Raw genomic sequence first — 1,143,020 nt, forward strand, 5'->3', positions numbered from 1 at the left:
GGATGAAGGGAAGATGGAGCTCTTGAGATGATTGATGGATGTTTGGAGAACTTCAGATGATGGATGGATGGAAGGATAGAGCTCTGAAGATGAGGAATGGATGGCGGATGTAGCTCTTCAGATTTTGGATGGATGAATGGAGCTCTTCAGATGTTGGATGGGTGGATGATGGAGCTCTTGAGATGATGGGATGGATGGATGGATGGATGGATGGATGGATGGATGGATGGATGGATTGATGGATGGATGAAGCTCTGCAGATGATGGAAGGATGGATGGAAGGATGGGGCTCTTAAAATGACGGATGGGTGGAAGCGTGGCTCACTTGAGATTATGGATGGATGGATGGAGCTCTTCAGATGACGGATGCATTGAGCTATTGAGATGATGGATGAAGGGAAGATGGAGCTCTTGAGATGATGGATGGATGGATGGATTTCTTCAGATGATGGATGGATGGATGGATGGATGGATGGATGGATGGATGGATGGATGGATGGATGGATGGATGGGGCTCTTCAGATGTTTGGAGGATGGAGCTCGTGAGATGATGGAAGGACGGATGGATGGAGCTCCTCAGATGGTGGATGGATGTATGCATTCATGCGGGTCTTCCGATGCCGGATGGAGATGTTCAGGTGATGGATGGATGGACGGATGGATGGATGGAGCTTTTCAGATGTAGGAAGGATTGTGCTATTCAGATGATGGGTGGATGGATGATGGAGCTCTTGAGATGATGGATGGATGGATGGATGGATGGATGGATGGATGGATGGATGGATGGATGGATGGATGGGTGGATGGATGGATGGATGGATGGATGGATGGATGGATGGATGGATGGATGGATGGATGGATGGAATTCTTCAGATGTTGAATGAGTGGATGGATGGAGCTCTTCAAATGATGGATGTATGAATGGAATTCTTCAGATGTTGCATGGATGGAAGGATGGAGCCCAAATGATGATGGATGGATGATAACAGTTCCTCAGATTATGGCTGGCTGGAAGGATGGATGGATGGATGGATGGATGGATGGATGGATGGATGGATGGATGGATGGATTGGGCACTTAAAATGATGGATGGGTGAAAGGGTGGCGCACTTGAGATTATGGATGAATGCATACAGCTCTTCAGATGATGGATGGATGGATGGATGGAGTTATTTACACTTTTGATGGATTGATAGATACATGGAGCTCTACAAAGGATGGATGGATGGATGGATGGATGGATGGATGGATGGATGGATGGATGGATGGATGGAATTCTTCAGATGTTGAATGAGTGGATGGAGGGAGCTCTTCTAATGATGGATGTATGAATGGAACTCTTCAGATGTTGCATGGATGGATGGATGGAGCCCAAATGATGATGGATGGATGATAACAGTTCCTCAGACAATGGCTGGCTGGCTGGCTGGCAGGCTGGCTGGCTGGCTGGCTAGCTGGAAGGATGGATGAATGGATGGATGGATGGATGGATGGATGGATGGATGGATGGATGGATGGGTGGATGGATGGATGGAGTTCATGAGATGGATGGATTTATGGATGGATGGATGGATGGATGGATGGATGGATGGATGGATGGATGGATGGGTGGATTGATGGATGGATGGATGGTTGGATGGATGGTTGGATGGATGGATGGATGGATGGATGGATGGATGGATGGATGGATGGATGGATGGAATTCTTCAGATGTTGAATGAGTGGATGGATGGAGCTCTTCAAATGATGGATGTATGAATGGAATTCTTCAGATGTTGCATGGATGGAAGGATGGAGCCCAAATGATGATGGATGGATGATAACAGTTCCTCAGATTATGGCTGGCTGGAAGGATGGATGGATGGATGGATGGATGGATGGATGGATGGATGGATGGATAAAACTCTGCAGATGATGGAAGGATGGGTGGAAGGATGGGGCTCTTAAAATGACGGATGGGTGGAAGCGTGGCTCACTTGAGATTATGGATGGATGCATGGAGCTCATGAGATGACGGATGCATTGAGCTATTGAGATGATGGATGAAGGGAAGATGGAGCTCTTGAGATGATGGATGGATGGATGGAGTTCTTCAGATGATGGATGGATGGATGGATGGATGGATGGATGGATGGATGGATGGATGGATGGATGGATGGGGCTCTTCAGATGTTTGGAGGATGGAGCTTGTGAGATGATGGAAGGACGGATGGATGGAGCTCCTCAGATGGTGGATGGATGCATGCATTCATGCGGCTCTTCTGATGCCGGATGGAGATGTTCAGGTGATGGATGGATGGACGGATGGATGATGGAGCTCTTGAGATGATGGATGGATGGATGGATGGATGGATGGATGGATGGATGGATGGAGCTCTTCAGAAGATGGATAGGATGGATGGATGGAGCTCTTCAGATGATGGAAGGGTTTAGAATGGAGTTCTTCAGATTTTGGATGGATGGATGCAAAGAGCTCTTCAGATGATGGATGGATGGATGGATGGATGGATGGATGGATGGATGGATGGATGGATGGAATTCTTCAGATGTCGAAAGAGTGGATGGATGGAGCTCTTCAAATGATGGATGTATGAATGGAATTCTTCAGATGCTGCATGGATGGAAGGATGGAGCCCAAATGATGATGGATGGATGATAACATTTCCTCAGATTATGGCTGGCTGGAAGGTTGGATGGATGGATGGATGGATGGATGGATGGATGGATGGATGGATGGATGGATGGATGGATGGATGGATTGGGCACTTAAAATGATGGATGGGTGAAAGGGTGGCGCACTTGAGATTATGGATGAATGCATACAGCTCTTCAGATGATGGATGGATGGATGGATGGATGGATGGATGGATGGATGGATGGAGCTCTTCAGAAGATGGATAGGATGGATGGATGGAGCTCTTCAGATGATAGAAGGGTTTAGGATGGAGTTCTTCAGATTTTGGATGGATGGATGCAAAGAGCTCTTCAGATGATGGATGGATGGATGGATGGAGTTATTTACACTTTTGATGGATTGATTGATGGATGGAGCTCTACAAAGGATGAATGGATGGATGGATGGATGGATGGATGGATGGATGGATGGATGGATGGATGGATGGAGCTCTTCAGAAGATGGATAGGATGGATGGATGGAGCTCCTCAGATGATGGAAGGGTTTAGGATGGAGTTCTTCAGATTTTGGATGGATGGATGCAAAGAGCTCTTCAGATGATGGATGGATGGATGGATGGATGGATGGATGGATGGATGGATGGGTGGATGGATGGATGGATGGATCTCATGAGATGGATGGATAGATGGATGGATGGATGGATGGATGGATGGATGGATGGATGGATGGATGGATTGGGCACTTAAAATGATGGATGGGTGAAAGGGTGGCGCACTTGAGATTATGGATGAATGCATACTGCTCTACACATGATGGATGGATGGAAGGATGGATGGAGCTCTTGAGATGGATGGATGGAAGGATGGATGGATGGATGGATGGATGGATGGATGGATGGATGGATGGATGGATAAAATTCTTCAGATGCTGAATGTGTGGATGGAGGGAGCTCTTCAAATGATGGATGTATGAATGGAACTCTTCAGATGTTGCATGGATGGATCGATGGAGCCCAAATGATGATGGATGGATGATAACAGTTCCTCAGATAATGGCTGGCTGGCTGGCTGGCAGGCTGGCTGACTGGCTGGCTAGCTGGAAGGATGGATGAATGGATGGATGGATGGATGGATGGATGGATGGATGGATGGATGGATGGATGGATAGATGGAGCTCATGAGATGGATGGATGGATGGATGGATGGATGGATGGATGGATGGATGGATGGATGGATGGAGTACTTCAGAAGATGGATAGGATGGATGGATGGAGCTCTTCAGATGATGGAAGGGTTTAGGATGGAGTTCTTCAGATTTTGGATGGATGGATGCAAAGAGCTCTTCAGATGATGGATGGATGGTTGGATGGATGGATGGATGGATGGGTGGATGGATGGATGGATGGATGGATGGATGGATGGATGGGTGGATGGATGGATGGAGCTCATGAGATGGATGGATGGATGGATGGATGGATGGATGGATGGATGGATGGATGGAATTATTCAGATGTTGAACGAGTGGATGGATGGAGCTCTTCAAATGATGGATGTATGAATGGAATTCTTCAGATGTTGCATGGATGGAAGGATGGAGCCCAAATGATGATGGATGGATGATAACAGTTCCTCAGATAATGGCTGGCTGGCTGGCTGGCTAGCTGGAAGGATGGATGAATGGATGGATGGATGGATGGATGGATGGATGGATGGATGGATGGATGGATGGATGGAGCTCATGAGATGGATGGATGGATGGATGGATGGATGGATGGGTGGATGGATGGATGGATGGATGGGTGGATGGATGGATGGATGGATGGTTGGATGGATGGATGGATGGATGGATGGATGGATGGATGGATGGATGGAATTCTTCAGATGTTGAATGAGTGGATGGATGGAGCTCTTCAAATGATGGATGTATGAATGGAATTCTTCAGATGTTGCATGGATGGAAGGATGGAGCCCAAATGATGATGGATGGATGATAACAGTTCCTCAGATTATGGCTGGCTGCAAGGATGGATGGATGGATGGATGGATGGATGGATGGATGGATGGATGGATAAAACTCTGCAGATGATGGAAGGACGGGTGGAAGGATGGGGCTCTTAAAATGACGGATGGGTGGAAGCGTGGCTCACTTGAGATTATGGATGGATGCATGGAGCTCATGAGATGACGGATGCATTGAGCTATTGAGATGATGGATGAAGGGAAGATGGAGCTCTTGAGATGATGGATGGATGGATGGGGCTCTTCAGATGTTTGGAGGATGGAGCTTGTGAGATGATGGAAGGACGGATGGATGGAGCTCCTCAGATGGTGGATGGATGCATGCATTCATGCGGCTCTTCTGATGCCGGATGGAGATGTTCAGGTGATGGATGGATGGACGGATGGATGATGGAGCTCTTGAGATGATGGATGGATGGATGGATGGATGGATGGATGGATGGATGGATGGATGGATGGATGGAGCTCTTCAGAAGATGGATAGGATGGATGGATGGAGCTCTTCAGATGATGGAAGGGTTTAGGATGGAGTTCTTCAGATTTTGGATGGATGGATGCAAAGAGCTCTTCAGATGATGGGTGGATGGATGGATGGATGGATGGATGGATGGATGGATGGATGGATGGATGGATGGATGGGTGGATGGATGGATGGATGGAAGGATGGATGGATGGATGGAATTCTTCAGATGATGAAAGAGTGGATGGATGGAGCTCTTCAAATGATGGATGTATGAATGGAATTCTTCAGATGCTGCATGGATGGAAGGATGGAGCCCAGATGATGATGGATGGATGATAACAGTTCCTCAGATTATGGCTGGCTGCAAGGATGGATGGATGGATGGATGGATGGATGGATGGATGGATGGATGGATTGGGCACTTAAAATGATGGATGGGTGAAAGGGTGGCGCACGTGAGATTATGGATGAATGCATACAGCTCTTCAGATGATGGATGGATGGATGGATGGATTGATGGATGGATGGATGGATGGAGCTCTTCAGAAGATGGATAGGATGGATGGATGGAGCTCTTCAGATGATAGAAGGGTTTAGCATGGAGTTCTTCAGATTTTGGATGGATGGATGCAAAGAGCTCTTCAGATGATGGATGGATGGTTGGATGGAGTTATTTACACGTTTGATGGATTGATTGATGGATGGAGCTCTACAAAGGATGAATGGATGGATGGAGCTTTTCAGATGGATGGATGGATGGATGGAGCTCCTGAGATGACGGATGGATGGAAGGATGGAGCTCTTCAGATGATGGATGGATGAATGGAACTCTTCAGATGTTGCATGGATAGATGGCTGTAGCCCAAATGATGATGGATGGATGCATGGATGGAGCTCTTCACATGTTGGATGGATTGAGCACTCAGATGATGGATGGATGGATGATGCAGCTCTTGAGATGTCCAGCTCCATCATCCAACCAATAATCTCAAGAGCTCCATCAATCCCCCCAACCTCTGAAGAGCTTCAACTATCCAGCCAGCCAGACAGACAGCCAGCCAGCCAGCCAGCCATGTTGGATGGATTGCGCTATTCAGATGATGGGTGGGTGGATGATGGAGCTCTCCAGATGATGGATAGATTGATGGAGCTCTTGAGATTACGGCTCGATGATGGAGTTCGTCAGATGATGGATGAGTGGACGGAGCTTTTGAGATGGTGGATGCATGGACTGAGCTTTTCGGAAGTTGGATGCATTGAGCGCTTCAAGAGATGGATGGATGGATGATATCAATTCTGAGATTATAGATGGATGGATGGATGGCTGGATGGATGCATGGATGGATGGAGCTCTTCAGAAGATGGATGCATGGATGCATGGAGCTCTTCAGAAGATGGAAGGATGGATGGATGGAGCTCTTCAGGTGATGGATGGATTGAGCTATTCAGATGACGGATGAAGGGAAGATGGAGCTCTAGAGCTGATTGATGGATGTTTGGAGAACTTCAGATGATGGATGGATGGAAGGACAGAGCTCTGAAGATGAGGAATGGATGGCGGATGTAGCTCTTCAGATTTTGGATGGATGGATGGAGCTCTTCAGATGTTGGATGGGTGGATGGATGAATGGATGGATGGATGGATGGATGGATGGATGGATGGATGGATGGATGGATGGATGGATGGATGGATGGATGCATGAAGCTCTGCAGATGATGGAAGGATGGATGGAAGGAAGGGGCTCTTAAAATGAAGGATGGGTGGAAGAGTGGCTCACTTGAGATTATGGATGGATGCATGGAGCTCTTCAGATGACGGATGCATTGAGCTATTGAGATGATGGATGATGGGAAGATGGAGCTCTTGAGATGATGTATGGATGGATGGAGTTCTTCAGATGATGGATGGATGGATGGATGGATGGATGGATGGATGGATGGATGGATGGATGGATGGATGGATGAAGCTCTGCAGATGATGGAAGGATGGATGGAAGGATGGGGCTCTTAAAATGAAGGATGGGTGGAAGTGTGGCTCACTTGAGATTATGGATGGATGCATGGAGCTCTTCAGATGACGGATGCATTGAGCTATTGAGATGATGGATGAAGGGAAGATGGAGCTCTTGAGATGATGTATGGATGGATGGAGTTCTTCAGATGATGGATGGATGGATGGATGGATGGATGAATGGATGGATGGATGGAGCTCTTGTGATGTGTGACGGATGGATGGATGGTGCTCTACAGATGATGGATGGATGAATGGAACTCTTCAGATGTTGGACTGATGGATGGATGAATCATCTTCTGATGATTAATGGACAGATGCAGATTCTCAGATGATGAATGGATGAATGGATGCTTCGACGGAGCTCTTCAGATGTTGAATGGATGGATGGATGGATGGATGGATGGATGGATGGATGGATGGATGGATGGATGGACGGAGCTCTTCAGATTTTGGATGGATGGATGGAGCTATAGAGATGATGGATGGATTGCAGGAATGCCCTCTTCAGATGTTGGATGGATTGAGCTATTCAGATGATGGATGGATGGATGGATGGATGGATGGATGGATGGATGGATGGATGGATGGATGGATGAAGCTCTGCAGATGATGGAAGGATGGATGGAAGGATGGGGCTCTTAAAATGAAGGATGGGTGGAAGTGTGGCTCACTTGAGATTATGGATGGATGCATGGAGCTCTTCAGATGACGGATGCATTGAGCTATTGAGATGATGGATGAAGGGAAGATGGAGCTCTTGAGATGATGTATGGATGGATGGAGTTCTTCAGATGATGGATGGATGGATGGATGGATGGATGGATGGATGGATGGATGGAGCTCTTGTGATGTGTGACGGATGGATGGATGGTGCTCTACAGATGATGGATGGATGAATGGAACTCTTCAGATGTTGGACTGATGGATGGATGAATCATCTTCTGATGATTAATGGACAGATGCAGATTCTCAGATGATGAATGGATGAATGGATGCTTCGACGGAGCTCTTCAGATGTTGAATGGATGGATGGATGGATGGATGGATGGATGGATGGATGGATGGATGGACGGAGCTCTTCAGATTTTGGATGGATGGATGGAGCTATAGAGATGATGGATGGATTGCAGGAATGCCCTCTTCAGATGTTGGATGGATTGAGCTATTCAGATGATGGATGGATGGATGGATGAATGGAGCTCTTGAGATGAGATGATGGATGGATCGATGGTGATCGTAAGATGATGGATGCATGCATGTATGGATCCCTTCAAGTCATAGATGGATGATGGAGCTCTTGTAAAGATGGATGCATGCATGTATGGATCTCTTCAGATCATGTAGCTCATCAGATGTTGGATGAATGGACTGAGCTTTTCTCATGTTGGATGGATGGATGGATGGATGGATGGATGGATGGATGGATGGATGGATCGATGGATGGATGGATGGATGGGGCTCTTGAGATGATGAATGACTGAATGGATGGGGCTCTTCAGATGATGGATGAATAACCTGATTTACCTCCCCTGGGATTGCTGGCAGCTGACTGAATGAATATTGTGGGAGAGGTCTGCGTGAGTGTGCGATGTCTTTTGGGCCATATCTTGCAACCCCAAACCAGGACCCTTAGGTGCAACGCAGCTGTCATGGTTCTATGGTTTGTTTTTTTGTTTGTTTTTTTTTTTTGATTTTTTTTTTTGGTTTTCAGTATTCCACATCAAAACATCATGTAGTGTACGGGGCATTAAAGTGTCACTGCCCCAGTTCCAGGTACCTATCCCTGTACATTACAGCAGTCACGGGATCTGGCCCTTCTGGGTGGGGGGGGGGGGCACTCTCTTGCTGCCTTGCAGTGGGTGCTGGAGGGTGCTTTCCTAGCTGTTCCAAGCTTTTCAGGTTTGACTCAGTCCCGGGAACTCTCTCTCTCATCTTGTCTGATTTGTTAATCTCAATTTCAATTAAATTGTATATATTGTGTTATCTTGTATTCCGATATTATAGTAAAATAAGTTTTCCTCCATAGATTGTTGCTGCTGCTCTTTTCCTCCCTTCCTTCCTTCCCATTTTTGTGGGACTGGGGTGGGGAGGGAGGGCTGTCGCCCCTGTCACGGACATAGATTGATCTGGTCAACTCTGTGACAGCAGCCTTCTCCACACACACCTCTCTGGTTGTGCCAGTGCTTCCCTGAGGGCTGGAGGGCGGCCAGCCCTGCAAACTGGGGGCTCCCAGGTGCACCATTCCATCCCTCATGTGCTGTGTTTATATGTAATGGGCTCTTGTCTGGTTGGGAAAACACCCTATGCAGATCCCAACCCTGAGCCTGCAGTCTCACCTTGCCTTCCTCTTGTCCTCACTTGTTCCCTCCTCAGACTGCGTTGTATCCACTGGAATGGTGAGGTGGATCCAGCTGGTGAGGGGTGGCAGTGCAGGAAATTCTTCTGGAATTGAGAAGGAGAGATCTTGTCAGAGGAGACTGACTGTAGACCTGCTGGCCCAGTGACACACAGGGGTGCTCAGGCCTGTCCCAAAGCACCCGAGAGGGCTGCCTCTGCTCCCCTCACAGATGCAGAGACCGCGGGCCCTCTGTGCCTCATGCCCAGCTCCTCCTCTCTGGGGTGCAGCTGTGTTTTGGGACTGCATTAATGGCTTTGCTTTGGGAAAGAGGAGCTGGGTGGTGCCTGGGAGGTGACAGTTCCTTTTGGGGGCTCATTTCCTAGGGAAAGGACAGGGCTGATGACCCCTCAGTGCTCTTGCCATGCCCTGGGATGGGAGCACTTGTGGGAATTTCACCCAGCATCTTAGATTTGATGAGGACAACATGCAGTCAGGAGGAGAGGCAGAGCTGAGCTGGTGCAAATGGTTTCACAAGTCAGGGCCTTTGGGTGATGGTGGGCTGGGGATTTTCCCATCATGTGTTGGTTGTGTGTGGCATGGAGAGGGACTGGCAGCTGCTTTACCTCTCTTGCCCTGGCCAAGACGTGGCAAAAGCCTTTTGGAGGCCCTGCAGGGTTTCCCAGGTGGCAGTTTGGGTGCAAACTCCCATTTAAACCTGTACAAAAGGAGAAGACACGGTATGACCCAGGGCTCCTCCTGCCCTTTCTGCTGGCTGGGATCACCTGCTCGCAGGCAGATTCTCACATCGCCTAGAGGCCATAATTCCCCAGTTTCGACTGCGCCCCGATACCAAGGACTGTCTTGGGAAACAGGGTCACCCACGCCACGGAGGGATGAAAATGTCACCTAAATTCCTTCATCTCTCCCATCAGATCTACCTCACAGATATGTCTGCAATCCAGGAAGCATTTCCTGGAGGTGACTTGCTGAAATGTCTGCCTCTGGAGAGAAGGTCAAGCCTTCCCTCAGTTCCCTAAGCAATTGACCTGCAACCTGAGGTGTTGGCAAGCACCAGAGGAGCCCGGCACCCTGACTCTAAGAAAGCATGGAGTGTGGAGCAGGGTGGAGTCCCGTGGCCAAATTCCATGACCGCCCTGTGAGGATGGGGCCTTGATGGTACTATTGGAACAGATAAGCTATCCTGCTTTCTTGGCCCACCCCGAGCCAAGGCTTTCCACCTTACATGTTTTCAAATAAACTTTGCAGGACAAAGGGACTTGGGAGGCTCAAGCTCCACCTGAAAGTAAGAAATTGTATAAAATGGCATGAGAGAGGAGCAATATGGGGGGGTGGAAGGATGCCATACGCAAGTGGGGAAGCAGGGGCAGCAGCCACAAACATACTCACCTGGGAAAGACGATGACTCGGCCTGAGGAAGTCAGGGAGGCTACAGCCTCCACCTGGGACACCACCATGTCCAGCAGCCAGGAGACCTGCAGGGGAAGAACAGGGAGGATGTGGGACATCCTTGTCACGGCTGAGGCACTGGGGACACGAGGAGCCCAAGGCAGGGAGAGCAGCACAGCACTTGCACGGCCCAAACAGCTGGCCAGGTCCTGGTGGGCTGTGTGCGAGCAGCTCTGGGCTCATGAGGCTGCCCAGGACATGGAGAAACCAAAGCTCACCTTGAAAAGAACTTTTTCTAGGTTCTCCTTCCCACTTCCTCAGGCAGTGGGAGACGAGGGACATTGTGCCAAATATGCAGGCCTTCCCAGTCTGCCGGCTCACAGATGCAGCTGTGGCCATCTCAGAGAATCTGAGGGCCTCCAGCTCCTTGTGGCCTGGAAAATCACACGGCAGAGGTTGTCATGCAGCAGCCACTCCGTGGGTGCTTCCCAAGTGCTGCTTATTGCAGTCACCACCCAGGACAGTCTCGTACTGGGAGGGGCTCCATGGAGGGAGGGTGAGGTTTGCTTTTGAGAATGGAGGCGATGGCTCCCTTTTTCCCATCTGTGCAGCAAGAAAGGGTTTAAGCCTCCTCCTACCTGGCAGGTAATCCTTGTAATCTGTGACGTTACGGATGCCTGCAAGGTTCCTGGCTGGGTGAAATGCAGGCCACTGAACAATCATGGTCCCATTCTTGGCCTCGATCTGCTTGGAGGCAATGCTGAAGGAATCGAAGGTGGGAATTTGGACTCCCTGCACGTGGAAGAGAAGGGAAGGGCTGAAGTGTTAAGGCTAGAGGAAGAGCTGAAGGTTGCCCTGTCCACAGACGGTGCTTTGGGTCCTGCTGTGCCCTCTCCCACTGCTCGGAAGCTCAGGCAGGGCAGTGGGAAGGATCTGCACGGTCCTCTCCCTCCCTTTGCCCTCCAAAAACACAACCCAGTAGTCAGGGCAGCAGCAGCCTCAATCCAGAGGCTTCCAGAGTTCGTGATCAGCCCCAACATACATGCTGTAGTCATACCATGCATGTGGGAGGCCCACTGGTACCTGACAGGCATTTTGGGGGGGTGAATACCCTGCTTTCTGCGGAGGGGGAGAGTCATTGCGTTCTGTGGCCCAAGGCAAGGGACTCCCACCCCTCCAAGCATACAAGCGGGAAGAAGGTGCCGACCCACCTTGCGCAGCAGGAGCTGCTCTTGGACGTAATCTGCCACCGCATCTCAGACAGCAACTCGCTCTGCAGGGCAAAGGAAAAGCAGGTCACACTCTGCTTCTGCCGCTTCTCCTACTAGCTCAGAGCAGGAGGGAGGCAGCAGATGGAAAATGTCGTCGCCATCCCCAGCCCCACACGGAGGCAGCCCTGAGGTGGTCCCCGTGCTGGCTCTTGCCCGCTCAGCGCCAGGACTCACTGGCAGCTCTGCTCCCCTGCTGGCTGTGGACCCACGTACCTTTGGCGGTGACCTCTGGCATTCTGTAGCCCCGCAGTGTGGTGGGGCCATCCTCCCAGAATTTTATCTTGGCCTGCTTGGCACAAGCAGGATGCTCCACATTGGCAACAGCCATGCCGGAGCTCATCCTTCAGGTGCGTCTGCTCTCTGCCAGATGCTCCTTCAGGATGCGGGACCCACCACCACGCTCTGCCTTTATACCCCTCCCAGGTGCCCGTGTCACAAACGTCGCCATGGTGACCTGGTGACAGCGTGGCCAGTGCTGCCTGCTGCCCATTGTGATGTCAGCACAGCAGCCTGCTGCCTGACAGCCCGGCTCTGCCCCTTGGTGCCTGGTACTCCCCAGACCTGGAGCCCTCGTGTGCCGGCAGCACCGCAACAGAGGTGTTGCTGGCGCCCCCTCGGGCAGGCTGGCCTCACCGTCAGATGCTGAGTCTGTGATCTTCTGAGGTTCTCCCTGTGCTGGCCTGAACTCCTTAGTCCTAAACTGCAGGCATTTGGCTGATCTGGAGCTCAGTGGCTGCAGGCTCGCTTGCTCCCTTTGGGCACCGAGGGCAGGCTGGCCTTCGAGCTCCATGAAGACCATCGGGTGGGTTTTGCTGCCCTTACTCAGCCCAGGTCTGGTGCTTGGCCTTGGGTTCCACGATAGTTTGGCTGGATGTTTTTCAGGCAGAAGACAGCTCTGGAACACCCATGCCCTCTTAGAGATGGCCAGCCAAATGCCTGGAGAGGATGGGAGAGAGAACCAGCATTTCCAGGGAGCTCGGCAGCAGACCTCTGTTCTCTGTTTTCCTTCTAAAGTTTCCTTCTAAAATTTCCTTCAATTTCTCTAAGAGCTAGAGGAAGGAAATTTCATTTCAAACAGCATTTCAAAGGAAATGTGATACCCTGAAAACCAGTTTGGACGTGGGAATAGTTTTTAGTCACAATACAGTTTAGAAGAAAAAAATGCAAACGCCTGTATTGAATGCTAAATTGCAGGTATTCTACATGGAGCCTGCGTGTCAGGGAGCCTGAGCCTTCCCACCAGTGCTGCATTCCATGGCAGCAGTGGGGCAATCTGACAAACTGGCACCTGGCATGGAAGTGTGTGTGGAGCAAAGGTGTGGAACTGAGCTCCTTCATGTAGAAAAAATGGCACCACTGACCTTCACTGATGTCTACTGAGACAAACAGCAGATGTCAGCTTTGGCATCACATAGTAGCAGCATGAAGTATACTGTGAAGAGCTGCAACCTTGTAATAAAGAACAGCTAGCAAGGATTGCAGCCTTTCAAGACCTAAAGGGAGCCTACAAACAGGAGGGGAATCAGCTCTTTGAAAGGGGAGATACCTGCAGAACTGAAATCCTTCTGGCCCAGCTGGACCACCCAGGCTAGCCGGCCTGCCAGTGCCTTTTGACCAGCCTGCCAGCTTTTGGCATGGCAGAACCCCTTCGGCTGGCTGGGAGGGGTCTGGAAACGCAGAGCTTCATGGGCCAGCTGGCTGGCCACCTTTCGCCTGGCAGTGCTTCCCTGAACAGCCAGCCGGCTTTCAACCTGGCCTAACAGGCTTTGTAAGGGTTCCCCAGCCAGTCAGCCAGCTTGACCGAAGATTCGGGATCTCCCACAAGGGCTGGGTGCAGCCGGTCCACGGAGCCCCAAGGCAGACCATCCAGGCTGCCACATCAGGTGGTGGATCACTAAACCTCTCAGGCAGACGGCAAAGAAGATCAGGCCTAGCAGGGCTCCTCCCCCCCTCCCCCTCCCCCAGCCAACATGCCTGTTGAGGCCTGGCAGGATCCCCCTGGGAGGGGAGGGGAGGGGAGGGGAGGGGAGGGGAGGGGAGGGGAGGGGAGGGGAGGGGAGGGGAGGGGAGGGGAGGGGAAGGGAGGGGAGGGGAGGGGAGGGGAGGGGTGGGGAGGGGAGGGGAGGGGAGGGGAGGGGAGGGGAGGGGAGGGGAGGGGAGGGGAGGGGAGGGGAGGGGAGGGGAGAAAGGAAGCCAGAAAGGAAGGGAAAGAAAAGGGACCAGGGGAGACGACACACAGAATCATAGAATCGCAAGGTTGGAACCTGCAAGATCATCCTGTGCAACCGCCCTCCCATCACCACTGCACCACCAGCACTAAACCACATCTCGCAGCTCCTCATCCACACTCCTGTTGAACGCTGCCAGGACGGCGACTCCACCACCTCCCTGGGCAGCCGTTCCATGCCTGACTGCTGTCGAGAGAAAAAGCTTTTCCTCATTTGACCCAAACCTCCTCTGCTGCAACTTGCGGCCGTTTCCTCGGGTCCCGGTTGTCACCTGGGAGAAGAGGCTAAACCCCTCCTCACCTCAACCTCCCTTCAGGAAGCTGTGGGGTGCAGTGAGGTCTCCCCTGAGCCTGCTCTTCTCCAGGCTGAACAACCCCAGCTCCCTCAGCTGCACCATTCTTGATATTCTTGATATTTTGATCTTGGTCTTGTTGAACCTCAACAAAATCCATCTGTGCTGGGCATTCATGGTTCTCCATTGGCACTCTGGAGATCACTCCTCTTGGAATTTCTTGTGAGTCTACAACACTGGTGTTGGAAATATCCAAATAGTTTTCCAGGACGGTTTCTCTGATAAAGCAGATTTTATTTGCAATTGCAATGGCGGGCCTCCTGCAAGGTGGAGCGCACCCAGAAAACAGCCTTACATCTTCTAATCCCTACTGCCCAATGCTGATCTCTTTCTCCCCTGGTTCCTCATTGGCTGAATACTGCAGGTTCACACTCTTTTAGTTCACTTTTTTGATCAACTATTTCTAAGGATAAGTTACAGAATACAAATACACTGTGTTCTGCTTCTTCAAACCAAGTGCCCTTTTTAATATCTAATGCAGAAACAACATTCCATTCCCACACTGGTGAGCACTTTCCAATTATCTCTGATTATCTTTTTCAATGTGACAATCTTACTAGCCTAACTTATCCGTATAGTTATTGATCATCCAATACTTTACGACATCTGCATGCTTATTGGTCATACAAACTGCAATGCACTTACAGAAAGTAAGGCCTGGCACCCAGCACGTCCCGGCTGGCTGCGCCTCGGAGGTTCTCCTGGCTTCGGTTCCCAGCGCTGCGCCCTGGCGAAGAAGGATGCTATGGGGGACCATGTCAAAGGCCTTACTGAAGACCAGAGAGATGACACCAGTGACTCTTCCCCTGTCCATTGATGCAGTGACACCATCATAACAAACCACTAGTTCTCTGCTACATGGGTCAACACAGTGGACTTTAGAACTTGCACTGCATGTCCAAGATGAGTTTTTAAAGCTCTGTTGGCAGGCAATGGAAGTAGCCACTCTTCACAAGAAAATGCAGCTATTGTTTGGGTTGCTGAGATGGACCAAGGGATTACTAAAAGATGTCTTGTTGAGCAGAAGCTGGATTTTGCATTCCTTGGCAAGTTCCACAGGCAGCATGATTTAAGAAGAAGCATTTGAAATCTCCTGGAATTAAAATGTCTTAGGGAAGATCCTAGAGGTGAACTAGGAGTTCAGGTCCAGGAATCCTGCCCTCTACATGCATGATGGCTAACTGATGCTTCCATGGAAAACTTACAAGATTAATGCGAGGTGTTGGATTGAATGACATTCTGAAGAAAACAACTCCATCCCTAAAACATAGCATAGGAAGTTCTGCAAAAATGTGCATAAGAATTTCTTTACGCTGAGGGTGACGGAGCACTGGAACAGGCTGCCCAGGGAGGTGGTGGAGTCCCCTTTTCTGGAGATATTCAGAACATGCTTGGACACCTCGTTGTGCGACCTGCTGTAGGGAACTGCTTTGGCAGGGGGTTGGACTTGATGATCTCTGGGGGTCCCTTCCAACCCCTACAATTCTGTGATTCTGTGATTCTGTGAAAGTATTACTTCCTTCAACCCTCATCTGCCTGACAGCTCTACAAGGCTCACAGCTCAGCTGCACAAGCAAACAGCGCAGTCTGGTGCATCAGCTGGGAAACACACTTCATTCCAGAGCCAAACAGCTGGCAGTCCAAGTGCCTGCACCAGGAGCAGCACTGTCCTGTTAGCCCACATCCAACCCAGAAAACAAAAGACACTGTTCTACAGCCAGAACAGAAACTGAGGTTTAAACTGCAGTGTGCTCACACAAAGCAGTACTGCGCTCATTGCTGCTCACATGGCAGCAGAGGAACCCCGGTCTGCCTGACAGCTCTGCATTCTGCAGAGCAAAGCTGCATCAGCAAACAAAACGCTACTGGGTGCAAACGTCGAGACACGGATCTCTTGTCCCTAGAGGGAATGCACTCAGCTCTGAGCAGCACCACTTACACACAGACTTCTGTCTCACTGCTGCCATCAGCTGTCGCTGTTGACCTCTCTAATGCTTCCACCGTGGTTACTGGACATCGCTACAGCACTGCAGCCACTCAGAAGTAACACTCAACATTCATTCCTCCATCCTTCATGGCAGAGGACTGCGGAAACTCACTTTTGCGTGGCAGTGAGGACGGCCCGTCCCCATCGGGGGACCCCAGGGACCCCAGGGGGGTCGGCAGCTGCCAGGCGCTGCCGGATCTCTGGCAGCCTGCTGCCTGCTGCTCCCGAATGGGGGGAACCGCGCCGCGCTGCTTCTGAGGAGAGAAAGGAAGAAACGTCAGTGGGGACGGGCAGCCAAGGTTTGCAGAGAGGCTCCTGATCGTGCCAGAGGTGGGGTATCAGAGTGCTGAAATATTATTTATCACTAAGGGAAAATACGGCCTGAGCCATGCCCATGCCATTAGCCCAGGCTGTCAGAAGTGAGCACTGAACCCAACCGGTTATTCAGAAAGGACCAGTAGGTCTCCCCCTGCTCCACCCCTTCCCCCTGAGAATGAGAAAAAGGAAGAAAAACCTTGCAAACACCCTGCCATACCTTTCCCCTCATAGAGCAGGAATTGGAGCCGCGGTCGTCTCAGTGCTGAGACGTGGCAGCTGAAGTCTCAGAGGAAGCCCAAGTTCAGATGGCTCTCCCACAGGAACTTCCCCTGCTCCTGGAAAAAGCTGGCTTCACTCTTCCTAAGAGTGCCTCGATCCCCGAGTTCTCCTTTTGGACAGGAACTTTGTAGGAAGTATCAACAAGTGAAAAGTCGAGGCGGGGCCTGGCAGCAATTTACCAGGGGAGTGATGGCATTTCATCATCCTTACCAAAACATGGGATGGACTCTCAACAAGAACCCATTTCCCCCAGGCACTGCTGGAGCTGGGAACTCCTCCCCAGCCCAGCTTTCCTGCTGAGACACCCCCCGGCAACCAGCCAGCACCAAGTAAAGATCAGTATGGCCTCATCGCTGTCAATGGAGTCCCAGGGGAACTAATAGGAAGCAGTAGGGATGCCCATCTGTATGCCTCAGGGCTGGTGTTCACAGGGCTGATGCATTTCACAAGGATGCACTCATCTCCCGCATCGTGATCACTGGCAAAATTATCCAACAACACTGACCCAAGCTGGGGGCTCCGTGGTGACATACAGGGAAACCTGCTGTGCTGCAGCGTGAGCCTCCAGTCCCGCTGCTGGGCACCGCCGGGCACAGCCTGGCTCCGTCCTCTTTGCATCTCCCCGCAGGGACCGATGGCTGTGATGGGATCTTCCTGAGCCTCCTGTTCTGCAGGCTGAGCCGCCCCAGCTCTGCCAGAATCCCACGCCAAGCCTTCCCCAGGTAGTGCTGCCTGAGGAGGGCAGGGGATTTCGGAGGGGAGGGATGGGGCTGCTGGGGGCAGCGCTGGGACACGGCCCTCTGTGCTGCCCCGCAGGTGGGCACTGGGCTCTGGGGGGGTTTAGTGCTGCGTGAATGACTGCAAGCGGAGGCGTAGGAAAGTGAATATAAAACCTTTAATAATTTAATGCAGTGTAACCTAATTGAACATCGTGTCAGATAATGGAGCAGTCCAAGATGACGTCGGTGGACAGCCCAGGTTTGGAGGGGCAGCGCTGGGGCCGGTGCCGGTGCCCCTGGAGCACCGCCGCTGCTCTCTGTGCCGCAGGGGCCGGCGAGGAGCCCGGGGCTGCAGGGAGCCTCATTTGCGGGCCGTGGCCGCGCCTCAGCTGCGCCTTCTTTGCGGGCCGCTTTCCGCAGCCGCTCCCGCTGAGGCTGAGCCCGGCCGGCCTCGCCTAGCGCCGCCGTTTCTGCCGCGGAGCGTCCTGGCCCGGGGGCGGCTTCCTCTTCCCGGCCGGGACGCCGTCCTTGCGCTGCTCGCGCCCTCTGCTCCTGCCTTTCCTGGCGCTGCGGGCGGGCGCCGGGCACTCGGCCGGCTCGGTGCCACCCTGGCGGCGGCTGTCCGGCACGCGGCAGGAGGTGCAGCCGGGCGGCAGCGCCAGGCGGGCGAGAAGCACCCGGGGCTGCCTCTGCTTCGCCTCCTCCATCAGCCATGCGGTCTGGGCCGAAGGAGGCACGCGAGCGTCCAGGCGGGTCGGCAGCGCCAGGCGGCTGAGAAGCACCCGGGGCTGCCTCTGCCGCGCCTCCTCCATCAGGTGCTCGCGGAGCCGAGACTCAGAGGATGCCGGCTGCCCTGAGCACGGCTCCCCGAGGGGCCCGGCGACAGCCTGCGCCTCTCTGCTGAGCTGCCTGCCGCTCGTGGGAAGGTCGGGGGCCGCTCCGATGGCAGGAGAGGTGCTGAGGCTGCTGGGGACGGCTGGCAGTGGCGGCTGGGGGACCTCCGGGCAACTCGACGCTTCTGGAAAAGCAAAACCCCCCCAGAACGATGACGGCAGCCTTCCCACAGCCACTCGGGGCGGACATCCGCCCGCCGCCGCTGCGGCCCCTGCACTCACCAGCGATCCAGGTGAGCAGACTGTCGATGTCCTCCTTGTCCCCTGGAACGGCTGAGCTGGGGGTCCCTTCTGGAGAAGGAAGGAAATCCCCAAGGGTCAGGGCCAGCTTTCCCACAGCCCCTCGGTGCAGACATCCCCGCCTGCTCCGCAGCCCCTCAACTCACCGTTGCTGAGCCACGCCAGCACATCGTCGATCTCCGAGGTGTCGACCGGGATGCCTGCGTTGGATGTCAGTTCTGGAAAGAGCAAGAAGATCCCCACAGGGGCACTGCCAGCTTTCCCACCCCCCGTCGGCGCGGACGCCCACCCGCCCCCCTCTGCAGACCCCACACTCACCGCTGATCCACGGGAGCAGATCAGCAACGTCCTCCGCCACGTCTGCGCTCGCTGTCGCCGCTGGAAAAGCAAGAACGTCCCCAGTGAGGCGATGCCAGCCTTCCCACAGCCGCCCGGTGCGGACAGCCTGCCGCCCGCCCCGCAGCCCCCAAACTCACCACCTGAGTCCAGCGCCGCGCCGCTGCAGCCGAGCGGAGCCACGGTGGGTTGGGGGCACGCGTGGGTGGGCGCCGGGTGCCCCTGGCCCTCCGTGAGCACCACGGCATCTGCAAAGGGCCCTGGCGCCTGCTGCCAGCTGGCGGGCAGGGTGCAGGGCGCGGGGAGCCCCTGCTGCTGCGCTGGAGGTGCCGGCGGAAGGACGCGGCGATGGGGGTCCTGCAGCGGGCAGCCGCCTGCGGGCTGCGGGGGCTGCGCGTGGAACACGGCCCCAGGCCACAGCCCCATCGGCTGCGGGGGCTGCGGTGTCCCTGCCTGCAGGGGATGTCCCCAGCGGTGGGCAGGGGCCGCGGGGGGAGCCGTCCCTGGGTGCAGCCCCCAAGGTGGGAGCTGACGCACAGATGGAGGCGGCCCCCCGGGTGGGAGCTGCGCTCCCTGTCCCCGGACACGGGGCACCCCAGGCCAGACCTGAGGCACCACGGAGGTGACAGCGGGGACGTAGAGGGGTTGCGGTGTCACCAGCGCTGCTGCGTTGCCAAAGGTGGGCTGTATTGCAGCAGGCCGGTGGCGCCACAAACGATCCAAAGAAAGCGGCGTCGGGTGTCGGAAGCACCGTCAGCGTCCGTGAAGGGATTCTCTCTGTGGGGAAATGCCCAAATGGGCGCTGGGTGAGATGTGGGGCACTGGGAGCAGCCGGAGGGCCGCAGTGCCAGGAGCAGAGCAGCCTGCTGCCTTACCTGCCAAGGGAGCTCGAGAGTGGCAGCGGGGGCTTCCGTGACCGCTGAGCTCAGCCCCTCTCCCTGAGCTCACAAGAGCTCTCTGTGACACTGTCACAGCACGGCTCTGCGCCTGCCCCGTCCCCAGCACTTGCTGTGGCTGCTCGCTGTGGCCTTCCGTTGTCTCAGTGGAGATGATAAACATGGTGGAAATGAACTTTCTACGTGTCCGGGTGGCGATGGGACCAAGGGAATGGTTTTAACGTGAAGAGGGGGATTGGGATTCGAGGTCAGGGAAGTTCATCCCAGGGGGAGCTGAGGCCCTGGCACTGCTGCCCGGAGCGGCCGTGGGTGCCCCATCCCTGCGGGTGCACCCGACTCAGCTCCATTGCAGGGAATGGAGACGAAGGCAGGGACGTGGCTGATGGCACTCCGACTCCCGGTGGCATCGCAGGGCTGCGGTGCTTGCAGTGCTGAAAGCCACCAAACTCGCACTGCTGGCTGCCTCCCTTCACACATCCGCCTGTCACAAAGCACAGGGGCTGGAAGGGAGCTCTGGAGATGCCCGCAGTACAACCTGCCCCCAGAGCAGCTTCCCTGCAGCGCTTGCACAGGAGAGTCTGCCTTGAGCTGGGAGCCCAGCACTCACCCAGTGCTCCACTCGTGCCCAGTGCTTTCTGCGGCCCTCAACAGCCTCCCAGGGCCACCCATCCTGCCCTGGGCCCCCTGTCATAGAATAATAGAACCATAGAACCATAGAATCGCAAGGTTGGAACCTGCAAGATCATCCTGTGCAACCGCCCTCCCATCACCACTGCACCACCAGCACTAAACCACATCTCGCAGCTCCTCATCCACACTCCTGTTGAACGCTGCCAGGACGGCGACTCCACCACCTCCCTGGGCAGCCGTTCCATGCCTGACTGCTGTCGAGAGAAAAAGCTTTTCCTTATCTAACCTCCCAGGGCCACCCGTCCTGCCCTGGCCCCCCCCACCAACACACCCGATGCTCAGTACGTGACCATCTCCTTCCCCAGGCACAGAACGAGGCGACGCGGGGCCGCGCCAGGATCCCCCCGAGCCTCCTCTTCTGCAGGCTGAGCCGCCCCAGCCCTCCCGGAATCCCACGCCGAGCATTTCCCACTCGGCGCTGAGGAGGGGAGGGGATTCGGGGGGACGAACGGGGCCGGCGGCTGCAGTCCTACAACACGGCCGTTTGTGCCGCCCCGTCCTCACCCAGAGCCGGGCACGGGTTGGGAAATCGGAGCTGCAGAACGGATGGCAGGCAGAAGCGGTGAGCAACGAACGCTCAACGTTTAATCGTTTAACACACAGAGCGACAAACAGCGCCCGGCGGCCCCGAGGCGCGGGGCGGGCGGCGGCGGGGAAGCGGGGCGTCGCAGCGCCGCTCTTCCCGCACGGAGCCCAGCGACCGCGGCCGCCATTGACAGAGAGCCCGCGCTCCGCCCCGCCTCCCCCGTTCTCCCATTGGTCGGTCCGCCGAACGGGGCGGGCGCTCCGCGCGGGGTCCTTTCCGTGAGCGGTCGCGCCGTCATTGCGTCATCAGCGCGCGTCCCGTATGGCCCCGGCTCGGCTGCCCGCGGCGCTGCCCCGCGTCATGCGCCTGCTCCGCTTCCAGCGTCCCGGGGCGGCCGAGCCCCGGCTGGGGTTGCAGGAAAACGAGGGCGGGGATGTGGTGGATCTCAACGAGGCCGAGCCCGCGCTGCCCCGCTCCATGCGGGCCTTCCTGGAGAGCGGCGAGCACGGGCTGGCGGCTGCCCGCAGGTGCGGGTCCGGGGGTGGTAAACGGGTCCGGAGATGGGCGAGGCGCTCCGGAGGTCGGTGTGGGGGTCGCGAGGCGGACTCGCGGATCCCCGAGGTGCCTCCAGGGCGGCAGAGCGTGTATCGGAGTGTTGCGCTGTGTGCTGGGGTCCCCTGGCGGGTGCCGGGCACCGCGCTGCGGTGTTCCGGTGCCCCGAGCCGGGCGCTGAGGCCCGCAGGTGGAAGCCCGGTGCCCCCCGCGCTCAGTCCCGCCCCGCAGAGCGCTGGCCTCGGGCCAGCACCGTTTGCCCCGGGCGGGATTGCGGCTGTTGGCGCCCATCGACGACCCCGAGAAGGTGATCTGCGTGGGGCTGAACTACCGCGACCACTGCCTGGAGCAGGACGTCAAGGTGCCCAAGGAGCCGCTCATCTTCAGCAAGTTCCCCAGCGCCATCGCCGGGCCATTCGATGACATCGTGCACCCGGCCGAGAGCAGCGTGAGTGCCTGCGGGCCCTCTCCCCCTGAAGGGTACGGCCCGGCCCAGCCCCCCTGCACGCCATCTTCTCCCCCAGGAGGTGGACTGGGAGGTGGAGTTGGCTGCCATCATCGGGAAGACAGGGCGGCACATCCAGGTAACGCTTTCTCAGGGTGTGCTGGGATCCAGCCCTGCTGTGTGCCCCCATCCCGTTGGCTGAGTGGGTCCCTGTGTCTTCCCCCCGCCCACAGGAATCAGAGGCTATGGAGCACATTGTAGGCTTCACTGTGGCCAACGATGTCAGTGCCCGGGACTGGCAGATGCGAAGGAATGGGAGGCAGTGGCTGCTGGGGAAGACTTTTGACACCTTCTGTCCTATAGGGCCGGCTATCGTCACCAAGGACTCAGTGACAGGTGGGGACTGGGCAGAGAGGGGGTCTTTTTTTCCAACTCCTTAGGATGACACATCTCCTCTGCAGACGTCCACAACCTGCGCATCCGCTGCAGCGTCAACGGGCAGCTGATGCAGAACAGCAGCACCAGCCAGCTTGTCTTCAGGTTGCCCCAGCTCGTCGCCTGGGTGTCCCAGTATGTAGCACTGGGGCGGGGGGGGGCAGCATCCTGGTTCTCCAGGTGCTGGGGAGACAACCAGCTGACACCTCCTGTGCCTCCCAGGTTTGTCACGCTGCGCCCTGGGGATGTCCTGCTGACAGGAACCCCTCCTGGCGTGGGGGTTTTCAGGAAGCCCCCCGTGTTTCTCAAGGTGAGCACCGGGTGGGGTCACTACATAGGGCCGGGTGGGTCAGTGTGGCAGAAGAAGAACAGTTCCCTCTGAGGTTAGCACTTCAGCTTCATGTGTTCCCCTCCCTGTCCCTTGTCACCAACCTCCTCAGCAACCCAGATTTCCCCTTTCTGGGTTCCCGGCTCCTGCTGGAAGTAGAAAACCCTGCCACTGCTCTCCCCCTGCAACCCCCTCCCCCTCCATCCTCTCTGTCGGGATAAAGGAGCTGCCAGATGCACGGGGCTGCAGCATCTCCTGCCTTTGCAGCAAGGTGACGAGGTGCAGTGCGAGATTGAGGAACTGGGCACCATTTGCAACAAGGTGGTGTGAGGACCAACCTCCACCTCAGACCTGCCGTGCCTTGCCGCGATGGCTCTCAATAAATCCGCACCAGGAGACAGCTGCTGCACCCGACTTTATTGCTCTGCAGGGTTGGTGGCTACAGCTGCATGAACTGCTCAAGGAAGGCTCGCAGCTTCCCTTGGCCCTCGCTGGAGCTGAATGGCTGCACGAGGTGCAGAAGGGGCCCCAAAGGGCTCTGCGTCTCCTTCAGCACCTGGGGGGTTGAGGGTGTCACCGGCAAGACTGCTGATGGGGATGGGGGCAGAGCCCCCCCACCTACACTCACCCCTATGTTCTTGAAGCTCTGCAGTGTGCTCAGCACCAGGCTCCTGGAGGTGCGCATGGGGCACTCTGGAAAAACAGACATCCTCAAAGGTGCCCCCCACCCCTGTTCCACTCACAGCCCTGCTGGGGTGGGTGGACCCCCAACATCATGCCCCCGCTCACCCAAACCGTCCTCCTCTGCCAGGAACTGCTGCAGTGCACATGCACACATTGCTTCTGAAGGGAGAGCAGGATCAGCATTGGGGTGGGGAGAAAACCTCAGTGCTCCCACCCCCCCACCCCACGGCACTGCAGCCCCCTCCAGCTTCAGCGAGAAGCTGAGTTACGAGTGCAAGTGTGCCTCAGTCTCCCCCAGAGCTGAGCGTGGCTGATGTGGGAGCAGAATGGGTGGCCCAGGGTCATATGGGAGGTTCAGAGGGAGTCCTACCTGGCTGGGGCCAGCTGTGTTGTTCCAGGAAAGCCACTGCTCGCACATAGGTCGCCAGCACAGGGCTGAGGAGGTGACAGAAGAAGAGGAGGAAGCCAGGTGAGTCTTTGGGCTCGCGGATCTGGAAAGGAAAGAGCCAGATTTTCAATGAGTTTGTTAAGCCTCAGTGCGCCAAGGCATCCTAGGGCCACGGAGCAGGGAGCCCCTGCATACCCTGAAGCAGCGTTTGCGGTGGCTGTCATCGCTGTCACTGTCACTGAAGTCCAGGTCGGTCCAATGCAGAGTCCTGCCGCATCGCCACGAGGACACATCGCAGAGATAGCGCTCACCCTCCTGCAGAGCAAAGCTTTGCGCTGGCACTGCATGTCCTCATCCCCTCACCTCTACCCAGGGAAACCTCCCGATCCAGGGAGCAGTGGATTCGTGCCGCAGTCCCTTGTTCTCTTCCCAACCAGGACTGGAGGGCACCCACCTCTTCAGCCTCCAGCAGCCCGCACAGTGTGAGCTTGTCCAAGACATCCTGGCTCTGGCAGTCAAGGGGCTGGCAGGGCTGCAGGGAGAAGGGGGTGGGCAAGGAGCCGCACAGCCACCTCCGTGTGCCATGGGCAGCCCTAGTGCCACCTGCATCTACCTTCAGCCCCAGCAGGTTGGGGGGCAGCAGCTGCAGCAGCGCCAGGATCTTGCGGTGCAGCTCGTCCTCACTGAAGGTGATGCTGGAGGGGCAGGGGGCCTCCCCCACAAAGGGCAGCAGCTCCAGCAGCAGGGCACGGATGGCACAGGCTGTGGGCACAGCACGGTGAGCAGCGTCACTGCTGCCCAAAGCAGGGACCCCCAGCACCCCACTGCTCACCTCCCACCGCCTCACTGGCAAAGACGGGCACAAGTTGAGCGCTGTGGCGGCTCAGCTCCCACTGCGTCTCTGCTGAGTCCTTGACGACCACCATGACATCACCCAGGGGTGCAAGATGGTAGAGGGTGAGGTGGGCTCTGAGCAGGGCCAAGCTGTGCAGCACCAGGGCACAGAGCTGCCCCGAGAAGCTCACATCATGCTGCCGTAGCAGCGTCTCCTCCAGCAGCCACGCAAAGTCTGCCATGAGCTGTGAGAGCCGCACGCACTGCAGGAAGAGGGGGCTGAGCTGGCCAGGAGCTACAAGGGGCAGGCCGGGAAGCTTGCTCCAGCAGCAGATGAAGCTGGAACCCCAAAGGGCTCTGGCCTCACCTTGCGGTGCTTGTGCAGCAGCAGCGCCGCTGTGATCCCCACAGCTGTGATGGCAGAGCACGCAATGGCATCTGCGAGGAGCAAGAGGCACTGCTGTTTGCGGCCTGTTTCCAGCGCAGGTGCTGCCGTGCAGCAGCCACACATGGAAATGAGCAGTAATTGCAGCACGGCTGCTGTCAGTCAGAGAGGAAGTGGGGACACGCAGTCCTTTGTATTCCCATGCCCTCCCCAGAGCTGCGTACCGCTCAGGGCATGCAGGCCCAGCTTTGTCACCATCATTTCCTCTTCTGCCTCTGAGCTGGTGGTCATTCCGTGCTCCGGACCATCCGCCCTGCTGTAATCCGGCTGTCTGGAGCCATAGGAAATAGAGAGGTGGGAAACCGGGGGGCTGGGAACAGGCAGTGAGGGCAAGGCACTGCTCCCCCTGGCTTACAGCACACCGAGGATGGTGGGCAGCAGCTCCTCCAGTGGCTTCCCCATGGTGCTCCGACAGATGAGGCTTTGTGTCACAAACTCCTGGAGAGGAGCACACAGCCCATGAATGCCTGCAGCCCACAGCCGACTCATGCTTTCAGTCCCTCCAAGAGCTGCCCCACGGGCTCATGGAATCTCTGCAGATCCCCCCAAGCCCCTCTGTGCAACTCCACAAGGCTCACACAGCCCCAAGCCTTGCTGCACCATGTCCCCCGGGGACCGGGCTGGGCTCTGGGAGCCAGCTGTACCACAAGAGCCCCAACTGGACCCCACCACTGTACCTGCAAGGAGAAGGGCTGGGCCAAGTCCACACGAGCGCAGCCAAAGCACCGGCACAGGGCTTGGCACGCAGCCCAGAGGCAGGCCCCGAGGCCGAGGGGCTGAGCGCTGTGCTGGGGGGAGAGGGAAGGCAGCATTACTGGGGGGTGACAGGAGAGATGCCCCTATTCCCAGCTACGGCGCCGTGTGCAGCCTCACCGCTCCATTCGTGCAGAATCTGTCGGGCGTCTGGTCGTAGGCGATGCCCACAGGGACCAGGAGGATGTCAGGCACAGCACCATCCTGCACAGCGCGGCACAGCGGGGCCAGCCAGGCACGGGCCGCGCTGGAGAGGTGCCACAGGGCACAGGGCTCCTCCAGGAAGATCACCAGAGGCTGCTGGCTCCTCAGCACCTCCTCGACGTACTGGAGCAGAGGGGGAAAGTTGGGGCTGACAATGGCACCATAGGGGCCTGTGGGAGCTGCCACCGCCCATTGATGGGGGTTTAGCGTGGCCTGGCAGCTTTGCCCTTCTGTCTGTGAGCCCGAGATGCCCCCACTGAGTGCCTTGAGAGCTTGGGGGGGCAGGAGGGAGGTTCTTCCTCCACTGCAGGGGTTGGAACTTGATCATCTTAAACCCAACCCAACCGTTCTCTGATTCCCATCCCAGCACTGGGGGAATGCCAGGGTGAGACGTACCGAGGTCAGCACAGCTGCTGGGAGCTCTCCATCCTGACCACTCAAAGCCTGCTCCACACTCGTGGGCAGGAAAACTGCTCCCAGACAGCCAAGCAAGGCCCTGCAAGGGAAGAAAGCACCATGAGCGCCCACCCCGCACAAGGTCGTGTCCCCATTACCAACCCTGCGCCCTTCCTGCTCCCTAGCCCAGCTTGGTGTGCGCAGCTGCATCCACCCTATGTGGGGAAGCGGCCGCATGCAGCCGGATTCCCCGTGCCTTACCGCAGGCGAGGGCTGCAGGTCAAGTTGCCCACCGTCACTCTGGGCACCCCCAGGCCCTGGGAGAAGAGGAGGAAGGACAAGAGCAGCCCATCCACCTGGGACTTGTGGGTGGAGAGGAAAACCAGCGGCACGCCGGGCTGTGGGGATGGAGGATGCAGTGAGAGCTCGGCACTGCGGTGTGCCAGGAGCAGGCAGGCAGGTTCCTCACCGTCCTGGCGGCCCTCAGCACCATCTCCAGCTGCCCCCGGTGCAGCTGCACGCTGAGAAAGAGGCGGCTCAGAAAGCGAAGCAGAGCCCAGCAGCACAGCCTGCGGGGAGGAGAGGCACAGCACAGGGGTGAAAAGCCGTACGGGGCCACGGGCTGCACCCAAAGCCCTCCAAAACCTCAGCCAGGCAACAGGACAGCACAGCCAGGGCTGTGAGCACATCCCTTCCCCATCACTGCACCATCGCCTGCCTCAGTTCCCCCATCTGAGCACCAAACAGGGCTGTGCAAGATGGCTGACTGCACAGCATCGACTCCTGGTCTCACTGCTCAGCTCCCACGAAGCAAATAAACAGCTTTACTATAAATTAAGTTAAAACATTAAAGGCTGGATGTGACAAGACCACCTCCTCTGCCGCGGCAACAAAAGATGAAGTCAATTACCCCTCCATCTCCCTGTCCTCCCGCCACTTACGAGAAGGATCTGAATGCTTTTATCCCCAGGGTAATTTCTTCCCTTTAAATACTTCAGACTGCTCAGAGGGTTCTTTTATTACAGCTCAATCAGACAAGCAATTAGGCTACAATGCAACCTTTAATTGCCAATTTCTCAATGACAGGAGGTAAAAAGGAAAAAAAGAGAAAGAAAAAAAAAAGAGCTTAGAAAGAAAAATTTCCTTTTGCTTTGCTTTGCTTTGCTTTCCATCCCCCCCAGCGTGGCCATTTTCCCCCTCTTTGCCACTCTGGTGTTGCACTCCGCTCTGCAGAGGGGACAATATCCCCATGAGCCGTGAGTCGCAAACTGCCACGCATGGGGCTCTGCACAAACTGAAGGAGGAGAGCGGGGCTGGGAATGGCCCACCATGGAGCTGGGACCCCCAACCCGGGGCCCGCACCCACCTGAGCACGGGGAGGCAGAGCGGGGCCTGGATCCTAGCCAGGATCCCCAGGACTTTCTCCTTGCACTGCTGCTGGAACTCGCTGTCCCTTCTGCAGCTGCGTGCCTGGCTGGCAGCGACATCCTGCACCCTGCATGGAGATGAGGTGGGAGCAAGGGGTTAACGCGTTTTTCAGCAAAAGACAAAAAACCAGTTATGGATTACAGTAATTACAATGTACCGGCTGCCAAGCCTGGGCCGTACAATTAGCAGTGACAAGGGTGGAGGTGACAGGTGCCTGACGAGGCCGCGTCACCCAGCGCCGTGCGGCACAGAGCAGCCCCCGTGCGAGGACCCCTGGGGGTGGCAGTGAAGGGGAGCAGAGAGCCAACGCCACGCACCTCTTATTGCTGCAGACTCTCTCCAGGAGGTCCCTGGGGGTGTCGGTGAGCACTTTCCAGCTGCCCACAGCCAGGATGCAGCAGATCCGTCGCACCAGCCAGCCCCTGAACCTGGGTGAGACGAGCGGTGAGCACCGTGAGCGCCGCAGGGCGCCGGCACTGCCTCACCTCCCACACAGGCTCCTGGCGAGCGTTTGAGGCTCTGGTTCCCATCTTACAGCTGGGGAAACGTGCTGGGAACATGCTGGCGGCTTTAGGGTGCAAGGGAAGCTCTCCAGGCACCAGGCAGCCTCCCCAAAGCTGCTGCTGCCAGTGACAGCCCGCTCAGCACACAGCCCCTGCCAGCAGCAGCAATGCTCCATTCCAAGCTGGGACTTCCCCAAATGTGCCCCACATCCAGCTACACAAACACCACCAGGTCAGAGAGGGCTGAAACTGAGGCTTTGAGCTTTGCAGTGCACAGGAAGCTGGCGCGAGGCGCTCAGGCAGCGAAGCAGGGACTGATACCTGGGTCTGCTCTCGCTCTCAGCCTCCCATCTCCAGCCTCTCTTCAGCATCCCACAGTTCCTGAGGCACACTGAGCGGAGATGAATTATTCAGAGAGTTTGAAAGCTGGGAGCTGGGATATTTCAAGCAGAAGGGAGCGTCGTGACCCAATTTGGAAAAAAACACAGCGCAAAACTGCCAAACCACTAGGGACTGCTAGGAGAGGAACCACGGGAGTCCAGCACCTCCAAAACCAGATAACTGCACGAGAGCAGCCACACCAGCTCCTCGGCATCACAGCAGCTGAGCTCCAGCACTGGGCCGTGGGGAGGAGGACACACATGGGGGCTGGGAGCAAGCTGGCCCAGCATGCATGAAATCTTCCTTGCGCCGGAGTCCAAAGGGAGAACAAACCCCCCCCTGCTCCTTCTCAGGCTCTTCCCAAGAGCTTCAAGAGTCCAAGTGTTGATTTCAGAACTCACAAACCCTCGACACTGTGGCTGGCTGCCCTTTGAGGCCATAAGGGTGACAGCAGAGGAACAGACCAAGCCCTTTCCTCTCTGCTGTTATTAGCGCTCTGCTCTTGAAGATGTGCCTACAGTTCAGAAAATAATTAGCATGACTGCTTTCTGGACTAATTAGCGAGCAAGTGTGACAGAGAGGCACCCCCACGCTCCAGTGCCACAGGGTAACTTAATTCGGACGAAGAAAGAACAAAATTTGTAACGACTGCTCTGCCCAGCACTCCCAGCACAGGGCTCTGACCTCACCTGGTGTCCTCCTCCGTCACCCAGGTGGCACTGTGGAAGCCGAGGGAGGAGAGACGAGCGTGGTAGAAGCCATCCTGGGAGCAGAGCAAGGCGTTGGACTTGGCTTTGGCTGCGGGAGACAGCAGCCCTTGGCTGAACGTGGGCTCACCCAGCTCCTCGGGGTGCAGGCCTGGCAGCAGCGCCTCAGGAGCGGCCGGAACCAGCGCCGAGAGGGGATGAAAACTTCCACTCTTTGCCCCGACTCAGAGAACCAGGCCTTCATCTGAAAAAAGGCAGAAATGTAAGGGGAGGGACGGCACGAGACATCCTTCACCTGGAAATAATGACGTGAGGGTGAATGGTGTCCAAAATGCATTCCCACCGGGGAGAAGGGAAGCCCCGCTGCTGGGCTCACTGGGGAGAAACAAAGGTGCTGTTTGCTGGTGCCATCCCCCCAGGCTCACCAACGTGTTTGTGCCACCATCACTGCAGGAGTGCGGGGACCCAGACCCAGACAGGGGGCAGGACCAGCACCCCGGGGTGCTCACCGTGCGCTGGTAGCAGCTGGCCCTCACAGATGTGTCTGGCAAGGCCCGCAGAGCTCAGCTGAGGAGACAGGAACAGCGAGAGCTGGGAACACGGGGATGTGCGCCTCGTCCCCATCTCACAGCACAGAGAGCACAAGAGCAGCCAGGAGGCCTCTCCCCCAAATCTGGGATGGGAGGGCAGCAGGGTGGGACCCACAGGGCATAGGAAGGAGGTAGCTGAGCCCCTCTCCACTGCAGGCACCTGAAGGGAAGGGAGCTGCTCCTCGGTGGGGAGATGAGTTGTTCTCCTGCAGAGGGAGTGGAGGGGGAGAGAAAAAGCAGCCAATGCACCAAAAGCCCTCGGGAAAAGAATTTCTTCTTTGTAAGACAGCTCTGGCACAGCTGCAATTGACTTTTCCCTCCCACACTCTCCTCCCCCAGGCAAGTCGATGCCAATCTGCACCCAAAACCCCCACGGTCTCCCCGAGACGCAGAGATCCCCTCCATCCCTGGGAGGGTTGGGGGCACCCGGAGCGGCGTTGCTTTCCTCCGTGCCCAAACCCAGCCCCACAACAGCAGCCCCAAGGGAAGGGTCAGGCAGCAACAACCGCCCAGCATCCCACTGCTGGAAATCCCCAAACACGGAGAGACCCCCAAAAAACACGGCAGGAAAATAAACCACAGCAGCTGCTTGCTGCCAATGAGGTGCAAGGTGCCAGGAAGAGCAGGGCGACGGCCTGGGCTGCTCAATGCCCCACACAAACCCCTCTGGCAGAGCCGGCGCAGCCAGAGGGGCTGCAAACACTTCTTCCCCCGCTTCGCTTCAGAGCAGAGATTTTAAAGTCATTTCATTCCAGGAATCAGCACTCAGTGAGACTCCTGGCAGCTCGCTTGTAGAAAAACAACCTGTTTGTCAACTGCAGCACGGGGAAAACGGGAGAAACGGGGGAGAAAAGGAGAAGAGGGGCGGACGTCAGCGTGCGCTGGGGCACCGGGGGGACCCGCAGGGGAACCTGCCCGGGTTCGGACAGGGTGCACGGGGGCGCAGGGAAGCGGCCGGCCCGGCCTTGGGCCGTGAGGCCTCGCCTGCAGCCGCGCCGTGCCGGAGGGGCCCCGTGCCTCGCAGGTGGGGGAGAGGGGAAGGAAGCAGGCGGATGGGGTCGGGCCTGAGGTGGGGCTGCTGGCACGGGGCGCCCCGCGGGGCCTCGGGGGTTTCCCCAGCGCACCGGGCTCCTTCCCCTCCACGGGGATCCCGCGGGTTTGGAAGCTCACCCAAAGGGCTCTGGTTGGGGTCCCACCCCGCACGGATCCCTTCCAGGCCGCACGGACCCCGCAGGGCCACGTGGGAGGAAGCGGCCCCAGCGGAGCCCGAGGGTCCGCAGGGCCTGGGCAGGGGCCGCACGACGCGGGCCCCAGTCACACAGGCCCCAATCAATCACAAAGCCCCCATACGGAGAAACTGCGCCCCACACGTCCCGTGCGGCCCCACGCAGCCCCACCCCGGCCCCCGGCCCACCTCAGCACAGCCCGGCGCTACCGCCCCGCTCCGACCCCCGGCCATGCGGACCCCCGGGGCGGTGCGGGAGGCGGCGCTGGGGCGGGGGAGGGGGGGAAGGATGAGGAGGGAAAAAAGGCAGGAAAAAAAAAGTGAAGGGGCAGAGAATGGCGCTCCGTCGGCCGGGCCGGGCTCTGCGCTGCCCCCCTCTTCCTCTCTATTCTCCCTCTTTTTAGGCTCTCCCTCTCTTATTTTGTCCCTTTCCCCCCTTTTTACCCCTTTTCCCCCGTGCCCATCTCCATAGGACTGTGTCCAACCCCATAGGATCGTGCCCACCGCAATAGGATGAAGCCCAACCCCATGGGACCGTTCCCATCCCCATAGGATGCTGCCAACCCCACGAGACCACGTCCAACCCCACAGGGTCATGCCCATCCCCATAGGACTATTTCCCATCCCCGTAGGATGATGCCCAGCCCCATAAGATCATGCCCAGCTCTGTAGGCCCATTCCCATGCCCTATAGGATGCTGACAACCCCATAGGACTATTTGCATCCCATGTCAGCTGTGGGCAAACACAACTTCGTCCCCTGGAGCCCCACAGCCGCAGGCTGAGCTCCGGCTGCAGCTCATCGCACCCCACATCCCCCCTCAGGTCTTTTTTATGATCTTCCATCTTTGGGATTTGTTACAAAAATTGTTAAAAAAAAACATAAATGGGATTTGTTGAAATGAATTTTACATGGTCTCTCTTTGCAGCAAACCCAGCTTAGGGGGATTTCAGTTAGTCACCATGACAACCCGGTGCTGTTCTGGGGAAATTAGTGGGGAGAGGAGGGCTGCGAGCACCGGGGAGTGGGGAGGGGACAAAGTAAAGGGGCAGTGATGAGGCAGAGTGGGCACTGGCTCTGTGTGCAGGTCACAGGACGATGCCCAGCCCCATAGGACCATACCCAAGCCCTCAGGATAATGCCCAACCCCATAGAACCATGTCCAACCCCACTGAACAATGCCCAGCCCTACAGGGCCATTCCCATTCCCATGGGACCGTGCTCAACCCCATAGGACCATGCCCAGCCCAAAAGGACCATGGCCATCCCCAAAAGAGTTTGCCAACACGACAGGATCGTTCCCCTCCCCACAGGACCATTCCTAACCCCACAGGACCATGCCCATCCCCATTGTATGTGGCCAGCGCCATAGGACCATTCCCATCCCCAAACCCGTAGGACAATGCCCACCCCCACAGGATGTTTCCAACCCCACAAGACTATGCCTGACCCCATAGTACCACTCTCAGCCCTATAGAACTGCTCCCGACCCTATAGGATCTTTCCCACTCCACAGGGCTGTGCCCAGCCCCACAGCCCCCCACTGATACGGGATGTGGGGAGGCAAGGGGAGGGGCTGTGGGGACTGCTGGAAGGGGCCCAGCATCTCAGCATGCAGCGGCCACGGTCGCACGCCCTCTCCCATGCAGCCACCACCCCAGCACTGTCCCAGCACGCTGGGTTGGACTGACGGCCGAATTGGGATGGGGAGGGAAGTGTCCAAGCTGGGAAAAGCCTTCCCAAAGAGCTCAGCCTGGCTTTGGGGCGGCCAGAGGCCACGTCCCTGGTGGGACAGGGAGGCGGCGGAGGGCCAGCGCTGCTCTGCCACTGCAGGAGCAAGATGTCCCCAGCTCTGTCCCAGGGGGCTGAGCTCAGTGTACACGGCCCCACGTCCTCTGCTTGTCCCTGTCTCTGTGTGGGGGGACTGGGCTTGGTTCCCTGGAACACATGGGTCAGGGGTACTGTGCAGCATCATGAGGGGCCCCATAGACCAGGGGTGGTGTGGAGAACATAGGGCCCACAGAGCCCATAGGAACGTGGGGACATCACACCCCACGTGGGCTCCTTCCCCTCCTCAGGCCCACAGAGCCCTGGGGATTTGGGCTCCCACTGATGTGGGGCACAATGTGCCATCGTGAGTCCCAGTGCATCAGCGCAGGCTGTGACGTGGGGCCGCAATGCCCCACTGTGTGTCATGCTGCACCACAGCTGTTTGTCACACGCTGCTGTGGGTCACCACACACCACCGCCAGTCTCCACACGCTGCCACCATTCACCATGCACCACCATAAGTCAACCACGATCCACCAGTACGGGTCGTGGTGCGCTGCCAGACGATGGGTCACAGCACGCTATGGGGTGTCATACACCACCCTGAGCCACAACAGCGGGGTGTGGGTCACATCACACCAACAGAAACCGGCACCCCACTGGCACAGCTCACAAACACCCCCTGACCAGGGCTGTCTCAGACACCCGAGAATCCCCTCCCTATCAGTATGCCCAGCAGGGCTTTGTCCCCATCATGGTTTGGTGACCTCGGGGCCATGCCCCAGGGGAGGGAGTTATTCTCCGGGGGGGCTGCGGGGGGGGATGATGTTTTTCTAATCATTTTCCTGCCATAAATACCCGACCCTGTGCAAACATTCTGTTCCCACTCACGCCGCACGCATTCCTCCGTTCGCTGCCTGCGACCCACGGCTGCAGAAATGGCTCAGCCCCACGGCTGCCCCTGTCCCCACAGATTCCCTGCAGCGTGGAGAAGACAGTGAGATGGTTCCTCTGACTACAAAATACTTTTTATTGTTAAAAGGCGGCAGCCGCCGGGATGTGGGGCAGATGGGGAGAAGGGGGAAATCACCCCTGATTTCATGGGGGGCACAGCGTGTGAGGTGGGGAGAAACGCCGCCCCCCAAATGCAGCCCCCGTGCATCGCTGTTGGGATGGGAACACGTGGGGCTGCGTGTGCCCCAAACCTGCAGGACGGTGGGAAAGGGGAGGAGAAATAAGGGGGGGGGAAAGGGAGAAAGGGGAGGAAAAGGGGAAAAGGAGCAGTGGGCAGCGGGAGGGGCTGAGTGCCAGCGAGGGGCTGAGCCCCTCACCACGCCGTGCGGGCGCTGCGGCGGCAGAGGATGCGGCGGAAGGCCCTGCGGAAGTCGCGGTTGAAGGCGGTGTAGATGACGGGGTTGAGGGAGCTGTTGCAGTAGCCGATCCAGAAGAAGAACTGGAAGACGCCGTCGGGCACTTTGCAGCGCCGTGGGCAGACGGCACCCAGGCTGTAGAGGAAGAAGAAGGGGAACCAGCAGAGCACGAAGACGCCGATGACCACGGCCAACACGAAGGTGAAGCGCTTCTCCCGGTTCGCCTGCGCCTTCCTCCGCCACGGAGCCGGGCTCAGCGCCGGCGCCAGCACCACGCGCCTCGTCCCAGTGGCCACAGTGTCCCTGGGCCGCCCCGATGGCTGCGGGGAGCCTCCAGGCGCCGCTGCCGGCTCGCCGGAGCCCAGCAGCGAGGTCCTGTCTGCAGGCAGGGGCCGGGGGCCCGAGGCGTCCCCATGGGCGGCGGGGGCGGTTCTGGGGGGCCCGGGGCCGGCGTGGGGCTGGCGGCGGTGCCGGCGCCGGGCGATCAGGTAGATGCGCAGGTAGACGAGGATCATGATGAGGCATGGCGCGAAGAAGGAGCCGACGCTGGAGGAGAGGATGTACCAGGCCTCCTCGTTCAGCTTGCACTGCGGCCGGCCACCTGGAGCCGCCTTCTTCTCGCCCTTGTAGACCAGTGGCGGCAGCGAGATGGCGGCGGCGATGCTCCAGACGATGCCGATGCCGCACTTGACGCGGCGCGGCGTGCGCTTGGCGTTGTACTCCACGGCACGGCTGACGGACCAGTAGCGGTCCAGGCTGATGGCGCAGAGGTGGACGATGGAGGAGGTGCAGAAGAGCACGTCCAGCGCCAGGTAGATCTCGCACCACACCTTCTGGAAGTACCAGTAGCCCAGCAGCTCGTTGGCCAATGAGAAGGGGATGATGAGGACGGCCACCAGGATGTCGGCGGCCGCCAGAGACACCAGGAACAGGTTCTGGGGCGCCCGCAGCGAGCGGCTGGTCAGCACGGCCAGGATCACCAGGGTGTTGCCGGCGATGGTGAACAGCACCAGGAAGGTGATGGCGGCGGCGATGGCGGCTGCAGCCTGCACCGAGTAACCGCCCGCGGGGCTCGGCATGGCGAGGGAGGGTGGCCCGGCCGCGGGGACCGGCTGGTGGCACTCAGCATCCCTCGGGGGGACAGGGGACGGGGCGGGAGGACGGGGCGGAGGAGAGCTGGGGGACGGCGGTCCCGATGGGCATGGTGCTGCCGGGCTGCCTGCCTGCGCCCTAACCCAACCTATCCTACCCCTAACCCTGAACCCAAACCCTAACCCTAACCTTGCACCCTAACCGCAACCCAAACCCCGCGCCCCAACCCAAACCCCGCACCCCAGCCCCACACCCTTCCCGCGGGTCTCTGGATGTTTCCCCGTCCCCGCCCGCCGCTGCCGTTACCGGTGCCGGTGCCGCCGGGCTCTGTTCCTGCCGGCGCCGCCTCCCCGGGTTTTATTGGGGACGGGAGGGCTCTGAGCTGCTCCCGCCTCCGGGGCGGACCCGGGGACACGCGGAGGGACCGGGAGCTGCGAACGGCCCGGCGGCACTTCGGCACTGGCTGCGTGTCACCCCTCTGTGCCCCCCGTCCCCTTCTCACCGCCCCCAGGGCTGCCATCCTCACCCCAGGACCTCCATGACGCCCCATCCCTTTGCCAGCGCGTGTCCCCCTGAACCCCCCCCCCCGGCTCCCGTATCCCTTTGGGTACCCGAGCCACAATTCCCCACTGCCCTGAGCCCCCCCGGCCCCAGCCACCACTAGGGCTGCTGACCCCAAACCTGCGCTCACTCGTTTCTATCCCAGCCCCGGGGATGCTGCAGGGGCTGCCTCCAGCACAGCCCTAGGCTGAAATGTGGGCTGAGAAAGGGAGAAGGGAATGAGCCCCCTTCCCTGCTCCCTTCCCCCTCCCAGCCAGGGAAACCACCAGCAAGCCCACACCAAGAAGCCTCAGAACACCAAGGAGTGTTTGGTTTGGTTTGGTTTTATTTTCCTTTTAACAGCTTATTTTGGTACATCCATGCACAGCCACTCCCTGGAGGTGCTGAGGAGGGCTCCCCAAACAAGAAGCTGCTGCCCACCCCGACCTCAGCCACGGGTGCCATCAGCACCACGGGCAACCAGGAGCTCCAACGCAAAGCCCCGGCTTTCGCACCCCTCCACGTGCAGTGAGCCCTGCAGCAGGTCGAAACCTGAAGCTTCCCACCTGTGTTGGGTAAGGATGGGCAACGCCACGCATCTGAGCCAGCAAGGCAGGCGTGGAGCCCAGCGTAAGGCCGGTGGCTAACAAAACCCAGCTGTTTTATTTTCTCCTACATTGCCAGATTTCAAATCACAGACCCATTTAGGCTGGAAAACTCTGCCTTGAACACCGTGTGACCACCAGCCTGACCACCTCTACTTGGAAAGGGTCAAAGGCTGCAGTTTGCACCTACAGCTCCAAGCGATGCCAACAAACTGCAGGCAGCACACAGGGATGGACACAGCCACCCTGCTGCCCAACACTCGCTCTGCAGCGCCCTGCTGACTGCCCGGCTCCCCAGCTCCCCTCCCTGAGCTGCAAACCCACACAGAACTGAGCCCCTCACTTCAGATCAGCCGTGCCTCTCCCTCCAGCTCAACCTGCAGGTCACAGATACCCGTGAAGTTTATCTCTTCACCAGCCCGGCTGCTGCTGACGGACAGAGGGGACGGCTGCTGGACGCCATCTGCTGTGGACACCGGGCTTCTGCTCACGTAGGTCTCCAAGGATTTCAGGAGCTGCTTCGGTTTCTTTTTGGTGGAGAACTCCAGCTCTGCAGAGGTCAAAGAGAAGCATCAGAACAGCAGGGCCGGGATGGCGCTGGGGAAACGTGCTCCTGCATAAGGTGCTACCAAACATCAATGAGCTTTATTTCTTGAGTCCCAGCGTCTCACCGCATCCCCTCCCGCAAAGCTCACAGTTACGTTTGCTCACAAAGCACGAAAGGCTGCTTGTCACCCCTCAGCGGAGCTCAGCAGCAGAAGCCCTGAAACATCCCTGCTGTTCAGTGCACACTGCTCCACGCACGTAGCACGCTGCAAACAGAGCTTAAGCAACCGTGTGCCACAGACATCAGTGAGCTGTGAGAACCAGAGCACAGCGTGGCACCCAAAGGCGGCAACACGCACCTCTGAGTGCAGGGGGCTGGTTTTAATATTGGAGATGTCGAAAGGGGAAAAAAACAACACGGCACTGAGGTCAGCATCACAGCCGTACGAAACCTCCGTGTGCAGACGAAGTGAGGCTGCGCGCGCAGCCCCTCATCTCCACAGGACCCACAGCACGCTCCAGACACACCGGGCTCCTTCCCTGAGCCTCGGGCCGCCGTCCCAGCCAGGATCAGGGGGCAAAGCGCGGCGCAACGCACCCTTCAGGAGGAAGCCAGAGTCAGCGACGGTCTTGTGCTGCGACTTCCACACTCGGTAGAGCTGCAGGAACGCCGCCGCATACAGGTCGTTCAGCACGGCGATGACTTGCCGTCTGCGGTTGCACTCCCTGGCCGGGGGCAGCGGCCTCAGCCAGCGCTGCCCACCCCCCCCAGCCCAGGGGAGGCCTTTGCTCCTCCCGCCCAGCTCAGGGCGGCTCACAGCTCACCTGGAGAGGCACTCCTCCCTCAGCGCCTGCAGCACGAGGCGGGTGATGTTCACAGACATGATGCAGAAGGGGAAATTCTGCAGGAGAACCAGCCTTGCGTCAGCTCTGCTGGAAGGGAGCTCCTCTCTTCCAGCACTCAGAGGCGCCCTGGCCCCGTTACGCTGCACCTGCGTGGCCCTAAAGCCGTGCTTCAGGTGCAGGCAACAGAGTCAGGGATGGAGCAGTGATACTGTGGGTATGGGCTCAGATGGACGTTGTGTCTCCATCCAAGCTCCCATCCAGGCTCAAGAAGTAAGCTTAACATGAAAACTTAGGGTGCAAGCTTAACACCAGCATCTCAATTTAAAAAAAACTTTTGATCCAGGGAAGCTTTGTTCATCAAAATCTTTTTCCCAGCAGAAAGCCAACCCAAGTGGTTTGGCTTCCGCCCTTATCAGCACTCCTCAGCACTTCAGGGCCCTTCCTCACCTGACCGGTGGGAGGAGGACCAACGACATTCGAGCTCCTCAGGCTGATGGAGAAATCACTGACAGATTGCCACCAAGCGAAGAGCAAAATGCCAAATCCTAACTCTGAACAGCAGCAGGTTTTCATTGCTTACCTTCCCCTGAGCTTTAGAAAGAAAAAGGTAAACACCACAGCAGAGGGCGAGCAAAGAAGGAGGAAGGACGTGCCTGTGTCTCGTGTTGGGACAGCCTGAAAATGTCTAGAGCTAGAGGCAGCATCTGAGAGTCCATCACGAAGTACAGCATTTGCATCAAGCCCAGCATCCCCGTCCCTCGCAGGTCGGTCCCTGGATCTGCACCTGGATAAAAGGGCCTCTGATGAGCCTGACACCTCTCCTCCTTCCTGGGCCGCCCGCACGCAGCCCTGGCATTTCACAGGTGGTGGAACCACATTTATTATCCTTGGCAGTGGCAGCCTGGGGCAAAGCTTTTGGGAATCCACCATGCAGGCACGGAACTGCGCCACGGCCTCTTTCACATGGGCACCAGCAGGCACTGAGCTCCCACTCACACGCCTGTTTCCATAACACCTCAAGGAATTAGCAGCTCTGCCCATCCCAAGGCTGAAGCCCAAAACCAGGTGTTTACTTGTTGCTATAAAGGACAGGGAGTCGTTCACCTTCTGCTGAGGGTTTCAGCCTTCATTAAGAACTGGCTTATTAACTCCAGCCAGGCAGGCTGAAAACTCGGGTGAAGCTGCGTCCAACAAGGCAGAGACAGCTTTAATCACTGTTTTCATTACCCAGTAAAGGCTGAAAGCAACCTGCAACACAACTCCAGCGCCAGAGCCCTGACCAGAGCTTCACTAACAAACCAGCCTTCCAGAGACGCCTCATTAGCCACAGCAATCGCCTGCTAATGAAGAACATTAACGGCCCCAGAGAAGCAGTTACAGCAGCTACTTCTATAGCACTGGTTGGATACGGCTAACTGTCCCAGGGGCAGCAGCTGACACTGGGCAAACCAGGCCAGATGTCGTCCCACCTGTGACAGCAGCCACATGCCTGCTCCAAAACAACAGCACGACCAGCAGCTGCACGAAGGGAAAGGGAAGGAGCGTGGAGGAGGGAATGGGAACAGCAAGAGCTCTCTGGGCAGAGGTTTGTTCCTGAGGTCCCTCCGTGCTGTACCTTGAAAGCCAAGCTCTTCCCAGTGCGTGCCGTAGCGCGGGCATCCCAGCGGGGAGCAGGTCAGCTTCTTGTAGATGGTCTGCAGGATTCTCATGTGCACTGCTTGCTTATCATCCAAGCCACCTGGCGGAGGAAAGACACCGAGCAGCCTGCTGCCCTCAGCTGCCTCCAGGGGGACGTGGTGGGACAGCAACCACCACCGGCTGCAGCAGGGAACAAAACCCCACAAAAAGCTGCTTAGGGCAACAGGGAGGATGTCCTCCCCACGTTTATCCTGCTAGAGGTGAACAGAGGGAAAAAACAACGCACGAGAGGCACAGAAACACCATACAGTGCATTTATAAGTGCTACGGAACTCCAACATTGTGGAATTTTGCTGGCTGAGGCAGCACTGCCAGGGGAACCTTGACAAACTACAAAGCAGGGGGCACAGCTGAGGATTCTCCTGGTACAAATGTGCTCAGCACAATGGGACAGCCAGACCCAAAGGCTGTGCTGGATGCAGAGCCAGGACAGGAGCCGTGGCAGAACGAATGCCACCCCAAGGAACCTGCTTTAGCAGCGAGGTTGGGCTGGATGATCTCCAGAAGTCCCTTCCAGCCCTATGATTCTGGGTTCACACCTCGTTTGCTTTGGTCACTGAGCAAGGAAGGGCTGTGCAGCCCCTGCCTGGCACCATGCAGCTCTCTCGCTGGAAGCAGACACATGGAAGAGCTTCTGTGGCAGAAGAGTCAAGAGATCTGTCCTCCTCCACCAGCAAACATCAGTGTGTCAGTAAAGCAAACAGGGACCACGTCCTTTGGGACAAGCACGCTGCCACAGGTAAAGAACAGACTGTGCTGTGCCCGAGACCCACTGAGCTGCTCCACATGAATCCCATGCAGGAGCAGCAGTGCTCAGCGTGACACTGCTGGGGACAACAGTACAGGAGTGGCAGTTTGGGGGATGTGAGGGAGCACTCACACTGAGCAATGGCAAGAGCCAGGTCCCGCTCGCCCTGCAGCTGCTGCTGGAGCCGGGGGGGCCCAAAGAGGAAGTGAAGCAGAGCAGCCAGGCCCTGCCTGTGCACCGTTGCTTGGATCTTCTTCTGCGGAGAGAAGGCAAAGAAATGAGGGCACATCTGTCCCCTGAGAGAAAAGCCAGCGGGTGAGCTGAGAGGGAAAGGGATCCCACAGAGCTTGGCTGAGGGAGGGCAGAAGCAATGGGAAAGAGGAGCACAAGACAGAGCTGCACAACTAGAGAGCACGAGCCAGGGAACAACTCTGGAGTGAAGGTTGTAGCCTCTGGTCCTGCACATACCCTGCACTCGGACAGGTCTGTGGTCTGGAAGAACTGCAGTGCTTCATTGAAGGATATGAGGGGCACAGGACCAGCTGATCTCCCCAGCAGCACTGCAGAACAGCATGGGGCAGCGTCAGCCCTGCATCCACATCAGGGCAATGAGTGCCAGAACCTGTTCTGCCTGACCCCTGAGCAGCAGCTGCATCCTGGGGAGCTGCTCTACACACCTTGGTGCTGCAGTAACACCAAGGCTTAGGATAGTGGGGAATGAAGGGAGCCTGCAGCCAACTCCTCCTCCCAGCCCTTCTGCCCTTTCCCTAGCTCTCCTCCACCACTCCAACCAAGCCCCTCCCCAGCCCCTCTGTGAGCTGTGGCCCCATCCCATGCACTTCTAGGACCTGTACCTGACTGGATATCCTCCACTGCCTCCCACTCTTCCTGGGCGCTCCGCTGCTCCGCACTGATCCCTGCCAAGGGAAGCACACACTGGAGGCAAGAGCTGGGAAAGACCCCGAGGGGGTCACGTGCCCTCATAGCCTTTATCAGGACACTTTCATGGCATCCCCTGCCCCGCGTGCCATAATGAAACCCAACAATCCTACCCCAATGCCTACAGGAGGCTGGGAGGCCTCAGGGCTGGGATCTCAGCCTAGAGCCCTTGTCCCCTGCTGCTCCCAGGCCCAGTGCTGCTCACCCCTGACATGTGTGGGAAGGGGCTCAGGGGGCAGCGGGGGCTCCTCAGGCTGCGTGGTGTCTGCCGGCTGGGCGTTCATGGCCTGTGGGGGGAAGGCGGTGCTGGTCAGTGGAAGGCCCTGGGTTTCTCAAGGGTCCGCAGAGCTCCCAGAGGTGGCCCCAGTGGTTTCCAAGGTGGCCTACGGGAGCCCAAATGTACCCAAGGGTCCCCAGGGCTGTGTGAGACGTACCCGAAGGGGTCCCAAAACGACCTAAGAGGTCCTCAAGGGGTTGCAAAGAGTCCTCGATGCGGCCTGCGGGATCCCCAGACACCCCCAGCACGGCCAGGAGGCCTCAAAGGTCCCCAGAGAGTCCCCAGCGCGGCCCAGGAGGTCTCCAGGTGCTTAAAGGGGCCCGGCCCTGCCCACCCCCGGTGGCCTCCACTCCGTAACCCCGCCCCCGATCCCTGCCACGGCTACCCCAGGCCCCCCGCTGGCCCCGCACCCCTCTACCCCCACCGCTGCCCCCGGCTCTGCCCTCTGACCCCACGCCCATCGGAAGCGGCGGCGGGACCTCCCGGCCGCGACCCTCCCGGCCGCCCCGCAGTGCGCAGGCGCCGCCGCGCTGCCTGCCGGGAGCTGTAGTCCTGGAGCCGGCGGGGGGCGCGCGGGACTGCAGCACCCGGCATGCACCGCGCGTGTGGAGCACGGAGGGGGAAGGGCTTAGCGGAGAGGGGCGGGGCTTAGCGAGGGGGGCTGGGATTTGTCGAGGGGGCGGGGCTGAGGGCGGGGCCAAACGGAGGGCTGCGGGCAGAGGCAGCCCAGAGCTGCCGGCAGCGGCATGGGGCTGTACGCGGTGCTCGCCTTCCTTCTCCTCCTCCTCCTCCTCCTCGCCGTCCTCGCCTTGTATCGCTGGATCGGGTCCCGCGGCCCCAACCCCTTCGCCGTCGATACCCGGCGCCCGCCGGCCCCGCTGATCACCGATAAGGCGGTTCGTCGGACGGTGCTGAAAGCAGGTATCTGCATCCCCGTACCGCCCCCCAGGAATGCCCCGGGACCCTCAACCTCGAGATGCCACGGGATCCCCGTACTTCCCCGGGGTTCTCCGGGTGCCCCGTCCCTATTCTTCCCCAGGATGCCCTGTGACTGCCATGCCCATATCCCCCCGAAATGCCCCCCGTGCCTCCCTACGCTCCCCCAGGAAACCCCGAGAGCCCCGCTCCCGCTGCTCCCGTCCCCATGCCATCCGAGCACGGATGACATTTTGGGTGTCACCCCGCACTGAGGACCCCCCATCCCTCAGCTTTCTCTCCAGAAAAAGTCCCGGAGAAGCTCGATGCCATCGTCATCGGCAGCGGCATCGGGGGGCTGGCGGTGGCCGTGCTGCTTGCCAAGGTGGGCCGGCGGGTGCTGGTGCTGGAGCAGCACGGCAGGCTGGGGGGCTGCTGCCATGCGTTCAGCGAGAAGGGCTTCGAGTTCGACACCGGTACGTGTGGGCACGGGGAGGGCAGGGGGCTGCGACCCAAACCTTTTTGGAGAGGATCTGGCCAGTCGGCCGGCACCCATAGGGTGTTGCTCTGTGGTCCCAGTGGGATGAGCAGAGGTGGATGGCAGAGCTGCCTTTGCCCCAAATCCTCTTTCTGTTGGAGGACGTGGCGGCGGTGCTGCCCATAGCAGTGCTGGCGCTGTGGCATGCCCTGCTGGCATGCTGCAAGAATGGGCCCAGAGCCCACAGCACCCCCTGCACACGCAGAGCCCCCACCGAGCTCCGTGTGCCCCTCAGCCCGTACGCCGTTATTTACAGCAGCGCAGCCTGGGGTTCTATTAATGAGTACCCACCTTCCTAATATGCAGTGCTGGGCAGGTGGGTTTCCCTCGGAGCACGGACTCTGCACCCCAAGTGGGGCGGTGGGGACAGCAGTGTAGGGAGAAGAAGCACCCCCAAATCTCACACACACACACACGACTTCACGCAGCGTTACTCCACAGGGATCCACTACGTGGGGCAGCTGCAAAACGGCTCGCTGTGGCGCTTCCTGGTGGACCAACTGACGGACGGACAGCTGGAGTGGGCCCCCATGCCTCCCACCTTTGATGCTGTGGTGCTGGGAGAGCCCGGCCGTGACAAAGCCATCCAGCTCTGCTCCGGGGCCAGGACTTACTTCAGCAGGCTGAAGGAGCAGTTCCCCGCTGAGGAAGCCGCCATCGATGAGTTCAAGCGGCTGGTGAAGGTAATGGGGCTGTGGGGCTGCGCTCGCAGCGCGTGGCTCCACTCGTGGCTCACGTGCTCCTTCCTGGGGGGGGGGAAATTCCTGCCCCCCTGCCCGGGGGCAGCTGTTTGGCAGCGGTACAGCGCAGCCGTGTTGCACAACTGCCCCAGCGTGTTGCACCTGGAGCTCCTGACCCTGCTCAGAGGGTGCCCATAAGCTGTGCTCTGAGTGGGGCACGGGGGGCACAGACCCTGCAGTCCCCACATTTGTGGGGCGATGCTCCAGGACTTCCTGGGTCATCACCATTAACATCACGTGGGGTGAAAGTGGGATTTGTGCTCTGCCACCCCTGGGAAATGGGGCTGCACTCTGGGGGTGTTTTGTGGGGTCGGGTGCTCCCCTCCCCACAGTGCTGCAGATTCACATTAGTGCCATTTCCTAATAGCAGATAAAGGGAGAAATCCCATTTTGCATCCATCCCCTGGCAGCCTCCCCCAGAGTGGGGGGGTACCCAGAGGTCCCCAAAGGGGTCCTAAGGTGACCTAGGGGACCCCAAAATTGCTCAAGGGTTCCTCAGAAGTCCCCAGGGATTCTCAAGATGATCTCAGGAGTCCCTAAAGGTCCCCCCAGTGAGCTCTGCACATTGCTCTCCTCTCTTGCAGAGTGTCACTACTGGGTTCTGGGTTCTGGGTGTGCTAAAACTGCTGCCACTGCCACTGGTGCGGCTGCTGAGCCGCTCGGGGCTGCTGTCCCTGCTCAGCCCCTTCTGCCAGATGACCTCACGCAGCATTAAGGACGTGGTTGATGGCCTCACCACCAACGCCAAGCTGAGGGCCGTGTTCAGCTACATCTTCCCCACCTACGGTAAATTGCCAGGGCGCTCGGGCACACCAGAGCAAAGTTGGATCCTTTAAGAGCAAAAACAAAAGGCTTCTTATCCTCTCCTGTCCCTTCTTTTCCCTTTCCCTTCCCTTCTCTTCTCTCACCCTTTTTCTCCTTTCTCTTCCTCTTTCCTTTTTTCCCCTTTCCCCTTTATTCTTTCCTCTTTCCCTTTCCCTTCCCCTCCTTTCCTTTTAGAGGCCCTCATTTTGCACACCAGACCTGTCCCACCTCACACCCCCGCTTTGCCTTTGCATTTCACCACCTTAATGGAACCCTTGAGGGCAGGACGCCGTGTGCTGCATCCTCTGCACCCACCCCATCCCGGGGCCTTTCCCAAGTCCTTCAGCTTCCCTGCAGACTGCAGTACCCCCGCAGGTGGAGGAGTGGCTGTCCTGCCCTGACCCAGCGCCCACAGCCCTTTGGCCCTGACTTTCCTCCCTCCTGTCCCAGTTCTGAGTGACTCAGGATGCTGGAGCGCAGCCAAGGGTTGTGAAACCCAGATCTGCGGGGCGATGCCCCAGGCACGTCAGTGCCAGCTCCTCACACGGACCTCTGCTCCTCTGCTCCTCATTTCCCACACGCATCCCTCCAGCCAAACCATCCCTCATCCCAACCCCTTTGGGTTATGCTGCAAACCCAGTAAGACCGCGCTGTGCTCCCCTTCCAGGCGTGCTGCCCTCCAAGGCCAGCTTCTCCCTGCACAGCATCGTGTTGCACCACTACCTGTGGGGCGCATGGTACCCCAAGGGCGGCTCGGGGGAGATCGTCTTCCGCACCATCCCCATCATCCAGAGGGCCGGTGGCAACGTGCTGGGCCGGGCGCCGGTGCAGAGCATCCTGCTGGACTCCCAGGGCAAAGCCTGCGGTGAGCGACGCATCCGGGACGCGGCTCCCCCCCGTTCCCTCTGTGCTGCCATTACCCTCAGCCCTCCTCCCTTCCAGGTGTGAGCGTCAAGAAGGGCGAGGACGTGGTGAACATCTTTGCTCCCATCGTCATCTCGGATGCGGGGATATTCAACACCTATGAGCGGCTGCTGCCGCCCGAGGCGCGCGCTTTGCCTGGTAAAAGCCCCCCGTACAGTGCTGGGTTTAATTGGGATCAGGGCACTGATACCCTCTCAGCTCCAACCATCAGTGAGTGTCGTGGTAATTCCTTCCCAGACAGCGGCAAAGCCCAGTGCAACCTGCTGGGGACTGCAGGCATTCAGAAAAGGAGCACGGGAATCACAGAACATGGTTAAATACACCCAGCCCCACACTGGGCTTGCCCTAAAACTCCCAAATGGGAACGGACCAATCAGCAAAACCTCCCCGGACAGGGAGGCACCACCGCTTTATGGCTCCCAGGGGTCCTCCCGCCCCATGGGTGCACATGGGATGCTCTCAGCTAGATTTGCAGTGATGGGGGCGATGTGGGGCTGCGCACAGCTTCCTCTCCACCCTCACTTTCCACCCCTTCCTTCGTTCCGCAGAGATTCAGTCCCGGCTGCGCATGGCGACTCACGGCGAAGCTGGCTTCTCCGTATTCGTGGGGCTCAGAGGCTCGAGCCAGGAGCTGGGGCTGGAAGCCACCAACTACTACATCTACCCAGATACCAATCTGGACCAAATGTACGTTCGCTAAGCATGGAGGAGAGGTGGTTTCTGGGTGGGGACTCGGAGCCCCAGCCGCACCCCAGACCTCTGCGTCTCTCTGCAGAATGCGGCGCTACTACAGCAGCTCCCGCGACGAGGCGGCCGCCAACATCCCCCTGCTGTTTGTCACCAGCCCGTCTGCCAAAGACCCCACGTGGGAGATGCGGTACCCAGGTGATGCAGCGCTGCTGAACCTCACCAGGCGGGGGTTCCTTGGCCAACCCCCAGTGCTGCCACGTCGCACTGCGGGTCTCTGCAAATGGGGGCTGTGAGTTGGTTTCATTCGGAAAGCGGGCCGAGGGCCTCCAAGCTGCTGAGCTTGTGGAAAGTTCACTGCAGATACAAGGAAGGGAGGAGAGGCTCTGCTGGATGCCTGCACCAAAGGCTTGGGACCAGAGCTGCCCCAATGTTGGTGTGAGAATGGGGATTTGGGGTTTGTGGCACCAGGTGGCAGAGGGATGCATGCCCCAACCTTGTCTCCCTGCAGGTAAAAGCACGCTGTCCATCATCACCATGGCCAAGTACGAGTGGTTTGAGGAGTGGAAGGACAGGCCAGTCCATAAGCGAGGAGATGCTTATGAGGACGTGAAGAAGACCTTTGTGGACGCCATCATGCAGACCGTCTTCAAACTGTACCCCCACATCGAGGACAAGGTGAGGGGACACGGGGTTTGGGGCTGTTGGGGTCAGATCCCGGCTCCTGCCTGCCCAGCACACACTGGGGCTGCAGGGGTGAGGTTTGGCAGGGCAGAGGGGCACCAACCCGTCGGACCAAACGTGGCCTCAGCCACCACCCGAAAGTCTGCAAGGAGGTTTGTCCCATACCGTGCCCCATAAAAACAGCTTTCCTGAGCACGAGGCACCCCACACTGTGGCCTGCTCCATTGGGACCTCCGTGTCCTTTTGTCCCCCACAGGTTGAGCACGTCTCAGGGGGGACACCGCTGACCAACCAGCACTACATCGCCAGCCCCCGCGGGGAGTTCTACGGCATGGAGCACGACATGGCGCGCACGCAGATCGAAGCCATCGCCACCGCACGGCCGCACACCGCTGTCCCCAACCTCTACCTGACAGGTACCGCGTCCTCCGTTCCGGGAGGTGACTCTGGGGAAGCCTTCAATCCTGCTATGAAATACTGGGATGAGCTGCTGCCACGCTACGGGGTGATGCTTGGGCCGCATCAAAGTTCCTCCGAGCCACTCAGCCCCAATGGGGGGCATCGCGAGTCCCCCAGCCCCGGGTGCAGCCTCCCCACCTGGCACTGTTGTGCTGAGCTGGGCAAGGCAAAGCCCTCTCCGTGCTGGGGATGAAGAGGGGCTGGGATGCAGAGCTGGGGGTGGCACTGTCCCCTCTGTCTCGCAGGGCAGGACGTGGCTCTGTGTGGCTTCGCCGGAGCACTGCAGGGAGCCTTCCTCTGCACCAGCGCCGTCCTCAAGCGCAACATCTACCTGGACGCCATGCAGCTGTGGAAGCGCGTGCAGAGCTCCAATAGCAAGAAGAAGATCTGAGGCTGGGTCCCACCGGCGGGACCCCCTCCCCTCCCTGATGGCTTGCTTGGATAGCTAGCTCTGCTCTTCCCTAATGGCTCTGTGGGATCAACGCTGGTCGTGAAGCCGCTCCTGCTCCCAGCAGGGTCCCATCCCACTGCAGCTCATCTCACTGCACCGCCACGCACACTGCTGCCTCCTCCCCACTGCCTGTTTGAAGGGAAAAGCCCTTTTCCCAACACAAGGAAAAGAAGATCCTACACAACCACTGCACCACCCAGCACCGCTGGATGCCCTCCACTTGGGCTGCGAGAGGAGCATCCAGCTCCATGGGTGCTTGCCTGGCTGAGGGCAGTGAGCCCCACACAGCTGCTTTTCCCTTGCAGGCAGCAGCTTTGGTCTGAATGAGGCTGGGAAAGCTTCTCATGGTGCCTCCATGCCCGGGATGGTGGAGGCTGAGGAATGAATCCTTCCCTCTGCACACAGAGCTGCCTGAGCAGCGTTGAACCGGTTTTCCATCAGACCCATTTCTGTCAGCCCTGCACAATGCTCTGTGCACATCTACAATGCTCTGTGCACATCTGCAATGCTCTGTGCACATTTACAATGCTCTGTGCACATCTACAATGCTCTGTGCACATCTGCAATGCTCTATGCACATTTACAATGCTCTATGCACATCTGCAATGCTCTGTGCACATTTACAATGCTCTGTGCACATCTGCAATGCTCTATGCACATCTACTCCCACGCTCCGCACCCAGTGCTGTGAGGGAGAGGCTCCAGGCTGCATTGCCAGTGCTGAGGAGCCCTGCTCCAAGCTGAGCTCAGCGGAGCAGCGGAGGAAGCGCTGTTGTGCGCCAGGATGGGTTGCACTCAGGATGGATTGACTTAAGGCGATGTAAAGCTGCTCAGAAGCATCAGCAGTGCTTCCAGATGGGATCTTGCCAAGAATGTGGCCCTGCCATGCTGTGGCGCTGTCGGTTCTGCCCTGAGCAGATGTCGCGTCTGTCTGTCTGTCTGCTGGGAAACATCTGGGAGCACGACCAAAACCTTCACCGCTGCGCTGGTGCTGGGAAGGGCGAGAAGGCGAGAAATAAAACAGTGCTGTGATGGGAGCAGTGTGCCTTGTGGTGGGGGAGCAGCGGGGTGCTGCTGGCATTGGGGCTGAGCCTGGGTCCTGCGGCTGGGGACAGCAGCGTGAGGGAAGGCAGAGTTTGGGAAGGAGAGGAGAGAGGAGATGTGGTTTGGAGCCATCTGTGTGCCCGTCCTGCAGCGGCACAGGTGGCTCTGCGGCTGGCAGTGCTGTGTGTGCCATCAGTGGGTGCCCCAGCACCAGGCAGTGAGCACTGCAGCGCTGGCTCTGCTCTGTGGACTTCAGTCTGTGTTAAAGTCCTGCTGGGAGCCCACGAAGGAGTGGTTTTCCCACCGCCGGCAATAGGAGCCGGAGCAGCCGGGATGCGGGGGAAGCGGAGCGCTGCAGCCCTTGGCGGAGAGGCAGGGAGGGCTTTTCCAGCTGCTCCCACACTCCGCACCTTGCAGGCATCTCCCTGCAACCTGCTGCCCTCCCCAGCCCTTCTCTTCCCCAAGCTGAGTGCCCAGAGCTGAGCCCGGATCTCCTGCCCCTGTGACTCACACCCAGATGAAATCTGGCTCCGCAGCAGCTGACAGGCATTGCCCTGCAGGCACTGCATCAGCAGCAGACGTGTCCCGAAGGAGCACCCGGCTCTCGCTGCTCCTGCCCCAGGATTTAAAAGCCTCTGAGCCCTCCGAGGGGCCACCCCAGCATGTCCCGGCCACGGCAAAGCCGGGCTCTCATCATCGTCAACACTGATTTCCACAGTAGTGATGGCGATGTGGGGCTCAGGCCCCGCAGAGGAGCCAGGAGGGAAGCCGAGAAGCTCTCTCATGTGCTGGTGCAGCTCAACTACAGGGTGAAGCTGCTGCACAACAGGACGGCCAAGGAGATGGAGGACCTCTACCAGCAAGGTGAGCCCCCAAACCGCCTTCCTGCTCCCGGCTCCCACCTCCACAGTGCCCCACGTCACTGCCCAAAGGCAATTTGGGACGGATAGGGACCAACCCCCACCCACACCCAGGCCCTTGTGGTCCCTTCATCACACAGCGGGGGCTCAGAGCCGGAGATGGGCCTCCCAGCACCCTCACACAGCACTCAGCTGGAGGCTGGTAGCTGAGGGTGGCTGTGCCCCACAGAGTGCGGCCGTGAGCACGGGGATTACTTTGTGAGCATCATCTCCAGCCACGGGGAGGAGGGGGCCGTGTTGGGCTGTGACTGCAGGCCGCTGCGCCTCACCCGCATCTTCCGCACCTTGTCGGCGCAGAACTGCCCAGTGCTCGCACAGACACCCAAGGTCTTCTTCATCCAGGTAACACCACTGCTGGGCAAAACTGCACCCCATTTTGTTGGCTCCGCAGGCAGAGACAGGCACGAGCGCTGTTCTAATTGCAGACTTTGCTGCCCAGCTGCCATTCGCCACTCTGCTCCATCTTTGATGCTTTTGCTGATTCTCAGGTCACCTCTCCCCAGCTGGCAGCAGCCCCGTGCCCAGGACAGCAGTGCTTCCCCTGCCCCTGAGCGCCCTGCATCCGCCTCAACTTTCACCAAGTTTCTCCCTTCCAGGAAAGGTGACCTTGCTGGGCTCAGCCTCCCTCCCAGATGCCAGCGGGGTGTTGAGGAGTTGCTAAAAGTTGCCCTCAGATTCCATGACGTCAATATTTGGGCAAAGAGCAGCGTGGGGGGGCTGGTTAGAAACACCCCACAGGAAGCGAGCCCTGGAGTGCTCCGTGGATTAGGGAGGATTAGATGAGAGTAAATAGTGCAGCAACCTGCAGCCTGGGCAGATCTCAGCAGGTCAGCTCTGCAGACGTGCAAATACATGGAAATCCTCTCGTGAGAGCAAGCACAGATTGCTGGTGGCACTCATTTCCTGCTGGAAAGAGGGCTTAGCCTGCATGCCTGGCTACAATAGGGGCCACCTCCAGCAGCCAGAACTGCAGACCAGGATGGGTGCCCTTAGGGCTGTCCCCTTAGGGCATGCTGAGTGCCAGCGTGCTGCCGCTCCTTCCAGGCAGCCCGTGAGGATCCTGCAGGCAGTGATGCAGAGCAGAAGAGGCTCTCGGAGGGGGCTGTGTGTGTCCTCGGGGTGGTGCTCCTCATCATTGCCTGAAATCCCATCCTTGGAAGAAAGCTCCAACCATTGCATAGATCAGTGACTGCTGTGCTCCGAGGGGAATCTCCCCAAGAGGGCTCTGGTGTCTGCTGCTGTAATCCTGGAGCCTGCAGGAACATGAGGGGAAGAGAGGCTGCCCCCCTCCTGGGGGGAGAGAGAATCACAGAACCATTAAGGTTGGAAAAGACCTCTGACACCCCCAAGTTCAAACCCCAGCACAGCCCACCATGCCCACTGTCCCTCAGTGCCACATCCCCACGGTTCTTCACAGGATGGGGGGGCACAGCAGCCCCAAAGCCCCTCTGGATCTCCCTTGTTCAGGAGCAGAACACAGAGAAGCCAACGGCCGTGTTCTGCCTGCAGGCATGTCGGGGGGCTGCGCTGGACCGGGGGGTGTTTGTGGAGACTGACGGCGGGCAGCCGGAGCCAGACAGCTTCTCAGAGTACCTGTGCATCCCCCCCAACACCGCTGTGATGTTCGCCTGCAGCCCCGGTGAGGAAACCGCCAGGGAGGGTCAGCAGAAGCAGGGTCAGCACCTGCGCTTCCATGTTCCTGGGGGGCCATGCGTGGCTGTAGGGTCATGGCAGAGCTGTAAGGCCCTGTAGGACTATGAGGGGCTGTAGGGCCACAAGGAGCTGTAAGGCCATGTGGGGCTGTGGGAACACAATGAGCTGTAGGGCCATTTGGGGCCATAGGATCACAATGAGCTGTGGGACCATGGGGCTGTAGGACCATGTGGAGCTGTAGGGCCATGTGGGGTGGATCACAATGAGCTGTAGGGCCATGTGGGGCTGCAGGGCCACAAGTCCTCCCCTCAGCCTCCTCTCTGTGCCGAGCAGACCTCCCGCTTTGCCCCCAGCCCCATCCCACCCCCACTGCCCTCCTCTGGACGCTCGCAATTTTTGTCCCTCTGACTCCGAGGCACCCAAACGTTCCATTTCCAGCACTTCTTTTTCCCATAAGGGGCAGCGTGAGGCCCTCCCTCTTCCCTCCATCACACCATTCCTCCCTCTGCACGCCCCAGGCTACGGCGCCTTCCTGAACCCCGCGGGATCCATGTTCCTGCAGGCCCTGCTGGCGGCGCTGGCCGGGGAGGAGCGCAGCCTGGCGCTGAGCCGCATGGCCACCCGCCTCAACGCGGCCGTAGCCCTGGGCTGCCAGGCCCGCGGCGCCTACGAGGGCTGCAAGCAGATGCCCTGCTTCGTCACCAACCTGCTGAGGGACATCTTCCCCTTCTCGGCTGCGAGTGAAGCCCTGCCCAGCACAGACACACAGGGAGGGACGGAGGAGGAGAGGCAGAAGCCTGCAGCCTCTTAGGGGAAATGAAGAAACACGACAGAAACCCCGGCACAAAGGCACCCCGGGTTGTGCTGGAGCTGCCCAGGGTGCGAGGAAATTCTGGGGTGCGTCGTTCCCCCATCACGATGTACTGGGCTGGACGTCACCTGCTGCCCCATGGCAGCCCAGCGCACCCTCCAGCGGCGCTCACTTCTCCCCCCCGCCTCCTTCATGAAAGAGCCTCAGTGCTGTGAGCTCCGCTTTATCGATCCTGTTATCCGGGTGACCCTGCACAAAACACAGGCTTTTCTTCTGAGGGAAGAAAGGCTGATGTTTACCTGCCTGCTGCCCTGCCTGCAAGGAAAACACGGCGGTGGTGTAAAGATGGCAGCAGGCCCAAGCTGTTGGTCCTTACGATTGATTCTTCATTCCAAACCTAAAAAATAAACAGAGACCGATGGTCAGGCGGGTTGACTCAGACCGGGAGTGAGGGCACGGCTTTGGGAACGTTCACCAAGGCAGATCTCAGCTCACGACCAAAAGCTGCATCTTTGTGAACCTCCTCCTGCTGCGGGGAAGGGGAGGGTGATGCTCCATTGGGACGGAGGGGCTGGGACACCCCGTGGCCCCATGCTTTTGCTCAAGGCTTCCCCTTGTCTCTGGCACACAACCGAGCACAACGGAGCCTCCCCGCAGCGCCTGCACGGCTCACCCTGTGTGCTCAGCCATTAAATCTGCTTCGTCTCCACCCCGAGAGCCTCTCAGACAATCTGGGCTGGCGTCGGTATTTCTCAACCCTGAGCAGCACAGCTCTGATAGCAGAGCCCTGCCCTCAGAGAACTTCGGGCTCCATCAGCAGGACTTCGACCCTCGGCACAGCGCTGGTGCCTCGGCCCCGACAGCCCCGCGCTGCAGCGTCTCATGGCGCTGCCTCTTGTTGGGGGACCTCCTGAGCTGCTCCCTCCCCGTGCACTGGCTCTGCCCGTAGCAAGAGAACAGTTTGGAAACCCCTGCAGCAGCTCAGGGTGAAGCTGGGCATGGGGCTTGGAGCTGTTGGAGGAGCCCGATTCTTGCTTCTCTGGGAAATGACACTGAAGGTGCACACAGCAGTGCTTCCACCCCTTAGGAAGGCTCCAAAGAGCCCAACACACCATCAAAGTTTTCATTTTTAATCTCCTGTTTTCACCGTTCTGCCTCCCCCAGGCTCTCAGCGACCCAGTCAAGGTGAGAAGTAAAAAACCACACACAGCCCCCTCCTCCTCCCAGCTCGTCCTCTGCCACACTGGAGGCACAAGGGCAGAAAGTGGGGGAAAGTTCCATTGCAGGAAGCACCGCGCTGCACCTCGCCTGCCCTGCGCTCCTCAGCCACCCGGCGCTGGGTGCTGCTCCAAAAGCCTCCCTGTGGGCGAAGCAGGGAATGCAGACCCTCGCCTGCTGCTGACCAAGGGCCAGCTGGGTGAGAGGCAAAGCAGGCAGGAGCTTTTCAAACAGCCTCCAAGCAAAAGGAATTCTCCTTCTGTTCCGGCTGCAGGGTGCTTGGTCGTGTGAGGGCTGAGCCTGCATCCACAAACGGAGGCTCTGCACAGAGCCCAGAGCATGAGCGATGATCAAAGAGACCGGAGATGGGGCTTCAAAGCTTTTATAGACACGCAGACACAGAACAGGGCTCAAAACTCCGTATTTTTTTAAACCATTTATTGACTTTACCACACAGGGGAAAAAAAAAAAAAAGAAAAGTACAAAGCAATATAAAAATTCTGGTCCTTCAAAGCAAGTCGCGTTGCACTGCAGCAGGAAACAAACTGCGCTGCTTCGCACCAGCAAGGCAGCGGGCCCAGGAGCAGCCCCACCTGGAGGAAACACGTACCCACAGACACCACCATTCAGTGCCACGGCCAAAGGGAAAAGGCTTCGCGCTCCTTGAGCGGTTTGAAACACGTGGCACAAATCCTAACAGCGTTAAGAAGGGAAAAGAAGCCCTAGGAGTCGTTCCCAGAGGTGCGAGGCAAGAGGGGCTCTGTCCCTCTCTCCCTTTGTGCTGGGAAATCAGAACACAGCTGTAGCCTTCACGGCCAGACAAGGGAACTTCCTGCCCTCGTCACCCCGCAGCTGTGGGCGGCTCACCCTTGGTGCAGGGCTGGGGACAGGCAGCCCCCCCCCGGCCTCACAGTGGGGACAGGACTCCTCTGTGCAGCTCTGGGGGGGATGAGCACCCGTGTGAAGAGCCCTCCATGAACCACAGCCGTCACTTTCTGCCCATTAGGAAAAACAAAGAAAGAAAGAAGCCAGGCAGGCACTTTACACACATCCTTCAGAAGCGCCCTGTCTCAAGTAAAACATCTTTGGAGCAAAACTACAAAAATAAGACCAGCAAAACAGCTCAGGAATCAACATGTTTTGCAGCCTTCAGTACAACCAGTGCTAGTCCATCCCCGGCCCTCATTTCAGTGTCCCACAGCAAAGCTGAGAAAACAGCAATAAGCTGCTGGTGAGGTGAACATCAACCACATGAAACCTCCCAAAGCAGGGGAGCACAGAGCAGCAGGAGAGGAGAGAGGGGTTTGGGGGCTGCAGGACAAACCTGCTCACAGCAGGAGCTGCGCCTCTCCTGCTGCAGAGCTCAGCACTGAAGGACAGGAAGAGGTTTGAATGACTGCGAGTTTCATTCATCCCAAATGCTTCAGGACTGTCAACCACTCTGCATCATCATGATGACATTCCAACAACGGGGAACGCAGTCATCCTTGGAGGTGAAATTCGCTCCATCGCTGCAGCTGTTTGGCACAGAACCTCATAAGCCTGAGAGGCTCGCTTTCGCAGCATCAAACTAATTGTCCTCATTAGTGCAAGCATCTCAGCTGCGAGGACCACGAGGGAACAGAGCCACACGGAGCACAACTGCCACAGAGCAAGTGAGGGAGTCTAAGACAGAACCGAGGGTCGAAGGCAGCTCCGTTAAGTGCACTGAGTGAGGAGTGGGACGTGAAGCGAACATTGCCTTCATCATGGAGAGGAAGAAAAGAAACAAAGCCAAACAGAGTCCTTGGCAGATCATTTCCAAGCTAGTGCAATCACGCTTCAACTTTAGCATCCAAATACAATGGACAGAGGAAGAACGTCCGTGCCTCCAGCAGGACAGCGCTGCTCACAGCAGCTCCGTGACTGAAAGGAATCACGTGGCTCATTTTGCAGGCGGATTTTTTTTTCAAGAGGAGACGTGGGTACAGCAGATGGAAAGGCCCATTTCATTTGGACACCAACGTTCTGTCAAGTGCCAGAGCTGGCTTCTCTTGGGCCATGTCTAGAAGCCAGGCACCCAAGCGGAAACCGGTTCAGGCAGTTGAGAAAGGAGAAACACATTTTTAGGAAGTGAGAATCAAACATTACCAAGGTGCAGGTGCAAAAGTAAAAGCATTTCCCCTTCCTCCTGCTCTCCGAGGTCTGAAGACAACAGCAAAGCTACGATTCAGTGCTACAGCAGGCAGCCAGCCGGCGCGGCCCCGCCATTCCAGTCTCATCGCTGCCAAGCACCTTTCTTCCACTGAACACCTGAGGAGGAATCTAGATCTGGAAAGGGAAAAAAGGGAAGCTAAAACGATGTGAAAGATGCATGGAAGACAAGAGAAGAAAAACAGTTTCAAGGGGAAAACAAGACGGACGTCTCCAAGCCCCCCCTACCTTCTGATCCAGCCGCTGATAATCGCCGGATTTGGGCCGCCGGCCGCCCTTGGATCGCTTCCCTTCCAGGGCAAAAGCGATGATCTTTGGAGAGAGAGGCAGGGACAAGGTGAGCAGGACACCAACGACCTCCTGCAGTCTTTCTGACCTCTAACAGCTTTCTAGTGGGCTAATGAGGAGCCTCGCTTGCCTCCTTCTAAAAGCACTTGAAACAAAAGTCATCGTTCAAAAGCAGCTAAGACTGAAAACAAGAAATCATGAGGCTTTCCCAACATGCAGAAAACAGTAAAAAAGCTGCTCCCTCTCCTACTTCAAAAACAGCTTTGTAGGAGGGAGAAAAACAGCAGAAAAGATGAGCATTGTCACTTGGGCTGCATTCCCCCTGCAGTGCGAGTTAAAGACAAGGCTTTGGCAACCTGCTGCAGAAAACTCAGCATCTGAGAGAAACACGGAGCAGCTGCACACGTCTTTTCCTTTTCTCCTCCCTCAGCTCCATTTCTCACTGCTGAAAATACCCACTGGAGCCAAGGCCCCTCCATCTCCACCGAGATCCAAACGCTTTCCTGGTTACAACACTCCTCCCTGCTCATCTCAAAGCTGTTGAGGTCAAGTCCTCCAATTAAACATTAACCAAACCCAGGCAGCAGGCAGGAGGCCTGAGCAGGAAGCAAAAGGCAAGAATGAGAGCAGCAAAGGGGAAAGATCTGCAGTGGAGCGTGCCCCCACCTGCAGCACTGCCCAACGACTGGGAAGGAAGCTCTTAAACCACAGGGGGGAACCTGGGCAAGGAGCAGAGCCACTCACCTTCCGTTTGTTGTGATAGGCAACGTAGAGAGCAGCAACAATAATCGCCGTGGTCACCAGATAGGCGAAGAAGTGGCTGTTCTCTGACTTCTGCCCCGGAGCAATGGGAACACTCTTCTCTCTCTCCTTATTAAATAAGGCAGCACCGTTCCCATTTCCAACCCCATCCTCTTCCTCAGGGAGTTCGTCACCATCTGGAGAGCCTTCGGTGACATGAACAGATGAAACTGATGGCGAGGACGGGCTGTTATTTCCCAGTGAGCCTGCCTGGGCGCCCTGGCTGCTGTCCTGTGTGTTGGCATTGTCATGTTGCTGGTTGCTGCTACCTTGCTGGTCATCCTGGTTGTTGGTGCTGTCCTGGTGTTCATTATTCTGGTTGTTGGTGCTGTCCTGGTGTTCATTATTCTGGCTGTTGGTGCTGTCCTGGTGTTGATTATTCTGGTTGTTGGTGCTGTCCTGGTGTTCACTGGTCTGGCTGTTGGTGCTGTCCTGGTGTTGATTATTCTGGTTGTTGGTGTTGTCCTGGTGTTCATTGGTCTGGCTGTTGGTGCTGTCCTGGTGTTCATTGGTCTGGCTGTTGGTGCTGTCCTGGTGTTGATTATTCTGGTTGTTGGTGTTGTCCTGGTGTTCATTGGTCTGGCTGTTGCTGCTGTCCTGGTGTTGATTATTCTGGTTGTTGGTGTTGTCCTGGTGTTCATTAGTCTGGCTGTTGGTGCTGTCACTATGCTCCTTCTGGCCATTTTGGCCATTGGTGTTGCCACCTTTTGGTCCATTTTGGCCATCAGTGTTGCCATTTTCCTGGCCATTTTGGCCACTAGTATTGCCATTTTGCTTGGTCGGATTGCCTTGGCTGTCTGTCTTGCTGTCCTGACGGTTGTTGTTGGGGGTGTTTTGCTCGTGGGCACCATCATGGGTGTCAGTTTGGCTGTTGCTGTTCTGGGTGTTGGGTTGGCTAGCAGTGTTACTGCCAGATGGACTGTTATCGTTGCTGTTGCTCTGGCTGGTGTCTTGGCCCTGAGTGCCTTGTTTCCCTTTCTCATCTTGTTCCCCTGTCTCTTTGTGCCGGTTCTCCTCCTCCTTTTTCAGAACTTTGCTTTGATCTGTATCACCTGCACCTCCCTTCTCACCCGTTGCCCCTCCATTATCTCCATTATGTGCATTGCCATCTTCTCCAGCGCTTGTTGAAGGCTTGGTGGACTTTGAGTTCTCTGATTCCTGCTCAACGCCTGTCAGCAAACACACCGGGACCGCAGTTACCACCTGCGCCCGCAGTCAGTGCCAGAAGCGCGTGTGGCTGCGCTAAACAGCTCCCGGCCACCGCAGCCCACCTCCGCCAAAAGCAGCCTACAGTCTCCCATAAGGGGGCTGGAAGGGCAGCGCCTAAACGGGGGAAACCCGGCGGCACGGCGTCCTCCGGGGACCGCCCCCAGCCCTGCGCCACCTCCCACCGCGCTCAGGAGGCGCCCAGACCCCCCCCGCAGACCCAGCGCCAGTGTAAAACCCACGGCAGTCGGACCCCCAGCTGCTCCCGGTTCCCCCCAGTACCCCGGGCACCCCGCGCTACCTGCGGTCCCGGTCCCGGCACCATCCTGGTTTGTGGTCTCGGCGGCGATGCCAAGCAGCAGCAGCAGCAAAAGCGAGAGCAGCCGCAGCGCCATGCCGACCCCTCTCCTCTCACCCCGCTACGGCCTGCTTCCGCTTCCGGTTCCGCTAGGAAACGTAACTTCCGGCAGGAGGTCGCGCACGTGGGCCGCGCCCCACCAGGGGGCGGGAATTCTATGGAAGGAGGCGGGGCTTGCAGATCAGGGGCTCTGCTATGCAAATCAGACGTCGGTGCTTGGCGGGAGGGCCGCGCGCAGGCGCAGAGCTGCGTGGCTGCGCTTTGGGGTCAGAGCGGGGTTTGGGAGAAGAGCCGGCGGCGCGGGGCCTCGCGGCGCCCTTCTGCTCGAGGGGCGTCGCTTCTTGGCTGCGACCCCTTCGGAGCACGGCCAGGCTTCCCGGCGGCAGCGGACCCCCTCCCCTCCCATCCCGTGGCCCCGCCGCTGCGCCCCGAGGTCCGCTGAGCTGGGCGGGATACGGGATCAAAGCCATTAGCAAATGGGAGAAGTGAACGACGCTAATTAAAATGTATGAGCTGTAACCTCTGCTCCCGGCTGCTTCGGTACGGCTCAGCGCGGTACGGAGCGGCAGGGCGACATCTGGCGCGACCCCCCGCAAGGAACGGTCCCGGGGAGCCCCTAATTAGCTCCGTGTCCGCAGGAGACCCCCGGGACCTCATTAGGCATTTCAATTAATGAATGGCCAGCGCTGCTCTGGGAGGGTGGGGGAGACGCGACGTGCCGGGGGGCTGTTTGATGGCCGCAATAAGGACAAGGGATGGGGTGACCCAAAGAAAAATGGGTTCCGGGTGCTGTGTGCCAGTGGGGCACGGCGAGATGTCATCCAAAGGGAGATGGCAGCTGCCTGGTGGCACGGGGACGGGGGGACGTGTGCTGCTGCCCCAGCCACAGAGCCCTGTGCAGGGCTGAATGTGGCCGTGCAGGACTCGATGCCTTCATGCAGCCCCACGAGCAGCAGCTCCGTGTGCCTCTCCCCTGCAGCAGGAGGGTCTCCGAACCCGGAGAGCACCCAACAGATGTTGCTTCTCCGTATGGGAAAACTCCAAGCGAAACAAAGAAATATTCTCCTGCTGAAGTCCAACATCTGTTTGAAGCTGTCTGGCCGCGGTCCAGACTTTAATTCTTGTGACAGGTCTCTTCATGCCTTTAATTTCCCATGAAATCCCATTCAAGGCTGCTGGCCGCATCCCGCTCCCGGTGTCGGCTGAGCACGGCTGCATTCCCTCGCAGGACTGCGGATTTTTGGTTTTTCTGACCAAAAAAAAAGCAGTGTTTTGGCTCTGTGGGAGCCGCGGGGGCTCCAGGCTGATATCAGCAGCAGTGATTTGCAGAGGACAGCAGAGGAAAGCAGAGCTCCACCAATCTGCGCCTTCCTGCACGCACCACGCTCACGCAGCAAAGTTGCAGCTGGGGTTTTATTTCCTTTTTTTCTTTCTTTGTTTTGTTTTTGTGAAAAATAACAGGGATTCGATGGCAAAGCCCTCCACCCCCATCCCTACCCCACAGCCCCCAGCCCAGCACCGCGCTGGGGGCCACGTCCAGCTGCAGTGGGATGGAACTGGGGGCACTGGGAGCATTGGGGGCACCGGCGCTGGATGCCCAGCACTCTCCCTTGAGGAAGGGTCCTTTTTTTTTTTTTTTTTTTCTTTTATTCTTTCTTAAAAATAAAAATTAAAAAAAAAAGCCCTTCTTTTCCCCCTTTTTTTTTTTCTTTTTTAATCAAAACAGTCTTCAGGTCGACTGCTGGTAAGGGAAAGCGGCTCTTCTTCCAGAGTCTGCTTCCCAAAAGAGGAAAAATAAAAAATAAAAAACCCACCAAAAAAAAACAGTTCAGAAAAGGTCAAATATTGACCAATAATGGTTTGGCTGCGTCGGGAATCGTGATTGTGGCGTCGGTGGCGCTCAGCAGGCGGGGGGCTCCTCTTCAACCCCCCTCAGTCGGCCGGTTTGGTGACCAGCGCAAGCGGCTGCGTCTGCTGCGGGGCCGACGGGGAGGAGAGCAGCAGCGAGGGGAAGGCGATGGGCCTGGGGAGCAGCGACGGGGGGGAGCCCAGGGAGGAGGAGGAGGAGGAGGAGGATTTGCTGGAGAGGAAGGCGAGCTGAGCTCTGGCCTCCGGCTTGGTGGTGAGCGACAGCGGCTGCGCCTGCTCCGAGTGCGTGGCGGCGGGCGCAGCCGGCGAGGCCAGGGCGGCCGACGGCGTGGCAGGCGAATCCAGCATGCTGCCGTGGGACGAGGCCGGGCTGTCGCAGGGTTTGTCGGGAGGCAGGTGGTGCGGGGCGCACGGCTTCTTGCTCCTGGAGGGCAGCGCGCCTGCGGGGTGCGGGGTGGGCGCTGAGGGTGGGGGTGGGGGGGGATGTGGTGGCCCCTTCCCGCCCAGGTACTCACTGTCTGCCTCGTGGCTTTGCTGCTGGGCCAGCTTCTCTCGCTTCCTCTTCTTTTTCTTGCCCTGTGAAGTATTGCAAAGCGCTGAGGTGCGATGGAGGGACAAAACGTGAGGGGCGGGGATGCGGTGTCATGGCGCACTGCGACGCTGGGACGTGGTGACACTGGGACGTGGTGACATCAAGGCTCACGGTGACACGGGGTATCGTGGTGACAGAGGGGGTTGCAGTGACAGAGATCACGGTGACACGGGACACAGTGGCACGAGATCACTGCGACACTGGAGATCATGGTGACACAGGGGACGTGGTGACATGGCATCACGGCGACACTGGGCTGATCACAGTGACGCTGGGGTCACAGTGACATGGGATCACAGTGAACAGAGGCTCACGGTGACACTGGGGTCATGGTGACACAGGGCAGGTGACATGAGCCAGCAGCACAGCATCCCCAGGTCCTCTGCCCCACCGACCTCAGCCCCCAACCCCACCAGACTTCTGGGGATGTGGGTCACACTCACGTAGTTGTCGCGGGCTGACCACGTGGGGTAGAGCTGCGAGTGCAGCTGCCGCTCCTTCCGTGCCAGCTCGTAGTACTTGGCCTGCTCCTCCCGCGACAGCGAGTGCCACTGCGAGGGGAAAGAGTGCTGCGGAGCCCGGGGACACAGGGCAGCACCGCCAGCAGGTCCCCAGCACCACCAGCAGGTCCCCAGCACCGCCAGCAGGTCCCCAGCACTGCCACAGCGGTGTGCAGGCGGCTGAAGGCGCGAGGGAGACGCGTACCCGCCGGCCCAGGATCTGGTTGATGGCCGCACTCTCCTTCAGCGTGCACTCAGCCACCACCTTGGCCCTCATCTCCTTCATGTACAACATGAAGGCATTGAGCGGCTTCTTGATGTGGGGCTTCTTCTCCTCCTCCTTCTTCACTGTGACGGGGGACTTCCTGCAGGGAGCAACACGCAGCTCAGTTCCCCATCCCCAGCCCAATCCCAATCCCATTCCATCCTCATCCCCATCCCATCCCCATCCCCATCCCCATCCCTGTCCCCATTCTTGTTCCATTCCAATCCCATTCTAACTCCACCCCATCCCCACCCCCACCCCAACCCCAATCCCATCCCATTCCCACCCCCATCCCATCCCATCCCATCCCATCCCATCCCATCCCATCCCATCCCATCCTCACTCATGTCCCTGTTCCCATCCCATTCCATCTCCATTCCTGTTCCACCCCATGCCATCCTCATCCTCATTATCATCTTCATCCCCATCCCCATCCCCATGCCATCCCATCCTCACCTTTAACCTCCCCCTCATTCTTACCCTCATCCCATCCCCACTCCCATCCACATCCCCATCCCATTCTGTCCCCATCTTGTCCCCATCCCCAAGGCCACTCCCCCCCTCAGGTCCCCACTCACGAGCTGCTGCCGGGGCTGGCACTGGGCTGGGCTGGCTCCTGCTTCACGATGGGTGAGACGATGGTGGGGTGTGGGATGCCTGAGGGGTGCAGCCCGTGGGTGGGCGGTGGGACCATGTGTGGGGAGAAGCGGCTGGACATCAGGCTGCAGCGGAGGGAGCAAAGTTGTCAGCCCCAAATAGGCACCGACGGCCCCGAATGTCACCCCAAATGCTACTGAGGACCTCCTAGGATTAGAGATCCTCAACCCCGATCTGCTGGGGACTGCTTTGCGGCTCAGCTTGGCACGTGGCACAGTGGAGCCAGGGGCATTGCTCTGTACCCAGAGAGTCACTGTGGGGCTGTTTTTGGCCAGCGTGGGCCACTGCGGTCACCCAAGGCTGGTCTCACCCACACACAGGTCAGGGAGGTCAGCGCCATGGGATGTGGCCAAAACTGTGATCCAGCTCAGAAATGCCTGAGGAGGTCCCCTGTCCCTGTTCAGAGCCACCCAGCCATGGGGACACATGGGGACGTGGGGATCCACGAGGATACAGGGACCCACCTGGACACGGGGACCCATCAGAACCCAGCAGGACACTGGGACCCACCTGGACATGGAGGCATTCATGGCGAGGGCAGGGTAGGGGTGCCGAAAGCCGCCGGGGGGGATGGAGTACATGGGCTGTCCTTGCCTGCAAATGCACGAGCTGCAGCAGCCACAGGGACAAGGCCCCTCCCTGGGCCACCGGGACCCTCAGCTGGGTCCCCAGCTGATCCCCAGGGGGACAACATCCCACATCTCCACCGCAGCGCAGTCCCTCCCTTCCCCACCCCATCGCACCAGGGCCGCTGGGAACAAAGCAGCCCATGGGGGTGAGGGCCGGGGACGCGGCGGGGCTGGGGCAGGAGGGGCCCATCCTTACTGCGGCACGAGCCAGCCCAGCGGGTGCGGGATCTGACCCACGGCTCCTGGAGACAGCGGGTAGTAGGGGGGCAGCTCGGGGGGGTGCGGCGGGCGCGGGATCCCTGTGGGGGAGCAGCGTTAAATCCACCTCACTGCGAGCCCCCAGCCCCCTGCAGATGCCCGTCCCCCTACAGCATTCCCCTCCCTAGAAGCACCCTTTTCCCTTTATCACTTGCCTCCCTACAGGCGCCCGTCTCCCTATAGGCACTCACATCCTTATAAGCACCCATCTCCCCACAAGCACTCACCTCCCCCTGCAAGCGCCCCTCTCCCCGCAAGTGCCCCCCTCCCTATGAGCACCCTACAAGCACGTGCCTCCCTATAGCTGCCCTCTGCCTATCAGCGCCCATTGCCCTATAAAAGCCTCTGTGCCCCTAGCACCCCTCTCCCCGTAACATCTCCCTTCAAGCACTCACTGCCCTATAAGCTCCCATCTCCCTGTCAGCATCGCTCTCCCCACACACCCCTCTCCTCCCCTCACCTGTTTTGGGGTCGATGTCAGGTGAGAGGTGTGCGGGCGGCGAGCCGGGTGAGAAGTGGTCATTGCTGTAGGTGATGAGCGGCGTCAGGGGGTGCATGTGGGGCGCGTGCTGCACCACCGGGACCTTGTTGGACTGCAGGGGGAGGGGGAGAAAAGGTACAGATCCACCCCAACAACAGCCCCAAAGGCACAGCCCCAAAGCACAGCTCCGAGAAAGCCATCCCCAGCTAGAGCTCTGTTTGCAGCAGGGTTTGGGGCACAGCTCGGTGGGGTTTGGGGTCACATCCCAGTGGGGTTCGGGGCTGCTGTCCTTACCAGGTGTGCAGGTGACGGTGAGCGGCTGTCCTTCAGCGTGGCCCCAGCCGGCACATCCAACAGTGGCCACTTCATCTGCAGGTACTGCCAGGGTAAAGGGCTGTCAGCACAGCACCCCGTACCCCACAGCACCCACCCCACGGCTAAGAGCGCTCCACACCCCACAGCATCCCATATCCCGCAGCACCGCATCCCACAGCACCCCCAAAAGCCCAAGCTCCCACTGCAGGCTCAGCTGAGGACGCCCCAAACCCACAGGGCTGACGGCATGTTGGGGTTCCTCTTCTCAGCCCCATCAGCCCCCACAGCCCCATAAAAGCAGATTCTGGGGATGCGGCGGTGGCCATCGGGATGGGATTCTCAGCCACACTGCCCCAGATCAGAGGGCAAAGACACCAAACTGCCAGAATGTGAGAAACCCCCCCAGACCCAAAGCGGGCCAGGGGAGAGGCACGTAAGGCACTTCTTGGGGCTTCTTTGGTGCCCCACCAGATCCGTGTGCTCCCAGCAGAGGGAAAACAGAAAGGTGCATTGTGTGGTGCTGGGGAATGCAGCTGGGATGGGATGGAGCAGCTGTGCCAGGAATTTCCCCACCAGGACCCGTTCTGAGCCTGGGCAGCTGGATGGGATGGGGAGGGAAGGGAAGGGAAATGGAGGGGAACGGGAAGGGGAAGGGAAGAAGGGAAGCCCAGCTCGGCTTTAGGAGCATTAACTCTCCCACGCCTGGAAGGAAGCAGCCTCACCTGCGTCCCCCCCACCCACATCCAGCACCTCTGCTCCATCCCCAGCAGCCCCGCTCTGTTCCCAGTTCCTTTCTCCATCTCCAGTATCCTCTGGTGCCCCCAGGAGCTCCTCGTCCCCTGAACGCTGCTGACGTCCCCAGCCTCCCCTTGTGCTCCAGTATCTCCCCACCTCCTGCCCCCCTCCATCCTGAGGACCTTCCCTCCACCTCCAGCATCCCCGTCCTTCCCCAGTATCTCCGCTCCATCCCCAGCCACCCCATCTCCAGTGCCCCCCTCCATTCCCAGATGGAGGTGACAAACGAGGCGTCCCCACAACCCGCGTCCACGCCAGGGAACACAGGAGGCGTCCCCTTGTCCGTGCCAGGGTGACACAGGAGCGTCCCCTCGTCCCCACGTCCATGTAGGGGTGACCGTGCGGTGCCTGCTGCGGCCCCTCGCCCCCCCGCCGCCCCCCGCCCATCACAAAGGCGCTTTCTGCTCTATTCTGTAAGTGGAGAAGCCGCTGGGGGACGGCGGCCGGGGCAGAGCTGCGTATAAAAGGCTGCTTCTCATTTGGAAGCCGCTTCAGGAGGCCGGGGAGGGGAGAGGAAGGGGGACCCTTTCAAAATATACAAAGAGGGGGGAGCTCGCGAACGGTTCAGTGCTAATGTGGAAAAATGAGGCCCCCCCCCTTCACCCCCTGTCCCCACTCCCACCCCCCAACCCCGGACGCAGCTCCAGCGCAGCACCGCGCGGGGCGGCAGATTGGAGCTATTAAAAAAAAAAAGAAGAGGAAAATAGTTGAAAATCGGTCACATTCCAGAGAGATTAGAGCCAGTTCTGGTTCCTCGTTACCAGTTCCCCCCCCACACCTCCCCAATTAAAACTAGGGGGGTTAACCCATTCCCTGCCAGGCTGCAGCGCCACTGTGAGGCTTCCCATCTGCCGACGTCTGTCTGTGTGTCTGTCTGTGAGCACGGCTGTCCGTCCCCAGCTCAGGAATGGGGGTCGGGGGGGGCTCTGCCGCGTGGCTGCGGGGCTTGGGGAGGAGGCGCGAACGCTGCGGGATCCCCTAATGCCCAATTAGGGCTTTAATGAGCGGATTTCCTCTCCTCTCCTCCGCGGGGCTGACAGGTTTTCCTTAGGAAAGGGGGAAGAGGGGGAAAAGACCCAGCGCATGGTGGAACAGCGCAGAGCAACACAGCCCAGTGCCACACATTGCAGTGCCACACAGCCCAGTGTCACACATCCCAGTGCCACACATAGCAGTGTCACACATCCCAGTGTCACACATCCCAGTGCCACACATCCCAGTGTCACACATCCCAGTGTCACACATCCCAGTGCCACACATCCCAGTGTCACACATCCCAGTGTCACACATTGCAGTGCCACACATCCCAGTGTCAAACATCCCAGTGTCACACATCTCAGTGCCACGCATCCCAGTGCCACGCATCCCAGTGCCACACATCCCAGTGCCACACATCCCAGTGTCACACATCCCAGTGTCACACATCCCAGTGCCACGCATCCCAGTGTCACACATCCCAGTGTCACGCATCCCAGTGTCACACATCCCAGTGTCACACATTGCAGTGCCACGCATCCCAGTGTCACACATCCCAGTGTCACGCATCCCAGTGCCACGCATCCCAGTGTCACACATCCCAGTGCCACGCATCCCAGTGTCACACATCCCAGTGCCACACAGCCCAGTGCCACGCATCTCAGTGTCACACATCCCAGTGCCACACATCCCAGTGCCACACATAGCAGTGCCACACATCCCAGTGCCACACATCCCAGTGTCACACAGCCCAGTGCCACACATCCCAGTGCTACACATCCCAGTGTCACAAATCCCAGTGACACACATCCCAGTGCCACGCATCCCAGTGTCACACATCCCAGTGTCACACATCCCAGTGTCACACATCCCAGTGCCACACATCCCAGTGTCACACAGCCCAGTGCCACACATCCCAGTGCTACACATCCCAGTGTCACAAATCCCAGTGTCACACATCCCAGTGCCACACATCCCAGTGCCACACATAGCAGTGTCACACATCCCAGTGTCACACATCCCAGTGTCACACATCCCAGTGCCACACATCCCAGTGTCACACATCCCAGTGCCACGCATCCCAGTGCCACGCATCCCAGTGCCACGCATCCCAGTGTCACACATCCCAGTGCCACACATCCCAGTGCCACGCATCCCAGTGCCACACATCCCAGTGCCACGCATCCCAGTGTCACGTATCCCAGTGTCACACATCCCAGTGACACACATCCCAGTGTCACACATCCCAGTGCCACGCATCCCAGTGCCACATCCCAGTGCCACACATCCCAGTGTCACGCATCCCAGTGCCACGCATCCCAGTGTCACACATCCCAGTGTCACACATCCCAGTGCCACGCATCCCAGTGCCACGCATCCCAGTGCCACATCCCAGTGCCACACATCCCAGTGTCACGCATCCCAGTGCCACGCATCCCAGTGTCACACATCCCAGTGTCACGCATCCCAGTGCCACGCATCCCAGTGTCACACATCCCAGTGTCACACATCCCAGTGCCACACATCCCAGTGCCACACATCCCAGTGTCACACATTCCAGTGCCACGCATCCCAGTGTCACACATCCCAGTGTCACACATCCCAGTGCCACACATCCCAGTGCCACACATTGCAGTGCAACACATCCCAGTGCCACGCATCCCAGTGTCACACATCCCAGTGCTACACATCCCAGTGTCACACATCCCAGTGTCACACATCCCAGTGTCACACATCCCAGTGTCACACATCCCAGTGCCACACAGCCCAGTGCCACACAGCCCAGTGTCACGCATCCCAGTGTCACACATCCCAGTGTCACACATCCCAGTGCCACGCATCCCAGTGCCACGCATCCCAGTGCCACACATCCCAGTGCCACGCATCCCAGTGCCACGCATCCCAGTGCCACGCATCCCAGTGCCACACATCCCAGTGTCACACATCCCAGTGCCACGCATCCCAGTGTCACACATCCCAGTGCCACGCATCCCAGTGTCACGCATCCCAGTGTCACGCATCCCAGTGCCACGCATCCCAGTGTCACACATCCCAGTGTCACACATCCCAGTGCCACACATCCCAGTGCCACGCATCCCAGTGTCACACATCCCAGTGTCACACATCCCAGTGCCACACATCCCAGTGTCACACATCCCAGTGCCACACATCCCAGTGCCACGCATCCCAGTGCCACGCATCCCAGTGTCACACATCCCAGTGTCACGCATCCCAGTGTCACACATCCCAGTGCCACGCATCCCAGTGTCACGCATCCCAGTGCCACACATCCCAGTGCCACGCATCCCAGTGTCACACATCCCAGTGTCACACTTCCCAGTACCACACATCCCAGTGTCACACATCCCAGTGCCACACATCCCAGTGTCACACATCCCAGTGTCACACATCCCAGTGTCACACATCCCAGTGCCAGACATCCCAGTGTCACACATCCCAGTGTCACACATCCCAGTGCCACACATCCCAGTGCCACACATCCCAGTGTCACACATCCCAGTGCCAGACATCCCAGTGCCAGACATCCCAGTGCCAGACATGCCAGTGCCACACATCCCAGTGTCACACATCCCAGTACCACACATCCCAGTGCCACACATCCCAGTGTCACACATCCCAGTGCCACACATCCCAGTGCCACACATCCCAGTGCCAGACATCCCAGTGTCACACATCCCAGTGTCACACATCCCAGTGCCACACATCCCAGTGTCACACTTCCCTGTGCCAAACATCCCAGTGTCACACATCCCAGTGTCACACATCCCAGTGCCACACATCCCAGTGCCACACATCCCAGTGCCACACAGCCCACTGCCACACATCCCAGTGCCACGCATCCCAGTGCCACGCATCCCAGTGTCACACATCCCTGTGCCACGCATCCCAGTGTCACACATCCCAGTGTCACACATCCCAGTGCCACACATCCCAGTGCCACACATCCCAGTGTCACACAGCCCAGTGTCACACATCCCAGTGCCACACATCCCAGTGCCACGCATCCCAGTGTCACACATCCCAGTGCCACACAGCCCAGTGCCACACAGCCCAGTGCCACACATCCCAGTGTCACACAGCCCAGTGCCACACATCCCAGTGCTACACATCCCAGTGTCACAAATCCCAGTGTCACACATCCCAGTGCCACACATCCCAGTACCACACATAGCAGTGTCACACATCCCAGTGCCACACATCCCAGTGTCACACATCCCAGTGTCACACATCCCAGTGCCACACATCCCAGTGTCACACATCCCAGTGCCACGCATCCCAGTGCCACGCATCCCAGTGCCACGCATCCCAGTGCCACACATCCCAGTGTCACACATCCCAGTGCCACACATCCCAGTGCCACGCATCCCAGTGCCACACATCCCAGTGCCACGCATCCCAGTGTCACACATCCCAGTGTCACACATCCCAGTGCCACACATCCCAGTGCCACGCATCCCAGTGTCACACATCCCAGTGTCACACATCCCAGTGCCACAAATCCCAGTGTCACACATCCCAGTGCCACACATCCCAGTGCCACGCATCCCAGTGCCACGCATCCCAGTGTCACACATCCCAGTGCCACGCATCCCAGTGTCACACATCCCAGTGTCACGCATCCCAGTGTCACACATCCCAGTGCCACGCATCCCAGTGTCACGCATCCCAGTGCCACACATCCCAGTGCCACGCATCCCAGTGTCACACATCCCAGTGTCACACATCCCAGTGACACACATCCCAGTGTCACACATCCCAGTGTCACACATCCCAGTGCTACACATCCCAGTGCCACACAGCCCAGTGTCACACATCCCAGTGCCACACATCCCAGTGTCACGCATCCCAGTGTCACGCATCCCAGTGTCACACATCCCAGTGCCACACATCCCAGTGCCACACATCCCAGTGTCACGCATCCCAGTGTCACACATCCCAGTGCCACACATCCCAGTGCCACACAGCCCAGTGCCACACAGCCCAGTGCCACGCATCCCAGTGTCACGTATCCCAGTGTCACACATCCCAGTGTCACACATCCCAGTGTCACGCATCCCAGTGTCACACATCCCAGTGTCACACATCCCAGTGCCACGCATCCCAGTGCCACGCATCCCAGTGCCACACATCCCAGTGTCACACATCCCAGTGTCACGCATCCCAGTGCCACGCATCCCAGTGTCACACATCCCAGTGTCACGCATCCCAGTGCCACACATCCCAGTGTCACACATCCCAGTGCCACGCATCCCAGTGTCACACATCCCAGTGTCACACATCCCAGTGCCACACATCCCAGTGCCACACATCCCAGTGTCACGCATTCCAGTGCCACGCATCCCAGTGTCACACATCCCAGTGCCACGCATCCCAGTGTCACACATCCCAGTGTCACACATCCCAGTGCCACACATCCCAGTGCCACACATTGCAGTGCCACACATCCCAGTGCCACACATCCCAGTGTCACACAGCCCAGTGCCACACATCCCAGTGCTACACATCCCAGTGTCACAAATCCCAGTGTCACACATCCCAGTGCCACACATCCCAGTGTCACACATCCCAGTGTCACACATCCCAGTGTCACACATCCCAGTGCCACACAGCCCAGTGCCACACAGCCCAGTGTCACGCATCCCAGTGTCACACATCCCAGTGTCACACATCCCAGTGCCACGCATCCCAGTGCCACACATCCCAGTGCCACGCATCCCAGTGCCACGCATCCCAGTGCCACACATCCCAGTGTCACACATCCCAGTGCCACGCATCCCAGTGTCACACATCCCAGTGCCACGCATCCCAGTGTCACGCATCCCAGTGTCACGCATCCCAGTGCCACACATCCCAGTGCCACGCATCCCAGTGTCACACATCCCAGTGTCACACATCCCAGTGCCACACATCCCAGTGCCACGCATCCCAGTGTCACACATCCCAGTGTCACGCATCCCAGTGCCACACATCCCAGTGTCACACATCCCAGTGCCACACATCCCAGTGCCACGCATCCCAGTGCCACGCATCCCAGTGTCACACATCCCAGTGTCACGCATCCCAGTGTCACACATCCCAGTGCCACGCATCCCAGTGCCACGCATCCCAGTGCCACACATCCCAGTGTCACACATCCCAGTGTCACACATCCCAGTGCCAGACATCCCAGTGTCACAAATCCCAGTGTCACACATCCCAGTGCCACACAGCCCACTGCCACACATCCCAGTGTCACACATCCCAGTGCCAGACATCCCAGTGCCAGACATGCCAGTGCCACACATCCCAGTGCCACACATCCCAGTGTCACACATCCCAGTGCCACACATCCCAGTGCCACACATCCCAGTGTCACACATCCCAGTGCCACACATCCCAGTGCCACACATCCCAGTGCCACACATCCCAGTACCACACATCCCAGTGCCACACATCCCAGTGTCACACATCCCAGTGTCACACATCCCAGTGCCACACATCCCAGTGTCACACATCCCAGTGCTACACATCCCAGTGCCACACAGCGCAGTGTCACACATCCCAGTGCCACGCATCCCAGTGTCACGCATCCCAGTGTCACACATCCCAGTGCCACACATCCCAGTGCCACACAGCCCAGTGTCACACATCCCAGTGTCACGTATCCCAGTGTCACACATCCCAGTGCCACACATCCCAGTGTCACACATCCCAGTGCCACACATCCCAGTGCCACACTTCCCAGTGTCACACATCCCAGTGCCACGCATCCCAGTGTCACACATTGCAGTGCCACACATCCCAGTGCCACACATTGCAGTGCCACGCATCCCAGTGCCACACATCCCAGAGCCACGCATCCCAGTGCCACACATCCCAGTGTCACACATCCCAGTGCCACACATCCCAGTGTCACGCATCCCAGTGCCACGAATCCCAGGGCCACACATCCCAGTGTCACACATCCCAGTGTCACACATCGCAGTGCCACGCATCCCAGTGCCACACAGCCCAGTGCCACGCATCCCAGTGCCACACATCGCAGTGCCACGCATCCCATTGCCACACAGCCCAGTGCCATGCATCCCAGTGTCACACATCCCAGTGCCACGCATCCCATTGCCACACAGCCCAGTGCCACGCATCCCAGTGTCACACATCCCAGTGCCACGCATCCCAGTGCCACGCATCCCATTGCCACACATCCCAGTGTCACACATCCCAGTGCCACACATCCCAGTGTCACACATCCCAGTGCCACGCATCCCATTGCCACACAGCCCAGTGCCACACAGCCCAGTGCCACGCATCCCAGAGCCACACATCCCAGTGCCACGCATCCCATTGCCACACAGCCCAGTGCCACGCATCCCAGTGTCACACATCCCAGTGCCACGCATCCCAGTGTCACACATCCCAGTGCCACACATCCCAGCGCCACGCATCCCAGTGTCACGCATCTCAGTGCCACACATCCCAGTGTCACACATCCCAGTGTCACACATCCCAGCGCCACGCATCCCAGTGCCACGCATCCCAGTGCCACACATCCCAGTGTCACACATCCCAGTGTCACACAGCCCACTGCCACGCATGCCAGTGCCACGCATCCCAGTGACACACATCTCAGTGTCACACATCCCAGTGCCACACATCCCAGTGCCACACATCCCAGTGCCACACATCCCTGTGCCACACATCCCAGCGCCACAATCCAGTGCCACATATTGCAGTGCCACACATCCCAGTGCCACACATTGCAGTGCCACACATCCCAGTGCCACAAATCCCAGTGCCACACATTGCAGTGCCACGCATCCCAGTGCCACGCATCCCAGTGCCACACATCCCAGTGTCACACATTGCAGTGCCACACATTGCAGTGCCACACATTGCAGTGCCACACATCCTAGTGCCAAGCATCCCAGTGCCACGCATCCCAGTGCCACACAGCCCAGTGCCACACAGCCCAGTGCCACACATCCCAGTGCCACGCATCCCAGTGTCACACATCCCAGTGCCACACATCCCAGTGCCACACATCCCAGTGCCACACATTGCAGTGTCACACATCCCAGTGTCACACATCCCAGTGTCACACAGCCCAGTGCCACACATCCCAGTGCCACACATCCCAGTGCCACACATTGCAGTGCCACACATCCCAGTGTCACGCATCCCAGTGTCACACATCCCAGTGCCACACACTGCAGTGTCACACATCCCAGTGTCACACATCCCAGTGCCACGCATCCCAGTGCCACACATCCCAGTGCCACACATTGCTGTGCCACACATCCCAGTGTCACACATCCCAGTGCCACACATCCCAGTGTCACGCATCCCAGTGTCACACATCCCACTGCCACACATCCCAGTGCCACACATCCCAGTGCCACACATCCCAGTGCCACGCAGCCCAGTGTCACACATCCCAGTGCCACACATCCCAGTGCCACACAGCCCAGTGCCACACATCCCAGTGCCACGCATCCCAGTGCCACACAGCCCAGTGTCACACATCCCAGTGCCACACATCCCAGTGCCACACATCCCAGTGTCACACATTCCAGTGCCACGCATCCCAGTGTCACACATCCCAGTGTCACACATCCCAGTGCCACACATCCCAGTGCCACACATTGCAGTGCAACACATCCCAGTGCCACGCATCCCAGTGTCACACATCCCAGTGCTACACATCCCAGTGTCACACATCCCAGTGTCACACATCCCAGTGTCACACATCCCAGTGTCACACATCCCAGTGCCACACAGCCCAGTGCCACACAGCCCAGTGTCACGCATCCCAGTGTCACACATCCCAGTGTCACACATCCCAGTGCCACGCATCCCAGTGCCACGCATCCCAGTGCCACACATCCCAGTGCCACGCATCCCAGTGCCACGCATCCCAGTGCCACGCATCCCAGTGCCACACATCCCAGTGTCACACATCCCAGTGCCACGCATCCCAGTGTCACACATCCCAGTGCCACGCATCCCAGTGTCACGCATCCCAGTGTCACGCATCCCAGTGCCACGCATCCCAGTGTCACACATCCCAGTGTCACACATCCCAGTGCCACACATCCCAGTGCCACGCATCCCAGTGTCACACATCCCAGTGTCACACATCCCAGTGCCACACATCCCAGTGTCACACATCCCAGTGCCACACATCCCAGTGCCACGCATCCCAGTGCCACGCATCCCAGTGTCACACATCCCAGTGTCACGCATCCCAGTGTCACACATCCCAGTGCCACGCATCCCAGTGTCACGCATCCCAGTGCCACGCATCCCAGTGCCACGCATCCCAGTGTCACACATCCCAGTGTCACACTTCCCAGTACCACACATCCCAGTGTCACACATCCCAGTGCCACACATCCCAGTGTCACACATCCCAGTGTCACACATCCCAGTGTCACACATCCCAGTGCCAGACATCCCAGTGTCACACATCCCAGTGTCACACATCCCAGTGCCACACATCCCAGTGCCACACATCCCAGTGTCACACATCCCAGTGCCAGACATCCCAGTGCCAGACATCCCAGTGCCAGACATGCCAGTGCCACACATCCCAGTGTCACACATCCCAGTACCACACATCCCAGTGCCACACATCCCAGTGTCACACATCCCAGTGCCACACATCCCAGTGCCACACATCCCAGTGCCAGACATCCCAGTGTCACACATCCCAGTGTCACACATCCCAGTGCCACACATCCCAGTGTCACACTTCCCTGTGCCAAACATCCCAGTGTCACACATCCCAGTGTCACACATCCCAGTGCCACACATCCCAGTGCCACACATCCCAGTGCCACACAGCCCACTGCCACACATCCCAGTGCCACGCATCCCAGTGCCACGCATCCCAGTGTCACACATCCCTGTGCCACGCATCCCAGTGTCACACATCCCAGTGTCACACATCCCAGTGCCACACATCCCAGTGCCACACATCCCAGTGTCACACAGCCCAGTGTCACACATCCCAGTGCCACACATCCCAGTGCCACGCATCCCAGTGTCACACATCCCAGTGCCACACAGCCCAGTGCCACACAGCCCAGTGCCACACATCCCAGTGTCACACAGCCCAGTGCCACACATCCCAGTGCTACACATCCCAGTGTCACAAATCCCAGTGTCACACATCCCAGTGCCACACATCCCAGTACCACACATAGCAGTGTCACACATCCCAGTGCCACACATCCCAGTGTCACACATCCCAGTGTCACACATCCCAGTGCCACACATCCCAGTGTCACACATCCCAGTGCCACGCATCCCAGTGCCACGCATCCCAGTGCCACGCATCCCAGTGCCACACATCCCAGTGTCACACATCCCAGTGCCACACATCCCAGTGCCACGCATCCCAGTGCCACACATCCCAGTGCCACGCATCCCAGTGTCACACATCCCAGTGTCACACATCCCAGTGCCACACATCCCAGTGCCACGCATCCCAGTGTCACACATCCCAGTGTCACACATCCCAGTGCCACAAATCCCAGTGTCACACATCCCAGTGCCACACATCCCAGTGCCACGCATCCCAGTGCCACGCATCCCAGTGTCACACATCCCAGTGCCACGCATCCCAGTGTCACACATCCCAGTGTCACGCATCCCAGTGTCACACATCCCAGTGCCACGCATCCCAGTGTCACGCATCCCAGTGCCACACATCCCAGTGCCACGCATCCCAGTGTCACACATCCCAGTGTCACACATCCCAGTGACACACATCCCAGTGTCACACATCCCAGTGTCACACATCCCAGTGCTACACATCCCAGTGCCACACAGCCCAGTGTCACACATCCCAGTGCCACACATCCCAGTGTCACGCATCCCAGTGTCACGCATCCCAGTGTCACACATCCCAGTGCCACACATCCCAGTGCCACACATCCCAGTGTCACGCATCCCAGTGTCACACATCCCAGTGCCACACATCCCAGTGCCACACAGCCCAGTGCCACACAGCCCAGTGCCACGCATCCCAGTGTCACGTATCCCAGTGTCACACATCCCAGTGTCACACATCCCAGTGTCACGCATCCCAGTGTCACACATCCCAGTGTCACACATCCCAGTGCCACGCATCCCAGTGCCACGCATCCCAGTGCCACGCATCCCAGTGTCACACATCCCAGTGTCACGCATCCCAGTGCCACGCATCCCAGTGTCACACATCCCAGTGTCACGCATCCCAGTGCCACACATCCCAGTGTCACACATCCCAGTGCCACGCATCCCAGTGTCACACATCCCAGTGTCACACATCCCAGTGCCACACATCCCAGTGCCACACATCCCAGTGTCACGCATTCCAGTGCCACACATCCCAGTGTCACACATCCCAGTGCCACGCATCCCAGTGTCACACATCCCAGTGTCACACATCCCAGTGCCACACATCCCAGTGCCACACATCCCAGTGCCACACATCCCAGTGCCACACATCCCAGTGTCACACAGCCCAGTGCCACACATCCCAGTGCTACACATCCCAGTGTCACAAATCCCAGTGCCACACATCCCAGTGCCACACATCCCAGTGTCACACATCCCAGTGTCACACATCCCAGTGTCACACATCCCAGTGCCACACAGCCCAGTGCCACACAGCCCAGTGTCACGCATCCCAGTGTCACACATCCCAGTGTCACACATCCCAGTGCCACGCATCCCAGTGCCACACATCCCAGTGCCACACATCCCAGTGCCACGCATCCCAGTGCCACACATCCCAGTGTCACACATCCCAGTGCCACGCATCCCAGTGTCACACATCCCAGTGCCACGCATCCCAGTGTCACGCATCCCAGTGTCACGCATCCCAGTGCCACACATCCCAGTGCCACGCATCCCAGTGTCACACATCCCAGTGTCACACATCCCAGTGCCACACATCCCAGTGCCACGCATCCCAGTGTCACACATCCCAGTGTCACGCATCCCAGTGCCACACATCCCAGTGTCACACATCCCAGTGCCACACATCCCAGTGCCACGCATCCCAGTGCCACGCATCCCAGTGTCACACATCCCAGTGTCACGCATCCCAGTGTCACACATCCCAGTGCCACGCATCCCAGTGTCACGCATCCCAGTGCCACGCATCCCAGTGCCACGCATCCCAGTGCCACACATCCCAGTGTCACACATCCCAGTGTCACACATCCCAGTGCCAGACATCCCAGTGTCACAAATCCCAGTGTCACACATCCCAGTGCCACACAGCCCACTGCCACACATCCCAGTGTCACACATCCCAGTGCCAGACATCCCAGTGCCAGACATGCCAGTGCCACACATCCCAGTGCCACACATCCCAGTGTCACACATCCCAGTGCCACACATCCCAGTGCCACACATCCCAGTGTCACACATCCCAGTGCCACACATCCCAGTGCCACACATCCCAGTGCCACGCATCCCAGTGCCACACATCCCTGTGCCACACATCCCAGTGTCACACATCCCAGTGCCACTCCTCCCAGTGCCACACATCCCTGTGCCACACAGCCCAGTGCCACACATCCCTGTGCCACACATCCCAGTGTCACACATCCCAGTGCCACACATCCCTGTGCCACACAGCCCAGTGCCACACATCCCAGTGCCACACATCCCATCCCACGTCCCATCGTCCCAGCATTGTTCATCCGAGCATTCCATACCCGCAGGTCCTGGTATCACACATCTCCCATCTCGTTGTCCCAGCACTGCACAACCCAACATCCCACATCCCAGTGTCCTGAAGCCTGAGATCCCACATCTCAACTGGGATCCCACATCCCGCTGTGGGCGCCACGCACCCCGTGCCCAAAGCTGCACGGCCCAGCAGCACCAGCCCCAGCTCAGCCACCACAGCCTCTCCTTTTGGGTGAGAAAGGGTCATTTTGGGACCCATTCAGCCCTGAGCTGCTTGTTTTCAGAAGGGGAAGCACGATGTGAAGGCCCTGCACTGCGCCACCCACCCCACAGGATGCAGCCCTGCTGCCCCCATGCCGTAGAAGCAGCCCCCGCCATCTGACCGCCCCCCAGTGCCTCCAATTTGGCCTTTTTTTCCCCAAACGCATTATGGTACAGCGCAGCAGGAGCTGCACGTTGGGTTGCATGGAGTGTTTTGCAGAAGCCCAAAAACCTTTGCAGGGTGGGACTCCCCGACCCCGCAGCGCTCCCACTTCCCAGCATCGGGCACAGCTGGGGTAAATCCAACCCAGTTTGGCACACGGGAGATGCAACTTTTGAGGGAAGTGGGTTTGGCAGGGGGCACCTTGTCTCCAGTGCAGATCCCACGGCACTGGGGGGAGTGGAGGAGGAGGAGGAGGAGGAGGAAGGCAGCAGAGGAAGCGCAGGGAGCCGGGAGGAAGCAAAACACTGCGCCGGGATCCGGAGCATCACCAGGACATCACAGGGAACACAATGCCCGAGCAGCCCACGGCCCCAGCCCCACACACATCCCGGACCCCCAAACACCCCTTTTTTCTCCTCCCCCCCCATAACCTCGGTGGCACCAAGCTTTCCCCGCCGCCCCGGGGCTTTGTCTGCGCCCTGTGAATGGCTCCATTCATTCGCCCCGCGCTCACATGGCGCAGCACCGCGCGGTGCTGAGGGCTCCAGAATCCCAAACTGTGGGACCGAAAGGCACAGGGACATCAGGAGCAACAAGGCTGAGCCTCAGCCCTGGGTTCGGGGGTGGAAGCTCCAGGAACGGCGTCTCTGCATCCTCTGCTCCTGGCTGCCACAGCTGGGAGCGTAGCTCCACGGGAGCACCTGAACCCACAGCCCCCACCTGCGGCCCCACATCGGCATTCCTGAGGTTTGGGAATCCCAGGGTTCAGGATTCCCAGCCTGTGGGATTCCCAGGGTGTGGGATTGCTGGGATTGCTGGGGCTCAGGCTTCCCAGCAGGAGGGATTTGCTGGATTCTGGACTCGCAGGGATCGGGTTTCCCCAGGGCTGGGGTCCCTGGGTTCAGCATTGCCAGCAGGCCGGGCTGCCAGGGTGTGGGATTGCTGGGATCCGGGATTCCCAGCGCTCATGGCTCCCAGCGCCTGGCGCTCCTGGGGCTCAGCCTTCGCAGGATCCAGGACTGCTGGGATTCGATACTCCTAGGATTAAGGAACCTCAGGGCTGATACCATCCCCTGGTGTCAGGATTCCCAGTGTTTGGGACTCCCAGGCCTTGAGATTCCCAGGGCTCAGGGCCCCTAGGGTTCAGAAATCCCAGGATTCCCAATGCCTGACATTCCTGGGGTTTGGGATCCAGGATTCCTGGAGCTCGGGGTTCTTGGAATTCGAGATCCACACGGGTCCCAGGGTCTGAGATCCTGCCATTCAGGATTCCCAGGATTCGAGATTCCCTGGGGCTGAGGATTCCTGGTGCTCTGGATTTCCAGATTTGGGATTCCCTGGGGCTCAGCATTCCTGGTGCCCCACACACCCAGCACTCGGGTTTCCCATGGCACACAACAAACACCCCGAAACGGCGCACGCCACGGCCATCCCCTTCCTCCCTCCTCCTCCTCCTCCCCCCGCTCTGGGGCTCAGCACCTCCCTCCGTCTGCCCCGTCCCCCTCCATTCCATCTCCCCGCAGCCGGGATGCGCCAGGCGCTGCTCCCCGCTCCTTTCCCCGCTCCTTTCCCCGCTCCTTTCCCCGCTACCGCCCGCGACTTCAAGGAAGGGACGTTAATGAAAAGCAGCTGCTCGGAATTCCAGAAAGATGATGAATGCGCGTTAAGTCCCCCAACAAAACCAGGTCTTATGAGAGTCGCCCGGAGCACTTACTTCATTGCTTTAATTTGGGAATCGTGTTGGAAAAGGGAGGGAGGGGGCGGAGGAGCTTAGTGGAAACCTCCTGTAGGTCTCATTTAAGGGAAAAAAAAAAAAGAAGAAAAAAAAAAAACGCGGGGTAATTAGCCGAAGAGCATAATTAAGAAGCAGACATAAAGGGCCCATTGTGTGCCAAGGGCTGAGCGCGAGGTGCTGCTGGTGGGGAAAGCGAGGCACGGCACAGCAGCACCCAACGCTCCGCTCGGCGCCTGCCAGGCCGGGCTGGGGGGAAAACCCCCAACTCCCCTGGAGCCCAGCGCCCCACAGCAGCGATCCGAGCTGCACAAACCCCATCGCGGGGCCGGATCCCGCCTGCACAGCGCCGTGCCAGGAGCTGGGGTTGGATCATTGCTCTTGGCAGCGCAGCCGAGGGCAGATATTTGCTTTTGCAGACAGATCTGCCTCTGTGGGGCGGCCCGTGAGCGGGAGCGTCCCTGGGAGGAGACCCCAAAAGAGCCGAAATCGGCTCCAATCCTGACCCGCTTCCCGAAGCCCCGAAGGTTCACCCTTCAGCTCTCCAAGAAATGGACGGAGCGACGGCATGGGGTCAGGGCTTGGGTCCCATTCCCATCCCCATGGTGGGGAAAAAGGGCTAAAAGGCTCCAAAAAGCCAAATTCCTCTCATCCTTGTCCGTGGGTCGCCCAGCAGTCGGAGCAGGTGGGCAGTTTGGGAGCAAGGCGAAGGAATGCGGCCACAGATGTGCCCAACCGGCGCGTGACAGCATCGCCCCTAGCAGCCCCGTGTTCCGCAGTGAGGAGATGTGGGTTGTCCCCATACAGCACTGCCCTGCCTCTGTCCCAAACCCAAACCCCTTCTTTCCCTGCAGTGCTCCATTCAGCGTCGCCCCATCTGTTGCGAAAAGGCAAAGAGCGCAGCTCCACAGAGCCCCCAAAGAAAAACCCCAAACCCTGGGGTCCCTTTGCTGACCCTCTCTCAAACGGGGGATTCGGGGCCGCAGGGCTGTCCTGAGGCTGTTTTCCAACCCAGCCTCAACGAAATCACAACATAAAGCACAGGAAAAGAGAAATGATGACTGGAGAGCAGGACCCGGCTGCAGGGACGCGAAATCCCAACTCGTCTCCCATGCAGCATCCCATGGGGTTTCCATCGGTGTCACCCACCGTGGGTTTGGGGTCGCGAGCAGCACGGGATGCCGGAGGGGGGCGGGCTGCCCCCCCTCCAGCGCTCGCTCAATTTGCTTAATCAGTTTTCTAAACGCCAAAGCGGGGCCAGACAATGTCAGCCCATTAAGGGCTTTAGGAAGTCGCAGAGCGCTTTTCAATGAGAAAGGCGGCGCAGCCCGGGGTCAGGATTCGGGGCTGCGCGCGGCAGCGGGGGGCCAAACCAAGGCAGGACCCGAACCAGAAATTCCCAAACGCAGCCAAATGGCCCCAAACCCAACCAAAGCACTCCGTCTCAGGTAAAGGACCCCAAACTCAAGCAAAGGACCCCGAGCTCAACCAAAGGACCCCATAAACTCAACCAAAGGCTCCAAACTCAAGAACCCCATAAACTCAAATCAAAGGCCCCAAACTCAAGCAAAGGACTCCCCCCAAACTCAACCGAATGTTCCAAAACTCAACCATGTGCCCTAAGCTCAACCAAAAGACCCCAAACTCAACCAACGGGCTCCAAACTCGACCCCGTGCCTCAAGCACAGCCCAAGAACCCAAACGCAACCAAAGGACTCAACTGAACTCAACACAAAGTCCCCAAACTCACTCATAAGACCCCAAATTCATCACAAGAGCAGTGCCTGGAAGGGGTCAAGCGACCACAAAGGTAACAAACCCCGAATTCTTCCCGTTTTTGTTGCATGAGCAGCCCCACTGCGCTGGCAGGGCTGACACTTACGGTGCGGGTGCCGCCGGGGGACAGAGCTCCATTGGAGAGGTATGGGGTGCCCAGGTCAGGGAGCATCAGGAAGGGGTAGCCGGGGTAGGGGGGGCCTTTAAAAAAACCCCCATCCTGCTGTCGTCTGACCACTGGGGAGAAAAGGAGAAGGTCAGGAAACTGAGGGGGAGAAGGACTGGGGGGGGTCTGCATGCAGCACCACGGGGCCCATGGGTGGCACCAAGGGGCTCAGCTTCTTGCTGGGGGGGAAGGACTAGACCTTGCACGTCTCGTCTATCGGGGGGGGGGTCCCAGACCTACGGGGAGGGGGTCCCATGGGGGTGGGCATTCCTAAGGGGTGTCCCAGCAGCATGGGAGGGGGCAATGATTTCATGGGGAAGTGCCACTCCAGGGGGGTCCCACTCCTAAAGCGGGGCTGTCGTTCCGTGCTGGGGAGCTTTCCAGTCCCCATGGGGGGGGTCCCACTCCTATGAGTGGGGGGTCGCCGTTCCACAGCTGGGGGTCGCGGTGCCATTCCGGGGTGCGCTCCGGCCCTACAGGGGGGCTCCCACTTTTACGGGGCGGTGCCGATCCCCGCTCCAAGGGGCAGCGCCGCTATGGCGGATCCCGCTCCCGGGGGGCCGGGTGGTGGGGGGGGGGGTCGCAGTGCAACTTCCCGCGGCGCGGGGGGGGCGGGGCCGATCGCTCCGCACGGTTTTGGGATGGGGAGGGAGGGGGAGGGGGACGAACCCCGGTCCGGCGAGGGGGGGGGGGGGGGGGGGGGGTCCGCGGTGCCCGGGGGAACAAAGGAGCCGCGGGGCCGCGGGCGGAGGAGCGGAGCGCGGCGGAGGGGGGGAGGGGGGGGGGGTACCTTCAGCGAGCGCGTCCCGCGGCTTCTGGAAACTTTCCCGGGGCTGCGGGGGCCGCTCCGCCTGCGGGGCAGCGGGGGGAGCGCGGTGAGGGCCGCGGGGGGGGCCGGGGCCGCCCTCCCGCCCGCCGGGGCCCGGCCTCACCTCGGCGTCGGGGCCGCCCGGGGCGGCGGCGCGGCCCTCGGTCTCGCTGACCAGCGAGGACTTGAGCTCGTCCAGGTCCCCGTGGGCCGAGCCGCGCCCCGCGCCCTTGTCCTGCTCCTCGCCCTCGTCCTGGAAGGCGATCAGCTCGTCCGGAGCCCCCAGGTCGTCCCCCGCCGCCGGCTCCAGCTGCGGCATCGCGGCCCCCGCCCCGCGCCGCGCTCCGGCCCCGCGCCGCCGCCGCCGCCGCCCGGAGGGTCGGGAATGCGCGGGGCGGCGGGGAGGGGCGGGCTGCAAGGCGACACCGCGGGCCGGGCCGGCAGGGCAGGGCAGGGCAGGGCAGGGCCGGGCCCGGTGCCGCCCCGGGCGCCGCTGCTCCCTCCCGCGATCCCGGCCGCCGCTTCCCCGGCGCTCCTCCGGCTCGCGCCGCCCCGCCCGGGCTGCCCCGTCCCGCCCGGGTCCTCCCCTTCCATTCGGGCTGCCCCCGTCCCGCCGCCGCTGCTCCGGCTCACCTGGATCCCGGCGTCCCGCCTGCGGTCCCCCCGTCCCTTGCGGGATCTCGCCTTCCCGTCCGAGGTGTCCCCGACCTGTCCGAGGCGCTGCGCCCCAGCCGGGTCCCTCCGTCTCGCCTGAGTCCCCGCATCCCATCCCTGAATCCCTGAAACGGGATCCCCCCCCCCCCCCCGTTCAGCCTGGGGTCCCCCATCTCACCTGGGCCGCTCCATCACATCTGGGTGCCCGCATCCCATCTGTGGCTCCCCCGTCCCCTAAAGGATCGCTCTGTCCCATCCGGGCTGTCCCTGTCCTGTCCGAGGCCCTGCGCCCCATTCGTATCCCTCCACCTCAGCTGGGTCCCTGCATCTTGTCCAGAGTTCCCTCCCACCCCCCAGGGTCCCCTCGTCCCATGCAGGACCCCCAATCCCACCCACGCCTGCTCCAGCTCACTTGGCTTCCCACATCTCGTCTGGGTCCCCCCAACCCTTCCATAGCGCTGCACCCCTCCTGGGTCCCCCCCATTCCATCCCATCTCAGTCAGTGTGCACCAGCACCTCTGGGTCTCCCCATTCCATACAGGATCCCCCCCCGGGGCACCCTCGCCTTGTTCAGATGCTCGAATGCCACCACTAAGATGCCACTGTCCCACCCAAGGGTGCTCCCACCCCACCACCCAGTCCCTGCCTTCATCCCCCATAGGGTGCCGCAGTCCTGCCTGCATGTCCCGCTGTCCCCATCCCACAGATGCGTCCCATCACACCCATGTGTCAGCAAACTGCCCAGGCGTCCCCATCCCACCAGGATGTCCCCATCCCAATGTGTTGCTCAGGGGGATCCCCACCCCACCAGGGCTCCCCCATCACAGTGGGGTGTTCAGGGGGTCCCCAGCCCGCCCCACACTGAGCAGGGTCTCCGTGCAGCCCCAGGCTGCCCCATAGGACAGGACCCCACTGACAAACCCCATTCTTTCAGCACTGAGTCGCCCACCCCCTCCAACCCTCTGGGCCCCCTCACGCTGCCCCACAAAGGTCCCTTTGCCTGAAATCCCCCATGAAAAGGCTTTTGTGGCACAGAACTCAGCGGTGACCCCGAGGAGCAGCTGCGGGGTGCTGCACTGCCCAGGCATTCCCCTTCCAGATGTTTTATGGCCCTGCTTTTAATTAACTTTCCCATTAATTGGCTGCTGGCAGTGCTCACAGCTGCGGTGTGCGGTGGGGGCAGTGGGCTTCCTTCCCATCCCACCCAGGGTCACCCCGACCCATTGGGGAGCTCTGTCCCTGGGGGACGCACCCCCAAAATGCCGATTTGGGGGTGTTTGAGGGCAGCCCCTCATAAGGAGGGATGGAGGATGGGGGGGGTCCCCGGGTGTCCCACAGTCCCACTGTCCCCAGGGGTCCCATGGTGGCTGGGGTCCCGGGGTGGATGGGGGACTCAGAGTGCTCAGGGGGCCCATGGCATCCACGGGTCCTGGGGGTGTGCCAGGCTGGCTGGAGGTCCCGGGGTCACATAGAGGCTTGGGGGTGCTGGGGGGTCCCAGAGTGCCCATGGGTGCCCAGGGGGTGCTGTGTCATCTGAGTGGCAGGGCCAGGGTGCCCGAGGGTCCCAGTGTCCCATGGTGCCCATCGTGCTGGAGATCCAGGGCTGTCTGGGGGCCCCATGGTGCCCATGTGGGGTCTAAAGCTCCTGGCGTCCCAGGGCGTTCTTGGGTCCCGACACATCCGGGCTGCTCACAGGTCCCGTGGGTGGCTCAGGGCGTTCGCGGGAGCCCAGGGGCCCCTGCCGTCGGGGGGTGGGGGTGGACAGGGTGCCCGAGGGTCCCACTGTACCCGAGGGTCCCACGGTGGCTGGGAGGCCCCGTGTCCCCAGAGTCCCCGCGGTGGCCATGCGATGCCGGAGGCCCAGAGGGAACGGGGGGGGGGGGGAGTGTTGAGGGGGGGCCGACGGGATGAGCCGCGAATGGACCATCAGCGCGCGCCCGCGGCCATGGGAGGGGGGGCGGGGCGTCAGGGGGCGTGGTCACACCAAGGGGGCGTGACCAACGATAAAGGCGTGGCGCGGCCGGCTCGAGGGCGGCCCCCTGTGAGGGGCGGGGCTTGGAGGAGGTGGGGCTTATAGGGGCGGGGCTTATAGGGGGCGCGGGCGGGGCGGGGCGGGATCCGGCGCTGCCATGGCGCTGAACCTCAGCAAGAACGGGCGGGCGCTGCAGGAGGCCTACGGGAGGGTGGTGGCGGCCGGCAGCCCCACCGACTGGTGGGCGTGGGGTGGGGGGAGCGGGGGGGTGGGAGCGGAGATGGGGTGCGGAGGGTAACTGGGGGGGGGTCCGGGGATGGAAAGGTGGAAGGAGGATGGGGGGTGTTGGGGGTTTAGGGGGTTTGGAGGGGTGATTGGGGCCGGGGGGGGTGGAGATGGGGGTGGAGGGATGGGGGGAAGTGGGTGGGGAGGTGAAAGTGGGATGCGAGGATATGGAAGTGTTTGGGGCTGGGGGAGCACGGGGACGGGGGGGATGGAGGGGGGAGTGGAGGGTGGCCAGAGGAGTGGGAGGGCTGGAGATGGGGGTGCAGGCGGTGTGGAGGGTGTGGGGTGATGGGGGGGGCTGGGGGTGTGGGGTGCGTGGGGGTGAGGGGCTGGGAGGGCCGTGGGGTGCACGGGGGGGGGGGGGGGGATTCAGGGTGCGGGGTGCCCAGAGCTGGGGGTCTGGGGGGGTCTGTGGAGCGGGGGTGATTTAGGGCGGGGGGCTCATTGCGTGCCTGGGGGTCGGGGCTTGGGATGTGTGGGTGCGGGGCTTTGGGGGTGGGGGGCCGTGACTCAGCCCCCCCATCCCACAGGGCTCTGTTCACCTATGAAGGCAACAGCAACGACCTGCGCGTGGCCGGCAGCGGGGGTGAGCGGGGCGCCCAGCGCGGAGTGCCTGCCTTGGAAATGGGGAAGCGGTGCCGGCCCGGCCCGCCCCCTCCGCCCCATAACTCCTTTCGGTTGCCGCTCGGGAGGTTGAAGCCCCGTTCCTGCTGTGTGGGGGGGTCTGGATTTGGGGCTGGCCGTTGTGACACCGCCGCCTTCCGCTTTGGGGACGTTTATGGGGAACGGTTTGGGGGTGTGAGCGCGTTCTTGTGGGTTTCCTCATTGCTGAGTGGTTCCCATGCGCGCGGTGCTGGGGGGAGGCTGGCGATTGTGGGCACCCCCCGCTGCCACCCGCGCTCCCTGCGGCCCTGGGGACACCGAGGGGTGGCCAGGACGTGGCCAATGCCCCTGGCCCAGCCCTGCTCCTGTCCCGGTACAGAGGGCGGCCTGGAGGAGATGGTGGAGGAGCTGAACAGCGGCAAGGTGATGTACGCCTTCTGCAGGGTGAAGGACCCCAACTCCGGCCTGCCCAAATACGTCCTCGTCAACTGGGTGAGCTGGGATGGGGACGTGTGGGACATCCCAAATCAAAGGGGTGGAAAGGAGCCGCTGGGGTGGGGCTCATGGTGCCATTGCTCTTCCACTGCTCTTCCATTCCATTGGTTCTGCATCGCTCTTCCATTGCTCATTCCATTGCTCCTCTGCTGGTTTGCCACTGCTTCTCCACGCAGACGGGTGAAGGCGTCAATGATGTGCGGAAAGGAGCCTGTGCCAACCACGTCAGCACCGTTGCCAGCTTCCTGAAGGTTTGCTTGGCTCCTGCTGTCCCCATTCTGTCCCCTGTGGAAGCCAATTCGGTGCTACCCCGAGCCCAATGTCCCCATGCAGGGTGCCCACGTCACCATCAACGCTCGAGCAGAGGAGGATGTGGAGCCCGAGCTCATCATGCAGAAGGTGGCCAAGGCCTCGGGGGCCAACTACAGCTTCCACAAAGAGAGCAGCCGCTTCCAGGACGCCGGGCCACAAGGCCCTGTGGTGGGTCTGGGGCTGGGGTGACGTCACCGAGTACGGGGAGATGGTTTGATGCTGGTGTTGGGGGTCCCACGGGGTGGGACTGCGGTGCCCTTTGCTGTTGGGTGGGTCCTATGGGGCGGATTCCTGTCCAGCAGGACCTACAGGGAGGTAGAAACAAGATGGAGAACAACTTTTTGTGTGGTCAGATGGAGTGGGGATGTGGGGAATGATGGGCTGTGGGGTCCCTTCCACCCCTACCGAAGGCAGCACAAAGCAGTGGGGTCAGCGTGTTTCTGAAGGGGGATGCAGAAGTCATTTGTGCAGCACTGCTCTGACCCCTCCGCTGCCCGCCCCGCGCAGGGCTCCGTCTACCAGAAAACCAACGCCATGTCTGAAATCAAGAGGGTCAACAAGGACCACTTCTGGGCCAAAGCCGAGGTGAGGGCTGCAGAGCAGCACTGCGGGTCGCGTGGCGGAGCACGGCGGGGCTGAGGCGGTGCCTGCATCCAACAGAAGGATGAGGAGAACCGGCGCCTGGAGGAGAAGCGGCGCGCGGAGGAGGAGCGGCAGCGGCTGGAGCGTGAGCGGCGTGAGAGGGAGCTGCAGGAGGCAGCGGGGAGGGAGCAGAGGTTCCAGGCACGCTCCAGCCAGATCGAGGCCCAGAAGTGAGTCCTGAGCACCTCCAGGCCCTTGCCACCCCTGGCCACCCCTTCTCTCCCCTTTGTCACCCCCCCCCCGTCTCCCTGCAGGAGGCTGCAGCAGGAGGCAGAGAGGCGGGAGCAGCAGCAGTGGGTGAGCCTCGTGCCGTCCCTGGGGCTTTTGGGGTGCAGATGTCCCCTTTGCTCACCCCCCGCTTTGGGGTCCGCGCGGTGGGGCCGTCACTGTCCCCTCTGGTGCCACAGAAGGAGCAGCAGGCAGAGGAGCGTGAGGCCGGGCAGCGCCGCGTGCGGAGAAGCGAATCAGTGGAGAAAGCCCAGGTGAGACCACAGCCCCACAGCTGGGGGTTGCCCCACTGGACCCCCCCCCCGAGCCCCACTCCACTCGCAGGAGGCGGCGTCACTGATTGCGCAGCGCCCGGGGAACCCACGGGACATCTTTGTGCAGAGGGAGCGGGCGGCACCTGGGGACACTGCAGCCACTGCACAGCCAGGTGAGGGTCCTGGGGGGACAGGGGGATGTGGGTGCCCAGTCGCAGCCAGGGGAGGATTTGCAGGCGGTGACCCCGTGGGCGCTCAGCTTGGTGCTGTTCCCATCCCACTGCTTTGTGGGGGTGCGTTGCAGCGTGGTGGGAATGCTGCTGGAGCACCAGGATTGGACTGGGGACAAGCGGTGCCCCGTGGGGGCTGACAGCTTTCTGGGGGGTTTCCAAAGAGAGGAAGGAGGGCAGTGCCGTCTGCCCAAAACCACCCCTGGCTGCAGGCAAGGCCCCGCCTCAGCCCCCATTCTCTGTTTCAGGCAAGCTGCGCAGCCCCTTCCTGCAGCGGGAGCAGGACGCCGTGCCGGCCCCCACCCCCCCCCCTCCCGGACCCATCCCCAGTGCCGGCCTCAGGTGTGTGGGCTGCCCTTCCCCCCCCCCCCCCCCCCCCCCGGTGCCACGCTTCCTGGTCCCGTTTGGAACCCGGTCTCCTCCTGGAGATCTGCATCCCACCTGGACGTGGTGCTGGGTGGGAGCAGAGGGACCCGGAGGTGCCCACAACCTCGCTGTGACTTTGTGACCCCTTGGCTCCCCCCCCCCCCCCCCCCCGCGGTTCGGTGCCGTGGGGCTGCTCTCGCCGCTAGATGCTGCTGTCGGCCAAGCTCCAGCGCGGCCCTTCCCACCAGCTTCTCTCCGTGCTGTTTTAGGCAATGACTCACGTTGAGCACCAGCTCCCCCCCTTTCCCCTCCCCTCCCCAAATGAGAAGCACCGCTCGGGGCTCCGTGACCCCGCTGTGGGGGGAGCGCTATGGCTGAGCTGCCGCCGTTCCCCCTGCAGGGCACAGCGTGAGCCCGATGGGCAGCCACCCGGATGGGGAGAACGTGTACGAGGATGCAGCTGACGGCGCAGCCATCTACGAGGAACCCCCTCAGGTTGGGCTCTGCCTCTGCTTTCAGGGTCCGGCTTTATGGGGCTGCATCCCCTCTGGGCGCCTCTGCTGCCCTCGGCCCACGCTGGGGTTGCTGCAGGCCCCTCAATGCCCCCCGTTCCCTTCCCAGGACCACGACGATGGAGCTCAGTACCAGTACCCAGCTGGGTACCAGCAGGAGCCCGAGCTGGCGGGGAAGGGGCTGTGTGCCCGAGCGCTCTACGACTACCAGGCGGGTACGGGGGGGGTCCCCGAAATGGGGGAATTTTCTGAAATAAGGGGGGTGGCCCCTCTGAACCTGGGGAGGTTCCTCCCAGGATAGCAGCGCTGCCCCAGAATTGGGGGGTTGCCCCCAAAATAAGGAGGGTGTCCTTTGAAACGGGGGGCGTTCCTTCAAAATGGAGGGTTGCTTCTGAAAGGAGCAGAGGGGGCTCCTATGGACGAGGGGGGTTCCTCCAAAATTGAGGGGGTTCTGCTGAGGGAGGTCCTCTGAAGTGGGAGGATGTCCTCAAAAGAGGGGATTTCTTCTGAAATAGAAATGAGGGGGTGAGGGGGGAGATCCTCCAGAGCTGGGGAAAGCCCTCTGAAATAGGGGAGGTTCCCCCAAAAGGTTCCTCCAGTAAGAGGAGGGGTCCCTGTGAGATGGGGTGACCTTCAGAACGAGGGGGTCCCTCTGAAATGGAATTCTTCAGAGGAGGGAGGGGGGGCCTCTGAAATGAGGGAGGGTCCTCTGAAACTGGAGGGGAGGCTCTGAAATAGGGCAGGTTCCCCCAGGACGGGGGTGTGGGATCCTCCAGAAAGAGGAGAGAGCGCTCCTAAACGGAAGGGGTCTCTCCGAGATGGAGGGGGTGCTCCCAGCATGGGGGGCCCAGGGGTTCCCCTGCTTTGTCCCACACCCCCCTTTTCCCCGCTCCCAGCCGATGACACCGAGATCTCCTTTGACCCCGAGAACATCATCACCAACATCGAGATGATCGACGAGGGATGGTGGCGGGGCTACGGCCCCGACGGCCACTTTGGGATGTTCCCTGCCAACTACGTGGAGCTGCTCGAGTGAGGGCAGCGGGGCGGGCAGTGCCCAGACCCCCCCCCACCACCGGTTCTTCCGAGCAGCGCCAGCTTCCTGCCTTCCTCCCCCCTCCCCCAGCACCGTGCTGTGCCCCCTGAGCCCCCCGCACTCTCTGGGGGGCGATGGCAGCACCCCTCCGTGACCCCCCAGCCCCCCTCAAGCTGTGGGCGCTGCCTGCCCCATTCACTGTGAAGGAGGAAGAGTGCGGTGCGGCGGCGGCCTTCCTCCCCCCCGGTTTGCTTTGGGATCAAGGACGCGGCGGCTGTTGGCCGCGGGTCAATAAAAGGGCTTTCTTTGGTGTCAGGACCCTGTGGGGCGCCCTGCTCCCTGTGCCCCCACCTGCAGCCCGTGGCTGAGGGTTGCTCTGCACCACTGGTGGCGTTTCGGTGCAGCGCTGGCATGGAGAGCGGCTTTCTAACAGCGCTAATGAGGAACCCTTAATTAAGAGGAAGCTGAGCAGGATGTGTTCTGCAATGGATCAGAAACCGCAGGCTTGGGGGCATTGTTGGGGAGGAACAGTTGAGAAGAGGTTGATCAGCACAGGCAGGGTGGGCGGCACCGGAGGGGCTCAGGCTGCAGTGCCCCACTGCCTCCTGGTCACCTCAGCACCCACGGGTGCTGCTGGGCCACCTTGCCCCATGGCTGCCGTCCGCCCCCCGCTGCCCCCAGCCCCATGTCCTTCATTCCAGCGCTGCAGTGTGGCACAGGGTTCACATCATGCCTTTATTTGTGTGCTGTGAGGATGGCACTGAGAAGGGGTGGCATGGAATGGGGGTGGAGAGGGAGGTGGCATGGGGTGGCATGGCCATGCAGGTGGCATGGATGTGGCGAGGGAAATGGCGCGGGCTCAGAAATGGGGGGCACAGGGGCAGCATGGGGGCAGCATGGGCATGGAGATGGATCCAGGAAAGATGGGTGTGGGGATGGCGTGGCCTCCAGGATGGGTTGGCACTGGGATGGGATGCCAGAGAAATGGGGCTGGAGGTGGCAGCGGGGTGGCGTGGGGATGGAGACAGAGATGGCATGGGGGTGGAATGGCCTTGTAGATGGCAGGGGCTTAAAGAGAGGAGTGGGGACGGCATGGCCTCGGACACAGTGAGGGTGGGCTGATGGTGCAGGGCTGGGTTGGGCTTGGAGCTGGCACAGGGCTGGAGGTGTGGGGAATACGGTGGGCGTGGGAGTGGGGCCACAGCCCGTCCCTGTGCCACCCTGTGCCCACGGCGCCGCCTCACTTCCAACCGCTGAAGAACTGCTTGAAGAGCGGCGTCTCGCGGCCCTGCGGCAGGATTTCCACCTGCGGGGCGGCGATGGGGATGCAGTGGGGATGGGGGGTCGTGGCCCGTGCCCCCCAGGCCACCTCCACCCACCTGTGTGTGGGGCGAGTAGCCCATGCGGGCGATGGTCTGCTCGGCCACGCTGAGGGCCGCCTGCCGCTCCTGCTCGTTGGCTTTGCGCCCTGCGGATGGGGACGTCAGTGCTGCTCGGGGGGGTTGGCCCTGTCCCCTGCCCCATCCCCGGTCACCTTTCCACACGTAGATCTTCCCCCCGGCGCCCGTGTCCAGCACGAAGCAGTCGTCAGGGCACAGCAGGCTCTGGTTGAAGGGGCAGCTCCGGGCCACTTCGCTCAGGTCCATGCGCCCCGTTGCGTCCGACACCTGGGGTGGTCACCGTGTCACCCCCACCCCACAGCCAGCACCGGCCCTTTGTCCCTGCTGCCACCGCCTCGCTGTCCCTCAGCCTTGCCCAGCCCCATGGCCAGCACAGCCCAAAGGATCCTACAGTCACCTATGTTGGGAACGACCTTCACGTCACCAAGTCCAACCGCCAACCTGACCCTCAGTGCAGTGTCCACACATCCCTTATGTACCCACAGCAAAGCCCTGGGCGTCCCAGGCCAGGCTGGACGGAGCTTTGGGCAACCTGACCCACAGCACGGGGGTCCCTGAGCCCTGCCCAGCCCCACGCATCCCTCGTGCCTTGCCTTGTAGAGAACGGCCATCCCCGCCTTCCGATCGGCCGCGGCGTCCTCCTCAGGGCTGCTCTCCGTCAAGGTGGGCTTTGGGCCCAGCACCTGCAGCATCTCGGGGGGCTCCTCGCCGTCCAGCACCGTCTCCAGGCGCGCTTTGCCGCCCCGCTCGCTGTCACGGATGGCTGCAGCCAGCTCCTGAGCCCGGCTGCGCTCCAGGACGTTGCTCTGCGCCCCGCACCACGTGAAGATGGCCTGGGGACAGGGATGGCAACGTGTGTCCAAGGCCACCCGAAGGGACGTGTGCCCGGATGGATGGATGGATGGATGGATGGATGGATGGATGGATGGATGGATGCACAGCCGGAGGGACAGGCAGGCATTGCAACAGATGGACACCCAAAAAGATGGGTGAAGACCTCTGTGGAAGGACAGACAGACACCCAGAAGGACCACTAGACACACAGAAAGCCTAACAACCCTATGGGCTCATGGCTGTTTTGACAGACAGATACCCCAACAGAGGGACATCCAGAAGGACAGACAGACATCCCAGTAGATGGACTCCCAAATGGACAGGCGGACATGTGGGAAAACAGTCAGATGCTGTTCTGAACAGATGGATGCTTTGACAGACGGACGCCCCAACAGATGGACACACAGAAAGGCAGGTGAAGAACCCAACAGAGCAATACTCAGAACAGACACCCAGGAGAGCTGAACACCCAGATGGACAGTCGGACACCCCTATGGACACATGGATGCTCAACAGACAGACAGACAGACGCCCCAACAGATGAACAGCCAGCAGGACAGCCAGCCTGCCTACAGATGGAGAGCCGCCCTGACGACCATAAGGACACCCAACGGACAGACGGACACCCGGACGGACACACCGCACTTCCTGCACCACGCAGAAGGATCTGGGGGACAGGGAAGGGACGGCAGCGCCGCAGCCTCGCACCTCTCCCAGGTCCAGGATGAAGCAGTCGCCGGTGTTGAAGCTGGCCCAGCTCAGGTCCCGCTCCGCGGCCCGGATGTTCCTGCGGCCCTTCACCTGGTACAGCCGGCGCTCGGGGCCAGCGCTGCGCCGCGCCGCCTTGAAGGCCGAGTCCACGCCGCCCTCCTGCCGGCACGGCGTGCTGAGCGCCCAGCACGGACCCCGACCCACTGCCGGCACCCGCCGGCCCCACCAGGGCTACCCGAGATCCCCTCGGTGGCGCCCAGCTCCCATCAGGGCCACCCGACGGCCCGCTGGCGATGCCCGGTGCCCTTCAGGGTTACCCGAGAGCCCACGGGCGACGCTCCTTGCTGGGCGGTGATGCCCAGCCCCACACCTGGTAGGTGATGCCGCGGGGGAAGTAGCCCATGAACTCATCGGACTCGTGGCCCTGCGCCTCGCGGTGGGTGACGGGCCGCTCGCCCAGCAGCGCGTTCAGCTGGGTGCTCAGCAGGGCGCAGCCGCCCCGCTCGTCCTGCGACGCCTCCCGGCCTGCGGTGGGCAACGACAGCTCAGCCGGACCCCCGCGTCCCCCCGCCGCCCCGCCGCCCCGTTGCTCACCGATCCAGAGGTGCAGGTGGGCTCGCTCCTCGGACCCCAGGTGCAGCACCAGGTAGGCGTCCCCGGAAAAGAAGACGCCCCACGAGCTCTCAGGGACCGGCACCGGGCGCAGCTTCTCCACGCGCCAGATGTGCAGCCCAGGGTGGGTGGGCGCGGGGCCGAAGGGGGAACCGCTGCGAGGAGAGGGGCGTTGGTGAGGGGTCTTTGGGGTTATGGGGCGGGGGGAGGGTTTGGAGGGTGGGGGACCTTTTGGGGAGGGCCGTGTACATGGCGTCGGGAAGGCGGTGGACGGATGGACAGACAGTTGGAGAGACGGGTTGGCACCCCAAGAGGGAGATGGATGCCCTGATGGACAGAAGGACAGACAGAAGTGTGGTCAGACCCCCACCACAGACACCCTATGGACAGATGGATGCCCCTACAGACAGATGGACACAACCCCCACCGCAGACACTCTGACAGACAGACAGACACCCCTGTGAGCCACACAGACGGACGGACACCTGGACAAACACAGAAGGAGAAGGCGAGGCAGAACACCCCGATGGACAGACAGGAGGACACCCGGACGGACACCCAGACAAACAGGCGGACGCCCCAACAGCCGCGGGACACCCGGAAGCAGCAGTCAGACGCCGCTGACTCAAGCAGGAAAGGGTGCGGACGCCGGGAGGGGCTGGGGGGGCGGGTCTGGCCCTGCGCGTCCCCCCCGCCCTGCGCGCGTGGCCACGGGGGGCTGCTGGCATGAGACCCCCAGCCGGGAGTCGGTGCGGCACGGGGTTCCTGGGGGTCCCGGAGCCCTGCTGGCGGGGGCGCTATGGGGATGCACCGGGGGGGGGGCTGTGCTGCGAATTCTAATGCGGGAGTCCGGGGGTCCTGCTGGAGAGGGAGCTCCTGTACTGGGATTGCTGGATGGGGCGACTGGAAGTGGGGGGGGGGCTGCACTGATACTGGGGGGGGGCAGCACCGAGGGGACCGGGGAGCGTCGGGTGAACTGGGGGCACCGGGAAGTTACTGGGAGGAACTGGGAAGCTGTGGTCGCCACACGGCAGCCCCCCTCGCCCGCCACCCCCGCCGCGGCGCGTCTGGGCGCTGAGTCACAGCCGGGCTGGGGGCCACGCGTGTGACGAGCGCGGGGGGGCTCGGCCACGTGGCTCGGCCTCCGTGGGGCCCGGGGAGCCTGCGGGGCCCGGTGGAGGGACTGGGGGAGCGGGATGGGGACAACAGGGGTGACCCCGATGCTGGGCGGCACCCAGGGGTGGTCCTGAGCCCGGTGCCAATGCAGGGACGGCGCCGTGCCCGCTCCCGTGCGGCGCCAGTGCCACGGAGAGCCGGTCCTGAGCGGAGCGAGGGAGCGGTGCTGTGCGGTGCTGTGCGGTGCTGTGCGGTGCTGTGCGGTGCTGCTGCCCTGCGGTGCCCATGCAGCACCGACGCGATGGAGCGCAGTGGCAGCGCAGTGCTGTGCAGTGCCAAGGGCAGGGCTGCACCCCTGCAGCGCCAGTGCAATGCCAGTGCAGTGGCAGTGTGCTGTGAGTGCGATACCAGCGCGATATCAGTGCGATATCAGTGCGATATCAGCGCGATGCCCTCGCAGCTCCGTCCCACGCCCTCAGTACCGCTCCGGCCCGCGCCGGTCCCCCCGCAGGGCGGTGCCGCCCCTCCCCCCCCCCCCATCCCGTCCCGTCCCGTCCCGCTCCGCCCGGTGCCGCTCCGCCATGCCGCCCCGCTCCGCCGCTTTTCTCCCGCTGCTGCTGCTGCTCCCGCTGCTGCCCGGGGCCGGGCCGGGCCCCGCCGCTCCCGCACTGACGGACGCGGAGATCGAAGAGTTCCTGCGCGGTTTCCTGGCGCCCGTGGACGGCGTTGCGGGAGGGGATGGCAGCGATGTGCGGCTCGGAGCTCAGCCCGGGACCGGCGGGGAGCGGGGAGCGGGGAACGGTGGTGAGCGCGGGGCGGGGGGGCACGGGGGGCTGGGGGAAAGGGTGACGGGATGGGGGTCGTGGTTTGGGAAAGGGGCTGGGGGGAGGGTGATGGGGTGGGGGGCGCTGGGATGGGGGTAAGGGGATGGAAGCGATGGGATGGGGGTCGTGGGGTGGGAGCAAAGGGATGGAGGGAGATGGGAAAGTGGTAACGGGATGGGGATAATGGAGTGGGAATGGGGGACTGGGGGAGAGGGACTGGGATGGGGAAATGGGATGGAGGGAGCTGGGAGAGTGGTAGTAGGATGGGGAAAATGGGGTGGTAATGGGCAGCTGGGGGGGGGAGGGAATGGGGTGGGGGTAATGGGATGGAAGCGATGGGATGGGAGTAATGGGGTGGGGGATAATGGGATGGGGGTGATGGGGTGGAATGTGGGACTGGGGAGGGAAGAACTGGGATGGGGGTAATGGGGTGTGAAGGGGTGGGGGGAACTGGGGTGGGGGTAATGGGATGGAAGTGATTGGATGGGTGTAATGGGATGGGGGTAATGGAGTGTGGGGCACTGGAGTGGTGGAACTGGGATGGGAGGAACTGGAATGAGGACACTGGGATGGGGGAGAATTGAGGTGGGGGCACTGGGATGAAGGGAACTGGGATGAGGGGAGCCAAGATGAGAGCACTGGGATGGGGGTAATGACACGGGGGGAACGGGGGGGTGTGAAATGAGGCGGGGTGAACTGAGATTGACAGAACTGGAAGTGCTGGGCAGGGCTGGGGGCACTGAGTGGGGGCAGAGGGGGGGTTGGGGGCACTTGGCAGGGGGTGCCTCAACCCCACCCTGCTCCCACAGAGCCCCCGCAGCGGCTGACGGAGCCTGAGGAACCCAAGAAGCCCAAGAAGGACAAAGGGCCCAAGCCCACCAAGAAACCCAAAGAGAGACCCCGGGGCTCCAAGAAGGACAGGGACAGGGACAGGGACAAGAAGGCTGACGGGGAGAAGCCCCCCAAGAAACCCAAGGAGAAGCCCCCCAAAGGCTCCGAAAAGCCCCCCAAGGGCTCCAAAAAGCCCAAAGATAAATCCCCCAAGGAGAAGCCCCCCAAGGAAAAACCCCCCAAAGAGAAACCCCCCAAGGCCACCAAGAAGCCCCTGGACACGAGGCCACCGCAGCCACCCGACACCCCCTGGGAGCCCCCCACAGCCCCACAACCCCCGCGGGGTGAGGACGGACCGGGGACATCACTGTCTGTGGGGCAGCCGTGGGTCCCCGAGGGGAAGGAGGAGGAGGAGGAGGATGGCAGAGAGCGAGGTGAGCGGGGGGGGGGGGGCACCAAGGGGCTCCGTGGGGGCAAAGCGCAATGCCGGCCGTGTCCCACCCCACCCCCCCCCCGTGTCCCCGTCCCCAGAGGAGCTGGAGGAGCGGCCAACCCAGCGCTGGGAGTGGGGCCGGGAGGATCGGCGCCCTGAGCCTGAGGCAGGTGAGAGCCACCCCGTGTCCCCACCTCCCCGTGCCCTGCTGCCGTGTCCCTCATCTCCGGGACACCTCCCCGCCTCCTGACGTCACCCCCCGACCTCCCTGTCCCACGTCCCCGTGTCACCCTGCAGAGGTCCCTGAGGAGCCGGAGCCGCCGACGCTGGACTACAACGAGCAGCTGGAGCGGGAGGACTATGAGGACTGTACGGCACTGGGGCTCACGGGGCACCGTGGGGTCTCACCCCCTCACGGCCCCGCCATCAGTGTCCCCCTCTGTCCCCAGTTGAGTACATCCGGCGGCAGCAGAAGCCCCGCAAACCCCCAAACAGGAGGAAACCCGACCGGGTCTGGCCCCAACCGGAGACGGCAGCACGTCAGTGCGGGGACACGGGCTGGGGGCGACCCCAGTGCTGGGAGTGGGGTTTGGGGTCACCAGGGATGGGGGGGGGCATGGGGATGTCCTGGTGTGGGGGGTGCAGGGAGCCCCATGGAGGCGTGGCAATCCTACAGGGGTCATCGATGGGGACGTGGAGGTCCCTTATGTGGGCATTAGGACTCTATAGGGGCACGGGGACCTCTAGAGGTAAAGGGATCCCACAGGGATGGTGGGTTCCTGCATGGAAATGGGGACACTAAACAACAAGAAACCCTGTAGGTCCAGGGGGACCCTACAGGAGCAGGGGGATCCCATGGGACATCCAGATTCCTGCAGGGGCATGGAGACTCCGTGGGGGTTACAGGGATCCTATGGGATATGAACATCCCACAGGGTTCCTGCAGGGACATGGGGACCCCATAATGGCATGTGAACTCAGCAGGGACAGGAGAACCTCACAGGAGCTGTAGGAATCCTGTAGGGATATGCAGGTTTCTGCAGGACGTGGGGACCCTATAGGGGCTATAGAGGATCCCAAAGGGACACGGAGGAGCCCGTGGGAGTGTAGGGATCTCATGGAGATAGGGGAAACCCTTCAGGGATGTGGGGACCCCCTGTGGTAAGGGGGGGCCTCACAGTAGCATGAAGACACCGTAGGGACACGCTGACCCTGCAGGGGCATAGGGGACCCCATAGGCACCCCAAACCCTTTGCCCATCCCCAGCCACACCAGAGGAGCCCCCCGCACCGCTGCCCGGCCCCGTGACCGAGCGCGACTACGAGGAGGGCTGGGAGCGACCCGACTACGATGACTGTGAGTGACCCCCGGCCCCATCCCCTGCTCCCAGGGGGCTCTGAGGGGTCCCCAGGGGCATCCCAGCCCCTCACTACCATCCCCACCCCATAGTCGACTACGGGCTGCTCCCACCGCCCAAGCCCAAGAAGCAACCGGAGAAAGAGGAGGAGATGGAGACAGACGAGGAGAAGTTGAAGCCCTGTGAGAGGCAGTGGCACAGCCCTGTCCCCATCTCTGTCTGTCCCGTTTTTGTCCCTGTCTGATTCCTGTCCCTGTCCCATCCTTGTCCTTGTCCCTGTACCATCTCTACTCCTTTCCCATTCCCACATCTGTCCCTGTCCCATCGCTGTGCCCTTAAGACTGCTTTCCCACCAGGGAAGCCCAAGAAGGGTGGCAGCAGCAAGGAGGAGGAGGAGGATCCTTGGGCAGAGGAGAAGGGCCGGGACAGCAAAGGTGGGTGCCCCCAACCCTGCATCCCACTCAGCCTGTGCCCCCCTCACCATGCGCCTTTCCTCTAGGAAAACCCAAAAAGCCAGGTGGGAAGAAGTGGGAGCCAGATGAGGATGAGTGGGCAGCACCGGAGGAGAAGACGAGTGAGTGTTCCCATCCCTGTGTGCGGGGACGCTACGCTGCAGTGCCACGGCCTTCCCGTCCCCTGTCCCCACAGGGTGCCCTCCCATCGGCATGGAGTCCCACCGTGTGGAGGATGACCAGATCCTGGCCTCTTCCATGCTGCGCCATGGGCTGGGTGCGCAGCGCGGCCGCCTCAACATGCAGGTGGGCGTCCATCCCGTCCCCATCCCATATCCACCTTCTCCCCCATCCCATCCCATCCCATCCCATCCCCATCCCATCCCATCCCATCCCATCCCATCCCATCCCATCCCACCCCTACCCGTGTTCCCATTCCTATCCCATCCTGTTCTACCCCCATCCTCGTTCCATCATCACCCCATTGCTATCAGTCCCTATCCTGTTCTACCCCACTGTCATCCCATCCTCACCCCATCACTGTCTCAATCCCTTTCCCTGCTTCCTTCCCATCCCATCGTGACCCCATCGCTATTTTGGTCCCTATCCCCATTCCCATTTCATCTCACCCCATCCCATCATCACCGCATTGCCATCTCCACCCCCATCCCATCCCCATCCCCATCCCCATCCCCGTCCCCTCCTCACCCCATCCGTGTCCCCTTGCTGTCCCCAGGCGGGTCCCAACGAGGACGATTTCTTTGACGGTGCGTGGTGTGCAGAGGACGACAGCCGCGCGCACTGGCTGGAGGTGGACACGCGCCGCACCACCAAGTTCACCGGCGTCATCACCCAGGGACGGGACTCCCAGATCCAGTATGGGGCCGGCGGGTGGCGGGGGCCGGCGGGGCCGAGGGGTGGCACTGCGGGGTCCCACGCCGTCCCCTCCGTCCCTCCCGCAGCGAGGACTTCGTCACCAGCTTCTATGTGGGCTTCAGCAACGACAGCCAGAACTGGGTGATGTACACCAACGGCTACGAGGAGATGGTAGGGGGGGGGGGCGCGGGGTGACGCGGGGATGCAATGGGGACGCGGTGCCACCCTGCTGTGCCCCATTGCAGAAGTTCTATGGCAACGTGGACAAGGACACGCCGGTGCTGACCGAGTTCCCCGAGCCCATGGTGGCGCGTTACATCCGCGTGTACCCGCAGACGTGGAACGGCAGCCTGTGCCTGCGGCTGGAGGTGCTGGGCTGTCCTCTCTCCCGTGAGTGGCATCGGGGAGGGGACACGGGGGCCGTGGAGCCCAGGGCGCCGCGGCCACATCGCTGTCCCCGCAGCTGTCAGCAGTTACTACGCGCAGCAGAACGAGGTGACATCAGCCGACAACCTGGACTTCCGTCACCACAGCTACAAGGACATGAGGCAGGTGGGTTTGGTGGCGCCGTCCCAGCCGCGTCCCCGCGCCGCCTCCCAGCGCCGCCTCCCAGCGCCCGTCCTCTCCCTCTCCCCCCGCAGCTGATGAAGGTGGTGAACGAGGAGTGCCCCACCATCACCCGCATCTACAACATCGGCAAGAGCTCGCGGGGGCTGAAGATCTACGCCATGGAGATCTCTGACAACCCGGGGGAGCACGAGACGGGTGAGGGGGGCGTGGGGACCCGGAGGTGGCCGTGCCCCGAGTTCTGTCACTGCCGTATCTGCGCCTTAGGAGCCCTGACACCAATCCTGTCCCACTGCAGCAACGGCCAAAGCCTTACCTCACATTAACCCTACCCTCCCCTAATCCCAAATACAACCCTAACCGTAACCAAAGCACTAACCTCAACTCCAAATCTAAACCTAACCGTTATCCTAAACCCAACCAACCCTAAAACCAACCCTAACTTTCGCCCTAAAGCCGAGCTTTAACCCCGCTATACCTAACCCCGATGTTGGCCTAACCCACAGCTCAACCCTAACCCTAAGCACTAGCCCTGTTACCTATGTGCTAACACCAAACCCTTACCCTAATTGCAAACTTTAACCCTAAATATTATCCAAACTCTAAAGCTAACCCTAATCCTAACCCTAAACCTAAAACTAACTCTAGCCCTAGCCTTAACCCTGACCCTAAAGCTAACACTAGCCCTAAAGCTAACCCCAACCCTAACTGTGACCCTAAATCCACAGCCAACCCTCACCCTAGCCCTAAAGCTGACCCTAACCCTAACTCTGACCCTAAAACCAACCCAGGCCCTGATCCTATGGGCCTGGTGGCCCCATACGCAGCAGGGCTGAGCTCACCCCAGCCCCGCACCCACGGCTCCCCGCAGGAGAGCCCGAGTTCCGCTACACGGCGGGGCTGCATGGCAACGAGGCGCTGGGCCGCGAGCTGCTGCTGCTGCTGATGCAGTTCCTGTGCAAGGAGTACCAGGATGGCAACCCCCGTGTGCGCAGCCTGGTCACCGAGACGCGCATCCACCTCGTGCCAGCGCTCAACCCCGACGGCTACGAGCTGGCACAGGAGGCGGTGAGGGCGGGGGGCTGCGCGTGGGGGCACTGCGGAGGTGGTGGCTCTGGGTGGTGGTGGCTCTGGGTGGTGGTGGCTCTGGGTGGTGGTGGCTCTGGGTGGTGGTGGCTCTGGTTGTGGTGGTACTGGAGTGGTGGCACTGGGTGGTAGCTGTGGAACGGTAGCACCGGGATGCTGGAACCATGGTGGTGGCATTGGGATGATGGTAGCACTGGGATGGTGGCACTGGGATGGTAGACATGGGATGGTGGAGGCATTGGAGTGGTGGTGGCACTGGGATGGTAGCACTCAGGTGGTGGCAGTGAGATGATTGTGGCAGTCGGATGTTGGTGACCCTGAGATGGTGACACTGGATGATGGTGGCACTGGGCTGGTGGCCGTGGAACGGTGGGGGAATTGGGATGGTAGCACTGGGATGGTGGCTGTGGGACGATGCTGGCACTGGGCTGGTGGCAGGGGGATGGTGGTGGGACTGAGGTAGTGGCACTGGGACGCTGGCACCAGGATGGTGGTGGCACTGGGGCAGCAGCAATGGGATGGTGGTGGCACTGGTATGGTGACGGCGTTGGGACGGTGGCAGTGGGACGGAGGTGGCGGCAACGGGGTGGGAGTTGCGCTGGGGTCGTGGCAATAGGACAGCGGTGGCATTGGGATGGTGGCACTGAGACAGCGGTGTCACGTGGGAGGTGTTGAAACGGGGCAGCAGTGGCAGCGGGACGATGGTGGCGCGGGGGCAGCGGTGGCACCGCGGGGCCGTCGCCGCTCCCTCAGGGCTCCGAGCTGGGCAACTGGGCGCTGGGCCACTGGACGGAGGAGGGCTTCGACCTGTTTGAGAACTTCCCCGACCTGACGTCCCCGCTGTGGGCAGCCGAGGAGCGGCAGTTGGTGCCGCACCGCTTCCCCGGCCACCACATCCCCGTCCCGGAGCGCTACCTGCAGGACGCCGCGGTGAGCGCCCGCCCGCCCCGTGAGCACGGCGGTGGCACGGCGGGACGGGTGGCACGGCGTCCCCTCTCCAGGTGGCCGTGGAGACACGAGCCATCATGGCCTGGATGGAGAAGAACCCCTTCGTGCTGGGAGCCAACCTGCAGGGCGGGGAGAAGTTGGTCTCCTTCCCCTTCGATGCAGCGCGGCCCCACAGCGAGAGCCCCGCAGCCCCGCGCCCGCCGGACGAGGACGAGGACAGCGAGCGGCCCGAGGTGCACGAGACGCCCGACCACGCCGTGTTCCGCTGGCTGGCCATCTCCTACGCCTCGGCGCACCTCACCATGACGGAGACCTTCCGCGGGGGCTGCCACGCACAGGACGTCACCGACGCCATGGGCATCGTGCAGGGGGCCAAGTGGCGGCCGCGGGCTGGCAGTAAGTGGGCGCCCAGGCGGAGCCCCTTGGACTCTGAGGAGACGTTCCCACCTCAGGGTGCCGCTGTGAGCCGGGGGTGGGGGAGGCGGTGACCCGCAGCGCCGATCCCACGGGGATTTCGGCAGGCATGAATGACTTCAGCTACCTGCACACCAACTGCCTGGAGCTCTCCATCTACCTGGGCTGCGACAAGTTCCCCCATGAGAGCGAGCTGCAGCAGGAGTGGGAGAACAACAAGGAGTCACTGCTCACCTTCATGGAGCAGGTAGGCACGGGGAGGCGGCGCCGGGAGCTGGCCGTCGTCCCCTCGCACCGAACGCGCTGCCCTCGTCCCCTTCTGTGCAGACCCACCGCGGGATCAAGGGTTTGGTGACGGACCAGCAGGGAGAGCCCATCGCCAACGCCACCATCGTGGTGAGCGGCATCAAGCACAGCATCAGGACAGGTAGGAGCCGGGTCGGGGCGCCACGGGCTGCGGCACTCGGACCCTCGGACCCCGCGGCCCCTCACCCCTCGGCACCGCAGCCAGCGGCGGCGACTACTGGCGCATCCTGAACCCGGGCGAATACCGCGTGTCGGCGCGGGCCGAGGGCTACAACCCCAGCACGAAGACCTGCAGCGTCTTCTACGACATCGGCGCCACGCAGTGCAACTTCGTGCTGGCGCGCTCCAACTGGAAGCGCATCCGCGAGATCATGGCCATGAACGGGAACCGGCCCATCCGCCGCGTGGTGCCCGGCCGCCCCATGACGCTCCGCGAGCGCCTGCGGCTGCGCCAGCGCCTGCGGCTCCGGCAGCGGCTCCGCGAGCGGATGAGGCTGCGGCGACTGAACGCCACCGCCGGCCCCGCCGCCCTCCCCACCGCCCCGCCCCCCCGCACGGCGCTGCCCACGTTCAGCAGCACCACGAACGCGCCGTGGAGCCAGGAGCCGCCCACGGCGGGCACCTGGGAGATGGAGACCGAGACGGAGGTGGTGACCGAGCTGGTGACGGTGACGGAGGTGTGGGACGAGGGCACGGGGACGGCGCGGCCCTTCACCACCGCGGAGACCTACACCGTGAACTTTGGCGACTAGGGGACGCCCGGCCCCTCGCTCCGCCTCCCGGCGCTCCGCGTGGGCACCGTGCGCGCTCCCGGAGCCCCGGGCCGGGCGGCACACAGACGCGCGTCCCCGCGCCCGGGCACGGATGAAGCAGGGCAGGGCCCTGGCGTGGTTTTGTTACACAAATAAACAAAGCTGTATTGGTAGCAGCACTGCATTGCTTCTCCCACCGTACGGCGCAGGAGGGCGGTGAGGTGACGTCCGCGCCGCGCTGTCACTGCCCCACCTCCATGTCGCTGTCATCCTCGGCACCAAAGACGGAGAAGCTGATGGGCTGGCAGCTGAGGTCGCGCAGGTTGACGAGGCAGGCGGTCTGCGTGGCACTGAAGGCCGGCACTGCCACCAGCAGCACCCGCTGCCCATCCTCCCCTGCAGGACAGGCGGGCGTCAAACGCAAGCGGGGACGGGGACGGGCAGCAGCTGTCCATCACCCACCTGTCAGCAGCTTGGACTGGAACCTGGGCGCGTTGCCACAGAAGTAGACATGTGGGCAGTCGGCGAGGATGAAGGGATCCGAGTTGTAGAAGGGGTAGCAGCCTGGAGGAGCAGAGTGAGCTGCGGAATCCGACCCCGCACCCCACTGCGTGGCACTGGGACCCGCAGCCCCTTACCCAGCGTGTCGGGGGCCGTGGGGCTGATGTGCCCCACCAGCAGCGTCCACTCCAGGATCTCCAGGTAGTCGTCCATGCTGCTGTACTTGAAGATGTCGCTGATGTTTTGCCCCGACGTCCCCAAGAACCTGGATTTTGAGGGCGGATCTGTACTCAGCACAACCTACAGCAGAGCCCCGTGCCGCCAGCGGCATCCCAGCCTGGGTGACGCTCCGTGCCTCACCGGACACTGTCCACGTCAGCCTGGTAAGGGTTGGTGACGAGCTGCAGCGTGGGGTAGACGCTGGAGAGGGGCAGCATGCAGCGGTGCAGCGGCTGCTGCGGCAGCGTGTAGTTGGTGGGGTCAAACTCCCCGGGCATCACGTCCACAGGCACGGAGCTCTGCAGGCACAGCAGGGCTGTTGGGGGCCCGAGGGGCTGCAGGAGCCGCTCCGCCAGCCCAGGCACTCACACAGAGCTGCAGCAGGATCTCGTCCAGCATCTTCACCGCCTCCACGCTGGCGGCTTGCGTCTTCTTGGTCAAATACTTGGCCTGCAGCAGCGAGGATGCGCTGAGGAGCACGACCTCTCTCCATCCCTCCCTCCTTCCTGCCAGGCTCCCCACTGTCACCATACCTTGTGCAGGCTGTCGCGGCTCTGCGTGCTCTGGCTCAGAAGGTTCCCAGCCAGCAGGACGCGGGAGATGAGCGCAGCACAGCTCTGCTGGCCCTCGGCACCCAGCTGCCCCGTCACCGCGTCCACCAGCAGCTGGGTGCCCAGCAGGGACTCGCCGCTGCCGCTGCCCAACCCCAGCCCCGAGGCCAGCAGCACGAACCTGGGCGGGGGGCGGGCAGAAGGCTGCAGCCCCCATTGCGTCCCTCCGGACAGATGGGACGAATGGTCCCCGGGGCCGTGTGGGGACACACCGGGGACGCCACAAGGACTCACCTGTCTGCGCTGGGTCCCTGCCACGGCAGCTGTGGGGGCAGGTGGGCAAAGCAGTGCTCCTCCACCAGGAACTTGCCATCCTCCTGCTCGTGGCCATACACGGCCAGCACAGCGCCTGCAGCGGGTGGGGGGCACTCAGCCTCACCGCGGCTCTCCGGGCCGCCACCACCCGTGCGTCCCCTACCTGTCACCAGCCTCGATGCCTCAATGCTCCCCGTCAGCTTGATGCGCTGCAGCTCGTCCTCCAGCACCAGCTCGTCTGACGGGTCCACGTATTTGGCCAGGGGGGGCTGCGGCACCAGGTTGTGCTGGGGGGGCACAACAAGAGAGGGACCTCAGGTTCGTGGGGTGCGCGGCCTGTGCCGGGGCTGCTCTCCAGCTGCGTGCCGGCGCCGGGCTGCTTTCACTTAGCGTGCCGCCAGCGCGGCGGCCAAGGAGGAAGCAGCAGGGCGGGGGGGTCACCCTACCTCCTCGTTGATCTCCTGCAGGATGGAGGGCTGCAGCCGCATGGCCTTGAAGAGCGTCCCCACCACGCAGCACCGCTCGCCTGCCTGCAGCTGGCACAGCTTCCGCAGCAGCACGCCATCACCTGCGGGGCCGCGCGGCTCAGCCTGCACCCATCGCTTCCCCCCTCCACCACGCTGCGACTGCTCCCCAAAACGCCGCCCCGGAGCTTCGAGGCCTCCGGAGCAAACCCCCCATCCTGCTTCAGTGCTGGGAAAGCAGCCATCGAAGGGTGTCCCCGTGTCTGCGGTGTCCCTCCAGGCTTTGTCACCCCGCTGGGTTTTGGGGTGGGAAGTACGAGGGTGAGCAATGCGCCAGTCCCACAGACAGAACGGGTGAGGGTTTGGCACTGGGATGGGATGAGAGGGGGGAGGTGGGGGCTGGGAACGGCACCAGCAACGCCAGGAATGCGACTGCCTGGAGGCAGGAAGCGGCCTGCTGAGCCGAGCAGCTCCAACCCCCGCTCCGTGTGCCTGGGGGGCAGCTGGGCGTTCCAAAAAGAAAAACAATCCCAGAAATACGCTGCACGCCGCGGGACAATGGGACAGCATGTCGGGGTCCCCCCGGGGAGAAAGGAAAAGCGGGGAGCAGCGAAGGACTGAGGGGCGGGGGGGCGCTCACCCCATCGGAGCCGTGCCTGCTGCTCCAGGCGGGGCCGCATGCACAGCAGCCGCGTGGCGTAGAGGTGCGCGTACTGCCGGCCAAAGCTGCGCTCCCCCAGGCGGAAGGGCTGCGAACGGTCGGCAAAGTTGCTGCCGGCGCGGGCAAAGGTGGGGGGCTCGGCAGAGGGGGGGCCCAGCAGGGTGTGCCCCGGTGGGGGGGTGACCTCTGAGAACATGGCTGCAGGGCTGCAAGGGGAAGGGGAGCGTGAGGAACCCCGAAACGTGCCCCAAATGCACGCGACGTCTCCCGAACGGTGCTCCCCGTCACTCTGCGGCACCTTAAGGACCCGAAATGCCCCCCCCCCAAATAACTCCATGGTACCTGAATGCCCCCCAAAGATTCCCTGGCACCTGAAACCTCCCCCAAATCACACCCTGGCACCTAAAGCCCCCGAAGATGCTCCTTAACTTGCTGCCTGGCATCTGAAATCCCCAAGCTGCCCCTCCAGTCAATCCCTCGTGCTCAAATTCCCCCAAGGTCCCTCAGTGTCACTCCCTGGCAGACGAAGCCCCTCAAAACACCCCTTCAGCTCTCTGGCAACTGAAAAACCCCCAAAGTGCCCCAAGAATCCCCCCGACACCCAATAACCCCCAACCCGCCCTCAGGTCACTCATTGGTATCTGCAGCCCCCTCAGATGACTCCCTCCCCCCCATCGCTCCGCAGCCCCCGCACTGCCCTCCAGATCACCCCCGACAATCTAACCCTCCCCAGATCTCCCCCTGTACCCGAATCCCCCCGGAGGACCCCCCCCAATCGCTCAGTGCCACCTAAAGCCTCCAGTCGCCCCCTGCTCTCCCCCCGGCCCCTGAACCCCCCAGAATCGCCCCGATACCCGAATTCCCCCACAGCGCCCCCCCGGTACACAAAGGCCCCCAAACGCCCCGTGAACCCCCCGCACACAACCCGGGACCCCCACCAGCCACCTCGGGCTCCCGCTACGACCCTCCCCCACGGTGACGTACGGGGTCAGAGGTCAGAGGTCACGGGGGGGGCCGCCGCCTCCTCGCGGCACGGAGGGCATCGGGGGCGAGGGGGGGATACAGAATGGCGCGAACTCGGGGAGCGGAAGTGGCGTAACCGCGGGGCGGAAGTGGCGTCAGAGCGGCGCGGCGCCATGGTAACCGCGGTGGCTGCGGGGGTGCTGTTGCCATGGTAACGGTGGGGGCCCGGGCCTGCATCCCCCGGCCCGCGCTGACCTCGCGGCCCCACGGATCCGCCGGGCCCTACGGAGCGCAGCCGAGCCCCGCGCGAACCGTCCGCCCGGGGGATGAGCGCCGGGCCCGTGTGACCTGAGCCCCGCGTGGGGCCTGAGGGCAGAACGGCATCACCCCGCACCGCGGTGTCTGAAGGGCCGCGCAGCGAGCAGGGCCCGGTGTGCCCCCCTCCCTCCCCTCTTCCTGCCGCGGTGACGCTCGGGGCGGAGGTGAGGGGCGGAGGTGTGGGGCAGAGAATCGGTCCCTCTCCATTTTAAGGCCTCGTTGGGTTTTCTCCACGCTGAGTGGCTCAGCCGTCCCTGCCGCACGGCCGCGGGGGCTATAAAGGCACGGGGTGGGACGCGGGGCTGAAACCTGCACTAAGGGACGGCATGGCTGCTGCGCTCATCGTGCTGCTGGCCCTGGGGGCTGGTATGGGGCTGCGGGCCTGGGGACGGCACCTGGGGGTGGGGGGCTGAGGGACACGTGGGGAAAATGTGGGGATGGGCTCATGGGGCCAGGTTTTAGCATGGGGACATGGAGATAGTGGAGATGGGGAAGGGGTCTGTGTGGGGACCTGGGGATGGCAGGGATGGTGATGTGCAATGGGGTCAGGAGTGCACGGGCACAGGGTGGGGGCACACGGGGATGTCAGTGATCACTGTGTGCCCCAGCCCACCCTGGGGTGGCTGTGGGGCAGCGTGGTGACACCCCTGCACCTCCAGCCGTGCAGGTGGCAGTGACTGAGCTGCCGCAGGATGAGCACCAGGCCGTGGCTGCTGGGAGCCGCTGGGAGCAGCAATGGCACCTGCTGGGGGACGGCTCAGCTGCGGTGAGGATGCGCCCTGGCCATGGGGCACGTTATGGGGCAGCCCTACACTGGGTCGGGGTACGGGGTGGGAGACCCCCTGAGGGTCTGTGTTGTCCGCACAGTGGGACGCAGATGAAGGAGATGCAATGGGACCGGGCAAGGGGATTAAATGCAGAGCCTGCGTCGCTCTGGTGAAGAAGCTGCAGAAGATTGTAGGTGACGACCCTGATGAGGTGAGTGGGGTGTGCGGGGTCCTGGAGGAGTCGGGGGGCCCAGCGGCTGCAGTCCCACTGACACCACGGGGCCGGGACCCACAGGAGGCCATCAACACAGCGCTGGACAAGGTGTGCGGTGCAGGGAAACGCGTGAAGGACATCTGCAGGCTGCTGGCGAAGAAGCTCCGGCAGCAGCTCAGCGATGCGCTGCAAGATGACGACGATCCCCGCTCTGTGTGCACCACCCTGGGGATGTGCAAGGGCTGAGCGCGGCCAGAGCCCACATCCTGCGCCCCACATCCTGTGCCAGAGCCCCACATCCTGTGCGCAGACCCCACATCCTGCATGTGGACCCCAAAACGCAGACCCACAGCCCCGTCCCAGCCCTCCTTCCGCTCCCTGTTCCCATGCAATAAAGCCGCTCACCTCTTCTGTCGCCCCTTCGATTTGGGTTTTATTTGGCCGTGAGAGCTCTGGGGACGGGGGGCTGACGTGTGGGGACCTCAATGATGGAGCTATGGGGGGGCAGGTGGGGGCTCTGGGGACGGGGTCCCTGTGGGGACGTGGGGGTGGTGTGGTGATGGGGGCAACGCGGCGATGGGGGCCAGGCTGAGCCCAGTGGATCCCATCCTGTTGCTCCCAGCCAATCAAAGCACAGGAGATCCTTTTTTTGGCCACAGCCCATGAGAGCACAGGAGATGCTGCAGCTTTTGGGACTGATCAGAGCATGGCATCCCATGGCGGGGGCCACCTGCTCCTTCCCAGACCCCAGGTTGCCCCCAGATGACGCCTGCCCCTGGGAGGCCCCCATACCCTGGGGTGCCACTCGGCAGCCCCAAACCCCCAGGGCGTCCCCAGCCCCACGGGCTCCATCCTGATGTGTCACCCCACAGAGACCCTGCACCGCAGACCCCTGCGGGACACCCGAGGTGCCCTCATAACCCCCATGGGATCACCAGACCGGGGGCCCCCAGTTTTTAGCCCCACAATGATTGCTCTGAGCTCCACGAGGCGGCACACGTCACCACAGGGCTGTCACCACCAGAACCGAGCGGGCTGGGGATGCTGATTTCCACCGCTGGGACCCCCGGGCCAAGGGGCCGCCAGGTTTGGGGTCGCAGGGTGCTGCCCCACGGGTGGGGCCACAGCGCTCCGTCCTCATCCCCAGAACGGTCCGGGGGTCTCGGGGAGGGGACAGCAGAGGGCAGCCATGCAGAGCAACGCTGGGACAGCGTTCCCAGAGGAGAAGTCCACGCCGGCCCCGTTTATTGGGGAGCCCCGGCGCCATCGCAGCGCCAGCAGAGCCCTTCCCACATCAGTCCTGGCTCCTCGGCGCGTCCCCGCCACCCAGTCCGGCTCACTGCCCCATCATGCACGCCATCTTGCAGGCCACGGCCGAGATGAGCGCAGCCCCGCGCCCGCTGCCCTCCTCCGACTGGATGAAGGTGATGTCGCAGCCGGGAGTCAGCTGTCGTACGGTGGCGTGGAAACGGTCCTTGAAGCTGCAGGGGGACGAAGAAGGTTTGGGGTTGGGTGGGAGCAGGGTTAGGGCGAGGGGGAGGGTCGTGGTTAGGGGTAGGGTTAGGATTACAGTTAGGAGTAGGGTTATGGTCACAGTTAGGGTAATGGCTGGAGTTAGCACTATGGTTCTGGTTATGGTTAGGGCTAGGATCACAGCTGCAATGAAGACTATGGCTAAGGTTGGTGTTGTGTCCCAAGGTGGGGTTACGGATGGAGTTACGTCACGGTAGGGTTAGGAGAAAACGGAGCGTCGGGGCAACGGGAAGAGGAGGACGGAGGCTGGGAGGGGGGACGCCTCCCCACGGTCTCACCTGGGGTGCAGCTTGTACACAGAGCCGTCCACCCCCACGGTGATCTTGAGGGTCTCCTGGCTGCGGCTCTCCCGCATGCGGTTGATGACGCCCGCCAGCCCGGCGGAGCACATCTGCGCAGCCCGCGTGGACACGCTCTCGCACACCATGCGCACGATGTCGCAGTCCGAGCCCGAGGGCAGCAGCCCGAAGGCTGTGAGGATGTTGTAGATCTGCTTGCGGTCGCCTGAGTCGCTGCGGTGGGACAGAGCCGCATGTGGAATGGGGGATGGGTGTAGAATGGGGCCGTGGGGTGGCGTGGGGCACCCGTGGGACTGGAATCCAACTCTGCACAGCTACGGAGGGCTGGTGTGGGCCGATGGGGCAGGGAACCCCAGTGGGGATAGTTCTGGAGGGCTGGCACGGGATGAGAGAAAAGGGGGCCCCAAATTGGAGCAATGGGACAGGGGACACCAACCTAGGCCAGTAGGATGGGGGACTGCAGTGTGGGCAGCTATAGAGGGCTGATGTGGGGTGACAGGATGGGGGCTCCCAGTTCGGGACAGTCATTAGAGTGAGTTGGGCTGATGGCAAAGCAGACCCTGGTGTGGGACGCTGATGTGGGGAGATGGAGCTGCAGAGCTTGATGTCCAGCGTGAGGCAACAAGGCAGGGAACCCCAGCATGGGGCAGCTGTAGAGGGCTGTCACAGGATGATGGCACAGGGGCCTCAGTAAAGACAGTGAGAAACAGCTGCCGTAGGGTGATGACACAGGGCACCCCTGTGTGGGACAATCTGGTGGGGAGGGCTGGGGGAGGGGATCCCAAAGTAAGGCAATGGGATAAGAGAACAAAGTGGGATAATCTATGGAAGAGGGACTGCAGGGTAGGGCAGCTGTAGAGGGCTGGCGGGACATGAGCCCAGTGTGGGACGCTGGTGTGGGGAGATGGGGCAGGGGACCCCAGTGTGGGACGTAGGAGAGAGTAATGAGCAGGGGAGCTCAGAGTCCATCTGAGGAAATGAGGGAGGGAAGCCTGGTACGGGGCACTTGTAGGGGGTTGTCATGGGGTCACGGAATGGGGGACCCCAGTGTGGGGAAGTGGGGCAGGGGAGCCACACGTGGGGCCGTTCTGGAAGGCTGCCACAGGGTGATGGGGCACCTCAGTGAGGGGCAGACCGGTGTTGGGAGACGGGGCAAGGGAGCCCAGGGCTGGGGAGTGACGCGGGGAAGCCAATATGGGGCAGCTGCAGATCGTTGCCGTGGAGCGACGGGACAGAGGACCCCGCATGGGGCAGTCGGGAGAGGGGACGGGGACCTTAAGGTGGGGTGAGGGGACGGGGAGCATCACTGACCCCAGGCCCCCCGGCCCTCCGTACCTCTCCACCTGCGACACGAAGCGCGTCTCGAAGGCTCCGCGCGTCTTGAGCTTCTCGCAGGCCTGCCCGCTGAACAGCAGGTTCTCATCCACCAGCCGCAGCAGCACCAGCCGCACGATCTCCCCCATGTATTTTCCCCCGATGATCTTCTCGTAGCTGGGGACGGCGCAGCGTCAGCGCCCCGCTCCCCCACCCCACACATTCCATACGGGGAAGGAGCCGCCGCCGCCCCACTCCTTACAGCTGCTGACCGGGGTTAAGCGAGGTCTCGTCCACCACGCGGTCGTACTCCAGCAGGAACTCGTCCAGCTCCCCCGACGCCCCGAATGCTCCCCACTCCGTGTTCACACACATGCGGCCCTCGTCGCCCTCCACCAGCTCCACGTTGTGCATCTCCTCCATGTAGCAGGCGTTGCAGCCCGTCCCTGCAGGGATGGGGGGTGGCTTTGGGGTCTGGGCCCGCTCCGTGCCCCCTGGTATCGCCCCGCTGTGACCCCCTGGCTCCTTACCCACGATCATGCCGACCTCGCAGCGGTGGTCCTCGTAGTAGCAGGAGATCATGGTGGCAACGGTGTCGTTCACCATGGCCACCACGTCCATCTCAAAATCCTGCCAGGAGGGACACGGGGTGACGTGGGCACGGGATGGGGAGACGTGGTGACAGTGGGTACAGGATGGGGACACGCAGTGAGGGTGGGCACGGGATGGGGACACACGTGGCGACTGCAGACCCAGGGTGGGGACGCACACGATGGCGGTGGGTCCCAGGGAGGACACACGCGGTGACAGCGGGGCCGGGGGGACGGCTCACCCCGCGCCGTTTGATGGCGTCCCGCAGCAGCCCCACCACGTTGTTCCCCTCCGCTCCCGAGGCCTTGAAGCCCTTGGTCCAGTTCAGCAGGATGCCCTGGGGGGCACGGAGCGTTGGATGGGGGTCGCAGCGGCTCTGTGTCCCCCCGCCCCGCCATCCCCTCACCTTGTCGATGTCCTCGTGCCGCACGGGGAAGGAGAAGGTGAAGCCCAGGGGCAGCTTTTTGTGCTTCATCTGGTGCTTGTCCAGGAAGTCAGAGATGCACTCCGAGATGTAGTCGAAGAGCTGGGGACGGCAGGAGGGTTGTCACCACAGTGTCCTCATCCCTGGTGCTGCTGTGGCCCCGTCACCCCACCCCCACCCCCACCATACCCACACCGCTCCGCTCCCAGCGCTGCCACAGCCCTGCCGCCGCCACCAGCACTGCCATGTCCCCACTGCCCTGCCCCCAGAGCCACCGTGTCCCAGTCACCCCGTCCCCAGTGCCACCACGTCCCAGTATCATTCCCTGCATCACCACATCCCCATCACCCCATCCCCACCGCCATCATGACCCCATCATCCCACCTCCAGTGCCACTATGTCCCGGCCGCCCTGCCTATCCTGAGCATCACCACGTCCCCATCGCCCCATCCCCGGAGCCACCCTGTCCCCAGACTGGACACCAAAGGGGGACACCCCTCCTCCCTTGGCAGCGAGGACCCCCTTGGTCCCCGCTCACCATTTCGGCCGTCCCCGTCATGGCGTCCTCAGGGATGGAGTACATCTGGTGCTTCGTCTTCACCTTCCACTGCCCCTCCTCGCCCTCGCCCACCTTCACCAGCATCACGCGGAAGTTGGTGCCGCCCAGGTCCAGCGAGAGGAAATCCCCGACCTCTGCGGAGCAGCGTGGACACGCGGGGCGCCTCATGGCCACCCTGCCGCTCCCGCAGCCCAGGGCTGGGCGCAGCCCCACGGCTCCTTACCCGACCCCTCCGGCGTGGAGCGCACGTAGGTGGGCAGCATTTTGACCGACGCCTCCTCGTGTGTCTCCAGCTTCAGCCCGCGGTCCATCTCCTTCTGCATGCGGTGCATCACCTTCCGCAGGTCCTCCTCCTTCAGACGGAACTCCGACAGGATCTGCTCCACCTGCGGGGTTTCCCGGGGCCGTGGGACCCCCAGCAGTGGGCACTGAGGACCCCAATCCCCCGTTCCCCCCGCTGCCATCCCTGCTGTTTTCCTCCCGGCCGTGCCGCGGCCCCCAGCCAGCTGTGCTCGCTGCATTAAGGCCTCATTAGTCAGCGGGCCCAGGCTGCGAGCGCCACGGCTGTTTTCCTGCGGCTGCTGCTTTGCAAAGGAGCGAACCAACGGAGCCTTCGGGGTGACCCCAACAGAGCCTTCAATACAATCCCAAAGCAGTCCTCAGGACGAGCTCCCACAGTCTTCAGAAACTTTGGGGTGACTCCAATGGAGCCCTTGAGGTGACCCCAGCAGAGCCTTCGGGGTGACCCCCACAGCACCTTCGGGGTGATCTCAAAGGGGCCTTCAGGGTGACCCCAACGGAGCCCTTGAGGTGACCCCAATGGAGCCTTCAATGCCATCCCAAGGAAGTCTTCAGAGTGAGCCCAACAGAGCTTTTGAGGTCACCCCAATGGAGCCTTCAGGGTGACCCCAACAGCACCTCTGGGGTGACCCCAGTGGCACCTTCATGGTGACACAGAGCCGCCCCACACTGCTGGGCGCTGCTCCTCGCTGAGTCCTCCCCCATCCCTCCATGCCCACCCCAGCGCAGACACTTGAAGCCCTGTGAGTCCAACTTTGGGGTCTCAGCCCCAAGCCCCCCCATGGGGACACAGCACTGTGGTCTCGGGGTTAGGAGCACCACAAGGAGAAGCATAGCTGATGGCACCCCACGTGCAGCCCCCTGCCCTCCTGCCAGCCCCCTCCCCACAGTGCTGGCCCCACAGCTCTCTGCTCCCATTGTGGGGCTTTGCTTTGCATTCGGGTCTGTCCTTTCCCACCCAACACCAGTGCAGGACGCAGGGTCCTGCCGGGCTCTTCCTGGGGTCAGAGCCCACGTGCCCCATGCAATGCCCAGCGCCCAGCACCCACAGCCCAACCTGCCAGCACCTCAGCCCAGCACAGCCACAAGTGGGCCCGGCCATGGGGCTATGGTGCAATGGGGGTATGGGGCCATGGGGTGATGGTGCTATGGGGCTGTAGGGCCGCGGTGCTGGAGCTCACCTTCTCCTGCCGCCAGCTCTCCATCCTGCTCCTGTGGTCCAACATGGGGGCAGCCGTCGGTGCGGGCCGGACACCGCTGTCCCCCCGCGTCCCCCCGTGTTCCCCCCGCCCGGATCTCCGCCCTTAGCTCATGGGGTGCCCCCGGTCCCCCCCCACGGCCGTCCCGTCAGGAGGGCTCGGGCCCGGCTCCCCACATCCCGGGGCGGCCCTCGGGGTGCGGGGTGCCCGCAGGCCCTCCTCCTGCTCTGCCTGCTGCCCCGTGGGGCGGTGGGGAGGCCGTGGGCGCCCGGCGGAGCGGTGCAGCCCGTCAGCGGGCGGCAGTTGTCATACCAACCACTCCGTGTCCTGGTCACCACCGCCAGCTCTCCAGCGGTCCCATGGAGACGGGCGACCGCGGCTCCGTGACAAAGGTGACAGTGCGACGGCCGCCGGCCCCACAGCGCCGGGGGGAGCCCCACGTGGGGCCCAACCGGCGTGGCCCCCCAGGACGACCCCATAGCGCTGGCCCCATAGCGCGGTGCCTGCCCCACAGTGGGGTGAAGCTGTGGGGTCGTGAGAGAAGCGTTAGGGCGCACTGGGGGGCTGCCCCAGAGGGGGCCATTCTGTGGGGTGAGGCTGCCCCATGGGGCCGGACCCACACCTGAGGCCACGCCCAACGCGGAGGCCCCGCCCACCTCAAGGCCCCGCCCACGCGCCAGGCTCCACCCACACGTGTACCATGGGTGTGGCCCCACCCCATCTCGGGCGCCCCGCCCACACTACAGGCCACGCCCTTCCAGACGGACACGCCCCATAGGCCACGCCCCCTGCATAGACCACGCCCCCACTGATGAAGCCCAGCATCCAGACCAGGCCACGCCCACAAAAGGCCCCGCCCTTCGCCCAGCATGACGTCAGTGCGACGCTGATTGGCTCTCCCCGCTCCGATGAGGCAGGTGGGCGGGGTCGGCCATCCTGCCGTACTGTCATTGGCTGAAAGACGGAAGGAGGGCGCAGCGAGGGTGGCGCCTGCGCAAGGCAGGTGTGGCCCCGTGGCAGTGACCGGCGTTGGGGTCACTTCCGGTCGCTGCCTTTCTGCTTCCGGGTCCCAAGCTCTCCCCTCCGCCGTCGCTTACGAACAGCCCCGCTGCGCCGGTACCGGGCGGGCGCGGCCTAGGGGTGCGGGGCGGGGCCTGGAGGGGCCGGGGGCCGCAGGGGACCGGGAAACAGCAGGGCAGAGGCAGCGGAGCCGCGCCGGGAGCGCTGCGGGGCGGAGGCTGCGGTGATGGGAGCTGGGAGGGAGGGGACGTGGGGTCCCGGTGTGGTTCTTTTGTGTCCGGGGGAGCTTTAGTGGGTTCCCATTGCGGTGCTGGGGCTCCCGGCGGGCTGCACTGCCCGGTGGGTCTCGGTGAGGTCGCGGTGCTTCCCGTTGGGCTCTGATGGATTCCTGGGGGGGTTCTGGGGCGTTCCCGGTGGACCCGATGCGGTAGTGGTGGGGTTCCGGGGGGTCCCGGCGGTTCCCGTTGGGGTCTTGAAGGCGCTCGGTGGGTTCCTGGTGGTGTCGGAACCAGACCCGTGGGGTCCGGTGCACCCAGTGGAATCCCGGTGTGTCCCAGCGTCAAACTGGTGTGCCCGGTGGGGTCCCGCTGGGCTCTCGTTGGGGTCTTTGTGGGTCCTAAGGAAGTCCCCGCGTGCCCCAGTCCTCCAGGTGGGCTCTGAGTGGCTCCCACTGGGGTCCTGGGTGGAGTCCTTGTGGGTCCTGGTGCGCCTGCTGAGCTCCCAGCGGCTGCTCTTGGGGTTCTGGTGGTTCCTGTTGAAGTCCAGATGTGCTCAGGTCCTGGTGGAGTCCTTGTGGAGTGCTGGTTGGTCCCTATGGGGTCCCTGTTGTGTTTGGTGTGCCCAGCGGTGTCCCAGTGGGTCCCAGTGTCATCTTGCTGTGCTCAGTGAGGTTTCTTTGCGTCCCCGTGGGCTTCTGGTCTGGTCTGTGCCCTGTGGGTCCCAGCATGGTGCTGGCAGGGTCCCCGTGGTCCCCTTGCCCACAGGACGCCGCTCAGCGCCCCGCTCTGCCCGCAGCGCCCGCCATGAGGCTGTACAGCCTGAGCGTGCTGTACAAGGCTGAGGCCCGAGTGCAGCTGCTGAAGGCGGCCTCCGATGTCTCCACCTTCAACTTCTTCCAGCGGTCCAGGTGAGCCCCCGACCCCCCTGCGTCCCCAGGGTGCGTGGGGCCACATTCTGCTTCCACACAGGAGGCACTGCCTTCTCATTATATCTCACTGCCTAATTACAACCCGCTTTGTCTCCCTGCTGGGCGCTGCCCGCTCAGGACCAGCCGGTTCAGCCCGGAGTTTGGGAGGGCTCAGAGCCCTGTGGGATGGGGCAGCAGCTGTTGGGCTGCTCGCTCACAGCGCTCCAGTTCCCAGCCCTGTCCACACTGAGGGTTTGTTGGAGCCTCTGGCGCGTCTGGTTCTGCAATTGCAGCGATAGAGGGAAATGCTTTTAAGTAAAACCATCTCAAAAAACCATTCTTTGGGCCAAATAAGTGAGGGGAGAGGGGGAGTTGGGGCAGCCCTGTCACACATGCACTCGAAGGTGGATTGAGCGCGGTGAAGTGATCTGCAGAGCCCACTGCTGCTTATCGTGGCTCTTTGCCGAACGCAGACATTTGCTGCAGAAAGGCTGTGCCTGTGCTGGGGGAAAATGCCCTGAGAAATCCCAGCACAAAACCCACCAGTGTTTCAGTGGGGCTGTGGGAGGGGAAGATGGGCCATGGGGATGGGCCGGGGGTAGCCTGTGCCCCACAGCCCCATGGGGCCACGCTCCTGGGTCGGTGAGAGCCGGCGTTTTGTGCTCGCAGCGTGCAGGAATTCATGACCTTCACCAGCCAGCTGATCGTGGAGCGCTCGGAGCTGGGCAGCAGGGCCTCGGTCAAGGAGCAAGGTGAGCGCCGTGCCTCCTCCAACCGCGCCTCCCCTCCCCGTGCTGGGCGGGCTGGAGCAGAGCAGGTCCAGGCCTGGAGTCCTGCTGAGCTCCCTCCTGGAGCACTGAGGGGCTCCGGACCCCCCCCAACCCCCCTCTCTGCCCAGACTACCTGTGCCACGTCCACGTGCGCGGTGACGGGCTGGCCGGCGTGGTGATCGCCGACAACGAATACCCGTCACGGGTGTGCTTCACTTTGCTGGACAAGGTGAGCGGTGCAGGCAGGATTTGTGTGTCACCTCGGGGGCTTCCTGGGGGTCTGTCAGCTCTGTGCTGGGGGAACAAACCCCGCTCCCTCACACGCAGGTCCTGGAGGAGTTCTCCAGGCAGGTGAGCAGGGCAGACTGGCCCTCGGGGTCTCCTGCCACCATCAGCTATGCAGCTCTGGATGGATACCTCAGCAAATACCAGGTATGGGACCCGGGCTTCCGGGCTGCTGTACGCGTCACTGCTGCGCTGACGCTGCTGTCTCCTCTCCCAGAACCCCCGTGATGCCGACCCGATGACCAGAGTGCAGGCAGAGCTGGACGAGACCAAAATAATCCTGGTGAGGCTGCAGCTGCTGCCCGTCCCTGCTCCCCTCTGCTCCGTCATGGGAGCTCCGTGCCATCAGCACCGCTTCCTTTTGGCAGCACAACACTATGGAGTCATTGCTGGAGCGAGGGGAGAAGCTGGATGATCTGGTGTCCAAATCTGAGGTGCTCGGTGTGCAGTCCAAAGCCTTCTACAAGACCGTGAGTGCGCTTTGCTTCGCCTCGGGGCTTCCCTGTGAGCTGTGGGATGGGATGAGGGCAGCGAGAAGCTCGGCTTCCCAGCTGTGGCTGTGGAGCTCCTCGACCCCTCCAGAGGAGCCGAACCTCGCGGCTGCGGCTTTGGACACGAGCTGAGCTGTCGGGCCGAGGTCAGCCCACGGCTGGGGCTGCGCTCACGCCATTTCCTCCACCTCTGCAGGCCCGAAAGCAGAACTCGTGCTGTGAGATTATGTGACCCGGAGCCGGGGCTCTCCTGCTCCAGCTCACCGGGGCCTTCGCTCCCGTTCGGATCTCGGCCGCTCCCAGGACTGAAAGCAGAACCCCGCGGGCTCCTGGGCCGCAGCCTTACCCAAAAACTGGACTCAGCGGCCCCTGTGCCGGGGGAGCGCCGTGCCCCGCCGTGACGCCTGTCACACCAGCGAGTGCCTCGGCCGTGGGACGGGGAGAGAGGAGCCGGGCCCCCCTGCAGGGCCTGAGGCTGTGCGGGGAGCGGGGGGGCTTTTATGGGGCTGCTGCACGGGGGGGAGGGGGAGGGGAGATGGGTTTCTGTGGTCTGCGGTGGGCTGGGGGCTCCGTGCTGCGTTCTGCCCCCTTCCTCCAGCAGAACCAGGGGCCGTGGGGGCAGGGAGGCACCCAGGGGACGTGGCACTGCACGGGAAGCCCTGCAGCATGGCGCTGGTGGGGGCTGTCACCTTGGGAATGGGTCTGAACCCCCACTTCCTGCCTGGCCCCTGCGGGCAGGTTTGGGGCGTGGGGCTCCCTGCTCATCGCCCCGTGGCAGCCAGGGGGGTCTCAGCCTCCAGCCCCACTCCTCGGGAAGGGCAAAGCTTTCGCTCGGGATGTAGTGTGATCGGTGTTGCCTGTTGTTTCCATGCTGGCCCATAAAGTTGTCTTTGACGGTTTGTAGCTCAGCTCTGCTTGGGCGTCCAGGGCTGGAATGTGAGGCTGGGGGCGGGGGGGCAGCAGCAGGGGGCAGCGCTACAGGAAAAGGCCGGGCAGCAGCGCGCTGTCGCCCCGCAGCGTCCACCGGGATTTCTTTGTCAACGGTTGTTTTTCCTCGTAATTTATTTGCAGTTTTTTTTCCCGAGACAAAAACGAAATCAGTCATCTTTTACACTTACAAGGCTCAGAAAGAAAAGACGAAGGGGTCCGAGGAGGGAAGGGGGGAAATGCTGGGGGGGGGGCGGGGGGGGAAGGGATGGAAAAGAACGAGAGAAAAGTGGAAAGGAGAGGGGAGAAAATTCGGCAACGATCCACCAGCATTCATGGGACAGAAACAGCTCAGCTCAGCTCCTGACATACAGCGTTAGCGCTCCAGGTGCTCCCGCGCAAAGTGCATGCAGAAAATAAACCCCCGCCCCCCCGAACCCCCCCGACCCACGGCCACAGCCACAAACAGCCCCAGCGACAACGGGTGCGGGATGGGGGCGTGGAGGGGGGGGGGCGTGGGGCGATGCCCCCCCCTCCCCCCCCAGAGCGGTGACCCCCGGAGGCCGGGTCGGATGCGGGGGGGGGCAGCAGCCTGTGCCCCCTAAGAGACCCCTTCTCTTAGTCTAAAGTGCTTGCGCCGCTGCCTGGGTGCTGGGTCGGCCCCGAGCCCCCGCCCCCTCCCCGCCCTTCGGGCCGGACCCCCTCCTCCCCCCCCCTCAAATTACGGAACTCCTGGCCCCCAACCCTCGGCGCGCCCCACACTTGTGGGGCAGAGCTACGGGCGGGGAGCAGTGGGTGGGGGTCGGGTGGGGGGGGGGGACGACACCGGCTGCTCCCGCGGGAATTCAAAAATAAAGAGCTCTCTCTATGTACAGGGACCCGGGGAGGGAAGGAGCGAAAGCGGAGTCCAAAGAACAACATCCACCACCAGCAACAGCGAAACTCCACAAGCACGGCCGGGGGGGGATCCGGGCAGCCCCCCCAGCCCGGCACAGACGGAGGAGGAGGGAGGGGGACACCGCGGACGTCCGCGTGCTCCGGCGGCCCCTCCGTGCCAACGGGTGGTTGGGGGAGGAAGAACGTGGGGAGGAGAAGTGGGGGAAAGGGAGGGGGGCGATTTTTGACCGTTTTCCGTCGTTTTGGCTTTTTTTTGTCTTTTTTTTTTCTGCAAACACAGGCACCGGGCGGAGAGGGGCCGGGGGGGGGAGGGGGGCACAAGGCATGCGGACGCGCGTTCCGGGACCGCGGCACCCGGCCGGCGGCTCGGCCTCGGCGGGGGTCTCGGGGTGGGCTGACGGGGCCGGGGCGCTCGGAGGGGTCCGGAGGCGGCGGGACCCCCCCAGGCCGCCCTCACCTTCACTGGAGGGGAGCGACGGGGGCCCCCGAGCCGTGGAAGTGGACGTTCTGCCACTTGCCGTCGCGGCGGTGCCACACGCGCGTCTCCTCCGACTGGCTGGTGCGCGGGCGGCCCTGCGCGTCCAGGTACTGCGTGAGGCGGATGTAGGCGATGCACGCCGCGTCCTCCCCGATGACGTGGACGTGGGGGTTCAGGATGGTCGTGTGGATCGGTTTGTTGTTCTTGGACAGCACTGCGGGGCGGCAGCGTCAGCGCGGGGCGGCGGGGCGGGGTGTGGGGTGGGCAGGATGCAGGTAAAGGGAAGGGAGGCAGGAAGGGAAGGGAGGCAGGAAAGGAAGGGAAGGGAAGCAGGAAGGGAAGGGAAGGGAAGCAGGAAGGGAAGGGAGGCAGGAAGGGAAGGGAGGCAGGAAAGGAAGGGAAGGGAAGCAGGAGGGAAGGGAGGCAGGAAGGGAAGGGAGGCAGGAAGGGAAGGGAAGGGAAGCAGGAAGGGAAGGGAAGGGAAGCAGGAAGGGAAGGGAGGCAGGAAGGGAAGGGAGGCAGGAAGGGAAGGGAAGCAGGAAGGGAAGGGAAGCAGGAAGGGAAGGGAAGGGAAACAGGAAGGGAAGGGAGGCAGGAAGGGAAGGGAGGCAGGAAGGGAAGGGAAGGGAAGGGAGGCAGGAAGGGAAGGGAAGGGAGGCAGGAAGGGAAGGGAAGCAGGAAGGGAAGGGAGGCAGGAAGGGAAGGGAGGCAGGAAGGGAAGGGAAGGGAAGCGGGAAGGGAAGGGAGGCAGGAAGGGAAGGGAAGGGAGGCAGGAAGGGAAGGGAGGCAGGAAGGGAAGGGAAGGGAGGCAGGAAGAGAAGGGAAGCAGGAAGGGAAGGGAAGGGAAGCGGGAAGGGAAGGGAGGCAGGAAGGGAAGGGAAGGGAGGCAGGAAGGGAAGAGAAGCAGGAAGGGAGGCAGGAAGGGAAGGGAGGCAGGAAGGGAAGGGAGGCAGGAAGGGAAGGGAAGCAGGAAGGGAAGGGAGGCAGGAAAGGAAGGGAAGCAGGAAGGGAAGGGAAGGGAAGCAGGAAGGGAAGGGAGGCAGGAAGGGAAGGGAAGGGAGGCAGGAAGGGAAGGGAAGGGAGGCAGGAAGGGAAGGGAAGGGAGGCAGGAAGGAAAGGGAAGGGAAGCGGGAAGGGAAGGGAAGCAGGAAGGGAAGGGAAGGGAGGCAGGAAGGGAAGGGAAGCAGGAAGGGAAGGGAAGGGAGGCAGGAAGGGAAGGGAAGCAGGAAGGGAGGCAGGAAGGGAAGGGAGGCAGGAAGGGAAGGGAGGCAGGAAGGGAAGGGAAGCAGGAAGGGAAGGGAAGCAGGAAGGGAAGGGAAGGGAGGCAGGAAGGGAAGGGAAGCAGGAAGGGAGGCAGGAAGGGAAGGGAGGCAGGAAGGGAAGGGAGTCAGGAAGGGAAGGGAAGCAGGAAGGGAAGGGAGGCAGGAAAGGAAGGGAGGCAGGAAAGGAAGCAGGAAGGGAAGGGAAGGGAAGCAGGAAGGGAAGGGAGGCAGGAAAGGAAGGGAGGCAGGAAGGGAAGCAGGAAGGGAAGGGAAGGGAAGCAGGAAGGGAAGGGAGGCAGGAAGGGAAGGGAGTCAGGAAGGGAAGGGAAGCAGGAAGGGAAGGGAGGCAGGAAAGGAAGGGAAGGGAGGCAGGAAGGGAAGGGAAGCGGGAAGGGAAGGGAGGCAGGAAGGGAAGGGAAGCAGGAAGGGAAGGGAAGGGAGGCAGGAAGGGAAGGGAAGCAGGAAAGGAAGGGAAGGGAAGCAGGAAGGGAAGGGAGGCAGGAAGGGAAGGGAAGCAGGAAGGGAAGGGAAGGGAAGGGAGGCAGGAAGGGAAGGGAGGCAGGAAGGGAAGCAGGAAGGGAAGGGAAGCAGGAAGGGAAGGGAGGCAGGAAGGGAAGGGAAGGGAGGCAGGAAGGGAAGGGAGGCAGGAAAGGAAGGGAAGCAGGAAGGGAAGGGAGGCAGGAAGGGAAGGGAAGGGAGGCAGGAAGGGAAGGGAGGCAGGAAGGGAAGGGAAGGGAAGCGGGAAGGGAAGGGAGGCAGGAAGGGAAGGGAAGGGAGGCAGGAAGGGAAGGGAGGCAGGAAGGGAAGGGAAGGGAGGCAGGAAGGGAAGGGAAGGGAGGCAGGAAGGGAAGGGAAGCAGGAAGGGAAGGGAAGCAGGAAGGGAAGGGAAGCAGGAAGGGAAGGGAGGCAGGAAGGGAAGGGAAGGGAAGCAGGAAGGGAAGGGAGGCAGGAAAGGAAGGGAAGCAGGAAGGGAAGCAGGAAGGGAAGGGAAGGGAAGCAGGAAGGGAAGGGAGGCAGGAAGGGAAGGGAGTCAGGAAGGGAAGGGAAGCAGGAAGGGAAGGGAGGCAGGAAAGGAAGGGAAGGGAGGCAGGAAGGGAAGGGAAGGGAAGCGGGAAGGGAAGGGAAGGGAGGCAGGAAGGGAAGGGAAGCAGGAAGGGAAGGGAAGGGAGGCAGGAAGGGAAGGGAGGCAGGAAGGGAAGGGAAGGGAAGCAGGAAGGGAAGGGAGGCAGGAAAGGAAGGGAAGCAGGAAGGGAAGCAGGAAGGGAAGGGAAGGGAAGCAGGAAGGGAAGGGAGGCAGGAAGGGAAGGGAGTCAGGAAGGGAAGGGAAGCAGGAAGGGAAGGGAGGCAGGAAAGGAAGGGAAGGGAGGCAGGAAGGGAAGGGAAGGGAAGCGGGAAGGGAAGGGAAGGGAGGCAGGAAGGGAAGGGAAGCAGGAAGGGAAGGGAAGGGAGGCAGGAAGGGAAGGGAAGCAGGAAAGGAAGGGAAGGGAAGCAGGAAGGGAAGGGAGGCAGGAAGGGAAGGGAGGCAGGAAGGGAAGGGAAGCAGGAAGGGAAGCAGGAAGGGAAGGGAGGCAGGAAGGGAAGGGAAGGGAGGCAGGAAGGGAAGGGAGGCAGGAAAGGAAGGGAAGCAGGAAGGGAAGGGAGGCAGGAAGGGAAGGGAAGGGAGGCAGGAAGGAAAGGGAGGCAGGAAGGGAAAGGAGGCAGGAAAGGATGCAGGAAAGGAAGGGATGTAGGTGAGAATGCAGGCAGGATGCAGCAGATGTACAGCAACAGAGACGGGGATGACAGGCAGGCACTGAAGGGCAGGACGGGCAGGCAGGAGGAGAGGCAGCAGCGGCACTCACGGTTCTCGAAGTAGAAGCGGTGGAAGTCCATGCCCTCCACCAGGTTGCCCAGAGCTTCGGGCTCGAAGGAGGTGAGCCCCGGGTCGCAGATCTTCCTGCAAAGCGCTGCGTCAGCCTCAGCCCCCCCCGAGCCCTGCCCCCCCCCGACCCCACTCACGCGTAGGCCTCGAAGTCCCCGTTGTTGACGGCCTCGATGAGCTGCTCTGTGATCTTAATGATCTCCTGCTTGCGGGCTGCGGGGACAGCGGGGTCACGGTACGGCCCCAAGGGGGGAGGGGGGGACACAAAGACCATGAGGACACACGGACGGACGCACAGCGTGGGGACAGACCGAGCCCTGAGCCGGACGTGTGGATGATGAGGACGTGGGGATGGACACACGGACCTCGAGGACACAGAGGGGATGCTGACACCCTGCTCCCACTGCCACCCCAGTGCACTCCGACACCCCAGTGCCATCCTGTCGCACTGCACCACATCCCAGTTCCGACCAGTGCATCTCACCCACATCCCAGTGCCAACAAATCCACCCCAGTGACCTTCCAGCACATCCCAGTGCGGCTCAGTGCCTCCCACGCCACCCCTGTGCACCCCACTGACATTCCAGTGCAGTGCATCACCGCCCCATTGCTTCCCATGCGCCCCGGTGCCACCCAAACTGGACATCCCAGCACACCTCGACACAGCACCGTCCTGCTGCGCCCCACTGCCATTCCAGCACACCTCAGTACATCCCAGTCCCATCCCAGTGCACTGCAGGACCATTCTGTCACCTCCCAGCACTCCCCAGTTCCACCCTGCGCATCCCAATGCCACCCCAAGGCATCCCAGCGCTGCCTCCGAGGGCCCCACTGCATTCCCATGCCATCTCACTGCAGCCAATTGCATTTTGATGCCATCCCAGTGCCATTCCAATGCAACCCAGTGCATCCTAGCACCATTCCAGTGCATCCCAGTGCATCCTTGTGCCATCCCAGTGCATCCCAGTGCCATCCCAACGCATGTTAGTGTCTCCCAGCTCCATCCCAGTGCCATTCCGATGCATCTTAATGCATCCTAGCTCCATTCCATTGCATCCTGGCTCCATCCCAGTACATCCCAGTGTCTCCTAGCTTCGTCCCAGTGCTTCCCAGTGCCATTCCAGTGCATCCCAGCTCCGTTCTAATGCAACTCAGTGCCCCCAACGCCCCCACCCTCCCCTGCCCCCATCACCTTTGGTGTCCTCGTCCTCGATGGTGGTGTTGGTGCTGTCGGACGACTCCTGCCGGCGAGGGGGGGCAGCGGTGCGGGGGGAGAGACAGAGGGGTGGGGGGGTCAGCACCCATTTTGGGGGGAGGAGGGGGGGAACCACGCGCCCCAGCCGTGGGGGTGACGCCTCCCTGGGACCAGCGGGAGCCCCCAGCCCCGAACAGATGGGAGATGGGGGGAGGATGGAGGCGGAAAGCGGAGGGGGGCAGCAATACCTTAATGCCGTCCGCAGGGTTATGAATTACTGTAGTTTGAGGCTCCTACAGGAGAAGGAAGAGAGACAGAGGAGGAGGAGGAGAGAGGGGGAGGAAGGAGGCGAGGAGAGACCAGAGCACAGCGGCGTGGGGGGGGGGGGGGGCAGGGGGCACGCGGACGGGGGCACAGACCCACAGCGGGTGGGGAGGGCGGGGGGGAGAGAAGCAGAGAGTCGTTAGTCCAGCAAAGCGACACGGTTTAATTGAGAGAGAGCGAGGAGAGGGGGAGAAAAAGGGAGGGGGGGGAGGGGGGCCACGTCTTGCACCCACCGTGCGGGGGGCACGGCGCCCACATCCTGAGCCCAGTGCTCTGACCTGGAGGTGGGGGGGCTCTGCACCCCCTGCTCTGCCCCACACAGCGCCCCGCGCCCGCGCTCCGCACCCACCTCGCCTCGGCGTCCTGGGGCAAACCTGGCGCCTTCAGGTCCCGCAGCCGCCCGGCCCCCGGCCCCCGCCGCGCAGACCGGCGCTCTTCCCCTCCAGCAGCCGGTCGGGACGCGTCCCGCACCCACCGTCCGTCGGGGTCCCGGTGCCGCCCCACGTCCGCGCCCACGTCCTTCCCGACCCCCCCGGCCCCCCCCCCGTCCCTCCCCAGCAGCTCCCGGCGTTGTCCCCGCGTCGCTCCCGCACCCACCTGCCCCGCAGCTGCCTCTGCGCCCACATCCTGCACCGCAGCCGGGGGGGCCGTGAGCCCCGCGATGCTTTGGGGGCGCTTACTGACTGCCGGGGGGGGCACTTACTGTTGGGGGGGGTCCCCGCTCCCCCCTTCCCCACTCCGTGACCGGCCGTGCCGCTGGCGAGCATGGCGATGGATGCGATGGGATGGAGGGATGGAGGGGGGGGCGTGGGAGGGGGAGCTGTGCGGGGGGGGCACCTACCAGCGCTGCGGGCGGCAGCGTCCCCTTGGGGCTGGTGACGCCGGCGCTGCCTTTGGTGCTGTTGGTCTGGGGCTGCGGGGACGGACGTGGGGGGATCAGCGAGGGCAGCTCGAGGGGGGGTCATCCCCTTTGTGACCCCCACCCCCCACCCCCCGTCCCCTCACCTTGACGCCGTCAGCCTTCTTGTTGAGCAGACTCTTAGCTGCTGCGGGGGAGAAAGCAGAGGGTCAGAGCTGCGTGTCCCCGCGTGGGGACTGGGCCACCGTCCCCTCCCGTCCCGGGGGGGCACCGGGGGGGCACAGCGGGGGCCGGGGGTTGGCTTACCTTGGAGAAATGCAGAGAGGAAAGCGAGAGAGAGAGAGAAAGAGAGAGAGAGAGAGAAGGGGCGAGAGAGACAGGAAGGGGGGGGTGGGGAAAAAAAGGGGGAAAAGGGAAAAACAAAACAGAAAAACACAAAAATCGTCTCTGAGCGCAGGCGGCGGCCCCGGACCCCGCAAACCGTGCAGGGGGGCACCGGGACGTGGGGCGGCCGCCCCTCCTGGCCTGACCTATGTGGGGCGGGGGGCGCGCGGCACGGGGGGGGGCGCGCCGCTGTGTCCCCCCCTCCAGCGCCGATGTCACCTGCGGGCGTCCTCAGCTCCGTCCTCAGCGGGCCGTGTCGGGGATGGCAGCGCCGGGGGGGGGTCAGCGCGGGACCCATTTGGTGGGTGGGGGGGGGGACGGGGAAGGGCGGGGGGGGACACGGGGACACCCCCGTGGCACAGCCGTGTCCCCGGGGTGCGGGCCCTCCTCGGGAAGCGGGCTGGGGGCTGCGGCGCTGGGGGTCGGGGTCTAAACCAGAGCCATCGGGGGGGTCCCCGGGGGGGGCTCGCTGGCTGTGGGGGGGTTTAAGACCCGCCGAGTGTTTCGCGGCACCACAAACACCGGCTGCAGCGCAACGGGGCCGTGCGGGCACACTGCAGCGCAGCCCCCAGAGGGGAATGCAGCCCCCATGCGGCAATGCAGCCCCCTCCCATGTGCTTGCACGAAGCCCCTCCCACCCCCCCATGCAGCGGCACCACTTCCCCCATGCACGGGTGCAGCCCCCATGCAGCAGCGCAGCCCCCCTGCAGCAGAGCGATGCTGTGGGATGGAGCAGCAGCCTTGGGGTCGGCACACCCCCAAATGTGGGGGAGGGGGGAGGTTGGCTCTGAAATTCTCCCTGACCCCCCCCCCATCCCACTGTGTGCCATCGGGTGATGGGTGCTATGATGGGTGCTGGGGGCCATGGGGTGCCACAGTGGGTCCCGGTAGGGGGCTGGGGTCCATAGGGGGTCCCAGGTGTCACCACGGGTGCCGGGTGCCGCAAGGCTTCCAGCTGCCGCAGGGCTCCCTGGTGACATGGAAGGTCCCAGGTGACACAGGGGGGTCTTGGGTACCAAAGGGGTGCCAGGTACCACGAGGGTCCCATGTGCCATGGGGATCCCAGGTGACACAGGGTCATGGGTGACACGGGGATCCCACGTGCCATAGGGATGCCATATCCCATGGGGTCCTGGGTGACACGGGGGTCCCAAGGGCCGTGAGCATCCTGGGTGCCGTGGGGTCCAGGGGTCCCACAGCACTGTGGCACAGGGAGCACCCGCAGCCCACGGCCCCACGCAGCCCCGGAGTGGGGACACAAGCGGTGACAGGGACACCGTGTGCCAGCGGGGGGGGTTGGGGAGGCACCTCCCTCCCCAGGAGCAGCCGGGGGGGTGGGGGGGACACAGGCAGAGAGGTGGACAGGCAGACGGGGGGGGGTCCCATGCGTGCGGTGCCATTCCCGAGGAGGGACCCCGAGCCTGGAGGGGGAGGAAGAGGAGGAGGAGGAGGAGTGGGGTGGGGGGGACCAGAGGCAAGCGGGCGGCACGGGGGGGGTCCGTGCGGCGTCTACCTTGTTCCACCAGCCCCAGGGGGGCCGCGGCGGCCGACATGGAGGGAGGCGCGGTGGTCTGTCTGCCCACTGCGGGGCGGGCAGCGAGAGGAGAGAAAGGAAGCGACCCCGTTAGGTGGGCACGGGGCGGGAGGCCCTGCTGGGGGTCACCCCACATCGCCTCCTGGCTTCCCCCCCCCCAGCCCCGTTACCGCACGGCGCGGCCGTCCTGGCGTCAAAATGGGGTGGGGGGAGTTTGGAGGGAGGGGGAAAGAGAGAAAGAGAGCGGCAGCGAGCGGGGCCAGGCCCGGGGACGCGGGGGGTGGCGAGGCGTCCCGGGGCCGGGAGGGGGGGGGCTCACCTGAGAAGTTCCGGGTGGCCAGCATGGTGGTGAGGATGGCGCCCTGCAATGGCAGCGGGTCAGAGCGGCACCGGGCCGGGGGGCGTTGGGACGGGGGGTGGGGGGTGGCAGGGGGATACGGCTGGGAAAGCACAGGGACACCCAGGACACCGCTGGGGGACACGGGAAGGCAGGGCAGGACTGAAACAAAGCCAGGTGACACTGTGACAGGGTCAGGGCGACACCGCAGCACAGACAGGTGACACCAGGACGCGGCTGCGCTGGGACATGGGGAGCATCAGGACATGGGTGGGATGGGGCCAGGGACAAAGTTGGGCACTGGGACGTCGCAAAAGGGGACCGTGGGACACAAGGGGGTGCCACGGTGACACAGTGGGATGCGGTCAGGGAGGGAGTGGGAGATACGGGACACAGCAAAGCCCTGCGATGGGGCTGCAGTCGGAATGGGACGTCCTGGGATGGAACCGGGGGAGACGGGAGAGCACCGGGATGGGGCTGAGGACACGGGAGGGCGTGGGGACACGGCAGGATGGGGACACGGCGGGATGGGGACACGGCGGGATGGGGACACGGCGGGATGGGGACACGGCGGGATGGGGACACGGCGGGACGAGCTGGGATGGGACCCCAGCCCACCTTCAGCTTCCTGCGGGCGTTGAACTTCTTCAGGCACTCCACCGTCTCCTGTCTGTGCATCATGGAGGCCACGGTGGAGCGTTGCTGTGGGGACAGCGGGGTCAGCGGGGAGCGCGTCCCACGGGGACGGCGTGGGCTGGGGGCCAGGAGGGGCAACACTTACGCAGACCCACGGGTGTTTGAGGGCCTCGTGGGCCGTGATGCGCTTGGCGGGGTTGATGGTCAGCATCTGGTTGATGAGGTTCTTGGCTTCGGGGGTGACCGTGTCCCACTCGGGGGAGGGGAACTGCGGGGACACAGCAGGACGGGGCGGGGAGGGGGCGGCCGTGAGCCTCCGTCCCTGCAGGGGGGGCCGGGGGTGACGGCGCACTCACATCGTAGGCGCCCGCCTTGATCTGCTGGTACAGCTTGTGCTGGTCCTCGTCCCAGAAGGGCGGGTATCCCACCAGCAGGATGTAGAGGATCACCCCTGTGCCACACAGACGTCAGCACGACTGGCAGCGGGGGGCAGCGATGGGGGGGCGGGGGGTCAGCAAAGACTGCAGAGGGATCGACGTGGGAACGGGGTGGGGGTCGGTGCAGAGACCAGGGCGGGCAGCAGTGTAAACTGGATTGGGAGCAGGATGAACTGCAATGGGATCAGAGCGGGGACTGGGTGGGGAGCTGCTGGGAAGGGGACTGGGATGGGAGTCAGTGAGGAGTGGGATGGGGATGGGGTTGGGATGGGGATGGGGATGGGATGGGGATGGGATGGGGATGGGGATGGGGATGGGATGGGGATGGGGATGGGATGGGGATGGGATGGGGATGGGGATGGGGATGGGGATGGGGATGGGGATGGGGATGGGATGGGGATGGGGATGGGATGGGGATGGGGATGGGGATGGGGATGGGGATGGGGATGGGGATGGGGATGGGGATGGGGATGGGATGGGATGGGATGGGGATGGGGATGGGGATGGGGATGGGGATGGGGATGGGATGGGGATGGGATGGGATGGGATGGGATGGGGATGGGGATGGGGATGGGAGGGGATGGGGATGGGATGGGGATGGGGATGGGATGGGGATGGGGATGGGGATGGGGATGGGATGGGGATGGGATGGGATGGGGATGGGGATGGGGATGGGGATGGGGATGGGAGGGGATGGGGATGGGATGGGGATGGGGATGGGATGGGGATGGGGATGGGATGGGGATGGGGATGGGGATGGGGATGGGATGGGGATGGGGATGGGAGGGGATGGGATGGGATGGGGATGGGGATGGGAGGGGATGGGATGGGATGGGGATCAGGACTGGAACAGAACCGGGATGGGGAGCGGGATGGGAGCAGGGTGGGAATCCCTTTGAGGACATGGGTGGGGACCAGGATAGAGTGGAACGGGTCCAGTATGGGGACTGGGAAGGAACCAACGTGGGATCAGGATGGGGACCAGAATGGGGACGGAGACGGGGACCAGGACGGGATGGACGGGACAGAGGGGATGGGAGCGGGGACAGGAGGGACGGGGACGGGATGCAGGCGATGGGGGTCCCGGGGTCAGGGCGGGGGTCCCTTACCGCAGGCCCAGATGTCCACAGGTTTGCCGTAGGCCTCCTTGCGCAGCACCTCGGGGGACAGGTAGCCGGGCGTGCCGGCGAAGCCTGGATGGGGCAGGGGCTGAGCGGGGGGCCGGGGCTGCGGGGGGGCCGGGGTGGGGGCACTCACCGAACCAGGCCTGCTGATCGCCCTGCACCTCGATGGCCAGCCCAAAGTCGGCCAGCTTCACCGCCGCGCCCTTACACTTGCTGGCCAGCAGGAGGTTCTCCGGCTGCGGGAGGGATGGGGGGCGGCCCCACATCATCACCCCGCATCGTCGCCCCACATCATGGCCCCACATCATCGCCCCAGGGCCGCAGACCCACAGGACATAGAGGGCCGCAGGGGGCCGCGCTCACCTTGAGGTCTCTGTGCACGACCCCCATTTGGTGACAGTGCAGGACGGCCTCCAGGATCTGCTGGATGCAGTGGCTGCGGGCAAACAGCCCAGGGGTCAGCAGGCACCACCAGCCCCCGACCCAAAACCCCACTGTGGGGGCACAGCGACCCCCAATCCTCACGCCGAGCCTAACCCTGACCCCAAACCACAGCCCTAACGCTGAGCCTAACCCCATACCCTGACTCTTTTACCTGACCCTTAACCCTAAACCCTGAACTCAAATCACAACCCTAACCCCAAACCCCGATTCAAACCTCGACCCCTTTACCCTGACCCTAACTCTAAACCATTACCTTAACAATGACCCCAAATCATAACCCTGACCCCAAACTATAAACCTAACCCTCACCCTGACCTTAAGCTGTGACCCCAAACCATGACCCTAATGTTCACACTAATCTGTACCACAACCCTACCCCAAATCCAGACCCAAACCGACCCTACCATTCACCCTAACACTGACCTTAACCCTTAATCTGTGGCCCTGACCACAAACCATAACCCTGACCCTGACCCCAACCCCAAACCTCGACCCAAACCCACTCAGCCATGCTGTGCTGCACACATGGGCGCCCCCCACCCCAAGGAGAGCTGGGGGGGGAAAGTTGGGGGGGGACGACGGGACACCGGGTGCCGCTGTGCCCCCCCCGCTGGGGACCCCCAGACAGGACGGACAGGGAGCGGGAGGGCAATGAGACGAGACAAGAGAGGGAGGAGCGGGAGATGAGAGCTGAAATGGGGGTGAATGGGGCACCGGGGGGTGGGGGGGGAAGCGGGGGCGACCTCCCCACAGCTTATCATTGTTGCGGGCTTTTTAATGATTCCTTTTGGAGGGGGAGCGGAGAGGGACCAAAAAAAAACGATTGTTTAAATTTATCTTTTTCTTTTTCAAGGGGGAAATTGGAGAAAGGAGGAGGAAGCCCCAAAGCTGGGGGTGCGGAGAGGGGGAGCGCGAGGCTCCGGCTGGGCGGGGGGCACAGCCCCCCCCGGACCCCCTCCCCGTTTATACTGACCTGAAGCTGCCTGCGCGCAAAGGCAAAGTGATGGGTGTGAGAAACGCGTGCTAATAGCTCATGGACACAGTGACTGCAAAACAAAACGGGGGGCGGGGGGCGGCGGGATGGGGCGAGATGGGGGGCACGGGGGGGGGCAGGTTTGGGGTTATAGAATAGGTGTGGGGTGGGTTAGGGCATGTGGGGCAGGGAGGGGGCAGGTATGGGATGAAGGGGGCAGGGGAGCAGGTTAGGGGTTATAAGGTGGGTTATGGGGTGGGTTTATGGGGCAGGAGGGCAGGGATGGGGGTTGGGTTTAAAGGCAGGGGGGCAGGGGGGGCAGGTGTGGGGTTGGGGGGCAGATGAGGGGGTGTAAGGCAGGGCCGGGGGTACGGAGAAGTTATGGGAGCAGGTCGGGGGGGCAGGTGAGGAGTTATAGGGCAGGCGGGGGGGGGAAGGAGCGGGCGTGGGGTTGTGGGGCGGTGAGGCGGTGGGGGGGATTAAGGGATCGGAGGAGGCAAAACGTGGGGAACGGGGAGGGGGGGGGAGCAGCGAGCAGAGGGGCAGCGGTGGGACAGACAGAGAGACGTGGACACACGGACACCACAGAGCCACGCGTGATGGGAGACGGGGGGAGGGGACAACGGGGACGGGGGACAAAGGAGAGGAGACGGGACCGGGGAGCGGGGGGGTGGGGGGGGAACGGGGGGAGATGGGGGGGAACGAGAGAAGGGGAGAAACAATGTTGTGAAAGCCCAGAGACCACGGGACGGGCAGACGGCGGCACACAGGGCAGCACCGGGGGGGGGGGGGGGGGGGAGGGACACGGGGCGACCCCGAAGCGGGATGGAGCCGGGGGGCGGAGGGGGGGAAGGGGAAACGGGGGTGACGGGCGCTGCCCCCGGCCCGCAGCGCGGCGTCCCGGCTCCTCCCGCACCCCGCGCCCCCCCCCGCAGCGCCCGGGGCCGGGGGGCCTCACCTGGCGTCCGCTTCGCTGTAGTATTCGCGGGCCACGATGTCCTCGAACAGCTCCCCGCCCGTCACCCTGCGGGCACAGCGCCGCGGGGACACCGCGCCGTCAGCCCCCTCGCAGACCCCATCTGGGACCCCCCCCACTCCCCTCTTGGGGACCCCCGCCGGGTCGCCCCGCACTCACAGGTCGAACACGAGGTAGTGGAAGCCCTCCTCCGAGATGCTGTCGTGGAGCCGCACTGTGGGGACAGGGAGGGGCTGAGGGGACGGCGGGTGGCGCCCGACCCCCCCCACGTGTCACCCAGCACGCCCTATATGGGGACACCCGGTGCGTCCCCAGCAGCACCCAGCTTGCCCTCAGTGTCCCCAGTGCGTCCCCGTGGCACCCAGCAGCAGCCACGTGTCCTTACGTGTCACCCAGCACTTCCTCAGGTGGCACCTCGTGTGTCACCAAGTGCCACCAGGTGTCACCCGCTACGTTCCCAGCTGGCCCCCGGTGCCACCCGGTGTCCATAAGTGCCACCCAGCAGCACCCAGGTGCCACCCAGAGATCCCCAGCAGCACCCAAGTGCCACCTGGCCTGTCCCCAAGTGCCACCCAGGTGCCAACCAGCTGACCCGAGTGCCACCCTGGTGACCACAAGTGTCACCCAGCAGTCCCCAGGTGCTGCCCCTCACCACCGGGTGCCACCTCGTGTCCCCAGCCTCTCCCCGAGTGCCACCCTGTGCCACCCAGCTGTCCCCAGGCGCCACCTGGTGTCCATAAGTGTCACCCAGCTGTCCCTGGACGTCACCTGGCCTGCTCCCAAATGTCACCCAGGTGCCACCCAGGTGTCCATAAGTATCACTCTGCAGCACCCAAGTGCCACCCCACCCACACCCCCAGTTGCCAACCTGTCTGCAGGTGCCACCCAGGTGTCCATAAATGCCACCAGCAGCCCCCAGGTGCCACTCTGCGACTCCAGGCGCCACCCAATTGTCCCCAGGCACCCCCTGCTATCCATAAATGCTGCCCAGCAGCACTCAGGTGCCACTCAGCCTGCTCCCAAGTGTCACCCAGGTGCCACCCAGGTGTCCATAACTGCCACTCCTCAGCACTGAGGTGCCACCCTGCACCCCCAGTTGCCAGTCAGGTGTCCCCAGGCGCCACCTGGTGTCCCCAGCAGCACCAAGGTTTCACTGTACACCCTTACGTGCCACCCAGCTGTCCCCAGGCGCCACCTGGTGTCCATAAACGCCACCCAGCAGCGCACAGATGTCACCCGGCCCGTCTCCAAGTGTCACCCAGGTGCCACCCAGCCGTCCTGAAGTGCCACCCTTCTGTCCATAAGTGTCACCCAGCTGTCCCCAGGCGCCACCTGGTGTCCATAAGTGTCACCCAGCAGCACCCAGATGCCACCCAGCCTGTTCTCAAGTGTCACCCGGCTGCCACCCAGCTGCCCCCAGGTCCCACCCAGCCGTCCCCAGCAGCTACTTCAATGCCACCCAACTGTCCCCAGGTGTCCCTTGCTATCCATAAATGCCACCCAGCAGCACCCAGCTGCCACCCGGCCTGCCCCCAGTCGCCACCCAGGTGTCCATCAGTGTCACTCTGTAGCACTGAGGTGCCACCCCACACCCCCAGGTGCCACCCTACTGCCCATAAGCGTCACCCGGCAGCATCCAGATGCCACCCCCCGTGTCCCCAAACGCCACCCAGCCACCCCCACCCCGCTCACCGATGTTGGAGTGTTTCAGCAGCCGGCAGATGCGCGCCTCCCTCTCCAGCTTCTGGTGGTCTGGGGCACAGCGAGAGCCACCGCCGTCACCTCGCTGTCACTGCCCCCAGCCCAGCCCTCAGCCCCCCTCCACTGCTCACACGCTGCTCACACTCACACTCACACTCACACTCACTCACACTCACACATCCACGCACACCCGGGGCCCAGTGGGGCAGCAGGATGGGAGCGGGATGGCACAGCCCCATGGGGCAGCAGCGGTGTCACAGCACAGGGGATGTGGGGCCGAGGGGGGGCTGTGGGAGGCCCTACCTCTGGCTGAGAGCTTCTTGGTGTTGATGATCTTGGCAGCGTACTCATGGCCGGTGCACAGCTTGACGCAGCGCCGGACCACCGAGAAAGCCCCCCTGGGGACGATGGGGACGCGCTCAGTGTCACCACCCCCCACCCCCCAGCACGGCCCCCCCAGTCCCCCCGACCCCCTCCCCATGACTCAGCACCCACGGCCGTGACTCAGCGCCGGGTGAACCCCAGCACTTGGGGGGGGGGGGACACCCCCAAACGCCCCCAAGCTATGGGGATTTTGGGGGGGGGAGGGGGAGATGGCACGGTGTGGTGACAACGTGGGGAGCGGGTGGCACGGAGGGGGGGTCGCGGCGGCGTGGGCAGCAGCCGGCACCCGCAGCACGTTGCCATGGGGACGGCGGTGGCCCGGATGGTGGTGGGGGTGGGCGCAGGGACAGCGGCCCCCCCAGGATTGGGGACAGCGATGCGGCCACCAGCGGCAGCGGCAGCGCCCCCCCCACAGCATCGCTCGAGCTCTGTGTGCCCCCTCCCTCCCCCCCCCCACCCAGGACAAATGTCCCCACCCGGCGGCACCGCGCTCTGAATGGGGGTCACAGCCCCCGGGGGATGGGGGGGGGGGCACCCAAAGGGGTCACAGTCGCCACTGCTGTGTCCTCGCTGTGCCCCCCCCCGGCACACACGGGGGGGTCCCCGAGGCCCTGCCACCACTGGGAGCCCCCTAGGGTCTGACCCCCCCCCCCCACACAAAGGGCCTGAGGGCCACAGGAGGTGACAGGGATTGTTGTACCCCCCCCCCCAGCCACCCAGTGCCTCAGTTTCCCCAAGGGGGGGCTGCAGGCTGGGGGGGGATGCGTGGCGCTGGCGGTGACACTGAGATGGGGAGGCAGCCCCGTTGCCATGGCAACCTGGGATGGCTGCGGGTTGGGGATGGAGAGGCAGCACAGACCCCCCCCCCCCCAGCACCTCCAAGGGACCCCCCAAAATGAACCACCTGTACCAGGGGTCCAAAAGGCCTCGGAGGGGGGTCTAAGGGATGAGGGGGGGTCTTTAAAATTGGGGTCCCTAAGGATTTGGGGGGGGTCCAAGGGTCTTCGGAGGGAGGGGGATCTCAAAGGTCTCACGGGGGTCTTTAAGGACTGGGGGGGTCCCAAATGATTGGCCTTGTATGGATCAGGGGGGCTGTGGGGAGTTATATAAGGCCCAGAAGAGGATGGGGGGGATGAAGGGGAGATGAGGCTGAGGGAGGGGGGGGTCGGTAGGGATGACAGCTGCAAAATGGGGTGGGGGGGCAAGGGGAGCAGGGCAGGGAAGGGCGGGGAGCTGTGGGATCCAGGGGTTGTAGGAAAAGGGGGTGCTGCAGGGAATGGGGGGGGGCATGGGATCTGGGGGTGGTTACAGGGAATTGAGGGGGGACAGGGAAAAGGGGCTGCACAATGCTGGGCTATGGGGACCGGGGGGGCTGGGAGCTTTGTGGGGAGCTGGAAGGAGTGGGGAGACTTGAGGGGGGCTTTATGGGAACCTGAGGGCTATAAGGACTGGGGGGGCTCTGTAGGAACTGAAGGGTCTGGGAGGAATGGGGGTCAATAGAAAGTGGGGGGAGTTCATAGTGAGGAGGGGTCTGTAGGAACCTGAGGGCTGTAGGAACTGGGGGGGTCCAGAGAGAAGCCTGCAGGGGTGGGGGATCTGCAGAAGGTGGGGGGGGTGTAAGGGCTGGGGGTGCGTTATGGGAGTGGGGGGGGGTCAGGGCTTTGTAGGGCTGGGAACGGATGGGGTCTGTGAGGCCGGGGGGGGGACCTATAGGGCTGCGGGGGCTATGGGCACTGGGAGGGGCCATAGGGACTGGAGAGGGCTAAAGGGGCTGTGGGGCACTAGGAGAAATGGGGAAGGTTATGGGGGCTGTGGGGGCTATATGGGGATTGTAGGGACTGGGTTAGGGTTAGGATAAAGGGGGTTACGGGGTTGGGGGGGGGCTGCAGGGAGCGGGGAAGATGTGGGGGGGCTATGGGGACGGGGGGGCTATAGGGGCTACGGCGGGCTCTGCGGTATACGGGGGTATGGGGCATATGGGGCTATGGGGTATATGGGGTATGGGGTAGCGGGGCGGCCGGGGGGGCCCCTGCGGGGGGGGTCCCATGGTGGGGGGGGCTGGAGAGGGACAGGGCCGGTCCCGATGCGGGCGGGGCCGGGGGGGGGGCCGGGGGGGGGGCCGGTTCTACATTGGGGTCCCTGTGGGGGGGGCGGGGGGGGCGGGTGTTTGGCTCCGAAATGCGTCACGGCTGCGGGGGGCCCCGACCCAACCCCCCCCACAGCGGACCCCAAAGCCGCGCCGCGCCGGCCCTTACTTGCCGATCTCCTCGTAGAGCTGATACTCGTCGGTGAAGCGGGTGCAGGGCACGGTGGTGGCCATGCTGCTGCTGCCGCCCCGCGCCGCGCCGAGCGCTCTGAGCGCCCGCTCCGCTCCGTCCGCTCCTCTTCGGCTCCGCTCGGCTCCGCTCGGCTCCGCTCGGCTCCGCTCGGCCCCGCCCGGCGCGGGGGGTGCGGGACGCGAAGAGGAGGAGGAGGAGGAGGAGGGGGAGGAAGGAGGGGGAGGCGCTGCCGCCCGGGGGAGGCTCCAGCCCGGGGCTGCCCCCCCCCCCGCCCACAGGGATCCCCCCCCCCACCCCGCCCCAATCCCCGCCCCTCCGGAGCCCCCCCGTAAAGGCAGCGGCGGGGCGCGCAGCCGGACCGAGCCCGACCCCCCCAGACGGCGCCGCATCCAGACCCCCCCTGTCCCAAATACCCCCAAATCCAGACCCCCCCATCCATAAATTCCCCCGTCACCAATCGCCCACCTCTAACCCCCCCCCCAAATACCCCCGCACAAACCCCTCTCCATATGTACCCCCCACTCCACAGCAGCTCCTCCCACACTCCCCCCTCCCACCGCGACCCCCCACTCCCCCTCAAGGTCCCCAAACGTTGTGCAATCCACCCCCACCCCCCACTCGCACCCCCCTCAGGACTCCCCCACAACACGCGTGGGGAGGGGGGGGAAACTCCCCAAATCCCCCGTCCCCCGAGGGACCCCCCGAGCCCACCAACGCTACGGGGGGGGGGGGGGGGACGGGACACGGTGACATTAAATCCCACCCCCGTGGGCGGAGCCGTGGGAACGGGGCCCACGGTGGGGGGGGAGCGCGAGTGGGCGGTGGGCGGCGTTGCCATGGCGACCGTGGGCGGCCGTGGGGCTGCGGCTGTGCGCTGCCACCGGGGATGAGGAGGGGACGAGGAGGGGCCCCCGAACCCCAAGGGACCCCGATGTCCCAGCGAGCACCTCGGGATGCCGCCGCCCCACGGGGCTGAAGGGGCCTTCGAGTGGGGCTGGGGACAGCGCGCGTCCCTGTGGCTGGGAGCATCACCACGGGCGGTGGCGTCCCCATAAGTGGCAGCGCGTCCCTACGGGTGGCAGCGGCCCCACGGGTTGCGGTGTCCCCGGGGCTGGCAGTGCCCCACAGGCAGTGTTGTCCTCATGGGTGGCAGCCTCCCCGTGACCAGCCGCGTCCCCACAAGCGGTGGAGCCCCCACCAGGAGCGGCGCCCCCGTGGGTGGCAGCAGCGGCCCCCACCAGCATCCCCGAAGCACTCGCACTCCCTGCGCTGGGAGCAAGGATTTATTGCAGCCGGGGGCAGCGGGGCGCCGCATCCCCCAGCCCCAGGCTGTGCGCTGGGCGGTCCCTGCTGCCCCCGGGGTTGGGGACAGGCGGGGACCCCGGGCAGGGCACGGCGTGGACGCACCCGCTGAGGGCGCAGCCGCCCGGGGCTGGGTAGGGAGGGGACGTGCACCCGCAGAAGCGAAAACCAGAAATATCCTCAACCACCAAAAATAATAATTATGTCACCCAACGAGCTCCGTCTATTCCTGAAAAACAACGGAGCCGTCGCCAGCGCGAGGCGAGGCGAGGAGAAGGGTCCCAGCGCCGGGTTGCCGTGGTGACGGGGACGGAACGCCGCGTCCCGAGCTGCGCCGGCCGTGGATGCCGGGGGTCCCAGCGCCGGGTTCGGGATCCTCCCCTCCCCGCATCGCCGCTCGGCCGCTTTTCTCCGGGGTCAAAACTGCACGGCGCCGGGGGAGATGTTGAACATGGAAGGGTCGAACTTCTGGCCGCGGAACGGGGAGCCCTCGGTGTCCCAGCCCTTCTTCAGCATCTCGTGCACCTTCTGCAAAGCGGAGCGGGCCCGTCACCACGGAGCCGCCCCACGGCCGTCGGGACGCCGGCGCTCTGCCCTCGCGCACGGGGCACAGAGGACCCCCAGCAGAGGCAGGACGAGCCGCGCTCCCGGCCTGCTGGCACCTACCAGCTCGTGGCTCTGCGGCTTCCCCTGCAGCTTCTGGTGGTAGTCGAAGGTGAGGCGGTCGAGCACGGCGTGCTCCTCCTCGTCCACCGTGGCCATGGAGCGCTCCTTGTTGATCTTGTCGATGTCGATCTGCTCCTCGCCCTCCAGGACGGCGTTCCACCAGTACTCGTCTCCCTTGTTCAGGTTGATCTGGGGACAACAGGTGGCTCAGGGAGTCCGTGTCCCACCCTGGGGATGCGTCACCCCAATCCCATCCTGCACCCCAAACCCATGTGCTGCCACAGGGACGCGTGGCCAGGCCAGGCCAGGGGACACAGCCGTAACCACGGCCCACACAGACACTGGGACATCACTGCTGCTGCCACATCGCCTCCAGCCCTGGAGGGGCAGCCCAAGGGAGAGGGGCTGCCGTCCCCGGGCCACCAGCCCACATCCCTGCTGCCGTGGGGCTGCGCTGGGCTTCCCGTTCCGCTGTAACTGAGCAACCATGGCAGTGAGGGAGATTTATGGCATCGGCCAGCGTCTCCGCAAAGCCATCCGTAAGGCAGACAACGCCACGCGGGCGCAGCTCCCCAGAAGCTCTGGAGGGCAAAACGGGGGCGGCCATAAAGGTTCAGGAGCCGGGATTGGTGCAGGAGGGGGCGGCTGGGCTCCGTCCTCCTGGGGGAGCAGCGCTGGCACAACACCGCGCCGTGCCAAAGGCGACAGCAAAGCGCCTTCCATCGGGCCCAATCCTGGGTGCTCAGCCAGCAGTGAGCATGAGGAACGCGCGGCCATGGGGTGCGTGGCCACGGGGCCTCGCAGCTGGCGCACAGCCCCGCGCAGGGGATGCGGGGCATCAGCCCCCTCCCCATCCCAGCTCCTGTCGCAGGGCTGGCAGTGGTGGGAAGAGCCCCGCAGAGCTGCGGCCCGCGGCCCCTCTCCTCCTCCCACCCCACGCACAGCCCTCGCTTTATTTACCACGTCCTGCTCCCGCCCTGCTGGGAAGGCAGAATTATTCATTTCCTCGGCAGCTTTTCTGCGCCGTGCATCACCGCCGCGCTGAGAGCTTCGCAAACAACCACTAATTAACCTCTGCGGCCCACCTCGCACATGCGGGGGAGTTTACTGCTCCCCCAGATTCCAGGGGCAGAGAACCCAAAGTGGGGCTCTCTCCGAGGCTGCAGTTCCACTCTCTAACAGAAGCCTCCGAGCAGAGCTCCTCAGGTGTGGGTCTGGGGTCTGGGGTCTGGGGTCTGGGGCTGGCCCATGGTGTGGCTCGGTTCCTGGGACGCAGCGCTGCACCAGCTGCGCCGTGCCCTGGGAGGCGGCCATGGAAGGCGGCTGCACGCCGGGAGCCCCGAGGGCTCTGCCAAGGGAACGGGGCTTCACCACAAGGACAAATAAATCTTGACCTGATTACGCTGCTCTCCGCATAGGGAGCAGAGCTCTGCCCCAGCTCAGAGCCACACGGTGCTCAGAGCCCCGCAGGAAGGATCGCGTGCCGGATGCCTCGCGCTCGGGTTGCACAGCTCTGCTTTGGGGCCGGTGGACGCCGGAGCTGAATGAAGCCAAGGGGCCGGGGCAGGATGGGCTGCAGCAGCAGGGCTGTGGCACCGCGTCCCCTCCCGTGTCCCTGCATCCTGCGAGGAGGGGCCCAGGCCTGCGCTGCGGCTGCCGCGCTTTGCCACAGCACCGGGTTTCCTCCTGAATCCCAAATGCCGCGTCAGATCTGGAGGGACGCTGCCAAGGGATGGAAGCAGGACTTGGAAAAGCCACCTCTCACCACCTGCTTCCCTTCCGACATGGCAGCAGCATCCCCAGCAGCCAGCGGGGGACAGGAGCTGCTGAGGGGGCACCAGGGAACGCCTCCAACAGCGCAGCGAGGTCGGGGAGCACCACAGATTGCTGTTAACTCGGCCTTCCAGCTCAGGAGATGACGGGCAAAGGCTGCAAGGGCTGCTCAAGGCAGGGCTGGGCGACAAAAGCCTGAGCGTGGATAACAAACACTGGAGGGAAGGAAAGAAAGAGAGGGAACGGGGGGAAAAAATCCTCAACAACGAAAATAATCCCCAAACGTGTTGTGCACAACACCCAGCAGAGACTTCTAAAAACGGCTCCCGCGAATCTATTTTCATCTCTTTTGACAAGTGAGCAGGCATGACAGCGAGGGCAGAGCACGGCGATGGCGGCCGGGGCTGCGGCGCCGGGCAGAGCGGGCAGCTCCAAAGCCACAGCCCTCGGGCTTCTGCCTCTGGGTGCAACGAGAGCCACAGCCATACTGAGGACACAGAGAAACGTGCTGAGGGCTCGGCCGGCTCTGGGAGCGAGGGGAAGGCAGAGGCAGCACGAGCACGGCTTCGTTGTGCCCCCACCTCGCTGGATGGAGGCTGCTGCCCTGCGTCCCAGCACAGAGCTCACGCGTCCTGCAGAAGATGCAGCCTGAGCGCCCAGCACCCTGCAGCACGCCGTGCTCAGGACCATCCGGCGCTCACCCAGCGGCTGCGGCACCGAACGGCCGCGTGCCTCCTGCTGAATGAACGGGAAGGAGCCGCCCAGCGCTTTCGGCCACTCTGCGCACGGAGGAAGGAGACGCTCCGGGTTGAATTACTCACTCTGCTCCAGTTACCTTACAATTCTTCCAGCGAAACTTCATCCCACCATCAATATGCTGGCAGCCAGCTGGAGTTCCTCGCACCCCTGCGCTCGTGCTCATTTGAGGCCCTTGCCTTCAGCTCGGGTTGTTGATGGGGCGCTGCTCCCCACGGCCACGGCACAACGCCCCAAGCCTCGCTCTGCCCGCGCTGCTCCGCTCCTCCCCCAGCTGCGTAACACCGATCTCGGACGCACACAGGACTGCCAGCGCCCAGACACAGCTCTGGGGGGGCAGCTCCTCCCCAGCGGCGTTGCTCCTTCCCAGGATTGCGCACGTGCCCAAAGCGGATGGTTTTCAAAAATTCCATGTTTGAAAGATGCTGATTAATGACCCCATTGCCTTCTTCTAAACCTCCTTCAGATGGCCAAGTGAGCTGGAGGTGCTCTTCTCCCCCACAGGGCCCTTCTGGCAGCAGATCTTTGCCCCAGAACATCTTCAAGGCCAGGCTGGATGGGGCCTCTGGCAGCCTGGACTGGGACCAGATCTAGAGCTTCTTTGCCCTGCCTGCGGCAGGGGGTTGGAACTTGATGGTCCATTGGGTCCCTTCTGACCCAAGCCGTTCTATGATTCTGTGATCACAGAATCCTGCCTGATTGCCATGCATTTCCCTCGGCACTTCTGCACCCAGTGGGATTCCCACTCAAATGTCACAGCGCCTTTAGGTGCCCATCAACTGCCCTGCTTGTGACACAGGGCACAAGGTGAGCGCTCTGCCTCGAAAGGAACCACTGCAGCTGCAGCACCCCAGCCCTGAGTGCTCTCCTGGGGCAGGCAACAGCCCCGAGGAGCTTCTGAGAACATCTCTGGCTGAAAGGAGAAGGCAGAAGGGCAGGGGTAGCAGAGCCGTGCTCCAGCACAGCCCAAAGCTCACCCAGGAGTTGGGCAGCCAGAGGATGCAGAAGATGCTTGAGGAACCAGGCTGATGGGCAGCAAACGCAACGCCCAGGACAGCCTCAGTTGTGGAAACAGTCCAGCAGCATCACCCTCTGCCCCATTGCGAGAGCACATCACTGGCACCACAGCCAGCACTAATTCACTGTGGGGCAGCAGATCCAATAATGAGCTGCTGCTCCCAAATCACCTCAGTGAGGAAGACGTGCAGAAGGCAAATAGAAGCAGCTGCACTGACTGCTTCCAACAGGACAGGCAGTGTGTCAGAACCCCGGGGCAGCATAGAAACAAGCAGTGAGGTTTCCCCTTGCCTGGCACACATGAGCTGCACGTTGCACAGGGACAGCCAGGGAAAGGCAGTGTGGGACGCGGCCAGCTCTGGCTCAAGCCTCCAGCTGCTCCCATTTTCCAGGCCAAGCACTGGGGAGCTGCAAGGCAAGGCGAGGAAAGGGCAGCCCTTACCAAGACGCACTTCCCTGGCTCCAGGCTCCAGAGGGAACTCTCCGTGTTGATCTTGTGTGTCAGCTTTCCCTCCATGAGCACGCGCTGGCTGCTCCCCTCCAGCACCGCCACGCGAATTGTGCTGCTGCTGATATCCACAGACACCTGGAAAGGCAGAGAGAAAAGCATCAGCAAGGTTCCTGCTCCATTTCCTGCTGCACTGCTCGGGCTGTGGGGTCAAGAGCACTCATTGGGGATGAGAGAGAGAGAAGAACCATCAGCCTGTACAGAAGGAGGGTGGGAATCCCACTGCTGCCTCGGAGCAAACAGCTCTGAGGTGAAAGGAAACCTCTCCAGGGAGCAGCAGGCAGCACAGCCCTGCAGGGACTCACACTGTGCCTCAGTCTCTCCTTACAGAAAGCCAGCTCGGAGGTCGGGTGCCCGCTTGCTACACCCCAGCACTGAGGGGGGCTCGGCCCTGCAGCTCCCAGAGCCGAGTGCTGCCCTGCCAGGCGGCCTGGGGCTTCCAAGCCAGGAGCCTGGTGTTACTCCAGCACAGCAGCAGCCCGAAGCTCCCCAGCTTTGTACGGCCCCCACGCCAAGGCACAGCCAGCACTGGGCTGTGGCAAAGGGACAAAGCGCAGGACTGGCAGCAAAAGGATGTGTGTGTGTGTCACCACGGCTCGAGGGGACACGGCAGCTCTGTCACACCTGCAGCAGCCATACAGGGAACCCTGCTGCAACCCGCTGTGAGGTGACACGGCCCCCCTGGGACACGGCAGCAGGCTGCCCCTTGGTCGTGCTGCACAGCACATCTTCATCCCCAGAGAGCCCCTCTGGTGCTGCCCTGCATGGCCAGGATGCGAGGCGCAGGGCTGGAAGGGGGGCACAGCTCGGGGCCCCCGGTGCTGCCAGCCCTCACCCGAGAGGAGGAGACTGCGGTGAGATTTGCCTGCATTCTCTCCCAGAGTTCCCCCAGATCTTCCTCCCGCTCTGCAGAGCTCATTTGAAATGTTATTACATTATCCATTACCTAGGAGATCTCCAGTGACTCACTGGCTCCACGCAGGCAAGATGCGGGCAGAGCCGCTCCAGGCAGCGACAGCAGCACGGCTGCGGGACCGACAGCGCCGGGCTGAGCTCCGGAGCCGGGCTGGCGTCGAGCGGCCGTCACGGCACAGGCGGCCAGCAGTGCGCGGCAGGCTTTCAGCCGGGCTTCGGACGTGAGCGCCGTGCCGCAGCCCCTCCACGACGAGGAATGTCACCGCCACGCGGATGGGACGCGCGGACCGGGCTCTGCTCAGCCCAGCTCCCCATCCCCCCTCACACACGTGGGGTCCCCGGCAGCAGGCCTGCGCCGAGCTCGCCAAGGTGACCCCCGAGCGCCCTTTCCGGGGGATTTCCCTCGGAGGGCTGCGGAAAGGGCCGCGATGCCGGCAGCCCCGGGGAGCCGCCCGAGGCCCGGCTGCGGTTCCGCGTCGTGCCGCACCGCGCGGCGGCTCCCGCACGCAGAAACGGCACAGAAACCGCGCCCGCCCCCCAGCACGGCGAGCGCCGGGAGCCGGGAGCCGATCTCGCTCATCTCCTGCAAGCCGGGCAGCAGAGGCCGCCGGCCTGAGCTCTGTTTCAGGGCTGGGAAGCGCGGCTCCGCGGCCCCTGCTGCGTCTCGAAGTGGATCGGGGAGGTGGGGAGCGGAACGCGAGGTGCCCCCACCGCCCCCTTCCCCTTCCTGCTCCACGGCCGCTCCATACAAGGAAACCTCCAGCTTACCGAGTGAGGAGGTGCCATAGCAACAGCCCGAATCGGAAAGTGTCAGGAGTGCCGTTCCGAGCAGCGTTAGAGCCGGGCACGCTCAGAGCCCAGGGGCCAGACGGGAGAGTTTTAATCTCGCCTTGGCAGGCAGAAGCCAAAAACCTGATAATTGTTTTACAAGGCGAAGCTGCGTGCTGAATGCAGGGAACGCTTCTGTTTTGCAGGAGCCCATCAATAACGTGCCCCGAGCCCATCCAGCTTGGAAATCGCTTTGAACCGCCCTGCTCCGGCCTGTGACCCAGCTGCTCTGCCCGTCCCCTCCGAACGGCTCCGAAATGGAAACCCGCCTGCAGGGCGCCGAGGGGGCGCTGGGGGGAGGCAGGGCCCGAGCAGGACATGCGCTGGCAGGACGAGGAAAGGCAAAGGTTGGACGCGGTGCAGGATTAAATGTGGCACCGCGGGGCTCGGCGCACACCTGTGGGCACTTCGGGCTGCTGGCAGCAAAGGCTCCCCTCGAACAGCCTGCAGGGAGGCAGCAGAGGTCAGGAAAGCTGACCCGTCCCAGCCCCTCGCTGCACCTGCAAGGCCCCCACAGCTCTGGGTGCCAAAGGATGGGGTGTGATGCAGGGATCTTGGCATGGGCACAACTCCCCAGCGTGTCCCCAGGCGTCGTGAGTGCCATACGATAGAGAGAGGACGGAACATCCTTCTGGACACCCCCGAGCCTTTCCAACAAACAGCCTGGCTCTGCTTTAGACACCCAGTGGGAATGATGCATCTCACGGTCCCCCTGCTGTCCCCATGGCAGCCATCACCCCTCCAGCCCAGGCTGCTGCTGCCAATTACGCTCCGTTGGCACGCCAAGGAGCTGTGTAGGCTGCAGCCGCAGAGCAAACCCAAGCGTGCTCATTTCAGCTGCCCTGGAAGCAGCAGAGGAGAACGGGAGGTGGGGGAGCACCGACTTCCCAAATGGAAAAATACAGCGAGAGCTGCGGGCTGGGAGCGCTGGGGAAAGCTGGGAGAGGTCAAACTCCTGGGGCCGGCCCTCCCAGCCCTGCGTGCGCTCCTTGAGCTTCAGCTGGGGAGAAGAGGGACAGGAGAGGTGAAGGACACCCAGCGTGGCCACGTGCTGTGCAGATGGCTCTGAGATTTGCCCTCAGAAACAGGGTGTGGATTTTGGGTGGCCCTGTGCAGAGCTTGGGCTCTGTGATCCCTGCAGGTCCCTCCTGTCTCAGGATGCTCTGTGGTTCTGGGACTCAGCAAGGCGAGCGATGCTCCAAGCCAGGGGAAGCTAGCAAGGACACATCCCTAGTCCTTCCCCACAGCCTAGGAGGAAGGCCAGCCCTGTGTGAGTGCACACAGTACGCAGCCACAGTGGGACACGGAGTTCTGAGAGCTGCCTGTGAGATTGCAGCAGGTGAAAGTGGAGGAGAAAGCACAGAAAGTACAAAGCCAAGAAACCCTGCTGAGCAATGGGGCGGGAAGGTGGCCAGGCTGGGACTGGGGTCCCCACCACTGGAGAGCAAAGCACGACCACCTCCTGCACAAAGAGCCTCCCTGCTCCCAGCACAGCTTCCCAGGACAGCCTGGCACTCCCAGGGGAAGACAGACACCAGAAACCAAACTACGAGCACTGCTTTACCTGTTTGCCTTTCACAATGTGCTTGGGCACAGGCACTTTAATCTCCAGGTCGCTGTAGTCTTGGGACCAGGCGTAGTTCTCCCGCACTGCCCCGTTGTAGCTGTCAGGGTTTGTCTGGAACTGCTCCTGTCTCCTGGGGAGGGAAGAACAAATGAGGGGCTGAGCGTGGGGCAGTGCGGGATGAGCAGGGAGGGTGGGAGCAGGAAGGGAGCAGAGCCTGCGCTCCGGCCCCCTGAGGTGCTTCAGACTTTGGGGTGCACCCAGGGAAAGGAAAAGGGCCAGGCTGACACCCCAGCACCCCTCACCTCACATCCAGTGAGGATGGCAATGGGGCAGGTGGGGCCATGGAGCTCGGGCTGCCGAAAGGTGCAGGACTTTGGGGATGGATGAGGAGAGATTTGGGGGGATCAGATAAGCAATCAGCAACACACCTCCAAATCCCCAACACACCTCCAGCCAAGGCATTCCCACCAGCCCCATATTCCTTCACCCCACTGCCGGCTGTGCACTGCTGAAGCCTCCTGGAGAGGGCTTGGAAATAAAACAGAGCCACCAAAGAGCAGAGCTGCTCTCTATACACACCCAGCCCTCGGCCCGGGGCTGTGGGGCTTTACATAAGGGTGCAGGGGCTGTGCGTCCCAACACCCCCCAGCCAGGGGTGCGCGGCGGCGGCAGGCGGAGGCGGCTTCCAGCCCCGAGCATTACGTAATATCCACGGGGTTTAATTAAATTAGGCTCGGGAAGGGCCTGTGTGCACACACACACCCGCACACCTCTTTTTTTGGGTCCTTTTGGGGATGGTTTCGGGGCGAGCACTGGGATGCCGCCAGCCCTACAGGAGCCGTGCTGGGTTTGCACAGCCTGGCCGCAGCTCCTGGTGTCAGTGGCACTGGGCGAGCGACGCTGCGGTGTTGGGGAGGAGGGGGGGGGGGGGGGAACCCTGCAAGCACTTCTTTCTTTCCTTTCTTTTTTTTTTTTTTCTTGGGAATTTTGGCCTTGCTTGGCGCTCACCCATTGGGTGCCAATTGCCATGGAAACGGGGTTGGCATGGCAGCACCGAAGCGGCGCTCGCTCTGGTTGGCTCCAGATGGCAGCTTCCAAACCGCCCCCAGACTGCGGGAGCCAGAGGGGCAGCGAGAGCCGTGCTCAGGCGTGGGGTGCCCTGGCTCCTGGGCTGCCCCTTCTCACAAGGTGTCATCGGCTCACAGGGTGCCACCAGCCCCGGGGGGCCAGGGGACACAAAAGGGCTGCAGCAGCCCTTGCATGCAGAACTCTGCATGGCCTGCTCCCTGCTCCCTGCTCTCTGCTCTCTGCTCTCTCGCTGCGTGGCTGTGAGGGGATGCAGAAAGCCATCTGGGCACCAAAACCAGCTGGATGTCCTTCTAGTGGTTCCCATCCTGCTCTGGCACGATCCAGGACAAGGCGCTTCTGGATGTCCTCACCTTCCAGGCACTCTGCCAAGCACACGGCACCGTGGCACGCAGACACACAGTGCTTTCACAGCTGCCCTGGGAGGACTCAGTGCTATGGAGCTATTTCCATGGGGAGACTGAGGCAGGGCTGCTCCGCGCTGGATCCACCTCCTCGCCTTGCTCTCCCTCTGTCCCTTTGCCCACCGCTGCGGCTCTGCTCCGCGCAGAGCCCTGGCAGCACACCGCACATGGGCTGGGCAGCGGGGCTGAGGACGAGAGAGGAGGGTGAAAAAGCAGCAGCTTTAAAACCCGGGCTTTGGCACGGCGTGCACTCGGCTGCCGGGTGGCGGGGATGGTGTGGGTGGGTCTGTGTGTTCTGTCTTGTTCTATTTTTGCTCGCCATGTGTCATTTTGGGGGAGGTGAAACCTTTAACAATGCACCGTCGAGAAGCAGCCGATCTGTTTGGCGCTCCGAGGAGCCGCCCGTCCCCACGGCACGAGGCCACAGCGAGGGACGCGGCCGGTGCCCGGCTCGCAGCACAGCGGCGGCCCCCCGTTTGCTTGCACTGCTCCACGCACATTCCTGTCCCGTCCTGCGGGGCCGGCGCGGCCGCCTGCTCTCAGTCAAGGTGAATTATTCAGGCAGCTCGAAGGAAAACGTGTCAGGGCGGTCAGGCAGCGCAGTGCGGAGGGGGGAGAGAGCAGCGGTGGTTGAAAGAAGCGGGGCTGGCTGAGGGCGAGGCGGGTGACGTGGGCACGGGGCCAGGCCCAGCTGCCCCATAAGCAAAACGGAGGCTGAGCCCCTGGCTGCTGCCACCAGCTCCACAAGCACGGCCCAGCGCAAAGGCCAGCCTGTCCTGCCCTCCTCCCCGCGGGGCAAAGAAAGCAGAGGGACGCGGCGCTGCCCCAAAGCACCCTGCAGGGCACTCGCACGCCAGCTCTGTGCTACGCTGCTCAGCCCTGCGCGATGCACCGCACCTCCCTCAAGCTCGAGAGGTAGCCGAGAATGGAAAGATCTCATTAAGTAATAATGAAGTTCAGAGCGAGGAGGGGAAGAGAAAATCAGGCACCAGGCGCCCGCGTGCCTAACCCACATAAGCACGATGCCTTGCAGAGAGCTGCAGCGTGCCGGCCGCCTGCCTGGCATTTATTGCAGCCATCAGCAGCCCCGCTTGAGGCAGGAGCAGTTCTGCAGTACAGACTGCCGGGGGGGCAGTGCCCGCTCTGCCCAGCAGCCAAGGGGGCAGGAAGGGCTGAGCACCGCGTGCTGTGCGTCCTGCCAGGCCGGGGCAGAAGGAACCGAGGAGCTTTCATGACGAATTTGATGGGGTTCCACCGCGCGCTCCGCTCCTGGAGCAACAGGTAGCTGGAGGTGTCAGCCTGAGACAGCCGCATCCGCAAAGCTGCAGGCATGGAAAATCCCAGGGTTGTGCTCTCTCTGCTGTTTTTGCAAGCGAGCCGAGCAGGAGCCTCCCCCCACCTCCGGATTTAACATTTCTCAGCACCAAAACATCGGTGTGTGGCGTTCGGTCTCTCTGGGTTTTGCTCCACTTAATTGGGTCTCCGGCAAAGCGCTGAGCGCTGCGGACCAGCCTTGCTTCAGCTCCATGCAGTAAACAAGCGCTGCGACGCAGCCCTGTCGGCACAGGGCTTCTGGGGGCCGTGGCCACAGGGCTGCATGTAGGGGTTGTTGGGGAGGAGCCCACATCCATGGAGGAAGGTGGGGAGAACCCCGAATGCAGGCGGGAGTGGGGGGATCCCCAAATCCAGGGGGGAGGCTGCCTTTCCTCCCCAAGATGTACAGAAGTGCTACAACCCCACAACAACACCGAGCCCTGGGGCTGCAAGGCGCTTCTCCAAATGGGGCTGGAGCCGGCAGGGCTCACGGAGCGCCCCAGAGACACCCTGTGCCACGAGGGGCGGCCAACGCCACCCCCTGCACCCCCAAATCAATGGTCCCCACAAGCCAGGATGGCTCTGAGGGCACTTTCACCCCAATTCCAGGCCGTTAGGGCGCAGAGTGCCCAGCACCTCCAGGTGATGCCTTTACAGCTAAACTCCAAACTCACAGCACCTACCGCGTGCCAAAACCCAATTCCAACGCTGGCCAAGGCTCCCCACGCACGGCAGTGGGTGCGTGGCTCTGCTCCTGGCAGCCTGCAGCGAGGGGCTCGCTCCTTTCCACGCTCCTGCTCTTCGGGGGAGCTTCCAGCCTTCACTTCTGATCTCCCAGTTATTTACAGAGCCATTCAACAGAGCCAACCTGCTGCCATTAGGGCGGTTGAAATGCCACCGCCAGCTCACAGGAGAGCTTTGGAGTCGTCACCACAGGGCTACATTTCACTACTGCTGGGAAATTTAGGTCAAGGACAGCAGGACGCGCTACTGGTAGGCAAAGTCCCCTCGGATCTCACTGCTGGCACGGAGCTCACACAGCCTTGGGTTGGACGGGTCTCCGAGGGACCGCTGCACCAACACGGCACGCCGGGTTCCATTCCAACTCCTGGGAAAGGGGACCTGGCTGAGCAGAGCCCAGCGGCCCCACAGCCGGCAGCGCCTCGCTCCGTCCCCGGAGAGCAACGCGGTGCTAAAGCAAGCAAACAGAGCTTTCTTTTTTAAATAAGAATCAGGCACACGCTGTCCCCCGGCCTCCAGCCCTGGGATTTTCTGCTTGTTAAGAGAAAAATTTATAGGTTTTAATTTAGTTATTTTTGGTGCAGGGACCTAATTTTGGAGCTCAGTACCTTGGTAGGGCAACCAAAGCCCTGAGCGATCGGGTGCGTGACAGGGGAGCTGACACGGCGCTGCTGATCTCAGCAAGCACGGGGCTCTGGTTCCCCATCACAGCATTGGGAAACTGGGCCCCAATCAGACCCTCAGCAGCTGCGAGGGGCTCGTTGTGGACGCAGGAATGGGGCTGGGGGCACCTCGCCCCAAGATCAGCCCCTCAAAATGCTGCTCTGCCAGGAGCTGAGCTCCCACTGCTGCAGGAGGGCGGGAGGATTGAAATCATGCACCCCCTCTGTGCTCTGCAGGGAGGACTCAGCTCACAGAGGAGCCAGCCCAGGACAGCCCAGAGGTGAAGAAACGGGGTAGGAAGGGCAGAAGCCCACACATGGAGCATCGACGAGCGAAGGCCAGGAGCACAGAGATACTGAAATGAGGCGGGGTGAAGCAAACAAGGGCTCCTCGTTTGAAAAGGAGCTGAAGGGGGAACAGGACGAGCAGCACGAAACTGCCAGCATCCAGGAACAGGGAGGTGGAAGCTGCAATGAGGTTTGACGGGGCCGAGTCTCAAGGAAGAAAAGAAACCCACGAGAAATGCGGCTCCGAGGGCTCAGCCTGGCAGGCAGAGCTGAGGGGATGGGAGCCAACGCAGCTCACAGCGCTCGTCTGGTTCCGCTCCCCTGGTCAGCAGCAGGGCTGCAGGCCGGGCCTGGGACCGACGGAGCTCGCAGGGATGGAGCTGCAGCCCCCACTCCAACAAAGCCGTCCTCAGTGCCAGCGCCTGCACTGCCCCTTCTCCATGGTCCCACAACCTGAAGCGACAAAATTCCCCTGCCCAGCACCCTGAGGAGAACGAAGGCACACAGGGAACGCATCTCGTGGGCACCTCGGAATGAAAAGAATCCATCTGGGCTTTGGGCAAAGCCAAGCAGTTGCTGAGCTGAATGGGATCCATGGCACCGGATGGGAATTTCCCAGGGCTGCAGCCATGAACCAGTGCTGGGGGGAGGTGAGGAAAGGCTCTGCACCAGAGGGCACGGCCCCAAGCTGCCAGAGCTCAGGGAGCACTGGGACACCCAGACTTTGGGTTTGGGTGCTCAGAGCAGAGCGAAAGGTTGGACTTGATGGCCCCTGTGGGTCCCTTCCAGCCTGAGATGCTCCGTGGTGGACACAACTGAGGACGGCAGGATCCTCAGCAGATGGGTGGATGCGTCGTGGTGCCGTTTTGCTGGCACGATGCAGGGCCCTCTCCTGCCCAGAGCACAGGAAAAAGCTCTGCAGGTCCGGCCAAAGGGACAGCGATGCAGGTCTCAAACACGTTCACCCTTTGCCTGCTTCCAGCAGCTCTGTGCTTTCTGCCTGCTCACCACCTTTCTGGGGACACTTCAGCGTCCTTCCACCCTTCTCTGTGAGAATTCCCTTCTCTGATAACAAAATCCCACCTGCTCTCTGCAGGTTTCTCTCCTGCCTCCCCAAACAGCACAGAGCTGCCAGCCTGGAGCACACGTGGCCCCAGCTCCGAGGAGGCGCAATGAGGGGACACAGAGCTGCCACAGCCTCACTCCAGGCCGCGAGCAGTGAGGACAGGAGAACACAGCCCAGCTTGGGGCTGGGAGCAGCAAGCATTGGGATGACAGGAAGCAGAGCGGCGAGGCCAGGCTGCGCAGTGCCACACGTGGGCTGCTGGGCTCTATTTTAAATGCTGCGTGGCAAATGTATGCAGGCCGGGTTCCAAGCTGGGGGAAGGGGAGGGCGCTGGGTGGGGAGGTGTGCTGAGCTCGGAGCTGAGCTCAGGCTGTGTGGGACAAGCAGGATCGAGCAGAAACGAGCCAGGGAGGGCAGGAGCACGCGTGGTCCTCAGTGGAGCCACGAGGCAGCCCCACAGCAAAGGGGAGCCACAGCGCCCCACTTACAGGTGTGGAAAGGGAGGCACCTGCCCAGGAATGAGGCAGCCACGTGCCGAGCACGACACAGGCTTGGTTTTGCTCTTCCTTTCCCCTGCAGCCCTAAGAAAGCTGCTCCCATCCCAAGGCGCCCAGGAGCGCAGCGGGCTCTGATGGGAGCTGGCAGATCTGGGCTGGTACCTGCCCTACATTTCCACAGCAGCGAGGCTGACAGAATGAGCGAGTTTTTATATAGATTTGGGTGGCGATGGTTTGCTTTACCGGTTGAGGAGGGGGGAAGGGAGAAGGAAAATATTTTTGTTTAATCTCTCCTCTGCATTCTCGCTGCTGGCGCTGCACGTTATTCATGCGCCCTTCGCATCCAAACGCGCGGCTCGGGGTTTTGCTCGGGAGGGCTGCGCAGAATTCAGCAGCTGGTTCAATTATTAACAGCCCGTCGGGGCGCCCTGGATGCCGGCTGCCTTTCGGGGGGCTCCGGCGCCCCCCAGCGGCACACGCGCCAACTGCACACAACCCGCTGCCCGCTCTGCCCTACTTGCGTCCCGCAGCCGCGCTGCCCCCTTCCCTTCCCCAACCCGGGCTGGGGACACGCAGGTCGCAGCCATGGCGAGGCAGAAGAGCTCTGTCGGCTCCAGCAGGGCTTTTTTTGGCTCGTTAATTCCGTGAGGTGTCAGACTGACGGCCCCAGGGACGATCTTTCCTTCACAGGACAACAGAACGTGGCTTTTCGGGTGATACCACTTTTGGCTTCTGGCTTATTTTTACCCTACGCAACGCAGGTCAGGCTGGTTGAGCTCAGCACAAGACCTGCTCCTCATTCCCACCTGATCAAGTTGCTGGGCACCTTCCCCTCTCACTCCGTTCTCCTCTCTGTCCATCCCATCCCATCCCAGCCCCTCTGGGACCTGGGGCTGTCACACATCAGCACAGGACCCAAGAGCTTTGTGCCACCTCACCCTGGCAGGGAAGGGAAGCTGGCTGGCAGCAGCTCTCAGACACACTGGGAGGACTTTGGAGCAAGGACATTTTTGAAGCACGAGGCTGCTTAGTCCAGCTTGAAAGCCACTGAGTCTGGTGAAAGAGTACATAAAGCTCTGTGCAGTGTCTGATGCAGCTTCAAAGCTGGCTCTGCTTTGAGCTGAAGGCTGGGCCAGAGACCTCTGCAGCTCCCAAACTGCACCCAATGCTGACGCTGGTCTTGCCACCTGCCCACAAGGATATTTAGTACAAGAGTGACCTGCAGAGCATCATCCGGCTCTGAGAGCTCCCACCACACACATGTGGGGCACAGACCCCAAGTTTCCATGAGGAAAAGGCTGTGGGACAGCATCTGGATTTCCCAGAGCCACTGCAGTCAGCCCCCAAGAACAGCGACCCCAGTGTGCACAGCTCCAGCACACAGAGACACGACGATTCCCCTGCCCTCAGCACAGCCAGGAAACCCCAAACCCCCAGCACAGAACACAGCTCTGCCTCCCACAGGGAAACAAACAAACCCTCCTCCCCCCACCCTGCCAGTCCCTGCCAGCGGGGCGAGGAAAGCAGCACAAGTGAGAGCCTTACGTGGGCAGCTCGGCAGGCGAGGGCTGCGCAGGGGCAGCCGCCCCCGGGGGCTCTGCTGGCACGGGGCTGGCGGCTGCCGGGGTCGTGGGTGAATCCTGCAGCCCCTCCGCACCCCCTGCATCCAGTGAGGGCTCGGCCTCCTCCGTTGTCTCTACTTCGACCTCATGGGCGGCCGGGGCCACTCTCACCCTCTCGGCGGAGGCAGCAGCTTCCTCCTCCTCCTCCTTCTTGCGGAGCTTTGCCTCCAGCTCCCGGCGCCGCTTCTCGTCATCCTGCCGGGCCATCCGCTCAAAGACTTTGAATGCCTGCAAGAGAACAAAGCTGGCTGTCAAGGAGAGGAGGAGCACGTGCCTGGGGCCCTTACTGCTGTCCCTCCGGCTGTGGATGTCACACAGCCCACTGCCTACACCTGCACTCTTAGGAGAGAGACGAGGCTGCAGGGCTCTGCTGTCTCTGCGAGGGGCTGCCGGCTCCTCAGCAGTGCCACCGGTTGGGACACGCTGTGGGCAGCCCCCCAGGGCGGCTGTGAGCTCCCTCAGCTGGTGCAGATGAAGGAGAGCAATGGTACGTGGGGATCACGGCGTTTTGAGCCAGAACTGCCTGCTTCGGGCAGACACAATGCACCTGGAGAGAGAACACGCAGCTCTCCCCGTCCTGCAGCATGAGGAGCTGCGTGCCCAGGCCCAGCCACCCGCAGCGGGCGGGAGGTGACGCTTCTCCGGGTGACACGCGGGAGGACGCCGGAGCAACGCTCTGCCGCCTCACCCCGGCCTGGGGCCGCGCCCAAGGGGCGCTCCGGGCCCCAACACCCACGGGAACGCGGCGACGGGCACGCGGCACCGGTACCGAGGGCGGAGACCGAGGCCCGGGTACCTGCAGGGCCATGGCCTGCGCGGCGCCGGGCGGGAAGCCCAGGCGGTCACCGGGCCGCAGGAGCAGGCGGTAGAAATCGGTTTTGCGGTAGAGGAAGCCGAAGAGGACGCGCAGGAAGTCATCCACGTTGCCGACGTGCTGCAGGATGCCGAGCAGCGCCTGGTCGTACATCTCGGTCAGCGCCTCCATGGCGGCCCCGGCCCGCTGCCACGGCAACCGCCCGCCCGCCCGCGCTTCCGGTCCGCACGTCGCGCCGTTTCCGGTCCGCCTCGCTGCTCATCTGCGCTGGGAACTGCGCCGCGCTGAGTGGTTCCGGGGAACGAGAGTTCCGGGCCGCGCCGCTGCAGCCCGCGTCCGCATCTGCGGTGTGCGGGGAGCTCCGGAGCACCGCGCCGGGATCCTGCCGGGAACGGGGAAATTCTCCAAATCTTGGGGGAGTCCCAGGCGAAGCACTGCCCAACCTGGGAGCACTGGGGCGCTGCTGCGACCCTCCACTCTGGGATTACTGGAAGCCCCTCAGGTTGCTCCCCCAGCGCAGGTTGATGCCTCTAAATCCTCCCTATGCAGACCTCCTCCTGTACTGAAGACGGAGGGGTGGACCTCCCCGCAAATGCTAAAGTGGGGGGCACGCCTTCCATGCCTAGATTTAGGGGGGATGCATGCTTCATTCTCCCCTGCCCCTGCTCAAAATAAGCCTGGGGAACCAACTCCCTCTGCCCCAACTCCCTGCATGTTTCCCCAGCGCGAGCTATCCCTGTTCACACGCCCTGTGTGGGGATCCTCCAGCCGCCCAAGGCCCCGTGCCTCAGTTTCCCCACAATAGGAAGTGGAGCGTTACTGCAGCCCTGTGACTCTGGGGGTGCTGTGCACAATAACGGCACAGGGGGGCCTCACTGAGCGCACAAGGCTCAGCAGCACAGCAGGACGCTACAGCCAGGCTGGGGGACACCCCACACCCCTGCCCCTACTGAGGTCACTGAGCCACTTCACACCAGGAAGGGGGGGGGACCCGATCCCATAGGGATTCCCACTCCCCGCCTCCCCATCCCCCCAAGAGAAGAACAGCACTGCAGTGGTTTAACTCGTTTTATTTAGATTCATAAACGTAACTCTGCAGTCCGGTCGGACTGTGCACATGCGGCGAGACCCAGTAGAAACGCAGCAGTAAGTCAGGAGCACGAAGGAGGGGAGGGAGGGGGCTGCGCCAGGCGAGCTGCCCGAGCTGCAGTGGAATGTCAGGCGTTGAGACGCAGGTTTATGAGAGCTGCCCGCAGTTGGAAATGGTGATCTGCTTGCTCGTCTTGCCATCCTTGGAGCCGCAGCGCTCCATGGCCTCCACCACGTTCATCCCCTCCTTGACGCGGCCAAAGACGACGTGCTTGCCGTCCAACCTGTAGAGAAGTGTGGGTGGCATCAGGGGGGGCACCGCCTCCTCCCCGGGGTCACTGCAGTGCGACGCCGTGCCCCCTCCCCATGCTCACCACTCGGTCTTGGCAGTGCAGATGAAGAACTGGGAGCCGTTCGTGTTGGGGCCGGCGTTGGCCATGGACAGGATGCCAGGCCCTGTGTGCTTCAGGATGAAATTCTCATCGGCAAACTTCTCCCCATAAATGGATTTGCCACCAGTGCCATTGTGGCGTGTAAAGTCACCACCCTAAGAAAATATCCGCACATATATTTCTGGTTATAGAATCACCGTAACCACGTGGATCAAGACTCTGTGTAGCAGCAGATTGAGGGGCTGTGCTGCAATGCTAAGATCCCCTCCCAAACCCCCCACTGGGAGCTCTTGGTGCTGCCACACACCTGACACATGAAGCCAGGGATGATCCGGTGGAAGCAGGAGCCCTTGTAGCCAAATCCCTTCTCACCGGTGCTCAACGCACGGAAGTTCTCTGCCGAGGAAAGCAAAAGCCATGAGCACAGCCCAGCGGCGGGGGGAGCAGCCCCAGCACCCCGTACCCACCTGCTGTTATGGGCACCTTGTCAGCGAAGAGCTGCAAAAAGAGGCGCGGTGCTCAGGGGGGGCTGCGCTGCCGCTCACCCCCCCGGCAGCTCTGCGGCATCTGGAAACTGCGCCGTCACAGGGGCGGCATCCCAAGCAGCCTGGCTATGCGGCGGGGGGGGGAACGCCGGGCTGGCACCGACCCCGAGACCCAGAGCTGACCCCACACCTGGATTCCTGACCCCAAAACCCAGATCCGAAGCCATAGCCAGCCCCGGACCCCACGGCGATGCAGCACAACCCCAGACTCCCAAACCGAAATCCCACTGTGACACCCGAACCGCGACCCCAAACCCCAGCCCGACGCCGCACCCCACCGCACCACCCCAAACCCAAACCCCTCCGCAGCACCGCCACCAAACCCAAATCGCAGCTCCCCCAAAACCCCCAACCCCACGTGACCCCCCCCAACGTTACCACGGCCCCAAATCCCAACACCGAACCCCCAAATCCCGACCTTCCCAACCGAAATCCCACCGCGCTGCCCCCACTCTAAACCCCACCCCATCCCCCCAATCCCCCCACCGTGACCCCACCCCGCGCATCCCAACCATGGATGGGTTGGGGGGGGGGGGAGGGGAGGGGGGGGGGAGGGGAGGGGGGGTGCGGCGGCCCCGCTCACAAAATGGCGGCGGCGCGGTTTGCGGCGCGGCCCCGCAGCGCTGCCCCCCCCCTCCCCCTTCCCCCCCCGCCCGCCTCCTTTGTTCCCCACGCGGCGCTCCCGCCCGGCCCCGAGGGGCGCCCCGGCCACGTGGAGCCGCCCCCGCGCCACCCATCCCCCCCCCATCCTCCTCTCCCCACCCAACCCCCGGCCCCGCGGCGCCCACCTCGAAGGTGACGCGGCCCAGAGGCTCGCCGTTGGCGCAGATGTCGAAGAACACGACGGGGTTGGCCATGGCGGCGCGGGCGGCGGACAGCGGGGATGGCGGCGGACAGCTCGGAGAGCGCGGCGCAGCGGAAAGAGAGCGCCCGCTCGACGCTCTTATAAACGGGCGCGCAGCCCGCCTCCCGCAGCGCGCCGGCCAATCGCCGCACGCCGCGTCACGGAGCGACGGGGGCGGGGGCGAATGGGAGCGCGAGATGGGGAAAAAGAGGAGAATGAAAAAAAAAAGAGGGGAGGGGGCTGCGGGCGGGGAGGGGCGGGGCCGGGCGCGCGCGGGGAGCGGCGGGTGCGGGGCGGGGAGCGGCGCGCATGCGCGAGGCGGGTGGCGGATGGGAGCGGCGGGAACGCGCACGTGGGACGGGGAGCGCGCCCCCGAGCCCGGCCCGCACCCTGCGCACAGCCCCTCCCCCCCACAGCCGACCCCTCCCCACGCGGGGCACGGACACGCGTGAGGACATGGGAGAGAAAGGCTTTAATGGAGCGGGGCGGTAGTGTTTGTACATATGTACAGCGCTGCGCTCTGCAGGACGGGGCCGCTCCGGGGGGCCGCCCGCCCGCCCGCCGCCCCCCGGGGCCGGGAGGGGCCTCAGTTGCTCTCGAAGAGGGCGAGCAGATCGTCGTTGGTGCTGCTGGGCAGGTCGGGGGGGCCCAGGTAGGACAGCAGCTCCTCGGGGTTGGTCAGCTCGGGCAGCAGCTGCAGGTGGGGCACAGCCCAGCAACCCCCCCCCAAGCGTTATAAATCCCCTCCGTACCCCCACAAAATCCCCCAACGGCCCCCCAACACACCGAGGGATTCCCTCCCCCCTCGGGGGATCCAAGGGACACGACGCAATGCAGCACAGCTACGTGGACGTGACACCAAGGGATGTCACTGAGGAGGAGCACCGAAGCTCCACGGGGACACCGAGGGACAGTGAGAAACGGCCCAATGGGGACAGCGAGGCACAGTCATAAGGGGATCCTGAGGGACAATGGCACAGCTCCGAGGGGACACCTGGGGACCAGGAAGCGATTCTCCAGGGGGACACTGGAGCACAGCCTTAATGGGACAATAAAGGGCACTGAGATGCAGCTCTGTGGGCCAGTGGGGCACAGTGAGGGATGCTGAGGGACACCAAGGCACAGCTCTATGGGGACAGCAGGGGACCATGTAGCACAGCTCCATGGGGACAGTGGGGGACACTGAGAAATGCTGTGGGACATGAATGAATGCACAGCTCCATGGGGACAACGGGGGACCAGGAAGCGAGCTTCCACGGGGACAGTGGGGGATACTGAAGGACATTAAGGCACAGCCTTAAGGGGACACCAAGGGGCACTGAGGGACACGAAGGCACAGCTCCGTGGGGACAGCAGGGGGACACGAGGCACAGCGCCGTGGGGATGCTGGGACACACAGAGGGATGCTGAGCGACACGAAGGCACAGAGGGATGGGAGATGCTGAGGGACACGAAGGCACAGCTCTGTGGGGACACCGGGGGGTATGGAGGAACACCAAGGCACTGCAGGGGATGCTGGAGCCCAGCAGGGGACTCACCCTCCCTCCCCACCTTCCCCCCCCATTCCCCATACTCACATCCAGCGCGGGTTCCGTCCCATCCCCGCTCCCCGGCGCGGTGCTGAAGGTGACATCGGGGCCGGCGCTGCCCGGCGGGGGCCGCGGGGGGGGCACGGCGCGATGCTGCGCTGGGCTGCCCATGGCGTGAAGAGCGGCGGCGTGGGACGGCTCCATCCGGCCGGCGGGAGGCAGCTGTGGGGACAGCGGCCTTCAGCACCCATCACCCTCCTCCTCCTCCTCCTCCTCGTCCCCCCCATTAACGACCTGTCCAGGCAGGGGGGCAGCGGGCGGCTTGTCGGGGGGCAGCAGCTCGGGTGGGAAGGAGGCGGGCGGCGCAAAGTCCCCCAGCGTCGGCGTGCCGGGGGCGGCGGGGGGGAACGGCTCTGGATAGGCTGAAGGGGCCGGGAACGTGGAACCTGCAGGAGGAATGGGGCGAAGAAACGGGCTGAGCGTGGCACCAAATGGGGGGGGGTCAGAGCACCGCGGCGGGGTTACGCTCACCCTGCGTGCCGTAATCGGCCGCCGGGGCGGCGAAGGGCGAGGAGCCCGGCCCCAGCGCCGCGATCATCTCCATGATGTTGGGCAGCACCATGTGCGCCGGGCTGGCGGTGCGGCAGCGTTTGAGAGCCGGCCCGTCCGCCTCCTCCTTGATGTGCAGGTCGGGTTTGACGGGCACCGGCTTCCAGCTGCACGTCGGGTCGATGGTGATCTCCTCGTAGTCCGAGCTGCGGGCGGTGGCATGGCGTGGCGGTGGGCAGCGTGGCCGTGTGGGGTCGGGGGGCAGCAGCACTCACCTCTGGATGTAGATCAGGATGCCCAGCATGTACTGGTCCACCTCCAGCCCCTCCAGCAGCGCCGTCTTACTGCGGGAGGCACAGCAGTGAGGGGACAGCAGGGGACACCAAGGGCTGGCCCCGTGCAGATGCCATAGCACAGCTCCATTGGGAGACCGAAGGACACCATGGGACACCCCCGTGGGGACGCTGAGGCATGGGTCAATGAGAGCACTGAGGGACACCCCGTGGGGACACCATAGGACAGTGAGGGACAACAAGGGGCACAGCTCCTGTGTCCTCACGGGGACACAGAGTGGGGGCACCAAGGAACAACCCTGCATGGGCACCGAGGCATGGCTCCACTGGAACACCAAGGGACGGACAGTGAGGGACACTGAGGCACAACCCCACAGGGACACCCAGGGATGGCCCCAGGAAGACACCCCAGTCCCACAGACTGCACTCACTTGCACACAGGACACCGCCACGTGCCCCGCTCACAGTTGAGCTGCAGGTAGGACTCCAGGTCAAAGCACTGTGGGACAGATGGGGCTGAGCTGGCACCGATAGGGGCTCCCTTCCCCTTCCCCATCCTTTCCCCATCCTTTCCCCATCCTTTCCCCATCCTTTGCCCTTCCCTTCCCTTCCCTTCCCTTCCCTTCCCTTCCCTTCCCTTCCCTTCCCTTCCCTTCCCTTCCCTTCCCTTCCCTTCCCCTCTTCCTTCCCTTCCCTTCCCTTCCCTTCCCTTCCCTTCCCTTCCCTTCCCTTCCCTTCCCTTCCCTTCCCTTCCCTTCCCTTCCCTTCCCTTCCCTTCCCTTCCCTTCCCTTCCCCTCTTCCTTCCCTTCCCTTCCCCTCTTCCTTCCCTTCCCTTCCCCTCTTCCTTCCCTTCCCTTCCCCTCTTCCTTCCCTTCCCTTCCCTTCCCTTCCCTTCCCTTCCCTTCCCTTCCCTTCCCTTCCCTTCCCTTCCCTTCCCTTCCCTTCCCTTCCCTTCCCTTCCCTTCCCCTCCCCTCTTCCTTCCCTTCCCTTCCCCTCTTCCTTCCCTTCCCTTCCCCTCTTCCTTCCCTTCCCTTCCCTTCCCTTCCCTTCCCTTCCCTTCCCTTCCCTTCCCTTCCCTTCCCTTCCCTTCCCTTCCCTTCCCTTCCCTTCCCTTCCCTTCCCTTCCCTTCCCCTCTTCCTTCTCTTCCCCTCTTCCTTCCCTTCCCTTCCCTTCCCTTCCCTTCCCTTCCCTTCCCTTCCCTTCCCTTCCCTTCCCTTCCCTTCCCCTCCCTTCCCTTCCCCTCCCTTCCCTTCCCCTCCCTTCCCTTCCCTTCCCTCTTCCTTCCCTTCCCTTCCCTTCCCTTCCCTTCCCTTCCCTTCCCTTCCCTTCCCTTCCCTTCCCTTCCCTTCCCTTCCCTTCCCTTCCCTTCCCTTCCCTTCCCTTCCCCTCTTCCTTCCCTTCCCTTCCCTCCCCTTCCCTTCCTTCCCTTCCCTTCCTTCCCTCCCCTTCCTTCCCTCCCCTTCCTTCCCTTCCCTTCCCTTCCCTTCCCTTCCCTTCCCTTCCCTTCCCTTCCCTTCCCTTCCCTTCCCTTCCCTTCCCTTCCCTTCCCTTCCCTTCCCTTCCCTTCCCTTCCCTTCCCTTCCCCTCCCTTCCCCTCCCTTCCCTTCCCCTCCCTTCCCTTCCCACCTGGATGTGACGGCAGTCGTGCCCCCGGGCAGGCAGCTGGATGCGGCGGAAGGTGATGGGGCACTTGAGGGACACCTTGATGGCCGTCTGCTCCACGCCGTCCTCCCCGTTGGGCCCAGGCGTGCCCGGGATGGTCCCGCTGCTGAAGTTCCTCTTAACTTGGGGGAAGGGGCGAGATGCGGGGTGAGGAGGAGACCCCCAACCCCACGCCATCCCCCGGCGCCCCGCACTCACTTTTGGTGATGCAGTGCTCAGCAGGCAGCAGCCGTTTCTTGATGAGGCCCTGCAGCACCGAGCGCACCGAGGGCCGGTGCACCAACTGCAGCACGAAGAGATGCGACTGCGGGGCGACGGCGCGGTGAGCCAAGGCCCCACAGCCCCCCGCAGCCCCCCGCCCGCCCCGCGGCCCCGCTCACGCAGCAGCAGGCGGTGACGGTGATCTGGATGGTGTTGCGGCCGGGCTGGCAGACGTGCTTCAGGTAGAGCGGTTTGTGCGAGGTCTTGTTGTCGCCGCGCTCGATGGTGAGCGGCGTGGCGTTGACGCTGACCTGCACGGAGGCCGGCCAGTTGGTGTTCATCTGTCGGTCCTCGTGGTGGTAGCACTTGAACTGCAGCTCCAGGTCGGGCCTGGGGGGCAGCAGGGGGGGGGAAGAGTGGGGGAGATGCACCGAGCCATGCTGAGCCACGCCATGCAGCTCAGCACCACGGTGTGCAGCACTGAGCTGCGTGGGACGGGTCATCAGCACTGCGCCACGGCACGTAAAGTAGGACCCCGGTGTGCAGCACTGTGCCACGATGAGCCGAGGGCCGTGTTATGCAGTGCGGTGCCGTGCTGTGCCATAAGCATCAGTACATGCCTTGTAGGGCCGTATCATGGAGCACTGTGCCATGCTGAGCCGTACAGAGCCATGTCATGGAGCACTGTGCCATGCTGAGCTCTATAAAGCCATGTCATGGAGCACTGTGCCATGCTGAGCTGTGCAGAGCCATGTCATGGAGCATTGTGCCATGCTGAGCTGTGCAGAGCCATGTCATGGAGCACTGTGCCATGCTGAGCTGTGCAGAGCCATGTCATGGAGCACTGTGCCATGCTGAGCTGTGCAGAGCCATGTCATGGAGCATTGTGCCATGCTGAGCTGTGCAGAGCCATGTCATGGAGCACTGTGCCATGCTGAGCTGTGCAGAGCCATGTCATGGAGCACTGTGCCATGCTGAGCTCTATAGAGCCATGTCATGGAGCATTGTGCCATGCTGAGCTGTGCAGAGCCACGTCATGGAGCACTGTGCCATGCTGAGCTGTACAGAGCCATGTCATGGAGCACTGTGCCATGCTGAGCTCTATAGAGCCATGTCATGGAGCACTGTGCAATGCTGAGCTCTATAGAGCCACGTCATGGAGCACTGTGCAATGCTGAGCTCTATAGAGCCACGTCATGGAGCACTGTGCCATGCTGAGCTCTATAGAGCCACGTCATGGAGCACTGTGCCATGCTGAGCTGTGCAGAGCCATGTCATGGAGCACTGTGCCATGCTGAGCTCTATAGAGCCACGTCATGGAGCACTGTGCCATGCTGAGCTGTGCAGAGCCATGTCATGGAGCACTGTGCCATGCTGAGCTGTGCAGAGCCATGTCATGGAGCACTGTGCCATGCTGAGCTCTATAGAGCCACGTCATGGAGCACTGTGCCATGCTGAGCTGTGCAGAGCCATGTCATGGAGCACTGTGCCATGCTGAGCTCTATAGAGCCACGTCATGGAGCACTGTGCCATGCTGAGCTGTGCAGAGCCATGTCATGGAGCACTGTGCCATGCTGAGCTCTATAGAGCCATGTCATGGAGCACTGTGCCATGCTGAGCTCTATAGAGCCATGTCATGGAGCACTGTGCCATGCTGAGCTGTGCAGAGCCATGTCATGGAGCACTGTGCCATGCTGAGCTGTGCAGAGCCATGTCATGGAGCACTGTGCCATGCTGAGCTGTGCAGAGCCATGTCATGGAGCACTGTGCCATGCTGAGCTCTATAGAGCCACGTCATGGAGCATTGTGCCATGCTGAGCTGTGCAGAGCCACATCATGGAGCACTGTGCCATGCTGAGCTGTACAGAGCCATGTCATGGAGCACTGTGCCATGCTGAGCTCTATAGAGCCACGTCATGGAGCACTGTGCAATGCTGAGCTCTATAGAGCCACGTCATGGAGCACTGTGCCATGCTGAGCTCTATAGAGCCACGTCATGGAGCACTGTGCCATGCTGAGCTGTGCAGAGCCATGTCATGGAGCACTGTGCCATGCTGAGCTGTGCAGAGCCATGTCATGGAGCACTGTGCCATGCTGAGCTCTATAGAGCCATGTCATGGAGCATTGTGCCATGCTGAGCTGTACAGAGCCACGTCATGGAGCACTGTGCCATGCTGAGCTCTATAGAGCCACGTCATGGAGCACTGTGCCATGCTGAGCTGTACAGAGCCATGTCATGGAGCACTGTGCCATGCTGAGCTGTACAGAGCCATGTCATGGAGCATTGTGCCATGCTGAGCTCTATAGAGCCACGTCATGGAGCACTGTGCCATGCTGAGCTGTACAGAGCCACGTCATGGAGCACTGTGCCATGCTGAGCTGTACAGAGCCATGTCATGGAGCATTGTGCCATGCTGAGCTGTACAGAGCCACGTCATGGAGCATTGTGCCATGCTGAGCTGTACAGAGCCACGTCATGGAGCATTGTGCCATGCTGAGCTGTACAGAGCCATGTCATGGAGCATTGTGCCATGCTGAGCTGTACAGAGCCATGTCATGGAGCACTGTGCCATGCTGAGCTCTATAGAGCCATGTCATGGAGCACTGTGCCATGCTGAGCTGTGCAGAGCCATGTCATGGAGCACTGTGCCATGCTGAGCTGTGTGGCGCTGTATCACACAGCACTGTGCCACAAGCCACAACACACCACGTAGGACCGCAGTGTGCAGAACTGTGCCATGATGAGCCATCGAGGGCCGCACCACGCGGCGCTTTGCCACGCTGTGCCACGCTGTGCCATGCAGTGCCATGCAGGACCCTTTGCCACCCCTGTGCCACACTCAGCCCCCCTGTGCCCCACAGCGCCCTGCGGTGCTGCCCCACGCCATGGCAGCTCACCACCCCCCGCCCGTCCCCCTGGCCCCCCCTGACCTCATCATCAGCGTTTTGTAGACGGAGTCGCGCAGCTGGAAGACGTGGTTGCTGACAGCCAGGTTGTGCTGCAGGCGGAAGGGCTCCAGCACCACGCCGTCACGCACTGGGAAGGTCAGGCGCAGCTCCTCACCTGCGGGCGGCCCTGCAGGGACAGCAGGGGGGCAGGGGACATCAGGGGGGTGGCAGGGGACCTTGGGTGGACATCCGTGGGGCAGCGGTGGGTGTCGTGCAGTGGCAGTGGGGTGGTGGCAGTGGCAGTGGATGGCCAGTGGGGACAAGGTGGGTGTCATGGGGTCTCAGTGGGCATAAATGGGTGGTCGTGGGGTCTCAGCAGGGGTCAGCGGGGTCCCAGGGGGGGTCAATGAGAGCTCATGGTTTCGCAGTGGGGTCACCCCACCCCCCCCCACGTTTAATAGCTGCCTGCCCCAGCTGACTCCACCCCCGTAGGGAAGCCCCTCCCACTCCCAGGTACCCCCCGAAGCCCCACCCCTGCCTTAAGCCCCTCCCACATTTGTTGGCCACGCCCTCTTCCTGAAAGCCACACCCTCACCTCTCTCATTGGGTGCAACCCACGATGCCCCTCCCCTCGCAGACCACAGCCCCTCCCATTGGCCACACCCCTGAGCCAAAACCCCGCCCACCCCCTGCAGCACCCAGCCTTAAAGGGGCAACGCCGCAGCGATCCTCCCACCGCTCCTACCTGAGGGCGAGGGGTGCAGGGCAGCCATGCTGGGCTTCACATCAGGCAGGAAGGGAGCCTTGACGTCCTGGCCTGGGGACATGTAGGGGGCCATGCTGCTCCCCGGCGTCATGGGCGGTGTGGGGTTCCCAGGCAGGGGTGAGCTGGGGTACCCTGGCACCAAGCGCCCCGGCTGTAGGGATACCATCACCATCATCACCACCACCACCATCATCACCACCAGAATCATCACCACCATCACCACCATCACCCACCACCACCCCCATTATCATACACTGCTGGCAGCCCCACGGCACGCCCACACTGCCGGCACTCACCCCGCTGATGGCAGCCTGGCTGTAGGTGCCGAAGGTTGCACTCTGCCCATTGAATTGCTCAGCCGCCTGCAGGGATGGTGACGGCCCGGCGTCAGCCCCGCACCCCCCGCAGCGCCGGCCCCGCGCCCCTCACCCCCTCCCATACCTTATAGTAGGCCCCGGTGCCGCCCGCAGCGGAGAGGTACTGGCCCACGCCCGGCTGCATCCTGTGCCCGGGGTAGGACGGGGACGGCGCTGAGGACTGGGGGGCGCCGGGGGGGTACTGCGTGCCGGGGTACTGCCCGCCCTGCAGGTACTGCTGTGCCGGGTACCCCTGCGGGCACAGCGTCAGCACGGCTCTGGCGACGCAGCACCGGTCCCAGCCCCGCAGCCCCACGGCCGCACTCACCTCTCCGCCGTACGTCCGCTTGACGCCTTGCCGCGGCAGCTGCTGCCCGGGGGGGGGCCCTGGGTAGCTGTGCTGGGGCAGCCGCTGCGCACCGTACAGCGTGCCCACCGCCGGCGCCCGCGCGGGCCCCACGCCCAGGGGTGCCATGACGCTCGCCACGCCGCCGGGGCTGAGGCCGGTGGGGCCGCGCGGGGAGGCGTGGGGCAGGAACTGAGTGCCAAAGGGCTGCCCTGCTCCCATCTGCGGCGCGGAAACGGCGGTCAGTGCCGGAAACGGCGGTCAGTGCCGTGTGCCCACGCCGCCCCCCCCCCGTGCAGCTGTCCTTACCGCGCCGTACTGGCTCAGCTCCTGACTCTGCTTCTCCTGCAGCGCCGCCACCGTGGCCGTGGCTGTGGCCGTGGCGGTGGCGGCGGCGGCGGCCACGGCGGCGGCGGCGGCCGCTTGGGTGAAGTCAGCGGCGGGGGGCGGGCGGGCGGCGTGCGCCGGGAGCCCCATGGCACCAGGGCTGCCCGCGTAGCTGCGGAGCACAGGCAGTGGGGAGGGGGAGCCGCGGTCGTGCCGGGCGTCACCGCGCCGGGCCGTGCCGGCCTTACCTGGGGGCGAAGCCGGGCCCGCCGGGGTAGGAGCCGCGGCCGTAGACGCTCTGCTGCACGTAGCCCTTGGTGGGAGCCGGCTCGGCAAAGGACGGCTGCGCCAGGAACTGCGGAGAGCTCATCCCCGAACCGGCGCCCGCCACGCCGGGCAGCAGCGGGGTGCTGGAGCTGCCGCCCCCGGGGCCCATGGGGCTGCCAAAAACCTGCGTGGGGGGGGGGACGTGGGGTTGGGGGCGAGGGGCACAGCATGGGGGGCGGTGAGACTGCGATCTGCTGGCACCTCTGAGCGCGTGGGGGCAGTGAGCGTCACCGGGGTCTCGGCGGCATCACTGCAGTGTGAGCTTCGTTGGTCGGCCAGCGGGGACTCAGGGGTCAGAGGAAAGTCATTGGGAGCCCAGCAGCTGTCAGTGCTGCCTCACTGCGGGTCAGGGGACGGTCAGTGGGGTCTGAGCGGGCGTCGAGGTTGAGAAAGTGGGGTCTCGGTGTCAATGGACACTCAGTGGGGTCTCAGTGGGTGTCAATGGGATCTCAGTGGGTCTCGGTGGACAGCCAGTGGGGTCTCGGTATCAACAGGAGGTCAGTGGTGCTCAGTGGGGGTCAATGAACAGTCAGTAGGAACTCATGGGGTGCCAGTGGGATCCCAGTGGGTGTCAATAGAAAGTCAGTAGGGTCTGTGGGTGGCAGTGGGATCTCAGCGGGTGTCAGTGGACAGCCAGTGGGAGCTCACTGGACGTCAACGGGGTCTCAGTGGAGGTCACTGGAAAGGCAGTGGGGTCTTGGTGGCTGTCAGTGAGGTCGTGTTGGGTATCAAGAGCCTGTCAGTGGGGTCTGAGTGGGGTCAACAGCCAGTAGGATCTCAGTGTCAACAGGGTCTCAGCGATTGTCAGCGGGGTCCCAGTGAGAGCTCAAAGAAAAATCAATGGGATCCCAGGAGGGGCTTCATGGAGTCTTGGCGGCTGTCAGTGGGGTCTGAGCAGGTGTCAGTGTTAAGGCAGTGGGGTCTCAGTGTGAACAGGTGATCAAGGGGTGTCAGTGGGGGTCAATGGAAAGTCAGCGGGATCTCAGTGGGTTTCAAAAGATCGTCAGTGGGGTCTCAGCAGGCATCAACGTTCAGTCAGTGGGGTCTCACTGGGGATCAATGGGGTCTCACTGGGGTCCCCCCACCCAACACTTCAGAGCCCCCCCCTAAGCCCCGCCCACACCAGGTGGCCCCGCCCCCTTCGGGAAGCCCCTCCCAGCCCCACCCTCACAGGGCAGCTCCTCCCTGCTGCCGGCCTTCAGGACCCCGGGGGGAGGGAGGGGGGTTGGGCAGACAGGAGCGTGGGGCACGGGGGGGGGTTGGGGGGGGGCGGTACCTGGCTCTGCGAGGTGTTGCTGACCCCCCAGACGGTGGTTACCACGGAGAGGGATCCCGGCGGCTGATTGGTGCTCGGTTGCCAGGGAACAGCCTCATATGCAAATGAACCATCACTAGAAAGAAAAACAACTTAATTAGGGGGGAGAGGTGGGGGGGGGGGACAGGGGAAGGATGCCACGCGCCGGGCGGCCGTGGGGCGGCACTCACCCGTGCGGTGCGGGCGGCAGCGACGGTTTCATGGGGTTCATGGAGTTCATCGGGCGCTGCGGCGGGCGCTGCGGGACGGCGGCACCGACAGCGGGACTGCGGGGCGAGGGGGGGAACGGGAAATGGGCGCCGGGAGAACTGCGGGGCAGCGCCGCCCCCCAACGGTGCGGGGAGGTGCGGAGCTCCCGTGGGCACGGCCGCCATCCCCCCCCCGACCCCCCCCGGCTCTGGGACTTGGCGTCCTGCCCGGCACGGCACCGCCGGCACGCGCCTGCCCCGCTGCCAGCCGGGGGGGCCCCGACGCGACCCCAACGCTATGGGACCGAGCCGAGCCGGGGGGAGGCACCAACCCGCCCCCCCCACCACACACACACAGTGTCACCCCCACAGGGGTCACCCCCGGGGGACCGCATCCCCCAATGTCACCCCCTCGGGTCACCCCTGGGAACGCGGCAGCCCCCCCCCCTCCCTCCTCCCATCGGTGACAGCGGGGCGGGGGAACCCGCGGGGACTTCCCCCGCCCCCCGGAGCTGCCCACCCCCACCCCGGGTATTTCCCACCCCCCGAGAGCAGCGCGACGCTTTCGGTTCCCCCCCGGCCCCGCGCGGAGGTGGCGGGATGGGGGCGGCTGCGCGCGCCGCGCTGTCAGCGTTGCCGGGGGGGGGAAACGGACATCCCGCATCCATCCCCGCAGTCCGACGCACCCGCGGGGGCTCTCGGCCCGGCGAGCGCCGCTCCCGGCTCGGGGGGTCGCGGAGCGATTTTCAGCCGCAGCGCCGCTCCGCGCCCCCTGCGCGCGTCACCCCCCCCCCCAAAATGTGTCCCCGCGTCCCCCCCCGGCCCCGGCCCCGCTCTCACCGTGCCGAGCGGCCCAAGATGGCCCTGGCGGCGCCGTGCGCGCGCGGCTGCGCGGAAGCTGCGCGGGATTTTCAGCCCGCGCGCGGCCCCGGCTCCATAGCGCGGCCCTGGGGAGGGGGGTAGGGAAAGGGGGGAAGGGAGGGGGGGGGCGCGGGGCGGGGCGGGGCGGGGCCGAGCCGGGCCGAGCCGAACCGGGCCGAGCCGAGCCGAACCCGCGCCGCCGCGCGCCGCGCACAATGGGGCCGAGGGCTCATCTGTATGCGCGGCTCCGCCCCTCCAGGCCCGCCCGGCCCACCCCTCCCTTCACCCCCACCCCCCTTCCAGGCGTGGGCAGCCGCGCGCCGAGCGCAGAGCGGGACACGGAGCGGGGGGGGGGGGGCACTGCGTCAGGGGGCGGCGCGGGGGGGGGCGACAGCGACACCGACGTGTCACAGCCGGCAGTGGCGGCACCGCACGTGGGCAGCGGTGATTTGGGGTCCCGCCGCCCCCCGCCCCCCCGGCAGCAGCCCCGTGGGGCAGCGCGGCCCCGCGTCACCCCGTCCTGTCCCCAGCGTGAGGCAGCCGAGAGCCGAGGGGGCTGGGATGGAGAACAGGGAGTCCCCGACTCAACCGCGACCCCGAGCTTTGGGAGCAAAGGGCCGAACGTGTCTGCGCGTGAGCAGAGCCCACCGCTCGGGGGCATCCCGGCCTCGGTGGGATCCCGTCCCCAACGGGGGGGTCTTGGCCTCAGTGGGGAATCCTGACCCCGAGGGGGGGTAAAATCAGTCCCAAGTGGAGGCATCACAACCCCGATGGGGGACCTCGGTCTCAGCGCGGGGGTCCCGGTGCGGCGGCACACACGAGGCGAGGCGTTGGGTTGACAAGGCGTGTAGTTTAGGACGGAGGCGGGAGGCGAGCGACAGACACACAGAAAGACGGACAGAGCCACGCGCATGCTGCAGCGGCCGCGGGGGGGCTGTGGGGGTTGGGGTCTCAGGCCAGGTCCTTGAAGGCGTCCAGGTTGAAGGCGGTGTCGAGCAGCCGCTGCAGCTCCGTCAGGTGAGTCTTCTTGTTGCCGGTGGCGGGGGCAGCTGCCGGCTCCCGGCCTGCGTACCTGCAGGGAGATGGAGGTTGGGGGGCGCCGGGGCGGCCCTGACTGCGGTGCTGCCCCTGGGGACCCCCGGCTCTGCTGTTACCACACGGGCTTGGCGCGGTTGATGGTGGTGCGCAGGCGCGGTTTGACGTAGTCGTAGTAGCCCTGGTTCTTGTGCTCCTCCTGGCACCACACCAGCTCGGCGTTGGGGTATTTCTGAGCTTCCTTCTGCAGGAGGTCGAAGGGGAACGGCGACAGCTGCGGGAGGACGGGGGTTGGTGGCGGTGGCGTGGCACCCAGCGCTGCGGCCTCAACCCGGACGCGCCGGGCTCACCTGCTCCACCCTGGTGATGGCCACGTCTGCCTCCATGTTGCGGGCCTTGCGCTCCCGTGTCAGGTCGTAGTAAACCTTCCCGGTGCAGAACAGCAGCCGGCGGACGCTCTGCGGGCTCTGCGCTGCGGGGCCGCTGTCAGGGATGACCCGGAGGAAATTGGTGCCTGTGGAAGGATGGAAGCCCACCATCAGCGCGGGGAGAACGCGGCAGGGCTGCGGAACGGGGAGGTGGTGCGGCCATAAGGACCCGCAGCCCGAGGTGACCACAACCAAAGGGATTTTAGGGATTCAATCTACTGCAGCGCAGGGGTGGCCGGCGTGGGGATGCTGCCAGCAGGACTTTACACCACCCCGGCTGCTGCCCTTCACCCCCTAGGAGGCAAACGTACCTGGCAGCATGTCATCGAAGCTGGAGCGCGCTTCAGGGTGGCGCAGCAGCGACTTTGGAGTGAAGATGATCAGCTGCAGGGGAGGGAGAGGCCAAACGGTGAGCAGTGCCAGAACTCCTCGCCCCGAGCTGCCTGGCAGCGCCCTCCCTCTGCTCGGCTGGGAGCGAACAGGAGGGCACACGGGCTGCTCCATTTGCCCAAGGACGACGGTGGTTTCCAACCCCAGAGCTTTCTTCCCCCCCTTGCCCCGCAGCGAGCAGCCGGCAGCTCCTGCTGCACCCACAGCCCCAGCGCCGGGCACTGACCGGTTTGCGGAAGGGCAGGAGGATCTGACGCCGCAGGACGTGGAAGAAGTTGGCTGGAGTGGAGCAGTTGACGACAATCCAGTTGCAGTCGTACAGCTGGCGCACGTCGAAGTCGTCCAGCTTCTGCCTCAACAAGCGTGGGTCAGCGGGTGTCGAGGAGCAGCAGCGCCCTGTGGCCCCGCAGCCCTGCTGCCCCCCAGCCCCCCGCTGCCCCCTCCCAAAGCACACGGGGACACACAGAGAGCGCAGCACTGGGGACAGCCGCGCTTCTGTGCTCCCAGCGTGGGACAACGGCCTCCCCGCTGCACCGCACTGCTGCTGAGGGCAGCTTGGCGTCACGCTACGTTGTGCTGAGCCCACCCCAGGGCCGCCCCCCACCCTCAAGCTTTATGGGGGAGATCAGGGCCCGGCAAGGCCCCGGGGGGGGGGTGGTGAGCGGGGGGTCGGGCTGAGCTCCACTCACAGGGAAGACGTCGGGGTCGTCGTTGCACATCTGCAGGAACCGCTCTGGACGGGCGGATGAGTGCTCAGGGCCCTGCAGGTGGAGCCAGGCAGTGAAGGAACAGCCAGGCTGCCACGAGCTGGGAGGCAGCGGGGCCTGGGGGGGTCCTCACCATGCCCTCCATGCCGTGGGGGAGCAGCAGGACGATGCCGTTCTGCCTGACCCACTTGGCTTGCCCGGGGCAGATGAACTGGTCAATGATGCACTGGGCGGTGTTGTGGAAGTCCCCAAATTGGGCTTCCCAGAGCACCAGGGCATTGGGGCTGGCCATGGCAAAGCCCAGCTCAAAGCCTGCAGGAGAGGTGAGGGGAGCGTTAGGGGGAGGGCTGGGGTTGCGGCCCTCTGGGCACGGAGTCACACTCACCCAGGACGCCGTACTCAGACAGAGAGCTGTTGCAGACGGTGTAGGGAGCCTGGTTGGGCCACAGGTGGTTCATCGGGATGCAGGTCCTCTTGTCCACGTTCTGGTCGTGCAGCACGTGGTGGCGATGGCTGGAAGAGGGGGAAGGGCAGCGTTACCTCCTCCCAAACTCAAGCTGCTGCTTCACCGGTGTCTCATTTGGCCATTCCCCCTTCCCGGCTGCTTTGCCAACAGGGGATCGCGGCGCAGAGCGGCAAAATAAACAGCCCAAAGGACAAAGGCCGTGTGGTCTGGGATCCCTTCCAGAGGCCGTGGGGCCGAGCACGGCAGCGCTGCCCCACCTGAAGGTGCCCCTCTCGACGTCCTGCCCGCTCAGGCGGATGTGGATGCCCTCCTTCAGCAGGGAGCCGAACGCCATGTACTCAGCCAGCGCCCAATCCACAGTCCTGTTCTTCACCATCTCCCCGCGGGTCTTCAGGATTCGGCTCAGGCCTGCCGGGACAGGCGATGGTTCGTGGCGGTGAGAACAGCTCCATCCCCAAAGCTGCCCGTGGGCTGACGCTGTGCGCACGGCCCGGGGCAGGGGAACGCTTCCTCCGGGCAGCTCCAAGGACGAGCTGCTCCTCGCGCTCCTCCCCTAATTAACCACAGCTCCCTTTGAACCCCTCAGCGCTCCGTCCCTCTCCCACAGCGTCTCAGGAACGAGCACGTGGCTGCAGCGAGCTCCTACCTCCGTGGATGGTGAAGTCCTCCACAGGCACAGAGCTGGCCACTTGGCCGATGTGCGTCAGGTCCTCCTCGTTCAGCCCGGTGGAGGGGCAGCTCATGCTGCGGGGTTGGCCGTCCAGAGTGAAGAAACCTGTGGCCGGAGGAGCAGCCACGGTGCTGCAGGGCCAATGCCCGGCCCCACCGACACCCCAAGGACAGAAGCAGGGGTGCCAGCACGGCGCCCTCACCCCGTGAGCATGCATTTGCTGAAAGCCAGCTGACGGGGCACCGGAACCCCGGCAGGCTTTGAAGAAGTGGGGCTGTGCACTAGCTGAGACGCTGTCAGCAACTTACCAGGCCAGGGGGAGTCCAGCCAGTGCTTGATGTGCAAGATCTTTTCATCCTTGGATCTTGCATGGGCCTCCTCACAGATCTTATCATACTTGGCGATTTCCTCCTGCGAGGCAGAAGCGGGCAGAGCTGCGTTACTGAGGAGGCTCCAAACAACAGTGCTGGCGTGAGCTCGGGCTCCTGGGTTCAGAGCGGGTCCCTGTGCCAGGCAGCCCCTGGGGGCCCTGCAGCTCAGCCCCAGCCCTCCCGGTGCCGCAGGGCACGGCTGCGGAGCAGCTCAGCACTGCAGAGATCAAGGGGCAGCCCGGAACGAGATGGGAACGAGATGTTCCTGTTCCCAGCTGGCACAGCCCACAGCAGAGCTGCAGCTCCCAGCCCAGCCACTGCTCACCCAAGTGCAGCACAGCTCTGCCACCTTTAGGTGCGTGGCGATGGGCCACCAGCTGTCACCACAGCTCTGAACCAACCGAGCAGCTTCACGAGGCTCTGAGGCAGCCAGGGCAGGTCTGTGTGCCCGGTGCCCTGCATCCCTCTCCCATGTTGTGCCGACCTTTCCATTGTGAAGATGGGTGCACCCCATTCCCTTGGAGGGTGCTGGGGGTGCCAGCTCCTCTACCCCCCATGCCGCAGTGCTGCACAGCTGCACGCTGACCCCAGTGACATACCTCGTACTCTGGCTGATTTACAACCCCCTGTGAAATCAGAAGCTCGGCGTATTTCTGCAGCACTGGCTTCTGCTTCCGGATCTGTTTGTACATCAGGGGCTGCGTGAACATGGGCTCGTCCATCTCGTTGTGCCCGTTGCGCCTATAGCACACCTGTGGGGAAGGAGGGGGCCTCTGAGAGCAGCCCTGCAGCCTGAGCCTCGCAGAGCCACAGCGTCTGTGTGCTATGCAAAGTCCAAAGCAGCCCAGGAGGGAGCAGCTCTGCCCTGCTCAGTGCAAGGCACGAGGGCAGGCACAGAGACAGAGACAGCGCTTCTTCCCCAGGTGTTAGAACGCATGGCCTCACCTAAACCCTCTCTTTCCCTCCCCTGAAACCGTGCCCCAAAGGCTGGAGAAGCCACAGCTTCCAGACAAAGCCTGGTGCCACCTCCTTACCAAATCCACCACCACGTCCTTATGGAAAGTGCTTCGCCACTCCGCTGCCACATTGCACACATAAACCACAGCCTCGGGGTCGTCGGCGTTGACGTGGAAGATGGGAGCGTTGACCACGCGGGCGACGTCGGTGGGGTACGGAGAGGAGCGGGCCATGCGTGGGTCAGTGGTGAAACCAATCTGTTGGAGAGGACGGGATTTGGAACGAACTGTGCTGCCTGCAGGTCCTGGCTGGCACTGAAGCCAGGCAGGCACCAGGCCAGGCATTTTCCATCAGCTTGCACGGCGCCTGGGGAATGCAGGTGACTTCCAGGCCTCGGGCTGCAGCGAGCCGGGCTTCCCCAGCCCCATCCCAGCACTGGAGCTGCAGCATCTCCCCTGGTTTTGGACAGCTGTGCCCCTTACCTGGTTGTTGACCACGACGTGCACGGTGCCGTGCGTGGTGTAGGAGGGCAGGTCGCTCAGGTGGAACGTCTCGTACACGATCCCCTGCCCTGCAAATGCTGCGTCGCCGTGCAGGAGGATGGACATCACCTGCAGGGCGAAGGCACTCAGCGGCACTGCGGCCACATCTCAGCCCCACTGCAGAGTCCAGTGGCTTCCCACAGTGCCTGAGCGGCAGCTGCTGCGATCCCTGTGGGATGCTCGGGGCCATCGTCCCACCCCAAAACCCTCTGCTCCACAACTCCAGGGACTGAGCTGGGAGAAATGCACCTTTCCTGCATGCTTTCACCCCAAAAGAAGGAGCGCGTTGTGGCAGAGCTCGCTGCGCCTTCAGCTGCTCCGCTGCTTTAGCCGGGGGCTGCCTGAGGACGCTGCCTGCCAGGCGAGGACAGAGCTGCTCTATTTATTCCCAGCCCTCGCAGTGTGGGAGGAAGGGAAGTACTTTTGATCTCACCATTCCACTTCTCCTGGAGTGCCACAGGCGATGAATGAGGCAGCGATTTGGGCACAAACCCCCCCGGCGCGGTGCCCCCAGCACTCCCACCCCGCACACAATGAGACCCTGCAGTGTGGAGCTGAGCCCTCGCAGCCCTGCTTGGGGATGGGAGCTCTGCTCGGGGCCAAGCCCCCACAGGAGCTACCAGCACAGACCAGGGGGAGGTGTGGGAGCAGCCGTGGTGACGGCAGTTTGTGTGCCAGCCCCTCAGTGCCGCCACCCTGCTCACCTTCTTCCCCTCCGTGTCCCCGCAGTAGAACTGCTCCGCTTTGGTCTTGCCTTGGACCACGGGGTCAGCCGCCTCCAGGTGGGAGGGGTTGGCCACCAGGGACAGGGTGATGTTCCTGTCGGTGACGCGGTTGATCCTGCGGTGGTACATCCCCAGGTGGTATTTGACGTCACCGGAGCCCTGCCGGAGGGACGGGGTCACGGCGGTGCAGTGCAGCGCCACGGCCCGCAGGCTGCTGGGGGATGGAGTGGAGGAGGACTCACCTCGTCGGCAGCCTCCAGCTTGGAGTCGAACTGGCAGAAGATCTGCTCCAGCTCCTTCCTGATCACGTTGGCAAGGACGTTCAGGCGCCCTCTGTGAAAGCAACGCCGCCGTCGGTGAGCAGCAGGCAGCACAGCCCCCTGCCTCCCAACCAGAGAGCCGGGGCAGCCCTACAGCCCCCGAGCTGCGGGGAACGAGGGGACGGGGTCCCAAGCTGTAACACGTCCTTTGTGTATATAGCACATCCTTTGTCCCTGCGGGGATGGGGACGCCCTCGGTGCCCTCCCTGCTGCAGCACGGCCAAATCCCACCCTCACGCTGCAGCCCTGTTCAAACGCAGCTCCTTTGGCCACAGGCACACAGTGGGCTCTGCAGCGCCGTTCCCATCTCTTCCCCCCAGAGCCCTTCTGTACAGAGGGAGCTGCTGAGGTCCGAGCTCGGCTGCTCACCCTGCAGAACTGAACCCAGGGTACCGAGCGCGGCAGCACCTACCTGTGGGGCATCCCCATGATCACATAATCCACTCCCTTCTCACTCGACTTATCAATGATGGTCTTTAAGGCTGGGATCAGCACTTCGCAGCCCTCCAGACCGAAACGCTTCTCCGAAGACCATTTCCGATGGAGGAACTCCTCAAACCTGGAAGGGGGGGCAGAGAGAGGACCTTACTGGGGGGCACAGCCCCTGCTCGCCCCACGCCCTCTCCTGCTGCCCAGCTCCCTGCTCCCACCCTGCATGCACACAACTCCATGCTGTGCTGCTGAACAACGCCTTATTTTTAGCTGTTTTCTGCCAGCATCATCTGTCTGCAGGCTCTGTGCCAGCGCTCTGGCAGCACCTGAGTGAGCCCTACGTCACAGATCTGTGCTCAGCCCGGCCTGGAGGGACCGCACGGATGACACCAAGGAGAGGTGATGCAGGTGGTGACCGTCCAGCGAGGGCAGCCTTCCGGCAGGAAATAGATGGGGAAAAATGGGGGCCCTGGCAGGGTACCTGGTGGAGCGGACCAGGCGTGCCAGCAGCGTTCGCTTCTCCTCGTTGCTGAACTGCATGATCCCCGGGGTCTCGAACTTCTGCCGGATCCACTGGCACTGCTCCAGGTCGTTGATGAACATGAACTCCACGCCGATGTGCTGGCAGTAGGCCATCTGCCCCGGAGCATCGCACAGCCCGTCAGGCACCAGCAGGAGCCGCACGCGTCCCCAGCTCCAAGGCAGCTCCGTGCGGTGCCGGGGTTCCCTCGGTCTCCTCTTTCAGCACCCGGCAAGGTGAGCGGTGAGCTGCACCTCCCAGGAGTCACCCAGCACGCTGCCTCACCCCAGCGCTCAGCACGGCTCCCTCTCTGCCTGTTGCACTCTGTGAGTGCAGAACTCACAGCCTCCGAGGGCTGCACCGCACCTCAGGCTGCTTTCAGACCCCATTTGTCAAGGCAGGAGGGAATGAGGAAAACCTCCCAGAATCAGGGCCTGCCCTGCTCATCTCCGTCCTGAGGTCAGCCAGGAACGGGGAGCGAGGCAGAGAGGCAACAACCTGCAGCAAAGCCACGGCGCTGCTGCCAACAGCTCTGTGCTGCGCGCCGCTCTGCCTGCAGACCCACAGCCCTCACCTCCAGGCGGCGGATGATCTCCCGCAGCGGAAGAGCCGACTCATTTCCTCCGATGAAGGTGGTTGTGGGCAAATGGAAGACCTTGTCGAGGTCGGACTCATGCAGCCCGTAAAATCCTGCAGGGTTGTGGTGGTGGGACGAGCGGAAGCAGAGAGAAGGAAGGGATGGGGCCGGGGGAGGGGGGGGGGGGTCGGCCGCAGGTGGGGGAGGGAGGAGAGGAGAGAAGAGGGGAGGGGGACAAAAGCAGCACAAAACCCAAAATGAGCACGGAGGAGGTTTGAGCGCAAGAACCAAGCAGCAATTAACACCGAGCGCGCGACAACGAGGTTACAACGAAAGGCAATGGAGCGATAGGTGTGTGCAGATCAGAGGGCCCCAGTGCTGCTACAGGGAGCGCTCCAACTCGGGGTGAAGCATCGCCGACCGCGCGCCAAAGGGCCCAGAATAACCTATGGAGAGTCCTGTGCTGCACGGGGTTGGGGCTGCGGGGTGCGTACCTCCCACTGTTAGCACTCTCAGTCGCTCCTTGAACACTGCGAGGTCTGGGGTGGGCGGGGGGTGCAGAGGGAGAAGATAGAGAGACGCAGTCAGAGTTAGTAAAGGAAAAAAACCGCGAGGAGAACAGCCGTGGAAAAACATGAGTCTAAAAAAATGACACAGAAAACAATTCAGAGTGGGAAGCGCTGGAGGCAAGGAGGGGTGGGGTGGGGGGAGGATGGCTGCGCTACGTGGCAAAGGGGTCCTGGTGGCAAATGTGCTGGGGAGGGAGGGAGGGGGCATCAGACACTGGGCAGCAGTTGGGCTGCATGGGTTGAGGTCTCCTCTGGTGCGCAGCGCCTCAACTGCAGGCTGCAGAACGGCCCCAAGGGCAGCAGAGGCTTTGTGGGCACAGCTGGCGCCTGCCAAAGGCTCCTTCCGTGACAGACCGACAGCGGGAGCGCTCCATCGCCCAGGCAGGAACCGGGCTGGGCACAGTGAGGGGTTCCCTGCATGGGATGCTGCACTCCTGCTCTAACCCAGAGGTCGCCCCGCCGTACCCACAGACAGCTTCCAAACCCAGCAGCGGGGAGCTGCTGGACAAAAGGCAGCTGAAACAAAAGCTCAGCTTCAGAGACGAGGCACGCAGCTCCTCAGATGCGCCCGCTCAGAGCAGAAGCTGCTCGCAGCGCAGCTCACGGCGCGACAGCTGACCTTTAAGGATTTCAATGTGCAGAAATAGGAAACAAAAGATTGTTTCCAGGGCAAGTCTAACAAACACTCCTCTTATTAACTGCTCTGCAAATTAACTGCAGCCTAAGTGTTAGGAAAGACTCTTTCCAAGCTAAAAGCCAGCAGGATTTGCTTAGAAATTGGCTTTCTCTACAAACAACAGGCTACAGTGGATCTTTGGCACTGGCCAGAAAATCTGCCCTTGTCCTCCTGACAGCCCCCAGCCATGAGGCCGGGCTGCAGGCAGGCAGCATCCTGGAGCACTGAGCCATGGGATCCCAGCGTGGTTGGACTGGAAGAGACTTCAGGCTGCCAGGGCTGCATCCACAGCCTTGGGTACCTCCAGGGCTGGGGCACCCACGGCTCTGGGCAGCAGCGACAGCCTCTGGTGGAAGGATTTCCCCCTCAGCCTGACCTACACCTGCAGCACACCAGCTGCAGCCCCCCACCATCCCCCTTCAAACCCATCTCTCTCCATGCCAGAGATGTGCTGCAGCCCCTCACAGCACCGCCTCTCCAACCACCTCCCGCAGCCCCTCTTGGGCTGCCAGTGGGAAACATCACCCCTCAGTGCCACGGGGACCTGGGATGCGACACGGTGTGCATCCTGCCCCGTGCAGCTCATCCACTGCCCCCTCTGTGAGGAGAGCGCGGCGTGGGGAAGCTCCCACGTGGGAAGGCAGCTCTGCTGGCTCGGCAGCGATGAGGCCGTTGCCAATTAAGGAAGAAGTGCTGCATGGAGCCGTGTGGGATTGCTGCTGGGCTGGGCTTGGCTGCACACTGCAAGCAGGAGATGGCAGCTCTCCTCCCAGCCGCCGCGTCTCCACGCTGCCCTGCTCAGCACGAGCAGTTTTATTTCAGGATCCACGGGATGAGGTTTTGCAGCTGGTGCTCCTGAAGGGACACGCGGCCTCCTGCGCTCACACACGGCTGCGGCAGCCGATGCAACCCAGCCCTGGTGCAAACCGTCAGCTGGTAGCAGCGGCACGGCTCGCTCCCTGCTCTCATTATGCACTCCTGCTAATTAAATCGACACCGGGAGCCACGGTGCCAAGTCTCAGTGAGAACACTGCAAAGCCCTGACGGCAACCGCCCGGCTGCAGCCCAGGGGTCAGGGCTGACCCAGGCAATGCAGCGCCCAGCCACGCAGGGAGCATCCTGAGGACCGCTCCTCCATCCCAGCCCTGCAGCACGACGCTCGGTCGCCCACCCACCCATCAGACAGACAGACACACAGACAGAATTCAGATCGGCAGCTGTGCGAGGTTAGTGATCATCGCTGCGCTCTACTCTAGGTTAGGAGCATGCCTTGCAGGCCCTGAGGCAGCGGCGGGGTGAAGGAGCTCGCTGCTGCTGTGCTGGGAGCACGGCGCCTTAGGGCTTCACCCCCCTGTGTGCCACTCACGCATGCATCCCTCGCTCCAAAGCAGGGGAACTTCCACCCCTACCCAGGTGGGAGAGCATCCCAGGGCTTCCTTGGCACAAGGGCAGAGCTCAGGGCTCAGCGCGGGGAGCGGCGACGGCCAGGGGGGGGCAGAGCTGCTCCGCCGCCGCTGCGCTCCCCAAACTGATCTGCAGCCATCGTTAGGGAGGAAACTCCAGACCTTTCCCCTGCACTGGTGAAGCGCTCTACCTACAAAGCTGTGAGAGAGAGAGGAGCTCAAGCAATGCAGCACTGACTGCTCTCAAAGCCCTCACCCAGTTTGTCTGTGGATGTGATAATATCGGCTGGAACGGATGAGTCCAGATCCGCATCCAGGATGCCCAGGGGGTCGAGTTGTGCTACATGGTGCCCTCGAATCTATGAAATGGGCCGGGAACGGAGGGGAGAACAGGTACCAGGAGGGAGAGGGGAGAGGGAGAAAAACAAAAGAGGGGAGGGGTAAAAAAGTTAAATTACATTCGAATTAATTTGCAGAGTAATTCTCACCGACGTTTGGAGAAACAGTTACAGGCGCATCATCAAAATTTACACAACTAATGCCGAGAGGATCGAGCTTTGCAATGTGATGGCCCCTGACCTGGAAGCAACAATACAGATTAGTCATTAAGACGAACTCATTGAAGAGATGTTCCTTAAAATAATAACCGAAACCACACAACCTCATGCAGGTTCCCTCCTCACGTCACCCGCAGAGCCGGCCACGAGGGTCCCAGCCCCACTCCGTGGCTCTGAAGCCTGGAGCAGCTCCTAGCACAGAACTGGGAAGGGCAGCACTGCGCCACTGCCCCCCACTTACCTGTGCCGCCCCACAGAGCTCAGCAGCGCTCAGCAGCCAGAGCTGCTCTCTTCAGCCTGAAAGTCCTCCTTGCTGCCCCTGGCACCGCTGAGACTTTCCCTCCCACACTTTACTGACATCCAGTGCTTACTGCTTTTCTTTTTAGTCCACACTGCTCTTGTTTTGAACACTCATGGCTTTGATTTCCAGTACTCAGGGCTGCCCTCTGGATCCATGATGCCCACACGAGTTGTGTTAAGGGCTGCCCCAAAATGGATGAAAAGGGAATGAAAGGCTATCCCGAATCTCAGGGCCAGCAGTTCCAGGGCTCAGTGGCCGCAGTGCCCTCCCACGTTGGGTTCCTCCATCCAGAGCTCAGCTCGGGTACAGCAGGAACAAGGAGGGGGTCTTCTCCCGTGCTTTTCTTCCTCTTTCTTCCACCCTCCCCCCACAGAACTCCAAGGCAGCAGTGGCAGCAGTCCCACCACGCGGGTGCCACGGCCTCCTCCGCCACAGGGACGCAGAGGCAGATTGTTTTCCCCAGTCCTAACAAGACCACGGTGGTCATTTTAAAGGAAATAATGAGCTGGGCTCCCAAGCACTGCCACAGGGGAGGAACAGACCGGTGCTGGTGCCACCAGGAGCCAGCACAGGGCAGGACACCTCTCGCCTTTCCTTACAGGGCCTCTCCAGCTCAATCTGGTTTGGGAAATTAATTGCCTGCCGGTTAAATAGGTCACATACCACAGGTGGGGCTGCCAGCCCTCACCCACCTGCACGCCTCCCCGCCTGGAACCTCCCCACTACGGCTGCAGCTTTCTCAGTCCACATCGGAGAAAGCAGGTCAAGAGCAACCACCTCCCAGCACGGCCGCTGCGGAGGCTGAGACAGCAGAGGGAGCACAGGGGGCTGAGGGCTTCGTGGGCACATCGCTGCTTTGGAGGTGCCTGCCTCCAACAGCGCAGCATTCGGAAGCCAGCAGGACAAGGAGCCAGCAATAGCTGCCATGCTATCAGCACAGTGCAGGGAGCTCACAAACAGCCCAGCAGGAGCAGTGCAGTGCCCCAGAGGTGAGCACGACTGGGCAAACCAACAGGGAAAGAACGATGGAAAGAATGATGGCCACAGGAATGCATCTCAGTGTTCTCCTGAGCTGAAACACCAGCCCTGGGTGCGTGCTGCAGAGGTTTCCTTTCTGCTAGGAACTCATTTCTCCCCAGAGGTTGATTTTGGCAGCGTGGCTCCGAGCTTCAGTGGTGAGCGGCCCTCATCCATTTGCAAAGAGCAAAGCAATGTTTCCTGAAGTGCTGTCAATTCTCTCCTTCAAAGCACGGGAAGCAGCACGGCTGTCCTATGCTACTCCTGAGCAAGAGGAGGTGGAGGCAGAGCCCGGAGCTCCCATGCAGCACTCACACCCAACCCACCCGGCTGGGAACGGCCCCATCCCTGCTGCTCCTGGCCTGGGCTGAGAGCAAACCACGCTGCAGCAATGGCCCTGGTGGGGTGGCAGTGGCTTTAAGCTTCCTACTGTCCGGCAGTGTTACACGGCAGTGGAGCTGCTGGGACAACGTGGTCGCCGGCGCAACGCTGTGTTCTTACCTGATATGCCCTGATAAGAGATTGCACTGCCAGATGGTCTTCCACCAGCTTGTCTACGTTGGGCTGTGCTTGAACCAGGAACTGTGCTTGGGACAGCGTGGAAAGGCTGGAGCTCAGCGGAGGGGGGCTTTGGTAAGCAGTGCCTGGAGCTGCTCCGGCGTTGGCGTTGCGAAAGAAGATGTCCCATGACTGGAGGGAAAAAAAGGCACAGATCAGCAGGTGCAACCAAACGTCCCCAGTGCAAAGCTCCTCGCGTGGAGCAGCCAGGACGGAGACGGGAGCCCACAGGTACCCTGCTGCCTGCCTAGGGAAAACACAACCAGGTGCAGGAGCGGAAGGAAAAGTCCTTTATGTAGCGTGCACCAAAGCCACGGGGGTGACTCTGCCCCAAGCGCTTTGATTTGGACTTTTAGAGACCGCTGACAAAAAGGTGAAGCTGCACGCAGATGAAGGATTCAAGCTCTTTCAGGTTATGCAGCCCTCTGCTTCCCACCCAGGTCTCCCCCTCACTTTCCCCCACCTCCCAGCACTGCTGGCGCTCAGCCCCACGTCCCACCCAGCCCCACCACGCTGCCCCACGGCGGCAGCAGCACCGCTGCTCTCAGCCCCTCACCAGGGCTTGGAGGGCCCAACTCCCAGCACAGGGCACCCTCCACTCGTGGGTTTTCTTTACTGTTCCTTTCCAATCCCTTTCCCATTAATTTCTCATTCCTTTCCCTTTCCCACCCCCTTCCTTTCCCCTTCCCCTTCCTATTCCCTTCCTCTCCCTTTCTTCTTCTCTTCCTTTCCCTTTCCCCTTCCATCCCCCTTCCTTTTCCACCCCCTTCCCATTCCTTTTCTTTACCCTTTGTATTCTTTTCCCTTTACTGATCTTTCCCACTTCCTTTCACCCTCCTATTCCTCTTCCTTTCCCATTCCCATTCCCCTCCCACCCCATTCTGTTCTCCCCCAGGCCCAGCCAACACATCCCACAGCCACCCAGACCCCCACAACCACAGAGACGAGCGCAGACACCAGCTCTTCTGCTTGCGACAGAATACAGGTGAGGGTGGCCAAATCACAGCTAACAGAGACTTCAGTGTGGGGCTGGGGCAGAAGGTGGGGTTTCCCCCTGGTACCTGGGACCAGGAGCTGCAGCCTAACCTTTGCAGGCAGCTCCGGGCACACAGCAGTGACCCAGCCTGCATGCCCCAGCTATTTCCAGCCTCCCCAACTCACACGGACGCCCAGCACGTGGTTGCACAGAGTGAACAGATTTAGAAGCAGGTCACGCTGGAGGAACATAAATAAAATCTGGAAAAACCTGGAGCTGTAACTGATATCCATGCAGCTGATTTCCCTCGACGGCAAGAATAATAAAGAAACAAACTAAACAAACTAAACCCAGCACCTGACCGTGCTGCCATTGTTTCCTGCTGAGGGGGGAGGGCTGCCTGCAGCTCCCAAAGCGATGCCACCATCCTGTCCCCTCCTGCCCTAAGCTGCTGCCTCCAATTCTGGCTGCTGCAGAGCAGGACTGAGACTCACCGCTCTGTTTTTCCAGTCCATTACCCAGCCTTCACCGTCCAAAGACGTGCAAGGGAATGCAGCAGCTGCTCCCAACGAGGGGAGAGAGATGGAGGTTTGCTCTCTGCTGCCAGCAGGGCTGGCCCCCACATGGCTCCCAGCATCCTGCATTGCCCTGCAAACGCCGCTGCGTCACCCCACGGCCAAGCCTTGATGCAAGAAGACTTCAGAGCTCACACACTGAACCAGGCTGATCTTCCATCCACCCTCGAGGCTTTTGAGGATGGTGCAAGGATTCCTGGGTTGAAGCAGCCTGGGATGGCTCCTGCAGGGCATACTTTGCACCCCAGCACCAAATGCAGCACGAGAAAGGAATTATGGTGATGAGCACAGGGGTGTGGAGCAGCACAGCCCTACTGCTTCCCCACTGCTGAGGGTCAGCGGAAGATGGGGCACAGCAGGACAAAGTGGGGCACTGCAGGAGGAATGGGATTGAGCAGCAGCACCCCAAAACCACGCATCTTTTCCTTCCCCGCAGTCACTTTTCACCTGGAATCACACCCAAACCTCTGCACCCGGGGAGCTGCTGCCTTCGTGACCTCCGTTCTGACACTGCAAACCTTTGCCTCTCGCACTTTGCTTCAGGTCTGAAAGGAAAAGCTCAGCTGTGAGCTCTCCAAGCAGGGCGCGGTGCAGCGCAATCAGACTTTCACTGAACGCCTCATTGCCCAACGTCATGGCAGGGCTGCAGGCCAGGCCCCCAGTGAAAGCAAAACGCAGGAAGAACGAGGGCAGGCCAAGCCCTGCTAAAGGCAGGGGGAACCACGGACCACCCTGCTCAACAGACTGCTCTGGGGCGTGCTCTGAAGCAGACATAAGCTCTGCAGCAGCCACACAACCACCAGGGGCAGCCAGGACCTCATCGGGGCACGCGCTTGGGAAGGCTGAAGTAGCACTGATATCAGCAAGAGCCACAAAGAAAGGGTTCTTTGGGCCCAAAAGAGGAGCCAGGAAACTACAGGACTGCAATTCCTGGGGAAGGAACGAGACGGGTCCTCCCAGAAACTCTGACAGACCAAACATCGCAGGCGACGGGAAAAGCCGGTGCCAGTTTACCAAAGGCAAGTCGTGCCAGACCAGCCCTTCTCCAAGATAACGGTGTCCCTCCACAGGGGGAGAGCCCTGGCTGCTCCCTGCCTGCACTTGTGCACAGCATGTGATGCTGTTCCCAAAGCCTTTCCTGAACACATCGATCCGGCACCGGCAGAAGGAGCAGAGCACACCGAGCACTGCCTGCTGGGCAGGGGCAAAGCTGGACCCACATCAGCGTGGATGTGTTCAGGGGCTGCTGGACGGCCCTTCCATACTGCAGCAGTATGCCAGCATTCCTTCTGGGAGCAGCAATGGGAAGGGGCCAGCAGCAGGACGGCTCCCATCAGCCACCAGCATGGAACAATTCCCCCCCACCCTCACTTCCTCCCTCCCCAGCTGAGCTCCTGTTTGCTCATCTTACTGCAGCAAAGCTCTCTAATGGGAAACTGGAATTCAGATGAAGGCCAGAAAGAGGAAAAAAGCTTAAAATAATTAAACAAACAAAACAAAAAAAACCCTCCTTCCTCAAATGAGACGAGCGCATGAACGCATTCTGCAGTCTCAGCAATCAGTCCCGGATGGAGGAAGTGAGCTTGCCCTGCGCGGCGCCCGGAGGCACGCAGGGATGGGACGGCAGGGAGGTTTCTGGTGAGCCAAGCTCAAAAATCCCAGCTCCTCCCCGGGACGGGCGTGGGGTTTCTGCTATCTGCAGAGATAAGCTGGGGCTGCTGGGTTCGGACGCCGCACCCTCCCCGCTATCAGCTCGGGACATGCAGGTGCCTCCCTGGCAGCACAGTTTCCCTCTGAGGTCCTGGGGCAAGGTATGAAGTCCCCAGGGGGATCCGACGACCTCGTGCCAGGGGATTTACGCAGGGATCGGCAGCACAGCAGCCTGGCGCGGCTGCAGCTGGAAGCATCTCCAGGCCCCTCAGGTCCCACTGGGATCCCAGCTGGCACCCAGAGCTGGTTTGGAGATGCCTGCAGCCACGGGTCCCTCAGCATCCACACAGCATGCAGGGCTGACCCAAACCAGCAGCACGGGCCCTGTGGCTGCTGCAAGGGATACCAACGGCAGCACCAAAACACAATGGGATTCACCCAGGGCAGAGACAGGGCAAAGCCACGGAGCAAAGCCACAGAGCCACGTTTGTACACAAGTGATGGCAAAGCACACTGCAAACCTCGGTCAGTGGGACTGAGCTGCAGCCCCAGGGCTCCCGAGGTGCTCAGAAATGCTCTAAGCGACTCTCAGCCTGCAGACTGGCACAGGGCCCTGGGCGCACCGCTGGCTGCGGGAGAAGGGAACACAGTGAATTGGGTGATGAGAACTTGGCTTTGACCCTGCCTTAGGGCTTCTGTAGCAGCAAGCAGCCTACAGGCTGTGGTTTGGACACGTGGGGTCAATGCCTCTGAAAACAGCTCACTGCTGACACAAGAGCACGAGATTCCTTCCACATTCCCTGAGCCCTGTGCGATAGCTGCACGCTGCTCCACAGCTGCTGAATGAGAACTGCCCTGGGAGCACCGCCAGAATATGCATGAAACCCTCCTACAAATGATGTGGGTAACGCTGAAACTCGTTCCCTGCAGTCACACTTCCTTTGTGAAACGCTGGGGGAAAAACACCGTGGGGTTCTCAGAAATCCCCCGGCCATCCAGGAGCAAACCCCGCAGCCCTGCCTCGTGCTGCAGTGATGCACCAACACACCGCTGTGCCCAACTGCCAGCCCCGCTCAGCAGCACTCTGCAGGGCACAGCAAACAGGAGGCGAGGTGTGAGGAGCACCCTCTCCCTCCTCACCCCCAGAATGAACCCTCCTGAGGAGCAGTAAGGGCCGGAAAGCAGACACCATCTGGAGCTCAGCAGGGCGGATTCCCTCTGAGGCCATTCCTTGTATCCACGTGTGATCCAGGATGCGGAGAACTCCGTGCTGGCCGCATGCAAAGCGCAGGGTGGTTGCTCTCGAGAGGAGAAGCTTCTGGTGCAGCTGCTGCTTTCAGGAGAAGCGCAGTGGGACGGACATCCACAGCCAGCTGAATCCTCCTGGGATGCCTGCACTTACCTGCGCCCACACAGAAGCGGAGGCCACGCACACACAGAAGCGGAGGCCATATCCCGGAGAGCTTGCTCCTTACCTTATGTACACTTTTGGGATTTTCCAGCCACGCATAGTACATTTCCTCCACATAGTTTGAACTAGTCCCGCTCAGAAAGGGCTCGGCAGCCACCGGCGCGCTGTAGCACCGGATGGGGTGAAACGTCCTGGGTGCTGCCGGCCTCTGTTGGGAAATTGTCTTAACAGTCTGAGAGGCCGTCAGCGGCCTCAGCTTTGCTGCACAAGTCCTTAAGTTAAACATGTTTGTCCGACAGCCTCACACGAGTTCCTGTTGGAATAGAAACGAGAGGAGCTTTAGGAACGGGGCAAGGCAGCGGAGCTCCCTCACCCCGGCACGAGGTTCAGGAGCGAGCGACAACCTTTGTCCGGGCAGCGCCCACCCCGCACAGCAGCCCGCAGCTTCACACCGCTTCATTTCCCATTCCCGACGCACTCAGCTGATGCGATGCAAGAGAGGAACAGAGAGGAACCCCTGCGAGGAGCTGCCGGTGCCCTGCTCACACCGAGCCACAGGCAGCAGAGCCCCGTGCCCACAGCGCACACTGAGACACCGTCGCACGGAATGAGAGCCCAGCACAGAAACGCCGGCTGCAGGAGCACAGCCGGTGCTGGGAGCTCCAGAACGCCACCCAAACGGGTGCCAAACCAGCCCGGAGCGGTGCTAGCAACTTGATTTATTTCTTACCAGCTGGGTTTTACTGCTGAATGCTGCACTGCCCTATGCTCAGCTGACCCTGTCCTGTCGGGACACAGGAAAACAGCCTCTGTGGGGTTTGCATAATAAGAGCTTTCTTCTTTGCTCCCCTTCCTACTACGAGGACCATGGCCGTGAGCAGAGCAAAGCAGCTCTTCCTCGACCCATTCTTGCTGCATTACTCACCCTGCCTCTGGCCTCCATCCATCTGACAAAGGCCGGGCTGGGGCAGCCCGCAGTGGGTCTCAGGGCAGCAGTGGGGGGACGGGGCTGTCCCCTACAGGTGGGGCACCTGCACGGTATTTGGGGCTGTGAATGCAGCGAGAGATCAGAGGTGACCGCAGCCCACCTTCAGTCACGGGGCACTGGGACGAACTGACTGCAGGAAGAGCTCTCCTGACGCCAGAACCACCTCCTCTCTCCCACGGCCCACTCAGACATGGGTTCCCAGGCAGACCCCTTCATCTCTTCCCCACTAACGCTGCCGACGAAGGCCAACAACACAGCCCTGGGGAACGAGCTGCGATAAGATCTCCTTGGGCTGCACTGACGTGTAGGACGGTGCCATCTGGCCCTGTGCCTGCCCAGGGCCGTCACGGGGCTGGAGGTGACCCCACAGCAGCAAACCAAGCTTCCCAGCACTCTGGGGTTGGACTTGATGATCTTTAAGGTCCTTTTCAACCTGAGCAGTTCAGTGATTCTACAATGGGAGGGGAACGTGGTCCCCTTACTGCTGTGTCACCTGCTGGGCTTCCCTATTTGCTTTGCTGTTTTAGTTTTCGTCCCCCAGCACTGCAGCAGCTCCAACTCCCCCCTCTAAGCTCAGGATTTTGGTGCAGAGTGTTTGGGTCGATGCTTCCAGACCTCCTGAGAGCTGCAGCTGCAAGCAGGGGACGGCAGCACAGCATTCCTGGGCCTTGATTCATGGCAGGTATTAAGGGCAGAGATCTTTGCTCCACAGAGTTGCCCGGGAGCAGAAGCAGAGATTCACCACCCCAACGTTTAAACCGCAAAACGCGTGGGGAGAGTTCTGAGCCGACTGAACCGCATGGGAAAAAAAGCACTGGGACAAAAGCATCAGCAGCAGTGTCCAATTTCAGCTCTGCCAGCCGGCAGCATCTCAGCACTGAGATGTTACTGATGGGGGTCAGCCCCAAACGGGAGAACTGCAGGGAGCTGAGGGCAGTGGGGCATAAACACAGCACACAGACACGGGCTGCTGTGGGACAGCAGCGGATCCACGGCTGCACTGCCAGCTCCTGCAAAGGTCAAACGCCAGGAATGCTCCCGCAGACCAAGGGCTGCTACGGGTGAGGGCGCAAAGCAGATTAAGGGCCTAAATGTCACCTCTGGAGCCAGAGCCACCGTGACCTGCTGCAAGAGAAGGTTAACTGGGAAACGCTTTGGGGTTTTAATCCTTAAAATCAAACGGCCACGGAAAGGATAAGAATTAAACTTAGCTGGATCAGAGGGAAAGCCAGGCTGCCGGCTGCCGCACCGGCCCAGCTCTGTTTCCACCACCTGCGGGGTGTGAACGGGGCCGGCGGAGCGGCGCAGGCCCTGTACGGGCCGGGTCACGGCACAGCACGGCGCCCGCCCGTCCCTCAGCCAGCACAACGGGCCGGGACGGCGGCGCTGCGCCACGGGCGCGGGATCCCGGCAGCACCCGCGGCAAAGCGGAGCGCGGGGAACCGCACTGAGGTCCCTTCACCAAGTCAGGGAGCGGCGCCGCTCCCGCATCAGGGCCTCTCGCAAATCCCGACCCGCAAACCTCGCAGCCCCGCTTCCGGTCCCGGACCCCGCGGCCCCGCGCCCCCACGTGCGGCAGGTTGGCGGACCCGGCCCCGCCCCCGCGCCCCGCCCGCCAATCGGCGCCCGCCTCCGCCGCGCGGGCTTCGCGCCCTTAACCACCAATCGGAGCGGCATTAGGCGCGCCGCCACCTCCCCATTGGCCGAGTGGCGCTGCCCGTCCCCGAGGCGGCCACGCCCCCTCCCCCGCCCTGAGGCGCCCGGGCGGCGGCGCCAAGGACACGGCGAGCGGCCACCGCCCCCCGCCCCGCCGGATCAGGCCCACCCGGCCCCGTCGCCCCCCACCCGCCTCGGCCCGGTCCGGCCCGACCCCGCCCCGCCATCCCCGGTCCGGTACCTGCCGGCCCGCCCGTGCTCCCCGCTCACGGCCCCGACTCTGACAGCGGCCCCCAACCGCCGGCTGCCGCCCAGCGTCGCCCCGCCCCGCTCTTACGTCACCGCGTCGCCCCGCCCCACACCAAGCCACGCCCCCAACACCAAACCACGCCTCTACAAATAAGCCACGCCCATTGTAAGCTACTCTCCTGGTTGAGCTGTGCCCCGCCGCGCATGCGCGCTGCTCGGAGCTTCCGCAGCCGCGGAGGGGGGGCACAGCGGAGGCAGAGCGGGGCGCGGGGATTTGCGGCATTTCCAGCCCCTTCCCCGGGTTGGGGCATCCGGGAGTGCGGGGCTTCCGCCTTCGGGGCGTGCTGTGCGGCGGGACAGCGCCACGTCGTGAGGATGTCTAAACTGGGGACATCCGTCCATAGGGACATCCATCCATAGAGACCTTCACTGCGGTGTGGGGACATCCGCCGTGGGGACATCTGGCATGGGGTCACCCACCTCGAGGGGCAGCCGCGGGGATATCCACGGTGGAGACACCTGCTGTGGTGTGGGGACATCTGCTGCCATGCAACCACAGGGATCTCCAGTACAGTGGGGCACGTCTGTTATGGGATCATTGCCCACAGGGACACCCACAGTGAGGAAATCCAGCATGGGGACATCCTGGGAACAGAGACGTCCTGGTGGGAGGGGACATGTGCTCATGGGGTGCACAGACATCCGCGTGTGACACGGCGGCACAGGGACGGGTCCAGGCCTGAGTCACGTCCTGTGGGGTCAGTGACACCACTTGGGAAGTGAGACAGCCGCGGGAAAACACAGCCACCCCACGCACGCACATCCCCGGCCAACGTGGCGCAACCGCGTGGGAGCCGGCAGGGCGGCCATGGGCGTCCTGTAGGACAGCAATGGGGACATGGGGCCTGGGTGGCAGAAAGACCAAGAGGACAGCATCCCAAAGACAGCAATCAGAGAGTGGGATGTGTGGGGTCCCTGTGGCTGCCGGCAGGAAGCAGAAGAGCTGGGGGGGGGAAATGGGACAGTTGGCAGTGCTTGCATCACTGGCCCCTTCTGGGGAATCCGGCCTTGCTGCAGCCCTGACGAGAGCTGCCGTCATCCGGGGCATTGGTGGCCATGGGGCAGCCCCAGTGTGTCAGCCCAGCCAGCACACGAGAGCCAGACCCCAAACATTGCCCCACTCTGTGCACCACAATGGCCCCAAAGCACTGCTCTGCTGGGCCCCATGCTGATCCCAAAGCACCGCCCTGCTGGGCCCCACAAGTATCCCAAAGCACCGCCCTGCTGGGCCCCACATTCATCCCGAAGCACCGCCCTGCTGGGACCCACATTCCTCCCAAAGCATCACCCCACTGGGGCCCCACACCGATCGCAAAGCACAGCCCTGCTGTGTGGTCCACACTGACTCTGAAGTGTGGCCCAACTGAGACCCATGTTGACCCCAAAGCATCATCCTGCAGACACCATGCTGACCCCAAAGCATGGGCGAAAAGCATGCTCTGGTCTCTACAATAAGCATGGCTCCATTGCATTCCATATCAACCCCAAATCATGGCCCCACTGCAGCCCATATTGACCCCAAATCATGGCACCACTGAGTCTCACACTAACCCCAAAACTTGGCCCCACTAAGCCCCAAAGCACGGGCACAAAGCTCGCTCTGAGATCTGCCGGCAAAGCACGGCCCTGCTGAGCCCCGCAGTGCCCTGCACAACACAGCAGAGGTGGTGCCGATGCCCGCGGCGCTGCGTGCTGCAGATACGAAACTCAGCAACCTCCCGGCGTGTTGCGAAACGTGGAAATCCCGCACGGCAGCCGCTTCCTTCCAGCGCTCCTTGAAAACGCGTCGCTCAGCAGCTGAGCTCAGAGCACCCCGAAGGCAGCGGGAGGAGCAGAAGCACAGCACTGCAGCCTGCCTTCACCCTCAGGTTTCACACTGGGCACAGAGATGGCGTTTGTTCCCAACCTGGACGTGCTGGAGAGCAGCAGGTGAGCACTGAGAGGGGCTGGGGGCTCACTGCGGGTCTGAGCTTCACGTGGCCCAAAGCTCACCATTCACTTTGCCTTCCAGCCTCAGCGAGGAGACTTTCTACAGCCCCTCCTGCCTCTGCCTTCAGAAGGTACGGATGGCAGAGTGCAGTGGCACGGTGGCACGGTGCCCTCGCAGCACAGGGTGCTCAGCCGCAGCCCTCTGCCTGCAGAAGCCTCGCCTGGATTCTGAGCACACGGCTGTGGGTGTGCAGGTGTCAGTGAGGAAGGGACGCCGGAGCTTCCGGCAGGCTGCCGTGCTGGTGGTGGCCATGACCAAACTGCTGCGGAGGCCGAAGCGCAGGGACTTCGCTGACAGCGACTTGAGCATGCTCCTGGAGGAGGTTTTTGGTAAGAGCGTGGCGCTGGAGGAGGAGGAGGGATGGTTGCTGGGGTGTTGTTGCCACCTGCTGACCTCCTGTCCCCCGCAGAGCCCGTCACCTTCCAGCGGCTGCAGAGCAGCTACGCCGGGGCGCCCGCCTTCCGCTACACCCGCTCGCAGTCCTTTGACATCTTCGACATCAACCAGAAGTGCTTCGTGCTGGAGTCGCCCACACAGCTGGTGGCCCTGCACCTCCAGGGGCCCTCCTCCAGCCAGAAAGGTGAGGGCACCGCATCCTTGTCCCTGCCCTGTCCCCTACCCCTATCCCTACCCCCTGTCCCCGCAGCATGCCCGCTGACCCGTCCCTTCTCCCCGCAGTGAGGCTCAACATTGCGCTGTATCGGCCCCGAGGCCCACGGGGCAGCGCTGGAGCTGGGCAGACACCAGTGGCACTGGGCATCAAGGGCTACAAGCTCTACATGTCGTGCGTGCTGAGCGGCGCCGAGCCCACGCTGCAGCTGGAGGTGAGCATCCCACGTCCCCATCCCATCCCCACTTCCCCACCCGGCTGCCCCCGCTCCCCACTGAGCCTCTCCGGGTCTGCATTGCAGGAAGCCGACGTCACGCGGGACATCGACAGCGCCGAGCTGACGCGCTTCATCTTCTACCGCCTGGACAGCCCGGCTGAGGGCACCACGCGCTTCGAGTCGGCCGCCTTCCCTGGTTGGTTCATCTGCACCTCCCTGCAGCCCCGGCAGCCCGTGGGCATCACCAACCAACCCGACCAGGTCAACGTTGCCACCTACAAGCTGAGCGGGCGCTGACTGCCCGCCCCAACCCAAACCGGCCCGTTGCTGGTTTCCATGCTGTATGTACCGAGTACAAGCCCTGCTGCCCCGCCACGCTGTTCCACGTGGAATAGCCGCTCTGGGCCCCGTGGGCCCGAGTCACACGTTGTTTATGTTTCGTTACCGCCCTGTTGCTTTTAACTTATATTTTTTACCGTAATTATGATGGGTTTTGTTCCACTCCCCCTTCTTGGGGTGGAGGTATTTATTGTGAGATTGGAGAAATAAAAGCTTCCTTGTGGACGCGTGTCTCAGCGTGTGCCTCTGGGGATCGGTGGGGGCGGTTCTGTCCGGAGGAGAAGCATTCCCGCAGCAGAGCAGGACCCGGCGCCCCACACCCAGGCCGCCTCCCGGGGTACCTGGGGGCAAAGACTGGGGCCCGCCGCACCCCTCAAACCCCCAACGCCCCTCTCTGAGCCCCGTATCTCTCCTTAAGAGCCCGCTCTCAAAGCCCCCCCTCCGCAGCCCCTCTTAGAGACCCCGCACCCCCCCACACCGCACCGACTTCCCCTCACGCCCCTCTCAGTCCCCCCGGCGCCCCCGCCCCGCTCCTCTCCACCACACCCGCCTTCTCACATAAACGAATGCGATTGGCGGACGCGTCCTTCCGGCCCCACCCGTGGCTCCGTTGTACCCGCCCCTTCCGCTCGCTTCGCCCAATCGCAGCTCACCGTCTCCGCCCCGCCCCCCCTCATCGTTCTTCTCCATTGGGCAGTTTGAAAGAGGCGGAGGCCAATGGGCGCGGGGCGGCGGTTGGGCGGGTTGTGGACATGGCGGCGGCTGCGCAAGGTGAGCGCTGGGAGCGGGGATCCGAGCCCGGCTGCGGGGCCGGAATCGGACGCGGGGGGTGCGGGGAGCCTGGGCCGGCTGTGGGTCTGGGTCTTTGTGGAGGCGACTTGTGGGGTGACCGCGAAAGGAAGGAGCTGGAAGGAGCGGTCCTTGAAAGCAGCCCTGCAGAGAAGGAGCCAGGGGTGAAAAGCTGAACGTGAGCCAGCAGTGTGCGACTGCAGCTGGGAAACAAACGGGATCCTGGGCTCCAGCAGAACGGGGGGGTGGCAGCAGGGACAGGGGGGCGATTGTCCCCCTCTGCTCTGCTCCTGTGAGGCCCCATCTGCAGCACTGCGTCCAGGGCTGGAGCCCCCAGGACGAGAAGGACAGGGAGCTGCTGGAGAGGGGGCAGAGGAGCCGCAGAGATGAGCGGGGGACTGGAGCAGCTCCCTTACAAAGACAGGCTGAGGGAGCTGGGCTTGTTCAGCATGGAGAAAAGAAGCTGCGGGGTGACCTCAGTGCAGCCTGCAGTGCCTGAAGGGAGCCTGCAAACAGGAGGGGAGTCAGCTCTGTGCAAGGGGAGATGGCAGCAGGACGAGGGGAAACGGTTTGGAGTTGAAGGAGGGCAGATGAAGGTTGGATGTCAGGGGGAAGTTCTTTGCTGTGAGAGTGGTGAGGTGCTGGAACAGCTGCCCAGAGAGGCTGTGGATGCCTCATTCATCCCTGGAGGTGTTCAAGGCCAGGTTGGATGGGGCCCTGGGCAGCCTGGGCTGCTGTGAAATGTGGAGGTTGGTGGCCCTGTGTGTGATGGGGGGTCAGAGGCTCATGATCCTTGAGGTCCTTTCCAACCCAACCGTTCTGTGATTCTGTGAAATGGGGTTGGGGGCGGTGCTGGGGGCTGCGGAGGCAGGAAGGGATGCTGTGTTGGGGAGCGCTGGGCTGGGTGCACCCAGAGCCCCCAGTGGTCACTGAGTTGGGCCTTACTGCCCTGTGTGAAAGCAGAAAGAGGGAGAGCGAGTCTTTGGGTGATGTGATAGGGATAGGACGAGGGGGAATGGAGCTGGGATGGGACGGGCAGCCTGGGGAAGCTGTGGCCGCCCTGTTGCTGCTGGTGCTCGTAGGCAGCACCTCCTACAGGCCGTCCCACAGGCCTGCAAAGCTCTGCATGACTGCACCCTGGGCAGCTTGGTGCTGCAAGCATCAAACAGCTTTTGTTCCAGCGGGCTGCAGGCAGCGCCTCGTGTGTGCTGGGGGTCTGGGAGCAGCACTGCGCTCCAGCTGGGAGCTCGGTGATGTGCTCATCCCCACAGCGCTGCGTGCACCATGTTTTCCTACCGTTTCTTTGCAGAAGAGCGGAGAAGAAAGCTCCAGGAGTACCTGGAGGCCAAAAGGAAGCTGAAATGCCCCAGTACCAAGTAAGTCGGGGTGTGCAGCTGTCTGTGCCTCACCAGCACCTGCCTTGCTGCAGTGCTTGCTAACGAGAGCAGCCTCAGCCCCGTGCCAGCTGTCAGAGCTGAGGCTGGGGCAGCTCCTGCAGTGCCCTGGCGCTGCTCTGCTGTTACTGGCAGCGTCAGAACAGATGTGGTTTGAGTGTTGACGTTTCCTGCTCTTTAATACCACGTCTGCTGGGTGTCTTCTGAATCTCCACGAAGCTTTTTCATCCCAGGCTTTGGGTTTGCAGGACAGCTTTGTTTGCATTACCAGCTTTGTGCAGCAGAAAGCAGTCCAATTTTGAGTGCTGCATTTTAGCAGCCTTTAGCAGTAGGGTAATATTAGGAAGGGACATTTCAGCCCGTTTAGAAGCAATCAGAGAGAAGCTCATTGCCACAGCTGACCTGTTAAGTGAGTCCCCATCACGTCCTGCCCAGCCCCATCAGCTGCAGGAAGCGCTTTGATCTCTTTTCTCGTCAGTGGAAGCTGTGAGTTATGCAACTGTCTTTTGTGTCACTTTTCCGTTGCCCCGCGGAAGGAAAAGAAATATGACATGGTTCTTCCTTGACAGCTTCAAAATGCTTCTCATCAGCTCTGGTGGCTGTGGCAACCAGAAGCACTTGGTGTATTTCAGCTTTTCTGGAACAGCTGCTCAGTATTTGGGTGACTTGTTTCTGCAGGCCCTATTTAAAGGACCGGACAAATCGCCTGGATCCACTCTTAAAACCAGTTTCTAAACCAGAACATGTAAGTAGAAGACTTACCAGTCTCTTTTCAGTCTGGTTTTGTATCTCATGCTTGAAGTGCTCCCAGGCAGAACGGAGCACACAAACCAGGACAGTGAGTTCCTGACCCCGGGCAAGCAGTAATCAACGCCCTGCTAAATATCTGGCCCCAAGACAACTCATTAGTTTTCAGAGGAACTTCAGCTGAGAGAATTGTCCTCTGCCCTGGTGCTGGGTGTTACACTGGGCTTGCTTCCCCCTGCAGGGCTCTGTGCACATCCCCTGGGCTGGTGGGGCTGCGGGGTGGGACGGAGCCGAGCTCTGCTCTGGGCCCTGCCTCAGCTTCTTTGTCTCTGCAGCTTGACAGGAACAAGAAGGGTGCAGTCCAAAACGTAGCAAAGGGCACCTGGAAGGATGACAAGCCTGCTGCCAAACCTGCACAGCCAGCTGGGCACGCTGCACTGCGGCAGTCCTCACGTGCATCGCAGAGAGCAGCAGCGATGCGGCCACGGCAGCTGGGGAAGGGCACAGAGCTGCCTGCAGGCCTCGTTCCGAGCACAAACCCCTCTGCGCAGCCCAAAGGGAGGCTCCCAGCTTCTGCCTCTTGTCTGCTAAACCCTGGAAGGCCGGAGGAGAGTGGAAGTGGCCAGCCTGTGCCCGGGGCACCTTGCTCCCTGAGTGAGGGCCTGCAGGAGTGGCTTGGCTGTGGCAAAGAGAACTTGCCAGCACAAGCAGCTGCAAACCCTGTGCCCAGCAACACTTTTCAGTCTAATGGGAACAGTCTGGGGAAAAAGAGAGCTCTGGCTCACGGGCAGAGCTCAGGCACTGTGTCAAGGACCGTCAAGGGCCCAAAGGACAGAATTAATAGCTGCCAGGCTAAGGAAGTGCTGATTCAGGAGAAATTCAGGAAACCCCTGCCAGCCTCAAAAAGTGCATCCCAAAAACCAAGCGGCACAACCCGGCCGTTGCAACCCCCTCAGTTCCTTGCTAATTCTACACGTTTGCTACATAAAAAGCCAGCTGTAAAACAGGAAAAAAACAATGCAGCAAGGGAACTTGGGGGAAAGCTCGGCACGTCTCTGATGGGAACTCTTAAGCACTCCAACAGAGCTCCTGCAAAGCCCCCAGCCTCCAGCCGGCCCCAGGGCACCACAAGTGGGACCACGAGGACACCAGGCCTGAAGCTGTGCACCACAGGGCAGTGGCAACGACCCACAGTGAAAGGGGGAGCAGACAGGAAGGACGTGAAGGCAGCGCCTTGTGGACACGCAGCAGTATCCCGAGCGGGAGTCCCAAAAAAACAGTCTCTTCCCAGCACCTACAGCTCCAGAACTCAAGGAAATCGGGGTGAATTTGGGAGCAGCAGGGAGGTGCGTAAACCAGAGCTGCTGCAGGCGCACGGAGTGCATGCTGGGCGTGTTCCCAAGAGCCCAACACCAGAGGATCGTAGGTGAGTGGCATCGTTGGCTGACTGTTCTCCTACTCAGGGGAAGCAGAGTGAGGCACTGAAGCACGTGAGCCGGCTGCAGGCTGCAGGGCCCCAGCTGCAGTCTGAACTGCTGGGATGCTGCAGCACAGAGGGGGGTGAGGGTGAAGTTCGGTGTCCTTTGGGTTCCTCGTTTCTGCCTCGCGACAACTGCCTGCAGGCAGCAGTGAGTGAGCAGAGTGTGAAGCACAGCCTTGCTGCTTTGTGCTGCCTCTCCCATTTTATCCTCGGGACGCTCTGACATCTGGGGGGGTTTGCCTCCCCTGCCTGCCTCGGTTGTGATTCTTAGGGTAGATCTTCCCAAGCAGCTACAAACCCAGAGGGCAGCCGGGCAGCAGGTGCCAGTGCTGTGTGGTGCTGACAGCGATCCCTCGGTCCTTCCCCAGGAGACAGCTGGAGCAGTGGCTGGCCTCCAAGGGCAAGTGCTACAAACGGCCGCCCATGACGCTGCCTCCAAAAAAGCCGATGAAGCAGAAGCCAGCCCACAGGAGCACCGTGCAGGAGGAGCAAAAGCCTGAGAAGCCGGAGCAGCTCTACCTGGCCAGGATCAACGCCCTGCTGACGGAGTGCCTGAAGCTCATCGAGGAGGTGGGGATGGGGAAGGAGCTACGGCCACCAGGCCACTCTTTTCTTGAAGCAAAGCATTCTTGCTTGGCTTAGGAAAAGTCACCACGCTCAGTTCACCCCTGGAGTTGAGGGCATGCAGTGAGATGCACTGCAAGGAACACGGATCGATGGCCGCTGTGCAGGCGTCCCTGCGTTCGTCCTGGTGTGCAGCAGTGCATCCTGCAGCAGGGATTCCTGCAGCAGCAGCCCAGGCTGGTTGAACCACTCCAGGATATGTCCCTGGTGGGCCCCACCGCTGGGAATGCCATCTGCCAGCCCGGCTCTGGGTTTGGTGGCCCTGCTGGTGCCTGTGCTGAAGAATCTGTCCCTCGACTTCCCTCTGAAATGCTAGGCTCTTTTTTTTGAGGGAAAATGGAGACAGAAAAACTGTATCATCCATCCAAGGTTATGTAGGAGATTTTGGAATGTGAGTGCGAAGTGCAGACTTCAGACCACCCTCCTTTTCGCCTGCTGTTTGAGAGGATGTTGGCATGCAGGCCCAGCTCTTCTCCAGCACTTCACCTTGTCTTGCAGGGCATCCCATCAGAGGAGCTCTCAACAATTCTGTGCCACGAGCCCAGTGCAGAGAAGTGTGCCAAGTTCTGGATCTGCAAAGCCAAGCTGCTTGCCCGCGATGGCCCTTTCGATGTGACAGGGCTGTATGAAGCAGCAGTCTGCGCTGGTGCTGAGGTGAGTAAGGAGCCCTTTGGTTCCTCCTGTGCACCAGCAGGTTGCCCCAAAGCCCTGGGGTTGGATTTTGGGATCAGTTTAGCAGCTGTTGGTGGAAAAGGCCTTTAGAGCTGTAAGTCCTGGTTGTTTCCACAAAACTACTTGAGGCAGTGTATGCACAGGGCGGGGGGGGCTGTGGGTGAGCTGGCAGCACGTTGGGCCTGGTCTGCACCTGGGGTGGGCATCTGCACACAGATCTGGAGAAGGGAAAAGCTGTGGCCATCCGCACTTCCCTGAGGGAGGCAGCAGGAACCTTTTCTCCTTTCTGAACTGTAGTCTTCTTTCCCTGCCTGCCTTGACCTGTGTCCTGATTTTTATTTTATTTATTTATTCATTTCTTGCAGCCACTCCAGGAGCTCAGAGAAGTTGTCCTTGATATTTTGAAGACTGCAGAACAGCCATCAGAGGGTAACACGGGCATGCAGGGGCTGGCGGGCAGGCCGCTGTTCCCCGTGCTTTGCAGTCTGTCCCAGCAGCCTGTATCCCTGCTGACTTTGCTGAGGACTGAGCATTGTGAAATCCAGAGCCCTCAGCTCAGAAATGGGGCAAAATTCCTCTGCCAGAGCTGAGCCTGGCGCAGCATGCAAGGTGCCCTGGGTTACGTCCAGAGCTCTGCAGTGCTGTAGTTCCCCCTGCAGCTCTCTTCCCTCTCTACAATCCTGCTGCCCTTTTCTATGTCCAAATGAAGGCCATAAGTCACAAGCACTGTCCCCCAGGGGTCCATCTTGGGACTGGTGCTCTTCAACATCTTTATCAGTGCCACAGGCAGTGGAATCTGGTGCACCTTTAGCAGTTTGCAGATGCCACCACACTGAGCGGTGCAGTTCGATGTAACAGAAGGGACGGATGCCGTCCAGAGGGACCTGGGCAGGCTTCAGAAGTGGACCTGCGTGAACCTAATGAGGTTCAGCAAGCCAAGTGCGAGGTGTTGGGGTGGGACAGTCCTAGGTTTGGTTAGCTTGGGGAAGAGAAGGCAGTGGGGACACCTCACTGTGGCCTTCCTGTCCTTGAAGGGAGCTTACAAGCAGGAGGGAGGCCGGCTTTTCACACAGTCTGACAGTGGTAGGGCAAGGGGGAATGGCTTTAAGCTCAAAGAGGGGAGATTTAGGTTGGGTGATAGGAGAAGATTCTTGTGGGGTGTTGAGCCGCTGGAACAGGTTGTGCAGAGGTTGTGGATGCCCCATTGCAGGAGGCATTCGAGGTTGGATGCAGCCCTGAGCCGGTGGTTGGCAACCCTGCCCATGGCAGCAGGTTGGAGCTGGGTGATCTTTAAGGCCCCCTGTGACCAAAGCTGCTGTGATCTATGACTCTCCTCTCTCCTGTCAGGGCAAAAGCCTGAGCAGCGCCTTCTGTGGGAGCCCACGACACCTTGCCCAGGCGAGAGGCAGCAGGCGGCTGTGACTCCGTGCCAAACAGAGCGCGCCCTGAGCAGCCTGCCTGTGTCCTCCATCAAGCTACAAGTGACGTCTGTGCCCAGGTGAGGCTGAGCTGCCGCCAGCGAGCGCCCTGTGCCGTTCCCTGTGGGCTTTGCCCCACTCGCGCTTCTTTTTTCCTCCCTGCAGAGTGAGGGAGCTGCCAGAAGGCCAAGAGCTGAAATTCCTGACGCCGGTGCGGCGCTCGCTGCGCATAGAGAGGGCTGGGAGCCACTACCCGGAGATGCTGAGGGACCACGACCCTGTGGTGTCGTCCCTCAGTGAAATCCTGGATGACGATGAGGAGACTCAGTTCTTTTTCCGGAAAAACAAAGCTTTGCCAGAGGTGGCAGAGATGGAGGTTTTGAGTCTGTAGCCCCAAATGTTGCTGAGGGGATTCCCTGGGGGCTGCTGGCTCAGCCACGCTGCCTTGCACTTACACCGTCTCCTCTCAGATGTAGTTATGCAGGGGCGGCCTTTTTCAGCCTTTTTCACTGTTTTTAAGTGTTTAAAGCTTTACACTAGAGATGCAGCGAGAGCCGGTGGGGTGCTGAGCAAGATCTGGGGTTGGAGACGTGGGCTCTGTGCTGTGGGATCAGCCATTGGCTCCTCCACCCCAAAGCACGCCCTGGTTTTTGTGCTGGCCGATGGTTCTGGTCGCTGCAGTGCTCTGGGTGCCTCTCGTGGTTTGGGAAGTGACATCCCAAGGGTTTCTCCTGAAGAAGGAACACAGCCCCTGTCTGGAACCCCCTGCTGCCTCCTGCCACCAGGAGAACTGTGCTCAGCCTCGAAGCTGTGAGGGCACCCAGAGCCCAGGATGCTGAGGGTTCCCCCCTGTGAGAGGAGTGCAATGGTTTTGCTGTTGCTGAGCACAGAGCAGAGCCCCAGCTTCATCTTCCTGCCCCCAGCAAACAGCCGTCCTGCCCCACGGCTCCTCCCCACCCAGCTTTGGGTGTCAACAGAGGAACCTCAGCTGGCCCAGGAGCTGCAGGACCAGCAGTGCAGGGCTGCCCCAGGGTTGCATGCAGCCACAGCACTTGTCCCAGCTGCTGGCCCAGGCCTTGGGCCCTTTGCTCCAATCTTCCCCGGTCTTGGGGCAAAGGAAATTTTCTTTTGAAAAAAGAAAATATAATTTATGTCTCTTCTATTACTCTGTGACTCCAATAAAACTTTGGCAGAAGTTAACGTGTCTTTTATAAATAGACAAAGGTAAAGAAGGGGAGAGGCTGGGACTCTTAGCAGGTAAAAGGGTGCAGCCCTGGCCCCAGGCCCTTGCTGTGTTTGGGCACCATCCCCAGAGCGGTTGGAGCTGATGGAGAGCTGCTGGGTACCCTGGTGCCGCCCTGCAGCGGGGGTGCCGTGCTGCCATCAGCCCCAGGGCAGCACCCAGTGTGTGCTGGGCCCGGCCCTGCTGGACGGGCAGCTGTGGGCTCAGGCCTCGCCGTCCTCTTCCTCCCCTCCTCTGGAGTCCCAGGGGAGCCCCGGGTCCTGAGACAGACGGAGTGGCTCCTGCTGGCTGCGCCGCTCCAGCTGCAGCTCCGGGGCTGCGCTTCCCTCTCCGGCGTCCACAGGGCCGTGTTCCACCGTTGACTCGTGGGCCATCTGCGGGGAGGGAGCGGGGTTGGCGCCCGGCTCCCGATGGACTTGGGGGCGGGGAGGGAAACTGAGGCACGGGGTCAGCAGTACCAGGACAGAGGGCGCCCGGAAGAGGTAACTGAAGGGGTAGTAGAGGAAGTTGAGGAAGGAGGAGGCGTAGAGGTCTGCGTAGCGCATCAGCTGGCTGGCAAACAGGGTCTGGCGCGAGCCGCAGCGGAAGAGGCTGCCCATCTTCCCGTAGCACATGTCCATCTCGTGCGTGACTTTCTGCGGACACAGCGGGGCGCTCAGGGCACCGCTATCCCACACCGGGCTGCTCCGGGGGACGGGGACGGCGGTCCTGCCGCCACCTGGATGTGACGTTTGATGGAGCTGATGTCCGGCCGCTCGCTGCTGCCGCTGTCCAGATGCCTGCGGTGGAGCGGGGGGCTCACAAGGGCCCTTTGTGTCCCGTCCCGTCCCCCTCACCCGCGGGCAGGGACCCCAGAGCGGTGCCCACTCACTGGTACAGCTCCGCCAAAAACAGATCCAGGCTGCGCAGCTCCTCAAACAGCTCTGCCAGGGCAAAGCTCCGGCTCAGCGCCGGCACCTGGGGCTGGCAGGGGGGTCCTGCAGGGAGGGGAGGCACGGCTGGGGCTGCTCACCGCTCTTCTCCGTCCACACCTGCAGCTCATGGGCCAACTCGGGCACCACCAGGAAGGTGCGCCAGCCCTGCCGCTTCTTGGACTTGAGGATGTCCCCGAAGATGTGGTCCCCCATGTACAGGATGTCCTTGCCCTTCACGCCCAGCAGGTCGCACACCAAGTCTGAGGAGCCTGGGACAACAGGATGGCATGATGTGGGGTCACCGTGTCACTGCATCCCCCTGTTACTGCACCCCTCTGTCACTGCATCCCGGTGCCACCACATCTGTGTCACTGCAACCCCATGTCAGTGCATCCCTGTGCCACTACGTCCCAGTGTCACTGTATCCCCGTGTTACTGCACTCCTCTGTCATTGCATTCCACTGCCACTGCCTCTCTGTGTCACTGCATCCCCCCGTTACTGCACCTCTCTGCACCCCAGTGCCACCGCATCCCTGTGTCACTGCATCCCAGTGCCACCGTGTCCCCATGCCACTGCATCCCTCTATTACTGCAATCCTGTCACTGAATCCCTGCGCCACTGTATCTCTGTGTCACCATCCCAGTGTCACCACGTCCCAGTGCCACTACACCCTACTGCCACCACATCCCCGTGCCACTGCATCCCCGTATCAGTGCATCCCTGTGCCACCATGTCCCTCCACCACCGTTGTCACCCAGCCATGCGCTCACCACCAGAGTACACAGCACAGTGCTGCAGGGGCCCCGTGTAGGTCCCGACGCGCAGCTTCCCCGTGTCCTGCAAGCATAGAGCACCCCATGGTGTCACTGCACCCCATGGCTGGTGGGGGGACGCGTGGTGCCCCGGTCCCCACCGTGTTGACTTGGCGCAGGACGGTGCCCTCAGCAAAGAAGAGAGGCTTGCGGGTGTCCACCACGATGAGATCGAAGTAGGAGCGCCAGGGCCGTGGAGGGGTCCCGGTCTGCTTGGAAGGGGGAGGGAAAGTGACACGGGGATGGGGTCACGTTGGGTGGGGGCACCCCCAGCCCCAGCACAGCTGTCCCCTTACCTTGTCCGCATCACTGAAGTCGAACAGGTAGGACATGATGGCCTGCAATGACACGTGGTGTCAGCTGGGAGGGCAGTGGGGTTGTGGGGGTCACAAAAAGCAGCAGTGCCACCACTCACATCGGTGTAATTGTAGTCACTGTTAGTGGCCAGGAACACCTTCCCCACCTCCCTCATGCGGCTCAGCAGCAGTGGCACACGGGGCTGCGGGGCACAGTGAGAGCAGTGGGGGGGCACATGGGGACTGAAGGGGCTGGGGGCCTGGGGGGGGGCTCGCAGACACTCACATCCTTCACCACGTATTTCTCCAGGTTCTCCAACGTCTTCTCCTTCAGGCAGCCCTGCAGGGGGGGATGGGTGGTGAGGAGGTGGCAGAAGGTTGCAGTTTCCCCCCCACCCCCAAACCTGCTGGGGCCACGGGGTCCCCCAGCGCTGCCCACAGCCCCACCGAGAGATGCACTTGGTCCATGGCCTCACGCACGTCCTGGAACATGCTGCGGAAGGACATGAAGAGGTTCCCGTGCCTGTAGCCGGTATCGCAGCTAAAAATGGGCAGAAAAACAGGGGGTGAAGGTGCTGCGTATCAGGGGGATCCCTGGACCCCCCCCCCATTCCTGAAAACAAACCCCCACGTCCCGCTCACCTGACGTATCTGGGGCAGTTGGAGAAGAAGTCCACCAGACAGGCATAGAGGTGGGTCTCTGCCGTGGGAGGGGGCTGTGAGGGGGAGCAGCACCCCAACAAACGGGGGGAGGTCTGGGGCTGGGGGGAGGGGAGCACAGCTCACCCGTGAGGTTGAAGAGGGTGTTGAGGATATGGAAGCGCTTCATGTCGTCCCGCTGGATGAACTTGTTGGGGTAGTAGTGCAGGATCTCAGCCCTGCAGAGGGGGCACGGGGCCGCTCAGCCGCTCCAACCCGAACCCCAACGCTACCGAGGGACCCCCAACTCCCCCCCCCCTCTCCCCCAAATACAAGAAATACACACAGACCCCCGGAGGAAGCGGAAGCCGTGGGCGCAGACCAGCAGGTTGCCATGCGAGTCCACCTTCAGCAGGTTCCCATAGAGGGCGTCGAACACCAGCCCCCTGCGGGACCGTGAGCAGGGCAGCGGGCTCGCAATGCGTGTGCGACCCCCGACCCCCAACCCCAGACCCCCCCAGCACTCACCGGGTGGGGAAGGTGGGGTCGTATTTGTAGGCCAGGATCTCGGAGGGGTACCCGATGGACACCAGGTGCTCCAGCAGCAGCCTGAAGCCCAGCTCCTCATAGGCGGGCGATTTGTACACTGCAGAGCCCAGGGGCCACGTGGGTTTGGGATTGGGGGTCTCAGCCCACCCTGCCCCCCCCGGCGCGATTCAGCCCCCCCCCACCCCGCCCCACGCACTGGCCAAGGTGTAATCCATGTCGAAGCCGAAGCACTTGATCTTCTCCAGCGCCAGGCTGCGGTTCACGAAGATCCTGGGGGGGGCCGGCGGTGTGTCGGGGGGGTGGGATGGCACGGAGCCCACGGGAGCCGCGCGGGGCGCGGGACGGGGGTTTGCCGTATAGTGAATTATTGGGGCAGAAAAACGGGATTTAACCAACAAAGGTTGGAGAAACACGGAGCCCCCATTCCGCCCGCTCTCCCCCCGACCCCCCACTCTCCCCCCGACCCCCGGCTTCCCCCCCACCCCACCGATGCTGGCAGTCCCTGCGCAGTGCCCGGGGGTCGCCCCCCCCCAGCGCCGTGCCCCGCTCCCTCTCGCTGCCCATCACCGCCGCCTCCCCCCCTTCCCGCCGCTCCCCTCCGCTTTAAGGGGCCCAGCGCCCCGCCCCCCTCCCTCCCCCGAGGGCCGCCCCCCACCCCCTCCCCCGAGGCAGCGGGCAATCATTAACCGGGGGTCAAGGCCCGACCCCGGGCAGCCCCAACCCCACGGAGCACGAACCCCGCCAGCAAAGGCCCCCAACCCCCTCCCCGGCAGCCCCCGCTGCCATCAGCCCAGCACCGCTGCAGAGCCCTGATAAGACCGCCCCCCCCACCCTACGCATCCCATGACGGGGGGGGGGGGCCACACGTGGGGCTCTTATCAACATTCCCAGCCCCAGGTACACCCAGGGGGTGACGGAAGTCCCTCCCCCCCCCCCCCCCCCCCCCCAAAGCGAGGCACAGCACTGGCGTACGAAGGAAACCTTTATTGAGTCCGAGGTAGCAGCAGTGCGGGGGGCAAAGCCGAGCACAGCACAGCCCGCAGCCCCCAGGGGGTCACTGCAGGGGTCTGGGTTCAACTGGGGGGGCAGGGATAAAAAAATAAAGCGGCCCTGTCATTACTAGGCTGGGAGCACCAGGACAGCCCAGCACCGCTCAGCTTGCCTTGAGAGACACGGAACGTTAAAAAAATAAACCATAAAGAGCCGTCGGTGACAACACGCAGAGGAACGGAGGGAGCCCCATGGCTGGGAGGGGAGGGACTGTGTGTGACACCCCCCCCCCCCCTCCTGGGGCAGCAGCAAGCAGGCACAGCGCGACCTCACGCTCCCAGCACAGCGAACTTGAAGAGGGCCATGATGGCAGCGCTGATGAGGCCCGAGATGGGCACGGTGACGAACCAGGCCATGAAGATGTTGCGGAACAGGCGCCAGTCCACCGCTTTCCTGGAGCGCAGCCACCCCACCGACACCACCGAGCCCACCTGAAGGAGGGCACCGCTCAGAGCAGCCCCCTTCCCCCTCCCCCTCCCCGCCCCAAAGCCCCACTGCTCAGCACCGGGGTTGCAGCTCTGCCGCTCGCCCTTCTCCCAGCCTTGAGGTCTGCAGCCCCTCCAGGAGCGCAGGGAGCCACGCTCAGCTCACAGCCCACAGCCCTACCTTGCAGTGTGTCGTGCTGATGGGGAGGCCCACGTTGGAGGCGATCACCACGGTCAGGGCGGATGCCAGCTCGATGCTGAAGCCACTGCAAGGATGAGAACAGGAAGGAAAGTGAGACAGAACCCAGCCCACAGCCCCTCTGCATGTGCAGATCCTGCGCACGGCGAGACCAACCCTCGTGCACAACAGGGTGGGTGTGCAGGCAGGCACTGCCCACGAGCCGCACCGGAGGGAATCGGTTCTCCCCCCTGGGCACACGCAGCCCCCAGGAGCAGAGCTCCACCTTACCTGGATGGTGTGATAGGAGTCAGGTCCTTGCCCATGGTCTGGATGACCCTGCGGCCCCACACCCACAGCCCGATGCAGATCCCCACGCCCCCGTAGAGCAGCAGCCAGATGGGGGTTGCCACCTTGGTGGCCACATCCCCTGTCTGATAGACCAGGTAGAGCGCAACCAGGGGGCCGATGGCATTGCTGCAAGAGAAAGGCGAGCGGTTCAGAACCCAGAGCGCAGCTCAGAGCTCCGGGAGCAGCCACGGCACTGCTGCTACTGACCTGACATCATTGCCACCGTGAGCAAAAGAGCCAAAGCAGGCCGTGAGGATCTGCAGGAACTGGAAGAGGAGGGACACCTCGGGCTTGTCCTGGTCTTGCCACTCTTCCAGCGAGCTGCTGCTGCCCTTCCTGTCCCCGAGGCCCATCTCTACTTGAGCAGCATTCAGATCCACGTCGGCAGCAGGGTGCACATCGGCCACCGCGTTGCAGTAGCTGGTGTAGCTGTCCATGCGGACCCGTTTCTTGGTGTCTGCCACGGGCCACGTCAGCTTCTCCATCTCCTCACCCTCCCTGGCCCGGAGGGAGTCCAGGGGCATGCCGCAGATGGCCATGGTGTAGGATGTGTAACTGTTGTTGCGACGCAGGGGTTTGTCCCCCGAATCCCCCATGCAGTCCCCCATTTTGGCCAGGTGCAGTTTATGCAGCAGCTCCTTATACAGCCCCGAGTCCTTGTGCACGGTGTGGTACTGGTACTGCCCGCTGGAGTTCAGGTGGTGGCCCACGGGCTGGTGGAACTGCATGAGGTTACCATTGGGCAACTGAACGGCTCCTGCCAGAAGAGAAAGCGGTGAGCGCCCAACCGGAGCCGCCACGCAGCCCCAGCGCGGCCCCCAGCGCCGCTCACCTCCATCCACGTTGGTTTCCTTCAGGTCGCTGCTCGGGAGCCGCTCGGGGGCCTCCTCTGCATCCCCCAGGTTGAAGGACACCGTCCTCTCTTCCACGGCCGCCCGCTGCAGCACAGCAGACCCTGCCTCGGCGCTGGGGCTCTTGGCAACGCCTGAGGGAGCGTCGCCCAGGGGCACCTTGGGCTCCTCGTGCTCCTCCTTCAGGCTGCTGCTCTTCTCCATCAGCGGGCTTTCAGAGGGACTTGATTTTATCTCTCCTGCAGACAGAGGCGGCTGCCGTTACATCCCAACCCTTGGCACAGCCACACCTGCCCCAGGTCGTGCCCCCACGCTCACATTTATGGCAGACCGATCGCTTTACAGCTTCTCCTCAATCCTGAACTTTGCTGCTCCCCTTCCACCTCGATGCTCATCAGTCATACCTTGTCCGACAGGCGGCAGCCAGGCCGTCACAAGCCAGCTCAGCTCCTATTTTTATCCCCACACACCCACACCGGGTGTGGTGAGCACCGCCACGGGGCTTCTGCCGGTTACTCCTTGGGCACGGATCCCTCTCCCAACAAACCAACCTTCCTCGGGCCGCCCTGCCCCGCAGCCGCAACGTGAGCCATCGCCACTTCCACGCGGTGATCCGTGCCAGACCGGCGCCCACCCCCTTCCGGGGTCCCCCCTCTCCATCACGAAGCTGCGAGCCCAAACACCCCCATCTGCCTCTGCTTCCCAAGGCAAGCCCTGGAAACCCAGGCCGTTCCCATGGGCTGGAAGGAAGGAGGCTACAGTGAGGCAGAGGAAGGAGCCTGCCCTGCAGCTGCGTGGAGCTCCAGCAGCTCAAAGGGTTCTGAGGGCAGACATAAAGCTGTCAATCACACCCCAATTACAGCAGCTGACAAGGACACTCGTTAATCTCTCGCCTACAGGTCTGCAAATGAGGAAGCAGGCTGCACGCTGTATCTGCATGCGAGAGCACGCAGCCCTCCCGTGCTGCCAGAACTACAGCCTGCTGCTGGGTATTTCAATGGGTATTTCTGCCCCGGGGGGAGGATTTCACCAGCCCGCACAGCTCTGTCTCGCAACCCTCATCGATCCCCAGGAACGCTGCCATTCAAGGTTAGCAGCCTGCAGTGCAGGCAGGGCCACCGGCTGCCAGCCAGCAGCACGGCGCTGCTCGCAGCAGGAATTTGGGGTCCCCCCCATGCTGTGGGGTTGGCCGGAGGCACGCGGGGCCGACAGCTCGGCTGCACAAACCCAGAGCAGCTTAAGTGCTACGTGAAGCCGCAGATCCCTGCTAAGAACAGCCCCACGGTAATGAGATTGGCTGCAGAAAGGAGCCCTGCCCGCAGAGCTGCACAACGCCGGTACTTACGTTCAATTTTCTTCTTCATTCTCGGACATACAAAGAACCAGACGACGAGAGCGCAGACAACAGCACTCCCCGCCGAAATGAGGAGGATACCCCAGAGAGGCAGTTTGTCAAAGCCCAGCACTAGGAAATAAAACAAGGGATCTTGAAACCCCCGGGGACCCCCTCCGTGTCCGACTCTGCTCCCCCAGCCCGGAGACCACACAGAAAACAAGAGCTGGATCTCACAGAGCCCCGCCGGGCCGCGGTCTCCCCCACGGAAAGCTAATCTGTTCCACATGTTCAGGCACTTTCCCTCCCTCCTGCAGCCAAACCCGATTAGTGCCCGGTGTGCATTCTGCCTGAGCAGCAACAGGAACGCTCCCAGCCGCCGCACAGCCCTGCGCCCTGCCTTGCTGCAATGTCAAAGAGAACAGCGGCACGGCTGCCGCAGCACCGCGCTGCCTGCCTGGCACACGGGGACCTCAGCGGCTCCAGGAAGGGGGTTTCTCGGCTGCACACCCCAACTCAAAGCTCCTGCTGCAACGCCTGCCCTGCAGGAGGAATCCAAGCGCTCCTCAAGTGCCTTTTGGCAGGGGCTGGCACGCGGCCCTCAGAGCAAGCAGGAGGTGGCCCCGCTGAAGGCAGCAGCACGCCGCTCCTTTGCACCAACACTGCAGCTGCACAACGCTGCGAGCCCAGAGCCGACAGCTGGAGGCCACAATCCCACTGCTGCCTCTTCTCCTCCTCCTCCTATGGATGCTGCAGGGAAGCAGACACCCCCCAGAGCCTTCCAGGCACTGTTTACAGACAAAACCCTCGGAAGCCAACGCTGCCTCCTGTCACTCCACCTCCAGCCTCCAATGACCTCTTCCACTGTTCCACAACAGGAAACCCACTCAGACTGAAAACAGCTCACGCTGAGAGCTCTGCCTGATGGAAGCTATGATTTGTGTGTTTTCCTGCACCACCTGCCCTCGGCTCTGTGGGCGCTGCTCTCTGTGTGCCAGCCTGGCGGGCGTCACCTGGCCCGGCCGTCCCCCTACACAACAGCCAAACACAAACACATCAATCTGCTGTTCCCAAAGGGGCTGCAAACTGCGATACGAGCTCCTCTTCTCAGCACAGGTGCCAGCTGCAGCACACCACCTCTTCTTGCCAGGAAGCCTCAGGGATAATTAGTTCACTCCTAAGGGCCGGGTGTGCGGGAAGAGCCTCTGGCCCCACACCTCACTACAGGGCCACAGCAGCCCCAGCAACATCTGGGTACCCAGCTCGGGGGGGGGGGGACACACATCACTATCTGGAGCTCTAGGGGAAAGTTCTGTGGGGTTTAGTTCAGGCAGGCACCTATCTAGCCCAGAACTCAGCGCACGCTAGCCTGCCGCCTTCTGAAACCGGCACAGGCCAGCCGCCTTCTAGGAGAATTCAGCCCTGAAAAGCAAAAAGGGGTAAATCGGGCATTTAATGGAGGCTTCATCAAGGATTTCAAAAGTGAGTTTCAAGCACCGCAGTGCGTACTTACAGGGCGCGCCGGTAAACATGATGGAGAAGAGGTTGATCCCCACGGTGCAGGCGTAGAAGACGGGCAGAGCGCGCAGGCCGTTGGGGACGGGGTCAGCCTGCAAGACAACATTTGGAGCTGCAGAGCTGCGGAGCACAGCTCTCACTGGGCGCCCGGCTCCAGCAGCAGCTCTGGGCTGGAGGTCCCTGCATCCCCTCCCTGCGCTCCGGCTGCGTGGGGCTTTTGGTCCCACCGGGTGCTTTGGGAGAAAAGCCCTCCTCAAAGCTTTTGCCTCTTTCTCACTGATTGGGCAGAACGACAAAGCCCTCAGCTTGCAAGCAGCTTCGCTGCCCTGCAGACCTGCGCCCGGAGGCAGCAGGAGCACCAAGCCCAGCCCTGCCCAGCACTGCTGCCAACACCGAGGGACAGCGGGAAGCGGGAGGTGGCAAGCAGGGCTCTGAAAGGGCAGTTATGCAAGGCTGCTCCCACAGCAGTGACGCCGGAGCGTTTTGAAAGGGTTGCCAGGCAGAAAGCACAGCGATAAGATCTTAACATCTCTTGGAGCAGAAGTAGTTCTTCCAGACCTAAAATCACGGGTGTCATTAAACTGAAACGTGCAGAACAAAGTGCTGATAGAGAACGCTGGAGCCGGGCGCTCTGGGCAGCCAGCTGAATGCCCCCAACCTGAAGGATCAGCGTGCTTCAAGTTCATCACCCCCAAAAAATAACCTCCAAAGCTGCACCCCCAATATTCTGGGTGCCAGACCCTTTTATTCCCAGACTTTCAGACTCCCTAAACAGCAGAAATCTTTTCCAGCACAGACAGAGCCCATGAATTCCCTTGAGGTCTCAGTGCCCCATCAGGGTGCTGCTGCCACCAGGCAAGGTTTAGGGCAGGGAGGAACACAGAGCAATTTGGCCGTGGAGCTTTGAGCACAGCTTTCAGCTGCCAGGATAGAATGGCACACGACCAGAGGGTCCTCACATGGCTGCCCCCAGCACAGCCCCCACACCAGACCTGTTGCTCTCCAGCGGTTTGGGATGGAAAAGCTCCTACATCTGTGGGCAGCAGCTCCTCCAAACACCAAAGGAAACCAGAGGAGCTGAAGGGAGTTTGAAGTGACACAGCCACAAACCACGCATAAAGCAGCACCCTGAATCCTGACTTTGGGAGACTGAAACCAGCAGCAGTGGGGAAGCAGCTGCAGCAGAACAGCCAGGAGGTGTGGGCTGCTCAGCCTGCCTCTCCTGCAGAGGGAAGTGCAGTTTCCAGGCACCAGGGACAATTTTGGTTCTTCCCGGCTTCAAAAAAAGCCACCATCATCACTTGTCAACTACCACTGCAGAACGAGAGCCTCACGTGAGTCCAGAAAAGCATGGCATGCAGCTCCAACCTTATCAGCTCCAGCAGCAAAGCTGCAGCTGCCCCTGCTGAAACAGCCCAGATGTTTTGGAAGAGGCAAGCAAAAGCTCCTTATCTCCTGGTCCCCACCTCACGGGACAAGAGCGGGCCCAGGCTCCCCATCGCTCAGCCACAAGGACACGCAGACACACTGCAGTGCACGCGGCCCAGCAAACAAAGCAGCGAGCAGCAGGAGCTCCACAGCCTGCCAGCACAGCTGGGCCATCCTTACCTTGCGGAGGATGAACCTACGGACGAGGAAGAAGAGGACGGCAGACATGATGCCGGAAAGGAGGGGCGAGATGAACCAGGACAACACTAGGAGGAAAGAGGTGCTGTTGGAGCCCCGCCGTGGGAAGGAAGCCCTGCCAGGAGCCGGTGCCACGCACCAAGGTGGGCACGATGCTCCTGGAGCATCGCCTCGCCCGGCTCACCGATTTTTAGCAGCTCGGACCACTTGACGCCTTTCTGCCCTTCGGCCACCAGCGAGAATCCAATGGTTGCTCCAACGATGCAGTGCGTACCCGAGATGGGGAGCTTCAAGAACGAAGCCACAAGCTGCCACACGGCCGAGCCTGGAAGGCAAAAGGGAGGCGGGTGAGGAAGCATGGGGCGCATCTGGGTGTCACAGCGCCGTGACCGGGACTCACCGAACATGGCGCTGATGGAGCCGGCCATCAGCAGCTCCTGCTTGCCGTTGTACATCTCCACATCGATCAGCCCTTTGCGGATGGTTTCGCTGACTTTGGCCCCCAGCAGCACGGAGCCCACCGTCTCAAAGATGCTGGCCAGGATGCAGGCCTGCCGCAGCGTCACCACACCGGAGCCCACGGCCGTGCCAAAGGAGTTGGCCACGTCGTTGGCACCCACCGAGAAGGCCAGGACGAAGGCGATGACGAAGCCCAGCACCAGCATCCATAGGAAGGGGGTGAGTGGGGCGGCGGTGGGCTCGGAGAGGGGCAGCTCCATGGCCAAAGCTCCGGGCTACGAGGGGGCGTGAGTGGGGCGGGGAAGGGTGTGTGTGGGGGGGGGGGGGGGTATGGGGACGCTACAATAAATTACGGCGGGGAATTAAATAGGCTGTGCGGCGGGCGGGATGCGGAGCTGCCGCCGCTATAGGGCTGCACGGCGGGGCGGGCGGCTGCGAGCGCTCAGGGCCGGGCCGGGCTCCATGGCGGCGGGCGGCACATCCTGCGGGCGGACAGCGGGGCCTCAGCGCTCTTCCCGCGCACCGCCAACGGCCGTTCCCCTCCCGCCCCAGTCCCGCCGCCACGCGAGGCCCCGCAGGGCCGCACCGCTCACCGACAGCGCCGGGCGGGAAGGCCGGGACGCAGCACGAGGGACGCCGCTCTCAGCTTCGCTCCGCCGCTCCTCCGCCTCTCACTGGCGCGGCTGCCCTCCGCCCGTTCGGCTTTATAGCCCGCCGACACCCAGCGCCCGCCCTCTCGTGACGTCAGCAGCCGGCTCGCAGCTCCCGTTGGTCAGCTCGGCGCCGCGGGGCCGGGGTCGCGCTGCTATTGGTCGGTTCCGCTCGGCGGCGGCGGCGCACCCACCGGGTCCTTGGGCGGGCAGCGCGCCACGAGACCACGTGCGGGCCGGGCCCGGAGCTGCCCCGTGCGGAGCCGCGTGTGCGCCGGCCGCGTCCGGATGCGCCCCGGCACGGACTGACGCGGCCCTGGATACGGCCCACGGCGCAGCCCGACGTGGCCCCGGCTCAGCTCCCAGCACAGCACCAGACAAGGGCCGGGTTCTGCTTCAGCGCAGCGCCCGCCCTCTGCCAGCTGTTGGTTGGCACCGCGGTGACGCTCCGGTCCCCGTGTAGGGGCTATGCGTGGCACCAGCATCCCACAGGACAACCACCTCTCCCCGGCATCGGGTCACCCACCCCTCCCCTCCCCGCAGTCTGCTCTAGCTCTCAAAGAGCCCACCCCAAATTAATGCCATACCAGCACTGGATCACCGTGTGTTTGCACAACCCTGCACACAGCTGAGTGCCCACCTCCCTTCACAGTGCTCGGTGCCCCCCCAGCTACCCCATCCTTTGTGCAATGGACACAGTCAGTGCATCGGACGCTGACCCTTGCCCAGCAGGAATCACAGCCCAGTGGTCCCAGGGCAGCCAGGCACAGGAAGCCAGGGTGCCTGACTCAGGGGGCTGGCAGCAAGCCTGGGCGCTGGGATTTGTTCTCCCCACTCATGCGGCATGGGTCAGCGGCTCAGGGCTGGGCTGTTTTGGGCCATCGCCTCGTGGGGCCACCTCTGACGTGGGCCTGAAGGCAGCACCTGCCCCAGGAAGCGGCCTGGGTGCTCCCGCCCCACTGCCCCCACGTCACGGGGTCGGAGTCCGGCCTGCGTCCTCATAGCCCTGTGTCCCTGCAGGTCCTGCGTCACAGCCACGTGCAGCACTCGATGCGTGGAGCCGGGGCGCACTCAGCCCTTTGGTGTGGTGGGGGGGAGATGAGCCCACGCCCTCGATCACTCGTGTTCCACAGCATCTCTTCTGTCTGTCCCAGATGGGATCTGCTGGGGAAAGGAGGCAGGAGAATGGATGCTGCTGGGGGAACACGAGGCCATCCTGAGCCAGGAAGCAGTGGGCACACAGGGGGCTCCGGGGCACGGCCTGGAGCAGTGGGACACAGGACATGAACTGGTGCCCTCGTGTGCCTCTGGAAACGGGAACTGAGGGAGAACCCAGGGAACCACACCACCTCCATTGCTGGAAAGGGGATGGAGAAAGCCCTCCTGGCCCGTTTCCACACACACGAAGCACATCTGCACCTTCCCCCAGACCTGGATTCTGGAACTGACCCACCTGCTCTCAGCCTCCCCTCCCCACGCACCCACAGCACCTCTGCACCCTTCCAGGGCTGCTCCTGTGTGAGCTCACTGCAGTCCTCGCGCCGTATCCCATCCCTTCCTCTTACCCCTTCCATTCCTCCTCTGTTCCTGCTCATTGCCCATCTTGGGATGCTCAGAGTCCCTTCCTGTCCTCCCTCCATACTCAAATCTCTTGCAGTACCTGCAATCCTGTCCTGCCCCTTTTCTGCCCATCCTGCCGCTGCCGAATCCTTGTCCTTATCCCAGCCCTGCTTCTTTGCCCCTGTCCCTGCTCTATCCCTATCCCTGCCCCTATCTGTCCATCTTATGCCTGTGCTGTCCCTGCTCCAGGCTGCAGACAGAACCCTCCCCCTTCCCCCAAAGCTGACTTCCCCTCACCTGGCTGCACTTCAGCCCTCTCCTCAGCCCCACCATGCTGGGGGCAGCCAGGTGACACATCAGGGTGCTGCAGCCCCCACCATGGCAGAAGGAGGAAGGGACAGCCAGTCCCACAGCACCAATCCTGCACCCCCAGCGCCCCCCTTTCACACTCATCCCACAGCATCACCTGGGCCCCCACACCCTGGACAACGAGAGCTCTGCAGTCACTTCTGATGCAGTATTACCTGCACCCACCTTTCTTCCTGGTGAACCACACGAGGTGTGAGGTTGGGTGGCCTGCATTCATCGCTTGGGGGCACCTCTGCCTCCTCACCAGCAATGAGGTCGGTGGAGCTGCGAGTCCTCCTATGGGGCAGCAGCGTCCTCTGCTGCCAGGATCCTCCAGCTTCAGTCCGTCACCAGATGCGAGGCTGCGCCGTGGGGCTGCAGCCCAGCTCAGAAAAGCTCCTGAGCACCGCAGAGGGCAGCAGGCGCTCTGCGATGCACCGCGTTATTCACCAACAGTCACACTTTGCAAAAGCAAACAAGAACCACGTCCTGCAGTGTTCACAGCTTAGCAGATGGGAGCTAAGCTTGGGGGAAAAATTTATTTCAGAGGTCGGTAGGGAATTTCACATCACACAAAGGCACCAAAAGCAGTTTCTAAGGGCAGCGTTATCCAGAAGTCCCGGCAGGAGGTGCTGGCACATTTGGTGACCCCAGAACAGCTCAGTACATCAGGCAGCGCTGATGAGACGTGCTTTACAGCTCATTCCTTCGTAGGAACCCTTCCAGTGACAGCAATTAACTGAGGGCAAAGGCTTGACACACAAACCTGATGACTTACACTGCCACAGTCAAGGCAGGCAGACCAAGGCTGTGAGGCTGATCCGTGACCAGGCACAGCGCTGCTGTTCCTTCTGCAGGCACCAGGGGCGGCTTCCCCACCTCCAGACCCACAGGCAACAAGCACACGAAGTCCAGCACGGCTGGTTTTGTTCCACACTCAGAGAGCAAGCTGACAAGTTGGAGCTTTGCAAGAACCACTGATGGACGCGGTCAGTGGGCATGGTGGGAACGGCCTGGCATTGCATTTGGTGACCCCAGAATCATTTAGGTTGGAAAAGACCATTTCATCAAATTTGATTTTTTTTTTTTTTTTTAAATTATCTTCCAAAAGCTGAAGCCTGGCTGCATTCTCTCCATATAATGACAAAGTTAATTCTTCCCTTTGCAAATTCCTACATTCCATGTCCAAATTTGCTTCATTTGACAGGATTTGACTGGTAAACGCAGAGGGACAGCAAGGAAATAACAAAGCTTGCATAGATTTGGTTAAAGCACTCTGATTAAACAAGGCTTTATAGCTCAGTTAGATGCACAGGGGTGTTGAAAGCAAAAGTGCAGAAGTTAAGGGTAAAATGGAACTGCCATTACCCAACCAGAGCATTAATTAATCAAAGTCACTACTCAGCAATTAATGAGAGGAAAAAAAAACAAAACCAATTGAGAGAAATCCTTATGATCCCCTCCTTCCGACAGCACAGGATGTACGCCAGGAATCCTTCAATCCTCGCCGCCACAGAGCTTCAGCAGAACCTTCCTGTAGTCTCCTGAGCAATCTCCCTGGGAACATAAAGGTGAAGAAATGAGAAGAAAAAAGGGGAAGGAGGAGAGAGAGGAGCAGGGAGAATAAAGAGGAAGAGAGAGAAGGAGAGGAGAGAGAGCAGAACAAAGAAAAGAGGGAAGAGAGGAGCTTGTAAGGGGGAAGAACACAAGAGTGATGAATGAGAGCAGAGCAGGAAGGGCAGAACAGAAGAGGGGTTACAGGTAAGACCACCAGATTGAAAAAGGACAAGAGAAACAGAGGGGGAGAACAGAGGGAACAGCAAAAGAAGGAAGGGCAGATGGAAGAAGGAAGGAAGGAAAGAGGGAGGAGAGCGCAGAAAAAAGAAAGAGGAGGAGAGGAGCAGAGAAGGCCAGAGCAAACTGAGTTACTGAGAAAAGGAAAAAAGGAATATGAATAATTTTCAAGTTCTACCAAAGTCAAACTGTTCTTAAGGCAGATTTTTCTTTGCAGTGTTTTTATCCTCTAGACAATTTAAGAGCATTCAGGAACATTTTCAGCACGTTTTTGTAATGTCTGCCTCATCTCAGCTGCTCTAAAATACCCAACAGGTGTCGGGGGGGGGAATCACCTCCTTAAAGGCACTCAGAAAGTCCCACTGTTTGTGTCAAACACGGACAAGTTTACCTTGATGAAGGAGTGCAGAGACTTCCCATACATGGTCAGGAATTCCCTTCTGATATGCAGCATATCAATTTCGGAGCGGGACACCATCACTCTGATCAGAGTGCTGTCGTCTGTTCCCAGGCCCTGGAAAGCAAAGAAGCCACATGCAGCTGACACAGAACTGCTGGAGAATCACCTGCAGACACAAAGGGCTCAGGGCCCATCCTGTGCAGGAGCTGCTCTTCATCAGAGCCTTTTTGTGACCCGTTAGCAGCTTGCTCCTGGGTATGACTGTTACTCTGATGTGCAGAAAAGCCTGAGCTTTCCTAGAAAAGCCAGTTTCCTGTGTGGCTGCAGCTTCCATCTCGACTGCCGTGATGCTGCTGACTCCAGCACAAAAATGCAAGAAAGAAGCAAGCAATCTCACTCCACAATCTGTTTACCTTCATGGATTTATACAGCCGTTCAGCAAAGTACGCAGGCTTGTTTCGCATGCACTTGACTGGAGGAGACACAAGAGAGACAATTAAGAGCATTAACAAGAGAATTAAGGCCAGCAGGAGGTTTTCCACACCAATGCAGCACTTTCTGGGTGCAGGTGTTTCTTCTGTCAAGATGCAACTCCAGGTTAACAAACAGCAGCTGCAGTGCAGGCATCCACAGTGATGTGCTGTGAGCTGCTGTCTCTGTGCCTGCAGGATTTGCACAAAGGCTTTCGTGCCTCCTGACAGCAAACCTCTGCTGCCAAAGCTCCCTTTGGCCAAGCACACCGTGCCATAAGGCACAAAGCTTTCTCACCTGACTGGGTCTGTAAAGCACAGAATCATAGAATGGTTTGGGTTGGAAGGGACCCCTAAGATCATCGAGTTCCAACCCCCTGCAGTAGGCAGGGACACCTCCCTCTACACAGGGTGCTCCACGTCCCACCCAGCCTGGCTTTGTGCCCGTAAACAAAGACAAACCTGCTCATAACAGTCACTCAAGGGAACTCACAGCACCTCTCATCATTTCATTCCTTTGTGGACAACGTTTAAAAGCAGAGCACTCACCCACAGCCAGCAAAGCATCTTCCAGGTCTCCTGACATCTCAGATTTAATGCTGTCTGTTATGTCCTTGTTAGCAATGCCTCTGTACAGATCAAAAACTAGGAGGAAGAGTCCACGGCAGAAAGTCAGAGAGATTCAAAGGACTTCTTTACAACAAGCTCCTCATGTGATGCACGAACACTGTACGACTCCTGCAGCACTGTCAGCTAAACCAGAATCGTCCCACAGAAATAATTCATTTTCATTGCTAACAGACTTGCTAATTGCCTACCACAGCTGTTACCATTTTCAAGACCTGCTGCTTTGTGCTGCCAATCAAGTTTCTTAGCTTCTCTCCCCCCTGCCCCAATGGCAGTCACACCTCATGATCTCTGCTTTCCATGCTGGAGCAGCAGCCAGTTGTGCTGAGGTTTCTGAAGCCCCTTTCAGTCTCAGGAGGGAATAAAGCAGCCCGAATGGAATGGATGCACTGGGGCTCTCTGCAGGACCTGCTGCCTCAGAGGAGTTCACAGCTACTGAACAGCTACGGAGCTCCTACAAGAGCATCACACAAACGAGGAAGGAAAGGAAAAGCCAGGACGCTGTCCTACCTCTCAGCAGGTGATACCTGTTCCGTGTACAGAGGATGGACATAAACTGCACCTCATCTGTTCCCCATTTCTTCTCCCCCGCTTCGTACAGGCACTTAAAGACATTATGGGTGACAAAGTAAGGCTCATGGAGAAGACTGAAGTACAAGAGATCTTAAATTCCTGCAGCTGGAGTGCTGCTGGTCTGTACTTGTCCAGATCACAGGGGTTTTCCAACCAGCACCAACCAGGCATGGCAACCCACAACCAAAATGTCACTGCCCCTGCCAAGTAACCAGCCTGCCTAGAGATCTCTCATTAGAGACTTGCAAACAAGACTAGAACCATTATTCCTATGTCACAGGTTGGCTTCTCTTCACCACGCACCACATGCACAAGAATAGATTGGGAAGCACGTTACTACACACCTGAGCATCTTGGTGAGCAAGGCCTTCATCCACATACATGCCTTCATCTCTGTTTCCCTGCAAAGACACAAGGATAGAAGACTCCGTTCACCAGAGCATCTACTGGAAGCAACTCCTGGGAATTCCCCGTTCAGGAACAGCTGCTGGAGATGGATAATGGAGTCCTTCAAAAGGAACACAGCTCACAAATGAAACACAGCTCAGGTGTGCTTCGGGCTTTCTTCTGAAACGAGCAGCAACCCACTTTACTGGGGCATTTAAGAAGAGCCCACAGCACTCACGCACACCCAGAGTCAGAGTTCCCTCCCTGGAGAAGCTGGGCTTGAGGAGCAGCCATGGGACACACAGAGTGAGAAAAAGCCAGCCTGGAGCTCCTCACCACTGAGTGCAGAGCCGTGCCCACAGCTCTGAACATTCAGCCCCTTCTCCCCTCAGCGTGGCTCACCGTTGCGAGGGACACGAGGACCCTTCGAAACATGGAAGATGTGTCAGACACGATGTCATCCTCAAGGGAGCAGCCATATTCTAGCAAGAACACACACAGCATCCGTTAGGAGCAGGGCCACCACCTGGCTGCTGCCCACAACATTTACCAGCTGTAAGCTAGCTAAGTGCAGAACTGTGCCAGGGCTCTCAGCATCACTGCAGCGCTCCAGCCATCATCATCAGTGCTGCAGCCTCCAATGAAGAAGCACAGACAGCAAGAAACTGACAAGAGAGCCACGTGTCCCGCTGACAGACAGAATGCTCCTCCCCATGTCAGCTCCACCAGTTCAGCTGCTGGTGAAATTCCAGTCTAGCTTCTCTTTGGACAAACAGCAACACCCAGGTTGGCCAGTTTGTCACACCTAAAAGCTCCCCAGACTCCTTCCTTCACATCTGCCTGCACACACACACTGACGGCAGGCAGCAGGACAAGGCCTGGCCTCTTGCTCGACTTACGAAGCTTGTAGTTCTCATTAATGCGACGAATCTCCTCATTGGTGCGAGAAGCCAGAATTTCAATCAGGCAGCCTTCATCTGTTCCTGCTCCCTAGGAATCGCCAAGGCAAGATTTCAGATACCAGCAACTGCTCGTGACGTGCAGCCGGGTTTCTTTAAGAGGTAGTAATTAATGAGAAGTCATACATAACAAAGCAGCGAGTCCTTGGCCAGAACTTAAGCAATACAAAAGGAAGACTTCCAAACCTTCATAGCCCTCTTTAGTTCGTGCACATCATACATGGTGGTGGGAGTCATCATCCCAATGATCACCCTCTCAAAATTCCCACTCAGCTCCGACTTCAAGTCATCGATCAAATCCTAGAAGGCCAAGAGAGGAGAAAGCAGTTGGCAGAGGCACGGCCTTCGAGGACAGAAGGAACTGAGCTGTGCAGCACTTCTCTTCAGGCTTCAACCCTCCTTGCAACAACAACTGCTCTGAACTGAACAGGAACAAAACAGCCTTGGTCAGGTAAAGTCTCTGCTGACCTTTCTCTTGTGGGAATTGGGTCATTTTTCACTTTTCGCCAAGTGACACAACCACGTTCACATCTCTGCAGAGCACCTACCCTGCCAATAGTGCTCTTGTAGGTGATCAGAACTTGCTGACGCTGGGAAACATTGAGTTTGGTCAAGATGTCGATGATGGCATCTTCATCCGTGCCTGCAAGAAACAAATGGCAGCTGGTCAGGCTGCTTGCACAAGAATCAGAAGTGCCCTCTGCTCTTGTGCCACCTCCAGGCCCTCACACAGCTGGCTCTCAGCAGCCCCAGGCCTCCATCTGTGCACACAAAGCTGCCAGGACCAACATCACCAGAGCAGCTGCATTTCAGGGCATGAAGGGCACTTCTGTTTCCACTTCCCAACGATTTTTAGGGCAGCTGTGCAGCGGAGCAATGCAAGCAGCTACGCTTCCCTCTAACAAACCACCAGAGCAGCCATTCCCAGTGCTGGGGAAAAAATAAAGTTGATCTGTGGAGGGAGATCAACTTACCAAAGCCCTTCATGGCCTTCCTGAGTGCCTGCGCTTCTTGCTCAGGGCTGAAACTTGAGACCCCCTTGATTGTTGCCTAAGGCCACAAGAAAAGGATTTAGCAAAGGCAGACTGGCACCGATGCAGACGTAGAGTTGAATGGGAAAAATATAAATAAAAAATAAAAATAAAAAGGTGAACACAGAGATGATAAAACTCCACCCACACAAGTGATGCTTCTCTCTCACTTCTGTCTCACACAGCAGCCTGTTCTAGTGGGACTTCCCTGGCACATCAGAAAGAAGCCACAGAGGCACAACTACAAAGAGAACATTTCTCCACATCGCTGCCCATGGAGGATCTGGTTTCCAGTGAAACAACAGCTGGACCATCTGGCATCTGTGTTCAGGCCCACCAGGCCTTCTTCCTAGCAGTTCTCCACGTCAATCACAGTGTGCTCCCATCACAACCCTACTCCTGACTTGTACCAGGTAATTCCATCATTCTGCACCATTACTTTTGCTCTGCTCGGCACTGGTGAGGCTGCACCTGGAGAACAGCATCCAGCTCTGGGCTCCCAGTCCAAGAGACAGCTGGACATACTGCAAAGAGTCCAATGGAGGGCTACCAAGATGGTGAAGGGACTGGAACACCTCTTCCACGACAAGAGGCTGAAAGAGAGGGGGCTGCTCAGCCTGGAGAAGGGCAGCTCAGGGGGATCCCAGCCACAGCCATCAATCCTGCAAGGGCAGAGAGGATGGAGCCGGGCTGCATCCCATGGAGCCCAGTGCCAGGACCAGAGGCTGCCACCAAACATCAGGAGCACTCCTGCACTGTAAGCTGCAGCACTGGCACAGGCACCCAGAGAGGCTGCAGTTTCTCCTCTTGGAGATCTCCAAACCCATCTGGACGTGGTCCTGGGCACCAGTTCTGGTAGCTTTGTTGGAGCAGGGCTGGACCAGATGGACCAGAGGTCCCCTCCAGCATCAGCCATGCAGTGCTTCCACAACACACACGACGTGCTGCGTTTGGCTCAAAACGGCCATTCACAAACGGGTTTCTCCTGCCTCCTGCTCAGTGCCACCTCTGTGGGATCACACTGCCTCCTACGATCCACCTCTGTTCCAACAAAGATCAACAGCAAAACAGTGCTGACCTTCACGAAGTCTGGGCTTTGGAAAATAGGCACAGGAATAACCACTGCATGGGTGGAACCCTGTGGGTTGAACCAGGAGGGAACAGCATGCCCAGAGAGTTTATCTGGAAAAATACTTCCTCTATGAGCTAACATTCAGTTGGATTTTTTATTAACTCTCAAGCAGGAAAAGCAGATATATGTGGGGCATTGTCCTCTATAGGAGGAAACAGAAAGAAGTTACAAATTTACCACTCGTAAAAAGATAGCGCTCTTCCTGCCCTATCCACACTCCTTACATTCATGTGATCAGGGCAAATGCCTGGCACAGCATGGCACAGCAAACAGGCACACTCACCATCGCTCAAGTGCTTGGTTAATCTCTTATTGTTCAGGTCCACCAGCTGCTGGCAACTGCAATAAAAACCAGAGAGAGCATCAGTTTTCTAGCAAGCAGTTCTTACAAGGTGCCACCCCTGCCATTTCGTGGTGCTGGTTAAGTGACTGTGACTGTAAGGCACAGCGATACACACATGATTTCCCAATCTGAAAGCAACACCTGAACAGCACTACAGAATGCCCATAAACACACATTGCTTCGCACTGAACCAACAAGGCCTGCCTTGCAGCACGACAGCAGCTCTGCGTGAGAGAGGGATGCAGATCAAGGCAGCAGGGCGTAAGAAATGCCTTTTTTATTCCTAGAGTGACAGCCTGGCTGAGGTTACAAGCAGCAGACTGCCACTCCTGTGCTGCTGTCAGTGAGCCCAGCCCTTGTGCAAGAGCAGCAGTGCCTGTGCTCGCCCTGCATGTGACTCTTACACATCTGGAACATCATCACAGTGCGCTGCCCTGCCAAGCAAGCTCAGCACGGCGTTGCCACACAGGCGCTCCTCAGCACTCAATTTGTTCTCTCCTTCATGGAATCGTGGATCTCTGGGCAACCTACGACCCAGGCATCAGAAAAATAAAGCTTCCGCCCTTCTCGAGTCCTTGGCAGAAATGCAAAGCCAACCAGATTGTCTTAATGTTTGTTTTGGGCACTAAGTAGCGGCTTTGCACCTGACAGATGTTTTTCTGATGCTGTTTGATCGTTCGGTCGCTCTGTATGCGGAAGCAGGGCTGTTAAACCAGCAGCACAAAAGAAAGGTCAAAAAGGGAGGGAGGCAAAAGCGTTCTGAGCGCAAAAGAGCCGGCAGAAAGAAACCAAACACAGGGAAGGAAAGGTCAAGCCGCGCTCAGGGCAAACGCCTCCGCAACGCAAAACCGCAGCAGCGGCACATCGCGGAGGTGCGGCTGAGAACCGGCTGCGTTCAGCGGGGCGGCGCGGCCGGACCGGGACACCGCAGCTCCGCGTGCCGCGTTCCTCCCCATCCCCATCCCACGTCCCCCGGGCCCGGCGGCCCCACGCGTTCCGGCGGGGTCACTCACCGACAGCACGGGAAGCGGCTCTGCAGCGCAGAACGGAGCTCTGCCGGGCCGGGCCACGACGCGGAGCCAACGCCCCGCAGCGGGGAGGGACTCCGGGTCCCAAGTATTCCATGCCCGCCCATAAGGGGCAGATCCCGGGAGGGGCAGAACGCGGCAGGTTGGACGGGGCTCTGGGCGGCCCGGTCTGGTATTAAATGGGGACGTTGGGGGCCCCGCCTGGCAGGGGGTTGGAGATTGGTGATCCTTGAGGTCCATCCAACCCGAGCCATTCTGTGATTGTGTGCGATGTGTCCTGGTACCACCCGAGGAGCCGACAGCCACACACTGCCCTCACCATCCCAGTCTTCCCAGTCTCCAGTCCTGCCCTGTGCTGGTGCTATGCAATAAACAGCAGTTCAACACACAGCGTCCCTACAGAATCACAGAATCAGGCTGGAAAAGACCTTAAAGACCACCGAGTCCAACCGCGACCTGACCATCCTACCCTCACTCTAACAACCTCCTCTAAATCACGTCCCTGAGCACCACATCCAAACGGTTTTTAAACACACCCAGGGATGGTGACTCAATCACCGCCCTGAGGAGCAAATTCCAGTGCTTCACAACCCTTTCTCTAAAGACGTGTTTCCTGAGATCCAACCTAAACTCACCCCATGTCTGTGTGTCCTGCGGAACCCCACAGAGGTGACATTGGGGCGCTTCTCAAAGGAAACCAGCGCACGGCGTCAGGAGCGGAGGAGGATGCAGCCGGTCCTGCCGCTGATGCTGCCATTCTGCGTCCCTGCCCAGGACTCGCACACTTTCCTCTTCCCAGCCCCGATCGACTCCTCGCAGGCTGCAGACACCGCTGAGGCTCTCACGCTCCACGGCTGTCATCTTCTCCAGCTGCCGGACCGCTCTCTGCAGGGCTGCGCCGAGTTCCTGCCGCTGAAGCCAGAACCGCGGCTCCTGTGCTGAAGGATGGAGGAGTTTCGTGCCGGCACCCACAGCACGCGGCCCCCAGGCTGCCGGCGGCACGGCAGGACGCACCCCTCCCTCCCATCGCCCCTCAGCTCCTGCACCCTCCTATCATCCGCCTACGGAAACGAAGACCCTGCAGAGAGGTCTGAGGTCAGAGAGGACCCTGCAGGCCACCACGTCACGGCCCTCGTCCTCCTGCAACCCCAGCCGGGGCCCGGCCGCCCCGGGACGCTGGAAGCGGAGCAGGCGCATGACGCGGGGCAGCGCCGCGGGCAGCCGGGCCGGGGCCATACGGGACGCGCGCTGATGACGCAATGACGGCGCGACAGCACACGGAAAGGACCCCGTGCGGAGCGCCCGCCCCGTTCGGCGGACCGACCAATGGGAGAACGGGGGAGGCGGGGCCGAGCCCTGGCTCTCCATCAATGGCGGCCGCGGGGCTCCGTGTGGGGAGAGCGGTGCTGTGCCGCCGCCTGCCCCGAGCCTCGGGGCCGCCGGGCGCTGTTTGTCGCTCTGTGTTAAACGATTAAACGTTGAGCGTTCGTTGCTCACCGCTTCTGCCTGCCGTCCGTTCTGCAGCTCCGATATCCCAACCCGTGCCCGGCTCTGGGTGAGGACGGGGCGGCACAAACGGCCGTGTTGTAGGACTGCAGCCGCCGGCCCCGTTCGTCCCCCCGAATCCCCTCCCCTCCTCAGCGCCGAGTGGGAAATGCTCGGCGTGGGATTCCGGGAGAGCTGGGGCGGCTCAGCCTGCAGAAGAGGAGGCTCGGGGGGATCCCGGGCGCGGCCCCGCGTCGCCTCGTTCTGTGCCTGGGGAAAGAGATGGCCACGTACTGAGCATCGGGTGTGTTGGTGGGGGGGGCCAGGGCAGGACGGGTGGCCCTGGGAGGTTAGATGAGGAAAAGCTTTTTCTCTCGACAGCAGTCAGGCATGGAACGGCTGCCCAGGGAGGTGGTGGAGTCGTCGTCCTGGCAGCGTTCAACAGGAGTGTGGATGAGGAGCTGCGAGATGTGGTTTAGTGCTGGTGGTAGCAGTGGTGATGGGAGGGCGGTTGCACAGGATGATCTTGCAGGTTCCAACCTTGCGATTCTATGGTTCTATGGTTCTATTATTCTATGACAGGGGGCCCAGGGCAGGACGGGTGGCCCTGGGAGGCTGTTGAGGGCCGCAGAAAGCACTGGGCACGAGTGGAGCACTGGGTGAGTGCTGGGCTCCCAGCTCAAGGCAGACTCTCCTGTGCAAGCGCTGCAGGGAAGCTGCTCTGGGGGCAGGTTGTACTGCGGGCATCTCCAGAGCTCCCTTCCAGCCCCTGTGCTTTGTGACAGGCGGATGTGTGAAGGGAGGCAGCCAGCAGTGCGAGTTTGGTGGCTTTCAGAGTCCAAGCACCACAGCCCTGCGATGCCACCGGGAGTCGGAGTGCCATCAGCCACGTCCCTGCCTTCGTCTCCATTCCCTGCAATGGAGCTGAGTCGGGTGCACCCGCACGGATGGGGCACCCACGGCCGCTCCGGCAGCAGTACCAGGGCCTCAGCTCCCCCTGGGATGAACTTCCCTGACCTCGAATCCCAATCCCCCCCTTCACGTTAAAACCATTCCCTTGGTCCCATCGCCACCCAGACACGTAGAAAGTTCATTTCCACCATGTTTATCATCTCCACTGAGACAACGGAAGGCCACAGCGAGCAGCCACAGCAAGTGCTGGGGACGGGGCAGGCGCAGAGCCGTGCTGTGACAGTGTCACAGAGAGCTCTTGTGAGCTCAGGGAGAGGGGCTGAGCTCAGCGGTCACGGAACCCCCCGCTGCCACTCTCGAGCTCCCTTGGCAGGTAAGGCAGCAGGCTGCTCTGCTCCTGGCACTGCGGCCCTGCGGCTGCTCCCAGTGCCCCACATCTCACCCAGCGCCCATTTGGGCATTTCCCCACAGAGAGAATCCCTTCACGGACGCTGACGGTGCTTCCGACACCCGACGCCGCTTTCTTTGGATCGTTTGTGGCGCCACCGGCCTGCTGCAATACAGCCCACCTTTGGCAACGCAGCAGCGCTGGTGACACCGCAACCCCTCTACGTCCCCGCTGTCACCTCCGTGGTGCCTCAGGTCTGGCCTGGGGTGCCCAGTGTCCGGGGACAGGGAGCGCAGTTCCCACCCGGGGGGCCGCCTCCATCTGTGCGTCAGCTCCCACCTTGGGGGCTGCACCCAGGGACGGCTCCCCCCGCGGCCCCTGCCCACCGCTGGGGACATCCCCTGCAGGCAGGGACACCGCAGCCCCCGCAGCCGATGGGGCTGTGGCCTGGGGCCGTGTTCCACGCGCAGCCCCCGCAGCCCGCAGGCGGCTGCCCGCTGCAGGACCCCCATCGCCGCGTCCTTCCGCCGGCACCTCCAGCGCAGCAGCAGGGGCTCCCCGCGCCCTGCACCCTGCCCGCCAGCTGGCAGCAGGCGCCGGGGCCCTTTGCAGATGCCGTGGTGCTCACGGAGGGCCAGGGGCACCCGGCGCCCACCCACGCGTGCCCCCAACCCACCGCGGCTCCGCTCGGCTGCAGCGGCGCGGCGCTGGACTCAGGTGGTGAGTTTGGGGGCTGCAGGGCGGGCGGCAGGCTGTCCGCACCGGGCAGCTGTGGGAAGGCTGGCATCGCCTCACTGGGGACGTTCTTGCTTTTCCAGCGGCGACAGCGAGCGCAGACGTGGCGGAGGACGTTGCTGATCTGCTCCCGTGGATCAGCGGTGAGTGTGGGGTCTGCAGAGGGGGCGGGTGGGCGTCCGCGCCGACGGGGGGTGGGAAAGCTGGCAGTGCCCCTGTGGGGATCTTCTTGCTCTTTCCAGAACTGACATCCAACGCAGGCATCCCGGTCGACACCTCGGAGATCGACGATGTGCTGGCGTGGCTCAGCAACGGTGAGTTGAGGGGCTGCGGAGCAGGCGGGGATGTCTGCACCGAGGGGCTGTGGGAAAGCTGGCCCTGACCCTTGGGGATTTCCTTCCTTCTCCAGAAGGGACCCCCAGCTCAGCCGTTCCAGGGGACAAGGAGGACATCGACAGTCTGCTCACCTGGATCGCTGGTGAGTGCAGGGGCCGCAGCGGCGGCGGGCGGATGTCCGCCCCGAGTGGCTGTGGGAAGGCTGCCGTCATCGTTCTGGGGGGGTTTTGCTTTTCCAGAAGCGTCGAGTTGCCCGGAGGTCCCCCAGCCGCCACTGCCAGCCGTCCCCAGCAGCCTCAGCACCTCTCCTGCCATCGGAGCGGCCCCCGACCTTCTCACGAGCGGCAGGCAGCTCAGCAGAGAGGCGCAGGCTGTCGCCGGGCCCCTCGGGGAGCCGTGCTCAGGGCAGCCGGCATCCTCTGAGTCTCGGCTCCGCGAGCACCTGATGGAGGAGGCGCGGCAGAGGCAGCCCCGGGTGCTTCTCGCCCGCCTGGCGCTGCCGCCCGGCTGCACCTCCTGCCGCGTGCCGGACAGCCGCCGCCAGGGTGGCACCGAGCCGGCCGAGTGCCCGGCGCCCGCCCGCAGCGCCAGGAAAGGCAGGAGCAGAGGGCGCGAGCAGCGCAAGGACGGCGTCCCGGCCGGGAAGAGGAAGCCGCCCCCGGGCCAGGACGCTCCGCGGCAGAAACGGCGGCGCTAGGCGAGGCCGGCCGGGCTCAGCCTCAGCGGGAGCGGCTGCGGAAAGCGGCCCGCAAAGAAGGCGCAGCTGAGGCGCGGCCACGGCCCGCAAATGAGGCTCCCTGCAGCCCCGGGCTCCTCGCCGGCCCCTGCGGCACAGAGAGCAGCGGCGGTGCTCCAGGGGCACCGGCACCGGCCCCAGCGCTGCCCCTCCAAACCTGGGCTGTCCACCGACGTCATCTTGGACCGCTCCATTATCTGACACGATGTTCAATTAGGTTACATTGCATTAAATTATTAAAGGTTTTATATTCACTTTCCTACGCCTCCGCTTGCAGTCATTCACGCAGCACTAAACCCCCCCAGAGCCCAGTGCCCACCTGCGGGGCAGCACAGAGGGCCGTGTCCCAGTGCTGCCCCCAGCAGCCCCATCCCTCCCCTCCGAAATCCCCTGCCCTCCTCAGGCAGCACTACCTGGGGAAGGCTTGGCGTGGGATTCTGGCAGAGCTGGGGCGGCTCAGCCTGCAGAACAGGAGGCTCAGGGAGATCCCATCACAGCCATCGGTCCCTGCGGGGAGATGCAAAGAGGACGGAGCCAGGCTGTGCCCGGCGGTGCCCAGCAGCGGGACTGGAGGCTCACGCTGCAGCACAGCAGGTTTCCCCGTTTGGCTGAGTACCTCGAGGTGGCAGCAGGACCCCCAACAACGGAAACGTCTGCCTCCAGAGCCCCTTGTATGGCTGGGATATGATGGAGGGTGTAATAAACGTAGGACATGCACAGGGCGTATGATTATCGTGACACAGGGATGACATTTTCATATCTCCTTTCTGTTATATTGCCAGATAGCATTTCAGTGTTAAGGAAGTATGAATCACTGAAGAGTATTCTAGTGTAATGTAAGCCTAACAGGGCACTGTCCTGTAATAACACAGAGTGAGCCTTACATGTTATCATTCAGTTTAGTTACCTAAAGCAAAGCAAAACATAGAAAACAAACAAACAAACACAATAGCGCCTCGCCTCGCCTCGCCTCTCCTCCTTCACAAACTGCACAGTGGTTTTATGGAAAACAATTGGTTAAACTGCTAACCCAAACTCCTATTTTGTATAATTATGAGATGTACTGTAAGTCCAGAAAGAAAATCCGTACTCCAGAGACACACAAAACCACGGAGCATTTGTGCTGCTCCTTTAAAGACGAGCATTTCCAAAAGAGGGCACCAGATACCAGATACTTTTAAACTGCATTCCTGCTGCTTTCTTGAGCCTATTTCCCTCTCCTCTCCACACAATTTCCTCCAAGGCAGATACGGACCGCCCTCAATAGAAAGTTCACACATTTTGGCTGTCATATGTTGTGCTTTTCGACACCAAAACTTGCCTTATCTTTGTGCTGGAATAATCTCTTTTTTATTGAAGTTTGGCTGCGCGGTGGGGAATCATCGATGTTTCACCTTGTTATCGCATTCACAGCCACAGCAGAGCAGCATAGAAATGGTTTTCCTACTGGGTTCTGGGCCAGGGAGGGGATGTCTGTTGCCAAACGGGAAGCAGGGGCTGGACTGGGACGAGGTGCCATCCCAGTGTCACAGCTCATCCGCACTCGGAGCGTTGGCTCCTGCCCCCAGGGATGCATTGCTCTGTGTGATGCTAGGAGCAGGGACACGGGGGGTTAAATGTGGCCTTCCTCTCTGGGCCATTTCCTTTTACCTCTTGGTCAAAGAGAACTGTGCAGTCCCAGAGGACTCGGTCTAGTTGAACATGACAGACCAAATCATCTGTGGACTGACCAAAGCTCTGCAGGAAACCCCATGGTTTGCTCCCCTTTGCTCTCTCGCCCTCCATAAACAAGTCTGGTGACAGCTGAGCTTTCCCAGGCTATGGGACAACTCTGTACCAGATTCCCATCCCACATTTTTGCCTTAAGTCAGGTGTGTTTTGTCCTTTCCTCTGCTCATCTTGCAGCAGCAAGGCACCGAGCGCAGGAAAAGGCCCTCTAGGAGTGCTGTACTGTGAGTCAGGGCTCAGCATCTGGGTCAAAGCCTCCTGAGATCAGGCATCTGAAGAAACACAGCAAAACAACTCTGCCCATCACAGGACAGGAGGGAATGCAGGGAAACGAACCTCGCTCCTCTGATTAGATCCACACCTCGTGCCCACATCGGCTCAGAGCTGGGAGCGGAACGCTGTTCTGCTCTTCTGCTGCCTCAGCAATGGTGCAGAGGTTCATGGATACCACCGTGGCCCTGCTGCTCCAGATGACATCCTCTATTCTAAATAGGAGCAGCTTGTGTGCAAGAGGCTGTTTTCACTGCACCTGAATTCATTCATCTGCCCAGAACTAACGGCAGAGGCATAAAGAAACACGTTTCATCTCGCCCTGGGCGCCGTGCAGCCCCACTGAGTGCTTTCCTCTGAGCACTGATGCAGTATTTTTGCATGCATGTGAAATCAAATGCCAGGAGAACACAGGAAAGAAAAAAAAGTGAGTTAAGTTTCCTTTGAGAAAAGGAGAGAGAAGGGACCTCTTTTCCCAGAGCCATTGATTTACTGTGAGGAGAGTTTTAAACGAGCCCTTGTACATTGAAGCCCTAAGTCATTAGAGGAGAGCAGGGACAGGCTGATGACTTGCTGACACCCTGAGCTTTCAATGGTATTGATAGAAAATGTGGCATTGAAGGAGGGTTCTTTTCTGGGGGGGAGTGTTGTTTTTTTTCCAGGCTGCACTGCCAGATAATGTCAGATGGCAGAGAACAATGTGAATTCCCATAGAGATCTATAAATAACAGCCATAAACGTGCCTCATAAATTACTCAAAGGGTTATTTTCTTCCCTCTCTCACATTCAAATTCAGTTTCACTCGTCCAGTTCCTCACCCTGAGCTGCCACATAGGAAGCTTGGGTAGAAATCTCTGAGCAGTCAGGGCAGGGTTAGGGCTGGGGCTCTGCAGTGCGGATTTCCAGTACTGCAGGCACAAAGCAGTGCTGCCAGGAGGGTTCCACCTAAGGCCAGGTCCTCGTGATGTGTGTCCAAAAGAGCTGTAGAGTTGTAGAATCTTAAAAGTTGGGAAAGACCACCAAGATGAAGCCCATCCAACAACCCGTCCCCATCGTTTCCACTCATAGGATCGTTAAGGTTGGAAAAAGTCTTCAGGATTAATCAGTCCAGCCATCAACTCATTCCCACCTGTGGGATCCCACAGGGTCGTTGAATCATTAGGGCTGGAAAAGACCTCCAAGGTCATCCAATCCAACTGCCAACCCATAGCCACCACGCCTGCTAAGCCACAACCCTAAGTGTCACACTGGGGGCATCTGGGAGGCCCTGGGGGACAACCAAAGTGACATGAGGCTGTCCTGGGACATAGAGACACTTGAGATGCATCAGGAACATCCCAGAAGATGACAGAATCATACAGAATCACAGAATGGCCAGGGTTGGAAGGGACCTCAAGGATCATGAATCCCCAAACCCCTGCCACACGCAGGGCCACCAACCTCCACATTTCACAGCAGCCCAGGCTGCCCAGGGCTCCATCCAACCTGGCCTTGAACACCTCCAGGGATGGACGGGGCATCCACAGCCTCTTTGGGCAGCTGTTCCAGCACCTCACCACTCTCATAGCAAAGAACTTCCCCCTAACATCCAACCTCAATTTCCCCTCCCTCAACTTAAAACCATTTCCCCTTGTCCTGCTGTTATCTGCCCTTTCCAAGAGTTGATACCCTCCTGTTTTGTAGGCTCCTTTTTGGTGCTGAAAGGCTGCAGTGAGGTCACCCCACAGCCTTCTTTTCTCCAGGCTGAACAGGGATGTCCAAGGAGACATGAAGATGTAAGGGGAGCCACAGACATGTTTTGGGGACTATGGGGACATTCAAACATTTCTAGGGATATCAAAGGGTCACCAGGAATGTCCAAGGGGACATGGGACCACCTGAAGGGACTCAGGGCCACCTGAGGGCTCTCCATGACCATACCCTGCCCATCTGTGATTTTCACCACTGGTGGAGGGTTTGAACTGAAACACACAGTGCATCTGAATCATAGAGAAAACCCATGCCATGGCAAAGGCTTTTGTTTTTCCCTTCAACGGTGCTTTGGTTTTGTGAGTATCCTGCAGGGAGGGAGTATTTCTGGTATAGGCTGTGCTTTGAGGAGGAGAGACAGAAGGCTGAAGACGTACAGAACACAGAGAGACAGTGGAAGGGAAAGGTCACATCCAGCATCACAAAACAACTCGGTGCTGCAGCCAGAGGTTTAGAGAGCCCGTGTCTGCAATACAGAGCCCAGCTTTGCAATATAGAAAGCTTGTCTTTGCAACAGAGAGCCTATCTTTGCAATACAGAGCCTGCCTTTGCTAAGCAGCATAGTCCCAAAAGGCATAAACTAGTCAAATGTGAGGAGTGTGATGGTAGATGCTGCCTGTGTCTGTGCATACGCCTAAAACCTCAGGAAAGGCAGTTCTTGTCCACATGTGCTGAAGCCAAGGTGCCTCTGGTGCAGCCATGCTTGGCTCCAAGTGATCTCTGCTTATATGTAAGCACTGCCACATAGAAAAGTGATTAATTGACAGATTAATTGTCTGACCCCAAAAGGGACGGTGATGAAAGATGAGCTTGGCTGAGGATTTACAGCTCAGGCTCCCTATTGCCATAGCAGGACATAGTCAGGCGAGGTTATTATGCTGAGTGTTAATGGCAGTGTGAAAGCCTCTCCATCACCTCTCACTGTTGATGCCTCTGCCCTAGCTGTGAAATGGCACCTCCTGTTCAGCTGCTGCTTCTGATTAAAGCAGAAGGGGAATAGGATGGGGCAGAGAGGAAAAGCCAGCGGATGAGCGCAAGCAGCATGGAGAAGAGGAAGGGTGCAACGTTCAGCTTTCCAGAGAGATAAAAGGTGCTGGGCTTTGTTCCTCTGATGGCTGCCCTTTGGAATGAGAGCCACTATCTTTGCCCAGCACAGAGTCTGTGCTAAGGATGAGTCCTTAGTATGTATTAACATGTACATGAACATCTAATTAGTATTTACACCATGAGGAACTTACACTCTGGATACCCTGAGGGCAGAGCGCTTTGCCCTGGGTCTGAGGCACACAGTGCCATGTGGAGCACGACCAGAAGGAGATGGGTGGAGGAGGTGAGTTTAAAACTGGAGAGGAGAACCAGTGGATGGATTGATGTGGGTGATGGTGACCCTGGAGATGCCCAACCCATCCAGATTGGCTGCAGGTTGTTCTTAGGTGTGCAAGATGTGACACACCGCTGCTCCCCAGAGTGCTGGGAGCAGCATTCCAGGAAGCAGACAAGTCCAAGCAGGCTCATTTTCCCCCATTTTTAATGTGAACATGGCACTGGGAGCCAGGCAGGTTACAGTGGGTCTCCTCACCCTGTAGCCTCTCACTGATGCTCTCCTTGTGCCAGGAGCTGTGTGGTTCTCCAGCCCTTATGTAGTCTATAGCCCTTATATACTATAAGGTGTCACTTCCCTCGGTGACACCAACACGCTTTGCATGTCCAACAGGTTCAACCAGCTGCTCAGATATGAAACATGTCATGTCCTAGCAAACCTTGGCCCAAAAGGCACACATTCATCTCTATTTCAGGTCTGATTCTTTCTGTTTCATTTTAGCAGAGCCGCTCTGGATTTGCACCAAATTCCGATGCCAGTTTTGCTGCTGTGACTCTTCCTGTTTTCACAACGTTCCTGCTCCAGGTTTGGATCCAAGGTGATGAAGCCCACGTCATCCTTGGCAAGAGGTTGGATGAGCTCCATAGGCTGATGGTAGAGATCACATTTCAGCTCGCAGCATCTTCCTCTCTGGCTCTGGCTGAGGAATCGTGCTGGGAACTTCAGCGAGAACAAACCAGCTGAAAACAGTTCTGAACAGTTTGCTTCCCCAGTTGGTGAAGGAAGCACCGCACTAAAGCTCCCATAGGACCACTTCAATTCCCATTTGTAAGAGTGGAAAGAGTGGATTTTGTGCTTTATTGCACAAACCGCACAGCCATCACATTTGTGTCTCAATAGGAAGAATAAGGAAAACAGCCCCAGTTCTACACAGAGCTGAAATACAACCTCAGTGCTGGTTTGTGCCACCACTGGGAGCCTTTTCTCCTACAGATTGTGTAAGGGAGGAAGGATCTGCCCTGCGATCAGCTGCAGAAGTCAGAAATCAGAAAAGTGCTTCTGGATGTGGTTTAGTGGGCAATATTGGTGGTTGGTGAAGGGCTGTACTTGGTGATCTGAGAGGTCTTTTCCAACCTTCGTGGCTCTGTGGTTCTTGCCACACTGGCAATGCTTACAATGAAGGTTGAAGTGGATGCCATGCCTGTGCCCGTTTCTCATTCTGGAGGCAACGAGCTCCTTTACTTCATGCCTCTGTTCACCTTTTGTAAAACAGAGATGTGATTCTGACCACATTTGTGAGGAGCTTGGAGTTCTCCTGATGAAGCTGCCACACCAGGTCTGTGCTATCACGGTAAATATCCTCACTTTTATCCTTGTGGCAGAGACATTGGTCAGATTGTTCGAAGCAAATAAAATCCCTTGGGCTCAGAATTTATCAGATCCACCACCAGCAGCAAAAAATCTCTGAGCAGAGAGCAGTTCCCTTAACCCTGGCACGGTCCAGCAAGCCCTCAGAGCATCCCCAGTGCTGCAATGAAACTGCTGCGGCCTTTCTGGGGAAGCAGCTTTGGGGTTGGCTGGCGGTCAGCTCCGATGAAGGGGGGTGGTGCTGAGTTTTACTGGGCAGCCCCTTCTGATGTGACAACCAAGGGAAACCTCATCAGCACAGCTCTGAGAAAACCCTTCCTCAGCCAGACCCGAATCTGAGGGCAAAAAATGAGCAAATAAACCAGTATTTTTTTTCCTGGGACTTGTATTTACAATGTGAGCAACATCCAGCAGAGGGCAAGATTCCCTCATCCAAGCTCAAAATCTCTCCTTCCCGCACAGGGATGATCAAAACTCGCTTCAGTCAATGGGAGTATTTCCATTCACTTCAATGGGATTTGAATTGGACTTTTTCAGTATAAAACATCCTAGAAAATTGTTTTATACAAACTTAGAAACAAGGTTTTATAAACTGAGAAAAGCCAACCCTGCGTGCAGACACTGGCATTGGTGCACTTTGGACTTAGCTGCTACTTGTCAGGCTGATGTTCAACACTCCTTTTATTTAGAATAAGCTTATTTTTTAAATACCCATGTTATGAAAAAGCCACATCAACAGAGGGGAAGAAGCAACCGCGCGTCGTCTTTGGTGGGAGTAATACCTGGGCCAAAGCAGCACAGAAAAAAAGCCTCCCCAGTAATGTTTGCAAAGCTCTGTCGTGTTTGCTGATGAGAGATTCTGTTGAAGCGCAATGTGTTTGCTGCAAGTTCTCCCTCCCGCCTGCTGCACGGTCTCCAGGCAAATATCTTTGCCCTTTTGAATAATACGGTGTGGAGTGGAAAGATAAACTCCTGCAATCATCCCTTTCCTCAGTGTGGCTGGGCTGAAGAGACAAACTGCTTCCTTTGGCGCTGCTGCTAGCAGAAAAATGGGCCCTGGTGTGTATGAGGGAAGATGGGAGCCTGAGGATGCCAGGGTTCGGTGCAGAGCCAGCTCCCAAAGGAACTACAGAGACCTCATTTGGCATCTCCAGCCTGTGACAGAGGGGAGGAGGAGGGGCTGTCACCTGCTTGTCACAAATGCCGCAAGTAGGAGCGTGCCCAGTTGTAATACGAGGAGTTGAACCTGATGATCTGTGTGGGTTCCTTCCAGCTCAGAACATCCCATAATTCTGCCATCCCACTTCCCCCAGTGCCCTCCCCAGTTCCCCCAACATCACTGCCTCCATCCCTGCGTCTTACATCCCATTGCCCCCATCCTGTTGCCCTCATCCCAGTGCCCTACACCCCATTACTCCAATCCCTGCTCCCTCCATCCCACTGCCTCCATCCCTGTTCTTCTCATCCCATCTCCCCCATCCCATTGCTTCCATCCCAGTTCCCCCATCCCGGTGTCCAGTAGTTGGGCTCGAGGATACTTGGAGATCCAAATAGGAATGTTCCATGGTTCTATGATACAAGGATCTGAGAGCACTGCTTGAGTGAGGTTCTCATCCAGCCCGGTCCTACCAAAGGAAAAGGATTGGAAACACGCTTGGTGCCCTCTGTTCTCTGCCGAGTTTCTTTCAGTCTTCAGCAGTGCCAAAACTTGCACTAACTCTAAAGTTACATCCCTGAAGCACCAGAACAGCTCAGGAACATCTTGAGCAGATAATATTAGCACATCTCCCAGTTTGGAAGTGCAGTTTCAGGGGAGTGGAAATTCCTATTTTGAGAAAAATCTCTTGACTTCAGGCCTGCCATAGGAGTTGGATTTAGAACTAAGGTAAACTGCAGATGTAGTCATATATCTGTGTTTGCTCCTGGCCAGAAATTATTCATCCATGGGCTTTGGTTGCATGAAGGCATTCCCAGTGACCAGCAGTCACTGTGGAAGGATGCAAGAATGGCTGTAGCCTGGCTTCCAAAGGGAAGAGAATATAGTGTAAACCAGCAGGGAAGAGAAACATCACTCCCATTTTCAAGAAATAGAGAAAGGAAGACCCAGGGGAGGAAAGGAAGACCCTGCATGCTGTGATCCTCATGGCTATGCCTGGGAAGGTCACGGAGAAGATTCTCCTGGAGGAGATATTAAAGCACATGAGGGATGAACGGGTGATCTGAGACAGCCAGCATGGCTTCACCAGGGGCAGGCAGGGCCTTACCCATCTGGAGGCCTTCTGTGATGGAATGACAGCACTGGTGGACAAGTGAAAGACAACTGATATTGTCTACCTGGACTCCTGCAAGAGATGGGCCCTCACCACATCCTTATCTCTAAATGGAGAGTTATGGGTTCAAAGTGTGGACTGCTCAGGGGATAAGGAATGTTTGGATGTTTGTAGCCAGAGGGCTGTTGGCAGTGGCTCTTTGTGAAGGTGGGGAGGGGTCATGGTGTTCCCTAGGGGTCCATCCTGCGACTGGTGCTCTTTGACGTCTTGATTGGTGACATCGATGATGGCATTGAGCAAGCTTAATTTGCAAGCTTGCAGATGACACCAAGCTGAGTTGGTGATGCAGTTGGTACAGCAGAAGGAAGGGATGCCATTCATGGAGGCCTTGATAAACATGGAAAGCCCTTGTGAACCGAATGAGGTTGAACAAAGCCAAGTGCAAGATGCTGGGATGGGGCAATCCCAGATATGTGTACAGATGGGAGAAGAATTCCTTGAGAGCAGCTCTGAAGAAAAGAGCCTGGGGTTTCTGATGGATTAAAAGCTGGCCATGAGGCAGCAGTGTGCTCCTGGTGTTGGATGGCCGACATCCACCATCCTGTGCTGCATCAACAGGGGGGTGGCAGCAGGAAGAGGGAAGGGCTTGCCTCTAAATATTGTTTTGTTTTGAAATAATGATTGCTTAGTTAATTCCCTTATGGGTCCAAGCATTTGAGGTTGAACTATCACATTCATTAGACACTCATTTAGTCTTATTAGAAGGCTGTCAGTGATTCATGATGTTGCTTGGCAATCTGTCCTGATGGAGATTTGCTGTCTCCAATTAAAACAAGAATACGTCCCATTTCTAATTTTTCTTCCAGGCACCAACTTCTTCAAATGAAGCAATAGGGCAGAATGGGTCTCAGAGAGATCTCAGCAATCCCAGAGAGAATGGAAACGCCACTGCTGTGTCACAGTTTGGACTGGAGCTGCAGGGCTGGGGGCTGCAGGGTGATGTTACGAACACAGACCTGAAACAGGCAGAGTCCTTTTATTTTGGTCATCTTAGAAAAAGACTTCTGACTTTTTAAAGAATGATTATTATTTTTTAAGGGGACTCTGCTTCTTTGCCTTTGAACAATTCCTGCCTTGCCATTTACTGGGAAGGTCTCTCTCCTAAATTTAGATCAGATCATTATTCGCTTTTCTAAGAAGTGCTAATATCCCTTAGGTTAAGAATAATTAGATGCTAATTTTCAGAACCTGAAAGGAAATCATACCCCTAATTCAATCCATCATTTAAAGTAAAATAGCTGGTTTAAAAGGCACACATAACTACATTAAACAAAAGTCTAGCCATTCTTTTTTTCCTAAACAAAAATTAACCTCAATACAAATTAAGAGGATACGACGCTAGTTAGATTAATGAGACCAATTAGGCTAATGCACTTCTAAAGCTCCTCCAGCCCCGTGCTGCTTGATTCTCAAGTCTCCAGTGTCCAGCTTACAGCTGATGCTGTATCTTCCCATGGTGCCCACAGCTCTTCTCCCCCACATAACAGCAGGGTACCACTGCTTTCTCTCCCCAGCCTTGCCTTCAGGAGCTCTTCTTACCCCAGCTTTGCTTTCAATCCTGCAGAGCTGAGCAGACCACAAGATGGCAAGGCTGTGCCAAACATGCCCGCAAAGTGCTGGGGATGCAACAGGTGTTTATTGGCCAATTTCATGTTTGCCACCTGCTTTGATAGACGCTGAATTGTGTTTTTATAGGCAGCTTCCAGCAAAACAAATGTCCCCAGCACTGTGCTTGATGTGAATGCTGGGCTCTGGAGTGCCGAGGCAGTTTGCAGCACCAGGGAGGGGTGAATGATTCTCACGACTCTTTTGGAGCCTTTTAATATGCAAAGAGCCATATGTAAATATAGCTGGAGATGAAATTTATATTGCAGTATTTCCTGGTGAAGCCAGCAGACACTCCAGGCAGGTTACAAATGAAACAACAACCCAGGCAAGGCTTGCAATTTAATTTAACTGTCTCTTTTTGGGTATGTGTCATGCATTCAGAATTAGAGAAATGAATTCCCAATCAAATGCTCTTTGGATATGACAACACAGTGAAAAGCATGGAAATGCCTTAAAATAGCCTGCTAACAACCACATGGAACCTATTCTTTTTGGCAAAAGGAGGAGGCAGTTTATGGGTCTGGACTTACTGCTCATAAATAACTACATATTCCTTTTTCTTAGCATTGGCATGTTTTTGGCTTTTCACATTTGCTGTGCACGTTATAAATTCTCATACAACTATTCAGTGGATGGGAATGCACTGGGTTTTGGGGTGGGCATGAATTTATCCCATCTGAGCTGTCTGAAGCAAGTTCTCTGCTAATATTGCAGTGAAATTCCCCCAGGACTGGTTGTTCTGAGTCTTCCTGCAGAATCTATTCTGCTTGTTTCACTGATTCCTAAATATCATTTTTCTAAAGGTGAGTGGCAGCAAATGAGTTTAAGCAAAAAGCAGCTGTGGTTTGTTGTCTCCATGTTCTGCAATGCTTGTTAGCATCTGAAGCTTAAGAGGTAAATAGCAGCTCTGGTGCTGGAGCAGGGGAAGGCAGGAACAGCAGGATTAAATTCAGCTGGTGACTGGTGGTGGTCCTGGGGTTGGTGCTGGGACTGACCCTGCAAAATATCTTAATGGTGACCTGGATGAGGGCACTGAGCGCACCCTCAGCAAGTTTGCAGTTGACACCAAGTTGGGAGAAATATTGATCTGCCTGGGGGAAGGAATGCCCTACAGAGGGACCTGGACAGGCTGAGTGATGGGCTGAGACCAACGGGATGTGATTCAACAAGACCAAGCGCCAGGCCCTGCACTTTGGTCACGACAACCCCATGCATTGCTGCAGGCTTGGGGCAGAGCGGCTGGAAGGCTGTGGGAAGGAAAGGGATCTGGGGGTGTTGGTCACTGCTCTGCTGAACGTGAGCCAGCAGTGTGCCCAGGTGGCCAAGAAGGCCCTTCACTACCAGAAGGACATCTAGGCATTGGAGCGTGTCCAGAGAAGGGCAATGAAACTGTGAGGGGTCTGGAGCACAAGTGTTATAGGGAGCAGCTGAGGGAAAAGGGGCAGTTCATATGGAGAAGGGGAGGCTCAGAGGAGACCGCACTGATCTTTCCAACTCCCTGAAAAGAGGTTGTGGTGAGGCGTGGGTCTGCCTCTGCTTCCAGGTAACAAGCGATGGGATGAGAGGTGATGGCTTCAAGTTGCATCTGAAGAGGTTCAGAGGTTCAGAGTGGATATTAAGAGCAAATTCTTAGAAAGTGGTCATTGGCACAGGCTGTCCGGGGAGGTGGTTGAGTCACTGTCCCTGGAGGTGTTCAGTGTGGGGACGTGGCACTGAGAGACTTGGTCAGTGGGCATGGAGGGATGGGCTGGGGTTGGACCTGGTGTTCATAGAGGTCTTTTCCACCCTTAGTGACTCTATAAACACAACCTGGTGACAGAATGCAGCTCTCAGTACGGGCCACCTTGCAGTAGTGTCTGAACTCTGCACCAATTAATGCAAACTTAAGAGAAATTCTTATGTAGGAAATGTGATTTTGCCGTGATGGCATTCTGAATGACTGGAAGAGAGAATCAGTTTTCCAAGAGTCGAGATAAATGCATTTAGCAATGCTTCTTGGAACCAACTTGTCTTCCTTTTTATATGTATCCAAGGAGAGAAATGTTTCTAAAAACCAAAACTCACTGGTAATAGTCTTCCTACCAGCCCCCTCCTCCACTGTATCTCTGGATATAGCACTGTTAGTTTGAGATTTCTATGTCTCTCGAGGGAAACGGAGAACATTCCTGAATCTAAAGTAGCATTTTGGAATCCCTGAGCTGGAGTTCAGATGGCACAGCCTCTCTCAAGGATAAATCATGGGAGCTGCCAACATGTGGGATATTTGTTTAATAGGCGTGGGGCCAACAAACATAGATACTGTTTACTTAATTTGCTAATAAATAGTAAATGCTTCATCTCGGACTGGATCTGTGCAATTTTTCAGTAGCAACATGATGATAAAGAAGTGTCCTGGCTGAATGTGGGCAGTGTTAACAAAAATCTGACTTATTGTGAGCTTGCATTTGCTGCCAGCTGCCTCCATCTCAGCAGCTGTGGTGAGAAAAAAAAGGCCAGTGAAGAAGGCACATTAGCTTTATGTCAACACCAAACACGACACGATCAGGATTTTTATTAAAAATTACTATTTAATCGTAAAAACCAACTCAACCCACCAATCGGCGGAAGAAAAACTCTTTGTTGGCTTGAAATCTTGCAGTGATTCTTGTTTAGCCCAAGCAGAATTTTTCCAATTTTCAACCCTCTGGAGTTGGTCCTGTACAATCTCAGGACTACTGGGAGACGATCGAGGGAAGGCAATCGAATGTTGCTGCATTCATCCATTCCTCTACGTTACCTTCACCAGCTAAGTTAGCATGAAATCTGGACAGAAGCTGGGTCCAGCATTCAGCAGCATGGGTTGGGTCATTATTCCCTAGCTGTGTAGGTTCATAGAGGTTCAACCATAGGTTCAACCATACGGGTTGTGACTGAAACTGCTTTATGTCATATATGATGGCCTGCTTGTCGCTAGGGGCTTCCCTGGAAACCCTGTTTTTTGTGAGATTAAGCCTGTGCTGATGATGAGTGGGAATCTGTGTTGAAGTCAACTAGAGTTGACGTCGTGTAGAGATACACCACAGTGGTACGCAGACAGGAGGTGACTGCAAATGTGAGTGTGTGGTTGTCCACAGTGAGGAAACAAGCAACAAATGGGTGATTTGATGATGCCCTCTCACACTCCCCTCCCTTTCCTTTCCAACAGGTACATGGAGGACTGAAGAAGCAAGTTAAGAAGCCACATAATGAGATATGTGCACTTATTTTGATATACAAGCCCAGGGCAGGTTTTTCTATTTGAAAAGGAATCTTACACAGAGCTCAAGTTTCTAAAATAGGTCTTCAGTTGATAAATTTATGTCACAGGGCTTTATTTTTGTGTCCCACTTAAGTCAAGGAAATAGAAGATGTAGGTCTGGAGAACCATTCACTTGTGCTAATGTAATTATTTGCTGGGTCAAACCATGCTCAGTTTTACACCCAGTGAAGTTAGTGGTTTCAAATATAGGAAACATCCATTTTTTACCTTTTTTTTTTTCTTCCCCCTCCTTCTTGATGTCTGCCAAAATGTCAGGAAGAAAATGCAAAACAAAAGGCAAACAAACCCAGAAAGCTTCTATCTTTCCTATCTGTCAGGCGCTGTGTTTTCTTGAAGACAAAGCAGCAATCGCAACAATAAAATCCAATCACAACAAACTGTAAAATCTGAAAGCTGTGTGGAAGCTTCTGGTGTGGAAGCGTGGCAGTGTGTGTGGGTATGATCCCCACTCCTTATTTCTTGCTTCTCTCCTGCTGCATACAAGCTAAAGCTGTTATTTCAGCCAACCTTTTAGGAACTCTTTCATAGGGCAAGGGGAAATTGCACTCCGCGAGACAGTGGGTTAACAAATACCTGCTTGGATCTGAGCGTCTTACTGAACAGTAAAATCAGGATACTTTAAAAAATGATAGCATCAAGCCAAAACAAATTGTGGGGAAAGAACAGCATGCTTTCACGCCGTTGTTTCTCCTGTAATTGCCAGCACAGCATCACACATCACTATAAAATGTCCGAACTCCAACAGCGTTGCCCGCTGCTCTGACCTTTGCTGGCAGCTGGACAACAGGACAACACTGCAGCAGCAGATGATTCGAATTGTAGTGAAATTTCCCACTGTGTCTGAATCTCTGTGAAAAAAAATTCCCTCCTCGAGAGCAACAGAGGAATCTCTCAGGGAGACGGAGCGGCGCAGCGCCATCACAGCTCCCCCAGTTCTTCAATCCTGCACTGAGTGCATCTTTGCATATCACTGAGCTTAATTATTTCACAAAACTTTATCTCAGCATGGTTTTAAATATAAAAGATGCAATGGGAACTGTGAGGACAGAAGGTGCTGAGAATCCATCGCGGACATCCCAGGAAGCGGAAAGGAGTGGGAAGTTTATCCCAGAGTAAGTGCTGGCAGCTTCTGCCTGATTTCTGCTGTTGTAATGACATGAAACAAACATCAGGTTTTATTTTATTTTTTTTTCCTGACACGTGTCAGCTTTTCAAAGTCGCTGCTGGCATTTGATGAAGCTCAGCATTCCTGGGACAGTTGGAATAGATCACATCTATTGCAGAGAGGGAATTTAAACACAGTGTGAGTGCTTGGGTTTGGTCAGAAAATCACAGTCAAGTCAGGGAAATAAACCTCTTGTCCAGTGTGTCAGAAAATCTGATTTCTTCCTGGCCTTGTGGCCAGGTTCACAGCAAAGTTTTGTGGCAGAGGAGGGGCCCAGAGCCTCTGTATTAAGAAAGGCTGACATCTTTCTACGTAACTTTATTTTATACAGCTAAAAAAACCCGCACATTTCCTGGACTATTTTCCTGCCATTGATTAAAAATAACCTCTATTGTCTGGCAGTGGACATACTGCTCACAGGGGCATTTTGCACTGTACGTTATGTAGCTGCATTGATGTCCATCCATCATTTGGTCAGGAATTTCTTCGAGTCTGTACCACTTAAGGACCACATCTGCAACACAAAGTAATGCTCATTCTAAGCCAGAGGGGAAGAGCAAGTCTGCAAAGGGAGCAGATAGCATTTGTTTCTTGTGCCCTTAAAAGCTTTCTCCAGAGATTCCCTGAGATCTTGGATCAAATTATCAAAGGATTCATTGACAGCTGTACTCAGGACCTTCCAAATTCTGAGCATCAGCTTTACTGGGGATCCCTTCTGTTTTCCCTTTACAAATCATGGAATACAGTCATTCAGCACCACCTACCCCAAAGAGGATTCACATTCTTGGGTTGACAGAGGTAGCTCTCTTAGTGTTTGTGTACGTGGGCTACAGCAAAATGGACTGGATTCCATCTGGGACCTGATGTATTACTGTAAGCAGGCTGAATAAGCACGGCAAGGACCAGGGACCCAAATGGAATTTTCAGCCTCCTTTCAGATTTTTATGAAGTCTAACTTTTTGCAGTAGAAGCACAATAATTCCTTTATTCTCCTCGTCCCTTACTCCCACTAAAACCACCGAGGTCTTCAGAATCTCTACCCAGTCCTCTACCCAAAGGCTTTGTATTAAGGGAAAGGTCAGGTATATAAATGTTTTGGAGAAGAAAGTGGAAAAAAGCAGTCAACTTGTAGCTCCAAAGTGCACATTCCCCCCAATAATTTATTTGTTCACCAAGCAACATTTCACATACATTCATTTTGTTCAAGGAAATGACCAGTACGACTGTTTGAACAAGGGGCATCATAACTAGTCTATAAAAACAGCATGTACAAACCCCAATGACACTGGAATACCATGTTCAGAAAACGCAGTGCCCATTTCAAGAAATGTCCGTAGAAACCACTGGCAGCCAAACGCGAATGACATGCAGGCCAAGTGCTGCTGCAGACAGAAGAAAAAATAAAATACTTTTTCAGCCAAAGGCTGTCTAAGCAAAAAAAAAACAACAATAAAAAAACCCCATCCAAACAACAACAAAATAACGGCCCCAGCTTGCGTACAATTCCCACAGTTGTAAGATGAATACAACTGAGCACTTAACGATATTCAGCACGTTTTCATTGCACCACAGACTAATGATGCTGTGGTTATTAGCAGAGTGGAGCTGCTTTCTAAAGGGAAATCTGATGCAGACTAGATTTAAGGTGTTTTTTCCTTGTTTCTTCAGAAGAAGGGCCAAGTTTTGACAGTTGCAGTGCAGGTCAATACAAGAAGCTCTTGTCCTTTGGTCTGACACACTGAGTAATGGGAAATCAGTTCTGCCTTCCGGTGTAAACCCTTGGACATTCTGGCTCTGAAAAAGACCTAGAAGTGTTGTGATGCTGAAGCAGAGGATGTTTTTCAGCTTGGATTTGAGCTTGGTATAACAGACAGTAATCCGCATTAACTCTGAGCATGTCATGCAACTAAAAGACATGTTATTTCCGATGTGATATTTGCTTGCAATAACCAGCCTTTCTTTTTAGCAATTCATTTCCCCATAGCTATTTTTCCCCTGCTCTGCCAGTATGAGAAATATGCAGCACGCTCTGCCTAGAATGCGTGACATTTTACTTGAATCTCAAATACAAACATTATAACCTCCTCCTGGGAAAGAAGTGATTCAATTACATTTATCAAGCTAGGTGGAGGGAGATCTTTGTTTTAACGCACGACAAACGCTCTTGTAGTGCCTTGGATTTCCATAATGCTGTCATACATTGAACCGTTTGCTTGTGAATACCTTCAGAAAGTAGTTGATGATGTTCTGGATTAGCTGCCTTTCATAGCTGGGAAAGGTCTAGGTTATAAGATGTAGTGTGGAAAAGAAAGGATTAGTCTGACCAGAGAGCTTACCCTTCTCCCTGGGAGTCTCGTTGCAATTAGGCAAGAAATAGTGGATAAATTCATTTACAGAATGTGTTAGTTGACTTCTGGGCATAGCTAGGACCTTCCACTTCTGCATGGTGTTAAGAACTTTCCTAGCTGACCACAGCTTGTACATGATGCTCCAGCCATCGTTAACCCTCAGAGAACACAAGGAGTCAAGCAGGGCATTTTGCAAGACTGAAGAACTTTGTGAAATCTGTCTGCTGACTCCGAGCAGAAGAATAAGAAATATTCTGAACTCAACCTTTCCTCCTTCCAATGCCACGGAAGCCTGGCAAAGGAAAATATCGCTTTACACAATATGTAATTTATCCTTGAACTTGGCAGAGAAAAAACACAGAGGCATTTTTTTGGACAACGGGAAAACCTTAGAAAATTTGAGACCTGAATAATCTTAGGGAGCATGTGAAAATCCAGAAACAGAATGTTGATCTGAATGAGTGTGGATGGTGGGAAACGCGACAGCAGTGTCCACAATGGTGGACAGCAGGATGCTCTCTGATTCCAGTTGGGACACGTTGATTAACGGATCAATGCGGTCCGGTGGATGTGGCTTAAGGGGGCACGGTGGAGATGGGTCGATGGTTAGACTAGATGATCTTAGTGGTCTTCTCCAACCTTAATGATTCTACAGTTCAATGAAAGTCGTGACACTGTGATCTGACCACCTCCCGCTTTGTTATCCTAACCTCTGCCTCTTTGAAGCACGATGCTACATAGACCTGTCCACGTAGACATTGCCACCAGCATGCTTTATACTCACTGCAGATTCCAACTGTGTTGCTCTGAAATTCAATGACCATTTGCTCCAACCCACCTGTACCTCCACAACAACCCCACGCCCGACACTGCAGAGCCTACAACAAACCTAAGGTTGGAATTCTCACAACTCCAAAGGAGAGAGGACACAATGACCCTTCGGTCTGAGTTACACAGCAGGTATCCGTCCAAATGGGGCAGAACCTGGCTGCAGTGGAGATACTCAGTCTGAGTAGTTCAGCTCCATTTAATGGGTGTTTTTTCAGTGTTTCAGAGTTCAGGTTTTATTCAAGCGAGTGTCCCACGTATTTGAACCCCATGAGACCAAGAACCTTGGCTTGGAGTCTCATATGACTTTCTTATGAGATTTCCAGCTTTTCTGCTTCTGGTCTTGGCTTGAAATACCATGAGAATATTTATTCATGGTATTTTAGCACTCCTGGTTTCCAATCATTGAAAACCTGAGGAAAAACTCAAAGGGTGGAGTGGATTTCTTATTTTAAATAAAGATGGGACAATGCTACAGATATGCTACCTGCAAGTACACGTTTTTGGAAATAAATAAGAGCCTGACAATAAGGACTGGATTTGAAGTTTTCTCTAATTTTAACCTGTATGGGACATTCTGTAGCTCTCTGACCCAGCATTTCAATGAGAGAACAAATAAATATTGTCGTGATGCTGAAGACCATACAGAATGAGAGATGAACAAAGAGTGATTCCTCATCAAGATTACCAGGATTGTCCTTCCAAGGTCCCATCCTGAAAACGCTGATCTTAAGCCTTTTTCCTTTTCAAACCAGTGCATATCCTGCACATCTCAGGAGCTGATGCTGAGACATGAGTGGAGGCTCATGTGTTGTTTCAAGGAAGCTGCATTTTTCAGTTGGCAGGCTCAGGAGGAGGCATGTCAAGAGCTGCCTATTTCTAATACTGCGCAGAGAATTCCTCTGTATTTTTTTCCAGATGCTGAGCAGCCCCCTTTATTTATTTATTTGTTTAGATTAGCTGCATTAAAATATACCAGGCTCCCAAACGTTTTTCACCCAAATTCCCATAGGAAGGGGCCTTTCTCATGAGGATGTATGGCCTTAAGTTAGTTACTGGGTTTAGCTCTCACTGCTCTGAAGAAGGATAACTTTCCTGACCTCATGGTACGTGGGGTTGGAAGGCTTAGGGTACTTTGCACTGCAGAGGGATGTAGCATAATGCTGGGCAAAGGGACCATGGGACATCCAGCTTTTCCAGTGACTGTGGCACAGCAGTACCTGAAGGTGTGACTGGGGAAAGCACCTGGGCCAGGAGTTTCTGAGGTTTCAGGTGTTTTCTGCTAAACTTGGAAGAAGGGAAACAAACGGATGAATAGAAGAGACCTGTTCAAGCCTTGTTTGATGATGTCTTACCTCCTTTTGAATTGTATCAGACATCAAAGTGCAGAAACCTTTCAAACACACCTAGGATGCATGCAGATTTTCATTTCAATCAGGGGATTTGGAGGAGATTGGTTGTGTAAAACAGAAAAGTTCTTGTCTCTGGAGCTAGGAGGAGTGCACCACTGGAATCAAGCTTCTCTTGGCTGTACAATTTACTGACATGTTCAGCACCAAGGGAAACTCAGAGCCACTCCAAACAGTGCAAGAGCCAGAGGAGCGTTTGCTGTGCAATGCTTGGATGTGACACACTGAGGACAAAATGGGACTGCCCAGCTGAAGGTGTCACCCCAAGAGCTGCCTGCTCTTCAGCAGGGGCTGTAGGATCTCCCCAAATGAAGCTGGAGATGAACAAAAGAGGCAAGACATGGTAGGAATGCATTCTCGTCCACAGTCCCTTAACAAAAAGTAAGCAGAGATCTGTAAACACTGTCCCAAGACCTGAGCCTCCCAACCTCAGCTCTCCTGGATGCTGTATCAGTGTTTGTACATCTATATATTAAAAAAAAAAAAACAAGTCACAGAATTGGCTCTAAACTTGGAGCTGTCTGCAGGCGTCCACGCTGAAATCGGTACGGCGTCCTTGTAGTTGGCTCTTGCTCCCACATCACACCTAAAATGAGCAGCTGGACTTTAAAAGAGGGAAATGCAGTGAAAACAAGGCCTTTAAATCTCAGGGAAGCCACGTCCCTTGGAAGAGCAGAGGGCGCTCACCATCCACTGAAGCCATTCACTGTCTTTAAAGGGCTTTCCTCAGGCTACCATCACTCCACCATCACTCCCCACAAGGCCTGGTTCTCCTTTCCAGCATGCTAACTCCTCATCCCAACTCCTTCAACTGCTATAGCATCTACTCCAATCCCCAACAAAATGGATAATCCCAATGAAAAGGCAGCGGCCTCACATTGGCAGAGCCTTTAGACATCCTCCCCGTTCTCACTGAGGGTCATGGTGTGTATTTTAATGGTTGGCACTTTGCAGTTTTCATGCACCGCGTTCCCTGCAGTGCCTGCACAGCAGCACTCCTGGAGGAAGCCTTTGCTTTTCACTTTGGCAGCAGTGCAGCTGGACTTGTCCTTAGGAATCGCATTTTTCGTCGGCACGCTTTGCGCGGCGGAGAAAATCTTCCATTCACAGACCCCATCGGCTTTGGAAATCTTATAGAAGGTTTCTCCCGAGCCGACGGGGATGCGGACCACACCTCTGCCACCTCCCACGCTTTGGCTGTTGGGATGATTGAGGTTGAAGCTTGGGGGTTGCTTTTTCGCTGCATGCTTTCTTGGGAGGCACTGCGCTCTCAGGACATTTTGGAACGCTTTCTTAAACTCTTGACTGGAGCATGGATAGATGATGGGGTTGATGCAGCTGTTTAAATATCCAAGCCAAAATGTTATTTTAAAAAGTGTGTCCGGGGGTTTGATTGTAGGAAAGAAAGAACCTAAAATGGAAAATATACAGAGTGTTAAGGCAGAGGCAGTGAGAAATTGCAGGTAACCAAAGAAACTTAAACACTGGAAAAACATAAATAAGATTCTGCTCTGTCTTGGAAAATTTATGACTCAAAGCCTAATTCCTGCAGGAAAGAGTCTTTCAGAATGCATGATGCTGTACAATTACATGGATGCTATCAGAGATCAATTCAAGGCTCAAGACACCCACTTCATTATACAAGCATTGGCTTCTCCCATTTACAGCCTGAGGCAAGAGAACAGATAGCAAGTAATAAAGGAAAATTGCTCCCTCTAGAACTTCTCATTCAAGATCAGTTAGCCAAATAATAATCATGTTGAGGAGGTCATCAAAAGGGGTTTCAAAGGGTAGGAAATCACAGCATTTTGGAAGTCTGAGTACTGGATTGCTGGGTTGACCAACTAGAAGTCTTCAAAGCATTAGATACTGGGCGCTCATTTTCTCTTGCAGCCTTTCAGGAAATAGCTTTTCTTGCGGCATGCATCTGAAATGCAGAGAAATTAGAAGAAATTGAACACTGGAGAAATGGTCTGAAGTTGGAATGCGTAACAAAGTAATATCTACCTGCAATCTTAACTCCCAGAGGCCATCCAAAGAGCAATGTAGATGGGTCCTTAGCAAGGAGAGCACTGTGGGCCTTTTTATTCTATAGGAAGCAGAACAGCATCGAAATACTAGAGGTGGTTTGACAGGGGTTATTCAGCAAATGAGAGACAAAGCCGTTGGCTGTGCATTTATTGGAACTCATTGACACTGTAGTCAACTCCAAGTGGCCGTGCCAACTGCAGATGAAACAGCATTGCTAACAGCGTTTTTAAAAGTAGGCTATGGGAGCATTAAGGTTGGAAGAGGCCTCCAAGGTCATCTAGTCCAACTCCTAATGATAATACTGATACCAAAGGATTTAGCTTGATATCTACTGATTTAAAACATTGTGAATTCTTCCCAATGCCAAACATTTAAATTTTTTTTTTTGTTCAAATAAAATTTAAGCCCCTTACTGCTTTTAGAAGCAAATTCTTAGCTTGCTTATTAAATGATATGAATAATTTGCTTATAAGATTATTTGAATAGGATGTCTGTAAATGCTTAAGAGATTTATTGATGGAAAGATGTAACTATAAAGCTACAGAGACACACTTGGGGTGTTAAAGAGTCAATGCTGCTGCTGCAGCACTTAGAAATTAGTTGCTTTTCCTGAATGACACTGGAAACCAGCCACTACAACAGGATCCTCTAGTTCTTTGGTACTTCTCTCTGCTTGGAAATAAAAACAATATTGCCTGAGTGTGAGTGAAACAGAAAACCAAACTCCATGCGATGCAGGGGTGGGATAAGTGATAACAGCACTTCTAAGACCAGTCTTGCAAAACGGATCCAGAATGAGAAAAAAGAGAAAAACATTTCCCATATGCTGTCAAGGGAAAGCTGCTTCTTACTTAACTCCAGTGAAACGGAAAGAAAAAAAAGAAAAAAGGAAAGTGATTCTATCATTCTGTTGACAGCAATTAGTTGCAATTGCTTATCATGGGCACAGGGAGCAAAATAATTTCCCAGCAAGTATATCGTGGTGTCACAGAATCACAGAATCGTAATTGGCTTATTTTGGACTTCATAGTCAGGTCTCTAACAAATTGCTCTTTTATCACTTATGTACACATGCCTTCCTGCTTTTCCCTCACAAATCAGAACAGTGTGCATTCAGGAAGAGATGCTGTGGAGGATTTTGATGGCAATGCCTTTGACACCCTCGATAGTTTCCTTGATTTCTGCATCACCTCCTCGGCTTGACAGGGGTTGGTCTGTTTGTTGGACCTCTGCTGATTCTGGAAAAGCCTGCAAAGCAACAAGAGCCTTCTAATTGAATCCTGAGAGTGCTGAACTTTGGTTTGAATCTTCTCCTTCTGAATCTTTTCCTTTCTTTGCCAAACAAAGTGACAGTGAGGGCAGCAAATGCTTCCAAGCGGCAAAACCCAGCGAGGAATTCTCAGGGTGTTTTTGCCCGTGTGGGAATGTATCAAAACACTGCTTGGACCAGGGGACGCAAACAGTGCAGTGTGATTAATGATGTGCTCATCCTGCTTCTGCTGAGCACAGCCTCTGCTGTGAAACGCAGAGCAGTGCCATCTTTCTTCCATCCCCTGTGGAAGAAACAGGGGATGGGCAGGGAGAGAGGTGCTGGGGTCTGCCTGCAGGTATCCCCCCTGGGATCACTCATCAAACACCAGACATGGGGCTCCCTACTCCCCTCTTGCTGCTGCATATGGCTTTTCCACTGTCGCTTTCAACACTGTCATTTTCTGTGACCAACAATGTCAAGACAGCAGTTCCTATTTTGCAGTTAAGTGTAAGCAGGTACATCTGCAATTTAGGATTTTTCTCAGCAAGTTAGCATCACTTTCCTCTTATAAAAACAACTAAATGAGCTTCTTGGAGAGCTTTCTGCTTGAAGTCATTGGCAGATGAAGAGTACGAAAGGATTCAAAATGTCCCAAACCTCCTCCATTTTTCCTAGATTTCTCCACTTAGGTGCAGCACTGCTCTCCCATCTTGTGCTAAAGACAAAGGTGAAACAAGCCCAGGTGTAAGGCTGAGTGTGAAAATGGGTAAACAATAACAATTCCTGTTTGCTGCAACTTCTGGTTCGCCTGAAACGGAATGCGAGTGCCTTGCCAAAGTCTGCTAAAAATAGTGAAGAGCCAGTGTCAGAGTCTGCCTCTTGCTCATTTTTTTTCCTGTTCTTTTGAGGGGGGTGGAGATGGAAATCAGCATGCTAATTTATTAACGCAGCCTTTTTTAGTGCACTGGTGTAGAGATTTGTTGCCTTGGAACAACACACTGTCAGAGTACAACAAATGCACTGACAGTGTACAAACTTTGCTGTGAGTGGGTCCCATTGCGTGTTGTCATTAACTCTTTCTTTCCAGGAGTGGATGCAACTTGGGTTTTGGGACAGCAGGTTCTCTCTGCTGGGCATTTGGTCATGCTACCCGTGATGTTTCGTAGGTTAAGACCAGCTCTGCCTCCAGGTTTCATTATATCCGAACACTGTCCTGTAAACGAAGCATTACTAATGCCTATGGAAGGAAACATGGGATCATAGAATCATTAGCACTGGAGAAGGGTTCTAAGATCCCCAAGTCCAACCCCAACCTGTCCCACCATGCTCACTGACCAGTGCCACATCTTCACAGTTTTGGAACTACTCCAGAGATGGTGACCCCACCGCTCCTTGGACAGCCTGTGCCAATGACCACTCACTCCTAATACCCAACCTGAACCTCCTCTGGTGCAAGTGAAGGCCATCACCTCTCATCTTATTGCTATTACCTGGGAGTAGAGGCTGACCCCCACCATCTCACTTCAGGGCATCATAGAGAGCAGTGAGTTCTACCCTGAGCCACCTCTTCTCCAGAGTGATCCATTCCAATTCCCTCAACTGCTTCCCATCAGACTTGTGCTCCAGACCCTTCACAGCATCAGTGCCCTTCTCTGGACAAGCTCCAAAGAAACATCATCAATAGAACTGGTACTCAACAGACCCAGTATGTAACAGAGCAAAAAGTAAAATCAGAGTAGAGATAATGTGGACTTCCTTCTTATTCATGCCAGCAACTTCATCTTCCTCAGCGCTATAAGTTGAGTTCAGCATATTTAAACCTTGAGCTACTGAACTACAGTGCAGGGGGGAGAAATCATTTCAATTCCCAAAATCTCCTGTACAATGAGTTGAATCTTTCTGCACTTCGCAAGGGCCACGGACATGTTGGTATTTGCTCAGTGCCTCTTGGGAAATGTGGTGCCCTCTCCAGATGGGCATGGAAAGCAGTGCTGTTCTATTGCAAACACTGGTTCTGCCCACAGCTCAGAAACATCCCATAACCTTTTATGCTGTCTACCTGAATACCTGGCAAAACAGGAAAAACATCACATTGCCCAGGTTCTTGGGGGCCATTTCACCTTCCATGGAATACTAAGAGCGTGTTCTTTTTTTTTCTGGGAGTGAAATGTTCAGTGATGTTGTTGTCATGGTTAATATCAGTGGTAGATGGAACTGGTAGCAAGTAGGAGTAATATTCAAACAGTGCTGCTAAGCCTGATGATAAAGTATTTTGTTCAATGTGCAGAGACATTTAAACAGGCTGTGGCTGGCAGTGCAAGCCAGACAAGATTAAAGTAGAAATAAAACTTTTTTTTTTTTTTTTTAAAGAATGACTGCTATCAACCATGAGAAAAAATAACCCAGCGGAGTGGTGAGCTCTCTTCTCTTTAAAGGTGTACAGCATAAGGCTGCCTGTGTCCTACGCAGCAGTGTCACTATGAGGTGACACCCTTTGGTAGGTGACATATAGGAGGATGGAGTAATGACCTCTTTTGCCTCCTGGCCTTTAAAGATCCCACGTGTGGAGGTCTTAATGTCTTTCCTGGAATAAAATAATAAATAGTGGCAAAACTGAATACAGCTCAGAGCCTTCATCTTCCATTATCTCCCAATAGTTTGTGCTGGAGCCAAAAGAAACTTCAGCTGATCTCTTAATACCTTTGACTTGCAGGCTGACTAGCTGGCTTAGTGGGAAGTATTGGTGATAATGGTTGGACTGGATGACCTTAGAGGTCTTTTCTAACCTTGGAGATTCTATGAGTCTATGATTCTAAAGGATGCTGAAATTCCTGCTTTGTTTTCAGTAAATTGAGTTTTATAGAAAGCCAGTAGCACAACTCAATTGCTTGCTATATGAAAATTAAATAAAATAGAACGTGCTACCAGCGTCCTGAGATCCTTTGCCACAAAATATCTCATTGCATACCCCTAAAATGCCAGGACTGCATTCCTTTCCCTCACCATTTATTTTCCTGTTTGTCAGATTCAGGTTTCTTCAGCTTTGAGAGAGAAGTTTTCCACGCACCTCCTGGTGAGTAAGTGCCAATTCAGCCCCAGAGATGCAATTTGACTGTGTCATTAGTCAGAAGTTACAGAGCTGCTTGATTATAGGTTGTTTAAGAGCCAGCACTGATGTCACACGTCATTTCACTGACGGACAGCTGATAGGGACTCAGCAGCTCCCAGACTAAAGAAAATTCTTGTTTACGCTGTATCATCTCCATTAGGACCACAGGAATAAGATCCTATAGATTTTCATGGCTCCTGGACCTCATTGTGTTGTTAAAATCCAGCTAAATCTCACAGCTCTGTTCAGCTTCACTAGATTTTTTCCTCTTTTTATGGTGTAAATTTGGTGATTGAGCCAGAGCTCGGGGAAAGGCAGGCAGGGTGGTATGGGTACACTCACAGAATCAGACAGAATCATGGAATATCCTGAGCTGTAAGGGATCCATAATGATCACTGAGTCCAATCCCATCTGGGAGAGAACAGCAGTACCCTGCACGTTGTGAGCACAGAACCACGTGCTGTTTGTCAGGACTGTGTTGGCAGGGCTTTAAGCATCCAAGAGAATCAGGAAAAGTGCATTTGTGGCTTGCACAAGCCTGAAGTCCTCGCACCTTTTGCCTGTGACACCTGGGATTAAGCATCTGTGATCACAGCAAGCTGAAAACAGGAACGGCTGTGTGTTCACAGAGCTCAGGCCCTATGGGATCCATCCTGTCCCAGAGCAATTGCCTAAAAAAAAGAGGATGGACCAGCAGAGAGGATCCCCAGTGTCTTCCCACAGACCAGCGACTCCACATCTCTGTGCTGCCAATGCTCACAATTGGGCCTCATCTCATGTTCCCGTTCTCAACGTTAGCAGTGAACTTTACTCCATGAGACCAGCACTCTTTGTGCACCTCGGGTCAAACACAGCCACCCCACGGAGAGTGCATTTATATGTAAGTATTGCTGCCCACACAGCTGCCCTCTGCATGTATGTTCCGTCCCTGCACGTCTCACCCATATGGAAAGCATCTTCCGTGGGAACAAAAACGGGATCAAAGAGCACTTCAACCGGAGGAAACGCTTCTGTTATTTTTTGTGATCATATTAGTGCAGCAAACGCGGGACGGTGGTTAAGTATTTGAGTGAGAAGAGATGTGAGGAAGGGTAAGAGCCTGCATCTGTCAAGTCTTGCACATTTCCAGCTGTGCTTGTCCCAGGATCTGGATTATTGTGGCTGATTCGGGGGGAAAATGAGAAAGGCTTTGTGTTTGGATTTCTCTGAACTGCGATAAACAGCAACAGGCAGAGAAGCGAGGGTCTGAATTCAGATCCCCGTGTCGTTCTGCAGGGTGTTGGTACCTCCAAAGGACACAGGTGGGACAGACGGACACCAGCAGTGGGTCAGCCTGGGAATGGTGCTCTGATTATTCGGACTTTTTCAGGCCAAATTTATGCTCTGTTTCATGTCGTACCCACTTAGGATGGCTGATATTTCTGGCAAAGAGCAAACGTCTCACCAAGAAACTATTTCCAGATTCACTGTGTGCAGATGCAGATTTAGAAAGTAGATTAAAAAAAAAATACATCCCAAAACATGGGAAGGTGAACCGAGGTTTTCTTACCCATGCAAGCCCAAATGATAACACTGATTTACAAATTGTTTTAATTGCCAGTGAAATTCCAGCTCCCTTGCTGTGGAATTATTCAGGATCTCTTTGCTGATGTTGTTACGATACTGGAGATTCTTCCCAAAGCCCCAGCTCCTGGAGGCACGCACTTAAAACAAAACCTTAGCTTTCACTTCAGAAATAAAAAGCCAAAACAATGGCACGGTTCAGAGCACAGTTTGAAAAGATGAGTTGGTTGCTGGTCGTGATTTGGAATCCCCGGGGTTTGCTACACTGGAATTATGCTCCTTAGCAAAAGCTGACTGTCCAGCCCTTATGCATCCAAATCAAAGACAAGCCCTGAAATCTGCTGAGTGGGGAGGGAGAATTATTCATCACCTTTCAATCCCTAACGAATTCTAAATAGCACCGTGATGTCTGAGAGGACAGGGAGTGAAAATGACATTCGTGGTTCATTTACTCCAGGTGCCTGCAGGTGGTGACTGCACAGAGAAAGAACATTTTGAAGACAAGGATGAGCCTTCTTCTTGACAGGTAGCTCATGCAGGAAAGCTGTAGATGTGAATCACGACACACAGCAGAACTCGCTCCACATTCTCTCCCTGCTTGGCATTTGAATGGCTATTAATGTTAGCAATTCCTTCTCCGGCTTTGCTGCATTATGAGTCAGTGGGACACATTTCAGGACTTGGTGACAGCAGAGAAATATTGGCCATGGGGACGTCGATGGGATTTTTGCCATTGGGTGCAGCATAGCGGTTACTGGCTTCCACCAACAAGGCCTGTTTTTACTGTGCTTACAAAAACACCCCTTGAGATCAGACAAAACATACAAATACCTTGACTCTTTATCTCATGGCTTATTTTCTCCCCACTCAATGTCTTAACACACAGCCCTGTAATCCACCACTCAAAGAGTGCCAAACACCCTTCTTCTTTCTGACCCACCCTTCTGTAGCTTGGGCTCTATTCTGGGTTTCTTTCCCCCTTAATTTCTTTTTGTGGCTGAGGCAACACACTGAAATGCTATCATAGGGAATCTAGCTCTGAATATTCTCACCATGGCTGGAATTCAGCATGTTCTGAAACTATGTAGAGCAAGGCTGTCCCAGCTTTTATTCATTTTATTTCAGGTGTTATCAGCTGAACAAAGATAAGAAGGAGGATTCCCATTCTTGCTTCTCAGAACAGCCCAGCCATGATGGCACTGAGGACTGTCGATGCTGGAGGGACAGGAGGATCTCCTTCTGTTTACCACTATGAGACCATCTGGCCAATTCTACAGGAAAAAAGAGATGGTTCAGTGAAAGGAGCTTTATTTTTGTATGGCATGAAATGCCAGCATAAGGCAGTTCCCATTCTTTTCACCTGGAAGAGTGGTGCAATTCATACAGTTGTCCTCCCTAGGAAAGCTTTTACTTGCTCTGCCTTTCTTTCCCCATCAGTAAATGGGGTTACTCTCCTGACATGTAAACATTTTGGCACTGCCTTCACAGAATCAGACATTACTTCAGCATGACCAGGCAAAATGGCTTTGATTCTACAGGAAATTGGTGACTTTCTGTTTGGCACCTGCAGTTAACCTGTTAATGACAAATCCCAGCTTACTTCTGAATCTCGTGCTGTTGGTCAAATGGTTGGAAATGGGTGAATCACAAACCTTCCCCTTTTTTGGACCCCAGAAGCCTCTAAAAATAATATTCAAAGCGCCGTCTCTCAAGCTGGACTCTATTATTCTGCAAGCCATTCCCAATTTTTGCTTATTAAAGTACCAGTGTCTGAAGGAATCAGCAGGAAGTGAACAGTGAGTTGCAGAGTGTGAATGTCAAGACAGAAGCAGGTAGCTGATTTCCTCCTACAAAAAAACATGGACAGAACAGGCACCCACTTCATGCCTCTCACCCAGCTCAGTCATGAGAAGGAACACGGCCCGAAGCCCAACAACTTTGCCAATAAGTGGGCAGGATGGAGGGTGGCTCAGCCAGCAGCAGTGGGAGTTGATCAAAATGTGTTGTGACAAGAGAACATAATGAATGGAACCTCAGACGGTCCTGGAAAGAGCAAAAGCCATCAAGATACACCTGATACGGTTGTTTTTTTTTACTGGTAATACAAACCAGGCAGGTCCTCAAAGCTCAGTGCTGGGGAAGTACTGTGTCCTAACAGACAAGTGCATTATCCCAGCTTTATAACACAGAGAGCAGCTCAATCATGCCTTTCCCAGTGTGATCAAGGCAGATGAATTTCTGCATGTGACAGCACATGGAAGCCTCTCCATTGTGTCTGGCTGCCACTGGTTTCCAAAACTAATTTACAGCTGAGTTGACTGGGGCCCAAGAAAGGTGCTGTAACTAAAATCAATCACCTCCTTAAAGCATCAGAAACAGGCTGTTATTCCATCACTGCAGAGGGCTACAGCCCTGAGAGCCCCACCTGTGACCTTTACCCACACACACCATTGCTGCTTATAAGGTCAGGATCTTGGTTCTGGGCTGACTCTCTTTGGTTGCTTTATGTTTTGCTGGTGGCTGCTGGGCCATTTGCTGGCCCTGCCCTTTCTCCTCACCTTTCTATCTGCTCCAGAAACCTGTTCTCAGGTTTAGCTTCAGGTGGCCTATTGTAGTTGGTGCCTCAGAGATCCTGGCTGCTCATTGTTAATCGTTTCCAATCAAAAAAGTAATACTGTTGTCCTCAAGGCACTGTTTCTTCATGGAATCATTAAGGTCAAAAAAGACCTCCAAGATCCCCAAGCCCAATCCATTCCACCATGGCCACTGACCACATCTCCATGGTTCTGGAACGCCTCCTGGGATGGTGGCTCCCTGGGCAGCCTGTGCCAATGACCATGCTTTCTGAGAAGTTTTCCTAACATCCAACCTGAACCTCCCTTCGTCGTGGTCTTAAAGAGCTCTGCTAAAATGTCACGCGATTGTGATGAGCAGCAGGATTTCATTTGATAACCGAGATGAAACCAAAATGTTTTGCAGTAAGAAGGTCTTGAGTAGGAAAGCTAAAAGCTCCTCTCAGCTGCTTGAATTGAATGCATTATGGTTTGAAAAAGGAGCCAAATGTAAGGCTACCTCGGGTCTGATTTTTGGGTGCTCCTGCGTGGAGTCAGGAGTTGGACTCAGTTATCCTTATGGGTCTCTTCCAACTGTGGAAATACTCTGATTCTATGATTCAACCAAAGCATGGACAGTACTAGAAAAAACTGTTTCAAAACTGTTCTGACCATGCAGTTTCAAGCAGGGCTGTTAACCAGGGAAGCTCAGGTGCTATGGGTTTTCACTTAAGTGGCTGCCAGCAGTTGGGAATAAGGTGTTGCTAATAAGAAATAATGGTCAAAGTAAGAAAAAGAGGCTGCAGATATGGGAGATGTGTGAGACCAACAGCTGTGTGCAGAGAATTATCCTTACTTGAAGGTCTGGATACCTGGCTGTCTGGGTGGGGTAGGATGTTCTTACAGGCCCCCTGGGAGCAAACCTGAGTCGTTGCTGAATGAGAGGTGGACAAGGAATCTTGAATTCCTAAGCAGGAGATTTATCTATTCTTCAACACATTCTTCTGTTGAATATATCCCTTCTATAATTATAGAAAGGCTTGATGCCTGAAATAAGGAAATTTTGGCACGTACACCCAAAAATCTGCTTGGGAAGCAATTGTAGAGAGATGTAGATGTATGTGAGCTTCAGTATCCTTAGTTTAAAACCCAATACAAGAGCTGAAGTGTTGGACGCAATTCTTCCCAGGCAGTGACATTTCTAGGAAGTATCTGTGCAAAGTTCATTCATCAGTGGGTTTACAGCTCTTCTGTGAGGGGAATGATAAGAATTCAAAGAGAGATTTGCAGACCAAAGGGATCAGATTTCCACTGCTGGGGGCCAGAGAGGACTGGGGCTCAGTAAGAAAAGGTATCGTTCAAAAAGGTTACTGGTCACAAAGAACCTCACTGTTTTGCTGGTTCTCAGACTAAACTCTTATTTAGGCTTAAATGTACTGGAGGATTGCTCCACCTGAACCAGCATTTCCATCAGTCTAACCCATGATGGAAAATGAGCTCACACTGTGCATTTGTCTAGAGTGGAGCTGAGACTCAATTAGGGGAATACAAAGACTGCAATTTGAGTTAGAGCTTTTCTGGGTCTAGTTTTGGGGAATGCAACGGGAACACGAGAATTGCAATTTGAGTTAGAACTGGTTTGTGAGCATAGGCTGAGTTCTAGGAAGTTGCTACAGGAAAACTTTGCGACCAGGAGCAGGTCCACCGATCAGATGGAAAGAGGGAGAGAAAGCACGCAAAGAACTGAAAACCTGTCTTCTTCCAGGGGAAACGGGTTGTTGTGACAGCCTTTCAAATTAGAGACATTTTGTGAAAGCTGAGTTTGCATGCCAGTGCCCTAACCTCATTTATTTCCATGCAACAAGATCATTGTTTGTTGGCTTGTTCCACAACCATCGAAGCCAAGTGAGGAGGTGTATGGAACATAATGCTCATTCCCATGGAGGGATCCAAGAAGGTAAGACATTACTCACATAGATTGCAACTGGCAATTTTACACACTGATTTCAATTAAGATATTGTCATGTGGCAGGAATACTCAAATTGTTTCTCCATTTATTTTCGGCAGTATCTGCTGATCTGGATGTCACGCCTTTATCCCACTCTTGATCTCCTTTTATTACTCCTGCCTTCCCTGAACCTACACCCCAAACATTTCCACCCCTGCTCGTTGTGTGCTTCAGTGAGCCAGGTGCTTCTAGCTGCTCCTTGGTTCCCAGCTGGCAAGACTGATAAGTGAGGGGATCTTGACACTGGTTGGGGTGGAGCAGCCTGCCTCAGGATGCTTTCTTGTTTAGTTTGCACCCCTTGTCAGTTTAACAGCTCCTTGTCTCTGACAAATCAACAAGTTGTTTTGAAAGACTTTTAAAACAACATTGCAACTCCACGAAGACAGGGAAGCTAATAACCTGAAGAAAGTTGCCTTATAAGGGATCAAAGGAAGATGCAAAGCTGGTCTTCAATCAAGCAAATTTCCTAATCCAAAGCAAATTAACAACAGCACCGTGTGTGCAGCCGCACAGCAGATGAAAAGTAGTGTGTTTGATGTGTTCTCTTAAACCCTTTTTGGGTATGTTTCAGGCATCTTGGCAACCAGCATTCCAACGTGCTGACACCCTGGGCAGCAGAGCCAGCCTTTCCAGAGCTCCCCTTATGCAACTGCTACAGCTCAGACTCCAACTCCTGCTCCATCACCTCCATCTAATTGACCAATGAGAGTGAATCTGTCTTTTTTGTGTGTGTGTGTGTTGACATTTGTGATGTTTTTTTTGGGAAACAACCAGGTGCTCTGGGTTAATCCAGGAGAGGTTAATTGAAAAAGAACCCAACGTCTTTTGTAAGGTGTAAGAAAAGAAAATAATCTCCCAAACCTTTTAGTGCTTAGGTAAGCATCGTTTTCCCTTCTCATTGTACTCAGTGTAGCATTAGTAGCTAAAATTTCCATGCAGCCTGCAGCCTCACTTTATTTTTCCTATACTGCCTCAAGACTGCGAGAAAAGCTGCTGTAGTTGGACAGGGCAGATGGAAGGTTCCTTGTTTCCAAAGCCAGCATGTAGTACAGCTCTCGCTTTGCAAACTTTATGTGACGTGCCACGCTCAGATGCAGTCATAAAATTAGCATTCTGGTTCTGAATCCTGAAACTACATCAAAGGTGACTGAGCAAAGTTTAATTAAGGTTCTGATTACTTTATATTTCATGATAGCAAAGCAGAACACATCCCACCCCTTTAGAATTATGGCTGAAGAATGAATATCTGTATTCAGCACGGAGGGTGAGACGGCAGCCGGTGTTTGGCCAGTGTGCCCAGTGGGTTTCCACGTAGGATGCAAACCAGAGAAGTGTAAAATTAGTTTGGAGGATCCTCACGGCTGTGCTGCGGCTGGATGGGTGATAAATTAAAAATACATTCATTTGGAATATGGTATTTCATAGCATGACACCTTCTATTAGGGAGCTGATTATTTCTCATAGCGGGGAATTAATGGGTTCTGAGCACTTAGAGAGTTTTGTCCCCAAACAGTAAACTGCTGCTCAGACCATGAATACTTTTATGTGTTGACCTTTTGTAAATTTATATCACCTGAAGAACTGGCTGCAAACTGGAATATAAACACAAACACCTACAATACCATTCCTAAAGCAGAACTGATCAGGAATAAGTCCTTGGGTATTTTCTATGTGGAAAAAGGCTGTCAAAATCAATTTCATTCTTTTCAGCATTTTAGCTTCCCTTTGCCTGGCTAGGTTTGACACTTTCATTTTTCACATTCAGTTTTGATGCATGTTTTGATTTTTGACAGCTTTCCAACAGAAAACAACTCCCTCAGCGCTCTTCTGATCGGCTCTATTGAACACAGGCAAACGCATGGCCCTCCTCTGGGGGAGGCCGTAGAAGGGGTTTATGCATTACTTACCGAGAGGCATGACTACAAAAAATGGAAGCCAGCACAGAACAAAGCATCCCACTACAATTCCCAGGGTCTTGGCCGCTTTCTTTTCTCTAGAGAACTTGAGGAGACGCACTGAGAAGTGATGCTTGCTCTTAGAACTGGCCGTGGCCCCGCTCGTTTCGGAGGCGTTTTTGCGGTGGATCCGTAGGGTCACTGCTTCAGAACGAGATTTCTCCATCTTCAACCCTGACCTCAAACCTTTGTTTTCCCTTTTGGCCACGACATACACTCGGCAGTACATCACCAGGATGATGGTCAGCGGGAGGTAGAAGGAGCCCAGCGCGGAGAACAGCACGTAGCCGGGCTCTTCGGTGATCTGGCAGATGGTCTCGTCTTCGGGTGCTGGTTCCTTCCATCCAAAAAGAGGTCCAATGGAGATGACCAGAGACAGCGCCCACACGCACAGCAGAGCCAGGAGGCCTCTCTTCTCTGTCACTATGCTGGGGTATCGCAGTGGGTAGCTCACCCCGATGTATCTGTCTATCGAGATGATGCAGAGGCTCATAATGGAAGCAGTGCAGCAAAGGACATCAACAGCTGCCCAGATGTTACAGAAGATCCTCCCGAAGGCCCAGTAGCCCAAAATCTCCATAGTAGCAGAGAAGGGCAGGACAGTGGATGTCAAGAGGAGGTCAGCTACAGCAAGATTAATTATATAGTAGTGGGTGACACTCTGAAGATGCCTGTGGCAGGCTACAGAGAGGATAACCAGAATGTTACCCAAAACCCCAAAAATGATCAGCCCCCCTAGAATAACACCCAGCAAAATGGCCTTGGAAATGTTCACGGGCCCTGCAGAGTGGGTGCAGTTGGAACAGTCGGATGAGTTCCCAGAGAGGAAAACCATGGTGAGTGACTGGCAATGGCTACTGTACTTCACGCCCTTTTCAGGTAGAAGAAGTGATGGGATCAGTCCTCAGAATGTCCTACAGGCAACATTGCCTGGCTTTGCTGGGTGGAAGATTTTTAAAGAAAGTTTCAGCAGTGCAGCACCAGGAGTAATGAGAAGGATCCAAAAACATAGTAGAAAGCCTACTTTTCTTCCCAAATATTTACCATTCCAGCACAGCTAAAATCCACTGTTTGCAAGTCAGATTTAACCCCTTTTGCATTGTTCCTGGGTTGCAGAAATGAGGCTACATAAAACTGAGGCTGCTTTTCCCGCTTTCCAGGATAATGTGATGAGAAGTACTGGAATCACAGGTGCAAGTCATTTCTGTCTCCTTGGGAAGAGTGAATATTTAAGTAGCAAAAAACATCCCATAGGGTCTCAAATCCAGGTTTCTCCAAAGAGGAATAGTCACTCGTGCTTTAAATTACCTTTTGCTAGCCTTGACTCTGTCTTACAAAAAGGTTTTGCAGAAGCCTGGCCAGGTGGAGGCTGTTGCAGTGTCACTTGAGATGTGTGCCACCACTGCTCTGTAGGGTCTGAGGGTCGATCAGAGCCTCTGCGTGTGAAGCAGCTGGCAGCTGGGCTCCTTGAAGTTGGTTTTCATCCACTTCTGGCTCTGAAGGAGAGTGAAGTTTGCCACGTTGTTGATGCAGGCTGCTGTGCTCCTTTCAGATGATCAACTCCTGGAAGAGACAAAGGCACAATGCGATTCCCAGAAGCAGCGTTTGCTCACTGCTATGGTTCCCATATAAGAATAGAGTGGGGAGCTATTTTAGGGAGCCTTTCTCATGCTGGCTGCAGCTGGTGGAACCAACCTTTTTCGGCCCAGCATTGTTTAACAACTATGAAAACAACGTGAATTTTGTCGCCTGGATTTTTCGTACTGCGCTGTCAGCAGTGGTCCGCTCTCCTTTAGGACAGAAATCCATCCCAACCATCAGCTCACCTGCAGAGAGCAGCTCAGGGAGAGAGAAGCCTGCAGGACACAATTTGGGACTACAAACTGTGAGGCAGATTTGTAAGTCTGGAATTTAATTTGAGATTTCTTTATTAAGTGGCTCTGTTTACACACCAAACTACTCGTTAGTCCAGCTAACAGCCCGTTTTGGTAATCTATAGGGAAAAGCAATTTCTGCCAAGCAGAAGATGCTGCAAGGGACAAGTTTCCTACTGAGAGAGACAACATTTCATGTCTCTGGAAGACAAACTCAGCCTCGGCTGACTAAATATGGAGAAAAGGTACATCAGATGGGGAAGTGAGGATAAGCTGGGAAGTGAGACTCAGGGCTACAAAGGGAAACTGCATATGTCAGCTGAAAGCCATTCCCAACACCTGCATGTAGGTTCAACGTTCCCATCCAAAGTATTGATGGGACATCTGAAAAACCTCCAGCAATAACGCTCCAGTTAAATCTAAGGTAAGACTGAGTGTTGTAGCACAGGTCTTTGGATGAGTTCCTCAGATCACACCTCCAGCACTGAGCAGCAGGAAATGTCATGTAGCTTGGTCTCAAAACAACATTTTCCTTTGGGCAAAGAGATCTGGAACTCTTACCCTGAACCTCTGGAATGCCCCGTTTGTAACAGGGAGAATGGGGGAGGGAGGTGGAGAGGTATTCCACTGTGGGAATTTGCCCTCCCTGCAGTGGAACAAAATTCAGTCTTTGTATTTTCCTTTCCCCAAGAGGGAATGAGTAGAAGGATAATTCCAAGAAAGGAGACCATAGAATGAAACAATGAGTTAGGTTGGTGGGTTCCAATCCCCAAATGACAGGCTTTAATAAGCACATCAATGAAAATAGGCTGTGGCACTGAGCATCTGAAATCACTGTAACTGCAGTCATTATAGTGGTGCTGGTGGACAAGGAAATTAAGCAATCGTCCAACTTGATTTTTAAGCACCTGGAACTAAACTTCAAGGTAAGACAAGGAGATGCAGCAAAAATGCCTGATGGATATTCATGCTCCAAAGCAACCAGGTGATATTCTGCCTGTGGGGAGATAAGATGCAGAGGAAGAGCACACACCCTCACCCCTTGTGCCCCCCAGCACACACTCACCTCAGTCTGTAGCAGACGGCGCAGCTCTGAGCATCTGGACGGGGATGGGCAGCCCCACAGCACAGCAGCCTCCTCTCTTCATGCAGAGGTGGGACTCTCTGCCTGCACACCCCCTGCTCCTCTCCTTCCCCACCAGCATTGTGATGACTCACACTGGTTCCCAGTATCCCAGTGCCCGGGGGGGGCTCAGCTCCAGCATCCCTGGCAGCACAGCACCACTCACAGCACTCAGCTCCACGCTGCCAAGGAGCAGCAGGAACTTTGCTGCTCTGCTGCTGGAGCAGGCAGTATCCTCGCGTTACCGTAATCCCGTGCCGTTCCCGTATTGCTCAGAAACAAAGAGCACTTATCTGATGCCAAGTGGTGTGTTCAGTGTTGTTTTCTTTTTTTTTTCTTCCCTATGCCAGTTCCTGCAGAGATCAGAAAGTGGAAGCCAGCTAGCGAGATGCTGTTTGCAGGCTAGAGAGCAATTCTCGTGGTACAGGCTAACAAGTAATTTTTGTGGTGATGTGAACAGAGAATTGCCCGCCAGACAAATGGAGCATGAAGGAAAGAACAGGAGCAGCGTGGCTATTGCTGCCTGTTATCTGCAACTGGGATGGAGCATTGGGTATGCAGCACGGTGACTGGCACTGGGGGCTTTCCTTCTTGGGCAGGGAAATCCTGGATGTGTGCACTGCAAATCCCTGCTGCTTCCTCCCACTTGTCTTCAAGGAGGCAGAGAGCCCCCGAGGCAATTTGAAATAGCAACGTGATACCTGGACTTAAGGGGATGTTTGGGGGAAGCAAAGCATGAGGTCACTTGAACAGAATGTGCTTTGGTGGTGAGGTTCATTTTCATATGGTTCTCTTTCAAATGCATTTTTTAAAAAAATTGCCCTGAGTCACTGATGATGAACAGATGAATATTCAACCAGCGTCCTGAAGGGAAAGGAGGGGAGCAGAGGATTTTATGGCCAAGAGAGAGCAATCCCACAGCCCCAGGGGAGCAGATGGGCCATGTGCCTGTTTCTCCATGACGGATTCTCCACCTCCTCAGCCTGGGCAAGAAGGTCTCTTGAGAGGGAGGCCTGGATTCATGTTTTTCCTGAACTGAGGTAAATCCTAAAGCAATGCTCAGTGTCCCCTATAAAAGCTGGGGCTGTCTGTAAGTGATCACTATTCCAGCAGCTTTGGGCTCAGCTTTCTTCTTGGGCAGCCATTGCTGCTCAAGGGAAAAATGTAGAAGCAGCTGACATGAGTGTATGATTTGTGTGGATGAGTTTGGAAAAGGGTGGTCATCCTTACCTTGTGACAGTTTCAGCCACGGCATCATTTGTAGTTTCCATTTTAGAGCAAAAGTTCCCATGAGTGGAAATGAGAAGGGGACTGAGGGGAGGAAGAGGTTTGAGAGTTCCAACCTCTACAGCCCTGCAAACTGTGACAAGAAGAGATGTGTAAATGCTTTGCAGTCCTCTTGGCACTTGTGTCCCTTGCTCTCCAAACTTGTTTTGAAGGTCCTGAGCTGATACAGACAGCACTGTCACCCTGTGTCATGGTCCTTATTTCCCTGAGTAACAAAGGATGTTAAGAGACTGAAATCTGAATGAATAAAGGAAAGTCTGAGTTACTAAAGATCCTAAAGGCTGTTCTAGGTACCTGCCTTTGGATGAGGCAATTCGAACCCTATTTCACTCAATCAATGGGAAACATAGCCCCAGGAGGAGGATCAGATGGACCATGCCCAAGGTCTTCCTTCTACTGGTCCATATGACCTCGTCATAGTGCTGGCTTGTTCCAAGTTTTTAAATGCACTATGGAAATAAATTTACATTCATAGCTCCAGTTAATAGCCCTTTATTATGGCATACCAGCTCCCTGTGAGTAATACCCTTGTTGGAGGACGTCTTTCTGGAATGAAGGAAGCAGAAGGAAGTTCCAGACAGCAGTTTATTCCCGAAAATCCTCAGAGAAGAATTAATGCATTGCAGTGAAGAACTCATACATCCAGAGAGCACAAATAGTCCAATGTCAGAAGGTTCATCAAACAAAGGATGGTCTGTGTGTGCCGTCAGATGAAGATGGATGGGGCAGGATGACCGGTACAGCTGAGATTGATGGAACAGTCTTTGGACTTAGTTCTGCCAAGATGTGTTGGAGTTGCACAAGTCCACTTCAGACGTTTTGTATTGATCACGATTGAGGATAAAGCAGCAGGAATGTTGGAAGTCAAGAAATGCGACCTGTGATGCTGGAAGAGGAGGAGCTCTTCTCTGTTGTGCTGTTGGCTTTGGTGTGGTTGGAGTTGGTCGTCTTTCAGAAAGTGGTGAAGATTACTGCTAAACCCTCAGGGTTCAGTTGGGTTTTTCTTATGCTTGGATAAGATAGAAAGCCCACCCAAAGGCAAGTGATGCTCAGTGTTCTGTAGTAAACCTCAGCTGGAGGGAAGAGGACCTATTCCTCTGTCTTTTGAGATTAGGAGAGCCTGGAGCCTGTAGCACAGCTGAGCTGAAGATAAATTGGGCTGAAAACTTTCAAACAAGACAGGTTTGTGTGTTTATTTAAAAGTCATTTAATAATGAGATGTCCAAGTATTACAGATGTCTAAAATTTTCCATCTTGGGATTCATGGGGACTTTCACCGTGTTCCTGACTCACTTAAGCACAGGCAGATTGCCAGGCAGATAGGAGCCATGCATTTATGTAAAGCAAGGCAGCTTCATTAAAGTCAGCAGTGCTTTTTTACTTTGCAGTGGGCGAAGATTTGGGGCCCTGCTTTTCGTGATGGCTGCGGTTCTGAAGGCTGCCTAATCAATAGAGACGTTGGTAGAGGTTTATTTCCATGTAACTCATGAGGAGTGCCTTGACATATTGCTTGGGTGATACGATCAAGTCTAACCACGTCTGGAGAACAATGCCATCTTGTAGCCTGGGGAAGATTGATTTTTACCCACTGCTGTAGAAATCCACCCAGAGAAAAGTGCTTTTTTTAGTTTTCATCCCTTCTGCTCTTTCCTTTTTTGTCTCCTGTGTCGAGCCGGGTCCTTTCTTATGATGCTACTGCAGCATTCCTGTAGTGCCACTTTCCTCTACTCTAGCTTGACATGAGTCTTTAATATGGAAAATGGCTATGGGGCACTGAAAGTGTGCTCAAACAAGACAGTGCGAGATAGGTGGGTTTTTAACACTTGATTCAGGTGTTCATATTCTGTCTGCAGGATTTCTTTTCCGCTCAGAGCACACAGAGCAGTGAATTCCTGCGCTGCATTAGAGATGCACAGCTCTCAAAAGTCCTGGAGTAGAAGTTCTCTGCTCACCTTTTGACTGTCTCTTCTTCTAAGCAGCTCAGAGTACAGCAATAAGTTACAGCTGACATACAGAGCCTCTCACGGACGAAGAGCCAGTGGTGCTTTGGGACTGCAAATGCAAAGCTCATCTCACCCAGTGCCACCTCCAGGCAGCAATTGTTTGCTAGCAACATTAGATAAAATTGTTTAAGGAAAGGATATATGATAGTAGTGCTCCATCAACCTTTCCATAAGCATAGGTTTCCCCATTATTTACTGACAACAGCTATTGACGGAGATTGAAATGGAAGAGCCCAAACCAGGAGAAGTCAGCAGCTTTATAGTAATGATCAGTGATAATGTTGCATCAATAAGTGATTGCTGTGGTGTGTTAGAGGGAGCACCTTCCCAACCCAAAGCTGCTGAAGCCAACAGCTGGAGCTGCAGGAGCCGTCTGCTGGGCCCTTTCCCTTTGGGACAGAAATGGCAAAATATATCAAAGCATCATCTGATCTGGGTGCTTGTCAGGTTGGGTCCAGCACAGGATGAGATGGAGGTGATGAATGTGCTGCAGCTCCACAAATTGACAGCGGATCTAACAGTCAGCAATCACATGTAGACAAGATCACTGTAGTGTTTGGGCAGCCACAGGAGTAGAATTTGATTAGACCTTAAAAATCCTCCAAATACTGAGAGCTGTAGCTGCTTTGTGTTGTTTTAGTCTTTGGTGACCACAAGCCAATTTGTTTTCTGAATTAATGCATGGGAGGCACATGCTAATGAGTGCCTTTATTGACAAGTAGATATCTACCCAGCGTAGGAGGCATTCCCTTCTGGTGTCAAAAAGCTGATGGTATCCAACAGATCCCACTGACAGATCTCTTCAGCCTTGTTGCTTTAGGCTTGATGATAGACAGTGTGACCGAGCCTTGATTTCTTAGCTTGAAACTGGAGCAAAGGCTCCAAACAAAGTTGCTGGGCAGCAAAAACCCTGCGTCCTGTTCCCTCCATTTTAGAAGATACCATCCGGATGCTTTTCTTCATTTTCAAGGGCCTTTCTTGTGTGCATGTGTTTTTTTCCCTCCTTTCTGCAATCGCATGAGCTGCACTAATATAAGCTGACTCCCAGGCCTTGCCTTGACCCCTCAGCACTCCTCTCTGGGATCCTGCCCCATTGTAGGGTGCAGTATTTGCATTCAGAAGGAGGGAGCTGGGCTCTGGGTAGCAGCAGCAGCAAAAATAGCTCATCAGTGAGGACTCCTAGAAGGGTTTTACCTGGGTTTCCAGAAGAAAAAGCCACTACTTCAGCCTTTTAGGAGCCAACCCACCAGCCTGGCCTCTCAGCTATGGTTTTGGCTGGGCAGGGATGTGAATTTCGCTTTTGCTACCCCTCCTCTGCCACACCTGCCTGCTCCTTTGGCTGTCTGCTTTATTATGTCTTAAGCAATGTAAGGTTGAGCTGCTTCAGGTCTGAGCAGAGCACGCTGTGTTCCTAATTAAGATATTGAGGAATTGCTACAGTACCATCAACAAGCAGTTGTGTTTTATTTTTCTCTCCCCAGGTGCATTCTTCCTCTTAAGAACCTCAAACTGCAGGAGTTAGCAGCTTCCATGTGTGTCACAACACAAGTCACTGCCCGTTTCTGCTTTTATTTCCATTAATTGCCTTGAATTAATTCTGTTGCAGAAATGCTTAGGTGTCAGAGAGACACCAGGCAGACTTTTTTCCCCTTAAAGCAACAAACTGCAGCTCTCTTCCAAAGGACGTGAGAATTTTAGCAATGTGTTCCTTCTCTCGTATCAGTATTTACATTTTTTTTTCTTTTTTCTTTTTTTTCTGGTCCTCTAATCATTATTACTAAAATGCACACACCAATAATTCCCTTCCTTGGAGCCAGGCTCTTAAGACTGCATAACACAATTATGGCAAATTAACATCTTAAGAAAAACAAAGAAACAGCACAAAGCCCCAAATCCAAACAAACCCTGCCAACTGCCTGACATTTCACAACTTAAACAGTCAGGAATGGTAATTAGGTTTGCAAAGCAAAAATGTTTTTACGTGCTGAGGAGTCGAATTCAACGGCACTATGCATTTTGTTCACACTCCAGTCAGTGCCCCTGGAAGATCCTGCATGTGAATGAGAGGTGGCTTTGCTATCACATGGTGCAATCCTATAGAGGAAGGCATGATGTGCTGTTTTCTTGCCCTACAGACCATCGGGGATGAGGCTCCACCAAGAGGATGCAAAGAATGAATGTTGTGTGCTTTGGTTCCTTTCAGAGGGAACTCTCAATACAGTTGTGTTACAAAGGAGCATCTCAGCGCTGAGAGGAAGGAAAAAACAGGATTGAAACTTGGCAGCCTTTAAGGTCCCATGCAATCCAAGCCATTTGATGATGCCATTTCTTGCTAGACATTGCTCCCTTCTCTAAGAGTGAGTTCAAATCCAAAGAATAGTATCCAGGTGTCAAGCCAACATGACATTCTGCATCTCATCACCAGGCAGAGCAAAACCCCATCTGCTTCTGCTCAAGCACAGCTCTGCTTACTGTCTGTTAAGCAGTCATGATTCAGTAATGGGGGAAAAAGTGTAAAAGAAAATACAAATATTCGTAATGAGCTTTTAGTGAGGATTTCTAGGAGCTGCATGATGGGCAATCATGAAACTCTACACGAACCCAAAAGCGATTCGCAAGATTCCGCTTCTAACATCGTGTGGATTAGGAAGTGAGTTAAAAATAGGGCAAAGTGCTGAATTAATCTGAAGCTCTTCAACATTTGTGCAAGGAATAGCCTTACACAAAGAAGGTGGAGGAGCAATTTCTTTGTTTTCTGCTCCTATTTGGCTTGAGCCTCCTGGGTTACCTGTGTATAAGGACAGATATGGCAAGAGTTCCCTATCTGTTTTTAGTATAATAATAAATCAAAGATCAAAAGAGAAAAGATTTCTGACATCTTTTGCTGCCACAGAAGTTACTGAATTCCAACGTGAAATGACAAAGTACTTGGGGAGAAAGCAGGGAAAAAAAAGAAGAAATGGGGTTATTGTGCTGTAAATCCACTTCATGGAGAAGAAATGATCCGTGATGCTGTGTATTGTTCTTCAGACTGCAGCAGAGCTGCCAGCAGCACACTTCTCAAGAAACAGAGTGCAATCATAAGAAAATGTGTGTCCTTCTTGCTGATTCTTTCTAGGAACTAATCTGGCCACGTCCTGATTACCACCCACAGACGTGAAAGGGATCAGATTATCCCACTGTTTGGACAGGTTTATTATCTGGAGACAGGGAATGTCTCGTGGTTGGGGCTGCAGAGCAGGACCATGAGCTGCTCTGTGCACTTGTGCTGACTGGTGTCACACAGAGGAAAAGGAAAACCAGACCCATGGAAAGAAAACACAGCACTGCTCCGGCGTGATGCTCTGTAATCCAGCTCAGATATCTGGCCACTCAGCCCCAGTCGTGGCCTTCTGGGTTCTGTTCAGTTCTCTGACTGACATTTATGTTGCCTGCATTTGGAGATAGTCAGCATTTATTGTTGTTCAGAACACTGTCTTAGCTTTATGTGGTTGTTATCACCTAATAAATGCCATCTGAGAGGCATGATACAAGTGATTCCCTTGATATCTCTTACTTTCTTGCCATTGTGTTTATCACAGTTTCTACATTTTATTTTTTTATGTGGTTTCTAAGTGTTTTAAGTTTTTGGCCCGTGAGATCTGTGCTTCTTTCTGAACTGCCTGGTGGTCATTAGCATACACCTAGGACCATACTTTGGCTCTTGATCACTCCTGGAAATGCAATTGAGATTTCAAGTGTCTTTAGAGCTGCTGCACATGCACAGAATTTCCTATGACGACTGGTGCCAGTGCATGCTGGCTTTTGACAGAATCTGGGGACACAATGTTCTCCATAATGACAGAATCTGGGGACACAATGTTCTCCATAATGCGAGGAAGGGACCAAGCCAAAGTGATTTTCCCCTCCCCTTTCCATGCTCAAACAATACACAGAATTCCTAGGACTCAACATCAGAGAAACCAATCTCAAGTGTTGGATCTCATGATGAAACTTTCTCCTAAGCTTAATGCAGAAGAGGAAGTTGCATCGCTTATGTTTAGGTGCCTGACTCAGTTTCCAGGCAACAGACACAAGAATTCATGGTCTGGAATAGGAGAACCACTTCATTTCTTGCCCTGCGGACAGGAAAATCCCATGCAAAGATCATTGATCCAGGGGAAATTGAGCTTATAAAGTATGTGTATGGCTTTGAGTGAGTATAGAGAGTGTTGTTGCTTCTGCAACTGTTGGTGTAGGAGACTCTGAGGGGGATGAAGTCCCTCTTGCGCATACTTCAGTGTTATTTGCTCAGGGGATTAATAATAATAATAATAATAATAATAATAGAGTTCCTGGCATCCTGGTATCTCAGGGCACACTGTTGCTGCACCTTCTACTCCCAGTGATCCAGCAGGATGGGCTCAGACAGCAGTTCATTCTAGCAGAAAGGTGAAGGTGATAAAGGGGGAGGATTTGATGACCTTTATGGGTCCCTTCCAACCTGAGATAATCTACGATTAATTGGCTTGATCTGGTAAAGGCCATGTTTGGAATACATAAAAACATCATTTTAAACCCTGCAGCTCTCAGAGGCTGGAAAAATATCTTTGCTCACATCAGCCAAAGTTCATTGCTTCTTGCAGAGGGTTCTTATCCTGCTACTGCAAAAATACACCGTAAAGATTAGTTGTGCAAACTGAATTTTCTCTTAAATAAAAGAACTATAAGTGTGTTTTTCTGCTTTCATTCCGCTTGAAGTGGGAGACTGCATTAGAGAACTGAACGATAAATGCTTCGGTGATAGAAAGCCAGAAATGAATTGTTGTGCCTTGCAGTTTTTTCCTCCCACTCTTTACAGCGTAACAGAAAACAAAACTCTCAAATCATCAGAAATTGTCTGGAGTGATGTATTTTCTTCTTTTTTTTTTAAATAAAAAAATAAAAATAAAAAACTGCTATGCAGAAAATATATATATATATTTTTGCATGGTGCCAGTGCCAAGCTTATGTGAGGGGGAATTTAAAGCGTTTCACAGACAAACCGGAACCCCCTAAGAAAGGAATTGACCAATGAACTGGAAGGGTGTAGAGTATCAATGCATTACATTGAGGGAAATGTAGGTGGAAACACTTCAGTTACTATCAGAACTGCAGCAGGAGGAAAGTGATCGACTGCTATTGACGACCTGTGCTAACTCCTAGCAGTGGTTGCCCAGAAAGTATGAATTACTGAAAGCTTAGTGTTTGTTGCAACATGATGGTCACTGATAGTTAGCAGACAATGCAGGAATTCTCTTTAAAGGTGTGAAATGGACCCGTATGTAAATGTAATCCTCTTCCTGACCTCCGTGCAAAAATACTCTCATTTCAGCCAAGTGGGAGAGGACAAATCCGTTCTGTAACCTCTCGGGTTTCATGTTTCATTTTCATCCTGAATTAGAACAGGAGCAGAATCTGTCTCCAAAAAAGAATGACCTCAGTTTGTCTGCTTTGGGATGGCAGCACAAGAGTGTCCATGCAGGTCTGTCCTCGCTTTTGAAGGAAGGTCCATCACCTTGCTCTGAAAGAGCAGAAGACTGAAGCTCTAGAAAAGAAAAAGCTGCTACTTGACAAAACCAGCAAATCAGCACAAGAAAATTCAGCTGAGTTGGAAATGTCCGGATCAACCATAACTCAGACTCTCTTGGTTCCATTCTCCTTTTGTGCACTGCTGCTGTGCTGCGGATTGCAAGAACTCAGAAGTTAATTCTGAGCAGATGGACCCGATTTATTTGCTCTCTTTTGCCAGCTCCTCCACTTCTGTGCCAGCAAGAAATTCAGCCACACTGGGAAACATCCCCCTTTTACTTCTATACAAGGCAAACCGAAGCGCTTCTGCTCTAGCATTCACTTTTTGGCCCAACTTTTTGGCCCTGTTTTCAACCAACCATTCCCAAGCTTTTATGCCTTCTCTCATTGAGCAAACAGTGCATTCATATTTTCATGCTGTAAAACTTCTCCTGTTTACTGGCATTCAATATGCATGTCTTATTGAGGTGTTAAGGGCAGAGACCAGTCTGTGCTGGTTGGCCGGGAAATACCAAATGCACTGAACTCCAGGTTAAAGTATGGGCAGCACAGAATAATGGGATTGTTTGGGTTGTTTGGGTTGGTTCCAAGCTAATGGGCAGGAATACCTCTAGATCAGGTTGCTCAAAGCCCCATGCAGCCTGACCTTGGTCATTTCCAGGATTGGGGCATTTATAGCTTCTCAAGGCAACCTGCCATCAGGTTTTTGTTGGAAAGAACTTTTTCTAAGGCAATTCCCTTTTTCAACACGTGAAAGGAACAATAATGCTAGCAAAATCAATAGAAGGTAATTTCAAAATGGAGGAAAAATTGAGTTTCAAACTACTTGGCTGCAGAACTTATTTAGAATAATCAAAGAAATTAATACAATTACAGCAAAGGTGGATCTTTCAGGGGGTAGTGAAAGGACATATTCCAGCTTTTATGAGGTGATTATTTTCTTGAACAGCTGACCCACAGAAACTCCTGCAACTTTGGCAGTCTGAGTTTTGAGCACAATTCTATGACCTACAACGTTTTTATGACCTGTAGTTCCGGGGGGGCTGGTGCTGCTCAGGTGGTACTCCCACCTCGTAATGACATCCCCTCCCAGATGCATCTTTCCATGAATCCTCCCTTTTAAATCACACTCTAGTTTTCTGTTGTTCCAGTCAAAATTCCTTTGCTACAAGGCATCATATCTTTGATGCTATCCCTTTTTTCATGGAATGAAGATAGAAATCTCTGTTGCTACCTTGTGTCTAGTTCATAGTGCACAAGATTAAGTCATGCCCGTCCTTCAGCTGCTCAGTGCTTGTCATGAGAACACTGGGGGCAGTTCCAACACTGTAGTGCTTGAGAACCTTGTATTAAGCATGCTGGGGACAGGCTGATGTTTGGATGAGAAGATCTCAGCGGTCCACTGCGAAGCAGGAAAGTGTCCTGATTTTATCGTGAGCGTGTAAAATCTGCAGGAACAGATTTAATAACTTCTTCTGGGAGAGGAGCATTGATTCCAGGCATCCCAAATAACCTTCTGCTCAGTCCCCCTGGCCTTTTTCCTTCCTGTTGGTGCCACACGTCTGCAGCCATCTATAAAGTGCTGCTGCTGTGGGTACTCAGAAAGATGTATAGCTGCTCCGTGCAGATGGATGGCCCTGTCACAGCCAAACGTGATGTCTTTAAATTCAGGGCTGAGGAACAAGGCATAAGGAACAGTTGCTGCTAGATTATTCTTTGGATATATAACTTGCATTTATTTATCCCTGTGTACTATTGCATCTTTCACAAACATGGCATTTATCAGAGATCTGGATTAACAAATGGTAGAGCAGCGTAGGAAGAGCAAGATTTATGATTTGGGTGCAGGGCTGGGGATGGGGAGAGCAAAGCCCTCTATTTTGAGTAGGTTGTAAAACGGAGATAAAATAATCTTTCTTTAGGGCTGCTCCTAAGCTAAACTAAGCATCTGTGAATTGTGTTTGTCATGAGAGAGAGGAGAACATAATGCTTGGGACTACTTCATTATTTTGATGTCATCCATCGTGTTACTGGCTTCTCCATCCCCACCTCACAGCAGCTGCCTTTATGGGTGCAGACATGGGCAGTTTCTCTGCTAGCTTGGACTGGGGAATTGAAATCTCTTACGATGCACAGAGCAAGGACGAGGAATGAAGTCACCATAATTGTGAGATGTCTGTAATTTTAGGAAGCTGACTTGTTATGTGCTAAGTGGTGCCTTGGGAATCTTGGCTTTAAACAAGCTTAGAGTTAGACTTTCTTGCATTTAGCTGGCAAGCCATTCCAAGGCTTTGATATCTAAAACACTGCTCATTTGTGGTTGGCCAAAATTTTGTTGTGAATAGCAACCGGAGCAGGGAGCTCAGCACAATTATTAACGCTCTGCAGTCAGGCAGGGCTGGATCCATTTGTTTGCTCTGAATTCCTCTCCTTGGGTGATGCAGGTTTGGCTGTAGGAAATGGATTAAACAATGTCCATGAGGCATATAAGGGAGGAAAGCAACGCATCCATTTTCCATTTCTGTGATTTTATTGCTACTTTAGAGGTGGTCCCTAGGCACCAGTATGTGGGAGTTGTGGCTTTGCTGGTGAGCAGCTGTACACTCTGAACCTGTCTAACAAGAAAGGCAACACTTTGTGGTTATCTCAGTGTTTTCTTTTGCCTCTAAGATATTTCCAAATGTTGACTCATCTCACTGCATCCATGACTAAAGGCTCAAAACACCAAGCCAAGAAAGCACACTGTCAAGTTTCTTATCAAGACCTGCTTGGGTAGATTTTGGACAGATAGCCCATGGAGATGGCTTCGATAGCAGTATTTCCTGCTAGCTCAGGGCTGGCTCAGTGATTTTGTGATTGATAGCTTGATGTCAGGATGGTTTCAGCTAACAGGCACAAGGAGAGAAGATTGTTAAAGCAACACAAAGTCAACTGTAGCCATCTATTTTCAGACTAAGGAGAAAATAACGGGTTCAGAGTTTGGCTGAGGCTTGCGTTGCAGGCCTTACTTGGAGGGCTCCCAGATCTGATCTTGATTCAGAACATGAGCTGATAGTGATGGAAAACAAAAGCACTCTTTTGTTTTTGTTCTTCGTTTTTGTATTTTCCTTGATACCGTGACTTCTGGAATAAGAATCCTCCATGGAGCGGGGATTGGCTCCATCACAGCTGTGCAACATCACATTTCTCAGCTCTGAAGGAGCCTCCCTTTCAAATCACCTCATGGTAAACCTCAGTAAGATCTGTTCACGGCCCATTGCTGCTCTCAGCATCCCTCTGTTTCCTTTTCTATCATTGAATGATTCCAGGATTCCAGATTCCTATTTGCTCAGGGTGCCTGTCTTTATCCTAATTGTTACACTGCCAAGCAAGCACATTAATTAGTGTTCCTCCCTGGTCCATCCCCATGTGTCTGACAGGTTTCCACTGACACTTTCAGCCTGCTCTCCCTTTGTTGCTGGCCCATTGCATGGCTGCATAAGAAACGTGGCTTTGAGATGGAGAAAATTTGTGTGGTGCATGCAATTATAATTATGGTGGCTTTTTCCTTCCCAGGGTCACCAGTCTCTTCAGCTGTAGGTTTAATTAATGATACAGCTTAGAAGAGGGATTGAAATGAACGTTTGGTAATTTCAGCCCATCTATCGATGGTACATCCTTATTCCTAGGAGGGGCAGGAAGGGCAAACTGCCCCATGTTTCTGATAACTTCCAGTAACTTCTTCCCTTGCAAAGGCAAAAAGAGCTACTTTTCTCTTAGGCTCTTTTCCATCAATAGATATTGATCACTTAACAAAGCCACTCGTTCAGTTGTGAAGGGCCTTTGATTAAAACTTCACTTGGCAGCCTCTTGGATTAGACATTTTATCATTGTCATGAACACCAGGGTCCCATAATATCAAAAAAGAAATGAAATGAGGAGGCAGCAACCTGAAGGGAGAGCTAAAATATTATGTATTAAATGCCAGACACATATTGTTGGATACCACTGTGCCACTTTACATACGGTACAGTCAATTAGATTTCACAGGGATGAATTTAATTACCGCAGAAAAATCTTGGGCTAAAAAAAAAGTAAAAATTCTATTTAATCTAAACATTCTGAATAGCATCTGTGAATTGCACAGTTTTTAAGAGGCTGTCGATTTTATGTTCTTTACTTGTGATATTTAAAAATCTCTCCACCTTAGAAAAACTGGGATGTGTTTTCAACATCAAGCAAACTGTCTCCTGCAAAATCTGCTCCAGTGTAGCTGAAGTTTCATTTTTCTTTGTTTTCTTTTCTTTTCTTTTTTTTTTTTTTTTAACCTGAAAAATCTGTACTGCACAGGGATGATAGCTGATATTCTGAATAAATGCTGCTTGAGATGAGTCAGCTGCAGAGGAGGAGAGGGCTGCTCAAGCAACTTGCTGTAGAAAAAGTGTCATTTGAGACGCTGCAAATGGGAAGAAAGATTGACTTTATTTAGCTGTGAGGCAGCAGCGATGGTCAGAGATAATAACAGGTTTTTGATGAGAGAGCCAGGAAAAAATGGATCCTATTGCAAACGATGCATGGTGGTTTGGGTAGCATCGAGGTGGGCCATTGGACTCTTTTCTGAGTGGCTTGAGCTGCAGAACAGTGAATGCCACGTTGAGCTGAATGGCAAAACTTTCCTCCAGAAAGACATTAGTGGTTAAATTGGTTACAACCACAGTCGTTCAAGGAGAATGAAGAAGTCAAACTGCTCTTCTGCCATTTTAGTAATGGGGGACCTCTGCTATCAGAGCCCTAGAGGACTGAAAATCATGAGAAATGTCATCTTCTCTCACAACAGAACCAAGCTGGTGTTGAGGTCATGAAGGAAAGCAGGCATGTGACAGAATGTACTTAAGGTTATTAATGAACTGTAAATGATTTGGTTTTATGTCCTGTTTCGAAGTGCTAACATATTAAGTCAGCAAACGCATAGGAAAAATAGGGTTGGTAGAACAAAATGTAATGAGTGCCACTGCAGTTATTCTTTCCCAGGTAGGTAAATGCTAATTAGTATATTAATCTATCTCACTGTGCCTATCTCTGTGATGTATGTGCCTATATCTGATCCAGCTACTTCGGCTGCATTTATAATCAACTAACAGGGACATACGGAGACAAAGAGTAAAGAACTCTAAATTTCGCCATCAAACTGAAGTTCCTACAGCTTATACTGCCTCACTCTGTGAGAAAATAATTAAGTAAAGACAACACTTTCCTAACGGAGGAGGATCTCTTATGACCTCAGTTAGAGCATGGGAAAGATGGAAATGTTTTTGTTCTGCTTTAACCTAATTCTCTCCTCAGGGCTTTTTTTTCAAAGGCCAGAGATGATTTTTTTTTTTTTCCATTTTTTTTTCTTTCTTAAAAACAGTAATGAAATCTTTATCTGTGAGTGAGAAAAATGACACAACATCTGGGAAGGTTAATGATGGCTGACTAATCCATTTTTAAGGGGCAAATCTTTATTTCTGTGACCTAGAGCTTCCATCAAGTGAAGACGGTGTGAAGACTGAGGAAGGAGACTGAGGGACAAACAGCCTCATGGAGATGGGATCCACCAGGAGGGGAGAGCAATGGTATTGAGGAGAAGCTCTCACAAGTCCCAGTTCTCACAGCCTCTGTCATGAGACCATTTGAGCTTTTGTGGCTTCCGAAACTTCAGTTCTTCCTTAGAACCTATTTGGCCACGCTTATACTGCACCTATTGCATAACAGAAGATGTAAACATGTTTACTGATCCCTCTAAATGTAGAAATATTCTCATAATCCAGGCAAAAAAAAAGTGCCAAGTGGTGTAGCATTTTCTTCCTCTTCTTTGTCCAGAATTGTTGGAAGGTCTTGATTTTTCTAGGGCTGGAAAATTAGAGATTCAAAGTCACAGATACAGGAAGTGCTGCAATGTAGTTTTTCTGGAGGGCTCTCAAGGTGCAGTATTGGGATCTAAGCTCAGCCTTTCCACCTGTTTGCTTGGGGCTGGTTGAAATATTGCTATCATTAATTTTGTTTTCTGATCACGACTTGCAGTGAGTTACAGTAAATGATAATTTTGCTTGCTCAGCAGTACAGAAGGCTAATAAATTCAAGGGAAACTATTTGATACAAAGAAATCAACGCTCATTGATTTTGGCTTCTCACTTTGGGTCTTTTGTCTGTCATTTCAGTGTGTCAATGAGCTCATTAATAGTTCTAGAAGACTAAAAGTTATGGCCACTCAACTCGATCCATCAGTCATACACCTACTGCTGTCAACGCAAAATGGTAATGTATGACTAGAATAAGATATTAAGGTGTTACTATAATGGAGATAGCAGTATGGGTCAGTCTTCTATTATTCATAGTAAGATGTCCTTAGAGCTTAATAGCTTTGCTCTTAATTGAGTCATGGGTGCCCAGTGTACATATTAAGAAACAGAAAATGTGTGACGTTGGTTTTCAGGCCTCTGCGAATTTATGAGTATTTCTGGTTGATGCATCATTGCTACGTGTCATCAGTGTGTATCAGCCCAACAAATCACAGCATGCCACTCTTATCTGGGAAGAGCATATCGCACTTACCCAACCATAAGGTACTGCTGTGTTTTAAAGCACACAATATTTTGTTTTTCTTGATGGTCCAAGGGTGTGCTTGAGGTATTCTCCATCATTAAAACCTTTCTTCTGTCAGCTAAAGGTGAATGTTTTTTCCCTTTATCATAAAGCCAAAGACTGGGATATGATTGCAGTGACAAAATTTAGACTAATGACTGAAACACAGCCATCCCAACACTCCACAGTCTTTCACAGATTGTCATGACAACTGTGTTTTACAGCCTTGCTTCCAATCTCTTCTTCCCATGGCACAGTCCCAATCACCCAATTATCCCAAGCACCCATCTCCATGATAGCATGCACTAATAACTCTCAGCATTAAAAGGGACTGTGATACTTGAGTATGAGATGGTCAGTATTTCTCGATGTAAAGTGATCCTGATAAATCCAAAAGCTGGAAAATCTCGAATTATTAATTAATAAAATAGATTAATCCAGGGCACCTACTTTGCTAGAATAGAATGCAGGTGGGTTGTGTTCAATTTACAAAGGCCGGACGACAAAACTGAGAGCATCCCACAATCTTATGAGCTTAAACTACCTTGTTATCAGTACACTTCCAATCCAGGAACAGTTTTAGTGTTGTAGTGTTTTAGTGTTTTAGCTTTATGCTTTAGCACTCCACACTAAATACCTTTGTTGCAACTCTCAAACTGTGGTGGATATCAGTGAGGAACCTCAAGTAGCCAAGTGAGAAGATAGTAGGTAACAATACTAATAAGCAGACAAGTAATAACTCAGATTCTTACGGCTAGCTCCCAAAGATGGTCATCTGTATTCAGCCTTAAGATGTAACAGACTGAAAAAACATTTGATCTGTGTTATTTTTCCCTTCGTTACGTTATAAATTGGGATATAAAGATGCTATTGTCAGATGACTGCTCAAAACCTGATCAATTCTCTCTCTGGGCTTTAATAATGAAACACATTTAGTGAAATGAATTCATTGTGGTGCTAAGACAATGTGGTTTCGAAACCACCCATTTTAATGTTGATTAAAATATTTCCCTAGGCTGTAATAAACTGCCAACAGCTGACTCGGTTTCTTGATGAGTGGGATTGTGGCTTCTGATTCTCATGTCTGCTGGACAAAAAGAGTTAGAAAGAAAGAGATCAGAGGATGCTCAAGCCAAAATTCACTGTTTAATTCTACCTGTAAGTGAGGTTTAAGAACAGGTGAGTGCAAAGTGGCTGTAGTTAAGGGGTGGATATTTCTGAAGCCCAAAGTGCCCATGCTTAGCAAAATCACTCTCCTTGAGTTTCAGAGACATAGTGGATGAGGAGCAAGGCTGACAGGATAATATCCCCAAAAGGTTAAGCCTGTCAGAAACTAGCCTGAAATGCACTGCATTATCTTTGCCCTTTATTGAAGTAAATATTCATTGGTTGCATCAACAGACGCAGAGCAGAAGCCTGCACACTGGTTGCAGGGAGCTCCCAATTTCATGCAAGAGATTGTGGGAGAAGCAACAAATACAGAAGCACAAACTGCCCAATCTTTCATTTGTTTCTCTCCCCATTTCGATTCCAAGCTTACAATGTCTTTATGATAGCACAGCTACAAATAAGTTGGCTGTTCATCCACCGTGAAATGATTTTTTAAATTTGTCTCCATTATCTGAATAGGAAGAGGCACTGCTTTTCTTGTTTATTGTGCTAGCAAAAGCTTCCAGTAGCACAAAGATTATTGAAAAGGATAGCTGGATGTCTTCTTGTTTTGCTTACTCTGTTGAGGTAGTTTGCAACATCAATGCCAAACTTCTTAGGAAAGTTTGTTGGCCTCATCTTCTTTTAACTAATTAGCTGGATGTAATGGCCCTGCCTGAAGCATCAGATAAAAGAGTATAGATTTTGTTAATGGCTGGCATTCAATTTTATTCTATTTCTCTGGCAAGAAACTTGAGATAATGTAGGAAATCAACTAGTATTTTCTTTTGTACTCTGCAAACTTCTGCTTTGCTGTTTCATGAGGCAGAAGTTCACACGTTTCCCTCCTGGAACACTCACACTGAAGTCAAAGCTGGCTTTACCATGGTGTGTGTGGTTGTCATTCCTGTGCTGTTACCCCCCCAAAAATGAGCCTTGTTAGCCTATCCACTGAGTTCCAGTTTTGCTGTAATAGAGACAGCTCTCCTATGACAGACCACTGCTCAGGGAAAAAAAAATAGAACGCCTCAGCTCCTGGCAGAGCATCTTTGCAATATCTGTGTGTGAATTTCCAGTCTTTAATAGAATTCTGTCCTTTTAGTATCCAAATGTGTTATCAGCTTAGTTTTCAGGAAAAATGAAACAACAACAACAAAAGCAGCTTGGACAAATACTGTTGTTAGTTAAATAAAAATGTGCCAGCATTACAGTTCTGTACCATGCAGTGCTGCATTACTTCCTTGTAGCTCAGTACTCATAGCTGAAGGCAGTTGTACGTTGCTCAGCCTAGTACAATTATTTGCATTCAGAGAAAGGCTGAAAGTAAAGATTGTGAAGGGGCTATTTAAATTCCATCAGGTTTGATCCTGCAAGAAGTCTTAGCAAATGATTTGACCTTTAATGAAAGTTTTTCAATATTTATGAAAAACATAATGATATTCTTCTCTGTGTAATTGCTGCCTGCACACAGATGTGCTTTTATATTCTCAGTATTTAGGATTGCATTTAAATAACTTCCCTCTACTGTGGGGTGTTTGTAGTCAAACTTTGATTTCTTTGAAGTCAAAACAAACCTGTGAAGCAACGGTAGCTAATTCTACATTAGTGGTCATGTTAAATTATAAATGTGAAAATCCCCTTCTCAAAGTGGTAGCTTACTTAATGACAATTTATTTATGCTCTCATTTTTGTACTATTAAATAAGAATAAAAGTTTGATTTGGTTTACTGAAGAGCATTGATCTAAACTTTATATTTTAATCTCTTTTTAAACTAGCAGTGATGGATGGATGGATGGATGGATGGATGGATGGATGGATGGATGGATGGAAGGATGGATGGATGGAAGGATGGATGGAAGGATGGATGGATGGATGGATGGATGGATGGATGGATGGATGGATGGATGGATGGATGGAAGGATGGATGGATGGAAGGATGGATGGATGGATGGATGGATGGATGGATGGATGGATGGATGGATGGATGGATGTATGTCTACCTTGATCATGCAATGAATTCTGCTTACAGACTTGAGATCAAGTAGATAACTGGTGTTTTTTTATAGGCTGGTAAACACAGAGCAATGCAAGATATTCAGGAAGCTGTGGTGTAAGTTGGGATATCCAGCCATTAAGAACAAAAGTGATACAGGCTGATTGCAGAATCATAAAATGGGAGATGGGGAAATCACTTGGAAGCTTCTGTACAGGGACCTGCAGAGCAAAAAAGGGGAGGCTCAGGTTGGATATCAGGAAAAACTCCTTCTCAGAAGGAGGGGCCATTGGCACACGCTGCACAGAGAGGTGGAGGAGTCACTGTCCCTGGAGGTGCCCAAGAACCATGGAGATGTGGCACTGAGAGACCGTGGTCATGGTCAGGCACGGTGGGGATGGGTTTGGATTGGATGTTGGAATCTTGGAGGACTTTTCTAGCCTTAATGATTCTATGAAAGAAGCAATGACATCCAACTTCACCTCCAGTGCCACATTTTAATTTCCACTGTGCGTCATTCCTCAGGGTTCCTTCCAATTTGGGAGATTCTATAATTCCATGATCCAATGGAGCACCTTGGCATCTCCCAGTCTTTGTAAATTCATGTGAAGGTGGTAAACTCTAGATGGACTTGTTCACTGATTTTGCTGCTGCTAACAATGCTTGCTTCTTTTACTTACAGCAAGAACGTTGATGCTGGTTGGTATGGGAGCAGCAGATGCCTCCAAGGCTGTGTGAAACCCTGAATGCCCACACGTCTCTGGGACTGCTCTCTATTGATCAGCTCATGCCATGCTGGGAACAGCTGGCTGTGCTTGATTAAGAGTCTGACCTGTGAGGTTGGATTCTAATGAACCAAGAGGAGCTGGGAGCTGTAGAGAGCAAATGATTCGTCTCCTCTGAGCCTCGACAGAATAAATATTGTCACCCAAAGAGCACGCAAAACCAACAAAGAGGTTTTCTTTAGAGGCAAAGAGACATCTGCTGTAATTAGGGTGGGACAGAGATGGGACGCATTGTACCCGGGTTAACTGTCCCTTGTTACAACATGCTGCTCTCTTTATGTCCAAGCAAGCTGTCCTGCAGTGCTAAATATTCAAATCCTAGTAATGGGAAGGGGTTGAAATCTCATTGGAGCTTGCGACCTGAGTTTGCTCTCTTCGTAGCAGATGTAGGGTCTCATCAGCAGGCAGTTCTAATACAAACTGTTCACCTTTGTAGTATATGGATAGAGGAGCCGTGCAGTGCAAGATGAGTGACAAAAAGACATCCTGCAGGTTATTCAGGCAGACTTGATGGAAGAACTGCAACCAGTGGAGATTCTCAGAACAGCAATATAGTGTTATTTGAGATGCCCTCTCTTTTTTGAGATGTACTCTCTTTGTGTTAGATGTTTTATTAATGTAAAACAGGGAGAACAGCTAGCTCAGATTCCCATTATATTACCCTGTCTTCTGGGCAGGTTGCAGTTGTAGAAACTGAATTCTCTTTTTTTCCTGTTCCTTGTGAGCAATATCTATAAATATAGAGGAAAACATCCACGTAACTTATTCAATTTTCAATGTTATCACTATCTAGCTCTTTCAGAACATGTGTGGATTAACCACTCCATCTCAGGACATAGCAATATTTCCTCCCTTCTAAAACTTCTTTGGCAAATGTAAATGTAAATACATGAAGATACTTTACTGTCTTCTTTGAGACACACTATAGCTCATCCTATCCTAGAGAGATGTAGAAACCCATTTCAAGGACAATGACGGAACTAATTAATTCACAGTTGGTTTCTGTTATCTTTATGAACTGTGCTGCCTTGAAAAATGCACTTAGTAGTTTAGTAGGGAAGCTTTTCTTGTTGTTTAGAAGAAATTGTCAGTTGGGTGGACAGAAGGCATGTGTAAGATACTACTCTGTAAGTTATTATTCTGTTAACTTCTGTGTCTCAAAGCTTGCTGGGGACACAGATGGACTTGTTCAAGTCCAGACAAGTCCCGAGCAAGGCTTGTGAAATCCTTTGTCTGGGGGAATGCAGATGGACAAGGCCAGGGGCAACGAGAGCGAGATGAGCTGCAGCTAAAGAGCTGTGAAGTGCTCCTTTGTGTGGACCTATCTCCGGATGATGGCCATCTCAGGGGGTACTCAATGACTCTTGCTCAAGGCCCATCCTTGTCACGTAGGCAGGAGAACAAGGAGGATAAAAGAGGAACTGAAAACCACGAGGATAAGTTTCTGACAACAGATTCCTCATGAAGAACGGCAGGTTTTTCTGACAACAGATTCTTCAAGAAGAACGGAGGTTTCTGACAACAGATTCCTCATGAAGGAGAGAGAGAGAGAGAGGAATTCCTGAAGATAGAAGGATTCCTGAAGATTGAGGGGATTCCTGCATACTGTTGAGCTCTCCTGAGCCTGCTGCCTGACCGCTGTTGCTGCTTCAAGAATTGGCTCCTCTCCTTCCTCGTCTACCTGCCTGCTGCCCAGTGCCGGCCACGCTGCTGCTCCCCGTCTTCTGCTGCGTTCTGCCCGGGACCTTCAAACACCGTGCAACGGGACGCTGCTGGATCCTGCTGGTGACTCTCCCCGCTTTACGCAACTCCTGCTTCTTTTCCATCTTTCTATCGCACTCCTTCCCTTCCCCGTCTCCCTGATTAGGTCTTAGTAATAAATTGGATGGAACAACATATGAACCGTTGTTTCTTAATCTCACACCGGGTATACAGATATTAAAAGGACCTCATCTCCCTCCTATAAATTGGAGCGAGACAGCATGTGAAATTAATCGGAAAGTTCACAACTAATTGGTTATCTCAGTTAATTCCTCTTACCTCCATCTTGGTGTAACTTTAAGATATTCGCCACAATTTCAGAATCTTGGCTAAATGAAGGAAGTCTGAACATGGAAATTAAATCATTTATCTATAGAGTTAAGTTAAATAACGTTGAGAAATCCTTCTAGTTGCACAGGAAAAGAGATGGAAGCTCTTTTCTCCACTTAAAATTCAAACTTCACAGAGAGTAAAAGATAGCTGGCAGTAATCTATTCCACCAGCATCTGAGGAGGCGTATGTTTATGGCAAAGTGATTTCAAGGCATCACAAAAGATAATCATAGGAGCTATTTTAGTCTCTAATATTTCACAATCTGTGTCTCAGCAGAACCATTAATACATCGAACTTGTAAACTGTTCTCAAAGTCCCTCGCGCTGTTTGTCTCCAACCCCTAAGCAGAATAACTTTGAATGAAGTTCAGGGTTTTCTGTTAGGGGTTGTATGAGATGGAAAGAATGGAGTGTATCTTTAGGAGAAGGAGATACTGAAGAGACAGTGATCTCTGAGGTCCCTTCCAACCCAAGCCATTCTATGATTCCATGACAATTCAGGGTTCTTTAATACCACCTGCACAAAAACCAGGCCCTCTTTTTGTACAGTGTCCTAAAAGGTTTTAAGATAAGAAGCTGCACAAAGGAAGTACTGGAGCAAATACAGAAATAAGTTACTTTTCCCCCCTCCTCCTCCAAACAAACGTCCCTCATGCAATCTGATCTGATTTCCCATTTTGTTCTGCCTCTCTATCCACCTCCAGCCCCCTCTATAGGCAGCTTAATTTGCTTTTTGGAGTCTGACCTGAAACATGCCAAAGCCAACAAACATCCTTTCCCATTGACTTCAGCCACTGCTATGTGAGGTCATTAACACTCGCTTTTGATCTCAGTCCCGCTGGCTTCCTGGCGATGTAAACTTTTTCACTGCAGAGAGCTTTGACAATTATGCTCTGTGGAGTAAGAACTAAATGAAAGCATCAGTGACAAATGATGAAACCGAAAAAAATGAACTTCGGTGTCAAAGATCACTTCAGCTGGGGGTTGTACAAATAGTCTCAGAAAAGCAAAGCAGAAAGGGAAAAAGGAAAATAAACTGTCTAGCAGTTGTCCTAGTGCACTCAGACCCTGGTCCCTGCAATTCCATGAGCTGGAAATATTTGTTAATACCTTTTTGAATGGTTTAAACACAGTCAGCATTTTTTTGAGAGAATTCCCACTGGCGTGTGATTTATCGTAGAGGAAATCTATACCATTGAATTGTTGAATCATAGGTCATAGGATGGCTTAGGTTGGAATGAACTCTAAAATGATCTAGCTACAACCTCCTGCCATGGACAGGGTAGCCAGCCACCAGATCAGGTTGCCCAGGATCCCATCCAACCTGACCTCGAATGCCTCAAGGATGGGGCACCCACAACTTCTCTGGGCTCCAGTGGCACATCACACTCTGAGTAAAAAATGTTGTCCTACCATCTAGCCTAAATCTTCCCTCTTAAAGCCATTCCCTTTTGCCCTCTTGCTGTGAGACCATGTAAATATTGGTCCCCCTCTTCCTTGTAAGCTCTCTTCAAGTACTGGAAGGCTGCACTGAAGTGTCCCGAAAGCCTTCTCCAAACTAGACAAGCCCAGCTCTCTCAGCATTTCTTCAGGAGAGGGGTGCTTGAGCCCTATCATCATCCTCATGGCCCTTCTGTGGATCTGCTCAAACGTCTCCGCATCCCTTCTGTACTGGCTTCAGACCTGGACACAGTACTAAATCGATGAATCTATAACAAAGGAGATCTACTCTACAACAGCCAGTGTTTTATTTCAGTTGCATGAGCCCCATGTCAGCAGCACGGAGCATTTCTTATCTGAAGAAATTCCCAGGAGAAGTTGGTGCTATGAACAGCAGGAGTCTGAGCAGCAGCGAGGGCAGGGGAGCAGCGCGCTCTTCCCATGTCCTGTTGGTGCTTCTGATGACAAGTCTTTGGCATCACGGGGTGCTCGATGAAGCCAAGAGACCAGGGGCAGACTTTGCTTCTTGCTATTTTTGCGACTGGTAAGGTTTTTTTAAACAATTTCATGCTCCTTTTGCTGATAACTCTAAGCTGTGGTGCTGTTGTAGTTGGACCTTTCCTTGTTAGCTTTCCAGAGCAGTTTGTAGCTCAGATTTACATTCTTATAAGGGTGTGAGCTGTTGTTATTTACCATAAAACAAGAACAGAAGTATACCTAGTTCCTCTGTCTGTTCTGGTGTCAAGGGAACCGTAGACAGATTTTGAGTCCCCTTGGCTGCTTGACAGTAAAATCCTCAAGAATTAACGCCTTCAATAAAAGGGAAAATAACTCAGAACAATCTAGGAATGCCTCAGCATGGTGATATAAGATTTAACAGTAATTCCCTGCACTTTCTGTTCTGTGGATGAGAGATGCTTTACAAATACAAGGGGAAATTTATTTCAAAAGAGCTCAGCTTGATGGGTGCAAAGCACCTTTGAGACTGGAGGACTCTGGGTGAACATTTCTACTCCTCCAATGGCAAATACAATTTCAGAGATTTCCCAGTTTCATGGTATTGCCATTTTAATCGCACCCATTTTCTTATGTCGGTTCATCTGCTGGCATAGCCACACTTCAAAACTGAGTGTGCAAACAGCTTTGGGCCTTTGTTTCAAAGGTGGGGGCATGCCAGGCAGGAGGCAGAAGGGAAACCAAGACTTCCAATGGAAAAGCAGCACATGAAAGCCTCTGAGAGGGCAATGGGCTACATGGTATGCTGGAAATCAATTTAGTTGTTTAGATGTTTAATTTTAATAGTGAGATGGAGGCTTTTGAAAATATGGATCAGCATATCCTCATTCCCATTGAACCTCTTTTCAAGGCAGGAATCACTAACATCCCTCTCCTTTGTAAATACCCCCTCCCAAGGCTCCAAACACACCCCCTCCTTAATTTCCTGTACGTTTCAGCAGTTTCCTCCTGCATGCACCTATCATGTGTATCTCGGTTTAAGGCAGCTGGCATGCCATGCTGTTGTGAGGGCAGCAAAGGGAATGCTAAAGAACATGCATGCACGAGCTGTAACTGCCAGAGAAAAATGCCAGTCCTCTGGATGGCACCGGTAGCAGCTTTTATCTGATATCCAAACATATTTGCACAAAAGCTCTTTGCCAAGAGAGACAGCAAAAAGGAAAAAGAGAGAGAGGGTGTTAAATATAGAAAGCATTTCTGAGCTGTGCTAGCATTGTAGTGAGAACGTTGGCCATCGGGCAACAGCAGCAACCCATGAAGATCTGAGCTAAGCACGTGATGAACAGCGAGACCTTAAAGCAGTGAATGGACTGTGACCTGCTGCTGGCCAGGGTTGACTTTTTAAGGAATGGGTTATGAATGTATCATTTCAAAACAGACACATTCCTAACAATTGAAGCCTGCACACGTTTGGGAAGAAATGTGAGCTGCACTGATCCGCTTGATCTCAGGGCAATGAATGGACTTGCTCATCTTCCTTCCCAGACTTTCCCCATTGACGGATTTCCTCGCTCAATTCTACCTGGTTCAGCCAGCAGGACTCTCAAATCCCTTGGGAACTGGGAGTAGTGACAACAGCACTATATACACTGGAGGTCTGCTGTTCTTTGACTACACATAACATTGCCAATGTCTCCTTGCAGCAATTATCTTCTTTTTGTATCAGGGATTTTACCCTGGACTCCTGTGTCTTCAGTAAATGAAGGAGCTGTTGGTTTGTAACCCAGTACACCAGTCACTGGAAGCAGATCAGCTCTTCCCACCCCTCACTCCAAGCTGTTGTGTGAGCAGTAGGTCATGAAATAATTTTTTGTCATTACATTGATGAAACAGTTTTGCTGGCAGTGATTGAGCCGATCTGCTCAGTCCTGACAGTGAGGAATCTCGGCCTGCAAAAGCAATTTGGGTAATTATACATGTGTCAATGAAACGAGGTGAGGAATAAATCAGTGTCACTGTATTAAACTATAGCCCATGGTGCCCGTGGACCTGAACTGAATTATCTTACTGTATCAACCACCTTTGTATTTATTCAGCTTGGTGAATCAAATCTCCCACCTTCTCCATCGAGGGTTAAACATCCGTTTTTTCCCCCACATAAAAACCAATTTCCCATCAGTTACTGAAAAATAAACTCCTGTCCCAGCTGATTTTGCGATGTGACGGCAGCACAAGGAGAGCTACTGTGCCCCTAACCCACTTCCACCAAAGCATTGATAGTTGCACTGTCACTTTTGTGCTTGTATATCCAGTGAGTCCTTACTTCTGCAGGCACAGAAATAAGGGATAAACAGGATTTATGACAGTTACTATTCTTTTATTTAAGCACTGTGCAAGGCTTAATGTGCTTGGAACAGAAGAATGCAGGTTTTTGGGGCTGCATCTTAAAGACAACTTTGTAAACAGCCATATTCTCCCACTCCTCTTCATTTAGGTATCTGTGTCATATTGGTACTGTGCCAGGACTGAAAAGCCCTTTTAATTTACAAACTCTTATCCAGGACACTTGTGCTTTCCTTATAGGATCTAGCAGTGGTCTGATTTAATTTGGTGTCCGCTGTTTATGCTGCACAGAAAATAACTGCATAACCACTGTAAGATTTGCAATATTAATGCTCCAATTACTGTTGAGCTCCAAACAATCATCACTGCGGGGTTTCAGAAGCAGCTCTGGTACAGAAAATAATCATTTTTAAGATGTAGAGTTTGATACTAAGCATACGATGACCAATGGAAGGCTTCCCAGCGCTTTTATGAAGTCTAATCAAATTTTTTTCCAACACCACTTGAGCACCACTGTCTGTGTGTACAGAATGAATACTGCATTACACGCTGTGCCTTATTGCAGTGCAGGGCTTCACACTGAACTGCCTGCAATGAAATCCATCAGTGGGGTCCTCTCATAGATCCCCCAAAAATAAGGTGCCTCTTTCAAATTGAGTTTGCAAAATTAGAATATTATATGTGTAGCAGGCCAGGGTAAGCACCAAGAGCAGATAAACCCAATTTCTCTAGCTTGGGTAAAAGGAATGGGTTTCTCCTCTGCTTCCTGTGAACTGAGTGCTGATGTTTCAGCAGACCCACGCTGTAGACTGCTCCTTTGCTTTCCTGGGAGGGAGGATGCAAACTCTCCCTCTGCTGGCTGATAACAAAGCGGATTGCTCAGCTTTGCAGGGATTTGTGATGGCATCTACCAGCCAGGAAGGTATGCATCTGTTTAGGGGATGCTTATGGCCCCCAAAAATGAGCAGATAAGCTTGTGCAATCTGTGTTTTGGGAAATAAAAGTACCAGTTGATGTGGATGTAACCATTTAAATGAGTGACAGTGAGTTGCAGCCTGCACAAAATCTCTGATGAGGATGAACATAGCTAAGAGTTTCCACCATTCCTTCTCCTGTGCTCTCATGTAAGAGGAAAACACACATATGGCAGAGGCTTTCTCCAGTGCTATAGCAATAGGGGAAAAATAACCAAGCAAGCCAACTAAAAAGTGTTACGTAAGGGAATTATAAGAATACTATAGCTATTTCTAGTCTAGGAAGGGGAAAAAATATTCATGAGCCACTGGGGGACTTCAGAAGGGAATGTTGTGCCTCGTCACAGAAGATCACCAGAGCTATTCAGGAGGATGGAGGGAAAAGGAGCAGGCATTCAGAGAAATAACATTCTGTATCATCATCATGAGCTCGGTTTTAAATAAACAAATAAGCAAATAAACAATTAAAGTTCAGAACTCAGGAGTTCTTATTTCTCCCAGGAACTGGATTTCCACAGCTGAACACTGCTGCTTTCACATTCTCCTCCTCAGACTGCCCACAGTCCCCATGCATAAAGGGTGAATTCCGAGCACAACGGGTGGGAAGCAAAGTCCCACAGGTTTCCATTCTAACCAGAGACAATGTGCAGGTAGCTAACAGGATTTGTGTGGCTTTCCCTGGGGCTGTGCAGATCAGCTGGTGCTGACCTGACCAGATGTGACCTTATGCCAACAAACAGCCCAGGAGTACAGAACAGAACACACTGTCCTCCATTCTCCATCATCCTCTTCACAACCGTCTCCTAAACTTGAGTGTTTCATGTTCGCAGGGAGAAAAAAATTCAGGAAATTCACAATATCTTCATCCATCTTTTGTTCTTTTCTTTTCTTTCTTTCTTTTTCTTTTTTTTTTTTTTTTTTTTTGTGCTCTTCTGAAGTGTACAAGGTGTGCTGGCACAATTTGGGCATCGCAGATGCTCTGTGTGTCTGCAGAGATGCACAGTGTGATGGTGTTCACTTCAATGAACTTTTTTCAGTTTGAGGACGCTTAACCTAAATAGTCAAAGCTCAGAGACCTCTGCAGAGCAAGCACTGATCTTTACACCTCAAGGTCTACCCAAAGCCAAGCACTTCTATTGAGCACTGCCTAGGTGTGGCCTTATCCCAGGCTGAAAATGGATGAACAAATCTCACTGTGGGACATCTGACACACAGAAGTGAGCCTTTATTTCTTCACGGAACTCAACCTCCAACAGTTGGAATTGACCTGAAGGGCCTCGTTAAAATAAAGCAGAAATGCCAGGTGAGGCCACCTCACTTAACGAAACAAAAGAAATACAGAGTCTAGCAGTAAGGAAAGCCAAATTGTGAAGAGCCTGAATTCACCAAAATGTATGCAATTCATTTCAGTGGGAGCAGAAGTTGGCTCAAAATAGACTTTATTAATTAACAATAATGATATTTTGGCATGCTCCTCCTAGGCCACGAAGGAGCAGTCCATGCAATTACCATTGCAAAATCATCATAAATATTTGGCTGCGTTTGCTGCATTAAATAAAAAGTCTATAGAGTCCTAATGGATGTAGTCAACTTTTGATGCAGAAGAAGGCTTGTGATTAAGCACCGGAGTGCTGGGGAAAAATCCATGACTTCACAGAAGTCCATGGCACCATTTCCATGGACCTTAATAGGATGAGATTTCACTTAGTGTGAAAGATGGACACGTTTGCCTAATACCAGCCTTATGCCAGTATGTTATCTGAGAACGTTCTGGCCTCTGTGCCATTCAACTGAGAGCTTTTGCTGGAAGCATCTGTTAGCTTCCAAACTGAATTCTTAAGTCCCTCCAGGCTCCAATTGAAATTCAATGGGTGCATGACACAGCTGTGACTGCAGCCTGCAGACAGCTTGGGAAAACAACACAGCAGAAGGGAAAAAGAACACACCTGAGTGCTGCATTGGGAGGAATGGAAGAAGGTGAAACTTCTGGTACTATATGGATGCTTTTGCTTTCCTGTGTTCAACAACTTGTTGGTTGTTAGGAGGCTTCACCATAAATGGAAAGATTATTGCTACTGGGCTTCTCAATAATATAGGCTACTTCTGGGCTTAGAGTTAAGCCCAGTTGTGTGTATCTTCTCATAGAATCATAGAATGGTTTGGGTTGGAAGGGACCGTTAAGATCATCTAGTTCCAAACCCCTGCTATAGGCTATAGGCAGGGACACCTCCCTCTACACCAGGTTGCTCAGTGCCCCATCCAGCCTGTCTTTGAGTGTTTCTAGGGACAGGGCATCCACAGCCTCAGTGGGCATCCTGTTCCCAACCTGTTTTGATCTACTCTGTCCCCTAGAAAGGCGCTGATGCTGTTCCACTGAACAGATTCAGACCCGCGTAAAGCACAACTTCTCACCTCACTGCCCTCAGCCCAGCTCATTCTGAGAGAATGAGAGCCAGAACATCACAGACACCTGAACAGTCACAGAGGAGCACCTCACCCTGCTGTTCCCCCAAACGCAGCTTAGCTGCCCTGTCACTGCCCCCTCCATCAGGCACCATTCAGCATCCTCTTCTGCAGCAGTAACTTCAATGGCATAGATGATGCTGCTGCTCAGCATTGGTAGGGTAAAGTCTCATTTACTTCCTCTCTCACTGGCACTGAGGGATAATTGAAATGCAGTCCTTCTTTATAAATAGCAGTCATGAGCGGAGAATTCTGTCTTTTGAATTATAATGTTGCTCATCTCTGGACTATACTTAATTAACCCCATCTCCTGCTGTATTGTAACTGCAGTAGTGGAAATTGCCCACATTACTGCTTGCTGAGTGATGTGTGACTTTTTGATCAGGCCAGTGAAAATGGGAAGTAGTCCAGTGCCCTCAGCACCAGCAGCTTCAGAACAACCCTGGAGATCCTTGTAGCTGTAACCTGTTGAAGATGTTGTCCTGATGTTTCAACTGACTTTCATGGATAGTGCAGTATTAATATTTATCTAAAGCGTTTGCACATTTGATGGTGTGACTTGTTTAGGGCTGAATCATGGCTAAAAAGTAATGAAGAGACCCTGTGATAGGACAGCATCAATCATACCACTTGAGAGAAGGCAAAATCCAAGGAGTTGAGAAACTAAGGAGGCATAAAGGCCTCCTTAAACAATGAAAATGGCACAGCCTCCTGGAGGCTGTAAGGTCAGAGAAGGAGGAATGGTGCTGTGGTGGCCATTGATGTCATTTTAATTTGGAGATGGCAACGTCTTGACCAGTTATAGCTGAACTGAGTAATGAAATAACACTTTGTGTTTGTCCTTCAACATGTTTATTGTCTATTACAAATTATAACTAAACTTGCTAAGATGGTTAGCAGAAGAAGGAAAGCAGAAAAAGCAGACCAACTCTCTGGAAAGGCAGTTTGTTAAAGTAGGATTGATTCTTTCTCTTTGTATTTCTGCATGTAACTTGCTCAAGCTCCCACTGAAGATGTTTATTCCAGTAATTTGTCTTCCTGTAATGCATGCTACCAGTTTATGGCAGCTGAAGACAATGAATAACGTAGTGTGGACCCAGACATTACAGCAACTTAATCGCTTGTGACTGCAAGGCAAGCTGTGGCATTCACCATCTCTAGCAATGTTTTTTGACCTGTGTTGTCTGGAAGGCTGCAATAAACCCTGTGTTGACCTTGCTGCCTGTGATTGAAGGGGGAAAGCTTTATGAGGCTTGCTTCAGCTGCTGACAAAACTGTTGCAGTGCCTTGGAATATCCTCACTGGTATGCACTAAAGGATGCTGCATCCTATGCCCAACTGTTAGGAGTGGAAAGTGGGGTGGATCATACTTCTCAGTGCTGTCAGCCATGTACATCTGGGGGAATTTCCAGGATCACCCAATAGTCAATCCTATATGAATTCCTCACATACCAAGACCTGCATTTTAGAAGAAAGGATTGGCTGAATCTTGCTACTAGTGCTGTGAGATTTCACCAAAAATGCATTTTGAGGAGGAAGCCATCATCAGGATAGCCCTGGTTATCTCAATTCTGATATCAGATAATTCAGTCTATGCACAAAAGATGGAGACTTTCTAGCAAATCCTGCTGAGATCCTAAGGGTTTGCTATCCAACATCTATACATCCAAGCAGTTCTCTCAGCATTTAGACTTATGCATATGCTCTCTTCACGCTGATATGCCTTACGTCTGGATTCTAAAACGAGCAAGATCCTATTAGCAGTGGGAACCGAATGCAATTGGCTGGAGAACTGGAGATGTTCCAGTGCTGCTAATAATACTTTTTGCTTGGAGACAATAACAATCCTGTTTTGTTAATTGTTGCCTGGCGCATACAGTGTGTGATGTACAATAACGTCCATGAGTGTTTTTATGAGCGCTTAACGCGCGCTTAGATTTTGCAAAGCAGCTGTCAGAATTAAACGCCGAACAAATCAGATGGTTAATCAGCACACGGATGCGTGAGGGCTGTGTCTGTGAGAGAGCAGTGCTATTTTTAAAACCCCAGGGAGCTCTGCCACCAGATGGCCTTTCTTGAGCTCTAAGTATTCCTCAAAACAGTTCGTTTCGGGCTTTGTACAATATCTGGTAACTTCTGAAATTTCTGAGATTGCTTGCTCCATCGCCCAGATGTGCAGATGGCGCCTTGTCCTCAGCCAACCAAAGGAGTCCTCGCTCTGGGATATTTAAACTGGTTCTTCTAAGACACTGGAGGCCTCAGCTGATGACACAAGGGTGTTTTTGCACGTCTGTCAAGAGGCTGTGTTCTTCTCACTCCCATGCACCTGGCATGTGCTGTGAACAAGTCACCCAACATTTTAGGTAGGGATTAGACTAAGGAAGTTAAACTCAAACCTGTGAGTATGCAATGATGTAAGCTCTGCTGATTTTAGGAGCTAGATCATAGAATGGCTTAGGTTGGAGGGGACTCCTCTCTAACCCCCTGCCATGGTCTGGTGGCTCCCCACCAGATCAGGCTGCCCAGGACCCCATCCAATTTGGTTTTGAATGTCTCCAGTGTTGGGGTAATCAGAACCTCTCTGGGCAACCAGAAATGCCTGGACAGGATTTAAAGTTTTACATACATTTATGGCCCTGGGCATTAGGAGTCTGATCACTTCACGAAAGCCAATGCAAATCAGCCACATCACATCCTCAGCCTCTTTGGAAAATCTTTAGTGGGGTTTTGTTGTATTTGTAGTTCAAATCAGAGTTTAGAGCCAGGATTTGCAATGAACATCAAAGTGCTGTAGGTGACAGCACCTGCTATCCAGTGGTTTTAATTTTTGAGTGTCTCTAATGTGCCAGCTCTTCTTCACTATGAAAATGGAAGAGCCAGCTTTACTAAAACATGCGTTATGTGGATGAGCTGGAACGCAGATGGTTTGACAAATTAAGTATCCTACAGTGTTTTTGCAGTGGCAGACGTTCAGAAAACAGAGTTAAGCACCCACCAGAAGAATCCAGATGGATAATTATGAGATTAAAGGTGAATTGAAATTAAGCTAAATGAAAATACATGGTTTAGTTAATCCCAGTTACTCGATATCCCAAAATTATTTACCATGGTGTGGGTAAGCACGGGAAGATTAATGCCATGAAAATTACTGCTAAATGGCTCAAACTGCACTGAGCTGAAGTGCAGCATTTGCCTTCTGTACCACAGAATTCTGGACCTTGTACTCTGTGACGTTAATCTGAAAATATTTTCATCTAATCCAGAAACCAAGCCCCGAAAATGTCATAGGGATCACTTGCATTTCAGTAAAATTCCTAGACTGATCTTTTTGGAAATTACAGTAGATGTTTCAATGGTTTTCTGCTCTTAGAAGCAATCAAGCCTAAGGAACACCCCTTACTTTCAGAAACCATTGACCAAGAGCTCAGCTGTATCACATACCACCTTCTTGAAGACAGCATCTGCTAAAATCAACATCTGCAACGGCTTCTCTGTAAATGGGCAATGACATGACATGACATTTCTCCAAGATTTCAGATCTAGAACTATAGACAATATAGTTGAACTATAGTTGAACAGGATCTTGAACTAAGACAATAATACTTAATTGCACTAAGGAGCTCTTGCCAAGAATTTTAAAGCTTCTCAGGACCATTAATTAAGCTTGAAAGCTACATACCTGTACCTACACTGCTATTACCACTTCATGTATGGCTACGCTTATGCAGAAAGAGGTAAGGAGAGCAGTTTGATATGCCTGTCAACAAAACATGCAAGGAAGAGAAGATGATACAGGAATTCCAATATGATCATCAGAAAGTGGTTTTCCTGGTTTGATCTTTCTCCTACTAACTACTCAAAATACATCAGAGAACTACTAATCTTGTGCTCCTTTGTTTTTAAGAATTCATGGGTCAGGTCTGCATCATTTATGGAAATCATACTTCTAATTCTGAGTTAGTGAAGAAATTTCCCCCTATTTTTTTGTTTGTCTTCGTTTCCCCTTTGTCTCCAGCTGTGACCAGGAATGCCATTTCTGCTGCAAGCAGTAGATGTGTTCCCACGAAACGTTTGGGTTTTGAGAAGATGACATTTTCCAACGGAAACCCATTTCATGAGAAAATCTCCAACCAGCCCCTTCTCTAACTACATCCAGTGCGCCTCAAGTGGGCCCAGATCCAGCAGCAATCACACAAGTATCAACAAAACTCATACCGTGGACCTCACAAGGGAGATCCTGGAAGCAGAATGTGGTCCACTGGAATTCAGCTATTGGGTATTGCGATCATATTGCTCCCAGATGTGTATACCATTTCACATCACTGAATTATGTTGTGACTAAGGAAATACCCAAAATCTGCTTTAGGATTAAGACTAGTTTCGGCCTTCATAATTTATCTCACATCAGCCTGCTCCTGTAAAGAATATGCATTGAATTGATTTCTACCTTAATTGGTGAGGCTACAACCCTCCCATTGTGTGGCCAGGGATTTTGTAATATTTATTTTGTAATAAATCTCACCTTTCTGCATAGATATAGCCATAAGGGAACCAATCCAGAAGCACAGAAAGCAGAAGATATTATTTTATTTGGACCTTATAGAGTATTTCCCCTTGGGAATGTGTAGTCCCAGGTTTGATACTCAGATGGAAGAGCAGCAGACTCCATTGAAATACTCCTAAAGACGATTGGTTTTCCTATAGAATGAAGTCAATTACAAAGTAGGGCTGGCAGTACTTGGACACAGAGAAGAGCATCACCAGTGCTGAAAGCAGGCTCTATTCACGAGTCACACTTAGCATTTTTTTGCTAATTTGATGACTTTGAGAAAAGATGAGGGAGTCAGGATCTGCAGATGTCTTTGGCTCATTCTTATCAATTTCTTATAGTCAAAATGACAAAAGGATGTATAACACTGAAAATGTCGTCAGGCTTTATAAGGACAATATTTCATCTGAATTAAATTCAGAGAGTTGAATTTCAACTTGTTATTTGTGGCACAATTTCTGCCTTCATTGTAGGCAGCCTGCTCTGTAGGTCACATTGATTCTTCATTTTCCTGGAGCGCGCTGTAGTTTCTAATTGTGAGCATTCACTGTTGCAAACACAGATTTCAGTTTTTTCTCCCCCAGCAGACGCACAGATTACAGAAAGAAAATAGAAGAAAAGACAGGAATTCCCATCAGTGAACTGCAAGTACAAGGAATTGCCGACCACCTTCCAGCACAAGCTTCTGAGAAAGAAAAACAACATAAATGCAAAGTCTGTATTGTGGTAGGAGCTGTTGCTGAACTTCTCATTTCTACATCTCATTGGCTTTCATGAAGTGGTCAGACTCCTAATTTCTTTTTAAAGGTGTAGGGTTAGAGTAGTTAGTAGTTATCTAAAATAGTAGTAGAGTAGTAGTTAGTAGTTATCTAAAAGATAAACATGCTTTGTTTATTTGGCAGTATTTTTCCCTAGAGTTTTTTCTTATGATTTTGGAGAGGATGCTCTTCTTATTGTGCAATATCCTTGGAGGGAGAAGATGCTCTCATCCATATCCAGCAGAGAGAGAAGGAGATCACAGTTCCTTTTCGAAAGAACTGTGATGAACATCTCAGACCTATTCGTTTGGGCTGTGTTTTTGGCACATATACAGATAAAAAGTAGACCTGAAGCATTTGTAAGCCAAAGTCAAGCACAAGCATAAGTGCTTTGCTGGACAGAGACAGTGCAGGAATACAAGAAATTTTAACATTTAACAATTGGGCCGACTCCGTGCTACCGCATTAAAAATAGGAACACTTCTCCTTCAAACGTTTATTTACTTTTTCTTCGTGCAGAGCTGGGACAGGAAAAGAATTATCTATCAGTCATATGGCTCCCGCCCTTCTGGAACAGCACATGGTGTGCTCTATGTATATTTACCCATTTAAAAAGTCTGTAGATGATTTTTTTTTTCTCTGACATGAAAAATGTTGATGGAAGCACTGAAGGATTAGGCTGTCTCTGAGATTTGCTTGCTAAAGTAAACATGAGCCAATACTGTAACCAGATCACATACTTGTGGTGGAGCAAAGTGACTAATTTAATTTTAAGCCACACTGAGAAGAAGCAGAGAATGCACCAGGAAATAGCCTGAGCTTTCTTTAGTGTGGGAATAAAAACACGTGGGACAGATGGGCTTGGTGGGGTTTTTTGGCCTCATTTTACCTGTCCTGGACCTTGGGATATATATCATCCAGAGGAGCAGTTCAGAATGAGATTATAAGGATTTTGCAGGCATAATAAAATCGATTTCTATTTCTTCTTCATGGAGCAGTTCACCAAATGACTGTGGGAGCATCACACTGTGATGTGGGCTCAGTTTGCTGTCTGAGCTCTTCCTCCAGACACTGATTTCTAAAAAAGAAGAGGAATAATTGATCTGCAGTGCTATTGAGAGGCTGTTTCCAGCCTTCACTGACTGAATCCAAACTAGGATTCAGTTGTTTATCAGCTGTGACTGGAAGGGTTGGACTTACTGTGTTGTTCATATTGTCAGCTCCGTTATTGGACCCAGAGTCAGCTCCTGGGGTGGAGAGACAATGAGCCATAGAATCATAGACCTGTAGAATCATAAAATATCCCACCTTGGAAGGGACCCAAAATGATCTTCGGGTCCAACCTCACTCAGTCAAGCAGTCCATAAGCCATCCCACAGCACACTGGGACAGGGGAGCAATGCTGGGGCACTGTTTCAGAACTCAGTGCCTTTCCAGTAAATCAGAATTCAAGCAAAACACACAATAACTTTGGTCCTGCTGGCTGAAGGTGAAAGCAGCTTCCAAGGCATCATCCCACAGGACTAGAAGTCAGCAGAAAATGAATGCTGCGCTTTATGTGTTATTTCACAATGCAGTGCCATGGATCTCTGGGCAGCAAACTGGATTTTCAGCAGTGGGTGGGTGCTTTGTTCTTTTTTTTTTTTTATAAATAATATTATTTTCAAGATTATGGTCAGATTTTACAAATTAATCTCCAATTTCTGCATAAAATGATGGCTACCATCTATTTTTACTGCGGTACCATCCGGACAACCAAAATATCCCACCACGCTGCCATTGTACAAAACACAGAACAGAATTCATGGTATGTACCCCATTTCAGGTAGGAAGGGATATTTGGATGCCTGAGCATCATCCTGTGGTCACACATGAAAAATCTTTTCTATCCTTGGATGCATTTGTGTCATATATGAAGTCATTTGGAATGCCAATGTGGAGCTGGGAGGGCTCCTTAGGGAATACTGTAAAAGAATTTCAGAGGTTTTTACTGACCTCAAACATTCTTGCTGCTCTCTGAGCTCGTTGATGCTTGGAGTTAAGTTTGGGAGAAATGTGGTCCATCTATTTCTGAAACTTGAAATGTGATCCATTGCCATCAGGATGTTTAAGAGGAACTGATTTGAGGATGGATTAACACAGAGCCTTTGCCATTCTGGGCATGGGAGACCATTCCAGGGAGCTGTCAGGATGGAAAAGGCTCAGGGGGAGGAAACCTGGGCAGGAGATATTTTGTCAGAATGCTTCCTAAATATCATCCCGCATCACTCCCTCCTCCATCACTGCAAAGAGCTCATTCCTATTTTAAGGCTTCAGGTGATCTGTGCTTACCCAAGCCTGGTGCTCCCCAATGGAAAATCTTGCCATTGATGATCACCAGCCTTTCCCTTGTCCTACAAGGATATTGGTGCAGCAGATGATGAAGGAAGGTGCTGGCCATACAAACAGCAGCCAAAGAGCCCCTGGGCATCCACTGCCCACCTTTGTCCTCCAGTTTGTATGTAATTGCAGCCGGGTTTGAGAGCAGAGAGAGATGAAACATTTGTGTTTGCATTTGAACAGCGTAGAGATAGCATGGCCCTTTTTCTCAGATGCCAGGCATACAGTCGAGGGAAGGAAAAGAGGAGGAAGGGAGGAGGACAGAACAGTGCTGTTGCACTGACTGAAGTGTGAAAAGCAGGAATGGCACATGTCTTGGCTACAGCCATCCAGGCAGCTTTCAGCAGAGTCAAGAACATACGTCCCTTGGGTCTGAGCGTTCTTGGAAGTCACAGGAGGTCAAGTTGTAAAGCATGCTCATTTCCTCCCCCCAGCAGTCTGTTCCCTCTTCCAAGCACATTGCTGAGTGTCCTCTAAAGAGGGTTTAACTTCACAAGGCAAAAAGGAAGTTTGATAATGATGAGGAATGGATGCTGGAAAGGCACTTACCAGCTTGCTGTGTGTAAAGAAGAGCACAACCACAAGTAAATGGGCTGAAAATGCAGACTGAGAGCACACGATTGATTTAAGGCAGATGGAAGATAATACATTCTTTTAAAAAAATATCGGTATATCTGCATACAGTAATGAACACTGCCTTCTCCCACTGCCCTCCCATTTGAACATGCAATGCTGCCCACTTTACTTTCTTCTCCCTGCATCACAGAGATGCAATAATAGATTGCAATCATAGCTTAACTGATGACTGTAACAATCAAACATTCCAAAATATCTCAGATTGATGGTATGAAATGGCATGCTACAGCTTCTTCAGATCTCTCTGAACCACTAAGCAACATTCCACCAAAATAAGTTCTATGTTCTGCTGTGTTATTATGAAGAAAGTGCACAGAACAGCTGAAGATGATTCCTCTGTATATCTCCATAAAATCATTTTTGAACATCCTACTGTTTTCACAATGCAAAACTTTCCTTACAGCAAGTGGGAACAACATGACTCACTCATTTTTTTGCTGCAGTTTTAACACCCTGTTATTTTAATGTCCAAGGATAAGTGCAAATTAGAATAGTCTTCAAATTGCAGATGCTCTTCTGGAGCAATTCTTACAAAAATCTTAGCTGAACAAACAGAAAGTTAAAGCACTTCGTTACGTTGATTGCTGTGCAAAGCCAGCATTTCACTGTATCCAGACAGAGAAGAAGATAAACTCAGTCGGCTTTATGGACCTCTGAATGTTTTTTATGTGAACGTCTGTTGTAATGTATCACTTAACTGCAACGTGTTTGGGGGGAAACGTTCTGTTTTCCAAGTAAACACGCTTTAACATAAATAATATTGATAGCAATAAAGTCGTGTCATTTCCATTGATGTCTCATCATTTTATCACAGGGCTTCCAAAGAAGCTGCAGAAAGGATATTCGGTGGGAGAAGAACAGCAAAACAGCTCTCTCCTGCTGTGAAATGTGCAAGTCCACTGACTTGGCACTGCTTCGTGACTCAGCGAGAGCAATCAGGGCTGGTCCTGCAGGGAAAGGATCATGCAAACAGACAGCTGAGTGGAGAGAGTGAATCAAACCGAGGACTTGACTACCAAATCCTGAAGCTTGGCTTGCTGTTTGTGGGTTCGTGGTTATCTGGTTGGGTAAAGATGGCTTTGAATATGAAGAACCATATTTAAATGCAGGAGATATTTTTTGTGGAGACGTTGCTGGCTACAGCCCCATCACTTTCAATTAAGCTCTAAGTGACTTTGGCTCCTGTTCTTGAAATTCATCTGGGCATCTAACTTCTGTTGGTGTTCAGCATCTGAGTGTTGGCCCCTTTCTGAACCATCATTAATTCAGTCTCTGTCTTTCGTTAATGAGTAATAAAGCCCTCCCATTGTAGAGTGCTTAAGTGGCAAAGTGTGAGCCTCAAGAAGCCACGCCGTCTGCTCTAACCTCTAGGTGAAAAATTCCTGCCACTAATAGCATTCAGACCTTGTTCATGCTACCCTGGGCTCTGTGTGCTGCATTCCCTCTTTGCTCACAATTGCAGAACAGTCCCAAATCTCTGATGCTGTTCCCACAGAAGGAACTTGCTCCCTCTTCTCCTCTAATGACTTTCTGGGGTGGTGTCAGCCCCTTCCATTTTGCTGCTCTAAAGCAGGGAGACTTCTTTCTGAGATGATCTAGTTTAATTGGCTGCAAATTAACAGAAGGAAGGCTCGCTATTTGCAATCACATCAGCTTAGGATTTACCAGGCTTAACATCACAGCTGGGAAAGAAACCGAAAGAAAAACAGTCTTCTTGTTGGAAACATCACTCTGTATTTCCTAAAGTGATTGTGGAATCATTAAGGCTGGAAAAGATCCCCAAGCCCAACCTTATCCCATCCTGCCATGCCCACTGACAATGTCCCCCAGAGTCACATCTCTACACTTCTGGAATACCTCGAGGATTGGGGACCCCACCACTCCCTGGGCAGCTTCTGCCAATTCTTGATCCACTCCAAGAAGAAATTATTCCTAATATCCAACCTGAGGAAGGGTAAGGCTTCTCAGCATTAAGGCTTTAGATAAAGATAGCATCTTTAGGTGTGAGTTTTTTTCTTAAAGCAACCAATCGACCAAAATAACACAAACAGAGGTGATCGCCCTGGTTTTGGGCTGAATTGTCTTAGCTTCATTTCTGCTAGCTTTTAAATCCAGAAGGAGGAAGCAGGAGTGTGTTTTATCAAAGAAGGAATGACATGTGAAAAAGTGCAGACCTCGTGACAAATCCCATGCAGACTCACCAAGACTGACACGAGTTGTGAAAATTATCACTTCTGTAACTTCTGCCACCTTCATTTATCCAGTATAAACCAGTGTAAACAAAAGACATTCACAGATTTAAGCTGAGTCCTGCTAAGTCTCATCCCTCATAACCAGGCCAGAGCAGTCTGAAACAATCCAGGACTCAATTAAACCTCACAAGCATCCCGCATATAAAGATTTCTTCACTGAGGCATTTTATGGAGTCCTCCCTTTGGTAGCTGATAGAGCTCCCTTTGCTGATGGTTTTTATGGAGTCCTCTCCTTGGTTGCTGATTGCTCATACCAGCAAATTTATCCTTGGTGTGAGGCAGCACACTGTTAATGCTTTCATTATGCAGACATGGTGTTGTGCACAGAATGGGGAAGTGGCATGCTCAGGTTCCTTTCATCACCAAACTGGACATATGGAATGTGTTAGGAAAGGTGAATCAACTGCTGTATTCATTGGGAAGTACCAATTCATAGAGCAAGTTGTCCAGACTGCCTATTCTAAATGCTACAGAAATTGTGTTAGAGGCACATGGACGCAAATCACTTCAGTAGAAAAGGTCATGGCTTGTTGAGCTCCTAGGAAAAGGACAGCTTTTGGCAGGACACGCAGAATTGGAAGCAACAGCCAAATTTGGAAGCAATATCCATCTATCGTGGAGATGAAATGATTTTCATGACTTGAATTTTGAATGCAGTCTGGACAATGATCAGAAACTTCCATGAATGTGAATTAAAAAAAAAAACCTAACAATAGAGCTTGAGTTTAAGCTAACTCCTATCAGCTTGGTTATTTTTTAATAGAGATAGCGAATTACACAGAGGTTATCACTGTCAGCTTGAAACTTTTCTGACAAAACAGAGCTGTGACTCAGAGTCAAAAGGGCAAAGAATCATAGAATCACCACAGAAGGGTGATCAAAGAATCACCAAGGCTGAAAAGGACCTCCAAGATCATCCATTTCAACCTCCCACCTACCAGCAGTATTTCCCCACTGGATTTGCTGCTGTGACAATGAATCTGTGCAGATGAGGGTGGGAATGGCCAACTCAGAGCTTGGCTTTCTCCATTGCCATTCATGATACGAGTTCTCCTTCTCTGCACAACTCTATCTCACTCATGCCCCATTTCCAAGATGCTAGGAAGGATTTTTCCTCCTCCTGCTGAGGTCTGGAAGGGCTCTGTTATTGTTTTTACCAGGCAGTTTCTGCCCTTAAATTGCAGCAAGTTGCAGAAAAATGGATTAAATTAAAAGGAAAACTACAGCAACATAAGGAGAAAATTAGCATCATTGGGTTCTTATTTGGGCTGCAAATGTGTGAGTCAAGAATAACCATTGAAATGAATGGCACTTTTCTACCAAAAGCTTTCTGAAAAATTAGCTAGGAGGAAATCCTAATGAGAAGAACACTCAGGTTGTCCATGAGCAACTTGGACTGACGAAAGTGAGCAAAGGAAAGCTAATTTCAAACTGAGAAATAAAGCATCCTCTTTCTTCCTACCCCACATGTGCACAGAACCAAAGTCCTGACAAAAGCATTTATAAAAATTTTAAACAATTAATTCAGACAGTGGACACAAGGAAAGAAAGGGAGATCTCAATCAGTTCTACAACATCGTGTGTATTATTACATTTACATCTGATAGGTTTTCTTTTTTGTCTTTTTTTTTTTTTTTTTGGTGAAAACCTGAGCACCTTCAGGGGATAAAGTACCTTAATGTAAGGCAGTGATAAAGTTTTGTTGCTTGGCATTAAGCTCCCAGCTTTGCAGTCTGCTCTCTCCGGATGGTTTCTGGGCTCCCTCTCCTGGCAATTTTTTTCACTGCCCATTAACTTTGCTGCCTTCGTCTCATTTTTCCCTGCTCATTTCCCAGATCTGTTCTCGTAGTTTAATCCATCACCACCACTTACCAGTTTAAACACTTAAGAATTTAAGAAGCAGCAAACAGCTGACAGAAGCTTTCTGCTTCTAAAGCGTCTCTCCAAGCTTAGGATCACTTGCTCTCATGGATACTTCTTGATTTCCGTGTTTTGCTGCATGGAAGAAGTCATCCAGAAGTTGACCATACCTCAACTTACCCCACAGTAATTGATTTACCCTCTTACTGCACTTGGTTAGTTGATACAGCAGTCAGATCTATCAGGCTACCTAGCTCTGCTCTTCTGGCTATGCAGACTGCCGATCTTGGCCAATCTTGGCCAGTATTTTTGCCAACATACTGCAATTATGCAAAACTGAAAAGCAGGAAAAATGTCAGGTGGTCAATATTCAGAGTTCCCCATGGTTCATTTTAGATAAGAAATCTTACCAAGGAGGTAAATAGCGATGCTTGAAATGTTGCTTGATTTTCTCTCAGCACTTGAGTTAAAAAGGTCTCCATAAATATCATGTGTTCAGATCTATAAAAATAAGAATCACTCCTATTTGCAAGCAGTATCTGTTGTTCCCCTCTACACCCTGAGCTAATTGGCATATGTTTTACTGTCCTCAGGTTTTATTAATGAACGATATTTCATACAAAGCTAATTAAAGTCTCCAGGCAGACCATGCTTAGCAATAGAGGTGCGGAATATGAAATCGGAGCACAGGTGAGCAGACAGCCTAATTACTGTAATTATTGTGATGGCAAGTAGGAAAGGGGGAGGAAAGCCCACATTACAGACTCATAAATATAAAACATTTAATGCTGTTGGGTTTGTTAAGCCACCATAAGTATTTCATTGATGGCGCCTAAAAGAAACGCGTTTCATATGTATAATTCTGCAAAAGACACTTAGATCCTGTTATCAAGACTCTGCTATTCTGCTGAGACAGAATAATCCTTCATCAGAAGACTTCTTTCAGGATGAAGGGACCCTTAGAGTCAACTTCTCGAGAATGAGGGCCATGACAAAGACTTTTCCATCTTGCAGTTGGAATGTGTTGCTTAGGAACAGAAAGCATGGACTGAAATCCATGATATGGCCATTCCCATGCGCTCTTGGAGGCTGCAGGGACAATTTACAGTGGCTCTGGAACTTCTCAGGCTTTTGTAGATTTCATAGAGAAAGAGGAAATTGAACATTAATCATAATTTCCAGCATGGGTCACTTCACCTGAGGGGGATGTGCTGAGGTGGCCAAGCTGCCATGGGCTCAGGGATGTGAGCACCATTCAGAGTCCACCTCCTATAGAAGACACCAGGCTACTTCGTGGCCTCCACAGTTCCCAGCCTCATTTTGGAAACCATGTTTTACTTTACTGAGTTAGTCCACATCTCTTGTAAGAGGATCCTCCTCTTTTCTTTCCTCTCAGGCCTTTTTGGCATGCAGAATTTGATTTTCTCCTAGCTGCTCCTTACCTGCTGTTGGACTTAACCCTGCCTTGATGCCTGGAGCTTGCAAAGCCCAAATCTAGAACAAATCAAATCCTGAGCAGTTCATATTACTCCAGTTTTCTGTATTTAACATATCTAGCAACCTTCCTTGGGCCTTTACATGCATGAGAACTCCCAAGAAAGGAAAACAATTCCTTGCTTTACTTTCATAGCAAGAAAAAAATCATGGAGGAGCTTGAGTTTAGAGGAGTCCAGTTAGTGGAAGATGTTCCATGTAGTTAGAGCTGGAATAGAGCTAGATGTAGTTAGAGCTGGAATATCTAAAGCTCTGTATCTGCAGTCTGGCACTTTGCTCAGAGCACCAGAATGGCACCTGTACTCATTAGGAGACAAGAAAATAGTCCCATTCAAAACGCTGGGAGAGCTTGGTCCCCCGTTGCAATCCATGGTCTGCTGCTGCTGGATTGTCTGACATGTTCCTATTTGAACTTTGGATAAAAGCTAAAGGAAATAAGAAGGGAAACACACTGAGATTTGAGCAAAGATTTCTTCATTTTGCTTTTGCTGTGGTATAATCTCCCATTAGCACTAGACTGCCACTGGTTATTGAAATGTCTGCAACTAATTAGACACAGTGTTTTCATGGGAACAAGCCTGTTAGCCTAAGAATCTATGCTGACTGTTCTGAATGATGAGTAGAAGGCTCATCACAGAGGCATTTTTGACTTCAGAAATGGATTTAACATCAGACACCTTAGGTTGAACAGATTCTCCTGCCTCCTTTTGCCAATGAGAGGCAGAAGTTGCTATTTCTGCTAGCAAGTCAGTTCTGAACATCCCTCCCTGTGATTATTCTGATTCCTGCATTGGGCTGAGTGTTCTCCACTCATACACTGGTGTTCCATGCACCCTATGGAAAATCAGAGATAAAATTTGCTTTGACAGAGGCATCTCCTCTTTTTTCCTTCCCAGAAGCTAACCTGCTCTTCCATTGTTAGATGAAACTTCAGGTCCTCCTATGTCAAGGAGCTGGCAGGAGAAATTCAGCACTAGAAGAAACTGAATTGCACTGTACATGGATTAGAACTGCACACTATCTGCACACATTTTCATCATTTAACATGTGGATACAGACTAAAATTCACAATGTTAGGTGCTACTTATGTTCTCAAACTGAATGAGAAGGTTATAATAGGGAAATCCATTTAGAAAATTCCAATCCTGGTCAAAACTGCGTCTGATTGCAGAACTGATCCTAATGGGAAAGCGCAAGAATTTTCACTCAGTGAAATTACTCTGTGTCTGGTTTCCTTTTTGTCCTTAATGGTTCTGTACTGTTCTCTTAGTGTGCTCTGTGATTTCTCAGTAGAATTTCATTCTGATGTTGTTTTACTCAGCAACTTTTGTTGTTGTGTCTGCTCTAATCCCGCTACCATCATGTGTGATTTTACCAATGCTGTGCTTCCTCTTCCTAAAATGCATGCTTAATATTCATTCTCAGACAGGCTTATTATCATAGACAAGATACAAATGCAAACAAGTCTCAGACAAAAAAGATAACCCATTGATATGGTGTTTTCCATGCTTGCTGATGTTTGATAAGGAGATTCCCTCATCTGTCCGCATGGGGCCAGGGTTAACCTGCAACCATTCACACAGAAACCTTCTGCAAAATTGCCACAGAAAACCAAATTCTCAAAGGAATATGGGAGAAAACTCCTAACAACACCACCATGCATGGAGGAATCTGAAGCACAAGTGAGCTCCTTGTCCATTTTTCTTCTACAGGAGCATCAGCCAAGCCAGGGACTGTTGCCTATTTGCAGAAAGTTTTCTGCTTAAATATTTAGCCTCGGTCTGTAGCTAGGATTTCTGTACATGATTGAAGTGCTGCTGGGCTGCGGTGGGCTGTATGCTATCAATAGTTAATGGTTAAACAGGGAAAATGGGGAAAGCAAGCTGCCACATGTTCCAAAAGTGAAATAGGATGCTCAGTTCCTAGAAAGCAGTTTGAGACCACAGTCCAGATGATAGAAGAGATAATAAAAGTACATTAACATAGCCAGGCATGGACGCAAAAGCCTTGTTTAGTGGTAATCTTCTCTCCAAGCGGGTATAGAATAAATAGATTAAAATCAATTTGGGTCTCCAGACCTTTGCAGTAATCTCTTTAACTGGGGCTCATTAATTCTCAGGGAGATTAAACTCTATGACTTTAAATGCCCAAGTTAAAGTAAAATAGCTAATTTAGCTACAGGATCTCACTGGGAATAGAGTAGAGTATTAGTATTCATGTGAAAATTCCCCAAATTAATGACCCAGTGAGAATACTACATAGGTTTAAGGTGTCTAACAAGAGCTGTTTCTGTGCATATTGCTTCTTGCCATGTGTCTGCACACCACCAAGAAGGGTCTGGCTCTGTTTTCTCTGCTCTCCCCACGGAGTGTTCATACACACTGATAGTACAACCACCATGACCCCTCTCTTTTTGTGGACTGACAACCCCAGCTCTTCGCCTCTCCTTATCTGACGGCTGCTCCAGAGCCTAATTTTCTTAGTGGCCATGCTTACCATGCTCTGGTGTGTTATCTAGATGCTAGAGCTAGTGGAAGAGCTTGGAGATACTCAGGATACAAATATATATATATATATGGCTTGTGCTGGGATATACTGACTTACAGTGATAGGAGTATGGTCTGTTACTGGACTTCATAACAACTTGCTTTAGAAGCTGCAATGCAGAATTACTCAGAAAAGGGCTGGAGAAAGTAAAATGCATGACTGGTGTTTGCAGAATAATGGCAAACCAACTTCCTGAGTTTTGAGATGTGGATTGCAGCTAAAAGTCAAATAAAACATCCACTTCTGATTTCTGCGTGCAACGTCTTGACTCACAGCTGAGTCTCTGATGTGCTTTTATGTACAGTGATCGATGTCTGCCTTGGGCTATAGGGAAGAAAAGCAGAATCCTTCTCTGTTACTGAAATAACAGTTAAACTCCCATTTTGTCTTCAGTACTGCAGGAGCTGTTGAATGTTCAGAGATACAGTGCATTCCCAGGGTTTCTTTGGACATGAGTGCTTGCTGCCTCTGCAATCAGGCTCTTGACTTCTGGCTGCTTTCACTTAGCTTCGTTTTGTCTGCCCCATGCCTGAAATCAAACAAAATGCAGCAGTTTGAAAACGCCTGGATGCAACACCTTCCACCCCAGAGCAGCTGCTAATGCATTTTAAGCATTTAGGAATAGTATCACTTTTTCAGCCCAGGGATCTTGCTAAAGGGCTGTGTACCAACAGATGCCCCAAAGCAGGGCAGAATGGCTCTGTATTATTCATGGTGCTATGATTTCTGTGCTGTCCTGCTCCAGCTGTTTGAGTTCATTCAGCTGGGATGGAGCAACCTCAGACAAATGCAACTTGCATAGAGGCCATGGCTAATTGTTTTAGAGTTGTCTTGAAAGCTATATATAGCACAGTATAGAGGGACTGCCATTTATTTTGCTTCTCCAAATCTTTGTTCATGTTGGTTGATAAATCTCTGAACTGCAGCTTGGTTAGCAAGGAAGCATTCCAGATTAAACACGATGAGGATAGGAAGGTCTTACAGAGGATCTGGACAGGCTGATCAATGGGCTGAGGCCAATGGGATGAGGTTCAACAAGGCCAAGTGGCAGGTCCTGTGCTTTGGTCACAACAACCCCATGCATTGCTGCAGGCTTGAGGCAGACACATAAGTCTTTTTCAACCTGAATGATCCTATAATTCTATGATATTTTTGGTGCACAACTTTTTCTGCTTGATGTCCATGCATATAGACACCCAACTGATCTGACTTGGTAAATTCCCCTTCTCCATGCATTTAAGTTTCTGCATGACTTAAACTTCAAGCAGCAATGCGCCCTGAGCACCTGAGGGATGAACTAACAAATGAAACTGGTTACAATGATGAGCTCCCTGTCCTGCAAAACCAACAAATAAACCCCCAGCATACAACCAGCTGCAGGTAAATGCTTTGATTTGCCTTACTTACGCATGCTTTTCCCCACTTATGCTGTGTATAAAGCTCAGCTGCATTTTGAATATTTTTAAAATGGAAGGAAGCTGCTTGGTTCCTACATTCTGCAGCCTGTGCTAGTAAAGGAGCACTCATCACCTACTGCTCCCAGGTTTTTTGGGATGGTCACAGTGGGCTTCCCCACGTTTTTGGCATTGTTATCTCCAAACCAAGCTTGCTGTCCAGCTCTTCACAACACATTCACAGGTGGATGGAAGGGAAAGTATGATGCTCAACTCCATGAGATTTCTTCCAGTTCTAATTAAAGAACAAACACTTAATGACATTTCTACCAACACACCATGGGTGTTTTTTTCTTGCTTTGTGCAGGGTTGTCTACATGAAACTGAATTTTACTGTGAGAAAGCAAGATGGTTTTAGCAATTAACTTTCTCAGTGTTAATTGACTTCCAGTTAACCTGCTGGAAATGCCTTTAATGCCAGCGTCATGTTTAAATGTCCCTTGTTGCTTTCACTGATTGTGTAATCACAGTCCTCATAATCTGCGTTAACCTTGTGCTCGTTACACCGAGACCCCGAATTATCACTCAGAATTACTGAATGTAAGAAGTTCTCCCTTGAATGACAATTAACAGTGAACCAATTGGTCTGAAGCGTGGCCGTGAATCTCATCCTTTCTGGTACATGGTGGTAGTTGTCCTTCAGGGGACGACAGGAAAGCTGGGTTCTGCTGCTTCGTTTCCATGGTGGGCATCCGAATCTCTGACAACAAAAGTAATTTTTGTTGAGATATCTTTGAAAAGTGTCTCTGGGAAAAGAAGTCTGGGGTGTGAGTTGTGTCAGCTTGTGTCAGCAGGTAGCATACAGTGGGTTTCTGAGTTAGGTGCTACGCTGGTTGGCTACACATATATTTGCATTTCTCTGCGTAAAACATTAATAGTCAAAGAATTACAATTATCCAGGGGGCTGTGTTGAAAAGCGACTAAATGCCCACACATCTGGATCAGTGTGCTAAATGCTCAGCTGTCTGCATCTTCAGATCACATCACCTTTGGTGACCTGCAACTGATCACTTCATCCCTGCCTTAATTCTAATCCCCGTGTCACAGATAAGGTCAAGGCTGCCTTCATTAAAGGTCATATTATTTTTTCACAAGCAGGCATGAAGAATACAAATAGGAATGAGCTCCTGTGAATCCATGTGGCAAAGGTGACATTGTGAGATGTGGCTATCCAGTGTGAGTCCACTCTGTCCACTCTGAGTCTCTGGAGGAGACCTTCATGCTGCAGCCTACAGATAGCTGTCTGTTTGCACATTTTAGTGTATTTTCTCTTATTGTGGTAAATATTTATACAGCTTTTCCTACAGTATTAAACTTTATCACCTTGGATTGTTACTTTCAAATTGTGGGAAGTGCTCTCAGAATCACTCCAGCTATGTTAGCTGAAGCTGGGGTGACAAAAACTATGCAAAAATTTTGTTTGCCTTTTTAAACTGAAGCTAACAGCCAGATATGACTCTGTGTATATTTATCAGAGAATCATGGAATCATTAAGGTTGGAAAAGGCCTCTAATATCCCCAGGTCCAACCCCAACACATCCTACCACATCCACTTACCACAGAATCACAGGGCTTTGAAGGGACCTCAGGAGATCATTGGGTCCAACCCTTCTGCTAAAGCAGGCACCCTACAATAGTCACACAGGTAAGCATCCAGTTGGGTCCTGAATATCTCCATAGAAGAAGACACCACAACATCTCTGGGCAATTTGTTCCAGTGCTCCATCACCCTTACCTTAAAGAAGTTATTCCAAATGTTAGTACAGAACTCCCTCTGTTTGAGTTTTAGGCTATTACTCCTTGTCCTATTGCTATGCACCACTGAGAAGAGGCTGGCCTCATCCCTTTACCTCCCACCTTCCTTTAGATAGTTATAAACATGAATCATATCCCCTCTCACTTTTTCCCAGGCTGAACAGACCCATGTCTCTTAGCCTTTCCTCATCAGGGATGTGCTCCAGGCCCTTTATCATCTCTGCCTCCCTTCACTGGACTCCTTCTAGGAGATCCCTGTCTGTTTTGAACTGGGGAGCCCAGAATTGGACATAGTAGTCTAAATGTGGCCTCACCAAGGCAGAGTAGAGGGAGAAATTACCTCCCTTGGCCTGCTGGCCATCTTTTTAATGCACCCCAGGATACCACTGGCCTTCTTGGCTACAATGACACATTGTGGTTTGTGGCCAACCTGTTGTCCACCAAGACACACAGTTTTTTCTCTGCACAGCTCATCTCCAGCAGGTCATCCTCATACCTGTGCTGATGCACGTGGTTATTCCTTCTCAGGAGCAAGACTCTACGCTTGCTCTTATTAAACCTCATTAGGTTCCTCCCTGCCCAGCTCTCCAGTCTGTCTGTCCAGGTCTTGTTGAATGGTAGCACAGCCTTCCAGCATGTCAGTCACTCCTCCCAGGGTTAACCACGTCTCTCAGTGCCACATTCCCATGGTTATCAAACACCTCCAGGGGCAATGACCCAACTATGGTCATATTTGGCCCATGCCAATTCATCACCACTCTTTCTGAAAGTTTTTACTAATAACCAACCTGATATGTTTCTGTGTTTCTATCTATCTCTACATAAGTCCAATGTAGGCAAAACTGTCCAAAGACAGCCACGAAAAAAATCCAACTCTGCTGCTCCTCGATGTGAAGCAACGTGTCCTTCCAAAGGTGACCTTGAAAATACACATCCTGTAATGTGTTCCTGAAATTTTCAGCATTCTTTGAGGAAGCAGTAAAACCAAGCAGCATTCCATCTGTTCTTGTGCTTCTGCAGATTACAGATAATAATCTATTATGCTTATTTGAACATTGACTTAATTTTTAATTAGACTCCTGTGCCTAATTGCTTGGAAAATGCACCTCTTCCTAAAAAATTTTGCTCCTTACTACTTCTAGGAAGCTAAATACCTCATCACAAAATGTTGCATTCTATAAATGTCTATGTTATAGCTCATTTCACTGATATTTTAAAGTTGTTTTTAAATAATGTGGCTTTGAAGCAGAACAGAATGAAGTATTTGCTTTAGTAGGAAAAAATAAATCATGGAAAATAGTAATTTATGACTCTAGCTCTGACAGACTAGACATCAATTTGATGCTGTTCAGCTAGTTCTGCGTTCATATTAAAAGTTGCCTTCTCCTCCCAAAACAACAACTGAGTTTTGATTTCTCTTCATTAAATCCATCATTAATTCCTCCTCCCACTTTCTGTTTGTTTTCCCTTCTGTACTCTTTTGTTCCTGTAAATTTAATTCAGCTGGTGCATCCATCACATTCTTGTAATTAGTATTTGGAAATGCAAAATCTTCCAAGCATTATCACTCCTACATGGGTGCTGAGAGATGGACAAGTCCATTTGCCTTGGAATTTTGCACTGATTTTTCAATCTTCAATTTGGAGCTTGAATTTGGAGCAGGAAGGCCTGGGGTGCATTTTCCAAGTTCTAGCTACAAACAGAGTGATTTCCCACTTTCATTAGGCCTTCAGTGTTTCCATCTTGATTGTCATTTTAGCGAGGGAAATAAATATAGAACTTGTTTCAGAGGATCGATTGCTTTGCTGGGATTCTTTGGATTAAGTGGGACCCAGGGTTGAAACATGTTTAGCCCACAGGGTTTTCATTTTTTTTCTTTTGTTGAAAAAAAAACAAAACCAACAGCACTCCTGAGTTTTTCTGGTCTTTGTTTTTTAATTCCCCTGAGTCATCATGTAGCTGAAAGGAGTCACAGTTCCTTTTGTTCTATGTGCCCTAAATAGTATATTGAAATTGAAATAGACTTCATGGTGAGACATCATATTTATGTACCATATTTGGGAAATACTGGTTCTTTTTTTTAGAAGGAGATGAGAAGGTTTATGAGGGCTAAAAGGGGCAGATCCTGCACAGGCAAAGCCCTTACGCTTGCTGCAGGACTCTGATTTTGCATAGGCTTTCATTACTCTTTCACTTAATTTGATTTTCCTCCCATCTCTGACGATGGCTTTCTGCCGTAGGCTGTTGGCACTAAATACACTCCTGTGTTTAATTATTTTTTAAAATGAATGAGTAAGTGGCTGTGTGCTGAGGAATACAACACAGCATAAGGAGGCCACTGCTAGCACCACTGATTCCAGGGGAATTTGGTTCTTGGTTTAAGAAGCTGCATCCTGTGATAACACCTGGGTATTGCTGAATAAGTAACTCCTCCACATCTGCCCAGCTGGGGTAACAGTGCTTACCTCTGCAAAATGCTTTGCAATATGCATTTGTTAGGGTTTATACAAGTAGGTTTGATAAATCACGCCAATGTTTCATACATGGGACTGAGATTCTGTCGCACCACCCTGAGCAAGGTCAGGCAGCACGTCTGGAAGATGCCTGGAGCCCTTGGCTGTCACCTTCGCCATGGGGACTTTCCTTGATGCGCTCAGCACACACCGCCTGCTCTGATCTGACTGCAGCCCTTCCTTCAGCTTCCCCCTCGCATTGCCTTAGTGGTTGCCCTCACCTTTTTGATGATTTTAAATCACTGCTTCTGATATTCAGTTTATCTTTTCACAATATAGCACCCCTGACTGCACCGGCCTCACTCCTTAATCCCCTCAGCCCCTCTGATCACTCCGTACTGTGATGAGATGAACCGGCTCAGGTTTCTTTTGACATCTTTCAAGAGGCAGCTGAACGCTGTAAAAGATCCATCACGCTTTCCTTAGTGTCAGAAAGGTTTTGCTATTAAAGACCGGGGAGGCTGGAGGTTACTCTGAATCACAATATTGTTCACTTTGTAAGTCCGTTTTATCCTGTCACCTGGCATTACTTTTGAGGGTTGTTTTTGACTGGGAAGTCCATGGCATATATCAATTTTTTGCCCTCTGGTTCCTTTAAGCGCTGGGATTTAAGCACTGATTGATTCATTAGATGTCTCCAAAGTCAGACAATTTACTTTTTGATGTATATTTTATTGCCTCTATTTTCATCTGCCTGACTTCATTCCTGTAAGAACCTCCAGCGCAATGTTCTTATGTCCACTTGACGAAGCTTTTAAAGGCAGGATACTTTTACATACAAGAAAACAGACACTGCTGTGTGTTTTTACCCACTTTTCAAAATTACAGTGTGCCTCATGGGAATTCCGGTGGGTTTTTTTTGCTGTGCTTTTACAGTGTCATCTATTGCAGCTGAGATTTTCACCCCTTAGCGTAGCCCTGGTTTCATTGCTCTGCTTCATATTTTGAACCCAGTGTTTTGAAAGCGAGCCACAGGGAATGTGCTTGTCTATGTTTAAGCAGTTAATGTGCTACATACTCGAATATAAAAACAGACAGCTCTGTTCATATGCTCCTAAGATTTAAGAAATTTGCCTGATGTTTGAAAATTGGCTTTGGCATGCCACTGCCCATCTACCATCCAACCCTACATTGACTCATGCTGTGCAAATACCAACCTACAGAAGAGCTGAATCCATGCGAGGCATGAGCCTTTCACCTGGGTTTGAATCTAGACTTTGAGATTTCCTCTTCCAGAGTTTTTGTGTTCTTTCAGTGGGAATTAAGTTGTCACGAGGCATGAAAGCAGCGCTGCTGCCTGCTAACACAGTGTCTGACACCGTGCAAAAGCCTTGGTTGAAGGTTTTCCCTATTGTTCTTTATACTGGCTTCAACAATTGCTTAAAACAGCATTTTTATTACCCTTAGGAAGGTTGCTTACCTTGGTGTCTTTTCTTCTTGACACACTTTGGCACTTCCTCATGCATGCACTTGTCTCCTTTCCTGCTAACAAGTATTACAGACTTTAAGCTTTGCTATGGAAATGTTCTTTTTGTTCAAAGGGCTCTTGGAAAATCTCACTGTCAACCTTAACATATTAGCTCATGTTAGCAGAGCACAGACACGTTGATTTTACATTAAATGTTATTAAACATTAACATGTTTACACTACATGTTAGCCTACAGTTATACACAACCCCGGAGTATTCTTTTGCTATCACCTGATTCTTTTAAACAGACTTTCAGCTCATCAGCTTTCTTACAGCGTATCCCAGCACATATATGGGCACAAGTCTTGATCAAACATACTGCAATTATACCTGAAATATGTGTCAAATTGAGGCTGCAAAACACCAGAAAGTGAAGCCCCAGCTTGCACAGCAAGTAGGGCAGATCTTGAAGTGAATCTCATGATTTATTTTCTATAAATCAAGATACAAACATCAGCTGGATCCTATTTGTGATCAGTTTCATAGTATCGTTAAGGTTGGAAAAGACCTCTGTGATCCCCAAGTCCAACCCCAACCATCCCACCATGCCCTCTAAACCATGTCCCTCAGGGCCACAACTCCACGGTTCTTGAACACCTCCAGGGACAGTGAGTCCTCCACCTCCCTGGGCAGCCTCTACCGATGCATTTCCACTTTTTCTGAGAATAAATTGTTCCTAATACCCAACCTGAACATCCACTGGTGCAATCTGAAGCCATTCTCATCGTGCTGGTGTTACCTGGGAGCAAAGGCTGACCCCTCCTTGTCACAACCTCTTTTCAGGGAGTTGTAGAGAATGATGCAGTCTCTTCTGAGCTGAGTCTCCTCTTCTTCAGACTAAACCATTCCTTCAGCTGCTCCCTATAACACTTGTGCTCCAGACCCCTCACAGTTTCATTGCCCTTCTCTGGACACGCTCCAATGCCTAGATGTCCTTCTGGTAGTGAAGGGCCTTCTTGGCCACCTGGGCACACTGCTGGCTCACGTTCAGCAGAGCAGTGACCAACACCCCCAGATCCCTTTCCTTCCCACAGCCTTCCAGCCGCTCTGCCCCAAGCCTGCAGCAATGCATGGGCTTGTCGTGACCAAAGTGCAGGGCCTGGCGCTTGGTCTTGTTGAATCACATCCCGTTGGTCTCAGCCCATCACTCAGCCTGTCCAGGTCCCTCTGTAGGGCCTTCCTTCCCCCAGGCAGATCAATATTTCTCCCAACTTGGGGTCAACTGCAAACTTACCGAGGGTGCACTCAGTGCCCTCCTCAAGATTATCAAGTAAGGTAATGCACAATATTGTAACACTATTGTGTTCCTAAATGAATGCGCAGTAAAGCCTCTGTTCTTAGGGGATGCTTCTTGCATTGGGTAAATGTTTAAGATTCATGATAAAAATCCATTTTGTTTAATTAGTGCTTAAATTATGCTGGGAATTGTCCAATGCACAGTGCATTTGTTTCCATGCAAAGTAATGGCAAATCAGCGCAGCTATGAGAAGTCTGCTGCAATAGCTGGGTAACTGGGACCCAGAGGTCTGCAAGGCTCACAGCACCATTTATTTAGAGTGCAGTTCCAGTTATGGACCCCCTGACTCTCCCAAATGAAGAGACCAAATTCCTGACTGGGGGGTGTAAATTACATGTGTTTTTTTTGCTGGGTTCCCTTGGCTGTTGGCTGCTGTGTGTATTTGCTGCAAGAGAGTTGAAAGATCAGTCTGGCATCAGGGGATGATAATATGTGATCTGATCTGACATTCAGTGCAGGAAAGTAAAAATTAGGATTGTTGCATGGTCTAAAGCTCCTCACGTTACTGCTCAGCAACGTTTCAGCAAACATGACAATGTAGTCTTTGATTTCATTTAAATAGAATTAAAATGCAATGTTTTCATTCTCTTGATCTAATTTTTGATTACACTTTAGGAAAGGTGATGGAAAGGAGAGCAGAAGCACTGTTTTCAAATGGTTTTCAAATGTTCCATTGAGAAAATATATTTTTAAGAAAAGACACCTTTACTGAAAGTAGTTTAGATTTATTTCTGTTGTGATTAACACTAAGTGAAAAGCTCAATACTTCATGTTGCTCTTACTTAAGACATGCAAGAAAATATTTTATATGTCATAAGCTTTGGAGAAGACAGAGTTAAGAACATGTTTATTGCAGCAATATTGCCAGATTGTATTTACTAAGCTGGTTTGCCTCTCTCAGGAAGCTCTACAGAAAGCTGTTCATCATTTGTAAGGTACGGTCTGAGACATCTCTGTAAAGGTGATTTGTCTCAGGGAGGATCTCTGGGGAAGTTTCGAAATGAAAACACATTTTAAAATGTTGAAATCACTGTCAAAAAGGAATCATGAATTCTGATAGTATCTGAGGATAATAGCTTCAAGGGCACAACGTAGTACCTGCCTCTGCTGCTGGAAGCAGCCATGAGAGGGGAAGGCAAGCTGCTGGAATCAACCTTAGCTCTGGGGAAAGTCTTCTTGTTACTATTTACCCATCTGTAATGCAGATGGGCTCTAAATCTTCCTGCTTGCAAACTGACTTGGGAGAACTTGATAACCATGTTTTGCCTGATGAGTTTTTCTGAGCACGGGCTGCAGATTCTTTTTGGTTGGGGCACTGCTTGAGCAGAAAAATCCCCTTGTGGAGACACAAGTGCTATAAACTGGGCAGAAAACAAACTGTTGGTTCTTTGGGATGGGCTGTGAGGACCAGGTTTGGGCTGCTGAAAGAATAAAGCTTTTTATTTCACTTCGGCACTAGATGGGGCTAAGGGACTAAATAAAATTGAAAAAGCAACGGACCACTAAGGAAACAATAACGTTACAGCTTTTAGATTTAAGAGAAAACTGACTTAAAATATACAGAACCTTCTCCCATCTCAATAGCCATTCCCTGGACTTCCACCTAATGTCCTATCCAGGCAGAAGACCTGGTGGTTATCAGATAAAGCAGGGAAACAGCATACTTCATTCAGAAGGATGCTCTCCCTTTACTGCCACAGTTAAGGATCTTAACTATCCTTATCAGTTCCGTTGTAAAGACCTGCTGTCCTCTTGGCTCTTGCCCATAGTAACAGCTGACCATGAGTATTGGGTTCTGGATGCAAACAAAGGTTTCAGTAAAACTGAGCATCCAGCTGATTTCTCATTTGCTTTACAGGTGTGGAAACACTTAATGATATCGTTTAATGTTAATTATTTGTATGACACAAAGGTTATTTTCCTGCTCCCGGGCCTGTACAGATGTCAAGTTGCTTGAGTGAGAGAAAACAACCCTAAAAAATCTAACTTGGAATGCCTGATGTACTTGATGAGAGATTATTTGCTCTAGCTGTATCATTCTGTGTGCTTTAAATCTGATATCTTGAGTTCCCCTTTATTGCTCACTTATTTAGTGCATAAACCCAAAGTGTCAGTAGCACAGGGGTGAGGGAATGGATCTTTACTGGGGAAGCTCCAAAAAAATTCAGAAACTCTCTTAAGCTTGTAATTTTATCTTCTTTTACTTGCAAACATTAAAGACTCAGAGCTATTTCTTCAGAGCATAGAAAGCCTTGCTTCTTTGCAGCCATAAGGGAGAGGAAAAAAGGAGAGAAGCATAGGATGCAGTTGCAAAAGTTGGCAACCTCAGTGAATCCCTGGGTGCCCCTGGCCTTCTTGGCCACCTTAGTGTGCTGCTGGCTCATGTTCCCTCTGGTAGTGCAAAATAGAACTTGTCAGAGACTTGCAGCATCGAGAACATTTTGGTTCTCACAAGGATAGCAATCAAATTTCCACTTGCTACGTGCACCATTGGAAGAAGTGGTTAACTGCCAATTAGCAAGCATTCCTTATTCAAAGGTAAGGGTGGGAAGGAGCAGGAGCATGCTGTTTATATTACACATGGGCTTCTGCACCAGACAGGAGCAATATATTAAAAAGAGCAGCTGGAAGACTGATGCCACCTACCTTCCTCCCATACAAGTTTTAATTATAGCTCTGGACTTGGCTGAGACGTGTCATTGGGCCTTGTGCTAAGACAGTTTCTTCAGAACTAAAATTGGCTTCTGCAGAGAAAGTGCAAGGAGCAAGATGTTGAGAGACAAATGCATTTTATAAAAGTAGCGCTGGGTAGAGATTCAGAATTAAGGCAGAGCTCATATCAGGGCGAAGATATCAAGCCAGCTAGCAATCTCTCGTATATATTTCAGTTATTCCTGGCTTCCAAGTTAACTGCAAAAACTGAGAGGCAGCTTAGGTGGAGCAATAGACTTGTGAAGCAAGAGCTCAGTGGCTTGAGCCAAGAGATGATCTATGGCACTGGGAGGAGTTATGCGCTGATGGTGGCACATGGTTTGCAACCCATCTGAAGAGCATTTCCAGCTGGAGTCCTTGGGCATAGCTGAGAAGTCCTAATTTGACTATGCAAGGAGTGAGGTTTGCCACTCGGATACAGCAGTACAATTTGGGTTGCAAATACAGTTAGAGTTAGAGCAGTAACTTGTTCTCGAGGCCCTGGAGAAAGTGTGCAAGTATACATTTTCTGTATTTCAGATGTGAGCCATAGCTCAACCCTTTGGTTCTCCCAACATGTCACTGCTCGAGGCCGCTGGGTGCTGAGAGAGCTAGAAATAGTCTTGTAGTCCCTGTGATCTTATTCCCCTTCTTTCCTAAGCCCTACTGTAATCAAGCAGAGACAGCTGGAGTGGAAATGGAAATTGCAGCTGCAATTAAATCTCTCTTCCCAAGGCTTTTGCTTGCTGTATTTTGAATGTCCCGGGTGAATGTCTTTGGTGACGCTAAAATAGTAGAGATTTGGATTTCTTTAGCTTTAATACATATGCACAAATTCTTTTAATATCTGATGCATAAAACTGAAGGTTGGAGGGGATGCTGTCAAAGTTACACGCTTTTTTTTTTTTTAAGGACTTTGTAGTGGTTGTTTTTGTTGTTGGTTTTTCGCCTCGAAACACCATCTTGGGGCACTTAAAATCATTTGATTTCAAACTTCTGAAACTTTCTCTCTGCTGGGACCAAATTCTGTCATCCTAAAACCCTTTTCATGTGCTCTTGTAAAATAAGGTTTTCAGTGGCCCTGGAGCTACGTGGAAGATGCTGCCTGGCACTGCTCCCAGCAGAAGGTGTTTTAGAGGCAGTGTCAGAGTGTGCTTTGCAGTGCTTATTTCTGGGGACATGCAAGGAAGTGGAAGCAATGTGGAGGGTTATGTTGTAGCCTGGATCAGCTCTGGGAGCAGGATGAGAGGAAGCCAGAAATGATCATAAGCAGATAAGCCTTGTATTTCGTTTCAACCTCCTTTTCCACACAGGAAGGCTTTAGCTCTCTGTCCTTTTCTTTCCTTCCCATGCTACATCTGAAATAAACAGCTTCTATTCCCTTTTAATGGAGGAAAAAAAACCCCAATGCTTGGAGGGCTCCTGAAAGGCTGTTTTGAGGCTGCACACCTAATCTGTCCTTTGAAACTTCTGAGCATCCCCAAGTCTTGAAGGCCAGTTTTAAAGTCGTTTTTTTCTTACTGAAGCCCAAACCTTTCCATCTGCATCTGACCCAGAGTCTGCCCTGGGTTGGATTTCAGCTCAGAGTGGTTGAGATATTAGGGTTAAAGCACAGAAGACCTTGGTTTTGCCATCAGTCTGGCAGATCCCACGCAAGGATTTGTGAAAGAACCACCTATGTGAGGCCTAAACCTGTAGTAGGATGGAAATCCCACCAGTTCATTGGCTCTACCAATGAGACTCTCAGCCCAAGAATAGTTGAGAGCAAGGTGTTTGAGTATTTGCTTTTATAGCTTCCCAATAAGGGAGTGGTGTTCTGTAATTTACCTGTTTTACAAGTGCTTAGAGACCAGGAATGTCACACAAAATGGAGAACCAAATACTGCCAATGAGGGACTCCCAGTAAATGCAGATGTTTTTCCCTAAAGAAAACCATTCCTAGATAATTTAATGCAAGCCACTGGCATGCCATCAAGATTGATGAATGCTAGGTGTTGGTTCATATCATAAGCATGGAAATAATACTTGGCTGTCAAAGTGCAATATATATTTGTGTATCTTTAATGAAAGTTTAATTTTAAATACAATTTTTTTGAGAGGTATGAATCTTGGATTCTAATAGTCTTGCTGAGTAACTAACTCAGCTAACATGCTGCATTATTGAGCTTGTGTACAATAAAATTAGTCTTGGGTGCAATGAAATAAATTCATCTATGCCTTTTTTTTCTGAAAATTTGATGGATCTGTTTTGTACTGCATTATTAAACATTGCAGAGGTGTTTGTAGGGAAAGCACATAATGAAGGGGATATAACAAATTTTGATGATTACCACTAGAATTTCTCAGCACAAGTATAGGATGGTCAGCTTGGCTGATTAAAAATGTCTGAAAGAAACACAATTTTAATTAAGCTCTACATTGCTCTGCTAGCAATGGTTTAGGTTATTAAGCTATATTTTCCCATTAATAAAACAAAAGTTAATGCATTATTTGATACTAATAATGAAGTCATTGTAAACAGCACAACTACTTCCATTAACATTTATCACCTCATTCATTACTTTCTGTCAAGGCTGGAAATGCATTCAGTAGATTTTTTTTTCAGGGGGAAGGAGAACTGGGAAGGCACAGCACCTTGGGATCAGCCTTGTCTGCTCAATGTGCTTTGTGTTCTCTGCATGGACAAAGCTGAACTTTAAATACAACCCATGAACATCACTAACTCCATCAAACTATTAAACTGTTGACTCACAGTGGAGTGATTCAAGGAAAAAGTTATTCCCTGGCCCTATCAGCAGGCTGTGAACTGCTCCACCAGAGCTCCACGGAGCGAGGTTTGTTTGTCCCAGTTTTTGGTCAGCAACTTGTGTTCTGCACAGCACCAAATCTGAATTCAGCCCACCCTGCCAAAGGATTGGTTGCACTGCATGCACTCGGGGGCAGATCTCTGTGTTGGGAGGGCTTGGGTGCATTTCTTAATAGCTTAACGCTCAGCAGGGAGGCTTCTGGTGCCTTTAGTGGGCTTCAAAGTGCATGTTAATTCCTTCAAGTAGAGGTTCTGAGGCTTCTTCTTACCTCTTTATGTTAGAGCTAATTGCGTTTATACTTGGCAACACTGGGGAGAGAGCAGGGAATAAACCCCAACCCAGTGCCTGTTGTTCCTGGGGCTGTAAAGCTTTCTGCAGCTCCTTCAACTAAAGAAGTTACAACACAAATGAGTGCAGCTGGAGATAAAATCTGGAGATAAAATCTGCAAATGCCAGCTTAGAAGGATGGCTGGAGCCTTCCACTCAGTGATTCCTGTGCTGCTCTCATGGAATTTCCTTTGGGAAGTGCATGGTGCTGGTGTTCAGCAGGGGCTATCCCCAGGGCCTGCTGCAGTTTTGAGCAAAGGGATGCTGCACAGAGCTGTCTGTCATAAACAGGACATCAGCAGCTTCGTTCAGAAAGAAACCAACCCAGAAAGAAAAGGGTGACTAGCATCCCACAGCTGGCTTTGTCATCCAGTGTAGAAATAGAACGTATTTTCAGGGGCTATAAAGAAAGCTCAGTAGGTGAGTCAGAAGGATAAATACCCTTAAACAAGCAGGTTAGTCAAATCCTGGTGTGATATAAGGAGAATTTCTTCTCTAGCAGCATGGGTTTATCAGGTTTAAACGTTACAATTTACTGTCCTGGCTCAAAATAAATAGTCATTAAATGTGATGCTTCTGAAGCCTGTATAGACTGTAATTCATTTTATCAAAGAATAATCTCTTATGTCGTGACCTGGAAGAAGGTTTCACTAAAAAAAGCAATTGAGGACTAAATGGTGTATCTGAATAGCCTAGCAGTATTTATTTAGAGTATGAGTGAATTTGGTAACTTGGGCTGTATTTAGAGTTGTCAGTGAGCCTTCTTTCAGCAGATGCAGGCACATCTTGAGGCTGGTAAACTTTTCAGATGATTTTTCTGTTTTATGGCAGTTTCCAGGCAAGTATGGTTTTGTGGCTACGTGGTTCAGTGGGCAATACTGGTGGGAAGTTGGACTAGATGGTCTTAGAGGTCTTTTCCAGCGTTAAAGATTGTGTGATTCTATGTGTTAGGTAAAAAATAACAGTTTCAATTATGCCATTTTCACTGAACCACTTATCTTGAATCTTCGCTTAAACAACTAATGCTTAAACAACAAATCTCTATCTCAAGTTGAAATGAATTATTTTGTTTGGGTTTGCATAAAGTTTTCCATTGGGCTGCAAATGATGATCCTTGGTGGCAAAGAAAAGAAAATTCCTCTCCTATCCACACCTTTTGCAATTCATCTTGTTGTCATAAAGTATCCAGCTATCAGAGCAGCATGCTGATGAACGTAGCTTAGTGCTCAGCTCTGCCTTTCTCAGGTACGGAGCATGAAATTTGGTGATGTGTACAAGTGTCTTTCACATTGAACATGACTTGGAAACAAATCAAAAGTTGACAAACTTTTGTGATTTTAGGAATGCTTTCTAGGAGAGTGCTGTGTCTTCCTGCAGGGCACACAGATGATGTTGGCATTATCTGTGTTACATGGCTGATGGACAAGATAGTGGGAAGATTTGCCAAAGGTTGCACAAAGACCTTGAGCAGCACTTGCTAAATTCAAGATCCATGCTGGATCTGATCTCCAAGAGCAGGTGGTAGAAGTGATGATGGATTTCTCACCCACACTGACATCTTGAGCTATAGACAAGCCTTGGATTTTCTCTTGCTGTGCCAAGCTCTAGACGTGAATGAGCACTGAAAAATTTCATAGTAGAACAGAAAGAAAAGCACTTTTCCTGCAGTATGTAATGTGAATGCTAAATTCCTCTTGCTCCTCTTGAAAGGCCAGGGAAATGGGATGTGCAAGCCATGCATGTATGGTGGTGGGTTGCTGGTGTATGGTTGCTAAGTCCTGCCACAGAGCTTGGCTGTCAAGTGGTTTGGCTAGGATGAGAAGTGATGACCTTAAGTTGTGCCAGAGGAAGTTGAAGTTGGAGATTAGGAGCAATTTATTCTCTGAAAGAGTGTTGATACAATGACACAGGCTGCCCAGAGAGGTGGGGGAGTAACTCACTGTCCCTGGAGTTGTGATACTGAGGGACATAGTCAGTGGGCATGGTGGGATGTGTTGGGGTTGGACCTGATGATCATAGAGGTCTTTTCCAGCCTTAACGATTCCATGATTCTTTTGGGATATGTGGGATATCACAGGCGATGTCATTGCTCCTGAGTGGTCACAGCAGACAAATCCAGTACTGTGGGCTCAACAGGTTATTCTGCCTCATGACAGTGCTGGTATTAGGCTGCATTTGGGTTGCAGGGGAGGAGGGAATGTTTAGGAGATGGACTGGTAATTAGCATCAGCAGCTGATGACATATCATCTTATTAGAACAGGCGTTCTGATATTGAGACAGAAAAGAGAAGCTCTTTCCTACTACTTGCAAGGAAATACTTAAAAGAACACGTTATTTGTGGGTGAACTTCTAATATTGGTTCCTTCCTTGGTCCTCAGCTCCCTACAACTGCATTTCAGCAACTTGCTTGCTTGGCTTGTCCAACAGTTTTATAAAGGTTCAGGAAGGGCAGTCATCTGAAAGAAGTCATTTCTTTGCAGATAACGTTGCCTATTAACAGCAGAAGAAAATATCAGTTATTTAAGCCAGGTTGGATAAAGGCCTTGCAAAGAGAAATGAATTTTATGAGCTGAAGGTCTGCAGAGTACTTTTCAGCCTTGGGCAGCCTTACTGGACCAAATCTGGCCCAAGAAGGTGCACATTAGGATGTCTGTGTGCCTTCCAAATCCTCTGCTGTTTGCATTCTAATATGGGAGATTCCTACATCATCACACATCCCAGTGATCTGCAGCAGGCTGATGCAAGCCAAGCAGCCTCCTTTCCCCCAGCATCCCATCCCCACCTCTTCTTGAGCTTCCTTTGTGAGGTGCAATACCAGCATGTTATCTGTTATGCTGCTGCTGTTCCTCCATGCTTGATGATTCCTATGGTTGCTCCAGCCATTGGCACATCACAGACTGTACCTCTTCTCCACTTTGACAGCCAATGTGGCTTTTCTCTCCCTTTGTCTGGGCAGCACAGGGTTTGTTCTGCTCAAACAGCTGCACTGAGCAGCCCTGTGTGACAGGTGATGAAATGATGCGGCATCTGAGCAGGGTTTTAATCCCTCTGCTTCCTCCTTACCACCATCCCATCCAGGAGAAAAAAAACTTTGAATTTTGTGTTGTTTTCACATTCTGTGTTTTCTCTGCTTCTCTATAGGAAACAAGTTTGGGACAGTTTCCACCCAAAGCAGTGGGTGCTCTCTCCCAGACCACTCTGTCTACTGTTGCAGAAACTTCCAGATTCTAACTAGAACATGGTGGAAATGCAGTGATTTATTTCTCATTAGGCTGACACCACTATTTATCAGTTGATAGTTATTTGCAGCTCTGCTGTTTCCATGTGGTTCCCTTCTGTTTATACTTTAATAGCTTACTGGGCAGGAAGATACAACATCTCTTGTCTCCTTTAAATCTGTATTCTACTGCTGTCTCGTCTGTTTAATACATTTCCTTTACAAATCTAGACTTATGTTTCAGCTTAATGCTAGCAAGAGCTCTGGAAGGATTTATTCTTCTGGACCCTAATGTAAAATGAGTAATGCTAGAACTGGCTCCCTTGGTAGCAACAACACATTTTACTACTGATTGTCAGAAACAATAAAAAGAGGAATCTGTTGGTAGTTTCTGTGCTATTCGCTTCCTGGGATTTTTGTCCTGAATTAACCTCCTGAAATATATTGCATGAGTAACTTTGGAGAAGTTCTCAGCCTGCGTGTAAGATAAAGGGGAAAATAATCAAGTTGTTGCTGCAGCTCTGATAATGAACTTAAAGCAAATGAGACATCCACGACAAGGCTGTGGCCAGCAAGTTCTAGACATCCCACTATACTCCTTGGGGGGTATGTGTCATGGACATTGTGATGCACAGCTGTGAAAAGTTGCACTTCTGCAGCTCATCTCACACTATATTGGTGTGATGTGCAGGTAAGCCTCAATTCAAAGTGCCTTGAAATCCACATTTCTTCAGAAAGCTGAAGATTATCTTGTTCTTTGGGTCTGAGGTCCAAGGTCCCAGGGATAAAGGTGTTCCTCTAAAGCAATGGTTCATCACTTGGCTCCCTGCTGGTTCTCATACAACACAAGATCTGATTTATTAGTTTTGCTGGGAAATCTAAGTACTCTCCTAAAAAAAATAAATAAAAAGATGAAGCTGTCCTTATTTTATAGACACAAATACTACCAGAGCCGATGTTTTAACATTCAGATGCTACCAACACCATTTTTTAACAACCCTCCAAGATTTGGATCAGGGAACCCTTAGGTGCCAACTGTACCCTACAACTTTCATAGTAAGAAGTTATAGAAGAAAAATGACATTTGTATTTCAAATTGAAAGAAAAGCAATTTGAAGTTTGGCTTAAAGCCTCATGTTAGAACACATCATAAATGTTCTCACATTGCCCCAGCCATGGCTTGGTAGAGCTCCCAAGATTTAGAGAGATGTGTGGATAAAGTATTACTGTTTCCCAACAACATTTTGAGATTTAATTCACCTTTTTTTGATGAACATTTCCTCGATGCCGTAGATTCACTGCTGTCGTGCTCTGTTTGAATAGAAATGCAATGAGTTGCCTCTAGATTTGTTGATAGGAAAGAGTATGCTGAGTGGCAGAAACTTACTTTGCAAAGAAAATTAATGGCTCAAGATTCTTCCAAGTTTCCAACTTTTATGAAGACATTTTTTGGGGAAAAGAAATAATAAAAAAAAAATACTTTCTTTTTGAGCTTATGTCTTCACGTCCCCTGAGTAGTTTGTCCTTCTACAAACCTCTATGACTGTGTCTCTTTTCAAGGGAACTGAGTTCAGTTGAGTGGTTTGGGATTTTTACTTTAATAAAGTCTTGAATGTTTAGGGTTTTTTTTGCTTCATAGTTGTATATGTGTCTATCTTGACAGAGTTAGGGATAGTGACTTGGAATAAAAGCCTGCGTGTGTGGGATGCTTCTGCAGAATTGGCTCTTTCCATTCAAGATCTGAATACACCGAATCCTTCTGAACTTTCCAGCTGATGTTCAAACATCTGCGTTTCTTCCAGAACACTGAGCTGCTTTTGCAGTGTTAACAGGCCTGAAAACTCTGGCAAGAAATAAAGAAGAGCTCTTGGACGGTTCAGAACTCTGCTGTGGGTTAAGAGTTCCCACACACCGCTTACGCCGTGCCTGGTGCTTAGTGCTCCAATAAATGCAGCTGGAAGGAATATCTGAGGGGAACTGATTCCAAGGACCACCACCTTTGGCCTGTGGGGTTATTCGGATAAATCACCCCAGGGTCCTGTGTAATCCAAGAGAGAAATGGGCATTGGGGGCCAGGGTGCTTGTCAAAGCCCAAGGCATGACCTGGAGTTCACTGAAGTCAGTGGGAACCTTTCCATTAGGCTGCAAATCCTGAGAGGGGCAATGGGTTTTACTTCCCTTACCTCCAGAGCTTTTGGGTTTTATCGCTCGTATCTCTCCTTCCAAGTGCAGTGTGTTTCTACTCCTTCTGTTTGTGTCTTTTTGTGCTCATGCCACAGTTTAGGGTAACAAGAAGCTAACTGAGCTGCAGCTGAGGAGCTGAGAGACTTCACCTTCTGCTCCTGAAAGGGCAGTAACATCTGGTGCATGAGCATCACATGCAAAATCATCAAAAGCTATGCATCTCCATACGGATGTTTACAGGGTTTGTTTGTACCTGTGTGCTCTTTAAGTTGTTCTCTGCAGAGTTTAGATGATCACCAGCCAGATTAACATTGGTTCAGTGTGACAGAGGCCTCTTCCTTCTCCTCCTTGTGCTCTGTTTTCCTATACTGGGAACTTCTGATCTCATAAAAATGAAATGGTACACATTTCTTCTGTGTGTTGTAGTTTGTATCAACGAACCACTCCTGCACCAGTAAACTTCCTCTAAACTAGAGCCATCCAGAGTCATCACTGGTCCTCATAATAATAGAGCTTCAGTTACATTAAACTGTCTTAAATGACAGGCAGTGTAATAGAAAGCTTCATGCATCCTTCCCATATATCTAAATACAATTTTCCATGCTGCAAGTCTCAATAGACAAATCTCCTGGAGTTTTCTCTTTGTGAGCTCATCTATTACCATCTTCCTGAAGAGCAGCTTTCCAGGGGGATGTGCTTCATGGTGAGATCTTCATGCTAACAGCTATTTGCTTTCAGAGTTCAGTTTCTCCAACTTTATTGGGATCTATGCTGGCATTTATGCTCATCAGTGAAGGATACACTGACAGCATTTGTGGAATCACTGAACTAAAGTTGGAAACTGATTCTTTCCAAGTGAATGCTGGAAAGGTGTAGTGCCATGAGTATGTGTGCTAATCTTGCTGCATTACAGCTGTGCTGCAATACAGCTGAATGGGGAATTATAACTGCAGATGCCCAAGGCAATTGATACATGCACAGGATTTACAAAATGCTACTGACAAATCTGAACTCAGTCTTGGGTTTTGTGAGGCTTAAAGAACACAACACTTCAGAATTGAAAATGCCTTTTTTTGCTAGGAAGCATTTAAGTTGTTCCCATAAGTTTGAATACATTTGGAAATCTCGATGGAAAATAGATTACAGATAGTGAGAAAATAAAAAACTTGTTATGAAAACTTAGTTTTGACATCTTCAAGAATTTTTCTTGTTCTGTTTTTCTTTACTAATCATAAATGTCAAAACTATATCATTTTCCTGATCTATAGAGACTGAAAATAAAAATGATGGAGGAGAATGTCCTGAATCTGTTGAGGAGGATCTTTGGAGGGTGTAGCATCGCCCTCACTTTGTTGTCATTCAAAATCATGTAACTAACTCTGACTATTTGGGCCCTTCTGGAGAGGAAATGAGACAGCTGACATTGACGTGAGAAGAAGCTTTAGGGAAAGCTCTATCCTCTGAGGAACAAGGACAGTGGAGGCATTGCTCCTCGCCTTGGTCAAAAAGGATTTTCCAGTTAAAAGATTAGGACGTGTCTTCCAATTGCTGTAGAGTGTTAAGATGAATGTTGATCCATGTTGTCCTTAATGACTGAATGAGATGCCTAATGTGGTTTTCTCCATTGTTCCCCATCCTGCTCTTTGATCCATCTGGGTTCTGGCTGAGAACAGTGCTCAGACACAGCAGTATCTATTTCTTATCTTTCACCATGGCTTGGTTTACTCTACAGCATTTCACCATAGTTGTGTTAAACAACTCACATATAGGAGAACATTTTTTTCCTTTGTGTGCTGCAACACTGCAAATGGTCAAGGATGTGGAAGTAGAACACAGCTGGCTGTGTTGTAATTTCAATGGGGTTTGGACAAAACTCTCCCATTAGAAGTTTTCTTCCTGCCCCCCTGGTTGTGAAGCTGCTCGTTGTCAGCCTCTCTTGCTGCAGAGGATGCGACAAAGGTTTTACATTTGTTTTATGTTTGTTGGACTAAACTTCCAGGGACTTAAATCTAATATTCCACCTGTCCTTTATATGGCTCACTTGAGAAGGACGAAAGGCAATTAAAATCACCGGCGGTGTCAGTAACATGACAAGACCTGACATTTTTAGGTTGTTGAGTGTTCCTTGCGATAGATGGTTCTGCAGTAATTGTCACATTTCATCTCTGTCTCCTGTAGTGAAGCTCACTTTCTGAAGATGCTGCTGGGCTTTCCAAATTGCAGTCCTTCCGCAACAACAACCAGTTTTCTTCCTTTCCTTTGGACGGAGATGCACTGCAGTGCTCACCGTGGCGTCACGCTAGTGGCCAGCCACCAATATGAGGCAGAAAGGTAAATGCATGTCCTGCAGCTCCCAGTGGCTGTCAACAGAAATTGTGTGTTTGCATGGTTATGGCACAAAAGGAAAATCACACATTTTGCTGTGATGGGAAACCAAACTCTGCTCTGCTATTCACCCACTGTGTTGGGAAGCTGGCTGTAACGAGACGTGCAGAAATAAACATTTTTTTTAATTTTGCCATTTTATTCTGTTGGAATCCCAAAGCCTTTCCTTTTTATTCTGGCTGAATGTGCAGTCATAATTTTTTCTTGCCTCAGTTTATTATCTGAATAAACAGTTGACATCACAAGGAGCTTTCAGTTGAGGCATGCATCTTCAAACTACTATGGGAACCAAAGTGTAGAGATATCTGGGCAAGCTGGAAACCCAGATCAATCCATTCATAGGTGGGAGCTTATGGCATGAGCTCTCTGGCTGGTTGTCCTCCTTCTGCTGCAGTGAGCAATGGGAAAGGGTAAATAATGGGAGAGCACTGGTGGGAAAGAACTTCGGGGGAGTTAGAGAAGATATTAAGTGTAATATGAATTAAATTATGTGCATTGTCTCTGCATTTTGTAAATAACAGAAGGAAATAGAGGAGGGAAAGCAGTTCTGAAGATTTTCAGATACGCAAAGGGATGCTGGGATTGGACATCAAAATTCAATTTGCTTAAAACTTCATTATATTTGTTGGAAAGACTGAGCTGCAAACTTCTAAAAGCAAACTTCCTAAATTGGAATAATTTCTTGCACAAAATCATCTGAAGAATGCAGCTTGTAGCAGTAAATGGTGCCTCTGGGAAACCTGATATTGCTCATAGCAAAGGAGATTTATAGACAGAGCAGTGAGTGGAGATGGATGCAGTGAATTTGGTATTTGTGAACTAAGACTGCCATGTAAGTTTTGTTCTCACAGTTTGTAATATCATCTGTGCTCAAAAACTGATTTATCATTTCCTACAGTAAATTCATCATCATTTAGCCATGGATTTCTTTCCTTCTGTCAAGGGTTTAGATCCTACTGAACAATCAAGCAAACTTTTACCACTAATCCATGTTTAAAAGCTTTTCCATGCACATCCCTGTGACATACCTCCACACTTTGGTAAGAGCTCTCAAAACGTTGTTCCAAGGAGTAGGAAGTTAGAGACTTTAAAACAGCAATGTAAATCCCAGCTGGTCACAGTACAGCCACAGTCTGACTGTGCATCACAGATCCATGGACTTGGTTAAGAGTGGTGCAACTTGTGGTAGATTTGAAGGGATTGAATGCTATAGACAGGCCTAGAAAATCCCAGAGAAAATTGATTTATTTCTCCTAGTAAGGAAAATTTCATAAATACTGGAAAATTAATTTTTACTCCTATTGGCTTAGTATAATTATATGAGTAAATATCTAGGGGATTTGCTGCTAATACAATATTTCACTGCAGGGAATGTGGTCTGATGGTTAAAAACTTTGCTTTGTGTCCTCATTATGTTGAGACCCTATTGCTCCCCAAGCAGTGCCAGTGGAACCTATATTTTGCAGCTGCCCTGGAGTTACTCAGTGGCATAATGTTATCTCAGGACAGGCAACAAGAAGTCTGAACTCTCAGGTTTTGGTTCATCTTTGTCAGATATTCAGTGTGCTTACCCATGTTGCCATGTCAGACTTCATTCCAAAGTACAAGGTCAAATTTCTGCCTAAAGGTTCATTAGGAGCCTAAACGAGTGATGTACTGAATTGACATTTTTTGATCTCTTGAAGTTCCAGATGACGTTGATATAAACCAACTTGTGAATTCATCTTCTTTGTGGTCTCCTATTGGTGCAGATACCTATCTCAATAGCTTTTACAACCAGAACTTAAAACCTCATCAGATGCTTTTATACATGAGTCAATGGTGTATAGCAAGAAACAGCTCCTGGCAGTTAAGCTGGAAGTGGGGTATGATCCAGAAGCACGAAGATTAAGTAGCTCATTGAATCCCCTAGATTACTTTGTGTAATATCCCACTTGTTGGACAGATTCTTATGTCAAACTGAAAACAGCGAGGTAAACTTCAGTCTGAGTAACTTGCTGTATGCTGAGATGCTTACTGCAAAATAATTGATGGGAGGTGTTGCATAAAACCATTAATTTTGATTTTGTTAGCTTGTTAATGGCCTTGCATGGTCTTTTGTCTCTGCTGTACAAAGCAGCATTATATTTAATTAGCATTGGCTGACCTTCTTTTTTATTTAGCTGGTAAAAAGGTTATTTAAGTTCTTAAGAAGAATTACTACATCTTCAGTTGACCTGATAATTGGTGTAATGTTGCAGTGGGTAATTGTGCTGGCTGACATTCAGGATCATGAAATCTGTGCCCATGTGAACCTACTGATACCTGTCAATACATTCAGGGCCTTCACTAACAATAAATTCAGGACTTCCAGCAATTAATTCAAATGCCTCAGCAGAACTACTCTCTTGGGGAAGTTTTTGTTAAGATGAGAGGGGCATCTGGAGCCTAAAAGGCAGAGACTCAACACAACACCATTTGAGTAGGAGGTACCTCCACCCTGCTAAGGTTGATAATAGGCACCTTAACAAGGCTGAAGCGCCAATTAAAAGCTTTATCAACATACATATTTTTTATAAATAGCTTTCTGATTGTACACGGGACCTGGCTTATGTAACGTGCAACCACCTTTACCAGAACCCCAAAATAAAATGATGCTTGTGTAGCACTAGATTTTAATATGTACAGCAATGCTAGGAATAGGTGCGCACTTCATAGAAATTGCAGGGATATTCATATGTTAAAATGTAGAAGATTGGCTGGATCACGGGTGTGCATGCTTGGAGATGCAATCTCCATGCACCCAGTGCTGCAATAAAATGATGTTTTCTGGCCTGTCATTGGTGTTGGCGAGTTTTAATCCCAGATTTTGATGGCAACATGACATGAAAGTATAGTGCATAGAGGAGACAGTAGGTACAAGCTGGAATAGCTCTGCAGCAAGGGTCAAGGGGCTAAGTAAAAAAGTACTAGAAGCAGTGACAGAACACCTAGTGACTGCTTATGACTTTTGGAGCAGATGTTTGAGTTTTTATTCTAAATGCAACTAAGGATGTAGCATAGTGAATATTTAGGCTACCTCCTGATGATCTCTTACACAGTAATTGCAGTGATCAATGGGTAAAATACCAGCAAGCTTGACTAAAATATCAATGCCATTTTGGGTATGCTTTTCTCCTATAGAGGCCAAAACAGTGGTCTATCTGGAAGCTAAGAATCATGGGCAACTGCTCTTTCTACACATGTTTGATCTTGAGCATTTGTTCTTGCATGTCAGGTTCATTCTTCTATTGCCTTCAGTCTGCATTTCTTAAAAAATAAACACTGATGCTTGCTGCACTTGGCATTGCCTGCTGTCTCCAAAGCCTAGCAGAGCCTGCTCCAAAAGTTGAGACTAATAGGCAGTCATTAAAACTCAACTCTATTTCTTTGCTAAACTTGGTTCTTGCAAGTTTCCTCAATAAAAGCTGTGGGAAAACATGTATATAAAAGGATTCCTGAATCAAGCTCTAAACCATGGATCTCTTCAATTTCTTACATGGCCCCTTTTGTTGAAGGAAATAAACAGTGGAGGTATCCTACTGCTTTGTTCTTTCCAAGAAAGCTTTCTGAATTTGAAGGCACCTTTTGGCAGACAGTCCATGGTACACATTTTCTCATAGCAATTCTAGAGATTCTCTGTGTGTTATCATTCTGCCTCGGCCTGTATCTCACAAACTAACCGGAAACTCAAATTATCATTACGTAAAGCCTCCAAAGATAATTACCCAAAACATACTTCTTGAATTACTGCAATAAAGGCTCAGTGTGATCACACTGCCCTTTGGGGTTAAGCGTGCTCAGGCCATCAATCTGTCTCACTGATCACACACTTGATCAAGTATTTGCAGCAGCATAAATCTGCCAGCAATTATGCGCAGGTCTCCACCTACAACAGGAGCTAATAGTCTTTTATGTTAGACATCCTCAAGGATATGGTGATAATGGGGTTCTGGAGAGCTGTCGAGATTATGTGGAGCAAAAGGACTCTGAGTTGGCTGACTTAATGTTGATAAATTTCTTTTTGTTGTGTTACTCACTGTTGATAGATTGGCGTGCAAATGGAACATAATAACCTCCTCCACTTTCCTGAATTAAAAGCAGCTCCCTCAGCCCTTGCACCTTCGTATTTACCTAACTGCTTCATCTAGGCTTATGTCACAGTTGTGAAATTCAAGCAGAAGAGAAGACTTCCTTCTCCTCCTCCATTTTCATTAACCCATTAATTCCCACACCATTCCAGAAAGACACTTTCATATGGCTCTGACAACAAGAATACAGACGTCATCTTACAGATGAGCTGCTAGCAGTGGGTGGTGGCAGCCCAGCCAGACCAGGTTATTTTTAAAGATTAATTCTTTAGAAATTTGAAGGAGAAATTCTGGGTGTGCAAGCAACCAAGAGACCTCAATTAATTTTCAGTAACATCAGAAACAAAAATCAACCTGCTAAGAGTTCAGTTAAAAAGCTCCACAACAACAATGTAAAAAAAAAAAAAAAACACAGTAAAACTCCAAACACTCGTACAAAGGAAGTAATTAATTTAGTTCATTCTATTGGAGTACTTGACTGTGTGTTCTTGACTGCCATCTGCTGAAGCTCCTAACAATTATTGACAATAGTGCTTGTGACATTTTACATCAGGAATTCTTTTTGTAATTATAGCTTTGTGTGACTGAGACCTGATAGAAGAACGTTAGGATAATGACTTTTTAATGAACATAAAATGTGACAAGGTGTGCTAAACCTCTGTCACAACCAATAGTGGTAAATTGTCCCTTGTATACCTGCAGTGGGGTTGGTGAGGGATATCATCTTCACCTTCAGAAGGAACTTTTTAAATTCTGTTTTTGATTGTACTGGATGCAGAAAGAGAGTGGTCTAAATGCTGAAATGATGGATGGATGCATTGGCTGGGATAGGATGTAGTGTGGGGATGTTTTTCCAAATAACTTATTGGTGAAGCAATGTTACAGGAAAAGATGATCCAAACGTGGCTCATGCTAGCTCAGTTTATTTGAATTTCAGTTTTTTAAAACTTTAAATTAAAAGACAAAATAAAGACTGACTGCAGTGGAGGTGAGCCAGGAAAATTATGATTTTTCTTGACAGATGCTTTATTTGCATGTTCCAGGCATCTGCGAATGTTGAGCGTGCTGCTAATTCAGGGCAGTAGCTTTTGTTCTTTATTTTAGCTGTTTAAGGGGAAATGAAACCTACACACCGTAGCTATTCAAGCTGAAGGTAGCAAAAATCTACCCATATCTCCCTCTGTTTGCAAAGGCACACGTGTGTTTGACATGGCTGATTTCTGAAGATTTAATCTTAAGAAAGAAACCTGGTCCAATCGATTATTAAAATCTTTACGAGGCAAAAAAATATCATGACAGGAAATACATTCTCCTGTCCATAGTGTTTGGTTCAGCATAATTAACATGAATAATGAAAGACAATTTTCTGATAGTTATTATATTAGAGAGCTTAGCTGACTCATAACTGCCCCCATGACACAGCCAGAATGCAAATTACTTGTATAGAAATAGCAGCAGGCCACTTTGATTAAAACGTGATACATATTTTGAATTAAAAATATTCAAGGTCTTGCAAAATGACCTTAGTGTCATTTCCCCCCTCAAGCCAACAAGGGAATTTGCATAATGATTTTTAGGTGGCTTTCATCTTTCCCATCTCCGACTTGGCAAGACTCTGCCATTCACGGAAAAGCAGCATCTTGCTTTACTTCTTCATGAGCTGAGCTCACACACCAAGGTACAATGAAGATGTAAGAAGAGTTTCCATTGGGTAACTTTACTTGTGGTTGGCATCTGAGGGTCCTGACTGCTCCCATGGCACAAGTCACAGTTTGTATGGACACAAAGCTGTCTACACCTCCATTCTGATTCATTTTTAACCAAGCTTGATCCAGCATCACTCAAATTTAAAAAAAAAGCAGCTTAAAGGACTTGAGATCCAAGCTTATGCACCTCCTAGAAAATCTCTCCGGGGTCTATTGGTCAATTTATCAGACCAGATAACTCGTTCCTTAAATCCAGTTTGTGCAGCCAAATCCCATGACAAATTTCCAGCCCAGCTAAGCTCCTGCTCCCATGCTCCTCTCTTCCCTCTGAGGCTGCTTTCCTGTAGAGTGGCGGATAGATGTGATAAAAGATTTTTTTACCAAAACCTTTTCCATTTTACAGCCCGGAGACTTATCTCTTCTCTTCCAATTCTCCACCACTAATTAATTACACTTTTCTTTTGACCCTTTTCTTTGTTTTCCTTTTATTTTTCCTTTTTTTTTTTTTTTTTTTTTTGGTACCTGGAGGAATGCATGATAAGGACTTATTGCAGTTATCACTAATCCACATTATCTGCAGGGATGCTGCCTCACTCATCTATTAATCTTTGCACCAAAGGCTGTTGGTGTTTGTCTATTATTCTTCCACCTACCACTTAGTACAGCTATTATATTGCTTTCTGGAGAAAACAGGCTGAGAATTAACAGCAATATTTCTTAGAATGTTTTTCAGGCTAAGGTTTGAAGTAGAGAAGGCTTAAACCTGAAATGGGAGGCTGGAGGTGGAGGTCTCATCCTCCTGGCTGTCACCCCCATCACATTGCAGTGAGCTCTTCGTTCAGTGTTCTCATGGTTATGATATGTAACTCCATCTGAATTTCATTACCTGCTGGAATTAATTTCTTCGTTTACGTGCCACAGTTGTTCGCTGTGCCTCTGGCACACAGATTTATTTCCAGTAGCAGCAAATGCAGTAATTGAGCTGTTTCCTGACGTAATGGCCTTGATTCTCTCTTCTGCAGAACGAACAGCTTCTAAAGACTCATCTCTTCCCCCCCTTACCAAATAAACCTCAGCCACAATAATAATTAGGATTTCAAATTACAACAGGTATCACTGGGTGGGAGCAGACCACAACTTTGCCTGCAGGTGGCACGATCCAATTTATCCTGCCTTGCTCACCACTGGGTAGGGCAGCTCTGTCTCACATCAAATTCCTGAGTGATTCGTTAATCTTTTTGCCATTTTATTAATTAAAGTGGCTTAAGAGCTCTGAGGAAGTGGTGAGGGCAGTTTGTTTCTGGTTTCAATTTGAGTTACTTTAATCAAGAGTTCACGTGCTGTGTGGAGCTGGGAGTTGAACTCAAATGATCCTCATGGGTCCCTTCCAACATGGGATGGTATATGATATTGCAGATCCCCCATTCTATATAGCTGAAATAATTTGATTTACCTGAAGTTCACTTCTTTAGGTTGCAGATTTGAAGACCTCCTTAGCTTTATCCTGGTGAGCATATAGGAGATAAACGCATTAAAACCCAAAATGCCAAATATACGTGTTGAATTAGGTCTCAGATCCCCAAGAAACAAGGAAGCAGCTATTAGTCTAACCCATGAGTTTTGTATGATTTTAACCACATGGTGCACTTTCCCAAGCCAAGGTTCCCCAAAGCACTATTCAGATCACAAAGATGGCGGTGTCTGAAATCCCCCATTGAAATCCCCATGTGTAATTATTTGTTCTGCTCAGGTCCTTTTGTGTCAATTGATTTGCATTTGCACCTACAAAGACTTGCTCTCTAGTGAGTAACCAGATCGTTGTATCCACATTGTTGTCTTTGCATTTTTAAGCAGGAGGATTCCTTAGTAAGTACATAGTTTTGCCCATTGGTTTTACTTCCCTTTCTTTCCCAGTTTCGACTAAATTTCAGTACAAGCAACATTGATGCACTTGTATTTTGGTCCTTTATGCTTTCCCAGGGAGTAGCAGAGCTGTGCTTTGGCAAAAAGAGACAGAAGGCCTGGTGCCTTGTTGCATTACCGTCAGAGATGAAACGGTGGTATCATCGGTGTTGATTGCTCAGCTTGCTTTGCAATGAAAAGCTTTGCAAACTGTGTCCTGGTTCTGCTCTCCTTCCCACCCCACTGCGTCCTGGTGTGAATTATAAGTTTCTAATTCACCTTCTTAATGCAAGCACGGTTGCTCTTATCATAAATAATTTCTCAGCCACTGCTGAAGCTAATTAGAAGGACTCAGAACAAGATGATTTTCAGAGACCACAAATAAAGGTCCGGTTATTCACAGCAGTTGGAAGGAAGTCTGCTTGGGAGGTCTCACCCTCTTAACGCCAGCAATGCAGACATCTCCATCAATGGTGATGAGTCCTGTGGGGGAGATGCCTCAGAAATTATTTAAAGGAAACTCTTAAATTAGCTGAGATTATAGAACATGGTGTGTTTTTGGCATAAATGTATTTCAGTGGCTCTTGGGCTTATTGGTGACTCAAAGCACCAAAATGAATCCTTTCCCTATGGTTCACTTCAGCCATGAGTGATGCCAGCTAAGCTTGCTATGACACTTGCAAATGGCCACGCTCTGATGATGTTTTGGCTGCTGTAATGAAACCAGAATCTTAGTGACACTGCTTATTTTCCCATTTACCAATCAATTGGGTGGACGCTAAACATCTGCATTTTGTGTATGTAAGAGCTGCATCTTGGCTCTGTATACTAAGTAAATTATACTAGACAAGGAAAGCCAGAATTTCATGTGCCATAAAACTATTTTTTCCCCCATGGTTTTGCCCGAGGAGATGTTTTCTTCCTATAATGAATGTTCATTAAAAAACTTCAGCTGCAGGATTCATAGTGGGTGATTTACTGTAATTGTAAAGATTTTTCATGTAACATTAACAAATACAAGAGTATAATTGGGTACGTGAGGAAGCATTAGCAGAGCAGCATGCTGAGCTAGAACTCGTATGTGTTGTATCAGCCCATCAGTCCTAAAAGAGAGAATACTCATTATGTAGCTTGACCTATTCCGGAGCAATTCTGCTGAGATTTAGCTCAGACTGAATGTTTATGCTGCTGAAAGGTAGATGATTGATGGCTGTGAAGAGTAATAATAATACACTTAGCACTTCTCACTCACACAACTCGGGGCACTTCAGAATCATGAGGTTTTTACTGTCTCACTGAAGGGATAATTATGTCCGATTTTCTGCAATGTCATGAAACTGCAGTTCACTGACAAAGGAACTGTGATTATCTGAGTCACCTCTCCTAAGACAAGCCTGATGCTGCTCCAGGAAGCTAACACACATGGGACATTTAATGTTTCTGTTTTAGTTTGGTTGCAACACAGAATATGCACAGTCTGCCCCACTTAGTATTGTTCAGTTGGAAAAGACTTTCAGGTCATCAAATCCAACCAGCAACTTATCTGCTGAGTTCCATCACAAAATCACATCCATATGTCCCTTAATTAGTTTCAGAGATGGTTCTCCAGCACTTCTCTGGGATGCCAGTTCCAGTGCTTGGTCACTCCCTTGCTGAAAAAATTATTTCCTAATGTCATCATGTTGGAGATGGGGAGAACACCTTTGAGAAATTAAACACCTGTGCCAATTCAGATCTCAGTTAACTGTCAACAAACAAGAATTGGAAAGGCCTTTTGCCTTCTGCAGACTTGGCACAAGCGCCCTTTCTTTTGTTGTGCAAGTCTGGTTTGGCATGTTAATTACCATTATGCTGAGTCTGGGGTTTCTCTCCACTTCTCTGCAGTGCTAGGACTGATGTTATGACAGGAGGGTGTGTGTTGTGGACACGCTTTTGCTGTGGTGAAAGCTGGGATCGATCCTTGCACACCTGGAGGGTACAACATGGTGCTGCACAGAGAGATTTTCCTTCTCTCAAAGCAGTGTAGCATTGGGGATGTAGGTAATTCAGCGTGGTGGGGATGGGTTGATGGTTGTATGGGAACTGCAGAGTCAAGGCCTGAACCTCTGACTGATCACCTGATGCGAGCAATGAGCCAGCCAGAGGAGCACAGGTGAGGGCAATTCACCTGTGCTGCCAGAAGGGCTGGAGCCTGGTTCCACTCCTCATAGACCTATTTAAGAGCTGGCTACCAGTGGGGAAGGATCTCTTCTGGAGATCACCTCTGCTGGTGTTTTGTGAGTGAGCCCAGGATAGGGGTAAGCCTTCTGTTTATTCCCTTTTGTCATCATAGTCTGCTTTGCCTAACTCTCTTGTTTATTTTGTGATTATAGCATCCTAATATTCTTTGATTATACAATGGCTGAACTAGATGACTTAGACATCTTTTCCAACCTTAATGATTCAACTGTGATCAGAGGTTCTTAGTCTTAGTGAAACGCTGCAGTGACACAGATACAGAATTTGTTACTGGATCTAAAATAAGTGTGCACGCTTGGTTCCTCTGCCTAATGTCACACTTACTTTTTTTTTTTTTTTTTAAATGATATATGAAGACTCCTCTTGCCTTGATTTGTTCCTTAAATATTGCAGTGATTAGTATTTATGGATAGGATGTTAGATGTTAGCCCTTTGGAAACAGTAACTCTGAACTCCCTCAGGACTGCTATATTCTTTCCTGACTGATCCAAAGGGATCAGTCACGTGAAGAGGACATTAAAAGAATGAGTGAAAATAGGAAATAAGACATGAGTGAAGAGGAATGAAAAATAAGGAGTTTGGGGAAACAAGCTGCCTCTGGAAGTGATGGAGCCAGATGCAAGCACAATAGATTATGGAAATTAGTCAGAATAAACAGGTTTGGATGGCCTTTACAACACTGTCGTGTCAACTGATCTCATTGAATAAGCTCAGAAGCATGAAACTTTCTGTGTTTGTTTCTGTGCTGCATAAATTTTCTTCACAAGATGGGAAATGAGTTTGGAAATGATACCTGAATTAATCTGTAGTTTCACCTAGACTCCTGATGTTCCATATAAGCATTGGTAAAACAGAGCGCATCATGTTGATGTTCTGCTATAATTGGTCCTCAGTGGTGAATCTCTTCTGTTTGTCTTGGAGTGTAGTGTCAGTGCTTTGTATGTAACCTCAACTTAATCTGTTTTACTGATGATTTCCAGTATTTGCCACTGGGCAGTGGTGAAGAGGTACAGTTGGTTTAACAAAAGAAAGGGCAGGAATCTGTCACTTGCTATCAAGGGTTGTATGTCTTAAGAATTGATCAAGAAAATGAAACTCTATTTTGACCTTAAAATTTGGCATCAGTTCACCATGTTTCTCTTCACTCTGTAATTGTATTTCTTTTCTGTGGTTATTAATTTCTTGCCTAGAAATATTTGCTAATATTTCCGACTTCTTAATTTGGCATCTATGTTAGAGATGTGAGAGAAGAAGGCCCCTTAAACAAGTAGCAAGAGTGTTAAACATAAAAATGCTCCTCTGGTTCCTATGCATGTACATGAATTTAGCTATGTTTCTGCAGTATTCTTCTCCAATGGGAAGTCCTCTGACAAAGCATTGCATTTACCTAACATGAGTTTGTCAGCTTAGATATAATATGCAATGTCATTCTGGTTTCCAAGACTGATTTTAATATACCAAAAAAAGTGATTTTTTTTTTTTTAGTTGAGAAAAATTCTGTGAATAGATATCTGTATTCAGTTCTGAGAGCTCCTTATACAGTTCTTCATCTTGCCTGGAGATGGCAATGTAGCAGTGCAATTGTTACCACATGGCCTACTCCCAGGAATACATACGAATTACATTAAATTAATAATAAAAAATAAAGCTCAGTTTGAGCCAGCTCTGCAAAAATATAGGGAAGAAATACATTAGAAACACACCGATAACGAAGCTGGAACACAGCTGATTTAACTAAATGAGAAGCTTTGTGAATGGTAAATTAATTCTTATTGTACCCAGACACCCAACATACTTTTTGTGTTGGGTAACATCCATTTTAATGAATGATTTACGATAAACATGAGTAACAGCCCTGTGCTGCCACTTGTTGGCACTGACGACTTCTGCAGCCATAAAGGCTGAGTTACCTGGGCTGTCAAGGCAGTCGTTGCCTTTATGCCCTTGTGCCTGCAGCAGAGGTTTCTTGTTTATCAACTTAAAACCTTAAGTATTTTCAGGATGCTTTGCTTCCTTGTAGCTGGAAGAAATCTTCAACAAGAGAAACGAAATCGTCTTGCTCTTGATTGCAGCACTAACCCAAAAAATGGTCCCTGACCTATTGGAATGTGCTTGACTATTTCCAAGAGTTTGGCAGTGAGTATCAGTGTTACCTTCACTTTAAAACCAGACAGACCTCCACAACTCCAGGTCAGCCTGCAGGCTGGCAGTGGAGCTGGGAAGATCTAACTATGCCAACCTCCAGAGTACTGGGTTATGGTCCTGTTAGCAAGGACACAGATAAGAATCGTAGAATGGCCTGGGTTTGAAAAGAACCTCAAAGATCATCTAGTTTTAACCCTCCTGCTATGTGCAGGGTCAACAGACCAGGCACCCCGGAGCCACATCCAGCCTGGAAGACCTACATCTTTGTCTGAGCAGACTTAAGAGTAGAAAATCCAACTGGGTTCTTCAGATCACTAAGAATAAAAGGGAAGTGCTGTATGATATCATTTGGGAACCCACTTTTATATGACTCTCCAGGGATACTGGAAATGATTGCAAGTTTTGGTTTTTTTTTTTTCCAGAAGAGACAATGTCTCTGGGAGGAAAAAAAAAAAAAGCAATGGTTTTACCCCCAAAATTGTTCCAGGAAATAATTGTTAATTATTTCCTTAATTCCTCTTTGTTATGAAGATGCTTAATTCTGATAAGTGGCTTTCTTTGCTGTTCCAGGTTGGATGTCTCTTCTGCTGTATTGCTTCTGTAGCTACCTTTGACTGGGGGTAAGTATGGTATAAATTGTCACTCTGACACGTTACCCTTTGCAATGTGTTGAATAATGAATTTAACACGCTGTCATCATGTACCCGCACCTTGCCAAATGTTTGAAAGTCGGATCTGCTTGTTTTGTACTTGAAGACTGGCTATTTGTTTACAAAGTACTTCCCGCTCCAAGAAACGTCGTGCGTTGCACTTGTTGCCATCACTGCAGATATTCAGGGAAAGGATGGAGGGGGCATTTTGGCAAAGGTGTGAAAGACACCACCAAATAGAGGTTGTTTTCTCTTCATTTTCCACTGAGACCTAGCTGTGTTGTTTGAAGACCTTATAGTCTTACGGAATCAGTGCAGTCCCTGCCATTATCCCACTGATGTGATTTTGAAGATAACATGAAGGAAGATGACCAGCGTTCCTATGCAAGATGGGGGAGAAAAAATGAAGCTCTTCCCAATCATGGATATGCAGCTCTGTGGGGGAGAAGCAAAGCTGATATTCAGTAATAAAGCATCTCATCTGGATGCAAATGAAGGAAGGACCTCAACCAACTGCCCAATGCTGCTCTTCTGTTCCTGGGATTTCTGATGTTGTCCAAGTCTGTGATCTGGGGGGAGGGAAGAGTTTGGAGGAACAATTGAGCTGCTTTTGGACCCAGACCATATGTTGTTGAAGGTGTTAGTGTCATTAACTGTAGTCAGTCATAAGAGAATAAATGGTGGATAAACTGTCGTTAATCTTTTTACACTTGGATTAATTGCAGCAGCTGTAATCTCCCTTCTGACTTCCAACTGCTCAGTTCAGGATGAGAGGCAGCTCTTATCTTGGACAAGTGCTCAGCTGGTGCTTGGGGAACTGGTAGCCATACAGGGAGCTGTTCCTGGAGCCATAGAACTACTTCTACCATACTCTTCTCTGTATTCTTCTGACGAAAGGAATGACATAGACGTGTCGAGCTTTATGGCAAAGGGAAAGAAAATAGGAATCTTCATCCTGTTCTCTCCCTGAATTTACTCTATTAATAAATATTAGATGAACATGTAAGGGTACAGCTTGGTTATACTTCCATACCAGCTCCTGTGCATGACAAGGATGATTGGATGCATGGCTTTTCATTTCAGAGGAAGCAACAGAAATACATGAGAAGCCAATTATTACTGTTAAATCTTATTTATCACAATACCAGGAGCAGAGGGGACTATAGATAAAATTACAAAGCTGTGGGCTTAAAAAGTAGAAATAGTGCTGAAGAAGACAAGTGATTGAATTGTGGGACTCTTACAACTTGGTGTGGCAGAAACCCAAAATATAGATTAATTCAAGAAAAGGTTAAAGGGCTTCTAGGAGGATCCATTCAGCATTGTCTCAGGTGGTATTTCTGCTCTGAAAAGATGTATTGCAAATCTGTCATGAGAATGAGTGACATATCATTGTGTGCTTGTCTCTGATTACTTTGTTCTTTAAGCATATGCTACCAGATAAACTGGGCTTGGCAGACTATTGGATTGACCTTCAGCTGGGCTTGCGTTTTTGTGAGGAGGAGTGATTAATAACTCTGTTTTTGTCTTCTCACAGCTGATGGCTTTATTGGTGTGGAGTGGAGGTGGGCTATTTTATTTGTGCTATTATTCGTTTTACATGATCTATAAAGTTTGGAAAGCTTTTGAATCCTGTCACAGCATTTAATAGAAGGAAGCTTTGAAAATTCAGGTCATTATTGTTTTGTGTTGAGTTCTGGGTTGTGAATGTGGAAGTATTTCCTCTTCAGGAAGTTCTGTTTGTACTTCAGTGATGCTACAGTACAATTTCTACATCATTTCTGTGCATTTAGCTTTGTTGGTGATAATTTACATAGAGGCCTCTCTTTGTATGGTCAGTGACTTAATGAAGAGAATCAGAGCTTTAGGATTTGCAGGAGAAAGCAAGTGTGTGACAGGCACTGCTGAAATGGTTTGGCCAACTTTTCATTTCAACAGTAGGGAAATAAAATAGTCCAAGTGCAAAAATAGACATTTTCAAGGCAGAACATGGTGCTCATCAGTGTAGAGGAGTCTTGGTAAGGAATTTTGCCTAGTACACATAGTCCTCTCCATTAATGAGAACCTAGCTTCTGGAGCATCACCCAGACTCTTTTACAGCTTCAGAAATAGCGTGACATTGACAGACTTCAAGTCACTAAGCAACGTTTTGCTCCAAGTTAAACTGCCCTTACTTGCAGCCAGTAGCAAAAACCTTTCAAGGGCTGCTCTACCAGTTTGTAATGGCCAAGACAAAATCATGACCTTCAGTTAAGCTTTCCAGGACATCTGAGTGAGTTCTACAAACCCCTTCCTGTGCAGGAGAGCTGTGTGTTCAAGCCACATCTCCTGCACCAATTTCTAAACATTGCTGCCTCGGTCCCTAAAGACCTGTGCTTATGTTTGATGGAAGGCCAAGAAAGAATTCAGCATCAAACCCCAAAAGTGATTCTTCTCATCCCAGATGGTGCTGCAAATGCGTGGTTGAGCTCAGCAGGTGAGGTTGCACAGATGTGTGATGTTGAGAAGTGTTCAAATTCTGCTGCTGCTGCAGAACATCTTTCAGGAGTTGAGCTCTTTCGTTTCTAAATTGCAGGCTTCACATGAGATACCATTGTGGCCAGGTACTTGAAGGGCTGTTTGCTTACACCAATGGAGGAAATTGAGTTTTACAGCTCACCCACTTATATGCATAATTGCACAATAGATCTTGCTGGATTCTGGGATGTTTCCTTTCTGCATTTCCTCCACATGTGGCTAACATGCAAAAATTTGGTTTTAAAATTCATTTGTAAGACAAATGCTTTTCAAGTGTCAGAAAAACTTTGAGGGCTGCTGGATGCTATTTGGAGATACTTGCAACTGGGCTCCCCCATATCCCTAGTCATGCACTTCTTATTTCTGCTTGTACAATTTGTGTATATATGTTCCTTGCCAAGAAAAGCAGCTTCCAAAAGCTTCCTTCCAAAAGCTTCAGTGATTTTTAAGTTGCTGAAGGTCAGTGTATAGTGGCATGACATCAAATGTGACACCACTGCTAATCTAATAAGAGGAAAACAGATGTGGAAATTCCTATGATTTTCTGCTTATTAAGATCAGATTTGTCCTGTGATTATGACTTTTTTTTTGCCTTCTGGAGATATGGGCATTTAGACAATGCATCTGAGAATTAAGAGCTGGTTTGGCATTGCATCTTCCTTATCTGCTGTTGGCACTATTTTAGTAATGAGACAAATGTCGTCCCCTTCAGAAGTAATTAGAATAACTGATTTGTGTGCATCTCAGACAAGTACAAAAATACTACAGATTTCATAATCTTTTCCACTTTTCTCCTAAAGACAATTATCTGTGTAGAGCAGGCTCTCCCTAGCTCAGAGGCCGCATTTGAACAATGCATGCCTTGTCTCACTTATTTACTACTTAATACCGTTTATCTGTTTCTATTTCCAGCATCCCATATTTCATGCTCAATTGGATTTTTGAATGTTTCCCAGTGCCAGACACTTACTTATCCATATTCTGTTAGGAGAGTTGGTATTTCTTGTGGTACAGGTCTGCAGAGGCTGGTTTTTATTAGGACCCGTGGGGTGGTTACAAACCCTAAAACTCAAATGATGAGTATAAGAATGGATTTGAAATACCTTATTTTACCTGTAAATTCGTTATGCAATCATAAATCCCTTCCCCAGGGCTCTGCTGGGCAGGGTTTATTCTTTCTTGCTGTCTAAGAACAGTACCAATTATCAAGAGCCTGTAAACTGGAAACGTCAAAGGGTTGTTAGTTTTAAAACCAAAGTGAAAAAGTGGTGTGAGGTATAATGCCCTAAAGGATGCCATAAGGGAGGCCAGGTGAGCGTGGAAGAACATCAGGATTATTAGCTGAATCCCCATTGCTCCTGTCTGCCCAGATGAATACACTGAGCACGCAGATGTTTTATTGCCTCCGCTCAGCGTGGTGCAGCTGTCACGCAATCCTGGGAAATACCAGCTCCTTGGGTTAATGAAGAAATCTGAGGTTGAGTGTGATGATGTCTGGAAATAAACAGGAAATGGCAGGGTGAAATGGTGAAAGTCAGGCAAGGTTGATTTAGAAGAGCATAAGGATGTTTAATGCTGTTAAAATGCATCTGCCACTGTAAGATCACTGCAAAACAAATTGTGCTCAGGTTAGAGAACATATCCTTCTAGGTCCTTCACTGAGAATCCCAGTGAGGTCATTTTGGTGGAGTGGAGTAAAGGACAAAGAAAGTTATGAGGTTGCTCAGCAGAATTGCAATCTGAATGTCTGCCATCTTTATAGTCCTCTGTGTACATGCTCCAACGTCCATCAGAAAACAAAGAGATTGCTCTTAACTTTCAAGCTTAAAGAGGGCAGATTTAGGTTGGATAGAAGGAAAAAGTGGAAGGAAGGGATGCCATTCAGAGGGACCTCAACAGGCTTGAAAAGATGGGCACGGGTGAACCTAATGAGGTTCAACATGGCAAAGTGCAGAGTTTTGCACTTGGGTTGGAGGAATCCCAGGCATCCATACAGACTGGAAGGAGCGGAGCTTGAGAGCAGCCCTGCAGAGAAGGACCTGGGGGCCCTGGAGGATGAAAAACTGAACATGAGCCAGCAGTGTGCAATTACAGCTCGGAAAGCAAATGGGATCATGGGCTCCATCAGAACAGGGGTGGCCAGCAGGGACAGGGAGGTGATGCCCCCCTTCTGCTCTGCTCTCGTGAGACCCCCATCTGCAGCACTGTGTCCAGGGCTGGAGCCCCCAGGACAAGAAAGACAGGGAGCTGTTGGAGAGGGTCCAGAGGAGCCACAAAGATGAGCAGGGGCTGCAGCACCTCCACCACGAAGACAGGCTGAGGGAGCTGGGCTTGTTCAGCTTGGAGAAAAGAAGGCTGCGGGGTGACCTCAGTGCAGCCTGCAGTGCCTGAAGGGAGCCTGCAGGCAGGAGTGGAGTCAGCTCTGTGCAAGGGGAGATGGCAGCAGGACGAGGGGAAATGGTTTGAATGGAGGGAGGGCAGATTGAGGTTGGATGTCGGAGGAAGTTCTTTGCTATGTAAGTGGTGAGGTGTTGGAACAGCTGCCCAGAGAGGCTGTGGATGTCCTGTCCCTGGAGGTGTTCAAGGCCAGGTTGGTTGGGCCCTGGGCAGCCTGGGCTGGTATGAAATGTGGAGGTTGGTGGCCCTGCATGTGGCAGGGGGTTGGAGATTCATGATCCTTGATGTCTTTGATGTCATGATCCTTCCAACCTGGGCAATTCTGTGACTCTGTGTAAAAAGTCTTTTACAGTGAGAGTGGTGAGACATTGGAACAGGTTGAACAGAGGTGTGGTGGATGTCCTATCCCTGGAGACTTTCAAAGTTAGGCTGGGTCAGAACGTGGGCAACGTGATCTAGCCATGCGTGTCCCTGTTCATTGCAGGGGAGTTGGACCAGATGACTTTTACAGATCCCTTCCAACTCTAGGGATTCTGTGATTCTATAATTGACTGGAACATGGAACAGTAAAGCCCCCTGGAAGAGTAAGGTTTCTCTGGATGATCATGGTGGCAATGCAGGAATTGAGTGATGCTGTTGTACTCCCAGAGCTTGCCTTTGGCTGCAGCTTCTCTGCCTTCCTTCAGATGGCAGAACACAAAGCATTGCTTCAAGCTTTGACTCTTTGGAGACCAATCGGGCACAGATGGCAAGTACTGCAGTCCTTGCTTGTTTGAGTGTCTGCAGGGAAGCAGTTCTTATGAAAAAGGGCTGCAGGGTCAGACCCATGCACTTTTGTAAGATTGAATCCTCAGCTGGAATTGCATCTGCTGCACTCCATTGGTTTTACTTTCGCTTAACAGACCATAAACAATTTGTTTACATAGACAGCTTTTCATCTTCCACAGTGAATCATAAAGGAGTTCTCCAGGGATCAGTCCCTGGTCTGGTTGTTGCCTTTCATTTATATACCAGGGTTGGATGATTTAGATCATCAGTGTTTCTATCTGAATTCAAAGGCAGGTGGTTTATGTCCTTTTTCTTGCACAAAGGTTCTTACTAAAAATCTGCATTATAGATCTGGCAGATTATGCTTTGCGTTGAAATACTTTATACTAAACTCAAAAAGGATGTTACGATCCATTTGCAACAGAGAAGAGAACCCCACTCCATCAATACTAAAAAGATGGTGTGCCCTCTGTCATTATCATCCTTTAATGGTTCTTTGCGAGAAATCCCTGTGCTCTTTACTAAGAGGGAAGGAGAAGGTGTGGCAGAGGGTCAGCATTTTGAGAATGGCCAAAAGGGCTGCGGTGTTGTCCTAAAGGTGACCAGCTGTGTCTAAAAGGATATCCAAAAGTTCTTGGCTAATAACTCCCAGCCTTTTTTTCTCACAGTACTATATAGTGCTACAAGATGAGCTACAATAGTAAGCCTCCTGACAAGGGCAAATGGGAGCCAGAGAACCAGGGACAACTGGAGAGAGATGTCTTCTACCTCCCAAGTTCCATGACCGAGGTATGACCCACTATGATCCCTGTGGGTCATAGTGGCCTGTGGAGCAAGCATGGCATGTGATTCTTGGGAGTAGAAGGTCAAAACTGCTGGTTGTTTTGGGGAATTTGAATTCAGTTTTAAATTTTAGACTTAGTGTTTTGTACTCTTATGCATCTGATTGAATGCATTTGTGTTCATACAGTTATGCCTCCAACAGCTGAATGTTTCCAAAATGACTACCAGCTGTCAGTGCTTCGCATATCATTAGTTATGTAAAAACTAACTTCTCCTTCTCCTGGAGCCCAGATAACATATGAATCTTGATTAAAAAAACATTTTCCCTGAAATGTCAGTGTTGGGGTGATTGTGGAGTATTGCTCAGTTGTGGAGAAATAACTAAGATTAATAGCCCATGGTGTTAGTATTAACCTTAGAGAAAAGCAGATGCTGCAGCTACTTAGATGTGAAAAATACTGGATGAAGTGCCACGATCCTTCTGTAACTCACCAAATGTACTTAATTCAAATTAAGTCTTAGAAGATATTGTTCTTTCCTGTCAGGTTGTTTGTTTAAAAAATTACTCTGGAACAAATAACTCATTACCTCCTCACCTTGCAGGTGTTGATTGTGATTGCCTGTAATAAGAGACCACTTTGAGAAGCAGTTGGCTTTTTTCTTCGTTGCATATACATAGACCCAAATAATTTTTTGTACTCCAGTAAACATAATTTGTGTTTCATGATACGTTATGAGTTTCTTGTTGCATGAATGTCCTAAAATGAATTTATAAATAATTTTTATGGTTCAGCGAGAAAAGCCATTAAGGTGTTTAAAATGTTTGGAAATGCAGGAGATGAAAGAGTAGCTTGATATATATGTTGCACTGGGAGTTAGGAGGTATAAACCAATACTATTGTAGTTCAGCAATGAAATCTAAAGGGCTTCGATTACAGGTTGGTAGAACTTCTAATTGTAGAAATAGAAGAGAATTGAAAGAGAGAATGTGGACGACTCTTCAGTAAAAATAGGACAAATCTATTTAGATCAAGATAAGTGTTAAATGCCTTTTAAAATGTTGAAATAAATAGTCTCAAAATTACAAGTAGTCTAGCTGATAAGACATCAGCAGCTCCTTTTTATCTGTTCAGTCTAAAAAATGCTGTTGAGATGTTTGTAAGGTTTGTGTTGGTCCTTCTGGCAACTTCTTATTGCTCTGGACAGCAGAGGATCTAGGAAAGACACCATTTTACCAGAAGTCTGTGATCTCAGGAGAGTTTAGTTCACACGTTTCCTTTCCTATGCGAACATAGGACAGGCTCATGCTTCAGTATATAAGCTTTCTCAATGAACTGCTGTGTCCTGTCCAGTTTGGAACTCCAGTTAATATTGGATATAATTGACTTGCATGTCCTATGGTAAACTTCATTAGCTCTGTTTTTGGACAGAGCTTTTAATTAATGTAGAATGATTGTGCAAATACTATCACTGCACATCAGTGCAAGCACTTCTATACGCGTGCCCAGCTGCCATGATGCTCAGAAAGGGATTCCTGCCTTGTTCTCGTTGCTCTTGCAGCTAGAAGAAAGTAAAGAAACCACAAATCAGAACAGTAACCAGGGCTGTCTGACCCAAACACAGATGTCACGACTTGGTGATCCCTAGCCATTGAATTTCACAATAGTATATTTTCTTTCCAGGTGCGATTTGTTGCTGACAAACATTGAAGTTTGCTCTTAGTGCATCCTTTTACTTACTGTGATTAGCTCTAGAACTGTTTTGTGTTGAGGTTTACATCATGGCCCTTGGTAAGAAATGTTTTTTTAAAAAAAATAAAAATTAAAAAAAAAACAAAAACAAAAAACAAATGCTAAAGACTAATTATCTATTATTTTAAGTGATGGTCGAGGAGAAAATCTGTGGCAGTTAGAAAGTTAGCCAGTGCTAATCAGCTGACAAAAGAACTTTCTTCTGAAGATTAAAAAAGCTGTCATTTGTAACAAATTCTCTTCATGTAAACTACACAATTCAAGCTGTCTAAAAAATAAATAGGAATAGAAAAATCCTAAAACCAGAATGCTCCTCTACTAGAAAATAATTCGCAATGTACATCAGTTGTATGAGAGTTTTGCTGTAAAAGAAGGAATCAAAAAATGGCCAATATTAGTGGTCTGTTCTTTTGACTTCCCTCTCTCTGAATCTCTGGTTTTGAAATGTCTCAGACCTCAGGATGTATGGGTTGGCTTACGGAGTCTATTGAAGCTGTCAATGCATGTCTGGGTAAGCTTTTTCTTTGAGGCACTTGACTAACAATACATCTTACACAGTGTGTAGGGATTGCTATGGCAACAGTTCATTTTGAATTACAAAACAATTACATATTAAAACCCCACATAATCCATTGACATGCAAATTACTGCCAAGAGGCAGGTAGTGACCTGAACATCTTCATTTCTTAGGGTAAAAAAAAATAAAATGATGTTTTAATCTTGAATTGCTTCTCCAGTTTTCTTTGGGAATCATATCACTTAAGAAGTAGAGGATGGAGTAATGGCTTCAGGAGCGTCTTCTGCCAGGAGAGGAGGTCTGTGGTTGGAGCAGAAGAACTGAAATGGACTTTTTGCTATTAAAGCATTGTGATCAACTAGGCTGGATGGATTCAAGCCAAGAGGCTGCATCTGGATGAGCCTAAGTTCTTTGGTACCCTGCTGAAATCAATTCTTTTCCTTTGTTAGCAGGGTCTCCATAACATGAGCTACTGGAATAAGTTAAAGGAAATACTATTGGAAGCTCCTGACAAAATCATGTCTATCACCTGATTTTGCAGTTACTGAATCGATCTCTGGTGGTGAGAGCAAAATGCATCCTCATGAGTGTGCATGATGGAATCCAGAGAAATGAGATTTTTCCTGATTTAATGAAGCACCTCACTCATTTTATACTGAGGATTGAGCCTAACAACTTTTGGGACTTGAAAAACATGCTCACTATTTCACGTTTAACTGATAGTTTATGTAGAAATGGGCTTGAACGCTTGCTGATGCACCTTGATAAACTGAGAGCTATTCAAATAGCTTTACAAACAAGGTGAATCTATGGATTTATCTGCAATACTTAAACACACACATTTTTTTTTGCCTTTAGTACTGATATTTCATACGGAATGGGCTGTGTTTTGAGCTGTAGGCCTTAAAGCTTTGCTCAGTAACCTTCTGTCCAGTGGCTGGCCCTTTTGGGGACTTATGGAGACAAAGGTACTCTCAGGGCAATATCTTTCCCATAGCAAGCATCTTTAAAATACTTAGAGTAAAAAAAACTTGTCACTTGGATGGGATGTCACCAGACTTGGGGGTTTATCAGACTGGAGTGCCTTGCTGGTTGAAAGGTCATCCACTAAAAGCTGGGATTTGCTCCCATGGGTGGCCAACCTGCTTGTTCCAAACCTTCCAGCCCTGCAGAAGTTACCTTGATTGGGTTCCTGCACTGTGCTGCAGAGTGGGCAGAATACAGTGAGTAAATGACTATATTCAGCAATGGAAAGAATTGCTTTTTGTTTTGCAAGCTGTAACCACAGATTATTTCTTGTACCCCTGTTGTCAGAAGAAACTGTTTCTCTCATTTCCACCTGTGGGACCCTTTGTGTGGGCACTGCTGACTGCCATGACTTGATGGGCTCCTGCACCAAAAAGCTCCTTACAGATGTGTGTGGGCAGAATTGTCCAATTCTTTTTTATCTGAACTGGGGTCTTGTAATGCTGGTGGCTAGACTTCACTTAAAAAATACATAAAAAATCCAAGCCTACATATTCCTAATGACTAACCTTTAGCATGACAAGCCACTTTCCTTCCAAGACTTTAATTTGGAGACTTTTAAAATATCTGATTTTGACTAATTAAAACATGCTGGTATTTTCATGTAGCAAGTCACTTGGTTTTGCAAATTCCTTGCAGGGGTTTAAAACTTCTACCTCATTTTCTAGACCACTTGTCTGTGAGAAGGACTTGAAAATGAGAGGTTTTCTCTCTTGCTGGAATTCCACAGTAAATGTCAGTATGAATAGAATTAGAATCTTTATATATCACCACCCCTCTCTTCTGCTGTACGTAGGCAGCAAAATGCATGTGCTGGCTAATGGTAAAATGTCATTGCTCTGTTGTGAGCACTTGTGGGTATCATCCAGATGTGGGGGTGATATTTTGTCTGCTAGAGGTCAGTTTAGAAAAGGGCACGGAGAAAGAAGAGTAAAGGAATGGATGTTTTGAGCTAGAAATAGTGGCGAAGTTGTGTCTGTTCTGACAAACTGATGTCTGATGCTGGTGCAGTGGAACAGCACATTTCATTTGCAATTAGGTAAATTGGGATAGAAATGTGTTTTACTCGGGCAGGTGATAGTAACAGCTGCATTGGACACGAGGGGGTGTGCTGATGCCTATGACCTATGGACAGCAGGTGATAATGTGCTCCTACATCCTCCTCAGAACCCATATCAACAGGTGAATAAAGCTTAAAATGAATTCTGTAAACACTGTGCTTGAAGTTTGTCAGCCAGTGTGGAAGATTCGGGCTCTGATTTGAATTGGGATAATCTGAAAAGGAAGAAAATATATTCCAGACAGTGGAAAAGAGGAACCTAAAATGTGTCAGGAAGAACCTGGAAGAGCTCCAAAAGGGTTTTGCCCTCAGCTCAGACTTTCCTGCTACGAGAAACTATAAATAGTGATACAAGATTGTAGTATGAGTTAATACATTTTAGAGCAGTACCTGCACAAAGGATGCTTAGGACTATAATCTCTACTTTTAGTATACTTTTTATAGTTTTTATTTACACTATATATACCTTTAGTATCTACCTATAGTAGACTAAGAATAATGGCATATCCAGTTTAGGGACTTAAAGTATGTAAGAAATATAAGTCAGTATGAAGTATTTAAGTCCACAAATTGGATATTCCATAGCCATTTTTTTCAGAAAAATGAAATGATATTATCACATGTTGATATTCCTTTATGTTCCTGTAGATAAAGAGTAAATTAATCAAAGTTTCAAAGGTAAACGTGTGTTTGAATTATAATGAAGCAAAACTTTGTTTTGATATTAAAACAAAAAAAGAAAAATGAAGGAAAAGGCAATGAGGAGGGGAATCATTGAAACTGGGCTTATAATTTGGCTTGTGGCATGCTGCCCCATGCTTCAGTTTTGGGGAGCTGGGACTACTTGTCAGCATTATTTGTACAAGACCACACAGGACAAAACATAAGATAATCTCTTCTTGTTTCCTTCACTGCAGATCTACGGTGTGGGTCTCTTTCCTTCAGAAGCCCCATGTTTGATTCCATTTATTTCAGCAACAAAGAGAAGAAAACACGGCCAATGTTTATAAATGGATTTTACAAAGTTTTCACTGGGTGGTTGTTATTATGATGCTACGATTAATGTTTTTGGAAGCAAACTATTTGGGAAATGGAAACATTCCTTGCTTGATACAGTGAAGCAGCAAAGCACGTGTGTTAGAGAGCAGATATAGAAGTTTTATGGCTTGCTGAAGAGAGGGGGGGATTCTGAAGCCTCCAGGAGTATTACATTTGCATCATGTACAAAGAGTGTGCGATTAAATAAGCAATTAGTTATGAATTATTCACTCTGCTTGACTGTTGGGTTTTTGAGTAGCACGTTAACCTTGAGATGACTGCTTTTATAACCCTTATTGTTCACCAATAAATTAATCTGCAATAAAAAAAAAAAAGAACACAAAAGCACCACTCTCACTGGGCTTGATCTTGGAAAGAAGTTTCATTCTGCTTGTTGTTGTTGTATTGCATCTGGGAGATGGGCATCATGACAGCAGGAGCTGGGTGCATGTGTGGAAGTTGATCTTCCCTGCTTAAAACACTTCTAAATATCAGGAGAGGGAATGGGAAGAGAAAAGGCCCTTTTGTTTTTACAAAGGGGCAAAGCTTTGCAAGGAAATTGAATGTCAATCATTTTTTTAACTGGTGTATAAAAGTACAGAACCTTCCTCTTACCTTACTATGAGTCCAGCAAAGTGCAATAACCCCTGTTTTGTGTTGAGGACTGAGTGGTAGGAAGGCATTTATATGGATAGTCTCACCATCTACTGCAGTAGATAAAGAGCAAAATATGGTACAAGACCATTCAACGTGACCAATTAGTGACGTGCACTCACTCAAGCATGAGCTGCAGTACTTATTTATTCAGCAACAGATTTAAATGTGCACTGAATGTGTTTGAATTTTGTCACATTCCTAAGGTTGTGCTCCTAAATTCACACCTTTTATCTTGAGATGGAGATACCTGGATGGTGTTTTTAGTGTAAAATCAGAGCAATTGGATCAGAAGTGAGCCTGTTTTTTCTAACTTGTATTTACTCCATCCACTTTGCTTTGTTCAGCAGTGAGACCTATGCTCAACTTCAGATATGTTGGCATCTGGTTTTACTACTAATGAGGTAGTGCCTGTTTTTATTTCTTGTTCTTGGATTTCTTTGGTTGATTGATACATACCGGTTGGTCTCCATTCTCATTTCCATAGCAGTAAAGGAAAGGATGGGTAGCTCAGAGATACTGGTCACTGTCATACACACATGTATCTATGTCCTATTGCCTAAATCCATTATTGCTTTACCCTAGCAGAGTAATATGTTTCTGTTTGACTGCACAAGCAAAGCGATCTGAGGCGATTGCTATTAAATGCCTCCTTACATTTCTCAATGCAATCCATCACCAAATGAATTCCAGCTGCGGTCAAACAATCTGAAGTGAGCACATCTGAAAGCAATGAACTGTGCAGAACCACTGATACAATACAAACCTGGAAACCCCTGAAACTTCCCTGTAATTGATGAAACAGCCGTGTTCAACATCATTTGTCTTAGGGCTGGCATCCTCATCAGTTAAAATAATTTCTGATTTCATTTATTCTGCTCTTTTTGTTATGTGTGATTCCAAGGGTAGCACTTTTTTTTTTTTTTTTTTTTTTTCCCTTTTGCATTATTCACAGATGATAAGAAGAAAAAAGACAGGAATGCCTTGCCTTCTGAAGACCATTGTGTTTGAGGTGCTGACAACTATACTCTTCATTGTTTTGTTAGTAATACCAAAATTAGATGAAATAGGAAACACCAGAAGAGGTTAGTCAAAACCTAGAAGAAATATGATTTTGCTTTTCTGCTTTTTTTTCCCCTTCAGATTCTTCTTTTTAATGGCACACAGCAGTGTACTGCATCAAGATGTATCACAGTGACTTAGCAGAAAGATAAGTTAAATAAATCCCCGCCCTTATTGTAAAATGGTTTTATCTCTCACTTTCTATGGTCATAAAAGCAAATCATCTCTCAACAGACACAGCACTGGCTTCAGAGATCTGGTACAGGGCGAATACTTTGCTTGGCAATATTAAAACCATGGGGGAGCTCCTTGGCTGCAGTGTGTTGGCAGAATTGTTCTTCCTAGGAATTAATGAAATGCTTGGCGTACTGAGAGGTCTAACCATAGTGATTATATTGATCTGCAGTTGAAATATAGAGTATGCTGTAGGATGAGGAATACTGAGGGCTATACAATGCATTAAGAATTTTCCTGTTATCTGCTCTATTGGTCATCGTGGCTATCGGGCATGGAAGAAAGAGTCAGTCTCCGAATTTAGCAATTTCTGCACTTCAATAGAGAGTCACAGGGCTGGGAAGGCAGATGCCCCTACACACCATCAGCTGTTAGCATCAGAAATGCAGAGTGGAGTTTTCATTGCTTAAAGCAGAAGGGCTGGTGTTTGAATTCAAAATAAATCAGAAATATTAATGTGTTCAAGAAATGAGTTTAATGATGTATTTTAAAACTATTAAATTAATGTTTCTCATTAGTGGCACAGCCTAATCACTCTTTGCAAGGAGGAGGAAGAAAGTAAAGTAATATCATAAGAGATCAAATAGCGATTGAAAATTAATTAATTCAGCATTATATAAATCAGGTAGCTTCAATAAAAATACTAGCCGACTATTCAGTTCTTATGGGCAAAATAAAAAATAAAAAATGCCTTAATTAGTACTTTTTCATTCGAGCCAGCTGACCTATTTATTTTTAATTGAGCTACAGGGTGCTAAGCATTTGGTGAAAGTGATAATTGCAGTTGTGAACTTTTTGACGTTTCCCTTTGGACGCAGTAGCTTGTTTTTTGCAGAATACCTTGGAATAGTGGAGAAAATTGGTACCTTGCTGTGCTGAGAGTTGCTGTTTTGTTTCTTCTCTGGATGCTGACCTGCTTTGTGTTATGTAAATATCCTGTGGCTCTCGTTACCACATCTTTGTTTTGAATATATGAAGATTTACTTTGCAGGACATGCAAATTAGCCATGAAAAATCAATGGCGGATGGATGCTATCATCATCATAATAATAACACAGTGGATGTTGTTATTAAGTTAGCTTTAATAATTTGGAAATTTAAGAAAATGGAATGAGTGACAACTTTTTAAATGCATTATTACTTCTACATTTTGTTCATGCCTATCTACCATCTCTGCATCAATCTTGCTTGTGTTCTTAAAAAAGTTGTCCTGAAAGGGTTTCATTCCTCACAGCTAAAAAGGAGAGGAAAACCCACTCAGAGAAAGTGAAGAAGGAACCCAGGCCCTTTCATGAATCTCACCCTTTCATGAACCTGTCCTTGTGATGGGTAGATGGTTGAATTAGATGATCTTAGTGATTTTTCCAACCTTAGTGATTGTATGATTTTATGACAGGCACTGAACTGTGTCATCATGGCCAATGATGTGAACTGGAGCTGAATTAACTGGTGCCGCAATTAAACTGGTGCTTCCAGTTGTCACAATCTATTACTGGACATTCTGATTTTACTGAAGTTTCCATAAGTAGTCCTCAGAAATCATTCCAGCCTTGCAGCCTGTAACACATCTCTCCAAGAGTAGGCTCTTCTCAAGCTTTCGTGTGAAGAATTAAAGTTAATCTGAAGCCTTGAGCATTAGCATCATTTTTGCAGCTCTTTGGTGCAGTTGTGAAAGCAGCTTTGTTACAGCCCAGATAAGGTTTATACAGTCCCATTGGTGGCTTTTAATGAAGATAAGTGAGGTTTCTAAGCCTCATGTCAATTCTGATTGCAGGGAAAGAAGGATAGAGCATCCTGAGCCTGCCCAACTTCTACAGTGCTAAGTATGTGCTTAGCTGTGAGTGTGCAAGGAGTCAGTTTGTATTATTCCCTTGATTTAAAGGCTCAGTATTGTATGAAATGAAACCAATAGATCTAGTTCATTGTGCAAAAGGTATTTACTGCTGGACCATGAACGTGATTCCATCTGGCTGACAAATGTAGGCTCACACACATACAAACAGCTTCTGCGGGTAGAATGACCTGCAGTGGGATGAATAAAGACCACAAACAATCTTGAATTGGAATTTGGGATTCTGCCTGGTTATTTTTGCCTCCTGTTCTGGCTGCTGTGGGTTATACTGACCTAGTGGGTGGCAACAGGCCCCTGGCAGGGGATTGGAACTAGATGATCTTGAAGGTCCTTTCCAACCCAAGCCCTTCCATGATTCCATACTAATTGATGCAATGAAAAGAAATACTAGAAAAGACCAAAATCTGAAAATCTTCAACTTCCTGTTAAGGCTTTAAAGTTGTATCTGAGCACCCTAGTATCCATTACAAAATATTCAAAAATAATGGACCAGGATCTCTCAGTGTAACAAGAGAGAGGTTTCTTGTTAAATGCAGTTATTTTTTTTGTCTTCTAATTCACAGAAGGCACACTGACATCATACTTTCCAATCTTTGGCCAGTGTCTTAAAATATTTTATAGTTGAAGAAAATGATATTCTCATATCCCATATCTCATATTCCAATAGCACAGTCTTGAGTATAACTTTCAAACAGTAAAAACCACAAGAGATGGCAACAACAGGGGAGAAGATTGACTTTCCTGAATATGCAGAGCAACCCCATTGGTTATGGCAAGTTTATTGCACAAATGTTGTCGACCAAGTGTTCAAAATGAACAAAATGAAAGCACCAGTTTTAGTCAGTCACTGATTTACTATTAAAGGGTCAAGCACACCTAAAGCAACAACGTAGCTTCAACAGTACACCTATATCTCAGTTTCAGTTGAGAGAAGGAAGATCAATCCTTGGCCTTCTCACACCAAATGAATTTGCAATAAAGAACTTCATTGTTTTTTGATTGTAGAGATGGACATGAACACAAACACTGCCCTGTTTTATACTTCCAGAATCACATCTGAGATTGAAAAGCAACCCAAGCGCTCCAAAACTCAACACTATCAACCTGAACATGGCTCCAAAGTTATAGAGAAGGTCTGTCTTAGTTTGGGTGCCTAGACTTTGCTCTTATACCTCTCCACTATTTATGATACTTGACAAGCAGAGGATGAAGTGACCTTTTCCCATAGGAAATAAAAACAGATTGAGGTGGAGGCAGCTTGCACTGTGCACCACATGATCCTACAGACTGGGGCTGCACCTTTAGATCGGATGGAGTTGATCGAAGTCTTCATCATTGTGACACTGTGGTCTGAATTCTCATGACACACTAAACGCTGGGCTTCCTCTGCACAAGATCCTCCTAGAGTGAGGTCCTTACAATTTGCTTTACTAGGCCAATATAAATTGCTTAAAATATGGATTCAGTTTTCAAATGCTCCCATGCTTTGAGCATCCATTTCAGTAACCCACTGCAGGATTTTTGTTGGGCTTCTTGCAGTCTGATTGAAAAGCTCTCTTGAACTTAATTTAATTCTTTTTTTTCTATCATTTTAAATTGGAAAGAGCAGATAATTGTATCCTACCTGAACAAGTCTACAGGATGAGTTAAATCTGTGTATTTGGCAAGATTTATTTTTGTGAAGTCCTTAAATTTCCTCTTTTAGTCCTTTTCGTGATACAGGTGTCTCCTACCAAAATATCCAAATATATTTTCAGGGTTGATATATTTTTATTTCCAAACACCCCTGGGAAGTCAAGGGCTGTGCAAACCACATGGGTCACAGAGATATGTGTTTTTGCTTTTCCAAAACTGCATTAAGTCCATGGGAATTAACAAATTCCCAAATTTCTGCTCTCAAGGCTTGCTCAGTGACACTTCAGGGGCTTGGGGAGAGTTTGAGGGGGGGGAGGTCTGGTTTCTCAGGATTCCAGCCTTAAATCCAAGGCCAATATCCCAGGCTTGTGAGGCTGTCTCTGTTGCAAGACTGTGTCAAAAAACATGGCAATTTCCTTATTTTTTTTTTCCTTTCTACACACATTTCTAATTTAAATAAAAGGAATAAATTATCCAAGAATGAAATGCTGATAGTTCCTTGTGAAAGCTTAAGAGAATATTGCCTCTGTTATTTCTCCTGTGTAATTTCTGTATTTCTGGAATTTCTGTAAATTTCCTTCATTCTTTTCTGCTGAGGGATTTCTTACAAAGATTCAGCCTTAGCAGTGCGTTATTTATGATGCTCTAAGGGCATCTTGTTTTGGGCAACTCTTTCTAAAACAATCATGCAAATAAATTGAAACCTCCGGTTGCGAAGTCTCTGTGCTGGAGGGTTGTTATAACGGATCATAAAAACCTCATTTCCAAAGCACTCCTCCTGATCGTGCAAATAAACAGGGGGGCAGTTCAGCTAACACTTCTTTTGACGAGTTTGCTCTCTATCCAGAGCTGCAATTACCAACAAAAGAAAGATGACGTGGCTGTGGGACTTGGAGCGTAGCTTCAGTTTGACACCCGGTCAGCTCAGCTTGGCTCTACCACACAGAACAGCACTTTCTCACTCTGAGCTTAATTACGGTCTGTGACCAGGCTTGTTATCCAGGGAATTCTAAGAAATGGCTTTTGAAAGGTTGGGATATGGTTTCAGTGTGTTAATAAAGAGCTAATCACCTGTTTAGGATTAGTGATTAAAGAAAGTGAATTAAACTAAATACAACCCTTTTATTCCAGAATAGCTGTCTCTGTGTGGTTATTAAAGATTATCTCTTTCTCTTTAAATTCATGCTCTACTATAACCTTGAATTAACTTTCAAGTGTAGATAGGCTTGTAGGTTATGCTGGTTTCTATCTGGGGTGAGTAGAGGAAAGCGAATTAAATCTATTCCATGGGGGTGAGGAATTGCCACTAATATGGTCTACTGGTAATGGTTTCCATAATGGAGGGAGTCTGGAGTCTGGTCACAGGATTGGAAATGCTGGGAGGAAGTCCCTCTGGCTGTACTGTAGGTATAACAGTTCCACAATGGCTGAAAAACAAATCTGTGTTTCTTGTGTTATGCTGAAGCTCCTATTGGGACAGATTTGCCAGATACATTAGGATATGTCATTATATCAGATAAAGATCTATCAGATAAAGAACTGTACCAATATACAATCTGCTCGGTCCAGGCACACTGACGGATTAATTTTGATGAATATCAAAACTGCACACGATGCACCCCAAAGGCTGGCAGAATATGACTCGTGTCTCTCATAACCTATTATCAGCCTCTCTCTCCCCCTTCCAAACTAAGAAATGAATTGCATTTCATTTCTAGCAACCACATACTATTTGACATCAAACAACATGCCAGATCTTTAATAACATAATTAGGGGGTATGCAAAATATCAATCACTGTCTAACTGGATTTGATTACACACCTACTGCTTTCAGTGATAGACCTCGGCCATGGGGGCCCACCTGGAGGCAGTTAAGTAAAAGTCAAGCTTAATTTGATTGCAGTTCAAAAGGAAAGTAAATCACAGTAGATACTAGGATTTAGTGTTTCCAGCACCAGAATTTAACATAAAGCAGAACGTAGAATCCAGCAGTCTTTTGTCTGTGAGTGCAGGCATAAGATAGAACAGGCAGAATACATTTTTTGCATACAGATGCAGAGGGCAATTTGACTCAAGTGGCACCATGAAATCAGTTGATGCCCTCTGGTTCTGTACAATATTGTGCATATCCCATTGCTTTGTTGATTGGAGGGAGTCAAGAGCTGAAGGTCTGTGCACGGCGGTGATGGGACGAAGTTTTAGGATCCATCTAAGAAGGTGATGAGAGGAAACAGGCCTGATTAGCCTTTCTAATTAGACCTCCCACCCTCCTATTTATTTTTTGTAACATAGCATTACAATACCTCTAAGCAGTTCTGGTGTTGGTAGGTAATATGCTTACACTCTCACAGAACCATAGAATGGATTGGGTTGGAAGGGACCTCACAGATCATCTAGTCCCATCCCCTTCTGCCATGAGAGGGATTGCTGGTTGCTAAATCAAGCACCAGATCATGTTGCCCAGGATCCCATCCAGCCTGGCCTTGCACACTCCTTGGGATGGGGCACCCACACCTCTCTGGGCAGCAGTGCCAGCATCTTACTGCCCTCTCACTGAAAACTCAAATCTCCCCTCCCTCCTATAGTTTACAACTATTTCCCCTTGTCCTGTCACAATCTACTCACGTAAAAAGTTGATTTCCCTCCTGTTTATAATCTCCCTTTAAATACTGAAAGGCCACAATTAAATCTCCCTGCCAACCTTTTCTTCTCCAAACTGAACAAGCCTAGCTCTCTCAGCTGTCTTCGTAGGAGAGGTGCTCCAGACCTCTGAGCATCCTCATGGCCCTCCTCTCTGCATCCTCCTGCTCTGGAGTCCCCAAGCCTTAGTGCAGTACTCCAGATGGGGCCTCACAAGGGCAGAGCAGAGGGAGACAACCTCTTGCTGTCAACCCCCTGTTGCTGCAGCCCAGGATGCTGTTGGCCATCCAAGCCCCAAGAGCACATTTCTGTGTCATGTCCCGCTTTTCATCCACCAGAACCCCCAGGTCCTTCTTTGCAGGAGCTGCTCAAGCTATTCTCCCACTCTGCACTCATATCTGGGATTGCTCCACTCCAGCCCCTCGCACTTGACCTTGTTAAGCCTCGTTAGGTTCTCACGTGCCCACTTTTCTGAGCCTGTTCAGGTCCCTCTGGATGGCATCCCTCCCTTCTATGGGGTCAACTGCGCTCCTCAGCTTGGTGTCATCAGCAAACTGCTGAGGGTGCACTCAACCCAACAGTCTATGTCGATAAAGATGTTAAAGAGAATCAGTCCCAAGATGGACTCCTGAGCAACACTGCTCGTCAGCACAGGGAAGTATTTCTGAGCATCAGCAGCTTCTGTGCAGCTCTCAGCCAAGTGTGAGATGGGTTAAGATAGGAGAGAGCATGAGCAGAGAGATGGAGATGACCTGAGAGTATAAAGGTTGATTGATTTAGCCTGGGCCCCTAACTAATCAGGCAAAGGCAGGAAAATTATATTAAATTCATTAATGCAATTTGCTAGTCCTGGAGTGAAGGCAGCTTTCTACATTACCTTCAGGTCTTGTAAATCCCCGTGCAAAGTGTCCTGAGAATAACAGGCAAAAGGTCCGTTGTAAATATGTCTCTTTTGACGATGTGTAAAGATCTGCGAGGGAAAAACACTGCCTTGGTGTTCTTGTAAATATTTCCTTTTGGCCTTAGGGAGCAAGCACACAGACACGTTGCAAATTGTGAAACCATTGGCACAAAAATGTACACCTACAAATGGGCCATAATCATCCTGGAGGAACCTCTGTGCTAAAAGCTTGTGTCAGGGTGAGTCCAACTTATTATTCTTCCCTTTCTTTGCCTCAATATTTACAGGTCAGCAGGTGCCATTGCAGACACAGCTCTGGTACTTCTGTTTGCTTTTTCCCATTTACCGTGCAACCCAGCCAGCCAGCCACAAACCACCGGGTAAATACACAGAGTCACTGGTGAGATTTTTAATGGAACAGTTTACTCAATCTCCATTTGTGTGTGGACCTGCTGCAGGTTCAGATCACCTCAAATAATAACACAGCTTCTGGAATGGCTTTTTTGTTCACTCTGCTGCTTTTGGGCTGCCTCCATGCCCTTTGCTGACCCGGAGTCAAGTGCACCGTGGCAATATTTGCAAGTGCATGTTTTTAATTTTCTCCAGAGTTTAAATTTCATGAGGCAGATATATGTTGGCTAAAGGTCCTTTTGTAATGGCTGAAAAGATCAGGTGCATTATAAAATATCAGTCAGTTATAACCTCATTGTTGCTTTAATTAATCCAAATTTTAATGTCGGAATGACTTCTTTGTTAATACATTAAAGATGTTTAGTGCTATTAATTGATATGTAACTGGGTAGCACTGAATTTATTATGTGGTTTAAAATACCAACTGGTGTGTTAAAGCTATTTCTGCTTTACAGTTCCATTAAATGCCAGCTATAATTTGCTATACAGACTGCTGGAAACTGACTGTTGATTAAGTTACCCACCAGTGTGGGCTCAATATCTGTCAGTGGGCATTTATTATAAAATGGGTATGAAATATCTTGTTTGGGATTCTCAGCAATGTGAGGGCTCTGAGCTGAGATGGGAAATGAGGGAGTTGGGAAGTGGCTTGGTGTGTGACACTCAACATGCATCATACACCCAACATACAGTTTACATGGACCAAAAAAAAAAAAAGCAATCCATCCAAAAAGACTTCATTTCTTATTTGATAAGATCATGCTTATCAGATGGTCCATTTGCTAAACTAACAAGAGGTAACTGCATATTCAAACAGATATATTTAGTAGTTGGCAGCACTGTTTGCTTCAGGAGGATGGAACTGGGTGATCTTTGAGGTCCTGTCCAGCCCAACCTGTTCTATGATTCTATGACTGTACGTTGTCTATGTTACATGATGCACTGAATGTGGAATAAAGTACAATACCATCTGAATCAAACGTGTTGACTAATTAATTTTCAACAATTCAGCTTTGGAAGCAGATTTACCTGTTTCCTGGGTCATCTTGCCCACATCCAAATGAACACATGAATCACAGGCCTGTGGATCTCCCTGTTCATAGCTTAGACCTTCTTGAACTCTCACTGTAACCTTCTTATGAGGAATTAGCACTTCTGTTGAATTAGGGCCCAGAAAATCCAATCTTTTGGCCCTTATTGTGCTAGAAGTTGTATGAAAAAGCATATGCATGGCTAAGACGTTGGCTCTTCAGTCCTTTCTTTAGGTAGACATGGGGATGTTGGCAGCAGTAGATGACTTCTTTCCACTCAAGTTCTGGCATGGCCTGTTGATACAGTTCGAGCACTCGTCTGGCTGATATATGAATAACAAGGTAATCAGTCTGCTTTAAAATTAGTTCTACAAGAAGGAAGGATTATTCTTAACCTGGATCTAGTTTTGTTCTGACTGCCTTATGAACTCAAAAGCAGTTGTGTTTGCCCACATGGAAGGCTAGGACAGGAGGGAGTAGGATGACTGGAAGTGGTTGGGGTCAGATGGGGATCTCAATCAGCTGTGGCTCCTTCTGTAAAATTAATTCTGTAAAAATTCTGTAAAATTAAGGGAATTATCCTTCTGCTCTCTCTGCTTTTGACTGTCTTGACTGCTTAAAAACAGTTTTTTCAGGGAAACATTTAGAACACTTGACAGAACCTTATGCTACATAAGAACAATAATCCTCAAATACATTCCTGTTTCCTGGGCTGTATTATAAACTGGGATTTGCATCTGTATATAACCTTTGAGTCAATGATTTCCTTCTTGGACATTTGCTATGGGGAATTCAGTCAGGGTTGTCTAAGCAGCAGGTTTATACTGGCAAAAATCCATTTAGAGTGTGGAAAGAAGTGTGAACATTTTTAGAAAGCGTGCTTGTATAACTTTAATTCCATTAATGGATGCTGCACCAGAGACAAGTGCTCAAAGTGTTAATTTGTGTCCAGAGACATATGAAGAAGTGATTGTTGCTCCAGAGAATTTACAGTCAAGGCAGTGAGAGGTGAAAAAGTAGTTTTATCCTTTTTATCCAGATGGGAGACAGAAATAAAATGGCTTGTTTAGAATCATAAAACATTTCATAAAAGCATTCATAAAAACAGTGAAATCACCCTTCTATCTCTACAAATCTCTTTTTTTTTTTCCCTTTTTTTTTTGGTTCTTATTGAGATTTGTTTTGGAGGCAAGGATGTTATTTGGATGAGGAACAACATGGTTGTTAAAATTCATCCTTCCCACAGCTAACCTTTGCAGAAATGAGCTACTGTGTCTTGTTGATTTGGATCTTTGTTTTGGATCAGAGTCATCACTGGTGTAGAGTTGTATTGGAGGCAGAGTGACCTTGAGTCTGTGGTTGAGCTTTTGGGAAGGATTTTGAGGAGATTCATAGCCCGGCACATTAGAAATGCTACATTCTTTGTACTTGCCTAGGCCTTACACAATTTATGGACCACATCATTGCTCTTATTCCAAGGTGCCACAGCCATCAGAAAGGAACATGAGGAGCTGTTAGAGGTGCACTAAGCCAATGAACCATTACTGCAGCATGGGACACCTCTGCTGATGTGATGGTATTCATGAAAGAACCAAAGCACAAAGAAAGGGACTCTAATAAATATCTGAACTTCAGAAGGCATAATATCACAGCAGGTCATTTTTCTAAATTATTTAAGCACAGTGTTTGCTATGCACTCCTACCATTTCTCAGGTGAGGATTTATTACCTTTTAATTCATTTAAATATCTAAAATTTATTTGATTTGGGAGGGGAAGGCAGACAGGAAGGCAAGAAAAATGGCTTTTCTCCCTTTATGGGAAATCTAAGTAATGGTATTGGTATTCACTTTCAGCCAGAGGACTCGAGTGAGATGTCTGCAGATCATTTATTGTGAGGGTCTTTGGCATAACAAAGACTCTGGTGTAAAAATATTCCATTCTGGAACAGGAACTGGAATAATACTTCTGCATTTCATCAGATGTGCACATAGTGCAGGCAAATTTCTAAACTCTTTTAAGAATTTTTTTGGCAAAGTCACAGAAATTTTGAACTTGGATTGGGTTAATTAAACCACACTGTTAGTTCTCATCTGGATTCAGAGTAGCCTTGGGTCATTTTATCATGCTGCATTTATGAAAAATATTAAAATGAACACATAGTCATCGTGGGGATTTCATACAGTTTAATAAATCCATTTGGGGACTTTGCAGATGAATTTTATTGTGCTCTTTTGTGAGGATAAATTTTTAAGGATGAGGAGCAAAAATTTCAAAAAGCAACTTTCAAATTAGAAAAAAAAAACAACTTAATTTTTTTTTTTTTTTTTAACTTTAGTCTGTTAAAGGGATGGTTTACAACCCTAGGAAACATTACCTCATGCAAAATTTAGCCAGTTAATCTGCCCATTATTTGTCAAGCAGGATGGTAAGGCTAAAATATTTTCTGCAGAGGATAACTTATTCAACAGAGCTTAATCCTCCCCATCTATCACCAACTGATTTTATATTTGCATAATTTTTTTCCATTATTTGACCATCTTTTACAGTGCTGGAAATGCAATGCTTGGGCTGCTAAGCCTCTTTTCCTCTGTGCTGCTACAAACTGGCTTTGCTGCTTGCAGTGTTTTGTGCCAAGCGAGGGTTGTTGTTTTTTTTTTGCAGTGATTTAGCCACTGTTTGCTTCAAAGCACCATCAGCCCAACTCATTGCTTTGCAGCAGATTTTGCTGGGGGGTGCAATAGCATTTGCTCACCTGGAAAGTAACTTTTCAGAACTAGAGAGCTGGGTTAGCAGAAGGAATTAGGGAAGATCCCTTCCCAGTGAAGTTCAAGGGGGTGTGAATTAATCCGTGGTTGATACATTATGATTGCAGCAGCATATTTATAGCTGAATGGGAAATTAGATACATCATCCTACTGTTGTTCCCCAGTCCACACTGCAAACAGCTGGAAGATCTCTGCCAGCCATGTGCTGATTTGCATCTCTCCTGCATTCAGGAAATGCTCTGCATGGAACCAATTGCTGCTTTCTGAGCTGGAAGTAAGTAGGGAAAGGAGGTGGCTGTTCATCACTTCTAGGTGTTGCTTCATGACTCTCCCCACTGCCCACGAAAGGATCACTGAAAGGATAAAAGGACACTTAAAAGTTTAGAGGTAAGCATTCCCAGTTTTTCCTCTCCACTTCTCTCTTTCATTAAGGTTGGGAAATTGCTCCAGTGAGAGGTTTCTCCTTCTCTGGAGCAATAAAGGAGTGGAAATGACTCAGTCTATTTGCACGTGTCCACTTTGAAATATTGTGTCTGTTCAGCTATTTACAGCTTATATGGATCTCTGCTCTCTGAAGCAAGCAAGCCCAATAGCAAGCTAGGGAAGCTGCCATACAAGATGACTTCTGCCATTCCTTCTGATAAAAGCAAGCCAGGCTTCAGCTGCAGACAGTTTCTCATTCACCTGGGAGTTACTCAGACAAGTCACATCAGACTCAGAAGGGAATTGGGATCGCTCAGCTCTTCCCTGAATAAATTCAGTTCCAGTCTTCCCATTGACTTCACTAGAAGCTGAGACTGTTTGGTATTGCAGTTGAGATTTTTGAGGTTAATAATGTGAACACTAAAGAAAAAGGCCCTGTAGAGGATACCTGTCACTGCCTTATCTTCTTTCTTGATGGGTAAATTTGAACAGTTGGGCATCTTTTCCCCAGACTTGATGGCATTTGGCCAGCCTACTGCCTACCCCTTTCAGAGCTTCCAGGTTTTCAGCCAACAAATGCTTTGCATTTATTTCTGAAAACCGTGTTCTTGTGTCGTGCAAGACACAACCCTTCCTCCATAGGATGGTGTCGTCCTCATGAAAACATCATTCTGCAGTTCAGCTGTGAATTTGTCACATACTGTTTGATCTTTGATTGCCTACATATGCACAGCAATGTGATGGGAGCAAATAAGACAGGGAGAAAGTTGAATCTGGAAAAGTCCTCATGTTGTAACTAGCTCGTATGTCCAGCACAGCATACATCAAAATATGATCTTGTCATCCTCGAGGTTAAATCATATAATAATTTCAGCTTGCCAATATTTCCACTGTAATTCCTTTAATAAATAATACAGTGGTTTAAAAACTATGTTAGGATATCAAGTAGGAGCTTGATACCTCACTGCTGAGTCTACTATTCCTGCAGTTCCTCAGGGATGAGAGAGCATTAGAGTTGGTGTCACCAGAGAGGAAAAAAGCTATGGGAAGATCTGTGAAGTCTGAAATCTCTTCTCAAGTTTACCAGTGCCTTGGGAACTGGAGTGAAGCCAGCCTAGGTACCGCTACGGTGGTGTTTAAATGAAAGGCTTCTTGTTTTATCTCTAATAAGCAATGCTGAAATGCGTTTGAGAGAAAGCAGTGCTGATTTCAAAGCTGTGGTCTAGGATCCTAATTAATGGTTGAATTTATGCTGCAGGAGGGTATTGCAGATACAGTGCTTTGTTTGCGGGAGCAAGGAGCATCAAAGAGTGTTTTGATTGTTGTTGTTTTTTCCTCCAGAAAGGGTGTACATTCCTGACTATGCTGAGGTGATTCATTATGCTGAAGGAAAGCTGTGGATTCTGCAGGGGGACACAATATCCCCTGTGCTTTTGAAGAGAACTTGCTTGAGTTACACACCTGCTGCTTCTTTCTTAAAACTGCTGCGATTAAAGGCTAACAGTGATTCTTCTGATCTCACAACTGAACGTTTTCTGTTGAGTTCACTTGCAATCACAGTGTGTTCCACCCAGCCCTTCAGTGAATACCTAGGACAAATCAGTGCTGATTTTCCAGCACTAATATTATTCAGAAACAGTCTGTCTAGGAAGCAACACTGGGAAAACAAAGGTGACGGGCAAAGTAACCACTAGTGCAGATAAGTGGTTGAGGGGGCCATTGGGTTTGACTTGATGAATGCCATCACTACAAGGACGTGATAAAGCACCTAAAAGATGGGATGTGTAAGGCTGCCTAATCTCTAGTTTCATATAATTGCACCATGACAAGTGGAGGCATTAGGCTTGATAAGGTTTTAATAAAAATGCAAATACAGGAATCCTGCACTGGAAATGCACAGGCATTGAGTACGAGCCAGAAGTAAGTTGTTAGAAATAAAATAAACTATTTGTTTCATCTATGCTGATGATGAATACGAGTATTCTGGAGACTTGAGCTGCACCCAGTGATCCTTCCAACTTGGAATATTCTATGATTCGATGATAATAGACACATGTATGTGTGTGCTTCTGTCTAAGGATGCACATACAAACATTTTCTCCCAATGTTTTTCATCTAGACCTGATGCTGAACTGTGACAGCAACAGCTCATTAGTGTGATCATCATTACTACTGCAAACCACATTTTGATTTCTCCTTTTGGTTTAGTCAATGTGACCAATAGCTTTGACTGCACCAAATAATCTTTATGTTCCAAGTTGCCAGGTCAGCACTGATGTTCTTTATCCCATTTGCTCTGAGTATCCCATGTTATCCAGTAACAGGCAACAAGTGAATCTGTGAATAGAGGAATATGATGAGAGAATAGAAGTCATGCTGCAAAGCTGTCAACAGATTAGTTCTTGTAAGATCCAGATGCGAATTTGGCGTACAGAGAAGAAATTTATTCTTGTGGGAGGAGGACAGTATTTCTGCAGTAGTACAAATTTCTGCAGTGTAATTAGTAGATGATCTCTGTCCTAAAAGACTTGGTCCTGTTAATGATGAGGGTGCAACATCCCATTGCCAGAGTTCACAATACAAGAACCTCTATTAATAGGAAAAATAAATGTCTACTGCTGTTGTTTATGATTATTTGCCAAATGTTATGAAACAGAACTTGGTAAGAGCCTGCTAAGATGATGTCAAGTTGTAAATGATTAAGGCGAGTGGTGTAATCAAGGGTCTGGAAGGCAATATGCATATTAAAGAGAATTAAAAAGCTTATAAAGCCAAAGCAACTCCATCAATAAATCATTAAATACTTAAGACTATTCTGTAGGTGGGAAAAAAAACCCGCACATTGTGGAATTCCCCATGGAGATGATTTTATTACTGTTTTGTGTGATTAAAATGAATCCTTTTGCTTCACAATACAGACTAAGATAATGCAGTGCAAAAGGCTGATAATTAGCACAGACCATCTGGAGGAAGGTAAGGCTGCTTTTAATAAGAGGCTGGAACCAATTGTAAAATAGCAGGAATTTCACTTCAAGTAGTGAAATGCTGAAGTGAGCAACTGGAGAAATTGAATTAATTTAATGATGCAAGCCTTTCCTTAGCAGGGAGTGATATATGTGACGTCTTGTTCTTCAGGATGAATTTTTAATGGAGTACCGAGTACTCAGAGTTCTCTTTCACAACACAAGAGGGTATTTTCTTTCTTTTTTTTTTTTTGTGTTTATATCAAGATTCAGGTTAGGCTAAGGTAACAAATGAAGCTTGTTTTGTAATGGCCTCAGGTTTATGTATTTGCATATTATACTTAGTTATTGGAGAAAACTTGATTTGTTAGACTTTATTTGCTTTAGATTATTAGTCTTGCATCTCGTCTCTCGCCTCCCCCACCTAAGGCTGTCCTGATGTTACCACTTCCAAAGATTACAACATAAAGCAGCAAAATAAAGTCATGTGAGTGTTTAACTAAGTGCCATTTTATTAAGTTCTCTTGCCTTTTGAAATCTAAGGAAAGGTTTACAAGTCCACAATGGCTAATCTTAGAGAGAAACAAACATTTTGTTCTTAAATGAGGTCGTTGATTTTGAATGTCTGGCTAAGATAATTCGTGCGCTGCCTTTGCTGAAAGGAGGTTTATGGCTTGTGTTCTTGTATAGCATTTCAAGATAGGCACCCAAAGGCTCTAAATCCTTTTTGAAAACCTATCTGACTTTTATTATTTGACAGCAATCAATCTTTATTGTCTTAGGACTTGGAATGGAAGCTACTGTGAATATTTACAATGTCCTTTGAGAACACTGAGTAGAGAGACAGGAGTTGGAGCTAGCAGACTTCAGTATCTGCAGTCTTGCTTTGAGACCAGTCTAATAAACTTTGGAAGTAGTGACTCTTACATTACTGAGAGTTGTGTATGAATCTGCTCCCCAGGAAGCACAGGAATGGTTGTGTTCTGTATCTGCTCCTCTACAGAGTTGCGTGTGTGCATGTGCACTCACAAACAGGATTGCCACCTATCAGAATGTCCTTTTAAACCCAACATAAGTCATTTATGCTTCTGTGCCAATGAATTCAGAAGGCCCTGGCTACACTGAATCTTCTTAGGAAAGGCTCTGTCTCTGACTTGATGTTATCCTTGCTTAAAAAATCTACATTGTGCCTTTAAGTGACTGTAGGAAGCAACAGAGAAGATACAGATAAGGAGTAGCATGACTGACCGTAATGGCTGGATCAGTCCAATTAATTTGCAAGCTCTAATTAAAGCACAAGGGACAGGATGGAACCTCCTGACAGTGTTATTTATGTTTCTGCTACTGTAGCTTTCTGTCAGCAAGAGGAATTGGCTTTCTGGCTCTCTGTCTTCAATGAACTTTAGTAATTTGCATACGGAGCCTTTGAGTTTTCTTAATTAATATGTATTCATTAAACCATTGCTTCTACGATCTAGCTCTGAAGTCTGGGTAGCAGAAGCCTCAGGCTTCAGACTGGACACCTCCATAGCTTTGTTCACATCCCAGTCACAGCAGGAAATGCTTAAGTTTAATTTTACCAATTGTTTTCATTTATATATGCTAAGCTGATGGATACTTTCGTATTTTTTCCTGTTTTGACCTGAAAATATTGATAGTTAACCATGGATTTTGTTTTCGCTTTCCATCTACTAACAAACAAGTTTTTGCTCCTGATGTTGACAGAAGAGATTGAGTTATTTTCCTTTGGAATGGATTTTGTTGACAGGATGGATTTAGGCTGTTGACAAAACACATTCTGTTAGCATGGTGGCCTAAAGCTTTGATGAAATATGTTTTATTGGCAGGATGGATTGAGATTGCGGTGACAAAATGCAAACAGCCTAATCCATTCCGTTGATAAAACACATTCATCTAACTATCAAATCCATCCAGTTGACAAACCTATTTCTGTTTGAAACTGAAAAGCAGTTTTTTGAGGAGAAGAAATAAATTCCCATGGAGCTGGCTGAGAAGCTGTACTAGAGATGTGGACCTCTACAAGAAAAACATTAAAAATGACAGGGAAGATAACTGCAGAAGGAAATATCTCCCATCCCCATAGCATGATGCAGCCCTGCACTGAGTCTGTACACTACATGGATGCTCTGTAAGTCCTCTGTAAGATGCCCTACAGCATCCCACAGGATTTTCAAGGGAAGCCTAAAAGATGTTTTCAGAGTTGGCCCTGCTCATTGAATTAATTGTTTTTCTGGATACTGAAAATCAATGTATCAGTAGTAGGATTGGGCAATGGAACTTGAACCTGTTGTTTGAAGATGGATTTTGCCATGGCGTATCTCTGTGCCTTTGGTTTGCTTTGCTCTGTCTGAATGCCTACCTGTGCCTATCTGTGAGGAATAACTCTTTCTTCTAGGTGATCCCATTAGTTCCTGCAACTAATTACACCAGGATTTTGTCCATTTTCTGCTTCAATCTCAGTTCATTTCCCTAAAGGTTTTCTACTCAGAGCTCCTTTTGTTGAAGGGTGAGAGAAATCCAACAAATGATAGCAAGGGTTGTTTCTTCAGGCATTCATGTTGCAGAGGCTTTCACTCAACCATTGGTATCAAAAGTCAGTACTGCCCTCCGCTACATTGCATAGCATCTATTTCTAATGCACAGGAGGGGAACAATCTGGCCACACGTCCTTCCTTGCCGTGGTATCAGATGTAGCAATTTGACCATTCTGACATTTAAAGTAATCAGAAATGTAGTACTTCCCCACTCAGTCAATGAGATTGTGTTCTTTGTGTGTCAGAGGACACAGGAATCAATATATTAACATCGCTCTGCAACGTTTTGACATTTGAAGTTGCTCAGTTTATGCTTTCTATTTAAAAATATTAGATTTGATCAGTCAGGTGAGAGATGCAGAAATTAACATTCCTCCCCCAGACTTCATCTCATACCAAGGAAGAAAGGGAAAAATGAGTGTTGCTTATAGCCCTCCACTTGAAACTGTTTGGTGCCTTAAGTCTGCTGCCAAATCAGAGCATTTTATGTCTGTAGGGCTCAAGTGTGAGCAACTTCCCAAGTTGGGATGAACTAGAGAGAGGTTTCTTCATTAGCTGTCTTGCTCTTGGTCCCAGTGGCTGCTTGTGTGACACCCACAGAAAGCAAGGTGTGGTGTCCCAGAGATCTGCTCTAATTAAGTTCATCCATGCCAACTGTACGTTAAGGATGAGCTAAAGGCATTGGCTGGATAGACACTGCAGGATTTTTCCACCAGAGTATTACTTTGAAACCTCCCGTCAGAGCACTCTCTGACTGCAAGGGGAAATGCTGACATATGGGATGTTTCCTTTGATTTCTAAGGCCAAAATATGGATATGGCAGCTCTCGTAGGCACCTGTGTTAAATGAGAAGGAATCGTGATGTCTCAGCATGACTAACATCTTGTGAGCAGCAACAGTATTTTGCTTCTGTTCCTTGGGGGTAGCATGTACATGAGGTTGTGTATGAGAAGAACAATCTGTTCACTGAAGATGCAGAAATATTCCCCATGGCTTTAAAGGCTGCCTTATTTCTGTAATGACCTTTTGCAACACAAGTGTGTGTATGTGAAAGGATAAATAGAATGAAATGAATGCCTCTGTTCTAGTTAACCAAGTGCCTGGAAAAGTCTGTGGGCAATGGGAAGGAATCGGAGTGTTCAGAGCTGTAGGAAAACACTTTGGTGCCAATCTTGCTGCCAGTCAGCAAGACAGAATAAAAAGAGAAAATGAGCCATAAATGCTTTCCTGCATTGTTCTGTGCTCACGTTGCACCTAAAGGCAGGATCTAACTGTCTGTGGAGAGCCTCAAAGCTTTGTCTGGTTTCCAGCATCCTTCCCAGGTGACTCTCTGCTACAATACATCTCCATTGTTAGGCAGGCTGCATTTCTCTCCATTTCATCCCATGACTTCTAGCTAAATTTTCTTTTCTTCTATTGTTTCCTGAATCCTGGCAACGTGGCTAGGTACTGTGCATCATCCTCCTGTGTCTGCTCTTCCTCTGGTGTCAAAACAGGTTTACCTGACCTGTGTGAAATGGTGTTTGTTCTATCATCCTAATTAATTATGCTGACATGGTTGCTGAAGGGGATGCCAAGCACTGTGCCATTAGCATTCAGAAGCATTTTCTCAGGATGAAAAAGGGCAGAGCAGAGAAACAAAAGAAAGCATAAAGATAATGAGGGAGCCTGTGACCTTTCCGAGGTCTCATTCCCAGAGACTCATGCATTATTTCAGTGGCTGTGCAATTATCTTGTGTCATTACTGTACATGTAGTCAAACCCTTCCAGGGAGGTCTTGCAGAACTGAATGGAAAATGACAGTGTTTCAGAGGCTGGGAAGAGGGTTTTTCACTGTACTTTAGCTTTCTAAAAGATAATTTAGAGCCCCCATAATTACTGGGGCAACACCTTGGTCTCGAAGGGCCAGCGGGACCAGATTTTGTCAAGATTGCCAGGCAACCTGTCCGTTTTGTAAATGAGAAAGTACAGACAGGCCAGTGGACTTGTCTGAAATAAAGCTGCCGAGAGAGGGAAGAACAGATTTCAAACAACTTGAAGTATCTTCCTAGCATTCCATCTCTCCGGTAATGGCATTTGTAGTCTCTCTGCCAGAAAATCCTATCTCTGAAGAGTTGTGCGTGGTTATTGGCTCTGCTAACTCTAGTTATAACCCTGTGCTTGCTCCCACTGAGGCTGTTTTGCAGATGACACAATTTGCCCTGAGGACTTTGTTGTGCAGATATTAGTGTATGTGCAACAGCTCGGTGCAAGGAAGTGGAAGCAATCCAGTAGCTCTGTATGCAATATTTATTGTTGTATGCTCTAAGACAAAATCATTTGCATACAAGATGCAACGAGGGCCATAAAATAGCACGCATCATTGTTGAAGAAGTTAAAATACCAAATGATTTATGACTGTTATTTTCCTTGATTAAAGGAGATGACGTCGGTTCCGGAGGGTGCTGCTGTTCAACAGCCTTCCTTCCTCAAACTTAATGAAACAATATCAATTTTGCAAAGTGAGAACAGGCATCCTTATGAAACTCTGCCAGACTTGCAGGATTCTGACTTGAGAATTTTGAAAATTACTGTTGAAGAGCAAAAAAATCCTCATTTTTTAACATATTATCCACCTGTAATAGGCAATGTGCTAGACTGCTGTCATATTTGGGAAGAGAATGGAACAAAATTTCTGCTCCCACATAAGGCCCAACTTCATGCTAGATTTGGGATGAATTCATGTCAGTGCTCTGCTTTCTCAGTATTCCTTTTGATTTGACATGTCTGGAAGGTGAGCATTGGCTGCTCAGAAGGTGATCAAATGAACCTCCGCTTTGATTAAGACAGGATTTTACATGCACCAGTGTGCCCTGCATTGAGATTTGGGGATAAAAATATAAAACAAGTGCAGAGTACTTTTTGATGAAAACGAGCCCAAGAAAATTAATCCATGGGGAATACAGTTTCCTCAAAGCAGAGTAGTATCAAACCCAGTCAGATACAACACATCAATACTCGGATATTTGTGATTGCAGCATTCTTGGTTTGAAAGGAATTTCAGGTTTCTGAGTGTCGAAAGGGAGATGGTGACTGCAGGAGCACCAGCAGCATCTAGTCACACCAGCCCAATGCCAACCGAGTGGAAGACATCAGGTTGGGAAGGATACAGAATTGAGGGGCTGACCTCAAATTTCAGATACTCAACTGCTATTTGCTATTGAATTTTAATTCGTGTCTATTTCTAGCACCTCTCTCTCCCTTTCTAGATAATAAAGAAAACTTGGCTATGAGTTTTACACAGCGATTGAGTTTGTTCTGTGGTTACCTTTTGTAACTGGTGCTGTAGTTACCACAGCAACAGTAAAATGGCTTAGTTGTAATATGAAAACTTTCCTTACAGAAGCAAATCTGATAAGATGTCATGAACTGTCTTGAAGAAATATGTATGTTCCAATAAAAATCACTGAATGTTTCTCGGGTTACTGTAGCAATACATTAATGATTCTATAGTTAAGATCTTGTCGGTAACTCCCTTATAAATCTGCCATGAAACCAGCCTGAAATGTTGCATTGCCAGCTCTCAAGTTGAGAATGATTAAAAACTGTCTTTCCAAAACAAATTGATTGAGTTGAATGCAAAAATAAGCAGCCCCTGTTACCTCCCCCTGTAGCATACATATACAGAGACGCCTGAGGACTGATGACAAAATGAAGATTTGAGGATGGTGTCTTTGGAATTCATGTCTCAGAAGTAAAGTTTAGGAACGAATGAAGAAGGTTGTTGGTACTCCTGAGGTTTCCAGTGTATTCATCCTTTCAACACTAAGCTGAGCAGAGCAGTGGTGCTGTTATTTCTATTATACAGATGATATGTGGGCACATCACCTGCAGATTTTTCTTTTTATCTCCCAGTAATTGGTTCATGCTGAGAATATGGGGAGTTTATATCCCCTTTAGTCTCCTCGGCCCATCACCTTCACAGAGGAAGCAATACACAATTGCATTTTTATGCCGTTATGGAGGGGGAGGAAGGCTGAGGTTATTCTGCCATGGAGATAGCACTGTTCAGAGCATTTTACCATGCTTAGAGTTTTTCTGCCACCTCACTATGTGCTCCCATGTGGTTATCACAGCTCTGTCATGAACACAGGAAATTAATCTATGTATTTCCATCCAAAGATGAGCACTAGGAAAAGAAATTAAATTAAAATCCCTGTTGTGAGAGACACATCTTGGTGTTTTTCAGGAGAGGAGGAGAGATGCCCTGCCTATGAGAAACCTTCATGGATCCATCCCGTTTGCTGCTTGGTGCAGCACCAGCACCATGTTTACACAGATCTGGGAACCATTGCATCACATGCATATCAACCTCTGCTACTCCACATTTACAGCTGGAATTTTCAGCACTGGTGTTTCCACTTGGTAAGGTTGGGACTGATGTTAATGGAGTTCCTAGTTGACAAGTGCAGGCTTTACACCACTGGTGTGCTGATTAGTGGAACTGGTGCACAGCTACAGTAAAATTTAAGTTCAATGGGAGTTGTTCTTTTATTATTTTAATTAATGTTTATTTTTTGGTTGGACTCAATGATCCTTGTTGATCCTTTCCAACTCAGGATATTCTGTGATTCTATGAAATACGCAGTTTTTCATAAGGAAGCCTCTTTTCTTTTAAAAATCAATTCCTATCTGAATTGGTGTGTTTTGACCAAATGAAATAAATAAATGAACTTACCAGAATTTAAAAAAAAAGTTATTTAAATTACTGTGGGCACTTTAGGTGTAGATACTAAATAAACTTTAAACACGTGCCACAGCATGACACACAAGATGACACTAAGGTTTAGAGAGGGCATGCAAACTTTCTCAAACATCTTTTGCCTGCTACAGCATGATTAGAAATGTGTATATATGTGTATATGATACGAAGTTGGGACGATTGGCTGACACGCCTGAAGGCTGTGCTGCCATTCAGCGAGACCTGGACAGGCTGGAGAGCTGGGCAGTAAGAAACCGGATGAGGTTCAACAAAAGCAAGTGTAGAGTCTTACACCTAGGGAGGAACTGCATGCACCAGTACAGGCTGGGGGATGAGCTGCTGGAGGGGAGCTCTGCAGAGAGGGATCTGGGCATCCTGGTGGACGACAGGTTGGCCATGAGCCAGCAGTGTGCCCTCGTGGCCAAAAGGCCAATGGCATCCTGGGGTGCATTAAAAAGAGCGTGGCCAGCAGGTCGAGGAAGGTGATCCTCCCCCTCTGTTCTGCCCTGCTGAGGCCTCATCTGGAGCACTGCATCCTGTTCTGTGCTCCCCAGTACAAAACAGACAGGGACCTCTTGGAAAGAGTCCAGCGGAGGGCCACAAAGATGGTGAGGGGCCTGGAGCATCTCTCCTATGGAGAAAGGCTGAGTGAACTGGGCCTCAAGAAAGCCTTGAGAAAAGACGACTGAGAGGGGATCTAATCCAGGTTTATAAATATCTGAGGTGTGGGGGCCATAGTGGTGAAGCCAGTCTCTTTTCAGTGGTACATGGAGACAGGACAAGGGGAAACGGACATAAGCTGCAGCACAGCAAGTTTTGCACAAATGTGCGCAAGAACTTTACGGTGAGGGTGATGGAGCACTGGAACAGGCTGCCCAGGGGGATTGTGGAGTCTCCTTCTCTGGAGATATTCAAGTCTTGCCTGGATGCCGACCTGTGCGACCTGCTGTAGGGAACCTGCTTTGGCAGGGGGGTTGGACTCGATGATCTCTAGAGGTCCCTTCCAACCCCTACAATTCTGTGATTCTGTGTAGCAGCAAGGCTAGCAATAGGAAGAAATGTTATGCTCTTAAGGCAAAATGGAGCATTGCAGCTGGATCTGGTCGTTGTGTGAGACAAAAATAGCTAGAATGTACCTAGATTATCTGTTACGTAGATGCTTTCTTGTCTTGAAATTCAATTGCTCTCCTGTTCAGGAAAGGAGAACTCTGTGTAATGGACAGATGGGAATAGAATCATGGAATCATTAAGATTGGAAAAACCCTCTAAGATAACCAAATCCAATCCCCGTCCATTCCCACCATGCCCACTGACCATGTCCCTCAGTGCCACATCTCCACAGTTCTGGAACACCTCCCTGAACAGAGACACAACCACCTCCCTGGACATCCTGTTCCAATGCATTACTACTCTTTATGAGAAGGAATTATTCCAAATATCCAATCTCAACCTCCTTTGGTGCAACTTAAGGTCATTACTTCTCATCTCATCACTATTACCTGGGAGCAGAGGCCAACCACAACTCACCAGAACCTCTTTTCAGGGAGTTGTAGAAAGCAATAAGTTCTCCCCTGAGCCTCATCTTCTCCAGACTAAACCATCCCAGTTCCCTCAGCTGCTCCCCATGCAACTTGTGCTCCAGACTCTTCACCAACTTTGTTGCCCTTCTTTGGACATGCATCTCACTTCTGGAAAGATGTGGGAATTACCAGCCTTCAAGCCATTCCCTCATTAATGGCAGATGCAACCCCCTGTGTAATTCAGCATGGCTGAATCCTGGTGCGAGAGCAGGAGGAGCCATCAGGCTATAATCTACTGACAGCTGATGTATGGCAACATGCCCAAAGAGCTGTGCTCAAGGAGAGACCTTGGCTGGTGACAGATGGCAGAATACTGACCACAGCAACTGGAAAAGCCCTGAGGACGCGTGGTGACCCACATGATGTGTTTCTGTGGTCTGAACTGTGAGCAGTGGATAATTCATCAGAATACTTGTACTCCTTGACAGCTACTGTGAGGGCTCTGTCAAGGAGGATACCGGCTTACGGGCACAGAGATGGCATGCATTCATTCAAGGGCACATCAGTTTGGATTTTCTTGTTGTGATATAGAATATGACTGCAGAGATGTAAAATATGTAGCTGCATGAGTTGTATCAGTTTTGCTGTCAAAGTAATCAACTATATTTTTCTGGCTAGATTATAACTGATGAGTATTTATGTAACCTAACTGAATTATCTATAGTCCAGACTTTTAAACTAGTTATTATAATCCAATTTTGTCTGATTACTGGTTAGTGGCCATAATTTAATCTGTAATGCCTTTAAAAAAGCCTTTTTTCCTGTTTTAAAGTGCACAACTCAAGATGAAAATTCAGGGATTTTTTTTTTTTTTTCTGTACTTTTCCTTCAGGCAGAGACTTTTCAAGCAACCTCAGAATAGCTTTTAGTGTAGGGACTTGTTTGAATGCTGAAAATGAAATATGATTTATTTCATTTGGTTGGTGTGAATGGAGTGTACTCCTTCAATGCCAGCTGGCAGAATCACGTTGCTGTGGAAAAGATTGTGTAGAACAGTACCTAATGCGAAGATGAAAACTTCTTTGATTTCTATGACAAGGACATGATTCTGGCATTCAGTTTCATCAAAGAAAATTAGATCAACTAGGTTTTCTAGATTTTTAGAGTCACTTTTATAAATCCCCGGTTTTACGGCTGGGAGGTTCATTTTTGTTCCTATGCAGTCTGCTCTAGTGGCTGGACTTTAGTACCATGGGCTTGACAGTAAAATTGGATTTCAAGACATGCTGCTGTCAAAACGCCCTCTTTCTTTGACAAACTTGTGTGATGCAATCACTAAAAGAAATTTTCAGTCAGCCAGAAGCTGATATCTATAGTTATCATAGTGCAGATCTGGGGTTAACATGGAGATGGTTCATTAGGACATCAGAGCATCACAAACAAACAACAAAAGGAAAGATGGAAGAAATAAGCTATATCCCTTAAAACCAGTGAGTGACTGCCGCAGTTCCCAGGTACAAAGGATGTTAAAGTAGAGCTATGGACACAGGCAGCAGGTTGTTGCAGGAGGACTAGAGCTTGAGATCTGAGGTTGTACTAATGATCCTTGTCATGCTGTGTTACGTCAAGCACCAAGCACAGCCAGGCAGGTGCCACCAAGCAGAATTACCAATTCTCTGAAACACCATGCAAGTGAGTCCCAGTGAGTATTGCCAGTCCAGGATCTTTCCCTCCTCCCTCTCACCTTCCAGTGTGAACACAGTTTCAGTGTCAATGAAATTAAGTGCACTGGCAGGCAGACAGAAATGCAGCAAATGTCAGCTAACAGCATTAGGCAATGGTAACACCGGCTTCAGGTTGCATTTGTAGTGCTGTCTCGAGGAAGGTGCTTCATCGTCGTTGTACACAGATGTCTTAAATCCCGCTTCCACAAATGCTGCCATCCTTAGGAATTGGATTAGAGCTGTTTTGTGGCAACTTGTCAACTCTGTGGTGCATCCCTTAAATAAACGAAAGTCACGTTCACGTTTGCTTGAGGCTACAGAGAATTCTGATGAAAGTCTGTCTTTGAAAACAGGTGGGCAAGAGCTTTATTAGTCCTGTGGCACGGCAAATTCTCTCACACACTCACACTTTTATATATAACACCTTAATAACTCTTCTCCCTTGATTTGGGGTCACTTTGCTCTGTGTTACAGTGCTGATAGCCAGGCATGGTACATTAAAGATATTGCATGGACACTTTGTGTGTCCTTTGCTATCTTTCATCTCCTTGCTGATTAATTAAGGCATCTCTCAGTGGTGTACATGCTAAAACCAACAACTTGCTATACTTTGCTTGACCCTGTTAGCATTTCCTAATTAGAAAGTGTGATCACAAATTGCTGCCAACCTCAAACCCAAGTGTTTGATAAAATATTGATTTCCCTTATAATTCACTTGAGGGGTGTCATCCATCATTGCTTTGGCTTCAATAGCCTCATTCCCCATCTTCTTGCCTGGGATAATGCACCTCCAGTAAGGTGTGTCAGGGTCTCTGTCAGCAGCATCAGTGGGTAGAACAAGGTTTTCTCACCATTTCTTAAACATAAGGCTGATTCGGGGAAAGAAAAGTTTGGGAAATGTTTCTGAAGCAGGGAGTGAACAGTCTGCTCTGAATGCAGCCTCTTCTGCACTTTGGTAGAAAATGCCAATTTCACTTGCTTTAACTTTCTACAGTAAGATGAGGGATGATAGTGCATCCTCTGGAGTACCACTGCAAGACCGGAATTCCTTCTGTTTTCTGTCTCCTGTCTCCTGCAGTCTCTGGTTCATTTTATGGTCTCAGTAGGCAACGCAAGGAACCAGATAAGTGTTGTCATTGTCATTTTACACACAGAGGTGTACAGAAGTGGGTTAAAAGACATCTAGGCTTACACAGGGCAACTGCTTCAACCTGGCTGTCATATTTCTATGTCTTCCTGATATCTCTAAAGCAAAAGGACAAAAAGAAAGAAATGAGTTCTGGATATAGTTTTGTCTTGCTGGGATACTTGAAAATGCAGGAAGATGTAGACTGAAGTACAGCAAACTCTCATGCAAAAGAAACCAAACAGTGTTCTCACTGAGTAGGATTCACATGAACGTTTCTTACATCTTTAATCAATCCTGGGATGTCTCCTTTTGTAGCAATGATGTCTAAGGTTGTATGGGAACTGCTGAGTCACGTCCTGAACCTCTGATTGATCACCTGAGGCAAGCAATGAGTCAGCCCTGGGAGCACAGGTGAAGGCAATTCAGCTGTGCTACCGGAAGGGCTGGAGCCTGGCTGCACCTCTCCTAGACCTATTGAAGAGCTGACTAGTAGTTGAGGAAGGATCTCTTTCTGGAGACCCCTCCTTTGGAGTTTTTCAGTGAGCCCAGGACAAGGATAAGCACTCTATCTGTTCTTTTTTTGGTGTAATAACTTGTTTAGCCAAGCTCTCGTGTATATTTTGTAGTTATATCATCTGTGTATTCCTTGATTGTAAAAGGTAGAGTAGATGAAAGCATTAACCAATCTGTATTGGTCTGTTTTATAATGGGCAGTATCTGCCATAGCTCAGAATTTCTTCTAAAAAAGAAAAAAAAAAAAGCAGAAAAAACTTTGTGTTTTTAATTTCCTTTGTTTACTTTACTTTTGAACTATCAGTTTATAACATTTACTTTTTCATCAAGCACAGTTTTTCTTGCAGCTCTATTCTTGAGATGCCTCCATATTGCAATGCAGAAGCAGTTTAGGCTATGCAAAATGAAAATTCAAGTGTTTAATTATTTCAGCAAAGCATGCTAATTATAGATATTTGTGGCCTTTCCATTGGGCAGCAAAATTTATTAAGAGCACTTGCATCTTAAAGAAACTCCGTTTTTTTTTCTGTTCGATCTTGGAGGACATTTGCAAGCAGAAATGTAGATAGCAACCCAGTGCATTGCAGTGTAAATATTTTGAGGTAAATAGCCTGTTTTCGTAAATGCCATCAAAGTGTTTGTTGCATCAACAAATCCTCAAGAGTTTTCATTTTTCATATATATTTTAATACATATAAAACAAGCATAAATTTGCAGTTAGAGAGGCACTCCCACAGCACCAGGGCTCCTCTGCTCTGTAATTGTCTCCCTCTCTAAATGACGAGTATGAAATCTGTAGCTCTCTCCTAAATTATAGCTTGCAGATTATACCATACATTTGCTCACGTATCTGTAATTCTTCTTATTATTTCCAAAGGAAAAAAAAAGTCTTTTTCCTTCATCTTCACAATTTCTGCGTGTGTCAAAAACAGTGTGTTCCTTTTCCCTGCTGTACAGCAATATCATACACAGCGAAATATCTTTAGAGCAAAAGATAGAAAGAAGGGAAAGAGAATTAGCAGTTATAAACTGATTTGAAGCATTAGTGATTAGCAGCTTAATTATGAGCAAGGCCTCTTGAAAAAGAAACAGCAAAATGTAACCTGTCATAACGGGTTGACAACCTGCACAATGAAGCTGCAGATTAGGCCAGGAGACAAAAACTGAAAATGAGCACTTGATTAGTTTAGATTGTGATGTCAGAGGTGTAACTGTCCTGGCTGTTCTTTAGCCAGATGATTTTCATTTCTACAGGTAACTCCATCCCTTTCCCATCAAACAGCTGTCTTAGCATTCATTTTGATTCAAACTGTGACAGTGTTGGATTCCTTGATGCTCAGGATGCAACACGCAGGTGATATAGATGTTACCGTGTCCATCCGTCACTCTCCTTCACAGGGATGGGGACATGACAAATGGAATCTCCCCACAGTTGTTTATTGTTCATCTCCCTGTTTTCTGCCACTCTTGATTCATGCTCATTTTGATTTCTATTTTGTGCCCCTGTGAGTAATTGCTTCTCCAGGCAGTTTTCTTTCTAAGCCAAGTGACCAAAATCTTAATTTTCATATTTGCAGTTTCCTGGATCCCTTTCACTTCCTTCCTCTTAGAAGTATTTGCACATTCCTCAGGATAAAAACTTTGGTAGGAGTGATTGGAGAGTGCTCTGATGCTTTGAAAAGGACATGTGGACAGAATCTGGAACACTTTGGTTGTGTTTCTCATGACATCAAGAAGGCCATGTAATGTGAGTATCCACTCAGCTGTGTTTTTAAATTATGCTTTAAATTGCTTTTCTCCTACCATCTCTTTCCCTTCCTTACAAAGGCTTTTTGTTTGACCTTGACTGCTCAGAAGGATGAGATCTGAACAAATCTGATCACTACCTGCCTCAGGGGCTCCTAGCAAACCCCACAGCTCTTGCAGTCATTACACCATGACAAGATGCAAACTTGTTCTGCCCTGGTGAAGTGGGAAGCATGAATGCCTACAAAGACAGAACTCAGATGAGGCACAGGAGAGCACTTACCATGTGTTTCCCACAGGTTGCTTGGACAGTAATGGTGTTTGCTATTAAAATAAGCAGTCTGGAATGGAGTTATTACTGTCCAAATATAGATAAGGAGATAATTGCAGGCTCTCTTCTGTTTAGGAACGGGGCATAGTTAAAATAGCTTTGGATGTGGAAACTGAGAAGAAATTAGGAATAGCGTCCTAAGCATAAATAGGGTCCAGGAGAAAAGATGACTATGCTACAAAGTTTTGCGTTGAGTTTCTGCCTTTGATAGAGGTCCAAAGAAACAAAGAATGTTCCAAGATGGTCTTAATGGGTCCCTTCCAACGAGTCCAACCCCTGGCTCCACACAGGACCACTCAAGCTTGGAGCCATTGCTTCTGCTCCTCACATCTCATTGCTTCCTGTAAAACCAAGATCTATTTTACTTGAAGAACAAACTGCAAATCTAGTAATTTTTAAGTGTCAAAGCCAGATTTTCTTTTCTTTCTCTTTTTTTTTTTTTTTTTTTTTTTTTTTTTTTTTCCTCAAACAGTTCTCACTTACAGTGGTTGCATTTGTTTGGTAGATCATCTTCCCTCTCCCTTTAACAACCTGCATACAAACTTTTTCTTTTGCTTTGAATTAAACAAAACAGATTTGGAAATCCTCATAGCAGGAAAGGATAAATAAACATAAATGTGAGATTAGCTGTGCAAGTCTGATTGAATTCCATCATCTTGTAACACACCATGCCCTGTATGTAAGATTGATGCATGTTTGAGCAACAAGAACACAACTACACCTGCCTTTTATGAGCCATCAACAGCTGACTTTGTCCAGGTGATCCTCATGACTTCTTTTTTTCTCATCAGGGTCTAATTTCAGCCAAGCAGCACCTAGCAGCTCCACCATAGATCAAGATACTCTGCTGTTCCCTATATTTCATGGTGTCAGGACGATGACAGCCACAGTCCACAGAGCTGTCACTGGAGCTGCTGCCATCAGCCTGCGTTCTGCAAGGTTGTGCTCTGCCTTAAATTAATATTACGTTCTGGTGGTGCCCAGCACTCAGAATTTTCCTATTATCTAAGTGATCTCTGCATGGTTTTTTTTACCTCATCCATCATGCTGTCACTGCACCGCTTGCACTTCTGCCATTAAACCGTATTTGCTTTACTCTGTGTTTTATTTGTTTGTTTTAAACGTGGAATTTCTTTTGTCACATTCTCTTCCTCTCTTCCTCTCTTTCGTTGCTTCTTCAGATCTTAAGGGTTTATTGAGATCCACAGATTCAAAAAAAAATTGATCCCCATAGGTTAGAATCATAGAATAGAATCACTGAATCCTTAGAGTTGGAAAGGACCTCTGAAAACCGTCTAGTCCAACTCCCCTGCAATGAACATTGGCATCCACAACTCAATCAGGTTGCCCAGAGCCTGGTCCAGTCTGCCCTTGAAAGTCTTCAAGGGTGGAGCAACCATCACATCTCTGAGCCTGTTCCAGCGCCTCACCACTCTCACTGTGAAAGACTTTTTCCTTATATCCAACCTAAATCTACCCTTTTTAAGCTTGTAATCATTTACACTTGTTCTATCAACACAGTCCTTGCAAAGTGTCTGTCTCCTTCCTTCCTGTAGCTTCCTTTTAGATATTGAAAGGTGCTACCAGATCACCTTGGAGACTTCTCATCTCCAGGCTACACAGTCTCAGCTCTCTCAGCTTGTCGTCATAGGAGAGGTGTCCCATCCCTTGGATCTTGGAGAACAGATTCATGAAGTCTGTCTATATTTTTTCAAATTGATTTTGATTTTTTCTGAGTCAAATTTTGGTTCTCAAAAGACCAAAACATCCTTTCACCACTCTGAAATCTTATAACCTCTCATATAGCCTCCATGTGAACACCTCTAAACTTGTTTAAAAATAAATCCAAACAAACTGAAGAGACACTATTTACGCTCTGGATAGTGATATCGTGTTCCCTGGCCTTCCAAAAGCTTCTGAATTATTAAGGATTTTGTAATAGAGGTATCAGTGTGGATGCATCTTTATGTTTCCTCCCTGCGGCAGCACTTGCTCAGGCCTCAGCTCTGCAAACATTTGTAGATCATCTTTATCTAAGGGTTGGCTGAATTGCTCGATGCAAAATGTGCATGCAAGAGCCTTAAAGGATGGACATTGGGAGGTTGGTGGCAATGCTTTGCCACTTCCAGTCCCTCAAACCATGAGGTTATATGCTATCATTAAGAAAATGATGGAGTGATGCCCCTGGATGTATGTATTTCTCCACCAGCCTCCACCTTGTATTAAGCTTATTTAACAAATACATTATTGCTGGTGTCTGCAATACTTCATTTGGAACTTTACAGTGCCTGAGGTATAGCAATAGCTGTGTTGATTAATCTAATTAGTCTTAGAGGTTCAGATTCAATTTTGCTGTGTGTTTCAGAGTTGAAAAGTATTTTTCTGGCTAATACTTGACTTTTTCACATGATCTAAGGAACTGCCTGTCTGCTGAGACTTCCTCTAGCAGAACAAGCCATAGAATTAGAGAATTGTAGAGATTAGAAGGGACCTGTGGTGATCATCAAATCCAACCCTCTGCTAAAGCAGGCTCCCTGCAGTAGGTTTGTCCAGTTATGTGCACTATAATCAGTATGGCTTTACTTAGCTGCTTGGTCACCATGCCAATGAGTGTTCATATACACAGCTCTTTTTTTTTTTTGGTGGAGTTTTCAGGAGTTTTTGGTCTGCCTGCTTGGTCTGATGGCGTTGGGAGTCTTGGTTTGTACAGGGCTCCAGGAGGTGAGACTTTCAAGCCATATATATTGTTATGTAGAAACATGCACAGGGCAGACATTGCTGCATGGAGGAAAGGGAGCTTGGGTGCTGGTTGGTACCTGGCTGAGCATGAGCCAGCAGTGTGGCCCAGGTGGCCAAGAGGGCCAATGGAATCATGGCTTGTATCATCAACAGTGCAACCAGCAGGAGCAGGGGCCAGTATGTTTTTTTCTTTGTGTGAACTTCACTCAAGAAATAGTGAAAATGTAAGAAAAAAAAACAAACAAAGTAGAGCTACCACCAACAGCAAGGCTGGGCTTATGGGGGAAAAGAATAATCTGTCTTGCAACGTTATTATTGCTATTGATCACATTTATGAAGATGACATAAAGTTGCAAACAGTTTTAATACAGGAAAAAAGGCAGTTGGAGCCATGCAAAAGTCTGTCTTGCATGTGACAACTTCATTACTGCAAAGGACTCATATTGCAGTGGGGAAATATAGTGCCTGTAAGTTACTTTGAAATAAAACATAGTAGCCAGCGTGTTACTGTATGCAATTTATTTTTTATGAACTCAATAATTATAATTAGTGGTTGGTGAAATGTACAGACAAAAGGGAATAAAGGGATATGTCTGAATTGCTCCTTCTTGTTTCATCCCTTACAATCAGTTTGAACATCTGTTAGCACTTGAGTTAGTAGGGATGGCACCAGCGAATGATGACGAAATGTTATCTCATGTCTTTAGAGCCTTCTGGATTAACATAAAATTTACATAAATTTACATAAGTTTTCAGCGTGGGTCCAGTTGACAAGTTGGAAGGTGAAAATTCTTTGTTTTTTTTTTTTTTTTTATGGGTGCTTTCTAAAACATACAGTATTCAGGATGTCTCCAATTCAGCATTTCTACATGTTTGAGAAGTGTTAGTACTTTGGATGGTAAAAATGACCAATAATATGGAAATTATATTTTGTATATATACATATACATATACCTGTATGAGACAGCCTACTTTGCCATTAAGGAAACTGAATGATGTATTTTTGTCCTTTTATTCCCTTGAACCTTCATCCAGGGCATTTAAAGAATTAATGTGTAGAATAGGAATGGTCCAAGAAAGGGAGATCCTGGACATGGGCTCAGCTCCTGTCCCTGGCTTTACTTGGCTAAGACATAAAATCCAGACTGCATCCCTCTCTGCTTCCTTCTGCAGGAGGAGGATGTGATTATAAAACCATTGATGGTTTTGAGGTCCTTCACTGTTAAATGTAGGCATTCCCTATAATTTTCAAAACCCGCTTTGCAGAACAAGACTTAGAGAGCCATGAAATTTATTATTCACTTGAATACTGTGTGCATTCCAACTGAACATTGTTTCCTACTGCTCGCTATCAGAGGGAACATTCTGTTGCAACTACTCCATAATCGTTCTACTAATGTACAGTTTATTAAACTCCTGCTGTTTTCTTGACTGGTTTATCTTCTAAAAATAGTCTGATTAATAAAACGGATGTCAGATGTAGCTATTTTTGCATATTTTTTCCATAGAATTAGACCACACTGAACAGTAATCTGATTTTTTTTCTTTTGATGTTAAGCAGTATCAATCAACTGATGAGATACCAGAAATAAGAATTCAATGCAGATTGGCAGTGATTAGAATTCAGGTGTTAACAGCCCTTTTGTGAGATGACGATTGATAACAAATTACAATCAAAGAGACAAAGGCCCTTTTCTCAGGTTTTCATCTTATAAAATCTGAAAGCAAACATGCTTGGGAAGCTCTCAATGACATCCCATCTGAGTAAATGCGTGCTATGCGTTTGACACTCCCTTCTATAGCTTGAAGTGGATACAGTGCATGTTGGTGAGTCTGTCCTTTCCCTGTTCATCTCCAAATCCTGATAATGACAACAGCTCATTTCTCATTTCTCTGGCTATTTTTAGGATGTGAAGACATACGAGCACAATCCTGGTGAATATCGGTATGCTGATGTAAAGCAGTATTCCATTCTTCTGTGTTGCATATTCAGATGTTAATGATGTATTGTTTGGAAACCAGAGTTATGTCACAGGATATCAGTGGAAGAGACAGTTTATTAAATAGCTCAACTGCATGGTGTGTTGCACGTCACAACATTTGTCTGTGCCATGCAGGAGTCATAATATTCCCAATGGAATTTTGGAAGGAGAAATGGAGCACTGCAGAAGGGCTTGGAGGTCCTTCAGCCATGACATTTGGTTGATTTGGTGGTTTTCTCCCAGTCTGAAACACTATAAATCAAAGGAGGAACAAGCATTATATAAGAAACAAGGTGCTAAATTAATGTATTAAAATAAGTCAATTGACTGAGCTGAAATTATTCTCCAGGATTAATTAATTATTTTTTTTCCAGTGGTATTAAGTGGTCATTCACTGGTCTGTACAGTCTTGGACAAGGTGTTACATCATCTCTCTGCCATTTCTTGCGATGCATATGGCATCTTTCTACTAAAAATAATAAATGTGAAGATGAAATATCTCCTTTGTAGACATGCACAGTTTTCTGGACAGGCAAGCAATAAGTGGGACATATCTCCCTCTCCTGTCTTTCAGTATGCTTGAGGAAGGTCAGCAGAATGCTAAAGGGAACAAGATCGTCTGCTGGGAGCATCCATCATCTGCAGTGGGAAGGCAAGTTAACATCAATTAAGGTTTGACATTGTGTTAGCTGTATTCATGCTCTGTGCAAGATAAAAACCGTGAAGATCTTCATGATACTGAAACCAACTACTTTGCTCCAAGCTCAGAAGCACTGGTGACTTAAGACACCAATAATTCTCCAAGAAGAAGCTACGCTCTGATATGACAGTTTAAAACCTCAAGCTAAAAGCTCAAAGGGTTCAGTTCTTGCTGTCATTCTGGAGGGCAGAAGCACAGTTCTTTGAATCATACATAGGAGAACTCTGGACTTTTATTGTTCTTGTACACACAAAGCCTTTCTGAGAGAGGGCAAAGAATGGAAGTTGTGTGGCTTGCTTCATTTCAGCATGTACAGTAAATGGTCTCACTGGGACATGCAAAAACTGAGCAGTGTTTTCTTCTGATGGGACAGCATTGACCTCATGCCTTTCTTTTCATTTCAGTGTAAGTAATCAATATCAATATGTGATACTTTCTCCCGCTGACAACAAAAATCTTTAGATTTGAGGCTGGCCTATCATGCAGAACAGAAACACTGCGTAATTAAATGATCACAGAACAAAAGAAAGAATTTGAGAAAGAGCACAATATGCATAGAGTTCGGATGTGATTTCCAAGTAAAGTACAGAGAAATGAGGTTGGTCCATCTTGTGTGCAATTTGTGACAAGTGCAGTCAAATAGAAGGTTCAGCAAATACTGTAGTCCCCTTGCTTGGAGCTGCTTTCTACTTAATAGTTGTAATCTTTTCTCCAAATGGAGGGTTGCTGCCTGCTCTTCACTTGCTGATAGGCCTAATTCACTCTGAGTGCCTGCAGGGATATTATATTTCATACTGGCTTTTGACATTTTATATTTTAATTAAGCTTACCCAGTAGGAAAGAGGATGCTAACAACTAGGCTTGCCTCAACTCACACAATGTGATGCCTGGAATGAATTCTGATGCCTGTGCCCCTTCCAAGCTGTGTACTTTTGCTGTGTTGCATCTTTGGAGAAAGCAGGCAGTGTGTATATTCCATCCTTAAAGCAGGGCTTAATTCCCAGTTTATGATTATTGCAGCTTTGCTGTGACATTTGTGTAGTCTTACCATCATGTTCTCCCTGGGGAGAGACTGGTCTGTTTACTTTAGAGGAGGGAGAACACATAATCAAAGTTAGGGGAATACAAAGAACTTTCTTGCTTTACAGGAAGAATGCCTTTACATCCAGGAGGTCTGATTCAATTTGTCAGCGCTACTTACTTGGTAATACTCAATGTGGCAACATCCTGGAGTCAAGAATAGCATATGGTTTTTGCACCCAAGTTTGCCCAAGCTTATCACTGAGATCTGGTGGGAAACATTATTTGGCAATTTGGCACAGTGGAGGGACCTTCTAACATTTTCAGAATGGAAAGTACATACATTTGACCAAAAAACTGCAGGGTAATATCTTACTGTGCTCCATCTGATGTGTAGTTTCATGATCTCATTCACATGAGTGTAACTAGGGTTTGTTGAAGCATCATCCAGTGGCTAAATCAGCTTAAATTGCCTAGTGTTTGCTGTGGGGGTAGGTACCTATGTGGGCTGTAGTATTTATTGCCCTAGTAGGGGATGTTGGCAGGTTTCCCTCTTGCATGCTGGTCAGAAGTGGAACAAAATTGCAATAGCAGGAGTCTTAGTGGCAGGAGCCATTATGAAAATACAGCTACAACATTTTTAGTCTTTGGAGCAGATGGTTCCTTTATAAAACAAAAGACAGTGGATAAGAATACAAAAGGTAATGGTGTTGAGCTGCACTGGAGAGGTTCAGATTGGATATTGGGAAAAATTTATTCTCAGAGAGAGTGATCAGACACTGGAAAAGGCTGAGTGAGGTGATGGGATCACCAACCATGGAGGTCTTCAAGAACCATGGAGGGGTGGTACCGAGGAGCATGAGTCTGTAGTGATAGGACAAGAGGTAATGGTTTCAAGCTTATAGAGGGTAGATTTAGGTTGGATATAAGGAAAAGGTATTTCACAGTGAGAGTGGTGAGGAACAGGAAAAGGTTGCTCAGAGATGTGATGAAAACCCCATCCTAGGAGACATTCAAAGTGAGGCCTGACCAGGCTCTGAGCAACCTGATCGAACTCTAGATGTCTGTGTTTATTGCAGGGGAGTTTGACTAGATGATCTTTAAAACCCCTTCCAACTCTAAAGATATGATTCTGTGATACTCAGTGGGCATGATTATGCCCGTTATTACGATACAACCATTATGAAGATGGTTAATGGGCGCTCAGATAGGCTCACTTGGTAGCTGGACATTCTATACTTTATGCAGCACATCTGAAAGGGTGACTTGGCACAGACATTCACAAAGGCTGTTTCTGCCTGCTTAAATGGTATCCTCAAGAAACACAATCGGTGCAGCGTAAGGCTGGAGTTGCTGAGCACTGTGTCTTTTCCCTGACCTCTTGATCATGTTTTTCTGGAGTTAAACTACTTTGTCTTTCATTTCTTTGACCTGAAACATTCAGGTCACAGATGTTTGGAGAGTGATGAACAGAAGTTGCCCAAATGCACAGTCCTATTTCCAATACCACACAGTGTGACAGGCTGATTTAGATGTCCAGGTCAGGTAATTCTTTTCAGTTGGCTGCCTCAACCACCCTAGGTGCAGTTATCTTCTATATTAAGGCTTCATCCTGCGAGGTGCTAGGCACTTTTTCTCATTTTAACTGGACTGGAGAAGGCTGTTAGGGCATTGATACATTCGTCACTGGTCAGTGAAGCACACATTTGTTGTCACTGGGACAACAAGGTGCCAGCATCCCTTTGCCTTGTCCAACACACTGTGTTTAATACAGTCAAATATGTTATGATGTGCCTAGGAAAAAAAAACCAACACTGTAGGACAAATCACCTCTTGTGGACTGAAGAGAGACTCTGAAAATGCTTTGAAAGTTTAAGATGAAGAACAGGAGGGGAAACAAACAAACAAACCATAAACCAAGCCAAAAATCCAAAGAACTTCATACAGATCATTTCTAAAGGAGGGCAAAGTGAAGAATCTAAACACTTCCAGATTCAAAATTGTTGAATGTGTGCAGCCTAGTACCAATCAAGTAGCTGAATTGTAATTATAGAATCATAGAATCATTAAGGTTGGAAAGAACACTAGGAGCATCTAGATCAAACATCAACCCATGCCTGCTCCTCAGTGATGCATACATTGTTTTCTTGAACACTTCCAGTGACTCCCACACCTCCTGGCAGCCTGTTCCACTGTCTGACCACTATTTCTGAGAATAAATTGTTCCTAATATCCAATCTGAATCTCCCTGGCACAATTTGAGGCCATCTGTTCTCATCCTATTGCTATTACCTAGGAGCAGAGTCTATCTCCCATCTCACTACAACCTCAGGACACTGCAGAGAGATAAGGTCTCCCTTGAGCCTCCTCTAGAAGAAGGGAAGAAAGAAAAAACAGTTACTGTTGTTTCCATAGTACCTCAATAAAGGTACGCTTGGAAAATAATGCCTCCTATTTATTTCCACAGAAACTGCAGCTGAGACAAAGAGCACGATAAGAAAATTGGTGAAGTGCAATGAGTGCAGTGAGATTCCAGGTCTGTACATGATTGAATTGTTACAGTTTCATGACCTTTATCTGGACTCAAGGAACCAGGAATGTGTCGAACAAAAAGGATGATCTCACTGCCCTGGCTCCTGTTAAATAAATCCTATTTGTCTCTATTGGTCATTAAAAAGAAAGAGCTTGATTTTTCCTATAGCCTGTTGTTCATTCCTTCTTTTGAATGGACTCAGGCAGTAGGCTACTACCTAAAAGTAAATCAAGTCTACCATGCTAGAAATAGTAGAAAATGGATGAGTGAGCTTGTACAAGTACCAGTCATTGCAGTTCAGAAAAAAAATGGGACAAATTGTGCTATATGTGAAAGAAATAAAGTATTACTTTCACAGTTTTAGATGAGCATGTGGAAAACAGATTTAGGGCCTGAGTTCTCAGTACTCAGCCACTCATTAGCGATTTCATATTATGTTTTAAACAAATTTGGGATCTGATGTAAAATTGCTGCCTCGTTTCTTTATAGCTTCTGTATTTGACAAAATTTATATGTAAGAGTTATTTGACTGTTTTCCTTGAAAATGAATTTCCCCAAATGGAAAAGACCTTTGAATGCATACAAAAAGAAAGAAAGAATGAAAAAGACAAATGGAATAATAGCTTATAATGAAAGTTTAAAAAGAAGAAGGGGAGAGGGAGCGGAGAAAAATTAGGTTATAATATTGAATGTGCTTTGTATAAAAATGGATTTAAAAATCATTAGAGTAGAAGAAATCTCTTTAGCATTGTGCCTTTATTAAAGCTTGTAAAGTGATTTGAGATTACTTGGAGGAAGGAACTCTGGAAGTGAAACTTGTCACTGCATAGTGAAATTAAATCCCTTTCTCCTTTTTAAAGTCTGAAACCCACATGCAATGCTGAGGATTTCATCTCCGCTTCTCAAATGTCAAGAATTAGCTTTTATCTGAGCAACCTGTTTATCAGAAGAATCCAGAAGTTCAAATGAAGATAACTGAAGGCAATTGAAGGGTTGAAAGAGGCTCACAAATATATTTCTGTCATGGCTTTATTCTCTGGAAATAAGTAGCACTGCTATCCTTAGCTATGTATAAATAAAAAGTCAGGCATGCCCTGAAGCAAGCAGAAAGCGATCAGTTTAACACCACTATTAATACTTTGACCAGCAGCAAGATGACAGACTCCAAATCTGTATTACAAGTCTGTGCAATCCTCCAGTTATGCTGTGCATCTCCAGCCCCTCTTAATCAGAATATAGATGAAAACACAGTGTTGCCCAAAAGTCAGAAGTAGATGGGACTAGTTGTTCATTAGATTAGATGTGATTTCTTGTTTTAATAGAAGGGTATTGTTGCCTTTAACCAGGAAAGCCCAGCTGACATTCATGCAGATCTTTAAGAACTGCAGGATCCCAGTCATTGATGGTTTTATTGCCCAGTGACTATACACCACTTGGCCTAGCACTGAGAAGTCTGCAAAAATACACTGAGTGTTCTCGGTCATCTGAAGCGTAAGCAAAACACCAGTGACACAGAACTTCAGGCTGTGTATTCACTAGTGAGAAAATAAAGCACTGAAACCCCCCTAAACTCCGGATGTTGTCACTTGTGCTGTTCCAATGCTTGTGGAAGTTCTGGAGAAGCTTCCAATGGCTTTGAGGCTTGGGATGAGGATTGCAGATAGTACTAAAGCCTTCTGATGAAGCACTTTGAGGAACTTCTGAAGGGAGGATTAAAAGGATGAACCCAGACCTACTGGTTGCCTGCTGTTGCTTCTTAGACAAGTATATATTGACTTGAAGAAGATCAAGATGTTTTTTACATGAAGTCCATGGCTTGGAGTAGTAAGACTGCAGAGACATGTGTGAGACTCGGCTTTAAACCTTAAATTGCACCTTCCCAGCTTGGCAAGAGAACCCAGATTCCCAGCCACCTTTCTTCTTAGTGTGTAAGATCATCTTCCTCAGAACTTGAAATCACAGAGTCGCAGGATGGCTTGGGTTGGATGGGGCCTCAAAGATCACCTGGTTCCAACCCATCTGCAGTGATGATTACGAAATGAGGATGAATATTCTTGATTTCCTTATTAATTCCTCCTCTAAACATCATAAGGGTGATTTTTGGGAGGGAGGAGGAAGAAACTATAACCAGAAGTCAGAAAGTCTTTCTCTGTTCTAACCATCAGTTTGCTAATTATCCTGGCTCGAGCATTTCATTGTCTCTTTATGTCAATCATAGGCTTCTTGAGACAATTCAGATGATATATGCCCCTGTTACTCCCCTGCAGTCCTTTTTGCGAAAAATCTATCTTGATGAACTCTGATCTTAAAAGTTGACAGCAGAATCCAGAAAATTACATGTTTAGGCGAAGATTAGAGAGTTTTATATTAGGGGCTGCCATAAAGAGAAGCGTGGAAGGAAGCCAGGGGGTGGGCAGGAGTAGAATCGATAATGCAACAGCAAGACAACGGGAGTGCAGGAACCAGATAAGACCATGGGGCTGTGCAAGGAGAGTGTGCCTTTCAGCTGGAGAGAATAATACATTGCTGCAGCTGGAAGCAGGAGAAGGAAGTTAGTTTTAGATATTCAGTGCTATTGAAATTTAGTATTGGAACACCAAGCGTGCTCACAGTGACAGGTCAGTTGTTATCAAATGATATTTTTTCCTCTGTAAAAAATATGAGACACTATTAAGGGGAGGGCAGTCTTGTGTTCAAGAATTGGGAATTTACACTGTAAGTATTCTAATTTTTTAAAATTTCTGTTCTGTAGTGTCTCTATGCTGCATTCACAGTAGATTTGAGGGCATAGGATATTTACTGCTGAGTTGCTTCAGTGCTTTCTTTGCAATAAAGCACTTCTTTGTTTTGCCCACGACAAAACTTAGCTGTAAGGTTGCGAGTCCCTGTCTTTAATAAATCACAAAGATTTTTTTCTCTGACAAAATCTGTGAATGTCAGAAAAATTCATTTAGACATTTTTGCAATTCTTTGCTCTGTTTACTTGATACGGGCAATTCGCAAAACCAGTCTGAATTCTGAAAAGCACTTTGGTGTTGTCAGTGGCATGGCACTGCTTGCCTCCTTGAATTTTTGGGGTGGAGAAAGCATTTGAAATGGCAACTTTTGCTGTGCTCAGTATGCGAAGCCAACTAACAAGGAGATGATGGGAATTGCTCACAAAGGTGGAAGCTGTCCAGCATTATTTTTAGTACGTAGCAATGCCTGCTTGTGGCATGAAGGAATGCCTGTGGTTTGAGGGCCTAGGAAGGAATTGAAGAGTTGAGTCTCGGGGTTCATGATATGCAAGTCTCTGGAGAACCCACTGATCTATATTAATACTTCTAGGTACCTTGACTGGTTCATATTCATTATGTTGGGATCTGAGCTTCTGAGGTGAAAATGTGAGAATACTGTGCTGACAATTACATGGCAGCAATTGGATGTAGGTGGGAGATAGGTTGAAAGAAATCAGTGAGCATTCAGCATTTCAGTGTTATAAGCGTTATAAGTGACAGAACTAATTATGATCTTAATTACAGTGGTGTAATTCTGGAAAAATGGATTAAGGCATTAAAGTTAGACAGACAAATGTAACAGCTATTAAATGACTGAGATAAGAATCAGGCTATCATTTTACCCCTATTTATATATGCAAGAAATCTGAAGATGTCTGTAGCTTTAAACCAACAGATGAAATATGAGTTTCTTCTAGATATTTGTCTTAAAACAGACTATGAAATGTAAACCAATAACCTTCAAGTGGCTGTCACTAGGGAATGAGCAATATTCTCTTCTAGCACCCAAGCATGGAGCAATGGTAGTATATTTTCCAAGCAAACACAGACATTGTAATCTCATTACTGCGTTAAGTATAGTAATTGTTTGGTGTAGTATAACTACGTTCCTTCTCCCTTATGAGCTTGTTCCCACATCATGACATTAATCCTTGTTTTGAGCAATGTGTAACTCTCATGGCTTGCCTGCAGTATTCCTCCCAGTGTTGCTCTAATAGCAGTGTGTGGCACTTTGTCATCAAGCTACCATCATTTGGATAATCCATTGCTGCAATACATCATTTATGTGCTATTGTTTTGATGATGTATGAAAGTAATGCATAATTTCATGACTTCCAGCAGAAATATCCCAGAGGCTGTCATGCTTTGTTTAAAAAAAAAAAAAGAAGGGTTCTTTAGAAATGCAGAAAAGAGATTAGTTATTTATGGGAGCTGGAAAGAGGGGGGTTTTAGGAGGGAAGTGGATGCGGGAGAGAGAATGTAATATAAAGATGCTTTGATTTCCAGGGGTACCTAAATCGATAGGAGCTGCAGGTGTTTATTGAATCCTAGCATTAGGAAAGGGAATTTCTGTATTTCTAACTGTGTGCTTTCAGCCTAGTGCCTCTTTTCCCTTCTTTGTAACTGCAGTAAGAGTGGTGAAAGCATTATTTGGGCAAGATTTCCACTGAGCTCAGCTTTGCTTCAGGATTGGAAGGAAAGCTGAGGTCCGCAGATAACAATCTGTGAAAAATCTCACTTCGACTTTAAATCAGCACTTAAAAATTTGGGCCTGCATTACATTTGTTTGTGGTATGTGTATTAATTTATGTATTTTAATTCATTAAATCTGTCTATTTCCCTTTGAGTTGTTAAGTCTCCTTATACCAAGGAAATTTTGAGTGTGGGGTTGGATAGGAAGAACTTGTTGGTTTCCCACTTCATTACAGCAAACTGGGGAGCTTTAAATTGCAACATAAGGAAGTGCTCCACACGAGATGAAGATACCTGCTCTCTTGGTTGCCCTGTAGGGCACTGCAGATACAGGATGCATGTTCCCATCACCACCCAGGTTGCCTTTCCGTAAGAGCTTTCCTGCAGAATTCATTGCAGCTTCTGAATGTGTCATGCTGATGACTGGGGCAAAGTTAACATAGCATCTTTCAGGGGCCTTCCTCCACCCCTTAGAGGTTTAGAGATGCTGCAGTAATGCCAAAATGTTGTCTCCAATTGTTTCCTTTCCATCCCCAGCTGCCTTCATCTGCTTGCTGATCTCTTCACCTGCTACTTTCCTTTATATTCCTTGTTTTCTCTTGTCTCTTCAAACAGTGTAAACCTGAAAGCAATGCAAGTTAATCCTCACCTTGCACGTCCACCCTCTAAACAAATCCCATTTGGAACAAGCAAAGCAATCCCTTCCTGAATGTTATCTCAGGGCTTCAGTCACTCCGTTTGGCTCCTGTACGTGATGTTGGTTCAGGTTTTGGCAGCCCAGTGAGTGTAGATTTCTGCTTACGATGATCCCTGCAAGGAGCAGTGGTTGGCATATAGAGATGCAGAGCAGGAGTAATTTTTCTGGCATCCATCTCTTCCTGATCCTTCAGGTGACACCAACACTCCTCATAGGTTCTGGAGAGTGCTAGTACAAGAAGATGCAGGCTTACAAGAGTAAGCACAAATTTTGGACACTGTTCAAGGGTTGTGGCTTAATTGTCCTCTGAATATGCAATATGAACATGAAGAATAAAGCTAAGGAGCACAGAGTTTGACAAAAGGCGATGACTCAGTTAAATTGTTTCTCTAAAGACAGGAACTGGCACCAAGAAGAGAATGACTAAGCAGAAAATTGCTCTTTCTGTGGTGGTTTAAGTGTCTTTGCATTGTCTACAAAAAAAAAAAAAAAAAAGAAGTGTTTTTCTGTTGTTGTTTAATTTTTAAAAAGTGAGGAAACACTTAAGGAATGGCTTTTGAGCAAAACAATAAGCTGAGCTGCAATCAAGCTCCTCTAATTGGATTCTATCAGAGTAATATTTACCATTGCTAACATGTTGCAATGTAATTATGGAACTCAAGAAATAAAGTGTTATTTTGAAATTGGACAGGCAATGTGTATTTTGGGAGGCATTAAGGGTCAGGATTTCTGTACATGCGCATCAGCTCACTCCATCATGTTTCCAGGTGGTCCTGGAGCAGTCATCCCTTGTACCTAATGCCTGTGAGTCCAATTTGAGCCATTTTTGAAATAACTGTGGAAAGTTGCTTGGGATGATCAGTAATAAACACAAAATAAGTGTATGGGAATTGCTGAGTCACAGCCTGAACCTCTGATTGATCACCTGAGGCAAGCAATGAGTCAGCCAAAGGAGCACAGGTGAAGGCAATTCACCTGTGCTGCCTGGCTCCACCCCTCCTAGACCTACTTAAGAGCTGGCTACCAGTAGGGAAGGATCTCTTCTGGAGATCACCTCTGCTGGTGTTTTGTGAGTGAGCCCAGGATAAGGGTAAACCTTCCAATTATTCTCTTTTGTTATCGTAGTCTGCTTTGCCTGACTCTCTTGTTTATTTTGTGATTATAGCATCCTAATATTCTTTGATTATACAATGAGCCCCTCAGCAGCCCCGTTACAGATCTGTCTGGGGGACTTGATGGACTTGCTCTGAGCTGTTGTATTTGTCCCAACTTGCTGCACTGGACTGAGTTGCACTTGGATGCAATGAATATTAAATACTCACATAGCAAATTTGCTTCAGGTACAAAATGAAGGCCTAAAAGTAAGGGGAAAGGAGAAAAGGGGAAAACCAAATCTGCTCTTTATTTTCTTCCTAAATCTGTTCAGCACTTCATCATTCCCAATCTCTTTTATTTCTCTGGACTGAAATAAAATTCCTTGCTCTATATTGATAGGTGTCCTTAACATCTGCTTTCCTCTTGATTCAATTTACTGGACGTGAAGAATTGGTATTTAACACACACATCTAGGGTTTTCTTTATCTTAGTTGTTTTAATCTCACCTAACAATGAAAGAAGGGAGTGAAGAATAAATAGGAATATGTTTTCCTTTTAAAATACTGAATATTTCCAAAACACTTTTAGACCAAGTGGCTGGGATTGTTCCCTTATGATCCCTTCATATCTATTCAGCAGACTACTGCTGAAGATTATAAATGACATCTAATTTTTTATCCCCAGTTGGACTACAGGGAATGAACACAAGGATAATTAACACTGTATGAACCCATTTATCCGGAAGAAAGACATAATGGAAATGAGGATAAAACATGAGGGGGTTGCTTCTTTTTTAACAAATTACAGGAAACCACACTAACCATTCTAATTTTTGTTGATTAATTTAAAAATTATTTCCTTTAAAAAGATATGCTTAATAGAAGGTGAAAGTTGGGTTTCTAGAGTAATTACAATTTAAAATAAGATGGGCAGTCATTTATTTTTGGCGTAGGAAGTTGTTTGGTTAATACTTCTAGCATGCTAAGGGCACAATTTTTTTTTTTTGCAAATCTTTCCATAGAACTTTCCAAATGGATTAGTTGTAGGCAGGTGTGGATATGTAGGGCTCCAGGCCAAGCTGGACTCAAGCCTGGCTCAGGACATGCTGGATTAAAATGGGTTTGTGTCCAACAGTATAAATGAAAAATACATGGTCACTGAGTTTTGGCATACTTGACTTGCTGTTTCAGGTTGGATGTTAGGAAGAATTTCTTCTCAGAAACAGTGGTGATACATTGGCACAGGCTGCCCTGAGAGGTGGTGGAGTGACCGTCCCTGGAGGTGTTCAAGAACCATGGAGATGTGGCACTGAGGAATGTGGTCAGTGAACATGGTGGGGATGGGTTGGGGCTGGACTTGGGGATTTTGAAGGTCTTTTCAAACCTTAATGATTCCATGATTCAAATGGCTGTGTGGGACCAGAAAAGGAAAGCAAACTTCTAGCTCATGACCATGACTTCCATGTGGCAAATGATAGCAGAAGGAATCTGAAGCCAAACTTTGTTTTCATTGTGTGTTGGAGCAGCTGGCTTTTAAAGGCAAATGCTAAGAGATCGGTTGTTGCTTCTCTTTTTCCCCTTCACTTTAACTAGAAATTGCATTTGTAACAAAAATGGAATATGTATGTGTTGTCTATTGTGCATTAATCTGAACTATTTCACGATAGAGCTTCACATTCAGGTTCATCGGAAATGAATTTTATTCTTTTTTTCCTCTGAAAAACATGAAATAAAGCCTATAAGGAGATAATGCAACAGTCGGACCTCCTATATAATGCAGATCAGGAGATTACAGCTAATAAATTCATACTGCAAGTGTTAATTATCATGTCTATGAGGAATGAGGGGTGAAAGAGGGAAATCTAATCCAGCTCCTTAAAACAAATAAACAACCAGCCAAATTTGTGTTAAACTGGCACAGGAAGTTTCTCTGAAATGTGAATTTTTATCTGCCACGAATGAGAAGAGTCAAAGTTTGCGGACTTCAATGAAAAAGGAAAACAAACACTTATTTAATGATTTTTTTTCTTCCATCAAGAAAACACTTTAAATAGGTGAGTTCTTTAATGACTATTTTGAATTGCTTGAAAGAGCCTCTGCATAATGAAATCTTTTTAATATGCAGTATGAATGGCTCTGTTATCATATGTATTTCCAATTTTGTAATTAAGTGCCTTTAAAAAAAAAAAACAAAAAAAAAACAACTTGCTCACAATGAAAGTGTCAGTGCTTTCCTGAATACTCTTAATTTCAATAGCTTTTGGTGCTCTATTCTTGAAGAATATTAAAAGGCACTTTGTCATCTAGGAAAATGTATGCAAGGAGTCCAAAGAGAGATGAGGAATAGCAGTCAGATGTGCCAATTCACAGAAGCAGTGATTTAAGTTTCCAAGACTTGCTTCAGAAACAGCAAAATATGTATGTGTTAATATAATTTCAGGTAATTATCTTCCATTAGTTAATTTGGGGCTCAGTAATTAGAAGGCTAAGAGCTCAAAACCACTACATATTTTATCTGGAACAATCTAATCTGGAAACTATATCCCTTTATTTTGTACCGTATCCAGTACTCTCATCTGCCTTGGAGGAGGCTGGCTGTGTGATTTGGACTTGCCATGGTTTTTCTAGGTGTATATCTAAGATTAGTTTGTTTGTGGGTTGTTTTGGTTTTGTTTTTTTTTAATTATTTTTAGTTCACTTCCCAGATAAATGTTAAACAGAAGCTGATTTGAATGGTAGCCTGGTATATTAATTACTGCACATAATGAATCCCAGAAAATGTAATAAAGGACTAATTGATATCAATAAAAGTAACACTGAGAAATGCCTTCTTCTGTAATGTGAGCTGTATTCTGTATTGCATAAGCAAGAGGGGAAAAAAAAGTTTTCCATGGGGAATACATTGCCATTTAATTTTCTTGTGGAAGAAGATCTTTAGCTGCGTGCTAAATAAATGAGATGCACAGATGAAGTACGGGTGTTCATCATCCTTGCTGGCTGTTTGCATTCAGTTTTATTGATTGCTCCCCAGGACTATTAGCTTTAAGCCCAGGAGAATTTGAGATGTGATAATGTGATACTGAAATTAATGGTGGTGACAGCTTGGCTTCTGTGTTTCTTTCCTACTCTAAGATAGATGCCCTGGCACAGTTCCCTGATTTTTGGTCCTAGCTGGAACCTTCCTAATGACTTCTGGTTTTCAGATCATAGAAGGAGGATTAAACTGGATGGACAACATCTCAAGATGTCAGGAGTTCACCTCCTGTTCACCTGGAGGCTGTTCACCTCCTTCCTCTTCCCTAGAGCTCAAGGTTTCAGTTCCTCATGGACAGGATGGAAATGACTGAAATGGGGGTGACAAGAATGAGGAAAATAAGAGGAAAAATGTTTCTCAGGCTTTCCCCTGTCCCACCTTTATTTCTCTCCAGCACCCTCCTGTTTTCAGTCCTATTTTCATTACTTTGCCAAAACGTTTTTTCTCCAAACGTATCCGGCTGCCTGGTCTTTCTTGCGTCAGTTTCTTGTGCTCGTCAGATACTTCTCCTGGGATCTGCTAATAGCTTAAGCATGAGTTATCAAGGGCAATGTAAAAATAATGCTGCACTCTGATGTAGAATTTCTTGTTTTTCCTAGCGGCACTAATGAAGGCTCACTTACAATAACACTGCCTTATCTGCCTTTTGCTGACACTGTATATTTTAGTTTAGGGTAATGTTTTTGACATGTTCTTTATTTCATTTACTTTAGGCTCTCTGGGTAAATCTTTCTTGCTCCATCCCTGACGAGTTTCCCTTGGAGGTCCATTAGCCCTGACGACTGTTCCTTCTCTGCCATGCTGTCCTTCAGCACAATTTCACTGCACTCTTCAGTTTACTTCCATGCTCTGAGCCTTATAACACAAGCAAACTACCACAACAAAACGAAAAAACACCACCTTGGTGATATTTCAGATGAGGATTACTAAGAAACAGAACTGCAGAGACATGCAGGGAATCTCTGGGTGTGAAGAATGCATTTAGCAAACTCTGTGTTTTACTCTTTCTATTTATCCTGATCAGATTTTACATCTCACCACTAATTAGATTTTTTTCTCCCTGAAATTAATCCAGAGCTTACTCAAGGAGTGGGTTTTTATGCTAGTCTCCGTTTGCATTTCTCCCGCATTGCTTTTACCCCCAGCCCATCCATACAATGCAGTACACAAAGTCTCGAGCAGACTATTTCACTTTATTTAATTTATTATTGGCTGTCCTTCAGTGAGAAATCCTCAGCACTCCTATCCACCCTTCTGCCACTGACCTACTCCATAACCTCCCCTTTCTTTGCTCTGCTTAATTTACTGCTGTGACAGATTCAGGGCAGAGATATTCACATAGGATGTGTGCATCAGATCAAGGATCCAGGGCTGTGGTTGAAATTTTTAGTGGTGTCTGTAATTCACATCCAAGTAATGACTGGCTGAGGAATGGAGATTGGAAACAACAAAAAAATCACACACTTTTTCCTTTTATTTTTTCTTCTCTCCTAGATCAGAGTTGCAGAAGGAATATGCATTTGTACGTAAGTGAGGACCTGTTTGCGTGGGTAGTAATTTCAGTGCTCATATTTGTACCCTTGCTCAATGATGCAGATAACTAATTTAGCAAAAGGCATGATACCCAGAAATGGTTATTTGGTAGCCTTATAGATGTGAAAAATGCTCAGTATTTGCTTCTCTAATTTTATCTGTAGCCTTCAGCTACAGGAGAATTATTAATAAGCTCTATGTTGTGTATCTGCAGATGTTCCGAGATCTCTTCATACGAGTTATGTAGCGTACTAAATTTTCATGCAGGCATTCTCTCCTCCAAAAAGGTATAAAATAAGAAAACTTGGATAAATTCACCAAGGCAACTGGAGGAATATGGTTATTTTAGGCAATAACTTCAATAGAATGGGCATGTACAGGGTAATAAACATCCTCTCAACTTTACGAAGAGCCTGGCAAGGGTCACAGCACACGGTGTTTATTACTGTAAGAGTCATTAGTGCTGAAAAGACAGATTTCTAGGCATTTGGATTGTCACTATCAAATGTCATCTTTGATATAAAAATGTAAATTTTGCATGTATCTGTCAACTCTTTGTTATAATTTAATTATCAGAATGAGTGCTTTTTCATCTAAAGGATGCTGCTCTCAGCAAATTGGAAAGGGAGGTAATTAGCAACTGCCAATTTTCCAGCAATCAGAGATTGTTGCAGTTTATCATGTAAACAGATACCTGGAGTGACCTGTTAAGTGACCTTTAAGGGACCGGTGGCATTAGCCAAAAAACCTACATAGCATTGGAGTTTTTTCCACTTCAAGCTTAGCTAATGAGTTAACAATTAGCCCAGCCTTGTAAAATATGAGCAGCTCTGGAGAGTAAGTGGCAAAAATGTTCAAATCTTTCAATTGATTCTGTGTAAGATCTGTGGGGGCTCTTGTGTCTATGGACTATTTGTCTATATTCTACCAGCTTTAGGTTGTAAACTTCAAAAAGCTGCTATGAAACAAGCTTTGATAAGTTTTCAGAGCCCTATACATCATCAAGGCTGCAAACCCATGTCTTTATTGCATCTTTTAAATCTCAGAGCATGCCACAAGACTACTTATCAGTCACTCATTGCTGGATTTGTATTTCCTAGGTAGTGAAATAATTAAGAACCGACTTATATTACCCACTTTTAGAACAGAAAGAGAAAAAAGAGTAGAGGAAAATTTATGATTTCCCCCTTTAATTTACATGCAAAAGCTGCAGGGTGATGTAGGTCGTGTTTTTTCTTGCTAATACAGTCTTCAGACACGCACCAATTTAAATGGCTGAGAGACTTCTGAAGCTCAAGTATTTGTCAGGTAAGTGTACAAGGAAGAAAAAAGTTCCTTAATTTATGTGTGTGTTACTCTGACACTTGCAGAGGATTATGCTAACCAAATGGTTTATGGAAATGAAGCCAAACAACTGGTAATAAAAGCTTTATGCATAGAAGTGTGTAAGTGGCACCTGGCAGAAGCTGACAAGGTACAATAAGTATTTGACACGTTCTGTAAATATGAGACACTCGGTCAAAATCCATTTGAGTCGCAAAGCACCTAGGGTATGATAAAGTTTAATAGCACCATTTCAATTTCACCCATTTGCTTACGATGTCCTACTGTTAGGATCTTTCAGCTACAGATTTTTGAGCTTTGAATTTCACCATGTAAAGCACAGGCCATCAGAAAATATCCAAGGCCTGAGTCTCTTTAATGTGAAAGATAGATTTAATCTTCCGATATCACATAGCTACAACTTGGGCCGAGAACTTTCTGTTGAATCTGTAGGCTGGAATGGAGGGGAAAGTTGTAAGGATTGAGCACAGGGTGTGCAGCAGAAAAAGGGATGGAAAAAAAGAGTGGGAATCAAGAAAGATTTGAAATGAAGCTTTAAAAAAAGACAAATGGAGAGAATGCTAAGGTGATGCATTGCTTGGTATCATTGCACCAGACCATGGGTGCCCAACCTTTTGCTTGCATGGGCCATGTTGAGTGAATTGTCTTGGGTTGCATATAAAATATATAATACATTAAATGTATACAAGCAACAAGATGTATCTTTTTAATGTATTTTTATTAAAACATTAGGGAAAGAAAAAAAAAAAAAAGAAAACAAACTAGTGGGATATTTGGCCTTGTTTCTGTCAAACTAACACATCAGACTGGTTTGATGTCTGTGGTTGTGTTTCTTGGTGAGTAGAGAACAGATAAATTGATAGCTGTATTGAAGATGCTGGAAATCACAAAATTGGTCAGCATTGCTCAAGTATTCTGGATGTTTCTTCCTAAGTGCATATGTTAGCTTATTATTTTCTAAATAACACATGTCCAAATTTAGTGATTAAATAAGAGAAATTACATGTCTGCTTAATAACAATAAATGCATGTCTTCACAGGCACACATGTGCAGGTGGGATGGAATACTATTATTGCCAATCACAGTGTTTTACCTGCCAAGCATCACAAGTGTGTGTAACGTGTAAATACACATGAATTTTCATTCATCTGAGTGTGTGTAGGAAGCAGAATTATCTTCCACCATCCTCTCCATGGTGTTCTGCTGCTGCCTATGTAGGCTGCACTTGATCAACATGCAATCAACCCATGGAAAATGTTGCTCAAAGTCACGTAATAAGGTTAAAAGTTTGTGACCAAGTGGGGCCACGTTACTAGCTGTCCTGGGCCACATGTGGCCTGTGGGTTGGACACGCTTGGTTTAGTGGTAGAGCTGGCACTGCTAGCTTAATGGTTGGACTTGGTAACCTTAGAGGTCTTTTCCAACCCAAACAATGTCACCAGGTAACAGCTTATAGAATCACTGAATCATAGAATCATTAAAGTTGGAAAGGACCTCTGAAGGCTACTCTGTCCAACTCCCCTGCAATGAATAGGGAGGGAATCCACAGCTAGATCAGGTCACCTTATCCAGCCTTGCCTTGAAAGTCTCCAGGAACAGGGCATCCACCACTTCATGAGAAACTCATTCCACATCCTTGCTGTGAAAGATTTTTTCCTTATATCTTACTTAAATCTATCCTCTTTGAGTTTGAAGCCATTTCCTCTTGTTCTGTCACCACAAACCCTGCTACAGACTCTCTCCTTCTTTCCCTTTAGATATTGAAAGGTGCTATCAGGTTCTCCTTGAAGACTTCTCTTCTTCAGGCTGAAGAGCCTCAGCTCTCCTCTGCCAGTACTTGCTGCTTGCTGCTCCCTGGAGCTATTTAAGACATGAAGACATGGTGCTTAGGGACATGGTTTAATGCATGGTTGTCCAAACTCTTGGCTTGCCTGGGTCACACTGAGTGAAGAGGAGATGTATTGGGCCACACATTAAATGTAAAATGCATTTAACGTATGTAAGCTATGAAAGTTATATTTTAATTTATTTTTTATTACAACAGTAAAGAAAGATAGCAACAAAAGCATAAGACTAGTGGGATATTTGATCTTGTTTTGTGAAAGCCATGTACGGGCTGTCTCAATGGCAGTGGCTGCATTTCTTACAGAGGTCTCAAGGTACGCATCAGAGATTTTTGATGAAATTTTACTCTTCTTCATCCTTGAAAACAGGTGTTCACAAATGTAAGTGCTGCCAAAAAGCAATGACATGAATATGGTCTGTCTGTGCAAATAAGTTTTGTTGCTTATATATATTAACTATATTACATATGGTGGCTGCTCTGGAAATAATGCCTCCTATTTTATGATATTGGCCCACAACTTCAGAGGCAGCTGTTGGTGGCATGGCAGTAGAGGCTGAACCTTCCACCAGTATTCCATCACATGTTGTTGCCATATGACTGATAGCAGCAGAGGGACAATCTGACAGAATGGCATGTGAGCTGGAAGTGAGCATGAAGCAAAGCTGAATTCCTCCATGTGGAAAAACCAGCAGCTATTGATATTCATCGATGCTTGTCAGGTTTTTATGGATACTGAACAGTGGATGTGAGCACAGTGAGACAGTAGGTAGTACGTTTCAGCAATGGTGACAGTGATAGGTGGTGCAAATTTTCACCAGTGAAAATACATACCTAATGATGGTGACTATATAAAAAAAATAGTGCTTTGTAGATGAAAATCTGTTCTATCAGATACTGTTATTGTGCTCTTTGTCTTGGTCATTGTTTCCATGGAAATAAATAGACATTACTTTCTGAACAACCTATTTATGTGTGGCCCAATACAATTCCTCTTCATTCATTGTGGCCCAGGCGAGCCAAAGCATTGGACACCCATGCAATAACAACTGGGATTAGTCAGCTGCTTCTCTTCTGGAGAAAGATGAGGTCAGCTCCCAAGACGTTCACGTGTATGGGAAGCTCTCAGAGCAGCATTGGATGTAGGTCAGGAGCACCTTGTGCAGGGAGCACAGGAAAAGGGAGGGAAGCAGGATCTGCTTCATGTCATTTGGGTGAGAAGATGAGGGATGTTGAAATAAGAAATAAGTCCGTTTTGCAAGGGACAGAAATTCAGATGTTAATGTGCTGCTCTGTGGAGAAAATGGTTTATGAAGGGGAATACAAAGTCAGAGGTGAGTTCTGGTGCCATATGAGTGTTGCTCTTTGACAGAGTTCTTGTTTATCTTCGAAAATTCCTCCAACTGTAATAAAAATTCTTGCAAGCCTTTTGTACCTGTTCTAGCAGGTACTGCAGTGTAGCAAGAACTTTGTGCTAAATCCTGCACTGACTGCTTCTGAATTAATTTCGTGTTCTGTTCCCATTGCTTTCTTCAGTTAAGCATTTACTTATGCCTCTAGCTGTTGTAAAACACAGATTGTGCTCCCCATCTGTGGTCATTATTTTAGGGAAAACCTGCAATAAAATGCAGATAATGTCAAGAAGGACAGTTTCAAGTATGTATACAACTTTTATCTCTTTTTGGATGTCTAGAGGCCTGTTCCATGTGAAAACTAATGTGAAGAAAGGTAGGAATTCTACGTACGGATAGAGCACCAACCTGACATCTCATCTTTTAGTGGCCTACAGGGAAACTTTGTTTGCTTGCTTTTAGCCATGCAGTTATTTTCCCTCTCTTCTGGGTCACACAGCAATAATAAAATTTTTCTTTAGATCAGCAGTGAGAAGGAGTAGGAGCGTAATCTGATGTATGAGCTGGTGACACTACTGGGGTAGAGCTGTAGATGGTGGTATTATATAGGAGCAGGAGCTAGCCCAATGCTATTTAATTTGGCCTCATAAAAGCTGATTGGTTATTCTGGGCATGCATGTAGTCCTGCACAATTAGATATATGTTTGCCCTGTTCTGTTTGCAAAATAACCAAGTGAGGTTTAAATTCTTTCTGCCACAGAAGCTTATTGCCAATGTAACTAAGCTGAATTCAAGGCATAGTTTTTAATGAAGTCCACAGGCCTGATTATTTTTAGTTGACCATTAGGAGCTCTGTCCTGGTTTGGTTCCCAGCAGATGGTTGTCCAAGCTGCAAAACCCACCATTACAATTGGCACTAATTGGGCCCCTTGTTGCAGTCATAATGTGGTTTCCAATTCTTCAGTGGCACAAGCATTTGAACCCCTCCCTAGGCAAATGCTCATTAGCCTCAGATGGTATTTGCACTGAGCTTTGGGACTCATTCACCATAGAAACTTAGATGAATAGTTAAGTAGTGCAGTGGAAAGGAGGAAATGTTTGTAACCTCCCTCCTTGGAAAGCAAAATGACAGTGTCACTGCCTTTAATGACATTTCTACAAATACTGAGCTTGTGTGTCAACACAAAGGGATGTTTTCCTGGCAGTATCCCATCTGCTTTGCTGCTTTGCACTATGAAGCAGCTGGGAATCTGTATGAGAAGGGAAGCTGAATGTGTAACATAATCACTTCTATTCTCCTGTCTTATCCTCTTGCCCCATGAAGAAAAGAAAGCTGGTAAGCTCTAAGTTTAGCAGTTTGTTATTATTGCACTAGAATTAAGAGACGTGGTTTACTGGGCAATATTGATGGTAGGTAGATGGTTGGACTAGCTGATCTTAAAGGTTTTTTCCAACTTTAATGATTCTATGATTCTATGAATTAGGCCCATGCTGTGTTGTGCGGTTTTCCTAATTCAAAACTTCAGTGGCCTTGAGTTTCTTACAGTCAGAGAATTATAGGATCACCAAGTTTGGAAAAGACCTTGAAGACTATCTAGTCCAACTGTCCACCTGCCCCCAGTATTTCCCCACTACACCATATCTCCTAGTACAACATCTAAATGTTTCTTGAATACTTCCGGGGACAGTGACTCAAACATCTCCCTGGGCAGCCTGTTCCAGTGCTGACCACTCTTCCATTTCTTCCTTAATATTTGAGAAAGGTCTACTCTTTTCTAACATAAGGACTGCAGAGTAAATGTTTCCCTCTGATGTTGAATCTAATTTTATCTTTCTCAATATTATAACTTCTGTTAATTCCTTTGGTTCCCATGCTCCTTGTTCTAGCATATTTTGCATATATAAGGGAAATAAAACAGTCTTCTGCAGTTTCAGTTTTAAGTCAATGGCAGATCTATTGGTGTTTTCCAGCAGTATGTCACATACACTTTTATTTATATTTGTGATCAAATGCTGGCCAAGTACCTGGTAACTGAATGGATATTTGAGCAGATAAATGTCTCCCTTGCCTTGAAAGAGAAATAGTACTGGAAAGAGATTAGATTTATCTGAATTTGAACATGATTTATATGAGATGCTCATGTTTTTTTCTTCTATGCAATCCAGAGATTTGGAATTGACAAAAGATGTGCAAGATACTCTTTGTAAGAAATAATTAGTCCGTATTTCTAGGTCTTGATGATTAATAGGTCATGAATCATGTCACAGGTGATTTTACATTGCATATTAAGTACTTATCAGCCATTTATTTTTAAAAAGTGTCAGCAATTTATACACAGGAATGGTGATGGGTAGGGAAATATCTGCTAATCTATTTCCAAGCCAATGAATGCTTTTGAAAATTCCATCTCAAAAGTGATTTAATCTTTAAAAGCCTATGTAATTTTCATTAAGGGAAAAAAGCAGAAGTACAGACAGATCTGCAGGCTGTCAGCAGAGCTGAGTTTGTACTTCTGAATAAGGTTCCCAGGGGACGGGATGTACAAGAAAGAGGAAAGGACAGTGGGAACAATTCTTCTCCATCCATCATGATGTGGGAGGGCTATGAAATCATCAGTATGAACTTAGAAAAGAAATGGAGATGAAGCATTAGCTGGAGAAACAAACGTGGGCAGGTTTTTTTTGTTTGTTTCATTTTTTATTTATTGATAGAACTAATGCATCTGTTATAAGGAGGCAGAGAAGGGTGTGCACTGGGACAAGAAGAAGAACAAGTCAGAAGAGAAGAGACATCACTGGGAGATGGTGTGATGTGAAAGCAGGAGGATATTCCCCAGGCTGTGGTAGAGGAGAAAAGCACTAGGATGGCAGGAGAGCCCAAAGAGAGCAAGCTGAGTGGCTGTCAGATGTCTTCTGGAGTAGGAAAATAAAAATCCAACCCCTGATATGAAACACAGAGATGGAGACTGGGAGAAGGGAAGGTCTGCAGAGTAAGTGATGGGGAGGAAGAATGCTCAGTAACTCACTGAAGGGTTATTTATTCTAAGGCCCCATAGGGTAATGCTGAGAAGGTTAATTAAGAGCTGAGCTGCTGGGTACTGTTCAAGCTGGAACTGACAAGAGGCTCAAATAATACAAGCTTAGCTTAGAACATGTCTCAAAGTCCAACAGCTGGTTTTCTATTTTCCCTTGGCTCTTTTCCTTACTCTCTTTTCCAGCTGCTTGCTTTTTGACTGCATTTTCTTCCCAACTTTGCCTCTAAAAGCAAACCCAATTAATACTGTGATGTGTTTACAAACACAAAACCTCATTGCCTGCTTCCCAGCGATCCCACAGGGTCCTCACTTCGTGCTCCGTGTCCAGGCTGACACCATGATGTCTTGCTGTATGCTGCATTGCCATGGAGATTTGGATTTCCATGGCAACTTGCACCTTTTTGGATGCTGCAGTGAAGACTGAAGAAAAGGGCTTTTGCAGAAGTGAAATAGCAAAATTTGGAGATCCTAATATTTAAACATCATATGGAAGTTTTAAATAAGTTTCTCATGTGGCATCTTCCTCTGCTTTGAATATAGCAGATGCATTAATGCTTAAATAAATGGAGTTTTCTTAGGTTGAGAAATAGTAAATAATCTGTTGACCAGACTTACCTTTAATACAGAGATTGGGAAAGTAAAGAAAAAAGATATTTTCTTCAAAAAGAAAAGTATATGGGAATCATCCACTGCAGAGCAGCTGTCACTGTCTTACTTTGAGCTGTCAGAGAGTTCAAATGCTACCAGTTCAAGACTGTACCCTTAATTTTTAAAGCTATCAAATGGGCTCATGAAGCAGATGAAGACGTTATCATGGTGGGAGGGAACTACATGTGGTCATTTGGAGAGGAAACAGCAGCAGATGCAAGCCATGGAAAACCAAAATTACCAGTGAAACCTCACTTACTGTATGCTTTTTGAAAAGAGATCAGTTATGCAGGAAAATATAACTGGATTGATCATCAAAATCTTTTCTTTACATTTAGATAAGAAAATCCATTTTGATGTGGTTTGCCAGTTCTGAATGACATTTTAAAATATCAATAAGATACAGACTTTATGCAAAATCAGTTTTTCGCTGATACTCTGTGTTTGAGAATTTTTTGATGTTAATCTATAACTTTATTTTTCTAATAAAAGTTCATCTGTGAAATATAGCTGATGGTGTTCTGAGCTGTGTGGTCCTGAATCTATATGGAGCTTTTTTAGTGCCTTTAGTAAAACTAAATAAGCAAAAATGAAATTACAGGTATGAGATTTTCAGCACCGACTCTCTTTGTGAGAGGTGGAGTTGTGCTATGAAGTAAGAGTTCTTTTGTGCAATGGTAGGCATGGATTTTCTTTTATTTTACTTTTTTGAGGATCTGAGTAGAAAACATAAATTTCCTCTCATTCAGTCAAGAGAGGATCCTCTCTGCAAACATTTTAACTGGCAGATTAGCGAGCTGAAGCATATCACATATAATTGCAGCTGATCACAAATGCATAATCATCACTACAACAGATGCAACAATGCGTTTAGTGGGGGTGGATGAATCTCCTGAGATGCAAGACTTGAATCTTGAGGGGGAGATACATAACATTTCCAAGGACAAAGATTACAGTAATAGAAAAGCCCTTGCATGCTCTGCTGGGTGAGCAGCCGCTCTCAACTCTTGAGGCACTTTTGCACTTTGACAGTAAGACACAGCTGGACAGAATAGAGGTGACTTGCCTTTGCTCTTCGTTAGTATAGCACTAGGCTTGTTTTCTCTTTGCTCTTCTCTCTGTGGTTTTTCTCCTTCTCACTTCCTCATCTCACCATCTGCTTGCATATCTCCTTCTGATCCTTCTTGGGGTCACAGAAAATGGCACCATTAGCTCAAAAATCTTCTTTAACCCATCAGACAATTTTTAAAGTGGCTACTGCCCTTTGTTGATTTACCACTGTTAGCCCTCTGAGCATACTGCTGAATCACCTGGGCTCTGCTTAATTGCCAGACTTGCCAAAGGAAAACAGGTATTGGGTAATCAGGGAGACATCATAAGAATCTGAGGAGGAGTTCTCCCTGGGTCCAGTCTGCATGTTTAAAAAGTTTGCTATACACTGACACTTGCTGCAGTCATTTCAATTTAGCATATTCAGACTATTGGAGATTTATGAAAGCGTACAAAATTTAGAAATCTTTAGCACCTAACTCTGAGGAACTGCAGTTGCTTAGCAAATGCTGTGCTGTGCCCTTTGGTCACCAATCACAAGACAGAAGTGAGCTGCTAGAAATGAGTTCATCTGAAAAAAAAAAAGGGCAAAGAAAGGAGGAACCTCCCCCCAGTAAGTTCAGAAATTACTGTACACTAAAACACATATTTCATTCCACTTTGAAAGATGTATTTCAAACCAATTCAGAAAGATTAAAGTTGGCAACTTTGCAATAAGATGATTTTCCTGTCTTTTAAGTTAATAGCATGATAGATTTAACTTGAGTCTTTGTGAAGTCAAACTCTTTTCTCTTTCCCTTTCAAGTGGTATTTTTTGAAAGGTACAATCAGTTGCTTTTGTTGCAGCCATCTCAACAAGTACTTTCTTGTGTGAGTTAAAATCAATGTCTGATATGATCTCTGTTGGAAGTCAGAAGTGGAGCTGTTGGTTGCAGCTACAGAGCGCAATTTTGTGAAGATTCGCTCTGGCAGCATTCCTCACCAGATGTCTGAACTTCTGAAGTTTTATTCCCAAAATGGCTGCAGAAAAGAGCTCTAGAGGCCTTGAGTTGCCACTGGGAACTTATGGCCAGAAGTTATACCAGAGGAGGTTTAGGTTGCATATTAGGAGAAACTTTTTGTCTCAAAGGGTGGTCAGGCACTGGAATGGCTGCCCAGGGAGGTGGTGGAGTCGCCGTCCCTGGTAGTGTTCAAGAGGCACCTGGATGAGGAGCTACGAGAGATGGTTTAGTAGCTTGTGGCACTGATAGGAATGGGAGGGTGGTTGGACTAGGTGATCTTGCAGGTCGCTTCCAACCTTGTGATTCTGTGATTCTGTGGGAAGTTTGCAGTTGAGCGTCTTATTTTGATGTCCTGTCCGACTTCAGTGTCTGTGCTTTATATATACTGCAGTGGTCAACACAAGACTTCTGTTGACCAGAAGTTAGGGGTTTCCAAGTGGGAAGAAGATTGGTTGCATTTGTTTGTACTGATAGGAGACAACTCACTGATTTGGGAAGCCAGTTCAGAAGATGATGACTGTATTTATTTGAAACAAAATCTGGGGGAAGACTATTTCAACTGGTATTGCTACAGTATTTGACTTATTTAAGATACTTCCAAGGACATCTTCCAGCTTAGAAGTCTCCCAAGCTACTTACTAAAGGAGAAATAAAGCTGTGCTGTCTACTCATAGGATGTCCATAGATACACCATTATTTTAATTGTCATATTCTTCAGCTACAGTTCTGATAGGCATTCAATATGTAAAGTTTTATGTCTGTTGGATTATATAAGGGACTTGGATTGGGCTCATGAGGTGGGTTTGGCATATTCTGGGCAATTCACATTCTGAAGTGTCTAACCAACAGCAAAATACAATGTCTGATGTTCAACCACATGGTCTGCTCTGCAATTAATGGAAGTGCAGAAGGCCATCATAGTGGCTTGGCAGAAAAATGGAGCCTGATTCCTTTAATAAAGTTTGGGACTCTGTGGAGAGGATCATCTTGTGAACTTTTCACTGAAGTCTTTACTGAGCCTACCTGGCATATGGCTCATTTCTACCTTTCTGAAATCTTTCTTTAAAAAGTCAGTTCAACTCAAAATAAAACACCTGTCGAGGGTGAGAATATTTCAGGGATATTTGTGAAAGAAATATTGTGGCTCCTCAGATGCTTGATTTTTGCCTACAGCCTGGACATAAAAACTGCATTGGTGAAATTAACTGGGCCAAAAAGAGCAAACAAAATAAATAGATATATTACAATATGTAAACAATTACACTATGACATTTGGCTTTAGGTTCATTTCTCTGCCTGCTCTGGAAAATTGCCATCTGTAAGCAAACATATTGACTAAATTGTTTTCAATGATATAGAAAAAAGAGCTAAAGAACTAACAGTTTAGATAATGACATCAGCTTTATTATGGAGTTATGTTAACTTAAATGGCAGGTGGAGAAGTAAAATTCATCCCCTATGCTAAGCTCTACTGCATAAATAATTCATTTTTTTTTGATATATTGATTTTCTGTGGATTGCTTGCCAAGAAGATGCTAACATCAGCTTATCCGAAATAATACATGGTATTAGAGGAGGAAACCAACATCAATATCCCAGCACTTTGCAGACCACAACCAGCATTAAGTCATAACTCAGATTTGTTTTTACATGCTTGCCATTCAGGAAAGCCATTTTACTCCTCAGGCAATGGACATTAAATCCCAAATATTTATGTCTAAGCCAGAAGGATCTTTAAAGTCATTCTGTTTCTGTTTTATGCTGGGTCTATAGGTGTGAAGTGGAAGCAGTCCAGCCACCAGCAGGAAGGATGTTGGTGCCATGTTGAGTAGGTTATGCTGAGTGCGCTTTGTTTTAGAGGTTTGAGGTGAAGAGGGCTGTATTTCACTTGCTGCAAGAACTAAAGCAACTGCACTGTTGTTACCATTGACGGCATGAAGGAGGGATGCTTTTATGGCTGAGATGTAGAAGTCGGGCATGAAATACTCATTAGCATCAATTTTGAGGAGGTTGACCTCAAAAACAAAGCAATAAAAAGAAAACAGCACAGAAAAATACAATAATTTGCTTAGCCATTTGCCTTTTTGATCTGCTTTGCATCTGTGCATCTCCTGGCACAGTGTAGCCACAAACTGAAGAGACATATGTCAAAGTAACAGCCCAGAAAGATAATGGTTTTTGAATTCAACATTACTCCAGTATTCCAATCTCCTACAAAGTTCTTAATTTAAAGAGGGAGAATAGCCCCATCTTATTGCAAGAATTCTGTTCCGAAGCCTAGGGCAGAAATTTTATTTTTGAGAAATGGGACTGTACAGAATTAACTCGTAAGGATAGATATTGTATGATTTTTCAGCCCAATGCTGATCAGGATGGTTAAGCATTAGCTGTGATAAACAGTGCTTTGTATATAAGTGAAAACACATTAGGAAGAATAGCTTTACAGGATGTTTCCTCTTGTTCTACTGTACCAGACATTCAGCTATTGTCTGTGACTTTTTGCCCCATTCCATTCCCAGTGTTTAAAGAAAAGAAGAGCAAATTGCCATTTTTGGATCATCAGCAACGAAGCACTGAATTTTATAACAGAGGAAAAAAAAAAGAAATCATCTGCTGGAGTGCAGTAACTGAGCCGTAGCCTGCTCACTGATGCTTGGTAAATTGTATAATGGTTTTCAGCTTCTCTTTCATTGCTACAGCTGTTGGCATCAATCTGTTTCTGTGGTTTGATTAAAATAACGTTGGGGTTTTTTGTAACTTGTCAATTGCCCGGTGTTGGATAACATCAGTGCATGCATTATTTTTTTCTAAGCCAAGTCAAGGTATCTACTTAAGAACAAATGACCAAAGTCTCTAGATAAATGATAAGGAAAGAGAGCAGAATGAAATTCTAGGACTTGAAAAAAATTTATGCAGAAAATCAGTGGTGAATGAAATTTGTGGAGCCTTTACACTTTTTCTAACCCATTTAGCTAACCTGACCTCATCTGCATGTGCAAGTTTCATGCCACTGAAAGGGAGGACAGCTTCCTGTGGCATATTGCAGTCTTCTCATCCATCCAAAGTTTGGGGGAACACAGGAAAATGCATGCAGTCAGACACGGGCTTAGAAAAGTCATTGTTCTGTCTAGTGAAATTGTTTGAAAATTCAAAAAGCAACACCAAATAGCTGCAAACCTCGCAAAATCGAGAGAATGGCGTTAGACTGAGGCAAACTGTCACATGTTTGTTGTTATGAGAAACTAATAAGCATTTCATAGGAAATGAGAATAAAGAAGCAAAACTCTCCCCTGAAGACTGGGATGTTGTTATTCTGTCTGGGTGGAAAGAAGTCATTGTTGTTTTGTGTATGGGGGGTGTCAGATTTAATTAGGCCAAAGTAATGAAAGTTTGGCAAAAAGAGAAATGCTGTTCCCATTTTACATCTGGGGAGTTTTAGCACAGGCAGTGTGCAGAACTTACACAAACTCACACAGGAGCAGTCAGAATCTAAATTCAGATTTCGTTCCAATAAGCAGCTTTTATCACAAGATTATTTTTCTTCCTTTTATAAGTTGTCATTACTGCGTGTTCATAAATAACCAATAGGCCTTTAAAAATTGAATCCCTCTATTTCTTCTTTTCCATTCTAATTCTAATCCTGGTTACATGGACCAGTTTATTATCTCAAATATTTACTTTCCACTATAAATGGAAATCATTTTGTTCACTTCTTCATGTTTCACAGTCATAATATCCTCTAACATTCCATTACCTGTTGGTACCTATGATAGATCCAAATCTTATGACGTTTCTCTTTTTGCAATAAATTAAATTCTTTGTGATAGGAAACCCAAGTAATGTGGTGGGTTTTTTTTTCATAAAGAATGAGTAAACTGGACTTCCTGAAATTGATTTCTAAATCATTTATCATGGTATGTAAATTAGTGAAAGAAAGTACAATGTAAGAATAGGAAAATAACAATTCAGTGTCATTCTGAATAGATTGGGTATTTATAAGGACCTTGTTCATTAATTTTTGAGAAGCTGAACTACTATTTGTTGGATGAACTGCTGTCTCTGTGTTAGTTACACTGCAGCCACTTGGGTAATCTCAAACTCTACTGCAAAGGGGAAAATGTCATGGCAAATTGAGCCAAATCATGTGCTAGGCATCAATGGAGATAAATAGATGATTTCAATTTATGCCAATTGTCCCAGAGAAAACACGTTTATCTATGGTATGATTTCAAGGACCATTCTGAACTATTCCAAATGAATGCAAAGCTTCTGTTGGAGTTCTGGTGTTTCAATCAGTTTCCACATCAGTTTTTGTTGCTATCATATTTCATCAAAGCAGACATATTGATCACAGAACAGAAACTATGGGTGATTCATCTTGAGTCACAGTTTTGTACATCTGTTCTGTGTTTAAGTTTTATAATAAACATTTTGACACCGAGTGGTTGAGTAGACTGATAAATATCTAGCAGCTTCTCTGTATGCTAAATGTTATAAACTTAATTCACATCATAATTCATTGCTTATATATTACTTTGCTGCAAAAAATAGCAGCGTGGAATGGGTCAAAGTTCCTCAGTTTCTCTTGAGAACTTGCTGGAAAGTGACTTCTGATGCACAGCAGAATGACAGGGGGGTGGAGAGCAGGTTTTTGGTGGGAGACAGAAGCTGCTTTGCAGGCAGGATGATTTTCATGTATTGATCACTGTGGATTCTGATTCAGGCTTGGAATTAAGGTGAAATATTGTTCTGGAATTTTCCATCTTACCTATGGATCTATGCACTGTGTCTTTCAACTTCAGTTCTCAGGGGCATATATCAGTGCACACTGCTCACATTTAAGCCATGGCATTACAAATAAGCCCCCAAAGAAAACCCATAAGAAACAAAGAGATAGTAGATTTGTTTTGTTCTGTTCCTTTCTGTGATTTGAGTGGGGCAGATTTGGGAAGAACAGAGCTCTGGTTGTTGAGTGTGTGGGTACTCAACAGCCATTTGGTCTGAAGGCTGACAGGGGACAATAGCATTGCAGGAGCAGCTTGAAAGCTTTCATTCCTTTGAAAAGAAAAGTCAGGAGAAAAAAAACCAGCTTTGCAATATAAATAAAATATTTTTTCTGTTTTACTTCTGTATTCAGAATAAAAAATCACCTCTTTAATATCTTAATTGAAGATCTGGATGAGGGGACTGAGTGCATCTTCAGTAAGTAAGTTGCAGATGACACCAAGTCAGAGGGAAGTGTTGATCTCCTAAGAGTAGGAAGGCCCTACGGAGGGACCTGTACAGGTTGATCAGTGAGCTGAGGCCAATGGGATGAGGTTCAACAAGACCAAGTGCTGGGCCCTGCACTTTGAGCACAACAAGGCCATGCATTGCTGCAACTTGAGGCAGAGTGGCTGGAAGACTGTGCAGAGGGAAAGAATCTGGATGTGTGGGTCAATGCTTGGCTGAATGTGAACCAGCAGTGTGTCCAGGTGGTCAAGATGCCCAGTGGCATCCAGGCCTCCATCAGCAATAGTGCAGCCAGCAGGAGCAGGAGGTGATCCTCCCTCTGTACTGGCACTGGTGAGGCTTCATCTTGAGTGCTGTGTCAGTGCTGGGCCTCTCACTACAAGAGAGATATTGAAAACCTGGAGCGTGTTTAAAGAAGGATGACAAAGCTGTGACAGGTCTGGAGCACAAGTCTTATGGGAAACAGCTGAGGGAACTGGGATGGTTCAGTCTGGAGAAGAGGAAGCTTAGGGGAGATCTTCTCACTCTCTACAACTCTCTGAAAGACGGTGGAGTGCCTGCCTCTACTCGAACCGTGATAGAGCGAGAGGTGGTGGTTTCCAGTTGCATCAGGGGAGATTCAGATTGGGTATTAGGAAAATTTCTTCTCAGAATGAGTGGTGATGCATTGCAAAGGCTGCCCAGAGAGGTGTTGGAGTCACCGTCCCTCGAGGTGTTTAAGAACTGTGGAGATGGGACCCTGAATGACATGGTTAGTGGGCATGGCGGGAGTGGATTGGGCTTGGACTTGGGGATCCTAGAGTTTATTTCCTACCTTAATGATTCTATTATATGATTCCATGATGATGTAAGCAGCGTGAGCTTACAATTTTCATTTATGTGTATTTCAGGAGGTGGTTTATCAGCCTGGTGAGGCTGGGGACAGTTTGCATTAGTTCTCCTGTCCTGTCCAAAGCCTTTGACCCTGAGTGTCTCAGGATGGGCTACAGACGATGGCCACACACTCAGTGCTGCCCCAAGCAAATGGCAGCTTTGATATCTGTAAGATCCAGCATTCAGCACGGATCAGTGGCTGCACAGCGCGACAGCATCTTGCAGTTGTGGGAAATCCTTAAATCCACAGCATTATTGTGGTGGGTTTATGCTTATCCTACCTGGATGAGAATTTTTATTGTAGGTGCAGAAAAAAAATGGAGAGCATAAATACCCAAAGAAAAATCTCCCAGAGAGTGTGGCAAGACAGTAAACCCGTGTTTTTCCTTGGTATGTTTCTGAAATTATGAAGCTTGTCTTTTGATGGGCTGATGCAGACACCTTTCACTAACAACAGTAATGAATACTGATCACTCATTCACTGAAAGAAATACCTAAAATTGTAAGCAACACAGAATATGTCAGATATGGAACAAGAAGTAAGTTTAAACGTGATTTTTTTAAAAACATTTGATTAACTTGATACTCTATCATTGTTTTATGCTGGGTTCATTAAGTTGCACACACAAATTAGTTGTTTTGCTTCATGCAGACTGTGTGTTTAATGAATATTCTAAAATGGTCTTTTATTAATGTGCTGCCTTAATTAGTGGGTAAAACAGTCTCCAAACACCTTTAAATTGTGTTAGTTCAAAGGCAGCATAAGAGAAGCAGAAGGTAACAGTGAATTCCTAATTCCCTTCAGAAAATAAAAATCCAAAGTAATGGCTGCAGCTATTTGCGTCAGACATAAAAATTGATATAACATGTGGTAAACCTCCTATTGGGTATTATTACGAATGATTGATTTCTCTCTCCCCCTACAGTTTAGATGGTGCAGTGCTTACTGTACAAACAACTCAGGAAAAGTCAACATGTTTTACAAGTAAATAATTTATAGTCGCTCTGTGGAATGCAGAATAGTATTTTACAGTAAGTGACATTAATTAGGGGAGAAATATTCAAATGGTGAAAACTGGGTGATGACTGTTGCAAAGGAAATTTCTTTCCTCGCAGTCTAAATGCAAATCAGAAGCTTGGAGAGTCACGAGCACATCGCTCTTGAGGGAGAAATGATTCCCATTAAGTACCTAGCTCCAAAATTATTGCAAGATTTTGGGAATGTGAGCCAAACTCAAGTCGGTGGCAGTCTCAACCATGGCATTTTTACACATATTTCTGATCTGTTTTAATCAGTGGTGAGATTTATCTCATGGCCTTGGGTCTTAATCCTGTAACACCGAAGGATGTGGCTATCCTCACCCATACAAGCAAACCAAGCGGCTTAGCAGGATTACTTCCACAGGGCTGGATTTTTTAAGGCCAATTCAGGCTACTCTGGTTTAATCCTGCTCATAAAATGCAGGCTGGGATCACACTTGGTAATGCCTGAATTGATCCTTATAATAACTTCTGGCTGAGGTAAAGTGTGGGGTATTTCACAGACTTGAAGTGATGGATTATCTACCGCTTCCCATCCACCCTAGAAAAGCTGTAATATTAGCAAAGTAATCTGTGTCATTTATGGGTTTGTCTAATTTCATCCTCTCATTGGTGTGCTAATTACTGCAATTTAAAGAGTATTTTGATATTAAAAAATAATCTTACTGTAGATGGATGCATAATCATTGTGTAAATTTTCAGTGGTTGGGTTTTACTATTTTAAGCCTTACTCTTCTTCTGAACAATGTCCAAGCACGTGCACTAAACACCAAACCCAAATGTGTAGGTCAAGCCTCCTACCTACATATACCAGTGTAATTCTACCAGCTTGACAAGAGCTGGGTAGGGCTGTGTAGCAGAGGTTTTGACCACCTCCCATGCCTGACCTACATGTAGCATGAAATGAGGGTACTGTTAGTCTGCCAGACAGTGTTAAACATCAGATATTTAAAAAGCGTTCTTTGCCTTTGATTTGAAACCAGCTTGACACCATTGTGTTGTTATTACCAGCGTGAATCTGCCAAGAGCTATTACCTGCAATTGGCTGCATGCAAGGAACACAGAAAAATAAAAATGTAGAATAAAAGGTGAGAAAGGAAAAAACACAAAACCTGTTGTCCAGAACGTCTTGCACCTTGTACTCTTGCACCTCTGTAAAAAGCTCAACTCATATTTTGAGGAAAGTGTGTAGACGTTCAATAGGCAGGACAGTAATGGGTTGATGATTGGACGTGGTGATCTTGGAAGCCTTTTCTAACCTTAATGATTCCATGATGCAACATCAACTCAAAGCTAGAAGAAAATGCTCTCCAAGGGATGACACCATCTCTTGTTTATATGTAGTGGTAGTTTTGTGGACTGCTCTGCTTATTCTCTGGAGGACATTGTTCTCACTATGCAAATGTTGCATGATTAAGATCCAAGAGGAAGAAATTACTTCTGCTCAATTCAGTTTTACACTGTTCTTTAAAGATCAGCTATTTGAACAATGAGGCAGCCCCAGCCATTTGCATCTGCATTATTTCTATCCTTACTGGTATGCACAGAACTTCTGTAATGGGGAGAAGACAACTCAGCTGGTATCTGAGTTGATGGTACAATGGCCTGGACGTGTTTCACACAGTAAGGGATGGTTTGGTGGCACGCCCTGATAAATTTGTTCGAGAAGTTAGTAGCATGCGGATGTAAGATGTACTAAAAAATGTGCCAAATTCAATTTGTATAACTTCAATTTTCAGTATTCACAGCAGAAAAAATAGATACATAGCTCCCTTTTTATATGGAGATTTGTTTTATTTTGGTGTTAACCATAACATTAATCAAGCACTACTATACTCCAAATCATCACTTAGAAAAATTGGGAATAAAGAGATTTTTCAAGGCTTTCCCCTCTATACACTTTCATCAGCATGTCAGTACTGAGAGCAAAAAAACACAATTATCTTTAATAAAACTAATGTGCCATTGATGTAGAAAAAAAGACTTTTTTCTCTTGGAATTGGGAGGCATATGGATGACATATATAATTTTATTACAAAAATCGTGTCTGATCAGGATGGTTTGGGATCCTAGCTCACTAAACTTCAGTCAGGAACAGATTTTATGTATTAGAAATAAATTTAGCTCTAATATCTTAAAAATGAATACAAGCTAAGAAAAAACTTCATGTGGCTGTTGTTAACTGTAGTTAAGAAGGCTTCTACATTTGTACTTCGTAAATGGGAACTGCTGGTGTTTGTACTTAGTGATATTTTAAACAAATGTTCATGCTCCCTGTAGAAGTAATTTATGTTATAAACTACTGTATCAAATATCTGCTAAAACTGGCAGGATAATTAAGTAACTGTTCTGTTGTTTGACATGCTACAGAAGCTTATCACTCTGCATTGGGCTGATGGAGCTGTAAAACTCTATGAAAGACTTCTTACTGATTAATTAAGTGGAGAAAGTGTGTGTGGGAGGAAAAGAAACATGTTGGGGTGATAGAAATTGTGGAAATTCAGTTCAGGCCCCTTCGAACACAGCAGCGAATGTGTGCAGATTCTTTTGTGATGTCACATCCATTAAGGTTAGTTTCAAATAAAAGAGAAGGATTTAAAATTAAATCTTTAACTTGAAATTTTGAACAGACACTTTGAAAATGTGGTTACTTCGAAAATTTGGTGAGTACAAGATAGTACTTAAATTAAATGTTTTAATGTTGGTACGTGGTGTATAATGAACAGAATTACTGTAAATTCTTAAAAATACCTTTATTGTATGTATGCATATATATATATATAAACTTTATACATAAACTTGTATTTGGTAAGAAATACTATGTATACATCCACATCTTTTTGAAATACTAGCACAATTTTAACCCATACTTATTGATGTAGCTAAGAATTTGCCAGCAGCCTTTCTGCTTAAGAAAATTGTATAAAAGCAGTCATTTGATGTTTATTAGTGGCCAATAGAAAATAATGGAAATTGCTGTTTAAATAATTGATGGAAGGAAAAGCTGAGGGGTCCTAAGCTTTGTACAGTTACACAGATTGGTGAAAATCCACTGCAGTATAATATCAAATCAGAATAAAAATAGTGTATACTCTTTTCACATTTATAAATAATTTCACAAGGTTTGAGGCAGTGAAGAATGTTTTGGGAAAAAACCCCTCTGTAATCTCCTGGCGCATGAAAATTAATCACTCATAAACATTTGACAGCAGTGCCTCCATCCTTACAGCTAGAAACCTGACAGTGAACACTTTATTAATTTTCAATTTTCAAATCGTATTTTTGATGCTGCACATTGACTTCAATTTGAATTTTTTGTTGGAAAAACCAACATCAGGCTGGGGGCAGTGAACCTTCTGGAGGCTGTTAAGAGGTCCTTATGCTCTTCTCATTTTTGGTCCATCCTAGATGTGATTTTATTCCTTCCTGTGTCTACAGGCCCTTTGCTGTTTAGCAAAGCATAACAGCTGATTGAAGTGCCTTAGAAGACAAGCACTTCAGACAGCACCTGGCATTGTGCAGAGAAAAATAAGTCTTGCCAATTAACTGTAAAAGCACTCTTGCTAATTATCTCCTAACTATCCATTCCAGTTTATTATCCACTAACAACAACAACAACAAAAAGATGAACTGTACAGAATCTTGTTTATAAAACAGTATCATTTAACAGGAAATTAAACTACATGGTTCTCAGTGTGCCTGTATATCTTGGTGCTGCTTATCTGAGTTGTTTAAACATTTCTATACTGTCTGCACTCCAGTTCCATGCTCATCCTCCCAGCACCTTTGATACATTTACCTTTGTAGAAACCTGATGTAGTTTTATCCCTGCAAGCCTTCAAGGGCAGCTTGTTTTTCTTCAGCCTTCACCTTGAATTTTCATCAATCTTTGCAAGCCACAGAGGAGGGATGTTGGCATTAGCAATATGGTAGACCTCACCACTCCTTTCTCAAGGGATGTGCAATTTGAATACCAGCTCATGAAGGGTACTGAACTATTCTTTTTTTTTTTAAGTCACTTTTTAAGAGTTTCATTGAGAAGTAATCGGAGAAATTGGATTATGTATGATTCATTCTTCTTACAGCCAACAGGCTTATAGAAGATTTTGACATTAAAAATGTTAATTGACCTGATCCCTTCCATTTAATAGTTTTCATCTGTATCCATTTGTGTTATTTGATCTGTCCATCAACTTTTTCAACTTTTTGATCCTCAGATTTCAACAACTGCAGAGGAGAACATTGTGCATCTTACATCTCCAGGAGTTTGCATTAAATAAAGATGTAAACACCGAGTCTGGTTATGCACAGCTCTAAGGAAGGCATTTTTTTAATCTAGGCAGTAAACTGGCACTTGGTTTCTGACACCAAAACCAGAGCTCTGCTACACAGTTCATTTGTTACCACCAAGCAAACTAGAGTAAGATTTTAAGATACCTCAGCCATGAAGTTTGCATTGAAATTCTGTATTTCTGGGCTTCTTTGAACACCCGTGTTCATGAAAGATAAAAAGTACCTAGCTTTAATTTCTTGGTGTCCGAGGCATGTTTCTGCCCATTTTTCCTAAACCTTATGCTTCTCTTTTTCACATTTAAAAGCATTTCTTCTGCTAGTTGAAATAGTTGTCTGGTGAAGGTGAAAAGCCATTGCACCTGTATCCTGTTGCAATGGTATTAAAAATACAGGAGCTCAGCCATCATGAGGATGTGAGCATATGGGCTGGGAGTCAAGTGCATGAATTATATTGTCTTCGCTCAGAGTAATCACAATTGAGGGCCTTAAAATGAAGTTTTCTCCAAATTGCAAAGGCCAAATGTTTCCTCCATTCATTTAGCATCTGAACTTAGCATTTGGAGCAATACTTGTGTGAGTATTTGCATATTGGTAGATGAATCCTTTCACTGCTTGCACCTTTTCTCTTCAGGCTCGGTAGCTTTACAGTACTGTTAAAGAAGAAAAGCAGTAAAATACCTGATTCACTGCTTTTGGGAAGAAGCCAACCGCTAAACTGTGTTGGTCTAAGTATAGTATTATCCAAACATCAAACCTCACATTAGAATTTTTTCAGTATTTTACATATTTCATATTTACATATGTTCTGCTTTCTCTCCCTACCTCTTTGGAGAAGGGAGAAGAGATGGATGTGCTCCTACAAAATATTGTCATGGAACAGAAGTTTGGTCCCTGCCCTACGATGCTGCATTCTGTGCTTTTTAATTGATGTCCCATAAAAGCAGATGGCGCAGAAGTATCAGAATTTCTTTTTATGTTTCATTTTATAAAATCCATGTGCTTGACATGAGGTCTCGTGTTTTCCCAGAGCTATGAGAGGAATGAAATGCAGTAATCCATTGAGAAACCGGAGGGCTTCAGCCCCTGATACGGATTGCAGCAATAGATTCTGTTGTCTCTTTTCCTTATCTCTTTAGTTTATCATCTCTTTTAGTCCTCCACCTGCTATACAAAGGCTCTTCAGGTTTATCTTTCCTCTTCAACACCTTAGAGGTGACATATGGGCTGTTTTGCCACTCGTTCTTTTTGAGCCTGAAGTCCACTGGGAACACAGTTTCTTGCTGAGATATGGTGCATAATATATTAGTTAACAAGTGTGTGTGAAGCACACACTGGGGCTTAGCTGTTACCATACCCAAGGGAGCAACCTTGCCACACAGCCGCTCTGCAATTGATGCGTTGGATCTATGTGCATTATAATAAACAGATTATTCCAATTAAATTAGCTTGAACATCTCTAGGAAAATTCATAATGCTCAAATGCCCAGCCTGCCTTTTAAAGTGCAATAGGAAAAGGGAATGCCAAAGGCAATTTATTTACCCATAGAATGTTTCTGAAGGATGTGTCTTGGGTTCTTTATATCCACGGTATCCTGCTGCACAAAGTAATATAACAATGCTGTTGCTGCATGCTGTCAGGGAGCAAGTCTTTAGTTATAGTGCACCACGGAGAGCACGAGCCAGCAGCTGTTGTCTGCTCTTTATAGAGCTGTTCGCGAGGCTCTGCCTCGTGTGAAGTGAAACTTTCCATTCAGTGCTCAATGTCAGAGTTCACTAATGGCAGAAAATATTCATTTATTCGAAAAGGGTAAAGAGAAGTGTTGATAATCAGTCTGTGGGCAGCCTGGCTTCTGTTTTTTGGGAATAAAACATGGGCTAGCACAGGGCTTTTCAATCAGGTTTCAGATCTCTTTGATAATGCCAACTTTCTGTGCTATCTTGGAGGAACTAATTAGATTTGGTTTACAAAATCTTTACTGGAATATTTGGTAAAGTGTCAGTGAAACACTGGCTGTGATGGAATGCTTCTGCCTCTTTCCAGTGTCCTTTCCCTTGTTTATATGGCCTCTCTTATTTTATTTTTTTCTACCTTTAGTAAAATACCAACTTCAAGGCAACAAGTAGGTTCTCCTTGTATCAGTAGGTCTTTCCTTTTCTGTTCTGCCTAAGTCTTAGTATTTGTATAACTTCTGAAAAGCCTCAAATAAATATTTTCACACCATGGAGAACAGGAGAAAAGGGGAGAGAATGTCTGATTTTTCTCCTCTTCCTGCCAACAAGAAAATCTGTTCCTCAGCTTTTTTCTCCTTGCCCTCACTAATGACCTTCCTTTCACTGTGAGTTTCAAAATCTTGACAGCTCGTTAGAATCAGGAGAGACTTCGCATGATCAGAGTGATAATTTTCAAATCACTGCGTGGCTGGAGGTAAGTGTAGGAACATTATTTATTCAAATTAAGAGCATAAAGGACCACATGGGTAATATGGAGGAGTGCCTTCTGTAAATGACAGCTTAGGGAGAATTTTCAATTGCATGAGACAGCTGTATCCCAAATCTTAATCTAATTACTACAGTGTAGTGAAAAATGTCACCCTGAATAAAAGTGATACCATCATACATGTTCATGGTAAATTTTGATTTACATATGGCTATGTTCAGGATAACCTTTAAATTCTAAATCCAACTTGAGGGCTGATGTAATGTTCTTGTAATTAGAGGAATTTGAGCATGTGGAATTTCTTGCTCTGCACAGATCAGCTTTGCTCGCATCTGCACAAAGTTCAGCACAGCCCTTTCCTGGAGTGTATGCTTCTTTGTTAGCACGTGTGACAAGAGGCAGATAAAACTTTGTTTAGCTTCTGTTTTCAAAAACCCATTTTTCAAAATGTTTCCCAGTTGCATTTCAGAAATACAGAGAGGGAAATGACTCCCAGAGCTCTGCTGTGCCTCCCCCATATGCTTTTTCTGTTTTGCTGCACATGAACAATTGTATGATGAGTTGAAAAGTTGAGTTTCTGGAAGGCCTTCCTTTTCAGTTGCTGGCGGATGCCAACAAATCTGAATATTAAATCAGATGGAAACCAGCAGCTTGAAAATGTGCAATCTGCTCAGTGCTGAAATGCACATCTGTCTGAGCGCTGCAGATCTTGGCTCCCTCTAAGGTTGTTTGAGATAAGAAAAGAGTGTGTTTTCAAAGCTCTGAGCATTCTATTTTCTATTTTTTTATATATATATTTAAAGCACTGAATTGACTGTTCTGAAACCAAAAGTATCTGGTTTTTCCATGAAAAAAGACGTAACAAAATATGGAAAAATTAGTTTTCCTTACATTGTTGAACCAGCGTGATCCAAACCTCTTGGTACTGGTGGTGCCTTTCACAGTGGACTGAAAGATAGAGGGGAGAATCACAACTATCTCTCACTTTCTGAGTCTGCTGCTTGTCTTGGAGAGCCCACATACAACTGTTCAAATATAAACTATGAATATTGTTTGCATGCATCAAGGAGGGAGCAGAGGTGCATTTCAAGCTTCAGAGAAAGCCTGGAGGCCAGCCTGGTAATTTTAATCAAAGAATTCTTGAAAAATAGGAACAGTACAATTAAGTGTGCTTTGACTACTTCCAGTGCTGATACCTTTCTGGAACTAGCTTCTGTACAGAGAAATTTCAAATGTTTTTTGGTTGTGTCTCTTGCATAAATGAATTTATCACATGGAAGTGCAATAGAGATAAAGAATATTTCTCTAGAAATATCTGTATTTTGGTGGGGTTTTTTCTTCTCTTTTCTTTAAATAATATCTCAATTAATACAAAGTTCTAAACGTTAGTCCAAGGGCTCCTTGTAAGGGGAGAGACCTATACCATGTAGGGAGATTAGATGGCATTGCTGAATCAAGACTTCTTGTGTTTATCATTTTTTGCTATATAATGGAATGTACATTGCAAATTCCTAGCGAATGAGAATGTGATTTTTTGGCATTAATCAGTACCAGTGATTGAGGACTCAATTAAAGCTAAGCCACAGCAAATGGTCATCTTTTGTTTTTCCACATTCCTGTGAGTTAACTTCACTAGAGACAGAAACTGCATGTGTGTGCTTGAGAGGAAACATGAAAACTGTCATTTTCAGCCCAATCCATAACATCTGAGGAGGTTTGTAAAGTGCTTTGTGTGTTGCTGTTGGACTCGATCCTCCCAAGTACTGAGCAAAGCAGAAGAGGAGTTGTAGGAACTCAGTGTTTCAAAAACAAGAACCTTCAGGCTTGTTTCTCTTCCCACTTATGTCATTGAGCAACTTGCCTTCTGTCAGAGGGCACCCGTAGCTGAAGCCAAGAGCAAATGGTTGCACATCTGTGACAACATCACGCTCTGCAGATCTCATCAGTATCCAGAGCAGTGCTGCTGATGAAGATTGCTGTTGGGGGAAGATGAGAACAAAGCTGCTGGCTCCAAGACCTGAGCTAAAAGTCCCTGTAGCTATGGACAGTTTAGCTGCTAAAGTGCCACATAGCCCCAGTGGCAGTAGTTGTGCGTCATTGCTGAGATGGCGTTACTCCCAGTGCAAAGACTGCCTTCCCAAGCCATGAAGTGACAGACTCAGGCTCATCGGTGGCTATAAAATCATTAGCATCAAGGTTTCATGTGTTATGGTTTGCCCAAAGCTTGAATATATATATACTTTTTTTTTTTTCCACTTTTTTTTTTCCCCACTTTTTGGTCAAGAGGTGTCATGCACTGGGGATGGCACATCATATCCTTCCTATAGAGCCAGCTGTCATTTTCTTGAGGTTAAACCTTGTCTCCATTCATGTCTCAGTGCATCACTGGTCCTGCTTCAGAAACCGGGACTGAAAGTAGAAAGATTATGCCTGTGCAGAACAGTATGTACAGTAGACATTAACTGATGTGTTTTAAAATGTATGCATGTAGGTGTGTATAAATGCACACTTTGTGTATGTATGAAAACAAATGCACACGTTTTCTTCAGCTTTAAGTCATGTTGTTGGAACGAAATGCAATAAATGATTTTGTTAGTTAACATGTTCCCATATTGTTAGAGATATACAACTGCTCTTTATGCATGCATATATATGAAAAATACAAAGTGCATTTCATATTTGCAAAAACTGAAAGGCTCAGCCATAACTTCTCTTGTTCCAGCAAACCAAAAATAGCTTATTATGTACAAAGCTTTGACTATGCTCCAGTGTGGCTATGCTCTTGCTCCTAAGTGACCATTTTGAAAGAACAGCTTTATTTGCCATTGCTAATGGCTAGCCTGGATGTTTACCAGGCATAGGAATTTCAGTTTATGCACTATTACTCACAGCTTCCCTGCATGCTGAAAGTTCCTTTATTTATGTTGCAGAAAGTGTGTTTGAGGACTTCTCCCATGGCTCTTCCAATAGAGGTCAGCCCCTAGACTGTACTGATGAGTATCTGAGGTATGTATTAAGCACTACTCCATGTCTTATTGTGGCCTGTGGAAGACTTGTAGGTTTGTCTCTAAGAGAGAAGCTTGTATGCCATTGATACTCCAGTTCATTAAAAAATGGAATAAAATGTGCTTAATTTATATAGCGTTTTTATTTTAACTGAGTCATATCCTTCAGTACTATAGTTATGTGAGCAGATAACTTTCCCTGAATCATTCCAGTATGTAGCTACAAATGTTTTCTTTTTGTAGGGGCTCCTGAATGTGGTTTGGGAAATAAATTTCTTTATTTAAAGAGGAGCAAGACTGTAGACTGCTGCTCTTTAAAGCCTCTCAAACACAGAAGATTAGGCCTTAATTATTAGTCTCAAAGCACCATTGACTTCTGAGTTATCTGCTCCAAGCATCACTTGGTTGGTACATCTCTGACCTTGGTGAATTTAAGTGATAACAAACTCAAGGAATAATAATTTTAAAAAGCATAGTTAATATAATTAGTGTCTGCTAATTAACAAAATTTTTCATTGGTGAGCTGCCTAAAGTTAAAGACTGGTATAATTTTTGCAAGGGAGAAAACCTTGCCTAATTGGTGAGGTGCAGCTACCCCAGTCTGCTTTATTTTGGGGCCAGATGCTCAGCTGATGCCATTGGGCTCCAGCCACGGAGCTGGGCTGTTTTATATCAACCAACAGCCTGTCCTGTCAACTCCAAACCTGAATTACACCTGAGGACAGGAGCATTGATAGCATTACTCAGTGCAGAGTGGTGGAGCTCCCCTTGCAGTGTTAATTATGCACTTCTCCCAGAGCATGAAACTGTGTTGACTTTGAAGATAAATTAGTTACTCTTCCAGTTGCCATCGGCATTACTGTGTCGGTTAAGGATCAGCTTGTCGTCCTTCTTCTCTTCGTGGATTGGAAAGTCAATTAACCAGTTCCCTGTTAGACTTGAAATCCATAGAGAAAAAAAATCAAACTTTTCTAAAGTATGGACTTGAGTTAAACCAGATTTCTTTCTCTTAACTTCACAGCTCAGAGCAGGTCATTACTTTTCCAGTGATGCTGAGAATCCTTTGTTCTGTCCATGATCAGCTGAGCCTGGTCCTCTTCCCAGATTGTCACTTGCATTTTTAGGATAAAAGAATTTTCTTCATTTTCTTCATTGGTTTTTCATTTCCTCTCATATACGATACACAGATGTGAGTGAAATTACTACCATGGGCACAAATGTGGTGGTGAATGTCCCATCCTTGGAGTCAAAATTTCAGGGAAGTCAGGCTCTGAACATCCTGACTGAGCTGTAGGTTTCACTGTTCATTGCAGAGGAGTTGGGCTGAATGACCTTTAATTGTCCTTTCCAACTCAGTGATTCTACGGTTCTGCGAGAACAAGTCAGTCTGTACACATCCCAGTAGAGCTCCTTCGTGTCCATACATAAACAGAAAAACCTGTGGGAATGACCCATTGTGTAACACATCTTGATTAATGCCATATTTAAGAACGTGCAAACACTGTGTAAAGACAGCTTCTAAATGGCTAGGCACAGCTTATGTGGTAGCATAAAAATATGTGAGGGGTGGGTGGTAGGAGAAAAGATCTAGCTGTTCTGTCTCTTTTCCAGAAAGCTGGGTTGTAGACAGGAAAATTTTGGCAAGAATGGCTCTGGTTGAGTACAATTTTCTGAAATGTTGACCTTTTCCATATCCTCTGAATTCCTTTTCATAGAATCATAGAACATCCCAAGTCAGACCCATAAGGATCATCATGTCTAACTCCTGACTCCTCACAAGACCATCCACTAATCAGATCATAATCAGGCCTTTGAATTTGAGGGGACGGAAAACCCCCCTACACCATATCACCAGAGGCATTCACATTCTGGGTGAATTTCCAGGGTTAGTGCAGGTTTCCAGTGCAGTGAGCCACATCTGCCCACCTCCTGCCCAATGGCCATCCACTCCTTGGAGCTGGGCAGCTGGGTGCCACAAGGCTTGAATTGTAGGGTTGTAAATTGGAGCGAACAGTCCCTCTCACAGCTGTGAGGCTCTCTGCTAGGACTGTTACATCTGCTGCACAGGTCTCTGATGGGCATGAATCATTGCCTTCAGCTCAGCTGCGCAGCCAAAAAACCCCTGGGGTTCTTCCATTCAGGTTGATTGGGAATATTTTTGTGGAACACAAGAATCACAAATCCTTATAAGCAGGTTATGTTTAGGAAAGAATTATGTTAGCATTATGATGAATTACTAAGATCTGTGCATTTTTACTGGACCACTTGCTGGCACAGGATATACTGGCTTAGAAAACTCTTCTTGAAAACAGCAGGTTCTCCCAGAGACAGCAGGGAAATTAGTATTCCTTGTGCAAACATCGAACCAGCCTACTTCCTTACGATTTCATTGTATAAAGTCTGCTTATGGCTTTCTAATGAACACCGCTCCATTCCCACAAAGTGACATTTACTGAACAATGTGTTACAGCTCCCGGTGCCTCTTTCCAAGAGACTTATCACAAAATCTGCAGAGATAATTACCACAGTAGGAATTGAATACAAACAAATGCAGTTCTCCCCTTGTTTTAGCAACTTTGAGATTGCACTCACTTCCCTCTCTGTTGCCAAGTACATTTTTCCTATTTTTTGTAGTGTCGTTAGGACGATTAGATTTTGATTCATAAGATACATCCACCTATTTAAAGATGATTGCAACAGTCCCACTGAGTTAAACTGGAGCTGCAGCTTCAGCCATGAAACAATTGCAGCATAGGCTGAATTATAACCTATTCCTCAAGTCTAAAATAGGTTGCAGCAGAAAAGCACTAAGATTAAATTCATCCCATCTAATATTGGCATTAATGCAGTCAGCCTTGCTTAATACACTCCTACATCAGATCTGACTTGCCTGGCAATTGCCTGTCTCATCATCTGCTGTTGAGTGAATTTATCGCACGCAGTTTCCTAATTTAGATGAGTTGAGTCCAGGCCCAAGTGTGGATTTGTCTCTTCACTCTTTTAGTTACGTTTTAGGATCTCACTCTTTGAGTACACATTTATCTCCTTCCTTTGCACAAAAATAATGAAGTCTTCACTACGTTTTTTTTTTGTTTTGTTGTTTTGTGGGTTTTTTTTTTTTTTTTTTTAATTATTATTATTACTTCTTCCAGTAGAGTAATTGATTTTGTTCAGATCAAAAAAAATAACCAAGGTTTTAAACCTTTTGATCCCTAAAATGTTTTAGGAGACTGGAAAAAATGCTGGCAACCAAGATATCACATGAGACTGTAGTCACAGTGCAAGTTATGTTGGTCTTTATTCTCCCTCTTTAATCCAATGTAATACGATCAAATATTGCTTCCAGATATGTCATGCTTTCACTTCTGCAATCAGCCACATATAATACACCAATCATAGCAGTATAAGGGAAAACACACATACGCACACAAAGGAAACTTTTAAATTTGACTTTGATATAAAGAACACTTATAAGTCAGTGCAAAAATAAATGCTGCTACTGCATTTGGCGGTATGGTTTTAAGCAGGTTGTATTTACTGCAGTGTTTTAGTCTTTTGCACACTCAATGTTTAGTGAACTTTTCCACCATCTTTCTACTTGCTTTGGATTACATTTTCAGGTGCTACTTCTTTATGGTAACTCCATAATTTGAAAGGTAATTTGGAATTTAACTGCAGACCTTCAGGGGTCCTTCAGACCCCTCCACAGTTGCTGTTATGTGATCAGTCAGTTTCTCAGCTGCTGCAAGTTGCCACTGTTGTGTTACCATCCAAAATTTGGACTGTGGTTATGGGTGCTCTGACAGATCTGACAGGCTCACTCTTCCTTTCATACAAAATGGAATTAGAATTGCTTCATTACTGCTTATCTACTTTAATACGCAGGTCCTACATTTGTGGTATCTAAGTATCACAGAATCACAGAATGGCCAGAGTTGGAAGAGACCTCAAGGATCATGAATCTCCAACCTCCCTGCCATATGTGGGGCCACCAACCTCCACATTTAATACTAGACCAGGCTGCCCAGGGCCCCTTCCAATCTGTACCCAGCTATCATTGGAAATTCTTTAGAACTTATTTTTAAGGAAATATTAGGTAGTAGTTTTGAGTTAAATACTCAATATTTGATGAGTTTAGCACTTTGAGTTAAATGCTAAGTTTTTGCAGGGTTGGAATTGCATAACACAGTTTGAGCTATCTTACAGTCAGTAAGAACCTGGTTCCTGCACACTGAATCTCATCCCAGTGTTGTAGCCCACAGGATGTCCATTTTCCTTCTTCCAGGTGAACTCTCTTTTTATGTCAGGAACTTGGCAGCAACATCTGACCAGATCAGAAAAACAAAAGGACAAAGAGAATCGTTATTTCTGTCTTCTCAGTGGATTGAAGTAAATTTTGGATCCATGTTTTCTACTCTAAATTTCAGTTGCCTGAGCTTTATGGGCCAGTTGGATCTCTGCTCCAGCTAAGCGGTGGATAAGCTGCTTAGCCGTCAGCTGTAATTGAATCAAAGCCAAATTCCCAAGCCCAGAAGGTTCATCCCTATTTAAATAGAGACAGTCATGCGTAAGCATCTGCTACAGAGAAGAAGGAAATTCCTTGTTTGAAACCAAATCCAACAGGGAGATTCTATGCCTTCTTGAATTTTCTAATAAATATGTTTTCTTCATGTTAGTTAGCACAGAGAAGTGCTTTTATGCAACTCAGATGAAAAGACATGAAATGGATAGTAGAGATTCTTTGTCATCAGCAGTCAGTCAAATTTTGCCTTTTGTGGCCATCTTTCATCATCCTTATTTTCCAGCAGAATTTAATTTATCTGTTAACTAGATAACCTATCCCCATGGCAAATCTTGATCTTATTGTCTTAGTGTGGAGGTGAAAGATACACACAGAGCACAAGAAAGGGAATGGTAATAACTGAAGTATTTTTTCTCTCAGCTGTTGCACCACCTAGGCTGGATCAATGGGCTGAGGCCAATTGTATTGAAGTTCAACAAGAGCAAATGCCAGGTCCTGCACTTTGGTCATAACTCCCATGCATTGTTGCAGGCTTAGGGCAGAGCAGCTGGAAGGCTGTGTGGAGTAAAAGGACCTGGAGGTGCTGATTGACACTCAGCTGGACGTGAGCCAGCAGTGTGCTCAGATGGCCAAGAAGGTCAACAGCATCCTGGCTTGTATCAGCAAGAGTACAAGCAGGAGCAGGAGGTGATCCTCTCACTGTACTGGCACTTGGTGAAGCTGCACATTGAGTGTTGGGCCCCTCACTGCAGGAATGACACTGAGGAGCTGATGCGTGTCCAGAGAAGGGCAATGGAACTGTGAGATCCCTGGAGCACAAGTTTTTATGAAGAGTGGCTGAGGGAACTGGGATGGTTCAGTTTGGAGAAGAGGAGGCTCAGGGGAGATTTACGGATCTTTACAGCTGTCTGAAAGGAGGTTGTGTTGACGGGTTATCAGCTTCTGCTCCCAAGTAACAGTGATAGGATGAGAGGGAATAGCCTTAAACTGCGCCAGGGGAGACTCATCTTGGATATAAGAAGCAATTTCTCAGAAAGAATGGTAATGCATTGGCACAGGCTGCCCAGTGAGGTGGTGGAGTCACTGTCCTTGGAGGTGTTCAGGAATTGTGGAGATGTGGACTGAAGGATATGGTCAGTGAGCATGGTAGGGGTGGGCTGATGCTTGAACTAGAGGATCATACATGCCTTAACAATTCTATGATTCTATGATTCAGTCCTTGCTTAACTGTGTCCCCCACGAGCTCTGTGAGACAGCTAAATCTGAAGAGGTTCTAACAGAACCACATGCAGTTAAAATAGAAACGCTTCACAAATTTTTATTAGTTTTAATACAGCTTTCTTTAAGAAGAAAGAAAGAAAGAAATAGTTTAACCAGTGAAAAGCTTTTTCCATCAACTTATTTGCAAGCACTGCTTGTCTCAAATACAGTTTTCCAAACTATCAAGGAGAGATACATCTAGCTTTTCTGGATTCCAGCAGCAAATTCCCTTTTGCAGCTCCAGCAGACACTCTGCTGAATGGAACATGCTGCTGCTGTAGGCATTTTAAAAAAAAATTCTTTTTTTTTTTTTTTTAAATTTTATATTTTTCATTCCTAGATGGAATTTTATAGGTTAGCACAGGACGAAGGCGGAGCACTTTTCCATTGTTGTCAATCAGTGTATGCACAGAATCTGTATCTTGCTACTTCCCAGGCTCTCTGGTTTTGATCACCTGTAATTATTATTATGTTACGCTTTTTGATTGTGTGTCTGTTTAGGAAAACTGAGATGAAAGTCAAATATGGTAACGCTTTTCTTTCAGTTTATTCATAAGGCCTCAGGAAACTAATGAGATTTATTCTGTGAATTAGTTTATAATTGTACTTTAACTGCACTGTGACATTTAATAATGTCAGAAGGATTTTGCTTTAGGCAGAGTGATTTCAGCCTCTGTAGAAAATTAATTACCATTTTCTGAATAAACTTTTTTTCCCTGTGAGCTAAGCGGTATGTTCAAGGTTAAGCTGCTTTCTGATATTTTGAGGAAGTCTTTGAAAAAAGAAATATAATAAGATTGCAGATCTAGCTTCCTGGCTTGCATACAAGAAGCTGGCTATAGAAAGCAATAACAGATAGAAACTATTGTTAATAAATGGTTTTTCGAGTGTGGCTTTTATAATATATTCTCCAGTGCTTGGTCCTCCTGTGCTGGATTTGGGGAGCTGCACAGTACCCAGGTCCCCTTCCTGTACAAACACTGCCATATGCTGATGCACTTTGGATGATACTTCCTATTTTTCTCTCATTCACTGGCTCTACACACATTTTCTGTAGCAAATTGTGTATAAATTATATTTTCTATATTGGAACAAATATAAAGCGTGAATTTGCGTGTTTTATTTCACAGGATCAGAGCTTGATCAAATATTTCACTCTTTGAAAAGCGTGAATTGAGCTAGATTGATAATGTTTTCTTAAAAGTTGTTATGTAAGTAAAAAATAGCAAAAAAAATCTTAGGAAATACTAAACTCTGGATATGGGATAATTTGTTTGTATCAGTGTGTTAGATGATGAAGCAACATAGATGGAGCTGCTGAAAAATTAATGTTCTGAGGCTCCTCACTCATTGATGTTATAATCTCTAAAGTGCGTTTATAGATGCATCTCTTGTTAATAACTGCTAAAATTATTGTAATTATCGCTTTGCTATGATGTCAGGAATAGATACTTTTACTGGAGCGTGGAGGCAGTGCAAGGTTATAGCAACAAGGCATATTAATTTCAGCTGTTCAAATGGCAAATCAGTTAAATCCATGGTTTTCAAAACGACAGCTGCATTTACATGCCTTTTAGCCAGATCACTTTACATCAGATCCAGTGTTTACTGAAGTCAATGGAAAGAAAGTTATCTTTGCTTTAAAGGGAATGGAAATAATATTTACGGACAAATATTTGTTCACTGCTGTGTGTACTACAGGCCTTGCTTGTATTCCTCAAAATGACTGCAAATTTTCAGAAATTTTCAATATTAGCAGCACACTTGCTCACACTGCCAAGGAGATGTCGTCAGAGCTTTTTTTTCAGGTGAATTTCCGAACTCCATTCAGCTGCTTTGTAGTGTGTATTTACGTATCACATGTGGGATTATTTTTTTATTGTAGTTGTTTCATTCTGTTTCTGTAGTCCTTGAAATCCATCCCTTGATCGATAGGAATTTCATCCATTTACTCTCTGAGCTAAATTTCACTCAGCAATTTACACTCAAAGGAAGGAAGCTCCTTGATCTTCAAAACTTCCCTTGTTGGCTCTGGGTTGGGGACTTTGAGGGAATTTGCTTTCTTTTCATTAGGAAAACAGTGTGTCTGCAAAGCTGTCAGAGGTAGTGCCATTGCAGGTTGTGCAGTGGTGTTGGCTTGATCAATGAGTGCACTGTGTTAACTGGGGAAGTTGGATTTGTGCATGTTTTTCCCTTAGAGCTCTAAGGAAATGCCAAAAGGAACCCTCTAAATACAGTTATCTCTCAAAAGACGGAATTGAAAGAAAATGAAAGTGGAATGACACCCGCTAGTGATTGATGGATGCTCTGGGAAACAAACTTGGGCAAAGTGAAAGTGAAAGCCAAGTCTGGATGTTAAAGAGTATTGGGGTGGAGTGGTATAAGCATGAGTGAATCAATCCCCTGTGCTATGAGCTGCAAGTGATTGCAACAAGAAGTGATCTCATAATATCTGACAATGTTGGTGGCTTTCAGTAAGAAAGATGGCTAATGAGAGTGTAGCAAGCCAGCAAAACAACCAGGAGCCTTTGAGTGTCTGTGCATTTCTGGCTTCACAGTACGGATTGGATGCAATTACTTTCCTTTGGTACTAGAACTCATAAAGAGCAGCAGTGTTGTCCAAATTTCCTCCGTTCCTCATTAAAAAACAAAAAAAAGTGCAAGCAAACAAAAAACCTCATATACTTTAAAACAGATGATTTCACCCAAATATTTAATTATTAGAAGTTTCATTATAGCAACAATTTCAGAGTGCTTCCAATTAACTTAACAATAGCAGTATCTTGGGCTAATAAATGGTTAGCCTTGGGCCTTGAATTTATTAGGCCAGGAAAATGGTTATTGCCTCATAAACAGGAAGCACCTTCAAGTGATTTAATGACTCATGTTTCCCTTAGCCTTCTTAAATTTAATCTAATAAACAGTTAAGAAAGAAATAAAAAGTTTTTTAAAAGCTTAAAAAATTCCACTGGCAATTATTTAATGACAGAATTGTGTTAATAGGATCATAGAATCATTAATTTTGGAAAATACCAGTAAGATCGTTTAGTCCAACCATCCCCACTAACCATGGCTCTCAGTGCAATGTATGTCAGTCCACCACGGTGCAGAATAATATGGAGTTGTCACTCAAGTGACTCATGCAACATTACAGTGTTGTATTTTATTATGTGAAGCACTGTATAAATGATTGTTATGGTAATGCCTTTGCAATTAACATGGTGTCCTACATTAGCGTTCAACAACTGCACCTCAAGACATGAAAATAAATTGCTTAATCTTAACGAGGATGACAATCTGCTCATTTCATCAGGCAAAACTTGATATCAAGGTTTTGGGCTGCTGATTATTATTAATTTTTAAAAATCTTGATTATATTTAAATAAATATATATATTTTTTCACATGTATGTTAGCAAAATTGTTTCTTTGTCATTGCCTAAGGAGGAATGTTTGAGGTGGAGGACAGCTGGAGATGGGAGTAGTGGCAGGCTATCTGAGATAGTTAGATCATGTAGCAGGGGTGCTAAGTCACAGCCTGAAGCAGTGATTGAACACCTGGTGGAAAGGCAGGGCCAACCCAGGGGTGCTCAGGTGCATGCAATACCCTGGAGTGATAGAAGGGCCAGAACAACCATCCACCCCTTCCCAGACCCCATTTAAGGCTTGGCAGTGGAGGTAATGGTACCTTATTGGAGATCCCCGTGGCCTTCTGAAGGTAAGATGCTTTTTTTCTGTATGCCCATGCCTACACTTGCTACAGCCTTGGTCCTTGTTACTCTGCTGTCATTGCTGCACTTTCTGTTGCATTACAAGTAGCATCTTATGAGTCTTTGTGTTGTAATTATTTTGTTTTTTTATTATTATTTTTAATTATTGCTCTGGTATATCTGCAGCTTCTTTCTGTACCTGTTCAACTTCAAAAAAAAAAAAAATCTGTTTTTGCAAAAGAGGCTTTAGTTGCTTTGTGAAATTGTGAGGTAAGGATATATTACGTGTGACAGTAATCAAAACATGGCTTACTTTTTACATGGATTAACCGTGTCCTGTAACAAACTTCAGGACTGTGAAGCCAATGTAAATAGATCTGAGTTGTTCTATAGTGGTTTCTAAGAGGCAAGAGCTTTATGTTCTTCTGAAATCACTGTGCTTTTTGTTTTCTGATTGTTGTTTTGTTGGCTTTCTTAAATCATCTAACTTGAGAGTCTGGATTTCATTCTCTATTTTTCTGGGTGGTGTTGAGGTCTTATTCGTGTGAACTTGTGTCTTACTGCAAATAAGTATGAATCCTGGTTTTCAGTCCTGAACGTTGCTTCTGTGGGATTATTCTGGCATTCAGTGAGGATAAACGACTGAGATCTTCAGAAACTTCATGTTTTCAAGGTGGAGTTTAGGCTCCTAAATCTCTTGGACACAGCTCTGAATTTTTTCCTAATCGCTTTCTAGGCTCCTGAAAAGCCTTGCTTATCAAACTTATTTCCAATTAATATCTATTCTGTCCATGAAGAATAAATGATATGTTTCAGAAAGTTGCATTAATATTGATGAGCTTTACTCATGGCTAGTTAGTATTCAAAGTATTTTGATTTCTTAAACAGAAAGAGCTTCAACCATTAATTAAGTTCTGGTCATTCAACTTTCATCAAATTGAGTAAAGTAATGGGTTGGAACAGAATGATGGTTTTGGACCAAAAATACCTTTGTTGTTTCTACCTAGATCAAAAATGTCTTGCTCAATGTCTTTCTTCCACGTACACTTGTCCTATAGTTCGTGTATTTATTGTTTTGCTAAGGCTATATATAGCCTATATAGCCTATATATAAGGCATCTTGTTATTTACTTGACTATATATATATATATATATATATATGTATATATAGGCACCAGGAATACATATAATCCTTTGCGTTGGAAATAAAAATTGTTTTTACTTGCTTATGGATGTGAAACTGTGGCAGGGAGATGCTCAGGTTTTTGTAAATACTTCATTTAACTGAGATAATTTCTCCCTTTAACTTCAGGGAGAGAAAATCAGGTCCTATGGATTTCATACATTTGAATATGATGTGAATTTGAAAGAATTCAGTTTTCTTTGGATTAGAACCTCTTTCTTCAATTTTTCTCTTAAGAAAGCACAATAGGATTATCCTGGGAAGAAGTAATTAAGTGGAAAAGGCAAAACTGTATTTCTTGTGGTTGCCTGTAGGATCTTACATCTTGTTCTTCATATAGGGAAGTATTTTTACGTACAGTGGTGATAGTTGCTTCAATGTACGTTTCTGTGCTTGCAGATGTACTTCCCAGGGAAGTTTTGCCTTTATTGTCACAAATGGCAAATGAACAAGAGATTGCATTTCCTGGTTTGGGGAAATTCCTTTGGATTTTTGAATTCTGTATTGTTTTGACAGATTGAGAATGCTTATAATTTCTACAGCTGAAATGTTACTATGCTCTAACAGTTAGTTACACAGAACACCCAGCAGATACAATAGACAACAAAACAGAAGGACAGAGGGGATCTTTTATCAGTCATCTCTTTTGTGCTGTAGCAGCCTGGAAGCATCTTGTTATGTTTACTTGACTATTTCAATTACACACTTGGAAAAAATAGTTGTCACGCTTACCACAAAGTAAACCTACATTTTTGAAATTGTATCAACTTTGAAATGGTTGATTTTATTTTAAATACTAATTTTGCTAGTTTTTCTGTTGTTAATAACCTGTTGGTTGAAGTTCATAGCATGCTATGGGACAAAGATGTAGTTATTTAAGAAACGGAAAAGACAATGGTTCCCCAACTTTTGGATAATTTAAGCAATTCTGGAAAGGTTAATTTGAGTTAGTATTTTGATGCCTACTACAGCTATGTGGGAAATGACTGTTCCATCTTGTTTTTTTCCCTAAGAATATGTCTCTTTGGAGACTCAGTAGGTTTATTAAGTGTATTTTTGTAGTTGCTGTAAAGCTACTTCTAAAGAATCAGCAATACACTGTCATTAGCCTGGAGTGAAAATGTAGATACTTTCCATAGTGTCTCAAAGTATGTCTTGTGGGTCTCGAGAATGATGTATCTATATATTTATTGGAGTAGGGGAGGAGTAGAGTGGATCTTAGAAATTTAGAAAGATATTTTTCCTTCTTTTCATGTTTCCCTAAATAGCTGAAATACTGGCATGAGCCACAGAAATCATTAGTGCTGTCTCCTCAGTCACTTTGATCTTAAAAAGGAGGGTGTAGCATTGACTGCTCGTTGCAGGAGGGCTCTACCAGCTCTCCACAAATATAGCAGAAATATAATGGGATCTCTCTGTTAAGTTGCCTCAATAACTAGCACTGCTTGCTACTGACTATTCCTTTTTCCTTTCAATTCATGTGCTCTTTTGTGCAGCTTTTAGACTGATATTGTAGTTGACTGCAGCTCAATACAAGTAAAGGGGCTGGAAAAAGACAGTTATTCCTAGTCAGAAACCAAAAAACTGGAGATAACTGGGTGTCCCTGCTTTGAGCAGGGGCTTGGATCAGTTGGTCACTTGAGATCACTGCCAGACTTAAATAAGCTGTGATTGCTGAAATGGGAAGGATGCAATGTGGGTTTCTCACAGAATTGCTTGAAATGAGAGCAGTATTTTAAAAATTGGCTTACAGCTACTGAAAAATAGCTCCACTGAGTAAGAAAAGCTCGGGAAGGTTTGTTGTTGATGACAGTAAAACCACCCACCCCCCCTTGCTTAAGGTAGGCTGCTGTATCCTGTCAGAATGAAGTTCATGTGATCACTACCAGCTAATTTCCTTCACCCTGTCTCGCCAAAAAAGTGAGGCTATTTTGTTTCAAATGTGCTAGTGATCTTCAGTGCATGAGAATACCTTTTGTTTTTTTTTATGCTTTCATGTTTTTGCTGGTTATGGGGATGAACTGAAATGAATCAAGTCTCACAGGCTTTGAGGAGTTCTCGAAATCAGAGGCTCAGCAAAGTTGGATCTAGATAATATCGCGTTCTACATCAAAGTCTAAGCAGTCTAAAAGCATCCGACACTTATGCATGTGTATGTACAGCATCTTTATCTTCATTGAGGAGTGTGATGAACATGGATATTAGGAAAAACTTCTCCTAAAGAGCAGTTATGACCACTGGCTGCCCAGGCAGTTGATGGAATCGCTGACCCTGGAGGTGTTTGAGAACCGTGGAGGTGTGGCACCGAGGCACATGGTCAGTGGGCATGGTGGGTTGGTTGGGGTTGGACTTGTGGGTCTTTAAGGTTGGAGAGGACCTCTATGATTCTGTGATTATATTCTAACTAACAGAATACACAAAGGACTGCATTTTCTTACTGCTCCAATTAAGCACTACCGAGATCATCTTGGTCACTAGGTCTTCAAGGTGGGCTGTCACGAACCTTTTGGGAATGTACACGAGCCACTTTTTAAACAGAGAAAAACTTCAGAATCACTCATCGATAAAGAATCATAATCTCTTGGCTTTATTGCCAAGTAACTTTATGTAGAATGAAAATAAATTTGTGCTTTTGATACTTAATGCTGTGCATCTCCTCTTTAGGGTAATCCTCTATTCTAGAGAAGATTGCTTTGGTAGCTTATAATAGCATTCCTTTACTCAGAGATGGGATCAATATGGTATCGAAAAGTTCATGCATCAGAGAGATTTAAAGATGATGCTTGGAGAGACATGGCATTTAACTATCTGAAGTATTCACCTTTATCCTGATGCTCCCAAATGGAATGATAGAGTTGTGTGAACAGAAGGAGACCAATTAGCATCTCTGTGATTTTACTGCACTGTTAATAATAGAGCACGTACAGCGTTGCTGTGGGAGAAAATATGCTGAATATCACTTTGGGTGTTGCTTGGGTGCTGTGGTTTCAACCACCCCTGTGGAGGAAGAAGTTGATGCAGCTCTAGGCTGGGAGCTTATATGGTCTTAAGGGAGAGGGCTTCTTCATATAAAATTTGGGAAATTTCTGCCATCAGTCACTGAGAAGGCTGGTGCCTCTCCTGGATTGAGGTTTTAGTGTGTGTTTTCTATAAAGGGAATGCTTCCCTGTTGCACAGTTCTCTGTGAATCTTCTCTTCATAAAAAGACCTGGGTTGAAAAGGACCACAATGATCACCTTCTTCAAACCCCCTGCTATGTGCAGGGTCACCAATCACCAGACCAGGCTGCTCAGAGTCGCATCCAGCGTGGCCTTGTGTGCCCCCAGGGATGGGGCATGCACAACCTCCTTGGGCAACCTGTTTCAGTGCATCATCACCACCTGTTGCAAACAGCAACAAGCAAGTTGACCACGTTTGTCTAATGATATAGTTTTCGCTTAACATAAGAGGCATCCTAAAAGCCACACTGAAATATGCAATACTAAATGTTCTTACATTTCATCTGTGTTTATCCAACCTTGTGTCAATTGAGAATGTAGGTGACATTCAGTACCATGGAAACTAAGTATTTTTATTCCTTAGGATCATCTGAACCAACAAATTTGTCACTCTGTTAATGGACTGTAAAACAAACTTCAGTGCCTCTGTTCTGCCAAAGCTCCAGTAAGTGTATGGGAATCAATACCTTATTTTTATATTTATAGGGAGCTCTTTAAATCTTTAAGAACATCAGCAGGAGATTGAGTGAAGGATTGGAAAATGACATGGGCAATAAGAAAATTTAGAGGTGAAGTAGTGGTAGTGATTAGGTGTCCTGAAATATCAAAGGGCTGGGTGTAATTCTTCTGGAGTGCTTGGTGTAGCAGCCCTAGTGCTTTTCCCTAGGCTGTTTCTGACAGCAGTGTGGATAGGTGGGATCAGGAACTTGACCCAGACCAGCAATTCCCAATTTATTAGAATCTTCCCTAAAGCAGATGTTAGAATTTTAAATTTCTATTCAGCCCTGCTATCAAGTAGCCAAGACAAGGAATATTCAAGGGCACAAGAAAAAATGATTTCTACTTTATTTCTCTTTAACCCACACCTGAGAAGTTATTTCCTTTTTTTCCTGTTGGAGCCAAGTAGTTGCACCTTCTTCCAAAGAGAATTAAAATGGGAAATATCTTTGAGCAAGAATTACAGAGGTGTGTAATAATTGCCTGACATTTCCATACGCTCTGAAAGCAGTTTGAAGCTTTAAAGCAAGCATATTGTCCAATTCATCATCTTCCATGCAGCGTTTTTACTTTTAGCAAGGGACATACATCATAAGGCTCAGCAAGTTTTTAGAAATGGATTCTTATCATGGCCATATGGTGTTTAAGATGCCTGATGAGAGGCCTGACTTTCTCAGAGTGTGGCAATGTCATAAGAGGAAGCACTTTCTTGGGCTGTTGTCTTGTGTTTCATGAGTGACCAAAGTTGGATGTACAGAACCTTTGGCTTCTATGGCACTAAACCCTGTGAAAATTCTGCAGTGGTAGCTTGGATATGAAGCAAAAGATGTCCATCTACACAAGTGACAGCCTTTTGGGAAGAGCAGTTGAGTTTTTGAACTTCATGTTATGACTTTGCCAAGCTTGGGGGCTCCTGGGTACCCTATGATAGAGCACATGGAGCATTTTTCCCTCTCTACCACATTTGGGTAAGCTATCCTAAAGGGCTCCATTGCACATCCTGCAAAAGAGAAGAATTAACAACATGACTTGCGCAGTGATCAGCAAGATTTTTGTGCTCTGGAACTTGCCAAGTGCGTGCAAAGAGCCTTCCAGTCCCAAGTTCTGTTTGCTTTTATTAAAGCACAAAATCATTTCCAATCAGCGAGCTGTTATGGTGAGTGTGCCAAGTCTGTGCAGTTCCAGTACCTTCATAAACAGCAACCCACCCCAGGCAGCTGTTATATGCACTGTGCACAAAATAAGGCAGCCCACAGCCTTGTGCTTCTATTTTAATGCTGGAGCTGGGAGAAACTCAGCTTTTATTCTGGTGCAATAGCAAGCAGAAAGGAAAATTACTTAATCTCTCAATTTCATACTGCAGAAGTCTGTGATTATTCAAGAGCATCCACAACTCCACAGTATTGATTAGCATCCTCCTATACCAAACATTAAACACACAGAGAATAGAAAGACCATAGGAAATCTTTCCATGGGATTTTAATTTCTCTAGGCTGCTTCAATATCTCAGTATAATTTTGTCCAGAATGGTTTGAATATTGCATATGCTTGAATACTGAATAGGGTCCAGTGATGAGGAAACGGAAGGCAAAAGTTATGCCCTTCACCCTCTATATTTCATGGAAATTTTATGCTTTCTTTAATATCTCGGCTGAGAAGCACCCTAACCATTGAAGATCTTTCACCTATGATGAAAAATCTTTGCACAGGCTAAACTTTAATTAAAATTCATTCTTGAACAGCCTGTGTATGAGTAGCACATGTGTATCTGACAGCTTCCATCTAAGGAAGCCTTATAAATTGTTTTTTTCAAGGAGACTGGCAATATCTTCTTCCTTTAATTGAAATTGCTTGTTTTGCGAGCTTTGTTGAATGTGTTTATTTTAGTGAGTTGATATACAGTGGGGAATGAAGTGATTTTTGGAATACATCTGTCTACGACTGTTATTATTGGGTGCTTTTCTTTTATTCCTTTCCTTCACAGTTGCAATTAATTAGTTTTTGAATGGTTACCTAAGTCAGGGTTAGCATCATGCCACATTCCTGTAGCCAGTAGAGAACCACTCACTTTCTGTCCCTGAAAGAAAAATAAGCCATTACTGTAAATTTGTCAAGGTCTTTCATACAAGCATAAGCAATTAATGTTATTTCTTCAGTATTACTCCTGTTCAAGATCATTCTGTGATTATTTTTCAGCAATGAAAGGAAAAGAAGCAGTTATTTCTCTTATTACAAACTGTTTAATTCAAATACACTTGGTCTCAAGTTTGAGGAGGCATTTGGGCTATAAGACATGCCATAACTTGCAAAAAATCTTTAGGAGAGAAAAGTTGCAGTACTTGGTACTTTGTGCAAGTGCAGCGATAAGTAGATTCCTTTTTCTTTTTTCCTCTTCCTGAAGCAATTCTTTAAAGTTGTTCTAAAATAACAAAGAACTGTACAGTCACAGTCAGCAATATTGGAGAAGTTCTCCAAGATCATCAAGTCCAACCATCCACCTATCATTAATATTTCCCCACTGAACTGTGTCCCTTAGTATTATCTAAATGTTTCTCAAACACCCCCAGAGATGATGACAAAACCACCCCCCTTGGCAGTGCATTCCTAGGCCATGTCAGCTGATGAAGATTGTGGTTTTTGCTTTATGATGGAGTTTGTTTCCATACTGTTTGCAAATGAATCCTTTTTATGAAACAGAAGTGATATTTAAGAAGACATCCTCTCGTTCAGAATTATGTAAGCACTTTCTTGTTGTCTCTTGGACTAATCCTTTGTGATAAGATTCATAATTTTCAGGTGCACGCTTGTTCCCTAAGTATGTGCTCGCATGAATTTTAGGTATTCATAACCAGCAAGTGAAACTAAGAATGAATGGGGTTTCTAAGGAGCTACTTTTTCATGGGATTGTGTCTGCAGGCTGAAGTACAAAGAGATGCTTTTTGTAATGCAGATCATAATATAGCTCCTAATTTTCCAGCCTAGATTCTTGCTACTGTCTTAATCATTGATAAAATAAATTAACTTTAAATAAATTTAAAAGTTTACAACTTAATATGGCCATAGAAATGGGAATGAAGGAGAATAAAGGGAATAAATAATGAACCTGGGGGATGTTGTGTGCTTAGAAAAATGTAGGCTTTCACTCTGCAGGTGGTAAGAACCATCTTCTTTCTCTTGGAGCTGAAGCTGAGAACTAGAACTATCCATCCAAATCACTATGGTGTCCTTGTGTATGGCCTCTCACTGCACAGGTGTGGAAGTAGTTCTCAAAACTGTTTGAAAGGTCTCCCCAGCGCCACATACTCTGATGTAAGGAGGCTGAAATAGTATCTTCTGTTTTTGTAGAAAGACTAGTCTTTCATCCTTCTTGTCCCACTTCATTCTAAGAAAGGATCCTAACTTTGAATTATGAGTTCTCTTCTTGCAATGAGAAAAATTAAAGGAACAGCAAAATTCCTCTTGTAAAAAATTAAATAAAACCCACTTGTACTGTTCCTTAGATTTACTCCTCCAAAGTGTGAACAATTCCACTGTAGCTTCACTTTTGTTTTAGAACAGGACGAAAGTAGTACTTTGGCAATATACTGTAAATGATGTCTGATCCCATCTTAAAAGTGACAATCTTTTTTCTTCTACGGAAGCTTGACTCCCTTCTCCCTGTAGAATAAATAATATGCTGTGGGTCAGTGGTGCAGCTGTTAGCTGTTGAGGCAATGTTGAAATTCTAGGTCAAAAAACAGAGCAAATGTTGGAAATGAGAGTACAGATGGGCCATCTGAGAGATCATGCTTGAGAGATGGCTGTAGTGGATGGACTTGTTTTTGGAAGCTGGTGTCTTGCTTTAGCAGTGAACCCATGCACCTGAAGAAAGTGCTTCTTCTAAAAATAACAGACTGAGTTTGTCTTTTGAACTTACCTTCCTCTGAAACAGGAAAGCAGCCTATGGAAAGTAGTTTCTGTTGAATTGCTTCTCTCTTGTGGGTTTTTCCATCTGCCCTGAGCTGCAGGAGACTCCTGCAACCTTATTACAGGTGTTCCTCAGAGCACAAAGGTTTCATTTTAAGAGTCAGCCTTTCCAAACAGCTCTCCCCCAAGTAAAACAAACATCCTTTTCATTAAATTGCCTTTCATGCAACATCAGCCAGCGACTGCAGAGGCTAGCAAAGCCTTGTTCTTTCTCCTCCATTATGCTGTGAACTTGCAAAAGGCTAAATATCTGCATGTCCTCTGAGTAATTAAAGTAATGGGACAATATCTTCTCTCTCTGCTGGATCTCCCTTCCCACCAGCTGCCAGTGAGGCTGCTTGCATGGGTCAGCCAGTCCGCAAATAGGGAGAAGGGTCAAAAACTGCACAAATCCCATTAATAACCATATGTACAGAGGAAGGCTTTCTGCAATGTGCTCAGCCCCAGGGACGTGCTGGGAATCTCTGCTGGTCTGGATCAGATACAGTTCATCTGGTTGGCGCGCTTAGTGCCAGGGATAAAGGAACAAATGCATGTGTGGAGCGCAAAGAGGAGAGCTGGGTGGATTAGGGGCAATTGGATCAGTGTGGCCAGGTCATGGAGATGGCACGGTGGTCCAGATGGCAGGGTCTTGCAACAAAAAGAAGGGATGAAAACGTTTCTAGTAATGTCAGCTGGGTGTTTTCTTTTGGAGGAGAATATCAGAGGGGTTGAAAATGGGGATCTCTGATCAAGTCCCCTGGGTTGAGTACACAAGGGTTTGGATGCCATCTGATCTTCTAATAGAATAGAGGGGGATTCAGGAAGTAGAAGACAGTGCATGAGCAGGAATGGCAATGCCCTGGGTTTGTCATTTTGCTGGAGGCCATCACAAATGTCATGCCAGAGGAAGAGACCAGGAAGAGCAATACAGTGCAGCATAGTTACAAGAGCAAACAGAGACTGAGATGGTGGCAGTGTTTCAATCCCATTTTGTCTGTAATGTGTTTATGATCCAGGTTTGCTCAGGGAAATGCAGGGATCAATTCCACTTTCCATTGTGCTCCGTTATTTTTTGATTTTCTTTCATCAACGCAGAAATGCCAGTCCTTGGTTCTGAAGAACAGAAATAATTTTCTCCCTTACAGAGTGCTGATAAACCCAGAGATGGGAATTACACAGTGTAGGATCCATTCCAGTTTTTTGCAAATGTAATTAAAAAGTTGAATCAATGTGAAAATCAAGGTCAGTATTAAGTTTTTAGAAATCATAGGCTAAATGCGTTCCTGTTGAGAGATCATGTATGCGTGGAAGTTGGTATATCTAATAAAAATATACTGCAGTAAAATTAACGTATGGTTGTGATGCAGACTCAGATGGAGTTATTGAGGATGAATTTTTGTGGCTCTCAGGTTTTGAGAAATGTGAAAGAGTATTTTTTTGTTATTTTTCTCCAGTTAGTCCCCTGGGTGAGTGGTTTTGATGAAAGTTGGCAGATAAATATAACTTGCAGAGATCCTGTCCTTGATTTTCTTCATCATGGGGCCTTGCCGAAGTGTTGGAAAATAAGAGAGTTTGTAGAGGAAATATGGAAAAAGGGTTTTGTCTGTTTTGTTTTAAAATGTAAAGCTTCAAAGAAAGGAAAAGAGGTACACTTGATGGCAGGAAAGCGTTCATTAGGCTGTAAGTTTTATTTTTCTTTATTTTGTCCTGTCCTAAAACATTCCTTATTCTTCATGTGGGTACTTCCATTTTGACAAGTAAATGAGAAGCAATACATTTCCGGGGCTCTGGTAATCCCCTATATGCTGTGCAGCTGACAAATCACAGTATGCATTGGATCTGAATGAGAAGGAGATCCTTCAGTACAGTAGAGTTTCCCTTCAAAAACTTCACACTCCTTAAATAGTTTGTTTTTGTGCAGCTGTTTGCCTCTGATTTTCCTGTGTTTTTGCACAACTGCAGGGTAACTTCTTGTTTCTGTCTCATTTTTGACCTTGTGATGTTTCAGTTTTCCCCTTTGTTTTGCTTGAGAATGTGGGAGAGAGGCTTCAGATTTGTCCCTGATGTTTTGCTTCTCGTTTCACCTTCTACAGGTGAGGATGGAGTTCACCTGTTCACCTGTTCACCTAGCATGGTTTTAGCAAAACCATGCTAAAACCACATGAGTAAAGCCCTGTGCCTTTCAGCTGAGCCTGGATGTCAAAATAATTATCTGAAGTTTAATTTGACGTAATTGAAGTGATGTATGATTTCATATGACTTAACTGGAATGTACTGACAGATGTCCTTTTCCTTTTCTACTTCTGACTTCCTTTCCCTCTCAAAGGTGCTGCTGCTAAAGGAGATCTATGGAAATGGCAGAAAACTTGCATCCATTTCCACTTATGAAGAGCATAAGGTTTGGGTTGGGTATGTGGAACAACTTATTCTCCAAAAGAGTGGTTGGGCCTTGGCACAGGCTGTCCAAGGGGGGAGGGAGGTCACCATCCCTGGAGGTGTTCAAGAAGTATGGAGATGCAGCACTGAGGGATGTGGTCAGTGGGCATGGTGGGATGGGTTGGGCTTAGATGTTATTTTTTCTTTCTGGCCGTTATGATTCTGTGAGACCATCTGACTTTGAGGACATTACAGCAGAGCAGATTCTCATCCTCCTCTTTAGAGATGTGTCTAATTAATACTAATGAGCGGGGTGACCCGTGGTAAATTCAAAAAATAGCCTTCAATTCTGCTCTATGGTAGCAAAACATTTCTATGAGTTCTGAACCTGCTTTCTCCTCCTCTTGACAAAATTGTATATTTACTCTTCATACAGAATAACAACGCTAACAGGAACATTATTCACCCAGGCTTAATCTTACAGTCCTCATAGGGCTGATATAAACATACAACTGTAGAAATAGTAGATGTAGGAGTAACCTTTCTAAATAGTCTATCTGACCAAAGGGAAATAACTTCTTGCTACACAGATTTAGGAAGTATTCAAACACAGTTAAGGAACTGATTTGCTTCCCTGCTTGGTCTCATCATTCTTCCTGCCTTCTGCTGATAAGGTATGCAGTGGTCACTTGCAGCACCTGAGTCTCATCTGTGTAATTTGCTGTGCAGATATCACCATGGCAGTCACACCAAGAACTCTGCTGGGAGCAATGTGATGTACTTGCTAATAGAGCCATGCTGACAATATTCTCTCTAATGTAATTGATTGGGAAAGTGGCAGCAAAGTCTAGCAAGTAAACATGCAGTAAATTAAAAACAAACAAACAAAAAACAACAACAACAAAACAAACAAAAAAAACCACACAACAAAAGCAGGGAATAGTTGCCTGAAGGATAATAAACCAAGGTGAAGCACAAAGCACTGGGAACCAAGGGCTTACACAGCTGTAACCATTCAAAAGGCACTTATCAAATTACAGTAACTAAACAGGATTTGGCTGAATTAGCAATGAGGAAGGAGACCTCTAGGGAAAAACCAGGTGCTGCAGATGCTTTGTTTGAGCAGGTGCTGCTCATCCTCTCAACAGGTATTTAATCAGCAGCTGAGGAAAAAGTGGAATGGAGGTGGAGCTGGGGTTTTTGTGCCTTGTTGGTGTCTGTTTTGGAGTGCTAAATCTCTCTTCTGGGAGGTTCTGTTGGTGTTCTGGAGGTGAAAGCAGTTCCTAGGCACTTCTGCTAGCAAAGCCTGTGCTAGATTAGGAGGTCACAGGATGGCTTGGGTTGGAAGGGACACCAAGGGTCATGAAGTTCTAATCCTTCTGCCACAGGTAGGGCCACCAACCTCCATATCTGCTACTGGACCAGGTTGTCCAGGGCTCAATCTAACCTGATCTTGAACATCTCCAGGGATGGAGCATCCACAGCCTTTATGGGCAGCCTGTTCCAGAACCTTGCCACTCTCCCTGTGAAGAACTTCCCCCTGACATCCAATCTAGACCTACTCTCCTTGAGCGGAAAACCATTCCCCCTTTTCATATGTAAGCATGCTGACAGCTCCTTCTGATGTCTCTATAATTCCTTATATAGGAAATGCTCTAAAAAAGTTATGGACAGAAGTAGCGTGTAGTGAGCATATTCCAGTTGATTTTGGTGTTGTTTACAATCTTCAGATAGTTTTCCCTTAATGCCCCCCCTTGCTGTGTATAAAGACTGTAAGAAATATCTCTTAAAATAGCAGAAACGCTCTAAGGTTGATCCTAATTTGTCTCAAGTCTGCTTTACACCATGTCTACAACACTAAAAAATCTGGAGGCCCTTTTATGTGTTCATAATGGTGTTAGAAATTATGAGAATTAAACCAAATTAGAACGTAGGTATTCTAACTTAATCCAGACCTGCTAATTATTTACCTGTTCAGCAGACAGGGGGTTGCTTCCCATGGTTTTTAAGCATACTTTCAAATGACAGATCTTGTCCTGCTGGCCAGAAGCTCTGTTCTCGTCCTGCTCTTAAGTTATCTCATTTTAAAGTTAAAGATGGAGGTCCACAGGTCATATTTTGTCTTTATCAGTCAGAGGTGAGAAAAGTAATTTCTCTCCCCTATACCCGATAGCACTCGGATGGTTCTCTGGATTGGTTGTGTAATGTATTTGCCTTGCAAAATTGCTATTGTCTTTCTACAGAAGTGTGATTTAGCCTCTCTCAACTTCTATCTAATTAAAACATTTGTAAAAACATGCTTATGGAAGTGATGCTAATAACGCTTTGCCCCCAATCCAGTGAGTAATTATGTCAGTCTTGAAAATCCACAGCACGGCTCTGTTTAAAGAACTCCTGCAGTACTGAGTCTGAGCCAAAGGATTTCAATTTCTCTTTTCTTAGAAGAAAAAGTGCTCATTCCATCATCAGTTCTGCCCATCCCAGAGAGCCTTCCAGTCTCACCTTTTATTTTTTTTTTCTTATTTTTTATCTAGTGCTGAGGAGAATGCTAGGACTTCCAATTGCACTGACTATACAAGCCCTCCCTTTCCATTCCGTGTGCTTGAAGTGAATTTGATGTTATGTCATATTTTGGTTTCTTTTTAAAATTTATTAATTCCTATAGAGCTCAGTAGTTACAGAATCTAATTGTGAAAGCCCCACTGCACTGTGAAAGGCATTTGCAACGGAGAACAGCAGCACCAGGATCTCATCTGAATCGATTGCAGTGGATGGCAGGAATACAAATGATGCAGAACACTGGCAGTTCAGGTTAGAGGAATACAGGCTGCTGGATTTCTGTCTGTGTATTAGGAGGTTTTGTGCATCGTAGCAAAATCATTATTATTTTTATTATTGCACAACTTTTTTCCCGCATGTTTTGTTATGAACCTTTCGTACACATTACAGTAATATCACAAAGCCACGTTTAAAAGACTGTTTCAGAGGTCCCCTTTGGGCTATACAGTTTTATGCAGACAGGACACTGAGGAGCACTGAACTGCCTATTACTTTGGAGCAGAAATGGTGTTGCAGTGAGATTGATAGCAGCCATGTGCCACCAGATACAATGCTGGATGCACAAATTTCAGCCTCTGAATGACAAGGCACAGCCAACTTTCAAGTAAGCCTTAGTTGTGCCTCTATTAATTCATTTCTCTCTAATACATGGATGTGTAAATAAGTACACCAGAAAATGAAGCCCGTATCTGTGAGTGGGAAGGGAGTATTTTGAATATAAATAAAAGAAAATTGCAATCAAATCTATGGAATTTCACTGAGTGGGAACCACACTGGATCCTGAGCAGCTTGGCATTTGTAACATGGCAGAATGGTTTATTACAGTGCATTCCCACAAGGTGAATTAAAGTAAGGATGAAAAGCCCCTATAAATCAAATTTTATAGCTGCCTAAACCACCTGCAAACTGTTGGTACTTGTTTTCAAAATCCGCCATCATTCTGCTGTCAAATTGATTTCGGTTTCATTAGCAGAGCTGGCATTGCCTGTGCTGGCATAATCTAGTGGCTGCATAAATTACTAGGAGTGTAATTGTGAGCAATGTCTTAATTTTGTCAACAGCATTCCAGAGTGTCAACGATACCCTTTGTGCACTATTTTTAATTGTCTCATCTGGATGTTTTTTCAGCAAATTTTATCTCAATAGGAAATAACAGAAAGAAGGATGTGTGCCTGTATTATTAGATAGCACAGGCAGGGAGATGATGTACATGAGACCCAAGAAGATATTTAGGAAGTGACTTTCCAGTATTTGTAAGTAGTTTCTTATCCAAAAAGTAATCTGTTGAATATTAAGAAGTTAAGGAATGTGTTTTGGTAGCCTTTGTAGTTCATAGAATCCTTAAGGTTGGAAAAGACCGCTAGGATCATCTAGTACATTCATCAGCCCAACAGCACTGTACAACTTGAGTCATGTCTCTCAGTGCCACAAGCACACAGAGCCATTGGGAAGGACTGCAAATCAAAGCTGATGATGTGAGTTTGGCTCCAGGTAGGGGAAGAGTGGGAGTACCATGAAGTGTTGTTTGCACTGCTACCCAGCCTCATGGCCAAAGTTAAGCTTTGATTCCTAGCGAAAATGGTGTGAACGCTACAGAAAAATGGGAGCTCTGCATCTTGGAGGAGTTTGCAGCCATTGCACCTCTGGGGAACTGTTTGCTCTGAGCAGTATTTTGCAACCTGGCAGAAAGTCTGTGAACGCTCTGAAAACCGCCATCACATTGTCCGTGACCAAAATAAACATCTAGGGTTGTTATGCTTCGCTGTCCCTCAAGGTTTCACCAGTGTTAGGTGCCTTAAGCATATGGAGAAAGACAATGGGCTTCGTGATGTGTGTCTTCAGTTCAGTACATTGCTTCAAAATCACTCTGTATGAACAAGGTGTCTGTGACTAATTAATGAACACAGGAGAAGATAACAGCCAGCAATCAGGTCTATGTGCTATAATTGCTGGGTGGTCCGTACTCAATAAGTTACTCTGGTACCATGATTGGAGTGAGGGTGTTTGGTGGTGGTTTTATTTTAACAGCTAAAGACTTCATGTAGGAGATATCTTTTTCTATTTGTCTGAGAGTACCTGCAGGCAGTGCAGTAAGATTGATATCACAATGGGAGGGAATGCATTTGTCCTGTGTATGTGGAGAGTTAATGTTGCAGTGTATCTCTGCACAAAATAAGTCTCAGAGATAGATTCGTACCCTTCCTCATTTAAAAGCATTCAGTATTAGCAATATGCTATATATTAACTGCAATGGTTCTGAGTTTGTTAAATGTGAAAGTGAGAGTGCTTCTGTTTCAAATTAAAACTCATAGCAGATTTTGCTAATGTGTGTTTTACAAGAAATCATTTATTTCCCTTATATTATAAACCAAAGGTAGAGCTGGAGAATTCTTAAAACTCTCCAAAGCTGTCAGCTGTGCTGGGCTCTTTTCCCTTAAAACTCTTTGGTGACTATGATGACCGCTGCAAGAAGAGCATCAATCAGGACTGGATTCTGGTTGCCAATAGGCACAGAGCCAGTTCAGCTGTCTGCTCGAGTATGTGATCTAACTCATGGCTGAGGCTGCAGCCTTATCCACATGCTTCTAAAGCCAATGCTAATGCCCCATCTAGCTTATAGTTTTCTTTCCATATCTTAGCACATCTGTAATTTTGTCCAGTGAGTGCCTTCTGATAAACTTTCATTTAATTGAGGCAGTATCGTGCACCTTTATCTTCATTCTTTTAAATTAATGGTTGATGGAATGTAAGGTCTGGAAAAAACTCCTGATATGTCTATCTCCAAGAAAAGTTGTCTACAAGAAACCTGACCTTTCTGTTGTTAATAATGATTTCTGTCATTTTTGGTAGCCTGGAAACTGTGTGTTATGCTGGGTGCTTTGGGTAGGGTTCTGCTCCTGTTAACAGGTCTTGGAATCAAACCAAATGTGTGGAAGGTTAAACCTGTGGGGAAAAAAAATGTATTTCTGATGTTGGTTATGTGGTTGGTTATGGCTGCCTTAGGTATCTCGTTACAATGAGAATACAAGAAATGCAGCAAGAGGAAAACAAATGCTATAGTCTAGGGAGGGCATGATGCTAACCTCATTGATAAGGGAGAGATTTTCCATAACTGAATATCATAAGGTTAAGGATGTTAATTTCCAAGAGGATGGTGGTTGTAATTAAAGTTCAATTTGCGCTTTTTTAAAGTAGGTTTGTTGAAATAAAGCTAGAAACAACATCTGTGCCCTGAGCATATATTATTACCAGCATTCCAAATGATGTCTCATCACTCGGATTTTAAAGTGGGCCAAACTGTACATGCTTTTTGTTTGTGATTGCTCACTTGAACAAATACTCTTACCAAATTTGATACAAGTAATCTTAGACACAAATGCTCACCAACATGCCAGGATTTGGGTCTCTGCAAGTGGTTTTCAGCCCTGAGGACTGAAAACACAGGCTGGAGGACAAATGAATGGCAGTGTTATTAGAAATCCTTGATACACTAGCAGAAATACCTCCTCGTTATTGGTTTTCCTGTGACCCAGAGTAAGAGTCTTGATTTGGGGTTTTACTGGTGTGGCAATGCTGTAAGACCACAGCTCTTTGAATGCCCCATGGGAAGAAACCATTGGCTATAAGTCTCCTTGACAAGGTATTAAAGTCAGTGGGATGTTTTACATTGACTTCTTGGGGCCCTACCCTCTGTGAACCCATTGTATTCATTAGTCTAAAACTTTTCCAAAGATAAGTAGCAGTGCCTACTAAACAATTTCTGTATTTCATTTATTCCCCTTAACTTCTTCAGTGGCTTAATGGATAATGAACAAGTTTACAAGGTGATAGCTTAAGATTCCATCTGTTCAGACAGATTAAAAGAAGCAGAGGACAGCTTTTAAAGGATGAATGCTAAAGGTATTGTTATTGCTCTTGCTGAGTTTAATTGCAGAGAATAGGGACCGATAAATATGTCTACAGGACATATTGATTACTAAGTGAATGTACACATCCATTTAAAGTCAAAGTCAAAGATGCTTCAACTGGATACAACCTGCCAAGATGAGCATAATGCTGAAAGGCAAATATTTGAGAATGGTTAGTTTTATGTTTTAGGTGCTGTCCATAGATACTTCAGAGAACATTCAGTGCATCAGTATACTCTTAAATGTGTCCTTTGCCTCAAAAAGTTTGAGGTTGAAAGGCAACTTCAGAAATCATCCCTCACAAACCTGCCTGCTTGAAGGTCAACCAAAACAGGCTGCTCAGAACTCCATCCACTGAATATCTCCAAGGGTGGAGAGTCCACAACATCTAAGGACTACCTATTCCAGTTTAGAGTACCCTCAGCTCATATTCCCAAGTTTTGTCTTTGAGGCTGCTAATAAATTCATCGCCAGGAGAAATTACATCTACTGAATAAATACTGATTAAATAAATTGGGGAAAAATCAGAACAAAAACTAAAATTTAATCATGAAATGCTTTCAAAATTTCTGCCGAATTTGCTCAGTGAGATGAACAATCGAACTTGTGATGTGTTTCATAATGACTTTGAATAGAACAGCAAGTCTGTACGTTTTAGTTGCAGTCATTTCATCCTTCTCATTAAAGGCATTTAAGGTTGCAAAGGTTTTGTGTTTTTTTTTTTTTAATATTTTCCTGAAAGGTTACAGATTTATTTTTACCTTTAAGAACCAAATGCCTTAAAGACTTACTGGATTGCTTATCCAATTATAGCTGCTTTCCAAATAGTTTTAAGATGTTCATTTTTAATGATTTTTATGCCTCTTGAAAATGCCAGCAATATTGCTCATAAATCATTGTCCTTTCCTTTAGCTCCCCTGGATTAATATCAATTCTCTTTAATTACTTTTCTAGTTGGAGCAACAGCATTTAATCCTACCTGGTTTTTGAAGTGGGCATTTAGTTCACTACAGCTCATTAAATAGCGGTAGTCCAAGTTAATGTCATGATTAGATGTAGAATGAGATACTGGGGAAAGGGGCATTTATACGCTGCTGGAGGTACTGCAATTTGCCTTAAGAAGCATTTCTTTTTATGTGCAGTTTTGCTGTATGTTTTTCTTTTGGTATTGTCTACTTAGTGCCATAATACCATGATTTGTCAGATTTGCACACAATGCTTACATGTTTTTTTTTTATATTAAAGCAACAGAGAAGTGGTGCTTATATTAGTTACTAGGGTGATCCATAGATGTATGACAGTGAATGCAGTATGTTTTAAATATGGTGTTTTCCATTTAGAGGTCAGCAGTTTTTAGTAAAAAGAATGAGGATTTGTGACAGTTTGCAGATGTGAGGCTGAGTCAACTATGCTCTGTGTTAGGGATTATGTGGCTTTTTGGCCAGCTGTGATATATGGGTGTATACTGGTCCCCAGGCTTTGCAGAAAGGGAACTCCTCTGGCATGCTGGAGGATAAAAACCATCATTTCACATTCATGCTGCACTAAGATAAATGCAGGAGAGAAAGCAATAGCTGAAGCTGAACTGCATTCAGTATGGTAAAACTTCTTTGGGGTCTCATTCATGAGGAGTGGAATCTAAATTGAGCCTGAGGGTGAAAGTGCAGGTGGGAGAGAGAGGAAAAAAAAAAAAAAAAGCCACCAAACTTGTGCTGCCCACTCCCTCTTTAAGAAAACATCTATTTCTTTTGCTAAACATCAATCCAGGGAAAGAGACCCATGTATGTTTCTTTTTTCTTAGCTGACGTTTTGATGTGATTAAATTCACAGTGCTGCAAAAAAAATATTGCTGAGCAAACCTCACAGCCTGGGAACTAGCACAGAGCTTCCGATGCCACCAAATGCGTAGCAGCCTTCTATTTAGTGAAATTAGTAAAAGCCCAATTTTACCTTAACCTCTGAGTTACTTATTCTCTGCTTGGGGCACTTCTGCTACATGCTGAGTGTCTTCTTTCTATCAAGCGGCTGAGGTAAATGGGCTAAAATAGTAAATCAATTCCTTCAAAACTGAGCAAGATATTTGGGGAGTCTGATGCAGATGTTCAATCAACAGCCAATCTGTGCTTTTATTGACTAAGTTCATTTCTCTAGACATTCGTTTCTGGTCTACCGATGAACTCGGAACTTGGGCGTCTGATGTGATATTCATTGGGATTGCTTTTTAAAGAAAAATCCTTGTTGTGACTCACATCTCTTTGCGTGTCTTGATTCCTCAAGGAACTATTGCTTCTGGCGTTTGCCTAGGCAAAAAAAGTTTTCTCAGTTCTTTCAATATGGAAAAATGCTTCTGTGGAGAGCAGAATCCAGATAGTGCTATGACTGACACACTCTTAAAGACCTTGGTTTCATTGTTGTTCTTAGCTTTTTTTTTCTGATGCTTGAAATCACCATGGACAATTGCCTTTGCAAGGAGAACAACCGCCTCCTACAAGTCTTGTAGTTGAGCCCATTTCAGGAAGAAACCACCTTCCAGACAGCCTTGCCAAATAAAATTTAACTCTATGTTGGTCTGGCCCCTGCTTCTTTCTAACCGTCTCCCTTTATTTTTCCTTTTTTTTTTTTTTTTTTTTTTTGAGAGAGAGAGATGATCCAAATGCTTCGCGCTTGGTTCTGTTGCTTCTGTCTGCCTTCGATTAATGTTAGATTTTCTTCTCTAAGCGCTCACTGACTTCCCATAAGCCCTTAAAATACTAACATGATTGATTGTGAACATACAGCTTCTTCTTCCATAGCACATGATAGTTGCCCTATTGGGGCAGGATTTGGTTTCTTAGAAGATACCCAGAGTGTTTTTGACATAGTTGGCAGCCAGCCTTAATGACATCGATGTATAGTGCATAGAGTTGGTTATACTCAGCTTTGTACTGAAAGGCCAAGTAGTTATTTTCAGGGTCACAAAGTAAGAAAATGAATGAGCTGCAAATAGAAGCCAGGAGCCCTGATTCCCCATCTTGTGCCTGTAAGCACCTTGCTTTCCATTTTCTCTTATAAAGGCACCCTTTGCAAAGGCATTCAGTTGAATGCAGCACGAATGCATGGGAGGAGTAAGCGAGATTTGTTGACAGATGTGAAAGCAAAGAACCAGGGATGTCTGGTGCAGACTTTCTCCAGTCCTTTGGGGCCCATTTACCCAGCACTGCACAGATGTCTCTGATCTTTGCTCCTGGAAAGCTGGGTGTTTGGGAGTGTATACAGTTTACCAGCAGTGGAATGTGTATTTTCAGTTGTCCCCCCTTTCTGCTGTTGGAAGAAATCCAATGGATTTGTCCAAAAGCATGTAGATACACCATTGAGGGCCAAGATTAGCAGGTGCGACAGTGATGGGTTGGAGCTGGACTTCGTCGTCTTAGAGGTCTTTTCCAACCTTTATGATTTGAAGTCAGCAAGTCACTTCCATTTTCAGTACATTGCACAAAATGCAAAGTGTGTTTCATGAGAAACCTCTTACACTATTCTTTATTACATGTAGACAGTTATGAGGTTGGGCAACAGCTTTGTTGATGAGAGAAAAAAAAAAGTATTTTCTTTTGTTCTAACCTTTGAAACAGAATAAAAATTTTAATTACTTGTTTGCCCATAAATAATCAGAGAAGCTATATGTTGTGCTTATACACATGCACACGCAAGCAAGATGCATATCTAGTGCTAGAAAATTGCTTGAGCCTCTTGTAGGCAGTAAATTCTCCATGAGTTTACAGCCAATAGTAGATGTGCTCATGCATGCTGACAGACAAACCATATGTCAAGGTGACCAGCAAACAGCAGTAGGGAACTCTTTTCTGTAAAGGCACCAGGTGTCAGGCTTTCTCTAGGCAGTTTTTCCTGTGAAGAGGTTGACATTGATAATGGACAAATGAAAATTTCTTGGCTCAACAGGCTAAAGAGTCAATCACATGTCAGATCCTTCTGTTATCTGTGATCTTGCAGCCATTCATTGTTGTCTGATCCCTGCCCCTTTGAGTAATGCAGAATATAGTATCCTGAGCAGTTCTACCTGACTGGTTTAGAGATTGTTCTTTAGGGGCTAAGGTATTTAGGGGCTCGTTAGCATTTTCTGGGCTGCTGATGGCTAATTGCTGATTACAATTACATTTATGTGGCTTAGCTGTTAAATTCCTTACATCTCAATAAACACCTGCATGCATAGAAACCAAAACTAATTCCAAAATTGGCACTTATTGCTAAGATATTTCTTTTTTGCTAGTAAGGATGGCAAGAGGATAAGATGCTCTATAATTCATCAGCTTCTGTGATTGTTAAAGCACAGGCTTTTGTCTGAGGAAAATAAACAAATCTTCTGGTCTGGGGACTAACAGCTTCTTCCTAAGGTCACTTTGTTCCTTAGAGGCTTATCCGTTGTTGCTTCTTGCTTCTCTATGCTTTAACACTATTACCGTTTACACTTGCAGTGCTCCTGTGCTCCTCATTTATATTTATGGGCCAGTAAACACTGTCTGTCTTTGGCATCCAATACGACAGCAAGGTCTTGGCACACGCATTTCTGGTATATTTGTGATACTGAGCTTTGCAGTGAATCCTATAGGTAGCCATTTCCTTTACATATGTGCATTTCTGCCTGCTCTTCCCACTCTACTCGGAATTCCTAGCAAATTACTTGTGGGGTGAAGCAGGGAGGCATTTGTGTCCCAAAACCACCTGATTTCATCTGAATAAAGACTGATAATAGAACATTTGAGGGAGGAGGACTTTTGAATGAAGACAGGTAATTGTTGATAGAAAAGAGAATAGGAGCCAGCTGCCTATCAGTGTAGAATGTATGCACAGTGTTGCTTTACTTTAGGAAGAAAAGAGATTGAGTCATATATCAATTAACCCTAAGCCTGATAAGTGGTTGAGGATTAATTTACTAGATAATACTGGAATCTGGGAGGATGCGGAGGATTTGTTGGAAACTATTTAAAGTATAATTAATGTTCCTTTTAAATACATGGAGAGATAACAGAATTAGTTGGGGAGGGGGGGAACACTTTTTATTAGAAAATGTTCAATTTTCAAAGGAAAATAAATGCTTAAGCATCTGTTCCTGGCTGCTGGGAGGTGATGTGGTTTCACTCCAGACAAAGGAGCTTTCTGGAGTGACAGGGCAGAGGATCAGATCAGGTCCTGGAATTAAATGGTGAGTGGCTGAGCAAGCTGCTCGTTAAGATCCTGATAAAGCTAATGGGAGCTTCCTTGCATGGCATGGGGCTTCTACACCTGCATTTAGAGCAGGATTTGCCTCGCGCCCTGTCTGGGATGTACTGAATTGCTTTTGCTGAGGTCCTGAGCTCCTTCAGCTTCTGCTGCCTTTTCTTCTTCCAGAGGAGAGAGACATTTCCAGCAGTTCTCTCTGTTTACCCTTGGGGGCAAAGAGCATTTCTAAAAAAATGTAAATATTTCGATTGCTAATTTATACCCTTGGCATTCAGGGTGACTTCTTCAAGTGACTGACATGCTGCATGATTAGTTGCTCATAGCCTCATTAATTAGCTGAAATGTCATTTACGTTGCATTGCCTCGTTGCGTGTTTTGCTCTGTGTGCAATCACTGGAAAGGAAAGCACTTGCACAAGTACATGGTACAGCCAGCATGGCTCTTAGCTGAGGGACAGTCATTTTTTTTCTCAGATTATCATCTCTGCCCCCTAAAAAAAAATAGAAATAACGTGATGTTACATGCCACTATTATCTCTGTTATAACCACACAGGGGCTGCAGCAGGCACCATGATTCCCAAGTTGGCATTAGCAGAGTCTCCACATAGAAGGGAGTGGCATGAAGGGGGTCACAGGGATGTCACTGTGACACTGTGCAGGAGGGACTGAAAGGGATATCTGTGGCTCTGGGTTGTTCTCCTTGTGTAGTAGCTGTGGCTGTTGCTGTGCTAGCTGTCTTAGGGGCAGAGTGAAAGCAGAGGGAGATGGAAATAGTCACACACTGTGATTTCTGTCTGCCTGCCATAAGCAGCTGCATCCCTCGTGCCAGGAGGGAGAAGTATTCACGCTGCTTGTTGAACAGCCCCATCAGAAAACAGAAAGGGATGGATAGCTCATCTCCACACGTGCCCCTCATTTGAAGATCTCCAAACCTTTTGAAACAATCTCCCAACGTGTAACTCCACAGAGTTTAGAGGTATTTTCTATTTCTGCCGTACTTGATGTGATTCAGAAAGTTTCCGAAAGATGATGTTTTATTCTCTGGATCTATAATAACAGTAACACACACCCCTCCACTGAGCTTTTGATTTAGTGCCTTATTATCTGCCACATCCAGCACCCACCTTCTATAGAGTCCCTCCGACTTATTTAAATGGAATAGAAAGTCCATTTATGGCCAAGAGTCAAATTTCTAAAAGGAATTAAGCACCTAAGCTCCTTTCAAATCTTGCCTGTGTGTTACAGGAGACAACATGTTGGGATGTATTGTCCTCTCCATTATGCCTGGGATACTTTTCTTTTATTAGTGATGCTGTGCCTCAACTCTTATTGTATCAGCACTGAATTTAATGCATTTCCAGACACGAGGTGCTGGGAAGGAAATAAAGCCCAAGCCAGCTGCTGCTAGCATGTCTGTAGGAGAACCCATCAAACTCTTTGCCATCCCCTTAGCTCTGCAGGCAAATGATTCTGTTCAGCTGGAGAAGCTAAATTATGAGAGATGTTCTTTTGTATCGGAAGGAGTGAGGTAGTATTTTTACCCAGGGGTGGGATGTAAAAGCGCCTCTTCTTTCTGATTCCCATATAAATAGGTTTCCCATTACTTGATACAATGCACTTGAATGACTGGAAATGTTACAGTGATTAGGGTAAAGCAGTTTGGAAGTGCTGGAGTGCCCATGAAACTGAGCCTGGCAAGAAGTTTCAAATTATCTTAAGCTGCTGAAATGCAGATTTTTCCATCCCACAAATGTGATGATAATTTCTCTTCGTGGTGCAAGTTATGGAGGGAAATGACCCTGCTGTGCTTCCCCTGGTTCTGTTATGTATTCGCCAGAGTTTCTGAGAGAAGCAAATCCACGTGATTTATTTTGGGTATGAACAATCTGTCTTGCAATAGCTGTAGCTCAGTATTTACTTGCCTTTAGCCAATATTCTGAGATCATAATATTGATGATGATTTCATTTCACCATGAAAGATGATGTTTTCTGATGCAGTCCACAGCCCCAGCAGTCCAAACAAATGTTACTCGGAGCTCCACAAGATTTTTCTTCCATTAGGAACAGGTTAGGCATGGCCTGCCTCATTTACAAAGTGTAGCAACAGGCCAAATTCAGAGCAACTCGGGGCCAAGTTGCATAATTAAATACTCCAGCACCTGAATGCAGAATGCCTTGCCCTATTGGATGCTTTAGGAAGCGTGTTAGACATCAGGCTTCTTTGGAGTGAGTGAAACAAAAGCACTGACCCCCTTACATACAGAAACATAGAATGGCTTGGGTTGAAAACAGCCTCAAGGATCATCTCATTCCTACCCCAATATGTATAGGTCCATGCTTCCGTACAAGCTCTACTGAAACAAGTGAAAACCAAATTCTTATTCAATCTGAGACTGGTGTTCTGAGATAGCAGCTGCTTGGCTCGTCTGATGCTTCCTCCCCCTCTGTCCTTTTCAAACGAGGTTTCACCAAGAAGGTTTTCTATCCTGATTTATGATGACTTGCCCTTTATCAGAGCGCTTGTTTCGGGTGAAGCCTTTGTAACAGCACAGCTGATGGAGGAGTTTGGGCACGAAGAAGTTATCAATATTAAAAATCCTTTCATGACAGCAGAGCCTTTGTTAGAGAAAAGGTGTTCATTATTTTCTAAAATCGGTCAGGCCCCACTCTCCTCCACTCTGTTCTGTTGCCAGGCTGCCTTTATTCATATATATATATATATATATATATATTTATTAAATTAATTATATATATATATATAATTTTTTTTTCTTACTCATTAGTGTCTATGATGAACAAAAGTAGAATAAATATGAAAAATAACTAGGTCTGGAAGGTAAAAAGAAGAAAAAAAAACAGTTGGCATTCAATTAAAGTCATTTACCACAATAAAATATCTCCCATTCAACTCCAGCTCTGCTTTTTTGAGTTATTCCTACCCCAGCAGTGAGTGAAAGGCTGCCCGAGGGTAGAGCTGGGGCAGTGAGAGATCACGGAATGGATCATTACTGCTTAAGCAAGCATAAAACAGCCATGTATTTTCCCCCAGTTCTGCTATGGGAAAATAAAAACTGTCTGTTTCTCCTTATTTACTGTAGTAGGTTAGTGATAATCGCAGTTTATGAAGTCACTCATAAGAAAGTAATAGCCTGAATAGTGCTTTGGGATTAAAGCACGTTTTTAAGTGATGCCATAAGGAATCATTTATGTAATGCAACACTGAGCCGTAGCCCTGAGATGGGTTTACATCCCATGATTGACCAAACATTGCTTGTTTTATTGCCCAGGATGATATGTAGCATTCTGGTATTTTTCCTTCTGTGTAGAAGTAGCTTTTGTGGCTGGCGGTGGTTAGCAGTGGTGAAAAGCAAAGGAGAATGTGTGGCTGGTGCTTCCCATTGACTTCACCTGGGTTATGGAACACTTCCAGCTCAATGGTGGGCTCCATCCATGCCATGGTTTCTGCGCTCCCATACGGCAAAAGGCCTGTGAAGTGACAAAGGTGAAGAGCAGGGAAGGGGAGTAACCAGAGAATACCCAAGTTGCTGTTTTTAATGAATGCACAGGACAAAATACAATGGTGTTATGACTCCATCAGAAACACAATGGTTGTTTATTTGCATTCTGGGAATGTGTAGAACCAGGCTGTATCGCTTAGAGCTCTCTTGAATAAATGCAGTACAAGATGAATTCTAGAAAGTATATCCTTATTTCATATGATTGTGACTACAAAAATGTCAGCATATGTAATAGGCTTTTCTTGAGGAACTTTCTCAAAGCGTGTACATCAAGTCAGAGTTTTCTGTACTGAGTCTTGTTGAACATCTTGAAACCTTTTTATAGAAAGAAGGTTTGGACCAGATTTTGAAATATTTCACAAACTTGTTGGCTTTAACAGCAGGCAGACACAAACACTCTTCCTTTTCCCCTTAAACAATCTTCCATCCTGTTTCTCCATCAGACATGATCATGCTTCTGTTTCCTTGTGAAGCGGCACCTTCAAGTTTTAGCAGCTGAGGCTGGAGAGTTGCAACTCTGGCACTGCAAAGCAGTGTCCTAAATGCTTGATGTCTCTTCCCAGTGTCTTGTTATCAAAGCCACAACATCTAGGAGCTTGCAAGTGTCCCCCATTATTCAAATATTGCTACTAGGCAGGTTATGCTAACATCTGAGCCAAGACTTTTCTTTTTTTTTTTAAACACTGTTTACCCTTGCAGATCTGAACCAGCTTCCCTTATGGCCTTCTGAATACTTGGCAAAAGCCATTAATTTGGAGCAAGGATAGCAATTGTGCTCATAAGAGAGCCAAAAAGACTATTCTGCTGCTTTGGTTTATTGGATGACTGAGCTAATTCATTACTTGTATAAAAATCTTACTTTTTACTGCTGGATGGTCACCCATTCAGGATTGTAAATCTAATTAATTTGAAAGCGAGGGTTTTTTTGAGAGGGTGTTTCTGTATGTTTCTGTTTTGGTTTAAATACAAGAGATAATTAGCTACAAAAACTTTTTTGCTTTGGGCTGTACTTTTTGGCAGTTCTGATGTTAAGCTATAGGCAGTATATTAGGCCAAGAGTACGGTGATTAAAAATGAATTCCTTACTGCTTGGAGGGTATCAGCGGCTTAGCTTGTGTTTGTTAGGAGAGGGCATCTGTCTCTCTGCCTTATTAGATGAGGAAAAAGCAAATACAAACACAAGAAAGAGCCAATCCAGCCCCCCACATTACTTTCCCTTTGCCAAAAGCCACTGTACTGGCTGTTCTTGTGGGCTGCTGCAGCTGTGAATACATCTGCTGTGACTGTGCCTCTCACCACGGGGGTTGTTCCCATAGGTTTTCTCTGAAATGGCACTGTCTCAACACAAATATTGACAAGTGCCATCTTACTGTGTTGTATTTCATCCATATGAGGCACCCCAAAGGAATGGCACATGCAGAGGTGCCGATCAGTAGGTGTACCATTCATGTGTGTGGATAATTACCAGACATCAGCTGATGTAATGCAAAAAGGAGAGTCCTATCAACCTGAACTATGAGCTGCAGATAAATGGACACCATCTATTCTTATTCTGCAGTTAGCACCAGATTTACACTGTTAAGATAAAGGTTTTTTGTTTTCTGTTTTTGCTTTCCATCACTTTTATGTGGGATCTTTACTCTGAGATATGCTGGAAGCCACAATGCATTGCTAAAAGTGCTCATGTGCAGAGGAATGTCCACAGTGCCAGCATACAAAAGGTGCTGCCAAGGTGCAGGGCTAGGATGAGAAGTCGATTTGCAGTGTGGTTCCAAGAGAAACAAGAAAACATATGGAAAGGAGAAGCATTCAGAAGGGTACTTCTGAGGCTGAAGATCTGGATGAAGACAAAAAAATCTGTGTTCAGTTCTGATGTTGGCATGAGCTGGCTGTGTGAGCATGTGCAGCCTCTTAATTTTGTGCCTTGAATGAAGGCTGGGATACTTTGTACCTAGTGTCTGTCACTAGATCCTAGGGCAATGAAAATAGACTTCAGTGAGTAAAGCAGCCACCACTACTCTGCTATAGACACCCTAATAACGCTGATAGCAAACAAACAGGATGATACTTGAGCAGTATTGGCTAAAATTCCTTAAACAGTTCTTGATGATTGATGACTGGGGAGAACAGTACACAGACATTGGCATTGCTGTGCCCACTTCTGCACGCATGCACATAAATTGCTCGGGCCGATATTAATGGAAATAGTTGACTCTAACTAAATCTTGCATTAAAACTTAGCTCCTAGAATACATTTCAAGGAACTTTAATGGCACTTTCTGCATTTCACTAACACCTTGGTGAAATCTGAAATGATTGCTTTGAAACGGAAATAATCTATCTGCTTTTAATAACAATGCTGATAGAGATGCAGCAATATGGGATTGGTCAAAGCCTGAAGAAAAGTTTCTAGCTTAATTTTCGATGGAAATGTAATTTTTACATGGGCAAGTGCCTAGGTGTTTGGGTTGCATTCCGTTGACGTTAACTGGGAAAAGGAGATAGGGGAAGAAGAGGGGTGAGTTCATGGGGCTGAAATTCATTCACGTGATTCTTAGCACTTCTACAGCTATTGGTACCTGGCAGCTTGAGGTGGATATTGGGTCTTTTAGAATCCTGATTAACAGAGATGTCCTCATTAAAGTGTCAGTGTTGTTCAGTGCTGTTTTCTTAGATCCCGTCTTTGCTGTAGTGAATCACAAAGAAATACAGTCCAGCTTATTTTCGGCATTTTGTTGCTAGAAAACACTTTTTTGGGTTTCTTATACATGAACATTAACATAAAGAAATTTTTCCAAGAGAGCAACTGTGGGATGGCTATAGTTTCCTCTGCTCAGTTTTGATTAAAGCTTCTTCATGTTTATTTTTGATAGAATCACAAGGCGTTTACTTGACGCTAAATATAAGTACAATGATTCAAGGAGAATGTTGAGGTCCAGATTTTGAATAATGACTCAGTGAGACACTCCAAGCACTATTAAATCCCACTTCATATTTTCAAAGCTGCCAACAAATGTAAACAGCAAAAATTAAGATAACATGTTGTTTTGGTTAGTATTTTTAGAATGGCATATGCTGCTGATTCTCACAGAGCACCTCATAGTTGATGTGCAATGTGCAAGTGCTTTAAAGCTGTGCTCCGCAATGATTCATATATATGACTTTTTTTTGTGTGTGACTTGGACTTTGGCTGTGTTTCTGAAAAAGAAGTGCTTTGTTAAATCAAACGTTGCACCTTGTTTGCCCATTCCAGCATGTTTTCACTGCTCTTGTTGTGTGAAGAGGCTTTTTAAGGCATTTAAGCATTTGAAGAAAAAACGAATCATTTGTTGTTGTGTGCTTAAACAAGGCATCTTCTGTTGTTTTTATGCTCTCTTTTATGCTCTCTTTTATGCTTTTGAAAACCTTTGTTTACTATTTAAGAAGATACATACCATCAGATACCTTGGGTGTAGGGATTGCTGCTTACTGTGGAATAAATGTTAGGTAAGACCTTTCAAATCACTGTTAGAGCTCATTCTTCTATATCAAAGTTTCAAGTCAAATTTCCAAGTATTTTATTTTTCTCACTGGGGATATCATCCTGTTTGCTTAGTCCATCTTCAGATGCATTTCGAAAGGTCACCTCGTGTTGTTAATATTTAAAATTCACATAATGTGAAGGAGCAACAGTGCAAGCACCCTGCTTCAGGTACAAATAACTCTTCCTCCTTTTGGAATGAGAAAAGATTTGTTTTTGATGGTGCATGAATTGCACTTGTGAAAGCTTTAAAACATTTATCATTTCTGTCTGTGATTAAGCAGCAACAAAATATGGATGCAGTTAACCACAAGTGATAAACAGAAGAAAATCACTTTCCAAAGCCTGTCTGAGTCCTTAATAAAATCTACAAGAATATATAATTTTAACTCATGTCATTAAAAAATTGACACACTTTGAAAGTAGAAGTGTACATAATTTTGATGAAATAAATTGCATGCAACTTTTTTGTTAGAGGTCATCCTACTCACTATGCTATTTATTTGAGGTGTACTTTTTTCCATACTTTTTCCATCACGAGGAAAAAGTCATAAAGCTTCTGGGGAGTATTGGCACAAAGCTTATGTTTTGCAGATGGAAAGCTGCAAGGCATCATCAAAGTAACAAAAATCATGGCTCTACAGGCCTGAATTTCGTATTTATTGCCTATTACAGATATTTACAGATTCTGATTCTCGTTTCTTGCTAATGTGTTTTCCTGGAGCCCTGATAGGCATAAAGTGTCTTTATATTCCATTAGTTCCAGTGAATTTCTTTGGTTTGATTGAGTCAGGTTCCTGCTCTACCAATACTGAGAACAAGAAATTTCATGTCAAATCTCACATGAGAATGGTGGAAATTCCCATTCCTTCTCTTGTATATGAGAACTTGTATTGACTCAAGGTTTGAAGTCAGAAATTTTAATCAACTAGAGTGCATTTTCGAGTCTGATAAATCTTAGCAGACCATTTAATCTATATAGCTTAGAGCATGTGCCAGAGAACACAGCCAGCTGCAAAATATACGACTTTCGGTAAAGTTTCAGAATTCCTGCACGTTTGTTTGGGATAAGCCTCTTTCTAAGAGGTCGTATTGCTGCTTCACGGAAGTGGTTTAAGCTGACTCTGACCTTAAACTGCAATTTAATTTTTCTTCCCAAGTTAGATGGCACAAGGGTGCTACTGTAAATGAGATATGGGCCTTTTGACTGGTGCTGCTATTTTTGTTAGGTGCGCATGTGTGTGCAGATATATTTGTGCTCCATTATACCCCATTTCTAACTTCTTCATGTTGCCCTTCTAGCCATTTTTGTGACCTTCTGAAGCGCTGAACTGAATATCACTTATGGGCAGAAGCTAAAGGCCAGTGGTGTCACTTTGTAATTCGCTTCAGTAATCTTTGGGCTGAGTTTAATAACAGAGTTCATTTGTTTCTGCAGCCCTGACTTTTTTTGGCAATCCACTTGTTCCTGCTGCTGCTTACATGCAAGAACAGATTGACCACCCCCAGGTACCTTGGAAGTGATGCTGGTGGAGCTGGCTGGGTTATTCTATATTTACAGAGCTTGGAGCTCTGGATGAGAGCACAAATTGGCACCCAGTGCCTGTGACAATAGCCCTGCCATGGAAGACGTAGCAGGAGTCAACCAGCTTGAGCTGCTCACCATCTCCATGTATGCAGACCCCATGACAGTTAGATGTTTTGCTAGCCTTAAGGGGGATGATACTTCTAGAAGCAAAGGTTTGTCTGGTCGAAGTGCTTTCTGCAGCAGAGAGATTATGCAATTCTATGATTCTATTAAAGACACTGAGTTACCCATGTTGTATATCCTGAGGGGCCTTGGAATAGCCCTTGCTCGACATCCACATGAAGAGCAACACTGAGAGCCACACTCTCAACTTGCAAATAACGTGGGGATGTATTGTCTTCATTTCTATTGACTTTGAAGTTTAAGATTCCACACACCTCAAGTTCTGTCCCCCTAGCTCCTGAGTTTTCTATAAAAAAAAAAAAAAAAGATAACCTTTGCAAGCCACTGTAATTGTGTAATTGTCACTTGCTCTTTCCTTCGGCACCGTGAAGACAAGTATTGCTTGTACCCTGGAGGCACCCAGCAGTGCTAAATTCTATCCAACTGTGACTGTTGCTTTATTACCACGAGGACGCAGGACTGAGCAGACAGTACAGACGGAGATATTTCAAACTCCTCTCATACCTTCAGTTTGGGAAATTACATTTTGCCATGTAGTTTTTAATCTGTCGGTATAGACCATACAAAATGACAAGAGAGCATGATTTAATTTTATGATAGCACTGCATTAGATGTCCATTTTATGTTCCTGTAAAAGAGGGATTTGAAGTAGTGTTGTGCTTTGCTCTTCCTTCTACATTTGAGATTCTTGTTTCTTGAGGTCTGGCACTAAAATCCTAAGAATATTTTCATATCTTTTCTGTTGTCTATTGGTGCCTGGTTATCCATCCAGAGTCCTATTTGGAGAACAGGTATTCTGCATGTGCTGGGTGTTATTGTACAATTTTATTAGGACTTGGAAAATACTTTATGATGGAGATCGAGCCCAATCTCTTATTCTACAGGTAGGAAAAAACAGTTCCAGAGGTTGTAAGCACTAAGACGGTGGCCAGAACAAAAAAACCCACTTGGCCATCTATCCATGACTTTGGAGTGCAGATGTGCTGAAAGACGTATGCTGTCTTTAGAGAGCAGAAATAACAGCAGCCAACTGCTGGATCATCAGTGAGCAGTAACCTCACACGATGGGGAACAGGATGGTGTGGTGGCCACTCTGGGCTGTTCATGAAGTTACACCTCTTGCACAAGTGGGTTCTGGTTGACTATTGACCTGTATTACATGATTTACACAGCTACAATGTCAGTGCAAGAAGGCAGAGTTTTATTGCAGAATTATAGGGAAATACTGAGCTTTGGTACTGGGTGCTCAGAGAGGGAGTTTAAAGCAGTGACAAATATGTGGCAGTTTTGTGTAATCAGCATGCTATCTGCTGCATTGAATCACGGAAATGAAATAAAACCCAAGGTGAGCATCCATTTAGGAGTTTTTAAGGGGTTTCTTGAGAAGAGGCCAAATTCAATATGTCTTCAGGTGCTTTAAAGTTCATGCAGAGAAAACACACTCTACTGCCAAAATTTATTAGGAAGGGCCTATTATGGGAACTCTGAAGACAATTGCCTAGAAGGCACTTGTTTCCATCATTTTGTTTCTTGATTATTGAAGTGATAGAAGTCAACAAGATTTTCAAGGGGATAAGCAGAGAGAAACCCAGAAATAAGCTGACCAAATTTTTTTCTAAAAATGTGTAAGGTTTTGAAGAATGAAAAAGTAAATAGATGGTGGAGATGAAGGGAGGCAGGAGAACAGGCAGAGAGGGAATAAAACACAACTGCACAAAACAACCTACTCCACTCTAATTATTTCATATGTACTATCATTAAAGGAATCTTAATAAATAAAAGCAAACCACCAGAGAAAACATGGCAGAATAGAACATCTCAGACCTCCTAGGAACAACAGTGATGGGAGCCCTGGTAAAAAGTTTAGCTGCTGGCAGTTCTAATTCTTTCCTAATCATGAGACCTTACCTCATCTCTGCTGCATGTATCACCATAAAATAATCAATTTTTAACAGAACTATAAAATAGCTCTGATATCAATTTTAGAGTTGGCCTAGACAACACACTTGAATTTCTTATTCTGTTAGGTTTCCAATTCTAAGGTGTGTGATGATCTGAAGTCAGCATATGCTTAGTGGTAAATGTGAAATACTTTCTCCATTTATTTTATTTTTCTCTCCAGGATAAAGCCATGGCTTTATTCCAGCACAGATGTGTACTATTTTAGGATTAGCCTATTCCTGCCCCCTCCATCCCACTCACATAAAACACATTTAATTCTTCTGCAACTTTGCATCTTAAGTATTGAATCCAATACTTATCAGATAACACTGTGTTCTCACAAGCAGATGAAGCTGAAGACTTGAACAAATGGAGGAAGCAAGAGGGCACAATTATTTCAAAGAACTTTCTTATTAGCATTATAAATTACAGACTGGATATCTGCAGCCTGCCTGATGTTTTCAACACTTGCCAAAATCGGAAGGGCTTCAGATTATTGTGAATTGAGCCTGATTTCCAGTTCAGTAGCAGCTCCAAATAGAGAATTTAAGACTTTTTCTCCTCTATCTCTGTTACAATGCTGGGGATTGGTTGATAAAAGTCAGCTTGCATAGAATCATAGAATATCCTGAGCTGGAAGTGATCCATAAGGATCATCAAGTCCAACATAACTGCTCAACACTGAGCAAATTCTTACTCTGTAGTGTGGTCTTGGTGAGCTGGGCTACATTGCAAGGGGAAGGAGGTTGTGTAGAGAAGAGCAGAGTCTCTCTGCTGGTATGTTTTCTCCTTTTCTGTTATAGTTTCATATTGGCTTTTTATCAGATCTTCTCCAACCGAGGTCAAAGGGAAAAAAAAATATCAATCTATAATTGTCCATCCTCAAACAGGGGACACGAGTCTTACAGACTGGTGCATGGTCTCTTTACCCTTGAGCCCAGGCAGAAGTGCTTGCAGTGTTTCTTTGCAAAGCAAGATTTTTGCCATGAATCAATCACCACATACACCTGCATTCCTCTGCCTCCAGCAGCTCCAAAAAGGGTCTTTTCAGGAGTGTCCTAAAATATTCTGCCAGAGCACTCTGGTGGGGATTGAAGTTAGGTTGGAAGCTAATTCTCTGTGCCATGTTTCTCGTGGGGTGTAGCTGGACTCCCATCCAGCTGGATTCAAGCTGGCAGTGGAGGAAGAACTTACACAGCAACTGCATTATGAGCGATTCCATGGTGTGAGGTGGTGCTATAATAAATGACAGCTTGGAGCCCCTGAATGTGGCATTTCCATGATATGGTGTCTGCTCAGCGATGCGTAGCAGCTCCACGTGTCCAGTCAGCATGTGGGATGAGTACAGTTTTCCTCTGTACAGCCCAAGTTTACCTATGCAGGAAAAAAGAATCATCCTAGAGGCTTATTCAAACACATTGCTAATAGTGCTGGTAAGGTGCTAATCAGAATAATACCTCAGTATCTAAGTGCAGTTATAGCTTATAAAATTGCCTCTGATGGAGACATAAAACTTTTGGAACTGTTGGCATAGGGAAGACAATCTGCATTGAGTTAAGCCCCCCAGCCGTGATGGAATTGGGGTATTTTTGGCTCAGGTATGCAGGACTTGAGGATTAAATTGCTCCAAGGCTTTAATTTTATTTTAGCTATCTTTGTACAAGATATTTCCACTGCAGAAAATAGGAAACATTAATTCACTTTTTGTCTTCCAACTTAAAAACAAAAACACAAAAAACAAAAAACAAAAAAAAAGCGCACACACAAAAAAACACACACACAAAAAAAAACGTTCTAAAAGCTGCTTATTTGTAAAGGAGAAAGAGTTAGCTTTAAAACAAAGCAAATTAAAAGCTGCTTCTAATGATGATGGTTTACTTGAATCAGTGGTTGGGGAATAGCAGCCTCCAATGCATTTCTCCTCGTTTCTGGCTCTTTGCTTCATAACCTGTGCTGGAAGAGCAGTTTGGGCAAAAGGTTTTCCTGGCTTAAATGGGAAGAGAGGGTGATGGTGAGATGGCACATGGTTGGGTTGGGAGCACTGAAATTAAAACGTTTGAGTTTCTACTTTTTTGCTTTGAATGTAAATGCAGATTTGATGAGCTAATGGGACATTTCTGCTCATATAGAATTCACGTTAAAAACAGCTATAAAGGGATATTTCTTGTCTTCAGTGAATTGACAGCCACTCTTTGAATATATGCTGTTTATGCTGAAAAATCAAGACATGCGATTGTCTCTTTCAACTACAAAAAAGTATACTTTTTAATGTCTATAAGAGTGAAAGTCTATGTGATTTGCTGTGATGTATCTTCTCAAGAAACACTGCTTTGTTTTGGTGTGTAACTATTGCTTTTCCCTTTGCTTGTCTGTCTTACAGACAAATTCTAGTGGGAATGCACATCTGTGATTAACCTCCCTTCCTTCCACTGTCTGTCAGAATCTTCTCAGCAAAAGGTTGCTTTGGAGTTTGGAAATTACAATGCTGAGAAATAGTCTGAAGTTTGAAGGTAATACATTGAAGTGAGTGGGACATTTGTTTTATCTTTTACTTTTTTTTTTTCCCCCCTTATGAATAATAATTTTGGGCATTGTATGGCTGATTTGCCTAGAGCAAATCAAGGAGAGGTTGATTCAGCTGGTCAAAACGAGGCTGAAGGCATAAAAGGGAAGGAGGAAATCATCTTTTTCTCATCAGCAGGTTTTCTTTCTTCAGTAGCTGGTTATTCTGGTTAGTACCACTTAATGTCTAAGCAGGTGTACATCGACTGGAAATGATAGGATATTTTCAGCTGGACCAGACTGTGCACATGGATATCCTGCCCTCAGATAGTTATTATAGCACATATTGAGAATGCTGTTCCAGCAGAACTCTACTCCTTGCAGGGATACACGAGCTGTTCTTAATCAGCTGTGCAGCTCAGCCTGCAAAACCATCCCATGGTTACCATGCTAACCCAACTGTTTTTGCTCAAGGCAGATAAAGGAGCATGAACTACCCCACCTGCAGATCTCTGAGGAAGGTGAGCTCCAGCCCAAGAGCTGTGCTGGAAGGGAACACCATGTGTGCCCCATCTGATCGCTTACAGAACAGATGTCTTTCCATTGGTAGTAGCAGCATTGAGATCAGTGGAAAGATAGATTTTTATTTTTTGAAAGATTTTTCAGATTGTTATTAGGAGGAGTTTCAGTACTGGCTTGAAAAAAAAAGAAAAAAGAAAAAGAATAAAGTACATCTCAGATCCTCACCACTACTAAGATACAGGTATAGAGATTATCCTGAAAACCATCTCTCTTAAAATCAGATTCATTTGAATTGGAAGGGAGCCTAAAAGGCCAGCTAGTCCAACTCCCCTGCAGTGAACAGGGACATCCGCAGTTTGATCAGGTGCTCAGAGCTCCTCCAGCCCATCCCCGAATGTCTCCAAGATGGAGCATCCACCACCTCCCTGGCCAACGCATGCCAGTGCCTCACCACTATTACTGTAAAATTATTCTTTTTATCCAATCTAAATCTGCCCTCTTTTAATTTGAAACTATTTCCCTTTGTCCTGTAACAACAGATCCCTGCTAAAGAATCTATCCCCTTCTCTCTTACAGCCACCCTTTAGATGCTGAAGGCTGCTATTAGGTCACCCTGGAGTCTCCTCCTGGCTGCACAACCCCAGCCTTCCCAGCCTGTCCTTACAGGGGGATGTTCCATCCCTTGAATCATCCCCAGTCCTCTAGTTCTGCAACTGTAACTTTTTCAAAATATTCTTACATTTCAGATTCTGGAACAAGAAAAAAAGATTGCTTGTAAACACTACAAGACTGATGACAGGGTGAACGATGGCCAAACTTGCACTAAGCTTTGACAAGCAAGCTCTGAACAACTGGCTTGAGTGGTCTGAAATGTTTCAAGCTTGGTTCCGCACCACTCTGCTGCTGAGCAGCAAACAGCATTAACATGATGGGTTGTTTGTTTGCTGACCTTCCCAGCACAAATCTGAGCATCCCTGTTTAAACTTATTAAAAGCGGGAAGAATGGTGGCAGATGACTCAAAAGTGGCATCCTGAGATACAGACAGGTTGCTAGAATTGTTCAGCTTCCCAGGAAGGTGCATGCAGAGATTCAGAGGTGCAACACTGAGATCTGGGTCTCTTCTGCATGTGTTTCTAGAACAGACTGCATTTTCTTCAAATGTCGCTCCTTTAAAAGTGGATAGAATTTCTTTCAGTGTCACACTGAAGTTGGTGGGAACAATTCCCACTCTCTTAAATTGTTCCACATAAATAGGAAAGCATTGCATATATTTAAATCAGAAATCCAGGGTTACACAATCAGATTAGGGGTCTTCCATAAGAATATCTGTCTAGCTCAATGCTGTACAGTTGTACCACTTTAGACAAAATCTCTATCAATGTCCCCAGTGAAAGTGTAGTAAAATTCTCTGAGCAAACACAATTTGGCAAGGCTGACCTTGTCTAGGTCATACGTGAAAAGAAGGATATCCAAAAAGAAATCTGGAAGGCACTTTGATTTGCCTAGGTATTAGTGTGTATATAATGAAAAATATTTGTCTCCCTAGATTTAAAAAATGTGTTGTAATACCTCTGTACCACAGGATGGAGTTACAGACTTAAGTTTAGATTTTCTTGCCTTCCAGCCAAACTATTAATGTTGTTTTTATGTGCTTTCTTAATACCCTGCACTTGCAACAGATGTGTTCAACTATACTGGAGAAGATTCTTCCCAAGTACAAGGGCAAAACGAGGTTATTCTTGGCACAAATACTGCTTGCTTTGTATATTGTGGATACGAGATTTACATGGTACTTGTGTCACCATTCTACATGCTTTAATCAGTTATGATTAGGGATTTATGGACAACAGAGCAGATAGGCACTGTAAGAACCACCCCAAACCTTGGGGAAGTTGGAATAATGACTCTTTCTTCTACCAGCTTGCTCGTATCTCTGTTAGAAACATAGAATTTTTCTCCCCACACCCAGACCTCCAATATCTTCATCTACCTTAAAGAGAGCTATTTACTTCCTCCTCTGTGCCTTCATTCGGTTTGTACATAATTGCAACCCTCATCCACTTTGGACTGTTCCTTGCTCCATGTGGCATCCAAAGGAAATTCCCTTTTTTCAGATGTCTGGAATACTCTGAGTAAAACAACCCCCAGAAGTGATGAACTTGATCCAAGTGTATGGGATGGTGCAATAATAGTGTCACGTGGGCAGCACAATGTCACTGAACTGTTGGTTGGAAGTGATAACAAGCTCAATTTTGGAGCAGCAATGGAAAATCTCCCAGAGGTGATTGCTGCTAGGAGTGAAGTGAAAGTATAAAGGTATTTTCTGTGTGTGGTTTTTTTTTGGTTTTTTTTTTTTTCTTTGTGTGTGTGTGTGTGTTTTTCCATCCTGCTGAAGGAGGAGGCTGTTCTCTATAGGTGTCTGCTCTTGAAATCCCCTCTCTGAAAGGGTACTTAATGGAATAAAGCTTGAATCATAGTGAGTTCTGGAGCTGGTATTGCCAGCTCCTGCTGATACGAGTGGGAGAGGCATTCCCAGAGATTTTGTTTCCAGGCAGGCAAGCTAACCTTTAGCAAAATTAGTATTCCTCAGCATCTCCATCTGTACAAAGGTGCTGGGATTTAATTACGTACCAAGAAGAATTATGAAACTGAATCCACTTTGTGTTTGCAAAACACTTGGAAACCTTCAGATTGTGAAACTGGCAGCATTAACAATCATTATCTATACCATCCTGGCAGTTTTCTGCCTATCAGTCAAGACATGAGTACTTTCCATTAGAAACTTTAGAAGTGTCCACTCTCACATGCAGAACTGCTTCCGAAGAGGTGATAGGTGGTTTGTGAAAGCCTGCAGAGCTGCCTTCACGTTGAATGATGTAAGCTGTCTTGTTTCTCATTTCTCAACCACTTCTCAAACATAATTGAAATTTTACGTTTGCCAAAAAGCTCATTTTCAACTTTGAACATTTTAAGTCTAGAAGCATGGTTCAGGTTCTAGTAAATGCACTCAATTAAAAGCTAATAAAAACCTTGTTCAGTGTTTTTATAATTTTTGAAAGACTCCTTTTCATCAGCAAAGGATTAATTTGAAAATTAACCGTGTATTCATGAGATGTGTAAGTTCTGAAGGAAAAAGGTAATTATGGCTTTCAAGCTTTGCTTTCTCTTCTTGAGATATTTTTTCTTTTCCCTTCATGTTATCCACAAAACATTAAGCTAAATCCTGGACAACGTGCCTTTTGCTGGAGAGTTAACATGGAAATCTTGATTTTGAAAGCCTTCCAAAAGATTTGTTTCCTCATAAAATAATAAAATATCGGGAATTTTCATTACTTACAATGTTTTTTTATTGGTGTCTGGCCTTGTCAGTTCTCAAAGCTAAGTGAAGTTGCGTTGGGTCAATACTTGTAAGAGAAATCTGGAAGAGATTGGTGTTATTGAGTCAGCTGTGAGTGCTTTTCTCTGACTCAGTGCCTTCAGCATGGAAGTAGTGAAACTTTCATTTGGGTGACAAATAACAGGAAGTGAAGTTCATGAGGAACTTGCCATGAAAAGAGCAATAGTAAGCTCTAACAACTAAAATATCAGATGCTATATAGTTCTTGTCTTATTCATTGTACAGTGAGTGTTCTTCACATGTGATTCTCTCTGTATATGGATTTTCACCAGCATAAATCTCTTTGAATATTTGTCAGGGACCAGCAATTCAACAGCAATACTGCAAAATCTGAAGCAACTTTGTTCTAATGTTTTATTTCTTACATCATCTCCTAATAATATTTTTTACCATTTTGCCTCTGAATTTTGGACCATTTTCAACAGTCAGCTCCCTAACATTGTGGTAGGAATGATCTTAACTGTATGCTTAGACCTATCCTGAGTTAAGAATGTGGTTATGATGTCAAGGTTCATTTTTGAGAGGATGCTGTACAAAATTATTATGCACTTACTAATTTCCAGATAGGTAGCTTGCTCTTAGTGAGATAAGGGCTTAGTCATCTTTTCTTTTAACTCGGATGTATCTTTATTATAGCTTTAGTTTCATCTGATGTAGCTTTTTTTTTTTTTTTTTCAGGAAATCACTTGGATATTTTATTAGTGATTTGTTTGTTTGTTTTGCTTTGTTTTCTTGCCTTTGCCATTCTTGAATACATTTTGCAAGAGTTGTGAGCTGAACTGCTTTGGGAAAGCACATTTTTGGTTTACCTTTCACATTCCTTCCTCTGTTGTCTCTCAACGCATAACACATTTGTTGGTAGAGCATTGTGTTGTGGTGGGCTACCTGCAGATAGCTAAAAGAAGCAGCATACTTCAATCAGCTTGTGCTCTAGGACAGCTGGGTATTACCCATATGGGTTTGACTGGAAACTACAGCTGATTTGAAAAACAATTTTAACTGGAGATTTGAGTGAAACAGTGATTTGTGTTCAGTTTCCTAGCAGAGCCAGGATCTCATCTTGATCCAGTGTGTCATAATCTAGACTTGTTTCTTAAAGAACTATTTTCTCACTTCTGCTGGTTCATGACCTGCTCCCAGAATAAATTATTTTATATCTTCTTATTTGCAAGGGCTCAACCAGCTTTAGGGACACTTTCTAATCCATGCATTCCTCTTTCAGTCTGCGTTGTCAGCTTGTCTGTTCCCACCTGCTATACTGTCCCACCTTGCTTCTGCAAAGACTATGAGAATAGTACAGACGTTTTAGCTCCTTTTCAAAATTACTTTTGGCTGAGTACCATCTTCACAGTATTATTGTTATCCAGAAACCTTCAGTTGCTAATATTCCTTCATGGAAAGAGATGTTGTGTAAAAAATGATGAAATTATTGCAATGTGAAGACATTAAGAATGAGAGCATAACCTCTCCATAAATAAAAGAATAGCATGGATATTACTGCTAGACCGTGGTATTGTTTCTAAGCAACGCATACCCAGAGATATTCAAAACTTTAAGTGACATTGAAAGATACTTTTGAGAAATTCAGTGATTACTGTTTGCTGTCTTAGGTAATGAGAAAATACCGCACAGTACCACACTGTGGTGTGGTGAGATGTCTTGGCCCTCCGATTAGGAATTGCTTAGCTTCTATGACTACCAAGCAAAGAGTTTAAAATCAATGGCTTCTTGTTAGGATATTCGAAATATCTTAATAGATCTGAATAATCAATCATGGCAATATACAAAGTCATTACACTCAATCTCTAGTGTGTGCACAGCATTTGACAGCCAAGCGATGGGTAACTGAAAAACCAAGGAGAATTACTAGGCTTTAGGGCAGGACAATGCAGTTATGGTCACCTGCTAAAGAACTTCTAATATACACCATCCCCAAAACCTCATCCAGCATTTGCATACCAATTCAGTAACTTCTCGTTACAGATAGGCTGGGTATATTTTTAACAGACACTTTCTTCAGAGTCTGAAAACAATGACAAATTCATGGCATCCTCAGAATTTGTGTACTAGGTCAATTCTGCAAAACCAAAATTGCCTGGCTCTCATCACGTTTTGCCTAACTTTGTCTTAATGTTCTTTCCGCCCCCTATTAGCAAGATGTGTAAGAACTCCCTTCCTTCTGTAGGATTATCATATGCTAATAATGGACTATATCCTCTTCCTCCAGGAGATGACTATAAAGCTGTCAACAATCATTTGGGTTTATAGCAATAGCAATTATACTAGATTTTTTTGATTAAATGCTAAATGTTACATGAGTAATATAGAGTAATAAATTACTGTTGGATTCAGAATTACGCTGGCTATATATTTAACTCATATTTGGGATCACGAAGCATTTAAAACTGAATTGCATTTGCTCTAGGTATGCAAAGAGGTTTCTATTAGTATGACAGAACAGCTTCCCTGTCCTATTATAGATTGCTCACACTGATGCGGAGTAACTGTTCAAGTGAATGTCTTTAAAGCAATTAAAAATGTGCTGAGTCTGAGATAATATGGAAAAGAAGACTTTTGCACATATGGGTAGAATACCATGAGAGATCTATAAGTTTGCAGAGGAGTAATATGCAGCCAAAGTTTGTGCTGTATAAATGGTCCTAATTCTGCCAGAGGTCTGTGCCTGTGGATATTTTTGCCTCAATTTACTGCTATCAGCTGTCAGAAGCCCTCCAGGCAGGGAGTTGTAAAGATAGCAGTTTCATGCAGGTTTTCAATTGTGGTACTAATAACTAATACCAAGGGCTAATTCTTTACACAAAACCTTTCAAGGACACTCAGATTTTGGACAGTAATGGAAATGTGCTTCATGAATAGTAGTTTTGCAGCATGGTGTGGTGATATCAGCATGAGACAAACTTTAAAGGCAAAATTCGGTTATTGTTGATCAGTGCTGAATTGTATTTGAGATAATCAAAGGGTATAACCCGAAATAACATGCTTAAGTTTAAGCAGGTTTCAAAGAAACATAAACAGATGCTTGGTTTTAAATGGTATGCCTAAGAGCTGCTCTGGAAGGGCCTTTTTCTTCTTTAGGCTAGGATATGGAAATGGAGATTTCTTCAAATTAAAGGCTCTTAATAACAGAGAAAAAGCAATTCCAATAAAATCCATGAAGTAATGAATGAATGTAGCAGTATTTTTAAGAACCCCTCTATAATGTGTGCTTATTCTATGGAATGTACATATTTATGTTCATTCTATAGAATATATAGCCGTAGAGTATGCATATATGCAGAACAAACACACAAAGGAAATACATAGCTGTGGCATGACAGTAATGTGGTCATATACTGCAGCAGACTAGCAGGGATAGTGGACTAGCAAGATAGACATAAGAGGATTTAGTGTTAAAAGCAGCTTGGTGGTTTTTTCTTTCCTCTGTTGAAACTGTACTGTAACGCTTAGTGCATATTAACCATTTGTCTGAATAACCTGAAGAAAGTGATAAAATTCCTGTCACTGGGTTTACTTAAAATTAGACTGGACAAAAAGTTCCCCTTAATCTCCTGAGCAATATTTTTGTCACAGGACATGTCAAGTAAAGCTGAGGATGTGTCTAAATTCTGTCAAAATGATTGAGGTGAGAGAGGAAATTTCCATGTGTTGTTGATGGGAAAAACTCTTCAGGATGCATTCTTAAAGCATATTTAGTGGTTTTTATGTGAAGATGCATAGGAGATTAACTGTTTAGGACTCAGCAACAAGTCTGCTCTTAGCATTTAGTCATGCCGCGAGTAGAAAACTGATTATTTTTGGAAATTCAATGGGACATTCTGTTTCTGTATGTCTTGCTGCCTTTATGGCTTGTGTTGCAGAACCTCACGAGCACCTTTGCAAAAAGCTGTATTTGTGATGCACAGAGCAAACTTTAAAAGCACTGAGTTCCTCAGACTTCCCAATGAGAATTTCCTATACCTTTTCGTGCAGAAGGGCTCACAGTGTAATGCGAAGAACTGCCTCCCTAAAGAACCAGCTGAACCTCATCAGCTGAGCAGGTGGTGAACTTGTGCTTGGTTGGGTTTGACAGCAGTTGTATGAGATCCCCCAGTGAACAATAAATAAAATCCATGCTTTGAGTCAAATTGTCAACTGGTGCAATTTGGTGTAGCCACGTTTCAAGTCGGTTGGAACTGTTGAGCTAAGAATCTGGCTTTTTATCTTATTAGCAGATGGAGAGTTGGGAATGCTTCCATTTCTACCAAGCACTTGTCTTCGTCAATCCAACTTCATCCTGGAAAGCCAGGGACAGCAGATAGGTACAATACCAAAAACAACATGGCTTTATTAACAGCTAGCAGTTTCTCCGTATCATTTCAATTATGCTCCCAGGTAATGAGTTCAATATACTTTTGTTATGTGACTATAAAGCTGCCTATGGGATGACAAGAATATATGATACGATGTTACAGTCTTCTCATAACATTCTGGGGTAATTAGGACATAAAATTGAACTGAAACTTTAAAACACATTTCAACTCTGTTCCATATATATTGCTCTTCAGCGGGCAAGGATAGTAATTTAATATTGACTTTTGGCTGTGAGATTACCATATAATCTAAATGCTAATAACAATTAAAGCACGGTGTGATGATTAAAGTGTCTCTTGGAATATTGAAAATCCAGGTAATAAATGGTGAAAGGATGTATAAGCCAGAATTTAGGAATCTGTTCTGAAGGTCTGTGCTGAGAAGTAGTAGGCTGGGCTGAAGGAGAGTTTTCATCACAGGCTGTGTACTCCTTTCAGACTGAGCCATGAAACAGACGGGTCTTAATAGATTTTTATTTCAGGCTCTATCATATGGAAACTAGACCTTTGAAGCTCCGCTCTGCACCTTTTTTCTTTCTCCTTGCTTTTCTATAAGCAACATTTTGTCTCGGGAGAGGTTCAAGTCGTGTTTCCTTCACAAATTAAGATGAATATTTTCTTTTGAAAGTTGGTTCTTATTAATGAAATATACACTTCAGGGTTTTCTAGGAGACAGCAGAACTGTGAAAGACAGCTAAAACAAGAAAAATGAAAAGTACAGACCCTTCAAAAATGTACAGCCATATGTGAAGACGCATTGAGATTCATTAAGCAGGATGCATTCCCGGATAGATGCTCAGCACAAAAAGTTCCTTGACTCAGCTTTTGGTTCTTCCCAAACTGTGTGTGTGTTTAGCTCTGCCTCTAGCTTAGAGCAGCACTGCCTGCTCCCATACACGAAGAATTTCATGGACTTTTGACAGGCTCATTTCAGTAGCATGATAGATCTTGAATCTGTTGAGGCAAGAAGTGAAGACCTGGGAAGGATCTTGATGACATGGCTGGTGCCAGTGGGTCCAGGATCTGTGCTGAGGGCTGTAGATGATCCATCCATCTCTACTGAATACATTGTCCAGGGGAAAAAAGCATCTACATGGTTTCTGATTTCATAATTCCACACATCACCTGTGTATAACATAGGTAGTAATGAAGAGACCTAATGCCTTCTCAAAGCTAAATTTTGTGCAAATGATGACAATACCACTGTTCAGAAGGAAAGGTAAAAACACACCTATCTTCAGAGCCCCTTGTTAAAGTTCTTACATAGGAGGATTCAAAAGTCTGCAAATGTTTTCTATTTCACTCAACAGATTCATTTCCACTTCCAAATTCATTCTTTTATGAATGCTGATTTTTTTTCTTCCTAAGAGATGAAAAAAAAAAAAAAAAAAAGCTTTGCAAGAAGCTGTTTTCCTTCCATCTCTAAATTTCTCCATCTGCTTCCACAGATGTAGAGTGGCCAAGCAGTGCATGAAACAGTTGTCATAAGCTGTGCAGCGGCTGTCCAGGGATCCTTCCTCAGCCTGTGGCCTCTTGTGTTGTTTTTTTTTTTTTTTTTTTTTTGGCAGAGTTGAATTTTCTACACTGCAGAACACACAAGGCCAATGGACTTAGTTTGCCCTTCTTTTTATGCTTTTTTTTTTTTTTTTTTTTTTTTTTTTTTAGCATAAAGGAGTAAAATAAGCTATAAAATGAATTGATTACCAAACCTCCCAAACAGGAGGCTGTTCCAGCAGATTTGCTCAACCAGGGCTCCTCTCTTGGGCTGAATTGCATGCTCTGAGCCATGAATGTGAAGGTGGTTTACTGCCACTTGCAAGCTATCCGCTCATGCAATTAGCCCTTGAGTAATTGGGATCACAACACTTGATAGGTTTTAACAAACAAGGACCTGCATTGCTAGTGTATAAACTGAACTGCATTTTTAGTGCATTGCTTTATGTTGGAAAAAGAGTTTAAAAGAACCCTGATTGGGAAGTATTATGTTGCACAATAAAATATGTAACAAATTACTCCATTTCCTGATCCCTTTTGCATTCAGGAAAAAAAAAAAGGCAGACAGATGAGAAATAGTTGGAGCAGTTCAGGTTTGTGCTTTTGTCTTACTTTGCTCTTCAAATGTCTTGGAACAATCAAGACTTCTACAGGTAGAGGCAGTGTTTTTCTTTCTTCCATTTCTCTTTTCCAATCCCTTTTTTCAGGGTTTCCATGGTGGGTATAGGTTGATGTACAAAAGAACTTGTGGTGTTTTCAGTGGCTTTCCCTACAGACCCCTTTTGCAGGGGCCTCATTAAAGGGAAGAGGCAGGTTAGGCTTAATGCTTCAGAAGAAGCCAAGAGGTTCAGTAGCTGGTGAGAATAAACTCCTCTGCAACGTGTGCTGTTATACTTTCCTCTCTAATTTCTAGCTGGTTACAAGGGGCAGCTACAGGCTAGTGTAGGAGCCACCTTGGAAGATATTTTATGTCTCCTAGCTCTTAAATGGCTACAAAATTGTAGAGGAGAGAAGAAAAGGCATCTTGCCACCACTGAAAGCCATCCTGCTTTCTTTTTTCTCCATCTTTGCAAGGCCATACAATAGTGCCTACATCTAGAACAAGCATCAGAAAGGCATCTCCGAAGGCAAAGAGTAATAGGATGAAGTAGATGGGTCATCTTGACTACTTAGCTTTGCTGTAGATGATTGAACAGGGACAAAAATGCCATGTTGGTGTGATCTGTAGATTAAAGGCATTGAGTTGTCTGTGAAATACTCTTTGAATGAAGAGAGGAAAAATAAACCCAGCATTTGGTTACCATTTGAGCAAAATGCAGATATAATGGAAAAGACTTTTGGTCTTGTGGTGTATTTGCGAACTGGGATTTACAGTGCACATAGATTATTCTTGATAAAAACACTTTGACTGCTTTTTGTCAAAGCCCTCCTGTGCTATAAGTGCTTCTCTTCATCATAATGGATTTTCCTGATAGATATCCCTGCCTGAACCGTCTTAGACAAAATGATTCCAAGCTTTATTTCCTTAGAATTTAAGAATATGTATTTTATGATAATACTTTCACTGTAGATGTTGAGTAGTACCCAGAGGGCTGAAGCATTTGTTATTGTTAATAATACATGTTTAATAGACTTGCTTTCTTCTGGAGGTTGCAGAGAACTTGATTAATTCTGCAAATGGGGATTATTTTGCCTGATAATGAAATGTCCTTATCTCATGGGTAAGGAGGGGAATAGGATGGGACATTACAGTTCAGAAGGAATACAGAATAGTTCATTAGGTCATAAGATTGCAAGCAGAGGAGGAGCATCAAAATGAAGGAATAAAGATCCAAAAAACGTTGGGTCTCTGTTCAGCCTGGCAAGGAAGAGCACGGTGACTTTTTAAACTGACCTCTCCCTCAAGTCTGGAAGGAAGTGGTGAGGATTAAAGCGGAATAGCGAGCTTCAGCAACACACTGTCTCCTGTGCATCTTGCCTTAGGATACATAAATGTCCCTGTGTATCACAGGGATGCTGCACCACTGGAGCTTTGACAACCAAATGGTTCATTCCAACTCTCTGTGGTTTAAAAAGCCCTGTTGCAGGTTGTTGCAGTTTGGTAAAACCTGTTTTTAACATAGCCAAACCAATGAACTGAATAAAAGATTATGAGCTAAATCTATAATTGCATTTACTCACCTAGTGCACATTGACTGTTTATTTTGAGGGTCAGGGCCATAATCTTTTGGTCAGGAAATTGTTAAGCTTGATGTCTTATTACTGAAACTTTAAAGAGGAATTCTGCTAATAGGGAAATAATATTTTTATCATTCTGCTGTCAGAAAGGTGTACTGCATGGCATTGCCCAGCCTGAGGGTAGGACACAGAGCTCATGTTTAGCCTCAGAACACTGATGTTTGATACAGCACTGACTTTGTCTTTGTGCTTATCTGTGAATACATCTTGTGTAAGATTGACATAGAGAATCATAATCTTTGAGTCTCCTGGCAAGGAGGTTTTGTAAGGCAGATTGGAAAACTTTGCTGCTTTGTATTTCTGTGAGCTGCAGACATTTTAGCAATAGCAACATGAACTGCTAGTAGGAAATGGCCCCCAGAAACTCTTAACCATAATAGCAAAGAACTGACAGAATCTGTAACATACAAGCTTGTCACTGTTCTTACAGAATAGTGAGCACTGATATGGATGTGGAGTACATGGGTGAGATTATAATTGTCACAGCCAATGGTCGATTCAGGAGTCCTTGGTAAAGGTTAGAAGTGGAATGTTGGTAGTCTCTAGGTTTCTAAGCAGTAACTTTTCATGTGGAGTATTCAAATGTATGTGGAAAGAACAGAAATTGGTCTGTGGGTTTAGTAATGAACTGGGTAATATCTAAGATCTAAGACAAAGTGATAGTGGCTGTTTCTTCAACTCTCTTTGGGAGACATAATATGATGGCAGCAATCCTGTAAAGAATGAAAACTACTGTGTGGTCCCAAAGAATGGCCTTGAATTGTGCAAATCCCCACTGACTCTTATTGCTAATATACAGACTTTTGAATGAGTTTTTTGTTTTAGAGACATTTCAAGTCCAGTAGTGTTCTAGTTTTACTGATGTAGTTGAGTTTTGTTGTCCTCGTGGCTATTTGTCGCAACTAGTGTGTGGCTGGCAGAAATGTGACTCGGGATCACCTATGTCAGTTTCTGCCAGGCAAAGTTTACCAAGTTACCACAATGTATCTCAGCCTAACGTAGTTTTAAGGCTAAGAAATGTTTACCTACTTTGTCAAATGCCATTGCTGTTTATTACTGTAATTTTTTTCTGCTTCATGTTGCACAAACTAATTGAAAAATAAATTTTGCTTAATTTAAGGTTAACAAATCTGAATTTCTCTAAGTGAAATTCAACTAGGAACTAATTTAGGCTCACTAAATTGAATCTGACAATTGCATCCGTTTACCTTATTATGCTTATTAATTTGCTTTGCATTATATTCCTTTTCATAAGCTGAACTTGACTTGCTTGCCATTATTTTCCTTTTTAAGGCTGTTTCTAATATTTTACTTTCTAATTAGCTCTTCATTTTTCCTTTAGCTTAAGCCTGTGGCACGATGATAGTCTTAATAAGGAGTAGCGGAATGGATTTTTCAGCTGCTTAAGTTTGGAAAAGTCCAAAGTTTAAAACACCAGCAGCTCTACCTCTTCTTTAGTTCTTAGTTTTAATTGACTTTAAGAGCCTCCTCCTGACACTCAGGACTCTGATCGTAGGGACGCGTGCATGTGAACAGATTTATTTATGCATAGTCTCACAGTTGGACGCAAAATCAAGCTAGTGAGTGACAGAAGCAAGAAAGGCAGTCCTGAATCCCAGCTGAGTGCACTTTATTACAGGCTCGAACAATTCAATATACAGAACAAAGCAATATTTTAAAACATTCTGAAGAGCAGTAGAGACTTTGTACTAAAAATAACAAAGGCTTTCCCACTTAGCTGCTCCAGCTGAGGACTATTGTTTGTTCTCTGAGATAATTAGCAGCCGTCCTCAGAGCTTTCTGAGTGGCTTTGTACACATAACTGACAGTTTAAAAACACAGAAGAAACACAGCAAGGCTGCTTAGAATATAGCACAAAATATAGGATTAATGAGTCATCTCCCAGGCTGACGGACAAGTAAGAAAAAGCCTTGAATAAAAAGAAAAGCTTCTCATTCAGTAATACATACCATCTTTCTTTTTCAGTTTGTTTACCCTCAGACCATCATTCTCCTCTGTAAGATTCCTTGTCATTACAATTCAAATACTGAATCTTTCCAGCAGGAGCCAAGCACTTCAAAGCTGAGACTTTTTTGGGGGGGAGCAGGAACAGCAATTTACCCCTTCAGAAGAGTAAAGTGAGATTTTTAAAACCTAGACACATACTGACATATAGAATATTCTGATTAACACTGATTAGAAATAGAAGTGCGGCATAGAGAAATGAATTTCTATTTTTTGTTTTGAATTACGTCGTTTCTGTGCTTTATTAAAAATAGCATCTTGCCATCTGTTATTACTGATATGCAGTTAATCTGAGTGTGATTCCTACAAGTGAAGCAGATTCAATATTCACACCTTGGAATGGTCATGGCCTTAAGCTCTATGACCACCCAGCTCCCTTAGTTTGCTGCTTTACTTCTTGACATCTACCAGCTGCATTTCTCTTTTCTCTGAAAAGAAAGCAAAAAAAACCCAAATATTCAGCACACAGCATTCATGGTGCCTCATTTGCACAATGAAATTAGTGTTTAAAGATTGGATTATGGACAGAAAGATCATAGAATCACCAAAGATGGAAAAGGTCTCTAAGGTCATCCAGTCCAATCATCCACCTGTCACCAATATTTCCCACTAAAGATGCAGTGTTAGAATAAATCTCAGCGTAGTACAGGAACCGTGTGAATGGGTCTGGAATGGAAAGGAACACACAAGTTATGTACCTGTGGTTCCAATTTGTATCATAAATTCACTGCTTTCTGAAAAAATTGTTGAAGGCCATCATTTCAAAAGGTGCCTGTGCATCTCAATGTGGAACGCACATGATAAATCAGATTGTTTGCTACTACAGATTTTGTCCATCACACCTCTTGTAAAGATTTTCTTTATCTACTAGATGTGCTTTTATGACAATCTCTCAGTATTTAATATGATTTCAGTCTCTGTTATTGGCATCTGCATATGAAATGCAGATGAATGTCTCTGCGGCAGAGGAGTATATGACCTCAGGATGTGCTGTATGATTACAAATGATATGGAATTTGTCATCTGAATAAACTTTTATGACCATATGTAAGGAGGATTTAAAAGAGGTAGTGCTATACACAGGCTTATTCAGAGCTGGAGAACTCTTTCCCTGGAAAACACGAGCAAGAAAAATCCAGAATTTCCCACAAGGAACATATTAAGTATTTTTTTCCCGTCTACTTTGTGACATTATTTAACTGCATTTTCAAGGCAATAGTCACTCTAACCTTACTTTGATTGCATTTTTATTTATGCTTTAATATTGCATGCCTCTTGCATAAATCAAAGGCTCATCATTCTCCATGTAGTCTCACTTGAGACTGTTGAAATTGTCACTTCCACCCAAGAAGCACTCAAGGGTGCTGGGAATTAGTTCTTAAAGTGGAGAGTAACCAAATGGTTAAATTGCAACAAAGTAAGTTCTACTGTTCCTTAACGCACCTTTAAAAAGTATTTTGTCATTTTTGCACATACTGTGAAAGAAAACAACCTTGTTATGCTTTTCTGTAGTTGATTTACTACCTGTCCTCTGCTAGTGCAGCCATAATGTGCTGTAATGTGGGGATTATTCTGTGTTCTCTTGTTCTGACTGCTGTACAAGGTTAAAGATTACATGAGATTATGCTCTTATGCAAATAAGATTTCCCTTTCCAAGAGTCTGAGAAAATACAACTCTTTGGATGGCTCTGTTTTGTGATAAAACTTTAAAAGTCTCTTACATACACAAAACACCAATATTGCCTATGTTTTTGGCTAGTTCCTCTGTAAATTTTCAGTGTTTGTGTTTGGGAATCATACAGTTGTTCACATTTGATCACACCCAGTACAGATAATACAAATTTCATGCTGCTTGCTTTGTACTCTATTATTTGTGTTTGACATTTGGGGTCTGCTCACAATATCTGATCAAAACAAAACTTCCATTGAAAAATATATTGTTCTTGAATGCAAAAAAAAAAAGAAAAAAAAAAAGAAAACCACCAGTTTATTCAAACTTTGACTTTAAGAAATGTGGGAGGACTGCATTTTAATAACACTGAATGAAAATGAAACGTGGATGATAATTTTCTCTTGTAGTAGGGAACACTGCAGAAAATTTTACAAAGTTGACCATTGCAGAGCTTTTAAATTTGCCCAAAGCACATTTTCAGACATAGATCACTTCCATTTCCAGTGTTGTACCATCCTTTAAATAATACAAAAATGCCAAGGAAATAATTCAGCAATACCACCTGACACCCCAGCTCTAATTACTAAAGAATGCAGTCTTTGTAAGAAACTGGTGATGAATGTGGAGTTCTATAGTTATTCCATATTACTTGTGACATTTATGGATGTCACTTTCCTTCCCATTCACCGTTCTAATTCCCTTCAGTAGTTACTCCTGCAAAAATGAGAACTGCAGTGACTGAATTGCAACCTCAGTGTGACAGAGTGCTCCAAAGTTCTTCATTCCTGTCACCTTTTCTGCTTATGCACTATTGTTAAAAGCATCAGTGAGCCTCCACTGATAGTTGCGTTTCCTCTCATGTGACATAAGCAGAATTCTGAGACAGGACTGGTTTTGACAGCAGCATGTTTAAGCTAGGCTAAAGCAAGATCTGATCCCTTCATGGAGGTCAGCCTCCCATGTCTCCTGGGATCCCACCAACTGTAGCACTTGTGTGTTACAGCTATTAACTCCTGCTGAATTATGGAGGGACTTCATTACCACTGAAATAACCGTTCCTGTGTATACCCTTTCATAACCCCTAGCTTTGCAGTGGGGAGAGAACAGATTTCCCTATGGCAGCATGAGCCAAATTGAGCAGCCTGCAGGTCTCTTGCAGGGGGTTTTAGCGTGGGGAAAAAAAAGCAAGGCTGAGTTTGCATACATTCTGCCATAGCTGTGGAATACCCTATGTAGATTTTATCCCCCCTCTTGACCAATTCCAGGCCTTTCCAAGAAAACTGTCTTACATGCAAAGTCTACAAGCCATGGTACGTTTCCCAAGGCAGTGACTGAGAAAGTGAGGGGAAAGGTTGTTGTCTGTGCTCAGAAATGGACACAGAGATGAGAAGAGGAAACACTCCCAGACCAGGTTTACAGCCTAAATGAAAGCTAAGTGTACATAGGAAGGGGGGGGGGCTTTGGATTAATTCCTAATGGAGTCCTAGTTGAATATCCCATATTGTTTGTTTACTTATTACTGTGTTGCCTGCTGATTCCAACCCAGATCTCCAAGATAGATGCTGTACAAACATACACTGAATGACAGCTCCTGTTGTGCTGCTCTTGTCTAACTAGAACTATAAAACATAGGAGGCGAAAAGGTCCTCAAAGAGAACAGTTTCACTCACTCACACAGCTGGTCAGCAGCAGAGCCCAGCAGATGATGCTCACTGCAGCGATTCACTTTCAGCCAATACTCCTCAGTCTTTTTTTCCCTTTGCTCCCATTCCATCCAGAGCTCCAAATTTCAGGATTGCAAAAACATCAGAGAATTGAGATCAGGAGGTATTAAATAGCAGTGGCAAAACATAACAGCAAGCGGAAACAAAGCACAAACCTGGCAGCATATGGAAACTACTATGGCTCTCATCTAAAATATAGGCCCAAAAGAAAAATAATACAGCTTGATCTTTGAATAGAAAAAGCTTCCTTCTCTTCAGATCAACGAATATGGGGACTTGGGAATGCTTCTGTGATCTGGGCGTTCCTCCTGCTTGTGTCATGACTTTGGGCTGAGATGAGGCCCAACTCAACCTCTCTCTTCTACACCTCTGGAGGATAAATCTGTGTTTGCAGTACAGTTGAAGCCATATTCAAGGTAGGGTTCAGCCTAGGGAGCTGTCTGTGAGGCACATCTGATGAAGTTTAAACTGGGACCTGGTGATTCCTACTGAAGCAATGCACGAGTCCGCATGGTTTATGACAGCACATATAGCTATGTGCTTTGCCCTAAAAATGGTCTACTCTGATTTTAATTACTTTTTAATACACGTGTCAAAAATTTGGGGCATGGAGTACTATAACTAGAATTATTATGTATCTTCTAATATTTTGTTGTGAAAGAAGACAATGTTCTAAGGAATTCCATGATTTCTGTATATCCATGTTAAGGTACTGTTAGCTATTTTCCATGTTCTTCCCTAGCAGTGGCTGCAATTTAGTGGCTAGTGAAGAGCTTCTCAGGCAATATGCAATTCAAATTGGTAAGGGCTGGTGTCAAACTATATTAAATTTCAGCATGAATTTACTACACTAAAGCTCACTGCCCTTTGTGTTGTTGCTTAAATAAAGTGAATAATCTTAACTTGCATAAGACCTCTGTGGTTTGGAAACAGACAGAAAAGTCACGATGTTCTGAATTAAAAAGCAAGATCAAACTAGTTGTTCAAGTTCAGAAAAACTACATCAGCTTTTTTTTTTTTTTTTTTTTTTTCTTAGAGAGACATGAATGTCTGAAGAGGGTAGATTTCATTTAAAAATGAGGCTGGGGAGAAGAATTTCTCACCAGAGTTTGAATTTCTTGCAAACATGTCATTCCTCTGCTTATTTATCATCTACCCTTCATAAATGTCAAGTGTAATAACAAAAGGTTTTAATAAACCTGTCAGAATTGTTTCATGTCAGATTGAGTGAAAAGGTTATGTATAATAATAAAAACAAGTCCTAAAACAATACTGAATTCAGCTACAGAAGGAGCCCTGGTCTATCCATCTCTCTTGAGAACTCAGTGCTTCTCTGCTGTGTTGTTTAGAAAAATAAATTCTCTTGTAACATGTATTAAAAGCTACATAGATGTGCATGTTGCACCTAGTGGAAAAAAAAAAGTGATTTAAACTAGTCATTTCAGTACTGATGACTCAATCTGGGGAGCTGATGACAAGCTCCCTTTCTAAGATGTGTCAGTTAATAAGAAATAACCTGGCACCTTTGTGCTTCTGAAATGGTTGCACTTTTTCTTTTTTTTTTTTTCTTTCTTTTCTTTCTTTCTTTTTTTTTTTCCTTTTCTTTTCTTTTCTTTTCTTTTTTTCTTTTTTTTTTTTTTTAAGGCAACAAGGACAAGAATAGTGTTTTGGACCCAGTTCAGTAAAGTCAAGTATTTGCCTTGCTGCTTGACATCAACAGGATACGTGCAATTTGTTGCTATTTATTAAAAGCACATAGTACATCTTATCACTGAGCAAACTTCTGTCCTCCCACGCTTTCACCAAAGCATTTAATTCTCCTTTCCATCTGCCTGCATAATCATTCCATTACAATTGCTTGGGAAAGAAGTAATTGCTTTCAAATGTTCCTGGTTGACCAATTTATATTTGAATACTCAGTTGGGGACCCTGTGTTCTCAATGGAGTGCTTGAATGTTGCCTGTATTACTGATGGTTCCCTGAATACTCATCTTAAAGACTTCCTTCTTGCAAAGCTACTATTTTTGCTTGACCTTGCGCAGGCACATTCATAAGAGGATGTTGTTGTGAAGATGTTCTTAACTGAATGACTGTGATAATGTATACAGGCTGCCCAGCTCAGCTCAGATATTAGATGGTATAATTACTGCTCTTGTCCACTTCACTGCTATTTAATGTTTTGTCTTATGTTCATTCCCAGAAGCATAAAATGAGAATGGGACACAGTGCACTACGTTCTGCACGTGCATCTCCAAGGTCTATAGAAGCATGACAATTCTATTAACTAAATAGGCAAAAGAAACAATAGGCCAAAGGGATGCATGTGGTAGTGATGTATCTGAGACCCTACAGTTGGTTGGTCGCAGAGTTGGGATTAATCATTTTACAATTTAGGATGGTGAGTTTTTTTTCCATTAGCAGCAGAATTCCATTACCCTGACAAAAGGTAGCAGACTGTCTACTGGCTTAGAAATGTGTGTGAATGAATGCTCGTATACCTGTACAGCATGTATGATAGTGAAAATCTTTTCAGACATGTGGAACTTCAAAGCTTCTGTTATTCTTAGAAAAATCTTAGAATCACAAAGCCATCAAGGTTGGAAAAGATCCCCAAGATCATCTAGTCCAACCATTCACCTATCACAAATATTTCCCATTGAACCATTTTCCTTAGTACCACATCTCTACAGTTCTGGCACATCTCCAGGAATGGTGACTCAACCACCTCCCTGGGCAGCCTGTACCATTGCCTGACCACTGTTTAGTTTTTCCTAATATCCAACCTGACCCTTCCTTGCTGCAACATGAGGCCATTCCTGATTGCCTTAAATGTTTCTGCCTATGTCATCTTGCCATTTCCAAGGCACAGCTGCAGATCTCCATAGTCTCTCGCACTCCACTCCTTAGAGAAATAAATTTGTATTTATTTGGGGTAGTTTCATGTGGAAGTGTGGTATCTACTAAAGCATACAAAAATACAAAGTGAAAGTCTGAAGTCATCAACTCATCAAAGACTGCTCTCACCTCTGCTGTTTCAATTTTCTATTTCATATGCATGTGTTCAATTACTGTGTTTGCTAGAGAATGAGGGAAAAAAGTGTTTGTTTTTTTTTAAATGAATAAGAAAGAAAATGTCTGTTCTAAAACAAAACTACTGATTTATATTGTATTAGTCTCTAACTATTAAGCAGTTCTAAATAAGCTTTTTTTTGTTTCCAGTGCCCTCGTGAAAGACAGGGATCTCTTGGAAAGAGTCCAGCAGAGGGCCACTAAGATGGTGAAGGGCCTGGAGCATCTCTGCTATGGAGAAAGGCTGAGTGAACTGGGTCTGTTCAGCCTTGAGAAAAGAAGACTGAGAGGGGACCTGATCCAGGTCTATGAATATCTGAGGTGTGGGGGGCAGAATGGCGAGGCCAGACTGTTTTCAGTGGTGAGTGGAGACAGGACAAGGGGAAACTGCCGGAAACTGCAGCACAGGAAGTTCTGCACAAATATGTGCAAGAACTTCTTTACAGTGAGGTGACGGAGCACTGGAACAGGCTGCCCAGGGAGGTGGTGGAGTCTCCTGCTCTGGAGATGTTCAAGACCTGCCTGGATGCCAACCTGTGCGATCTGCTATAGGGAACCTGCTTTGGCAGGGGGTTGGACTCGATGAGCTCTGGAGGTCCCTTCCAACCCCTACGATTCTGTGATTCTGTGATTCTGTGAAAACGAAGCCTGATTTTCCAATTAGCAGCAATTGATGTATTGATATCTATTTTTTCCTTCTTCCTTTACAGCTGTTTAACATTGGCTCTTCATGTTTCATCAAATATTCACGAGCAACTCAGGTTATTCTACTTAGCAATCCAGTGATCAGCAACTGCCTTCTGGGACAAGTGCAGTCAAACATGTCATGCATAGCAGCAGTACACTGATAACTTGCCAATGACAGGATTCATGAAATATGTAAAGAGCAAAATGTTTTAGGTCAGGTATGTGCTGACATTAATGAGTTCCTGGTCTCTGAATTAGAAGAATGACTATAGTACTAATCAAAGCCAGTGAACACCTTCACGTAGGCTGCAAATTCCTTTCTTACCCTGAGTCTCTGCGTGTCTGCAGTAGATGTCTCTGCTTCTCTTGTTGGTATTTTGATTCTTTAGTACAACCATTTGTGCAATGCAAGCAAAAACTCATTGTTTAAATGTTAAATGAAGTTCACAGTTGCTCATTCAGTATCTCTGGTAGACTTTTTCATCCACTGATACTTCTTCAATGCTGAAAGAAGGAGTTTGTGGTACAAGCTGTGTGGCTGCTTAAATTATTACAAATATGCCTTGTTTGTGAACTCTGGTGATGGAACTTATAGCTGCATAAAATGTCCAGTACAGATCTTCTGCAGCCATAGCTTCCCCTTAGCTTCCTGTAACATTAAATGAGATTTTGTTGTTCAGTAGTTACGTTCCCCTCTGTTAGAAACCAGTGCTGCATGTGAGCCTATCTGTGAATGAGAAACAAAGATCCATTTTTTTAACTTCCAAAATGTATCCAATTGGTTAAGCTGCGAGTTATAAAACTTAAGTAGAAGGTTAAAATCTTACTCTGCAACAGATGCAGCATAACCAAAAAAAAAAAAAAAAGAGGTTTTAGGTTTTACTAATGACATGAGTTTGATATGAAAGGATTAATCTGGCAATGAGAGCTAAGAGAAAAAAGTGACATAAAGCAAAGCAAAATAATTTGAGGGCTGGAAAAAAGGAGTAGTAAGGTTCTGAAGTTCAGCAAGGGCTGCAAGGATTAAGACAGTTTCTTGAATATCGCGAAATACTGAGGGACAAAGAACAGATTCTGTGTCCACTTACATGAATCTTCCTAACATGCTGAAAGAGAGGTAGAAAGGGAAATGAAGAGAGGTATGAAAATAAGAATTTAGGGTAAATTAATGAAGAATGTCTCAGAAATGCACTTGCTCTCCTTGTTTGCTGCTGAATGTTTAGGAGTTCCCATGATAGCTCAAGGTCAGTTTTGTAACACAGTGTGCATGTTTTACTTCTTTGAATGTTGATGGTAAAGAAGTTTTACACTGAGCTTTGTAAGCTTTTCTGATTAGGATATTCTGGTAGCTGTTGGAATTACCTCCATTGGACTTGGGGAATGGCAAAGGTTTCTCTTTTGTTTATAAGGTTTACACTCTGGCTGTTGCAGCTGATGTTCAATATATTATGGGGACTCTTGGATTTCAACCTGGTGATGATCTAGACAGGTTCTATTACACTGCTGTCACTCATCACAGTTCAAGTGCCTATTTACAATGCAAAGACACAGCAGAAGCATGCAGCCAGCCACTGTCTGTAGTCTCTCCAATTTTGAACTACCTTCTTGTGTAAAGAGAAATAGTTGCAGAGTTTCCCAGTGATTTATGCCCAGACATTTTTAATCTGGGAGCTCTTGAGAATTGTTTTAGTGTTATCACACCTCTCTGATTCATTTTTCTCCGGGAAATCATTTCTAGAAAGCCAAATTGCTGAGGAGAGAGATATTAGGAGAAAAGTAGGTGTTAGTGATGAGGGGAAAAAAAAAAAAAAAAAGTAACATTTGTTACCTGATATAGATAGTGGTTTAACTGTAATTCTTAGTGAGAGACCAATTTCAAATTCTGGTAGCTTCTAACTCCCTAGGGGCTGAGGGCATGAAGGATCCAATTCTGTAATACCTAACAAGAATGTGGTATCTGTATTGTGTGTTATTTAACGTTTTTCACATGTTCCAGGATTTCAGCAAGCTGAGGTTTGAAGTTTTTCAGTCAGGGTTTTCTTCTGGTATGTGCTGCATTAGAACACAATGAACAAGATATGTTCAGGCTCAAAAAGAACACTTGATGGTGTAGGGGCAAGATAATATTATTGCTGAAATTTGTTTTCTGGGATTTAGGTCTGGAAAAGAATTTTCTAGACAAGAAGGTGCCACAGTTACTGCCCTCACAGTCTGACTGAAAATCATCAAATATGCAAGGACCTATTGTATATTGAACTAATCTTGATTGAGAAAGTACTCAAAGAAAAACACTTATATAATGTAATTACTTCTGTTTGACCCTAGACTTATGAAGCTCACTGGCTTCATCCTTGTTTAATTTAGTTGTGGAAAAACGAAATTGCAAGGGTCTGGATCCCATTTTTTATCAAGGCTATTATTGTGGTAGAGATGCTTGCTGACTTTTTGCAACACTGGAAAGGAATAAAGGAATTTCAGTAGAATTGAACTTTAAAGCTTGGGTGATGTATGTTTCCATTATACACTGCAATCAAGGTATACTTATTTGTATTTTATTAGCAATAAAGGATATACACAAACAGTTGTTGAGTGGAAAACTGGAAGCACAGATTTTAGACACAAAACTGTCTACCATTTTATACTCGTTATGAATACCTGATGTGCAAAAATCTTTTTGGCTTATTTTCATTAGTTGAAATTAATTGTTTGTCATCATAAGTATTGGCAGACGTGTACACAGTAAAAGCTAACGTTTCCCAAAATTTAAAATTGAGGTTATAAATATGAATTATTCTTGCTGTGGTTTAATTCTAGTTCATGCCCTTAGTTGTAACTGACCCAGGGGTTAATAATGCTGTTAGTTCTGTAAATGCCAGAACTTGGACATTTTGTTCTTTTTAAAATGTGGGTGCTCAATCATGCCCTTAAATAGAAATTACAGTAACTCCAGTAAAAATTGGTTTTATCATCAATAGAAACAGTACAGTTAAAATATACTTTTAAAATTTCCATGAATCTTTAATCTTTTACCTTCTTTTGACCTCCTAGGAAAACTGATGAAGGAATGCTGTAGCAATGCTGTAGCAGCTGGTAATTTAAGAGAATGCCTTTATTTTCTCTGGAGCCTACTAGTGACAGTATTCAGAATAGATGGCTCTGTGGTTAAGATCAATAGATATTTTCTTTTAGTGCTGATTTAGCTTTATGACTGCAAAGGAAAGCAATTAAGTCAGGCCTCGGGAACATGTAAGTACGCTCACATATGCTCACAGAGGTGGCAGTTAAATGAGCTGTTTTTCATGATAATACTGAAATAGTAATGGTTGAAGTAAATATCAAATGTCATCCAAACTGTTACCATAGTAATGTTAAAACGAGTTGAATTTCAGTCCATCAAATGAATATTCAGTTGATCCTGTTCATTTCCATAAAGAGACTGTATACTCATTTCATACCAGCACTTGGTGATATGCAAGTACAGATTTTCTACAGTTAGCCAAGAATTTTTTAGTTTTCTTCAAAGCATTTTTTTTTCTTTTGTGAAAATATCATTGTTGAACATTGGTCAACTGTACTGTTGTTTAATTAATTTCGGAAATCTTTATGAAGTTTTAACTTAGTGGGATGAGAGAAGTCCTTCATGAAGAGTTGCAGCCCGACCTCATTTCTTTGGAGGAAAAGCAATGGCACAGGAAAAATTTACAGTTGTATATCTCTTGATTTCTAATGGTTGAGAATGCTGTCATGTACAGATATATGGCCAGTTCCTATTTGATTTGTTCAAGAAGATAGAGGAAATTTATAGGAAATATCCTGTCTTCTTGTTTTCTACTTAAAAATCTCAGGTAACTGTGTTATGTAAACCACCATAACTTGACTCTGCTTTCAGCAGCAAAGCATTACAGAGCTTTAGAGCAGGAAGATCTGCAATGTTGAAACTTATTTTACAGCACTTCAGTTTTCTTGTATACCCAGATTCCTAAAAGGGCCAGTGTTTCCCGGTCTTGTACTGGTGACTGTATGATGATGAATCCATGCCCATGTAGTTGCTGGTTACTTTCCAAGTTAATTAAGTTCTTAATTATGGTTATATTCATAATCATGGAGTGGTTATTTAGTAGTCATGCCTGAAAGACCAGAAATGTAGTTCTTACTGAAATACAATGAAAGGTAGTCCATGAATTCCAGCAAACTACAGAATCTTTCTTTGAGAAGTAGCAGCTGGAAGGTTGGTCCTCTTTTGAGGTTAAAAAAACAGCTGGTAACTCCCACTACAAGCTAGAGGATGGGATGAAAAGATTGAGCACAGCCTTGCAACAAAGACCTGGGGGTACTTGTGGATGGGGAGCTGGACGTGAGCCAGCAACGTGCACTCACTGCCCAGAAAGCCAATCACATCCTGGGCTGCATTAACGGAAGTGTGGCCAGCTGGGCAAGGGAGGGGATCTGCCCTTCTGCTCTGTGCTATGAGATCTCACCTGGAGTACTGCATCCAGATGTGGAGTCCTCAGTACAGGAGAGATATAGATCTGTTGGAGTATGTCTAGAGGAGGGTCACAAAAATGATCCAACGGATGGAACACCTCCCCTATAAGGGCAGGCTGAAAGAGTTGGGGCTGTTCAGCCTGAAGAAGAGAAGACTCTGAGGTGACCTGATAGTGGCTTTTCTGTATCTAAAGGGAAACTACAGGGAAGAAAGGGACAGACATTTCAGTGGGGGTCTATGTTGATAGGAAAAGGGGAAATGGTTTCAGGCTTGAAGAGGGTAGATTTAGGTTAGATATAAGAAAAGATCTTTTATGGTGAAGATAGTGAGGCACTGGCACAGGCTGCTCAAAGGATGGGGCATCCACAGCTACTCTGGGCAACCTGTTCCACTGCTTCACCACCCTCAGAGTAAAAAATTTCTTCATAACATCTAACCTAATCTTCCCTCTTTTGGTATAAAACGATTCCCCCTTGTTCTATCACTGTTGGACAGTGTGAAAAGTCTGTCTCCCTCTTGCTTGTAAGCTGCCTTCATGTACGGGAAGGCTGCAATGAAGTGTCTCCAAAGCCTTCTCTTCTCCAAGCTAAACAAGGCTGATTCCCTCAGCATTTCTTTATGAAGGATGTACAGATGCTGCTAACTGGAGAAGGTAACAAGTTCTTTTATCTCTTTGAATTGCACAGGTGTGAAGATAAGTGGAAACTTGCTGTGGTGTCGTTATCTTTTTATGCTGCTTTAAAAACTGTGGATATTGTTAGTAGCTATTACTAATGATAAATATTTATTTCTGCCTTTAAAAGGAACTCATCTACTGCTGTCTTCAAAATGTCCTTGAGTAGATTTTTAGTATGACTTTAATCAAATGTCGTTTTAACTCTAGTCCTATTCTGCAAATCTCTAGTGAAATTCTATTAATTTTCAATTAAACTTCAAGTAAACCAATTAGCATTTTCATTTCTACGCAGCAACAAAGGCAGAATTTGAAATGAGTCTATCCTGTTGTCCACAGAGGAATAAATGGTCTGGATAGATTTTTCCAGCGTATCCTTCTGTGAAACTTTGTCAAGTATATTATCTTTATCATTTTATCTCCTCTTTAGGCACCAAATTGGATTTATTGTGGCACACAAAACTATACTCAGCCACTTCTTTCCCTAAGTTGTATTTCAGTATTCTTTCCATCTTCATTGCAAATACATATATATATGTATTCTTATTTAATATCGTACAAGTGTGATTTCACAAGTCAAAACAGCACCTAGCTGAAGCAGCCACTGTGAAACCCTTCTTGTCCTGAGCAGATTCAGGACCTCAATTTGACAGAGGGCAGGAGAAGGAATTTTATCTTTTCATTCTAAATACATGAATAGAAGCGTTTGAATTACCACAGCTGGAAACAGACTCAGACCCAGAACTTTTCTGTCTCCCTCCACTATTTCATCTCTCTTCTGCCTTCTCTTATTGCTACCTCCTCCTCACACAGACGTGATCCCTGCCCTGAAAAGCTTCATTATAAAGAATATATAGTCCCTGAGAGGGAATCCTGGAGTTCTTCCAGGTTGGGTATGGTGTCATAAACTTTCATCATTATTTCAAGCTTGCAGCTTTCTGTAGTGGTCTGCCTCTCCTTTAATGTTCTGCTAATCTAATCACTGGGTACTGCAGTTTCATACCCTCACTTGTGCCAGCTCCAGTGCTTCTCTGACCCTGCACAGAACTGTTGCAGGTCAGTAAGCTAGCAGAAAGCTAATTGCTTTTTTTAGGTTGGGTTAGTTTTTTTGTGCCAGGTTAGCTGGATGAAATGGATCCACTTAAGCTGCTGTGGAACTGCATCTCAAGCCACTGTCACAGCCAAGCTGCCGTTACGCTCGTCTCTTCCAATATCCTTTAAACTTAGAAGTGAGAGTGAGAGTCACCCTGGCTAAGTTTCATGATGAACATTAACATCTGAGCCAGAAAGATGGTCTACAGAGGTTCCCTCAGCAATTGAGAGGACTGTGCTCCAAGGGACATGTAGAGCACTTCAGGTAGTTCCTACTGTGAAATCCTAATGACAGAGCCAGTCCTACTGACTTCAGGGAATATCCAGGGAGCACCGTGACCTATGCAAGTATTTCTGGTTAGGCTGATAATAAATTAAAACCATTAATTCAGAATAAATCCACTTTTGCCTTCCCCCAGTTTTTTGAAGAAAACAGACAAAAGGTTTTATTTTCGAACAAAACCAGCCTCAATTTGAATTCTTGGTTGAATTCCCCACTTGGTGCCTATATGTTGCTGTTGAGAGAGCCAGCACTGTCTAGTAAATACCTTCATCTGTTGTTTTTGTATGATCTTTTTCTGATAATATGAACAAAGTTGGTTTTCCCAGCCATCAGAGAAGTGTGGGTACACAAGATGCTTTTGTAATAAAGCTGTGATGTTCAGTAGAAGCTGACACAGAACGTTTGCTCCATAATTTGGATGCTCAAAAGCAACGTGCAGTGCTCTGAAGCAGCCTTGTCTCCAGATAAATCTCTGTTTAGCATCTCTGGACTGTTTTCCAAAGCATTCATGAGATGGAAAGGGGAGAAGAAATAACATTTAATACATTTTGACAAGTTTTACCAATAAATACTGAGCAAGAACACCTCTGTTGCACATCCATTTCTTTGATTTGCCAATCCCCCTGCAGGCCTGATTTGGAAATGAAAATGCACTGGTTGCACTTGTTAGATTTTGTATCAACTGCCTGTCGGTGTACCTAACCTGTGACCAAGCCAAAGAATGAAATAAGGGGTTAAATTGCCAGGTTTGGACCTTTGGAAAGGCTGTGGATGGAACTTGTGGTAGTGTGGGTGAGAGATGTCACGACAGACAGATGTGTGGGGCCTCCTTGGCTGTGGTGATGGTTGGGTGCTGCTTGCACTTGGTCGAGCTGGCTGATATTTGGTGAAGGAATATCTTGATATCAGAGTTCCTACAGCTTGTGCAGCCTTCACCTGGTTTTGCTCCCACCTCTGAGAAACAGTTGGTGGCAGCACCTGAACAGAAGAGAGCAAACCTGCAGGCAGTGTTTCCTGGCCCCCTCTCTAAAGCCTGAAGCAATAGCCTTCTTACTGAAAATCTTACTCAAGAAAACTCTTCAAACCAAATGATGGTTTAGCAAATCAACAGTGGGTTTTTGCAGCACTTGTGTGTTTCAACAAAGAATGTACATCTCAGAGCTAAATAACTCTTATTTGACATATGAATCTTCACACAGTTTTCCACATATTACCAGAATGATCAAACATGTTAAATCTAACATTGCATCTGCTCTGTTCAATCAAGGGGCTCTTGCCAGGGCTGTGCATCAGTCTTTTAGTTTGCCCGTAGATGGTACAGATGTTGAGGTAAGCAGATTGCTCTTTGGGCCTCCTCACATTTGTTTACAGGAGTCTGTTTTCATCTGTCTGGAGTACCAAGGGGCCTGTTTGAATACTTACTAAATTGCTTACGTCTTTGATATCAGTCTTGCATTTGCATAGCCTGTGTTGGGTGGAACTGAAGGGTTTTGGTCTTGATGGGGGCTGCAGGGTTGTGAGAGATGTGCTGGGGGTGAACTCAGAGCAAGCAAGGCTGCTGCCTCCCCAAATTTCAACCCCAAGGAGGAAGGCTTGGGTCAGGACAGAAGACTTGAAAGGGGATGCTGGTGCCAAGGAGGAAATGGAGAGTATGGAAGAAGGAGATATGCAGAGAAAAGTGGGGCGATGTCTCCACCATGGATCCCCAAAGGGGCTGCAGGTTGTGACAGGGTGAGGGTGGAGGGAGATGGAAAGGAGGAGCAGCAAAGAAAAGAAACAGAGCCCTGACCCCAACCTCGAGCAGTGAGCCTTGCCTCAGCAAACAGGAGAATGTAATGTGGGAAGGGGTGGGAGGCTGCAAGGGGTGAGGTCTGCAGTGAAGGTGAGGTGTTTTCTCAAGTCCTTGCTTAATTTCTGGCTGTTTCTCTTTCTCTGACATCCAAAATCCAGAAAGAAAACTCTCCAACTCCAATGTGATGTTGGAGGGTGGCATTCCCTTATTCCTCATGATGCGCACTGGGCAACTTCACAAGCAAGTGCATCCTCTCAGAGTTCAGGTTCTACATTTACACAGTTAAGACATACATATGCAGTACATTGGCATACACATTCATTCTTTCTCAAGATCTCATTGATACATGCTAATGGGATACTTGGTGGTACCTGGGGTGTTCGAGTGCCCACCTACTTCTTCCCCAGCTTTCACCACCAGCGTCATCCCTGAAGCTTTTGGCACACTTCAGTCCACTTTTCTCCAGTTTGGAAGATTTCAATGGCTAATTAGGCCATAGTGAGTCACTTTTTAAAAACACTTTATGTGGAACCTGAGGAAAATGTCCTTACATGATTTGAAGTAAAAAATAAAAGTATTCTGTTGAGACCCCAATATTTCTTGTGAGGCAAAATCATTGAGGCAGAAGATAAAAGTATTCTGTTGTATCACCAGTGCAAAATTATTGAGGAAAAATAAGACTGTTCACCCACTGAAGATGAAACGGAAAATTTTATAACTATCATTTATGGATTCCTTTTGCTAAACTAATATATTGGTTCTTAAACTAATATACTAGTCCTAATTGCTAAACAAACCAACCTATAGCACTCCATACCAGAATCAGTAATTAAAATTTATGCTGATTGGTAAAAATTAAGAAAAGCCCCCTGACTTGAGCCAGTTTTTGCCTCTGACTCTAGTCTAGGATTCAAACATGGAAAAGAAACAGTGCCAAAAATCCAAGGGAGATTTCACTGTTTGCAGGTGTGAAGATAAAGTTCTCAAAAGCTCCTAAGCAAGTCTCAGAGGGCTCCTCAAGTTGTTAAGACACTCAACTCTTTAAAATTTTATTTGTCAAAACTATCAAGAAACAATATACTCATAAACAGCAGAATGTTTCTGTTTCAGAAGCCCTAAATGTGGTTGGGTGAGCCAAGCCTGCTGGAGAGAATAGAAGGAATGAATGGTGTTTTACTGATACATTTGTCCTTCTCATTACAGCTGCTACAGACCAGCATGCTAATTAAAAATGGCTGTAACTTCCAGGTAGAAACAGAAGGAATTCTGCAACAGTAAATAGAGCAAAGTATGTGTGTTTTGGGGCAAAAAGGGATTTTTACGATACAGTTAAGGCAATAAGGGAAAGGAGAAAATTCAGAGTTCCTGTTACTATTCATAAGAACGTAGTGAGAGAGAAAATGCAGCAAAGATTTATTTCAGCCAAGAGATTAGGCAGGTTACCAGAGCAAGTAGAACTGCAGGTTGGCCAAATGTTTGTCCTGAAGATTAAAAAGCAGAACTTAAGGGTAATGAAAACACTTGGTTGAATCTTTCTGATGTCCACGTCAGCAGGACTCACCAAAATGTAAAGCAGTACGTGGCAACAACACATGCAATCTTGTGTTGCAGAGATACGACTGACTGCTAATCAGACAAGAGTTGTCTGTGTATTCCACCCCCTGTAAGTGAAAATATTTCTGCTCAGCACCTATGCCCTAGGGCAGGCATCCAAATGATATGCAAGTGGGCAACATGACAATTAGTGAGCTATTCTAGGCAGGTAATACATGCTGAGCATGATAAAATTGAATCCACCTCTCAGAGTCTGTGTGGGTCTTTTGAATTACTTTTTCCTTGAGGTAGTATTTGAGTTTTAAGGTACCTACCAAATGAACTAAAAATTTCTTTATACTTTTAACAAAACTATTAAGAAATGTGATGAGGCAAAAGGCAGAATGTGTTAAATCAAAGGTTGAGGTTTAGAGGTTCTTCTTCATTTTGTTTTACTTCCCCCATAACACTGTGTCTTGGGTTCAGTCTCAGCATGTGATTCATGAGCTATGCTGCTACAACTGGGAACAGCATCCTCTTTTAAGAAATAACATCTATGCAAATTCTTTTACGTTATCTTTTGGCGTTTGTTGCAGCAAAAAGGGCTATGCAAAGTGACCAGTAACTGAACCGACCTTACATTTGACAGAAACCCATTTCAAATTAGTATTGAATCACATTTCTTCGTATAATACAGACTAAACCTGAAAGAAGTTCATTTAGTTTTTGTTTCATTTTGTTTCTTAGTTCTGGAATCTTCAGTAAGAACAAAAGGTGCTATTTCATACAAACCTAAGGAATTTCTTGCAAGTCTTCATCTGTATATGCTTCTACTATTTTAACAATGACATAATGCATAGTATTATGTTGCATAATATGGAGATAGGATGTTATGTGGGATAATCCCAAGCTTTGTTCTTACTTTCAGATGCAATATTCCAGGGGTTTGAAAGTAAGCGAAATATTTTTGATTTAAATATTAAGTAAATAATTTTGGATACATTTCACTGGTATTCCAGAGATCTTGACTGTCTCCTCACTTGTTCTTGTCATTTTGATTAGAGTGAACTTGGTGCAGGATGCTGCTGTTTGGATACAGCAACACCTTGTGCTTTAGACTATCTCTATAGTGAATTATTTAAAATTGATGGCCCTTTGCAGACTAACAGCAGTGCTGTGACCTCTGGTATTTGGAGCTATCGGTAATAATAATAATTTGGGAGACACTCTGTGGTCCTCAATGAAAGTGAATGTGTAATTAGATATTTGAATTAATTATGTTGCGCTTGAGCTAACAGAGATGCCAAAAGGCTAAAATTCCCCAGGGACTCATGACAAGTTGGTGGCAGAGCTTAGAATAAAACACAAATATATTTCCCTCTCTGCCTTTCCTTTGCCACAAGGCAAAACTCGTAATTGCTCTTATTTTATTTTATTTCTTAAGGAGGGGCCATATGTTCCAAAATACAGGCTAGGCAAAATGCCAAGCATGGAAGGAAGAACAGCTTTGCATCACTAGTGTTTGCTTTACGTTGTCCCCAGTGTTTTTCTGTCTGCTTCCCACAGACTGGGAGGGATGCTCATCAATGGAAAATGCACTGTGTGGTCAAAGAGCTGAACAGTCTACATAGAGCTCTATTTGTGAATTCTGCACCGAAGGTAAGTAATATTAACACACTTCTATAAATCAATTTAATTTATGTAATCGAGGTGACAAATTAGGGGAAACAACCTAGTGACAAACTATTGTAATTATAGAAAATCATCCAGTGAACTAATTGAGGTAACAATCTATCAACAAAATTTATGCATTTAAACACCCTGCTACATGCAGTAATTACACATGGGAAAGCTGGTAAATGCTGTCTTCTTCTATACAAGAGGAAAAATGAGGGGAAGTCTGAACCTTTCAACGCTCACTTTTGGGATGTTACACAAAGGGAAGTTTGTGCCATGCTGCTGTTGCTGCTTAATGCAGCCAGTTTTAGGCAGAGACCCTTTGCTTTGAACGCTGGGTGAGGTCTCAGATCTCCTAGTGAACTCCTTGGAAGATACTTTTTGTGTTTGTCACAATTAGTGACATGAGTTTTAATAGCTGATAAAGGTATCTTTTGTTAATATACAGTGTTTGCCCCAGTGCGTGCTTGCAATATTAATTTCTGAGCAGTGATGATTATAGTTAACTGATCAGTTTTAAAAATTAATTATTATCAATGATTACAGTTATTGATCATTTTCAGTAAGTAAGATATTTACTTGCATTTGTGCCAACTTCTTGTGCTCACACCTCACAGAGGAAAAATGAGTGGGAACAGAGGTAGCTCTGCTTAGCTACAGTTATCTTTGATGTAATAATTGCATCTATAATTCCATTTAATACTGCGCAAATGCAGTAAATAGGACAAAGTGCAAGCACAACTTCTCTTCTGTGAATATCCCAACCTTCTGACACAGCCCTGATAACTGGAATGCCACAAATTAAGCTTTCACCCTTATGCTTGTGCCCTTCTCTATAACTAGACCCACCGAGTTCATTAAGCCTATTTGCACAATAAACAGCATTAGTAATTTGAATAAGGGTAAAAAAATGGATGGAAGAACACCGCTACTTTACTTTGAAACTACAATACATTCCTCCATGGGAATGCTAGGGGAGAAAATAACGTTCAACACTAATAGTGCTCCATGTAAATGCTTTGTAGGATGCTGACGGTATAAACAGAAGAGAGGTGGAAAATGCTTGTGGGAACTTGTTCAGGTTCCTAGCAGCTAGATTTTTTATTATCTTTACAACACACACCGAGACAGTATCAAAGATAATGCCAAGACACAGTCGCCATGATAAAGCATTTAGACACGTGTTCTTTGCTTGAAAAAGAGTACGGAAGAGAGAAGAGATTATGAACTTCAAAGAGCTGCCTTTAAGCTAGGAATATTTATACTCCAGCTGTCAGAAAACCGTTCTTCCCTTGTTAACACAAGAGCAATCTTGACTTGAGCCAAGTGTCTAAATGAAAGCTCTAGTGATAGCCAGTCTTGAAACTTTGCTTTGAGTCCTGGCAATTAGACTGCTGGGATGGTACTGATGTCAAACATCATTAGTGAATAATTGTATGTATGCGTGCAACAGTTGTTTCAGCTGTGGCTTTGCTCTCTAGGTACATATGCAAAAGCTACAAACACTAGCAGGTTGGTTTTAAAGACTTCACAGAAGCTAAAGTGAACTGAGACAGTTCATTCCTCAGATGTTTTACATTCTCCTTCAGGAAATTGCCATTAAATGAAGGAAAAGCTGACAAATTGATGGCTAGGATAGAAGACACCACGCTCTTTTTTTTTTTTTTTTTTTTTTTTCACTGAGAGCATTTAGGAGGAACCTAACTATTAGTGTTTAAAGGAGGGCTGAAAAGTTGGCGGAGGCTCTAGAGAGCAAGATGTGAGGAGCAGCTGAGGTCCCATGGTTTGTTTGGCCCACAGAAGAGACGGCTGAGAGGAGGCCTCATGGTGGCCTGCAGATCCTTACAGAGGGGACAGCATGGAGCTGTGTTAGGAGTGGGTTAGGCTCTGAAAGTAATGCCTACTATTTTATTATGTTGGTCCACGATGTCAGTGGTGGCTGCTGGCAGTACAACAGTAGGGCTTGAACCTCCTGCCAATATTCCATTATGTCTTGGTGCTGTGAGACAGATGGCAGCAGAGAGGCAGTCTGACAAAATCTGACCTGGAAATGTGTATGATGTTAAGGTCTGGAACTGAATTCTTCCACACAGAAAATATGGCACTCACTGACATTCATTCATGCTTGCTGAATGTTTGTGGAGACCAAAGAATGGATGTGAGCACAGTGAGGCCGTGGGTGGTTTGTTTCAGCAGTGGTGACAGTGGGTCACCTTTGCTGGTGCAGATTTGTATGAACACAGCATGAGGCCGTGTTCATTGCTGGTGAAAATGCACAGCAAATGGTGGTGGCTGAATTGGAAAAAAACGTAGCATTTTGTAGCTGAGAATTTTCTCTATCAAACAGTGATACTGTGCTCTGTCTTGGATGTAGTTTCCATGGAAATAAGTAAGATGCATTACTTTTGGAGCAATGTATGTATGTTTCTAACTGAGGGAGAGGTAACTGGGCAGTATAAAACCAGGGATCAGATGAGCAGTATGGGGATAGCTCTGTCCTTAGCTCATGTCTTTGAATTTCTTCTTTTACCAGTTTTGCATGCCTGGATTATAACACTTGAGAACACCATTCTGGAGGTTTATAGCTTAATGTGTCTTGCTGTATGGTTTGGTGAGAAGCAGGTTAAAAGCTTTCAAAATATGGTCTAATAAGCAGCTTCTCTCATGGCATCAAAGCTACAGCACTGGGTTTTGTGGGGAGGGGATGATGGCAATCTGGGGTAGAGATTAATTGTAATCATTGAGTGTCCAACTGAATGTGCAGTATTGCTAGAAGGTCTCTGTTCAAGGGAGGGTTTTTCCTGTAATTCTGTAAACAATTGTGGAAAGCAAAGCTCTTCAAAAAAGAATCCCCCAGGTGCTGAAAATGAAAGAAAAGCAGAGATCATTGTTCCATTACTTCAATGAAAGCAGAATTAGGACACTGACCAACAACACTTCTAGAAAGTATTGTATTTAAGACTACTGAGCTAATTTTACTGACCTTATTCAGCATGTTATTACATAACTAGATCTACTTAAATCAGTAAAGCGTATGGATGTTTAAAACTTCTTCATCTTGAACCTTTCACATCATAATTCTCTTTGCCCTCGTATTTAGTATTTGTGCAGTTGTCATGAAAATATATTGGACCATTTGGGTGATTCTCTACTATATCGTTCTCGTATTCTGCAGCACAATTTGGCTCACTCTCCTCTTTGTGGTAAGATTCATGTTTGGAAACTTTTTGTGGTCTATGTGTTTTTTACCTTTGCAGTTTTGATATGTATCTGCAGAGAGAAAAAGGCAATGTTTAGCCATTCAGTGAAAGCTAAATCTTATTTCTGTAAGAATTATGCAAACACATTTAACTTGTTTACTGAACAAACACCTATTCACAAAGCTCTAAGTTATACCACTGACTTCTACTGCAGTGTAAAGTGGAAATGAACACAGGGATAGAAATGAGAGAATAAAACAGGAAGGTTGATAAAAGTGCCATTTCTCCCCCTTAAGAACAGAGCTGTTTTACACTTGGCCACAAACCCCTTCTTTCTTGGTAATATATATTTAGAATGATTTAAGAATACTGAAGCATTTTAGAAGCATATTGCAGCATTTCTGTAGCTGAGCTCTTTTTGTATGGCTTAGAATAAATGAAGTACTATCTTAGGTATTGTCCTCCATTACTGTACTATCTGAGCAACCCTTAATCTTTTAATGTACTTTGACAACACCTCTGTGACTTAAGGAAGTTCTATTCTCCTTTTCAGAAGGGAATAACTAAGGAACAAAGAGGTTCAAATGGGGATTTTCTTTTTATGCTCTCTGCCTTGATTTGAGTGAGAACTGTTTTCTGTCTCCTCTGTTTATATCTAAGTTTGATAGTGGTGCAGCAGTAATTGGGTCAATGTCTGAATTGCTTAAAAAAATGATTTGGGGAAGTCAATGATTAATGGATGTCTTGAATCAACACAATGAAAGTGGAATCCTTTTTTAAATTATTTCTTATTATTACCTGAAAACTAAGGGGTAAGTAAAGGGAAAAATATCTATCACAAATATTTGAGCTTGAAATATAGATATTTGAAAGATATACTATAGGCTGTTAGGATGGTAAGTAGGATTCCTGTAGCAATATGAATTCATCCGTTCTGCAAAAGGTAATTGCAGCCTGAACTGCTATGGAGAGGAACCAACTGCAACTGTGGGGGGATTGTATGACATACTGCTTGGGATACCTTACTAACACCTTTTGTTTCAAAATCTGAAATCATTTAAAGTGATTTCTCTAAATATGATAGAGGAAATGGAAAATCTTTTTGAAGTAGAGCCATGTATCACATTGGGTCATCGTTCTACTGGGATTGAACTGGCATTGTTTATGAAAAAAAACCATTCACATTCGTTTAGGTCCTAGGCATAGTAATCTGTGAATATTTACAGTTTACTGAGGTTTGTTAGGCTATTGAATAGAATTGAATCTCTATTAATTGGTTGCTCTCTAGAAGCAGAAAATGCACACTTTGGGTTCTTGTCCTGCATACATACTCACAAAGCTGCTAGGATATCACCATCCCTTTCTTCTCCCCCAGTGGAGCTGACTGTTCTTCAAAATGCCTAGACAAATATATTAATTTCTGCTACCTTTGTCATATAAGTTGACTGTACGTTCCCAATGGAGACCTGATTTCAAATGTGATTTCTTACTGCTAATAAACTGCACAAGCGGCTTATGATTTTCATTATATATGGTTTGAACTCTGTAATATTTTTGACCCAGAAACAAGAAAGCTTGAAGCAATGCCTGAAGTCTTAGCAGAGCGTATTACTTCAGAGTCCCAGGAAGATAATTTTTTTTCCCAGATCAGCAGATGCTTGTAGGTTTTGGTAGATATTATCAATTATGTCTCCAAAAATGAATTATGAGTTGTGAAAGGAGCAGTATACATATATTCTTAAGTCTTTGGGGACTCAGCTGCATGGTCCCAGAGCAGTTTTTGAAAGGTGGAGGCTATAAGAATCAGATGAGTCTTATTGCTTGCACTAGCAGCGCTGATGTGGAGTGCGTGTTGCAGGTATTCATTGGTGTACTCAATATATTAACTGCAAATGTTTTATCAGTGTGTTTTGTCTTTAGAAAGAATTCATCAAAATACAAATTCGCAAGGGAAATCACTCTTATCTGAGAAAGAAAAAGTCTGCTTCTCTCCAATAAGAAGAAATATTTCCTAAATATAGCACAGACAATATCCCTTCAGTACTGTTCTGAGTTTTCCTGTAAGTGTCCAGGGAATGTGGAGAAGAGTTAAGAGTCCATACCGTAGGTTTCTATTGCTATCTGTGTGAAGGGTTCGCTTTGAGGTGTTGATCAAGTCAGTTCACTTGGGTTTACTTTCGTATTTAGTTAGTGGAAAGGAGAGTAAACCATTCTGTTTGTGCCTGAGAAAATGAAAAAGGCTAATGATGTCAGTTCTTTTTTGTGGATATAGGAGATTATCTTCAGTATCATCTGTTCATTTTGTCAGATTTGCAGCCCTTTCCCAGTGCTGAAATCCAGCCTTCTGCACTACAGCCTATGTAAAATGAATTCAGTTCACTTAGGCTGTATTTTTAGGACACCTGATGGCTCTTGATGCTTTTCTTTGGACTTTTTCAGTTTGTATGCATCTTTTTTGTTGTTGTTGTTGTCTGTTTTGTCTACAATAAATGCAGACTGCAGACAAATTCTTACCACTGTTGGATAGAGAAGCATCTTCTGTCTTGACATGAATGAGCTTTAAAGAGAAAGTCACTGGTCTTTGACACTTGGGACACCAAGTGAATTAGTGTTTCTAAGAGCTTTTTTTCTTTTCAATAATTTGGCTTAATGCAGCTATGAAAGTTGTTTTTTCCATTTCTATACTTGCAGTGCAGCGGATAAGCAGAGTGGAAACATCCTTCTGAACACATTGGTAGAAATTAAACTTAGGTTGTTTGAACGGGGTCATTTACAACATGCTTTTGAGTAGCACAAGGCACAGTATGAATCTGTTTTTAAACTAACGGAATTGAAGAAAACTTCAGTTTTAGCAGCAAAAGGTGATTTTTATGAGGATTTATTTCATATTTCTAACACTTCCCATACTGTTCAGTAGTGCAGATCGTCTTGGCACTCTGCAGTTCCGTTAAAGGTACATACAGTTTTTGGGGTAGTGCAATGTGTGGGGTAGTATGATGCAATTAAAACCTTGGATATAGAAGGGTAAATGTGAAGATCTGTTTCTGGATATCAAAAGAAAGAATGTGCTAAGTCAAAACCTGTTCAGCGGTTTCCTGTGCTTTTTGCTGTATATACCAATTAGATCAAACAGAGCTGCATAATATCATGACTAAGCAAGCAGCATATTTAGTGCTTCAGAGAGCTTTCTACATAAAGGTTTTTGTAGGCTATTCATGGTCTATAGTACAATTACCTCCCAAGGAGAAAACAGAAGAGGGTGAAAGAAAAAAATTGTTCAAGATAGACTGCATGCCTAATCCGAGTGCAGCAAATCCAATGCATACATATTTGATAAGAGTAATTAAGCACTCTGGGATCTGTTTAGGCCCATTTTATCTACAATACAAAGCAGTTTACTGTAAAACCTGATCTAAGAGTTGTCTTACTTGTAAGCATCACCATCTTTTCTTTGGCTCATGCAACATACAACAAGCCACGTGTTCTGAACATGAGCGAAACAAAGAAAAATAAAGTTTGATATCAAATTTTCAATGTTGAGCTATTTGAGTGGGTGTGAGGATATTTTCAATAGAAAACCACATTTTTGAGATGGGAAGTCAAGTCTTTAAGAAAAAGTTCACAATTTGTTTTTAAAATTATGTTATTTTGGCTGAAAAAAAACCCTACAACAACTTAGATTTGCATATGATGCTCTGATTTCAATCACTTCTTATCTTCTTTCATTGATGAGTGTTGCAGAGTGCATTTTTGATACTTCTGTGTCCAGAAAGTTTCATAATACATTTTACCTAAAATAAGACGGAAAAGAAAGAAAACCAAACCATCTTTCTTTGAGAAAATTCAACATATTCTGGTTGGGTTGGTTGCAACTGTACTTTGCAGGGTACCTCAAGTTTGAGAGCGGCTGAGAATTCTCAATGTTGAAGACTGAGCTTAGAAAGTAGTTTGAAATGCATAGCAGCCACCATATCAAACCCCAGTAATGTGAGCATGGCTATTAATACTCTTTGAAACATTTTCAATACATTTTCAAAAAGTCAAACGTCAGAAAATATATGTATATATCACGCAGTGAATAACGAGCAGCACTAACAAACTACTTTGCCAAAGCTTCTGTATGCAGCTCTTGAGTTGAAGTTGCTTGGAAAGCTTGGAGACACATTTTTAAAAAGCTATACTGGGTAGGGAAGTATTACAAAGCTTTTAAGCTCTAGGAGTTCATAAGTTTGTCCCTTGAATCTTTATTCTGGCAGCAGCCATTTACAACTGTCTTCTTTAGCCACAGGAAAGCCCATCTCTTGAACTGAAGAGGTAGGTGAAATGTATTCCCTCTAAAGGCAACATCTGTGTTTCCCTGTGAATCACCAGCCAGAAAGGGTGCTGTATATGCTAATCAGCCTAGCTGCGTTAATGGTGAGGAATGATAATTACTTTCAGGTGGGAGTAGGTGTTGTTTGACACCTAGGGAAATAAAACAGAAGCCATCAATTATTGTAGGCATCTCCAAAGATATGCTGATATGAATTATCTTTGTTTCTGTTTAGCTGCTTGCCTGAGTTTTGATTTACAATAAAATCAAATAAAACAATAAACATCAGTAAAGTCTTCTGTTAATCAGAATTAAATGATAATAAGAGCTTGGAAGTCAGTGCACAGTGTTGCTACTGATTGGAAAGAAGATACTGTATGTTGGAGTAATTGCAGTAAATGGCCAAAAAGGAAAAAAAAAAAGATTTTCAGCCACAAAGCTCCACACTTCGAACTTGTTTCTATCTCTGTCTGCTAATTGCTTTATTAATTTATTTATTTGCATTCTGTTGAAGCCTGATGTTTACCACCTAGGTAAGCACTTCTTTGTGCTGGGCATAGAGAAAATAATCCTCTTTCCTGAAAGACATCCTAAACCTCTGTGCCTCATTTGTGTAGTTAATAGAACCTTTTGTGTATCACTGCAATTACAGGTACAGCTTTTTCCAGCCCATCTCAGTTTTCATTTGAAATCGGCCCAGGCCACACACTGGGTTAATGGTGGATCCAAATTATCCCTGATGTCTTGTCTCTCTAGAGCTTTTTTTTTTTTAAAAAAAAAAAAAAGGCAACCCTTTCAGCAGTGTTTGGGCACAGGCATTTTTTTGCCTGAATTTAAGGAGAGGAATGTGCCTTCAGTACAGGATTCTTGGCTTAAGGTAAAAAAATATTCACACGTTAACATTCTTCAGTAAGTAACAAAGTTTTCTCATGGATTATAGATTTCTGCTCCGTTTTACTAGTTCCACATTGCTGAAGTCTTTGATGTTGGAGTGAAACCATAATGTTCATGCTGAATATTATACATCCCTCCAGAATTCTGAGATAAAGACGACTTACCAGGTGCTAGAAACTGATAAAGTTGATTTATTTTATAACTTTGTGTGGACACACCTGAATAGAAGATGGCTGGATTGAAAAAACAAACTGCTTTGCGTGGTGCAGTGCGAAGGGTCTGAGCAAGACCTTGTCCTGGTAACACAATGCTCTGTGAATGTTCTTCTGTGTTTCAATTTGAGTTTTAAGAATTGGTTTCAACAGTTTGTAAGCCACTGTTTGACCACCAGAGTTTTGTACTTACCAAAGATGGTAAGACTTAATTCCTGGTGGTGGTGAGTTTTGCTCAAGCAAATGCTTGCTGGATGCTGTATAGGGATACATTCTGGCAGCGTGAAGGTATAGATATTTTAGATTGGGTACTAAAAAGAGCCATGATTGTGCTTTTTACCTTCAGCTGCCTGACAGACCATCCTGAGGCTGCCAGCTCCTGAATGTATCCTGGTAATGTAATGTTCAATGTCTGGTGCTTGAACAACATCAGTTATGTTTGTATGGCTTTGTGGCATGTGGATAGACAGTAAGTCAATGGTGGGACTTGGGTAGGAGAAATATTATGCTTTTTCACCACTGTGATTCAGAATCCTCTGCATGCCAAGTAATAGATGGGAATATAAAATATTGAATCTGCTCATCTTTTATGGCCTTGACAATAATAAAAGATCCCCTCTGTGTAAAGTTAGAGTGTTGAAATATATATTCAATATCTCCCATAAATTAGTGAGTGGGTTTTTGTAGATGTTGAATTCCAGTTTGAAAAAAGTAGGGAGGAAAAAAAGGAATTCATTTTGAACTTAAAAATTTATTCATCCAAGTAAATGTTACATCCACATATGCTTATGTAACTCGGATCAATAATGTAGCTAGTCTATTTCTAATATCAAAATGATAGAGTGAACACTTCTGAAGAATTGAAATGCTATTGATTTACGCAGTCAGTACAATTAAAATAAAGTAATTCAAACTCCTTAGGGTCTGTTGGTGCTGTTTCAAATGTGCCTCCTCTTGGGTGACAAGAAATGAAAGAATAATTATGATTATGGATGTGATAGTCTGTGCACTTGTGTGCTGCTAAAAATCGGCTAAAACTTTTTGTTTTGAAACTGAATTGTTGAAATTGATAAAATGGTTGTGAGAGTTGCATTAGATTCCAGCAGAGATGGAGTCGCAAAGCAAATCATTACTTGCTTTTAGAAATGGGAAAATTTAGTACGGTTTATTTTGAATATTGGTAGCGGCCAAGACTTGAATGCAAGATTGTGCAGCCTCCCAACTTGTGCTGGGAACTGTAGCCTCAGATTCTGCGTTTTCTTTTACTCCACAACAATACTGGGTGACTTAATGGAAGCCATTTCCCAAACCTGTTCAGAAAGAAAGTAAACACCACGTAGCAGCTGCAGAGATACTGGTCTTGTGTTGGAGAAGGAATGAATCTACTTTAATAAGAGCATTTGATGAATTAAGATCTTTCCAGAATGAGTGCCTGACTTATGAAATACTTTGTTCCTCAAGATTTTGGAACTATGCAGTCTTCCCATTTTGGGTGTTTCTTAAATTATTTCATTGTAAGAGGAGCTCTTTCAGGAGAATTTATTTTATTCTTAGCATTTGAAAATTATTTGATCTTAATTTGAAACTTACCTTGAAATATGAAGTAAAATAAGCTCCTGAATGAGATGTCCTTGGAAATAAAAATCATTTACGCAGAAGCTTGCAAACATGATGCCCTTGCTTGCAAGTTGTGCAGGAAGCTTGCAACTCCTTTCCACTTGGTCTATTTTCACCAAATAAGCTTTTAGTTACAAAGGTCTATAGACAACTTGAACTTATGAACTTTGGACTTACCGTGCTCATGTAAGCCTAACAGGTCACATACAAGGGGGAATGCATATTAGGTGGATTGGGAAGTCTGTAACCTCTAACTTCTTCGGCCAGTTATGAAAGGAGAAGGGAGAACACATCAGGAAGAATAAAAAAGAGGCTGTGATTTCAGATGGATTGAGGGAAAATGTCTCCAGTTGAATCTCCCTTTGTTTGAATAAAGGGAGCTCTCTTTTGCCTCTTTTTGGGATTGTATGGATCTGTTGAGTTCCAGCCTGAATCACTGATTGCACAGCTGGGGAAAGGTCCTGGTCAGCCCTGTGAGCACAAGGCAAGGCAATTCAGCTGCGTGCCTGCAAGGGGCGGAGCCTGGCTGCACCTCTCCTAGACCCCATTTGAGGGCTGACTGCCAACACGAGGGGATCTCTCGTTGAAAATTCCTGCTCTGTGGAGCTTCTACAGTGAGCCTAGATCCTCGGACAGAGGTAAGTACTTCTTTCTTTTGTAGCATTTCCCATTGCGCTCGGCCCTCGGTTGTTACAGGGATTAAGAAAATTTAGTAATTGACTCAGAGGGTAGCAATGTACTGGAACAGGTTGCCTAAGGAGGTTGTGGATGCCCCATTCCTGGAGGCATTCAAGGCCAGGCTGGATGTGGCTCTAGGGTTGGTGACCCTGCACATGGCAGGGAGGTTAAACTAGATGATTGTGGTGGTCCTTTTCAACCTAAGCCATTCTATGAGTAAGCCTATTTGAGTAAAATTACCCAACCAGGTAGCAATAGAGAAAGGTAAGTTATCTTTTCCAAGTATTAAGAGCAATGAGATATATAGCACGAAAATGAGACTCCTTTGATAATAGAGCAGACACGTTTTCATCAAGCTTGGGTGTAGAAACAAAATACTTGAGCCACTGGCTGATTGGTTGAAATTAAATAAGAGCTAATAGTGCGTGGCACGGTACCTTTTGTATGGTAAAATGTAAAGTTTTACAACTACAGATCTGTGACTGTAGGGAGAAAAATAAAGGATTTGGGGGAGAGCTGTTTATATCCTCTTAGCACTCTGCTAATCCATCCAGTTCCCCTCACCTGCCTAACCATTCATCTTTCTCTTTATCTCAAGGGCACTTAAGCTTTTGTTGTGATCCATATGGATAGCTGCAACTCCTAAATTATCATTTGCACTAGAAGAACTAGAGAAATCCATCAGTCTGCCAGGTCCTTACCTTCAGGCCTGAACCTGGGTTTTTTTTTTCAATGAACTGGAACTTTATTAATAATGCTCCGTTGCTCGCTCTGCATGTTAAGGTATCAGTAGGAAAAACAATTGTGTTTGTAAGATACGGAGACTTAAAAACCGAATGACAGGCAGGTTTTTTGGAAGTGGACATCACTGCTTTACTATGAAAAATGTTCATAGGTTATAGAAAAGTAATTCAGGTTCAGATGTAATCTGTGAAGGGCCTATTAGTTTTGTGATTGCTGGGCCTATGGTAGGATTACACAGCGAAGCAGAGAGGCTGTATTTGTCAAAAATGACAGAACTTTTTTCGGAAATCCATACTGTGGGAGCTATACGGGAGTCAACCTAGTTTTCCATTAGTAGAGAAACAGATTTATTAAGCTTTCAAGGAAGCTCAATAAATATTTTATCTTATGTTACAAGATAGGGTTGGGAAAGGTAGGCCAATAGGCCAAACTGAATAAGGGCAGAAACAACATTTTCCTTTGTACTGAATGACAAAAGCTTTCTAAGCAAGCATGCGGATGCTTTGTCAGAGAATACCAGCACTTTGTGAGGTTAATTGGCAGCACTTATCGAAGACCCAAAAGTGAAGTAAAAAAGCTGAAGTTCAGAGGGCTTTGCTTGTGAGCAGGGGGAGATTCTTCAGTCACTTCGCAATGTGTGAACACAAAACTGAGTCACTTCGCAATGTCCTGCAACGTGAACACAGAACTGAGCAAATATGGCCCATGCAGCCACAGAGATAAGGCACTGAGCAGAGTGAAAGACAGACTTAAGTGAGCAAAGAAAGAGCAAGGGGAAGCTTGGTAGCTGGGTGGGTTGTCGTGTGACTGGGGAGGGCAAAGAGCCGCCTGGAAGGTTTGAGGGAGATGGTTTTCATTTCCTTTTATTCAACAGGCACTTATCCTGTAGTCTGAATTACATCCCGGAGGGCAAAGTTGGAAGTTGTTTCAGAAACTAAATAGAAAATCACTCAGCCATTATCAGCTGCTTCTCTCGGCTGTGTGAGTGTTTGAGGACATGGAGGGCATCATGGAGAGGGCAGGGACGTGGCACTGGGGCCTGCATTCTGTTAAGGTTTTTTGTGCATAGGGTATTTTTTTTGTTGTAACTCTTTTATTGCTTTTTTTTTTTTTTTCCCCCTCCACCGATGTTTCAAAATCTTTTTACTAAGTCCCTTGCCTCGTATTTGTTTTTGTATTTGTTTTTGTCTGTTTGTTTTTCACACTGGACTTCAGAATCTTTGGTTGATGCCTCACAATAATAATTTCAGATTCCTGGAGAGACTGAAATACAGCAAATTTTGTTGAAAGATGGCTTCAAGGATCACAAAGTGATCCTTGAAGTAATCAACTCATAATTTCATGGAGTGAGTGTGTGCAGGCTAAAATCGCTATCTGGATTGCAAAGACCATTAATAAAATGTTGGACATGGAGAGGCAAAACAAAGAGCAGATTCACGCCTTCAGGCTTGAGGGTGTCAGAGGAATTGTTGGAGATCCTCAGCCTGGAGGTTGCTGAGCTTGCCTGTAGGCTTTTCATCACTCTCGAGTTCTGGTAGGAGCATGGAGTGAAGTTTTTCGGGGAAGAAGTGGAGATTTCTAATGTTTGCAATTTAAACTGGGGAGATTTTGAATAGGAATAGTATGGCAAGAGTTGAAAATAATGAAATTTCTGATGGGTGAAAGCCATCTGAGTTTTGGTGTTTTAGAATCTTAGAATTCTTTTCTTTAGGGGCTAAGGATTAAAAGTGGATTTATTGGAAACCTGTGCTGGTTGGTGGTTTGATTCAGCACAAATCATCCCGGGGCAAAAGTGAGAAGTTCATAGTACTTAACTCCTGCTTTAATCTTTATAACGCCCAGCAGTGAACTGTGACTGCACTATCTTCCTAGAGAAAAAAACAGGGTTGGGCCGAACTGACTCAGTAAATAATCCTTTTCACTGGGAAAAAGTTCTTTTGAGGTGGAAAGTGACATACGCAGTCTGACTTGTGTGGTGTTGTTTGGCTGAAGTTTTGTCGTCCCCTCTTTATCCTCTTACTACCCAGATAACAGAAAACTTTGTGCATGTATGTGTATATAAGCTTTTTTCCTCTCCTGAGAATAGCAGTAGTTATTTGGTGAAGAATGCGTGATGAATGTGCGTGATGAATGTACATAATGCTCTACCACAAACGGTGGTTGGTATACAGAATCATAGATAATCCGGTTATGCAGTAACGTGAACATTTCCAAACATATTATTAAATCTGTAGGTACAGAAAATGTAAAGGCAGAAGGTGAAAGACAGGCAGAAGAAGGAACCACCAGTCAAAGTGTCTCAAATAGCTTCTTGGAGCTTAATGAGCAAACACCAACTTGTATGCAGAGCCAGCCAAATGTATCTCATCACTTAATTCAGACCTAAGCTGACACCATGCAGACCTGAGACAGGATAAATTCTGCCCTGCAGGGTGACCTTCATATCTTTCACTTGAATTAAACTGCAGAAACTTGATTACCTGTTTTGCAGAAAAGTTAACTCTTCTTATGTTGCTGTTAAATGAAATAAAATTTTGCATTAATGCCTTTGCTAGAAAAGTCAAAACACATGAAACTGTTTACACAGGGTCTGCACACTGTTTGTCAGTTATGTCTCTATGGATAGCAAGGTTATTAAACATTGTCTTCTGGCTTAAAGAATGCTATGAAATTAAAACACAAACAGAAAGCACGCACACACTGTGCACATCTGATAGACTACAAAATGCAGTCAGGCTTGCTTTTAGCCTTGGAGAAAAAATTTGGTTTACTAAATAGTAGATTAAAGATACTGCATTGGTTGATTTTTATCTCTGTAACATCCAGTTTAGCTGATAAAGAGCTGATGAGAATTCTGTAAGCCTATTTGTTTTCTTCAGAAATACACTAATTTGTAAAGCAGCTTCTGTAATGTTCCTTTTCAAACGTTTTAGCAGTCATAAAGAGCACAGAAAAAGAAGTTGAGCTATCCTGTTGCATTGTTATTCCTCCAGCAAAAGGCCAGCAATTGCCATGTGTTCAGTTCTAGGATCTTGAAATGGGTTCTGATCACTGAAACCCTACTGGCATTGCTGTAAATTCAGCATGAAGTGTGTAATTTTCCTGTTTTTTAAAATCTCCAAGTAGCTTGATGGATAGCAGAGCTTACAAAGGGTAACTATAATCTCAAATTCAAAAATAGCTTCAGAGGATACCCAAATGGGTGCTGAGATGTTTGGAAAGAGGAAATGACAGTGTTGCTTATAGACGACAACAGTCTGGGAAACTTACAATGAATTATTTCAAATTATTATCTCAAGTTTAGATATGAAAATTTCCAGTGCCATTTACTTCCTTTATCAAGACTGTCATGTTTGGCTTCGCTTGTTGTTTCATTGAATAGTTGAAGGTGCATGGAAATAACTTGTGATGAGTTTAGAGAACTATGTGAAATCAGCAGACGTTTGTATAAGCAGTTCTGTTTTCCTCATTGTGTCATTACTGCCACGTGATGGATGAGTAGCTGAGATAGGAGGAAATTAGTGGTGGCTTTGGATAGAAAGGGTAACATCTGATGATGAACTTCTGTTGAAAGGCATTGAGATTTCTTCACCAAGTCTCATAATGCTCTTTGAATTACTGTCTATCTAAAACTATGATGCTTGAATGAAAGCTTTCTCCCAAAGTTTGTTAGTGTGGACTGAGAGTGGATGTTCATTCTGCTTTACAGAATCACAGAATGGCCAGGTTGGAAGGGACCTCAAGGATCATGAATCTCTGACCCCTTGCCACATGCAGGGCCACCAACCTCCCCATTTAATACCAGCCCAGGCTGCCCAGGGCCCCATCCAACCTGGCCTTGAACATCTCCAGGGATGGGGCATCCACAGCCTCTCTGGGCAGCTGTTCCAACACCTCACTACTTACATAGCAAAGAACTTCCCCCTGACATCTGACCTAAACCTTCCCTCCCTCAACTTCAAACCATTTCCCCTTGTCCTGCTGTTATCTGCCCTTTCCGAGAGTTGACTCCCCTCCTGTTTGCAGGCTCCCTTTAGGTACTGAAAGGCTGCAATGAGGTCATCCCGCAGCCTTCTTTTCTCCAAGCTGAACAAGCCCAGCTCCCTCAGCCTGTCTTCATAGGGGAGGTGCTCCAGCCCCCTGATCATCTTTGTGGCTCCTCTGGACCCTCTGCAACAGCTCCCTGTCTTTCTTGTCCTGGGGGCTCCAGCCCTGGACGCAGTGCTGCAGATGGGGCCTCACAAGAGCAGAGTAGAGGGGTACAATCACTTCCCTGTCCCTGCTGGCCACTCCTCCTCTGATGGAGCCCAGGATACTGTTTGCTTTTCTAGCTGCAGGAGCACCCTGCTGGCTCATGTTCAGATTTTCATCCATCAGGACCCCCAGGTCCTCCTCTGCCAGGCTACTCTCAAGCACTGCTCCTTCCATTCTGTATGGATGCCTGGGATTCCTCTGGCCCAAGTGCAAAACCTTGTACTTTGCCATGTTGAACCTCATTAGGTTCACCCAAGCCCACCTTTCAAATTTCAAGTCTGTTGAGGTCCCTTTGCATGGCATCCCTTCCTTCTGCTGTGTAAACTGCACCACTCAGCTTAGTGTCATCAGCAAACTTGCTGAGAGCACACTCAATTCCATCGTTGTTTAGCATACAATGTGTGGAGTTATCTTTATTTTTTAATGCTACTTGCATTGCTCTGGATTCTTTTAAATGGAGAACACAGAGAGCCAAACAAAGCCTAATGGATGTCAGTTAGAAATGAAATTAAATACAAATAGAAATATGGTTTCTTAAATTAACAAAGGACTAAATAGCTCCACGAGGACATGCTTAGTAAAATGTTTCAGTTTCGTTTCTTGTTTATCCTGTACAAACTGACCACCCTGCATTACAGAAAGCAGTTGGCTTCTGTAGCCAGATGTGCTTTTGTAAAAGAGCTGTTCTTAATTTTCTGTCAATTATGCAGGTGACTGAATCTGTTGTTTGTAATTTGGTATCTGGGCGACTACAGAATAGTAATAATTTGGGTTAGATGTCTGCCTGTTCGAATGAGAGTTAATGCCTTAACCTGAGGAAATTGGCCACATGGAGGATTTTGCTTGGAGTTCCGTGTTTGGCCTTACATATGTTTCTGAAAGCTAATATTGAGCTTTGTGGTGGAATTCTGAGCGAGCTGACCTTTGCTCACATATACTGAAGAAAACAGGATGGGATGCTGAGCTCTTATCCGTATCTTTTAAGTTAGTGCTTATTTTATTTTTGTTATTCTTGGAAGACAAGCCTGTTTGCTACCAGTTTTCTTCTCTGTGTTGCAATATTTAGATTGTAGAAAGCTAATTGCTACTGCAGCATAAGTTTGAAGTAGTAAAGTAACAGGACTGTGCTGTGAGTGCCTGTGCATCTTTCCCATAGAGCTCCTCACATTAAAGGTTCCATGCATCCCAGAATGCTGCTGATGTGTTTGAGGTGGCAGTGCTGTGGGTTGGCTGGATGGTGTGAAGCAAAGTGTGCGTGATAAATCACACTGTGGGCTGTTCTTGAGATGGAAATTCAGAATTGCAAGCCCTTTGCTGTGCAGGTTGTCTTTGTGTGTAAACAAATTGCTATGCAAAGGCAGCCATATATGAGCAAGAGCTTGTGTGGTCTTCTTGGAATGAATAATTACAACCCTTTGACCAAGCTTGTGCTAGGTATGCTTACATAGCACCCATGTAGTTGCTGCTTTAACTGATTGGTAAAAGAATATTCAGAGCCTTGAAAATTTGAGCTCTTCGCATGCGTTTGATTGATAGTCCTCTTATCAAGTGCTGTGCTGGTACATAGGGCATACAGCGTGCACAGTATTGCACACATTTTCTAATTGAATGACTCTTCTGAGTGAAGAAAATCCATATTCTCTGCTCCAAACATTGTAGACCAAAAGTCGAATAAACAGTAAAAAAAAAAAATGGAGTAACCAGGGATTAGCAGACACTGCATTATGTTGATTACCCACATTGTCTTCGGCTTAATAAATTCCATTTTGCTTTAAGTCAGTTCAATTGTGTGTGAAAATAGAGAAAGTGGAAAATGAGACTGAACAAGGGGGTTAAATGATAATGTGCTATTCCAGAAGCAATTAAAAAAAAAAAAAAAATGCCTTGAGGAAAAGAGGGGAAAAAAAGAAGTTTTTGAAGTATAAAATAAAATGCGTAATTTTATTTTAATATGGGAAGCTAAAATAGTCTGTCCAATCCTCATCATTAAACCCATCCGCAAGCAGTTGAAAAACTGCATTTTAATGCATCTTGTGGCACTTGTTTTATGGCAATGTTGACACTGGTTATTGAGTAGACCCTAAAAATAAGCACACAGAGTAACAGCGATTCTACATCCAGTTTTTGTATCCCATTCGCTAAAGCTAGGTCAAGACTTCAGAGCTGTGCTGTGGTTCCATACGTGACATGGCAGGTCCTGTTGCAGAATTAGGACCTTCAATTTCTTGTCATAAGTGGAAAAGGGAAAATTTTGGGAGAAAACTTTGCAACGTGGCTCTAAATGCATAGAACGCTTTTGTCTCTTTTATAGTTAGAAATTGATTCCTGGAGCTCCTGAGCATCCAGAATTCCAACTGGAGCCAACAAGAGTTGGAAGTTCTCAGAAATCTTGGGAATTGAACTGCTAATTAAGGAAGTACTGTCATCTAGTGGTTAAAGATGACTGGGAAATAAGGACTTGGAGATTAGATTTATTACCTACTTGCTGTTTGATGAATGAGCTTGAAAATCTCAATTTCCCATTTCTGTAGAGATGGCAGGAAGGAGAGGAGGAGGAGAAGAGGCAGGCCCAAGAGACTTCCCAATTCTGAGAATGCTTAAGTCTGAGACTGGAGAATGTACGTGCCACCAGAACTCTTTGTACAGCGGCGATTGAAGCCGTCCTGTTTTAAGAAACCCAGGGAAGATGCCTCCGGTGGATTTGTGTTTAAATGTGACCAAAACATTTAATAACTTGGTGATTATATATCCCATGGGTGCCAAATCCAGGCAGAGAAAAGAATTTGCTTGCTGGGATAATGGGAAAGAGAAATTTATTTATAAATATATACACCAGTGGATGACTTAAAAGCATTGATAGTGATTCAGTAGTAGTCTTCATTGTTGATGATCTCTTATGTCAGCAGTTTGTGGACTTGCAGCTGTACCTTTTGATTCCATCAACTATAATTAGTATTATTTTCTGCTCATCTTGGCAGCGCACAAGCTCATAGAGTCCTAATGCTGAATCCCAGAAAGCTTGAATGTGTTGCACTTGAAAATGCTGTGTTTCTCCTGTGCAGGATTTTCTGTTCTGCAGAGGTAAACGTGCAGCACCAGAGCATGCGGGGATTCCTTCTGGCTTTTTGGATGCCTGATGTTGAGTAGGAAAATTCTGCCCCGTGGGGCAGCTGGAGATGGAGGATGGCGGGATGAAGCAGCAGGGCATCGTGCGTAGTTGGGAGTTACCAACAATTTATCTCCCAAAACTTTGAAGGTTTCCACTGAGCGATAATGGCATAGCTAAACCTGTCTGCTGACGGAGTGAATTTGTGTGAGATGCTCTCCAGCTATTGCAGAACTCCAGTCTGAAATGACATGAGGTAGTAGGTCTTGTTGGTTTGCTTGTTGGGTTTGACTCTCGTGGCCACTGTGGTACTGGTGTGTATTGCCCTCAGTTGTCAGAGGCGAGGCTTGTCTTCACCTGCATATGCGATTTTTCAGGCTAATAGAGACAGATTTTCCATGCAAGCACAGTCACCCTGGATCTAAATAGAGGACTGCTTCAGGGCTTCTCTCACATTGCTTAGTGTGCTCTTATGGCCAGGAGCACGTAGAAATTTGAGGGGGGAGCATGTGTTCCTCATTCCTCATTCTCTTGCTTGGTGGTAGCTTTATGTAACTGCCTGACACTCCCTTTAAAATGCAGGGCAGACATTTTCACGTTTGATGTCAGGCTGGAAGAGCCAGCCCCTCTGAGCAGAGTTCTCACCACTGTGGCATGGAGAACCCTGGTCTCAGTTGCAGCATGAGGCAGAGGAGCTCAGCAGCATTTTGGGATCTGTACCCTGTGCAATGCAGCTGAACAAGAGGAGCAACGTAAAAGGCAGCAGACTGCAAAGCTGTTAGCATTCTGCCTGCACATAACTAAAGCACAGTCCTAGATCTACTATTATAATTCTCTGTTAATTACATAGTGTTGATTGTATAACTACTTAGCAGTTCCTCCTCTTTTAATGAGCACAGCTGTTTTCTGTCCAGCTTCAATAGGGAAAATTTCCCATCTCTAATTTAAAAGTAATACTGTCAGAACTCCAGAGGGCTCCTGGGCTCGCGCTGCTTAATATGTTTTAATGCTCATGGTGCCTACAGACTTCCTCCAGCCTGGAGAGCACTTAGGGCTATTCCCCTCATCCTACTAAATGAATCTTTTTAACTAATGAACTCTATTAATAGAGTTAAAAACCTGATGAAGCCCTCACCGTGTTGTGAGGAAAACCTTTTTATTGAGGTAGACTGACACAAGCTGTCATGTACCTATGCTAATTTGGATCAGTGCACTACATTCAGTTTTCTTCTGACTTAGCACTTTTTAGAGGGTTAGAGAGCAGTTAGTTTTCCTCTGAAAAGTGGTATGAGCATGTTTGTTTGCACTGAGGGAGCTGTGAGTTACCAGTTTTCAGGAGATGCAGGTGTTAACGTCTGGAGAGCACAGAGATTGATGTGCTGGAGCATGAAAGGAAAATAATGGGCAAATGGCAGCAATATGCTGGACCAGAACCTTCAGGTCATTGCTTGCCTCCCTAGGTTCATGGCAAGCAAAACTGTGTAGGTGACAATAACAGCTCAAAGCACGCGATGGGAGCCTGTTCCAGCTCTGCTTGATGCAGTAGCTAAACAAATGTTTTGAGTACGGACAGTTTTTTTCTCTTTGGAAAACATGTTTTTGTCAGAATTTAAACATTTCCCAGGAGGATGTGGGCTTAGATAAAGTTTCAGGTGGAGGTATTGTCAAAACAAATCACTCTGGCTTTGCAGCTTGCTTTTCACCAATTCAAATGTATTTCACTAACGTTTTTAGCACTTCTAATTTTTCAGATATATCATAATGTGCTGACATGTTTTGACACAGTGATTGTGTCCTGAACAGAATGCACAAGAGTGTTCAAATGGAAAGAAGACTTCTAGTCTGTAGGGAAATGTGGATGTGTGATGTGGAGCAAGGATGTGAAGGAGCCAGATCAGGAAAGGTATAGCAAGAATCAAGCTTGATATCCCAGCTCTTCTACCTGAATGGAGGCCCAGTATTTATGCTTGAGAGTTCCCCATTCTAATCCCTGTCGAGATCTAGACCTTGCTCAGGCTGTTAGTGTGATTGCAGATGATATCAATAGTTCAATAAATGATAAATACTTGAGCAAACGAGTACGTGTTCTGCGGGGCTTCAAGTTGATTGTAACCCCCTCCAATAACTGCTGTTGATGTGCCTTTGAAGCACTACTCTCATCTGTAACAGCCATTAATTATTTATTCTCTCTTTATAGGAGTTGACCTTACTATAAATTGAGATTGTCTGATCTGCTATTGAAGGTGAAGACTGCGTTCCTAGAAAGGTGATGATTTATGTAGTAGATGCTCTTCTTATGCCTTATTATAACTACTGTGTGGATAAATATATCTCTTTAGTTCAAGTGTCCTTTTGTTTCCCTAGCATGCTTGATTGTAAACATACATCAAGTTGTTTCCCTCAGGGGGCTCTGTTCAGATGCATCTTGAGTTGCATTATGGTAATAACGTTCAATCCTTGCATTAATAATTATAACAAATGCTTCCTGTTCAGAAAAGTATCGTATTTCTCTGTTTTCCTTGCTATTATGAAGCGCTGTGCTGTTGCTGTGTATTTTATGCTGACAGTGCAGGTCACTCGTGTGTATTTTCCTTTTCTACATTATGTGTGACTCTGGACAGTAACATCATAATAGGTGTAGCAGAGTTAGGGGCAGCCAATCCATTCAGTACATAGATCTGGCAGTGTACCAAGTCTGAATTTGGGTCACCATGACTCGTACAACAGAACTGAATTTGAGGTAGTATGCAGTATTTGCACTAACTGATGCTCAGACAGACAGGGCTTTCCGTGTTTCAGTTTGTTGATCACCCTGGGAGCTGGTCAAGAAAACGGGGTAGAAGACAGCTGTTCTTTCTCTTGAATGAAATGAGGGTGTTGAACTGCTGGGGACAATCTTACCCTTGTGAACAGTGGAAGGGATGGGTAAGGGTTAGGGTTAGAAGATAGCCTCAGATGAAATCTCTTGTTAGCTTAGAAAGCCAGAGGCTTTGTTAAAAGCTGTGACCTCTTAAGCTTTGAAGACTGCTGTGGAAAGGGAAGATCCTTTGGTCTTTTTGTCCTTTCTCTGACCCTATCTTTCCCTCTTTCCTTCAAAGCAGCAGTTTTTCTTTGTGCTTCCCCCCCCTTCTCAGCCCTGCAGACTCTCCAGGGAGCTGTTGCAGAGCTGAACTTGGCACAAATAGCCAGCAAGTTGTCTTGAGCTCAATGTCTATACAAATATCCAGGATAAACCACTCTAATATTTCAAATGATTTCCTAATATACAGCATGTGCTATGGCAGGAGTCCAAGGAAGGAGTTTTTCCTGGTGAAAACCACCTTCTCTTTTTATTACATGATTATAAGCCTTTTCTTTTTAAAGCTGTGATGTGGAAAGAAGCAGTATTTCTGTTGATGGAAAATTCTGACACCCTGCTTTCGGCCTTAACCACCAATTCTGTTTTTGTGCTGTGGAATTACAACAGATTTTCTTGAGTGCAATGCTAGGGAATCTAGCCCTGCCATTTTACAGCTATACTGCTGTAAATCAGTGTAAAGAATATCGTCGTTGGGTTGAACTTGACCACAGTGAACTCGCATGTCAAACAGGTGGCTTTACAGAGCAGGCTTTGGTTATGTTACCCTGCTGTATCCCAACCAACATGAAGTTCTTGTGTTCCCCAAGACAGATTTCCGGCTTTCACATCACATTCTTTTTTGTTTCAGCTCACAATGAGAATATAATTCTTCTGGAACAGAAATGCGATTTATTAAGGAAGCTGTTCCAGTGTGTGACAGCCTCTCAGCAAAAAAGCTTTGCCTTATGATTTTTTTTCCTTGTCTTTAAATAGAATTTCCCATGTTTCGCTATCTGTCACTGTGTAGCACAGAAGCATGGCTGCATCTTCCGTGGTCCTTTCCATCACTTACTCATTCATATGGGTGAGATTTCCCCTTCCCTATCCTGAGGCTAAACAATTTCAGTTCTCTCAGCCTCTGCTTGTAAGCATTTATTTTTCTTACGTGAAAGACTTCTTTTTTTTTAGGGTGGGTTATAATTCTGCAATGAGAATGATTTGCCCGAACTGGAAGAACTGCCTACTTTTTAAAAACTCATGCAGGGAGCTGGGAACACTGACGCTAAGTGTGTTTGAAGCCTGGTGACAGCCACCTTCACGTCTGACTCAATAGCTGTTTGACTTGGCAGAGTCTTTGCTTTGACTCCCTTTGGCTTCTGGAAGCACTGAAAAAATGTTTATCGTTTTGTGCATGTAACTAGATGAGTCACTTTGTAAAGATATGTACTGAGGCAGTCCTGAAAGGCAGTCATAATATGCTTTTCCTTTTTTGTTTTTGAACTTTGGCATAGAATTCAGTGTTGGGTTTGAGTTTTATCTTCTGTCTAGATCTTCCTAAGGCTGTGATGACCTCAGAGGTGTTGATTCCAACTCTCACCTGCTCTTAGTTCTTCTGAGTCCAAATGCTGACTGTGGGATGCCCTGTTTACCATCAGAATTCATGGAGGCAGTGGAAGTTGTGACAGCTCTGGATTTGCTTTCAGTGTGGGATACTTGTGCTTCATTCATTGGCAGGTACTTAACAAATATATGAGTGTGTATATGAGTGTGTATATGACATACTTTTAATTTTCTGAATGCTTAGGGAGGAAAAATGATAACAGGATAATGTCCTTTCCATTAATGCCAATGTGAGTTTGAACAACTTGTACTGCAGTCAGTGAAGTTTGGAGCATATGCTTGGGAGAATTCAATCTGAAATCATAATTCTACCAGCAAATTTCACAGGATGCACTGTTTCCAAAAGCTCCAGTATCTCAACCCAACCCTGAAGAATGTCTGTACTGTGCACGTTCCCCAGCTGGAACTGGGACCCCTGTATAGCAGTAGGTGCTGTGCATGTACTCAGACATTGTCCTGTGAAACCTGAAGGGATGAGATGAGAGTAGAAGTTTAGCTATCTGCATGCGATTCTGGTTAGAGGCAGGAACGGAAACCAGATCTTCTGATGCGTGTTTAAGTGATAAGCCACACAGTCTTGCCTAGAAGGGATATAACTTGGACATTTGTGGACTAAGTTGGGGTTTGGAATAGGCTTGAAATGAAGTAATGGTGACAGGTTTTTTGCTGGAGTGTCTACAGGGGGAGTGAGACATATTGTGCTTAAGGGATGCATAGAGATATGATTCCTTTTGAAAGGATGTGTGATCACATCGGGGAGGTGGCAGGAGGGAGATTTTAGCGCTTGGTATGCAGCCATCCTAATCCTAGAAGATCACTTCCTTAGAATTTTTTAATCCCTGCATTTAGTGAACAGGACATTTAAAAAAAGAAAAGCTGAACAATGAATTGTGCTGGAACATGTATGATCTTCAGTGGAATCAGAAGGTGAAACTGTCCTTCAAAAAAGAGGTTCTGAGATGGGCAGACCTTGTGGTCTGGACCCAAAGTTTGGAGATTGTGGTGATAGAACTTGTGTTTTCTTTGGTAATCTTGAGTGATCCTGGCCCTTGCCAAGAATCAGCTCTACTTCTAACTGCCCTTGTGAGCTTTCGGAGGGTTTTATAAGGACTCCTTGAAGATCTTGAATTACTTCTGAAGTCTCTTCTTCCTGGCAGAGTGAAGAAATGATTGTTTTGGTCCAATGTGAAAAGAAGGCAAACTTCAACCCAACTCTGAAAAATGCCCGAAAATGTCCTAGAATTCATATGGTTACTCTGTGCTGCAGACTACCTAGTTTCTAGTTTGCAAACTCATGCTTTGCTGTGCTACTTGACATCCAGGAGCTGATAGGCACAGGTTGTTTGCTGTGTTGCTTGGTTGTGGAGGTCTCATGGCATGGCAAGAGCATGGATGCCTTGCTTCCTCAGTTTATATTGGAGAGCATGTTCTGAGCCCCAGCATTGCCCAAATGAGCAAAATGAAGAAAGGCTGGCTGCAAATAGAAACAATGCATCTCCCCTGTTTCCTGAGCATTAGTGTTTCTCATCCGTTCAATTTAACAAGGGCAATCACCCTGCCAGTCTAATTATCTCTGTCGGACTCAAAGTGCACATAAAGCAGACCTCTGTTTTTTAACAGGAGGTGAGTACCCCGGTGCCTTTTAGTCTGTTGTGATGCACATTTCATTGGAGGAAAACATTTAGAGGCTGCCTTTAATACCACAGGCAGATTCCGATGTACAGCAAAGGGCTATTTTTTTTATTATTTACACAATTAATGGAAAGGAAACAGTGCAAATCCTTTAATTAGAATTAATGATTCATTAGCCTGAGCTGCCATCGCCTGCTAAATTTCTGGATCTGGATGGTGAAGCTGATGGATTATTCTGGCTAGAAGAGTAATAGCGGGGATGGGGATTCACAGCACACTGCTGAGTGTGAGTAGGGCAGCAAAGCTGTGGAAGTGGTTCCTGAGCTCAAGGAAGGTGCGTACCTGATGCTGTGCTCCCTCTGGGTGTGGATAAATGTGCACTTCACAAGCAGCTGTGCCCGTGGCAGATGTTAGTACCTACTGCCATCCTTCTTCAACACCAAATGCTCATTACTGCTCCACTGATGGAGCTTACCACTTCTTAAACCTGCTGGCAGAGCTTCTTATTTATAGAGGCTCTGTTTATTTGTTTCCATCAAACAGGTGCAAAGTTAATGAGAAGTTCCCCAAACAATTTTAACAAATGGTTCTTTTTGTCCTGAAGTGATGCAGGCAGCACTCGGCCAGCATCTTTGATGAGATGAACGTTGCAAGGGAGTAAAGCTTTTCTTTCTGCACAGCTGACTTTTCAAGACTTCCTTAGTGAAAACACGTTTCAGGGGCAGGGGTGCATTTGGAGAATATTTTCCTCTAATTTAAACTGAAGTTCTGATTCATAAGCTCAGAGTTTGAAGACCAAATGTGTTCAGTTTGCTTTGTGAGTTTTGGCTATTGGAACAGCTGCTGACATAGCTTCTGAGACAGACTGATGTGAGGAAGAGGAGATTGTAGCCAACCAGTTCCAGAGGGATTTCTACCTAACGTGTAACCATCACAGTGCCGTGGGATGTTCCTATGAGTTTCTTTTTGTGACAGTTGACCACGTATAGGATTGGAGGGTGTATTTTCTCAAACTTGGCATGGGAACTTGCTCAGCCTTTTATGTTAGGAAGCAGGAACTGCTTCTTTGCATCTTGCTCTAAAGGAAATGCAGAGAAGGGAGCCCAGGAGGTCCACACATTTTACTGATAACCTGAACCCGGGTAGGTTATAAGCCTGAAATCACACTCAAATCTTTTTTGCAGCCAACTGAAAACGTAAGCTCTTTTAGCCAGGGTTTGGATTTGGGTATTATTTCTACCTGGGAAGCGAAAGAGAAACAGCCCAAGGATTTTTCAGGCACACTGGAGGGAAAAGCAACTGTCTCATAGACAAAGAGATCACTTTTCTTCTCTCAAAGCACTGTTTTGTCAGAGATGGCTGTTGGCTTTTATATCTGAACTGCTGTGAGAGTGGGTAGAGAGTTAATATAACATTCATTGCTGAGCCCCACAACAATGCAAATACAATTTTCTCTCTAATACATATTCTCAGTGTTAATAGCAAATGAGCCAACAAACAAAAGTAATCCATCACGTTCTGAAAAATTACCTGTAGGGACGGAAGAAAAATCCCACCTCCCTGGGCTGCTTTTCTTATTTCTATTTTATTGTTTCTATTTAATGAACTGGCAAATAAATTACAAAAAGCTGTTTTATAAGCCAGTTACTTATTAATTCCATATTTTCTGCAACAGGTTCTTAGATTAATGAATCAAGGAGATGGAAAAGCCTGCTAATTTAATTACACAATTACCATTGCTGTAGCCTTTATTTTAAGGACATGACATAGCTAATGGACGTCTTATTTATTTATTTAGAACAAGTGATCTTCAGATTTGAAATCTATTCTAATTTGTAGGTTTTGGTATTTCCTTCCTTGTTTATTCTTGCTTTTTCTGTTGTTAGTGACTACTGAAAAGGGACTGTTGACAGCTACCTGGATCTGACAAACCACAAATGAGCTCGTGCTCCAAAAATTACTCTGTATTTTTTTGCATATATTTGGCTAATTTTTTTTTCCCCTCAGGATGCTGGTGGAAGATGTAGCAGGCACAGGATTAGCCATTTAGTTGTGCACTCAGAGGACCTCAAGCCACAAGTGTCTCATCAGCCCTTGAGACTGATAGAATGGAGCCAGAGGGCATCATTTCATAGAAATTGTATTAATGTATTTGACCAAAAAAAGAGAGTTGTGGGTTTTTTTTTTTTTCTGATTTTATTTAAAGTCTGTTTGTATACACATGTACTCTCATGTTATATATGAACAGCTCATGCTTCATCCACTTCATACCTGTTTGAAGCCTCCCTAATTAAACTAAGTCTTAAAATGGGGCTTTAGGCAATTGTTTCATGCTGAAAAATGTATACACAAAGAATGGAAATATGTCCCATTAATCTTGGAGAGTGTAGGATATATTATTACTATTAATTCCTGTAATTAGGAGGAAAACATAACAAATTACTCTTAATAAGCCTTTCAGACAGGATTTTCTTAGAACCTACAGGCTCATTTGTATCTTTTTTTTTTTTTTTTTTCAAATGAAACTAACATTTGCTGCACACATATGACCTTTATTTGTTCAGTAGCAAATACAACACGCTTTAAAATCTGGGTATTTATTTATTTTTAATGGCCAGCACAAGATATGCAGAGAAGTGCTTTTTCTTTTTTGTCTTTTTCTTTTTCCCAATACATGGAAAGACTTCTGCTTTCTCTATTCCTCCTTTTAAAAGAGGAATTTTCCATGTTGAAAGGGAAAGTCCTTTCTCTGGAGGATCTGGGAAAATGTGGGCATTTCTCTTACCTTTCAACCCTCGCAAAATGCTTCATTGTTCCTTTGATGTCAGTATTTCAGCTTGCATGATTTAATCTCTGTTCACCTACATGATAGAAAAGTAAGGACTGCATTTCCTGCGTCCTGTTGGCTCTGAGTGTTGCACAGAGCTTCATTCTTTCTATGAACTTCTCTCCGTTTCCAAGCTAAGTATTTTTTTTTCCCTATGTGTTTGTGCAAGCTGTAGTATGTGATGGAATAGTGCAGCAGGGCTTTTCTACATACCTATCCTCCCTCCTCCCTGTTGAAGTCAGGAGTTACTTTGACAGTACCTGCAACTGTATTTGTAGTTTGTTTATTTATTTGCATAATACACAGCCTAACCGTGCAACTGGGACTTGAAAAACAACTGTGTTTTTACTTCTGCAATGTCATAAACCTTGAGTTAGGGTTGAAGGAGGAGAATCATTCCCCAGGGCCTCTGAAACACAGAGAATTTGAACAATAGAATAACTTTCTGCAAGTTTACTGCACCTATCAGTCACCTGGTATTAGATATTTTTCCCCTCTCATCTAGTTAAATTAGATGAACCCTCATTTTCTCCTGTTCAAATTTGACATTTTCCAGTCTTCGTCTTTTAAATTTGATCATTAGACCACAGTTTCATTTTTGAACATGAAAAAGATGTGTGATGTTTTTATCTTAGTCTTGCAAGGAACAGATCTTTTGCAAATAAGGTCCTGGTAATGCTTTAAATTAGGTCTTTTTACCAAATCAGTCTACCCAATGATTTTGGAATTATACCGTTTTTTAAGTATTTTACTGATGCCACAGTCTATCCAGAAAAGCAGTTTTAAATGTGAAGAATTTTGTATATAATTTCTTGTGAAGCAGAAGGTGGGTAGCAAGCCTGTAATCTTCTGCTATTATGGGGATAAATTGATGTTCAATGAAATGTGGCGTTGAGTAGCTGATACGGCTTTCAGTAATTTAAGCTTTTTCATGTAGTTACCTCCTAGACAAACATATTTTCTAGCTGTTGTTAATATAAAAACACGAAGTAAGAATTTCTTCAACACTCCAATCCTGCTCTTTCTTAGTTGGGATAGATACTAAAGGCGGGAAGTTGCTTTATTGAGAACCTTAACATTCTCAGAAGCGTGACTTTTCTTTTCCCAACTCTTCTCTTGGCTGAAAAACGGCCTTTGCGTTTTAAGAAAATAACTTTTCAGTGTTGAGATTCTGAGTTTTCACTTAGATTTAAAGGAAGGCCAAGCGCCGGCATTCTGAAGTGACGCCTTTACAATTTCTTTTTTCAGGTTGCTCGGCGTTAACATCATGGTTATTTATGAAAGCCTGTTATTTTTGTGAACACAGTTTACAGGGAACTGTGGACAATAGATTTTTATTTCATTTTCAGGGGAAAGTAACGTGTCAGTAGTCCTTTTTAGTAACCGTGTCATCGCAAGCAGATATCTTTAAGTTTAAAGCTGCTATTCACATCTTTGAGCAATCTCCTTCTATTTATTGTTTCAGAAGTATTTCTAATGACAGAAAATGTTTGAGAAACGCAGCAACTTCTGAAGCAGTAAATTCTAGCATTGCTTTAGCACTGCTGAAATATTCAACTGCTTCTTTTTTTCTGGAAGCTGTAGCTATTACTGACCATGTAATCTGCCTTCCTAAGAGGATTTTCATGTGTAAATCATTGTTCATCAAAACAGTACTAATTTCAGTTGTTTGTTTTGTCTTTCTTGAGAAATTGAGAGTTGAGAAAGAAAATGCTCTGACTCTCAGAGCATGGAATTTTCAAAAACACTCAAGATTCTTGTTTATGAGACTTTAGGCTTAAAAAATGTGTTTTGAAAGTGGGATGTAGATACCCTGTTCATTGCAGGGGAATTGAACAAGATTACCTTTCAGGGTTCCTTCCAATTCAAATGATTTTGCAATTCTGTGCCATTGTTGCAGAGCTCTTTTAGCAGTTTCCCTTTACTCTTTAAAGCTTCTGAGGATGAGCAGAAAGAGCAAAGTTTTTCTTCTTGGTTTTAGATGGTGTCCTAGACTTGTATATGTGATGATCTGAAGTAGCCTTTCACAAGGGCATGCCGCCTGAGTTTGGGAAATACTGTTGGAGAATCACTAACACGTCCCTGGGACATTTGCTTCAAGGATTATTTGTCTCTGTTCTCAAGATACGTTTCTTATTTCTCGTTGGAATCCCAGTCGTTGTCTTATTCATTCTTTATTTAATTATAGTGATCTGTTTTTTCTTATAGTATAAACATTATGGACTTTGCACTGAACTCACTCCACTGCATCATAGTGCTGTTTGTTTCGCTGTCATCAGTTCATGTTAATTAACGTGAACTTCAAAACTAGTGTTTTAGAATTCATTGCCAGTAGGGAGCTTCTGTGTATTGGGTGTTATATGGGCTAATAAAAGAATACTCCCTGCTCTAAATAAACTTCAGTGCGAGTTTAAAAATAAATAAATGAAAGGATGAGCATAAACTGAGAATACTGCTTTTATACACGATAAATTTTATCATCGCTTTGTTGGGAATGCAGGGGGAGAATCATTAATTGAAGCCAAATATGTGAACTCTTGGCTCTTGGGGAATTCCAGCTGCTTAGTAAGGGCAAGGGCTTTTCTGGATGGATTATTTTCAGCATGTGGTATTGTGAAGAGTTAATTCTGCATTGTATGCTGTTGTTGGGAAATATTGAGGTGTTTAGAGTGGTGAGACACTTAAAAATTGAGTTAATCTGCTGCTGTAGATGACAAAGCCATGTATTTGAATCAAAGTTGGTAAGTATCACTGCTTTTAAATTAATAAGTATTATGTTAGAAGAGCAATTGGAAGTTGCATAAAATATGGATTTGGGGACTGAGGGTATAAATAATACACTATCCAAATTTGGTAAGAGCTTTAAAAGATTTCTATAAAAAGTTCCACTTTCTGTGATTACTGCAATATTAAAATATGTAATGTTTGTCATATAATCCCATCTGATGTTTAGGATTAGTAGAATAGAGTTGTTTTCTAAACTGCTATGTCAAAGTTTCACCATTATTAAAAATTGTATTTGGGATTTGTCCCTTGGATGTAGAGCTGAAATCCCTGGGTGATGCAGGTTACCTTACGGTTGTTTTCCTGTTATTCAGAGCTTTAGGAAAGGTTGCCCTCATTCCATCAATATGAAGTGATAGAATATGAGCAATTGGGAAAAATGTAGAGCCAGAGATCTAAACAAAACCCCAGCCAAATGCTTTGTGCCTTAGTTTGGCCACAATTAAAGGTAGTCACGAATGTTTATGTTAATTACTATTTAGCCTGCTAATGCACTGAAACGGAGCTATTCTGCAGGAATATAGCAGCAAGCTCTCCAGGAGCAGTGTCAGGAGTTCTAGTTGCAGTAAAACTGGTGGGAGATCACTTACCAGAGATAAGGAGTTCACTTGGGGAACGGAACGAAGCAGATTAATATTCCTATTTTGCCTGAATCAGCTCACACATAAAAATTAGTTTCAATAGCTGTGGATCTTTTCTTAATTGCTTACCATCACTTCTCAGCTTAGGATTTCCTCATGAAAAGCATCTTGTTGTGTCTTTCATGTCTAAGGTGGACGTAAGGAGTGACAGTGCTGTAAATAATCAAGGAAAGCCTCTCCTGTGCCTTTCCCTCAGGCAGAAATAAGGCAGGTTGCTCTCATAACCTCTAATTAAAAATAAATAAATAAATGTGGTCTTTTTGGTGGCAGAAGGAGAATTTGAGGAAGTGCTACTGCAGTACATTAGCTTGCTGGTAAATGTTCCTTCTGGTTTTGAGGTGGCACAACCATCCACCGTTAGCATGCTAAATCAGTGCTTTATTAGACTAATGTGGTTTGTGTTCATCCTTGATATGTATTTAAACCTTGTTCCTGTGTATTTAATCATCGCTGCAGTGATTTAAGCATGCTTGGTTTTCCAATAAAACCTGGTACGAAACAAAAGGGAGGGGGAGGAAAAGGAAAGTTCAGTTTGCAAATTGAATTGATGTCACCTCCCACGAGCTGCACTAACTACTGAGGAACAATAACTCAGAAGTGGAGTTGAAACAGCATTACTTTTTCTTTCTGTCAAACCCTATGAGATATTTGAAGGAAAAGCCTACTAGTGCGCGTGTGGTGGCAGAAAAATCCAATTCCATAGAAACGTATGCTTCCTCTGAAAATGAGAGTTTCTGAAAATTAAATTTTCTGATTAGGGTCCTGTAATAATAATGCTCATGAGCTCTCAAGCCTCCAGCTGTTAGAGATGGATTGGCACTTCATGAAAGATAGCTTGTGGTAACTTCAAATGTGCTTCTCTATTTTTGGCTTTAATTTAGAGGACTTCACGCTGTAATTTGCAAGCTCTAGCATGTTTGATATCATGCTATAATTTTTGCAAAAGCCTGAGATGCCTTCAGAAGATGGTCTTGGACTGGTTTGCAAGTATTTGCTTTCTTGTAAGATGTGGCTGCACAGCAGAAGCTCTAAGAAAGTAACAGCAAAGGATGGAAATAATCCAGTGAAATATACACTATAAATCATATTTATGAAGGTATTTTCCTTTCCATTCCACTGGCTGTGCATTACAATACAACCAGATAGTTAATATCTGAGCATTAGAATACGCTCTTCCCTTTAAACAGTCACTTTAAGTCATGTTTAATGCTGCTATAATCTGCACTAGCATTCAAGGGTTTCAAGCTATCTAGCATCCAATGCCTTCTTGACCACCTTCCTTTGGTTATGTAGGGATGTGGGCTCCTGTTCTTCAGCCTTCTGCTTCTTAGAGGTGACAGATGGATGCTGTTCCAGCATGAGGTGGAGGTCAGGTGCCATTTGGGACTGAGAAGGTGAGCACAGTCCATCTTAGTTTCCCTGCTCAATTTTGATGTCAATTAAAGTCCTTCTTCCCAACTGAAATTCTCCCAAAGCTAAATACAGTGGACTTAAGAAGGAATGCTGTCATTTTGAAAGCGGACCAGTTGCTTGTTTTATGTTGTGACAGTTTCTTCGCGAGATGGAGCTGCGTTGTGAGCAGTTCTAACCATTATTTGGGTGGGTTGATTTTGTTGATGCTGCTCAATGGCAGCTGTTGAGGTGGGGAAGGAAGAGGAGGGCTATGATATGCTCAGGATGTGGGCAGGCACGTGTGTTTCAAGTGAAAAGCTCACTCCGTTTGTTGTGGGGGTGAACGTGCCTTACACTAACACTGGTTCATTGTATTAGCTCTGATCTGCGCTGCTGTGAACTCCAGTGTAGCTCCAAACACAGCTTTCCCAAAGAATGAGAGCGTGCTGTGCTGCGTGCTGTTCAGTTTCGGTTGCATCACAGTTGGAGGATGAGATGTACTGCAGAGCTTTAAAGAAGTCAGTTTAATTCTTGCAAGTTGTTCATGGCTTGTGATCGTAGGTTTCTACTTCTTAGTGCCCTGTTGCAGTATTTATGGAAAAGAACAGAGCAAGCAGAACCATGTTATTAGCTTCTTTTCAACCCTTTAACTGAGCACACAAAGGAACAACCAGCTTTTGTTAATTGATATTGAAAGTTAATCTAAGTCAATTTGTTTGGAATTTAAGATTAAATTAATTTAAATAACTTTTGACAGAATGCTCTTTTTGAAAGGCTTTCCCTTGTACGTTCCCCACCAAAGTAAATCATTTTCATTGAATTATTTACTAGACAATTTCATAGGGAGAGCTTCAAAAGCCCTCCAGGCAATAATAAAATGATCTTCAGTGCTACAGTCACAATTTGTTCTGGATAATTGGCTGCCTTTTCCCATTGGGGAATAGTAGAGCTTTATGTGCCAGACAGGTGCCTCTTCCTGAGTAGAGGACAGAATGGTGCCGTTCCCACCAACCAAGGCTGTATCTGAGTTTTTGTTTAACAGCAGCCTTAGATTACCCTGCAGAGCTGCTGTTCAGATTTGCACTGTATTATAGAAATAAACTTTCCCGTTCTTTTTAAAAATATTTTTAGTTTCATTTTTTACTTCATTTATGCCACCTCCCCCAATGACCAAGTGAGGGAAAAGCCCTTCTGACAGTTTGTAGCCTTTGAGAGGACCAGTGCTGAGACTTGCTGGAAAAATAGTAATTTTCCATCGCAGAAATTGTGTATTTCCCAGCTAAGCTTAATTCTCACTGTGAGCATGGTGAGATTTCCTTCATTAAGAAGGAAAACATGTAAGAGTGAACTTTGGATGCTTTCTCTTTGGCTGTGAATGATGCCCTTGTGTTTCGTAGGGATGAACATGGTAAAGTTATGTGAAGGTTGCTAAATCAGAAAAATTCCTTATCCCTTAAGCAATTTTTAGTTACGGCTTATTTTACAAGTAACCTTCTAATAATTTTTAGTACATTTTAAAGATGCAGTTCAAGTTCTCCCTTTATAGAAACTTGAAAATCAGCACGTTAGAAAGCAAAAAGGGAAAGGATTGAGAAATATGGCCCCATGGTGCTTTATATGCTGTGGTGTTTCTCATAATTCTGTTGTTCCAGTAGTTCTTATTTAGAAAACCGTTTATCCTTTTCAGAGCTGTCCATGATCCATGCAGCAGTGTTAACTTACTCTGTTATCGCTGATAGTCACAGTGTAAGAAAAATTAATATAGCACCTATTCTATGCTAACTCATAGAAACTCCTCCAAAAGATGATTCATTCAGTGTGGGATTTTGAAATGATCCTGGGAATGGGGCACCCAATTCTCCTAAATTCTTTGGGTGAATTTGGCTCGTTTCAGTAATTTCACATTTACACTTGTTGAAAACTGCCAGATCCATGCATGCTTTGTATGCTTGTTATCAGAGCTAATATTAAAAATATTTTCTGTTAATCTGATTAAACACTCTCTGACAACACCTACAACTGGTACAAGAATCCATCTTCTGTTCAGATTTCTTATTGTAGTCGATCATTTTTAATGAGAGAGCTTAAAATGAAGAGTCCAAACTAATGTCACATCTCATCGAACGCCTTGAATTTTTCATCTTGCTGAATGAGCTGCATAGCAATTTGAGGACACCCTTTAGACAGATATCAAAGCTTCTTGATGATTCTTTTTGCTAGTATTCCCACCCCACCTTTTGGCTCTTGTTTTTGTCTTTTATCTTGTTTTTGATGGGTTGGGGGGTGTATACAGCACCTACCTCATGCTTTCCCCGTAACCCGAGGCTCAGAATCCATCCTGTTGCGTGGATGTGAATGGTTATGAAGGCTGTTCCATCTTTATTGAATATTGCCTCATTTGAATGTTGTCACTTATGATTTAGAAGGTAAAAAAGCCACTTCTCAATGTCTGGCACATTAGCAAGCATAGAATACAGTGACCTTGTATGCCTGCATTCAGCTGCATACGCAGCTTCTGTGAGTTCTGAAGTAAGGGGAGCAATACTTTCCTATGAGTTTATGCATTGATATAAGTAGAATGTTGGTAGCTACAGAAGTAGCTGTATATTTGTAGGTCTGCACATGTGTACCCTTGTGCAGAGGTTGTAATTCCTGATAAATACATGGGGGACTGGCCTTTATGGCTGGGATGGTATATGCCTGAGACTCCAGGCTCTGTAAGATATGCTTGCAATATGTCGTAGTGCATTGGCCATTATTTTATTTTAACATGAGTGTTCTCTCTGTTGGATGCATTTTCTGTTCAGCGTGTACTTGGTCTCAGAAGGCATCTGCAAATGCACAAATGTGCGTAAATTCATTTTTCTAACCCAAAGGAATTGTGAGCCTGCACACAGAAATGTGGAAACTATGTTATGTGTATATTGATGCTGTTCGGAAAATACCCTTTTTTTTTTATTATTATTATTATTTTTAAATTTAGTAGAGCAAAGAATACTTGAGAATAAAAAACCAAGGAAGTCTGAACAAAGGAGTTCAACTTGTTCTGAATTGTATCATTCTGAGTGAGTGGAGAATGGGGCCAGATATGTCCTGGGAGAGCACTCAGCTTTGCTTTAAACAAGATCTTTTGGCTCTTCTATAGTGCTCATGAGACAAGGCTTCTCGACAGATGCACTAAAAATATTCAGTAGTAGAGGATGCAGCTTCAAAAGTTGGAGTTCTGGTGCGGTTTACAGAGATCTTTCCAGTTAGGTAAACAAGAAGAGGAGAAATAATTCCCGAGAGCTTTGTTGTGTGTCAGCTGGTAGCTTTTGCTGGTGACAGTTTTCAACCTGTAATATTTTCATAGATGTATCTACTTGAATACAGAAATATGGTGAAAAATTATATTTGTTGCTTTCCTTTGAGCCGGAGCAAACAAAAAATGATTTGAAAGGCGGCGGTGTGGTGGAGACAATCCCAGAGAAGTAATGGGGAAATGGGATATTTGAAGGTGAAATTTCATTGCCAGTGAGAAATTTGCTATTTACAGAAATGTGAAAACAATGCAGTGTGCAGTACTTTCTGAGTCCGACCTTTAGAAGGGGGAATAGGGAGAGGAGAGAGAACTTCTGTCTTTGAATGTGAATTTCAGCATCTGTTGGGATACATAAGAGAGCTTGGTGAGAGCGTTTAGCTTCTTTTGCAGAATCATAGAATGGTTTGAATTGGAAGGGGCCTTTAAGATCCAACTCCCCTGCTACAGTCAGTGACATTTCCCACTAGCCCCCGTTGCCCAAAGCCAATCCATCCAGCCTGGCCTTGAATGTTTCCGGTTATCTCTCTGGGCAACCTGTTCCAGTGTCTCACCACTCTCACGGTGAAGAATTTCTGATATCTAATCTGAATCTACCCTCTTCCAGTTTAAGGCTTTCTGTTCTGGAGCCTTAAAAAAGCTTGTTCATAGGTTTGTAGGGGGAAGAACAGTTGGATTTGCAGATCAGACCTGCTATTTGTCTGTGAAAAGGTATACAGCAAGCAGCTTTTTACCCTCCTCCCCACTCCAAGCCTTTTAAGTAGGATGGTGTCAATCTTTCCAGTTATTCATGCTTAGGAACAGCAGCCATAGAAAGGCTTTATTGACATTTGTTTCCTATTAAACAAACAATAAATTATTGAGGTTAGAGGTGATGCATTTGGTATCTAAAAGTCACTATTTTCTTTCTTTTGGATGACACAGGTAATGTGTTTTATGAGTAGATCCTTCTGTGCCTCAGAAGCTTATAGGAGTTCTGAATTTCTGTCTGGGATGTGCTGGGGATAAAGCATTAGCAAAAGCTCTGTGTACTCTTTCCCTTTGCGAAACTTGTCTGAAACTTACTAGCAGTTCCTTCTGCTGAAGGAAGACAAGCTGCAAGTGTGCAATCATGAATCATAATTGCTTGGGTTTCTTGAGTCTGAAAACAACAGCTTAACATGGAAGTTTTGCTTGTGCTGTTGCTGCTGTTGTGTTTAAGTACAGCTGCAAGGTAGGCATTGAGTTGACTTGAATTTTACAAGAAGGGGGTTTGTTTCTTGAGTCTGTCAAGTGAAATATCTAGGCAGGTTTAGGGAAAGTGTAGCTTGTTTTTCCCCACATTTGGTATTAGTAGCTCACACTGATGTAAATTAGTCTTTAAAATACTCTGTGTCTGCTTGGTTTGTGCTTGGACTTAGGCTGAGCAGCAACAGATTTCTGCATGCCCTGGGTGCTGATCACACCATGGTAGGGTTCCAGAAGCATGGGTACACAACATTCCTTCATTATCATGCTATCTTTTAGCCATTCAGAACAGTTGTTCTCTAAAGTATTGGGCATTACTGCATGTAACTGGCAGGTAATGCTGATACACTTAAAGCCATGCTTAGTTCCACACTTGGAACACATTTTATATAAAATAGGAAGTTGTGTTTTCATTTCCTCTTTTATTCCATTTAAGACATAAATTGATAGTTTTTCTTTCCCTTATTGTGACAAGTATGTACTCAAAATACTTTCATCTCACTGTCAACAAACCCGGAGAAGTTCGCTGCTAGAACTGGATCAGACGCTGAATCTAAATGTATGAGCCCTCACCCCTACAGTTTTAAAGATTCAATTACAGTAGAATAAAGGCATTAGCAGATTCACACCCCTGGAGGGGAACATAATGCTATCTGAGACCAGTCTGCGTTACATCTCTTCCACAGACATAATCCTTCAAAAGCCTTCTTCACAGAAATAGTGTGGTTTCTTTGCGCTGTATGGAACTGCTTGTCTAAGTTATACCTCCACGCCTGAGTCTCCAGTGCATTTCCTGCTGTGTGTTTCAGATCTGATGGAGTTGCATTAACTTATGGTGCACTAAAGGTTTCTTTCTTTAAAAAAAAGATAAGAAGGAAAAGATTTTATCTCTTCCAGTTGCTTGCTTTTGCCAAATGTATGGTCCGCTAGTTGAAAAAAAAAAAAAGTATTTCTGCATTGCACTTCTGTTACTAGTTTGCTGCTGTCGTGCCATAGCCATAGATAAATCACTCATGTCTTTCCTTAGCCTTTAGCCTTGCAGTTAGACAGTCCAGTCAAATGTTTGTATGCTTACAGCGCATGAAACGTCTTTCTTTGGTCTGAAGGGTTCTGGACGCTACTCTAATATAAGCAGTAACTTTTTAGAAGTGATTGCTTCCAGGGATTCTCCTTACCTGTAGTGTGAGAAGCTGAATGCAGCTATTTGATGTTCTCCAGAAGACCGCAAGGAGCTGATGTGGAAATACTTCTAGGGTTGTAATTTGTGTCTGAGCTGCCCTAACTGAAAAGAAGTAATAAAAAGGACAGTGAGCAGTAAGCAAACATTTGGGACTTTACTCTGCACAATTCATTGTCTCAGCACGTGTACTGATTGATCACTAATTAGAGGTTGGGTGAGGTTCACCTGCTTATTCTGAAACAAAGTACACTGAGACAAGAAACTGACTTCTCATCCTTCTTGGACAGATAGGGAAATGTCACCTTGATTCAGCATTTCGTAACAACGTTGGTCAACATTTTGTACCTTCTTTTAAATAATGTAATCCAATTAACACGCAGCTAATTTAGCATTACATGAACTGTAGATGTCTGACTCTTACTCTAGCTTTGTTTGTTAAATTCAATGTTAAGTTGCTGTCTTGACACCTAAAAGATGTATAATCAGTCACTGATTAATTAGCATCAGTGTGTCAGGTGCTCATTAGAATAATTGACTGAAGTCTTTACTGTTGAAAATGGGCTTTTACTTGATTTTCTGCACTTACTGAAATGGAAAACACAGTCCTGAAACATGGACAGAGCTAATAGGTCATCTGCATAATTCATTTGCCAGATTAACGTAGGTGCACCCTTGAGTGCTTTTTGCAGTTTGGCCAATGTAGCATCGTAAGTTTCTAGAAAGCTCTCTTAGAAAATACATTTTATAATACTGTTAGGTTAACTGTAAGTAAAAAGTTTATATTCACTAATTCTTTCAGGTGGCATCTTTTAGTGAAGATGACAGGACTGGTGGTTGGCACAGCTTCCTGTCTTCCATACAGATGCAGAGTGATACAGCCGTGAAAGTTAGAATAAACCAGAGGGTTTGTTACCCTGTTGGAGACTCCCTTTGGTGTGGGCACTTCTCATAGATTAAACCGGATGAAAGCCCTGAGGGTAGGTTTGAGATGAGGATTATCACTGGTGTGGCAATAATCCCCCCCACCTCAGAGCAAAATACAGACCATACTGAATCCGTGGAACACAAGGTCGATCTTGGTGGATAAGGGCTTTGCTGAGTATCTACCAAGTGTCTCCAGGGTAAAGCAGCCAGTAGCATGTCAACAAGTCTGTTATTTTGCAAGATGATAAGCACAGTTCTTTTATCAGTGAAATTCATTACAAATTTAATGCAGGAAGCGTTACATAAACTTATGTCAAGCTGTTATGACTCAGTCTGAAGAACGCAATTCAGAGCTACCACTTTCAGTTGGTTATTTTATGTTTCCACTCCTCATGGTTGCAGGTCATTTTACAGAGAGGAAAGGAAGATTAGATATAAAACAAATTCTGTGATTAATGTAATATTGGGAAATGTAGGAGAAAATGCTGCGTCCTTAGAGGAAATAAAATGCTGTGAGCAGTTTCAAATTAAAAATGAATAGAAAGGGAGACTTCATTTTGCTCTACGCTTCTGTAGAGTGTATGTGTATATGCATATATATATATATATTTATTTTTATTTTTTTTAAATTCTCTTCTCTATTTCTCTTGACCTTGAATTGTGGCACCAAGCATTATGACTCAAATCAAACGTCTAGCAGTTTGCATCTGCAGTGAGAAGGGGAGACTATGCCAGATTCTCTGCACCAGTGGGGCTGGTGACTGCTGCTGCTCACCAGCCTTCCCTGAGCACGCTGTTTGCTTGAGTATAAGCAGCAGGAAAACTGGCTGTGTTTGCCTATTTTCTATCCCCCCTGGTCACCAGAGCTCCCAGGGCTGCGCGGTTCAATTTAGAGCGCTGATGAAATGCAACAAACATGTCACAGCAGCGTGCTGAGCAGCACAGGCTGTGCAAATAATCTCTTATTTTAATATTTAGAGGGCCTCTCTGGAACAAACAATGTGTGGGTGTATGTTGTGTTTCTTTTTGGCTACCAGTGTACTGTCAGCTTTTGTTTTGATTGATGTTACAGAAATTAAGCATTTGGTTTGTTGGTTTTCCTCATTAAAGTAATTACTTCAGCAGCCTTACTTTAGCTTAAGCAAAGACCATCACTGAAGACAGCTTTCTTTAACTCTGTGAGTCAAAGTAGGCATGTTTTTATTTATAAGCATTCATGCTGATGTATGTCTTCAAGGTGAGTTCCAGTAATGCTAATGCCCATGCTTATTTTTCCTAGATTCTAATCCTCAGGCAGATTAGAGAGTTGTCTGATGGGATCAGATGAACAACGTATTTAGCAGCAGGTATTTTATTAATAGATCTCAAAAAGCCCACCAAAACCGAAGAACACTACCTTTCAAAGGAATTTAGTAGTAATTTATATATAACATGCATGTGGTAAATAAATTAGCATGGAAACAAGGGAAAGCAACCTTCCCTTAGGCCACTCAATAACTGTGCAGCCTGAAGAGGAACTCCTGACACTTGAGCTTCTTGCTGCAGATTTATGATCAGAAGTGTCAGATGTTGGGATAAAAGCCTCAGTTCAAAGCTTTATCCAGTGACTAACATTGGTGTCTTGTGTCAGAGAGGGGAATTAAACATGCAAACTGAGGTATAATTGAAATATTAAGCACTGTTTTTCCTAAACTCTGAATTTATAGAGGGTCATAGCAGTTGGAGAACTTCTGAGGTGATAGACTGCCATCAGAACAGGGTGGAAATAAGTATCAAGCAAGGCTGGAAAAAGGATCTGTGAGAATAAACGCTCAAGGGACAGGTACTGAGGTGACTTTGCTTACTCTGAGTTCCTTTGTTAATGAAGACGGTGTTGCTTTAAAGTGCAGCAAATCTGAACTTCTGTAGGTGGGGTTTGTCAGTCTGGGAATTGGCTGGGAATATACCTTCTATTGCATGAGTCACGCTTTGAATTGTAACCTTTAAATATTAAATACACTTCAGGTCAAGCTAGTCCAGTTTATGAGGCGGCAGGTACAGTAAACGAAGAGTAAATACTTGCATTTTATGAGTGTAATTTCAATCCGAATTCCAGGTTTGTTACTCATGCCAAAGATGTACATAAAATCACTATAGCAATCAAAACTTGAATCAGGGCTCATAAAGCCAACTTGAATCTTTAATGAAGATTCTTTCAGGGGTTTGTTGCTGCTAACAAATCAGCATCGTCTGCTTTTTCACAGTCTGGAGGATGTACTGCTGTACCACAGGTCTCTTGCCAGTCTTATTTCTACAAGGTGAATCACTGCAACTCTGAAAGTCTTTTCAGGGGTAACTATTCATCAGAATACCTCTCCTGGGCATTTTCTGCATTTAGAAGTATTGCACCTATATAAGTAGGGAACTTTTTGTGACTGATCCAACTACATATTTTATTCAGGGTCAGCAGAAATTCAGAAATGCAAAAAAGACACAACAGAGATGATGAATATTTTGCATGGGTGAGATTTCTGTTTTCAAAAAAAAAAAAGTTCTTTAAGCTAATAAAAAATAAATTCATTTACAAATTCCTCAATGTCTCTGAAAGGAATGGAAATTATTCGATGATAAATAATCTGTTTTTTTCCTGTTGACGTATTGAGAAGTGAAATCTAGTTAACACATGGAAGGAATTGAAATAGGGATATCTAATTTTACTCTGCATGCAATTATTTTGGGTTTTGTTTTATTAAGTTTTACCAACCAAACTGCTTGTTGTTCATACTGGTCAGAAAGAAAAAAAGCAGTTATTCACTCTGATTTAATACTGCCTCTGAGAGTAATATAGTCACACTCAGTTGTGGGATCTTGCTTGCCACAAACTGCAGTTGGATTTTGCACTCCTTAAAACACATTGTTAAAAGGGGTATGGGTTCTAAATGCTTGATTCATGCTAAGACCACAACCTGCCAAGTAGAGTGAGCTGAAGACAAACAGTTCTAAAAGAAACTAGCAGAAACCTGGAGTCTGATTTTTGGATGTTAATGAGGTTTGCATGCAAATAGGAACGTAGAGGAAGTGGAACTGATGTTACTGAACTTTTGATGCATCTTTTAACCACCAGGCTTTCGCTGACATCAGAAAAAAAAGCGTTTACAAAAGCTGAAGTCATAGAATCACAGAATAGTTGAGGTTGGAAGGAACCTCTGGATGTCACAGGCTCATGGAAAGGCCTGGGTTGCAAAGGCCCACAATGCTCACGTGGTTCCGACCCCCCTGCCGTGTGCAGGGCCGCCAACCAGCAGCCCAGGCTGCCCAGAGCCACATCCAGCCTGGCCTCGAATGCCTGCAGGGATGGGGCACCCACAGCCTCCTTGGGCAGCCTGTTTCAGTGCCTCACCACCCTCTGTGTGAAAATCCAGCAATTTTTTTTTTTTTTCTATTAAAAGCTAAACTGGACTAGTTGATCAGACGAGGAAGGTTTAGGTTGGATATTAGGAGGAAGTTTTTTACACAGAAAACAGGCTGCCCAAGGAGGCTGTGGGTGCCCCATCCCTGCAGGCATTCGAGGCCAGGCTGAATGTGGCTCTGGGCAGCCTGGGCTGCTGGTTGGCGGCCCTGCACACGGCAGGGGGGTCGGAACCACGTGAGCATTGTGGGCCTTTGCAACCCAGGCCTTTCCATGAGCCTGTGACTACCCTACAAAGAGTAAATGTTTTGTAGGATTATTTTAAAATATACTGACAGAACACTAGCATGAATCATACAGATCTGAAGTAGAGTTCTTTGAGGAAAAAAGTCCTTGGGACACTTGATTCAATACTAATATCCCCTGCTTAGACTGATGTTGGCACACAGAACAGTCATTGTTTTCTGTGAAGATCAAATAAAGGGCTGTTAGGTGGCTTGACAGCTGGAGCAGAAGCAGTTTTCTGATTTGCATGTTAAGGAAAAGGTAGAACTGTGTTATCGGAATGTGTTTCCTCTGCTAGATTCCTGGTAGGCAAGTAAATACTTGATGTGGCTGGAAATACCCAAGCTTCGTTTGCAATATGTTAGCTACATTTCTTAAAAAAAAAAATTCCCATTTTAGAATGTGAAGGATAAGGTTGCCTGCTTATCTACTGCATAGGTGAAACTGGCTTTTTAAATGTTTAGCCTCCATCTTGAAAGCAAGTGGTATTCACTGGAGTACGCACAAAACATTGATCATTCAATGGTAGTGAGAAGTGGTATTTTGTCCTGGACAGACCATAGCTTTGTGTTTTATCTATCTAAGTAATTTGGTCTTATTTTTGCTGCAGAATTTCAAAGGTGATGCTTGGTCGATAGTGTCCAGCTCAGTTCAATCATGACCACTGTTTTGTCAGCAGCTGCAAATGAAGATCACACTGAGCATGGCACTTGAGCTGTGATTCAACAAGTATTTCGTGTCCTTCTGCTTAATAAAAGTGTTAATGGATCTCCTGTAAAAATATAGCTGTAGATTTCACTTACAGGAAATCTTTTATGTGATGTAGATTTTTCATAGTTGAAGGTATACGAGGAAAATATGGGTACTCTGTGTATGAAAATAACTCACAATGAAGCAGCACAACGATAATAGAGGATTTTAATATTTCTCCTTCACTGTAGTGTAAGTTGCACTTAATAGCGCTGAATTCTCAGAATTCTTTTTTTTTTTTTTTATTGTTTTTTACAGGATACGCAGTACAAGATAAACATGTTTCTGGCTTGGGGACAGTTGTAGGAACAGTTCTGGATAACTCCATCCTAGGGCAGAGCATATAAATGTGGCTCAGGCACTGCTTTACTGGTGTTGCACTCATGCAGTTGTGTCAGAATTTTCATATGGTGCCACTCTCTGCCATGTAAGGATATCTGAAGTGTCTTCTGGGACTGCTGGTGGGCAAAGGTTTATAAAGGAAAGAAAAACGGTGACCTACTTGAGAATTCTGCCGATGTAGAGAGGCCAGTTGGTGTGTGCTCTGCAGGCTGAAGGGTTTGGGGCAGAGAGCTGTGAATCTTGTACCTCTTCAGGTTTTATGACCAGATCCTTGTATTCTTTTTAATTTTCACAGAATGAAAGGGTTAGGAGGAAGGGGGGAGGGAGGGAAATAATCTTGCAACAGCTTCAGAAACTGTCTTTGTAACTGGAAATAAAAAACTCCGATGAAAGTGGAATGGGGCAGTAAATTGTCTCCGCTTATATGTTACTAACTTGCCATTATTTTCATTAAACATTCACAGGCACAATTTCACTTATTTAAATCAACGTGATGACCTACTTTAAAAAAAAAAAAAAAAAAAAAGTTGAGAAAGAATATAGCTATATTTGCGTTCAATGATGGCTTTATGAACTTTGGAGAGAGCATAAAATGTGATCCAGCATGTATGTTAAGGCCTCCAAACCAGCAGAAAGGCCAGCAGGATGGTGGGGGAAATCTGTCAGCTATGCATCCTTTTTATGCAGTTGGCTTAAAATACCTCTGACTCCAAATTGCAGTTTAGGGAGAAAAAGAGAATTCCCTCATTATGGTTTCAACATTGAGAAGTCCATTATGTGCCCTGTTTATTATAAACAATACACTTTGGGGAAATCATGGCTCCATCAAAGCTGGTAATAAAATTCCCCTGTTTCCAGTGGGGCCAAGCTTTCAGAGGCTGTTATTGCTTTGATAAAATGGAGGATAAAACTTCAGTTCTTGCTGTATCTTCGCTTGTCTTTGGGAATAATTTATGTGATTTTTCTAGCTTGCAAAAGAGTGAGAACTATAATTCCAATCCAGACAAATGATTTTGGGCAGGTAATTAACTCCAGTTGTGCAAGTACTCTAACATAATCGATTCAGGGAATCCGAGTGTTGTCGCATTACTCGTGTTCTATCCCTGAGGATGTAGAATAAGAACATATCAAAGATTTCCCCATCTCTAGTAGTGCTGTGCCAGCCCCTTCACTAGAGACAAGAACGAATCAAGCTGCCCAAATCATCCTGTGTTGAGACGGTGAATACGTTCATGCCTGTCATGATGTCTTGGACCTGTACGTTCAGAAATTGGCTACAATGCAATCTCACTTTTGTTTTTGTTTTATTTTGGCTGAATTCGTTAGGACAACTGCTATTCTATTGAACTATTAATAATCCATGTTTCCTATGTGGCAACATAAATTTTGCTGCTTAGCAGTAACAAGCATCGTAAAGATAGTTTGCAGTAGACTTTCTTGGCAACTTGATAACTCACACTGCAGCAATAAGGCATTCTCTGGGACTCCTTTTCATTGCTAATGCAGGGCATGAATGCAGAGCTTTTATTTTTAGTGTATCTTGGAATTCGGCAAGGATATTATTTGGCATTATCGCGCTGCAAGTGCTCTTTCTTTGGGTCTGCTCAGATCCTTGTAAAACACTTAAATCTTGCCTTCCTAATGCCTGATCATACCCTGCTGCGGTAATGTTAAAGCAGATGTGAAAGAAAAATTAAAGTATGCTATAGTTGAACTCCAGAGATGTATTGCAACAGCACTTTAACTCGCACTTCAGTTCTGCACAAATAGCTTTCTATTTTGGGTCCTGTGCATTTATGAAAAGATACCAGAAGTTCCATTTATGTGGAAGATGCAAGACTACCAATATGCAGCTAAATTAGTTACTGTCATCTATTTTTTATACTGCAGGCCCGTTCACAATCCATGTCAGTTACAAATTAAGTTGCATGGAGGTATAGTTCTCAATAGAAATCAATTTTCAGCACAAAATGCCTTATTTGCAGTTTTATGGCTTAAAACTACTTATGTGAAGTGATTTATTGTTTGCAGTTAAGGGAGAATGCTGTTGAGAGGATGATTGTCTGATTTTGATTTCTTTAGTCTTTATAGGCGGTGTTTGCTTGTAAATAGGAAATTTGAAATAATACACAGTTAAATATCAAATTAGTCTGAATCATTAATTTGTTGCCACATAGGAATTTGCATGATGTGCAAGAATTTGCCCAGTGAATTGCGTGATGATTTTTGAATTATACAAGCTATATTTGAAGCTGTCAAAGAGTGGAAAGGTGAAGACCAGGGGCTGCTGAAGGTAATGCAAATGGAATGTTAATCACTGTATTTATTTATAAATAATGTTGGCAGTGGTGCCATGGAAATACAGCAGCAGGGTAGCCTGTATTGCTGCGTAGACCAGATCCTCAGCAGCTATAAATTTGTTCCAGTGAAGCAGTGCAGTTTGGCTTCAAGTTGTCATAATCTGTGCCTTTTCACCCTGCCTGAGGCTAAATTCTCATGTAAGTGTATCTGTAGTCTGAAATAAGAATTTATCTTAACAGAGATGGCATGATGATGCTGAAGTGGACTTACTTTGTCTGCATTTGAGATGAACTTTCTATGGGTGTAATAAATGGAGTTTAAATCCAAATTTTGTTTGCAGAAACAGATACATTTGATTTAAATCTATTCAGCCTCTCAGAGGGAGCTGAAATCCATCGAAAGGAGCCCTTGCAGAAATGCTATGAGATAGTCAGAAAATGAATTCTCTTCCAAAAGAAGAGTAAATGTGTTTTCTTATATGTATTAGAATAAACCTGGCAAAAAAAAAAAATGTAAGCTGTTAAAATAGGCTGGTGGTCTTCTGTGAACAAGGATCCTCAAATTTTTTGGGACATCTATATGGAAAGAAGCTGAGAGGAAGGAGAAGAAATCAAGAAGAAATCAAGCTCTAGGACAAGTGCAGAAAGTTGTTTTCAGTGTATGTGATGGTATTGGAGGGAGTGCAGAATCCCATGGTGGTACAAAGTTGGAGTTGCTCAACTTTTTCTTGCACTTTCTTTATTAGCCTCTGAGATTTGTTTCTCGTTTATGGGCACTGTTTTTTCCCCTTTATTATCTGCATTTTATTTGCTGCAAAGATAATGTGCCTCAAAGTCAAAAACAAAAGGAGGCTGGTGACAGACAAGCTACTTTTTTTATTATCTCCAGGGAATGAATATTGTTTGCTAAATATGTGACCCGCTCTTGCATCTCGCAAAGCTGGAATCTTTGTGGCTGGGAATCAGACAAAAAAAGTTGCCTTGCTGGTAACAAGCTGTGTATTGGGCTGTGAACTCTATGGCTGCCCACCTGAACTCCTCCATCAGAAGAGCTACACCTTGTCCTTGGTGGTTATCAGGGATGCGTGTCAACCACAACTCATTGCCCTTGACGTGCTGGGGTCCTTGGCAGTTCAAAAGTGTGTTAGAATTTGGTGTGCTCTGCTCGTTTTTGTTATCAGGTGTTTGTCAGCAGCTATGTTTATTTCCATAGAAGTATTTCTTGAAGGAGTGTGTCTCAGAAGCCTTCTGCATGTGGAAGACAACTGAGTAGCAGTTCTGTGCCCTGTTGTCTTCCCTGGTGGTGATTTAGAAACATGTTTAAATACTTCTCTTGCTCTGACCTAGAGAATCCTCCATACCTGAGTGCAGAAGCACTTTGAACTTTGCATCTTGTAATGGCCAGGTTCCCCCCCAGCCTTATACAGCCTGCAGAGCTGACCTTCTGGCTGTGACTGCCCTGGTTGTCACTCTGGCACATCTGCAGAAACTTGTCAGTTGGAAAATCAAAGTGCAAAAACTTCGAGGTTGGGTGTATCTCCTACTGAGCAGACAAGTATGGAAGATGACAAGAAAACTTAGGAATGGATTGTTGTTCCTCAGAGTTGGGCAAAATGTGGAATATTTGAATCCTCTTTCACCCTGTGAGGTGTTTATTGGTGGCAGGGCATTCATGAATGTGTTGCTGAGGTTGATAAAGGCAGTGTCAACATTCCATTAATGCTGCAGACTGAGTGGTGAAACAGCATAACCCTTTTCAAACAGAGTGAAGCTATCCAGAAGAGATCTGGAAATGGAAATGGAAATCATGGATGGCCATGGGGTTATGTGAAGTATTGGTTATCCTCCGGTATGCAAGAAGGAGTCATCTATCTTTCAAAGCAGAAATGATCTGAACATACAACAGAAGGAAGCATGTGGGTACAGCCATGAGTTTCCAATAACTATGGTTGGGCACATGTTGGTCACCATGACAGACAGTCGTCTCAGTACATGTTAAGTGCTGTAGAGTTTTTCACTGTGATTGCAGTAAAAAAGAAGATATAGAAGAGAATTCACAGAGTTAAGAGGATGGGTCCTCCTGGGTGCAGAGGTTCTGTGTCTGATTGCAGGAAGGCAGCTGGAAAAGCAGGCAATGCGAGCTGCAGCTGTGGGAAAAGGCAAGAATCCCAGTTTTAAATTGGGTTTTGTTTAATCTTTTTCAGAGCATTTAGCTTCCAGTGTGCTGAGCTTTGTTCCTTTTTGATACACTGCTGGTACCTTATGGTCGTGAAACTAAGCTTGAATCTGGGAGGGTCATTTCTGCTGGTGATGTTAATTCCAGTTCTCTGCTTTCGTGTTGCTAAGTAGGAAAGGCATCAGGTCATCCAGTTTTAGTCTCCCTGGCTAAAGGAGGAGCTGGACTTACTGTCCTCATGTCTTTCACAGGTCAGGTGCTAACATTACTCTGCTTACCCTGAGAATTACTTAACTTATTCTCTTGCCAAGGTAGCAACCTGAATGTCATTTTTCTCAGCCTTATTTACAGTAAGCTACCTTTATTCAACACAGAAGCAGGAAGGGATTTTTTAAGTGGACGTAGATCACATTTATGTTAATTTAATTCCCCTTTACTCTGCCAGAATGATGTAAATCAAACTTAGAATAGACCAAAATCAGTCCCTCTGTATCAACAGTCTTGCTATAGGAACTGCAGTTAAGCTAATCCATTTAGCCTTCTTTAATAGTAGGTCACTCATTATTTAGACAGTTTACAAGTAATTTGAAATTGGTTTATTAGCTCCAGAGAAAGAAAGATGATGTTAGGAGATGTGTTTCTGGCTATTTAGATATGCTGCTGTAGTCAGAGACAATATTGATGCTCTTTATTTTCTCACTCTATTTACGTGCCATATTTAAGCTAAATTCTGGGAATGGGAAATCCTATGAAACTGCTAAGAAGTTTCCAGTGACTTGAACAGAATAGTTTCAAGACATATCTGTAAATCTTATTTATTTTGTGTTTATTGTGTTGCCAACTGCTGTTCCTTTGCAGAGAGCCTGTCGTGAGTACCGCCGTTAGGTGCTGTTGAGTCTTGCTCAGTCAGTGCTGTTGGTTTTATTGGTCCCTCTCTGTGGCTTTTTGCTTTTCTTTCACCCTGTGGAGAAGTCAGGGGTGAGAATCTATCACATGCTGCCTGCTATTATAGTGATTTGGAAGATATGTGTGCCTATGGGGAGATGAATCTTCAATTAAGCCACCAAAAGTTGCTGGTGGTGATGGCTGACCAGGAGTGCCACTGGAACATATCTCAGATGTGACCATATGCAAGAAAAGCTAGAGTATTCAATGCAACTTCATGCTTGCACAACACAGCATAGCACGAAGCAGTGTGAAGGTCTTCTCTAGAAGAGACAGCTAAGAAACACGGTCTAGCTAGGGCTGCTGCTATTAGCTTGCTCCAGACTTGCATAAAACATGCCCACTCTATATAAGCTCCTAGGCTAGACGATGATTCTTTCTTTAATACTACCTAATATAACATTTCAAGGTATGAATAGTTCATTCCAGGTGCAAATAGTGCTGGTGTCCAGTGTCAGAGTTCTAGGAGCAGAGAATAAGGGAAAGAGGAGTGAGAAAAGAACAGAAGAAAATATATGCTTTCGTTGGGGTTGTGCAGTGTGTTCCTTCCTCTGTGTATCAGTTCTAAAAAGTGAGGGATCATTAGCTATACCTTGTACTGTTAGCAATTCTATTAATAATAAGCACTCTTCTATTAAGCAAACTATCCAATTATTAATCCATTAGCAATTACATTTCAGAAAAATTCATTGTAATATCTATTCAGAAGACATATTCTTGACAGACTTTTATTTTGAGGGGGGAGGAGAGGAGAGAGAGTATCTTTTAATTATGATTTAAAAGGCTGGCTTCCTAAACTTAATGAAGAGTTAATGAGTTGCATTATTCCACAGTACTCTAGCAAAATCTTCTCACAAATTAACTGTACCTCCTGCTCTCTGCCTCTGGAACTTCTCATGACATGCTCAAGTTCTCTATGGGTTGCTTTTCTATTTTGTTAGGAGCAGCAAAAGTATGTAAGAAAATGGCAGCAATTATGATATTAACATAATGGGAACAATTAGTGCAGCAAAGCCCAAGTTTTAATTGAAATGCACTCATGTCTGTTCAGGAGGTCTTTGTCATATCTTGATGTACCTTCTGGTTGTAACAATGTTCTGCTTTCTGTTCGCGGGGGTGAAAGCAGAGTGAAGGCATTCAAGCAGACAGGCTCTAAGGGAAAATGTGGGTAAGAGCTTTGCAGCTTTGCTACCTGGCAAGGACTCCATTACAGCGCTCATTGATAAATTTCCCTTGAATCTTTTTTTGAAAAAAAGATTTAGAGTTTGATGAGCAACAGTACGAAAGGACATCATACAATCTGTGTTTTATCTTGGGAAGAAACCCCATGAAAACCAACAGTTTTGCTGAGGGAATTTGGGTGTGTGGAAGCTTGCAGTGTCAAAACCCAAACCCCAATAATCTCACCAACTGTTTTCAGATCAGACTTAGACGAGAGAAATACAGGTAAAAGAATCTGTACAGAAAAAAACACATATATCATTGATTATTGGGATTGGAAAAGACCTCCCCAAGTCCAACCCCAACCCATCCCACCATGCCCACTGACTGTGGCCATCAGTGCCACATCTCCATGGTTCTCAAACACCTCTACGGTCAGTGATTCCACCAGCTCCCTGGGCAGCCTGTGCTAATGCCTCAACATATTCCCACCCTGTCTCCCTGTATGATTCCTCTGACTTCAGATAAGGCAATCTGTATCTTAGTAACACTGTTTTCCACAGGGCTTACAATATTTCCTTGCATCACATGTAGCTGTAATTTTTAAACAGTGATACATAAGGCTGATGGCGGTCATGTAGCTTCTCTCCAACTACATTGAAGCTTATATTTATTTATTTATTTTAGTTTCAGCAAATAGTTATGTTTCATTCAGAACCTTTCCTTATGTGTAAAAAGACCAGCCCATGTTTTTCCTCTTTTTTTTTTTTTTCTTAATCTACTTTTGTCCTTTCTCAGGTCTTTCCCAGAAAGATCCATTTATCGTAACTGATGACAACATTCTCCTTTTCAGTTCCTTGGCTCCTTGCGTTGCATTTCTCACTTACTGCCATGAATACTGAATCCCAAATGAGAATTGGGATTCAGTATGAATCCCATAAATGAGAGAAGCCCCATCTGCAACGCTGAGCAACAGGTTTGGAGGGTGCAAGGCTGTCTGTCTGCAGCTGTCTGGTTATCCCTGTGAAATATCTCCTCTGTCTGTACAGCCTTTGGACACTTGAGTGGAGGCAGCTCCTGGCGCCTGCTCCATCCTTTCTATCTGGTCTGTTGCTAAATGGCAGGAGCTCTGACAAACAGCTGATTCATGACTGACACTTGGAAATCCCCCAGGAAAGTCAGGCACTGTTTAGAGGAAGAAGCAAAGTAATAACTTGATGTTAAACTCAGTCCAGCAGTTTCATGTTCTGGAATTATTTTGGGTTAAAGGATGCTGAAAAGGACTGCTTAAAAGCCACTTTCAGTTCATTATGACTTTCTGTCCTACCTTACAGGTACCCAGATTCCTTTACGGGTGGAACTAAGAGTACTGCTTTCAGAGGAGTAGAGTTACTGTTTTTCTACTTGGTGTATGTACTTAGCACCCTCTGTGCAAGCTGGTAATGTTCCTGGAGAATGAGTATGTCATAGGTACTTATGCTATATTTATATAGCATATGTACTATACTTATTTCTCCAGTGCCTTATTGAGCAGAACCATGATTGCAAATCCACGACAGTAGTTTTTAAGCCTTTGTCTTCCCATCCTATAGGGAATGGGACCCATAGGGAACTTGCTCCTCCTTGGTTCTGGTTTCATTATTGCATTATTCTCAGAGGCTCAGGTATCAGTAATGCTCAAGGCACAGTAAATAGCCTTCAGTGAAATACAAGTGTAGATGTAGGTGATGCTGGTCAGCTGATGATTATGACTCACCTGTTTAATTTGGGAAGTAACTGCAATAGAATAAATGACAAGCTTTGTTGTTTATTTTTTTTCCTATAGCTCTAGATTTTGATTAACCAGGCAAATGATGTGTTTTTCTTAATTTAATAATTAAGATGAATAGATTGTTCTGCAGTTAAATTATATCCAGTGACATATTTAGGAAGGATAGTGCAGAGTTGTGTCCTTAGTTTTACTGTCTAAAGTCCTTTTTTTCTGAAATGACGGTTGTTTTCAAGGGATTTAATTTTCCTAGTGTTATTAGTCATGGGTAAATGGAATTAACACCTGTATCATCTTTAATAACGTACAAAGAACAATTGTATTAACGTATTCTCAAAAACTAAGGGTATCCCAGTTCGATGCTGTATCTTGCTAGCTGGCCTTGCTCACTATGCATCCGAGCTTTGACTTTGCAGCGAAATTCAAAAAAACCCAAATCCCTAAGCGTACAGGAGTCACTGTGCTTTTGTTAAATCTGTTGGTAAAATCAGACTCACAGAATGGCCGGGGTTGGAAAGGACCTCAAGGATCATGAATCTTCAACCATTGGCCACCAATCTCCCCATTAAATACTACAACCAGGCTGCCCAGGGCTCCATCCAACCTGGCCTTGAACACCTCCAGGGATGGACAGAGCATCCACAGCCTCTCTGGGCAGCTGTTCCAGCACCTCACCACTCTCATAGCAAAGAACTTCCCCTTGACAATCAACCTAAATCTCCCCTCCCTCAACTTCAAACCATTTCCCCTTGTCCTGCTGTTATCTGCCCTTTCCAAGAGTTGACTCCCTTCCTGTTTGTAGGCTCCCTTTAGGTACTGAAAGGCTGCAGTGAGGTCATCCCGCAGCCTTCTTTTCTCCAGGTGAACAAGCCCAGCTCCCTTACCCTGTCTTTGTATGGGAGGTGCTCCAGCCCTCCTCTGGACCCTCTCCAACAGCTCCCTGTCTTTCTTGTACTGGGTTCTCCAGACCTGGACACAGCACTCCAGATGGGCCCCCACAAGGGCAGAGTAGAGAGACTGCAGATGCCCCAAAATGAAAATTCAATGAAAAATGATGTAAATTGAAATTGGCCTGTAGAAATGAACTCCTGTGTGTGCAGCAAAGCAGAAAGAAGACATTAACGTGATTAGGTACTTCTTGTTGCTTATACAGTATGCATACTTCCCCTGACTTGACATGTAGGGCATTTTTAGGGTTTTAATTAATAGCTGTCTCTCTGGAGGTTGGTGGCCCTGCCTGTGGCAGTGGGGTTGGAACTTGATGATCCTTGTGGTCCCTTCTAACCCAGCCTTTCTGTGATTCTGTGAAAACTAATAAAGGCAGAGTTGTTTTTCCACTTACACAAGTTAGTATAAAGAAATGTATCCTCTGATGAGGTAGTAAGTCTCTCATCCTTTTCTCTACTGAAAATTTGCCTTTATAGTTGTATACTGCTTCACTTTAAGAGTTGCTCCTTCCTTCTTACCTTTACCACCACCTTTTTCATAGCAGCACGGTGGTTGTGTATCGCTTTCTAAATAAAAAGCTGAAAGAAGAAACTCCATTTTCTTTATTTGTAGTGCTAAAATTTCGCTATACTCAAGACCTCATTAACAGTGGTTGCTATTGCCTGTTCCCAAGGAAATGAGTACCAACACATTGCTCTGTGTTTCACATTGACACGCTGAGGTTTTATGTCTTATCCAAACACATACTGTATGTGCTGTCCTCCTAGGTGTAGCTTGTTTGCAAAAAAAAAAAAAAAAAAAAAAAAAAAGTAAAAAGAAAAAGTGAAGATGTGGAACTTTCAAAAAGGGACAGCAAACTTCTGCCATAACTTACTTTGATTAATAGCTGGCTCAAGGAAAGTATTTTGCGGAGATTTTACAAATTGAAAAGTGTTTGTTTCTGAATATCAGCAACATTTTGTGACTGCATTATAGCAGCTGTGTCATGAAGTGATGCATTCCATTGATTATCCCCTTCTGGACAGAAAATGAAATAAAACAAATAACCCAGGCCGTTTCTTTGATGGCGAATGGGCACAATAATGAGTTTGTTTCGTTTTCAGGATGTGTGTTTGTCGTGTTTGAAAGGTATTATAATGCTGTGTATAGAAGTTAGGAATTATAGCTAGAGTGAAGTTATGATTCAGCTCTGCTGACTCCAAATGCTTAATTAAAAGTCAAGGCAGAGAAGTAATAATTTGTCAGAATTATAAAAGGATTCATCTTCTAGGCAGTTGGGGGTCAAAGATCCTACCCTTGCTGAATAAGGAGGAGCTTGGTTTAGTGATCACTGATTCAACATCATTTAAATGTTCAAAATATAATGGAATGTAATGGTACATAAATTCTCCAAGGAGAAAATAAAGTCTATATCTATGTCTATATTTTATACCCTGAATGTTCAGCAGTTTGACAAGGACATGGATGAAGTTATCTTACGCCAGTGGCAGCGGAACATTGATGAAGAGCCTAGTAGTAATTATGAATTGGCAGCTGCCAACAGGATGTGGGAGTCCTCTCATCTCATGTGCTGCCCATCTCTGTAACCAACTGGTTAATGTTCCTTCTCTGCAACCGCACATCAGCTCTGTTACTAACTGCTGGATAAAGGAGGGTCTTGTTCTGTTTTTTTTTTTTTTTTTTGCTTTGGAGTTGTAGAATTTTAAACTGAAAGGAAAACCCAACATATTTTTAATTAAAAAGCTATTTAGTACTTTAGTCAGATCATTTCCATAAACAGTTGTTATCAAGGAATCGGAATTGAGGATGGGAGGCAGGAGAATGGTGTCTTGTCTGTTGGTGCTGTTTTGGCAAGAATTTCTTAACAACTTCACAGTCATTCATCATACCTTAACCTGGTGCATATGCTTCACAATTTCCTCCCTCTGCTGTTTGGTCACAGCTCTGTAGGAATGCAGTGTTTTTTGTTAATTCCAAAATCCTTAAGCACTTGAAGGTTTCTCATAATTTTGGGATGTTAGGGGTGACTGCAGGATGGGAGGATGCTCTGCAAAAAAATAGCTCGTTAAGTTACATAGTTAATGCAGCATCTCCATCACTGGATCTTCTTGCAGGGAGAGAACTTTCAACATTTTCATTTGGAATTTTTCTTGTTGACATTAAGTCCTTTCATTATAGTAACAGAAAATGAGCGCCTTCTGACTTCAGTGTTCTATTTCCAATGACTTAAGAGGTTCTTTCTCTGTTTCAGTTATTAATTCCTTAGGATAATTTCAATGAAAACAGTGTATTTATGTAAGATATTTCTTTTATTCATGTTCCGTAGCTGAGTACCGACCGGTTCCATAGACCACAACTCAGAATCCTAACCTTATTATTTATACTTGATTCTTGTTTAAAATGTTTAGTAGTCCAGCTGTGATTAGTGTCTTACTGTGCCTTCAGTAGAAATAAGCATCTCCTGGAAGCATCTATAATTAAATAAAAGGGAAAAGGAATAGCAAGGAGTGTTATTTAGAGACTTTGAAGAATGGCATCAGCCCAGATCTGCTACGTGCACTCTCACAAAGCCAACACAAGGCATAGACTGAATATCTGTATTCTAAGAGCTAATCCCGAAGCAAATCCCAAGTTTCAGGGTACCAAAATCTGCTTGATGCATTAATACTGAAAGAAACGGTATAAAGTGAACCGCCATAAAAGCGTTTCATCTTCTGTAATTAATTCCAGGCTTGCTCAGTATTCTTCTGTTCCCTGATTTGGCTGCAAGTTCACAATGAAGGCAACAAATTACGTGTTGCCAAAGTAACGATGGCAACAAATAATGAGGAGCAGTTGGCAATCAGAGATATATGTAATAAATCATGTGCAGTAGTTTAAGAAAATACTTGAAAATGGAACCTTCATATGGATAATTTATTAAAAGAAGATAGAAATAGTAAAATTAGGCTGGAATTTCTCAAGATGCCCAACGTGGTATTTAGATCCCACTGTAATTCCATATGAGTGCAACACATTTCTTCTGTCTCTCTTTTCCTTTAAGAAAATCCCATTGCTTAAGTTTCTGCTATTTATGTTTTGTTCTGTCTGCTTTTAGAGCTCATCCTATAAATAAACTCTTGGCTACAAGAAATCAGGCTCCAAAATGCTTAAATTCTCAGAAACCATCAATCATGCATTTCAGCAAACATGGGAAGACAGTGGTATATTTGCAAGAAGAATTGTTGGATGAATTATGAAGCTGAACTTACTTGGAGCACTTCGGTACCTTCAGCAAAAAGTATGTGGATACAAAACCAGAGCATTATTTTTAATATCACAAATCTCATGATTATTTAAGAGTTACTTAACAACTCCAGCAAGTTCCCGATGCCAATTAGAAACCTTTCTTCCTGTAGTTACTGTACTCATTTGAGTTCATTTGATCTACTGCACTGGTTGGCGGTTTCCTATTAATTCTTCTTCAGGGTGAGGCATTTGGAGTCTGCAAAACAACTTTGAGACTGTTCTGCTAGTCTGCCCTGACCATCTACCTGCTGGCCCACCTTGCTGCTTGTAGGAGTAGTGCACACCACTCTCCTTTGATGGGATTTCTGCTGTTCCTCTGCGATGGAGCAGGCTCAAGCCTGGGAGGAGTGAGCTCTTAAAGTTAAGCACGTGCTTAAGTGCTTTGCTGGATCACTGCCTTGATCTATTGATGTTCTCAGTGCAATTTGCAGTAGCTATAATTGCCTTCCCATGTTTTCAGTGGCTGCACATTAAATCTCCATGGACTGTCCTCCCAGCGCCGGTGCATCACTGCTGCTTCTCAGCAATGCTCCCTAATGCTTTGAAGGTTACTGCACAAGAAGCTGTCTTGTTTGATGAGGAATCAGATGCCTCAGAAAAGCTTATGTGGCTGCTGACATCTCAGGTGGCAAAGGAACAGGTGAGAAGTTGAGTACACATTGTGGACCATTCTTTTCACCCCACGCTGGGATGGAGTACAGTGCAGCCTTTTGCCTTGATTCCATGAAGAGCTGTGGATTGGGAATTTTTAATTTAGTTTATTGCTTCCTTCCGCCCCCCTTCTGCATAAAAGAGGTTCCCCAAATTAGTGACATATGCTTCATACAGTTCCCCGCAACAGCAGAACCACAGCCCAGTGCTGGAGCAGTGCTTGGCTCTGTGCTGCCTCCACGTGCACAGCCCTCTGTTCCTGTGAAGGTTGCAATTTTTTCTTCAAGAAAACACTTTGCATTCTTTTGCTCTATAGTACAGGAGCCCTGGTAGTCTAACAGCAGCATTAAAGCTTTAAATAATCCTAGGCTTTATCTGGGGAATGTGAATAAGTGGCTTAAGCAGTGTAACTGGTGTTGGTTGAATCAATCTCTTGTAAAATACAACTAGAATCAATTGTACAGAAACTTTGATATTTTTTGCAGTGCCACAGTGGGATTCTTGTTAGCATCTGGCAGTGAATGGAGGTACCCTACGAGGTCAATAAAGCAGGCTGAGGTGTCCTGTTAGCAAATAAATAGCTTGCCAAACAAAAATTGTTGGCGTTTATGAAGGAAACTTTCTTAAATTATGAATGGTTGTAAGGCTATTACAGGCAGTGTGTTATAAATTAAACAGATGTTAGCCTCCGCTCTTCTACCTTCTCTGTATTCAGAAACCAGCCTTTCAGAAGGGGAACTTGTGCACTTCTTGGCAAAACATAATTATTAGAAGAATTTTCATTACCAAATGAAAATGTAATCAATCATCCAGGCTGAGTGGTATTTTCCTTTAATCTGTATCAGAGTAAGAGCTGTAAAGAGAGTTGAGTATTTCTGTTCAGCTTTTGTTGTACTGCTCATCACAGTATTTGAGTGCATCTCAATGGTGTATTAATTAGGATGACTGACAGCCCTGTCGTGTGGCTGCTTTTCCCCAAAAGCAGCAATGCACACGGCAAAGTGTTTTCTGTTCTTGTTTCTTCTTATGTCATATTGCTTTGCTTTTTATTTTGTTCTTTTTCTAAAGGCAGGGTCAAAGCAGTGTACCTTTCACTTGGAGCACCAGCTGCTGAGGTTATTGCAGTGCACAGTTCCCATGGGATTTGGTGAACCAACTGCTTGAAATTAATTCCCCAACACGCCCCAGCGCTCTGCTGTGCAGAGGAGCTGCAAGCTGTATTGAGACAGCAGAGCAGAAAGAGATATCTGCAGCTTAAAGTGAGAGATGGCCCAACTTGAATGCAAACAGTACATGGACGGGCGATATTTTTCTCAGCACACTGAGATTTTCTTGTGCTAATGACACTGATCGTAGCTAGGAATGAAAGTTAAAGGATCTGCTGGTCATAACCGTGTAATCTCTGAATTTAGTAATCTAAGAGATAAGTAACCGTTATTTTCTCTTTCATATAGAGGCAGTCTGGTGTTAAGTTTAATTCTGGAGTTCACTGTACGTTTTAAATATCAAGCATATTTCACAGTAACGTATGCTAGGAAAGGACTGGCAAATGCTATGTTAGCAAATAAAAGTGAGCCTCCTGAAAAAGGTGGGGGGATGTGGTGGAAGGTCAGGAAATGAAATGGAGTGGGCTGGATGTTTCCTGGAATGAAAAGAGAATGCAGCGGAAACTAGACGAAGCAAATTTAGCTTTGGTTTTGAGATTAAGGAGCCCGTATGGGTAACCCATTACATTCAACTGCTGCTGCTGTGTCAGCCAATTTTCTGCTTGCTGTGCCAGAGTACAGGTTTCCCATTCAAAGAAATATACTTCCAACTTTCCTTGTGATTTCTTGGAATTAATACCCAACTTGGTAAATCTTTTGTAGGAGGCACAGTGTATGCAGCTCGGCTTCAGGTAATCCTTTATTGCAATTTCTATCATTTTTGTTTACTTGAGTTTTCCGTTGTTTATTTGCTAGCTTTTTTAAGAGAAAGAAAAAAAAGAAAGGCACCTTCATTTTTAAGGGGGAGTTAAGCTTTACTTGTGGGATGCAACGGCCTTGAAGAGAAAGATTAATAATGCTTTGTGCATGGGAAGTGGGAAGTTGGAGAATCTTAGGTTTATTAAGCTCTGTTAATATTATTTAGTATAGAACGGAGAAGTAGCTTAGGCATTAGGGTGTTTTGACTTTCCCTTAGTCCTTAAAAGTGGATTGGAGAAATGAATTCCATGCTTGTCTCCTTGAATCCAGAGTGTTGTGCATGCATCAGGTGTTTGGCTGAATGGCTGGACACCCAGACCAGGGAGGCAGGTGCAGAAGTGGATTGCTATTGGAATGACAACCAGGAGGCTTGGATAGAACCCTGTCGTCACCAGCTGCTTTTTATGTGACCTTGGAAAGTAAATTCATCTTTGTTTTTATGCAGTCTGTTAACAAAGTATCAATATACAAATTAGGTTAATTATCGTCTGCTCATCTGTGCTTGTTCAACATCTACTGAACTGGAGCTTAGATTTTGCCTGAAACCTCCAGCTATTACCATTACAAAGCCATAATTTCCAATGATATTCCCAAGAATGATTGCATTGCTAAGGACTGCATATACTTTTTTGCTTATGGAAAACTGCATTGTGAAAATCACTCTTGGAAATATTATATTTGAATGAACCTTTCATGCTTTTCCTGCTAACCATGCTGTATGATCCTTTCATAAATGCATCAAGCTTTATTTTGAGACCAGCAAATTCTGCTGAGAGACTTGGTATTTAGGTGCTAGGAGGCAAATCTGAAAGCACTTCAGAGTGCCACGTGTAAAGGACTGGACAAAAACTCTGAACAACTCAAGAGTTTTTAAGTACTCAACCAATGGAAGTTGGGTTTTGCCTAGTGAAGTCTATAGTCCAGATGCTGGTTTGCACCAGCTCATGCCTGATCCCCAAACCAGTTGGTGAAAAACTCTTGGCATGGAGAGGCTTTCCTTATGTTTCTGTTTTCCACCTTCTTTTTTTCTGGCCCCATCAACTGCCAATAAATTAGTAAATGTTCCTCCAGGCTGAGATGCTGGGAGAGTTGTGCTGTGCCATATTTCGTTTTGTTTACTGTGGGATAAGGAGGCAGTAAAGTGAGGTTGTTCAGTCATGTAGTTTCACCTCATCCTCTCTGAGAAGGGAGGAGAAATTTGTTATCTTTCCTAATGAAACTGAAAGCAAATATTTGGTTTCTTCTGATCTGGAGGTTGATTTTTATGTAGTCAGTTGGTAATGCATGTGGAGGAATTGCATAAAATTTTCAAGCATTTAAAGAGTAGGTTTCTAGAAAGTGAAATTCAACCAGTTTTAGGGAAAAACTATAGACTCGAGTGTAGTTGTATGTGTATATCTATTTATTAAGAAGTTTGAGAATCATGGGCGTTTAGGATGAGGTGAGTTGTAAATGGCAATGCATGAAATGGCCTTGCATCAAATTTTCAGTTGGGCAGTTAAAAAAAAAAAAGAAAAAAAAAAGAATCAAATGTTATTGTTCCCATCTGATGAACAGAAAAAAATGCCAGGAAATCTGTTTGCCATTCAGCCCTGTTTACCGAGGAGTTGTCTACACTGTGTCCCTTTACCAGCCCTGCAGCTCCTCTGTGTTATCCTATGCACTCTGCAGTGTACCTTGGCAAAGCTCTGCTGATTTCAGTGCTGAAGATGCTAGCCCTAGGAAGCCACTAGGTAGAAGTACATATTTTACAGCTCATAAACTGAGGGGATTGTATTGCTCCAAGGACTGATAATAGGATGCAGCCCCATTCATTCTCAGCTCGCTGGCTGGAATTTAGCCCAGCCATGGATGAGGTACAACACATTGGCAGGGGCAGTATGAGGAAGCTGGGACCAATGATGCTCACACTGTACCTGCTTTGCAGATAAACAACACATCTATTTTCCCACTCTGCCAACTCAACACCTTCAACAGCTGCACTCAGGAAATAATCTGGAAATCGTCTATGTTTTATAAGCGTTGGGATTGCAGTATGAGCCAGGAGTTCTGCATCCAGCCCTGTATTTTGAGCAAACTGGCATTTGCAGCGTGCTTTGGGGAAAGGATGCTGCCCTTGTGGATTTATGTGTGAGTAAGAGAGAGACTGATATCACAAGCTCCCTCTGTATGAAGTGATGTCGTTAAGCTGATACATGTAACACAGGATTGTGTACTAATAGACTGATGCTAGTAAAGGAAGAAAGCAGAAATGAGTGAGGATGCATCATAGCTTCATTCACACTGCAGTCTCTAGCTGCAGATGCATTGGCAGAATAGATTAAGGCCTGCTAATGCACCGACAAGCTCTCTCATCATTTTCTTATCCAGTATGTTTGGTCAAGTGCCCATCGTGTAGCTGCTCCTTCTTTATACTCATTCCAGTTTAAATGAGCTGGATTAATTGAAACAAATCTAAATAACAGGTTTGTTAGTCCTTATACTTGGACTGGAAAAAACCTTGCGTGTTCCATTAATGTCACAAATCCAAGCAGGATTTTGTGAGTGGGAGGTTATGGATGGATGGAGAGAGCTGAAATCGATACTCTCTGAGCCACTGTTCCACCCCAGAGGAACAGTTGTGCTTCTAGGAGAGCAACAAGCTCAGGTTCAAGAGCAACAGCTGCTTTGCAGTGTTCTGGATGCTTATTGCAAGGTGAAGACAAATTGTTCCTTGTGATGTCAAAGGGCGCCAGGTGTCTGTTAATCCATGCTGGTACAAAGGACTCCTACTGGAGCTTGAAGTGATGTTTTGCACTCTTTGCATGATGCTTTCACTCTAGAGAAGGCAAAGGCAAAAGCAGGATCCAGCTGACCAATGCATTTCTCAAGTCCAGACGAGAAGCAAGGTGGCAGCAGCAGCTAAACGTTCATTCCTCAGCCGATAAAGTCTGAAATTTGTTATCTCTTCTGTGCCTGCAGAACTTCCAACCAACCATAAAAAGTTCAGGGGTGTCAGAGTAAAGATCTATGCTCTAATCAAGAGGGATGTCTCCTCAGAGCTCTATTAGTTGCCAAGAAACTACTTTTGCAAAAGTGGAAATCTCTAACCACTCCTAAAATAATTGGCTGGATGGACACGGAGTGACCTAGCTGTGCTCAGAAAGATTTCCTGGAACAGATGATGAGATACCACCGTAAGGAGTGTGATGTAAATACACAGATAGATGTTGCCAACCAAATGGGGAGTCTAATTGGATTTAAATCCTTCTTGTATAGGAAAAGTAGCATGGATTCCTGGCTAACTGAATAGATACTGAGGAGTGCAGGTCCAGTGACTTCAGCTTTTTAACTCACTCTCTGGACCATCATACTAGCAATTAATTCTCTACACTTTTAAAGAGAGTCTCACACTGTATTGATCTTGTCTGTTTGGACTATAAATTCTTCAGTGCCTGTCTGTCATTAGGCATTTGCAGGGCAGGGTGGACCTCTCACTTCATGTCATACAAATCATGCTGACGTGTATCAGAATTGATTCTTGTGATTTCAAGAACTTTTGTTCACATTTGCCCTTCCTTTCATGAGGGCAGGTGGTTAGTCAGCTCTCCTGCAACTGGCTTAGCTGCAAAGGGAAGTGTTGATGGGGAGCATTTCATGCTTGCTGAATGCAGGTACAAGGCTTGGGTGAAAGCAGAGCTAGGCTTTGGTATTTGGTTGTTTCTGTTTGTATTTGCATTGTTTAACGGGCCAGCTCACTGTAATTCTTCCAAACTTGCTCCTTTGGAATTCCATGGAGTTGCATCAGCTGAGAATCCCACCCTGTATGTGGGTATCTGGCAGCTGCAGCATCATGAACCTGAAACAGGAAAATAGAAGAGAATTCTCCAAGTGAAAGTTGTCTTGGATAAACCAATTCCACCTCTCCAGGTAGCTGACACTCATTTTACATGAAAGATTCCTTTATTTCTAAAGGAAGTATCTGCATCTGAGACAGTCTGCTATTCTGTATTGACTTCCTGGGGTTGGGAGGAACGTCATGGTTTTTAATTCACTACTCCTTTCCTTTCCTGTGTTTACAGAAGCTTAAAATCAAACTTAACTGATCTCTGCCAAAATTCAGAATCTTAGAATCATAGAATCATAGAATAGTTTGAATTAAAAGGGATCTTTAAGATCATATAGTTCCAACCTGACTGCTGTAGGCAGAGACACCTCTCACTAGACCAGGTTGCTCAAAAATCCCCAAATGCTTTCTTTTTAATCCTATGATTTTGGGGAATCTGGAGTTTGTAGAGTTAATAGGTTTTATTATCTTGCATGTCTCCAGTCATCCCTCAACTACTGCCATGCTGATCTTTTGCCCTCGACTTTGTGGTGTATAGAGCCCCATTTTTTAAAAAGCAAAAGCAATTTTACTGTAGTCTCCATGATTTAAAGCTTTGTTCCATGCTAAAACACAAAAAAACTTCTCAAGATTTAGATGCTGTACCAGCTTTTACAGCATGGGGAATTCAGGCTCGTACTTCTAGCAGACTTTTGCTGCTGCTGTTGACCAAAGTTGCAAAAGAAGTTTGTGTCAGTGAAGAGATGTGCTGGACTGGAAGTGGTTGGAGCTACCAGAGTGGTTGCACAAGCTGTAGAAGACATCTCCAGCATCATGCCTTGACAACTGCTGAATCATTTAATCTAACGGCTCAGTCAAGGTCCTGATTGTCTGGACAAGGCATCTGCTTGTACTCAAATCCACTACAGTGATATTTTTTAGTGCCGTAGCATAAGCATTCAGAAGTGACCTAAAACTTGAGCAATCTGAATGTGAACATAAATAATTAAGTAATTGTTTATAATTATTTAGTAATTATATTACTATATTAATTATATAAATAAATATTTCCCTCTTTCCGCCCCCCTCTCCCCCTTACCATTGAAAGTTTTCCACGCTAATAAAAATTAGCTTAGAAGAATTACTGAGTAATTTCAAGTACCATAAAGTAGCTGTTGTGAATAAAAAGTGTTGTAACTGCAGAACCTCAGCCCAGTTTACGTAGGAATGAGTTGTTGTCATTAATTATCACTCTATTTTATAGTTATTGCCTGTAATTTCAGACTTTAAATATTCTAAAGCATAAACAATGCTAATTTAATTATGGTGTGAAAATTGTTGAAATTTGCATGCAGGGGAAGAAACCATTAATAAAGTTTATTCAAAGAGAAACTTCTAATAACAGTTAGCATTTGCCTACATTTCTGTCATGGAATTAACCGTTCTTCCTTAGCTTAGGCCAATTATTTACAAAGAACAGTCGGCACAATCTGTGTTAATCATTTAGAGATGCAGAAGGCTAGAGAGCTGTCTGATCTGTCTGTACTGAGCAGCCACAAAAAACATTGCCCTAGTATCATTTCCTTGCATCGAGTTCATTTACCTGTTTGCACCCAAGTGCAGTGTCGGAAGAACTGCTTTGAGCTTTGGGATAATCCAAAACATGATTCTGTTGTGGAAGGTATTACGTGGTTTTATGTTGAAAGGTTACATGTTTAGTATCACAGAATGTTCTAGAGAGGGATAAGATCATTCCTTGTGCGTTTTATGAACTTTTGGTTGTTCAAATGAGGCAAGCACAATAAGAATCGCTTCTAAGGGGATTGAGTGCATTCCTCAGTGAGTTTGCAGATGGCACTGAGTTGAGAGGAAGTGTCAATCTGCCTGAGAATAGGAAGGTCCTACAGAGAGACCTGGGCAGGCTGGTTGATGGGCTGAGACCAATTGCATTGAGGTTCAAGAAGACTAAGGGCCGGGTCCTGCAGTTTGGTCACAGCAATGCCATGCATTGCTGCAGGCTTGGGGTAGAATGGCTGGAAGCCTGTACAGAGGAAAAGGATCTGGGAGTGCTGGCTGACACTCAGCTGAACATGGGCCAGCAGTGCGCCCAGCTGGCCAAGAAGGTCGATGGCATCCTGGCTTGCATCAGCAATAGTGCAGCCAGCAGGAGCAGGAGGTGATCCTCCCTCTGTACTGGCCCTGGTGAGGCTTCATCTTGAGTGCTGTGTCAGTGCTGGGCCCCTCACTGCAAGAGAGATATTGAAAACCTGGAGCGTGTTCAAAGAAGGGCAGTGGAGCTGTGAAGAGTCTGGAGCACAAGTCTTATGGGGAATATCTGAGGGAACTGGGATGATTTAGTCTGCAGAAGTCTCAGAAGAGATCTCATATCTCTCTACAACTGTCTGAAAAGAAGTTGTGACGAGGAGGGGTTCTGCTCCCAGGTAACAGCAATAGGATGAGAGGTGATGGCCTTAAGTTGCACCAGGGGAGGTTTGGGTTGGATATTAAGAACAGTTTCTTCTCAGAAAGAGTGACAGTGCATTGGCACAGGCTGCCCAGGGAGGTGAAGGAGTCACTGTCCCTGGAGGTGTTCAGGAACCATGGAGATGTGGCATTTAGAGGCATGGTCAGTTGGCAACCTTCATGACTGAGATGCTAAGAAAATGCTAGATAGTGTTGAATTATATGTATGTAATAATGTTTAGATACATACAGTATTGGTTAAACATTCAATATATATAAAACTTCATAGAATAATGCTTAAATATTTACTGAAACAGTCCTTAGGATTTTACATCTATTTCCATCTCTTTTTCACAGAAATATTCCTGTTTCTCAGCACTCTATGTAGGTGACTATGAAGCTGGTTCATGGCTTGAATTATCTTGTTAGGAACAGTGTAGTGTCAGTCCCTTTCTTGTAGATATTTCCGAGATAATTTTCACCTCTGCAACTAATTTTGTGTCAAAGCTTGTACATGCATATGATACCTAACAGCTTTTGGATGGAAATGAACTTTAAGTGGCTATTAACACAAATTGGCTTTGAACCTATAATCTGCAGATAAAAGACCCTTTGAGCTGTCCAGGTCTTATAAGCAAACTTTCGCTCTGAATATAGATAAATGTAGAGAGTTATAAAATTTCAAATGCAATGACTAGGTTTATTTTTCTTAGGTTCTTGTTCATATCTCCTATTTCCAAGCTCATATGCTGGATTGATCTGAATTCAGGCCAAAATAATTTTGTGAATATGTTTGTGAGACTTGTCTGGGTACCAGCCATTGGTGTGATGCTTTGAGTTCTACCTGGGAGCTGTATAGAGATGGGTGGTAAGGCTCTGAGAGCTGTGGGTGCCCCGTCCCTGGAGGTGCCCAAGGCCAGGTTGGATGGGGCCCTGGGCAGCCTGAGCTGCTGTGAGGCAACCAGCCTATCGCAGGGGGTGGAACTGGATGGACTTTGAGGTCCCTTCCAACCCAAACCATTCTGTGATTTTTCTAACCCCTAATATGAATCTTTAAATCCGCGCCAAGGTGGTTCTCTGGTTCAGGTTGTTATTTGTATTGCAGATCTGGCAACCGGAAAACATTCTGTATTCATTTATGTCAGTAGTGAGCCTTCTCTAACTTCACTGGCAATCAGATTGGCTCTCAGTGTGTAAACCATCCTGGTGTGGAGCTGTTTCAGTTTACTCTGAGATGAACTGATGCAGAGGCTTTTATGTTGTCACCCCTCTACCTAGGATACGAAGGAGTCTCACCCTGCACCAGAACCCTTATTCCTACAACTGCATATTGAGCATTTGTTGATGAATATGCTGCAAGGCTGACTTTGAAAACAAAAGGGCAGCTGTGTGCTTGTAAGTGTTTAGCAGACACTGAACCAGCAGTGGGAACACCAGCAGTACATGACACGGAGCTGGGCTGCAGGGCTGGCTGTGCTGCGAGCGCGTGGAGGTGGCAGTCACGTTTGGTTGTACAGCATGAGGTCTGCTGCGTTCGTGTCACAGCATTCTGTTCCCAATCCTCTGTGAAAATGCACACTCCTTAATTCCGCCTGGCTGGAGGGGATCTGCAGGTGCCTTCTTTGTAAAAGTAATATTGATCTTTGCTAATCACGTGTGGCCACATCATTGTAGCGCACCGCTGTGGATCGCTGCTGTGCATTTCTTGCAGACCAAAGGAGGGGGGGCTGCTGGTGTCACACCAGCTTGACAGGATCAAGTGTCATTTTGTTGCCAAATGTTTTGTGATTTTACTTTTTTTCTTTTTTTCTGATGGAGGCAGGTTGGTTTCAAGGAAAGATCTAGCAGCCCATGTTTATTATTTGTATGTTCCTGCGATAAAAACTGAGCTGCCAAATTCAAGTGAGGAACAGAATTGCCCAGGAAATGAATATAGAAATTGTTTTTTGGGTGTCAGGTCAGTTGAGTTTCCTATCATACTTTTTCCATTACTCACTGTGTCATACAGTGTTATGCATTTAGCTAGCACTTGGTAGATAGGCAGTGTTATATATTAGTGTTACATACAAGCAGTGGTTGTGACAGCCCTTAATGTGATGATGGACCAGTATTTGTTTTTCAATATTCAGTACATTTTAAATACAAATCCATATCTGCTTTTATTTATTTATTCATTTTTTTTTTAAACCAGCATGATGGTGTGCTCAGAATCCCTTATTTAGGATTCATTTGCTCTCTTAATCGGGTTTCTTTTCCTTTTGACATAAGGGGAAGTAATAACTGCTTGGACTTGATGACTGTCCATGGAGATACGTATAATGCTGTACCTGCTGCTCACATCTGGAATATTCAAAACTACTCATGTCCTGTCAGCTTTGCTGATGTGACAGAAATGAGATTTATTCAGTTTGCTGCATTCAGAAGTAGCTAGGTCAGATAGCATTAGACTTATCACATGAAAATAATCCACGACTCATTAATAGTTTACTCTGAGTGGAGGAGAGGAGGTATGTGTGGCTACAATGCTGCATAATTATCAGAACTGCTTGCTGGTTCAGGAATGATGCAGTAAAAACTGCTTGGGCGTAGAAGCAAATGCTTTAGCTGTGAATTCTCTAATGGGCATCTCATTGTCCTTTTTTAATTCATTAGGGTTTCATTTTGTGTATTATTTAAACTCTTAGGGTTCAGTATTTAACATGTTCAGTTCTTCTTAAGGCCCAGTGAGGTGGTGGAGTCACTGACCCTGGAGGTGTTGAAGAAACATTTGTATGTTGTACTGAGGGACATAGTTTAGTGGGAAATATTGGTGTTAGGTGGATGGTTGGACTGGATAATATCTTGGAGGTCTTTTCCAACCATGGTGATTCTATAATTGTATGACTCTAATAGGAGCCATAACCTCATAGGTGCGTTTAAGAACAAAGACAGCAAATTGAACAGCAATGAGTGGAAATGGAATGAAAAGGAGTGAGGAACTCTTACAGTACTGGGGTTGAAGCAGCCAACTAAAATCCTTCGGTAGCATATCCAGGATTAAGTGAAGGGTCTGAACTGCACCGAGGAATGAAACTTTCATCTTAATTTCAGAACACTGGTAAGTTTTAAGCTCAAAACTTCTTAGCAAGAATAGTATGAAAAATCAACCGAGTGTTTTTAGTCACTGGGATGAATACACAGCAATTCTGTAGTAGAGGCATTAGTCAAAAGTTACTGTTATCTAGCACAAAGCGAGTTTGACAGAAACATGGGGCAGCTCGCCGGTTCGCTGCGTGCGTCATCAATCATTTCTCCAGGTCCTTCACACCCAACGCAATGTCAGTGTAACCATTACAATGTAAATGTGGCTATGCAAATTCCCAGAACCCTTATTATCAAATTCATTAGAGCCGTCCAGCCGCTGTGTAAATGGTCCTGATTGATCTTCAGGTGCTGCTAAATAGTCACGTAGATTTTTCAACTTGGAAATATTGCAGGAATTCAACCTTGTCCCCAGAACGTGGCCTTTTCTTGTTGTTTGCTTTCTGCAGTATTTCATGCTCCCTTCCCAAAATGAATGCTTCAGCGTCGTTTTTATCCTTTCCAAAACAGGAAAAATCAATGCAAGAGCCCACAATAGAGAAACCACTGGCAATAAAGCAGGATATATGCATTTTGGATAGAGAGGACTGTCAATAAGAAAATTGATTTTTGTTTCGGATATGCAACAACAGCAACAAATTACAAGATTATGTATAGCACATTCATTTTTTCTCGCTTCTCACTTCATCTGTTCTTGACTGTCACTGTCAAACTTACTGTGTGAAGAGGCATGTCAAAGGAGCAAAGAAAGCCCATGAAAAATGTTCTGATTTCAGCACGCACATGCTTTCTTTCATGCTTTACATTCAAAAAAGAGAGACTGCCAAATATCTACTTTTTTTTTTTCTTTTTTTTTGTCAACTTCTGTTTACAGTATTCAAAGACTCAGTGATTTTGGAAGAAAAGTTTGATGCTTTTTTTTTTTTTCTCCCCCAAAGCTATCATCAGCTGGAAACAAGGTTTTAATTAGCTGAACTAGTCAATGTGGGAGAATAACGCCGAGCAGCCTGGCCTGTGATCCAGCACAGTGCTGCTGTTTCCCCCTTGCTGTCTAAGCTCAGAGACAGTTGCAGGTGGTGATTCATATTAAACCTTGGGAGAGAACGTTAGATGAAGTATTATTCAGAATTCCTATCTCTTGGAGATCGACCTTTTCCAAGGTAAGGAAATCTAATTTGTTGGATTTATGTTGTTGCTGAAACAAGATAATGTTGTTTTAAAACAAAAATAGAAAAACCCCAAAGTTGTGCTTTTAGGAATTTCCAGAAGGCTTGAAATCAGTCTCTGAAAATCCTCTCAGCTCTCGCAGATCTCAGTCCTTGGGCTGTTAGAAAAGGAGCTGGGAAGCAACAAATGACAGCAGTGGTTCTGAGGTTTTTAGCCAGAATACTTGCATAAGGAAAAGGTCACATCCCAGACAGGCTGATAATATTTTTGTGAGTGGATGTGCAGGAAGGAGGATTATAAATAGAGCTTACAGCAGCAGCGCAGAGCACGGTGCTCAGGAACCAGGTCAGCACCCAACACCGCAGGCACAGAAACCCCTCAGACCCACTCATCTTGCTAGCTGGCAAAAAGGTGCTAAATCATTGTATTTGGGAAGAAATAGGGAACACCTGAGCAAAGTTCACATTGTGAAAGGCTGCTGTGCCTGATGCAGACCTGGAGCAGCGCTCTCCCTCCTGCTGATTTAGCTGCTTTTTTCTTTTTCAATTTACAGACTGAAGCTGCTAAAAGCAGAGCTCCTCCCTTTGCTCTTGCTTATACTTGCTTCACGATTCCCATTTTTATTTTATTTTTTTTCCATTGTTTCCAATTGCTTTATGAGATTTAATGTTCTGTGGAAGGAGTAGGTGAAGCAGCAGCTGGATGTGCCCAAGCCACAATAAGTGTAAATAATTTTTGCTTTACTAGGAAATGATTGAGGGAGGAATTCCAACTGATCATTCAAATTATTGACACATGCTGGGGAACTGTTTCACCTAAGGAAGGTTTTAGGTGTGGATCTGGTAGGGGATGGCAGCTAATGTATAAAGGAGAAGAGAATGGAGTGAAGGCTTTTTCTCCCTTTCCTTGTTGGAGTGGGCTAAGCATTTCTCTGTCCTGCCCAACCAGAGCTGCAATGCAGCCAGGTGTAGCTATTTGTCTACTTAAGGCTGAATCTTCTTCCATAGGATAACTCAAACAGGGGTTCCAGTTCCTCTCAGGCTTTTGAAATATTGCTGATAAATAGTTTAATCCAAAGTTGATTACAGACAACAAGAAGCATGCTGTTGAAAACATCTATAGAGAAATCTTTCTCTATAAAATGTTGGCATTATTTCTTCAATGTTGATAAATTTATGAAATGCTTTCAGGTTTTTTGTTTTGTTTTGTTTTTTAATTTCCTTTAAATTCAGTGAAATTCATCACCTGTGACAGAGCACAAATTATGGCACCTGCACTCAGAGACATTGAGAAAGCTCATGCAGAAGAGTTCCTATCATAGAACCTCTTCTCCCAATCAATAAAGACAATAAAAATAAGAAGCAGAGAGAGTTAATATTCTCTGTTTCCTTTTATTCTTTCTTCCAGTTGGTACAAGTCTGGTTACTTGGAACATAAATACCTTGCTCTTCATTTTTAGGAGGAGGCTTAAGTTCGGGTAGCAAATCACTTGTCCAAAAAATGTGTGATGTTAGCAGAAGTTCCTGAGAGTCCTATAGCTCAGAGAGCTTGCTTCAATGTCGAGCAAGGGTGAAACAAAGCTCTGGATACCAGCATTTTCTGAAGACAGTATTGCTTCTCTGGGTTAGAAGTGCATATCCACTCGCTTTTGAAGGAATCATCCTATTTATGATGCTGTTTGTTTCCAAAAAGTGAGAAGTTCTTGCTTGTCTTACTTTGGTGTCCCTATTGCATTATTAGTGTTACTTGCAATGGGTCTTAAAGGCTTCCATATGCACAGTGCTGTATGAGCATAGAGAGGAGAGTTGACCCCATCACAAAACAATAACCCTAAAAATCCCTCCAGAGAACATCCTAAACGAAGAAATTGATGTTTAGTTCCACTGATATGGAGAATATTTGTGTCTGTGTTTACATCTTCTGTATAGCTCAGAGTTTATCATTCACTGGGAAATGAGGTAGAAACAGACCCAGAGGACAGAATTGCTTATGTAGTCCTAAAGAAACTACTGGAGTGGGAAGTGAGTACCTTTTTTGTTAAACCACTCAACTGGAGCACTGCTGAGTTTTGGTTCTGCCCAAAACTCTGCTTTGGCTGCTGGAGGCTGGTTCCTTCTGAGCATTACTTTTCTTAGTAGCTGGAGCAGAAGGCAAGTGAAGATGAATAGGACTTCTTAATTAAAATATAAATAACAGCACACATTTACATCTAACCCTGTTTCCTCGACCAGCAAGGCTTTGCTGTGGGCTTCATTTTTGGCTTGAACCTTGGACATGAAGCCAGAGATGGGTTTTGTTTTGGAACTTTCCCATTTCTCACGGTATGCTTCTAATATATCCCATAGGAAGCTCTGTGACCCATCTTTATGCAGCACTGTGCCTTGGGTAGAGCAGAAAGGAAATTTCTGCCATTCCAGTTTTCACGCTGTAAGAGAGCGTTTGAAGCTGCAATGAGTTTTTATTGAAAGGCTCTATAAAATGAAACCCAGCATGCCAAACGTACCAAAATATTAGTTTAACTGCCTGTTTACAGTCCCTCCATAAAAGAAAAAATATAGTCTATAAAAAAGACCTCCTGAAGCACCATTTAGAATAATGCAGGAGGGAGAGTATTGTTTAAACAGATGCCATAAATTTAATATGGAAACATTATTGCCACCCAGGATTTTATTGATTGTATCTTTTCAAGTTACTTATCTAGAAATTTACTGTGTCTGTTTCCACTCTTAGTTAACTGAGATTTCCGGGGAAAAAAAAAAAAAAAAAAAAAAGTTAATGAGTTATTAGCTAAGAAATGAAGGGGACAGGAAAGTGACGTAAAAAAAATGGAGCATCAGGCACAAATCATGACACAATTGTCCTTTTGCCTTTTTTTTTTTTTAACATTCTAATGAGAAAAAATTAAGAGGAAGCAGCCTTGGTGACACAGCTGTTTGTTTTTTCCATTTTTGTTTTTATTTTAAATTTTTATTGTTTTCTCCCAGTTGCAGCGCAGTGGCCTCAGTTCTCTACTGGGCGATGTATTCCCTCCAACCTCTGATTTCCCTTTCTCCCTCCTGTTCTCAGACCTCCCTGTCCCCATGATGAATCTCTCTCTTGGAGAAGGAATGCGGTATTTCCAGGCAAAGTGATGCTGGGATTCCTGTCCACTCTTCAATGGCAAGAAGAGCATTCATTTGCCTTATTTGCTTTATTTTTCACATCCAGGGCTTTGCTGGGTGCGTGCTCCACTCTTAATGATTGCTAGAAAGCAACACCCACAGAAATTGTTGAGAGAACTGGTCAGTGTGTTTCTTGCATTCCTAAGAGCACTCAACTTTTGGCAGATCTCCAGCGAGAGGAGTCAGGAAGGATCCAGGACTGCTCTGTGACCAAGGTAAAGAATGAAAGGAAAGCCAACACAGCCCAGTGCCTGCCTGACCCTTCTGCACTGGTTCTCTTCAGGAAGGTATACCAAGAAACACTGATCTCAGCACTGGTTTTGCCCAGTAGGCTGCTGGCTGCCTTCTGGGGTGTGAAAACACGTGGGAGCAGTGCTTCAATGGTGCTGCCTGACATTGGTGCTGGTGGGAGCAACCTCACACAAATCAGCGTTGCTGCTCCTGTTTATGTCATCTTCGTATATATTCCTACTCTTTCCTTCACCCTGCAACTTTTGTTGACATCTGTGCTATGTTATTGATTTGATGTAGTTACGTGTATAAAACTTCATAACTACTCATTGCTGTCATTTATTTTTAAGGAGTTAATGCAAAATCTACTTCAGTAATTCTGTGCATTTGTTCAGGATGCTGTAATACAGCATTGACTTGGGAAAAAGGATTTTAGGTGTGTCCTTCCAACCTAAGGAAGACACAGAAGAGGAATAAAACATCTGGAGGTCCCTCTAATTCCATATTCACTTATGTAATGATCATCTCATATGCTATATCAGCGTTTCTGAGCATCCTGAGTGTTTATTTCACTTGTTAGTTGTCTCAGCAATGGCAACATTATTGGACATACATTGTTTTTTATGGGTTTTGATGCAGTAAATAAGATCTCTTCACCTTACGAAGGGTAACTTTTCAGTTGCTCAGACCTTGAAGTTTCTTGGTAGGCTCCTAAGTGATGCACCTTTTGCATATAACGTAAAGGAGAAGGCTTTTCAGTCATCAGTTGCCTGGAAGGAGTTTGGTCCAAGGCTTGGGAAGACTGGCATGGTTGAATGTGGCATGATATAAATGAAGCTAGATTTCCGTGCTGCTTGCAAACTGTACATGTAAATAATTTCCTTTGATCTCTAACGTCCCCTCCAACCTAGGCCATTCTATGATTCCTTGATGTTCTGAGCAAACTCCTCACAAACTGTTGATTTCAGACCAAACATAATTGTTAAAAAAAATATAAATGGAGAATGACTTCAAGTCATGACTTCAGTTCTAGTAAGCCTTCAGCTTCTCACATGCAGAAAAAAGTGCTGAATGGGTCATTTCCTGTGGTGGTTTTGTATGCGCTGAGCTTTGATATTAACTTTCATGTGAGGACAGGAAGTTACCTAGTTTGGAGAAATCTAATGACATCCTGTGTACCATTGGTGAGTCATGAGCTGCTGCTTTCCAGGGATCTAATGGTATGTGTACATTGAGAGCCAAACTTCAGACAGGCATGTTCTTCATCCATATTGTAGTACAGTGACCTTTCTTTTCTTGCAGGAATAGATGCATGCTCCTTGAAGGATGAATCGTTGGGCAAAAAACCAGCAATCTCTCCAACTTGTAGAAGGCTTCTCCATATCCGTATTTTTAATTGTAAGTTTGCTCTTCGTTATTTATTTCTTCTGCTTGGCATTAAACACTCCCTTGGATATTCATTATGCTACTGTAAAAAATGAATTTAATTGATGAATGAAGTCCTGGTTTGCTGCCATTGCCTTTCCCTCTTCCAATTCAAGGCTTTTGGTCTGTAACAGATGCGTAGCCAAAGGACTAAATTCATCCTCATTCACCAGTTCTCTCGCAGCCTGATAGCTGTCACTTCCATTGCCAACCCGCATAAATGTTTCTAAAATTTTTAGGGTTTATATCATTTTCGACCTTGTAAACAAGGAATTTGGCTGTTAAAAGGAAAATATATGTAACACATATGCAGTTATACCCACTTAGCAGCAGGGCAGATAAAACAGAATCTGTTCTATCGAGGGGAATCATTAATTTCCTTTTACTTACGACTTCTCGTAGTCTGAAAAGCCATGGCTGAGTTTTATTCCATATACATCTTAAACATGAGCTTTGACTGTATGTTTCATCAGCTAAAAATATATATTTTCTATTTTCTGGAGCAAAAATATGTCATAACAAAAATGTAAACAGAAAAATCTGAAATGTTTGGAGACTTTTTCTTTCAACTCTTATGCTTCAGTACTTTCCTAACACTTTTATATCTATTTCAATTGAAGGCTTCTGTGAGAAACATGGTTTCTTCCTTACGTCATTTTTTATATTATTTTGATATGTGTTTTACTATAATATAAACAATACTAACATGATCTTAAGGATTCAGTGTATGAAGGGTCTATTTACGTTATTTGTAGTGGCCTACCAACTCATTCTTTCCAGGACAGGCTTTATTTTGGATCTTCCTGAAAAGCAGCCTTATTCTAAATATTTAGCATACAGTAGATAAGGGGAAATCCGTTTTCCTATTGAAAAAAAAGGATTATTTTTTTAGGATATGTAGTTCAGAACTCATCTTTTTCTTTGTTCATTACAGTCTTTTATGCTTGAACGGATTGTTGTTCCATCCTTTGCTCTTTTTCTTTCTCTCTTGCTCTCTTCTCAGATGTGCAAGATATAAAAATTTTAGTATCTAATACATGTAGTAGCTCAGGTGTTGTACTATGTTGACCTTTTTAGTATTCCATATTTTGATTACCTGCTTATTCTTTCTCTACTGGAGGATTAGTGAGATTTTGAGCAAAAGAATGCAATGAACAGGCGAAATAAACATCATGATGCATAGGTCAGAAAAGTACAACAAAAGCTACTGGTACGATTTGCGAAATATAGGAGGTGTCCAAATATTTGATATCTTCTTTTATCAACTTGGTGTGGAGAACAGCAGCTAAGAAGGAATAGACTGCTAGGGAAGGACAGCAAAAATGATGAAGAGGATTGAGGGCTTGATTCATAAGGGGAGATTAAAGTGATAAAGTATGTATGGCTTGACTAAACAACTGTTAAGGATAGGCTATAAAAGTCATCTGAGAGCAGTTGAAAGGTATGTGCACCCACAGGGAGAGGGTTGTGTAGGGTGCTCTGAGGGGATATATCTTTGAGTGGGGGATAAAACACCACGAAAGAAAATGGGAGAGGAATAATTCAGACAAAATGCGGGAGGTTCAACTGCGCTATTGACTATTTGTCCCTTTCCTGGAGTGAGAGTGGTGTTAAGATCTTCCTCTATGGCTCCTGATGAGATACTACAGCATTGGTTTTGGCTTCTAAGCTGCAGGTATTGGCTGACTGCCTGCAGAGTTCACACAGGTAGGGATGGAGAAGTCAGCTTGGTTCATCCCATGCTCTCTCTTGGTGTAGAATAGTAAGTAAATGGAAGCCGTAAATTATCGCTTCTCTCCTGAACAAGGCTTTTTTTTAAATCCTTTTGGAGAAAACAGCTTAGACAACACTGTGTGCGGAATCACGGGCCAAGAGAACAGGCGTTAGCATGAAATATTCACTGGCCTGGGCTTTGTATTTCTGCTTTGAAGTTACATGATGCTATCCCATAGCTTACTGCCTTTTGACACAGTAGCCTGACAGTGCTGAGATGCACAACGAGCCTGTTGAATTTACCTGGGGGCAATGAAGAGATGCCTGCAAAGGAGGGCAGGCTGTGCTGGGGGGGGTCAGCTGGGCATGCGAAGCCCACTGGTACACAGCAGCACTTGGATCTGTTTGTGCTGCCTAGCAGTGTGAGTTCAGATTGGTTTTTCCTGCTGAAAAGCTGTGAATACAGGGAGTGTAGGTGGTGATCTGAGCAGTTAGCACAGATGCAATCGTATACCCATTTGCTATTTCCACCTGCAACACCTGTGTTTGTGGATGTTACCAGCCCACTTGCTCTCACTTGGGATAGAGAAAAGCTGCATGCTGCCAGCTTTGCACAGGTAGGCAGCAGCACATTCTGTATCTAGCCCTGTCTTAGTGAAAAGGTGGGTAATTATATTAAAAAGTGAGATTAACAGTTTGAAAGGCATTTAAGTGTGCTGCATGTTGTGCTTTCCACAAGCCTGCAATTTAGGTACAGAAAATCACTTTGGATATGCTGGATTTATTAGCAGTTGATTCTAATGCAAATGTTTGGGAACACGGAGCTCTAAAAATACATCAGTTTGCTTAGTGTATTTTTGCCTCCACTGTAAGAAAATAAACCGAGAAGGAATGCACAAGACAGATTTTCATGTTACCCACTGGGGTGCCTCCTTATTAACTGTTGTCCTTAGGAAAGCCTCGGACTGCAAAGTGGTAATACAAAACAACTGTCTGCATTATGCATTGTGTTGAAGTGGAGGATTTAGGGAGAGATAAACTCTGTGTAGATCATCCACAGCGTGAACTCCCTCCCTGGGGGTGTGAAAGGTTAAAGCTCCAGAGGCAGTGGAGCGGCCTCGCTCTGTACCAGCAGACAGATGAGCCCTTGTCCTCTTTTTTCTTCTTTTTTTTTTCTTTTCCAGTGGATTTTATTTTCTTTATTCTAATGATAAGACTAAGCTGACAAAACAGAAAAGCTCAAAGGTACTTCCCACACACTCATCCTTCAAAGATCATTTTTATCCTTCCTTCTCCTTCAAGGTAATTTGTGACTGTCTTTTTAATAGGAAGAAAACTTTCTGTTACCTGCAGCACATTTGCAGCTCCAGAAGCATAAATAGCTTCTTTAATTGTATATTTCTCATTGTTTGCATTATGTGAATTGTTTTTGCCTTAAGGTTTTTTCTGTTTTTTGTTTTACTTGGCAGAAACTAAAAAGTCTAAATTCAGCCCCGTTTACTTTTGTCAACTTATTTTTTGGATCTGGTAGGAAGGTATAAAGTGAGAACTTGGTTTAGAGCTGAGTGGGTGGTATTGTGCTTACCCAGGGGAGAAAAGTGCAACACCTGCAAGGAAAGCTGTCTGCTTTGCAGTAGGTGCTTCATCTGATAATAACATGAAGGTTGTGGCTTTTTTTGGAATCACTCTTTGAGCCCCAGTGGGACAGCAAAAAGAAAGGGAAGGGCAAGCACAACAGAGGGCGAAAAATGGTGTGGCACCATTTTTTTCCCACCTGAGAAAATAGGCTTGTGTGCAAAATGGGCGAATGTGGCTGAATGGAGCACTTCAGGAAAATGCCAGCGTGATGCTACTGCAAGCTGCTCCTTCTAGGGTTCATCTCTCCATCATCAACACTGACAAAGTGTCTTTTTGTGGTCCTGTAGTGCACTGTGCTTTGAAGGAGATGCCTGCTTTCCCGTGAAATAAAAACTTATTTGTTTCAGCTGTCTTCCAGACTGTATTTTTCACTTTGCAGCAGCCTGTCAGGGTGATGTTCACCTCAGCGTTTTGTCTGCAGTCTCCTTTGCAAAAACAGTATTCCTTCCTGTTACGTACCTTCTTCAGTTCCAGTGCTGCAAAAGCTCTCAGACAGTGGCACGTCACTGCAAGGATAATTTCCAGTCTTTATTAGTCCACATGCTCAGCATTGGGCAGATGCTCCTCTTTAATGCTTTGCAAAAGGCAGATCAGAAGTACCTGGTGAGATGATGCAGAACTTGTAATTATGTTTTGTGTGTTCACCTCTGATGGAGTACAGTGCAGATCCAGAGTACTGTAGGATTATTTTGCTGCCCACCTGTCCTCTGCTGTAAGAGCATTTCACAGTGAGGGTGCATCCTTCCAGCATGGAATGACTTATAATGAAACCAGCACCCCGGATGTTGCTGCGTTTCTTTAAGCATAATTAAAAACTCAATCTTTTGTTCTCTTTGACAGCATCATCCTCAGAAACTGTCAGGGAAGGAAGTAATTCTCTTCCATGAGCTGAGAACAATGTTCTGGATGGCTTGCTGACTTGGCTACAGGGCGTTTATTAGGAGGTTTGCTTTGTGTAGAATTGGGGCATGAGCCTCCAGCAGCTTTTCATAGATGTAAAACATGGCAACGAGAGAATCTCAGCTTTATATTTTGTTTGTTTATTTTCCTCCCTGAAAATAACTTTTGAAAATGAGGCACGATTTACAGGACTGCTTTTGGGATTCCGGCTGGAAAAAGCATGGCTGTATTTATGTTTGGACCTCAGGGGGCAAGACACTTAGCTCAGCTGCAGTAAATCACTTGATGCCAGCACCTGATCTCAGCCCCACAGATTGACTATGGCCACGACTGGCATGACACTCAGCAATTGTGGGTCTTAACCTTCGTATTTCATCTGCTAACCTCGCGCTGTGCACTCGGCCTCCATCAGTTTATTCCTCCATTTCTTCTCCAAGGCACGGGCCAGCAGCTTAAGGGGACCACGATTTGTGCTGCTGTGTCTTGGAGTCTTTTGGTGTCTTTCAAAGATGCCAATGACTCTTACTCTGTCAGAATAAAAATGCAAAACTTGCAGGAGATCTTAGTGTGAAGTCATGTGGGATATGCATTTGGCACTAAACTCCTGGGTAGTTGCTTTTCTTGCACATCAAAAGCACATCTCTGTATGGCATGGTTTACTTTAAAGACCTTCACTACAGTTTTTATGTAGCATTGATATTTAATTTTAACTCTGCTATGTTGTACAGTGAGAGCTTTGGTTTGTGTAATGCACAGGTTCGTTTTACTTACTGATTTTACTTTCTTCTCAGAGAAAGCTGTCTAGCAGGGAGTTGCTCCAGATCATTGATGGAGGGAATTACCGTGGAGTGGTGTGTGCTGCAAATCTATGCTTTAGTTGGCTGAGTGCTAACTTTTCCAAGCAGAAAAGTCCTAAAGCAGCAACTGCTAAAGGGCAGGCTAATTTTGTAAGACTTTATTTCTGCCTATATTCACTTGTAGCATTTTCATGTCACCATGGCACTTTCCATTAAAATGTCATCTTTTACAAGGGTCACTTCTGTATATTCTCTGATTGCTTTTATGCTTTACTTGCATGTTGGTTTTTTTTTTTTTTTTAGGACCTCTTTACCTATCCTGGGCAAAAAGGTTATTTGCATTGCCTACCTAGGAGGAGCTAAGTTGTATAGATTTTATTCCTGTGTTTTAGCCCTTTTCACTGAAGGGAAGAGGAGAAGAAGGAGATGACTAGGAAAATACCTGGTGGCAACTAATACCTGCAACTTAAAGAACATGGTTTGCAATATGTAATTCTGGGATCCAGGCAATGCTTGGAGATTTCAATATTTAATAAGCTCATTGTCATTGTTGGGTGATGGGTGTAAAAACACATCAGTGGCCATCCTGGTTTTGTGCTGGCTTTGTTGGAAGTGCATGATTTTATTCAACATGAGAGCAAAGTTTTCAGAACTGCCTTGGGTGTTATGTAGATGGAATTGTCCTGAATCATTTCAGGCTTTGACCCAAGATTTGTTTCCCTTTTTGTCACTGTAGAAAACTGTGACTTGCCTCCAAAGTAACAGCTGTAAAAGTATACTTCATACCCAAGAATCTCAGACAGCTTTAATGATAACCACCATCAAGTGAACAACTTACTTTTTTTTCCATTTGCACCTTCCACTATTCATGACACAGGCTTTGTGATGCCCTGCCTGGGTCATGCCCTCCGCAACCATAACAATTCTGGTCTAAATTATCGAGCCCATTATTTCAACTCTTTCAGTCTTTCTAGACTGGGACTCTGAGTAGTAAAATGTGTTCTGGTAAGTGAATAGGTTTTACAGGACTGTGAACTGCAGAACAATTCTAATTACAAAGGAGAATCAAGCCAAGACTCCACTTATGAGAGCTGTTTGTTCAGAGGCACCTAATGGAAAAATAACAAGTATAATGGGCTTTCCTTCCTATTATCCACTCGTGAAGTAGCCGTACTTGCTAACCTTTGCCATTTGGAGTCATTTACTTGGCTCATGTTAGAAACAAGTTTGAAACATGGAGAGGATAAGTTGCTGTAAGCTAGAGGGCAGATCTCAGGGGAGTTTTATTTTAGAGACTAACACTTTCCTTTGCCCCCAAGAATAGAATGGAAATACAGTAAGAGCTGAACCTAAACCTGTGAGCATCAGATGAAATGTTATTAATGGAAGTAAAAGCTGAGTTTCCAAAGCCCTACGATAAAAAAAAACAAAACACCACCATGGCAGGTGCATGTGATCCAGCTGTCATTTGGGTGACTGTGGTGGTTAAAAACCTCTACTATTTGCTTTACAGAATATTTGCTTTGGCAATTCCTATGCTTTTAACAATTTCACCAATTATTCTTTTGAAGTTCTGTTAGAGATACCTATTTTTACCTTATGGAGTCATAAGTAAGCACCTAGCTAATTTTGGCTTGTATTTAAGTAATCATGAAAGTTTACTAAAATGTAGTGCTTAAAATCTATTGCATTTGCTGCTTGATCTGGATTACACCTTTATGTGGGACAGCCAACAGATAATACAGACCACGCAATATTTTTTGGTTCTTCACTGGAGCTGTGTTTTAAATGCTTCGAGTCATTCCTTAGGCTAAGATACCATGCCAGCGAAACATTGTAGGGTTTTGAATGGAATGGACAGCAGAAAATGGTGAGAGTCTCATTCTGGTTTTGCAGAAGCTTGAGGCACTCTGTGGTTCTGGAACTAGATTGCTGCCTCCAACAGATTGAGCCTTTTTTAAAATCATGTTTAATTGAGTTATGGGGAAAAAAAAAATAAAACCATGACGAAAACAAATTTACAATTTTTGCTCTGTTGCTAGAGCTGGTTGGGAAGTGTTCTGTGTGAACGCTGATAGCACGAAGTGAAACGAAGGGCTTGGTTTTCACACATGAATTTTTTAATTAAAAGAGAAATTTAATTGACAGTCAAGGGTTCATCTAAAATTAAAGCTTGACTGGATTTTCAGGTAGAATGAAATTCATCTCTGTTAATAGGAGCTGGCTTGGCAAGTTTAAGGGCCTACTCCTAGGGTGTTCTTATGGCTTCTTTTATGTTAAGGTATAAAAGCCATTTATCTTACCTGTATTACAGCAGGATGAATTGGCCTCTGAAGTGCCTATTTCTTTCTTATTTATTTATTTTTTTTAAATAGAACCCAATGAATAAGTAACGTGGATGAAATTCTTCTTTATACAACTATAATGTAAGAGGACAATTGAGATTTTTGTGTTTTTATTCTGATTTAGCAGAGGAAATATTTCATTTGTTTAACGTTTCATAGGATATTTTATCGTCTGACATAACACTTTCCCATTTGTTTCTATCCTGTCTTAAAATACACTTAATTTTCCAAGTGCAGTGGATTTATACTGACAGTATAACTTGGGAGTAGGCTTTGAGAAACTGTGAATATTGTCGTCATTCTGCCAGTGGGGAACTGAAGAAGAGAAGGGAAGAAACTTGCCTTACATTGCGCAGGGAATCCATCTTCAAAGCCAAGATTAGATCTGCTTGTTCTTAATATTCCCCCAAATGATGCTTCCGCATGAGTGTCCCTTGTTGGTTCTTGAGCAGTCATAGGTGTTTCTTGAGAATGCTCGACCTGTTCCAGTGGTAAGGAAGAGAACATCCTAAATGTGGAGGAGTCGGTCTGAAAACATCCTTGCTATGGAGCAGAGCAGAACTTGGGACTGTGGTTTCCTAAATGGTTCTTGGTGAGAAGGAGCATCATGAGAACAGGAATTCTTAGCAACTTCTCTGGCAAACTTTGTGCAAGTTTGAATTCATCCTCCTTGTTAATCAGGATTTACTTCAAAGTCATGGTCTGTCCCCTTATTTGCGTATGCATGCTGGTTTCTCTACTAATGAGATACCTAATTCTGTGCAAAATTGCCTGCATTAAAGTTGCTCCACAAATCCAGCTGCTTTCACATATCTGTCTCCCCTGGCATGGAGACACGTGTCTCAAGACTGCAGAGTAAAGATGCTTTTCTGATCTCATGCAACACAAAATGCTGCTTGTGAGAGTCTGGCTGATGTGATGAAATGAGCTGATATATTCCCAACAGAACAGCACATCTCCTCTCTTACAATTTCTTATCCCTGCAAGATTCTTATTTACTTCTGTATTCCTATATTAATGTATTTGGTAGGCATGTTAATAACAAAACAATGCTATTTTCAGAGAAGCTTTCCCTTGAGATGGGCTTTCTATTTTTGCCTGAGTACCCCTGACCTCTGCATGTACCTCTTGTAGGTTCTCTCTCCCTGTATTCTATTTCACTTGCATGACTGCTCAACCATGCCTCCAGCATATGTCTCCAATAATTCATTATAGTCTATATATAAAACCAAATACGGAGAGGAGGAGTTGAGAGGAAGGAGGCTTTGTGGAGTTGAAGGCATGCAATGCTCCTGGCAACTGGTTGATAGTCAGAAGTGGTAGCTTACTGAAAGTGCTGTCAGTGCGCCACAGTTTTTGGGTGGCTAATGAGAAATGCATCTGAATTCTCAGTATGGACCCCGCAGAGAGCAATCTGCAGCAGTCTGCAGCTGAAGCAAAGGGAGCATAGGGGAGGTGCCATGTAAAGATTTGTCCAGATGCGTATGACCTAGGAGAACTACAGTAGGAAAAGCATTGCTGCAGCACCTCTTTCCAGTTCATGAGCCAGCTGGTGCAGTGCTTCTTATGCTGAAGTCAGTAATGCATGCACCAGGGATGGATTTGGGCAGTGACAATTGTAAGTTTAACTTGTATTGTCCAAAAGGCTTAGCATGCATTTGGGCTCAAATACTTCAGCTGAATTATATTTCTGCTTCCTTTCCTTTGTGAGTGCTTACATGGGATATTTGTAGGATGAATCATTGCAATCCAGAGGTGCATTCCTCCGTGGCTCTAATGCAGCCATCCCATCCAAAGAGGCATCACTGTGGTACTTGCACAACTACCCTTTAAAGACAACTTAATGGTGATACTTAAGAGGACTCTTGGGAATGGCATGCAGTGTCCCTTAGGGGCAAATGGCAGCAAAAGCCACTGGGAGACAGCACTTGACAGCCCAGTCCTTCATTTATCTACCCAGCACGGATCAGAGGTTTGCCTATCATACCAGGACATGCTTCAGATCTTTGCGGATGTTATTCTAGAAACAATTAGCCAAGTAATTAAGAGAAGAAACCATTCACTGAAAAGGGGTTTCATTTCTGTTTTGTATTAGAATGATTTTTGCAGTTTTGTATGGTGATGGAATAAACTTCGCTTTAGACTCATTTTGCAATTGTTATGCAAACTTTTTGAGAAGGCAATAGAATCCCATATGTTTCCTCTGTCTGGACATCCAGTGCCACTGGGAAGAATCCTACATGGTATATAAAGTATCATCCAAAAGACCATTTCTTTCAAAGGGCTGGCTGTGACACACACTATTATTTTTCAGTGCTGTTGCTCCAAGGCTGCATCCCAGACCTCAAAGTAAAAAGTGGAGTGCATGAAGCGTCTGACTCTACTCAGTGCTGCTTTAGGTGATGGTGAAATCATTGCTTGCACAGAAAATAATAGTGATTATAGCAAAAGCTGTGCTTCTGTGGGGATTAGGAAATACATAATGAAACTTAAGCAACTGCTTTAGATATCCACTGCATTGAGATTTTCGCAGTGGAAATATGAGGGGGCCATCCAAGTCTGTATGTGTTTGAATTTGTAAATAACATTATAAAAACATTTACAGTTCTGTTTAAAGGACCCCTTGGTTCTATTACATTTCAGAGAAATAGCTGCTATCATTTGTTCTTAGTTTGGCCATTAATATCACCATTTGCAACAATGTTGTGTATACCCATTTGAGTATTTCATGGTTTCTCTGAATTCAGAACTTGACATAAATCTGCTTTTTGACTCTAGAGAAACAAGTTGTTAAGATGGTCTGTATTCCACATTCTCAGCATGATTTCAGGATGATAGTTTGCTGTGAACAAGCTGTTTTTTCAAATGATTGGAGCAATATTCAAGTTTCTGTCATGTCCGTGATACCACAGCACTCAGTTTTGGGTTTATTTCTTTCAAATTCAGCTTTATCAAACCTTAAAGATGGAATCATCTTACTCTGTTCTAAATCTTGTGGTAGACTGTGATAAATAAGAGTCATTTCCCATATTCAGGGATGGGGGTTTTATTTTTTATTTTTCCAGCACTGCAGATTACAAAATATTCCAGCATGGAACGCTTTCATCACCAGAAAAAAAAGATAAAAAATCACCATCCTCAAAGAGTTTTTTAAAGGTCAAACAAATCGATGTGGGCATGCACAGAGCTCCTGATTTCCTTAGGATGACCTGAGAATTCCTAAAGTATCTTCGGCTCCGGAGAATGCTACTAAGCAACTTTTAATAGGAAAATATTAACTTTTTTTGATATCCTGTAGGATATGGAAATCTGCTGAGCAGATTCATTTGTGCAGATCTCAAAGGCATTTGTAGCCCAGAATAGGGGACTGCTTCCAGTGTCATGTATCACTTCTTGTCCTCTCAGGCTTCTCTCTTCCTCTCCCTAGACCAGGTGAAAATGAGTAATTGGCAGGGATGGGCAGAGCTGATCTAAATGAGGAATATGCCCACGTAGCTACAAGGCTCTGACTTGCTCCTCCTGTACGCGGGTGTGCACACAACAGAGGGGAATGAGAAATGAGGAGAGGGTATTTCCATTGCTTGTCCTGGTAAAGTTGCACCCAAAGAGTACAACTGCAATTGGAAACAAGTAATGAATACCACTTAAGCTTCATTAATGATTGTGAGGCTAAAAGTAGTCAACTCTCACAGCTTGAATGCACTTTTACAAGCCTCTTTCAACTTTTTAACTCCATTTGCTTATTCACTTTTATCTAGCTAGAGAAATGCTGGCAGTTATTTCAGTTTGCGCACGTTGGCCTACTGTCTACTTTTACTCATCACTTTCCTCTGAGAAAGAGATTTCAATGGGAAGATCCCTGCTCATACGGCAGTTTCAGTTCTGTGCTTTCAGTAGAGCTAGCGTTGTGTGAAGGCATTTGTCTTTCTTTTTTTTTTCCTTCATGTTGATTTATCTAGGACTATTTGCATGAATAAGATGGCCTGAAGTCTTCAATGCGTGCTTTCTTGAAAGTGATGTTTCACTGGGGAAATGGTTAACCACATACTCATTTTATCTCCACTTTAAGTAATATATACTGGGTATCCTCTTAAAATTTCAAAAGCAGTATTATTTTATGGGTTAATAGCATGTCTTGCTCTGTGTATATATTTTAAAAGTCAGATGATAAAACAGGTTCCATCATCTCCAAGTGACGATAGATCTTGTTGGAGACAAATTTATAGCTATTACATTTTTGTGCTTGTGTCAGCTAACCTTGGCGAACAGAATCCTACTTGCTATTGGGATGAAACTTATAAATCTTTCCTTTTCTACTTTCTCCTCATCCTGGTTTTGAAATTTTGTCTTAGACCTTGTTGCCTCCTTTATTCATGATGGCAAATGCTATCCTGTGGGTTGAAGTTTTGTCAAGGACTAGGGTGTAATATCTCACCTCCACTTTGATGTATAAAAAAGCTTAGGCACCTTCTGAGGCTTCTGAGATCTTCGTTTGAGATATTTGTTACAGCTGGTGATTTTCAGAAACTGAAAGTAATCTTCTCAAGCCTTCCTTTACAATGAATTGTTTGATCGGTAAGAGTCTTTGACTTTTTCTACCATAATCCTGTTGTTCAGCATCTCTGAATAATATAGTTGTTCTCTGTGCAATCCTTGTGATAACTGCTTCAGTGCAAGCTGAGCAGCCTTTGTCAGAACCGCTCTTACTTTATTTTGCCCCATGTTTCCCCATTCAATCTTTAGATCTATGTGACATTCTTTTACCGAGTGATCTGTGACCAAATGAGCCTCTCAGTTTTAGAGCTGAATGAAAACTTGATCACAAAACTTTGTGGGAAATTACTTGTCGCAGCTAAAAATCTAAGGAAAAACAAAAATACAGAAGGCATTTTGTTTGAATATTTTTCTATTTTAATATGTTCAGTTCCTTCTTTAAAAACAACAGCAACAAAGGAAAGAACTGAAGTAACAGATGACGTTTCTCAACCAAAACTGAAGCAGTCCCTGACTTTCGGCTTCTGAAACAGTTCAAAGTTTCCATATTTAGTGAATCTACAGTGTTCACGTTTTTACCTTTAGCAAATGTATGCCAGCTGCGTTCTTCTAACCTGTGCCCTGCAGTTCCATGTCTTTAAAATAAATGTAGAGCAGCTGTGGCCTCTGAGGTACACAACACAGAGTGAAGCATTGAGAAGGTTTCTGTTTGCTTTGGATAAGGATAGATGTGTTTTAAAATGAGCGCTTGTGTTTTACAGCCATTTAGCTCTAATTGCAATTGTGCTGGACTTGCTCTGTCTCAACCATCAGGGCTTTACTGCTAATCATATCAGCAGACAACAACCCTGCCTCCTCCAGCCAGCCCCAGCCTCTGCCTGCTCATCCAGAAACACCTGCGCTGTGGGGTCTCATTAATTCCACCATTTCTACACAAAACCTGACCTGCTTACACTACAGCTCATGAGATTCATGAAGTCAAATGGCAGATTTATATAAGCAGGCAGCTGTCTGCATGCAGAGTTACGGTGTATGGAAGAAATATGCAGATGTCAAATACAGCCACGCGGTTGGCAAATCGACTTTGGGTATTTACATACAATAATTACCAGTGTGGGGAATTTGAGCATAATCCTATTCAAAAAGGGCATGCGATGCATATGGAGCAGCCCAAATGCAGACTTCTAACTTTTTGTATGGCAACAAGAATACGTTTCTCCCATTAATTCAGTGTAAGTTGCTGTATTTTAGTTATAGGGTTGGAGGAATTTTTATGGGATAGAGTTGTTTATCTCTTCCAGAGACACTTTGGGTCCAAGAACATATAATTACACATAAAATCCTTCAGTTCTGCAAGAAGCAATTCACTGCAGCCAGTGCTAGCCATGGAAGTATGTTCTTAATATGCAAAGGAGGTAGAAAATGCAAAATATGTCTGTTCATCTATATATGCAATAGTAGTTTTAATATGGAGGCTTTAGCCCAGGTATTATAAACGAAGTATTGAACTTTCACAGTTGAGCTGTTCACATACCCACCCCCCCCAAACTGGGTCAGGGAGCCAGAGATGATGCTTTTAATGATTCATACTTCGGGTAAAATGGATGGGTCTGCTAGAAGCAGGGCAGTTCCCCAGGATTGTCTTTGGAGATGTCCCAGTTTAGAGTTCAAAAAATAAGTCTGTGTTTGAAGTCTGCTGGATTGCAAGCTTTTTTCCATTCCTTTCTAATCTGCAATATAGCCGTGTTTTCTTGTAGAATCATAGAATCACAAGATTGGAAGCGACCTACAAGATCATCCAGTCCAACCACCCTCCCATCACCACTGCTACCACAAGCACTAAACCATATTTCTTAGCTCCTCATCCAGACACCTCTTGAACACTGCCAGGGACGGCGACTCCACCACCTCCCTGTGCAGCCATCCCAGTGCCTGACCACTCTCTGAGAGAAAAAGTTTTTCCTTATGTCCATTCTAAACCTCCTCTGGTATAACTTGGGACCATTTCCCCGGGTCCTGTTCGTTGCCTGGGAGAAGAGGCCAAACACCTCTTCACCCCAAACTCCCTTTCAGGAAGTTGTAGAGTGCAATGAGGTCTCCCCTGAGCCTCCTCTTCTCCAGACTGAGCAACCCCATTGCCCTGAATGAGGCTCCCTATATTTGGATTTGTACTGAAGTTTTTTTGTCTCCGCTTTTGCTGACAACAGGCGTTTGAAGGTGCTTCCAAGTTGAATTAAAATGGTGCTTGACATCTCTATACAAACTATAGAACCTGACAAGCATCAAATCATTGCCAGAGGTTCTTATTTATGTGAAATGCAGGGCCAGCAAACGTGCTGGGATGAAAAGAAGTCTGTTCTTGAAGAAGGGATGAGAAACTTTCTGAAGTTTCATGGTCCTGTGTTATCCTCCATTGGCACTGCCCAGTGTGCTCCTACTAAGGTCAGGAGAATTATGTGCAGAACTATGCTCACCTAAAGGTCAGGTAACCCTTAGTACTGTGATTTACTTGCCTGCTTTATGGCCGTGGAGTGTGTTAGAGGTCTTCACTGTCTCAATGAGAGTGCTGCTTGTCTGTGTTCTATTGCTAAGAAATTGAGAATCTTTTCCCTTTTGCTCAGCGCAGAGCAGAACATTTGGAACAGTTGCTGTTCTCCAAGTCTTGAATTATTACATCTTTAGGTATTTGTTTGTATTTAATGCTGGCCTGAAACTCACTGGAGTGCATGTAACAAGTCTTCATTATCCTCTCCTCAATATCAATTCATTTTTTCACTTTTAAACTTTCCTTTTCAGGGTCTACAAATCTGCCTTTTGCTGCTATATAAATTCACTTTAAAAAGGTGCAGATGGGAAAGAGAAGCATAGCAGATTCTTGCAGGGGTCTGTTTGTTTGCCATCTATCTTGAAGGCACGTTCGTTGTCATCCTTATATAATGAACAAAAAGCAAAGTGATGAATTGTGCCGATGAAAAATATATTAAAAGTTTCTCTGTTGTAGCACTGCTGAAGAATCATTTTATCTTCTGGGATTTAAATACGTGGAGCTAGGTTATCAAATATTCTCCATATACTCTGACGCAGTCTCCAGGGGCATTGTGTCTGGATGAGCATGCAAATGGCAAACAGGGAGCAGGGGCAAAAATTAAAAGCAGATAGGAATTTTTTTTGCTGGATTTAAATTTTTTCCTAACTTAGTTATGCAAATATTCCAAAGTTAACGATGCATTCAGTGACAGCATTAGTAACATTTCTAAATCTGTCCATTAAATCCTTGGTTCTGTTCCATTCACTCGTGCCTAGATAATAAATTTCTTGTAACTGCCAGGCATAGGCTCTCCCATGACCTTCTGCCCACTCTATGTATTTTAATTCTCTTTTAAAATGTCACACAATCTTTGTTTTATCGTAGAGATATAATAGTTACTTGGGTGAAAAATCATCACCTCCCAGGGAATTCTCTGAGGAGTTAAAATATCAAGAATGCAGTAGTTTTTTTTTTCTTTCTTTATGTATATGAGCTTAATTTTTATCGCTGTATGCAGACTGTGCAGAATTCTAACCACACAGAGCCCAGCTCTCATTTCTGCATGGATGCAGTGCTGCATATTCTAATAATAGCATGCATTTTGAAACATAAGATGCTAAATTCATAGATGAGACAGAGAGTTTGGCTTGTTATTGTCAGGTCAAATTCCAGCCGTTCTACTGAGAAGTTAATAATAAATACGACCAAGAGGCGTGCGTCGCATCATGGTTTTGATCCTACTGTTGCTCCCTGGAGAATTTTCCCTGTCTGAGGATTGCAGGATCAGGGTCTTCCTTTGAATGGAATATAAAGCATTCAGAACATCAGTGGGGAGGATTGAGTACGCATGTGCTTGGTTTCCTGTGTGGGTCCACAGCTTCCTGAGGAAAAACAACTGTCAAAAGGGTCAAGGTTGGGATTCAAGCAAACAGAAGTTTGTATATGTTCCTACAGGTATGTGTTGCCATAAAATGGCAACTCCCAAAGGGTTTAATGAACTCCTTAGACACTCTGTGCAGACTGAGAGCTGATAGGAAGCTATTCTTCTGTTTAAGGTTTGATGTTAGGATAAATTCTTTCTTGGAAAGAGTGGAGATGCATTAGCACAAGCTGCCAAGGGAGGTGCTGGTGTCACAGTGCCTGCACGTGTTCAAGAAATGTAGAGATGTGGCACTTGGGTGCATGGTCAGTGGACATGGTGGGATGAGTTGGGGTTGGTGATCTTGGAGGTCTTTACCAGCCTTAATAACTCCATCATTCTGTTTTCACCTGGGCACGCCCTTGCTGGGATGTGATTTACATTCCATAATTTAAGTAGATGAAGAGTGATGGAAAGGAGCTGAGAAGCTGAGGCTGGAATTCCTTCTGACTCAAGCACTGTCCTGATGATGCCTCTGCCTCTCTTGCTTGCACTGCGTGCTGTAAGGCAGGGAGTTTTAAAAAGGCAGGGACTGTCTTGTAAATGTACAATGTGCTGCATAGCCTCTTGTTTTGCTCTCTAAAGATGTCCTGCATCCACCTGTCTGAGAAATGAAGATGCTTCCATTGAATAAAATGCCATTTAAAAATGTCAAAGTTGAAATGAGATCACAGAACACCTGGGTGTGCATGGTTTGCATGCAGTGGATAATACACTTCTGCAGCACAGAGTTCAGTGCAGGATGTGCATTCCTCTCAGATCCTTAGTGAGCCAAACTCTCAACTGCAGGCAGTTCAGTGATGCAGCTGTAATGTTCACTGCTCTAACTGCAGCCACTGCAGTCATACCTTTGCCTCCATTGTAGGTGTACCCAATGAATGTTTCTGGTAAGCTGTTAGTAAAATCAAACATGATTGAAAGAGGAATTTGAAGTGAAGATTTAGTTTTGTGTGTTCTTTGGTGGCTAGAGCTGGTAGAAGAAAGGTGCTTTCTTTCTGCTTCCCTTCATGTTTTAATAATTTTACAGCATCCGCAGTCTATGAGTATCATCCCCTGATGGAACCATCACCACTGTCAGCCTTCTCACTCCTGGGCAATTAACACGGAGATGACAGAGCCTAACACATGCCTCCTCACACAAAACAAAACTCTGGATATGATTATTTCATCACAAAAGAAGAAAAAAAAATATTGCTGCCCTGTTTTACAACCTGGATTTTAATAGAGGCTGACATCCTGTTCTTGTATTTCTCTGCTAAGTACACATCTAGTTACTGCCTTTCTGTCCCCGATACAACAAGCTGACAAGAAGGAGCCCACATGCAAAGAAACTGAGCTAGGAGCTGAGATGCCTTTTGAAATGGATGTAGAGTGATAGAATGTCGGATTTTTTACCCCAGAATTTCAAAATGTTCTTCAAAATGCTCAAAGCAGCCACAGAATTTTCAGGGAGTATTTTGGATTTTAAGGGTTCTTTGGGCTTGGGGGTTTTCAGGTCTTTTGCTTCATTTGCCACCTTTTGCTTCATTTGATTTTTGAAAGCAGAGGAAGGTGGAATGCAGATCTCACAACGAAAGCATTACCAAAAAGAATCCCTAAAATTGCTGCCTTTTTATATTCAGATTTCTGCAAAGAAAAAGGAATTTTTTTTTTTTTAAAAAAAACAACACTTTTTAGTTCTTTTTTGTCTTTTTTTTTTTTTTCCCAGCTATCACTTCCATCTCTGCTCAGTGTACCTACTCTATAATTCAGTGTTTTCTGATTGACATCACTTCTGCACACACATCTTTTGCTGCTGCTGACAATCACTGGGTTCCTCTTCATGCTGATACTCTGCAGCCTCTTCTGTTCCTGAGCAGTGACCTTTAATATGAGTGCTGCTGTATTCTTGTTTCAAGTTCCTGGCAAGGACATTCTTAAAAACTGTGGCCTGTAACAAAAAGAAAGGCAGCTGCAGTGCCATGTTACATTTAAGAAGCTATAAATGCTGAGATAGGACTTGAAGTGTTCTGTATGTCCTGTATATGGTTGTACATATGCTTTGTAGAGGAGGAAAAGCCCATTGCTATGTAGCTGTGCTTTTTAATTGCAGTTTCTCTGTGATGACCAGAGACTCCATTGTGAAAAGCCAATCTGCCTACTTGCACAAGCATGTTCTGTTGGACTTGCCTCTGGCTATTGATACAACTCTTCTTTCCTCTTGCTGTCTTATGTTATCTTCACTCTAAATAACAACTAATGTGGATTGTAGGCTTTGAGGGCTTGTAAAAATGGCTTCTTTTTCTTTGGCAGTGCATTGTATTTTCTGGCTTGTTAAGCTTAATTTCATAGCAGTGTTTTCAGAGAGCAACTGCAGTTTTGGGCTGCTAAAATCAAGTTCTATCTGTGCTGCAACTTTTGTCCTGGATGATTTGTTCCCATTGTAGGCCCAGGAGCAAACTCTAGCACTGGATTTGTTGGCTGAGCTCTCTTCAGGCCGAGAGGTGTGCAGCTGTGAGCCTGCCCATGCCATTTGACTTCAAGGCAATGGCTGCTCCCTGGCTTGTCTTTATTTAATGATAGGACAGAGCCTGAACTCCTGAGAAACCTTTGTACAGCCCTGCAGAAGCTTGTCGGTCTGTAATGTTTCTTGTGAATTCCTAAATATTTCACCATTTGGATTTCAGGTGCAGCTTGTTTCTTTTCATATTCAATGAGCAGCAGGTCCTGAACTTGCCTTGTGCACCCTTTTGAAAGCCCTGTTTCAGTGGAGCAATGTCTGTAGCCAGCAAACCTGAAAGCCCTGTTGATGGCTACGCTTCTTCCAAGTAGGTGAGATGAAACTTCCTCTTAGCAGAAGAAGAGCAGCTGAAGGAAAGGTTGAAATAACACTTTAATGTGTTTTAAGCAAAAAAAATTGTTCGCTTGTGTGCTTTAAATGCTGTAACCACCGTTATTCTGATTGAACTGAATTCTTTGCTTTCATTCTGATATTAAACAATTCAGTTACAATTAATGGATTTACATGAATCAGGCCCCATTGTGTTTTTGAGGAGGGAGTTAGTGCTGGAAGTGGATCTTTCTTTTTCACTGATTCTTTGAACTAGAAAAGGAAGAAGAGAATAATGTAGTTAACAGAAAGAGAACGCATGAGAGAATTTCCAAGCACTCACGGCTGCTTTGTTTGTATAGCACACAGTCCTTACCATGGTGTAAAAAATGATTCTGCGCCATCTCTCTGTGGAATGGACAAGGGTTTTTCATTTCATGCTTCATTCACAGCCAGCTATGATGATTTCACAGAGTCAGCACCTATGTGTAGACAAAGGGAAGAACAATAAGATATCTATTGCCGATGGGAGATGCGTCACCAGTTCCATTTCCACTGCCCAGCAGAACATCGGGAACAGAACTGCATTGCTTTGAAAAAGAGAAACAGAAGAGAGGAGATGCTTTGTGTCTGTGGCCATGTGTTGGATGTTTTTACAGAAATGCTCCAGTTTAATTCGAGACACGCATTTTCCCATTGCAGATTTGCATGGAAATGGCAGGAGTGGCTTTAATAGGTCTGTGTGGTTTTGGAGGATACAGAAAATGTTTATTTTGGAGAGGAGAAGCCAGAATCAGCTCTGAGCTTCGCAGAAGGGACTTGAAGAGATCAATGAGTCCAGCTGCCTGCTAAAGCAGGTACCCTCCCCTACCCAGGTTGCACAGGTAGGTGTCCATCTGGGTTTCCATAGGAGGAAAATCCACCACCTCTCTGGGCAACCTGTTCCAGTGCTCTGTCATCCTTACCATAGAAGTTCTTTCATATAATAATATGGAACTTCCTGTGTTCAAGTTTTAGGCCATCGCTCCTTGTCCTATTGCTACACACCACCGAGAAGAGCCTGGCCTCCCACCTACCTTCAGATATTTATGAACATTTATCAGATCCCTCCCTTAGTCTTCTTATTCTCAAGCTGAACAGATCCAACCTACTCAGCCTTTTCTCTACAAATATAGGAGCATTTCACAGCATGCTCTCGTGAAATACTGTTGTGGTGGCTTAAATGTAGTATCCTAGGAGAGCCAATCCTCGTTTGCTTTCAAAGAAATATGAGCTGCTTATTCAGATGTTTTACCCTAATAATGTCTTGTCCAAACCAAAGGGCTGCAAAGTGTGTTGATCGATTGTTGTTAGGATGGGAACTGTGAAATGGAGAAAAGCAAAATAAGATTGAATTTTCTTACAGGTATGATCCGTCCTATGAGTGATGGTTAGCTGGTTTGTCTCTGATCCCAGATGGAGCTGAATCTTCATGTGTGACTGCTTTGTGCTTTAGAAGTGTGTGGATAATCAAGGAAAATCATTAACTGTGATGAGGATTTGTTGTTGTACTCGCAGATGACTTGTTCTATACAGGTTGGTGTTAGTGGTTGGTTTGCCAGTGGCAGTTGTATGTTATTTCCCTCTGGCTGTCTTTGTCTTTCCTGACTGTTCAGGAGATGGCAGGAGCAAGAATATTTAAGCTGTAAAGAATTTGTTAAAAGACAAAATGCTCCTAAATTCATGATTTTCAAGCCAGTTTCATGATTATTTAATGCTGGAGTTGGCAGCACTAAAATCACCCTTAGGGCTTTTGCGTCCTATTCCATCTCAAGTTGCATTTGCATTCGTTTTCTTACTTTCACTCTGAACAGTGAACTTCTGATATTTGTGGAAGCTGAAGACTTTGCGGAGTTTTCACTGCTATCATTTCTTCCTTTTGCTTTTAAGGAGGTGTTTTCTAAGGTAACCCTGCTCAGTTCTCCTGTTTTCTTGTTCTTACAACCTGCAATTATTTGGTGTCTTACTCTGCTTTGCCAGAGCAATCAAATTTCCATCCATGTTATTCAAAAATATAAATTAAAAGGCCTCTGAATACTTCAAAAATGAGGCATTAATGTTTCTCCTTTGCAACCCATCCCTCTGAATTAGGAAGCAAAATCCAAGCTCAAATCCCAGATAACTTTTTCTCCTTCATCAGATCTGCTTTGCAGGGTAAAGTGCCTTATTTTACTGGAGTATGAATAGCTTTTGGTGGAATAGGAACAATTATCTAGAAAGATCCATTACTGAATTAGTGGAGGAGAGGCAAAGAACTGAGTATCTTCAGCTTCATACAAATAAATGAGCTATATCTGAAGATTCAGGCAATCATATTTGCATAACGAACGTGTTTATGCCGCATAATAGTCACCTGGTTTACAAATTTAGTGAGCTCTTCACCAGTATTGTCTGCCGTTAGAGTAGAAAAATGAAGCATCCAAGCTAAAGCAGTTCATAAGGCAACATGAACAATACGTGACTTTGTGTTTCCTAACATCTGATCTTCGAGAAGTTTGTCTTTTTGGAAGAGTAAATGCACAGCACCAGATGGATGGTTGGAAACGCAGTGTAGGTTCATGCAGTGCTCAGTGATTCAGGCAGGGCATTGCTCGTCTCAGTTCTTTCCATGCTCTTTCAGGTGAGCAACTGGCCATTTTTTCTGTCCTCTAACATTTGTATTTCAGTTTTCTTTTTCCTCTTGTAAGCTTTTCTGCACAGTTAACTTTTTTTTTTTTGTCAAGTGCAAAACTGTTTTGATTTTAACAGGCTTTCTTCAGCCTCCTTTTAGGGAAGAGCACAAAAACAGCTTCATATGCTTGTCTAACCCTAAAAACTACACAAATGCCACTGAACTGTTTGAAGAATGTCTTTATTAATTATTTTGTGGCTGCCTTTTCTTTGCAGGCATAATTAACTTCTCTCTGACCTCTAGAAACTTGGTTTACAAAATGTGAACTGTATCTCTCATCCTTCTTCCATCCTTTTTTCACTTACTAAAAGAGGTTTAGCATTATCTTATCTTGTTTCCATCTGTTTTCCTCAAAAAAAAAAAATCAATAGTTCCTACAAAGATGCATCTCTTTATTAGCATGGTCTGTTCTATAGAGTTTGGGATGTTTAAATTTGCAAATAAAGCATTTGCTTTCCTGGAGAGTCAGGACAGAAAGGCAGATTCCTGCTGAGGAATGGTTTCATTAGGAGAATGGTATTTCCAGAAATGACAATTTCCGTCACATGTATCCATTCCTGCGCTCACCCAGATTCACACATCTGCTAAAAAGATCAGATTTTGTTTTATTTTTCTCAAACCTGCCTCGTTTCTCAGCCTTGACATCCAATGCTGTTTATTACTTGAGAGAAATTGTAGCCGCATCCTCAGCAGGTGTGAAATTGTGAGCATGGATCTGTTCACACCGACCTTATGCCTCCTCTCCTTTTAAACATTTAGAATCACCGTGGAGGATTTTAGCAACTGGTTTTGTATGCTGTGGTGTCACACTGCATCACGGGGAATTGAAATGTTTTAGTGTCATGTTAGGACTGCTCCGCAAATCTCCAGAGCAGGCCTCGCATTTTGGGCCACCTTCCTCTTATCTTCTGCAAAACTGTACATTGTGGGCACAAGTGCATGGCAGCCTGGCATTGTATGCCAGTTGCACTCTGCAACTTTGCACTCCTTAGGCTTTGCTCTCTGGCTCTCATAAAGTGTCTTGTTCATAGGCCTTCTTGTTTCCTTCAGTGGAAACAGGGCTTAGCTTGCCATGGGTTTGGAACACAACAGCCTTTCATGCCTCTTCATGGAGAATTTCCTTCATTTTGTACAGCTTTAACAGTATGCTTCCAGTTGTACCACAGGACGTGATGCCAAGATGCTTCTTGCTAGCCCAATCCATGAAAATAGAGGTTGGTGTTCATATAAGGAGCAGTCATAGAAGGGGACAGGATTTGTTAGCCAACATAATGGAGACATCTCGAAAAGCCTGTTCGGAGGGAAATGCAGCTTAATATTAACATATAGTATCTAACGTACAATCTGTAATAAAGAATGCCTGTAGTGTAAGGCACTGAAGTTGTCTGATTTATTCCAAATGTATGAAGTTATAATCTTCAGGCTCTAAATGAAAGATAAATTTAGCATCCAAATTCTTAGTATCTAATGTACAATCTATATGACAAAATGCTGGTAGTGTAAGGGACTGAAGTTATCTGATTTATTCCAAATTTATGAAGCCACAATTTTCAGGCTCTAAATGAAGGACAAATTTAGCATCCAAATTCTTTCTGTTGTTTCTCTTTCGTAGACTCCAGGTGACAGTGTCAGGTTTTATAAAGTGCATCTCTCTTTTCTAGACCTAAAATGTAGGTACCTAGTTTTGTAGTGATTTATGTAGTGGATTTCTTTTACAGATCTTTGGATGCCTCTCCCACTTTCATTATTTTTCTCTTTAGCATGAAGCCAGTTCTTGCACTAATGATATATTTCCTTGTGTGGTAATTTATAATAAAATGTTGAAAATAAGGAATCTGTGAAAAAAACACGTTCTGTATATGAGGAAAATGTCTTTCTAAATTCATCCCTTAAATCTAGCCAACTGCGTACCCATTTTATAATGTCATACAAAAGGATTAGCAAAATTGGATGAGTCACTGCTTGGTACTTTGCTGTCTCTCTGAAAGGCAAAAATGGGCTAACTCAGTGGAATGGGCCAACCAGCAATAGCATTTACCTTGTGTTAGCCCCCAGCCCCAAAACACGGATTTACTGTCCAGGATTTGGAGTGGATTCAGAAGAAACAGGGATGTTTAATTTAGATAAAAATTGAGATCTATGTACAGATAAGTACATGGAGATGCTGAAAGTTGTGTGAAAAGTCAATGACAGGACTGGAGTGAGAGGCCATATCCCGTAGACCTTTATTCACTGGGTAGTTTGTGCCATTCTTCTTTATATATATCGCAGTGAAACATCTGCCTTACGCTTCTTAATGAGATTTGCCATCATGCCCACTGCATCTTCTCCTTTTTAAACCATGATTTGTGATGTTCTCTTGAAGTGACTGTGCTTTCCTGTGTTTCGACAGCTTCTGATGCCAGATCCTGACCTGTGTTTGGACATGCCATTATGTTGGGAGTACTACGTGATATAGAAATCGTACACAGCCTACTGTTAGTCTAGGAAAGATCCTTGGGACAACTTTCCACAGCAGCCAGCTTTTTAGCCAACCATCTCTCCCACTGTTTTGACTCTCCAGATTTTAGGTTGGCAATTCCATTTTGTAAAACTTTGGAGGTTTACATCACCCAGCTGAACTTAGGGAAACTTAGACTCAGCCACCAGCCCAAAAGCTCTCAAAACAAAGTATCCCAGAAGGATAATGTTTTCAACCTTTCAAATCTCAAATGGTTCACTCTGGTTCTAATTACAGTCTCCCATTGCAATCACCTCACACAGCAAGGAGTGGAGAAAGAATAATAACAAAAAGTGCAGTTTCTCTATACAAAGATAAGACAATTGATTGCCGCCTATAAAGCTACCAATTATAGAAGATTTGCTTGTAGGATATTTTAACTGTTACCATAGAACAAAATTTAGGTTTCCAGGCACTATTGCAGGCATCTACTGTGACTGAACAAATGGGATGCTTTAAAAAACGTGCAGTAAGTCACTGAGCCTCTGAGAGCCCCAACTGTAAGCATTTAATTGCCATTGACAGTTCTGGCCAATTAAGTCTCTGCAATAATGATCGCATCAGCAAAAATTACTGGGTCTTTTATGTTCAGATAACCACAGTTCCTAATTGGAGTATGGTTTCATTGAAATCTTTTTTCTCCATTACCAAAGCTAACATTAGGAATCATAGGGATCAATGTTTCGATCAGTGAGTTGTGAACTTTGCTAGGGGTGAGAAAGGCAATCAGGATTCCTGTGAAGCCCTGAAAGTGTTACTACAGTTCAAAGGAAAGAAAATATTGCTCCTTCTCTCCCATTGCTGCTCAGGATGAATTATTCTCTGTTTGTTTTTGCACCATATAATCTACATTGGAGCCAAGTTGCTGTGATGTTTCTTTGAAAGGGAATTATTAACTTGATATTATGTGCTGTGGTTAATTTTTTTCTTTCTTCTGGTCAGAAGGATATTATATTTGCAATGTAAACTGTGCTCTCTCATAGTTAACAGTGCTATCCTAAGTAGACAAACCTTGTATTGATATCTTAATATCATACACCTGTTTCAATGCATATACTTATGGATTCATATTTAGGTAAACATAATGAAAGTATTATTCTGAATTCTCATGTTTGATCCACATACAGAAGTTGTGGCAATACAGTACTCAAAATGAGGTGACTCTTCCATCAAAATACCAACAAAAGCTCTTACTGGGTCAGTCTTTGGTTCTAGCTTTATTGTCCTGCAGTGCATCCAATATTATTTCATTATTAGCTAAAGAGAGGCCTTGTTGGAAGTACAGTCTCGACCAAATGTTGTGTCTACTGCAATTTGAACAGTCAAGCAAGCCTCCCTGTTCTTCACCTGCCCAGTAGTGTAGGACTTGAGTGGCTTATTTACGTCAGCTACTGCAAGTAAGAAGGCATCTGGAGGGAGAACAAGCTGGCACGTTGTAGTCAATCTGCAGATCATAAAGAGTCTCCAGTAGCATGGGCTGAATGCCATCTCAGTGGGTGATAGCAGGAGGCTGATGCTTTGTTCCCCTCTATTATGGGATTACAGCGTTTGTTGTTATAGACAACATTGTGATACCTTGCTTTTATGCATTCCCTGTTTTTTCTCTTCAAATTGCAATTTTAAGCTCTTTTTCTTTAGAATTCAAATCTCATTCTTTTTAAAGTGATATAGACTAATTTAATCAAGCGGACTCTAGAATAATAGGAAAGTTATGCTAATTTTTGGACATTAAAATGTATCTTTTTTTCTTTTTTTTTCTCCTGAAATAACGTGCACTTACTTTATGCATAGCCTGCTCTTTTTTATGGGGAGTTGGAATTGTTTCTTTAATACATTAGAGCTCATCAGGCAAGGATCACAATGAATCCTTCAAGCAAAGGCAGTAGGTGCAGCAAAGGGGAGCAGTGCCTTGCAGGAAATTCTCTTCATTAGTATGAAGTTAGAATGGCTTGCAGTAGGAAGAGGTAAGAGAAGCTGGTTGACTGGATGCAGAAGAAGGAGATACTGTTACGTCTGTTGAAGAATGCTCATTCTTCTGCATCCGTTTTTATCCTTTCCATATCAAGAACAGCTGTTATCTTCTGTACCCATCTACAAGACTTACACAAAATTAAATTCAAGTGCATCTGAAAGGCCAGGATTTCAAACCCTATCATGTGCCAGTTGCAGAACGCTGCTTCGTGGCATTCAGTGTGTACTGATTTTACATGGTGAAAACAACAGCAATAAGGGCAGGGCAGTGGAGGATAGTACCTACCAACAGTTAAAATAGGTTCCTGCTCTTTAGCCCAGAGGCACAGTGTTTTTATCTTTATATTGCTATATAACATTAAGAGTACAGTGGTTTTACTTTTATTTTGCTATATAGTATTAGGACTTCATCCTTAATTGTATGGTGTAAAAGCCACATTCTTCTGTTGGACAAGATAACATCTGTAGTTCTCTTCTGGTCTTTTGTATTATTTATTCCACGATTGTAAAGAGAGCTCATCACTCTGATGCTTGTAGGACTGTAGTAACACTTGTACCTTTTAATAAACAAACATTTACGGGAGTGCCCAGAAAGACATCAAGGTAGATTCCTGTGGTAAACGGTATGAGGAAGCCCTTAATAGCACTTGACTTCTAGCAGAATTTATTGTAAAGCCAAATGATTTTTCTTTGCCTGGGGTGGAACGCAGAGAAAATGATGAGAATAAGGGCAGGAATTTTTATGGTTTCCAATGCATTTTTTTTGTGTGACATGCATTCTAGGTCTGTGGTGAGAAATAACCTGAAGATGAGACAAGCATGCAAGCCTGGGTTTGCAGAACAAACACAAAGCTTGAAGGATAAGAGCTCGCCTGGCACTTGGATTGAGACCTAAATGTGTGTGTATCCAGAGGGTGGGGTGCCAAACTAAAGGACAGCTCGTGTATGTGCTCATCACAGCCTGGCCTTGACCTAATGTGCTCTTTACTCAAAGACATTTCTCTCCAATATCCCTTTTGTTTGTGTGCAGACAATGAAAATCCACAGGGATTCGAAAGTATTTTGTTGGCCAAGGGCTTCGCCCTGTCTTGCCCAGGGTCCATTCACAATGTAGTGATGCAAACAACAGACATTAGTTCAGATCCTCATTTCATTTCTGATGGAAACTTAAATCCGTCTGTGCTTTTGTTGTTGTTGTTGTTGTTATTTGTTTGGGATCATTTTTGCTTCTTGAAGGGGAGAGAGTAGATGGCAGTGCTTCCCTGACTGCCACTTCGTGTTCTTCTCACAGCATGGCATTGACTTTCCTTCTTGTCTTGCTCTGCTATGAACGCAGGGTCAGCTCGTGGTGTCCTCTTCCTTGCTGCTACCCCCATGTCTTTCCAGGAATAAAATAATTTTGCTCTGGTGCAAAGGAAAAAAAGGTTGATGGCCAGCTGGTGTTATTGCTTCTGTTCTCCCTCGCCTCTTTTCCCTGCTGCACAAATGAAATAGATGCAGTCCTTTATGTTACACAGTCTCCATTCGTACTCAGCAGTGCAGGGGCCAGATAATGGAATTGGGAGTTTCAACCTGGAGGTCGCAAGATCAAATTTGGTTCACAGTCGTAATGATCAAAACTTGCTGCAACTGAATGGCTCTTTCAGTGTCCTGCGAGAAAAGACTAAATTGGTTCAGCCAGATCCAATCCTGATGTTTTTTCAGGAAGTATACAGCATTTCAGTCTCAGGTGTCTCTTCTGCTTCAGCTAACTAAACTGGAGCTGAATTAGCTTTAAAGTTCATCAGTTGTGTACATTCAATGTGTCTTGAGCTTGCTCAAGAAAGAAATGAGAATACAGTGTGAATTCAGATAAGCAATTCTTGGAAATTCAAGCATGATGATATAATGTATGTTAGGGCTGTAATTCTTTATTTGTGGCAATTTTTATGTGCACTTCTGAGTTTATCATGAGATTTTTCTTCAGCAAGAAGTACATTTATGCGTGCTCGAAGTTTTTTTTTTTGCATTGCTAGAGTGGCGCAAAGAAACATTGGCTCAACTTAATGCAGTTTATTCAATTTCCTTTGTAATCCTGGATCCTGTTAATTTTAGGTGACTCACTTTGCCTACCAAATGTCTTGGTCTGTTTCAGTCCGTTAATGACTTGAGTTGATAATTTTCACACTCCACATTGCTGCTCTGAAAATCATGCTCAATATGAGGAATTCTGGGCATACTGAGGTGACTCCTACAGCAGTGACTTTTCATTTGGGTCAAGTGAAACGCTCCACGTGTAGACGTTTCCTCCCAGTGATTTTGTGTTTAGTTCCATTGATTCAGTGTTGCTTACGTTTATTTTCAATGGAAGAAGTAATTTCTCCTCATGGAAAAAGGGAATATTGGTAACATTTTATTGATGACTCAGTTTTTCCTGTCAGGGTTTGTCAGCACAATGCCAAGCTGAGGATGCCATGTGGCTTTCACAAGACTGACTTGGAGGACCCAATATATCAGTGTTAAGCAAAGTTTTTTCAGTGCAGAATATAATACCTTACCCTCATATTTATGTTACTGTTTATAGTGGAAAGCCCATCAACTTTTCTGTTCAGTTGCTCATGAATAAATAATACAACATACTGTCTCCTTAACAGCTGCTTTTCTTCCCTTCATTCTGCCACTGATGCAGAAAGTCACCAAGCATTTGCATATGAAATACCAACTCCAAATCACATTTGTGCATCCTGGACCAATGCACAGGAGAATAATGAACCTCCAAGCACTGCTTTTAGATGTCTGTGGGCCAGATAACTTATTTGAATATGACTCAGGTGGTGGCCTATGGAAATTGTTATTCTCTTATTCAGGCTTGGTGTAAATTTAAGTATCCAGCATGCCCTTGCCCTTTGGAACTATCCATTTGAGCAGCAGCAACATTTTATAGCTTGCCTGTCATAATGGAAACAGTTGGGGGCTGAACTGCTGGAATCATTGCGCTTAAAACTGAGCACGTCTTGTGAATTGGAGTCATTGTGCAGAATAAAGAGGGCTGAGCAATAAATTTGTATATTGTAATTGTCTGTGTTATAGAAAGAATGTCTTTCAAATTTGTCTTTTCTGAATTCCTCTTACTGTTGTTTCTTCAGGGCATAAAAATCTTTGACGAAAGAAAGAAGGAAAAATAACAACAGCAGAATGACTTCTTTGTAATGGTAGAAAATAGTTACGTAAAATATGGGAACTTGAGAAATCTGAGAATCCAAAAAAACTCAGCCAGCAAGGAGAAACCTTGGTATAAAACATAGATCTTCAGGCTGTTCAGAAAGATCCTTCTCAGTGTGGAATGTACATGTGTCCCATGCTCGTGTCCTACACCGTGGTGTCCCAAATGCTGTCCCATCCGCATCACTGCTGCGTGCTGACTGCAGTGCTTAATGCTCCTCTCTGTGATGTGAACACCCACATCCATGAGTATGGATGGCTCTGGATTGCTTTCCAGCCTCATCCTAGGTCTGGGCTGCTGCTGGATCCAGTACATCTGACTTGAGTAGGGACTGCATAACCTTTCTGGCAGTGTAAGTTTCACATGGGGTTACGCAAGGCCATAAATCTCGACATAAATCAGGACTTAAAATGTTAGCTATGCACAATATGTATAATCCATTAGAATACTATAGCAGGCCCTGGGAGAAATCTCAGAGGCATAAACAGCAGAGAAGGATTCTTAGGAATACACAGAGGTTGTAGCTGTGTATATGTGGACAGGTTGCTGTAATCACGAGGAATATTGCTGAAAATCATCTGTTAGCTTAAAGTTTTCATGTTGCTTTTGGGCAGTCATCGTCTATTAGATGATGTAGTTTGGGAACAAGATTTCTTCCTGTAATAATAAGTTCGTGAACCTGGAAACTGAATCACGAGCCCCCATATTTAATATTGTTTTTCTTTTAGATGCAGTTACAAATGTCAAGCCTTCTGTTTTAATACTTTTCTTTGTATTTCACTGTCAAAGTGCTGCTTGTATGTTTGCTTCTCTGCTTGTCTTGTTTTTGTTTCATCTTTCCCTATAGAATTCCTCTTGCTTTGCTCACTTACATGGAGAAAGAGCTCAGGGAGAGTCTGATGTTTCTGGAACAAATCTGAGCAACTTTGTAAGCTTTTTTCGTAAGCATTCATGTTTAATGAAGCATTTTACAAGACCGGTTTAAACCCAGAGAACAACCTGCTAAAACCTCCATATTTTACTTGCATTGTGAATTCACACCTTGCTAAACAAAGGGAGGGCAAGTTCAAATACTTTTCGTGCTATAATATATACACCTGTTGATAAGAGCAATTAAACTTTGAATTCAATAAAATATATTCTGCTTCAGTTATGCAGGGATTTGATGTGTGTATATTTGTGTAAGTCCATCCAGATGAACGAAGCCCAAAAGGTAGGGGGGTATCCAATGACTTTCGTCTCTGCCAACAAACATGCTGCTCTAATTAAAAGTCGGCATGGAATATTTATAACCAAGGAGAAGAAAACCTCCCAACAGTAAGTCTGCCAAAAACAATGAGTGCAAAGTGGAAATCCTCAGAGTGAGAGAATCATAAACTTTTCTGTAATGCTTGTCTTTGTTTTCCCAGCTTTGAGGGTCTGAATGACAGTTTTGATGAAATATATATCAAGTTATTAAAAAATAAATCGTCGAGTTCGCTGTAGAACTTACTAGATGAAATTGTGTCACCTGCATTATGTAGGAGGGCAGAAGAGGTTGTTACGATCTTACTGGTCTTAAAAAATGCAGGACCTACCAGGAGGTAGGTGTGAGTCCATTCAGAGGACTGGGAGCTGCTGCCTGGCTGCGGAGGGTTCAGAGCACATCGTGCCTTGCCTCTTGTAGCACTTCTCATCCATAGATTTTAAGGACGTTGGTATAATTGCTCCCATGCTACAGGTTTTTGGGGACATAATAAAATGAACCCTGATAAGGGTTGCCTATGCTAAACACCAGAGCTAGTAACAAGTCCAGGTCTCTGGAGCACTGCTCTTGTCTCTTTTTTCTGCCTGTACTTGGGTCGTTTCTGGGGTTTTATGTGCACCCTGCTGGCATTCACAAATACCCTTCATAATGGCCCTTTTTTGTGAGGTGTTGAGGCTGGCATGCTAAGCAGCACTGAAACGAGCAGCTCCTCAGCTTGGTGCTGCACACAGCAGCATATGGATTGATAACACTCCTCAAAGAGGTATCTGTAAAAGCTGTGAGTGCTGAGCAGCTTGGAGGAAGAGTCCCTGACATCTACCTGTATGAGAAACAGTGTTCTAAGAAATGCGAAGACTGAATTTTATATGGTCTGATGCACATGAATATTTTTTTTCACCGATGATTATCCGAATTATACAAATCTAATTCTTTTGTGATTGTTTTATTGTTTCCCTGCCTTCTTCTTGGAGTACTTAGTGTAGCATTGCATTTGAACTGGGTAAATAAGCCAACAGCAGGGTACCTGCATTACTATCCTTCTATTGAATGGAAAAGCAATGGGAGCAGTCTGGAGCAGACAGGAGCATTGTGCTTCATTTATATCAGTTTCATCTGAATGCATTTCAACTCCTAAATCCTAAGAGGTCCGTTCATTTTGCCTTGCCTTGATTTCACAGCCTGAAACTGTGTCTCTGAAAACTGTGTCTCTGTAACTCTACTTACACTGTGGTTCCAGGAGAGAAGGAAGGGAGGGATCTCTCCTTGCACTGGTTGAGCACATTGCCTGAATATCTGGGCTGGGGGCATGCTGACAGCTGTTTACACAAAGTGTTTGCATTCTCCAGTCACTGATGGCCTTCTGCAGCCCTACTCCTATAATCCAGAAGAGAACAACAACTGAAACTCAGGTGCTTATGTGCCACTGGGACATCCTTAGAAATCCCTACTATGGAAATTCGTGAACTACATTTTAGCTGTGTAATGCATTGCTTAAAGGGCTTTTATTTTGCTAACCCATGAGGAGGTATTTAAAATCAATTTCCATAGAACAAATTCTATATAAACCTGTGTTGGTTTTCATCTTTGCCAGAAATTTCTGCTGGTCCTGTAGAGCTTTGATTTGTTGGTTTTTTTTTTTGTTTGTTTGTTTGTTTTGTTTTGTTTTTTTTTTCCCTGTAGTCCTTTGATTTTGAGAGGCTTATTAATTATCAGAGACAATATTTCTCAGCATCAGAGAGCTTTGTTCATCATTAAATGCATGTGAACCTGAAATGTGATTTTTTTAAAGTAAACTTTGGGCTGGGGTTCATTGCTGCATCTGCTACAACAGGTTGTGTTGCACAGTGCTCCAGCAAGAAGTAAATCCTTCAGACATTTGTAGTACTTGGGATGGTGCATCTAGTGTGCTGCCCACCACTGTAATTACTGGTGTCGTTGTAAGCTTCTGGATTGTTTTTAGCAGATTTGAGTCTGCCTGGTATGGAAGAGATATGTTAGCTTAAGTCATCAAAGGTTGGAAGAATAACTAATATTACTGGTAGATAAGTGAGGTTCCTTTAGTGTTGCTTCATGAATTTTCTTGCGATCTTGAATATGTATTTTTATGTTGTTCTGCAAAAAATAGGATTTGATATTACAGGAAAATCTAGCTTTTTCCTGAATGATTCCTGACATCCACATTTTTTTCTAAAATCATGGTGGAAACTCAATACCACGCTATGGTATTCCCACTCTAAAATTCAGCCTGAACGTGTTTGCGGTACATTTTTCAGAGTGTTGCTGATGTTGCTGTCAGTAGTCCATTTTTTGGCTTTTTTTTTTTTAAACCTCTCTGAGGTTCCTTTCTCTCTGGTCAGAAATGTATTGCAGCGAAACATAGAAGTGCCAGGCATGAGGGAAACAGACTTATCCTTCAATGTAAAAAAATTAGGATTTTATTTCTGAGGAGAATAGCTTGGCAGACGAAATTTGCTTTGGAAAAAAATAAAGGAAAAGCTTTAAATTATATTCCTTTCCATAGCAGTTTGAAGGAGCTAAGTTTTCTGAAGTGGATACAAGTCATTAAGCTGGAATTTGGATATGCATCATGAAATGCACATAATAGAGTCTGTACGTGTGACAGAACTTTCTCCATCTCTAATGAAAGTTCATTATGGATCTTTGCATATTCTCCTCAACGAGGCCGACTCATTCTGCCCCAGTAGATCAATTAACTTCTCTTTGCCATCTGTTCAGCCAGCCATTAGCTCTGTCAACATTGCATCTTCGGGTGGCATTCAACAACAGAAGGGCCTTGGGAAGCTGGGGAGGAGGCAGGTGGCGGCGGCGTGCTGGAGGCTGCGGATGGAAAGACCTTGAAAAGAGGATTCAGTGGTGGTGGGCAGCGATTCTGTTGGTAGGTGTTGTGGTTTAAGCTGGCGGGTGGCTCAGCGACGCACAGCCGTTCATTCACTCCTCCCAGCGGGATGGGGAAGAGAACTGAAGAGAAAAAACAAAGTAGAGCTTGTGGGTTGTGATAAAACCATTTACTGAAAGGATAATAGATATGACAAATGGATAATAGTTATGACAAATATATGCGCATGAATGTATATGATATAGGACGTACAAGCAATTGCTCATCACACCTTGACCAATGCCCAGCTAGCCCCGCAGCAGCAAAAGAGAGAGATGAACTCTCACCCCATGCAAAACTCTCCTTCTGCGTGGTGTCACAGAATGGCCAGGGTTGGAAAGGACCTCAAGGATCATGAATCTCCAATCCCCGCACCACATGAGGGCCACCAGCCTCCCCATAATACTAGACCAGGCTGCCCAGGGCTCCATCCAACCTGGCCTTGAACACCTTCAAGGACGGGGCATCCCCAGCCTCTCTGGGCAGCTGTTCCAGCACCTCACCACTCTCATAGTAAAGAACTTCCCCCTGACATCCAACAGGATTTTTTATTTTTTTTTTAAAGAGAAAATATATTCCTATAAGAACAATCTGAACAAACAGAAGAGGAAAATGACATCATTTCTTGTTTTCTTTCTTTGTGAGAATTACCTAGCTGGTTTCTGCTCAGTAGGCAGTACCTGCAGGATGACACACCTCTGGCTTTGGGAATTTTTCTTTGATCTCTGCAGAAATGAATCAATATTAACAACATTATGGTTTAAAGTTGTAATAATCCGCTGAGTTCCTGTTTCCTTTGAGATAGATTTCTTTTCTACACTCTGGCCCTTTCTTGCTCCCCATTTCATGCTCCATACCTTGGTACTTGAGTAAATCCTTCAATTATCTCAGGTTTTACCTTATTTGCTGATATTGCAGCCAGCTGTTTGTGTCTCCGTGCTTAATATCTTGTTGATGCTTCGTTCAGAATTTCCCATTTCCTAAGATTCACAAATTAGCTTTCTATGGGGAGAAAGGGAAATGTCTTTAAATTCAGCAGACCACTCCCAGCAATGGGAGTGCTTTAAAAATACGTTGTGCTGTGCAATAGACTCTCCAGGGAAAAGATGGGAACCCTTTTCCTCAAAATCTTTGAATGCAGCTCAGAAGTGCTGTGTTAAGTGCTGCAGAGAGGGGCTGCTCTGTATTTTATTTGTATAGCGAGGAGTGAGCAGTGAGAAAAAGATGGCACCAAGTAACAAGTTAATGAGTGTTTAGTGTGACTGTAAACCAAGTGTTTGATGTGAAGAAGGGACATTGAATTACTAATAAAAATAGAATTGGGTGACCTAGTTAAAGCCTGTTGCCTTTGTCTTCCAGGATACATCATCTGAAAATAGCCACATAACTTTTAAATGAATAGAAGATAATGTGCTTGAGTACACGGAGAGGAGAGATACCTATAGCTTGGGATTCTGTGTCAAGAAAATTTCACAGCATCTACTTGTGCATAACTCTGTGCTATTTTTAATTCCTGAAGTGGTCGATTCCTGTTTCAGAAATGTTTTTCACATTCACTGCTTCTCATCTGAAATGCAAGTGCTTCCTTTGACCCGAAGTGCAAGAACCTAAATTACAGAAACGGCTGGAAACTAATTAGGGATCAGAGGTGCACAGCAATGGGAGCTTTGCAATTGCACAGTGCTTTCTTTTCAAGCGGTGGCAATGGGCAGAGATAGCACAGAGATTTCAGCTCATTGCAGAGGAGTTTTGATGAAGCATTTAGAGAAGGGGCTGGAGGAAGGAGTGCTGGGAGCTCTGCTTTTTGAGCAGCACCAGCTCCTTCCATCCTCAGCCTATAAAAGTGGCTGCTTCTGGAACATGCTGTAGGGTAAAGCACGCTGGCTGCACATTGACATGTTACCAATTTCTGTATCCACCTCCCCTCTGCTTTTCTTCAAAATGCTGTTTTAAATTGAAAGATTATGTATTTTTCTTCATAAAACATTGCTGTCCTTTTAAAAATGCAACTCGAACAAAATCTACCGGGGAAACAACAGGCATGAGCTGTTGCTTGCAAATGAATCAGTTTTAAGGGGGGGAAGAATATTCTTTATTTTGGTTACTAATTAGTGAAGGGTTTGACTTTCAGCTCCTTAAACTTGTATTTTCTGTAGGTAGATGACTGTAGAATCATGAAAGTTGGGAAAGACCTGTAAGATCACCAAATCCAACCATCCACCTCCCACCAATCCTGGCCCCTAAACCATGTCCCATCCCATGATGCTGCAGAAGCCCTTGGGGATGCTGCACCCTAAGGAGATTCTTGGTTATTCCTTATTTCCTTGCTGACCAGAAGCTAATCACTTCAGCAGTGGGTCCTGGATCCTTTCCGTCACCTCTTCGTACATGGAATGGGATTTGTAGACCTCTTATACAGGGTGGTTAGAGGGATGTGGCTGATAAGAATTCAGTTAGGCTTTTTGTGTTGTGATAAATGCTTAATAATGGAGTGAATCCCAGTTTGATAAGGTGTTTAGTGAATTTAAATTACATGTTTGAAATTAATCCTCAGAGGATTAAACTGCAGTGAGCAGAAGATGCTTCACTTTTGAATGACAGTGTTCACATGGGTGTTTCTTTCATGTTCATTAACTTAACTATTGCAGTTAGTGCATCTGAAACATCCTGAGTGCCCATCTGCAGAGGGTTGCAAGATGCAAGCAGAGGGATGTCTGGGAATTTTTTCAAATTGGCCCTTTGCTATCAGATGCCATTAAGTGAAGGCACAGATACTTCACAACAGAAAAACAGGCTTTTGTAAGTACAAAATAATGAACGTCAAAAAGATGCTTCTGATTCTACTTCCCTCAGTTTGATCCAGGAAACGAATAGATTATTAAGACTCAATATCCTCATATCATCTCCTGCCATCGGTGAGGACAGGAAATAAGTATACAAATCACTAAATTGCTTCAAAGCTGCTTGGCAACTGCAAGTTACAGAATTGATCATCCAACTCATGTATATTTCTCTCGAAGAGAAGAAGTAAGAAAACCAGTTTGGGATTATCTCAGGGAATAAATCCTGTTTCAGGATGGATTGTAATAGCATCAGGGCTTTGTCAGAAAAAAATGACAAAATTCAAAGTATACAATGGTAGTATTAATAATAAGAAAAAAGCAGCTCTGCTTCCCTTCAGCTTTGTCCTTTTCACTTCTTTATCCCCAGAGCAGACCTAAATGTGAGTATAACTTCAGCTTGGTTAGTTTTATCCTGAAATATTTCATATCCAAATGGAATAGATAGATTGTAATTATTATTACTTTTTCTCTTCTTTTAGTAACCTGAAACTGCTCTAGAGGAAAATGTCATCTGTATGGAGAGTTTGTGGGTCATGCATATAAAATACCATCTCTAAAGGATTGCAGGCAGAGAACTTTATGTGGATAATTAAAAGCAGCTAAAAAAAAAAAAAAATTAAAGATCTCTTGCTTCTGTATCCACTAGAACACTCATTCTGGGCAGAGATAATCTGCTAAATGCTAACAACTCTTTTTTTTTTTTCCTTGTTTGCTGAGTTGAATTAAGTTAACAAGCAGCTGAGGATGCTGTTGTGCAGCTTCACTTTGCCTGCACACCTCATTGCTGCTCTGAGCATGAGTAAGTTCTCCCAGGAAGGAGTGACGTTGGTGACTGCAGTATGCAATATCCTTGACCTGTATGCCAGGAGCTGGATTAAAAACAGGTAGACAGTGCAATCTCTGCTCTTTCACAATCATTTGTTTCTTAGAAATAAGTTAGCTCTCTGGCAACGCTGTTGCATTCTGCAGCTCCCTGTGGAAGAATCCCTCAGTATTGATCTTTTCTGAACCCTAATTTATCTACACAAAAGTTTGTTTTTTGTTTTTTTTTTTCTTTTCAAAGGAAGATATTTTTTCTTCTGGATGCTCACAGAACAAGAAAAAATAACTTCTCTCACAGCACAACGTTTGGGTTTGGAAGCTCTGGACAGCTGCCCGTGCTGGTTTATGATGTCCCCAAGCAGGCAAGGCTCCCTGGCTGCAGTTACCTTTCAAGGTGCAGCCTTCTTCACCATGACAGGTCTGAGGTCTGAGTGTGTCCAGTGTTTGGAGCTGAGCCTGGGACTATAGCCTGCCTAGAAAACAGGAGGAGCAGCAATCTCTTGGCTACAGCTGCCAGCAGACTGCATGCCACAGTTCCAAAGAGAGTAATACATTTGCCTTTCTTCCCCTCAGAAAACAAAACAATCTTCTGTTTCCTGACCAACTTCTGTTGCTGTTCGGTTGGGTTTTGTTTTGAATTCTGTCACCACATGTTATTTCTGAATGTATTTGGATTGCTGATAAGTTTTATAGTAGCACAGTTGTCTCAGTTCAGAGATTTTCCCATCTTGGTATCTTTCTCTTTTTTGGATGTGAACATGTTTGATGGGTTGATGGTTGACTGCATGATCTTAGTGTTTTTTTCCATTCTCAACAACTCTACCATTCTGTGCCTTTCCTTACACATTGTTTCGTATTAGTATTAGCTCTACTTTCTTTTTACTTCAGTTTCTATCCACAATCTTCTGCGCTATTCTTAAAATGAGGGCAGTGATCCTGTGGGTTGCCCATTGCAGAAGGTCCATGCACTGCAGAAACAGAAAGGTTTTTAGGTCCCATGAGGATGAATTTAAGGCTCTTGAAAATGCAGTTGTATTTTGCATGACAGCTTCTGTCTGTAAGGGGTTCAGGAGATGTGTGAATGAAGCACAGGCAGCACTGAGTGCATCTGAAAGTTCCACAAATGAGAAACTAAAGGAAGGCAAGAGCATGGATAGCTTTTTAAAAGTGATTATCTTGCACTGCATTGACAAATTCTGATTCATGATTATGTTGCCTGGACTGCCCATATAACACAGTGCTACAGTAATATTTCTCAAGCTATTTATTACATTTGCAATTACAGCAGCTTTTTCAGTCTGAGGTTTATTACTTCTAAGAGTATGGTAATACTGTGTAGTTCTACAAGGTTATTGTTGTTGCTGTGATGTTGCTGTGGATGTTACGTTGGTAAATTCTTTAAAATATGGTGTTCTTAGGTCTTTTGATAGTGGATTAACTCCACAAACAAAATTCTGCCTAAGATTTTGCTTGAATTTCCTCATTATGGTAGGAGAAGTTTCTTCTCAGCCCTCCTAAAAGTTTTGTCTGTGGTTCAGAGGGAGGCTGCCCTTGCAGATAAAGGAGCAGACTGAGATTCAGCAGTCGCACAGCCATGTGCTCTTCCTACCATTTATCCTCTGGTTCTTCTCTTTCTCCGAGTCCTCCTTGCAAAAGAGTGAAAGGATGGCAGAAAGAAGAAAACTCTAAAAATGGCACTCCTGGTTTTCCAGTAAAAGTGAAGTGAGACATGGAGATGGCACAGATGGGAGAAGAACTTCTGTTCCAATGGAGCAATGAAGTCAAAGATAAATAGTCTGTGGTTATAGAAATATCTTTTGATGCAGCAGGGAGGCACCATCTACAGGCTGTCACTGGTTTTTCGAAGCAAACTGTTTATCCAGTTCTCTCTTAGAGCTTGTTTTTGTTTGCTTGTTTTTCCCCGTTTCTTTCCCACTTTCTTCTTTTTTATTGGAAAACTTTTTTTGCTTCTTAGCCATGAACAAGGAATAATGGAACAACCCGTATTTTCTGCAATCAGTAAATAATGTAGAGCTCGGAGGGGGTAAATAGGAAAGCTATTGAGAGAAGTAAATGGAAATGAAAATGGAATTACATTGCTTTACAAGATGCAGATATACCAAAAGCAGTTTTGGACATATGAGGCAATAGTTTCTGTCATTTATACTTAGGTGCTTGCATGGGTTGATGCTTTTTGCTTTGCTTCAGCATTAACTCCTTATTAAGATTTCTGTCTGTCATGGATTTCACTGTTCTGTATGTTTACTAAACAAACACATGCAATGCAAAAAGCTTTTTATTAGAGTTTTTAAAACAAACCGTCCTTCATGGGCAAAATATGGAACAGTTAAGAAACATAATTAAAATGCACAGATTGTGCATCCTTGAAGCTACATTAAGCTGATGTATCGCACCCATGCAATCTGCTTTAGGTGAGGAGTAAAGTGCAAAGATTTTCTGCAGCTGTTCTTCAGGTGGTTATCCTGACTCCATCACTGACAGTGAATGATGCCTCCTTATGGGCTTTGTTGTCGACAAGCCACTCAGGGAAAATTGTATTATCTTCCATTTTGAGGAGGTGTAAAACTGAGGCACAAAGTAACGATGTGGCTTGCCTGGAAATGAATGACAGGGGTGGTGTCCTGAGCTGTCAAATAATGTTGTCTGTGCAGCACACAGGCTAAATGATTGCTTGACATATAGCATGAAAGTGTGAACAGCCACTTGAGAGACCTATTCCTTTATCTCAGACTTGCATGTTCTTGATGAAGACCCAAAGTTCATCTTGCATCCTGGGGAAAGATTTAGCCTTTGGAGATGTGTCAGCTAAGGAAAGCTTCTGTAACCTTAGCTGTGCTTATGCTCTACTGTTGCTTCTGTAAGGAACACAACAAAGGGTCAGAATTTGCCACTTACTGAGAAGGGTTTAAATAGTCAACTCCCATTTATGTTCTCTCAGAAATAGCTCAGAACAGAAACACTACCAGCAAAATGGAATTTGCTCTGGGCTTATCTTTTTATTGTGAGTTATAGGGATTCTGCCAGGTAAATGTTTGTGGACTCACACAGATCTGAAGATTGCTGCTATCATCTTGATGACAAAAATATGGGACTTTTATTCGTGCCTTCTGGGAGCCACGAGGTTAAGAAAATGGCTTAAATTTTTTCTCAATTCCCCAGACTGTCTTTTAGAGAGAGAAATGCACACATCAGTCCTAGAAACACTGATCAGAACGTTGCCCTATCTCACCTCTCCAAGTGGAACAACTATAAGAATGGACAGCAGAGAAGAGAGGGGAAGGTGGAATATCTAGTGGGGTGAGCTAAAAACATTTCTAGCTCTTCAAAATTCAGCCTGTGCTACAGGAATGTTTCAGGACTCATTGAACCTGTGCTTTTACCCAGTTGTGTTCCTAAATCTCTTGGATGTCTTTGACAATCATTTCCATTAGTTCAAAGTTGGTGGGACGCCCATGCATTTGTAGCAGGCCAGCTCTGAATTAGTTTCCAATGGTCGGATTTCTTTCTGGCAGATATCCAGTTAAGAATTGAGGACTACTGAAGGTTGTTTCCAAAAGAACCTTGTCTTTTTTTTGTGGTGAATCCTGGCAAATTATGTAATATCATGGCAACAGTCAGTGTTGCCCCTCTCTATTGGTGGGAGTACAACATGCATCTGCCATCCTAAACATCTGCTAAATGTTGTGTTTTTCTTGTATGTGAATCTCAGATTGTTTCTGGCTTGGGAAATTAAAGGCCGTGTAATAACTTTGAAGTAACTACGAATTAGCTGCAATCTAGCAACATTTCAAAAAATCATAACATTTTATATTTCTGTTGGCTGGGTTTTCATCTCTTAATCTTGCTCAAGAATTACTGACAAAATCAGTCAGCATAATTCTCCACATACTATTCATATTTGTCGCTATTTGGCAGTGGCAATTCACTTTGAGCTCCCAGAGTGCAAGAGAAAGGATGGAGAGAAACCAAACAATCATTCTGGGGAAAAAACAACCAACCAACCAACCAAAAAACCCCAAACCTGCCTTTCATTCAACTCCATGTTCGAAACTAGATCAACTATCAACAACAGGAACTAAGGTCCAGAGAGTGGAGGCATGTTGGTGCTGGGGGAATAAGGGTGTTTTTAGCAGACTTATGCTAAAGCTAATTAGAAGGAAGGAGGCAGGCTGGAAGCAAACCAATAGAACCTATCCCATGTGGATCAAAGCGTGGGTTGTGTATATTCAGAAAGCTTTTATCCCTTTTGGAGCCCCTTGCTGTATATAATTCTCCAAAGTGAAAGAACAGATTGCTTTGCATTACTTTTCCTTATCACCAAAGGAACAAATGGCAACACACAAATCTGGACTCTAAGAATGTAAGGAGTGGTGCACAAACCCAGGGAGGAGGATCTGAAATGACATCTGCAGATGCTGCTTGTGTTGGATTTCACAGTGCTGACAAAGGACTTCGCTAGGTGAGAAGGAACCAGCAGTTTGTGTTGTGCACCAGTCTAAAGCTGATGGTTGGCTGGAGCTGTTTCTTAACTGATGTTGTTAATAGATTATATGAACATGGAGACAATTAGATGTTACAGAACGTTTTTTGAAATACATTTATGCACCTCGTGAACTCGTTTTATTGTTCCCTAAATTGCTGTCTCAGAGCCTGAATGTTCTGTGGCTTGGGCTCTTTTATTAATTGACATAACATTTAAAAATCTCACAATGGCAGTGCAATACATTGGCTACTGCTTTATTAAAACACTTAGCATTTTGGATGCAAAAAAGACCCAAAGGTTGTCATTTGCATGAAAGTATTAATTGTGGGAAGTGTTTTTTTTCTTTTTTTTTTCTTTTTTTCCCCCCAATTTCATTAAGTTGAAGTTTATCTTGGATCTGGAGGCAGAGGAGTTGTGCGGTGAAAATAACAAAACACTTGGGAAGAGGGTAATTACAGTTATTAAGCAGTTGGCTAATCTGTGCACTTTTACTGTGAAGCTTTTGTCTTTGCATTGTCTACCTGTTTCACAGTTAATTAGCTGTTTAGGGCCTGAAACCCAGGTCTCCCATTTGAAATCGGTGGAAATACTCTCCTTGAATTGTGCTATACAGCTTTGATCCTGTATGAGCCTTTGAATTACAGGGCTGCAGCTGGTTTCGGTGAACATTCTGCTGCCATAGAGCTTCCAAGACAAGGCTCACGCTGTGGTAGATAGCTTGCATGTTAATTCAGCAGCGTGTTTTGGTTTGGGTTTTAATTTTTTGTTTAGTGAATAGCTGGAGTGTTGCTGTGCTTGTCTAAAAGATAAGCACTGGAGTTCAAGAACACAAAACAAGCCCTTATCTCAAGAGTGACTAACCACTCCTGCATGACCAATTTAACAATATATTTAGAGAAACATTGTTTGTAAAAAGTCTAATGAATTACAGCAATACATTTGCAACAATACCAGAAGCAGTAGGTTCCCATCTCAGGCACTTACAGTGCTCTCTGGGTTCATGAACTGTTCAGTCTGGTTTGCTCATCTTTGTAAAGAGAGATTACAGCCATTGTGGTCTTCATCATTGTGTTAGGAAGAATTTTCCTTCCTAAATATTAGGAAAATTGTTTTGCAAGCTAATGGAAATGCTTTCAGAATCCTGCCTGATATATGCAGCAATACCCAGCCCTTCTGCTATGCAAAAAGTGGTCCTAGGAGCTCTGAAGAATGGGGTCTGAAACAGAATTCTTACAGAGGAGTTTCACAGTAGACAGCCCTGTTTTCCAGGGGAGGGTTTCCTGATGGATGCTGTAAAAACCAGTTTCATGGTGTTTTTTTTTTTTTTTTTTTGTTTGTTTGTTTTCGTATTTTGTTTTTTTGTTTTTTTTCAATGTTAGTTTCCAAAATGCGCATTTTGCTGCTGCAGCTTTCCCAGATCTCACTTAATTACCTGCCCACGTGATCTCTCACATTCTACACATCAGAGATTTTTCCTGGAATAAGAAAATATTAAAAAATTATTTGTAGTCGTTCAGTGTTTCCTCCCCTAATGGATTCTGTGGCGCTTTGAATGCACTTACCTCGGTTTTTATCTGGCTGCCCATCTCCATAGTATCTCATTTCTTCCCATCAAACGTAAAATCTTTTTCCCCGAAATACTGATGATGAGAATGGACAGGTTGTTTGCTTTAGAAAGCAATAAAAAGAAATCCAAAAAGGCAAAGCTAAATGAGGAGAAGGCAGTTGCATTTAGGGGAATTATTGCTCACAAACCAAGTGGAAGAGATGAGATTTCTATCTTAGTTCTGAAAGAGATGAGGGATTTCTCATTTGCACAGTGTCCTGGATTTTAAGGTGGGAGGGAATCTGTTTGTCCATTTGGTGGTGTAACCCACCTGGTAAGGTTTCTTCTGCTCCAATCCAGTGCACTGATCTCTTTGGAGCAGTGGAGGTCTTACAGAAGTTCCTTTCTCCCATTACAAAGACTTTGTTTTCCTTTATTTTTCTGTACAAAGCCAAGGCTCTGGCTGCAGCAGAAGGTGGTCGTTCTCTAGGTAATGGAGGGACACTTGCACCAGACCTTGATTGTGAACTCTCAAGGACCTCAATTTCCATTGCCTTTGTATCATGTTCTCTTGTACCTGAGAGACTCCCATGGGGTTTATGGGCCACTTCAAGTCCACAGTTTAGAAGAGAATTTCCAGGTACCACTTTGAAGAAAACTATCCATCTTTCTGTTTTCAAGCTAGATGCTTTCGGTATCTTTTTTATTTCTCCATTAATTTGTCATCTCGTCCTTCCTCCAGATCCCATAAGCTGGATCTGTCCCATAATCCATTCCGTTCGACTGAAAGACTGAGGCACAGAGATATGGAGTCATTTCTCAGAGGAGAGTGTCAGTGATAAAAAGGACACTTGAACTCCAGTCTCCTGTTACTCAGTCCATTGAATTTAACCAAGGCTGCTACTTTCAGCCAAGCCCTCTCTGACCTTTTCAAGAGATCTCAAAAGTTTACTTACCCCTAAGGGTGTTGTGAAGCTTAATTAACGTTTGTAAAGTGCCTCGAGTTCTTTGGTCGAAAGTGCTTTGGTCTATTAATATTAATAATAACAGATGAGCCCCTGAAACATTCTAGTACAGTAGAATGAATTAACATGAAGCAAGCAATCAACAACAACAAATCAAACCAGTAATGCCGTCATAGCCTCAGGCCATGCATACAGCTGGTGGTCTGATAGATGTGACAGATGAATCGTCTGATATTCTCTTCAGTCATTTCCATTGTAAATTAAACTGTCTCCCATGTCTTCCTAACAGCAGCATTTTGGCCAAAAGACACCTAAAGCATTGATTTGATTTTTTTCTGTTGAGACTTCTTTTTTTGTCATCATCTACAGGCCATGTTTAGACAGGGTCTAAGTTGATGCATGACTTTTTGGGTACTTTTCAGGGACATACATAGACCATGGCCAGTCAGGCTCTGTTCTTATAGTCATGTTAGCTCACATACCCATACGGACTTTCTCCTCCTTTCACCTCTGTTATCTGGCGCATTTATTCATGAGGGGAATTTGTTTCTTCTCCAGAAATCTCAACAAGGGGAATGGACAAGAGCAATAACAAAGGAAATGAAGGTGCAGGCACCGGATGACTGAGCCAATGCCCTTCAGCATATCAGAAGCGCAGGGGAATTGAGAGGCTGTGATCCATGTCCCAGGGTACTACATGATGGCATTTCAGCAGTTGTGACCTTCTTTCATTGCACAGGAGCGTTAAAGGAGCCCAAATGTAACTGAGAGTGAAGTCCACACTGCCCTTTTCACAAGAGTGGTTCTCATATTGGTAGGAAACAGCTAATTCATACTTACGCCATCGTATTTTCCTTTGCTCTCCATCTATGTTCCAGATGCAGTGACACAAAATACATTCTAGTATGCAAATCATGAGCTGAAAAGCTGCCATGAACTTCGTAGATCTGTTACACAGAAAAAGAAATGAGGAATCCTTATAGAATATGTAATTTTTTAGAATAACTATGGTAATGAATATTTGGTATCTTGGACTGTGGAACACAGAGTTGGACTTGGAAGAGTATTAATGCTTTATGCAGGGTTTTTGGAGCAGAGTCCACTGCTTGAAAGTATACATCCTGGTTCCTGTGTCAAAGAGCATTGGTACTATTGTAATAGCTGTTCGTTATAATGAGAATTTAATTCCATGGAAAATGCTGCAAATTCAGGAGAAAATTTCATTTCTTGCTGAAACAAGTCAAAATTTCAATCTACATACGGACATAGAAATATTCTGATATTAGATTGTGTGGGTGTGAAGAAAAGAGGGAGCAGGGAAGGGGAGAATGTATTCAACTTTAGTAAGTAAATACTGGTATTCTCCCCATATTTCTTACTGTTTACTGGGGTTTTACATACAGATAGGATCCCAGAAGCCTCAGTCGAGAACTATTTTACTGTTTATGAGGGTGGATCTGTTTATGAGGGTAGACAGTGTTAGGGCAAGGGGGAATGGTCTTAAACTGAGAAAGGAGAGGTTTAGGTTGTATATTAGAAGTTTTCCACACAGACAGTGGTGATCCAGTTGAGCAGGTTGCCCAGAGAGGCTGTGGATGTCCCATCCCTGGAGGCATTCAAGGCCAGGCTGGATGTGGCCCTGGGCAGCCTGATTTGGTGGCTGACAACCCTGCACGTGGCAAGGGGGGTTGAAACTAGATGATCATTGTGGTCCTTTTCAACTCAGGCCGTTCTGTGATTCTGTGAATCTATTTTATTATTTAATCTTAGCAACTTCTGCTTCCTTACTTGCAGATCATTTTTTGGTTTAGCATGCCTGGCATTTTGCAGGGGCTGACCCTGAATTGTGCTGCTTAATTAAAATAACATGTATGTATCCAAAGTGATAAAATGAAGATCTAACAGCGGATGAAAAGTTATTTTTAATGTTAATGCCTCATTCCCAGCCTTGTGCATAATGATTCTGAATATGAACATTGCTTGTTCTCTTCTAAAGAGTTGGTTATCCCATTGGTACGTTTTTATTGGGCTTTCCAGCGTGATCATGCAAAATCAAACACTGTGTGTGTGTCCCCTGGCCATAATTCTGTGCTTAACGAACTTATAATAGCCTGAAAAAGCAAGACCAGGGCATGCCATGATGGGAAGAGTTTGGGAAGAGTGGCTCTTTGTCCTTTGGTTGAAATATCACTAATTCTAGTGGATGAGAGGTGTCATAAACAACTGAGGAAGCACTGCGTTGTATATGTGAGATTTTTTTTTTTTAATTCTTATTTTTAAGTGGACATGTTTACTCATCTGCTATCTGTATTCCTCGAGGATAAGGACTATACACCACAAAGTGTAAGTCCTTCCTTACAGTGTTTTCCATTTTGAAAGAATTTGCTTGTTGACACGTTGGCTCATTTATGTAATAAGACAGGGCAAGTCTTCTGTGGGTGTCTTTTCACCACAAGCTTGTGTCTCTCAGCACTCTTTCTTGGAAATAATCATTAAAGTCCCTGGAGGTGTTCAAGAAATGTTTAGGTGTTGTAGCGAGAGGCGTGATTTACTGCAAGATATTGGTGGTGGATGATTGGACTGGATGATCTTAGAGGTCTTTTCCAACCTTGGTGATTCTGTGATTCTATAAAGTGGTGTATTGAAATATTAAACCTGGAATTATGGTAGTGGCCAGCTATCCACAGAAGTCACTACTGGCAAGCATGAGAATTCCTTCTTTCAATGAGGTTTTCAATTCTTTTCTGAAATCCAGCTTTGCTATGATGTTATGATGCTATTTTGTGTTATCTGTTTTCACAGCCTGACTTGGTTTCATCTTTGCATAAACAGCATGTATGATTTTTGTTTTCACATTATTTATTTCCTTTTTTGCTTAATTAAGGTTTGGCAGTAAGCAGTCTAGTTTCTTGGTTGGGTTCTTGTTTTTATCGGTCCTGATTCCCACTGATAACATTAAGTCTTATGAGCAAGTAAAAATGACTCCTGGAGTATGTTTCTTTTCCATCAGCTGTTCTGTTACAAACTAGTGCTATTCTTTCTTTTAATACCTAAAAATAATTAACCTAATAAGGAAATAAAAAATCAATGCTGATTAATTTGGGTAATTGTAACTCATATTACAGATTCCTTTGCTACTTAGCTGACTTTGGCATGTGAATGGTGATTTAGTCAAACATATCCCCTTCAATTGCATTGCAGATGTGTAGCACCTCTTATCTGTAGATAACTATGTCACTTTTTGCTTGGTTTTGCAACATTCTTTTATATCTGTTTTGCTTAAAATGGATAGAGTGCAGCATGGAAGAGGCCAGCTGGAAGGCCCTATGCCATGTATCTTGTCTACAGAGGAAAAAGATGGACTGTGATTGAAGAAGCTTTTTTCCAAAGGTATCTTACTTCGCATATATCAGTGGTTAACTTCTGTCTCTTCTTCTACTGTAGGATTTGCTAAATTAAAGTGACTAAAATTCCCTGTATTTTGATTTTATTCTGCCACATTATGCAAATTGGTTCTTTTTCCTTTGAGATCATGACAATCTGTCCTTTCTGGATCTTTTTAAATTTTTTTTAATATAAAGCAGTAAACAAATTGAACACATGCTAGCACAAATGTTGGAAGCCACTTCAGTTACTAGCAATCTTATAAACAAACTATAGCAACTGCTCTACCCAAAGATGCTTAATATACAGGTTTATTTTCTACTGATTTGTGAGATGTATTTCATATGTTTTCAATAAGATTCCAGCTGGGGAGTTAAAAAGAAAAGCTGGTTCCTGAAGCATGAGTTCAGCATTCTCTAAATATCAAGTTCAGCCATTTTCTGGTAGTTGAAATGGTTCCTTCTGCCCCTTAAAATGAGACATCTTTTAAATCACCTTCTGGAAGCAGTCCTAACTTCAGGTACTCAAATGATTACTAATGTAAAAAATATATTTATGCTTTTGAAAGACATTATTTTAAATGATTCTGGACAGCTCAGATTAGCTTTTAGTAGTGTCATATTCACAATAATCACGTTGATTACATGAATATCCAGTGTTTTCTACTTGAATACTAATAGCCTGAAACTCAGCAAAGGATCTTTCAACATATTATTGGTAAATGGTTTTATTTATTTCTTACTATTTGAAGTGCAGAAGAAAAAAAAACAAAGTGGGCTAGGAGGTGTCTAAAGCCAGAAATGCATCCCAACCCTTCAATTTTGTGGCAAATAATTGGGCCCTGAAGGAATTGGCTGTTCAGTTGTTCTCCCAGCTGTAGTGTGTGTGTGTTGGCTCTGTTTCTTATAGATGCCTCTCAGCAATACGTTTTGGCAGGAGCCCTAAGGACTTACACCTCAAAGGAGGGGAGGAAGAATGCTCTACATTGAGGGCTTAAGCTAATGTGATCCAGAGCCCCATTCGATAAAGATATTCACAAGAGGAAAAGCTCCAAACATTTTACTGAATGCCATTTTCCTCTTAGGAAGGTAAATTCACTGGCAAATTTTTATCGCTTACCCTATCCAGCATCAGCGACATCTCACTCTTATTAGCCTTTAAACCTTTCAGACAAGCTGTTCTTTCACCTTACTTGCACTAGTGTGGGTATAATCACGTATCCATGCAAGCAGTACATATTTTTTCCTTTTTTTTAAGAACTGTTTGTTTCCACTGGTGTGTTTGTACATTGAGTCCAGTATCACAACTTTAAAAGACGTGACAAAGAATTTTGTCTAAAATTTTGTCCTGAAGCACCAGTGGAAATGTAAGCTTTGCTAAGGCTTTGCTGATGAAAATTTAGCTGGAGTATGGGGAAATCTTTCACTTGTACTTTACTAATTTAGGAGTATACATCTCATTTATAAAAGTGACATTGATGCTCAGGAAGCTGGAGGGATCAGATAGTCTGTATGATAGTCCAAGTGATAGTGAACAACTGAAGAGACAACTCATTGCTTTCAGGGGCAGCGTACAATACTTGAGTACTTTGAGCTAATTGATTTAGGCATGGTAATGTTTGTATTCTTTTCCATGTGCTTTAACCTCTGCTAACTCTTGAGCTCAATTTCCCCCCATTTGGGAGATGGCCAGAATCATGTTCCTCTCTGGCTCAGCAAGTTTTGATCCTGATGGAGAGGTATGTAGATACTTACAGAAATGGGCTGCAGTTTCTTGGACACTCAAGAGATAACAGTTTTCATACTGCTGAAATTGTGTTGGAAAATGGGAAAGTCACCTAAGGTAAACATCCATAAGTTGTCAAAAGCAGAAGTATCCTCACTCCTGTCCTGTCATCCATTTTCTTCAGTCTTTGCTCAGCATAGGATCCACTAGATAAACTCAAAATGTCTGCCTCTTTTAATGCAGAGCATTATAATATGTGGTGAATGTGTTCAGGTACTTTTACAAAGCCCTTTTCATGCAATCCTTCCATATTTTCAAATAACACCCAATTAAGCACTTGAATCAGTGCTGCCCTCAGCAGAGATGTAATTAAGCAAGTGTTTAAATCCCCTGTTAAATTAGTCTCTTCTTTCCTAATCTACCATTACTATTCTTGTCCAGAAAAATAATGGGAAAACAAATGAATCCTGAAGCCCTAGCTTTAGGCTTATAAGGGTCAAATTATATCAGCCATGCAAAGCAGATCTATGGAATCCAACTGAATCGACATGAAACAAACAGAATTAAATAGAGGCAAAAGCATCACCTCTCCAGGAAGGAAAAAAAAAAGTTGAATGGAATAAAAACCCACTTCCAAAAGCGCTTTATGTGGCACTTTTCCCCACTAATGACTTGAGTGCTGTAATTCAGAATGTGCACAAAACGCATACATGGTCCGGTCATAAAAAGAATAGGGAAACAAAGAGGTTGCTAATTCAATTACAGATGTTATAGATCAAGCTCTTTACCATTCATCCAAATGGAAATTTACACTAAATAACATTATCATGAATTGGCTCAGGAACTTAATGGACTAAGGCTCTCTCATCTAGCAGATTGTCTGCTCTGTGCTAGGTCTTAAAAATTGTTTCTGTTGTGAATGCCTTGAACTGAACCTTGATAGACTCTTGCTATAGAATCAACAAAAAGTCACATCATTGTTTTCATTATGCTCACTTCGCTAAAAGATGCATTAAGCATTATGTTGTGTCCTGTCAAACTTATGGCCAGGGAAAACAGATTGAGGGTCTTTCAGAAGTCTGTCATACAGCTTTCCATTTCATACAGCTTTCCAGAGATGCTTGGTAAGCCATGCATACAAACCAAAACCCAATTATCTATCTGCCTATTTATTTATTCATTTAGGATACAAAACGTTTTATCTTGGATCCTTAAAATCTACTGGAGCATTGCAGTCTTATGAGCAGGTTCTTGCAGATTTTGGTACTGCATATACAAAAGAACTGCAGTCATGTTCCTTACTCCCAGGGCTGCCAGATATTTTGGGCCATTGCATTAATATTGGTTTACAGGGGTGGGAAGGTTATCTAACCAGAATTATCAGAATTTGCTAATATTTCTTTCCTCAGGCTGGTATTGAACGCACAGCAAAACCGATCTGAATTCATGTCTCCAAGGAAGAAAGAGCTTCCAATCTTAAAGCATCACATATTGTGGAGACTTTTTTAAAAGTAAAAAGCAGTGGCTATGTGTGTGCATACAGCCGAGAAAACACCGCTGCTGATTTCCCCAGCATGCACAACGCAGGGGAGTGCAGGGCAGAGGTTCTTGAGCTCTTGCTAACCTGTGTTGGAAGCCTTCAAAGGGTGATATCAGCTCAGGCCTGCAGACAGAAGAACACTGTTCGTGTGATGATGTGCCCACCTTAATTAGTGATATGGCGCATCTGCACTGATTTTCACAGCATTACTTGGATAATGCAATGGAACCAGTTTCTCTATGGGTTTCTTTGTACCCCTGATTACAGCCACTGTCAAGTAAACTTCTTCTAAGAAGCAGTGCTTGAACTTTGTTGTTTTCTGCTTTGGGAAGTGACCAGTATTAGCTCTCTGAAAGCAGCTGGGACTTTATAGTCTCAAGAAGGGGAGCATGGGGGATATTATCAGCATGGCTCCTGTTGAGATGGAGTAAAAATGATGGAGCCAGAATCTTCTGAGTGGTATCCACTCATAGGATGGGAGTCACTGGACAAATGTTGAAATACTGGCAATTCTGTTTAAATATAAGAAAGAGCTTTTTATTGTGAAAGATTTCCCAGAGAGGCTATGGAACCTTCATTGCTGGAGATATTTAAAACCTGGACATGACCATGGGCAGCTCAAACTCATCCTACTTTGAGGAGGACTTTGGACTGGATGACTTCCAGAGGTCGCTTCCAAACCACAGATATTTTGTGGTTCTGTGATTTAAGAATCTAATCCATATTGAAAGGCAATGAAGATAACTGTCCTAGACTTTGAAATGGCTTTTGAAAGTGAGACTCAGGCTCCTCCATCACTTGCAGTGCTGAGTGGAGGAATAATGTAATCCCTTGAAAAAACTGTCCAACACCTTTCTCAAGCTTGCACATAAATGTTTAGGTCTAGTGCTTGATATGAAGTATTCAGAACTTTTTAGCATATTTTTAAATCCCTGCAAAGCTTCCATCCATACAAGTAATTATGTAATTCTTAAAAATAGCTTTAATTTGTTTTAAACTTTTGAATTTTGAAATAGCAAAGATGAAGTCACAAGGTAACCGTTCCTTTTACTTCCATGGTCATTAAATACAGAACTGATGAAGAGTTCATTGCTTCAAAGGTTAGGTTCCTAAAAATGAAAAGGAACCAAGTAATATTTGCTGTGCCAAGGCTCATTTCTTCTGCCTATGAGGGACAATAAGCATGCCATTTGAAAGGTCATTGGTTCTTTTGTATGCTAATAAACAATTAGTGTGGCTGGGGGGAGGGGGAGGAGGACATGTGGCATCAACTTCTTTAAAATGTATTTCTGAGCAAATTAACAATTCGTGACAAGTTAAGAATACTGAAGCTAATATCTCCTGGATGACTTCTCAGCCGTCATTTTGTTCTGTGTGAAAATAGTGCTGTTTAATCAGCTCTGGCTAACAATTATTTTTCTTCTCGACGAGCACCTTCTGCGACTTCAGTTCACCCCTGAGATTATTATTTTTTTTTATTGTAACATTTTATAGGCGATGAGGAAAAAGAAGATTTAGAAAAAGAAAATAACTGACTTTTCCTCCCAGGCAGTTATGATGGTGTTTGCATATGAGATACATGTGCATAGAATCTAAATTTGATGCTATTCCAGCCATTTCATTGCAGAGATAGCAGTGAAATTTCACGCATTCTGATGATTACCATCCCTGCCTCTATCCCCTCTTCTTTCCTTGCCCCTCTATTCCCCACACTCTGGTTAGCTGTCAGCAAAGGGCAATAACTGTGATTGTGGATGGAATAACCTAACTTGCTGAATGCCAAATACTGCAGATTAAATAGTACACACAAAAGACTTGCTCTTCCTCGTTCTGAATTGCTCAGGAACATCTGCAGGCTAGTAATCAATTTTTATTATTGTTATTTTTTTTAACAAATCATTGGAAAACACGGTTTAGACTTCCTGGAATGACTTTCACCTGTCCTCTTTTTTGACTTTGCTTGCATACGAGCTTTCCTTACCATTTTTTTGGATGCCAAGGGCTGTTCTCTTGCAAAGTTTCTAGAATGCAGTAACACTGAGGTTGTTTTTTCATACAGCATCAAAGCTGCTGCTGCATGAGCATGTGTGGTGAAGTTGGGTGGTTGGGAACATGGAGGGGTAAAAGCAGGTAGGGTCCAAGCATGCTTTCTGTCTGCAGTCCTGTTTCTTGTTAGGCATATGTTGGTGTTGGAGGGAGACTGGAAACTCCTGTTGATCTGCAGTAGTTGACCTTGTCCTTGCGGTGTCCCCAGTATGCTGCAGAGTCCATTTTTTCAGTTTGCAAGTCTCAAGAGCGTTACCCAGCACATCCTTTCTCTCAGCCTTAGGAAACATGCAGCTCTAAACATGGGGGAAAATGGAAGGTATGCCATGCGTACTGGATGTGTAGTCAGCTTTGTATATTCTAATGCCAAATGGAGGAACAAGCTGTGCATGTATCAGAGCCGGACAGAATGGAATTAATTCTGCTGTAATTGAGAAATCTCAGACACATGAAACATCAGCGAACTCAACTGGTGAAGTGGTAGAGCAGAAAACTTGTAAATATTCAGATGGTGTTCAGGATGCATGTTGTATCGTAGCAGAAATAGGAAGTCAGGACCAAGTGCTTAGCCGTAGCTTTGTTGGGAGTGCAGCAGTTAACTGAGGTCAAGGAGATGACTATTGGCAGTCAAACATGTTATCTCCTGCAATTACTACCACTACAAATAATGCTTGAGTTGAACATTGGAAATAATGGTCCTTATCTTTTGAACAGTCTCATATCTCCTTCCTTGTAGGGCTCCTTTAGTTTGTAGAAATCTTCAGGTACGTGAGTTATTAAATAACCTGCACCTTTTTTTTTATTTTTTATTTTTTTGTGACAAGTCTATTCATAGCTCCAAAACAGCAGCTAAAATGTCTTCATCTGCTTCTGGTACACTGAAGTCTTGCTTGCAAGTTTATGTCAGTAGTGTCGGGTATAACTTCTCTTGTTTTTCTTTATTTTTAATTACATTTTTTATAGTTTTCAGCACACAAAGCAATCAGGCTATACAAAAGCATGTCAGTGAGCAGAGAGGTGTTTCTCCATAAGCAATAAACAGCGGCACCTTTCTTAGGCAAAGTTTGCAACACTCACACTTGCATACGATGTGAATGCATTACATTGCACTTTGGACATGACTGATGGTTTATGAGCCACCAAGAGTTAACAGACTGGGAGAAAACTGGAAGAGTCTCCTATTAAATAGTGTTGTTTAGATTAATTAAGTTGATACATATGATAGGCAAGCAGTACAGGGACATTATTCCAAATACTGCAATAACTTTCCTAAACCTCGTGACAAAATCTGAATTTAAGTTTCATTCATAAATAGGCTGTAAAGGATTAATATTAGGTTGGACTTGGTGTTCTTGATTGTCCTTTCCAACCCGAACAATTCTCTGAATGTAAAAATGAACAAGCCATTGATTTTCCTTTCTATGAACTTCTTTGAGGCTTGCTAAAAGTTTTCATACAAAGATAGAGTGTTTTTATGCTTGTAAAGCTGGGGGATGTGGGGGAGCTGAGGTAAACATACAGATGACCACTTTCCACATCCCCTGACCAGCGTGTTGATTCAGGGACTGAAATGCAAATCTTTGTTCAACTTGACTCACACGGCTTGGCTTCCATGCTCAAACTAGTTAATACATGCTTATTAGCTATCTTAATACATTTTTATTTATAGGTTTGAAGACTAGAAGAGACCATTCAATCATTTTGTCTGACCTCTTTACAAATGTAGGTCATGGAATTGCTGTATTAATGTCAATTGATTGCTGTAACTGAGGGATCGAATCAGTGAAGACAGTGCTTAGAGCACTGGGTTATACTCATATCTAATAACTTTTCTAGATGGACTGCTACTGATGCTGCCACTGTGCTAACATAATCTGTTTATCATTGATATGCTCATCCTAAAGCCTCTTTCTTATGAATAATCATTCTTAAAGTGAATTTAGACATGGTCAGAGGTGGCTTTTAATTTTGAACACTGTATATGCATCCTAGATAGTCTAGGCTTTATTTCTTTTGTTATCCCCAAATCCATCTGAAATTAGCAAATCCACCTTCATAGTCTACAAAGACTGGCAAGAGATACTTAGTGTGGTAAAACCACTGCAAAGTGAACTGAAAATCTAGATATAGAGCTGGAAAATTGAGGGGATTTTCATCCTGAGATTATGAATTTTAATTTCTCCCTCAAATAAAGATGGCCAAGGAGCATTTTTGAATTTTTTATGACAAAAGCATTTTGCTATGCGTTGATCTTTTCTGGTAATTTTCTGTGTTTTAGATCTGGAAACATTGGTTGGATGCAACTTTTGAATTAACTGAAAACAAATTGATTAATTCTTTCTAGGTAGGTTTAAAACTTCCCTTGGCTACAATCAGCGCATGAAAGTGTATCTACACTGTCCTCTTATATTTTCCTAGCATTTTTAGTACCAGTGAAGTCAAGAGAGCATGTGAATGTGGTGCTGGGTAGTGTGTCTCAGCTTGACATCCAAGGGAGCAAGCACTTTCAGTATTGAGAAGTCAGTTCCAACTCAGTGCTTGCTTTAATTCTGCATTTCTTTGCTGAGAAGGAGAAGAATATCCTAAATTGGTGAGATGTTTTGACAATTTTCTATATATATATCAATATGTCAGCTGGGGAATTGCCCAGGACTGAGGCATCTGATGTAGCTTATCCAAGAGCTCTTCCTGACATCCTTTCTGACCCACGTTTGAACAGATGAGCTAGGCTGTAAAGTGCTCTGTAGTAATGACCAACATCCACATTATCCAGAAATTAAAACTGAAAGACAGCTACACTGGGTGCTTACTCACAAGTCTTTTTTTAAAGGGATTTTGCCTCCTAATCACGTGTCTGTACGATGTAGTTGGAAACCAAATGCTGTGGAAAATTTACAGTACCCCCCTGAGCTCCATTGAGCAGAGAGCACTTCTCAATTCCAGAGTGAGCTGCAAAGCTGAAACCAGGCAAAGAATTCATTATTTTAATGATAATAATTTACTCTTGCACGGAGGCTTTCATCCAAGAAAATATGATGTTAGAATTCTCCCTTCATGGTCTCTTGAAGACAGGGCAATTTCACCTTGATAAGTATTGATATTATATTTACCTTTGCTATTTTGGAAGGAAAAAAAAAAAAAAAGAGGATGATTGTGGTTTGTACAGTTCAGTGTTTACTTTAACAATATTTTGAATTATATATCTTTCATCTTGAAATCTGAACGTGGTTTTGAATACCTGTCAGTACCCCTATTATGTACTCCACTGCTGCATACACGAGGAAACTGAGGTAGTAATCTCCTGGGTGCACTGTTTCTTCCCTTGAACTAAATGGAAGCAATAACATGGTGAACATCTCTGGAAGCAGGTTCCCATGACCACGATCAAAGGCACTGGTCCAGCTTGGTGATGTCTGCAGATACCCCTCTCTGCTTAACTGGTTTGCTGAATGCAGGTCGTAGTTCGAATGTTTCGTTGAACTGAGGGCAAATCTATGGCAAAACTGGTGTGCAGCTCTTAGGGCTGGATCCAACACACCTGAAAATTAGCAGAATTTTTTTTCCCCCCTCACAATTTCAGTCAAATTCTTAGTATCTTCTGCAGTGTGCAGTATCTTGCTTTTCTTCCCATACATGGTAAATAGAGCTGATGTTGCTTCATTTGATGTGTAATATATTCCGCATACAAAAGCCCTGTTTTCTTTCAGCTATTGTCTTTTTTGGAGGCCCTGCATAAATATACAAAAGCCTATTTCTAATTTTATCCTTTTTTTTTTTTTCTTCTGCAATTCTCTATGCACTATTTATTTTTTTAAGAAACAAAATTGCATTTTTTCTCCCCAAAAAGCTGTAGGGAACCTTTCGTTTAAGCATGTGCAAGCAGCATAAGGCAGACCAATAACACAAAGTCAAAGCCATTTCATAGAAAGTGTTTCATAAATGCTAATTGAGCTAAATGAGCTTAGAAAGCTTTTACAGAGAAAATATCCAAAATTCAGGATGGATTGTAAGATACATTTCTTTTATAATATATTACTGCAGTGTTATGCTGCTGGATTTATATATCAATTTTAACTACTAGTCTTGATTATGTCGTAAAGATTTCATAGATTATTCTTGTTTTTTTTTTCTTTTTTTTCTCTGTGCCAGTAATCCACTTTATTAATATTAACTGGTGGTGGAGAGACAAATTTTGATCAAGCTTAAACATCTAATGAATTCCAATTAATGGATGGAGACATTATTGTGTCTCAGTCTTTCTCATAAGTATTTCACTACTTTGAAAAGACACTTTGGCTCTGCAAAGATTAGAAAACACACCAAAGTCATCGCTAAAGATAAAACTGTGAGAATGATCATTTCATCGGTTGGCAAAGGAAGAAACGATATTTTTGTTATTTATTGGACTTTGTGTCTTATAAATGTACTTAAAACTCCAAAACGTCGATTTGGGACTATCTATAGGAATTAATGCAGCACAGTAACATTTCATGTGTTGGATTAATGAATTTATTACTGCTGCATCCATCAAAACAGGGAGCAGTTTTTGTTCATGTATTCACATGTGTAACAGAGGTCATAGAGCTTCAAGAGAATACTGCTTTCTTAAAGAACATGGCTAGCATTCAGCAGTGTGTTGCTGCCCAGCCAGCAAATCAGCATCTAGTAGATGACCCTGGATTGTCCCTTATGCAATTGGATTCCCTACCATGACCAGAACTACAAATATTCCACAATTTTCAAAGTTTTTCCAAAGCATGTATCTATCAGGAAATCCCTCTTTTCTACCTTTGGTCCTCCTTGAGAGAACCACTTTTCCATCTGAATATATCAACCGCTGTCTCAGGAAGATGGCTGATTGCCACCTCCAAGTTTTGCTGCCAACTGAATTGGGAGGAGAGCCTTAACGGTTCAAGGATTGTGTTGTGTCTTTGTCAGCAAGCAGCATGTGTCAGAGAAGGAAGTCTGTTGAATTCCATCAAGTATCCCTAGTAATCTTAATCTACACACTGAGGTTCAAGAGGGGCTTAAAATAAATATGTGGACATAATGTTAGCCAAAGCTCTTCATTACTTGTAAGATAAGTTTATTTCTCCCTATCCCCACTTCTTTCCTTGCTTTCTTTCCACCAGTGCCCTTATTAATGAACTGTGAAAGCTGACATTTCCAATAAGGAACAATTAAATCTGAAACTAAATTAAATGAAGTCATTCATTTACAAAATAATAGCTAACTAGCATGAGGATGGTGAAAAATGATTGCAAGTCATGGGGAAGAAAAAAGGAGTAAATTAAGTCTGACTGCATTAATGTTCTTTAAATACTTCTGCTGCTCAGAAAATTAAATGGAAAACATCTTGTTAGCTATCTTACATGTAAGGTAATAATGTGTGTATTCAGCATGACAAGTGCTACAGGATAGAAGTTCTTCGCAGAAGTCACTGTAAGTAAGGTACGTGAATTCTTAACTTTTGGCACCCTTCTTTATTGCAAAGGTGCAAGAACAGGTCTGGAGCAAGGAGCTTGCTTTTTAACTGCTCTTGCATTGAGCTTTATCAGCAGCATTGATGGCCAATATATTTCAGTAAGGCCCACTGACTTTTTTGGCTAATGGGGTAATAGGCATGATCTTTGGAAGTTTGGATTGAATGTAGCAGCATGGCTGCATTTCTCAGTCCCTGTCTAAGGAGTTTGCAGGATTCATCTCCCTTTCCATAGTGTGAAATGTGCTTGCAGAATAGGGACAGTATCAAGAGCTCATCCTAAGAGGCTGATTCAAGAAATATGTCAACAATACTCCAATCACTTGGCATTTTCAGCTTCTGCATCGGGATAGGATTTGCTTGAAATGTCAGTAGTTAAAGGCTTTAGTGCATCTGCATCGTTTTCAGAGTTCTGATGGTCTTACATGGGTGTAGAATTTTGTTCTTTTATGAGTCACTTCAGGCAAGAAGATAAATTCTTGGGAGCTGGTATTCCAGAGCTGACACCATGTTATTCTATGTAAAGTCCATCCAGTCCCACCTGTTGCTCTTGCAGGTGGATTTTTCAGGCTGTCCGTCCAGCATATACCTGCTGATTGCTTTCAAACCAAACCAAATGCAGGGATGCTGATGTTTGTAGGAGCATAATGGGATGGAACACACACAGCTTGATTGTAAGGGAATGCTGATTTACTGTCAACCAGTTCTAGCTTAAGGTTTGCCACACTACTTCATGCATTTTTATTTAAAAATACTTTCTAAATTAATCTCTGAATCTCTGACGGCCCAAGTTAATTTTGCAATCAGTTGTTCTTCTGGGAATTTGTAGTATTCATGGCTTTGCCATAAGAATTGGAATTCTATTTGAATTAATGTAAAAAAACCCTAACCTTCGTGCATGCATGCTCCAAAACTCACATAGATGGTTATGGTTGATTTTGGTTGGCCGAGTCTGAGGAATATTTAAACAGGAGATTTGGACCCAGGATTAAAAAAATATTGATTTACTCATTTATACTTGAAGCTCTTTCGTTTTGTAAAACAAACAACCTGAATAAACATGTCAGAGAAGATTAAAACCTCATTAAAAAGTGTAAACAGAGTGCAAAGGAAAAAAAAAAGGAAAAAAGCTTGGCTGAATTGAATAATGGTAATAATAAAATCACAAAACAATATCGCTAGTTAAAAGTCCTGTTAAAGCGAATGTACCGTTGAGATGGGAAGCAGAGCTGCTGTTATCTAACGCTCAGGCTGGAGATTTCTTTTCAATAATTTGATAACATTTTAATGAATAAATTAATAACATTATCCAGGAAATGGAGTCCATAGATAAAGTCAATTCCTCGCCAGTTCCCAAATCTAATCAGAGAAGTTCTGTTTGGGGATGGTCAGCAATGATGCATGTGTTCAGCAATATTTTTCCCTTCCCACCTAGAAGGAGACACAACTGCTGAGGCTACCACTATGGCACTGCATGCATAAGAGGTTTACTCTACAATATTAATGCAAATTACAGCCTTAAGGCTGGCAATTACGCATTTTTATTTTACTGAGGTGAGCAGGATTGTTGCATATTTACCTTAAAAATGCTCAAGAAAACACTCTGTCTTCTTTTTAAGTGACATTCTTTTAAAGACAAATTCACAGAGAAGGAGAAATATTACTCTTAGTAGAAGAAGCACATAGATTTAAAGAAAAAATGATGGAGTTGTGTTAATGTATTGCAGATGCATGAGATCTATTTTCAAGATTTTTAAGATTTAAATAGGTAAGAGGTGTGTGTATAGGTAAGAGAGGAGAAGAAGTCCATGAAGGACAGAACAAAAGAAGTGCAGAGAAACAGCATTTCCATAGCAAATGTCAGGATCAGGAGAACTATATTTTTGGATTTAAGGTAAAATTTAATGCAAAAGGAGCACTGGAATCTTAAAGAAGTAGCCTGTGATGACACTCTTGTTTTCACTTTCACTTCACAGAAGGCTGCAACAGTAAATACTGTAATTGTCTGTCTGGCCTTTCTGTTGAGATCAAGAACAGGAATTGTTAATAATAAGACCTTTATTCACGGCTCTAGAGGTACCTGAGTTAGTGGTGGATGAACTTGTATGTCTTCAAAGCAAAGTTCTGTGTAAGTGAGCGTACAAGCTTGAGTGCCAGAAAGAGTATAGCTGTCAATAGTTCCCTTGAGCTAATTAGCTCCGATTCTTACTTGTATTTCATAGGGCACTGTATGATATAGACAATCTCTTGGTGCCACAGCATCATTTACAACAGTGCCCCTAGCATCATTTCAACAGCCCACCTGACATATGGAGAAAAATCCTCTGTATCTCTTCATAACAGCAGGACGTAATCCTCATCCTCTCCAGAAGACTTGATAGATCGTTGCTCTTTGTTCAGTACTGTCCATGTGCTGCCAGATTACTTTCCATTTTTCCCCTTCCTAATAAGGAGACACCGTGTCTCCCTATTAAGACTTTACAAACTGAGCCTAGGTAGTTCACCTGCAGTGTTAGTGACACAACTGTACAGAAAAGCTAATCTTGACCTGGAATGGCTGCAGCATGGAACCTACATGAGTGCAAGAACATCATTGTGGATGAAGTCCCAGTGACTACAGCCCCTGAGCTGACATTTTATGTGCTTTATGCTTCATCGGTGTTTTTCCTTGTGCAATTCTCTGTTTCCCAAGGTGAAGTGCTAGATACAGAACATTGCTTCAGCCAATGCTGAAATTGATTTAAAATTTCTGCCTGTTTCAAGGAAGTTATTTGAGTCTGCATTTAATTTCAGTGCTTGAGAAAGACAGATAGAGCCTGTTTAAAGCCAGAACACCTCACAAGGGTATGGGGACCTGTCATTTACATTTCATTCAAAGCCCAGGGAGGTTTTCTGCAGAATTTGCCCAGGATTATGAAGACAAATGAAACCATGCTTAGGTGTTCTTCTTCCCAAACTGCGTCTACTTGATCACGCATCCCAGACATCTTAGAAACATTGCCCACATTTCTCCTGTCAAAGCAGCCCACCTCAAAAAGCAGTCACCTAACGCCATGTATTAGGAATATATTATTCCAGAACATATAGAATTGTAGAATGTCATGGATTTGGACCTCAGAGCTCACCCAATTCCAGTTCCCCTGCCTTGGGCTGCCTACCCCAGGCTTCCCAGGGCCCCATCCATGGCCTTAAGTATGTCCAGGGATGGAGCACCCACAGCTCTGGGCAGCTGTGCCAGCACCTCACCTCCCTCTGAGTAAAGAGTTTCTTCCTGATGTCTAACCTAATTTTCTCCTCTTCTTAAAAGCCATCCCCTCTTGTCCTGTCACTATCAGACCATGTAAAAAGTTGGTCCTCCTTCTGCATATAAGCTCGGTTTGCTTTTTGCTTCTTCTATTATGTTCAGTGTGAAAGGATACCCTATCTCTCTCTTTTCAAGCCAGAACTGTACTTTCCTGACCATGTATATTGAGTACAGACAGGTGAAGCTGAGGCTGATACACGTGTTTATAAATGTACAATATTTTCCAGTTCTTGTTAAGTATGTTAAAGTAAATGCTGCTGTTACACTTGTGCTCTCTAGACACCAGAATTTCTCTAGGGAGAGCAAGAAAAAAAGGTGCAAAATTTGTTGTTCAGTCCTTTTTTTTTTGTATGTGTGCTATTTTCACTAATGACAGCAATAGATTCACCTTGATCTGCTTAACAGTGTTCTTTTCCTGTTCATAAGTCAGTATATGTAAGTTTATTTCAGGAGGTACAGAACGCAAGCTGCTCAGATTGGATTAGCAAGATGTCTCGCATACGATCCTGCCAATGAATCAGTGTTTGAATGATTTTCAGTCTCTTGTAGCTCACATTTGATTAAGATGATGACCCTGTGCTTAATGCATTTAAGCAGAAGCCCAAAGTCCTGCCTGCACTGGGAAGGGTACTGCAGAATGGAAAGTTCACATTTTTCCCTCTGGGGCTGAGTGGGTAAATGCAACTGTTGTTGATATGGAGTGGCTCATTTTCACACAGCCCCTTTGCAGCAAAACAGCAGCAGCTCTTGTCAGTCCTACTGCAGTTTGTGCTCCCCTGGGACTTTTGTTAAATGTTTGTGTAACTGGAAATGCTGGTCAGAATTATCAGTTTCTTATGACTTTTACCGAGTGCTTTTTATGTTAAAGACTATAGTCGTTTGGTTGTGATAAAATTTATTTTCATTTTAGTGCGTATCTTTAGTCCTGGCAGCTGCCAAGGTAGGCACAAACTCTAAATCGAGGTTGCTTCCTGGAACAGAAGGCAAAGCAATAACATGTTAGTAGGAACTAGCATGAAGCTGAAGTTCAGATGTAGCGTTGATGGGTAAATGAGTGGCATAGGAGGTACTGTAGCACAAATTGATTTAGAAGGTATCATTTCCTTGTCTTGCATTCACTCTACATAAAGTAGAAGCATAACACTGAATGGGAAGATTCATCCTCTATATTGAAAACATAATACTGTAAAATAGGCAAAAAATGGGGCAAAAAACATTCTGGGCTTTCCTAAAGAATCACAAGGACTGTTAAGGAAAGGATGGGACCGGTTAGACATCATAGAATCCTGATTTTTTTTAGGATTGGAAGTGATGCCTATAAGTCCAACCTCACCCCATCCTCACCATATCCTCTAAACTGTATTCCTCAGTGCCACGTGTGCCCTTTTCTTGAAAACCTCCAGGGACAGTGACCCCACCATTTCCCCGGGCAGCCTGTACCGGTACCTCAGATGTTGAACGTGTGTTCAAGTTACTCAAGTTATGGTATGTCCCAGTTTATAGTGAACTTATTCAGTGGTGGTAATAAAAACCCTACTAGTAATTAATTACTGATATGGTATTTATTCTCAGCTCAAGTTTGCAATCTAGAGAGGAAAGATGGTTTTAAGCAAGAAAAGAAACATAACAGAAACGTTAAGTCACGGCTTGAGGTAGTGGTTGAGCACCTGTGGTGGGAAGGCAGGGCCAACCCAGGGGAGCTCAGGTGCATGCAATGAATCTGAGTGACCAGAAGGGCTGGAGCCAGGATGCATCCCTTCCCAGACCTCATTTAAGTATTGGCAGTGGAAGCAGTTGTATCTTATTGGAGGTCCCTATACACCTGAGGTCTTCTGAAGATAAGCAACTTCTTTCTTTTACGTTCCTTTTTGCGAATAGGTTAAATAGGCTTTCAGAGTTCCAAGTCTGGGTTGATACAAATACTGAGTAGTCAAAGCTGGGTTTTAATTTTATTTTATTTTTTTTTTAATTAAACAAAGCTGTATTTTGTCATTGTGAAACTGGAAACAATGATTGGAATTGAGATTGTGCTGAGTGGACCATACAGTGACTGGAAATGCTTCTGTTTGAATTTTTCCTAAGGATTAAAAGGAATACAAGGCACAGAACAATGCATTTAACTATTTTACAGACTTCTGTTATACATGGAACAAAAAGTGAGATCTTCCCTAAAGTTTTTGTTACTGTTCTTTTTAGTATTACTTTTCAGTTTCTTTTGTTAATCAAATGCTGATGATTACTGCTAGAAAGAGCAGCGCTTCAGTAGTTTAAGTCTTGAGCAGTATTACCTATTGTTGAATCTGCATTCTGTCTTGATAGAGAATCCTTATGGGCTGAAAATTGGATCTATGGGTACATGAAAAATAGCTTTTTGGAGTTTATATGTAGTGTGTTTTGTACAAGTTAGATATGGTTGGTGAAAGCCTAATTACTGGCTTATAAAAGATGTTGATAGTAATGTAGCATCTGAATGGAAATAATTAGCATGTTTGCCTTGCTCCTTAAGTTATTTGTTCTCTAATCAGCTGCCCTGAAACCTCCTTGTCCCACAGATGCATGTGCTTACCTGAGCTTACCTGAGGTTTCCAGGTATTAGTATTAGCAGCATTAATGTTGTTGTTAATTAAGCTTGGCAGCTCATGAACTAGAGAGTGGAAGTATGGAATAGAGAGACAGAAAAATACTGCAAAAATGAATTGAAGTGAATGTTGTTGGCTACTCGAGTCCATTTGTGAGCTTATATTCATGTCAACTTCTCCTTTGTTTTGTATTGTCTTTGGCAAAGAAAATGCGATTAGATAATCCATACTTAAGAGTCTGATTTCTTTTTGAAAGAGAGAATTAATGGAAGGAGTCAGAAAATGACAAAAAAAAAAGTCATTTGGTATGAAATGCCAAACAATCCATGTCTTGAGATAGGTTTTGATGAGAGTCCATGCAGTATGGTTGGGATTACTATAGGTAGGCTTGGTGATGTGGAAGTCTATTTGCATGGGCTTTTGTTTTTGTTCTGTTAACAGCAGCTTTGAAACATAGTAGAGGAAGAAAAAACTTCTTTACAGGAGTTTAAAAGTTTAGGCTTGATGCATGTATTCGTTTTTTAGTAGTAAATTGGGCTCTGTTGAAAGCACAAGTATTGCTTGCATAAGGTATTCTGCTTTCTCTCTTAAATACTTTAGAACAACCATAAACTTTAATCAGTCACTTTAATTGATAGATTCCTTCAGTTCTTCTTGTTTCTGAATAATTAAATCTATGTTCATTTAAAAAACAAAACAAAACAAAACAAAAAAAAAACACCAGAAACTCAAAAGCTGTGAATGTTTTTACTGTGTTCCATCTCTTGGCAATTGCTTTTCCTCTGAATCTGCCTCAAGAAAAAATTCCTCTGTTTATTATCCTTAAGTTTTATGGTCCTTGCAAGCATTTGCCTTTCCCAGTGCTCCTTCTCCTACTGGTCTTTCATGCTCAAATCCAGTGAGAGAAGAACGCTCTTACTTTCATATTGGGTTTTGGTCTTTGCCTTCTTTTCTGTCAGATTTCCTAGCAGGAATATTGGAAGTCATGAGGATCCTGCATGATATCCAAGGGGCTGGCAAGGACTCAGACCCGTCTGCTTGGGTTTTGGAAATCTAAGTAATTCTTGCAAGATTCAAGCAGATTTGAGTATTGCTCTTTGGGGTTGTGGAGTATTCCTACTGATTGCACTGAAGAGCCAATATCGAATCAACCAAACAACCCAGTGTCTTGGTATACTGGGTGGTTTACTGGCTGAGATGTTTTGTAGTTACCTCATAGCTCCAATGTTCCTCCTATCAGGTGAATTCTCTTTTTTTTTTCTCTTTTTTTTTTCTGCTGTGTTTTCTGGTACAGCTCTTGGATGATATAGGTGAATTTCTGGTTCTTCAGTAATGCTGAACACAATGCTGAATTCAGGTTCACTGTAACATTGCCTGCAATCAGAAAGCTGATAGTGACAGACTTGCATACACTTAGCATTGATTACATTATTCTAGCTAGTCTAAGCATGAACATTTGTGTTAATTTGCTTTCCTTTGTCTATGTAAAGACCTGTAAACCTTGTTTTCTCTAAGGATTTTTAAAAATATTTTTTTAAAAAAGCAACCTGGGGACTTAATAAAGGTTAAGATTTAATAGCATTTGCAGTGACTTATTTGATTTGGATCTATCTCAGACTGAAGCGTGGTCAGCTTTGGGCTGGCAGAGAGGTGCAGTTCTGTGTGATCAGTCATGTGGATGAGAGGGATTTTTATTTTTTTTTCTTCCTTCCCAAACATATCTAAAGAAAGTGCAAGGGTTTTAATGCTAGCTCTGTAATCCACTCTTCCTTTATATAAATGTAGAGGGAAGAAAGCTGTTGCTATAATACAAAGAGTAACTTCAGTTGTGAGGTAAATAAGTAACATTGGCATAGTATACAGCTCAGCGACTCAGTTCTTCAGCAAGTAAATGTCTACTCTTAATTGTATGCCTGGTAGCTATGAGATTCTGGCTGCTAAAACATCTACGTGCATCTTACTCTCAACAGGTCATGGCACTAAACCAACCATTCAAAAGTAATTAGGGATCTCTTCCTTTCAGTGTGCGTGTGATAACGTGGAGCTGTTTTGCTCTGTTTGTCCCTGCCTGCTTATGCTGCAGTGGACTGCTTGAAGTCTCATCACAAGTTTGGTGAACACAAATAACCTCTGTGTAATGTTTAGCTTTTTTTGGTATAGAATTATATTAAATATCGATGGTGGGGGACTTTCCTTGTTTGATGATGGTTGTTCAGGGAAAACAGATTCAGGAAGGAGCGTTAAGCAGTGTTTCTTGAAGATCTGGACTCCCTCTTTCCCCTTACATTCCTCTTGGAGTTCTAGATGTTGAACTTTATTCTCGTGTCTACAAGCCTGAAGTAGAATCTTGATCCTGTTCAAGTTGATGAGATTTTTGTTATTGGCTGAATAAAAGCTAGGATGTAATGCCTTGTGATCATCAGTGCACCAGACTTGATTCCTATTGAGAAAAGCATGTATTTATCGCTGCTGGTTCCAGTGTCAGCAACCTTCCTTCCTGCCTTCCAAGTCCCATCATCCAGCAAAAATAAGTACCTAAATACATTAGTTGAGGGAAGTTGGGAAATAAGTGCATCCTCTAGCGGATCTCAAAGTGTTTGTCTTTCCTTATCAGACCCGTAATGATAGTGCAGCGATGGCAGCTTAATGATAGCAGCCCCAATGACGCCATTCAATGCCAAAGAGGTGAAGATTGCACATTTTATTTTGGAAAATAATTATGCAGCTAATTACAGCACTTGACTTTCGTCCTTCCCTTCCCTGTGTTCTTGGGGAAGCTGGTTTGCTCAGCTTGCAAAAGACTGCGTCAGTTTTTCTAAAAGGTCAAAAGACTCTTGTATTATGATTTGTAATTGCTGGTAATGGTGAATAAAGTAAATACTGCACAATTTTGCATCATTTAACACACTGCTTAACTTCCATATTACTGGTTCTATTCTATTGTGTGTCTGAGTACATGCTTAACTGAGTAGTTGTGTGAGGGAGAATAAACTAGAAATAGGGATCTGAATTCTTGTGGAAATTCCTATGAGGAATCTTGAATACAGTTTCTGAATGTAGTGATCAGACCTAATAATATGGAATAATCTCTTTTAGGAGGCTTTTAAAGTATCCAACTGTCTACTGGAGACATGAGTGTATTTCAGTTGAAAGCAACTGCAGTGCCATTTCAAAAGTACTGTAATGGAAAAATCTTAGTAGATTTTGACCCCGTATGGCTTTGAAACCTCAGCTGGCTTGCAGTGAGAATATGCTCATATTTACATATGCAAGCTCTAATACATGTTTTATAAAGCTTTCTTCTTTTTTCTTACCCTCCTCCAAAAATAGCTATAGAGATGGACCACTCCAGCCCCCCCTTACACCATTATTCTCGGGGAGCCAAATACAATTTCCATCCTTTATTCTGTGGTCAACTGTTCAGTCCCAGGTTGTATAATTGTTCTGCCTTCAGACTGCAGCATGTTCCCTCGCAGTTTAGGTCGACTGTAAGTCTTGATTCAGTCTGATTCATTTCAATTTGCATAATCTCTTTAGCCCTCTGTATTTCATTTAGACACCGAAGATTTAGTTTCGTTACAGCCGTGTGTCATTTATCATTTACTTGTCTTCTTTCAGAGTTTGATTTAATCCCCTTGGTTTACTTTAAGAGACAGATCTCTTATCCGCATGGTGCTCTATTCTGCTGTGATTTTGAAGCTCTTGTATATTCTATCTTGATCTTCCTTATTGTGATATTTATACCATACCTGGAGATAAAGCTCCTCGTCTACAATTTAAAAAAAAAAAAAAAAAAATTGAACAAGTGGCCGGAAAATATACACAGGGACACTTGTGTTCTGAGGATGTTTTCTTTCCAGTGCTTTTTCTTACAATTGCCAAGCCACTGTTTCCTTATAGGTTGTCAATATGAAGTTGTTGATTGGAATCCAGGATTACATCGAACCTTGTTACTGGATAACTATGTGAGAGGAGGTATGTCAGTTTTCAGTTTCCCTCTTGTCTCTTATATTTCTCTTTTCTTTTTGTTGAAAATCTTTTCGAATACAGCTTGCAGCAGCTGTATGCTGTAATTGAGCATACAGCAGAGTTGTATCCAGCTATGTGCTAATGCCAAAGTCCTTCAACAAGAGGTAAATTTCAACATTAGCACACAGTATTTTTCTCTGGGCGAATCCTTCTGATTATTTTTGCTTTCCCTATTCTGACCTGGCAAGTAGATTATTGGGCAAAATTCTCTTTGGAATGGGTACAGTACTGATTTGTAGAACTTCTCTGATAATGAGGTTTTATTTATACTTCTAATTTTTGCTGTAAAATACAGGGCATGAAGGGCAGTATTGGAGTGATGTTCTTCTGTAATTAGTGGACTTTCCACACAATTTCTGACTTAAATAGTTTCCTGTACCTCACCTCCACATCTTGAGGCTGTGATTGATGAGATGAGACTGCAATGTGAGTGCTCCCACTTGTGATACTGCCTGATGCTCAGTGTGAAGGAAAAGCAATGAGAGGGGAGAACATTTACAGAACAGTGTGGGATCTTAGTACATCTTCTGAAACAGTGGTTCAGAAACTTCAGCAGGCAGAGGTGGCGTCTCATAAAATAACCCCGCAATTGCTCACACAGTCAATGCTGTGAATGAATCTGTCCTTCAGGAGTTCCTCCAATCTCTCTTTAAGTCTGTGTAGCTCAAATATTTGCAAGGCTGCATTAAAAATCATCTGTTTTATGGTTTCAGAGCATTCTGTGGTCTTTGGAGGCTGATGTTCTTGGGGATGCCCAAAGTCAGTCTGGATGGGGCTTTGAGCACCTGACCGAGCTACAGATTTACATCTCTGTTCATTGCTGGAGAGTTGGGCTAGATGGCCTTTAAGGGTCCCTTCCAGCTGAAATGATTTTTATGATTGTATATTGTAAACTTATTTGCAATTACAAGGACTGAAATTCTCCTGTTTTCCATTTCCTATGCAAAGAACTCTGGAGCTTAGGCAATAGAATAACAAGGGGTTGGCAATGCTACAGTAAGAAAATGAACTCCTTACGTTCTTATGTAATTCTGTTGTAAATCATAGTAACAATCATATCCACCATATTCTTAAACAGCTAGTGGAATGCCTCTCCTACTCGTGGCGGATCAATCTGATGCCTTTGCTCTCATTTACATATATTTGGTGAAAATCTGTATTCTCCAACAGTAATTTATTGGAGGAAAACGAGCCTGGCTGGCTTTGCATGGGGATTTGAGGATAGCATATTGAAGTCTTCCCAAAAGAAAGAGGCTACTACAGTGTGGGAAGAAGTGGGCCATTCTCTATGTCTGTAACATTAGACTAAAAAGTATGGTCTAAGCTGCCCCGAGGGAGGGTTGGTGCAGAGGCTGAGAGCAGCTCTGCATCTTTAAGACTAGCTGGAACATACTGTGATTGTACACAGGCATGATGGACATAACAATAATTATTATTTTCTTCAATGTTTTTAAGTAGAAAAGAATCAGTAGCCTATAAAGGCAATCTCTTTAAGATCAGTAGTCAAGGAGACAAGTTAATAACGTTTTGTTGCTAATAATTTAGTATTTCCTAGTGTACATCCAGCCTGGATGCTTTCCATTTTGAACTGCCAAAGCAGCTTGTTCTTGCAGGATGTCATAGGCTGGTGAGCATTTAGAGGTGTGAACATCTCAAAAGCACACACTTGCTTTGTCACTGTCAGAGTACACATCCTCTGTACAAAGCTGATGGTGTAGTTACAATTTCTTCAGGATAATTGGTACAGCATGCTTAATCTGCCAGGTACTAGCCTGATTTATCTTTGACGGTGTTTTCCTGTTTCTAATGCAAACAGATGAGTTTTTGCTCCTCGATATGGGTGGCTGGAGCAATTTTGTAGACAAGAGAATCTATCTAGCTCCTATCTCTAGTGTTGTTTGATAGGTTATTTATTTATTTTTTTTAAGCTACCTTATGTCATTTGGTTGGGATACAGGTGGAAGGCTGTTGGTAACAGTTCACCCATTTCATAGTGCCATAATGGCACTTGTGTGGGTGTAGCTGGGTGAAAGTGTTCTGTTCAGGCACTGAGCAACAGGACTGACACCTGTAGGTGACTTGTTTCTGTGTGAAGAATCACAACATAGGCAAGGTGCTACTTGTAGGCCTGAAGTTGGTGATGTTGGTTCAGCCAGAGCAAAACTCCTGTACTGCAGTGGTGGGATGCTGGTGGCATTTCAGTGTTTACTTTGAGTGTATGCACCTGGCCCAAGTAACTAGATGATTGCTGGTGAAGCTGTGAAAAAGCTCAAGTCATCCCCTTTGTGGAGAAAGAGTACGAAGTCCATTTATTTCTGAGTACTATTTGCCTTTTCAAAATCTGGTTCTGTTAAGACCACGGTGGCGCCTAGCTGTTGTGCTGGTCCTTTGAGGCTGAATTTCAGAACAAGTAACTACAAAGAAAACGTGTGTCAGATCACTCCAAAAACCTTTCTCCTGATTGTTTTGTGCAGCCACAATGGGAGTTTTTTAAGCTTTTTTTTTTTTTTGTTAGGTTTATCTAGTTTCAGCAGGAGGAAGATGAATACGGGGTAGTGTTGAAAAGATCATTTCATTCTTTCATGTGAACTTATGTTAAACCATCTCGCTTAAGAGAATAAATGATGTGTCATAACCTGAACCCATACAGAATGTGGGCAGAATGCTAATGATCTTCTTGCCTTGTTTTTCAGTTGTGTTGCATGAACTCAAAGCACTGATGAGCTCTCTGACTCTACGATAAAAATGAAATGTTATGCTGCAAAGCCTCACTCCCAGAGATAACCTTCTTAACTGGCCTACTGCTCTACCTGTAACTGAGTCGTAGATGTGGATGAAGTGGTTGAACTCATCTATTTCATGTTTGTCACTGTGTCTACGCTTACTATTCCCCTGGAAGCGATGTATTTCTTCATGCTGTGCCTGCAGGAATTAACCTTGGAAGTAATTTGTAACACGTGGCCATGTCTTTGGCAGTTCTGACAAAAGGCAAAGCAGTTCCGTGTGCTTTTCCACAGCAATCAGAAGCATATCTTTGTTACAAATTAAAAAAAAAAAAAGTAAACGAGTTTAAGTGGCAGAAATTCTGTAATGTGCAAATAAAACAAAAGCTTCCCATTTTGCTCTACAGCATGGCACTTCATGTGTTAAAGCAACTATTAACAACTTCATTCAAGCTCTTGGCCATGGCAGTTTGTTTAGGTCAAACTTTATTTTTTAGTTTAACTCCCTATCATCTGCTGCAAGTCTGCACTGGTATTCTATCTAGGCTCTGTTTAATATGCACCAGAATTATTGTATTTGATATATATCAATTTTAAATCTGTTTCAACACAACCTTGAATGCCTTTCTGGCTGTATATCACTTCATCAGTCTAGCTTAACTAGAGCTGCTTTTTCATTTTTTATTACCCCTATAAAATCTAGGAATGGAACACTTCGATTTTTCTAGCAGTAATTTTTATTACTTTTAGCCTTTTTTTAAAGTACTTGTCAGTGAGATACAGTACTCTGTACAGAGTATATTTTTCAGCTATGCATTATATTTTTATTTCAATTTACTTTAGACAGAATGTATAGCATACATCTAAATAATACCTACAGTAGTTCAAACAAGTGTATTATGAACGTAATTAGAATGGATATAAACTTGGTTCATCCACCAAGATTCAGATGCCTGCCTCTGCTCATAGTCCCTTACAAGTAAGGCTTGAAAAGATAACTCATGTTGTAGTTTTAATGCTGCGCATAAAATCATATTGCAACACAGGGGTGGGGAAATTAATTTATAGCCATTTTTATGTTTATTTTAATTTTTAAGTTTTGCTAGATTGTTCCCTGGAGTGTGTTGGTGTGCTACTTTTTATTTTATCCTCTAAGAACGTAGAAATTGCCATATCAGATCACACTGGTGATCCATCTAGCCAGATCGTCTGCCTTAACACAAATGTGTGCTAAGTGAGACCAACAGAAGGCCTCTATAGAAACAACTTTGATCAAAAGATCTCTGTGATGGAAAAACCTAACTTAGTTCCCATTAATTTTCCTTCAAACTGAGCCCCTAAATACTCAATTTCAAATCCTTTGGTATGAAATTAGGCTTTTATTGGTTGATCTCTGTTTTGTCTGATTGTAATAGCTTCTGCTGTGGAGCACTGTCTGTCCTTCTGTTCTGTACCTCCTGTGGTTAATTATTTAATAACAATAAGAAATTGCAGAATCGTGAAGTATCTTGTGGTGGGAAGGACCCACTGAGGTCTTTGAGTCCAACCTATGGCTCAGTCTGACTCCTGGTTCTAAGTAACACTAAATGTGTCATTTTGATTGATTGAAGATTTCTGCCTTTAATGCGTTGAAGTTGCTTGTATTCAGAAGTTAATGCTCTCTTTGCAACTTCTGTGCCTCTCCCATGAATAATGCTAAGCAAGAACCTGTGTAGCAAAAGGTGAATGTTTCTGTAAGAAAACAGAACTGTGACCAGTTATGTTTAAGCAGCAAGTGCCCTCCAGATCCTCATCTTCTTAATGAATGTGAATACTACATTTTAAATATTATCTGAAATAATACAATGTGATGGGAGAACAGGAATGTTTCCCTAATTAGAGCTTTTGAATGACATTGGAAGAGGGCTCTGGGTTAAATAACTTTTCTTTGGGCTGAATTAGCATAGATTTAATGGCAGTGATTTTATGCAATTGTGAGATGAGTAGTTTAATGCATGTGGCAGTGAGAGGGATTTTCTTTCACTGGCAGCACTGAGTAACCCCCTGTAATCCTTTTCTTTAGCTTTCATGCCTGTCCAGGCTTCAATTTAATAAAAGACCAAAGAAATCAGGAGTCTGTGGAACACCTTTGGCTTGAGGAGAGGCAGAATGAGATGCTATCCTAGCATATGTATGGTTCAGAATCATTAAAAAGACTAATAGCTGGTCTAGAAGGCTAAGTTCACATTCCCACTGATAGGGATAATTATGAAGGTCCTCATGGAAATTGTTTATTTTCTGTTTATTCCATAGAAAGTGTGCTGTGATGCATGTCAGGAATAAACAACTGTTCCTGAAAGTTCACACAGCTGAAGTGGGATGCCCAGCAGCTGTTAAGACAGGTAAAGAACAGACAGCATGTAACTGAATTCATGAGATCAGAGGATCAAAATCCTAATTTGCAGATGATGAAGGCTCAGTTTCTTGATGACATACAGTGAAGAGAACGTTAACCTCAGAGGATTGATACTAGTACCTCTAATCTGAGCAAAAAGTGAGTGGGGTAAGTGGAGGTCTCCGAAACTCACAGGAGTGTTGGGAATGTATTACTGTAGGAGTGGAGGCTGGCAGAGATTTCAGGTATACATAATAAAGCTCAAACTCCCCGAAGTTTAAATAAAATACTGTGTTTTATTAAAACATTGGAGAAGAAAGGCTGCTCAGGAGGTGCGTTGAAGCTGTTGTTAGCTGCCAGCTCAGAGGACGCACAGAAGACATGCTTTGATTATCACATCAGACTTCACATGTTTCTCACTGCTTGTTTAGCCTTATTCTTAAGGATCAAAAGAGCCTGTTCACACAAGGGTTTGTTTATTTACAAGGCTTATACTTGTTAAGTGACAGTTTAAAAGGAATTAAGTAGGCCTCCAACATTGATAGTCTTGCATTAAAGGGAGTATTAAATACTGACCTTGGATTCAGTTGAAGACCTTCTTTTCCTTTCCCTCCTATCCACTTAGCCTGGAGAAGGGACAGAAGTTTAAATGCGCCAGGGTTGATACTTGTTATGCAATTACAAGGATGACTGAAACTCAGTGAAAATGAGTATAGATGTTTTAAGGGATGATTGTAGACTACTGTGATCCCTGGGAGATGCGCTCATGGCAGCAGGATGAGAGCTCTTGTGCATGAGGGATTTGCATGAATCTCTTCTGGACTTTGCATTCAGCTCCTGAAAACGTTGACAGCTCTTCCATTCACCTGAAAAGAAGTGGAATGGGGAATGACTTTATCAGGAAGCACCTTTAAAATAGTTCGAATGGAAAAAACTCGCCTGTGGAAACAAGGAAAGAAAAGAGTATAATGGGACAAATGATTGAGGTCACAGTGTAACATAAAATACTGCAGTGAGCAGGCCAAGCTGGAGGAGAATCTGTTGAACCAGGGGCTTGCTAAGGGGAATAAAGACAGTTGCTGTTAGCTGAGCATCTCTGAAAATGTCCTCTTGACAAGGGCAGCACAGGTTGTCGATAAGCAGCTAAAATGGAAAGTGACTTGTTTAACATAAGTGAAGGGTTAATGTACTGTGGGTATGTTGGCTAATCTTATTCTGGTCTGTATTTTGGTCTTTTTTTTTTTTTTTTGTGGTGAGAGCAGTTCTGCAGGGCACAAGGTTTGAAATTGAAGTATCTCAGGATATGCTGGTGTTGGTCTGGAACGGAGAAGTTGTGTGAATTCCAAATCTGCCTTAATTCAATTACATTGTGGTACGTGGTGCCCTATCTTTTTATAGTAGAATGTATCAGTATAAACAAACAAACAAACAAAAGGATTTCACAAAATGTTTTTGATGTCAATTGAAATACTTCATTTCTCTTTTTGTCCGGAGTTTCTTTTTTCCACTTTCAACATTTCATCCTGATTAGGATGAAAATACGCTTTGACACGACTGTAAAAGAAAATCTTATTTGGCCATTACTTCTGACTGGCTTGGTGTAGTACCTGCTTACTGCAATACAGCTGTGTGAAAAGGTCACATTGGAAACGTCTCGTATGATGAAACAATATGTGAAGGGGAACTCCTCAGGGGAGCAGATGACATTAATGGGAAATGTAGAATGCTGCATTAATATGTTGGATTTCTTGTGTTGGGGGGTGGGCTGGAGTTATGTTATTCATTTTTTAGGAATGAGCGACTGCAAAATATCCCTCCTAGCAAATTCTTGATTATTCGTGGTTTTAGCCTACAAAACAAAGGGGGAAGGAAATGCTTGCTGAAGATTAATAAGAAATTATCTAAGCTTTAATTAAACACAAGACAGTGGAAGATAAAGTCAAAAATTGAAAGGAGTATTGTGGTGTGCTATTGTCATTGTCTCATACTTGAAATGAACTGTGCTTATTTGTACTGCTCCTTCTAGTTAGCAGAGGAAATCTCTTCTTGTGCTCGACACTGTGGCTACATGAAATATAATGGAAGGACAGCATCTCCTTGGAACTGAGATCTGTATTTTTCACATGCAAACAATGAAATGATCAGACACAAGCAGGGAGACCTTGAGATGGCCCAAATCTAGTAGTAATTGATTCTCCCCCCTGTTTTGGCTTTTACAAGGATGTAACTCTCTTGATAGAGATGATGTTTTTTTCAAAATGTAGTGACAGAATTGGATCAGCTCTCTTCTCCGTTTGTTCTTGTTTGTTTAACACTTTGTTCTTAACTATCCAGATTCTTGCTATATATTTTTGCAAATTAGCAAGACATCTTCACTAAAGCCTGAGCAGCAGTTCTGAGCTGTAGATGGAGTACCAGCCCTGAAGGTTTTTGGGATGTTAAGATGAAATCTCTTGATTCCATCTGATTATCTTAGTAATATCTGGTAGATTAAGGTGTGGAAGCTGAGCTGCCTTCTAATTCATGTGTAGTTGTCTAATCTCTGCAAGGAGTTACTTGGGCAGGCATATAACTTGGTTGGAAATTTGGCGGTGATACCATGCAAGTCTTCTAAAAATTAGACACAATAATATTTGTCTACTATAACATCTTCATCATGTCATTCACAGGAGAAAAGGTGTTTTTTTGCAGTTGGCAACTCCAGGTGCCGTACGACCTTCTGTTGCTTCTCTGTGATTTCAGCCTTTGTGGGTTGAAATGAAAATAGAATGGTTAGCCTGCAACAAACCTCCTACCCTGGCTAAAAGAGCTCTGTCACTGCAGTTTCTCATTGAGAACATCGACTATTAGTCATCATCAATATGTACCTGGAAAGAAGTTATTCTGTTAACTATGTGGTGTTCGTGCTGAAACTTTTATGGATAAATTACAAAAAAAAAAAAAAAAAAGTTTTCCTACCTTATTTCTTACATTAGACAAAGTGCTGATTTCATTAAATCCTGGTCTTAGGTGGTGTTAGTTTTCTTAGGTATAAGTGTTTGAATGCCAAAGTTCTCTCTCTCTAAATTAATATACTAACATAACACTTTGCTTGGATAATCCCTTCTGTTTTTCTAATGCATTTTTGCCAAAATGATGTCAGTGCCTGCATTCCTGAATAATTGTTCTTTCACATACTTTTATTGCAAAGGGACGTACTTTACCTCTTTGGGATAATTACTGGTTTAATGGCAATTTTTTAAAGATAATTTTCATAGATAAGTTTCTCCAGGTCGTTCCATCCAGAGTAATTGGTAGTGATGTCCCTGTTTGGATCTTTTAAAATACTCAAATAGTCATCACAAGCTATTGGGAATGTTGAGAGATTTCACTTGTAGTAGAATTCCTGCCTATTTAAATCAAGACCATTGTCTGATTTAGAAGAAGGATTTTTGGTTCTACTATTAAAAGAAAGACTGAAAAGTGAAAGTTAGAAGAAACAGAAAATACTCTAGGGATTAACCAAAGAGCTGCTGCTTATATGCTGCATCTTGTTGGTTAAGAGATGCAGCTTCTATCACATTGTGATCTTGGCTTCTGCATGGGTTCTCATCTGATAGCACCATATGAAACATATATACAAATGAGCCTTTGGCAGCTAGTAACTCTGAGCTTTAAGTTGTCTGCATGCAGATGAATGTGATGTTCAAATAACAGGAGGAGTCTATTGGCTCTGTAATGATAGAATTGCAAGTTTTCTGGGTTGCTTACCTGCTGGGACAAGGATGGTTGTCATGAGTGTGACACCTGTATGGAATACTTTTGGAAAGAATACTGAGAAACAAAGCTTTCTGATGTTCTTTTGTTTTGAATTTGTTCTTCCCATTAAAGGAACTCGTAGGGCATTTGTACTTACGCTGCATTTTAATATAAATATTTTAGAGTCACTGTCCTTGGAGATGCTCAAAAAATGTTTAGGTGTTGTACTAAGGGATGTGGTTTACTGGGGAAACATTGGTGGTAAGTTCATGATTGGACTGGGTGATCTTGGAGGCCTTTTCCAGCATTAGTGGTTCTTTGATTCTGTATAATGCAAAGGAGCCATGGGAGTCTCCCTCTGCAGTGCATGTACTTTTTGAAGCCTTCAGATCTTTGTGCCAGATAACACTGCTAATAATCTCATGGAAGATCTGAGTTTCAGGCTATTCTTTCTTCCTCTGACAGGAGTAGTGGCTCTCCTATGTCTTGCCCTCAAAAGCTGTAGGTCAGCATCTTAATTTGCAGAGCAAATGTTAATCTGAAAATGTACATGGGAAATGTCCCAGTTTCTCTTTGGAACTTCAGCAGTTGTTGTATTTCAGGCACTTGTGATGATGCAGGCACAGCACTGTGGGATTAGAAGTGGCAGAAGTGAGTCTCTGCAACTCAGACAATTTCTGCTTTTTATGACATGGGGAGTGTGAGTGAGTTTTGTCAATGTCAAGTGTGCTGCTCATTCTCAGCTTTCTGGTTGCACGTTATATAACCTCTGTTTATCAGAATGTTCCTTTTAGCTGTAATGAAGGATGTTATTTGAGATGATAATACCTCTGTATGTCAGAAACTTGAATTTATGTTGAATTTGATGAAGAGCCGCGTCTTCTGTTTCTCTGCCACACTATTTTTCATGTACTGAATTCATATTCCCACTTTCACCTTATTGGCCTATTGCCCTCATTTGTATTTTTGACAATTTCGTGCAGTTTTTTTCTGATGCCTGGGTTAAGCTCTTTTGCTTGGGGGCTATCTTTGTATTTGTGTCCTCATAGCTTCATAAGCAAACAAAGCTTACCTTCAATTCTGTGATTTTTTATTTATTTATTTATTTATTTTTTTGGATGGCCATAGTGATACAGGTAATGAGAAAACAGTTGTTGTGTAAAACATGGCAGCCCCTTAAGTTTTTACATCAGACTCTTGTTGTCCTGATAATTAAAGATACTCTAAACTCAACTTTAATTGTAATGATTTTTCTGATGTATCACGAATCCATTCCTGATAAGCTAGTATTAGCTCTAGCTCAAAATGTTCTTAATAAACTTCTCTGGGATTCTGTCATTCTTGTCTAGTGTTTGGCTAGGCAGAGATGTTATTTTCTAAGCCTTGCTATTATACCAAGGGTTGATCATTTCTGCAGTGCTGCTTCTGTATGAAAATCTCATTATGTATTTCAAAAAGAATGCGAGCAGGATGATTTTCAGGAAGTGTAATTAGGTTTGGAGCTGAATGGTGGCTGTCTTACAACATTTGACCTTTATAATAGGCTGGGCAGAACACATAATGGATGCTTAGGCTTTAATGGTCTTGGAGGACCAAGGAAAGGTGAGCTTTAAATAGGAATCCTACTCAATGATTGCACAAGGGCTGTTTTAACAGAGGCAAATTTATAATGGGGAATCACTGTCTTCTCACCCGTCCCCGTAGCTGTATAAAGATTTGTAATAAAAAGACTATTGAGATCTGCAGTGTGACAGAGGCTGGGTTTTGCCTGAGTGGCCGTATGGGGAAATCCAGGTCCTTGAGAAGAAGCATAGGAGTTTTCTGGTTAAAATCTCAGTTGACACCAAAGAGTTTCTGGCCACTCCAGATTTTGGTAGGGAGTAATTACCATCCCTATGGTAATTACCTCTGTCACTTTCTCCCTGTCTGCACAGATAGGTGAAGATAAGTGATGCTTGGTGATTGTTGTTGTTCTGAGCACATTGCTGTATTTAGTTGTTCACGCTAAATACATAGTGAAGACTCTCGACAGTGCTGTGAAATGATGTTGTGGTGAGCTGGGAGGTCAGCCTCTGCACTAGGGTAACAGCAATGGGATGAGAGCTAATGGACTTACATTGCCTCAGGGAAGTTTAGATATTGGGAAAATACTCTTCTCAGAAAGAGTGATGATGCATTGCAAAGGCTGCCCAAGGAGGTGGTGGGGTCGCCATCCTTGGAGGTGTTCAAGAACCATGGAGATGCAGCACTGAGGGACATGGTCAGTGTGCATGGTGAGGATGTGCTGGGGTTGCATTCCGTGATTTTTTAAATTTTTTTAGATGATTTTCCAACCTCAGTGATGCTATGATTATCTGTTCATTGTGTCACAAGCTATAGTGTGCTTCAGAGAAAAAAAGATGTCTTGGGATCTCTTCTATCCATAAACCTGGATTGACTTTTGTTCTGTCTAGTGAGCTTTCCTTTTATGGGACTTTTTTCATGTTAGGATTTTGTACTTCTGGGAACATAGGAATGTGTGCAAACACTGCTGTTCAGTCATGACACTTACTGAAATTGTCAGGTGAATGAATTCACCCTTGGTTAGTAGACTTGGCAAGTATCTCATTGAGGGTCATCTCAGCTCCCTTTACAGGGAGCAGTTTGGGTCTAGAAAGAGGGTGGTGCAGTGATACGAAGGCAGTAATCTTGTCCTGTCTGATACTGGTGACTGGTACTTGTAATGGCAGTGAGATTGATCTTCCTTGGCTCCCTCTATAGGCATCAAGGATGCAATTAACTGCATTGAGCACTCTGATTGCAAAGGGAAACTGAGGAGATGAGCTTAACAAGGCTAAACGAGGTTTGCAATTATCCACCCATATCAGCGTGGGTTTTATGTGCAGAAGGGTGATTATAGGGCTCTTCTGCTTCGTACAGAGTTATTATGTGTAGCTCCTCTGCAGTATGAAACTGAATGCCAAGGGTATCACACGCAAAAGCTGTATGCCAAGTAGTACTCTGTAGGTACTTGTAAACTAAATGGGTTGGTAGTCCTCTCTGTTGCCTTCCCTGCTGGAGCAAATGTCCAATATCACCTATTGAAAACCTCTCTGGAATATTAACAGGCAACAACAATCGGAGGCTTTCAGCACACCTCTTGCATAGGTGAAGTACCAGCGCTTGGAGGCGTATCGTATTCCATGTGACAGGGGGACTACTTGACATGTATTTTATTTTAAAAATGTCACTAGCTGAAAATTAATCAGAGCTGTAATGCGTGTTTGAATTCATTTGTAGTGCTGTTGGAAGTAATATCTCAAGAGCCTTAGACAGATGTGTGAATGCTGTAAGCAGGCAGTGTTCTCAGTGGATTAGAAAATGCTTCAAACCCCTTTTCCCCTCCCCCCAGAGTCCTTTCTACCTTTGCCTGCCTGACATTTTAGTACAAACTGAAGGTTTTAATATAGGGGAAGGAAAAAACAACATGGCCAAACTCATGCCTTCTGTTACCCTTGGGACCTTCTCTAGCTTAGCTACTGTTGGAATTTTCTAGTGCATTCTGCGCGTGACCTCTGCCTATTTGTGTAGCCTGTGTGACCTCCTGTTGCAGCTCTCCCTTAAGTAGATACAGAGTGTAATTGAGTTTTCTGCCTAGTGAAATTGTGAGATGATCCCATCTGTTAATAGTGCATAATACTAGAAATTACCATTTGTTGAAGCCCTAGAGTTCATACGTGTCTGAACTGTAAGTACAGCAGTTGAGTTGGGCATGATCACGTATAGTGCAAAACTGCAGCAAGCAGCTCATTTGGATACTGGCCAGTGTCATGGGTCAGTCTGTGCATGGATTCCCTGTGCTTTTGGGAGGTGAGGGTGGGGAAACAGCTCCCCTCTTGGGGGACTGTGGTTTTTAAACCATCCAGAAGTCATGTGTCTGTGCGCTTTAATTTGTAGCCTTGCTTAAATTATCTGGAGTCCTTCAAAAGGGAAAAAAAAATCAATTTGACTTTGGCAGTTGTCTCTACAATGCCTGCCAATCACCATAGTATCTTGGCTATTTTTAAGTCTCCTGAAATCAGTCTGCATTAAGGCAATAGCTGTGCTTGGATTTAAGCCCGGGATTCTATCAATATAAAATGATTTGTTGCAAGTTTAAAGATGCTTCATCCTTATTCTCTCTCTTTTCATTTACATTTTAAGCTTTCATCAAAATGTGGATCAACAATACTAATAGAGACTTTTTTTTCCTCTATCCTACTTCATGCTTTCTACAAAGAATATCTAAGACTCTATGTTCTTAACCCCTCTCATGAAGGGGCCTTTTTCCTTCTGTTCAAAGGAGAAGGATCAGGTTGTTCACTTAGAGGATCTGCTGGAAGTCTTGCCAGCTGTGTGCTGTGTGCCGTTGGAATCTGCTTTCTGGTACAATTCTGAGGGATGTGAAACAAGCATGTAAGAGAGTGATCAGTAAAAAAAAAAAAAAAAAAAAAAAAGGCAATCCTTCATGCAGAAGGTAGCAGAAATAATCATTAAGTTAAAGATTTTGTTCTTCCAGACTTAAGACCCAAGTTTTCAAAACGCTGTTAAGTGTACTGGACCTTTTGTGGTTTTGTTAATGCAGTACATGTCTTCAGGATATCCACCAGCTTCCTGCAATTGGGACTCTTTCTGTGTTCATGTTCTCCATGATGTGGTAGGAAGGGAAATAGGTTGTTTTTTTTTTTTATAATCAAGTTTTCTGATCACAAAGCTTGCCATTCATCCATCATTGCAAACCTGAATGCAGTTGTTGCGTCCAATCCAGTTGTGCTTTGGTGTTCAGTGAGACTTCCCCAAGGGGAAAAGTGTACCTACTATCACTGTCCAAGCTGCAGAGAATTTCAGTAAGTTAAGTACTCTTAATCACTTTGTGAGTGTAATAGTGTTGTAAGTCAAGCTTGTTTTAATTTAAAAACAAAACAAAAAAAAAAAGAAAATGTTCAATTCTTCAGCTTCTCTTTAGAAGCATAATTTCCCTGGATGTTTTTCTTTCTTGATTTCAAGGGATTTCTGTGGCACAGACCATCATACAGAAGAAAAAAGGCAGTTGTGTTTTGTGACATAAAGCCAATAGTTCTGTCAATCTCGCTGGTGTAATCTTTAGGCGCTATTAGAAAGCATTAGCTCTCTTTCCTTGTGGCTTTCAAAGCCATGTTGTCTCAAGTGTGAACAGAAAAGGGTGTTCCATTAAACATGGACCATCCCCTTACAAAGAAACCAAAGTATTATCCTAGTTTCCTGAGTAAAAATGATGATTTAGCAGAAGTATCCCATATGAATGTGTGTTATTCAAAAGAAATCTTTGTCCTTAGTGGCCCCTCTACCTCTGGTTGGTAGCATCCAGCTTTCTCTGCCTGAATTGCCCCTCCTTCTCTCTTCACATAGCTTACTTGGGAGCTCATCCGAGTTTATTAACTTTGTGTTTCTTGCATAGTTTCTGCCAGCAGCAAAACTGCAGAACTTGGATGTGTTTTCAAGAGCTAATTGCTGTTGCATCATAGTTTTGTAGTCAACAGCAGAGTTGAAGTGACTTACCTGTGGATGAGAAAAAGGCTCATTCCGGAGTTAAGTAAGCCCCAGCTGGGCTGGTGGCTGCTCTCCTTTGGGGAATGTTCCCCCTTGTGTTCTGTTGTGCTGGAGTGCAGAGTGAACTGTCCCATCACTCGAGCCCAGGTGTCATCTTAGAAGAAACCAAAGTCTTGGAGTGAAATACAGAGTGAGCAAATTGACGGAGTGGACCAAAAGTATTCATCCTTGTTTGTCTGGGCTAAGTGGAGTGAAGAGGAATTGTCTTGGGGCTCCTATATGTAGTTCACAGCAAAAGTAATGCCTTCTGTTTACTTCCATGAAAACTACAACTGATACAAAGGGCACAACAACAGTACTTGTAAGAGCAAGTTCCCTATCACTGTTTTTGAGAAACACTATTTTTGAGTGTAATCACCAATCACCAAGAAACATCTTGCTTCCTTTTTTTTTTTTTGGCATGGAGGAATTCAAGACCTTCACTTCATACACTCTTCTGTGTCAGACTGCCCCTCTCCTGCCATGTGTCACACAGTAATAAATATGTAAGGGGATATTGATGGGAGAGTTCAACCTCTACTGCCATATCACCAACATCCGCTGCTGACACTGGGGGGCAACAGTATAAAATAGGAGGCATTACTTTTGGAACAGTCTTTATAAGGTATATAATATAGTTGATGCATAGAAGTAGTAAAACTTAATTAAATCTTCAGTATTATTTATTAAAACAACATAAGTTTTTTGAGGGGCCACAGGAGGAACCTTCTCCAATTAAAGGCTGTTATTTTTTCCCCTGACATTTTTCAAGGCACGATCATCAAATACTTTACAAACAAAATGAAAGCTGAACTTTGAAACAAATAAAGCCTGTTAGTTTGTGTGTGGCAGAAAAAAAAAACCACACACAGATTGAACAATGTTTTTTTTTTTTTTTCCTTAAGCTGCAGCTTTGCACATCACTTGTTGTAGCCAAGTTTGATTTCTTTTAATATGCAATTTACAGCACTGTTTGATATTTTCAGTGGGTGGAGGAGATGGTTTTTAAATGCCTTAAAAAAACAGTGGGGAATAATTAAAAAAAAAAAAAAAAAAAAAAAAAAAGAAAGCAGTGTTCTGGTCTGTCCTGTCAAAATATATATGTACGAGGTATTATGTATGTTGAAATGGTGGTTTATTTTTGAACTTTTTTTGGTATTCTTTTTTGCCTTCAAGCATGCTGCTGTAGCGTTAACACCTCTGGGGATAAAAAGATAGCTCTTATTTATTTGGAGTTACAGAAGGTAACGAGATATTGATATGATGCAAATTAAACATGTGTTGGGTGCAAGCTCTTTCAGGTGCTGTCACTCTTTTCACCTGTGGCTTCGTTTTTTGAGCTCCTTTAGTTTATCAGCGCTATAAGGTAAACCTTCTTGGAGGCTTTCCATCAAACCCATTTGTTGATGAGGGAGGGAAGATTGTTCCTAATGCTCTGAAACTGGAAGTGTAAATTTTGAAGTGAACTTCCACTGCCCTCACTTAATAGATAAACAATTTTTTTTTTTCTTAGCTCTGCCCTGACCTGCCCAGCTGAGATAAGTTGGGAAGGTGAGTGCTGCCAAAGGGGAGATTGGCACCATTTAGGGGAAGTGTTCCTGTTTTGCCCCTTGTGCTTTTTGCATGCATGTGATGGAGAGAGATGTTATAACTCCATGGTTTGGTTACCGATGATTAATTAACTGGTTTACTAAGGCACTTCTGCTGCTTGGTCAGTTCTGGAACTGCATATAGTGTAGTTCTGGATTCTCCTTCTGTGTTCTGTTCTGTGAAGCTCCCACAGCAGGTGCTGAATTGCAGCTTGAATCTGTTATTTAACAGATTATTTTTGAGCTCTGTAGGTGCTGAATATGATGTGCTGTGTGCCTCTGCTATCCTGTAAATTATTCTTCTGGATCCTCAGTAGCACGGTGTGATAAAATACTCAGCCTGAAAGTCTGAGACTTGCTCCAAATCCAAAGCATTTCTGTGGGATTCATAGAATCACCGAGGTTGGAAAAGACCTTCAGGACCATCTAATGCAACCATCGGCCTATCACCAATAGTTCTCACTAAACCATGTCCCTCAACACAACTTCTAAAGGTTCCTTGAACACCTCCAGGGTCAGTGACTCCATCAGCTACCTGGGGATGGGGAGTCAGTCCATTACTTCAAGCTTAATGTAATATGCAGAGGCAGTGCCAAGGAGGTGTGCTTGGTATATTCTGAGCTGTCTGCAATACAGTAATTTCATACAGGACTGTAATGTCTTCTTGTTCTGTGCTGCAAAGCAGGTTGAGGAATACTGACTTCCATCAGCATAGTGCTGTTTCAGAACATGTTTGACATGGAGTAACCATTGTGGAATGCTTGGTAGGTTGGAAATAAAGCTATGTTGTTGTTGAAAGCTCCTTGAAAGTGGCTGCTTAGAAAACAGCACTCCTGTTCCATTCTCATCTGACATTTTAAAACAGCCTTGGATTAATAAGATGCTATGAGAAGGGAGAGGAAAAGCAGGTACCCACCAATTGTTGCTATAAAAATAACCATAAGAATCAGTGCGATCATAAAAATGTCCAATTATGATGTTGTGCTGCAGAACTAATAAAAAAAGATATAAACAGAATATAACCTTGAAGTGAAATAAATACACCCAAATGTCAGGCCTTAGCATAAGAAGCAGCAGTGACTTGGGCTTTGCTCCAGACAATTAACTGGTGGGTTCTAATTGCTGGGAGTGTATGCGAGGACCAAATCTCCAAATCCAGCTGTTCCTCTAGCTGTGCAATGTTAATGCTGACAAGGAGTGAGTGTACCTTCATTTATCATTACGTTATTTACTAACAATACAGATTTTTATACGTTTTGGGCTGTCTTATATCAGGGCAGCTTGACTGCAATCAGAAAGACAGGTTGGATTCTCAAGGACTCTCTTTTGTCTTTTGCATCTCCTGCTAATACTTGGTGTTAGAGAGCAGTTGCTAGAACTGGCACATGATGCTGTCAACTCTTGCATGTTAGTAGAGCAGCCCCCACTTGTCATTGGGTGCTGTTAGCTGTAAGACTGTTGGAGTCTGCCAGTCTCCAGAGCAAGAAGTGCTGCTGCTGTTTGTTTACCTCCCAACATCCAGTTTTAGCATTTGCATAGTATGGAACGAATAGTATTAAAAAAAACAAAACAAACAAACAAACAAAAACAACTTGTCAATAGAGCCATTACTGCAAAAATACCTGAAAACCCTGATCTTGATGTTCTGACTTCATTCTGAGATGGGTTTTAATTCAGTGAGCAGTCGAAGCAAACTGAGCCTGGAGAGGTTTCACCGCCTCTCTAACTGCACTGTTGTTCCTTTACTAAGCACTATTCCTAAACATGGATACTGAGAGCAAGTTTGATTTCTTAACTATATGAACAAAGTTTAGACTGGGGTTCTCTATAGGACTTTGATATAAATTTCCTCCAAAATCAGTTTTTAACAATTCCTACAGTAGATTTCTTAAGATGCATTAGATAAATCTGATTATGGCAAGCAGACGCTTTATTTTAACATCTCAATATTATCATGTCACCTGGTTAGAAGATAAACTACTTCCTGAAGGTGAATGCAGTTTTAAACAATCACTTTGGTAGTTAGTTTTTCTACAATTACAGGATCTATTTGCATTATATGATGTTTTGCTCACCAGCTAGGAGCACAGGGCTCTTCCCACATACAAATACATACAAATTAGCAGCAAATGGAGATAGCCAAACATCTCTGTGTGAGTTAGACATGGGGAAGAAATTTTGGGAGATATAATGTGTAGGATAGGTGATCCCTAAAAATGGTTACAAGAAAATAGCATATCAGGACAATATTTGGGTATCTTGTTTCTGAAAGTTTGACTTGTCAGTGGAATATGCTTATTTCTTATGTGGCAGATGCTTTCCATATTGGGCCATGAACTTTGAGTGAGTGAGTCAAACCAAGATGCAATTCTTATGGAAAGCGTCATGAGGTCTTTTTAAGTAGCAGCATCATTTTGGACGTGGAGGAATATATATATATATATATATTTCTTCTCCCCTGTTTCACTTGAAAGACTTCCCAAACTGAAGAAGAGCTGTACAAACACTACTCAGTGTCTGCCTGGTAAAATTCTTTGGTTCTATATCCTTTTCAATACAAACAGAGATATGAGTTGTATCTTTTCCATTGGCTGACCTCTGTGTCTTTGCTGCTACCAACCAAATGTTGGGCTGAATCTAACATGCAAACTCTGCATTGAGAGACCTTGGTAATAAGAATTACTTAGTTGAGCTTCTAGACTGCAGACTGTTCCTTTTTGTATTATTATTTAAATGAATCTGAGACAGGAAAGTATAAGTAAAATACCTGGGCAAGACAAATTAAGTGAAGTTGAATCAGGACAGTGAGATTGGAAAGATGGAAAGCAGTAGGGAATTTGTTATATAGGATGTAGGTTCATTTGAATTTTGGATGTTTACTGAGAGAGAAGGTCACAGAATTGCAGAATTACAGAATTTGCAGGGGTTGGAAGGGACCTCTGGAGATCAGGTCCAACCCGTGTGTGAATGGGAAGAACAGAAAAAAAGGACCTGGAAGATGAGAATGTTGCATTGTGGAGGAGAAATTTTTTAAGGACAATGGAATCCAGATGTCTGCCATTGCTTTTTGTTTGAAAGCTAAATTACCTGCCTGGAGTAAGACAAATCTTACTGAAATTACAGTTCCCATAACCTATTTCTACTCCTGTTATTTGTCGGCACTAAGGGAGATCATGAATTCCTTGGGACAGGGAGAAACTTAAATGAAATAAAATAGAAGAGGAGCAAGATTACAAATCTCAAAAGCTATTTTATGTAATGCATGGGGTTATCTTATTCTGTTCTTGGAGATGTCTTTAATTACCTAGCTCATGATGACCACAGGGCACATACGAAACCCTTGAACTTAACTCTCTTCTGAGTACATTATAGCTAACTTTAGTAGTTCTGTCATTATATATTTTGCTGACTATTCTGCTTTATTTTTTTTTTTTATGCATTCACATCTTACTGCTTTTTTCAGGTAAGATTATACACTTTATTATTAACTAGTAACTTGGCTACTTCACCAACTGTCAGTAACAGTATATATTTAAACATGTTTACATTTTACTCAGAAGTATTCCATGTGCTGATTGACATATGCTGTCCTCCATCAGTCCTGTATTTTGATCATCTCAGAGGTTTTCTGTGGAAAAGAAGTCCTGATATATTGCTAGTTAAGCTGACAAATCGTCTGCTGCTTGTGTGATTTAAAGCTGCAACTGTGCAACTAGAAAGATGAGAAGTTTTGTGCAGCATCAGTCATGGTTACACCACAGCTTAAAGAGAGGCTGCTGTGTGTAAAGGTCCAAAGTCTTTTTGTGGCTTCGCTGCAGTTGGCTTTGAAAATACTTGCTCACTGTATTTGTACTTTTTCTCTTATTATATTATCATGTTATCATTGCTTCTTCAATTAATGGCTCTGCTTTGCAAAAACCGCCATTTTATGTGATTTCACAGTGCTTTCCATGACAGAGTGATATGGGCTCCACTGCAATAAAAATATTTAATAGCAGTGTTAAAAGGACGGTGCAAAGGTGAGCAGAAGAGTAAATACTTTAGAAAATCCAAGTGGAAAGGTCAGGAGGAAGATGGAAGGAATGGTTACTACTTAGTTAAAAATATTCTATCTAATTATAAGCATTAAATGTTGTCTACTTTGCCTGCTACAGTCGCATCAGCCAAAATGCTGTTTTTTTTTCTAAATAAACTGCATGCTGCAAATGACAGCTCAGGTTTGGATGAGCTTCCAGCTCAGCATTTTCTTTCTCAGCTTTGTATGTAATGTAAATCCAATGTGTATTGATAAAGCTGCTGCTCTTTGTATGTTTACAATACTAATAGCAGTCGTCTTTTTCTTTGAAGGTAAAAACTGACAGATCCTATTCTTGTTGACCAGCACCAGTGGGTATCTGTGGTGCTGCCGACTGGTCCCTGTTTAGGCACTGAGACAGAGATGTTCTAGAAAAGCTAAGCCATCTGTGTATAATGTAAATTTCTATGTCATTTCTATATAAATGGACGGATGTTAGAAACTATCAGCTTTTTTACACCTTGGGGAAAGTCATCCTGACAAATCTTTGCTTTTTGATTGTCTTGTGGGGCTTGTTTTTTGTTCTTACTTGATGGAAGCTGAAATAGCTGCTGTTGAGGTTAATTTTTTTTTGGTTAGCAAGTTATGTCCTAAAACACAGTTTCAGAGGAAAGAAAATGTTTATAAACTGAAGGCATACTCATAGAGTTTTCAGTGAATGCAGCAAATTTTGGTTTTTGGTAAGATGAATATGCATGCATAGCTCTTTAGCAAAGGAAGTATAAAGTGAAGAGGGAGCCTCCTGGGGAGGGGGATTGTATGGGACTGGTTAAGGGAAGGGGCAGGGACTGGGACAGGGAAGGTTAAGGAGGAAAAAGGTGTTTTGTGGCTTTTTTTTTGTTTCATTTTTTTAAATTTGTTTGGTTTTTTCCTCCCTACATTTTTTTTCCCATTCTGAGTTTTTATTCCAGCCATGAGAAGTTGTTTCCACAAAAGAATTTGGAAAGTATTTGGTAGTTTTGTGCCAAAGTTTCAAGTCCATTGTGAGGCTAAATGTGATCTCTTCTATTTGATATGAGGCTAATGTTTTTGTTCTTCCATTTTGTAAGGAGGATAATAGATCCTCCAGCCACTCATACTGTACTCACAGCACTTTCCATTAGCACTGGTGAGGTGATAGCCTTGAGAATTCACCGAAGCAAGAAAATTAGAGTGGAACAAGTTTAAAAATTACAGGTCTTGATTTTTATCTGCCCAAAAGATCTCGTTTAATTCACATCCAATTACACGTCATTTCCAGAGCATGAGGCTGTGTTTGTACAAGGAGCAAGTTGAAAGCTTGAAGTATGGACATGTGGAGTTTGTTTTCATCCCTTTGTGAGAGGTGTTGGTAGTCAAAAGACAGTAAAGATTTTTCTCTTGAAGTGGTTGCAGTTGCAATACAGCAAAGCCACTGCTATTTTCTGCTCTCATTCTGCTGCTGAGTAACTGTCAGCCTTATTAGTATTTAAATCAGTTTGTAACTATTTTGGCTTAAAGAAGCTTTATTTCTGATCAATGTAATGCCATGATTTTATGGTTTCTTTAGAGTCATTAGCTTAAAGTAAACGAGCTTATGATGAATACTGCAGATGTGGTAGAAGTTGATTAAATTAGTAATAGAAATGGACAGTGGGCAAACAGGAGGAAAAATGCACAGATGAGCAAATCTGGGATTTCTCAGCCGTGTTCTCAATCTTTGTTAATGGATTCAGTCTGCTGTCAAAAAGATAGAAATATTAAAAGATTTTTTCAAACAGGATTAGCGGAGGGGAAAAGAAGTGATTTTTCTCCTCTACTGTAAGAAGTGAGTGAGTGCTCAGTGAGCAATTTCCCATGTCTGCAGATATAAAATATTTTTCATGTTGATTAGGAGAAAAACCCATGGGAGGAAAATGGAACTCAGAACTTTCCGCAACACACAACCTCACCCTGAACAAAAGCAGCTAAAAAAGACCCTTTCTTAACAAGAGTACTTAAAAATTCACATGACCTATCTTATCTATCAGTGAGATTAAATTATGATTTAGAAATGCATAAATTATTTTGCATTACATACTTCAGTATCCCTCCAAATGGCTTTCTGAAGTTCAAAATAAACCTGCTCGTCCATCTGCTATCAAATTCCCATGTTTCTTGAGAGAACCGAGAACAGCAAAAGCAAATGCCTCTTTATAACCCATCTCCTCTCAAAAATCAGAAGGCCTATTTTGCAAAATGTTTAAACTGCAGTCAAATTTCTATTATCTTGTACAGCAATGGCTGAAGACCTTGATGGAGGTCAACAGAGCAGAAAGAGAGAGCATAAGAATGAATATGTGCTTAGAAGCTCCACTAAGAGGAATGTGTCTCCTCCAGGAATAGGAAATTATTGTCAAAACAGGTTTTACAATAAGCAAGTGCCTGGCAATTAAGTATTATAATTATGTATTTCTCTACCACATTAGCTTTAAATGATAAAGTGAGGATGTTGGGAAAGATGACAGATGTTACATCATGATCACATTTGTTTGTACCTGCAATACATTGGGATGAATTCTGTTCCATTCTGTCAATACAAATCTAGAAAATCTCTATAAATGTAGCAGAGTCGATCAATCTGTGCTATTCTTATAGGAGAGCAGCACTGGAACCACTTTTGTCCCTGTTCTGTCTGTGTTGTAAACAGTTTACCTGAAGAAGCCTTTTCCTTGAAGAAAATTGTTCTGTTTTCTGACGTGGCCATGAGCAAGGCCATGTGCACATGTACTCCTTATCCTAAAGTAGTTGCTAAAAGTTACCCTAAGTGTCATCTTCGTACCTACCGTATTTTTCAGAAGGGACATAGGTTGTAAAAAGTGAGATGAAGTAACTTTATCATGCAGCTCATGAGCCTCTATTGAGGAGGGATTGATGATGACTGAAATCATGGTGTTGCTTTGAGCAAAGTGATTTAACGTGGGGTGTTCCTTCCTACAGTAGAGAGATTGGAAGTAGATCAGCTTAAAGATCCCATCCAACCCAAACCATTCTATCATTCTCAGGGGTAGGCAACTATAGACAGAGTCTGAGCTTTACAGAGGCACCTGGAGTCATTTAATTTGGAACTTAAGTCAGCCTTGAATCTAATTTCAGAGAAAGAAAAGATGAAGCATGTCTTAGCATGTGTTACAGTTCCCTGAGAATCCCTTGGATGTCTCCAGGTGTTTCACTTACTGCAATGGTAGGAATTACGGAGTTATGTGTTTATGAAAAGAATAAAGACGTCAGAATCTCTTCTGAAATGATTTACGTGCATCTTCTCTTAATGAAAAGGGATTACTTGTATTTTGTAGACGTGCAGAAGACTCTTCATACATCAAACTCCACATTGTAAAAGTTTATAAAGTAAGAAAACATAAATTATTACCTAAACAATAGGCTATACATTACTGATTCTGGAACAGTAATAGAAGAACATCAATCATTGGGCAGGCTCAGCCCTAAGACTTTCTTCTTTTTTTTTTTTATATATGCCAAGCAAAGCAGTCTGAGGAAAGCGTCTCTAAGTCAAATAGTTGCTTTGCTAAATCTTTACCTTTGTCAGCAGTAGTAGGTCATAAATGGATTTATTCCTCTGTGATTTTAAGATTCGTATATACTGAAGGTCCCTGCATGTAATCTGGTTCCAGTTGTTACTCAAGGCTGCACGCTGTGATCATAATTTGAGTTTTATTAACAGTGAAACTCTGTATTAGACAGCTGATAACTGGATTATTACAGCCCAGTTTGGTTTTAGAAGCATTTAGTGATTTTTATTTTTTTTATAGTGTGGGGAGGAAAATTAGCTGTTCAGATTGAGGAGAAATTTCAGGTGCACACTGTACTTATGAAAGAGGTTCTTGTATGTACATGCCTTTATATTTACCAGAATTTTTTTTATGTGAGAGAAGGAACTTTGATCTAATCGCAAGAAGTGTGAAGGCACTGTCCATGTTGTACATCCTTACTGTCGTAGGCAAACCTGAAGATAACAACTTGTTTGCAGAAAAGTTCTGAGATAGTGATGAAGCCAAGCAGAAATAATATCTTGATCACCTGACAAGGAAAGAGCATGAGCATGTGCTGTAGTAAGTGGTTGTTCTTTTTCTTCTTTTCTAGTCTCCTTGTATGTTGAAGACCTTGTGCTGTGTGTAGTTGAGCAACGAGTGGCGGTTTGAGTTTTCTTTCCTACTTATCTTTTGTCCTTTAGACCCAGGAACTTCATAGAAATATCCATCCAGAGGCTCTTGGAGTTGGCTGAAATCATGTTGAAGGACAAGATACTATATCATTGTGCGTGTGCTTAATCAATACTAATGATGTGCTTGGAGTAGAATGGAATTTCAGCAACATAATTAGTTTAGAACTAATTCCTTAATTATTCCCCTGACCCCACCAGTGGGAATCCCAAGGCCAGTTGTAGTTCTTAGCCCCATAGATTATCTACTGATACTGTCAGTGCAGCTTTAGGAAGATGAGACAATTTTTAAACAGACAGTTATGAAAGTCTCTTGAGTACAGGGGCCACTATACCAATAACATTCAGTTCTTTGAGAAGGAATTTGGTCCCTTTTGAAAGTTGACTATAAACAGATACAAACAACCAAAATTTATAACAAGGAATCATAAAAGGCTGTTCTTCTGTAATCTCTGTTATGGTAGAAGAACAATGGGGGAGAGGAGCTTCAGCCTGAGATTTTTCCTCATCATTTAATGGTGGTTGATGTTTTTGCTTCAGTACCTGCTTATAATAAAATTGCAATGGGAAAAATAGGCTCTTAAATATTTGTTGCTGTGGAGTTTTTGTAAGAATTAAACAGGTTGAAATGACTAAGAGTGCAGAAAATACATGCTAGACATAGGGCCAAACATAAAACAAAATGATTGCAGTGTGTTCCTGCATTGAAAATAAAAATATAGACAGGAATAAAGGTAGCTTTATCTGCTCCTTTTGCAAAACTTGCTACCAGTCTAGCAAAGTACTAAATTCTCATAACTTTGTTTGGTTTTGTGGCTTTGTTCTAGTAAAGCTGAATGCAAAATATTGCTCATTATTTACATGTTAATTATTTTGAGTGCCTCCATAAGATTTTTATAGTGCAGTATGTAAGCATTACCCAAAAAGGATAACCAGAAAGACTGAATTGCAACTGTGAAGAAAGAATTAGTGGCTTAAGGAAGGTAGGCTTAAGGAAGGCTTAAGGAAGGTATAGCAGTGGGAAAGATAGCATTTCCTGTCCTCTTGTGCAACTTAGTTCTAGTTGAATTAGAAATAGTAGAAAACCTGATGTGTGTGTGTACAGTAACAAGGGAAGGAAACTAATAAAAGTGTATCAATGATTCCAAGCTTTCTTTATTCAAAAATCAAATAATTTAATAACTGAGGGAGGAGTTTGTACAAGCTGTTTACACGTGGGTTGTTCTGTGTTAGACAGAAAATAATTTTGGCCTAATTCTGAAACATGTTCCTACTGAATACGTTTTTTATTCATTGGAGTAACTCAGCTGGTTGATAGGAGACTCTTCAGACATAAGCAGTGCTTATGAGATTGTTATACTTAATTAGTTTATAAATCTGTCTCCTGTAGCTGCATATGAAAATTTTAATATGCAGCCTTAGAATGACATGGTGCTTTTTTTTCTCTATGAGACAGTCTACTGGAATAAACCAAAGATGGAGAGCAATAAAGATTACCTTTAAAAATAGTACAGGTGTTCTAGAGTTACTTCCACAGATGTAACACAAAAGTGGTGATACTGATAATGGGGAGGTTCTGAATACCCACCTTGATGAACTTTCCAGTGAACTGTGCTGAAAACCTGTTCTCCCTCTTGTGGCCCCAAATAATGGATATTGGATAAAAAGTGCAATTACTTGTGGTGTTTGTTTTGTTCTCTAAACTGCCATATTCATTTTTGTTTCTTTTACAGAAGCTTTTTTTTTTTTTTTTTGGATGAAGGCTTTCTTCAACCTTCTCATCTTTGAGCACTTAGCAGGCTGGTGTTTACTTCTAAGTTCCTGTGTTGATGAGCACCACCAGTTTGATGGAGGAAACTGGTAGTTGGTGTTTCTGTATGTGTGAGAATTAGATGTATTTTTACAAGATACAAGCAGTTCTAAGGACTTCCTATGGACAGGCTTGAAGCTCAGTTCTGTTGTTTTTCTGGGTTTGGATTTTTTTTCTTAATTATTATTTATTGAACTGAATATGTAAGTAACATAACTGTTGCTGTTCCTGGGAAGGAAAGTTCACTGAGTGCCATGGAGGCCGTCACCAGATTATAAATAGAATAATATCCTGTTCATGCAGCTCTGAGTAATACATGCTTCACATCTCACAGGTGATAACAGCTTAAATATTAATTCACCTGAGAGCATTATGTGTTAGAAAAGGCACACAGTTAATTAAGCCTTAGAGGTATGTAGGATTGATCATTAGTTGCTATAAATTGTCTTAGCTTCATTGATTTCAAAGGAATTATCCTTATTTACACCATGGGAGAATTAAGCCTTTCTATTTTAAGATGGTTTAGATTTGAATATCCTAAGTTAATATGTACAAATTCTTTATTAAAGGAATGATATTAATCAGTCAGTGCAAAATACAGTGTGTTTCAAAGAACAGAGATCAGATAGTTCTGAAGTGATAGCAGAGTGACTCAGTTACAAATCACGAAGATTTGTGATGCTTAAATTTGTCTTTATCTCCATCCATTCTCCATACAAACCAAATGAATACCCAGTTCAAGTCTGTAGTCCAACACATGGACCAAGTGAGAATAAAATTGACACCTTAATTACTGTTGTTGAGAAACAATTGCTTGCTTTCTTTGGTAAAACTGTTGGGAAATTTCAGTTTCTTCCTTTTACTGAATGTTTCTTTCATTTTTTTTTTTTCCCTCAATACTACAGTGAAAAAGAGAAATGCTTATTTCAGGAAAACTACCTCTCACAAGAATTTACTCAGCAGCTTCCTGGAATACCTAAGCCCAGCTGTGAATCAAGCCAAGCTAGAACTTGAAGCCTGAAATTAGTTAATGCACAGAGTAACTTGTAAGCACGGTCTGGAGCCTTTTTAAAGATCTTATAGCCAAGGCAAGTGGCCTGGAAAATACATTATTCTTGTTAGAACCATTCTCTCTCACATTCTGACCGTCAGAAGGTGTCAGATATGAATATTTTTGTGATGATTATTTCCTGGAATGGATGCATTGCTGTGAAAAGCTGCTGCTCCAACAAATCAATATTTTTAGATTTAAAAAAAAGTGTATGTTTGTGCTGGGAACTTTGTGCTTAGCTCTGCTTCTGAATCTTAATTGCTAACACTTTGTTGTGAGGCTTTCTATTGTAGGACTGTGTGTCTGGCTAGTAAAGTGGAGCAAAATGAATAGGAAGATTAGAAATCAATGTTCTGATGCCTCTAGGTACAGATTTTTGGTTTTGGCTTGTTGCTGTGATGCCTCTAACTTACGGCATTCTCTTCTACCCTAACTCTGTCACCTTTCCTTCAGCTGTGGCTTAAGATATATCTATAATCTTCATCCAGCCTGATGCATTCGGTTCTTTTGTGTTACCAATCCGTTAGCCTTCTTTAATAGGATCACCAGCTGGGTAGATGTGGGGAGAGCAGTGCTTGCAAGGTGTTGACTTCAGCAAGGTGTCTGATGCTGTCTCCCACAATATCCTTGTAATGAAGCTTTCAAAATATGGAATAGATGAGTGGACAGTGAGGTGGATTGAGAAATGGTGGCTGATAGAGTTCAGAGTTGTGATGTAGAATTCAGTTGGAGGCTGTAACTAGAGATGTTCCCCAAGGGGTTGGTGCTGGATCTGGTCTTGTTCAACATCTTTGGCAGAGCACAGAGGGTCGTTGTTGGTGGTGCAGAGTCCAGTTGGAGGCCTGTAACTAGTGGTGTTCCTCAGGGGTCTGTGCTGGGTCCGGTCTTGTTCAACATCTTCATCAATGACCTTGATGAGGGGATAATGGCCACCCTCAGCAAGTTTGCTGATGATACGAAGTTGGGAGGATTGGCTGACATGCCTGAAGGCTGTGTTGCCTTTCAGCAAGACCTGGAGCCTGGAGAGCTGGGCAGAAAAAAAATGGATGAGGTTTAACAAAAGCAAGTGTAGAGTCTTGCATCTGGGGAGGAATAATTCCATGCACCAGTACAGGTTGGGGGATGAGCTGCTGGAGGGGAGCTCTGCGGAAAGGGACCTGGGTGTCCTGGTGGATGACAGGTTGCCATGAGCCAGCAGTGTGCCCTTGTAGCCAAAAAGGCCAATGGCTTACTGGGGTGCATTAAAAAGAGCGTGTCCAGCAGGTCGAGGGAGGTGATCCTCCCCCTTACTCTGCCCTGGTGAGGCCTCATCTGGAGCACTGCGTCCAGTTCTGGGCTCCCCAGTACAAAAAAGACAAGGATCTCTTGGAAAGAGTCCAGCAGAGGGCAACAAGATAGTGAAGGGCCTGGAGCATCTCCCCTATGAGGAAAGGCTGAGTGAACTGGGTCCGTTCAGCCTTGAGAAGAGAAGACTGAGAGGGGACCTGATCCAGGTCTGTAAATATCTAAGGTGTGGGGGCAGAATGGCGAGGCCAGTGGTGTTTTCAGTGGTGAGTGGAGACAGGACAAGGGGAAACGGCTGGAAACTGCAGCATAGGAAGTTCCGCACAAACATGCACAAGAACTTCTTTACAGTGAGGTGACGGAGCACTGGAACAGGCTGCCCAGGGAGGTGGTGGAGTCTCCTTCTCTGGAGATGTTCAAGACCTGCCTGGATGCCGACCTGTGCGACCTGCTGTAGGGAACCTGCTTTGGCAGGGGGTTGGACTCGATGATCTCTGGAGGTCCCTTCCAACCCCTACAATTCTGTGATTCTGTGATCTTCATCAGTGAGCTGGATGAAGGGGTAGAATTTACCCTCAGCAACATTGCTGATGGTACAAAGCTCAGAGGAGTTACAGAAGGCTGTGCTGCCATTTGCTGAGACTTGCTCAGATTGTGAGTTGGGCAGAGAGGAACCTGATGAGGTTAAACAACAGCACGTGTAGAGTCTTGTATGCAGTTATTCCTCCTCAGGTGCATCCATACAGGCATGGACCTCCTGCAGAGAAGTTCTACTGAGAAGGAGCTGAGTGTCCTGGTGGACAGCAGGTTGGGCATGAGCCAACAGTGTGTCCTGGGGGCTGAGAAGGCCCACGGGACCCTGAGATGCATTATAAAGAGCGCGGCCAGCAGGTCGAAGGAGGTGATCCTCCCCCCTGCTCTGCCCTGGTGAGCTCACATTTAGACTACCATGTCCAGTTCCGGGCTCCCTCGTTCAAAAAAGACAGGAATCTCCTAGGAAGAGTCCAGCAGATGGCTGCAAAGATGATGTGAGGCCTGGAGCATCTTCTGTCTAAGGAAGGGTTGAGAGACGTGGAGAACTGAGAGACTTCTCAGTCTGGAGAAGACTGAGAGGAGATTTTAAAACTATTTATAAACATGAAGTGTTGGGAGTCAAGATGATGGAGATGGGCTCTTTCTGGTGGTGAGTAACGTTAGAACAAGGGATAACAGGCAGAAACTGCAGCACAGGCAATTCTCTAATACACCAGGAAGAACTTCTTCACCATCTGGGTGACAGAGCACTGGAACAGGCTGTCCAGGAAGGTTGCAGAGTCTCCTTCTTTAGAGATACTCAAGATCTGTCTGGATGCCCATCTGTGTGACCTGCTGCCCTTTAGTGGAGGGTCTGGACTTGATTTCCAGAGGTGTCTTTCAACCTCTACAATTCTGTGATCTATAATTGTATGAAAGCATGCATATGCATCTTACATATATGTGGTTTATCTATATCTAATGATGTATGTAAATCCTAGTTTACATTTCTCTTCTATATTCCTAAAATATATCTTTTTGTGAAAGTGCTTTATGTGAAACTAGTTTTTTGTGTCCAAACAATTCCTTTTTTGTTTCAAGAAAATGTTTTTTATGAGCAGGATGCACTGAGGGATTCGGACTATTGATTCCTTCCAAATAGCCTGAGATGCTTGCAGCTTCATCCTTTTTGTTCATTTTTTATGGGTAATGAAAAACAGCTTAATATCATTATGCTCATCAGATAAGGCTTAAAAACCTCACTAAGATTTAAAAGAAAGTCCTAAATAGATTGTGAGGATTAGCAGTATGGATAACTGTCTCAGGAGAGCTGTGTATTTTCCAGACCTCTAAATCCAAACATCCCTCCTGCCCCTCAATGCTTATTTAATACTCTCAGTGAATACTTCTGGGCTATGTTTTGCTGTGTCAAGGAAGAATTTGTTTGCTGGAAGTAGGTTAGGTATTTTTTTGTTGTTTTCAACTCCTGTGGATACTACCCATGCACCCTACTAAATAATGTAGCAGTAATTCCTCTTGTTTGTCTTTCCTGCTTCCAGAGCATTTGTTACACCACAGAGCAAACATAAACAGCTTTTTAAGTGTACAGGTAGCAAGCCATCTGCTAGAAGGTGGTAGAGAATTCATTGCTTGAACAGAGGTCTGAGTGAAACATGGTGATGGGCTGGGAGGAAAAACACATTCTTCACGTACATCCATGTATGTAAGATTTAAGATGCATTGATGGCAACCCCTAGTCTTCAGCATGTTCCAAAGCAGTAGGAGTCACCCGTGTTATGCATATGCAAATGTCAGCACTTTAATGAACCATTATGGCCCAATGTTTAGGAAATGAAAAACAGTGTCACAGAGGCATCTCAAACTTTTTTATATCATCATTTGATAGTAATTGTTTTAAATGTCACACATGTCAGTGTATGTAGTAGCATCATTACACAGTCAATGGGGTATGTACTATTATAAGGGAAAATTTAGAGTAGGCTTTCATAGTTCACATTATTAATGGAGCTTAAGAATGAGTGCCACGCTGTGGAATGAACCTAATTTTTCTCTGGACAAAATCCTCATTTGAGCTGTGGAATAGATAATACTGGTGGAACTTCCTCTTTGTGTTTTGGATTTATGCCTCTATCACTTGAAAGGAAGGTTGGGAGGCTATTTACTGTCTCCTTTCACAAAATAGACTAACCATTGGTATTCATCTATAGGAAAGCTATCCAAATGCATCATGGCAAATGGAACTATTGGGATGCAAAATCATTCAACTCACTTCCTTGCCCTGAGGCAGCAGTGGTGTGCCTGTGCTATTGCTAAAATTTATTTTCTGTGTGTTTTTTTTGAAAGCTTCTGGTGATGGAAAGACCTGTTTTCCTATCATCTAGTTCTGGTGCTATTTCAAGGCTAATATCATTGTGATTAAAAGTTTTCCTTAGTACCTAATTTAGATCTTCCTTTTAGCCCATTGCTTATACTGGTCCTCCACAGATACAGAGAATAGATTGCTTAGATCTTTCACATATTTAAAGATGACTATTATGTCTCACTACAGTCAACTTTTCCCTAAATTAATCACTGTCATTTCCTTGTTGAGTCTTTCAGATCTTCTCCTCTGCAATCCCTTTTGCTACTGCATCTAAAAATGGAATGCTGTTTCTTTTTTTGTTTAGTGAGATGGTCTTTTAGAGCTCTGATCTGGGTGAATGGAAGTCAGTGATAGTTTCCTGGGGCACACGAGGCTAAATACGCAAATTGATGTTACAAAGCTGTGGATTCTTTTCTAAGACAGCATCTTAAAGTGGCCAATGCAACAGTGAGGCCACACTGGGGAGAGGAGAGTTTCACTGTAGATGTACTCCTTGAGCTTTGGGTCTGTGCAGAGCTCAAAAGCTCCTTCTCTGCATTGTTTGATAGTGGATTTCAATCCAAATTTGAAAGGCTACTGCTGACCCTACTATTTTGGACGTATCTGGGTTTGCTCTGTCACCGATTCCAAATAGGGAATTTTACTCTGAATGGCATGAATTTCAGCAGGATGTTAGCATTGCAATGAGTTGTCCTCTCTTCCAAACCTTCTGGTCAGCTCCACTGTGAGACAGAGGACTGTATGGGGAATATGGAGAGGGCAGCTGTCTCCCTTGAGAAACTGTGTGGCAACTAGGGCAGCGTGCTGTAAAAATGGAAAAAGTAAGAGAGGGACCAGGAGCACATCCGTCTCTGGGGAGGAATATGTGTTTGAAGGCAGTGAAGTGTGTATGGTGCATCAGACAGGCTGGCAGTGAAAGTCAGAAACAAACCCACGACCTTGTGAATAAAATACTGTCTGTAAATTCACTTCCAGTTAAAGAATCAGTGCATCCTTGTCCTAATTCCCCAGTGATGTTTTCTATGTTCTTGACCGCATGTATTTTCAAAACTACAGATTATAAGTGCAGTTTTCTCTGCCTTTTTTTCAGTACAGATCTGCATGAGTTTGTTTCAGAAGAGTACATGTGGAAGAGTACTTAAGAAAAAAAAAAAGACTTCCTTACATTTTCTAGCTAGAAAGATGGGCTGGCACTGCGTGTTTAGATATGTTTTCTTCCACTTCTCAACCAGTAGCAGTCATCTGCTGGTAATAATGAGTAGTTTCATCCATACTCCAAATAGAATCATCGCTGGCAGAAATTAGATGAAAAGTATTCTGTGTGCATGGGCTGATCACACAGGCTGATTTTTGAATATTGTGTAGCAATTTGTACATTGGTGCAATGAATATCACAGAAGAAAAATCACCTGTATGTGAGCAAACCCTTCAGAAAATACAAAACTCAGGCTAAGTCTATTGGAAAATGTTTTATATGGAGTTACTGTCAAGGATCATCTTGATCCTCTGGTTTACAGAATCACAGTAAACTAGCTTTGGGAATCTCTGAATGAAACACATACAGAAAAATATCATTTCTGATGAATTTGCAAGGCCTGCAAGCTGAAGCCTCGGATTGATAGTCATGATGAATGGTCAACTTGAGTTCCTTGGTAGTAGCAAACAGTCTGTAAGTGAAGTTAGTTTTCTTTTGGAGGTTAATGTTTCTGATGGATATAGGACTTGAGAAGCACCATACAGCTAACACAAATTATCTGAAGAAGTATTAAATAGGAAAAAAAAAATAAAATCCAGAACAGCTATTATTGTCATGGAATGCCGTGAATCATCCAACAGTACTAATTAAAACAAAGAGAGCTTTAATACCACAGATAAATCTGAGAAACAAGGAGCTTTGTGATGATAAAGTGAGAAGCAGTTTTTCTATTTTTGACAGTGCTGTGTAGCTTAAGATTTATCAACTTCTGTAGAGTAGTATGGTAGGAATCAAGATAGGAAATATCTAGAAGGAGAAAGAAATCGCACAAAAAAGATTAGATGTGATATGTTTTCTGTACTAAAATGGATGAGATGCTTTGTTGCTTTGTGCAACAGTAAAGAATATACTGCATTAATAGTACAATGTTGTTGTATGCTTGTGGCAAAAGTAACACTAAGAGGACTTGCATATAAAGAATGTAGTCAAAGTAGTCTAAATTATAAAAAAAACAGCTTGTGGTGCTTCTTTGTGTCTGGCTCTGCAGTTCCTGGCATCTTGAAGGTGTTCATTGGTTGAGCAGCTCTGATCAACTGTCATGGTGAAAGTGATGTCCCACGGTCACTGTTCAAGAACTTGAAATGTTTTTCTGAGCTCAGCTGGAGGGAAATACTGCAGAAATCTCTGCGGGAGCTGAGAACAAGATCAGGACAAGTTAAAGAAGCTGTGTTACTTTCCCAGTGTAGGCTCCAGGGTTGTAGATGTCTGCAAGATTTTGACAGTTGTTGGAAGGACACTTGGGCACGAGCAGGAGAGCTTTCAAGAAAACGCATTAAACATCCTTGTTTGAGCTGTTTCTGTAAGCTTCTTATGGGGTGTGTTTGGTTTCAGACGCTTTTATTTTATTTTATACTCTTATTATTTCATTTATTTATTTACTTATTTATTTTGACTTTGAGTCTAAAGGTCTTTCCCTTAAGATCTTTTTGCTTCCAGAATAAATAGGAGATTTTAGTAACTGATTGTGAGGAGGAAGAAGCTGTTATGAATGTTCATTGTGCGCGTACTCATATACATATGGAATCATAGAATCCTTAGAGATGGAATGGAACTTAAAAGGTCATCTAATCTAGCCCCCTGCAACGCACTTGGACATCCACAGCTCCATCAGGCTGCCCAGATTCTGATCCAGTCTCACCTTGAAAGTCTTCAGGGATGGAGCATCCACCACATCGCTGGGCAACCTGTTCCAGTGCCTCATTACCCTCACTGTAAATGACTTTTTTTTTTAATATCCAAACTAAATCTGCTCTCTTTGAGCTTGGAGCCATTGATGTAACAGCTGTATTTCCATAACAAGGCAAAATCTCGGGACAAATCTCAAATTGAAAAATTGAGTTGGCAGATTACGTCAAGAAAATGATGAATGCAGTTGGTATAATATTTTTTTTCTGTGTCTTGAATATTAAAATTAATTTGTACTTATCTAAAAATGGGATATTCTCCGAATTCCTTTTGCAGTACGTTTAGGGCACGTTGCTAGCTCTTCTCTTTTACAGTGGTTAACACTCAGGGAGGCAGAATTTCTGCTTCTCTATTATTCTTTCTGGCAATCAGTGTTGCTCTCGGGAGGAGCATTTATGTGTATGTGTGCATCTGTGTGTACTTGATAGTCCTTGCGAATCTTCAGCCAGTCCTAATATGAAAATCAATGGATCCCAAGGCAGGTTTGTCTTTAACAATAGAATTGTTCCATCTATAACCTCTGCACAAAATGTCTTGACATGTGAGCAATCTTGTGGCATATGGTGCAGCAGTTACTTGTTATACAGCATTTATACCAGCAGTGTAATTTTCTTTTTTTTCACTCTGGTTGTTTTAACCTCTATGTTTTTAGTCTATTCTACACAAATTGAAATTCTCAGCAGTAAACTTAAAGCAAAATATTAACAAAGGGACCTTTCTTGTGGTTCATCAATGCATTCTGCAGGCATTGAGGGGACAGCAAATGATCCAAGTTGTTTTCACATCACAAATAGAAGGCTGGAAATGTGTATGCTTCATAGGAGAAAACCCCAGGATAATTCAGGGACTTCTTGGTAGATCTTAATAGACAGATACATCTCTCCCATATATGAAGAAGAAACACTGTGAGATGCTTTATTCGGTACTCAGTTTTTGTTGTTGTACTTTAACTTACCCTGGATCTTGTTTATGCCACTATTTTCAAAAGTTCAGTGGTATCTTAGATAACAAAGTGAAACTGAAGCATAATGGAAGCTGAGTGCCCAGGTCCCCTGGGCACCATTACCACTGCCAGTTTGTGTTGCTAATGATTTGTAATGATTGAACCCTACGGACTTTGAGAACAAATGCACTCAAGGACTCCACTGAGCTTTATAAAAGGCCTTGAATATACAGTAACTTAAATTTTTATAGCAACATGCATTTCTTTGTTATAACTGAGACCAAAATTTGATTGTTGTACTGAGTACACATAGGGCAATATGAAAGCTATCACAGAATACTAACACTAAATGTAATTTAGCATAGTCCATAACACAGAAATGTGTTATACTTGGACTTTATGCAAATAACTTTTATTTCCCCTTTTGTTTAGGATTAACCATCTCTACATAATTACTTTACTGCGGAGTAGGCACAGCTGTATTGCATTGGCCATCATCACTTTGTTTTGTTGGCAGATGTTTAAACCTGAATGCAATGCCAAAAGTTCATAGAATCACAGGGTCATATAATCATTTGAGTTGAAAGGGACCCTAAAAGGTCATTGAGTCCAGCTCCCCTCTGATGTACAGAGACATTTCCATCTTGCTCAGGATGCTCAGAGCCTGGTCCAGCCTGATCTTGACTATCTCCAAAGCCAAAGTTGCATTGTTTTTCTTTATCATTACTGTTTAATAATACAATACTTACAAAGCAAATTCCTTGCTGTAGTGAATTTTGTGCAAATTTGGTTTTTCCCCATTCATCTGTTGTCTTCATAGACAGACTAGTGACTTTCCAGTATCTTCTGCTTTGCTTTGGTCGCTCTTTGTCCACGCTTGGTAGCACAGGGGACGTGGGGAAAGATGCCTTCAGCCATCAGTACTTACTGAACAAAGCAGGCCCCACTGCTATACTTCACAATACTTCCATTCTGCATAATGGCATCATGACATAGGGCATGGATAAAAATAGGACATTCGTTTGTACTGCATCTGAAGTCATAATGAGGTAATGCCTGATGTGGGTGGATATTGGAGGATAAGGTATGGGCAGGGCTTCCTACACTGGGTGGGGAGCTGTGGAGGAGCCCTTCTGCTAGGAGCACAGCTAAACCCAGTGCACGAATCAGAAGGGATGAGGCTTTGCCTTTCATGTTCCTCAGAGACAGAGGAAAGTTTGCAAAAGAGATATATATGTATCTGTAAAGCCAGTCTCATGAGCAACTACATGTGGGAGCTGAGGCAGTATTTTCTATTGCAGCGATGCCAAGATAAATCTTAGAAGCCATCTGGGGATTTTTTTTTATTAAATAGTACTTAAGCAGGAAAGGTTGATTGATGAAAATCAAGAGGGGTGTGAATCAAAATCCATTCTCCCATTTTTTTATATGAAGATTGAAATTCATTTTGTATAGTTCAATGGAGATTAATATGCAAGTTAAATAGGCCAAAAAAATTAGCTTTTCCAGAAATGAGCACGCATTCATACAGGGAAATGAAAAGAGTTGCCTAAAGCTCAACAGACGGATCCAGATCTTTGCTATACTTTGCTTCTGAAGTGCTGCATTAGTGGAGGTATGACAGGAATGTGACTGGGAAGGTTTGATACGAACAGAACCAATAACGTTGATGCTTAATCCTCCTGTCTGTAAATGTTGGACTCTTACAGTGACATTATGCATAAGACTGGCATTCAATTTCAAGTGTTCCTGCTTCCAGGCAGCTGAGTCAGAGGAATCTGAAGAGCTGGATGCTGACTCACATGTTGAAGATAGTGAATTCCAAAAAGAAAAAGTCACAAGGCAAATATTTTTCAATGAAACTGCACTTTTTCCTCCTTATTTGCAAGCAACTGGTCTTAAGCAGCCATCGCTATTTCTTAATCTTCAGTAAGAAATCCTCTATTTCAATATGGCGACACTGACTTATACCAGATCCCTGTTCTGTTTCTCTCTTGAGTACCAGAGGAAATAATAGTTCTTTTCAACATATACAAATCTGAGCAAGCAAACAGTCAAAAACCTTGAGAACATCTTGTAGGTAAGAGAAATTATGTGGAATGGGAAGTAGGTGCTGTAGCTTTCCTTTAGCTGTTTCAGCTTCTGGAGGTTTGTTTCCTTTATGAAATTGATATTTGCTCTCTTTAAAGGTATGGATCTTTCCTTGTCTGTAATCAACATTTATTCTGATCCTTCACCCTCTAATGCCTGTAAATCCTGACATGATCTGAAAGCATCCAAAAATAAATCAGACTGGAAAAGGTCACATGCAATATGAGTTTAGATTGCGTGAGCTAATTTTACCTGAGGTGTAGTTGTGTGGCTAATGCTTTTCATAGCAGTTCCAACACAGAAGGGCTTCGTTTAGTAAAATGACATTGAGATACATCTTTGAAAAGTAAAAAGTAGGCAAAAGTAGAGGAATCTGTTTATGCATTTGGCATCGTATGAAACAGGTCATGGTTTATTAGAGGATTTAATTTGAGACCTCTTCACTGTAGCCTCAAAAAAAGATATTGTTATTCTTCTCAAGAACACTTTTATTATGTAACTGAGTCCTGGTTATTTGAACAGGACTTGAAGGAAGTTTTTACTAAAACTTGTCAAGTCCAATTTATCATGTCCGTACACATAGACATGCAGTATCTTCCCTGTATTTCAGTCAAGTGCATTTTTACACTCTGGCTGAAACATGTGCTTAATCTGCTGGATATCCAGTGGAGCATGTAGCATATGGATGTGTCAAAGTGTGACTTTCAGTGTATTTATAACATAGTACTAAATTCTGAGTCTTCTATTTAGGTGAGAAAGTAGGAAGTTCTGACTCTTGAATTTGGGAATTATTTTAAATTTTTTAAATTTTCTTTCCTTAATATTTATGCACTAAAACCATCATCTAAAAGCAGTATATAATTGTAATTAGGACTAAGTACCTACAAGTCATGATGGGAGGGCTTTAGTTACAGTAACATAATGTAGTGCTGCTGTTAACTTTTTTTTTTCTTGCTGAAGTTCTATTTCTGTTATCCAGAACAAACATACACAATAAATACCCAAACCAGGTTGAATTAGCTAATCAGGCTACTGGAAATAGTAGGAGATAATGTCAAGAAGATGCAGGTGGTACCTGCAGATGTCTCAGTGAAAGGCTGTACTGCTTTCAGCACTTGAAGCAGTTTGGGCATCTCTGCATCTCCTTTCCATTTCATCACTGCATATGGTGAAACGAAATCAAATCTGGCTGTTCCAAACTCATATCCCACCATAGAATGGCTTGGGGTTAGAAGGGACCTCAGAGATCATCTAGTTCCAAGCCCCTGCCATGGGAAGGGTTGCCAACCAATAAAATGTGTTTAGATGGTGAAATTTCACCGTATGTTCCTATCTCCTGTGTAGTTATAGAGTTGTTAGGTACCTTTGGCTTTACACAAAGTGCATGCCACTTCTGATTGACTCTCAGTTATGCTAAAGACACTTACTGCATTTATTTAAGGATAATGGGAGTATGAAGTTGGTTTTAGTCTTTTATGAACACTTGATTCGTTTGCGTGCTACTTTTATATGAGGATGTTATAAAAGAGCATCAAGCTCCTTAATGATAGATGCAATTGGATTTCCAACTGATCTTTCTTGGACTTTTTTCATTTAAAGACATTTTCTTCCTGAACACTAAATTTTCAAAGGCAGAATCTTGCATAAGCTGCCCACTGCAGATCAAATGAAATTAAAGCTTTGACTTGGCCGATATGTAATGCTGTTATGGGCCTTTGTCTTTTGTGACAAATACAGGCTCTTTAAGATTTATTCTTCATCTGGCTCTTGCTTCTGTCTTGACAAATGGTTTTTGCTATGGAATGAGCTTTCTAATCTGATAAATTCATAATTTTGTGATTAAGAAATTGACTAAATAATTGTATATTTCTCTGTCAAAAAGAAAATAACTGTTCAAAGTCCACCATATATTAATTTACTTGAAACGGAGAACATTAGATAAATTAGGGGCCCAGGAGAGAAAGGATTAAATCCTGTGGCAATGTGGATTTTTTTTCAACAGTGCAAATTTGTAGAGTTGGTGGCTTTATTTTATCATTATTTCATGGTGGACAGTGGTGAAAACAAAGCCTGTTAGTTCTACCTTGACATTATATTATAGTTTTCCTTCTGCTAGGAACTTTTTCTGCTTTCAGAGCTGACTTGTTCCCATCAGTCAGTTCCATATGCAGAGTGAATCCAGTGCCAGTGCCTAACAGAAGACAAAATGTATATGAGCAAATTACAGTAGGTATCTGCAGTGCTTGAAGCTTGACATTACAGCTGAGATAACTCCAAGCTTCTTTAAATATTTAGATCTTTGGAATTGAAATTTCCATGAGACTGACTTGTAGTTTGGTTGTGATACCAAATGAGAGTCTTGAGGGAATTAATTCGGTGACTGGAAACCAAATACCTAATTTTCTAGCAGTTGAGATCACTGATTCTAGAGCGTGTTACTATTGTAATGTGATTTAGGTCACGTAACATAGTGGTTCTCTGCATGGGATCTCAAGACTGTGTTGAAAGCCCTGTGAAAGGTAACGAAGGAAAACAAGCTTATTATTGGCAAGCATAACTTTGTAGCTTGCAGTCCCCAGCAAGTGAAAATCAGTGCTTCAGAATCAAAGGCACAGTGCAGGCAGTTTCATCTTTCTGTCAGAGACAAAGGGGAAGAACTTGTTAGCAAGAGAGGGCTTATGAGACACAGTGAAGAAATTACAGACTTAAGGTTCAGGCACAGCAGCCAATTCCTTTCTGTACTTTTAGGAGGAAGGGCTTTTTTTTTCCATGGGTGAGGAAAAAGTTTTATTTTTAGCTTTACTATTTCTGGTTTAAGATTTTTGAAGCATCGTGTGTCCTTGCATCATTTGAATATAACATGGAGTGCAGGAGCCTTAACGTGGAGCTAGGACAGTTGCACTGCCACTCTTTGAGTCTTATATTTGCAAGAGAGCAGATGAATAACTGATGAATACAAATCAATTTAAATTCCTTGGGAGAAGAAGAAAAAATGCCTAGGCCCAGTCACATCTGTAATAGGAGGTATGTAAAAATCAAGTTAGAGTCAAGTATCTTTTTTATTGCAGTCTCCTCCCTATCAATTTCATTCATTCCTTCAGCAGGGATTGTCAGTAACCTTGGTAACTCTGCATTTGTTTTCTCTTCTCCTTTGCTCCGCTGACAACTAAAAGCGCCTTTGGTGGCGACATAGAACTAATGTCCCAACCATACTGCATTAAAAAGGGGAAGAGGGAGGATGGAGAGAGAGAGGCTTAGAATGCTTTTCTAATGTAGATTTTATATACCTATAAAAGAAAGCTTAGGACTAGCTGAGACAGCTTAGATGTGATTGCAATGTTTTAAACAAGGTAATATTGTCACTATGCCTTGCTGTGTGGGCTGAAGTGACATTGAAATGAAATTCTCTGCTAAAAAGCTTGATCAGCTAAGACTGATCTTCGCTATTGGAGGTAGAAGCTCCAATATCTTCCATCACAAGAAACATGGAGAGACAAAGGGCCAATGAATCGGGTGATGCCATGGCCTTTAACGTGATAGCATTTCAGTGGAAGGCTGTTCTTTAACTGGGCTGCAAAGTCCTCCCTTCTGTGACTTGCAAAGCTGGTTTATTGTTAAGCATCCGTGTGGATATAATGTGAGCTCACACAATGTGTGTCTGAGATGAGGACTGAATAAGCATGAAGAAATCGTTAATTACACAGTTGTTTTCCACAATCTAGGTGCTGCATTGAAGGGCCAAGTGCAGTGTTCTGCTTTTTATCTGGTTAGCTCAGATGCATTGTAAACACCTGATACTTGATTTTGAAAATAGAATCTTGTGCTTTGAAACTGGAAGTCTTCTGCTATACTGTTCTGCAGTTATGGCACATTATTTTAACTTAAAGTTGTACATTGTTGAAGAACTCTGATAGAAGGTTAGATTTGTTGATTAGGAAAAAGCCATTGAAATTTGTTTGTGGGAGGAAGGGAAAATGATTTCTATGTGTCTGATAATGGAAAACACTATGGTCATTTATTTTAGCTTCTGTAATTGAATTTCAAAGCCTTCAAGTTTAAGTGTGTGTATACATCCAATTCAGAAACTTTCTGTAATCCTCTCGTCCACTCCTGATCAATTTTAGTGATTGCATAGATTTGTCTTTACAAAAGTTGATTCCCAGACTGTAGTTGAAGGGCTATCTCTAAACTAGTTACAGTATTGATAAAAAGCTAACATAGATCACGCTGCTAATTGCTGCTGACAGCGCCTGCCGAACAGAACTGTTCTGGAATACAGACTGAACATCATTTCCTTCTTCCTGTGCAGTTTGGGCTGACTTCTTGAATTTGTAATTCTTTATTTTTCTTTTTAACCTCATCCTAAATTGGACAGTCAACACAATCTGCGTTAGTTCATTTTGTATTCACCTTCAGCTGAAGTTTACATCCTGGCTTTGGCAAGTAAAGCAATGGAGCACCAGTGCCATAGTGAGGGAAGGAGAAGCATGCTTGCAAAGATCTTGCAAAGACTTGTGTGTTGCTTTACAACTTGTTGTCCTGCAGAAAAGAATTACAGAGAGTTCTAATGGCAGGAACTTATGTATAAAGACATTTGCTGAAACAATGGTATGTATTTCCAAGGGCCTGAACAGTCCCATAACTGACAAATAGGTTGTTGGAGTGTGTGTGTGTTTGTGTGGAAATTTGGGAACCTGCTGGAAATGTTGTCCTTCAATTTGGTAGAATATTTTTCCACTCATGATCACCAGTCTCAACACTTATGGTTTTTTTTTTTCCTCTTAAAACAAACCAATTATCCATCCATGACAAGAATAGAAACAGAAGGTGGTAATTTCTTACACTCTTTAATTGCCTCCCAAAGAGGATAAAAACAGTTACTTAAAAAGACTGTGTCTTCATCTACAGTCTTGAAATAGTCTTTTGAGGATAACTTGAAAGGACAGATGAAGATTCTTGGTTTGCTAAGGAGAGCCAGATCTAAATTAGCTACTGGCTTCAACATACTTGCCTGTCATTAGGTATTCTCTCTGTCATCTGATATAGTGTAAATGGCATGGGAATTAATGAATGGGTTCCAAAAAAAGGGGAAATTTAGCTGGTATCTCCGAAGCTATTGCAAAGTTTTTGCAATATAAAGGGATGGTTCAATGGCTAGGCAGCAAGGCTTAGGAAGTTAGTTCACTGTTATGTAGATGCCCTATAACGTTCCAGTGTGATCGAAGGGCATGAATTTTCGGATGTCTAGGAATTGAGACCTCAGCTCTTTCTTTGTGAAGTGTTCCATTGTCAGTGATTTGATCTAGGAATTGATTTCTTTAGGTTAGTTCTATACTCAGGAGTTATCTCCATGCATCTTTCCCATGGGCAGTGCATGGAAGTATAACTCAGCACTGTTCAGGATGGTTTTGAGCACTTTATCCCACTCTGCTAACACTAGAGAGGCCAAGAGGAGACATTCCTGCTTAGGCTTGTTTGAACAAAGTGTAATTTCACTAATCTTCCCTATGAAAACCACAGGCCTGGCTACGGTCCAAAGATTTTGAGTAAGCTTACAAGATCTTCTGTATTACAAAATGATAAGAAATTGATACTAGAAAGAGTGTACCATCTTACTAGTCTTGTAATCAAAGCATACACCCAAATTGCAGATTGTTGCATTATTCTGCCTGTGCAGAACTCAAATTTCTCATCTGTCCACCCAGCCATAGATCAGCCCAAATGCTCTCCACCTCCTGACGTTTCCCCCTATGAAACTGGGATAAACCTGTGCTGTGCTTGTTGTCTTGAGCAATCTGACAGCTGTGACAGTGTTATATGGAAATATCTCCAGTCAATAAAGCTCCTAAAAGCACCCTATAATTACAGACTGTAATTGTGCAGGTTACAGTCTGCAAGTTACAGCAGAAAAATGTTTTTTGTTATGCTGACACCAAACAGTCACTTGTTTTAATTTCCTACTTGTGGTCTTTGTGTTTACTGCAAGCACATCCCTTAAATGTAATGCTCTAAATACTGCCAAATCAATTCAATGTTTTGAAGAGATTTTTTTCAGCTTAAAAATTATTTTTGGCCAGAATGAAAATACAGTTTTGAGCCAGTTCTAATGAGAGCCTCAAAAAATTGGTCTCTGGGAGTTGTTTCCTGCTGGATGCTTAGTAATGCCTCCTTTCTAATATTCTCTTCCATACAGTAGGAAAGAATAGTGTTGTAAACCCTCTCCTGCAAATGGAATGCATGCTGGCCTGAGAGTTCAGGGAAACAGCACAAAGTAGACCAGTGAAAACATATTCTGCTGGTATAATTGCATTTCTGCAAGGAAATTTTCCAGTGTAGAAATATCTTGAAAAAAGAACCACCTCATCTAGCCAACATTGTTAAGGCAACGTCCTGCAGCTGCCAGTCACACTGATTGGATTTTTAACATGAATAGAGTGTCCACTTAAGAATTGTGTTGTAGGTCCTGCAGCCTCACTCACGTATGTCACTCAGCATTGGTAATTTGCACTCCTCATTAAGGAAAGTCCCATGCTGTTTCATTACTATTACATTTATCACATTTATCACCTGCTGTGGTTGGATTTATTCGATTTTCCATCTTTTTCTGTGCAACTGTGCATGCAGTTTCCTTAAGAAAAAAGCAGAGACCATACAATCAGGAACTGCTGACTGGCAAACTGGGCTGTTGGGTGAATTTATTGCACTAAATGCAGTGTTTCCTAAGGAACTTGTCGGTTATATTTTCTTGCTGCTAAGGAGCATTCAGTAGAACCTTTGTGCTTTCATCTTTTTCTTTCCTGATGTACCTGACTGTCACGCAAACAGCGAGGCAGCTGAATTTGGAGAATCATCCTGAAATGCAAAAATGCAATGAACGTTTTCTACTTTCAGCCTTCACACAGAAACATTTTGCTGTAATTACTGTGTCAAATTGTATGGATAAGTAGTGTTTAGTCAGTGTACAAAATGGAGCATATGCCTTCTTGTGAATATTTGGGTTTTTCTCTTTCCTTGATTTAGTGCTTTTTTGGTTAACCTATATGTTATATAAAATACTATTGAATGTTTTGAAGCTTGGCAAGCTTTACTCCACACTTGTCAAAACAAAGTGATTTCCATTCTATTATTCTTGCTGTAACAATGAGCAGAAAGCATGTTCTGAGAACAAAATTGTATGAAATGCGAGTTATTTGTTCCTTGTCAAGCAAGGCATTGAAGAACAGCCCTTGCTTTGCTGGGTGCCCTGCTAATGGCTCCTGGGGGGAGCTGAGCTTTGGGAAGCTCAGTGCACCTGCACAGAGATCACAGCCCCCTGAAATATTTAGCGATGGCATTCTGAGGATCAGCTGGATGTGCTGTTCCCTTGTATACGAATTCTTTATATGCGACCTCATGGCTGTTCTCTCCCTGTGGAAGGTGGTTTCTGTTGAATTCAGATCATTGGGAGGTTGGGTTTGTTTTTTTTTCCTCCTCAAGAGTGGCTTTAGTGAAGATGTGCTTGTTACAGATTGCAGGTATAAGAGTACACAGCTTGCAGATAACAAGGAAGAGCTCTACTCAGTTTTCTCTACGGAAATGATTTCATTTGTTGGAATTAGATAATGTTTTTCACAGCACCTGCATTTCAATATCGTGAGCCTAATGCTTTGCTTTGAAAATAATGATTCAGCTCTTAAAACAGATTGAAAGCATCCCTTGGTCAGTGTGGCCTGGGAGTGACTGTTCCTAACTCACCAGGAGGTTGGCACAGCCATGGCTCTACAGGGGTCTGCATGCATCAACTGTTGGGTTGTTCTGAATTGAGCTCTTGCTGCATCTTCATCTAGTTCTCAGTACAGGAGGATCCCTGGTAACCATTGAAGTTAAATGCTGAGATCCTTTTCTAAGGAAAATCCAGAAAGCCTATGTGTATGAATTTTCTTTGCATCAACCTTGAAATTCAACTTAATTTTGCCCATCTTCTGTAGTCTGTACTTGCATTTCTGCTGATAAAATAGACTGTGTAAATGTCAGCTTTGGGATGGCTTAATTTACAGAGCTACAACTGAAAAGGCTAGCACAGCATCTCATTTTTACTCCAAATATGCCTGATTTTAGGAAGACTGCAGATTAAATCTCCAGTTCATCAAATTATGGAAGGCTTGCACATTACTTTTCAAGCTGAATGCATGCCAGGCTGCTCAGGAGCTGGCAGCAACAAACTCAAGTGAAGTATGGGAATCAAGGGACTGTGCTAATTTCTGGCATTTCATACGGTTGGCATTGGGCTAGTATGGCTTCCACAGCAGTCATACAAAGGGGCAAAGGTTTGCAGCTGACCATAGTGAGTTTGTGTTTGGTTGGAACTCGGTGATCTTGAAGATCTCTTCCAAGCAAAGTCATTCTATGATTGCTCTTAGGGGCTTTTTTTCACTCTGGATAACTGGTAGGACAATGAGGCTGAAGGCTGAGGACTGAGGTATGAAAACAGAAGAAATGTTACTGTTAAAGAAGAATTACTACTACTAGGGAATGGAGCAGTTTCTGGTCTACTCTGCAACTGAGAGACTTTCAAGGATCTAAACTGATGGCAGTAAATGCTTGCATGGGAGTGTGGGTACAATATAAGTCCCTAAATTTTTTCTTCATTCTTATGTGAACATAATTGACCAGTGGCTCAGTACGTGCTCTGAGATCATGGGTTCGTTTTCAATGAGTGGAATGTATTTCTTTGTGCCGCTGCAAGTGGCTGGGATTTTCATTTCTTGGGCTTCTACGTGAGCAGGGAGCTGTAAGCAATGGGAAGATGCTTGTGCTCAGTGAGCAGTGTCAGTGTGTACTGCCTGTGAGCCCTGCTTTCCTGTGCTGTGTCCCTGGTGGTGAGAGCAGGACAGAAGAGGGAGCTCGCAGTGCGCAGGCAGCAGGGCTCGCACTGCAGCCAGCTGCAGCAAAACTCTGCTTTGCTTTTAGATTATGACGGAAAATCTGTTTTCAGTCTGTCCCTGTTATTGCTTAAAGCCGCTCGTGACCTGGGTTTGAACTGGTGTCCTAGAGGGTAAAAGGCTCTGTATCTCATTGGCAATCCCCAGAAGCATGCAGTTGCTCCCGACACAGATTTGAAACAAATCCCGACCTGAAGTCATCAGCCTTAGGTTTTGGTTACTCTGATGAGAGACGGCAATTTAAAGACTTTGCTTTCTTCCCTTCTCTTCCAGTGCCCAATACACCCTCTTCTTCCTTCAGCTATACAAATCCAGCTAAATCTTCTGAAAGGAGATTACGAACCGGTAGATTTCAAGCAGTGTAGAGCCACAGGAGAAGAAAACAAGGTGGATGTTCACATTCTGAGCCCTTCTTTCTCACATTGCGTGATAGACAGAAACATTCTGAACTTGCTCTGCCTTTTCCAAAGAAGGTTCAAAATGCAGTCGATCACAAGCAGGATGTTTGCATCTTCTTGATTCTAAAGAGTGCCCAATGTTTATACTGCTGTTGCATCAGGCACTCACTGCTGTATTCTTTTGGTGCTTACAGCTGTATTTTGCTTTCAGTTTTGTTACACATGTTGACTTTGGTGGGCTTCATATCAGAGAAGATGTTTAGATTCACACGCTCTCTATTCCTACTATGAACAGCTATAGAGTAAGTGAGCAGCAAGCCCTGGTCTCGCTTGGAAAGTGCTGCTGAAGTTTTTGAATTTTGTAGAAGACTGTTTGTTAGGTGTTCCTGAGCTTCAGCAGGAGCTTCAGCAGAGATGATGAGTGCAGAACATGGCTGTGGTGCCTGGTGGGGACTGCCATCTGGTTCTGGATGGCCAACAAAACACTGACAGTTGATGAAAGTGCTGCTGTCTGCTGTTTTGTTTTCCAGAAGCTCACCTATTTCTTGTGCACTTTTTCTATTGCATGTTCCCCGAATACTCTCTGCTGACCTTTGGAGAGCAAGCATTCTTTGAACCAATATTTATACCAATATAGCCCCTTTGTTCTTTATTTTCCTAACTACTACTACTGTAAAAATCACAGCAGAAGGAAAAAAGGGGTCATGTTAGAAAACTTGCAGAAGTTTATTTTCTTGTGCTTAGAGTGGAAATCACAATCTGTGCAAAGGCTCCATGTTGTTGTTCTGTTGATTTTATGTTTGCAATAGTAAGTAAAGCTGTGGTTCAGGAGGTTTCAGAAGGAGGTGCTCATCTGTCATAAACTCTTCACTTTATTTCATTTTTGGGCACCCCAGTTTGGAACAACTTACAACAGACTGATTTTAAAACTTTGTGCTGTTCTCTCTGTAAATGGTATCTATGAATGCATGTCTGGAACTGGTAATTTGCTTCTAGTCCCTCTGAAAAAAAAAAAAAAAAAAAGCTCTCTCCAGGTGTCCCAGCAGTGTGTTCTCTCCTTTCCATTGTGCTTTGCTGACCTGAGGCCAGCATGAGGAGCCAATGAAATACTAGCAAGAACATCTTCAGCAGCCCCAGGTTCACAAACTGATGATTTCTTGCCTTATCTGCCCCATCCCTCTGCTAACAGGCAGTAGAGTGGGTGGTGATATGTGCTCCCCAGTGCCCCAGTTTGTAAGTTTAGCTCCCACTGTGCCTGTGGACTGGTTGCCGTTAGCATAGCCACTCCTTCAACCACCCAAGTCTCAAAAGGATGTATGGAAGGTTTGGCATGTTAGGTTAATTAGTCTGGTAAGACTCAGAGGGGAATCATCACAGTAGCTGACATGAATTCAGTATGGAGAAAATTATTGGGCAGAACAGAAACTTTTTCTGTAGGTTTAAAAAAAAAAAAGAAAAATCCTCTCAGTAGCAACAGAATTCACTACTGCATTGCTCGTGGGCTTTTTCTTTGTTTTCCCCTCAAATCCTTAGCTAGGCACTTATTGCCTCAGGAATCAGAAGATGGGAAAGCTCTGCTTGTATTCTCACCTGTTTCAAATCAATATAATGACCTTCACTGAAGCTATAATTACATTGGTATAAGTCAGGGATGCATCAAGCCTCGGAATATTTGATTTGTCCTCAAACAGAGGTGAGGAGTCTGGATGTGTATTTTTTTTTTTCTTACTGACCCTTTGCAGCTCTAATTCAGTTTAAATCTACAGGGATCACTTTAAGATTACACTAATAAAGGAGGTAGGTTAATATCCCTTCTGTCCTTGGCTTTACTGCAGACAGTAGCAACAAGGGGCCTAATTAGTGTTTGGCTTTGCAGGTTATGGAGGTTGCTCCAAGAGAAACTGGACTGACACCACCAAACTCATTAGACTTAGGTCCTTGAACACTGTTTTTGTATTAAAGAGAAAAGAAACCTAGCAAGGGGGAAGTCCAGGGAGTGCAAACTACAATCCTCATTAGAGTAATTAGTGCAAGTCGTTATTTCCTAGAAACCTCAGATGGCCACATTTATTCTAAAGAGATGCCAGGGCTACAGCTGAACTAGCTGCAACATCTGCCTGTGGGAGGGAGCAGGGAGGGTGGTATTTGCTGCCCGTGTTTGCTTACATTTTCTGGCTTAGGTGATATGTGATCCTATTAAGCTCAGTATAGCTAATCCTCTTTCATGGTACTAATTTCTTGCCATTATCTTTATTTGGCTTGTAATTTCCCTTATGGTATTCTTCTGCCGTCCTAATGTTTGCGAGTAGCTTCAAGCATCTCTTGAGTATCCTGCAGGAAAACTCCGGCCTGATCTGTGTCAGTGTCCTTGGAAGGAAAAGGAATCACTGGTAGAGCAGAGAAAGTATCCCCTAATAAAGCCTTTTGCTGTTAATGGCATCTCTTATGAGCTACAGTGTCTTCTGTGTTTGCTTATGAAATTCATCTTGTACTTTTGTGCTGAAGCAGAGTTCTGTACCCTCAGTGAATGTTAACAAGCAGCTTTGCTGGCAAACCTCTTACCTTGAATGGCTAAAAGGAGAAAAGGAGATGCTGGAATAGAGAAGTAAGGAGATCTGCCAGCATAGATGGGATATGTTCCCAGTCTTCAGATTGCAATTCAAGGTGTGTACGTCAGGTCACCCTTTACAGCACCTCTGCTCTTTCAGACCATGAGCATTATGGGCTGGTGTGTAACCTTGTCTAAGGCCAAATGTCCACATGGACAGACCCTCCTTGTGTGCTGGGCACTGTTAGTAAATGCTAATTAACTTACTTGTTTATAATGAAGGATCCTTATTGTATTTTCATTGGAGATGGAGCAGCCCCTTCTTGGCCAGTATTTGCCATTCTGTCAATCTAAAGATGATTTATGGCTGAGGAGCACGGCCAGGCACAGCTGCTAGGCTCTGAGCTGTTCCACAAAGCCTTGAAGATTTTACTTGTTTCCTCAAGACTTCTAAGCATCCTTTAGGAAGGGTATGAGATGGATTACATTATGTAGTATGAATGTAGGTGTAACTTTTATGAAACTAACTTTTTTGCTTGAAGCTTGCTTATTAAATTTTCTGGCCTTAATGTTGCTACGCATATCTCTGAATTTAATGGGCCTGCATTGAGAACCTGACTGAGCCAAGGACGTTGCAGTTCATTCCTCACATCCTTGCAAAACTCTGAATTTAAACAAGTCCAAAAAGCAAAATGATTCACTTTTTGCATTTTAAAAGCAGAGAAAGTCTACACGACAAGTTTGGTATCGCACGGGGAGTCTGCAACTGAACTTGGACATCTCAGATCTTACCTTCATGGTTTTCACTACAGAAGCTCCTGGCCAACATTCAGCCAAGTGGCTGAAATTGCTTTCACGTTAACCAGCTTGGTTCTTCTGAGTCATCTTTTTTGGATTTCCAAAAGATGGGAACAAAAGTTTCTGGATCTCTGCTTTATTGAACACCTCATGTTTGGGAATAATGCATCTTTCCTGAAGGGTGAGGCAATAAATGGCCCCTCTAAGCTTAAACAATTTAGGTAAGGGGAATAGTGCCCCTGGAAATGAAATGGAATGCTTTACCAAATTAAAAGGGCAGGGGAAAGATTTATTGTATTATTTGCAATCAATAAATAGTATTCTTTCTAGCAAATAATTGTTATGTAACTTACATGTGTAGCTCTTAAAATGGAATCTTTTGTTCTTAAGGAATTAAATGTTTTATCTAAAATATTTATAACTTTCACATCTGTTCAGAAGGAGCTGTTGTCTGACTTTTTTTTAATACATAAAATAATTGTGCCTTCCTTTGGCTGCTTATAATAGATTGTCTGTTCGTGTTCCTTTTTCTTCAAGAGTTGCTGTTTTCAGGCCAGGAACTTCTGACTACACAGAATCAGGATTATCACAGCAAGAAGAAAGCCAAAGGTTGTCTTCAAACAGATCATTTTTTTTCAGGGAAAGAAAGATTATTGAAATGTACTTTTCCCTTGAAGTTTCAGAGAGGAATGGTAGACTAGCACAAAGTTTTTTATTATTTTTTCCTTTGGGATAAGAGTCTTTCTGTTATTTTTTTTTTTGTTTTCTCTTTGGAAAAAAGAAAATGGCACCACTTCACGTCAGTTGGTAACTTTTATCACAGGCACAAAATGAGAGGTTGGTTTTCTCCATCTTCTGGATTTCTAACACATCCCTTTCTCCTTCCTTACAGTAGAAAGTTGGCACACCCTTCACATCCTGGTTTACGCATAGAGTTCCTCAATGCAAAAGAGTTTTATACTTAAAATGTTAATCTTTAATTAAAGCCTAATATTTTTTCCCCTTAAATTAAAAAAAAGAAGTAGCTTTTCTTATTAAGTTTTTTTAATCTTGTTGGGATCATTCCACAGCGCTACTCTTTACAAAAGATTTCTTGTTTATTTGGAAACTGTGCAGCACTCAGCACAGAGGTAACAATGCTCACTGCAAGTAATGAGGGAGCAGAAGGAGAAACAAATGACCGAAGCAATGTTTGGGATAATTACTGTTTTTAAACCTAATTTGTCAAACAGGACTTTCGTATGTGTTACCCTCTTAAATTCTTCCTTTGTTATGGAGAAAAACAGATGCTGTAGATGCAATATGATTGCATTCGGAAGAGATCTAAGTGCTGTGTTTTGACCTGGAGATAAAATGTGTCAAATGAGACCTTTCAGCATCAAGATGCCATGTGGTTTTAATGAAATCTGACAGGTACATATAAATAGTTAACCTGCTTTTCATTTTTCAGAGCTTATTAAAATCATTAAAATACAGTGATAATTATGATCCTTTCTGACTGGTGTATTTATATCGAGCCCAGGGATGTCAGTATACCTAAAGAAGGATTGTGTTGTGTTGCTATTGCAGAAGTTTAGTGGTGCTTATTTATAAGACCTGAATTTGAAATTGGAGGTTTGTGATTTTTTTTGGTTGGCTCTTTGTTGTGTAGGATCTGACTTGCAGCTCTCAACGAGTTTAGGTTTTGCTAAATGTTTTTGTTTTTTTTTTTTTCTTTTCCCAATTTGAATTAGAAATATGAAGTGATCACCTTGTATTCAGGACTGTGCAGAGTTGTAGAATGGCTTGGGTTGGAAGAGACCTCAAAGATCACCTCATTTCTCTGTCATGTGGGCCAAACTGGTTGTTTGTTTGTTTGTGGTTGTCCCTCAATCTTCAGAGCTCCCAAAGAAAGATGATGGGCTCAAATAGAACCTCAGCAAGGAGCTGATCTTTTAAGATCAGCTTAGGCTCCTTGAGGTGATATTTGTGTGCTTTTTATTCAACCAGCAGGGAACTCTGAGTGTTTTCTCTGCAGAGCTCCAAGAAAAGAAGTGAGATTCCCAAAAAGGAGAGCTCTGAGTTTGGATTCAATTTGTATGTAATTTTGTTGGTTCAAAAACGCAGGTATCAGTTTTGGTAAATTTGGATGTGCTGCTGGTAGTTGGTGCTGGCTGAAACCGATCCAGAATGAAGCAATGTTTTTACAGTGATGAAATAACTTCGGGCTTAGTCCTTAAGATATTTGTCTACTCAGCTCATATAGATCACAAAAATGAGCGTAACTCAGCTGATTTCTGTAGGCTGAAAATATGCAGACTTCAATGGAAATCACTAGAAAGATTTCAATTACCTTCATAGTCAACCTCACAAGGATGCTTTTGTCTCCAAATTCTATCTGCTCCTGTGCTAGCCAGCCAGGGAGACTGGGGTCAGGGAATTTAACTTGTGAATCTGTGTCTTAAAGGCGTTCCTCTACATGAAGAGCCCTGTCTAGCTCTGTTTCATGATTTTTAGACATTGGCAAAATAATCAGTATAATTCTTCCTCAGCACAGATTATGCTGTAAAAGCAAGAAAACAAGCATCATTGATTTGCTTTTGTAAAAAGATGACAAGTTTGTAATGATCACTATTTTTAGAGGTGAAAGAAATGCACTTCTCACTTCTTTGACATTATGTCAATATCTTTCTCCAGCTGTTCTGAACACCTTGATAGCTTTGTTTCTTAAAATCTCTTCTGGAGAAAGATGAGGGGAAAGCTAGACCTTGCTGTTAAAGCAATGCCACATCTATGTTCTAAATTTCTCTGTTTGATTGAGGAGAAAAAAAAAAAGAAAATAGCAGTATAACATACTCCTATGAAACCCAACCAGGTCAAGAGTGTGCTTCACTGTGGATAGCCTGGCTGATTCTTTGCGGTAAATATATTTGCTTCTCAGAGGTTGGGCAGTAGGCAATGTAATTTGTTTTAGCTTGCTAAGGTGGGTCACTTGAGTGTCATTGCCTCACCAGAATTTTTGTAATGTTCTTGAAAAGTAGAAATGACATTTTCTAATAGGCACTGAAACACAAAGAGGTTGGTCTGACTTGGTCACAGCCAAGTCCATGTCATATAATTGAACTATGAACAGTCTGAGGAAAAAATAATAGGTTCATGAAAGACAATGAATGTTATCTGTACAGGTGGTGCTTAACAGATGAGGGCTGTGTCTGAGAAAGAGGTGACTTGCAGAATATGGCAAAGACCTGTGAATCGTCAATATCATGGAGAAACTGAATAGAGAACTAATGTATAGTCTCCCTTATATAAGAAATAGGGGTCTCCAAATGAAAGTTGTTTGAAACAATTGAAAGGACATTTTTTTCCACCTTGCATGATTTAACCATGGATTTCTCTGTCACAGGATATTGGAAATACCAAACTTTTACACATTTTGATGTCTAAAGTCATCACATACTTTAATTTTTGGCTACAGGACAAACTTCTGTGTACTTTTTATATTTTGGAGCTAGGATTGAATTTTCATAGAGTCCTTAGAGTTGGAAGGGACCTTTAAAGGTTATCTAGTCCAACTTCCCTGCAATGAACAGTGCAGTTAAATCAAGTTGCCCAAGGCCTGGTCCACCCTCATCTTGAAAGTCTCCAGGGACAGGTCATTCCACCACATCTCTGTGCCTCACCACCCTCACTGTAAAAGTCTTTTTCCTTTTATCTGACTTAAACAGACTCTCTTTAAGCTTGAAACCATTTTTCCTTGTCCTAACACAACAGACCCTGCTAAAGAGTCTGCCGCTTTCTTTCCTGTAGTCCCACTACAGATACTGAAAGGCTGCTGTCAGGCTTCCCTGTAGCCTTCTTTTCTCCAGGCTGAACAGCCCCAGCTCTGTCGGGCTGTCCTCAGTGGACAGGACATCCACTGCATCATTTTTGTGGCCCTCTGGATGTACTCCAACAGGTCTTCCTGTACTGAGGACTCAACATCTGGTCGCAGTACTCCAGGTGAGCTCTTACAGGACAGAGTGGAGGAGCAGATTCCCCTCCCTCATCCTGCTGGCCATACTTCTTTTGGTGCAGCTTGGGATATGACTGATTATTCTGGGCTCTGAGGGCACATTGTTGGCTCATGTCAAGCCTCACATCCACTAGCACTCCCAAGTCTTCCTTGGCAGGGCTGTGCTCAATCCTTTCATCCTTCAGCTTCTACTGGTAGTAGAGGTTGCCTCAACTCAGGTGCAAGACCTTGCACTTGAATTTGTTGAACCTCATAAGGTTCCTCATGGCCCACTGCTCAAGCCTGTCTAGGCTTGATGGCATCCTATGCCTCTGGTGTGTTGACTGCATCCCACAGCTTGGTACCATCTGCAAGTGTGCTGAGGGTGCACTTGATCCCACTGATGAAAATATCAAAGGGTATCAGTCCCAGTACTGATCCATGATAGACACTACTTGTCCCTGATTTTCATCCAGACATGGAGCCATTGACCACCCCCTCTGGACTTGATTCTGAAGTCAGTTATTTGTCCATTGACCAGTCCACTCATCAAAATCTGTATCTTTCCAATTTGGAGAAAAGGATGTTGTTGTTGTCAAAAGCCTTACTGAAGTCTAGGTGGATGACATCAGTTACTCTTTTCTTGTCCACTGGTGCAGTTACAGCACCATAAAAGACCACTGTGTTGGTCAAGCAGGATTTATCTTTGGTGAAGCCATGCTAGTTCTCCTGTATCACCTCCCTGTCTTCCATGTACCTTGTGGATCTGCTCTGTGATTTGGCATGGTGCAGAGTTGCGATTAATGGGTCTCATTTTGCATGCTGGAAAACATCCATACTAAAAAAAATATTTTCAGCAAGTACACAGGACAGTAAGAATGGGTAAGACTTAATAGGAGCCTCACATAAAGGAACCAAACGCAATGTGCCGCTGAATCCAGTACTGAAACTTCTTTCATTAACAGCGCATGCACTGAGATGGTTATTTATCTTCTGAAGACTTTAACAGTAAGAAACATGAAGCTGTTGAAGAGCATTTTATTTTCGCCAGAATGAAATCAGGTCCCACCGAGCACTTGTTTACCCTCAGGCTTAATGGACAGGAGTGTGAAAAAGTAGCTCTTCAGAAATAATCGCTCACATGCATTAAGAACAGTATAAAGCCGAAACGATGTTTCATACATCAGCTGTTCTACAAGATTTTGTTTGCTGCGGGGATGCTGAGATGAAAACGGTTAGGGACTAATGCAAATGGAACAAGAAAAGCACTACAAGGAGAATAACCTTGTTACACTGAAGGTGTTCAAACTATTAAGGAATTTGTAGCAGTGTGATAGAATGCATAAATTAGAAATCTGCTCTAAGCTTCATTCCTGACTCAGTCACTGAGTCACTGGGTGATCTCGAAAGTGCTCATACCTTCTACTTTGATGCCTTTTTCTGAAAATTGAGGTCATTCCTTCCATTAGGAAAGTAACAGGTGTTGCCTAGCAGTTGTTAGCAGCTGGTTGGAACCGACCATGGACAGAAACAGCCATGGTTAAAAGTGTTGGCTGCTTGGAAACAATTACCCTTTTTAGGCATACAAAATGAGAAGTGTCAGCAAGCATGTTTAGTACTTAAGATGAATCTTGTCGTCTTTTTGGATATAAGTGTGATTGTGATGGACCAATCTCTAACTCTGCCAGAACTGGAGAAAACTCATTTTCTGAATATAAGCAACCTTCAGCTTCACCATCCACTACTGAGGAAATGACCTACTGAAGTGTCTCCATTAAGGCAGTTTACCACACTGAAGTTATCTGGCTTTGCAAAGCTTCAGCTTCTCATGTCTCCTTTTCATATTCACTAATGCAGATGTGCAAATCAGTGCTTCCTTTCCTTGCTAGCAGAGCAGAAGTGGGATACATTACTTCACCTAAACTTCAAAGAGGAGCTCGTCATTGGTTGCTGCAAAACATTGTGAGGCATTGCTTCAGTGAACTCAGCCCAATTCTGGTTTTTGAACTGGTTGACAACCTGAAATAATTCAATACTGTAAATTATTTTCAGGTTTTCAGGTTTAGAAAAAAAAAAAATTGTGCGCCAAAACAGTTTGTACGAAGCTGGCTGGAATTTTCATATGTATCAGGCACATAAATGCTGAGGCCATTGTTAGGATTAGATCTCCTGTAGCCCTTTTTATTAGGTACAGTAATGGTTCCCATGATGTGCTCCTGTTTCTCAGTGTGTGTGCTGTTCACCAATGCAGACTCGCCTGTTTGTTTCAGTGGGTCTGTTTCTGGTCTGCCACTCACAGTTGCCCTGTCAATGGATTTACTCTGCATACACATTTATGGAGGTGAACTCTGGGCTGGATTCACTACAGTAATTGCTGCTGAAAATGCTGGAGGTGATCTATTAGCTCCTTTTATCCCAACTGCAGAGGACACAAACCCTTCTTGTCTTTTGCTTTCTTTCTTTCTGCATTCTGCAATAAAGTTCTGTGAATTTGGGGAATTTAGTTGAAATTCAGGCATTTGTTTTGTGTTCATGTCACACGTTGTTTCTGCCACAGTTGCTCTCTTTCCCCCCTCAGTGAGTAGCCATCTGAATAAAAGGGATTTGTGTGAGATTTGGCTCAGCAGTCCCTGCTCTGTCCAAGTGCCAAACATCTTAAAGCCACAGAAACCCACGGGTGAGCCAGGAACAGTAGCTGCTGTGCTTCTGCAACTTCACCATTCTCTTTTCTTTCCTCTTTCTTGCTTTTAACTCCTAGTGATTCTACTGCTGGGAGTAAAGGGGATCCTATCAACAAGGGGCTTTGTGCATCCAGTGGTGGATTAGACAGCATTGCCCTGGTTAGCTGCGGTGCTGCAGTGCGTAGGCAGGATGGTGGAAAAGCAGCTGTTCACTGGGATTCGGCTGGAAACTGAAGGCTGTGCTGATTAAGTTTAAATGCAGGAGTAATTTACGTGCTTGCACTTCCCACCAACCTCTGTTTGTGTAATTCTTTCTCATAGATGTTGACAACACCTATAACAGACAGGTTTTGGTTTGCGCATTGCAAGGAAGTGTTGCTAGAATGTAATGATAATCATGGAATTGTTTGAGTCAGGAGGAATCTTTAAAAGCCAGTGAGTCCAACTCCCCTGCAATGAACAGGGGCACCTACGGCTCAATCAGGTGCTCAGAGGCTAGTCTAGCCTGACCTTGAATCTCTCTAAGGATTGGGCATCCACCATCTCTCTGGGTAACCTGTGCCAGTGCCACCAGCCACGTGAAGGAGAGCCTAAACTTGTGTTCAGATTTCTTGCCACTGAAAGGAATTGCCTTTTGCTGTTCAAGAATGTAAATAGAAATAGGCTTAAATTGAAGTTTTTCAAGATGCCAAAAATGCACTGCTGTTTCCTTATGGGAAGCCAACCTGCTTCAGCAAGCAATCATGAAGAGTTCTTTCTGTAAAACATAATTCATCCTGCAATTCTTTTTAAAGGACAGACTCCTCTCTTCTTTTCTTTAATAACTACATTTGGCTTTGCAAGGAGAGGGGCCTTGTGGCAATGGAAAAAGATACAGGAAAGCTGGCAGAGGTTTCTGGTTTTCCTACAGAGATTGTTGCCTAGGGCAAGTCAACTGGTGCTTGTGCTTTTTTGTATGTACGTATATATATATAAAGCACAAACACAGCCTTCATGATGCCCAGTACTGGCTCAGGATTTGTTTTATAACTGCTTGATGAGCAGTGTGCCAGGCACAGATTTTTGTGGCAGCTCTCGGAACCCTCCTCCACCAGAAGGGAGGGGAAGAAAACTTCTAAACTCTGTTTGAACATGAACCTGTGGTATTTAGAGCACTTTGCCTTATCTCAAGCTTAGTGTAAGTAATGACTCTGATGTTATCATCTGGGGTTGGAGATTAAATATTTTCATTATGTCTGGATTCTTTTCTACTCCTAGGAGCATTTCTGTAGTACTGTTTACTAAGCATAATCACTTGGTTGTTGATGTTTATTAAAAATAAATAAATAAATAAAAATCTTCCTTTTCTAATGTAGTTAACTCTATTACCATTTCCCTCCTGTAATGACAAAAGAGAATTGTATTTAATTGAAGTACTACAAAGCAGGGGAAAAAAAATATCTGGTTTTGCTCAGTAAAGAAAGAGATGGGGAAGAGAATAGATGGTTGGAGAGCAGGAAGATAATAGGAGGGAAGAAAAAGGTCCACCTTCCTGCATGTGCTCTTATATGCTATAATGAAGTATTTGGTAACAGGTATGTTGACACAGCCTTACTCTTTAGTAAGGCTTTAAGGGGAACAACACTTCAAATTGATCCTCCTTGTATACGAGCTGCATTAGTATTCTATAGCCACACCAACCCGGTCATCGTCAGCTTGGCATGCTAATTATTCTGTCCCTCTTTTTCTCTTTCTCCCTGCCCCCATCTCCTTCCAATCTGACCATCCACTTCTATCAGTGATATATGGTTTATATCTTCCTAGCCATTATGCTGATGACCCAGGGCAGTGGCTGCCACTTTTGATAAACTGTCAGATTATTTTTGGAACGTCCACATATGCTTTTCTGGAGGTACAATTTAGCGCTATGATAATCTACTAAATTGCTTTCTGTGCTATGCCAACTCTCACTTCTGCTGCTCTTTTTAAGGTTTATGTTGCCAGAAGAAAAGCGTGCCTAGAAAATTTTAGGTAGTGCTGCACCCCGAAGATGAGACCGTTGTATTCTCTACTGGTTTGTTATGAAATACAGGATTAAATAGCAGTTGTCTTCCTTTTTCTTTTTAATTGTATGCATGCAGGGAGTAAAACTACTGGAAAAACATGTGCCTGATTTCACCTTAAAAGTGTGTAATGTAAAAACCCCCTTTAATTTTACGACATAATAGTTTGATAGTATAACAGCGTTAGAAAGGTGTAACACTCATGTGATGAATTAGTTTATTTACTGCTCCTCCTCCCACCCCCTCCCCCCAAATAAAGAAAACTGTGGTTGAAAGTTGAGTTTGCTATGCATTGACGAAGGCTGCATTTTCCATTGGAAATACTCTACTCCTAAGAGGTATTTCCATTCCACTGCACTCTTGGTTTTTTGGTTGTTTTTTTTTTTTTGTGTTTTGTTTTATTTTGTTTTGTTTTTTTATTAGTGGTACAGCAGGCAAAGGGAAAACAGTGAGTGAGTGCTCAGCTCAGGCAGTAGACAAGTGAAGTACGAAGGTGTTGTTGAATTTATGGAGCTTCATCCCCAATGGCTTTGTTATGCAAAGTTCTGACTTATGGATGCCACAAACTGTTTAGCTGCCAAAATAACATTGATTTTCCTGTTAGCAATCTGCATGTCGTGAGTATTACCAAGGGCAAGATTGCTCAGCCTTATATGTATTCCTTCCAGTATTTAAAAGGGGATAATAAACTGGAGTGGAATCAACTTTTTACAAGGGTAGATAATGATAGGACAAAGGGGAATGGTTTTAAGCTCAGAGAGGGAAGGTTTATATTACATGTTAGGGCAAAGTTCTTCACAGGGAGAGTGGGAAGGTGCTGGAACAGGCTGCCCAGAGAGACTGTGGATGCCCCATCCCTGGAGTTGTTCAAAGTCAGGTTGGATGGAGCCCTGAGCAACCTGGTCTGGTATTAAATGTGGAAGTTGGTGGCCCTGCCTGTGGTGGGGGATTGGAACTTGATGATCCTTGGGGTTTCTTCCAACCCAGGAGATTCTGTGTTTCTATGTGTGAAGTAGTTGGAATTGAGGCAAAACCAAATCCTTGCACTTGCAGATGAACCAGTTCTAGAGGACTGACTTCGCTGTTTTTTGATGCGAAGTCAGGATAGCTCTCTCACTGGGGGATAATGTTGTTGGTATTAAACAAAAGTGGAGTTGTGAGATTGCCTGAGATATTCATCACTCAGTGTGATTCTAGGGGCTTTTTGAGAAGAGGATTCAGAAAGTTCTGTGAGTAAAGGTATGAAGTTGACCTCGGGTGAGGATTATCGCATAATGTTTGCTCCTTGATAAGAAGACAAGTCAAGGCTGACACTAGATTTTATAAAGAGAGTGAAAGAGATTCAAGATAAGACCTGTGAACTTGTGTACATTTAGCGTTTGGGTTTTCCTTATTTGGATGAGTCTTATTGGAACAAATGTACAAATGTTATAACACAGATCTTTCAACTTGCTTTTCTTTTCTTGCAGAGCATGCAAATGTCTTGAAGATTTTTTTTTTTTTTTTTTTAATAGTGCTGTGCATAAACTTTCATTTGGTTCATTTTGGGAAAAAATATGGCTGACCTAAATACAAAAGCTATCTTTGATCTTGCAGAGATTGAACTGTTAGCAAAAATTAATAACTGAAAAATGAACACGTGTGGCATCCCTCCAGAGAATAAAATAGATCTTTGAATCAAAGAATCTCAGTGCAGAAGAAGCCAACTTCTCCCAAAGCTTATAATATTAAGCAAAATGCTCAGAATTTTAAAAAGGGATATATGCCAAGAATATGTAATAAAAATGGAGCTGAATGACCAGGTATCACTAATATTTTTATGAATACCAACTTTCTATTGTGCGTTGTGCCATTCCTCGTTTCATGTGATAAGTTGAAGTGTGTCATTCCTTTTTTGCGGGTGCTACCTGTGAACAGTTTCACACTACTGAAAGGCCTGAAACAAAGAGGCATTCATCTTTGAAGCTGGTCTGGAAAGTGATGTTGATAAGTCATTATCTATCACTATGGAAGAGTTGGTGATAGGCAGACTCCTGGCTTCTAGCATAGCACTTAGGTATAAGAGATGGAAAAACAGAAGCTTACCCAGAAAGCCTGAAATACCTGGTCTGATTTTTCAGAAATGGTAAGCATTTATTAAAATGTTGTTCTCCTGTCTTGCCTTTTATCTTTGCAGATCCATTTGTCATCTGAAAATAAGAACAGTGTGTTATTATATTTTCATTTTTCTACTTTTCGCATTTGAATTTTGAGTCCTTCAAACTGCAGGTCCTTTTATATAATGTCCTTACAGCTACGGACTTGGACTTCAAATTGGTTCTCTCTGAGGTTCTCTAATGTAATTAGTGATGGTCAATCTGTTTTACGTCATAAAGTATTTGTAATTCTCTGCCTATGGAAGGCTTAATTAATTAAAATGCATTGAATGTGTCACAGAGCTTGTTCAGTGAGAAGTATGCTGGAAATACCAAGAGTTATTTATTAGTTCATTGGCAAAAATGTTCATAACAACTTGATATTGTGATTCCAGTCCATGGGGTTTGTGTATGAACTCAGATTCCTTAAGAGATCATTTGACCTCATTTTCCATTTATTGATGGTCTGCGTGGCTGGCTCACCCTACTAAGGCATTGTGGTGTGAAATGAAAGATTAAATTAAAGAACCAAAGCGATGGTTTCTTTCTGTACATTGTACCTAGTTTACAACAAAATTGAAAAGATGTTTTACATTACAGTGTGGCTTATCCAAAAGCAATACCTTTTCCAGCTAAATCTCTCTTTTTATTGTTTTTGTTAGTGAACATGTTGCACAGTAAAATCAACTGGTAATGTTCTTAAATTTGTCATCATTTTTCATCTCGAACTCCAGAGGAGGGATATGTAGACTTTTTCTCCTGTTGATTCCTGACATTGGTAATAGCATCCAGAAAGGACCTGGGGATAACAAACTAATTATTTGAATTATTTGATTGATCACAAAGCAGGGGCATCGACAGTCAAAGTTTAAGGCGAAAGCTCGAAAGTTCTCTTGAGTTGTGGCACTGCATAGCAGGTAAAAGTGGAAAATTCTGAAATTGTGATTTGTGGTTTCCGTTTCTTTGAAATACATGATAGAAGTCTACTGGTCAACCATTTCTCAAAAAAACAGGACAGGAGAAATTTCAGAGAGCAGACTGCAAGCGAGCTGGATGTATAGGTATTACAGTTGTATGTACTGTAATAGGAAAGCCTTGTTTTTTTTTTTGTTTTTTTTTTTTTAAAGGAGCCTTAAGATAGTCAATAGCAAAGGTATTATTTCCACTAACAGTCAAAAAATACATTAACAAGGCACTCTTTCAGGAAAGAAGCATGTTCTATGAAATATTTTAGTCTTCTGCCACCTACCATTGTAGTGCAACAATGGCTGCACCTACTTTGTCCCCATACAAGCATTCTGTCTTGTGTACTCATGTACTGAGCCTAGAATGCACCCTGGAAGGATGCATGATTTCATTATCCTTGAGATAACAGGCATCAATTTGTCTTTTCTGTTACTGTTGAAGTAACTGTTGTGCACAGTTTTGTATCTGGATAAAACACACTATGAATTACTCTGCATCTGTTCTTGATGCTAATCCTATTACTAGCAACAGGATTAGTTCATAAAGAAAAGGGCTGTACTGGTCTACTCTACAGGCACTGCTATGAAAATTTAGCAGAGCTTGTGCTCAATCCACCACTTCTTCACTCTTAAACATTGCACCATACCTAATGCTGGCAACTGCTGAAATTCAGTGTACTGAAATGTAAATTTAATTCTGAAAGGGCTATTTCAAACTACTTAAGATCATTGCATCTTGGTAAATTTTTAGCTCTATACATTGCTAAACTGTGCCAGAAATTATTTCAAAATAACTTTTTTTTTATGGCTGATTTATTTCCATAACTGAAATCAGGCCATGCTACCTTAATGGGAAATTATCTTATGTAACTTAAATTTTTCAGAACCATTTTTCACAGCTTTGTTGGCGTTGATCATAGCTGGTAGATCAAACAGTGCAGAACCTGCACACTTCCTTGGGGATTCTTCAGTATGGCAGTGAGACTTGAACACTGCTACAGATGCTGTAGAGAGGAACGCTGCTTGTCCTGCCCAGGGTGATTCTTGCTGTCCCTCTACTTTATTGCTTTCAATTATGCATTTGCCATCATTGTGATCTGAGGTTACCACTCTTCTGGATGCTACTTGTGTGGACAAGTGTGTTGGAAGGGCATCTTATTTCCACGTGCCTCAGTTTTCTCACCTGAAAATGGCAAGAAAGATGCTGAATTCTTATCAGAGAAAGGGAGATGCTTAAGATTATTTTACTGCCATAGAATTCCTGTGCATTTCTCATTCAAGTCTCACTGGCATAGGAATAAGGCTGATGTAATCAGATGAAAAATCTAAACTTTCTTTAATTTGTCATTGTTCACTTTCTGTGTTCCTGAATTTGTGTGAGGAGGTAACAGGGAAAGTAGCAGGGATAATATCTGTGAGCTGCAATGTTCAAGATTTGAAGGGAGCAGAGAGACATTGATGTTTATGCAGTTATTTCTGCAAACCTGTATCTGCAGATTCTCAATGTAGAACTACAGCAAATGCCAACAACACTCTTTCCATTGGCTTTGCTGCATGCATTCCCCAGATGATGAGAACTAAGTTGACAAAAGCAGCTTTTTGTCAGTGGTGCTACATCTCTTGGATTCAATATGTCAGCACCAGACAGTCGTATATTTTTCTCTCCCTCCCTTCCTTCCTTACTCTTCTCCTTGTTTTCACCCGATGTCTTTCCCCATCTCTTTCTTACCCGAATAGACTGAATACACAAACCCAAGCCAAATCATTCCTATTGCAGCAGTGCTGGCAGCGTGCTTATTGCAGATATTTAATTTCAATTATGAATAAAGGGGGCCTTTTATCATTTCATGCTTCCACATCTGATCCAGATTTTTAAGAGTGGTGATCTTTACTTTCCAAACAGGAATGAGAGAAGCACCTCACCAAAAGAGAGCAAATGCTGTCATTTGACCTTTTCAGCCTTTGGATTCTGTGTGCATCTGACTTGACCAGGCAGGTCTGGGGAAGAGAAAAATTAACAGCAGATGGATTTATGAAAAGAGCTCAGTGGCAGATGGTGCCTACAGATATTTACGGACATGTTCTCGGTTTTACAGGGTGGGTTTTTTCCCCTTTTAGCAGCACTGTTAGTACACAAGTATCTCTGTGTGTGTTACAACATGATGCTGGCAAATAGGGACTAAATTGTTAGCAAGAGAAGAAAACTTGAGGACTCCTAATATTGAGTTGGAGTACTTCAGAGTTCGTGTTTGCTCATGATTTAATCCAACAGCAAGCAGCAGCAGGAGGAATCTTTTTGGGCTCCTTCAGCTGTAAATTCATGAGTGACCATTTTTCTGAAATGGGTTCATCTTCGATATACAGGGTTTATATCTTCTGAAGATCACTGTCACTTATACACTTAAGAGCTCTGGCTTTCCACTAATGCTTCAGTTTTGTACTTCGATAATGAAGATAATGATGCTGGACTTGATTATGAAATGAGCTGAGTTTCATGGCTTAAAATGTTTCTGTATATGGACTAGGTATAATTAATTTCTTTCTGTTATTACATGCAAAATCCTGTAACAGATGGACTAGTTTAATTTGGCAGATAATTTATCTGACGTTTCCCTCATCAATCATTAAACAATTGGTATATTTCTTCATTGTGTAGTCAGCTTTAAATCCTTTTTTGTTAGATGATTCACAGCATACTGATAGGATTGGTCTAGATCCATCGAAATCAATGAGGAGATTGACTTGAACAGGCTGTGAATCAGACCTCATTTTTATACCAGTTGATCTCAGAAGATGGCATAATTAGTGAGTGAGGAAAATCCAATTCATTTTAAGTCGTGTCTTGCTTTGTAGTGGGATATTTTTGAGGTGTTTCTCTGCATAAAGCATAGATACAAGTGAAGCAAATGTTGATTTATCTCTATTTGCAAGGACCTTTGTTGGAGAGCATGTTGCTGTGACAGTGATAACTGTAGATGATTTGTGAAGGAGTGCAGAGTTATGGCTTTACTACTGAAGCCCACTGAAACATCCCATTCCCTTTACTCATTCAGTAGTAGACACCTCAGGTCATGGAACAGAGCCACGATACTTGATAATTTTCATAGTGTGCAAGCTACTTGATGTTTATTAAAACTTCCTCCTCCCAAGACAGTGATTTTTTTTTCCTATGTAATTTTTGGGGAATGCTTGAAAAAGGTGACCTAAATGAACCCTACAATCTCACTAAATAGTGGAAACAGATAAATCTTCTCTTTGATAGTCTCTTGAATTTTTAAGTCTTGGAGTTGATAATGCCCATACTATAGACGTTGGAAATATGAATATTTCAGAAGCGGGCCATACCTTTTAAGTGGGGTGATTTGAATAAATGATTTCACTTTTCTTCTGCCTTTTAATTAAAACTACTGTGGCATAGGCTGCGTACTTCAACAGATCTTATTTTTAATGAATTTCATTAGGAGCTATTAGCTTTCCCAGTATTACTTCAGATTAACTCTCTCCTTTCTAGGATTTCCTCCACGTTTTGCTTTATCTTACAAAACCATTTGTAATGAAAATAGCCAGATCTCTTTTCCTTCTCCCCCTCTTTATTACATCAGTATGCACCGCAAAGCCAGTGGCTTGTACGTCCTAAGCTAAGATAATGAGACCAATATTAATTCCAGTACAGCTGCTACAGGCATGTAAATGAAGCTTTCATCTGTCCAGCAAAGCAGCACTGAGATTTCCAAAGAACACCCAGGCTAAGCAACACAGTCAGGGAGATAGCAGAGGTGAGGGAGAGAGAGAAGAGGGTGTGCTAAAAATGGCCGAAATTTAAATGTCCTGAATTAATATTTCCTGCTAGAATCAATGCTGTTATTATCCTCTGCATTCCTTACTGCAAGGACATTTTGTTCTCGTTTATCCCTACAGATTGGGATGTAGTAATCATTGTGCTGTTAGTGCTGCAAAGGTCACTATGTGAACCCCTCATACAGTTTTCTTAACATGCTAGCTTTTAACTCTGCTGGGGGACACACGTTCTAGGTTGTGCCCACAGGATGGAGAGCAGGTTGGAGCAGCTTGATTCATCTAAAAGTTGTAAAGCGTGCAATATGGCAGTGCACAGGCTAGTTAGCTCAGCCTCTGAGCAAAGCTGATTAATCCAGACAGTGTTGTGCTGAGCATGACTCCGTTACCTTGAGTTCTGGCATCTGGTGGGGCTCAAGTATCTCTCTGCTCTGTTTTTCTGCATGTGGGGCAACTGCGCATGAAGAAAACTTACAAGGCAGCAGTTGGATAAAACAGGAAGGAAATGTGGCCACGTGTGGTCTCTTATAATGCATTTATATATTACCAATCAGCAGAGGCTTCCCAGAGCTCTAGAAAATAATTGTTTGATTGTTGGACTGTTTTGGGTCGGTTGTTTTTTCTTTCTCTTTTTCTTTTTCTTTTTTTTTTTTTTTTGAAAATCAGATTTCTTCTATGTGATGGTACAAAAAGGAATTCACTGCAGTTATAACAGCAGACTGAATAATTCTGCATTGTTGTAGAAAGATGGCCCATTCAACATATAACTCATATTTCTGCTTTTGAATGTGCTTACTTCCAGTCCTCTTCAGTAAAGCACTTAAGCATGTATGAATGGCTTCAGTGGGGTTTAACCATATGTTAAAGGTAAGCTTGCTTTAAATGCTTTGCTGAATTGAGGACTAAATGAAAGCAATATGCAGAACCTTTTGACAAACATCCTATTTCTCTGCACACAAGTGGTCCATTATTATAGGTTTGAAACCTACAGGGAGGCAGGCGATGTATGTCGAGTAAATTACAATGCGATCTGATCATTGTAACGTGCTCACTTCCCTGAGAGGTGGCTCAAAGTTGCCCATGCAGGATGTCCCTTTTGACAAAGTTTTATGTCAGCAGCAGTAACGAGGAGATGAACTCAGGTATGTTTTTACAGTATCTTTTCAAATAAAAAGCGTATTTCAAATGCATACATCTCTCTTTAATATAACTAAGCCAGGAATAAGCAGGGACTCCGTTTGGCAAGTACCGCTGATCTTTGATGAAGTTGGAATCCAGATATCCATTTTCTTCAGATCTCTATCTCTGGTATACATTAGGATGATATAGCTGGTAGATGAGCTCTATGTGTTATTAATCCTTCAGGTTACTGCATTTTAATGGAAATGTATCTGAAGGGATGCAAGTCATAGCCTTGGAGTTCTGAGGGATTGATCTGAGATTGTGAGGTTGAAAGTCTGAAACGAACTTTTCATCATTGCTGTCAGGAAAATGAAAGAGCAGAAGCAAATTTCACAAAAACACATGATTTGGAGGTAACGGAGAACATTACAGTGGATATTTCAGTTCCCCAAAGCTCCACAGATGGTACTCCAAACCCAGGGATTTTCCTGCCTCATCCAACAGCTGTCCCTTGGGTTGAACTCCCCTTTGCTCCCCAGTTCTGGTACAAGATGTGTGCTGTTTCTTTAACAACTTCATGGGATATCTGGAGCAAGGAAAGCCTGGAAATGCCTGTTGCTTTGATGCCCACGCTTACCTTGTGCAAACCAGGCAGAGAAGGGACTCCAATGGACTCCAGCCAAGGTCCTGTGTTTGGGATCAGCTTTATATTAGTCTTGAAAGGGAAGGAAAAAAGCTTTGGTGCTTCTAAGTCTTTGCATTTTCTTGTACACTTTCACCCTGTTTTATTTGTCATTAATACAATACCTAATTTTGACAACTGGCTTATTTTAGTTGCCACGTTGGCATCTATTTTGGCCACCCATGTAAAGAACGCAACACTCCCACTGTTACTAAAAGGGGAGAAGAAAAGGGAATTCCTGGAGCAATTTCTGGTGAATGTACAGTATGATGCGTAGGATGGACCAAGCAGTCCCTTAGGAGCTATTTAAGAGCTTTTACTACATGATGAGCATAAAAACAAGGTTTTACATACCTAGGATTTTAATAAAAACCTGTAAGATCGAACACAGTCTTGAGGGAACTTGTCCAATCTCTCAGGTAAATAAACTTGTTAACAAAAGATATTTCCTTAAGCATTGCAGGTTTTTGGACGACTGTAATCTATGTTTAAATAAGAGACCAAAGCTGTTTCAGAATTATTTCAAAATGAATCAAAGTATATTTTTATAAATGTGAGAAAACCTTATTTACTTGCTAAATGCTGTTCACCCCAGAAGAGCCTGCATGGATTCCTGTGTTATTCTGTGCTATATTCCCTAAGGAACATGTTCTTACCAAACAAGCAGAAGCGAGAAAAGTTGTTAGACATTTCTCAGCATGCTAATGTTGGTGCTTAGCCTGAAATTCAAAGGATGCCTTCGATAAACCAGTCTTAATAGAGGCCAGAAAACATCACAGGTGACTTGTGCCATTCTTTTCAATAGGGACTTTCTCTTGAGAGGTACTTTGCATTATCTTAGATGCACAGCATACATAACTAGTTGCAAGAGAAAAGCTTTGCCCCAGTGGAAAGACAGGTGAGAACAGGTAGGGGAGGTAACTTGTCAGAGTGCAGACAGAAATAGAAACCACATTTCTGGGTTCATCCCACTCTACCTGCTCAGTGATGTTTTTGCTGTCTCTTCCCGTGCTTTATTTGCTGTGTTTTGCTGGTAATAGTGCTCTGTTTTGTTGTTGTTTTTTTTTCCTCCCAAACTAGTGTAGGTCAGCATCTTTAAGACATTCATAATCACAATTGAGTGTTGACTCAAAGAGTTATGGATCACATAATTTCTTGTAGCAGAGTCTTGCTTTTTTTCCCCTCAAGGCATTTCTTGCTGAGCGTAATCTTAAATTATGTGAGAATTTAACTCTAATTGATGGGCTTCTTTAGATTGACAAACAACTGCAGGAATAGGCACTAAAAGCAATGAATGAGGTTTTAACAGGTATTAGTGGTAGGTGAATTTCTCGCTCCAATTTATAGGAGGGAGAGGAGGTTCTTTTATTATCTATATACCCGGCGTGAGATTAAGAAACAGTGGTTCAAATGTTGGTCTGACCAGTTTATTACAAATCTTAATTAGGGAAAGGGGGAAGGGGAGGAAGGACACTGTTATGAATTATGGTAATGAGGAAGGGAAGGAGGGCAATATAAAAGATAGAAAAGAAGAAGCAAGGAGTCTTCATAGGAAGCAAGAGGGAGATAGTCACCACCATGGATCCAGCGAGGTTCACAGTTCAGTCTTTGATCTTCAGTAGTAGTGGGTCGTCGGGCATTGTTGTTCTGTTGATGACAATGATAATGACAACTGTGACCATGGTGATGATGGCCCCTTTTCAATGCTTTCAAAGTGGTCAGCTGTCTTCGGAGTGACAGCTCAAATCTAAAGTGGTTCAGTCAGCTCTCCATGGAGTAGCAGCTTCTGGCTCTGGGATCTCAACAGAAACTCCTTTGTTCCCACACCCTGCATCCTGTTTTTCACAGGACACGATGGTATAATTCCCCAATTTTCCCATACTTAGCTGGAGCTGTTTAGTCACAGGCCAGATCTTCCGCCAGTAAACACCTCTGAGCACTCTCTTCTGCTCTTCTCCAGAGCAAGCAGCTCTGGAGGAAGGGGCTTTCAAATGTTCCCAAAGTGATGTTGATTGTCACACGGTAGCACCCATCACTTGCCTCCTCAACAAATCAGAGTCTTATCACAAGAAATACCTCAGGAAGCAAGCTTTGAGCCAAAAAAAAGAAAGGATTCTCACAGTGAAGCGTTCCAACTAAATACAAGTATCTCCTCCTTGTATTAGAGCTCTTGGCAGAGATGAGAAGAACTGAACTATTTTTTTTTCTCCCCCTGACTTAGAAACATAGAATCATAGAATTACCAAGGTTGGAAAAGATCTCCATGACCATGTGTTCCAACTATCAACATATTACCAATATTGCCCACTAAACTATGCCCCTCAGTACAACATATAAATGTTTCTTGAACACCTGTGGGGTGGTGACTCCATCATCTCTCTGGACGATCCATTCCAGTGTCTGTCCACTCTCTTGGAGAAGTTTTTCCTAATGTTCCACCTAAAAAGGTTTGCTTCAACTTCTGTCCTTTGAATATAGTTTCCCCAGCTGCTGGGAAATGCAGCTAGTTTGCCTTCTCTGAATGCTTTTCTTAGAATTCTCTTGAGCACCTTTACTTGATGGAGCAAGAGTTTGCCCTGCGTGAAAAAGGACACGAAGAAATTCACCGTGGGGTGATGAGCATGGAACAGGGCAGAGGTCATGGCCAACATGCCAGAGCTCAGGGAGTGTTGGGACACTGCTTGCAAACATAGGGTTTGGGTGGTCCTGTCTGGAGCCAGGGGTTGGTCTAAATGGTCCCTGTGGGTCCCTTCCAAGCCAGGACATTCTTTGGTTCATTACTGCAAGGAACAGATGAGGCAGGCTCATAATGTTGTGTTCCAACGGTGAAGGAACCTGTCACCACTGAATGTGAAAACTTCCAACTGCACTTTGATTCTGAGAGGGAAAGCCAGAGATGCAAAAGGGGATGATCAGATGCTGAAATTAATCTGTGAAAATAATACAGTGTCCCTCTCTGTCAGCCCTCTGATGAGTGTTCCCACGCCTACATAATGCAGCATCTCAGGGTGTTAGGGCATGGCCAAGAACATCATTTCCTTTGCTGAGAGGCAGTGTTTGTGTCAGCTGAAAATCATTGGATGAAAACATCTCAATTTGAAATTTAGTGTTAACATCAGGGAAAATGACTGAACACTCAATTTTGATTAATTTCAGGAGACAGTAATGGAATCTTCTGCTCTACTGTCTGAGGTTCGAGTAGGAACCAGCCTCGTGCTATTTGATAAGCATTTAATTCCTGTGGTGGTTACATATGTTTATAATATAGTTCAGTGTTTCTGTTCTAAAAGAATGCTGAATTCAATCTCTGTAATGCTTTGACTTTTCTCAATTTGAGATCTGGGTGGTGGTTTTTTTCCTGCACAAACTTTTTATTTCCAGAAAACAGATATTCTATTGCCTGGTTGCTCTTGGAGAGTGGGTAATTCCATGTTGTGAGGGAGCTCTGGAGATAAATAATGGAAGATGTTAATTTATTAAGTTAGAATAAGAGTCACAGCCTTAAAAATGGGTACTTTCTAACAACATGTATACTTCACAACAGTTTGACAGTTTTGCCAATGTGTTAAAATACTCTCAGGCTTTTTGTACAAAGGACCTTGATAGAGATAACCCCTTACAGCTTGTGTGAGTCTTATAAAACAGAAACTAAGATTAAAAAAATGAATTAAGAATGAATAATTGGTCTCTTGAGTATGAAGATACTGTCTGTTTTTAAAGGACATTTGTGTGTGCCAAAATTGACCTTTTCCTGAGCAAAAAGTACATATCTCTTTGTCTCTAAAGAAGAAATAATTGCCAAAGTTATTTGTGTCACAATAACTTATTAATCTGGAAGGATGAAGACACTGCCCAGAGGTCATGTATGACCCAGTAATGAGACCATCAAGCATCGCTGTAAATAATTAAACCAAGACACATTGCTTGGGAACCCTTTCCCCCCCCCTCAAGCACATTGAAGTTTCTTCATTTTATAAATAATTTCTATTGCATGTAGATCACCTTCAGTAGGTTTAATCCTTCTCCTAGAGTCACAATCTTTGCAATGTTTGAGCATCATCAAGATAAAAAATCTTCTCCTTATTTTTAAGCACCTTTTGCTTTATTTCAGTTTGTGCCCATTCCCTTTTGTCTTGTTTTTGGGCAGCACGAAGACCTGTCTCTGTTGTCCTCTCCTTTCCATTGGGTTCTCAGGCACATGGGTGTGATTGTGCTGGGTCTTTTCTTCTTGAGGCTTCCTGTGTCTCCTTGGTTGACAGGTCCTTCATAGAATCATTAAGGTTGGAAAAGACTTCTAAGATCTCCAAGTCCAACCCCAACCCATCCCCATCATGCCTACTGACCATGTCCCTCAAAGGTGCCATGTCTCCACATTCCTTAGACCATCTCCACAAACAGTGTGTTTGCATTACAAACTGGAGGGCAAAGTGAGTGTTTTTTGTGCATCACTTCAGAATGTAAAATAGGTAACAAAGTACTCAAGCTGATCTGGTTCTGCTAGTGAGCATCCAGCTGGGACACGCATAGCATCACTTCATGTGCACTCAATCAGTGGAGGATGTTTGTTATGAATGCAGACAAAGAATTTGGGCTTTTTGGATCATTAACAAGAGGTTGTCTTGTCTGGCTGTGAAGTGTTCCATTCAAAACCTCACAATTCAATTCCCAAAGATGACAGTTACCAGGTTTAACAGAGAGGCACGCTATGACTCTGAAGTTACTCCTTGCTTTATCACTGTGGACAGAGTAGTGAGCACATTTCTGAAACATTTCCTGAGGGTTTTTGTCAGTCTATCCCTTATTATTGTTGGGATTTAAAAAAAAAACAACAGCAACAAAAAAAAGTGTTGAAAGAGTCCAGCAAATATCTTTTCACCACCATTTAATGTGCTTGGTTCCTAAACAATTGCAATTGATTTTGTTTGGTCTTGCAAACACAAATTATCCCATAATCATCTTAGCCTTGCAGCCATGCTTACATTGACTTGTTTGTGTTTTAGAGAGAGAAAATGCAGGCATTGTCATGAAAATAAGAAAGGTTAGCAGCAAATAAAAGGTGGCGGGATTTTTTCACTTTCCTAATTGGCAGGATGTGCTCTCACTTCAATTAATTTTCATTCTTATAGCATTTTTAGTACAAAGCAAGGAGTGAGGTAAATTTCAGAATTAAATAAATGACCTTTATTTTTGCTTTTGCTTGTGGTTTCTGCTAAATGGTTATTTCAGGGTTCATCAGTGACAATCTCTTAGACTGTGTGATTGCTGCTTCTACTCAAAATGAGTACACACGGCAGAATGCTAAAGGGACAGTATTTTTCAACCACAATACATTTCTCTACAAGCAAAGCTTTGTGGTTCAGTGCAATCAAAGTCCTGCAGGATGAAAATGTACAGACAATTACCATTTTTGAAAAACAGCATTTCCTTTGACAACCATCTAGATAAAGGGGGGGTGTGTGCGTTAGTGGTACTTTTAAACTCTTTTTTTGCTAATACGCTTTACTTTTCAAATGTCCTTATCTCAATTTTTCTGTACTCATTAGCTTTGTAAATGATTTGGATTTCTTCTGACAGAATAGCAAAGGTGGTAAAACCTATCACATAGTGAAAGCCTACTAGCAGACACTGATTTTTAAATGGGACCTGTATCCAAGCAGCTGTCCAAACCCCAAATTGCCTAAAATAAGTAAAAATTGGTAGGGTTGAATCAACAGGGGATCTTGCTGTGAGCTACAGGTATATAGCACATACCCTTTTATTTGTTTCATACAGTTACAGTTCTCTAAATAGGCTTTACCAGAAGGCACAATAATAAAAGAAATTCAAATGGGTAATAACTGCAGGCTCCTGAAAAATGATCCTGGTTGTGATGCAGCATTTGCTGCTATGGTGGCATGGGTTATGATGGCACAGCCAGAGAACCATCATGGCACGTGGAGAACAAGCCTGGCTTCGTGCCTGTGCCATTAGCATGGTGAGAAATACTTCAAAGCCTGCAGGGCAATAAGCAGAGCTGTTTCAAAACAGAGTGAGTTTTTCCATGGCTTTTTGTTTTTTTAAAGACAGTGGGATTATCCTGAGCTGCTCCGGATTTACTCCAATATAATATATGCTAGAACAGGGCCTGAGCTGTCTCCAGATGCATTCTGCCTGTGATGGGAGCATTCAGAACTTCAGAATAGTGGTTTTGTAAATCAGCCATCAATTTTATTTTAAGTTCTGTTCTGTAAACATCAGACAGACTACTGTAGGACTTCAAATCGTATGTAAGTTCAAAACCAAGTTGGACTCAATGATCCTTATGGGTCCCTTTCAACACGTGATGTTCTATGGACTGTTTCCTTAAGTCTTTCTCCTACATAACGTGTTAGGCTGTTTATGTCAAGGCTGAAGCAGGGACAGCCAGAGCAGGTTGCCAGGGCTGTCCAGGCTATTATCCAGGCTACTTAGTTAGCTTTGTGTAGAGCAGTCCAAGTGGAAGTTTATTGATGCTGGAATTTGGTGCCTCTTTAACATAATGCTCTGAAAGGGTGTCAAGTAGTGTTTTCCTTATGGCTAACACAAATGTCCAGTTGCTTCTGTATCCTCTTTTCCAGGAGCAGGTAGGAGCAACTCTTTCAGGACAAGATGAATTGAGCACTGCAGTAGGTAAAGGATGCTCCTCGCCACGAGGAAATAATCCCCCAAGCATACATTAATAAAAAATGGATGTACATAAAAAGATTTTGCCCCTTTTTCAAAATACTTATTCTTTCTTAATTTGAAGACGTTGGTAATCACTGTAAAGTTTCGTGATTATTTTTAATCTTGATTCATAGGTTAATGAGATCCTGTGGCGATAAATTTCACTAGTTAGTGTGTTGAATAAAGAAGGACATAAAAGATACGTTTCCACAACCTGCTGAATGGTATTTTCTCTGATGAATCCCTGAGTTCTGATGGGGATTTCTATTTTTTTGGAAGATTGTTTCCTTCTTTTTCCCACAGTTCTTCTCTTATTTCGCTCTCTTGCAAAATGTATAAACAGATGATTTTTTAAAAAATCTTACTGTGTTTCTGATCATTTGTTTCCTACTTTTATGTGATAGGAACAAAACTGTGTGTTTACATTTCCTCTTTTTGGTTTGTTTACGTTATCAGCTCCTTGAACATTATCTGTTAATCTTTCTGCAGAGCAACTTGTCCCCTTGCCCATGACGGTGACTTCTAAATGCTACTGCAATGCAAGCAAGAAATAATACTATACTTAAATCAGATAAATAATAATGTTCTCTGCAGTTGGTGTGCTTTCATACCCTCAGTGCAGCTTTGCATTGAGCTGAAGTCTCAAGGCTGTGCCTGGAGTCAGTGAACAAAATGAATAGCATGGTTCTTCCACAGCCAGGATAACTTCCAGTAGGACACCCGTAATTGCTGTGAATGCAAGCAAATTAGTGATGTTAGTGCCACATGCTTGTTAACTTTGATCAGCAGTTACACCTGCCGTGGTGGTATCAGTAGGTAGAAAGAGAAGGAGATCAGAAAGTTTTCATGCCTTCAGCTATCATTCCGCTCTGCTGTATGAGAGGGGAAGAGAAGCTAATGATGCAGGAAAAATGACCACCAGCAGCTGCTGGATCCCACTGGCTTCCACAAAGGTTTTCAGAAGAGGACAGCTACAGGCTGCCATTCTCAGCCTTTCCTGCCATAGTCGATGAATGAGAAAGTAAATTACCTTTGGTCAGACTCCAAAGGCTTAGAAGAAACAGGTTTCATACTATGGTTGGTACTCAGGAGCGCAGCTGTGGGAGAAAGTTAACGGATGCCTTCACTGGGGTGGAAATTGGTCTTCTGCAAATTTTCCTTAGTAGCATGTCTCTTTCTTATGTTCTAAGGACAGTTCCATAAACTGTCTGCAGTGTGAATGTACTCCTAAGGCTTATACAAAATTTCAGTGTACAGTTAGGAGGAGGCCAGTCTTTTTCTTCTGTTCAACTTAGTGAGAAAACAACCTGGTGCTAATGCCTATGGGGTTTATAGTTGGTTCAGGTCCCTATAGTAGGCATCTAAGTCATGAATCTTCCCACTGGATTGAAATCTCCCCATGAAGAACATAAAAAGAGCAGCGAGGGAGGCAGTTTAAGAAAGCTTTCTGAATTCCAAAACAAATGAAAACCATAGCAAGGATTAATGTTTTTGGTGTTCCAGATTGTGTATGTCACGTGGAATCAAAACTGATCAGAAAAAGTCCTATTTGGGGGAGACTTTGTATTTTGAGTACACTTGAATAAAGATCCAATAAAATACTCAATTAAAATCATTTGGAATTTTTCACTTAACTGAGAGTTAATTAACTGTGCATTGTTTGTGAAGAATTCAGCTGTAATTTATTCACCTATTGTCATTTGAAGAATGAAGCTTACTGAGTGCTGTGAGCTTTCTGTTTACGTTTCAGGTTCCAGCTTTGGATACTGCATGTTGGAAATCCTGTCCTTTCATGTGAGAGCGTCTTATGAAGAATTCTGATCTTGATTTACAGAGTGAGGTACTTCCTTGCTGAAAAAGCGGACCGATGCCTGGTAGAATTATATGCAAGCACTAAGGTATGTATCTGATTCACTCTTACAGTTTTTCAGTTTCTTTTCACAGAGCAATGGATGTGGGAAGGGACCTCTGGTTGTCAGTATTCTAACCTCTTCTGTTCAAAGCAATTCATCTAGATCAGGCTACTTCAGCTGTGTCCAGCCATCTGTGAGTATTTGCGATAGTGGAGGTTCCACAAAATCTGTGAGCAACCATCCCATGATGGCATTTCCTGTGCTTATTGCCCCTATCCCTGTACTTTTGTTTAGCTGGTAAGTCGTCTACTTTCTCAGCAGTGAGTATGGCACCACACATACAACTAAGGAAATGGTTTTGCTAATTGTATTTAGAAAATAGAAAGTGCTTTGATGACAATCTGGGACCAGGTTAGAAGAACATTCAGGAATTCAGAAATAGTTTTATTGAGCAATGTTTTCAAGTACCAGCCAACTGGCAGTGGTCATGAATTGTTGACAATTAAATGCTTAGCATACGAAGAGTTAAGGATGAGAACTCGAATGTATACTTTTCCATCAATAATTCACAGGACATTAGAGTCTCAATGTCAGAAGTTTTACCTCTGCACAGGATGGCAGTATATTAATGAACTTGCTCCAGCCATTACGCTCTAATTGCTAATTTATTCATAGTTTACTAGCAGTGGGGAGAGAGGGGAAAAGAAAAACCCAAGGTCTGAATTCAGTAGCCCTTGAAACAAAGATATATGCTAGCTTTAATTGCAGAACTTGATCTCTGATTCATATATATATTTCACCTATTGTGAAATGAGACCTGATTAAAAGAAGCGAAGTGAATGCAGCAAAGATAAATTGACTTGAAGTAAACCTTATCACCAAATCATTCCTCTGGATGTTAACAAAAGTAAGGTGATTGTGTCCAAGATGATGTAGTGAAACATGCTCTAATTTCCCTAAAAACTACCCTGCGTTCATAGCATTTAATCCTGTGATTTGATGGTTATCACTGGCTGGTTCACGTCTCTGTACAGAAGATTTACTGTCACAAAAATGCCCACCATGAGTTGAAATGCATTAATGAGGCAATGATATGATGCTGGCCCATTATGCTAACTGCTGTATAAGCAGGAAAACAAAGCGTGATGGTTCCTTGTATGCTGTTATTGGTTTGTTCTGGGAAAGTTTTACTAGTTACAAAGCCGTGAGTAAAAGATGTGCTTGCTTTTTGTTCGCCTGTTTAAATCAGTTTAACTGTGCTAGCATACCTCTGCCCTCAGAGAGACCAGGTGTAACCTTAGTGGACTGTGACAACTTTTCATAGCACCAGAATCCAGAAGATTCAGGAATCTTTGTGGGTCAGAAACTGCAGAAGCAGATTTGGATTGGATTGAGTGCATCGTGTCACTCAAGTACCAAAGAGTGGATGACTTTAAAGAACTGAGCTGTATGCACATCCCCTCTCTGTCTGTCTCTGTACTCCTGCACTTACTACTGTGGCCACCCCAACACTGTTTTCCAGGACACTCTCCTAAAATAATTCAGGAAGGCATTGTCCAATTTCTTAAATGGCACTCATTTTCAGATATATTTCAAAATTCAATATAGATGTCTTAGAAATCATTAAATTGTGCCCCCATAATTACTGTTTTTGCTTGGAAAGTATCTCAAAAGGAGCCGTGTTTTGAAAGGCTTGCTAATTAACTTTATACAGATGTCTGCAGTCATCCTCATTTCAGTGGCATTGTACAAAGCATGTTAAGCAAAATCTGATGCGCAGTGTAGTTTGTGAAATACATACACCCATTTACATCCACAGACTCCTTTTCATCTGTGCACCTACTGTGCTTCAAATGTGAACACATCTGTCTCATTCAAAATGTGCCAGAACACAGAGAATTTGTACACATTTTTAGCCTCTAGAATTTGCAAGCTCATTTTAAGAGAAGCTATTTGAAGATATTTACATGAAATCCAGACAGGCGAATTGGGAGTGTTAGTAACTTCCATTGGGGATAATGTTAAGTAATTTGAACGAGTGTCTGCTGGGGTAGTGGTGTAGTTGGGACAGAAGAGAATAAAGCTTGTGGCATTACAGGAAGACAACAAGATCCCAAATGTCTGTGCAAGATCTTATATGAGCAGGCTTTGTGCAATGATATTCTGTACTTAGAGCACGAACAGAACTTTTCCTTCATTCTCTGCGCTGGGAAACATAAATGTTTTACAGTATCTGAAATGCTTTGTATATCTGGAGGCATGTGATGAATCCATGATCCTCCATCCAGTTATCTTCTTGGGTTCAAAATGTGGAATGGGGTTCCCTTCAAGCAGTGGATAGTTCCAGAAGTCTCTGATGGATAAGAGCACTTCTTCACATTGAATCAGCAAAGAGCTGGGAAGAAATTTGCTTAAAGCTACAATTCCCATTAATGTGGACATGACTTGTCCCGATAACAATCTCTTAATGAAGTGCATAGTCAGGTCTGTGTTGAATAATTGTCCAGCTGGAATAGTCTCCTATTCGTGTTATTTTAATTAAATTTATCTCTGCCTCAGTAGTGCTTGGGAATTGCATTGACACAGCCTTTCATAGGAGGTCACTGGTTTCAGTCCAGACTGCCTCAATTCCAGCTAGGGTTGACTAGTGGTAGTGTGATGCTGAGTATGGAAATTAGTTGGCCATCCTCCTTCAGAGTCTATGTGACAAATGCATGTGTTGCAAAAGCATCATCACAATTGAAAGTACTGTAAGTGGTTTCATTGACCTCTTCACCAGCTTTTGGAGATGAAACGGGCTTCTGTGCTCTTATTTTCTGAAATGAAGAATGTTGGTAGAGAATATGGAAGTTTATTTTGTGGCTAGCTAATTGTGATGCTGCTGGGTGGAGAAAAATATATATATTGATACCCTGCTAATTTAGCACTTTTTAGATATAAAAAGAGGACAAAAAATAAGCACGTGATATTTCCTTAGTCTCTACTTAGCATTAGGGAAACCACAGAGAGATTACCAAGAAGCCTCTTTCCTTATCTCCAGCTTTCCCAACCCCCTCTGTTCTTGTCTTTGAGTTGTTTCTTGGAATTTGCACTTCTTCAGATTGATAGTGTTGTAAGTTTTCTCCTTGCTACACAAAAGCACTTTGCTGTGCTTAAGCAGTTTCCATGTGCTGTGTATAGAAGAGGAATGTAGAATGAAAATTACCCCTTTAGAGGGAAACTGATCGTATTTCATATTAGGACTATAGTTGAATGTAATTTATGCAGGGCTAACAAATGCTTAATAGCAATTGCATGCATGGTTTGTAGGTGTTAGAGATGGTTAAAGCATCATTATAAATCATATGTAAGACAGCAGCTGCCAATTATGAGAGTATTAACACATGTAGCAATATTGTATTAACCCTTTATAAACTTCCCAAAGTAGTAGCTCCTATAAAGGAAACTCATTTTTAGACTGAGCTTAGAAATAAAGCAAGCAGAACTAGACAAAGAAGGGAAGATCATTCAGATTGCAATAAGAAGTCTCGGTGAGATGTTCATTCTGCAGTTGATAAATGACTTCATTCAATTACATTAATATATATATATATTTTAAGTCATCAGAAGGAAAATCTGCAGATTAATTCAGACTTTGAGGAAGCAGAGTAGACTCTGAGGCTGATAATGTAATTGCACGGAAGTTTTGTTTGGAGTGCACAGATGACTCAAAGGCTTTGCACTTGCAATCAGAAGGTCCCACTCTTACTTGCTCCTCTCCACCTTTTCAAGTTTTTCTCTGGAGCACTGTGTTAATCGATCAAGTTCCTGTATTTAAAAAGTTCTTGCCATCCTCTCCAGCCTTCCTCTTCTCCTTTGTTGGAACGAAGAATAAAAAAAACCCCTCTGAAAAGTCCATAGGAGTATGAAAGCAAGCGCTCTGGGACATAAAATGGGTTCTGTTACAATGGTATGGGTATGTTTAGTAAATCTTGTCTTCATCTAAAAACTGTCCCTGTTTCTGTTCCTGAATGCCAACCTTGAAACATTTTCCCACTTCTGGAACATGAAAATGACCATGCATTAATGCAGCAAACTAATATTGCAAAGCTCAGATGTTTCCATCTTTAATAACATCAGAGATAAAGGCAAGTGACTTCTTAGCCTCCTGATGATTCCAAAGATTAAGCAAATTGTAGGACTTCAAATTTATTAACAATTGCCGGACCTGAATTACTTTTATTCAATTAAGTAACTTGAGGATCGTTTTCAATGGAAATGATGACCTTAAACACAGTCATTGTAGAAAGAAGGAATGAGATGTGGGTAAATGACATATTATTACATGCTTTAGCCTCGTCTTGAATGTAGTAAGTGGCATCTAAGTGGAGAAATGTTTTACTAACAAGGATTATGGGTTTTTAGATATCTTCCAGACAGTTCTTTGATATACATTATATATACATAATATTATATAATATGATTTGATGCTTCCCTGACCAATAAATCAGGCTGGGAGAGGTGAGCGTCTTCTGCAGTAAGTACTCCAGCCTCCATCCAAGTCACCTCTCAAGGATCTGCTCACATTTAAAAACTTCAGGATGTTCTGACACTTTTAGGGGCTTTAAAAGGTCAGATGCCTTCAGGGATTCGGGCCATTACTCTCTTTCATAGTCCCATCTCTTTAGATAGTCAGGGTTCTTTCCAGAAAATATAGACAAGATTGGCAGGTGCCAAATGATGGGGGAATGGGAACGGTGAGTGAATATAAATGCTGAAGATTATCCATCTGATAGATAAAGCCTCAGGATTTAGCTAAACAGAAATTTACTTCGGTACTAACAGATGTCCAGATGTCCTTTGGGATGAATTCGTTTATTTAAATCCTATCTGTTTTAATGAAACCCTTTTGAAAAGCTGGAATGAAACTCCGACTTCAGTGCCCACTCATATGTCTGCTAAAGCCCAGCTGCTTGACAAAGGTGGTCCAACAAATGTGCTTCAGAGGGTTACCCAGTCATTGACCAACGCTTTGGTGTTGTCTTTAGTAGTCAAGAGCTTAGCAACTGCGTGTTCCTCACTTCCACTGGCACTGCTGTTTTCTTTACCCACTGAATATCTTATCTGGATAATCCTCAGAGCAGTTTAATTTTGCTCAATTGGCCTGCAGTTATGAGAAACTGTAGGGGAAATCTTAGCGTGCTTAACGGAATGTTGCAATATATTATGAAGAAATAGAGAAATGTGATTAAAAGTTGATTTTCACAGGTGGGATTATTCTTGGCTTCTTATACCTAAATTATAGTGGTATCGCAATAATAACAGTGGTACTTTTGCTGTCAATCACAGGCAGTTAATGGGGAATATTTTTAAAGAATTTTTTTCTTTCCATTTTTAAAACTTAAAATGTTTCCTGTTGATAGTTTTCAAGAAATACTATGTCTGAAAAATCAAAACCTGGGTAGTTTTAACAGCAGTGTACAACAAAGTGCTTAAATAAAAGAAAACTTTGGAGTGTTTGCAAAATTTCGTGCTTGGCACCTGAGGATGTGGGTATTTTCCAACAAATGTAGGAATTATTTTTTCAAAACTGGATTTTATTTATTTATTTATTTATTTTTGGGAAGCTTTTGTGGGAGACCTGAATTTAAAAAAACACACAAACAAACAAAAAAACTGAATAACTTTTGTAACTCAAATGAAATTTAACCAGAGGTCAGGGACAGGGCAAAACCACACAGTGCTCATCACCAAGATGCACTGATGCTAAGTGCTGAGGTGGAGAGGATGTTTCATCTGGCCAAGGTTTTACAGCATGGTAAAGTCATTATGAAGATTCATTCCACTGAAAGCGAAGGAGTTGAGGATGTCCATCTATCTCAGTTCCTTTTCTTTTCTGAAGTCTGTCCCAATATTAAAGTTTCACATTCTTGTTTCCTGCTATCTGCTAAGGACAGGCTTCTACATACTCTTAGAAAGCATTTTGTTTTCTGTTTTGTACAGTGGACTACATATCCACTTACCATGGATGGTGGTCAAACTGCCATAATTCCAACCATCGTTCATTTTCAGTCTCTCAAGCATCTTCAGTGTCTTCTGGTTTTATCATCCTGCCTGCAGATTCCAATCTGACATGTGATCCTGTAAATGGTTAGAAGTACAAACAGAGGAACTAGCATTTGGGTAGAAAAGCATGACTTCCTTTGAGGAGGAGTTCTGTTCTAGTTAATGTTAGATTATGACATTTCTGCACTGTTGGGCTGTCTGTTTATTTTTGGTTTGGGTTTCCTAAGGCTATTGACTGCTTCAAAAGCAATTAACGCTGAGGTTAGACATTTGTCATTAATCAGATAAATTTATAAATAAAAATACTTATTGGATGCCTGAGAAAAAAAATTATTAAATAAGACCTTAATTAGATGAAGAGGAAGTGCATGTTGCTGAATATGATATGTCTGTGAGAATGACGGTTTGAAAAAAGCCTTGAGGGCATCTAAAATGTGGATTAATGTAGGATCCAGTTTGGCTCTTAAGTACTTGGTCAGCAAAAATTTGGGGAATGTTCTTGTCATGAATTTTATATAGAAAGCCAGACTGGGTGACTGTAATTGTTCTTTTTGTGCCTGAAATCTCTAAATCTGCCTGAGAAGTCTAAATGATTTTGTAAAGCCTTGCAAATGCAACTTGAATGTAACCGAGTGGTTGAGTAGATCAAGGGGAAATAAAATGTACTGTTTGCTGCCTGAGCTGTGTAAACTTGGATCTGGCAGTACATGGACAGGCCAAAACACCTCTTGGGTTTGTTTATTCTTCTTGTGTCTTTCTATTGTGCAGGAGCAATGTAAACCTTGCAGGTCTCTGTACACAGAAAAAAAGAAATTACCCAAAGAGCATTAGCTCCCTTCCTTTTTAGAGTCATTCTACAACTCATATTACTAGGAAAACTTATTTAGGGCTGTAAATTCCCATAAACTGGACAGCTAGATTTCTAGGAAGGTGTAGTTGGGAGCTGCTCTTCCTTATAGGCAGGTGCTGAGGGCTGCTGGTGCATTTGGGAGTGTTGGTGTAGCATGTGAAGATAATTGATTATTAATTATTAAGCATTTGTTCATGGAAACAAAATGGAAAGCTGAATGTAAAGCTCAAAGCCAACATTCTAAGCATACCTGACAAATATGTATATAAAATTACAGCTGTTCGTATTGATCAAAATCACAACAAATGGAGGTTCATTATCATGGAAGAGATACTATAGATCCCATAGCACACAAACTTATCAGTATGGATAATTTATCTAGGTGAGTCGTGGTCAGGTGGCAGAAAACTGTGCCAGCTGGATGAGGATCAACCAAGCACTTAGAACATTTCAGGTTTCTCTTAGCTGTGTGTATCTCATTCCACTCACCACTCTAAAGAAATGGAATGAAACCACAAACACAAAATTCATCTTCCTTTATTCTGTGAGCTTTTTGAGTTTTTATTTTGTACCCGTTAGACTTATTTAGATTGACTGCAAATTTTCTGTTTTTTTTTTTCCTTCTTTGGCCTCTTTTTTTGTTGGCACAGAAGACAACATAATATTTCTTTTATTAAAGAAAGAAGCAACCAAACAAAACCTACCAACCAGACAGAAAAAAAAAAAAACAACCAACCTTGCTCAGTTAGAAATGAAAGATTTCTCTCTTAGAATGCATGATATTTTCAGTTATGGCATCAGAAGATCTTCATGAAAGTAAAATTCATTAGAACTTTTTGTAGGAATGGGGTTTTTTGGAGTCTCAGTGAGTGTGTAGCAGCAGGACAGCTTATGGCAATGCTGCTTCAGCTCATGTAAGATCAAAGGATCCAGGAATCCGGGAAAAGGCATCCCCTGCAAATCTGTATGGTGTCTGTAGACATCACTCTGCTCGGTTCATTCTGAAATCTGGCAGAGTTTCAAATGAACTCTTCCTGGAGAACCATCAACATAAGGTTATAATAGCTGCACACTTCAGCTTTTACCTTTATTAGGAAATTGTATCATGAATAAATATGAATGCTGGTTAAAATGGTACTGGCTATAATGCAGACGTAGCTAATACAGACATGGAAGAAGTACTTTCAACATCATTTATGATAATTAAGCACTGAATCTTGTTTGAGGAAGGTGTGAGTATTGCTTGCCAATTTAGAGTAAAAATAGTGATTAATTATATTTTCCTTATGCAAATCTGTCTCTGGCCAGCACGGGTTGCTGTCTGGATAGAGGTATAGGAGAGGAGGAAAGTAGCTTCTAGGCATGTTTTTATGCATTTATTTGTTTTTAAAAGGAGATGAAGCGGCCTGGAGTTTTACACAGTTTTCATTTTTTGTCATATTGGTGTGGAGCAACTGCTGGATGTAGGCAGAAACCTCAAGTGGAATGAGCTGTTAAATCATAAGGGGGCAATAGTTAAAAAACACTCAAGAAAACAGGAATAACATAGGATCACTCAATGAAAATCAACAGCAAACACTTTGAGCATATTTATCATCTAAATAAAAGATTTGAGCTGGGAATTGCTTTTAAAATACCTGATGTCTGCATAGCACAGGGAGAAGGGAGCATCTGGGCAGACAGCACAGTTAAATAAGCTTTAGGAACTGATGGGTACATTCTATGGTAAACGACAGTTTTCTTTTTGTTTTCTTTTTTTTTTTTTTTTTTTTTTTTTTGTAACCCAGGTTAGAAGTATTGGGGGACAGTCCAGTGCTGCCCTCTGAGATGGCTTTGAAACCCCAGAAGTCACGTCTGTGTTTGCATGGGCATCCATTGAGAGGTCTGTTTGCTGCTTGTGGTTAATGGGGCCAAACAGCAGCAGGTGAAAGCACTCTGCGTGGTTCCTCACTGCCTCCAGATCCCTTTGGCTGAGGGAGAATTGACTCCAGCCCAGGTGAACCTGCCAGACAAATAGCAGAAGGTGAAGTGCAGCGGAAGCATCGCGTCTTGGATCCCAGCACAGGGCTGGAGCCTGCTGACATCCTGAGCAGCGTGAGAAGTCATTGCCTGGGAGCTGGGGGAGGCCAAGGGGGATGAATTCAGGAGAGAAAAAAGGTGAATTCTGCACCATCAGCTTTGTGTTCTCAAAATTGTTGCTTTGTTCATCATTGCTGATGGAAAAGAATCAACAATTCAACGCTTTAAAAAAGGGACACCAGACTGTTTTCAGTGTGTTTACACTTGGATTTGCTGCATGTAACTGAATTCCTTATATGTGGATGATTAGTTTGTGTGTTTCCTGTTTCCCCTTGCCCTTAACATGACTTTCACTTTGAATCTGCAGGCATCCCTTTTCCTGTGCTCACCCAGAGAACGCAGGAAAATAAAATCAGCGTAGAGTGTGCTGAAGAAAAATATCCAGGTCAGGTGGATTAGAAAGAGATCCGGTACCAAATACACAGGGACCAGGTGTTGTTTTTTCAATGCTCTGTGCTCATTGCAAGAAAATCCACCCCATAAACATTGAACAATAGAGGGAAGGCAGAAGGGTCCGGGGAGGGATGGTGGTAAGCGAGGCAATGCTGTATCTTTAATTTTCTTTTCTGAAGGAAGAAAGTCTGCATAGCAATGACAGGAGCACTTGTTCGTGCCTTTAATGTGTGATCTGTTTTCTCCAGTGGAGGGCACTCAGTGTATCACAAACTAGAACATTAGCACCAACAAGCTCCAAAGCATCATCACTCTCTGGAAAGCCTTCTGAATTAGACAGGAGCTGCCTCTCAGCACAGCTACAAAACACTTTAAACCTGACCAGCTAAATGGATAAAGCTATCCTGCACAGTCTTTAACTGGGGGGTTACACGGCACGGGAGGCCTGCCTGCTTCAGGAGCTGGGAGCTGGAGATGGATTGCTGTGTCTGGGAATGGCAAAAGGCAGCAGAATGAGAGATGCTAGGTACCGGCAAAGCTTTTTTTTTCTTTTCTTTTTTTTTTCTTCTCGTTTCTCCCAGAGAAGTTGCTTTACCTTCGGGATGTGCTGTAGCTTTTCCTTGCAGATTGCCACTTAATGCTGATGGTTCTCTGATGACTTACACAATGGCTCTCAGAGCTTAGAGTCCCTCCCTACCCCCCCCCCGCCCCCCCCACCTCTTACAGACTCCCCCCCCATCCTTCGTCCTGTCTTCCCCACCCCCAGCCCCTTCCCTCTCCCTTTCCTTCCTCATCCCCAAAATTCTTGCTTGTCCTCTCTAGGGAACTTTGTGTGGGGCTCTGGCATGCACGCTGGATGGCGGTGATGCGAGCGGCAGCCGTGCTGTGACATGAAGATTTTGATGGTTTAAGGAAAAGAGCAGTTTTAAAAAGAAGAGAGAGGCAAAGGAGAAAAAGGCAAAAAGGGGAAGAGAGAGCGAAGAAAACAGCTGGCGAGAGGAAGAGGAGGACGTTTGTTGGTGACAAAAGGATGGGTAAGTGAACTTTTCTTGCTTGTTTGTCAGCACAGCTGCAGCTGTGTGGCATATTTTTTGTTCAGTTGGATTATTAGCTGTTCGGGAGGGGAAAACAGCCTAACCAGCAGCGCATTCCTGTGCCAGGTGACTCATTGTACTCATTGCTATTGTATTTTTAGATCATGCATTCACCCCCCCACACCCTCCCACCAAACGCACACACCTTTCCTCCTGCAGTGGTTTCATATGTAATTAATGTGTGCATGCATGCATGGGGTGAAGGGCTGTACGTTCCTGCCTGTCCAACCACCCACACACCTGCACACATGATGCACAGAGGTACATGCATGCGTGAGGCAGCCCGCACCACATCTCTTCTGGGTTTCTATTCCTATTCCATGAGCCTGTAGTGGCATTATTCGGGTTGTCAGAATGGACTGTTAACACTTTGTGGTTAGGTGGGAAGCCAAAGGGAAGGGGTTGATTTGGTTTTATAGGTGGTTCTGAAAAGATGCACCCTAATACTGCTGCTGGATTTCCAGCAGTCATTTGCCAGTCTTATTTTTTCAAGTGTGACAGGTTTATTTCCCTCCCTCCTACCCCCCCCCCCCGCCAGAGCCGCCCCCCCAGCCCCCAAGTCTGTAACAGCAAGAACATATTTCTAGCTGGCTGCTGCTGACACATAGGCAGTAGCAAAAAAATGAGAATTTAAATTAAAAATCTAACCTTAAAGTGAAAAGCAGAGATGCATAGTCAGGGGCGTGTTAGACGAGGAATTATTTTGTAGATTGCCCCCTTGGTTTAAAAGCAAATGAAATAACTGCAACACAAGGGTGGTTTTCTGTATATGACAAATAATGAGGTGATTATTTATCAAGGAGATACTGGCCCTTGGAATATTTCCTACTGGAAGAATGTATCTTAATTCCTAGTAAGATTGCAACTCTGGACACAGAGGCATCAGTCCTAAAATCACTGCAGGCTGAGGAGAGCGTGCGTATGTGCTGGGGACTCTGACAGCCCCCTGCAGCCCCTTCCATAATTATTCAGAGAATGTAGAAAATAGCACTGTGGCCATGCAATGATATCTGCTCTACAGGAGAATTTTGACATCTGAAACGCAGAATCTTAATATGAGCAGGGCTGGGGAAAAGAGACAGCAGCTACAGTACAGAAATTCCCCCTTAAACTTTGGGTGTATTGCTGCTCTAAAGGCAGTGTTTATATGTAAGTATTTCTGTGTATGTTTTCACAGAGGATATGCAATGAATGTATACCAAAAATAGGAAGTGCTTAGGTATTCACCCCTCCGTGTAGATAACTTTAAGGCAGTAAGTGTTAAGGCAGTGACTCATTTTAAATAAATGTCTCCTAACATTACCTTGTTACTCAGGTCCCATGCTAGCGTTTTATAGTAATACTTCCCAATATGATTGAACTTTGTTTCTGTGCATTTCTATGCATTTAAGGTACATGGAAATTAATGAACAAGTGAAACCTACTCTCAAATATAATTACTAAATGTAAAAAGTAAAGCCTACAATTTTTAGTTTTACAACAAATGGGTGCATTAAAGACGGATCAAACTTTATGATAAGTAGATTCCTCACTTTTTGGGAGAACTGAACTTGCAATTGCTTTTATCAGGGAACATATTTAGCACCATGTAAATGCCAGAAGCTTTGCCTCATTTCCTTCCCAGCACTATGGAGCATTCAGCACAGTGACTTGACAAATATGTTTATTGTTAAAATCCCAGCATCTAGCGATAAGGATATACCAGCAGCCCTGAGAGATGATGTACAGGAGAACAGCAAATAGAGAATGGGCTCTTGGTCCTTCTAAGGGCTCATAAATCACACACAAGTAATTGAATAACGAGTGTAGTGCCAGTGATGGTGCAGGTAGGAGAGATGGCAAGCAAAGACATTTATACAACCAAAAGTGCAAGCCAGGACACAAACAGGTTGTCTTCAAAACCCACTGCTTCACTAAGGCTTTATCAGACACCCCATGGATGTTAGAAACCCATTGGTGAATTATTTGGGTAGCTTTACAGTGCACTTTTTTTTTTTTTCTTTTTAATATTGTAGGTTTCCATTTAATTAAGCAGCTGAGGGGCATGAGTGTGGTGTTAGTGCTACTTCCTGTGGTGCTGTTTGTTGTGCTTGCGGGGGCTCAGCGAGCTTGCCCCAAGAACTGCAGATGCGATGGCAAGATTGTGTACTGCGAATCTCACGCGTTCAGAGACATCCCTCAGAATATTTCTGGAGGGTCTCAAGGCTTATCGTTGCGGTACAACAGCATTCAGAAGCTTAAATCGAATCAGTTTGCGGGCCTCAATCAGCTCATATGGCTTTATCTTGACCATAATTACATCAACTCCGTGGATGAGGATGCATTTCAGGGGATCCGCAGGCTGAAGGAATTAATTCTGAGCTCCAACAAAATTACCCATCTGCACAACAAAACGTTTCACCCAGTCCCCAACCTCCGCAACCTGGACCTCTCGTACAACAAGTTGCAGGTGCTGCAGTCTGAGCAGTTCAAAGGCCTTCGTAAGCTCTTGATCTTGCATTTGCGGTCTAACTCGCTGAAATCCGTCCCGATCCGAGTTTTCCAAGACTGCCGTAACCTCGATTTTCTGGATTTGGGCTACAATCGCCTGCGGAGCTTATCCCGAAATGCTTTCGCTGGCCTTTTGAAGTTGACGGAGCTCCATTTGGAGCACAACCAGTTTTCTAAGATCAATTTCGCCCACTTCCCACGCCTCTTCAACCTTCGCTCAATTTACTTGCAGTGGAATAGGATCCGGTCTATCAGCCAAGGGTTAACATGGACTTGGAGTTCCTTGCACAACTTGGATTTATCAGGAAATGACATTACAGGGATAGAGCCTGGGACGTTCCAGTGCCTCCCCAACCTACAAAAGTTGAACCTGGATTCCAACAAACTCACCAACATCTCTCAGGAGACCATCAATACATGGATCTCACTCATCTCCATCACTCTATCCGGAAATATGTGGGAATGTACTCGAAGCATTTGCCCTCTGTTCACTTGGCTTAAGAATTTCAAGGGAAATAAAGAAACCACTATGATATGTGCAGGCCCTAAACAAATCCAGGGTGAAAAAGTGAGCGATGCTGTGGAGACATACAATATCTGTGCCGAAATCCAGGTGGTGGTTACTGAAAGATCGTATCAGGCTCCCAAAACCCCCCAGAGACCTGTCTTTATTCCTAAGCCTACCGTTTCCAAACTTGAAAGCAATCAGCCAACGTCTGTGGTGCCAAGCCCCTCCACTGACCTCCCAACACCTGCAGTGGAACCCGAATACGAGCACGTTTCCTTTCACAAAATCATTGCTGGGAGCGTGGCCCTCTTTCTTTCCGTGGCCATGATTTTGTTGGTTATCTACGTGTCATGGAAGCGCTATCCAGCCAGCATGAAGCAGCTCCAGCAGCACTCACTCATGAAGAGGCGCAGGAAAAAGGCCAGGGAGTCTGAAAGGCAAATGAACTCCCCTTTACAGGAGTATTACGTGGACTACAAGCCAACAAACTCTGAGACCATGGATGTATCCGTTAATGGATCTGGGCCCTGCACGTATACCATCTCTGGCTCCAGGGAATGTGAGGTATGAACCATGATCCTCCTAAAACCATTTCAGCTGCTGGGAAGGAGAGGTAAATGTTTGAAGCTCTTGAGGTGTCTCTAAATGCTAGAAAGATTAATGAGGTTTTTTTTTTTGCTTTGGGGTTTGCTCAGCATGCAAGGTTATCTCATTAAATTGTAGCAATCAGGGAAGTGACAGTGATTATTTTTGAACAATTCAGACTTAAAGTAGAATTAGTGTAAGATGAAGTAAAAACCTATGATAAAGATGCATTATCCCCCTCTCATCTGCACCTATTTAATTATCGGTGGTAGCATGAGGCACATCTTTCCTGTATTGCTAGAGGCAGAGAAGTTTAAGGACCTTTCTGTTTCAAAAATAAGCATGGAGTCCTCTCTGCTCCAGACCCCATGTCACATCTTTGGGGTTTTCTGATGGGTTTAGTGATAATGCCAAAGCTTTTCTGCATTTTCAGAATGCAGAAAAGGGGGGTAAACCTGGAAACAGCAGGACTGCAGCACATTTTTGGGTTGAGCATTTACTTGTTTGATAGATAACCAGGAACATCCATGCTTCTTCATTAACTTATTGTAGATTTCAGCCTTGCAAAGGCCCCAGCTTAAACATCTGCAAATATCTGAGTTTGAGAGAGGGATTTTCTCTTGGTTTTTCTATTTTAGTGAAAACTTTCAGATGCTTGGTGAAGGTTTAGCTTGAGATACAGCTCTAGTGAAGACAGTAGTTGCATACATTTAAGGATGCAGTATAATTTTGATTTAGAAAGTATGTGAGAAATACAAATAAGAAAAGCTGTTGATGTTTCTTTGCTCTGTTGTTAAGCTTTGGCTAGAAAATGCTGTAGTTTTTTGTTGCTGCGTTGTCATTGACACTATTTAATATGTATGTAAGAAACGTTTTTACTTGTGAATATAATTGCTTATTTATTCCTGATGAGGAGGATTTCCATGGTTACATTTCGGTACTCGTTACTTAACTTTGTACGTGATTAGGAGGTCATGGTGGATTTTGGTTCCCTGGTTGTGGTTATCCTACCTGAATACACTGTCAGTGTGCCTGCTGACATTCAATCCTATCTTTTTATGCACGTTGAATAGGCTATGGTAGATTTTGAGCAGTGAGGTAGTCTGAAAGGTGTGTTAAAGTTGAGCAGTGCTCAGCAGGCTGCGATTCTTGGATCCCCATTTTTGAAAATTGGATGTTTTGCACTTTCAGAAAATAGGGCTTCTGTATGATGTCTGGTATTTGGCACCTGAAATCACTATCTGAGTTTGGACCGCAGAACTAAGGGGAAGCAAAAATAGAGATGATTTGGGGTCTGGAGCAGCATTGCCTTCAGAAAGGGAAAAGCACCTGTCGTGCCCTTGTCATTTCCACTAGCATTATGTGAATCAATGTGTGCTTTGGCTTCTTCTTTTCTGTTAGCAGTGCAAGTAGAAATAAAAAGATGCTAACAAAGTTATTGTGAATTTTCACCAGCTGTCACAAGGAGCATTAATTTCACCTGAAAGGCTGCCTTGTTTTCCTGCTCAAGTTTAACACCACTAAAATGTCATTAGCTTCGGTATGGAGCTGTTTAATTTAAAGATGGTTTGGAGGACAGTTGAATCCCTGTGTCATATCCAAAAGTGCACGTAATGAAACCATCGTAAGGAAATTCGGATCGTAATTATAATGCACAAAAGATAAGGGGACACCTGCTGCTGTTTGGGAGGCTGAAATCCAAATAATTTGGATTATGGGAGATTAATAAATAGGTAGAAAGACCTACCAGGTCTGGTAACCGAAGGTCAGTATGGCATAATTTCTTCCTGCTGCTGCTGAGTGTTAGGCACAGCTTTAAACACAAGGGGACCCCAGCTCACCTGGTTTCCAGGTGCTGTTGCAGTGCCATAGCAGTTTGATTCAGCTGCTGCTCAGGTTAAGTTACGCTGGCTCACAAGTTTGCAGAAGTCAGGCTATTTATCCCATTATCTTTGGGATTCCTCGTTGTGGTGTAAATTCAGGAAGCCTGTTCTGAATGCAGTAGTGCTGGGACTGGGAGAACATATGCTCTGTATCTGCATGGTATTAATTATGCGTTGGCTATTAGCACAGAGGACTGGAGGAGACAGAAAGCAGCAGATCACTGAAGACACATGTAGCAGCCATAAGCCCCCACTGAAATACTATCTTCAGCTTGGATTTAACATCCTTCGTCTCCATAGCTACAAGGTTCCACTTGTGAAAGGACACATATTCACTGTGCAGTACTTAGGAATGGTAAGAAAAAAATCCCTGTAGTATCTTCAGCAATGGAAAGGCTTAATGTTGCGGTGAAGGGAGGAAGAAAATGGAATATTGTGTTATCAATTTTTAATTTACCCAGATGCACCCGCTTGTGGGAGAACTATTACTAAAACTATTGCTTTGGACTTTGGACAAGTGAGACAGCTCAGGCTCATCCTCCCACGGGTCTGACTTGCTAATTCATTGGGCTCAAGCCAAGGTTTCCCCCAAAACAGGAACATGTAAAGGGAGAAGAGTACCTGGTTATCAAAATGAAAGCAGAGCAGTTGTCAGCATCAATTACTTAAGGTTCTATCGATTTTACTTCATTAATATTTTTCATATCAATATCTGCTCTCACACGCCAACCCCTACACACCTTGAAGCACCGTGGATGTCTAAAACCTGCATATCTTTCTGCGAAGGGTTAATGGGTTAATTAGTTATGGGTTAATTCTGTGTTAACCTAGGAAAGAATATGCCTGAGTGTATTTCTCTGTTGGAAGCTGGTGATAATGGATGTTCCTGTGTGCAGCCTAGGGCTGTGCTGGACACAGCCATTACTGTCACAGCTCTGAATTTGTTTTTCAAGTATCCAGCTCTTCTCATATGTTGCCACCATCTTTCCATGGCAGAAACTGGCCTTGGAGTAGCATGTTTAGGCATTCACACAGGTTCATTTTTTAACAGCAGCTGCAAGTGGTGATGGTGGTTATTCTGAGTTCAGCAAGATGCCTTGGCTGCACCAAAGCAACATGAGTGTGCGGGAGCTGCCCCGTGTTGGGTCATTATCTGCAAGCAGTAGGTGCCAGGGGCAATTTGCAAGGCTGCTTTTAACTCTGTGCTTTATGAATTATTTCTTGTACTACAGAGGCACAGCCAAAGCCAGGCTTGCTGTAAATGGGAGCAACTCTCTTGGCATCAGTGGGATTATAATCACTGACACCTGGCCCATGGTATTCTATTTAGTCTATTGGCAAAGCTTTCTAAAATAACTGGATGCTTATGATTTTGGCTCTCACCATCCAGTTAGCAGACTGCTGCTATCACATTTTGGTAGTTGCTTTGTGCTTGTGCTTCTTATTCCCTCTCTCTGTCATGTTTATTTGTACATTTGCTGAAGATCATGGAGCATAAAAAGCAATTTTATAAACCAAGCTAGAATGATGTGTTTCATACATAGCACACAGAATATCCACATATAGCACACTATGTGGGGAGAAGGAACATCACTCCATAAATGTTTCCTCCTTTCTGCTAGGTTTTTCCTCTTCTGTTTCTCAGGCTGGCTGTTACTGAACAATCAACCACCAACCAACCAACCAAGTGAACATCTTTTCCATGTTAGCTGAGTACAGTTGATGTGAAACCCTTTGAGAGGCAATTGACACAGACTCTGCAGTGTTGCTCTTTACACTTTCATGTCTCCATGTCTAACCATACCCCAGAGTTTGACAAACAAGCCCACCTGTTCATATACAAGAATGTCTCTGCTGTGATGCTTCTATGTTTTTCATTGGAGTGAAAACCAGGGCAGTTGTCACTTGCATTCATACTTGCTAAATCAGTTGCGCAAAATTGTGTTTGCTTTGAATTCTGCTTGCTCCCCTCTTGCCAGTGGGAAGAAATAGATTGGTAGAGAAATATAACATATGCAAACATATCGGGCTACTGTTGACCTCTTCTTTTTGAGCCTAATTTAAAAGGAAAAGCTGACATGCCACTGTTGATTATCATATATTTATTAAACATCATACTGTGTTGTTTGCAGGAAGATGCAAAAAGGGAAAAAAAAAAAAAAAAGTCTTCTCTTTCCAGATGCTTGTTAGCCCAAGATTCCAGCTCTGGAAAGGTGATTCTGTAACTCATTTTGGAAAGGATGTCCAGGATCTAAGCAAGATCTTATGGGACATGGTAGCCTCAGGGGAAAGAAGTCACTCAGTAGTTTGGCAGAGTGGTGGGTTTTGTTTGTCTTTTGTGTGTGTTTTTTTAAGAACAGTGACAGTATTCCCTTTGGTCTTACATTCACATAAAGAAAATTTAGCAAGGACCTGACAGCAGAGGCTTAAATTTTTACGTGATCTGGTGTAACGTAAAAGGAAGGTGATTTTCCAGGTAGTGCAGTGCAAAGAGAAGAACATGGCAAGTGGGAAGCAGTGATTGTTGGTTCCAAAGCCTACTGCCCTCATTTTAGGAGCTAAGGAGGAGGAGTCCTTAGTCCTCCTAGGAGGAAGTTCCAGTCTTTTTTTTTTTTCCTAATGACTGCATTTAGGAAAGCTGTAGGATGGCCCATGTTAATTGAGCTCTCTCGTATCCTTTGGTGCTTTGGCTCTTCCTCCACCTCTACATGATTATCAGTGGACCTTAAGTTCCTGCTTGAAATGCAATGAAACTTTGTCACAAGCTCTGTTGTAGAAATTAGGCAAAGACTGAAGTAATAGTGGATTTCCTCCCTGCAGTGTCTCTGAAATATGTCAGAAGTGGGTCAGAGGAGAAACCTCTTAGGCACAGGGCCAGTGAAAGGTTTGAGCAGGAGGTAAATTTTGGAAATATCTTCAGGATTAGGTCCAAAGGTAGAAATGTGTGTTTGTTAACATTGGTCTGTGTTAACTCCCGTAGCCTTCCGCATACTGCTCTTATTTGTGGTTGCAAGCATAGTGTCAGTATGCTGGAGGCTGTGCTACAGAAGCACTAAGTAATGTAGTCATAACTGCATAGGGGCAAATTTTCTAGGGCTCAGCACTTGCAAAGCGTGAGACTTCCCAAACATATTACCAAAATGCCTGCCTGTATTTCCGGGAGAGCTCAGCCAGCTGCACATCAGCAGCAATTGAGATGCTGGTCGTGAATTTGAAAAGGGAGCTGCAGGAGGTTGCTGAGCACTTCTGAAAGTCTTACTCAATCCTTATTCAGGTGTCTGGTTGGGAATTTAGCTGATCTGAGATCTGCTCTTACAATGTGTGTTCTGCCGAGAGCTCGCTTTAAGATAAAGCAAGAAATTAGTGGCAGAGGAAGAAGCTGAGTCCATATCTCCAAATTTTCACTTAGGCTTGGAACTTTCCTGTGTTCCAGCATTGCATTTGTTCTACTATATCTCATCCAGGCTGACAGCTATTTGACAGAACTCTGAAATTGCACCGAGGATGCGCGCTCTTCATACAGACATATCCAACAGAATGGCATCCTCCCCGCCCCCCATCACCTCTTCTTCTTCCCTTTATTTTGCCATATGCTGAAAACCAGTTTGTGTTATGCACGGTGAGGAGTGACAGAACTGCACTGTAAAAGCTTTGTACAAGAGAAGAAAATAATTGTATTTCTTTTATAATCATTGCTCAGGCTTTGTGAAGGATTCCTGCGTGGCTGGAATTGTGACAGATGCAATTTACCCTCTCCATCTCTCCTTTTTTCTCACCCCTTCTTCTGCTTCTGCTTGAGCTCTGTGATGTGCTGCCAGTATTTTAAGGAGGGGGAAAAAAATCAATTTTAGTCCATTATGTAGCTCATGCCAGGAGGGAGAATGCTAGCAGAGGCAGGGAGAAATCTGTCGAACCCATTCAGTTGTTTCTTCTTTTAAATACACACGAACACACACAAAAATCTCACTTGAAAGGAAGCGAACAGCCTTGTTAGTAAGTATCCTGCTGCTGGAAATGTTCCTTGAGCTCCCCTCTGGAGAAACAGTGCTGACTTGGTTCTTGACATTGAGACCTTACTTATGCCATCCAACACAGAGCCAGTGGAGCAAGGCTGGGTGCTGGATGAGAGCTGTGCACTTGGCTCTGCTTCTTGTTTCTAGATGCATCCATGTTTGGAGGCATTCTGATGCTGCTAGAAGCAACCCACTGTGTTACTGCCACTAAGGTAGATCCACAGGTTATTTTCAGGAGATTGCCTGTGTTGCTAGCAAGACCTGCTTGGCAGAGAGAAGTGGACAGGTCTCTGTCATGTTCTCCTTGTTGTAAATATTTTGATGTGTAAAATTCCTTTGTGATTGTGTTCTGGTATTTGGCCACTGCAAGCCAAGTATATGGGACTGAACGCAGATGGGCTGCAGCTGTAAACATTTTTGACACTAATCAGATTTTATCACATCTGCCTGTTGTGGAACCAAATAAGCTTGGATTGCTTGTACATCTCTGTCTTACATCTGTCTCACATAAAAAAGATGACTGAGTCAATTCCTAGCAATCTCCTGGGGGTTGTACATACTTTGTAGGAGCTAGGAGATGCTGTTGCTGGAGACACTGGCGTCCCTGGAGACACTCAGGGTCAGACTGGACCTGGCACTGGGCAGCTTGATAAGAGCTGTAGGTGTTCCTGTTTGTTGAAGAAGAGCTGGACCAGATGGCCTTTAAGGGTCCCTTCCAACTCAAAAAATTCTATGATTCTATGACACTGTGTATGGAATGATGCAGGAGGGTGTGACTGAGAATATTGGCTTCTTGGCCTGATGAATCTGTTTTCTCATTGTCTTTTTGAGCCATGTAAGGGTGCAGGAGAAACAGAAGGTTCTTGCCTGTAGATGTAGCAGCCGTGCAGCTGCCATGGAAGTCTTTCTACCTGCAAGAGCAGGAAAGGCCATAAAGGGCAGGAAATGCTGATCATCTGGGATCTCTCACTCCCATGGTATATTAATACAGCAAAATCCACATCCTTGTTTCATAGTTCAAGCATTTTACTTCAAATTTATTATTTTGGAGGTTTGTTAGATACATTTAAATGCTGTTGGTGAGGACACAAGAAGTTCATGAATGTAAGCAAGCCAGAAAGGCTTTCTTGGAAAGCTCCATGTCAGTGGGCACCATCCTATGGAAAATCATAGGACCTTGTGAGGGAGGGTGTGAACTTATCTTTTTTTTTTTATCCCTATGGCAAAAAAGAGAGGTGTTGTTGTTATTGTTTGTTTGTTTTTTGCGTAGTATCTTTCATTTGTAGATCTCAAAACTCATTGGATAAGTAACATCATTCTAATTTTTAGTTACTGCATCACCCAGATTGCAATCTTATGCAACAGCTCTTTGCTGCTACAGTTCCATTCTTTTTCCCCTTTCCCTGTCACTGCTATTGTCTGATTTCCTCTGAAATACAGAAAAAAAAATAGAAGCAAAAATAGTCTTTCTGCTATTAGCCTATGGGGAAAAGTAGCATGATCGGTTTGTTGATGATCAGAGGTGGAATTTTGCTGTTGTGCTCTTGTACAGCTATGTGCTCTGTGTAGACCTAAATAGGGAAAGACTGACTTTAATAAATGAGTCTTGATTTTGATACTGAAATTTCTGAATTATTTTGTCATGTAACAGTATTTGCTATTTTGTGTCTGCAGCTGCACTGCAGAAGTGTTATATCAGGAGAAAAATTACGTTTTTTTGAAACTCAGTGCCTGCTAAATCTATTGTGGGAATGTGGCATGTCCTTCATTGCAACAGGCAGAGCTTAGAAATTACGTTATGTGCAAAGATCTTTTGGTACATTCAGCATTGGGTCTGTGTGCAGTGCTTCCTATTGCATACAGATATAAATACACGTTGCAGTAGAAGAAATATTTATCTCTGCTTCTTAAAAGACAATGAAAGAACCAGCTTTAAAGCAGAAGGTTCGTTATTGTTGTTCTTTGCAAACAAATACATTGGCATATTTCCTTTCTCATATGGAAGAAGTAGGCTTTTCCTGTATGTTACTTGTATTTTAATCCAATTTAGAAGCAATCAATAACAGAAAGTGAAGGAAGGTAAACTCACTGTAAGAGTATTATTACTACTACAGATATTTGTGTTTGAGCAGCAGCTGTGACAATTCCCAAGTTCAATCACCGTATGGAAATATTGAAGGAAGTAGTCCTCACTGGGAAGAATTGGACCCAGTTTGTAATCCACAGAGGTTTGTCACAGAAAGAGGCAACAGAGGCACAAGGAACAATTTATTTTCCAATGAGTTCATAGCATTATGGAATGGTTTGGCTTAGAGGGGACCTTAAAGATTGTCCAGTTCCATCCCCTGCCATGAGCTGTTTGTTCCCCACCAGCTCAGGCTGCCCAGGGCCCCATCCATGACCTTGGGCACCTCCAGGGATGGGGCATGAACAGCTCTGGGTGCCTCATCACCCACTGAGGACTGAAATACAGGTTGTAAGAAACCTCTGGCTGTATCCTGTTTATTGAATGACTCCAAATGCCAGTCTTGTGCTGGGAAAAGCTGTCCTGTGATTGCACTGTGCCAAGAATAAAGCCCCCTCCTGTGCATTGGGCCAGTGGAGGACCCATTTATCTCTGAGAACAAGCTCCCTATGAAGAGGTCAGGCTCACTCTTGGTGACTTGCACTTTCATGCATCCTAGCTCCGCTTTTTGTCAAACTGTTCTAATGCATACTGTAGCTTTGATGAATAGACTCAAGTTGTGTGTTTTTGCTCATTTTCAAACTCCGTTCTCATTAAAAACCAGCTTCTTCTTCTGCATGATGGCCTTTGAAACCCCAGATGATTCTTCACTGCTCTCATCTTTCACTAACACATCCATTTGGATTATCTTTCTGCCGTGATGGATGCTTTAAGGGGAACCAACAAGGCCATCAAATTCTTGCCCTGGTTCAACTAGCATTTGTTAATGTTCTAAATCATCTTGGGCCTGAAATGTGCTACTTCTTAAATTTAGAACGATGTGACTGCCTGAAGCTTCTCCGTGTGTTAATTAAATTATCGTAATTGTGGTTTCTTGAGACTGACAGGTTATAAATAGCTTTTCTTCCCCCCCTCCCCCCCCGCAGTAATTCGGTATGAATGACAGGCAAAACCCACTGTTGTTCAGATTCAGATCATACCTCTGACACTGTCTTGCCAATTCAGACTCCATTTCTCTACTATTACTGGATTGTCCCAAAATAATAGGCAGTGTCATTCTTAAAGGCTAGTTAATTACCTTGTACTTTTCACATTATAAGATTTTTCTGGGTCATCATTATCCATTTAATTTAACAGAATGAGTATTGAGGAGGACTGATGGTCAGGACAGATGTTCAGTGTCTATGTGTAGACTCAAGCATATGTATGTAAAGAGAAGTCCTAAGACTGGCATATTTTAATTCTAGTTCTACTTCCATGTATAATGTCTCAGAGTTTTTGTGGAAATAGAAGTCTCCGTGTTTTTAACATTTAGTTTTCTTCTATTGCTCCCGTGGGGTAGGTCTTTACCTGAGAAGGTGCTGTGCTAGATAAATGGCAGAAGACAGAACAATGCAGTAAGATCACCAGTTATTTGGTAACAAATTCATCTTACAGTCCTTTTCATACTTACTAGAAAAAAGAAAGAAAAGCTGCAAATACTGTAATTGACTAAGAATTTGTGCAAAACTATCTAGTTGGCTTTTGATCTTCCTCTGCTTGAGAGCAGCTCTCTCCCTTTGCGCAAGAATGAGGTAGAAGCATGTAAGTGGGAACATCCTGAAGTCTGCATAATGCATAACCCCCATTATGCAATTATGCATTGCTCCTGTTTAATGCAGCTCTGTGCGCTGAAATTTTCTCTGTTTATAGCTCTAATTCATGGAAGAACCTCAGGCTAGATCTTTGTCTACCACTCTGGATCCTTCCTGCACTTCCAATCAGACAAATAAACCTTACCGCTTCATTACTGTTGAGTGTAGACATGTGTTATGCTGGCTGACATGATTCAGAGCTAAATGAGATTCACGAATATACAAGGGACAGCTTCCATGCTCAGCCTTGCCTTGCAAGACTGGATGGTATCTATGCTCACGGATTTGGCATTGGAAGACCGACCAACCAGCCAGGGCTGGATGCCACAAGAACTGGGGACTGTTCTAAACTCTGCCCTTCATTTATAGCATGAGCATTGCAAACTGTCAGACTGTCAAAAGAAAAAAAAATTCAAGCAAGGTCACAATGGCTTTCATTACAATTTGAGCAACTAAATCAGTCTGTAAATCTTTGAAAATTTCTCCCATCCGCTTGCAGGCTTTCTGCTCCCATCTACTTACACGGGGGTCAGCTGGAGAGGATTGCCTTTCACTCTCCGTGCAAGATGCTAACAACAGGGCTGGGGCTTGAGCTACTGCTTTAGCAGGGAAGAAAAAAAAGTATTGTCGGAGCCTTGAGGGACTCCCACTGAGTCTGTTTTGTCCCTGCTACAAAAGCCTGTCTGAAGTGGTCTGCTTTGTGTTGGTGTGGTATTAGCACATGCCTATTTAGTTCTTTTAAAATGTCTATACTATATTCAGATGCAATGGAGATTTACTTCTAGGTACTCAGGTTCTCCTTGGTCCCTTTTAGTTTTCTGCAGTGCAGTGCAATTGCATGATTTTAATGTAAATTTCTGATCCATTTCTTTTCCCTTTCTAAATCATAGGTTAGGCTTCTGGCTTCAAAAGCCACATCAGTGTCATGCGCAAAGTGGCACAGGGGAATGAAGGCAGTTTGTGTGGTTTTGCATACGGAACACAAATTGCATAAATCATAAATCGGAAGGGGAAGCAACCTACTGGCAATTTGGAGTTGTTTGAAATTTTTATTTAAAAACAAAGTCAATGGGTGTTCTCTTTGCCTCCTTTTATTTGTTGAATATGTTGAATATGTTAATAGTCCCAGTGTGCAAAAAGCTTTGTCAATCTGAGGCATTGATTACGCTTTTTCTGTTGATGATTATCTCCCAAACATTTATTATATTAGCTTTCAAAAACATGGGTCAGGCTTCTTTGTTTTTTATGTATCAGGCAGAGACTAAATATTGGCTTCATGAGTTTTCCACATAGGTTGTAAGTGAAAGATATTACTAGCATATTGTATTCACTGCCTCTCATGTGTAATGAAGATTGAATTGGGGTTGTTCTACACTGATAGATTTTTAAAAATTAGGGTTAAAGAGATTCTGGGCCACCTGCTTTGTCTTCTTCAAGGGCCAAAATAATCGTATACGAAATTACATTGCTTATAAAGCCCAGTAGCTTGTTTTGACTAAAAAGTGCCTCAACCGAAGTCACTTGAAGACTTAAGGAAGGCTCTGCTTCTTGGGTACTTTGTTCCAAAGGTTAATAACCTTCACAGTGAAAAATAGCTGCTCAGCTGTTAAAATCGCTCTTTTCTCCACAAAGAGATTAAACTCATCTGAGAGAAAGAAGTATCTGATATTTAAAATGTCACTCAGGATAGCTGAATACAATATCCAGCTCACCAAGGAGAGGTTACAAAAAAGAAAAAAAAAAATAACACAAAAAGTCAAATGAAAATTCCTTCTTCTATTCCCTTGACCCTGTTCTTGGCCAGTTCTCCAGTCGCTCACCTCCAGTTCCTGATCATTGAGTGCACACCCAGATCAGAGAGCCACAGACCCACTGATGTCTGTGGCAAGGCCCCTATTTATGAAGTAATACCATCCTCAAGTTAGCGGCATGTAAAATGAAATACATCACTAGAGCAGTGTAATAAATTTGCATTCACTTAGAAGTCATCAAAGTTTCCTCTGAAGAGCTGTTGACCATATACAGCAACCCAACATCCCATTAGGATTTTTTTTATATGCTCTAACTCTGATGTTAACATTTCTTTAAAAATGGTTTATGCATTTAGCTCAACTCATGATGGGCTAATAATGAAACAACTAGCTTAGGTCTTTTTGCAGAAGTTTTAACAAAAGTGGACTTTATAAACCTTGAAGGGACAACATGAGTATTTGAATGGACTCTGGAAATTGCGTTAGCCTTGCAGGTGGAATGAAGCACATGCACCTTCTCTTGGGGCAAGCTATTCCTAGACCAAGCAACTTGCAGAAACAAAGTTCTTTTCTTACTTTATAGTAAGATTTGGAGTTGAACTTAATGATCCTTACTGAGTCCCTTCAAACCTGGGATATTTTGTGATTCTGTGATTTGTAAACAAAGCTCAGTCATTTTCTTTTTCTTCCAAAGGTTGAGTGTTGCTTGCCTTGACTACATGGCATATTACTGTTCTTTTTTGATAAACTGCTACAGTGGGGATGTGATTACTGATAACTTGTTCAGTTATCTGCACCCATAAGAGGTCAAGCTATATGTCATACTGGAAAAACTATAGTCAAATATTCTGTAAATAAAGGGTTGTGCCAAGAGGGCCAAGAAAAAAAACGAAGGCATTTGTCAAAGAATCCAAGTCTGTCTTGTTCTGCACAAGTAACAAATGTTCTGCTTATAGGTAATTAATTAAAAATCATTAATGGGTCTAGGAGTCCAAAAATTCTTTATTATGAGTTTAATTGCAGGAGCCTTCATTCTCCCACCATTAATTTGGCATGAAGATAGATTCACAGTTGATGTTGAAACATGGTAATTCACATTGCGTTCAGCTTTCCAGGCCTTCTGCAGCAGAGGGTGACTGCAGTGCCACATGCAAACAAACCCTGGTTAAGCCTTCCTGTAGTGCTGCATCTGAACTGATACAGAGCTCAGACCTTTGTCCTTGCCTCCATTCATCACACTGTGCTCTCCTCAGAGCACCTGCCTTTCCACCTTCTACTGAACTCTCAGAATTCCCCAAGTTATATCTTAAGTATGGCGAGATACTTCTGTGTTATTTTTCTGGACCTAACACCCAGCTTCCTTGGGCATCATTTAAGCTTTTTATACTGTTTACAGTTGCTAAAATCTTCATATGGTTTCCAAATATTATATATATTTTTTAACCGTTTCTCTACTTCCGTGGACCTACAGGTGAAGAATTTGCATAATATATTATCTATTTGCATCTGTCTCCTTGGGACTATATGCTTCTGAGTGGATGTGCTATACTTAGTGACTTAAATTTTAAGTTCTTCCTTTGTTGTTTCTTGAGTGCAGCTTCCACAATATTCCTGACAGGACCACAATGCCTACATGAAAAAAAAAAAGTTCAGTTTGCCATCTTTCAGATGTTTCATTTATATAACCTCACTTAGACTTAAACCTGCCAAACTTGAAGGTATGGTTTTGTAGAAAAAAGACCAACTAACTGCCATATCTCTCACCCAGGAATTGCCACTTATTTTTTTCATTACTTACCTCTTGAGTTTTATTGTGACTGGATGTTTCCTATGGATGGGAAATACCTTTTTTCACTCTGAAAATATCAGCGATGTCAGAATTTGCTTCATGGCCAAGGTTCTAATTTCTGAGGTACCTTACGCATACAGAACGCTGCTACAAAATAAACCCTCACCTGAAAAGAATTACAGTGCATGTTTTAGTTGGAGATATAACAGCAGGCTAGATGATCACTGGGCAAAAGTATCAGGACTTGAAAGGGAAAATTGTTGTTCCTTTTGAAAATGTGTCAGGTAAACAAATGGAGATGGTTTCCCTTCATCCACAGCAGTGCTGACTCTCTTGCTTCAATGGGGGCATTTTGGAGAATCCTACCTGTTTAAAAAGAAAAAGCTTGTGAATCATATAACTGTTTAGTGTCCAGTGTTTTAAATCACAGAAATGATACAAGAGCCCATGTGGGTCAGACCTCAGAAGTCATCTGTTCCTCATTTCTTGGTCAATACGAGTCAAAACATTCAGCATACAGCTGAATTTAGCTCAAAGGAAATGGGTTTTTCTCTCATTTATTTGTGTGTATATATGGATATGTATGTATGTATATAATAATATGTTAATTTATAATCTAGAATTGCACTGTTTTGTTTAATGGCTTTATTTTACTATAACTTGCAAGTGGACATCTTCATTTGTGTACATTTGTTTGCTGTTACTGATTTTCAGCTCACGTTTATCCTTCTCTTCAGATCCTCCCAGGCCCCTTTCAGTTTTTATTTTCCTTATCTTTTCTCTCTTTATCCCCTTCTGTTTTTTCTTTTTTTTTTTCTTTTTCTTTTTTTCTCCTTTCTCCTTTCTTCATTTTTGCTTTCTCGTTTCTTCTCCTTTCCTTTTTTCCTTTTTTTCCTTTTTTTTTTTTTCTTCCTTTTTTCCTCTTTTCTTTTTCCTTTTTCCTTTCCTTGTTTTTAGTGACAACTGCACACAGGTTTCTTCTCCCACTCTACAGAGCAAGCAGCATGTCAATCTCTGCCTTCAAGTGAATGTTTCCCTGTGCCCTCTGCCATATCCTTCCCTGGCAGAAGAGCCCAGCTGTAGCTTTACTAGCAGCCAGCACTTAAGGAGGAGAGAAGAGGAAGATGGATGGTAGAAGCAAGCTAAGTCACACAGCCTGGCCTGCTATGGGAAAGGAAACACCTTTCTCGGGCAGAAAAGCACTTCTGGGCTGTGATTAGCAAAGGCATGGACCCAAACTTTGAAAGCATTGCTGATAAATCTCAACTGTAGTTGAGTAGCTGTAGTTAAAGGGGAGTGTCAACAGTGGGAGATATTTTATGCTATACCTATCAGAAGTGCCTGTGTGCAGCTTAACAACAAGCAAGAGTTGACATAGACCTTTAATATTTGGCTATTCTGAATTAACTCAGTATCAGGAATTAACAAAGGCCATTCTTTAAGGTAAACAGTTCGTCAGAGTGACAGACTCAGAGCTGAGGTTTATTTTGTGCACAGAGTACCTCCTTGAGAATGGAGTTACCCCAGTACTTTCACAAATATTTTCTGGCCTTCAGCTGTTGCTCCAGCCATCAACTGCTCGGTGATGGGCACAGCAGATCTTCCTTCATGGCTGGATGGAAAAAGCAAAACCCAAAGTGATGTTCACTGAAATTTTTTACAATGCTGCAGGAAGCAGTGAATAGAGTGCTGTTGGGTTACAGGCACAGCTATATTACCTCGTAACTCAAGGAATAATGTTGTCTGGGGATGCTGGCAGTGCTGAGATGTAGCATGAATCATCAGAGAAGGCATCGTAGGGAAGTAAGGAGGTAACATTGGTGTTTCATGACGATGGCTGTGTTGACCCCAGGGCAGGGCATGGGTCTGTGGGTCATAGCATTATGAATGAGAGCAGACCCACAGACACAAACTGAAAGCATAGGGAGGAGTGTAGTAAGGAGAGGACAGGAGAAGCTTCCTCCAGCCTGCAGAGACTCAGTGGTGATGTTGGACACTTAGTAAAATACTTCTGGCTCTGTTCAAGTAGAGATATTCTTTTTTGTCTTCCTCATTCTACTGGTTACATTTTCAGCAGCACCGTTCTGTAGAAGCTTCATGATGGATGTTGACTATAGCACTAAAAAATAATACACATTTCTTAATATCTTTTCATATATGTCTCTTCATACCTTGCTGTGATAGCAATTCATGACTTGGATGCAGTCTTTTGTGACTTATGTCCAATGGTCTATCTGGATATATTTATTTTTTCTATTAGCTTCTAGGCAAACATTTTCCAAACCTGGCTGTGCTGCAGGAAGGTCATGGATTCTATCCTGTGGATATGCAGAGCATGCTGTTTGCATACAGGTGTATGTGGGAGTGTGACATATGCAGATGCATCAAATATCTGGGCCAGTTCAGAGCACAATATCACTTCTCCAAATGATTTTCATCATATTAACAGCCTGTATTTCAAAAATTAATGCTCTAGTGGAGTATTGGGCTAGGAAACAATTTTAGTGTTGTTTTTGAGAATCTTTCCATGTGATGTGCACAAATGTTTTATTTGTATTAGGGAACAGAATGGATAAGAGAGCTGGTTGTAAAGTGTGATGCATATAAGAAACCGATGGAGTTCATGCCTGGTTTTCCAGCCTTCAACCCATCCTTCTTGCTAGCATAATAGCAATAATGTTTAAGTTTTATTGTGTGCTTAGTATCCAGGATGTGAAATTAAATCAGCACATGAAAATGCTCTTTCACCGACGTGCCTTAAATTATCCTGCTAAATTCTTGCTCAGTTACATCAAGGATTCTTTGCCAGCAAATGCTCCAAGCCCTGCAGACAACGTGATGCAGCATGTAACACGGAGGGCTTGGTTCTCAGCAATCTGCCAAGATCCTTGAAAGGTCGGCGATAACAAAGGAGAATTTGATGGTGACTTCTCTGAAGTAATTAATTTAAGGGTTCTCTTCTTCCTCCATTGAGTTCTGCAAGAGTGGGGTTATTTTTACTTCTATCCAATTAAATGCTCAAGCCTTTGCTTTACCATATGCTGCTGTCTGATAAGCTTTGTCAGGACTAGAGCTCTGCTATTGGCTTCAGTTCTTTTGTTTACATGGAGAGTGTCACTTAGGTAAGGTCTTGTTGCCTCCCATTACCATCACCTGAAGGGAGTTTCCAGCAGCTCAGGCCAGAATTACGAAGTTTTCATTATCTAAATGTAAATGTTCGAGACATGCATGCAAAACACTGACATGGAGGAGAGTACTAAAAACAAAGGAAATATATTCCAGTGGAAAATACCTTTTCCCTTTAGTTTACTTTTTTTTTTTTTCTTTTAAATTGTTTTTACCATTCACCTCGGTTGGTTGGCTGGTTGAACCTCTGCTGGGTGGGCAGAGAGGCACAGTGTGGCTTAGCTGTATTTCAAGCTTAATGGAGTAATTAATTAGTCACAGCGTGGATTAAAGATAAATTTTGTAGGAGGTTTAAAAAAGTGCTAGTTAATCATTGATGAATTTTAAAACAGGATAAGCACATAAACATGCAATTTCTGATCGGTTCTTAAAGTGTGTATTAATTATGTATTAACTCCTGATAAACTATTTAGAAATGCATGCCGGATCTGAAACACAGTCAGATGAGCTGCAGTCAGAAGGCAAATGAGAAACTCTTAAAATTAGTGTCTGCCTTATGCGAACAGTGGAGTAACTGGATTGAACCATTGAGTGAAGAACACATAAATGCGCATTGCTAATATGTGCTGCTGAGGTTTGAAGTGGAGCCTTTGGGATCCATCCCAAAGCCAGTTCCCAGTGTGGAAGAGGGCATTTTGGAAAAACAGTGCCAAACTAGGGGTCCCATTTTGGATAGGCTTTATCATTCAGGACTTTTTATACACAGGAATTGTGTGGGTTTACTTCATTTATTGCAGTCAAGAGACTCACCACATTACCCCTTAGCATGGAAAAGATTGAACATTTATTTTCAAGTGTTGGCTTGATGATTGGTTGAGTTTGTGTTTAAGTGTTTGATTTAATTAGTATGAGATGAGCTTAGGGTCAGATTTTCAAGAACACTTGCTGCTTGGATTTCTCACTGGAGGATTCATGCTGTGAATACCCGTGATAGCGGCTGTAGTGAGTTCCCATCTGGAAGAGCCAGAACTCAAAACCACAAAACCAGTGCACCTGCAAGACCCTCATTGCTCCCCCACCAAACAGAAGAAACTCTGTGATGTTTTCATTGATGACAGGATTGATTCAATCGAGGCAGTTACTGCCAAAATTGCCCCACTTGTGATGTGTTGATATGTGTTGATGGAAGAGTAAAATACTCATTGTTGTGGTCCTTACAGGTAACACTTACAATTTGTTCTTCCAACTCCAGGGTCTTTACAGACTTTTCAAAAAGGGGAAAGAAAAATCAACTTTTCTCTCTGTTTGTGTTTACTGAATCAATATTTATACGTTGCAAGCTCATTGAAAGCCAGTGTTTATGGCTACTTGTCCCTGAACATCAGGCTGTGCCTTTGTTTCAGAGTGCTGCAATATTCGTTTCCTTTCAGGTAGGCACTCTAATATTTTCCTCCTCTCCCTGTGTTGATTGCTAATTACGCGAATGCAAGGTTTGCTTTGTTTCCTTTCGAGGACATTTGCCTAGGACTATTTCATCATCATCTTTGAATCAGACAACAGCATGAATATCAAACAGAGCTGTTAAAGGCTTTGCTTGTCACCTGTCTCCTTTCCAGTGAGTCAGTTCTGATTATTTTTTTTTATATTTTATTTCCACTTCTTTTATCCATTTGATGTCTTATCATCTGATGCATTTCTTTTCTCCCTTCCCCTCTCTTTTATTTGGCATGTCTTTTTACCTACCTATGAGCCTCCGCTGATTCCTTCTAGGAAGATTCTTGAACTTGCCAGTTTTCTTTACAGTAAGGATCCTTAGAAAAAAAACTACTGCTGTATTGCTGTCCATTTTTCTCTTTTTTTAAAGGCAGTTTGAGGTGGTATTTCTCTCTGTTTTACAAGGCTACATTAAATTTTCCAGCACAAAACTAACTTGCTTTATTGAAAAGTTTGATCATGATTTTCCTCCCGTTTTTGCTTTTTCATGGCAATAATTTATATTTATTTTAGTGGAGTGTTGTAGAGGCTCTGCTGATAGTGACCCTCCCCCCCACCCCTCCTCCAATTCAAAATGCTATATATACTTCTAGACAGTCTCCTCTGCAGTGAATTGACTAAAAAGTCTGTAAACATGCTGATAAATGGTAATCAGAATGTCCCTCCATTTTATTAAATGCAGGTTTATGCAGACAAGCAGAGACAGAGCTGCTCATTTTGTGTGCTGCAAGCCAGCATGACGTGGGGCTGTTCTAGAACAATAACAAATATTGCTGTGTTAGTGTGACCTTGCATCCGTGCTCAGGAACAGCACGCTCTGGACTTGAGTGCTTTCCTACATTGCTGTGATACAATGGGAGGAATTGCTCATTTCTACTGCTATTTTCTCTCTCCTTTCACTTACAGATCCTTGCTGGGGTTTTGTGCTGTTATGGTGCATGGTGCTGGCATAGCAGCACAGTGATTCTATCCCCCTGTTCTCAACTACAGACCTACAGAGCAGTGAGATGCAGTGTTTGTCTCAAGCACAGCCAAAGACCAGTCCCTGCCTGCAGGCTGTCACTCCGCTTTCACATCATGGTCTGGTGGCTTGGCTACAAGCTTTCTCTTTCTTTCCACATCATTTTCCTCTCTTGTGCTATTAACCAGACCTCCGGCCTATAAATTGGTTTTCCTAATCTCCTTACACATGCTCAGAATCCTATGGAAGCCAAAATGTAGTCTAATGGTTTTAAGCATGTGCATAAGCAGCAGGATCAGAATGTACTGGGTTTAAGCTAAGCTTTCTGTATCAGACATCCAGGTTCCCTTTATCTCTTGTCTGATATCTATTCTAGAACCCACATCATACCAAACTGACCAAAAAGTAAAATCGTTCAGTGGATTTTTCTGTTCTGTGTACAGTTTTCTTGAATACAGTTTCTTCCAAGACTCTTGCAGAGCCACTCTGAGAAGTGCTGCTCTCCTTCTGAAGCATTTGAGAAATTCACATTCACTGCTGCTCCGTTTAGCACACCGTGTGTGGTCGTTATCCAAGCAGTGCTGTTTCTACCTTTGCTGTGAGGGATGCACCTAGGGGACAGCTGAGGCAATGACAGAAGTGTTTGGAGCACCCAGGGTAGGTGTGAAATGTCATTGTATCTGTCCAGCCTTCTCTGGATATTCCATTAACCACAGGGATGAGCAAAGGCTTCCAAACACTCCTGATTTCCCTTTAATTAACAGGCACAATGTGCCTGGGGCTTTGCTGACCACTGCCTTTGGTGTGAAGCCAGGTCCCCTGGCACTGCCTGCACAGCCGGTCCTTCAGGTGCCCCATGCAGCAGGGTGAACAGGAGGATACTCTTAATAAGCACGCTGCGGTGGTGAGTGAAATGTGCCAATTAAGAGATTATCTGCATATCCACAAGAGCTGAGGCATGAGCTATTCAAAAGAGAGATGCTCTTCCCCTTCGTTTGAACTGCCTTAAAACAGGCTTATTAGGAAATGCAATTTTACAATGCAATATGAAATGCAATAGCAGAAAAGGAACACGAGAAGTAATTATAGAAACAAAGCTTAGAAATGAAATTTGAGGTGTGCTGCTCCTCTGCTTCATAACTACAGAAAGACCTTAAAAACCTCTTTGTAATGCTGGTAGGGAACCCTGGCATGTGCTGGCTCATTCTGGCTGCACTGTAGTGAGAACCGTATGATCAGCTCATGGAACAGTCATTACAGAACAGAAAAATAGCTTAATGAGAGTGAAGTATGAAGAAGAGAGAAAGGTTACACCTTTTAATTGAGAATGACCTTCGCAATACAGTGAGTCATCAATGATCAACACTGTAGGATTGAGAGAACTCAGAGTCTGGTGGGAACCACTTTGCCTCTTTAGTATTTGAAGTGTGTGTCAGGGGAATCCACATTCCTGCAGAGGACTGGTTTGCAGGTAGAGGTTAGTGTGTCCATGCAGAGGATCTGGTATGCTTTGAGAAAACCATTTGTCATCAGAACTATGTAGATCATCTGGAGCATCTCCAAAATGCAGCTGGGAGGAATAGGTGCTGATTGCATCTCTGTGAGTGAAATCCTGAAAGACAGGAGACTCTGCCACTAGGCAGTCAGTATCAGATCATACCTCTGATTTGTCAGTTTAAATCCAGCTACATTAACTACAGATGAAAAGATTCAGTGCTCTGTAGTGTTCTGGTCTATGTATAAAGCACCTGCTAATTCTCAAAAGGATGAACAGACAGTTTTTCTGTGTTTGTGTTGTGCCCAGAACACTGGGTTCCTAATCCATAGGATCACAACAACAAAAAGAAGTAATGGTTGCAGAAATGGTGCAGTGCAGAAGAAAAGGGGTGGCACAGCTGTTGGACCTGTCTGGTGGCTGCAGAGAGGAATTCTGTCTCTAGAGCTGGCAATCTGAAAGGCTGAATTTCCCCACTCAAGAAGCCCATCTGCTCCAGTAAGGCACATCCCAACTGTGGATGCAGTTTATTTCAATGTCCGCTAAATCATGTGCAAATATTTATTTGAATGTATACAAACAGGTGATGTGAGATGGCCAGCATGACTTCACCAAGGGCAGGTTGTGACTGACTAATCTGGTGGTGTTCTGTGATGGAGTAATGGCTCTGGTGGACAAAGGAAGGGCAACTGATGTTGTCCACCTGGACTTTTACAGGCCTTTCACATGGCCCTTCACCACATCCTTGTCTCTGAGTTGGAGGGATTTGGATTTGAAGGCAGGTCCGTTTGGTGGATGAATAATTGATTGGATTGTTGAAGTCAGAGGGTTGTTGTCAATGGCTCCGTGTCCAGGTGCAGGCAATGGTGAGACGTATCCCTCAGTGGTCTGTTGTGGGACCGGTTCTCTTTCATGTTTTTATCAGTGACATAGATGATGGGCTTGTTTAGCTTGGAGAAGAGAAAGCTCCAGGAAGACCTCATATTGTGATCTTCCACTGATTGAAGGGGGCTTATGAGCAGGAGGGAGACCGACTTTGACTTCTTACTCAGTCTGATAGTAATAAGACAAGGGGGAATGGCTTTACAAGAGGGGAGATGTAGGTTGCATGTTGGGAAGCAAGTCTTTACTCAGAGGGCAGTGAGACACTGGCACAGACTGCCCAGGGAAGCTGTGCTGCCCTAGCCTTGGCAGTACCAAAGGCCAAGTTGGATGGGGCCTTGGGCAGCTTAATCTGATGGAGGGCAGCCAACCCACAGCAGAGGGGTTGTAGCTCAACGATCTTTAAGGTCCCCTCCAACCTAGGTCATTCTATAACTCTATGAGAGCAATTTTTCTTAAGTACCCCTTTCTGCCATCCAGAAAGTTGAGAAGCTAAGACTGTCTGTACCCCCATCCCTGAGGTCTCACTTCTTCCTTCAAACTTCAAAGCAAATGGAATGTTCTGGATTATCTCCAGTAGCAAGAGTTGTCAGATTTTTCATCTGTATTATAAAGAGAACAGGCCTTGGGACCCAGGTGCCCTGGGCCTGTTCTCACACCCCTGTTAGTGGCTGCCTGCCCTCCTTCTCTGCAGTCCGGTATTATTCCCTTCTCCTTTTGTCAGTCTGAACATCTTTGGAATGGGGCTGTGCATAACTTCTGTTCCTGACTCTGGGTCTCTGCTGATGGCTCTCAGGCTCCTGTTAGAAAAATAATAATAAATTTGCCCTTTTCACGTTTTTCTTCAGCTTTGGTTGCCATTTGGAAAAGCAGGCAGCACATAACTGTATGAAAATGTCATTTGCAAACATTTACCTCTTCAGTGCTCACTGTGGTTTTATGTGATGCTATTTAGAAAGCATAGCTAAGGAATAGGAGTCATTGAGCTCTATATGCTGGGACTGGCTGAACAGCACTAGAAAAAAACACAAGGGAAACTGAACAAACAAATTCACAAGCTCTTATACAAGGAGGCTATCAAAGGCGTTTGAAGGAAAATTGAGGCAAAAAGGTGACACTTCACAAGACTGATATTCTCCTCTTTATTCTGTTCTCCCATGACTTGTATGTGCCTCTGGGAATATTGGCAATCAGACCTTACAGTCACACGTTGCAGCTGGACATTCACTGCCCTTCACCAACCAGTGTCATCTCCCTGCTTCCTACCTAACCGAGTTGTTTTCTGCTTTGCTTTATAGCAGCTGTTGTTCTCTGCTGGTCTCGTGCCTCTGTGCTTGCGGTGTGTAGCACAGTGATGCTCTGAAGTCTCTAATTTGCCACTACCTTGTTGTGCCGCCGTTGCTATTGGTTTTCTTTCTGCTGTGGGTAGGTAGTACAAGAGGAATTAAGTAAGAGGTAGTTTTTGTCTCTCTGAAGCATTCGTTCTGTTTATTCTTCTTATTATTTTTGTAAAATAGTAAACTCAATTGCAGATAAAATAAGCCATCTGGCTCCTGTCACAGCTACTGTATATTACGTACATATGGGGAAATTGCTTATTGATTTAGCCAAGTGTGAACAAGTGCTACTAGGAAACCGCAGAAGTATTCATACTACTAATAGATACCATCAGTAGTGACATGCTGCACTTGATTCTTGGCTAGAGGGCATCAACTTTTAACCAAGGATTTAAAAAAAGAATAAAAATCAGTTATCCCTATATGGAAGGCCATATATTAATTACCAATGTACCAATATTAATGTCTTCAGTGAAAAATTTATTGAAGAAGGAAAGGCGATATACTTAGAGACAACTATGTGTGTGCTCTATTAACCTTGCAGTATGTTGTGTGCTGGAGTTAGGCCTGGCTCCTGCAAAGTCTTTAAGCCTTTTATATCAGCGCTGTCCCCAAGAGAATATCAGTGCTGATTGTATACTGCTGTGACAGCGTCTGCATGCACATGTTTAGCCAACTATTGGCATAACCTGTGCCTTAACTTTGAAGCAGTCTGACAGATGAAACCACTGCCAGAAAGTGGTTCAGTGCTGCTTCTGACTAAAGCATCTTAATTTCCAAATGAACTGGTCCTGTAGGGCTGAAAGTCAAAAAATTACTTGTAAGAGGAGGAAAGTTGGAACAGAGAGTAAATGCTAGGAGACCGTGATTGGCTATGAAACCATTTCAATCAGAGAGTGAAAGAAAAGTGCAGAGTCTGCAAAAATGGACACTGGGGAAAAGTCCTTTGTTTTTGCTGTATGGAATCCTTTTGAAACTCACAGTTGTAACCATAACATTGTAAAGGAATAATTTCTTTGGGCTTTCATGATTGGAATGTATTTTTCCACTTTTATGTATAACTGTGCTCATCTCACAGATGTCCTTATGCACCGTTTTCCTTCAGCATTTGTATTTTAGAAATTGCGGTGGAATTACTAGAATCTGCACCTATGGTTTTAAAAAATGGATGAAAAAACTGGGGGGAAAATGAACGCATCTGTCGCAAACAAATGCAGACACAGTTTTTGAAAGCCTTCATTTGTCCTTGAAAAGGTGCCAGCTCATCCCCTTCCTAAAGCAAAAGCTCCCAGGCCCATTACTCATTCTTTGCATAGCTTGAGCGGAACTGCTCCGTGCTGAGTGCTTATGCATCCTTTAGCTGTCACTTGGACCACATGGACATGTGCTGGCACATCAGTAACTAAAATTGGGAGCACGAAGGGAGATGTAGAAGAGCCAAATTTGTCACCCAGTTGCGTTAGTTTCACATGCAATTAAGAAAAACACAACCACGGGGATGAGACTATAGTGTCAGCCTCCCGGAAGAATCTGGAGCCAGGACATTAAGAGCAGTGACTCAGCTAAACATAAAGTATTTGATTTTCATTTTCACACTGCACTTAGTTTAGGAGACATTCAGTTTAGCATCTGTCAAGAGCAATGTATGTATGTACACAAATAGACTGTCAGGAACTGAATGTGATTGCACGTTGTGGAATGAATCTCCTCTCTGAGTTCATAATCAGAGGCCAAAACCCTTTATGAAATGGTGCTAGATAGCTTTAACAAGTTCAGTCTGCAGTTGCTTTCGTTATCCATTTCTTTGAGCCACGCTCACCTGTGGGATCCTGACTCCTCAGTCCTAAGGATTTTTTGTGTGTACGCTCCTGGAGAAGTTCCAAAGGCAGAAACCAAGTGCTTGGCCTTTGTCAGTGCCAACTGATGTGCATTTTCAGTGGATCTTGCACAAAATGGATGTGTGCTATATTCCCTTTCATGGATCATTTACCTGGGGCCCAGAACTATTAAAAAATGCAAATGTTTGAGGTTTTGAAAGAGAGCTAGATGGTTTTCGATGAAACTTCTCGTGAAAAACAGCCCTCCTTGCTTTCAGCATAAAAATGCAAGCACGTTTCCTTGCATTAGTGTCCTTTGCTCTGAGTCTGACAGCTATAAATACTGATACACTCCCTTCCTAGTGACAGTGGGCTACTCTGACATTGAAACGTTCCACTAGCTTTGCTTCTTGTCTCTGTAGCTGGGAGAAGAAAAGCAATGCACTCTCTGGCAGGATTGCTTGGAGCACATTAAGCTGCTATGTTTATGGATAAGTTACATAGATCCTATGTATAGTGAAGATTTGATTAAATTAAAAACCGTTCTTAATGGTAATGCTGCACTTCCTCAGAGTTCTTTCTGTCTGAGAAGCAGATGTTGAAGCTTTTAATATCAAATAGGGTGGTTTGGTTTTTTTTCCCCTCCTCCATTGGCTTTTGACTGTTCTAATCTCACAACAGTATGAGGCACCTACACAGCTTCATTGCTTTGGAGGAATGGTTATCAGAGACACAGAGCAACACAGCCCCACGCTGAGGCACATGGAAGCTTCTGGTATTTCATCAAATCAAGGTTCCATCTGATCTCACCTGATAAGCTTCAGCTGGTGTGATCTGGTGTGTGTCAGATAAAGCATAATGCTTCTATTTCAAGGAAGGATCCTTTGAAAAGGCAATAAATTATCTCACTTTTAATCTGCTCAGCAACAGGAGAGCTGTTAATACTTCTTCCTGGTTACCTAATTTGTGCTGTGAATTTTACTTCCTGACAAAGGATGAGCAGATACCACGTTCAACTGATCACCACTCTTGGAAAGAGTGTAGGTGATATTGCTCTGAGTTAAGTTAAAAATAGTTTAGGATTGAATGCTCCAGTTGGTTAATAATAATGCTTAAGCACATTACATCTTCAAAAAGCTGTACAAATATTAACTAATTAATACCCCAACTAATACATAATACCCCATCATGGTATGTAATTATGTATTACTATTAGAGCTGGAAGAATTATTCGTTGTGAATAAATTATCCAGCAAAGATAGCTTTTTTTCCCTTAGTGTTGTGAGTTTGTTTGCAAAATGCTCCTTAGGTGTTGTGCATGTATTTGATTGCACATTTGCCATAATGATGGTAAGTGGTAACCTTTGTATTCTTCACAGTCGATTCCTTTAATCATTTGGTGCTGTTTGTTATTGTTACTTACATTACAACGTAAATAGCACATCCAGGCCCAGCAGAGTGCAAGACTCCCCATGCTCCCAGTGCATTTATGTGCATTGGCTAACTGTTAATTGCTTTGAAGGGATAAAACAAAATGGTCATAAGGGAGATGGATACAGAGGGAAGGAATAGACGACTGCTAGGTGGAGGAGATCCATTCTTTGGGATTGTATTGGAGCAAAATGCATGTTTCTCAGAATCCACTCCCTTAGACAACACTGTTTAAGTCCCCCAAAACTTGTTTTCCTGTTTCTAAAACAACTTACTGTCCTAAAATGCTCATATATGGCAAGTGTGAAGTCTAATTTCTCAGTACTTTTACAAATGTATGCTGTGTTCATAATTGCTGTTTAGTTGTTGCTTTCCCAGCATTTTGCAGAGCTTGAGCATGGGGCTGAGAGAGTTCTGTCTTAGAGAAGAGATCACTGAGACAGTCCTCTAAGCAATGGCTGAAATGAAGAACAGTTATTTGGAGCTTATCTTTGGCCTTACCGAAAAACTAGAAAGACAGGAATTTTCACAGGAAGAAAGAGATTGTTGGAAGTCATTGGCCCAAGATGTCTGTAGATTGAAATTTTCTTGGCTTTAAAGTGGACCGAATCTGGACAGAAAGAATAACAAATGGTGGTATACATAATGCTTAAAAAACATACACAGATGTAAAATCACCTTTTCCACCTTGAAACCAGTCTTGGAGCATGAGGGAAATTGATGGCATTCTTGTTTGAGAAATTATTTTTCATTGTTCCTGTAGAGCTTCCCATTGGCTCAGCTGAAGCATTTGTACAGGGGAACTGAAACGTTCTGAGTTTTAAATACCACGGTAATATCTTTATGTCAAGTAAGCTTGTACCTTTTTTTGGAAATTTCCACTATATCTGCATTTCTTGTAGGGCTGCCTGTCAACCCTTCCATACACATGCTTTTATTTAGCAGTTGCTGTGATTTTGGTCTCTACTACTGTAATTTGTGTGTTGAATGCAGATGGAGCAGAACACTAAAGATAATAGATCTGCACGGAAGTCTCTCATTTCTTATTCTTGTCATTTCATTTAGTCTTCAATGAAAGGGAAGTGAAAATCCAAATATGGTCCAAATGTGGCATGTTACTCCGTGAAAGCTCCAGAGACAATTATGGTGGGCAGAGCATCGTTAGGGTAACCACAGCAACTCAGTGTTTTTTGCATTCTTAGCAGTGAGTATTGGAAAATGCCACTTTCTTGTCAAATGCATTGGATTTATAAATATCAGCCTGGAACAGACTTTCCATAATTGTTCCTCGTCGTTTGACACTGAGTGATTATTATGGCGCTCCATTACAAAAAGGTATCAAAAGATTTTATTGGGAAAATAAAAGCAAGGGCACCCGTTCCTCAGAAATAAATGTCTGGTCTGACTGCAGAATTCATGTTCACTCCATGCAGGTGTAGTTAGCAGCCTGATCTTCAAAGAAGAAAGCATTAATTAATCCTCCAACTAGCTCTAAGAGGCATGAGCTCATCAGTGCTGCGTGGCCATGGATGAGCTGTCTGTGCATAGGTAGCTCCTACCCCAGCTTAAGGAAATGACATCTGAACTCACCTTAATGAAGTTAATATCTCTAAAATAGATTAAAATTGGGATGCTTGCAATATTTGAATTTAAGGAAGATGCTTTGAGTCTTTTAATTATTTGACTCTTATGGGTGAAAATTAAAAAAAAAAAAAAAAAAAAAAAAAAAAAGCAACAGCAAAATCCAAACTTCTTTGTCCTTATATCCTTTCCTGCCTTCTTTGGTTTAATTAGCAGGAATATTACTTTGAAACAGAAATAATCTTGTTCTGTGGGTGACACCAAGGGCATCCTGGTCTTGCTCAATGATGTAAATCCCCAGAAATGGTTAAAATGAAGCTGGAGGAGTACTGAAGTTCTTAGTACTGAAGTTTCATTTGTTTCAGTGGGAAGATGAGAATCACATAAACTGGGGTGATCTCCCAAAGCTGAAACATGTCTGAGGTGCAGCACAGAGCCCAACAGCAATCTGATAAGGTGCGGCTTGTGGCCAAACAGGTGGGCCATCCTCTTTTTGAAGGCACACATGCAATAAAGAATTTTAGAGGACTTAATTGATGTTATTGTTCCATTTCAATGCATTAGGTCAAGCTGGCACAAAATTCAGCGTAGTTGAGAGAATACCATCACCTTATTTTCTTGCATGAGGCAACAAGTAGCTCTTGTAAAGTGTGCTGAATACACAACAAAATTCAACTGCCCAAGGCAAGACAAAACAAAACTCCACCATTCTTCCATGCTTTAAGGGCATATTGAATCAGCTCTCGCCTTCAGGTATTTAATCTTTCCTTTGAAGAGTTTTGATTTCTTTAACTCTCCTAAAGATTTTAGTTGGTCAAAAGTTCTTGAAAGTGGTCTGTGCTGGCCAAGTGGAAATGGAGCTGAAGAGCTCTGCTGAAAGGTTGTAATGAGGGACAGGACTCAGCAAAGATGTCTTAAACATTTCAAGCTAATAGAGTTAATGTTTTTTGGTAGTGAGTTATCATCTGTGGATGGTTCAGTGTTAACATGGAGTTGTCAAAATAAGAGGTGGGGTTTGTTTCGCTTTCTCTTCCTACATAAGATAATGATTGGGGATTTCAGAAGGACAGCTTTACAAATATTAATAAAGTTCATGTTGAGCACTTTAAAAAAAATTCAAGAAATGAAAAAAAAAAACCCCACTAATCTTTTTTATATGCTAGGTGCAAAGAACTCAGAATTCAACCTTCGAGACTGCAAGATTTAATTGACTTTCACAGCCTAATTTTGTCATACTTTAAAATAATTGAATCACTGTTTTTCTTTTAGTGTCATATTTTATTTCTACATTGGAAAATAATTCTAACCAGGGAGAAATCTGTACTGGGTCTTGTCTCACTTTCTTCAGTTTGTCGATATTACTCCTAAATAGTCTTGGGGAATGCTGGAAGGACCAAAGGGTCCCAGAGTTGGCCAAGATATCCACAGACTTTGGCCCCTGTGGCTTTTTTCTGCAGTGACCAAGTGTAGCAGGAGTGAGCAGCTTGTATGCTCAAAGAGAGTTTATTGGATTTGCCTAAAAATGAAAGGCAAACACAAGCATCAGAGTTGTCTCTCCATTTTTTTATTAGGCTCATATATGTGGAAATGAGGTGACAGCTTTGGGCTTTAGGAGTCTTAATTGGAGGAGAATGCGCATTCTTAGGATACAACAAGGTCTTCAGAAGAATTTATGAGACTTTGGAGCATAAGTCCTTTCATTATAATCATCACTAATTTTTGACACTTTTTAATACTGTCAGCAGTTTGATGGCAGATAAAGCAGACAAGAATTAATAATTAAGCAACATTCCCATGTTCCTATTAACTGTAGCACATAATGGCCTTCCCATCCTGTGTTTAAGTGCAGAACTGCTACCCAACATGTGTGTGATGGCACAGAGTCTGTTGGGACTTGTGGGGATCAATAGGGTGAGCATAGTCATGCCTACTATTGTCCATCTCTGGAACAGGTCTATCAGAAATACTGCAGGGCTTCTGGAGCTGCTTTGCAGTCAGCTGTAATTACAATAGATTTTAATTTTAACTGGTTCTTCAGAAAGTACATTTTCAAGTTTTACTTATATAAGCTGAATTCTCTGATGAGGAGAGACAAGAGGCAAAGCAGGGACAACATCCTATTTAAAACTGCAGTGGATTAACACTTATATCTGGTGAGCTGAATTTCTCTTGAATTTCAGAACCCGAAACCTGTATTTTACACGAAGTCTTTCCCTTCTGTAAATGTCATTAGAGGACATTGAGTTATATCTGAAATAAGGGCTCCTTTTCATTACTAAAAAGCAAGAATTTTTCTGGTTAGGAGAGTTTGATATGGGTGAATTTGGCTCAGTAGAGACTTGACTGTTCTCTCTTAAGAACTTTACCTGGAAGTTTTATGATGTTCTGGTTGGTGCTCTGTGCTCATTCCTGTATTACTTCTGTTCTTCTCCCTGCAGCTCTGTTCCCCAGTATTTCACAACATGTAGTCCTGCCACTTCTGTGACATAGGATAACGGTGCCATACAGCATTGGTATTCTGTGATTAGAAATGGTTGCTTTATTTGCTGTTGAACTCTAGGTGTTGGTTTTTACCTCTAAAAGTCTTGACTGACTTGAAATCTTCCTCTTTCCCACAGTTGCAATCAATAGAGGAACCTGAGCTTGAACCTTCAAATAGGAGGAAATAGGAGGAAGTTACTGGCAAGAGCCTCTTTTTTTTTTCAGAGAGACAATTATTGTTAGAATCCATTCTGTCTTGATCTAAGGCAGGCAGAGTTTATTAAGTATTGGAACACACTGTAAGATCTATTTATTTTGCTTGTGGAAACAGAGAGGCAGAAGCAAGCCTAAATGCTTTTGAGGCTCAAGCTGTTTTTAATGGCCTAATTCTGAATAGAATCGGTTAGATTGGAAAATACCTTCAAGGTCATAGGTTGAACTGTCAACCAAGTCCCGTTGCTAAACCATGTCTTCACTTTTCTTAACTACCTACAGGGCAGTTATTTCCCAAATGTTCTGGAGCAGGTATTTTCTTTGTAGATACTCTGGCTCACCCTTCTTGAGCAGGAAGGTTGGTCTAGGTGATCTCAGCTCCTCCAACCCACGTGGTTTTGTGACTGTGATGTCACCTATGTTCCAGATCTGGTACATTATTTTGGGACTGCCCAAGGAGGTTGTGGATGCCCCATCCCTGGAGGCATTCAAGGCCAGGCTGGATGTGTCTCTGGGCAGCCTGGTCTGGTTGTTGGTGACCCTGCACGTAGCAAGGGGCTTGAAACTAGATGATTGTTGTGGTCCTTTTCAACCCAGGCCATTCTAGGATTCTATGACTTTGCTGGAACCAAAGTTACTTTAACACTGTTGAATATGAGTATGCACAAACACTTTTGTTTGGCTACTGACTCATGAATGTATTTTTGCTTTGTTTGCTGACATGAAACAACTGATTTCACTGGGCTGATGACTGCAGCGATACTAATGTCATTAGAAGTAAATTAGACCTGTGGACAGGTGAAGCTGACGATGAGGTTGTGCTAATGAGCACTTATATACTAGATGCTATTGCTAAGACTTTTTTCTTCACTGCACTCATTTCTTTTCTGTGTCAGCTGTTTGCTTCCCTCCTCATGCTTTCTTCTTACTCATTTGTCAGGACAACAAAGAGAAGTTTCTTTTCCTTTCAAAGCGTTATCCACCTGTGTTTCCTGGGTATGTAGAAGCCAAAGATGAAATGGTGTCTTATAATTTTTATTGTTGGTTTTACTAGAACAACCATTCCACCTGAAGTGAATAGAGGAACAAGAATAGTCCAGCAGGGAATTCTGTGAACAGAATTTGCATGGAAAAGAGTCAGTTACTGCCTGCTCCTGCTTTAGGGAGAGTGCTCGCTCTTTTTGGAACTGGGGCCCATTCAATGTTTTATCTGCATTTGCATCCTTTGATGAGGAAGTGCAAAACTTCCTTTATTTCTCTCGTAGCTGCACTTAAACCAACACTTGGGTGTAGCAAGTTGTCAGTGCTGAATATAAATCATTATTTGCATACAATGTCCCAGGTGTGTGGACGAGAAAACTCTTATGCTGTTAAAATGCTCAGTTACGTTTCAGGAGCTTGAGGAGCAAGTTGGCATGTTTACTGACTGGAATGCATTGCGGATGTAATCCTTTATTGCCATCTGTAGAGATTGGTTAAACCATCAATTCTGCACCTAGATGTATCACACCTCATTTTCTATTAACTTCATTCTTCTCTGTTCTGTCACTTTTTTTTACCAGGATAATGTCACTTAAGGGATGAACATTTACAAACAGAGAACGAAACAACACAAAAGCATCTATCTTCAGCAGATAAATATGCATGGCAACAGCAAAAATTGGATTTTATTGAAACCTGGCTGGTTATCATTTATTGGTGTATGTGTATGTGAAATGGTTGCTTGTATTATATTAACATTTCTGGGTTCTACCTCGGTTTGAATCACAGAAGATTCCCATGCTCCAATACTGCTTACAAAGAGTAAAAATGGGGGGAACTGAGGATCTAGAGAGAGCACTGGCAAGACCCTTAGAAGCTATTTTTGCAAGGATTAGGGGAACTGGTAATTGGTTCTTAAAAGAGTGTAATACTTTGCTTCTGGGCACCAACTGTAGCCTGGTAGTCAATGAGGGATGAGAGTTCCTCCTTCACAGTCGATCCATTATTTATGTCCCTGTTTCCTTTCAATTATAATTAAGACAAGCTCTTGACTCAAATTTCTCTTCAATTCTCATCGGAAACTGATCACAGTTCAAAACTTGAAGTGATTTATTTATGTTTAACAAGGATGTGGGGTTACACACACAAAACATTGAGAAATACAGGCCTAATTCCTGCCTTTTTCCTTCAGTTGCCTTTTTTTCTTGTTGCTTTTCGATTTGTCAACCCTTTTACAACTCTTTGCAGTGCAGGAATTGACTCGAGAGCTACATTGGCTTGTCACTGCTCAGTCCATAATGGCCACTTTTTAGTCAAAGCCACCTAATGAGGAGAGGACATGCTCCAGTTTCCCCTTGCTTCATGTGGAGATCCTTATGCCAGACAAAAAAAAAAAGTGTGAAATTTGTGCTCTGCCAGAAAGATAATGATTAACATCTTGTCTTCACAGCTTTAAAACAGAGCTGGAAGTCTAGGGGCAATGAATAACATGAATGAAATAAATAAAGATATTATCTCTGCTGATGTTGTTCCATGGCAGAAGTAACTACAGCCAACACATTATCTTGCAGTGAATTGCAGAGACCGAAATCCTCAGGTATTTGATGAGAGACCGTGGGATTTAAGTAGAATTTCACAGATATCTTAATTCTTTTAGGTGCTAATTAAAAATAAGTCTTGAGCACATATTTGGTGGTGATTGAAAGCTTGTGTGCGTAAATTCAGAGTCTGGATTTAGTTCCTTTCCCCAGGATGGGAGGATAGCTGATAAAAGCATATGAATTATAAATTCCTTTAAAGAACATGTACAACTACTTAGGAACAGAAAGGGACTCTCTACAAATCTGATACAAATCTCAAGATTCAATCCAGCAAATGCAGATGTACTGTTTTGTGCCATCAGGATGGCATTGGAAACACTATTATCATTACCAGTGTCTTATTTATTTTTTTTTCTATTTACCCTTCTGTTGCAGTAGTGACAGGAAAAATGACAACCCTAAACAGGTTTTTGGGAGAATCTGTTCAATTCAGTTAGGATAGAATTTCCATATGTTCTGACTCAGGCAGGCTTTGGACATGTGAAGAGCACGATAGAATTTGTCACAGCTAAGTAGAAATATCAAGCAAAACATTGGAAATACTGAATATTGCTCCTGGATCTCCTTTGGGTTCAGCCTAACTTGCTTTCTCTTTTAAATAGACAACTTCCTTTGTTTCAGTGAACACTGAAGGGAAATTATCAGTTTCAAGAGTCATCTATATAACGATACTTAACACTGCTGAGATTGCACAGAAATTATTTTTTCCATGAAGTCTTTATGTACTTTTGAAATATTAAGTGTAGTAAAGTGAGATTTTAGAAATACCTTTTCCTCTTCGTTCTCAGAGAAACTCATCTGAACAGCAGAAAAGCAGTTTTCTATTCCAGCACGTATCTGACTTCTGTCTCATAGGAAGGAAAAGATCTGATGTTCAGGCATATTCACTAGAAAGGTCTGCAAAATTGGTATCCCACAGTGCTAGAGTAGTGGAGGATCAAAGAAATTACCAACATGTCTCTAAGTGGAAGGAAGTTTGGACTGTATGGGATAGATTTAGATTTTGAGCCATCCTTAATTAATGATTGAGATAAAACATGAGATGGGAAATCCAGTTTAGCAAGAACTAGTTATGTCAAAGCTACAGACGAGAATGTGTTCCCACAGTTTGAGTTCAGATTTACAGAGGCTCTTCTAAAGCAGTTGATAAACAAGCTAGTAAAGAACATTTGGAATTCCAATGAATGTTCAAAATGAAGAATGGAGAGTTTTCCAAGTTTGAGACAGCACCAAGACACCTCGTGGGTCAACAATGAAGTACAATTAAACCTATTAGCAGAATTTGAGGGTGGTAGTTGTCAAAGTCCTAGAAATATTTAATCCTGCTAAAGGCTTGCTGAGATCATTGTTCTGTCAGGTTTCATGATGGTGTGCTGCTTGTGGAGTTGGTATTCTGAAGGTGAAGGACTTCCTCTGTCCTCCCAAATTGATGTTTTCAGAAATGAATAGGAAATAACAACATTGTGGCTAACATCAGTATTGGCCATAAAACTCTCATTTAGGGAAAACATGAGAGTTTAGTGCAGGTTTCTGAAGCAGCAAGTGACACTGTAGAACATCAGTTCTTTTCTGATCAATGCCATTGTTTGATTTTATTTCTGAGTCTAGAGAGGAAGTGTGCAAAGGGGTAGATAGACTGCTGTTAGGGGAGATATCTGGTATCTCCAGATGCTAATCCTTATCCTTGACCACATACGGATATGGCATGGATATCTAACTTTTTGTCTTGCTTGGGCTGCATTGAGTGAAAAAGAATTGTCTTGGGTTGCATATACGTAGGTTGCTTTGAAAGTAATGCCTCCTATTTATTTCCAAGAAAACTAAATCAGCTACAAAGAGCACAGTAGCATTATTTGATAGAGCAAGTTCTCAGCTGCAAAACTGTATTTTTCAACACAGTCACCACCATTATCTGTGCATTTTCACCAGCAATAAACAAGAGCTGCATGCCATGCTCATAAAAATCTGCACCAGTGGAGGTGACCCACTTTCACTACTGCTGCTGAAACACTCCACCCACTGCCTTACTGTGCTCCCATCCACTTTGTCTCCACAAACATTCAGAATGCATAGGTGAACGTCAATGAGTGCCATTTTTTTTTTTTCTGCATGGAAGAATTCAGTTCCACTTCTTTGCTTCATATGCACTTCCATGTCAGACACCATTCTGTCAGACTGCCCCTCTGCTGTCATCTGTCACATGCAAACAACATGTAATTGGGTGTTGTTGGGAAGGTTCAGCCTCTATTGTCATACCACCAATATCTGCCTCTGACGTTATGGGCCATCATAATAAAAGAGGAGGCATCACTTTTGGATCGGAGCAGCTGTAAAATATACTGTAAAATATACAGTATCATTAATATATAAGAAACAAAATATTTTACTTTTTAATGTTTTTCCTAAAGCACTAAAAAAATGGAGAGGAACAAAACCATAAAATGAAACAGTGGGATATGTGACCTTGTTTTCATGAAACAAAAGCATCAGGTTGGCTTGATGGCAGTGCTTGCAATTCTTAGTGAGCTCTCATGGTGTTCGGTGGAGATTTTTGATGAAATTTTGCTCTACCTTTACTTTATCCTTGACAGTCATTGTTAAGAATGTGCATACGGCCAAAAAATGTTGACATGGATAAGGTGTGATTGAGAAGCGAAGAATATTTCTCTTTGGTAAGATAGAGGTTATGAATGTTTAGTAAAGAGACACGATCAGATCTTTGAGTTGAATATTTGATTGCAACTCTATGCATTCTGCTTGAAAATTTGCAGGTAATCTGTTTCTACAAACAGAAAATGGTGCTGCAAACATAAGTTTCTGATTTACTTTCTTTGCAGTCTTGAAACCTATTTTCAAATCCCTTTGTCAGAGCAGAAAGCACAGCTGTGTATTTTTCGCTGTTCAGAGCATTGTGTTTAGCCAACGTTATCAAAATGCATGCAATTATTCGCCATTCCTTGAGTCAGCACAGCACTGCACAGCACTGCCCTCCCCATGCCCTGGTTTCAGTCGATGCAGTGTTCATAGCACACTGATGGTTTGGTTGTTGCTGAGTGACGGGTGCGTGCCCAGTCCACCTTTACATCATGAGATGGAGGGTGTCTGCTTTGCCAGCAATGTTGGGCTGTGCGTTGGACATACCTGGGGTGTGGTATGAACTGCTGTCAATCCATATGTTGCCTTTTTTGAGCTCTTAAGAACCTCCCTAGCAGGAATCCTGAGCTCAAAACAGATAGTTTGTGCAAGCAGATGGGCTGTTGCAATACGAGCTTGGAAACAGATCTGCTGAACAACAAATTCACATGCCGTTCATAACACAGCATTTTCCACTCATCCGTCTTCTCTTGTCACTGCTTTTCAATACTGAGGCGTATTTTATTATTGTAAAAGGCACTGTATTTGTGATTTGTATGCATGCATTAGACAATGGTGCATTTTAAAAGGAAGGTGATAAATTTCTTAGCTTCACAATTACTGGAGTGCCAGCACCCACCTTGACAGACTTGTCGGGCAGCGACCACAAAATGCAGCAGTTAATTAAGGTCTGATGTGGAATGACATCAGACTTGCTAATTTGGAAGTCTCTCAGGGCTTTAAACATTTGCTTAGGTGCTGTCTGTTTTTCATTGATTTTGCAATCATGACTTGAAAGCTCATAGGAGGTAGAGGACAATATGAGAAAAATGTTCTTTACAAATAAATCAGAAAACTTTGAGAATGTTTGGTTTCACTGTGTGAAGAATGGGGACCTTTGGTATAGGAAATGAAGAAATCCCTCTCCCAAGGAGGAAATTACTCTGTGTTAAGTGTAAAAGTTGCAGGCATTAAATAAATGTGATGCAATCTGATGATCCAAACCAAATTTACTTAGCTGAGACGTTCCCAAAGGAGTAATGCATTCTCCATTGATAAGGGCAAGCATGTCTCCTAGAAATGTCTGGCACAACTCTACTGGTATTTGTGGGAAGCCATTGATGGAGCAGGGACCTCAGGGGGGAAAGCAGTCAAGTAAGAGCAGGCTTTGAGTGATTCTTGCTAAGAGGAGTTAGAGAGAATCTTTTTTTTTCTTCATCTCCATGCCAGTCTTGTGTTGGAGCTTCAGAATCAGACTTTGATTTGCTTTTTCCCTTACATTTGGTCTTGATAACAGGATGGTGTAGGAGTGAAGCTAGAGAAGAGATTGGAGGACAACAGGCACAGTGATCCTGAGTCTTTTAAAAACTGTATTTTTATTAAAAATAAAAATTTCTTCCAGGGCAGGAGAATTCCTGGAGAGAAATAATAAAGCTTTTGATAAAAGCTCTTAGATACGTAATGCATTGGTATTACAAGATGCTTTGTCAGGGAACTGTATTTCTGCCCCTTTGCACCATGCTTGTGCTGTGCTAATCCCATCCTTCAGGGGTTTTGTTGGTTGCCTGCAGAGACCAGGAGGAAAATCACTTCCCCCTTTCCTTGATGTGTGGCAGGTTCTGCAACACTTTCCTTCCTCTGAAGTGCTTATGATCATCACGGCTTCAAATTCAGTTAGGGTGAAATTTCTCAGGTGCCTGTTTGGCACATGTCGTACCTGGCCTCAGAAATAAACCAGTTGTCATATGTAAAGGCCAGGAGAAATAATTATTTGAGGGCAAATTGCCAGGAATATTCTTCCCTCCTTTGGAGCATGGGCATGGCTGGACTGGTCTTCTCCATCAGCAAATCCCTTGCCCTCATGAGGTTTGAAACCAAGTCCTCGGTATTTTTTGTTCCTTCTGCAGTTCTCTCCTACTACAAGACTTGAAGTTCTGTTTCAGGAGCAGTGCTGCCTGTGATGGAGTGGTTCTGAGGCTTTGTCTGACATAGGCTGCTGTTGGGTGTTTGCTTCAGGGTCATGATCCACCTTCGTGCTGCTGGTGAGTTCAGCCCTACCTTTAGATGACCCCAAGGATTCAGGCCTTTATTGATACCACGTTTATCAGTGACATGATGAGTCAGAGTGGTTGTCAGTATTTCAATGACTGGATAGAGATCAGTGACGAGTGGTGTCCCTCAGTGGTCAGTACTGGAACAAATGGTCTTTGATATCTTCATCAGTGACATAAACAGTGTGTTTGTGTGCACCCTCAGGTGACACCAAGCTGTGTGGTGCGGCTGACAGACCCACAGAACAGGATGCCATCCAGAGGGACCTCAGCAGGCTGAGCACTGGGCCCAGGGGAACCTCATGAGGTTCAGCAAAGCCAAATGCAAAGTCTTGCACCTGAGTCATGGCAACCCCCACTAACAGTACAAGCTGGGGATAATAGGATAGAGTGCAGCCCTGCCACAAAGGACCTGGGGGTTCTAGTGGATAGCAGCTAGGCATGAGCCAGCATTGTGCCCTTGCAGCCCAGAAAGCCAACCATATCATGGGCTGCATCCAAAGTGCGGCCAGCAGGGTGAGCAAGGGGATTCACCCCTCTGCTCTGCGCCATGAGACCTCACTTGGAGAGTTTCATCCAGATGTGGAGTCCTCAGTACAGGAAAGACATGGGGTGCATCCAGAGGAAGGCCACAGGAATGATCCCAAGGATGGAACATCTCTCCTTCAAGACAGGCTGAATGCTGGCGCTGTACAACCTAGAGAAGAGGAGGCTCTGGTGCTTACAAATGCAGACATCATTTCTGTGTTCTTAGAATCAGAGTCCCAAATTCAGTTTATGGTCCCACATACTTTGTTGGACCCAGGTCAGCAATGCAGACTCGAGGCATGCTGCATTCCCACAATAGGCACAGTGGCATATGGCCTCAGGCTTGTGGACTTCATGAAAATCCGATCCCTTAGTATGGCAGTCACCATATTCCTTCACATATGATGTTAATAGTTGAAAAATAAGAGCAGATAGTGCATAAGGTAAAGCTGCCACTTTCTGTAGCTTTGCTATTGCAACATATGCGATGTCTTATGAAAGACAAGTAATCGCAACTGTACTGTTTAATTTGTTCTGTTTCATAACTGCATTCATGTTCCCCATTTCAATACAAACTCTTTGCTAGCAGCACAGAGAACTGAGGGGAGAAGGGAAGAGAGGAAGCAAAGTGACTTCATAGAGTTAGAATTAGCATAATCAGGCAAAGCATAATAAAGTGCTTTGCAGCGACAGCTCTTTTGCATAATGCTATCTCATTGAGGTGTTTCTGAGGATGTATCGTGGGGGAAGAGAAGGAGGGGACCCACTGAAATGGGGGAAATTGCTGCTGTAAGTAGACGAGCTTAGTGTAAGCTGCAGTAAGCCTATTGGTGTTCTGTTCTCAACACTGTTTTCAAGAATATAAGGTGGCAGGAAACCATCTCTCTCACTGAGAGATGAATTTTGGTGTAAAATACCCTGGTATTGGAGAAAAATATGTTTTGGGTGTTTTAAGTGTGTGTTTGGGTGTTTGCGTGTGTGAAGGAAGGAGGAAGCTGTTTTGAAGGATAGTAGCTTTCAAAGTAATTAAAGCGGATAAGACTTTAGCATCATTGATTAATGGAAAACCTTCCTGCTGATCAGCAGTATGGGCATGGCTTTCAAGGATGTTATTCAACAGTTCAGTATAAAGCAATTGAGGCCTTATGTTAATATATCCCATCAGTATATGTTTGACTCCAGTTTTAATGTGTTTTATCGTAAGCATTCCCTTAAATTCTTGGTTGGAAAAAGTGAAATCAGCAATGCTGATCCCCAGTATGATGCTGTGAGGTGTGCTGCAGTAACTGCTAGAATAACTGCAAAATGGGTTAGGTAGTGACTCCTTTTTGAATTGCCTTAAGGAAATGCCTTTCACACAGCCCTGCTCCTGGTTTGGGTTTGTGGCTTCTGTTGTTTCAGCTCTCACACCACCAGTATTTCCCTGAATGTGTGTGTCATCATAGAATTATAGGATGGTTTGTATTGGAAGGGACCTTTAAGATCATCTAGTTCAACCCCCTTGCTATAGACAGGGACACTTTCCACTAGACCAGGTTGCTTAAAGCCCCGTCCAGCCTGGCCTTGAATGCTTCCAGGGTGGGAGCATCCACAACCACTCTGGGCAACCTGTTCCAGTATCTCATCATCCTCATAATAAAGAATTTCTTCCTAAGATCTGGTCTAAATCTACCATCTTCCAATTTAAAGGTATTTTGCTGTGAATCCCCACACATGATTTTTAGAATAATCCCCCAATTTTATATATAATTATATATATATTTATTTATATACATAAACTGAAAAAGAGGGCTGAGAAAAATGAGTTGAGCAGTTTGGTCTTTGTTTTTTCAGGAAAAACAGTGTCATAAGCAAAACTTGGATACAAAGCATTCTATTCAACATATACATCACTGATCGGGCAATAGAAACCAACAAACAAAAATCTAGTGAAAATCCCATTTTTAGTTTGCACTTTAAAGCAGAATATTTTTGCACTTGAAAGGATGTTCATTTTTCTATAGGAATGTTTTGATCTTAAAAATCAGCCTGGCACTTATTAGATTTTTACATTATTAGATTTCACAGTTGCTATCCCAATATTGGAGTAGTAGAAAATAATTATGAAAAATCAAATCCTATAATGAAGAAAATAATTCCCAAGATAATTCTACTTCGAGTTGAGAAATTTAGGCTCAATTTTGTATCTAGACTTGTTTGTTTGTGTGGTTTTTTTAATCCTAATAACCAACTGCATGTTCATCACAATATCCAGTGTTTTCTGTGATATGTTTGCTAGTTAATAGTGTTTGGAGCTATTAAAGGCACTATTTAAAAATGGGCCATTATCTTAGTACCTTAGTTCTAATGACTGCTTCTAAAGATGTTGAGGGGGAAAAAAAATAACAATGCATCTAAACAACCTTTGGGGAATAACAGCATCACTTAGCATGGAATTAAAAGGTAGAATTTCCACTTACCAGATATGTGAGAGTGACAGGTGCCCAACTTTCATAGGAATTCAGTATTTTTTTTAATTCTCTGCTACCACTGCATGTAGGAGTGTTTTACATCCTACACCCCATGTGAACAAATACACAAAAAATGCACCAAGCCTACGCTGTTGGACTGTTTATGAGTGATCTGAGGCGAGGTCAAATGTTTTGATTAAAGATCCTTAAGTGAGTGGTGATATGTGGTAAGAGCACAGATATTTCATTTCTACCAGGTGGCCCAGAGCCAGAACATGTTCATCTCTTTATTCACACTACTGTACATGATTAACAGTGCCATGGTTTGTGGCGCTTGAATCAAATCTATTCCATGCACATTACCATAATTAGGTCAGATACAATGCATGGGCAGAACACAGCTGTTTTACAAATTAATCATGGTTGAAAAGAGTCTTTCTTGTGAAAAACAATGTATACTGAGTTTTTTAATAGAAGAGATTGATATATATATAATCGCAGAGGTTCTCAGTAATTCCTTTATGTGCCATTGTGCATAGCCCGTATTTGCTTCCAGATCCATCCCAACAAACCCAGCTTGGAGGAGGAAGGGCTCAGATGTGTTCTAGGGACATGGCATGCATTCATGAGCCTTTCAGCTGATAGTGACTAAGCACGAGCACGTCAGCCACATCCCAGTATTGTGTTCAAAGCTGAGCATAACTGATGCTAATGGTGGTGGACTCAGGCAAGTAAAGGTAAAGGTTTTTCAGAGGTGAAGGGTGAGATTTAAAAAAAAGCCCCGTTTTTTCTTTGCAGGTTAAGCATTACGTCAATGGAAGTTAGGCTCCTAACTCACCCGACTACTTGTTTTCTACCCAAAGTAGAAGTCATTTATGTAGGTCCTCTTCCAAATTCTACTTATTCCCTGTGCAAATCTTGGTAATCATTTTTTGCTATTAACAATGAAACTCAGATCTCATAAGAGAATTGTGTTCTAGGGAATTTCACTGCACATTGTCAACAAGTGTTTTTAATTCAGTACACTCATTCCAGATTAGAAATGTTGCTTAATAAAAGCATGATACTTAAGTGTTACATAAGTTATCCATTAATTTACTACAGGGAGTGTTTTGACCTGCAGTTTTACAAACACTGATGTCATCTCTAAAGGACATCATGTTTTAGATGAATGTTTTAAGTTACAGCTAATACAGCACTGCAAAATGAAATGAGTGGGAAATGCAGGAGCAGATCTAATCAGGAGACTTTGAACATGGAGTGGAAGTATTACAGCCAGTCTGAGCTGTGTGCATGTCAGTCATGGAAGAGCCTGAAGGTAAATATCTAATCCCCAATCCAGTAGTTCAGAATTCATGGGTTTAAATGTATTCCAGGAAACCAAAGGTAGTTTAAATCTGCAGATCTTGGAAGAATGCAAGAAGAGCCCGCCAGCTCTGATGGTAGGTTTGCAAGTTGTTCTTATTTAACTTCTTCTTGCACTGCGTAAATTTGCTGCCAAATGTTTTCATACATTGAACATGCCATTTCCAGGCTGAGCAGAAAAAAAAGAGTCTGCAATTTTCTTTGAAGGTAATATTGCTACCATTAAATTGGTTAAGCGTAAATGAGATGAGTTTCAGTATGTAGCAGGTGTAAACTTGATTTATGTTATTCTCATAATGAATTTAAAAGCTCTGTTACAAACACTGTGGTTCCACAGATGTTAGAGCTGAAAGCTTAGATTTATCAATCTCAAGCTAATTAAAACCAAATTAATACAATTTACTTTTTATACGGAAAAGGAAAAGAGAATTAAAATAAAAGATGGGGCTGATGTCGGAGGAACAGGACAGTTTCTGTAGCATCAGGCCATTTCCAGAAGCAAAATGGATCCCAAGCTGCTTCGTGCTCACAAGTCAGGCACTGGCACTGCATTAAGGCATCATCTGTTGACTTCAGCAGTCAAACAGATCATTTTTATGAGAGTCTCTGCATTGTTTTCATTGTGAATTGGATCAGATTAATAAATTCCAAGATCCAGCAAAGCTGTATGCACTGCCAGAATTACAGCAGGGTGAGTGCTGGCATCTCACTGGTCAGGACTCTGGGAAAAAAGCATGAAACCTTAAAAAGTACAGCTGCAGCAATGCTGTGTGGATTTAACTAGTTAATGAAGTAGGCTGTGGGCAGAAAAGAGAAAAGGAAAATTTCCTATATTCCTTCTATTTAAATGTGATTTTACCCATGTATGAAATACAGTTTCTACAGATAGAATCACAGAATTATAGAATCATTGAGGTTGGAATGAGCTCTGAGATCCCCAAGTCCAACCCCACCCCATCCCACCATGCCCAATGACCACATCCCTCAGTGTCACTTCTTGAACACCTCCAGGGATGGTGATTCCTCCACCTCCTTGGGCAGCCTGTGTCAATGCATTATCCCTCTTTTGGAGAAGAAATCTTTCCTAATATCCATCCTGCGCCTCCCATGGCATGGTTTGTATATTTTAAAAAGCGTTGAGGTAGATACTGTGTAATTTGCATTTTTGGAACTATATCAAGACATTCTTATTCAAATGAAGATGTTGCTGGTTGGGCCATACTTGAACATGGAGTAATCGAGCTGATGACTGATGTATCTGGATGACACAGTGAGGGAGCTTGTTGCACAGGCACTGTTTGGGCTAGTGGTTTGCAGTGTCAGCTCTTATATCTGTTTAAGGGCAAAGAAGTTGCTTTTGTTTTAAAAGAAAATAGATTTTAGAAACAACAATTTCATCCACTTTCAGATATTCAAGATGAGCCCGTGATTTCCTATTGGATCACAGTGGTGGTTATTTCTGAAAAACACATACAAAATTGTTGAGCTGGACCAGTTCCCTGATCTGGTTCACTGTGCAGCTGCAGCACCATCTGTGCCAGCAGCGACAGGGGCAGCACAGAGGTGGGAATGGTGGCTGGGATGCTGCTCGTGCAGAATCACAGGGGTTGGAAGGGACGTTTAGAGATCCCTCCAGTCCAACCTGGTGATAAAGCAAGTTTCCTACAGCATGTTGAGCAGGAAAGCATCCAGATGGGTGTTGAATGTCTCCAGAGAAGGAGATGTTCATGTCAGCTTTGCATGGTTTTGTGAAGTCCCTTATCTGACATGCTCAGTTACCCAGACTTTAAAAAACCAGTAGTCCTTCACTGCAATATTTCTCTCTATTTGCTTCAGTTTTCCTTTCCAAGTGCTGCATGACTGGCTGTGAAATAGGTTCCAGATGCAGGGATGCATATGTGACTCTGAAGGTAGCTCTTGCTAGTCTTTTTCCATCAGGTTCATGCAAGGCATTGGGAGCTGAAACTCAGAAGTTTGGAATTTAGCAGCTGTTCAACTCAAGGCTGGAAAACTTCAGAATAAGTTTTCCGGCAGGATTTCTGCTCTCCCTTGTTTTTGAGCACAAACAGAAATATCTTAAGAGCCCTTCATGAGATATTTTCATCTTTTTAGTTCCAAATTCCAGCTGGAGAGATGTAGATAAAACAATATTTTTGTTTTTTAAAAGAAACTCTGTATAGACATTTCAGAGTTTGAAGGGAGGGAGAGGGAACAAAACCCAAGCAGGACAGTTTTTCTTACATTTAATAGTGGTTAGGTGGGCTGGGTATGACAGAAGGGTGAAATCTGAAGGATATCTGCTCATTCTGTAGGTGCACAAGGAAACTCTGAGCTCTCAAGGAACTGCTTGCAATAGCACTAATTTTTTTTCAGAGGCTGCTAAAAGAAGGAAGGATGTGATTTCCCTTGAATGAGAGTAGAATAGGAGTATGTAAATCATTTTGGCTTCTTAAAATTCCTTCATCAATTTTTCTTTCATTAAATGACAAACTACCTGTGTCCTTTTGCTCAGCATCTTGGATGCATTGTGGCCAACGCTCAGTCAGAGGGAGGTAGGCTCTCTGTTACGCCTGGGGTCAAATAATCTGATTATAGAACTCCATTCTTTCTACTCCATTGATCCAGTTTATTTTCAGTACTCTCTGTGCTGAATGGCTTGAATCCATTAGTCACTTCAGGGAAGGCTGCAAATGATCTGTTATCATCTGCGTGGAACTGCTGCCTTGCATATTGTACACAAAAATCAGAAAGCGAGGAACAGAAAGTGTCTGTAGGTGAAGATCAGCCATTGCTTCTGAAAAACTGGGAGCTGTGCTGTGCGACTGGAGTTCAGAGGTGTGTTTGAAATTACCTCATTTGATCATTTACAGTTCAGCACACAAATTTCTTCCTATTCAACACTGGGCAAAACATGAGGTTGTACCGTGCTTAGGTTTCCTGCTCATGAAAAGATCCTGCTTTTGGCCTGCGTGGTAATTAACCAATACCACAGGCTAATTATAATGATTCATTTCTAAAATAGCACCGAAAGGGGATAAAATGCAGATAGCCACTATGAAGGTTTCGCATGATTCCAGATCTTTCTGATGAGAACATGCATCAGCTCATGATGTGACATACAATTCCTGATGCTCTGAATTAAGGGTAAGTCTCTGCTCATCAAGGAGGTTGTTAAAGCATTCTGTAGTACTTGAATTTCAGTTAAAAGCCTGAAGAATAATGGCACATTTTGAGAAGCTGACAAGAAGCATTTAAAACAAAAGCTTTTCAGTGTATTTTTTTCATGTTATGTAACATGAAGTCATTCTTTGGAACTCATGACTGTGAGATGGCTTTGAAATCAAGAAAGCAACAAGGTGTAGAAATAATGTATTTTCAAAAGACATGTACATGATTAGTCAGAACAATCAGAATTGCAATTAGTACTTCAAGAAGTCATGATTATTGGAAGGGATGTTGAATCTAATGTAAGATAAATAGAAAGGAATAACGTCTGAAAGGTCACCTACATTTTTTCATAGGTGTTTGATGAAAAAATGATAGTAAATTTGAACCTGTCCTGGTTTCCAACATAGTTCACAGCAGACAACATTATATATGTATATATATACGTATACATATATATGCTAGGTACTGAACCAGAAAATTGCCAATACCGCCAACAACCACAAAGTATTTTGGCTGGAACTGAGCACAGTCCTTCTTCCGTCTGCCACTAAATCAAATAGCTTTTGACAGTAATTACGCAGTATTGTGTGCAGAGTAAAGTAAGTACATTTTTGCAGTTGTATTTTGCTTATGACAGTCTTGTCATAAAGAAAAGGACTAACTTGGATACTGCAGTAGATAAAAATGTTAGTGAAGAGAGGATACTGTCTTTGCTTTGGGTTGCAGAACAAGGCTGAGCAGTAATGGTACATGTATTAGCTAATGTGTGTGTTAAAGTAGTGTCCAGCTGAGAATGTGTGCATAGGATTCAGGAGTAAAAGATAGATCCTCTTACACAGAGCTTAAAGCCATTAGGAACAAGGCAGCACAATCCAACATTACCCCTATTTTACAGATTGAGAAGTGAGATGCAGAAATGCAGAGGGTCATTCCATCCTTTCCTTTCCTGCATATAATTGCATTGTCTGTGCACACAAGCACAGGATATGGTGTGGAAGAGAGCAGAGAATGAGTTTACAAGTGTTTTGTCAATAGCAATGCCAAGAAACTCCCTTTGCTAGAAATTCCAGTCTCTGTCACAGGACAAAAAATAATGCAGCTGACTAAACTGTTCCACATATGGTGGCATTTGAAATAATTTGCTTTCTGACTACTAATCGGTCTGCATTGACTATTAGATTGGTCCATCCTGAAACCCAGAATTCTATCTGCTCAAATTGTGTTTTATATGGTGCCAAGAGGTTTGGCCTTAGAAGGTTGAATCCTGGCTCTCCAGCATAGAATCCACTGAGCTTCAGCCTTGCCCACAGTCACTTATTTTTGTTTGGTGGGCCACAAAAACTTGTTTCGAAGGGTCAGGAAAAAAAAAAAAAAAAGACTTTAGGATTGCTACTGTTTTCTTTGCCATTAAATTGTATGCAATTTTCAAGCATTGTTAAAAGAATCTAGTTCTGGTTTTACAGATGTACAGACTCCTGTTTCTAACCACTTGGTATAGTAGTGTTTGTTTGCCAATTTTAACCTCTAATCCTTTCTAGGCTTGCTTTGTAATCAAGACCGCTGCAAACTAGTTTGTGCAATGCTTCTCCATCTACACGGCTTGCCTTAAAATAATGAGGTAGCTTAAAATAAGAATAAAACTATCTGTCCTTCAAGGTACCAGCACTCTTTAATAGGTGTTTCATGCTTGCTGGCAGACAGATAGCGTGTCAGACATTTCAGGTGGCTGCTCTGCTGCAGCCCTGCTCACTGCCTCCACGTCTCACCTGCACCATTAAGCCAGGTGAAAACCATCAGTCTGAAGCTGGTGAATGGTGGAAATAATGAGGGGCTGCTCTTGTTTCTCACTGAAATTGCCTATGCTTCCTCCAGCTAGCCATCCAGCATTGGATGGAGTCAGAAGGCAAGTGCTGTATGAGAGGGACTTACAGATCTTGTATTGCTGTTATCCTTCCTGTCTAGTCCCATTTTTAAACATAACACGAGCTTCTCAGTAAAATGTTAATCAAAAAGCTACCTCAGAGAATATCACAGGGTTTGGATTTTGAATCACTATTCAAGAGAACCTAAGCCGTTTGGAACAGATTCCAGTATTCCAACTGGTTTTGGTGTTCTTTTATTCAATCTAAATGGACAGGAGGCTTAAAATGATAGAAAATCTGCAGTCATACTAAATAGCTAAGCTCTGACTTGCTTTGTGTTGTTTGAATGTTTCAAGCATGATACTGCTTGATTTAATTCTTGGCTAGGTGGCTCTGCTGATGGTGTTTGGGAGCAGCAGCCAGCCCCGTTCTTCAGACCCAGAGAACTGAGCTGGTGTTTGGCATCAGCTTTACGTTTGAGAGTGTCAATTAGTACTAATCTAGAAGTGGCTTTTTACCTAGCAGGAATGGTGAAGACAGCCCCTCTCCAGTGCTTGAGAGGCAGTAGGTTTCTCTTGTTCATTTTTTTTCCAGCTCATGAAAGGTGACCTACAGCACAATGACTCCTTTCATTCCCCAAGCCAGCCTCTTTCCCATTGTGTTGTCCCTCCCCTTATGTTTCTGCTTCTCCTACAACACACTAACAAGCACTTCGGCTTTGCTCTATTCTATGCTTTATTTTTGTTGCTCACTTTTGCAAAAACAGCTGATGTTCCATTTGAAGTCTACATAGCATGCCATAGGCATCTTGTAGACTTCTGTGTCAGCTGGATCTAGCATTTAATTTCTGCAGGTAAGTGCCACGTGCCAACCTCACAGCAGATTTTTTGGGGGAGTGTTTTGTGTTTTTTGTTTTGCTTTGTATTTTGTTTTTATTAGTTCTGCTGTGAATTAGTGAAAACCCTGCCATTATAATTCCACTGAATCCTAGGAGCTGCCAAAATGGTGTCCTAGAATGCGTGGCTCACTGCTCTATATTCATATTAATTTGCACTGAGGCTAATTGGCTGTGAAGACTCAATCTTTGCAAAGCAATAAGGACTTTTCTCTCTATTCTAAAAATACTTATGAGTAAAGTTCATTGATACTAAGGCAAGCCTGTTCTAAGGGCCAGTTCCATTTTTTTGAGCATTAATTCCTATGGGGAAATGAGTAACTGCCACAGATGTGGCCATTTTCCTTTCAATACATCAGAAACAATTCTTTGATTTTTCTTTTTTAAAAAAATAAAAATAAAAATAAAAATAAAAAAAATATGTCAGGTAGGGGCACCATAGGAGGCATTTTACACATACAGAAACATTCAAAATATATTACCGAGGCAGTAGATAGATTCTATTGGGAATGTAAGTCAGAGCATTTATGTTACTGGTATTAGGAGACAGAGCTACCCATGTTGACTGTTGTTAAAAGAGTTTAATATGTTGTTGTTTAATATCATCTGCTGGAAGAAGCTTAGATACTGATCTGAGGAGAAATACAAGAGCTAGTATAGGAGAACTTAAGTACATGAGTATTCTCACTCATGCTATACTCAATTTAAGAAGTGTTATGCAAAAAATAGAACAGTGGTGAGCATATCGCTTTGAAACAGACCACAGAAAGAAAAACAAGTTTTCCTTCTTTCTAGTAAACTCTGAATCTGAAGGCAATTACTGCAAAATGTGAAGTTTTCCTCGAAATGCTTGGATGTCAGAAGAACCTAAGTTTCACTTTGACAGTAATGTGTTGTCAGGGAGTGTGTCCTGTACAGAAGGCAACAGATGTCTGACCTTGTCTGAAAAGTCACGTAGGTGATTGGAAGAGAAATGAGTTTAAAAAACTCAACATGACTGAGCTACATATTCAACATTATGAAATTCTGTATGTGGCGTAACAGAGTATTTCCAGTATAATTAAGCACCTTGATACATACTGGACGATAAATGAAAATCTTGTTTTCCATCACTATAAGCCAGATCTTTTGGGGGAGGGCTTGAGTTGAATGTGATACTGAAAGTTCTATATAAAAACAAAAACATCCTTCCTCAAGTGATTTGATATAATAAGAGAATGGATTGTGCTGCTTGCAACTGTTTTATCTTCAGATTTCAAAGCACTCAATCTGATTAATAGTAGGGGTTGTTCCCTAGGCTACTTTGCAGAGAAGAATAAGATATTGTTCTCAATCTATGAAGAGCAGTCCAAAGCAAAGAGTGGTTATGGCCAAAATTTCATGGCTACACTCTTACAGCTGGAAACACAACAAGAGGATTTAAAGTGTTTGCTTATAGTGTGGTAGTAAGGAAATGACTGGTTTTGTTCATTAAAAAAAAAAAATTTTTTTTTCAGACTTTTTTCAGACTTTTTTCTGAAGTCCAGCCATTGTAGGCATTTAAATAGGAACCAATGGCCACTTGTTTGTGTTTAATATTTGAAAATAGTGTTCTTCAGGTTTTCAAGAAGTTGTTCTAGATAACTTCAAGGTTGACAAAACCAGAATCTCTGAAAACTAGATTATCACTGTTCCAAATTGGACTTTCAGAAACAGAGCTTACCCGTTTGCTGAATAGCTAATTAATTAAATGTCGAAGTGCTTTTGTGCTTTTTGGATGTTAAGACCAATTCTACCCTTGGCATCAGTGTATGAACATAAACGATGAATGCAACAGAAATCAACCAATTGTGTTTCCTTTGCTAATGCCACGGCTAAAATAATCTCTGTGCATCTTTGTACACCAGTGGGCATGGCAATGCCTTGTTAGGATTGTTATTTTAATCCCCCAAGGTTATTGCAGGATGACTGGTATTTTCAAACCTTGATGGAAAGGTTGCTGTGAACTTCTGGAAAAGTCAGTGAGGAAACATAAGTCAACAGAGCTACTGATGGGAAATCTTAGCGCTCTTGCTTATTCCCTTATTAATAATGCTTGTCCTCAGTGTGCAGTGCTGGATTTGATGAGGTTTCACCACCTCCCTGGGTCAAAATCATGCCTGGGCCTTCAGAGGCATTCTAACCACAAGGCTTCAACAAGATGGACTTCCTTCCAATCAGGTTTTCCCTCTCTGCTGATCAGTCCTTTCTGCCTTTCATACCTTTCCAGGATCCGCAGCCTCATAAAACTCCATGGGAGAACATTTCTGCCTGCTCAGCATGGGCAGGAAATTCCCAACATTTTTCACTTTTTCAGCCCAAAGAGTTGTCCACCGGGTCCGACCTCTGCCAGCACCATCCCAAAGGGGTCCCAGAGCCAGGAGGTGATGCAGAAAAGAGGCTGAGCTCTTTATTTTGACTGGCACTGGAGAGGCAACCTGGGTGCGACACGATGGCTCTGCAGTATCTTTGTTGTGCAATGGAAGCTGGCAAACACCCCAGCCTTCTCCAGAGGTTGGCAGCAGCCATCGTATGTGTCTTAAGCCCTGTTTGACATAACAGAGCTTTGTCTCACTGCAATTGATTGAATGTCAGCACCCACTTCACTCCCTGATTGAACAGCTCTGACGGATGCTGACTGCAGTGGCCACGAGATAGCACAGGTTGCCCAGAGAAGCCTTGCTGCCCCATCCCTGGAGGCACTGAAGGCCAGGCTGGATGTGGCTCTGGGCAGCCTGGTCTGGTGGTTGGCGACCCTGCTCACAGCAGGGGGGTTGAAACTAGATGATCTTTGAGGTCCTTTTTGACCCAGGCCATTCTATGACTCTATGACTCTACGATTCTATGACTCTGTGATTTACACCTGGATTGCTTCAGTATTCCTGTGTTGCTTTACTGTTTGCATTCAGTGCTCACTTTTAAGGATCTGATTTGAAACCTTGAGTTCATGATCCAAGACCTTGAAGCCAATCCTTTTTTTGGGTTTGTTTGGGCAAGAATTTACTCCAGGTAAAGGTAGGTACTTAAGTGAGGCACGTTAATATAACTCCTGTAAATATGCTCCACAGTTAGAAAGCACACTCACACCTCTAGGGAACTTCTGATTTTTAGGAGTCACTGAACTGTTCACTGGAGGTAAAATCCTGGAGGAACACTCCTGATTCATACAAGTTCTCAAAACCACCTTGGCATGGACATGGAGCTGTATCCAGACTCAAGTTCTGTTAATCATATTCATTAGTTTTCAGGGTCAAGACTGTTTCATGTATGCCTGGTAATGCAATAATGATTTGTACTCATCATAATTCTGGTAATAAGAAATGTAGTAATTATGACACGTGAAACACAACCGAATAGTCAGCATTGGCTTCTCAGCTGCAGTGCTGGTTGCATAAAATCCGCTAACAAAAATAACAACCAAATATATGATGGAACTAACTGAAAGCTGCTCACTTATTATAGAACCATTAGTCATTTCATCACACCTCCAACCTTTCTTTTTTGTTCTTTTAATTTCTTCTGCACAGGCTTATTTTTAGAGGAACTTGCTGCACTTGGATTCATGCACAGCAACACAGCCTAAAATACCATCCTTTGAATTAATTCTATTTTTTCCCTTCTACATCAAAACAACTAAAATTATATTGCATGGCATATCCCAAGCATTACTTCTATCCACCCTCTGCTTTTTATGTATGAAAAATATATGCAGTAAATGTGCAATGGCTTGACTGGGCTAATTCTAGTTAATGGTGTTGAAAAATGCTTTGTAGCTCTCAATTATACCGTGCTTTCAAGTTTTGGAAAAATTCCTCTGGATGAGCTGTTGAAGACATGAGGAGGATCTGAAGTGGCTTAGTTCTCTCGAAGGACAGAGCCACAAGTTGGTGATGGGCATGGATATCCTGGTGCTGTAGCAGTTAGGTGGGTGAACTCTGAAGGGAACCGTGGGCTAACCTTCCCATACCAACATCTTTGGGGTTTGGGAGACTTAGGAGTATTCTTTGCTTGTGCAGTTCTTTGGAAACTATCTCAAGTCTCTTAAACTTGAAATATATTATTGGGCATGATGCTAAGGCAGTTATTAATCATGCAAATTATGGTTAAATTTTAACCTCTGAAACTAAGAACACAAGCAAAAGGCTAAGATTAACAACATATGGTTTTCAGCAGCTGAAATATTGTTGCAGCTCTTAATTTATTTTACACTAGTGTTCAGTTTCCAGCTGATATGACTGCAGTCTCTTGAGCACTGTGCAAATATGAAAGGACAGTCTAATTTTTTTTCTGAATTTATTTGTATGCTGGAAAACACTCTGTGCTCCCAACCTGGCAACAGCAAAACAAAGTACTTAACCTCAGAACATTTCTGAAGGAACATCTTCAGGAGAGACACTGTGTGTCCTGGGAGCATTTTTCTTAGCTATATCATCTCACTTGTTCACTTACATATAAACCTGTATCACATCTTTTGCCCAGTGTTTCTCAAGCACGGGCTGCAATATAAACCATCCTGTTTTCCTTGGCTATTCAGTTAGCAGTTTGCAATTCTGATGAGCCTGCTCCTGTCTCCCCTTCTCTTTATGTACTGTCCCCTCATATTTAAATTGAGCATTTGTATCTTTGTATGCATTCATTTTCAAGTAATTAATTCTTACAGAAAAAGTTACTTAGATATCCATTTAGCTGCTAATGGCTGCATTTTTCAGGAGCCCATCCTTGACAAGTGTATGGGGTATTCTTTATCAGTTTCTCCCTGTAGATTGCTCTGAATGACTGGTCACTGAGAACTTTGTGAATATTGACAAGGCTGGGCACACTGAAATCAAGAGAATGTATCTTCCAGTAATTATTGCCTTTCCTTTGGTACCATGGCTAATTGCTTAGGCCAGTGGTCTGAGACGGGATTTATTCCTTTGGTTCCTCCTGCCCGTAGCTTCTCCCCTCGAGGTGCTAGAAGTTGATTCTGTGTGTTTTGGTATCATTAATGTTAGAAAGAACAAGATTATCTAAGATGGATTTGGATGGGGGAATTGAGTGCACTCTCAGTAAGTTTGCAAATGGCACCAAGCTGTGGGGGAAATGTCCACCTGCTGGAGGGTAGGAAGGCCCTACAGAGAGATATGAACAGGTTGGATGGATGGACTGAGGCCAGTGGGATGAGGTTCAACAAGACCAAGTGTCAGGCCCTGCACTTTGGTCGCAGCAACCCCATGCATTGCTGCAGGCTTGGGCAGAGCGGCTGGTAGGCTGTGTAGAGGGAACAGATCTGAGGGTGTTGGTCAGTTCTCAGCTGAACATGAGCCAGCAGTGTGCCCAGCTGGCCAAGTAGGCCAGTGGCATCCTGGCTTGTATCAGCGTTAGTGCAGCCAGCGGGAGCAGGAGGTGATCCTCCCTGTGTACTGGCACTGGTGAGACAAGTGAGACAACACCTCAAGTGCTGTGTTCAGTGTTGGGCTGCATACTACAAGAAACACACTGAGACTATGGAGTGTGTCCAGAGAAGGGCAGCAAAGCTCTGAAGGGTCTAGAGCACAAATCTTATAGGGAGCATCTAAGGGAGCTAGGATGGTTCAGACTGGAGAAGAGGAGGCTCAGGGAGACTGTATGGCTCTCTGCAACTCCCTGAAAGGAGGTGGTGGCCAGGGGGGGTTGGCCTCTGCTTCCAGTTGACAGCAATAGGATGTGGATAGTGGCCTTAAGTTGTAAGAGGGTAGGTTTAGGTTAGATATTAGAAACAATTTTCTACCAGAAATAATGGTGGGGTATTGGCACAGGCTGCCCAGGGAGATGGTGGTGTTTAAGGAAAGGGTAGATGTGGCACTGAAGGACATGTCTTAATGAGAATATCAGTGGTAGGTGGACAGTTGTACTAGATGATCTTGTAAGTCTTTTCCAACCTTACTGATTTAGTGATTCTATGATTCTAATCCAACCATTAATCCATCACCAAGACCCTGGTGCCGGTTTGCAATATGAAAAGTAGGTCTTTGACACAGAAGGTGAAGGCTAATTCAAAAGGTTTTTGTTTGTTGAAAGAAGCAGAGAGGTTCAGGCAGTGTTAATAGAAGTAGTAGAGAAGGGAATTGTCCTACCTGCCCCTGTGATCTCCCTTTGCTTCTGCAGGCGCTGGGGCGAGGCTCTGAGAGGTGCATCTGAAGCAAGATGTGACAACGTGATAAAACCCAAGACTTCAAGTAGAACCAGTCTGCTGATGTTCAGTATCAAAATAAGTCAAGCCCAATTTGCTGCAGGTGGTAGCTGAATCTCACAAACAGGACTTACTTAGTGAATTACATGACTGCTAGTTAGCAGAGCATGACCAGACTTTTCACACTGATCAGTTCTCCAAAGACAAGCCTTGCTACCTGCTATCAGAAACAGAGAGGAAAGACCCATTAATCACAAAGTGTTCTAACAACCTCTTTGTGCCCACTGCTAAATGGAGGCAGGAGCCCTCCGTTCCACTACATGCTTTACTTGTCAACAGGAAACGCACACAGCAAATCACAGCTCTCTCTTCTAGTCTGCAGGGAGAGACAGCCATGCTAAACTTCATTATTTTTTCTCAGACTCATCTCTAGAGTTCACTCACAGATGGACTTTTCATTCCTCCAATGTCCTATATGTTTCCTGTGTGCTTATTACACCGGTAAGGAAATACCTTTGAACTGGTCTTAAATGGAGTGCAATTTTGTGGAATCTTTAAAAAGCTGTGCTTTTTTCCCGTAGAAGTCTGTGGATTGGAAAGTAGAACTGCACCCAGCACAGACTGCTGGCTGTTGCTGAACTACCTCAAGTTATTTAGCTCACAACCTCCAGGTTGTGAGCCCATTTAACCCTATGCATAGGAGAAGGGTGCGTGTGAGTACCTGTTCTCTGTGCTAATGTGTAATGGGAAGAATTAGGTAGGGGCATCTGCCTGTGCTCTTTCTCCTGCACAACTGAGGCAGAAACCAGGCAGATCCTGGACTCCATTTCTATTCTCGTTTGCCAGAATTACACTGGAGAGCAGTTTATTACTGGTATAAGCTAACAGAGAAGAGCTACACTAACAGAGTGCTACTGAATTTCCATTATCTTGGGCACAGTGCATCTTGCACACATTACCTTTTTCCCCTTTAACTCCCAGAGGCAAAGCCAGGTTCTGCAGGAAGCAGAGAGCAGCATTATTGACAGCTGCGACAGACGTGATATCTCCTGGGATCAGCGGTAAATGCAATCAGAGTGACTTACAGATTTGCACTGCATATCATCTTTTTTGATGTTGCATCGTCAGGAAGTCGTGATGAACGTATATCTGGAGTTCAAGAGTCCTGGGTTTTGTGCAGCTGCTCCGCTGACCTGGAGCGAGTAACTATTTCTGCAGATCTCCTTTTCCCCCACTTGTAAAGTGGGGGCAATAATAATGATTTTCACCACAAGTCTGCTCATGCAGACTGTCCAAAAATGATGTGCCATCCTTAAGGAAGGTGAAAAGAGAAATTGCAGTCCCTCTCATCAAGGGCAGCCATGGGGGTTACTTTGCAGCAGGCAGAACCCACGCATAGTGGCAAGCTGAACTTTAAGAGAAGAGACGTTTCGTTGCCCCGCATGTCAGATGATGGCAGGTGCAGGTGGTCAATTAGTGGGATGTGCAAGGGATTGGGAAATCAGACAGGTCTGTGGGCATGGCAAGATGCAATTGTGGTGCAGAGGGAAAAAAGAGCACGCAATTAGGAGCGGATTCTAGAATTAAAGCACAGTATGTAATGTGAAATCCTGTTCATAGCCTGAAAGAATATCATATGCCAGTGGGCTATAGCATGTGTTCCTTTTTTTCTTTCTTTTTTTCTTTTCCCTCCTTCCTAAACCCGCTGCTTGGTAACGGCAGTATTTTTGGGACTGATTCTTTTGCTAATTGCTAACCAGAAATAGCACCTAAGTTTGGCAGAGCTTTCAGGAGAAGAATGAAGGCTTTTTTTTTTTTTTTTTTTTTGGGGGGGGGGGGAGGGTAGAAAATTCAGATACGCATAAAACTTGCATAAAAACCTGTTTTATTCCTCTCTCCAAAAATTCATCACTCAGGCATACAGGAAGTGAATACAATTATGACAAGAGGGAGAAGGTCCAAAAAAGCTGGACTGCTTTAAGGAGGTTAAAGTTCCATCCGCTCTCTTTTCAGCCTGAAATCAAGGCATACCTGGTGCCAGAAGCTCTGCATGAGCTTATTCAGGCTGTACTCTGGCCCGTGTGTCTCATACCTATGGAAACAGGCCCTAGCTCGCTCTCCTGCCAGTGGAACATGATGCTGTTATGTTAAGTGATAAAGAATGAAATGAAGGAGTAAAAGAGGATAGCAGTCTTGGAATCTCTCCTCTCTTTAAAACGTGTTATCCGTTAGGGCTTGTGATAAATGAGACTGAAGAGTGGTTGGCCCATACAGCCGTGTTCATTTCATCCAACAGGCAGCTCGGAAGTGGGAAATCTGCGATTTGCGTAGCTGGGTGTTGCAGGTCCATCAGCTTTTACAGGAAAAGGGGATGTTCCTGGCCTCTAAGACTTGGCTTGTAACATGTTGTGTTTCGTGGTGGAATAATGAAAACTGGAGAATGGAGGCCCTGGTAAAAAAAACGTTGGCCTATGTCTGCTTCTTTCTGTTTTTGTATGAAAAACAAAAGCAATAACTATTTGGAGACCAGATTACAGACATTTTACTGGCACTGGTGAGCATTTACTCATGTGAGTAGCCTCATTGACTTCAATAGTTAAATGAGCTGCATCGTTAAGCTTTTAATGCTTATATCCCTCTCTGATGAAACAAATTAGCAGTATCCTTCCAGGCCATGAGAAGGCAAGGTACTGTGGGTACAGAGTTTCTTGGAGTTGATACTGGACATGGCGGCACCTGTTTGACAGCCAATAGAAATGTATGTGTATAAAAGTACAGACTCAAGCTCTTATCTGAGCCCATCATTCTATAGGGAATGCAGTAATTAATTTATACAGCAGGGTGACATATATCCATTTTTACCATTTTTGAGGGCTTTTTTTTTTTTTTTTTTTTCTTAATGGAAACTGCAGAAAAAGAAACTGGTTAATATACATAAAGGTGAAGCTGGAAATGAACCAGCTTTCAGCTGTTGCATCTGAAGATGTGCATTTAAAATAAAAGAAAAGGAGGGTAGAAAAAGAAAATGCTTAATTATCTCTATGTACCATTATGCCTGGGAACAAATCAAAATACCATGTAACTTTCTTGTCTTAGAGTCTCCTAGTTAACGTCAGATCAGGTGGCATAACTGATTCCTGTAGTCTGTTTTCGTGTATTTCATTCACTTATTCATTTAACTAATTTCCAGCCTTATTTTTGTAAAGAGACTGGTATTATACTGAGCATCTCTCTTAGTTTTACTTACCTATTGGCTGCTGTTTTAATGGTGCTAATCTGCCTCGACAGATGTGGGATTATTACAGGCTGCTTGAATCTCAGTTTCTCATTTATCTGTTGTTTGCCAAACACTCATATCCCAACTCTGCCCACGGACTTGTATGTGAAAGGATATTTATGTGTGCATGCATGCATAGCTAGCATACACCTTTAATCACAGGTCTCTCAAGAGCAAGATGTGAAAGTTTTGAATAGTGTGTGCTTTTCGGTATAAGAAATGTATTGTTCAGCTTTCTGTTGTCTGTTTTGCTAAGGTTAGACAATCCCACACAGTCACTCAAAGCTTACAGAGAGCTGAGATGGCTCATTGAAGCACTCTTCACCCAAATATCTGAGAGCTGCTGCAAGAATTCCCGTTAGCCATATCACTACAAGATCTGATGAGATGTAGTGATGAGATTTTTGAAGCATGTAGTCTGCTACATGCAGTCTGTGCAGAGATCAGGTACTTCTTGGTTTATGGCCATGTCCCCATCTACACCTTATCCCATAGTAAAAGCTACTGTGTACCACAAAAAGATCTCTGTGTGGATTTTTAGAGGATTAAATGCACAAAACGATTGTGATGCTGTTAAAGCATATGGGAATAGGACATAACTGAGTGTCAGTAAGGCTATAGATAAATAAAATCTGAGTGTCTTCCGGAGATGATGACTACAGAGCATATTTTTGCAAGATGAGAACTTATGGATGGAAGAAAATGAAGTCATCAGGCCTTGTCTCCAGTGGACCAACAATTGGATTGTTAGCACAACCACACAAATAAACACTGCACGTTAATTCTACAGTTGATAATTGTCAGATTGTCTTCTCTACATATTCTCTGAGCAGAGCTGACTGACTGCTATTAGTCTGATTTAAAACATTATGCTGTAGATTAGCCTTTGAAATCACAGTGGCTTTTCATCAGATGAAGGTTCTCTCCAATGATCTGCTTTGTAATGTTCTCATTATATGTTCATTGTCCAGCAAATGTGTTATTTGCAAATACATGTATAACTGAGATGAAATTCTCTGGACATAATTCTTATTTATAGAAAAGCCTCTTTATATTACTGTGGATTCTGAAAAAACATTATGTGGATAGAGAATTAATTTAAAAGAATATAATTCTTCATTTGAGGGATTATTGGAGATAGGTTGGCTACCTGTCCATCTTCTAATAATTTGCCTAAGCCTGACTGTTAAGTGTAAGTTTTTGCTAAAGACAGTGTATAATTGAAAGCCTTGCTATAGTCATATGCAATAAATCAATTGCTCCCAAAAGGCAGCTGTGTCTCAAAGTAGAGTTAGTATTCTGTTAGTCTCAATTCAGCGTATTTGCATTGACTTCTGTGTCAGAGCCCTTTCATAGACCATGCAGTGAGTTCATACAGAACATCAAAGGACTTTTTGGTGATTTTAGGCTCTCAATTCAGGGGACCTAAGTGCTTAAGGGTTACGCTCAAAAATATGTTTGGAGGCTTGGTTGCTCAGAGGTATCGAAAGTTCTAGAATATTTGTCTGCCTGATGGGATTTCCAGAGGTACGTGAATGCCTCAACCTTAGAATGTGGAGGAGTTGATTATGTCTGTTGGGTGAGATGTATGGAATGAAAAACCTTTAAAACCAATGAAGGTTAAACAGAAATGTTTTAAAACCTGTTGTATTTGATTTGCTTTCCCTAGAGCTTTGGCTGTCCTGGGGAGGAGGATGTCCACATGATATGTTTTGTTAAATTCAATTCTGCTGTCTACTGGATAGCAGGGGGTAAATGCTGGATGTTATTGTCAGCTGCTGCTGAGGTCTGTGCATAAGGGATGCAATTGTTTATGGTAAATTTGCCCCTTTTAATGAGGACACAGTGTTAATGAGACAGTGTTTTGGAGAAGGGTTCATTAGTCATTTACTATTCTTGTCACAGCTCTGAGTTGAGCAGGAATCACTGGCTTGATGTTAATGCACACTGTTGTGCCTCACTGTCGTGGGATACTCTGCAACATGGGGCAGATAAGTGCTGTAGCTGAGGAGAAAACATGAAAGCTAATTTCATGTTTCTGTAGGCGTTTCTGCACAGCAAAGTAATACATGATTGGAATGCAGGTAGTCATGTGCATTCATCTTTCATCTAGGTAGTTACAGATAGCTTATTAAAAGAGGATTCTCCTGCATGAATAGTGGTCTTGATTGGATGAGCGTGGTGAGGTCTCCAGGTGTGCCACCCATTAACTGACATCAGAGTAAATGGGAGCAATCTATTCATAGGAGCCATATTGTATGCTGGTCTAAATCTAGTTAGCGTGGAGGGCTGTAGTAGTGAATACATAGTGACAGGAATTGAAGCTTAAGCCAGTAATCTTGAGTATCTACCCTCAGAATTGCTCAGCTCCCGTGCCTTGCAAGGCTGTTCTGAGGGTAAGTGCATTGAAAATGGTTTCCATGGTAATTGAGGCTGTATAAGTAAATTAGGGTAGACCATTGGAGATTGAAAACATGGAAGAAATATGCTGCTGCTGATCAAAACTGCTATCTTCGTACAGCAACTCCTACCTTATTGTTTGGAAGGCAATGACATATTGTTCATTTTTTATTATTATGGTAGCATTTAAAGGTAGCATGAGCCTATTATGGTAGAAGTTCTACAAGCAGAAATGAAACTAGTCCTAAGAGCTCAAATGTTGTGTGCCTTTGCACAAAATGCCCATCTGAGTCAGTGTTTTCTGTCTGGTTACCATATCCATCCAAGATGAGTAGGAGCAAACACATTTACTGTGAAAGAAACTGAGGATAAACCTTAGGAAGAGGAGGTGTTACGGTGAAGGGAACCTACTGTATTCTTATTGTCTCTGTGTTTTGAGTCAGGTAGCACAGAAGATAATTATGGTGACATTGGACACAGTGTAGGGTGACAAACTTAACAGATTTTTACCCAAATAGAGGATGACAGACTCGGTGGAAGAAGAATCATCCAACTCCTGGTATGACTCATTAACGCATTGTTTAGCCAATATAAAGTGTCACAGTGAGTAATGAGCTAAGCCCCCCGAGTTGCTCTGATGGGGGAGATACAACAAATCTTAGCGTAGTTCCTACTAAAAGAAATAAATTACTATGGACTGATCTTTCCTATGTATACAGTACCTGCTGGACAGGACTGTAACTTCCCTGAGGCATTCTGGGTTTTGAAAATTGTGTCTTCATTCATTTGTTTTGGGAGCTGTCAGGGCAGGGGAAGCTTTGCAGCAAAACTTGCCATTTGCTTCACTAAACTTTATTAAAACCCAAACCCAATACCCTCTAGATTTTTGTTGGTTGACAAAATAGTGCTGTAAATCAGCCAAGTCCCATTGAAGGGGGAAGTACCACAAAATACTTTTAGAAAGCCAAAGCATTTTTGTATTCGTCCCGCGGTGTTCATCATTTTCATAACTGCTTTATAATTTTACTAGTCATTGTTAATTTGACTCTCCAAATATGCAGCTTCCAGTCTTCTTGGTTCTTTAAAAGATACCTTGATACCCAATAATGAAAATACTTTCTCATCTTGAAAGTATTTTAATGAAAGAACCTATGACTTACCATTCTGCTAAAAGCAATACTGTGTTCACTGATGTTGCAACCTCCACAGCCATGAAATAGGTTTCTATTAAGATATTTGCATTGTGTGGATTGGTGAAATGAGAAAACTCAAGTAGCAAAGAGCTGATGTGAGATGCAAAATTAGAAGCTATTTTCTGGTTCACAGTTTGTGATCGTATCACTCCAGCTAATCTTGTTCCATACAGGGCAGCTTGAAGATTACTGTGTGAATTGGGTTGTGTCTCTGTTCATGCACATGTAAGAGAAACTATTTTCTCTGCCTCTAATATAAAGTTGTTTATGTGGAGACCCATGTTCCTCTCGATTTCTTTTTCTGTGTCTCAAAGAAGCAGAAATTGCTCCAGAAGAGAAAAAAATGCAGAGTAATGCTGACAATTCTGATTGAGCTCCACTGAGTCAGCAGCCAGAGTGGATGAAGTACTCACTAGGAATCTGTTTTGTTAATGAATGAATGACCTCTGAATGCTTAATTAATAGCTTGTATGTTGTTTCTATTGCTTTGAAATGTTTTATTTTTTTGACCAATTGTGTGAAGCAAACATTTGTGGACGGAAACAAGAATACTGACATAGCAGCTGAAATGCACTTCCACGCCGTTATCAGCTGAAACACAAGCAGCATCCTGGAGCTATGATTTGTAATGCAGTACTTCCAAGGGTGCTTATTGGTATGGACTTTACAATGCGATGGCATTCCAGGTGCCAGTTAGTTGACGCATCTAGTAGTGAAAACAAACCTCAAATGGAATGAGAAGCAAGGAGAGGTGGGTTTTTCAATCACAGAGGTGATTGGTGCTGAAGAGATTAGACCAATTAAACCTCCAACTAGTGACCTCTGGACTGGGCAAGCTGCCTCAGAAGTGCAGGGTGTTTTACCATACCTAGTGTTAAGGTAGCCTTAAAATCTTTTTTACTGCAGTGATACTAAAATCTAACGTGTGTCTGGTCTTGTGTGAACCGCTTTCTCTTCTTCTCAATTTTACTAATGTTGTTATCAGTAGAAGCTTCCCAAAAAGTCTTGTTTAGCAAGAACACAGGAACACTGGGCTGTCCATCTCCCAGTCATAAATGAGCATACAGCAAAGTGACTCATAGGACCACCTGCTCACTCCCTTGGAGCCTGAATCATAGCTATAGGTCTTACTAAACCACAGTATTGTGTTAAAAAGATTACAAGTTTGATAAACAGAGCGACATCAATAATGTCAACATAGCATAATATGATTATGAGTTCAAATTGCCATGTCAGACTTGAAAGGAGCAGTTTGGGACCGTTGTCTGGCAGTAAGTGAAGAGAATACAAGCTGCCTTGACCTCACCAATCCAAGCTACTTTGGTGGGCTTCCTACATTATGACCTGTGCTCTGTACCATATCTTGTTATATCCAGGTTAAATGCAAAGACCTGGAACTGCCATGGCTTTGGAAATTACTGGCCTTTGCAAAATAGTTTAACACAACAATGTATGTTGTGGGTCATGCAGAAAACTAATTGCATTTCCAGTGGCTTTACAAAATGTCGCAGGGGTGACAGAGGTCATACAGTAATTGCCACAGTAATCTCTCTCCTCTGTGTTAGATCATTGAGGAGAATCTTAAATTTACTCTTCATTGCAGTCAAATACTGGAATCTGGCATCCTCCAGCCATCTGGCGTGCTATAAATCTACCCAATAACATGGCTCTCCATCATGAAACATTATTCCAACCTCTATGAGGAGGCCTAAACAACTAGCTTCAAGCAGGTACAAATCCCAAGAGAAGATTAGGTACAGTATCGAAAGGGCACCGGGTCCAATCCTTTGAAATACAAATAGAAGAAAGATATTTTACCCAGCAGTGATTTAATCTTCCTTGATTGCTGATTGATTCGGTGGACGTCTCTAAAAATATGACACATTCATAGCACCTCAGCCTCTCATCAGTCATTTTAATTTGCACTCTCATATATTTCAAATATGTTCTCAAGGTGACTCTTTAGGTGTTTTTTTCCCCCCTCTTTGCAGATTAAAATAAAAAGGATCATGGGAGGACTGAAATTCAAAAAGTGCTAAACAGACTGGCATTTTATTTTTAAATCATAGTAGAGAGATGTTATTAACATGAAGTAAAATGCCTTTTTTTTTTTTTTTTAAGTTTCTACTAGCAGAAGGAGGAAGAAACCTTTTTCTTTTTTTTCTCTTTTGAGGTGTATGAAGATTCTTTGCAAGGTATTAATGTCATATCATCAGCTTCTCCAAGGTGACATGAATATAAAAATACCCATAGGAACTTTCTTCCAGGGAGTTCAAAGTGCTTTACGCACAAAAAGTTTTTTGAAGTCTTATGAAGTAGATACATTTCTGTTGGGAATTTTGGGCTTGTAGGTGTCAACTAAGGGTTGTCTTCCTCTCTAAACGGAACTTAAGATCATGTGAAACTTCAGGCATGTACTGAAGGCAAATGGAGTTCAATGGGCTTTTTGCTGAAGTTTATAACTGAGTGCTTCCCTTTGGCGGGATCTTAATAGAATATCATCTAGGGAATCCTATTGAAGGTGGACATCCTGAGAAGTGAGTGAAATGAATGTCTTGGATCTGTGGAGTGTGGCGGTGACTCGTGATCACAGAATCACAGAATCACCCGGGTTGGAAGGGACCTCAAGGATCATGTAGTTCCAACCCCCCTGCCCAGCAGGGCCACCAAACGTACACATTCAGATCAGGTTGCCCAGGACCCCGTCCAACCTGGCCTTGAACACGTCCAAGGACGGGGCATCCACAACCTCCCTGGGCAGCCCGTTCCAGGGCCCAACCACTCTCCTTGTGAAGAACTTCCCCCTAACATCCAACCTAAATCTTTCCTCCTTCAACTTGGATCCATTTCCCCTAGTCCTGCTGTTGTCAGCCCTTCTGAAGAGTTTGCTCCCCTCCTGGGTGTAGGTTCCCTTCAGGTATTGATAGGCCGCAATGAGGTCACCCCGCAGCCTTCTCTTCTCCAGGCTGAACAAGCCCAACTCCCTCAGCCTGTCCTCATAGGGGAGGTGCTCCAGCCCCCTGATCATCTTAGTCGCCCTCCTCTGGACCCTTTCCAAGATCTCTATGTCTTTCTTGTCCTGAGAGCTCCACACCTGGACACAGTACTCCAGATGGGGCCTCACAAGAGCCGAGTAGAGAGGGACAATCACCTCCCTGTCCCTGCTGACCACCCCTCTCCTGATGGAGCCCAGGATCCCATTTGCCTTTCGAGCTGCCAGAGCGCACTGCTGGCTCATGTTCAGTCTCTCGTCCATCAGGACCTCGAGGTCCTTCTCTGCCGAGCTGCTCTCAAGGACCACTCCTCCCAGCCTGTACGGGTGCCTGGGGTTCTTCCGGCCCAAATGCAAAACCTTGCACTTTGCCATGTTGAACCTCATTAGGTTCACCTGAGCCCAGCCCTCCAGCCTGTCGAGGTCCCTCTGAATGGCATCCCTTCCTTCCACCGTATCAACCGCACCACTCAGCTTGGTGTCGTCAGCAAACTTGCTGAGGGTGCACTCAATTCCCTCATCGATGTCATTAATAAAGATGTTAAAGAGCACCGGTCCCAAGACAGACCCTTGGGGGACACCACTTGTTACCGGCCTCCACCTGGACATAGAGCCATTGACCACCACCCTCTGCCTGCGGCCTTTCAACCAATTGCTCATCCATCGGGTCGTCCACCCATCAAATCCACTTCCCTCCAATTTGGAGATGAGGATGTGGTGGGGGACCATGTCAAAGGCCTTGCTCAGGTCCAGGTAAATGACATCGGTCGCCTTCCCTTCGTCCACCAATGCCGTCACTCCATCATAGAAGGCCACAAGATTAGTTAGGCATGACCTTCCCTTGGTGAAGCCATGCTGGCTGTCTCGGATCACATGCTCATTCTTTATGTGATCGAGCATGTTGTCCAGGAGGATCTGTTCCATGATCTTCCCAGGCACGGAGGTGAGACTCACCGGCCTGTAGTTCCCCGAGTCCTCCCTGCTTCCCTTCTTGTGATAACTATCTGTTGGCATCAACTTGGAAAAGACAGCATAAAAGACAACACAATGCCATTGGCTCATCCTATGGGATTTCAAGAGAGTCTGTTTCCAAAGTCAGCTCTGAAATGGACTTCATTCTGGCCTTTAACAGAACAGAAAACAGCATGGCAAGCTTCAAGATGAAACTGAGGAAAAATTTTAAACAGGAATTGCAGTTTGATAGAGATTTGAGTTTAATGCTGCAGCAAGGAGAGATGTTCTTACCAAAATACAGAGAAGCACTCAGCTTAACAAAATAAACTGTCATAAAAATAATAAAAGTGTTAATCTGTCGATCACGGTTAAATGTGTGTTTTAGGTGAGGATGAAGGTGCTCAAATAAAAAGTCCTTTAATCAACAGTGCTTTAGTGGAGCAAGTAAATCAGACCTAGAGACTGCATCATAATGCATGAAGGAAAACAATTTTCCGAAGCTGTTCTTATGATTCCTATCCTTATTATGTTGTTATGTTACAGGTGTGACTGTAGCACATAAGGTGCCAGCAGATAGTGTTCAGAATGTGGTACGGGTTTTGCATTTTGCAGAGTTCTCATAACTTATGGGAAACGGCTTCCTCAGGCAACTCCTATTAGCTCCTGAGTGGAATATTGTCACTGAGGGAGGCTGGAAAGTCATTTTCATTGTTTTCTGATTGATTGTTCTGAGATAAATATATTTCTTGCACCGGTGATACGGTTGTAGGAAATAGCAGCTGAACAGAATTGGTATGAAATGCAGATATCTATATAACATTCAGAATTGTTGTGTGAGAGCACCTTGAAAATAATAGGAAAATAATAATGCATTTTACAGGGAAAGTAATTGGATTTGCAGGGAGCAGTTACATCTGACTGGACTAGGAACTGAACATACCAAGGGCTTCAGCAACGGAATGGAGCAGCTCTCCTATGTGAGGACCTGGACGTGTCCTAGGCACCTTGCCTGGGTGGCCCTGCTGACCTCCAGAGGTCCCTTCCAACCTCAGCCATTCTGTAAATATGTGTGGGAAGTCACCAGAAATTTTGTAAACAGAACAGAGAACAGCATGGCAAGCTTCAAGATGAAACTGAGGAAGGATTTTAAACAGGAATTGTTTAAATCAAATATATTGAAGTCAAATATATAAAAGTCAAGTCAAGGAAGCCTGGACTAGTTGAATCTTCAGACTCTTGTGTGGCTTTATCAAGCTCACAGTCACTGTTGTGTTATTATAACAATACTTTTAGTATTTCCTTCAGCAGTGCATGAAGGAAGCTGAGTAAACAAGAGAAGCATAGAATGACTTAGGCTGGAGGAAACCTTAGATTAATTCCAACCGCTTGTCATGGTGAGGGTTGCCACCCACTAGATCAGGCTGCCCAGGGCTCCATCCAATCTGGCCTTGAATGCCTCCAGGGATGGGGCACCAACAGCTCCCTGGCCAACCAGTTGCAGCACCTTCCCACTTTCACTAGGAAGTTTTTCCTCCTAACATCTACCCTAAATCTGAGCTTGTTCCAGCCTTGCTGGCTGGCGTGGATTGCTTGCTGGGTGTGGAAGAAGTGGGCAGTACCTGATGTAGGTTCAAGTTGGAGTAGCATGAATAGGAAAGACAAACAGTATCTGACCCAGCATAAAGCCTGTTAGACTTGCATGGATAAAACATCAGCTTTCTGTAATCAAATTATGCTCACAAGGCTGCATTTCTACCAAATCAGCGCTTTGCATCATGTGGCCACAGTGGTTTTCATCTGCTTCTACGAGCCCTAGGGCTACATCTGCTGTATCAATGAACTGTGGCCTCTGTGTCAGCCCTTTTTGTTTCTCTACCAAACCACATGTTGTCTTCTGCAGGTCCTATATCAGTATTTATGCTGCCTGACAGAAAACACACACGATTTTAGTCTAGAAAAGAAAGAAAACAGAGTGGGAATTGGAGAGAAAAGATATTTGAGAGACAGAAGTTTTAGAAGGTTAAAAAGAATGCAGGAAAATAATGAGATCTCAGCTTCAGCGTTGCAGCCATTATCAACTTCTCACAAACTGCCTCTTTAGCTCATTCAAATTGATAATGGCTACAGCCTTGTAAAAGATAATTCGTGTGTATTCAGATCAGCATTTGCAATAAACTCTCATTTTCTGTCTTCCTCCATCCTTTCTTATGATACCCGTATTCATTGCCTATAGCTGTGGACTGACAGTTTCAGATTAAAAATAAAAATAAAAATCATTTACAGACTGATTAGGGAAGGCTAATTTAGCAAACATTTAGCTGTTGTGCTGTATTTCCATTATACAACATAGCTGTCGTGGATTTCACTGCAGCTACGTGCTTTTTTTTCAGATGAAATGTAGGTTTAAAACTCATGTTTTAAGTCTTCTTCTAAGCATGGGATTACCTACATTTCCCTCCTTTCATCTTCTGTTGTATGTTTCACAATAAATAAATGCTGGTCCTTATTGCACCCTGTGAAGTTGTAGATGCAGCCTTCCAAAATTAAGGTTTGTTTAGATTATTATGCATTATTTTTATGGCAGGAACATGCAGCTCTTCTAAAGAGTCTCTTGAAACCGTTTCGGTTTTATGCTGGTCAAACATTTATATATATGCAATCAAAGCTTTCAAAAACAAACAAACTCACTAAGGGAGTTCAGTGGTACAAGAAAATGAGGTTGAACTCAGCTCTGCTGCCATTCTGTCTCATGTGCCTGGAAAAATCCCTTCAGAAATGTGTTCATCTGATTTTTTGGGGGTTACTAACTGTCTGGGGAACATTCTTCCTTACCGAGTATTTGTACAGTAGCTCTCATGATAGATGGGCTTTGGCTCTTTAGGTATTTCATTTTCATTTATTATTTATAAATAATACCAATATTCTGCAGTTTGCTGTATTCGTTTCAGTGAATATTGTTTTTTCTCAATCTATTACAAAAATGATACAAAAAAGTATTATGTGATGTATGCAACATCTGTGTACTGATAGATCCTGCAGTTTCTATGCCTTGATTCCCCAGCCCTGCAAATAAATAACATTCTTTATTAATTATTCCTTAAAATGCAGGTGCTTCTCAAGATGCTTCATTGACTTTATATTACCTTCCTCCAACTGCTGACTTTTCATTGAAATCTTAACAGGCCGTTGATCATTTTGGGGATATGTGACAGCCTTGTGAAAGTAACAGGGAAGCAGAAAAAAATGGTGAAGAGTTGTGATAATGGAGCTCTGAAAGCCAACATGAAGCATTTTAAGAGCAAGAGTGTTGACTTGTGAGAAGCATGTGGGTGGATCAGGCAGGATTTTTAGTTTGGGACTTGGTCGCTGGTTCCCTGTGTGACCCTGTGCTCTAGTATTTGATACGGAGGTTGGCAGCCCTGCCTGCAGCAGGAGGGTTGTGTCGTGGTGATCCTTGAGGTCTCTTCCAACCCAAGCTTTTCTATGATTCCACGATTCTGTAGGTTGGAAGAGACAAAAGAGCCAATGGCTGAAGCCTATGCTTGCTTTGAGCCATTTTTTGACCCATTTTTCCGTATGCTTTCACAAAAGTATGTGTATGCGATATTTACACCTCTAGTTTTCCCCTGATGATTTACAAACTACATACAAGATGTTTTACCACTGAGAGTAGCTTTCAGGGAGCCTGGGGATGCATTCAAGGGAATATGAAGGAAGAGAACTGGAATTAAAATCGTGTTCTGACATCACTGATGGACGGCTGGCAAGTTGGACGTTCATGTATCTGAGGTTAGTACTCTCTCATAACCAGTAGATGGAGCTTTTAGTAATAGAGTTTCTAGTTGTTTCTCAACTAGGAAGGCTTGATGATGCACTTTGTGAATAGGCAAAAGCGTAGTAAGTGTAAGCAGCAGTAGAAAAGAGAATTTTACTTGCATAATGCACATCTTTATTTGTTTACACTGAGTTCAGCTTATGTTGAGAAGAAACCCAGGAATCCCTGTGCAGATGTGTTGGTAGAGATTCTAAAGCAGTTATGCCTAAATTTCCACATCGCACATACATACAGGGAGCTCCGAAGAGCTAAGCTTGCCCATGAGCTTCTAAAGCAAAGGTTGTGTGACAGTGGTTAGATTTGCACGAAGCATTCAGATGCTTTGAAACTACGCCTTGTACGTAAGCAATCTGAGCTTCAAAAGTATTCAGCATTCAACCACTTGTAGGAAAAAATGACACGGTGATTACATTCCATCTCTTTCTTTTTTATACAGAAATGAGAACTGAATTCTTTTAAAATTATGCCTGTCATTTTGTATTCTGATGTCTTGTCTGTAAATTAGAATACGAAAAGGAACTTTACACTATGTTAAATTTCTTAGCGGTATCATTTTGTTGGTATTTTTAGATTTTGATTTAAAAAACCCAAGCCATTGCTTCTTAATAGAAGAAATAAATTTTTTTAGACATAGGATATGATCTGGCATGGAGGACTGCATTGTTTCAGTAGTTTAACTTCATTGCAGCATGTGATGTCCACGCGTTTCTAGTTTTGGCATGCATTATGTGGTTGTAGAAGTTGATTTGTTGCTTCCTGACTGTGAAACTTTCCTGTGATGACCCTCTCATCTTGTATGTAAGGAAGTACTTAAGACTGTAAGCATAAATGTTCAGGGAAAGATCTTTCAGAAGTGTCCTTTTTTTTTCTTCCTTTTTTTTTTTCTTTTTTTTTTTTCTTTTTTTTTTTAATATATTTTCTTGCTTCTGGGTAGGGTTCAGTGTTGAAAATTCTACGAACTTTCTGTTTAAAAGCAAATATAAATCCCAATAAGAAAATCAGCTTTAAGTCACCTTGAAATACAAGTCATGACCTCCCTTTCTCATGCTTTCTCTGTCCTGAATGAAGATGTGAAGATGCTTCCCCATTGCTCTGCCTGTATGACTAACTGCTTGAATGAATGGACAACAAATTCTGCTGCTCATAATGCTTTACAGATAAAAATGATGTGTTCAAATGCATGTAATTTTTCTATATTAATTCATTTCAGCTAATTTAATTGACAAACCTGGTTACTGGTACTAGTTAAGTACTGTAGGATACCACCATTTCTACAGTGCATCCTTGAAGGGTCTTAGTTTATTACAAATGAATGAAAATTATGTACCTCTTGATTTTATGCTATAAAAGACTTTAGTGTTGATCACCACATTCAAGTAATGGCAGAAGTTCCCAATGGGAACTGATGTGTCTTGGTTCTCTTTCAGGTGACAGTCTTGGCACTGAGTTAGAAGGTTGTTTTTTGGCTCTTGTGGCTTTGATCTGTGCTGTAGAGATCAAAGAGCTATTGCCTTCATAACTAACAGTGCTAGAAGAACTAAAAATGTTTTAAGGAATAATGAGTGGATCTGGGGAATACTGAATCCTTTTTATGAATACAGAAGTCTATGTATGATCCAGTGGAAGAAAGTGAAAGAGTGAGGGGAGAATACCATAAAATGGATGCAATTTTGAGTGGTCTTATAAAGGTGCAGGTAGAAGGATAGAAAGACCCAAGTATTAAAAAGCCAAAAAAAGGGAGATAATGTTTGCTTATTATGTGCCAGAGTTTCCAAAGAGAAAAGTATTTTCAGGATAAGCGAATGGGACTTAAAGTATTTTGAGTCACGTGGTTCCACTTTGGATTTTCAAAGGAGTTTAGCACATGGGATATTGATTAGAGCCTATCACAAAATGAAAGGAGGTGGGAGAAAGGAAATCATTTTCCTCTGCTGAAAGTTTTGATGGAGATGAAAAGCATTTTGCTTTCAGATGTGATTTGCTTAAATTTTGGAAACACATGAAGGAACAGGTTTTTTGGTGGTTGCTTTTCTTTTAGGAAGAGGAATAATGATATGTGAGCAATATAAAAAGCACCAGACATAAGGAGTGCAGTGTCATAAGGAGGGAAAGCCAATCAGAACCAGTAGACTTTCGTTTTTTGGGTAGTTGGGTGCATTATGGTGCAATTGCTTGACATAAGAGCAATTGATAATGTTAGAGCCAACATCTAAAAGAGTATGTATACATTCTCTAATGTCTGTGTTGTCTCACAGCCTGTCTGCTGGCAGCCGATGACCAGGGATGGGCACGTCTGGCTTCTGGCATTGAAATTTCATAGGCTGTACAGAATAAAGATCCACAGAGATTTATAGTACCGTTGGCTCACATCCTCTCCCAGGGGAACATTTTCCAGAGCTGGGTAATTGCAGAAGTTCTGAAAGCAATGTGCCATCGTCAAATGCACTGAACAGCTCCATAGCCCAATGGTCGCCTTCCCTTTATTCTTTTTACTGTAGATACCTCCAGTTTGAAAGCCAGTTTCCTTTTCTTTTGTGAGCGTAGAATCGCTCCCCTGCAATGTTTTGGATTGCATATGAATTCCAAATGCCAGCAAAGAGCACCGCTAGCAAGAATTTACCTGCATGTTTCAATGAATAGAACCATGCCTCAATTGTGGGATCATGTTATTACTGCTGTCACATGAAACGAAATACAGGCACGAAAACCAAATTGTTCCCTTCTGATTGGAATTTCTTGATCCGTACAAACAGCTGCAATCAATGGATTTGTGGCTTGCAGTGGAGCAGAGCAGTTGCATACTTGGCAGGTAGAAAAGCCAATCGTTATCAGCTTGTTTTGGTGAACTTCTTTCATTCTTTGTGAAACCTTCGCATTGTTACTCAGTGTTGTGAAGTGCAGTCTTGAAGTTTATCAGAGTAGTCTTTATAATCAAGGACTTCCCTCAGGACTTTGAGTCTTTGTCTCATTTTGGTACCTAGAAAAATGACCGCATGCAGTGGGGCAAAATAGTGCTTGGCACAGCTTGGATCAAATCTATGCATGTACTTTGTAAGCTAAAAAAAGCAGGTCCAGTTATTAAAAACGTCTGTTAGCAAATAGACAACGAAGGGACATAATGCGTATTTTGTGTCCATGGCTTTTGCAGTCTTAAATTTATTCCTGCAATGTCCAGGAAGGAGTACAGCAGTGCTTTTTCATAGTCCTTTCCATTCTTTCATGCTTCTGAAGTGAACGTTAGGTAGATTAGAAAGATCATTAGATCATTTTATCAAAGTCCACTCCAATAGTTTCCCTCTGTGTTCACAGAGACGTGTCGCTACAAATGAAATATGGAAAATGAAGTTTGGAGCACAAATTCTGTTTTCCAAAAGGACTTACATAGAAAAGACTCAGATTAACTTCCAAATGAAATCAATGGGGAACTCAAATGAGAAATCAGGAGTCTCTTTTGAAGTTCTCTGTTCAATGTGGCCCAGAGGAGCCAGACCACAAGTCTGAATACACAGCCGTTGAAACAAGAAAATGTTATTCTGTGTTGGTGCAAGATTTTCCCAAGTGAGGAAATATCTCCGTCATCCATTTGCATTCTTTCTGAGCCATCCAGTCACCTTGGATGTGCTAGTCTGGCCCTGTGGTCTTTGCTCCTGTCTTTATTTTCATTGCAGCCATTAAGCAAGCTAATAGAAATAAAACTTGTCCTTTTTGCCCTCTGTTTAGCATCCTGCCTCGAGCACAAGAGTCATTGAGCATAATGTTCATCCAGTAAATACAAGTGAAAAGGATACTATTCATTTGCAGTTCTATTAGTGGAAGCTACGGTTAACAATTCAAATCTAGGGAGAAAGATAATTGCAGGAGCTGATTGCCAACCATCCTCCCGTGTTGACTCACAGGGCAAAATGAGTGAGAGTGAGAAAGAGAAGCTAAAATTATAGTATAACTCTCTGAGGAATATTAATGTAATAGTTTTAACATGATCCTGCTCACATTTTATCAAGTAATATTAATAAAAAGGATGGCTCTGGTAATTTCTGTGATACTACATTTTCCTTGGGATAATTGTGGCTCAACATTCACTTTGCAAACTAATGAAACTTTTACATTTCTGAATGTTTCTATAATTTTTGTTATTTAGGTGAAGATTATACCTCTGGGCTGAGAAAGTGCATTCTGGAATTTTAAGCTTGTTTGCTAAAATATTTATGTGCAGTACTCTGAAGATGCTGTAGCAGTGAAGGATCTTTGTTTGTGGGAACATGTTACGAAATCTCTGGGATTCCTTTGAGAAGCTCATTAGCTCTGCAAAGTAGGTTCATTTGGGGTTAACACAGATGTAAAATTTGCATTCTAGCCTTCATCAAGAATGTGGGCCCCAGTGTGCCTGGCACTGCCCTTGCTTTGGAACAGATAGCAGCTTCCCTGGAGACCTAACTGTCTGCTCACCAGACAGATTGCTGCAAGCAGTGGAAGCACTTGAGGTAACGGCAGAACCAGCAGAGTTTGGCTAAAGAGCAGAATAATTGACAGTTCGTTGTCTACGTGGCTAATTGTTGAATGGTTTGTAGAGGCTAAAGTGAAGGTGAGGTTTAGATTGCGCTTGGGCACAACCTGCCTGCCCTGGGCCATGTTAACATTCAGCTGATGCTATGAACAGGATCAAAGTGAAGGTGTAGTTAACTTGAGCTTCAGCAGAAAAGCAGCTGATTTAGGGACTTGAGCCACTTTCTCAGCTGATTTAGAGGTAGGTCACTTAGTGTGAGCATAGGAGAGTCCAAAAGAAAATGAACTGTCAGTAAGTCTGATTTGAGGACGAGCAGCTGAATATCAAAGTACAACATCGCAGCTCTGTCCAGCTTGATTGAGCACTTGTTGCTTAGGTCAACTCACACTCTATAGCCTCTTTAGCTCGTCTGTTCTGGTATCTTATGTCCTGTGTGTTTATTTCTTTAGCTGGAGGGCCTGCTGGAGGTATGAAGTTCTTGGCCAGGCATCTGCCACTTGAGTTTAGGAAGGGCCACCATCCAATGAGCAGCTGGTAATAAGCTCCCATTGTCTCAGCTGACAGCTACAAAACATGCATCATCCCATGTGCCCAAGATGGACATTAACTTCTTCCTGTAGTGGAACAAAATGGGTTTTTCTGTGCTGTCATTACTAAATCAGACTGTATTTTTCTCCATTCCCAGTGCATTTCTATGTAAGCTCATTTTTAGCTCTCTCTTTGTCATTTATCTTAAACCCAGCTTATTATTTGCTCCTATTTGTTAATGCTTCCCCCCTCCACAGCCAATACATTTTGTACACAAAACAGAGCTAAAACTTTCTATTAGGTTTACTTTTCCCTATTATGTGAGATCGTTTAATGAGGCCAGTCTGGGATAAAAAAATATTAGCATCTGCTGTGTGGAGCAGCATAGAAAGCTAATGCAATGCATTCAGGTAGGTCTTATGTATTCTGTCAAAAGAAAATACCTCCTGGGTGTTCATTCCTGCAAATGAGATATAAAATAGTTTCACATTTCCCTCAGGTATCAGCACCGTTCACTCTATCAGACTGCAGTGGACAGAGATCCATTAAAAGTTTTAAAACTAATCATCTGCTCGGTTATGATAGCCTCACCCTGCTTGGCAAGGTATTGTCAGCCTTCCATCACTCTGTCAACACTGCTGGTTTGCAGTGGTTGGAAGTGGAGCTATTTTTTGCAGCTATTAACAATCTAATTCTTCCAGTCTTGGTTCCTACCTGCCACCTTCTGAGCACGTGTTAGATTTAGTTTTGTAACATACACGGTACCCAGAAGAAAAAGGTCAAGAAATGATTTTTTTTTTCCCCTTTCCAACATATATCTTCAATAGAAGTATATACAGGCAAAGACATAGCAAGCTGGATGGATAAAATTGTTTCCATTATCCAGTGTAACTGCAAGGGTACTTTCTGAAAAGCTGATGCAGCAGTGCATTCTATGTTGTATGTTATACACAGCTCATTAGACCCTTCACCTCCCATCCCAAGAGATCTCTCATTGCAGTGCTACCACATAGGATCTGAGTTACTGGGATTTACTGGGTCTGCTGCAGAGCCTTGTGCAAAATGTTGTGTGATACAAGACATATCCAAGTCGAGAAAAAGCAGATGGAACAGAAGGAAAGGATCATAAGATAGACATGAAGACAATGGTATTTTAAACATATTAAGTTGTGGCTTTGGCTTTCTGCTCAGCTATATGATCTAGATTTGTTTTTTTGTTTTTTTTTTTATAATGTAAAGGCTTAAATCTCATTTACTGGAATGACTCAGGCTGAATGGGGCTCTGAGCAACGTGACTGAGCTGTAGGTGTCCCTATTCATTGCAGGGGGTTGGACTCAATGACCTTCAAAGGGTCCCTTCCAACTCAAAAGATTCTATGATTCTAAGACTTTCAGCTTAGATCTTTGTTTACCCTCTTGTATTTCTCCTCCTAAATGTGCCTGACTTTGAAACCAGTTGATAATTTGAAATAGACAATATTTTACCATGTAATAAAATATAGGCAGGTGGATGCCCCTTGCCTCCTTTTTGATGTGCAAGATACTCTTCTTTTTTACCTTCTCTAAGACATAAGTTTCTCCTCTCATGTACTCAGTTCAGATGAGTCTCAGCTTTAAAAGTCTGCACATTATCCACTAAAAACTCTACAGAACATAAGAGACAATGCTGTCCTTGGGAGTCTGCAACTCCTGGTGAGATTTTTTTTTTTTTTAAGAAATGAAAGAGATTCTCATTTAAAACAAAAGAGAAGAGCTGCCTAGATACAGCATATATTTTTGGTGTTGCTTTCTTTATTAACAATCTTTGAAGTAAAGATACTGATTCTGATCAAGACAGCAGAACATCTTTTTAAAAGGACTTTGCATGCTATAGGAAAAAATATTTTTAGCTTTTAAGGAAATCAGTATTTTCTCAGTGTGTGCACATGGCATGCACCGGGAAAGGAGGACAGGAAGCCTTGTTCCATTGAAAGCAATCTTTTTGATTAGGATCCATATTACAACCCAAGGTTCTGTTTGGATATTATTTGTAGAGAATGCAGGGTTTTTTTGGCTGTGTGGCAGGCCCATTCTGAACATATACATGTATTGTATTTGTGTACATCAGTATAAGAATCACGTGTGTCCAGGTCATACAAATTTTCCTTGAAATTCAGTTTCAAAGCATCTACCACCACCAGTTGTGTTGCAAAGAGAAGATAGTCTGAGAGTTGCTGAATAAAGCTGTTAAAAAAATTGCTAGCAGTAGTCCTTGCCATATAACAGCGAAATCCTTAGTGACGTACCCCTGAATTTCATCAGTCATATCATAACTGAGTCTTCTTAAAATTGAAACCTGTATTCTAAGTTTGGGGTAGCTAAGCTAAATATGGAATTATTCATTAAAATGCACAAAGGACAGGAAAGCACAATATGTTGTTGAGATGCTTGATGCTGTGCACTTAATTATTGCATTTTGGGTCCAGAAGGGACCTTTGGAACATCCAGTCCAGTTTTCTGAATATGCAGGCTGCCAATTTCATCTGGGGACACTGAAACCTATAACTTACATTCGAATAATGCCTGCTGCCCAGGAAGTCATTCCGTCTTGATTTGAACACTTCAGAAGACAGAGATGCTTCCATTTCCCTTGACAGTTTGTTCCGGTGGTTACTCACCTTCGCTGTATAAATAACTGAATAAATCCTCACTTCTATTTTGTATGAGCCTGGCATTTCATGTCCAGCTACTGTTTCTTTTGATATCTTCCTACATGAGCTTTTATAAATCTCTTTGGTACTTCCTATTTGCTTTTTCAAAAGGTACGTATACATGATAAGCTGGTGGCTCTTCTTTTTTAATGGGATAAATAGATTGAGGTCTTAAGGTCTTTTGCTGAAGGCCATTTGAGCAAGCCTACCAATCATTTTTGCCTTTCTTGCTGTACTTTTCCAATTTTTCACAATCCTCTGAAAATTACAGTACCAAGCTGGACATCATTGCCATATAATTCCAGGTTCATTATATGCATTTCCTACATATTCTAGGAGCCTACCAATCCCAGATGTGTTTGCCAAGCTTTCAAGAATAGGGTAGAAAGCAATAAATAAGGGAAAGGATGTACATCTTCATGCATTGTTGAGGAATCTGCTCTCCAAGCAGTGAGGGCTGAGTTAAAGCAGCTGTTTAACTGGCTGGAACATGTGAGCCATGTTGTGAAGGAGATGCTGCTGGAAATGTGGGTATGTGCTTCTTGGTGCTTTTCCAAGAGAAGGGAAGTTCAACACGTATATTTCAGATACACATCTGTATTTCAGATATGCCTTGTAGAAATGTATCATAGAATCATTAAGACTGGAAAAGATGTCTAAGATCATCTAGTGCAACTGTCCACCTACTACCAGTATTGCCAGCTGTGTCCCCGTGCACTGCTTCTGCTCATCCCATTTCCACATCCTCTCTCCTTTAAGCTGCCACGTAAGTCACCAAGGAAATTGTTTAATACTAAGCCTTCTTGTCTATTGCTTTGATTGGTGTTTGCAAAGGAAGTTCCCTGTGCAGGACCCTTCAAGTTCTTAGGGATCTGTACTGTGTAGCTAATTTGTCTCTAATGAGAGTTCTGCTTTTCAGTTTAGAGAGGACCCTGAATGAGCCCAAAGAACTGGATGTTTTCAGCAGTAAGTCAAGAAAAACACTGGTTTAAATAAGCTCCCAAAATCCAAGAATGTTTATTTTTGTGGGAGGATGAGTCAATACAGTCATCTGATGCGTAGTAACATTAAGAAGACATAAGGCAAAAAAAAAGAAAAGGAGGGAGTGGGGGGGGTAGGCCGAATGTCTGAATAGATAATGGCCTTTCTGCTTGAGTGATAACGATTTTAAACCATCCCTGCCCCACGTGGCTTGAATTTAATCTCAGCAGCAGCCAGCAAAAGGACTGTTTTCTAAAGAGGCAAAACAATGTTAATTCCAAACTCCAGCAGTTTTATATCAGTACAGCAAAAGTTCGGATCTGGTTTCTGATCCAGACCTTTCCCAAGAGGACCTGACAAAAGCTCTTAACCTTCTCCTTCCTTTCCTCTTTTCCCTTCCCTACTCTGTGGTGAAGCTCAGTCCTGCAGATGAAGCTTTGAGCAGGACAAGAGGTGATGCCCTTAGGTCGTACCAGGGGAGGTTCAGGTTGAATATTCAGAACAATTTCTTCTCCAGAAGAGTGGTGGACACTGGCACAGGCTACCTGGGAAGGTGGTGGAGTCACCATCCTTGGAGGTATTCAAGAACCACGGAGGTGTGGCAATGAGGGACATTGTCAATGGCCATGGTGGGGATGGGCTGTTGACTTTTTCCAACCGTAATGATTCTGTGATTTCTTTATAGAATTAATTTCTTTGGACTGGAGAGTGACACACTGTGGTAAGAGTTATAGTCATTGAGTGAGTTCCTTGCACAGACAGTCCCTAAAGGGTTATATGCTGAAGTATCTTCTTGAACGAGGGAGACAGGTCAAGCACTTGCTGTAAACTGGCACCTTTTTCATTCCTTGTATTCATGCTACAAGGAGCATTTCACACTGCAAAAAGCTGTATTGTAACAGCAAAATACTGAGGATCCTTTTAAGATTAAGAAAGTTTATGTGTCTATGTTGTCTTTATTAAAAAGGATTTGTTTTTACCTTTGATTGCTCTAATCTACAGGTATTCATCTAGAGGGCTGAGGTGAGAGAAAAGGAAGAGAAATCTGACAAAGTAAATCTCAGTGAAATGAAGATTGGATGGTTGCTAGACATGGCAGAGGTGATTCACTCCTACTAGGGACAGACATCAGAGAAGATGACAAAGGCCCTAATGAGTATGCTGGGATGTCAGAGTATAGCATCAGTTTCTCAGTGCTCCGTATTTGCCAACCTTCTCTATTAGCTATTGACAGTTAAGCAAAGGACTTGCTCTTGGCTGGTCCCTGGTGACTTCTCTTTTCATTTCATCATGGAAATGATGAAATCTAGGACATGCTGTAACATTCCTGTATGTTCCTGAATTTTTATTTTTATGAGTTGAGAGCCTTTTAAAACATAATGTCCCTATGGCAATAAGAATGTCATTTTTGTCGAGTGCTTGGCAAGAAACCATAGATCAAAAATTTCACAGGTGATCTCTGAGTCTTGGAATCTGTTTCATGGCTCAGACTGCTTTTGTCCTGACATCCTAGAGGAATGAACGCTCGGTGGTGCTAAGGATGAGCTGGCATTTTGGGTGCTTTGCCTTTAATATATAGAATTAGCACAAAACGTGGACACCCCAGAATTTCAGAGAAGCAATAACTTTGCAGCGGGCTTCAATAATTACTCTAATTTGGTTGAACTAATATGAAGTCCTGCCTGTAATTTCAAAAGCAGATGTCTAGGAGATAAGCATCTCCTCATTTTGATCCACTTCGAACTCTGAAGGCTATGTGGCTAGGAAAAGAAACCTAAGGAATAACACCTCTGTTTATGAAGACTGAGAATCTAAGGAATATATAAGGAGGTTTATGGGAGAGAATTTGCAGACTATACTTTGAGAGTAACAAATTCAGCTGCAAAACAAAATAAAGAGTAAGGGGGAGGGGGTGGAAGTGCTACAAAGCAAGCTGCTTTGTGCTTTCAGAGGCAAGAAAGAGTCATCTTGCTCAAGAGCTTAGGCTAAAAAGAGCTTAATCAAAGTCAGTGCACAATTATAATGTTGGAACAAATGATGATAAAATACTGGATCTTGAATTTGATCCAAGGGAAGACAGAGGGACCTAATGTTTTCCATAATTGATTTCAAGGCTCAGATGGGGAATACTGTGTATTATGGAAACATCAATTGTTCCATTTTCTTAATAATTTAGACTAGCTGTTTCTTTGATAATGATGTTCTCGGCAGCTGTGAAAATAACATTCTGGGTAAACACAGGGTAAAGGCGAATATAAGTACTTGACATCAGAAGCAGTTAAGAAAGGTTGCACTTTTTGTGGCAGTGTTAGGAGTAAATAAAGGAAAATACAAGCATTTGGAGTCCGTTATTTAGTAATTTGTATGCGGACGGTTTCTCAATTACTTTATGACTGCCTGGGACTGCAGGAGCCACACTTAGGGATTTCATGTTCAAACTGGATACTGGCAGCAATGCATAACCTTTTCTGATAGATCTCAAGGTATATTACAAAGGAGACCAATATTGTTATACTCATTTTACAAAGCAGGAAATTGAGATACAAAGGCGTGTATTGATTTGTTCACTAGAAACTCATGGACAAAGGTAGACAAAGAATTCACGGCTGTGGTGTCACTGTTGCATTTAAAACCAACTCATATATGTTTATTATTGTGGTTTAACCCCTGCAAGTGGCTGAGCACCACACAGTCATTCTCTCACTCCCCCGCTTCCCAATAGGATGGAGGGAGAAAGCAGTGGGGAAAAAAAAGAAAAAAAAAGAAAAAAGTGAAATTAGTGGGTTGAGATAAAACTATGTATTAAGTTGGAGAAAAGGAGAATTGTTTATGACTATATATAGAAATGTGTATAATGAGTGATGCACAAGGAATGGCTCACTGTCTCCCAACTGATGCTCAGCTAGGCCCAAGCAGTGGAATAGAGCCAGGTGAACTCCCACTCCCTTCAAAACTCCTTCTGCATGATGTCATGTGGTATGGAATATCCCTTTGGCCAGTTTCAATCAACTGTTCTAATTCTGTTCCCTCCTAGATCCTTGGCCCCTTTGCTGCAAATGGCCTGGGCTCTGTACAACACTGCTTAGCAGCAGTTATAAATAGCAGTGTGTTATCAACATTGCTTTTTTTTTTTGCTAGAACCAACATATAGCATCACACCGGACATTCTGAAGAAAATAATTCCATCCCAATTAAAATCCAGACATTTATTCAAAAAGACTCTGCCCTTTCTTCATGGTTGCCTTACACTCATCTGCTGTTATACACAGCATTGAGATCAAGGCCTTCTGCTCAGTCAGAATGGGGAAAGTCCTCTTCAAACCCTGAAATTTCTGACGTATGTGCTATTATCTTCAGTCCATGTAGCCACATCTTGTTGCCTTACAGAGCTGAGAGGTACTTCTGCAGCATTCCAAAGGTGAAACTGTGCCTCAGAGAGATGTACCTGCAGTGCTTTTATGTTGAGAACAGATGGCCAAACAGCCAAGAAAAAGGGTTATCTGACTTGAGCCGTGTATTGCCTCTCACCATTGAATGTCACTCTGTCGGTAAGATAAATAATACTAATGATGTGTTGGAGTTGCCTTATTTTGTATCTTCAAGGCAGCACAGGGATGACTGTTTTTTCTCTATAAAGTGTTAACTTCATATTACAGCATCCTAAGCATTTTTAAGCAGGCGATACCAAGGACGCTGCTAATTGAAATAGTGCCAGAAGTTGAACATTTCAAATACTTAGCCATAAGGATATACGTTCCTCAGAGTCATATTTAGCAAAGGCTTAAGGCCCAGATCTTTACACCCATGTTGCTGTAATTCAGAAATTGATGCTCCCATGTGCCAAAGGTGTCCCACAATCTAAACAACGTAATGACAATACGCCTGGAATCTGTATGGCCAGGGGTGAAATCACAGATTTTTAAAGAAGTTCAGAAGTGGAAGTTTGAGGTGTTTACTTATATATATATATTTAATTAAAATGAAAGAAAATAGCTCAGAAGAAAAGAAAAAAAAAAACTCAATTTTTACTAGATAACATTGCAGAATATGAATCCTGTCTATATTGAAAAAATAGACACCTATCTAATTGCCCCAGATCTTCCAATAAATTATTTCAGAAGTTAAGAAAAAAACCCTTTGTATAGCACACCATGCCACCCAGCTCAATATTGGGTTGCTTGTTGCCATAGCTGCAGCTCAGGAAAATGCATTTTTCTCAAAGATTTATAAACAGAGATTGCAATGTTTTAGCTCTGTGTAGCAACACACAATATCCAGTGTCCCCAAGTTGCATATAAATTCCAACACTGGGGAGTCATTCAGATCACATTTGAGCTTTGGTACGTGTAGCACAAGAATAGCATCTCACTGGTTGTTCATGAATGTGTCTCAGGCTGAAAGATACATTTCACCAAGGTGGGTTCTAGTAACAGTTTAATCCTTAGGATTTCCAACGATTGAACTATTTGGCCAGGTTGTAGACATGTACACTAATGGACAGACTGTGGGAAGAAGTTAGCGACTTCTGTCTGGGTTGCAATATCCAGAAAGTGCTGTTGTATTATCTCCCTTCTAATGGAAGGAAGCCAGAGGAATACTGTTTAATTTGTAGATAATGGGCATTCTATATCTCTTGAAAATCTTTCTAAAGTTCTTTGTTCTGTGGTTTTCTCAGAAACAAGAAAGGAGCTCAGTAAATGCGCAAAGAAGTTGGGAGCGCACTGTTCTTACTTTGGCAAATGCGGATTTCCTTTTTATTCTCATTTTTAATAATTTTAGTCCTTTCTTTCCACACGAAGTTCTCTTAGAGAGATGTTTCATTTGAAAAAGAAAATCAGTGAGGTCGGCTTACAGTTCTTGTCTTGTCTTATGAGACCCAAACGACAGGAGTAATGCAGAGATTTTGGAGCATGAAGGACAAACCAGAGACACTGAACAGTAGGAACCATTCTTTTCTATAATGTACATCAGGCCCCACTGAGGTGTCTGAAGTGTTTTCTCCATTTTATTCCCCCTCTTTAAAAAAGTTAACAAAGCATAAGGAAAAGCCCTACAATGAGATATTCCCCATCAAGACGATGGTTTGGAGGTGTAGTCTGCCCGTGCATTGTTGGAATCATTTATATTCTGCAGTTTCGTAGAGTGTTGTTTCTAAACAACGCCTTCTGAATGGTCAGGGTGAATTTATTAACTGGCTGTGCATTTAGACCTTGTATGTATCTTGTTAACAGCAGTTTGATTTATGTAGGCTTCGACTCAGTACATTTTCAGCATTGCCTTTTGCTTTACATCTGGGAAAGCTCAGGGGGAAAAGAAAAAAAAAACAAAGCAAAAGGGAGTGTATCTTTTCCCAGGAGCCGAGGAGTTTTCATTTAACTCTTTGCTGGGTGATGATTTTACCTGTTCAGAATTAGTTTCTGTTTATAATAAATATCTCATTGGACTGCATAGGAGAAATAGTTCTTTCTGGCATTAAGCTCCAGGAGTCTGCGGGGAATAAAAGTAATCTTAATCAAGCACACATAACAAATTAAGAACTGGTATTAGCGAGTGTAACTATTAATGTATTTATGGCAGCAATTATTTAAATTTTGATGTGAATCTGATGTTAGAAGCCACCATCACTTCTTTTCTATAAAGAAACAAAGCTTTCATGAGAGCAGTGAAAGTATGTTTAACCTGTTGATGACCAAAATCATGATGTAATTGTTAACTAATTATCATGCCTTCAGGAGAGTTCATCTGCTTTTAAGCAAATGTCATGGAAATTAGATTTACAAAAGATGAAAATAGTAAAGCAACCAGGTGCTGAACAGACCAATACTGGTAATGCAAACCTAGTTTCCTTAGACCAGTTTTCATCGAGGCAGGACTTGTTTGCTTGACCAGTTTTATACCAGTGAAGTTGCGTTGGAGCCCCAGCTCCTTCCAGCTGTCCACTTCTTACATGGCTGCCTTGGATTTCCTTGACATCATGAGATTTATACTGCCATTATCTGTCACTGCTGAATTTCCCCTGATGATATCACAGAAGGGGAAATTTTCTTTCCTATGTAAACATGAAATATTGCAGGATTTAAATAATAGATCGTTTCAGGAAGGGAGGACAGTGTGACAGATGTCCATGTGAGGCTGTTGGGCAGCTACTACTTTTGTCTGGAGAGTGATTTTGTCTTGAGCCATTTCCTCAGAGTTCAATAACTATTTTCTGAAAGCACATTTGAACAAAATAATACTGTGCCTTTCAGTGCATTAATGTAATGCCAGGCCTTGTCATCTCTACTCCTTTGCCTGTAAAGTGAAAGCTGTTTGTGTTATCTGCTGGATAATATATAATGGCTACAGAGATGAAGGGCAGAACAGCAATATTTAACATAAACTTTAACATTAGTCTGAATGTTAACTACAAAGCTGCATTAAGCAGGAATTACACAGAAAGGAGCTCCTTGCTTTAGTTTATCATATTTTCAAGAATGAATGGTTGCTGATTAATAAGCTTACTCATTTTGTTCTTTTGGTCTTTTGTATGTCAGGGAGAAGCCAGAGAGTGGTTCTACTCTCAGGAAATGCCTGAAATAACCTCCACGGTAGCTTTGTGTTTCAAGGGCTGCTTAGGGGTTGCTCTAAATTTGTCTGCCTGTCCCCTGAAGACAAACTAGCACCTCCAGATATACATAGAGCACAGCATGTGCTGGCTGCCTACCATCTCACCCACAGGATATATTTTCCTTCCCTGCAGCACGATTCTCTGCTCTGCTTTATTTCAGAAGGAGCGAAGCATGGCCTGGTTCGTAGCAGTAGCACATTGTCTGCTCTTCCAAGTCAGCATAGACAAGGTCACTCAACACCAGAGAACCAAGGCCCAGCAAGTGTGAATCTTACATATGCTTCTCATGATGCCATTTTCACTGTCGATCTGCAAGCATAGTCTATGTCTGTATTTACCATTGTAGTACCAGCAACTGAGTGGAAGAAACAAAATAAGATGACTAATTAGGAATAGTTTCACATCTATCTGGGGGCACAAGCAATAATGCACATACTACTTCTTTCTACTGATGAATTAAGATTGCTTTAGGTGAGTACAAAATACACACATTTACTCAGTACCTTTGGAATCTTGCAGACACAAAAGTAGCGTTGGTAAGTCAACCAGAACTGAACAATTGTGTTCTAATAGCCAACACAACAGCAACGTTATTATATTAAATATATATATAATAAATTTTAAAATGAAAATAATAAATAAAATTTAAAAATAAACATAAAAATTATATATAAATTATACATCGTAACAAAGTTACTAACAATCATGAAAAGACTTTTGTATTGGATCCTGTAAGCATAATGTTACGTGGTGCTCAGGGACATGGTTAGCGGGCATGGTGGGGATGGATTGGTGGTTGGACAAGATGATCTTAGTGGTCTTTTCCAACCTTAATGATTCTATGTTTCCATGTTCTTACAGAAGTTTTTCTGCTCTTTTGTAGCAAAGAAGTTTTTCCAAAGATTGCTTTATAGCAGGGATTAAAGGTCCATGATGCAGGAAACCTAACAGACGTATTGTTAAGATTTTTCTTAAGGAATAATTCCTATCTCCTATTTCTGCATAGTCAGACTTGACTAACAACATTTCTTAAGTTCTCTGAAAGACTCATCCAGAAGAATATTTTATATAATGATCTGTATATTCCAGGGCTTATTTATAAGAGAGGATGGCTAAAAATGCATGCAGTCCACTCTCCCTTCATGCACGTGTGCACATACATCAATTCCTCATGTAAATCACTAAGCTTCACTTTGAATTGGAAGATGTGGATTTAATTTATAGTGCAAGTCCTGACATGTCTCTTTTTTCCTCACTGTATTTGTACGTATATGTATCCTATATTTTATTAATTATTTTCTTACACATTGAATGAATTCCATCTCCACAACTTCCCATGGTAGCTGTTATTTTATCTTTCATCTTTAGCTCCCTGAGTTTAGTGGGACACCCACAATTCCTCCCCATTCCCTGCCTTTTCTGTGTTAAGCTGCTAAAAGGTTCCACGTTGGCTTGTCTGAAATTAACGTTCCCCTGAAAACAAATTGTCCTGTTCTCAGGTTGAGATGGAGCTTTAGCATAATCCAGGAGCAGATGTCATATCTGAGCAATTTTTGGTGTTGCTGGATTAATGGAGGAAAGAGGATCTCAGAACAAAGAGAGGGAAAGCCGTGTGTTGCCATGAGGACGAGCAGGATGTGTTCAAGATATATACTGGGAAAATGCTTGACTGCTCAGAGGTGAGCTCATGGAGGCCACCCTTGTTGGAGCAGTGGGAGATGACAGAAGATGATCACAGGCAGCAGCTGTTCCAGTCCCAGACTGGGAGGTCCCTTTCCTTTCTGGGAGCAGTGGTCTTTGGGTGGAAGGTGTTCCTTATGACAGAGATGGTTTTTCAGCAGCTCATTGCCTTTGCTTTTGTTGCATGCTCCCTATTAAGACTAGTAGTATTCAAAGGGTATTTGTAGCTATATCTGAGATGGTTTAAATCAAAATATCAAGGTACTCTAATGATACGCCAAAGAACAGTTATATGAAGTAGTATGTTTTATATAATGTGGATAATACCTTTCCTGTCAAAACCTATTGACATACCTTAATTTTGACTTATTATCATCATGCTGAAACTCCTGATTAACTTCTTAAATTCCAGGTTTGGAACCTCCTTGAAAACAATCTGTAAGTTAGAACAAGTTGCTCAGCACCAGGCTGGAAGCTCTGAGTTTCGTAGCATCATAGGGATGGAAGAGACCTCCAAGATCATCCAGTTCCAACCCCCCTTGTGTGCATCACAGTGGTGGTATTGGTGAAAAGACACAGTGATGGCTATGTGTTTGATTAAACTGTTGGGAAAAAAGCAAAATGAATCATAGTCAGTACTACCTTTTGTTTCTGCTTGTATTACCAAGCTGCTTGCAGACTGATTGCAATTTCCAGGCAAACAGGCATTGCCCAAAGCTGTTTGCCATCTCAATTTGTTAAATAATTCTTAGACTTGGCTTTTTTCTTTTTTTTTTTTTTTTTGGAAGTATTCAAAGTCAGAGCCACACTGATGAGAAGTAGAGCCCATGTAGTGTTGATATTGGCAAGTGCTGTGGTGAAGGATGATTTTGGAATTAAGTTATGATAGCTAAGAACTGTGACTACAACATTCTTTGCCTCTGAATAGCTCCCTTAAAAACCTTAATACAATTTTTAACCAATTGTTTTGAAGCTTTTATTTTAACTTGTTGCCCAGTTTAATTTTCCCCGTTAACCAGGCACAGGGAGTGCTTTGGAAGTCAATTGAGACCCATCTGCTAGGACTTGCTATAGGTAAGGACATATGGACATACAATTTAACAGCATTTTAAAAATTGGTCTCCTTTCAAAATTTCTTTTCTTCTGCCTGTTCTGTTCACTTTCAGAAAGGTGCCTATGGGTGCTACACAATTTGTGTTGTAGTACTGCAAGGGTTCCTATGTAGCAAGTGTCTGATGTGGGGCTGGGTTTTGACAGCATAAAAATAACAGCTCTGGTTCAGAAAGGCACGTTGCTGCAAGAAGACAGTGTTTGCTTACCGTGTTCTTACACTGCTTGATGGCGTGTAGTTCTTCTAGCAGAGACAGGATATTGACTGAATTGGCTTTTGGCTTGATTCAGTAGGTCTCTTCCCATCCTTGCTCTGTTCCTCAGGCAGGAAATTTTTGTTCTTTCTGTACAGCAAAGCAGGGTGAAGAGCTGCATTTATGGCTCCACTTTCCTTTCCATGCAGAGCTTCACTAAGAAGGGAGATGATTTGCGTTTGAGGATTGCTTTTGTGCTGGAGATTTGAGGAAAACTAAGAACTAATGCTGCTTAATAAACTGCATTTTAATATTTTCTCATCTAGATGAAATGAGCACTGTGGGTATGTTCGAAAGATGTTCAGCATATAGCAGTGGCAATGCAAACTTGCATGAGATTAAAACAGAGTTTCCAGTTTCTTTAAGAAAATAAGGATGCTGTTGCTCATAAGGTTTTGTATCTAACATATGAAGTAGAATAAAATAGTCAGGAGTTCAGAAGATATGCTTCCAGAAGAGCCTGGACACATCTGCAGCATGGCACCATTCACTAATGATGATCAAATGGTTCTCTCTGACAAAGATTTCCATTTAAATGGCCCTGTATATTACTGTTCTGCATTCTCTCTTTTTTTTTTTTCCTGTAAGAAAAGTACCAAATTTTGTCCATCAGCAGTGCCCAAAACAAATCCATTAGACACCACATTACCCTCATTGATACACGTGCAAAACAAGAAGATCCTAAGCTGGTATGGCAGTGGGCAACGGTACAGACTTGTAGGGAAGAGAAGACTATGCAAGGCACTTGGCAACATTTGGTAGAACATAATGCACTGACAAGAACCAGACAATTATGACTAATGAAGCTCTCTTAAAATCCTGTTTTCTGAGGGGCTGTGCAAACTAATAACTGCAAAATGTGAAGTCCTGAAGGGCAATGGTGCTTGCTCGTCACTCTTTCTAGACTGCTTTTACCAGATGTGGCCTGATAGTTCAACAAAATGTGCCATAATCTGCAGTAAAAACTGAAAGTGTGACTTCTGCTTATTCGGGGCCAAATTGCCTGCTGTGTATGCTACAAAGCTCTATTAATTTCCAGAGGATTGCATGGGATATAAACACAGGAAGCCCATGGTTCTCGGTACGCTACAGTCTGTAGCGTACTAAATTTTAAGCATAGCTGAAATCTAGAATGAAGGTCACTGGCATTGCAGGCTTTCAGTAGGAGTAAATGTGTGTGCCAAAGTCTGGGGCATAAGGCATTTATTTTAAATTCTGGAACATAACATTAGCAATCACATAAATAATTCAACTGTTGTGATGTCTAGAACTAAGTTTAATGTTTGAAACTACTGCTCAGCCCTGGGACTGAGTACATCTTTAAGATGTAGGTTGTAACTCTTCTATGGTCCTGTAGATGAACACATCAATCATACGGGCATTGTCCCCAGCTCATACTTTGCTACTGCTGCTCAGCTGGGGGTGCTGGGGGTCTGATCGCTGAAGGAGATGGGAATATTGATTGTTGAGTACACAGGAATGGGGCTCTATTAAGCAAAGCAGTGTGGTACGATGGCTTACACCATACTGTGTTATAGAGTAACACTAGTTATGCTGTAACATAGCTATAGAGCAGCTGTGTGTTGCAGTGCTTATCAATGAAAGGGTAGATGTGGCATTGAATAACATGGTTCAGTGGGCATATGGTGGTGATGGGCTGATGGTTGGACTTGGCGATCTTAGTGGTCCTTTCCAACCTGAATGAGTCTATGACTCTATAATCATACAGGAGTTACCTGTCTGGATCATATCTATCTATTAAAATAGGTGATTCTGCATATGGGGGGGCTTATTCTCCATTACCTACGCCTCTGAGCTGAGAGAGAGAAAAAACAAAACAACTTTTTTGCTTAGAACCTGTTTTTCAAATAAACATCGTAGTCCCAACATTCTACAAAAGCAATTCAGATTCATATGAAAGAGTTCAATGAACAGCATTTTGAATGGGATCCATTATGGGCTTTTTAATTAAATGAATATAGTCATTTCATAAAGGCAGTTCTCATTAGTGTGGCAATATTGAGATGACCATTTCCTTCTAATTGTGTTGTGTTTTTGTAGAAGAGGCTCTAGTTTAGGTTTGATTTGAGTAGATTTATATGTGATTGTGCTTTGACACCTAGTGCACACATAAAAAGTAAAATAGCATTGCTTTTCAAATGAAACTGTTAAATATTCAGTAAAACAAATGACAGTTGTTTACTGTAGCTTGTCTTGGTTGGTATATGTACACATTGCAGTATGCATCCACTGCAATCTGTAGCACTCCAGCTATTAAAAATTCCTCTGCCCAACAGAGTGAATTTTATTAAATTGCATTGAGTTCCCAGTGTAAAGGAGATGAGACACAACTTCTGCTGCATGTGTGAAAGGCTGTTAATTTCCAGGAAAATATGGAGAAAGTGTATTTCTCTCAGCTTCCCCCACCACACACACATTCCTATGTATAATGCAAAATAGTTCTATCTTTTCGTTTACTATTTTAAAGAATTATAATTCCCTCTTCAGAAGATTAATTTGAATTTCCCTCTTTTTCACTGTTCTTCTGTTGTATTTTTTTTTCTGTACTTAAGGAAAAGGATTTATCAAAGAGAAACACTGACCCTTCTTGGATCAAAGCCTGTGACACTGTATAGAAGTTTAATAATAGAGAGGTTAAACTGTTGGATGCTGGGAAGGCGTTGAGGAGCTCTGCATTCAGCATCCCAAAGTAAAGCACAGTCCTGAGTTTCATCCTGCAGCAGCTTTTCTGGTGCAATTGCTACACAAACCCATATGAACACAGCGCCATCAGCAACTTTGGGGCTGTGTGGGACATTCCCTCACATGCTGCATAGGGTCACTGCAACTCCCCACTAAGGAATTTTGCTTAGACTTGCTAGCCAGTTGTCCAAATCACATGGGATTGCAAAACAGCAGAGAAATGGTAACAGAGCTTCACTGCAGATGCTTAAACTTGGAACAATGTTTTGGGAGCTCACAAGCCAACTAGAAAGAGGTTTGTACATTTCTCCTTTCCAATGGGATTGCTTGTAACGCTCTTGTCTATGCATTGAGTTGGGCATTTCAAACAGTGGGGAGAGAGCAAGAGTTGATTGCAGGCCCTGCAAGGAAAAGGAAGCATTTACATCCCATTGCTGCACTTTACTTGGTAATTCTGATTTAATCTCTGAAACATAGCGGGGGAGCACAGAAAAATTCCATGGACAAGCCTGAATTCCCAGTTCTTTTCTGCCTAAAGGTGTATGTTTTCAGTTCACATAGACCAGACTTACAGCACTATACCATGGAAAGATACTAAACTTGAACAAAACTCTTCTGCTGCTGTTTTGTGTATGATCAAAGTCCTCATTGAGAAGGAGGGGCCTGATCCAGTTTCTGAATTAGCTTGGTAGTTCGTGTGAGTTCTCTGAAAGCTGGTGATCATTGCTAATGTTTCTCATCTGAAATTTGGGACGAAAACTCTAACTGCAATGTGGAGTTCCTTTATTGCTCACGATATATATTGGGTGGCTTGACAAACAATTGCACTCTCTCAGAGTTCAAGTTCTACACTGAAACAGTTAAGACATACATATGCAGTACATTTGCATACATATTCATTCTTTTCCAAGAACTCATTAATATATGCTAATGTCCCTCTGGGCATGCACAGTTGTGTTTAGGGTAGGCTCAGGCCCACTTACTTTATCCCCATTTTTCATCCATCAGCTTCATCACTGAGACTTTTGGCTGACCCTAAGCAGTTTTCCCCCACTTTGGCAAACGTCTGTTGCTTGTTAGGCCATAATGAGCAACATCCAGAACAGTGTATGTGAAAATCCGAGGGAAATGTCCTTACACCTGGTGAAATGCAAAGGTAAGTCATCTGTTATGACTCCAGATCTTCTTGTGAAGTAGAATCGTTGAGGCAAACAAGGTTGCTCACACACTAAGCAAAAGCAAAGTTGACATGAAAAGTTTTGGAACTAGGTCTCATTGATTCCTTTTGCTAAAATAAAATGTTGGTCCTTAAACTAATATACTGATCCCTATTGCTAAACAAACCAGCCTGTGTATCATGTTCAGGGTGTCGTGACTGGACTCAAAGTGTTTTCCTGTTTTCAGAAGCCTAGAAAGAATCCGCCTCTGGTGGGTGAATAGTTTGAACAGTTAAAGCTGTGGAGCTTCCCTGTTTTAATGACACAGCTGCACAAGTGCTTTTATAGGAAGAGCTAAAAATGTCAAAGCACAATTTAAAAATGTTAATTAAGCTTCAGTCTTTGTGGACAACATTGTTAATCACAGTAACTGAGTAAAACAGCATCCCTCGGTGTTCTCTGTGTCACATCTTATCGAACAACAACTCATTCCTGCTTCCAGGTGTCACTCCAGTGCATTCTATTCAACCTTCCCGTGGAAAAGAAAAAAAAAGGTCACTTGATATCAGTTCTTTGGTCAGAAATTTTGGTCCAACACTAGTTGGTCAATTGAAACTTCTTCCTTTTGGCCAGTGCAGGCTGAGCCTATCACTCCACTGTCACTCTCTGTAACGTCACAGCTGGGCCTGTCCTTACGGACTTGCTTTCATCATTACTCATGAATTGTGTGCATCTGTTTGTTTTTCTTTTTATAAGGTCACTGGTCTTGTTAATGATGCATTGTGTAGTGTAGACCCTTACAATGTGTAAAAAATTCTTAAATTACTTTGAATAAAGAATCATAGAATTGCTTTGGTTGGAAGGGACCCCAAGGATCAAGTTCCAACTGCATTGCCACAGGCAGGGCTGCCAACCTCCAGATCTGCTACTAGACCAGGTTGCCCAGGTCTCTATCCAACCTGGCCCTGAACACCTCCAGTGATGGGGCACCTACAGACTCTCTGGGCAGCCTGTTCCAGCACCTCTCCACTTGCTGTGAAGATCTTTGCCCTTATATCCAATCTAAACCACCTTTCTTTCTTGAGCTGAACACCATTCCCTCGTCCTATCACTATCTACTCTTGTAAAAAGTTGATACCCTGTTTATAATCCCATTTTAAATGCTGGAAGTATATATATATTTCACTCTGCTCATTTTACCACCCTTGTGATCTCTGAGCTGGCCCTGGCTATGAACTTTCTGACACACAGTTGCTTACATATTCACCTCGTTTTCCTTACAGTAGTGCTGCTTTCTAACCTTTCCTCCCTTTAATTTTAATTTCCATTACTTTAAGCCAATATGCATTATTTCTCACAGCTCTCAAGTCTTTGCAGAGAGTTTCATCCCACCACTGTAATAACATCTTTTTTTTTCCCTTATTATCAAAGTTGCAGCTTAAATGAGACTTGGTTTGTTCTCACCAAGTAAAGGAGGATACTAAATGGGCTTCACATGTGTGCTCATGTATCCTAAATGCACTTTGCATGTATGCTTTTAATCTGTCTAAATGATAAGTGAACAATTTTGGGGAGCACTACACTATTTATTTAAAAAAGGGAAGGGAAGGGAAGGGAAGGGAAGGGAAGGGAAGGGAAGGGAAGGGAAGGGAAGGGAAGGGAAGGGAAGGGAAGGGAAGGGAAGGGAAGGGAAGGGAAGGGAAGGGAAGGGAAGGGAAGGGAAGGGAAGGGAAGGGAAGGGAAGGGAAGGGAAGGGAAGGGAAGGGAAGGGAAGGGAAGGGAAGGGAAAAGGGAAAGGGAAAGGGAAAGGGAAAAGGAAAAGGAAAAGGAAAAGGAGAAAAAAAAATACCTTGGATTGTTTTTCAGTACAAGTAAGACTTCAATCCATTTGGGTTGAAAAAGTTAAATGTGCAATATGGCATTCAGACTCAGAATTTTCAACCTTCATCAGAACAAGGGCTATCTCAGCACAAAACAGTCTACCTCTCCAAAGCACTACGAATTTCTTCTTGGAAGTATTTCAATATCTGAAGCAGAGCTATAAGAAAGAAGGGGTTGAGAGTCTTTAGCAGGATCTGCTCTGACAGGACAAGAAGAAAAGTAGAGTGGATGTAAGGAAGAAGTTTTTTTTATGCTAGGGTACTGAGGCACAGGAATGGGTTGTCTAGAAAGGCAGTGGATGCTCCATCCTTGGAGACACTCAAGGGCAGGCTGAATGGGGCTCTGAGCATCTGATGGAGCTGTAGGTGACCTGTTCATTTCCGGGAGTTGGACAAGATGGCTTTTAAGGGTTCCTTACAGTTTAAAAGATTCAGTGATTCTATGATCAGGGTGGGGGAGGTGATTGTCCCCCTCTGCTCTACCCTCACGTGGCCCCAGCTGGAATACTGCATACTGATCTGGGGCTCCCCATACATGAAAGATGTGGAGCTGCTGGAGAGGATCTAGAGGAGGGTAAGGAGATGATCCAAGGGCTGGAGCACCTCTTCTATGAAGAGGCTGAACTGGACTAGATCAGCCTGCAAAAGACAAAGCTGGGGGGAGACCTCATTGCAGCCTTCCAATATTTAAAGTGAGTTTAGGAAAGAAAAACAATTTCTGACATGGGTAGATAGTGATAAGATAAAGGGGAATGGTTTTAAACTAAAGGAAGGGAGATTTAGATTAGATGTCAGGGGGAAGTTTTGTGCTGAGAGAGCAGTGAGATGCTGGAACAGGCTGCCCAGAGAGGCTGTGGATGCCTCAACACTGGAGGTATTTAGGGCCAGGTTGGATTGGGCTCCAGGCAATCTGATCTAGTACTTGATCTAGATCTGGCAACCCTGCCTGTGGCAGGGCGTTGGAATTTCATGATCCTTGTGGTCCCTTCCAACCCAAGTCATCCTATGTTTCTACAATTCTGTAATTCTACAAGGCAGCACGACCAAAGCTGCAGTACACAAGGCCCTACTGCTTCTGTGTGGCCCCAGGGCCACCAAAATAATCGAGTGCATCAGCAGGAACAGAGATTGGAAGAAGCATGCACATGCCTATGGGTATACATGGAAATTAGTTATGCCCTTCATCCCATCCTTATTTAGGAATGTCTACCACAGCAGCCATGGGCTTCCTGCAGCATCAGAAGTTGATCTCATGTCTGTTGGTCTTATCTTAGTGTCTTTATAAATATTTATTTACTTTCTATAGTACTTATCACTGTGACACTCGGACCATGAGAGTGCTTCAGCAGATAGTTTGCAAAACCTCGTGCACCTGCACAAATATATTCAGCGTTGCAAATCAACTGTTTTATAATAGCGTGACACAGAGTATCAACTGGGATTTTTTTTTTCTTGCTGGTAAACTCTGCTAGATGAGTCATTTCTATTCTGTTTCTGTACGTGAAATACAAAAGGACAGGTATTTACCAAAAAATTCAAACAACTCCTTTGTAAAAGTCCTTGCAGTGCCCCAAAGCGGAAGGAATTCTGTTTTTAGTGTTAGTCATGATAATGTGTGTCGTTATTTCAGAAATACTGAAGTGTTTAAAGTGTGATACCTCAAAAAAAACCAACCACATTTGAAATCAGTAGATGGCTTTGAAGTTTTCCTTTTGGTGCCTGTGTACAGAGCCTTTTTTGGCATGCATGAAAGACTCCACATTTCTCAAGGGACACACAAATTCGACGCACTGCAGTGAATCTGACCACTGTCATCAAACTCAGATCATGCTAGATGCTATTGAAAAAAATTTGATTGAAAACTTATCTGTTCTTAAACCATTTCTTGCAAAGTTATTCCTTTGTTGTTGGTTCCTTTCTTTGACTGTTCGTAGATCTTTTACAAAGTGTTTATCAGTATTAAAGTAAGAATTTGATAGTTGATTATATCTTAGAAAGACAACAAAAAAAAAAATGGAGAAAATGAGTACTACTGAAGAACTTTCTAGTAGTTAACAGATAAATTTTGATTCTAAAAGTGATGTTTTGCAACTTTTTGTTTGTTGTCCTCTAGTTTTTGAAAGCTATCTGAATAGAAGGCCTTTAATTAATAAATTTTTGCATCAGTCTGCTTTCACAACTGGGACCTCAATGGTGTATCAGCTTTAATTAAATGTTCTCAGCACCTCCATAAGATGGCAAGGCATGATTGTGAATATATTGAACGTGGGATTTCCAAAATCCCACTCTGTTGATCCAGTTCTCTGACTAGAGTCAGCAATTAGCATTCTCAGTGACTTGAATTAGAGCAGATGAAAGTCAAAACTAAATGTTTTTGCAAATCTGACTCTATCTGAAATAATCAGCACACATGATGGTCAGTAATTGAACCAAGGAATCCAAATCTCATCCTTCTGTAATCTGTTTCATAGCATTTTTCAGTAGTTTTACAGACTCTGAATTCTAAACTTAAATTGTATTTCTACAGCATATGCTTATTAGTGCTGCAGTTATTGCACTATACATAACCTGTGGCAACAATAGATTGAGAACAAAGAAAATTAAGAATTTTAATGGTTTATCAGTCTCACAGTCTATTTCAACTACTCCCAGGAGGAGATGTGCCCACGATGAGTTAGAGGCTGTCATTACAATGGGGTTTGGATTTATTCGTTAGCTGATTATAAGTCTACATGAATTTGTTCATGGTTTAGCAGTACAAGAAGTAGAATGCTGAAATGATGTATCTGTAGTATTAGCTGTCTCTTCATTGCCAGCTGAAAGTAAGCAGTCGGTGGTCAATGCTCAGTGCTCAGCATCAATGATTTCCAGTTAAGTGCTGAAATTTAGGTGCTAATAAAATAAATTTGGACACTTAGGAAATGCAGGGGAAAAAAACAGATAATTTGCCCAAGACTATTCTTGTAGTCTGTCAGATTTTAAGTGTGGTTCACTACGTTTTTGTCCAGTGATCCAACTGGTAGAGTTGGAAACTTCTGGGAAGGATCTGCCTATCCTTGCTTTGGAGCTTTTAATGTTTGATGTTTCTCTGTGTAAGGTGCTGGGTGTCACATGAGAACAGGACTATTTATTTTATGCTTCCAATTGGATAGAAATGGGACTAAAATGGTGCTGAAGACACCTTCAAAGTTGCATTGAAATGAAATTATTTGCTGTGAAACACTGAAATGATGTATATTGCCAGATGGATACTGAAATAACAGATGTTATTGCAGCGTTTAAAAGCATTAAAGGAAACAATACCAAAAACAAAAAAGAGATAAAGCATCAGTTCTACGCTGGAGTAACTAATGTGCTGTAGCCCAGTTTGTAGAACTGCTCCAGGAGGCTGTATCTAAAACCCGATGATCTCAGTGACCTCATTATTGAGAGAATATTGCAAAAACGGAAAAAGCAGCACTGAGGGCAAGCTGATCATACGTAGATACACGCAGAGATAGAGTGGAGGAGCCAAATCTCTGCATGGGGGAAATTAAAAGAAGACCTTGTGATTGAAGAGATGTGATGCATATCGCCGGTCCTGCATGCCTACTGCAGCGTTTCTTCTCCATTTACGGTGTGTGTCCACATAATAGGTTTTTGTTTTCCTCTTAATGGAGCACCAGAAGGGAGATGGATGCTCTGCGAAAATAAGATTTACTCATGTTCAGAAAATAGCAGATTAGGAGCACTGGAGAAGGGCAGTGACTTCTTGAAATCTGCTGTAAAGTGCAGCTAGTGGTGTGTCTGGGACAAAGGGAATTGTTTTTGCAAAACTAGCACTTGTTTCCTTCTCGTTTTCTCAGTAGGGAAGTTTTCAGCTTCCATCAATTTTTCAATCATCTGAAGCAGCAGCATGTGCATAGAGCACTTTTTTATGTGGTTTTCTCTGCTCAGAATTACTTGTTCTCATCTATAATGATACTGCAAAATGATTAGCAATAATAAAGCTTTCTTGAAAGATCCTTTAACCTTTGCTTTGTTCAGAATGCATCCATCACGGATGATGTTGGCAGTCTCTAGCTGTCTCTAATACAGAAGACCACCATTGGTGTCATGGTCCCTATGTAGCATTATCCATATGGATGAAATGCAAGCATCACCCTTTCTGTACTCTGTATAACACAGAGCTTCCTAAATTATGATTTGTAGGTGGCTTGTGGAGAGCTGTTCCTGTGAGATCAGCTCCTCCTCCTTATTCCCAGCAGCTAGACTGCATACATAGAACCCTACTCATTTTAAACACTTTCCTAGCGTTACTACACAAGCTGCTGCTGTAGTAGCACTGTCATCTGATCATCCATAAGGAGCATCTGAAGGATTGTGAAAGAAGAAAGGGAACAGGATTGTTCCTAATGATAGAACAGCGGGGTCCAGAAGGGGAAGCTTTCTACTAAAAATGTGCGCTGCGCTGAGATAAAATACTAAAAGCCTTATTCTAATCCCAGTCAGAGATCAATCTCGTAAGCTGTTTGGAAACTGACTAATCATCTGAATAAAACTCACAGCCACTGAACTGCAAGAAGAAGCATCATCTGGTTCTTTTCGTTTGGTTTGGCTGTTTGTGATTGTCCCTTCCTCTCCCCGTTTTTTCTTCATTCGTGTCCTTTTCCTCCCTCCAGTCTCTGGGGTCTGGTTTAGGGCTTCAGATACATTGTTACATGGTTTTAGGGCACGATTGCTCAGGAGATACAAGTCTCAAAACTTAGGCTACTAGGCCGTGATTTGGCAGAAGCTTCTCCCATGTTAGGGGAAAGCATATTCCCTGTTTTTAATACGTAATCCATTTTAATGCATTCCTTGGAAGATCAGGAATAGACAACTGAACAGCACTGAAGCCTAGTTGCATCTCTGGGGGGGAATCTCTCCAATGTAGCTGACACAGTAGTGGCAGTGAGGTCATGCTGTCACCAATGGGAGAGCTTCTGAGATGCCAGTGGGTGCCAATAAGCACGTACAGGCTGTCCCTTTACAACACTGCTACCTTAGTTCAGGTACATTGAACACAGCTCCTGTTTGCAACAGAGATGCTGCCTAAGGGCTGCCTCTAAGACAGATGGTTAATGGCAGTAACTTTATTTTCTGCTTTGGTGTTCAGGGGCTGTTTGATTGGCCTCGTGCATCCTGCAGCATATGCATGTTTGTATATATGTTTGTGGTAGGTTTAAATATATCTGTCAAGTGACCACTAAGAGAGCACATTATGAAGAGATAAAGAGGAGACGTGATTGACTTGCTAAAAATTACATTGTGGGTGAAGTGCTGCTTTATTTATAAGCATCAGTCTTAAAGATAATGTGGAAACTATGTGAAACAGAATCACCAAGGTTGGAAAAGACCTTTAAGTACATGCATTACTCTTACAGCTGGTGTGTGGGAATTGCTAAGTCATGGCTTGAACCAACGATTGAGCACCAGTAAAGGAACACAGCCAGCCCTGGGAGCACAGGTGAAAGCAGTTCACCTGTGTGACTGGAAGAGGTGGAGCTAGGTTCCACCCCTCCCCAAGCCTCATTTAAGGGCTGTCTGCCTTGAGGGAAAGCTCCCTACCTGAGATCCTTCCTTTTGGGGCTGTTCTGTAAGCCTTGGTCCTTGGGACAGGTAAGCAGGTCTTTCTTTTTTTAATTAATTGTGTCCATTACTCTTTTTTTTTGAGTAATTTTGAACTGGTTATCTGCTGTCATCTTTCCCTACAATTGGTAATGCCAGCTACCCAGTCTAATATGCATATATCACCAATATTTCCACTAAACCATGTTCCTCATCAGTTCAATCTCACCAGCATCGTTAGTTCTTGAATATCAGTGGCGCAGTGAGGTACCAAGGGAAACTGTTGTCATTGTTTGGTAAGAATGTGGAGGAAGTGATGGAGCATTCTGGATTTTGGACTGTGCTGGGCATTGTGCTGTGACTGTGTGATGTTCTTGGTAAATTATGATCTGTTCAGCAATAGCTATAGGGAGAAACAAAACTTAAATTTAGGCCAGCTCTGAAAGTTTTCTGAACTCAGGATCATTTTTTTGAAGATTTATGAGAGTTCTAGTTGCAGAAAGAGAATGTGCTGAAGGTATCTTAAGGGAATGGCTAATAGCTTGTAACAAATCTCTCCACAGAGTGAATGCTCATTTGACCTGGGCTATAGAAAAAGGCTGCAGACAACTTGAGGATATTCACCAATCGTTTTGCTTTTACAGATTGGGTGATGCATTTCTTCTGGAGTTGACTCCACATAGCTCTCTGAGTACATCAACAGTTGTAGCATCAAACTTTAAAATATGGTTGTTGGGAGGGAGATATGAGATGAACCTACATAAGTCTGTGAGTACTCAGCCTCTCCTTAGCCCCAAGTGCTGAAGCATCGATTGGCCTCTTGTACCCCCTTGGCAAATGAGGAATGAGTATCTACTTCAGCAAGTATGTGCAAAGCATAGGGTTTGTATTCCTGTAAAGGCTGAAATCCTCTTTCCTATTAGGTAGTGTGTCTGCTGAGGTATGGAGAACGGAGCATGGAATTAGCAGGAAAGCAGGTGAGCAGGGGTGCTCTGAACTCTGGAGCAATTACCAGAGTTAGTAAAAAAAATAAAAAATAAAATAAAATAAAAAAAGTAGAGCTGGTAACGCTTGTTTCTTTAGAGAGTGGAAAGATGATGACTATGATTGCTGAGGGAGATTGTATCACTTCATAGTTAATTTAATATTTGTGATAGCTCATGTGCAGCTACCACAGTGTCTAGTGCAATTGAGAATAGATGGTGCAAGTTATAATGGGTTTAGATAGTAGATAGTAATGATATTTTGTCTTGTTCCATAGTGATTTAATGCATTTCAGTTCAAACAAACCCCAGTTTTTCAAAGAATCAAATCCCCCTTGTTTCAATCGCTTTTGTTTTCATTGCTTGGAACCACAAAGATATTAACAGCATATTGGAAATACGGTGCATCTGGTACAAAAAAACCACTTCCCATGTGAAATGTACTTACAAACCAAACTTCAGGCTTGGAGCATTGCAGTGTCTCCTAGCGCAGTTGATGGTTGAACTGGATGAACTTAGAGGACTTTTTCCAACCCTAATGATTCTACCATTCTGCAGTAGTTAAAACCCTCTTCCATGTTCACCTTTTCCAGAAGGAAGCTTCAGATACAGTATTATGTTGTGAAGACCAAGTCCTCCACTCTTTGCTCTGCTTGTCATCCTTTGTACCTGCACAATGTGGGGGAAGTGCGGGTGGAAAGCCTTCAGTGGGAATAGTAGGCATTTGCAAAGCAGAAATGAGGCAGTACTGACAAGTCATGTTGTTCTCTTTGTTTCCTTCATTTTCATTCACGCAAGAAGAGCAGTGAGGTTGAGTTTTATTTTTCTGTCTAACTCTGAAGTGGACTGAGGAGAAAATGTGCTTTGCATAGGTGGGCTTTTAGCTCTGCTGTAGGGCAGAGGGTAGGAAATGGTGGAGTATATGCGGCAAATTTCCTTCGTAACAGGATATAGTGGAAACAGGGTTCCAAAATTATAGGTAGGCACCTAATGGTGCTTTTCAAATGACTTAAAAAATAATTCCAGTGGCTTCAGATCACCCATATGTAGGTGCTGGAGCAGATGTGTTGCGCTGTGTCCTTGTAAATAGTCTAAAGGTGCATAATGACAGGCACCTTGTAACCTCGACGAGGCCCCCTAAGCTTTATTACAGATGTAGTTTAATATGATGTCATTATCTTCTTGCCAAAGTGAAGAGTTCTGCAGGTTTTTGAAGAGAGGCTGGAAATGAGCTGGAGTTGAGCATTCCTAAAGTGTCTTGGTGAGTTTACTACATCTTTCCTTAGATACCTGGAACCTTCTTCTTTTTCTACAACGCTAAGGCCCTTTTTACAGTTACTGTCAGCATTCCCAGTTGAACTGAATAATTTACCCTTTTAAACTGACAGCAGCTGTCATTATGAAAATTGCAGGGCCAAGTTTGACGGTATTCACACAATAGGGGAACTTAAACTTTTAACAGTCTTCGAGAAAGCCCAGACTTTTCAGCACATCTTGTCAGTCAGTACATGAGCTCATCTCCTCCTTGTGAAAAGTTGGCAGATTAGAAGATTATATCTGACAGATCTGAAACAGCACTGATGACATCCTCCAACAATAATATCTCTGCAAGGCGCGGGGGGAAGAGGGGAAAATGGTATAATGAAAAAATCATCGTTAAAATTTTGGTGAGCGTTTAGCAAGTTGAAGGATGCACAGTGCTCGTGGCTATAGCTGTGGATAATTAATTCCTTGTGTGTGGGCTAAATATCCACAGCTCTTAATCATGCAGAGATTACTGCTGGCTTCCTGCAAAAGAATGTTTCTCAAGTTTTAAGGCTGATAGTGGAAGAAGTTGTGTCCTTTCATTTTCATTAGTGCTTGGTATTCTGATACCAAGGATTAATAGTGGCACATGTCTAAGGCAAGTAGTGGGTATGTCTAGCTTTATGGAGCTGTCTGGCACTGGAAACAGGCACATGGATAGGATGTGACTTCTTTGCATGACAGAGGTGTGACTGCAATGCCCAGCCATCCTGGTAGGCCAACAGCGGACCGTTGTCATCTTTCTCCTCTTCTCACTTTTGGTGATTTTAGTCACAAACATTTTTTTTATGCTTGGGTTTGTGGCTTGGTTTACTGTATAGAGTTATGAGCTTGTATCTGTGGTGAGAGTGGTGTGGAATGAAGAACCAGAAACCTCAGGAAGAGTCTACTTCTACTGTTGTTGTGTGTTCCCATCTAAAACAGAAAGCATGGCCTTGGTAGGGGAATGCAGTGCAGCCTGAGTAAGAAATACAGGTTGCTTCAGCATTCCTATTATTATCTTTATAGCTTATCCTTTACTGTTCTGTCTTGTTTCTTTTAGTTGCCCCAGCCTTGCTTTCCTCTCTGAACCAGAAGTACTTTGCTGTTACACTGTTTAAAAGCATAACAAAGTCCTTTTTCTCCTGGTGTTTGTGCTGGGGGAGGAAGATGTTGCCATTGAGAAATATGAGCTGCTTGTGCCTTTTCTTGCAATATTCCTTTGTTAATTCTCTTTCTAATAAATCTAGCATTGCCTGTTATTGCCATGTTCAGCATCATCCTGGCCACACTCAGCAGTGGTGCAAGAAGGCACTGAGGGCTTTTAATGCTAAGGATGTTTCTTGTTAGACAAAATAACAGAGCATTGAGGTTCCAAATGATGTAAACCAAGTTTAAAATCATAAAACGCTAACATACCTAAAACGTACCAGCATGTTTTCTGATTTGAGGTAAAGCAGTCACAGGAAGCAGTGGGTACATCTTCAGAAAACCTGAAATGCCATTGCAGCTCAGCTGCCCCCGCAGACTGACAGTAGGCTAAAATATTCTCTATTCTGTTTTGTTGGCAGTAATTGGTGCTTTAGCAGGTGAAGTAAGTTGAGATGCTCTCTACTGCTAAGAAGGGAAAAGGTGGAGATGTTGACTCTACTTTGTCCTGTTTGTATAATACTACTCATTGTTTGATTCTGGATCTAGCACACCACACACTGAACTAATTTCTCCTGTTATCCCCAAGACCTACGAACCTGGGCAGGCAGAGAGTTGGGCAGGAGGAACCTGATGTGGTTCAGTAACGGCAAATGTAGGGTCACAGACCTAGGGAGGAATAACAGCATGCATCAGTACTGGCTGGGGGCTGAGCTGCTGGAGAGGAGCTCAGCAGAGAAGGACCTGGGTGTCCTGGGGCTGACAGATTGGCCATGAGTTAGCACTGTTCCTTTGTAGCCAAGGAAGCCAATGGAACTTTGGATCCATTATGAAGAGCAGGGCCAGCAGGTTGAAGGAGGTGATCCTCTGCTCTGCCCTGTTGAGGCTGTATCTGGAGTACTGGGTCCAGTCCTGGACTCTCCAGTTCAGGGCAGACAGGGAACTGCTGGAGGGCTGCAGGGGTGGTTGTGGAGCATCTCCCTCAAGAAGAAAGGCTGAGACTGCATTATCACCAGAGATTGCTTCCAGCCCCTGTGATTCTGTGGTCCATTAGCTGGCATTCTCTGCAGGCTGAGCGTTTGTTGCAAGGACTGGTTAGAGTTAGATGTTTTTTTGTTTTTTTTTGCTCTGCTTGTGAAATAAGTTCATCACTTTAAACAGATAAGGGAAAAAAAAAAAAAGAAAACAGTTGTGCTTTTCCCAACTAAACAGATCAGTAGTCTCATAAGTACTGAAATGAATGGATCATAAATGCTAAAACAGAATTATTTCATCCAGCGTAATCAAATATCCGAACAGCCTCAGATTGAAATGAGAAATCTCTAACAAAACATTTTGACTAATAAAGTAACTCTGTCAGTATAGGCATGTTTCTATGAAATGTTTCCAATTTTAACGAAATTGTACATTCTGACAGAAAGCTATTCCTTGAAATGTGTGCTTGTCCTCACTTGATAGTGAAAGCTCTCAAGGGCCAGGACTGGGAAATTTCTAATATTTTTTTCTTTCAAGTACGTCGCATAAAACCCAAACTGCCTCCTTTAGCTTAGCCGCTCCAGATAAAAGCGGTGTCCTTTCAATAATTAAGAGAAGGAAAAAGGTTGGTGAATCTGCCCACGGTCTGCGTGCTCTGTATTAGGCACTAATGAAACCAGTTATGCTGATGATTTTGCTGACTATCTCCATAGTTACCTTTTTCCCAAGGGACCGAAGAAACTGCTCGATCATATCGTGGCTGCTTCCTATAACCAGCAGTGTTCATCTCATCGGGGCAAATGGAAGAGGAGAGTTTCTCATCCTCTAAAATGTGATTCATGTATCAATTCATCTTGTCACTTTTCAGAAAATTTTTGCTCAAGGTTGTGGATGCCCCATCCCTGGAGGCATTCAAGACCAGGCTGGATGTGGCTCTGGGCAGTCTGATCTGCTGGTTGGTGACTCTACTCATAGCAAGGGGTTGGAACTGGATGATCTTTGAGGTTCTTTTCAACCCAGGCCATTCTCTGCTTCTATGATTGAGTGCAAAATGGTTACATCAAGTACAAAAGTCATTAATTGTTCAGGCCATTTGCACGAGTTATAAAATAAGAGGCACCACTCGTTTCCTTTCCTTTAAAAGAAGTGGAAAAGAGAATTAGGCTTTGTAGAATATCCTGCTGAGCTTGCTGAGGCTGCTTGGTCTGTTGTGTTGTCTCCCCCACCTTATAGGTGTCAGTGACTCATCAAGAGCAGGCATAACTGTAAAAGGCTAGAAACCAGGGGATATATAGGTGGTCACACTGTAAGTGAGTTTGACCCAGTGAGCAGGTGTCTCGCTCCAATTTATAGGAGGGAGATGAGGTCCTTTTAATATCTGTATACCCGGTGTGAGATTAAGAAACAACGGTTCATATGTTGTTCCATCCAATTTATTACTAAGACCTAATCAGGGAGACAGGGAAGGGAAGGAGTGCGATAGAAAGATGGAAAAGAAGCAGGAGTTGCGTAAAGCGGGGAGAGTCACCAGCAGGATCCAGCAGCGTCCCGTTGCACGGTGTTTGAAGGTCCCGGGCAGAACGCAGCAGAAGACGGGGAGCAGCAGCGTGGCCGGCACTGGGCAGCAGGCAGGTAGACGAGGAAGGAGAGGAGCCAATTCTTGAAGCAGCAACAGCGGTCAGGCAGCCGGCTCAGGAGAGTTCAACAGTATGCAGGAATCCCCTCAATCTTCAGGAATCCTTCTATCTTCAGGAATTCCTCTCTCTCTCTCTCTCTCTCTCCTTCATGAGGAATCTGTTGTCAGAAACCTGTCCTCATGCTTTTCAGTTCTTCTTTTATCCTCCTTGTTCTCCTGCCTATGTGACAAGGATGGGCCTTGAGCAAGAGTCATTGAGTACCCCCTGAGATGGCCATCATCCGGAGATAGGTCCACACAAAGGAGCACTTCACAGCTCTTTAGCTGCAGCTCATCTCGCTCTCGTTGCCCCTGGCCTTGTCCATCTGCATTCCCCCAGACAAAGGATTTCACAAGCCTTGCTCAGGACTTGTCTGGACTTGAACAAGTCCATCTGTGTCCCCAGCAAGCTTTGAGACACAGAAGTTAACAGAATAATAACTTACAGAGTAGTATCTTACAGCAGGGCACAGAACTGGTACCTAGCAGATACTTTAGGACAAAAGGTAATGGCCTTAAATTACACCAGTGGAAATTTTGGTTGGGTATTAGGAAAACTTCTCAGGAATAGTGACAATGCATTGGCACAGGCTGCCCAGGGAGGTGGTGGGATCACTGTCCCTGGACATATTCAAGAACCGTGAATATGTGGCACTGAGAGACGTGGTCAGTGGCGTAGTGGGATGGGTTGGAGTTGGACTTGGGGATCCTAGAGGTCTTTTCCAGCCTTAATGATTCTATGATTTGATGATATCAGTTGTTTCCCTGCTTAAGTTTGATCATACTTCAACTAAAGATTTAATCACCTCTTATTTCCCTTTTTGTAAGCTGGTAATAAAGCTTTCCTGTTGTAAACGTGTTAAGGGAGTAGTGAATCAGTAGCTATCAGTTGTATGGATACTGCACTGATGAAAGCCAAAAAGATCCCTTCTCTGCCAGTTGTGTCCACAGAACTGTGTTGTGATTTCTCTGTAATTCATACACACAAGTGATAAGAATCATGCAACAATAACAGCTACAGATCCTGCAAAAGCATTCCCTTAAGGAGAGTAGCTGGAAAGGCGATGTCAACTGCCTGGTTATTATGAAGTATTTTTTTTTGTTTGGCCTATCTCTTTGGTATCTACTCTACCCAAAATGAGATAGCAATCATGTTGGCATTTGGACAGCCTAAAGAACAGGTCAGCTAAGAGTCTGCAGGTTGGGCCAGTGTGTCTCCAGTAAATCAATTAGTAGGGATAAAATCAGGAGCAGGTAACTCATACTTAGTGCTAGGATAGCAAATTGGCAGCTGTTAGCAGCAATTCGCGTTGCCATTGAGAAGTGATGAGGGTGCTCAGCATATTGCAGGAAGTATTCATTATCTCCCTGCACTGGACTTGAAGTGATCAAGATCATGTTATGTATTTTAGAAGTATTGTAGCAATTTGAATGGCTCTATCTTGGATAATTGTGTTTGTTTCTTTATGTTAAATTTACGAGCAGTTTTATGCCTTCTCCCTGTGTGCCTGCAAATTTTCTCTGGTAATTTGCAAAATAACCCTGATTGCTCTTTCAAAAGTCCTTCCAACACGCTGTCTGCAACAAAATCTAAAACGGCATTGAAGCAGTGCTTGGAGTTCACAGTTTGTGTGGACTGCTGCTGCTTCTCCAATATCTCCTGTCTCAAGTCTAATAATTAGCTTGGAAAATCTTTGTCAGGAGCATCCCTCTATTGGTAACAAGAGGTGCCTTGATGAGCTTCAAACTGCAAGTGGGATATAGGTGGTCACCTGCTGAATGCTGCAAATTGTTCACATTTACTTGTAAATAATCCATCAAACTTCTATCTGACCTGGTTTTGTAGTTAAGTCAAGTGACAGTTTGTTGCTGCATTGCGACTTCCACATCCATACTGAATTACAAAGAGAGAATGTTCCTTTCAGAGTGCAACCAGAGTGTTATACAATATGACAGTCCCTTTGGCCCTCTGAGTGATGAATGGCTCTACTTGGACTGTACTGCATTTGGTTTAATTTCAGTGGACACACATGATTCATTCTATTTTGTGCTGCAGAGTCCCTGCAGCACATAAGGTATCTGTGAATTTCATTTTGGCAAGTTGGTAATTGCCTGCCCTCAGTATGTTTGTTGTAGTATTGCTCCATGTCGGTTTGGAGGGAGTGGGGGAGACTGAGGAGGAAATGGTGAGCGTGACAAGAATGAAAACATAGGATGCAAAAATACTTGGGTTTAAAGCTTCAAATAATTTATGCTTTTGATGAAGTCAGAAAGGGGCTTTGAAAACTAGTAGTAATACAGCATTGCTAGCTCCGGTGCTGGGTGCTGGATTCTTTTAAATTCTAGCCTTGAGTATTTTGCTAGAGATGGCGCATTCCGATGTTTGGGGATTTGTTCTGGGTTTTTGCTTTGTGAGTTTGTGTTGCTGCTTTTGGTTGGTTTTGCATCAAGTCATGTTTGGTGATCTGGAAATATGATTTTTCCCTTGCCATCCTTCTCCTCTCTCCTTCCAAAGCCAAAATGTCTCTTTATTTTTGATGTCTGCTCAGGCTGACTCCAGATGCCTGTATTTCTGCTTCTGCTTGGCTGACAGGTAAAGCCAAATGTGATGGCACACATGTGTAAAGCCAACACAGTAACAAGAAATCAATCTTAGTAATAAAATTAGCTGGCTCTTTTACTTACTCTTTTGCACAACTGAAGATGTATCATCTGCATTAGGGCTGCTTAATGACTTAGTATTTTAATGGTGTGTAAACCAACATTAATCACACAGAGGGGGATATAAAATATGAATCCTCCAAACCTCAACTGGTTCTTTCACTAACTGTGAAAACAGTAAAAATAAAATGAAAGAGTTAAATATCCAAGGTCTGCTGGCTCAGCACCCCTCTAAGAACATTCATGTGATGATGTGACTTTCTTTGGCATGTTTACCAAGTCATGTTTCTTGGAAGCCTGATGGGTAATTTTTTTATTATTGTTCCTAATGTAACATACCTTGCCTGATATCAAAATGAAGTTGTCTCTTGATGACTTGCACAATATTAAGGGCTTGAGAGGCTTTATGGCAGGGAAACTGGGCTTGAGTTGGCTGTACCATATGAAGGCTGTCATGTACTGGGAGTCAGCCTTGTGCAGATAAGGCAGAAGAACAGTGATGGCTGACTTGTTAGATTAAGACTTCTGAAAAGAACTGGAAATGAAAGGAGTTGTTATGGGCTTCTTTCCTTTGATGGTATTGGCAGCCCTGCCTTTACATGCATGTAGATGTCTCTATTCATCCTGCTGCAATTTATGGGATACAGTGAGCTGTGTGATGGCCTCGCTTCACCACTGATTTGTCTGCTGACAATGAGAAATTCCTTTGCTCCTTTAAAATGTAGGTGATAATTACCTACTTCATCAAGTAATCCAGAGTCTTATTTGTGGACAGTGCTGAAGTGGCTTCATGTGTGGAAGAAAGTGAAAGAAGAGATCTTCATGAGTTTTCTGTTATTGATCAAGGCTCTTGCAGTGTTTAGAAAACTTGTTGTTAGTATATGCTTTGGATTCAAGTTTGCGAAAAGAAATAGATATAATAGGGTTTTTTAACAGTTTCTCTTGTACATATTTTGAAGTTTTTCTGCTTTGGTGCTTGCTGCCCAACGTTGTTGCCTATCAAAGAATAATATTCTCTTTTTATTCTGCCTTGTATGTACTTAAAGATGTGTCTGTGTGCGGCTCCTATTTGTCTCCTCTCTCTGAGTACACATGGCTCCAGGTTTGCTTTGGCTCTGTCTTTTCTCTAGAGGGAAAATAAAATGAAAATAAAAAGATGTTCCAAAACAGGCTCAGAACCACTTTTGTCATTAAAGAAGAGCATTTAATTTCAGAGACTGTTTCACTGCATGCTTGCAGAGTCTCAGTTTGTCTGTTCAGTGTCTTGTGTTAGAGCTCGCTATTAGCGTTTGGGCTCCCATTTCATGGTGAACTTAAATAGTGAATGGCTTGGAAGGAAGTGAGCCTAGGGTTTTGTCTTTGTAGTTCAGCCACCAGAATAGGCAATGTACTCCTGAGCCAGGGCATGGAGCCTATGTGTTCTGGGGCCAATTAAGCTTTTTCTACAAAATGCAGAGATTGCTGTTAATTTTTGAAGTGTCTTCATAGGAACTGAAGTTAAAAATCACCTCTCCAGGGAAATAAGATGACGAGTTGAAGAACAACTTGACTAATCTTTCTGCATGCGTAGAGGGTCAGCTGTTAGGGAAATTTTACAAAACAATGTAAAAAAAATGGAGGGTTAAATAAGTACGTACCTGGGGAATCTCTATTTTGAATATGCTATGTGTTGCCTTTGGCTATGTTATGAATTGGTTGTCATTTGTCGACCAACGTGAGCTTATAATAGTTAAATGCTGCCTTTGTCTGTTGGGACAATAATGAACTCCTTAAATCGAGAGGGTAATTAATTTTCCTGACAAGCTTTCAAAATGCTCGATTGAGATTTTAGCCCTCATATATATGACTTGACAGTTTGCATTTGCTTTCTTCCACCCCCACGTGTAAAGTGCATGGCTTGCTGAGTTGCATTGTTAACATCCACAAATCCCTAATGCCAAGAGTGAAATCGTGGCTTAATGTGTAATATAAACTTGGGAAACTACTCCTTCAAGTGTTTGCGGAGCTTCAGTATGCATCCAGATGTGTCTGCTTCATGGTTAAAATTGCAAAATGTTCCTGGAAAAGGCCCTTTTTTTTTTTTTTATGCTCTTGTTAGCCTTGTTCAGCCTGGAGGAGTCTGTAAGGGGACCTGGAGAAATCTGTAAGGGGACCTCATTGCAGCCTTCCAGTATTTAAAAGGGGATTATAAACAGGAGGGGTATCAACTTTTTACAAGAGTAGACAGTGATAGGATAGTGGGGAGTGGTTTTCAGATCAAGGAGGGAAAGTGTAGATGTCAGGGGAAACATCTTCACAGGGAGAGTGGTAAGGTGCTGGAACAGCTGTCCAGAGAGGCTGTAGATCCCTCTTCACTGGAGGTGTTCAGGGCCAGGTTGGATGGAGCCCTGGGCAGCCTGGTCTAGTAGCAGATCTAGGTGGTTGGTGGCCCTACCTGTGGCTGTGGGGTTGGAACTTGATGGTCTTGGGAGTCCCTTCCATCCCAAGCCACACTCAACTCTGTGGTGCTGTTAGCAGTGTTTGCAAGTGGAAGCCATGATAGGAAAGGACAGAACCTTCATTGTTGTTGTTCTCCTCCCATTCATGAATGAGGTGACTTCATAACTGAATGTCTTTCTGGTAACAACTTTCCAGGGATAATGCTGCTTCATCGCATAGGCTGCCTGTCTTTAAGCAAACATGTTTCAGTGTGCTCCTTCTTTGGGGGTTTAACTGCAAAGCCAGGAAATCCACACTATTGTCTCAGCAGGAAATCCAGCCCTGAGGTTATGTGGCTGAGTGCTTCTGTTGTGTCACCTATTGAGCCAAATACATGGCTCACTTGAGTCTAATAAATTAGTGAAAATTGAGGCTGAAAGATCTAAAAGTTTTGTTTCTAGTTCTGCTGAGGAAATGACTTACCTTCTGTGTGCTAAATATGTCTATTCAGAAAAGGTCAGAAGTATGTGGTCAGCAGACCACCCTCTGACTCAGTTTACCCATTACTCTGTTAAAGGTCAGAGGCTGCTTAGCCCATCCTACTGGGTGAATACCCACCTTGATTTTCACTGTTACTACCTATCTCATTACAAATCTATTCTCAGGAGGCAGGAGTTGAAATGGCATAATAGGAGATTAATGCCATGAGGAAGGTATTGGTTTTTGTAATTGGGTTCAGAATAGTTAGGAACCAAGTTACATTCAGTATACTGTAAAATAGCCTAATAAAAGTGACTTATTAAATGAGCATACAGAGTAATTAGGCTGTTTAATTTAGGGGGAAAAATCTCACTGCGGAATTGTTATTTTTATGTTTCATTATTCATTAAACATATGACAGTTTATCAGAAGCAAAGCAAACAAACAAACAAAAAAAAACACGCACATGTCAAGATATGCAGTGCAGAGTGGGAAGGAAAAATGGTCAGGATATGGAAGTAAAAGAGGAACTCTTCAGAAGTAGGAACTTCTGAGTCCTGCTAGAAATATCAGGAGTACAGTTGGTTTCTACAGAAACCTGTTTATACAGATTTCCTTCAGCTTTCCTACAGCACTCTCAGTAACTCTAGCTTTGATTTTTAGGAAGGAAGCATTTGAGTCCTGAATGCAATTGGATGGAAGGCTTAATTACAGTCAGGAGATGTGACATGGTGACACTGGCTTTAGAAAGGGCATGTGCTGCACAGTCATATTGTGGTATTCTGCCTGCATCAATAAACAGACAGCCATGCCCACTTTTGAAATGGAGAATTGATACTCGCAATTGCCAGGCAGAATTTGTAAGACTAAACAAAGCCAAAAGTCACCAGAATATAACTGCTGCTGCCTCCTGCACATTACAAATGCAATTGAGTGTTGCGAGGAGCAGCTACTGTGATTTATCTGTAGTCTCAAATGAAGACCTCGTATCCAAAGAGCACTTAGCATAGCAGTAGTTTGAATTCTAAAATGAAGCTGTCTTGTGCAGTAAACCTTAAGCTCCTGGCTCAGCACACGCTGTCCTGATGTCACTGTAGAGCACTCAAAATATGCAGAAAATATATGCAAAATATGACGCAACTGGTGAGCATCATTTATTTCCTTTCTCCAGAGGGTCCTTTTTCAGTGTTCCTTGAATTAACCCTGGAATGTGTATTTCAAAAGCTGAGTTTGGTAAAAGGAGAACCTGGGATTTGTTGGGTTCTGAGACTGCTGTTTGGTTTTGTTTCTGTCTTGTCTTGATGGGTTGGCACGAGGCAAATGAGATTGGAATTAATGGCCAACAAGGGGTGGTGCTGGTCTTTTATGTTATACCTCTGCACTCCTGTGCAAGGGGCATGGAAGGGTCACTCTTGGATTGGCTCCTTGTAATTTACCAGGTGAGTTTTAATGGCCTTTACAGCATAGTAAATGTCAGACATAGATCAAAACCATGGTAATTGTAAAGTAAATATGGAAGAGAAATGTATGATTTCTCCCCTTTCCTTTTCATTAGCTAATACCTCAGAATTACCTATGTCTTTATTGTCAATTTTCATTACCTCCCTCTCCCATGCGCTGATAAGTCATAACTACAGTCATCATAACAAAGTGAATCAGGTGAATTTCATATTAATAGTGCTGCTTTACAACCTAGGACACTTAACAGATGTAGATTGCACACTCTACTTTTATTTATTCCTATTTTCGTTCTGAGGCTGTTTAACCTTACAGATTTCTGAAGAAATTGCATGGGATAGCTCACACGTGCTGCACTTGGTGGCAAAAAGCTGCATTTTCAGTGGGGGACTCTCGAACCAATTGTTGCACTGAAAGAAAAGACAGTTCTTCTGAAAGAAGTCTTGATGCTTCCATTGCACATTGCTAAGAATGTCCTCAGAGTGGGCAGAATGACTCAGTACCTCCACCGAAATGGAATGCTTGGGGGGTCATATGCTTTCTTCACTTAGTAATAGATGAGTCGTCGCAGAAAAGCTGATTTGGATCATACAGCTAATTAAGGGAAAAGCATATCCACGTGACTGGCAAAAAGAAAAGATTGTGAGTGCTATGGCTGCTTGGCCTTTGTGCTCTTGAATTCTGCTGCTGTTTCTACAAGGAATGGTAGTGATACCAGTCCTACCACAGTCCTGTCTCAGTGGTAATAAATGGTAATTTGTCCATAGCGATGAGGAGTTTTAGCACAGTATGCTTCATGTTGTTGGCAGGAGGCTTGAATTTCAGTCCCGTGGGGCTCCCAGGTGGTCAAACCCTGGTTCTGCTGAAAAAGCAAGAAGGGGGTTTAAAGGCAAGCACTGCAAATTCTTTTTTTTCGTGTGTGTGTGTGTATATGTGTGTCAAAGCAGCAGGGAAAGCAACACCATGTTCCTGATGGAAAATTCCTTTCCTGTGTGGAATATATAATTTGATGCTGCTCTTTCTTGGAGTTCTCGGTGCTTTCCATTTAAAACCTATTGGTCAAAAGGATGCATGTCTTGTATGGAATGGCCTCTCACTTCCCAGTGGGGAAGTTGTTTTGTGGCACAACATGGTGTGTTTCTTCAGGTGAGTGGTAACGTGTTGTCCAAACACCCTTATGGCTGGAGTTAATTCAGTGATCCTTATGGGTCCCTTCCAACTCTGGATATTCTGTGATTCCTCTCTTAGGTCATCATAGGAAGAGAAGAGCTAAGGTTGCTTCTTGAATTGAGTTGAGCTGGAGTATTACTTGGCCTGCTGAAGGATTCTTAACATGCAGTGTTAAGCAAACAACACATGCTTTTGATTTTATGAATTCCACACCTTTCCTTACCTGTGTCATAGTTCTGATGCTGCCCTTTTTGCAGGGAGGGGAGAAATGATTTATAATTAGTCAAGCAATGTGGGTACCTGCTGGGTTATAAAGGCCTGTGGGAGAAACACAGTTTTGTTCATAGTACACATTGATGCTGGCTGTAAATGAATCAATAGAAATTGCTTAGATTTGTACGTGATTTGTGAATAATAGGGTGTTATATAAACTGGAAATGGACAATGTTATTTTTGTACTGGCTTTTAGGAGCATTGGAAGCCTTTTGACTACAAGCACTGAAACAAGTTCAGGCTTTTTTTTTTTTTTTTTTTGTAGTAAGAAGCAGGTGTTCTGTTGCTCCTATGTTAGAGGAAAATTAAATCTGAAGCAGCAGAATTTCTCTGGGAGGGAAATTCCAACTTCTAGGAGCAGCTCTAATACTGGCTGGTATGTTTTTTCTATGTATTCTCTAGTCTGTTGTCTTTTTTTTTTTTTTTTTCTGGTCTCCAGGCTGTATCTTGAATATAGCTGTTTTGGGTCAAGCAGTCAGCTTTCTGATGTGTCCATATGATGTCTATAGATGCTGATGTGCAGATGGGGGCTGAATACTGACAGAATGTCAGTGCTAAACAATCAGTGGAGGTGTATGATGGATGTGTTGAGCTAGGTTCGCGTGCAGTGACTGATGGAAACACATTTGGCTAGGCTTTAGCTGAAGAAAGACTTAACTCCTAACGTTTTGATTAACCAAGGAGTTTCATTGCATGGTGAGAAGAGCAAGCATCTTACAAGTATTACATTTCTGTAGATGTAAATTAGCTAGCTTCCTTGCCCAGGGTAGACTTGAAATTCTTTGCAGTGTGGATGTATCAAATTTGACACAAAGGTAGTTTGATGGGATTTTGTGTTCCCACTCGAGCTGTTATCTCATCAATTCTGTTTTCTATGTGCTCATCATTTATGTTAATGTCATAGGGAAACTGGGGAAGGTCTAACTTCACAAAGAAACACCTGGTGGGCTGGGGAAAAGCAGTAAGAAGAAAAAAAAAAAAAACAGAATGAAAAGAATTTGAGCCATAGAATCATTAATGTTGGAGAAGACTGCTGTTGTCATCTTGTCCAACCATCAACCAGGTGGGAAAAAGAAGCAGACAGCAATGGAAGCTGAAGAAGTTAGGTCAGCTCTACTGAATTTTGAGTTATACTCATTACATTATGTCAGATCACGCTGTTGTGATCAGGAAACCTAAGGAAATTCTCCCAGTGTGCTTCATTGGCTTGTCCCTTGGGTTACATTCTCCTTTGTGTTGCCCTGTGCTGCAGTGCCAGATGTGGAGCTTTTACACTTGTCTTGACTTCCTGCCTTTGTGTCCCTCATCTACCAAAGATCACAGCTTTCCTGGAGCTCCCTGCAAGCTGACTTTAAGGGGCAGCATTGCCAAGCAGATTGCTGGTTTTGTGCCCCTTACAAAGAAATGCCTTATTTCCGCATGCAGAAGCATACCTAGATCACAGTGTGCAAATCTTTTCTAACCAGTTTTCTCAAGCGTGCGTTTAGCAAATCAAGGCAAGGCTGAGCCCTGCTGTTCTCATATATCCTATTCCCCAGCCACCTCTAATGTTTTCCTCAGCACACAATAGCAGCAGTGCCATCTTTGCTACAGATATCTCCATTTCTTCTTGATAAGTATCCTCCAAAAATATTCCCACTTCTGTGGTTTGTTACTATTCCCCCATGGCAGACTCCGTCTGCGCAGTTTTTAATGTAAAGAATCGGATGATTAAATATTTGACAAGTGCATTCAGCACTGAAATACTAATAAATTGCTTTATCTCTTGGGGCAGAGGGTTATTTTTTTGTCATTTGAACAGCAGAAGGGAAGAAATGAGGGTGTGTGCAGCAAAGGTTATTGTTTTACTGCGTGTAAATGGAAGCAACTTCTGCTTTCTTTTCACTAAGACTTTCATTTGATTTGTGGCAGCTGTAAACCTGTCATACCCCCCCTCCAATAAAAAATGGTTTAAAAATTCTGTGTGTGTGTGTGTGTGTGTGTGTGTGTGTGTGTGTGTGTGTGTATAGATACATGCTTCAGAAACTTTAAAAACTATGTATTTATCCCTTAACAAACGGGAATTCCAGGTTTATTATGGCAAGGAAAATAAACCTTTGAAGTGATCTTAAAGCAATCTCTGCTCCTGATCTGTAGTTTCCAACAGAAATTCTCTTAAATTGAAATTCAGGGTACAAATCTGCTTTGTCTGCTCCCTCTCTTTCAGTGTGACATCTGGTTTTATTGTCCCAGTCTGGTTTTCTCCTCCCACACAGAGGTTATTGAACACCTGTTGTGTGGTCCCAAAGAAGATTCAGCTGACATAGCCCTGCAGAACTGAGATAGCCATGCATGCATGTATGATTCATGAAGAGCACATAGGCATTCTGACAATGAAATGTCTGGACTTCAGTGTAGCAAGCTGCTCTTTATAAACTGGATTAGCTGTTGTCACTGTTTCTACTTGCACAGAGCAAAATTAAAATGTAACGATCTGACTTGGAAACCTCACTCCGCCTTCCTGCTGCTGCGGGTGAGTCAAAGTGCAAATTAACGGTCTATCTGTCATTAAGGTGTCAGTCTGCTGGGTTCTGTTTGCAATTGCTATTGACTCCTTCTGCGACCTTGAGAAATTCATTTAGTTTATTGGGTTTTCACATTTGCAGAACAGAGCGGCCCTTCATTAGGATGCTCTGTATGGATCTCGGTGCGCTCCCCTCTCTCATTGCATTGCACCAAGGATCTCTGTTGCTTCATGCAGGGCTTAACTTTGTGAGAGCATCCAGTTCAGGCTGTGCAAAGTAAGATGTGGAAGTGGAGCCTGAAAATAAGAGGGTGGATGTGTGCTGATGGGATGGTGTGTTGGTGTCATCGTTGGCTGCCTATTCAGTGGCATCTCTAAGCACTACTGCCTTGGCTATGACTAAAGTTGTCTCCATCAAGATGTCGTTGATGGGATGCATGAGTCTAACCATCCTTTCCTATTTTTGAAGTGTCTCAGATGCTTGGGAAAAAGCTCAGCTTAACTTGTTTCGAAGATCTATCAGAATAAAAGGGATTCCCACTGATAGTCTGGTTCTCTAACGTTAGTGAGAACTGGAGGAAATGGCCATCCAGCTAATGTTTTGTGAGTGCCAAATAGTAGCCAAGGGAGAGGTTACAGTTACTCTAAGGTGCTGTTTTAAAGGTGAGCTGTGCCAGACTGGATGTTTCTTAAAATCTTGCTGTCAGAACATTCATCTGAATGCTGGGGAGGCCTGAGACAGCCTTATTGCTGGGCATTTTTAGGTAGCAGTGGAAATAGATATTCCTATCTATGGAAAAGATCCAACTTCGTATAGGTTCTTGCAGTGCTTTTGTGTCAGGTTTTTTGTTATTTGAGGTGAGCCAGTTGCTTCTCCTTTTTTTTTTTTTTTTTTTTTTTTTTTCTTTTTTGAGGATAACAATGAATAAGAGATCTGATCTGTAAATTGCTTAGGTAAAATTATTCACCCTGTGCTTAAAGTGAAATATAGACAATGTTCTCTAATAGGAAATCACCTACTCATTGCTCAGGTAGACCACTGTAAAAAGAGAGAGCAACAACTCTGTTTTATGAGCTTTATATATCAGGTTTTACTTATATTTTAAAATACTGATTTATGACTGCACATCAGCTTTCCTATATATCTTGTACATTACAGCTGACTGGAAGTGTTTGTTTTGAAGAGTGCTTTGAGCAGATCAAGTGGTGTTCTTTTTTTTTTTTCAACCTCTGAGGATTTAATTTGAAAATTTAAACTTCAAAGTGAAATTTCTTTCTCCTTTTGTAGCACATTGTTGGTTCTGTAATGGGCCAGAAACATCACAGGCAAGAAATTGACCCTACTGGTTCTGCGTTATCTCAATTTGTTCCATAGGACAAGGAAGATTCACGGTAGCAGGAAATCTTTGGGTGATTTAGGAACTCTGTGCCTGCTGGAAGCACCTCTGTCATGAATATTTCACGTTAGCTAATCAGTTTGGTATGGGGAGATCGTATTTAAACCAGCAGAAAATCATTAAATGATTTACAAAATGGTGAGAATGCACGATGAGACCACGAGGCTTCTTTTGGAATAGAAAATGATTTGATTATTCTTTGCTGTTCTAAACATTCGTCTTGGTAGAAATTAAAATGGTTGTGTCAGGCAGAAAATTGCACTCTGTGTTAATATTTGCTGTAAATGAACAAATTGCAGAGTGTCACTTGGTTTCTTTTCTGAACTAAAAGAATGAAATGCATTCTAGTTCTTTTTAATCCACTGCAGTTTTTCAAGGCTAAGAAGGGAATTCTGTAAACCTGCTTGTGCCTTGTGTTTTCTTAGTAGAAAATCTGTATCTTTGTTTGCTGGAGTTCCTCTCTCTCAGCACTAGAATTCTTGTTTATGTGTATTTTCATCAGTGTGCAGACATGGTCCCCACATCATCTCTTAGTGCAACAGATGGAACTGCATATGGGCACTTGTGGGGTCTTGAGTGGGTTTTCCTACTTCTTGCCCAGGGATTTTCCTGTGCTTTGTCAGGCTGCTTACCCCAGTGCAGCGGGGATGCAGGATACCTGCTCTTTGGTTATTTACCAGTGTAGCATCACTGAATCATTAAGACTGGAAAAGAGCTCTATGATCCCCAAGTCCAACCCCAACTCATCCCCAGCATGCCCACTGACCATGACTTTCAGTGCCACGTCTCTGTGGTTCTGGAACATCTCCAGGAAAGAGTCAGGCTGCCTTAAAACTTACAATGCTGGATTGATGTGCATCAGATTTTTTTGTTCGGAGAAATGAGCAAACATTCAGTAGAATCTGATGCTGCCAGTCATAGAAATGGAAGACCCTGCATCACGTGGTGGATTCTGCTTTTTTTTTTTTTTTTTTTTTTAAGTATGCATGGGTCTCAGTTTTGCTGAGATGTGATTGTCCAAAAATAGAGAACAAGTGGGAATGTATAGCGTGCCTGAGGCCAGAATTCGTGTCAGTGGTAAAAATAATTAGAAACTTTTCACATACTGTTCTATTTCCATTTTTTCTTTATAAGTTGGTCTGTGAAATTTTCTTCAGTAGCTGGGTATTTGGGCTTGGGATGCTGAGCCAGACAATCAGCTGTCTCTCCTGGATTTCTCTGTGTGAATTTTAAAGCCAGAAGAAACCTTTAGTTAATCCAGTCTCGCCTCCTCTCAAACAGAAATAGTTCACTTGGTTAACCCTAGATGGAGCCCAGGGATCTCTCTCAAACCAGTTCTGGCTTCTAGCACCTGAGGATAGGCTGAGTTTGTTCTTGTCACTCCAAAAGGAGCTGAGGTTGGGGGCATGAGTTTAAACACAGCCAAAGAAGGATCTGCCCTCTCCCACTCCCCCCAGTTCAAAGCCTTGCTGACGTGCATGAGTGGTTTTGTGCGTAGCAGTGGATGGAGGGAATGGGGGGGGGGGGGGGGAGTTCCAGCTGCCCAATGCTGCTCTAATCTCACCATTTGGGATAATCCAGGGGAATGGTGAGTGAAACAGTTCCATCCGGTGTGTGCTTGACCTCATCTCAGAGTCAGCTCTGAGCACAGCCAATGGAGTGTGCCCAGTGGGGAGGAAACATAGAGCAGAAATGTTAACCAGATTACCATTTGTGCTGTCCCATATGGCTTTCAGACCTTTGTTTTCAATCCCTTTAAGGTGATCAAACTACTCCAGCATGAAAGGGATGAAGATTAAAATGGTTTCTGCTTACGTTGGCCTTGTTTCTTTTAAAAATAATGTAAGTAAAAGCATTATGTGCTGCAGTCTGCTAAACTCTGGGTTTGGGGCTAAATCTGATTGTGCCTGGAGGATAGATATAACTCGTGATAACAGGAGTGGAATTTGAACCTCTGCATGTTGCAAGACATTCAATTTTAAACTAGAAATCAAAATTGCAGCACTTGAGAGATAAATGATTTTTGAAAGGAAACATGGTCCAGTTATGGACTGGGATACCAGGGTTAATGTCTGCTGGAACTGCAGCACAGACTGAGAACTGCCTGACGATTTTGTTAGCTCTGTTTTAAACCTTCAGTTACAGAAACTTTTTTAAGCAGGTGAGAGTATTTCCTTAATTGCAAATCCAATCTACTAGGCAGTCAAGAATGACAGACATTAAATTTAAAGCAGCAGCACAGTGCGTAGCTAGCATGCCACACCTGTCCTATTTGTTTAACATATATACTGTACAGGCAAATGTCTTGTCTCATTCATTCCTTCTCATTTTAAAAATCCCTCTTTGCAGGGAAAGCCTCACATTGATGTTTCTTTGGCACTGTGCAGAGAGGGCTCCAATTCTGCTTGAATGAGGAGGATTTGGGTTTTCTTAGTGCTTGTACACAAAGATAGTGCAGACTACAAACTTTATTTCCAACCCACCCCTATTATGCTGTCCCATATCAGGCTCATTACTAATGCTTGAAGTGCTTCTGTGTAACCACAGAGCATGTCCTGTAGGGGATCTTTTGATCCAAGCTGGTCCTTGAGATGCAGCTAGCAAAATGGTGAGTCCTCTTGGGCCCAAGTTCTCAAATAGAGAATATGAGCAGTTACACAATTGCTGCTCTCCTCTCCAATTATATTTTTAAACATAAACATACAGAAGGGATTATAAAAGGAGTATATGATGTGTGTTTTAAGTCACGAGTTTCACAGTAAGTGGGAAGATGCTTAATTACATCCAGGCCTCATAAATCAGTGAGGCCAGCCCTGTTTTCAAGCATTAAGCCTTTAGCCCATGTTCAGCCACAAAAACAGATATTCCTGATGATAGTGTAATCTAAATCCATTACAGTTATGCAGAGACAATATCCCCCCCAGCAGATTTGTTTAAGACTGGTAATACATTAAAAGCTTTTATATAATGAGAAGTAGTTTAGCACAAAGCTTTTCTGTGTGCTCTTTACGAAGTGTTTTATTTGTCATAGAACTTCTATCAACGGTGCTGTGTTTGCAGTGGAAGAGCAGCGTCTCATTGAAGTTTCTATAGTTAGTCCCATAAAATTACAGCTACTGTTCTCCTATGGTAGAGCTAATTTATGAATCACTGCAGTGATCAATATAAAGAACTGTTGATTGCGAAGATAATAAAATATTTGTTACAGAAAACATCTTTTATAATAGATGAAGATTAAATAGGGCCTCTTGGCAGACTGGCAGTGTGTTGCTACATTCTTTTCTAGGGCTAATTTTCTGATGATTTCCTAACCAAGGAAATGGTGTTTTATGAGAAAATGTGTCAGTAGTAATAGGGAACTGGCTGTGATGCTGCCACTCCAGACCCAGGTAGGTAGTCTGCAAGAGCTAAAGATGTATATATGCAAATAGGATGCTAGTTATCCTTCTCCTGTTAAAAACAAAGAATTGGGTGCTGTGTTCTTGCTGGGGCTTAAGCGCTGTTGTACATGTGGGCATTTATACTGCTAAGTGTGGGATCACGCCTCCTATGGTTCACCCACCATTAACATATCCCTGGGAGCATACACTGGAACTGCAGAAGGATTTTAGATGCCCTTGAGAAGCAGCATTTCGATTATAATGGGGCAAAAGCACAGCGACATTGCTTTACAAGTAGTTCTCAGAATTATGCTCCTAATTTTGCTCCCTTCTTGGAAAGTATCTCCTTATGCTGTGTGTTAAAACTGGAGACATAACTTGTTTTTTTTCTTTGTCCTGTTCCTGACAATTACAATTAGTTCTCTGTCCAGCCTTGCTTTTGCTCTCTACAGATTGTTTCATAGTGTAGATTTTTTTTTTTAATGATTTTCTATTAAAATAATGGGAACAAATAGGTGTTGACTTTTTGTGTAGATCTGGAAGACATTTTCTCCTGGTTCTTGCCCTATTGATTTTTAGCTCAGTAAGTAAATACAGGTACCTTCCCAGAACCATTCCCACTTCATTTCGCCCAAACTGTTGTGTTGGTTTTTTTGTTGTTGTGTTTTGTTTTGTTTTGTTTTTTTTTTTTCACAGCTAGGAATATTAAACTCGTAACATGGGAGTTTGTAATGAAACAATTCAGTGTTAGCTATAGCAACACTGCTTATGCACGTTACAAATGTGTAATGTTTGCCACTGCTCTGATTAATTCCACAAACACAGCTCAGTGAGATTTCTGTGAAATTCTTTAAAGGAAGCATATGGGTTTGGCTCCTATCTCCCATCTGTCTGCATATCCTGCCTTTTAAAGGAAGGGTTTATGAGAGCGAGGAAGTGAATTTGGGTTAGCCTGTTTGTTTTCTCAGCATTCCTTCAGTCTACCAGGTTCTGTTTCTTTCAGCTGTAAACAACAGAGCACCAAAATAGTCTCCTTGCTGGCGTCGTGCAGTCAAATCTACAGGTGTATTCGTACACTTGTATAGAATCCATCAAAGCTGGTATTTTAGGAACTCCTGTTGTGTTAGAAGTTAAACGGCATTAACAGCATCCTACCTTCTGTGTTTAAAGATGACTGCTGTGCATCTCCCCATTATTATTTTTGTTCTGATTTCCAGCAGCAAGGATCCCCCACTTCCTCGAGAAAGCGTGCAGAATTGTTTCTGCAATTGTTTGCCCATCGGAATGCATGAGCCTGCAGAGACAGCATCACATTATTGAGACGTGCTAAGTGGTAGAGAGATAATGGGAGTCTATGGAGAGTTTGCTGCGCTGTCAAAACAAGTTGTAGCAGTTGCGGGTTCTGTCACTGCTGTAGAAATAAACTGAACTGAGCACACTGTACACACAAACTTGGAAAAGTGGAGTTTTAGACAGAAATGTTGGATCTCTCTTCTCCACTGGGGTTAACAGTGACCTTGCTGTCACTTGGGATAGGGGACAGGACAAGGGGAAATGGGCTCAGGTTGTGCCAGGGGAGCTTTAGGTTGGATATTGGAAAAAAACTTCACAGAAAGAGCAGTTAAACACTGGAATAGGCTCCTCAGGGAGGTGATTGAGTCAGCATCCCTGAATGTGTTTAAAAAACTTTCTGGATGTGGTGCCCGGGGACATGATGTAGCAGTGGGTTGTTAGAGTTAGGGTAGTATGATTGGGTTGGTTGGACTTGATGATCCTGAAGGTCTTTTCCAACCTGAGCGATTCTGTGATTGTGGTCTCTTGAGCCAACTGTATTGTAAAGACTCAAGGGAATAAATAACTGCCAGAGGAGCAGATATTTGGGAAGCTGTGTATTGGCATCACTGCTTATGTGCTGCAGTCTTAACCTCATGTGTGGAGCGCCTTCCCCTGCTACTGCTCAGAAAACATTATTTAACAGTCCGAAGACTTCAGTTCTAAGCTGTGGGCTTTGTAGTACATTGAAGCTCAGGCTGGCACACTGTTTCATGAGTTGGAAAGTCAGGATGCTGAACTCAATTAAAGGTGATGTTTTTTGTGACTGAAGATGGGAGAGACACTGTAGAATGATGAAGACTGTGTTTAACTCAAAGAAGATGCAGCTTGTTTGTAGTTTGCCTACTTTGTGCTTTTAATCTGCGTTTTCAAGATTTCTGTAGGGATCGTTGTAGATCCCAAGCTCATAATTTGCTGTTCTGAATACTGACCTGTATACTCAAATCGCAGTAATTCCAGCCACCCTCACTTCTGCAGCTTGGCTGTTCTGAACTCTAACCTATCATTTAAGTGTCCAAGAACTTGGGAAAATAGAAAATCCGGAGCTGAATCAGAACTAAGTGACCCTGATCCATCCCCAGTTCATAGCAATGCTGGCATTTGGGCCACCAGTTCAGAGATGCTGGTTTCACCTTTCTCTGCTAGCAATAGGAGCTTTTGAGTGGTTAGCCATCGTGTGTATGTATGCAGCTTGTATATGTCCTTTTCAAAGTTGCTGGGTTGTTTATTTTGTTTCCTTGTCAGAATGATCACAGATAGTGCATCTGTTTGAGTTATAACAGTGAGGGTCAACGCTGATAATAGACTATTTTAAGCTGCTGTTACAACAGCCTGTGAAACTGCAAGGTTGCGTGAAAGATAGCAGTGGAGGTTTATGGAACTGTGGAGTGAATTATTAACTGATGCTTCTGGCCCAACATGACAAATAAAATTCTATTGCGAAAAGATACTCAGTTGTGTCAAGCATCGATTTTTGAAGATGTCTAACAAATGACTTCTGGGTAAGCACCCTATCGTTCTTAATTTGTCTTTCTGATCAGTGTAGTTGAGTGGAGAGAGAGCCACGAAATTAAAATTAGCATTTCTTGCAGTCATTATCTGTGCTTTCTTAATAAAAGACTTGGAAGCCCCTCTGATTTAAATGAGTTAATCTGTATAATAAAGACATATGTGAATTTCAGATATGTCTATCTCAATTTCCTGGTAAAATCACTGAAAAACATCAGTGAATCAACTGTAGGTACAGAGAACAGATATTTGTCTCGATAGCTGTTTGGTTTTTGTGTTGGTCTTCAATTTTTTTAATAGATAAATATCAGTTTGGCTGCTCGTTTGTTTTGTCTTCCCAGAGTAATTAGCTGGATTTCCCCTGGGAAAGGGGAAAGGAGAGTAATTGGAAACTACAATAGCCGAATTTCTCTTTTGCAAGGCTTGATCCTTGGCTGTAGATCAAAACCAAGAAAGAAGAGATCCCAAGTCAGCTGAAGGGAGCAGTGCTTCATGAGATGGGGTAGGCTGGATCCTTGGGAGCCATGGCCTAAGAGCATCATCTTGCTCATGGGTGCAAGCATTGCATGCTCATAGCTGTGCTGTGCTACCGGTCAGCTCCTGGAGTAGTGTGTTTTCTTTTCTGCTCTTCTTTTTTTTTTTTTTAACCTCCTGTACTATTCTGGTAAAGTGTGGGCTCTCACAGGACACTTCTTTCCAGGCTGAAGTTTCCTGAGTACATTCCTTGCCTCATCCTGCAGCATGAAACTGCAGTGCTGCCAGGTGTTAGTTTCCCTATTGAAGTGTTGGTGAGTTATCAGTGGGCCCCCCAGCAAGGAAGCAGTTTCTTATGCACACATTTGTCTAATCTACAGTTTGAAGATACTTACACTGTTTATACTAAGCAAGGAATAGTTTTTTCAGTAGGCAGGGATATATTGGATGGCACCTTGGTGCTTGATCTAGTGGTTGGAACTGGATGATCTTTGAGGTCACTTCTAACCCAACCCATTCTGTGATACATAAGGGACCAGGCAGCTTTGCAGCTGTTGGAAAATTTTTAATGCTCTCTTGTGTGGCTACAGGAGCACAGAACAGTATAACCTCACTTTTCTGAGCGTGCTGCAAGTCATCTTTACTGAGCATGATAATACAGATGCAGTCTGTCAGGGATGGAGGAGTGCTTTTATCAGACGTACTGATTCATTTCACCGAGGGAATCATCAGAATCTTTCAACCTGGAGACATGTCATCCTGCAGAGGAAGAGGAATCTCATCATGAATGCTCAATGTGCAGATAGTTGAGTAGGATCTTGCTGTAGAAAGAGGATACATGAGAATTTTTCGTAGTTGTTTGGAGAATGAGGGTTTGAAAGAAGATTAATTACTTTGTAGATAGCATTGTAGTATTTGCAGTTTGCCACAGTATTAGTGAGGGAGGGCATGCAGAAAGACTTCTCTGTTAAAATTTAGATGTAAAAGCTGGCTTTCCATCATCATCACATCTCATTGTTCATTCTTACTGCAGCACTTGCAGTGTGAGAGAGAACATAATTTGCTGTTCTGAAACATCTGTATTGTTTGTAACTAATGAAATGAATTAAAATCAGAGCGTGTCCTACTTTGGCTTTTCATGTTCCAACAGGGCTCTGTCACAACTTTCTTAATCGTGGTGACTTGAAATCTCTTTTCAACTTAGGCATTAGTTTGCTCTGTGCTCGAGTGTCAGAACAATAGTTCATGGCTCTTGGATATTGGATCAGCATTGATTCATTTCAGTGTTATTTTTTGATATTCAGTATTCTGAATTTCATCTTTGATCTAATGGGCAGAAAGGGATTTTTGGAGGGAAAAATATATATATTTTAAGGAGTGATGTACATCCAGACTTATCTAGTGATTTGTCTACTTCCAAACAAGGTATGGAATTCATTTCTAATAAGCAAATCTGTCAGCAGTTACTCATATGTCTTTCTAGAAATCTGTGCTGCTCATTATGATCATAGTCCTGAGATGTGCCTGGTCGTGCAGCATAATGCAGTATGCAGGGAAGATGTTGCCCACTCCTGTGGCAGTGCACCCAGGGGCACATCTGCCTGGAATTACAACGTGCCTGGAAGTCACTGCCTTGTGTCTGCTGTTAGTTTATGAGTGTTGGTGGCTGAGGTGACATCGCATCACAGTGGCTTCATCACGTGTGGCTGCAAAGGGGTACCAGGGTGCAGCCTGCCTGCAGGTAGCACTCACCATAGGAGCAGCAAATGGACAAGGCATGGGCTCCCAAGACAATAAAACCAGGTATGCCCTGCTTGCAAGTTAACAAAGTTCTGAGCTAAGGGCATCATTCAAGAGAGTGCTTATGCACATTCTGCTTAAAGAAGCACTTAACCGTATTTTGTTTAATCAACTGCACTGCTTTACTTCTGTTCTGTTTTATACCTTGCTCTGTAGTGGTCAAGAGTTGAGATCTTTTGTAACAGCAGTTTGACCTTGGTGTGCTAAGAAGTAATATGGAAGCTACAGAGTTCACTTAGTCTGAAACACAAGGCTTAGGACAAAAGCATTGTGAGCAATTTCATCACAGTTTTCATTATAATGTATTGTAGAAAGCCATTCATGTGCCCTATTGACGTGATCTAATTGTTCATCTCCCTTCAACTGTTGGTCAGCTATAAAATCATTCCCTGCTTGCTTTTTGTAGTTCTGGAAGGTGGTGAAAGGATCCTTCCATTTTGGCATCTTTCTATGTAGCTTTTCATATAGAGAAGCTGGAAAACACTGTATTAATGTGCAGGAATGTGGCCAGTTTCAAAGAAAATTTATCTTTTCAGTCTTCTAGAATAGCCCAGAATGATGAAGTGAAATGTGCGAGCAATTTGTGGAGCTTAGCAACTCAAAATACCTGACTGCTTTCACTTTTCTTTGCAAGCTATTAATCATGTGCAACAGGAATCACAAAGATGTAAATTAAACCTCTGGGAACTGCAACAAAGGAGAATTGGCAGCCGTGGGCACCTCACATTGAGGCAGCAGTGGTAATTGGAGTAAGTTTGGTTCTCCTGCATGTAAACATGTCTCACTGTTTAACCTGCTTGGTTAGAATTAGAAGCTCTGGCTAATTTCTGCGAAGGAGTCGGGGTTCTGTGTGACTGGGATCAGGATGATGGTCATCTTACTGTCTGCTTTGGGTTGTTCTGATAAGGGGGAGGAAGAGAATTTAAAGAAAGAGAAGCCTGAATTCTGGTAAAACCTGAAGCGCACTGAAGTAACGTAACTATTTTCACCTCCCCTCACACAAACACACAGACTGAAGGATGAGGTCTGAATTTCTCTGCTATAGGGCTAAGAATGGGAGATTCAGGTCTGTGCATTGATGGTGAGCACTGATTATGGCACTGCTGATGGTGCTGCTGCTGCAACAGCTGCTCCTGGAAACCTGAGTTTCTGTCAAGGTAGATCAATGCACGATATTGTCATTTCTTTACAAATGAATGATGTCTGCTGAAGACATCTGAGCGTTTGCTTCTCAAAGATTACATCTTGTCTTAAATGCTAACAGCCCGTACATTCCTTCGTTTTTGTATTAATTTCTATTCTTGGTTGCTTTTTACATAATCTCATGAAGCCTTTTCGTTCTTCTGTAAGAAGAGATTACTATGGTTAGCAACTGACGCCACCAGATAAAAATGGCTTAAAATAGCCAAGAAAAAGGACAAGAAAAAGACAGTAGCTTGTAGAAAGCGTTTAGAAAATTCCTCTGCATTTGCAGTTTTTTTTTTGTTGTTGTTTTTTTTACACCAGGCAATCTTACTTTCCTTTTTTGTCATTGTTTTTCCTTTTTTTTTTTTTCCCTTTGTTATTTTGGCTGAGGACCCAAACAGGTGGTGGTTGGTGGTTTTCTTTTCAGAACTTCCCACTGCCTTCAAACTCTGAGCATGAGTTAATAAAACTGTTTTGAGTTGTTAGTTTTTTTGTTGTTGCACATACACCTTGTGATGGCGGAACAGTCAGAGATATTCTTTCAAGCTTTCAGTAATAATAAAAGTGATGAGAGCCAGGAGTTGAACTCCATGATCCTTATGGGTCCCCTTCCACTTGGGATATTCTGTGATTCTAAGATGTGAAGAGGTTGAGATTAAAGCACGCATCTGTCCACCCAAAATGAATCCAGCTTTCTTGAAGTCCTCAATTAAGTGCAGTGCCCACAGCATGCCCTGCAATGGTTCCTGAGTCATGCATTTCCAGGCCTTGTTTGAGCGTAACTTGCCTGTAAAAGAGTAGGAAGGAAATCCTCCTGAGTTTGTACTTGATTGCAGTCTTCATGAGTCTTTACTCGTAGATGCTTTCCCTGCTATAGTACCCATATGAGCGACAGAGCAGAATGGAGCTAACAATGATTGTAATGTATGTTTGCAGGCGCATTTTTTTTTATGTTGCAGTGCTGCTGGCTTAATGAATTGGAGCAGTGCCAGAAGGTGCTTCTGACATGACAGGGGTTTGTAGTCTTGAAGGAACTGTTTATGTTGTAAATTGTAAAGCATTTGTCATTTTGCGGTGTTTTTTTTTTTCTCTCTGTGTGCCTACCTGCTTGCTGCAATGAATTAAATTAATGTGTGTGCCCCCATTGAAACAGCTTACAGTACAGTAATTGTCACTGGCAACTCAATGGTGGTTTTAAGTTACTATTTCGTAGGCACAGTCCCATAAGTCATACGAAATTGATATGCTGCATTATGTATACTACCTTCAAATTAACGTGGTGTAATATTTGTCTTGTTAAGATAGAGCGGGGCTGTTTGTGCCGTACCCAAATGTGCCTCCTCAGTTTTCCCTATTACAAGGAAACCACCTCCAACAAACAAAGTAAAAGATGAAATCTGATTGGGCCCTAATGGAGAGACTGAATTAAAAAGGAATGGAATGAAATATAGAATGACATAGCGGGCTTCTTTCCAGCCAGTTAATGGAAGGTCTTTGAATAATGTAAGGTAGAATAATTAGCATAGCCAGGTAAGCATGCTTGGTTTGCAGAGTCTGGAGGCAGTTAGTTCACAGTGCTGTGGTCTGAGTGCAGCCCTATTGCTTAAATAGATCCAAGAGGGCTTAGTGAAATCAATGATATATTGTTGAGCCATGAACTGTTCTATTATATTCTTCTTTTTGCGTCTGTTGGCTGCCTAATGAATATTCATTTATGAGAGAGTAGATCTCTCCAGTGGACACAGGAGTCTAATCCCACTGACATCAGGCATCCTACTGGTAGACTTTGTGTCAGCCTGGGCTGCAATTTGAATTGACCCTTGGAAGTTCGAATTTCAGGCACAAATTCCTCCTCGCCACGACTATTCTCTTTTACCTTGGAGATCATTCCAGCTAAGATGCTTTCTTCATCCTGACCATTCCCAATTACCTTTATTAGACATTGATAATTTGCAGACCTGTTTACAGCACTTTAAGCAAGATGCTGAGCTGGAGCTGTAGGTTCTAGTGAGATCTGAGACACTGGGATGGTTTACAAGCCACACACAGCTCTTTTTCAGCAACTGCTCATTTACAGTGAGGCTTTTATGTGTTTCTTCTTGGTGCTAATACTGGAAATGATGGAGTAAAACAGTCCTGTGTTTAATCAAGAGAGCAGCTTATTCCAACTCGCTAAAAGATTTGCAGTGAAGAAATATGGCTGATGGAGGATTTTTGCTTTCTCTCAGCTAAAGAGAGCAGCAACAAACTGAAAATAATAAGAGTTGCTGCTCTGGGTATTGAAAGGTGTGCCACCAAGGCAGGATATGGGAGATGCCAGTTTTTATATCACACCAAATATCATTAACTGGCCTCTATGCATTTTGTAAATATTTGCTTCTAATTAGTTTTGTTGCTGCAAGGCTCACATTATTTTATCTGTGAAATGAACTCCTGGTTTAGGGGAGAGGCTTTTTCCCTCTGTTTCAGGTTTTCCATTTCCTTGCAAACAGAGTAGATTAGATCCTATGTTCTTCTGAGTCCACTTACACATAAGGAATGAAAAAGCTCTTTCACTGGTTAGCTTGACTTCTTTGGCACCTTTGTTCTCAATTTTAGTGGCAGTGTTTGCAGCAGAAAGCAGGGACCACCTTTCTGTATTTTGATCGATTCTCATGGAATAAGATAATTTCTGTGAGATTGTTCTAGTGGTGCAAGGCAAAGTCTGGAAACCTGTAGTGAGTGCAGTATTGGGGGATTGGCCACAATAGGTTTCTGCTTTTAATAAAATCAAACGGACTCTCTGGAAAGGGCTTTCATCAGAAATTAGGGATAGTATGGCTCTGGATGGCGCTGGACGAGCTGTTGATATCATTGTTGTGTTTCATAGAGTCACGTAATCATTATTGCTGGGAAGACCTCAAGATCTCCAACCCCAACTCCATCATGCCCACCATGTCCCTCAGTGCCATATCTATGGATCTTGAACATCTCCAGCAATGATGGCTGGATCCCTGGGCTGCCTGTGCCAGAGCATCACCACTCTTTTGGAGAATTTTTTCCTAATATCCCACATATCCAACCAAACCAGCACAGAATATATGTTCTTCAAGATAATCTACTACGGTTTCTAATCACTAGCAAATACCAGATTGTTTTCATGATAAAATCTAACAGCAAACTAGGTCTGTTTCCTTTCTGTCCAGCAGCTCTTCATTTAGTTGAATGCCACAAGGAAGTACCACAGTAGTCACTATAGCAGTGAATTCCAGCAGTTGACAGTACCCTCTGCCAGAAATGCCAGACTGCAGACATAATATTGTTCCCAGGGAGTTATTTTAAGGAGTTCTTAAAACTTTTAAACTGTGGTATTTTTTTTCATTATAACCGCAAGACACTTTAATAACATATTCACTTTATCTTTTATGTTTCCATATAATTTTACACACCTGTGTGCTTTAGTGATAGCCATGCCTTTCTGATATTAAAGTCACCTGTAACCTGGCAGCTATTATAGTTGTAATAGAATCAGTTAAGAAACAACTAAATGCAACAGCTGCCTGTGCTGTCAGTGGGGCTGAGTTAACAAAGTGAGCCAAGGACAACTCCAGTTTGTTTGTTTGTTTTGCAAAGCTAAAATCATTTAATCCAGAGTAGAATCTGGGGTAGTGTTTAGTGGTAGAGGAACCTGTTTCTGGTGCAGGCTCAGCCAAGCAATTGTGAGACTTTATGCAAGGGCTTTCATAAGACTCATAGCATTGGTTGGGTTGGAAGGACCTCAAGGATCATCCAGTTCCAACCTTTGTGCTGCAGTTAGGGTTGCCAGCCACTAAATCAGGCAGCAGTTTGGGTTGAGCAAGGCCCTGTTCATCCTGACTTTGAACTCCTCCAGGGATGTTTGAACTCACTTTAATTTCCTTCCACCATGCAAGGTGGGCAGTCATCTCTCCATTCAGCCGATAACTAATGAATGTACAAAATGTTTAAGCTGATTTCTCTGGGTTGGAGGCAGAGTTTCTGAATAAACTCTGTTTAGGGAAAGTTCTGAAGCTTACAGCATAGGTTGGTACCCGCGAAGAGATATTTTTTTTCCATCCCTGTATAAAATGTGATACCATCTTGACTGGTTCTTTTGAAACTGATCAGGAGAATGAGATGGGCTTTAGTTAGAACAGAATTTACACTTTCAGAAAATAGTTTTGACACTGTTGAGCCACTGTTACATTCTCCACCCCAGCAACAAGCATTGTGGTGTTGGCTGGGGCTTCCGAGAGTCCTTTCCTGGCATCTTCTAGTGGCTCAGCAAGCTGCTTGCCTTCAGCAGCAAGTTTAAGTGTAGGCAGGATGTGTGTGTGTGTGTGTGTGTATGTGTATGTATATATATTTCCTTCTAGGTTATAATATAGCTTATAGTAGTATACTACTGAATTTTCAGAGTATTTTTTTCTGTCTTTCTTAGTAGAACCCAAAATGTATCTTGGGTCTTTGTGACAAATGAATTTGATCAGCACAATGTACTGGAAGCCTCTTGTTTTTGCCCATGGCATTTGTTGCGGGTTGCTATTTGTTTTGATCTGGGGAATTCTGGCAAATAGTTTTTATCTCCGTTTAAAAAGCAAAACAAAGAATACTAAACAAAAGTGGGATGTCTGCACATAGCACCTTTCAGCTGCAGAACTGTGAGATGAGTATTATTTCTAATTAAGGTACTGAGAAACAACATGAAGTGGCTTGTCTGTGATTGTTCGTTATGTCGCAGGCAAAAATTTAGAATAAAATCAGGAGTTCTGGAATTTACATCTGTTGCCCTTCCAAGTGCTTGTTCCTCTTTATTTTTTCCTTTAAGAGGTACCCATTCCCAACAGTTCACTTCTAGTTCAGTAGTGATATTAGGGCTACTGCTGCTACCTGAGTACTTAAGATACTAGATGTGGAAGTCAGTGTTTGCATACTTCAGGAGTTAAATCTGCATCAGTTACCAGTAGGGATCAACTGTGCTGATCTCGAGCAGAGGTGTCGATGAGTTCTTCCCCTCATTTAAAATTGCAGAGAAACACTGTCTTGCACTGTTTCAGCTCTAGTTCAGGGGAGTGTTTTTGTTATAGCACTGAGCAAATTTGAAAATGCTTTTGCAGCTTGTCTATTTTCACGTGCCAAGGTTTATTTCCCTAGAAAATACAACTGTACTTTCCAGCTTTACTGAATTCTGGGGGGAGAAACATCAGAAGGGTCTGCTTCAGGTCACCTGGAATATAGAGAGTCTGCTGACCTACCTGTAAAACTGCTTTAGCTAGCCAATAGCCAGTGTGATCTAGCATTGAGGTGTCAGCAGCAAAGGGCTTTAAAAGAGGGAAATAATTAAGTAACAGTTTAATAAGTGAGGAAGCACAGAGCTGACTACGTCAGAACAATCCTTATTTCTGTAGTTTATAGTTGCAAAGACAGCAAAGCCTTTAGTTAGACACTGCAGTGTCTTCATATCCCTCTTCTGGTTTGTTCTTGTGCTCCCAGTCTGCTTTATGACTCTGGGAAGCAGGAGAACATCTCCTCTATTTGAGAACAGTTTTAATAGTGCTTTGGGATCCACAGAGCTGTATTAGATTTAAGGTGTTATCATCACCTCTCTTGGGTTATCAAGTAGCTAAAAGACTGCTGCTAATGACTTCTAATACAACCAGTGGAACTCTGGTTCTGTAGAGTAGTGTATGTACTGGGGGTCTCCCACACAGCACACTGCCTTGGCTTCCCTTATATCATTTTAAAACCATTCTCTTTCAATACTAGCTCCTGAGTCTGCTTGTATATCCACACAGTATGTATACAAAGATATACTGTAATTCTATCCCCTGTAACAGCTCAAAAAGGAAATCTGTCATCACTGGAAGCTACAGATCAATATGCTCATTCAATAGTGATAATTATTGGGCTCATTAAGGATGGTGAACTCCTGTCAGCTGTAAGCAATTTTGAAGTGAGATCCTGGGAGGTTTTTTCTGTCCTCAAGAAACAAGAAACTGGAATAGGATTAACATCATTATTAAGACCTTTAATCTGTCCAACATAAATAGTTTTCTTACACTCCCTAATGGTGGCTTTTTACGTTGTCTATAGCAATTTGAGATATTTTCTATGTGGAAAGATGGAGTGGATACAACCACCTGAAATTCTTTGGGGTGCACACTGCAGGTTGAAAGCCATCCCTCTGCTCATGCATTAGAGCAATGCTGCAGCCACTTGGAGCTACAAAAAGAAAAGCCTTGTTGCCAAAAAGCAGTGGTTTGGGAAGCAGACCTTCTAGGATTTCTTCCACATGTACAATCAAAAGCATGAGTTGCAGCTTCCTTCTCCCTTCCACAGCCCTTTTTTTGCCCACTTAATTTGTGGCTATCATAGCTTCAGACATTTGCTCTCCGAGTACAGTGTTGAAGATCTCAAAAATGAAGATTTGAGGATATTTCCCTCTTTCTCTGTTTGAAGTAGAGTCCAAACCAGATCTGCTTATTTCAGAAAGCTGGAAAATGTTCCTAACTGGAAAGACAGCCTGAATGACAGAGAGCACGGCCAGAAAAAAATCACCGCTGCAGCGTTGTGCTGCTGTATGTTGAGAGCTGCAGCTTGACAAGGAACATGGTGTTATTCATTGCTTTGTGCTGGGAAAATACGTTGAAAGCTGCACAGCCCCTTGACTGTGTTAGAGGGGAAAAAGTGAGGCACTGGAAGAGTACTGAGATAACTCAGTGTTTCCTTGAGCACAGCTGGACTTCAGCCTGGGGTTGAAGTGGAAAGAAATGGAGACACTCTGAATCTTGCTATGTTTTTTTTTTTTTCTTCAGAACAGACCTGAGCTGTGAAACTTGTTCTACACAAGTCAGTGGTTCATGGGTTTGATTTTTTTCCCTGTCATTTAGCCGAGTTATGACAGCGTTTAGCAATCCAAAAAGAGTGGTTAGTGCAGTGAATCACTGGGGTTCATCTCAAGGTTCCTACTGTGGAACCTGTAGGTAAAAGGAACCATGCTCTAATTATTAATTAGTGGCTGTATGATTTTATCTTTATTATTGCTGTATGGTTGAGAGTATGCAACACTCCTTGACTGCATGGCCAGTCAGAAACCAGAATGAGAACTGAAGCTGGGCAAAGCCTGAGCAGTAGGATGAGAACTTATTTTTGTTGTCTGCTACTCCTCCTTATTAGTAGCATCCTGCTGTTCTGTTAATTTGTGCTTTGCAGCATTGGATGCACTTAGGCTACGGGTTACTCTGTGGAAATAAGTAAAAAGAAGCAGGAATGGAGAGAAGTAAAGGGAATAAAATAGTATTTCCTCCTGACCTTTTCTAGCTGAGTAGGAATGGTTGGGAAGCAGTCCAGAGGCGTGACATAGCATCTATTAGTTCCAGGAACGACGTTCTCCACATGGCTGGTGAACCACTGCATTGATTCATTTCCTTTTGGTTTCCACAGCTTAGTTCTCAGCATTAACAATGATGGATTTGTCTTGATCTCAAAGGCTTCCATTTGAAAGTCAGAACTTCTTGCAGAAGTATCCTTCACCTGTTGGGGCAGGTTCCCCACCACCCCAAAGGAAATCCTGTTCAGTGGTATGAAATGACTTTATTGAGTAAAGCTGCCATAGGAGCCCGAGCTGTAAATTAAATATTACAGTAAGCTTGTGTTGTCTTTGTGAGTGCCTGGTGTTCTGTTTGCTTGAAGTAAATATATTTAGTAGTTTCTTTTTTCCCCTCTTCTCATAATCCTTCAGTGATGCATGTATGCAGAGCTGGCACTTGCTGTGGTTAAATATGAAATAGCTGCTACTTTTGCCCAATTAATTATGAGCTTGCATGCACTGTATCAAGCTTATTGAGTGTCCTAGCATATTTTAGAGGTTTGAGATGACTGCACTCATTATCCATTCTATACCATCCAAGGGGAAAGCAGTTTTTTTAAGTTAAAAGTCTAACTAAAGTTGAAAAGCACTAACGATTTAACACAAGAACCATAAGAGAGCTGAAATCTCTGAGAGCATGTGGTCGGAGAAGCAAACCAACCACGGTGCTTAAAAGTTACCACATAAAACTCATTTACCATAGGATAAATGCACGCGCATGGGTGATTGCCATTATGTGCAATAAGTTTAAAACTTAATTTAGCATCATGATTCATGAATTACAATCTTTTCTCTGCAGATTCGTTTTCAGAGTGTGGGAAAAGCAGGTAGATGTTGTCTATGAGGTTTTAACGAATAACTTTGTGTTCATTTCATTGTTTTTCTCATCCTAGTGACGCTTCATATAGTTTTATTCCCTTTATTAGAAAAAGGAGAGCATGTTAAACAACATTCTCATACTCTAAAACCAGGCTTGTTCTGGAAAGGACTGTGTAATATTTGAATACATATATTGTGTGTGTGTGTGTCTGTGTATATATATATATATACACACAAAAGCTATACTCGAATACTTCAAACAACTAATTCAGACAAAATATTGATCTGCCCATGCCTTTTGTTGCCCTTCTTCAAGACAGCTAGGATGCATGCATGGTGAGCACTGGAGCAAACGTTCTTAACAAGGCACCGATCCCTTAGGTGGGCTCATTGCTCACTTACAGATATTGTTATTTTTTCTTTTTCCATTTGTAGGAAAATCAGGCACTGAATAAATGACTCCTTTTACCAAAACTAAGCTGAATATATTTAGTAGAAGACAGTGGAACACTCACTGGCCAGTGGGAGAGCCTTCAGTGCCCTACAGCAGCTGAGGGTCTCAGCTGAGTCCATGCATAGAGGTGACCATATGCCTTGGTGTTCAAGGCTGGAAGTCCTTCTACTGGGTCAAAATGGAAATCTTATTGGAAGGATCTCTGGATCTTCAGCTTGACATGAATATAAATTCTTTTGTAAAAATGTTTCTAGCCTGGTTTACAATGTCATGGCCAGCTGCTGTATGAAGGACAGCCTTTGTTTGTTCTTTTTGCTGTCATGGCTTGTTTGTGGGGTTTTTGTGTGTGTTAAATTTTCTTCCTTTAAAAAAAAAAGGGGGGGGGGAGGGGGGGATGGGGAGAGCACACAACAAATGGAGTGAGTGAAGCAGCTGCTGTCTAGCTGGGAAGAAAATTGATAACTCTGCACCGTAGCCAACAGGGTGCTTGCATCGCAGTCATTGATTTCCCTCCCTGCCAGGCTGTGGCTGCTCCAATCTCTCTGCAGAAGGCAGACTGCATCCTTTATGGACTTCATTATCAGGGCAGTCGTGCAGAGATGCCACCAATAGAATGTAATGGCCTTATTATGGAAAGAGAGCTGCTTGGGTTAGAGACCCTAAAGCCCGCTTCTGTTGTTTCCTTGGAATTGTGGCATTTGGCTGAGGCTACAAGTCGCTCTGCTAATGGGAAGGTTTCTGGGGCTTTCAGGTTGGGCTGTTGTGATTCTAAGTATCCAAATGAAAAGAGGCTTTCTCCTCGTTTTTCTTGCTTATTCATGATGAAGTCAAAAAGCAAGTGGAAGCGATGGTTGTTAGAACTGAGCTGCTAAGCTGAGATGAGCTTTACACCAAACTTCTATAGATGTATGTTTTGTTGTGGATATAAAAGAATAGATTCTGATACATGTGTGGCCCCAATGGGATCCGTGACGTGGTCAATGTTAAAAACATGGGCATCCTTAAATCTCAAAATCCAAGTTTGTTTGAAAAATCAAAGCATGTGATTTTTTTTTTTTTCTTCTGTGAAACCATTAATGAATACTGCAACTTAGCTTTAGTTGACCTCAGTAGAACCGAGTGCTTTGAAACGTCACACAAGTATTTTGACGTTACCTGTTTCTTTGAGGTGCTTTTAGTGAGTCGGAGCAGCCTGCTTTGGTACAAGAAGAGAGGTTTTGTAGGAATGGCTTTAGCAGTCTGAAACGATGAGTTCTTGTCTGAATAATTTGATGCGTAAATATTGGCATGAAGGCACTGTGGCCATCTGAACCTGATCAACCTTCTGGCAACATAGAGAAACCAGAAAGATGTTGTTTAGTGCCTCTAAAAAGAAGATTGAGAAGACATTAAATCCTTGGACTGTTTGCAGAAATGGTTTTTATTCCAAGGGAGTGATTTTTCTAATATGCGAAAAGGAATCCAGTCACTGATTTCCCTCTCCTTCTTTTAGGTGCACATCAAAAAACCCTTTGCAGCTCTGTTTATTTCCTTAGAATAAAACTGAATGATACATTTGAATACCAGATGGAAACATAGAGTACATTACTCATTAGAAACATCAGTACTAATTGAATAATATAAATGATGAATAATTGTCCAGCTTTGAAAATTAGAATTCCTATTCCAGGTCATTGAGCTTGTTTGTTTTTTAAAATACCTGCCTTGAATCTGCTTAATAATGACAATGTTAATTTTGATTTAACTTCAAGCTATTAGCAGCCCAAAGCTGATGGGAATTCTTTTTTTTTTTTTTTTTTATATTCCTCAAAAATACTTCAGGCACAGTTGCTGTCTAGACACTATCATTTTCTATTCAGTCCCAAATTGTTCCCTCTGTGGTTTCTGGTTGTAACATCACAGTGGAAGAAATACCATGAAATGAAATAGAAAGCTATCTATAGAATCTCCGTCATAGGAGAATTCACTTAGACTGGCAAACACAGCTCAGATTTTCCTCTGAATTAAATTTTGTGTGTTTTTTTTTTTTTTTTTTTTGTTTGTGATCAGAAAGCTACAAGGTGTCCAACAACACCAGGTTTCAAGGCCGTCAGGTTATTTCTCTTTTTATGGAGGAACTGGATCCAAAAAACAGTGACAACCATCAGTCTGCTGAGATTCACGACCTGCTGGGATGCTGAGTGGTATTCTGGGCTCCCACCTATAGGTTCCCCAAAACAGCTCCATCATGGGGAGGACTCTGCACTTTCAGAGGATGATACAACCTTTAACTGACCTCATGATGGCCTGTAGATCCGTATATCTCTTCTATAATATAGACCCCATCCCAGCTAAGGGAAAAGTTTGTGGAGACAGAGCAGAGTTTGGGGAGTGGAAAACACATGGCCTCAAATTAGAACCCAGTGCAAGAGTGGTTGCACTTTATCCAGGGTTTGCTACAGGATTCAAGGCAGCCTTGGCAGTTTGGAGGGGGCAAACAGGATCAAATAAGTGTATGCTGGTGTTTAAAAAAGTCTGTTCTAAAATGCTGTGGAAAAAAAAAAAAAGACACAAATTTCTCTGATTCATTTAAATCATGAGTAGTTCAAAATCTAAGCATCTTCTTAAACATACAAACGAGCCAGCAAACAAGCAGAGCCCAGTTTCAGGTAGATTTAACATGCCTTTGGACAAGTGAATTTTCAATAGCTAATTTCAACTTGACAGCTCATGGGAAATATCAATCTATTAGGCAGGCTTCAAGTGTTGCATTTTTAATGCACTTCTAGTGCTGGAAGTGCTGTGTTTCTGCACTGCTTGAAAGGGGCCACAATGGCTTTAAAGAACAGTTTAAAGTCCTGACAACAGTGTAGAATCAATAATTGCAGCTGACCATGTTTCTCCCTCTCTGGGAGCAAAGGCTGTGTGCATCTGCACGTGTGTCTTGAGCAGCACATTAGGAGCAAAAGATGATCACTCATTTCGAGAGCAGCAAAAGTGTTTGAAAAGGATCCTGTAACTTCAGTGTCTCTGATAGGAAGCGATCGTACACTTGTGGGTCACAGCAGTGAGAGGAAGGGGGGCTTGAAGAACGTAACAGTAATGATTTTGGGCAATCATTTAGGCTTGGTGTTCAACTGAGCATCACTCATGCAAATGAACATGTGAGGATGGAGTCCCGGTGTTACTGAATAAGTGTATGATGGGCTGCTGATGCTAGCAAAGCTCAGATTTGCAGGGCAACAGACCCAGATTCTCACAGGTGGCTGCACTTCTTGCTGCTATTGCAGCTAAAGCAGAAAAACATAACAGCATTCACTGTAGTAGATCCTGCTGCACATTTTGCAAGAGAACATAATGCTTTACCTTCCTTCTAGGAAAAAAAGTGCTAGGTCCGTAAGCCAACTACAGGGCTGCAATATGCAAGGCAGAGAATGGCTTTCCAACACCCTGTTGTATACTTTCATTATAAACAGGGAGAAAACAGCATTCACGTTCCGCTTGGCTTCCATAAGGAAAGAAGCATTTGCTCAAGTCACTGTGCTTGCTCTCCCTTACCACTTTCCATCATGCGTTTTGCACATCTGTCTACAGGGCTACTTTTAAATCAGTATGCAGCAAACCTGAATTCTTATTTGAAAAGTGCTCTCAGGGACTCCTTGCTCAGAATCACCTTACCTGCCCTAATCTTGTCTTTTAAAGGAGCTTTGAAATAAGTCAGTGCTAGAACTTTTGTTCTCTCACTCTTACCTTGTTTAGGTAGTGCTGATGGATGTGTTATTGTACTGCCAACTGGCCTGCAGCAGGTTGGAATTACTAAATTTAATTGTGGAAAACTCAGACTGAGATTTCTGATGCTCTGCGTACTGCAAATCAATAGCAGACAAAGAGTCTCGGAAGTGGGAGAGGAGCTCAAAGCAGGCACATTTATTTACATTCATTTGCATCATGTCTCTGGGTTTGATGCTGATACCATGGAGTGTGGACAGACCCCCTCACCTCTGTGCCTGATATTGATTGTAAGCAGAAAGACCAGAAAGTAAACTTGGGGCACAGATGGATAAAGCCTTTCATTGATACTTTGCATTTGAGAAAACTTGGAAGATTCTACTGTGTTCTTTATTTGATGGAGGAAGAGGGTCTTTGAGCACGACCTTCTTCCATCCCCAGTTAGAGTAGAATGTGGTACCAGTTTGAGTTGTCAGACATTGCAACTGACAGAAGGTAAAATATGATCCACTTCCCAGTCAAAACGCTCAGCTAATCCTTTCTCTCTCTTTGCCTTCTCCTGACACTTCCACCTTCTCATTTTGAGTAATCTGATCTGACGTGATCCAGCCAGAGCAAGCAAGGAGGAGGGAATGTTCACGTATGTTAAATCGATAGTATGATTTATCAGATGAATGAAGGTATATCTAGTGTTCCTTTCGGATCTGCTTCCAAAACCTTTTGAAATAGGTGGGGAACTTCTCATTTACTTCTAAGTTTGATGGAAGAAAAATGCAGTGAAGAGAAGAAAGCAGCTGATACCATGAAAGACTGTCAGTGTGTCACAATGCTTACGTTTTTGATATGAAAATGCACATTGTGTGACAGCACTTTATCCACCCACAAAAAAAAAAAGCATATTCTATCCCAGTGTCTTCTGTGGTTGAAGTCAGCAGAACTGCCCTGCGTGCAGCAGCTGATGGACTCCATCAGTATTGCTATGATTTGTCACACTTTTCTACCCTAAAGCCATAGAGCATAATGCTGATCTTCCCAACCCAAAGTATGGGAAAAAGAGAAATCAGTGTTTGTTTTCAAACCTGGGAAAGTTTTAAAAGATTTTAAATGAGACCAGAGAAGCAAGTGCTGACAATAGCAAGTGATTCATAACATTTTTTTCTTCTTAACTAATCGAAAGTTTAATATGTAGAACTGGCATCCTATTTGAAGAGTGGTATTTTATGTAATATCCTCTGTCCTGGCTGGGAATTAGGGAGAATACAACAAAAAAAAAATCCTACAATCACTCTGTAATCTCTCATTACGTTGTTTTAAAACAGGATTAGGGTATAGATGGTGAGAAGATTTGTGATGTATATAGCATGTATTTAGTCTGGAAGCCAGGCAGCAGGAGTCTTCTTGCAGTACTGCAAGTTTTTAATCCAAATAACCCACACTGACTGCAACTTGCCCCCCATGCCAGGGTCCCCATGGCTTGCCATGTTCTGAGTTGGAACAGGTAGGATTCCAGTGCTGTGGTTTGGGAAGAACAGGAAGAAATCATGTATTGTAGATAAAAGTCTGTGATAAAATACTGTCTCAAAGATATGCTATGGGATACCAGGGAAAATATCCTGAATTTCTGCATTACTGTAGCTTATTTGGAACAGCTGGCTCTGAGAACTGGGATCTTTAATAGAAGTCAAACTTTAAGAGAGCTTTCAAGGGCTGCAGCAGCAGTGGTTTAATTGGAACTCATCTCAAAGCTTTACAGGGGGAGCTTTGGTGTCTGTTCCATTTTATTTTATGCTGCCTTGCTTAGGCTGTCTCGCTGATACAAACAAAAATTAGCATCGCTTCTAATTTCCTGGCATAGCCTATGCAGAATGCAGGAAACACTTGTAGTATTCAAACCGTGTTCCTCATGTGTGCAGCGCACAGGAATAAACCCTCCAGGGTGCACATCCATCATTGAGATGGGTGCCTCCTTTGCCAAGGACCGCGTTGCATTGGCACTTCTAGGCAGCAGAGGTGCCTCCAGCAAGAGGAGCTGCTGACAGAAGTGGGAAGTTGGTGCAGCAGAAAACAGACAGCCCAGATGGTTTGGGTATGAATGGAGCTGGGTATCTTGCATGGTGTCAAGAGAGAGGTAGTATTCTGTGTGCTCCATTCTGACATTCCAAAAAACCCAGGGTAATTGTCAGCTCCTGCTTGGGGTACAGATGCTTAGGATGCTGTTATGTTCCTTTTTTTTTTCCAGCTGGGTTTTGTTGTGAAAGCTGTGGTCCAGATTTCTCACCTGGATCATAAGAGCACAACTTAATTGAGAGCCCCAGCATTGGGCAGACTTTGTCATTTCCTCCATTACCTGTTAATTTATCCACAACTTCAATATTGTCCTTGCTGGCCCTTGGCAGTTCAGAGCTCAGTGTACTTTCAGCAGGCTTTATGGGAAACAGAGCAAAAGTATCCAAGAACAACCCTCACTGCTTGGGTTTTGTTCCTTCTTCGAGTAGATTTCAGCTATTTAGGCACCTAAAAGAATGGAGCATGTAGGTGACTGGTTTTATTTGTCTAATATGCTCTTGTACGTACTAATCCTACTCAGGTTGGATTGTCAGATTGGATATTAGGAACAATTTCTTCTCAGAAAGAGCGATCAAGTATTGTCACCATCCCTGGAACCATGGAGATGTGGCACTGAGGGACGTGGTCAGTGGTCATGGTGGGATGGATTGGGGTTAGACACTTAGTGGTGTTTTCCAGCCTTAATGATACCATGATTCTATCTGGGGACTTGGTCAGTGTGCATGGTAGGGATGGATTGGGGTTGGACTTGGTGATTTTTGTGGTCTTTCCAACCTTAATGATTCTCTTTCCCTGTGTGACCTGAGCTGTGATTCCTACTCTCAGTTGTAATGTGTATTGCAAGATGATTTTAGTTAATTTGCAGCTTCCAGAACAAAGTGACAGGATAGCTGAAGAATAATTTTTGTAAGTGACTTCAGCATGTAATATATGCTTTCACTGAGATTTATCATCTGGACTGGCCATTAGAAGTCTCTGAAAATGGGATCTGAGCTGTTAGCCTACACGGGTGTTCTTTGAAAATGAATCTGCTACCTGGAATTTGTGGCTCTTTCATTCATTTCCTTCACTGTAGAGGAATTTCACTTCAGAAAACCAGTGAAACCAGTTTTATCTCTTCGATCCTATTGTTTTCACATTCATACCTACTTATACTCAATTTTCTAGCTGGCATTTTTTGAATTTTCATTGATGTATTCTTTTCTCCAGCCCCTTTCCATTTTATTCCATATGTTTATTATCCTTTCCATCATCAAGCCGTGGATATTTTTCTGCAAAACTGTGCAGCTGCATGGAAATCAGCTGTTTGGCACAAACACTGGACTGTCTTGTTATTGGAGCCCCTGGGTTAACAAATAATCACTGCTCAAGTAGTTTGGAGAGCTCAGAAAACCATCTTTTGCCAGTGGTGCCAATCTCAAGCTGTAATAATTGTTATAATTTGTTTGAGTGAAAAAGCAGTGAGTTTAACTTACAAAATAAATAAATAAAAAAACCCCAATTGCACTGCATTCCATTGTGTTCTATTGTATTCCATTCCATTGCATTTTGGTTTGTATTAAGGCTGCATTTCATTTCATTGCATTCCATTGCATTGTACTGCATTTGGGTTAGGGTTAGGGCTGTGTTGTGTTGCATTGCATTTGGTTCAGGTCTCAGGTTAGAGTTGTTTGCTTTCTGTTTCTTTTAGAACTGCAAAGAACTGTTTCTAATTCTGGGGTGAGCTAAATATTACATGTTTAATGAAACTCTGGATTCTTTCTTTGCTAAAATCTTAATTTGAAGAGTCCCTTCAGTCTTAACAGGCGTTCAGTGAGTACATCAGATTTACTTACTTGAATGTGCCTCAGGACTAAGGAAGCTGAGCTAGGAACTGAGTGAAGCAAAGAATCAAAGTCCTCTCCGTGTTCATATTCATGTTCATAATGATGATTTCTTCATCATTATCTGGATAATGATAGGTCTGGATCCTTTGGTTCTGATGCCGTGTCTGATCAGTCACATACAGCAAAGCACATGCAGCACCTCTAGCTCATATAGATAAGCATGTATAGCAGAGCACACAGAGCACCTGTAGAAAATGTAGAGAGCACAAAGAACAGATATAATATACAAATATAGCAGAGCACATGTAGCACCTATAGCACATGTAGCAGAGCCCAGGTCTTCTCTACCAGCTCTTAATTCCTGTTGAAAGTTGAATTTTTCCTGTTGGCCCAGGGTTAATTAGTAGCATGCTAATACATGCTACCAATACACACACATCTCATTGCATAGATGATCCATAGAAGCGGTCTTTGAAATGAAGGTTTCTGGCATTTATCCTTAAGGAGCTGAGAGAGCTAATTGTTTGGCAGAGTGAAGAAAAGCGTAAATTCTGTGCAGTGTGTTTCTTAGTTTTTCAAAGGTGTCAGATGTAGGGAGCTGCAAAGGCAGTGAAATAATTGTTTTTTCATTTTTGCCTGCTCACCCAATGGTTCAAATAGGCAGCAATCAAAGCAAGGCTCTTTTTGTCTGTAAATAAGACTTTAAAGATTCTGATGGAAGAAGAACAGGAAGGGTTATCGTTAGCTGGCTTTAACATCTGCAAGATCAGTGAATTATAAGGATTATATGTGAATAATCTAAAGAAAAGTAAAGAAGCTTTCATGTTTGTTATTGCTGCATCAGAGGCAGTGGATTTCTGGAGGCTATTGAGATGTTCCCTGTGTATACTGACAGCTTCTCTTTTTTCCAGAGGCACTCACAGTTTGCAGGCAGCCATTGTTTGGAATCCTGTTACTTTTTCTAGCTTGGTACCATGTGAACTTGTTTATATTGCTGTAGGATACGGTATTTTTCCAGCATTTTTTCATGGCAACAATAGGATTTGGCAGGGTGGAAGAACTTAGAGTCACAAAATCAAAGAAAAATGTCCTTAGGAAGCAACCTCTGCAGATAATCATTTAGTCTCTCCTCCCTGCACAGCAGGGCTGACTTCAAAGCTACATCAGGTTGCACAAGGCCTCGGCCACTCTGAAAATGTGGAAGGATGAAGACTCAGCAGCCTCTTTGCACTGTGTTGCAGTCTTCACCAATTCTCTTGGTCAGTGATTTTTTGTTTGTTTGTTTTGTTATGTCCTGTCAGAATTTCCCTCCCTGTGATCTCTACTGCCTCTCTGTATTCTAACTGAACGTCCCTATGTGTATCTGCCTCCATTGTCTGTAGGTGGTGGATGAGCTGCACCACTCATCCCTGTTAGCAGACACTGAGACCCTCAAGTGTGTCCAGAGAATGGCAGTGGAACTGTGAGGGCTCTGGAGCATGAATGTTAGAGGGAGGGAAGTGGGATGGCTCAGTCTGGAGAAGAGGAGGCTCAGGGGAGACCTTATCACTCACTCTCTACAGCTGCCTGAAAGAAGGTTGTGGTGAGGGGAGTTGGCTTCTGCTCCTGGATAGCAATGATAGGACAAGAGAGGATGACCTTAACACAGGAGAGGTTCAGGTTGGATATTAGGAACAATTTGTCCCCTAAACAAGTGGAAATGTGTTGGCACGGACTGCCCATGGAGGGGGTAGAATCATCATCTCTTGAGATGGTCAAGAACCAAGGAGATGTGGCATTGAGGGATGTGGTCAGTGGTAACGGTGGGATAGGCTGGGCTTGGACTTGGAGTCTTTGTGGTCTTTTCCAACCTTAATGATTCTATGATCCTATGATTCTATTGCTTTTCTTGCAGCAAAATCAAGCTCCTGCCTTCTTTTCCACATTTTCCCCTGTCCTGTGTCCATTGTGAAGTATGCCAAGTTCTCCCAGTGCCTTGGACAAGCTATCTGGGCTAGGGTTGGCAGCTTTTGGTAGATGTTTTTTTTTTGTCTCCCACCAGGAACCAATTAGCAGTTGGCAAAAAGAAGGTCTTCTTTTTAATAGAGTTGCTCCATGTACAGATCAGGAAGTTTTCTCAGTGTATTCAATCCTGTTCCCAGTGTATTTATGCAGTCTTACAGCTCTAGCAGAAAAGCTCCTGCTGTGCATACGATCCGGTGGTGCACCTCTGTGTCAGCAAAGGTTCTTCAGCTGAGAGAGTAGTAGAAGCCATTGCTTGGTCCCTCATAAGCAGTCAGCAGCATTCCTGTCTCCCTTACTCTTTGGTATTACAGCTGCATTGGAAAGAGTTGTACATCAGAGCTGTGAAGCGTTTTTCCTCTGCTTGTTGTTTCTGTATCTAATAGTCCCCTCTATTAATCTCCACTGGAGAGAAAATGCACTTGTTATAATGATCTTGAAGAGAACTCAATCTCCTTTTCTCCCTTTTTTTTTCCCCCCCTTTTATTCCCTCAGTTCAGAGCAGGCCCACATTACTTCAGGTCACAATAGATTTGAATGATAAAGTGATTCAGATGGACCTATTAAGACAGAAGCAGCTGAAAACTGTGTTATTTGCTGGAGGATTGCAATTTGTACAAGAAGCTCGTGATAACCTATTCACCTTCCCCCCACAGAGCTGTAATCCATGGGTTTGGCCATATGGAAGCTGGTATTCACACAGAGTGAGTGTAAATAAAGCTTTTCAATGCCTTTGATATCAAAGCTATTTATGCCTCTCTCTCAGCAAGTAGTTCCATTCTCTCCCAGACATAGTTAGCATAAAAGAGCAACCCACTGTTTAGAATGCATTTGGACTGGAAAATAAAAACCCAACTTGTTTCCTGACTTTCAGAAGATTGTCATGAAATTTTATCCTACAGTTTTTATTCGCTGAGGGTGATGGGGGCAGAATTCAGCCAACAAGAGAAAGAAATAGGCAACCCATAGGAGCCCATGGCCCATCACTGAAGACCCAACAGCCTTTGCTGGGTCTTCCACAATCATATTAGAGAATATTTGCAAAGCCTGATTGATGACACCTACGTATGTGCATATATATATATATATATATAAAATAAACTAAGTGAACCCTACCCTTTAAAATAATCTGAGTTTTTTACAGTCTTTCTTAGCACCCTCTTCTCTAAAAAGATTTTGTTTGGGCAAATTTGCCTTAATTTTTTTAATGGCAGAATTCTGTATCACCCCGTTGTATGGAGTGAGCTGCTCAGCTGCATTACTGTAATGTTTTAAAACCTCAAGTAGTTCCTATAGCCGATTGAGAACCCTGCACAATTTCTTCCACGTTATGAAGTTTCCATGTGTATTAACTAGTACTGCATATAGATACGTTCATTAAAGATTTGTTTTGCTGGGAAAAAAAAATCATCAATCCATGTTCTGTCAAAGCATATGAACATTTGCATAAAAATACAACAAGGAAAAGGAAAATACCCGAGTGTAGCACTGCAAAGCACTGATGCACTATAAAAAGAAGCAATTTGGAAATACTGTTCCCTCCCTGAGCCTGCACAAGAACAATTTCTCCAATCCGACCACTCTACGAATTTCCTTGGGTACTTAAATTTGTAGTGATTGTACATTAGAAGTGTTATAGGCAAATGGGAAAAATAAAGAAGCAAGGCATTTCCTAAACAAGTGCAATTTAGCACAGCTATAGAGAGGAATGCTGAAATTACCAGCAACCCAAAATCCAGCACTTTGCTTCATAGCCTTAAAAGAAGTGCAAGTTGGCAGTGAGGAGCAATGTCACATTTCATTGTGCTGAAGGTAGTAAATACTTAAAAATAAATGAGCTTGGATTCACATGGCATATCTGTGAGCAACTTTAAAATCCAATAACTGCTTGTGATTTTATTGGCCTTGTACCTCTGGCATTTTGGAGTTTCTGGAGAGTCATCGAAGATAAACACAGAGACCTAAGGCTTGATTAAGCACATGAAAAATGGCTGCTAAATGAGGTCTCTGGCTTTCCTTGCGATGATTCCTTGTTTTTGGTTTGGTTTTTCCCTTGCTTGTTCCTTCATTTCTTGTTCTTCTTTCCCCTCAACGGGATGCGCTTCTGCCTAAGGGTGATCATTAGAAATGCAATGAGCTAGTTCATCTCTCCCTTCAAGTGAATTACTGGGGATGAATATCAACCTATGTGATCTCTGTCAAGGAGAACTGGTTAAGATCCTTAAGCCAGGATCATCGGAACGAGTTTAATGGGGTCTCGAAAAGTTGGATCCTTTACGTACAGGACCATTTAGACCTTTCTAATGCATATATTTACTGTGCAAGCATTAAAAAAAAAGAACAAAAAAAAACCCATAATAAAGGGTTTTCTGTAGATCCATCTAAGGCGTATAGGTGTAGTTGTGCTGTGCTGCTCCCGTTAGCCCTGGAATATAACTCTGAAACAAGAGTTGTGAACAACTCTTGGTGTTCAGAATGGGAAAGCATCCTGCAGTACTTCAAAGGTAGTCTGTGTGCGAAGGATTCAGTTCACTCCTTTGGGGAGAGCTCTCGGAGCAGCAGATTCTCTGCTAGGGTTATATAACATGTGTTTATCTAATCTTTTCACCCTATCAGCAAATATAATTAAGCACATTATTGTTTATATTAGAGGGATGCTCGAGTGCCCTGAGATAGGGGCCCTGTTGTGCTCAGTGATGTGCAGTGCTTCAGGGGAGCACAGTCCCTGCATGGGATGGTGAGAAAACCCGCAAGGACCTTGTTAGAGAGCCAGGTTGAGCATTTTAATTATATTAATTAATTAATTACAGTAATGCCCTATCCTCTGCCTATATTGCTTCAGCAAGCTTATCTCTCTTCCTGTGTTTTGCAGTGTGGCCAAAAGGGAACAAAGCTGAGCTTGCTTATCACAAAGAGGAGACACGAATGGGTACCACAGGGCACCCATCAATCTGTCCCCATGCTTTCCAGCTCTCCTGCACGCATCTGATTTCCATCTGCAGGCAGCTCACCTTGGTGGCAGGGGATTAAGCTGCTTTTTAGGCAATCCCTGGTGCACAGCAAAGCCGTTTCAGCCTCTCCTTCCAGCAGTCAGAGACTGCAGTGCACACAAAAAGAAGAAAGACTCTTCCTGCGTCTCATCATTAGCGCTTGGCCATTGCACAAGCTGTGATTGTGGGCAGGATTTTTTTTATTTTATTTTATTTTTTTGTGTGTGTGTTCAAAAGCCTTCAAATGCCAAACATCTAGCCCCAGAGGACTGTGTGGGAACTGTGGAGTTCAGAGCATTTTCTAGTGCTGCCTACCCTGTCAGTGCCTAGAGGAGAAACTGGTTGGGCATTTGAGCTCTTCTCAAATCTGGTTTGTAATGAGCATGATTCACTTGCACCACTGGCATCCAAAGCAACTGGTTCCTTCCTTTCTGCTAACAGGAAAGGAAGCGATTCCTCCTGCTGGACCCTTCCATAGTAGCGTGGTTTGGTATTATCTCTGGAGCTGCCTGAGTGGGAGGCTTTAGGAGAGCAAAGAGGGAGGGCAGTACTACAAGCAATAGCTTTTATCTTCGCTAATAGTAATCTAATGGACAGAAGAGCGGGCCTGTAATTGGATTTTGCTTCAGATCATGATTAGGAGGATTGCTTTGTGAAGTGTATAGAAACTGCCTGCGAGAGTTACATCTTTCTGCGGCACTGAGCGAGAGTGATAGCATGAAACAAAGCTATGACTGTTGGATGGCTTTACATTTAGGTAGTGAAGGGTAAAGGCAAAGAAGAGGCTTGAGCTCAGGTATCCAGGGCTGCATTTGGCTTTGAGTACCTGTGGGGATGAAGGCTCTGAAGGCCCTCTGGGCAGCCTGCCCCAATACTTGGCCACCTTCACTGTAACAATGCAGAGCCATAGAATGGCTTAGGTTAGAAGAGACCTCAAAGACCCCATTCCAACCCCTGCCATGGGCTGATTGCCCCCCACCTGATCAGACTGTCCAGGGCTCCATCCATCTTGGCCTTGGTCACCTCCAGGATGTGTCATCTGCAACTTCTGTGGGCAAATGAAATGTTCTCTAGTTCAGTTTAAATACCAAAGAGTCTGGCTCCAGCTTTCTCTGCCTCTTCCTTCTCTGTTCCCTCATGGATGGGACCTCCTCTAGGCTGAGCAGTCCCAGCTCTGCCTACCTTCAGAGTTCAGATCCTCCAGTCTCTATCATATTCTTACCATGCACTACTCCAAGATGCCTATGCCTACTCCCAGAGAGCCCCAGATTGGACCCAGGGCATCCATGAGGTCCTACCAGCACTGAGCAGAGGTAAATTCTCCCAATCTCAGCTTGCTGGCCCATGCAGCCCCAGTCCTGGGGGCTTTCTTTGCTGTAGGGGCATTTTGGCTGAGTTCCCTCCTATTGGGACATCCTGGGATGGAGGCAGCTGTCAGATGCAACCATGAGCTGCATGTTAGATTCCTCCAACTTTGGGTCTGTTATCCCTTCCCTGTAAACTTAGCGCAGTCTTGGAAGGTCACATAAGATAAGTGGGTCATGATTCACAGCAGATCTGATTAATTATCACCCAAGGTCACGCAGATAAATTCCAATCTGCATCTGATTGTTTTTCCAGATAATATGCAGGTGTTTAAAAAGCAGCCGTGGGTGTAAAGTGCTTTTTGTTTGTTTGTGCACGTTGCATAATTAATAAATCACAATAGGAAGGCTGGGAATACTTAACCAGCTCTACCAGAGCTGTAGGAGGATTTTTTTTCAAAAGTGGTGAGAGGTGAGCTAATTTCTTACATAGCAGAGAGAAAGTAAGTTTGTCTTTTGCACCTTTCAGGTATGGGTTTAATTTCCCCCTTAGTCCAGAGCAGTCCTGGTTTTAATCAGGACTTTGTTGGGAGAGGAGATCAACAGAACTAAACCTTTAGTAATGTATAAAGTACTGCTTCACTGAGCTAATGGCAAAATGTTGCTGTGAAATTGTTGCTGATTTAGTTTTAATTTAAGATAAATCAGTAATTTAACTAGACCGGTATACAAAGACGTGTATGTTGTACTGAGTTGCCCATTTTAAGACAAATCCTTGTGTTAACCAGTTCATGATCTACAGGGCAGGGTGGGCATCTGGATGAGGAAGTGTTTTTATCTGTGAGTTATCTCTAGGTCAGCCTTCTTATTTCAGCCCTTCTATGAGTATATCCCAAGATTACCCCGTGTCCAGTGCTTTTCTGTGCAGCAGAAACTAAACCAGAAGTTCATACAGTTGTTCTTATGTTTTAGAACAGCATGCCTAGAACAGGCAAGTTAATAAACATGAGAGAAGGCTTTTGAGTAACTAAGGCAGATGTGCAACCCCTATTGCCTTCAGGCTCCTTGAGCAACAGCATTGCACATGGAGGTCACTGTGCCAGGTGAATAAGCAAAAGGAACAGAAATGCATCTCAGGCACTATTCTCGTGTTCCAGCAGCTTAATGGAAGGCTGTGCTGGTATCACTCCAGCCAACTCACTGTCACTGTGAATTCAATTAACCTAAAAAAGAGAAATATATGGATAGCTGCAAAGTGGTAGCTCCAATGTCACCTTCAGTTGGGGAAGTCTTGACTTGTTTCTAACTTCAGTAAACTGAAGAGAAGGTAAAAATTGATGCCAAAGTTTTCTAGTGATGTTGGATATTAAAATCACCACCCCCCTTAGAGGACTGAATTCTACCTTCTCCTTTCCTTCCTTCTCCCTCCTTTCCTTCCTTCTCCTTCCCTCCTTTCAATTAAACCTTGATTTCTGTGAAAGAGCGTGATTTTGCTTGACTCTTAATCCCTAAGGAGATACCCAGCAGCCCTGCAGCAACACTAGCTGTAGTTACTCATCATAACACAAAATCACTTTTACACATGCTGACTCTTGAAAGGCACATACCCTTATTGCTAACATCTGTCAGGAAAAAGATGTCAGTTTGAGTCTCCTCTAATGCCCAATTCTGCAGATATTAATGGATTAGATTATTTTTTCACCAGAGTATTCTGCATTGCATTAAGTTTAAGGTATTTAATCTATTGTGAAGCACAACAACCCTATCAGGCACTAGCAAAAGTCACTGAGAGTTTTACAGAATGGATCTTAAATGATGCAGCTCACATCTGATTGTGAGCAATCCTAACATACATTTAATTGCTTGCATTGAAATCTTACTTCTGCTTTCTGTTTTGATGGGAGGATTACTTTTGGGGAAAGAAAAATATAAGGTATTTGAGCAAAATCTAAACCCTGTGAACTATTTACTCCTGGAGTGCAACTTCAGCTTGCTGAACAAGGGGTTTCAAATGATGTTAACTAAAGATTGATTTCTATCTTGTACCTTCAATAATTGGCAGTGGTAATAAATCACATGAAATCTTAAGGAAAGGAAATCAGGGCTTTACCTTTTTGCTTTAAGAATAAATAAAACTGAGGAGATTGATACCACGCATTGCCCAAATGGGAAATGTTGAGTTTGATAAAATGTGTTCATTTTGAGGTATAAGTATTTGAATCTAAGTAAAGACAGGCATCAGGGTTTGTGCCTCATATGGCAAACCATGCTCTGATTCCTTTGAAGTAAGGGATCAGAAGGAAAGGTTTTCTGTCTGTTCAAGGAACTGGCTGGAGGGCCGGACCCAGAAAGCAGTAATGAATGGAACTAAATCCAGCTGGTGACCTGTAACGAGTGGTGTTCCCCAGGGGTCAGTGCTGGGGCCTTGTCTCGCTCTGAAATTCTTTTAATATCTGTATTACCTGGCGTGAGATCAAGAAACAACAGTTCATATGTTAGTCCACCCAGTTTATTACAAATCCTAATCAGGGAGATGGGAAAGGGAAGGAGGGTGATAGAAAAGATAGGAAAGAAACAAGAATTGCGTAAAGCAGGGATAGTCACCACCAGGATCCAGCAGCGTCCCGTTGCACAGCATTTGAAGGCAGCAGCGTGGTATGGCCAGCCTTGGGCAGCAAACAGGTAGCAGAAGGCGGTCGTTGAGCCAATCTGGGAGGAAGCAGCAGGCCCAGGAGAGTTCATCAGCATGCAGGAATTCTGTAGTGTGTGGAATCTGATGTGAGACACCTCTTCTTTTACTTCAGCATGCAAGCATCACTTCGTGAGGAATCTGTTGCCAGAAACCCTTGATCTTCTTCCTGGTTTTTCGGTTCCTCTTTTATCCTTGTTCTCCTGCCTATGTGACAAGGATGGGCCTCTCTAGCAAGAGTCATTGAGTACCCCCTGAGATGGCCATCAACCTGAGATAAGTCCACACAAAAGAGCACTTCACAGCTATTTAGCTGCAGCTCATCTTTCTCTCCTTGCCTCTGGCCTGGTCCACCTGTGTCCCCCAGACAAAGGATTTCACAACCCCTGCCCAGAACTTGCCTGGACTTGAACAAGTCCATCTGTGTCCCCAGCAAGCTTTGAGACACTGATGTTGACAGAATAATGTCTTACAGGCCTGTCCCCTTCCATATCTTTATTGAACGTGTTCAAAGGAGGGCAACAAAGCTGGTGAGGGGTCTGGAACACAGGCCATATGAGGAGAGGCTGAAGGAGCTGGGAATGTTCAGCCTGGAGAAGAGGAGGCTCAGGGGAGACCTCATTGCTCTCTATAACTTCCTGAAGGGAGGTTGTAGTGAGCTGGGGGTCGGCCTCTGCTCTCATGTCATCAGTGATGGGAGCAGGGGGAATGGCTTCAAGCTACGGCAGGGGAGATTCAGGCTGGACATTAGGAAGTATTACTTTTCAGTAAGGGTGGTCAGACACTGGAATGGATGCCCAGGGAGGTGGTGGAGTCACAGAGCCTGGGGGTGTTCAAGGAAAGGCTGGATGTTGTGTTGAGGAACATGGTTTAGTGGGAGCTATTGGGAATGGGTGAACGGTTGGACTGGATGATCTTTTAGGTCTTTTCCAACCTTGGTGATTCTATGATGACCTGGATGAGGGCATTGAGTGCACCCTCAGTAAGTTTGTGGATGACACCAAGTTGGCTGGAAGTGTTGATCTGCCTGGGGGTAGGGAAGCCTTACAGAGGGATCTGGACAGGCTGGATGGCTGGGCTGAAGCCAATGGGATGAGGTTCAGCAAGACCCCAGGCAACGCAACAGGCTTGGGGCAGAGTGGCTGGAAGACTGTGTAGAGGAAATGGACTTGGGGGTGTTGATTGAAGCTCGGCTGAACATGAGCCAGCAGTGTGCCAGGGTGGCCAAAGCCAATGGCATCTTGGCTTGCATCAGAAACAGTGTTGCCAGCAGGAACAGGGAAGTGATCTCAGCTCTGTACTCGGCTCTGGTGAGGGCTGCACGTCGAGTACTGTGCTCAGTTTTGAGTCCCTCATTGTAAGAAAGATACTGGGGCCTTGGAGCGGGTTCAAAGAAGGGCAGCAAAGCTGGTGAGGGGTCTGGAGCACAGGGCTGATGAGCAGCGGCTGAAGGAGCTGGGATTGTTCAGTCTGAATGAGAGGAGGCTCAGGGAAGACCTCATTGCCCTCTATAACTAAGGGAGGTTGTAGTGAGCTGGGCTTCAGCCTCTTCCCTTGTGTAACAGTGATGGGAGTGGCTTCAAGCTGTGCCAGGGGAGATTTAGGCTGGCCATTAGGAGATGCTACTTCTCTGAAAGAGGGGTCAGGCACTGGAATGGGCTGCCCAGGAGGATGGTGGAGTCAGCGACGATCCTGGAGTTGTTCAGGGAACGTTTGGACGCTGTTATATGAGGGATATGGTTTAGTGAGAACTATCATCTTTTAGTGAGAACATCCACAGATAGGTGGACGGTTGGACTGGGTGATCTTGTAGGTCTTTTCCAACCTTGGTGATTCTGTGAAGAAGGAAGTCTTGGCACTGTTGGAATGGCAAATAAGCAATACTTGAGGAGTAGTCCAGTTCATTTAACAAAACCCTGTAATGAGGCTAATGCTGAAGTGAACCAAGAAGAGTGAATTCCTGTCCTGGTGTGATGGGTTCCCATTTCAGCGAGGTATTTGGAAAGGAATTAGAGAACGAAGTGAGAATCCATGAAATGCATAAATTAAGGATTACAAGTTGCTACTAATTTTGAATAAAAGGTATTTGAATCCTGATCATGTTAATGGCACTGGCACTACATCGAATTATAGAAAGTTAAGCCTTTGTTTATCATGCTCCATTTCCTTAGCACCCAGAATTGATAATAATGCAGACTTTATTTTTAAACCTGTGATTTTCAAAGGCGCCTGACAGTTGTCAGTCTCAGGCAGGCTAAATTTAGCCTGACACCTCATGATTTCAAGCTTCGTTACCTTCATGAATCTGGGACTCACTGATGCAAGTTTAAAGATGGTAAAAGTAAGGTAGAGAGGAAGAGAAAGTTTTGGGCTCAGATGTTTGATGGGTGATGGTTATATAAGTGCTGATAGTTTTAGGAGTAACACAAATCCATGTGAGCATACGGCCCAACATGAGCCCTTAAATCAGAGTTTTGGACACGTTCTGAAATCAGGGCTGTTGTTGGGTGGGTGAAGAGGTGGTTGAGCCATTTGGCTCATCGGAATGCCAGTTTCAACACCGTTCAAATGTATTTGAAATTGCCAGTTTAAATGTTCCTTCAAAACCACCAAGAACAGAACATTGTGCGTATGTACACATAAGTAAACTGATGTTAACATTAGAAGCTGAGAAAGCTATTAATGAGGTACTTGGTGGTGCCAAACACATTGATAAATGTGTCTTGAATTCAAGCTAGTGCTTTTGTGTGGAAAAAGTGAGTATGGAAAATAAATCCTGGATTTCCACTGGGGCACTGTTTAGATTAGCCTTAATCTCTCTAAAGAAGTAGGTGGAGGAAGGAAATCCTTTTGTGTAGGTTAAGATGAATGCAGCAGAGAAAGTCTGTGCTGCTCAGTTGCTCCCTACACATAGCTGCAGTCTCTCCCAGCCATGGCTGGAAGGGACTGCAAAGGGAAGAAGCCCCCTTGGGGTGCAAGTTAGAAATGCTGCCCAAGAGGTCTCAGAATGCGCAGGGCACTTTCCCTTCTCATCATTGCATTGCTCTGCAAAAGGACTCTTCCACATTGCATGCACGTTGATTAACTGTGTTGCATAATTTATGCTCCAACTTATTTAATCACTCTGGAGTTTTGGTATTCATTGGCAGTTGCTAGATTGCTTTTTTAAATTTAGGCCGTGTTGAAGGAAATTTATTTTTGTGTATTCCTCCTTCATAATTTTTTTTTCTTAAATACTGTCCCATAAATTACTGTGTTATCGATGAATCTGCATACAGAGCCTTACTATTTAGCTCTTAGGCCAGACTCCTCTAAATCATGTGTGACATATGTATTATATCTCACTTCATGCCATCCTTCTCAGTGATGGATTTACCTTCTTTGCTTTCTTCTCTTTTAAATCAGACAAAGGCTTTCAAACTTAAAGCATTGGGGGAATTGTGTCTAATTTTATGTTATTATACATCTTATACATCTTAATACATCTTAATACATCTTTCAGTTAAGGCTTACACTTCTGTGAGTAAGCCTTGACTGAAAAAGGTGTGTTAAATAATATAACAACATAAAATAGGAATATTTCTTTTTTCCCTTCCCCAAAAACAATGTAATGTCAGGGGAAAGGGGAGGAAATCCAAGAGGAGTTCCAGCAGCTCCTGCTTCTCTTCTGGCTTTGCCTTCCTTATTCTCAATGCATTTAGCGGTGAGTCAGGATGGATATAAAAGTATTGCTGTATGATAATTGCCCACAGTAATTGCTCAATATGTAACCCACTCTATAGGTGTGTTGAGTTTGATTTTGGGAGGTCCCTGCTGATGCCATTATTTGTTACATGCATTTTGCATGGTGCTTCAGTTAAAGCAGTAAGGTGTTGGCAGACCTGCTCTGTGCAATTCAGATGTGATTAAACACCCCAACAGCAGTGGTGTGCAAACATACTGAGCCAGTGAGAAGTTACCTACCTCTGGTTTCTATGGACAAATAGCTCTTAACAAAATGAAGCCTTTGTTGGAAAAGAACTTTTTTCTTTGTATATTTCAAGGCAAAAAGGGAAAATATTTTCATTAAAAGTTGCTACAGGAAGCAAAATGTTTACTGAGCTGGTGTATATTTATCAATGTACGCTGAGGAGTATGTAATATGTGTTTAGATTTAATTTCCTACTTGTTATTTGTCTGAATGTGGTTGATTTATGAATGTACATATGCACATACATAGCTATCTTTCAGTTGGTTGAAAACTATCCTATAAAACTGTTTTTAATGGAAAGTCATTTTTTTATTTACTAAGCTCATTGCTGGTATCTGCTTGCAGTGGTAAATGTTGAGTTTCCATCAGTGTTTTTCCAGACAGCTGCCAGCATCATCTTGGTTTTGCATTTCTGTGCCAAATTGACATAAAAATAGCTTTCCCATGAGAACTCAATGTGTATGTATAAATATATATATATATACGTATAAAAAAAATCTCTAAGCTCATACATTGCCGTACATGCGTATATACATAGCTGTATCACTGAAAATCCTACCAAAGGAATTTCTTCATCTTAAAGTTTTTTAATGAGAAAATTGACTTCACAGTGGTTGCTCTGAATTTTGAAGGGTTCTTAACCACAAAGATTGCATTGAAGCTTTTGTTCATCTGTTTTATTGAACGTATGAATTGGAAGAACTTTAGTCTTCCTAGATTAAATTTCAGGGCCATCATACATACAAGTACTCCTTTGCAGTTTTTCCTGAAATACTCTAATTGTTATATGAAGTGGACGTTGCAATTTAAATGCAGAAGGAAATGGACTGTGTATGTTCTCTAGCTTTTGAGTTGTTCGTCAACCTCCTGTGGGCCTATGAAAATTGCTCAAGTCTTAACTTCGTGATTCAGATTATAGACTGATATTCATCAGTAGTTGTTGAGAGCATTGTCCCGTAGTTTCTTCTCAAAGCAATTAGTGCTTTCTGTGTAGAATATGATGTCAAAGGGAGCTTTGCCCAGGTAAAGTTTGCTGGGTGAGCAAGCAGGGCGATGTGGGTCGAAATGGCACTGAAGGTCCCATGCAAGGGTGTGCAGGAGAGAAGTGCGGTAGGATATAACAAGATGAGATGCAGTCTCTGGGGTATGGATTCCTTATTGATATTTAATCATTCCTCCAAAAAAAAAAAAGGGGATTCAGAAAGTCAGCTCCTCTTCACGCATTGTTTTTGGGAGAAGCAATGGGAGCACCAGGTGTATTCCTCTGGAATCACAGCAGAGCTTTTGCCAAGACAGGGCTGAGCAGGCAATAGGATTAGGGTGGAAAGATTAGGGTGGTAAGATTAGGGCTTCCATAAGAGCACTCTGAAAATGGTGTGAAAGCTGCAACTTTGCTGTTGATTAGAAGATAGGAAAGCAAATGGGGCTGTCAGGCTGCGTCTTTTTGTGCTGGAACTCTAACTTTGTGTGTGTTGTTGACATGCACCACATCCAAATCCTTCTCTCCGTACTCATTCCTACTGAAACCCACCGTTCTGCGTTCATGCGACAAAATCGTCTTCCAAATTACAGCAGCGGTGTCAGGGAAAATTTCATTTCTGAATTGCACTAATTTGGAGAGGAACAAAAAGTGTCAGATCTCATTACCTTTCCTCACCACTCCTTCCTGTTGTCTGCAGTGTAGCTCAGAAAGTGCTGAGGGTAACAGTCACACAGCAACTCTTTGGTTCTGCATTATGAATCACTGTCACCCAGTCCAATGTGACATACCTGGTTTGTCCCATTCTGTCTTCTCTTCTCTGTTCTGTCTTTTCTCATACAGGTCTGTAGCCACTCAGCTGAAACTAAGCATCATTTCTCCAATGGATGTTTGCTGTGCAAGCTTCTAGTGCTAATAAATAGATGGTAGACTGGACTTTGTTTATCTAACAAAGAGACAATGGTAATTTGGGAAATGTCTTTTACTGTCCCTACAGTGGGGTGCTCTGCATTTCAAGCAGGATCTTGCAGGGCACATGAACCTGCTCTGCAGCAAAATATCTTTGTCAAGGGGCTGCGGCAGCCCGAGTTCTTCTGCAGCAAAGGAAGGTGATGTCTGCAGAGCGTTGCACAGGGTGCTCTGTGTTCTGCTTGGCTGCTCACACTCACATGTGGCATCCTTAGGGGCTGAGCTCAAAGCTCAACGTCACTCAGTAGTGAGAGTGGTGCTGTGGCGTATGGTTCTGTTGGTGCCATCCTTATGATCAGGTTGATAACTCACTAATAGGGATCCACAGGAGGACAGAGCCAGAAAGCAGGTTGTAAGGTCTGGTGGGAAGATCACAGAATGGCTTAGGTTGGAAGGGACCCATCGAATTCCCCTCTGTCATGGGAAGCGTTGACAACCATTCAACAGTCAGGCACCAGATTACTGGACTTGCATTTTTGTGTGGATCAGTTCCCTTGATAACACCTCTATTGTCCATGAGGAAAAATAGACGTTATGCTATTTTCAAGACCTCCCAGGTTTTGGATGATTGTAGCATCTCTTCTGCTCAGACTGTTTCAAGGTACTTTTTAAACAGTAAATGAAAAGAAAAAAAGAAAAAAAAAAGAATAAAAGAACAAACATTGTTTTTTTCTAACAGACCCCAGCAGGGAAGATGAAGGTCTTTCTTGTGCAGGGTCTGTGCAAACCGCGAATGGAAATCAGATCTCTGGAATTAATTAATATTAATTCATTATGTATTTAACATAAATCATGGAATAACCGTGTGCAATTTCCGTTATAAACTTGGTTCATTTGTCATTTTATGTCCTTGTAAACCTTAGTGGAATACAGCATCTCAGTTTGATTTTAAATTGGCTTTTGTTAATTAATTTTTCTTTTAAATAATTTTGGACTTGTTTTATGTATAGACACTGTTTGAGATGTAGGTGGTTGTACCAAAGCATAACATAAGGGATTCTTAATCCATGGATTACTGCTGACTCCACGGCTCCTCCAAAGGCTCTGTGAGCATCCATTTAGTCAGTGCAGGTTTTGGTAGCTTTGATGCATGCATTAAGGACTAACACCATGAATTTGCATAATGCAGATACAGTGAAAATCAGCTACTTTAGGAGAAAAACAACAAAATCATTGTTATGGCTACTTTTTTATAATGGAGAGTAGCAAATCCTGGCTAGAGGGAGAAAGTTTCCCACATCTGAGAGCTGCTGGTGAGATTTGCCCAATACAATCAATCAGAGCCTCTCCTTATCTTCACTGTCCTTGGCATCACTGCATCCCTCACTGCAGACTCATGATATCCCTGGGCTGCACATGCACCCATCTACATTTCTTAATTTGCTGGTAGCTTAGTTCACCAAAATCTCAAAAAATGCAATATGGCACAGTGTAAAATTTGGATCACTTTCATGCTTACTCTCCCTTCAAAGAACCAAGTCAAAGCCCAGTAACCTGACAGTCCTCGCTGGCAGCCCTGAAGTATCTTCTTTCAAAATGTAATTCAGTGTGATGTTGTTATAATTGCTGAGGGGTTTCCTGAGCACCCAGTGGTTTTCTCAGCTTCTTCCTTGCCGTTCGTTTTGCAACTTGGAACCGTCCCCTGAAATTAAGGTGCTCCAGGTGTGTGGCACTCATCACTTCGGGTTTGATTTCCATGAAGATGCAGAGCAATGATAATTTATTTCATTCTCAGCTCACGTTCTCGTCTGCTAAGAGCAATATATTGTTATACAGACAGAGCTATATTTTTAGTTCCTGTACTCCAGTTTTCCCCCTAGATGCTCAATATTCTTTCTTCCTTGTATAAGAAAAAACGTTAATTAATGAGAGTCTGTCTTTCACGCAGTGACACTGGCTGACAGTAACTAACGAATGTGATTTTAAGAACTAAATAACACAACGTAGCCCATAGTGATGGCACTATGATAAGGGAGATGAGAGAAGTTAATTGCTGGACTTTTAAAATATCTGGGGAAGGGAGGTACTGAAAGAAGTTTACAGGGAAAATTAATGGTGTATAACAAACTAATTAGAAAAGCTAAAGCTAGGAATGAAATTGTAGTTATAAAAGCAGCAAAGATGCGGACTGGAGTCCAAGAGAAGATGACCACTGTATGTTGTTAATGGCATGGGGGTCTGTTGGAGGATCTTGCAGGAGGTAATTTCATAGAATTGTCATAGAATGGTCTGGGTTGAAAAGGACCATAATGATTATCTAGTTTCAACCCTCCTGCTATATGCAGGCCTGCTAACCACCAGACCAGGCTGTCCAGAGCCACATCCAGCCTGGCCTTGAATGCCTGCAGGGATGGGGCTTGGGGTGGAGAGTCTTGGAAAGCTGCTCCTCAGCTTCTGCATCTGCCTTAGGGCGAGGTAGCAGCAACTGAACATGCCATACATTCATTGTCACAGGGTTATCTCTGTCCTTGGAAAGAGATCTGAGAAGCAAAATGTCCTGTCTCTGGGCCATGATAATGGTCTCTATCGGTCTTCCCTTCAGCCCTCTTTGGACCAGTGAGAATACAAAAACACCTCTTGGCATTTGTCAGCGAGCTCTGGATCAAGCACTTTCAAGTCTTTACATTTTTTCTTTTCCTTCAGTATTTTGGGTGTGAGGAATGTAAAATGAGCTTGAGCAATAGGAATGACAGGCAGCTGTGGATCACTGTTGCATTGGAACCTTCAAGCTATTATCTTATGTTGGTTTTTAACTCGTATTCTTTAAAGAGGTCACCTATTAGTAGGTTATATAAGATTATTCAGTGGTCGTTCGATGTTTTCAGAAGATGACAAACCCATTGTTGAGGCAGATTTAGCATTCAACAGGTCAATAATCAAAGCGGTGCTCGAAAGCTGTGTGTTCCTTAAAAATTTTAGTTCAGCTGATACTTAGATTTTTTTTTTTAAGTTGCCCGCTGCTCTCACCATGATGTGCATTTTAATGTATTTTAGTAGTCTTTCAAGCAGACACTTTTAGCATCACTTGTACCTGATTCTCTATGCCATTACACATCAGCTCATCCTTCCTTGTTCTGCACCCCCTATGGAAAGACTTTTGGAAGCTTATTTTAAATCTGACATGCTGCATTTTCTGTCTTGCACTGCATGGTAGGCTGCCTGCCTGCCTCCATGCAACCTCTTTAAAACCATTTCAGAACTGAGCCCACAATTCTCGGAATATCTGGGAATGTGGTTCCATGTGAACACAGATCACAGAATTGTTTGAATGGGAAGGGATCCTAAAAGGTCATCTTGTCCAACTCCCCTGCAGTGAACAGGGACACTTACAGCTCTATCAGGTGCTCAGAGCTCCATCCAGCCTACCTGGAATATCTCCATGGATGGGGCATGCACCATCTCTCTGGGTGCCTCACCACCCTCACTGTAGAAAACTTCATCCACTCTAAACCTCCCTTCTTTTAGTTTGAAGCCTTTTTTTTTTTTTTTGTGTGTGTGTATGTGTGTGTGTGTAGATTATTACAGTGTTCTCTCTTCAAAAAATGGATGGTAGGGGGCATCAATCATTCATTTTTAGCCGCCTTATTTCATCGCAGTGGAGGAAAGCTGGAAATCGCTCGTGCTGCAGTATAATAAGCAGCATGTGTACATGTGGATTCACTTTTCAATATCACTTTCTAAACCCCAAGCCATCTTAGAGTGCTTTACCAAGTCAAATTACGTATTTATGGACTTCTGCAAAATAAGTCTGATGTACAGTACTGCCTGCGTAGCTTTCATCACTGTAATTGTCTTAAGCGTGTCTGCTAAAGAGTTACAAATACAGTATCTCATTCATTGCTTTCAGCTTGTGTGGCATTTCATAGCAGTGAGCACACAGGGATTTAATTTCCTGGAATTGCTGCCGTAGGATCTTCCCCTCAGCAGTGCAGGCTCCAGCTCCGAGCTCATTGCCTTGTGTATTTCCTTGATGGAAAGCATGGCACAGCTTCAGCACATGGCATTCCCACACTGTTAAGGGCAGAGCCTCAGCACACCTCCCCTGGAAAACCTTTTTCTTTCTTTTTCCCCTGTGATATTTGCTTGATTTGCGTTCCTTCTTTTTCTCCATGGTTTAAAATAAAGTCTGAGCACAGCTCTAGTCTTCAGGTGGCTAGGGAATGGCTGAGAACTTGTGTCATGTGTCATTGTGGTGAAATCAGAACGTTATTTTGTCTTTCTGATCAAACGTTTTCCTGCTGTATATCAAGTAACTGATGTCATAGATCACTGTTTCAGCTTAGGCCTCGCATTCTTAATGTCTTGCACTGCCAGAAAGGCTCACTGGAAGGAGGCATCCAGCTCACACTAAGAAGTGAAGTTCTCTGTGTCTCTCTGGTCTGTTCCGTGCAGATTTTCTCTCCCTGTTTCTGTAAGATTATAGTTTACAGACCATGTTTCTGCACATAAATCTGAAAGATTTGTCTGCTGGGAATCCCTCCTGGCTCCTGTATCTCACACCAACTGGTTGTTTGCATGGGTCTATGTAAGCCTGGAGCGCAAGCAAGGTGTTCTACGATGAATGGACCCAGAGAACTGCCAGCTGTGCTGCAAATCACTGCTTCCCAGGAGCACATCTGGGGCCAGATGTTGTAAGCGAGCACAGCTGCTTGCTTTGCTCTCAGTGGACATTGTTCACATGTGCCAGCAAAGCAGCTGGCCTTGGGGCTTTATCTGGGAGCTGGCCCTCATTCAGGAGAACTGGAGCAAAATCCCAACGTGGATGAGGTCTGAAAGCAATTACTGTCTTGGCACATTACCAAAGTTGATCTTTGAAGGTGAAAATCAAGTTCAGCATGTCAGCTTGGTCTGCCTTAAAGGAGCTGTTTTTCTCCTAAATGATGTTACAGATATTTTATTAAAACTCATAAAACGCATGCCCCAGTGTTCTTCATCTTCAGAGCTGGTGTTACTGCAGTTTCATTATTCAACTCATCAGGCAGCAATGGTTTCATAAATGAATACGGTTGCATGCCGGGGTGGTAGCATTACTGAATAAACTGGATTTTCATCCAGCCATGACCGCTTGGATTATAACGTTTAGAACGCATCGCTTCAGTAACTTCTCTTAAGCAAAGATCATAGCACAACTTGAGCTTTTAAAACCACAGGAGGGACAGAGGAAACATTTTAAAGGGTTTCAAGTTGCATGTACAGATTAAGGGAAATCCAAGTGGGAGAGGTTAATAGAGTAATGCCTTTGTTAGCAATAAATGTGAGAGCAGGAAAACAATCCTTTGTGTTTCTGAGATCTGGCGTTTATCCTTATGTAAGACTTCTTCCCAGAGTGCTGTTAACAGCTGAACCAACGAGTCTCAGAATTCAGCAAAGTGTCCAGATGCTTTGTGGTGTAACAAAACCCTAAGGTCAGAACTTGGGCTGTTCAGAGGATTGAGATCTTCGAGATAGACATTATAAACTCAAGTTCTGAAGGCCTCCAAAGTCATAATCTGAATGGTGGTCATGTACTTTTACATCCACAGCCTATTGCTATCTTTTAATTATTGGTGTGGTGACTCAGAGAATAGATGAAGGATTCTTGGAAAATTATCCATCAAAATACTATTTCTTCCCTTTTCTTCTTCCCTTCCTTTTTCTACTTTCCTTCCCTTTCCTTCTTCCCTTCCCTTCCCTTTTCTTTCTCCTTCCCTTCCTTTGCCTTTGTTTTTTCCCTTCCTCCTCTTTTTCTTTTGCTGGAGGCAGGAGTGCCCTTGTCCAACTTGATGTAGCTCGAAGGAAAAACTCAATTTCTCTCTTATTTTCTCTCTTTTTCATCTTGATTGTCTTTGGTTTCAGTTTGGAGGGAGAGTTTTTAGTTACAATACTCAGCTAGTTCTCTCTGGGTAATTTGGGGCAATTTATTGAAACGTACTGTGCACGACTTACCTATTTTTAAGCAAAGATAATGAAAGCTCTGTTCTCCATGTCTGTGATATCTCTGAATACCTGTTGCTGACCTTGCAAGAGGCATCTCTAAATATATAACGTTTATACTGCAGTATGAACAGTTATGATTATGTTGTGTTTCTGTTTACCCATTGGAGCGATGGGGATTTTTTCAATCATAACCCTTTTCCCTGTGTTTGTGCAGGTGGAAATTATGTGTACCTCAGCAGATAGGTGAGGTTTGTTCTGCTGTTGTTCTGTATTGCACTGAAAGAAAAGTCCAGACAGACAGAAGTGCTAAAGCATCGCTACAGCTGCCTCTCACCTTGAAACCATAGGTGAAACCCATAAATTTTAAATATTGGTTTTAAGGTTTTGAAGATTTCTGATAGAAATACTACCAATGGAGAGGCACCATTGGGATTTACACCATGCTTTGATTTAATTATTCTTAGAGAAGCATTATGACCTGTCAAGGCATTTGTCCTTTGCTGTCAAGGCTGCAAGCACTGATTTCACTTTCCCAAAGAGGATGTGTAATAGTCTGAAAATAAGCAAGTATGAAAAATTGTGGATGTAATTATTATAATTTTGGGTACAATGAAATGGTAATCCTTTTAAGTATGCTCCGACCAATATATTCATCTATAATTGCCCATAGCCAGACTTTCCTACGCAGTACTTTATTTGCTTTGTGTCAGTATCAGAAGAGACATACATGGTGGTCTTTTGTGAAAATGATACAGAATTGAGATGTATAAAGCTGGCAGTTGATTTCTTGCTGTCAGAAGAAACATTATTTGCTGTCTTGAAACACGCTGTAGTTTTGCACGTGCTTCTCAATTCTGAGTGGTGGTCATTGGAGACTGAGTAAATATTTATTTGTGGAGCTGCAGGTCCATCTCCCAGGTGGAGGTACATGAGATGGAGTAGAAAAGATCCTCCAGGTGCCCACTTCACCTACCCAGGTCTTCCTGAACTTTCCATTGGCTGTGCTGCTTTAATTTCACAGCATCTGAGGCCAGAAGGGCCCGTTAGATCATCTGCGCTGAACTTCAGTCTATCACAGGCCATTAAGTTTCACCCAGTTACCCCTGGGTATTCTTTACTGCCAGTCTTTAAACTTTTATGTAGCATTCCTATGCCATGTTTCATCGCAGAGGTAGCTACATTTCAGTGAAATGTGTTCTGTGTAGAACCAGTAATGCTTGTAAAGTGCATTAGGAGCCTTCGAAATGAATAGAACTTGTTTATTTGAGATTTTCAAAGATGCTTAGGGAATTAGGAAGTGTGCTTCCCATTAATTTTTATGAGAATTTAACATCTAAATGTCCCGGGTAGCTTTGAAAAATCTTCTCTTTTAGTGTGAGGAATAAAAGCAGCCATTTAGAATTAGTTAAATTGTGTATGTAGTTCACTAGTGTAAGATGGTTTAAATTAAGAGGTTAAAAAATTCCTGTTACAGACAATTTTATAATGACCTGATCTGGAGGTGATGTCTTCTTCATGGCTCTAAGCACTTCACTGTTGGCTGAAACTTGTGAGTTTATATTCCTTTTTAACTCGTTAGCCCACTTAATATTAACACAGGAAGTTCTTAGGAGCCATAAAAATGCCTAATTGTATTTTAGCCTCTACTGCTTTATCAATATTGGTATTTATGAAGTACTACAGAACTCCTAATTGTTTCACTGCACGCTGACATGTGAACTACAGTTCTCATTAGCACCAGCTTTCATTGGAATGAATTTTCTTCAAGATGATAGTAGAGGATGATGCTTTTTATTCTTAGTAATAACTGGTCTTTGACTGTTGTTTTTCTAAGGGCTATCAGGCATGAGAATGACAGAATGGGAAATGAGCTGTATTTCAGACAAGGCATTTTCCAAGAGGCAAAACCGGCGTAAACGTTCTGGGTTTTTTGTTTAGAAATGCAAATGAGGTGTCTACTTGCAATTGAAAAATGCATTGGATAATTCTCTGTATTTCAGAAATTACTCCATTATCTCCCACAGTCTCACGTGGGATGCTTATCCACCCCCACTGGGAGCATGTGTTGCGTGCTCATACTCCTTGCAGGGACACTTTCCCTATGTACTCATTTCCAGTTCCTTTTAGTCACTTCAAATTGCTCATTGTCCTACCCACCATAGATAATTTTTCTCCAAACTCTATTTTGCCATCCCCTTGATATCTGGAAGGAGCACCATTCTGTCTCCATGATGACTTAATCAAGGATGGGCTAACAAAAGACGACAGCTAGTAGAAACATTGTAGTAAGCATGGAGTACACCTGCTTTCCTAATTATTACGTGCCAGGTTAATTGTATGACTGCAGATATTGGATCACACTACTACTCATGACATGTTGTGACTACAGCAGCCCACAGTTTTTTTTCCTAAGGTACCTGTTGCCCAGAAATTGAAATATTTGTCTTAATTGACACAAATTATAATTATCCTAAAGAACTTGGAGGTTCTTCCTGCTCCCCTCCTCTCTCTTTTTTGTCTTCCTAATTATCACTGTGGATCCTAATGAAAATGGCTGATATCGCTGCTCATTAGGCAAATAATTTCTTTAGCAGTTATCAGAAATTTAGGCAGCCAATCTGAAAGAAAGTATTGTAGTGCACAGCAGAGCTTTTGCCTTTAGAAAATTCCCAGATGCGGGTCAAGTTTGCTGTTAGAGTCAATGCAAGAAACTGCATTGAAGATAACATAACTGCACTCCCTTGAAGTAGAGACAAATTTAGCTCTCATATTTAAAACCGAGAAACCAGATTTTATTGATATTGGAACAATAAATTGAGGCTGACACTGGCAGGTGTGAGTCTGTGCAGCACCAAGGGCTTCCATGGGGAGCCAAGATTTATGCTTGCTGGGTGTCTTGATTGAAGTCCTGTGACCTTTCATTACTTTGTGGTGAAGTGATTTACATGCAGCACCAGCAGACCTGGACGTCTGAACATCAGCCTCCAACCTCAATCAAACTATCACAGCACAGTGATTTCTTTAGAGCTTTTGTAGTTCTTTGGGGTTTACTTTGCAATCGTGTTTTAGGTGGAAGGTCTTGAAACTGTTTTTTCAATGGCAGTTGGGGTTATCTCATCGTTTCCTGACAGCAGAAACTGAGGAATTAAGAACACGAGCAAGTATTGTAAGTCATAGCAAAGCCCTGAGAATCATCAGCAGTGTAGACAGAGCAAAACTAGGCATAGGTAGGGTGCTGTTGCTCCCAGGAGCATCCAACTGTGGATATTTTGGTCAGTGATTTGTCAACCTTTTCTATGTACTTTTCCTTCCAGTACGTAAAGAGAGCTTATAAGTGAGAGGGGGACTTAGTTTTTACATAGTCTGATAATGATGGGACAAGGGGGAATGGCTTTAAATTAAAAAAGAGGAAATTTAGGTTAGTTGTTAGGAAGAAATTCTTTACTCGGAGGGTGGTGAGGTGCTGGAACAGGTTGCTTAGAGAAGTTGTGGGCATCCCTGGAGGTGCCCAAGGCCAGGTTGGATGGGATTCTCACCAAGCTGATCTGATGGTTGACAACTTTGCCTTTGATAGGGGTTGGAAATGGATGATCTTTGAGGTCCCTTCCAACCCATTGTATGATTCTATGATTTGGGGGACCAAAGGCTAAAAAAGCTCCCAACGTGTAAGTAAAGATGGAGTAGACGGTTGTTTTCAGTTCCACTCATGGCAGTAGAATTTTGCTGTAGCCAAGTAACTCAGGTTGACATTCTGCTGTCAGCAGGAGTTCTTCAGACCCAGGGCTTCGTGTTTCACAGCTCCAGGAAGTGCTAATGATGGGCCTGTGGTTGTTGTTAGTACAATTCTGGAACTGGAGAACAAAAACAAACCCTTAAAAACTAGAAGGGAGCCTGACTTAGGAGTAAGCCATGCTCTGAGCTGTCGGCATGGTTCCCATCTCTCTTGCAGGCTTTCCATGTGACCTTGGGCAGGTTGTATCATCCTTCTTCATCCAAGCACTGGGTGTAGGAGCAGTGAGACTTGGACTTACTGTTGCATTTTGATGCTGAAGTGTCTTAGGTTGCAGGTGTTTTTCAAAATTCAGGATAGTGCTGTATAAATTGTTCCATAGTACACATGTTTGGAGCACTCAGTAGGCACACATCCATATAAATACAGATATAATCACACCACAGCGTGCTGCATTCCTTTATTCACACTGCATCCCTGACAGATGTGTTCTCAGCAAGATTCCACCATATTCCACAGTTGAGCAGAGTCTGTATGCCGTTGAAACAAAAGAAGAAGATTAATTAGGCTGTCATTGTGTGAAATTGGGTTTGGAGATGGCAGGCACGCTCAGAGAAGCCTGCATGGAGGTTGTCTTTCTTTCTTTTGTAATTATAGAAACTGGGAGAAGGAGAGGAAGAAACATGGCATAGTGCAGTCCAAGAGGCTGGAGCTGAGCAAATAAATGTGATCTCTTTGTGCTTCTGCAGATGGATTTGCTTCTTCCTGAAAGTTGTTGGACTGTTAAAACCTAAAGTTGCTTGCATATCAAGTCAAGCCAACGTGATACTATATGGGGGCTGCCAGTGTGGAGATGTGACTTAACACTGAAGAGCAGCGTTTGCTCAGCCTGAGCTCAAAGGTTGAACTGCACTTGCTGGCAAATGTGATTTTTTTGTACCAATCAATTAAAATTAGACAGCATCCAGGTAGCAGACTGGAAGGCAGTTCTGTTCAAATAGCAGCCACAGCCACCTGCAGGAGGGAAAATATCTGCCTGTGTGTTATTGGAGACCCGTTGTATCCTTCTAAAAATGCAGGAGATGAACTTTGTATTCAGATTCCTTCTAATTTAGCTCCGCTCCATTGTATGCCACTCAGAATTGAGCACTTGTTTTATTCTTTTCTTCCTTTAAAGAGAAGTAGGGGAGCTGCATTTGGGCATATTTCAAACCCGGTAATAGTATTCCACCTCCCTCTCCTCTGCTCGCAGTTTCAATTGGAAAAGCAAATCTTATTGTGTGCTTTCAGCTGCTCAAGTGAGAGCTGCAGCATTTTCTGTTGGAGAGGAGAGCTTTGTGATGGGGCAGATCTGCACGTAGCATGTCCCTTTCCTCTGCAAAAATAAAAACAGCTTCCAGATGGAACAGGAGCAGCAGTAAGCTAAAAGCAAGTCTGGTTCATCCTGGGAAGTGCTAGCTGTACAGGAGCCCCTTAGACTGGAATGGGGAATGGATGATGGACCTCTGCTCTTTGTTGGCATAACCCCGCAGTTTGCAGGCCTTGATCAGCCTTCCTGCTTTGTTTAAGGAGCTGCACCAGTGTCAAGGAATGGAGCAGAACAGTTCACATCTCTCCCTGCAGAACACACTGTTGGTGATGCTGTACAAAGAATCCTGCTGTCTTCTTACTGCGTTATGATAAATAGTGATGCTTTTCCTTGCTCTCCCTGATGTTCTTAGCCAGGTTTCATTGCTTACTTCTGCAGCTTCACAACTGCTGTGGGGTTATCCCAAGGACAGACCCAAGGGCAGGGCTGGATTCCCAGGACCTGCAGGTATATGGGATCCCCCAAGGCAGTCCCTGTGGACCATATGATCCTGGATGTTGTAGGAATTGCCAGGATCCCACTGCTTTTGTTGGAATGCAAGTGAATTAGCATCATATCAGGAAAACAGTTATTGTGTCATTGTAAGGTGTGATGTGGTGTTGGCAAGTTCCTAGGAGCAAGTGGGAGAGCTTTGGCAGTCCTTGGACAGGAAAATATGAAAGACCTGTACAAATAACTGAATCAGCACTCTGTTAGAGGGCAAAAAGTAATTTGTTATTTACTCTTCATTAAGTATCATCTGCAAAGAGTGGTCAGCTTGGCAGTTCGAAATATGTGTTCTGAGACCCTTCTTAAAGGAAGACAGGGGAAATGAGGAGGAGGAGTCGCAGATCTCGATTGTAGGGCATGGTGGGTTCATATTGGTTTACCTGAACCACAGCATGGTTTGTGCAAAGACCCATATGCCCTTTCTGTCTTTGTCATGGAATTGACACCATTTATTTTTTGGGTGTAGATTTGATTTGTTTTGTTTTGTTATTTATTTATTTTTTTTTTTTTTTTCATTTTTACTCTCAAGCTGTGTAACTCTGGAAGTTAAATCTGGAGACTTGGCAAAGAGATGAACATCTTTGTTTATTAACTCTTTCTAGAAACTCATGTTTGAGGAGAGGAGAGGCAGTACTTAAACATACCAAATCTACAGGCAGGAAAAATGAGTGCTCATTTAATTTCACATTCAAGAGAAGAAGACACAAGGAATAAGATTTGTATCTAGGTATAAGAAAAGGTGGGACTGAAGGCAAATATATGTGATTTAGGCGTATCTTTCTGGGGGGAAAAAAAAGAAAGGGGGGGATATTAAGGATTCTTTGTAATGATGGGAGAAAGTCCTTTCTTTCAAATGCCTGTTTCAGTGTGGGAGTGAACCTGCTCCTTTCCTTTCCTTGTGTCTGTTCAGGAGCTGAGGGGCTGTAATTGCTGGAGAGTTTGCAGAGGAGCTGGAGGCATTCTGCCTTTCCACTTGCTGTAATACATTTTATTTATTTTATTTTGGTTTTTTTTGTAGAAATTGTGGTCTAATGTATTGTTTGGGAGAATCACATAAGGTGGGAATGAACTTCAATATTATTATTCAGAACTGTTTGTTGTTCTTAAAAAGAATGTCATAATCCATGTAAATGCTTTTGGTATGATATGCTAACCCAGGTGCTAGGATTCCTCTCCCCTCCTGAAAGTGGGAGATGCTGCTTTCAGCAGTGAGCTTGTAGCTCAGTGAATGCCTTTGCTTGTCATTTGGAAGCAATATATTCTTTATTATCCCTATGAAGAGATTCTCATGAATACTTCAGGAGACATTCGTAAGGAAAGCCTTAATTATTTAAAACCATTTTTTCCCATTACTTACTTAACAATGTTGCCTTTCGTCTACCCAAGCTGAATTTATTGCAATGAATAATCATTTTCATTTCAATTAAGTTTTGTATGTACACATCTCTGAATCTTGTATCCATCTGTTTACCATCTGTCAATCGGTTTACTATTTCTACAAAGCTTCTTATTTTTTAATTGTAGATGGTCATGTACTCTTTACCGTTATCGTCATTCAACTCATCTTCTGGACAGCGCGTAACTGTATCAGTCTCTGTGTATAATTAGATTGCCAAGACAGCTGAAATCACAAGATCATAGAATTTTTTTTAATATCCAGCCCGAATCTCTCCTGTTGGATGTTGCAATGCATTCCACCCTATCTGGCAGCTGTTCTTCCTTGGGTGGAGGGTTCGTCATGGCCAAGACCTTTGTTCCTAAGCACTGCAAGCCAGGCAGCCACCTCCATCCTCCTCGTCCATCTCCAGATGCCATCCAGTGGGCTCATAAGGTTGCTTTATATTCAACTGGTTTTCTGAGCATCATTCCCTTTGAAAATCTGGATGGATGTATGGATAGACAGACAGATAGACAGATAGATAGATAGATATCAGTGTATATATATACACTGGAGGCAGTGTATTGCGTTGGGACTTCACTCTTCATCAGCTTTAATTATGATGGTGCTTGAACAAGTTCATCTTACAGGAGACAACCAGTGCTTGCTGACAGGAGGATACATTTCACTGTCACTGTAAGCTGTTCTGCCTCAGAACTTGGACAGAACTTGGCAATTGGGTCAAAATTCATCCAGCTCAGTATTGGATGGCTTGTTTTTTGTTGGGTTTGTTTGTTTGTTTTTTGTTTGTTTTGGGTTTTTTTGGTGCAGAAATGATCTGACTCCATCTGATAAGCCAGACAAGGGACAAATGAACCCAGCCTCCATATTATTTCCATTCCATGGCCCAGCTTGTTGGCCTCAGCATAACTCCAAGGAAAAGACGTTCAGCCGACGCGTGCATACATCACCCCTTTTACCCATTGGTAGCTTTGCATATTGGTTATGGGATATCTCTGGTTAAACTTAGCTTTATGAAAATGATGTAGGATGGCCTGACCTAATCTAGTGCCTAATTTAGCGGTTGGCATCCCAGCCTATGGCAGGGGGCTGGAACTTGAGGATCTTTGATGTCCTTTCCAACTCATCCCATTCTATGATGGAAGCTGAAGAGAGAGGTGCTTTTGAAAATACTCAAACAAAGCAGAGAACTACAGGCTCCTTCTGTGTATATTAAAGTAGTTAATCTTCTCCACAGAACAAGCTCAGGCTTGGCATTTCCCTTCACACTGCCCAGACCTGACCCTGCCTGGGAGTTCTTCCATCTCAGAGGATGCAATACAGCACTGACCTCCCCAATGCCAACCTGGTTTTGGTGCTCCCATCACTGAACAAACTGCTAAAAAAGGGAAATAGAGACAAAGCCACACTGAAATGAACAGCTGCTGGGAGCCAGGAAGCACTAATTAACTTGTAGCAGGTGCTGCTCCTGTTTTCCATCGGGTTGCAGGCGGGCAATCTGCTGCAACAGAACAGGGAAGGCCAGGAGGGAAAAGCCTTCCCTTGCAGCCCTGTGAGCCCGCAGTATTATTTCTGTGTTATTTCTGTAGCTGAAATCATGACTCAGTATTTTCTGAGGCTGAGGATAGCTTTCTCTCTGCTTCCTACACCCAAATGTCACTCAGCCAGAAGCAGCTGTCATGCTGATGGGAGGGTGGCAGGGCTCAGAGGAGGGAGCTGCAAGGACCTTGCCCTGTGTTGCTGCGGTGCCAAATGGGTCACAGCCGCCCAGTCCTCCCCGTTCGACCTCAAGATCCCAATTAGCATCAGGGCTTATTGTGCCGGATGCTATAGAAACACCTAAAGAGAAAGCAGTTAACCCGAGGTATAACGCAGGCAGTTGCCGATGTCCTGCATTCTTCCCCTGGAGTATTCCTGTGTGCCTATTTTAGAAAAGCCAGTGCCTTTGTGAGAAAAGCTCTTGAGGTGAGAAAAGTCAGATTCGTGTGGACTGCGTATCTTATCGCCTAACATGCCTGAGAAATTCTATTCTAAGGTACATTTTCCAAATACAAAGTGCCCTTTTCAAACCAAATAATAAAAACCCTTCGTACTCCTCTAACCCTAACAATCTCGTGCACTTAGGCACTCGACATTTAAACTGAAGTTTGAGTGCTTAGCTCGGGGCTGACAACAGATTCTGGTTTTTAAGCTGCAGAGACACTTCTTGAAATGTTATCCCAATTTTGGCTCCCAGTAAATAAGTTTTTAAGATGAAATCTTGCAATCGCTCAGGCTTTCTGTGGCTGCCTCTGATTATTTTTTTTTTCTCCTCAACTATAAAGCCAAATTATACCTGGATCTATCCCATGTAATTCCCTTTCTGGCCTTATCTTATCTCTAGCTCTTAGCTGATGTGATTGAAAAACTCTGGCATTCCGTGACACAAATCCAAATGCCAAGCACTAAAGGCTGACACTGTTCTTCCAGGAACAGGTCCACTCACTTCACAATTGTGTTCCTTTATATCAAAGCGAGAAAGGAAAGAAAAATATTAGGAAAATATCAGGTTTCACTTTCTAATGCTGTGTTGTAGCAACAGTAAAGAACATGGGTTAAGGTGAGGAGGAAATTGGTTGATTGCTGCAACTGGGTGCACTTGGATATGACCCTGTGCTGTTTTACTGCTAGCTAAAACACCAATTATTTGCTATTGCTGTTTTCAGGGTGTATCTTATACATATAGCCCAAGGCAGCTGTGTTTTGGTTGTTCCTGGCAGCAAACAGGGCCTACAATAATGGGAATTGTTGTTGTTGAGGATGGAAGGGAGCAGTGAAATGAATCTGCAGAGGGACCCAACAGGTGTGAAGGTGGTAATGATCAATTTTTATTTAGCTAAAGGTTGCAACTCTCTAAAACCACATTTATAAAACTGCTTTTTCTCTTAAGGTGATGTAGGAGGAGTTCTTAAGCTACAGCCTAAGTTGTTGAGCAGCTTCAAATCTGTTGCTGAAGTGTGTGCTGAGCACTACTGAGAGCATCACATGAATTTCTCCACCCTAGAATGGTGCTGGCAGTGTCTCAAACGCTGGGTAGAGACCTGTCTGCAGATTCACATTGTTGTAACTAAGAGACCAACATATTTAGCAGGAATGTTTCTGGGTTAGAATTTACTTGGACTGAACTCAGTATGATTTTTGCTGGCATGGCAACATAAGACAGAGATGGCATGCCACGGGCAGGATTTAGTGCTTCATCTCTTTGTATTCACCTCACTCAATAAGGCAGGAAATTTATTTACTATCCAGAGGCAGTTAACTGTCATCCTAGTGCATTGTTTCAGCAGTGGAAAATGGCAATACATCTATATATCTATTTTTAAATGAATGACTTTGAATACCCAAGGAGAAGGATGAGAAACCCTTTTTGCTGTGGTATTGACAGAGAAATGAATTTCTCCACCAAGTTGTACCTCAGACATAGGTTTGATGATTTTTCTTCAGGAAGTTTTCTGTTGTGCTTGTTCAGTTTCCACTGTTTATCCTAGAAGAAGCAATTTAAAAGAATTATATATTCTGCAACCCTTTCTTTAGCATGAGAATTGCATGGAGCCGATCTCTCTGTCATTAATAGCCCAAATGTAACTGTCACTTAAAGGGAAGGATTACTCCCATGTGTGAGATCCAAGCCTTCTGAAAGGAAATCCATTTGGGGGAAGGAGAGGAGGGGCTGGGCATTGAGCATCATTCAAACCTCCTGCCTTGGGTTGCTTGAGTTCTGTCCAGGCTGCAGCATGTGCCTACCGTGCTTTAGTGAAGGCTTTCAATCTTATGGTGGTAGGTATCAATACATAAAAGAATTATAATTTAATACATAAAAACAAATAATAATTAAGGAAGCACAATGGGTTAATTAGAGAAGAAAACGAGGATCATTGAGAGCTTTGTCTAGACCTGCTGGTGATTTCCATTGCATTCAGCTGTCTTGAGGATGTGTGTTTGTGGGGTAGAGAAAACAGATGTCTTATTTCAACTGGGTTTCAGTGCTGATGGTCCATCTAGAGACTTGAAAAAGGAAAAAGGACAAAGAAGGAAAGGCTATTTCTTGAGTATACAAACAGTTTGTACTGTGTATGTTGTCATCCCATCCAATCCCACCCATGCACGCAGGCATCTCAAAGTGCATATATAAACACATTGGCTGTGGGTCTACTGAAGGGAAAATAGCAGGTCACTTTTTCAGCTCGAAAAATCACTTTTATTAGATTTGGAATGAAACATTATTGGTGTGGCATGTGCCCAAAATCATGAAAACTACAAATAAGAGACTTCCAAGAAGACAAGGGTTTGGACAGCTTTCTGATTTGAAACAGATGGAGAAGGCATTGCTCAGGGAAACACTGCTGAACCCTCATCACATTCCTAACGTTTCAGAACACCCTTTTAGCTACTGTTGAGCCTGACATTTTGTCACACAACCAAAATGAAGTTCATCTCCCTGAAGGAGGACAGTTTGGGTCTCAGGTCTTGGAAATGTGTAGGTTCCTATCTCTTGGATACAGTTAGAGTCTTGGAGACAATTCTCTAAGTTCTGTTGATGAATAAATTAACAAAAACTGATTCATTCCCACAAAGACGTTTGGTTTTGCAAAAATAGTGTTGTTCAATAGAAAACTGTCCCAACAAAATGCTGAAATTTGCTTCTCTCAATTTTTACACCGGATGCTCGTAGCCCTGCAATAAAAGTGATTGGTCTGTACTCATAGCCCTAGTGCAAAACTGGCAGCTACCCAGTCTTTCATGCTCACTGACGAAGAGCAAAGTTCACACAATCAGCTGAGATGCTGTGTTGGGTGTATCAGGGCTGATAGCAGCAAAGTCCAAAACATTCAAAAAAGCTGGGTATACAGCTTGTGTCTACAGTGAGTATCAGTTTAGTGGGCCACTCCCTGTAGCTAGCAGGGCTAAATAGCCATGTTCCATAAAAACCTAATTAGCATTACATTTTATTTTATGAAGCATCTTTTCCAATCATTATCCTCAGATGTGAATGCAGTTAATTTTGTGTGGTTTGTTCCATTTGACTGTACTTTATATGTGATGTATCGGTACCCAGCTGGGTAATTTTCCAGTCCTGCTCTCCCAGTCTCAGTATAACTATAACCACCTTGTCTGAAATTTTATCTGCTCAGACACACTGTGTTCGATTTGCAGAGATTTCTGCATTTTCTTGGATGCGGGATTGCAACGGCTGAGCTGAGAATATGGAATTCCACACACAGAGTAAAAAAGAATGAATAGCAAGAGCTGTGCAACTGGAAAGCAGTGTGGCATCATCCCAGCTCCTGGGTGCACCCTGGAAATCCTGGTGGCATGAGGGAGAAATAACAGGCAAACCACATCTGCTTTCCTAGCACAAAGTCTGCAGTGGAACTTTGGATCCATGCTGTTGTCAGTGAGGTTATCCTCTGCTGTTATCAGAGAGGAATTTTCCTCTCGTCACACTGTTGTACATCTTACAGAGATCACTCCTTCTTGCATGGTAATCACAAATGTGTATTTATAAATTGTATTTGTACCTGGTTATAATTTCTGAATCACGTGTGCTGTGTGCTTTATATATACCGCATTGCATACGTTCCTTCCTGTGAACCACAGCACTTCATTTGCGGCCATGCTATTCATTACAGCTGGATTATATGCCCTCAAGGGAGTAAGTAATCATTCCTCTTCATGCCTGCATTGTATGCAGTGCAAAAGCATTCCTGGTCCAGATGGATAAGGAGCGAAAAGGAGAAAACGTGGCTCATTTACCTTGTAATAGTTTAATAGATGACTACACGCAGCGGGCTTGTAATTTGTTGCTAATGCAGACAAAGAGGAGGCAAGAGGATCTGGAGCTGTGCCTCAGACCCAGTGCTTCAGTAGAGCTGTTCTGGGTAAGTCCTCATCCTCAGTCCCTCTGGGTGTTTGGTGAAGAGTGCTGGGAGTGAGGAGCTGGACCCCTATGTTCTTGAGAAGCTGATGTCATCAGGGGAAAATTGGTTCTCTTCTGTGTTTTTGGCATTTTCCTGTCTGTTTGTTTGCAATAGTGAAATTTCGAAGGGCGCAGTTCGAGGAGGTTTAATTAGCTGTGCTCTCAGTAGCACTGATGCATTTTGTCTCTGTTGGCTATTGATTGTTTTTCCTCAGTGAGGTCCAACATAACAAATCAGAGTGTACAACAAATGCCCTGTTTGTAAACGTATTATGACACTCTGGGTAAGAAAAAAGTTGGTTGGAATGATACTTTAATGCACATTTGTTTGTGTTTTTTGTCCCCAAAAACTACAGCAGTCAAGATTTCTCTTCCCATATTGGATGTGCACAGATTTTCTATGCTTACCTAAAATCCCAGGACAAATTAGTGGCAAAAAAAAAATCAGGTTTCCTTGCAATAAAATTGTAGAGTACGTGTTCATTTTAACAGCTGCCATACGTGGGCAGGATTTCTAGATCATTTGATCCAAAGTAGAATCCCATGGACTTTGATGGAGCTGTGAAATTTTCAGTTGTGGAACAATGCCTCCACGTTTTCAGTTGTTGTTAGTTATTAATTTTGAACAATACACATCAGTCTGTATCAATTTTCAGATGTGATGCCAGATGAGTTTAGTTCTTGATTGTGCTAATTACCCTATGCTGCTGTGTTTAATCTTGCACTGGTGAAGGCAACTGCACAGCTTCAGGAATTATTAGAGCCGTAAGAGCATGACTGGCTTTATGAGTTTTGCACTAATGTGGAAGATAAGCAGTTCAGGTACTCTAGTTCTGTAGAGTCGTGTTTGTATCATTTTCTGTTAGCAAACTGTGGCTTGAAAACAACTCCAACCACTCTTTCTGCTCCGCTGAAGCCCCAATTCCCTGTGAAGTCTGAGAGACTTTTTCCTTTGTTTAAAAAAAAAAAAAAAAAAAAAGGCAAAATTAATGGGAAATGACAAGAGGAAAACGATCCAGCTGAATGCTTTGATAAGCAATCAAGACTTAATAGATTAGAAAATATAATTAATTACTTAATTACACTCAGAGTGGTTGTTGTTGGTAGATTGTTTGTTGAAAAGCCATTGTTGAATGGAAGGATGTGCCTGGTGCATGGAGAGCAGCCTCCAGGAGCCTGTAGCTGCTAGCAAGGACTCCTAATGAGCAGAGAAGTTGTTCTGGTTAGGGTACATGCCGGTGCTCTGCAGCTGGGAGAATCCAGCTCCTTATTTCATTGTATCCAAGCCCAGCGATGCTTGCTGTTCATTTGAAAATTCACATTTTGACATAAAACCATAATACAAGCAGTTCCTTCGGTGAGTGAAGTAAGGGGAACAGAGTGAAATGCATCATGGGACACAGCCCAGTTGCTCAGTAGCCAATTCTATGTCTGCAAGGGTTGTATTTTAAGTCAGAAATTCTGAAATTTATATCTGTTTCTAAACTTGTAAGGTTTTCTTTTCACAGTCTATGCAAGATTGCATACAGGGACATACAGAAATTGATGGACAGTTGCTTCTTACCATTAAGTTAAAAATATAAGGGTTAACTTTTGGCGATGACTTCAAGTAGGGGTCTGCAATTACTGCCTGTACAACAAGAGGATGATTGGCTGAAAGAAATGAATGTCTGCTTTCTGAAAATTCGACCCCTTTATAAACATCTCAGCTTGGATTCTTTGACATTAGTTCCTATGGAGGATATTGGTCTTTATGTCTTTAGTAAGCTTTAACTTTATCTGTCTGTGTAGTTTGAGAGCACTTTGAGTACTAGGGAGCAGATTAATGCAAAAGGGTTCACTTGATAATGAGAGCTGTACCTTTATCCCCTTAAGTGCCATTTAGATATGGCAGCAATGGCCTGGCATGGACCTGGGAAAAGCCCTGTTGCTCTCAGTGCTGCAGCACCCACAACAGAAGGCTGCGAAGTCCATCACACAGAGCTGGTGGAGCAAAGAACAGCAGCAGCCTGCACCAGCAAGAGGAAACTCATCCCAGTGAGCTCTGTTTGACTTCATTAGCTCCTGCAGAGCTGGGAGCAGAATGGATTTATCTCTCCCCAGAGCCAGGGCAGGAGCTGGATGTGCTCAGCATCGCTGTGCCTTCCTGCAAACAGAACAGAACGAGCTCGCTGACAGATTGGCCGCTGCCTCCCTGTGCTGTGTGCTGCTGTTTCACTTTGCAATGCTTTCCATAAGTTAAGGTCTCATGCTGGTTTCTTTAATTGTGCTCGGGTGTTGCTTGCCTTGTGCAGCAGCACTGGAAGCTTGTTTGCTCATATCGGCATAAACTTGAATGTAGGAATGCTTTCCTCAGGAGCTGATCTGGAGAGGAACAGCATTTTTTTCTATTTGTTGCCTTTCGTAACATTACTGATCCGACAGTTGGTAAGCAGGCATCCAAAACTGGATGACTCCTTCATGGATATCTCATATTCTGTTGTACATAGAGATGTGGTGCTTTGGCTCAGCTGCTAAAAGAGTAGACATGAAGAATTGTTGAGGTTCACAGCTTCCTTCTTTTTCTGTTTGTGCACTACAACATAGTCTTAGTGGGGTGTAAAGACAAACTGGATGATCTCAGAAACCTTGCTTAAAGAGGGCTGGAGGTTTTCTGCCTTTGTATATTTACACTGATGACATCATTAATTAATTAATGGAGTCTGTAACTTTTCCTCGATGGGTGACTGGTTTAGTTTTTATTTCTTGAAAAACATAGATATATTTTCCATCTATACAACAAAATGGATTTCAGTTAGAGGCACCATTTAAACTTCCACAGCAATCAGTAGTGCTTTGCCTCACTCACACAGCCTGATTTCCAGCCAAAGCCTTGCGTGGAGCAAGTTTTCACTGGCTAGCTGAAGAATCCAGCTCTCCAAGTTGTACCTCCAGCAAACTGAGTGATGGGTGGGTGTAGTCTGTGATTCTCTCCTGCCCTCTGCTTCACAGGACACAGAGGACTGTTTTCTCTGTGTGTTGTTCAAGCTGTGAGCTGGTGTTGCCATGTAGGAGAAACAGCAGAAAGTTCAGAGACAAAAAGATGAGAAAATTCTGTGCTATGGGGCAGCAGCATCTTGATTCTGAATGAGTTGAAATGTTTCCTAGGGAGATGCACTCATCTTTCAGTGGACAGATCTCAGGATGGCATCACTTTTTTCTTGCAGTATGCATTTTTTTGCAGTATACGTGCATTCCCTTCCAGTCACTGTCAGAAACCAGGCTGTTTGCTCATTCTCTGCTGGGGGTGTTGCTGAATGTGGCACATTGAAGAATGCAATGGATGCCCTGACCTTGGAGGTGCCCAAGGCTGTGGATGGTGCCCTGACCTGGTGGGGGGAAATCAGCCTATAGCAAAGGGGTTGGAGGGAGATGGTCTCTAAGGTTCCTTCCAACCTATGATTAGCATCTCAAATCCCAAAGCTCTTCCCAGGGTTGGTCGAGGGGCTGGAGTTATTTTTTTTTGTTTGATGTTTTGTGGTTCTTGACTTCAGATCAGGGACTAGAAGGGAGTATAGAGAAAAAGTAGAAGCCTTATTCCAGAGTTCTGGCTTCAAGTCTTGCCAAAAGATGATTGTGTGCCAAAGGACAGTGCTAATTTAGAGAGACAGATGTGGCAAGGGGATACAAGAGGGTCATGGGGATGCAAGTTAAAGATAATTAGGGACAGCTGGGTATTTTGGGTCCAGCATGTGCTTTGACAACATCAAAAGAGCACGAGTTAATGGGAAGCAGATTGTTGTAGGAAGCAAATTGTTGGTGGAAATGAGATAAACTCAGTAGGGTCAAACTTGCTTTTGAAGATAATAGCTTGGTTACATGCAACTGTGCTCCACACCCTCCCCAAACAGGGTGCTGTTAGCATCAGTGACGTACAGCAGTTAAAAATAGTTTAAGGTACACAATCACAAGTTCTGTATTCAATTGCATGCTCCCATTTACAAAAACTGCAATAGTGGTAATGCTGTTAATACACACAAATCTGTCATTATTCAAAATCCTTCCATTTTAGCACCCAAATTCTAAGGAAATGTGTGTGGCATTTGACACAAAGTGCTGTTTTTAGGATGAGCAACTTTGTTTGTGCACTTAATAAACAGTGTTGAAAATCAGCGCTGCGAAACCAGCATCAGGTTACCATGGCAAAGAACAAGGAAATGAAATGAAGCTGACTGTTGTTACAAAGAGATGGTAGAGCAGGGAGGAATTTGCTGGACCCCTTTTTCACTGCTTACACTTTTTCTCATCATTAATACAAGATTTTTACTTTAAATTTTACGTCACGTTTTTGTGATGGACGTGTGATGCAGTCCTGTTTTGCCTGCATGCGTCAAAATATGCATCATGGTTCTCTTGTTATTTATGCCAGTGTATAGGAAGGAAATCTATGGCATCAAGGGAGTTAGCATAACGAGAGCAAGGATCAGCTCCTGTCTTCACTTTGACATGTAGTAGAATACATTCAAGTTACATATTTATATGGAAACTGGCTTATTTGTTTGTTTCTACTTCCATAAATTCAGTAAAGATTGAAGGACTTTAGGCTGATGTAGCTGTTTATAATGCAATTAAGTACCAATGAGTAATGATAAGATCCAAGCTAAATTGAATAACCTCATTGAGAGTTAAAAAGGAACACAAAAACAAACAAACAAACAAAAAACACCAGAAATGCATGTTTGTGCAGAAACTTTAAAACAGACATTTCTGATGCTGGAGCAAATGGCCATACATCCCCAAGCTGTTAACGTGGGTTTGATAGAATCATTAAAGATGCTTTGTGTTCAGAGAAATTCCCGTTAAGCAAACACCTCTGGGGAAATAGAGGAGCGATGCAGTTTGATTTCATACTGGTGTTTGAGCAGGGTTTTGTGCGGAGTTGCAATTTTTGAGTTGATATCTACAGAAATACATCTGGCTCTACTGGGCTTAGGTCTCTTACAGCGGCTCTTCCCTCTTTTGTGAAGAAATCTGAAGAAGTCTTGCTAAGGTTAGTTGCTTGTTTGGTTTAACAAAGACAACTGGAGATGTCTTGCTAATGCAGAGGGTCCAGCTTCCCCTTCTGGGCTCTGTGCTACAGATGTGGAGAGCATGAAGGCTGAATCTCATCTTCTGAGAAGTATATAAAAACCAATCTGAGCAGCCTGCCCTCTTTAAGCGCATGTAACACGGGAAGCAGACCTCCAAAGGCTCTTCAAGATGTTAGGGAACTGTTCTGAGGGATTTAGGGAAGCGTTTCCAAACTTGGAATGTAATTTGCCTGGTTTTCAACAATTTTCATCTCTGAAAACAGTTTTGGATGTCATTTGAGGAATCTTATTTCCATCTGTTGACAGCTGAAGATCGTGATTCTTTGTCAATTATTTATGTTGCTTAAAAATTTGAGGAAAAAGAAAAAGCCAACCAACCAAGCTCTGGAAGCAGAACCTTCAGTAGTTCTATGTAGTAATAATGTTTCTTGACAGGCTTGTTCCATTATAAGCTACCAGCAGCAAAGTCTGCTCCAGGCCTTTAAAGCAGTTTTCAAGTGTTTTCTCCCTGAAATAGCAAGTTTGAAGAAATGGGGAGGATTTAAACAAGGGACCCACAGCTGAAAATGCGTGAAATAATTTTGCTCTCTGATATCTCGAAATCAACGTATCTTGAAATTGCTGTGATAGAAAGCATGCACACACCCCCCCCCCAAAAAAAAAAAAAAAAAAAAAAAAAGGGTAACATCACTTTCTCTAAATCAATAACAAAGGTGCTGTAGAACAACTTGAGAACTTGAGCAGAGCTTTTTGGTGCCCCGTTGTTTGTGAGTGGTTGTGTTCAGGACAGCATGAGGGCTGTATTGTTGCAGAATGGGGACCTCGCCTCCTGTCTGGGTTAGGCAGAGTCCAACATGTCAGAACAGAGGAAGACGCTGTGGTTTGATAGTTGTATTTATTGCTATTTGCAAGGTCTGGTTTCTGCAAAAAGAAAAAGCATTTCAGGCTCCTTTCTTGTCTTAGAGGGCATCCTGCAGCCAGCCTCATGAACTGCAAGGGGTCTGTTTGCCTTCAGCAGGACCAGAACTGGTGATGTTGTGTCACAGCAGCCTCTCAAGGTCTCGTGCTGGGGTCACAGCCCCAGTGTGGCTGCTCCATTGCTGTGCACGGATTTGAGTCTGTTTGGATCTCGAGCTGAGCAACATGCCATACAAAAGCAACCACAACTCCACCAATCTGTGCACTTTTACAGGTACACATGGACTAGTAGCAATTAACTGCAGGCTCTCCATTCCCACCCCATACAGCCAGAAATGAGCCAAACGTGCTTTTCATGTATGTGTCTTCCTGTAGTTTCTACCTGTGTGCTTTAAAGTCAGTGTAGCATTCAGACTGCAGTCATAGAGCCCTGGGAAGGCAGTCCAGTGTTCTGAATGCAGGGCCTCTGGTTCCCTTTTGTGCTAAGGTTGTGTCAACTGCTGCTATTTATTATTCTCTTGTGTTGTAAACTTTTTTCCCTAAAATTCATGGAGTTCAAGCAACTGCATATAACGCAAAGAGCACATAAGCTATTAATGTTTTATTCTATTTAAACAAACAAGCTTAGGCTGCGGTCTGGTTGGAGTGCATGCTTTCTCTGCCTGCTATTTTGGGATGCGTGCAGGAAAAAAGATGATGGGGCATTAACGTACATGGAGCAGGTTGAGTGTGTGGGGACAGAAGGCGGAGGGATTGACCTGGAAACCAAGCACTCTGCAGTGAAATGCCCACCAGAGATGGAAGGATAAGGGTGAGGAGCACCGCCTGCAAGCAAATCTCGAAGGGCAGTGGGATAGTTAAGGGCACTGAATCTGAATCTTTCAGCTCAAAGGACAGCGGGATGGTTAAGGGCACCAAATCCACAGCTTTGAGTAGTGTGAGTGCAGGAGCTGTCATCACAGCATTAGTGCACAAAATCACAGTGCTTCAATAGCTGTCAGTTATGTCAGCAAGTGGCATCGGAGCCCTCAAGGAAAGGACGTCTTGCAAGGAATGCTGTGCTTCATTATTTTCCTTTTTTTAAATTATTTTTATTGCAGTACGTAGGCCCCACTTGTGAGCAGAGGGGAGAAAAAAAAAAAAAAAAAAAAAAAAAAAGATTTAAGATAGTCCCCTAATCTGTCAGACAAAAACCATATGGCTGAGGCTACAATTGAGCCACGGTTGATCACACTCCCCCCTAATCTGCAGCTGTTTTCCTTCTGATAGATAAATATGTGTTTAAATAATGCACCCTGCCGAACACTCCACGATTTTTTGGAATGTTCATTTTGACAACAAAATGTTCCCATTATGCCCAATAAATGTCTCGCAGACTGACCGCTGCTGCCCAAATGCACATCAAGGCTGCCTTCCCTCCGTTTCACCTTCCATAGGAAACACCGCAGCTGTTCTTTATTTGCAGCACTTACTACAAGAGACTCATTTTCAGGAGATAATTTTTTCCCCTTAGAACTTCATCAAAATGTTTTAGTCCCTGGCCACAAAGACGTGGTGAATAACTATTGCAGAGGAGTGCTGTGAGCTTTGATGTCAGCGCTGTTCTGCTTTAAAAGGGCACTGAAGTCTGTCAATGGCACATTCTTTTCTTCCGTGGTAATAGGACGAGCCTGCCTTGCATTGTGTTACATTTTGTAGGAAGGTTTTGAAGCTGAACTCACTACATACCCATAGCACAAAAAGAAAAAGGGTAACCATGTCAACCAGTGTCCAGCTGGCACCAACATGATATGCTGCCGTCATCCCCTGGCCTTGTCCTTCCGTAGTGATGTGGACAGCGATGGGATGAAGGCTCTAGGGCTCTTCCTCCAGCTATCAGCATCATGTTGGGACAGTGAGATGCTGCATACACTGGTCTTTTGGGTTTTGATGCGAGTCTGTGTGCTTTGTCCCAAGGTAAAGAGTAGGAAGCAGAACAACATAACTTGGATGGTTAATGGGTACTTTGATAACCTTCCCATATTTTTGTTTATATGAGTGAGAGAATACACAAGCCAAAGAGAAGGAATTTTGTTTTGTTTTGTTTTGTTTTTTGGGGAATCATAGAATCATTATGGCTGGAAATAACCTCTAAGACCACCAACTCTAACCTCAACCCAGCCCACCAGGCCAACTAACCACATCCCTTCATGTCACATCTCCATGGTTCTTGAACCTCTCCACAGTTGGTGACTCCACCGCATCCTTGGGCAGCCTGTTCCAATGCATTACCACTTTTTTAGAGAAGAAATTGTTCCAAATATCCACTCTGAATTTCCCTTGGCACACCTTGAAGCAGGGCTGTAAGGACTGAGCTCCTACATCAGGCTGCAAGAACTGAGGTGACATCCAGAGAAATCAATTTTACCCACTGTTTGAGTTCCTTCTGTTCAATGTTATGGCTATTAGTGTGTTCTAGCTGATGCCAATGTACTAGTAGCCCTGCTCTACCAAGGAAGGATCAATCTCCAGAACTCATATAGTGCCTGATGGGAACGTCCTGTTGAGTTCATAAGTGATAAAACCAGTCGAAATGTATGGAGAGAAAAAGACTATATGTTGTGGTGCAGAGATAATACTTACCAGAATTGCAGACCATCTCTGGTTGATTTGATGGCCTTAGTCTGCAACACTGGGGCCGTGTTTTATGACTCTGAAACTTGTAAAGACCCTTTTAATGCCCCCTCCAAAAGTCTTTAGTCATTGTGTTCCTTTTCATTGACTGCATTGTGGCCATACCATACAATAGAGCTGTGTATCTTAGTATTCGATAAGCAGGCCTCAGGTGCTTAAATTGCATTATGTTGTTATGCTTGCTTCTAGATAGAGCTCATACTGGCCGTTAAATTGGGAGCCAGCTCTCAGGTGAGGTTATCTCAGAGACCAAAGTTCCAGGCCCAGTTATCTGATGTTGGACTCAGCTTCAGCTCCTCTTGTTCCTTTGTCTTTTTGGTAGCAATAGTGATATCAGTCTTTGTTAAACCCTTTGATGTAGGTATTCAACTCTCTGGATTGCCTTGGGGGATTTCCCTGACCTCTGTTTATTTATCTATAAAGTGAGAATAATGATATCTGCTTGTCTCAAAGCAACAACACAAGACTTATCAGAATAATGACTGCAGAGCCCTTGGATGGAAGGTGCAGCACAAGGGCAAACAACTGTTGTTTATTCTTGTTGCTAACATGATCTGACTTACAAATGTGGCAGGCTGAAGATAGGCTCTTGATAAAATTTTCAAAGTGTGAGAACTTAGGGACCTGCAGTATGTTTGCTGTGAGTTGAGGCTGCGGCTGTGATTGGCCTCATTGTGTTTGATGGAAGATACAGATGTATTTGGTCTTGCATTGCACAGGACTGAATTATTTCCAGTTCGCAAATGGAAAAAAAATTGTCATTCCATCAGTGTGAAGAGGATGAGCTACCATTTGTCACCTGACAACCCCGGTAATTCCATGAGCCCATTCTGCTAGTGATTGCAAAGCACTCTGTATAACGTTAAAGGATATGGGGAAATGGTCAGTGCTTTATGTTCTTCCAAAATTTGGTTCCATCATTGAGATAAATCACCTGTCTTCTATTCCATGCTGACCTTCATTTGCTCTGTCCTTGTTTGGGAAGCAGAAGAAAGATAAGGAGTGTTATCTTTAAGCAACGTTGCAGGAAGCCTGTCCATCCCTGGTGTGCAGGAAAGTGTTCTCAGACTTTGATTTGCTTTGTTCAATCTGACCCCTCCTGCTTGTTGCAAGTCTTCACTGCTCACTGATGGCAAAGCCCCTCAATGCAGCGCTCCCAGGAACGTGCTCCCCAGGAAAGAGCCTCAGTGCAATAGAAATCCAATGGTTTTATGCTGCAGTTACCGTGGGATTTTTTCTTTCAGCCTTCCTCTCTCTGTCTCTTTGCCACAAAAGTGCACAGACTGTGGCCTGCAGTCGTATTGTCACCTCTATTCTCTTTGCTGGGAGAGAAGAGGCTGGAAAGGAGCAGAAGAGTCTGAGCAATCCACAGAGTGATGGCAGCCACAAGGCTCATGTTTGCTTTTTGCTCAAGTCTTCAGCACAAAGCTCATTGTTTTGGGCTGCAACTGGGCTTTAGAGGGGCTCTGCTAAAGAGATGTTCTTTGGCAGCTTTCCCCCTGTGTTCTGGGGTGAACTGAGATCTGTGGGTTAGCTGAGATTGCTGTCCTTAGAAGAGCAGAGCAGCCTGGCTTCCTTAAGCATCTGTCTGTGCTCAGTTCTGTCGTGGCTTTGTTGATCCTGGATTAAATGCAAGAAAAAAAGAAAGAAAGAAAAAAAAAGAAGAAAAAAAGTAGGTGTAGACAAATTCCTGGCTTTGAGATCTGTAGCATCACTTTAGGCTACCATGTCATAGTCAAAACCACCTTTAAACAGAGAGCTTTGAGTTGTGTTGCACTGGCTTGGGGCTCCAGAGACATGAATTCCATCTCTGACTCCCAGAGGATGCTTTTAATTGGCGCTTTAGTTCAGATCCTAGTGATAATTCTGATGTGCAGATCTCGAGGCTGCCCTCAGTGTGCTGACATCCCAGAACAAAGCCAAATCCTTCTGGGATGGATTTAAACCTGCTCTGAGTGTTGGTTGGACCAGACTGGAGCCAGTTTGGTGGAAATCCTCTGAAATGCATGTGCTGTGGGCACAGTGTGCTCAGCACCAACTCTACTGCTTGGCCTGTAGCACTAACTTATCTACACTGGTACAGTGGCCACATGATAAGGGAAGTCATTTAGGGATAAAAGATCTGTATTCATGTATTTAGCTCGTGGAAAAATCTGTCCCTCAATCTGTGCATCAGTTTTGAGATCCTTTGCTTGCTTGCTGTTCTCTTCTCTCCCACCCTTCATCTGTCACGCCTGTCTGCAGCACGAGCTCTCTAGGGCAAGGGCTGTGCTGAACACATGAGCATTGGTTACTGCCGCGCAGTTCCAGTTCTGGTCGAGGCCTCTAGGCACTGCAAATAAACAACAGATTTTGGATTACAAGACGCTTATTTATCTCTTTCTATTCCTTCTCCCAGTCTGTTTCACCCTTGGGTAGTTAGGGATTAGGCCGTGATATTGCCTTGATCTTACAGATGAGCAAGACATCGAGTGTTTGTTCTGTGCAACCAGCGCAGATCCCATGCAGGAGATTGGGAATGGTCACAGCCCTTTGCTCCACCATCCCAGCGATGCTCTGACCCGATATGACAAAGGTGGGTTGCTCACCTCTGTGCTCAGCCCATCCGACACGCTGCAGTTACCTTTCCCAAACAGAACAAGTCGGAAAAAAAAATGCCACGGTAGCTGGAAACTGCTTGGCTCATGCTTGGCTGCTCGAGAGAGCGTTCAAGCATGCCGTCTCCTGTTGACGTGAGCTGCAGAGATTTCTCACAGCAGCTCCTTTAGTTTCCAAAATCTCGCTCACAGCGCGGATTTTATTTTTCCAGCGGGGTTCTTTGAACCTGATTCTTTTCATTTACACTCCATCGCTACTGCTGAGCTCAAACACAGGAAGGGTCTGAGTAGGAAACAACTATTTTTGCTTATTAATGTTCATTGCGTCAGAATAGGTATGAGGCTGCTTTGTTTGCTCTGTCCGGAACGTCAGCGTGAGCGGTGCGTGCTCTGCAGCCCTCTCCTGGTTGCATTCAGCTCTACAGGCAAAGGCACTCGGTTTCCTTTTCTCCAAATGCCTCTGAATGTTTCTGTTTTTTTCTGAGCTAGGCTCAATCTCCAGCCGGATTTACACATCATGTTCTGTTGGGCAATAATTACAGCTTTGGCATCTGCCAGCTGGCAGCTCCTTGGAAGGGGAGAGCAGTGATCCAGCCACAGTCAGTCACAACTTCTATGCAGGGGTTTCATGCATGGGACAAATTGAAGACAACTTGCTGCTTTCCATCCACGTAGAGAAAAGACACCTCGGGCAATGCAGCCTTTCCTCTACTTCCTAGCTATCCTGCAGTTTCCATGCCAGTTTTCAACAGTGAGCACATTGCTTCTGAATGTTTCAGAGTGTTTGTGCACTCTCCCACTGCACAGTGGCTGTTCTGAAGATTGAGCACATCACCCAGGCCTGCCTTTCTGCTTTAACAGTGTCACTAAGCCACTGGGGCCCAGAAATCACATCCATTAGTTTTGCATTCATAGCGTAATCAAATTGATCTGCTGGGTTCTGTGGCAGCAAAGGTCACTAACCCAAGAATATTTTCTAACCCATCTTTCTTGCCGTTTTCTCAGGGATTCTGAATATTCTGAAGATTTCCCTTCGTATTACAAAGCTTGCCCAGAGGAAAGAAAAAGTCATGTGTTTTCCATGGAGTATTAAAAAAAATAATGCTATCATTGTGCATTGTCCTTGCCTGCAACACTGGACAGTCTTGCATTAATTTTCTGCTTGCTCGATCTCAGATACACAAAGATTCTATAGAACATGACTGAAGCATGAACCCAAGTTGGTTATTAATTTTCTAATCCTTACCCCTGCCTTTTTTGGTCTGCTGTTTGCCATTTCAGAAGTCTGCTCAGAAAGCAGCTAACAATGCTGCTGTTACGTGCCTCTTTTGCGAGTTGCATGCTCATACACCAGCAGTTACAGATATGTTTGCAGTGCCATAGCAATACAGTCAGGTTTTGTAGCAGTTCATACGCAAGCATTTTCTGAGCTTTAATTAAAGTCCTGGTATTCCTCTGTGATGGTTTTAATGCTGGTAAGAGAGGTGAACTAGCATGTATCAACTAGTCGTATATTTGTAGCTAGGGCTTGGGTGGATGGATTTCTCATGTTGCTACTGGGCTGATAGCATTGCCCCTAAAATAGCCCTTTCCCTCCAGCTCTGTCCTCCTCTTCCTCCCCTTATGGTGCTGCAGCATACAGAGACTGTTCTTCAGCCTTCCAGTGAAGATGGGGCTTATATAAATCCTCACCCCAATATGAGTCACTTATCAGTACCTTTTGGAAACCATGGAGTAGGGTACATCTCCGCGTGGGCACACTGCTCCCATCAGCGCTAATGGAAGTGACATGCATCAGGAAAAGAAGCTGTCCCTGGATTAATGCTCTTTCCATTGTGTTTGTGCCATTGCACACACTGATTCCTCTGCTAGGAGACAGTGGAGGTAATTAAAATGTAATTTCTCATGAAGAGAACCCTGCTGAGACATTCAGTTTAATAGGAGCTCCCTCCCGTGTCCAAGCAGGTCTGTAGTGCCAGCTCTTTCTTCTCTCCCACTGGAACAAATTTATCCCAGAGGAAATTGGTTCCTCACTGTTTCCTCAAGAGAAATAATGATTCCTTCAGCTCAGTCTCACTTTGCACCTATGGTGCTTTGGTTTTTCGTCTGCTTTTGGTTTAAGTCCTTTCTGGTCAGCAGCTCTGGATGTTGATGGTCCAATGTAGACCATCTGATGCCCAGGTGAAACAACAGCAGCTCCTGTAGTCTTCTTTCTTTGTTTTCCTGTCACTTATTTTACTTTTCTGGCATTCGTTCTCTGTAAAGGAAGCTTCTTCAGATTATCTGGGGGTGACTGAAAAATAAGGCAAATGGTCTGCTTGCTTTAGGTCAATGCCATGATGTTGAATGTGGAATTTTAAATGCTGATAGAGGAGGGCTCTGACATTACAGCTTGTGAGGGATGCTGAGGTTGGATGCTATCTCTATATTTAATGCTACCATATTAAGTGGAATTCAGTGCTAATTATAAATATGAATTAAAAAAAAAATAAAAATGAGTTGAGGCAGTCAGCTAACTCCAACCAAAACCTGTTGGTGTGATATAACTAGATAATGTAGAGAAGGAGAAACTTCCAATTTTTATCAGTCCAATAACGGACACAGCATCCCCATTCTTCTAGCACCAGTAGTTCTTAATCACAAGCAGTTTGGTTGTATTGCCTTAAGGACAAAGTCCTGTGCAATTTGAGTCATTTCTTTCCAGCTTTTCAGAGTGTGTTTTTGGTGTCATCATGTACAGAATCTAGTATTTAAAACTTTTGAAAAAGCCATCAATTTCTGGATGGCTCTTTGGCACATTGAAAATTTGAGGCAGATCAAATGGAAAGGCATTGTAATGTGAGACAGAGCCTCATTCCACTCCTTCTCCAGCACTTTGTCACGGTGGCAAGGCATTATCAGGAGAATTAAACAGTACACTATTAAGTAGGGTTCTTATTTATAGTGAGCAGTGGATGGAGCAAGTTGCCATCTTTATGAATATTGCATAGAAAAGCAACTCTACCTTTTTTCCATGTTGTCATCATTCATTTTTTGAGGCAGCGTGCTCTGTTTCCCAAATTGCATGCTGGACCTTCCCCTCCCAGGGGACAATACAGGAAAAGGAAAGGTTCCAGTTCTCTCTCACATGGAAATCAGAGGGAAGGGTAAGTAATGGCATTAGGGCAGCTCCAAGAATGTCTTCTCAGTGCTGGGATCATTCAGCATGCAATTGAACCCCAAACCATCTGCTGAAGTATGCAAGGCATCCCCTTACCTGCTAGCACCTGTGCGAGTGCCTCAGGCTCATAGAGATGCTGGAAGATCCAGCCCGTAGCATTTCAGGCTGAAATGTCAGCAATTGAGACGGCTAACAGAAGTCAGGAGTGTTGGAGGTCAGAAGAATGCCCTGTGGACATTGTTACCATGCTGTTGACCTGTGCTCTGCTCTTTCTTCTTGATCCCTTGGAGACTTGGCTCGATGGCCCTTTGACTCATCCTGCTAGGCTAGGTACAAATGATCCACGCTTAAGCAGCATTTAGTGCCATACATAGGGAGCAGAAACTCCCCTTGAGAATACTGCTTTTTAAAGTAGCTAAATGAAAACCAAGTTGCCTTAAGAGAAAGTCAAGTTTTTGAAGGCTTGTGTGCTTAGGCAGCCAAAGACATGTACCCAAAGGGACTCTCTTGCATCTGGGTAGGTCCCTGCCACGAGGCACTGCGTTGCTTTTGGAAAGCTAATCTGTCCCTAAGCAATGCAAAAGCTTTTTTTTTTTTAAATACCACCCTTCCCTTCCTATTGAATTCTATAGAAAATTATCCTAATAGCACTGAAAGCAATATTAATGGCTTTCCAATTAGAATATCTAGATAGTTTGTTTATTTTATCGGTGCTCCACGGCGGAAAATCGAAGGTTGCTTTGAATCTCACTTCATGCTTTTCATCAGCGAGCTCTTTTGTCATGAGCAGACACTCCATGAAATACAGATAAAGCAATTCAAAAAGAAATATTTTGCCCAAGAAGACTGAAAGGACTGCCTCTTTTCTCAGAGTTCCCTTTAGGGAAAAGTTTTCATTTGCTGATTGAAAGACAAAATTGGCCTATAAAAGGAGCAAGGGGAGGATGGGCATGGTTTTTGTCCTGGTCTTTGAGCGCTCTTAGTTCAGCAATCCACAGAGTGGAAGTGCTTAGAAGGGAAAAGCACTTGTGTGTTTGGATGGAAGGGTTAAAAAACTCTATGGGAGAGAAGAGGAAAACTGAAAGGGTGAGAGAATACATCATAATATTCTGTTTTTACAGCTTGTCCTGTGTAGCTTATTGACATTTTAAAAGTTGGTGAAAGTTTTGATGACATATGAAAAATTAATAGATGTGTTTTAATCGATTTTCTTACATATGGAATTAATCAATTTAACGATTGGATGAGAGGTAGCAGCCTTAAGATCTGCCAGGGGAGGTTCGGGTTGAGTGTTAGGAACAATTTCTTCTCTGAAAGAGTGGTTGGACATTGGAACAGGCTGCCCAGGGAGGTGGTGGGGTCACCATCCTTGGAGGTGTTCAAGAGCCATGGAGATGTGGTACTGAGGGACATGGTCAGTGGGCATGGTGGGAATGGGTTGGGGTTGGTCTTGGTGATCTTAGACATCTTTTCCAACCTTAATGATTCTATTATTCAAATTTTGCAGGTTTGTATAGTCTCGTATAGCCCTAAGTATCTAATTCATTGATGTTTAATTTAATTCCTCTAGCTATTTATTATATCTATTAATTATCAGGTACCTTTTAAGAGCTATAAATAGAACTGTAAATAGGACATGCAAAAGTACCTGGTGGCTGCACCCTGTGCCTGCTGTCTGTTGCTTTTTCACACTTTCCATAGCAGGATCATTCCTGATTACCATATGTCAATTTTGGGATCCCATTTTCATGGTCATAAATACAAGGATTGAATAAACATAGTGACCCACTTGTCAGTCATTTGTAGTGTTTGGGCTCCAGATTTCCACTGACAGAGTTGTTTGTACAGGGATATCTCCCAAGACCTGCTGACCACAGTCTTCTGGAATTTTATCTCTGGATTAAATTTAAACAAATGCTTCCATTCCATCTCTGCCAGCCCCTGAATACTTGAAATTATCTCAGGCTTGGCTCTGAACATGTGGGTTTCATCCCCATGTCTGCTCTGTGCAGTCCTTATCTCATGAGCTCAGTGCTTGCTTTGACTGACAGTTGGAAACTGCAGGCTGCTGAATGCATTTCTGTAACTGGAAGGGCTCTGCATAACAACAAATTTCAGCTGGACTGCTGAGATCCAAGTGGGCCAAAACCATGCTGTCTTGTGTGCCTCTACCAGTGGTCCTTTGAGGAGATCAGTGGGTGAGGGATGTTCATGAAGATGAGCTTTTAGGACTGTGGTTCGTGACACTGAACGTAGCAGAGGGATTGAAAGTAGATGATCATTTCAATCCAGGCCATTCTATGATTCTATGATTGTTAAAGTGAGCATAAGCTAAGTTTACTTAGCTTAGTACTAAGGTACTGTGAAAAGGTGAGTCAAAGGAGGTATTTTCATAGAATCATGGAATTGTTACGGTTGGGAAAGACCATGAAGATCACCAAAATCAACCCCAACCCATTCCCACCATGCCCACTGACCGTGTCCCCCAGTGCCACATCTCCATGGTTGTTGAATACCTCCAGGGACGGTGACTCCACCACCTCCCTGGGCAGCCTGTGCCAGTGCACTGTCACTTAATATCTAACTTAAGGTCATCTCCTCTCATCATACTGCTGTTACTTGGGAATAGAGTCCAACCCCTCTCACCACAACTTCCTTTCAGGCAGTTCTAGAGAACAATGAGGACTCCTTTTCTCCAGACTAAACCTATTCCCTCGGCTGCTCCCCATAAGACTTTTGCTCCCTACCCTTCATACCTTTGTTGCCATTCTCTGGACACGCTCTAGAGCTTATTTTGCTCTATATAGGAAGAAAAAGCCTTCTTTGTACAATGTTTTGCCTTGAGAATACATGTAAGTGTTTGCATGCATGTGCACAAATGTGCAAGAGATGAGAAGCTGACACTATTGCACATCCCCCAAAACATCCCCTCTATGGGTGCACCCCTCCACTTCTTGGTGAAAAGTGACACATACCAACCTGCTGTTGGTTCTTGTCCTGGTGTGAATGATTCTGGAGCTACGCTGCGGGCCTCCTCCTTGTCTGGTTCCTCTCCCAGAGGGAGATAAGTAGATCATTAACCTGATTTGGTGGAAAATAGATAGAGGAGGCAAAGAAGTGGTTTCTTGCTGGAATGGGGAGCAAATTGAACATGAAATTGCAGGGAATTGATTGCGGGAATTGCACCTACAATTCAGGCTACTGAAGGAATCCTGCTTAGTGCTTCGTGCCTGATGTAGGCACACTGACTGCAGGCATAGTTCCCAGTGGGATCTGTAGCTCTTATAAAACCTGTGCTAATGAAACGTTTGGAAGACCTTCACATAAAAACCAAGCTGACATTTCCTGAAACTCTTGCATGTCACACGGGCAGCTGCAGTAAAAGCAGTTCTTCTCAACACCTTGTTACTCAGCGCTCAGAATTCTGAGGTCTGCATTTTTTTATTTTTTTAATTAAAGTCATTTTGATGCTTTTGCCAATTTGAGGAGTTCTTCAGGAAACATGAATTTCAGACCAAAATGATTTATTAAAAAAAAAAAAAAGAAAAGAAAAAAAAAGGAGCAGACAGACAATCTCGTGTTTATTACTATTGCAAACAGAATAAAGCAACATTCATTTTTCAGACCTAACTTTAATGGAGGCACTTTGTTGCTTTGAATGAGTTTAATAGGAAATGTGTGATTGTGTATTTTCCTGAACTGGAATGATTTTCTGAACTGAATTCAAAGGGATGTTCCAAGGGGAAATCCAATGAAATTGATCATACCTGTCCTAGCTGCCTAATGCACCTAATCCATCCATCTTTAAGGTCAAGCAGTGTGCTTCGCTAATTGTAAACCTTGCTTATTTTTACTCTAAATTACGATAAGGTTTAAAATGAACTCTGAATTTGATTTATCAACATCTACGCTGTTAATTCAGCAATGAAGTCATGGTGTTCTGAGACTAAATATTAGCACTAATGAGGAAACATAGCTTCCGTATTTTGTCACTCTGAGTTTCTGCTATGTATGGACAACTTCTGAACTTGGATGTAATTTAATCGTGTAATCACTAAGTGGGTAAGTGTATGCTCATAATTCAGTTTACCTGAATCCAAATGACCTCCCTCCCACTACAGACCTCTTCCAGAAGGCTGTGCTGGGATTATCAGTCCTTCCTCGCATTGCGTGTCTGCCCGCTGGTTGATAGTCCTGGTGCTATGAGTCATTTAGACATCCATGGCCATCCTTGTTTCCCAAGAAAGATATCCTTTCCCTGCAGGGTAACAAATGGTTGGAAATCTTTCTTCAAAGCCCAGCTGAAAGTAAAAAACACATAATATTTCCAACCTGAAATAGATCTGTTCGGAAAACTCGTGTTTTCAAAATGTGATTTAAGAGTTTACCAGGAAATTATTTCAACCTGGGACCGCTGGTGATTAGATCTTGCTGAACTGCAAGTGATGCTGTGCGAGACAGAGCGTTAATCTCTGATCCTCAACTTGTCTTCACTGCAGTAAGCCTGCTGCTGTGCACCAAGAAAATACCTGAACAGGTGTTACAGGCAGCACGAAGAATTGGGTGTTCTGTTCAGCTCTGCATTGCTTGATAGAGAGGTGTTGCTTTGAACCCACAGTAGGGCTGAATTGTGGGTTGCCTAATAAAGCCTTAGTTATTAGGCAGTGCAAGCGATAAAGGATGAATGATGATGCATGCTATGAAAGGAAACAGAGACATAAAAGCAGTTTAGATATACAGTCACTTAATATTAATTGGGGGCCCAGTCTGATATTTTTCAAGCTCCTCAAGTTCAGTGGCCAAGGTTTCATCTTATTCATGTACGCTTCATGTTGCAGAATAAGGATTTTTATCGATGTTTTGTTAAAAATCTAAGTACTGATGGCTGCATCTCTAAGAAACCAAATTTGAAGAGTAACTGTTATCACTGAAAAAATTTTTAATTTGAATTTTCTTGTGCATTACCCCTCTAAAGTTCAGAGAGTAAGTTAATTAATGTAGGTAAAGCTGCTGATACAAATCAGTGCAGTGGTTTAAACCAAACAAAAAATCACAGATTGCATTGAAATGTGGATATAAGCATGTTGGAATGACTTAGGTGTCAAAGGCAAACTGGACAGAGAATGTAGAGACACACATTTTGAATTAATTTCGTCAAGTTTCTGGTAAACTCAAGTTAGTACAGCAGGTTTTGCAGAGTTGTTATTTGGCAGCAGTGCTGTTGAGCTGTTAACCTCTCCAATGTCTATTCATTAGGAAGATTTACATTTCAAAATTTCCACTGCTAAATCTTTTATCTTACTCCTGTAGCTAGGGGTTTTATGTAAATTTTGCTTGCAATTGTACGTTTGTTTGAAGTGAGTGACTGCTAAGAAACAATGTTTATTACATTCAGAGTGAAGATCTATAGAGCTGCAGTCTTCAGAAGTTAATGCTAGCTAACTAATCCAGTCCATTAGCCAAAACCCCTCACTAAACAGTTGAAGTGCTTATAATGCTTGTTGCTTGATAGACTCAATGCTTTCTTGCAAGACAAGGTTCATTCACTCACTGACTTAATCAACTGGATAAACTCTGTCCTCCTTTATGTTAAGGCAGTAGCACAGATGAAGACCATCCTCCCTGGTGCCATACATGGATTGACACCAGCATGTCCATCACATTACTGACTTTACGCATTAATGACTTTGGAAGGCATTCTCTTGCTAATCGTAGAATCACAGAATCATTGGGTTGGAAGGGCCAACCTTAAGGCCCACCCAGGAGTTCAAATCCCTGCCATAGGCAGGGACATCTCTACTGGACCAACTTGACAAGAGCCCCATCCAGCCTGGCCCTGTGCACATCCAAGGAGGGAGCATAGCCATTGATTTATGTTTCTCCTGCAGCAAGTTTAAATCCTTTAAGTGCTAGGCAGTGTCATTTTTAGAAGAGAGAATGGAAATGATTCATAGAATACTGTGGAAAGGTATGTGCTTCATTCCCTTACTCTCAGTTTCTCACCTGTGAAAACTGTGTCTTCCATGAAAGAGGCCTTAAGATAATGATGGCAGAATCCCAGAGCCTGTAGCTATTTGTTCGGGTATTTATTAGCCTGTTTGGTGTTTTTTATTCTGTTTCTTTGTTTGTCTCCTGGAGGCCATAGCAGCTGAAAGGCCCCAGCTCAGGTGAGAGCTGCATTGCTTCAGTCCCTACACAAATATCCCTTGCTCCAGTCCCAAGGGCAGCAAAGGCAGGACATAATCTTCTCATTTTCCAGCTCATAAAATGACTTGTCGAAGGTCACTTATCTTGGCATCCAAGGAACTAGTTCTGTAGCAATAATGAAACAGAGTAAAAGTTGCTTTAGAACCTGGAGAAAAATATTTCTAAACTCAGCTCCTTTTAAATATGCTTTTTTAAAAAAAAAAAAAAAAAATTGAACAAAAAAATATAATAGCTTTGTGAATGATGGCCTCCATATTTTCATTTCAGAGATACTGAAAATGGGGGAAGTTCTTCACAGAGAGTGGGGAGGTGCTGGAACAGGCTGTCCAGTTAGGTTGTGGACACCCCATCCCTGGTAGTGTTCAAAGCCAGATTGGATGGGGCCATAGGCAGCCTGGTCTAGCTTTAAATGAGGAGGTTGGCAGCCCTGCTTGCGGCAGGGGGATTGGAGCTTGATGGTCCTTGAAGTCCCTTCCAACCCAAACCATTCTATGATTCTATTATACGGTTCCAGAGAGGGAAAGGAGGCTTGGTTCTGCAATCAACAGTCCTGTTTGTCTTTCCATTTGACATGGGAATTTCTGTGCTGATCTGTTCCTGTGGTTACCACCACATTCTAGAGGAATCACAAAAAACAACTTGTTGGGGGCCTGTTGGCATTTCTTCATTTGGTATTCCCTGGAGGTACCTCAAGGATAATGCTTCTTCCAGGATTTTGTCATGGCTTTTCTTTAACTTCTCTTGTTGGGATCTAGGTCCCAGAAGAGTTGAGGAGCAGCAGAAGGGCCATGTCTGAGAACAGGGGGTGCACATCCGTTGTTGGGCCCATTTGTGTTCTGCAAGTGAACACGTAGCTCCTTAGCTCCTGGGTTGCTCAATACACCTATTTGTTTTTTACACTTTTAAAGAACTTTCACCTTCCCTGTGCTTATGTGTCCCTTATTAATGTAATGTCAGCCCTCCACAAACCTGACTTTTGTAAGTGGGAAAAAAAAAAAACAACAGAAACAATTGAGTGGTTCTCTACAGCTGCTGAGACAGAGCTGAAAGGGAAATGTGTTTATCCACCACCCAGGGGTACCATTGGGATCCCAATTCCATTTGACTCCCATTTGGAGAAGGGAAGAAAACAAGCAAAGAGTTTTGCTTGCATGACTCGGGTGGTTAATGTACTGTGCATTATTGCTGTAAAGCCAGGACCTCAATCTCTCAGCTCTCCCGAACACAAACAGTCCTTGGCTTTTATAGAATCATAAAGAGCTGCCTTAAAGGCTGAGGACAAATTCAAGCCCTGATAAGAATTGGCACAGATACTGCTGTATCTGAAGGGAGTTGGAGTTTCTTGCACTGTGGCTGAAGGTGATCCACAAGTGAATACAATTGTCCCATCAAATTCTGCTGAGCATCCTGTCTCCTATATTCCTGCCTTTGAGCTGTCATGTAAAATGACGTTTTCAGCTGACTTTCAGGTAGCAGAAGAGTTTTGGAAGCTCTCCAGCATTCTGCAGAGGGACCAGGGGAGGATTCCAGCTGCTTCTCAGATCCAAATGCAACAGGAACTCTGACCCTGCAGGACTTACAATTGCTCCTAATGCCTTTGCTTTTTCATAACGATTGCAGCAGTGTGCACCATGCAATGGAAATTTGTGATAAATTAGCTCTGTAGTGTTCACTTAAAGTTCAGCATGGAAAATAAGGAAGCATTGCTTATGAGATTGAATTCTGGGTAGGGTTTCTCCAGCTATAATGAGCCCAGGTTTGCTAGGTGTGTTAGAATAGACTCTTGCCTCTGTCTCCTGCAGTGTGATTTTTTCCTAAAAGCTTATTTCTTTCTGCTTGAAAAGCTCGTCTCTTGTAGCTGATAAAATTATCTGCAAAGATTTGTATCTGAGGTTGTGCCATAAATCGTATTTACCTGTAGGATTAACATTTGCAAACATAGGACATCTATCTACAAAAAGAAAGGAAAGGAGGAGATGTGTGTGGGCTGGGGGATTGGGGCATTTTTCTATTTACGTTTTAAAAAAAGCGGATTCAGATAGATCTTGCAGGCATTTTGAATATATTTTTGCATTCGTACAAGGTGTGGATCTGCTCAGCTCCAGCGAGCATCATTAAGGCTCTTGGTGAGCCTGTAAGATACAGAACCCACGAAATCATCTCGAAAACAGTTTAGTCCTAGGAGGAGTAAACACGTGTCCAGCTGTGCTGAGAGCTGCATGAGCTGGCAGCTGAGATTTCCTGTCCTTTGACATGCTCAGGCTGGGCTGCCTTCTGTGCCCTCAGCTGCTTTTGAGGCACTGGAAGAGGGCCTGTTTTTTTTTTTTTTAAAAAAAAAAAGGATTGTCTTACCAGCAGCTTCCTTCACAGCCAGATTGTGCAAGCAAGGTCAGAATTCAGTATACAAGGCAGGATGGGTTGAGATCTGCCCCTAGACATAGTCACCTCATGGACTTAAGCTCCTAACCTCAGCACCGTGGGAAGAGATGAACCCACATGCACTACACTGACTCTCAGCCCGAGTTAAGGCTCACTCAGTTTGAGTAGTCCCATTGCAGGGGACTGGATGAATCAAGAGCTGTCTTCCTGCAGGAGCTGAATGCTGAGCACCCAGCACGTTAGAGCTGCGCTGGGATAATTGCTAAACAAACATGGCGAAGCACATCATTCACATTTCTCTCTTTTTCGATCTGTTTGGGTCTCCTGCAGGTCCCTCACCACATGAAGACTTTACCCTACTACAGCTACGACCAACCAGTGATCAGCTACTGCCAAGCCCACAAACCCCTCCACGTCAACAAGGGCTACGACAGCATGGCCCGGGAGCAGCCAGAGCCCACCAACCTGGAACTCAGTCGGGACCACAGCTTCATAGCCACAATCGCACGCTCAGCGGCTCCGGCCATCTACATTGAGAGAATACCAAATTAGGGCCGGAGGCAGCAGGGAGCTCTTCCGAAGGACCTTTCAGCTCAGAAGAGAGCAGGGCCAGGAGCTAAAAACCACCGTTCCACTTCGAGATGTTCCAACACAGACCACGGGAAGGGGATAAAGCAGACCCCGCAGACTGGAAATGCTGTCTTGCAGTACACACTGAGAACTTCAGGATTTTCTTTGCTTTAAACTTTCGAACAAATTCCTCAATGTAAATATTAAAGAGAGATTGTTGAGTTCTTATTAAAAAAAAAAAAAAATAGATTTCACTCTAGCTACATAAAGGGATGGATTAAGAGTTTTGTTTGTATATTTGATTTTTCTACATTGCACGGTTCCAGGGAAGGAGAACCACAGGTAAAAAATAAAGGGGTGGGGAGGGCAAGGGCTGGGGTGGGATGGGTCAGCCATGATTCCTTATTGAGTGTTTATTACTCTTCAAAAATTTGTTTAATGTTTTTGGTTCTTTTTCAACGGAGCAAAAGATAGATTTATATTTTCTTTTTTTTTTTTTTTTTTTTTTCCTTTTCCTTTTTTATTTTTTTAATTTTATTTTTTATTCTTTTTTAAGTGGTCGAGCACTAATATTTCAAACTTCAGACATGGGCATTACAGCTTATGTTGAACCAAAAGGACATTGGCAATGGATGCAGCAGAAACAAAGAAACTTGGGTGCATGTACATTTAAGAGACAGGCTGTACACTATGAAGGGTGCTTTTGATTTTTACTGTCATCATTGTGCTTCATTGTTGACACTATAATTACTTCTGGGTCTCTAAAAAAAAGGGGGGGGGGGAAACATGCAATGGTGTATCTCTCATATTTACAGTCCAACTGTGCTGTAAGCAAAATTAATGGACATTTGGGAACCAAAATGGGAAAGATGTGCTTGAAATGAATCAGAAGGAAAATCCTTTAAAGCAAGAGTGTTTTGGTGAAACTCACTGGCTGACACAATTTCTAAAACGCAGGAGAATGTGTAACATTGGGTTTTTTTGTTTTGTTTTGTTTTGTTTTGTTTTTTTAAATTAATTATCCTGACCAGTTAGTTTTTGTGTAGTTTTTATCAATAAAATGACAACAACAAAAAGTGGTGGAAAAAAAAAAAATAAACATATTATTTTGTGGTTGGGACACCACAGCCAAGCTACTGTTTGGATGATTTCTCTGGATGTGTTACACAGGGATTCAGTGGACAAAGGAAACAAAAATTTTATCCCATTTCACCTTCTTGGAGCTAAAGGAATTGGGTGAAGTTTGGAAAAGTTGTTCCTCCCTAAGAGTAGGTTTAGGGGTGATGCTGGGGGAGGGAAGAATGAGAAGGAGAAGCCTTCTGGCTTTCCTAAATGTTTTGTCTCTGTGATGAAGCTAGATGGGTTCAGATTAGAAGGTAAGATACATGTTTTTTTAATTGGCTGGTGAATAACACAGCAGTGGGTGTTTATTTAATTAATACTTATCACTTAGCCACAAGGTCAGGATTCAATGCATGAGTCTCTGTAAGTGCTCATTCTTGTATCATATATACAACTTCGTATTGTCTTCTGCATTTCTCACCTGAAAAACATATTTTTGTTCTGAAAGGAAAGGAAGAATGTATGTGGATGTATGCATTCTGTGTACTAGGCAGCTTGTAGGAAAACGTGGACCTGCTGGATGCATCGGAGGTAATGTATTTAGAATTAAATGCTAGGCAGGAAATGAAAAGAAAATGGAGTGGAAGACGAGGTGATAAATTTACAGCCAGCTCTATTAGACATCTCAATATCTGTCAGATTTAGCATTCCCACAGACAGAGGGAAAAGGTTGCCTGAATCAAAGGGCTTCTTCAAATTGAGTTTAAGACATTGACCCACAGCCTATTACACCAAAAGTGGAAGCTCCCTCTTTCTCCCACTGATTCCTGTGGGCTCTGGATCAGCACTGGAATACATTTCAATAGGCATCAAAAATGTGGTGACGTTCCCATGGTCCTAAAAGGTGATAATGGCAGTGTTTGTATTATAGGGTTCACTACTGTGTGCATGGCTAACTGGATGAATCCACACCTTTCTACCTGAAAATGTTGCTGGTTTTGTGCTGTTTGAACCTTGGTGCCAGTATGGGCAAGAAGCATTTTCTTAGTGTTCTTGATGATTAAGGAGGTAACATTCCACGAATGTTTTGAGGACATATTGTTGTGCCTTACCTACCTGCATGAAGAGACAGATATTCACATTGTGGATTGCTTTAGATCAAATCACGATGTCACTGCAGCATGTACCAAGCTACCTGAAGCACTGTTAATTAGCTGGTTGCAGCGATCAGACCAAAAGGGCTCTATACAAACCTCTCTGGGACTCTGGATGTAGCAGAAATTAAATCTCACACTGCTGTGGCTGCAATTAGAGCCAAAGAAATGTGATAAAAAGCCTGAAGTGTAATATGTCCAGCTCCAGTCTTTTGTTATGAGTTTCACATTTGTCTTTTGTTTTTCAAGAGTTGGCTCATGGAATCATGATTGTATTACAACTTCAGCTTAAAAGCTGCCTAGGTTCCTCATAGGGAAGGTCTTACTCTCCTCTTCAGATGGTTTTTGAGGGAGGATGGAGCATTTCCCCAGATGCCAGGTAAGGCCCAAGAAAAACTTTGTTCTGTGTCCCTAAAGATGCCTCCCCTAGCAAGCAGCAAACAGGCGTACTGGAGAGAACTCATTACTGAGTGTTTGCTAATGATGGCATCTTTATGGTCACTGCTGGGTCTGAGCACCAACGTCACAGAGCTCCTCAGGACAGCTGCTCGTGGTTGTGCAGTCTTCAGGCAAGCTGGATGAAAATCAGCCTGACCTTCAGCCCAGTGTTGTTGAACTCTGTGCTTCACGAAAGACAAAAACTGATGGAACCAAATAACAGCTTCTGGGAGGTGTTGAGAGAAATTGACTGCTACCTGGCTCTCCAGCTTATAATTGCCTTGCAAATGTCAGCAGGGCACTGAAATTACGCTGCACTGATAATGTGATGGGTAGGAGCTGCACCCAAGGAACGTGAGTCCGTAAAAGCAAGTTTCTGTTTGGATTTATAGCTAAAGCTGGCAATGTTCAGGCCTGAGATTTAGAAGCCTTTTGGAATATGCTGCCCCTTCCCATAGTGAACTGGAAACATTCTGGAGACTGATAAACACAATTTTGTCTCAGCTCCCCACTGGGAAAATTTCCTGAAGGAATTTGCCACACTGTACATAGGAAAACTTGTGCCTTTACAGATATCTTTAAGCAGCACGGTGATTTGTCTGCTGTGTTATGTTATAATGAAAGGAATTAATTTTTAGGAGGTCCCAGCAATTGGGCTCTTTTAAATGTCTGCAGTCACTTTTTTAAACCTAGCCAGATGAAAAGGAGTTTGATAAGGCTTCAGGTCCATCAAGTCTCGGCCTTGCTTTAATGACAAACAAATTACCTGTCTGATGTAATTGCCCACACACAAGCCTCTGAATGGCTCCCACATAACATTAATAGCAATAAAGAATTATCTGACAGAACTTGTACAGTTTGGACTTGGTAGAGGAGAGATTTTGATCTCCCCACGCCTCAGAAATAGAGATTTCCAGAACACATGTTGTGTTCCCTGCTGCCTCAGCAGCAAATGTTCCTTCTGCTTTCCATAGGATTCTGCTCCTCATCAAAAATACAAGATGTACTTATCCTTTTAAGTGTAATCAACAGTGGAAAATGAGAGTAAGCCAGCCACAAAGCAGTCATAGGGTAAACGTGATACTGAGGGGCATGGTTCAGTAGGCATGGTGGTGAAGGATTGACGGTTGGACTTAATGATATTAGGAGATCTTTTCCAACAGTAATGATTCTATGATTCGTTTTATTTAAAAATCCACCTAACTCCATGCACATAGGAGAGTTAAGCAGAAAAAAAAATAGGACGTGAAATAAAGAATTCCATCAACACAGCAGTTCTGTGGCCAAGGTCTGGGGCCATCGGTGGAGCAGCAAAAGCAAAAAATTCCTCATTTTCTTCCAGAGCAGTTATTTCACTGGTACTTAATGCCCATTATTTGCTTTGATGCTCTGGTGACTGGCATTTTGGTAATATATGGGCAGGTTAAAGTAAATTCATCTACGGAAGAGAGTTATATTGGTCATTACTGGAGTCAGGGGATGCATTACACCTTTGTCATTACTGTGCTAAGTCGTATTGCAGTGATACAAAAATAAAATTACATGTGAAGCAGGCAGATCCCAGCTTCTTTTTACACACTGTTGATGCCAAGCAGCTCCCAGTGCTAACTCAGCACTTTTAAGGTCTTCAGCAATCTGCAAGCAACATTCTTGTTTGTTTGTATTGCACGATTGAGCTACAGGTAAGACAAGCTTTCCAAAGCAAGTACAAAAAAAGCTATTAAATGCATTCTTGCTTTTCTAATTTTTGTATTTTTTTCCCCCTCTAGGAGGTATCCAAAGTTGGCAGAAAAGGAAGAGAAGTCACTCCAAGCTCAGTAGTAGCTGAAACATTGCACATCTGCAAGGCAGCCTTGAGTAACTGAGGAGCTGCTGCCTCCCCCGGAGGCAAGAGGCAGATGATGCAGGTAATAGATCTTATTCCTGTTGCTTTGCTGTGGACACAACTGGCCTTGGGGAAGCAATGGCTTTTCAGACAGCTCATTGCATCAGTGGCTGCTGAGCTCTGGCAGTCCTGCTGTCTCAGCTGTGCTTCTCACTCTCTATTACTTTGCCATATGACCTTGGGAATACCAATTTACTCTTTTATTCTCTTCCTGGCTGCTAGCATGTCTCATGCCTAGCATTGTGCACCAGCACGGTCACGTCCTCTGTGACTTCTGGTGCAACAGAAATGGAAATAAGTGAAAAAGCCTGAAAATCCCTGTCTTGCCCCTTTCCCTGCCACCCCCCAGTGTTATTTGGTGTATTTAAAAGGCAAGCAAAATCACTTTGATAACGCAATAAACTATGGTAGCTCGTGACTTTCAATCAGTGCTTCGGACTCCCCAGTGATCTGAAGCACTCTTATTTGCTAAAAGTGTGTTCTCAGAACAGCAGGAATTAGAGGATCTTGATAAGCTGATGAAGCAGGGAAAGAAAGCATTTTCTTCCAAAGTCATCCTGGGAGTTGGGGTTGGAAAAGAAGGCAGCTGTTGTATACAGTAGAGTTCGTGTTTTGCTGGGGAATAAAAAAGAAAGCGTACCCCAATAGTCTGAAGCAGAATATATTATATATATTTCATTGATATACACAATATATCATCATCCTGTGACTTGTGCTTGTTTCTTCACGTTGGGTTTTCCAGGTAAAAGAGAACTTAACTGCATATGGACATTTTGTTGATTAAAAGCAAGAGGGCCAGGCAAGTTAAATCATAGAACAGTAGGAAAACACGAATTGGAAAGGTCTGCTGAAGGTCATCCAGGCCAGCCAACTGCTAATGCAGGGCGGACTGCAGTGTTAAATCAGGTTATACCCAGCCTCCCTTTTCGGCTGCCTGGCACCTTGCTGAAGAATTTCCTGTGGTTTCAGCAACCTGCTGGGGGAGCAATGCTGGCACGCCTCCTGCAGGAGTGAGACAAGTCGAGCACAGTAACCCCTTCTGATCTTAGAGCCTTGGGATCTGTGATTTCATCTAGGTAGGTGTATATGGGACGTTTTTATGAATATGTCAGCCATGAGGTTTTACTGATTTTATTATATTCCTCATGCTTTCCCTGAAGCTGGATAAGACGAAATGGGGAGGTGGACTAGATGAGCTTTAAAGATCCTTCCAACTCCAAGGATTCTATGATTCTATGAAATAGGAATGTTTGGCAGTTGGTAGTGGGTTACAAAGAAGCACTGAGCAATGCCAGGGGACTTTTTTCCTCCTAGACTCAGGCGGAGGAACTCATAGACAGTAGAGGTGATGGGGGACTGCTGCAAAGCCTTGAAAAAGGCACAGCAGGAGGAGAGCCCACACTTGTGTTTCATATTGCAACACCCCAAGTGTGAGGCCAGATTTAAGTTTCTCACATTATGCAAAAGAATGTGCGAGAAATCATAGCTGATGATGTGCAGCTTGTAATTTATAAATAGCATACTCAGTATTTGCAGTGTATTTATATCATATTATGTAAGATAAATTGTTGGCAAACATTCATAAAGTATTTATTGGACATGCCACTGTTTGTTCAATGATTTATAAATCAATGCTGTAAAGTGTGAAGTGGTGACAGAGTTTCAGATAAATTCTTTGCAAAATGTTTGCTGTGCATCAATAATTCTGATATTAATTACTGTACAGTTTATCTGCAAGTGTTTTGGGAATGATATACCGTTTACTTTCTCACTAGTCCTGCTAGCAAAGGGCTTGGAGGTTGGTTCTGATCGATGCTAGAACTGCTGCTTGTTCACATGTAGTTCAGTCAAGAATGAATGAATCTGTCCCTGTTTTGTGCATTGTTGTTAGAAACCTATTGCAGCAGGGTTTGGGAACCAACAGCAAGTGGAAATAGCTACAAGTGCTGAAACAGCATAACCTGAGTGCCTTTGTCAGCAATTAGCTCCAGATTAGTGGCCCGCTTGCAGCAGGGACCGTTCCTGTCTCCGCTTCTGATGCAATCTGTCACGTTCCCCACATCAGAGTTGTTTTCCTCTTTTTGTCATTCTTTTGTTAAAAGTTTCAGTTTCCACAAAGGTTCATTCCTTAGGAACTTTGTTTAAGTGAAGCAATTTTTTTGCTAGTCTTTGAGACCTTAAAAAGTTGAAGTTTTCTGGCTTTCTCCACCCAGAAAAGAAATAATGGGAACTGTGGTAGGAACAGGGATCCCCGCTTTACCACATGTTCCCAACACCATAATGACTTCTCTGTCCCCTCTGCTCTTCCCATAAAGCATTCAGGGACTCCAAAGATCTGGAAACACTCAGAGCAAAAGCACTGAGGATATGATAAAAGAGGTGCTACACTATCTGAAGAAATGGGGTGCGTTTAAGCTTCTGCCATGTTATCTAGTGCACCTATGAAACCTTGGAACAGTTCTCTAGAAGCAGTGAATTATTAATACATTGGAAAGAAAGAAAGAAAGAAAGTCTGCTTAATAACACATCTGCAGCAGCTGGAAGAGGAAGCACAGGTGAGGAGAGGGGCAGGTTGGTGTTAATGCTGAAATCCATTCACCTGAAGGCAGTCTCATGCTCCTGGCTCTGCTGGGAGTTTTGGTTCTCGAATTTGGTTTCTCTTTGAGGCTTTTTAACAGCAGATCCCAGCAACAAACCTGCATCCACATACAAAAAAAATAATAATTACATAGTGTACATAACTCTGAAAATGCACCAAAATAAGGTGGATTTAAGAACTGAAATCACACCTGTTGAAATGCAAATGCACGGCAGTTTATCTGTGCAAATAAGCTTTGAAGTAGTACTTGAATTTCATTCTGGTCTGGTAGATCAGCATGCAGCCATCTTTTTGCTTGAACTCAAAATGAGATTGGTTTTAGAACTGCAGATAATAAAGTAAGTTATGGATTGTGTGTAAATTAGTGTCAAACCCTGTCTGCGTAGATCATCCAGGCTTCTTAAGGTACAAGAAGCTTTTATGAAACAAGTGTATGATTTCAGATAGATGACCTCTTTGAGGTGAGAGAAGCATTTAGATAAGTGCTAATGCAGTAGTGAAGATAGAAGAGATAACATATAATGTATTGATCAAGTGTTGTCAATGAGAAGATACTGAAGTATGTAGCTGCATGTATTGGTATGCTGATAGCTTTTGGCTGCAATTAATTTCTACGTTTTATCTACTTTCAGTAATTTTTGGTGAGGCATTGCAGCAGAATGAAGTGGCTCTGAGCAGAGACATCTTGATTGCTTTCTGTTTAGAAATTTTGGTAGACTTTTAGAGAGCCAAATTCACCTGGGTAAGGCCTGGCTGGTTTACCATCTGTTTTTGCCATCAATAATGTTAAAAACTTATTGATATACTTTTTCAGTTTCGAGTTCATGAGTCATTATCTTACATAAGTTATTTATCTTCAGCAAATATTTGTGTTCAGTTGACCGTGTTCAACCTTGTAGTTTTATTGAACACAGTGATGCATCTTTAAAATTTGACCACGTGCAAAGATAGCACAAATTTAAAACAATTACTTGCGGTTCATTTTATATATACAGAGAAAATGCACTGAAACAGGCTTAAGAAAAGCCTTCTGAAATAGCTCCACAATTCAACAGAAAAAGAACAGAGATTTGCAAGGAAAAATTTATATAAGATCAAAACATTTCACTTATCTCCCATTTACAGCAGAAAATAGTAATTGTTGACTGCATCTTATTAAGACCTCTGTAAATACTAATTGTTGACCTCATCTTACTAAGACCTCTTTAGCTTTTACTGCTCTCACAAGTTATTTTTGAACCTTCTTAGTCCCTCTGCATCCTGTTCTTCCAGTAGTACTAGCTGGACTTCAGACATGCCTTGCACTGCACGTTTGCCTCTTTTGACACTGTCAAGAACAGAGGAGCCTTGTGGTTGCAGGAGACATAAACAAGATCAAACACATCTATTTCCTTTGGCTTAAATCATAGGCAGTGTTATCTGGGCTCTGAACCTGGTTTGTATCCAAGTAATAATGGGAAGCAAAATGAAACATTTTTGTTTCCATTCCAGGCCTCTTAGCAGCACATATTTCTTCATAGTAGGAATGTTGTCAGTGCTGGTTTGTTTGCTTTATTTCCTCTTTCTCTAAGTGGTGGAGTGCTGTGTGGTGTCACATCAGCTCCGTCCCTAGAAGACCTTTCCTTTGGTTAAAGTGAAGTCAAAGGAGAGGTGTGAGATTCCCCTTGCCCAGCATCCAGCCAGTACCCAATGTGCTATTTCACCTTCCTTTGTGCATTCATTCTGTGCTCTGTAGGAACAGGACCCTGGAGGGGGGGTGCAGGCAATGTCTACATTCTCAGCAGCTGTTTTGTTTATCCTAGGAGTAAAACCTGTCTATAGAACTGTGGGAATTCTGTATTAGCATGAACCAGGCCCCTGTGATTCCACAGGGAAGGGGGCAGTGGAGCCTTGAAACTTGTTCCTATCTTTACCCCTGGGTCCAATTCTTTCCTGCTGGTATCCATACTGGATGAAGTAGTGTGAGAAGTTAGAACAAAGATTGGTCCCTCTTGTTACAATAGTTCATCTTGTTCGAGGGTTGTCCAACCTTTTGGCTTGTCTGAGCTGCATTGAGCGAACAGAAATCGTCTTGGGCTGCATCTATGAAGGTTGCTCCGAAAGTAATGCCTGTTTATTTCCATGAAAACCACAACCGATACAAAGAGCAAAATAACACTATTTAATATAGCAAATTCTCTGCTACAAATCACTATTTTTCAACATTGTCTTCATTGTTAGCTATGTATTTCTACCATCAATGACCAAGAGCCTGCATGCTGTGCTTGTAGCAAACTGACCACTGTCACTGTTGCTACTGCTGAGACACACCATCCATTGCTTCATTGGGATCACATCCACTGTTTGATCTCCATAAATGTCAGCAAGTGTCAATGAATGTCACTGGGTACCACTTTTTCTGCATGAATGAATTCAGTTCCATGCCTATGCAATTCCCTTTCAGATTCCATCCTGTCAGACAGTCCCTCTGCTGACATTTGCTTCATGGCAACAAAATATAATGGGATATTTGTGGGGAAGGTTCAGCCTCTACTGCCATACCTCCCCCATCCATTTCTAATGTCATACTCCAACAGAACAAAATAGGAGGCATTACTTTCAGAGTAGCCCTCATAAAATATAAAATATATAGTATATATTTTACTTTTTAATGGTTTTTATTAAAACATTAAACAGAGAAGAACTAAATGGTACAAACAGTGAATATGTGCCCTTGCTTTTGTGAAACCAATGCATCAGGCTGGTTCAATGGCAGTGGTGGCAATTCTTAGTGAGTTCTGAAGGAAGTCAGTAGAGATTTTTGATGAAATGTTATTCCTCCTGTGCTTAGTCCTTGAAAACAATTGTTCACAGATGAACATACTGACAAAAAGTGGTGACATGAATAAGGCTGAATGTGGGGAGAGGGGTATTTCTCTCTGGTAAGAGAGAGCTTATAAAAAGATGAGATCAAATTTTTGACTACAACTCTGCGTTCCATTTGAAAATTCACAATGTTGTTACATTGACTGAAAACGGAGTCACAAAGAAATCAAAAAATGGATGATTTTTTGAGCAGTCTTGAAACCAATTCTCAAATTTCCTTATCACAACAGAAAGCACGGCTGCGTATTTTTTGCCCTTCGGACCATGTTTTAAAATGTATGCAAAATCCATAAACTTGTTTGCCAGCACTTGAGTCAACACTGCTCTGTGCACTTTCTGCCCAGACAGTGTTAACAGGGCACTGCTGGGTGGTTGTTGTGAGTGATGGGCAGGGGAGGAGCCACCACCATGATGTGAGCTGGGCCACAAATTGGACATAGAGACATAGAATCATGGGATCACCAAGGTTGGAAAAGACCTACAAGATCATCCAGTCCAACTGTCCACCTATCACGAATAGTTCTCTCTCAACCACGTTCCTCAACACAACGTCTAATAGTTCCTTGACATCCTCTCTAATTCCCTGTTTTTCTTCTGCTGAAGACTGAATCTGTCAGGTTTGCAAGATCACTGAATGTGTTAAGGTATGTAACTGCTTTCTCTTTGCTTTCTGCCTCTGGATCTCCCTCTGTGTGCCCACAGGCAGTCGCCTGCCTGACTCAAACCCCTGTGGAAAGCACACCTGAAAAACATCAGAAGCTTTTTTCTCATGGTTGTATTAGCAGAGCACACAGAGTTCTGGTATGTTTTCAGCACTGAGTTTTCTGAAGAATGTGGAAGCTGTAGATCAAGGTGACATGCTTTAGGACCAAGAAGGTTGAGCCCAGCCCTCTCATTTCTATAGGTATCACAAGACTCAATCCACAACTGATATAAATGCTGTGCTCCCCACCTGTATGTTCTTGGGCTGTCAGAGTGCTTAAAGAGCAGAAGTGGGTGTCGCATAGAGGAAAGGGGCTGGTGGCTCTAGCAGAAGCTGAGCAAGACATCCCACTTGTCCTCCTGTACCCGAGGGGAAGCTGTTGGCTGTTATGGCTTCACTAGCCATGGAACCAGGCCAGATGAGCCCATAAACTGTTGACAGTGGCTAATCTATGGAGATTTTTGATTATTGTTCGCATGGAATTCTCTTGGTCTGTTCTGTGAAGCAGTTGATTTTTTTTGGCCAAGGTAGGAGGGATGTTGCTAAATTAAAAATGCTGCTGGTCTAGTGTGAACATCTTTGAACTTGCTAGAAAGGACGTTTTGGAAAAGAAAATAAGCCCTTTTGAACAAGGAAGAGAAATTGATGTTTGGTTTTAAGGAGTCATAGAATACAGTTCTACATCAACTTTTAGAAAAACCATAAAGAACACCCATAGAATTAGGAAAAAATACTTAGTTTTTGCTTTTGTTTAGATTAAGGTGCACTATTTCAGACACTATCCATGGAACTGAGATTTACTGTAGAGGTTTCAACCTTCTAAAAGGCATCAATATTTCAAAAGCACAAGAAAGTTGGTTTACAAACTGTTCAGTTGTATTAAATAATGTATATGTACTTGTGAAGAAAACAAAAAATCAATAGCTATCGCAAGTTTAGCCCTGTATGAATATGAAGGAAATGTCAACAATTCTTTTCTGTGCTATTTCTTTTGTGTCCATCAAATTGTTTGGACTCTCTTTTGAAACGATTCTTCAATATCAGCTTTTACATTGCAATAAGCTTTATGCTGAATGCTCTTAGAGGAGCCTACATTCATTTATTTTATCCTCAGCAATGAGTTTACAGAGACCTTTAAACATTTCTGGGGAAAATGGCAATAAAGTGCTGGGTAATTAAATGTAATGCCCTCCATATGCATCAAAAATCTCAACTGTTAACCATGTTGTCCTTACTTGAACTAGGGATGATGGTTTCCTACAAACATGTGTCAAGGACCAGCTGCATGTAATCCCCTCATCATATGCTTGAATGTCTTAATGCAGTCTGTCTCCTTCCTGGCTTCTTTTTGTTGCAGTACAAAAGTGTGCATTTCTTACTTCTAAAATGGATTACAAGTAGAAACACAGAGCTCACCCAGACACTTACCATGGGAATACCTGGTATATGTAGACAAGCAGGTAATGTGTGTAGCTTGACATATTATCAGAAGGTGACCAAAATTTAAGGCACGTGTTTAAACAGGATTAAAAACTTACCATTGTAAAAGCCTACCACAATTCAATTAAAGACAGCTGGTAAGATTTTAGGCTGCAAAGTGGTGCAGCCTTTGTTGACATCAATCACAGCATCATTACTGTTGGAAAAGACCTCTAGGATCACTGAAGTCCAACCACAAGCCCAACCATGAGTAAGGTTTATTTTTTGTACCAAACTGCAATGACTACAAGTGCTACTTCCATCTGAAATATAGAAATGACATCAGGAAAAAATGGCAAGTAGTAATTACGTTATTCAAGAATCAGGTTGATTCTATAATGCTGTTAAGGACCTTCTGACTTAAGTTTTAAAAGCACCTGTAACTTCTCATAGATCCGTAATAGATGCATTTTACTTTTATAAAATCAGTTTATAGGTGAACAAGTGTTACTATCTGGGGCTATTTATAATCTACATAGAAGTATATCTATAGGCTTGAACGTTTTATGTGGAAGATATCAAATGCTAGATTGCAGTGCGCATCCTGGTGCTAAACAGTTTGAGTGCTCTTGGTGAAATTAGTTGGAGCATGTAAAAAAGTCAAGCACTACTTAGAGTGAGCAAAGGCATCCTAATCCTGATCCAGAAGGGAATAGTTACAGCATTCCTGAATGAAACACCTTTGCAGCACTGCTGATACTTGGAGTTGCTTCCTTCTGGCATCGGGGTGATTAAGACAGACCTCTCAATTTCAAAAGCAGTATCTTAGAATCATAAAATCATTAAGATGATTATGACCAATAAGATCATCTAGGTCAATCATCCACCCACCACCAATATTGCCCACTAACCATGTCCCTCAGTGCCACATGGTTCTTGAACACCTCCAGGGATAATGACTCCATCATCTCCCTAGACAGCCTTGAATTCATGAGTCTTGCTTGAATTAGTTAAAGTATACATAAGTATACATAAGTATAAATAAAGACAGGACAGGTAATATTTCTTGTTTGGGCATAGCGTGACAACTTAGTGGTAGCAATCATTTTAATATTCCTCTTGTTTCTTGTTTTGTTGCTTTAAGTACCTGCTTGTGTGGTCAAGCCGTGAATACGGCCACAGATGGATCAAGTGGTTGCCTCAAGTTACAGCAGTGAAGGTTCAGGTTGGGTATTAGGAACAGTTGGGAAAGAATGGTAATGCATTGGTACAAGCTGCCTAGGGAGGTGGTGGAGTCACTGTTCATGGAGATGTTCAAGAACTGTGGAGATGCAGCACTGAGGGATGTGGTCAGTGGCATGGTGGGGATGGGTTGGAGTTGGACTTAGGGATCCTAGAGGTCTTTTCTAACCTTAACGATTCTGTAATTTTGTGTTAAGTGGTGGTGGAAATGGTTGGCAATGGGAAGGAGCAGTGACTTGTTGAAGGAGAGCATCAAATAAGGTAACTTGCTGCAGCTGGCACCACAGATGAGGCTGTTGAGCCTTGATATTGATAAGCTCCCTCCTGCCTTGTGAATGTGAACAAACCAGGATGGGGAGGTTCAGCTGCCTTGCTACCCATTAATGCCTCATTTCACTCCATCAAAAATGAAGTTGACATAAACTGGTTTCCAAATGATTTGTAAGTATCGAGTTTAATGACTGAGTTAGAGCTTAGTAAATATTTGCAAATCGGTGTGTGGAATTAGCTTGTGTAATGCATGCAAGCAATGTAATTTTCAATTTACTTATCAATGTAAACAGTAATTTAAACCTGATCCTAATGCTGGTTTATGTAGCTTTATGTTCTGGGAAGTGGAAAGATTGATGATTTGCATGCATGCTTCTTCAGAATAAGGTCTGCTCTCAGGTATCAGAGGTTGGGGCTTAAGGTCAACCCTGCTGACTGGTGGGATCCTGGATGTGGGAATAACACATCACTGTTGCTTGGAAGCAGCTGGATTGAGGAACTGGACTGGGTTCTGCTTTACATTAAATCTGGGAAAGCCTGGGTTCTCTTCCTGCTCTGCTTTGATCTGTGTATGCCAACTGTTTGTACTTGATCCGTGCTGGGAACGGTTTACAATTCAGTGCATGGGAAAGACAAGGAGCTCTTCTGGTTTGCATGCATAGTGCCTTACATAATTCACAGCAGTATTGCTTGGAGTCTTTAGGCATTACTGTCATACAAATAACATTAGCCATTTTATTTTAATGCTTTGTTTTGCTATGCAGAGCTCTGTTCTTTCAGAAATACTCTATCAGATTTCTGCATCCCAGTGGAAAAAGGCTTGACACATTATTCCAAATATTTTTCCATTATATATCATGTGCTTTTTCTCAGAGAACAGAAAGAAATCTTTCACAAAGCAAATCTTTTTGTCGCTTTCTGCTTTTCTCCGTTATTGTTTAGCAGATCACAATCTTATGCATAATGTATATATAACTGAAATATTCAAGGTAGTTAACATTTACCATTGTTGCCAAGGGAAGTATTTCTCCTCCAAAGATACAACTTTAATATAAAAGAGTAATAGCTGATATTACAGTGTTCAGATACAAAAACTGATAATGGAGCCCTGTTGATATTTAATATCAGCTGGATTCAGTGAATCTTGTATTACGATGGTGTTTGAAGGTTGGATTTGTGGTTCTGTGATGAATAGCTAGAATAATTACATCCATATGAAATATGGTGCCCGAGAACTGTGTGTCATGAAAGTACACTTCTGATAGACTACTTTGCAATTTTAATGAAATTGAAGAAAGTTTGCATTTGGGGAAAATGGCTTAAATTTAACTTAACCTAGCAGAGAAGTTGAGTTTATCCAGAAGAACAGAAGGGTTTTTTACATAGCTGCTTAAATCAACATTCCCTCTCTGTGTCTCAGTGGAACTTTTCTTGGGGAAGTGAAAGCGTTACTTCCATCAAAATCTGTTATTGCTTGGGTGCTGTAGTTTGAAGGTCAAGCACAATATGGAGACGAGTGAGAAAAAAATTTCTTCACTAAGCAAGTGGTAATGCATTGCAAAGGCTGCCCAGGGAGGTGGTGGAGTCACCATCCCTGAAGGTGTTCAAAAACTGTGGAGATGTGGCACTGAGGGACATAGTGGGCAGGATGGGACAGCTTGGGGTTGGACTTGGGATCCTCGAGGTCCTTTCCAACTTACAAGAGTCTGGGATTCTGTACAAATTATCTCATGTTTTTTCTAGCAGACATTGCTATGCTGCTTTTCTTCTTATTCCTTGCCAAATTCCCCATCTCCCTTGAACTACAATGTGAAAGCATCAGAATCTGATGGGAGGGTTCTCCTCAGTAAGGTGCTGGAACAGGCTGCCTGGAAAGGTTGTGGGTCCCCATCCCAGGAGGTGTTCAAGGCCATATTGGATGGGACCCTGGGCAACCTGGTCTACTATTAAATGGAGAGGTTGGTGGCGGGGGGATTGGAGGCTCATGATCCTTGAGTTCCATTCCAACCCAGGCCACTCTGTGATTCTGTGATCCTCAGTACTGGGTGGGTAGACTTCAACCATAGAGTTTATCATAGAGCTCCTGGTGAGATTCTTGGGCAAATAGAATAAAGCCAGAGATTGGTGGAAAGAACCTTCTTTTTGAGGTTTTGTGGTTAACAAGAGAGCTGCTTTTGAACAGCAAGAGCATTGAGACATCCTTCTGCCCTTAAGGAAAGGAGAGCTGGGGGATGACAGCCCATCTCAGGATCAGCTGCTGCAGGAAGGCACTTGTAGGCAAACATCAGCTCAGTATCTGTGAAGCACAGCGAAGTGGGGAGGGGGAAAGGGGCTGGCACCATGGGAATAAGCAGCTGTTCCTTTTTGTGCTCCCTTTGCAGTCATTGCTTAGCATAAGTGAGCAGAACAGTGGTGCAGAGGGGATGAGGGGCAAAGAGGGGTACAGGGAGCTGAGCAGCAGTTGCTGGGGTTGCTGGTGAAGGAAATGGATCTGAGAGCAACAGGACAGTGGCAGGAGATGGCTTGCAGGCTGCCAGCTTGCACAGCGTTGAAGGCTGAAGCTCTTGCCACAGGCTTTGCAGCAGTTTTCTGAAAGCACCCTGGAAATCTGCTCTGCCACATGCTTTTCTGCTTGTCTCATCCAAGAAAACACTCTTTTTGTGAGCCATATTTTTTTCCCCATTTCAAAACAGCTGAAGATGTTTCCCTTTTTGCTATTTCATCAAAGCTAGGAGAGGTCGTTTGTCGTCTTCTTCAGACGTGCAACCATTCCTTGATCTTCAAATTCTTCCCCTCCAGTTGCTGCATATAAAGTTGTACAAGAGAGATTCTCAGCACAGAGCAAAGCAGTGAGTTGCTCCCTGTTGCTGTTTGATCAGCAACTCTCCATCTATTTCTCCATAGCACTGGGGCAACAAGTGGTTGAACCTTTGTAGCTTGAACACCTTCTGCCCACGGACACTGAGTTTACTTGGAGCATCGAAATGCCTCTCTGCAAACCCATAGCCAGCTCCATGTCCAGACATGAAATAAAACTGAAAATGGTCCAGCGTCCTCCAAAGCAGCCTCTGCTGAGACCCTGGGAGAGCAAGCTCATGCTGTCATTATCACGGCTGAGATTTACATCCAGGATCAGTTAAAACTGCCACATTGCTTTGGAGCAAAGACAGAAAACTCAAGATTACTGTGCCTTATTACTTATCCCAACTGACTGAAAATCACAAATCTTATCTCAAAAATCTTTGCAGAACTCCCTGCCTCTTAGGTGAAGCTCCTGATGCTTAAATTTCTGCTGTGTTTTGAAAATCTAGAGTGACTTCTAAGCTACATAGGTGGGCTTGGAAAGACTCCTGCTTTTTTTCATGAGGATCTATACCAGTGTCTGCAGGTACAGATGGTCATTTACCAGGAGGCAAAGGGTCATGTGCTGTGTCCAGTTGGTGCTCTCTGCAAGATGTGCGCTGAATTTGTGTGATGGAGTAGCAGGTACACAACATAAATCTGTATATGTGCATACGTATGGAAAGAATTCAGTAATAACAGCAGAGGATGAGCTCGTATCTCAGAATATCATCACTTTTTCCATTGGGAGAGCCAGGCGTTGTTTCTGGTTTTGCTGAAGCACATTTTTGTCTGCGTGGCACTGAAGGAGGTGACAGATTCTTTAATCAAAGGGGCGGCTGCTCATGTCTCCATCCAGTAGAAGATTTGAGGATTCTTCAGCACTTCTTAAGAGGGAAAACCTTGAAGTTTTCTCCCACTGTTAACTGTATTGGCGAGAGGGGAATAAGAAATGAACTATCCAAGATCTGTCAATTTTAAAATGCTATTAAGCTGCTCCAGTTTAATTTTGGTTAAGAGCCGTTTCATTATTAATGCAGAGAGGAAGTCATCTCTAATGACCCTTGGGACCTGCCAAAGTGCTTTAAGATCAGTTTGGGCAGTCAGAGATGTGTGAGTAATAACGCGTCTGGTCTGTGAAGGGCCTTTGCCCATCCTTGGCAAGGGGAGCTGGCAGGATGGGCTCTGCCATGCCGTTTGCTGATCCCAACAGTGCCTTCCAGAGCTTCTTCCATTTAATCCTTTCCTTGTTGCTCTTCTGATTGCATTTTGCACAGATACCTCAAAAGTTAAAGCACCAGAAGATGTGATATGACATAATCGATACAGTAAGTTTTCAAGCTTGCCGAGACTTTGAATTTTATTTTATTTTTTAAAGTGTCTTGCTATCTGTCAGCATGTGCTAATTGAGCCTACATACCCATATGGCATCTGCTCTCCAGAGTAAAATGTTTGAGTAGTCCTACAGGGCACAGGAAATAGTGGTCGATATGTAAGAAGCATTTGCCTGTGGATGTTGTGTTCTTGTAGAACAACTTTGGATCAGTATTTGCAAAGCACCTGAATTCAACCAGAGCTTGAGTTGTGCTTTTGGTGTTAGTGCTGGAGTGTAGCAGAGCCCTGGGTGCTGATATTGGATGCGCTGTATTTGGTACCTAGAATCACAGAATCATTAAGGTTGGAAAAGACCTCTAGGATCCCCAAGTCCAACCCCAACCCGTTCCACCATGCCCACTGACCACATCCCTCAGTGACACATCTCCACAGTTCTTGAACATGTCCGGGGACAGTGACCCCCACCACCTCCCTGGCAGCTTGTACCAATGCATTACCACTAGTTTAGAGAAGAAATTGTTCCTGTTATCCAATCTAAACCTCCCTTGGTGCAACTTAAGGTTATCCCCTGTCATCCTATTGCTGTTGCTTGGGAGCAGAGGCTAACCCATTTCTCGCTGCAACCTTCTTTCAGACAGTTGTAGAGAGATGTGAGGCCTCCCCTGAGCCTCCTCCAGATAAACCATCCGGGTTCCCTCAGATGCTCCCCATAAGACTTGTGCTCCAGACCCTTCACAGCTTTGCTGCCCTTCTCTGGACACACTCCATAGTCTCAATGTGTTTCTTGTAGTATGCAGCCCAACACTGAACAGCGCTAGAGATGTGGCATTGCCAGTGCCAGTACAGAGGGATGGTCACCTTCTGCTCCTGCTGACTGCACTGTTGCTGATACAAGCCAGGATACCATTGGCCTTCTTGGCCACCTGGGCACACTGCTGGCTCGTGTTCAGCCAACCATTGACCAACACCCTCAGATCCTTTTCCTCCACACAACCTTCCAGCCACTCTTTCCCAAGCCTGTGGCAATGCCTGGGGTTGTTGTGACCAAAGGACCCAGCGCTTGGTCTTGTTAAACTTCATACAATTGGTCTCAGCCATCAGTCATCCTGACCAGATCCTTCTGTAGGGCCTTCCTACCTTCAGGCAGATTGACACTTCCCCAAAGTGTGCTATGATATGAAAATTTACTCAGCATGCATTCAGTCATTTGGAAGGCCTTGGTTCTAGGGGTTTAACATGACAGCAGGTGGAACACAAGTGGATGCCCAATGGAAACATGACAGCAGCTCTGTTAAACATAAGGAATAGTAGTGGGACCTCAGCCTTTGTCCCTGAGTGATGGGAATGCTCCTCCAGTAGCGTGGGACCAGATGCATCTGGTTCAGCTGACTTGAGAAGACTGGGATTTCACCTTCACAACCATCTGTATGCATGCTGCTGGAGTTTCACTGCAACCCTTGAAGTGGAGTGCAGGTGCTTTCTGGGTCCCGTGCTGGCTGTCTGCAGGGGAATGAGTTTCACCCTTGGAATTAATGAAGCATCTGTCACTGTGGGGAGGGTAGCTGCTCTCTCACATTCACAGATGGATAAACAGAAGGAGAATGGGTTGCCTCAAGCCACGCACTGAGAGGAAGCATTAAAAATAAAATAAAATAAGTCTGCTTTCTTAAGGAAACAAGGCGCACATGACGTTTGGAACTGAAGTGCTTGTGAACCCGGTGACCAGATTGAGATAGCACAAGAATCCTGAAGGGTACTAAAATCCCACAAATTCATGAAAATAGGTGGTACAGGGCAGAAGGGTAGCTCAGGGCAGGCACTCATTCCTTTAGGAATCGGTGGTGTGGACACAAAGCTGCTCAGCATGTCCACGTTGTTGGTGCAGCACACTTTGTGTTGCCCTGCACAAGTTATTCTCTCCCCCTTTGCCCATCTGAGTAGCAGAGGGGTTTGCCAAAGCCCTTTGGCTCCTTCCCCAGCCTGCTTTCTCCTGCAGATATAAGGAGTCTTATATTGCGTGCCTTTGCCATGGTTCAATTCATATACATTCTCCCCAGAAGTCGATCTGATTTTGAGCATTTCCTGCCTCCCTGCCCAGCATTCCAGCTTGTTGCTGCACTCAGCAAAGCCTCACCCAGCCAGGAAACCACTGTGGGGTTAATTGAGTCAGCAGGGACCTGTGCTGTGTCTGCAGGGGGTAAAGCATGCTGCAGGATTGTTTTCTAACCACATAACGAGTAGGCTTGTTTAAGGCTGTCAATTAAAGCATTCCACTGGGCAATCTGGAGCAGCCTTGGGTGCACGATTGCCTGTCTCTGCTTGGGCAGGAGGTGCTGGTGCTGGCTGTAGGGATGCTCCCAGCTGGTGGTGACTGAGTGAACCATGCATTGCTGTTTGCATCGCTGCCTTGTTGCTGCTGGAAGCCAAGTTGAGTTTCATCTCTGAAATCGGTGTTTTGCACTTCTGGACTGCTATGGCTTTCACTGGGGTAAATCCCCAAGGCAGGGAAGCTCTGGTGTCAAAGTGAGATGTGAATGATGGGACCGAGGGGAAAACTGGACTGATGGATCCTTTGTGCAGGGAGAGCTCTGATCCTGCAGAGGCTGCAAGCGTGAGAGCTGCCACTGCAGTCAGAAAGTGATTCTCATTCGAGCTGACATTTACTGCCTTAGGCTTGTTGTGTGTATCCTTGAGTGCAAAACAGAGGGACTGAACGCTGCTTATCTCTTCTGTAGCATTTGCTATACCTGAGAGGGCATTTCCAGATGTGGCACAGCCACAGTTTGTGGGATCCGGGCAGCTGACGTTCAGAGAGGATAGGAAAATAAAAAAATAAGCCTAATCCCTGGAAACTTTGCTTTCCTCTACGAAGTTTATTTAGGAAAGAAAATGAGCAGGACCAGATGTGTGTGGGTGCAGGGAGGAGATGCTGTAGGACTGCAGAACTGATGGCAAACAAAGAGTGGGCCTAATCAGATTAACTTGGATACCTCTGTGCACACGTAGGCGTCTGCTTGCACATAGAGCTTCTCAGTGCTACTTTGAAAATATCCCAGGATTTTGGGTAGAAGCATCCTCAACTGCCTTCAGCATGTTGCAGAAAGTTCACCAGACTCCAATCAAACGCAGTGAGCTTCAGTTAGGGCACGTCTGGGTTACACAAGAGGCTGAAAGCCAGGAATTGCAGCAGAGCTGTTGCTCCGTGTAGGTGTCACTTGGTAGACAGTATTCTTCAGGTGGAGTGAGTGTGCTAAACTGGGTGCTAATGTGGAACCGAGGCCTCAGCTGGGCTATAAATTACCATCCTGCAAAGCAGTTTCAGACTGTACTGTGTTCTCACTTGTGGTATATTTGCTGGGTCCTGGAGGTGTGATGCCTGGGATTCCTTGTGCTCTTCTCTGCTTCTTTTCCTGGGTTTGGAGAGGGGTATTTCTCTGTCTTCTGTGCACATGTAGGCTGCACATCTCACACGGTAACACCCCAGAGAGTCGTTTCCTTAGGAAAAGCTGCTGGTTGCAGCATATTTGTCTTTCAAACACACAGCTTTTTGGGGAAGCATATTGTTTATGGCTTGGAAACTTTACTCTAGATGGAATTTACAGCCCTGTGTGGGAGGCTGGGGAACAGAGCACTGCCATTAGGGGATTCCCGGGGCTGTAAAAGAGGTACCCCGTTCTGCTCTGCTGATTTCCCATATCCCAAAGAAGCATTCTGTGCATCAAACTGTCAAACTAGGCACTGATTTCTTCCATTTAATCTCATTCTGTATTGCATATAGTTGACGTACAAACGTGGATCCTGCAAGTTTAGGAAAGGATCATTCTGTTGGGTAGCAGTGATTCAGCTCCATGCTCCTGATTCCCATCAGGTAGAGGAGAACTTGAACTCAAATCTCCCATCATTTTACATGGCTTCTCTGACAACCAAGAGGTGGCTTTCTCTGAGTTGGTTTGTTGTTTGTGTTTTCTAATAGACCTTTCATAAGGTCTTGTTTTCATAGCACTACAGAGGAAAACAAGTTCCAATCCATGACTTGGTTCAGGAAATGCAGCTGTTGTTTTTTTTCCCAGCCAGCCCATAGGGAAGACATTCAGCACCCCGAAGAGCTGACCTGACATCCTCACTGCTGGAAAGGCAGACGATCAGTTTAAGTGACAGCTTTGTTTTGCATTTTAGCATCTCTCTAAGGATGACTGACTATCCTAGGGAGAAAATGTTGCTTTATTTGAAGCCTTCTTGTGTGTGGATACAGGTAGGGGAAAGATGATATCTGAGCTCACTCCAAAGGCATGCCCTTGGTAGGAAAAATAGTTGTTCCAGTCGGTAATCATACATGCTGTTTTCTCTAGTTGATGTATTAGGTTACCTCAAGTATTTTAAGCAGTAAGACAATTTGTTTTCGAGGAGTCTTGTTATTTGTTTTGGCATGCTCCACTGTGCTAGGGAACAACTGCATTTGCAGTTGGACTGGAAAATCTCAGAAGGGCAATAGTAACAATAAATGGTCATGGACAGGCTAGGAAAAACAGCCACTTCAGGTAGCTTTTCTAATGCAGCTCCTTCTGGGACAATGTGTCTTGCCACAGCACTAGAACAGTCCTGTCTAGACCCTTTAGTTGTGTTCCATCTCTAATTATAGAGTAATAGAACAGCTTGCTTTGGAAGGGGCTCTAAAGATCATCTAGTTCCCAATTGCATTGAGTAAATTGTGTTGAATGATAGGGGCACCAAAAATATACTTAAATTGTTACTACTGCTTTACAATTGCACAGATCCCTTGGTTAACTGGTGACTGTTCTTTTTCAGTACAGTGCAAAGATGTTGTAGTCCCTGGCCATCCCTGTGCTGCCTCCTGACTCACATTGCTACTCTGTGCTGAACAGCAGTTGCTCAGGATCTGATCTGGGAGGTGACGAGATGCCCCTGCTCATTGAACAGAGCTTAAGACTGAATTCTTAAAATCTGACTTTAATCCAGTGCCACACAGTGAGAGCAGTGGTACACTCTTAAGCTAGTAAGCTGCAAGTTGATTACAGTGTCAGCTGGAGTGTGTTTGCTGCCTGTTGATGTTGTATCTTGTCAGTTTGGTGGAGCCAGAAGAGGGAAGCAAGGCTCAATGATGTGTTGCTTTCTCTGCTGGCTGGTGAGTGACATCGGTGCAGTGTGGGACTCTTTAAACACTTGCTGAACTTTACAGCCTAGTGCTGAAGGAGAGGTGCAATCAGGATTTGGGTATCTGGTGTACAGGGCACCATCTGGTTATGGGCACGTTCCCATCCGGTTTGTTTCTTGTTTTGACAAGATTTGTTTCTGGCTCTGAGTGAGCAGCTCTATTGGGACAGTTTTTCATTTCTTGCAGTCTTTCTCCAAATGCTCTTTGTAGCCTTTAGGGGTAGAAGTTGAACAAGCAGGGGAAATTTTATTTGAAGGCTTATGAGAATGACCAGAGTTATGGAATCGGTAGAAGTGATGAACCTTGCCGCAACAGCTCTTCATAGTATTTATTTAAAAAATCCTTAAAAATCAACCTTCATACCAAGAATCTGACCCACAAGCCACTGAAACCAGTAGATTTTCTTGCTGAGTTTAATAGAGGTTGGGTTAGGATCCAAATACATAGGTTAAGCTTAGGAATTTATGATTTGTAGGTGGAACAGATGGAGCTGGGGAGCCAGAGGTTTTAAAGCATATCAGTACATAAATGAAGGCATTAATAACATTTATGTGTTGAATTCCTTTTCCTAAAGGTCAGTGAGTTTGAAAAAACCTTAAGAAATATGGCAAGATCTTTGTTTAGTAATGTGCTGTTAGCTTGCATCCCTGATTGAAGTAACACAGCATGTAGTCCTTGGGGCCGGGGAAGGAGAACACGTCCAGCAGACCGTGGACAAAACCAACATCTGCATCCAACACAAAATCAGTAGCCAGTTTTAATGAACAGCAACAGAAAGGAGTTTTTCACACCATTTGCTTCTGACATTCATGTAGACGTGAGGATCCCCATCTTGATGGACTCTTCTGAAGGAAAGGGTAAATACAATGGCTCAGCTCTGGAGCTTGAGCTGGATTTTGTGCCTAATTGTGGCTCAAACTAATCACTCATGTCTAAGATTAGAATGGAGTTCAAAGTTAGGCCCTAAAAACTCAAAGGGAAACTGAGAACAAACGATTTCCCTTTCCTTCTGAGACTCACATCGTCACCTTCATCCACTCTGTGCTCTCCAGCTGCTGTGATAGGTTTATTTTACAGCAAGCATCCTTCAAATCCCAGTGCACAGAAAACCAACTTGTGAGGCAGCAGCAGATGCCTTGATGTTACTAGCATCTGCTGAAGGCAGGGTGGGGAAGAGGAGTTGGGTAGAACATGTGTGATGTGGGTGCTCCCAGGCTTAGCCAGCCCTGCTGAGCATATGGAGAACTCAAATAGCTTTTCTGTAGCACTCAGCAGAGTTCACATTTGTCCAGATAAATGCAACGATTCTCCATTTTAAAACAGAATATATTCCCCCCACCCCCATGTTAACAGGTCTAGATGGAAGAACAGTGAGCAGATTTGAAGTTGGTTTTCATTAGTGGGAAGAAAAAAACAGAAACACTTGGCATTGTGTGCTATGGGAGAAGAATGGGAATCTGTTTTGAAAGCATTATAGGAAATCTCGAAGTAAAGATTTCTAAAATATCTTGATTTCTAGGACTCATGTGAGGGCTAGAAGTTCATAAATCTGGGGGCAGGTGCCCATTTCTCCTTTGAGCTTCCCCCTGGCTTATCTCTTATCCTAAAATCTCTACTTAGGGACTGGCAAATATTTGCTCAAGACATCTGGGAGGAAACTCGCCTCAATATGTATTACTTTTCTACATTGTTCAGTGTGCTTTTTTAAGCTATTTGGCTGTATATTCGGGTTTGGAAAGTCTGCTGTATAACCCCCTTACATATATAATATCATAAGTAATGAAGACGAAAACCTCTGAAATAGAAAGTGGAAGCAAGTTGGTGAGATTGGTCTCCAAAATGATGTCTGAAGTCAGAAAGATATGAATCAGCAGCAGAACAGTGTGAGTGCAGAGATGTAAAACGCACCTCTTTGTGTTTTTTGTGTAGCTTTAGAAGAGGCATGCAGCTGCTTTGGATCCAATTTGGTTTTTATTTTCATGTCAGACAGTATATTTTGAGATTTCTTAACACCGTTTTTACGTTACGATAAAAATTATTCGAATAATTTGAATAATTTGACTTCGAGATGTATGATCTTAAAGCATCAAAACCGGCCATTTTTCATTTTTGTTTTATTCAGCCTCCCCAGTCTGTTGGGGGAATCCTGAAATCAGCATCACCTTCACCACTGGATTCTGTTGCTTACTTTGGTTGTTGGATCTCACTTCCCTATGCCTTCTGCACCCGAAAGGGATGAAGGTAAATTTTGCTGTAGTCTTCCAAAACGGACTCCACAATCCTTTTGAAAAAGTAAAAACTCCCATCCTTCCCCTATGGAGGTTCAGTAGGAGACCCTCACAGCATTCCCACCTAATTGGAGTTGTCACTTCAGCCTTTTGCTGTGCTCAGGGCAGAACTCACCTCTGTGCGTGCTGAAGACATCTGAGTGCTGACCCACGCTGGGCTCCAAACCTCCCATCTCAATCATCTGCTAATTGGCAATCCTATTAGTATTCTGGGCAGAGAAGAAATGAAATGTCACAGGGAACGGCCCTGGGGATGAGTGCCTGCAGCACAGGCATGTGGGGAGAAGTGGCTGCATCGCCTCCGTATCTCTGCTGTGAGTACAGGAGACTGATTTCTTTGTGCTCTGCTCTACAGCTGTCAGTCTGGGATGCAGCAGCGACACCAGATTCACTAATTTGAAAAGACAGCACACACTGAAAGCCAATGCTCTGGAATGGCACCAGCTTGAAGTCAATTTTTGTTTTCCAGTGGAACTAACAAATAAAGTCCTTGGCTTCCCCAGAACGCACAAAGCATTTTATTGGGAACCTTCTCTACTTTTTCTCTGCTTCTCCGCTCTTACTTAAAAAACCAAAAACATTTGAAAATATTTCTCCTTTGTTCTGTTTCCATAGGAAGTGTCAGGAGGGGTGTGCAAGGAAATCAACAGCAGTTGCTACGTAGGGCTTTGTGCTCATACCTTGAGAACCGCAGTGCGTGGGGTCCAAAATGCAGCTGTGTCTGTGGCTGACAGGCTGCTTGCTTGCTGGGTTGTTGCTGTGGGGGGGCCATGCTTTTCCCCACAGCCATAGGGGAAGGCTTTTCAAGCTCCAGTGAAGCTCCCAGCAAGGGCTGGTGAGCCTCCTATCATTCATTGTATGTAAATGTGAAGACCACGACTCTTCCATAGGGTGACAATTGAAGTAATTGCAAACAAGGCTGTGTTAGCTCTGTGTTACTGCTGCCCTGCTTCTAGATCAAACATCTACCTTACTTTACGAGTTTATCACTGGTTCTGCTGTGTGCGTTGGCCAAGTGCTGCAGTCTGCACAGAGAGGTGGGCATGGCGACCACAACAGGAATCACCTCAAGGGATGCCCACCCCATGGGTACACAGCATAAAATGTAGGGAACGAGCATGGTGAGTGATGCAGTGCTGAGACTCTCGTAGTGCCTTGCTCCTGAGGGAGAACCTGGGCTCTGCATCAGAGCACAAATGAATATTCCTGACTTCCAATAGTGTTTTGAATCCAGCATGCTTTGTTATATGTAAAGTCTCTGTTGCCAAACTGGGAGCTGCCTCAGGAGTCTGCTTTTTCTGTTTGTATGTTTTGTTTCGATCTTTTTATTGTTGGTTTTTGGGCTTTTAGGGTCCTTTTGGAGAATGACATTAAGGGTGCCTGCACATCATGTGAAAATAAGACCTGGGATTTGGTGCATCTTCCTGAGTTGAAAATGCCAAAGTCTATCACACATCTGCTTTGTGTGGCTTCTACAAATCTCTGTTCCCCGTGCAGATCAGTAATGCATTTGTGTTGGATTAATTTTACCTTGACAGAGCAACAGACTTCTGAAGCACTTCTTTCTTTGCTCAAACCCTTGGGACGTCGTTTTTGCCTTTCTGACTTTGTTACCGAAAGTTTATCTTTATGCTCCAGCCAGCACACATCTGACTGCTTCATGCTGTGCTCTTCAGGGATAAAGCATGCCCAAAAAATGTACCATAGAGACTCCAACAATGTTGGTAGTGCTTTCAGGTTCACTTCTGTCACCTAGCTGCCTTCGCCCACGGGAACACTGCAGTAAGCAGCAGAAATGATCGATTAATACACAGTATGGAAAATAGGTGGCTGTTAACATGTCATCTAAATTTAACTCCAAGGGCCATGTTTACTTTTGATATGCTGCTTGGTTGATGTCAGTTATGCCACTTGGTTGATGTCAGTAGCCTCGTGTAAAGTCGGAATCAATTTTTCTGGTTCCAGACCCATTTTAGATTTATCTGAATTCAGAATGCTTTTGAGTATCCACACGTGTAACAAACTAAATGACAGGCAATGTGCTCTTTTGTTGGCCAGTGGGTGGCTGTTACTGCTAATAGTGAAGAGAGCTGAGCTGGTAACCAGCTTTGAGTTTGGATGGGAAATCTCATTTTTTGTTGGGGTGAACTGCTGTGGGCTGTCTGCTCCTTTTACATGGCCGTGTCTCTCCTTTTACAGTGTGTACATGTATGGATATGATGGAAAGCAGAGGTGAGAGATGCTTAAATCACAGCTGCACCCAGGGCACTTACAGGTGTAGCCAAGGTGGTGGTCTTTAGTTTTGAGCACTGTGATATGAAAGCTTGCTGTGCTCTGTATTGAATCAGCCTGTGCTTAAACGTCCATGGGCCAAGCAGTTGTGTGAATATGGCCAAACATCAGATACATGACTGGAATTAAACATGAGTAAATAGTGGTCTGTGATTCTTCAACTATCTGAACTGAAACCTCACAAACTCGTATCACCTACTCTTCTGCCTCTGTGGATGCCACTGCTGCCTAGCACTATGCAGTAATATTGGCTTAAGGTGCAGTCATGCTGCCTCTGGCCAAGTGTGCTGCAGGTAGAGATGCTCTCTGGATAGTAATTCAACCTATCCAGGATCAGTAGAGTTGGCATCCAGTAGGAATGGGTTAATCCTCAGTCCTTGCCCTTTGCAAAATCCTAATGATATAATTCAGTTGCTGGACCATGGGGAGAGAAGTAAATGGCCAGGATGAAAGTAAGATCTGTTGGTAGGATATTTTTGGTGAAATCTGTTGTTTTACACCGGTACAGATTATTTCATCCCATTCCCTGCATGCTCCTCTACTTAGAACTAGCAAGCTTGTAAATCTTTATCATGCCTTTTAGTATTGTGCTGCAAATACAATCAGTTTTCCAAATCAGTGCCTGAAGCTGTAACCCTTTCTGTGTCAGCCTGGTTTCCTTGTCACTTCTGGAACAGGAGCTTTCAATACTTCTGATTCAGTCTCACTGGATCTTGGAAGAAGCAAGCATTAACATTCAGAGAGCTGCTGCAGTGGCATGGGAAGAATAACATGACCTCTTGCCTTCTGCAAAGCCCCAAAATGAGGGTATTCTTTAAGGGTCAGCAAAACCAGTCCCAACATGGAAGAGCTCTGGAAATTAATTCATCCCCGCGTCTGAGCCGTCTGACAGCGGTCCTTTCGCTGCATAACCTGTTCTGTGCTTTCAGTCTTTCTAGGTGTGACACTGCTGTGACCTGATTGCAAATGAGCAGCATTTATGGCAGTGCTGCTGGAGTCTCAACAGAAGTGTGGGGCAACCTCTGCCTCAAAGGCCGTGTTCAGGCAGCCTGAATTCTTCCTCATCTTTTCCAAGTGACAACTTGGAAGAGCCTTGAAAAATCAGGTGGGTTCAGAGAAAGCACCAGGCAGAGCTGCCTAGCATTGGCTAATAGGAAATAATGCCCTTGGCCTTTAGTGATTTTTACTTGCGTGTAAGTATGAGGGAGAGGGAAGGTGAAGGAAGAGGTTTAAGACTTCTGGGAGAGTGTTCATTCCATTACAGCTGTGGATTTCGAATCTGATTGGGCACTGGGCAATTGGCATGCTGTCTGCCATGTCTGAGCATGCAGCATCTTTGGATTTGTTTACCTATTTGTTTTTTTTTTTTTTAATTTATATTTTTTTTCTGCAAAGCTCCATTGCTGGAGGTCATAATTACGGGTTGCGCTAACTTCCAGTCCTGACTTCCACTATTTGTATGATAAAGCTCAGCTTTTTCAGTTGTGTGGTGCTACTTCAGTTGCAAAGGCAGTGGCAATTGGCCTTCTGCTGCAGCTCCTGGAGTAAATGTAGCTACTTTTATCCTCTGTTTCCCCTCCATGCAACTTTCTGAGCATTAATTTCTTTCTGGAGAGGCGAGTTTTCTTTTTTGCACCTTTTTCTTAACCTCCTGACCTGCCTCAGAAACACGGGTGCTGTGCAGCTGTGAAAATGAAACGGAGCAGAGGTCCAGAAGAACTGAGTTTTTCCTTCTGTTACAACCGTGGGCTCAAAGCTACCCAAGAAAGAAGACTGCGACTTGGATGAAAAGCCTTGACAAGGGGCCTTGAAGAGGCCACTACAGAGAGAACCTGAAAGCTACCGTTCTGAAAGGTACTCAGAGCTCAGAAGAGAGCCAGCATGTGAAACGCCCATCTTAGGCCTTTCTGTGGCTTTTTGTGCTCATCCCAGACTTATCCAAGTGTGCTGGAGAACCTGGCTGACCTCAGGAGCTGTGGAGGGCAGGAGATGCGGGTGGAGGTATGATAATGAGACTTGCCCTATTATCACATCCTTCTCATCAGCAGCAGGTGGCTTGTGCTCATGGGGCCGTTGACTGAGGATCAGGTGTTAACAGAGCAAAGGTGAAGATGTGGCTGAAATATGAAGTCGTGCAGTGAGCGTGAAGCATTCTGATGCATATAGAGGCTGAAAGTTGGATCAGATGCAACATTGTGCTGCAGAGTTAGTTAGGATGCTTTGACCACTTGCCTTCCCAGCAACAAAATGCAAGCTTTACTTGAACCTGAGTTAGGATGGAATTTCAGATCTGAAGGAGACCAACAGTGTCCTCTAGCCCAATTAATACAGAATTAGTAAAGCTTAGTTGTCTTGTAGGTATTGTCTGCTTCCATTCACTGCAACAGCGATGTCTCCAGAAAGCGACCATTAATGAAGGGGAAAGAGCAAGACGAGGTGTTTGTCACCATACCAGTTCACCTTGATTTGGTTTTGCTTTGTGAGTTTAGGTGGAAACAGCTGTTAACCATTAATTTTATATTTAGTGTTTGTTCACTCCATTTGTTTGTGCAGCCAGATGCAGTTTAGCTCAGGTTTTACTTTACTTCTTGCTGATGTGTTCATTGAAGCTCAAGTCTGACCTTTAGAAATTTTATTAGGTTGTCATGTCACTGCAGAGGCAGCCATCGAAGGAGGAGGCCTTTAGAGGAAATGCTGAGATCAGTCCCAAGCACTTGACCAAGGCACTGACCAAGGACAGTGTCAGCAGAAGGTAATATTTTATGAAAATACTTCTCATGACCTCTGTAATGGCCATTATATTTTGTGGCAGAATTGCCACTAAAATGACTTTTTAAGTCTGAGAGCCAACATACCTCCCCAGTGATGTATTTTGGATATAAATAGACTCAATGAACTCTTAAATGAATAAGGCTGATGATCCTTATAGGTGCTTTGCAGTTCCCCTGGATGTGAGGTGCTTGAGGGCATCGATTCACATTTGGTTCCTTTTTGATTTACAGGGGCAAGAGGTTTCTGTTCTAGTTTCATCTTTATTGTAGCAGTTGATATTATGCCCTTTGCAAGACTGCAGAATGACTGGCAGTAGACATAAAGGCAGGGAAGCATCTGTGTCTTAGAGTTTGTTGAGGGTATTAAAGATGTTCAGACATGCCCACAAACTAGAGCCCAGCAACTTGATTCATTAAGGTAAGGCTCTTTTCTTGGACGTCTTCAGGAAGAAGTGGGTTTGGAGCCAATAAAGGGCAGCAAAAACATGTGGATAGTGTTCAGTCTCTTTAAAATCCCTCCATAATTGATGTATTTGTGCCTTCAACAGTCAACTTGTAAGTAGTATTTCAAAGACTAGTTTCAGTTCGCCCATGATCTTACCCTTTGTTTATTTACATTAAACTGCTGAGAGGTGCTCAGACTTCAGTGCCTTGCCTGTGGATTATAATCTGGTCTGTCTACAAGACAGTAGGTGCACTTGGTACATTGTTATGTAGAACACGGAGGGTTTTTTGGAAGGAAAATCTAGTGAATTTCTAGGCAAAATCCTGCGTTTAGTAAAGCCAGTACTTGGTTAAATTTATGACTCAACAAAATGAAATTGCTTTGGACTTACATTGAGGTAATAGTGCAAATTGGAGCATTATCAGTTCTTCCTTCCTTATGGACATGCTGCTTGGGGAAAATTATATAGGTGCACTTGTGTGATAGAGCTGGACATAGAACTGAAGCAACGCACATTCAGCCTACAGGGAGAAATGATTATTTGCCACTAATAAATGGCTCTTTCAAATGAAAAAGCATCTGTAGGGTTTTTTGCAGTGATCTTTTAAAACTCATCAGCAGGTTTAAGAAAACAAGGATTTTTTTGTTGTTGTTGGTTGGTTGGTTGTTTTTTTACCTCTCCCACAACATATTACTCTGTGGTGGAACTCATTGCCACAGGGTGTGCTAGAGGTCAAAGTTATCAGTGAATGAGTTCAGAGGAAAAATAAAGGATATTCACAAAGAACACTAGAAGATCAAAACACAGGTTTTTCTGGCTTGGAAAATCTACAAGTTGATGGTTCTGTAGAAAATGGGAAGAAGCTTTCAGTTGGACAGTTGGCCGTTGGACAAGGCCAGTCTCTTTTCAGTGGTGTGAAGTGAGCAAGGGCAATGGCCAAATGCTAGAACATAGGAAGTTACAAATGTGTGGAAGAACTTCTTAATAGTGAGAGTGACAGCCCAGCCCTTCCTCTGCTTTGCTGCCGTGAGCGATAAGTGAAGCATTTAATGCAAACATAGAAGATTCAGAACGAGCAAAACTCAGGTTTGCATAATGCTATGTTTTTTCAGGAAAGGGGAAAGTTAAAAGGAAATAACTTTTTTTTTTCTTTGTAATGTTATCTGAATTAGATTTCTTATTTTTGTTAAAGTCAGTGTTTAGTTTCAGCCGCGTGAAATGTGGTGGTACCATGGAACTGAAATGATCTCATTTGGGGAGTAGAGGTGACTCATCTTAAATCCTTCTGCAAAACTCAGTGCAAACTTTTTTTTAATATCCTTGAGCTTTGAGTGAGCTGGGAGGTGATAAAAAGGGGCGAGTTTCTTCTTTTGTGGATTTGAGGGTTTCTTGAGAAGGCACAGTGACTGATAACTTTCCAGATGATAGTCTCCCCTCCACCTGGATATTGTAGCAGAGTCAGAAGATGAGCAGAACTGTAAGATGCCCTCATAAAAATGTGAGCTGAAATGGAGATGGGATTCATTTATTCTGGTGCAAATCACAAGATGAATCTCCCAGGATCCAGAGTTCCAGCCATTATTCCCTTGTACAGCCATCAACTTTTCACTGTTGCTGATGAAATTATTTCTTTTTATGCTTAACAGCGCTGTGAACAGAGAATCCGTGTCCTTGGAAGTCAACAGCAAGAAAGTTGTTTTGTAGAATTTCTTGGTGATATGGTTCTGTGCTTGCCTCTTTGCCCACACAATTCAGTTGTCTGTAAAGGAAACAAGTAGGTTCTGGAAGTATGAAATGGTTCCTTTCACCATAACTTTAATGTTTCATAATTAGAAATGGAAGGGGTATGCCTGTTTTAAAGTGACTTTCCTGCAAAAGGTTTACATTAAAAATTAAGGTGTTTCACTACGCCAATTTCTTGCTCTTTCTGTCCCTGACTAATATAGTGTGAATGGGGAGATTAAAGCTTTGGGACCATCAGAATTGCCTTCATTTATTCAGCTTCTATGAGGGCTGATTTAGCTTAATAACTCTCATGTAGCCAACTTGGATAATACGATAAATATGTGCTTTACTGAACCACTGTTATTTCAGATCATTTATTTTCATTAACCCATCACTCACTTTTATGTTTCACCTCCTACCAATGTTGCCCTGGAAATGAATTCCATTTTTTAGATTGCTTGCTGCTATTGGAATCATCAGCAAATCCACTGTTATACCCGGTAGGGCAGGATGGTCTCCTTTCCTTTTGCTTTTCATTGCTCCATCCCTCTTTTCATTCCTGCATCCCCACACAGCTTTTTAGTTCTCTTATAAATAATGAAAATGGAAAAATCTGTGAGAATTGCAGAATACCTTCGCCTCCCAGGAAAGCTTCTCAGCACTGTGTAGGATGGGACCAGTCTTATCTTAGATATAGATTTCTGTAGTCTGAGCAATCCCCAAAATGCCATATGCAGCTTCAAGTGTTGAGTTGTGCTGCTGAAATTCATTGACGATTGAAGTCTTTGCGACTGAGGTAGCACTGCTTCGAGTTAGGTAATCACAAGCAGAGAAATGTATAAAAATGCTTTGTTGTAATTTAGTCAATTTTGTAATCTTGAATAAGAGGAAAGAAAGTTGAAATAAAACATTTATGTGGGTTTTTTTTTTCAGTAGAATAAATGTTTAAACCAAGATTTTTCCAGAAGCGATAGATTTTCTGAATCTATCTCTAAGTGCTCTTCATATGTTAGCTGATCAGCTTCATATTATGTTTCTTCTACCAGATGCCATCATCCGTGACACAGAATCTCTGCAGATAAGGAGAAGCTCATCCTTGCAGTTTGTTCCATTCATAAACTCTGCAACAAAGCAGAGACAGTAATGGCCAGGATGTGTGTTTTCAGCTCCAGTGACAAGATGTCAGTAATTGAAGAGATGATTTTATACCCTTTAGTGAGCTGAGTGGGTGGGAAGAAGCAATTGATTGGGAATTTCTTTCAGTAATTATGGTCCTCGTTAAGAAATCATACCCTCTTCTGGTAAAAGTGTTGTGGCTTTATTGATTTCAGTAGCACATCTCTGCATTATTTTACCTGAGACGGGTTGACTTGCTCCTGTTTCTGAGATGGTAGCTAATTATTCATTGTCTTGCTTGAACAAGCCATTGCATAGAAGTTTAAAAATTGCTGCCTGTTTGAGGAACCTCAACAGATGGGGTCTGATGGGAAGCAGATCCAGTAGGCTCAGTGAAATCAGGTAAATGAAATGTCTATTACCTGGAATGGACCCCACTGGTGTGTTTCAGTAGGTAGATGTCTCGAACCAGGAATGATTTTAGAAAGAAAAAGCTCAGGCCACCTAAAATACACATACCTGTTTTTCTTCTTCCTCTGCCCACATGCCAGTGTCTGCATTCCTGCCACTGCAGAAACTGATGCAGGTTTCAGAGTTCATCACAACTAAGTGCGTTTTTGGTCCAGTCCTTTTGGCTAAATAGCATCAAGCTGGAAAAACAAAATGAAATGAAGTAAAAATAAAATATTTGATTTCTATCAAATTGATGCAACTTGCACCTCTTTGAAATTCTGCTGATGTTTAATGGAAATCTTTGTGCATTATATGCAGAGGTGACTTGTGTTGTGCTGCTGGAATTACCTTTTGAAATAGGAAATCAAAATGTTAAAACACACTTTGAAATTTTTAGCTTTTTTTTTTTTTTTTGAGCATTTGTCTTTTCGTTGTGTTTCTCTGTTGCATGTTTTCCTCTGATGTTTTTTTCAGGTGAATTTTGCAGAAGATCTGGAAGCAGCAACGTACCTCGAACTGGATTGCTTTGAATATCTTGGGTGCTTTCAAATTCTTCTATAATCATTGGGAAGTGAAGGTACTTAGCACTTCTGGAAGCTAGGGACTGTGTTGTAACCTGGTATAAGAATTTTCTTCTGTGTGGTGACTAATTAGATTTCTTTAAGACGACTTCAAGTGGCAGGTGACCCTGTAAAGGTCAAATCAATTGAGTGGTAAATAAACAGGCTGGTAGATTCTTTGAGAGGCAGACTGCTCTTCGTTAGATAAAACTTGTTATCCTGGAGGCAATTGAGCAAATTGAAAATAAATTGAGGGTAGAGAAATTGACAGGGGCAAAATGAAGCTTTCTGTTGAATCCATGGAACAAGTTCTATGGGCATGTCATTCAATCTCAGTCAGTGAAAGTCTACATTATATTGAACGTTTATGAAATGAATTTGATGGAGGAAGGTTGAATGCTATTTCTTGCATTGACAGTTGTTTAATTCTCTCTAAAAAATAAATTTTAAAAATGCTATTTTAAAAATTTTTTTATAGGACCAGATATCCTTAAAAATAATAATAAAAGGTTGTGCATAAAGACACGTTTCATGAATTATAACCTGAAACATTTTTATACCTCGTTTCCCAGCTTACAATCTGTAAGGAGCCAAAGCAGTACCATGTGATTGAGCAGTACAGAGGAAGTCAGAAATATTTGGTTGCTGTGGACTTCTGGCTGAGTTGAATTTACAACACCTTAAAAGAGATGTCTGTGTTAAGGACGTGAATAGCAGGGTATTTTTGGTAGCCTTAGTATAATCAAAGCATTTCACATTGGATGCTCAAGCATGCAAGCTCTGAAGTCTTCTGTTTCTGGGATCTTCTGAAAAAAGTTCTCGTGGAACTGGAAGATTAGCCAAGCTTTTAAGTGAGTACCAAATTAATGGACTAATCCTGGTTGGTGGGTTGGTGTCTCATTTTGGTATGTTGTGCTTTAGACTATGTGGGGTCTGTATCGTCACAGAACTGGAGCACTGATTCTCAGCATGTGCACTTCTTTAAAAAATTAAAAGGCTTCTTTTAGATGTGGGCTGGGATTCAGCAACTTTTCCAGTCCTTAGGCAAGAGGAGTCTTTCTTTGCATATTTTATGTCATGTTCATTTGTTGCTTGTCAGAATTCATGGAGGAGTTGGCTCTTAGACTGAAGTGTCTCCGGTTAGTTTGAATCGTGACTTTTCAACTTTATTATGCTTCAGGGGAGAAAAAAGCAGATTCTGCATACAGATGACATTTATTTAGTTCCTCATGCTGGGTATGATGGCCAGATCCACAGATTTGGATTAAATGTGATGGCTGAAAACATTTGGCTCTGGGTTAACACAACAGCTTGGCCAACAGAAGTGACATGATGAATGCACTCCTTGAGCCTGCACATAAGCCAACTGCAAAGCTGCTGGGCTGGGGCAATCCAGAGAAATTCCATGAATCTGGTACCTCCTGGAATGCTGGGGTCTCGTCAGGTGCTTGTTATTCCCCATCCCTTCTTCTCTTGAGATGGATGAAGTTTATCATAGAATCTTTTGAGTTGGAAGTGGTCCTTAAAGGTCATCTACTCCAACTCTCCTGCAATGAACAGGTACATCTACAGCTCTGTCAGAGTGCTCAAAGCCTGTTCAGCTTTCCTGCATTTCCAGCTGTGTTTTGTTTCTCTTTCTTTCTCTCCTTGCTCTGTTTTTGCTCTGAGCTGCAGCTCTCCTTCACTATCAGGGCAAAGGGGAAAACGTACAGAAGAGGTGATGCTGCAAATCATCCAAAAACTTATAGAAAAATTGAGTCTATCCTGGTGATTTGCATGCAACTCTTGTTTTCCATCACATTAGAGGAAGAGCTGCTTCTTCTTCTGCCAGCCAACCACTGTAAAAATAGCAGTGAGGGAATCCCACTGATTCTACACGAATCCTTGTAATTTGTGTGCAGGATACTACTGTGATGCTGTTCCTAATAATGGCTGATCCCAAGAAGAGCATAGAGTATTTAATCTTTGTTGAAAGCTTGAAATTCTCTGAGAATTTTTCCTCCCCTCAAAAGTATGCATTATATCATCATACATTATATCAAAACTTTGAAATGTTTGGTGCAGTGAAGGTATTTATTTTTCCTTCCATCATAGCTGATGCTTTTCTTGTTTAGGTACCGTCTAAATCTGTTCCTGCCCTTAGGATCTTGATTTTTTATTTTTTTTTTTTTTTTTTTTTTTTTTTTTGGGGGGGGGGGAGGCGACATAAATTTGCAAACAGTATTTCTCCCTTCCTTAAAAGTTGGAATTGAAGGAGCAACAGCTCAACTGACAAGCAAAAGCCATGGCAGAACTCTCCCTTGGTCCATTGGACACTGGGATGGTGACATGTCCCAGGCACAGGAGAACTGGGGAGCAAGGAGGAGATTTTCTTTCCCAGATGTCCATCAGCTTTCTGACACGGAGCTTTGTTTGGGTCAGTGCTGTTTTCTCTGTTAGGTGAGCTGTCAGCTTTTATCAGGAAAACTCATTGTTGGAGTTGTCCAAATGATCCTCAACGATCGATATTATCTTTTTTTTGGGGGGGAGTAGGAGAGATAATAATAACATTATGTGAATGTCTCGAGTCAAAGTGATTTTCAGTGCTTATCTACGCTTTGTTTCCTCTCATCCTGAAGGAAATGCATTCACTCTTTACTAGTGTACCAAACTGATCTATAAACATTTCATTACCAGCAAACGCGCCGCTACTTCCATCAAGTGTTTTATTTCTGTGATGTTAATTGTATCCAAAGCCTGATACGGGGATGGTGGATAATGAAACCAAAGCTGCTATTAACAGATAAAAATTGGAAATTGTATTTTCTTCCTGCTCTTTTCAAAGTAATTTTCCACATATCGTAGCGATTTGTCGTGTCACGTCTCAGCACAACCAATCTTGTGTAATTTTTTCTGCTAAGCAGCAGAGGTCACATGTAAGAGCTGAGCTCTATGGGTTTCCTTCTGCAGACAATGAAGGAGAGTTTTGATGTCCCACTTCGTAGACATGTGCCCATATTGCAAAGATTTAGTGAAGAGGAGCAATTGTGGCAGCTAACACCTTATCTTTAAAGGAAAGTTTTGGCCACTGTGGCATTGCAAGGAGAGAGCATGTGTCTATAGATGCATGGTGTTATTTTTATTAATTTATTATTTTTTTTAAGGATGAAGAGGCAGGTGGATGTTGCATTCAGCTTGAGTAAATTGTGATTAATTACCTGGAAGTGACTACTATTTTAGGCGTGACACAATTATTAAGCATGTGTTTGGCTCAGCAAATGCCCATTTCTGTTTGAGAGGTGGAGGACAATGCAGATCCCTTTTAGCTGCATTTTCTGTATGGTCATCATTAATGTTATGCTGCCTTTGATTGTAGGTGCTTGGCAATGTCCACATAAGAAATAGTAATTTGCATTATAGAACAGCAATGTCTGTTTTGATTAAGAATAACACTTCCCCCTGCTATCCTGTTTCCATGAATATTTAAATTAATTAAGCCCTGCAAAGATTTTATTTCAGCTTAATGACTTATAAATGTGACTTCTTATGTCTGTGGAAATGAGTGAAATGCGACAGACGCAGCTCTTAATACACCTAATTACTGAACTGATGTATTCTGAGAAGATGGGGCAGCAGCTTTTTCTCCTTAGATGTTCCATGGCTGAGCTTGCAGTGATTGCTTGCGGCTCCACGCGTGTTTCTTCCGTCTGTTTTGCTATTAGGTTTATTACTTAACATTCTGCTTTGATATTAAATAAAGCAAAGTATCTGTGATAAAACTGTGGAATGCTGCTGTGATCCTGAGGGCTCCGAACGTCACCTTGGTCAGCCGGGTGCCAGCTCATGTGCTTTAAGAGATCTGCTTCAAATGGGCAGGGATGGGATTAGAGGGCTCTGATGGTTTTATTACTTCAGGCATTTGTGGGAGAGTGGTCACAGGTGGTGATATCAGCAAAGAAATTCTGGTTTGTAGCAGGTAGGTGGGATTGAATTTACTCAGCTTTGTGGGGTTTGTTGTTTTTGTTGTTGTTCTCTATTTTTTTTTCACATAATTTACCATCCAGACCATCTTTCTGAAATTACAGTGTGTCAGAATTAGAGCAAGAGCTTGGGTGTGGGGTACAGGTGGATATACTTGAAAAGAAGTTTCTTTAAAGTTTCTACTATTCTACTATTTTATATTAAACAAACAAACAAAAAAGTAATTTTTATCAGCTTTTGAAAATCTTGCTCCTGTTATGCTTACCTGAACTTCAGGCACCCATAATTTTAGAGAACAGATATTACTGCCTAAATTAAATAGACAATCTGTACTAGTGGTCATGTTGGTATCAGAAGAGGGGGGTCTCTAAGTCACTGCCTTTAGGAGCAACACAAGATCCCTGTACAGAAAATCAAGCTAGGTACAACAGATAAGAGACCCTTATCTGCCCTGGAAATGATATGCAGGATTAAGTGCTGGTGGTGGAAGGTGCTGGATATCCCAAAGGGGTAGCAAGGAATGCCTTTGGTCCTGCCTTTTCCTAGAGAACCACAGCAAGGATGTGTGCCAGCTGAGATTCACAGCACTAAATCGTCTTGTTCTGTGCTCAGTTGTTTGGGTAGCATGCACATTTGGTGAATGAGGCAGGAGAACAAACCTGCCACGCTCTGAGTTCTTGGATGTTCCCAAATTGTAGTAATGCTTGACTTTTATGTTTGATTCCAATTATTTAAAGTGTTGGGAGGGGGGCAGGTGCAGATTCTGTCTTCATCACACTGGTCTTGACTCAATTTAAATCCAGGTAAGAGTGCTAAATTGACATCTAAGTAGGTGAGTCAAGTGCTAGCAGTCTTTTTCAGAACAAGCTGTAGATGTGTTGTGATTCTAATTTATTTCTTTATAACTCTCCTAATGGAATAAAAAGTACAAGGGGGATATAAATACTTGGATGACTAACTTGGATATAGTTTTAAGTGAAGCCTGTATCCCTGGAGGTAAATCACAATTGCAATAAGGCAGCTGATGAGCAGGATGCTCGCACCTGATGGAAAGTCTCTAGGGGCATCTCTGAAAGTGATTCCAAGCTGCTCTTGGATTTTAATTCTCTTTCCCCATTTCTACTCCCAGTTCTGCTGTGTGCTTCTGGGAACATTAATTATTTCCTCTGTTTCACCACCTCTATCCCCCAGAGCAGCAAACTCTGCTACTATAGACAGGGAGAATTCCCTCCCCACATTTCCATTACCCAGTCTTGTGAGAGATGCTACTTTGGATAAGGTTGGGGTCTTGAGGCTGCTTCCCTAGGATGGACAGACAGACAGACAACACCCATCAGGTTACGTGCCCCCTGCTCTCTGAAAAGTACCATTTCTTAATGAAGCAAAATGTCTTTTGCCATGATGTAGGGCCTGACAGACCTCTGGGATTAACCGGGCTGTGTGAAATAGTGGAATGCTGGAGGATTGTTGCTGGAGATGATGACAAAATGTAGATGACCCAAAAAGTTGTTGTTTGAGTAAAGCAGGTTTGTTGTTTTTTTTTTTAATTTGCAGGTGAACAGGTTAGGAAATAAGTTTTCTGAAGCATTTCAGTATAAAAACAAAAAATTGAAATTTGGCTCATAAAGAAATGGTTTCAAAAAGCTCACTTTACCCAATTGCTTGTTCTTAAAATCCTTTGTTTTCTTTAAGTTCTATATGGAAAAATCCTTTCAGTGTCATGGTGAATAGCTGAGATATCTATTTTTTTTTTCCTTCTCTTTTTTTAATAAGGTGTATCTCTTTTTTGACTTAAAGGTATGAGGAAGATGACAAATTGAAATACCATAAGCTTCTGCATGGAGAACTGTCTAATGAGGCAGCTTTATCTGCAGCATTGAGAGGATTGGTCTGTGAGTATAGGTTGCAAAAGCCTAAAAGATGGCATTATTGTTAATCTAGCATATTTGATCTAGCTGAGAATCTTAATCTTCAAATAGCTTACAAGGAGTGAAATTGATTGCTGCGTCAGTTTGTCTGGCTGTAACTCTTGTCTTTCATGCTACTATGGAGATGATCTCTGAGCTGATAAGTGCAATTAATTTATTGAAGCTGTACCCTAGAAATTCAGCAGATGGTTTAAAACCGGTATAGATTTTTTGCTAATCCTAAAGGAGTGCCTTAGATTATAATGAAACAAATGAAGGCTTTAAGAGTCTTTTTCATGTTTTAAATTCATTTTATTGCCAGTGGGGAATACCATATTTGAGACTTTGTGGACTTTCTCTTAAGATTTATCTTGACATGTTTTTAATTGCATCTTGTAATATGTTTTCTGTATTAATGGGTTGGGAAAAGGTGAGCAGATGAGTTTTTGAGCTACTATCAGTAAGATTGGTGCTGCAGGGGTGACTGATTTGGAATCCAGTTGTTTGTGTAAGGATTATCCAGGGACATTGAAAATAAATGTGGATTTGGTTGGGAGTACACAGACATGTTTGTTACTTTCAGGTAATTCAGTGATCCATTTCCACATCGTTGGAGATCTCACTGAGTCTGCAGTTAGGGAGTTATGCTTCCAAAGCCCTTTGCCCTTTCATTGTAGCGCAAATTGGGTTGCTGAAAGGACGAGAGCTGGGAGGGCAGGAACCTTGCCTTGGTGCAGGGCATGCAGGGTAAGGACAGCCCTGTACCAACCTCTCAATCAGACACATCATTAGCGTGTTGTGCTGTAGACTTTGTAAGCAAATGAGCATTGAATGCATTACTGCATGTAGGTCCCAAGCTAGGGCTGTGCTGTGGCTGAGGCACTGGAAGATCTTTCCTCCTTTGCTCAAAACTGAACTTCAGCATGGAGTGAAACGACCGTGGAACTGCTATTATAGACTCCATCCAATAGCTGCTGGAGTGGGAAGGATTTTGTTTAGCTGAAGTTTAATCAGGCCTCGCTGTCAGAGCTTTTTATTTACACCTGGTTGTACGTTCAGGGAACACTCCTGGCTTTTCGTGATGAAATGTGATTGCTATGTCTGTTAGTACTGTATCCATGGGAGCAACAGAATTTTTTTTCTAGTCTTTGGAGATCTTGTTTGGGATTGACAAGAAACAAATAATTGATCTGAGGATGCTTCTTCACTCCTGTTTACTTGTTTGGCAAGAACAGGGCTGTAGGATCTGTCCTTTAATGGCTTTTACAGAACCTACGCCCCAGTCCTTCTCTATTTGCTCCCCAGGTAAGTGATCCTACCTCCAGACTGGAGAAAATGCATATTCCCTAGAGCAAAGCACTGTGCAAACTCATCAGCTTTGCTATTTAGATTATTGCCTTCTTACATGAATTCTTTACAAGAAGCTTGTGTATTATCAGAAGCTCTTGTTCTGTTAGTTAGCTCTGTCAAAGGAGAGTGGATGGGCATAATTACCAAGTAGTTCTGGACTGCTGAAGTGGATAATGAAAAGTGCTACTGACATAGTCTTTGCATGCTATTAAAAAAAATTAAGATCGTGATTCAACATCCAGAATTTTCACCTGGGCTGCTGGTAGCAGCTCTCAGTACTGTCATCTTCCTGAATACACGGAGCACTGCCCTGAGTCATAGATGTTGTTGCAACATCCTCTTTTTGACAGCAGTCAGTGCCAGCAAAAATAACCCCCGTTACGCAGCCAGAATAACGTGCCCTCCAGGGACAATTTCTTCTTGGCATCAATTAATTAGAGGCTGGGTTATGCTGTGAAGTATGAAAGCGTTTATGATTTCTGAAAGTCTTGTTAGGTTGGTGGGGTTTTTTTTTGTTATTATTTTAATGTGTGACAGTTCTGGGCAGTTTTATTATCCCTATGAATGCCCACTTTTTCTTTTGTGACTTCGGCTAAACCCTTGTACCAGAACAATACCTTAAAGCAGTGGTGTTTGCTGTAACTTACTAAGTATCGTGTGGAGGTACCAGGAGTATTTTAAAGCAAATCACCTTCATCTCAGTGAAGGCTTTTTCTGAACCACTTGATGGAGTCCTTAACAGTCTGCACCCGCTGCACTTGCTGGGGAAGGTATGAAGGTGTTTGATACCTGCTTTCAATTCTGTGTGTTAAATGAACGAAAATAAAAGGGTTTATTTCAGAAGCAAGCTCCTCACTGCTTTATGTAGGAAAACCATTTATTTTTTAATGATGCTAAAAATGCCCAGCTTCTGTAGTAGCCGGCAGATGACTTCCGCTCTTGGAACATTAAAAATTGAATGAGTATTTGGAGGTGATTTGGGCCAGAGTTAATGACACCTTTGCTGTTGACTTCTGTGGAAATGGATGCAGTCAGGTAGGCAATAAAAAATCACAATGTCCAGAAAGAAGTCTGAGGTTCCCTCAGAATCGCCTTCAGGTAGCACAGGATCTTCTCTCTCATGTTAATCAACTTAATATGTACCAAGAACTTGATTTATAGACTAGGTGAAGCTTTTTTTCCCCCTATACATTTTAAAAGCTCGACAGAATTCTTCATTAAATCCTATAAGAAGGTTCAAAACACTTAAAAATGCATGATTAATTTCTCTCCAGCTCTGCAGGGCTCTTTCTGAATTGTTCATCCTTGACTAGGATGTCCTGGGAGACTTGTGACAGAATTACTCAGAAAATTTCATATTCAGGGAGATTTTGTGCAGCGTATCTTCTTGCTTTGAAACACTGCTCAGAGAATGATGATAAGGAGGGAAAATCATATAGGGAAAATTGTAAAGTGTTACACTGCAAACATCTTTTTACCACTAATGCAATAAGAAGCATTTTGTAATAGCAGATGGAGATCCATTGCAATCTATCAAACTCTCAAAACTCTCAGAAGTGTATGGATTAAGATGACCAAAAATAATTAAAATCCACAATAGTGCCTTGTTAAACATCCCTTGTTTCAACAGCTATGAGCTTAGCTGTCACCATTGAACCTGCAAATAGGTAAGACTCAGGATTGATCGTTTTTCCCCTGAAATCAGTGTTGGTTTGTTGACTAATTGAATAGGTATTTGCCTAATAATTCCTTTAGTGCTTAGTGGTTTCCAGTGATGGAGTGTTAAGTAGGTGACTGCTGTGGTCCCATGTGGACAGAATGTCGACTCAGATGGGAAAACACTGCCTCATTTGTACTGCCTTGGTTCCACCAGCAGTACTGGCAGCACAGTTAGCCACCTAGAGAGCTTCCCCTACAGTCTGGGGCTCTCACTGTGAGATAAGCTAAACCACAGAACGTGGACCCTTCTCATGTTCACCTGTCAAAAACTGCATTTAACTGAGATCAAAACACCAAACATACCCCACATGGTAAGCAGTGTGAACTCTTTTGAGAACTAAATACATCCTTGCTCCCCAAACTAATTTTTGGTGTTGTCCATTTCTGCAAGTTTGCCCTCATCCAATGCTCCTTTTATTTTCAACAAAGGAATGCTTGTTCTGTCTCAATCAATGCTCCATATTTTTAGTTCCTAGCTTTTTCTGAGGCAGAAAGGAGAGGCATTATGTATTTTAGCTCTTTTGCAAACCCTGGCCTTTGTGTGTTGGCCATTGGAACACACCAGCTTGCACCTCCTAGAAGTGCATCCACTTCATAAATTGATATATTACCATCACATTCTACTAGATATTCTGGGGATGTCATAATCAGCTGCTATTTAAAATAGTAGATGTTATTTTTTACTCCTATGCTGCTCCTTCACAGCATGGAAGACTAGAATCTTTAAGGTCAGAAAAGATGTCTAAGATCCCCAAGTCGAATCCCAAACCATCCCCCCAGTGCCACATCTCCACATTTCTTCAATAGTTCCAGGGACAGTGACTCCCTGAGCAGCCTCTGTCATCGACCACTTTCTGAGAAGAATTTTTTCCTGATATCCAACCTGAACTTCCCCTGGTGCAACTTGAGGCCATCATCTCTTGCTCTTCATTGTATTTGCCTACGAGTCTCAAGGATGGGAGGAAGGGATGCTGCTGAGCAGGTTGACTCACTCAGGTGGGCATGCCAGCAAGCACGCCATATTTTGGCTGCCTTGGGAATGGAAAGAACTTTTTTCCTCTCTAATAAGAAAGCAATTTATAATATTATGCATAATGACAAGGGCCAACTAAGTATCTGCAGTCAAGTCTAATAAGATTAAAGACTGCAGCAGGAAAGAGCTGTTGTATATGGAGTTCACGTCCATAGCCAAGCACCACAGCATCTATATGCGCTTATGCTTTGTTCATGCTAAACAGTCTGAAGCTCTCTTACTGAATTTTTATATGGGAAACACTTTGGTCAGGTCTGAATTCCATCCGGAGCCTGCAGTACTTGATGCTGTGATGGTACAGCAGGAGCAGAAACCTGCAGAAGGGAAAGGAAGCAGCACTGCTGCCCTCTTTGCTCCTTCCTCACCTTCTTCTGCTCCCACCATCCACAGTTCCTATCGGGAATCCTAGCTTTAGTGAACAGCTCCAGGTCTCTGTCAGCACAGAGAGATTTGTTGGCCCCTTGTGTAACTCCAGCTGTGTGTTCTCTTTCTTAACATCTGGAGCTGGCATGCTGTACTCTGCTCCAAGCATTTGATTTACTTCTTATCAGAGAATTATGTATGTATTGTGCTCCCATATTCAGCCATAGCAAAAGCAACTCATCTGCTGTGTGCAGATCAGAATGTGATAGCATTATCAGGGCTATGAGTACAGCTTTAAATTCCTCTTTGAGCAAAGTTCTTGCATAAATGTCTTTTTCTCAGCATGTAGAGGGAGTAAAATCTACCAGGAAGCTTCAAGTCTTGGGCAGAATCCGGGCCACTCTTGTAGAAAGGGCAGAATTTCTGTTGCCAAAATGGAAGCCTAGCCAAGAGCTTCCATTGAATCTTCTGGAGTAGCTTGCATGAAATAGTTGCCCAGTTTGGATGCACTCAGCCTTCTTTGCAATGAGGAGAGCAGAAGTAGGAGCAGGTGAGGGAGTAAATCAGCGACGCTGTGCGGGCAACGAGTTCCTTGATGTATTTGCTGCGGATGCTTAAAGTATGTTCAGTGTGTAAAACACAGCAGCAGAAAGCTGAGAGCAAGGTAATGATGTGCTGCCCTGACATCTGTATGAAACTGTGATGTCAGAGCAACTTTGCAGTGGCTTAAAGCTTGCAAAGTCTAATTTTCCTACTGGGCTGTGTGGATCCTGAACGATGCTTGCAGGAGAATGGGGTGGTGCAAGACCTCAGGCTTCAGCTGAGCATGCATGCAATTACTGATCAACTTGTTCCCGGCTTCTGTTTGTTGTTTTTTGACAGCTTCAACATCTGCAGTAATTTGCTGCTATGGCTAAAATAAAATGTTTTGGAACAAGACAGATCTCTTAAATGGAAGATGTCTGCATACAGCAGCGTCAGCACTTCAAAGAGTCTTTTTATCCTTTCTGCCAGGAGTTTGCAACAGATTCTGACAAAGAAGGCAGGCTCATGTGCTTAGCGCAAGGTTTGCACACTTTGAACTCTGCCAATTTTATTAATTGTTCTTTATTGGTGTCTTGCATCCACAAGGCTTTACGAGAGGTTGTCTTGGCTTCTGTAAACTAAATTCTGGCTTGGACTGCGACCCAAGATGGCTACTGGCTCACAGATGTTTTCATCGCTCAGTGCAGATGCTCCCTTAGACAGCCCCACATCTCATGGATCTTTTAGAAATAAAGATTTCACATTTATGTGGAGTCATTGGAGGCGAGAAGGACTCAGTATCACAGGAACACAGCCTGTCTCTGCTGAGATTTCTTGCTGCAAACTCAAGTGCTAGATTTTGGGGTTTTTTTTAATGTCTCGTCCTTTGCTCGCTGCTGCTCAGCTCTATCCCTAGATCATGTACCACTTCTGATAAGTCTTATTTGTCTGCTCTGCTCTACTGGAGCAGAGCTGTGGATGCTGTGGAGTGCTGCCCTGATGTGCTGTATCTCAGAAGGATGTCACCTGAATGGCTCCTAAAATTAGATCTGTCCAATAGAGAACAATTGAAATTCCACAGTTAAAACTCCTGGTGATTGAGAACAAATGAAACTGCTCTGAATGCTTCAGAAACTTGCTAATGGCTGGAAAGGAGAGGGTCAGGGTCTTGTTGGGAATCATTTAAAATCCTTCCCTACCCGTTACTCATTCTTTAAGTGACACCTTGATGGTTGCACTACGGTAGTTAAACATATATTGTTAATACCACAAGCTTTTATAGATAGGGCTTTTTGCTCCAAAATGAAACTGAATGATTTTCATGCTGGTTACCACCAATTCTCCAGGCTGTTAAATATTCTTTATTGCATGGCAATGGATTCACATCCTGGAATCGTGATAATTCACGGAAATCTAGTAGATGTATTATAGGTGTTCATTCAGAAATGATGTGTCCTGAAAACGTCAGCAGTGGCTGTAAATGCAGCTGATGCCTTGTTAAATCTTTTCACCAGTTTTCAATGTTCTAGGTCTAGGTCTGTTTCTAGATTGAAAAGTGACTTCAAAACTGAGATTAGACTAGAAAGCATGAGACACATGAGCCTGGGTACATCATCTAGGAGAAGAGGCAATGGCCTTAAGTTGCACCAGGGAAGGCCCAGGTTGGATTATTCTCTTAAAGAGTGGTAATTCATTGGTGTAGACTGCCCAGGGAAGTGGTGAGTCACTATCCCTGTAGGCATCCAAGAACTGTGGGGATGTGGCATTAAGGGACGTGGTCTGTGGGCATGGTGGGGATGGGTAGACTTGGTGATCTTGGAGGTCTCTTCCAACCTTAATGATTCTGTGATCTTCTGTTACCCCATTTTTCACCCATGCTAAGCTTCTTGGCAGCCCCACCACCTGTCCTTGGTCTCTTCTTACAGGTCAGTCTTGAAGAGCCTCATAAATGTATGGGGACCTCAGCTTGCTACTTAAAGCTGATATGTATAGCTTTTATGGGTGTGTAACCACTAAGTGTATTGCATTACTAATTAGAAGTGAAAAGCACTCAAATGTTACTAGCTATATGACATCTTTTTGTTTGTCCGTTTATTTTGGTCTGCTTTTTAAATTACATTGCTTATTTATAATTTTTGGTGTGTTCTGACTGTCACTTTGTAGTCGTAATACATGTACATATGGACATATATTATAGGGTCCCTACAGGGCAAGCTTTTAGCTCCTTATAGACATCTGCAACACCTAGCCCTGTGTTAGCACAGCATTCACCAGGTCTGCAGATCCCTGCCTCCCACCTTTAGAGAGTGCCCTGCTCTTTGGGGTGTACACTTTTTGCTTAAGGCTGTTCTGTTGAAGTGTTTCCATGGCACAGCCCTGAGCCCTGCTCTCAGTGTGACTAAATGCAAACAAGGGGAGGAGATGGGCTGGGGATAAACCCTTGTCTCTGCATCTCTCTGCAAGCTGTAAGCATTGACGTCAGCAGAGCAATGCTGCTCCCCATCTGCCCAGGATCCAGCCCATTAGAGGGGCAGCAATGGATAAAAATAAATTCCTGAGGAAGGCAGAACCGTCTGCAAATGTGTGCAGATGAACCTGGGGATCTCTCCCCAGCCTGTGACAGCAACACCTCCAATCATGTGCTGCAGTTTGGGGTCCAGTTGTGTCCCTGTATTTCCTGTTTCCTTAATCTAGAGCTTTCTCTTTTCTTTTTCCTGAGTGCTGCTCTGTCTGCTACGTGGCTTTGATCCAGCAATCAGAGATGTGCTCTGGAGTAATCCTCAGAATACCTGGGGTAATGAGGTGAGGAGAGGACACAGTGCCACACTGATATTACATATTAACATTATTACGTATGATCTCCACTTTCCTTTCACATTTGAGTGTCCAGTGAACCGACACAAAGCAACAGTTGAAGAAGTAGAAAGGGTGCACCATCATTGATGGTGTGGAAGGGCTTATGGGCTGGTGTACAAGGCCAGGAGGAAATGGCACAAAGTGGGATTCCTTGAGCAGCTGAGCTATATATTTGTTAATCCTTGAGTAAGGGTTTTCTTCTTCCCTTTTTGAATTTGGTGTTTGTGTGATGACTCCTCCCCTTGGCAGAGATTGTTTTGCAGTTCTTCATACCCCTCTGTGACAGTCCAGAAATCCTCATGTACGATATGATACTATCCAACAAGATGTTGGTGACTAAAATACTGTTAGAAACACAGTATGAATTATATATAATAAAAACTTTAGTCTTGTCTTCAGATTCATATAACTCATTTTTCACTTTTTTCTTCTTCCATCACGTGCCAGACCTTTTTCTCTTGAATAAAACCACAGTTTTGGCCGCAATATCACTTTCTCTTGGGTCAGAGCACAGTGTGGCCTCCAGCGATGCTGTTTGATGCGGCTGAGCTGGGTCATGAGTGTGTGGAAATTGTCTGGGAGACCTCCGGGGTATTTTCAGACATATGGCAGTAAATGCTGAGCCTCCAAACTGTAGTTCACTGCTTTTATTGCATCTACCAAAAATAGGCACCTGTTTTGTTAGCTACTGTACAAGGAATATGTGGCAGGGGGTTGGAACTTGATGATCCTTAGGGTCCCTTCCAACCGAAGCCATTCTATGATTCTATGAATAAACTGCAGGTACACCAGTGGATTGGTATTCCTATAGGTTCCAGAAGGCTCAGATGAGGATATGTTCAACTTTGCCTCTCTCTCCCAGCCTCGGAACAATTTTTAGACAGTTTTAATCATAAACTACATTTTGTAATAGCAAAACTTCAACTCATCCCATGACTCATCTCTCTCAGTGTTAAATACCTGATGGCAAGGTACATTTTCCTTTGTTTAGATTACAATACACTAGTTTTAAAGTGTCAGGTGAACAAGAATATCTTGATTATGCTGCTTAACTTTTGTTCCTAATAGCTGATGTTCACTCTTGGCGGAGATGATTGATTTGATTTCCATTGAAATTTATAAGTACAGGTGAGGAACCCAATCACAGAGAATAGACTGTGATCAGATCCAGAGACCTGACCAACTAAAAAGCAAGATGAAAATTAAGGTGTGTGTAGGATAATGTCAAAATTCTGAAAAATGTTGTCAGGAAAAGTCTGCTTAAAATGATAACACTGCTGTAAGATGCCCTGATCTTAAAAGATCTTCCTGTAGACTCAATGGCATGTGGATTTTTTTGGCCTAGATTCTTGCTGTTTTGGAACAGGGCACACTTGGCAATACATTTCTGCTTTATTTGTGCATATCCTTTTTTTTTCTCCCATGTCTTAAGGGACCAGGAGTGGAATTGAACAAATTCTATTATTTTTATAGCATACTTTAACCTAATATATACACATGCACATGTATGTTGGGCATCTTCAGCAGTATTATCTTTGTTCATGTCATTGTTAGATGTGTTTTGCATGAAAAATATCTAGGGTTATGAATTTATTCAGAATGGCATTAGAGTTTAAATCCCTAGCTGATTTCTCACTTGTTCCCCAAATTCTCCAAGCTATTAACTTATTTACAAGGCTAATGAATGCCCTAATTTTTTTCCTTTCCTTTATGTCAACAGTATAGCTTTTTTTTTTTTTAATTTAACATTTTGCATAAAAAAAACCTTTCATTAGCATTTTTTTCCCTTCTAATGAGTAAATAGTTGGAGTAATAACCTCACTATGGGGAATTATGTCCATTTTCCACCTAGAGCAGCGCCAACACGAGGGCAGCTCAGTGCAATATTTTCAGCATGATCAAAACCAAAGAGGTCGCTGGCAGATTTGGAAAACCTGTGCTGATAAAGCTTTTCCTGTCCAGTTGGCAGGAACAGGAGGGATGCTCAGATAAAGCATTGCTGGAAGCGTGGGCATTGCAGGGCATTTATCTCAATAGGGCCAAAAAGTCTGACACTTCTCATGTTGCTTTTTGCATCTTGATTCAGGCACTTATTTAGAAACAATAGCACACAGCGTGTGTCAGAATGGGGATCTGTGTTCTCTAGCCATCAGACTGCTGTTAAAACACGTTAAATATGAAAGACAGGACGTATTCTAAATATAAATATGAATATTCTGTTTAAAATACTTAGTGGGAACATGCTTTATTTACGTATTTATTTATTAATTAATTAATTTATTTTTCCCTTGCCAAGTTGACAGGAGCTCTTTAAGGTTATTAAGCTTTTATTTGTGGATGGTTGTAGACATTCAGCCTGCTCCTAATGCTGCAAACTTGCAGAGCAGATACTGGAGTGCCAAATAGTTTGTTACCTTGGAAAGGAGCAGTTTCAGGGATTGTGCAGTGTGCATCTATAGAATAATATTCTTATTGGAAAATAATTGGAACAAGATATACTCAACATTGTAAGTCTAAAAGAATTAAAAGGGATTTCAGTTAATGGGACATAGCAGTTCTAATGCCAGGGAGCGAGTGGAAAGAAGGAAGAACTTAGGGGATTTTAATCTTGTTTGTCAAGTAATTTATCACAGTTGTTTTCATAAATCTCAGAGATAATCAGCATCGATGGCAAATGGAGCCTGGACTAAACATGAGCTAGCATGTTGTTCTGCTAAGCTGCATCTTGTATCACAGCACGTCAGGCTTTAACTGGACGTGTTTTCAACAGTGTGATGCAACACAACAGGGGCAAACATTGGAAAGAGCGTTTTGAAGTGTTGTGTCCTAATAACTCTGTTAGTAAGCCTGTTTGCATCTGCTTCTGCTTACTGCTTTGACATCTGAATGCAACATGTGCTTCTGCAAAGCTTCCAATTGCTGGTTGCAGGTGATTCTTATGCAGTCGTCATTATGGAGCAATCATTGCCTTCTTGCAACAGAAATGGCAAATCATTTCCATTATTAAACCTTACTTGGGAAACTTATGATTTTGCTCAGAAAAAAAGGTTCTTTCTGCCTGAAAATTGTTACCCTTTCTGCTAATTTCAGTAAGGTGTGCAGAACTGCGCTTTGCATTTCAAGTTCTTTGGAGCAAAACCTCTTCGTGATCATAGAATGATAGAAAGGCTTTGGTTGGAAAGAGCCAATGATGCATTAATGCCATGCACAGCCCTGAAACTACTGAAGATTCAGATCTCACTGCTGCTTCCAACTGTCACTTATGTTACAAAGGCTCATTGCCCTGAGCCAGAAGGGACCAGAACCCCAAGATTCCCTAATCTGTGGTAAGGGAAGGGTCCAGGTCATCTGGCATGTGTTGGACCTGGGCTCTAGCAGTGCCCAGTGCACTCAGTGCTTTTATGGCTCCCGCTTTGAATCTGTGGTTTGCAGAACTGCTTGGGATGAGCAGGAATGTGACTGCACACCTGGGCTAAGTGCAAGCACTTGTGCATACGTTAAAGCAGGCAGGAATGAATTTTCAATCAGCGCTTGAACTACTTGCTTCCTTGAGTTGGGACCAGACAATGGATGCAGTGGAAGCACTCATGCTCAGCCAAAGCCCAGAGATCTATCTCAATTAGTGCGTTCTCCAGTCTGCAGTTCAGGGTGCCTTTGGCTCCTGCGTCAGCTGTATTTTATCACTCTAAAATGCTGTGTAATGCTGCATCAATAAATTCTGTATTAGTGAAATCTGCAAAGAAGCAACAGCCTTATCTTAATTAGGCAAAATATACGACTCCTGCCACAGACCATACCAGGAGCCAGTCAACCTTGTAACAGTCTTTTTTTTTTCTTCTTTTTCTTGATACTCCTTTAGTTGATTATTTTTTTTTTCTGTGTTACTGTAGAGATTGGTTTTGGGGAAGGAAAGGATGCATCACAGGAGCATGACAAGTGGCAGCGACCGAAGGGAAGCAAGCTAGACTGCTTGATGAAGTGGTATCTCCTGTGGTCTGTGCTCTGTTAGCCCCTTCTGTGCCTCTGAAATATCGAGTGCCTCTGAAGATGTGATGCTGGTACTTTCCATCTGCTGCCCGACACCAGGGCTGGCAGCTCAAAGCTCAGAGCTCTTCTGCAGGCTTTGACTGTTGAGGTTCTCCAAACTGTTTAAAGGGACTTCGATCACATGCATCTGTTCTTTTCTATATATATTCATTTTTGTTTCCTGTTGATTTTCTTGACCCAGAGAATTTGGACGGCTGTGTGAAGCTGAGGTGAGCGCGTTCCTCCCTGACCCATGCTGTGTCTCTTAAGACATCTCAACTGCTCCTTAAAAGCAGTGATCATTAAATATTTCCCAAGCTGATTTTGCTCTGCATCTCCGAACATGAAGGTACGTATTTTCAGAGAATTTATTCTTTGTTTTCCTTTGTGGAAAGTGTTGGCTTGCCTTGCAGCTAGCTGCTGCCATGTTCTGCTGCGTCAGTGGCTGTTTTTCCTTGGAGATGACTGACCTCTGTCTATATATAATCAGCAAAGCACTCTGTGTTTTTACAAAATGAAAGGCAGTGTATAAATGCAAGCTATTACTCAACATACTGATCTGGGATCATAATTCCCCAGGGAGAGGCTGCATATGCAGTGCCTTTGTCCATGTACAGCCTGGATTCCTTCACTCCATCAGTTGATTTACAGCTGCTGCTTTGCCTGTGCCCATCCTTCTCTAAATTGATTTATACAGGGAGGTTAAATGACTCTGCGTTTAGGTAGGTAGGAGAACATGCTTCTAAATCAGCAGCAGTGCTGCATTTCAGCACTGACCATTTAAAGTCCAGTTAGGTCTGACTGCTTCCTTGCCTAAAGGCAATGTGGCAGCTGCCTCTGTTGTACCACTGGGTGAATTTGACTCTATTACTTTTAGAATTCGTTGCATCCTTTTTTGCTAGCTATTCCTGTGTTATATATTATATATATATGTATATATATATATGTTATATATTGAGAGATCCATAAATAGAATCACAGAATCATTAAGGTTGGAAAACACTACTAGGATCATATAGTGCAACCCCAACCCACTCCCACCATGCCTGCTAACCACATCCCACAGTGCCACATCTCCATGGTTCTTGAACACTTTCAGGGACAGTGACTCCACTGCTTTCCTAGGCTGCCTGACCAGAAGAGCTTGACCACCGTTCTGGAGAATAAGATTTTCCTAAAAGCCAACCTGAACTTCCCCTGGCACAGCTTAAGGTCATTTTGTCTCATCCTATTGCTGTTACCTGGGAGAAGAGGCCAACCTTATTTCATCACAACCTCCTTTCAGGCAGTTGTAGAGAGTAGTAACATCTCCCTTGAGCCTCCTCTCATCCAGACTGAACCATCCCAGTTCCCTCAGCTGCTCCCCATGACACTTGTGCTCCAGACCCTTCACAGCTTCATAGCCCTTCTCAGGCTTTGGCACTTGAAAAGGTCATCCCATTGGCCTCAGCCCATCGATCAGCCTGTCCAGGTCCCTCTGTAAGGCCTTCCTACCCTCAGACAGACGAGCACTTCCTCCCAGCTTAGTGTCATCTGCAAATTCACTGAAGGTGCACTCAATCCCCTTGTTCAGATAATCAGTAAAGATATTAAACAGGGTTGGCCTCAATACTGTCCCCTGGGGAACACCACTGCTGACCGTTAGCCAGTTGCATTGGACGTAATTTCTCAGGCTTGTTGGAGGCTTTGGCTCAGCCACCAATGGAATTTTACAGCACCATAAGATGGCTTGGGTTGGAAGGGACCTCAAGGACCACCTGTGCACCATGGGGAGGAGACTGTGCCTCTGCGGTGTCTGGAATGGGAGCAAGCAGTCCTTCCCTGTGTCTCAACCTGAACACTTGCTGCAAAGACAATCTGTTTCTAGCTTTTTTTGCTTTTCTTTTTTTGCTTTTTTCTTTTTCTTTTTCTTTTTTGGTTCTTTTGCACAGATCTGAATGGTTTGCATGTGCTCCCAGAAGAATGTGGTGCATCATTATGTGGCTTTGTTGCTTTTCTGTGTAGGCTCTGCTCCAGGTTCTCGCATAGGGACTGATGCTGCTTCATGACAAAAGGAGAGGCAACAGGGAATAGGAATGCTCTGTTGGCTGATTGAGAAAGAATTCTGGGGCTGGATAGTTATCATAAAAGATAAGGTTCTTAAACAAAAAGCTGGTATTAATGGAAACAGTGCTGGCTGAATGCATAGAGGAGGGCTAGGGAGTTGGAAACCCTTGGAGCTCTGGAAGGAAATGGAATAAAAATGAGAGCTGCTTCACTTCCAGGTTTTTGTCAAGGTTTTTGAAGATAAATTACTAACAAAACTGCAATCAGTAATATATGTGATGATTAATTGTAGAGGATCTTCAAGACAGAGAGGGGAATGGCTTACATGCAGTAGTAGATCCCTCAGTTGTCAGTGAAGATTTAGATCAATTCTTACCAATATCTTTCTCCTGTGGAGCAAAGCATAGAAGCCATGAGACTAAAATTGCTTGCACTGGGAGTCAGTTTATGCTGGTGTGCAAACAGGATCAGAATGATTCTCCTTGATCTTCATAAAACAATGAGGTTGGGTTAGAGTAGTGATCAACCCTCCACCTACCCCAACTCCTACAGACAATCAGATGCTATTACTCACTGCTGCTTTCTAAAATCAGGAGTGCAGATGGTATCGTATTGTTTGGAGGCTACCACAGATATGCTCTTATAAAAATTCCATGTGATTTCTTTCTAGTTCAGTTCTTCTACTTTTAAATATGTTTATTCACTGGAGGAGAAAGAAACCATGGGGCTTTTTCATTTTAATTTAGAAACCTCTCTGGCTCTCTCCTGTTGCCATTTAAAATGTAGTTATGGTCAGAAAAATGATGCTATGAAAAATAAATGACCTGGAGAATGCCATAAATTTTGCTTGCTCTCTCCAAGACTCCCAGATCAAATTTTCTCTGCTTACAGATCCAAAAGATGTCTGTGCAGATTACCAATACTGCAGACTATGTGAAATTACATTGGAAACTGTTCTTTCATCCTTTCTTTGGATCTGTGTTGTGCCTGAATTTCCACGGATGGGATCAGCCGGGTTGCTATGGCACACAGACCACAGCATTAACAGACCATGCTCTTGTATCTGATTTTTAATAGCAACAAGCATCATATACTTCCAAAAAAGAAACTTTTCTCAGAAAGAGAGCTTTTGATCTTGTATAGCTAGAAATATCTTTTTGGCCTAGAACTGGCCAGTTTTTCCATTTTCATTGGGCTTTGCAAGCAGCCGCCTATGCTGTTAATTTTACAAAAAATAAAAGAACAGAAACTTCCTTGTGATTTCCTGCCAAAGGTTGTGTGTTCCTAAGCACACAAAACTGTCTAGGAAAATGGTGTCACTCGCTTGCACGTACTGCAAGTCCAGTTGGTATGGGGATGGGTGATGGAGTGCTTTGCTGGAGCAGCTGTAAATGCAGTTTTCCTGTCCCACTGGGGTTACTGTCCATTTCCCCATTTGGAAAAGGGGTTGCTGTCTGGCTTTAACTGACTTCAAGGTACCTTGTTATGCTCTCCTGCCCTAACCTCCTACACCAGCTCAACAGAGACCATGTGTATGTAATTCCTTTTCTGATTGCTGGTTAAGTTTTATATTGGTGCAGACTTTTCAGCAGGAAATCCTTAGGGCTGTACCCCATTGACCTTACAATAGCATTGGGAAGTGTCTGTCGTATTCCATCTCCAGTGCTGTTCTTCATCCGTGCCTGGGTTATGTTATAAAGGAGCAGGCAGCGTGTATAATGAGTTTGCCCTCTTTGTGGGGAGGTTTCTCCTTTTTCCCTACTCAGACCTGACATTACCAAGGGTGAATTCGCTTCTTGTGCTCTGCGCTGAAAAGAGCCTTGTTTAGGCTTTCAGCTTGGATGTAAGGAAATAATGTGCAAGAAAGCTGTTACCAGTAGCTAGCTCCACGAGCCAAATGAAATTGCCCAATGTGATGTTAAAAGCAGAGTTCTTTATTCAGGGCAGATCTGCTTTGCCACCATAGTTAGAGGAAACTAGAATTGGGCATAATGGTAGTTGGGCATGATGGCAGCATGGTGCTCAGGTTACACAGGCTGCCTTTGATCCTCCCCTTTATACAAAAAGGAATGCTGACAAAGAGGTCAGAAACCATAAGCGTTTGGGAGAAGTTTTGGTTCCTTTACTGAGCCTGTCTCCTTGTATTACACAGGAGAGCATGGAAATTCTTGTTCTATTCATGCGTTAAGAATGGATCGCTCTATTTTGTTACCAAATAACAGAGGGAAGTGAAGCAGCTGTGACAACTTAAGCATTGAAAAATCATAAATCATTTTTCCTTTCTTCCACCCCCCAGAAATCATGAAAAATAAATGTGGAGCCCTTTAGGAAATATTTTTATGCTTTTCATTCCTTATAGCTAGGAGGCTTAAAAATGTTGTGCTTCTGACATCATCACGTCTTTAGAATTGGGGATTTTAGTAAATAATAAGTGCAATTAAAATGGAAAGAGATAAGACTAAAAAAGCTTGAAAACATAAAATAGTTTCCAATCCTGTTGCTCCATAGATAGATGTAAATGTTCATAAGCATCTACTCAATTTCTGATGGAAGCAGCAAGGATACATAGGCTTCAGCTGATAAACATATCAGCCTCTGACAAGAACTGTGTTTATTTAATAGTGAGGCAGGCTAAGATCTTTGTTTTGTTTGGGTTATTCTTATTCTCAGATGCTGGTGTTGTGGGTTAATTAGTATTGGAGCCACATTACTCGAAAGCTCCTATCTACCAGTTTTTTCTTAAAGCAGACAAATTGTATATTTCTAATTTCTGTCTGCTTTCTTTCATCCTATAAACCAAGCTACAACTGTAAAGGATATTCTTGGCCTCAGCCATGTTCTTAAATATTGATTTCACTGCTTGCAGACGTGAAGGCTCCTACATTACTGTCTCCTCAAAGTTCTGCTTTATTACTGAGCACAGGACTGATGGCTTCTTCTGGGCTGTGCCATTTATTTTTGCTTGGCTATTTGTTTTCCTCTGGGGAAAAAGCCTTTATGTCATGTACCAGAAGATGTACTGGAGTCTTTCAGACACAGGATACTTGGCTCAGGGAATGCCTCCACCGACCTGCTGGAGTATTTCATGCTTTCCAGGGCCCAACTGATGTCTGCAATATAGCCATCTGGTTGGCTCCAATTATGCACACAGATGAACTAACTCAAATGAAGGCATGGTCTGAATTAGATATGGGATTATGCAGATTTGTTAAATCCAGACTTAACTGGGAATAGTACACACGAACAACTGTTTCAGATAGCTTCTGTTGCAGACACCCAAGTTTCATGGGAAGGTGCTAACAAATGCCAGCTCTTTTTCCCTCTTATGGCCCGTGGGGACTCTTACACGTAACCTTCCTTCACCAAACCTTGGAAGTTAACTGTCCTATCATTTTCCGTATCAGTGCAGAATATTAGAAAAATAGTTTCTGCTCTTGTGTTTGAAGAGATGTTTAACCTTTTTCCTTAAGGTTAATCGGGCCTATTAGAAGAAGTTAATTAGGGTAATTAGGTTGGAGAGCATATTCTCCTTGGTCTTTACTAAAAGTTGGAAATATAAATATACTGGGATTAATGAGATTATAATGCTATTGTTTGTTCCCTCATATTCTGGAGAAGTGATGAGAGTGCCATCAGTTCTCTAAATGATTCTTTCTTAGAAGACTTCATCATTAATACTGTAAGTACTCGTAGACAGTTCTTTGCTGACTTATTCAATGCATTAATTTTTTATCCTTTTCATTACACTCTCTGAGAATTGGTGCCTTTAACAATGTGTCACTGGATAGAGAAGGACTATCCCCCGCTGGAGGGAATTATGCTGTGCTCAATCCAAGGAAGATGTTCAAATATCTTCTGTGCCATTACTTCTATTTAGTCTTACAGCTTGTCCTTAGCTATTCTGACATCTGCTCTTGGAGCTGTAATGCTTTGGCTACCAGCTATTTTCTCATAAACTGTAGTCCTTGACAGCATCGGACAGCCAGAGTGGATCCCTTCAGCTTAGAGCTTGTCTTGAGTCAGGGGAGGCATGCTGGAAATGCCATATTTTCCTTTTTGCTTTTTTCTTCCAATAATTTGCCACTGCTGTTTCGAAATCTGATGTAGCATGAGAACAGCAAATATTCTCATACTTTACAGTTTATTTTTTTCTTAGACATATTCTTGAAATGTATCACATTGAATTTCTTCAGTAGCCACATTTAGCTATGCCTTATAGTCTTGGCTCAACAGCTACACTGTGTGCATCTCGTCTCCTCTCTGAATATATTTACTTTGGTATATTTTTTCCATTGAGTTTCCTCTGTGTAACTAGTTAAGTATCATGGAATCATGTAATTTGTCTGCACTTTACTCTCTTACAGAAGAGTGTTACTGGTCTCAAGGGAGGATCCATGCCACCCACTGATGTTTTGTTCAGATGGACCAATCCTTCATTCTTTAAAAAAAAACTCCACTACTTTTAGTATCTGAGCACAAAATGTATTCATTTTTGTTTGCCCTATCCAGAAAGGTGTCCCGTTGTAAGTGAAAGGTAATTTCAAAAATGCAGACTTTTTTTAACATCTTATAAAGAACCCTAAACCTCTGGCTAAATCTCAAGGGAGATTCAGGATGTGGGAGGTTGAAGTTACTTGAAGTGAATGGAAAAAAGATGCAAGGTTGCAGCTGATAACACTTGCTGATGTGCAGCTCATGCATACCAAAATATGCCCTTAACTACTTCCCAGAGTGTTGCTTCACTGCTCCCAAGCTCATGGCAGCGATCAACTGCAACCTGATAAATTTGCATTACAGTACAAAAAAAAGGTGAATCTATTCTTTCTTGAAGGACCTAAGTCTAAATAGAAAACCCAGACAAAGCACCAGCTGAAAATGGGATACTGATTCCTTTTTGTAGATTGGTTAAATCACAGGCAAGCTGCTTCCCAAGGCACAAAGCTGGGAGGCTGCCATCCAGCTTTTAGCCTGTCCTTGATTAGCTTTACCTGTTATCAGTCTAGAAGTCTCTGGCTTGAATAGAAATTGAAAACGTCTTCTGGTGATTGCATATTTGAGCTTCTGGACCAGTATCATCCACCTTGAAGCTGGATGGTTGAATGAGAAATAGTCATTTTTGTGCTGTAAAAAGACTAGTGATAAATTCATGCATGTCTAGAAAAGAAGCTGTGAGGTTGACTTTGAAATGTGAAAAAAGTGGGGCAAAAAAAAGCTATAAACAATGCAGCTGCACTTCTGCTTCTTCCATCTCTTTCCAGTTAGAACTGTGTGTCCTTGTCCCTGAAGTGCAGTGCCAGGAGATGGCACAGGGACAGTAAATGTGGCATAGAGGGCAGTGAGTAGAAGTACAGATGTGTGGGTTCAGTGAGACTCAACTTAATGCCTTGGGGTATCCTACTTGGTCCCAGTCCTGTGCAAGAACTCAGGCATAGGGCCTTTGAGTCCTATAAACTCATTCCTCTGCTCATCTCCATGCTAAAGACTTCCTTTTCTACTGACCTCTCATTTGATTTCTTAAACTGAGTTCTCTGTATTAGAACATCTGCTGATTTTTACAGTAGAAAGTCAACCATATTTATTGCTTCCATCATAGGAACTTGTTATCCTTTATTCCAGGAAGGGTTCTTCATCAGATACTGTACAAATATCAGCTCTACGTAGCAGATCCCAAATACTCATACAGTCAAGTTTTTCCTCAGATCTGCTAGCCTGGGAGTGTGCCAGCAAGGATCCAGGGGATGTAACTTAAAGGCTCCCAGGAGAGGAGTAACAGGAGGAAATTTGATGGCTTATGCTCTGCAGGAGTTCAGAGATGATATTCCACTCTGGTCTTAAAATTCTGAATCTGCCTGCACATTTTCCCCTTGCTGCAGCGCAAGTTACTAAAATAGTTACTAACAGAAAATCCCTTACATACTTATTTATATAAAGCAATCTGCAGACCTCCCAGTGCTTTAAAATGCGAATCAAGCGATGGTGTTGCCACTGTTAATTGCAGGGCAATAAGAAACGACCAGACCTTGCTCAAGGTCGTGTGCAAGATGGAGAGCCAAGTGTTGGAGTCCAAGTTTGGCTCTGCCATTGTGCCCTATTTCAGTACCACAGAAAGCACAACTTGGTGAAAGGAGAGCTGAGCTTAGCAGCCCAAGAGTGGTGGAACTTTCCCCAGAAACTACATAGGTTGGTGAGAGCAGTAGGAGTAAAATCCAGGAGAAATAATAATTGAGTCAAGGATAAAGGCACAAGGTTACTAAATCACATTTGTTATTCAGGGATAATATTTCTTACTGTCCAAAGAGAATATTAAAGCACTGCCGAAGAAGGGAAAAAAGAAAAAATCACTAAGCAGAAAAAAGTTATTAAGAAAAGATAATGGAGAGAAGGGAATATTATGCTGATTCTCCAAACAGTTATGAATGAATATAGATACGCTGTCTGCGATAAAGGAAACACATTTCCCCAAAGAGAATTGGAAAAAAACAGTCATTGCTAAACACTGATCTGTCTTTCAAACACCGAGTACGAAATAACCCACCTTTTCAAGTTTTCTGTTGATAATTCCTAATGAGAATCTTTGAGTCATGAAAACATTCAGAGATTTCAATCTTGTCGTATAAGAGCAATAAATCAAAAAGATGGGGCAGACAGCCACTTCACAAGAAGTCCCTGAATCAGTCATTTAGCATGCAAAAAAAAATAGCGTGAAAGAAAAACCTGTCTTCTGTATAGTATTTATAATAGATCAAATGTTTCTATTTCATAACAGTAATCAACAAAATTGTGGAAGCAGCTCCTTTGCAAGAAGCTCTGGAATTAGAAAATCAAATGGTATCTTAACGCTGCAGTCTGTTTGCAGTAAATCAATTGACTGCATTACCAGAATGAATTTTAAAAAAAAACCCTCACAAAAATCAGAACCCCATTGAAACTTCCACATGTGGTTGCCTGACGTGCTTACAACTCAAGTGAGAGTTGGGCAAATACAATGTGTTATTAGGAAATGTGCAAATACACAGCTCCATAGGCTGGAGGAGGAGGTGTGCATGTGGAGTTACTGCATAAAATTCTTCTAAAATAGGCTTTATATTGTAGATCATATCTGTTTTAGCAGAAGGTAGATCTGGCTGAGATCTGCCATTCCTTAGTTTTGGTTTAGGATTAAATCTAGACTCCTCTTATACCAGTGAGTGATAGTAATAAATCATGCCTTCCCTCTGGGGCAGTGCTGTAATGCCGTAGAGTTGTGCAGTAACAGCAGCTGTGCATCTGTTATGCCCTGGAGTAATTCAGTGCCACCAGGAAAAAGGCAAAAATGAGTCTAATCTCTTTTTTTTTTTTAACCCCTTTGGACCAACTGGGCGTCTAGTGAGATGGTTCACAGGGTATGGCCCTAAATGTGGTGTGGGAACTGAGCTGGAGCTCAGCTTCCCCTATGTTCTCTGCATAGATCTGTGCTATCACTTTCCTTCATCTTATTCAGTTCAGAGCACATAAAAACTGATGGTGTCATCTAGATGAAAAATCCAATATAAAAGAATCACATTTTTTAGTTGATTAATATCATTCCAGTTTTAAGCTCATGTTTTGCTTTTTATTAATGATCTTTGGGACGTACTCTTTTTCTACTTAATTCTGCAGCAGAGTAGGGTATCGTTCCATGATCTAGCTCAAAGTTCAGTATTCCCACTGCTTCCCATTAAATGGGGAAGATTGCTGCAAGGCCATGTGCGCATTTTAGGTTTCAGAACTGTATGCAAATTCTTTGTTGAATATTGTCATGGTGCTTTTATGAAGCATACTGGATTGCTCTAATAATGTTTTAGAGTGGATAGTAATAGATTGCTTGATTCCTCTGGTATTTAGAATTCTGATGTAGTTAGATTCTGTCACCTGAGCTAGATTTCATCTGTTTTATGAGTCGCATGTTGGTTTTGGATCAATACAGGATGTTTTCAAATGTCTCTATTGATGCAAATTAGAGTGTAGGGAAGGGTTAATGGTGAAGTCCTTTGCTCTTACTGTCTTGGAAGGCTGGAAATAATTTATAGAAAATGTGCATTTTCAAGCTGGCACAAGTCTCAGCCTGGTGCTTCAGCCAATCTTCCACCTACCTGACAGCCCATTCATTGAGATATCTTCATATCTTCAGCTTCTAAACGAGAATACTGTTGCCCAGAACCCTGTTCAGGTGTTTTCCTTACCTGGTCTCTTCAGTTTGTCCCTTGATCTAGCCTGATATGGTAGCAAAACCATTTCAAGTGGCAGCATTTTTAACTTTCACTAAACTAGATGTGTCATGGGCACATTGTGTTTGTTAGTTGCACAGCTTGATGGATGTGGTTCCCACTGCTCTCCTGTCCTTCAGATAACAATAACAATAACTATGTGTTGATATGAGATTGAGAAAGAGTTCCACAACACAATTTCCTCTGAAGTAATTTTCACCTATTCAAAAATTTAGGCTACACTAGTTGCTATAAAAGAAATGTTACAGTCAAAGCAACAAGCATATCTTCATTGCAGGAAGGATGAGGGGAGCTTGATAACTTTGGCTCAACTTGAATTGCACTTTTTTATATTGTTTCCAAGGAACCAATGTTGTAAATGGAGGTGCAGAAAAAGACCTCATCGGTGGTCTAAAAAGAGAACAGCTGGAAAATCGGATGTACTGTAGTTGCCTGTTCTGCTCAATATCTGCACTAACTTGTGGTTTGAAAAGCCCAAAATATGGTGTGCTTAGTTTGGTGTTTGTTGAAGATCTATAAGATAGGAATATCACTTGACTCAGCTGCCTCTCTACATATTAGTAATTGCTGTTGGGTTAAGTATGTAATTCGTGTTAACCATCACAGACCTGTGCCAGCAGAAAGATACCTTGGCTGTTGATTTATACACGGTCAGGATGTGATGCTCAGGTCGGTAATGACCTTTTTCAGCATACTCCACCTGAAGAAATATTAAAGCGTAGTAACGCAGGTGTTTGGCTGTATAAAAGAGATCTAATTTACCATTAGTTGAGCATCTGGTTCATTTCCTCCCTGCAGCCTGTTGAGGAGCAAACTATTAAACAAGCAAACTTTAGAGAGCAATTTCTGTTAATCCCTTCTGCTGCTTGCCATGGGCTTCTCGAGCCATTCTGACAACCTATGCACAGTGTAGAGTCCAGTTGAGCTGGCCTGAACATGAGAGGTAAACCAGGGATCTTGGCTCCATCAGCTGGGATCAGAGTGATGATAGCTGACACTGATGTACACTGGAAAGCAAGAACTGCACCGTGATGCTCTTGGGGCAGTGCATGTCACAAAAACTTCAGTGGAGATTCCATGGTCCCCATCCTGCAGCAGCAAAGTCATGACTCCTTCATCCAGCCCAATTTTGGGGTTCACTTTGCCACAGTCATTTCTCTTGCTTCTTGGATATGTTGGTGAAGAAGTTTGGGCAGAGTGGTGTGCAAGCCAAATCTTGATACTACGTGTGTAAGTGGAGATTTCATTCTAGGGGCTATCTGGCAAATGCAGAGTTGTTATTGCTTTCAGGAATTAAGTAATCCTAAAGGTTATGCCTACAGGGTGTTCTCAGCCCTGCGAGAATTAATATGATGACATTTTACTGCTATTAAACAAAAAAAGTTTCCTTTCCCTGCCCCCTCTTTGCCTATTACTTGAAAAACTAAGCGAGAAATTTGCCTTTTGTGCTGGTGCAGTGGCTATTTAATATAAATCATCAGATCACACAACCATCATTGTCATTTCTTAGGCTAATGCAGAGACAGATTATGGTTATCTCTGCTACCGCAGCATGGCAACAGTTGGCACATGCTGACTTTTTAATGGCCCCTATATTAACTCTTCTGTGTAGAGACCTTACTCCTCACATACAAAGGGATGGGGTCCTCAGCAGATGCCAACTGGCAGATCTTCACTGGGGATGTTACAGTTTTGTATTTTTCATTAATTTGAGATTTTTCATCAACTTGGGTCACCGGGAAGACTGTTCAATTCCTCAGAAAAAAACCCTAGACCCAATTTTCAGCTTTGCATATAAAATGTGGATGCATTTTTATTGATTTATTGTGGTTCCTAATGAACCGAAGGGAAGTGATGAATGGAATATAGTCAGGCAGATATTTCTGTATTTATTTTTATTTAAAAAGGCTTTACCTGCTTTCTTTCCTCTTTAGAGTGTCTCCTTCAAGTGAGTTTTATTGGGTTTGGGCATGGTCCAAATCATCTGAAATATTTTCTCGGTGGTTCTGCTGGGCTTTGTATCAGCATTTTCCTCCCAGACCATTAAGTGCACATCTATTAATGTTACCTATTTTCTGTGAAAGTAAGTAAATCATTGGATTAATAAATAACCTTTCTCTGAAATTATGGCAACAACCAAAAAAAAAAAAAAAAAAAAAAGCTGAATTACTACACATTTTCCTACCACGTAAGTGGATGACCATTGTAGGACAGCATTAAAACCCTATTTCCCATAATGTTCCCAAGAACTCCAAAAGATTAGTAACTCTTTAAGTTCAACACAGGGAGCTTACAACTGTTTTGAACCAAAGATCTATTTGTGCAGTTTCAGTAGCTCATTATTTTGGTAGGAGGATCATTCTTCCACTTCAATGAATTCAAAATAGTTTCAGTTACACCAAGTCATTTGCAAGACAAACAAATTCTATATTTATTTAAGGTAGATGTTTGGTGACACTGTACAGAATGTTCCTAGTTGTCTTATCCTGAGTAACTGCACAGAAAAACAGTGCAGTTTTACCTCTGAGGACAGTTCCAGTCCAACAAAACACCTCAGCCGTATGGCTGCGCTCTAATGCCACTATTAATCCCATTGATTTCAGTTGCCCCCTGCAGCTAGTCAAGGATAATTAAGACTTGAGATTGGATCACTATTGACAGTGGGATGCCAGAGGGGGAAGTATTTGCTGTGTCTTCGTCAGCCCCTTTTTGGCAAATAACTATCTTGTTTTTGTATCAGTTTTTTGGATCGTCATAGTGTATTTCATCTTATTATCTATATCAAGTCTCTGGAGGGTAGCTTATCCCAGCTTTGATCCATTATGTTGTTTACTCTTGTTTCACAAACCATTAGGGATGCTAAAGGATGTAAAATAAGATATCCATCAGACTAAATCTTAGGAGCCATTTGCTGTAGTCTTGTCTTCAATGCACTGACAGGATTTTGGTGTCCTAATAGAGCCCTCTTTTTGCTAATAGAACTCTGCTCTCTTCCTGCAGGTGTTGAGAAGGGCCAATAGTTGTGCACATTAACAAACCCTACCATGCTGCCTGGTGTTGGACAAGTCTTATCAGAAATTCATGCCAACCCAACCTGCCCTTGGTGCCTAAACCTAGCAGCTTCTGATAAGAAGCGATGGCCACAAAGCATACTGTAATTATTCACATAGGAAGGAATGTGTAAATTGGGATTCTCTTGGTTGCTTTTGGAGAAATGCATCAGAAACCAGAAATGCCAATAATGACTTGTGGCTGTGATGTAAGGTAGTAGTTCATTTGTGGCAATGAAGCTCTTTGTGTTTTTTAAGACTCTTGTTCACTGGAAGGTTGGGTTTATCCCACCTATGGGCAGAAAATAAGGTAGCAGTGAGTCCCACATTCCAAGCACTGAGATAGATTAAGAAATATACAGAGATGATGGTTCTTCAGCTTCATATTTTGGGCATTTATAGGTAGGTTTGCTCTTCAGTTGCCTTGAACTAACCAAAGGATGAGGGTTGTGGAGGAGGTGCAGTGTCGTTTTGCTCTCTCCAAGCTCTGTACCATCATGCTCTGTCTCTGCAGCAGTCTTGCCTGCTTGGAGAGATTCCTTGGGGCTTTGCAGAGCTCTGCTTCAGGCTCCGTGGTTCGGTTCGTTGCTGGGATGAAAGCAGTCTCACTGACAGAATGGGAGAGCACTGATACATAACAGCTCTGACTGTGCCTTCTTTCACGCCAAGGTAATTCAGAATACGCTAAAAAAATACACATTTATGCAAGGGGTGTGTGCATGAGGCTTTTTAGCATTCTTTTCTGAAGACAGAGCCTTATTTAAAGTGTAAGCCCACAAAGCTCTAGGTAACAATGTGTTTTGAGCAAGGGAAGGCCATTGGCTGGAGCTGTTGTGAGAATTTATGCCGCATTCTCAACTCCCAAAGTCCTACGCCAGCTCTTTCCCAAAACATTTGCAACCAAACTGCTCCCTACAGCACTCGTGAATTCAATGACATAAATTGTTAGAAGTGCTATAATATAATTTGTAAATGATGTTGATTTACTCATTCCAAAGCCTTTTGAAGTAAATAGATTGTGTTAATTTTCTCCAACTAGCTGTACATTCAGAATAACCACTGAAACACCCCATTTGAATGTATATTCAATTAAACTAATGATGTTTTAGAACATCCTAAATAACAACACATCACAGGGACAGCTGTCCATCCCTTATTGAGGTTTACACTCTGCACTGCTGCACATTCTGTTGGTGTGTTTTTCTTGCAAATGGGAGTGTACATTATTGGCTTTTCTGCATCGTAGACAGCACAAGCAGCTCCCAGCTCAGGACTGGCAGTGAGGAGGAGATCAGGCAAATAAAGGCTAGAGTTTAAATGAAAAGCAATTCAGGTGTAATGCTTTAGTGTGAAGCTCAGTGCTATCCAGACAATGTAAAGAGACTCTGGGGTATAGGGGAATTGGGCCCTGTAATATCCAATGTAATTATGCAAATTGATATTACAAAAAGGCCTTTTAATTGGGAATGCTAAACAACATTTTAATAATGCCAGGTCATTAATCTGTGGGAGTCAGCTGTATCAAAAGACTTATTATGGGCTTAGAAATAGAGCACGCCAAGACCTTTGCTGAAAATTGTTTACAGATGTTAATGTTTCATATGAATTATTTACTGGAAGGGGTTTTTCCCCATGCAGTCCTACAGCCCCGTGAGTTTTCTTTCTCTGTGCTGAAATTGGTTTTTAACAAGTTTCATGCTCTCAATAAGTAAAGTAAAACAACTTTCCAAGGTAATGGCTGCTGTTGTAAACGCATTGTGAAGTTCATGTGAACTCCAAACATCCTTGTCACCTTTTAATTTTACTAATTACTGCTTCAGTTTGCTACTAAGCCTTCGGAGGTTCTTCCATTTGGTGTAGAAATCCACTCATGTTCAGCTTGTTAGGATATGAGACCCCTCATTAAATCAGAGTATTAAATGAAACAGTTGAGTTAGTAACCAAATCGACAAAGGAACAGCTGACTCTCTCTATGATTAGGGACTTTGTCATCTCATTCGTGGATTAATTATATGGCCCATTATACTGAAATGTGTTTTTGGTATCAAGACTAGTTTTGTTCTTGAATTTTTGTACTTGCCAGCTGCTTTAATGTTCTTTATCTTTCTCTGAACAAGAGCCAAATTATAGATTTCTTAACTTGAAGGACAAATTTAGAACGTAGCTCCAAATGTATATTATTTAAAATAAATTCAAGGATAACATGCACATAAAAAACTCTCTTCAGAAGGGTGAGTGTGGTACAGCTCTTCTTTGCTGTCAGATGTCTGCAAAAGCAAACAAACAAACAGGAACACACAGGAAAACTGGTTCCAAGGCTGCACGCACTTCCTAGCAACAGATGTTCCGGGAAGGAGAGCCGTGGAGAGAAAGCAGTAATTAACTCTTCTGCAACCCGCTATACTGAACGGTCCTCTGAGTTATTTATATTTGTATTCTGAGAATTAATCAGATTGTAATTTTGAACCCTTTATTTCAAGTCGACGTCTTAGCGTGTTGGTGTTGTAGGTAGTTGGTGAGAAATGTCTGTTGGCACAGGAACTCAATAATCAAAGCAGATAAAGGATAAGAAAGAATCACAGACAAATTGTGCTTGTTTTACAGAGCAGAGGGTGTACCTAGACCATGGGATGAAATGTCTTGAGGTTGAAACCAGAAGTTATTGGCACATCCTGGCTTTACACCAGTGGATTCCAGAGAGGTGCTCCTCGATGCAAGGTCTGAAGAGCAGAATTAGGGGTGACAGTGAAGGGAGAAAAAAAAAAAAAAAAAAAAAAAAAGTAAATATTTTGACCCAAAGAAAAAGGGAAGATAGCAAAAAATGGATGGTTTTGAAACCTGTGTTTTTATGAATTGATTTTGACTACAGGAAATGAGCAACCCTGTACAGGATGAAGTTTGCTCTGAATGAGGAAAGTGTTTGGAGTCCCTTTGTGTTCATCTCATTAATTCCCTTTCTGCCTGTTAACTTCTAAGCAACACTTTCTGGAAAGGGTGGAAGAGTCAGCAGAGGCGAAAAAAAAGTAAAATTCAATAGACTCTGAAAGCCTGCGGGAAAAGAAATTAATTGTGTAGCAGCAAGAGGGATGTTTGAAGGCTTTGCTTCTAGCAGGTAGCAGCCAGCAGAGGTCTGGGCTGAAAGCCTCATCCGGCTTTTAATCCAGGAAATTAATGGCAAAACTCTTTGGCTTGAGATGAGAGAATGGAGTCATGTAAGGGAAAATGCAGGAGATGTATTGCATGATTAAACAGGCTGAGTAAACTGTGCAGCAACTCCTTGCCTTTGAGATAATTCTGGATTTTGGGCAGTGTTTTGCAGGTGTGAGTCCCTCATATTTGGGGTAAGTCTTAAGTAGAGACACAAATACTGCAGGTGCTCTGTGTTCCTCTTGAGTTAATTAAGAGTGGTATCTTCCTGGCTTACTCAGGTGTGGGAACCCTCACAACTGCATGTTTTTTTCTTGTACTGCTTTTGAGGTGACTGTGGTTTGGTGTATAAAGGCTGCGTGAGCCCAGGAGGAGCAGATCATCCATTGGAATAGTTGGCACTGTAGTTGCTTAAGTGATGCAAGAAAGGTCACTTCAGGTGACATCTACTCTTATCTCTGGGGCAGCGCTTCTCACAACAAGCAGGACTTGAGGTTTGCAGTGAGTAAAAAGAGTTTGGTGCGTGCTGGGGGTGTCGGAATGCAGCTCTGAGGTCACAACCCTGTTACAGATGCAGTCTTTGGAACAGGGCTTTCAAAGCCAGATGGGAAGAAAGTTGTTTTGCTCGTGCCAAAAGTGCTCTGCAGACTGAACCAACATATTGCAAATGAAAGCAATTGGGAATGGCTTCAACATCCATTCTGCTGCTCCAAAGCAAATTGCTGGTGTTGATACAACTCACAGTCTTCCACATATTAGTGAAGTTGGGTGTGTTGGTTTTGGGGAGAAAGATGTGGAATGCCCACCTAGGTGTAGGATCACATTGGGATCCCAAGAGAGGTTGCATTTCCCCTCTTGGGACTGTCACCATCGAGCAGCAGGATGCAGCACAAGGCTCAAAATAGAACCATTCCCTGCATAGGGTTAGGAAAGATGAATCTGGGCCATGGTTTCTAACAAGGATTAGGAGCATCCTACTTTTAGGGAGCAAATTGTCTAGCCAGCAATCACCAGGCTATGAAGTACCGAAGTAACGGCAGAGCTGTGTAAGGACTTAGATAAACTCTGCTGTAGTTGGGCAGCGAATGAAAGAGCACATTCGATAAGGGTTGTGACACTTCAAAGACAGTGATAAGGAACAAGCACTTGAAAATGAGGTATGTGTTTATCTGCAGCAGCTGCCTAACTAGAGGAATGGGAAAATTAAATTTGTCCCGTAATTATCTTTTGTACAAACAGGCAGTGTCCCTCCAGCCAGGCAGCTTCTAAAAAGCCTGTAATTATTGCATATAATAACTACCAACATTAATCTTAACTGTTGCTCGTACAAAAATTATAAATTACTGCACCAAATCCTATTACAGCAAATATTAAAAGTTACTAGACGTTTATTTGAACCTTGTTTTTTTTTCCTGTAACTTTGTGTTAATTTTCCCCATATTTCAAAACTGCAGCAATCACCCGAATAGAGGTTTGATAGCTTAGAAAATTCGTTACTCTGAAATTAGACAAATCTGAAAAAAAAGAAAAGGCCTTGAAGCCAGGGAGGACTGTGAGTAGTACTCAGATTTGGCCAATTCCACCACTGTTCATCCTCACGTATCGGGCGTTTCCCATAGTCATTAGTCTATTAGCAGAAGGGTATCTGAGCCTATAAACCATCCCATTCTCTCCTGATAGAGCTCAATCCTGCAGGAGCACTGACTGCTCCCTGAGGAAGGATTTAATCCTCGGGGTAAACACACTTTTCGGCTTTGCTGGAGCTGTGCTGGAACGCTGAATGCCTGTGGGACTGGGATAGAGGCAGAATTACACCCACGGTTATTATTTGGTCTTGCAGATATGGATGTAATTCTCAAGGTTTCTATTCAAATGCTGCTGGATCAAGGCTTAAATGAGCATTTATTACTTTTATTGCTCTCAAATCCTGATGTGCTTGTGAAGGCTTGAACTTGCTGAGATTCTTATGTGCAAGGGGACTCAGCTTTTCAAATTTCTTCTTGAGGATCCGACAAGGCCACCTTTTACATGCTGGAAAATTGAAGATGCCACTGGTGGGTCAGACAGCAGCCTAGCCAAAAACATTAGACCCCATCTTCAGATCTTTGCCCAGAAGCCAAGAGATATGTTAAAAACAAGGAGAAAAGATTGGTTTGAATTTAAATAATAAGGGAGTGTTCTTTTTAGACTGTGTTGATATAGACATTTTTGAATTATTTCTCTAGGGTATTTAAACTGTTCTTTCTGTTCTCCTTAAACAATGTCTTATTACCTTATTTTTCCCTTGAGTTCTCAATATCTGATGGCCTCTTTGGTTGTTTTATTGTTATTATTTTTAATTTAAACTCAGTTTTTACCTATTCAGACATCTTCAATATGTTGCACTCCGTATAATGAGCCAACTACTTCTTGCACTCACCGGGGGGCATGAATAGAAAACACTTTAAAACACTGCTTGAACTTGATGCTAGCAGATGCACAAGGCACTTCAATGAAAGAGAAGTTAAAACAAAATAATTGCCTATGACCGCTCACATGGAGTATAAGTTGAGTCAACTGTGGAGCATCTCATTGTAAAATAGATTGCCTTTGGATGTGTACAGAGCAAGTGTAGCTCTCTGTGCGTGTATATCTGAGTTCTGTTTACTGCAGTGGCATAAAAACGGAAGAGAAAATGGATCATATAAAATAGCTGCGAAAGGAATGGGAAATGGTATTGTCAGTTGTGCCCATGCATGCATTTTCCTCAATCTCAAGGCTTTGTGTTGCTTTATTTCCAAGCATCTCCTGTGTATAAGCAATCACAGCAGCTAAAGGACTTCTGCAGAGCTCTGATTCATTTCTTTTAGGATGGGGACTCCACTTGGACTGGTGCTTTGTGTGATCACAGAATCATAGAATATTCAAAGTTGGAATGGGCCCGTAGGATCACTGATTCCAACTCTTGGCTCCACACAGCACCACCCAAAAATCAAAACATTTGATGGCACATATACCTAGCTAAAAAGTGTAATTCAGGTCTCTGTGTCTGGGAACAGCCATCTGCAGTAGAAGTATTGCATTTGCAATGTGTTTGCTTGAGGAACTCAAATTCTCAAATATTTTTATACCTCATCATGGCGGAAGAAGCCAAGCCACACTGCAGAGGAGCCTGATCATAGAATCATAGAATCACAAGGTTGGAAACGACCTATAAGATCATCTAGTCCAACCATCTCCTCATCACCATTGCCACCACAAGCACTAAACCATATCATGCAGCACGTCATCCAGACGCCTCTTGAACGCCCCCAGGGATGGCAACTCCACCACCTCCCTGGGCAGCCATTCCAGTGCCTGACCACTCTCTGAGAGAAATGGTTCTTCCTTATGTCCAACCTAAACCTCCTCAGCTACAACTTGCTGCCATTTCCCCATGTCCTGCTCGTTGCCTGGGAGAAGAGGCCAAATCCCTCTTCACCACAACCTCCCTTCAGGAAGTTGTAGAGTGCAGTGAGGTCTCCCCTGAGCCTCCTCTTCTCCAGACTGAGCAACCCCAGCTCCCTCGTAAGACTTGTGCTCCAGACCCCTCACCAGTTTCGTTGCCCTTCTCTGGACACACTCCAGGGCCTCAATGTCTTTCATGTAGTGAGGGGCCCAAAACTGAACACAGCACTCGAGGTGCAGCCTCACCAGTGCTGAGTAGAAGGGGACGATCACCTCCCTGCTCCTGCTGGCCACACTATTTCTAATGCAGGCCAGGATGCCGTTGGCCTTCTTGACCACCTGGGCACACTGTCGGCTCACATTCAGCCGAGCATCAACCAACACCCCCAGGTCCTTCTCTTCTTCACTATCATCCAGCCACTCATTCCCAACCCTATGACGCTGCATGGGGTTGTTGTGCCCAAAGTGCAGGATCCGACACTTGGCCTCGTTGAACCTCATCCCATTCACCTCAGATGTTGTATCCCTGAACAAACACACTCTCCTGTATGCTCACACCCCTTGCTTTAGCTGCTGGTTGTTCTTGCAGCAGCTTTTTATAGCATTCAATCCCGTTTTGCCAATAGGGAGAGGATCAGGAGGGGATGTGTGTATGTCAGAATGCATTCCTGGGCGCAGCAGTGTGTTCCCTTATGGAAGACAAGTTGCCTTGTCTGCTGCTCTGGCTTCAGGGAGACTTTTTTTCTCCCTGAAACCATGTTGTGAGAGTAAACAATTCAGAAATCTTTCAGAGCTGGTAGAAAGCCTGCTTATAAAGCAGCAAGTGCTGTTCTTCCAGATGTCCCTATTTACAACACAGCAATAGCATCTTACTATTCTGTGCAGCCACTGTTGCTTCCATGATAGTTTTCCTTTTAGGAAGAGTGATGATGGTTCAGTTTAGAGATTTTCCCTGCACTGGCTGTCTTGAATTTATCACTGTATCAATACTTGAGGAATGGCCTTTAGAAATGACCCCTGCTAACCGTGTCACATCTGCTGAGCTGTTGTGACTAATTCTTTTCTTAAATTAGAATCTTTCAGAATGCTTCAAAGGCACCATATATCTTCAGATACTTAATAATAATCATCTGCTTAAGGCGAACATTTTTAGTTTTAAAGTAAACATACTCTGCTCCACGAACACCAGATGCACAGCTGTACACGTGGTGGAACTGCTTATTTTGGTGTACTTAGTCCAGATTATCTGAAATTACACTGATCTGGCTGGTTACTTCTGTAGTGCAGCTCAGTGTGATCACAGGCTGAACGTGGCTGGGTTCCAAAGTCCTGAAGACCTACAGAAATCATTAATGAAGGAGTCCTTCACATCAGGAATGCGTATAACTATGAAATGAGAGTCATTCCAACAGGACAAGGGGATATTTAATGTTTCTGACAAGCAGAACCCATAGAAAACATGTCCTGGACTTAATTTTCTATGCACCTTGCTATGTCACACCTTCCCATGCTCTTCATTTTTCAGAGAAATGACGAGTCAAATTCTTTCCTGTTTATTCACATTCTTTGCTTAAAAAGGGTGATGTTATTCCAGAGCACCTCAGAGACGTGCCAGAGTCGCCGTCTTTTGCTTCTCCGGGGTAACATTCATCCATTAGAACAAAAAGCCACCATGCTGACTTGGTAGCATTTAGCACTCCTTTTGCTTTCACATAAATTACTTCATAAAGTGCAGCAAAGAATAAGGGTCATAAGTTGAAACTTTATTCAGAGCTGTAACTCATTTCCTGCAATCCTATATAACTTTACTAGGCAATATGCATCCCATCTCTATATGGGAAACCAGAATGCACCTGCACACTCCTCATTTGGTATTGTAGCCACTCTGCAGAATGCTGCATCTCACAAATATATATAAATATATATATATATGCACCCGGAATATCCAGGCTGGGATGAGCTCTTTTCATCTCTTTGCCTCTCATATATTCATTTTTGAGTAACAGTAGGTGACAGAGAACCCCTGACAGTTTTTGGCTTTGGGGGCAGCAATAGCTAAATGACTCAGGATCTCATTCATGTTTTATGGACCTGGGTTTGCCATACCACAGAAGGTAGAAGGTTGCCATCCCCCCATGGTATGTTATGGGGGCTTGTTCTGTTTTATCCTCGGGAGTGATGTGGGTCTCTCCTCATGAGATCTCAGTTGCCTCATATAAATGATGCATATTAAATTCAGTGGGGAGAAGAAAGCAATTATTTGTCACTGAATGAAGATCTCCACCTGTTGCTAAGGAAACGTGTCTAATACTGATAAGGATTTATTATTGGATAATGTTTTGCCCATAGCTCCCTGCCTCCAAGCTTTTGAAGGGGGTGGATGGGAAGCTAGGAATAGTTCTACCATCTGAGCAAGGAGACAGCAGTTTTATTCAGATCACAATAATCCTAAGTCAGAAATAACCATATTGACTTCAGTTGGTTGATTCTTTTTTTCCTGCCTTGCACATTTAAGCCTGTGCAGAGTTAGTGCTAAGTGAATGTAAAATGCCCCCAAATCACAGTAATAGCTTTTCAGCCACTTAGATGTTACTTTTCACATGTCTTACTATGTGTGGCTATAAGAAGTGGAAAATTGGGCCCATTAGGGTTAGTGGGGTATATTTCAAACTCTGGAAAGTTTTTAAAATGTTCAGTCTTCAGCACTTCTGTGAGACTGAGCATAGAGTCCATCTTGAGTAGTATATTGCTGGAGAAAAGGCAAGCTGTGCTTTGTTTTCAGGTGTGATGCTGGGCTTTGGGAGCATTCAGCAAGTTCCTTGGGATGGGTTTGATTAATTCAGGTTGGATACTAGGAAAAATTTCTTCTCAGAAAGAATGATGATGAATTGGAACAGGCTGTCCAAAGAGGTGGTGGGGTCACTGTCCCTGGAGGTGTTTCAGAACCATGGAGATGTGGCGTTGAGGGACATTGCCAGTGGCCACGGTGGGATGGGTTGGGGTTGAACTTGGGGATCCTAGAGGTTCTTTTCCAAACTTGATGATTTTGTAATTCTATTATTTGTTTGTGGGCATTTTGACTGGAAATAAGTTAACTAATATGCCATCTTCAAAAATACCACTTAATATTGAGGAGCTTTCATTTTGATCTTTGTGGAACTATACCATATGCTAATCTTCATTGTCCTTATTTTTAAAGGTCATATTATTGCCGTATCTGTTTCTTTTCAGCCCTGAGAATGGATTTTGAAAGGAGAGAAGAAAGTGGATCTGATTGTTACCACTTTGCAAGTACAGCAGACCTGGGCTTAACAAAATTGGAAGGGCACAGCTGTGTTGAGAAGATGATTGTTCAGGTCAGGCAGAGATCCAGTAGACAGCACTTGAATAAATAAAGGATGGTTTTTATTGGACAACCATGGTAGGAGCAGGGGAACCTTTTCGAATTACTGTAGTAATATCTGCACTTCAACAATGTCTCAAGTACCATTTGAAATGAAACTGGGGAATGCATTCAGACTGTTTTAGAAAAGGACCGTGATGTAAACTGAAGGCTGGCTACAACGCCATAAATAACATTTTATCTAGCATTTTTATGAATGATTTGGAAAATAAATGTCTCTTTCTGGTGAGTCTGAATGTAGAACCTTAATACAAGACCCTACACTGAGGATTTTGTTGTCATCTTGGATCTCTCTTCTAACAGAATCCTAGCTAAAGATCTATAGATAATTCTTATCCTGCGGCCTAACAAAGGAACTGTTCATTTTGTTAATGGCATCAATTACGCAGTGCAAGTATCATTTATAACTGCTCTAGCACTTGGGTCAATGGATCGATGTACCTGTAACTATGTAGACACAGTAGATTGGAAGTGTGTTCCTAAATATTCAGATACCAGCTGGAAAGACATACCTTCTTTATCATCTTCAGTCCCCAGGTTTCCCTCTGTTTTATTCCTCTTTGAAATCCTTCAAGGATGACGTATTTGACCTGTATGTCTCAAGTTTAGCAGCAAAGTGTTTTTGAAATAAACACTTCTGATGAAGTAGGGCAATCCAGTATGGATGCCTATCTTCACAAGAATGAAAATGTTGATATGTAGAGGACGAGAGAAATGCTCTTCCTGACCCAAAATTAATGCTTGTAATTACAGCCCTCCTTGCTGGGAGTGAGGAGTCAGTTCCAAGAATTGCACCTCCAGTTGCAATCCCCTTCATTTTGCTTTCAGATGGCACTAAGTGGCCACTAAAATGATCGTAACAGTCCATATTTATAAGAATCTGATTTTACCCATATTCATTCTTGGTCTTAATCTTGACTTTCTTGTCCTGATTTATTCCTGGTTGCAGTTCATCATAAACAATCTTTCTGCTCCATAAACTCAATTGCTTGTCTAAATTATCTTCCTGGAGTCCCAGTATCTCATTAAAGACATTAATGTCTTTTAGAAGGCCTTCCAGTGGTTCCGTATGGAAACCACAAAGCAGTTGTTAGCATTTGACTTATTTAATCGTATCTGTCCTGCATTGACCTTCCACATCTATATGCTGTCAGGGATTTTATTTGGTTTTGCTACTGTCCTGGCCACTGGAGCATCTGAGTGCATTAGGCAATGTGATTAACCTTTGTTATTCATGGCCTTTTCCTCCCCAGTTCCTCTCCCCAGAGACTGCATTGGCGCTGTGTGCATTGTTTAATTACATTATATAGGGAGAGCTGATGTTACAATTTCTACCTTTGGTTGCCTAATAAAACTGTCTGATGAATGTTTTCTCAATTAGCTAAAGTAAGGTCAAAATTAGTCTTCCCCTTTCGTGTTATTTCAGTTCTAACATATTAGTATTATTTAGGTGCAGGGGGGATCTTTTTAGTGTCTGCTAAAGCAGTATTTGGTTCTGTCTTTTAATTACCTGATGAAATAGCAATGTCATCTCCAAGGCCAAATGGTACATTGTAAAGGTTGCTGCATAATATATCCGAATGCTTGCTTCAGTGAGACCAGATCTGTTCCCATCTTAACTTCATTGACTTTGGTATAATTGTGCTCTCATTCCTGGATTTTGCGAGTGTGAATGAGGTCCTTGTTCTCCTCCATCAGCTTCCCTGTCGCTTTGGTAATGAGTGATGTTGATGGTACCTGAGGGCTGGTGAAGAGCATAGCTGTGTCTCCTTAATAGTATGCTAGATGTCCTATATCTTTTTGCCCTATTCTGTCAGCAGAGCAGCCTCAGTGGGCCTTATGCGGTCCCTAAGGTGCTCTCTCTTGTATCTGTTCAGGGCCATTCCCTGCCTATTTCTGATATATGCCTTCAAAGGTCCAGAGCCCAGCTCGTATTTTTCAGAGCTGAGAGCAGGAGTCTTGCTCATTCCCCAGTCCTTTCCCACCTCCTCCCCACCCTCCAGCCCGTGGAAAAGGAATCATTCCATTATGGGAGCACGTTGCTGCCTGTTCCACAATTAATCTGAGCCTGCTGATCAGAACCTGCCTTCCTTCATCCCTCGAGCCATATAGAAATAGGTTGAAGCAAAGCAGTTTTCCTAGCTGAACCTGGCAAAACTGTGACACCTGAAAGAAGAAATTAGTTATGTGCATGGCATATTTCCAGGAAAGGGAGCAGGACTTGCAATGGTTTGTGCCCTTGGGGAGATTAGCTCCTCATTTTATTTAATATCAGCTTGTTCTACACTGCACAATGGCATACAGATTAATAGTTATAACAGGTATGTAGATACAGTTAATATCCTCTTGGCTTGTTAATCCGCTTAATACTTGAAGTAAATAAGAGAGTGCCTTGGAGTATACTGTGCTTTTAAGGCAGAACTGAGCTCAGGGCATTCCTTGTTACAAAGGAAAGGAGGAATATAAAAAACACAGGGACTATTTGTCAGAGATCTGTCTCCCAGGGGTGACTCAGGACACCAGGATCTCTGGAAGGCAGGGAAGGAAGCAACACCATTTCTGTGGGGTTGGGCTTGGAATGGTTTTGTTTTGCTTTGCTTTGTTATTGCCGTTGCTATTAGTTTTAGGGTTGGGTTTTGTTTTGTTTTGTTTTTTGCAATGTCTGTTGTAACAAGCTTAGCTCTGCCTTCAGAACAGAGCCAAACAGCATCCTGGTAACAGGTGCAAGTGATAACCGAGCACAACCGAACTATGTGATAAATGCCAGCACCTTTCCATGGTCTGACCTCACTCCATTTTAGTCTAATGTGCAGCTGCATGTTGGTGTTTACAGATGACAGCGAAGATAACTGATGCCATTTCTCTCGGTAGCTGGATGTCATATTTTTTCTCCTGAATGTATCAGCTAATAAACAGACTCATAATTTTGTTGGGAGTGATGTTGCTGCAGGACCCGATAAACAAGGATGCGTTCTGTTATTGGATTCTGTTGCTGTCATTTTTTGAGATGATTCCAGTCCTGTCACTGACCTTGGACTGGTCATTGAGGCAATAACTTTTGAAGAGCCTGCAGCACCTGCTTTTGAGTTCTCCTGTTGGTCAGGGGGTGGAAGGGGATACTGGGGCTTCAGGTGGTTTTCCAAAATTTCCTGGTATGGGGGCATGAACATTCTCAAACTGCTCTGAAAAATGTTTCTGATGCTTTTTGAGTTTTACTTGATCAAAGCATGTTCAAAGCTATCCGAAGGAACTCTTACTAGCTCGAGTTTAATATTTCATTGCTAAGTTTGAAATTCACTTTCAGAATATTGAGTTAAGATATCTTTTGGGGTGTTTCCCCCACCTCCTCAAACAAAATCAATGTTACATTACAAATCTGGGTAGGACCTGATGATGCTCCATGGCTTGCGTCAATGTAAAGCATGAGACTTTGGGTAAAGAAATTTACTCTGAGCACTTATTCTGAATGCTAAGTGATAACTTTCCACTGAGTGTGTTACACTTAAACCAACAGAAGAAGAAGGAGTCTGTTTTTAATGCCCAGCTGTCCAGATGCATTGGAGTCTACCACCAAATTAGCAGCACTTTGAGATGGGAAGGATCATATGTTTGTTTTCACAATGACACTCAGTGGTATTAAATCTATTGACAATGTACCACTTGAAAAAAAATTGCAGTTGAGAATTAGTCACTTGCATTTACTACTCAGAAATTGCAGCAATGACCTACCTGTGGTTTGCAGGTATTTTAGCACTAAGCATTGTGTGGCAGTGCATTACAGAAGAGCAAGGACGCGGGCAGAGCAGCCTCTCAGCTATATATCACGCAGTCATTCTTTTGAGCTGAGCAATTCCATCTAGCTGCAAGGATCAGAGGAGTTTCCTCGAGCATGATTTAATGCCTTTCAAGCCCTCTCCAAACAATAGACACATTTTGTGCTGTTAGATTTAAGCCAGCATAACCAAATACAAAATGTTGCTTTTTGATTTGTCCACTTTCAGCGATGTCAGCTGCAGCTGATTCTTGTTCCACTCAAAGCCCACTGTCTTCAGAGGCGTTATTGAGATTTACACCTCTGAAGCAGGACATCATCACCCATTAAACTATATAAGGCTATACTGGGTAGTCAAAGCAGGTGGTTAAGATACCCATTTGAGATGCCTGGACATAATTCTCTGTACTGCTATGTTTTTCCTGCATGACTAGATGTACATAACTTGCCACAGATTTGCTGTTTCCCATTTTAAGCACTAAAATTCCCCCGAGGTCCATCTGTGGTCATCAGAAAGACAGACAGATCCTCAGACCAACTCCTCCAGCTGGAGGTGATCAACCATCTGGGGATGCCATCTGCTTTCTGTCCATAGTTACACAGTTCCACAGAATGTGGGACGGCGAGGATGCCTTCCCCAGCCTCAGCACAGGCCCTTGGTTGAATATCACATTGATCTCTTTGCTCTTGAGTTCTGCTGCCTTGATAGCATAATATCTATTCTTTATCTTCCTTGTGAAGAAACCTATTACAATTATTAATTCTGCAATGTATTTGCTTTACTTTAGTTGTTGAAGGAAAACAAGGAGAGGACTCATTAAATAGCTGGAATGTAGGAAACTCGCAGTCAAAACCAACATTTAAGTCCATTGTGTGTTACACGAGGACGTGATCATTCATACAGCACCTGGATTTGAGGGATGATGGTAATGGTATCGTTTGATTAAAGCTGGCATTCCTTTTCTTCTCCTGTAATGTGCCGTTCTGTCTTCTCTAATAAAGGCATTCTCCTCTAAGACTACTCAAGCCTTCACGTAGGCTGAAATGTTTCCTCATCCCAAGGGAAAGAATGCAGTTAAGCATTTTAGTTATGTTAGGCTTCATATCAAGGCTGTGCTCTTGCAGGAAAATAATAAACAGATTACTAACGTTACCAAGAAGAGATTTAAAGTATCATCTCTGATTAAGCTTTTCAAAACTAGCCAGGCAACAATGGGAAGAGGTTAAAGCTGTCGAAAAGCACAGTGGGGAAAAAAAAAAAACACATTCAGTTTGGTTCAACTTATTCTCCCACAAAAGCAATTGTTAAAGGCAGTGTTACATGAGAGGCAATGGGCAGGGGTCCCTTCTAGGGGTATAATCATTGCCTCGCCGCTGCATTTTATAGGCACTCTGGGAAATTTATTCCCCTTTTGCTACTGTCACCTATCTGAAGTTTGGGGAATGCAGATAATCTTTTCAATTGTTCTTTTTATAACATCTCCTGTAAGAATCTTGGTTGTCGTCTCTAGGTAATATTATAATATTAATACAGCTAGCACAGCTTATGGATTCCTGCAAAGCATTGCTCTAGCTGTACGTGAGGCCCTTCAACATTCACATTATGTCCACTTCATCTCAAAGCTGAGATCCTGTGCTCCAGGTGTAGCTAAGACTGCAGTGAGGCTTGCTTTCTCTACTGCACAAAAGCACTGTAAAACAAAGCAAAGCAAATTCTTTTTTTGTAGGTTTGTTATTCTGCTTCAGCTAGTCTTCCTGTGATTTTTTTCCCAACTGTGCAGCCTGTGTTACCTCCAGGCAATATTACTGCAATGCGCTCCCCTCCAGGCTTTCTTTGAAGAAGACTTGGATGCTTTAGCTGGTGCAATGTGTGTTTTCCTGGCCACCCCTGAGTTCACCTTGTTTGTTGGACTAAGGCTGTGTCCTTGCTTTGAGGGGAAAGACTACCCAGTATCCAGATACCAGTTTTTGTTGAATCACAGAATCGTTTGAGATGGAAGGGACCCTAAAAGGTCCCCTTGATCAGGGGGCTGGAGCACCTCCCCTATGAGGACAGGCTGAGGGAGTTGGGCTTGTTCAGCCTGGAGAAGAGAAGGCTGCGGGGTGACCTCATTGCAGCCTATCAATACCTGAAGGGAACCTACAGCCAGGAGGGGAGTAAACTCTTCAAAAGGGCTGACAACAGCAGGACGAGGGGAAATGGATCCAAGTTGAAGGAAGGAAGATTTAGGTTGGATGTTAGGGGGAAGTTCTTTACAAGGAGAGTAGTTAGGCCCTGGAACGGGCTGCCCAGGGAGGTTGTGGATGCCCCGTCCTTGGACGTGTTCAAGGCCAGGTTGGACGGGGTCCTGGGCAACCTGATCTGAATGTGTACGTTTGGTGGCCCTGCTAGGCATAGGGGTTGGAACTACATGATCCTTGAGGTCCCTTCCAACCCGGGTGATTCTGTGATTCTGTGATTCTGTAAAAGGTCATCCAGCCCAACTCCCCTGCAGTGAACAGGGACACCTACAGCTCTATCAGGTTGCTCAGAGCCTGGTCCAGCCTGACCTTGAGTGTTTCCAAGGATAAGCATCTACCACATCTGTGGGCAACCTGTTCCAGTGCCTCACCACCCTTACTGTGTTTTGCTGAGGTCTGTCTTCTGATAGGATGTGGGCACCTTGCAGTGTGCTTGCTGCCTTTCAGCAGATCTGAACCATTCAGTGGAACCATCTACTGTCCCACTGCTTCTCTACTGTACTGCTTTAAGCTCTATAGATGGGCAGGTTTTCTGCCTAGCAAATTCCCCAACCTGTGAAGACCTTGTAACACCTCACTACCCACCACAGGCTCATTGCCCTTACATTCCATGGACAAGATCAAACCTGGAGCGTATAGTTAGCCTGAAAACTGCCCTACTATTACAGGACTGGAGGTGTTCAATAAAAGAGTAGATGTGACACAGTCCAGAGCAGTCACAGGCATGGATTGTTGTTTGGACAAGATGGTCTTTCCAGCTTTAATGATTCTATGACTTGCCAAATCATCTCAGGAGGAAAATGGGGCTGTTTATGGAATACTTTATAGATTTTATATATCCAGTTGTCAAGTTTTACTGGACTATTACGTAAGGATAAATTGCATTAACTGCAGAATTCCTTCTCTGCAGCTTATCTGCAGGCCTTGTTTTGACTTTCTGCCTAGTAGCAAATTCTAGTCCAGTCCCCAGCATTTGCAAAGCAAATCCACCAATTGTTTCTTTGATACTAGTATTACGAAAAGGAAAAAAAAAAAAAAATACCACCTCTGGCCTCTTTCTCTGCTAGTTCCCTGCCCTCTTATCTCTAAAGGAATCATCTTGATTATTCTTTCCAACACCGTTATAAACTTAGCTTAAAGGGAAGGAGAAAAGAGCTTTCCTTTTGCTTTTCTTCTCTGCTCCCCTGAGTGCTTCTGTTTTCAATCACTCAGCCTGATCTCTCTTCAGCAGGGCTTCTTGGATGCTTGACCACAAAGAAGGGAAATAAATGCTTTGAGCTGAAGTTACTTGCAAACTTTTTTCCTCTTGCCTCAGAAAATTTCCTAATGGTGGGGGACCATCAGGAGTTCAAGGCCGTGTACACACAGCTTTGACTATTTCTCCAGGCTTTGAAAATCTGTTTGAAATCACACAGACTTATCCACACAGACCTACTGATAATTCTAAACCGTTTGCTTCCAAAGGTGACTCCTGTCAAGGATGACAGCAGGACCATGCATGTAAGCCTTCTAAGTCCTTTCTTGCTGCTTTGAACACAGGAAGCAGCTTTAGGGGTCACTAGGCTTGTATGGTGTCCACAAGCAAAGCAGCCTGTTGGTTACTACCCCATGTTGTATATGGGGCAACTCAGGGCATGGCAATCATAGAACGGCTTGGGTTGGAAGAGACTTCAAAGATCATCTCATTCCAACCCCCCTGCCTTGGTCAGGGTTTTCATCCACCAGATCAGGTTGAGAATGGGACACCCAGGGCCTCTCTGGGCAGCAGTTGCCAGGGCCTCACAGTCTTCTCTGTGAAAAACTTCCCCTGACATCTAATCTGATCTCCCCTCTTTTGGTTTAAAACCATTTCCTTTGCCCTATCACTGTATACCTGTGTAAAACTTTGATTTTTCTCCTGGTTGCAACTCCCTTTAATAACTGGAAGGCCTCAATGAAATCTCCACAGAGCTTTCTCTTCTCCAGAGTGAACACACCAAGCTCCCCCCTCCTTTTGTTGTTGGAGTGGTACTCCAGCCTTCTGAGCATCCTTTTGGCCTTTTCTGAACCCACTTCAACACCTCTGCAACTTTCCTGTGTTGGAGGCCCGAGTGCTTTGCACTTGGCTTTGTTGAACCTCACGTTTTGAATTTGTCAAGGTCACTCTGGATGCCGTCTTTTCCTTCTGTTGCTTTGATTTTGTGTCATCTGCAAACTTGCTGAAGGTACACTCAATCTCATCATCTGTGTCACTGATGAAGATGTTAAGAGGACTGGTCCCAAGACAGACCCCTGGGGGATACCACTCTTGACTACCTCCACCTGGACATAGAGCCTTTGTCAACAAGAACAACTCTGACTGTAACCACCCAACAAGTTCTTTACCCACCAAATAGTCCACCCTTTGAACACATATCTCTAAGGTGTGGTGCAGGACCATGTCAAAGGCCTTGAAGAAGTCCAGGTAGACATCAGATGCCTTCCCTTTGTCCACTGATGCTGTCACTCCATCATAGAAAGCCACAGGTGAAATCTCTTCCACCTCCAGCATACTTTGATAGGGACCCATGGTTGCATGAGAGGGGAAGAATCATGTTAGTGATACTGATTTCTCAAGAGAATATCCATCGTTGTCTGCTATTTATCCACATTTCCATTTCTTTTTCAAGTTCTCCTTACTTCCGTAAAACTTCCACCCTGCTTTTCTCAGCCTCTTCACTCTCCATTTTACAAAGCAGCACTGACAACAGCCAGGATCAAAATGTCAGACACCGGGGCTTTGACTGGATTTAAATTCAAACAAAAAGTTTTTTCTGAAATCTTAGTTCTCTCAAAAGATGCAGATGAGGCATCAGCGCCTTAAAGACTGCAAAATTAATAAACCTTTGTGGACTACATCAGTTCACTCCAGCTGAGAATCTAACTCTGAGCTTTTATATTTCCAGCCTTTAGGATTCATGAGATATGGCAGATTTAAGGTTTGATATTCCAGGGCAGAGCTGAATACCAGCTCAGTGTGATGCTTGGACCTGTTTATGTTGATCTGTGCCTAAATAGAATCATGGAAGGATGAAGTAAAGCACGTGCATCTGTGGATAACAGAATAGGTTCAGAACACTTAAGAGCAGCTCAGCAGAGAATAAGTTATAGGAAGAGTACGACAGGTATACCAAGTGCATACTGCTGCTCCTATGCCTATGTAATTGAAGATTCATTTGTGTTTATAGAAGAGATGGTAACTGCTAGACTTGTTTTCGTATTTCCTAGCAGCTTGGCCTTATCTTCATCTCTCCTTTTACCTCAGGCTACCAGATTTCAAGTCCGGCCCACTCCAGGCCAGATATCTGAGAGTTGACTTTTTCTCTGGCTCTTTGACAGTTGCTGAAGTAAGGAGTGAGAAGACTTAATTCTGCGCTGTGGCCCTTGTGTGTTCAGAATTGTGAGTCACAAGATGATAGAAAATTGCAGAAACAACTTTCTCCTCAAACCAGAGCCTTATTTAAAGCTGGGTTGATTTGAAAGTTGCATCCAAGGAGAGGCAGATTGCAGTAACTTCAATGCACAACCTGTTCTAGAGCTTACCAACAAAATGGTGAAGCCTTTATGATTCAGAATGTGTTGCCTGCATGCCCTGTGCGCTATGTAGGGCTATATGTGCACACCCCATTTCGCAAGGTCATGCCCAGAGTAATGGTAATTGTATCTGGGTTTTTTTGCTATTTACTTTTGGTTTGCACTGATATCACTGAGATGGCAATCTGTTCTAACTCCTACAGAGGCTTGGATAATGGAAAATGTTCTTTTTGTTCCTTGCTCCCCTTTATTTGCCTGCTAACATTGCCATTTGGCTTCTGTCCTGCTCTGGGATATTCTGGTAGGAACTCCTTGTTTCTGTTGCTGGATTGGGGTCAGGAGGTGGTATGAAGGAAGGTGCAGAAGCAGATAAACTGTCATAAAAAAAATAGTTGTAAGAATGAATACTAGAATGTATATTTAGAAATCCATTTAGGTCTCACCATCTTGCTTAAAAAGGGAATTGGATAATAATACCTGACTGGGCAATACAGTTAATGAAAAGCATTGCAAGTAAAACTTAACCAAATGTAAAAGTTGAATTTTTAATGTGAGCTTTGCTTTTCCGGTAAGCTTTTAAAACTCCATTCTCATTTTAAGCAATCTACTGATACATTTAACAAATGTCAAGATGAAATGCTTCAACAGAGATCAAAAAGTCTGAGGGTTTTATTGTACTGCTCTTACAGCACTGATAGTCAGTATTGAACTCTGATGCTAAGGATCAATAGCTTTATTTGATCAAATGTGATGAACTATCAAAGACATTGGGCTCTATCTAAAGGACACTTCAGATTGAGTTGTCTCCCTTGAGAGCCCTAGGACTCTTGAATTTGTGCTTTGATATTTGCTCGTGTCCCAGCTATTTTGCAATGTTGTTGTTTTTATTTAGAAAGACAAGTATTGTTGTGTATTCATGAGTATTCTCCGTGCCCTGCCTTGGCATGTGGAGATCAAAGCTACTGATTGCAAGGCAGGTGCTGATCACAGCAAAGAGTCTCACCTAGTCTCTCAAAACAAGCAAGTTTGCAGATGACACCAAGTTGTGTGATGCAGTCAGTGCAACAGAAGGAAGGGATGGTATCCAAAGTGATCTTGACAAACTCAAGAGGTGGGCCCATGTAAGCCTAATGAGGTTCAACAAAACCAAGCACAAGCTGTTTGCACTTGGGTCAGGGCAATCCCACATGGGGAAGAATTCAATGAAAACAGCCCTGCAGAAAAGGATTTGAGGATCCTGGTGGACAAAAGCTGGACATGAGGCAGCAGTGTGCTCTTGGGGCCTCAATGATCAACAGCATCCTGGACTGCAGCAACAGGGGGATGGCAGCAATGTAGGGAAGGGACTATCCCCCTCTGCTCTGCCCTTGTGAGGATCCATCTGGAGTACTGCATCCTGGCCTGGGTTACCCAACAAAGGAAAGTTGGCAAGCTGTTGGAGAGTAACCAGTGGAAGGCCATAAAGATGCTCAGAGGACTGCAGGCACCTCTCCTACGAAGACAGGCTGACGGAGCTTGGTGTATTCAGTTTGGAGAAGGGAAGGCTGCAGGAAGAACTCATTATGACCTTCCAGTGCTTGAAGTGCTTGATATAAACAGGAGGGAAATTCAATCAGGCCTGGCCATTGACGGCAGCCAACAGACTCTGCTTTCAGTCGTTTTTTTTTATATATATTTTCTCACTCCTGGATCCTTTGTGTGCAGCATTTTCCTGTGCACAACTGTGTGGAAAAGACGTTTTTGTGCTACATTCAGTTTCCAGGAGAAGCCAAGCCATCCCCATGCTGGCTGGGGAGGCAGAGCATGGAGAAAACAACCCTTCCCCCAGGCTGCCAGCTGAACAATCTGCCTCACAAATTCCACAGTCCCTCCCACCCCCACAGTTAATGGTTTCAAGCTCTCAGCTGATGAACTTGGTATAAACAGTTGTTTTTTATCAGTAGAACTGCTGAAAGAGGAAAGTGGTGGGAGCTGGGTAGGAGTGGTTTGGGGAGAGGAGAACAACAGCTGAGGGCTGAGAGAATGCAGAAGAAACAGCAGAATTAAGCTTTCATCCTCACTTTTGGTGAACTTGGCTGAAGCAACTCCTGCTGTGTAAAGGCCCAGAGGTATTGGCCTCACCTGGGGCAGAGGGGAAGGTGATAGCAGGTGGAGAGGGTAGGAAAAGCCCTCAAAGCCATGTTCTTCCCCCCTGGCAGAGCAGTGTGAATTACAGCTGCTTTTAAGGGTGAAGAAATGCTTCAGCTTCTCTGCTATGCCATTGCTGTATTGATTTGGCAGCACATGTGTGGGTCTGCATAGGATGAAAAAGCAGGTGAGAAAACCCCATCTGCATGGGCTGTGAAATTCCAGTAGCTGGTTAGCACACGAGCTTTGAGTGCAAAGTTTTGCTCTGAGGAGATGATTGCAGTGCTCATTACAGAGGAGGCCAAACCTACCTGGTCTCCAAGCAGCTCTCAAATCTGTTATTCAAACCATGTGAACTCAGAGCTGTGAGTGACTGTGCAAATTAAGTGGAGGTATGAGGCCATGCTAGCAAAGGGCTCACAGCTCGTAGTCTGTTGGGTTACAACATGCTGTTGATAAGGTTTTGATGCTGAGATGCAGAACATAATGGGATAGATCTGGGCCAGAAGAAATGAGCTTAAGATGTGATTTACTGTGACCTGTTCCAGTTTGCCTGTGCACAAATTACTTCCACCAGAAGGCTGTTACAAAGAGGAATGCGGCTCTTCTCTTTTGTCCTCGTCCTTTGCTGCTTTCTCAGCTGACTGATTCATTTTGGCAGAGGGGAGCGAGACAGGAGATTGGGAACACAGCATAGACATGAAGGCTTCTTCCACTGCACCCGCGGTCTTGGAGGCCCAAGAGGATGAAGATTTGAAGAAATGTTTCAGGAGCACATTAACGATTCCTCAGTGAACACAGTTTCAGGCCACTTGTCGCAGCAGAGTTTGTTCATTTTTGTACCAAACTAAAATAGGCAACCAAATCCTTGGTCTGCAAGCCAGAGTTCCCCAAATGTGAAAACATCTTGAATTTAATGTAGCTCCAATGTGATGCAACATAACAGGAGAAATGTAGCTGTCCTTGCATTAGATGTGTGGAGTGGTTTTGCCCAGCATTCCCTTAATGCTTGCTCTACAGATGATTACAGCTCTGAATGCCGTTTTCATGTCTCTCCTGTGGTGCTATGAATGAGATGTTAATTCAGCTGTACAAACGTGAGCAGAGCTCGGTATTTTTGAGCTGTGAGTTCCAACTGTGCTGTTAGCTTAGACCTGAGGAAGTTTGGAGAGCAGAGGTTGACGACAGACCAGCTTCTTCCTCCTGGGTGGGCGAGTTACAGAAAAAAAAGAAGGCAGAAGCTTGAGGCATGGAACCATCTTAACTTCTGTTTGTGAATGTTGGCTGTCTGGTCATGATTTTTGGCCAGCTGCTTTCTTGTAGTTTTATATTGAAATATGGAATATACTGATAAATGGTGGTCTTTGGTTTCTTCACTTTGTTCCCATGTCAGTAGATTTCACGCTATTCTCATGATGTTGCATGAAGTGGGGAAAAGGATATTGGAATGCTGCTAGAGTCCATGAGACAGAATCATCATCTTCAAGGTGATGATGATATGCGTTTTGAGGATGCTGGGTGAGTGGAGTGCTGCTTAGTATCATACATCAGGGCCTGCAAGTTGGAAGGCAAAAAAGCTATAAATAACTGAAATCCTGTTAGGTTAGGTAGAGCATTAGGCCTGTGCTTCCTGGTTATGGCTCAGTGGAGCACTAGATTGGAGGAGGCTCGTTCACCACTGAACAAACTCTGTATTTCGGAAGGGGCACAGACAATTGTAGAAAATTCTGTGAGGGGAGATGATTCCACAGCAGAAGTTGGTTAGAGTTGGAACCCAGGGCTGCTGCTCTCTTTTATGCGAGTTCTTTGCAATTAAAATGGACGTGAACAATGAATCTAAACAGAACCAAAAGTGAGCTGCACACAAGTAACTCTTCCCCACTGACAAAAATGTATTCCACGCAGTAGGAATTGTATGGGAAATGTTGAGTCATGGCCTGAACCACTGATTGATCACCTGGGGAAAGGATCAGGTCAGCCCTGAGAACACAGGTGAAGGCAATTTAGCTGTGTGACCAGAAAGGGTGGAACCTGGCTCTCTTAGACCTCACTTAAGGGCTGATTGCCACAGGGGAAAGATCTCTTTATGGAAGAATCTGGAAGTTTTCCCTTGTGAAGCTGGTGTCTTCTGATACAGGTCAGCAATCTTCTTCCCTTCTTTTATAGCACTTTTCAGTAGAGCGGGTCCTTCTGTCATCACACCTCTGTTTTAACATATTTTTCATTATATTGATCTGCCCAATTGCTTTAGTAATCCATGCTGATTTAGCTTTCTCTGTTAATATTTCTCAGTGATACTTTTCCTCCAGTATTTTCTGCTCCTTGGTGTTGATAGTTTACCATAACAAAGTCCTTTTTTCACCTATACCACCAGCTCAGTTTCCTCAACTGAAAGTCACACAGGAATAGCAGAGTTCAAGGGCTTGATGCAAGGGTCTGAAAGTTGACCTGAGCCACCCACACGCTCCATTGTTATTCAGGGCAAATTATTCAATCTTCTGACCTCTTTTCTGCAAAATAGGGTCATATCTCTGCCTGGTTTAGTTCAGATAAGGAGCTTATACCTGCCTTGTGCACACGTGTCGTCATGCACAACAGCTTCTGGATTTTAGGGGCAGCTGCTGTGACTGAGAAGTGAGGCGAATGCTGGAAATAGCCATTCTGTTGTCTTGGAAGCCTTTGTGTCTTCATTCTGAAAAGCTGGATCTCTGTGTGCAGCGATGTCTTGAATAAGGCAGGAAGGCAAAGAAGTGTTCCTTGCCAGCTGCCTTGGAAACAGAAATAGTTATTCTCTTAAGCAGACTTACTAATTGTGTAGGATTACCAAATAATTTGGCTAAAATCTGCTTGGTTTCTCCAGCCTCTCTCAATTTCTATTAGTAACTGTTTGTGATCAGTTTTAGTGCTTTCCTTGTCTTTCAGGTGCAGTGCTATCTGTATACCTGCGTTTGCAGATGCAAGTTGGTCTCAGCTCAATATATTCACTGGGAGAACAAACAATTCAGCAGGATATTGTTTAAATGTGCATTCAAATTAGTAACAGTTTCAGAACGTTTACGTTTTGTATATAGAACAGGAGATGCAAAGATTGAATGGAGAGTAGCCTAATCAAGTGCACAAATAAAACTGTCTTAAATGTCATCACATGGTTTAGTACCATTTAAAACCTCAAAAATAAGGTCTACTTCGCTTATAGAAACCGAATGAGTCTTATATCTCTTCATAGGGATAAATTTTATCTTATGGCAGTGCCCGTACTGATTGAAATAAACTGCTCTGGGGAGTTAGTGTGCTTGTAAGCATGCATACTGGCTGTGGGAGAACTTACATTACTAAAGATTTCTCTCCTGGCACGTGCAGCTTCATTCATACAGTAAAAATGTTATTGGTTTGCATATTCTAGCGGAGAACTGCTGAGCAGTCAGAGTTGCTCTTGAAAACAGTATAAAACCCTGGTCTGAGCAAGTGTTAACTGCCTATATCAGATCCCAGGCACTGGAAATTAAACACTTGAAGTTAGTGGTCTCCCTTGACCACAAAGGACCTCTTTCTCTCAGTTTGCTGCCAGTCATCTGGACATTATGTCTTTTATCTCTTAGAGATGCTGTGAAAAATAAATTGTTTCTGAAAAACTCAAAAATAGAGTGCTGAGAGCAATAAAAATCCCTGTGAGGAGCTTAATTGTGTCTTCGGGGAAGGTTTAGAGTAATATGCTGTAAATAAGGTGTAGGACCTCACACTGATCCACGGGGGAGGTGATAAAGTACTGAACAGCTCTTGGTCGAGAGAGGAGAGCTTACTTTGTTCATCGTGGTCTCTACATTTGGAGAGAGCACAGAAGAGGTGAAAGAAGGGTACAGTCATGGGAGTTGGGACTGATTGGCATCAGTGCAATGCAGCGAATGTAAGGACGCACCAGACAATGTCAAAAAGATATTCTCTGTCAGTTTTGAGATTTTCACTTCTGAAATTGACTTTTTGGTGAATACGTAGCAGAAAACTTAACTGCTCCTGTCCCGTGGAATTATTGAGTTATCTTGAGTTATTTGCTACCAGAAGTTCTGAATCCTGCCCCTTCCAAAGCATCAAGTGTAAAGGGGATGCATCACTTGGCAGCAGTAGCAGATCATAATCCTGTAAGTTTAGCAGGCACTAGAGGGAGATACAGTGCTTTTAAGGCTTGAAACCCAAAGGATTTATTTTAATGGCCTCGTGGACTGCAAGAAACTACCGCACTACTCTTGCCATTACCTGATAAAACTTCTTGATGTGCCTTGTAAGAATGTAATCCATCGAGAAATAAGAGATAATGACATAAACTGCACCATGTGGATAGCTGGCTGTCATATGTTGCAAATGGAGGATGCTAGCTTTTCTTTGGGAAGTGTTCTGCAGAGGAGAAAAAACACTGGAAGATCCAAAAGTTGCATTGGTCTTTATTAGGGCATTTTTCTCACCAAAGGCTTTTTGCTCTGTAGTGGAACGTGACAAGGTTATCCTCCAGGATGACAAACAGATTTTGACTAATGAAGGCTGTTTCCTGATTGATACAATTGTAAATAAGTGGGAATGCTTTAATGGTGATGTCTGCCAGTTGAAGTACCACACTGAATTTCTTCTTTGTTCTCTGTCTTTCAGGAGCTGTATAGAAAGATTATCAAAGCAATTGTAATGTTTATGGCTTTTCAATTCTCCAGAAATATATGGAGGTATAGACACACAGTGCTATTACCTTGGGGAAACTATTAGAGGTTGCTTCATGCAACGATAAGGACTTTTATTCATCAAGAGTAATTACCTCTATCTTCATAAGAAGTGAGAAGATGACAGTAAGAATTACTGTGTCACACAGGGAGGTGATGATGGCAGGAGCGTCACTGCCTCAGCTGGAATGAGAGCTCCAGAATTATTGTGGGCATATCCCAAGGTTCCAACTAGCAAGAACCCTGGTAGTTCTACCTGGCAATGCCATTCCATTGGAATCCCAGAAGCTGCTCTGCCATCTGTCTATATGCTGAATATCACATCAGCCTGTTATAAGCATGAGTCAAAGTGGTAAGTGTACAACTTCATATTTGTGATTTTTTTTGTTTTTTGGGGTTTTTTTTTTTTTTTTTTTTTGGTCTTTTTCTGTTCCTGTGTGAAAGTATGACAGCATAGATTTAAAGAGAGAAAGCATTCTGTGTCGATACTGAAGCTGGTTGTGGGAGTTCTCCCAAAAGAAGGTTTGCATGGTGGCTGAAAGCATAAAATTGTAGCAGATCATCTCTGTGGCAGTTCATTGTAATGTTGTGCTGGTAAGAATGACACTGTGAGATGGAGGATAAAGTAAAGTTAAACCACTTTATGGCTGGCTGAGTAAAATTTCATTGAATGACAGGCATTTACTATGACTTGGTTGAAGCGTTATGGCCGTGTAGATTTATTTTTCCTGTGGGTCTCTGGGTTTTACTGAATTCAAATATGCTCAAGGTTTCGGAGGCAACTGGACTGAGCATATCAGCTCCTTGTGATGTCCTGTTAATTTCTGCTACTGTTGTTGCATATGACCCATTCTTTCTGCAAGTTGGAGTGTTGCTGTAGGAAGGCTTGTTGATAGATTTCCAGTTATCTGCATTCATGGATCAAACCTTTGGAGGGAATGGGAAGCAACAGTATCCTTGTAATGGCAGCAAGAGACAAACTTGGAGTGTTTGATCATGTAAGGTGTGATGATGCACAAATACCAGGGCTGGAATGTATAATCTGAGTGTGCACGCTTGTATGTTGTGACTTAAATTCCCTTAAAAACAAACAGCAATCTTTGCCTTTGTAAGTACTTTGCAAACACAAAAACGTCATTTCCAGAATTTCATCTAGATCCTACTTGTGAGGAACTCAAAAACCTAGAGCTTGCTGTAGTCTCTGACATTGTAGTAGTTCTTTTGGTAATATTTCCCCCCCACTCAGTGAGGAGGAGGGCGGATTTCAGGATGTTTAATGAAAAGAAAATGGCATTTCAGTCTTTAGTAATGTAACGCTGCATAGAGTTATCACTTATCAACTGAAAACAACCTGGTATCAAGCACACAGAATATAGAAACTGCAAATGGAAAATTCTTCTTGCTTCAACCCACTTCCTTTTGTTGCACCAGGAAGGGAAATATTTGTATGGAAGATACAGTTCTTACGGTGAGTGACAGATTACCATCTTTGCCCGTGCACGTGAATTCTTAATATATCTTCAGAAATATTCGGTTGAGCATGTGGATGTCAAAATAAAGCAAAATAATACGTAGTTCTTCCAAACAGCTTTACTTTCAGGAGGCTTATTGGTGGTGTCAGTTGTTACATGATGAGATACACACTATGCAGTTTGTGCATCCACTCTTTTTGGAACTAAAAAAGAACCAGTATTCAATATTCAATGTGAGTTACAGTCATGATTGTCAGATCAAAGTAACATCCTGTCAGTTCTAATTTGCTGCTATTTTCCTGAAATTTTAAAGGGCAGAATCCTTCAGTGTTCCTATTCAGGTGTCAGATTTGCATTATAACAAATTCAGCCTGTTACCTTCTGACATCCTTATAAGTACAGCCAAAAAATATACATTATTAAAAATTATGGAACGTGCCCAAAAATATCATGGAAAGTGGCAAATAGAAATGATTGTAACTCCTAAAACTACTGAGCTGATTCCATTCTTTTCTTGGCTTTATTTTTATGTTTCTGTCAGAATACAAGATAAGTGAAAAACCAAACCTGAGGTTGACATCTCAGTTACTTTTAACTACGTTTAAATTCCTAATAATTGAAGTCAATAGATGAAAATTGTCCTCGTACCTGTCTGAATTTGTTTGCTCAAATATCATTTTTCTAAATACACTGGTTGCTACATCATTGGTTGCTTTAAACTTGTGGGTGTCTGTTGGAAGTGACAGAGTTGGCATACTGACATTGGAGATGGGTCTTCCACGTTAAGAATTTGTACGTGTGCATTGTTTTGCACATGTTGGTCCAAGCACGTTAGCAAGGCTAAGTACCTCATAGCTGAAAAGTGTGTGCAGAAGTTCTGAGCTGAAAAATATGAGCTAAGAAGTTGGAAAGAAGTGGTTGTGTTTATGGTAGTTAAGGCTGTTTGAGATGTCACTGCTCCAGTCTTGCAAAGATACCATAATATGTAGACTTGAGAGCAGGAGCCACGTGTGGGTATGTTGTCTACATCAGTGCATGGTTAGGGAATTTTAAATTAAATAGATTTTTCAGCAATAGGTTAAACAAAGAGAACTGGCTTCTCATTAAGCTGTGTAAGTAGCACTTTCAGGTTGCTTCTGCTATCAGTGTGAAAGCTTCTCACTGTTCGGTGGTAATAAGCAGCAGGGGACGATAACAGCATAAGCTGCTCCAGGACTATTTTCAAGATGATGTCTAGAAGCAATCTCAATATAAGCACCCAAGTGCCATTGTGTTTCTGGGATTAATATGGGCATACATTCATCTGCTTACATTCCCTCCAATTTATTTCCCTGCAAGTTGCAAAACTACGGAACAAATGTTTCAAACAGAGAGAATTCTAAGATCCGAAAAGAAAAACAACATAAGCAGAAGGCACTCACTGATGCCAGTAAATTCTTCATGGCTGTGACTTATTCATAAACATGAGCAGATAAGTATTCAAGGGGAAGAAAGGACTAATTTTTAAGTGATTGAGGCAAAATTTCTTAGCACAAAATACACACAGGGCTCCTAGGCAAATCTAGTGATAAGGGTAAGTGCTGTTTGAGAGAGAAGGAGCTGAGACAAATTTAATGGCAATGGAGCAATCCAATGCACACGGCCAACACGTGTTTTATTTTAACAGAGGCGTTTAGGCTGATCTGCACATTTCCTAGGGTTAATAAAGGTGAGTCTCAGTGGCTCACAAGCCTTCTTTATAGCTCTCAGCTAGGTTTGTGCCTTGTACAAATGACAAGAATACAGTGCTGGAAGCTTAAAGGATTGTTCCCTCATCCGGGAAGAGTCAGTGGGGGTAAAGCAGACGGCCATCAAGAAGTGAGAAGGAAGACTGCAGACAACAGTCTGTGATAATCAGTATTGGTTTTTGATTCTAACAGATGGGATTTGTCCAAGTATGAGGCCTGATGCTGCTTTAAAGTGTGAACAGTAAATGGTGTAGAATGGCTTTATTAGAATCATTAAGATTGAAGAAGACTTCTATGATCGCTAAGTCAAACCCCAGGCCATCCCACCATGCCTACTGATCAGTCTTTCAGTGCTGCGTTTCCAAGGTTCTTGAACACCTCCAGGGATGGAGACTCTTCCACCTCCCTGGACATTCTGTGCCAATGCATCACCACTCTTTCCAAGAAGAAATTTTTTCTTAATATACAACCTGAACCTTCCCTAGTGCAGCTGAAAGTCATTACCACTTGTCCTATCAAACCTGTATCAGAATGGTTCCCTTTGTTTGTTTGTTTGTTTGTTTTTTTAACCTCCTGTTCTGTCAACAGTGTCAGAAGAGCAAGTGTGCACTGCACCAAGGAACCAGATCTCTGTATGAGAGATTAAAAATGAACAAAACATAAACAAGCTTCCAATGGGGTGGTGTGTATGTCTGTGAGAAGAGTTTTGCAGTGTGAAGTAGCCACTGCATCGAAGACCATGCCTTTAAAATGGTCTGACAAAAGTGAAAGGAAGGATCTCTGTTTCCCATTTTTTATGGAGGGGAATAGAGATTCATGCTGAGGAATAGACTTGTCTGTGCTTTTGTCTGATGTCTCTGGCAGAACTGGGAATTTGGGAAGCTGGTTTCAAGTCCCACTTGTGCGCAGTGCGTAAAACGAAGCTATTCTTCCTCACGCCTAATCAGCTAGCCATTATGGGGCTAGAGCAGGAAAAGACAGGTTGGAACAGGATGCCAAACCAATGCAAAGATTTGTTAGCAATTTCCTTTCTTACTTAACTGCATAAATAATCAAATCTGAACGCTGGAAAAGCTCAGATATTTCCCTTGGGATGTAGGCTTGCCTTGCATGTTTAAAATATTTATTTATTTGAGCTGTCAATGTTTCTAACTCTATCAAGGCTGAAACAACCACGGAACCTGCAGATGAAAGATGAGACCTGAAAAGGGAAAGAAAGCAGTGTGTTAGGTCCATTTAATTTAAATGCACTGTATTAAATCTAAAGCTGTCTCCACAGTGTCTGTGCAGTTTGGCTCCTTATTAGTATTACTAAGAAAGGGAAGATATTTCAGAGCAGGCATGGTTTAGATTAAGTTAATTTAAGTTAGTACAGTGGTTTAGAATACCAAGGCACTTTTGTACTGATCTCATTGTACTCCAGTGCAAGAAGAGCAGTTGGGTGTGTGACAGCAGTACTCTGAAATGATAACTGAGCAATTCTGCTTCCATATTTCCTGAGAATATGGGAAGAGGTTTTGCCTGGTGGTGCAGAGAATAAAGAACAACGAAGGGCAACGCAGTTTGCCCTGAGACAGCAGTAAGTAGGTCAGCAAGGCACTGTCTTGCTCCTGATGCTTGTACTGTGTGTTTTGATGGAGCACCACTGAGCTATACGAGTGGGGATCTTAATTCTTGTCCATGTGAAAAGCTGCTGCAAGCCATCAAACCTGCCGGGTGCTTACACGTATCTAAACAGCTTTGAAAAACTCATCAGGGAAGAGAACCTTTTATTTATCTGCCAGATCCTCTCAAATAACAGGAAAGTGCAATTGTGTGAAGGATTTTCGAATCGCCACTTCTGGTACAAAACACAACCGCTGCATTAAACCTGGTGGGAGAGGGTCCTTGTTAGAGCAGCCCTTTGTTAAAGGCTGGGATAAAAATAAAAACTGAGCTGGCCTTCATTTTGTTTCTTTGAGAGATTTTTCTTTATTTTTGGTTCTTGTTTGCGTGGGACCTTTCATTTACAGGTCAGCGACCTGTGGCTGGAATTTCTTGGTGGCACTTCAGTCAAAGCAGTAAGGCCTCATTTTGTGGTTTAATAAGATCTTAGAGCTCAATAGGTTATTCATAATATCAAAGCTATTTAGAGCTAGAAGAATATTTCTGCTCTAGCGCCATCCAGTTCACTAGGATTTTGTAGTTACACCTATACTGAATGTTTTCCTTAGACAGAAGAAACATGAAAACAAAGGTGAAACTAGACATGTGAATCTTTTAGAGCTTTATGTATCACTGAGAGATCACTGAGAGAACAACAGATTTAGAGATTACAGTCTTCCCACCCAGGAATCCTTGCAGCTGCTCTTTTAACTTCCGTCTTCTAAGGCTAAGGGGAAGTTGCATGGCAGCTGGGTAACAACCTTACTCATATTTAGATGGGACTGGATATGGAAGCAAGTCACAGGGCAAACTGTTTTTGCAGAAGTCATACTTCTATGTGGATTCTAAAATGGATGCCCAGAAAGCAAGAGCGTTTGTTCTCTGTGTGCTTGCAATGCCTGTAGAAAAGCTCAGAGCTAAGCTGTTATTTCTTCGCTGCTTCTCTTTTCCATAGCCTGAGTTGCTCCAAAAGGAAGGAGACCATGTAGAAGATGAATCGTAATCAGTGAAACTTCCAGAGATAAATATTAGTGACAGTATCATTTTTACTTAGTTATTTTTTCAACGGTGAAAATACAGTTGATGTTAGATAATGATCTTTTGGTAATTGCCTATTACAGAGATGTTTTAAGTTAACGCACAATGAGTTTGGAGTTAGTTTTCAGAAGAGCTTGCTTTTCTTTCTCTGCTAGCATCTGAGTGATGCCCATTAAGGGTATCTATGGAACACTTAATGAAAAGAAAATTGTTGGATGGAACCATCCCATGTAATGAGATTATTTCAGCAGTTTACTCCTCATAATATGTTAGCATGAAAGATTAGAATTTTGGGCAGGTGTGAAAATCTGTTGAGTTTCCCTGCAGGTATAATCCATGCACCGGGGGAAATTTGCTTTAAGGGCGTGTTTTTGTGACTGTATGAAGTGAAATCAAAATGATGCACATTCGTAAAAGATCATCTAAGTGTAAGTTATTTGTCAAGATAAATTAAAACTTATATTTATTCTGCTTGAGATGAGCTATTAACTGGAATTTCTGGTCTAATCAGTTATTTGCATTCAGAGAAGAAAGCAATTGTGAGGTCAGGCTTCCTTTGGAGTCAGATTTGTTACAGTCTATAGTTTCTTCAGCCAGTAATTTACCCCACACACCCTCTCCTCTTCTTCCCCAGGAGGCAGCCTTGCTGAGTGGCATCACCACATCTATTCTAGGGCAATTGTTTTTCTCCAACTAGTCTGAAATCAACCCCAGTGCTCAGATTGTCCTGATAAGTGACTGCTCTTTGGTATTGTGTTCCCTGTCATTTTGTCTTCCTAAAACAAAAGATGGGTTAGTCTGAAAGGAAGACAGCTCTGACATCTCACAGGTCAGTGGAATTTTCTTTGCTCTCCAGCCTGGTAAAACTCTCCCCACTGTTTACCCTGTATACTCCCACCATGTTCCCATATGCTTCAATCATAATGCTTAACTCTGTGGGTTGTTTTTTTTTTAATTTGAATTAGTGTCTATTGATACCCTGTTGATCTGACACAAAAGCAGTGTGCCTGTTTTGTCGAAAAGGGGACTGAGAGACTGCTGAGGGTTTGTGGCTCTGAGGACATGACACTTTGCATTTCTTTATACTCGTTAGACAAAAGAGGGCATAATTAGACTTCAGGCGGGCTTCTGTCATAAAGAAATCAGAGGGGAATTTCTTTATGTGTCGGGTTTGCAACAGTGTCTTCTATAGCTATAAAATACACTCAAGTATTTCCAAGACCTGGTTGGCATTGAGCTTGATGTGAGCTTTGTGTATCCACAGCTAGAGGCCTATGGTTTGAATGCTACATCCATTTGCTGTTTTTATTCCATTGTCGTGGGGTTTTTTTGTCCATTATCGCTGCAGCCATGTTTTGAAATCAGTACTCCCCTCCCATGGATCTGTTGCTTTGCTGTTTGTGTTTTGAGACCGCTCGCGCTGCATATCAATGGGATTTAGGATGAAACAAGAGAAGTCCTGGGATTTTTGTAAACCAATCCCATCATCTGTCTTTTGTGAGCTTGGAAAGCTGTCAGTCTGCACAGAAAACACACTGGCAGGCCCAGCCACTGCCTTGCTGCTGAGAGGGTTTCTGCAAGGGCAGCTGAAGTCATGCAGTGAATCCTTAAACAAGCCAGGGAGGAAAACACTGGAGTCAAGGGAAGGTTCCTCCTAGGTTTTTGTGGTACTTCTCACTTTCTGGGAGCATGCAGTTGCAAAGGATAAAGTAGTGAAGGATGTCAAAGCTGACTTTGCTAGAAATCTCAGTGGTATTTTCCCTAGGCTAACACCCTCAGCACTCCTTTCAGATAGGCCACTGTCTCTACCGTCTCACAGTCCTTGGTATTTTGAATTTATTCGGGTTTTAAATATTTTAGGGAGGGAGAACCGATTTTAAGGTCAACCACTGCAAGTGTGTTGTGAGGAAAAGAGATACATTGCTGTCAGAAGATGGATGGCAAACACTTCTGGATTGGACTGGTTGAAGGTCATGAGCTTCTCCTGTGGCCACCAATTGAGTTTCTATGTATAGGATGTGAAGAATAGCCAGCGTTTGTACTAACTGCTGGGAAACAGCTTTGTTACAAGGTGGTGCTTCTGAATAGCAAGATAACGGTTGCGTTGGTAGTGCTCCCTGGGATCAGCATGAACCTGCAGCAAGAGAAAGAAAAATGCTGCTTTCTGCTATGCACTGTGTTAATTAACTGTCTTCAAGGTAGGCCTGGGATATGTTCCTCTTGACAGGAGTCCAAGGCCTCACAAAAGCAGGGCTGAGAGTTTGAGGCATTGCTGGGAATCTGCAGGAGCTTTATTGTGTTAGTCTGCAAATCCACTTCCGAATGGTTTAACGCTCTGAGGAACTAGACAATTTGTAAAACGGTCTTTTGAACTAATTGAAGTTAACTTGCCACAAATTCTACTTCTAGACAGGTCTTAAAAGGCAGATGTATCATGGAGCTTTGTTTCTAGCCACACATAATGGCTACGGTGCTAATGATTTCATGGGTCTTGTCCATGGGAGACTTGTTTGGAGAAATCTGATTCAACCCTATATTATGAACACAAAGGGCGTAGAAGGCAGGTGTCTTATTTTTGTTCTCTACCTGCTTTTTTTTTACCTCTGCTTTTTTTTAATTAATTTTTCTTTGAGAGGGAATTTCTAGACAGAAAGAAATAAGACCCAAACCTACCAAACAAACAAGACACAAAAGCTTTACATTTCACCTGGGCAAACAAACCATATTTCTGACAAAGTGTTATTGTTCAGAAGTCATATAAATATGGCCACTCATTTAAAGATTAAAATCTTAGTTGGTTACCAAGAAAAGTGAGCTGGAAAGCTCAGTTATTGAACACAGAGGAGGTTGTGCAGCAGTGGGAGTTTTTTGAGCTTTTACTATTTCTATGTTGGAGATTATAGAAGCTGGTTTGTGATGCCCAAAAACTTCTTTTGTCACTGTTTTGGCTGAGCTCGAGACGTTTCACACAGCCCAGAATCTGGGCCAGCACATTCCAGCTGCTTCAGTGTTGTCAGTTTATTCTATTACAGAAGCATTTCAATCCTTCAGCTGAGGTCAGGGCCACAGGCTAAGCGAGGTGTTGCTAGCTCTTATTGTCATATGGCCTTGTTCCAAGTCTCATCATGGAATCGTGGTATCATTAAGGTTGGAAAAGGCCTCTATGATGTCCAAGTCCAACCCCAACCCATCCCACCATGCTCACTGACCATGTTCCTCTGTGCCACATCTCCACAATCCTTGAACACTTCTGAGGACAATGATTCCACCACCACCTCCTTAAGCAGCCTTTGCCAATGCATCACCACTCTTTCAGAGAATAAATTTTTCCTAATATCAATCTGAACCAGCTTTGGCTCAGCTTAAGGCTATCACCTCTTATCTTGATAGGTAGCCTTGCACAAGGATCCCTGTTTTTACATATGCTTCTGTCCTGCGTTGTTTGAAAGGGGGTGCATCCTTAAAAGCTAAAATTTTAAATACAAATTAAGAAAAATAAAATTGATACAGGGATGTGTTTTCACTTTATCTCTTATTTATGCTTTCCTGAGAGCTATGACTGATGATAGCATAGGGGGCCAAACCTTTCTAGATGGCCTCGTAGATGTGGAGGGCAGAAGTGAGGGAGATGGACTCTCCTGGATGAGGGCCAACATTCTCCCCTCTGCATCTGAGTTCGCATTTTTCAGGTTATTGAGGTCTGCTTTGGTCAGAGGTTCAGCAGGGTTTTTCCCCTTCTGAGTTGCACACGTTCCTGTCTGTCAGATTTCTGACTCTGCTGTGTGTTTTTTCTGCCATGCTGCAGTGTGGAAGCACTGTTAGCAAGCAAGAGCTCAGGGAGCAAATCTTCCCCACACCTCTTTGTCTTTTTGTCTTCATACATTCACTTTTCTGACAAGTTTGTGACAGTCTTGCAAGAATTCAGAGAACAGTGCGTGGATGGCCATGCTGCTACTTGGGAAGCGCCGTGCATTGTCAGTGTTCAAACATTTGACCTTCATCCCTAAGGCAAGGGAAAAAGAGATTAGGTAATGTATGTTACCTTGCTAATGTCAAAGAGGACCCTTGGAAGGCATAAAAAAAGTATGTGCACAGAGACATTACATCAAATATGTTTTAAAATATGCGTTTCTTTAGTGTCTACATTAGATTATTTTCAGTTTCTTTCTTCTGCTCAAGTACAGTGTGGGCCAAAACACTGATGTTAAATGGTGCAGCTCCAGTGAATGCACTGGAGCAACTGGCCTGTCTGACTCAATTATTGCAGATGGTAAAGCAGTGAAATAAATTTGAGCAAGAAAAGTAAGGAAAGGGGAGAAGGAGAGGAGGACAGGGCTCTCATTACCGCCTTTGAAGTCGGTTCACTTGCAGCAGTGTCAATTCAGTCCACTTGAAATGTCCCACCACGTTGTTTCTGTCCTGCTTATTGGAAGGTGTGATTAAATATCTAATTAGGTATCAGAATTGGTTCTTCTATCTACCTTGTTGACATCATTTGTTTATCTTTAGTATCTGGACAAACAATCAGCTTGGAGATGTTTAAGGAAGTGGTCAGTGTGATAATTAGGGACTATGGTTTATGGGCAATATTTGTGGTAGGTGGATGGTTGGACTGGATGATCTTAGAGGCCTTTTCCAAGCTTAATCATTCTATCTCACTCTCATGCCATCTGAGATTTTCTTATAATAGTTTTCTTCCAGGAAGTTGTCAGGCATGGAAAGTTATTAACTTCTGAAAATTAATAACTTTCCAATCTCAGATCTCCAAGTTTTCTGAGTAATTTGAATTCTGGCCCTGTATCCTTTTTGTTTATCAGGGATCATAGATGATTGATGAATTGCAAACACTGAGTAATGTATGTTCTCTGGGACTCATTAAAACTTAGGACCAAGGTCCTCCTTTTATTTACCTCTTTCTGAAATTGACATTGCCCTAAATAAAATCTTCTGGCAGGGTTTCCTCCAACTTTGAGCATTCTGTCACCTCAAATGAATAGAAGTTACAATTGTTCTATTATTTTCCATCTAGCAAAAATTAGGTCTGTGTCTTAAATATAAGTTCACATTTGATGTGTCATTTTTATTTTTTTCCTTTTCTCCATTTCTGATGCCATGCCTGTCACATGTTAGCATTGCCAGGCTGTATGAGTACTTATAGCAGCTTGCAATCCATCCACATTTTTCAGAGGCCTGTCAGACTTTGAGCTCATCAGTATTCGTGTAGGTGTAATCGCACCTGCAAAATTTGAATTACCATGTTGATAAGTCTGTGACAGAAATGGACTGTGACTGAACCTGGTACAAAATTGATAAGCCCTTGCGGGGAAGAATTGGATAAAAGAGAGCCACCTGCTAATGCACACTTGTTTTGAACTGGGCAGATATAAAACATGTCTCCTTGACATCCCCATTCCTGAAACATCATTCAGAGATCATTTGCATCAAGAAATGGAAGGAGCCCTTCAACCCCTGGGTGTCTGGCAATGCACTAAATTGCTGAGACTCTACCTGCTGGCATCTGGCCTGTGCAATGAGGTTTTGGAATTCCTTAGGGGCTGCAGAGTACAGGCAGGGACCTCATTGGTTCTGTGTGAAGGCAGCATGGTTTTTCTCTTAGGAAACACAAACAGATTTTCCTTTTTGAATTACCAATTTAACAAGGTAAAGAGTGTCAGCAATCCTAAGCAACGCTCAACCTCACTGATAAACTGGAATAGGATTTTTTCATGAGATCATTGAAACGCATGCATGCTAAAAGCCTAACAGCCGTAGCTTTGTTAAAATCACAACATCAAAAAAAAAAAAAAGGCAACTTCTGACCCAAACTACTTGCCTGATTACCGAAAATATACGCAGCTCAGACTTCACTCTTTGCAACAGTGATTAATTTTCGTTGCTGTGTAAGCTTAAAGCTGATAAAGTGAAGATCAGTACCAATTCTGAAGTTGTGGTTTCTAAGGCACTGTTGTCTTCCAGCTCGCAATGAGGGCTGCGAATCTCGTGTTCCCGTTGCATCATGAAAATAAAGAACAGCTCACAAAGAGCCCACATGTATTATTGCTAAGTGTATCTTTTGTGTTTAGTGAAAGGGTCCTGTCTTCTGTCAGAAGGCTTAATGAAATGTTAATTTTCACTACTAATCAACTTGAAACATAATGGCAGCAGCTCGCTAATAAATAAGTGAACTTTGTGTTTGCCCTGTGCTGCTCTGGAAGATGTCCAGGTTCTTCCTTGTGTAATTCATCTCTCTTGCAGAATAGAGGAAAGCAGCAGCTCAGAAGAACGGATGTAAATCCATCATGTTTCAAACAGTGTGTAGCCAATTAAATACTCAAGTCTCATTTTAGCCTTAGAAATATGTTATATCATTGCAGGTTTCCTTCTAACTAGCTCTGCAAGGGTTGTCAACCCCCAAATCTTCCAGGATCTTTGAATAGGCGAGTGCAAAGTCTGTGTTTAGAGGGATCTGTAACAACTCTAAGTTTGTATAGAACCCTTGCCATGTAGTGAACAAACAATATTTGTTCAAAGGTTGTCCGTTTCAATCTAACCCAGGCAAGTTACCTTAATACTTGCTTTCAGGGTCTGCTGAAAACACTGAGTTAGTCAGTGTTACCTGGGGAGAAAAAGGTGGGAAAAGGGGAGAGAATTGCTGGGTCTCTTTGTTTTCTTTCCTCTGTAACTTCAGCTGCTGTATTGCTTTGGGTTTCTGAAGAAGCTTATAAATGTTTTCTTGCCTAAAGAATCTGTAACAACTCCTGACGAAAGATTTTCTATATGCTCACATATCAAACAGGCAGCATCAGCAAGCTGATTTTTAATCCTTTACGAACTGTGGAGCTCAGGTTTCCTAAAAGGACTCCAATTGGGTGCTGCTGGCTGTTGGTACCGCATGGATCTCTCACTGCACACAGCATCTTGCAGCCCCCTGCTGCATGGCCGTGGGCAGGCTTCAATTATATGCTGGCTAACCTCCAAGAAAATGCAAAGTAACCCCGTATTGGATGAATGCTTATTGCTCAGCAGAGCTGCATGTCGTTTTTTGCATGTGTTCCCCGCTCCTGTGGGAACTTACAGAGGTGTGACACAGTGGTGCATCAGTGACAAATAGGCAATAGCAGGCAGCTAGGCTGAGATTTATATGTGATGCCAGGCAAAAACACTAGCATCAGGTGATGTACATCACGTAAAATAACAGTTGATAATAGGAGAAGGCCAGATACGTGCTGGCAGTACAATTACACAAAAAGCCTATAAGTATTACCAATATATTAATTATCTCAGACATTGCTAAATGGCAGTCTGCTGCCATTGGTCTCATCAGCCAATTATTCTCTGTTCTAACGATGCTTTCCTTTCAACACATGTTTTATTGATTACTCTTACAGCTGCTTAAAATCTAAATTTGTAAGTGGAATTTTCAACAAGCACATCTGGGTTGCTCTATTGACTCAGATGTTGGAATCTCTAGTGGAAGACTGAAATGCATCCCCTTGCAGCCCTTAAAATGCACTGCACGTGCAATTTTCCAAAGCAGATCTTTCTGAACAGCATGCGCACCTTTAAGTTGCAAACTTCTGCTATGTTTTCCTTAGCCCCACTGATTTTGGAGCTGTGTGAAAGCATGACAATCTCACCAAGGGCTTCTTTGTTGTTTTTTTTGTTGTTGTTTGTTGTCCTTTGAGTGAACGCTGAGATTTCTGTCCTTCTGATAGCTGAAAGAAGCTTGCAAATACAGTTGCTCGGAGTAGATTGCACTTAAGGACTTCTTCGTAGTTGAGAACTTTGAATGTGTTTTCCAAAGGCTTTGAAAATTCCTCCATGTAGTCTTGAGGAGTCTCACTTTGAAGTACTTTGAAGCCTGCATGTGAGAGCTGAGTTCGGTCGAGTCCTGTTTTTGCAGGATGGTGGAATTTAAGGCAGTTTTTATAGTTCAGGCATATCCTCTACTCTCTTTCTCTACACATCAAGTTTTGAACCAAGCATTTCTGTTTGTTTCAAAAGAAATAATTATTTTGAATACTTTTTTTTTTTTTGTGATCCTGTAATAAGTCATCACACTGAAACAGAATGCCCAGAAAGGCAGGTAAGATTTATTGAGTCCTGACCTGCATGTATTCATCTCTGTCAACCAAGCACGCAGAGATGAAATAAAATCAGGAAGGTGACAATTGAGGATACTGAGTAACTGAAGTAGGTGAATTGAAGGCAAGGAATAAGGAACTGTGAACAAAAACTTGAGTTTTTAAATAGAAAAGAGACTTGAAAGGAAAATTGAAGCCCCAGAGATAGAGAGAGATTGATTGACACCACATTATTTTAATAGACTGTACCAAAAATTATAAGAAGTTGAGGAATTGAATTGATGACCTGTAAAATAAACTTGGACTAGGAATATTACGGTGATGAGACTGCTGTAGGCCTGAGGATGTGGCAAGCTGAGCTGATTCTTAATTTTTCTTTCTGTCTTCTTTCAGCCCACAGCAGGGACTGGGAGGCTTTGAGGTCCCTTCCAAGCCAACCATTCTACAGTTCTATATTTTGTCACCTTTAAGACCTCTTCCAATCCAAACATGCTGTGATTCCATCATTTTCTGATTTTTAAGGTCCCTTCCAACATAACCATTCTACAGTTCTATGGTCTTTAAGGTCCTTTTCAACACAACATTTCTATGGGTCTGTGGTCTTTACGGTCTTTTCCAACCCAAAGCATACTGTGTTTCTATAGCTCTATGATAATTAGCACATAAATATAAATCTATTATCCATGGGAGAATATAACTGTGTTCTTCAGTGTTAGGAAAGCTTGTTTGTTCAAATAAAACAGAAACATATCTGCCAGACATCTGCCTCACAGCGCATTCCCTGTCTGTTTCTTGGAGGCTGATCTCTTTTTTGGCAACATCTTTGGCCTGATCTTCAACTACTGTTCTAACTCTGATTTAGAAAGAGGAAGTAGGAAGCAAACACAATTTCGAGGCAACTTTGTGCTTCCCATGATTCAGGGCCATGGAGTTTTTTGATGAATTCAGTGTAATTTTGGCCTCTAAAGACCAATGACGTGCACTCCATCCTTTGCAGTTGGTTCCTCAAAGAGTCCTTGATTTTGCTCCTCACTTCACCTCGGATGTGGGAGTGGAACCAAGAGCCAAGTCCTTACATTAGCTGCAGAGGTAAGAGTCACTGCAAAAAAAGAAATTATTAGGGCCTATTTTTCTACCATTTTAAGGCTGAGTGTTACAAGGAGACCTCGGTATAAATGAAAAACAACCTCATTATCTGTTATCATTCTCATCCTCTTCATACTAAGTCCCCATCTAATTTTCCCTGGGTTCAAATAATTGGACAAACAAGAATTTGCCCTCTTGATGTGTGCTTTGAGCTTTTGTCTTGTCCTCGCTTTCCTCTCTCCGGCTGCTTCAGGCTGCATCAGTCATTTCATTTTAAGGCTTGGAGTGCAGTCGAGTGCTTGGCAGGGAAAATTGAGGCTTTGTCTCTTTCAGTTCTTTGTGGCTTCTTCTCACTCTTGCCTTGACTCGCTGTATATCTCTGTGCATGTCACAGAGTCTGTTTGTGGTAATGCTCCTGTGACCAGAAAAAGTAGACCAGTGATTCTGCCCCAGAAAGCAATTTAAGATTAATTAATACTTGAGGGCCACACTGTTTCAATGAAATTAACAGTAAAGCGTGTTAATTTTAGTAGGTAACTGTCCTACATTTGCTTCTGATTAGAGCACCAACTTTGTATGAAATGAAAGAAGGAATCCAGAGCTAAACTGATGACTAAACAGCCTTCCATGTTCCTCGGGTTCCTTTTATAGTTAGCATTAAATGCTGATTGATAGGGGCCCAGAAAAATATAATGGAAATCAGACATATTTTCTTCCATCTCACCTAAAAATACCTCTGCTGGGGGGAGAGTTTTCTATGGAATGGTTACGCGTGTTCAGCACAGTAATAATAGTTCAGGAAAAACAGCACTGGGATGAAATGGGTGTCAGAGTTTTGTGTTGAAAGAAGTATTTATTAACAGTTTTTTCCCTTTCATGTCTACTTCAAGTTGTTTGGTGTTTTTTTTTTTGTTTTGTTTTGTTTATCAGAACTCATTTAAAAATCAAAAGTGAATCTTTTTCCCTTCACATGCTGCTTTTATTAAAAAGTTCTCTGTCCCTGCTAGATAAACTCCACACTGCCTAATTTGCTTCTAGGAAAGGCTTTGGGTTTTTTCAGGCATTGCACCCTTACCTCCATGCCTCCAAAGGAATATGGGTGGTGTGTGCCCATCCCAGTGACCAAGGGTGACCCCAGCACCACGGGTTTAACAGCTTTGGATTGCAAAATTACGTTGGCAATAGGTTGTCAAAGATCAGACTGTGAAACTTCCCGCTGTGACATCTATGGCCACATTTTCAGATTCCTCAGTTCTTATTTGGTTGAATTCAATTTTTATTCATTTTTTTATTTGACCATTGTAAAACCTAATGGAGAACTGACTTTTTAGATGGTTTTATTTCAACTGCACAAGACAATCTATTTCTGATAGTCTTGTTTCTTCTGAATAACCTGCTTGTCTTGCTCTGACCCAGTTCTCTTGCTATAGGAAGTTAGGGTTGAAGAGGAAAAGTTGCCTTCTCTTTCCTTTGGCACTTACAGCCATTTCAGTGCAATATTTTCTCACTGGCCATAAATCAGGATGTGAACCTCCTATAAAGATTACTTTAAAAACAATCTGAAATATGACATATTTATGAGATCATGACCGTACTACTCTGATATGAGAAGGAGTTGGCTTCCTTCATTTTTTTCCTTGGTAAATGAGAGTAGGCGCTGTTTTCAGTAATGTATACTTCATGATGTATGGAATAAAGCAGGCCAGTAATTTAGTTAAGATGATTTATACGAGCCATACATATAACTATTTTCTCCCTTCATCTCATGGTGGGGTGCCAGGAAGGCCGTAAACAAATCATTGACCTTTCTGTGAGCATGCAACCACTGACCTGAGGGCTGCTAGATTTGATTGATCCTGTATTTGCTGGCAGCTTTGAGAGGAGGGTGACAGCTGTGCTGCTCCCACTATCTCTGTGTACATGGGGGCTGTTTACATTTTGTTCATTCTGCTGTGTAGCTCTGCTCACTGGGTGAGACCTGCTGGTCCTCTGAAAATGAATGCTTGGTTTTTAATAAGGGCAAGTCAACTGCCAATTGAGAGAAAAGGGTTATTGCCTAAAAGAGATGGTGCTGTCTCATTAACAATATTTTTCATTTCACATGTGGCCTCGAAGCACTTTGCAAAAGAACAAGAATATTATAATTGCCAGATTACATAAAGTAACTTGTCTGCAGCCACCCAGCTTATCACATCCTACAGCGAGTGTGGCGTTCTGCCTGCAAAAACAGGGACTTGGTCATTCATTATGGCAACAGGGCATCCACGTGCAGTGCACTGCGGGATGCCTGGACTGCAGCCACCGATGTTAGCTTGAGTGACCCTAAAATTAACAGATGAGAGGTGAAAAGCATTGTTTTCAGAGGGAATGACATCTGGAGCGCAACTGAAACTTAGTGCGAATTTCAGAGAATCACAGAATCGCTGAGGTTGGAGAAGACTTCTAAGATCCCAAGTCCAATTCCAACCCATCCCACCGTGCCCGCTGACTGTGTCCCTCGATGTCACATCTCTGTGGTCCTGGAACACGTCCAGGGACAGTGACTCCACTCCTCCCTGGACAGCCTGTTCCAATGCTGACCATTCTTTCTGGCATTCAGGAAGTTCTGAAAGTCTTTCTGTTACGATCCGCTAGATCCGGAAAGTGGAAGCATGCAGATCTTCAAAATTGTGTGTGATTCTGAGCTATTTTGAAAATCTCACTTTTTGTGCCATAGTGAAGCGATGGTAAAGGTTAAGTACATGAAAATCTGGCCTGAAAAGTGCAAGCTAAGTTTTCACTTAACTTTTAATTGCAGTGCTTCCTGGTGGTGGCTGTTGGTCTTGTTTGTTTGTCTGGTTTTTCCCTAGAGGGACTGGCTTTGGCTTCTGTCGTGCATCAAGAAGTACGCTCTAGTGAGAGCAATAAGGGCAAATGCAGTGTTGAAATCAGAAAGGCAAAGGTGCTGGAGAAGTTTCTGCATTGAAATCAGTGGAAGAAAATGTAGTCCTGTCAAGATAATTAGTATGATGAGTAAAAGTGACCTTTATAGCTGGAAACATAATTGCTTTGTCATGGCCCATTATTTGACCTTCTATAAAGCATCCTTCAATACTGCTAATGAGTACTTCTATGCATGCATGTTGACAGCTGGGATGTTGTTGAGAAACAAGTGGCAGCAAGAAATGAAACAAAATATTAAGTACACAGTATGGTTATTACTTATAAAAGAGCTCTATTAGTACATTTCCTCCATGGTGTGGTAATTGAGAGCCTTAGGTGACGTGTTCCCCCTGTCTCACTTGTGGAGTTTAAGGTAGCATCCGAAAGATGCTGCCAAGATCCTTCTGAAATGGAGAGGGAGAGAAACTAAAACCTTAACCTCCATGTTTTGTGAATTTAAAGAAATTCAGTGAGTCTTAGCTGCATCCTTCTGCCTGAAGGATTGGCATTTTGTGATCTTATTTTTTCTTGCTTGCAAGTTAATGGTTTCTTCATGGACTTTGAGTGACGCTGTAATTTATTTCAAGACATGAATTTTGATGCCATCTGTTGCAAATTCATGAAAGAAAGCTCTCATCTGAATTTTTTCCTCGGCAGCTTCTTATTCAGAGATACTCTTTTGTTAAGGCCAGAAATCATTTGATAATCAACTTTTATACCCTGTGAAGCATGGGATAGAAAGCTGTCCTTTCCTAACACCTGCATTACACATGCTTAATGCCTCTGAGAGCCTTTGGATCACTTTCAGAAAGATAGAGAGCCTTGATTTATGGTCTCCAAGTTACACAGAATTTGCCATTTTCCTAACTACATTTTTTAGTAACTGATTGCCTTCAGAAACCGTATCTTTTGGCTAAATTTTGGTAGCACCATCTTGCAGACATTGGCTTGTTCTCCTCAAGTTCGACTTGGGGTGAGTAGGTCTAAGGGAGCCTTTGTAAAATCCTCAGAGATGCCACAGCCTCAGAAGCAGCATCTACCTGAATGCCTTTTCATCCATAAGAACATCATGAGATTCCCCTGGGCCCACTGCTCAGCCCATCCAGGTCTTTCTGTTGGCATCCAGTCCCTCGGGCACACTGACCGCACCACACAGCTTGGTGTCATCCACAAAATGCTGAGGGTGCCCTCGATCCCAATGTTAATGCCACTGATGAATGACAAGACCATTAAGTAGGTTGCTGATGGTTAAAGACCATTTGTCCCAGCACTGGCTGCTGGGGGACACCGCTCACCACTGATCTCCATTTGGATGTCGAGCCATTGACCACCACTCTCTGGGTATGATCTCACAGTTTCTCATCTACTGACAAGTCCACTCATCAAATCCATATCTTTCCAATTTGGAGATGTTATGGGGGACCGTGTCAAAGGCCTTACTGAATTCCAGATGGATGACATGAGTGGCTCGTCCCTTGTCTACTGAGGCAGGTATTCCATCATGAAAAATTATGAGACTGATCAGGCAGGGCCTGCCCTTGGTGAAGCCATGCTGTTATCCCACGTGCCTTAGCACAGCTCTAGGCCGATGTGCTCCATGATCTTCCCCAGCACAGAGGTGAGACTGACATGTTAGCAGTTCCCAGGGCTGTTCTTTCTACTCTTCTTAAAAATGGGTGTGACATTATCTTTTTTCGGTCACTGGAGAGTTCACCTGACCACCATGAATTTTTAGATATCATCGAGAGTGGCTTGGCAGCTACATCAGCTGGTTCCATCAGGACTCTGGCATGCATCTCACCAGGACCCATAGACTTTATGGATGTAATGGTGTGCTCAGACTTCCTATACACACATCTTGCAATGATTGAAAGTGTCATGTCAACAATCTTTACTAATTCCAAATTTTGGTGCCAAAAATGTGGCATCAGAAACAGCCCTTTCTGTCTCCCATTTTTGGGTACAACAATGTTAGGTGGCTTATATGCCACAAAGAAGAAGATGACATATAGCTAGTTGCCAAATATTGTGTGCCCTGTAGTGCATTCGTATTTAATGGCTGTTGGGCCTGTCTTGCCAGTATAGTTATGGCTGTTGCATGTTTCAGCCTTCTGTTCTGAAAACCTGCTAAATTGCCAGCAATCGTCTTCTGTCTTGAATATGTATCACAAGCACCACTGTTTCTGTGTGGTCACTTGAAGGGCCAGAGAAGAGGAAATTACAGCAGTAATTAGGATATGTCGAACAGAGGGTGCTGAAGTTCCTGCCCATCTGTTGCAAGGCTATCTTGGGTTTATCTGAACAGTTTTCATCACTCTGACTCTTTTGTTTCGATTAATGAGTTGATGACCGTGCTGCTGTTGGAAAGATCTGCAGAGCCTTTGTTGAGTACCTTTGAAGCCACTGTTCTCATTATAGAAGTTTACAGGACAAAAAATTTCATGCGAGACATGAAACAGAAATTCATCAGATGCGGCTTTGATTCCCGACTCTGCTTCAAGGGTCAATGACTGTGTCACTGAGTTCCTCTCTGTTGATAAAACCCCTGGGAGATGCAAAGGAATGGTTCTGTAACCCACCTTGCTGGGGATCACTAGCAGACTGCAATTGCTTTAGGTCATCCCACCTGCAGAAAATCTGAACATCAAAACAGTGTTTGTAGCAATCTAGTTATTGATGACTTATTTCCTACATTGCATCTGCCTCTTGCTTTACAAACTCTTCATTGATTCCTTTTACAGACTTCGCATACCAGACTCGTTTATGACCTCCTTGTTGACTGCATGCCCGAAGGGAAAGACACTCCTTTTCCTTCTAAGTGTCTCATGGTGCTCAATCCTAAATGACATGTCTGGATAGGATCATCATGTGAATGCTTTAAAGCAAATAATAGCCCTCAAGATGTGTTTTTCTACCCGTGTTCATTTATAGCAGGCCTGTTCTGCCTGAAAAAGGCAAAGCTACGGGTGTTGAAAACCTCTCTCCATTCTTTTTAGCATCAGGTGGCCTGGAAAAACCATTAATTTTTTAGTGGTCCCTGGGATTGTGTGGGCGGTGTGCTGGGAATTTCAGTTTTCTCGCGCTGCATTGGAAGTGAAAGCTGGCATTTAAAATGTATTCTAACAGATTCAACAGTTTTCCCTGTGCAACCAAACATACTAATTATCAAGTCTATTTCCAGAAAAGTGGTTTTTAATGGCATTTTATAGGGGTAGAAAATTATTTTGATTTCATTTTTGTGGAGGATGCCCAAAGACAGGTTGCTGAAGGCTTGAATATTCAGTGTAATGAGGCCCTGGGGGATAAATTGCAGCAGTCTGAGCACCCCCACTATGAATTGGAAAATGCATAGGATGTGTCTGTCAAAAGAGAAGCCAATTCTGATAGATTTGGGGTGTTGTGGCTCCTCTGCTGACAGAGCAGCAGCAGCACAGGGTCTGCACTCATCACACAGATAGAAGTTAGAAAAAAATCAGGTGAACTCATTCCTCCTGCTCAGTGATCTCTGCCATTCTTTATTCTTTCTAGCATTCAGGCTGCTGTCGATCACAGCACTGATGCTATTTTACTAACAAAGTTCTGTTGAAACATGTCTCAGCTGAGGGTGAAAGGGACTGGATCCTCTGCTGTCGCTCAAGTATTTAATTTTATCCAACTCTTACATCAGTGTTTCCTTACTTAGAATAGAAACTTATAGGAATGCTTGTTTTTAATGTTGGTGGGGTTTTTTGTTGGTTTTTGTTTGTGTTGTCTGAATTTGCATTTGGGGGTTGCAATATGCATTTGGGGGATGATGACTTTTCAAGGCAAAGGAAGATTGCTTGGTGTGTCTTTTGAGAGCCAGCAGTTGCGTCTAGAGTGGAATAGCACGGGCCAACAGCAGCGTTTGGGCTGCTGTCCTTGGACAGAAGGGCTCTCCTTGGGCTCAGTTCAGTCCGAAGACTGAATTGAAAATCTCTGTTCTGTATTCGTGCAGCAGTTACTGCCATGGTTATCACTGAACATCACGCAGCCTTAGACCACAAAGTGTGTTTGGAAACAAGGAGCCTTCCTTGTTCCTGGAACTCTCAACCCCCAGCAGGTGTCAGATGAGACTCTACTACTGTAATAATAATGTTAGTAATTGCTTGTTTTCTTGGACAGCTTTCTAGCGACTTGAAATTCTTACCATGCTTCTTCCTTTTATCTTTATATGCCTTTCCATTTTGGGTTAACACTTTCCTGGATTTCCTGGCTATGCTGCAGAGCCCGTATTACCCAAATGAGTTGTGAGTCACAGGGGAGAGCAGAAGGCAGCCCAGAACTTCACCAAGTCAGCTAAAGGAAATGCTATACGTGAGGGGAAAAAAGAAACCCACTACAATGTCATGTAGGGCATGAGAAGCTCAGTGCACCAAGAAGAGGAGAAATACTGAGTCAGAATGGAGGCTGGGTGAGGTAGAGTTACAAGTCTCTCTGTAGTTATTCCAGTTCTGTTCATGTCATTAACGAGCAGTGAACTTGAATTTGAATGTTGCAATTCCTAATGATTTCTGTCCTTACGATAGCAACAAAGAATATCTTTGCAACTGCACAGAATAAATCTACTGTCATTGGAGGAGCCGTGAATGAGCTGCTCCGGGGTTAGCAGAAGGGCACAAACATTAAAAAAGAAATAAAAGCCACAACATTTCTTTGGATCCCCACTCATGTTCTTGCGAACTCAGGTTGCTTGAACATGTTTTCATGTCAGCGTTTGGCCTTTGCACTTCTGGCCCTTGATTCCTGCAGTGGCTCTGCGTTGCTGACGCATGACATCAGCAGCACCTGAGGATTGTAGGGTGAGCAGATCAGGTATGGAGAAGCTGCTACTTTGTAGAACAAAATTCCCTGCTTTAAATATTAAAAAAAGAAAAAAGAAAAAAAAAAAAAAAAAAAAAAAAAAGTTTTTTAAGGAGCATCTCTGGTTTTTTGTTTTGTTTTGTTTTTTTTCTAATGGCAGGTGCAGTTTTTGAGTTTCTCTCTAACATCAACAAAATGTGCCCTGCTAATTGTAACAGGTTTTCCTTTGTCACTGCAGTCCCACCTCTGAAAGCAGAACAGGCTTTTATTCTTCAGGGATATCACGAAGATCAGGTTGAGAGGGAAGGGGTGGCAATATCCCTTAGAACAAAGGTATTAAGGAGTTCCATTTATTAAGTTAATCAAAATACTGCTAAAAGGAAAATTGATCGCAATCTATCCCCACAAGGAGAAGTGATGTGATAATAAAGGGCTTCTTATTCTGAGAGATAATGGAATAACAATTTCAAATAGCTGGAAGTTGCCTAGGAAAAAAAAAAATAATAATCCTACAAGTGAGAAAGCATTTGGAGGAACAGCTGCAGTTCTGCTTTACTCGTCATCTGAAGGATGCAGCAAAAAGCCATGCCCAGATTGTACGATGTTGTGGTTGGAAAGCAGCTGGGGCTAACAACTAGAGCAAAGGGAACCAAGAGGTCTGAGCACTGCTGATGTCAAGCCCTGCCTGCAGGGCAGTGCTTATTGTCACATCCCGGATCACTGGCTGTGTGCATGCTCCCAGGCTGTTTGTGATGGGGTACCAGGGGGGTTCTGTTGCCTTTGCCCCCTAGGTTCTCAGGGTGCCTGGTTAACATGCTCCATGAATTCCTACTGCTGCTCAGTTCTGCTGCATACGGTGCCACTGTGACCCACTTTCTTTCCCAAGATAAAAGCTGCCCGCAAAGCATCATAGTTTTCTTTCTCTTCTCCACCCCCACGCATTCTCCTTTCAAAACGCTTTTATTCCTCTCAATGAATTCTTGGGCGTGATGCTTGCCGTAAGTTACTGATCTGCTTAAAAAAAATAAAAAGATGTTTAAAAGCCTTCAGTTGAGATTTCAGAAGAAGGCAACGAGGAAAGAGAAACCATAAAGCAAACGCTAATGGGCGCAGCCAGGCAAACACCGGTCTCTCTGCTGGTTCTGGAACATTAACTAATGCACAGATAGAGGCATGCTGCTGCTGTTTTCTTTTTTAAAGCTGCTGTTCTCCTTAGTTTCACTTGGGAACTGGCCAGAAAAGGAAACCCATGCTACCAGTCGATGAGTGGCAAATGGAAATCCAGGAGCTCTACTGGAGAACTTGCTTGAACTTTCAACATCTGTCTCCCTCCCTGGCATGTTATTGATCCTTCGGATGCAGAGTTGAGAGCACTGTCCCTACCTCCCCCTCCCCTATTAGCAGAGCCCAACACAAAATGCAGCACCGTCTCTGCAAGCTGCTGTGCCTACACAGAGATATTAGCTCCAGTCCCAGAAGCAGCATCATTATGGTACTTTGCCTGGGCTAATTATCTTCTTAACATGGGTAATTAGGCTGGTTGCCACACTCTGCTGACTCAGCGACGCGGTGCCTGCCTGTGCATCATGCTGAGCACTAACCATGCTGCACAGCTTCATTGCAGGGTGAAGCCCAACTCCTTTGGGCTTGCATCAGATTGCTGAACTAGGTCACCAGGCAGGAGATTCCATCTGGAGAACCACTGCCGTGGAGGAAGCTTGTGCAAGCATGTTGTCCTGTTTGGATCATCCCTGAGATTGGGACAGCGTGGCTTGACCTCCTGTGTACTGAGTTGTTGATGTTTACAGCACTAATTGCAGGTGACTGGCTGTGTGGTTGAAGCAACAGATTCTGAACATCTGGCTCCACTTCTGGTGCCTACTGTGGAATTGTAGCCTTGATAAGTATATTAAAATCTCTTTATCTCATCCTCTATTTTACTTTGGAGAGAAATAGCTCTTCTCTTCCTTAGTTGTCTGCATTGTCTCTCTCTCTCCCTCTCTCTCTTTATATATAGATATATGTATTTAATATGGTGCTGGAGACTGGGATTTCCCCATTCTCATTTCATTTTATTTTTCTGAGAACAGTCCAAAGTTAGTGAAAGTTTGCAGTTCGGGTTTTGCTTGGCTTGGTGTCAAAAACCATACACTGATTTTACACGAGGAGATTCTAGTTAGGCGGGAGGTGATAAAGCAAATTGGAGTTTGGCAAGGATTCTGGGGCTGTTAAATGCCATCCGAGCTCTTAATGATCACAGGAGCTCAGGCGGCCAGTTCTGCGCCCCATCCAAAACGAAATGGCAGTAGGGGTTGTGTGTGCAGATTGGAGGACATCTGGTACAAACTATTGGGATGTATTTCTCTCAAGAGTCAGTGAAAAGCATGTTGCTCCCGAAATGCACAAACACATGCGTTTCAGTCCCGATCCTTCTGCACAAGTGGGTGTCTTCAGTTCTTCCTGAAGAGTTTCCTCCCAACTTGCAGTTGGCAGCCAGTGTCCAGTTGACTTTTATAGCACGTCTGGGAGACAGTTGGTAGCTGCGCCTTCTGATCTGTTCATCTGCTTCCTTTCTCAGCTGAAAGGCACTTCACTGGCTACATCAGACCTTGCCCATGGTAAAAGATGCTTGTGTTCTGTAGGCATAAACCAATTCTACACCTGCTTTAATAAGAGCTCAGTCTTACCAGCCTTTCGCTGCATGAGTTGGGCAATGACAAAGCATTAATCCCAGCCAGAGGAAGGAGACATGTGGCACCATTAGCTGGTAAGGGACCGTTTTCTGAATGTTCCATTTAGGATATAATCTGTGCGTGCCACACACAGACTTTTCATGGCTGGTGTGACTGTTTCACCATGGAAATAGCACCGGTATTCCAGCTAGCTTCCTCCTGCCTTTTTCCCTGTCTTACAGTGGAAAGAGCTCTGTTGGACTTCACAGAGCATCGCTAGGGGAGTAAAAGAACAAAGTGAAATGACTCTTGAGCCACAGGGACTATGCAAGTGTAGCTGAACGTATCTCACAAACTTGCATCTAAAGAAAACAGTCCTTCATATTTCAGCATCTTGCCACGAACAGCCGATCCCATGGGGGATTTTACAGCAATATCCTGTTCTAAACCTGCTGGCAGAAAGTCACCTCTTTGATAGCTCAATTAGTCGATGAGTTTGTTTATGTGGAACACTCATGAAAGTGTAAATTGAAGTTGACCTAGTTTAACTTGACCAAAGTTAAACTATATTGAACTTCTGCTTAGACCACCTAATTCAGAATTAAGTAGTATTAATTGGCTTCTGTTGTTGTTCTGACTTTCAAGTATTTTTGACCAGATTGTGGATGCAATACTGTGTGTGCTCACGTAGACACACACACACTGCTGCCCTTCAGCTGGGCTCAAAATTGTGCTCTTGCTCTGGAGTTAGAATGCAAAGGTAATCTTCCCTAAAATCTACACGCTGCAGATAACTGTGCGTATGGAAAACTGCTTCTTTGGGTTCTCAGTTCTGCTTAGGAGCAGTTGGTGCTAAAGGAAAATTGGAATTTGTTTTTATGAAGCAGATCCTAGATTTTATAGAGTTTGATCGAGCTCTTTCCCTCTTTTGCCTTCCTTAATCTCCCCACTAGAGGGAAACTAGCGATAGGGTAAGAGGGAATGGTCTCCAGTTGCATCAGGGAAGGTTCAGATTGGATATTAGGAAGAACTTCTCTGAAAGAGTGGTAATGCATTGGAGCAGGGTGCCTAGAGAGGTGGTGCTGTCACCGTCCCAGGAAGTGTTTAAGGAAAGCATAGGTGTAGTACATAGGGCATGGTTAGTGGGCAGTAATGATGGTAGCAGATGGTTGGACTAGAAGATGTTAGAGGTCTTTTCTAACCTTACTGATTCTGTGATTCTATGAATTAACATTGCTTTTTCCCCTTTATGATATTTTTCCCATAGATGTCGGAGTAATATGAAGAACTACAGTCTGCAGGCTTGACTCTGCTACTTTCCCAAGGTTGTGCACTCATTCTGCACAAGCACATGCAATCTCTACCTGAGGTGAAAAGCTGAGAAAATCAGATGCACAGCACACCTCTAAAAGCTTTGCTGTTCCTTAATCCTCTCACCTAATTTGGTGCTGCTTTTAATATGACTCGTGCATTGGCAGCCTTGTGAGAGACAGAATACTAAAAGAAAAAAATTAGTTATAAGTGTAATGCTAGATTTTCTGCTTTTGAACGCTCAATAGAAAAGCGAAGGGCTAAGAAGATTTCTTTAATGTAGCAGAGACTTTCCAACAGAGAGATAAATAGGTCTCACTTCTCCCATTCTCTGCTACAAATCAGAAATAAGTCCCCGGGAGCTAATGATGTACTAGCAATACAGCACTATGAAAGGGGGATTTTGGCACTTGTATTTTTGTTGTTCTTTTAATTCATGCAAATGGTTTAGATTCTGGCAAGCATTTAACCCTCTCAGTTGAGCTATATTTGAGGTGCATCATAGCACTTTTAAATACTCAGGACAAAACCTTGAACTGGTGTTAAACTCTGTCACACCTTTGATTTGTGGTGGTACTGATTTCCTGCAGACTTGGAGCTGGCAATGAGAAAATAGAAGCATTCTCTCCCACTTTCTGCAAAGCCACCCTCTTCCTTCAGCAAAATAGAAGGCCTTTGGCTTGATGTTTTAATGATTTCTTCTTATTGATTCAATATTTGATTGTGAGGTGTGGCTGGTGGTGCCTATTCCTGTACAACTTTGTCAGATTCATTTACGACAAAATATTTATGTTGAAATCCAAATCCAGCCCTAATCCTGTAACTCAGTTACATTTACTATTTACTCTTCTTTCTGAAAAGAGCTGAGCTCTTATTTTCTACGATGCATGAATATGATGTTGAACTAAACTATTTTTGCCCCAGCAGCTTACAAAAGAATGTAAGGAATTTTCATTCTCTTTTCTCTAGGGTTTATTTCATCATGCTTTTCCTCTAATACTCCATATTTTCTTACACTCTAAGATAAACAGTAGTGATCTTTTCAATACCTGTAGTATTGGTATTAAGAAAAGTCTTTAAATCATCCTATAAAACGTGATAGGAAATGCTGCCTATGCTATATAATTCTTCTGGATTGCTTCTAAAAACCTATAGAAAGGTTATCATTTTCTATAACAAAGACAGACTTCTAATGCACTTTCTACAAAATCCTCTTGGGTTTCATTCCTATTAAATTCTATAGGACTGAAGATGCCCCTAAGGATTATTCTGATAAAAGCAAGAGACCATTTTGCTGGGTAATGTGTCTTTAGCTGGGATGTTTTCACCCTTGCTTTTTGCAATTATCTGCTAAAACTTTATCACCCTTCTTTAATTTCTCAGCTGTCTTTTCCATTCTGAAAAATGCTGGTGAGATCTCTCTTGCTGAATTTCAGATGGTAAGGCTGTCAGAAGTGTAAATATTTTATAGGTGATGATTTGGCTTTCCAATAAATTAGCACTTCCTGAAGTCCTCTAGAACCTTTCAGACCTGGCTGATAAAATGCTGTCATTTGTACCAGCGCACTGCTTTGGCATTCCCTGCTCTGCCTTCCTGCTCCTGAGGCATGCATGGCACCTAACGGCGACTTGCTTTATTTTGTGTTTGTTCCTTTTGAGCAGTGGCCTGAAGGGTCCCTTTCTAGAGGTGTTTTCACCGGTAGTGAAAGAAATGGTGTGTGTTGACACTTCCTATTTCTCCTTGCTGTTTCTCTGCTATGGTTGGAGTGCTTTTTAGTCCCTTCTCTTCTGATAGCAAAGGGCTTTTCAAGCTTCTAATTGCCCTGAGATGGGGAAAATGGCGGCAAGATCAATTTAGACTTACATTACATACATTCACGCTGAATGGTCTGTCTTGTCTCTTTAGCTGTATCTTCACCTCTTAAGAGAGCTCAAATCCAGAGTTTAACCTAACCTAGTTGCACAAAGTACCCATGATGAAAAACCCTTCTCCAGTGAGAGCAGCAGTCCTGCTTGGGCTCACATGGCATGACATCTTTTCATGAATGGAACATCAGGACATAATGGGCCTCTCTGGCAGTCCTTGCGTGCCATATGTTGAGTGCAGCTGGTATGTGGCACCATCGCTGAAGCAGATAATTTACTGCAGGAGGAAGAAACAGACTGCATGTGCCAACGTATCAAGGTTAAAAGCAGTGGAGATGAAGACACCATGGAAAGGGGTGTTGTAGAAATATGTGTGGAGAGTTTGTTCAGAAGGGAAATAACTCTATGAAAATCCCTTCCATTATTCTGCAAGGCACTGGTTCATTCCTCCAAGAGGAGGATGGGGACTGCACTACAAATGCCTGTAGGCTTAAAGTACATTTACTATATCTGGGTGCTTCTCTTGCTGCAGACCGTGGAAAAAATACCTTTTTTTAACATAAAAGAGACTATCTATATATGTATGTGTGAATTTGGAAGACAGAGGGCTTAGATTGTTGTTTTATCTTGGGAAACAAAGGTGTGATGGACTGATAAGATGCAGTGCTTTCAGACTGGTAGGACTTGTGCTCCTTCCGTTGTTCAGGATGTTAACATTCTTTTTATTTACTCTGTTGATTCAGCTTGAGGATTAATTCAAGAGGGGACTGTTTCTTTCCCCATGTACAGCAGCCCACTGTCTCTTCCAAGGGTAGGGTGAAGTATGCCTGAAAACACATTCTTCTTAAGACACCCAGCAATAATGTTGAGTGAGATGGCATAATTGGGATAAGTCTGAGGGGGGCATGTTTGGAAAGAAGAATCACTATTTCTCAGAGATTTGATATTAAAAATCTTATTTCATGCAGTGTTCTCATCCAAAGTGCTATGCTGTCTCATTTTGGCACACTGGAAGCGAATTGTTGGCTCTGATTGTCTAGTCTAGGAATTCAAATGTAGCTACATCCTCTTAAGACCCTGTAATAAATACAAGAAAGCAGAATTAACTTTCAGGCACCCTTATTTAAGCCTCTATGCCTAGCTCAGATGAGATTAAGGATTTTGTTTTCCTGGCTAGACCTTGGGATTTTACCTCATTTTTAAAGATAACCAAACAGCAACCTTACACCATTTTTGTCAGGATATTTCATATAACCTGGTTTTATCTTCCAGGATAATCTTACTTCTTCATTAGGAGCTATGTGGCTATTTTGGGCCAATGCCCAAAGGGTGAACCTTCACCACTGAAAAGAACAAATCTGTGTGGTCTAAAGCAGAATGTTTGTTTGTTAGTCCTTCTATTGGCTTGTCTACACAAGGCTTTTTTGGGAGATGGGGCTCACTTTCTCTTTCTTTGCCCTTCAAGTCAAGCCAAAATACAGAGTCCACAAGCTAATATCCCGAATTGATATAAAATTAATCCCATGAAAAATGAACTTCGCAATGATAAGAGGAAGCAGCTTAGCAAATACAGCTGCAGAACAACACCATGGCTTCCTTCTCCAAAAACAGCTACTAGATTCTGTGGGTTCGACTTAACATGATTAACTTCATCTAGGGGAACATGCATCATTTGACAAACTAAGATGAGGGGGCCCATAGTGGCTCTTCTAATCTAAAAACAAAGCTGGAGCTCTAAGTTTAGGCCTCCAGCAGAGTTTAGCTTGCAGAGACATCAGGACAGAGCCCACAGCAAATGATTTAATTCTCCCTTCCCCCAGTGTTTGTCTCCTTTATCCAAATGGATCAAGCTTACTTGTAAAACTGCCATTTTGTTCCCTTCTTCAAGACAGTTTGTGTTCTTTATTCCCCCTTTCTCCCCCACTAACTAAATCATATTGGACATTTCACACTGAACACACTGATAGTCTCTAAAATATCAAATGCTTTATCCCTAGGAGCCCCCTAGGAGTTGCTTTTTTTAATGGATTAACTATGACAGAGACTGCACTCCCACAGTTTTTAAAATATACAATAAGTATATTACATACTTTTAAAGCTATAAATAAGATTTATACACAACCCATGGGGATTTTCCATTAAAACTTCATAAATCACATTGTACATTATCCTTTTTAATCCTCAGCCTTGCAGTGTTAGTCACCAGAAAATATATTTAACCCTGTATAAAATTCATGATAAGCATGTATAAAGAATGTTAACGAGAGCTTTTATGTGCTCTGTATTTTCTTACCCTAATGCATTTTTTTCCAGGCAATTATTTGTAATAGTAGCAGTTATCTCCTGGCTGCAATTTATTAACTGAAAATCCAGGTGCTCTGCCTGGAATAGGATGGGCTCAGAGCAGCATCACTGGCACTTTCTGCTTTATCCTCTCCTCAGCTGGAGGGTTCCCTATTGTTCAGTGCAAAGAGAAGGCTATGTTCAGATTCTGCATCTCATTTGCCCTTGCCTTGCTGATTAAGCCTTTCCCTTGTAGCGAATGACATACGAGGAGGAGCACTGATCTACTTGTATCAAAGTGCACTGCCTTCAGCTATTTAGCCTAACGTCACAACATTCCCTGTTGTCTGCCTCCACAGTGGTGGGGTTCCATAAGGACTGTTTAACTCTCTATTATCCCATCTTAATATTTTGGGAACAGAATGAAAATGAGACTCTATGTGGTAGTATCTTGTCACGTGAACCATAGAAGTGAAAAGCTCAATCATCTCCGTGTCCTCCTCTTTAATGTTCCAGAGAAAGGAAGGTGTAGATCCAACCCATTGGTTTTATGTTTTTTCTCACTTTCTTTTTCTTATGCTTTAATAATAAAATAATAATTAAAAAAAAAAAAGAAACATTAAAAAAGTAATAGAAGTTTTGTTACTTATAGAAATTAACTATATAATATATTTTATATGTTGCCTAAAACAATTCCTCTTCACTCAGTGCAGCCCAGGTAGCCAAAAGGTTGGACACTCAACACTGTGAACTTTATGTAGGAGTGTTCCTGCTCCAAAGGCTTTCATGATCTTTATTTTTTTAAACTTCTTCTCCAAAAGAGTGGTCAGACACTGACACAGGCTGCCCAGGGAGACGGTGAGGTCACCATCCTTGGAGGATCCTTCCAGAGCCATGGAGGGGATGGCACCTAGGGACGTGGTCAGCAGGCAGTGTTGGTGGTAGGTGAACATTAGGACCAGATGATCGTAGAGGTCTCTTCTGACCTTAATGATTCTATAATTAATCGATCGTGTTGGAGATTCTCTGACATTGTGTTGCCAGTAACAAGAAAGCATGTCTGTGTCAGGACCAAACTGAACCTGGAGTTTTCAGTTCGCATAGGTGACTGTAAGTTTAAAGTTTTGAGGGGCTTAGTTGGTTGAGGATTCCTTGAGCTGTTAGTGTGTTTTTTAACTCGCATGGTTTTTCCTCTGTTGACTCGAAGATGAGAAAGATTTATTCCCATCATATCTACACGTAATTTTAAATTCACAGCAATTGCACTAAGACAGAACTGGAATTGCCTGCGCCCTGGTGTCAGTTCCATCAGACGAACTGAAAGCAATGGATCCTAATGAGGTGCTGTAAGAGATCTGTTTTTATCTCTGTGATTGTGGAGACATCAAGTGAACCTGTTTTTTGTCCTTCCAGCAGCTGAGCAAACGTGTTTTGCCACTACTGACATAAGGCAGTCAGAACAGAACGATCAAGTTTATGCTCTGGACTGCAGCTGCCCTGTGCAGGCAACTACATGACCTTATTTCAAAAGGTTATCACAGCTTACAACATCACCTCTTCTGCTGCACCTAGTTATCAACCAGTGCCCTTCCCACCCCTTTCCAGCAGCCCAGTTTCTCCAAAAAAATCCTTCTTTCTCTCTGTGAAGACCCTTTGTAGCGATCTGATAATTCGCCTTCTTCCTTCCACTGTCAGTGCCAGCTCTGTGACAGTGCCTGTGTTGTTGCTCTTCCATCATAAGTCCCAAGGTGGTTGAAGGCAACTTTGTCCTATCTTTGCTCGGGAGACATTGCTGAGCAAGCTCTGACCTACCTAACTGGGACAGCTGCTGCTTAGAATCAAGGCGGTATTGCGATGCCTGACTTTCTCCCTTGCATCCTAAAGCTTGGCCAGAGCTGTGAAACGTTTTTCTTTGTATGCTCTATGGCGATTTTCCGCAGTGACAAAGGCAACAGTTCTTCTACAGCTGGAACTGTTGGCCTCAGGACCTTTCGGGGGTTGACCTTTTCATGCATCAGCAAAAGGGATGAAGCTGTAGTGAGAGTCTAAGTGCAACTGATGGCAGAGCAGCTGGCTCTATCTGAAACACTGAAAATAATTGGACCTTGTACTTCTTACCCCATCTATTTGTTGATTGATTTTAGCTGGTTTTTTTGTTTGTTTGTTTGTTTTACATTCTGCATGTATTTAGGCTGTAAACTCTTGAAAACCAGGACCGTTGCTTCCCACTTGGAAGAATGGAAGGGAAGGAAGCATCATACAATCTATGTGTGCTGTGCAGCCGTAGGTTTCCAGTACAACCTGATCACCTGTAATGAGATAGATGACCAAATGTGCTGTTTCAGTCTGTTTAATGGTGTTTGGGAAGCTACCATACGAAAAACAGCAATGTTCTTGAACACCAGGATGCTTTTAAAACACTGGAACATGCAGTGCAGCTGCCTCCCCACCAGGAGCCACTGGCAATCTGACTTAATTAACAGATCCCTTCACGTTTTGCAGCAGGGATGTTGTGTTGTAGAAAAGAGTCATCCTAGGAAGAGTGGTGCCTCAACACAGCAGAGAAACAGAGACAAGCAGCAATCTGGATTTTGCTTTAGAGGCTTTTAGAAACAAGCAGCTCTGATTAGCTTACTGCTGGCCCAGCCAAAATACTAATTCATCAGGTGTGGAAAGCTCCATCAAGGAGGAAGACAGGAGGAGTTTCTCATTTTACAGATGTGCTGGAGGACAGGCAGTTGTTTCATAACAGGGTACAGCAGCCTAAATGCTGCAGTGATGGGTGGAGTAGTGGCAGAGTGCACTTTGATGACTGTCTTCAGTTCCTGTTCCAACAGGTCCTGACAGACAAGAACACCTCTATCTTATCGTGTAATGAAGCTTTTCTCAGCAAATGTGAGATAGATTGCAATGATAAGTTCATTAAGAACTAAAGAACAGAACCTTGCAAATAGGGACTGTGCCAATACCTGTCCAAGACAACTTGTGGTCTAAATAGAGATGAAAGAAAAAGCGGAGTTGTGGGATGACAGAGAAAAACAAAGTCAACTATAGCATCAACTATAGAGCCTGGATATGCCTCTGTCTAGGTGGGAACTCCTATGTACAAATCTATTGTGCTTGCTTAATTAATGTGACTGCAGTGTGGATGGATACCTGAAATGACAATGTGAGAAATTCCTCTGGGGGCTTTATTGGTGTCCAGTTGTGCTCCAGGTAAGAGATTGGGATTCCAGTGCAGTCTGGGAGAACAGCAGGGAAAATGAGAAGGTGACACTTGGGAGCTGCTGATCTACAGCACAGTGGCTATTAACCCAGCAGACATCTATTTTTATTGAAGGAAAAAAAAAAAAGACAGATCTCCCTTAGCTTTAAAGCTGTATGTCAGTTCTTGCTCAAAGGTGAGAAGGTTGCACTGAAGAATCATTGGCAGCTGGGAGCACACCAGGAAGGTAGCCAGTTGGTATCACACTGGGTGAGCCACTTGAGAAGTACTGGCATTTGTGCAATGGCATCTGCTTATGCAGCCTGTCAAAAGGTGCCAGATGCTGTTTGTGCAGTAATAGCTTCTCTGGGTTGACATCTGTGTCCTACAATTTGCAGCTCTTCCTCTTAAACGTTGGGAGGGTACAATCCCTTGCTGCAGAACAGAAACTGAACCCAGTTGGGTGATCTCTGTGTGAAGGTGACTGGGCTGATCACAGGTTGCACTCTCTCTACCCACAAATGGGGTGCAACCTGAGATCTCCAAAGATTCTTGACATCATTTCCACATCTTCACAGTTATCATCACCTCAGGGCGTTGATCCCATCTGTTTAGCATTAAAAATTTGGGGTGAACTATCTTTTTCTTTCATAGCTCTTGCACACAGGAAAGCAGATTAATTTACAGGACAGCTTCTGTGAACTCTGCCCTTGTCATCTACATTTGCCTCCATCATCTTAATTTTTAGTGGCATATCTGAAGAGATCGCCTGATTCTTGTAGAAGGGGGACAAACACATTGCAAGGTTATGTAATGATACTCTTGGAGTCCTGATTGCCTTTTTGAAGGCAGATTCACTGATTTGCCTGTTTTCTCTCCTACTGTTTGGAAGTTAATATATACCTGAAAAATGTAAATGTGCATATGGTGGGGGAAAAACAAAAAAGAATGAAGGGATATATCAAAATGTTTCCTTACACCAGGTCAGTATCCTTTGTCCACTTTAAAGACAGAAGAAAGGAGGTACAGGGAAACACCAATTAGGATAAAATGGGCTGTTCATCATGATTTCCAATTCAGTCCTATGAAAAAAGCTATTTCCTATGTGTAAAATGTATGGCTTTTCTCTCCACTTCAAGACTACAGGGCAAAAACCTTTGGTTTTATGCACTGATATTCCCAAGGTCATTAAATTTAGGAGCAAGCTTAATATTTAAAAGTACTGGTCAAATATTTCTGACTCACCATGCAACATTAATATTTTCCCTTCGGAATCCAATGCAGAGAGCTAATATGGCTAATGAAGGACTTAGAGGGCTAATAAGTCCTAAATCAGGCTTCCCATCCTTTTAATTACGCTGCATAATTATTGGAGATTTGCCAACGTCTTTTTAATCTGGTTGATTAATAGGCATCTTAGCCAATCCACACAGCAAACTGTTCACCCTTCAGTGGTGATTGACTATCAGCTGTAAAATTATGGAGGCATTGGCTAAACAGAAAGAACTGTGAGTTGCTTCTCTGTATGAAGCACATTTATCATGCATGTCAAACCTCAGCAGATATTAAGTTTGGTTTCCTCTTTTTTAGGAGGTGAGAAGGTGGTCTGTTCGTTGGCCCAGGCTTCTTCAAGAGTGCTCTAAGGCAACACATCTTCCCATTGCAGTGCAGTGTTGTACCAAGGGATGAGACATTGGAGCAAGATGCAGTAGAGGTATGGGGCAAAGGGCAGCTCGCAGCATACGCACAGTGTTAGAAATGGACTGGAAAAAAGTTACGAGTGCTTCCAACAGCTTGTTTTGCCTATTTTTTACATAAACGCTCTGCATTTTAAAGGAATTCAGAGCAGGTATTGAATAAACCTGTTTTTTTGGGTTTTTTTCTTCTTTATTTTTCTTTTCGTTCTGAGTGCAACAAGAGGGGAATGCTTCTGTTCTTATATGAGAGCTCAAACTGTTATCAGATGCAAAGCCTGTTTAAATCTGTACCTTGCCAGCAGTAGATCTGGAGAGCTACTGCTCGTGCCTGATCCTTGCTTAATGCATCCTTTGATAATTTGTCTGAATTCATTTGAGCTAGGCTGCGCCATGCAGATCTGACCCACCTTTTGTAAATGGTACTGCACGATTTCGTATTTGTATAGATGTATGGAATTCTACTTTGAAATCACATGTGTTTTAAATTATGCATGCTGTTTAGGGATTGCAAGAGACGAGCACATCGTGATCAAAGAGATTAGGATCTCACCAACTTCTCCACCTGTATTCCTCTTTGAACAAAGCGTGCCAAAGTAATTACATCTCCGAAAATATTTTTTGTGCTGAATAATTCAGTTCAAATGGAATGCATTCTGCGTGCGTTACGCCAAGCTCTGTGCACTTTTTGGGTCTTGGTGGAACGTAGGTGGGACTGGAGCAATGCTTTTAGCCTTATTTTGGCCTTTGCTTATGAACGTAACCCAGCCTCGCTGCTGCTGGGAGCAGCTGTGTTTCATGAGCATATCACAGTTTTCTCCCATGGATTGGTTGCTTCCATCTTTCTGTGTTTTTTTTTTCTAGAGCTGCAGGTCTGTGACAGAATCTCTGTCATTCATTCTGAGATATGCCTGGTAAGCCACAAAGCATTATTTTTGACTACTGATCAGGCGAGCTGTTCTGGAGCAAAAACTCCTGCGCAGATATGTTTTAAAACATTGTCATTATGCATATTCACATATGCCATTTTAAAATTCCCCTCCCTGAAATATTTTTGGCAGTAGAAAGCCAGCCACTGAAATGTTTGTAGATAGCAAACATAAGATGAAGGCTTGCAGGCAGAAGCACAGCTAGTTAACTATAGGAATGAAAAACATGGAAAGTTCAGTTGCCTTTTTCTCTTTTGCGTTGGCCACCTCTAGACTTCTGAACTCTTATTTTATGTTTTCACCTATGGCCAATCCTCAGACGTGCCTACTCAGGTGTGCCTTCCATTTTTATACATCACCTCTTATACATTTATTTAAACAACAGCTGTTGATCTTTACCAACAATAGGAGGGTTTCACATGGAGCAAGGTTATTTTAGCTACTCGTTAGGGATTTTTCTATTTCATCTTCTGAGGTTTGCTAGGGCATGGATCCTCCAATAATTGCGTGCTTGGGTAACAAGATGTAGTTCAGCTCTCTAAGCCCTTAGTTAAGTGATGGACAGAGTGTAAAGGCGGTGTTGCCCTGATCTGCAGAGCTAACTATCAAGCAAGGCGTTTTTTTTCTTTTCCAGGAGTGTTTTAGATTAATGGCTCTGGTTCCTGGATCAAGCTCTAATTTTAACAGCTCTTGGGATAACAGATGAGACTTGATTCTGTCTATTCAAATGGAACCGAAATTCCAAGTAAATATAATTGGGCTCTGTAATGAAAATGCCTGTCAAGTGTCAGCCAGAAATGATCTGAGAGGTTGCAGCAGAGCTGCTGACAGGCTCTTAGCTGTAGTGGCACAAGGAAACCAGTATAATACAGTGTGACAGAGAAATAGATTTTTCCATGTACAAGATGTGTATGTTGGTAGAACAGGCTGGACCAAAATTACCGCATGGAATTGATTAGATCATCATGTAATGAGAAGCATAATTTTAGTGGTGGCTTTTTGACGCAATCTTGACAACATAATTAACCTCGGAGATGTTGAGGCAATGAAAATAGAACAGAAACCTGTGTAATTATTGGCAATAAAATACTACCCAAAAAATTGTTACAGAATAATAAAGAGCTTCATCTTTAGCCTTCCTAGCAGATTATCATAATTGCAACCTTTCAGGCCATTGCCCCAAATCCCTTTGCTGTCCTAAATTTCAATTATTTTATTTTATTTTATTTTATTTTTAAGGATCATGTTATGTGCTTTGCTTTGCATGTTCAAAATTGCAGGCAGGCTAATCAGTGTGGTTTTACCACGCCTAGTTAAATTGCACAGCTGTTTGGAGAACTAGGTAATGTATATGATTAAGGAAAAGGTGAAATTAGGTAAGCAGTGCTCAATGAACAGGAAATTATATGACTCACAACTGATGGCGTTAATGGAAATATGTCTGCAAAGTTGCAGTTTGACTTGAATTACCACTTTGGCAGCTGAAATGCGTAGCTTTTAATTACCTTAGTTTAAGTCAGATAATGGATTCCCTTATATTTTTATTATTATTTATCTCTGCTCAATATTTTATGGAGTGTCTTCATAAACCTGCCTTCTGGCTGTATAAATACCCATTAATACTCTCTAAACATAATGTACATAGGGAATTTGTTATACAGAAAGTTGCAAATAATTCTCCCCCATGTGCTTTCACCTCCCTTCACTCCACCTGTGCGTTTTCTCTTCTCGACAGCTTTTAGGAGATGAACTTCCAACCTTGAGAACTTCTCTATCTTAGCCTTAAGTAAGTCCTATCCCTTTGGACTGTATGAAGGATAGTCTGTATTGTGATTGTATGGAACGGACCACAGTGTGCCACAATGACGAATCAAGAAAACCCCTCTGGCAGATGAGAGGAGCTTCAACAGCACAAGTCTGGGTTGGTGTAGTAGAGAGCACAGTGAACCTTCAGCCTACAGACAGTTGTCAGTGACTAGGCTACCTACATTTTCATTGTGAGAACATGGTTAATACCTGCACGGAGCAGTCAGCATCAGGGTGTGCTTCAAAAATAATTTCCTGGGTTGTCCTTGCTCTGCTCCTTTGCACAGTGTCAAGATGCTCCAAGCACCCTTTTCATACCTCTCCTCGCCTTTTGCCTAGCAGTCTCAAGGCATTCTATGGGAGAAATCAATCTTCAGAGCATTTCCAGGAGGCAGACAAGGGGCATCAATCCTGCAGCTGGATAGAAGGAAAAGGTTTTTTACAGTGAGGATAGTGAGAATAGTGAGAATAGAGCTGGTGGATGCCCATCCCTGGAGGAGCACAAGGTCAGCCTGAATGAGGCTCTGAGCACCTGATCTGCAGGTGTCCCTGTTCATTGCATGGGAATTGGCCGTTAGTGGTTCCTTCCAACTCAAATGACTAAATTATTTATGACAATCAGGAAGGAGGATACAGGAGCAAGTAGCTGAATTGGTGGAGGTCATGAGGGAGCCAGCAAATAGGGAAGTATGGGGAAATTGCTGGGTTTGTACCTGGCCAAAGCCACCTTATGCCTCCTTCCTTCAAAAACAAATCGTCTGTCCAGCAGAACATCCAGACGTTGGCTGTCCTGCCCGTGAATCATGTAAAGCACTTGGAGCTCAAAACTGCTAAATGGATGGGGAGATGTGAAACCAGAGCTGCCGACTGACTGAATAGTGCATGCACCTCTTCCATGCACTTGTTAACCATCTCATCACTTCCCCAGCTCAGCTACTTGTAAAACTGGTGATTTAGATTGAGCTCTTTGGAAAAGGCGGCTGGATGGCCAGAGATCTGACACAGTGGGACCCAACTTCTTCCTACCATTGGGCTTATTTAATAAAAACCAGTAGGTGATGAGGCACGGTGTGATGCTGTTAGCAGATGATGTGCTTTGTATGGGAAAGATAAGGAACTGTTAGCTTTCAAAGACACAGAGTTGGGAAGAGAAAGTGAAGCTGTTGTAAAACTTGCTCCTCCTCCTGTGAAGGATTTGCTCTTTCTCTTTTTCTTCCAGTGTTCCTTGTGTGAATCTAGAAGGAAAAGCAAGTCTTCCCCTTTCAGATTTAAGGAAGGCAGTGCTCTCATGGCTCCATTTAGTCTATAGTATTTCCTTCTGGAAGGGAGAGGTAAGCATGGCGAGGGCAGAGGACAACAGCAGCACTCCCACCCCAATTACTCAGCCCACTTTTGCAACTGTGCAGCTCCAAGGCTCTCGTGCTGGGCTCAGCTTCTGCCTTTGATGGCAGCAGCAGGAGAAAAAAGCACCTGGGGAGCTGGAAATAGTGCTTAAAGCTGAATTTTCTACGTGTTAGCAGGAATGATAAGGTGAGGGGGCGGAAGGAAGACATCACAGAGCCTCTCATTATATATTGACATGGTACCTGATCTCACCATCAGAAAGGCAATTAAGGGGAGAAGGATTTAATATAAAGATGTGAGATATACACATACATACATTTACACGTGTGTGAGTACTTGTGTATGTTTAGGGTGGTGAGCTGCATGTATTGTTATTAGGGGAGTGATCTATAAATGTTTTGTAGTCTATCTGCATACATTTTGCAGTCCATAAATCAGATATTCAGCGGTGCGCAATACAGCTGAATATTTGAGATAAATGCAACTTGGAAGCAACAATTTCTAAATCAAAATGAAGCATTTAAAATCCACTGGCAGCTTTTATAAATCAGAGACCCAAGATGGAAAACCCCAAGTTCTAGGATGTGTATATCTTTAATTTCGCCTTGTAAATCACAATGGTAGGAAGCAAGAGAGGGGGAGAGAGATTGTTTCTTAAATGTTTACTTGTAGAGGAGCCCTGTGCAGGGAAACAGGAGAAAAGCTGCATTTCTCCTTCAGCTGAGCTTGAATTTAACTGGAGAAAGCTTAGCAGCAAAGCTATGACAACTAGGTGTTCTTGGCTTGTTTTATTTTTACTTTTCCTATTTGGATTCCAGCTTGCAAACACGATTTGGTAGCAGCTCAACAAATCAGCGTTCCTGTGTTCAAAGTAGGAAGTATGTGAGACATCAGCAAGGTTTGAAATGTACACCCCTAAGACCAAAAATGATGAGAATCATAGAATTAATCAGGTTGGAAAAGATCTTCAAGAATCATCAAGTCCAACCTCAAATTTGGATTGTGGAGTTTCTCTCCCATCCCACATGGCCTGACTGGTGTCATGGGTTGATTTTTCTGTAGGAAATCATCATTGGTAGTGGCAGCTGGATTTGGTGCTCATCAAATATATCCCAGCTTCTGCAAGCAGCATTCCATATTTATGTTCAGCACTTCAACAGATGCAGATGACAAACCAAAGGCATCACAGTTAATGGAGCGAATCGATGCCGTGATCAGCATTGGAAAATCTGGGCCGAAATTCTCCTTGTGTAACCAATATTTAGTCTTCGAATGCAGAAACTGAAGCTTCAGTTGAATCATAGCAAGATTTTGTTATAAAATAGCTACTCCATATTTCTGAAGAGCAGTCTAAGTAGATGTATACTGAGATTGGCAGCTGTCTTCCATGCATATGCCGGGAAAAATTCAAAAGGTTTGGTGGTTCATTTCACATATTCAAGTTTGTCCTTGGCTTCCCTGAAGTGTGAGAATTTTTTAAGGTGTGTAAATCTGAGCTGTAAATTTAACAGCAGACAGATTTTGTCGGAAGATGCTGCAGTTTCCACCTCTTCCCTCATTTGCAACTAATTGGCACAAAGAAATGACCAGGGATGAAAGGAAGTTTTCTGCAAATACAGAGATAACAAAAAGAGTCCATTTCAGTTGTGCTGTGACATCAGGGCTTTGGAATGGATTTGTTTAGCTTGACCTCAATACTGAGCATAGCTTGTCATGGGAGGAGAGCTAATAATTCCTTTTTGTCCTAAAATCTATTAATTTAACATGAGCCAGAGTCTGGCTGATTTTGGACAGGGGTTTTTGTCTTGAAAGATGTTGGGCTCATTATCTTTGAATAACAGAGATGGAATATCACCGGTCTCTTACCCTGCATTAGCTTCTCATTCTGTGTGATATCTTCATTCTAGCACGTCTTTCTCCATAGACAAGCAACAGGTGGGCTTCCTTAGCTCAGGTGTTCCCTCCAGGAAGTAAGCAGGTTTCCAGAACGTTAGAAATGCTGTGAAAGCAAATGCTTGTATGCATGGAGGGTTTTATAAGAATCACAGAATTTTTACAGTCAGAAAAGACCTCTAAGATCCCCAAGTTCAACCCTTATCCATCCCCACTGTGCCCACTGTCCCTCTGTGCCACATCTCCACGTTCCTTGAACACCTCCAGGGATGGTGACTCCACCACCTCCCTGGGTAGAAGTGGGGCATCTACTAAGATGTGGCAGTACTTGAAAGCACTGCTGCTGGTGGCCAGGAGCAAGCAGTGGGAGAAGCTTTTCTCCATGGGTTTCTTGTACGGCTGTCCTGACCTACTGTGCTAATGTGGGGCTGGATGGACCCCTTGGTCTGACCCAAGCCTGCCGCTTTAATGGTTCACTGAAATGCTAAACTTCAAATTGCTGTGGCTGCCCTTAAGGAGAGTAATAATATTGCCACTTCAATGTTATCTATCCTCATTTTGAGCCCTGTGATGCAGGCTATCCAGATGGTGCCTTTCACACCTCCTCTTCACCAGCTTGGGTGTATCTTAGCACATTCTCCCTTGCTGTCCTCCTTGGCTTTGACAAGACTCAAACCCTGTTTTCTTCATGTTTAGGTCTTGCCAGTGCAGATGGGTGAGATGTCTAGTGAAAGTCCAAAAGACAATAATTAGCGCTATTTAAAATTAATGACCATGGTGATTATGCAGAGCAAAGGAGGCAGCAGAAGAGGAGAAAATACCTGCTTCGTGAATAATCAAGTTGACTTTTAACCATCTCTAATTAAAATATTTTGTATTAAATGTGGTCCAGGGGCAGGTAAAGTTCAGAATGGAAAATGAGGGGATTTATTTATTGCTAGTTTCTGGGAAGTGGATCTTCCCTGTGCATTAGTGGCTGTTGAAAGATACTGGAAAATCAGGATATTTCTTGCTGGATGCAGACCCCAAAGCTACCATTAACAGTGAACTTCTGATTGTGAAATGGTAACAGTTGTGTTTCCTGGCTTGTTCCCTGCTAGCAGTGAGCTCTCTCACTATGCTTAGAGCTGTGACATCCTGAGGTCCTGTGAATAAGCACTGAGTGCTGGAGGCAAGAGCAATGATGGAAATCTCCTTGTACCTCTTGCGTTACTGAGAATGTAAGGGCTGAAAATATTGTGCAGTTCCTTCCATGTCATGAGAGGATATCTGTGCAAGATGAGGAAATTTAACTTATGTTTCCCCAGCTCTTTTCCAGCTCTTTGTTTCACCCAACCTTCCCTCAGAGAGCCTTTCAGCCACCCTTGGTTCTGAGTAAACTGAAATGAGACTCAACTGGAAAGGGAAGAACTTGGGACCTCCTATTCGCCAATTCACGCTGCTGGAAAGGAATAGAAGCAACAAATGTTGATCTCTGCCCAAGCTTACATAAGGAGCTGAGCTGCTGGCTGGCTGAGAGCAGCACAAAGTGGTGTGTTTTGTAATACATATGCTAGAGGAGGAGGTGTTTATGGGGTCTGTGCAGCTAGCCGGTGTTTGTGAGGCCAGAGGAATGTCCTGCAGACAGCTACAAAGCAGCAGAGATGGAACTGACGGCAGACAGGGGCTGGAGGTTTTGAATTCCCCGTTACTGCATTCACATTGCTACCGACTGACATCGACTTGAGGAAAACAAAATGAAAGCAGCTCCAGAAGGCAGGAAACCTGTGTTTACTGGGTCCCCATGGCTCTGCAGGTGTTGCCGAGCACAGGCTCAGAGCACCACTGTCTGTGCTCCTGCAGGCTGTGATCGAGCAGGCTGCTCCCGTGCTGCAGATGCTCAGACAAATCTGCAAGGTGCTGCTTCCTTCTGTGCAGCCTTCAGCCCTGCTGAGCTCCCGCAGGTGCAGATGTGGCTGGTTGCTATTAAAATCACATCAACCCCAAGAGCATTGTTGTGCAGGCTGAAAAACATCCAGCAGTGTTATCAGTCCTGAATATTCAGAAATCTGAAATCAGGTGTGCCAAAACAGAGGAGCGCTAGAAGGGTGAGTTGTTTTTGTCCTGGTTTCTGAGACTTCAAGGTGCATTAAAATCATGTTTTCAGCCTTTTCTCTGCTGACTTCATGGCTAATGCCTTTCTGAAAAGAAGAAAGGAAGGCAAGTCCTCAGGAATGCTTTCTTAAGCACCAAAGCATGGCTGTATTGAATTGGCAAGGCAGCTACTGAGTTTGAGATCTCAGAAGGCAATCAAGAGCAGCCCTTTGCCCCCAGATAGTTCAGCACATCTTCTCAGCGTCTGCAAGCAGGGCCGAAATTGTGCGGCAGCTCAGAAAGTGCCTCTCAGGGGTCCTTTTCTGATCTGTTTGCTTTAAAGGCCAGCTTGTCCTTTTCTAAAACTGCAAGATTGAAGTTTTGTCTCTCCAACAAAGAAACGCTGTATTAGGAAGAAAGATTTTACAAAGGCGATTAATCAAAGTGGGGGTCGCTGTGAGGGTCACACAGCTTTTCAGCAGGTGGGAGGGAGAGCCCAACATGCATTATGGCCTGGGGCAAGGCATCAGCAAGCACAGCAGTTGTGTGTCCAAAGCAACCCAAATCTGCAGCAATGGAGCATCAGAGACCTTGATGAGGAGGAGATCAGCAAGCTGTGCATCATCAGAGGTGAAGAAAAGGAGGCTGAGCAGACCTAGCGCTTCAAAATTTACCTGTACCCCCAATTGCACTGAATGAGGTGCAGCAGAATCTGTGCTTAGCCAGTTCAGAAAAGATTTAAGAATCTTCTAGGTTGGAAAAGACCTTTGAGGTCACCAAGTCCAAGCATTGACTTGTGCCCAGACGATGTCCCTCAGTGCCACACCTCCACGGTTCTCAAACACCCCTAGGGATGGTGACTCTGCCACCTCCCTGGGCAGCCTGTGCCAATGCCTGACCTCTCTTTCTGACAATAAATGTTTCCTGACAGCTGGAATCTTGTAAGTTTTGATATGAAAAGATACGATATCTTTATTACGACGGTAATCCATAGAAAGAAGCTGTGGACTCTCTGTCCTTAGAGACAAAGTTGTGAGCAACCTTCTGTAGCCAAGAGGGGTTGGACCAGATGATCTCTGAAGGGTCCTTTCCAAGCCCAGCATGTCTATGTGTGCATGTGAAACCATGGACCTGGCTGCCTATTTCTGCAGAGTTCAGTGTTATTAGCTAATTAAAAATGGATCAGAATACTTCTATGCACTATATATATAGAAAAGGGTGTATGTGGCACTGAGGGATGTGGTTAGTGGGCATGGTGATGATGGGTTGATGGTTGGACTTGATGATCTTGGAGGTCTTTTCCTACCTTATTGATCCCATGATTCTATACTTAGCAGAGTCGATTTTCAAGTCACATTGCTCTGCTCAATATTAAGAGTGAACAAAAATTGTGGAGAAATGAAATAATTTTTATCAGCTTAATTTCTGTAGTAGATTTTTGGTGTTATTTTCATGTTTGATTGGGGGGTTTGTTTGAAATAGAGGTTGACTTTGAATTGTAAGTAATGCTTGTCTTGTCTGGGTTTTGTTGTTTTTTTATACAGGCTACAAAGAAGGAACGAAGAAAGAAGTGCATCTGGGCTTGTATCCAATTGGATTACTGTCAACCTCTTCCAGCTGAGAAGGGAAAAGACAGATGTATTGATGGTCACTGAAATGAGATGGAACAAAAGACAACAACCTGAGCAGAGAAGAAAAGGTACTCTTTAAACAGTTGTGTTTTGATGGTGTATTATTCTGGTCCTTCAGAGCTTCCTGCATACCCCTGTATGCCAAGTAATCCCCTCTTATTTATTTTTTTTTTAATTTCTTTTTGCCTCAAGGACTTTTATGATTATTTTTGGTAACAGAATTCAACTGTCCTCTTTTCCTCCCAGCTGCCCTTCATCGCAAGCCACATGGCACATTTTCAGGCCTTTGTAACCTGCAAAAGCCTATTGCTCCCTTGTTTTTGTGATCTGGAAGATGCAAAGATCTGGAACCAAGGGGTTTTTGATTGTGTTGAGGAAAAGGCCTCTCAGTTATTTCCACTTGTCACATTTTTCTGTATGTACCTCATTGTTGGATTCTTTTTGGCGGTTGTTGTATAACCAACGCTCACATCCGAGAGTGAAAACATAATTTTCCTTCCCTGCAGTGTGTTCTGTGAGTCACCAACCACCCAAAAAGTTTGACTGTTAGCTGGCTTAGCTGCTGAGATACAAATGCAGATAGGTCCAGCCAACTGTGGTGCCCCAGGGACTTCAGCCCCAACCTGCCTGTGTGATGCTAGGTTAAATCCTTTCAATGCAGACTATCACAAGTGTTTTGCTGCCTAACATCTATTGTGATGGCAGGATCCAGTTGGCTAGATACCTTTTTTAGAATCTTCCAGTTGTCTTTTCTCATTCTGCTATCAAGACCTTCCAAAATGGTACATTTTCTCAGAATGAGATACAATCTTGGTTAATCCACCTATTTTTATTGCTTTTTTTATTCACGGAACGACAACTTATCCAAACCATCCCAACCATACCACACTTAACACACTTAATTTTAACAATAGTTTGGCGTCCCTTTGGTTTGAGCACACAGCAACAAATTTTAGTCAGTAAGGGTCTTTGCAGAAATGTCTTGGCTGTGGCTTTAACTGTTGGCTGATTATTTGTTTTCGCCTTCATTTTTGCCTAATTTTGTGTAATGGAGAACATGATACCTTCCTTTCTGATTAAGGCTCAGCATTTTATTTATGGAAGCGTGTCAATTGAAAGGAGCAGAAGTGTAAAGTATTATTATTATTTCTCTAAATCATGTTGTCCATAACTCAGAGAGCAAATACACTTTATGAAACGTTTGCTATGCAGCTTTCATTTTTCATCCTTATTTATTAATACCTTTTCAGAGCACTTTAGATAAGTATTTGGAAATCTAGTTATAGGAAAGTCATATTTTGCACATTTCACTTTAACTGGGAAGAACATTGTTTTCTGATTTTAATCATAAAAATGGAATGCTCCTAATAGAGCGGAGAAACCCAATTTCCTCAAGAAGCATTTGCAGGCTGATCTGGTTCAGATACTCCTGCGATCGTAAGAGAGTAATATCTTGGGCATGAGAAAATGTTCTGCACTATACCTGAAACAAATATAGCTGTACTGGACAATTATGTGTTGAGCATCACTGACTTTCAGCTTTCAGCTGAGATATCTGCACTGTCCATTGTCAATTATTAACCTTCACAGCCACAGTGCTTTTTAATTCTGAGTGTAGCATAAGGATCAGATGAAGCACAGTGAAAAAAGGCAGCAGGAAAACATACCTTCTGGCAAAGCATTCCCCAAGACAAAATTATTGAATCATTAAGGTTGGAAAGACTCTAAGATCCCCAAGTCCAACCTCAGCCCATCCCACCGTGCCCACTGACCGTGAGCCTCAGTGCCACATCTCCACAGTTCTGGAACACCTCCAGGGATGGTGACCCCACCACCCCTATGGGCAGCCTGTGCCAATGCTTTGGGGACAAATGGCAGCTGAGGGGCTGCATGGTGAAGCCAGGAGGAAGGCAGTTATTGCCAAGCTGGCAGAGATCAGTCAGTGCATCATGGTGATTATGATGAGGGACTATGAGAGCTGGAGCTTAATTATAAACATAGGCAATATAGCGCTGTGGCTAAGTCCCAGCACTTCAGTCCTTTGCTGGGACCACTCCCAGATATAAAATGAATGCTTCCGGGTGCTGTGTAGTCATCAGTCTGGATGTGCAGTAAAGGACCAGGATTTGTTCTCCATCACTTTGGAACATTCAGCTAGTGGGGCTTTTGATACAGGATACTGTTTTTTCACTTTTCCTAAGATTGAATCCTTTTCTTCCACTTGAGTCTGTCAGACCTCACACTATGATAGTTGTGCCAGGCCCTCAGCTGGCACAGTCCTGCAGAAGTCAGTGCAATTTCACTGTTATCCTCCAGCAGTCATCTTGGGCTTTGTGAATGGAAGGGATGCAGCTTGACAGGGGTCAGGCACTCGAGCATCAGCTTCTTGTGTGCTCCTCGTGATTTCAGACTGAAATACACTGATCCCATTCATTATGTTTCTTTGACCTATGACCACTCTGTTTATCTCTGCAATAAACTTGGTGCTGCATAAACTCCAAGTTAATTCTGTTTTACTAGATATTGCTGTGCGACCCGTGGACAGAGACAAGGTATGGACAGGACAGAAGAGCCCCCTGCAGAGTTAAGCAGCAGGTTGCTGAGGTTATGGATTGCAGGCAACAGAGTTGGGTTTTTTTCTTTTCTCTCCCCCCACCCAATCTCAACTAACATCACTTCATTTTTCAATATATATGCAAACAAATTGCAGTGAGTGATTTCATGGCCAGCGCTACCAGAGTTCATCTGGAGTTGCACGGCAGCACGTTGTGAGAGCAGGGGGATCAAACACAAAATGACACTGGCAGCATGCAGCCATAACCACGAAGGATTAGGAAGCTTACTTGAAGGCTGGAAGTTGCATCATGGGATCAGAAGCAAACAGGCAGCACTTTAGACAATTCCTGCAGAAACGTGTAAGCAACTTCAGGAGGAGCCTTTGACTTTCATTTAGGGACAGGGAAAGTTTCCCACCTGCATTCTTTTTTTTTTTGCAGATTTGTTTGCCTTGGTGTTTCATTGGTGGGCGGTGATATCAAGCACAGAATTCCCAAATTCCAAAGCTTTGAAACCACTCTGTATGTTGTCAGTGTTGTGTTTTACTCCTTTCTGAAGTCTCACCCCTGGATCCTGGGCAGGGCCATAGTTTGGGCTTCTTTTATTCCTTTTGAAGGTTCTACTTTTGAACCTTCCCTTAAAATTTTCATACTTTGGTCATAATTTAAGATGGGAGTTGGCTACTGCTTCTGATTTGTTTGTATGCTGCCTACCATGAGGGTTTCTTATTGATCAGTCTTAACACATTCTTCCAACAAAATTGTTTCCAATTATGATGATTAGATCTGGATACACTGGAGTATCTTTCATGAAAAATTGGATTATTTCAATCTCTGATAAAGATCTCTGAGATTAAAATAACTCAATAATTTCTCACTGCACGGTATGAGTATATTTCCATCCATACTGGCATACATCTTTTGTAGCATTCACAGAAATTGCATTCAATCTCTCTCCCCTGCAAGTGTAAGTGCTAATGAAGCAAGCATATGCTCAAATCCGGTATGGTATCTTGCTGAATACTATACTAAGAAGACAAAATTTGGCTAAAAGTAGCACACAGCATAGTAATTTTGTATGCATCTAGCACAGTAAATATTTATCCTCTGCTTTTAAAGGCACAAAGGCCCAAAGAAAATCAGACACACATCATTAATATGTATTGGAGCACGAGTTTGGTGTTTGTTTTGCTACCATTACATGCTGTTCTCTCTTGCCCTGTGCAGCTTCACTTAATTTGTGAGGTATCATCTTTCTGTGACTTCAGTTATTGAATCCCACATTGAAACTCCTTCTACCTGTTGATACTTTTTTCTCAATCCTCTCCAGTGCATACTCTGCAGTTTGTGTTTGCATCACTCGTGAGTTCCACCCATGTGCTTTCCCACTGCATCTCATTCTCGTGCCTGTAACAACATGAAGAACAGTAGTTCATTTCTTAAATGTTTGCAGGATATTGGGTATGATTAAAGAAAAGCAGCATAGCTGCCTTGGTGTGGAGCAAAGCCTCAAATCTGCCACTGCATTCTTTCTTTCTAGAAAACTCAAGTTGCAGTCTGAATACTTTGGGAGTAACTTCAGAACTGTAAAAAGTAGGAGGTTGGCTTACAACAGTTAATATTTCTTCATTCTGAGGACAGGGAATTCCTGGCACCAAAGCAACCAAGGTAGTGTCTTCATTTGGATGTTCTGAGCCTGGAGGGTGTTCTGTAAGCTTTTCTGCCTGCAGTATATCAAAGTACAAATAACTTGGTAGAGCCCTACAAATGTGTTGGTTTCTTTCTTCTTGGCTTTTATTTCCTTAAATCGTGTGTGAATATGTTATGGAAAAGCTGTTGTAGAAGCAAATAATTACTTGAATTAAATGGTGTTGTTTTATTTGGGAAGGGGGCAATTTGACTGTAGGGTGAAGATAATGAGCCCGTATGTCACTTAAACAGCCATTTAAAGTACGTGTTACAATACCAATTATGCTCTGTGAAGTCATTAAAATGATGACTTTTTGTCATCTGATCGTAATAAGTTTCATTTCAGCATGTAGCACCAGGCATTAAAGGTGATTGTAGAAGGTGGAATTCACAGCACGTGCGGAAAGATGGGGTCCAGAAAAATGATAGGGGAGAGCAGTGCTGGGACACTGTTAGAAGCGACAGATCCAATGAGGGGAGAGCACAGGGGTCATTAGTATGAAGCAGTATGGTGAAGCTTATGTGTCCAACTCTGAGGAATGCCTGTTTCGTAGCTGAATGCCAGGACTAGCTGAATGCCATCTCACCACGTGAGATGGACAGTGTTAATCTGACATAATCATGAAGTTCTTTATGATCTCAGTCATATCGTTTGATACACAAGACGAGCTGGGTTTTGATTTTGTCTTTGCCAGTGTTCAATGAATAATAAAATGAGACAAGTTCTAGGTGTTGTACAGAAGGAATTATTTACTGTACCATGGTGACACGCATTAAATGTTAACAGACAATATCTTGCAAGATTTACTGCAGGAATCTTGCCGCTTCTCCTTTTTGAGCTATTGAGTAAAAATGAGAGTTATTGCCAGATATGATGAACAGCAACAGTATCTTGTGATAAGTTTGGCCATAACTCAACATTTACTGCAGGTCACCACTGCAATGATAATGCAAAGGAAATTAATCTCTGGCCCTGGCTAAATGAATGCAAGCATGAAGAGACTAGCACAAAGGTTCCCAGTGCTCACACAAGGATTAACCATTAAAAAATGCATTAAAAAAGAGATACTGCGCTCGATAAATGCTGTGAATGTCATCTTTAGCTCAGATATGAGCAAAAGGTACAGAACTTTCAACTAAGAACCCAATAAACTGATTCTCAAGCATGATTCCCATTGTTGTGACCCAGGTTTGATGGGTTGGATGTTGGACTTGATGATCTCAGTGGTCTCTTCCAACCTTTAGTGATTTCTGTGATTCTAATTCAAAATAATTCACAGGATTATAGAGAGAATGGAATAGATACCCATGAAGTGAGACCCTCTAGCATAGCGCAGTGAGGTAAAGCCTGTCTCATTCCACGTTGCACCACCAGGTCTGAGTCCTCTTCTCTTTATTCAGCCCTTAATGCGTGTTCCTCTCCTCTGTGGGGTTTCTCTTTATTCTTCTGTTCAAAATGTTGCTGAATGAGTAGGGAAATATCAATTTCATCTTTGTCTTTCTGTCTGAAATGCTTCTCCAAAGTTTGCAGGCAACTCAGCACTTGGAACTTGTTTTGAAAGAATCAGTTCTAGGGATCGTGTATAATAAGGTTCACAAACATGCCTGTCTTCTGCAAACCAACAAACCATGATGCTGTGATTGGCATATAATCAGTTATCAACTATGCAGTTTTTATCAGTTAAGTGTGCGTGAGATGGTTCCTTAGGTGGAAATGTACTTGTTCAGCTGAGACAGATTTTATGGACCATGAAAAATCTGGCTAAGTTAGATTTTTCAAGCAAGACTGAGAGAGAGAAAACAGCAAAGAACCATCAGTGGTGCTTTTCATATTCTTTGCATATAGCACTAAATACCAGCTGTGAAATATCAAAATGAGAACCTGACCACGTAATGAACTGTTGTTTGTGGAGAATGATTATTTTTTTCTGCCCTTTCATTGAAGCTTAGAGGCAGTTTAAACACAGAATTTAGTGCTGAATAAGTTAAGGACTACAAGCAAATCTTTTTATTTCTTTTGGCCTCATTGATTCATCTATTGAATGCAAATAATGGAGCTAGGAGTTGGACTTGATGATCCTTATGGTTCCTTCTAACTTGGGATATTCAATGATTTTATGATAATTCCTGATATGGGGAGTGTTAAAGATTGAGTGCATCTTATTTCACAGATGACTCAGCTTAGAAACTCAGTCATAAAGTCCTGATCTTTCTCAGAACGGACAAATTTAGTGGAAGAGAATTCTCAAGAGTTGTAAGGACAGCTTTTTTTCTTTCCTTTTCTTCTTTTTCCTTTTGTTCTTTTTCCTTTTTTCCTCCTCTTTTCCTTTTTTCTTTTTTCATTTTCTTTTTGAGGTTAGAGGGCACATTTAATACATTTTGGAGAACCGCCATCATACTTTTTTCCCCTACTAAATATAATAAATAGAAATAGTGAAGATAAAAAGGAAAAAAATCTCAGATATCCAAGGAACAGTCAACTTTTCACTATTCCCAATATTCTCTCAGAAACATAACTTATTTAAAGGCTTTGATATACTTAGCAAAGAACAACCATGCCCTATATGATGTTCTTTTTCCTTTACATCAAGAAGCACAAATATAACTGTGGCTGCTTATAGGCGATCAAATATAGTAATAATTAGTGATTAAGTGCTAATTTACATTTACAGATATTCGTTACGTAAGCCTGTTCCTCAAACTGGAGGAAGCAGTGTGGGAGGGAGTACAGCTAATGAAAATCTGCGTAGCCCGATTGATTTCACAGGAGTCAAACAGATTTATACTGACTGAAAATGTGGCACATTGGAAAAGTAAGGACCCTGTGTGGCACTTGGGGACATGGTCAGTGGGCATGGAGGTGATGGGTTGGTGGCTGGACCTGGTGATCTTAGTAGTCTTTTCCAACTTTAGTGCTGGTCAGAATCATGGAATCATTGAGCACATAACTGGAGTGGCTTACAGTATCTCCAGGCACCGTAGGCAGGTTTTTAACCATAGTGGAGTCAAGAAGTATTTGGAAACTTTTCTGATTCTGATAATAAATTAAAATCTGGATTGTTCTGATTGTAGCATAATGATAGTGAACTCTGTGATCTCAATGGCTTTCCTATGCCAGCCTTTGGGCATCCAGGTGTCAGCTGGTGAACCCATGTGAAAAATATGAACTATGGCCAGCTCATTCACTGGAAGTAACTAGCGGTCTGTTTGTTAAACTTCTATGTGAATGGGTCCACAGAAGTGCTCTGTCCCCATAGGAGCCCATTTTGCTTGTTGCTTGGCCTGAGCCCCTTGTCAGCACAGTGTTTCTCAGCAAATTCAGATTCCTGGAGCAGTGGAGTCTGAGCTGTGCCCTTAGCTCTGTCACACAACTCACTGCCACTTTGCCCGTATGTTCTCATCCCTCTTTGAGCCCTACGCCGTTCAGTATCTCACTTATTTCAGTTTTCTAGCACAGAGACCACTCCTGGATTCGTGCACAATCCCAACTGAGATATCTCACTGAAGTAACACGCTGACAGCAGAAGCAGCCCCGAGCTTCCCCATCCTTAAAAAGAAGCTACAAAAGCCCTAAGATCTTGCTGCATGTCCCATGGAAAGCAGCAGCGCAGTGGGTGACCAAGACTATTGTTGTAATGCAGTCTCTTTGCACTCAGGATGTGCTGCAGAATGAGAACGGTGACAGTGTGTGGGACCAAGAGCAGGGAGCAAGTGGGGTGAGCGCCAAAGCAAGTCCAGTGGGGCTGATGCTATAGCATTAGAGCCCACAAAGCTTTCCTCATAAAGGGCAAGCCAAGGTCAGTGTGGTTTGACTGCACTTTGAAGAAATTGCCAGCAAGTAAAAGACTCCAAGATGGAAAGCTGGATTTCAGGCATGTTAGCGAAGAAAGACACTCATGTTCTCTTTAATGGACTTCTCTAGGCTACCCATCTTGTAAAGATCACCTGTGAAACGTCTGCTTTAGCTTATTACTTTATTTTCTGCCAATGGTACTCATTTTTCCTGGCACCGAGTCTTTCCTGAGAGTTATTATCTGAATTACTGTATATTGCAGCTATAAACCAGTTGCCTGTCTGGATGCTCTCACAGTAAAAGGGACCTATCCTGCAAATGGGACCTGGGTCTTGCTGCTTCATCATGGCAGAGTTCACACAGCTGCACACTGCTGGTGCCTCCAGAGCAATTAGCTGAGAGCAGAGACGGCTGAGCACAAAAAGAGGGAAAATAGGATTTGGGATGATTTGGGGGCTGCTAATGCAGGCAGCTGCCCTTGCTGAGAGATGTGTGAGAGCTCCTGGTGAAACGTCAATAGAGCCCACGCTCAGCAAAAAGAGTCCAGGCACTCCAGCAGGACAAAAGTAGTTCTTAGATATTGCGTACCAACATACCTCTAGCCCCTAGTTGTAAAAATTCTTTAGTCTGTCTCCTTTTTATTTGCTTTCTGTATTTGTCTGTTAGAAAGCAAAGGTGTTTAGGCACCAGCCTAAACTGGAGAGAATGTTTCAAGCTTTCCTAAATCGTTAAGGTTGTAAAAAGCCTCTATGATCCCCCAGTCCAACCCCAACCCATCCCACCGTGCCCACTGACAACGTCCATCAGTGCCACATCTCTTGAGCCCTTCCAGGGATGGTGACACCACCACTTCCCTGGGCAGCCTGTGCCAGTGCATTATCACTCTTTCACAGAAGAAATTGTTCCTGATATTCAATCTGAACCTCCCCTGTTGCAACTTGAGGCCATCACCCCTCATCCTATCACTAGCAGATTTCTCTTGTGACATTGGATAAGTCACTGAGTTTTTCTTGCAAGCCCTAAAAGAGGGTTGAAAACATTCTTCACAGGGGATCTGGGACCAGAAGAGTATTTTAAATTCCAATTTATTCACTGGGAGCAACCTGGGGCGAGTATAGCTGATGCCAATTTGTTGTAGAGATGATCCTCCCATTCCCTCCTCATTTTGAGGGTGTATAATGAGCACTCGTGAAATCAAGAGGCAGTCTTGCACCTAAAACATGAGGAACTGTTAATATGCTTGAAACAAAATGGGTGGCCTTAAGTAACAGATGTGTGAAGGCAGCCTCAGAAATGCTTCACAGCATTGTAAAGCTCTTGAGAATGCAGTCAGTGCGACAGGGCTTTCTGCAGATCTTTTCTTCAGAGGTATTTGTTGTGAACCTGGGCATAATGCAGGATGCTCTTGAAGAACAAAAAGGAGTCATCTACAGAGTTTCAAAGGAGAGGTTTTACAATTACAGGTGCTCATAGGGTAGTCTATAGGCAGATTATAGTGTCGGAGTGAATGGCTGATTGAATTTTCCATCGCAGGTTTCTTGTTCATGAACCTGTTGAGAATAAAAGAATTATGTATAAATCTATGCTGAGACTCCAACAAGAACTGAGATGAATGAGGTCTCTCCTTTCCTTTTCTGTGCGCTCGTTCCAGGTTTACAAAACTGCTTGCTTTTACTGTCTCGTCTCGGAATGAAAATTTCAGCAGCCCTGGGCAAGGAGGTGTAGCAGAGTATAAATATTGCAGAGGGATCCTTTGAGTTCTTGTTGTGATGCCCTGATGAAACAAGACTTGAGAATTAGTCCAGGATACTCTTAAACACATCGATAATTTATTATTATTATTTTTTTAATTAAGTCTTAAACAGTGTGGGTTGAAGCGTGCTTAGGTTGGCATTACAAGCAACGTTACACCAGAAGCAGAGACACAAATAGGGACTAATAACACATTTGTAACATTTTACAAGGAGATGGAAGGATGCGTGGTTAAATTTTTTAACAACTCGTGTCTGTGTTCATAGGTGGTTTCTGCCCAGCTGCGGGTAGGTAGCAATAGTTCTTACAAGGCTGGGAACCCATAGTCCACTGATGCCACCATCTGCAGTCATGAATAGTAAATGCCTCCCAGTTAGATACCTGCTTCATTCTGCCACTGTTACAGCATTCATCTTTACTGAGCTGTTCAGGCAACCACAATTGCAGCAGGGAAAGTGAGAGCGGTGCAGAAAGCTTGCACCCCAAAACACAGCTCTGGAGCCTCAGCTCTCAGCACTTGGCAGAGGCACCGTGGACTGCAGTCATCGTCCTTTGAAGCCCTGTTAAAATCAGTGCAGCTAATAGTAACCAACGCAATCAAACATTTGGCTGGCCAAAGCAAATCTGCTTGCTTTGCACAGAGCCAGCACACAGGCTGTGCCTGGAAAGCACTTGCACCATTTTCTGCAGCGTTAGAAGAGAAAATTACATAAAAGCATGAAAGGGAAATCTGAGAAAAAATCAGCTGAGGGTCTTGGGGGAGGTGTACTTCAGAGACTTTTATTTTGCTAAGGGAAAATATTGAACTGCATTTTCTTGCAGGTCATTTTTTGAATTGTGTTTGGTTTTTATGTTCAAAGATAAGCCCAACTGATGCTCTGTTTCCTTTGACTAGCAATCACCCTAGCTATTATCGCTCTGAATTTTCCCATTTGGCACCAACACAAACCATGCAATTCTCCAAATAACCTCTCCTCTCCCTTTCCCTATCTGTTCTGTTTGTATCTAGATTTTGTTAAAGACTTTTCCTTCTTCATGCTAATGGCTGTGCAGAGTCCTCTGGAGGTCAGCTTTCCCAGTGGCGCTCCAGAAGAGCAGTAGCTCTCCTCATTGTGCAGGAAAATAACTTCAAGGAAAAGCTGTTCGTTCAGGAACAAGAAGTGATGTGTTTGAACCATTGATGCCCCTGAGCGTGCCCAAAGAAGGGCAGTGAAGCTATGAAGTCTGGAGCACAAGTCTTATGGAGAGCAGCTGAGGGGATGGGGTTGGTTCAGTCTGGAGAAGAGGAGACTCATGGGAGACCTTCTGGTTCTCTGCAACTGCCTGAAAGGAGGTGGTGATGAGAGGAGGGCAACCTCTGCTCCCAGTAACAGTGATGCAATGAGAGGTGACAGCCTTAAGTAGTGCCAGGGGAGGTTTGGGTTGGATATTAAGAACAATTCTTTCTCAGAAAGACTGGCTGAGTGTTGGCATAGGCTGCCCAGGGAGGTGGTGGAGTCATTGTCCATGAAAGTGCTCGAGAACCATGCAGATATGGCACTGAGGGACATGGCACTGGGTATGGTGGGATGGGTTGGGGTTGGACTTGGTGATCTTAGTGGTCTTTTCCAAGCTTAATGATCCTGTGATTCTGTATTGCTCTCCTTATGGCACAGTCTCATTTTTCTAACCTCCCATCCCCTGTCTACGTCAAGTTAACAATGTGAAACAAAGCAAACCAAGGCCCTTGGTAGCCCCAGGATGGCTGTTTATTAACATCGTACTGCGTGTGCAATCCATGCATCGCATACACACTGTACATAATTAAAAGTCTTAGATCGGTGGCATTCCATGATTAATGCCTTAGGTAGGCATTTTGGTTCCTAATACTAATAGGAAGTGACTTGCTCTAAAGCGTGAGTGGTGCTCAGGCACCTCAGGAGTAATAAAGGTTGCTCTAGGCATATTGCATGATTCCTTGACTCATTAATTATAGCTGCCCAAAGTGGAAAGTTTATAATTAAACATATAGTTTACTCGTCTACTTTTGAGATGAAGTAAATTAAGGTAATTAGATTTATTTTCGATTAAGCATGTGGAGCCATTTACAAAGCACACGGGTGTGTGGAACAAGGAGGTTATTGTGCAAGGAATTCTGTCTTGGGCTCATCTGAGATCCGGTGTGCAATGACGTCATGTTTATAAACAAACTTGTTCAGCTGAATTATCTCTATAGGCAGTTTTTACTCAAAAAAAGAGATGTGTGTATCAGTGAATAGGCTCCTTCACTTGTTTGGCTGGAACTTCCGTTGGGATGCAGCCATTCTTCCCTTTATTTACCTATAAACTGAGCTGAAAGTAAGTGGATTTTCAACTGAAAATATCAGAACAAGCAACTAATAAATTCGCTTGTTCCAATGCAGGCACGTATTGTTAAATGAACAAGGATTATTAGAAGTATATGTTAAGGGTTGTATGTTACTTGTTCATAGCAACTACCGTGATTCTATGATCCTACCTTGATATTTGAATGTGTATGGTAGGAAAGTATCACTGGAAACTCTGAGTTGACACAGAAGATTTTTGTAAGGAATTAATCCTTTGTCCTAAGTCAATGCTTTTAACTTTCAGCCACTCTTTTGACCTTCTTAGATGATCACATGGACCAGGAGCTAACTGGACACACAGACACTAACTGGAGAATCTGGGAACTGCAATCTTATTTTCTTTGCCTTGTATGGTGAGATCCACAGTGAGCAAAATATGTCTCTTTGTTGACGTCTTGACTAAGTTGACGTTCTTTTGTGTTTTTATTTGTTGAATTTTTTTTTTAATTAATGCTATAAAATGAACAAACACTTTGTGTTATCTCTCATCATCAACAGAATCACAGGCTGGAAAAGACCACTAAGATCACCAAGTCCAACCACAGTCTATTCCACCATGACCAATGACCACATCCCTACGTAGAATCATTGTATCATTAAGGCTGGAAAAGAACACTAAGATGGCCAATTGCAAGTCCAACCCATCCCACCATGCCCAGTAACCACGTCCCTCATGGCCACGTCCCCACAGTTCTGGAACATCTCCAGGGATGGTGACTGCACCACCTCCCTGGGAAGCTTGTGTCAATGCATCACCACGTGTTTAGAGAAGAAATTGTTCCTAATATCCAACCTGAACTTCCCTTGGTGCAACTCGGAGTTGTCACCACTCCTTCCAACACTGTCAGCTGGGAAATGAGGCTGACCCTCTGTATGGGAACTGCTGAACCACGGCCTGAACCTCTGATTGATCACCTGAGGTGAGCAATGAGCCAGCCACAGGAACACAGGTGAAGGCAATTCAGCTGTGCTGCCGGAAGGGTTGAAGCCTGGTTCCACCTCTCCTAGACCCATTTAAGAGCTGACTACCAGTGAGGAAGGATCTCTTTTGGAGATCTACTCCACTGGAATTTCCTAAGTGAGCCCAGGATACAAGTAAGTGTCCTATCTTTTCTGCTTTGGTGCAATAGCTATGTAGCCAAGCTCTCTGGTGTATCTCATAACTGTAACATCTGTACATTCATTGATTGTACACCCTCACCTTGCTACAAACTCAAGGTCTCCTTTCTGTAACGTGCCTTTAACTCAACACTGACTTCCAAAGAGAAATGTGTATTTCTGTGCTTTTGTGTACATATCAGAGTACAAGAAAGTTCCCTGTGTGTGGAATTTTTTGACTCAGTGTTGTGAGAATTATTCCAAGTTGTAGAAGGTAATCCTGGGGAGCTGTTTGCACAGGGATGTGCAGCTAGACAGTGAAAGAAGTAAGTGATGGGGCCCTTGGTAGCTCCTGGTGGATCTGGTCTTCTCTTCCATTACCAAGGGCTTCTATTTGTGTTTTGTCTGGAGCTGGAGCTCCAATGCTTGTGATCTGGGTGCAATCAAGTCAATAGAAGTCAGACTCGTTAATCCTGGCCTGCAGGAAGGCTTTGTGGTTGGAAACGGTACAAAATGTCTCCTAATGACTCAAGCAGGGATAGTATGGAAATAAAAAAGTCTGAATACTGAGACTTTGTAAACGAGCATGCTGGTTTGTTCAGTTCCCCCCATCTTTTTTGCTCCCTGTTGTGGACAGATGCGCAGTGTGTATTGATTCCTGAGAGCACTAATGGCATTTGCTTCTTTGTAGAATTAAACTTGACACATACATAATAATGACTTTGCCAGGCTCTGCCTTTAATGAGCTTTTCCAGGCTGTATTTGCAACTCATTGAGGACCTTTTCTGTGGCTGATTTTTCATAAAAAATAAAGTTCAAGCACATTGAGCAGGATTATTGAAGTGATGTGTTAGTGCCTGCATTGCTACATAAACAACTTTAAGGTCTACAACTCGCTGAAGTCACCCCAAATGGAGGCAAAGCAGCTTGTATTGCACTGCAGTGTATTACTGTGCACGGTGCCCACGCTGGGGCCGCCCCCTGCCATTGGAAGGGGGACAGTGGTGTTGTGCCAGCAAAGCCCCCCCAGTAAAGGCTTAGGCATGGGCTGCCCATCGGAAGCTTTGTTCTGTACCTGTCCTCATGGAGTGGAAATCAAAGGCACTGCCTTTATCTGATGTTTTGTAAAAGGGATCTGAAACTTCGATCTCTGTTTTCAAGTGAAGCAGGAGTGTCACTTTGGCTTTGTGCGTGATCCTTATCTCAATTTCCTCATTGAGCAGCAAAATTGTTCCTTCTATTTTCTTTTATTCCCTTCAGGCAAAGAAGGAGAGCAGCTCTGTTGCAGCTGACCTGTCTCACAGCACTGAAGCTGGACGGGAGGCCCCTGTGTTGTGTTGCCCAACTCTGAGGCAGTTTTTCCTCCCTGTCTGGTGCAGACTGTGCACTCTCTCCATATGATCCCTGTCACGTGCTCCCAAGACCTGCAAGTATTTCTCTTATAGTGGGTTACACCCCTTGACAGTATTCTTTGGCTGGGGGTTGTGAATTCTGAACTTCTCTTCCTAGGCCAGGTTATTTCCCTGGAAATATTCAGGAGATGCTCAAGTAAGAGCTGGTTCAAGCACTGCTGAATCTGCAAGGGGAGTCCTATTCAGTTCTGAAAGATTTTGTGTTGTAAGCTGCTTGTCCACAAGTTTCTGTTTTATTTCTTGATGTGAATTAAGACACCATCTTCAATACACGAAGTCCTGTCCCCTGTCAGCCCTCCAGCTGTATTTACATCCCTCTGCTCCATCTGTCCGCGATGGATCTCGGAACAACCTCTCTTGGAATCAGTTTTCAATTTAAGAGGTGCAATTAGCTTAGCTATCTTGTTAGGTATTGAAAGGTGGCAAGCAGGAAATGTGAAGATTTTCATAGTGCATTAACACAGCAGTGATAAATACCCTTAAGAACTCGTTCACTATTTGAACGTGTCACGGGTTGAAGGAGAACTGAAAGGAGCAGCAGAGCCATTCCAGACCTGTGCCTCTGGGAAGGAACCAATTGGTTTTCAGCTCACGCGCTGGAAGAGAGAGGAGAAATCCCCTGGAAGTGCCCAGTGCTCCAAGCAGTGACGTGCAGCCCTTTGCTGCCTGCAGCCAGAGGTCCCAGTTTGCCCTGCAACCTGCAGCAAGCCTTTCAGCACTCCAAGGCTGTCAGATGAACTCTGTGATTGTGCTTCATCCTGTTGAGGTAGAGATTATTGAAAGTGTATTTATTTTTTTTTCAGTCTGGCTTCTAAGAAGCATTGTGCAGCTATCTGCTGTGTCAATCTGTCACACAGACTGTGGCTTTTGAAGGTGTCTGCACAAGAGCTGCTATCCACCCTGCAAAAATGGAGGGGTATGGAGTTTTCATGGCTATGTCCTTTCTGGGCAATGATGGCAGTGGGTCAGATGAATGGAGCTGTCACTATTTCCATTCTTCTCTTTCCTTTTTGCTCTTACACGAGGAAGTCGTGTTGACCAAGGGAAAACTCAGCTGAAGTCTGCACATCAGTGGCGCAGCATATCACAAATAAAAGGTGCCAGATAAATTGGGGCTGCCTGTAGGATTGGCTGCAGTTGGCCGTTTGCATTGGTAGAATCACAGAGTCATTGAGGTTCAAAAAGATCTCTAAGATAATCAAGTCCAACTGTCCGCCTACCACCAATATTGCCCACTAAACCATGTCCCTAAGTACCACATCTGTCCTTTCCTTAGGCACCTCCAGGGACAGATACTCCACCACCACCCTGGATAGTTTGTTCCACTACCTCACCACTCCTTCTGAGAAAAAATTCTTCCCAATTCCCAACCTGAGCTTCCTATCAGGCTGTATGTGCACGAACACACCAAGCAGCAGCTTTAAAGGATGTCTGAAAGTGAAACCGAAGGAGAACAGGATGAAGAATTTCCCAGTGATGAAGGGAAGGTCATCACACGAAAAGCTAAATGTCATATTTGTTGCTCAACTTAGTACCATTACATCTGGAAAAATGTAGCTCTTCAGCTCTGCCACTGAAATAAACTGAAGTCAAACAGAAGTCCTTGAGTGCAAACACACAGATCAGAATTAAATTTCCTTCTAACTCCTGGGTAATAGAGTTCTGTCGAAGCCAGGAGTCAATTAAGTGGATAAATACACACGTAGTTCACTAACACTTAGCATTTCTGCGGTATTTTGCTGAAGTAAGCACTTAATGTGATTATTGTGTTTCAGCCTGATTTAAGATGACAAGTTTTGCATTTCCTAAATATTAATTAGCCCTGAATTTCTATTTATTTAAACTCTGAGGCAGTGAGTGGGTAGTTGTGTGATTTACCTCTACCTCCTGGCACTTATCTCAACTGGGACATTTGAAATGCAATTCTAAACAATTAGCCTTCATGCCTGTCAGCATAAAGAATGAAGAATTGAGCTTGTTTTGTTTATTTGCAGGAATGATCCTCATACAAACTACATCTACAACAAATGCAGGGATCTGCTTGTTTGCAGCAGACTGCAGGATTAGGGGTTTTTTTGATACCCAATAATAGAAAAACAATAGATTTTTAGATAGGGATTTTGTTATTTATTTTTTCAGGGCTGGGCTATCTCCTTAGGGCTGGCTTTTAGGGACAGTACCAAAGGCACATGGTGTTGAATGGCTTGTGTTGTGCTGCTGGGGTAAAGCACTCGGGTGCTTGCCCAGCAGGAAATGCTTTAGCTGGTTGAATAATGCCCTTGGAATGGGAATGAGAGAGATGGATCTGCAGTAGTCCACTGCTGGGCTGGGGCTGCTGCCATGCATGTGAAGAAATCCATTTCCACAACAGGAGAGCCCTTGCCGTATAGAGAAGATTTTCCAAATCAGACTCCTTTGTAGCACCTTGGGGCAGGCTGGATTCCTCCAATAGCTCTGAAACCCTCACCCCGTGGCATCCAAGAACTCACAGGCCAACTGTGAAAACATCATTCAGCTCACCGGCGGCACAGGGGGAAGATGGTATTTAAAATCTTCAGATGGGCAGAGATTAAAGGACTTTGGACACCCAGAGCTCCTTTGGAATTCAATGGGAGTTTGTGTACTCAGCAACAAAAATAGTAATATTTTTATAGAGCAACGCCGACTGGAGCATTGCAAATCTATCCCCAGGACTCCTGCTCCATTTCTCCAATCCAATTATGGCCCTTGTTGCGCGTGCTTTGCTATTACTCTATATGTAATGAGGTGATGGTTGAAGTATTTCAGCTGTAATGGACGAGTGGCAACCAATTTGCCTTGACACATGCCTTTCCCTTTTAAATACTTTCTCTCTTTTAAACACTGAGAAGCTGAAATATTTGTCTGTCTGGGGAGGAAATGGGTTACAATCACAGCAGAAGTATGTCACCAAGTGGTCATCTGTCTTGCCGACGCGTATTAAATGCTTCGGATCATCTTCTGTTTTGGAGACTTATTTTTAGGTCTGTACTTTTTGAATGTGTTATTGGCCACCAGTCAGAGAACAGCAGGGTTAATGTAGCGCTTGGTGGAGTTTGCCCATCTGCTCCAGTTTCCATCCAACCATGGAGTTTTATGAGAGCTCTCTAGGAGGGTTTTGAGTTATCCAATTTGTAGTATTCTCTAATATAATCAGCTTGGTAGCACTTGAAAAGCTCTCTGTGCCAAACAGGAGGCTATAAAATTTGTGGTGAGACAAAGGAGCCTGGAAATCTGAGATGTTTTTACATTTTCAGGAATTACGTTTATTTCGATTCATAGCGAAATTAGAGGCTGGAACAGATGGAGTGATTGTACAGTAAGATGAGATTAGCTGAGGCTTTGACATTCTATCTAAAGAGGAATTAGAAGGCAGACACTACTGATTGGGTTTTAATTTGGGGTCTAGTTATGTTTTATTTTCCTTGTTATTTATGTCACTGGTAGCACATCCATAAACACTCTTACCCAATCCTATTGACAAGACAGAACATCCAGACTTGTTCAGTTGCATACACGCCATCTTGTGAAATTCACAGACTAAATGCTCTGTCTGTTTTACAGAGCAGTGTGTGTTGGCAGAATGCACGTATCTTACAGAGAGGATTTTGGAAGACAGGTTGTGGTGGTGGATTGAAGTCAAGAGGTAGAGGGGTGACCTAAGCTTTTCAGTTCACCTCAGTTCAGTTCACCTCTTCCCTCATCTGTAATGCTGTTTATTTTAATGATTCTCCTTTCTTCAGGGTTTTTCTTCTTGAGGTAGGCTTGACCCAGCAGCGCTGTGGCTGCCCTCAGTGTTTGTGCTGGTTGGGTATGGGCACAGATGTTGCACATGGATGGGCTGCTGAGAGTGGAAGAGTGAACATCTCTAATGAGTGTTAGATGCCTTCTGAAGACAAGGAGTGCCTGTTTTATGTTATGATGTCAATCTTCTCTCAGTTTCCATCAACAGTAAAGCTATAGAATTAGAAGAAATACAGCAATTGAGTTTCTTCCATACTAATATATATGGGCAGCCATTTGGAAATTGAGATTCTATTACAGAAACCCAATTAAATCACTGATCACCATTGCCCCCCGCCCCAAGCTATGATATCATCACAAAGCATGGTGACTTTTGTCCAAGCAGCCACCATGAAGTCAGCACAAATTTTCCATCAAAATTGGACAACTGCGAAGATTAAACCAAAGAGTGCTGGAGGCGTTAGATCCGTGCTTCCTAATTAAATGCATTTTTCTTGTGGAGTGGGAGGGCTTTTTCATTTCTCTGTTAACCAGCACTGGGCCTGTACCCACATCCTGTGCAGAAAAAAAAAAAAGCCCTAGAAAGAGAGGCTTCCTCTTCTCATTAAAATTGTAGGCAGTCATTAAGAATCTGGCCTTTTCCTTGGTGGAGAGCACAGCTGGTTTTGGGAAGTTCACAAGTGCTCTGCTAGCATGTACCTGATGGAGGGCAGCTAACAGGAACCGAAAGGTGTAATAATCAGCTGGAAAGGGGCAAAGCCACTCTTATAAGTAGGAGAGATTGAGAGATGAGGTCAGAAAGCTTGTGAGAAATGGCATCAAATCTGTACATGTTCTCCTCTTCATGCTATTGCAATTCTTGTCCATTCTTTGAAACAAAAGGCCCAGAGCAAACAACTCTTGTTCAAACTGATTTTAGGATTTGAGGTAATTGTGTTTTTGTACAGTTATTGAGTTTGGGCTCTGTGGGCAGGGACAATGAGGAGCTGGCTCTGCAGAGTTCTGTGCTCTGTTGCAGGGAGCAGGGCAGTCATCCAAGGCAGCACAGTCTGTAGCTCTAGCACCACAAAGTGGCATTTGCAACCTAGTGCTTTGTTCAGAAAGGTTTGCTGGATGCACACTGAGCTGAAGGGCGTGAAGATACCTCACCTGTGTGATCCTATCTATGGATCTCTACAGAAATTGCCATCAAACCCTAAGTACCCATTGACATAACTGGGAGAGGTTTAAATACAGGATACATCCTAGGCAGTCCTGAGGCTCCTGTTATCTGGTCTTCAATTGGAAAAATGCTTTTTAATCACCGGCGTGAATGGGAGTCGTGGCATACAGAAGCTCAGTAACTCACCCAAGGATGCACAAAATGGGTTTCTATGTTGCATCTCACTCGTGCACTGGTGTCTTCCTGGCTTCCTCTAAAGCCTCTCAGCCAAGTCCAGTCCTAGGTTTGGAATGCGTATTTCAAAGTCCTCCCTCAGAGTTGAACCTCTCACCTTTGCAACATGGGAAACACTGAAACAGCTTTATGGAAGGAGTGAGATGCATCCAGAAAGACATCAAGGCACCTGAGCAGGCAGAGCTCTCACAGTAGCTGGGCAGGTGGGCTTTTGTCCCCCTCCTAAAATCAGTGTTTGGTTTGGTTTGTATACCTGTGGTGTATCATTTTCATGGTTTGTTTGTTTTTAAAGCCTCTGTGACGTGCATTTCTCCTCTGCAGGGTTTGCTAGGAACTATCAGCTCTTGACAGCTGTCCCCTAGGACCAGCAGGCACCGAAGAGATCTGGGTTGCACTCTCCTCCTTGCCTTCCTTTCTCTGTACCACTTGTGTTTGCAGCTGGATGCCTAACGTGATCAGACATCCCGTAATAGATTGTCTCTGCATCCTGCCAAGCACTGCTGAAGTGCTAAGACAGGCAGTTTTGCCTCTGTCTCTCTTTGCCCCCATTCTTTTCTGAGCAGTTTTCCACCTGGCAATTAGCAGAGACTGGTGGGAAAGGTTCTCAAAACAGGGAGGAACCATTGTGACACAGTAGAAGGAAATGGAAAAGGATTATTTCGTATTTCTTCTCTTTCTAGCTTAATGGCAACTGTGACAGCTAGGGCTGGTAATTGAATCACCTCTCTGAGACTCCACAATTAAATGATATTATTATCATTTTCCATGGATAGGGGAGAAAATGTTTAGAGTTCAACAAATGGAATAAGACACCCATGAGCCCTTGATCTTCCATGGGAAATGAGCATTTAAGTGATCCTTGGAAACCATTCTCTGTAGAGTTAGCTTCTTGGTGGAAGAGGCCATAGTGTGGTTGAGTTCCTGCTACTTATATTTGTGCAGGAGAACCCTTCTAAAGGCAACTTGACCATGGTTTATCACCCTCCATGTAGGGAGGCCGTTTCTGCTCATAGCAGACTATTTAATCTATCTGACAAAAGCATAACAAGACCCAAGAGTAACAACCTGAAAGCAGCCAAGTTCAGGCTAGACATTAAATTTATATTTTTAACAGTCTGAGTGGTTAACCCTGGAAATAACTTGACAGATTCTCTATCACTGAGCTATATTGATACTGTCTGATGCAGGCTGTACAGAGATACCAGATCTGGCCTCCCTGCTGCGAACAGCATTGCACTAATTATTCCAAACTGATGCTGCAGTGCTGTGGCTGCTGAGCTTCTGGGACAGAAGCTGGATCTTCCACATGGATATGTGCTGTTCTTTTGGACATATCAGCTTTTTCAGAGCTAATTAGGCTTTGTCTGAGACAGCACTTCATTGCTCAGTACAACCAGTTACAACTGAGGTCAAGAGCTTTAGATTAAAGAAATTGTAGGCATGAACTTGAGAATTTCTTGCTGCAGTTCTGGTCTGGTTGTTGTGAACGACAGGGGGAAAAAAGGGGTTATCCTGATGAGGTGGTATTATTATTATTATTTTGCATTTTAATGTCCTTCTTGAAAACCTTTGTTCTTTTAAATGCCCTAAAATTTTTCTTGAAAGCCCTCCCAAGCTGCAGTCTCTGTGTAGCTGTTTTAATCTAACAACACTCAGTGCTCTCTGCCCATTGTGACTACAGTGTCATCCTAATTTCCTCCTTCTGTCAGGGGCCCTTCTCTAGGGACATCAGTTCTAGAAAGTCCCATTGCTTTGAAATGTGTGATACTCAAAGCTTGCAACCACCGTGGCCCAGTCAGTAGCACTGCATTATTTCAAAGAAGAGGAGGGTTGATGCCACCTCTTGGCTTAAGTCTCATTGCTGGAATTTCAGTGCTGTTATTCCTCTTCAGTAGGAACTTAGGACTGTGCAACTGTGCAAAATTTTGATTGTATTCATGTCAAAGCAATACTAGTTTCTGGCTCAGCCTGTCTTGCTATTGCCACCCCAGATTTATTTGCATATATATATATATTTTTTAAACATAGATGTATTTTTAAACTACCAAAGCATTGCGTACTGCTTATCTGATGTTATTTCAGTAAGGAAAATGATAGGATCTTTACAAAGAGAAACCAAAGTCAGGTGCCTGCAAGGAAACTCTTGCTTCAGTCACCCATTCATTGCCAGTCTCAACAGAAAGCTTGACAACTTGGTCAGCAGAGATGTTCAGATATAGCAAAAAATAGTTTGCAAAACAGAACTCTATACAATCCTTGTTCCTATTAGCAAATCAGAGTATTCTTCCACGTGGACTTCACTCAACTGGAGCAAGCTGCCCCTGAAGTTAATGATGCTAGGCCAGTGTGGGCCATTGGAGTCCAGATGGAGTTGTCTGTTGGAGGCCTTTCTGCAGTGCTACAACTCTACTCCACTACCAGGATTTTCCCACTCCCTTTCTGAAATGCTGATGTTTCCAGAGCAGTGCCACCTCCTTACAGAAGCCAAAAAGGAGTAGGAGAGGTGGAAGTAAGGTGGAAGGCAATGAATGAAAAAGGAGAGAGGAATGTTATCATTCTAAAATCCAGCTCCTAAATTGCTTGTCAAGGAAAGAGAGCCAAATACTCATATCAAAACAGGATCTAGCTGCTCTCTCCAACATAGTGCCTCCATTTATCACCATGACTTTGTCAGGAGTTGGCGGGCAGGTTCTAAGTTCTAAGATCACAGTTCATGCCAGCAGGTTGGCTCCTGCCCACTGCCAAGGGCCATTATCATTGTCCTTGAGGCCATGAATGAGGAAGTTGAGGATGTATTCTGTTGGAACCAGAAGAGCACTCCTGTTGAGATGACTGAGAGCTACGTGCTTCGAGCTGAGGACAGTAAGTCATTACTAATATAGATTTTTCAGATTTTTTTTTACTCTACGTCTTATCTTTCTTGAATATTCAGGAAGTTTAGCAAGCTGTTTTTTGAAATTCAATGCTATGGCAACACCACTGAAAAGAAATAACATTTCACCCTTTTTTTCTCATCAAGTATTATTCACTTGGATGTTTTCATCACTCTGGGTTGTTGTTATTTTTTGTTTGTTTTGTTTTGTTTTGTTTTCTGATGTAGTCGTATAAAATTGTCCGTTTCTATTAATACATTTTGCAAGGCTGGCCTGAGGCCAGCTAACATTCAGGAGCAAGGTTTTGGTCCCTCCTTGCTTCACATCTTTAAGTTTGCAAGGAGGAACAAATCCTCCAAGGAACGGTGCAGAATCAACACGAGGTCCTTGGGTGCAACAGATTGCCCAGGGCTGTTTACTGTAGCGAGTGTATTTGTACAAGCACATTCTGGCAGTTGCCTCTCCATGGGCACTGCGGCAGCAAAAGAGGACAAAACTGCTTAAGAGCCCTCAAATATACCATGCACGGGCACATTATAAAAGACAGATACACGATGGGTCATGTTGCCTCTGCAATGAACTAGAAGGCATTTTTTTCAGTTGATTAAAACTGTGCTTCAAATATCTACCATCCAGACTGCTCGTGGGCACCAACCAGACAAGTCAGACTGGCTAGAAGCTGGATGCTGGTAGCATTAATGGATGTCTGCAGGACCAGGGCCACCATTTTGCTGTCTTTTGGGGAGGTTCTGTGCTGTGCTGGAAGGGACTCAGAATGAATTTCCTACAGCATGAGAAGCCCTGAGGTCCTGATAAAAAAAAAAACAAATAAAAGAAAAAGCTTAAGTTTTGCTTATCTTTGAGTGCTTTGGTTCAGCAATGTCACCTTCAAATGAAGGCTGTGTAAGGGAAAAGAAAGCAGAGGTCTCAAGGAAGGGACAATGCTGCTGTCACGCTCAGTGCATGGTGTCACAACGTGACATTTTTGCAGTGATAGAGGTGCAGTCTCTCTCCTCTGTTCATGGCTTCATCTCCCAGTTTGATCATCCAAACCCCTTCGAACTCTGCCAAACTTTCTTGGTTGAGCAAGAAACTGGTATTTCATGAAGCTCCTGTGAAACTTGGTGGGGTGCCAAGACAGAAATCAAGGCACATCATTAGTGGTGTTTGCCTGACAGAAGATTCTCTGTGGGCTCTTATTAATAATAATACTTTGTACTACTGATATCTTTTCATCCAAGGATATGCAAATATTAATTGGCTGAGCAATTCCCTGCATTCAATTTGATGGCGTTTCTCTGTTTATTTTTGTATAGCGCAATAACTTCTGAATGTCACATCTCATCAGCACAAAACTTGGGGGGAATCTTCTGTCTCTCAGTAAGCAGAGCCTCGCTGGTTTAGAGAGAAAAGCCTGGAAATGCTAAAAAACTGAGGAAGGGAATGGAACACCTAGAGTAAAAGGTTCAGGAATAGGTAGAGAGTGACTGGGGGAAACTGTTGTAGAGAGGAAGATGAAGGAATATAAAGACCTCCATGCTTTTAGCACAAACCCAACCTTTTGGGGCCAGTTTCGCAGCCGGTATGAGCTGGAACTGTGGATGAAGCAATGTCAGTTTATGCTAGTTGCAGATCTAGCCTTGGGTATCTTGATTGGAATCTATGATGGCAATTATTCACTCTCACCATTCGTATTTGGGGACTAATTAACTATTCTAGGTTTCTATAAAGAATATTGTCAACTATTTAATGGCTCATTGGGTTTAGCAGGATTTCTAGCTTCTCTTTTATAATTTCAACACAATAGTTATTGTGATTTGTGGCTTCAAGTAATAGCTAGCGAGCTTTGAGCAGGCCATGCGTATTATGATGTTAGTTCTACCCTTTGACAAATAAGTTTTAATTGGCTTTACATGGATTCCACTTGGTGATACAAGACATGCAAAGATAGATCTGATGGAGGAGTTTTTCTCAAAACATCCAAAAGCAATGCCTTTGTGCTAATGCATGCTCAACAGTTCCTTTTCAACAACTTTAGGCAATGAGGATGAACACTTAAAATTAATTCCTGTACTTGTGAGTCCATTGGTCTTGCAGCTGCCTTCACAAAGACATTCAAGCCAAGGTCTCCAGCCTAATTTTGCACTGACAGAAAAGCTTAATATTTCTGACCAGCTCAGTGTGTGCTGAATACATCTGAAAACTGTCTCTTTGTCCAATCAAAAGAGTACAGTGTTCTGAATATGCAAGTCCTGGTTTCGGTTGCAGGGCCTTTTAAAGCTTCACAGCTTACTTCTCTAGAGTTGTGTGACAAAATGTGTTTCAAAACTGCATTCCTTAAGGTAACGGATTCCCCATGCTCTAGCATCCTTTCTGAAATTCCTCTGTGTGAGGATTTGAAACTGCATGTCAAAGAGATGCTTCCAAAGTCCGCACTTGCCCCTCTGCTGTAGTAGATGGAGAAGGCAGCTTGATCACACACTGGCTAGAGCTTTTTAGATTGAACTCATGCCCTGCATTTCTTCAGAAAGAAAATGGGAGGCCGATGAAGCTGAGAGAGCAGACAAGTGCAGCATTTTGATCTGATCTGATCATCCCTTATCTTTCCTTGTGCCTTAGTGTAGTTTTGGATCACAAGATACTGAGAGCTGCAGCAGGGCCAGGGCACTGCTGACTCCTTTGAGCTGTTTTGATTTTTTTCTAGGGAAGGTTTCAGTATTATTGTTGCTCATACATAGGTAAGAGGGCAAATTTGGAAGTAATGACATCTTGCTAAAAGTGTGATCGGCTCCGTCCTCACTGTTGTTCCATTACCCCATTGCTTTGCCCATTTTGAAGGTCCTTTTGCTGTGTGATATCCAAACCGTTGGGAAACGGGGGCAAAGGGATGGTTCCCACTTATTTTTTTCCCTGGACTTTGTTGGCATGTCCTTTATCTGCCTTATGAATGAAATGGGAGGATAAAATACTGAGAGCCAGCTGAACTTGCAGATCAACCATAATTCAGTGTCTCAGCAGCCAGCGAGCAAAGTCTGCAAGCTGCTTTCACGTGGACTAGACATGGGCTGGTGACATGGTGGTTGTCAGGCCAGAGGGAATGAAGACCAATTACCCACAGGCCAAGTTCTGTCTCATAAATTCTCTGAATGATCCGCTCACCTGAACAAGAGGAGAAAATACAGCCCTTCTGTTTGCTCTGTGGATAACCGTATCATCTATTATTATTGCAGAACAAGTAAACACCAAAACACATGGGGACTTGAGCAGAAATAATATTAAGGACATCGGTCCATGAATTGAGAGCTGCTGTGGCAGCAGGTAGGCAATGTTACCAGAGGACAGAAATGGGAATGGGTGTGTAAGAGGCAGAGAAGGATTGCCAGAAGGAATTCATACTCGTTTCCCATCAGATGGTTCCCATAGTGTTTCCTAGTTCCTGTCTCATCACCCTAGAGCGTGTCTGTAGGAGCTCTGTCCAACTGAAGTGAACATTTTCTTCTGATCTGCAAGATTTCATCTGAGATAGGTGTGTAGCATTAAATAATTCAGCGTCGTCGGTGCCTGTGATGTGTGTTAACAGCATTCAGATGAGGTTTTATGGAAGACAGACTTGATCAAAAGAAAAAAAAAACAACAATCTCCCAAAGTAGCTCTTTGGCAATAGGTCTGCTAAATCTTTGACAGCCTTCTCTGCTGCTGAACAGCGAAGCCAATTTGCAGATTCCTCAGTGAGGGACTGCATGCACAAGCTTGCATGCCCCAGCCTGTGGGCAGCTCCCTCGTTGCACCGTTTGTGCCTGCCACCTGTGAGGTGATAAAGGAATCCTGGTGGGAAAACCTGAATGGGAGTACTTGCATTGACATTACAGCTTTGCTGAAGGAAAATACCAGCGTGTGTGTGGAGGTGGGTGGTTTGTGCAGCTGAGAAGGCAGGGAGAGGTGCTCTCGGTCGTGTTTTATGCCCTGATTCTGCAGAGATTTGAGTGACACTGAGCTGCAGAACAGGACTTTGAAGCCGGACTCAGGTTTGGCAGCGTGCTCTGGTTTATCTTCACAGCAGTGTCACCACTGATGTCCTTAAGCACCTGAGAATTTCAAATAACAAAACAAGTAAGCACAAAAGCTTAAAAACAGGAGATGATGTAACTGATCGTTCCACTTCTGCTGACAAATGCGTATCTCCCACATCTACCAAAAAACCCAAACCCTCCAACAGAAATCTGTCTCATGTGGTCTGTACTGCAGATCTCCCATCCGGGCTGCAGCTGCAGTATCTTAAACTGGCACCCATCTCCATTACACATAAGGACCTCCTTCTGAGTGTAACAACATGTTCTCCCTCTGTTTCCAGCCCCTGCCAGGAACAGACAGGTTTCATTTTTATGTTTGTTTATTTCTCCTGTTTTGTTCTTTTCCGTTCCTTCTCTGCTGCCCTTCATGGTGGAAATAAACCCCAGCTGATGTGAGTCACTGCAGAGCCGTTGGCTTTGGTAGGAGCTGCAGTGACAGACCACTTCCCTTATGCTGTGCCACTAAAGGATGTAGAATGGTCCTGAAAAGCAGTTATATATACAACTGATACAAGGCTTTTCACCCCAAAGGTGTAAAGGAGAGATCTCTGAGTTAGATGGGGACACAACACCCCTCCCATTGACCAGAATGGACCCTTGTGTCTTTCAAACTGTCCCACCAAAAAAAAAAGCAGGAGAAATTTGGCTTGGATGAAGGCTTGTTCATAAATGGGGCTTTTCCATTTTTGTTCATTCTGCATTTCCCAGTGCATATTTGCCTTAAAAGTCATCCTAAATATGAACGCCCTTTATTAGGTAACCACTGCTGTTGTACGTGGAGACTGTGTTCATTTCCTCTCCCTTGCCCCAGGTGTGCAGTTTGACTCTAATAATGTAGGAATCATGCGTTTTTAAAGCACAATAATTTTTTTCTGGTTGAATTCGATGGACATTGCAGAGCTGAGAGAAGAAAATGCAATCCATCTTCTGTGAAATGAACTCAGTCATCCTTCAGTTTATTGAGTGAGAGGGAATACAAAACAAATCCACAAATGTCAAAAGCAGTCTACAAGGGATCATTCCATTTCTTTTTCCATTTGTTTCCTTGATTAAAATGATTTTTAACTGATTCCTCTCTTAATTTAATATGACAAAATATAATTCACTTGAATATCCTCCTGAACTCCTTTGCCAAAGTGTGTGCTTGGCCAAAGAGGGTGGCGAGGGGGTGGGATTTGCTGAATCATGCTTGTGCTCTTTAACAATCTCTTTACTGCAACAGTGGAAATACAATGAGAAAAATTCTAGCCCTATTAAATTCATTGGAAGATTCCCACTGATTTAAATGGGTTGGGAGAGAACCCCAGTGGTGATCGACTGATTTCTTCTGAGATGAAAAGAATAGGTCTTCCAAGCCACGTGTTTCTCCCTGCGGATTTGCTCTTGGGGCTACAGATGGAAGCAGTAATTTCTGCAGCAGCATTTAAGCCCATAGATTGCTCAGCACAGACCCCAGTGTGCTGTTCTGCACATGCCGTGATTCCCACCCAAGAGGTCCCCGCCATCCCCGGGTTCCTCATGGTACTCACTGTGGGAAGAAGGTTGGTAGAACTGAAATGTATGATTAATTTTGGCATAGGAACACAGCGGAAGACCAGAGTCCCCTCCAGTTCATCGCTCGTTGTGAGAACAGGGGATGTGCACCCAGTTCCTTCCCCGATCACGAACCTTTCCAAGTTCAATCATGCGGCGTCTTTTCTGTTTCCTGACTGAATAAATGCTTTTGTGTAGGAGGCAGAAGAATTTCCAGCGTTCCACAAGGATTATGAATGGATCCTCTTAGCAACCGTTTGGGGCTAGAAAGCTTTTTTACCATCTCAGAAGAAATCTGTGAAATGGTTCAACAAACGTCATCCAGGGAGACTGGGGCAGGAAGAGGTTTGCAATCTGGATTACCCAACCCTATTTGGTGCCATATCCACAGCGAGGCCCTAACTGCCTAAAAGCTTCTCAATGGGAAGATAACTGAAGTTTTTCTGTATTCTGAGAGCTGTGCCTTCTTTGAACTGCAGCGCATAAAAGAAATGGGTAATGGAATCGAAGCGTACCATGAAAATGAAGATCATAAAGAGCTATCTTTCCAAAGCAGTACAAGATTATTTAGGAAAAAGTTGTGGGTTTTTTTTTTTTTTCTATCTACTAAGGCCATTGTTATTATATCAAATCTAATATCCTGAAATGAAAAGAAAGTCTTAAAGAAACTGAAATGGAGGAGTAATGAAATAAGAGCCAACAGACACTGTTAGTTTAATATTACACTTCAAAGAGTTGAGTTTAACTGAAGGATAATTTAACTAAGACACCATTAGTAATTTCTCTGCATTAACTTTAGAGCCAGAAATGAAACGGGAGTAAACCTGTGCATCTGCAGGGACTGATACTAGCGGAGGATCTGCACATCTGTATTCAGAAATGGAGTCCAAGTAGCAGCCCTACAGACTGCCATCCTCCTCCTGCCCAACAACGAGCCCTGGTGATGGAAGTGCCCATCTCCCATTCCTCTCTTGCTCAGCCCAGCCACCACCTCAGCTCCATGCTGGCAACGCCAGTAGGATGCCACAGACCCCATGGCAATTCCGTGCACAGCCCAAAGCCAACGAAGTACGGTAACTTAATGCTTAATTAAAAGCTGACATAGGAAGAGAAATTAAATTAATGCCCTAATTAATGCGTCGGGTTTAGTCCAAATAGGAAACTTAACGATTCTCCTTTCCCTTTTTCAGTACTGCACTTACCTTGGAGCAGTGATGAATTTCAGCTCATTTGGCCCCAGTCCTGGAAAACATCTTCATTAAAGAATGTATTGAAGCCTATGCTTAATTCTCTTCCTGCCATGTTTAATTGCTGGCCTGGATAGGCATGGAGTTAAGTATTTGATTAAATAAGGCGGAGCTATTGGGAAAATTTTGCATAATTGTTCCCAGTTTGCTAAGCTGATCTGACTCTTAAAAGCTCACTTAAAATCCTCTGTTGGAATGAGCAGCATTAGTCAGTATTGCAGCATTTCTTTTATTCCAGTAGCTGTAGTGGTATTTGTAAAAAGTCACTCTTTTATGATCGAGAAGAAGCTAAAATCTACCTGAGCAGCAAGTATTCTGTGAAGGAAACAGAGAAGAGGTGAAATATCTGAAGGAGTAAGACAGCATTCTTAAGACATTCAACATATCAAGGCTCGTTTACTCTAACAAATCTGGGCTTCTTTGTAACAAAGGCTCCCATTTGACAGCATGTGAAGTATGACAAAATGTCAAACTCAAAATGCTTGGATATTTAGGTTGCTCCACTGGCTGGAAAATTAACTCCATGGGGTGACTTTTGGATCCACAAATGCTGCGCTGCCGTCCTTTGGGAGGAATGCCACGTCGTAGGGTGGGTGGTGAAATTCTGCCTCGGGACAGAGGTGGACTGAAGGATGCACACCTTCATGCAGGTACGTGGGAGATGAATTGTTGAAAGGTTTATTGTTGGTATATTTCTGTATCAAGGACTTGATAAAGAAAGCTGAGGAAAAGATGTTCCAACCTATCCACCCCGTAGGGTGCACAAGGAGACCTGTAGCACTGCCTTGAAGAAGCATTAGCATTGCCATGCTTTATCAGTCATGTGCATCAGTCCTGTGGAGAAGCAAGCAATATTGTTTCCCTGGCTCTGACTGGGTGCGTTTATTTTCCCCAAAAGAGGAAAGCAGCAGGATGAATGGTTTATAGCCTTTTCCAGAATGTATGCACGTCACTAGTTGCACCAGGGGAGGTTCAGATTTGGGTATTAGGAAAAATTTCTTCTCAGAAAGAGTGTTCATTGGCACAGGCTGCCCAGGGTTGGTGCTGGAGTCGTCATTCCTGGAGGTATTCAATAAGAGGGTAGATGTGGCACTGAGTGACATGATCTAGAGCATGGGTTGGTGGTTGGACTAGATGATATTATTGGTTTTCCTAACCTTAATGATTCTATGATCATATAAACCATGCCAATTAAGCACAGTGTGCATTGAACTATGTTCCCCAGAACCCAGGATCCCAAGTTTGACACAGCAGCTCTTGGATCTGTCTCTCGAGGTGCTCAAGACAAAGCTGGATGGAACCCTGGGCAACCTGGTCTAGTACCAGATCAGGAGGCCCTGCCTGTGGCCCCTGCCTGTGGCCAACCTGGTTCCCTGGTTGGAACTTGATCTTTGGGGTCCCTTCCAACCCAAGCCATTCTATGATTCTACGATTCTATGAGATCATGGCAGAGGATAACAGAGGTGAGTACCAAAAAAAAGGCATTATAGCCCTTTTGTAGTTTGCCTTCTGGGTTTTGAACTCTGAGTGATGTTATTCAGAGCCCTGTGGGGTTTTCCTCTGCAGCCACATGGCCAGAAGACAAGCATGTATAAAAAGCCAAGGTGCTCTCTCAGTCTCATGGTTCTTAAGGACTGGCATTGAAAAATGAAAGATGTTTTAATGCTTATTAAGAAAAAATACCACAAGTCTAAGAGAAAATCACAATAGGTGGCTCTGAGTCTCTTTGGATAGGATTCCTATTAAAATCAATGTGAGTTTTGCAAGTGGTAGTGCTCAGGTGCTATTGATTGGTGACTGATTGATGATTTGTATGTTTTCCAGCAGCAGTATCTCCCTTTGCAGTTTTTTCTCTCCCCAGCCAGTTTCTCGTCCTTTCAGCTTTAAAAAGAAACTGGTTCTGGGAGTCTAAGAGTGGACTGATTCTGTAAGATTCAGTTTAGTGTGAGGTCAGCGTGTTCCTTCAGTTGTGTTCAGATCCCAAATTGAAGGCCTAGAGAGAATGAAAATGCTCCAGTCGTGTCCTTTTGAGAGCAGGGGTGAATTTCCTTCTCTAGAAACTCTCTCCACCCTCTCCAATGTGTGCACACAAACAGAAAGTTCCTATAAACTGTTTGAGGTCATGCATTACATCAAATGACCATGTGAATCCAGAGCTCTGCACGCCCAGGGCAGATCCAGCTCCATAGGAAATGAGCACATCCAGAGCATTTGTGTTTTCAGCATCAGAGAGGGGGAAAAAAGCCATCAGATTCTGAATCCAGCTCACGAAGCCTGGATGTCTGCAGTGTAGGAGCATTTCTCATCCAGATACTCTGGCTCTAAATGTTAAATGTTTTTTTTATTAGCAGCTCTTCTATTGTGTGCACTGAAAGATGAGTCACTGCCCTTCAAGAGCAAAGCTGGGAATCAATAGACCTCTGTGAATTAGATAATGTGCTAAAATATGGATATCTACAAAGGCATGAGAATTGTGACTAATGTATCAGTGGAAACATACAGTGGAAATGGCCCAGCAGACAGTAATCTTTCTGGAATCTTCTTTGGGACCCACCCCACTGGTGATGGTTAAGCATCCTGTTCACTGTGGCCACATGGTAGCTAAGAGGATGTGAAATTGAGCTCCCTGGCCCTGATGCACAGAAAATGAGTCTGCTACTCTTAATGACAGAAACTGCCTCAGGATTGCTTGCTGGGGAAGCCAGCTGCACTCATTGCACCCTGAAGCCTGATTAGAAAGGCATAGGTGGGTGATAGATGATTATTCCCCTTCCCCCTGTGCTGCTGAGACCCATCTGGACCCATCTGTGCTCCCAGTTACAAGACATACATGAAAATAGTGGAGCAAACGCAGCGTAAGGGAACAAAGGTGTTCAAAGGGTTGACCCTGCTTTCAGCTGGAAGATTCCCTTCCAATATCAGCCGTCCTGTGAGATCCCATGAAAACCCAGTCCCGTGCCCTCAGGCAGCTCTCTCAATGCAATCTGAAAGCATATTAAGTCAGAATAAATCCAAGTTTTGCACTAGCTATCCAGAAATAGCCCTGTGGTTATCTAAGATGTGCTCTCCCCTTTCTAAATGTTGCATAAGCAGCTTCCAAAACTTTAGTAGAGTTGTCGTTTTATCTGATGAACCTTGCTAGCTCGCTGGAAAATAATTAGTCAATGAGCTCCCTAAAACAGTGTTAGCTGCAAGTAATGTGAGCTCCCACAACATGCTCATACATAGCAGTTAAGTTTGTATTGGGGATTTTATTGTTGTTTCTCTAAACAGAGAGGATAGCCTCGGGCAGATCTGAAAATTGCATCTCCAGCCAATTGGGGAAAGTGAAAGTCAGAAACAATCGTCAACAAAATAAATTTTTCCTCTTGGCACACGATGTGCTGGACTTGGCAACACCAGGTGCTAACTCCCATTCCCCCCCAGACTCCCACTCCCGACTGGGAAGGGAAACAAGAGCCATAAAATACAGCTATGCACACGTAGAGATAAAAGGCCAAACCGAATCCCTCATGTACCTCTGCAGCAGACAGAGGCAAAGCTAGACCACAAAGATTCATGGCTGTTAGTTGTGTGCTGGTATAATCCAGTGGATGGTGTTCAAATCACTGAGCAGAAGTAAAAAAAAAAAATCTGACGTGGATATTTATGTGGCCATTATCTTCTGCCAGTCCTTTGCAGAGCACATTGCTTCGGTGTGAATTTTCCTCCAAAGAACCATCTGACGTAGGCACATGTTATTACCCCCATGATGGAGAGCAGAGGGGCTCTACTGAAGGCAAATGACAACTGCATATTTATGTACCAGTGGAAGACTTTCCCGAAATGGCAGAGGAAGTTCTTGGCATGACAGCAACCAAACCTCAACTTACTCATGTTCTGGGCACAGATATTAATCCTCAGAGCATAGTTCTGAGATAGTTATTGAATAACGATGATTTAAACCTGTAAAAATACCAGATCTATTCTACAGGAAGGATGCTGAGCTTAATTGTGTTGGTGTGAGAGTTGAGCCATGCAGCAGTATCTGGATATCGTGGAATCATAGAATGATTACAGCTTGGAAAAGAGCTTTAAGATCACCAAGCCCAACCCCACCCATCCCCACCATCCCCCTGACCATGTCCCTCAGTGCACATTTCAAATATGAAGAAGTTAACTTACTGTTGTCACCAGCAAGGAAAATATGTTGGGTTTGGGGGTGGGAGCAGCTAGGTGGAGGCTCAGATCAGGAGGAAGGATGCTTTAGAGATATGTGCCACTCCTGGTTGTCTCCTCCAGTTGATTGCATTCAGTAGAACCATTTCTGGCATGCCCCTTTCTGTCCAAATTATCTCAACCAGGCAAAGAAGAAAGGGGAAGAAAGGAATTTTGCTTTTTTAATCAAGTAGTTATGATAAGGCAGAGCAAAAATACGCTTGACTTGATTGTCTTTGTTATCGAAGGCCAGAATGATACAATAATTAATTACGTTTAACTTACCCTCTGGTTGCCTTGGGGGAATAAGAGGTGGTTTTCATGCAGACTGTGATATATGTCTGTTTATATCTAGCTGACAGGTATTCTTAGTGCTTGAGGCCCCAGTTCTTTGACCTAAAGCCAGCTGATATTGATTTAGATTTTCTGTAGATCAGATTCTCTTCCTGGAAAAAAAAAACCTACAGATTAAACAGCAACTTAAAGAAATTACTCAGGGTTTATACAAGTGCAAACATGAGAGAATTCACCTCCAAAAGACCTGCCTGTAATAGAGAGAAGAAAGATGGTGATTTCTCTCTTTTGCTTAAAACAAATCAGAAGCCCTACTCTATTTATATATTTACTTATTTATTTTTAGTTCTTGATGCTGGAATCAGTGTCCTCTCATGTGTCTTGCTTCATGGAACGATAAATTTCTCCCTTCATCACCAAGGATCAGAGAAACAAAATCCAGAGATTTCTTGTGGCTCCAGAAAGGAGCTGCTCTGAAATCCCTGGAGTTTCATGGTAGCTGACGTGGGAGTAGAATTTGGTCCAGAAGAGTTATTTTTGCTTAGAAAAAACAGTCACTGCCAGAGAATAAGCTTAATATAAACGTTAGCTTTCTCCTTCTGTAACAGAAATTTCATTTTATTTTTGAAGAGAAAAAAAATGGCGGTCTGTAAATTCTTGTTTCAGCTGCTTTGGTGTAAACTGGGAGCAACTCATTGACTTTAAAATCCATGCTCATTTAGAAGTACTCCTAACCTTATCTCCATGCATTAACCAGAAGCCATTCCTTGCTCAGATGAAATGCAAATCCGGAATAAGACAGGGATTTCTGCAGAAAGCTAAGGAAGCTAGGAACCCAAATCCTATTGATATCCAACCGAATTTAGGCATGTAAACTTTATTCACTTCTATGAAAATCCCCATCTATGATTGAAAAATAAATAAATAAAATAAAAAGTGCTGGCAGTTCCTTCAACTTACTGAAAAATTTTTAGAGAGTGTTTTATGTGATTGAGTGTTGAAGAGCTGTCATAAACCTTTTCATTTAGCAGCATCCCCAGATAGATAGCAAGAGGAGACTGCAATAACGGAGGAGAATGAGAAGGAGAGGATTTGCTGCGCTACCTCCAAACATTTCTCCCCAGATCCCATGTCCTACTCCCAGAAATTGAAAGTGTCTTAATTATTCAGGGGAAGAAGGATGCCCTGCTGTAACTTGCTGGATAATTATTCTGCGCTGACAGTGCCCTGAAGTACTTCACTGGTTTCTCTGCCTTTGAGCTAGCTCAAGTGTTTTGAGATCCGAGAGCCATTTACAGGAGGGGCATGGAGACCTGCTGTGAGCAGAAGGGACATCAGGACACACAAAGCAAAATGTCTCCTTAGAATCATAGAATACAATCGTAGAATCATTAAGGCTGGAAAAGATCTCCAAATCGAACCCATCCTACCATGCCCACTGGTCACGTCCCTCAGTGCCACATCCCCAAGGTTCTCAAACATCTCCTGGGACGGTGACCCCACCACCTCCCTGGGCATCACCACTGCTATGCCAATGCATCGCTGCTCTTTCTGAGAAAAAAAATTTTCCTAACATCCAACCTGAACTTTTCCTGGCACAACTTGAGGCCATCATTTCTCATCCTACCGCTTCTACCCAGGAGAAGAGGCCAGCCCCCACCTCCTCACAGCCTCCTTTCACGGCAGTGTAGAGAGCACTAAGGTCTCCCCTGAGCTTCCTCTTCTCCAAACCATCCCAGTTCCCTCAGCCACTGCCCATAGAGGTAATTCACTGGCATGGGCTGTCTAGGGAGGTGGGCATGGTGGAGGTGGGTTGGAATTGGTGATCCTAGAGGCTTTTTCCAGCCTTAACGATACTGTGATTCTATTTAGGGACATGGCAATGTTGGATGAATTGGACTGGGTGATCTTAGTGATCTTTTCCAACCTTCATGATTCCACGATTCTGTGATCCACTGCTGGGGAAGAGGAAAAGTTTGGACTTCCAATGAGCACATAATTCTCCAGCAAATCTCAAACCATCCCGGGAACAGCAGCCTCCAGTCTGCCACAAGAATGTGCTACCCTGAGTAGTATATTGAAGCTCACACAGGCTGGCAAAGCTCCTCGCGCTCTGATGTGTTAGAAACATCCAAGCAAATGAGATGTGATACTTGGGTGTGAGTGTGTGGCTGTAAAGACTCAATCCTGCCAAGTGTCAAACGCTGCTGTGGTCCATCCCCCGGTCAATGGGAGCTGCTGGCCCAGCACCAGGCAGGATGGAGCTGCCAAGGCTCCAGGCACCAAGTAGCAGCGTGTGAGAAGTCGCATCGTGAGCACGCTGAGATGTTCACAACAGATCTTTCCAACAGTGAAAACTGCCTTTTCTCCTGCTCCCGCATTTAGCTAGCACCTGTCAAAGAACATTAGAAGGGGGAAGATGACATGGAATTAAGAAAAAGATTTCTTGTGGCCAGAGAATGGCGGTGAAGCCCACTGTGCTGCCAGTCTGCTTTCTGCATCGGAGAGCTGCTTTGTTAGTAAAGACAAAAAATCAGCAGCAATCCCAACACTGCACGTCTTTCTGCTGCTGGGTGCTGCAGGTATTTTAATCCACAAAGAAAATGAGTATATTTCATGTAAATTGATATCAAAGTGACACGCCATCCGTCAGCTCGCTAATTTAGGGGCTGGTATGCAGATGGAGAATGCTTGCTGCTTCCTCATAGTCAAACCCCTCTGCATTCAGCATCTCACAGTCAGCATCCAGGGTGACATGTGGCTTTCTGAAAACTTGGCCAGATCTTGTGCTGGTGTTTGTTTTGTTGCAGATCAGCACAAGGAGAGCTAGCAAGAGTTGGTGCTGGAACATGGGGGATATTGGAGAAATCCACACGCGCACCTCTGGCAGCCCCTTTCAAAGCAATTCTGCAATGCCTCAAAACAGAGCTGTTCTGAAGTCTTTCAGACATTACCTCAGAGCAATTTGGGCAGTAGGCTTTACCATTTTCATCAGTTCTTGTGCAAATCCACAGATGGAGCCGGAAAACCTCCCAGCTCCATGTGAGAGTCCTCACTGGCAACATTGGCACCAATTTTTATGCCCTCCTGACCAGACAAAAAGAGACCTTTATTAATGGAATGCAATGACATTCTTCCTGGCCCTCAGAGGAGAAGAAGGGCTCCGATTTAGGAGACCTACATTTTAGTTTAATATCTCTATTACAGGATTTTTCATTGTAACCCTTTTGTCATTAAAAGAAAATAACTCCATCCTTGCCTTGTAAAATGCTTTAAAATTAGTCCAGACCTCCTTTTGGAATCACTGTCACCTGAGCACAGGTCATTTTTCCTTGTGGAAGCACTTCGGATTATTATTTTCTTTTTTCCTGGGAATCTCTTCCTTTGGAAACAATAAAACCAGCTCTCTCTTTCTTAACTATTTGGCTGGAGTCAAAGATAATTTTCCACAATCCATTTTTCATTCTATTTTTTTCTTTATTCCTTAAGGTTTCATCGTCTTCATGCCAGTGAAACTATGCACTTCAAATTCTCATCCCAAGGTTTTGAGTTGATTTTCATGGCAGATACAAGCAGCGATGCCTGCACTGATCTCAGCTGTGGTTTATTTTTATTCTTATATATCAGCAGCTATTTGTCATGCTACCTTGCAGTGTGGGACTCACATTTATATGGTTTGGGGAGATGTAACTCATTTTCTGTTTAATCCACTGTCTGTCAAAGGGAGAGATTTAAGATAGAATACCGTGGGCTTTCTGACGTGGCTCACAATTTTTTTATATGTGTATTTATTTATTTTTCGTGCAGACTATGTCATTTGTTAGGTTGAGTGCAAAAGAAAGTTGGTTTTCCAGTCAATGTAATTTGAGACAAATTTTCAGCGTGCAATGGGCTTTAGACACGATTTGGCAAGGTTCTGGAATATTAACAATGTCCTCTTGAACCAATTGCACTGTCACTACCATTCTGCTGCTAGGAAGGCCTTGGCAAGTTACTTCCCCCTGTATGTTCACAGGTTTAAAAAGGAAGAAACTGGTGATTAAAAGAAGATGGTGCTCTAAGCAACTTGGTAGAGCTGTAGGTGTCCCTGTTCCTGGCAGGGGAGTTGGAATGGATGACCTTTAAGGGTCCCTTCCAACTCAATTCTGTGATTCTGTGAGTCAGTGAAAATGAATGCTGTTCTTGGCAAAGTGCTTTGAGATTTGTGGAGCGACACTGTGGGTCTCACAGGGAATTGTGGGCACAGAGCTCAGCAAGCAAGAGGAAGGTGAGCACGGGGATGGAAAGCGGTGGCATTCAGAACAGTGACAGTGGAGGATGATGGTTGAAATATGAAAACCCTATGCTTTGTGTAGCCCTCATGAGAAGCAGATGCTGCTACCAGGCTGCAAAGTGGGGGGCTGCAGCTTGCTCGCAGTTGGCAGCGAGGAGGAGCTGGGAGCCTCCAGGTTCACTCTTCCACCCAAGCTGTCAGCACCCCCCCATGTCAGACATGCGGAGGTGACTTGCATCCATCTGACGTGACAGGAACCAGGAGCAGCTCCCTGCCGCTCCAACGTGATACAAAAATCACTCCCAGTGTTTCTTAAAAAGAACAATGATGGAGGTGTGATTCTTTCATCGAAAGAGGCATCCGTGGGGTGTCAGCTAGAGAAAGACCGATCCCTGCAGCCCATACTACAGGAAGCCTTGCTGTGGCTGAGGACAGCCTGTGTCAGTGAGCTGGTGGTTATTTTGGGTGGTCGCCGTATGTCTGCTGTGTCTCTGACTCTAAATGGGACTTCTGTGTTTCTGAAGTCTGAAAAAAAAATACTCACTTGGTGTGACAACAGATTTGCAGTTTCCTGAAAAAGAATTTGGCTTGGGAAATTGTATGGGAGGGAATGAAAATCACAGAGTTGTTGGAAGGGACCTCTGGTGATCATCTAGTCCAACCTCCTCCTAGGGTTGGTTCCCTATGATATGGATAGGGCAGTCGGCAGGCTGAGCACAGGTCTCAGAGGCTTGATGATGCAGTGCAGCAGGCTTTGTGCACAGTGAGACTGAAGGAGAAAACTGTCTTTGTCCCAGAATGATACCATGAGATATTGAAATTCAGATGCAAAACTTGTAGCATCACTTAGATCAGAGAGCAACACTCAGGTCTCAGGAATCCTTCTGGCCAACTGGGCTCACTGGTGATGCAGAGCTGTGATAAATTCATCTGAACCTGAGCCCTTCAGGAGCTGATGGATATTCTGTTAGCCTAGAGGAGGAAAATAAATACCCAGGAACGAACGTGAGGTTGCTGCTTTTCCTTGAGGTTCTGCTTCCACAGCCTATAAATTTGAAGGCTCCAAATGCCACGAGATGCAACTTTCAGGAGAGAGAATGTACAGAGCACTGATGAGATGACAGTAAACAAAAGAATTAGGCTGTATTACCAGGAAGCTCTCAAAGAAGCAAGTTCTGAAACTGCTTCCCATGAGATTTGCACCAGACGGTGATATAAAGTATGCTCTTGAGAGCATTCCTTCATTGTCAGGAGGACAGACTGTAGAAAGCCAGCTCTGAGAGATCTTCTCCATCATTTCTATGAGTCAGTATGCTTAGGTGCTGTCAGAAGCACGTCAGAAAAGCATTTCTTCTGGATTAGACACTTGTTATCAGTCTGGAGTACCGGGCAATTGATGGTGCGGATTCATTGATGCACTGGACAAGGTACACGAAGGCTGTGAACATTTGTCAGCCTTGGCTGAGCCTCCTTCCAGACAAACTCCAGTACCCTTGTCACTTTAAGGGAGTTTATTACTTCTTAGTGAAAAGCAAGGGAGGAAATATAACAGATGAAAGGAGACTTGTGAGGCATTTCAAACCTGGCTGCATAAACCCGGTGAAAAAAGAAGCAGATGAATTTCAAAACCGTGCTTTGGAATCATTTGTGCTGTGGATGCATAGAAAGCTCATGGGTTTCTTAAGCTGCTTCACGCCCTTACCACGCTCTCCTGAACCTCCAGCATGGCTGACCCAAAACTCTATAAATCATTCAATGCCATTTATCTACCTTTCAGCACTCCCTAGCGAACTGGTCACACATCAGCCCCTGGCAAAAGCAGTGCATGAAAGCAGCATGGAGGACATTGCAAAACAGATGCAGTGAGGAGCGGGGAGGGTGGGCAGCAGAGCTGCCTTTACAGCCCTATTTCCCTTTGCTTATGGTGGTGCTTAGCAAAGCCAAGCTCAGATCTTCCTTCTGATCTCAGCAGTCTAATTGGGTCATGCAAAATTTGGGTTTTGACTTTGGAAAAGCTGTGTTATTTGAGTTAATTAGATGTGGCTATTCCCTCTCTGTAAGCATCTGCAGATGAGAGAGCAGGAATGCACCGATGACTTGCAGGAAGCATTTACTGTTTGACTGTGAAATTCTTGTGACAGTGCACACAACCCTTTGGCTTATTTGCCCTGTGTCATTAGTCCTCTGAATCTGTGACCTGAGAGCAGCTGGTTCTGAGAGTCAGGCTGTGCCAGGGCAGACCTGGCTCCAGGAGGGTATTGCCAAGCCAGTTGAGGAATAATGAGTGGGACTGGAGAACTCCAGCTTTAAGCAAAGGCAACAGCAATAGTGGCATAACCTGAAAGATGGCTGTACAGGGGAAGGAAAATGACCTTGTTGTCATTAAAATGGCATTTGGGAATCTGTATCTTGGTGCAGCCTGGGCAGGACATCCATGAGTGACGATGGCCATTGCCACTGGCTGCCATGCTCACTGTGTTGAAGCCGGAAGAAGCATTAAAGGGCTCCTGACTCCCAGAAGCATCCTCAATTGACTTCTCTCATTGACAACACTTCTAGGTTTAGGTTGTGGCTTAGCTGTCTAAAGCACATTGCATGTCTAGGCTGACACATCTGATACTTGAAAAAGGGCTGGGAGCTCACACTGCCAGGCGTTAACTCTTCAAGCTGCAATTCATCACTTGTCATTACCCACCAATTTTTATTTTTACTTCTTATTTTTTATCAGTGTTTCCATGTGAAAATAAAGGACAGAAACATGACTGGGAGTTGGGGCAGTCTGCTCAGGACCTGACTTGAGGATCTTCACTCATGCCTCACCCCAACACTTCGAACAAATTAGGTACCTGCATTCGGTGCTGGGAGCCCAAGGTTGTCAGGAGATGGGCCAGGATAAAGTTACTCGTGCAGGCTGTGGGAAACTGTAAGGTAAAGCAGCCTTCCAGTCCAACCCAAATGCCTCCTTGCTGTCAGCAGGAGGAGGAGCTGGCATAGAAACTCAATTCCTTTGGGTTGGGAAGGTGCCCTCCATAGATACTGCAGGAGAGCAGAGGAGGAGCTGGAGAAAAAGCCCTTGTTGTCAGACCTGGGGAAAAGAGGACTTGAAGGAAGAAGTTCTTCAGGGCTTGCCCCTAAAGTAAGCAGATCTCATGTTGGATTGGATTTCGTAAGGAGCATCTTAGCAGGGGGATCCCAGTGTGTAACTGGGGTAATGTATAAGGGTGTGAGGATAAGGGGAAGTTAAAGGAGAGAAGGCTCACCGGGTGGGAAGACAGGAATCTGGTGTGGGCGATGCGTAGGACTGCAGCACCACAAGGAGAAGCTGCAAGGGAGGAATAGGAATCACTCAAGGCTTCAGCTATAGGGCCAGGAGCTGGGACACTGAGCTCTAATCACAGCTTCTGCAGGGACAGTCAGTGTGGCCTGAAGCAAGACAGCTGTGTCCTGATCCCCAAAAGTACCTACAGACCTGATAAGGCAACAGATAGTAGAACCAGAGCTTTTCTGCCTGGATGTTTTTTCCCTTTGAAAAAGAAATAATACTTTGTTGCCTCACACAGCTGTGATCAAAGTTAATTCTCAAATGTTTGCAAAAGGCTTTGAAGGGAAGAGCCAAGTCTTATGGAAAAAAAGCTCTTATCAGAGAATTCCTATGCCTGTATCCAGCAGAGCATCGGGGTAGCCCAAGTAAATCCGATGGCTCTCCAGTTGGCTTTGGCTGAAAAGGCTGAAGATAAAAGTTATTCAGGGCTCAAACTGTGCTTTTAGGCATGTATGAAGCTGGTGAGCATGTTAGTTCAGCTATGAAATGGAGCACTGAGATGGGTGTCATCTCCTTGCAGACTCAGAAATGACATTGCACTCCTTTTGGATTCGCACAACAGGCTGCTCGTTTGATGTCACCTGTCATTAGATTTCTTAGGATCAATATAAGCTATTCAGTAGGAATAGTAGGTGTAGCAGAAATGCTAAGTCACAGCCTGAATCGGTGATTGAGCACCTGGTAGGAAGGCAGGGCCAACCCAGGGGAGCTCAGGTGCATGCAGTGCACCTGAGTGACTGGAAGGGATGGAGCCAGGATCCACCCCTTCCCAGACTTCATTTAGGGGCTGGCAGTGGAGATAAATGTGTCTTGCTGGAGATCTGTCTATACTTGAGGCCTTCTGAAGGTAAGCAGCTTCTTTCCTTTGTTTCTGTGCCTATGGCTGTTACATTTGAGCAAATACTCTCTTGCTGCAGCCTAGGACCTTGCTGCTCTCTTGTCGTTGCTGTGCTTTCCACTGCAGAGTAGGCACTGAGTAGGCAGATAAGCCCCTAATGGGTCACGCTCTTTTTTTACAGATGTCAGAAGCCTATAGATGAACTTCAAATACTAAATGCCATTTGATTGAAAGTTTACTGCAGTTTGGGACAGCAGTTTCTGTAGAGTCTCTCCATGCTTGTTCCCAAAACAGAAGCCTTGATTCTGGAAATAAAAACTAACGTGCTACATCCACTGCTAAAGTGGTAGAATAATTTTGAGATGCAGAAATATCAGGATCGTTATGAGCGCTGTTAGTTAACCATAAAAACCTGAAATTGTGGAACCCAGAAGACATCTGCCTTGTGTCTGGTTCTCTCTTTTTATATCCTGTAGGCAATAAGCCTGTATTGTAGGCCTCCAGTCTGTCTTTGGTGCATTCGGTTGCCCTCATCTAAATATATGACACAACGTATTTCTTCACGGTGAGCTTTGACGAGACAAGATTGCAGTAATGGTCAAAGGCAAAAAAAAACCCAAACATTAATACAATAAATAATACTTCACGTTTCAGTGCAGCAACTCAAAGCTTTTAATTCACACTGCATCCTTGCAGAAGAATGTACAAATAGGGGGTGAATGAGGCATTCAAAAGGAAGCCAATTGCCCAAAATCTTTAGCATAGTCAGTTACACAGTCTTGAACTCCTGCTCTGCTCTTAATTGTGAACAGACATTTTCATTCTTTGTGGATAGAGTAGCCTGTGTAAGTATAAAATATTAACGTTCTCTTGCTCCTTTGAATGTCTCCAGTATGAATTCTTCAGGCAAGGACCATCTCTTACTGCGTTTTTAAGGAGGAGAAAGTCAAGCAGAAGAAATCATGGGTTCGAATGGATGACATAATAACTGTTTGTGACATTCTCAGACACTTCAGTAATACGAATACTCTAGTTGGAGAAATTTGTACATTTTAATGCAAGTACAAATTTACTTCAGATGTTTCTGTGCTTCTCTCAGTAGATTCAGGCACCTTCCAGACTGCGTGAAGCTCAGGGTAATTCACTGAGTGCAGTGCACTGAGGTTAGGCTTAAAAGCATCTCTTCTCTTACAGTTATGGCACAGTGTAATTCCAGATCTGAGAACCCTCCTTGGGATTATTCTTCAGAGGAAAGGGAGGCAACAGCCCTGGTATAACACCTGACTGAAGCAATCTGCCATGGGACTTTCCTTTTTTTTTTCAATTACAAGAGGTGATGGCCATAAGTTGTGCCAGGGGAGAGTCAGGTTGAATATTAGGGGAACATATCTACTCAGAAAGAGTGGGATTGCGTTGGAACAAGTGATGGGGCCTCCACCTCTGGAGGTGTTCCAGGACTGCGGAGATGAGGCACTGAAGGACGTGATCAGTGGGCACAGTGGGGGTGGTTTGGAGTTGGATTTGGAAATCGTAGAGGTCTTTTTCAACTTTAAATGATTCTATGAAGATGGACAGCTCAGGACCAGAGCTCGTCTCTGCTTCTATCTCTGATGTGTGTCCAGTGGGAACATGGCTCTGTGCCTCTGCCTCAGTTTCTCCAGTTGTTAAACTGTAGATCTGTAAAGCTGCATGCAGAAGTCCAGAGTTTTGATTGTGAAATCCGGAGTCAAGGACAAATTTGAGTGATGCCCAGCAGGGTTGGGTCTATTTCAGTAGATGTGTCCCAGTGATCACTTCAGGATCTGTGCCTTTCCCTACACAGCTCTTTGCAAATCATCAGTGATGTGACTGAGTCAAAGCTCGGGGTATCTCTGGATGTGTGTTCAACTTTTCAGTCCCTGCTTTGAAGAGCTCTGATCCAAATCACTTTTTGCCTTTTGTATAGTGAGGCACAGTGTAATTAAGATATTAGCAGATGTTCTCCAGAGTTGGAGTGACAGAGCCATGGACTGACCCCAAATCCCTTCTGCCCTTGTTTTTCCCCCGTGCTTCAGCCACAATGCAATTCTTCCTCTCATTTGTCTGCAGAGACATTTATATAACATGAGTACTGAAGTGTGTCCTTTACACAGCCTCCTCTTTCATCCACAGCAACTGCATTCAGATCTATCTTAAATCAAGCCCAAAAGCCTTGAGAATTTTTGCTAGTACATCATCTGTCAGAGGTCTTTCTTCCTGAATAAATTTGTGTACACCCAGAGCACACCAAGGGAAGGATCAAATTAATTGACTTTTCCTTCTAACAAAACATTTTTCGGAACGGGACATCAAAATGATCATCTGACACAAATCATCTGTTTCTTTTCTCTTTCCCCATCCTTTTTATGGAAGGAAAAACAAAGGCATTCTTTAGGATGGTATTTGCAGTGTCATTGTCTCCAGTGCAATCATGACATTTCATCATGGAGCAACACCTCCTGCCTTTCCAATTACATTAAATTTTCAAGATGTCTCAGAGTCAGCCCAGAGCAAACTAGATCAGATGGATGCCTGGCTGCAAATATTTCCAGCCACCCTTAAAGGACTGTGAAAGATTTAGGTTCCTTTAGTGTAAACTGTGTTAGACAATACATTTGTTCTATTCTCTTGGTGCCAGCAAAGTCCCAGGACCAGACTGGAATGGAGGAGAGGCAGATGGGAGTGAAGTGGTGATGACATGCAGCCATCCGTAGGTCAGCTATGGATGGAAACACTAAGCATTTAATTATATGATTAAAAACTCCCCCGTTTTCCACAGAAAATGCTCCAGGTTTTTTAAAGTCAAGGATATCCTTCTCCGTTTTGTTTTCCTCCCATATTTCAGTTGTCAACTCTGCACAAACGGACGTGGAAAACCATTTTTCTTTCCTCTTTTGGAAGGGGCAGCAGAGGGAACGTCAGCTTTGGGGTTCCCATCCCGCTTCCAACTCCTGAATCCATTTTCTGGCAGGAGAGTGCAGGCAAAGAGCATCTCCACAGGTCCTGTGTGTTTTGACACTGATGTTGATGCCTGCCCTCCCCACAGTGCACAAAGCTTCGGAGCCAATTGAATTGCTTTCTACCTTTGAACTATAAACCCAGGCTTAAACCTGCATCCAGCCTTCTTCCCTTGGTTGGTTGCATTTAACTGCTTTTAGTAACAATACAAGACTGGAAATTAGATTATGAAAACAGTTTATGGGCCAAATTCATTTATGAAGATAAACCTGCTTGAGGACTCGAGGCTCTCCCAGGGAAGACTCTCCTAGCTGTAATTATTATCACATAAACAGCAAGTGAGTTTTGGATGCATTTCATTCTAACATTAAGCAGTTAGCTTTTCTTTTAATCTCTTAATGTTATTTTCCCCAGGCATTTTGGAGGTGGTGGGGAAGATCCTGAGTAATAAAGCACAAACCAAATGTGCTAGCAAGAATTGGGAAGCCTCTATGTGATGTCAGCAGCGGTTTGTCTCAAATGTTTAGCAGTAATGAAACGTGCAAAAGCCTTCTTTTGACTAACAGTGCTGCTGCTCATTGAGATGAGAGAACAACTGATCCTGTTCTATGTTGTCTTGCTCCCCCTGCACACACAGACACCCCCACAGGGAGTGGGATGATTTATTTTTTTTCCTAGTGGAAAAATTGGCAGCTTTTAACGTAGAGTTTATTTCTGCATTGGCCTTTGGGAAGGACAACATTTTTGAGTGCTATTTCAGAGCCTTGCCAATTATTATTAATTAAAACAGGCTTGGTATTGCCTGTGTCAGCCTGCTTCACATCCAGAATTCACAGCTGCAGCTCAGGGCTGCCCAGCATCCGGCTCCTGCAGCTCAGCTGTGCTCCCTGCACGCGCTGTCACCACCAATTGCTGCCTGGCCATAATTTGAAGCAGGACAGCCACGAAGCACTGTCAAAAGCCTGTGTTTACACAGCCAAGTCATGCCCTTAATATTTAGCATAAACATATTTGGGCCAATGGATTGCAAACACCTCAAAATGCCTGAAAAACCAGCGTTTGGCAGCAGTGTGGTGGATTTGCAGTGATTACAAAGCTGGGTGTGAATCAGGCTCTCAGGTCCTAATGTTTGGGATCAAACTCCTGCCTGGGGAATGATGGTCTTGCAGAAATCTGGAGCAGCAGGAAATGTCTTGATCCAGGTAATTTCACTGGTGGAAACAGAAGTCTACGGTTTTTGCTGCACAAGGATTTGGAAATTTCTTTTTAATTGTGTTATCAGGTGTTTGTGAAGGAAACAGTGGGTCCGTTGAGGTCGAAGTGGGTTTGTGTCTGTTGTTTTAGAGCCCAGGGAACAAGAAGCCCTTTTTCCTGGTGCCCCATAACTCCTGCTCTGGTAGGACATGCTAGTGGGTTTCTGCTGGAGGATGTGGAATAACAGAATCATTAAGGTTAGAAAAGACTTCTAAGATCCCCAAGGCCAACCCCACCATGCCCACTGACTGTGTCCCTCAGTGCCACATCGCGGCCCTTGAACACCTCCAGGGATGGTAACTCCACCACCTCTCTGGGCAGCCTGTGCCAATGCATTACCTCTCATCTTGAGAAGAAATCTTTCCTAGTATTCACCTTGGTGTACGCCTGCTTCAATGGGCAATGACCTGTGGAAGCAGCTGCTTTGGTGTGGTACCTGTGGAAGGCAGGATGCTTGAAGACAGGATCTCCTTGACTTGTTCAGGGTTATGTCATGACAGCAGGGGCTGCTGTCAGCTTGCCAGACTTATTTGTAGAGCTCCTTCTCTGAATGGCTGGGGTGCTGTGAAGTGTGTCCATCGGTGATTCAGAGCAACGTGGGGAAAGGACATGCTGGGAATCAGATCTGCCTGACAGGTGAACGGATTTGTATTTGTAGAGGCCAGCTCGGAGCAAAGCAAATGAGCAACTGTCCTTCCAGCTGCTCAGCTATGGCCAAGGGTAAAGCAGACACAGAGCAAGGCAAGCTGGCTCCACAACAGGCTCACTGTGCTGGTGTTTGGGGTGAGGGCTTACAAAACCTCTGGCTTCTGGTGGTGGTGGCTGAGAGATGCCCTGAAGGTTGGGTGTTGGCACTTGTTTAATCATGGGATGCTTTGAGTTGGAAGAGACATTTAAAGAGCATCTAGCCCAACTCCCCTGCAGTGAACAGGGACACCTACAGCTCCATCAGGTGCTCAGAGCCCTTTCCCATATCCCATTGAAATCTCTCTACTTCTAGTTAAAAACTGTTTTCCCTTGCCTTGTCACAACAGATCCCACTGAAGAGTCTGTCCCCCTTCTTTCCTTTAGATACTGAAATAGAGACAGCCCCTTTAGATACTGAAAGGCCACTCGCAGGTATCCCTGGACCCTTCTCTCCTCCAGGCTGCACAGCCCCAGCTTTCAGCCTTTCCTCAAAGGAAAGATGTTCCATCCCTTGCATCGCTCTTGTGGCCTTTTTCTGGATGCGCTCCCACAGGTCCATTTTTGTCCTGTGCTGAGGACTCCACATCTGGATGCAATGCAGCATAGATGGGCAGATCCCCTCCCTTGCCCTGCTGGCTGTGCTGCTTCGGATGCAGCCCATGTTGTCTTTCTACGCTGCAGAGGCACAGTGCTGGCTCATGTCCAGCTGCAGTTCACCATCACACCCAGGTCCTGCTCCCCTGGGCACACTGCTCAGCCTGTCCAGGTCTCTCTGGATGACATCCTGTCCCTCAGGTGATTTTTTTTCCAGTGGGACCTGATGAGGTGACCATTGCTCAGGGTGGACTCCCCTAATTTGTATGGCATGCTAATGGAACCTCACAGAGCTCATCCTTTCTGGTCATGAGCTACAGTTTTCCATGCTGCTTTGTTCTGCCTGCAATTAAAGTGATTTCCACTCTAGTAAGCTACTCTGATTTTCCATGGATGAGATGAGTAGCTCTCTTGTTTTCCTGCGAATTTCCTGCAGAGGAAATAAACCCTCTGCTGAAGCAGTGCAATGGCAGAAAGAGGAGATGCATAGGTATTAACCGAGGGAAGGCCGCTTTGCTTTTTCCCCCAGGGATTTTCTCTGAGCTGATTAAAGTTCCCTTAATAAATCCACCTGGGGGAAGTTATGGAGGGCACAGAATTCTTGGACTGGCCCTTTCATCACTGGCTGTGACCATGTCCATAAAGCGGAGCAAGAAAGGGACTGCCACTCCAATAAATATTTCAAGTTAAAGCCACGTTAAAAATGTGTTGTAAACAAGAGCAGAAATTTATCTCCAGTTTCAGCTCTGCAGAGTGTTAGGAGCAATGTGTTTGGGGTGGAACGAGGGATGTTGGCTTGAAAAGCATTGATGCAGCTGTGTGTTGACAGAGCAGGTAGGCACAGGGGCAGCAGCATCACCTGAGTCACATTTGATGTGGCAGTGACTTGAGTGGTGTGCACAGGGGACTGCCAGCAGCAAGCAGAAGCAAACATCTGCCTACGTCCATGAAAAAACACAGCACAGCAAAGGGATCCCCAGGGAACATCAGGGCCACGCCGTGGGCCAGCTCTGCTGTCCCTGAGGGTGTGCTCTGGGTTGATCAAATAGGGTTAACGTGTCTTTTGGGGAAAATTCTGTAGAGTTTTCTTTGGAGTCTTCTGAAACAAAAAGATGGAGGGAGCAGAGGAAAATGATTTTGCAGAGGGTGGCTGAAAATCTGTGCTTTCTGGGAGTTGGCAAGGGGTTATGCTGCTTCACACCCAAGGGAAATGTATTTTATAGTGTTAGATGCTTTGCTCAAGAGCAGTGTTTGTCTACCTGTTTCATCCTTGTTTTCCTCCTCGGGTAGGTAGAAATAACAAAAACATTTCAAGCAGAAGCTGTATTTTCCCAAGAAGGGCAGATCTTTGGGACACTCTCCGATATCCTCTGAGGAGTCAGCTGTTGTGGTTGATTTTGTGCAGGAAACATTCAAAAACTACAGCAAGGCAGTGTAAAGCCCCAAGATAGATATTAATTGTTCCTGTGCAGGAGTGTAATAGCAACCAGGTTTGGAGTTATTGAGCCTTACAGAGTTTGACACAGTCAGCAACCACGTTGGGTGGAAATTCGGGAAATGAATTAAATGTAATTTTTTTTTTTTTAATAGGAATTTATAGGTCATTTAAGGTTTAATGATCTCTATCCAAAGCTATTGGCTTGGAAACTCCTGGGAGGAAAATACATGCAGGAAAAACTGCCCAGCCTGCAGCAGGGGAGAAAGGCTAAATTGACATGAGGACGTCTGCTTGGAGTCACATCGTGTGTTGGGCCTTTGGAAAAGCACAGGGTGTATCAGTGCTGGAGGAAGATGATGCAATTGGAATTCAGCTCTTGTAGGTCCTAATGGGGAGAAAAGAATAAAGTGATGCAAGAGCAAAGGACTTGTGTTCATGAGAGGCTGTGGTTGCTCCATCCCTGGAGGTGTTCAAGGCCAGGTTGGATGGCGCCCTGGGCAACCTGGGCTGCTGCCACATCTGAGGTTGGTGGCTCTGCCTGTGAAGGGGGGGTGGAACTTCATGATCCTTGGGGTCCATTCCAACCCAAGCCATTCTGTGATTCTATGTTGGAATACATACCTAAAAAATACGGGCAGCCCAGTGGGGAGATGCAGTGTGCGTATCTGTACACAGTGGCACTATCAAGTAGTGGCGAGGCAGGAATACCAAGTGTAGGCATGCCAAAGATTTCAGCTCCCAAGAAATGACTTTTTACACTTCCATCCTCTGGGGAGAAGAAAAGAGAAATGAGAAAGGAGGGAGGTGAACGCGGCAACGACAGATTGATTTCAGCTGCTCTATTTCTTTGCTCTCTTCCAAAGAAAATGGAGGTGGAACGATTCCAGAGGCAAAGCTCAGATGGGGGCTGGCACTGCTGGGAGAGACCCAAAGCACCACGCATGCAGGTGGGACGTCGTGTCACCTTAGGAGTTCTTCAAATGCAATGTGAGAGCAAGTTATATATTTTTCATGAAGAGGACCTGGATATTGCAAAGGTTAAATTGCAGTGAGGTAAATGTAAACGTGTGCTTCTGAAGATGTGTTTCTCTCCAAACAAAATGTCAGGAATGGGGGGAAAATGGAAAGCGTTCAGCTCTTTTCAGTAGTTGCAGAGAAAAATTAGAATCAGTGCCATCAGTGCTTCATCAAGTTATTTTATTGGGTTTGCTGCTTTGCTTGGAGTCTGCAAAACAAGATATTCGTAATGAAAATAGCCATGACTTAAGGGTCAGAAATACAAAGCTAAAATCAATGTTTTGTTTTCTGCTGCCTGGGTGTAGCACAGTTGAGTTGACCTTTCTATTACTATTACTATTGCAGTTTGATGTGTGAATTATGTTTTTAATAATTTTTTATTTCTATTTTTTACTTTTCTATGGTAAACTTTTTTACTTTTTTTTTTTACTTTTCTATGTATGCTTTATGATAGCAAAACTATCATAAAGCAATGCAAGGAACTTTTAAACAGAGTTCTCCATCGCTGTGCTGCTGGCTTTGCATTCCTATTTAGGAAGGGGATGGTAGTGGTCAAAGCACACAATGTCTCACTCCCAACTTTTTGTCTAGCACTGTTGTAAACAACTTAATTAAAAGAGATTATTGTATATTTCAACTTTTTAGGGAGTTGAAACAGGAATAAAAGTGTAATTCCCATTCTCACATGCATCTTCTAAAACTCTTAATTGGGAGCCTTTTAATAATAGTCTGGAGTTATGCAGAAAGATACCTTGAGAGATATAATATCCTGCCTGGTGTTTCTGGCAGAGTAGCCTAGCGCATATTGGTATGGGAAGGCTGTAAAATGATTTTCTTTCAGAGAAAAAAGGTTCAATATTGTATTATTCTCATTATTTTTTGCTGCAGGCAGCGCATCTCCCACAATGCAGCGTGGATCACAAAAAGCCGCCCCTTTTATTCCCCTTGGATTTATAATTTTTCAGAAGCCTGATCTTAACAATGAATTACCATTCCTGGAGCTCTGCATCTATCAGGAATGGCAGAGGAGTTAATTGCATAGCCAGGGAGCTATGCGTTAAACGACGCCCAGCCATTTGTTTGAGGGCTGCTTATTGGTGCTGCTCTGCTCAAACACTGCCGTGTGTTTCCTCTCTTGTGCTGTTTCAGCTTCTCCTCTGCTCACTAAAAATAGTGGGTAACAGACCAATGAACAGCACATGGGGATTCTTCTTCTTTTTGCTTTTTTAATCCCCGAGAGCTGCTTTCTCTAAAGAAATATTGTTTCCTAATTAATCATTTATCCACTTCATTAGGTATTGTCGACAACTGAATAAGAAATGGGGCTGTGAAGTTGCTGCTTGTTTGTGTTTATTTTATTTCCTGTTGAGTCAGAGGTTGGTTAAATAAGCAAATGTGTGACAAATGCTAACAGCAGAGTTTCCCAAGGGGCAGAAGAAGGGCCAGCAGACAGGATGGGTTGGTGGCTGGGTTGGTGCATGCTGTCAGGCCGCATCTCTTGAGCGTATCCAACTGGCACTGTGCTACCCCATGGGAGGAGGTTGGATATTAGGAAAATCTTCTTTTCAGAAAGAATGGTGAGGCACTGGAACAGGCTGCCCAGTGAGTGAGGTTGTGGGGTCACATTCCCTGGTGATGTCCAAGAAATGTGGAGATGTCCTTAGAGACACGGGGGCAATATTGGCAGTAGATGAATGGTTGGACTGGATGATCTTTGAGGTCTTTTCCAACCTTCACGATTCTATGAATCTATGATTCTGGGGAGGAATAATTGCATGCAGTGGTACAGGTTGGGGAATGAGCTGCTGGAGGGGAGCTCTGCGGAGAGGGACCTGGGTGTCCTGGTGGATGACAGGTCGGCCATGAGCCAGCAGTGTGCCCTTGTGGCCAAAAAGGCCAAAGGCATCCTGGGGTGCATTGCACAGAGCGTTGAGGCAGGTGATCCTCTCCCTCTACTCTGCCCTGGTGAGGCCTCATCTGCAGCCCTGCATCCAGTTCTGGGCTCCCCAGTACAAAACAGACAGGGATCTCTTGGAAAGAGTCCAGCGGAGGGCAACAAGATGGTGAAGGGCCTGGAGCATCTCTGCTATGAGGAAAGGCTGAGTGAACTGGGTCTGTTCAGCCTTGAGAAAAGAAGACTGAGAGGGGACCTGATCCAGGTCTGTAAATATCTGAGGTGTGGGGGGCAGAATGGCGAGGCCAGACTGTTTTCAGTGGTGAGTGGAGACAGGACAAGGGGAAACGGCTGGAAACTGCAGCATAGGAAGTTCTGCACCAATGTGCAAAGGAACGGCTGTGCAGTGAGGTGACGGAGCACTGGAACAGGCTGCCCAGGGAGGTGGTGGAGTCTCCTTCTCTGGAGATGTTCAAGACCTGCCTGGATGCCGACCTGTGCGACCTGCTGTAGGGAACCTGCTTTGGCAGGGGGTTGGACTCGATGATCTCTGGAGGTCCCTTCCAACCCCTACAATTCTGTGATTCAGTGATGAAGAGGGCTTCTCCTCCTCCTCCCATCTCTTTGGATGTATCCTACTGCATGCTGAGAGGCCCAGCAGAACGTGACTTCATTCTTCATAAGGGTCTGTGGGAGTTACTGTGGAGCAAATAGTAGCAATGATAAATTATAGAATCATTAAGGTTGTAGAAGACACTTAAGATAACCAATTCCAATAATCAAACCCAGTGCAGTGGCCTCTAACTTAAATCTGAACAGCTTGGCTATTGCCAACTGTAGAGGACAACTTAAGAGGACTCCCAAGCACCATCTTAGTAAGATTAAAACATTCGCCTCTTCTTTCTTTTTTATACTCATCAGATATCAGCACTGATATGCAGATGGATGAATCCATTACTTTTGCATGCCTCCACTGCTCCTCCTGCCTGCAGCCCACACACCAGTCCCAGTTGTGTTGTGTCACCTGAAAGTGGATCAAATAGCAATAAAAACACCAATCTTGGGGGGTAGCCAGCCTAGGCCATGCTCTGTGTTCAGGTGTTGAGGCTTGGAACTATAATCTCTGAGCTCTCTTCCAACCCAAGCCATTCTATGGCTGTTAAAAGGTTGGTCCCAGGCATGTGTAAAATAAAGCTTTCTTTTCATTAGCAAATACTTAACACATGATTAAGAAGTGTTAGGAGCACACTGCAGGCATGAATAATCTGTCAAGACAGCTGTAAGTACCCTCTTGAGTTACTGGAATGCCATAAAGATGGACTTGCCCCATATTAACTCTTTGTAATCTGTACTTTTTAGTTAATGGATCTTGCATTACCCCTGCACTGACTTCCACTGAAAGCAGCTCATATTCACACGGTCCCCTCTCAACTCGTCTCTCCTAAATTAATAAATACTTCTGTTATTAATTTGTACTCTTTAATTTTCTTCCACTGTCAATCTGTTCTAGGGCAGACAGAGAAATGAAATCTGGTTGTCTACAAATGTAAAGAGAAGATGGTCTGAAGTACGAGCTCTGGGAAAACAGAGCAAAACAAAAGAAAGTGATCCTCTAATGCAGAATCCATTCAGTGGTTTTCATATTTCTTTAATGATTGTCTGCTTTTCTAATATTTCATGTGGATAAAAAAGGACGTGTTACATTTGTACCATGGATTGCCTCTTGCTGCATTCATCATCAGCAATTACTCTTTGCTCCATATATTCCAGACTTGCACCTAACGACAATAGTTGAACACACCGAATTGATTATCATCAATTAGGACCCCATCTCACCTAAGCAGAAATTTCTCATTCACAATGGCTTTTTAGTCTCAAAAGTCCTTATTTAAATTTCAAAGCTAAGAAACTTTGACCTAGAGGCATGAGGATATATTTAAGGAAATCAAAACTAGGAGCCCAGAAAGCAAACCGAATGATTTGCTCCTCCCATACTGAATTCCCTGTGGTTTGTTTCCTTGGCCCATGCATTTCTCCTGCAGGTGCTGTTTCAAGATGCACATTTTGGGAGCAGCAATGGGATTCACCAGCAGTAGATCCATCCATGCTTCTCCCAGTTAAAATGGGTGTGATTCAGACTTGCAGTTGCATTTGAGTCAACCTTTAAACGAGTGACACAAATGTTGGTGATGTTTAAAAGCGAACATTAGCCTGGATCTTCCCTGCCTCTGCCCCCACACCCTGAAGCACAGAAGAAGCAGCAGCAGTGAAAAGAAACTCTTTCAGAGACTCACTTTGAAACAGACACCCAAAGGATTTAATTATTTCCCTGGGTCTGATGCTTGACAATTTCCAGTGCAGCTCTGGCTGCTCACGTATGAGTTTCAGTTGAGATTTCTGGCGTGCAGCCAGAGTGAGGAAGTATATGGATTAATTATAGGCCCAGCCACTTGCTTCACCTGGCGCAGGCTCTCTGGATTTGCAGCTAATTTCATGTTGGCAGACCCCATCCTTGTGACAGTGGGAATGGAAGGAGGCTTGTGCAATGCTGCTTGTACCCACATAATGAATTCTGATTGCTCTGCTCAATATTCTGCAAAATAGACTGGAAACTCAGAAGTAGGCTTTGCTCATTAAATCCCTGAACATATCTGGAATGGCACAGGGGAGAAGTAGGCAGGTCCCACCCCGATGCTCCCAGCTCCCTTGCCTTGGGCTGCCATGATTTAAGGAAGGCAAGCAGGACAACAGAATCACTGAATCACAGCATCCTTTGAGTTAGAAGGGACCTTTAAAGGTCATCTAGACCAAAATCCCTGCAATGAATGGGGACATCATGGTGCTTAAAGTCCAATCCAGCCTGACTTTGAGTATCTCCAAGGGCAAGGCTTCCACCACTTCTCTGTCCAACCTGTTCCAGTGCTCTACAACCCTTCTTGTAAAGGATGTTGTATGGTAGGAGAACACAGGTCATGGAAATACACCTTTTTTCTTTTTTTTTCCCACATCATTTCCAAATAGAGTGAGTTTCTCTTATTGAAGTAGTTCCTCTCATTGTTTGTTGTCTCCTCTCACTCCAGATCTAAAGGGCTGAAATGACACTTTGGGTTGAAGCTTTTTCTTATTTGCTCTGCATCTTCTTGGCACAGGCTGCACAGGGAGGTAGTGGGGCCAACATCCCTGCAGGTGGTCCAGAACAGTGGAGACGTGAGGGATGTGGTCAGTGGGCATGGTGGGGGTGGGTTGGGGTGGGCCTTGGTGATCTTTTCCGATCTTAATGACTCTGTGATTCTTGAAGCTTTGCTATAAGGGCACAGATTCTCTGCTCTAGTTTCTCCTACTGAGGAGAAATGAATGCAATATTCTTACTCCTTCTGCTTTCTGTGTAATCGAAGTTGTAAGCTCCTTGGGGTAACGAAGGCTCTCGCCATGCCAGCACTGAGTGCTTACAGATGTACTGTAATCTCATCGTGAGCTCCTTATCCCCACTACTGAGGAAGTTACATAGGGAGGAAAAGGCAGGAAAAGCACTTGGGATGTGATGCTGACCTCTGTGAGACACAATCTGTATATCATATCGCAGGGAACAAATCAACCAAAGAACGGCAGCATGGAAATAAGGATACCCACCAAGTTCTCTCATTCCCCTCACCACTGGGGAAATAAAACAGCAGAAGAGAGAATCCTCATTCCCTCCTGAGTACAGGATAAGATCACTGTTTTTCAAGGCAAGTTGAACAAAGGTCCATTCTCACTGTGCTCACTGTGTTATGCCACTCTCTGGGTCCTTCTTCCCACGCAAATGATCCAGAAGGTTTTTACCCTATTTTAAAGAGGGTGGAGAAGGGAAGTGCTGGAGTCTGATGCCTGAAATGAAATTTAATTAAGCTTTCTGCTTCTTTATGGCAGCCTGGAGTTTGTTTAGCCTATCGTAGTATCTGAAAAGTCATTATTAGACCAATAATTTCCGATGAACATGTTCTAGGAAATAGCATCAATTATAACTGTGTAGGACTTTGTTATTTCAGTCTATTACCTGTAAATGAGTTATTCAGGAACAAGAAGTTCAATTGATAAAAGGCAAAAAATCAATAGGTAAGATTGTTGAGATTAATTCCAAGTTTGTAATGGATTTTTCCTTGTCGATGTTTCCAAAAGCTTTCATAGGCTATCTGTCATAGATCTAAATTTCATCTTCCTGGAGCCAAATGTGTGACTAAACTCGAGCGAAACTTTTGTAAATCTTTATTTTTTGCGTGAAGTTTGTAAATAATTTCAAAATTGCAGCCATTGGGGATAAATGATGAGAGGTATAAAAACACTCGGGACCTTCTTGAGCAGAAATTGCACTGAGTTTTCTGGCTGCAGCACATTAATGAATGAAGGGATCATTGAGTTTCGTGTTTATGCTTCAGCGTGTGTCAAGGACCAGACGTTGTCGTGCAGGGTGCTCAAGGAGAATCATCCAGAGTCTCCTCTAAATAGGGAAGAAAAGAGAGTATTAAACCCCAATTTCTAACTGGGCAAGAGGAGCCCTTTGCCAAAGGGATGTTATGGCAAACAGAAATTAGGACTTTCACACCCAGCGTCTGGGTGATTTCTGAGCAGGATTCACAGAATCACAGAATCACAGAATTGTAGGGGTTGGAAGGGACCTCCAGAGCTCATCGAGTCCAACCCCCTGCCAAAGCCGTTCCTACAGCAGGTCGCACAGGTCGGCATCCAGGCAGGTCTTGAACATCTCCAGAGCAGGAGACTCCACCACCTCCCTGCAGCCTGTTCCAGTGCTCCTCACCTCACTGTAAAGAAGTTCTTGCGCATGTTTGTGCGGAACTTCCTATGCTGCAGTTTCCAGCCGTTTCCCCTTGTCCTGTCTCCACTCACCACTGAAAACAGTCTGGCCTCGCCATTCTGCCCCCACACCTCAGATATTTACAGACCTGGATCAGGTCCCCTCTCAGTCTTCTTTTCTCCAGGCTGAACAGACCCAGTTCACTCAGCCTTTCCTCATAGCAGAGATGCTCCAGGCCCTTCACCATCTTGTTGCCCTCCACTGGACTCTTTCCAAGAGATCCTTGTCTGTTTTGTACTGGGGAGCCCAGAACTGGACGCAGTGCTGCAGATGAGGCCTCACCAGGGCAGAGCAGAGGGGGAGGATCACCTGCCTCGACCTGCTGGCCACGCTCTTTTTAATGCACCCCAGGATGCCATTGGCCTTTTTGGCCACAAGGGCACACTGCTGGCTCATGGCCGACCTGCCGTCCACCAGGACACCCAGGTCCCTTTCCGCAGGGCTCCCCTCCAGCAGCTCATTCCCCAACCTGTACTGGTGCATGGAATTATTCCTCCCCAGATGCAAGACTCTACACTTGCTTTTGTTAAACCTCATCCGGTTTTTTTCTGCCCAATTATCGCTGTGCTGGTAAGCAGGTACCACAGTCAGACATTGGTTCTGACTTTCTGGGTACCACCGCATTAAAAGAGCAGAAGGAGCTCCATTGCAATGCGTAATTTTGTTCTGGCATGGAGTGGAAGAGGAAAAAAACGTAGCACGTGATACTTTTGTGTAAATTTTGTGTGAAATGGGGTAAGATGATGCTGAGTCCTTGTATGGGAACTGCTGAACCACGGCCTGAACCTCTGATTGATCACCTGAGGTGAGCAATGAGTCAGCCCTGGGAGCACAGGTGAAGGCAATTCAGCTGTGCTGCTGGAAGGGGTGGAGCCTGGCTGCACCTCTCCTAGACCCAT

At 45.3% G+C, this 1,143,020-nt stretch overlaps 29 protein-coding genes, 5 long non-coding RNA genes and 1 pseudogene across 78 annotated transcripts; 16 read left to right on the top strand and 19 right to left on the bottom strand.

Annotated features, from left to right (window-relative positions):
* Window positions 1-9,462: 9,462 nt before the first annotated feature.
* Window positions 9,463-13,714, bottom strand: LOC128090224 (uncharacterized; annotated as a pseudogene).
* A 4,472-nt stretch (window positions 13,715-18,186) lies between these two features.
* Window positions 18,187-20,808, bottom strand: LOC128090207 (uncharacterized). 2 transcript variants are annotated; one of them, XM_052702342.1, is made up of 6 exons: window positions 20,374-20,808; window positions 19,639-20,275; window positions 19,481-19,540; window positions 19,309-19,380; window positions 19,145-19,213; window positions 18,187-19,047 (listed from the first exon to the last, which is right to left on the bottom strand). In XM_052702342.1, exons 2-6 carry the CDS (start codon window positions 19,922-19,924, stop codon window positions 18,485-18,487), a joined length of 1,050 nt encoding a protein of 349 aa, XP_052558302.1. In that variant the 5' UTR covers window positions 19,925-20,275; window positions 20,374-20,808; the 3' UTR covers window positions 18,187-18,484. The 2 variants fall into 2 exon arrangements, with proteins under 2 accessions (XP_052558302.1, XP_052558301.1); XM_052702341.1 differs by having other exon boundaries at window positions 19,639-20,397.
* Window positions 20,809-21,900: 1,092 nt separating this feature from the next.
* On the top strand, window positions 21,901-23,770 carry LOC128090174 (fumarylacetoacetate hydrolase domain-containing protein 2-like). 3 transcript variants are annotated; one of them, XM_052702291.1, is made up of 7 exons: window positions 21,901-22,137; window positions 22,394-22,610; window positions 22,687-22,746; window positions 22,841-23,003; window positions 23,069-23,177; window positions 23,265-23,352; window positions 23,530-23,770. In XM_052702291.1, the coding sequence occupies exons 1-7, from the start codon at window positions 21,932-21,934 to the stop codon at window positions 23,698-23,700; spliced, it is 1,014 nt and encodes a 337-aa protein (XP_052558251.1). In that variant the 5' UTR covers window positions 21,901-21,931; the 3' UTR covers window positions 23,701-23,770. The 3 variants fall into 3 exon arrangements, with proteins under 3 accessions (XP_052558251.1, XP_052558253.1, XP_052558252.1); XM_052702293.1 differs by having other exon boundaries at window positions 23,638-23,770; XM_052702292.1 differs by having other exon boundaries at window positions 23,265-23,647.
* Window positions 23,769-32,171, bottom strand: GPAT2 (glycerol-3-phosphate acyltransferase 2, mitochondrial). Of its 6 annotated transcripts, none has more exons than XM_052702288.1 (23): window positions 32,098-32,171; window positions 30,844-30,889; window positions 30,603-30,660; window positions 30,224-30,337; window positions 30,076-30,149; window positions 28,820-28,930; window positions 28,441-28,569; window positions 27,544-27,643; window positions 27,336-27,472; window positions 27,075-27,174; window positions 26,595-26,801; window positions 26,399-26,509; window positions 26,077-26,159; window positions 25,886-25,992; window positions 25,644-25,765; window positions 25,275-25,539; window positions 25,056-25,204; window positions 24,897-24,974; window positions 24,638-24,757; window positions 24,425-24,545; window positions 24,160-24,213; window positions 23,999-24,063; window positions 23,769-23,926 (listed from the first exon to the last, which is right to left on the bottom strand). In XM_052702288.1, exons 4-23 carry the CDS (start codon window positions 30,335-30,337, stop codon window positions 23,810-23,812), a joined length of 2,364 nt encoding a protein of 787 aa, XP_052558248.1. In that variant the 5' UTR covers window positions 30,603-30,660; window positions 30,844-30,889; window positions 32,098-32,171; the 3' UTR covers window positions 23,769-23,809. The 6 variants fall into 6 exon arrangements, with proteins under 6 accessions (XP_052558248.1, XP_052558249.1, XP_052558247.1 ...); XM_052702289.1 differs by having other exon boundaries at window positions 30,799-30,889; window positions 32,098-32,146; XM_052702287.1 differs by lacking the exon at window positions 30,844-30,889 and having other exon boundaries at window positions 32,098-32,161.
* Window positions 32,172-34,690: 2,519 nt separating this feature from the next.
* Window positions 34,691-36,362, bottom strand: ADRA2B (adrenoceptor alpha 2B). The gene has a single exon (XM_052702340.1). It carries the CDS (start codon window positions 36,125-36,127, stop codon window positions 35,006-35,008), a length of 1,122 nt encoding a protein of 373 aa, XP_052558300.1. The 5' UTR covers window positions 36,128-36,362; the 3' UTR covers window positions 34,691-35,005.
* A 646-nt stretch (window positions 36,363-37,008) lies between these two features.
* ELMOD3 (ELMO domain containing 3) lies at window positions 37,009-42,708 on the bottom strand. Of its 3 annotated transcripts, XM_052702271.1 has the most exons (10): window positions 42,497-42,705; window positions 42,268-42,349; window positions 41,978-42,040; window positions 41,592-41,683; window positions 41,256-41,379; window positions 40,293-40,415; window positions 39,331-39,461; window positions 38,657-38,733; window positions 38,430-38,557; window positions 37,009-37,835 (listed from the first exon to the last, which is right to left on the bottom strand). In XM_052702271.1, the coding sequence occupies exons 2-10, from the start codon at window positions 42,344-42,346 to the stop codon at window positions 37,630-37,632; spliced, it is 1,023 nt and encodes a 340-aa protein (XP_052558231.1). In that variant the 5' UTR covers window positions 42,347-42,349; window positions 42,497-42,705; the 3' UTR covers window positions 37,009-37,629. The 3 variants fall into 3 exon arrangements, with proteins under 3 accessions (XP_052558231.1, XP_052558233.1, XP_052558232.1); XM_052702273.1 differs by lacking the exon at window positions 38,430-38,557 and having other exon boundaries at window positions 42,497-42,708; XM_052702272.1 differs by lacking the exon at window positions 41,592-41,683 and having other exon boundaries at window positions 42,497-42,706.
* Window positions 42,709-43,023: 315 nt separating this feature from the next.
* Window positions 43,024-49,578, top strand: RETSAT (retinol saturase). Its single transcript, XM_052702270.1, has 11 exons — window positions 43,024-43,260; window positions 43,548-43,730; window positions 44,234-44,475; window positions 45,117-45,318; window positions 46,004-46,201; window positions 46,279-46,398; window positions 46,809-46,947; window positions 47,036-47,145; window positions 47,459-47,625; window positions 47,888-48,047; window positions 48,336-49,578. Exons 1-11 carry the CDS (start codon window positions 43,086-43,088, stop codon window positions 48,479-48,481), a joined length of 1,842 nt encoding a protein of 613 aa, XP_052558230.1. The 5' UTR covers window positions 43,024-43,085; the 3' UTR covers window positions 48,482-49,578.
* A 91-nt stretch (window positions 49,579-49,669) lies between these two features.
* LOC128090166 (caspase-3-like) lies at window positions 49,670-53,394 on the top strand. The gene is made up of 4 exons (XM_052702274.1): window positions 49,670-50,449; window positions 50,675-50,847; window positions 52,015-52,144; window positions 52,677-53,394. Exons 1-4 carry the CDS (start codon window positions 50,248-50,250, stop codon window positions 52,967-52,969), a joined length of 798 nt encoding a protein of 265 aa, XP_052558234.1. The 5' UTR covers window positions 49,670-50,247; the 3' UTR covers window positions 52,970-53,394.
* A 1,214-nt stretch (window positions 53,395-54,608) lies between these two features.
* Window positions 54,609-59,128, bottom strand: TGOLN2 (trans-golgi network protein 2). Its single transcript, XM_052702277.1, has 4 exons — window positions 58,977-59,128; window positions 57,413-58,638; window positions 56,609-56,692; window positions 54,609-56,497 (listed from the first exon to the last, which is right to left on the bottom strand). The coding sequence occupies exons 1-4, from the start codon at window positions 59,068-59,070 to the stop codon at window positions 56,492-56,494; spliced, it is 1,410 nt and encodes a 469-aa protein (XP_052558237.1). The 5' UTR covers window positions 59,071-59,128; the 3' UTR covers window positions 54,609-56,491.
* A 1,304-nt stretch (window positions 59,129-60,432) lies between these two features.
* TCF7L1 (transcription factor 7 like 1) lies at window positions 60,433-83,308 on the bottom strand. 2 transcript variants are annotated; one of them, XM_052702276.1, is made up of 12 exons: window positions 83,088-83,308; window positions 82,946-83,006; window positions 82,096-82,226; window positions 64,579-64,662; window positions 64,264-64,396; window positions 63,742-63,844; window positions 63,427-63,510; window positions 62,838-62,981; window positions 62,200-62,359; window positions 61,938-62,045; window positions 61,418-61,478; window positions 60,433-61,342 (listed from the first exon to the last, which is right to left on the bottom strand). In XM_052702276.1, exons 1-12 carry the CDS (start codon window positions 83,280-83,282, stop codon window positions 60,966-60,968), a joined length of 1,641 nt encoding a protein of 546 aa, XP_052558236.1. In that variant the 5' UTR covers window positions 83,283-83,308; the 3' UTR covers window positions 60,433-60,965. The 2 variants fall into 2 exon arrangements, with proteins under 2 accessions (XP_052558236.1, XP_052558235.1); XM_052702275.1 differs by having other exon boundaries at window positions 60,433-61,363; window positions 83,088-83,304.
* A 2,416-nt stretch (window positions 83,309-85,724) lies between these two features.
* On the top strand, window positions 85,725-90,870 carry DBNL (drebrin like). The gene is given in 15 exon segments (XM_052702361.1): window positions 85,725-85,829; window positions 86,405-86,460; window positions 86,857-86,969; window positions 87,149-87,223; window positions 87,306-87,452; window positions 87,792-87,869; window positions 87,945-88,096; window positions 88,181-88,223; window positions 88,334-88,408; window positions 88,479-88,581; window positions 88,887-88,942; window positions 88,944-88,980; window positions 89,405-89,499; window positions 89,626-89,731; window positions 90,413-90,870. Coding segments are annotated over 15 exon segments (1,359 nt in total). The 5' UTR covers window positions 85,725-85,746; the 3' UTR covers window positions 90,553-90,870.
* Window positions 90,871-91,628: 758 nt separating this feature from the next.
* Window positions 91,629-99,929, bottom strand: CAPG (capping actin protein, gelsolin like). Of its 4 annotated transcripts, none has more exons than XM_052702363.1 (9): window positions 99,831-99,929; window positions 94,338-94,436; window positions 94,092-94,264; window positions 93,868-94,022; window positions 93,495-93,656; window positions 92,546-92,785; window positions 92,087-92,219; window positions 91,932-92,020; window positions 91,629-91,858 (listed from the first exon to the last, which is right to left on the bottom strand). In XM_052702363.1, exons 1-9 carry the CDS (start codon window positions 99,833-99,835, stop codon window positions 91,793-91,795), a joined length of 1,122 nt encoding a protein of 373 aa, XP_052558323.1. In that variant the 5' UTR covers window positions 99,836-99,929; the 3' UTR covers window positions 91,629-91,792. The 4 variants fall into 4 exon arrangements, with proteins under 4 accessions (XP_052558323.1, XP_052558322.1, XP_052558324.1 ...); XM_052702362.1 differs by lacking the exon at window positions 99,831-99,929 and adding an exon at window positions 94,632-94,781; XM_052702364.1 differs by lacking the exon at window positions 99,831-99,929 and adding an exon at window positions 94,595-94,742.
* Window positions 95,772-104,247, top strand: AEBP1 (AE binding protein 1). The gene is made up of 21 exons (XM_052702343.1): window positions 95,772-96,029; window positions 96,859-97,314; window positions 97,412-97,483; window positions 97,611-97,682; window positions 97,763-97,852; window positions 98,580-98,669; window positions 98,763-98,852; window positions 99,027-99,104; window positions 99,170-99,244; window positions 99,319-99,428; window positions 99,859-99,998; window positions 100,085-100,169; window positions 100,244-100,388; window positions 100,462-100,550; window positions 100,640-100,763; window positions 101,437-101,633; window positions 102,405-102,581; window positions 102,653-102,995; window positions 103,121-103,260; window positions 103,341-103,440; window positions 103,521-104,247. The coding sequence occupies exons 1-21, from the start codon at window positions 95,807-95,809 to the stop codon at window positions 104,069-104,071; spliced, it is 3,447 nt and encodes a 1,148-aa protein (XP_052558303.1). The 5' UTR covers window positions 95,772-95,806; the 3' UTR covers window positions 104,072-104,247.
* POLD2 (DNA polymerase delta 2, accessory subunit) lies at window positions 104,211-107,885 on the bottom strand. 3 transcript variants are annotated; one of them, XM_052702359.1, is made up of 11 exons: window positions 107,767-107,885; window positions 106,762-106,988; window positions 106,104-106,225; window positions 105,821-105,944; window positions 105,637-105,751; window positions 105,325-105,523; window positions 105,161-105,241; window positions 104,933-105,090; window positions 104,710-104,837; window positions 104,534-104,635; window positions 104,211-104,467 (listed from the first exon to the last, which is right to left on the bottom strand). In XM_052702359.1, the coding sequence occupies exons 2-11, from the start codon at window positions 106,976-106,978 to the stop codon at window positions 104,313-104,315; spliced, it is 1,401 nt and encodes a 466-aa protein (XP_052558319.1). In that variant the 5' UTR covers window positions 106,979-106,988; window positions 107,767-107,885; the 3' UTR covers window positions 104,211-104,312. The 3 variants fall into 3 exon arrangements, with proteins under 3 accessions (XP_052558319.1, XP_052558320.1, XP_052558318.1); XM_052702360.1 differs by lacking the exon at window positions 107,767-107,885 and adding an exon at window positions 107,125-107,256; XM_052702358.1 differs by lacking the exon at window positions 107,767-107,885 and having other exon boundaries at window positions 106,762-107,134.
* Window positions 107,886-108,289: 404 nt separating this feature from the next.
* On the top strand, window positions 108,290-109,459 carry LOC128090222 (saposin-C-like). The gene is made up of 4 exons (XM_052702370.1): window positions 108,290-108,429; window positions 108,723-108,829; window positions 108,931-109,041; window positions 109,126-109,459. Exons 1-4 carry the CDS (start codon window positions 108,390-108,392, stop codon window positions 109,288-109,290), a joined length of 423 nt encoding a protein of 140 aa, XP_052558330.1. The 5' UTR covers window positions 108,290-108,389; the 3' UTR covers window positions 109,291-109,459.
* A 27-nt stretch (window positions 109,460-109,486) lies between these two features.
* GCK (glucokinase) lies at window positions 109,487-115,893 on the bottom strand. Of its 2 annotated transcripts, XM_052702356.1 has the most exons (11): window positions 115,576-115,893; window positions 115,246-115,276; window positions 113,988-114,150; window positions 113,744-113,898; window positions 113,188-113,307; window positions 113,023-113,118; window positions 112,721-112,820; window positions 112,453-112,636; window positions 112,212-112,367; window positions 110,856-111,089; window positions 109,501-110,525 (listed from the first exon to the last, which is right to left on the bottom strand). In XM_052702356.1, exons 1-11 carry the CDS (start codon window positions 115,740-115,742, stop codon window positions 110,381-110,383), a joined length of 1,551 nt encoding a protein of 516 aa, XP_052558316.1. In that variant the 5' UTR covers window positions 115,743-115,893; the 3' UTR covers window positions 109,501-110,380. The 2 variants fall into 2 exon arrangements, with proteins under 2 accessions (XP_052558317.1, XP_052558316.1); XM_052702357.1 differs by lacking the exons at window positions 112,721-112,820; window positions 113,023-113,118; window positions 113,188-113,307; ... (2 more) ...; window positions 115,246-115,276; window positions 115,576-115,893 and having other exon boundaries at window positions 109,487-110,525; window positions 112,463-112,579.
* A 345-nt stretch (window positions 115,894-116,238) lies between these two features.
* Window positions 116,239-119,464, top strand: YKT6 (YKT6 v-SNARE homolog). 2 transcript variants are annotated; one of them, XM_052702367.1, is made up of 8 exons: window positions 116,239-116,379; window positions 117,298-117,409; window positions 118,079-118,161; window positions 118,308-118,408; window positions 118,507-118,611; window positions 118,682-118,747; window positions 118,833-118,934; window positions 119,152-119,464. In XM_052702367.1, exons 2-8 carry the CDS (start codon window positions 117,306-117,308, stop codon window positions 119,185-119,187), a joined length of 597 nt encoding a protein of 198 aa, XP_052558327.1. In that variant the 5' UTR covers window positions 116,239-116,379; window positions 117,298-117,305; the 3' UTR covers window positions 119,188-119,464. The 2 variants fall into 2 exon arrangements, with proteins under 2 accessions (XP_052558327.1, XP_052558328.1); XM_052702368.1 differs by having other exon boundaries at window positions 116,272-116,379; window positions 117,267-117,409.
* A 535-nt stretch (window positions 119,465-119,999) lies between these two features.
* Window positions 120,000-138,118, bottom strand: CAMK2B (calcium/calmodulin dependent protein kinase II beta). Of its 6 annotated transcripts, none has more exons than XM_052702351.1 (20): window positions 137,944-138,118; window positions 135,608-135,702; window positions 135,296-135,355; window positions 133,763-133,817; window positions 133,586-133,651; window positions 131,574-131,646; window positions 131,344-131,446; window positions 131,196-131,279; window positions 130,006-130,100; window positions 129,795-129,917; window positions 129,632-129,715; window positions 128,996-129,038; window positions 128,656-128,724; window positions 126,905-126,942; window positions 126,741-126,812; window positions 125,824-125,868; window positions 125,573-125,621; window positions 124,518-124,593; window positions 124,361-124,455; window positions 120,000-121,471 (listed from the first exon to the last, which is right to left on the bottom strand). In XM_052702351.1, the coding sequence occupies exons 1-20, from the start codon at window positions 138,006-138,008 to the stop codon at window positions 121,239-121,241; spliced, it is 1,623 nt and encodes a 540-aa protein (XP_052558311.1). In that variant the 5' UTR covers window positions 138,009-138,118; the 3' UTR covers window positions 120,000-121,238. The 6 variants fall into 6 exon arrangements, with proteins under 6 accessions (XP_052558311.1, XP_052558310.1, XP_052558314.1 ...); XM_052702350.1 differs by having other exon boundaries at window positions 126,905-126,945; XM_052702354.1 differs by lacking the exon at window positions 128,656-128,724.
* Window positions 138,119-139,465: 1,347 nt separating this feature from the next.
* On the bottom strand, window positions 139,466-156,013 carry NUDCD3 (NudC domain containing 3). Its single transcript, XM_052702366.1, has 6 exons — window positions 155,776-156,013; window positions 154,903-155,207; window positions 147,297-147,429; window positions 143,924-144,067; window positions 139,936-140,124; window positions 139,466-139,797 (listed from the first exon to the last, which is right to left on the bottom strand). Exons 1-6 carry the CDS (start codon window positions 155,962-155,964, stop codon window positions 139,687-139,689), a joined length of 1,071 nt encoding a protein of 356 aa, XP_052558326.1. The 5' UTR covers window positions 155,965-156,013; the 3' UTR covers window positions 139,466-139,686.
* An 834-nt stretch (window positions 156,014-156,847) lies between these two features.
* PPIA (peptidylprolyl isomerase A) lies at window positions 156,848-158,748 on the bottom strand. The gene is made up of 5 exons (XM_052702369.1): window positions 158,608-158,748; window positions 157,742-157,772; window positions 157,582-157,670; window positions 157,257-157,429; window positions 156,848-157,166 (listed from the first exon to the last, which is right to left on the bottom strand). The coding sequence occupies exons 1-5, from the start codon at window positions 158,674-158,676 to the stop codon at window positions 157,031-157,033; spliced, it is 498 nt and encodes a 165-aa protein (XP_052558329.1). The 5' UTR covers window positions 158,677-158,748; the 3' UTR covers window positions 156,848-157,030.
* A 368-nt stretch (window positions 158,749-159,116) lies between these two features.
* Window positions 159,117-170,386, bottom strand: ZMIZ2 (zinc finger MIZ-type containing 2). Its single transcript, XM_052702349.1, has 19 exons — window positions 170,255-170,386; window positions 169,397-169,492; window positions 169,188-169,302; window positions 167,833-168,035; window positions 167,567-167,756; window positions 167,240-167,479; window positions 166,997-167,164; window positions 166,852-166,917; window positions 166,535-166,706; window positions 165,832-165,976; window positions 163,080-163,290; window positions 162,898-163,003; window positions 162,664-162,821; window positions 161,466-161,533; window positions 161,017-161,085; window positions 160,724-160,947; window positions 160,487-160,638; window positions 160,241-160,414; window positions 159,117-159,357 (listed from the first exon to the last, which is right to left on the bottom strand). The coding sequence occupies exons 2-19, from the start codon at window positions 169,444-169,446 to the stop codon at window positions 159,250-159,252; spliced, it is 2,619 nt and encodes an 872-aa protein (XP_052558309.1). The 5' UTR covers window positions 169,447-169,492; window positions 170,255-170,386; the 3' UTR covers window positions 159,117-159,249.
* Window positions 170,387-171,105: 719 nt separating this feature from the next.
* OGDH (oxoglutarate dehydrogenase) lies at window positions 171,106-191,101 on the bottom strand. 4 transcript variants are annotated; one of them, XM_052702345.1, is made up of 24 exons: window positions 190,994-191,101; window positions 188,173-188,421; window positions 183,440-183,628; window positions 181,320-181,422; window positions 178,910-178,954; window positions 178,413-178,528; window positions 177,800-177,954; window positions 177,299-177,445; window positions 176,809-176,899; window positions 176,546-176,725; window positions 175,782-175,910; window positions 175,377-175,556; window positions 174,942-175,094; window positions 174,280-174,382; window positions 173,948-174,076; window positions 173,559-173,709; window positions 173,221-173,348; window positions 172,969-173,147; window positions 172,818-172,889; window positions 172,355-172,477; window positions 172,050-172,122; window positions 171,661-171,824; window positions 171,430-171,584; window positions 171,106-171,347 (listed from the first exon to the last, which is right to left on the bottom strand). In XM_052702345.1, exons 2-24 carry the CDS (start codon window positions 188,392-188,394, stop codon window positions 171,227-171,229), a joined length of 3,108 nt encoding a protein of 1,035 aa, XP_052558305.1. In that variant the 5' UTR covers window positions 188,395-188,421; window positions 190,994-191,101; the 3' UTR covers window positions 171,106-171,226. The 4 variants fall into 4 exon arrangements, with proteins under 4 accessions (XP_052558305.1, XP_052558306.1, XP_052558307.1 ...); XM_052702346.1 differs by lacking the exons at window positions 181,320-181,422; window positions 190,994-191,101 and adding an exon at window positions 181,552-181,642; XM_052702347.1 differs by lacking the exons at window positions 178,910-178,954; window positions 190,994-191,101.
* Window positions 191,102-192,485: 1,384 nt separating this feature from the next.
* LOC128090186 (interleukin-1 receptor antagonist protein-like) lies at window positions 192,486-194,435 on the top strand. 3 transcript variants are annotated; one of them, XM_052702324.1, is made up of 6 exons: window positions 192,486-192,990; window positions 193,073-193,121; window positions 193,203-193,380; window positions 193,461-193,631; window positions 193,730-193,875; window positions 193,963-194,435. In XM_052702324.1, exons 1-6 carry the CDS (start codon window positions 192,950-192,952, stop codon window positions 194,173-194,175), a joined length of 798 nt encoding a protein of 265 aa, XP_052558284.1. In that variant the 5' UTR covers window positions 192,486-192,949; the 3' UTR covers window positions 194,176-194,435. The 3 variants fall into 3 exon arrangements, with proteins under 3 accessions (XP_052558284.1, XP_052558283.1, XP_052558282.1); XM_052702323.1 differs by having other exon boundaries at window positions 193,073-193,380; XM_052702322.1 differs by having other exon boundaries at window positions 193,073-193,380; window positions 193,730-194,435.
* Window positions 194,436-194,893: 458 nt separating this feature from the next.
* Window positions 194,894-202,541, top strand: CKAP2L (cytoskeleton associated protein 2 like). The gene is made up of 9 exons (XM_052702314.1): window positions 194,894-194,988; window positions 196,316-196,382; window positions 197,079-197,145; window positions 197,483-198,573; window positions 198,996-199,197; window positions 199,750-199,905; window positions 200,289-200,352; window positions 201,271-201,421; window positions 201,507-202,541. The coding sequence occupies exons 1-9, from the start codon at window positions 194,970-194,972 to the stop codon at window positions 201,730-201,732; spliced, it is 2,043 nt and encodes a 680-aa protein (XP_052558274.1). The 5' UTR covers window positions 194,894-194,969; the 3' UTR covers window positions 201,733-202,541.
* LOC128090180 (cytosolic purine 5'-nucleotidase-like) lies at window positions 202,523-790,497 on the bottom strand. 6 transcript variants are annotated; one of them, XM_052702308.1, is made up of 17 exons: window positions 206,283-206,373; window positions 205,992-206,065; window positions 205,775-205,892; window positions 205,597-205,692; window positions 205,394-205,485; window positions 205,250-205,307; window positions 205,055-205,148; window positions 204,894-204,947; window positions 204,727-204,810; window positions 204,608-204,649; window positions 204,413-204,520; window positions 204,270-204,336; window positions 203,597-203,767; window positions 203,456-203,507; window positions 203,303-203,363; window positions 203,043-203,219; window positions 202,523-202,958 (listed from the first exon to the last, which is right to left on the bottom strand). In XM_052702308.1, exons 1-17 carry the CDS (start codon window positions 206,357-206,359, stop codon window positions 202,788-202,790), a joined length of 1,596 nt encoding a protein of 531 aa, XP_052558268.1. In that variant the 5' UTR covers window positions 206,360-206,373; the 3' UTR covers window positions 202,523-202,787. The 6 variants fall into 6 exon arrangements, with proteins under 6 accessions (XP_052558268.1, XP_052558270.1, XP_052558269.1 ...); XM_052702310.1 differs by lacking the exon at window positions 205,597-205,692; XM_052702309.1 differs by lacking the exon at window positions 204,727-204,810.
* On the bottom strand, window positions 206,765-213,909 carry SLC20A1 (solute carrier family 20 member 1). Its single transcript, XM_052702294.1, has 10 exons — window positions 213,528-213,909; window positions 213,312-213,452; window positions 213,110-213,195; window positions 211,497-211,593; window positions 209,996-210,115; window positions 208,632-208,889; window positions 208,007-208,556; window positions 207,740-207,925; window positions 207,452-207,536; window positions 206,765-207,276 (listed from the first exon to the last, which is right to left on the bottom strand). The coding sequence occupies exons 1-10, from the start codon at window positions 213,844-213,846 to the stop codon at window positions 207,115-207,117; spliced, it is 2,004 nt and encodes a 667-aa protein (XP_052558254.1). The 5' UTR covers window positions 213,847-213,909; the 3' UTR covers window positions 206,765-207,114.
* ANXA4 (annexin A4) lies at window positions 216,635-224,939 on the bottom strand. Its single transcript, XM_052702325.1, has 13 exons — window positions 224,874-224,939; window positions 223,801-223,856; window positions 222,329-222,404; window positions 221,903-221,997; window positions 221,541-221,654; window positions 221,295-221,385; window positions 220,798-220,877; window positions 220,353-220,409; window positions 219,946-220,039; window positions 219,358-219,453; window positions 218,752-218,810; window positions 218,330-218,452; window positions 216,635-217,701 (listed from the first exon to the last, which is right to left on the bottom strand). Exons 2-13 carry the CDS (start codon window positions 223,801-223,803, stop codon window positions 217,642-217,644), a joined length of 948 nt encoding a protein of 315 aa, XP_052558285.1. The 5' UTR covers window positions 223,804-223,856; window positions 224,874-224,939; the 3' UTR covers window positions 216,635-217,641.
* LOC128090197 (uncharacterized) lies at window positions 221,653-224,431 on the top strand. Its single transcript, XR_008210862.1, has 2 exons — window positions 221,653-221,805; window positions 222,571-224,431. It is a non-coding gene; the product is annotated as an uncharacterized LOC128090197 (long non-coding RNA).
* Window positions 227,982-229,441, top strand: LOC128090161 (uncharacterized). Its single transcript, XM_052702268.1, has 5 exons — window positions 227,982-228,393; window positions 228,492-228,551; window positions 228,651-228,722; window positions 228,818-228,886; window positions 228,984-229,441. Exons 1-5 carry the CDS (start codon window positions 228,108-228,110, stop codon window positions 229,439-229,441), a joined length of 945 nt encoding a protein of 314 aa, XP_052558228.1. The 5' UTR covers window positions 227,982-228,107.
* ADRA1A (adrenoceptor alpha 1A) lies at window positions 245,460-266,546 on the bottom strand. The gene is made up of 3 exons (XM_052702316.1): window positions 266,315-266,546; window positions 263,327-264,937; window positions 245,460-250,313 (listed from the first exon to the last, which is right to left on the bottom strand). The coding sequence occupies exons 2-3, from the start codon at window positions 264,207-264,209 to the stop codon at window positions 249,793-249,795; spliced, it is 1,404 nt and encodes a 467-aa protein (XP_052558276.1). The 5' UTR covers window positions 264,210-264,937; window positions 266,315-266,546; the 3' UTR covers window positions 245,460-249,792.
* On the top strand, window positions 344,044-359,114 carry LOC128090196 (uncharacterized). Of its 3 annotated transcripts, XR_008210861.1 has the most exons (4): window positions 346,067-346,177; window positions 346,757-346,806; window positions 355,790-356,370; window positions 358,573-359,114. It is a non-coding gene; the product is annotated as an uncharacterized LOC128090196 (long non-coding RNA). The 3 variants fall into 3 exon arrangements; XR_008210859.1 differs by lacking the exons at window positions 346,067-346,177; window positions 358,573-359,114 and adding an exon at window positions 344,044-344,100 and having other exon boundaries at window positions 355,790-357,478; XR_008210858.1 differs by lacking the exon at window positions 358,573-359,114 and having other exon boundaries at window positions 355,790-357,478.
* On the top strand, window positions 388,648-390,593 carry LOC128090200 (uncharacterized). Its single transcript, XR_008210865.1, has 3 exons — window positions 388,648-388,702; window positions 389,026-389,195; window positions 390,317-390,593. It is a non-coding gene; the product is annotated as an uncharacterized LOC128090200 (long non-coding RNA).
* On the top strand, window positions 525,224-947,633 carry LRRTM4 (leucine rich repeat transmembrane neuronal 4). Of its 10 annotated transcripts, XM_052702302.1 has the most exons (11): window positions 525,224-525,676; window positions 536,018-536,086; window positions 589,361-589,456; window positions 733,193-733,340; window positions 741,978-742,072; window positions 742,151-742,347; window positions 742,577-742,654; window positions 742,911-743,188; window positions 743,485-743,696; window positions 745,772-747,318; window positions 947,110-947,633. In XM_052702302.1, exons 9-11 carry the CDS (start codon window positions 743,693-743,695, stop codon window positions 947,329-947,331), a joined length of 1,773 nt encoding a protein of 590 aa, XP_052558262.1. In that variant the 5' UTR covers window positions 525,224-525,676; window positions 536,018-536,086; window positions 589,361-589,456; window positions 733,193-733,340; window positions 741,978-742,072; window positions 742,151-742,347; window positions 742,577-742,654; window positions 742,911-743,188; window positions 743,485-743,692; the 3' UTR covers window positions 947,332-947,633. The 10 variants fall into 10 exon arrangements, with proteins under 10 accessions (XP_052558262.1, XP_052558255.1, XP_052558261.1 ...); XM_052702295.1 differs by having other exon boundaries at window positions 741,978-742,347; XM_052702301.1 differs by having other exon boundaries at window positions 741,978-742,213.
* A 91,744-nt stretch (window positions 947,634-1,039,377) lies between these two features.
* LOC128090198 (uncharacterized) lies at window positions 1,039,378-1,101,992 on the top strand. The gene is made up of 5 exons (XR_008210863.1): window positions 1,039,378-1,039,790; window positions 1,075,160-1,075,283; window positions 1,084,853-1,085,007; window positions 1,097,360-1,098,189; window positions 1,099,453-1,101,992. It is a non-coding gene; the product is annotated as an uncharacterized LOC128090198 (long non-coding RNA).
* Window positions 1,101,993-1,127,330: 25,338 nt separating this feature from the next.
* LOC128090203 (uncharacterized) lies at window positions 1,127,331-1,139,822 on the top strand. The gene is made up of 3 exons (XR_008210867.1): window positions 1,127,331-1,127,418; window positions 1,135,222-1,135,345; window positions 1,138,780-1,139,822. It is a non-coding gene; the product is annotated as an uncharacterized LOC128090203 (long non-coding RNA).
* The last annotated feature ends 3,198 nt before the right edge of the window (window positions 1,139,823-1,143,020 follow it).

This window comes from Tympanuchus pallidicinctus, unplaced genomic scaffold, assembly GCF_026119805.1.
Source record: "Tympanuchus pallidicinctus isolate F22 unplaced genomic scaffold, pur_lepc_1.0 scaffold44, whole genome shotgun sequence".
Classification (NCBI taxonomy): domain Eukaryota; kingdom Metazoa; phylum Chordata; class Aves; order Galliformes; family Phasianidae; genus Tympanuchus; species Tympanuchus pallidicinctus.

Bases quoted from the DNA above. Each gene is read 5' to 3' on its own strand.
- ANXA4 (XM_052702325.1), bottom strand. The intron at 220,878-221,294 runs GTAAGTCGAGCA...TGTTCTTGCTAG, and splicing joins TAATGAGAACTACAAGCTTC to AATATGGCTGCTCCCTTGAG. The intron at 220,040-220,352 runs GTGTGTAGTAAC...AATGTCTTTAAG, and splicing joins TTGCTCACCAAGATGCTCAG to TGCCTGTACGAAGCGGGGGA.
- ELMOD3 (XM_052702271.1), bottom strand. From the start codon at position 42,346: ATGAACGCCCAGCCGGCAGACACCACGCAGCCTGAGGAGCCCCCGCTG. The intron at 41,380-41,591 runs GTATGTGCAGGA...TTCTCTCCGCAG, and splicing joins CAGACCTGTCCGAGTGCAGG to AAGAAGATCCAAGCAACGGT. The intron at 39,462-40,292 runs GTACAGCACGGA...CCTTTTATCCAG, and splicing joins GGAAGAGCTTGGCTTTCAAG to GTGCAGATCCAGGGACCGAC.
- GPAT2 (XM_052702285.1), bottom strand. From the start codon at position 32,142: ATGGCCGGGGGTCGGAGCGGGGCGGTAGCGCCGGGCTGTGCTGAG. The intron at 27,175-27,335 runs GTAAGGCACGGG...CTTCCCTTGCAG, and splicing joins ACCTGCAGCCCTCGCCTGCG to GGCCTTGCTTGGCTGTCTGG. The intron at 26,802-27,074 runs GTACGTCTCACC...CCTCTGCTCCAG, and splicing joins CAGCAGCTGTGCTGACCTCG to TACGTCGAGGAGGTGCTGAG.
- ZMIZ2 (XM_052702349.1), bottom strand. From the start codon at position 169,446: ATGAACTCCATGAACCCCATGAAACCGTCGCTGCCGCCCGCACCGCAC. The intron at 167,165-167,239 runs GTGAGTGCGGCC...CTGTGCCCGCAG, and splicing joins AGCGGACGTACGGCGGAGAG to GGGTACCCGGCACAGCAGTA. The intron at 160,948-161,016 runs GTGAGTGCTGCT...CACCGCCCGCAG, and splicing joins ATCCTGATCTACATCCAGAG to CTCGGACTACGAGGAGATCA.
- LOC128090207 (XM_052702342.1), bottom strand. From the start codon at position 19,924: ATGGGGCTGTGGCCTGGGGCCGTGTTCCACGCGCAGCCCCCGCAGCCC. The intron at 19,214-19,308 runs GTGAGTTGAGGG...TTCCTTCTCCAG, and splicing joins GCTGGCGTGGCTCAGCAACG to AAGGGACCCCCAGCTCAGCC. The intron at 19,048-19,144 runs GTGAGTGCAGGG...TTGCTTTTCCAG, and splicing joins TCTGCTCACCTGGATCGCTG to AAGCGTCGAGTTGCCCGGAG.
- OGDH (XM_052702345.1), bottom strand. From the start codon at position 188,394: ATGTTTAACTTAAGGACTTGTGCAGCAAAGCTGAGGCCGCTGACGGCC. The intron at 171,825-172,049 runs GTACGTTTGCCT...ATCCTTCCACAG, and splicing joins CTTCGATGACATGCTGCCAG to GCACCAATTTCCTCCGGGTC. The intron at 171,348-171,429 runs GTAACAGCAGAG...ATCTCCCTGCAG, and splicing joins AACCGCGCCAAGCCCGTGTG to GTACGCAGGCCGGGAGCCGG.
- GCK (XM_052702356.1), bottom strand. From the start codon at position 115,742: ATGGGGTCGTCCTGGGGGGCCACGCCGGTTGGGCCCCACGTGGGGCTC. The intron at 113,308-113,743 runs GTGAGCGGGGAC...TGCCGTCCCCAG, and splicing joins TGACGGGGACGGCCGAAATG to CTCTTCGACTACATCTCGGA. The intron at 112,368-112,452 runs GTAAGGAGTGGG...CGCCGTCCCCAG, and splicing joins CTTAACCCCGGTCAGCAGCT to CTACGAGAAGATCATCGGGG.
- ADRA2B (XM_052702340.1), bottom strand. From the start codon at position 36,127: ATGCCGAGCCCCGCGGGCGGTTACTCGGTGCAGGCTGCAGCCGCCATC.
- LRRTM4 (XM_052702295.1), top strand. The intron at 747,319-947,109 runs GTATGAACCATG...GGTCTCCTGCAG, and splicing joins CTGGCTCCAGGGAATGTGAG to GTCCCTCACCACATGAAGAC.
- LOC128090166 (XM_052702274.1), top strand. From the start codon at position 50,248: ATGTCCCGGCCACGGCAAAGCCGGGCTCTCATCATCGTCAACACTGAT. The intron at 50,848-52,014 runs GTAACACCACTG...TTCTGCCTGCAG, and splicing joins CCAAGGTCTTCTTCATCCAG to GCATGTCGGGGGGCTGCGCT. The intron at 52,145-52,676 runs GTGAGGAAACCG...TGCACGCCCCAG, and splicing joins GATGTTCGCCTGCAGCCCCG to GCTACGGCGCCTTCCTGAAC.
- TCF7L1 (XM_052702275.1), bottom strand. From the start codon at position 83,282: ATGCCGCAGCTGGAGCCGGCGGCGGGGGACGACCTGGGGGCTCCGGAC. The intron at 63,511-63,741 runs GTAAGGATGGGC...GTGCATTTGCAG, and splicing joins CTGGGCTGGCTCGTGCCGCA to GCAAGGACAGCCCATGTACT. The intron at 62,046-62,199 runs GTACGCGTCTCC...TTCCCCTCGCAG, and splicing joins ACCAGATCCTGGGCCGGCGG to TGGCACTCGCTGTCGCGGGA.
- LOC128090180 (XM_052702308.1), bottom strand. From the start codon at position 206,359: ATGGGCAGCGAGAGGGAGCGGGGCACGGCGCTGGGGGGGGGCGACCCC. The intron at 204,811-204,893 runs GTGAGTGTCTGC...TGTGCCCCGCAG, and splicing joins AGAAATACGTGGTGAAGGAT to CCCCGTGTGCCACTGCTGCT. The intron at 203,364-203,455 runs GTGAGTGGGCAC...GCTCCACCGCAG, and splicing joins TTTTTGGCGGAGCTGTACCA to GCATCTGGACAGCGGCAGCA.
- LOC128090174 (XM_052702291.1), top strand. From the start codon at position 21,932: ATGGCCCCGGCTCGGCTGCCCGCGGCGCTGCCCCGCGTCATGCGCCTG. The intron at 22,611-22,686 runs GTGAGTGCCTGC...CTTCTCCCCCAG, and splicing joins TGCACCCGGCCGAGAGCAGC to GAGGTGGACTGGGAGGTGGA. The intron at 23,004-23,068 runs GTGGGGACTGGG...TCTCCTCTGCAG, and splicing joins CACCAAGGACTCAGTGACAG to ACGTCCACAACCTGCGCATC.
- AEBP1 (XM_052702343.1), top strand. From the start codon at position 95,807: ATGCCGCCCCGCTCCGCCGCTTTTCTCCCGCTGCTGCTGCTGCTCCCG. The intron at 97,484-97,610 runs GTGAGAGCCACC...GTCACCCTGCAG, and splicing joins GCGCCCTGAGCCTGAGGCAG to AGGTCCCTGAGGAGCCGGAG. The intron at 98,853-99,026 runs GTGAGAGGCAGT...CTTTCCCACCAG, and splicing joins CGAGGAGAAGTTGAAGCCCT to GGAAGCCCAAGAAGGGTGGC.
- CKAP2L (XM_052702314.1), top strand. The intron at 198,574-198,995 runs GTGAGTGGCATC...GTCCTTCCCCAG, and splicing joins CCAACACCAGAGGATCGTAG to GAGACAGCTGGAGCAGTGGC. The intron at 199,198-199,749 runs GTGGGGATGGGG...CTTGTCTTGCAG, and splicing joins GCCTGAAGCTCATCGAGGAG to GGCATCCCATCAGAGGAGCT.
- NUDCD3 (XM_052702366.1), bottom strand. From the start codon at position 155,964: ATGGAGGCGCTGACCGAGATGTACGACCAGGCGCTGCTCGGCATCCTG. The intron at 144,068-147,296 runs GTAAAGCAGTGC...CTGCCTTTCCAG, and splicing joins ACATTGTGAAAGGCAAACAG to GTGTCTGTGGATATCAGCAG. The intron at 139,798-139,935 runs GTAGGTGCCAGC...TCCGCTTTGCAG, and splicing joins AGCCGCAGAGCCACGAGCTG to AAGGTGCACGAGATGCTGAA.
- TGOLN2 (XM_052702277.1), bottom strand. From the start codon at position 59,070: ATGGCGCTGCGGCTGCTCTCGCTTTTGCTGCTGCTGCTGCTTGGCATC. The intron at 58,639-58,976 runs GTAGCGCGGGGT...GTTTGCTGACAG, and splicing joins TGCCGGGACCGGGACCGCAG to GCGTTGAGCAGGAATCAGAG. The intron at 56,693-57,412 runs GTGAGTGGCTCT...CTCTCTCCAAAG, and splicing joins CCTATCACAACAAACGGAAG to ATCATCGCTTTTGCCCTGGA.
- POLD2 (XM_052702358.1), bottom strand. From the start codon at position 107,119: ATGGAGTTATTTGGGGGGGGGGCATTTCGGGTCCTTAAGGTGCCGCAG. The intron at 105,945-106,103 runs GTAGGGTGACCC...GTGCCCCCCCAG, and splicing joins TGCAGGAGATCAACGAGGAG to CACAACCTGGTGCCGCAGCC. The intron at 104,468-104,533 runs GTGGGTGATGGA...CCTGTCCTGCAG, and splicing joins CCAGTCCAAGCTGCTGACAG to GGGAGGATGGGCAGCGGGTG.
- ADRA1A (XM_052702316.1), bottom strand. From the start codon at position 264,209: ATGGTTTTCCTCTCTGGGAACTCATCCGACTGTTCCAACTGCACCCAC. The intron at 250,314-263,326 runs GTAAGTAATGCA...TTTCCATTTTAG, and splicing joins TTTTGTAGTCATGCCTCTCG to GTTCTTTCTTTCCTACAATC.
- PPIA (XM_052702369.1), bottom strand. From the start codon at position 158,676: ATGGCCAACCCCGTCGTGTTCTTCGACATCTGCGCCAACGGCGAGCCT. The intron at 157,671-157,741 runs GTGGGTACGGGG...TTTCCTCGGCAG, and splicing joins CAAGGTGCCCATAACAGCAG to AGAACTTCCGTGCGTTGAGC. The intron at 157,430-157,581 runs GTGTGTGGCAGC...ATATTTTCTTAG, and splicing joins TCCCTGGCTTCATGTGTCAG to GGTGGTGACTTTACACGCCA.
- RETSAT (XM_052702270.1), top strand. From the start codon at position 43,086: ATGGGGCTGTACGCGGTGCTCGCCTTCCTTCTCCTCCTCCTCCTCCTC. The intron at 45,319-46,003 runs GTAAATTGCCAG...CTCCCCTTCCAG, and splicing joins CTACATCTTCCCCACCTACG to GCGTGCTGCCCTCCAAGGCC. The intron at 47,146-47,458 runs GTGATGCAGCGC...GTCTCCCTGCAG, and splicing joins GTGGGAGATGCGGTACCCAG to GTAAAAGCACGCTGTCCATC.
- CAMK2B (XM_052702350.1), bottom strand. From the start codon at position 138,008: ATGGCCACCACCGTGCCCTGCACCCGCTTCACCGACGAGTATCAGCTC. The intron at 130,101-131,195 runs GTAAGGGACCCC...TGTGTGGCACAG, and splicing joins TGTGGACATCTGGGCCTGCG to GGGTGATCCTCTACATCCTG. The intron at 126,813-126,904 runs GTGAGGGGACGG...CCGTCCCCGCAG, and splicing joins AGAAGGCTGACGGCGTCAAG to CCCCAGACCAACAGCACCAA.
- YKT6 (XM_052702367.1), top strand. From the start codon at position 117,306: ATGAGGCTGTACAGCCTGAGCGTGCTGTACAAGGCTGAGGCCCGAGTG. The intron at 117,410-118,078 runs GTGAGCCCCCGA...TTGTGCTCGCAG, and splicing joins AACTTCTTCCAGCGGTCCAG to CGTGCAGGAATTCATGACCT. The intron at 118,409-118,506 runs GTGAGCGGTGCA...CCTCACACGCAG, and splicing joins GCTTCACTTTGCTGGACAAG to GTCCTGGAGGAGTTCTCCAG.
- LOC128090161 (XM_052702268.1), top strand. From the start codon at position 228,108: ATGGGGCTGTGGCCTGGGGCCGTGTTCCACGCGCAGCCCCCGCAGCCC. The intron at 228,552-228,650 runs GTGAGTGTGGGG...TGCTCTTTCCAG, and splicing joins TCTGCTCCCGTGGATCAGCG to AACTGACATCCAACGCAGGC. The intron at 228,723-228,817 runs GTGAGTTGAGGG...TTCCTTCTCCAG, and splicing joins GCTGGCGTGGCTCAGCAACG to AAGGGACCCCCAGCTCAGCC.
- CAPG (XM_052702363.1), bottom strand. The intron at 93,657-93,867 runs GTGTGGGGCTGG...CCGTGCCGGCAG, and splicing joins CCCGCGGCATCACCTACCAG to GAGGGCGGCGTGGACTCGGC. The intron at 92,786-93,494 runs GTGCGAGGCTGC...CCCTGTCCCCAG, and splicing joins TCATCCTGGACCTGGGAGAG to GCCATCTTCACGTGGTGCGG.
- LOC128090222 (XM_052702370.1), top strand. From the start codon at position 108,390: ATGGCTGCTGCGCTCATCGTGCTGCTGGCCCTGGGGGCTG. The intron at 108,830-108,930 runs GTGAGGATGCGC...TTGTCCGCACAG, and splicing joins TGGGGGACGGCTCAGCTGCG to TGGGACGCAGATGAAGGAGA. The intron at 109,042-109,125 runs GTGAGTGGGGTG...CGGGACCCACAG, and splicing joins TAGGTGACGACCCTGATGAG to GAGGCCATCAACACAGCGCT.
- LOC128090186 (XM_052702322.1), top strand. From the start codon at position 192,950: ATGGCGTTTGTTCCCAACCTGGACGTGCTGGAGAGCAGCAG. The intron at 192,991-193,072 runs GTGAGCACTGAG...TTTGCCTTCCAG, and splicing joins GACGTGCTGGAGAGCAGCAG to CCTCAGCGAGGAGACTTTCT. The intron at 193,381-193,460 runs GTAAGAGCGTGG...TGTCCCCCGCAG, and splicing joins GCTCCTGGAGGAGGTTTTTG to AGCCCGTCACCTTCCAGCGG.
- SLC20A1 (XM_052702294.1), bottom strand. From the start codon at position 213,846: ATGGAGCTGCCCCTCTCCGAGCCCACCGCCGCCCCACTCACCCCCTTC. The intron at 208,557-208,631 runs GTGAGCGGCGCT...CTCTTCTGGCAG, and splicing joins GGAAACCAACGTGGATGGAG to GAGCCGTTCAGTTGCCCAAT. The intron at 207,926-208,006 runs GTCAGTAGCAGC...TTTCTCTTGCAG, and splicing joins CACGGTGGCAATGATGTCAG to CAATGCCATCGGCCCCCTGG.